This window comes from Microcaecilia unicolor, chromosome 2 (assembly GCF_901765095.1).
Source record: "Microcaecilia unicolor chromosome 2, aMicUni1.1, whole genome shotgun sequence".
NCBI lineage: Eukaryota > Metazoa > Chordata > Amphibia > Gymnophiona > Siphonopidae > Microcaecilia > Microcaecilia unicolor.
In genome coordinates, this window is record NC_044032.1 from 363341388 (window position 1) to 364367581 (window position 1026194).

Below are 1026194 nucleotides of genomic sequence, written 5' to 3' on the forward strand. Positions count from 1 at the left end.
TCTTGCTCCCTGGGTCTGACTAACCTTAAGCAGACTGAAGAAGAAGAGGTGGAATCCTGACCAGTCCTGCGGCAGTGGCGCTGTGAACTACAGTGACATCAATGTACTGCTGCTGAGGAGGTGGAATCACACAGCAGCAGCAGCTTCCTCCTGCCTGCTGAATTATTAGAGCCAAGGAGAAGGAGCGATGGCCTGCCATATGAATTTTTTTTTCGGGGGGGGGGGGGTGCCAAGGCACCTATGGCTCCCCCCATTCTGCAGCCTATGAGTCACAGCAAGACCCCGGATGGCTTATAACCACATTCTATGTACATACCATCGCCACACAGAGAGAATGTTAGTAACAGTGATGTCTAGAGATATCTTCATTCTGGCAAGATGGTGTTAGTAATAAATATTTAACTGCTAGCACTTGGCATAAACACCTGCCTAAGATAACAAGCTATAGACAAGGTGCTCTGAAACTACCAAGAAGCAAAGAAATGTAACAAGTTCTGTAACTTGACAAGGACAGGTATAGCTTGGAACCTGCCTGACAGAGGATCAGATCATCCTTCAGATCATACAAGGCCATAATGGTATCTAAGCTTAGCTTGTACTCACTTACCACCTCGTGCTCAATAAGGGGTCCTTAAATGCTATAGGCATTGTACCTGCTGTCTGCATTCTCTCCTTTATGGCTTTAAAATCCAAAACGCGAACTACTGCCGCCGTTAGCTTTCCAGCTGTGTCTCTGTGAATGCCGCTCGCGTCAGTGTGAGGCCGTCCGCCATTTTGATTTCTCCGCCCCCAGCTTTCCCCCTTGTTTTTGTGCCAGTTTTCTGTGCCATTTCGATTGGGGATTTGTGGACGAACTTGTCCATATAGCCGGTCGTGTAATTTAGTTCTTCGGAGGGCGCGTTGTGCGCAATTCAGCTTTTAAACACTTGATTTGGAGCGGGAGGTCCTGGAGCTTCTAACAGCTGCTGCCGCTTTGCTCACTGCAAGACAGGAAGTGTGTGTATGTGTGTATATAAATGTGTGTGTGTGTATGTACAAGTGAGTGTACATACATACATACATACATACATATATATATATATATATATATACACACACACACACACATACATTTATAAATGTTTGTATTTCCCCTCCGAAGGGACACTACCTTGTAGTGGTGGAGGGGCTTCTGTGTTTCAGTGACTCAGAGGGCTATGCTGAAGGGTTACCCATATCAGACAGGCCTCTGAGGAGAAACCAGACAAAGAGTGTCCCAAACAAGGGAGAGTGTAAAGATGGTGACCTGAAGCTCGTATGCTCAACGGCCCAGCTGTCCTCTGAAGTTCTGTCTTTGTTTACTTGAAATTTCCTCTCTGCATTTGCAGTTACCTTAACTGAGAGGAAGGGGACAATGGGGGGTCAGCCGCCGATGACCAGCGTTTTGTCCCCTGTGCAGCAAGTATGGGACCGCTGCGCGACAAGCTGCCCACAGATGACTGGGTTGATGAGTCCTTTGATTAGCGCCGGCGAAGGAGCGTCGATGCTCTTCGACTCGGAAACAACTTCATCGCTCCCGAGTCATTTAACCACCATGTCCAAAGGAGTGGAGGAGTGAGTTAGGAGTGTATGCTGAAATGGAAGTCGTTTACAGCTGAACCCATGTCGGTGGTGCCACTCCTAAACCCGTAAGAGCTATCAGCTTGGAGATTTTGACTCCCTTGGAGGTTACATTGAATATCATCTGGAAGGCGCTCCAGGACCTAACGATGGTAGTAAATAATTTTGCTTCAGATATAATCTTATTAAGTGAACCACATGGATAATCGAATCAAATCCTTTGAGAATGAAAAATTGATACAGCAAATGAAGTTCTACAGGAATAGGAAACGGTTAAGATTTTGAAAATGATAATAGACCAGAAAAATTTGAACAAAATGATTATTACAGATGACTAATATCAAGATTGTTGTTTTCCCAGAGTTCCGGGTATGACTCCTAAAGTTTTTTACTCTGAAATGATTCCTCTTAGTATATTAATTCAAAAGGAGTGAAGCCTGTGAAACTGGGATTACCTTAATTAGTGGAAATTGGATTAGAGATTCAAGTGCTTGTATTGTTAAATAATTTCTGGTTTTAAAAGAAAAAAAATGAAATCAGGTGTATTATTTCCACTAATATTGGACAATAAGTATGTTTCCAACGAAATTAATTGACTATACAGCATCTTGGGTTTGAAGAAGCCAACCAGACGATCAATGTGGAATAATGATTCTGACAAATAACTGGGGATAATCAGGTTAATACCACATTTTCTTTGTTTACTGTTACTTAATTGATCTCCTTGTCTTGTTTCACTCCCCCTATTTATTTTGTGGTCTAAGAAAGAGAAAGATTGTATATAATCCATTTATCTAATTGAGATTGTTTTCCTCTAATATTGTATTCATGTACAGTCATCTCTGTATTACTGTTTGCAAGTGACCCTTGTAAAATGAAAAATTATAAATGATTTAAAAAACGTATTTATCTTTTTTTATAGCAATGTTTCTGTTTCTTTACATATGTCATATTTCTGTTTATTTTTGCAAAGTTCTTTTAACTCCTGACACAGGCTGAAACATGGCCATGTCAAATCTGACACATTAGGCGACTGGATTTGTTGATATTTTTAAAGGTGCTACACTACATCTTTGGAATCCTCGTCTTTTATTGCCTCATTTCCTTTGGTTTCTTGTTGCATATAAGTGAGGATTTGGACCTCCTTCTTTTGCCTTTGGACTCCTGTCCAGTCGTGGTTTCTGATGCTAAGTGCACTCTTCTCTGAATAGTGTGGCACTGCAAGAGGACATTATCATGGACAGAGCATGGGAATGTCATGCACATGTTGCATAGCGATATTGTGCAAGAAAAAGCTGTAACGTAATAAGCAACTTATCCAGATGTGCTTGGAAACTCTTTTTGATCAGGCCTGCAGCACTCAAAAACGATGGGAAATATTTCTGTATCTTTCTACCCCATTTTCTTAGTCTCACACTGCATATCTTAGTACTTGAGGATCTTCTCTCTCTCCATGCAATTCACAGAGTAATCACTTGGGAATGATACCTCTATGATTAATGCTGTTCTGGTGTTTTTCTCTTTTACCAGTTCCAGCTCCTTCCCACAAAACCTACAAATGTCGGTCGTACAGTAAAGTCTCGATTATCCAACAGGACTGACATATTGTCAGATAAATGAAAAGTTGGATAGTACAGAAAACAGTGGTAACCACTCAAATAATGCAGAAACAAAGGCAGTAAAAGCGGAGTCCCAGCTCACAACAATGCTGTTTTGTGGTAAAAGTAGGGTCCTAGGTTCGGAAAATGGAAAGAGAAGTTGTGCAACGTCACCAGGGGTCTGTTGGATATGCCAGATGGTGAGATCAGTGGTCGGATTATTGAGACTGTACTGTACCAGTTTTTTCTATGCTTGCCGTGAACCATCTTGCCAGTAATCTGCTCTCTCGGGCTGCAACTATCAATCTCTAATTTTTATTCTTTGGTTCTCTTCTTAACCATTCATGTGTCTGGGCTTGATCCATATATGGTTCCTGGAGTTGCAAGTTATGAGGGACAATTTCAATATAATGTCTAAATCCAACTTTGGACGTTTTATGTGGGTACAGTGGGTTTTGGAGTGCTGACACTTTTCATCACAAGAGTGCGATATGGGCCTGGGTTCCCTTCTCTACAGTGTACTGAAATGATCACTAGGTACTCTAGGGACCTGCTTACTGCTCTAATAGGACTGGCTGTAACATCTGATGCTGTCATAGAGCCTGGTATGTACTGTTTCTTTTACATCTTTGGGGGTTGGGAGATGGTCAGTGACCACTGGGGGAGTAAGGGGAGGGGTTATGTCTTAATACCTCCAATGGTCATCTGGTCATTTAGGGCACTATTCTGACTTAGTTGTGATAAAAAAGAGGTCTAGACCAAAATGTCTAAATTGTAGTCCTCAATGTTTTTGTTTTGTTCCATTATGGCAGAAAAACTTCCAAAGTTTTGGGTTCGCCCAAAATCTCGCCCCGACACACCCATTTGCGATTTGGATGCACTGCAGACGAATTGCATAGAAAAGCATTTTAAAAATGTGTTTCAAAAATAGCAATCTGGATGCTTTGGCAACATCTATCTGTTGTTTTGTGCCACTTTTTTGGATGCTTTTCTTTTTGAAAATGAACGCCTATATTTCCCACTGAATTTGTACATTTGCCATTTGTTTTTCCATGTTTGCTGATCAACTTCTTTTTCTCCTGCTTTGCATATTCTGTTGGTTCCATCCGTGCACTTACAGTTAGATTCTCACATATTCCTTTTGCTTACTGGAATACCTGTCCAAGCTTAATGATGGAACTAGATTCTGGAAGCAAGCTCTGAAACTTCAGCACTTTTTGCATGTCTGGATGTGCTGACGCTTTAAATAGGGCTGGAGACATATGATGCTAGCTCTATATGTATAATCTATTTTTATTAGGAGTGAGCAACAATTCAAAATGTTAATCACATGATTAATCACACTTAATCAAGGCATGCAATTTGGGCATATGCTTTTCAATTTGTTTTTGTAATGTTGACCCAAACATCCTTGTGAACAAATGCTCAGCATGGCTGTTTATCCTTTACAACATGCTATTCAATTAGGGGTGGTCAACAATAAAAAAATTTAATCAAAATTAATCGTGGTAATTATACATTTTAATCATATGATTAGTCGCACCTCTGAACTGGATGACTTGATACTGGTAAATTCCCACGGCACAGAAACTTTTTAAACCTGCTGAATATAAATGAAAAGTTGCATACACACACTTCCATTCCACAGCACATTGCTCCCTCTTCCCTCCATACAGGTTCCTATCTTTCTCCTCTCCTGCTGCATCCTTCCCTTTCAGCTCCCTTTCTGCTGTTAAACCTGTTACCTCTGACACACAGACACCCATTTCTCTCCTCTCCTGCTGCTGAAGTACACAAGTCCAGCATCCACCCCCCCTCCCCCCCACACACACACACTTATCTTAAACATTTATATGGCTGTTCAGGGGGTCTCTGGCAGCAATTCCACATGCTACTTGCAACTGACGCCGATGCCTTCCCTCTGCTACGTTACGCCAAGGTGAAATAGGATAGGCAGAGGACAGAAAGCAATGGCGAGCGACACACAGGAGTTAAAAGTTTTGATCATGATAAAAAAATTTATTCAGAGTTAACATTTTAAAAAATGAATTGCATTAATAGTGCACTAAATGCCCACCCCTAATTTTCATGATATCTGTTCCTTCTTTAGATCTAGGAATGCACAGTCTTGGCATACAGTGATTTTAACAGACCACCTCATGAGAATGGAGGAGTTTTCTTGTTCAATTTTTCAAGGTACTTAAGAGGCCAGTCCAAAATTCCAAAGCTATACAATAGTACAAGAATCACAAGCCGGTTGATGGTTTGTATTTTATTTTTGATGTTAGAGCACTTTTCAGTATCAATTTTAATCTCCTGTTTCTTTACTGGTCTTCTCTCTTACTGGCCCAATGTTCAGTGCTATTTATGCGGCCAGGAATAGCTAAGCGCTAATATTCAGAGTGAGATAGTCAGTCAAATAACAGGCCTATCTTTGGCTGCTATAAACTTAAGTGGCCAGCGCTGAATATTGACTTGGCTGTTTAAGTTTAAACCAGCCAACATCCCCTCCCCCCACCTCCCGTAAGCTGAATATTGGTGAATCAGTTCTTTATGCTGGATTTTTGTCTTCCATGTGAGTCATTTTATGCCTTTTCAGATGAGCTTTCTGAATGAAACATTTATCACAATCAGAACATTTAAATGGTTTGTCTCCCATGTGAATCTTTTCATGCCTTTGCAGGTCCGTTTTCCAACTAAAACCTTTATCACATTCTGAACATTTAAATGGTTTGTCTCCAGCATGAGTCATTCTATGTAGCTGGAGGCTAGCTTTCCTTGTGAAACATTTATCACATTCAGAACATTTAAATGGTTTGTGTCCTGTATGGGTCATTTTATGCAGTTGCAGATGGGCTTTCTGACTGAAACATTTATCACATTCACAACATTTAAATGGTTTATTTCCTGTGTGATTCATTGTATGCAGTTGCAGATCAACTTTCTGCCTGTAACATTTATCATTCAGAACATTTAAATGGTTTGTCTCCCATGTGAATCATTTCATGCCTTTGCAGGTCCCTTTTCCCACTAAAACCTTTACCACATTCAGAACATTTAAATGGTTTGTCTCCAGCATGAGTCATTCTGTGTAGCTGTAGACTAGCTTTCCTTGTGAAGCATTTATCACATTCAGAACATTTAAATGGTTTGTCTCCCATGTGAATCATTTCATGCCTTTGCAGTTCACTCTTCTGACAAAAAGATTTATCACATTCAGAACATTTAAATGGTTTGTGTCCTGTATGGGTCATTTTATGCAGTTGCAGATGGGCTTTCCGACTGAAACATTTATTACAATCAAAACATTTAAATGGTTTCTCTCCACTATGACTCATTTTATGCCTTTGCAAGTCCCTTTTCTGACTGAAACATTTATCACATTCTGAACATTTAAATGGTTTGTTTCCTGTGTGGTTCATTGTATGCAGTTGCAGATCAGCTTTCCGCCTGTAACATTTATCACATTCAGAACATTTAAATGGTTTGTCTCCGGTGTGAGTTATTTTATGCCTTTCCAGGTCCCTTTTCTGACTGAAACATTTATCACATTCTGAACATTTAAATGGTTTGTCCCCCACGTGAGCCATTTTATGCCTTTGCAGTTCACTCTTCTGACAGAAAGATTTATCACATTCAGAACATTTAAATGGTTTGTGTCCTGTATGGGTCATTTTATGCAGTTGCAGATGGGCTTTCCGCCTGTAACATTTATCACATTCAGAACATTTAAATGGTTTGTCTCCGGTGTGAGTTATTTTATGCCTTTCCAGGTCCCTTTTCTGACTGAAACATTTATCACATTCTGAACATTTAAATGGTTTGTCCTCCACGTGAGCCATTTTATTATGCCTTTGCAGTTCACTCTTCTGACAGAAAGATTTATCACATTCAGAACATTTAAATGGTTTGTCTCCAGCATGAATCATTCTGTGTAGCTGTAGGCTAGCTTTCCTTGTGAAACATTTATCACATTCTGAACATTTAAATGGTTTGTCTTGGTTGGTGGTATCATCAAATGGGTTAGTTTTGTGTTTAGCTCGACAGTCATGAACCTCAGTCTCTAACCTGGGTATGTTGTGCTCAACAAAATGTGAGTCTGCAATGAACATAAGTTCTTGAGTATCAGCACTTTTAAAATCTCTCTGCTCTTGTTTGAGATCTTCAGTTTGTACAAGTCTTGGGCTGTAGTTGGAATTTCTCTCTTGTGAATTTGATCTCTCTCCTTTTTGGACTATATCTTTCACTCTGGTTAGTGTTACACTATTGATTCTTCCGTCAAAGTCAATTGAAGGATTTGGGCTGTTTTTGAGGGACTTTTTGTGTTTCCACTGCTGCCCATGACACATTCTCATTCTCTTACTATTATTCCTAAATCCATCATCTGTTGGATAAAAATGAGAGTATGATTATTAATATTACTACTTTGGAGAAAGACACATATAAGGAACTATCCCCATATGATTATTTAGGGATGATATTTACTTGGCTAAGGTTCCATATGGTGTGTAACAGGAAGTGGTACTGCTTGTAGTCAGTTACAGGTGGGCTATGGCACTGGAACAGAGGGACAAAAAACAAACAGGAAGAAGCCTCTACACAAATCTAACAGGAGCCAAAAGAAAGTAGAGGATGACGACCAACCAGGGAGATGAATCTTAAAAATTCTTTAACAAAAGCACCAGGATGTAGATTTGACACGAGTCGTGTTTCGGCGGACGCAGCCACTGCCTCAGGGGTCACAATCAAACTCTAAAAGTTAAAGCTGTAAGTAATGACTGGTGCAGCATCAAAGTTCAATGTACCACCGCTGTTAACCAGCTGTTCAGGGTTTGTACTATGGGAGCACAAAAATACCATCAAGGATACAATGCTCCCATAGTACAAACCTTGAACAGCTGGTTAACAGTGGTGGTACATTGAACTTTGATGCTGCACCAGTCATCATTACATACAGCTCTAGCTTTTAGAGTTTTGATTTTTACCCCTGATGCAGGCAGCTGCGTCTGCCGAAACACAGCCCATGTCGGGTCTACATGCTGGTGCTTTTATTATAGAAATTTTAAGACTCATCTCCCTGGTTGGTCATCATTTGTGTCATCCTCTACTTTTCTTTGGCACATGATCAGAGGGAAACAAACCATATCTGATCTCACCCTGCTGGTTCTGTGCACCTCATCCTCACCTCTAGATATTGCAATGATTCCCTTTACTCTGATTACAGTCGCTAATCAAAAACTCTACAACACCCTGCTGGAGACCCAAGATTCAATCAATCGAAGCTATATTACCTATTTCATGCAGTTTTTCACATAAGCCCACACTGGGAAGGTTTACTCTTTCCTCTGAGCCCTGGGGCTCCGTCCTGAGGTCCTCATCAATAAATCGAATTACAATGTCAGGTTTGACATCTAAAGAGCCTGTTATAGAAAAACATAGTTACAACTGAGTCAAATTTTAAAGCTGACAGCCAGCACAATATTTTTAAATACTGATTGCAATGTTAGAAAAAAATACATATATTAAGTGCCATAATACAGTTAGCGGCACTAAATAACCATACTCACCCGGAATACCAGTGGCTATCTGTGTAGTGGCAATATTCATCAGCTTTTCTTTTGGACTGCTATAGATAATAGAAGCCTCCCTCCCCCCCCCCCCCCCCCCCAAGCTCAGCCTTTACGCCACCTAGGCATCTTATTAAGACCCTCCTAGTTTTACATGGCAAGAACGCACTTCAATGCTGGTGTTCTATCATTTACCTGCACAGGTGGACATATCAGTGCATAAGTGACTAGTTTCAGGCTGAGTATTGTTCTGTATGTACATACCAACATGTGATGGTGCATACTTTGCAGGTGGATGTTCATATAGATAGAGGTGGTAACATGAATGTGAGTGGAGCCAGACCAACACAGCAAAGTTAAAGAATGAAAACAATATTTATTAAACGTGTCAGGGAGAGGATCCTGTTCAGTTCAAATCACAACACAAAACTGTTCCTTAGATGTACCAATAATCTACAGTTGCCTGCCCCTGCAGGGCCATAGCATGCATTAATGTCTCTCAGCGCAGCAATACACTTTACTTATCTTTGGTCTGGCCAGAGCTACCAGTGTTATTTTAGTCTCTAGCAATTACTTAGCTCAAAATACAAATTTGCAAAGCTCCAAGTAGAACATGGCCTAAATGACTGCACATAGGTGGTAAAGACGTATCTGTGGGGCGCTGCTGCTTCCCTCTGGGCCTCCTCAACCTAGCTGTGGGCTTAGTGGAGGAGTAGGCTAATGGTTAGTGCCGTGGCATGAGAATCAGGGGAATCCGGTTCAATTACCAGTGCAGTTCCTTGTGACTCTGGGCAAGTCACGTGGAGGGGCATAATCGAACGAAAACATCTATCTCCATGGGCGTTTATCTCCAAGAACGGGTCCGTGAAGGGGCGGACCGAACCGTATTTTCGCAAAAAATAGACGTCCATGTTTTATTCGACAATTTGTGAGCTGGGCGTTTTTGTTTTTCAGCGATAATGGAAAATGAAAGCGCCCAGCTCAAAAACGAATAAATCTAAGGCATTTGTTCGTGGGAGGGTCCAGGAGTCGTAGTGCACTGGTCCCCCTCACATGCCAGGACACCAACTGGGCACCCTAGGGGGCACTTTTACAAAAACAAAAAAAAAGGTAAAAGAGCTCCCAGGTGCATAGCACCCTTTCCCTTGTGTGTTGAACCCCCCAAATCCCCCTCAAAACCCACTGCCCACAAGTCTACACCATTATTATAGCCCTAAGGGGTGAAGGGGGGCACCTACATGTGGGTACAGTGGGTTTGGGGGGGGGTTGGACGACTAATAAGCATTAAGCAGCACAATTGTAACAGGTAGGGGGGGGATGGGCCTGGGTCCACCTGCCTGAAGTCCACTGCACCCCCTAACAACTGCTCCAGGGACCTGCATACTGCTGCCAGGGAGGTGGGTATGACATTTGATGGTGAAAATAAAAAGTTGTGAAACATCATTTTTTTTGTGGTGGGAGGGGGTTAGTGACCACTGGGGGAGTCAGGGGAGGTCATCCCCGATTCCCTCCGATGGTCATCTGGTCATTTAGAGCACTTTTTTGGGACCTGTTCGTGTGAAAAAAGGGTCCAACAAAAGTGTCCTAAATGTTCGCTAAAAACACCTTTATTTTTTCGATTATTGCCCTAACGCGTACATCTCTCCTCGGCCAATAACCACGCCCCAGTTCCACCTTCACCACACCCCTGACACGCCCCCATCAACTTTGTCCGCATCCGCGACGGAGTGCAGTTGAAAACGTCCAAAATCGGCTTTCGATTATACCGATTTATTCGTTTTTGTGAGATAAACGTCTATCTCCCGATTTGGGTCGAAATCTAGGCGTTTTTCTCTTTCGATTATAAGGTGGTTAACTTTCCATTTTCCCAGGTACAAAATAAGTACCTGTATATAATATGTAAACCACTTTGATTATAACCACAGAAAGGTAGTATACAAATGCCATCCCCTTTCCCCTTCCTACCTCCTGGGTCACGCTCTCTTAGTTCCACCCCCTCCTGTATCACTTCCCCCCTGGGCGGGGCTATGAGTCTTTAGGTGTCTCTGACACCTAGCTGTAAGGAAGGTTTATTGAGGGGAAGAGGCAGTGTCCTACAGACTCCATCACATACCCTCACCCTCAACTCAACCATGCCTAGCTGAGCGCCTGCCATGTCAGGGTCCACCTCCCGTGACTAAAAATCAGCATCGGCATGATCAGCCTGCCCGACGTTGAACCTCAAAACTGAAGGCCTGGAGGCTGAGAAACCACTGCATGATGTGGCCATTTGTTTCCTTGTGACGAGTCATCCACTTGAGGGGTTTGTGGTCCGTGATGAGCAAGAAGTGATGTCCCACCAGCTTGACGGCTATGGATTCCTTTTCAATCACTGCATAGTTTTTTCCCCCTAGGAAACAGCTGTGAACTGATGTAGGCCACAGGCTGTTCCTCAATATCCACTTCTTGGGCCAAGAATGCGCTGAGCCAAACATTTATTTTATTTATTTTTGTTACATTTGTACCCCACACTTTCCCACTCATGGCAGGCTCAATGCGGCAGGCAATGGAGGGTTAAGTGACTTGCCCAGAGTCACAAGGAGCTGCCTGTGCCGGGAATCGAACTCAGTTCCTCAGGACCAAAGTCCACCACCCTAACCACTAGGCCACTCCTCTACACCACAAAGGGCATGCTGAAGTCTGGGTTGATCAGTACCGGCTCTGAGCAGATGTTCTTCTTTAGAGTCTGGAAAGCAGTGTCCAGTTTCAATGTCCAAAGCACATTCTCAGGGATTTTCTTCTGCATAAGGTGAGTCAGTGACTCCACCTTCTCGGCAAATTCTGGAATGAATCAGTGGTAGTACCTAACGAACCCTAGGAAGACTTTCACCTGCTTCTTGGTCTGGACTGGGGTACTAGCAGCTGAGTGATCGCTTCTACCTTCTGGACCTAGGATCTCACTTGTTCATTCCCAACAGAATACCCCAGGTACTGGACCAATTGTCCTCCCAGGTAGCACTTCTTAGTATTCATGGTCAATCCAGCAATCCATAAACTATCTAAACTCACTTCTACCTGGATGAGGTGGGTCCTCCAGTCTTTAATGTAGATGGCAATATCATTTAAATAGATGGCCGCATAACCTCCATGTAGCGTTAACAGGCAGTCAACAAGGCATTGGGAATGTGACTGGAGCCCCATAAACACCAAAAGGCAATACTGTGAACTGGAACAGACCTTGAGGAGTCACAAAGACTGTTTTTACCTTGACATCCAGAGTGAGGGGCACCTGCCAGTACCCCTTTGTCAGGTTCAGTGTTGATATGAATCAGGCTCCTCCCAATCTTTTGATGAGTTCATCGATCCTTGGCATTGGGTAGGTTTCCAATTTGGAGATGGCATTCATTTTCCAGATATCAATGCAGAACAAAATGTCCATCCAATTTAGGCACCAGTACGATGGGGGGGGACAACTAATTACTGATGGATTCTTTGATAACCCCCAGGTCTATCTCTTTCATCACTGTCTGTTGATGGGCTTCAGGGATCATTTATGGGTGATGCTGGCTCACTACTCCTGGCTTAGTGATGATATCATTGGTTGGAAGGTGGGTCCAGCCCTGCATACTAGAGAAGACGTCCTGGTTCTGGCAGACCAAATGTTGCAGGTTCGCTTTCTGGGAGGCTGAAAGCTGCTCACCCAACAGGCCTTAAGTTGTGTCAGAACCTCTAGACCCAAATCATCCCTTTGGACTAGTGTTGCAGTCATTGGGATCTATTTCTTTAACAAACTGACATGGAAAAATCTTTGTTTGCCTCTCTTGTCTGTTTGGACCATCTTATAGTTGACAGGGTGTGTCTTCTCTATCATCTCATAAGACCCTTGCCACTTACATAGCAGTTTACTTTCTAGCAAGGGAAGAAGGACTGTCTCCTGGATGGAAGGTCCACTAAATGGCCTTCTGGTTAAAGGCCTGGGCTTGTCCAATCTGAGCCTTCTTGAAGCAGAGTTCAGCAGCTTCACCAGCTTTCCTCAGTCTTTCCTGCATGGTGAGAATGAACTCTGCCAAATTCTTCCCCAGGCTGGGTTCCACCTCCCAGTCTTCTTTGACAACATTGAAAATTCCTCTAGGTCTCCATTCATATAACAATTCAATTGGAAAGAAACTCTGGGGCACCTCCTGGACAGCAAACAGTATATATGAGAGCAGGTGTCTCATTCTTCCCATCTTCAGCCACAAATTTCCTTGGCATTTGCTTTAGAGTCCTCTTGAAGTTCCACCATGCCAGCTGTCTGAGGATGACATACTGATGTCTGCAAGGTATTTACTTTTAACAGGGCACAAACTTGCTTCATGACTCGAGACATAAAAGTTGTGCCCTGATTAGACAGGATCTTGGTGGGAATCCCCATATGGGAGAAAACTTCCCATAGGGCACTGGCCATGGTGGTAATCTTCATATTATGCAGTATAAAGGCCTCTGGGTAATGCACAGTGTAATCCAACATGACCACAATGTGGTACTTGTTGTCACGAGTTGTTCATTCAAGTGGCCTCATGAAGTCCATAGCCAACTTGTTGAATGGGATATTGACGATGGGTATCGGAACAAGAGGGGCAAGTGAAGTCCTTGCAGGGCTCCTGAACTGGCAGGTCGGGCAGGACGGAGATCTACCTGTTTATATACACTGGGCCAGAAAAAATGGGCCAGGATATGTTCCTGACTTTTCTCCTCCCCCAAGTGACCTCCCAATAGGTGACTGGATGCTAGTTGCATTGTCTGCCTGCAATAAGGGTGCAGAACTAACAGTTGCTCTGTCTCCTCCCCCTCCAAGCTTCCCTTGGCCACCCTATAGAATAAGTTATTCTTTCATACAAAATATGGGGGAGTTGCCTTCAAGGAGACATGATTGCCCACGGGGTTCTCATCTACCATTATAATCTTGACCTGTACTTCTCTAAGGGATTTGTCCTTGCCTGAGCCCTCCTAGTTTCCCATGGTCTCTTCAACGCTCCACTAGGGCAGACTATCTAAAAGGCCTGCAGCATTCTGCATATCTACTCTTGACTCTGGGTCTTCATCAGCTGCAGCCCCTAAATTAAGTGGGCAGTGCAGTTTCTATAACGGCCACTGTCAGTGGGGTTTATGAAGTTTCCGGTTCTCTGTATACAAGTCAGGATCCTCCAAAGGGAAGATCTTGGGAAAAGACTCTTCCTCCATCTTCTGGTCAGCAGTTAAATGAGCCCAGATGGCTCCAAATTTTGGGAAATCCTGGCCCAAGACAACTGAGTAGGGGAACCATCTGGGCTTGTCTGACCGGTGTTTTAAGTACTACTTGAGGCATAGGATAGCATCTCTGGTTCCCATGCACACATGATAGGGTCTCTGTGTATTCATAGTTCACTTGCAATCTGGTAACTATTTCCCTCCAAATGAAGGTCTTGACACTGCCAGAGTCTACCAGCACCTGATAGCGGTTCCCATCCACTTCAACTTGTAGCACACTATTTCTGTTTTTGGGTTGAGAAGCCTCCACAAAGTTGCAAGAATGTGGAGTGACCATGTTCGCATCCATGGCCTCTTCGTCCAACTCTTGGCAGTCTCTGACAATGTGACCTCTCTCCCCACATCTGAAAAGTGTGTATCTCGTGGCCAGGTCAGCAAAGTATGTGGAGTTTGTGGGGAAGAGGATCTCCATTGCTCCAATCCCTTTCTCGCAGATGCTGGGCTGGAAGGCAGTTTCTGGATTTTAGTGTTCTCCAATCTTGCCTGCTGTCTTCTCCTCATGACTCCCAGCTCACTTCCTCTCTTTGGAGGGTTCAGGTTCATGTTGCACTTGGAAAAAAGCTTCAGCTGCTTCTAAAGCACTCTTCAGCATCAACTTAGGGTGTTGCCTCACCCACTATTTCATTGACAGCGGTAGTCCCTCCAGGAACTGTTTAGGGAGGATGACTCTCGCTATCTCCAGGCCAGTCTTTCCCTCTGGCTAAAGTCATCTCCAGATGACTTCTTTGAGCCAGTAGAAGAAACTCCAGGGATTCTCCTTGACTTGTAGAGACCCCTTCCAACATCTTTCTGGTAGGACTCTTGGGTACAGCCTGCCCTCTCCAGAATAGCGGCCTTCACTTACACATAGGCGGTCGTCCTGCTAGAGCTGATGTCCTGAAAGGCAGTCTGGCTGCTACCGGTGAAAAGGTTCCCTAAATAGGCCGTCCATAATGCTTCCAGTCAATCAGATATGTAAGCAGTCCTCTCAAAGTTCATCAAAAACAAACAGTCGGATCATTTCTGGTACAATTTTCTTTAGCACCGGAACCAAGGGAGTGGTTTACACCCTGGGTGCCCGTAGTGCCAGGGAGTTGTGCTGTGTCTCCAATGAATTTTGCAACACCTGCTATTGCTCGCATTGCCTCTGTACAATGGTCTGCTGCCCTTCCACCATGTCCTGGAGCAGTCTTTCAATGTTATCTGTGCACCCTTAGCACACACTGCACAAGAAAAGAAACCAAAAATAAAATCTGCCTGTCTGGCACCAGAACCCAGGAGGCTACGTTTTCTTGTTTCTTCTATCAGGGTAAACTCATATCCTACCACCTGATCAATATGTACTAACGTGAACGAGGGCTTGGCCGGAGCCCGGATAGAACGGAGCCACACAGCAAGGCTAAGGTGAATGAAAATAATATTTATTAAAAGTGTGAGGGAAGAGATCCTGTTCAGTTCACAGGTGGGGGAGAAAATAATCACAAAACTGTTCCTTAGATGCACCACTGTTCTCTAGTGTACTGCCCCTGAAGGGCCATGGCATGTATTACTGTCTCTCAACACAGCAGTACACTTTACTTATCTCTGGCTTGGTGCCCAGAGTTATCAGTATACTGTAGTCTCTAGCAATTACTCAGGTGAAAATACAAATCTGCAAGGTTCCAAGTTGAACTTGGCCTACTTAACTGTGGCAGTTGCAGTTCACACATAGGTGGTGGAGGCATATGTGCTTCCCTCTGGGGCTGGGCCTCCTCAACCTAGCTATGGTCTTTTTGTATTTCCTAAGCCATGCCCTCCTAGCTCTGCCTCTCCTGTTTCTCTTCCCCCCCCTGGGCAGGACTGTGAGTCTTAAGGTGGCTCTGACACTATGAGGAAGTGTTACCGAGGGGAAGTGGCAGTGACCTATAGACTCCCTCACAACAGGGTATGGGCAGGGTGAACAAATTACACAGGCAGATTATAAATGCTATAATTCTTGTGTTTCATTTGCAATCTAGTCATCACCATTTACACCAACTCTATGACTTGTGTAAATGATCACACCTAAAATGTGGGCTCATTTCAGGCCCCTTGCTCTAGTATTACATAAAGAAAAGTATATGCCAAATAGATGTATTCTTGGTGCCCTTATTGAATTACCCCCATGAGGCTCATTCTATAAGCATAATAGCCAAAATTTTAGGTGTGATCGCTTAGTCCAATCACAAATTTGATAAAAATGCTCATGCTTATTTTGCAAAAGAATGCACATAAATTATAAGTTTGAAATCTACACATGTAACTCTGCACCTTGCCCATGTACCACCCAAATTCCCATTATATGAATACCCATCTGCATCTAGATACCTACTTATAGAATATTGCATAGCTAGAAAATGTTTATTTACCCACACATATGTCAAGGTACATGGGTCAATGACTAGAATAGGTGGGTCAGCACAGAGACTAACTCCCTCATAGCTCACATTTAGGCATTTAGTTATAATGTTCCAAGCATGCCCAGGTATTCCAATGTGTAGTTACGATTCTGTTACCACCTTGATTTTAATGTTAGATGCAACTCTCGGGGAAGTGGGCAGGATTGTGTGTGTGATTTATCCTGCTGTTTGCAGAGGACCCTTCACTGCAGAAAAGCAACGTTGTTTTCTCTATCAACATATATGAATCAGATATACAGGTAGAGTCTCTACAGCTGAAGGATGCTATGGATTACATCAAAACAACCTGGAAATTCATAACTGCCTTGCTGGGAGCTGTTTTTGGTATGTGAGATATAGTAGTCAATAGTTTAAAGTTACTCAGTTTTTGTGAAATCCAAGATGGCGGCTGAGTAGGAGGACATGTCCCGAGTCCCTCCGAGACACTACACCCAAAAAGACACGGACGCACACCCGTGCCAGACCAGTGTGAGAGCAGTGATCGATCGGGACTAGGGGCTGAGAAATCGGAGGCCAGGAGGTGCTGTTTTGAGGAGTCAAGGAGCGGGGAGAACTCGGAGAGCGTGCCCGTGCCTGCACGTGGCGGGCGCAGCGAATCGGCGACTTGGGGAGAGAGGTACAGCCGCAGTGGATGGGAAGATACAGCATTCAGCGCGAGCCGGGAGCGGTGGACCGGCGAGGGAGTCAGCGGCCGCTGAAGAGACAGTGAGCCGCTCTCGGAGCATTGGAGCCTAGAGGTGTCGGCGTCTTCCTGCGAGGTGGAGGCAGGGGCCTAATCTCGGTGAAGAGTGGAGGAGAATCACCGTTCCAGTGGAGAGGTCAGCTGAGGCATGGCTAGGAGAGGAGCTGCATGCTGCAGTGATGTGAAAGGTAGTGCAGCCCTTTATATAGAACATTACATTAACAGCACAGCTTTGACAATAAGACTGTCTGCAGCTGATTTTAGGCTGCTTTGGCCCATGCCCTGCTCCTGTCCTTTAAAAAAAAAAAAAAAGGAATGATTTTCTGAAGAGGAGCTTCTACAGATAGAGTGCAGGAGAAGAAAGGATTGGAAAAGACAGAAAAAGACTTGTGGGGTGCCTGCGGGTCACAGACTGAGGGGACAGCTTAAGTGCAGATCTCCATTGGGGCCTGGATCTGCCTGAGTGAATCCTATAGAATTAAGTGGCATTTGGAGGGGTGCCTCGAGGGGGAAGGGTCCCTGAGGAATGCCACCAAAGAAGGGATTGGAAAGATTCCGGTATTCAACAGAGCAAGGGGAAAAAACCTTGGTGGCATCGGCGGGGACTGAGAGGAGTGGAACAAAGACGGCAGCGAGTCCGGCGGGGGCCAGGGAGGACCAGGCTGAGGAGGGCCCTGAACCTGGTGATATCGCAAGAAGGGAAATGGCGGATTTTGGCAGGGGTCAGACAGAATATACAAACTGCCCTGAGAGAAATTAGGGCTGAAATGCGTGATTTGGGAACGCGTGGCGGTGAGGTGGAGGAGGGGATGGAGACGTTCAAGCAAGATGTGGGAAAACTCCGCAAAGTGGTGAACGAGGACACGCAGGAGCTACAACAACTCAGGGAGCAGGTGGAGGACCTGGAGAATAGGTCGTGCCGCAATAACTTGCGATTTAAGGGAATTCCTGACTCTGATATATTTAAAAATTGTGAAGCAGTGATTCGGGAACTGTGCGGGCTCATTTTGAATGGGGAGAAGGGGGCCCAAGTGCCGGACCTTGGCATTCAGAGAGCGCATAGAGTGGCTGGCCCGCAGCAAGATGCCCGCCAGAGGGACACTGTGGTGTGTTTTGCTGACTTTCCCATGAAGAAGAAGATATTGACCAAAGCAAGGCAGCAAAAAGAAATTATTTGGAAAAATTGTAAGATTGGTGTGTTCCAGGACTTGGCTTGGACTACACTGCAAAAGCGTCTTTCCTTCAGAGAAGCCACGACATATGAGGTCAAAGGGGGTCCGATATAAGTGGCTATTTCCATTCGGGATGTGGCTAACAGTGGATGGTAAATCCCGTAAAGTCAAGACTCTGGAAGAGGCATGGGCAACACTGCGTTCAGAATGGATTCGGTATGGCATAAGGTGGTGGAGCGGGGAAAGTCTTCTAACAAGCAGGCTTCCTGAGGGACCACAGATTTGTATGGACTGATGGTGAAATGCTCTAATCAGTGGGGAGGTTGGGTGGAGGAATGTGGGTTGTAGGAAAGTAAGGGATGTGGGTGAAGTAGGGTGCTGGGAGGGATAGGGATTAACGTTGGGGAGGTTATAGTTCGGGAGAGTGTGTGGATTCCGTGTGGGATGGCTGATTTACTAGGGATCAGTTGGAGCAGAGGAGTGCGGATTTGGAACAGGGAGGAGGGCAGAGATTGTGGGTGGGGAAGGGAAGGGAGAGACTTTATTGGTGGGAACATGAAATGTAAACAGGTAAATAACCAGGGAAGCATAGTAGAGTATTTAAGAGTATTTAAGGAGCTGGGTAGGTTGAAATGGGATGTGACGTTTTTGCAAGAAACTCATTTAAGATCGAGGGATGTTCACCTGTTGCGTTGTAGGCCTTTTTGGGAAGTGGTGGTACATCAGGGAATAGGGCCAAAATGGATGGGGGGAGTGGCTATCCTGATAAGACAAACTTGTGGTATTGTGATTAAAGAGGTGTTCTGGGATACTAGTGGGCGTTATGTGTGTATTAGAGGGTGGTTGCAGGGGAAGGAGTTGACATTGATTAATATTTATGCTCCAAATGTGGGGCAGAGGGACTTTTTTCAAACATTAAGGGCAGAAATCTCGGAATTTGGTCATCTTTAATTACGAGACTCTGCTGCCAGCTTTAGTGTACTCGTTCATCATGATCTTCCTTTCAATGCCTCTTATCTGCCTTCATGCCTATGTCAATCTCTTATCCATGCCACAGTTTATCTTTTGTTTGCCTATATGGCATTTTTTTTGTTTTTATATGTTTTTATTATTATGTATGTTTGTACTCTGCTCTGGATAAGGATGCAATATAAATGATAAATGAAAAATGTGCTGCCTCCTGCCTGAGCTTTTGTAGTAGCTACTGCTACAGTCTTAGCTCCAAAACAATGGGACGTTGCTTCCAGTTTTAGCTCCTTAATTTTGTTGTCAATTTTACTTTTTAATCATATAGGAGGTAATTCGATTAAGGGGTGATTTTGGCATTAAACATGAATTCTATAACAGCATCTGGGCACTCTGCTTCTGATATAGAATACTAGCCTAAGTTGGCATTTATGTACCTACATTTAGGCATGCCCACTGGGTGTAAATGCAAGTGCCTGTATGTGGCACTTTAGCACATAAATGACACTGTTCTATAACATGTGTGTGTAATTGTGGGAGACTCCCATGCCCCACCCATGCCTCTCCCTTGTGAACGACCCCTTGCATTTGCACACTATGGAGCCCTTTTTACGAAGCTGCGCTACAAAGTGCTGTGACTAGTGCATGGGTTTCCCCACCTTTAGTGTAGCTGTAAAATGGCTTGAGTTTTCATTTCCTCAATTAATGGCCATACGCTAATTTCCCAACCATGCGCTAATCAGTAGGTGCAAGGCAATGTAGCCTACTTTCCGGTAGAGGGGAGGGTGAGAGGCTACATGGTAGGTGAGAGGGAGAAATGTTGGACATAAAAGGTGAGAGGGGAGGGGCTGCATGGAGGGTGAGAGAGGGAGAATTGCTGGACATGGGATGGGGAGAGGAGGGGAGAATTGTTGGACATAAGGGTGGAGGGAAAGGAGAGATGCTGCATGGACGGTTAAGAGCGATGTGAGAGATGGAGAAATATTGGATATAAGGATGAGAGGGGAGGGGAGGGTGAGAGGAGTGAGAGGGAGAGATGTTGGACATAAAGGTGAGAGGAGGGGCTGCATGAGGGAGAATTGCTGGAGATGGGATGGGAAGAGGAGGGGAGAATTGTTGGACATAAGGGTGGAGGGAAAGGAGAGATGCTGCATGGAGGGTGAGAGGAGTGAGAGAGGGAAAATGTTGGACATAGGGGTGGAGAGGAGGGTGAGAGGCTGCATGGAGCGTGAGAAGCTGCATGGAGGGTGAGAGGGATGAGAGAGGGAGAAATGTTGGACATAGGGGTGGAGAGGAGGGTGAGAGGCTGCATGGAGCGTGAGAAGCTGCATGGAGGGTGCGAGGGATGAGAGAGGGAGAAATGTTGGACATAGGGGTGGAGAGGAGGGTGAGAGGCTGCATGGAGCGTGAGAAGCTGCATGGAGGGTGCGAGGGATGAGAGAGGGAGAAATGTTGGACATAGGGGTGGAGAGGAGCGTGAGAAGCTGCATGGAGGGTGCGAGGGATGAGAGAGGGAGAAATGTTGGACATAGGGGTGGAGGGGAGGGTAAGAGAACATAAGAACATAAATATAAGAGTAGCCATACTGGGTCAGACAAATGGTCCATCAAGCCCAGTATCCTGTTTCCAACAGTGGCCAAGCCAGGTCACAAGTATCTGGCAGAAACCCAAATCATGGCAACATTCCATGTTATAAATCCCAGGGATGCATGGAGGGTGAGAGAGGGAGAAATGTTGGACATTGGGGTGGAGGGGAGGGAGATGCCAGATATAAGGATGGAGGGGAGGGGGAGATGGTACACAGCAAAGAGAGGCAGAAATGTTGGACAAGGTAATGAAAAGGAGGAAGGGAGAAAATGCTGCATGAGGAGGGGGAAGAGAAATTTTGGACACAGGGGAGAGAGGCACAAATGTTGGACAAGGTAGTGGACAAGAAGAAAGGAGAAAATGCTGCATGGGGAGGGGGAAAAGAGATTTTGGGCACAAGGGAGGGAAAGAGAGAGATGGTGGACAATAGGAGAGAGGGAGACACTTTAGACATGGGGGTAGATGAGAGGGAGGGAGATATACACAGGAGGTGGAGAGGGGAAAACGAGGGAGATGTTGGATCCAGAAGCAGAAGGGAATGGAGAGATGCCGGACAGTGGAAGTGAGGGATGAGAGAGGGAGAAATGCTGAAGAAATGGGGGAGTGAGCAGGAGTGAAGACAGAAAGAACAGGGATATATCAGGCTATGAGAGGGGAGAAAGAAGAAGCAGCTGCTAGGCTAGCGGAGGTGTAGCCTAATGGTTAGTGCAACGGGCTTTGATCCTGGCGACCTGGGTTCAATTCCCACTGCAGCTCCTTGTGACCTTGGGGAAGTCACTTAACCCTCCATTACCCCAGGTAGAAAAACGATTGTAAGCCCTCTAGGGACAGAGAAAGTACCTGCATATAATGTGTACAGCACTACAGAAATGGTTAGTAGTAGTAAATGATAGAGGCCTAAAGAAACTGCTGTTACAAATTGCAGGCAGCTTCTTCCTATTGGCTGGCAGGACTGCATAGGCTAGAACTGGAAATACTACCATTGAATGAACTGTGCCCCAAGTATAAAATAAGTACATGTATATAATATGTAAACTGCTTTGATTATAACCACAGAAAGGCGGTATATCAAATCCCATCCTCCTTCCTTTCCCTAAAGGTTGATACTCTTCCTCCCTCCCCCAGATCCAACATCACTCCCTTCTCTTCCTTCCCTCCCTCTCCTCTTCCTCTGTCTTTCCTGGGAGTCCATTATCTCTCTCTTTTCCCTTCCTCCCTCTCATTGTCCAGCACCTCTCCCTCCCTCTCTTCCACGCCCATAAGCTGAAACACAAACTTGGTGGTGAACAGCACCAAGCTCTTCTCATGGCTGCTGGAGCTCACGGCCTCGGCCATAGTTTCCACTGGCCGGTGGCCCCTTCAGTTCTGCTTGTGAGTCTGCAGCTTACTCCCTTCCTCCCACCAGGGGTTTGGCATCTGCCCTCCCCCTCTCAATCCCACCTCCTCTGACATCACTTTCTATTTGGTCACGGGCGGGACAGGTCAGACAGAAAGCTTCAGACTACGCCACAGGCAGAATATGTGCAACTTCCTTTAAGGCAGACCAGTAGGTGGGGGAGGATGTCAGATTCTCCCCCCCCCCCCCCCGAGGACAGAGGTTCAGAGTGGAAGAGAGCAGAAGAGATGTTTGGAGGAGGCAGGAGAGGCTGCAACCTGATCGATTTTTTAAAATTGCAATTAATAATGCATTAACCACAAATTTGATTAACTTGCAGCCCTAAATTTTAGTAATATAAATAATAAATAAAATAAAAAGTAAATGTTATACTTGCCTATTACAGGTAGGTTATACTTGCCTATTACAGGTAGGTTAATCTGTTTAGATGTCTCTGATTCAGGATGATCCACGAAGGGGAGATCTTCCTCTTGTTTAACACTCAGTGAGAATACAGATGTTACAATTGGAAGGTCTGTGAACAGAAAACAAACAAGTCTAGAAGGCTGCAGAAAGCTCAAATATGATTTTATTACAAAACAGATTTTAGGTTTCCACACCATTGATGTTAATGACTTATCTACAGTGGTCTGAATATACGTGGAGGGGCATAATCAAACGGGGTGCCCAAGTTTTCCTGAGGGCGTCCTCACAGGAAGTCCCCACAAAGGGGTGGGGAAACCCGTATTATCGAAACAAGATGGACGTCCATCTTTCATTTCAATAATACAGTCAGGGACGTCCAAATCTTGAAATTTAGGTTGTCCCTAGAGATGGTCATCCCTAGACTTGGTCGTTTCTGATTTTCGGCGATAATGGAAACCAAGGACGTCCATCTCAGAAACGACCAAATGCAAGCCCTTTGGTCGTGGGAGGAGCCAGCATTTGTAGTGAACTGGTACCCCTGACATGTCAGGACACCAACTGGACATCTTAGGGGGCACTGCAGTGGACTTCATAAATTCCTCTCAGGAACATAGCTCCCTTGCCTTGTGTGCTGAGCCCCACAAAACCCACAACTGTACACCACTACAATAGCCCTTATGGGTGAAGGGGGAACCTAGATGTGGGTACAGTGGGTTTGTGGTGGGTTTTGGAGGTCTCGCTGTTTCCTCCACAAATGTAACAGGTGGGGGGTGGGGGGGGGGTGGGCCTGTGTCCGCCTTCTGAAGTGCATTGCACCCACTAAAACTGCTCCAGGGACCTGCATACTGCTGTCACAGACCTGAGTATGACATCTGAGGCTGGCAAAAAATATTTTGAAAGATATTTTCTGAGGGTGGGAGGGGGTTAGTGACCACTGGGGGAGTAAGGGGGAGTCATCCCCGATTCTCGGTCATCTGGTCAATTCGGGCACCTTTTTGCGCCTTGGTCATAAGAAAAACATGACCAGGTAAAGCCGTCCAAGTGCTTGTCAGGGATGCCCTTTTTTTTTCCCATTATGGGTCGAGGACGTCCATGTGTTAGGCACGCCCAAGTCCTCCTTTGCTACGCCTCCAATACGCCCCCTTGAACTTTGGCCGTCCCTGCGACGGAAAGCAGTTGGGGACATCCAAAATCGGCTTTCAATTATACAGATTTGGGCAACCCTGTGAGAAGGACGCCCATCTTCCGATTTATGGGTTTCCTCCTCTTTCGAAAATGAGCCCAAAATCCTTTTAACTCCAAAACATTACTTACTCATTCTGAGGTCATTCATGTTTTCTTTTCTCTCCCATTCACAGTGTTGTGTGAAATATTTCTCATCTTCCTTTTTAATCTTGAAGATAACATCAGGATTAAGAATTGAATAACCTGACAATAACAAATAGGAAAATGACATTTTAAATTATGTCATTAGAAGTCTCTGGGCGTTTTATCTTCCCTATTCTGATGCCAGTGTGGGTATACAGGTGCATATTTTCATGACAAGTCTGGTGAAAAGAGACCGCTGCAACCTGCCATCTGATAAGATTAGACCTTGGACAATTTCTGATATAGTCATTTCTGCTCATGATTAGAGGCACTGCAGGTGCCAATGTTCTCTGTAAGCAGGCACACTCCTGGGAAGATGAAGTCTCAGTTTCTTATTAAAAACATTCAAAAAGGGAAAAAAAAATCAAGCCTTGGGATTAAAAGATAACTCTACCTAGAGGACATAAGGGGGAGAAAGAATATTTGATCAGTGACATCTGGTTGCCTACAGGTGTAACATATTTAAGATCCAGGGCTTAATTTGTTGCCAAAAAAGGAAGTGAAACTGTGGGGCTGGGGGAGAGAAAGGTGGGCCGGAGTTAGGAGCATAGTCATTCTCTGCTGTGCTCCAAGGTCACGCCTCTCCATGAAGTAGAACAGATACTCTGGAATCTAAAAAGAAGTAGCAGAACCATGTTCCAGGCTGTCCCACCAGAAATTAATCCCTGTAAAGATCTAACATATCAAGCCTTTACACAGATGTTGTGGTTCTAAATCCCCCCTTCTCTACCCCATGTAAAAGACAGAATTCTCCAGCTGGTCACTTATGAAGCCTCTGGTTTAACAAAGAGTAGCATCTGTTCCTGCAACATTGGTGACTTTAACTGGGTCCTTGACAGTGGCATAGCTAGGGTAGTTGACACCCGGGGCCGGTCATTTTTTAACCCCCCCCCCCCCCCCCCACCACCAAATCCAGTACTAGGCATACCGAGAATACAAAACACTCAGGACCTATAGAGCAATTCTACCATACCATAAGCAGTAATTTGTACGAGTCACACAAGGAAAAGGAAAGCATCTTAAACACTACAGTGAGCACTAGAATATCAATTCACCTATTGTAAAACGAAAACAGACAGATTAGTACAGATCGTCAATCCTGCACAGTCAATGCCAACCGAAAGCCATGTCTTTTTCACAAACACAGATACACCCTAATCCTCTATAGAATAAGTAATCATAAACTTTCTATTTAGACAAAAATTAAACTGAGACCCTGCATACAATGCAACACCACAGAAACAGAAAATGTCCCCTAGTACTGTGCAAAGACAGCAGATGTAAATTTGAAAAAACTAACAAATACCAATCACCACTTTACAAATTAACAAACAGAAATAAAACAAATACAGAAAATAAAATAATACCATTTTATTGGACTAATACATTTAGCTTCCAGAGGCCAAAATCTCCTTCTTCAGGTCAATACAGTATAGTGCTGTTACAGTATCCTATCCTGACCTGAGGAAGGGGGTTTTGTTCTCTGAAAGTTAAGTCAAAATGTATTCAAATTAGTCCAATAAAAAGATTACCTTATTTACATGTTCTATTTATAAACATTTATTAACACAGCTACAATACTATATCCTAAAGCAAAAAAATAAAAAAATATATTTTATTTACAGTTTGTTGTCTCTGGTTTCTGCTTTCCTCATCTTCTTTTCACTGTCTTCCTTCCATCCAGCATCTGTCTTCGCTCTCTCTGCCATCCAGTGTCTGCCCTCTCTAATGTCCCTTCCATCCACTGTCTGCCCTCTCTCTCTGCCCCTTCCATCCACTGTCTGCCCCAGTCTGCCATCAACATCTGCCCTCTCTCTCTCCCTTCCAGCCACATCTGCGCTCTATCTCTGCCCCTTCCATCCACCTGGCCCATTCCTCTCCGAACTTGGACAGCCGTCCCCCTATCAGTGGAGAGGACTGGACCAGGGCCCCATCATTGTGAACCTCTAGCTCCAGGCTGACCTCTGGAAGCTGCCGGAGGAATTTTACGTTCTGGACGAAAGGGCTGTTGCTGTTTCTGAGAAAATCGGGACTTTGCAAAGCCCCCGACTCTACCAGGCCTGTATCTCTTTGCCTCCTTAAACCGCGGATGAAAGGCTCTCACCTGGCTCTTAGATTTTTCCTCAGGAAGTCGACCCTTGGACTCACCAAGACCCTTAACAATCTGTTCCAGTTTGTGACCAAACAGAAGTCTACCCTTAAAAGGCAACCGCGCCAACCGGGACTTAGAAGGCAAATCAGCAGCCCAATGCTTCAGCCAGATCCATCGCCTAGCTGAGGCCCTAAGGATATTGTGCAGTAGATCAGCCAAATATGCCAACCCCGACTCCAGGATAGGAAGAACCTCAATTAGCTCATCCGGGGACGCCGCCTTCTGGACCCAAGAAAGGCACGCTCTAGCCGCATACGAGCCGCATACCGAAGCTTGCGAGATCAAAGCGGCTACTTCAAAGGAAGATTTGACCGAAGCCTCGAGCTTTTTCTCTTGAGGGTCCCTGAGAGCCACTCCCCCCTCTACGGGCAATGCGGTCTTTTTAGCTACTGCTGAAATTAGTGAATCCACCACCGGCTGCCGTAGGGACTCTAAATCTTCTTGTCTCAACGGACAAAGCTTATCCATAGCTCGAGCCACCCTCAGACCAGCCTCACGAAAATCCCATTGAGCCCGAATAAGAACCTGCATGGCCTCATGGATATAAAAAGACTTTGGGGGGGGCCCTAGTGCCCGACATAATAGAAGAACTCACCGCAACCGGTACAGAGGGTTCTGGAGCACAGAGATTCAACATTTGCAAAGCCTGCACTATAAGAGAATGAAGCTCCTCTCTTCTGAAGAGTCTCGCCGCGGTGGGATCATCCCCTTCCCCTGCGGGGAGCTCTCCGTCCTCCAGGGCCTCTGGACATGACTCCCCTGACCCCTGGTCACCCTCACAATCTGAGCGGCCCGAATCACCGCCTGCAGGATCCTCCAGCTCCACACGAGACCTCTTGGAAGGCCTCTGAAGCAGCTGCGAGAACGAAGTCACCGGACCCTCTAAAACGGCCGCCGGATGGCATTCGCCCTCGGAGCGCATCAAAAACGCGTCGTGCATGAGAAGCACAAACTCAGGAGAAAAACCCGCGAATGTTGACGGTTCTGAAACCGAACCCGCGCCGGAGTGGTCTGCCGCGCCTCCAGCTGTTCCCGCTGAGGTACTCTCTTGCCCTGCAGTCCCCTGAGAGAAAATGGCGCTGGCAGATACACGCGTCGACCCAAGCCGCACTTTTCCCGCCAAGCCCGCCTCGATACCCGAGACCTCGGCGCCTCCTTCGCGGTCCTCAACATCCGTCCTGGACTTAAACAACGGCGCTGAACAAGCCTCGCAAACCCCTGATGCCGACCTACGAGCCCCGCAGCGCGAACAGCGCTTCACCGACTCTGACGGTACTGACATTGTAAACAGTCTTACTTACGTCCTCGTCTCAGCCCTGCTCACACTCCAGAAATGCTGAACTGAAAGCTGCTCAGTACTAGGCAAATTTCAGTGCTGGGGGCAAGGTCCGTTTAAAAGAGAAATCTTTTTTTTTTTTTTAAAGAGGCAGGAGACTCACAGTCATTTCCTGGAAATTCTTCAGGCTGACAGGGGGAGAAGGGTAGGGACCTGGCACCACCAGGTGTATCCCAAATGTGCTTTACCACCTCAACCCCACCAATAGCTCAACACACCCTAGGGAACGGGATAGGAGCTTTGGAACACAGAGCTGCACAGTATGCTCCTTCTACCTGCTAGATAGAGAGAATACTGAAGTTAATGTGGCTGCACATGCCCTCTAGAGGGAAACTACTGAGTTCTCTCTATCTAACCTGCTAGAGGAGGGGCATAACCCACAAGTCTCTGGATTGATCTGGGGACGCTATGGAATGGGAGATTATTCCAAAGTTGAGGACCTTGAACACTAAAGATGGCGTGTCTAGTATGTTCATGAATTATTTCTCGATAACTGGGAACAACTAACTGATTTAGTTGAGCGGATCTTAGAGTTTGTGTAGGGCAGTAAGGGATAAGACAACGGAAAAGATAGAGGGGTTGTCCAGTTTGCAACATTTTGAAGACAAGCAATAAAAGTTTATAGGTGACACGGTGGGTTACCGGAAGCCAATGGGCTTCCTTAGGAAATGGAGTAACGTGTTTACATTTATGGGAGTTAGAGATCAAACGAATAGCACTGTTTTGAATATTCTGAAGGTGGCGAATGTCTTTTACCTGAAGGGCCTTATAAAGGGAGTTACAGTAAACTATTTGCAAAATGACTAATGAATGAATTAATATATTTAGTGCAGATGGGAGTATCAGGGAATGAATAGAACGAATGAGTCGCATCTTGTAAAAGGAGCGTTTAATGACCTGAGAGAGTTGTGGAAGGAATGACAGAATGAAATCTATAAGTGTTCCTAGAATGTGAATGGTGTCAACTGGGACACTGGAGTGTTAGCAAGGAGAATTGGAATAGATAAGAGTAGGACCTGATTTATGTTGGAATAGTATGGTTTTAGACTTATTTGGGTTTAAAACTAATCTGTGTTTGAAGACATTTTTACAATTTGGATTGAAGGAGAAGAGACTCCCAAACAATTTCACAGTTCTTTCAATACATGCCATCCTATAATCAAATTCAAAATTGACTACTCCCCAGAAAAAGTCAATTTTTTAGACACCACAGTTTTCACCAGCAATGGCTTTATACAAATATTTATATACAGGAAACCTACAGACAGATGCAGCTACCTCCACAACTCCAGCTTTCACCCTTCACATACAGAAAAATCCATTATACACAAGATTCCATTGTATCTGCTCTGACTCAATAGCCAGACAAACAACTCAAAATCCTGACTGAATCCTTCAAACAAAAAGGCTACAACCCCAAAATAATCTCCAAGAATACTGCCTCTTCCCTTAAAATACCCAGAGAAAACCTATTGCAATACAAAAAAAAGAAAGCCACAGAGACAATCCCCCTTGTAGTGACATACAATCCAGAGCGAGAAAAATTGAGAAGAATTATTAAAGATCTACAGCCACTATTCCAAGAGGATGAATTACTGAAAGAGATTCCCAGCTCCACCAGTGCTGGCCTTCAGACAGCCACCTAATTAAAAACACAACTTAGTGAAAAGCAAGCTCCCAATACAAGCTCAAAAAGAAGAGACTGGCATACATCCTTGCAATATACCAAGCTGAAAACAGTGCCAACACATTTCACAGGATCTCACAGTCACTCACATGGGAAAAACATTGAGCATAAAGGGATCCTTCACATGCTCATCTTCAAATGTGGTATATACCATTCAATGTGCAACAGTGTGAAGAAGAATGCTATATTGGAGAAAAGACAGATGCTAAAGGCGAGATTTAATCTACACAGACATTATATGAAACATGACAATACCAACTAGGATGTCACCTCTGTGGGAGAACACTTTATAAAACCAGAACACTGCAGCAATGATTTTATGGTGAGAATACTAAAAGAAAACTTCCAGGAACGAAAGACCTTTGAAGTCCAAATAATTAAATATTTTGACACCCACCAGACAGGACTTAACAAAGATCTGAGTTTCCTATCCCACTATTCCTATATAATAATTCTCACCTACAACGTTCTGACGCTGCCTGGGACCATGGCTCACTCGGATGTGGTCTGCTACCTGCGGTAGATAACACTGATGTCATACATCCCTTCGAGTCTGCTGCTTTCCCTTCTCTTCGCTCTGATCTCTGACTCTGGTCCCACCCTTGCGGAAACAGGAAATGAGGGCGGGACCAGAGCGCAGTGCGAAGAGAAGGAAAGGCAGTAGACTTGCTGATCCTGCTCGCTCTTCAATGCTGCCGACGGGACCCCGGTAAGACAGGGGGAGAGGGGGGTTGGTGATTTTAGAGGGGGGGGGGACTGGCACTCGGAGGGAGGACAGAGCGAAGGAGAATGACAGAGGAAGGGAGGGGAGACTGCAACTCGGAGGGAGAACAGAGTGAAGGAGAGTGACAGAGAGAGGGAGGAAGCCATGGAAATCGGAGGGGAGGAAAGGGGGCCGTGGGACTTGGAGGGGACAGAGGGAGAGAGCGAGGGGGGGGAGGAAAACCTTGCTAGCGCCCGTTTCCTTTCGTACCAAAACGGGCTTTTTTTACTAGTAAACAATAAACTTCTACTGCTTTGTCATACTCTTATCAGCCATCCATCTCTCCCTGTCTCTCACCTAACCCACCCCACCCTCTTCCTGTGAGACTGTAACTGGAATGCTTTTGTGTTTCACTTATATATTCTGATATTTGTCAATATTTGCTTATTTCTGATCTGAAGAAGAGTTACCTCCGAAAGCTAATCAAAAATGTATGAAGTTAGTCCAATAAAAAGGTATGATCTTATTTCCTTTTCTATGTTTTGTTTTATTTTATTTCTATTTATTACCTTTAGAACACAAGAAAAGCCACGATGAGTCAGACTAAGATGCTGGGTCCGATGCATCTTTCATTGGACTCAGCATCTTATGTTCTTATAGAAACACAGAAATGTGCAAAAGGAATAAATAGTAGTTAATTAATAAATCCTGCAGTGTATCTGTGGAGGTAGGTGACAGATACACATATTTACCTTGTGATATCAAGAAGCGGTGAATCTCCATTATGACCTTCTTGTACAGCTCCTTCTGCCATTCTCCCAGAATGTTCCACTCTGCTTCCAAAAAATAAGCAGCAACATCACTGAACATGACAGATGCCTGTGTAAAGATTACAAAGTGAGGGTAGTTAGAGATTAAGCTAGTTTCTACAATGTTTCCCTATAGTTCAATTTCTCTAGAATAAAGTTAGGGGTCCTTTTACTAAGCTGCAACAAAAGGGGACCTGCACTGGCATCAGCGTATGTTTTTGACACACACTGAGGCCCCCTTTTACCACAGTGCGTAAAAGGCTGTGGTTAACAAATGGTCATGCGGCAAGTGAAGCACTTGCCGCACAGCCATTTCGGGGGCAGCACTTACCGCCACCCATTGAGGCTGTAGTAAGGGCTCTTGCGCTAAGCCGGAGGTAACCAGGCAACACGTGGCATTGCCCAATTACCGCCGGGTAAACACTGGCGCTACAAAAATAAAAAAAAATTTGTAGCGCCGGAATTGACGTATGCTGGGGGTGGGAACTACCACCGGGCTGCTGCGGTAGCCAGCGGTACTTTCTGTTTAAGCGAGTGGTAAGTGAAACTACCAGCCACTGACCCTGAATTCCAAAGCTTCTGATTCTGCTCTCTGATCAGACAAGCCTGGGCAGACTTGAAGAATCAGCTGCACACTATCACTGGATCAGTGAAATTTGACATGTGAAGCCAGACCAACTGAACACCTGGAAAGCACTCTATATTTGGGAGGCAAAAAGACTGAAAATACTATGAATTTAGGACTTTTATTATTATTCTTATGACAATGTCTTTTATTCCCTAGCACATGGAGTTCCAGGAAGTAATCTCCACTGAAGTTTGGTCAATCTTCAATCTTTCATCAATAAGGGGCCTATAAAGGTATATATTCTAATTCTCAATTTCTTAAAGAAAAAGATTTTTGCTAAAAAATTAAAAGCTTAAAAATGTATTAATGATTGACATCTGTAATAAATATATATAAATGCAAACAGAACACCCTTAGTGCCTTCCCTTCCCTTCACCTCTAACTATAATATATGTGCAATAAACTTTATTATCTGGCCTCTGTCAGCCAGACGAGCTCTCCAGTACACTATAGCATGAAGAGAGTTCAGTATTCTGTATAGATTGCCTGGTTTCCAGAGAAACACTGGGAGCCCTGGGTGCTGGCTGATTCAGTGGTTAGGAAGTGGAGGAGGAGGAGGAGGCATCAGCATACAAGGCTGGGATGCGTCAGTATTGGTCTGTGCAGACTGAATACAGAAGTAGCAGCTGATCAGCAGGTAAGACTGACAGAGGTCAGTGGGTGAGTGTACTGGGGACAGTTCTGGGAACAGTTAAAGAGAAAATACTTGTAAGACATAGAGGACCCAAGGCCCAAAGAGGGTCCTGGCCGTTTAAAGCACCTATCCGGGGCTAATTGGGCATTTTCAGCAACACTTAACTAGGACTAGGGGGCATGCGATGAAGCTACAATGCAGTAAATTTAAAACGAATCGGAGAAAGTTTTTCTTCACTCAACATGTAATTAAACTCTGGAATTCGTTGCTAGAGAATGTGGTAAAGGTGGTTAGCTTAGCAGAGTTTAAAAAAGGTTTGGACAGCTTCCTAAAGGAGAAGTCCATAGACCGTTATTAAATGGGCTTGGGGAAAATCCACTATTTCTGGGATAAGCAGTATAAAATGTTTTGTACATTTTTGGGATCTTGTCGGGTATTTATGACGTGGATTGGCCACTGTTGGAAACAGGATGCTGGGTTTGATGGACCTTTGGTCTTTCCCAGTATGGCAACTTATGTACTTATGTACAGTGCCACTGAAAATGCCCGGTTAGTGTCCAAACCGAAACCGGCTATTTTGCGGGTGTTCCAGGGGCAGAGCTGGCACTTAGCTGGTTAAGTGTCGAATTTGAGCACTTAACCAGCTAAGATAACTACATAAATTGGACCACCTAAAATGCAGCCCTTTCGTTATGTGGTTCTTTACAGCTAGTTAAGTGCCGAATTTCACACTTAAGCAGCTATGTTTTCGCCAGATCTGGAAATTCAATGCCTGAGCCTGGACATGACTCAGCACTGAATTTCTGGGTATAATGCCAGCAGCAGTCGGCAAAACACTGAACGCTGCCGGCTGCATGTTAGGCACAGAGTGTTACGTGTGTGAGATGAGATCTGAGTGTATGTTTGTAGAAGTGAGCGTGTATGCATGTAAATGTATGTACAACAGGGCTTCCCAAATGTTTTCCTGTGTGATCCCATTAAGTGGTTGAGAATTCACATGACTTCAAAAAATATTATTCAAAATACATATTAAACAGCACATTGATGATGATTCTTATAGATTCAGTAATATATATATATATGCTATCTAATACAGTGGTGGAAATAAGTATTTGATCCCTTGCTGATTTTGTAAGTTTGCCCACTGACAAAGACATGAGCAGCCCATAATTGAAGGGTAGGTTATTGGTAACAGTGAGAGATAGCACATCACAAATTAAATCCGGAAAATCACATTGTGGAAAGTATATGAATTTATTTGCATTCTGCAGAGGGAAATAAGTATTTAATCCCTCTGGCAAACAAGACCTAATACTTGGTGGCAAAACCCTTGTTGGCAAGCACAGCGGTCAGACGTCTTCTGTAGTTGATGATGAGGTTTGCACACATGTCAGGAGGAATTTTGGTCCACTCCTCTTTGCAGATCATCTCTAAATCATTAAGAGTTCTGGGCTGTCGCTTGGCAACTCGCAGCTTCAGCTCCCTCCATAAGTTTTCAATGGGAGTAAGGTCTGGTGACTGGCTAGGCCACTCCATGACCCTAATGTGCTTCTTCCTGAGCCACTCCTTTGTTGCCTTGGCTGTATGTTTTGGGTCATTGTTGTGCTGGAAGACCCAACCACGACCCATTTTTAAGGCCCTGGCGGAGGGAAGGAGGTTGTCACTCAGAATTGTACGGTACATGGCCCCATCCATTCTCCCATTGATGCGGTGAAGTAGTCCTGTGCCCTTAGCAGAGAAACACCCCCAAAACATAACATTTCCACCTCCATGCTTGACAGTAGGGACGGTGTTCTTTGGGTCATAGGCAGCATTTCTCTTCCTCCAAACACGGCGAGTTGAGTTCATGCCAAAGAGCTTAATTTTTGTCTCATCTGACCACAGCACCTTCTCCCAATCACTCTCGGCATCATCCAGGTGTTCACTGGCAAACTTCAGACGGGCCGTCACATGTGCCTTCCGGAGCAGGGGGACCTTGCGGGCACTGCAGGATTGCAATCCGTTATGTCGTAATGTGTTACCAATGGTTTTCGTGGTGACAGTGGTCCCAGCTGCCTTGAGATCATTGACAAGTTCCCCCCTTGTAGTTGTAGGCTGATTTCTAACCTTCCTCATGATCAAGGATACCCCACGAGGTGAGATTTTGCGTGGAGCCCCAGATCTTTGTCGATTGACAGTCATTTTGTACTTCTTCCATTTTCTTACTATGGCACCAACAGTTGTCTCCTTCTCGCCCAGCGTCTTACTGATGGTTTTGTAGCCCATTCCAGCCTTGTGCAGGTGTATGATCTTGTCCCTGACATCCTTAGACAGCTCCTTGCTCTTGGCCATTTTGTAGAGGTTAGAGTCTGACTGATTCACTGAGTCTGTGGACAGGTGTCTTTCATACAGGTGACCATTGCCGACAGCTGTCTGTCATGCAGGTAACGAGTTGATTTGGAGCATCTACCTGGTCTGTAGGGGCCAGATCTCTTACTGGTTGGTGGGGGATCAAATACTTATTTCCCTCTGCAGAATGCAAATAAATTCATATACTTTCCACAATGTGATTTTCCGGATTTAATTTGTGATGTGCTATCTCTCACTGTTACCAATAACCTACCCTTCAATTATGGGCTGCTCATGTCTTTGTCAGTGGGCAAACTTACAAAATCAGCAAGGGATCAAATACTTATTTCCACCACTGTATAATAATTTGCTCCTCCAACATTCCAATGTGTCTCACTGGGATTGTAACCACCTGCTGACATCACTCCTCCAACGTTCTCTGTCCCCCCTCCCTCCCAGTTCCATGGGACCCTGGAACTGGGAGGGAGGGACGGAGGGATAGAGGGAGGGGGGACCTGGAACTTAGAGGGAGGGGGCAGGGGAGAGATGCTGCACATGGATGGATGGATGGAGGGGGCAGGGCACAGAGGATGTTGCCTGCATATGGATGAATGCAGGGGGGAGAGAGCATAATGCAGGGGAGGGAGGGGACCCTGAAACTCGGAAGGAGGGAGGGGGACAACAACCCTGGAACTCGGAGGGAGGGAGGGGACGACGACCCTTGAACTCGGAGGGAGGGGGGACCCTGGCACACACTCTCATGCTCACACACACACTCTCTCTCTCACAGACACACTCGCACCCAGTCTCACTCTATCACTCACACACACTCGCACATTCACTCTCTCTCACACAGTCACTCTCACACACACTCTCTCAAACATACACACTCCAAGGAAAATCTTGCTAGCGCCCGCTTCATTTGTGTCAGAAACGGGCCTTTTTTACTAGTATAATGTAATAGAGGCGGAGTCAATACCTGGGAGTTTAAAAAGACAGGGCCAGGATGAGGTTAAGGAGAAGAACAGAAGCCCCAGAATACGCCTTTACTGAACACTTCTAGCTGCTGTGATCAGGCTGAGGTAAGCCAATCTTTTATTTGAATAATAATTATGAGCCTTGTTCTGAGATCTGGCTGGAGCCAGACCTGGCAGTACAAAGAGAGAAACTACAAACTGTAAATGGGGCGTAGCTGTCACAGGCCTTAGACTGTGTTTTGGTACCCTGTCAGCCACAAGCTCATGAAAAATCTTTTTCCCCTATGAAGATAAAAGACTTTACCTTTATTCTAGACCTGTGAAGGAACAGGCCTCAGATTTAAGTTAATAAAGCACTTATTACATGTTTTCAATCTTGTCCAGCTGTGTTATTGACCGGGCCACTCCGTAACCTTCACCCGAGATCTCATAAGCATCTATATCTTTCTTGACCAAGGTAATAGAGGAAATAGTGGTAGCATAGCTGGTTGAGTTTTTGGACCAGCATGATCTTCTTTATTATACTCTGTCAGGTTTCAGAAGAGGATTTAGTACTGAAACTATTCTGTCTGCATTGGCATCCAAGACTAGAAGAGCGCTCAGTTTGGGTAGACAGGTTCTGCTGCTCCAGTTTGATATGTTGAGCGCTTTTGACTTGGTGGATTATGACATCTTATTAAATGTAATGAGTGGACTCGGCATAGCTGGACGGGTTTAAAGATTTTCTTATTAACAGAAAATATCAGGCAAAAATGAAGGGAGAGCTCTCTCAAGAATGGTCACGAACATGCGGTGTACTGCAGGGCTTCCCACTGTCACCAACCTTATTTAATACTAGTAAAAAAGCCCCGTTTCTGATGCAAATGAAACGGGGGGCTAGCAATGTTTTCTTCTGTGTGCATGTGGGAGTGTGTGTGTCCCTGCCCTCTGGCCTCTCTCCCCTCCCCCCTCTGAGTCCTTCACTGTTACAGAGCCAGCGATTTGATTTCGTGCTCTGCTGTTTTCCTTCACTGACTGTGTTACAGAGAGGGCGGGGCAGACACTCATAGGGAAACCGGATATCTCGCCCCCTTCACACTTCCGGCTGGAGGCTTCATAGAACGTTGGTGTTGCCTTTTATATAGAGAGATGATGATGGCCCCTCTGGGGCATAGGTTAGAGGCTTTGGAATTGCAGCCATTCATCTATGCCGATGACATCACCACTCTTTTGATGGTGATATTTCACTTATAAACAAGTCTTGGATTGTCTCCAGTCCTGGGCAAGGTATGTTAGACTGAAAATGAACATTGAGAAGACTTAAGTTTTTGCTTATCAATCACTCTCGTAATTTGAATTTAACTGACAATGTTGTAATTGACGGGATTACTTGTAAGTTAGAATCACAGTTGAAAATCCTAGTGGTAATTTTAGATAGCACACTCTCTTTTGAACCTCATGTTCATATGTTCTCCATCAAGGTGTTTAGATTATTATGGAAGCTGAGAAGTATAAGCGCATATTTCAAAACAGATGCCTTCCGCTCGAAAGTACAATTACACTGGGTCATTTGGAAAATTGCAATATTATTTATGAGGGTTGTTCCGTAGCTATTTTTTGTAGGCTGATTCAATTACTACAGAATATCGCAGCCAGTTTAATTTTAAGACTTTAGATTTGAGTGCGCTAAACCTCTATTCACAAAGCTTCGCTGGCTGCCAATTGAAGCTCGTGCACTTTTTAAACTGTGTTGTTTGGTGTTTTCTATCTTGTATGGTTCATTCCCATTATACATGATATCCTTGATTATGCTATTAGGTAAGAATTATGTATCTAGCTCACAGCACTATTTGAATTTACAATTTCCATCCCCTCTAGGGATTAAATATAAAATTCAGTTAGAAAAGTCTTTTACTTATCAAGCAGCCAAGTGGTGGAACAGGTTACCAAGTTATAATAGTCATCAGTCCAATTATGCTATTTTTCAAAAAGATTTGAAAACTTGGTCGTTTTAGAAGTTGGTACTGTCATGATACTATTTGTTCCTTTTGTTTAGCAGTTGTTTTATAGTCATTGAATAGGTTTTAACATGTTGTAATTTCTAGGATCATGTTCCTCCTTCTTTTAATGTAAGCTGCATTGATCCATTCATGGTTATCGCAGTATACAAGCATTGGATGTAATGTAAAATTTCCTCTCTCTCACAACCTGGGTTCACTCCCTCAGGTTCTATCCCACTCTATCATCCTTCATCCTCAAGGCTCATCTCCTCTGCCTCCACTACCAAACACCACAAGTTCATTCCCCCCTCTTCCTCACCTCTTTGTTCTCTGGAGACTCATCCTCTCCGTCTTCCAGCTCACCCCTTCTCTCTTACACCCCAGGCTCAATGAACTCATCCATTCTTCCCCCACCCCTCCACTCGATTCACAGTTTTTCTCTTCCAAGCTGGGCTTACATAAGTACATAAGTATTGCCACAATGGGACAGACCAAAGGTCCATCAAGCCCAGTGTCCTGTTTCCAGCAGTGGCCAATCCAGGTCACAAATTCCTGACAAGATCCCAAAAAAGTTCAATACAATTTATGCTGCTTATCTCAGAAATAAGAAGTGGATTTTTCCCCAAGTAATTGTAACAATGGTCTATGGACTTTTCCTTTAGGAAGCCATCCAACCCTTTTTAAAGCCCGCTAAGCTAAACACCTTTACCAAATTCTCTGACAACGAATTCCAGAGTTTAATTACACATTAAGTGAAGAAATATTTTCTCCGATTCGTTTTAAATTTACTACTTTGTAGCTTCATCGCATTCCCCCTAGTCCTAGTATTTTTGTACAGTAAACAAACAATTCACATCTACCTGTTCCACTCCACTCATTATTTTATAGGCCTCTATCATATCTCGCCTCAGCCATCTTTTCTCCACGTTAAAGAGCCCTAGCCGCTTCAGCCTTTCCTCATAGGGAAGTCGTTCCACCCCCTTTATCATCAGTTACCCTGATCATCCCTTTTTTCTCACCCCTTCATTCTTCTCTCTCTGAAGGCTCATCCTCTCACTCTCTTCAGCCTCCCATTCTCTCATCCCTGCTCTGTCCCCACAATCACTGTTCCTCTTCAATCACTAATTCCTGCTCTATCCACCACCAGACACCTCCTTCACTCTTTCCCCCCTATCTACTTCTAAGGCTAACACCTTCTGTCTTTTCAGCTGCTCTCTCCTCCTCTGTCACTGTGGTATTCAGCTTCCTCCATTCTTGCATCTGCACCCTTGTTTCCTTATGATAAATAGTAGTAGTGCAGGAGTTGAATGACCAGATGTATTGTTTGTATGTACATGTATGGGTGCACTGAAGACAGTGCGTGTGTCTGTGGGGGCAGGGGCTGAATGACTGGATGCATTGTGTGTGGGTGCTGGTGCAGGAGTTGAGTGACTAGGTGCATTATCAGTGTGTGTGTGAGAAGGGACTGAATGACTGGGGTAGTACATGTATATGTGTACATCAATGATGCCGTTGTTTCCACCTCCACACTCACCAACCTGTCCAGGATCATGATTCGCTCATGCCTGTCTCAATTACACTCCTCCCCCAGGTTCAACGCTCACTGAAACGTCCATCTTGCCAAGGCCCATGCCTCCCCTCCCCCCCCCCAATCATACCCTTCCCCCAGACTCATCTTCCCCTCCACATTACCCACCTCCAAATCTTAGACCTTTTTCAATTCTCACCCATGGCTCCTCCTTGTTTTACTTCAAAGCCATCCTGCCCTGCTAGTACCTTTTCAACATCAACAGCGCAGCAAGAAACAAGGAAAAAAACAGAAGTGAGATGAATCCAGCAACAGGGTAAAGAGAAGGTGGCCAGTGTTTGACCCACTACTGGAGAGAGAGAGAGCTCCAGGAGTGGTGGCAAGGACCTTAAGAAATCCTCAGGAGCGTCAGGCAGCTGCTTTGAAAGTTATGCACAGGCATAGGAAGAGGCAAGGCAATTGAAAGAAGAGTGCTTACCAAATTGCAGTGGGGCTAGGCAGCATGCTTTAGGACGGACAGCAAAGCAGCTAGTTCTTTGTTGTTCACTATCCACACATGAAAGCGCAGGTGTGCTGCTTTGTTTTGTGGCACAAGGTGCCATATATAGTACATGTCTATTAAATAGAAAGTGGTGCATGAAGACAAAGAACAATTTTTTTACCTGATCAAAAACCAGCGCAGACATTTCCCTCCTGTTTTCCCTCTGAATTCTGCAGCTGTAGGGATGGATTCAGGCTAGAAATTCCTTGTCCCTGGAAGGATGAATAAAGACTGGAGCAAGCATATCAGACTCCTAAAGCTCTCGCATAAAGTTTCTCCTCTCCCCTTGTGTAACTGTAGGACTGAAACTTGCAGGATCTCCAGTCCCGGCAGGCAGACGTTTTCTGCTTTTCTTTCTAGTTACTTCACCCTGAAGTGCAGATCCTACAGGAAGAGGAAGTATCTGAGTATGTGCAAAGCTCCTTAGCTGATGTCATGCTGAGGGATCCCGAATCCTTAAGGTGGATCTGTACAGATGCCAGGCAGTTGAAGTGTGTTCCAGGCAGGGACAATAAAAAAAAAGTTAGATCATCGGTTTTGAGAACAACAGAAAAACATTTCTGCAAATGCCAAGAACAGCACCGCAGGAATAATGAATAAATAATGCTAAAATAATCCAAATCTATACTGGATCAAAGGAATTTCATATTGTTGACACATACTGTAGCTGCAGGAAAATATAAGACTCTTGAGAGATGCATTAAATGGATGAGTTCTATTATTTCATGTGGAAAAGCTTTCATGGCGATTGTATAACCTGATGTCACGCACGTCAAAAGCTCCCTTAACTGACAGGAGCCTTTCAGCTGTTTTTGAGATCTTTCTGTTTTTGGAATGGTTCTGACTGAGATCATCCTGAGTGAGTCCTGAGGCTCTGAGTAAAGCCGGAGGCATCAAGTGAAGGTGGTCTTCTCAAAAGTTGTTTCAAGAGCTCTCCTGCTGACTAGCTGTTAAGTAGGGGGGTTCCTTATCTGCAGTGCCCCCTGTCTACAGGGAGGAAGCATCATTACACCTTCTGGTGAGGAGAATATCACACATGACTTAAGTAGAGAGGTGTGGTAGCTGTTAGTACACTTTTAAAGGTAAGCAATAGAAATAAAACATGGAAAAGAAAATAAGATGATTCCTTTTTTATTGGACATAACTTAATACATTTCTTGATTAGCTTTTGAAGGTTGCCCTTCTTCATCAGATAGGAAATAAGCAAATGTTGGTAGATGACAGTATATATAAGTGAAACATAAAAGCATTTCAGTGACAGTCTAACAGGATAGGGGTGGGTAGGTGAGAGACAGGGAGATATGCATTGAGACAGGAAGGTGTCAAAGCAATACAATTTTATGGTTTATAATGGGCTAGAAAACCCAGATCTTTGTTAAGTCCTGTCTGGTGAATGTCAAAATATTTAATCATTCTGACTTCAAAGGTCTTACGTTCCTCTATTGTTTTAAAGTTCCCTTTTAGGATTCTTACCATGAAATCACTGGTACAGTGTTCTGGTTTTGTAAAGTGCTGCCCCACAGGCGTGACATCTTTATTGGTACTAGCATTTTTCATATAGTGTCTAAGTAAATATCTTCCTTAGCATCTGACTTGTTTCTCCTTTGTGAATGACCATGGGGTCCTGTGAAATATTTTGGCATAGTTTGCAGCTGGATATATTGCAAGGATGTGTGCCATTTTTTTCTTTTTGAGTCTGTGTTGGGAGCTTACTTCTAATTAGCTTGTGTTTTAAGTTGGGTGGCTGTCGGAAGGCCAGCACTGGTGGAGATGGGAATATCTCTTTCAGTAATTCATCCTCTTGGAGCAGAGGCTGCAGATCTTTTATGATTTTTCTTAATTTTTCCAGCTCTGGGTGGTATGTCACTATAAGGGGGATTCTGTCTGTGGCTTTTTTTTCTTTGTACTGTAGCAGATTTTCCCTGGGTGTTTTGAGGGAGGAGGCAATATTCTTGAAGAATATTTTGGGGTTGTAGCCTTTCTGTTTGAAGGATGCAGTCAGGATTTCAAGGTGTCTGTCTCTGTCCCCTGGTTCAGAGCACATACGGTGGTATCTTGTGGCTTAGCTATAAATAATGGATTTTTTTGTATGTGAAGGGTGGAAGCTGGAGTTGTGGAGGTAGCTGCATTTGTCTGTGGGTTTCTTGTATATGGATGTTTGTATATAGCCATTGCTGATTGAGACTATGGTGTCCAAAAATTGACTTTTTCTGGGGAGTAGTCAATTTTGAATCTGATTGTAGGATGGTATGTGTTGAAGGAATTGTAAAATTGTTTCAGAGTTTCTTCCCCCTCAGTCCAAATCATAAAAATGTCATCGATGTACTGGTAGTATTTTAGGGGTTTGGTCTGGTATGTATTCAGAAATGTCTCTTCAAGCTCAGCCATAAAGAGGTGGATCCCACACAGGATTATACAACGCAGCTGAAAGACCTGATCAGAACATTTCCTAAACAAGTACAGCCACATCTGAAGAAACTCATACCAAACCAGCCTTCTGTGGGCACATTCTCCATGCTACCCAAAATCCACAAACCTGGAAACCCTGGCAGACCAATCATATCGGGTATTGGCACACTCACGGAGGAAATATCTGGACTCATAGAGGGAATTCTGAAACCTCTAGTGCACATCATTGTACTTCACTGGAAAAATAACTATATCAATGTGCCTGGAGGGTAGAATAATCTTTGTGCCATCACATCATATGAAGAATTTACTGCAGTGAAATCTCATCACCTTCACCGGGAAGGCTTAAAACCGAAACACAGCCTGTGTTAGGTCAAGATTGTCCACGCACCCGTGTGTCCTGGAGAATATAGGTTTTTTTTTTTTTTTTTTAGAAACATTGGACTTCTGGACTCTTCTTTTCTCAGCTTGGGACAGCTTTTATTTGCCGTCTTCCACCCCTTTCTTTATTGACCTTAATACATTATTTTTTTTTTTACTAACTTTGGGGTCCTTTTACTAAGGCATGCTGAAAAATGGCCTGCACTAGTGTAGGCACGTGTTTTGGACGCGTGTAGGTCCATTTTTCAGTGCGCCTTCAAAAAAGGCCTTTTTTTTTGGCCAAAAATGGATGTGCGGCAAAATAAAAATTGGTGTGCATCCATTTTGGGGCTGAGACCTTACCACCACCCATTGACTTAGCAGTAAGGTCTCACGCGTTAACCGAGCGATAATTCATCAGCGCGCATACACTTTTGATTACCACCTGGTTAGCGTTGCACGGCAGAAAATAAAAAATATTTTCCAATGCGCGTATTGGACATACGTAAAAAATGGAATTACTGCCTGGGGCATGTGGTAGCCGGGCAGTAAAAGGATTTGGAACTACCGCTCGGATTTGATAGTTCCAAAGCTTTAGTAAATGGGCCTCTTTAGAAGGTAATGCCTGGTATTGCCTTTGAAAACTAGTCAAAAAATGAACTGTCTTTTTGTGTATTTGTTTGTCTGTTTTAAATTATTATTGCTATTTATTACCTTCAGAAATGTTGTAATTGGGCTTGGGCTGCCAAACATCTGAGGTCTACTTTTGAAATAACCTATTGTAATCAATAGCAGTGCACACAACAGAGCATAAATAAAAGATGCAAATTAATTTACAGTAGTGGTTCAATTTTCCGCTTCATCCGATTTTCCAAAAATTCCTATTTTATTCTTTCTGAAAATATCCAATATAGCCACTCCTCTTCCCTGCCGATGCTCCTCCTGCGACATGGCCGGTAAGCCGGACCGCCCCCAAACTGAAACGCCGATGTGCAGTAAAGAAACAAGTCAACGCGTCTTCTGCATAAAAAAAAGCACAACCTGGATTCCTTATTTGCATAAATAACCAAGGGCACCTTTCCGTTTTTCCGGCTGCCTGCCGTGCCCACTGAAGTCGCATCCGTGCACAACTCATCGTGACTAAGCAGCACACACTTACACCCGCCCCGAGGGGCGGCACCGTAGTCCTTCCACAACCCTCCCCCTCCCCGCGCCCAGGCCTGGCTTCCGCGTTATGCCAAATGTTGGTTCTGCTGCGGCTGCTGCCTAGAGTTTACCTGAGCCACAGCCGCCACCTGTCCTGCAGCAGCAACATGAGCTCCCGCGCCCTAGACTACCTAGTCATCGGCGGTGGCTCGGGCGGGCTAGCCAGTGCCCGCAGGGCATCCGAGCTCGGGGCCAGGGCGGCAGTGGTGGAGAGCGGTAGGCTAGGAGGCACCTGTGTGAGTACAAGGGACTCCCTTGGAGGCAGGGTCCCTCTGAGGCTGCGCTACGCTGTTGCTGTTACAACACTGGCGTAGGAGCCAACTTTTCAAAGTGATCGGAGGTGTAAAACTTAATGTAAAAAAGTAAATGATATCTCTCTGGACTCGGTGAAGGGGTTTGCTTAGTATTGCGGTGCTCCGGTACTCGCGGAGCAGGCACTAGTTATGAGGGACGGTGTAAAAGCCAGATCTGCGGGATCCTCGGGATCCTAGTTATGAGTACAGTAGAAAGGAAAGTGCAGCCACCCTCGGGGTTCATGATTTGGTTGCTAGGGTGTGAGTCTTTTGGCTCTGTGTGCTTTTCAAGGGATTTGCTGCTTAAGTGGGAAAACAGGGATTTCATATCGGAGATCCCCCCCCCCCCACCACATTTCCACTGCCTAGGCTTGCCAGATCGCACCAGCACCATATTCCTTAGAAGCACTTTAGTTTTAGTGCCACACCTAAGTACGTTTTTCTCTAGTCGAGAGGCACACCGATTGAAAATGAAAAATCTATGTAAATATTTATGGCTGTTAAGCGGTTTATCAGGCTTTTTTTTTTGGGGGGGGGGGGGGGGGGGCTTTGTTTCCTCTTTGTAGGGTCCAAGGTATGTTGGAATAGGATTTGGGATCTAGTGCCATAAACCTTAATTTGCACTTACCCAAGTCTCCCACCCATTGCCCACATCCTTTCACTAGCCCAGCCACTGCAATGATTTGCCCTTTGATCTGGATAGCAGATGTATGTAAGAAAATCTCCTTTATTGGGTGGGAGACTCCGTCCTGTCTCCAAACCAGGAAAGTAAAATATCAAATTAAAAGATCACATGTTTAGTCTTAAATATTTTCTAGCATAAAAGCCAGGGATCCGCTAAGGGACAGATAGCACGAGCTGTTGTACGGGCCAATTCAAAATTAGCACCTGCAACTTTGGGTGGGTGGGTGCCTCCCTCCCCCTCCCCTACGGCCATTCCAAACTACGCCTCCGATTTAAAGGGTTAACCATTTTAAAACAGCCAGTAAATCGTTAACTTGTGAAATGATATTTACATCCTTACAGGGACTGTTGTGGTGTTTCCTACTTTAAGGATTAAAAAAAAAAACAACAAACGTGAACAGAGAGCTCAGCAAGCAGGAAGGAAGAGATTGTGCCTCCTCGGCCACTGCGCCCGCCTCTCCACACAGCCTGTTGGCTGGCAAAGTAATCCTTAACCAATGAAGTGCAGGGGGAGGAGCTTGCAGTTTTGTCGGATTGATTCATGTCGCATGGCTCCTTTGGTGGCGCGGCTCAATATGAGAGGTGGTTTTCTGTCAGAGGAGAAGCTATGAGATAAGATCCTGTGCAGGATGGTAGTGATAAGGGATGCAGACTCTGCATTGCAGAGAAACCGGGAAAGTGGAAGCAGAGCTGAAACAAGGCATGGACTAAGTCATGGTTGTCTAGGATATGACCCATTTGACCTTGGGGACACCACTTGAGATTTTTTAGCATACATGATTTTGAAGAACTACACAGATATTTGGTGGGTAGAAAGTAATGATTTCAGAAAACACTCACATTTGATGAGTTTAAATCATGCTGTAAAAAGCTAAAATACTCAACTGGCAAGCACACATGTTTCTGATCATGTGGCCCACTATTGAAAAGACTTAGATACCCCTTATACTAGGTGAAGGGAAGAGGGGTGTTGACTAGTGCAGGACTAGGCAAGAAGTGGAGGAGTGCAAAAATGGGCAGGTGGATGGGCCTAGGTAGCTGCAAATAAAAGTAGTGGCTGGAAGCCCAGAGGACCAGAAAGAAGCCACCTGGCGAAAACAAATAGTCTAAACAATACAATTCAGAATGCATTAAAGCAGGAGTTTGTTTCAATGATTTGCACAACATACCCTACACTTTCAATGGGAAAGAACACAAAGGGGCCCTTTTACTAAGCCGCACTAATAAATGGCCAGCACCAGCTTTGGTTTTCTGCGAGCTGCAGCCATTTTAAGTGTACCAGTAAAATGGTCGCATTTCCATATGTTTCTTTAATGGCCATGTGCAGTGGCGTAGCAAGAGCAGCTGCCACCCGGGGCGGTTCGCCGCTGCGCATCCCCCTCAGCGCATCGACCCCCCCCCCCCCCGGAGTGCATTCTTACCAGTGACATAAGAAAGGAGGGGGGGCAGGAGGGCCGGTCTACCCCGAGTGCATGCTGCTGGGAGCTGGGTCGGCTCCACTGGTTCCCTGCTCTCTCTGCCCCGGAACAGGTTGGGTCAGAGGGAGCAGGGAACCAGCGGAGCCGACACCCCCCCCAGCAGCGTACACCTGGGGCGGACCACCCCCCTTCCTACGCCACTGGCCGTGTGCTAATTTCCCAATTAGCACTCGACCATTACCGCAGGAACCTGTACCGGCACCTATTTTGTTGACGCTAAAGACTCCCATGCTAACCCCATGGCAATGTGCCTGCACTACCTGATTAGCGCAGGGCACGCCTACTCTCTGCCAATAGTCACACCTGTGCTAAAAAATAAATATTTTTCAGCACAGGATTAGAGCACGCTGATGGGCCCACTCCCTCAGCGCATCCTGCAGCAGTGCATTTTGCCTACCGCGGCTTAGTAAAAGGGCCCCAAAGTAATTAAGAATAAGAAATGAAAACATCTTATTTTGAATTGTATTTTCATAGCAAGCAGAGTATGAAAAATGTAGAAGGGCGTGAGGATTTTTGCAAGATGTTTAGCAATAGCAGTCAGCACAGGGTCTGAGAGGCTGATGCAACAGCGAACCTAACTCTGTGATTATTGTGGTTTATATGTGCATTTTACTGACCGAGCAGTGCAGAGAAGGGTTGAGTGTGGGTGTTAACTGGTGTGGAAGACATTAAAATGAATGGTAATGAGGCCATTAAGTATTCCGCTGCAATTCACAAAAGAAAACAGTGGCTTTTGATGTGTGTTCAATGCCGGAAATATTTTTGTTAGGTCTGGGGCAGCGTAGAAGGGTTGGTTGAGAGGGTTTCATGCCCCCTTTTTTGATTTATAATGCCTAGTTTTGGGGTTTTGTCCAGCCAGAACAGTATCTACAACTTTAAATCACAGATCTGTGTCTGTTGTCTTGAATGTGAATATCAGTCTTACAAAATTTTAATTTGCAAGAAGTCTTTGCAAGGCTGATATTTTACGTGCAGAACAACAGCCATAGGCATGCACATTTTCGAAGAAAATAAAAATGCCAGCACACAAGAAGCTGCACTTACTCCTGAACCTTTGTGTACATGTGTCTGGCAGGCATCTCCTGATTAGTATGCGAGTTCTGTGTGCATAGAATTAGCTTTCTGCAAGGCGCAATTTTAAGCTCACGGTAGAAGCTGCATGCTCAGCCATCTGCACACAGTTCTACCACTTGGCTTTCTGCATTGACTCCTAAGTTAGTAGAGAAGGAATGATGAGGCCTGTGAATTCACACAGTTCGGGGTGCAGGTTACAGGGGAAGTCCCTGTAGATAGAAGCTTATCAAATCTAAAGGGGTGCAGATAGGCCTTTTTTGTGGGTAGCAAACTATGCATATTAACATGGCTCAGTTATATGCAGACATCTTTAAAAGTATTCATTCTGGATGCCTTGAGACCTGTACTGTGTTTGCAGCCTGGGGCTAGCTCAGAGGTTCTCTTCTGTGACCCACAAGGGTTGCAAACAGATCCAATTTTGAGAATGAGGGATATTTATCGTGGACAGATACATTTGGATTTAGAATTGCAGTTACTTGGTCCAAGGGCCGGGTTAGTCAACGTGTTTTTATCCGCTCTGAAAATTAGGCCTGGTAGTGAGCATCCGGGATTAGAGCTGAGGACGTCTCTTCACTAGGCACGTTAAGAATAGTCTGTCTGGAAGCAAGTAGATGCTGCGGTGACTGACTTGGTAGTAGATGGGATTTCAGTACCAACAAGATACTGAAGAATGATAGCAGGAAATAATGGAAGGCAATAGGAGGGGTCCAGACTGGAAGGAAGAAGGGTAGGGATGTGTTTCAAGTGGTCCAGGAGAGGGGGAGGAGCAATGATAAAAACTGAACTGCCAAGTTACCCATTCCTATTAGTGAGAGATTTTGAATTTACATACCATACCTGTGTGTTTTTGTAGCCCTTAATGCTACCCATTGAAATTAGCGCTGCAGGTCCTGCTTCAGTATACGGTTGCCAGAAATTCAGGACTGGCCTAAAATCTCACTCCTAGAAATGAGAAACTTCCCAGTAATGCTTTTTGACTTACCTGCCACCAGTGGAACGGGTAATAGGAAAATTGAAGTTGGGGTATACTTTTTCGACATCCAGGGCTCATATAAACTTTATTATTGTGTTAGATGCCATGAGTAGCATTCCCCCCTCATTTTTTTTCATGCCCTGCTCTTCCCTCTTTATATTCCCGTTTTTAGACAGCATGTGTAGGCACGCCCTGAAAACTAGAGAGAGATGTCTCCACTGAGAGTTGTCTCTTTGGCCTTCAGGGGTCTCTGCAGTAGCAATAATAGTCGTCAGGCACAAACTTGAGGACTTCACCTTTATCATTTCCCATCACTTCACTGCTCCTTTTGATTCTCTGCCAAATTCTGCTTTGGCTTTCTCTCAGGTAGAGAACCTGTTGCCCATTAGGACACTCTTAATAGGTGTCTCACTTTAAAGAAGACATGTACACGCTTACTGTGTTAGCAGGGCTGCTGATTAAACTTTGCTGTCTTGACATAATTATGTGGGAGCTGAACTGCCTTGTTGATTTTATGGGCAGTTAGGACAGTGTTTCCCCAAGTTGTTCCTGGAATACCCCCTTTCCAGTCAGGTTTTCAGGATATCCAGAATGATTATGCATGAAAGAGATTTGCAGGTAATGAAGACAGTGTATGTAAATCAATCTCATGCATATTCATTGTGGATATCCTGAAAACCTGACTGGCAAGGGGGTACTCCAGGGCTAACTTAGGAAACACTGCTGTAGGGTGCACTGCTTAGTCAAGTGCTATTGTGGCCGAGGTCTGCAGATTCTGGAGAGGGGGAAGTTCATCAGATGAAATTTACTGAAGCTTCAGACAGTAAAGTGGTGGATTTATTCCTGTGACACTGGCTGACTGAACTGTGAAGCAAGATTGATATTCACTTGTCTCTTTGCCTTTCTGACCAGTGAAATATGTAATGACATGTCTGCATATGGAAAAAAAAAGAGAGCAGTCAAGCCTTTTGTTAGTGCCACCACCCCTACTATTTACTGCAAAACAGGTGTTATGCAACTTTGCTTTTGACATGCATGGGTATGAAACCTCATTTACAGTTGTGAAACATGAGTGATGAATGAGAGAGTGAGTCCAGGATGTTGAAGGGCTTGCCTGCCCTGCACCAGTTTAAACCCGTTAAGCCAGGCTAAAATGATTAGGCACCCCCAGGCAAGCCACATGGGTGGATTTCTTTTGGTTTTATTCGAAGAACAATGCTAGATGGACCTAAATCTGCTACTACTGTATTATATTTACTCGTGTATTATCAAGGTTCCAGGCAGGAGGCCCCCACAACAATATCTTTAAAAAAAAAACAGGTTTTGGATTGATTTGCTGGTTTAGGATTGTGCTGTGCTATGCTGGAGGTCTTGGTTTAGTTCCTAGGTCTGACTTCTCTTTTTGGCTGGCCAGGCTGGGGACAGCAGGTAAACTTATCAATGGCACTTGATGGCTCGTGGAAATATATATTCATCCTTTACTGTGTCACAGTTGTGATCTCTGGCTGAAAGGTGTAACACTTTGCTAGATTAAATAGGAGTGTTCGAGTGGGGGGAGGAGGGAGCCACAGAGAGCGACAAATTAAGGTTCCTGGCAGAAGCAAATTTCTTGGAAATCTGACTGAAGAAAACTGTCATGCCAAAATAAATCAGTAACTAAATGCAAGTGATAATGTTTGCAAGGAATATCCATGCAAATAAAGTTATGCTGGTGTCCCAGAAATGGATGGTGATGTAGAACAGTGGCTCTCAAACCTGACCTGCGGGCCCATCAGTCAGTTGAATTTTCAGGAGATCCCTAATGAATATGCATGAGAGATTTGCATATAATAGAGGTGACAGGCATTCAAATCTGTCTGGTTCATATTCATTAGGGATCTCCTGAAAACCTGACTGACTGACTGGTGGTCCTGCAGGACAGGTTTGAGAACACTGATGCAGATGCCAGTTCTAGTGGTTTATAAAATGATTAAGCCCATAAATTTTTTTTTTTTTTTTTTTTTGTCCTCCTCTATGTTTTGCTCTTCACCCCCTCAGGAACAAAAACACATCAGCTCTATGCACAAAAAAATTTAAGAAGACAGGGACAATCCAGGAATTACAAGTGAAAACACTAATAGATACATTTTCTCATTTAAGACCAAAGGCACATGGGATAAACATGATTTGTTTAGCAGATGTTCACAAAATAAGACAGTCTTCACCGCTTTTCTGAATGTTTGGTAATTATTTAGCTGTCTGATAGAAAGAAGGAAGGCATTCCAAACAAGATGTGATAAATTTAAAGAACTTTATCTTATTGACTGCCAGAAAACATTCTTTTTGAATCATATTTTGTCATTATTAAAAGCCGTACTCAACTGTTAACGATATTATTTGTCTTCAGTGCTTCCCTGATAGTAATAACTGTGTATTTTGGCGTGATTTAGTAAGTTTTGCTTACTGTTAACCTTTTATTGTTAGTCAATGTTGTTTATCGCTTGTAAGCCACATTAAACCCAAGCCACTTTGGGATAATGTGGGGTATAAGTCTCATAAATAAAATTCAGTTTCATCTGATTCCGAAGATGATAATTATTCTCCCTGCTAAACTATTCCATCTTTCTTTGTTGTGCTTTTTTTTCCCTTGATCATTTTGACTGTTTTATCTTTTTCAGGTGAATGTTGGCTGTGTACCAAAAAAGGTAATTGCATTTCATCTGGTACAATGCTGTGTCTCAAAGCTGTTTCCTCGAGGGCTGAAACAGATTTAGGAGTGAAGTCCCTGAGGCAGGGGGCTTTCCCAAACCTATCCTGGAGACCCCATAGTCAGGTTTTGGATACGTATGAGAGAAATGGGCAGTTAATGAGATAACCAAAGAAAGGATCACCAAGGTGGGGGAACAAGCAAGCCACTACAGTATCGCAACAGAAACTGGAGAAGAAGGTTTGTACACAGTCTTCCAACACAGGAAACAGATGAACACATGTTTTTGCATCTGTTTACTTTGTTGGAAGACTGTCTATAACTCTACTTCTTCTGTTCCAGGTAATGAGATGCCTGTGAATGTTGAGTTTATGTATATTTATTGTGGTTATTTGGAAAATCCAAAATTTTGGAAAGCCTGGTGCTAACTGATGTTTTGAACTTGCAATAAAAATTGTGTTCTCTGTGAAGAATGAAGGTGAAAAATTATGTTAAACCCCATTATTATGGCTGCAGTACCTGGTGGTTATGTATTCAAAAAAGTACAGCTCTACATGAACGGATTTTAAATTTAAGTGTTTGTGCCTTTCTAAATCTGAGGGCTCAATGAGATATATATCCATGTATTTTGCTTATTTAGAAGAGCTTACAGTCCGAGGGGCCTTTTACTAAGCCACGCTAAAAATGGCCTGTGCTGCCTCTCCACAAAAATATTCAAAGTTGTCAAAACATGTGGACTGTGAAAAATTGTAGACAGACCTTAGGAAATTGGAAGACTGAGCATCCAAATGGCAGATGAAATTTGATGTGGACAAATGCAAAGTGATGCACATTGGGAAGAAGAATCCAAATCATAATTACCTGATGCTAGGGTCCATCTTAGGAGTCAGCACTCAAGAAAAAGATCTAGGTGTAATTGTAGACAATACACTGAAATGTTTTGTTCAGTGTGCGGTGGCAGCAAAAAAAAAAAAAAAAGCAAACAGGATACTAGGAATTATTAGGAAAGGGATGGCAAATAAGACTTTTCCTCCAGGACCTCATCCAAACCTTTTTTTATGTTATTTTATTTATTTATTGGGATTTATTAACCACTTTAATGAAGAGATTCACCAAAGGCGGTGTACAGCAGATACAGTTTAACTTAAAACTTACAAGTTTGTTAACAGCATAACAATAGTAAAATAAGAATAAACATAAATACAATAAACTGGAAGACAGTAAATTGAAACCTAATCATAGAACCCAGATACGCTAACCGCTCCAACAACGAGTTCCAGAGCTTAACTATTCTTTGAGTGAAAAAAAATGTTTCCTCCTATTTGTTTTAAAAGTATTTCCATGTAACTTCATTGAGTGTCCCCTAGTCTCTGTACTTTTTGAAAGAGTGAAAAATCGATTCACTTCTACTCATTGTACACCACTCAGGATTTTGTAGACCTCAGTCATGTCTCCCCTTAGCCTTCTCTTTTCCAAGCTGAAGAGCCCTAACCTCTTTAGCTTTTCCTCATATAAGAGGAATTCCATCCCCTTTTTTGGTTGCTCTTTTTTGAATGTTTTCTAATTCCGTTATATCTTTTTTTGAGATACGGCGACCAGAAATGAATGCAATACTCAAGATGAGGTTGCATCATGGAGCAGTACAGAGGCATTATAATATTCTTGGTCTTACTATCCGTTTCCTAATAATTCCTAGCATCCTGGTTGCTTTTTGGCTGCTGCCACACACTGAGCAGAAAATTTCAGGGTATTGTCTACAACGACACCCAGATCTTTTTCTTGGGTGCAGACCACCAAGGTGAACCGTTGCATCAGGTACTGTGATTTCGGTTACTCTCCCCAATGTGCATCACTTTACATTTGTCCACGTTAAATTTCATCTACCATTTGAATTTCCAGTCTTCCAATTTCCTAAGTTCTTCCTTCAATTTTTCAAAGTCCATATGCATTTTAACAACCTTGAATAGTTTTGTGTCATCTGCAAATTTAATCATCTCACTTGTCGTTCCAATTTCCAGATGATTTATAAAATATGTTAAATAGTCCCAATCCCAGTACGAATCCATGCAACACTCCACTATTCACCCGCCTCCATAGAGAGAAATGACCATTTAACCCTACCCTCTGTCTTCTGTCCAATAACCAATTCCTAATCCACAAGAGAACATTGCCTCCTATCTCACAATTTTTAATTTTCTCAGGAGTCTCATGAGGAATTTTGTCAAAAGCTTTCTGAAAATCTAGATACACTACATCAACCGACTCACCTTTGGTAACATGTTTAATCGCACTTTCAAAGAACTGAAGACTTCCCTTGACTGACTGCATGCTGACTCTGTCCCATTAAACCATGTTTGTGTTCCGTAATTATATTCTTTATAATAGTTTCCACTATTTTGCCTGGCACTCACATCAGACTTACCAGTCTGTAATTTCCTAGTTCCCCCCCCCGGAACCCTTTTTAAAAATTGGTGTTACATTGGCCACCCTCCAGTCTTCAGGTACTACGGACGAATGACAGGTTACAGATAGCAGATCAGTAATTAATTTGAGTTCTTTCAGTACTCTTGGATATATGCCATCCAGTCCAGGTGATTTACTACTGTTTAATTTTGTTAATTTGGCTCATAATGTCTTCCAGCTTTACTGAGATTTCTTTCAGTTCCTCTGCATCATCACCCTTGAAAACCGTACAGGTAGATCTCTTACATCTTTTTCCATAAAGACCAAAACAAAGAATTAATTCAGTCTCTCTGAGTGCCCCTTTTGCTACTAAATGATCTAACGGTCCCACTGATTCCCTCAGCCTTTCTGCTTCTGTAGTACCTGAAAAAGTTGTTGCTGTGAGTTTTGCCTCTGCGGCAAGTTTCTCTTCATATTTTGTTTTAGCTTTCTTTGCCAGTTCTTATGTTGCTTCTTATTTTCTTCATTTAGGTCCTTTTTCCATTCATGACATTCTTTTGGCTCTAATAGCCTCTTTCAGTTCACTTTTTAACCATGCTTGCTGTTGTTTTCTCTTCTTTCCACCTTTGTAAATACATGGAATACATCAGGTCTGGGCTTCCAAGATGGTATTTTAAACACTGTCTATGGCTGGTTTAAAGTCCTAACCTTTGCAGCTGATCCTTTTAGCTTCTTTTTAACCATTTTCCACATTTTATCATAGTTACCCTTATGAAAATTAAATGCTACAGAAGATTTCCTTTGTGGCTTCACTCTAGATAGCTCAAACTTGATCATGTTATGGTCACTGATTCCCTGCAGATTCAACACCATTACCTCTCATACTGTGCTCTGCATTCCACTAAGGATTAGGTCTAAAATGGCTCCTCCTCTAGTCGGTTCCTGGACCAGTTGCTCCAAGAAGCAAACATTTTATTATGTCTAGGAATTTTACCTCCTCAGTGCGCCCCGATGTAACATTTATCTAGCCAGTATTGGGGTAATTGAAATCATTCATTATTTTAATATTTCCGAATTTGCCAGCTTTCCTAATTTCTGTAAACATTTCTTCATCTGTTTGTTTGTTCTGTCCTGGTGGACGGTAGTATAGGCCTATAAGAACTCCTTTCCTTCACACATGAAATTTCTGTTGATATTGATTCCACACTGCTATCTGTTTCATGTAGAATGTTTATTTTGTTTGATCCCATTCCCTCTTTAGCATATAGCACAACCCCCCTCCAATTTGATCCACTGTATAATTGCGATATAGTTTGCACCCTGTTAACACAGTGTCCAATTGATTGTTCTCTTTCCACCAGGTTTCTGAGATGCCTATTATATCCACCTCTTTATTTAGTGCTATATTGGAGGTGTGGCCTAGTGGTTAGTGCAGTGGACTTTGATCCTGGGGAACTGGGTTCAGTTCCCACTGCAGCTCCTTGTAACTCTGGGCAAGTCACTTAATCCTCCATTGCTCCAGATACAAAATAAGTACGTGTATATACAATGTAAACCGCTTTGAATGTAGTTGCCAAAACCACAGAAAGGCGGTATATCAAGTCCTATTCCCAAACTATCCCATCTTATTTTTTAGGCTTCTAGCATTTGTATACAGACACTTCATAGTAACAGTAAATGACAACAGATAAAGACCTGTACTATCCATCAAAACTTATTTTACGTGGCATGCAATACTTTATATGTATACCCGAGTTTGATTTGTCCTTGTCATTCTCAGGGCACAGACCATAGAAGTCTGCCCAGCACTGTTCTTATTCTAAAAGTTCTAAAGCTAATGTCGAAGGCCCTTAAAATTTACACTCTAGCCCATCCATATCTATTCAGTCACGATCAGGGCATAGACCGTAGAAGTCTACCCAGTCTGCCCAGCACTGGTTTTGCTTCCCAGTTACTAGTGTTGCCACCCAGTCTATGCTAAGATTCTGTGGATCCATTCCTTCTAAACAGGATTCCTTTGTGTTTTTTCCTTTCATTTACAAGCTGCTTAGAAGTTGATAAGGATAATGTGCATCCTTTACCCTACTCTCTCCTTAAAACACTCCTGGCTTTCTTTTACCTTTTCTTTTACCTTTGTTGAAACCTCTCTATTGGGATTCCCTAAATATCTGTTTCAGTAGTATCCTTCAAGGATACACTACACCGAACCATGCGCTCCTGGGCGATTGTTGACTCCTCCCCTCTTCCATTTTAGATTAAAATGTGCTCTATCTCCTTTTTAAAAGTTAGCACCAGCAGCCTGGTTCCATCCCAGTTAAGGTGGAGGTCATCCTTTCAGAACAGGCTCCCTGTTTCCCAGAATGTTGCCCAGTTCCAACAAATCTAAATCCCTCATCCCTGTACCATTGTCTCAACCACTCATTGAGACCGGAGCTCTGCCTACCCATTGGGTTCTGCGCGTGGAACAGGGAGAATTTCTGAAAATGCTACCCTGGAGGATCTGGACTTCAGCTTTCTACCTAAACCTAAATTTGACTTTCAGAACCTCTCTCCCACATTTTCCTATGGCATTGATACCCACATATACCAAGCCACTTGGCTCCTCCTGAGCACTATTTAAAATCCTATCGAGGTGACATGTGAGGTCTGCCACCTTTGCACCAGGCAGGCAAGTGACCATACAATCCTCACATCCATCCAGCTATCTACATCCCTAATGATTGAATTGCCAACTACAACAGCTGTCCTAACCCTTTCTGTCTGGACAGAAGTTCTTGAAGACACATCCTTGGTGCGAGAGAATATTGCTTTTTTTTATTTATTTGGATTTGTTCTCACCTTTTCAGTAGTAGCTCAAGGTGCTTTACATTCAGGTACACTGGATATTTCTTTGTCCTTGGAGGGCTCACAATCTAAGTTTGTACCTGAGGCAATAGAGGGTTAAATGACTTGCCCAGGGTCACAAGGAGCAGCAGTGGGATTTGAACCAGCCACCTCTTGACGTGAAGACCGGTGCTCTAACCACTAGGTCACTCCTCCACTCTACATGTGAGTACTTCAACTTTTAGGAGACCTCCCTCCTCCAAGGCATCACAGGGGCTGCAGACTTGGACGTTTCTACAATGTCCCTGTAGGTCTCTATGTACCTCTCTGTCTCCCTCAGCTCCTCTAAGTCTTTTACTTTAGCCGCAAGAGAACGGACTCGTTTTCTGAGAGCTAGGAACTCTTTGCATTGGGCACACACATATAACCTTTCGCCAACTGGGAGATAATCATACATGCGACAGTACAAAAGACTGATTAGCATCCCTCTCGCTGTTGGACTGCTGTCTTCATCTTAGTATTATTGAGTTGTTTAATTAAAACTACTTAAGGTACTAGGGATATTAGACTAATATAAAAGAGTCTTTAGATTATATGGTATATTGTGTGACTTATTTAGTGTTTGCTTCTCAGAAAGTAATGAAATCTAATTAAAACTCTGTAATGAAGACTCCCCTATTATACAATTTAGAATAACTGACTTTAAATTAAGACTATAAATTAAGAGATGTGCTAGGGGTGGGCAGGAATTGGGAAGGATGGGTGGGAATGAAGACTGAACTAGGCCCTGCTGTGCTTTCAAGAGGCTATGTGTTAATGCTGGAGGCTGTGGCAGAAAGTTTAAGTTTTAAAACAATGAGAAAAGGGTTTTACACTATGGAAATTTAAGCTGAGCTGCAAAATAAAGTTGAAACTCTAAACTGGGGGTTCCAGTCACTATCAGCTCTGTTCTACACTGATGCTATGGTAAACTCTAGAATAGTCCCTTAACTGCTAGCAGTCACGATCAGGGCTTAGACCATAGAAGTCTGCCCAGCACTGGTTTTGCTTCCCAATTACCAGTGTAATTGTACTGCCTTTGCTTAATAAGTAGAGTAACTTAAAAATAAAGACACTGAGATTAGCTGTTTAACTCTAACTCTACCTTTTTTCCCCAAGTATAAAAGCAATTTCCCAGCATATGTGCCATGTATGTTACCATGTATGTATACACCTTAACTGAATACCATTTGTAATTCTGTTACCCAGAAATGGCAACCGCCATTACGGCAAATGTAAGCCACATTGAGCCTGCAAATTGGTGGGAAAATGTGGGATACAAATGCTAAAAATAAATAAATAAGTTACCAATGAAGTTCTGTTCTGCTCTGGAAGTCTTCACAGCACCTCTTCTGGACAGAGAAGAACTGAATGATCTCTGTATGTTTGGTTTAGATTGTTTGCATATTGGTTTTAAGTTTTCTTTCCTATTTTAATTGGAGTTCTTTCCTTTTAAATTTTTTTTATTTTAGTTTTATTGTAAACTGCTTTGCTTTGCATGAAATAGCAGTATATCAAGTAAATAAGCCATAGCCATAAAATGGCTGATATCTACTATAAATGCATTTAGTTGATCATGCAAGGACGCTCCTCACACAGACTCTTGGGGTAGTAAATTAATAAAGACTTTTCCATATGAAACGATTTTACTAGTGGAAAAGCCTTTTTTTTTTAATTGCATGGCTGTATATGAACATAAAACTTAAGCATGCCAAAGAAATGGAGTGGAGGAGTGTCCTAGTGGTTAGAGCCCCAGTCTTGAAATCCAGAGGTGGCTGGTTCAAATCCCACTGCTGCTCTTTGTAATCTTGGGCAAGTCACTTAACCCTCCATTGCCTCTGGTACATTTAGATTGTGAGCCCTCCTGGGACAGAGAAATATCCAGTGTACCTGAATGTAACTCACCTTGAGCTACTACTGAAAAAGGTGTGAGCAAAATCAAAATAAATAAATTACACATACTTTGTATAGACCATACATATGTACTCCCTGGAGTCTAGTTTGGAGAGGCCAGAGACACACTTGTACATTTTATTTAAATATGCATTGCAAGAACAGACACACATTACCTGTCTATGTGCTCCTTTTACAAAGCCGTGCTAGGGATTCCTGCTTGGCAAATACGAGGAGGCCCATAGGAATTGAATGGGCTTCATTGCATTTGCTGCACCAGAATTGCTAGTGTGGCTTTGTAATGAGAGCCCTGTGATTGCAGAAATAAGTTCTGCTTATAATCTGGAGCTGTTCTTGTAGGCAGGGTTTATTTGATCATTGCTGTAAATCAGTAATAACAGCCTTAAAAGCTTTAGCTGGTTTTTATTACCATGATCGGTGAGCAAAATGAAATGATCACAGATGGCAATGTTTCAGGCTGTCTGTGTTGTGAACGCTGGACATTGCTGTCAGATTGTCTATACAAATATCTTTTATCGTCCAGAACAAAGAGAAAGGAAATGCTGATAAGCGGACAGTGTTCATTATGCAAAATGAGTTCATTGAACACGCATTCATAGCTTAATAATCCTCTCATACTTCCAAACAGATAATGTGGAACACAGCGGTGCATGCTGAATACCTCCACGATCACGCCGACTATGGATTCCACACCTCTGATGTAAAGTTCCACTGGAAGTAAGTTCAAAATATTATAGGAAACAAACATCTCTTTGCCTGTTTCTTTCTAATCAAACCATAAAAACATAAGAATAGCCATACTGGTTCAGATCAGTGGTCCCATCTAACCCAGTGTCCTGTTTCCAACAGTGATCAATCCAGGCCACACATACCTGGCAGAAACGCAATTAGTAGCAGCATTCCATGCTACCAATCCCAGGGCAAGCAGTGGCTTCCTCATGTCTGTCTCAATAGCAGACTATGGACTTTTCCTCCAGGAACTTGTCTAAACCTTTTTTTAAACCCAGATACACTAACCGCTTCAGCAACAAGTTCCAGAGCTTAACTATTCTTTGAGTGAAAAAATATTTCCTCCTATTTGTTTTAAAAGTATGTCCGCGGTTGGACGGTACATTCTTTCATTGCCTATGGGAATGCCCCTACATAAAAGCATACTGGATGGAGATACTTACCTATTTGGAAGGTCTTGTGCAGTCACGGATTAGTCTTACCCCAATGGGGATCCTCTTAGATAAATATGAACTTTTTGCCCTCCAACAACAGGGTCAGAAACAACTCATACATAAGGCCTGCATATTGGGAAAGAAATTGATTATGAACAGGTGGCTGGAGGTGGCTCCGCCGGATTATTGGCAGTGGAGAAACAAGCTGTATGATCTTTTGTGGCACGAATGTAGGGTGGTGAGACCCTCCCCCAAAGGGAGAGCTCGGTTCATGGAAATTTGGAGACCATATATACAATCTCTTGTCATCCAAAGCACGAAGTTTGGTACTCAATGGTTTTTGAGAGGTGTTTTGTTTTCTTTCTCTTTTTCTTCTTTATTTGTATTATTTCTAGTTAGTTTGGAGGGGAGGGATTAGGAAGCGGGGGAGGAGGAAGGTTTGGGGAGGGAAGTGGTGGATGGGGCGGTTTCTTTGGCGAAGGAGTGTTGAGGCAAGGTGATCTTCTGGGGAACACTGCAGTGGTAGGTTCTCCATGAGCATAATGCTCACCCTCTGCGGATATATGTTATGCATTACAGTACATAAGCAGAGTCTGGCAGATACGCGGGAGGCTATAAGAGTACAAGCCTCTTGTTGGGTAGTACATTTAATTAGATGCCAGATCATAACTTGTACTAGACAGAGGTGGGCGAGTGGTTAACGGCTCCTGGTAATTAAGTCTTGAGGTGGTAGCCTCAGTGGACTATATGAATATCGCAGCCCCAAATACATCATTATGGGATGTTCAGAAGGTGGGTAGGAGGGACAGGGTAGGATATGAAGGGGGAGAAAATTGGAAAATGTTGATGATGCGTTCTCTGGTTGTATGGATCTAGTACACTTAAGAATGTTATGTTACTTCTGTTTATGTGAAAGTATTGATATATATTTTGCTATATCATCAGTAAAAATGTTGAAACTTAAAAGTATTTCCATGTAATTTCATTGAGTGTCCCCTGGTCTTTGTAAAACAGTGAAAAATCAATTCACTTTTACCCGTTCTACTCCACTCAGGATTTTGTAGACCTCGATCACATCCCCCCTCAGCTGTCTCTTTTCCAAGCTGAAGAGGCCTAACCAGTTTGTAATGCAAATAGTGAGATCTGCTGAGAGACCTACAGATTTCAACATTTGCAACTAAGGAAGGAAGAGTGGGAGACTGGACAGCAATGTAAATTAACACCATTGGAGTTTGGATCCTGTTGATGCTAATAAGTCCCATTTCCAACTTTAGCTCATCAGACTTGAGAGAGAGAGCTGCCATCCTCTCCTGTCCTTAACTTCCTTCTTGCACCTTCAGCTGTTGCCAGTTGATCCTTTTCTTAAGACATTGTAGTCTGGGTAGCTGACCCACTTGCCCATTGCTAGTTCTGGCTCTGCCAGCATACCAACCACTGAAACAGAAAATGCAGGGAATTTAGAAGAAAGTTAGAAACTAGTTGAGTGATAGATAGTAGAGGAGTGAGAAATTGGGTTCACTTCATGAAAAGAGAGGTTATCAGTGGAGTGCCTCAGGGATCAGTCTCAAGGATTGTGTTTTGAGGTTTTTTTTTCTTATAAATAATATTGCAGAGGGGTTGGTATGAATGCTTTGTCTTTTAGCAGATGATGCAAAGATCTACAACAGGGGAACACTTGATGGAGTAAGGAAAAAGATGATCAAGTGTTTGGCAACTAAGATTTAATGCAAAAAGTGTGGGAATACATGGCAGGAATGCAAGATGGGGGTGAGAACCACACAGTAGAGAGATCTTGGGGTGATCGTATCGTAGGTGTTTTCATTTTGGATGTGGTATAAGAGTGGCAGATATTTCAAATAAATGACTGTGAAAAATGAAGATATCTTGTGATTCCAAGGTTACAAAGTAGTGCATGAAGTCAGTGGCCAGACCCAGAGGAATAGTAGGTTGCTCTGGGAAATAAATAATGAGCAGGAAGAAGGAGGTGGTAATGCTACTGTATGGTTCACTGGTGAGATCTGTTGTGGAGCATTGTGTCAATTTTCAAAGGCCTTACTTCTGAAAGGATATTGACATTTAAGAGAAGGGCAACCAGAATGGTTCAGAGTCTGCTGCAAAATTCCTATGAGACATGTAGGCACATTTTCAAAGAACATTCTTTCGAAGTAACGTATGGAAGTTTGTAAGTCTAAGAGCTTTGAAAATGAGCCCCTTGAGACATAAGTAGGTGTTCAGGAGAGGAAAGTGAAAGAAGTACCTCTAGTGACACTATAGAAATAGGGTGAGAGAGGAGGGATTTGACAGACTTTCAGATATCTAAAGGGCACAATATTGAGCTAGATTAAGCAAGCAGTGTTTGCTGAAGACTGAAATGAGGAGGGGTAGGAAAGGTGAAGACTCAGGAATAACTTTCAGCAATATTTGTTCACATGGATGAATGGTTAATAGCTTCTCAATAATCGTGACAGATGCAAAAAAAAAAAAGTGATAGAATTCAAGAAAACACAGGATAAGCATAGAAGAAGTAATGGTAAAGCTCTTGGGTCCAAAAATTTGACCGTGTTGTACATGAGGTCAGATTGTAAGCAGGAATCTTCTGCCACAAGTATGAAAAACCCATGTCATATGGCAGCCACTGTTTATCAATTTACCATTCACCCTTCTTCACCACATGCACAGATGACCGATGAAACAGACTTTTTTTTCTTCTTTGAATTAACATTAACTACAATGCATCACTTTTTTTTTTTATTATTATATTTATTGGTTTTAATTTCATACAAACAAATCACGTTTGTAAGGCAATACAGAGAGTTATAGAGGAAAATAAAACATATATATAATATATTTCAATCAAGCATACATGTCACATATATTTATCTTATCTCTCTTCCTTAGACCATCATTAGTGGAGGAGGGGGGAGAGTCTAAACAAATTTAAGGAGAATTATCACTCTAAAAAAGAGAAGGAAAAAAAGGAACAAAATTTAACATAAATTGGCATAGTCCTGATATTATATCTCTTAACTCTTATTTGCTGATATCAATCATTGTTCTTATTCAACTAGTTGGCTTTTTGGCGTCCAGAAAAGCCTTCAACTGAATAGGCTCAAAAAATACATATTTAGTGCCAGTCATTCGAATTATGCATTTACATGGATATGCTAAGGTAAATGTTGCGCCTAACGCTTTTACTTCATCTCTAAGTATGAGAAATTGCTTTCGTCGCTGTTGTGTTATCTTGGTAACGTCAGGATATACCCATATTTTCTGTCCACAAAATAAAGCTGACGAATATTTAAAATATTTTTTCATAATCATATTTAAATCCTGTTCGAAGACCATTGATATTATAAGAGTCCCTCTTGAAGTTATTTCTATCATGGAATCTTCTAATAGTGCAGTTAAATTTTGAATATCTATTACTGGAAATTGAGGATCTTCTCCTTGCTTTTGCACTTTAGGTAAATAGTAAACTTTATTACAAGGTGGAATATCCGCATCGGAAAACTTCAAGATCTCCTGTAAATATTTTTTAAGGAAATCTCGAGGAGTCAAAGCAGGTGAAATAGGAAAATTTAACATCCTAAGCGTAAGGCGTCGATTATAATTTTCTATCTGCTCTAATCTACGAGCAGTGTAAAGTTTATCTTTTACAAGAGAGTCTACAGTCATCTTGACAGATTTAATATCTTCATTTACTGTAGCAAATTGGATAGCAGATTCTCTTTTAATTTCTTCATACGATTCTGTCATAATAGTCAACTTACTAGCAACCGTGGAAATTTCTCGTGTGGATTTAGCAACTTCAGTGGTCAGTCTCTGGAGCGCCGACCAAATAGCTTCCATTGTAACCTCCTGGGGCTTTTCCAGTTCCAGTACATTTTCCACCGCTGGTCCAGGGGAGAAACCGCCAAAAAGGGACAAGTCGTTACCCACTTCGGAGTCCGCTTGATCCCCTGACTCCACTCTGGCGCCTGCGGGACAAGGAGGCGGATTCAGCGTCGGCGGCGATAAGGTGATATCCAGGCCCCTGGCCGACGTCGCTCCTTCGTTGTCAGTCAATGCGGGGATCGCCACGCCGGTATCGAGAGGTAAGCTTCTCACAAAGCGGTCTAATGTCTGCTGGTTGGGAGACGACGTTAGTGCAATTGACGGTTGCACTTTTGTCGTCCCCTTTCTTTTGGTATGAGGCATAATTAGAAATCGGGGAAAAGTTAGAAAATTCCAACAAACAGTTTGAGAGCTTCCGTGAGCACAGCTAGGACGCCATCTTGCTCCTCCCCTACAATGCATCACTTTTGAATTTACTGACTAGCAGACATGTACAATACATGTATTATGAGATAATAACAATCTTGTTCATTCAATCAAAGTCACATCTATTAAATGAAAAGAACACATCATTAACAAGAGTTGCATTATATAATAGAGGGTTGGGATGGGTTTTTGCTGGGAGTTGAATGATATAACATTGTTAAAAGTTTGATGACTTATCTTCCCATTTATTTTATTATATGAGTCGTGATTTTTCTTCTTTGTATCTATTTAAAACAAAGATTGTGTTTACTTTGAAATGTCATCAATAAAAAAACGTTGAAATGTAAATGAAAAGAACACAAGGAAAACCTAAGCCATGTGCAACATGTAAACACAATAATGTTGGGCTAAATTGGAAAAAAGCATACACAAAGATTTTGGCATTAATAAAACACATTCAGTGTCTTGCATGAGGACAGTATACTGACTGAGGACGAGAGTGCGCTAATTTTCAGCAAAACGATGGGACAGACATTTGTTTCATGCCTTCCCTTTTCTTCCGTTTAGCTAAGTCCATGATGGACTGCAGCTGGAGAATTTTTAGGCGATCTATCTCCTCAGTTTCTAGCCACCTCATCCTAAGTTCCAATGCTTGAACTGGTTCAGCCACCTTTGGGGGTGTTTGATCTGGTTCCTTGTCATCGTCATCCTTACTTGGGCCTTTTTCATCTGCATTATAGATCTGCTCTGGAGAATATCTGTTTTCCTGTACTAAGGTGTGTGGTTTAACTGGGTAGTCATTAGCAGCAGCTGTGTCCGCTGAATGAATTTCTCCTGATATCGCAACTTGCTAACTCTCATGCTGACATTTAAAATTTCATAGCCATTGCTTGCTTTGAAGTCCCTTCAAGTTCCTTGTTCAGTGTCAAAGTTTTGTAGCAGAGACTGTGCCTTATGGTGTATAGTAGCCTTTCCAAATTGTTGTCTGTACTGCATTTTAATCGCTTCCTTTGCAGTCTCTCATTCTCGACAGAATCCAAGATGTATGGACTCTTCCTTTTTCCATTCACAAAGTGTCAGCTCCCCTACCTCAAGCTCACAAGATACTTTTTTATGGACTTTTCCTCTAGGAACTTGTCCAAACCTCTTTTGACTCCCACTGTGTTTGTTGTCTTGACCACATCCTCCAGCAATAGATTCACAGTCTAATTATGTAGTGTATGAAAAAAAAAACTTCACACAATTTGTTTTTAATTTACCATTCATTAGTTTCATGGAGTGTCCCCACTCATGATTTTATAAACTTCTGTAATATCCCCTCTTAGTCATCTTTTCTCCATGCTGAACAACCCTAAACTGTTTAACTTCCTCATAATGGAGGTGCTTTAGCCATCATTTTCATAATACTTCTCTGAAATATTATGTTGTTAAAATCGTTCATAGTACCTGAAGATTGGAGGGTGGCCAATATATCGCCTATTTTTTAAAAAGGGAACCAGGGGTGATCCAGGAAATTACAGACTGGTAAGCCTGACGTCAGTACTGGGCAAAATAGTGGAAACTATTATAAAGAATAAAATCAATGAATGCATAGACAAACGTGATTTAATGGGACAGATTCAACATGGATTCAGCTAAAGGAAGTCTTGCCTCACCAATTTACTTTATTTCTTTGAAGGCATGAATAAACGTAGATAAATGTGAGCCGGTTGATGTAGTGTATCTAGAGTTTCAGAAAGCGTTTGACTAAGTCCCTTATGAGAGACTCCTGAGAAAATTAAAACCCAAAGGATAGAAAGCAATATTCTGTGGATTAGGAATTGGTTGATGGATAGAAAACAGAGGATAGAATTAAATGGCCAATTCTCTCGGTGGAAGAGGGTGAATATTGGAGTGCCCCAGGGATCTGTACTGGGACTGGCGTAGTTTAACACATTTATTAATGATCTGGAAATGGGAATGACGAGTTAGGTGATTAAATTTCTAGATGACACAAAACCATTCAAGCTTGTTAAAACACATACGGATTGTGAAAAATTGCAGGAAGACCTTAGGAAACTGGAAGACTGGGCATCCAAATAGCAAATGAGATTTAATGTAGACCAGTGCAAAGTGATGCACATTGGAAAGAATAATCCAAATCATAGTTATGTGATGCTAGATTTCACCCTAGGAGTCGGCACCCAAGAAAAAGATCTATGTGCCATTGTAGACAATACACGGAAATCTTCTGCCTCGTGTTTGGTGGTGGCCAAAAAAAAAAGCAAACTGAATGCTAGGAATTATTAGGAAAGGGATAGAAAATAAGACAAAGACTATTATAATGCCTCTGTATTGCTACATGGTGTGACCACACTTTTGAGTATTGTGTGCAGAATTAGAAAAGGTTGAAAGAAGGGTGACCAAAATGATAAAGGGAATGGAACTCCTCATATGAAAAAAGGCTAAAGAGGTTAAGACTCTTCAGCTTGGAAAAGTCAGCTGAGGGAGAATATAATTGAGGTCTACAAAATACTGAGTGGTGTAGACCAGGTAAACGTAAATCAATCTTTTACTCTTTCAAAAAGTACAAAGACTAGGGGACACTCAAGGAAGTTACATGGCCTAGTGGTTAGAGCACTGGTCTTGCAATCCAGAGGTGGCTGGTTCAAATCTCACTGCTGCTCCTTGTGAACTTGGGCAAGCCACTTAACTCTCCATTGCCTCAGGTACAAACTTAGATTGTGAGCCCTCCTGGGACAGAGAGATATCCAGTGTACCTGAATGTAACTCACCTTGAGCTACTACTGAAAAAGAGGTGTGAGCAAAATCTAAATAAATAAAACAGGAGGAAACATTTTTTTCACTCAATGAATAGTTAAGCTTTGGAACTTGTTGCCAGAGAATGTGGTAACAGTGGTTAGTGTATCTGGGTTTAAAAAAAGGTATGGACACGATCCTGGAGAAAAAGTCCATAGTCTGCTATTGAGATAGACATGAGGAAGCCACTGCTTGCCCTGGGATCAGTAGCAGGAATCTTGGTACTATTTAGGATTCTGTCAGGTTCTTGTGACCTGAATTGGCCACAGTTGGAAGCAGGATGCTGGGTTAGATGGACCATTGGTCTGACCCAATATGGCTATACTTATGTAACCTTTTCTAGTTCCTTTATATCCTTTTTATTATGGGGCAACCAGAACTGCACACAATAGTCAAGGTGCAGATGCATCCGAGACCTGTACAGAGGGATAATGATATTCTTAGTTATGTCCGCCATTCCTTTTGACTTAATCCCTAACAGTCTATTTGGGGTTTTTGGCATCTCCGCCTACTTTGCTGAAAATTTCAGCATATTGTCTACTATGATGCCGGTCTTTTTCTAATGTTGGGGTTGGGGGGAGAGAGATTCCTAAATCAGAAACCAGCATTTTATACCTATAGTTGGGATTATTTTTCATTATGTGTATCACTTTGCATTTGTCACGTTAAACTTCATCTGCCATTTAGATGCTCTGTCTTCTAGCGTCACAAGGTCCTTTTGCAAATCTTCACAATCCTCTTCCGTTTTAATGTCTTTGAATAATTTTGTGTCATCCACAAATTTGATCACCTCGCTCCTCACTCCTATCTCCAGATCATTTTAGAATATGTTAAACAGCAGGGCCCAGTAAAGACCCTTGGGGCACTCTACTACTGACCCGTTTCATATGGATAACTGACCATATGGTCCTACTCTCTGTTTTCTGTCTTTTAGCCAGTTTGCGATCCACAAAAGGGAATGGCTTCCTATCACAAGACTTTTTAATTTCCTAAGGATTCTCTCATGAAGGGGTCCTTCTACAAAGCTGTGGTAGAAAATGCCCTTAGCGCGCCGTTATGCAGGTTTTACCTGCATACTACTACTACTACTACTACTACTACTTAACATTTCTAGAGCGCTACTAGGGTTACGCAGCACTGTGCATACTAAGGGCATTTTTACTGCAGCCACTAATTTTCCATTTTCTGAATTAATGGCCATGCACTAACATTGCCATTAGTGTGCAGCCATTAAAAAAATCAGTACATGAGTCCTTACTGCCACCCATTTTGCAGGTGGTAAGGGTTTGTGCGCTAATCCCACGCTAATTGTATGCGGTAATCAGGTGCGTAGCCAGACTTCAAGGTTTGAGGGGGCAGAGCTCAAAATGTGGGGGCACATTTTGCTCCACCTCCCTGCTGCAATCCCACATACCATGGCTGGTGGGGTTCCCCAAGCCCCGCCAGCAGAAGCCTTCCTCACTGCTGTTCACTCCCGCTGCCTGCCCTGCTTCCCCTCACATCATGCATCCTCAGTTTTAATGAAATTGAAAATGTGCAAAGTGTTGTGCAAGCACAATTTCACTAAAACCAATCATGCGCGTTTTTTGACCACCGCCGCACACCTGGACAGAAGATTTCAGCATATGGTCTACAACGACACCTATATCTTTTTCATGGGTACTGACCTCTAGAATCAGGTAACTATGAATTGGATTGTTCTTCCCAATGTGAGAAGGGAATTCCACAATTGGATCCAGAACAATAACTGTGCTCACATTATTCGGGAGATCTGCATCTCGCTTTTGCCTTCCGCTGGTGGGGAACAGGGTGAAGAGCCCTTGCCCGCTATTAAGCTTGATCGGGTTCATAGACGTTTGGGGCCCCAACGTGACTCACTCCCTAGAGACATTATAGTCTGCTTTTACAATTACACCGTCAAAGAAGCAATATGGAAGAGGGTGAGATCCCTGGGAGAGATTCCATGGGATAACTACAAAGTTACAGTGTTTCAAGATCTGGCGAGAGCAACACTCCAGAGGTGGAGGGAATTTTGAAACCTCACTAAATATTTACAGCATTTTGGCTACCACTACCACTGGCTACACCCGTTTGGATTGCTGTTTACTGTGGCAGGGCAATCTCGACAGGTCCACACCGTGGCGGAAGCCTGGAACGCCCTTCTGGAGCTTGGTTGCAAAGACTTCCCGGCTGGTGTATCTGCGGGGACTTCTTCAGCAACAGTGCAGCAGAGGAAAAAATTGACCTGGTAGAAAGTATGCTCTGGCTGCGGTCCCTCAGTGCGAACTCAGAACCCTGGGCATGTGGCGGCAGAAGTGACTACTTGAGCCTCTCTGACTGTTCAGGGCCTACAGTTTTCAGGACAGGGGACTTGAAATGTTCCCAGTTTTGGCCTCCCCTCACTCCCTTGGTTCTGGGGGGGTGGGGGGGGGGTGATGTTGGTCATGCATCATGGGTGAATGTGTGGAATGCATAATGTGAGTGTGAATAGATGCCTGAGTGGGGAAACAACTTGTGGGGATAGGGGAGGGAAGGTTTAGATAACATGTGAAATGGTGGGATTCATGGGGGGGGGGGGGATCGGGAAGTTATTGATCATTGTGTCTGCTCTGGCGATGGTGTGCTTCCTCAGGGCTTGAGCTGGCCAGTGGGAGTACTGATTAGCCAGTGGGTGGTAGGGTGAGACAGAAAGGGTTGTGAGTGGATTCATGGTATGTTAATGGGATATTATACTACTTCAGGAAACACACATTCGGAAGCAAGATACTCCCTTGCTCAATCATAGGGCTTACAGTGAATGCATTGTGCATTCGGATTCCAGGGGGAGAAAAGTGGGAGGGTTGGTCATTTATATCATAAGGGGGTTCCATTCATTAAGGATACTGTATACAGGGATGAACAGGGTAGATGCTTAGCAGTTTGGGGCATCCTTTCTGGGCAGGAAATTAACCTTTATTAAACTCTATGCACCCAGCACCAGTCAGGGGGAATTCTTTGGGGCAATACGTGAGACCCTGCTCCAATTTAAACGAGGAGGGGTAATATTGGGAGGGGACTTCAATCTTTCCCTTACCGCTTTGGATCATTCTTTTTTTTATTTGAAAGAAGTCTTTATTGTTCAATGAAACATAACATAACATACATTGCACAAACATCAAATAAGTACTTCTCTATTGTAAGTACAAAGAATCTAGTAATAGTTTCTTCACTGTGGTGAGTAACAGTTTCATCATTCAGATATTAACATCACGTAACTTCAAATTTTGTCGTTTATTCCATTTTTTCCCCCTTCCCTTCCCCCCTGATCTAACAATCCCCCCCCCCCCCACTACCCACCCTCCCTCCAAAAGGACACAGCTGACCATTAACAATCATATTACACTCGGATAATCAACATGCTAGACTGATAGGTCTTCAGAGGGGACATTGTTCCAAACCAATTTCCATTTTCCCATCTGATTTTTGCGCTCAGCCATCAATCTCTCCATTTCACTTACATACCTCAGTTTGCGAAGCCATTTTGTTATTGGGGGAACCCCCTCCCTTCGCCAGTGTGAGGCTACGACCACCCTTGCCGTTCCCACTACATGTTTCGCCAGGATCTGTTTACATGCTGTTAAGCCTGCAATCCGAGCAGAGAACAGAAACACCTCAGGAGCCCATGGGATTGTACCTCCCAACCATTTCTGCATCCTAAAGTGGACCGCTCTCCAAAATGCACGGATTTTGATACAACCCCACCATATATGCCCCATTGTGCCCCTGTGGCCACACCTCCGCCAGCACATACCCGAGGAAGACGGAAATATCCTCTGTAAACGAGCAGGTGTAAGGTACCACCTATATAATACTTTTACTGCAATCTCCTGCAGGGGTACATGTGTCGACACTCTCACCACGCTTCTTTCTATTCTCTCCCATTCAGGCTCTTCCAGGCACTTACCCAGTTCCTTTTCCCATCTATTCCTGTGCTCCTCACTACAAATTGTTTGCTTACTTATGATGAGGTATAGGTGACTGATCAGGCCTCGAGAGGTAGCAAACTTCTCGCACACTTCCTCCAGCTCCAGCGTTTGACGCTTCATCACTTCTCGTACCGCTTTAGTCTGGAGAAAATGCGCTAATTGACGATATGCAAATTCACCTCCCTCTACCCCTGGATATCTATCCTTCAAGGCCTGAAAAGACAGCAATGAGTCCCCGTCAAACATTTGACCCCAATTTCTCACCCCTGTCTCATACCATTTAGTAAATATCCCCTTAGTGGTACCTGGTAAGAATAGAGGATTAAAGGCTATAGGAGTGTCTCGGGTCAATATGCACTGTCTCTTAGGGAATAAGCTGTCCCAGTAATAAAGTGTTGTAGTTATAGAGGGGCAGGCTCGCTCCTCCAGAATTCTGAAAGACTTTGGTAACCACATAATTGCACTCAGCGGCTTCTCGCCCAAGGAATGTTGTTCTATATGCACCCACTGACGGTCAGGATAATCCTGATGCCATTCGAGTGCCGCTTTCCCTTGTGCTGCTCTATAGTACCAAGCAAGATTGGGCACCCCTAGCCCCCCCCTCTTCCGCTCCTTGTATAACAGAGACCTCGCCAACCTAGGGTGCTTTCCGGCCCAGACGAACCGCACCAATTTATCTTGTAAGGACGCTATAAATCGCCTGGGCATCATCACAGGCAGCACCTGGAAAAGATAGAGTAAGCGGGGTAGTATGTTCATTTTAAGAATAGCTATTCGCCCAAACCAGGATATTCCCAGTTCTCCCCAGCGCTCTAGGTCCTCCGCAATAGTTTTACCCAAACCCTTATAATTGGCATTAAAGAGTTCCGAATAATCCCCAGTCAAGTTGACTCCTAAATACCTGATTTGTTTATGAGCCCATCGGAATGGAGAGGAGATCTTTAGGGTTTCCACCACATCCTCAGGAAGCGTCACATTCAGGGCCTCTGATTTGGCCATGTTAACTTTAAACCCTGATACGGCAGAGTATTCCGCTATTATGCTCTCAAGATGTGGAAAGGTGGTTAGAGGCCGTGTTATCAGCATCAATACATCATCAGCGAATAAGGCTATTTTATGGGTTCTATCTGCTATTCTGACTCCGGAGATATTAGGATCCGAGCGCACTCGAGCTGCAAAGGGCTCCATCACCATAGCAAACAACAAGGGTGACAGAGGGCACCCCTGTCTGGTGCCTCTGTACAACGTAAACATCTCGGAATTTCCACCATTGACCCGGACACAGGCCCTTGGGGATTCATAAAAAGCCTGAATCCACCTCCTAAACTGCATTCCAAACCCCATAATTTCCAATACCTTATGCAGAAAGGGCCAGTGAACCCGGTCAAAGGCTTTCTCCGCGTCGAGGCTTAAAATACAGAGCGGCTTCTGATTTCGCTTAGCTAGATACATGATGTCCACCACTCTCCTAATATTATCCATCGCTTTCCTGTATGAGACAAAGCCCGTCTGGTCAGGGTGAATAAGCACTGGGAGAATAGGGGCCAGCCGGTTTGCCAGCACCTTGGCCAGGATTTTTACATCAGCATTTAAGACCGATATAGGTCGATAGGATCCACATTCGCACTTATCTTTTCCTGGTTTAGGTAATACTGCTATCCATGCCTCCATCATAGACATCGGCAGAGGCCCCCCTCTCCCCACCTGATTAAACAAATCTGCTAAAAGGGGAGCTAATTCTGGGGCGAATTTCTTATAAAATTCGTTGGGCAGGCCGTCCAACCCAGGTGATTTACTCGATGGCAGGCTACGAATGGCCTCCTGAATTTCCTTGGGGGTTACCGGTTCATCTAAAAAAGCCTGCTGATGATGGCTCAAAGAGGACAACTCACTGCCTTGTAAATATTGGTCTACCAAGTCCAGAGAGGGGTTAAGTTCTTGGGCATACAGTTCTTGGTAGAATTCCCTAAACCGCTTACGTATGTGTTCAGATTTAGCTAAATCCCTCCCACCTACTTCACGTATCTTTAAAATAGTCCGCTCAGCTTTTTGCCGACGCATTCTGATGGCTAGGAGGCGCCCCGCCTTATTGGCAAATTCATACGAGCTCACTCTTATCTTTGCTTGTAACAAACCAAGTTGTTCTGAATAGATAGAGTCGAGTAGCTCACGCTGTGCAGTAAGCTCCCGCAAGACTCGTGCAGACCCGCTAGCCTTATGTTGAGCCTCTAACCGGCGAATGCCCTCTGTACAACGCGCTATCTGTGCCTTACGGGTCTTGGATTGTTTGCTGGCCAATTGCAGAAAGTAACCCCGAGACACAGCCTTCATAGCATCCCACACCGTGCTAAGCGGGGGCCCTGATTCCAGATTGAGCTCAAGATATTCTTGTAGCATTTTTTTATAGCCTTCCACCGCTTCCCCTACCTGCAGTAGGCCTACATTTAATGACCATCTTTTATCCTTATGCTCTGCTCTGATGTTTGGCAAAGTTGCCCACACTGGGGCATGGTCCGAAATGGTCATGCTACCTATCCCCGCTGCAGGTCCCCACTCCACTAGTGTGGCATCTAGAAAAATATAATCGATACGGGAATAGGAGTTGTGGACTGGTGAGTAGAATGTGTAATCTCGCTCCCTCTGATGTTTCACCCTCCACAAGTCCAATGTGCCTAGTGAGAATGCTAGAGATCTCAATGCCGCTGAATCCTTCTGTCCCTCAGCTCTAGGGACTCCTGTACGATCTAGTTTCGAGTCCATCACAGCATTGAAATCCCCACCAATGACAAGGGAGCCCCGTGCAAAAGTGGCCAAAGAATTTTTAACTCTCTCAAGGAAGTGTGCCTGACCAGTATTTGGTGCATATATAGATGCAATTGTTAGGTCCACTTGGGCAATTCTAATATGTAAAAAAATATAACGTCCCCCCGGATCCCTCTTTACCTTAATCACCTGTGCCCCAACTGCTCCATGGATTAATATCGCTACTCCCCCCTTTTTAGATTCTGCTGCTGAGGCGTGGTACACCACTGGATACTCTGAATGGGAGAGAAGTCTTTCATGTCTACCCCTCAGATGTGTTTCCTGCAGGAGAGCCACATGTGGCCTAAGCTGTTTCAATTCTTTATAAAACTTCTGTCGTTTCTGTGGCATATTTAGCCCCTTTACATTATAGGATATTATCTTTAAATCTGTGCCCATCACTGGTTAATTAATCAGGGTTAGCCTGTAACATCTTTCCATGACCCCTCTGTACCACATCAGCTTTGTTCTCAGCCCTGTCCTCCCCTTCCCCTTCCAGTATCCCCGTCTCCCACCCGCGCCTTCCCCTGAAAGCCCCCCTCCCCCCATCCCAGTCATTCTCACCACCTGAGAGGCCTATGACCCTCAAGTGGGAATCGAAGAAGTTACCCAGCTCCCACACAGTCCCCGGCCCCAAATCCAACCCCCCCCCTCCACTCTTGACAGATCTAAACAATCACTGATTCCCCCTCCTCCCCCACCTTGAACCCCCATCCAGGTCCCTTCAATATACATCCTATTCATATCATTACCGATTCATTTCTTCACATAAGTCTTAAGGATATGGCTAGAGGCCGATCCATCACAGGCCTCACAGTCTACAGGTCAGAACCGGCGCTCACGGCAGCCCTCCACTCTCCAGATCTTTGAAAACACAGTCTCTGCTTTCCCATCGAACCTACGCAGTCCAGCTCAACGGTTCTGCTTGCTTCTCTTGGGTGATTCTGGAACTCTTTGCCACCGTTGAAGCTTCGCCCTTGTGGCGGGCGCCACCGCTCCAGGAGGGGCTTTTGCAGGCACGAGGTCAGCAGCGTACAAGGCCTCCCATGCCTCCTGTAGGGTTTGCACCCGGTGCTTAATGCCCTTCAATGTAAAATTCAAAGAAAAAGGAAATCCCCATCTATACTGTGTCTGATGTTTGTTCAGGATCTCCAGCGCTGGTCTCATCTGCCTTCTTAACTGGAGGGTGTATTGCGACAGGTCTTGATAAACCTGGATCTGAGCTCCTCCATATTCCAAGGTCTTTTTCTTTCTGGCCGATGCCAAAACCCTTTCCTTGGTCTCATATTTATGGAACTTCACGATGATATCACGTGACTGTTGCTCCTTTCGCGCCCCCAGTGCTCTGTGTGCTCTGTCCAACTCACACCGGAATTCTCCATCCTCGGGGCCCAGCAAGGTGGAACAAAGAGTTTGCACTATCTCCGCTACATTTTCAATTTCGCCGCCCTCAGGGACGCCACGGAAGCGAAGATTATTTCGCCGTCCCCGATTCTCAATGTCATCTAATTTGTACTCCAGATGCGCATTTTTATGTTCCATCTCTTGTAGCAGAGTTGCATGTTTATGTAAAGTTTCGGCGTGTTCATCTATTTTCAGTTCTGCCTCCTCCATTCGGCACCCCAGCTCCCTAAGCTCGACACTGAGCGTGTCCATCCGCTCCAATATTTCATCTTTGGATTGTTTAATCTCCATCTGAATATTGGAGAGAAACTTGCGGAGTTCGCCGGTCATACCTTTTTTTGGAGGAGGGGCTCGCGCTTCAGACATGGATAGCGCTGAATCCGAGTCCGACGGGGAGGCGCGCTCAGGAGATTCGCGGTGCTTTGCGGCCTTGATCGCCATGCTTTTCTCCGCTTTTTCCGCTTCTTTTTTTCGCGTAGAAACGGTTTTACTCATGTTGTCAGCTGTTTAGAGGAGGAATCCGCTAGCTTTTGCTATGCCTTTCTCTCGTTAGATCGCTTTTTTTCCCGATAATTCAGTGGTGGGTGAGGGAGCTAAGAAGCTAGGCGACCATGCTTCCCTGTGACGTCACTTCCTCTCCCGCTTTGGATCATTCTAAAGGTGCAAGTGGTTCAAGCTTAGCACACTGCAAGCAATTGAAACTATTGACCTCCAGTTAGACTTGCTAGATGTTTGGCGATTACAACATCCAGGCCAGAGTTCCTTTTCTTTTTATTCTCATGCTCAGTCTACCTATACTCGAATAGACATAGTGTGATGTAGTTGCCAGTTATGGGGAAGGGTCTCGGACTCTATAATAGTATCTATCTTTCTGATCATGCACCTGTGGGTATAACTTCAGGAGGCCTGGAGGAAGAGAGACGTCAACTGTTTTGGAGATGGAACAAAAATATTCTGGGCGATAAGTTGTGTAATGAGCTTTGGGGTGTAATTCGTGATTATCTTGCTTCTAATGATACGGGGGAAGTCTCCGATGGCATTCTGCGGGATGCTGTTAAGGTGTTTATTTGGGGCCACCTAATTAAGTGGGGATCCTGTAAGAAAAGAGAGCGGGAGTGGAAAGAACTAGAGTTGAGATTACACTTGGTTTACTTAGAGTGTCTACACCAGGAAGGAGGGTCTGATAGTGTTTTTTTACAATTGTGACAATGCCGTACAGAGCTTAGTAAGCTACAGGTAGAATGTGTGGAGTACATGAGAAGATTAGTTCAACAAAAAGTTTTTGAATTTGGTAACAAAATTGTTCAGAATGTTAGCTAATCACCTTCATCATTGACAGCAATTAAACACCATCACGAAAATTAAAGGCCTTGGGTTTTAATGTACTACCAAGATAGAGATATTTGAGCGCAGTTTACACAGTTTTATCAATCCCTGTATAATAGAGGGGAAGAGGTAGAAGTAACATTGATTCAAGACTTTCTGCAAAGGCTTGGACTACCAGAACTGTCTAGTGAGGAATGAGCACAATTAGAGGCTCCTTTTCATCTTGAGGATCTTGCATTAGTCATAAAGGGACTCGAGGGAGAGAAGGCTCCAGGCTTGGACGGTTTCTTGGCAAAATTTTAAAAAATATTTGTGGGAGAGGTGGGTCTGCTTCTGTTGCAGGTGGGGAATGCTTGTTTTGGTGGTCAACTACTCCCAGTAAGCATGCATGAAGCAGGGATATTGGTGCTTTTGAAGCCGGGATGCAACCCGGCTTTTTGCGCCTCCTACCGCCCAATCTCTTTGCTGAATTTGGACATTAAAATCCTGTCCGAGGCTCTAGCGGACCAGCTGGGGCGAGTACGTCCCCGGCTGATACATACGGATCAATCGGGCTTTGTAGCCCGTAGGCAAGTTGCAGATAACATCCGACGTACATTGCACGTACAATGGGGAGCACAACAGAGGGGAGTCCCAGTAGCTTTTTTAAGTATAGACACCGAGAAAGTGTTCAACAGGGTTGAATGGCCCTATCTGTGGCAGGTATTGCAGCTCATGGGGTTTGGTCAGGGTTTTTTAGGTTGGTTATGTCGTTTATATGAGAAACTGGTGGCATGGCTTAAAATTAATGGGGGTTACTCATCTGCTTTTTCGATTGAGAGGGGTACTTGACAAGGATGCCCACTTTCCCCCTTACTTTTTGCTCTCTTTATTGAGCCTCTGGCCCAGAGAATTCGATCAGTGGTGGATATTAAAGGAGTCCAAGTTGAAAATATAGAACATAAGCTGGCGCTCTTTGTTGATGATCTGTTTTATGTGCGGTCTCCTGGTCTTACTCTGTCAGTGCTCATGCGCGAACTTAATAACTTTAGTAGACTCTCAGGCTTCAAGATAAATTATGATAAATCAGAGCTAATGGGCGTTTCCATCACACAGCAGGAGAGGGATTCCTTGACTCTGGCCTTTCCCTTTCGGTGTACTCAAGGAAGTTTTACATATCTAGGTGTTCAGATCCCCAGTGGTGTCTCCCAATTGTTCTCTTTGAATTATGTCCCCTTGTTCTGGCAGCTTCGCTGAGACCTGGAAGGTTGGCAAGGCAGATTGTTATCCTGGTGGGGCCGTATCGTGGCTGTTGGGATGAACATCTTACCTAGGCTGTTGTTTTTGTTTCAGACTTTGCCAGTTTTGGTTTCCAAGGTAGAGCTGATGAGGCTTCAGCGGGACCTCTCGGGATTCCTCTGGAGAGGCTGTGCTTCGCAGCTGAATAGAAAGGTGATGTGGAGGGTGGTAGACCTAGGGGGACGAGGAGTACCCAATCTACACTGGTATTACTAGGTGGCCCAGTTGAAACTTATTTCAGCCTGGAGCCAAGGTCAGCCGATAGTTGCAGTACTTATGGACCAGGCATAGGTACGAGATTACACTTTGGGGGTGGTTTTGTGGGCCTCTCTCTCCTCCAGGGCATATAGCCAGCTATCTGACAATCCATTTGTCCACCATTTGCAAATATTGTGGAGTTTTCTTAGGCCTAAATTCAGGGGGTCCAAGGCACCTTCCTCATATGCCCATATTAGTTCAGACCCAGGGTTCTCAGCAGGATTTAGGCATCCTGTGTTTTTACGATGGGCATCTCAGGGGTTGGTTCATTTTCAAGACCTTCTGGAGATCCCTTTGCGGAGCTTAAGGAGAACTATACTCTACCTGGGTCTGATGTTTTGTTTTATTTGTAGGTTAAACATATACTCCAACAAGGGTGGCTGAGAGATGACCCCGATGATAGTGAACACTTTGAAAACCTATGGGGATCGTTGGGGAAAATGAGGGGAGCTATTTTCATTCTTTATAGATTTACTAGTGGAAAAGGCCCGTTTCGAAAAGAAATGAAACGGGCGCTAGCATGTAGTTTGTTTTTCTGTTATTTTTGTCTGTTGATATTAAAAAATATAAGTGTTTTTAAAAAAGACAGCAACTCCCATATTGAACATGTTTAATGGTATTATAATTGCATTGTACATATAAGATAGTGTCCATTAAAATGGTGAATATGTAATATATCCCCATGGTATGGTTTTGTTTTTTAAAGGGTTTTTTTTACACATATATAGCTGACAGAAAAGTTTCTTTTAATGTATGTAGTTGTGTTTAGTAACGTTATTATTGTTAACAGATGTATACTTTAGCAGACATTCATTTGTTTCAGTACTGGTAGTGGTGGTCAAAATGGCTGCCTATAACAGGGTTGAAAGTAATGGTGCAGGAAATAACAGTGAAGCAGCAAAGGTGTAGAAACAGAAATAAATGAGGGTAGAGGCGTGCAAGCAGATGAGCAAGTAAAGGTTCGTTTGTTGTTGTCGGTGGGCATTTTAGCAGTGCAATGATTAGTAGATGGTGAAACGTATAATCAAAATGGCGGGTGAAATACCGGGAATGAGTGCAGATGAGTAGAAGCAGAGGAAAGCAGTATATTTGTTTGTTAGACGCTTTATTCTGAATTGCGGACACAGAAAGCAGCAAGAGGGTGAAGCAGAGGGGGAATTGCGGTGAGAGAAAAGATCAAGAAGTTGGTAATACCTTGTTTTAATTTTTGAAAAGTAAGTCCGTGTAGATGAGTGTAGATGAGTAGAAGCAGATGAAAGCAGTATTTTCGTTCGGAGGACGCTTTATTGTGGGTACTAATGTCCCGGCAGAGGAGGAATTGCGGACACAGAAAGCAGCAAGAAGTAGAGGGTGAATTGCGGACAGAGAAAATAATGTTCCGGCATAGCAGAGGGGGAATTGCGGACACATAAAACAGGAAGAAGTTCGTAATATATTTTTAATAAATAAGTTTGCGTTACCTTTATTCCAACAAAGTAAAGGAAAGCCTTTATTCCAACGAAGTAAAGGAAAGCAATGTTGTTTTTCCAGCGTTGTTGGGCTCGTGTTACCCAGAGAAGGAGTGACCCCTTTTACTTTAATGCTCCTCCTTTGTTGTGTAGCAGTTGGCTGTGATAGGTCCATCATCCGTCGTTGCATTCCGTTGCTTGGCAACGATGGAGGCGCACGTATAGAGTGAGCCGTTCGCGTGTTAGGTCCGCCCCTTCTTTTCTTTGAGTTCTTTGATAGGTGAATGGGAACGATGGAGGCGCACGTATTGAGTGAGCCGTAGGTCCGCCCCTTCTTTTGTTTGATAGGTGCATGACGCGTGATTGCATTCCGTTGCGTGGCAACGGCGACTGACGCCTTCGCCTCAGACGCTCCTCCCTTGTTGTATTCCTATTGGTGTGTTGCAGCTGTGACGCTCGTTTCAGATCATGGCGGCGCCCAGATGTACTGTGGTTAAAAGTGGTTACAGAGCTTCGAACATACGAACTTTTGAAGCTTCAAAGTGTGGTTCAGAACGTTCATGGTGCTTTTTATGTCCAGTTGGGGCGTGGCGTAGGTCGCAGAAGGGGCGTGGCTGAGGGCGGTGGTGAGTAGTCCGAATAGCCAGGAGGACTACAGCAGTTCAGGACTTCACTGCCACAGTTGGAGGGAGTTTCAGAACGTTCAAGGTGGGATTTATTTATATAGATTAGGGGTACAGGCTTTCACAAGTACGCCTATATGACTCAATGGGAGCATGATCTTAATGTTGAGTTTACCATGAGTGAAAGGAAAGCAATATTTCTAGAAGATAAGAAAACTTCAATGTGCGTGCTTCTGAAGGAAAATGCATACAAAGTATTAACATGATGGTATTATACACCTGTGAAACTTCATGCCATGTTCCCCACGGTTTTCCACAATTGTTGGCATTGTGGAGATGGTGTTGGAACATTCCTGAAGTATTTGGTGGGCCTGTAAGCAGATAAAACCCTTTAGGGAGAAGGTTGGTTCTAAGATTGCTGCTCACATGGGCTTCCGTTTCCCTTGTGACCCAAAATGTTGTTTCTTGGGATTGGGCAACAGGCGTGGTCTGAAGTGGCAACATCGTCTTAAGAGAATGTGTTTGACGGCTGCTAAAAGCGTTATCACAGGCATTGGAAAAAATCAGCGGGACCTACCGAGTTTAATTGGATTTTGAAATTATTCTTGATTGGAGAAATGGAACAACTTATGGACAAGAGATTGGGCTATTATGACCCCGCTTCAGATCTATGGGCTCACTTTAATACTTTAACTCGGAATTCTTAAAGGTTTTGTGGGGATGGGAGAAGGGTGGGGGGAGCAGGAAGGGGGGATTCTAGTTCGGGGTTGGGATATTTAGCACTTAAATTTGTACCTTTGTTATGATTCTATATGCACATTTTGTGAGTTTGAAGGTTATACTTCTGTAATCTGCGTTGGAAATATTGAAACCACACCCTTTTTTTCTTAGATAAAAATGTAATGTAACAAAAAAAAAAGCTTTAATAATCATTTGTTGTATTGTTTTGCAGGACTATTAAAGAAAAACGTGATGCCTACGTCAACCGGCTTAATGATATCTATCGGAATAACCTAGACAAGGTTTGTGAGCTTCTGAATATAACTTTGAATAAGGATTAAATTAGACATGTCAAACACACAGCCGACTAAGAATTTCTGACCCACCAAGCCCATTCACCAGTCCTGCTTCCTCTGTGCCCGGCCAGATCATTGGCTGCTTCACTGAGGCAACATGTTGGAGACTGGGGGCCTAGAATGTCAGTAGTGGGAATGTAAGTATTCATGGTCCTTGTATTTCTCCCTACTTGACACAGTCCTGGCTTTTTAGGAGAAGGACAGTGGTAATACAGTTTTTTGAGCTGCATCCTTTGCGTGTATTGATCAGAGTGTTGGTGGTTCTCATATATCTCCCTTTTCCTCACCCTGTGCCAGTCCCACATATTAAGAAAGGGAGGACAGCAATAGGGAACCTCAGGCAATAAAGAACTTTGCAGGGGGGAGCCTCTGTCTCCTGTCCCTGAAACCTGCTTGTAGTCCATCTTCAGGCAACATAGTTTATGGATGGATGATGTTCCCTAGGAGGGAAATTGAGTGGCACAGAAGTTGACCTTCTCTTGTCCTTCACAGGTCACTATTGAAAGGGATTTATGCAATTGGCTCTGAAATTAATTGCATAAATCATTTATTTATTCAAAACTTACTGACAAGCAGGACCAAGTGGGACTAAAACACAAACAAAAGGAACTGCAATGTTATGACAGGAAAGATAAATATACAGTCAGACATAAGAGAGTTCAACTATTAACATAAGGTACTGTTCAGCTTGACCCATCCCAACTCAGGTTCCATAGGCCTGCTGAAAAAGCCACGTTTTGATGGCAGATTTAAAGTATACGAGGAATTTCTCGCCATGTATAGCCAGTGGGAGCAAGTTCCAGAGGGCTGGGGCAGTAAAATAAAAGGCACTGTGCCTTGTAAACTCATATCGGGTGGCCGAGGGCCTGGCAAAAACCATACAATGGTTGTTAACCACTCGATTTTCAAAACCATTTAACTGGCCAAGAGCGGCACCTGATTGGTTAAATGATACATAGCCGGCTATCCGGCAATATTCAGCGGGAGATAGCTGGCTATCTCCTGCTGAATATTGTCGGTTAGCAGATAGCTGGTTATATCACATGATATAACTGGGTATCCGCCAATTTTTTAGCATGGGTTTGGTGGCCACCTTTGGCCAGCTTGGCCGATTTACGTTGAAACCGGACAAAAATGAACCAGATATTCAATGCCGGTCACCAGAAACAGCCCACGATCTGAATATTGGCCCCTAAGTGATCTAAGAACACATGGTCAGGGTGGAAAGATATGAAGGGGCCCCCTTTCTAAATTCCTTAAAAGCAAAGTGCAAGATCTTGCTTTTCACTTGGAATTCTGCAGGAAGTCAATAGTGACTTTTAAGCAGAACGGTTACATGATCAGATCTCTATGTTCGACAAAGTAAGCGAATGGCCATATTTTGCAGAGTTTGAATCTTCTTGAAAATTGTTCTGGTTATTCCTGAGTAAATAATGTTACAGTAGTCGATCCTGATCAGAATCCTGGCCCAGAGATCGCATAAAAGTTTTAGCCAGAAAAATTGGCGCATTTATTGCTGTCCAGATAACTTTATGCATTTAAGTAGGATTGTGTAAATAGCTGTCCTGATTTAAATGGATAACTAATATCTGTTTAAGTTTAGGGTCTTATGTTCATCATTTCAACTTAAACTGAGAGTGAAACTATGCTGTATCTTATCCGAACATCTTTTTAGGTGGTGACTGCCCTGATGAGGTATCCTTAGTATTTTCTAAAAATGTCTAATATGAATATATCGGGAATAAAGATAGCTTGAGCAATTTCTTTTTTTTTTCCCTCATAAGGTTTTCTTATCCATAAATCACCTTTAACTGAATCAAAGCTTCATGCGCACACATTGAATCCCTCAGTGGGGTTAGTTCTTCCTGCATTAGTGTAGAAATCGCTTTCCAGTCCCCTTATATGGTTGGCACAAGAAGCAATGAATCTGGAATGAATGTGTATTCACTACTTGTAAATTAAACAAAAAAAACAACCAAACTTTAAAAACAATCCCACAAGATCAGGGAAGTGTTGCATTTAAGTGTACCTGATTCGGGGTTGTAGAGAGGGTTGTGCAAGTGGTGCGGCTACACAAGGGTGCAAAAGAGGCAGGAGCTCCAAAATTACTCCCTGTTCATTTTCACCTTTGGCCATAGTGCAGTGGGGTGGGGTGGGGGGTGCCATGGGGCATGTCACACAGGGTGAGATTCCGGCTTGGCACACTCCTGACACAACTGTAGTTGTGGCATTAAAACCAGGAACTTTGAAACACAAATTGATCCAGAAATACTGTGAAAAAAGCAGGGAGTAAAGCCACAGTTGCTGATTCAGAACTCAATATTGTGTGGCTTTGTGTCTGAAAACAGTAGTAAATTTTATATTTGGGGTTTCAGATTCCTTCCTTGAGGGAAACAAATGGGTTAGGTTTTCAGGAGAACCACAGTATAGAACATAAAGCAAAGTCCCTTGTATGCATATGAATTATGTGAGTGTGCTTGGGTATCCTGAAAATGAACTCTGTGAGGACCAGAGTTTCACACCCAGGCTTACTGCTCCCTGTTTTTGTTCTAGGCTCATATAGAACTAATCCGTGGCGAAGCAGTGTTTACATCTGATCCTGAGCCTACTTTGGAAGTGAACGGTCAAAAATACACAGCGCAACATATCCTAATTGCCACAGGAGGGCGCCCTTGTATCCCTGCCGACAGCATGATCCCTGGTAAGTTTTTTTTTAATCGTTTTTCCATTACTTCTTACTCCGCAACTTACAACCTATTCAAGAGTTCCTTTAACTTAGTTCTTTTTGGTTAATGACAGGGCTCCCAGGCCAGCCTTGGATATCTTTCACAAAATATTGTAAAATATGATTTTCCAGGTCACTGCAAAGATTAAACAACTTACCTACTACTACTACTTAACATTTCTAAAGCGCTACTAGGGTTGCGCAGCGCTGTACAATTTAACATAGAAGGACAGTCCCTGCTCAAGGAGCTTACAATCTAAAGGACAAATGTACAGTCAGTCAAGTAGGGGCAGTCAAATTGGGGCAGTCTAGATTTCCTGAATAGGTATAAAGGTTAGGTGCCGAAAGCAACATTGAAGAGGTGGGCTTTGAGCAAGGATTTGAAGATGGGTAGGGAGGGGGCTTGGCGTAAGGGTTCAGGAAGTTTATTCCAAGCATAGGGTGAGGCGAGGCAGAAAGGGCGGAGCCTAGAGTTGGCGGTGGTGGAGAAGCTTGAACTGTATGCGGTATCTGATCGGAAGCCAGTGAAGTGACCTGAGGAGGGGGTGATATGAGTATATCGGTTCAGGCGGAATATAAGACGTGCAGCAGAGTTCTGAACGGATTGAAGGGAGGATAGATGGTTAAGTGGGAGGCCAGTGAGGAGTAGGTTGCAGTAGTCAAGGCGAGAGGTAATGAGAGCGTGGATGAGAGTTCGGGTGGTGTGCTCAGAGAGGAAAGGGCGAATTTTGCTGATGTTAAAGAGAAAGAAGCGATAGGTCTTGGCTATCTGCTGGATATGCGCAGAGAAGGAGAGGGAGGAGTCGAAGGTGACTCCGAGGTTGCGGGCAGATGAGATGGGGAGAATTGTTGTTACATTTTTGTACCCCGCACTTTCCCACTCATGGCAGGCTCAATGCAGCTTACATGGGGCAATGGAGGGTTAAGTTACTTGCCCAGAGTCACAAGGAACTGCCTGTGCTGGGAATCGAACTCAGTTCCTCAGTTCCCCAGGACCAAAGTCCACCACCCTAACCACTAGGCCACTCCTCCACTCCGGGTGTTATCAACTGAGATAGAGAGTGGAGGAAGTGGAAAAGTGGGTTTTGGTGGAAAGATGATAAGCTCGGTCTTGGCTATGTTCAGTTTCAGGTGGCGGTTGGACATTCATGCAGCAATGTCGGATAAGCAGGCCGATACCTTGGCCTGGGTCTCCGCGGTGATGTCTGGTGTGGAGAGATACAGTGGGTGTCATCAGCATAAAGATGATACTGGAAACCATGAGATGAGATCAGTGAGCCCAGGGAAGAGGTGTAGATTGAAAAAAGAAGGGGCCCAAGGACAGATCCCTGGAGAACTCCAACAGAGAGCGGGATGGGGGTGGAGGAAGATCCATGAGAGTGTACTTTGAAGGTGCGGTGGGAGAGATAGGAGGAGAACCAGGAGAGGACAGAGCCCTGAAACCCAAATGAGGACAGTGTGGCAAGAACTAAATCATGATTGACAGTGTCAAAAGTGGCGGATAGATCAAGGAGGATGAGGATAGAGTAGTGGCCCTGGATTTGGCAAGGAACAGGTCATTACAGACTTTAGAGAGTGCTGTTTCTGTCGAGTTTAGAGGGCGAAAACCGGATTGAAGCGGATCGAGGAAGGCATGAGAGGAGAGAAAATCAAGGCAGCGTCTGTGAACTGCAGGAGAGGAAGGGTAGGAGGGAGATAGGGGCGGTAGTTGGAGGGACAGGTAGGGTCAAGTGATGGTTTTTTGAGGAGAGGTGTGACTACGGCGTGCTTGAAGGTGTCAGGGACAGTTGCAGTGGAGAGAGAGAGGTTGAGGATATGACAGATGGGGGGGGGGGGGGTGACAGTATGAGAGATGGTGTTAAGTAAGTTGGTGGGGATGGGATCAGAGGAACAAGTGGTGCATTTCGAGGAGGAAAGAAGGCGGGCGGTTTCCTCCTCGGTGATATCTGGAAAGGAGGAGAAAGAGGCCTGGGTTGGATGGTTGAGGGAGAGGGTTGAAGGGTGAAGAGGAGGAGGTGGCTTGGTAGTGAACTCAAGGTTGATCTTTTGCACCCTGTTGCGGAAGTAGTCAGCCAGTGATTGAGGAGAGAGGGGGGGTGGGAGCGGAGGGCACTTTGAGGAGGGAGTTAAGGGTGGCGAAGAGACGACGAGGGTTGGAAGTGCTTGGGTAGGTGCTAAATTACAAAAAGGAGAATCTTCTAGACAATTGGTTGTTAATTGTGCTCCTTAGCACTGCATGGTATTCAAGGCAGCTAGTCAGTATACAATAACAAAGCAGTGGGGAAAGCTAATAGTAACAAACGGCATTTTAGAAAGGATATCTAAGTCAGTATGTTAGATATGGCTGTCCATTTCTGATGTATTTAGAACAGGTTCTGCTGAAGTACAACCTGTTCTGAAATACATGAGAAATGAATGTTTGTGTGTTGGTGACATCCAGCATGAAAATCTATTTTACAAACCAAAATGTCCATTCTATGAATGGAGCAAAACAAGGGACATGGACATTCCTATGCTACACAAAGACATCCATGTTATAAAATAGCCACATAAATATTTATGCAGAGCAGAGGGGTAGCCTAATAGTTAGAGCAGTAGGCTGAGAACTAGGGGGTACAGATTCAAATCCCACTTCAGCTGTTTGATTTTTTTTATCTTTTTAATTGTGAGCTCTCCAGGGACAACAAGAATACCTACTGTGCCTGAATGCACACTTCTTCAATAGCCTTCAGACTTGCAGGTTTTTTATACATTTAAGTGCAGTAGGTATTTTTCGGTCCCCAGAGGTCACAAAAAAAAAACCACAAATAGCTGAAGTAGGGTTTGAACCTGGGTCCCTTGGTTCTCAGGCCACTGTACTGTCCATTAGGCCTACTCATCAACTGTCATGGAGCTCTCTTAAGATTTTAGTACCATGAACGTTCATAGCTTCTGAAGCTGTCATAGAGCCTGGTATCCTTTGTTAGTTTCACATGTTGGGGGGGGGGGAGCAGGGACTGCGACTACTGGGGGATTAAGAAGGTGACACTTAATCCCTCCAGTGGATAGCTGCTCAATCGGAGCAACTTTCTGTAATCTGGTTGTCCCAAGTACCAGGTCTAAATAACATCCTGTTGTCCATTGTCCTCTGGCTTTGCCCCTTCAACCAGAAGTCAGTCCACAGCAGCATCCACTACTGTAAGAAAAGGTCAGTCCACAATCTGCTGTAGATTTCAACAAAAAGCCAGTCCATTCGCCTGGCAACAGTCTCCAGTAGAAGAGCGTCTCACTATCAAAAAGGGGAGAGATCAGTCTCCAACTCTTTAGACTCACCTGTTGCAAGGTCATTATGTGGGTCCCCCTTCTCAGTTATGGTGAGTCCGGGATAACCAGCAATCAATCGCTTTTTAGTCCTTTATATTCGCTAACAGGATCCTTTTCTTTGGGTTTTTTTCGGGTAGCAGTGTCTACTGTCTATGTAAATGAGATGCTAATGTCTCCAGTTCAGTTGCTGAGTATTCCTATCTCACTCCCCATGCTCAGGGAATTGTATCACTAGAATCCAGAAAGGTTAGTCCCCACCACCACCTCAAACCTAGTCTTCCCTGACATGCTACAACCTCCCATGCAGGGGCCTAATGCATTCTCTCTAACTGTATAAGTGGGGTCAAAGGATTAACCTCAAACCCAGGTTGTCATAGGTTAAATCCTGACACCTCTCCCCTGTGACTGGACATACACCCCATCAAATGTATGTATTTTGGGACATAGATGTCCCTTCCCCTTCTGAAGTCAGAGTTCAAAGTCCATATTTTGGTCCCTTCTTAGTCTCACCCAGACCATACCCCCTTGCCATACAGATGTACTGCAGTTTTAGATGTCTATATTCTGGCTCTTTAAAATCAGGATTTGGATGTCCATGCAATGTGGATTTCTAAATGCTGGTTTTGAGGCTAGAGCTTCTTAAAATAAAGGCCATAGTTGGATGTATGAAGAAGTACCTGTAATAAGATGAAAGAAGTAATATTACCTCTACAGGTGCTCGGTGCTGGAGATCACATCTAAAAATGGCATAAAGTAGAGGTAATTCAAAAGAAATCCATTTGGAGCTCTGTTTTCACTATTGGGACTTCTCATTTTGACTCAGTCAAGGGGTTAATTTCTAAGCTGGGTTTTGTTTTGTTGTGCTTTTTTATTTGTTTGGTTTATTGTTTTGATTTTCACTTGTATTATTTTTGTGTGAAAAGTCGCTGTTTTTGATTTATATATTTTAATAGATTTGTGATTTGTCTGGATCATTGGTCTGAACAAAAAGAATATAAATACAAATAATTAAAATGAGGTATGGCCTGTACTATAACAACACCTTCTTTAGTCTTTCATTGTGTATCTGTGCTCTCTGAAAGAGAGAAGAATGGATATGACAAATATTCAAATATGCAGCAGGTTTCAGTAAGGCTTCAGAAGGAAGCATTTTCATTGACTAAAAAGCTTGAAGGACAAAGAGTCATCCTATGAAACTGAAGAGAGGGGGGCTGAATAGAAAGTGAGAAACTAATCTTCCACTGCTAGCAAAGCCTAAGTGATTCAAAATTATACGTTCTCGCTTATAGAAATGCATAATTTTATTTTCAGTTTTGTGTAGAATTGCACTGTTTCCAGTTTGTAAGTTGATATTCTGCTATATTTCTGTTCAGTAGTTTGGCTGTGTATAGCATAAAAGTTGTGGATTACTCTAGCATTCCATTACAGAACAGGCTTCAACCACCCACCACTGGAGTGCCTAATTGGAGGTGCCCAGTTATGGAATCACACCCTAAGGCACAGGCAATAACATTCAGTTGAAAGCTTTAATAATAGCACAAAATGCTGCTGCAAGAATTGTCTCATGTTTCTCATGGTCCTGTCATATTTCACCTGCATTGAAAGAGTTCAATGGCTTTCAAGATCTTATTACTGGTGTTTAAGGTTTTAAATAATTTAGTCTCACCTATTATAGCAGGGCACTTAAGTTTTCCAACTCAAATTTGTTGGAAATACCATCTTTTAAAATCGATCCTCAATGTTTAAAGTTGCTGGTCCAAAGCTCTGGCATGGTCTACTGTCCTCACAGAGTATTGCAGAACTGGGCAGAGTTTAAAGGAAATTTAAAAACCCTTCTGTTCCAGCATGCTTTTTTATTTTAGTTTAAAAAGCATATGACATGATTGGAGAAATGTGACGTCAGTATGCATATGAGCAGAGTGTTTGTCGAGAATGAAGCATTATAGTTATGGTTTATTTTGCATATTTTATGTATACGTTTTTATTTTGCTGTTTTATTTTGTACATTATGAGGGGCATAATCAAACGCGAACGCCTATGTGTAAGAACGTCCATCTCTGAGAACGGGTCTGTGAAGGGGCAGGCCGAACTGTATTTTCGAAAAAAAATGGACGTCCATCTTTTTTTTCGAAAATACATTGGATTAGGGCGTTTTTTGAGCTAGGCGTTTTTGTTTTTTAGCAATAATCGAAATCGAAGCGGCCCAGCTCAAAAACGACCAAATCCAAGGCATTTGGTCGTGGGAGGGGCCAGCATTCGTAGTGCACTGGTCCCCCTGAGATGCCTCTATGCCAGCCTCAAATATCATACCTAGCTCCATGACAGCAGTATGCAGGTCCCCAGAGCAATTTTAGTTTAGTTGGTGCTGCGCGGGACCCATGCAGAGAGGAAAAATCAGAAGAAAAAAAAAACAAGCAAGCAAGTGCAGTCAGGGACGTCCAAATTAAACCGATAGTAAAAGGGGGAATCGAACCAGCAACCTTCTGATTTACAAGCTCAGGACTCTAGCCACTGCACCATGTTATTCAGTTGCTAAGATGTCCTTCCCTTTCCATTAAGTCCCTCCAAGTTTCTGTCAGCCAATCACAGCTCGTTTAGCTGACATCGGTGCACTGGCTAGAGCACTGAGCTTGAAATCAGAAGGGTGCTGGTTCAAATCCCCCTTTTACTATCGTGGTAATTTAGACGTCCCTGACTGCACTTGCTTGGTTTTTTTTTTTTCTTCCAATTTTTCCTCTCTGCATGGGGTCCCGCGCAGCACCAACTAAACTAAAATTACTTCGGGGACCTGCATACTGCTGTCATGGAGCTGGGGATGACATTTGAGGCTGGCTTACAAGTTGGAAAAAAAAGTGTTTAACGTTCGTTTTTTTTTTTTGGTGGGAGGGGGTTAGTGACCACTGGGGGAGTCAGGGGAGGTCATCCCCGGTTCCCTCCGGTGGTCATCTGGTCATTTAGGGCACTTTTTTGGGACCTGTTTGTGAAAAAAACGGGTCCAACAAAAGTGACCTAAATTCTCTCTAAAAACGCCTTTCTTTTTTCCATTATCGGCCGAGCACGCACATCTCTGCTCAGCCGATAACCACGCCTCAGTCCCGCCTTCACCACGCTTCAGACAAGCCCCCATCAACTTTATTCGTTCCCGCAACGAAGTGCAGTTGGAAACGCCCAAAATCGGCTTTCGATTATACCAATTTGTGCACCCGCGTGAGAAAGACGTCCATGTCCCGATTTAGGTCGGAATATAGGCGTTTTTCTCTTTCGATTATAAGCAGGTATGTGTGTTGATTTGTTCACCGCCAAGTACTTTGGGATTGTGCGACCAATAAATACTGTAGCTATCACAGAGACATAGCAAAGAGCTCTATGAGTGATATGGTCTTATTGATTGTAATCTGCCTAGAAGGATATTGTCACATAATGCCTACGTGCTATCTCTAGCACCCACTTGGGGTTAACCCTGCGGCCACCTGGAGGATCCTATCCAGCACTGACCAGGCCTGCCTGCATCTGTGCATGTGCGCCTATACTGACATACTCTGCTGAGTCCTGCTTGCCTCTGGGCAAGTCTCCCACCCGCAAGTTATTTCCCCCAGTGATTTCCAAGGACACTGGAGCCACAATCCCAGGTGTCCCACAGTTCCTAGAAAACATCCACAGACTTAGAATGCAAACCACCAGGATTCTTAGTCCAGGACAACAGAGCTAATAAACTAATAGGTTTATTATCAGAAAAAGGTAGAACATTGAATGGTAAAAAGGTGTAAACAGCAAACAGTAACAAGTAAAAATGACAGGAATCGACATTAAAACTAACTAAATACTGTCTTTCTACCTAAGTGGTACCTGGGGAGTTCAGTAAAAGAATAACTACTCATAGGATTTGAACAGGGTCTCAGTGCAGATGTCTTCACTCTCCACACAATCCCACTCTGAGACTGGGGAATTCCAGCATATTCTGGCTGGATCTTGTACTTCAGGGCCAATTAGGGCCCAGAGCATTAACATTGAGGGAATTCTGGCCAATTGCATTACAGGTTACTTTCCCTCAGGAGTTTTCCTTTCTTCCTGTGGAAGATAAGCTGAAAGGAAAACATCTGCAGCTTTAAAGCAGAGGACAGCCACCACCTGCTGGCCAATTCATGGAAATGCACTGGGGAAAATGATGTCATATAGCAAAATAATAAATAACAAACATAACTTCCCTGTTTCACCACAGATATGGTTGTCAGATGGAAGAGGAGCAGCTCTTTTATGTAAAAATTAATTTGAAGGAACTGATTTAGGAGGCATAAGGTAAAGAGGAGGTGCCATGGGCTTTCCTGGAAAAAGAAGTTGGCAATTCCATCTACAGCTAGAGTGGACTATAGATCTCCAACTTGGGCAAAAGAACTGGATAGAGATCTGTTTGATGATGTCCATTATATGGGAATGAAAAGCAAGGTACTGTGGGAGAGAGATTTTAACTTGCCGGATGTGAATTGGAGGATCCAGTCTGTGAAGCTGTTCAGAAGTAGAGAGATCCTGGACTTCCTCCAAGAATTTCCTCAGGTGAATGGTAATAGAAGCCATGAGGGAAAGGATGCTGCTAAAACTGACACGTATAAACAGAAGATGTGTTTCTAATGTCCAGGGAGGTGGCCACCTAAGAATCGTTGATCGTCGGGCAGTGTGGTTTGATGTATCAGCCAAGGCAGGAGGAGTTGCATCAAAACCCAAGTCATAAATTTCAGAAATAACAGTTTTTGCAAAATGGGACCTTAAGAAAATACTGGTAGGATGTAGGTGAAATAGAGGGACCATGTGTGGACGCATACATATAGAACCCTTTTGGGGTGTTAATTGGGGTACCTGACACTTAAATTGTAAAAGGAATAGGTCTCTGGTAATACCAGCCTTAGTGAATGATGTGTTGGAAGCAAATGTGTTCACTCTTATCCTTAGATCCAGGGCCACCAAGAGGGGGGGGCAGGGAGGACAAAATTCCCCGGGCCTCCAAGGGGGGCCTGGCGCCGGGGTCAGGCCACCGGTGCTGCAGTCCCCGGTCTCACCTGCCTGCCCTCGGCTCCGTCGACAGCCCCCCCTCCGTCCGCCACCGGGCCCCCTGCATTAAAATCGGCAGCACCTCAGCTCCGTTTGGAAAAGCAGATCACCTCCCTTCAGGCCCTCCCTGTGTCTCGTGGAAACCGGAAGTTACATCAGACGAGGGCAGGACACAGTGAGGGAAGGGCCGAAGGGAAGCAATCTGCCTTTCCACACGGAGGTGAGGCATAGCCAATTTTAATGCAGGGGGTCTGGTGGCGGACTGTAGACGGAGCCGAGGGCAGGCAGGTGAGACCAGGGACTGCAGCATCGGCCAAGGGGGGGCAAGGGCGTCAGGGGTGGGGTTAGCCTTGCCCCGGGCCCGGCTTAGTCTCTCAGCGGCCCTGCTTAGATCCAAGCTCACTACACCCTAAATAATAGAAAGAACAAACTCCACAACCAAGTATTATAAAATAGAGTGCTTATTTAGTTACAATACCAGCAAAGAAGGCAAGAATAAAGACATGGGAAGTCTTTATCATAGAAAAAGCTCGGAGTGAGAGCACACACATCCCTTACAGGACTCCTAAGCAAATGAGTCATACTGAACCCACAGCACTTATACAACAGTATGTGGCACACATACAACCTGATGCAGACTTCTAGATGGCATTGTGTGTTCTTCAGATGGTCACTCAGGTTCAGCATAGGTCCACTCCTCAGATGGAATGAATGTCAACACAGCAGCCCTTTGCCTCGGATAAGAGTCCTTTTTTTATACAGAAATCACGGGCTGCAGCTCTGCTAATTATGTGCATTTTGGCCTTGGGGGTGATGCACATATAACACTGTTATCCCCATTGTTATGACTTCAGGGGCCCCAACATTGTTTCACTGGCACCACATTTAGGGGTGTGGGGGGGGTCACCTTGACTAGAAGCCAGAGTTTATAAACAATGTGCAATTTTGCCAGCCAACAGCATCTCTCCAACTGCATGGGAGACTCGAGTCCTTGGCAGCATTCTTTTGTCTGTGTGCAAAGTTGAGGCTCATTAAGCAGTGGGCTTTGCAATGAAAGATGGAATAACCTTGAGTCTGTACTTTTGAGCCTAGGTTATTAATGCTGGATAGTACCATGTATTATAATCCCATATATCTTTGTTATATAGGAATGCATATCGTGCTTGTTTTACTTCTAGCCATGGGCTATTTAAAAGGAGCTATAAAAATGTAAAACCTTTATGTAAGACCAAAAGAGATTAACATGTTTATTTAAAGAGATGACTGAAAAGTAAGTGCAAAACAAAAACGTTATAAATCAATATTCAGCCAGGACCATGGGAAAATTTAGACCTGAATACAGTTTGCCTCTTATATTCCACTAATTCTGGTCAATGGTTCTAAGCGGATTACAAACAAGAAGACTAGATTATATATCTAGGAAATTAAGATTAAAGATATTAGATATAGTAATAGCAAACCTAACATTGTCTTAATAGAAGATATTTTCGAAACAGCACAGTTTTGATAGCTTTTTAAAAATAGCATATCTGTGGCGAAATGATGAATTTTCTAGCATATGAATTATAAGAATATTTCATAAAGTATGTTTCTGTAGATTGGCCAGCAGGTGGTACATGTTTTATGTGTAAAGCTGTTACAGAGAAATGACTCTTCCTTCTTTAGTTAACACAGAGAAGAAGTAACCTGCAGTGATGTGGCCAGCTACTTTTTAAAAATGTTGTTCTAGGCTCTGATTGGCCCAGGAGTGCAAATCCAGTATGGAAATACTAGATTTTTCTCCATTCTCAGTTTGGAAGTAGAGAGAGAAAGATCTCTTCACTGAGACCCTGTTAGCAGTTATATTCTATAACCTGTGAGCAGCTATATTTCCTGTACTCCCCAGGCACTATCCAGGTAGTGACTAAATGTTTAGATAATTTTAATATTAATCTATTTTCATTTACCTGTTGTTAAGTGCTGTTTTGTGGTTCACTGTTCAATATTTTAATGACAATAAACCGTTTTTAGTTTATTAACTCTGCTTGTCTGGACTGACTAAAAATCCTTGTGGTTTGTGTGTTGGGTCTGCGGGTGCTTTCCAGGAACTGTGGGAGCCCTGAGAGTGTGGCCCTAGTGTCGTAGAAATCACCGGGGAATAACTTGTGGGTGGGAGACTCACCCAGAGGCAAGTGGAACCTAGTGCATGGGGGTGGAGTGTTGACTAGTATAGAGCACATGCCTAGGTGCAGGCAGGCCTGAACAGTGCTGGGGATAGACCCTCCAGGTGTTAACTCCAGGTGGGTACTAGGCATTCCATGAACTCTGGCTTTTAAGGGGAGCCACTGCAGTAAAACAAAAAAAAGGAGTATCATCATATTTTTGAAGAGAAAAGATTAAGGTGCTCGTTTTCAAAGCACATAGACTTACAAAGTTCCATAGTAACATATGTAACTTTATAAGTCTATATGATTTGAAAATGAGCCTCTAAACAACCTGCTATGTTCTGTATGGACTGCAGTCTTTTCCATAGGTATTTGGAAAAGCCTAGCTAAATAATATTACAATAATCTAGTTTACTCAGGATCAGGGATTGAACCACTAAACTTATTTTGTTGAATATATTTACAGATTCTTCTCAAATTTCTCAAGTATTAGAAACAGCTTTCTAGGTTATATTTGATGTTTTCCACAACAAATGATGCCTCATAATCAAATTTAGAATTTGGTCCAATTAGTAAACATTTGGTCTTATACTTATCTAGTTTCAGTTTGATATCCCATGTTGCATTTCACTTATTTTGGATACTATCGGCAGTAAGATGGTGATGTCATCTGCATAGATAAAAATCTGGTAGCCTGCCCTTCTAGTTTCATCCTCAGGGAAGACATCAATAGGTTGAATAAAATTGGCGATAGAGGGGAACTCTAAGGTACCCACATTTCACAGGCCAGTTATCAGAAAAGGTCCTGTTCATTTTAACTTTAAGATCTGGTGGTGAGGAATCCTCTAAACCAATTGAACACATTCTCTGTTATCCCAATACTGTCCAAAATATGCAATAACAAACTATGATGGATCAGGTCAAATGCACTCGATAATTCAAATTGCATGATAAGAGCTTGTTTCCCTTTACTTAGTAAATATCTGATCTGAGTCACCAAGGTTCCCAACACTGAAAACGGATTGAAAGGTATGGAGAATGTTAAATTGGTCTAAATAATCTTCTAGTTGTTTTGTGTCCAAACCAGAATATTCCATTCCAGACTTAATCTGGGTATCAGCGGCTCCTAGAAGTTGTCCAGGTACACTCGACATTCTGTGCCGGTGCCTGGATAAATATTCGGGCAAGCTAGGATGGCTCTTTCTGCAATCCTACATTCCTGGATAGTTATCCATGCACCAGCATAAAATATCAACATTATCTGAATAACTTCAGGGAGTACCCAGCCCCTGCTACCAGACTGCTCTGGCACTAACCGGCTACTTTCCTCTGTTATTATCCCTTATACCCCTGTCCATTCCCTTCGCTCCCATGATGCCTAAAGTTTAGTCCTCCCAATCAGGCCCACTATGAATCCACCACATCTTCTGCATTCTTCTTTCTCACCCCAAATCTCTGGAACAGCCTCCCACCTTACATCAGATCTGAGCTTTCTCTAAGTTCAAGTTGCTCCTGTAAAGCTATTTCTTGAAACTTGCTTTCAATTTGCCCTTGAGTGATCATTTTCTTGCTGCGTGGTCTGTGTGAATGGGGTCTTCCCTGTTTTAATGGAGTTCTTTTCTGATTATCCTTGACTTTTTAAAGTATTGTTTTATGTAAACTGCTTTGAGCTTCTTTTAAGTAAAGGCGGTGTATCAAGTTCTGGAATAAATATAAATATAGTTCTGTGCCAGTCTGTGCTGATATTCAGTGGCCCTCTTTAATTAAATTCCACTGAGTATCAACCTCTCAGAATACACCAGTGATCTCAGAGATCGAGAAGAATATCTGGTTAAAGGTTGCAGAGGCATGAATGGAAGGCAGCAAAGAGGCAATATGAGGTGAGAAGAGTTATTTTCAGGTATGTCCATGACAGAAGGACATGCAGACGTAAGACTGAGAGGAGAAAAAGAGAAATGTGTTGGGAACAACAGGGGAAAAGCAGAAGCACTTAATGAATACTTCTTGTTGTGGACAAAACTAAGTGGGTCACTTGGTCTTTTTCTGCTGTCATCTAGACACCTGAATCAGAGGTCTATCGAAGGGTTCAGAACTGTGGCAGAATTCAAACATGCATAGGACAGATACAAAGTAACTGGGGAGGGAGAAGACTACTGGTAATAGCTCAGTAGGCAGGTGCAAATGGGTGAACAATTGATGCTTATTTTTGAATATGTTCTCTTATTTCTATATATCTGTTTGTTTCCATCACTTGGGTCTTTGACCTTTAAATTGGTGAACAGATGAAAGATAATGACAGACTTTAGATTTGTAAACATCTTTTTTTGTTGTTGTTTTGTTTGTTTGTTTTTATTCCAATACAGGTGCCAGTTTGGGAATCTCCAGTGATGGATTTTTTGAGCTTGAAGAATTGCCAAGGTAAATTAACCCCCACCCCATTTGTTATTTATTTCCAATATTTGATAAGCTCACCTCAACAAAATAGCTTGAGGTGAGTTACAATGAAAGCAAAACACAATCTCATCAATCCCCTCATGTCTACCCACAACAACTATACAGTCTACTCTCATAACCTATTTAATCAATCATCCAACCATGCCCTAACTGTCTTTCCTATCGTACTTCCATTGGTAATGAATTCCAAAGGTGTGGATATTGGACCACAAAAGATTAATCAAACACTGTAATCGTGCCCCATTGCTGAGAAGATCTAAGTTATATAAGCTAAACCAATCTTAAATAGAAAGGCCCATGAAGATGTAGAGCCTGAGAAGTCAAAAAATCTTAAATCTAATACAGAACTCCATCGTCAACCAATGGAGGGCAAGTAGAACAGAAGAGATGTGGTCTGTAGACTTCTTATTTGCCAATAGCCGAGCAGCTGTACTTTGGTATAAATGTAGTCACTCTAATTGACATTTTGGCGGCCCACAGTATAAGCTATTATTATAGTTGAGCCTCATTGTAAAAGAAGCATGGACCAAAGTTGCCAGATTATTTTGTTCTGAAAAATGCCATCTTCTACACAACAATTTCAGATTGGCAAACTGTGCCTTACAACCCCTGATATTTTGTCATGAAAAAATAAATCTAACATTATCCCCAGATTCCTCAGTTGCCCTACTCCTCATAATAGAAAGACCTCTATAACTGGATCTGAGAACAAAGAACTGTCCTGTCTAGTTATCCACAGATACTCCTGTCCCATCTACATTTAGTTCAGTTTTGATTTCTGAAGCCACACATTCACAGTCCTTAGACAATCATGCAATCTCACCCAACCCCACAGTTTACCCTCTCCCACCTTTATCCCCAGCTGGATATCATCCACAAATAACTAACAAATAAAAACCTGTTGGGGGAGGGGCGGGAACTATGGAGACACTCATGTTGTAACAGACAATTGGCCATCACTGTTGTACTATGAAGGGATTAAGGCAATGTGAATAGGCGGTAGCAGGTAGTTCATAAAATTGGAATCATCAGTTCCTTTTGTTTCATGTTTTCTGATACTTTATTCACTCTTATTTCATTGTTTACTTGATGTCATACACCTTATTGTAGATTTTGCATTGTATTATTCAGCAGTATGTTGTATTACTCTTTTGATCCTGAACAAAAACCATTAAAACTTAAAAAAACAAAACAAAACCAAATTGATCAATCAGGGGAACCAGTGAACTCATTACCATTAAACAGTGGGCGTAAGACAGATCCCTGGGACAAACTGCATTCCGGTTGCCCTGAACCAGGTACTGCCCCTTTCCAGATTATCACTTATGGCCTGGAAATCAAAGAGGAGGACGGCCAAGAATGTACTGTACTCCAAAGATCCATTCGGGAGACCATAGGGCTTGTTTTCAAAAGAGAAAAAAGTCCAAAAAGTGTCATAAAGCAGCAATGAATTTTTTCTCTAAACATCCATCTTAAATAGAGACATCCGAATTAGGGAAATGGGACTTGATATACCGCCCTTCTGTGGTATTTTCAACTACATTCAAAGCGGCTTACATATATTCAGGTACTTATTTTGTACCTGGGGCAATGGAGGGTTAAGTGACTTGCCCACAGTCACAAGGAGCTGCAGTGGGAATCGAACCCAGTTCCCCAGGATCAAAGTCCACTGCACTAACCACTAGGCTACTCCTATTTTGTAGACATATATCTATGCAATTCATCTGCAGTGCGTCCAGATCACAAGGGGACGTGTTGCGAGCGTTTTGGGGGCAGGCTTAGGGTGTTCCTAACACTTGGACGATTTACAGCCATAATGGAACAAAACAAAAATGTCTAGAACAACATTTTTAGAACAATAAGGCACAAAAATGTGCCCTAAATGACCAGATGACCAGGAAATCAGGGATGACCCTCCCCTTACTCCCCCAGTGGTCACTGACTGCTGACCTCTTCCCACCCCCCAAAGATGTGATTAAAAATATTACCAGTATCTATGACAGCTTCAGATGTTATAGCCAAGTCTATTAGAGCAGCAAGCAGGTCCATGGAGTAGTGTAGTGGTCAGTGAAGTGCACTGTAGAGAGGAGGACCCAGGCCCATATCCCTTGTTACACTTGTGGTGGAAAGTGTGAGCCCTCCCACTTGCCCCCCAAAACCTGCTGTACCCACATATAGGTGACCCCTTCACCTATAAGGGATATTGTAGTGGTGTACAGTTGGGTATAGTAGGTTTTTGGTGGGTTTTGGAGGCCTCAGCATATAGTATAATGGGGTAACAGTGAGATGTATAACTGGGAACTTTTATATGACGTCCACTGCAGTGTCCCCTAGGGTGCCCCATTTGCTCTCCTGGGATGGCAGTAGGACCAGTCTACTAAGAATGCTGGCTCCTCCTACATCCCAATGGCTTGATTTTCTACGTTTTTCACTTGCACCTTTTTTTTCTTTTTTGAAAATGGCCCAAAAAGATAAACAAACGCACAGAGCACGAAAACATCTTGCATGTGGGCATTAAAAAAAATAGACGTTTCGCTGTTTCAAAATTCAGAGTTGGCACATTTTGCACAAAATGTCCAAAATCCGTATGAGTTGTCATATCGAAAATGCCCTTTCATGTATGACATCAGTCTATAAAAATACCTTCACTTTCACCCAATTATAATCCTTTAAAAAAGGCAACTGAGTATTTCAGACAGCATGTCAGCTGTCAGGAACACCCCAAATTAGCTATCTAGCTATGCCTGTTGTACTTTGCCTTCAGTGGATCTCTTCATAAAGGTAATTAATATCTTCCCACCCCTCTTTCAAAAAGAAAAAAAACCATATACATATATAACTAGATATGTATTCTGAGTTTCCAATGTATGCAAATTTTTTTCTCACGCATATTCATCATGTACTTGTGCATGGGCTCTCTCAAACAGAAGCTTGACTGAAAGCAAATCACAATACATCATGAAAACCCAGCTCTGGTGTTTAGTGGACATGTGTGAGAATTCCTGCTGTAGTTGCTGCCCCAGGAAATGTATTTATTTTTATCTCAATAAAGTTTTTATTCAAGTTTTTAGAACAATGTTTAGTATAAAGCTGTCTGGTTTTGCAGATCAGACAACTTTGTATATATAACTTATTCCCTTATTTATGATCTAGTAGGGCAATTAGCTAGCTTGTGTCTTCTTGGTCTTTTCACAGACCATTGACAGGCTTGCTTAGCCCTAGTAATGGGCCATAAACTTTAACAAGTGTCTGTTTGTTTGCTTCAGACAGGCTCTGAACATAATACAGGGACATTTTCAGTGAAGGACAAGTATGAGTGACACATATTTGAGGGAAGGAGGTTACAAAGGGCAAATGATGAATATTTGAGAAAAATACCAAAGAAACAGAATTATGTGAAGCTGACCTTAGAGGTCAGAGTTGAAGAATACTAGATAAGCAAGAGAGAATATATAAGGCATTAAGTGATTGGACAAAATTAAGCTTCAGTATTCTGCCTAAGCACATCTTGTACTAAGTCAGAATCTGATAGCTTCCAAAGGAAACAGAGAGAGAGAGATTTTATTTTCCTTATACTGAAATTGGGACTGATATAAATAAGAATTAAATTTTCTGTAACACTGGGATAAAAGAATTTTTATTGTAACAATTTATTTACTCTAATAAATTTTAGTATTATTATAAAAGAGAAAAACTGAACTCTAAAGTGTTTTTCCTTTGCCAGAAGGGCTTGCTTTCTTTCAGTCTCTTGTTCAGCTCCCCCACTTTGAGAGGCAAGAAGGGAGTGCCCTATACAACAAGAACACAAAATAATGAAACACAAAATCCAAACTTCTGAAACATTACAAATAATAATAAAAAAAAATGCAATCTCCACCTTTGCCTTTCAAACTGAATGGTTCTCCCCCCCCCCCCCCCCCCCCCCCCCCACCAAACAAAATCAATCCCTCCTAAATCACATTGTAGTACTCTACAAAAACTGTTATGTGCAACTTTTAAATAATTTACTGATAATCCCAGGAGGTGGTTGCACCTTTTAGTTCTGTTTTGATAATGGCAAGACTTTAAGTTGCAAAATGCATTTAAAGAAGGGAGAGCATGGAAACGGAAAAAACCTTCCTGCTGGTGCAAACAAGAAACTCGATTTGGACAGAAATGTACTCACTCATATCCTAGCAGCCAGCTTCTTCTGGTTTCAGGCTGTTTGACAACATGTGATGTTGCTGTGTAGAAGGGTTTTCACCCCTGCATGACTGTTGCAAACACCTTCCATGGAAGTGCCCCTTTTTACACAGTGCCTTGCAAAATTCTTCACATCCTTGTATGTTTTTCACATTCTGTTGTCTAAAAAATACAATTCCAAATGCATTAATGTGGGAGTTTGTTTTACATCTGCACTCTTTAGGTTATTCACTATAAATCAACCAATAAGGTGTGGAAAAATTTGCTCAAAATAAATGAGAACACTATACTACATTTTCCACTCAGGAAAATGATACAAACAATCAGTATATTATTCAAAAATAATATGGAGGAAAAAAGAGCCTCACAGAGCTCCTAGACAATATAACCGTCTATTGGAGCTAAAACGGATCTTAATCTGATCCTCTGTTCATCATTGGCCCTAAAAAAACCTCCAAGTAAACATATTGTTCATTGCTCACTAATGGATATGAAAAATAACTGTAGTGGCAAAATTTATAGTTCAATACAATTGTTACTTCGCCATGTATTAGAACTTAAGGCAAAATGAGCACTTATCTTATATGCTAGAGAACTTCAGATGCAAATCTTCGGACGCTCCGAGCCAACGATGGCCAGCGTTTCGAAAAAACTGCTTCAGGGCTTAGGTAGCGCTAGTCCTTTGAAAACGCTCTAACAGTAGTCTCAAATGCTCTTTATGGAAAGAGTGATAGATGTGTAGAACCACCTCCCGGTGAAGGTGGTGGAGACGAGGACTGTATCTGAATTCAAGAAAGCATGGGACATTATATGGGATCTCTTAGGAGGAGGAAGAAAGAGCGGATGATATGGATGGGGCCATATGGCCTTTATCTGCTGTCATTTTCTATGTTTTTAATGTTCTGCATCTTCAGGGGGGTCACACAATTTTATTTGACCACAATCATGGAGTCACAGTCAGAAAAAGATTGGGAAGCACTGATCTAATCTGTGGGTCACACCCTCTGCTTTTATTTCCTTTGTCTCTTCCTGTTGAGCTAACCTAAGAGGGGGTCTCTGAACTAGCATCTACGTACCCGTCCAAAATTTTCACATTATTGCCAGAGGTTATATGGAAGTTTTGCTGGGAGTCAATTAGGTTTTCTAGAGCTGGAATCCGAAGTGCCAGCTACTCTGGCGACTGGGGTGAAATGCATAGGCTAGAGACTGAGAAGAACACAGCCAAGTACAGAGGCTTTAAGCATATCCCCTCCAAGGCAGTCTAGAGCCTTGTTTTAGCTACAGTGTGACACTGACACTGCGGCTTCTGTTTCCTTTAGGCGCAGTGTCATTGTGGGCGCAGGATATATTGCTGTGGAGCTAGCAGGCATCCTTGCAACGCTGGGATCCAAGACATCGCTCCTGATCCGAAAGGACAAGGTATGGCAGCATGAATAATCCAGAAGAAGGAGAGGTACAGATAGACTCTCTCCTTATTATTCTCAGTCTTCACATTCCTGATTTTCTTTGAGCCCAGAGACAAGATTTTTTTTTCCAGCGTGCAGTACTCTCTTCCGTTGAACTGCTGCAAAATGTAAAACTTGGCTAGCCCACAAATCTGCTTATATGTGCAGCATCCTTATCCCAGCTTTTTTTGGGCCAGACTGAAGAGGGTCACCACCTTATTTTACTGAAATCAGCTCGGTAAGAGGATACATCGCTGTACAAATGATGTCAAGATATTTACCATTTCTAAGGGTAGATCACACTGTTTAAACATGCAGAAGTAGACCTTTATAAAATTGCCTTCTCAATTTGCATGCAGTGTTGCATGCCTACATTCACTTTGCATTCAATGTTACCTATACTGAGTAGAGGTGTTCCCAGAGGAGAGGCAGCACTTAGCATTTAAACACACATATTGTACAGCATACATATAAACTAGGAAATCTCAGCATACTGTATAGCCGGTGTAAATGTGTACTGGTACTTTGTGGGGTGATTTTCAAACAGAAAATATGTACATACTTTGGTGCAATTTACAGGTATTAATGCACAAGCTCACAGCCTTTTATAAAATTACCCAGAAGCCTATGCTGGCATCACATTAATAATTTTAGTAATAATAATAAGTGCGGAGGGACATTTTCAATAAAACATCTAAGTCCAATTTTGCTAGAAATGTCCAAAAATTGAATGGATTTTCAACCTGAAAAATGTCTTATCTTTTTGGTTCAAAAATTGCCTTTTCCCTAAATGTTTTGTGCGCAGTGCAGTTTTCTTTTGGTACCATTTTAGAAAATAAAATGTGAATATAATAGAGGCTATTAAGAGCTATAAGGAGGCTATAAGGTTTTGGTGTTAATAGTTTGGGCAGGTGAGGCAATAAGGTTTTACACAGCCTGAGTACAAACACCCTCAACAATTAGAAAGACACACTGGGATACAAGAAGAGAGTTTATTAGCATCTCACCAAAGGCAGTACAGACAATTAGGCATTCATATCTGGAACATGGTGGAACAGCGCTTCACGGCACACAGCAGGTGTATTCTGTCTTCTCTCTTCAGCCTTCTGCCCTGGTAACCTTGCAGACTGCCCTTTTTATACCTTTCTGGTACCATTCATTCCTATGGACCCTAACTTTGTCACCAGAACTCTTTGGCCCTTATCGGTTGATAACAATGACTTCACATGTTCCCAAGCCTTCCTCCAGCCCCCCCCCCCCCTTTGGATGTTCTCATCCTACTTGCACCTGACTCACTACTATCTTCCACTAGCCAAAACATCTTTGCTTATGACTTCTTGCTGGTGCCAGTCTCGCTATTGTTTATAGAGCAGATTCCCCTTCCCTCTATCTGCCCCCAGTTGCTTTCTTCCGCATTTGCTGCAGTGAAATGTATCTGTGTCAGAAGTGATCTTTGATTCTTAGAGGCCTAGCTCTTAGCCTGAGCCCTTGGCCTGTATTTCACTGAAAGCAACTGACAGCATATTTCTACAAATGTCCAAGAGAAAAACGCCTAAAAACAAGCCATTGGGATGTCTGGGGCCCAGCAGTCCTACTAGACTGGCCACACAGACATCCCAGAAGAGCAATGGGGCACTGCAGTGGACTTCATATAAAAGGTCCCAGGTACACATCTCATCGTTACCCCCTTATATTGTATGGTGAGCCCTCCAGGAGCAGAAAAATACCTACTGTACCTCACTGTACACCACTTCAATAGCTGTCAGGCTTCCAGGTGTCACCTATATGTAGGTACAGTAGATAATTAGTGTTTTTTGGAGGTCTCGTGCGTTCCACCACAAGTGTACCATTTAGAATAGAATATGAACCTGGGTCACCTCTACAGTCCATTCACTGACCACTAAGCTACTCCTGGGACCTGCTTACTGCTCTATTAGGAATGGCCATCATATCTGAAGCTGTCATAGAGCCTGGTATGTAATCTCACTATCACATCTTAGGTGGGTGGGAGGGGGTCAATGACCACTGGGGGAGTAAAGGGGGTTTATGCCTTAATACCTACAGTGTAAATCCAAATCAAATGGTCTCGTTTTTCACCAGTGGGGGCTTGCACTAGGAAAGTTACACATCCCAATGCTTAAAAATTCCTCTTAAAACTCAGTGGTATGTGAAATTCAAAAATCTTTATTCAGTTTTAGACGGTATCAGGACCCGCGTCAAAATGGCCACATTTCTGCATTAGGACATTGGCTCTTGTACAAAATGCCAACATTTCATAGCGCTATGTCCTGAATGGGTGGCAGTAAGAGCTTCCCCAAAAATGGCCATGTGGCTAGTGCTTCACTTGCTGCATGGCCATTTCTTGAAAAAAAAAAAAAAAAGAAAGACCTACCTTTTACCCGCTGCAGCAAAAGGGGGCCTCAGTGCGCGTCAAAAACATGCACCAATGCCAGCGCAGGCCCCCTTTTGCTGCAGCTTGATAAAAGGGGCTCTATGTTTGTCTACAATAAAATTTTCCATTACTGAGCACCTCAGTTGACGGGGCCTGAAAAGTGGGTGAGGACAGGCCAGGAGCATGCATGTGTTCAGTGCTGATTTCTAGTGCTAGGTGCCTCATTTATCCCCCTGTTTACTAAGCCATGCTAGCGGCTACCGTGCGCTAATGCTGACACAGCCCATTCACTTTGGATGGTCTGTGTGCATTGCCACATGGAACGGGGGTTAATTAATTGGGGACTAATGCAGAAATTTGCTGTGAGCAGAATGCACAAAACAGTTCAGGGTGCACGGTATATTTAAAAAAATGGTAATGAAGCCATTAGATGTTCCTCTGTAATGCACAGAAGTAAACAGGGAAGTTTAACACGAGCACAGTGCAAGAAATTTGCTGTAGGTTTGAGGCAGCATAGAAGGGTTAGGTGAGAGGATTTAATGCCAGTTTTTGGGACTTATTGCCAATTTTTTTCTGCACTCATAACAAGTACCTGGAACTTATACATTTGGAACAAAAAAGAAAAAAAATAGAAGAATATTAGGACTAAGATCAAGAGAATCTGGGAGCACGTGATGAAGTTCTATTCTTCAGGTTTATAACGATTCCTAGAGAGGTTTTCCGATTCAGATTTTTCCTAGAGCATTGAGACAACAGATTGTTATCATAACTTCTTTAAATTAATCCACATGATCTGTACTACCATGTGAGTGTTCTAGAAATTTCAACTAACCTAAAATATGGAGGGTGGAAAACTGTAAAGATAACAGGAATAAAAAACCAGTGAATACAAATTTAAAGCTGTGTGTGTGTGTGTGTGTGTGTGCGCTTTCTCCCTCTTTGTCTAGATTGATATTTCTGTTTTCTGAGCAGGTTCTGAGGACTTTTGACTCTATGATCAGCACAAATTGCACCCAGGAACTTACGAATTCTGGCATTGATGTATGGACATATTCACAGGTACTGTTCACTGTGTGCAGATATCATTCATTCATATTCAGGCATCAAACTCGTGGAAACAAATAAGGCTGGGGCAATACTCTGCTGGCAGCGGTCAGTGTTTCTTTGACTGCCACTGCCTAAAATAGTAATGATATTCAATGCTGGGGCCCTTTTTGGACACTGGCACTGAATATCTGAGTCTTTGGCAGTGCCCTGAAGCTATTTAGGTACAGCCAGTGTTCAGTGCCATACCTGCATAACTAACCAGGCATAGTTGGGACTGTGTTTATGCATGCTGAATATCACCAGTGCCAGCTTTGGCCTGACTCTGCCCCCAGACTGCCCTGGCAGAGTGCTGCAGCAGTCAGACTGGATATTCAGCGGCAATATCTGCTCTTTGGCCAGCTTTCCCTGCCTGGTTAAATCGCTTTGAATATCGACCCCTATGTTTTGGGTAATGTACCTGCTCTTAGTTTGTTTTGAGTGCACATAATTGACCGTACACTAAGAGCTAGATTCTGTATATGGCACCTGAAAAATCCATGCAGAAAAAAATTGTGCCTAAGCGTATTCTGTAAAATACGCCTAAATTTTATAGAATCGACTTAAATTTCCATGTGGTATATAGACTATGCCATGGGGAAGAGGGGGGGAGGATGATTGGGGGGAAAAGGAAAAGGGTGAAAAAGTGTGAGGTAGAAATTGTGGTTATGTTTTGATTTATGGAAAAGTGTTTGAGTCTTTAGACTCAGTTTGTTGTTATATTGGTTATTCAATAAAAATTTATAAATTAAAAAAAAAAAAGAATATGCCGGGCAGCTCGCCATGCGACTAAATTTGGCCGTGTCCATTTAGGCCACATTTTACTTGATGTAAATCCCGATACCTAAATTAGGCTCAGAGAGGGCGTATTCTATAATAATGCGCATAGATTTTAGAAATGCCCGTGCCTGCCCATAGCCACGCCCTCTTTTCAACTATGTGACTTAGAATTTAGGCGCACCACATTATAGAATATATTTAGCGAGTTCTGTGTGTAAATCTAATTGCTTGTTAACATCCAATCGGCAGTGCTGATTCGTTAGTTAACCAATTGCGCTTTGTTATAGAATATGCTTCGGTTTTTGTGTGGATTTTTAGGCGCCATATATAGAATCCGGGGGTATGTGAATGTGGCATCCCGTCGCCACCACACACACATCCATCCCATGCCCCATCCATGTATATACTCCCTTGCATTTATGCACTTTGCCACTTACACATACCACTACAGATTAGTGTTTAGGTGCCCTACTGACACTCCCCCATAAAAATAACCACATTCTGCACATTTGTGGGTACCCAGTTACAGAATCAGGGTCATATGCCAACTATCTGGTGATGATATCACTGGACAGCTTTCTGGTATCATAAAATGATCGCCATCAAATCCAGAAAGAACACGGTCTGTCCTTCAGATTCCATTCTCACTCTGCAGTAAAATAAAATTAGTTAGGAGAACCAATAAAGTAGCTGGATAGCTATGGTAGTTTATAGTTTATTAGAACTTGCTAAACCGCTGTAGCTGCCAAGGGGGAGCAGAGCGGTGTACAATCTATAAAAAATTAAGAAAGGAAAGGAGGTAAACATTCAAACTGCTGTTGTAGCTCATTACGCTGTATATAAGCAACTTGGATTACTGATGGTAACGTGGAGGGGCATAATTGAACAGCGCCAGCCATCTATATGGCCGGCCATCTATTTGGCCAGTCCCGACCGTATTATCAAAAAAAGATAGCCGGCTAGCTTTCGTTTCAATAATACGGTTGGAGCCAGCCAAATCTACATTTGAGCCGGCTTTAGAGATGGCTGGCATTGGTTTTCAGCGATAATGGAAACTAATGGCGGCCATCTCAAACCCGGCCAAATCCAAGGTATTTGGTCGTGGGAGGATCCAGCATTTGAAGTGCACTGGTCCCCCTCATATGCCAGGACACCAACCGGGCACCCTAGGGGGCACTGCAGTGGACTTCAAAAATTGCTCCCAGGTGCATAACTCCCTTACCTTGGGTGCTGAGCCCCTCAAACCCCACTCTTCACAATTCTACACCACTACCATAGCCCTAAGGGATGAAGGGGGGCACCTACATGTGGGTACAGTGGGTTTTGGGTGGGGGTTGCAGGGCTCCCATTTATCACCACAAGTGTAACAGGTCGGGGGGGGGGGGCCTGGGTCCACCTGCCAGAAGTGCACTGCACCCACAAAAAACTGCTCCAGGGACCTGCATACTGCTGTCAGGGAGCTGGGTATGACATTTGAGGCTGGCATAGAGGCTGGCAAAAAAATGTTTTTCATTTTTTTTTTTTTTGGGTGGGAGGGGGTTGGTGACCACTGGGGGAGTCAGGGCAGGTGATCCCCGATTCCCTCCGGTGGTCATCTGGTCAGTTGGGGCACTTTTTTGAGGCTTGGTCCTAAAAATAAATGGACCAAGTGAAGCCGGCCAAATGCTCATCAGAGTCGGCCATCTTTTTTTCATTATCAGCCGAATCCGGCCATCTCATAACCACGCCCCCATCCCGCCTTCCATACCCTTCCAAAACGCCCCCTTTAACTTTGGCCGGCTCTGCGACGGAAAGAAGTTGGAGCCGGCCAAAATCGGCTTTCCATTATACCGATTTGGCTGGATTTGTGTCAGAAGATGGCCGGCGATCTCTTTCGAAAATAAGCAGGATAGTAACATAGTAGATGACGGCAGAAAAAGACTTGCACGGTCCATCCAGTCTGCCCAACAAGATAAACTCATATGTGCTACTTTTTGTGTATACCTGACCTTGATTTGTTTCTGATAAATGTTCTTGTGTTCAGAAAGAAATTCAAGACATGAGGAGGTCAATATTCAGCTGGCAGTAGTGAGCATTTTGCTGACCGCTGCCAGTGTTATTCCCAGATATTCAGTGCTGGGCATGTCCAGGCTTCAGCATAGATATTCGGTTTATGTGGTGCCATCTGACACATGGCCGGTCAAGTCAATATTCAGAACTTAACTGGCTATAGGTTGCAACATAAAGATAGTACTGTGTTTTATGTAGTTACTCTGACTGGTTAAGTGCTGAATTTTGGCACTTAACCGGCCAAGTGCTGACTCTGCCTCCAAAATAGCTGTTTTTCACTTCGGTACTAACCACTGGTTTTCATCAGCGATAACCAGTTAAGCGCCACTGAAAATTAGTGGATAGTTCCAAACAAGCATTTTAACTGGACAGTGGCTGTTTCTGGCTGGTTAAATCATTTTGAATATCGACCAGGAGGTGTTGCTGGGGTAGGACCAACATTTATCCAGATGGTAGTGATAAATCCAGAAAAAAATGGATCCATTTTGGGGACTGCACAAAGAGCACACAATTTCAGTAGTCCTACCTAAATGGATAGAGCTGCTGCATATGAGGCATGAAGGTAAGTGCATAAAACATTCACTTAGCTTTCTGAAGCGATGTGGGTTGAATTTTGATGTCTGTACACAGCTTTGGATGAATTGTATGATGTAGAAAGGTGCTTTATAATATTTAAAGTAAATTATATCTTGCTCCTGTGGGGGTCCAAAATTCGAGAATCAAAAGACTTGATGGATGAAATCCACTAGCTGAGAAAACAGTAAATGAAACATCACACTGCTTTCAGTTTAAATCATTCATTATGCAGTGTTTCAGTGGTACCCAATAAAAAATGAAAAAGGAATAAGAGTATCTAGGTACACAGAAGAAAGTTTGGGTAACAGCTTTAATTTTGTAATAGAAAATATTTTGACTTACTTAATAGTGCATGCTGCATGTAAGCTTACATAAATATGCCACAAATTTTGCTGCAGAATTTCAAAGACTTTGCTATAGAACTTTTTTTGTGATATGTGCCACAAAAGCTGCTCTGTCCTGTAGGTATCATCTCTACCCCACTAATGTTGTGACTTTCTTTTAGAGTAGATGTTCTCAACCCAGTTCTCAGGACACACCGAGCCAGTCTGGTTTTCAAGATATCCACAATGAATATGCATAAGATAAATTTGCATGCCCTACCTACATTCTATGCAAATCTTGCTCATGCATATTGATTATGGATATCCTGTAAACCTGACTGACTGGTTATGTCCCAGGGACTGGGTTGAGAACCCCTGTTTTAGAGTCATTAGGCAGGCTGGCATTGTGCTTCTCTTTGGTGTGCCAGTAACTGTGTTAGGAGCTGTAACCTGATGTCTGTGGTTCTTGCCAGGTGAAGTCTGTTACTAAATCGGCTGGGGGTCTACAACTTTCTGTGGTCTGCTCACCTCCTGGTAGGAAGCCCACCTTCTCTACTATCCAGGACGTGGACTGTCTGCTCTGGGCAATTGGACGAGACCCCAACACGGATGGGCTCCACTTGGACAGGCTGGTGAGTCCTGAGTCACTCTTTTGTAGGTGCATTTCACCTAACATCCTGTATGGTAAAGTTTCCTCGCTTGACCACCTACTGGGGGCAGGAGGGCATGAAAATGAAAACTCTTAGTTTAAACATATAAATTTCCTTTGGTGGAATCTTTCTTTGCAGTAGTGAAAGATGAAGCCGACTCGTACTCTGACCCTTGTTATCAGACACTTTACTGAATGTAAGAAGCTGGGTTCTATATGAGTGTTGTCATGATTGATGATGGATGATGAATCAAATTAATGTAGTTACTGCTTCATTTGGAACATCTAAAGTTCTAACATCGTGCTTAGGCTGTGCAATGAAATATCAGTAGTAATGGCTTTACTGTTTCATGTGTAGAATGCAGTGGAGATTATAGAAACAGAGAAATTGAAAGAAGATAAAGACCATACGGCCTATCCATTCTGCCCAAGAATACCATCTACTAACTCTTCCTCTCCCCTAGTGATCTTATGTACCTGTCCCAAGCTTTCTTGAATTCAGATACAGTTTTTACCTCACTAGGAGGCCATTCCACATATGCACCACACTTTCTGTGAAGTATTTCCTCAGGTTACTCTTGAGTCTATCCCCGTTCACCTTCATCCCTTGCCTCCTCATTCCAGAGCTTCCTGTCAATTGAAGAAGACTCATCTCCTGTGCATTTATGCCACAGAGGTAATTTAAATGTCTCTATCATATCTCCCCTCTCCTGTCTTCCTTCCAAAGTATACATATTGAGCCTCTCCTGCCCGGTTAAACCCTTTTGAATATCAAACCCATATTATTATATAAGTTACACATATGTGAGTCCTGCCCAGATTTTGTCCGTGTGTAGCCCCACTTGTCAGTGTGCACTACGTAAGATGTGTGTAAGGATGTTTTCGGCATTTATGTGCACATATGCACACATATATGAAAGTACTCTAATCATTTATTTATGTATCTGGTGTATTTACATATGTATCTGGTGTATAGATTTTAGTAGAAGTTACAGGAGAGTAGGGTATCTGATGATTCTTCCAACAAAAAACAAAGAAGGGAAAAAGTCCATAGCAGGAAAGTTATTGTGATTAAAAAACACCTCTGAGTGAGACTCGACAGAGTGCCGTGTTCTGGCATTTCTGCCTGCATTGGGAGTCTATGAAAACATACATATGTACATATAAATTTAAAAAAATATATTTATAAGCTGTTCCATAATAAAAAAGTGAAAAGTAATCAAAGTTGTATATCTACACAGAAAAACATGGTGCATTTAAATGAACAAAAGGTAAAATATCAATTACTAAAAAACATAGCAACATCTGAAATGAGATAATATAACCATAACGGTATAACAAGTGTGATGTATGGGACACCCTCATGGTCTCCCTGTCTTTTCATATCTCATTGCCATTGCAAATACTATATGAAGAAAGAAGAATTTACCTGGATATAGTGGGGTGTGCGTCGCTGGAAGGGTTGCAGCAGGAGGGGGGCAAGCATAATTACCAAGAGGGTAGATTTCCCAGGTTCTAAACCCTTCTAGTAGTGCTTAGTGTTATCTTTCTCAGGACAGACACAGAACCCTGGAAGGGAGAAAACCTGGCATGGCCTCAGAAATGGAGGTGCTCCACACCTGTAGTGCGTTCCTGTAGGGAAAGGAGTCAGTCCTTAGGGACATGCCAGGACTTAGATCCCCCCCTTTGCTCCTGACTCAGTAATAGAGAATGACACGGGGATCAAATTTGTCCCCGTTCCTGCCCCATCCCCGTGGGTTCTGTCTCCATCCCCACTCTGTCCCCGCAGGCCCCGTCTCCATCCCCGCAGGTTCTGTCCCCGTCCCTGCCCCCATCCCCGTAGGCTCTGTTCTCATCTGCAGAAGCCTCGAACACTTATGATTTTATATTTAAATCTTTTTATTAAAGTATAAAAAGGAACAATATGCTGTGAAACTGTTATGTATAAATTACAAATAGAAAACAATAATAACAATGAGCAACTATAATAAACCCTCCCACTACCACCATCCTCTACCCTTCCAACCCCAACAATAGCTGACTTCTCCTGCCCCAAGGAATCCTAATCCACCCTGTTAAAATGTCCAGGGGTACAAACTACAATCCGTTCTTTATGCCCTAGAGGGGAGAAATATTCCCTGTGAATGAATAAGAAGTTATCAACAATCTCAGGATTCAGTCTAGCTCTCCTGTCTTCCACAGACCTTCCTGCAATAGAAGATGTCTTCTTAGAAGATGTGCTGGTAGCAGGATGTACAGGATTCCCCCATGCAAATTTTGTTAGTTGTGACTAGCATGTTTTTCAAAAAAATAGCAATTGTCTGCATCAATCGAACATAGATAAAAGTCCAGTTTGTTAACAGGCTTCAAAGTAGAAAGTGACCCGGGGACAAAGTTTGTCCCCATCCCCATGGGCTCTGTCCCCATCCCCATGGGCTCTGTCCCCATCCCCGCCCTGTTCCCATGTTATCTGTCCCCGCCCCATCCCCATGAGCTCTATCCCGATCCCCGCGGGTCCCCGTCCCCATATCATTCTCTACTCAGTAAGCAGCATACCCTGGGAGCCAAAGTGAGGCTTGGAAACGGGCCCCTTTCTTTCTGGGAAGATGCCAAGGTAAAAAATCTGCTGTTAACTGAGAGGGAGGAGCGGAGAAGGAGAGCAACCTGCATGTGGTCAGGAGAGACCTTCTACACAGAGAACCAGCTTTAAGAGGTAAACAGGCTACTTAATCCAGGGGTAGAGGACCCTAAAGTTAATGCAGTGCCTAGTCAGTCAGAGAAGGGGAAAGAACTGGTGCCCAGTCCTTACCAGGGAAATGCTTTCGTATGACGGGGACTGACTACTACTACTATTTAGCATTTCTATAGCGCTACAAGGCGTACGCAGTGCTGCACAAACATAGAAGAAAGACAGTCCCTGCTCAAAGAGAGAGAGAGAGGGGTCGAGAGCAACTGCCTGAATGAATGGGCTTTGTTCTAGAAGGGGAAACAGTTGCTAGTGAGGAAAATATGGGGAATGTCTCCTGTATGACCCATGTCTTCAGTTTCAGCCATGTAGAGGGTGCAGAGACTGTTTTTGGGGCAGTCGTAGCCTACTGCTGTGATCAGGTTGGGAAATTACCTGGTCGGAGAGAGGTTCATTAAGGGCACAGTTCTAGGCTATGTCCTGGAAACGCTGGTGCAGTTATGAAAAACATGAACTGCTATGGACTCAAACTGCAAGCTGGGTTAGGGAAGAAAAGTGAAACCCTTCCTGTGCTGTTTGCATGAATTCTTTTGGGTTAGTTTTTTTGTTTTGAGTCCTGGAGAGAAAAACTGACCTGAGAAAGTGTAGCCTCACATCTGTCTGAAAACAGACAATGATCCCAATGGCTCTTTGTATAAATGTTAGTGCTGTACTTATAGAATTACCCCTTTGATGATTAAGGGCTTTGGTTTGTTGGCTTTGGCTGATGAGCTAGCACTAGTTGGTTTTCTTCTTTTCTGATATATTCCGTTTGTCTTAACTGATATATTATTGCTGTTGTATGTATAAACGGTTTTTATTGATGGACATACTTCAATTCAAACATATTAAATGCTTACAATTTATATCCTTACCGATATTTCTATAGCAGCAACATATCTTACAACATGTCTATCCCATCACTTTTTTAACATTTGCCCCCCCCCCCCCCAGGAAAATGAAAAACAACAACCTCTGGATTTGAGCTTCATACTTCCTATTGACACTCTCGTCAAACCTTATCCAATTCTTAGTCGCTTGCACGAGGGGCTTATAACTTCATTATATCGGTCCTAGCCTATTAAGTACAGCACTTCTGGCTTTATGAGATATATTTTGCAAATAAAGAGTTCAAACATTAAGAAATTTCTTTCTTCTCCTCAAGTATATTATTGCTGTTGTAAACCACTTATCAGACCTGTGAGTTCTTGTACCAAGCCCGGTACTCAGACCAGGTTCTGCTTGGCGGCCGGACAACCCCGGGTTTTACCTGCGCTGACTGCCATTACCCAGAGGTTGAGCCCCTAGGTGCGGGCGGCCTGCAGGGCTTACGAGATGGAGCAGGAAGCAGGGTGATGAACATGACAGGCAGCAGGCAAGACAGTGATCCAGGTACAGGCAGAGTCAGTAGGCAGGCAGCAGGCAAGAGAGTGATCCAAGTACAGGCAGAGTCAGTAGTCAGGCAGCAGGTCAAGAGGGTAATCCAGGTACAGGCAGAGTCAGTAGGCAGGCAGCAGACATGAGAGTAATCCAGGTACTGTCAGGTCCTCGAGGCAGGACCGGAATTTGTGAGCCCTTGGACCACTGCCGAGGAGCGACAGAGGTAGGCAAGACCACTCTGGAACTGGATACACAGAAGAGCAGGACTGGAACTCTGGACTGGAGTAGTAACGGAGGCAGGCAACTAGAACAGGCAGAACAGGAACAGCTTCACCTGCGCTTGACCACCGTTCTTCCGGAGTTGAGCTCCGGAGTGCGGGCGGCCGGCAGGACAGGGCAGGAACTGAAGACCCAGAGGACCCACCCTGGGTCCAGGATACATGAGGGAGGCTTGGCACAGAACTAAACTAGACTAGGACTGAAAGCTGCTACGCAGCCACTAGCAAGAAACACAAGACAGACTAAGCAGACAGGGCGTACACAAAGGCTAGACGGAAACAGGGGCTTAGATATACAGACAAGCTTGGTAGAAACAGGGATCAGGATATACGGGGTTCAGAATAGACATGCAAGCTTGGCAGAGGTGGGGTTCAGGATAAACACTAGCTAGGCAGAAGCAGGATTCAGCATATACACTCAGGATATACACACTAGCTAGGTAGCAACAGGGTTCAGGGCAACACATAAGCTGGGCAGCAGACAGGAGAAGAAACTGGGATACTAGCAGAGTCTTAGGGCAGGCTGCAAACAGAGAGAATAAACCAGGAACTAACAGGGTCTTGGGGCAGGCTGCAGACAGAGAGAATAAACCAGGAACTAGCAGAGTCTTGGGGCAGGCTGCAGACAGAGAGAATAAACCAGGAACTAACAGGGTCTTGGGGCAGGCTGCAGACAGAGAGAATAAACCAGGAACTAGCAGAGTCTTGGGGCAGGCTGCAGACAGAGAGAATAAACCAGGAACTAGCAGAGTCTTAGAGCCGGCTGCAAACAGAGAGAATAAACCAGGAACTAGAAGAGTCTTGGGGCAGGCTGCAAACAGAGAGAATAACCCAGGAACTAACAGTGTCTTAGGGCAGGCAGCAGACAGAGGAATAATCAGGGATAGCAGAGTCAAGGCTGAAGCTTCAGCAGCTCCAAACACAGAGCAAGGCAACAGAAGGACTAGCAGTCCACAGACACCGAGCAGAAGGGGCAAGAGCCCACACAGAAGGACTAGCAGTCCACAGACACAAAGAACAAAAGGGCCAGAGCCCACATGGAAGGACAGGCTTGTAGCAGCGCAAAAGAACACTCACTAACCTGACGACCTTTTGCATAACACACACACCATGCAAAGGCTCTGAATGCCAGTACAGCACTTCCTTATGAAGGCTCTCACTGATGATGTCACCTACAGCAGGACAAAAGCAGGAAACACACTGCCACCAAAGAGAGGCTTGAAGCACATAGGAAGTGCACACATAGGAAGGGCAGACAGGAGCAATCTTGGAAGCTGGAACAGAACAGGTGGAAGCCATCTTAGATGCTGGCTCCCCAGAGAGGCATAGCCCACACAGGTGAGGTCTAGCGAAGTAATCAGCACACAGAGACAGAGACAAAACCAACACAGAAACAGACAGAAGCCAGCACAGAGGCTGACCCCCAGAAATAAGGTAAGTCTGAGGGTGGTCACGACCACAGACGTGACTGGTACAGGCAGAGTCAGTAGGCAGGCAGCAGACACGAGAGTAATCCAGGTACAGGCAGACTCAGTAGGCAGGCAGCAGATACACGAGTAATCCAGGTACAGGCTAAGTCAGCAACGAAAAACAAAGTAGAGGAGAAGCACACTACTGAGCAAGTAACACCTACCAAAGTAGAAGCCGAAGCAAGGAGTCTAGGGAGAGCTCAGCTGATAAAGTGCTGGCGTCTGACATCAGCAGGGAGAAGGGGCACAGCCATTGGACAAGAGCAGGGGAAGGAGGAACCGGAAGACCAATAGGAGAGAAGCAAGGCAAGCCAGGCAGAGGAAGAGCAGACACAGGTGGGTGGAAGCAAAGCAATCATGGAGCCTGCAGCCAGGGAAGAACTACACACACATGGCTCAGGGTTGTGCCAGTCAAGTGTGCGTGTTGACTGGACCCTGCACAGCCTGAGGACGCCGCTTGCATTGATGTAGGGGACATGACACCACTATAAAGGACGGTATATTAACACCATCAAACAGAAAAATAAACATGTATTATCCCCTCATTAACTGTCAGTAAGAATCAGATAACGTGCTTACTTTTTGTACGTATGGAATATGTCACCTGATGAGTTATGGCCTGTGTCAGCCTTGACAGAGACTAAAGACTGTTGCTCAGGTTGTGAGCCCAGTCAGAGGCCTAGTATAGATAGGTGTTAGGCCAAGGTTGGGCCGAACAGGCACTACACACTACCCCAGCTACCAAGCCCTGCACACACACACAGCAACCAACTTGTGCCTCCAGAAAAGGGAAGATAGGGCATACAGGCGGACCTCACGGCCTATTGGGAACCCATTTACTCAGAATTCAAGCAGGCGGGCCTCACGGCCGAACCGGAACTGACTCATACGTAGGGAGGGGAGAAAGGGAAGCACACATGGAAATACATCAAGCAGAACCTCACGGCACATACAGGAAATGAGGGACTACGAAGTAAAGATACTGTAAGCAGAGACCCTTTAGCAGAGAGGGAAAGAAAAAGTCAGCAAGAATGGAGTGCGGTGCCTAACACACACACCCAGCACAGAAAGGGAATAGTGCTTAGCAATACAGACGATAGTTACAGCAAAGGAAGAACTAGAATGGTCACGAGGGAAGACTGCAGTAAGCGGACAACTACCAGAAGCAGGGAAACTCTGCAGATAAAGGGTTAAACCAAACTCTGAAACACAGCTGCCAGAGACTGGGAACACTGCAGATAAAGGGTTAATCAGAAGTACAGGGAAAGAGCAAACAAACAACCCCCCACTGAGAGAAACAAAGGAGCTGGAGTCAGCTACAAGGGCAGGACTTACAGAGTACAAACACAGCACACAAAGGAAGGGGAACTAAAACAAACAAACTGTAATGGAACAAGGTAGGAACTCACCCCACAGCACCACAGCCAAACAGAGAGAATCCCAGGTGCAGAATAAAGAGGTAATTAGGCACACGCTGGAAGCAGCCAGCAGACAGAGACAAAGCAACAGAAAACTGCAAGCGAGGTAAGGAGTAACCAAACTCCACGAAAATAGGGAGCTAATAGCTCAGATAGAGCGAAGGGAAGGCTTCAGCAGAATAGGAATTACGCCAAAGCAGGGATTGTAGGGAAAGGTAAGCTCAAGTAGATCAGGCTTGACATCAGCTCAGCCCCTGACGGGCCAATCTGGAGCAGTTCCAAGCATTCCCCTGTCTGACTACCAGAATTATAACAGAATCATAACAAAGACCCATCTGTTTACACAAAACTATAATATATAGAGTTTGATATTTAAAAGTAGATGAAATTTAATGTGAGCAAGTGCAAAGTGATGCATGTAGCGAAGAGGAACCCAAACTATAACTACATGATGCAGGGTTTTAGGCAGTGCGTTCCACAGTTGTGTACTTATGTAAGAGAAGCGGGATGCATAAGTTGATTTGTATCTAAGACTATTGCAGTCTGGATAATGTACATTTAAGTAAGTTTGGGATAGACTGGTACTGTTTCTGGGTGGCAGATTTATTAGGTTCAACATGTATCCAGGAACTACGCCGTAAATAATCCTGTGGACCAGAGTGCAAACCTTTGAAGGCAATTATTATTATTATTTATTGCATTTGTATCCAACATTATCCCACCTATTTGCAGGCTCAATGTGGCTTACAGAGTGTGGTTATGACATAGTCAATTCAAGATAACAGGTACAGTGCTTAATGTTTGAAGATTAGGTACGGGAAGATCTACAGAATCATTTCATCGTAATAGGTACAATTATTGATGTTTGAAGGTTAGGTAAGGGAAGATAGACGGGAGGTGTTAGGTAGTATAGAGGTGAACTGTAGTAGCTGTGTGGATTATTGAGGTAGTTTTGTAGGCTATGAGTTTTCTTTGTAGGCCTTTTGGAAGAGATGTGTCTTCAGAGATTTGCGGAAGTTAGTTATCCCATCGGTAGCTTTCAGGTCTGTAGGTAGAGCGTTCCACAACTGCGTGCTCAGGTAGGAGAAGGTGGTGGTGTGTATTAGCTTATATTTTAGTCCTTTACAGCTGGGGAAGTGTAGATTGAGAAATTTGCGGGATGATCTTACAGTGTTTCTGGGAGGCAGGTCCACAGGGTTTAGCATGTAGATTGGGGCGTCTGCATGAATGATTTTGTGTACAATCGTGCAAATCTTGAACGCAATTCGTTCTTTGAGTGGGAGCCAATGAAATTTCTCTCTTAGGGGTTTTGCACTTTCATATTTAGTTTTTCCAAATATGAGTCTGGCGGCGGTATTCTGGGCTGTTTGGAGTTTTTTGATGGTTTGTTCTTTGCAGCCGGCGTATAATGCATTACAGTAGTCCAGGTGACTTATTACCATTGACTGTACCAGGGTGCGGAAGATATATCTCGGGAAGAAAGGTTTTACTCTTTTGAGTTTCCACATGGAGTAGAACATCTTCTTCGTTGTATTCTTCACATGAGTATCGAGTGTGAGGTTTCGGTCGATTGTCACTCCAAGAAGTTTTAGGTTTTGTGTGACGGGAAGAGAACAGTATGGTGTGGTTATTTTGGAGTAGTTGTTTTTGTTGTGTTGTGAGGTTAGTACAAGACATTGTGTTTTCTGTGCGTTGAGTTTCAGTTTGAATGCATTCGCCCAGGAGTGCATGATTTGGAGGCTTTGGTTGATCTCGTTGGTGATTTCGTTTAGGTTGTGTTTGAATGGGATGTAGATTGTGACATCGTCTGCATATATATAGGGATTGAGGTTTTGATTGGCTAGAAGTTTGGCTAGTGGTATCATCATTAGGTTGAAGAGGGTTGGTGATAAGGGGGATCCTTGGGGAACTCCGCATTCAGGTGTCCATGGGGGTGATATGTCCGCATTGGTTGTAACCTGGTATGATCTTGTGGTCAGGAATCCTTTGAACCATTTGAGAACTGTGCCTTCTATTCCAAAGTATTCTAGTATATGTAGTAGTATTTCATGGTTAACCATGTCAAATTGTAGGAGGAGTATGTTGTTACCGGTTGCAATTGTTTGTTTGAACGAATTCATTGCAGATACTAGTACCGTTTCAGTGTTGTGATTTAACCGGATTCTTTGCATTCTTTGATGGGAAGCCAATGCAATTTTTCACAAAGGGGTTTGGCACTTTTAAATTTTGATTTTCCGAAGATCAGTCTCGCTGCTGTATTCTGGGTGGTCTGACGTTTCTTAATTAGTTGTTCTTTACAACCTGCATAGATTCCGTTGCAGTAATCTAAATGGCTTAATAAGGTATGCTGGCGTCTTTTGCGCGAATTAAAAATAGGCGCTCGCTTAACACTAAAGACGCCTATGCATTCCTATGGGCGTCTTTAACGTTTAGGGTGCGCCCATTTTTAACGCGCTAAAAATGCCAGCGCGCCAAAGTAAAAGACCCCCCTGACTCTATAAATACAAATAAGTAATCAAATAAATAAACGAATCAATAAATGAATAAAAAATGTGTATATCTCTTAGGAAAAGAAACCTCCAGAGAAACAATGGGACAGGCATTTAATTTTGGAAACTAGGAGCGTGAAGGAAGGATGCTGCATGCACCTGTAATGATGACCTGTAGAGACTCTGTGGTATAATCGCAAGTCTGTAATTGCTTGTTCAATATAATATGTCAAAAAAGAAATGCACAGGACTACTAAGAGCGCATCAAGCTAAAAATATATTTTTTGATGTAACAACAGCCAACTATTGAAACTATATAAAAAAAATAGTAAGCATTGGATACAGCAGGAGAACGGAGGGAAGTATATAAAGAAAATATCATGACATTTAACCATGCTGAAGCTATCAATTCAGTGCTTTAAAAACAATGGTAATAAAAGCTACTAATTAAACAACTGCACATTTACTGCTGGATTCTGTATAGTGTGCCTAGAATAATTACACACATGACTTAATTGGCTTAAGCTAATCAGCATTGATAACACCACATAAGCAACAATTAGTACTAATTGGCAATAATTAGAATTTACGTGCACAACTCGCTAAGCATATTCTGTAATGAACTGCAACTAAATTCTAATGCGCACAATTCAAAAGGGGCGTGGATATGGGTGGGGAAATGGGTGTTTCAAGGGCATTCCAAAATTTACATGTGTAGTTATAGAATATGGTCCAGTGTGCCCAGAGATTTACACCATGATTTTGTTGGTGTAAATGGACGCATATAGTTCTAGGCGCTGGAATATCAACTAAGTGTATTCTATATACCACGCCTAAATCCTAGGTGCTGCTTATAGAAATAACTGACTTACTCAGATATCTCAGTACCGATTAATCTCAGTATGACCTGGCACTGAACATGCGGATATAGAATAACCCACAGCGGCCAGCATTTTACAAAGACATCCCCCCCACCCCCAAATAATATTTTTTCTACCTTTGTTGTCTGGGCATTTTATTTATTTATTTAAAGTTTTTGTTTATTAAAGTTTTTTAACAATGGCATATAAACAACATCCAAATATTGATCATACATCACATGTGTAATGCTTGGTTAGCATGAAACAAGAAAGAAAGTCCCCCCCCCTCCCCCCTAGTTACTAATGAAGGCTAGTGCTGTGAAGTCCAAAAAATTTAGCATTCAGAGTCTTGGAATTATCAACTTAGGCGCATCAAGATCTATCCCCTTTTGTGCTCTCCAGGATCTATAGCGTTCCCATTGCAAATTAAACTTTGTTACATGTGAGCATTTTATTTTAATTACATTTCCACATTCCTCATCTGCCTCCTTCTAAAACCTTCTCCAGGGTTTCCATTCCATTTTCTGTTTCTTTTTTCTCTCCATCTCTCTTCTTCACTTCGTCCCCTGCATGTCTCTAGGATTGGTCTTGTGCTTTCATTTCTCTTTTCTGCCTCTACCCACTCACTGCTGATGTCTTTCCTTGTCTCTTTCACATGTGAGTGCTTTTATTTCTCTTTTCTTCCTCTGCCTACTCATGGCTGATGTCATTCCTTCTGTCTTTCAAATGCCAGTCCTCAATCTCCCTTTTTCATGTTTTACTTATCCAGCTTTTTATGTCTCTGCTCTTACTCTTCCAGTATCCTATTCCCGCAGTTCCCATTCCCTTATACCTGCTCTTTGCATTCACTTCCTCTGCAGTCCTCAAATATTTTTATCTACCTCTAATCCCCTTAGCCCTAGATCCTCCCATTTTCCATGCCCTCTGCTGCCTCCAGCATTTTTCTGTCCTCTACCCTATACCTAGCTTCCTGGTACCCCTTTTTCACCATTTCCACAGCCCTCATTCCTTTCATGTCGTGTAGCTCATCTGTTCCTACTGCTTCTCATCCTCTTCCCGGTCATTCAGGTTATTCACACTACCTTTCATCCTCTCTCAACTCTTTAGCCCTGTCCTCTAACCACCATCTTATACTCGCCCTCGTACACCCAGCCCAACCAACAAAACCCCATCCAAAGCCATCCAGTTGCCAAGTTTCCACTTACCCTCCAAATCTCCACTCATTTCCATATTGCAGCTCCCCCAATCCTCTAATTCCTGCTCAGCTCCCAGTCCCACACTCAGTCCCCATTTTTCTCTTATCTCTGACTCTTCATGTTTAGTCTGCTCTTCTTCCCAGTCCCCATGCTTCTGCTGCCCCTTCAGTCCCCAAGCTACATGTTTTCTCTGCTCCCCCCACCCAGAGATCCCCAAGTCTCCCTTCTCCACCCGTGCCATTTCCTACTCTCTCCCAAATCCTTTCTGTAGGAAGGCTTCTGTGACCTCCATCTCTCCGTTGAACTTCTGAGTTCCGGTGTTGCTATGTGAACTACACTGTTCTTTGTATCTGTGGAGAGATGTATGGTTCAAATGCTGATGTTTCAACCATGCAGGCCAAGGACAAACAGAAGAGGTGATGGCCATACTACAGAAATAGTCTTTTCCTGGAGCACCTATGCTGAATAAGAAGCAGAGCAGCCAGACAAAAAACATGTGTCATTAAGTGATGGGGTCAGCAATAGGGTGTACAGCTTACATTGGTTGGGGGGGGGAGTCATTATCTTTCCAAATTCTGCTTATGCCTTCCTTCCCGAGTCCCTATCAGTACGGTTGCATTGGTTCACTGACAAGCTATTTGAACTGTGCAGTCAGTGCTCCATAGATACTACTACTACTACTATTTATCATTTCTATAGTGTTACAAGGCATACGCAGTAGCTACACAGTTCAAACAACTGATGATCAGTAAACTGTGTGGCTGCACCAACAGGAATTAAAAAGGCTAGGGGTCGGGATCACAGTGAAGAAACTACATGAGTTGTCCACACCTTTTCCTGTTAGATATTGAGTGTTGGGGTTGCTTTTGGGGTGGGGAGAGAGGTTTACGTATGTAAAATTGCCACATTTTCTTGAGGTATTGATTGTAGTTTTGCTGAAACTGGTTCTTGAATTGTTTATGTTTTTTCATTGTCCTTTCTACTGTGTGGTTCTAATAAAAGATTTAAACAAACAAAAAAAAAAGGCTAGAAGGGCCGACTGGCAACCTAGCCTGCAGAAAGATGCTACAGGCTGAGATATCATCTCTGGTGGTGCATGTGTACCACCATTCACTACCGACGCTGTGCCCATCAGGAGACAAACCAGTGACCAACTTGACCTGATATTTGAAAATGTAATAATTGGGGGAGTTAGAACAGGTGAATATAAAAGTTGAAAACTTTTTGGGAGATCTTCTTTTGCTTCTGGCATAATTCATTTGGTTTTGTGATGGCATTGGTGTGTATTGACTACCTACCGCCTGCACTAGGAACTTTGAGGATGAAAAGATTTTACATGGACTACAATGTTCCTGTATGCGGCAAAATTTGTTAGTACATGGGGAGAGTGAACTTGCAAGCATGAGGGTTTTATGTGCATAAAAGGCTTTTCATAAAATTGTGCAGCCATTTGTGTGCATAGGTGTTCTGGGAGTGGAGTTTGCTGCGTACTTGTGTATTATTTTATAAAATACATGTTGTCCGTGTAAAATGCATGCACGCACACATATATTTGCTGCAAATTTAGAGCAGGTGTAAATTTTATGCGTCAACATTTGTGTGCATTTGGTGCTGGATCTTAGTGTCTATTTTATAAAGGCACAGAGAGGCCCATCTTGTCATTAGGAAATGGCTGCCATTTTGCTAGTTGGACGTAGGGATTTTTGGCATGATAGCCGAGGCAATCGATGTTTTGCTGACTGCCATCTGCATTATCCCTGGAAATTCAATACTAGGCCACGTTTGGGCTTCGGCATTGAATTTCAGGGTTTAAGGAGCTGGTGACAATATAGCCGATTAAGTATGAAATTCAGCACTTAACTAGCCATGGTGAACCACATAAAGATGCAGTTACCTTGGCCGGTTAAGTGCTAAATATCAGCACTTAACTGGCCAAATGCTGAATGCCCTCAAAATAGCCAGTTTCACATTGGGCACTAACTGGACATTTTCAGTGACACTATTTGTATGTCCTATATTTGAAATGCTTTAGATGTTTTCTTGCCTTAAAGATGGTTAGATTTGTATAAATTTCTATTTATTGTTTTCACATCAGATATTTAGTTTAATTTAGTATGGAAGTTTGTAGTGAACATTTATTTTTTGTGTCTGTGTGTGTGTGTGTATATATATATATATATATATATATATATAGTGATCATTTTTAATGTTTTATATTTATTATTACATTTGTACCCCGCGCTATCCCACTCAAGGCAGGTTCAATGCGGCTTACATAATAATATGGATTACAGAGAATTGATAAAGAGAAAATAGGTTAATTAAAGCAGAATAATAAAGGAGATAGGTAGGTAGAGATGGGCAAGGGTGAAGGGAGTAGGAGAGGTATGTGCAAGGTGTAGTTGAGCATTGGAGGAGGGGTAGAGGAGGCGGGAGGGGGGCTGGGATACGGGAAAAGCATAGGGAAATTTGGTGGGAGATGTAGTTTGGGTCATTGTCGTAGTCTCCTGGACATGTGTTGGGTAGATGGGTTCTTAGGATTAGTTTGGGTCATTTGGGTAGGCTTTTTTTTTTTTGTTACATTTGTACCCCGCGTTTTCTCACTCATGGCAGGCTCAATGTGGCTTACATGGGGCAATGGAGGGTTAAGTGACTTGCCCAGAGTCACAAGGAGCTGCCTGTGCCTGAAGTGGGAATCGAACTCAGGTCCTCAGTTCCCCAGGACCAAAGACCACCACCCTAACCTTGTTTGAACAGATGGCTTTTTAGTGATTTCCGGAAGGATAGATAGTCGCTGATTGATCGGATTAATCTGGGGAGGGCATTCCAGAGTTGGCTGCATAAAAAGGAGAAGTTGGATCCATAATAGGTTTTGTACTTGAGTCCTTTGCAATTGGGGTAATGTAGGTTGAGGTGAGTTCGTGAATTTTCAGACATGTTTCTGGTGGGAAGGTCAATCAGATTGAGCATATAGCCCGGAGATTCACCGTGGATAATCTTGTGGATTAATATGTGGACCTTGAAGATGATTCGTTCTCTGATGGGGAGCCAGTGACGTTTTACAAGAAGAGGTGTTGCACATTCAAATCGTGGTTTGCCAAAAATGAGTCTTGCTGCTGTATTTTGGGCAGTCTGAAGTGATCTGGGTCTTGCATCCTAAGAAAATACTATTACAGTAGTCGGCGTGGGTAAGTACCGTGGATTGCACCAAGTTCCGGAATGTTTTCAGAGGTAGATATGGTTTTATTTGTATTTATTTATATTTTTATATTCTTTTTTCATGTACAGTGAGTTGTGATCCCTGAAGCAGGCAGTTACATCCGCTGAAACACGGTCCCGTGTCGGGTTCCTTCTCTTGGTTCTCATTTGAAATAAAGACTTTTTTGGTTTACACTCCCTAAGTGCCGTTGAACATGAGCAGTTAGCCCCAAACAAGCAATTTAACCAGCTGGAAGCCATTTAGGCCAGTTAAATTGCTTTGACTATCGGCCCCTCTGTTTTATAAAATTACCCCGTGGAGTCCATGAAAAGGTGTTCATACTAGCTTGTCTGGAAATTAAGCTGTATCTGTGTAGACCAGGTGGAAGCACACACTTTATACTGGTTAATATTGTCTGGATAAAGTAGGGGGGGGGGGATGTTAATGGTAGACCATGTTTTGAGTGCTACAGTTCTATTGTAAGGGACAGATTAGGCTGAATTTTTCAACTGGACCCTTTAGCAAAGAATCACAGATGGTATCCAAGATGGCGGAATGAACCTGACGCTGATCTCCGCGCTCCTCGACTACCTTTGAGTTCTTGGCTCTCATTCTTCGTTATGCCGAAACGCAGAGGGAAATCGGCTGCCGCTGTTCCCCCAAGCCGATCTGCTCCTCAGGTTTCGGGTACATTAGATACCTTTTTGCGGAGATCTGGAGTTCAACAGCGGTCGGAGAATGGCACGCTTGTGACGCCTGGAATAGGTGGAAGTTCCGAGACGCCGCTAGTGCATGACATCTCTAAGTCCCGACCACCGTGCTCGCCCCCCGCAACCCCTGGGCATCTCTCCCCCGGCGGCGGCGTCTCCTCTGCAAGCCGGATGTGTTTTAGCAGCGGAACAACGGGAGAACACAATAATCTCGCCGGAGGATAAGAGTGTGGAAGGGAATTTTACCCCTTCTTTAGCCCAGGAGTCTATATCTTTGTTTGCGGGATCCCTTCTGAGATTAACGGGAATGCAACCTGTAAGTACTTCAGCTGAAGAGCAGCAGACTTTAAACACTTTAGCGTTTTTAGAAGTTAAACCACCAGAAGTGACCCTGGATAATCTATGGCTTCTGATAGTTAATCTAGGAAAAGTTATATGTCCTCAAGTTCAAGTATTAGAATCTCGAGTAAAGAAACTAGAAGAAACAGTTGTTGCCGCGGAAATTGAAAGGAAGGATATATTAAAAAATGAAAAAAACCAACTGGAACTTACAGAAAAAATACAAGAGACACAAACAACTTTAATTAAAGACTGTATTAATATGAGAAGGAAGATTGAGTCTCTGGAGAATTCCCAAAGGGCTAATAATTTGAGATTTTTAAATTTCCCTAGGGCAATTACGACTGCACCTAGAGAACTGTTGAAAAAATATTTCATAGACTCTTTGGGGATGCTGGAGGACTCTCTTCCTCCTTTAATTCAAGCATATTATTTACCAACTAAAATGCCTGGAAATACTTCAGATCAACCATTAGATGTTTCCGCAGCATTAGAGGCTCCAACTGTCGAATTAGAGTCTCCAGCAACATTATTGGTAACAGTTGCCTTTCCTCCAGATAAAGCGTGGATTATGAGACAATTCTTTAAAAATAAAGATAAAGAATTTATGGGTTTAAAAATACGTATATTTCCTGATGTTTCTAAGGAAACACAAAGAAGACGTAGACAATTTTTGCTTTTAAAACCAGGTGTCCTTCAGTTGGGAGCTACCTTTTACCTACGTTACCCTTGTAAGTGCGTAGTCTGTTACCAGTCAGTGAAGTATGTTTTCTATGAATCCTCACAACTTACAGAATTTCTTGTTACCAGAAGAGTTTGAGATCTTTAGGGAATATAGAGCTATGATTGAAATAGGAACTCTTTGTTTAGTCAGGTTTAATAATTCTTAATATCATATTCTTCTTTACTTTCCACATGTGTAATTCTTGGATCACAAAACTGAGGACTTGAGTGTACTTAAATCTGGTAACTCTTAATTGTGAATTAAGGATGTATTTATTTTTTGTTTCTTTTTCTTTGATGAAGTACCTTTTCTGTTCAAGATGTAAAGCTTGATGAATAATGTAAAAATTATAAATAAATATAATAATAAAAAAAAAAAAGAATCACAGATGGTGACTCGCCCTGCCTTTCTCCCAATTAAATTTGCCTTCCAACCACACTGCATTAAGGGGTTTCGGAAACTTGGTATTTGTCTCCTGCCAAGGGTGGCCACCATCCTCGCATTTTTTTCCACTGCATACTTGAAGATGTAATCTGTCTTATGCAAATCAGCTCTACAAATGAATACATTTAGTGTAATAAATCCAAGAATGGATCGGGTTTACCTAGATGAGCCAGCAATCCACTTCTGCTCAACTAATGCTGAAAATCACCACACTGAGGAGCCAATCTGGAACTACCGCTGGGCTACCGCAGGAGCCCAGCGGTAGATCCCACCCCCAACACGCACATATTTCTATTTTTGTAGCACTGGTGCTTACCTGGCGGCAACTGCGGTTCCCAGTTACCACCGGGCTAGCGTAGAAGCCCTTACTGTCACTTCAATGGGTAGCGGTAAGTGCACCCTCCCGAATGGCCACATGGCAAGTGGTTCACTTACCACATAGCCATTTCTTTTTCAGCAAAAAAGACAGCCTTTTACCCACTGTGGTAAAAGGGAGCCTCAACGCATGTCAAAAACATACACTGACGCTAGCACAGACCCCCCTTTTATGGCAGCTTAGTAAAAGGACCCTTGAATACAGTAGTGGCAGAAAACAAATACTCATTCTAGATAATTCTCCTTCCATGCTTTCATTCTTCCCAGTGCAGCTATGCCAGCAGCTGAGTACTCAACCACTATCACTTGTCCAAAATCAGAATAGCTAGCACTAGGCTGTACCACCTGAAATGAATCTCATGCTACTTGCAAGTAATTGAGTCAACATGCTAATTCTTGATGTAGTTTTCCATTTTCCCCATAAAGCCTGCATGTGAAATCTATTGTGGCTCTCTGCAGTGCCAGGCCTGCGAGAAGACCAAAGTGCTCATACAATCCTGCTCTCTCTCTTTCTCAGGGGCTTCAGCTTGATGAGAGAGGCCATATTGTAGTTGATGAGTTTCAGAACACCAGTCGGAAGGGCGTCTATGCTGTGGGGGATGTGTGCGGGAAAGCACTGCTTACACCAGGTAAGCTGTCTTTGCATTGTATTTTTCATCATCATGTGGGTGGTAAGGCTGTATTAGGAGTATGAAAATCCACCAGTAGCAAGAAGAATTCTTTGGGTCTATATTCATCCGGGGGAGGTGAGCGTTTTTTTAGCTGTCACCGTTATTTCTGGTTATTCAGTGCCGGGCCATTTCCAGGTACCAGCATTGAATATCTGGGTTTATGCAGCCAGCCATCTGTTATGCGGTTAAGTGTGATATTCAGCACGTAGTCACATAAGCGACACTGCATAAAGATAGGACTGACTTTTGTGCAGTCTGATTTGACCTCTAAATTTATGAGATTAAGTGCTGTGCTTAACCACAGAAGTGCCAACTCTACCCCTGGACCCCCCCCCCCCCCCCCCCCCCCCCCCCCCCCAGAAAATAGCCAGCACTGAGTTTAACGGTCTGTGGTGATATTCAGTGGCACTAACCAGTTAAGTGCCGCTGACTATCAGTGGATAGCCCCGAACAAGTGATTTAACCGTCCAGGAGCGGTTTCTGGCCAGTTAAATTGTTTTGAATATCGGACCCTTTATCTCTTTTGCATATTGGTTTAGTGGAGTGTGTTGAGAACCTAGGAAACTGGGGTTCAATTCCCACTGCAGCTGCTTGTGACCCTGGGCAAGTCACTTAACCCTCCATTGCTCCGGGTACAAAACTTAGGGCCCTGTTTACTAAGGAATATATGAATGTCTCTCTCGTTAATGCGCGCTAAGAACGCTAGCACGCCTACAGCACGGCTTAGTAAACAGGGCCCTTAGATTGTGAGCCCACTAGGGACAGAGAAAGTACCTGTGTATATAAGGTATGTAAACCACTTTGGTTGTACCACAGAAAGGCTGTATATCAAATCCATCCATGACCCTTTACCCTTTCTATTTTTCTCTGTCCATGAGTCAATAAAACCATCATTCATGAGCTAATTACAAAAGAAACTGCTGCTTCAGAAGTGGATGAAATTCATAAATTAAATAAAATCATAGATTGGAGGATGGAAGATTTTTACAGCATTAACCTTCAGGACTTGAGATTTTTTGTTGTTGTTGTTAGAGCCTCAGACCACTAATGAGTCCTTGGAAATAAAATGAAGAGAACAAAATAAGGATAATAAATTATCTAAAACACTTTAATAGCACTGCTTGTTGAAGTGTCGTCCGACAATCTGCGTGGTCAGAGAGCACTGATGATAGTTTCAAGTGCTGCTGGCATTTTCCCTTTCTCATACCTCCAATTCAGGTTGTCTGATGGATTTCAGGTAACCCTGGTTTAAATCTGACCTTTCCCGTGTCAATGTATTAGTCTGGCTGATGAATGTTTGGATTAGTGGCTGGCAAACTCTTTCTGGAGCCTTCTTCAGCTCAGGAGCTACTCCAGGTTGCTATCTCAGCCACTGAGAAGTGTAAATTCAGCTGCATGATATGTTAAATTTTCACGTAGGTTGGAAGCCGCATGCTGGGCTGTACACACTGCATAAGGACCACTATTTGTCTCCTGAGCCTTCTGAGTGAAACTAAAGCACTTCATGTTTGAGGGAGGATGGTATGCTTGTGAAAACTTAATCTACTGCTCGGCTTGACTTTCCTCATCCTTCCTTTTTAGTGGCCATAGCTGCTGGTAGACGGTTGGCTCACAGGCTGTTTGAAAGCAAGGCAGATTCCAAATTGGACTACAGCAACATACCTACGGTGGTATTCAGTCACCCGCCGATCGGGACTGTAGGGCTTACAGAAGGTAACGCAGACAACAAAAAATAACAGGGCACACAGGTTTTGTTATATTCTGTCATGAGAACATTCCAGAAGTGTGAACCATCATCCCCTCTCCCCCTGTCCTGCCCACAGACCAGTTACACACAGCACGTGAAATAAGGTCTCTGTTTTAAGAAGACTGCCAGGAAGGAAACAACCTTTCTAAAATTGCAGTACCAATGGAGGGATAGACTAATGGTTAGAGAAAACAGCTTGTGAACCGGAGAAGCCAGGGTTTGAATCTCATGTCTTCAACTGACACTTTAAAGTTTAACAGTTTTTATTCAGGATCAAACAACTGAACAGCAAGTCTAGGCAAAGACAGCAATCTGTTACATAATAATAAGCAGAGAAAAAGAATAGTGAGTAACATGCCTTACAAGATAGAACTAAATAACTTATGATCCCGATTTTATGAACCCTCCCCCCCCTTTTACCTCCTTACCCTTAACCCATTTCTTTCAAAATATAACTGACACTTAAAAAAAAATCTTGGACAAAATCACTTCAGCCTCTGCTGCCTCAGGCCCCGATGCTGAAAACCTAATACCAGTGTTAGAGGCAATTAGCATGCACATTAATGTGTGCAGAATGTTCAGCGTGCTCTAACGTTGGAAATAACATGTACACAAATTGTGTTTAAATGTATTCAAACATATGTCAATGAGGCCATTTGGTATTCCCTCCCAAAGCTTAGAAAATAGCACAGAAATAAATGCTGCCCTTAATGCTGGAAACTTACTACCAGCTCGAGGGTGGTGTTGAAGGTTTTGAAGAGAGGATTTTTTCAGAATTTCTCACTTTAAACTGCTGGTTTTGTCTTCTTTTAGAAGCAGATGAAAAACCCTTGCAGCCTCTAAACATTGATAGGAACAAATGTGTGCGAGTCCGAGCACAAGTGAAAGCACACATTGGCGCCTGTTTTTCTGCATTTTCAACATGAGCCTCTCAAGTGAAAACAATTTTTGAAAAGCTTATATTTAAAGGCACAGAAGAATGGCACCGATGTGTGTTTGCACTTCTGGTCTTGCTTGGGCATGTGCACAAAAACTGCACTTACCGTGAAATTCTTGTGCGCATACACCAGGCACGCTCCTCCTCCTTGCCTTCGGTTTATAGCACGCATATAATTTGAATAGCATTTCATTTGAGCTTTGCAGGGCTAGGTTTCTGCACTGTTCTGGCAGTATGGGGTGGGCACTGGAGTTTTGAGAATCAGCATCTCAGGTAGAACGTAGCTTGTGAGCCCACTTATTTAGAGACTTATTTAACTTGTGTACCTGAATGTAACCTACCTTGAGCTCAGATTTAGAAAAGACAAGGAAAATTCAAATACTTTTTTAGCTTGTGAAATTTAGTCCTAATATAACTGTACCTATCAGGAACCTAGCAATCACACTAAGAAGTAGTTACAAGTCACCAGCTAAGTTTCATGTCTCAGATACCAAATGTTCCACTTTTTTGCTTGTCAATTTTTTTTGATAAGAAAGTGCTTAGAACCTATTTTTCCCTGTGACAGGGCAGAGTGATAAGGGAATATAAATGAACACCTGGGCGAAACTGGATAGGGTTCTCCTGATAGCTCAGTAGTGAGTCCTTGGTGTGGACGTAAGTTTGAATCCTAAGAATCCCTTCACCACTCCTGGGAGTATCCACTGGTGACACCAGATAGTCAGACGCAAGGATGGCTGGGCTAGATGGGAGGGTTAGGCAGAGCAGAGTCGGGCCATAGTTACCTATGTGCAGCTAGTTCGGCCACACAGGGTGCAAAGGAAGCCAGAGTGCTAAAATTTCCCCCATCCATTGGCTTCCCTTGCTGACATCATTGAAGTGGACAGGGTGGGGATGTAACAGGAGCACTTGGGAGCATGTTGCACAGGGCGCATTTGCTATCTTCAATGCTCCTGGGGCAGAGCCTAGCTAGTATGTATGGGTAGACACTGGAGCCTGCTAGAGGCCAAACTGAACTGTTGGCCCAACAGGAGGAGGAAACTGCTTGGCCAAAAACAAAATCCCAAGATCCCCAGAGAGGTCCAGACATCATTCCTAAAGGTATGCACAAGCCTCCATGGCAAGATCTGACTGTAACATGATTCTGCATCAGAGAGAGTTGTATTTGACCACAGAGGTTTGTGTGCTGAGTTCCAGGGTTAACCTCTTGACCTACTATAATCTGCGAGCACTTGTAGCATTTCTTTTCTGCCTTTTCATTGAAAACCTGCGGCTCCATTTCTTAGCTGTTGTGTAGATTACATAGCTGGGAGATACTGAAACTGAGAAGTAGCCATTGAGAAAAAAAACTCAAATGAGTATACTGTGAGGATGAGCAGGCGTTCCTTTCAGGAGCCAGCATGCACAGTGCTCTGGGTCTGCTGGATTGAAAAATGGGCAGATGTTTTCACTTTTATATTTTTCCCTCTTGCCTGGTTTGAAAGAGGAGGCGGTGCTCCAGCTTGGAAAAGGAACCGTGAAGACCTACACAACCTCTTTTACACCTATGTACCATGCAGTGACTGAGAGGAAATCTAAGTGCGTCATGAAGCTGGTCTGTGCCGGAAAAGAGGAAAAGGTAAGCGAGAAAATTCTGGGGGAAAAAGTAGCAGAGAGATTTGTGGGTGATGTGTTGACCATTATGAGCTAATGGCAGAGTGGCAAGAAGAGAGAAATGGCCTTTCACAGCCAGATTGACTTCTGGTGGCAAGCGGAAAATACATCATTTGAGGAGGCTGCAGTAGTAAGAGAAAATATTCAGCAACATTATGTGGATAGTGCTTCTGGATACTGGGCTTACCGAGTCTTATCTGGTTAGCAGGTCCTGCTGACCAGATAAGCCCTTTTAAAAATCGGCCCCCTAGTACATAAGTACATAAGTAGTGCCATACTGGGAAAGACCAAAGGTCCATCTAGCCCAGCATCCTGTCACCGACAGTGGCCAATCCAGGTCAAGGGCACCTGGCACGCTCCCCAAACGTAAAAACATTCCAGACAAGTTATACCTAAAATGCGGAATTTTTCCAAGTCCATTTAATAGCGGTCTATGGACTTGTCCTTTAGGAATCTATCTAACCCCTTTTTAAACTCCGTCAAGCTAACCGCCCGTACCACGTTCTCCGGCAACGAATTCCAGAGTCTAATTACACGTTGGGTGAAGAAAATTTTCTCCGATTCGTTTAAATTTACCACACTGTAGCTTCAACTCATGCCCTCTAGTCCTAGTATTTTTGGATAGCGTGAACAGTCGCTTCACATCCACCCGATCCATTCCACTCATTATTTATACACTTCTATCATATCTCCCCTCAGCCGTCTCTTCTCCAAGCTGAAAAGCCCTAGCCTTCTCAGCCTCTCTTCATAGGAAAGTCGTCCCATCCCCACTATCATTTTCGTCGCCCTTCGCTGTACCTTTTCCAATTCTACTATATCTTTTTGAAATACGGAGACCAGTACTGAACACAATACTCCAGGTGCGGTCGCACCATGGAGCGATACAACGGCATTATAACATCCGCACACCTGGACTCCATACCCTTCCTAATAACACCCAACATTCTATTCGCTTTCCTAGCCGCAGCAGCACACTGAGCAGAAGGTTTCAGCGTATCATCGACGACGACACCCAGATCCCTTTCTTGATCCGTAACTCCTAACGCGGAACCTTGCAAGACGTAGCTATAATTCGGGTTCCTCTTACCCACATGCATCACTTTGCACTTGTCAACATTGAACTTCATCTGCCACTTGCACGCCCAATCTCCCAGTCTCGCAAGGTCCTCCTGTAATCGTTCACATTCCTCCTGCGACTTGACGACCCTGAATAATTTTGTGTCATCGGCGAATTTAATTACCTCACTAGTTATTCCCATCTGTAGGTCATTTATAAATACATTAAAAAGCAACGGACCCAGCACAGACCCCTGCGGGACCCCACTAACTACCCTCCTCCACTGAGAATACTGGCCACGCAATCCTACTCTCTGCTTCCTATCTTTCAACCAGTTCTTAATCATAATAATACCCTACCTCCGATTCCATGACTCTGCAATTTCTTCAGGAGTCTTTCGTGCGGCACTTTGTCAAACGCCTTCTGAAAATCCAGATATACAATATCAACCGGCTCCCCATTGTCCACATGTTTGCTTACCCCCTCAAAAAATGCATTAGATTGGTGAGGCAAGACTTCCCTTCACTAAATCCGTGCTGACTTTGTCTCATCAGTCCATGTTTTTGTATATGCTCTGCAATTTTATTCTTAGTACTTTATTGATTTCCTCTGTTTAGGTGGGTCTAGTAGTATAGTTTCATTTTTAGAGTGGGGTGTAGATTTCATTTTATACTGACGAATAAATTGCTGTACAATGAATCACAAAATGTTTGTATTTCTGTGTTAACTGAAATACAGTAAGAGCACATATTCTTCAAATGCGTAGTGTTGAAATTAACTAATGTATACGTGATGGCAGAAAATGAACAGCTGGCTCATCCTGTCCAGTTATTCCTGCTTATACTGCTAAGGATATATCCCAGCTGCCACTCATAAGATACCTCTCTCCATACGCAGGATAGTTGTTACCATGTTCCTCTATGAAGGTGGTCCAGAAAATTGCAGGATTATCAACTGGTATTAAATGCTGATGCCTAATAGTGTTGGTTTAAGAGAGTCACGGTGCACCATTTGTACCTATTTGGGAAAGGGGCACATTTGTTAAGCTGCAAGGGAAACTGGCTTGTCGTTAATATCAGATATGCTGCAGAGATTTTTTCATGTTGCAACATCCATACTTCTCACTTCTAGTCCCTGAGTCTGCCGAACCAGATCTGGTTTTCAGAATTAACTATTGTGTTCAACTAAACTTGCTCTTAACCAAATACATCTAATGTATGTGTGTTTTGTGGGGATACTGAACAGTGTGTAAATGCTTTGTTCATTCACTTGGAGGTGTGGAAGTAAAGGCTGATAAATTATACCTGATATCTTTTCACTGGACTTAGGTGATGCTTTTAAGAGCTATGCTCCTTTCATTAGATCAGTGCAGTGTGGATATTCTGAAACTCAGACCTCTCTGGAAGGTTTTTGTGATCAAATTTGAGAACCACTGTTAACCTGCCTTCTCATAGGATTTGTATGGTTAGTCTTGTAATCCCTCCCCCCCCCCCCCCCCACGTGGTTCCAGTATCTTTTCTTTGCCCTTCAAACTTGCAAGTTTTTTTTACCAGCAGCGATGAAGCCACACTGCCTCTGGACAGACCAAGGTGCCTTTTCTCTGCCTTCTCTGATGCAACTTCCTGTTGCTGTGTGGGTGGGGCATGGCAGGGGGGAAGGCCCCCGGGCTGACCAGAGGCAACCTGGGTCCATCGCTGCTGCGAAAAACTTGCAAGTTTGAACAACAAGGAAGGGATACTTGACCTGTGCTATGTGTGTGTGGGGGGGGGGGGGGGATATGCCAGCCCATGAAGGGGGGAAGGGACAAAGGTATGCTGGACAGACTGGGAGGGGGAGAGAGGAATGAGGGAGATGCCCACCCTAGTTAACTCTGAACCCACCCAAAATTTCAGGTCTGGCTGTGCTACTGGTATAATTTAGAAGTATAACATTCAAGTTCTTATAAGCATAGCTTATACATGAGAGCCCCAATATTTGGATATTCTGTATATTTCTATACTTTTACATAAAATTTCTATTGGCCTATTCAATAGCACTAGCAATATGTATAATATCACTGTATATAGGAATAATTTGAAATGTTTAGATTAGACATTTTCAATAATTCCCAAGATGTTTTACTGAGGATTGACCTGTATATGCTCAGACTTCACTTGACAGTATCTTATTTTTTTATAAGGTGGTGGGGCTGCACATGCAAGGCCTGGGCTGCGATGAGATGCTACAGGGTTTTGCTGTTGCGGTGAAAATGGGTGCAACCAAAGCCGACTTTGATAACACCGTTGCCATTCATCCCACGTCCGCAGAAGAGCTGGTCACACTCCGTTGAAGACTGCAGTGGAGAGCACAAGAAGGCAGCTTTTTTCATGTGGGCATTCTACTGTCTGTTGTTTTCTTTTGTATAGGACCTCAGCAAATAAATGACTTGGTTTAAAATCTTTTGTCAGTATACTTCATAGACATATTTTTCTGTCAAAACTTCTCCAAATAAAATATATACCAAAATGCCATTAGTAAGCTTGAATCAATTGTATTTTATTTTGTGAAAAAAGTTCCAGTGTGGTTCGATTGATGTGCTCACTTCTCCGGCTTTTTGGCTAAGAGCCAGTGTTAGAAGCCATTAATGTACAGTATTGATAAATAGGTCCCATTCCATAAGATGGGACTTTTCAGTAAGTAAAGGGCATTAATGTGTGTTAGCTTGTGTGCTAACACAATAGTACTTTTTAATAAATCTAGACTGTAGTGTCAAACACAAGGTTTTGAGCTATATGTTGAGGACATTTCCTTCTTTGGCTCTGGTTAGAAATTGAACGCTATTGAATCTCGGCGACCTGATCCCACTGGTGACATGCTGATGTAACAACCACTGATAAAGCAGGAGTATTAAAATAACAATATCTGGACAAAATTTACACTGCTTATCTTAGTTCATTATTCACAGAAATTCAAATATTCATCCATGGCTTACTCACTGTGTAGTGTAGTTTTTAAAAATATATCATTTAAGAATTTTATTAAATTTTCCATATAAACCGTATTATTACAACATATGAAAACAATCATTTTAAGCTAAATTTTCCTGAAAATTTAAATAATTGCTCCTCTATACAATCCTTTAAAGTACTTTACCTCTATTTCTTTTATAATACTGCAAACCTTACACAAGATCAATCTTCATTTTTACTATCAACATATTATATTTTAACATACTTCTTCAAACTTTAACCTTATTAACTTTTTATAACCAATAGATTTACTTTTAATGCCGATACATGTTAATCTCCATTTTCCCCTCATCCTTCTCCCATACTGAACTTGTTTCCTAAATTTCTAAAGCTAAATAAGCAGATAACCCTACTGTTCCACTTCTGCATTAGACACAACAAAAGAGGGTCAAATCTCCCGCAAAGCGCACAAGCAACCACAAGAAGAGCGTAAGAAACCAAAAGGACCAGACTGAAGACCACAAATAGTAAGAGCACCGAAACGGAGCATAGACACTAATGCCTATAAAATTGTCTATGCTCCGTTTCGGATAGCACGAGCGTTTTTGTGCTCAGTTCATTCTTTCTACCCCAGGTAACTTTGGAGGAACATCTTCATACGTCAATTGAAGACCCTGAGGAAGGCTATTTGGTGCTATTACTATCTGTGGTCTTCAATCTGGTCCTTTTGGTTTCTTCCGTTCTCTTGTGGTTGCATTATACATGTCATTCCTAATATCGGTCAACTTAACCATCCTCCAAAAATAATGCGATCTAGCCTGCCAGCTGCTAAGAGAAGGTGCTTCAAAGGACCTCCGTGGACCAGTAGTTTCACACTTTGCTGCCATACCACCTATTCATACTTTTAATCATCTGTACTCGGAATAACGAAGTCGCATCATCCTTGGCATCTACTTTCGCTTCCTGGACCATCCAAGTCTCTTAATTTTCACCCTGCCATCTCCCAATATTCCTGTATTTTTGGATAATCCCACCATGGCCAAAAAGACCCCACCTATTCACACCGTCTCCAAAAACTATCTGAAACCTCTGGAAACATTTTCCTTTATTGTACAGAACACTTCCCACTTCTTGGGATATCTTTTTCCATGCCTCCAGTGAAAGTTCTTCCCCCAAATCTTTCTCCCATACCCTCATAAATTTTAAAATCTCTCCTCCTCAAATATTCATAGAACTTCATTATCACCCCCTTTAAACATGTAAATCTTTCCCATAAATCTTGCACTCCTGTCTCCTCAGCCTCACGAATCCAATATCATCTCTTCTCGTATAATGTTCAACTTGCCCTACTGCCAAATAATCCTAGCCCAAATTGCTTCTGCAACTCTTTGAATGGAGGAAACTTCTATTCTTTATAAACTGTCTAAACCTCTCAATCCTTTTCCAGCATTAGAAAACAACACTCCTTTCCTTCCCTCTGGTAAACCTCTTCCATCAATATAATTGCCCAACCAAGCAATTCTGTCATAACCTTTTCAACTGTAATACTTCATCACCAAACTTCCAGTTGATATCTAGTAAGTAGGATAATAACTTTGTCCTATCCTCCACTATACATACTCCCTTGAAGCCCTCTCATATTTCTCCTCCATTACCCTTATCTGTCTTCTCATAACACTGCTATGCTGGGTCAGGCCATAGGTTTATGAAGTCCAGCATCTTGGCTCCAGCAGTGACCAAAACAATCATTTGGAGTGCCCAACAGATTCCAATAGTGATACACATTCCCATTTATTAAGTCCCAGAAAATGTGGCAGTCCCCACGTCTAGCTGGTCCCCAGGTAGAACTTAATTTCTGGGTTACAGCCTAGAACGCAGGTCTGCCACTTCCTTTCAGACTCCAAAGCAGCAAGGGTGTTCTGCTTCAGCCCCCGCTTCCAGGTAGCCTGCAAGGAAAAGGAGGGAAGGGGGTAAACCTGAATAGAGCAGAGAACAGACACCATCTTTAATCTTTCCACTCTGCTCCTAGCCTGACCACCCTCTTCCCAGCTTCACAGTTCCACTTCCCTTTAATCTAAAATTAAGCCCTGTCCCTAGGAACTTGTCCCTAGAATCTACCTTCACTACACGCTCTGGCAACAAATTCCACAGGAGTGGAACAGCAGTCTAATAGTTAAAGTGGTGGGCTGAGAACCAGGGAAGGCCAGTTCAAATCTCAGTGCGGCTCCTTGTGATCTTGGGCTAGTCGCTAATCCTCCATTGCCTCAGGTACATTCTGAAATTCAGATTGTGAGCCCTCCAGGGACAGAAACATATTTACTGTACTTGAATGTAACCACTTTGATAGCTTTCAGGCAGTATACAGTATAAATTGTGGAGATTTAAACATTTGTTACCAGTTAGTTTCATGGAGTGTCCCCTAGTCCCAGTATTTGAAAGGGTAAGTAATTGTTTCCTAATTCTCTATTGTACATCACTCATGATTTTATAGACATAAGTTACATAAGTACATAAGTATTGCCATACTGGGAAAGACCAAAGGTCCATCAAGCCCAGCATCCTGTTTCCAACAGTGGCCAATCCAGGTCACAAATACCTGGCAAGATCCCAAAAAGTACAAAACATTTTATACTGCTTATCCCAGAAATAATGGATTTTCCCCAAGTCCATTTAATAATGGTCTATGGACTTTTCCTTTTTTAAACTCCGTTAAGCTAACCACAAATTCCAGAGTTGAATTACACGTTGAGTGAAGAAACATTTTCTCCGATTCATTTTAAATTTACTACGTTGTAGCTTCGCCCCCTAGTCCTAGTATTTTTGGAAAGCGTAAACAGATGCTTCACATCTACCTGTTCAACTCATTATTTTATAGACCTCTATCATATCTCCCCTCAGCCGCCTTTTCTCCAAGCGGAAGAGCCCTAGCCGCTTTAGCCTTTCCTCATAGGGAAGTCGTCCCAATCCCTTTATCATTTTTGTCGACCTTCTCTGCACCTTCTCTAATTCTACTATATTTTTTGAGATGCGGCGACCAGAATTGAACACAATATTCGAGGTGCGGTCGCAACATAGAGTGATACAAAGGCATTATAACAGCCTCATTTTTGTTTTCCATTCCTTTCCTAATAATACCTAACATTCTATTTGCTTTCTTAGCCGCAGCAGCACACTGAGCAGAAGGTTTCAACGTATCATCAACGATGATGCCTAGATCCCTTTCCTGGTCAGTGACTCTTAATGTGGAACCTTGCATGACGTAGCTATAATTCAGGTTCCTCTTTCCCACATGCATCACGTTGCACTTCCTCAAATTAAACATCTCCCATTTAGACTCCCAGTCTCATAAGATCCTCTTGTAATTTTCACAATCCTCCTGCAATTTAACGACTTTGAATAACTTTGTGTCATCAGCAAATTTAATTACCTCACTAGTTACCCCCCTCTAGGTCATTTATAAATATGTTAAAAAGCAGCGGTCCCAGCACAGACCCCTGGAGACCCCACTAACTACCCTTCTCCATTGAGAATACTGACCATTAACCCTACTCTTTTCTATCTTTTAACCAGTTTTTGATCCACAATAGAACACTACCTCCTATCCCACGACTCTCCAATTTCTTCTCTGTTCTTTCATGAGGTACTTTGTCAAACGCTTTCTGAAAATCCAGATACACAATGTCAACCGGTTCACCTTTATCCACATGTTTGTTCACCCCTTCAAAGAAATGTAGTAGATTGGTGAGGCAAGATTTCCCTTCACTAAATCCATGTTGACTTTGTCTCATTAATCCATGCTTTTGAATATGCTCTGTAATTCTGTTCTTAATAATAGTCTCTACCATTTTGCCCGGCACCGACGTCAGACTCACCGGTCTATAATTTCCCGGATCTCCTCTGGAACCTTTTTAAAAAAATCAGTGTTACATTGGCCACCCTCCAATCTTCCGGTACCACGCTCGATTTTAAGGATAAATTATATATTACTAACAATAGCTCTGCAAGCTCATTTTTCAGTTCTATCAGTACTCTGGGATGAATACCATCCGGTCCAGGAGATTTGCTACTCTCCAGTTTGTAGAACTGCCCCATTACATCCTCCAGGTTTACAGTGAATTCATTAAGTTTATCCGACTTGTCAGCTTTAATACCATTTCCCACCGGTATCCCACCCAAATCTTCCTTGGTGAAGACCGAAGCAAAGAATTCATTTAATCTCTCCACTATGGCTTTGTCTTCTCTGATCGCCCTTTTACTCCTCGGTCATCTAGCGGTCCAACCGATTCTTTTGCCGGCTTCCTGCTTTTAATATACCTAAAAAAAAATTTTACTATGTGTCTTTTCCTCCAACTCAATCTTTTTTCCGAAGTCCCTCTTAGCATTCCTTATCAGCGCTTTACATTTGACTTGACATTCTTTATGCTATTTCTTATTATTTTCAGTCGGTTCCTTCTTCCATTTTCTGAAGGATTTTCTTTAGCTCTAATAGCTTCCTTCACCTCACTTTTTAACCACACTGGCTGTCGTTTGGTCTTCTGTCCTCCTTTTTAATAAAAAAAAAAACAAACTGTTTTACCTGACACTGATGTCAGGTAAATGAGCTGTGATTGGCTGACAGAAACTTGGAGGGACTTAATGGAAAGGGAAGGAGGTCTACGTAGCTGAATAAGTGGTGCAGTGGTTAGAGTACAGATCTTGTAATCAGAAGGTGGTTGGTTTGAATCCCCCTATTACTATTGTTTTATTTTGGATGTCCCTGACTGCACTTGCATGGTTTTTTTTTGGGATGTCCCTGACTGCACTTGCGTGTTTTTTTTTCTTCCGATTTTTGCTCTCTGCATGGGTCCTGCGCAGCACCAACTAAACTAAAATTGCTGTGGGGGGACCTGCATACTGCTGTCATGGAGCTAGGTATGGTATTTGAGGCTGACATAGAGGCTGGAAAAAATATTTAAACAGTTTGTTTTTTAGGGTGGGAGGGGGTTAGTGACCACTGGGGGAGACAGGGGAGATCATCCCCAATTCCCTCCGGTGGTCATCTGGTCAGTTGGGCACTTTTTGGAAGCTTGGTTGTGAAAAAAACAGGACCAACTTTGTGTGGACTAAATGCTCGTCGGGTACGTCTTGCTTCTTTCCATTATCAGGCGCGGAGGTCCCTCTGTTAACCACGCCCTGGAACGCCCCTGTCCCACCTTCACTACCATTTGGCCACGCCCCCGAGAATTTCGCCCGTCCCCGTGACGGAAAGCAGTTGGGGCCGTCCAAATTCAGCTTTCGTATACCTGGTTTTGAGATGGACGTCCATCTCCGATTGTGTCAGAAGATGGGCATCCGTCTCTTTCGAAAATAAGCTGGAAAGTTTCTTAGGAGAAGGATGGCTTGGAATATGGCTGTACAATTTATTTTATTTTGATGTATTTAGTTATTTATTATCCACTTACAGAGTATAATGATTCATTATCATAAAAACACAAATCATCACAACACAATACAAATAAACATAAGTTCTTTAAAAAGAAAACCCCCAGCTGTCATCCAAATAAATAAGCTACATATTTGTACGTTAACAGCTTGCATTACAAAATGTGCCTTCAAATGTTCCACTAATAAGTGATTAACTGGATTTCTTGAAAGGATTATATAAACTTAGGATGCATGACTAGGGACACAAACATACACTTATTTATTCAATATCTCAATTCCTCGTGTACAGCCACAAAACAACCTTTTAGGGTGGATAGTGTTTACAATGAGCCCTTTATTATTGACCAGACAGAGGTATGAGTTTTCAGTTTTGGCACAGTATGTCATCACAAGAACAAAATATAAGAAATCCGGTGGACTGCATTAGGGGCTTATATCCCATTTATGTTTCAACAAAAGAGATCGGCATGAAACAAATATTTATTTATTTTTTTTACTTATAAAACCACTTGCCCCTGAAACATGTTGAACAGAATAATCCATTTGTGTATCTAAAAGATAAACTTCTACAAAACAGATGAAGATGTGATTTCATTTGCCCCAATGAAAGAGTTTTATTCTACTTCTTATTTATTTTCAATATATTCCATCATCTTTATAACACCAGGCTTCCCAAGGCAGATTACAACACCAGTTAAGATGAGCCCATCAGGAAACAGGATATCCTCACTGAAATCTGACCAGATCTGTATTCTACAGAACAGTGACGAAAAATGAGCACAAACTACAGAGTTTATAAGAGCTGTTTCTACCAAGTACAATAATTTTTAAGCTGTTTTAGTGATATTCAATTGTTATTTTTCTTCTCCACCTTTTAAGACACTGCCTAGCCTATCCAACTGAAACAGCTTTAGACTTGTTACAGATGGACCAACAATAAAGAATGACAATGTGGATGCAGCAGCTCAAAGGTTTGCTTTGCGTTTGCTTTGAGTGTATGGCAATGACAGCTGTGCAGGGGAGTGGAAAGAGAGATTATCCAAATTGGCTTCCTTGCTTATAGTGGACTAGATAGGCTCACTTCTACTCTTGTCTATTAAATCTCCTTGTCGGACATGCTGCCGCTGTGCTTGTCCTCGACGCAACTTCCTGTTTCCGGCAAGGTGAAGGCGGGATGTAGAGGGAGAGAAGTTCTGTGATGTATGTAGTAGTGTATCATAGGGGACGGGGCACCGGAGAAGGAAAGCTGTGCTGTGGGATTGTTAGTGGGCAACCTCAGGTATGAGTTTGATCGCCGGGTGGGGGAGGGTTGTTTGGGAGAGGTGCCGTATCGCGGACAAGGAGGAGAGCGGAATATAGAGGGAGAGATGGCAGATCATACGGGGGGGGGGGGAAGAGAGCCTGATCCCGAATGCGTGTCAGGAGACTGGTCCCCGATTCCCCAATGCGTGTGAGAGAGTGTGAGTATAGTCGGATGCGTGGACTTGGTATCTTCGCGCAGTAAAATCTCACATGATAGTCCCTCTAGAATGTAAGAATGACTTACTGAAAGAACAAATCATTGATCTGAGTTAATTGTTGACAGTTGTATGGTTTGAAAGTTCTGGGCCTTGTAGGGAAACTATACATTTAATGTGAGCAGATGACTTAGAACCATGTCATTGTACATATGGAAGTGATTATATGTGGTTATGAAGAGCTGTTTTGGGGCTACTTTTGGCTTGAGTGCTGCTAGAAAGTTTGTCATCATGTGTAGTGACATAGGGTAAGTAGGTTAAAGAGATCGCTGGGGCAGGTGGGATAGGGAGCATGTGTCTGTTTGCAGAGAGCCCCCCCCCCCCCCCAGCAGTAGCAGGTGAAGCCTTAAAATTCACGCCCTGCTGCTTGCCCAGTCCTGCAGGAAAAAGTTAAATTCCTCAAAATGATTTTCTTACTGTTTTCTTGTGAGCTAGAAGTGGGGGTAACTGTAATGGCTCCTTGTCTTCAGTGATGTGCTCTTTCCTGGTCCTTGTTTTATAGCTGGCAAAATGTAGCTCTGGTTCTCATAGGCGCCAACTTTTCAAAATTATTGGGGGTGCCAAGCCCAATGGAAATAACCCCTTCCTGGACACACACAAGAAATTTTCTCAATATGTGGTTGCTGAAGCACCCACAGAGTTGGCTCCTATTGCTGCTCTGTAGTGCATTTCTAAACCAAAGTGTTAATCCTATAGTGCATTAAATCCAGAACTGGCTACAAGTTTCTCTCTAAAGTTATTCCGGCAATCTTTGCAACTGCACAGTGCAGAATTTGTACAGAATTCTCCAGCCGCACTGGATTCAGCATTTTTACGCAGCATCACCAATTAGGTGACAAGAGAGTTGGTCATGTGATCTACTGCCATGGGACCTCTTTTATGTAGCACTAGGAGGGAGAACTAATTTTTTTAGCCCCTTTAGCCCATGGTAAAGCTGTGGTGAAGACTGGTTGGCTGGCCCCTCCCCCAGCTGCAGGCCCTCCCTTGACCTACCTTAACACTCCCAGGTGGTCTGGTGGCCTCTTTGGGGGCAAGAAAGAGTCACACTCTTTCCTGCCCACTGCAGCTACTCTCTGGCTGGTGCTCTACTTTTCCTTCGGCAGCCTCATGAGATTACTGCTTGAAGTCTTGGTGGCTATATGCAAGAAGCAAAGGTACTGGCTCAAATCAGTGGCAGCGGACAGGAAAGAGTCATGTTCTTTGATGCTGCTTCTCCTCATTGTAGCTCCCTGGTGAGTGCAGGTGAGGGTGGATGCAGGGGAGGGGTTGGAAACAACTACAGATGATGTGGGTGCAGCGGGGGTCTAGAAAAAATGGATGGTGTGAAAAATATGGATGGTGGTGTGTGTATAGGGAAGGGGGCTTTAATATGTTTAAATTATAACAAACTTGGAGAATTTTGCAGCATTTGCAAATTTTGTGCACAAAATTTTGCTTTTTTTTTTTTGGGGGGGGGGGGGGTGCAGAATTCCACCAGAAGTATAAACTGATGCTACCTGATATGCAAAAGGGTTTAACCGGGCAGGAGAGGTTCCCACTCTGCAACTCGGCACATGATATTCAGTGGCATTTAAAACAAACACAGAAGCATGAAGCCAGATAAGATCATATGGCCTATTCAGTCTGCCCATCCATGCCATCTATTATCCCTTCTCTCCCTATGTACTTGTCCCAAGCTTTCTTGAATTTAGATATAGTTTTTTGCCTCCATCACCTCCACCGGGAGGCTATTGTTTCACCACCCTTTCCATGAAGAAGTATTTCCTCAGGTTACTTCTGAGTCTGTCCCCTTTCAACTTCAACCTGTGCCCCCTCACTTCAGAGCTTCCTCTCAATTGAAAGAATCATGCCTGTGCCATGTAGGTATTAAACATCTCTATCATACTCTCTCTCTTGCCTTACTTCCAGAGTATACATATGAGATTTTTAAGTCTGACCACTGACCATTTCCTTGTCATCTATACCAGACTAGTCCATACTAATGGGTTGTGTCCATCTACCAGCAGAAGGAGACAGAAAATAGTTCCAAATAAGCCACCCCTTAAGGGTATTGTGCAGCCTGGAATGTTCATTATTTTCTCTGTCTCCTAGCGGATGGTGGATGGATCGTGCAGCTGCTCTGGTTTGCTGGCTGGTAGCTGTCCCAGATTCTTCTGGTGACAGTGGAGCCAGGGGTGTGCTGGTAGCTGTGTTGGGGCTAGTTTTAGATGATACTCAGTGGTCCTGAGTTCCTTATCTGCCAGCTAGGGTGATATCCAGTGACCCTTTTTCCCTCCCCTACCCCCTTGGCTGTCTTTCTAGCAGGGTGATGGTTGACTGGGGCATGGAGTAACTTGTCTCCCCTGTGGGGTTCTTCTCTTCTGTGGTGGTAGGTATATCTGAATTTCTGCCTCTGAGGTAAGCCTTTATGTATTCCTGTCACTAGTGAAGAAGGTTGTTTACAAAAAAAAAAAAAAGGAAGAAGAAGAAACTTTGTTTTTCCCTCCTTTTCTTCCTCTGAGGTAAACCTTTAGTGTCCAGTGTTCCCGTAATAAGCCATATGGGAACAGATTGATGAGAACATTGGACACTAAAGGGTTAACTCCTGTCACTAGTGAAGAAGGTTGTTTACAAAAAGGAAGAAGAAGAAACTTGTTTTGTCCCTCCTTTTCTGCCTCTGAGGTAAACCTTTATTTATTCTTGTCACTAGTGAAGAAGGTGTTTAAAAAAAGAGTTGGGGCCAAGATAGAGCCTTGGGGGAGGGGGTGTAGTGTGGGTGGAGGGCCTACTTAGCAACGATTTTCAGTCTGCTGTCTGGCTAAGTAACCACATAAAGGGCCTCTTTTATCAAGCCATGCTAGCAGTCCCCAGTGCGGTAATGGCAACAAAGCCCATTCACGTTGGGCTTCGTTGGCATTGCTACTTGACTTGATTAAGAGGCCCAAACTTAAGGGGTGAAGTTTATTTATTTATTGCATTTGTACCTCACATTATCCCACCTTTTTGCAGGCTCAATGTGGCTTACAGAGTGTTATTATGATGTAGTCATTATAAGATCTTAAATATAATCGGTAATAGGCTGAAGGTAAATGGGGATTTAGATGGAAAGGTGTTAGGTAAGGTAGTGTGAGAGGTGTTTTTTGATGCACATGAGTGGTTTAAGGAATGATTTGTTTCATTGAGGATTACTTTTGTAGGCTTTGTTGAAGAGATGTGTCTTCAAAGATTTGCGAAAGTTGGTTAGATTATCCATGGTTTTCAGGGCCATGGGTAATGCGTTCCATATCGTGTGCTTTTGTATGCAAAAGTAGTGGCATATGACTGTTTGTATTTAATTCCTTTACAACTGGGGAAGTTCAGGTTGAGGAATTTGAGGGCCGATCTTTTGGCGTTTTTGGGCGGTAAGTCCACTAGCTTTAACATATAGAGTGGGGCGTCTGCGTGGATGATTTTTTGAACGGTTGTGCAGATCTTGAACTCAGTTCATTCCTTGAGCGGGAGCCAGTGCAGTTCTCTCTTAGGGGCATCAGTTAACAGCACCAGTCTGAATAGCTCCTCATGAACAACAACCCCATCCCAAAGTCTCCATATTACACCCCCCCCTCCCTACAGCCTCTCACCTCGCATATAAGAACTCGATGGTCCATCCCATGTAGATGACTCTTAAGGAGCTTATTTCAAAACAGAAAAAGTCCAAAAAAAAATGACACAAAACGGCAGATGGGCTTCCTGCAAAACTGTTCAAATTGCTATTTTTAAAACTCTTTTAAAGATGTTTTGCTATGCAGTTGATCTAAATTTAAGGGGGGGTGTTTGGGCTAGATTGACGGGCTTACGATTTTGGATGTTTTTCTGCGATAGTAGAATATTGTAAAAACATCCAGGGAATAGGACGTTTTTTGCGAGACCTGTTTCAGTAACTAAGTGTCAAAAAGCTGCCCATACTAACCAGGTGACCACTGGAGGATAAAATGCACGACCCCGTTCCAACCCCTTAAGAGGTGAAAGTGACACACATAGCAGGCTCTGTGACGGCTTCAGATATAATGGTCATTCCTCTTAGAGCAGCAAGCAGGTCCCTGGAGTAGCCTAGTGGTTGCTGCAGTGGACTGTAGAGAAGGGGACCCAGGCCCATATCCCACTCTAACTGGTACACTTGTAGTGGAAAGTGTGAGCCCTCCAAAAACCACAAAATACTTCTTGAACCCACATATAGGTGACACCTGGAATCATAAGGGCTATTGTAGTGATGTACAGTACATTTTTTTGCTAATCCTGGAGGACTCGACATACAATATAAGGGGATTACAGTGAGATGTGTACTGGGACCTTTTATGTGAAGTTCACTGCAGTGCCTCCTAGGGTGCCTCACTGCTCTGCTGGGATGTCTGTGTGCCAGTTTACTAAGAATTGTGAGTATTCTAGTAAGACTGCTGGCCCCCAGACATCCCAGTGGCTTGTTCTTGGATGTTTTTTTATTTGAAAATGGTCATTAAAGATGCACTGAAACCAAAACTGATAGTTGTTTTTCTGGTTTGAAATGACCATGTTTGGCACTGGATTTTTGTATGTTTTTTGCAAAACATCCAAAATCGGATTTGGATATCATATCGTAAATGCCCCTCCATATGTCTGGACTCTCCACTTCTTTCAGCTTCCAAAGCATACATTACATTAGGGGCTTATATCCCACTAATACATTTTCTGTTATATCCCGCTAATACATTTCTGTTTTAAGTGGTTTACAGCATCTTAAGGGATATAGAGATCAGTACATTCTTCTGAGAATTATAATGGTTATTTTGGTGACCAGCAAATCTAATTAAAGAACATATTCTTGAATAAGAAAGTTTTCATTTTCTTTCGAAAAGTGAGGATTGGTTCTAAAGGAGAGAATGATCTGGCAATTTTTCCAAAGTCTGGCCGCTTGAATGGCAAGAGATTTGTCAAAGGGCTCTAGTCTCTTCTTACCTTTTAGATGAGGGGAAATGAAAAAGTTGGTTGCTTCCTGTCTTCTAGTTCTGATTGGGGTCGCAAAGCAGAAGTGAGTTAGCAGGTAACTGGGAATCAGTCCTTGTGTTTTGAAAAGGAGGCATGCCAGTTTGAAAAGCACTCTCATCTCGATGTAGTTTGATGTAAAAAGGAGAGACCCCGTTGAATTTTGATAGCTGAAGATAAGTCTGATTGGCGTATTTTGAATGGTTTGAAGTCTCTTAAGTAAGGTCTTTTTGCAGCCCACGTTATGTTATGTGCGACCACACCTCGCATAGTGTTCAATTCTGGTCACCGCATCTAAAAAAAGATATAGTGGAATTAGAAAAGGTACAGAGAAGGGCGACGAAAATCATAAAGGGGATGGGACGACTTCCCTATAAGGAAAGGCTAAAGCGGCTAGGGCTCTTCAGTTTGGAGAAAAGGCGGTGAGGGGAGATATGATAGAGGTCTATAAAATAATGAGTGGAGTTGACCGGGTAGATGTGAAGCGTATTCACGCTTTCCAAAAATACTAGGACTAGGGGGCATTCAATGAAGCTACAATGTAGTAAATTTAAAACGAATTGGAGAGAAAATGTTTCTTCACTCAGCGTGTAATTAAACTCTGAAATTTGTTGCCAGAGAATGTGGTAAAGGCAGTTAGCTTAGTGGAGTTTAAAAAAGGTTTAGACAGCTTCCTAAAGGAAAAGTCCATAGACCATTATTAAATGGACTTGGGGAAAATCCACTGTTTCTGGGATAAGAGGTAAAATGTATTGAACTTTTTTGGGATCTTGCCAGGTATTTGTGGCTGGATTGGCCACTGTGGGAACAGGATGCTGGTTTGATGGACCTTTGGTCTGTCTCAGTATGGCAATACTTATGTACAGTAATCAAGAAAGGATATTAGCAGCGCATGTACCAAGCGTTCATATTGATTGATTTCAAAGAATTTCTGGATGGTACAGAGCTTTCTCATTAGAAAGAAGCATTTTTTGGTCAAGGCATTAACTTGTGCCTCCAGTGTAAAAGCGCAGTCAATTTGAATGCCTTGGAGTTTAATGGTTGGAGAAAGAGTGAATCCATTTGGTTGATGGTAATCATCTTAGGGATTTGTTCTGATTTTGAGTGGAAACATAAGAATTTGTTTTTTTCAGTGTTGAATTTTAGTTTATGAGAGTGCATCCATTTTTCTAATAGGTTGCTACATTGTTGGACCCTAGATAAACTAGTCTGCAAATTGACTGGATGGGGATTAACACTGAGATGTTGTCGGTGTAGATGTAGTGGAGGAAACCATTTCTGCCTAACAGTGAGCTTAGGGATTGATGGAAAACATTAAATAATACTGGAGAAAGCGGGGAACCCGTGTGGACCCCCCCCCCACACCACTTGTTGCTCTAGTTTTGGGATATGTCTGAGTTCACTTTGACCCTGTATGATCTACTTTCTAGGAAGCCTCTGAACCACTTTAGAAGTTTCCTGTGATTTCCATTTCCTCAAGGTTCTGTAGGAGGAGAGTGTGGTCACTAGGTCGAACGCTGAGGACAGAAAATTGGAGTAGCAATGTGCTTTTTCCTTCACTTGTCAGTAGTTGGACATGGTCTAACAAGGAGCACAAAACTGTTTCTGTACTGAAGAGTACACGGAATCCAGATTGAGATGGTGGAAGAATATCTTGCGTATCCAGGTAATGAGTGATCTGTAGAGTCACCATTCCCTCCTACATGTACCCCACTTCCTACCTAATACTTCAAAACAGGAAGATGTCATCCAGTAGAACTGTGGAAACAACCTATCACTTTATAATCACTCAGTAAAAGCAAAGCGGAGGAAAAGATCTTGGACACCATATGTAGATGGTAGGACTTAACTGAACTACTTTAAAAGGGTTGTATACAGTCGCTGGTCAGAAAAACCTCCACTCAAATGTTGACATTGCAACTGATTAAAGTACAAACAGCGGAGTAAAGACAGCGATTGTCTGAAAAAAGATCTCCACTTCCTACCTATACAAACCCTCACACAACTTGATCCCTTCCATCACACAATCCAAATACAAGCATCCACCTTAGTTTCCACACTATCACCAATGTTCCTTCCCATTGTGATTGGGACACCAGGAGACAAAGCTAGGCCCGGGGTAAACAATGTGCCATTGCCAGCGCCCACTGTCTGCCCGCCTGCCCACCACCAGTTCCGCCTCCTCACCCGGTTCATATCTCTCGTGTGAGCATAAAAAAAAAGAAGTAGCTTATCTCTAGTTGAACTCCAAAGTTTTTCCTTGCCTTGTGTCCCTCCTGTACGGACACAGGAAGTTGTTTGGAGGAGTTGGGACACTTCTGAGACCAGCCAGAGGCAGGTTGCTTTCTTTTTTGATGCTACCAGTAGCCTGCAGGAACACTTCTGCGGGGAGGAGGGAATGACGAGAGAGATACTGAACCAGGCAGGGGGAGAATTTTTTTAAATCCTGGTTTGCATTTGTGCCACCCCATAGTAATGCCTACTGTCCCCTTCCATCCCCCTTCATACCAATCAACCCCATCTGTCTTTTGATGGAAAAGCATTTTCTCACCGTGACAGTGGTTTCCATACCTAGTAGGATTGATCAGGCATACTGTCTTTCCACTCCTTGAGAGTTGTGTTACTTCTTGATCTATGGGACTAAGACTGATTTGTGCTGTCCTAACTTTATCTGTGATTAAAAACTGATCACTGGTCTGAGTATCAGCCAGTGCCTGGTTAACTTCTGGGTGACCTCACTTATGCAAATATTCAGTGCTGGAGCCCAAGACATGGCTCGGCATTGACTACCCAGGCTTAATTTGGATTCAGTGGTGGGTTGGGTGTTCAGGAGTGATGTGTGAGAGAGAGAGTGAGGATGATCTCTGCCATATAAATTCTTTGGGCCTTCAATTTGAGCCTATACTATGTGGTGACTGACTTATTTGATATGGATCTAGCCCTGAATTGCTGCATGTATATGCAAGCAGAAAGGAAAGTGTCAGGGCAGTTAATCGGCTTGGTATATCGATTTGTTTTCTTGTAACTCAATGGAATTATTTATTTTATCCGATAGTTTCTTCTTATCCTTTATATTTCCAGATTAGTCAAAACAAGGGCAGGATCTTGAATCTTTTTTTTTCACAGATATGCTTATGCAGTGCTATTTCCCCCCCCCCCCCCCCCCCCCCCCCCCCCCCCCCACCCCCCCCCCCCCACCCCCCCCCCCCCCCCCCCCCCCCCCCCCCCCCCCCCCCCCCCCCCCCCCCCCCCCCCCCCCCCCCCCCCAAAGACATAATCTGGTCAGTGTAATAAATAGTCCTGAGTTGTGAACTGTTCTGTAAAGGATCCTTGGAATTCAGCAGTCATGGGCATGAATCCAGCCATTAGGTGTCACCCTTTATGGAAGGAAAAAGCAAACAAGAGGCACAAAGATGGATCTAGGACTAGCTAAATTAGAGTGAAAGTCATCTTGAGTTAGCCAGCCCAGTACGGGAAATTTGGCTCAGTGGGCTTACCAGCTCTGAAAGGTTAACAGCTTTGGAATTTATATTGACTCACCAGGGCAGGAACTGTGTCCTTTTTAATTTTTGGCATATATTGTTAAGGCCTTACTACAGCAGCAAACATAATCTGGTGGTTGCAGTCCTGAATACCTTTAAAAAATTGTTTTAAAACTGTTTGACTCATTTCCTTGGGATTTGTTTACTGTTACCCATGAGCATTGTCCACAACTCTCTTCCTCCTCCTCCCGCTTCCCAAGCGGAGCTGTGAACATTGCTTGTGCAACATCCCCAGCCAAGGTAGGTAGCAGAATCTATGAGCTGAGGATTGAATTGAGGACTGTTCACATGGCAGTATGCACATAATTATTTATTTAAGCATTAGTAGTACACAGCACATACAACTGAGCCATCCTCATTGGGATTGTTACATTTTTTTTTATAAAGTGGCTTGGTTGATTTTGATTTTTTCCTTCATTTTATGTCTTGGCTTTTGACAGAATTATGGATCCAGCCTTGCTGAGAGACCGGGAGCTGTTTAAGAAACGAGCGCTCTCTACACCGGCTGTGGAAAGACGCCCGGCCCCGACCTCTTCCGATTCTTCTAAAAAGAAGAAAGCTAAACTTGAACAGGGTGGAACGTCTGGCTCAAAGCAGCCCTCAGGTCAGTGACAAAGTGCAGACACAGGCAACAAGTTGGGGGCAAAGTAATGAATGGCTCAAAGAAGAAAGCTCTTTCATGGTTCAGCAAAAATGCAACTGCAAATCAGTTTGAGGTGTTCACTCATGATTATTCATCCTGATAATATTATTCGGAAAATCAGAGTAGGGAATTAATATGATCATTTTGGACTTGGTAATTTTTACCCTAATTGAGTTTGTATTATTCCATTATGTGATAGCAGACCAGTAATTCTTCCCTCTTCGCACCATGTGACTACCTGGATTAAAGGTGGAGTTTAAGATCACCTTTGCTTATTGCAGATATTTGTTCCATCTTTAAATTCTTTCTTATTGATTTCTTTTCACTTCAGAAGGTTAGTTTCTTTTCTTTTAGGCATGTTTGCGTCTGGCGATACCACCTAGTATGAAGATCTGTCCATTCATCTATATGCAAAGGTTAGGTCTGGTTGTGCATATGCAGACAATATAGGTAGATAGGTAGGATGAGGAAAAAAGGTTGGGAGCCAGAAGCTATATGAACAAGATGAGACTGGAAGAGTTGAGTGATGAGGCGCCCAGGCCCGATCCCTTGTCCTTGTCTGATAATGAAGAGGAGAGGCTGCAGGAGTCTACAGCCATTCTTCACTCTCCCAATCCTCCCTGCCTGTAAACAACATTCTGAGGAGGAATACCAAACAACTTTATTAGGGTTTCCAAAAAACATCCTGACACGGCCGTGTTTCGGCCCTAAGGCCTGCCTCAGTGGTCTTGATCAATTTCTGAAACCAGCAACTCCTGGGAACAAGTTAATATTTTTCACTATCACCAAACTCCACTTCTGACAAAGAGAGATCACCAGGAACAAAGGTCGGAGTAGTGGGCTAGAACAGGGAAGCCAGGGTTCAAATCCCATTTCTGCACTTAACCCCCCCCCCCCCCCCCATTACAGGGGACCCCAAACTACAGCTTGCTGGCATGGACCTCTCTTCAACCAGCTCTCATGTTGAATTACTTCTGGTCTGCATTGCTGCCACTTAATCTTCTTCACTCCTCCCCCCCCCACACCACCACCATGGTGATTCAGTTTTCCTTTACCATGGTGCCAGTTTGTAAATGCTACCTCTGACAGGCCGTAGAACAGTCCTCCTGCCTTTATCCTGCCTCTGCTAGAAGCAGAAAGTTGAGACAGAATGAGGCAGGTTGGCTCTAGGATAGCAAGGAGGTGTTGTTTGTAATTCTGGAGGCAACGGCAAGTTGAAGGACTGGGGTGGAAGAGGGGATATGCGGGATCACAGGGATGGAAAGAAGGAGAGGTGCTGAGAGATGTTCCACCATGGTGGGAAAATGGAAAACTGTTATCCTATATGCCAGGGTCCCCAAACTATTGCCTCGGAAGCATGGTACTGCAGGACAAGAAGTAAGAGAGGAGATACATTTTTGGGGGTTAAGAGGGGATCCCCCCCCCCCCATCTTCCTTTCCAGTAATATGAAAAGGTCCAGTGTGGGGATCCCTGCGCTTTCCTCAGGTAAAATTTAAGGCCCCTTTTACAAAGCCACATTAGTTATTCTTGTGTGGTAAATGAGAGGAAGCCCATTCAATTCCTGTGCGCTTCCTCTCATTTGCCACGCAGGAATCGCTAGCGTGGCTTTGTAAAAGAGGTCCTTAAATTGTAAGCCCTATGTACCTGAATTTAGTAGCTCAGGGTGAGTTACACAATCACTTTCCCACCCTGCATGAGCAGTCACTCATTTGCACACATTCATTGTTACTCTTATGCTATTCTGACACTCAAGCACCCTCCAGCTGCTCATTCACACGTAACCAACTCATTCGTTATCTGTTCAATCTTATTCATTGACATGCTCACCCCCTCATTCATATGAATGGTGCCTTGAGTGCTTAGAGTATGCTCTTCAGCTTTGAGTTTGGTTTGTGTTTTTGTTTTGTAGTTGTCATCCCCAGAGGATGTTGTCATATCTATCTTTTCTGGCTGATTAATTGTTGCTGTTTAGTGGGAAAACAGCATGTCAGATGTCTGCCATCTTGAAATCCACAGCTGCACAGCTAATGTGACACTTTGAGTATTCCAATAGATTAAAAACTGATTTGGATTTTTCAGATGTGTCAAACAAGACACCTGAACTGAAAGGTATGTATTTTGAACAGTTGGCACATCATTTTAGGCTGTAGGATGATGAGATACCTAGGTACAATATGGTTTTCAGAAAGGCTGACATCTATGCACTGTTCTTCAGAAATAGAGAACATGACAGCAGACATGGCCTGTCCAGTCTGTCCGTTCACACCTGCTGTGTAGCTCTATAATCCATGCCTCTCCTTTAGAAATCCTTGGTGCTTGTTCCATGATACCTTGAATTCTGATACTACTCCAGTAAGGGGCTGTTTCATGCATCTAACATCTGTTCTGGAAATAAATATTCCCTTAGTCTTCTTCTGAGCCTACCCCCTTTAAAAACAATTATCAAAAGCTGCTTGAAAGCCAAGAGATGTTGTTATGACAGTCAAAAACACAACAATAATTAGATAATGTAATAATAACATTTGAAAAGAGATGGGGAAAACCTCAGCATTCCAACTCTATATTACTTTCCAGGGTATAAAAGAATCAATTCAATTATCAGTCTTATGCTTATTCTACAAAATCTTCAATCATAGTGGCCATGAGGAGGTTTTTTTTTTTGCCACATTTGAGTCTTTCTCCTTAACAGAAAACAAAACTTGGCTTACTGGTCAAAATTACAAACAATAAATAACCAAAAAAGGGAGACTGGAAAACACTGTGTCCTACTGGATATGTAACAGGTTGTCATATAATTGCAGATGTCCTATTCAAAGTCTACCCCCTTTCACCATTTTTCTAAGCCTCTTTTCAATTGAAAGAGGCCTTCTCCCTGTGCACTTATACCTTGGAGGTATTTAAATGTCTCTACATATCTTCCCTTTTCTGCGAGATATTCATGTTGAGGCACCTGGATATTCATCTATAGGTGTTGTCTTAGATATCAGTTGTCCACAGCACATCGGTGGCTTCTTTCCACCTTAACAGAATACAGGCTAAATAGCTAGCAACATGAACAAGACTAATTTTGAGGACAGGCCCAGCTGTCTGGAATTCATTGCTTCTGAAAACCAATAACCCCTGTTCTGAAAGAACTTTTTCATGCGTTTTTTTCAAGAGGCCATTGGCTGAGAACAAGGTTATGAATTAGTAACATTGGGGAGCTGATGGATAATTAGGGAGGAATAGCTTTATTTTTTGTTTATTTTCTATGTTTTTAAATGTATGCCCTGTTTTTATTTTTACTTATGTAATTGTTGTACACTGCAGAGGGGTAGATTCCTTGGATTAGCAGTTTAGAAGTCGGTGGAAATAAGTAATTTCATTTCCTCTTTCCCGCTGGCTGTTCCTCTTCCTGTGCATCCAAGTATCCTGATTTTCTGCCACCTTTTAATTTTAAGGAAGAGCTTTATTAAATGCTAAGCTACAACAGTATAGTCAATAGCAAATGAAAAGACTTGAACAGCATCAGTTGGTCCAGTGTCCTTCCTTTATAAAAGTTTTTTTTCTCACTCCCACAAAATACCACTCCCCAGTAACACACGCAAGAAACCATTGCCCATAGAGACATTCTAGGCATCACAATAGTGTAGGCAATCATAATTGAATCAAAGGTTGCCATATTTTGTCTATTTTTGGAGAGTTCACCTTTTTCTCAGCCAGCAACCTTTCCATATCATATACATACCACAACTTCAGAGATCCACTTTTGAAGCTGAGGAAACCCCTCATGTTTCCAATCACCTACCAGGACCAACTTTGCAAGATAGAAACAGCGCCTTGGAAGAGCAAGCTGTCTCAACTTGAAAGCATGTACTTAACAATTGAATACAAATACATTGTGATCCCTTGAGATAGACTTCCCTGTCCACCTCTGCAGTTTGTGATAAGGACCTGTCCACCAAATGTGTTCCATGGTATCCCCTTCAGCAAAGAGGTGAAACAGCTGGAAAAATCAATGTAGCCAGGCAGGTGTGAGATACTATCTATACAGCACTAACATTTTCTTGCAGATTGGTAGCAACAGAGACTTTTCATTAGTGCAGCCTGTTCCCATTCCTATTCATTGTACTCAACAGGCAGTTCACTCTCCCAACATTGTCTGTGTTGATAAATTACTGGCTCCCAGTCCTAAGAAATTTTAGATACGGCAGCAATCGGCCCTTTAGTCCCCAAAGAGTCCTCAGATTTCTAAAAAAAAATAATGACTTCCTCTCAGTTTTCTCCTTTGAATTGCTTAGAGCTCAGTAGTTGCGTCAATATTGTCTATATGTGTAACAGTCACCCTGCAGGGAGCTGTAAGTTTGGCTCAGACTCTCAAAGCTGAGAAGACTATCCTCTTCAAGCAACAGTCCCAGTCTCCGAAAGGGACCAAGGCCTTGCCCTGGCGGAAACAAAGGATTATTGGTTTTAGGTGTTCATATTTGAAAGTTTGGCCCCCTACCAAGGGCATCCCACACAATGAAAGTATGTTTTGTAACTGAACACACGTTTTCCCCCCAAAGATAAATATTTAGGAGGAAGCTAACAGGTCCCACTAGTTCTTGCTCCAACTGAATTCAAGTCTTAAAGACAGAATCTGGAACCACTCCTCAGGCTTGGGTAGCCTGATACCAATGTAAATTGGGAACCACCCAACCCACCCTGTTTACAAGCTCAAAACACCCACTTATATATCTGAAGGAGTTTATGGTGCTAAATAAAGTTGCTCAAAATGTTTTACGCCCTTCAGACTGAGAGCACCTGAAACAAAGCAATCGAGACAAAAATGTTCATCCAGATAGCTCTAATCCTACCAATCCAAGTTCATCTCTCCAAATCGTTCTGTAAAAGGCAAACTAGTTGCAGATAATTCTCCACAAACAGGTCTGACTTCTACCATCTTTAAGATTCCTTTATGTAGCTTCCTTTTGAAGTAGCCTCTTTGAGCCTTCAAGCGACAGCGTGCAGCTTGTTCTTGGCAGGAGCATGCCTGAAGTATCAGCAGTCAGCAACACAAGACGGGTGCCATAACGCCCAGCTGAAAGTGGGGTGGCCTACTTGACAGATACTGTTTATGACATTACAGGTTACGTCCTGCAATGTCTTTGGCTATCACTTAGCACGTCGGCATGGGTGTAGCGTTGGGCAGCAGATGCAGCATCGGTCAGGTTAAACTGCTGTTTTGGGGCAAGTAGCTATTGGAGAAGATCTCGATAACTTGGTGAAAGAACTGGGGGAAACTAATCCACAGTAGTTGCTGGAGAATAAGCCAAAACCCTCTGGTCAGCCGTCTTCATGAGGCTCCCGCCTGAGACAGCAGGTGATTATTATTGTATTAAACCCCCTATTGGTGTTACAAATCTTGGTCCAGTTTGACTCAGGAGGTCTTAGATTTCATACAGGGTCTCTTGAGTTGCTTGGATGTGAGAATGATTCTGACATCATTCTACTTTTAAATAACCAGTGCTGTCTGCTGGCCATTTTTCGCCAGTATTCATGTTGATACCAGCGACATTAGAATCGGTAAGCTTAATTAATTTATTTTTTTCCATTCTTCTTTACTTAGTATGCATTTTTATTGAGTGTCTGTTTATCTCCTCCCTAGATTTATTGCAGCAAGCCTTAGGGCTTGCAACATAAAGCGTTTTTCTTCATTTTAGCCAGTACGTTCTTCTTTTTTTTTTTTTTATTGTTGGTGTTTTTTCATGGTCTCTTTGCCTTTCTCAGCAGAAGTTTCCTTAGATCTCCATTAGCTGTGCACATCATTTGGTTTTTATAACACACTAGTAAAAGGCCCGTTTCTGACACAAATGAAACGGGCGCTAGCAAGGTTTTCCTCGGAGTGTGTATGTTTGGGAGAGTGTATGTGAGAGTGACTGTTTGAGAGTCAGAGTGAAAATGTGAGTGTGTGAGAGAGAGAGTGAGTCTGGGTGTGAGTGTGTTTGTGAGAGAGTGTGTGTGAGAATGAGAGTGTGTGCAAGTGTGTATGTGAGACACAGTGTGAGAGAGAGTGTGTGTGTGTGCGAGAGAGAGAGTGTGTGTGAGACACAGATTCTCTGTGAGAGTGAGTGTATGAGACCAAGCGAGTGTGTGAGTGACTGTGTGGCACATAGAGAGTGAATGTGATACAGTGTGAGACAGAGTGTGTGAGAGTGAGAGTCAGAAAGACATTGTATATGAGAGAGAGAGTGTGAGCCCTGCCCTCCTAATCCATGCCCATCTGTCTCCTGCCCCCTCCATTCATCCTTTTCCAGCAATTCCCCTCTCTCCCTGAGCCCTGCCCTCCCAATCCATGCCCATCCATGCTCCTCTGTCACTTGTCCCCTCCATTCATCCTATCCAGCAATTCCCCTCTCTCCCTGAGCCCTGCCCTGCAATCCATCCATCCATGCCCATCTGTCCCCTGCCCCCTCCATTCATCCCTATCCAGCAATTCCCCTCTCCCTGAGCCCTGCCCTCCCATGCTCCTCTGTCCCCTGCCCCCTCCATTCATCCCTTTCCAGCAATTCCCCTCTCTCCCTGAGCCCTGCCCTCCCAATCCATGCCCACTCCTCTGTCACCTGCCCCCTCCATTCATCCCTATCCAGCAATTCCCCTCTCTCCCTGAGCCTGCCCTCCCAATCCATGCCCATCCATGCTCCTCTGTCACTTGTCCCCTCCATTCATCCCTATCCAGCAATTCCCCTCTCTCCCGAGCCCTGCCCTGCAATCCATATCCATCCATGCCCATCTGTCCCCTCCATTCATCCCTATCCAGCAATTCCCCTCTCCCTGAGCCCTGCCCTCCCATGCTCCTCTGTCCCCTGCCCCCTCCATTCATCCCTTTCCAGCAATTCCCCTCTCTCCCTGAGCCCTGCCCTCCCAATCCATGCCCATGCATGCTCCTCTGTCACCTGCCCCCTCCATTCATCCCTATCCAGCAATTCCCCTCTCTCCCTGAGCCCTGCCCTGCAATCCATATCCATCCATGCCCATCTGTCCCCTCCATTCATCCCTATCCAGCAATTCCCCTCTCCCTGAGGCTTGCCCTCCCAATCCATGCCCATCCATGCTCCTCTGTCACCTGCCCCTCCATTCATCCCTATCCAGCAATTCCCCTCTCCCTGAGCTCTGCCCCCTCCATTCATCCCTTTCCAGCAATTCCCCTCTCTCCCTGAGCCCTGCCCTCCCAATCCATGCCCATCCATGCTCCTCTGTCACCTGCCCCCTCCATTCATCCCTATCCAGCAATTCCCCTCTCCCTGAGCCCTGCCCTCCCAATCCATGCCCATCCATGCTCCTCTGTCCCCTGCCGCCTCCATTCAGCCTTTTCCAGTAAGTCCCTTCTCCCTTCCATGACCCCCCTCGCATCCATGCTCCTCTCTCTTTCCCATGTCCCAGCCTGGCCCGCCCTCTTCTTCCCCCCCCCTTCGCATCCATGCCCCCCCCTTCGCATCCATGTTGTCGTTTTTCCCTTGCCCTCCCGCTCCCATTGTTCAAGTTTACTGGCCACCCTCTTCTCTCTCCCCCACATCCCTTTTTTTTTTTTGTTTCTTCTTTTTAAATTTACCTCCGTGGCGGTTCCGGCAGCGAAGCGTCAGGGAAGGAGGCGGCGCTCCCGACGTCTAGCCTTCCCTTCGCTGTGTTCCGCCTTCTTCTGACGTCATCCTTGACGTCAGAAGAAGGCGGAACACAGCGAAGGGAAGGCTAGAGACGTCGGCGCCGCCTCCTTCCCTGACGCTGCGCTGCCTGATTTGTTTTTTTTTTTTTTTCCGCCCTCGACGTCATGACGTTTGACGCGAGGGCGGGGCAGAGACGGCTGACTGGCTTGAAGGCTTCACACCACGAATCCACGAACCCTTCAGCCTGGGAGTGACGTCAGATGGCTTCAGAACGTTGTCCTCAGAACGTTGAGGGTGCGTTTTATTATATTAGATATTTAAATCACTCATCTTTTTAATATTATTCAGCTGAACATTTTCTGGTCACTCCTTTTTTTTTTCAGCGTTTCTTTTTAGCCTGTTGCATAAAATATTCATTCACTTTGGTTTAAATTTATGGTTAGTATCCTCTTAGTTGTGTTTGATAGATAATATCCTTTTTTTGCCTTTCACACATCAACACAACCACTATACCATTCATGCAATACACGTTTTTTCAAAGATAAATGTCTTGTAACTTTCACCATATAATGTATTGTTTAGTTATATTCCATTTTTGCAGGTTTTATATGTGATCACTGAGCACTATTCCCATTTTTTAATATTCCATACACATTTAGTTCACATTTTATATTCAAATGTTTCTTCTGTATTTATCTGTACTTCTTAGTACTCATTGATCTTTACATGTTTTTATGAATGTTCGTATATTATATTTAATTTTTTGTTTGTATTAGAATTATTTGTATTACATATTTACATTTTGTGTATGTAGAGTATATGCAATGTATTTTATATGTTCATTTCATTGTTATAAGCATGTTCATTTATTTATTTTTTTGGATTTTAGACTCCTGATGAAGGCCTGTGGCCGAAACATGAATTTGTAGAGTCAAATCTTTTCATTAACATAATAAAGCATTTTACATCAGGTTTCATCTGTTGGGACTCCTCTTTGTCACCTTTGCTTTTGTGTTTCTTCTGTTTTTACAACCACGCTCTTGCTATGCTGACTTATGAAGGTTTGCTGGTGTCCTGTCACACAAGCACCTGTCTGTTAGGGACCTTTTTACTAAGCCACGTAAGCGTTTATGCCTTCCAAAATGGAGTTATATTTTCGTATGCGTGTTAAGTGGCACTGGACGTGCCTAGGTCATTACCACCCGGTTACCATGTGAGTGTTTATCGCTAGGTCAATGCCTGGTGGTAAGGTCTCAGACCCAAAATGGGCGTGCGGCAATTTTGATTTTGCCGCACATCCATTTTCGGCAAAAAATTTTTAAAAGGCCTTTTTTTTTTTTTTTTTACAGGTGCGCTGAAAAATGGATTGGCGCGCGCTCAAAACCCGCGCCTACACTACCGCAAGCCATTTTTCAGCACACCTTAGTAAAAGGACCCCTTAGTCAGTGGATTGCTTTCATCACATGTCCTCTTTAATACATAGATAAAACAGACAATATGTTTTCATTTGGTGGAACTGGACTTTAATTCAGTACACTGAGAGAGTGGATGGGGCAGAGAAATATGAGCATTTTATCTTTATTTTATTTTGTTGATTGCCTCACCTTCTTGAGCATGTGATCAGTTGTGGTTTTTTGTCCTGGTTTTTTTGCACTTTCCTGTGGACCAGCTTAACAGCTCTGAGTCACACAGTGTGGCACCCAGTGCTGCCTTGTAATTATTCCAGAAACTTTTATAGTAAAGTTTATCTGAGTAGGAAACCCATGGTATTTATCCTGAGCAGGTGATCTGAGGTTTAGCACAACATTCCTATCTTCACAACCATATTTGAAATTTAGCTTTTTTTGTTTGTATTTTGGGGTGGGCACTCTTTATTTGTGTAATGTATGTATATGTTTTAAAAGATTTAATATGCTGCTATTAATCTCAAAACAACATACCACTGATTAATGGATGCATAGTTGGTTGAACTCCAGGCATCTCTTTAACCAAAGATGAGAGTAAAGAAACCAGGCTGAGGCCCCAAGGCTTTTTGTTACTAGGACAAATTTTCTAGTAGTGGTAAAAACCGTGGAAAGAGTGTAAACCATATAGTGTAGTTCAACGTTGTTTCCCAGCCCTCTTAGGGGTGTATTTATCAATGTGGGCCACTGTTAAGACATGTTGTTTTACCACTAACTTGTACCATTTTATGCAGTGAGACCTAGTTACTAATAACTGGGATTAACGGTAAAATAACACAACTTAATGGTGCCCACATTGATAACTTCCCCACCCCCCTTAGTTAGGTATTCACACTTACCACAGTGATTTGCAGAGACCACCAGTGAATGTTGACCTACCAAATGCATATTCTTTGTGATGATCCTGAATAACCAAATAAGAATGCCTCCAGAAGAGGGCTGGGTACCATTGGTGTGGTAAAACTTGTACAAGCTTTCTTTACCCATTATTGGGTTTGATCAATGAGCCTGTTCGGCTGAGTACAAATAATGAAAAATATTATTCAGCCAATAATAATGCGCATTGAACTTTACCATAAATAGTAAAAGAAGCAATGTGAAATCAAAGATCATGTTTATATCTGTAGGTTTAGAACAGTAGAAACCTGGATTATTTGTATTCAAATTTAAATCTCTATTCGGTCAGATACGAATAGACTATGAATATTCGGTACAGCCCTATTTCAAATGTCGGAATTCACGTATTCTGCCCCCCCCCCCCCCCCCTTGCTCTCTCCACTTCTTGCTTGCTGTCCTTTTCTAAATGTTTTTTTTTTCCACGTTTATGTGCACAGGAAAAAAGTGTACTACATTTGGCCCTTTGTATAATTTGCTTTGCATCACAGGTCCTTTTTATATGCTCAGTGGACCAGTTTCTGAGGTAACGTGCTATTTAGCAGCTTCTGGCAAAAAAAAAAAAAAAACTTCAGTTAATTGGGTCTGTATGTATAAATTACAATGTCTTGAAGGGCTGAAAAAGAATCTATGGCTTTTAAATCAGGGTTTAATGCAGGTAGAAGTCCGTACAGCTTCAGGAACCCTTTGCTGATTACCCTGAAGTCTTATTTCATTTCTGTAATGTCATAGGACCAAATCATTTTAGAGCAGTTAAAACACAGAGATGATGCCAGGTATTGCTGCCTTGTTATCCTCCTCATGGATACATTTATGTTTGCATTAAGGAATGTCAGGTGGTGTGCTTCATTCAGAGCTCACCGTATTTATAATAATCCCTTTTGCTCAGTGTAAAATTCCTCGTCTACATTTAAATCTGTGTTTGAATGAATGCCATAGTAAAATGCTCCTCAGATTGTGGTAGCAGAACTCTTCATAGCTGAAAGGAGGATCTTTTAGTAACGTATTACAGGACCTCTGTGATCTGTGCATGATAAACCATGGGATGCAGTGTATCTGATAGAATGGCTTTGCTGAATAGCCATCAAGAGTGTATCATTTTTGGTCTGTCTGCAGAGCTGGCCCAAGGGTGGTGGGCACCCTAGACAAATTTTCAACCTTTCACCTCCACTGAATTAACTTTCAGACCCCTAGCCTGCAGCCATCCTCCCTCTTCCCCCCCCCCCCCCCCATGATTTGATAATTAAACTCAACAATCATGATAATTACACAAACATACTATAAAAATGCAGGTTAAAATATATGCTGCTGATTCTTTGAGCATGCGTGGTGTCTTGCTTTGACTGTAGCTGCTCTTTGCTGTCTTCAAGAAGCTGCTGCCCTAGGTGACTGCCTGGTCTAGTCTATTAATTATGCCAGCCCTGGCTGTCTGGCTGCCTGCCATTCATAGACCAGTATTAACAATCTATCTGTGCTTGTTGCTTCACATACTTACAAGATATAAAAACTCTGGTGAAATCAGAAGTGTCCAGTGTTGCAAACAGGTTTAGAAAATAATTTTTTCTTATTTCTAGTAGAACCTTTTTTTTTTTACATTAAGAGCACATTATAAATGATTATCAAAGGGTTTATCATATGAATCAGGATCTCTTATTTTCAGGGTATTGAGGTAAAAGAATTAAAATGGACTTCTTATGCTTTTCTGTCCCTGCCGCTTCACTGACTGTTCTGGGGTGTTCATTGTTTTAAGTCTTTAATATCCAGCTGAAGTTGTGCTGGGGCTCTTTGTTTTTGTCTTTTTGTTTCTGGCTAGGAACTGCCAAGAAATGGATTGAAAACAAGTTTAGAATTGCATGACAGCCTGAAATGTGTTCATTTCCTTTCTTATTGGGGAGTGGAGAGACAGCCTGCCTGTGAAGAGAGCTCCAACATGGCCATGTGTTTAGCTTTGACTGCAAGAGATGGTTTACCAAGCTGATCCATGGGTTGTTTTCAGAGTGCACTGGCTTTAAGGGCGCAGAGGCCCTACAGTGGAATGGGGACATGGGCATGTGCCCAAAGTGGTATGGCTAAACAGGAATGTCCATTCAAAGTACCTGAGGACTATGAGATTATCTTCAATTGTTCTTTTTATTATGGGGAAGGGGAAGGGGAAAATGAAAGGGCATTGTGCTGGAGTATGGGTTTAAGCTCTATGAGAGGTCCAGTGGATCAACCTGTGTAAAGAAATGTTTCTGCTCCGTAAGTACTTCCTCTCCCACCAAAGTAGTCTTATGTTTTGGTGGAAGGACCCTCTCTCCCCCATCCTGCTGTTACTGTCCAAGGAGCCAGAGATTAATTATCTTGTATTGGTCAACTAGTAACTTCTGATTTCCCCGGCAAGAGTTTGCCTCTGAGCATGTTGCCCTAAGAAGAGGAATTTGCTAATATCCTCTTCTGAGGTGGTTCAGCCTCTTCCGTGATTACTTGATCCTTCCCAACATAAGACAATTTCTCAGGGAAGGAGGATTTCTGAAGGGTATTTGGATGATTTATACCTAGGAATAAGGCCTCATTGAAAGGGACATTAACTCAATTAAATGATTTCCTCCCCAACCCCCCCCCCCCCCCCCCCAGGAGACTGTATCGAAACTGATTAAGCAGGGTGAACAATTGACTGGTTTGGCTACAATACAGTCAATGGTTGCCTCTAGTGTGAAAGGTTGATTATGGACCAGTAAGCTATCATTTAATGCAAGGAGTTTAAGATTATTCAGTTTTTCTCTGACTTGTTGTTTGACCCCCTTGGGATTATTTAGGAAATCTAGAAGTGTGATGTATTCCCAAGCAAATGCGTTATCTGTGATTCAACATCTATTATGTGTAGAGAGGTTAGTGTAGTGGGCTGAGAACCTGGTGAACTGGACTTAAATCCCACTGTGGCTCCTTGTGATCCTGGCCAAGTCACTTAACCCTCCATTGGCCCAGGAACAAACACTTAAAGGTCCTTTTACTAAGCTGCAATTAAAAAAAAAAAAAAAGTGGCCTTAGCATGCATTCGTGTGTGTTACCTGAGATCTAAGGCCATTTTTACCACAGCAATAAAATGACCGATTTTCCAATTTTTGTATTAATGGCCGTGTGCTAATGTTGGCATTAGTGCATAAGTAATGCCATACTGGGAAAAGACCAAGGGTCCATCGAGCCCAGCATCCTGTCCACAACAGTGGCCAATCCAGGCCAAGGCACCTGCAAGCTTCCCAAACGTACAAACATTCTATACATGTTATTCCTGGAATTGTGGATTTTTCCCAAGTCCATTTAGTAGCGGTTTATGGACTTGTCCTTTAGGAAACCGTCCAACCCCTTTTTAAACTCTGCTAAGCTAACCGCCTTCACCACTTTCTCCGGCAACGAATTCCAGAGTTTAATTATACATTGGGTGAAGAAAATTTTCTCCGATTTGTTTTAAATTTACTACACTGTAGTTTCATCGCATGCCCCCTAGTCCTAGTATTTTTGGAAAGTGTGAACAGACGCTTCACATCCACCTGTTCCACTCCACTCATTATTTTATATACCTCTATCATGTCTCCCCTTAGCCGTCTCTTCTCCAAGCTGAATAGCCCTAGCCTCCTTAATCTTTCTTCATAGGGAAGTCGTCCCATCTACGCTATCGTTTTAGTCGCCCTTCGCTGCACCTTTTCCAATTCTACTATATCTTTCTTGAGATGCGGCAACCAGAATTGAACACATAGTGCATGACCATTAAAATGAGTGTGTGTGTACGTACACCTATTTTGTAGGTGTAAGGCTCATGCACTAAGCCTTTGCTTACCAGATAGCACACAGTAATGTAGCTGCGCTGAGTAGCGCAGGAACACCTACTCTCCGCCCCCTCCCTAAACATGCCCCCCTTCAACAAAATTTTTTTTAGCATGCCCAGTTTGCAACTTAGTGTGGGATGCCTGAGCGTCGTGCAGTAAGCCATTTTAAGCTTAACGCAGCTTGGTAAAAGGGCTGTGTAGATTGTGCGCCCACTAGGGATGGAGAAAATAAATGTAAATTGCTTTGGTTGTACCACAGAAAGGTAGTATATCAAATCTATAACCCTTGTATTTACTTAGGAGGATTAGAGTAGGTGAGGGTGAAGAAGTGGACCATATTGCTTCAGTAGATAGTTTAGCACTTCTCGAGTCTTCTCAGGAAAATATTTCAACTTGTGCTACTTGCTAGTTGAACTACTTTCTGAGATACAGAATGTTTTGAAACACATTTTTTTTTCTAATCATATTTTTGACCAGAAAATTAACGTGGCTTTAAAATGTGGCCACACCTACTCAATTACATAGGAAAGAATGTCTAGAGTTGAAGCCTAGAATGTTAGCTCTAAGTACCTTTATTTTTCTTTTGATTTTCCTGTAAATGCCTAGTCACCCACCCTATTCAGTTAGAGAATGTCTTTTCTGAAAAGGTTTCCTGATTTCCTGTTGTGGATGGACCTATGTATAAGTGGGTTGTAAGAAATTTTTTTTCCAACCATCTTGTTTTGAGCTAATCCTCAAAATTGAGCTTTTAAAAATCTTTGTTTATTTTCTCATCATGATCTGGATTAGTTGCAGTATTGCTGTATTGGTGTGCTTTATTTTTCTAATCATATATTTCCTGTCACTTTTCTAGATTTTGTATCTCAATGAAAATTCATTCTTCTCCCCTTTTGAAGATTCTTCCTGCCCTTACGTCTTTTTTATTTTTTTTTTTATTCTCTTGTACACCAGTTTGGTTCTGAGTGTAGACTTGTGTTGCTGGTCTTGAGGTAAACTTAACACCACACTGGCAGAGCAGCAGTCAGGTCTGACACACTTCACTCTGTGCCTGCTCCTCTTGACCTGGGCATGGAGAGGATCAGGAAAGGAGGTCTGAGCTGGGTGGGGGGAGGCAGAGATTTTGCTGGGGTAGAAATCAGCCCACTTGCATTTGTGCATACACTTGAGACATCAGTAGCACAGATGGCTACATCATAAAATTGACATGTTTGCCACCATAAACGCACTAAGCAACATTAAAATTGGGATGAAGCTATTACACTGAAAACATTTGGTAGCATTACTTCTGTTCAATACAATGTTCCTCCTGTTACAATGTAAATTCAGCTGGAAGCAAAGAGGAGCAAAAGCTTTTAAACTAGTGTGCCTCTTAAATTATATTCTAGTGTTCCTGATTCCTTGAGCTTCCCTTTTTTAAAAAGAAAAGGGTTCAGAGTACAGAGTCTTAAAAATTTAGGGAGACTTCTGGCTTTTTAAGGAAACATTTTATGCTTTAACTAATCCTTTCCAGCATCCTGGTCTGTGATAGATTGAAACAAGTGCGAGCAGACTGTAATATGCTAGCATGGTTATGTGCAACACTAATGCTTTAGCTGAGTAAGGAAATGGTCTATTTTGTGACTCGGTGCAGAGAAGAACATATCCCCTAACCATAAAGCAAATAGAACAAAATTAGGGCCCCTTTTACCAAGCTGTGGCAAAAGGGGACCTGCGCTGGTGACATTCGCCGAGGCCCCTTTTACCGCAGCGGGTAAAATGGAAGTCTGTCTTCCTGCAGGAAATGGCCGTGCGGCAAGTAAAGCACTTGCACGGTGATTTTTTTCTGGGGGGGGTGGGGGGAGCCCTTACCTCCACCAATTGAGGTGGCAGTAAGGACTCCCGCACTAATCCGGCGGTAACCGGGCAGCGTGCGGCACTGCTCAGTTACCGCCGGGTACACCCTGGCGCTACAAAATTAATGTTTTTGTAGCACCGGATATGATGGTGCGCTAGGGGTGGGAAGTACCACTGGGCTGCTGTGGTAGCCTGGTGGTACTTCCTGTTTAGCAAGTGGTAAGCCCGCGTTGGTCTTACTGCTACTTAGTAAAAGGGGCCCTTAGTTAGAATGGTGTCTGATAGTCACCATTGATATGACCCCTAGTGAAAATTTTCAGAAATGGGCAGTATAATCCTTTCTTTGCCATTTTAGTCAGGATCATCACAAGCAAATTAGTAACTTTCCAATGCTTAAGTGTCCATGTGCAAAGCTCATGTCCTCTTCCTTTTCATGTTGGTACTCTTGGACAATCTTTCTAGCCAAGTGTAGCAGTTTGCTACACCACCTCTGTGTCTTTACTTTGCTTCACAGTGGAAAGCAGAACCCTCACAGGGTTGGAGTGGCTGTCCATGTCTTTGACATACAGTTCTTTGGTGCAGCAGCAGCAGTCGAACACCTCGTAGAGGAAGGCCAAGAGCATGAGCGACACCACAGCTGTGATGAAGAAAGTAGGATGACGAAGCAGGCTGTGCTCCAACCATCATGGAAGGGGTAGATCTTTTGTGCCTCAAAGCTCAGATGTTCATACAGGGCCAAGGTCTCATTCTTCCAGGAGTCAAGGGAGGCCATGTCAGCGGATGTTATTTTCTCTTGACAAAGTAACTGCAGGGAACAGGAGTAAAAAAAAAAAAAAAAGCCTGAGGCGACACACAGTTGGAAAAAAAGCAGTAATAGAGCACCCCTGTTATTTTAAAGAAGGTTCTGTGGAAGATCTGGTTGGCACATAACAGGGAGGGTTCTAATCAGATGATAGGTATACATCTCCAAATGTTACAATCTTTGCAAGGAGCTGGAAAGTTCTTTTGAAATGGCAAATAATCTTATGGGCTGTAGGTAGAACAGGAAAGAAGCTATTGCTGGGCCTGTCTATGCTTCTAGAGCAGTATTGACAGCTGGTGCTAGTGTCCAGTAAATCACTTATTCAGATTCTTTGTTCACCAAAGAACCAAGACCTGCCCTATGCTCTTCCAGATTAGTCTCCTGCACCATGGAGCTGTGATTTTAAATCGTACAAATACAGGTATGAATTTTCAATTCTGTGGAGAGCTAGAGCAGATGTTGGATAACTTCATCAGTTTGTGTGTGTGGGGTGCTTCCCACACAGTAAGGGAATTTTTGTTACAGGGCTGCCTAAGCAGGACATGGTAGTAACAACTCTTGTTATGGCTAGTGATGTCCCTTCTAATATGGTAAATGTTCAAACAAAGATTACATACATAGCCATGTATACTTTTTTTTTCTTCTCATGTCATAATATGAGAAAACAAGCATGCAATTAATAAAAATCATAAGCCCTACATGAGGACCAAGCCGGCTTTATCCCCAAGCGACAAGTAGCTGATAACATCAGGAGGACATTGAATATTATTTGGGAGGCCCAACACCGGGGGGAGGCATTTGTGCTGTTAACAACAGATGCAGAGAAAGCCTTTGACCGTGTGGAGTGGAACTATTTATGGGAAGTGTTAGTCAATGGGGTTTGGTCCAGGAATTTTAACATGGCTCAAGGGGTTATATGAGGCACCGGTGGCTTGGATAAAAGTCAATGGGGGGTATTCGGACCTGGTCAAGATACAGAGAGGCACACAGCAAGGCTGTCCACTCTCACCCTTTTTGTTTGCTATGGCAATTGAACCGTTGGCGCAAAAGATAAGAGCAACTCCACACATAAAGGGGCTCAGCATAGGAGGAAGGGAACATAAAATAGCAATGTTCGCGGATGATGTACTTTTTTTTATGTGCGCCAACCAGAGGAGACTTTAGCACATATTTGCAGAGAGCTTAGAATATTTGTTGGGATGTCCGGCTTTATAGTTAACTATGACAAGTCGGAGGTTATGGGAATAATGGGGCCCACAGCGGATTTCTAGGGTGTGCTACAAAATTTCTCATTCAAAGAACAAGGGCTAGTTTCAGATATCTGGGTATACAAGTTCCCCGGGTCCTGGATCAGCTATATGGGTTAAATTATGAACCGTTGTTTAGAGAACTTAGGAAGGATATGAGCAGATGGAAACATGGTCTGTTATCCTGGTGGGTAGAATAGCAGTGGTAAAGATGAATTTGGTTCCTCGACTGTTGTTTCTCTTCTCAAACACTGCTGATGGGCGTTCCAGTAGGGGCGCTGAAGAAAATACAGACATATCTCAATTTCCCTGGGGAGAAGAAGGGCTAGGTTGTCGAAGCGAATCATGGGTCGGAGTAGAAGAAGGAGGGCGGGCTACCGCATCATTTGGTACTACCAAGCAGCACAATTAAAGCAGGTGGCAGAATGGAGCAAGGGACGGGGGTCACAGGTGGCAGTCCTAGAACAACACTTGACCACAATGTAATCTAGAGAGGGGCCTCTGGGGTCTAGTTTAATGTCACTCCTAAACGAGTGAATGCCAGTCCTTTCATAGTTCACTTGGAGAAATTATGGGACTCTTTGAAATGTAAATTTAAGAGGGGGGGGGGGTGAAAACTACTTTAGCGCATATTATACATGAAGCGGGACAAGAGGGAAAAACGTTCCGAGAGTGGCACAGAAAAGGCTTGCAGACATTCATAGATTTCTGTCGGATGGGAAATTGAGAGAATTTGGGAAGCTGCAGAGGAAGTATAACCTCCCTGAGACGAATTACTATGCATACATACAAATTAAGCACTACATGGGGAGACAGGGTGGACACAGAAAGATTCGAGAGAAAGTGAAAAGCTGGAATATATCTGGGAAACTTTAAAGAGCGGGAGAAGGGGCATCTCCAAACTCTATTGGTATCTTAGAGGAGAAACATTGATTAAGTTGCCATACATGAAAGCATGGGAACGGGACTTACAGATTGAAATGAGTTTGGAAGTTAAAAAAGCCTCTGTGTGTATTAATAAAGGAAAATGCTTACAAAGTTTTAAGTAGGTGGTACTACACGCCAGACAGAGTGAGGCGTATGTACCCCAGCGCATCTGACCAGTGCTGGAGATGTGAAGAAGAAATAGAAACTTTTATGCATGTGTGGTGGGCCTGTTCCACCATCCAATCTTTTTGGGTGGAAGTTGCTGCTCAATTGACATTGATTCTGGACACTCAGTTTTTGCTGGAACCAAAGTGGTGTTTGCTGGGATGGGGGAATAAAGAGGCCAGAAATGGCAGAGGCAACTCAAGAGACTGTCTAGCAGCCAAGTTGGAAATAGCAGCTCATTGGAAGCAACGAGTAGGGCCCACCATCTTGGACTGGAAACTGAGACTCAGGGTCATATTGGACCTGGAGAAATTGACAGAAGGACCTGATGCGAAAGAATGGACAAATTTAGAGCGGATATGGAACAATGTTAATGAAACACAGGGGGAACAGCCATGAAAGGGAAAATGGAGGGAGGGGGAGGGAAGGGAGGAGGGGGGATAAGGGAGTTGGGAATACAATAATACAATGTTAGATAAGCTTTATAGAGGAATTTGAGTAGTTTATGAGAGCTTGCGGCCTAGAGGCTGCTACTAACTGTATTGTACACATTGTTGGTGTTTGAAGTGTTGAATAAAAATCTTAAAATTGAAAAAAAAAAAAATCATAAGCCAGCACAGCAAATTGAAAATTGCTCTAATCACTTGTGATGTAAAACAGTGACATTCAAACTTTCTTTTCTACAAAGGTCCCTGCTTATTGACGTTTACCTACAACCACAAAAACTGGAACTTGTCTGTTGATTTCCATCATTATCTTATCTACAAGATCAGCTCAGTGACCACCTTTTCTTCTTCTATCTACTATCCCTGCACTCTTCCCCCCCCCCCCTTCTATCTTTCACCTCCTGCTGCCAACTCTTAAGATATGGGTGTGGCTCCTGCAGTAGTCCAGAGCTGCTGCTGTTTTTCTGTAGAAGGTGACACTACATCAAGAGCAGAAGCCTCACCTAATCAGTTTGGAAGCCACTCATCTAATCCCATGGAACATCTTTTGATTTAGAAGAGCAATAAGTAGAATCTGGTCATGTTGAAATGCAAAGTACCATAAACACTTTAGTACATTTGGCCTATAGGTGGTTTCCATCTCCCCCCCCCCCCCCCCCCCAGCCCTTTTAAGATTTCATGTGTACACCAGGACAAGGATCCAGTTGGCTATATGAAAACACTTTAGCTTTGGTAGTGTGTAGTTTGATTTATACAATGGAAAGTATTGCTGGAGAGGCAAAACTTGGAAGATACATGTGTATATATATATACACTCTGTTTTATGGTTGAACCCTTGTTTGCTTTCTGTGGTACTAACATATGAGTTCTGTGGCTTATGCTTTTGTAGACTGGGGAACAAGTTGAAAGTTTTGTTTTTAAACCAGGGGTTCTCAACCCAGTCCCTATGACCACACCTAGCCAGTCAGGGTTTCAGGAGACCACAATGAATATGCATGCCTCTTATGTCTCCAAGGACAAGCAGGCTGGCTTCTTCTTACATGTGGGTCGGCATCCACGGCAGCCTAGGGAATGGCAAATTTTTTCCAGAGCAAAAATCAAAACGTTTTGCCAGAGCCTTCTGTTGCGATGCGCGGACGACTTCCTGCCCGTCGTGTGAGCGTGCCCGCTCAGTTTTTTCTGTCCGCAGGCGGAGACACAGCGTACATTCAGTTCGTCTCTTTATTTTTGGCCCAGGAATAGGCTTTCGACAATTTCGTCAATTTCTTTTGGTCCCCACCCCCCCCCCCAAATCTGCTACTTTCCGTATTTGTCCTTAGTTTTTAGACCTTGTTTGTAAGGTTTTCTTTCATGTTCGAAGCTGCCGTCTTTTAGGCGCTCGGTCGGTTTCTCACCCTTTTTTCTTTGTGCCTTCTTCTTTCCGAGGCACAATCGCGTCTTTTGATTTCGCCGAAGCTGTTTTTTCTTCCATGTCATCGAAGACACCCAGCTTCAAACGTTGTACTTGGTGCAACCAGACCATCTCGGGTACCGATACCCACGCTTGGTGTATCCAGTGCCTTGGGCCCGACCATAGCCCAGCCGCTTGCAGTCTGTGTCATCGCATGAAGAAACGGACCCAAGCGTCTCGAGAGGCCCAGCGAGAGAAGCTTTTGGGACTCAGTCTGGTCCTTTGACGTCGACATCGAGGGATGCATCCACATCGGGAGCGAAGGTAATGGCTGCGGAACGACCAACTCGTGTTGGGAGCAGTGAGGCATCGAGTGGGTCTCCACCTGTCTCGAGGCCTCCTGTTATGCAGGCCTCCCGGGACCGACCGTCGGACCCGGCCCCAAGGAGACGCGAGGATTCTCGAGGAGTCTCAATGACGGGCGTCAAGCGAAGGCGAAGAAGCACCGTCATTGTTCTGCTTCGACACGGTGCCGGGAGCACAGGACATTGAGGGATTCGGCACCCAAGAAGCGTCGGCACTGAGAAGATCGCTCTCCCTGTATTCAGAGGTGCCGATGCGTCGGTCTATCAGCCCGGTACCTGCTCCCGAGCGCCTTACCGACCCCGCAGCATGTGTCTGACGGCGGCTCTCGAGTGCATCAGGGGCCTTGCTTCCAGAGCTTCTGGAAGGGTTGATGCGTCAGTCTGCTTCGGTGTCTGGTGCTGCGCCTTCCGTACCGTCCTGCTGCAGCAATATCTGGCCCTTCTCCTTTGGTGAGGTCCCCGACTTCGGTGCCACCTGCGTCATCGGTGTCAGCTGCTCCCAGGTCAACTCCCCTTCACGTCGGTGAAGGAAGCTTCACTGGAGTCCAGGCGGGCTGTTGACTTCTTGGCACCGCCATCGAGGGTCGTCGTTCCTCGGCGTCGAGGGCATGCTCAGTTTCGGACTGCTCTGAGAGATGTCTTGTCCGAGACTGAAGTGAGCGTTCGTGGAGGAAAGGAGGATCCCAGGTACTTTTCTGATGAGTCCTATGGGATTCCTTCTGAACCTTCCCCTCCACCAGAAAGGAGACTTTCTTCCATCTTTTTTGTACAAAGACTTATCCACATTTGGCTTTCATAGCTCCTTTCTTTTCTGTCTGCCCTTCAGTGTGTCCATTCTTATACAGATCTTACTGTAAAAAGGCAAACTTGTTTACCCCCACTGCAGTATTGCTCCAAAAGATACTGAAGGGAATTGACCCCGATCTTTAAATAAGAGATGTTAAAAGTGTCCTCTGATGCCATCTCCACAGATTACTAAACTGAAATAAAATAAAGTATCGTTATAATTTTTGAATAATATAATTTTCTTTCAAGTTCTGCTTGCAGTTTTGTTGGATACTATGACAGCATCAGCCTTGATTTAAGGAGGAACCTTAGAGTTGCACATTTTCTGCAACAGATTTGTTACTCTTGCTATGTCAAGGAATATATAATCTTGGAAGCCATGATATTACTCAAAGGAGAATTAATGGAGTCAATTATTCAACATTGCAGTGGGCCTGGTCGCAGCTGACAGAGGAATACAGGATGGACAATCGTTGGTTTTGTTTTTTTTTTTGGCTGAAACTGAATCTGCAGTTGAAATTTGCCTGCTGAATTTCAACTGAAACTGGTCCAGCCTTAGACTGGAAAAGCCCCCCTTTCTCTCCCTCTCCCTTCTGCTGCCAACACTCCCACTTCCTTCTTCCATGCCCCCTTTCTCCCACACCTACCTTACTACCCTGGTAGTCTAGTGGCAAGTTGGGACTGGAGCAACCCAGTCGGTCTCCGCCTATCCTGTGTTCCAGTCAAAATGGCTGCTGCAACCTCCCAGAGGCAATCGCACAAGACTGCTGCTGTAGTCACAGCAGCCATTTTGACTGTGGACATAGGATATGGCAGGAGCAACTGAGATCACTTCTGCCTGAACTCACCACCAGGGCAGTAAATGTAGGCCCAGAGTGGCCTATGGTTGGGTCTGAGGGTTGAGGGGAGAGCCACGAGGACAGAGCGGAAAAAGATGTAGTTTCAGCTGAAAATTCACTGGCATTTTTGGCCAAAACAAAAGCTGAAAGCAGTTTTCAGGCTGAAATCTAAATTTGGTCAGCCTCTACCCAGAAGTTTATGCCGGTGTCGTCACCACATAGCTCACCAGGCAATATAGGATAGCCACACCTAACTGCTGGCTTCTCCCTGAGTCCTCCCACAGACTCCTCTGGCACTAAATAGCAGTTCCATGGCACTCAGAGCCAATATTCAGCAGTACTGCCCAGTTAAGGGCTCTGAATATTGGCAGCCAGGATGCGGAGTGTAATTTAGCAGACAGGAACCTCTTCTGCCAGCTTAAACCATTTTATTTATGTATGTATTAGGATTTCTTTACCGCCTTTTTGAAGAAATTCACTCAAGTTGGTGTACAGCACAAATAAGTCACAGACAATTGCGCAGCAGTAAAAATATTCAAATAACAGTACAAGTTTGGCATAGTATATTCTACCTAATCCTAATAGGGGATATATATATAATAGGAGGTACCTAAAACATTAACACAAACAGTACTCCTGTTCTATATACATTACAAAATCTTTATTAGTGAAACAAACAGTGAATTAAAGAAATTACCAATAGTATCCCTGCAACTCACTCACACTGCCATCCATACACAGAGACTGAAGAAACTGCAATTTAGGGTTATGTTCAATGTTCTTGTGGGATTTACATATGTGATCAGGGTATAAGTCTGGTGTGGATGGCAGTGTGAGTGAGTTGCAGGGATACTATTTGGTAATTATTTTAATGCACTGGTTTGTTTTCACTAATAAAGATTTTGTAATTTATATAGAACAGGGGTACTGTTGTTGTTAATAGTATATTCTACACCATGCTGAATATCAGCCCTATAAAGATTCTGCTAGAAAGCTTATAATATAATATATGATCCTTACAATTGGCATTTCCATTTAGCTATATATATTTTATAATTCTCATCTGACTTCTACTAATTAGCAGAGGAGGTTGAAATAGTTGCTTGCTGAACTAGCAACATTCATAACCTCCTATGGTATCACATTTGTCACTTTTAATCTCTTCTATAAGGTCTGAATCCATTGTTCTGGGAAACCATCATATTCTTTATCCTGTGGCAGTCCCAGAAACCTAGCAAAATTAGATCTAAACATTACCAAGAGTTCATTTTATGTCTTGCGATGTTAACATTATCACAGTTAATTCTGATATGTCTTAATTTGCTGATTACAAACAGAGATTTTTTCTTAAATGTGGATGAAAGATCGGTATTTCTCTGAAACACTACTCTGTTCATTATCAATTAGCCACCAAAACAGCTCTGCTGTTTAATGAATTTTGCCATAGATGCAGAGAAATATATTTTTGCCCTTTAGAATGCAATTTGGTTGTAATTAATTTTAGGTTTAGTGGAATAGTTTCAGAAATTACAATTTTGCTTCATTTTTTATCAGATATTATTCCCGTCCTTAATTTTATAACACCCCTTCCACTGTATTGCACAGAGAATGACACTTGGGTTACACTGGGTTTTCTAAGACACTCTTGCTTGTTATGGTTTTCTGTTAACATTCCGGTAGAATCCAGTCCGTGTTTTCCTGCAGAATTCTTTGGGTGGCAGTTAGGAATTAAAGACTGCACTAACTTCTCATCATGACCATATGATAAAATGGCAACTCCATTGTTTTCCTTTCATCTTATTATCCTTTTGATTTAAATGGTTTAGTGCAGTGGCCTGAGAACCAGTGGTTCAATTCTCATTGCAGCTCCTTGTGACTTTGGGCAAGTCATTTAACCCTCCATTACCCCCAGATACAAATAAGTACCTGTATATAATGTGTAAACTGCTTTGATTTGTAAGCTCAGAAGGCAGTATATTAAATCCATCTCCTTTTCCAACACTTACTCCCGGTACAAGAGTTTAAATTTTCAAAGGACTGTAGCCTCCTATTTGATAAGAGGCTGGAGGGACACTATTTTTAAAATGCTGACAGATCAGCTCAGGATGGACCAAACTATATTCCAAAAAAGGAAGCCAGTGTTGTAAGAAACAGAAATAATCCATCTGTGGGACCCAGTGAAGTCTATTCGTTTTTGTATTGAAAATACAGACTTCCTAGTGTTCCTTAAGTTTTAGGTATTGATCGATGAGCCCTTTAACCAGATTAGGAATTTGAGTAACCATGAATGGTAACTAAGCTGACCTTGAGCCCTTAAGAAAGCTCCTTTTTCAAGTGTAGCGTACTGAGTGCGTGGCCTAGCGTTGTTACCTGGTTATGTTGTCCTTACACCCTTCAGTGATGGTCACTATGGCAATGTGCACAACTCAGCAGGATTCTCTCCAGCCCTGACATCACACATGGTGGGGGAGGGGAGTAGTATTCAGTGAGGTCAGCTGCTGAAAAAATTAACCCAGTTCTCAGTACCTTCTTAACATATTACAGTGGAACAGTGAGGGGGGTAGCAGGGAGGGGGAAGGAGTTGGTGCTTTTTAAAAAGGGGAAAGTAAATACTTAAGGGCTCTTTTACTAAAACATCCTTCCAATGTGCTATATATCATTCAATATAGAGCTTTTATTCCTGCATCGGCAGTGGATTACAATTGTAGCAGAAGCCTTGCTTTCATTCTCTTGAGCTTAATATTCGTATATTTATATATCACAAGATGCCATCCTTCTTTGATTGACTCCTGAAGAAGGTGTCTGTAGCGCCGAAACACGGCTGTGTTGAGTCGAGTGTATATTTAAATAAAGAGATTGTTCCTAATCTACGTCGCCTACTAGTGTTGTTCAAGAGCCTACTCCTCCTACTCCCCCTTTCCTCAGAGAATATTAAAAGGAAACTTTAAGACAATCCAGGAATGTAAGACCTTTGAAGTCAGAATGATTAAATATTTTGACACCCACCAGACAGGACAACAAAGATTTGGGTTTTCTAGCCTATTATAAAAAATTCTACTGCTTTGTCACCCTCTTATCACCATATCGCCCTGTCACTTATATTATTAATCAACATTTGCTTATTTCTGATCCGATGAAGAAGGGTTACCTTTGAAAGCTAATCAATAAATATATTGTTAGTCCAATAAAAAAGGTATCATCTTATTTTCTTTTCTATGTTTTATTTTATTTCTAATGATTACCTTTAAAAGTGTACTAACATGGCTACCACATTTCTCTACTAAAATCTGTTCTTAAAATGTTTAACACGGGAGTTTCCAGTGTGCTAAGCCCAGATTGAATGCAGTAGTGGTTTATGGGTATGTCTTTGTCTCTCTCTCTCGATTTAAAATTTTTGCTTGTCCCATGGAACTTGCAAACAAAATTAACACAGGAGCACTTAATCTTAGTTATGAGACATTAAGCACTCCCATGCAAGATAGATAATTCTTCTAAGTCCATTCCCCTCCCATGATTCACTTCCTCTCAAAATATTTTTTAAAAAGTAATGTGCTATTATCATGCGTAAACAGGCAGATTAATGCAAAACACGTTAACATATTTGTAGTATGCTTTTTTTTCCACTCCCTAAATGCATGTTATGGCTATGTTAGGCTTAACACCCTTTAGTAATAGGGTCTGTTATTTTGTCCTGCATCCTACATGCCTAGGTACATGACTTGCTCATGATCCCAGCAGTACAGGACAATATTGGCCTGGTTTTATTTAGAACACCTGTGTGAGCAGCCTAAAAAAGGTGCTTATCATAAACCTGTTTATAAAGACAAAATAGGCGCTCAAGGCTTGGACCGGGTTACACTGACTCACGGTGCCAAGCTTTAAGTGTGCCTAGTAGCGCTCTAGAAATGTTAAGTAGTAGTAGTAGTAGTAGTACTTTACTGGTCCACCTGCAGTGGCTATTCCCTGCTCCCAGCAGCGTCTCCCTCCAACACGAGTCAGCATCTTCTTTTCTTCCTCTCTCTCCCTCTCATATATGTTTATAACAGGGTTTTCTCCTTTCTAGAACCAGCCAACAGCGTTTACAATTCACAGGATGCTGCTTCAGAAGTCTTCCCTTTCTCAGGTTCAGCATTAGGTCAAAGAGGGGGTGGAATGTGGTAAAGGGAGGGATTCTGGAGTGGCAGAGGCAGCGTTCTGTGAATCGTTAATGCTACTGGCACCTCTAGAATGGAGAAAACCCTGTTTAAAGAACATACCAGGAGGGAGAGAGAGCTGCCAGACTGGGGAGGGGGGGGGGTTCAGAAAGATAGAGCTGCCAAGGGTGTTTTTCAGAGAGAGGGGGGAAGCTGTCCTGACCATACGATGGAGTTTCAGAGGGAGAGAGAGGTGGGAAGCTGCCGGACCATGGCAGAGGGGGTTCAGACAGAGAAAGAGAGAGGAAGGGAGGGATTTCAGAGGGAATAAGAGAGGAAGGGAAGCCTCCGGACCATAGGGGAGGGGTTTCAGAGAGAAAGAGGGGGGAAGCTGCTGGACTGTAGGGGAGGGATTTCAGAGGGAGAAAGGGGGGGGGGCTGTCGGACCCAAGGAGAGGGGTTTCAGAAGGAGAAAGAGGGGGGAAGCTGCCAGACCCTAGGGGAGGCTTTTCAGAGGGAGAAAGAGAGGGGGGAAGCTGCCGGACCCTAGGGGAGGCTTTTCAGAGGGAGAAAGAGAGGGGGGAAGCTACCGGACCCTAGGGGAGGGCTTTTCAGAGGGAGAAGAGAGGGGGTAAGCTGCCGGGCCCTAGGGGAGGCTTTTCAGAGGGAGAAAGAGAGGGGGGAAAGCTGCCAGGCCCTAGGGGAGGCTTTTCAGAGGGAGAAAGAGGGGGGGAAGCTGCCGGGCCCTAGGGGAGGCTTTTCAGAGGGAGAAAGAGGGGGGGGGAAGCTGCCGGGCCCTAGGGGAGGCTTTCAGAGGGAGAAAGAGGGGGGAAGCTGCTGGACCCTAGGAGAGGGGTTTGGGGAGAAAGGGGGGGGGGGAAGCTGCCGGACCCTAGGGGAGGAGTCTCAGGGAGAAAGGGGGGGGGGAAGCTGTCGGACCCTAGGAGAGGAGTTTCAGAGGGAGAAAGGGGGGAAGCTGCTGGACCCCTAGGTTGCAGAGGGAGAAAGGGGGGGGAGCTGCTGGACCCCTAGGTTGCAGAGGGAAGAAAGGGGGGGGAGCTGCTGGACCCCTAGGGAAGGGGTTGCAGAGGGAGAAAGGGGGGGAGCTGCTGGACCCCTAGGGAAGTGGTTGCAGAGGGAGAGAGAGAGAGGGGGAGCTGCCGGACAATAGGGGAGGAGTTTGAGAGGGGGTGGAGCTTCTGGACCGTAGGGAGGGGTTTCAGATAGATAGATAGAGAGAGAGTAGGGAAGCTGCTGGACTGTTAGGGAGGGGTTTCAGAGAGAGAGTAGGGAGTTCGATTCCCGGCACAGGCAGCTCTTTGTGACTCTGGGCAAGTCACTTAACCCTCCATTGCCCCATGTAAGCTGCATTGAGCCTGCCACGAGTGGGAAAGCGCAGGGTACAAATGTAACAAAAAAAAAAAGATGCTGGACCATAGGGGGGGTTTCAGAGAGAAGAAAGGGACGATTTCGGGCCGTAGGGAGAGGGGTTTCAGAGAGAGAGAGAGAGAGAGAGTAGAGAAGATGCCAGACCGTTGGGGGAGGGGTTTCAGAGAGAGAGAGTAGAGAAGATGGCAGACCTTTGGGGGAGGGTTTTCAGAGAGAAAGAGAGTAGGGAAGCTGCCATACTGTGGGAGAGGGGTTTCAGAGGGAGGAGAAGCTGCCGGGCAGGGGTTTCAAAGTGGGAGAGAGGAGGGGAAGCTTCCGGAAGATAGAGGAGGGGTTTTAAAGAGAGTGGGGAGGTGCCGGATGGTAAGGGAGAGTTTTCAGAATAAGGAGAGAGGAGGGGATGCTGCTGGACAGAAGGGGAGAGGTTTTACAGAAAGAGTGGGGAAGCTGCTGGACCATAGGGGAGGGGTTTCAGAGAGAGCGAGAGAGAGGGACCGTGGAGGAGGGTTTTAGAGGGAAGGAGAGGGGGATGCTTGCTGGAACGTGGGGGGAGGGGTTTGTGCGGGAGAGAGAGGGGAAAGGTGCAGGAACTAGTGGGGAGAGGGTTTCAAAGAGGGGGAGCTGGTGGAGCTGCCACTGCAGGAGAGGAGGAGAAGGGTTCTAAGATAGAAGGAGGGAGCCACAGTACTGTGGGGGAGGGTTTTTTTTAATAGAAATAATTGAGAGCTATCAGACTGGGAGGAGAGAGGGGAGGGTGCTGCGAGACTGCAGGGGGAGGGCAATTTGAGAGGGGGAGCTGGTGGACTGCGAGCAGGAGAGGGTTGAGAGACTAGACGGAGACGTGAGTGTTTGAGGTAGAGGAAGGTGCTGCGGGACTGCAGGGGGAGGGGAATTGAAAGAGAGGGGCAGCTGCTGGCCTGCGAGCAGGAGGGTGGTTAGACTAAGCAGAGACTTAACCCCAGGACAGAGACGAGGGAGAGGCTTAACCCCAGGGCATAGATTAGGGAGAGGCTTAACCCCAGGGCAGAGATTAGGGATGGATATTGGACTTCAGGGGGAGAGAGGGCATAAATATGTTGGACATGGAGGGGGAGGAGAATCAAAGGTATACAAAGGGCCAGAAGCTGGATAGGAGGGGCTATACAGGTAGATGTTGTACACCATGAGGACCTAGGAAGGTGAAAGGAAAATGTTGGGACATGGAGTGGTAAATGGCGTGAGATAGGAGATCCTGGACATAGGAGGACATAGGGAAGATACTGAACATTGGGAGCAGACATATGAAGATGGAGGGGTGATGCTGGACATGAAGGACGCATGGGGGAGGTGTACATTGGAGAGCATGGGGGATATAGGGAGATAGAGTAGAGGGAAAATGCAGGACATGGAGGGGAACTGTAAGACACTGGGGCATAGGAAAATGGATGGGAGATGCTGGACACTGGGAGTGATCAAAATGTGGCACAGGAGTTGAACAACAGGACGAGTTTAAATATAGACAAATAACAGATTACATTCAACAGAGGAATGGTGTGGAAGAGGCTGTTTGTCCCGTGTATATAGTGCTCTCCTGACACAGAAATTCCAATAGAGAAATATAGTGCTAATGGGAAGCTGATTTAAGCACTATGCCTACTGTAAAGGACTGGGGAAAAGGATTCAAATATCTCTTAAAATATCGATTGCAAGCGATGTAATTGAAAATAATTACAAAATTATGTACAGATGATACTACACACCAATGAGACTCTTAAAAATATACAATCATGGCACCTGGAAGTGGTGGAGGGAGTGTGGGTATCTCGGGCAATATGTATCACATATGATGTAGCTGCCCAGGGTGCAACCCTTTTGGACAGCAGTGCTTCAGATGGAGACAGACATAACAAATATATCCAAGAGGGCTAACTTTGCCTCTTACATTTTAAGCCCAAGGAATAAAACCAGAAATTCATAAGCTGACCAGTAGCCTATTCACAGCTAGCAAACTTTCTCTGGCGGCAGTATGGAAACAGCCCTCAACACCTACTATGACCAGAGTATTACAAAAACAGGACTGTGGGCCAGATGCACTAAACTTTATGAGCAAGCAGTAAACCCTGGCATGCACTAAACACTTTTTTCCGACGACACTAGCAGCTAACGAAAATGAGATGCACTAATCTTTTCCGATTGCCTTAACGCTGGAAAATCTAACGAGAGGTCTGTACCTCTCGTTGGGGCTGCATGGGATTGGAAAAATTATTAAAATGGTAAAAAAAAAAAACCTGGAAGTCTCTGAGCCAATCCCAGCACATTTAGCTGAGCTAAACATGCTGTGATTGGCTCAGAGACTTTTCAGCTGAGTGAAGCATGGGCAAAAAGGACGTTTTTATTATTCCGGGGTTGAATGATGTCCATAAAAGAGCCTGCAGCATTGGAGCCTGTTTGATTTTTTTAAATAAAGCTTCGCTTAAAAAAAAAGTTCATTTTGTGCGTCCTCCCCCGCAATAATAAAAACGTCCTTTTGTCCGTGCTTCACTCAGCTGAGAGACCTAGAAGTAAGGGCGGGACATCAAGCGAATAGAGCTGTGGCGAGTGGTTAGAGCACCGGTCTTGTAATCCAGAGGTGGCGGGTTCAAATCCCACTAATAGTTTTGTTAAAATTGGAGTTATTTATTATTTTCTCCCCGTTTTTATTTATTTATTTGGACATTTGTTATTCTGTCATTCATGAACCAACAACTTCCAAACTGCACTTGCTTGCTATGAGTGAAATTCAGTCAACACATTAGCAGAAGCAGCATCGGAGCCTGTGATTTTTTAAATAAAGCTTCGCTTAAAAAAAAAAAAAGTCCATTTTGTGCGTCCTCCCCCGCAATAATAAAAACGTATTATAAAGGCGTATTTGGCATGCGCAGAGCAGCCAGCATAATGCTTTGCTGCTCTGCGCATGCTTGACTGGCCAATTCTCCGACTGTTTTAAGAAGGAACAGAGAATACAAGTGAGCTACAATGAGTAGCTCATTTGCATTCCCTTTCCTTGATGCATAGCCATTCCCTACTGATTCGCTATGGAATTTGGTACGGAACAGCTCTAACGACGACTTTAGTGCATCTTGGCCTATGTCTACCAAGTGACCAAACTAGCAGCCTTGTGGTTAAACTTCAGAAGATATGGGCAATCTATGAATCTTGGAAGACCCAAAAGGAAGATTATAATAATAACTGAGTGGATGGACACGTCTTACCAATTGTGCTCTACTCTGGGTTATGTAAGCAAAAATGTATTAATAGGATTAGTATTTGTGGCACTCCTGGATGATGGGGGGGGGGGGGGGGGGATTATTAATCACAGGACACTATATACATATTTACTACTACTACTACTATTTAGCATTTCTATAGCGCTACAAGGCATACGCAGCGCTGCACAAACATAGAAGAAAGACAGTCCCTGCTCAAAGAGCTTACAATATTTGGTAATTGAGATAAAAAATCTTTAAACTAATTTTTTTGTTTGTATGGATAGTATTATTTGTATGGATAATTAAGGGAATAAAAAAATTTCCATTAAAAAAGATGCAGCACATGAGTCAGGAATGAGGAGGGGAGGAAGTATAAGGGGATGTAGGGTAGATACTGGACACGAGAGGTAAGGAGATGCAAGACAAGGCATTATTCTCTCCCTATTTCCTCCATCTCCAGAGAGAGAGAGATGGGGATGCTGTGCACAGAGGGATAGGGAGAGACAGCAAGAAAGGGAAGACAGTAAATGGAGGACAGAAGGGGAGAGATGCCACACATAGAGAAGGGGGAAGTTACTGAAAGGAGAGACATGGGGAATGATGGCTAGAATTGGTTGGTAGATTGCAGTAAAGAGAGGGAGATTGAGGAATGAAATCCTAGTGCAGTGGTTCCCAAACCTGGTCCTGGAGGTACCCCAGCCAGTCAGGTTTTCAGGATATCCACAATGAATATACTTGAGAGATATGTGCATGCAGTACCTCCACTGCATGTAGTCTCTCATGAGTATTCATTGTGGGTATCCTGAAAACCTGACTGGCTGGGGTACCTCCAGGACAAGGTTTGGGAACCACTGTCTTAGTGGATTAAGAGTGAAAATCAAATGGGAATGAGCTGAGAGGTAAAGATCAATGTCTGAAATGAATGTAGGAGAGAAAGTGAAGATGTGAGGGGAGAAAAGAGAGTTACAAAAAGAAAGAGGAAAGCAGAAACCAGAGACTAAGAACAACATGGTTAGAAAAGTAAAATGGCCAGACAACAAAGGTAGAAAAAAATATTTTCAGTTTTATAGATTTGAATATATTGATTTTGGAATTTACATCTGCTAACTACATTTTGCACAGTACAAGGATAATTGTGTCTCCTGTTTCATAAGTGCATAAGTACCGCCATACTGGGAAAAGACCAAGGGTCCATCAAGCCCAGCATCCTGTCTCTGACAGCGGCCAATCCAGGCTTCAAGAACCCGGCAACCCCCCCCCCCCAAAAAAAAAAAAAAAAAATTAATAATGTTCAATTGACTTTTCCCTCAGGAATCTGTCCAAACCCCCCTTTAATTCCGTAAGGCCAGCTGCTGTCACTACATTCTCTGGCAACGAGTTCCAGAGGCTAACTAAACACTGAGTAAAGAAAAACTTTCTCCTATTTGTTTTAAATCTACCATATTCTAGCTTCATCTTGTGTCCCCTGGTTTTGTTGTTGTTTGAAAGTGTAAATAAACACTTCACATCTGTCCACTCTACTCCGCTCATTATCTTGTAGACTTCTATCATATCACCCCTCAGCCGCCTTTTCTCCAAGTTGAAGAGCCCTAACCTTCTCAGCCTTTCCTCATAGGAAGTTGTTCCATTCCCTTTATCATTTCGTCGCCCTTCTCTGCACCTTTCTAATTCCTTTATATCTTTTTTGAGATGCGGCGACCAGAATTGGACACAATACTCAGGTGCGGTCGCACCGTGGAGCGACACAACGGCATTATAACATCTTCGTGTTTGTTTTCCATCCCTTTCCTAATAATACTCAACATTCTGTGCGCTTTCTTAGCCGCCGCAGCACACTAAGCAGAAGTTTTTAACGTCTTATCCACGATGACTCCCAGATCCCTTTCTAGGTCCGTAACTCCTAACGAGGAACCTTGCATGACATAGCTGTAATTCAGGTTCCTCTTACCCACATGCATCACTTTGCACTTGTCAACATTGAACTTCATCTGCCACTTGCACGCCCAATCCCCCAGTCTCGCGAGGTCCTCCTGTATCTTTCACACTCCTCCTGCGACTTGACGACCCTGAATAATTTTGTGTCATCTGCGAATTTAATTACCTCACTAGTTACTCCCATCTCTAGTCATTTATAAAATATGTTAAAAAGCAGCAGTCCCAACAAAGACCCCTGCGGGACCCCACTAACTACCCTTCTCCATTGAGAATACTGACCATTCAACCCTACTCTTTGCTTCCTATCTTTCAACCAGCTCTTAATCCTTAGTAATACCCTACCTCCGATCCCATGACTCTCCAGTTTCCTCAGGAGTCTTTCATGAGGCACTTTGTCAACGCCTTTGAAAATCCAGATACACAATATCCACCGGCTCCCCATTGCCCACATGTTTGTTCACCCCCTTCAAAAAAATGCAGTAGATTGGTGAGGCAAGAGTTCCTTTCACTAAATCTGTGCTGACTTTGTCTCATCAGCCCATGTTTTTGTATGTGCTCTGTATTTTATTCTTGATAATAGCCTCTACCATTTTGCCCTCGGTACCGACGTCAGACTCACTGGTCTATAATTTTCCCGATCTCCTCTGGATCTTTTAAAAAAATCGGCGTAACATTGGCTACCCTCCAGTCTTCCGGTACCACACTCGATTTTAGGGATAGATTTGCATATTACTAACAGTAGCTCTACAAGTTCATTTTTCAGTTCTATTAATACTCTGGGATGAATACCATCAGGTCCTGGTGATTTACTACTCTTCAGTTTGCAGAACTGACCCATTACATCCTCCAAGTTACAGAGAATTCGTTTAGTTTCTCCAACTCGCCTGCTTCAAATATGCTTTCCGGCACTGGTATCCCTCCCAAATCCTCGGTGAAGACCGAGCAAAGAATTCATTTAATTTCTCCGCTACGGCTCGGTCTTCCCTGATCATTTTTGTCCAGCGGCCCAACCGATTCTTTAGCCAGCTTCCTGTTTTTAATGTATCTAAAAAAATTTTTTTACTATGTATTTTTGCTTCTAACGCTAACTTTTTTTCAAAGTCCTTTTTTGCCCTCCTTATCTCCGCTTTGCATTTGGCTTGGCGTTCCTTATGTTTTAACTTGTTACTTTCAGTCGGTTCTCTTCTCCACTTTCTGAATGATTGTTTTTTGATTGTAATGACTTCCTTTACCTTACTGTTTAGCCACGCCGGCTGACGTTTGGTCTTTTTTCCCCTTTTTCTAATACGCGGAATGTATTTGTCTTGTACCCCAGGATGGTGTTTTTAAACAGCATCCACGCCTGATCCAGGTTTTTTACCCTGCGAGCTGCACCTTTCAGTCTGTTTTTTACCGTTTTTCTCATTTTGTCGTAATCACCTTTTCTAAAGTTAAACGCTAGTGTATTTGATTTCCTAAGTTCACTTACTTCAATGCCAATATCAAAGCTGATCATATTATGATCACTGTTGTCAAGCGCCCTCGCACCGTTTCACTGGTGTTCGTTGCATGCAGAGTGTGGCTTCTTGGGGGTTCAGTGTAATTTTTATGTATATATTTCCGTTTTAATTTGTGGTCATTTATTCTATACTCTTAAGGGTCTGTCTATGTTGTGTGTATGACTGAGACCAGGTATTCTGTTAGCATAGAGATTCTATGTAGGGCTGTTCAGCAATTCGACTTCTTTAGTTTTCCTAGTAGATGTATTAATGATCTAGAGCAGGGGTAGGCAACTCCGGTCCTCGAGAGCCGCAGGCAGGTCAGGATTTCAGGATATCCACCATGAATATGCAGGAGATAGATTTGCATGCCATGGAGGCAGTGCTTGCAAATCTATCTCCTGCATAGTCATGGTGGATATCCTGAAAACCTGACCTCCCTGCGGCTCTCGAGGACCGGAGTTGCCTACCCCTGATCTAGAGCCGCCTTCAAAATGGTGCTGCTGACTCCCTAGTGGCAGTCTTGGTGTATTACTACAAGGGGATTCAAGCTGCCGTATAAGGGCTCTTTTCTTTTATATGGTAGCTTGAACCCCTTAGAAGCACCATTTTGAAGAAGGCAGCCACAAGTGCAGGATCAAGGGCGAATCTGTCCTGCTCCTTGGACTTCTGGGGTGAGTTGAGGTTATGCTGGATAGAGTGGAGCTGGTGTGTGAGGGGGACAGTGCCAAGGGGGAAGGTGCTTGCTGATTGTGTGTGTATATGTGTGTGTGTGTGGGGGGGGGTGGGATGCCAAAGCAAATGTTTGCTTATGGCGCCACAATCCCTTGAGTCAGCCCTGTAGGTACCTATGTGTTTCTCATAAACTAGCAGTGCTTTTTTTATGCCGGTACGCACCAGTACAGAATACCGGCACCTTTATTGTGCAGTCCAGCTCATCTGCCCGCTCCCTTCCGTTCGTGCACCTGGCCGTGCTCCCTGCATTGCAAAACTTTTGTTTACCCGAAGTCACGGCGAACCGGCAGTGAAAGCAGCAGGCAGGCTCGCCTCCTCGTCGCTTGCTTCACTTCCCTTCCCTCTCAGCCCATCCCGCCCTCGCGGAAAGGAAATTACATCAGAGGAGGGCAGGACGTGCTGAGAGGGAAGGAAAGCGAGCAACGAGGAGGCGAGCCTGCCTGCTGCTTTCACTGCCGGTTCGCCGCGACTTCAGTAAACAAGAGTTTTGCAATGCAGGGAGCACAGCCGGGTGCACGAACGGAAGGGAGCGGGCAGGGGCTTGAATGATCTCGGGCAGGTGGAGGCTGGGGCGAGTCAGTGGACATGAAAGGGAGAGTGAGGGTAGGGGGCAAAAGAGAATCGCTGGACATGGAGGTGAGAGAGGAGAGGAGAATCGCTGGACACAGGAGGGGAGAGAGGAGAGGAGAATTGCTGGACACGGAGGGGAGAGAGAAGAGGAGAATCGCTGGACATGGAGGGGAGGGGAGGACCGGGGAGAGAGGAGAATCATTCTGGACATGGATTGGATGGAAGGGGAGGGCAGGAGAGAGAGAATTGCTGAACATGGATAGGAGGGGAGGGGAGAGAAGAGAGGAGAGGCGCTGGACATGGAGGGGAGGGCAGGGGAGAGAGGAGACATGCTGGACATGGAGGGGAGGGCAGGAGAGAGAGAATTGCGGGACATGGAGGGGAGGGCAGGGGAGAGAGGAGAGTCGCTGGACATGGAGGGGAGGGCAGGGGAGAGAGGAGACATGCTGGACATGGAGGGGAGGGCAGGGGAGAGAGAATTGCGGGACATGGATGGGAGGGCAGGGGAGAGAGGAGAATCGCTGGACATGGATTAGAGGGGAGGGCAGGGGAGAGAGGAGACATACTGGACATGGATGGGAGGGAAGGTCAGCGAAGAGAGATTCGCTGGACATAGATGGAAGGGGAGGGTAAGGGAGAGAGGAGAATTGTTGGACATGGATGAGAGGGAAGGGGAGAGAAGAGAATCGCTGGACATGGATGGCAGGGGAGGACAGGGGATAGAAGAGAATCGCTGGACATGGGAGGGGAGGGCAGGGGAGAGAGGAGACATGGATGAGGGGAGGGAAGACAGGAAGGAGATGCACATGGAGGGGGAGGGCAGGGGAGAGAGGAGAAATGCTGGAAATGGATGGAGAGGAGAGCAGGAAATAGAGGATATTTGCTGGACATGGATGGATGGAGGAGTTGGTGGGGAAAGAGGAGAAATGCTGGACTTGGATGTAGGACGGGGAGAGAGAATTATTGCTTTATATGGATACAGGGGAGGGAAGAGAGAGGAGAAATGCTGGACATGGATGGAGGGGAGGAGAGAGGAGAAGTGCTGGAAGTGGATGGAGGGGAGGAAAGAAAAAAGATTCACATGGATGGAGATGAGGGAAGGGGAAGAGAGGAGAAAAACTTCACATGGATGGAGAAAATAGGCAAAAGCTGGATCCACGTCCTCCTCCAGTCAATTCTACGGAGGAGGACTCAGTTTTTACTTATGGATGCAGGGCAAGAAATGAAGAAGAAAGGAGGAAAGTAAAGAAATAGAAAGGAAGCCCTGGAAACGGAGTTAAGAGAACAGATAGAGAGCAGCAGAATCAGACTGGGACCAATATGGATAGAAAAAAAAAAGTCATCAGACAACAAAGGTAGAAAAAAAATCATTTTATTTTCATTTTAGTGTTTGGAATATGTCCAATTTGAGAATTTACATCTGCTGCCTTATTTTGCACTGGGTATACTGGAGTTGTAACAGCTTACAGAAATTATTTATAATGGAAAAAAATCAAGTTATTTTTTTCTCCTATGTTAATATAATATTTTCAGTGATGTCTGCGTATGTATGCCATGGCTGGTATAAGGGGTGTGGCTAATGTGGAGCCATATGTGGTGAACCCGCCCATAATGAGTGCAGGCACCTTTTTTTCTACAAAAAAAAGCACTGTATACTAGGCACATAGAACTAGTCCCTATAGTGTAAATGTGTGCATATACTTGTGTATGCCTATAAGTACATTCTACCTTGTCACTGTGGATGTTTATGGGTTTTACCATGGAATAATTATTTAAAAGTCATTTTCCATATATATATATGAAAGAAAAAAGCAAAAAACACCCTTTTCTTAAAAAGAACTGCATACAAAAGCTAAATCTGACCATTTGGTGTTTCTGTTGTGAATGCTCCGGATATCTTTCCAGAAGCAATGATTATTGCTGCATCACCCGAAGGATGTGATCTGGCTCTGTGACTCAAATTTGCCTTTCCTCTGGCCAACCTCAAACACATTTTTAACCAAGAAACTAAGCAGTTCTCTAAGGCGGCAATTCTATAAAGTGGCGCCCAGAGACAGGTTGCACTTACAGTGGGGGAAATAAGTATTTGATCCCTTGCTGATTTTGTAAGTTTGCCCACTGACAAAGACATGAGCAGCCCATAATTGAAGGGTAGGTTATTGGTAACAGTGAGAGATAGCACATCACAAATTAAATCCGGAAAATCACATTGTGGAAAGTATATGAATTTATTTGCATTCTGCAGAGGGAAATAAGTATTTGATCCCTCTGGCAAACAAGACCTAATACTTGGTGGCAAACCCTTGTTGGCAAGCACAGCGGTCAGATGTCTTCTGTAGTTGATGATGAGGTTTGCACACATGTCAGGAGGAATTTTGGTCCACTCCTCTTTGCAGATCATCTCTAAATCATTAAGAGTTCTGGGCTGTCGCTTGGCAACTCGCAGCTTCAGCTCCCTCCATAAGTTTTCAATGGGATTAAGGTCTGGTGACTGGCTAGGCCACTCCATGACCCTAATGTGCTTCTTCCTGAGCCACTCCTTTGTTGCCTTGGCTGTATGTTTTGGGTCATTGTCGTGCTGGAAGACCCAGCCACGACCCATTTTTAAGGCCCTGGCGGAGGGAAGGAGGTTGTCACTCAGAATTGTACGGTACATGGCCCCATCCATTCTCCCATTGATGCGGTGAAGTAGTCCTGTGCCCTTAGCAGAGAAACACCCCCAAAACATAACATTTCCACCTCCATGCTTGACAGTGGGGACGGTGTTCTTTGGGTCATAGGCAGCATTTCTCTTCCTCCAAACACGGCGAGTTGAGTTCATGCCAAAGAGCTCAATTTTTGTCTCATCTGACCACAGCACCTTCTCCCAATCACTCTCGGCATCATCCAGGTGTTCACTGGCAAACTTCAGACGGGCCGTCACATGTGCCTTCCGGAGCAGGGGGACCTTGCGGGCACTGCAGGATTGCAATCCGTTATGTCGTAATGTGTTACCAATGGTTTTCGTGGTGACAGTGGTCCCAGCTGACTTGAGATCATTGACAAGTTCCCCCCTTGTAGTTGTAGGCTGATTTCTAACCTTCCTCATGATCAAGGATACCCCACGAGGTGAGATTTTGCGTGGAGCCCCAGATCTTTGTCGATTGACAGTCATTTTGTACTTCTTCCATTTTCTTACTATGGCACCAACAGTTGTCTCCTTCTCGCCCAGCGTCTTACTGATGGTTTTGTAGCCCATTCCAGCCTTGTGCAGGTGTATGATCTTGTCCCTGACATCCTTAGACAGCTCCTTGCTCTTGGCCATTTTGTAGAGGTTAGAGTCTGACTGATTCACTGAGTCTGTGGACAGGTGTCTTTCATACAGGTGACCATTGCCGACAGCTGTCTGTCATGCAGGTAACGAGTTGATTTGGAGCATCTACCTGGTCTGTAGGGGCCAGATCTCTTACTGGTTGGTGGGGGATCAAATACTTATTTCCCTCTGCAGAATGCAAATAAATTCATATACTTTCCACAATGTGATTTTCCGGATTTAATTTGTGATGTGCTATCTCTCACTGTTACCAATAACCTACCCTTCAATTATGGGCTGCTCATGTCTTTGTCAGTGGGCAAACTTACAAAATCAGCAAGGGATCAAATACTTATTTCCCCCACTGTAGGTGCATCAGAGGCACCATTAATTGACAGATAAGCGCCTGTGTGCACTAAAAGGGGGATGATCAGAAGCAAACGCCGGCGCTAGAGGCTGTTAGCGCCATACTAGCTCCGGCATTTGCTATGGTCCCATGTTCAGAGCCCTCGAGCGCATGAAACAACGCGCTCGAGGGCTCTGAATGCAAGTAGCATGCAAATGCATGCTAAACAGGGCATTAGGTATTTCTCCCCAATGATCAGCGGCCAGCACACCAAAGATTGGGTTGCTGGCTGCGGCAAACCCTACGCCAGCTCCGAGCTGGCGTTAGGGTTTGCAGATCATTGGGGAGGAATGGTGAGCCCTGTCCAGCATGCATTTGCATGCTGGCAGGCCCCCATTCCCCCAAACAAGCAAACCTGCCAGCGACAGGGGGGCCGGTCCCCCCCCAACAAGTCCCCCCCCCCCCAAGGTTCAGGTAGGGCTGGAGATCCGGTGGGTCTCCAGCCCTCCCAACCCCCCCTCCCCCGAGCATTGGCTAGGGTCCCTGGTGGTCCAGTGTCAATCCGCCCCCCCTCCCTACCCCCCTACCTTGGTTTGGAGGAGGGAGGTAGCCTGCCTTCCTCCTCTTCGTTCGACGCCGCAAAATGGCGGCGCCCAGTGCATCCTGGGGCGCGCTGGGCAGGGCTACACACCACATAAACTCACTTATATGGTGTTTAGCCCCGCCCAGCACATTCCAGGAGGCACTGGGCAGGGCTGGGTGCTGCCATTTTGCGGCGTCAAAGGAAGAGGGGGGATTGGGAGGGCTGGAGACTCCTGAACCTGGAGGGGGGACCAGCGGTCCAGCGGACCTCCAGCCCCCCTGTCGCTGGGGAGAGGAGGGAGGGATTTGGTCGACACCCACTGGACCACCAGGGACCATTTGCTGGCGGGTTGGGGGGGCTGGAGACCCACCGGATCTTCAGCCCTCCCTGAACCTGGGGGGGGGGGGGGGGGGGCAGGGATCATCAGGGGGACCGGAGGTCCGCCGGACCTCCAGCCCCCGTTGCTCGGGGCAGGGGTAGTCGGGGCCTGGTGGTCCCATGGACCTCCAGACACTGTGTTTGACAGGTTTGGGCTTTTGACAGCCCAGATCTGTCAAACAAATGCAGGAGGATTGTAATGAGCGCATGCTCAGGCACAATTCGCCCGCACTTCTACCCCATGATCAGCGATAATTGCATGCTTAAATTTGCATGCAATTATCTCTGATCATTGGTGTGGTAAAGCCCCGCGCTGTTCCAGCGCTATTTTAGAGCGCTGTTTGGAACATCGCGGGGCTTTTGATCATCTGTCTGTGTTTTTATAAGGTACCACCTAATTGCAAGTGGGGAGTACATATAGGCGGAGCATGGGTGTGTCTCACAGGTATGTGCGTAGTTTTATAAAATGCTATAAACAAAATTGTGAGATGCCAGGCATACACTGAAATGCAGGCAAAGATTCATTAGGGTATGGGGGGGGGCTACCTGAATAGAATATCCCCACGGGCATGGAGCCAGGTCCTGAATGTACTGGGGTAGGTTTCTGAGGGTGAGTGGAAATCGGAGTCCAGGTATAGATGTTGGAGCGAAGTAGGAATTTCAGCTCTTGGGATAAGATGGATGTTAATGAAGGTGGGAGGTTTGGGAGGGGGGAAGGGGGAATACGGGGGGAAAGGCTATGTTAGGAATTGAGGTTAAAGACACTGTGGAGTTGTGATTAAAATGATGTTTCTAAACTATGTAATCTAGGTATTAGGATTCATAGGTAGAGAGGGTGGGGGGAGTTGGGAGTTTTGTCAGAGGACAGAGTTGGGAGTAGATTGCATAGTATATATACTAGAAATGATGGGGATACATTTAAAAGTTTGATGATAATAGTATAATTTCTGTCTTTGATCATATGGTTATGCAATTTGTATGATATATTTGTTTATGGATCCTCATGTGTAATATAATACATCAATAAAAAAGTTAAAACATAAAATGCTATAAACATATCCTGGGGGACCACCAGCCAGTTTCAGGATATCCCTAATAAATATGCACATCAATTAGTCAAAGGGTTTTCACAATTTCAGTATAGTTACTGCACTTTCATATTGCTTATAATACTAGTAAGTATTATTGCGCATTCCCATGGAAGGAATTTGAAAGAAATATTATGCCCAGCACAGCTATCGATGTTGTTATATAAGGAAAATAGTGGAGGAAGACACAAAGTTGTGGACAATGTAAAGTCTGAAGTAACAATGGAATCTGTTATATTTGTAAATTCATTGGTAATCAGAAGTGGTTTTTTTTTTAATAAATTGAGACTCATCTTTTGTTTGTGTCCCTGCAGTAAAATCCGTGTTGGGAATTCAATGAGAGCCTTGAATACACAATTAGCAGAACATTTTATTTTATCATCCTCACTTTAATATTCCCTTATCTCTTGTTTGTCCTGTTTGTCTGTCCTAATTAGATTGTAAGCTCTGTCGAGCAGGGACTGTCTCTTTATGTTCAAGTGTACAGTGCTGCGTACGTGTAGTAGTAGTAACATCAGTATAGTTTAAATAAACAGAAGTTGGAAGCACTTCTGGTACTTGATTGTTTGACACATCAGCATAAGTTTACAGGATTGTAATGGTGTGTTGGCTTGGGTTCCAGAAAGCAAGCGGGCAGAGATAGAGAGAAGATATTACAGCATTAACAGTGTTGGATATTCCTCTTGCATTTTTTAGAACTTTTGATCACACAAGTGGATTGGAAGATCATCTTTATAATAGTCATTCTTATTGGTTCTTTATTTGCAGAGAGCTGATGGACTGCCTGGATTGAAAGTTTGAATCAGAGAACTGGCGCCGTCTTATATTGTATAATGACAGAATGACATAATAGAGGGGGGGGGGGGGAGGGAAGAGGAATGGGACTTAATATACAGCCTTTCTGTGTTTTTTTGCAACTACATTCAAAGCGGTTTACATATTATATACAGGTACTTATTTGTACTTGGGAGGGTTAAGTGACTTGCCCAGGGTCACAAGGAGCTGCAGTGGGAATCGAAAGCAGTTACGCAGAATTGAAGTCTGCTGCACTAACCACTAGGCTAGCAGTAGCAGATATTATCATCCTGATGCAGTTTTTCTAGCAAAACGAAGGCCCTCCATTGGGTGGTTAGCTTTTCATCTTGTAAGTATAGGCTTATTGCAGCTGCTTGTGAAAGTACAACATTGACTGGGTGATTTTTGAGTAAATTGTGAGTTTTTAGAATACAAAAGGATGGATATTGAAAATTGAAGCCTGTGTTGCAGAGTATGGTGGTGTCCAGATTAAACTAGTATAATGCCTTGTACATTGGAATGTCGAATGCAAGGCACAGAGTACTGCAACTGGTGTGGAAGGCTTATGGTAGGAATTTCTAGATTTAATCACATAGCACCTGTGCTTAAACAACTGCACTGGCTACCAGTGGCCTATAGGGTTCAGTACAAAGTATTGTCTTAGACACATAAAGCTCTGATGTATCAATCACCTGAAAAGGTTCTTGAGATTGGAACACACGATGCGATTACTGTTAGACTTAGTAGCAAGAGTTCACTGTGCTAATACTAGATCTTCAGCTTTTTCCATTGCGGGTGTTCAGATGTGGAATGCACTTCCTGGACATATGTTTATACAGTAATGTGGTGCTGTTTAAAAAGTTAGTGAAGACAGTTATTTTATTAAGAATAATTTGTTATACTTTTCTGGTGTAGAGCAGCAGCACTGTTTTTGATGATTTGTGATGATTGTTTTGTTCTTAATTTTTTGTTTGTTTTCAATTATGTATGGCTTTTTGGAAACTGCAAAGGTTGTAGGCGGTGTATACATTTTTAAAATTAAATATTGAATTCATATTAGAGGAATTTATTTTTTGGACTGATAGAAATCAAAAACAGCTATTTTTTTCTTTTAAAGAAGGCGTTGGTATCTGAGGCCCTTTTTCTCTTTCTCCTCTTTTGGAAATTAATTAAATTTGATAAATAGTGTTAAGATATACACAATATGCTATATACCTTATTATATAGTAACTTTGTGGCATAATAATAGTGCTGAATCATTGCAGGGCATGTACCATAGCAGATGACTGGGGAGGCCAGGCAAGATTGATGAATGGGCCTTTCACTTATGATGATTTAATTGTTTGTTGTCCGGACAATGTTCAGCCGATTGTGGTCAGCAGTTTTAAAGCTGCTGTCAGGCACAGACTAAGACCCAGATATTCAGTGCTGAGTCATGTCCAGGACTCGCTTTGAATATTCAGGTCATCTGCAGACCTGGAAGATATGTGGATGCTGGCCGACATTCAGTGCTGCAATCCACGTGCCTAACTGTCCCATCTTTGTTCAGCTTTTTGTGCGGTTGTGTCCGCCTGGTTAGGTATGCAGGCACCAGCACTGAGTATGCCTGGTGTCGGCATATCTGCCAGCTGCGCTCTGACTCTGCCCCAGGACTAAGCGAACAGTGCCGCTCTAGTCAGAGGGAGATATTCAGCCATACTGTCTAATTATGTGCTGCACAATATCCCCTGCTGGCCTGCAGATTGGGGTTTAAGCAGGCAGGAGCCTCTTCTGCCTGCTTATACCCCTTTCAATATCTGCTCCTTTGTTTTTAGTATGCACTGTTAGACAAATAAGGAACTGAAATAAATTATTGGAACGTCCAAAGATTGTTCTTAAAAACAAAGGGGTCCTTTTACTAAGGCGCAGTAACAAATTAGTGTTCATTAAGGACCTATTATGGTGCCTAAAAAAATCAGCGCTGATTAAAAACACGCTTAGGCGTATTGTATTAGGCACGGTTTACAGAATATGCCTAAGCCTGTCCACGTGGCTAGAATTATATGCCAGTGAAAAGCTGCTGTAAATGCCCACAACTAACTTTAGGCGCACAGCAGATTATTCTATAACACTGTGTGTAAATTTTAGAACACCTGTGACCCACCTAGGCTCCTCCCATAGTCACGCCCCCTTTTGGGATTCACACTGTAGAATTTATTCAGCCTACGTTATAGAATACACTTAGTGAGTAGTGTGTGTAAATTCTAATTGCTTAACATCCAATTATTGGCGCTGATAGGCTTGTAAATCACAAGACGCCTATATTTGCATGCGCAACTTTAGTCGTACTACATAGAATCAGGGAGTAAATGCCATGCAGCCCATAGGTATGTAATGGGCTGCACGGCATTTAATCAGCTTAGATTTGCTTCAAGGTTTGGTTTTATTTCCTATTTTAGTTAAAAAGATTTGAGAACAGGGAGATTCAGTTCTTTTATTCCAAAGTGTATCTGATTACGGCACTAATGTTTTAACAGCAATGCCTTGGTGATATCCTGCTTATATTACATTGACCATACAAAGGCAGGGTTTAGGAGACTGGACTTTTTAATTTCTTGCGACACTGTGAGGTCCTTTCAATAAGGAACACAGCTGGAATTATAAAGCCATTTTCTATTTCTGAGGTTAAACCTTTTCTGTTGGAATAACACTGTGAACTGGTTAGCTTAAATCTGAAAGCTAGATTTGTGGAAATTAAGAGTTTATTCTAATTGCCAATATTTGCATGGTTTCTTCATTTTGTTGTAGAAGAGTTTTGCATTGACCTAGCCTCTCCCCTGTTCTGGGTTTTTCTTTTTATTTTGTCATGCGAGTGGCTTTTGGAATAAAGCACAGCTTCTTCCATGCTCTCTACCTATTTTAATGCTCAATGTGTGCCAGAGAGTAGGCCATCTTGCCGAGTCCCCGAAAGGACATACGATGATGATGCAGAAACCATCAAGGGAGGTAGAGACAAGGCTAGCAAGGTATGAAATGTAGTTTTTTGGCAGTATCATGAACTGAGAGGGTTCAGGGTCACAGCAGCATAGGCGTGCAGATTGTAGTAACACGGATCTTGCAGTGTGGGACAGCCATCTGTGCCCAGCAGATTAACATCCTGCTCAGTCTCCGTTCTGTCAAACAGCAGATGTATACCATAGCTACTCACTGCAGCTGCCTAGGAACACTATCCCTGCCTAACGGTGAATGGCAATGTAGAATATAGAAATGAAAACAAATGTGCAATCGTACCTCTTGCCGAAAGGATGCTGGAGGAGCGCAGGTCTGCTAATGTGCTACAGCCCAACCTTTTGCATGGAGAGGTGAGGTGGAGCCGTGCTGCTATTGGCCAGAGAATCAAGCAGCTGGTAGTCTCTCCTCTATATCCTTCTGCATCTGTAGCCTCCACCCATGGGAGGAAATCATTCAGCAATATGCATGCTATTGTCTGCACTGTGAGGAGATTCAAAAGCTATACCCCCCACCAACCTACTTGTGTCAGTACAGTGAGCTTAGTCCAGTAGAATGGTTATCTTAGGCACTTCCTTTTGAAGGGTATGTTACTTGGAAAGCGTGAACTGAAAAGTATTGCGTTTCTAGCTAGTATCAAATTACTTAGCTACCAGGAGCCCAGTGCAGTAACCGCTCCTACAGGGAGAGCAAACTGGTGTATGGTATTGCCTGCTGCAGAACATAGAAATTTTGGACCTTTATGATGTCTGTTTGCATGGTGACTGAAGGCTTTATATGATCTTGAGATTAACTTTCTCTGCCTTACTTGCCTTTACTCACAGGGTGTGTCCAGCGCTGCATTACTGTCACTGTAGTTATCAAGTGGTAAATAGTGATGCTTGGGGGGGGGGGGGTAATTTTATAAAGCTTTTTCAATGTATAAAGCCATGAAAAAAATGGCTGTTACCAAATTGTGGAGCTGAATATACATACACTGCTGACAAGAGCACTTGTACTTTTTTAGGCAGATCTGAGGCCAATTCTATAACTAGGTGCCTCTGTTTGGGTGCCTGAATGCAGCAAGCAGAGCATGTATTCTATCATGGTATCTATGCATACAAATTCTGTTATACAATACTAGCAGAAATCAGCAGGAATGCGCGTATGTTTAGGTGTGCCCAATAAATGGCTGTGCCCGAGTGCAGCACTTACCCGTGTACCTTGCATACAACGTAAAGAATACTGTGTGAGACAAACCTATGTCCTGCCCATGCTGTGTCGATGTGTACACCTCCCTTGCATTTATTTGCTAGGGCGGTTACATATGTTACAGAATACCACTCACTGCACACAGCTTGCACTGGTGCATTTGTGTGTAGTATAGAATAGCACATACACATAGATAACACATGTGCACACATGGTGTCTAACTCTAGGCATGCCTTTATAGAGTGAAAGGGTCTCTGCATAGGCATTCCTTGGGCCAGAGCTGAAATGTTATACACAGTACATGCACATAGTGGCACCTGCCTGGAGCAGTTGTAAATTGTGCAGGAGCATTTGTCTGCTACTGAGGATTATATAAAATATGACTTTATAGGTGCCCTGTTTAAAAATCCCATCTCCACCCCCCACCCCTTTGGTGTGTAAGAATACAGACACTTGAGTTTTTCAGCAGCTACTTGGAAAGCTTCATGTCCTTTGACATTTCTTTCTGCTCAATTGCATAGTAACGTAGTAGATGACGACAGTCTGCCTAACAAATTCACAGCATAAGGTATGATGTCATACTATATATGTGTAATTGATCTTGATTTGTCCTTCCATTTTCAGGGCACAAACAGTAGAAATCTGCCCAGCACTGGCCTTGTTCTCCAACTTCTGAAGTTGTCATCGAATCTCCACTCCAGCCCATCCAAATCTGTCCAGCCATGATCAGGGCACAGTTAGAACTTAGATGGGAATCCCGATGACAAGAACATAATAGCCATACTAGGTCAGACCAATGGTCCATCTAGCCCAGTATCCTGCTTCCAAAAGTGGCCAATCCAGGTCACAAGTACCTGGCAGAAACCCAAACAAGTAGCAATGAACTTTCCCTATTTTAGAGGCCTTCCTACTACTTAGGGGCCTATGTACCATATTTTTGCACAAATAAGCCCCACACAGCTATAAACTCTGGATTTTCTGCCTTTGTATAAGTGTGACTCTACATAAGCCACACCTGTGTATTAGCTGCCACTCAGGTGTGCATGCACGTTATTGTATGCCAAATGCTCGACCACGGGTGTTAACCTGCGCAGTATAAATGGCTGCTAATTGTAAGTTTTAAATACAGATAGTAAGCAACAAACATGTCCATGTTCGAACAGAAACTGAAAATGAAAGCACATGTATTTAAGCCCAGAAGAACAGGTGCCAATGTTTGTTAATGCTTCCGTTTTTGTCTGGGCATGCGCACAAGAGCCGTTCTTACCATAGAACTTTTGTGCGCATGTGCCAGGCACATTCCTCCCCCCACTTTCGGTTTAATAGCATGATTTAACCGGGCATAAAATTAGATAAACTTCATATTGCATAGTCCACTACCTATTTATGTAAACAGGAATGTGTACTAGCTGTAATCCCTATAGTCGGTAAAAATGAGTATAATCTGCAGCTTATATGCACAAAAATACAGTAATCCATTAATTAGAAGTGTGCAATGGTCGACATAAAAAAAAATAATGAGGCCAATTAGTAAGCTTGCTGAGATAAAACAATCTTTAAAGCAATCTTAAAATCTTTTAAGTCTCTTAATGCACGAGTATTTGGAGGCAGAGCGTTCCAAAGCATAGGACCCGCAATATAAAATATAGCAGACCTGTATTCTTCATGGTGTATTACTTTATAAGAAGGTACGTCTAACAGATTAGCTGTTGAAGACCGTAGCGAATGGGGAGCAAAAAAGCAGAAACCACTGGGGAAATCTTATTGGTCAATAGTTTAAATACTAGCATTAAGATTTTATAGCGAATCTGAAATTCAATAGTGTAACCAGGGTTGGGTTTATATGGTCATACCTAGATAGCCCTGTAATTTCATGTGCCAAAACATTGTGAGTGACATGTAATGATTGCAAATAACTCTTGGGAATGCCTATCAGTAAGTTATTACAGTAGTTGAAACATGGCACTATGGTGCTCTGCACTACCATCTGAAAAATATCAGCAGTTAGTAATTCCTTGTAGAAAGCTTTCTTCATCACTTTACTAACCGGATTCCACATACTAAGAAATGAGTTGAGCATAACACCTAAAGACCTAATCTTTTGTACAAACTGAATCTCCACACCATCAATCAAATAGGTCTTTGGAAAGATGAAACTGAATAGCTAGATAAAATCATGATTTGCATCTTGCTCATGTTCAACTTTGAATGATTAGCCTTCATCCATGGTTTGAGGATTATAATTTTGTAGGGCTTAAAAAAAAATCAAAAATCCTGGACACTAGCCAAAAGTATTAGGAGCCAGGGCAAGAAATATTTTTCCTTGTTACTTTTTCCCCTATTTCTTTTGTTTTGTTAGATGTTTCATTCATAGAATGCATTAAAGTGTGTCTGTGTTGTATCCTCCCTGCCCATCTGTGATGTGGGATATGGATGGGAACATAGTATTGCAGCTGCAGATAATAGGAAAAAGAAAAAAAAAAAAGCAGGGTCTTCATCTTTCGCTTCCTTGTCCCTATTCATATGTGCACCACAATTCATTACCCTCTCCTGAGATCCACTACAATCCCTCTCTCATTACTGCTGATCAAACTAGCAGGAGAAGGATTTGCATCTGTCCACATCCTCTTCTTCATTTTTTTTTTTATGTGCCAGTTGGGTATCAAGCAGCAGAAGAGGACATTACAGCTTCTTGCTGCCTTAATTCAGCAGGGGGAATTGAGAATGGAGGTTTATTAGATGGTTGGAGTAAGGAAAAACTGAGGGGTGGTAGGGAAATCAACTGGAGAGGTGATGAGTTAAGAAATGAGGGTATTGCTGGGAAGAACAGTTGAGAAACTAGGGATGAGGGGGCATGGGGAGAGCATGGCCATCACTTCAGGCAAGCAAGATAGATGCTCAACTGGAGTGCCAAGACGAAGGGGTTCTGTAAGACAGAGAAACGTTGAGTAATACATACTGGTGCTGGCAGTGCATGCATTACCTTTCTTTACCCTACTCCTGGATGTGTGTATGCCCCCAAATCTGGCCAGTGATGGCCCAGTCTGCCCCAACATGGGAGTAGAAGATGTGAACTCAGCTGGTGAGATAAAGGGATATAGATAAGTGAACAGTCCTTGCCTGAGACACTTTCAGGGCAATTCTGTAATTGAGTTCCAAAAGTTATGTGCTCCTTGCATGCATAATTACCAACAGTTGGCACTTACACGCATAATTGAAGGACTTATTTCCAATACCCTCTCCTCTAAGTCCATATTAGTTGCATTGGACTTAGAGGGTTTTAGAAATAAGCCCTTCAGTTGCACTATGTGCTATTCTGTAAGGTAGCTCATAAGTGCTTTGGCATGTAATTGCTAGGGGGCATATGTGTGGGTGGAGGAAGGGAGGGGTATAGTTATGTCTCCAACCTTTGTACATAACTTGTAGAATACTACATAAGTTGTGCGCATTGGCATGGATCCATTTATGATTGCTATTGACCTGGCATTAATTTGGTGTTTACGCTAGTATTCTATAATAGCGTCTTGTTGCAAGAATGCCATTAGAGTTTGTGCTTAGTGCGCCATATTGGCACACCTAACTTGAAGGGCCAAGTTATGGAATTGCCCTGTTAGCTCCTCAGCAACAATGGGTTTTTTTGGGGGGAGGGTGAACAATGAGTGTTTGAGGGTTAGGGGGAAGGATGCAAGGAGGAGTAAATGTGGAGCCAGGGGAGGAACAGCTTCCTCCATCCTTTGATCCCAGAGACTCTCTTCTTTTATTCTTCCTCCCCTGTACTCCAAATCCCACAGCTGCATCCATAATCCACTTATATTTTGATCCTCTTTCTCTCCTCTTAAATTGCCTCACAACTGTAAACTTTTTTTAAGGAGGGAAGTTTGCATTTTTATTTGGTTTTTTTGTCTTTTTTTTTTTTTTTTTTTTTTGCATTTTTCAAAAATTTATTTTCCATAGTTGCTTTTTTCCCCCTCTCCTTTTCAGTCATCCTGTTTTGAGATGTTTTTTCTCTTCTCCCTCCTTGCATCCCCTTTTGTGGGAGTTGGGAACAATTCAAGTCAACATCAATGACTTCTCCTCTACTTAAACTTTTGGCATGTTCACCTTAATAAAAATAAAAAAGTTTTCTTATCCTGCTGCATAGTCCAGATGAGTGGGTTGTGCTCTCCAACCAGCAGATGAAGGCAGAGAACACCGAATTCCAAAGACAAAGTGTTATGTCAATAAAGCTTTAATATACCGCTAACAATAAAGTATTAAGTCAATAAATCAAATCAAAACTTCTAGGTCTATGTGACTAAGAGAACTTACCAACTGCTTTCATAGAGCTCTGGCAGCCATTGAGGGGCTTTGAGTAAGACTTGACATCAGCACTTTTCTGACCAGCCTGCTAGAGTAAATTAGGGAGTTCCCTGCTGTGGTGGGTTGGGGCTCCTTCAGGGGGAGTCTGCAGGGTCCCATTCCTGCTTCTTGCTTCAAGGGAACTGTTTTTGTAGTGAGAAGGAGCAGTCATACATTGGGATGCCTTTCTGTTATAAAGGAGGGGAGCTTCCCTTTTGAGTAGGTTGACTCCTTATCTATCCTGCCTGTAGGAAGGAGCCAGCTTCTCCCCCTTGGTTGGTGGTAATGATGACCAAGATGTTGTTAGTCCCTATTCTTGAGGGCAGCCTTCTTAAGCTTTCAGAGGATTTCCCTCTTTTGCGGCATGCCCTCGCAGAATGGGAGTTCCTAGTTTCTATCCTAGCAAGCAGCAGGCAAAAGGAGACAGGTTCATGGTACAGCAGCATCATCTTTTGTTTCTGCAAGGCGGCGGGGTGTGATCTGTAGCTGTGTTTCTCTGAGGGAGCCCACGTCATCTCAGTTCAATGCCTGTTGTGATCCATTAAGGTTTCAGCTTGGATTGTGGACGCCTTTCAGTACCATTATGGTGCGTCCCCTACAGACCAGTGGGTGGGGGTGGGGAGGAGTCCTGCAGGGACTTCTGCATTTGGAAACCTTAATTCAGTACCCATGGAGGAACTTATGCAGAATGAGTAACCTCTTTTTCTCCGAGGACAAGCAGGCTGCTTGTTCTCATATGTGGGTCGACGTCCGTGTCGGCCCAGGAATCGGCATTTTGCAAGCAAAATATAAAAAAGTTTTGCGAGAGTCTTCTGGTGAGCGTGCATGCACGGACCGATTTCTCACCTGTCGCGCGAATGCGTTCCTCAGTTTTCTTTTCTCCTCGTTGAGGTGTGGTAGACTTTTTTTCTGCGCTCCTCTCAGGCCCGGGAAAGAATCTTTGTTCGTTTCATGGCTTTTTGCCTTATTTTCTTTTTTCACAAATTCTACAGTTTAAAAAAAAAAACAAAAACTTCCTGTAGTTTCTTTATTTTTGCCTCTTTTAAAGTTTCCTTTGTTTTCGACATAGCTGGCTTAGGCCGCACGTTCGAGTTGTGCCCTTCTTTTTGTGCCCTTTTTTCTTCTAACAGGCACAATTGCGTCTTTTGATTTCACCAAAGCCGTTTTTCCTTCCATGTCATCGAAGACACCCAGCGGCTTCAAACGTACTCGGTGCAACCGGACCATCTCAGGTACCGATACCCATGCCTGGTGTATCCAATGCCTTGGGCCCGACCTTAGCCCAGCCGCTTGTAGTCTGTGTCTTCGTATGAAGAAACGGACCCAAGTGTCTCGAGAAGCCCAACGAGAAAAGCTTTTTGGGGCTTGGTCCGGTCCTTCGACATCGGTACCGAGGTCGGTGGTGTCGGCATCGATGTCGGGAGCAGAGGTAATGGTTGCTGAAAGGACCTATTCACACTGGGAGCAGTGAGGCATCGAGTGGGTCTCCACCTGCCTCGAGGTCTCCTGTTATGCAGGCCCCACGGGACCGACCTTCGTCAGACCCGGCCCTGAAGAGGCGTGAGGATTCCACATCCTCATCGGTACCGAGGAGTCTCGATGACGGGTGTCGAGCGAAGGCGAAGAAGCACCGTCATCGTTCTCTTTCAACACACGGTGCCGGGAGCTCTGGAGGCATCGAGGGAATCGGCGCCGAGAGGATTGCTACCCCTCTATTTAGGAGGTGCCGATGCGTCCGAATGCAGCTCTCAACGAGCACATTAGCACTCTGCTTCCAGAGCTTCTTGAAGGATTGCTGCGCCAGTCTGCATCGATGTCAGGGGTGCTTGTGCCTTCCGTACCATCTATTGCAGCGGCATCTGGCCCTTCGCCTGTGGTGAGGTCCCCAACCTCGATGCCGGCTGCCATCCAGGTCGACTCCCCTTCGACGTCGGTGGAGGAAGCTTCGCCGGAGTCCAGGCAGGCGTCGACTTCTCAGTACCGCCATCGAGGACGTCATTCCTCGGTGTCGAGGCAGGCTCAGTTTCGGACTGCTCTGATGGATGTCTTGTCTGATACTGAAGAGGAGGATCCCAGGTACTTGTCTTCTGCTGAGTCCTATGGGATTCCCTCTGAACCTTCCCCTCCACTAGAAAGGAGACTTTCTCCACTGGAGAGTCATAGTAACATAGTAGATGACGGCAGAAAAGGACCTGCACAGTCCATCCAGTCTGCCCAGGAAATGTGCCACTTTTTTGTGTATACCTTACCTTGATTTGTACCTGTCTTTTTCAGGGCACAGACCGTGCAAGTCTGCCCAGCACTATCCCCGCCTCCCACCATCGGCTCTGGCACAGACCGTATAAGTCTTCCCAGCACTATCCCCGCCTCCCAACCACCAGCCCCGCCTCCCACTACCGGCTCTGTTATTCTTTACCTCCTTTTTCTGGGAAATGACTGCGGCTATTCCCTTCCCTATGGAGGTGGAGGTTGAGGATGAGCCCAGGGCTGAGATGCTTGAGGTCCTGGATTATCCTTCTCCGCCTAGAGAGGCTGCAACAGCTCCTTTGCATAATGTACTGAAGGAAGTCCTTATTCGAAACTGGTCATTCCCTCTGTCTAATCCCGTGATCCTGAAGAAAACTGAATCCCAATATCGGATCCACGGGGAACCTGGATTGATGAGGTCTCAGCTATCTCACAATTCCATGGTGGTGGACTCCGCTCTCAAAAGAGCCAAGAGCACTAGGGACTATGCCTTGGTGCTCCCAGGCAGAGAATCTAGAACCTTGGAATCTTTTGGGAGAAAGGCGTATCAGGCCGCTATGCTCGCTGCCAAAATCCAGACATACCAGCTCTTCACGAGCATCCACTTGCGGAACTCGGTGAGGCAACTGTCTAGCTTGGTTGCTGCACTCCCTCCGGAGCAGGCCGAGCCTTTTCGCCAGGTGGTCAGGCAGCAGAAAGCGTGTCGAAAATTCCTGGCCAGGGGTAAGTTCAACACTTTTGATGTAGCATCCAGGATCGCTGCCCAAGGTATAGTGATGCGCAGACTCTCATGGCTGTGTGTCTCTGACCTGGATCATTTAGTCCAGCAGTGAATGGCGGATGTTCCTTGCTGTGGGGATAACCTTTTTGGTGAGAAAGTAGAGGATCTAGTTGACCAGCTCAAGAAGCACAATGATGCTATGGATTCTCTCTCCCGCCGGACTTCTTCTGCTACTACCTCCTCATTTAGGAGGTTTTTTAGAGGGAAGAGGAGTGCTCCCTATTCCTTTGCTGGGCGTAGGTACACTCCTGCTTCTCTGCAGCCTGCCCGAGCTCAGTCCAAGCACTCGTTCTCGTCAACAGCGTGCGCCTAAGGCCACTGCAGCTCCCCAGCAAAAGCAAGGAACGGGCTTTTGACTGGCTCCAGTTCAGCATAGCCTCAGTAAACGTGTCCATACCAGACGACTTGCCAGTTGGGGGAGGTTAATGTTTTTTCACCAAAGGTGGCCTCTTATAACCTCCGACCGGTGGGTTCTTCAAATTGTCCGGTTAGGATACCCCTCAATCTGGACTCCAAGCCTCCAAATTGCCCAACGGGAGCTCAGTCCTACAGCTCCCAGCACAAGCAGGTACTTGCAGAGGAACTCTCCGCCCTTCTACAGGCCCAAGCGGTTGAACCTGTTCCACCAGGGGAAGAAGGGCTGGGATTCTATTCCAGGTACTTTCTTGTGCAAAAGAAAACAGGGGGGATGCATCCCATCCTAGACCTAAGGGCCCTGAACAAATGTCTAGTCCGAGAAAAGTTCAGGATGGTTTTCCTAGGCACCCTTCTTCCCATGATTCAGGAAAATGATTGCCTATGCTCTCTGGACTTAAAGGATGCTTACACAATTGTACTGACTTTGTCATGGCCTTGGAAGTCCACTCTGGATGATGTTCAGCTGGGTCCTGCACAGGTTAATGGATAGGCTTCGGTTTAGCTGTTTGCCCATCTAGTCAGCTGATGTTGGCAATGTATTTTGATTCCAGCTCAGCTCTTTAAGGATCTTTATCTTCTCCAGCTTGCATTGTGACCCTGGAGAGCAGTAGGTTGCTGTGCACATGTGCTTTGACGGTAGTGGTAGCCTTGTGCCTGGGAGGGAGGTACAAGTATTTTGTCTTTCTCTCTTGTGTTCGAGGTCTGGTAAGTGGGTGGCATCTGCATATTAGATGGATATCCTTTCACTATAGCCCTTTCGTGGTGAAGATTTGATAGGAATTTGGGCTTTAGTCCTCAGGGTACGAGTTGTGATGCTGGCCCCCTTGAGGCTGAGCAAAATGTTTTCTATAGTGGCACTCTGAGGAATTTCCCAGTTTGTGTGGGAGTTAATCAGGTTCATCATCCTTTCTTTCTGGTGGCCCCTTGGAATATTATTTTCATCCAGTACATCCTTTATGGCCACCTCCCTTGCACTTGTCTGTGGCCCTGGGAGGTGGATTGACATTTTTACTTTGGGGCTATGTTCCTGGGCGCAGCTCAAAGTGCTGACCTTATCAGGTAGGGATCTGCCTCTTCTTTCTCTGCAGATTCCGTGTCTCTCTCCCACCTCCCCCCCCCCCCCCAAAAAAAAAAAAAAAAAAAATCTGTGGCCAACATGCTGTTTCCCTTGTGAAATTTGTCTTCTCTTCTTTTCTTGCTTTGAGCAGGATGCTCCCTGTAGATTTATTCAATGCCACATACATTGATGGTCCCTAATTCAGGCTTTTTTTCTAGGCAACCAACTCACTCTTTTTTTTTTTCTATTTATGTTCTGTCCAGCAGGTTACATGGTGCTTTGCAGCTCCCTGGTTCATAATGTTCTCCATGGATGACTGGGGCATATCCGTTGAACTGAAAGACGGTTCTGTCAGATGGTATCCTGGGTGATATCCATGATAGCTGTTCTAGTGGCTTTTTTGGAAGGCAGTGATGTGCTCATCGCTGCTTCTACATTCAGTCATTGGAGGCTCGGTCTAGGGAACTTGATGCGTTTGTGGAAGATGCCCTCCAGGGGGCTTGCTCTCCTTTCTCCCAGGGCTTACAACTTTGGTACATCCCACTTCTCTAAACTGGTTTATCGGCATGATAGGGTGAAGTATGTTCTTAAGTACTAATTTCCTTTACTTGATTCCTGCTAGAACAGACCAGAACAGGACCTGCCTGGAAAGGCTAATGTTCTTCAGGTCATTTCCATCGGTTTCTTTCAGTGATTTGAGTTTGCTCTCAGGTTTATCTTTGCAAGGGATTTGATTAGATTGTTTCACAGATTTGTTGCAGTCTGTCAATTTTTCCTTTGTCAATAGGATACTGGAGAGTTCTAGGGCTACACCACTGCTTTAAACTGATGATGTCATCAGAAGAATTCAGTATTCTCTGCCTACATCTGCTGTTTGGGAATGGACTGATCTAGCAAGAATCAAGGAAAGGAAATTAGCAGGTAAGAATTTTTGTTGTTCTTGTACTCACCTGGTGTAAACATACGTATGTGCACACAGAGCACAGCTGATGGTCTCTCTAAACTGTAGCCTATAGAGAATGCACATAGTTATATCTGGGACATTAGTTAATATTTCAGATTTTTTTTTGGTTGCTTTTTTAATTTTAAAGGTTTTTATTATGTTTATTTAAAACTTGCTATACTGTTCTATCTGAAAAACAATTCAGAATGGTTTACAGTAAAGAAAAAGAGAGAACACCACCATTATGTAGATAGGAAAGAATCATTCATACCTTTGTTAAAAAAAAAAAAAAAAAAAAGGATAAAGAAGGAGAGAGGAAAATTTTCATTTAATCAGGATTCAGACCCAATCTCTGGACCCAGCCACTGGTGACCAAACTCCTGTTGGAGAGAGGAAAATTTTCATTTAATCAGGATTCAGACCCAATCTCTGCACCCAGCCACTGGTGACCAAACTCCTGTTGAAAAAAAGTATGTGTTTAAATCAGTCTTAAATTTGACAAATGACTTTTCACACTGCAAATGCAGGGCTAATTCATTCCATAATTTCAGAGCTAGGAAAAGAATGTGGAATATCCAGTTGATTCAAATGAAGCACAGTGAGGTGCAGTGAGTATTAATTGATGATTATAGGAGATAATGACATCAACCCACAAAGCTTTGAAGACATTTCTCTTCAACATAGCATACAAAAACAATCCTTGATGAATCATACTACTCAGTACATCACCCAAACGCTCTAAAACACTTCGACACGACCTTACCCATTACCTTCTAATTAATTCCTCTCTTACTTCCAATTTATTACCGACTGTATATAATACTATGTAATGATCATACCAAATTAACACCCTGTAAGCCACATTGAGCCTGCAAAAAGGTGGGATAATGTGGGGTACAAATGCAATAAATAAATAAATCAAAGAAACTGGAATGGATACATGGAATGCCCTCCTGCGGAAGGTGGTGGAGATGAAAATGGTAGCGGAATTCAAACATGCGTGGGATAAACACAAAGGAATCCTGTGTAGAAGGAATAGATCCACGGAATCTTAGCGGAGATTGGGTGGCAATGCCGGTAACTGGGAAGCGAAACTGGTGCTGGACAAACTTCTATGGTCTATGCCCTGATTGTGACTGAATAGGTATGAATGGGCTTCCGTGTAAATTTAAGGGGCTTCAGTGTTAGCTTCAGAACTTTTAGTACGAGAAAGTTCTGGGCACACTTGTGCGGTCTGTGCCCTGTGCAAGGACAAATCAAACTTGGGTATACATATAAAGTATCACATACCATGTAAAGTGAGTTTATCTTGTTGGGCAGACTGGATGAACCGTTCAGGTCTTTATCTGCCGTCATTTACTATGTTACATGATGATATAAATGTTGTAAAAAAATAATCATAGCAGTCATATTCTTCTACACGGTGTTCAGAAAAAAACAGGACCCCCAACATTTTTCCAAATAACTCAAAAACAAATGTATTGTTCTTAAAAAAAAATTCTATTATTGACAGGTATTATTGCAAGATGCCGTAAAAACTAGATGATCCCTGTTTTCAAAATGTCATTCAGCAGGTGACCATTAAGATCTGTTTTAGCAAAATGGTGTTCAGCAAAGAAGATAAGTTGCAATTAAATTTTTGTGACAAAATATAGCCTACCATGCAAAGCATTTGCTAAGGAAGTTTCCTAATATAGGTTGGACTAATGTATTTTCAAAGGTCATACTAAAAGTTTCAAAATACTTTTCAATTGTTTAAATAATGTAACTGGTCCTGTTTTTTCTAGGCACTGTGTATAAATCCCCTGATCAATCGTAATCTAAAACAGAACTAGTAATAATTTGTTTAAGCTAGGAAAGTGATGATAACCTCTTAGATAATTTTTCAAGTTTTTTTTTTTTTAATGTTTACAATGAAATTTCTCCCCTCCCTCATCCCAAACCAACCCAACTGGAAAGCAGCATATTGTTTAGTTGCTTTTTATGATTTGTTTCTATTTGCAGATGCCAGCAATGGAACATTTAACTTGAAAGCTCTTTCTGGAAGCACTGGGTATAGGTTTGGAGTCCTTGCTAAAATAGTTAACTACATGAAGGTAAATTCTGATTTCCTCCTTGGACACTGTTTTGGAAGTTTGTCAGATGTGGAAGATATTGTGGTTATTCCACAAATGGAGTTGTCACTTGCTGGTGTTGCATCTTAAGCTACACATATTAACTGTCCCTCCAGACTGTAGGCCTTGTGTATAAATACAGTAGTTTCAGTTGCTGTAGGCCTTGCGTATAAAATACAGTAGTTTCAGTTTAGGTCAAATTAAAGTGACATCTGCTGTGATGTGATTTTTTTCCCATACGCTAATAATCCAGCCCGTTCTCTTGCTGTCTTGTTCTCAGGATTAGTGGAAAAAAGATTAAAAAAAATAAAAATCCAGGGTTGGTTCTCTGGCTCACAGTATCTGGGTTTAGAACCCCCACTTGCCCAGACCTAGGTGTACCATGGAGCTGATGATACCAAATCCAGGGAAAGAGGGGATTACTCCCATAAGCCCCTGCCAACACACAAATGCTAATGAGGGCATGCCTTGAAAGAGGCGTCCTACATCCCTGACCTAGGATGTGGTGGTTCTGCCACTGAGGCATGCCACCTGGGGAGGAAGAGCAACAGAAACTGCAGGAGAGAAAAAGAAGAAAGCTAAAATTAGAGGATCTTCTGTGTGATCATTTTTATATGGTTATTTGTTTATCAATTTGCTGTCCAGTATTTTCTGTTGAAATATAAATTATGTTGGTTAAACAGCAAGGACCAGGAAGGGAGCATATAAATGTCATAGACTCCTTAGGAGATGGTAGTTCTTTCTTTCATCTTCCCTTTCTTCAGACCTGTCTATCGTGCAAGCTTCTAACCACCACCTGCTCCTCCTCTTTTCAAAGGAGGATATACCTGGTGCTGCACTTCTGCTGCTCTTTGGTAGCCCGGATTATTTGCAGATGCTGTGGCCTGGCTTTCGGGCCTTCCTCCTTTATTTATTTATTTATTTGTTTGTTACATTTTTATCCCACATGTTCCCACCTATTTGTAGGCTCAGTTTATTTATTTATTTATTTTTCCATCTAAGCTGAGGGCATTTCCTGTAGCCTAGCACCAATGCCTTATTTCCTACATAAGAGTAGCCATACTTGGTCAGATCGATGGTCCATTTAGTCCAGTATCCTGCTTCCAACAGTGGCCAATCCAGGTCACAAGTACCTGGCAGAATCCCAAATCCTGTCACTGGTAGGGGTGTTCTCTACCCCCCTCCCCCCCTTAGATTGTACGCCCTCTAGGAATAGAGAAATCTCTATTATACCTAAATCTAACTCACCTTGAATTGACAGTGAAATGGTGTGAGGTACATATTTTTTAAAAAGAATACCTGTTAAGCCACTCTGCTGCATCCTATGGGCAAAGCATTCCCTCAGCCTGCTCACCCATCTGCATCTTCCTCTTGGTGGGAGCTGTTCCCTGCTATCTTTCTCTGCTGCTTTTTCTTAGCAGGTGAAGGGGATTTTCCCTTTCTCCTTCTCTTGATCTTCAAGAGCAGCAGGGATGTTTGCTGGTTCATGCCACAAGTAAAAGTGAACTTGCCTGAGGCAAATGCAGATTTTAGTCCCTGTAAGGTATTGCTATGGATATATCTTACTGTTCTAGACTGCTATCATACACAAATTTTACTATAGACTGAGGTGAGGTTTCTCTCCACCCCTCCCTCAAGTCTAAAGATCTGAGAGCAAAGCTTGCCCTGTACCCTTCAGTGGAGTTGTCTAACCGCCATTTTCTTGGACACTGCCAGAAGTACCATGGATGTCTGACAATGGAGCAGTGTGGTTGACCCCCCCCCCCCCCCCCCCCCCGGTGCATTATAGTATGAACCTATTTGATATCTGTCCCTGCTCCAACAATCATACTTTACTTTTCTTCCTAAATGTTATTCCTGCCATCCCTGCTCTAAGAAAGCTAGTGATAAACACAAAAGCTCACTAAATGAAAAGACGTGAAGGAAGAATTACAGGTCAGCTAGGCTCTATAACTGCATTAGGAATAAAATTAGGCAGACTAGTCCAATACCTGTGACCTAGTTGCTTACACCAGGCCTCGTTGAACAGTGTATTAAGATGAAAACTTTACTTCTGAAGTGCTTTCATGTCCTCAGCTGTCCAAGTGACAGGAATCTAGGTCAGGAATTAAACTTCTATAAGGCATTGAGTTGAACCGCATGATGTTCAATTCTGTAAACCAAACACTCATGTTTATGTTCCCATTATGTTGATAAATGTTTTTAGAATAATGACATTTATGCATTTGAAACTCATAAATGCATAAATTCCAAGATTCTTCCTAAGCGCTATTGCGCAAATACCTGTGTAACTTACATAGCACATATGTGCAAAGGTGGGGGTGTACCCACAGGTGGGACATAAGTGAGGCCATAATTTAATTTAAACTGTAATTTACACATGTTCCTACTATATTTAGGCACTCGCACAAGCTCTATGGTGTTTGGTATTGGGATGGATGTAGACAATGATCTGATTAGTCTATAATATGTTTTCTTTTTTACAGACACGGCATCAGCGGGGAGACACCCACCCTTTGACTCTAGATGAAATACTGGATGAAACGCAACACCTAGATATTGCACTCAAACAGAAACAATGGCTTATGAGTGAGGTAAAGGATGCAAAGTATAATGCACTGAACTCCAATAATATGTAAAACTTTTATACAGTGCATTACTCCAGAGAAAGAAAAAAAAAATCCCCCTCAAAACAAAAAGCAGAGCATAATTTTAGAGTGAAATGTTTACACTACTCATAGTATGAAAGCTATGAGGAGTAAAAGGACCTTTGGTCTTAGACAGGAAAGTGAAAAGTACCTACTAAGAGTTCAAAAAGCAAAGAATCCCTAAATTATACATTAAAACAGTAGTGGTAGCTGGATCCATTATGTCCTATGTCAATACATTTCGTGATGTGACTCTGCTCAGTTGAGGAATACATCGTATAGATTAAAGCTTTGTATTTATGTTTAGGCTGTAATTGTACTATTCATATTTTTGTTTTATTCCCTTCACTTCTTTACTATCATTCTGTCCTTTCCCTCCCATGTTCAAGGTATTGGAAGTTTTAGCCTTGTCAGCTTACGGACAGTTATGGTTCTGACCGAAACCGAATGTGTGGTTGAAATTTGTGGCTTGGTTTTTAGCCAGGGACAGAGCCGAAGCGGAAACCAAAAATTGTGCCTGACATGCCCCCCCCCCAGTAGAAGATGGGTTGCTTCAGGCACCCCAAGCCCCCTGATCAACTGTGTGCCCTCCCCAGGCCTACATTAACCAGCCCTGGTGGTCCAGTGGCCTCTTTGGGAGCAGGAAAGAACCCCATTCTTTTCTGCCTGATGCTGCTGTCATGGGTGGTCCCAGCAGCCATATTGAGATCGCTCTTGCTTATGCAGGTGCCAGCCTCAAAATGTCTGACGGGACTTCTCGCTGCAGTCTCGGCAGCCATTTTAAACCAGCGGCAGTGGGGCAAAAAATTGAGGTTCTTTCCTGCCCCTGAAGAGGCCACTAAACTGCTTCAGGCACCTCGAGCCCCACAGTCTCAATAAAGACAAACCACACAGACAAATACATACTGTTAAGCTCACCAACATCAAGTACGATACCTATATTCTAATTCCCATAGGATATATAAATGCGAGATCGGCGGTTAACCAGTCAGCGATACTTAGAGACAATAGAAGCAGAACAAATAGGGCTACTATTCATAACAGAAACATGGTTGTGCCTCAAAGACAATCCAGCATTGCTCAACATATGCCCACTGGGATACAAAACAATACACATCAACAGAAATAAAAAGGTAGGAGGTGTGGTCGCACTAATATACACATCCACAGCAATAGAAATCATGGCATGCAAATTACTGATACCACACTAAATGGGCAACTATGCGTCGTACTGTTTTACTGCCCCACAGGAAGCTGGTCCAAGACGATTTCCAGGATTTCGTATCAAACATCTGCACAATCAGACGTCCTACTACTAGGAGACATTAATCTGTACCTAGAAAAACAGCACGACAACAATACTGAACTCTAATGGATTTCCTAAACCAATGGAAGTTTAAAACAGCACAAGCCACTTCATCCCACACAAAAGGCCACCTGTTAGACATACTAGACCACAGGTTCTCAGCCAACAACAACCATATATTAGAAAAACATTACTGGGAAAGAAGTACCTTGGTTAGATCACTGAAAACTCACATTTACACTACAATGGAAAGAGAACAGAAAGAACAGACAATCAAGTTCATCACACACTTTCACAACCAGAGGAAAGGTGGACAATTGAATCTTGGACTACAGTGATGACCGAATATAAGAACATGCCAACCAACAACATCCAGTTCATGAGAAATTGGGATAAAATAAACGAAAACGCACTGAACAAAATAGCACCACTTAAAATGAAAACAAGAACCCTGAACAGATTAATACAAAAAAAATAGTCAAACTCATGAATAGTCTATTGAAAACCCAAGCTGTATTAGCATCAACCAAAACACCATCGATAGTATTTTGAACAAAAAATAGCAAAGACAAGAACAAATCTTGTGAAAACACAAACATCCATCACAGACTTCCTACACGAAGTTGAAACTAGTGATGCTCACATCACAGCAGACAGGATCTGGTCCACCTTTAAACCACCCAAAACCAACACAGTTAAGACATTACTGACAAAATACGCACATGCAAACTGTATGCTAGACAACTGCCTCAACTATATGATGAAAAATCCACCAGACTGGTTCATTTAATGTTTCACTGAATACATCACATACATGTTTTTGAATGGACAGTTCTCACTTACCCCAATCCCTAAAAACACCACAACATCAGCAATATCACAAACTACAAACCAGTAGCTTCAATACCACTATTGACCAAAATGATGGAGGGGCTGGTAACACAATTATTAATAGATTACCTGGCACAATTTTCAATCCATCACAGCTCTCAATCAGGTTTCAGACCACATCACAGCACAGAGACCAGCCATAACCACTCTAATAACAAAGTTCAGAAGTCTAATATGCCAAGGACAGAAAATCTTACTACTACAATTCAGTATGTCAAGTTCATTCAACCTAGTAGACCACACAATACTAATGACCCTATTCAACAATATAGGAATTAGCAGTGCAGTGGCAACATGGTTCAGTGGTTTCTTAAAGACCAGATCCTACAATGTAAAGATGTCTAACCAGCTATCAGCCTCTTGGACCTCTGAGTGTGGGGTACCGCAGGCTCTCCTATATCACCTTTACTCTTCAATTTTATGATGACTCCACTCGGCAAAAAACTGGAATTAATGGGTTCAACCCATTCATATTCGTAGATGATGTCACTATTTCATACCTGTTAACCACAGTATCACGGAAATACTAGACAAGGTCAAACAAGGCCTAGACCTTATAGAAAAAAGGGGTACAGTCTTCAAACTCAAACTAAACAGACAAAACCAAATTCCATGTAGTCCACACAATCCCACAAATCTCCAAAAACTTACAATCAACCATCAAACATACCAAATTGAAATATAACTAAAAATACTGGGACTCATTCTTGACAAACGCCTATCTCTGGACAGTCAAGTATCAGCAGTCACATCAAAATGCTTCAGAACACTATGGAAATTGAGAAGGATTAGAGACTGTTTTCCTAGACAATCATTTCGGCTAATAGTGCAATCGATGTTCTCCGAGGACAAGCAGGCTGCTTGTTCTCACTGATGGGTGACGTCCACGGCAGCCCCTCCAATCAGAATCTTCACTAGCAAAGTCCTTTGCTAGCCCTCGCGCGCCCGCGCGGCCGTCTTCCCGCCCGAAACCGGCTCGAGCCGGCCAGTCTTCTTTCGTCCGCACTCGGTACGGTCGTGTTTTCGCCGTGTCGAGCCCCGGAAAGTCGACCTCGCGCGTCCTTTTTTCGACGTGTTTTTTCTTCGGAAAATCCTACAAACTGTTTGGGAAGTGCTCCGGAAGCCCTCTCGGGTTTCGTTTGCCCCTTCCCGTATTTTTCAGATTTTGCCCCGGTAAGTTTTCTTTCATCGTCGGGGTAGGCCTTTTTTCGGCCTCGGTCGAGATTTTTCTCCCTTAAAGTTTTGGTGCTCACTTTCGTCATTTCGGATTTTGATTTCGCCGGCTTGATTTTTCCGCCCATGACATCGAAGCCTTCCAGCGGCTTCAAGAAGTGCACCCAGTGCGCCCGGGTAATCTCACTCACTGATAGGCACTCGTCGTGTCTTCAGTGTCTGGGGGCCGAGCACCGTCCTCAGAACTGTAGTCTGTGTTCCCTGTTACAAAGGCGGACTCAGGTAGCGAGATTGGCCCAGTGGAACGTTTTGTTCTCGGGCTCTTCGTCGGCATCGACACCGGGGTCATCGAGTGCATCGACGTCGTCAGCGTCCAGACCTTCATCCTCGGCCGCCAGTGCATCGAGGCATCGGCCCTCTGCATCGGCGCCGAGACATCGGATAGCTGCATCGACGTCGGTGGTACCGGGACCTCGTCTGCTGATGTCGTCGGACGGTGGTGCATCGTCAGGAGTGCAGGTGAGGGCTGTCCATTCCCCTGCTGGTGGCGGTGAGCCTTCGGGTGGGTCTCCCCCTACCCTGAGGGCTCCTGCGGTACAGCCCCCCCGAGATCGACCTCCTTCGACCTCGGCCCCGAGGAAGCGACGGCTGGATTCTACGTCCTCCTCGTCGGTGCCGGGGAGCTCCGGTGACATGCTTCGGAAGAAGTCGAAGAAGCATCGACACCGGTCCCCTCCCCGCGTCGGCACCGAGAGCTCTGGGTCGCCGAGGGAGTCGGCACCCAGCAGGCATCGGCACCGAGAGGACCGCTCACCCTCTGTTCAGGAGGTGTCGATGCGCTCCACTCTGGACAGCCCGGAACAGCCTCCACGCCCCGAACAGGTTCTGACGTCGACACCTGCATCGACCTCCATGCCTTTCTCTGCAGCCGCTCTGAACGAGAGCCTCCGGGCCGTTCTCCCAGAGATTCTGGGAGAGCTGTTGCGCCCTACCCCTCCGGTACCGTCGAGCGTGGCGCCGGCTGGCCCATCGCCCGGGGTGAGGTCCCCGACATCGGTACCGCGTGCGGTACCGACTGCGGCCACCTCCCAGGAAGGCTCCCCGACTACGTCGGCGGAGGGAGCTTCGCCGATGCGGGCGAGGGAGTCTACCTCTCGACGCCCCCATCGTGGACGTGGCTCTACCGAGTCGAGCCGGGCGAGGTTGCAGACACAGGTTCGTGAACTTGTGTCTGACACCGAGGGTGAGGCCTCGTGGGAGGAAGAGGAAGACCCCAGATATTTCTCTGACGAGGAGTCTGAGGGTCTTCCTTCTGATCCCACTCCCTCCCCTGAAAGACAGCTTTCTCCTCCTGAGAGTCTGTCTTTCGCTTCCTTTGTCCGGGGTCTTCCTTCTGATCCCACTCCCTCCCCTGAAAGACAGCTTTCTCCTCCTGAGAGTCTGTCTTTCGCTTCCTTTGTCCGGGAGATGTCTACGGCCATCCCCTTCCCGGTGGTTGTGGAGGACGAGCCCAGGGCTGAAATGTTTGAGCTCCTGGACTATCCTTCTCCACCTAAGGAAGCGTCCACTGTTCCCTTGCACCATGTCCTGAAAAAGACATTGCTTGCGAACTGGACCAAGCCATTAAGTAATCCCCACATTCCCAAGAAGATCGAGTCCCAGTACCGGATCCATGGGTACCCAGAGCTGATGCGCACCCAGTTGCCTCACGACTCTGGAGTTGTGGATCTGGCCCTAAAGAAGGCTAAGAGTTCTAGGGAGCATGCTTCGGCGCCCCCGGGCAAAGACTCTAGAACCTTAGACTCCTTTGGGAGGAAGGCCTACCATTCCTCTATGCTCGTGGCCAAAATCCAGTCTTACCAGCTCTACACGAGCATACACATGCGGAACAATGTGCGGCAGTTGGCGGGCTTGGTTGATGCGCTCCCCCCTGAGCAAGCCAAGCCTTTTCAGGAGGTGGTCAGGCAGCTGAAGGCGTGCAGAAAATTCCTGGCCAGAGGGGTGTATGACACCTTTGATGTTGCGTCCAGGGCCGCTGCTCAAGGTGTGGTGATGCGCAGGCTCTCATGGCTGCGTGCCTCCGACCTGGAGAACGGACTCCAGCAGCGGATTGCGGACTCGCCTTGCCGTGCGGACAATATTTTTGGAGAGAAGGTCGAACAGGTGGTAGAGCATCTCCACCAGCGGGACACCGCATTTGACAAGTTCTCCCGCCGGCAGCCTTCAGCCTCTACCTCTACAGGTAGAAGATTTTTTGGGGGAAGGAGGACTGTTCCCTGCTCTTCTGGCAAGCGTAGGTACAATCCCCCTTCTCGACAGCCTGCAGCCCAGGCTAAGCCCCAGCGCGCTCGCTCTCGTCAGCAGCGTGCGCCTCAGCAAGGCCCCGCGGCTCCCCAGCAAAAGCAAGGGGCGAGCTTTTGACTGGCTCCAGCAGAGCATAGCCGACATCCAAGTGTCCGTGCCGGGCGACCTGCCGGTCGGGGGGAGGTTGAAAGCTTTTCACCAAAGGTGGCCTCTCATAACCTCCGATCAGTGGGTTCTGCAAATAGTCCGGCAAGGATACACCCTCAATTTGGCCTCAAAACCTCCAAATTGTCCACCGGGAGCTCAGTCTTACAGCTTCCAGCACAAGCAGGTACTTGCAGAGGAACTCTCCGCCCTTCTCAGCGCCAATGCGGTCGAGCCCATGCCATCCGGGCAAGAAGGGCTGGGATTCTATTCCAGGTACTTCCTTGTAGAAAAGAAAACAGGGGGGATGCGTCCCATCCTAGACCTAAGGGCCCTGAACAAATATCTCGTAAAAGAAAAGTTCAGGATGCTTTCCCTGGGCACCCTACTTCCCATGATTCAGGAAAACGATTGGCTATGCTCTCTGGACTTGAAGGATGCCTACACACACATCCCGATACTGCCAGCTCACAGACAGTATCTGCGATTTCAGCTGGGCACACGTCACTTCCAGTACTGTGTGCTACCCTTTGGGCTCGCCTCTGCGCCCAGGGTGTTCACAAAGTGCTTGGCTGTAGTAGCAGCAGCACTTCGCAGGCTGGGGGTGCACGTCTTCCCATATCTCGACGATTGGCTGGTGAAGAACACGTCCGAGGCAGGAGCCCTGCAGTCCATGCAGATGACTATTCGCCTCCTGGAGCTACTGGGGTTTGTGATAAATTACCCAAAGTCCCATCTTCTCCCAGCACAGAGACTCGAATTCATAGGAGCTCTGCTGGATTCTTGGACGGCTCGCGCCTATCTCCCAGAGACGAGAGCCAACAACTTGTTGTCCCTCATCTCGCGGGTGCGAACGTCCCAGCAGATCACAGCTCGGCAGATGTTGAGATTGCTGGGCCACATGGCCTCCACAGTTCATGTGACTCCCATGGCCCGCCTTCACATGAGATCTGCTCAATGGACCCTAGCTTCTCAGTGGTTTCAGGCTGCTGGGGATCTAGAAGACGTGATCCACCTGTCCACGAGTTTTCTCGAATCCCTGTATTGGTGGACGATTTGGTCCAATTTGACTCTGGGACGTCCTTTCCAAATTCCTCAGCCACAAAAAGTGCTGACCACGGATGCGTCTCTCCTGGGATGGGGAGCTCATGTCGATGGGCTTCACACCCAAGGAAGCTGGTCCCTCCAGGAACGCTGTCTACAGATCAATCTCCTGGAGTTGCGAGCGATCTGGAACGCTCTGAAGGCTTTCAGAGATCGGCTGTCCCACCAAATTATCCAAATTCAGACAGACAACCAGGTTGCCATGTACTATGTCAACAAGCAGGGGGGCACCGGATCTCGCCCCCTGTGTCAGGAAGCCGTCAGCATGTGGCTCTGGGCTCGCCGTCACGGCATGGGGCTCCAAGCCACATATCTGGCAGGCGTAAACAACAGTCTGGCCGACAGACTGAGCAGGATTATGCAACCTCACGAGTGGTCGCTCAACTCCCGAGTGGTGCGCCAGATCTTCCAAGCGTGGGGCACCCCCTTGGTGGATCTCTTCGCATCTCGAGCGAACCACAAAGTCCCTCAGTTCTGTTCCAGGCTTCAGGCCCCCGGCAGACTAGCATCGGATGCCTTCCTCCTGGATTGGGGGGAGGGCCTGCTGTATGCTTATCCTCCCATTCCTCTGGTGGGGAAGACTTTGTTGAAACTCAAGCAAGACCGAGGCACCATGATTCTGATTGCTCCTTTTTGGCCGCGTCAGATCTGGTTCCCTCTTCTTCTGGAGTTATCCTCCGAAGAACCGTGGAGATTGGAGTGTTTTCCGACCCTCATCACGCAGGACGAAGGGGCTCTTCTGCATCCCAACCTCCGGTCCCTGGCTCTCACGGCCTGGATGTTGAGAGCGTAGACTTTGCCTCTTTGGGTCTGTCAGAGGGTGTCTCCCGCATCTTGCTTGCTTCCAGGAAAGAGTCCACTAAGAGGAGTTACTTCTTTTTATGGAGGAGGTTTGCCGTCTGGTGTGACAGCAAGGCCCTAGATCCTCGCTCTTGTCCTACACAGACCCTGCTTGAATACCTTCTGCACTTGTCTGAGTCTGGTCTCAAGACTAACTCTGTAAGGGTTCACCGTAGTGCAATCAGTGCATACCATTACCGTGTGGAAGGTAAGCCGATCTCAGGACAGCCTTTAGTTGTTCGCTTCATGAGAGGTTTGCTTTTGTCAAAGCCCCCTGTCAAGCCTCCTACAGTGTCATGGGATCTCAATGTCGTTCTCACCCAGCTGATGAAACCTCCTTTTGAGCCACTGAATTCCTGCCATCTGAAGTACTTGACCTGGAAGGTCATTTTCTTGGTGGCAGTTACTTCAGCTCGTAGAGTCAGTGAGCTTCAGGCCCTGGTAGCCCAGGCCCCTTACACCAAATTTCATCATAACAGAGTAGTCCTCCGCACTCGCCCTAAGTTTTTGCCAAAGGTCGTGTCGGAGTTCCATCTGAACCAGTCAGTTGTCTTGCCAACATTCTTTCCCCGTCCTCATTCCTGCCCTGCTGAACGTCAGCTGCACACATTGGACTGCAAGAGAGCATTGGCCTTCTACCTGGAGCGGACACAGCCCAACAGACAGTCCGCCCAATTGTTTGTTTCTTTTGATCCCAACAGGAGGGGAGTGGCTGTGGGGAAACGCACCATATCCAATTGGCTAGCAGATTGCATTTCCTTCACTTACGCCCAGGCGGGGCTGGCTCTTGAGGGTCATGTCACGGCTCATAATGTTAGAGCCATGGCTGCGTCGGTAGCCCACTTGAAGTCAGCCTCTATTGAAGAAATTTGCAAAGCTGCGACGTGGTCATCTGTCCACACATTCACATCTCATTACTGCCTGCAGCAGGATACCCGACGCGACAGTCGGTTCGGGCAGTCAGTTCTTCAGAACCTGTTTGGGCTTTAGGATCCAACTCCACCCCCCGAGGGCCCTGTTTGTTCTGTTCCAGGCTGCACTCTCAGTTAGTTGGTAAATTTTTTAGGTCAATCTCAGTTATGTCCTCGCCTTTGCGAGGCCCAATTGACCATGGTTGTTGTTTTGAGTGAGCCTGGGGGCTAGGGATACCCCATCAGTGAGAACAAGCAGCCTGCTTGTCCTCGGAGAAAGCGAATGCTACATATCTGTAGAAGGTATTCTCCGAGGACAGCAGGCTGATTGTTCTCACAAACCCGCCCGCCTCCCCTTTTGGAGTTGTGTCTTCCCTTGTATCTCTTTTGCTACATATGAGACTGGCCGGCTCGAGCCGGTTTCGGGCGGGAAGACGGCCGCGCATGCGCGGTGCGCGCGGGCGCACGAGGGCTAGCAAAGGACTTTGCTAGTGAAGATTCCGATTGGAGGGGCTGCCGTGGACGTCACCCATCAGTGAGAACAATCAGCCTGCTGTCCTCAGAGAATACCTTCTACAGGTATGTAGCATTCGCTATACTGTCAAAACTAGACTGCTGTAATGCAGCATATGCAGGATTCAAAGAAAATGCACTAAAATCATTGCAAACTGTCTAAAACACAGCAGCAAGACTGATATTCAAAAAGTCAAGATATGAAAGATCAACCCCACTGCTTGAAATGTTACCCTTGCTGCCAATCAAGGCAAGACTACTCTTTAAAATTAGCACCCTCATTTATAAAATATTGTTCAGAATGACTTCTGAATATATGCTAGATCTGATCGAATTATCCCTAAGAAATGCAAACCCAAAAAAACAGAGGCTACATACTTCTACACCTACCCAACTGCAGAAACAGAATCTACAAAACCATCTACACGGCCGGATTTAGCTCTCTGGGCTCTAAATGGTGGAACTGAATACCCAAGACAACAAGAGGCATCACAAATTATCTTCAGTTCAGAAAAGAACTGAAGATCTACTTTTCAAAAAATTGTATAACTAACTACACAAACAGATCTTCTATACCACTTTCTAACTGCAAAACATTACTGTAAAACTTTACCTAACTGTAATTTGTAAGCCACTTTAAACTGTAAACCACGTTCTAACTGTAAAACATTACTATAACCTCACCTAATTGTAAATGTAAGCCACTTTGAACCAAAACTTGTTTTTGGAAAATAGTGGTATACAAAAATGTATAAGTAAATAAATATAAATAAATAAATCAGGCCTTGTTAAGGTAGACTTGGGGGGGGGGGGGGCAGGTTGGTGGGTGGACTTGTCTTCAGGTGTAAGGTGAGTCAATCCGGTGGTTGAGCCTAGGGGCAGTTTGGGGGGTGAGTGGAGAGTTTTTTGGTTTCAGCCAAAAATGCGCAGGTATTTTCAGCCAAAACCCAAACGTGGATTTGCAGCTATTTTCAATCCAAAACCAAAATTCAGTCAGCGTCTAAATACGGGTTTCTGTTCTATTTATAAAATGTAAATGTAAGTGACTTTTTTTTCTCGCTAATTAGGAGTGTGTATCGGTGGTTTTGCACCACAGGTACTATTGCTGAGTACCTTTTCCAGTAGAAATAAACATGTACATTTGTGTAACTAGGAGTCTTTTTGATATAGAAAAGGCACAAGAATGGAGGATATGAGATGAGCAAGGGAAGGGGTGAGAGAGTATAGAGGGAGGTGAATTTATTCAATAAATACCCTTATTTAAAAAAAATAAATAAATAAATTTAAAGTCTGTTTTGAGTAGAACGTACTATAGAACAAGGCTTGACAAATCCCAGGTGCCAGATCACCATGGTGCCTAGAAATTCCCCCTCTGAATTTTAGTGGTTATTTTTGTAACACTACCCAGCATTTGTTGTGCTTCTGCACTTCAATTTGGCTCTCTATGTAAGCTTGAGCTATACAATGCAAGATGCTTGGGAGTCTCGCAAAACTTGAAACTGTGAGACCAGACCAAACTTCATGTACTGTTTCCTCTGCAGAGGCAGCCTGCGAGGTGAGGGAATAGGTAGCAGAGAGAGAGAATGGGTGAAGGCTGAAGGGGGTTGAGAGAGAGAGAGGCTGGGTGAAGGCTGAAGGGGGTTGAGAGAGGCTGGGTGAAGGCTGAAGGGGGTTGAGAGAGAGAGGCTGGGTGAAGGCTGAAAGGGGTTGAGAGAGAGAGGCTGGGTGAAGGCTGAGAAGGGGGTTGAGAGAGAGAGAGGCTGGGTGAAGGCTGAGGTTGAGAGAGAGAGAGGGGCTGAGTGAAGACTGAGAGGGGAATAGAGAGGCTGGGTGAAAGCTGAGGGGAGTAGAGAGAGAGAGGCTCAGTGAAGGCTGAGGGGAGTAGAGAGAGAGGCTCAGTGAAGGCTGAGAGGGGAATAGAGAGAGGCTGGGTGAAGGCTGAGAGGGTGTTGAGAGAGAGAGGCTGGGTGAAGGCTGAGAGGGGATTGAGAGAGAGGCTGGGTGAAGGCTGAGAGGGGTTGAGAGAGAGAGGCTGGGTGAAGGCTGAGAAGGGGGTTGAGAGAGAGGGGCTGAGTGAAGACTGAGAGGGGAATAGAGAGGCTGGGTGAAAGCTGAGGGGAGTAGAGAGAGAGGCTGAGTGAAGGCTGAGGGGAGTAGAGAGAGGCTCAGTGAAGGCTGAGGGGAGTAGAGAGAGAGGCTCAGTGAAGGCTGAGAGGGGAATAGAGAGAGAGAGGCTGGGTGAAGGCTGAGAGGGTGTTGAGAGAGAGAGGCTGGGTGAAGGCTGAGAGGGTGTTGAGAGAGAGAGGCTGGGTGAAGGCTGAGAGGGTGTTGAGAGAGAGAGGCTGGGTGAAGGCTGAGAGGGGAATAGAGAGAGATACTGGGTGAAGGCTGAGAGGGGAATAGGGAGCGAGAGAAGGCTAGGTGAAGGCTGAGAGGGGAGTAGCGAGAGAGGCTGGGTGAAGGCTGAGAGGGGATTGAGAGAGAGAGGCTTGGTGAAGGTTGAGAGGAAAATAAGGAGAGAGAGAGGTTGGGTGAAGGCTGAGAGGGGAGTAAGAGAGGCTGGGTGAAGGCTGAGAGGGGAGTAAGAGGCTGAGTGAAGGCTGCGATGGGGGTAGAGAGAGAGGTTGGGTGAAGGCTGAGAGGGGAGTAAGAGAGGCTGAGTGAAGGCTGAGAGGGGAGTAGAGAGAGAGAGAGAATGGGTGAAGGCTGAAGGGGGTTGAGAGAGAGAGAGGCTGGGTGAAGGCTGAAGGGGTTGAGAGAGGCTGGGTGAAGGCTGAAGGGGGTTGAGAGAGAGAGAGAGGCTGGGTGAAGGCTGAGAGGAAAATAGGGAGAGAGAGAGGTTGGGTGAAGGCTGAGAGGGGAGTAAGAGAGGCTGAGTGAAGACTGAGAGGGGAATAGAGAGGCTGGGTGAAGGCTGAGTGGAGTAGAGAGAGAGGCTCCGTGAAGGCTGAGGGGAGTAGAGAGAGAGGCTCAGTGAAGGCTGAGAGGGGAATAGAGAGAGAGAGGCTCAGTGAAGGCTGAGGGGAATAGAGAGAGAGAGGCTCAGTGAAGGCTGAGGGGAGTAGAGAGAGAGGCTCAGTGAAGGCTGAGAGGGGAATAGAGAGAGAGAGGCTCAGTGAAGGCTGAGGGGAGTAGAGAGAGAGGCTCAGTGAAGGCTGAGAGGGGAATAGAGAGAGAGAGGCTGGGTGAAGGCTGAGAGGGTGTTGAGAGAGAGAGGCTCAGTGAAGGCTGAGAGGGAAATAGAGAGAGAGAGGCTGGGTGAAGGCTGAGAGGGTGTTGAGAGAGAGAGGCTGGGTGAAGGCTGAGAGGGGATTGAGGGAGAGAGGCTGGGTGAAGGCTGAGAGGGGAGTAAGAGGCTGGGTGAAGGCTGAGAGGGTGTTGAGAGAGAGAGGCTGGGTGAAGGCTGAGAGGGGATTGAGAGAGAGAGGCTGGGTGAAGGCTGAGAGGGGAGTAAGAGAGGCTGAGTGAAGGCTGAGAGGGGAGTAAGAGAGGCTCAGTGAAGGCTGAGAGGGGAATAGAGAGAGAGAGGCTGGGTGAAGGCTGAGAGGGGATTGAGAGAGAGAGGCTGGGTGAAGGCTGAGAGGGGATTGAGAGAGAGAGGCTGAGTGAAGGCTGAGAGGGGAGTAGAGAGAGAGGGGCTGGTGAAGGCTGAGGGGAATAGAGAGGGGGGGCTGGGTGAAGGCTGAGAGGGGAATAGAGAGAGAGATGCTGGGTGAAGGCTGAGAGGAAAATAGGGAGAGAGAGAGGCTGGGTGAAGGCTGAGAGGGGAATAGGGAGAGAGAGAAGGCTGGGTGAAGGCTGAGAGGAAAATAGGGAGAGAGAGATGCTGGGTGAAGGCTGAGAGGAAAATAGGGAGAGAGAGGCTGGGTGAAGGCTGAGAGGGGAATAGGGAGAGAGAGAAGGCTGGGTGAAGGCTGAGAGGGGAGTAGCGAGAGAGGCTGGGTGAAGGCTGAGAGGGGATTGAGAGAGAGAGGCTTGGTGAAGGCTGAGATGGGGGTAGAGAGAGAGGTTGGGTGAAGACTGAGAGGGGTGTAAGAGAGGCTGAGTGAAGGCTGAGAGGGGAGTAGAGAGAGAGGTTGGGTGAAGGCTGAGAGGGGAGTAAGAGAGGCTGAGTGAAGGCTGAGAGGGGAGTAGAGAGAGAGAGGCTGGGTGAAGGCTGAGAGGAAAATAGGGAGAGAGAGAGGCTGGGTGAAGGCTGAGAGGGGAGTAAGAGAGGCTGAGTGAAGGCTGAGAGGGGAGGAGAGAGAGGCTGGGTGAAGGCTGAGAGGGGAGTAAGAGAGGCTGAGTGAAGGCTGAGATGGGGGTAGAGAGAGGTTGGGTGAAGGCTAAGAGAGGAGTAAGAGAGGCTGAGTGAAGGCTGAGAGGGGAGTAGAGAGAGAGGGGCTGGGTGAAGGCTGAGGGGAATAGAGGGGGGGCTGGGTGAAGGCTGAGAGGGGAATAGAGAGAGAGAGGCTGGGTGAAGGCTGAGAGGGGAGTAGAGAGAGGCTGGGTGAAGGCTGAGTGGGAAATAGGGAGAGAGAGGGCTGGGTAAGGCTGAGAGGGGAATAGGGAGAGAGAGAGAGGCTGGGTGAAGGCTGAGACGGGAGTAGAGGGAGAGGCTGGGTGAAGGCTAGGGGCATAGAGAGGAAGAGACTGGTGGGGACGCGGGTTTTGGTGACGTGAAACATAGGCAATTTTGTTTCACCTATCTGGAGGGTGCTGTCGCAGAGCTGACAGCATGCTTTAAAAGGGAGACTACTGACTTTTGCAAGTTATTTGTAGAGTCACTGTAAGAAACTGATTTATTAAAGTTTCTTTGTCCACAGACACAAAACTCACTTCTTCAGCCTAGCCTTTAAGCAAATAACACTCTTCTCAAATAAACCGATGGTATTTTTACCTCATTCCATCTCCCACTATTCCTGTCTATCTTACTTAATCCTAGCCCTTTACCTTTTTCTTTGCATTTCAGATATCTAGCTTAAATTATTAAGGGCTTCTTTTATAAAGCCACGCTACCGATTCTCGGTTCAGCAAATGAGTGAAAGCCCATTCAATTCCTATGGGCTTTCATTTGCTGCGCAGGAATCACTAGTGCGGCTTTGTGAAAGAAGCCCCAAGTATTTAATTACTTCTGTTCCTAGCTCATGTTTTACTGGTCTAGCATTGTATGATGTATTTTACTTTCTGTTAATATATTTGAACACGTTCATGCTTTAATTTTTATGTAAGCCACATAGAATCTGAGTGATACTCGGGCTAATGCAGGATAAAAGTGTCATAAACAAAATAAAATAGGAAAAGAGCAATTAGTAAGCTAGTTTTTAAAAGAGCTATCGCTGATGTGGAAGGGGATTCCCCCCCCCCCCCCCCCCCCCCCCCCCCCCACCCAACTTCACTGGGGACAATGTTGGAAGGATAGGGAGGGAGAAGCAAGAGGTGTCCACTCTGGCTCCTAAATTTGTGGGCTGGTGCTTAGATTTTGTGAAAATTTGTCAAGGCCTGCTATAGAACAATTTACATTGTAAAATGAGGAATGCATAACAAATCACAATAACAAACAAGTCTAAACATTTGCCACCAAACCCTGTATGACATTTTAAATGCATCTAGAGTGACTTAAATTTTTGAAACATTTTGGAAAAACTGAATGAATAAGTAACCCCTATCCTTTCCCCCAAACTATCCCCTTAACATTGAACATATCAAGCATAACAGTTCCCTGTGAGGGCCTCCAATGTGCACTGCTGTCCAGCTTTAACATAATTGCATTAACGAGCAACATGCATCAAAAACGAAGTCCACGCTCCTTCCCATTTACTCAATGTCCTCCTCCGTTCAGCTGGCAAAGGTTCCATCTCACATATATGACGCACTTTCCCCAGCCATTTTAATAATAAAGGAACCAGGACTGATTTCCGTGAACTTGCTAAGATCAGACGAGCAGCTGCCAAATTGCCTTCACTCATCCTGACATCCGGCTAAATAGGTACACTGCAGGATCCCAGGTGCGCTGCATCTCCAACCAAAGTGAAGCCTAGCCTGTTTAGTTTTTCAAAATGCCCTAGCTTTGTGATATGTCCACCAAATGTGGCCCATTGTTCACCAATCGCCGCATCCTTTCAAACACTTTAATGATTCTAAAAAATAATTCTATATTTCGCTCATGTAATCACTTATTACTGGCTTTTCCATCCATTAGATTTATTCAGTTCAGAGCAATATTTTCTGGTTCGTTTTGGTTTTCTGCTGTCCATTTTTGGAATAATTTACCACTGCAGATTCACTTTTTAATGAAATTATCTGTTTTTTTTTCGGAAGGTGTTAAAAACATGTTTGTTTCCTTTATTAAGTTTTAGCATAAGTAATCTGATTATTTTTTATTGTTCTTACTTTGTGACATCCTAATATGTATGTTACCTCACCTTGAATTCCTTTTGAGAGAGTTGGTGGATTATAAGAATCTGGTAACATAAAATAACATAACACAACCCCATCACAGAAGGGAAATGCAGCGCAAGCAAATGGATGAAGTACCAGCTGTATAATACTTTTAATACTATTCTGCAAATTTACAGCTGTGGAAAACTTAGCCAACCCCTTCTCCATAACCTCCCAATCCCCCTCTGCATAAGAAATACCCTATTAACTTTTCCACTTCTCTGTATGCCATTGGCTCCTTATTGGTATCCCAGAAATGCCGATAAAATATCACCACCAGCCACCTTGTACCCACAGTCATCGCACTCTCCCTCCAAAAATAAAAAAGCCTCCTTCCTACCAAGGATCCTCCTATATCTAGCTGATGAAAGAAAATGTATGAGTTGAGCATATGCTAACAGGTCTTGTGCTGGCAGACCATAGTCCTAGGCAAGGGCCTGAAATGAAACAAAGCTAGTGTCATCCTATATCTGTATCCAAGTTACTAGACCTCTCCTTGCCCATTGCCGAAACACTGCAGAACCCATCCCTGGAGGAAATAACGGATTGGATGCAGTGGGAGTAAATTGGGAGAGGTAGTGATCTGAATCTTTGCTAATAGAGGTCCCAATGATGAAAGGTACATGGTATTGCTGGACACAGGTTCAAAAGTAGATTTCACACCTTCCATGATGACCAAAGAAGGTGCACCAACTTGTGGGCAGCAGTCAAATGCTGCTGTATAGCCACCCATCTTTTGTAAGAATGGCTCTGAAACCATTCCACTTCTGACTTCAGTTCAGCAGCATTGTAGTACATATAAAATTTGGGACACTGAACCCCCCCCCCCTTTTTTTTTTTTCATATTCTTATATAGTAAACACCTGGGCAACTTTGGCTTCCTATTCTGCCATATAAATTTCATCACTTTTTTGTCCTGCAATCCTTAGCAGGACTTGTTTGGGCACTGGGAGAACCTGGAATAGATACATGAAATGAGGTAAAATATTTATTAATTTTAATGGTGGCAATACAACCAAACCAAGAAAGCTCAAGCAAGTCCCACTATCCCAAGTCCATAACAGTGTCCTTATTTAATAATGCATAATTAGCTTGAAACAAATCTCCATACCAAAGTGTCAAATGCACTCTCAAGTACCTCAGTGTTTGATATATTAATCTTAAAGCCAGAAACCACTGTGTACCTTTGCACTTCCTGAAACAGATTATGGCAAGAGGTAAGCAGGCTAGTAAGGGACAACAGCACGTTGTCTGCAAGAAGACTAGTTTATATTCCTGCTCACCCAGCTGTATCCTCCTAGCCTGGCGGTACTTCCCTTTTAGCGAGTGGTAAGCCTTCATTGGGCTTACCACCGCTTTGTAAAAGGGGATCTCATTTTCTACAAATTCCTCCCTTTTACCTTTTCAGTTTCATACCACTTTTGCTCTTCCTCCTCTCACTTAAAAAAAAATAATCTCCTTTACACTTTAGCTCCTTTGCTTGATGGTAGGTTTACTCTAACCCATGCATGAGGCTTTTCTTGTTTTGCAGCTCCCTCTGTGGAACATACTATCAGTTGTGTGATGCTGTGCAGATGATGATTTTTGTAGATTTTTAAAGGTCTATTTTATTTGCAAGTGCTTATTATTGTTGGCCATTTTTTTTTTTGTTTTCCATTTATTTCTTCTGAGTTTGTGCATTATGTTTTTATTGCAACTGTCTGCCATCTTGACCCATGGTGATTTAGTGGGTTATAAGCTTTGTGAAAAAAATGAATGCTAACTTTTTCCCCTTGCCTTCCGAGATACTTTTGAAAACCATAGAAACTTCTTTCTCTTACCTTTAGTCACTTAACTAACAAAAGGATTCATAGCCCTTACAATATCTCATTAGTTTTGCTGATTATTGTTCTACATTTTTTTTAACTAGCTAATGGCTCCTTAAGGTACTGGTCTATCTTAACAAAGCTAGTTTTATTGTAGAACGCTCACCTTTGAATGGCAGATCTCCACGTGTTCTAAAAGTGAGCTACACCATCTACTGTAACTAGATAACCCCCTCTGATATCCAAAATGCCCTCCATATTTGTAAGCACCAATCCAGATACCACCTTCCCCCCTCTATGGACCCCTTTACCAATTGCCAGAATAGTTATCCCTGTAGAGAATCCAGGATGATCTTACTTCTAGATAATATCACAATTGGGATTTCCTAGTCTACATCTGGCAAATTGAAGTCATTTAGCAGTAGCGATTTTGTGAATGTCTTCAATTACATTTATTTCTTCTGTCTGAAAAGGAGGTCTTCATATTACCGCTCTTTCTACTGCTATGGATGCTGCTTAGCCTTGTCACTTCCTCTGTTCCATTGGATGTTAACTGAGGAAGGTGACCTGAAGACATCTTTCACACTGAATGAGTTCATCCCCATAAACCTTTGGCAAAGAAGTGTATCTCGGCCATCCCTTTGCTAATAAAAGCCTTGGTACCAAATCTCTACATTTTCCTCAGCTGCCCAATTGTATTTTCAGACCTCTCTTCCGTATAGACTAATCCTCCACACTCTGATTCTCTGTGTGTAGTCCTGTTTGCTTGCTCATCTATTATTGAGGTATAGAGAAGTTTATTATCCCTTCAAACTTCAACATTGTTCTTATGTCTGAGGTGTGTAGACTAGTCTGGTTCCCCTTATAGCATTAGCTCAAATATTTAGTAAAATATTACTAATCAAGACCCCATGAAATTTACTTACTTGTTATTTCACAGATAACCAAAAATTGACTTTATTTTTCCCTTCCAAACAATTATATCTAATTCAAACACCTAATTAGTGAGTCAGTATGTAGGAAGATAGGACAGTGGTGTGAGTGGGAGTTAGGTTGGAGAGTACCTTGACATCATATAGTATTATTTCTCCCCTCCCCCTCTTAAACCTAGAGAAATAGTTCCTAAAAGCAGGAACTTAACCAGCAATGTAAAAAAACAAAAAGGGATATTTTTGCTTTAAGAATATCTTATAAAAGCCAAGCCCGTCCAAGTATGGCTCCCTTTGAATCCTGAAGGCTTTGTATCACCATGACATATTTGGTAAAAATAGTGATACTGGTTGAAAAGCCAGTCTGAGTTTAAAGTAATTGAGCTATTTTAGAGCCTACTAGTTTTCAGTATAATATCCCAAATGAACTTCCAAAATTGAGCAGTTAGAGTCTAATATCTCAGTGCATTTATGGAGGCCATATTAATTCCTTGGTAAAATCAGTAATGGAACCCCATGTATACTTCTGCGGGTGGTGCTAGATGATTTACCTAATGTCAGTTCAAAAAGACAAGTGGTGAGCACAAGGCATTCTTGCCTGAGCCGTCGGGCCAGTCAAATAGTTATAGCTTTTGAAATGAAACCAGAAGGCGGCCAGGGTGGGCTGAGAGCACGAAGGCCCAGTAACAGCTGTTGGAGAACTAGGACAGGGTTTCTGCTAAAAGCAAGAACTCAGGCAGAAATAAGTATAATAGATTTCTGATGTAACAAGAGCTTAGTATGTAAAGCATAATCTTCATTTAAGTTTTATGTCCTTACAAGTAAAATTGGTTTCATATTGTGAGTTTTGTGCGTTTAAAAACAGTTAGAGATGGCCTTCAAATTCCAATGACGGAAAGAAATGGGATCTAATGGAAAAGGGAGCAATGTTAGAAGCGTTTAGCTATCCTACGGGCTTTTAAGAAAACCGAGAATGTAGCAGGGAGTAGTGGGATGAGAATCTGGGAAACCAGCATTAATTCCCACCACCATTTGTGATTTTGGCCAAGTCATTTAACCCTCCATTGCCTCAATTACAAACATAAATTATAAGAAGACAGGGGAATACCTAGCATATCTACTGAAAAGGCATGAACTAAATACAAATTAGTAAATTTAATAAACATTTATTTGCATATGCCAAGATCAAGGGATATTAAAAGCTACATGGAGAAGCACTCATTAAACAACATAAGGAAATTACTGAGATGGTGCTAGATGTCTTAAGAAGGTTATTTTTCTGCCAACTGAGTTGCTACAAACCAAAACAGTAACTCATTTAAAGCATGTTTGGGACAGGATACATGGAGTGCTACTGAGGGCAAGAGAGGTGACAGAAGTCAAGTAGGGGATCGGTAGCTGAGGCAGCTAGGCAGATTGGGTAGACAAAGTACTCTCTACTTGCTGAAAATTGTTACTCTGATTTAGGAGAATTTTTTCAAATTAAATGTTTTTGTTTCAGGCATTGGTAAACAACCCCAAAATTGATATAGTAGATGGGAAGTATGCCTTCAAACCCAAGTACAATCTGAAAGATAAGAAAGCTTTACTGAGACTCTTGGACAAGCATGACCAGCGAGGATTGGGGGGAATCCTTTTGGAAGACATTGAGGAAGGATTACCCAACGCCCAGAAAGCCATCAAGGTATCCTCCTGAGAGCTGGGATCTGTTCATGATTTTTAAAACATTTATCCTTCTGCATTTGTTTTTCACAAACTTTGTCATCTGATCATGGGCAGTTCAAAAAGCTATTCTAAGAAAGGCAAAATGATTTATCATCAGTATGGGAAGTAGAAGATGGGAGGGGCAGGGCCAGCCCAAGGCAAGATGCTGCCTGAGGCAGAGCTAGCATGCTGCCGCCCCCTGGGCCAACAGCCCCCCCCCCCCCCCCCCCGGGCTGAGAGGGCATTTTACCTCATCACAGCAATGTTCTAAACCCAGCAGCAATTCCCATATGCTGCCGCCAGCACCCGCCTCTTCCCTTTGCTGTGGCTGCCTGATCCTCTGACAAAACAGGAAGTTACTTCAGAGAGGCGGCTGCAGTAAAGGGAAGAGGCGGGTGCCGACAGTGGAAGGGCAGCATATGGGAATCGCTGCCGGATTTGGAATGTCACTGTGATGAGGTAAAACGCTGCGATGGGGGAGATGCCACTCCTGAAGAGAGCCGCCTGAGGCCACCGCCTCAGGTGGCCTAATGGTTGGGGCCGCCTCTTGGGGGGGGGGGGGGGGGTTGCTGGCTGTTTAATTGAGACCATATTTTCTATATGGTAACTTGCCATATCAGGATATTGACTAGGCAAACTGAGTTACTTGAATGACATATCTGTTATAAAAAGTTAGAGCACGTTTGAGAGAGAATTGCAATAATGAGTGTGATATAATATCAACTAGTGGAGCAATTGTAACGTGAGGGGGGGTTAGATTGGACTGAGAGAGATTCTTAAAGGAAATGTGCAGCTTCAAGTGTCTGATCGTGTAACCATCTTCTGTAGTGGTGATGTGCCTAAAGAGGCAACTGCTGTTCACAACTCTTTTTGTAAGTAAGCCAGTGAAAGAGCTGCTGTTTTATTTATTTATTTTAAAAAATAGCTTTTTATTGAATTTGAAACACAAAAACGTCCAAAGAGTTAGCCAAAATGTTATCATCCAGAGCTGCTGCTTTTTGATTTGGGGACAATATTGACTAAAGAGCTTGCAGGGGAGGTATAAATTGGTTTGGTTATCCAGGACTTGTGCTTCAGAATTAATTTCAGAAGACATGAACCACTTCAGTGAGTAGATAGGCATTTCTGTCCTGTGGGGGAGGGGAGATTAACAGGATTCCAGCACTTGCCTTTCAAAAGCAGAGAATTTGTGACCAGAAATAAACTTGATCTCTTTAAATATAGTGACATATTTGGCAGCTTGTTGCTGATTACAAAGCAGTTGGGTGATGCTGGAAGGGGCTCAAGAGATCATATGGGGGCTCTGAAAAGATGTCAGCTCATAGTTCTTAAGAGTCCTAAACTGGCAGGCAGTCTGGAAGATGTAGTGAGGAAGCTGCAGATTTTCAGATCACATTTAAGTGTAATTGAGCACTTGGAACTCATTAACTGTACAGGGTGAATGAAACCACAAAGCCTAGACTTAGCAGAGAGCAGAAGACAGCAAGGTGGATCAGGAAGTAGAATGCATTGGGCTTAGTTCTCAGACCCTTGACTGAAGTAAGAACTTCATTGAAAAAATGATACGTTAGATTTTATCAAGAATTTAAGGAATAATCGGTGTTTTGGGAAGTTTGATAGGTCAGTGTGATTTACTGGTAACGGTGGTCATTACGGTACACTAGGAGAATGTTTAAAGCTTCTAGACTGCATATAGTATGCCTTGTTGCACTTTAGACCCCATATAAAGCAGTCAAATTAGAAAATGACACAGGGATGGGAACCTGCGGTTTAAAAAAAAATTATCGTGGGTGTGGGAGCAAATCTTTTTACTGCTACTCTGAAGCGGTAAAAAGCCTTGCTCCCGCAGTGTTTAAAAGAAAAACCACAATCACCGTTGGTCTGGCATTCCAGTGTCTGTTTCCCTTCCTTCATCCCCACCACGGTTCTCTACCTTGCAGCCACAAGGAGGATCCTTACCAGCCTGCTCTGGGGCCTTCCCTCTGCCGGCTCCCTCCTTCTGATGTAACTTCCTGTTTTGTGAAACAGGAAGTTACATCAGAAGGCGGGAGCTGGCAGAGGGAAGGCCCCGGAGCAGGCCTGTAGCGATTCTCCTTAGGGCTGCAAAGTATAGAGATGCAGTGGGGAGGAAAACAAAATACTGGACTCATTGGGGGGGGAGGTGCACAGCAAAATACTGGACCTGTGGGGGGAGCAGTGCAACAAAATAACAGACCTGTGGGGGGGGGGGGAGGGACAGTGCAACAAAATAACAGACCCGTGGGGGCAGTGGGGGGTGGGGATTGGAGCTGATGGGGAAAGAGGTACTGGAGTCCAATAGGGAGTGCTGGAGGAAGGGGCGAGAGCTGTTGGAGTTCCATGGGGGGGGGGGCTGGAGGGAAGGGAGAGAGAGGAGAGTGGTGCTGGAGTTCCATGGGAGGGGGACTAGAGGGAAGGGAGAGAAATGCTGGAGTCCTATGGGGAGACAGGAGGGTGGGAAGAGAGGTGTTGGACCTATGTGGGGGCTGGGGGGAGGTAAGGGAGAGAGGGACTGGAGGGAGGGGGAGAGGTTCTGAACCCATCGTGCGGCTGGAGGAAGGGAAGGGAGATACTGGACCCATGGTGGGGGGCTCGGGGGAGGGAAGGGAGAGAGGGGCTGGAGGAAGGGGGAAGTCTTTGACCCATGAGGGGGTTGGAGAGAGGGAAGGGGGAGAGGTACTGGAGTCCCATAGTGGGCAGGAGGGAAGGAAGGACGGAAAGGAGGTGCATGGACCCATGGGGGGACTGAGGGGAGAGAAGGGCTGGAAGGAGGAGGAGAGGTGCTGGACCCTTGAGGGGGGGCTGGAGGGAGGGGAGGGAGAGAAGAGAGAGGTGTTGGAGTCCCATGGGGGAAGGGCTGGTGGGAGGGAAAGGAGGAGAGGTGCTGGAGGGAAGGGAGTAGTGGTGCTGGAGTCCCATGGGGACTGGAGGGAGGGAAGGGAGGGAGAGTGTTGCTGGTCCCACTGGGGATACTGGAGGGAAGGGGGGTGGTGCTGGACCCATTGGGGGGGGGACTGGAGGGAAGGCAGGTGCTAGAGTCCCATTGGGGGAGAGGGGTTAGAGGGAGGGGAGAGAAACACATTGGCATGGGGGAGGAAGAGAGAGGGGAGAAGCTAGACACAGCTTAGTGCATACAGGGAGGTATGCACTAACAGAGGGGAGATGATGGGCATGGAGGGGAGCATAGAGACAGGGATCGAAAGGGGAGATGCTGCATGCAGATGGTATATGTACACAGAGGAGCAATGCCGGACATGGGGGGGGGGGGGCTATATGGACACACAGTGAAGATGCTAGAAATGGAGGAGAATAGGAACTCAGAAGGGAGCTGCTGGACTTGAGAAGCATAGGGACACAGAGGCGTGATGCTGGTCATGGGTTGAGGATAGAGACATAGAGTTGTGATGATGAACATGGGATATGCTGGACTGGACAATATAGGGGATACAGAGAAGGGAGATGCTGAACATGGGAAAAGATAGATACACAGAGATAGAAGATAGATGGTGAGCTTGGAGAAAGAAGAAATGTTAAATGGGCAGAAGACCCTGTCGAGTGAGTTAAGAGAAGACAGAGGGAAACAGAAACCAGAGCCCGGGACCTACATGATTTGAAAAATAAAATAACCAGATGACGAAAAGTAGAGAACAAAAATTTATTTTCTGCTTTGTGAATAGAATATGTCAGATTTGAAATGTATATGCTGCTAGAGCTGGTGTTAGACATGGCTGGGGCCCAGAGCAGAAATCTGGGAGGGAACCCCAAAGCCCACTACCAGGCTGTGCCTTCTTCAGCTTCCAGCAGGTTTAGGGCTCTCTTTGGCCAGGGGGCAGTTGTCCTAATTACAACCCCCCCCCCCCCCCCCAACACCATTCCTGGCATGTGTCATCTTTATATTTTGCACAGTATAGGAGGAAATGCATCTCTTTCTATTTCTTTGGTGTGTCTTCTTGGGGGTCTTGGTTTATATATGTTTAGCATTTTTGGTTGGCTATTATGTATTTGGCATTTGTGTTCTGTGTGTGACTGAGGTATTTTGTTACTAAATATTCAGGCCGTATATAATTGTTCAAACTGGAACCTCAGAATAAACATCAAAATAAATTTTGGATATCCAGTAGATATTAACTTGGTTCTTAAATGAGCATTCTTGTTAAGAATGCTCATTTAAGTACCAAGTTAATATCTACTGGATATCCAAAATTTATTTTGAGGTATTTTTTTAGCATGAATTTTTTATTTAGCATTCTGTAGTAATTTGGCATGTTCCGTTTTTTTCAGTAGTGGAGGGGATATTTGTAAGGGGGGGGAGGAGAGACGGGTTTTGTTGTTCCTTGTTCTGTATTGTTTGTGATTTATAAAATGGCAGTTGTACAGAATATTGTTTCTTCTTATATTGTAATAAAATAATTTAAGTATAAAATCATAACTGTGGCTTGTTCGGATGCATCTGCACGTCGGTGGGGACAGAGCTTTCAGGAACAGGGCAGGGACCACTTTGTCCCTGCATCATTCTCTAAGCCAAATATCTTGGAACACAAAGTTCACATTTATAAGGGATCTACAGTGTAGTTTAAATACCTGGGAAAGTAGCCTGTGCTGGGGGAAAAGATAGCTAAGCAGATAGAGATAACATTATTGCTAATATAAATTTGCCCTGGTTTAAAGTTGTGTTATAAGGCTTGTATGTTGGGTGGGAAAGTTACTGACCAGGATCCCAGAGAGTAATATGATAAATTAATATAAAGAGGCTAAAGTTTGTAATGTAGAGAAGCAGACTAGCCCAAAACTGCAACCAGCAACTGAGAAGCTCATAGGGGGGGGTCAGAACAGCTATAACAGGGGAATTTGCATTGCTTGTTTGACATTTATGTTTTGGATTAAGTTGCGCAAGGGGCTGTATGGTACTTTAGTTGCTAGTTAGGAGCCAACGGTGAAGCATCCAACTGAAGTAGTAAATAAGCCATATAAATGGTATACCAGTAAACTGCCTTATCTGTAGAAAAAGGAATATACTCCTGAGTTCTGTCCCAGAGAGCTATCCTAGAGGCACCATTCTTGAACTAGATCTCGCTGTCTCATATTTATATCTTGCAAGAGAGAGAGAGAGTGTGTGTTGATACTCAGTTTGAATATGTAAAAATAGGAGTCAGCAAGTAAATAAAACCTGTAGATGATATCCTCTTTAAGGTATCTGTGAGTAGATTCCTAAAACTATTGTCTCTTCCATCAGGCCACTTGTTTGACCCTTATTTCTGCATACCCAAGAGATCTCACACAGCAGTCACAATTCTTTGTTTGCCTTGAAAAACTGTTTGTTATAGGACCCAAGTATCATGTTACATTAGGACTTATGTCTAACAGTTTGGATTTCTTTTGTAACTTAGGCACTAGGGGACCAGATAGTATTTGTTACCCGTCCAGACAAGAAGAGAATTCTTTTCTACAATGACAAGAGCTGCCAGTTTACTGTGGATGAAGGTGAGTGCCCTTGAAACAGCAAATACTTAATCCATTGCTGCCACTTTTGGTCTTGTCCCTTGGTCTCCTTTTTCTTTATTCTAAACTTTTAATATGCAGACAAAATAAAATGACTCATCCATACACTTTTTTTTTTAATTAGAATAGAAACCCAACAAAAGAGTTCATTTTTGTTTTTGCAGAAGTTGCTGTATCTGAATTTATTGTATCATATCAAAATGAAAAACAAATTCCACATCTTGCAAAGGGAGAAAATGTTTGCTGTTAATCATGGCTAGCATTAGATATGTATCATGCGAGGCTTTTTGTATGGAACAAGGGCTTAAAATATAATTATTTCTTTGTCACAGATTGCTTCTCAAAAGTTACTTTTTTTTTGTGAACCTATGAATGGCCATACTGGGTCAGACCAGTGGTCCATCTAGCCCACTATCCTGCTTCCAACAGTGGCCAATCCAGGTCACAAGTACCTGACAGAATTCCAAGTAGTAGCAACATTCCATGCTACCAATCCCAGGGCAAGCAATGGCTTCCCCATATCTATCTCAATAACAGACTATGGACTTTTCCTCCAGTTACACTAACCACTGTTAACACATCTTCAGGCAATGAGTTCCAGAGCTTAGCTATTCAATGTGAAAAAATATTCCCTACTATTTGTTTTTTTTAAGTATTTCCATAGTGTCATTGACTGTTCCCTGGTCTTTGTACTCTTCTTTTTGAGAGTGAAAAATAGTTTTCATTTCTAGGATTTTGTAGACCTCGATCACATGTCCCCTCAGCCATTTATCTTGTCCAAGCTTAAGAGCTCTAACCTCTTCTCATATGAGAGGAGTTCCGTCCCCTTTATCATTTTGGTTGCTCTTCTTTAACCCTTTTCTAATTCCGTTATTTCGTTTTTTGAGATACGGCGGCTTGGATTTTATATTTGGAGCAACCAAGAGTTTGAGGGTGCCCATAATAAAGTCAAGGAGTTATTTTGATAACTTGCATCAATAGATGATTATCTATTGGAAAATAATATTCTACATCTTAGGGTTTCGTAAAATCCATAGTACAGAGACAGCAGTAGCTTCCATCATTACATATGGTAAAGCTCTATTAAGTCAAGGGCAGAAAGCAATAGTTATTCAGTTTGATCTATCATATGCTTTCGACTTGGTCAACCATAACATCTTGTTAACAAGGTTGAGCAACATTGGAATAGGTAACAGGGGTTACTGTGTTTTGAGTGGTTTTTGTTAACCCATAGTTATAAAGTGCAGAAAAATGGTATTTTTTTTCTGCCAATTGGAGGACCAGCTGTGGGGTCACACAAGGTTCGCTAATCTCAATTGCTATTCAATATCTTACTCCAGGTGTCATCTTGGAAAAATGTAACGTTCCATACCATTTTTGTGCAGATATGTTTTTTCCAATTTGAGGGAGCGGATTATAGAGGGGGTTGGTCAGCTACGTTACTTAATATCTCTTCTTGTGCATAAACAATTGAAAACTGGATTATGAGCAGCCAACTAAAATTGAACCAACAAAACCCACATTTTTGTGGTTGGGTCCATTGGACTCCACAGAATCATCTCAACGACTTTGGAATCTTGCTCAAAAATCTTAGGTGTAGATATGGATTGCTCTATGATGGGTCTCTCTTCGGTCGAGGTTCACCATTGAAGGATTGTTTTGGTGAAGGGGCTGTGTTCCTTCCTGTTTTTGAAGGCCCTTTGTGCTCTTTCTTTTTGTTTGTTCAATTGTTTTACCAAAATATTCATGTATAGTGAGTTGCAAATAAGACTCTGGGCAAGTCACTTAACCCTCCATTGCCCCAAGTAAAAATAAGTACCTGTATACAATATGTAAGCCGCATTGAGCCTGCCATGAGTGGGAAAGCGCGGGGTACAAATGTAACAACAACAACATTTTCTCACCAAGTAAAGTCTCTTATTAGCAAGTCTTTCTATATGCTAAAATATATGTGATTCATAAATATTTTGAAACAGAAAAATTTAGGCTGGTGGTACAGGCTTTGATTTTGTCTAGATTGGACTACTGCAGTGTTGTCTATACGAGTTGTTCCAAGACTATATGATATGACTGTGGTTGGTTCAAAATGCAGCTGCCAGATTGATATATCCTGCCCAACGATCAGAATCTGTTTCTCCATTGCTTAAGAAGTTACACTGGCTGCCTGTGCATGCCAGGGTACAATTCAGACTTTGTACTTTAGCTCATCATATTTTGTATGTTGAGGCCCCATTGTATTTAGTTTATTGGGTAACGCTTCTTTCTAATGGTGTGACTCGTAATCAAATGCAACTTAGTTTTCCATCACCTAAATTGGTTAAAAAAATTCAAAATATTTAATTCTTTGTATTATTAAGCTATTGTCGATTCGAGTCATACCAAATGATTTAATATTCAGCAAGAATCTTAAAACTTACTTATTCATAAAATATATTTAATATAATTATGTAATAATATGTCACCATAATTCCAGGATGATCCTGTTGTTTTGACTATGTGATCCGCATAGAACTACTACTGGTTATTGTGGAATAGAAGAACCATGTAACATAACATCTTCACCTTGATTCACAGAATAATTCCTTGGAACTGATTCCTTAATAATAAGTAGTAATCCGGACCATCAGAGGTGACCTTCCAATAAGCACAAAGCTTTAAATCAACATTTGGAAGTAGGTTACTGCACCTTAATTTGTCATCATTGTAATTGTTTTTCTTATTTTCATTTTTTCTTGTAATTGTTACTAAATTGCAAATTATATAATGAGAGGCCACATGATAGCATACACGGCAGGGAAGAGGAGACAGGGGGAGGCAGATTTAATGCGTTTGTCGAAGGAGTACCATCAGTTGCGAAGGGCACACATGATACACATGACTGACGCATATAAGACAACCCTGGCACAGGTCAGGAAACAGATAGATGATATACTGACCCAGAGGGCAGAGAGGGACATATACTTCCAGCGCTTTAGATTGTTCAAATGGGGCAGCAAGGCAGGTAAATTACTGGCTAATCTGGTCAGGCCACTGCGTAAGCGGCAAGCTACCTCTACTATTAAGGATGACAAGTGGAGGGTGTATACCAAAGAATCCCATATCATGCAACAATTTGTTAAATTCTACAGTTCCCTGTATACAGCCAGAGCCTTTGATCCCGGTAAGTGTGAGGAGATTTTCCAAAACATACAGCTTCCAAACGTAACGGAGGAACAGCTAACCACTTTAAATGCCTCCATATCAGAGAGGGAGATCAGGATGGGCATTAAATCTTTAAAGCTTACCAAGGCGCCAGGACCGGATGGTTGTGGCCCAGAGTACTATCATACTATGGCTGATTTGGTAGCACCAGCTTTGGGAGCATGGTTTAATGGGTGAGTGGAAGAGGACCTGACTATACAGCGCAGCATGGCTCACATAGTACTTCTGCCAAAACCAGACCAAGACCTGGCCCAGGTGGGTTCCTACCGCCCTATTTCATTACTGAATCAGGATGTTAAACTTCTGGCAGCCATATTGGCTAGACGTCTGAATGAGGTAATCCCCACCTTAGTGCATGAAGATCAAGTAGGCTTTGTAGATATGCCTCCATAAACCGTATGCTGGCTATGATGACTATTCAGGAGCATAAGGGGAAGGGCAGTCTGGAGGTCATTGTGGGACTGGACATGGAGAAGGCCTTTGATAGCATTTCATGGCAATATTTATTTGGGGCTCTGGGACGGTTTGGTATATCTGGAGCATATGTGTCTTGGATTAAGGCTCTTTACACCCTTCCTATGGCGAGGCTATTGGTAAATGGAAAATTTATAGATAGTTTTTCACTACAGAGGGGTACAAGACAGGGGTGCCCTCTCTTTCCACTCCTTTTCTTATTAGCAATTGAGCAGCTGCCTATAAAGATACGTTGCAGTGGAAATCTTAAGGGGATAAGGGTGGGGAGCAGGGAGCTTCGCCTAAACCTCTTCGCAGATGACATATTATTATATGTGACAAACGCACCCAGAGACCTGCCGAGGGCACGTTCCATGGTAGGGGAATTCAGAGACCTATCGGCGCTGAGAGTTTATTGCGCTAAGTCGGAATTAATACCTTTATCAGGATCCTCGGGAGACCCTGGGTTTGCTGGGCTTTCCATACTTCCATTCAGGGGGGGCGATGTGATACTTGGGTATTTTCCTAAGTACAAATAATCTAACCTTTTATAAGAGGAATGTGATTGATCCTTTGGATAAGTACATAAGAATTGCCATACTGAGAAAGACCAAAGTTCCATCGAGCCCAGCATCCTGTTTCCAACAGTGGCCAATCCAGGTCACAAATACCCGACAGGATCCCAAAAATGTACAAAACCTTCCAATCTCAGAAACCCTGAAAATTCTTGGAGTTACCATCGATCGACACCTAACACTCGACAGCCACGCGAAAAACACAACCAAGAAGATGTTCCACTCAATGTGGAAACTAAAAAGAGTAAGACCTTTCTTCCCAAGGACTGTTTTCCGTAACCTGGCACAATCAATGGTGCTCATTCACCTAGATTACTGTAACGCACTCTACGCCGGCTGCAAAGAACAAATAATTAAGAAACTTCAGACAGCCCAGAACACAGCAGCGAGACTCATATTTGGTAAAACAAAATATGAAAGTGCTAAACCCTTACGAGAAAAACTACACTGTCTCCCAATTAAAGAACGCATCACGTTCAAAATATGCTCCTTAGTCCACAAAATCATTCACGGAGATGCACCAGCCTACATGTCAGACCTGATAGACTTACCACCCAGGAATGCCAAAAGATCATCCCGCACATTCCTCAATCTGCACTACCCTAACTGCAAAGGTCTAAAATACAAACTAATGCATGCGTCAAACTTTACCTACTTGAGCACACAGCTATGGGAACGCATTGCCGCGCAACCTAAAAACAATCTACGAACTAATGAACTTCCGCAAACTGCTGAAGACCCATCTCTTTAACGAGGCATACCACAAAGATCAACCAATGTGAACACACACAATTCCTCCACATATATTCAAAACTGTCTTATAATATCTGCTTGTGTCTGTTACATGGTTATTGTTCTTCTGTTGTATTTTCTGGTATAGCCCTGTATATTGCATTATTATTTCTTTAATAAACAGATTTAAACATAATATCTGCTTGTTATGCTATTATCTTGCTTTATCATAATCATATTGCTTGTTATACTATTCTCCGAGGACAAGCAGGCTGCTTGTTCTCACTGATGGGTGACGTCCACGGCAGCCCCTCCAATCGGAATCTTCACTAGCAAAGTCCTTTGCTAGTCCCCGCGCGCACCGCGCATGCGCGGCCGTCTTCCCGCCCGAAACCGGCTCGAGCCGGCCAGTCTTCTTTTGTCCGCACTCGGTACGGTAGTGTTTTCGCCGTGTCGAGCCCCGGAAAGTCGACCTCGCGCGTCCAATTCTTTGACGTGTGTCTTTTTTCTTCGGAAAATATTTGAAAAGTGTTGTGAGTGCTTCGAAAACCCCCTCGGGTTTCGTTTCAACCCCTCCCCGTATTTTCAGCTTTTTGCCCCGGTAAGTTTTCTTTCGTTGTCGGGGTAGGCCTCTTTTCGGCCTCGGTCGAGATTTTTTCTCCCTTAAACTTTTTGGTGCTCTTTTTCCGTCATTTCGGATTTTGATTTCGCCGGCGTGATTTTTCCGCCCATGACATCGAAGCCTTCCAGCGGCTTCAAGAAGTGCACCCAGTGCGCCCGGATAATCTCGCTCACTGATAGACACTCGTCGTGTCTTCAGTGTCTGGGGGCTGAGCACCGCCCTCAGAACTGCAGTCTGTGTTCCCTGCTTCAAAGGTGGACTCAGGTAGCGAGATTAGCCCAGTGGAACGTGTTGTTCTCGGGCTCTTCGTCGGCATCGGCACCAGGATCTTCGAGTGCATCGACGTCCTCGGCCGCCACTGCATCGAGTGCATCGAGGCATCAGGCCTCTGCATCGGCGCCAAGGTATCGGGCGACTGCATCGACGTCGGTGGTACCGGGACCTCGTCTGCTGATGTCGTCGGACGGTGGTGCATCGTCAGGAGTGCAGGTGAGGGCTGTCCATTCCCCTGCTGGTGGCGGTGAGCCTTCGGGTGGGTCTCCTCCTACCCTGAGGGCTCCTGCGGTACAGCCCCCCCGAGACCGACCTCCTTTGGCCTCGGCCCCGAGGAAGCGACGGCTGGATTCTACGTCCTCATCGTCGGTGCCGGGGAGCTCCGGTGACATGCTTCGGAAGAAGTCGAAGAAGCATCGACACCGGTCTCCTCCCCGCGTCGGCACCGAGAGCTCTGGGTCGCCGAGGGAGTCGGCACCCAGCAGGCATCGGCACCGAGAGGACCGCTCACCCTCTGTTCAGGAGGTGTCGATGCGCTCCACTCTGGACAGCCCGGAACAGCCTCCTCGCCCGGAACAGGTTCTGACGTCGACGCCTGCATCGGCCTCTTTGCCTTTCTCTGCAGCCGCTCTGAACGAGAGCCTCCGGGCCGTTCTCCCAGAGATTCTGGGAGAGCTGTTGCGCCCTACCCCTCCGGTACCGGCGGTGCTTGCGCCTCCGGTACCGTCGAGCGTGGCGCCGGCTGGCCCATCGCCCGGGGTGAGGTCCCCGACGTCGGTACCGCGTGCGGTGCCGACTGCGGCCACCTCCCAGGAGGGCTCCCCGACTACGTCGGCGGAGGGAGCTTCGCCGATGCGGGCGAGGGAGTCTACCTCTCGACGCCCCCATCGTGGACGTGGCTCCACCGAGTCGAGCCGGGCGAGGTTGCAGACACAGGTTCGTGAACTTGTGTCTGACACCGAGGGTGAGGCCTCGTGGGAGGAAGAGGAAGACCCCAGATATTTCTCTGACGAGGAGTCTGAGGGTCTTCCTTCTGATCCCACTCCCTCTCCTGAAAGACAGCTTTCTCCTCCTGAGAGTCTGTCTTTCGCTTCCTTTGTCCGGGAGATGTCTACGGCCATCCCCTTCCCGGTGGTTGTGAAGGACGAGCCCAGGGCTGAAATGTTTGAGCTCCTGGACTATCCTTCTCCACCTAAGGAAGCGTCCACTGTTCCCTTGCACCATGTCCTAAAAAAGACATTGCTTGCGAACTGGACCAAGCCACTAAGTAATCCCCACATTCCCAAGAAGATCGAGTCCCAGTACCGGATCCATGGGGACCCAGAGCTGATGCGCACCCAGTTGCCTCATGACTCTGGAGTTGTGGATTTGGCCCTAAAGAAGGCTAAGAGTTCTAGGGAGCATGCTTCGGCGCCCCCGGGCAAAGACTCTAGAACCTTAGACTCCTTTGGGAGGAAGGCCTACCATTCTTCTATGCTCGTGGCCAAAATCCAGTCTTACCAGCTCTACATGAGCATACACATGCGGAACAATGTGCGGCAGTTGGCGGGCTTGGTTGATGCTCTTCCCCCTGAGCAAGCCAAGCCTTTTCAGGAGGTGGTCAGGCAGCTGAAGGCGTGCAGAAAATTCTTGGCCAGAGGGGTGTATGACACCTTTGATGTTGCGTCCAGGGCCGCTGCTCAAGGTGTGGTGATGCGCAGGCTCTCATGGCTGCGTGCCTCCGACCTGGAGAACAGACTCCAGCAGCGGATTGCGGATTCGCCTTGCCGTGCGGACAATATTTTTGGAGAGAAGGTCGAGCAGGTGGTAGAGCATCTCCACCAGCGGGACACCGCATTCGACAAGTTCTCCCGCCGGCAGCCTTCAGCCTCTACCTCTACAGGTAGAAGATTTTTTGGGGGAAGGAGGACTGTTCCCTGCTCTTCTGGCAAGCGTAGGTACAATCCCCCTTCTCGACAGCCTGCAGCCCAGGCTAAGCCCCAGCGCGCTCGCTCTCGTCAGCAGCGTGCGCCTCAGCAAGGCCCCGCGGCTCCCCAGCAAAAGCAAGGGGCGAGCTTTTGACTGGCTCCAGCAGAGCATAGCCGACATCCAAGTATCAGTGCCGGGCGACCTGCCGGTCGGGGGGAGGTTGAAAGCTTTTCACCAAAGGTGGCCTCTCATAACCTCCGATCAGTGGGTTCTCCAAATAGTCCGGCAAGGATACACCCTGAATTTGGCCTCAAAACCTCCAAATTGTCCACCGGGAGCTCAGTCTTACAGCTTCCAGCACAAGCAGGTACTTGCAGAGGAACTCTCCGCCCTTCTCAGCGCCAATGCGGTCGAGCCCGTGCCATCCGGGCAAGAAGGGCTGGGATTCTATTCCAGGTACTTCCTTGTGGAAAAGAAAACAGGGGGGATGCGTCCCATCCTAGACCTAAGGGCCCTGAACAAATATCTCGTAAAAGAAAAGTTCAGGATGCTTTCCCTGGGCACCCTTCTTCCCATGATTCAGGAAAACGATTGGCTATGCTCTCTGGACTTGAAGGATGCCTACACACACATCCCGATACTGCCAGCTCACAGACAGTATCTGCGATTTCAGCTGGGCACACGTCACTTCCAGTACTGTGTGCTACCCTTTGGGCTCGCCTCTGCGCCCAGGGTGTTCACAAAGTGCCTGGCTGTAGTAGCAGCGGCACTTCGCAGGCTGGGGGTGCACGTGTTCCCGTATCTCGACGATTGGCTGGTGAAGAACACGTCCGAGGCAGGGGCCCTGCAGTCCATGCAGATGACTATTCGCCTCCTGGAGCTACTGGGGTTTGTAATAAATTACCCAAAGTCCCACCTTCTCCCAGTACAGAGACTCGAATTCATAGGAGCTCTGCTGGATTCTCGGACGGCTCGCGCCTATCTCCCAGAGACGAGAGCCAACAACTTGTTGTCCCTCGTCTCGCGGGTGCGAGCGTCACAGCAGATCACAGCTCGGCAGATGTTGAGATTGCTGGGCCACATGGCCTCCACAGTTCATGTGACTCCCATGGCCCGCCTTCACATGAGATCTGCTCAATGGACCCTAGCTTCCCAGTGGTTTCAAGCTGCTGGGGATCTAGAAGACGTGATCCACCTGTCCACGAGTTTTCTCGAATCCCTGTATTGGTGGACGATTTGGTCCAATCTGACTCTGGGACGTCCTTTCCAAATTCCTCAGCCACAAAAAGTGCTGACCACGGATGCGTCTCTCCTGGGATGGGGAGCTCATGTCGATGGGCTTCACACCCAAGGAAGCTGGTCCCTCCAGGAACGCGGTCTACAGATCAATCTCCTGGAGTTGCGAGCGATCTGGAACGCTCTGAAGGCTTTCAGAGATCGGCTGTCCCACCAAATTATCCAAATTCAGACAGACAACCAGGTTGCCATGTACTATGTCAACAAGCAGGGGGGCACCGGATCTCGCCCCCTGTGTCAGGAAGCCGTCAGCATGTGGCTCTGGGCTCGCCGTCTCGGCATGGTGCTCCAAGCCACATATCTGGCAGGCGTAAACAACAGTCTGGCCGACAGACTGAGCAGGATTATGCAACCTCACGAATGGTCGCTCAACTCCCGAGTGGTGCGCCAGATCTTCCAAGCGTGGGGCACCCCCTTGGTGGATCTCTTCGCATCTCGAGCGAATCACAAAGTCCCTCAGTTCTGTTCCAGGCTTCAGGCCCCCGGCAGACTGGCATCGGATGCCTTCCTCCTGGATTGGGGGGAGGGCCTGCTGTATGCTTATCCTCCCACTCCTCTGGTGGGGAAGACTTTGTTGAAACTCAAGCAAGACCGAGGCACCATGATTCTGATTGCTCCTTTTTGGCCGCGTCAGATCTGGTTCCCTCTTCTTCTGGAGTTATCCTCCGAAGAACCGTGGAGATTGGAGTGTTTTCCGACCCTCATCACGCAGGACGAAGGGGCTCTTCTGCATCCCAGCCTCCGGTCCCTGGCTCTCACGGCCTGGATGTTGAGAGCGTAGACTTTGCCTCTTTGGGTCTGTCAGAGGGTGTCTCCCGCGTCTTGCTTGCTTCCAGGAAAGATTCCACTAAGAGGAGTTACTTCTTTCTGTGGAGGAGGTTTGCCGTCTGGTGTGACAGCAAGGCCCTAGCTCCTCGCTCTTGTCCTACACAGACCCTGCTTGAATACCTTCTGCACTTGTCTGAGTCTGGTCTCAAGACCAACTCTGTAAGAGTTCACCTTAGCGCAATCAGTGCATACCATTACCATGTGGAAGGTAAGCCGATCTCGGGACAGCCTTTAGTTGTTTGTTTCATGAGAGGTTTGCTTTTGTCAAAGCCCCCTGTCAAGCCTCCTACAGTGTCATGGGATCTCAATGTCGTTCTCACCCAGCTGATGAAACCTCCTTTTGAGCCACTGGATTCCTGCCATCTGAAGTACTTGACCTGGAAGGTCATTTTCTTGGTGGCAGTTACTTCAGCTCGTAGAGTCAGTGAGCTTCAGGCCCTTGTAGCCCAGGCCCCTTACACCAAATTTCATCATAACAGAGTAGTCCTCCGCACTCACCCTAAGTTCTTGCCAAAGGTCGTGTCGGAGTTCCATCTGAACCAGTCAATTGTCTTGCCAACATTCTTTCCCCGTCCTCATTCCTGCCCTGCTGAACGTCAGCTGCACACATTGGACTGCAAAAGAGCATTGGCCTTCTATCTGGAGCGGACACAGCCCAACAGACAGTCCGCCCAATTGTTTGTTTCTTTTGATCCCAACAGGAGGGGAGTGGCTGTGGGAAAACGCACCATATCCAATTGGCTAGCAGATTGCATTTCCTTCACTTACGCCCAGGCTGGGCTGGCTCTTGAGGGTCATGTCACGGCTCATAATGTTAGAGCCATGGCTGCGTCGGTAGCCCACTTGAAGTCAGCCTCCATTGAAGAAATTTGCAAAGCTGCGACGTGGTCATCTGTCCACACATTCACATCTCATTACTGCCTGCAGCAGGATACCCGACGCGACAGTCGGTTCGGGCAGTCAGTTCTTCAGAACCTGTTTGGGCTTTAGGATCCAACTCCACCCCCCGAGGGCCCTGTTTGTTCTGTTCCAGGCTGCACTCTCAGTTAGTTGGTAAATTTTTTTAGGTCAATTTCAGTTATGTCCTCGCCGTTGCGAGGCCCAATTGACCATGGTTGTTGTTTTGAGTGAGCCTGGGGGCTAGGGATACCCCATCAGTGAGAACAAGCAGCCTGCTTGTCCTCGGAGAAAGCGAATGCTACATACCTGTAGAAGGTATTCTCCGAGGACAGCAGGCTGATTGTTCTCACAAACCCGCCCGCCTCCCCTTTGGAGTTGTGTCTTCCCTGGTATTGTCTTGCTACATACTGGACTGGCCGGCTCGAGCCGGTTTCGGGCGGGAAGACGGCCGCGCATGCGCGCGAGGACTAGCAAAGGACTTTGCTAGTGAAGATTCCGATTGGAGGGGCTGCCGTGGACGTCACCCATCAGTGAGAACAATCAGCCTGCTGTCCTCGGAGAATACCTTCTACAGGTATGTAGCATTCGCTTTATCTTGCTTTTTCATTATCATATTGCCCAAGATTCCTCTGTAATACTAAATGTTTATTTTCTAATGTCTCCTATTTTTCAAGATGTATTGAAAGCCACATTGAGCCTGCAAAAAGGTGGGAAAAGGTGGGATACAAATGCAATAAATAAATACATACTGCTTATCCCACAAATAGTGGATTTTCCCCAAGTCCATTTAATAACGGTCTATGGACTTTTCCTTTAGGAAGCCGTCCAGACTGCTGTGTGACAGGTGGAAGGACCTGCCACTCTCCCTGATGGGCAGAATAGCCCTGGTAAAAATGATTTTATTCCCGATACAAGCAGCTCCTACCTGGGTTCTAAGGAGGGAAGAGCGCTTGTTTCGCTCTATAATCCGCTCCTTCATATGGCGAGGGAAATGGGCAAGGATAGGGTATCAAAAGCTTTCCCTTAATAAGGATTTGGGGGGGCCTGGATCTCCCTGACCTTCGCATGTATAATGTGGTGGCGCTGATGTGTTTTATCTTTGAAGGGATAGAAGGGTACTACCGTTTTTTGCCTCATGGTGGGTTAGAAGAGTGGAGCTGCCCATGGTCTTTCATAAATCTAATCCATATGAGCTCTAGCAGTAATCCCAAAATCACAAGCAAATTGGGATTTTTGAAGCCTCTGAGTAGAGCGTGGCTGTGGTGGAGAGGGCACTAGCAATGCTCATCGGATGCCTCTCCCTTTCTGGGTATGGTGAGTAACGAAGCATTCCAGGCGGGTATGGGACACTCGGTATTTACTAAATGGAGAGAAAAGGGCTGTAGGAATCTGGGTCAATTATTTGCAAATGGACAGGACTCCTTTGGTACTTTTGACCAAGTGAAGAGGCGCTGGGATCTTACAAACAATAACTTGATGCAGTATCTACAGGTTAGGCATTACTGGTCTTCTCTGAGGGCTGGACATGGAGATATGTGGACATGGGGAAGGGATAGTAGGCAGCATGAATGAGCAGACTGGTTAAGCCACATGGTCTTTATCTTCTGCCATTTTTTGTGTTTCTGTGTTGATTACGTGAAACTTGCTGATTCTTATTGTGTTAGGATTATTTATGAATATAAGTATTGTATACTGGAATTTATTAGTCCTGGGTCATTTATGACCATCTTTTGAGAAAAACAGATTAAAGTCATCAGAAACAAAAATTGTGGTTGTAGTGAATTCTGTTGGAGCAAACAAATTTGTAATACAAGAATCCAAACCTTATCCTTCTATGTGGAAAAAAAAATAAAAATGTTATAGAAGTTCAAACGTAAAATTTTTCAGACTTCTTGTAGGCTCATTACATGAAAAATCGGCCATTCTCAACATTTTTGGATGTGCTACTTTAGTTGCAGCCCACTAGACTGGTAAAGTGCACTGAGCATGTTTTCTCCTTATGTCTATAACTGCAACAATCCTAGTTGAGATCATTGGAAAATGCAGATGTGTTCATTATTTAGCTATTTATTAACAAAAGACCTGTTTACTCAGTCACAGTTACATGGGACAAAGGGGAACCATGGGTCAGCAAGCATGTATGAAGAAGTGCACCAGCAAGGCAGGAGCTATTGAGGATAGCTCAAGTCCCTAGGGACCCACACACACTGCAAAATAGAAAAAAAGAGGGGCCCAAGGATAGGGGAAAAGATAGCATGTGTGAGAGGTTTGTCCATGTTGGAAAGTTGGGATACAGGGCTGAGGTTTTTCTGTAGGGAAGCTAGGCTTGTATGTAGACTTTACAAGCATCAAGCCTGTGCCAGTGAGGGACGGAACCAAGATTGGGCTTATAGGGGGTAATTCTGTAAAGTAGGCGCTAACATGTATGCGCTAGTTGCCTGTGTAAATGATTAGAGTAGTAGCATATATGCAAATATAGGGTGACTCTTACCATTCATGCACTGTTTTGTAACTACACGCAGCTAGCCTGTTTTGTTAAATATTAACCTGTTCCTCGGGAAGTTGCCCAACCTTTTATAGACACAGCGACACTACCAATCTTGACTGCATCTTCTAGCAGTTTAATCCATTGTGGCAAGAGAACAGAAATGAAGCATACTGGGGTAACTTACTCAGAGAGGTAGTTTAAAAAAAAAATGCATCGAAGTGGTATGCATGGAGTAGCAGTTAACCCTCAACAGCGGCAGTACAAGTGCATCAGGGCCTAAGAAAGCATGGTGTAGACCATAGTTTATTATGGTTTTTGAGCTTGGTTGGGACAGATGTGCAAAAGTTGAGAGGCTTGCTATAAAAGCTTCAGGAGGTGGTGGAGCTGGTATTGGGTTGCATTTCCAAATTTTTCTGTATATGTTTATACAACTAAACAAACTAGATTGAATGAGCCATTTTGATCTGTGTGTTAAGTGTGTGTTGACTGAAAGAATATGAAAGGTTAGCCTTTGTGCTGTCTTGTAGCAGGTTTAAATTAAAAGGGACATGCTACAAAACTAGTTGCTTCAATTTACTCTGCCTTTGATCACTGGTACTTCTTATTTAACAAAGTATTGGACATTGTTTGTATTTGTTTCACCCTGTTTATTTCCTTTGACTTGATGATTTACTTTCACATATCTCCAAATCTAAATACTTTTAAACTCCCCCCTCCCCAACAAATTGGGGTAAAGAAATCCTAAAGAATGCTACATGGTGAAGGATGAGTCACTGACCTTACCAGTTGGGTGAAAGACCTCCAGGTGATAGTGTCTGATGGTCTCAAGATAACATAACAGTGTGATAGGATGGTAGTTAGAGACAAAGGGATGCTGGTATATATAGGGAAAGGCATAACCAGAAGATACAAAGAAGTGATTGTTCATATTTACAGGTCATTGATGAGGCCTCACTTTGAATATTATGTTCATTTCTGGAGGCCATATCTAAATGTGTGAAAACGCTGCATAATCATCAAGACTTTAGGCGCTCTTGAAAGACCTGTTTTGTAAGGCCTACCCTACTGTTGCTACTCAATAGACTCTACATTATATTGCCTCAAAGGACCATTTTATTCCTTATTATTTTGTACCTTATTTTACACATGTACCCCCTCCCATACCTGATCCTATTTCTTATTGACTTGTAAGCCACATTGAGCCTGCTTGTGTGTGGGAAAATGTGGGATACAAATGCTGTAAATAAATAAATAAATAGATAACAGTAGGTTAGAGGCTACTTAGGGAAGGGCAATATAATGGTTGCAGGCAGAAGTCATGAAATGAGACTTTGGGATCTAAATATATATATATATATATATATATATATATATATATATATATATGTACTCTGCAGAAAATAAAAGACAGAGGAGGTATGACCGAGACATTTAAATACTTAAAAGGTATTAACGCTTAAGAAGAAACCTTTTTCAGTGGAAAGGCTGCTCTTAAAACTAAAGATCACAATGTGAATCCTCAAGGGGGTAGACTGGGAAATTATGTCAGAAAATGTTTTTTATTTTTTTCACCTAAACAGTAGTGAAGAGCTAAAATGTACTTCCAGAGGAGGTGGTAGAAATAAAAATATGATATTGGACTAAAAAAAAAAAGCAAGCATGGGATAAACTTAGGGGGATCCCCAGTGATAAAAGAATGGAAATGACGCATTTGGATAGCCCTCATAAAGGGAAAGTTGCAGTCTTAAAGGAGAACCCAGACAGAGTAGGAGTTGCAGCCCTAAAGGCAGTGGTGGTACTGTAATATGTTTGGTGAGGAACACAGGGAAAGGACTTTGGGTGTTGGCTTTCATAAAGGAATTTTTTTATGCATCTGCTCAGTTGGACACGTCGCTTCTGAACAGACTGGATGGGCCATTTTGGCCTTTATTGGAGCAATTGTATAAATAGGGCACCAATATTTACACACTGAATTCACATATAAGTGATTAGAATGCCAGTATATACCGAAAATCTGCATAAGCGCTTTTCTGTAAGTACAACCATATCTGACATAACGGTTATTTAATAGGTGGGCATACACATGGTACAGAGTAACATATAGGATAATATATACGTATCCCTAGCATTTGGGCATGAGCATTTAACCAGCACCTTCTTTCCTTATACAATAGGTTCCTGTTTGGCACCCCTTTATAGAAGTGTCCCCCCCCCCCCAAAATGCCACCATTTACCATGCCCTATAAACAAATGCAAATGGGAAGAAACTGTTCTCCAAAAAAAAAAAAACAGTCTACCATAGATAGTCAAAACGCCTGAGCAAAAATCGTATTAGTTACAGATTTATAGACTGACTAAAGGAATAGAGCAGGAGTTCTCAATCCAGCCTTTGGGGCACATGTAGCCAGTCAGGTTTTCAGGATACCCACAATGAATATGCATAAGGTAAACTTTCATGTACTACTGCCCTTGTATGCAGATCCATCTCATGCATATTCATTATGTATCCTGAAAACCTGACTGGCTACATGTGCCCCAAAGGCTGGCTACATGTGCCCTTCAACTTCTTCGGTCCTTCTGTGACTGTTCTCTTGTGCTTGACTGCTTAAATACTTTAAATTTAAATGCTTTACTTTTTGTCTATTAGATTGTAAGCTCTTTGAGCAGGGACTGTCTTTCTTCTGTGTTTGTACAGCGCTACGTACACTTTGTAGCACTCTAGAAATGTTAAATAGTAGTAGCAGTAGTAATAGGGCATAGTGCAAAACCACTACAAGCTTGCTTTTGCATACATGTTAATTTTACAAACTGAAGTAAAGGAACAGCCTACTGTTGATTTAGGAGGAATTTACTGAAACAATTTGACCAGGGATTCCTAAACCTGTGTTCACAACTGTACTAACCGGTAGCTTCCCCATCTCAAATTTGGACATAAAGACCTTAATTGGCCCAGTTCTGTTTTCTTTTGGTAACTTCTGCCCCACACTTACCTTGTTCAAACTGTGTCCTGGAGCCTTAATTTCAAACTGCTGAGTTTGCAGTTCCTACCATATTTACTTTACAATCACTCACCAGTCTTGCCTCAGAACAGATAAATTGTATTTTTATCTGCAAAAAAGAAAAGCAAAAACTTCCCCAACAGCTCATTGTCTGTATACTTGGCTCTGATAACAAGGTTTTGTTGAACCCCACAGAACCCTTGTTGCGCTGTTTGCTTAAAGCACCACAGAATAATGTGTGCTGTAGATTGGCAGGTGTACACCCCCTGTATGTGAAGTATGAAGCTGGTTAACGGACAGCTTCTTGCTGCTTAGATCTGACAGTGCTTAGACCACGTTTGTGTATATGCAAGATGTAAGAGGCTTCTGGCAACATTAACCTAAATGTTCCTTTCACTAAACACAATTAGTGTGTCTTTGAGCTTTAGTATTTAGCTTCATTGCACTTTTGTTTTCCATTTCTCGTGGTATAAACTGTGGCCTTTTAGTGCAGAATTCGTGTATACACCTTTTCTTTTCAAATCTTCACGCTAGAAAATCATGCAGTGGGTAATAGGCAGGGCTTTTTTTGAGGGGGTACTGAGTACCGGCACCTTTTCTATTGTGGTAAAATTGACCCATGGACCTCAAGTTTTAATGAAAGAGCTCAGGCTCTAAATACCAATTCTGTCTTGTCATAGATTCTGTGGCTGGTTGCAGGGGGTCTGGCTATTGTGGAGTGGGTCCCTCAGTGATCACCTCGCCCCTGAAGGGTGGCCTAGCATTTGAGTACCGGCACCTTTTTTGCTAGAAAAAACACACTAGTAATAGGTAAACTATGTAAGCCATTAAAAAACTATGTAAGCCACATTGAGCCTGCAAATAGGTGGGAAAATGTGCGATACAAATGCAATAAATAATAATAATACTTGTCTAAATCTAATTTTCTTTGGCAACTTCAAGGGTCACTTTAAAAAAAAAAAAAGGAACTATTTTCGCCACTTGATGGCACTGTAAAACTGCTTTTGGAGTATTGTACGGTACCCTGCCATTGTCTTAATTTTGACTTCATCTCCTCAATACCTAGCCATTTTAGACACTGCTGCTAAGTTCCTGAGGTAGATGGAAAGGAAAATTCAGATGGTAAGCTCTTGAGCCTGAGTGAAGTAGAGATGCAGTGCTGAGACCCAGACACATTGTCCGGCAGTGTAGCCCTTGAACATGCTAAATCAAGACTCTGCTGTCCTGCATCACAGCCTGTATTTCTGCACCATGTAATCTTTACACTTACATTCCTTTGTACTTGAAGCTTTTTTGTTGCATCTGTCACTGGCAATATACAAGCTCCGACTTGTACACCAAATGTTTTATATACTGTTCAAGGAAAGAGCACTGGGGCAGGATTAACCACCACTAGCCCACTAAATTAGCTACACACTTTTTCAAAAGCTTTGTTATTTTGAGAAAATAAATTTTTAGAGGATTCAGCTTTACGCATTTACCCCCAAATTGCCAATTAGCTCCGATTAATTGAGATTTTAACAAGCAATTGGTGTTAATTGGATTTAGTTAAAAATTACTCATAAATTTTATGTGCAGGTCGAAAAAGTGGGCGCAGCCATGGGAGGGTTGGGGCTGATCAGGGACGTTCCTTGAATTTACGCATGTTATTGTCACGATGGTGACTGTTTCCCTTGGCTGTGCTCGCCTCGCCCTCTGGTGGTCAGAACCGGTGGCTGCCATAGACTGTCTTGCTGTCTCCCTATACATTCCAGGCTTTCTTTCAGGTCCAGTCCAGATATTCTAGCCCTCTAGACTTGGTTTGAACTTTGGCAGCTAGCCTCACCCTTAGCTGCTTTGAGATTGCTGCAGCTTGAGCCTCAGCTGCTGATGGGCTTATTAGCCACCTGGAAACTTTTCTGCTTTGCCTTTGCATCACCTAAGGTCTCTGGGTATGTGGTGTTCTCTGTTGCACTTCGGCCTAGTCTGTTTATTGTCTGAAATCCTTGCCTGGTTCTACTCTAGTTTTTGTGTAGCTTAGCTTGTATGTTATTGCTTGTTTCCTAGTCTTGTTTCTTATCTGTATTCCTTGTCTAGTTCTTGGTTGTCTGTGTTTCCTTCTTAGTGGCTGCTTGGCAGCTTTCAGTCCTTGCTCTTTAGTCTGTCTGTGTATCTTGCCTAGTGGCTGCTTGGCAGCTTTTAGTCCTTGTTCTTGTGCCTGTCTGCTTTCTACCTAGTGTGGTATTGTTTGACTGAGAGTCCTAGTCTAATATTCTGCCTAACCTCCCTTGTGTTTCCTTGACCCTGTGTATTTATTTATTTAATTTTTGTTGCATTTGTACCCCGCGCTTTCCCACTCATGGTAGGCTCAATGCGGCTTACATGGGGCAATGGAGGGTTAAGTGACTTGCCCAGAGTCACAAGGAGCTGCCTGTGCCGGGAATCGAACTCAGTTCCTCAGTTCCCCAGGACCAAAGTCCACCACCCTAACCACTAGGCCACTCCTCCTGTTGGCATCCAGTTCCTGCCCTGTCCGGTAAGTCCTGCCGGCCGCCTGCACCCAGGGGCTCAACCCCTGGGGAACGGTGGTCAAGCGCAGGTGAAGTCTAGCTGTTCCTGTTCTGCCTGTTCCAGTTTGTTTGCCTCGGCTGCATTCCAGTCCGGGGTTCCAGTCCTGTTCTGCCTTGTCTTTGGTTTGGGGGTGGTTTTGCCTGCCACTGTCGCTCCTCGGCAGAGGTCCAAGGGCTCATAAATCCAGGTTCTTCTTGAAAGCCTAACAGTTATAGAATAAAGAGGATCGGCGCGAGGTTTACTTGGTGTAAATAGTATCACCTAAATGTAGATTGCAGTTCTTAGCGTCGGGCACTAATCTGTAAACATTCACTAACTTTAAGCACAGTTATTAGAATAGTGCTAACCACTGTTTTTTTAAGGCAACACTTATAGAATTCAGTCCTTGATGTATAAAGGTAACATGTAGGGGTGGGCAATTAATGCATTAATAGCTTTTTAATGCCAGCTGTTTTTAATACAGATCCTTCCTCTACCCCCCCCCCCTCCGCATTTACCTCAACCGCAGGGCTCTTCCTCCATTTTTTCTCTTCTTCCTCAGCACTGCCTAAAATATAAAAATTATAAAGATATTTGTTGAAAATGAAAGTGAAATGAAGTAGAAGCGAAGAAACAAGAGTGGATGGAGTGTTTTTTTGGAGCCGATGATGAATGAAAGTTCTGCTGGGTACTATGTTTGATTGAAGAAGTAAGTACCGCAGACTTAGAGGTTTTTTCCTCCATTGGATTTTCTTCCTCTTTTTCACTTGTGTATAGATTTTGTTGTGACACGAGGTGTTTAAAACCACATTTGATGTTTAGTGAAAAGAGATTTTCATAAATTTGTGGTAAACTTCTTTTTGCTGGAATAAATAGAAGCAAGACAAGAAGATACGACAGTATATTGGACTAGCTTTTGAAGACAATACCTTCAGGTCAGAAATGAGCAAAAGATGACACATCAGAATATATAAGTGAAACACAAAAGTGTTCCAATGACAGTTTTAGGGAGAAAGGTAGGAGTTGGGAGGTGAGAAACAAGGAGAGATGGAGGGTGATCAGAGGGTGACAAAACACCAGTTTGGCTGCCATTCAGCATGGACGCAAGTAACTTCACTCCATATTTCTTGTCTCAGTGCCTCCCAAGAGACTAGCCACACCACCATGATTTAGAGCAGCAAACCTGCCGGAGGGCAGAAAGAAATGACACGATTGAAATAGTGTTTACCCAAGCTCAGCACATTAAAACCAAGGCCACCCCGACAAAGATGTATGCATCTCAGGCCGCGAAGCTGGGGATTGGAGTGGAGTGCAAGGACACTGGTTCAACTCCGCCAGCAGCTTGTTTGCTTGAGAACGAGCAGGCAGCACAAGACAATGAACAACTCCTGCAGATGTTTCTGCAGGAGCTTAGGGAGGCCAAAATAGAAATTGTGGACATGGGTGGTGAATAATCTGGATGAGAAGCTGGCGGTGCTAACAAAGAGAGTGGAATATGTGAAAGGCAGACTTGAGGATGAGATCTGCGCTCCACCCTTCAAGATTGGAGGGTGGCAGTAGAAGAAGAACTTCCTGTGTTTGAGTCTACCACCAATCAACTTAAAAGGGTTCCGAAAGGATTTTGATTTGCAATGGAGTCAGGTGCAGTGGGAGAGTTAAGAGGGAAAGGCGGGTATTCCATATCCTGGAATAATTGTTTTGTTCAGTATCTACGATCCCCTGCTCCTTCTGTCTTTCTCCCTGGTTTACTACAAGCCCTGAAGAGTTTGTTCCAGATTTGCCATAAGCTATTATGTTCTACTAGTAAAAGAGGCCCGTTTCTGAGCAAATGAAATGGGCGCTAGCAAGGTTTTCGCCGCCAACACCCCCCCTCCCTGCCCAACCCCTTCGTTGTTCTGCCATCAAGGTTTTCGTCGGCAACACCCCCCCCCCCCCTCCCTCCCTGCCTCCCTCCCTCCCTGCCAAACCCTTCGTTGTTCTGGCATTGCTTCGCCCTCAACGTCATGACGTTTGACGCAAGGGCGGGGCCCGGAGCGATTTCCCAGCCCCCCTGCCTCCCTCCCTGCCAACCCCTTCGTTGTGCTGCCATTGCTCCGCCCTCAAGGGCGGGGCCTGGAGCGATTTTGGTGGCTTCACCACCACGAACCTTCGAACCTTTTTGAAGGAAGTCAGGGCTTGGCTTCACTGACGTCACTGTCTTCAGAACGTTGAGGGTGAGTTTTATATATATAGATGTTGCACTGTGCTGTATGTATTCAGTTAAAACTATACAAACAGATATTTAACTTTGGGCCTGGGGGAGGGGGAATGGTGGTGGTGGTGTATTATTGCTGCTTATTGGACTTGTCAAATTTTGATCAATCTATGTTTGTTAAAACAAACTTTTTCAATAAATATTATGGTGTAAAAGAAAAGAGGGTGAGAAAGCAGTATAATTTTATGATTTATAATGTGATAGGAAACACAGATCTTTAAGCCCTGTCTGGTGGGTGTCCAAATATTTCATTATTTTTAACTTCAAAGGTCTTATGTTCCTGGATTGTTTTAAATTTTCCTTGTAGTATTCTGACCATGAAGTCATTGGTACAGTGCTCTGATTTTGCAAAGTGCATTCCCACTGAGGTGTCACCCTGGTTAGCTTTGAGGACTGAGGTGTTTATTGTGGTGTCAGTATAAATCGATTCTTGTCTTAAGCATCTGGCCTCTTGTCTTCAACATGACATCATCACATTTCTTGCACTGAATGATATATAGCACATTTGAAGATAAGCATGTGAACGACCCCCTTATGCTGAATGCTTTTCCTATGTGAGTGACTGGGGGACCTGTGATATGTGCTTAGTTGCACAGTTTGCAGCTTGTGTGCCATTCTCTTCTTTTTCAGCCTCTGTTGGCACACATCCCTGCAGTAGTTACATTTTGATTTGTCACATAACACATGTGAAACTTTATTGATAGTTGATTTGGAGCAGTAACATCTGTGCCTTGTTTATCACCTTCCCTTTCTCTGTACTGGCACTGCAGTGCCAAACCTGCAGTGACAATGTGCACACATAGCACCTGATGCAGTCCATGTCTCGGGCAGGGTGCTGAACTACAACATTGGTATTATTTATTACAATTGTTGCTCGTTTTCTATACCATCAGAGAACAACAAATACAGGCTGATCTCTTGGAATTTTAACCTGCAATTGTCGTACATACTTTGAATGGAGGGTTGTCTTATGTGTTATTTTGTGGTTTGTGTTTTGAGCCTGCTTTGGGGCTGATGCCAAAAGTCAGTAGTAGCTGCATGCATGTATAGTTGCTGCTGAACTTACCGAACGAGGAATAGCAATTCATGCTCAAAGGAAATTGCATGCAAATGAGATATGCGAAAAGGCTGCATGCAGTTCAGTTGGGAAAGCACAAGGCACATGCACAGAACAGTCTTGCGGTAAGCGTCGATGTTCTGCACATGCTGAGGCTTGAAAAATGGCAACTGCTCTTTGAACCCTACCATCAAGGCGTATGTCATAAGCGTACATTCATGGACTATTCTTGTTTACCTTTTTCTTTTTTTTATTATTGTATTTTATGTATGGCAACCAGAACAATTTTTCCTTTTTTCATTTTTCAAGGTTGCAATACTGTTTGGGCACACACACATGCATATGATAACAAGCCACATGTGAAAAGTGCTGCAGACCACTCCACCGAGAAGCTGCCCTTTCACATACAGTGCCACTTTGGACCTGCCAGAAAATTCTAAACATTGCAAGTAGGCGCTCCCTTTTATGCATTGCACGGAAACGTCTGTGCATCACATGGAATGCTTGTTTTTAATACTAATGAGCTCATTTTAGTACATTTGCATCTAGTTTTCAGCCACAGTAAAAGCAGTGCCGAAATCCTTTGCGCATTAGGCATACAATGTACAGTGGGGGAAATAAGTATTTGATCCCTTGCTGATTTTGTAAGTTTGCCCACTGACAAAGACATGAGCAGCCCATAATTGAAGGGTAGGTTATTGGTAACAGTGAGAGATAGCACATCACAAATTAAATCCGGAAAATCACATTGTGGAAAGTATATGAATTTATTTGCATTCTGCAGAGGGAAATAAGTATTTAATCCCTCTGGCAAACAAGACCTAATACTTGGTGGCAAAACCCTTGTTGGCAAGCACAGCGGTCAGACGTCTTCTGTAGTTGATGATGAGGTTTGCACACATGTCAGGAGGAATTTTGGTCCACTCCTCTTTGCAGATCATCTCTAAATCATTAAGAGTTCTGGGCTGTCGCTTGGCAACTCGCAGCTTCAGCTCCCTCCATAAGTTTTCAATGGGATTAAGGTCTGGTGACTGGCTAGGCCACTCCATGACCCTAATGTGCTTCTTCCTGAGCCACTCCTTTGTTGCCTTGGCTGTATGTTTTGGGTCATTGTCGTGCTGGAAGACCCAGCCACGACCCATTTTTAAGGCCCTGGCGGAGGGAAGGAGGTTGTCACTCAGAATTGTACGGTACATGGCCCCATCCATTCTCCCATTGATGCGGTGAAGTAGTCCTGTGCCCTTAGCAGAGAAACACCCCCAAAACATAACATTTCCACCTCCATGCTTGACAGTGGGGACGGTGTTCTTTGGGTCATAGGCAGCATTTCTCTTCCTCCAAACACGGCGAGTTGAGTTCATGCCAAAGAGCTCAATTTTTGTCTCATCTGACCACAGCACCTTCTCCCAATCACTCTCGGCATCATCCAGGTGTTCACTGGCAAACTTCAGACGGGCCGTCACATGTGCCTTCCGGAGCAGGGGGACCTTGCGGGCACTGCAGGATTGCAATCCGTTATGTCGTAATGTGTTACCAATGGTTTTCGTGGTGACAGTGGTCCCAGCTGCCTTGAGATCATTGACAAGTTCCCCCCTTGTAGTTGTAGGCTGATTTCTAACCTTCCTCATGATCAAGGATACCCCACGAGGTGAGATTTTGCGTGGAGCCCCAGATCTTTGTCGATTGACAGTCATTTTGTACTTCTTCCATTTTCTTACTATGGCACCAACAGTTGTCTCCTTCTCGCCCAGCGTCTTACTGATGGTTTTGTAGCCCATTCCAGCCTTGTGCAGGTGTATGATCTTGTCCCTGACATCCTTAGACAGCTCCTTGCTCTTGGCCATTTTGTAGAGGTTAGAGTCTGACTGATTCACTGAGTCTGTGGACAGGTGTCTTTCATACAGGTGACCATTGCCGACAGCTGTCTGTCATGCAGGTAACGAGTTGATTTGGAGCATCTACCTGGTCTGTAGGGGCCAGATCTCTTACTGGTTGGTGGGGGATCAAATACTTATTTCCCTCTGCAGAATGCAAATAAATTCATATACTTTCCACAATGTGATTTTCCGGATTTAATTTGTGATGTGCTATCTCTCACTGTTACCAATAACCTACCCTTCAATTATGGGCTGCTCATGTCTTTGTCAGTGGGCAAACTTACAAAATCAGCAAGGGATCAAATACTTATTTCCCCCACTGTACATGTAAAACCAGCTAAAAATAGAACATTACAACTCTGGTAAGCTTTGAGCATCTGGGTCTGTTTTTATTAGCAGAAAATTCCTGCGATAATTTCAAATCTTGCATAGCTTTTGTAATACTAGAAGATGATCAATTTCCCCGCACTGTTCCGAACATCGCAGTAAAATTGCTGTCTGAACAGTGCGGGAAGCCCCTATGATCAACACTAATATCAAATTTATGTATTTTATTAGTGTTGATCATCGGGATACTTCTGCAGGAGCATTGTGCCTGGGCATGTGCTGTGACACAATCCTCCTGCAGAAGAGGTTTGATGTGCAGGATTTTCTCCCAGGTCTGTCAAACCTGGACCTGCATGCCCAGCCCCATACACCCCCTCCCCCCCAAATGCCGTCTTGGGTCCAGTGGGACCTGTGACGGGCCCGGACCAGACCCGACCCCCAGAAGGCTAGCCTTGATGATCTAGCAGTGGGGTGGTCAACCCCCACCCCATATACCTTTAGTTGGATGAGGAGAGACTAGCACTCCTTCCTCTGCTGGATGCCACTTCAAAATGGTGATGCCCTGCCCATATGGAAGTTAAGCCCCATCCAGCACATCCCAGGATGCACTGGACAGGGTGCTGCCATTTTGAGATGGCACCTAGCAGAGGAGTAGGGAATGCTAGGTAAATGGTATATGGGGGGGGGGGGGGGGTTGGGGGGAGATCCACTGGACCCACAACAGCATGGGGGGGGGTTGAGAGGTCTGGGGATTCACCGGTTCTTCAGGACCTCTTGTGTTTGAGAGAGTTGGGGGGGGTCTGAAGGTTTACCGGACCTTCAGGCCCCCTTGTGCCCGGTGGGGCCTGGAAGCATGCAAATACATGCTGAACATGGTCCCCTATTCCTCCCCAATGCCCTGGCAAACCCTAATGGCAGCTGAGCTGACGGTAGGGTTTGCTACAGTAGCAGTGCCCTTGTTTGGTGCATCGCTGAGCATTGGGGAGGAATAAGTAATGACCAGTTTAATGTGCATTTGCGTACTCGTGTTCAGAGCCGGTGAGCTCACTGGCTCTTATCGGGTGGTGGCAAACGCAGGCACTAGTCCGGCGCTAATGGCGTCTAGCGCCCGCATTTGCCTATGATCATCGGGGTCTCAGTGACCTAATTAGTGAATTATTTCACATTCATTTGGTACAATGACCTGTGGTGCCCTTTGTCCTAAGTATTTAGGAAAGTAGTTCCGCAATAGCCAGTGTATCTACAATGGGCACACTGGCATCTCCCTTCATTTAATGGGTGCACTCATTCCAAAGGCAGATCTCCTTCCTTCTCAATCTATCCCCTCCTATCTTTTCCCCATGTTTTTTTTTTTTTTTTTGTGTGTGTTGCAGTGACAGGGCTTCTGAAATAAATATTCGCTCACCTGATATAGTATGTTCAAGAATAAGAAAGTGGGAAACAAATGGAGTGCGGTAGTTACCCTGAGTAGTTATTTATGGATAGTGAGCTGAATCTGCTTGATAGCATCTGTATAACCTCATGGCCCTTGGAATGAAAGGAGGTGTAACCGTACCAGTCTCTGCCATGATAAGACATTCCAGGCTGCTTCTAAGAGCCTTGCTGAATGCCATGGATGACAGCTACTGTGATGTAAAGGATATGCAAGTCCCCTCTGCTCTTCTGTATCAGAAGGGAGACTGCCTTTTTGGATTTCTGTTTGAATGGGGGGTTCTTTTTAAAAAAAAATGACCTCATCTCTGCTGGAGTAATTTAGTTCACACTGAAGGTACTTAGTGTTTTGTAGATATCGTAGTTCAAATTGTCTGAAGGCTTTGTTTCATAAGCAAAGGTAACTTTTGCTTGCATTGTGTCAGGTGTTCTGGCTAGCTGTGCTGTAGTAATACTTATCCAACAGTGAGTTAATGTTGTACCATATCTTCAGATCAAATGGCATACCATGGCTTTTTAAATGGTCTAGTTCAGGGTTCTTAACCAGTGATGCAGGAAGAGGACAAACAGGGTGCGGAGAAGGGTCTTAATCTGAGGCAATTTTTTTTTAACTTTCTAGACAGTGCAGGCAGTTATTTAGGACAATTATTGGTAGTATAATATGTGCTACTGTCATTTTAACAACGTTAGCATTGTTAGCAGCTAACAGCAATATGTGTAGCTGTCAGTAGCCACTAGTGGACATAAGGTTTAAGAAGGGGGTATGAGGGGTATGGGAACCACAAATTAAAAAAAAAAAAAAGTTAAGAACCTGTTCTAGTTTGACTTTGATCATCAACGAAAAAAGAAGCACAAATGGGCCTTCAAGACTAGAACAATAGAGTCCTTTAATTCAATAGACCCGACACGGGATTACTGTGCTGCTGAGTGTTTAATAAATCAATATGCTTATGAAGAAACGAAATAAGTAATAGCATTTAAACTCCTGAGTCATAGGTTCTAGCATTTAGAAACATAAAACAACCATCTTTTTAAGGCATCCTTTCTGGATACGTTTTGTGCACTTTATTATACACTGGTGGCACTTTGTCAGGTCTCTCTTATATTTGTTCGCTCTCCACCATTACTCACATAACGTTTTAAACACGTTTGAGTATTTTCCATATACTGATTAGTCTCTTGTGCGTTATGCTTTTCTACTTATCATGGGAACTGTCAGGAACCTACAGTGTAAATATTTATCATTTCACATTACAGTTGTACGTAGTGGTCGGAGAGTCTGTTTTATTGCCATCATTTCAAATATCCGTTTTGAATGATTAGATACTGGTTCAGTCACAGCGTGGGTTTTTGCACTTTTGTTATCAGAGTACGCCAGTGGTGATTATGCAGTATCTGGGGGCATCTTTGTCTTAGTTTTAGAATTCAGGTATGGTTTTATATTACATAATTTTATAGCTATGGCACATTTTTATATACTTTTATAATTAATGACTTACATTTTTAATGGTTTAACTGATAACTTATTTTCTATTAATTTTTTCCTTTCCTTTAGAGGAAAGGTTTATATAAACATTCAGCAGCACAGCAAGCTTGTGCTGCTGTGCTGGAATAATGGAAGAAAAACATGAAGTACTTCTTTGAGGTATTCTTTTTGTTTTCTTCCATGCATTTTATTATATACCTAAGGAATACCGTGGGTTTTTTTTTAACAGACAATGGTTTCTATATTTATGTAGCCCAGTTGGGGACTCCTTTTGATATTTTTTTTATCATTGTACACTCATATTCATTTCTCACATATGGTATTGTTTTTTCTTCTTATGGATAATTTTTGCAACCTCACATTCTTTTGGTTTCACATTCACCACAGAGTCATTTTTTTAAATATATTTTTATAGCACACTTTATTATTACTTTTCACTCGCGGTTTTGATAGTTCTGTTTCCTTCATTTAGTATTTTCAATATTCATTCTTTTTTTTAAATCTTTCTCTTCTTTTTCATTTATATGTTCATGTAGTCTATCTAATTATTTTTACCTGTTTTTTTTTATAAGTACCCCTGATGAAGTCATTCTTTGCCAAAACACTGCAGTGTGGGTTTTCCTTTCCTTGAAGTACATTCTGTATACCACCGTAGAAGATCCCTTTCTGTATTATTCCCCTGGAAAACTGTGTTTTTGTATTTGTGTTTATTTTTTAATAAACTGAGCCCTTTGGTTGTCCTGGCATGTGGTTTTGGTGCCTTCCACTCTTTTTGTTTTATTTATACTTATTTGTGGAAGGTTTGTTTTCCTTCTTTTTGTTAGGCATGACAAGTCAAGTGCCCATCTCTAGATCATCTATGACTGTTAAATAGCACAAGTCCCAATACAGAACCTTAGGGCACTCACTAGTGACTCTTTTTTTCCATCTGGATAATTGGCCATTCAGTTCTAGTCTGTTTAACTAGTTTACAGTCCACAGCGTTGCCTCCTGCTTCTTGAGGGACTATGTCCAATGCTTTCTGAAGGTTCAAATGCACTGTATGAACCAGCTTACCATTATCCACTTGTACATCTTAAAAAAAAAAAAAAAAAAGTAATAAATTGGTAAGGCAAGACTTGCCTGTACTGAGCCCATGCTGACTTATTCCCAATTAAGTCATGTCTGTCTATATGATCAGTAATTTTGTTCCTTAGTACAGCTTTAACCATTTTGGCAGCATCAGTATCAGGCTTACAGGTCTATAGTTTCCCAGATCACCCATGAAAGTCCTTTTTAAAAATTGGCATTACATTGGCCATCCTCGAATTCTCAGGTATCATGGCTGTTTTGAATGATGTGTTGCAGGTTATCAATAACAGGTTAGCAGATCTAAACTAAACATATAGCAAACAGCATGGTGACTGGATAATACATATAGTATTCAGATCCACTGAATATACATATTAAACACTTGCATTTTAATTAAAGTAGTTGCTGAAGCTACTGAATATTGACCCCATTATTTATAAGTTCTTTTAAAGTTGTCCCCATTGTTTCTGTAGCTGAATGAGCAAGTCTCGATCTGATAAATTTCAAAATCCACTGTAGAAAAAAAAATCCACATATATTGCATATTTGGCCATCTGACCCTCTAACTTTAGTACTGTCAGACTACTGCTAGGGTCAGCTAGCACCAGTTTGATGTAGGTAGCCGCTAATAGTGATGTTGTTCCCCCCCCCCCCCCCCCCCCCCCCACCCAAAGACCTTTTAAGTGAGTCAGGCAGTTGGAGGAGGAGGAGAGGGCTGGGTGGGTAATATATGACTAAGGGGCGAGTCTTTGGGAAGGCAGGGGAAATTATCCTTTTAGCCCTACCTCAGAGCTGGGGAGGGGAAACCTCCACTTTGGGCTGGTAGGCCCTTTCATTTTTTTTCATGCCACAACATGAAGGGTGTTGTTGGGGGGGGTGGGTTCTGTTTTTACACTTTGGAAAAAAATTATTACAGCATTTAAGCTGCTAGTTATTTTTCAACAAAAACAGGCATGTAAAGCTTTTTCTTCCATGCCCATTTTTGCTTTATGCATTAGTGAGCTGCTGTTTCCGCTGCTCATTAATTTCAAATTTACATAAACCTTTGCACAAAGGAACTTTGCATGAAAGTTTATATTGCAAAATGACTTCACAGAAATACACTTCACATCAAAAGTAACAGCCACCGCCTTGTCACATTGTTTCACAACCTTGAGATCCTCAGACACTATCACCTAAGCTCTCTCTTGATCTGTGTGTGTCAGTCTCTCGCTCCCTAGCACATACTGTTTTGGATTTCTACACTCCAATTGCATCACTTTGCACTTCATCTCATTGAGCGAGCTGATTGGTTGGGGCAACAGAAAGAGGGAGATGGCAAGCCTAGATCAGTCATCGCCAGATTCCTCAGTTGATGAGCCTGGCTGGATACTGCACCCAGCACATGCTGAAGTATGGAGACCACAGTATTCTGGTTTTGTTTTCAAGATTTCTCAGCACAAGTTGCAGAAAAACATCAGGCCATGGCGCCTTTTATGTAATGAGCTTTAAGAGGAAAATAAAATTATCTTTATTATACCCAGCTCAAGAAAAGGATCAGCATGTGAACAAGGTATTATATGTAGATTCTGTTGAAGGGTTGGAACGGTTCCTGTACAGCCTGCCGCTAGCTCCTGCAGACCAAGGAAATTGAAGGGCACAACGTAACCTGAGTTTTTGCAGAATTTGTTATTATTCTCTTCTCTTTATGTGATTTGATGGGATATGGAGGAGAGGAGTGCATTCTGTTTGTTTCAGGATGCCTACTGCCAAGCTCATATCATGAAGAGACTGGCACTGTTTTCATCACATTGGTTATTCTTCCCCACCTGTTGACTGTTGATTTTTTACTGCACACTTAGATTTACCATTGTTGTGTTAAAATGCGTGTACTGCAGTTTTCAGCTGTATAGTTTGGGACACAAAGAGGGGCATAATCGAACGTCGCCGGCGAAATAGGTCGTTGGCGATCTATTTTGGCAGCGGCGCAACAGCTGGCCGGAATCGTATTTTCGAAAAAGATGGCCGCCCCTCTCTTTTTTCGATAATACGGGTTAGCCCGGCCAAATGCCAGAGTTCGCCGGGTTTGAGATCGCTGGTTTTGTTTTTCAGCGATAATGGAAAAAAATGCCGGCCATCTCAAACCCGGTGAAATCCAAGGCATTTGGTCATGGGAGGAGCCAGCATTTCTAGTGCACTGGTCCCCCTGACATGCCAGGACACCAACCTGGCACCCTAGGGGGCACTTCTAAAAATTAAAAAAAAAAAAAACACAAATAGCTCCCAGGTGCATAGCTCCCTTACCTTGGGTGCTGAACCCCCCAATCCCCCCCCCCCCCACAACTCTACACCATTGCCATTATGGGTGAAGGGGGGCACCTACATGTGGGTACAGTGGGTTTTGGGGGGGTTTGGAGGGCTCAGCACTTAGCAGCACAAGTGTAACAGGTAGAGGGGGGATGGACGTGGTTCTGCCTGCCTGAAGTGCACTGCATCCATTCAAAACTGCTCCAGGGACTTGCATACTGCTGTCAGGGAGCTGGGTATGACATTTGAGGCTGGCAATAAAGTTTTTTATTTTTATTATTTTAGTGTGGGAGGGGGTTGGTGACCACTGGGGGAGTATGGGGGGGGGGGGTCATCCCCTATTCCCTCCAGTGGTCATCTGGTCAATTGGGGCACCTTTTTGAAGCTTGATCATGAAAATTAAAGGACCAAGTAAACCCAGCGAAATACTGATTAACGTCACTTTTTTTTTTCCATTATCTGCCAAAGCCGGCCATCTGGTAGCCACGCCCATGCCTGCCCATTTCCCGCCTTCGCTTTGCCTCTGACACGCCCCCTTGAACTTTCGCCAGTGCGGCAACGGGAAAGCAGCGATGGTGTCAAAAACGCCGCTTTGGATTATACCGATTTTGCCGCTTTTGCGAGATTGCCGGCCATCTCCCGATTTATGTCGGAAGATCGCCGGCGATCACTTTCAAAAATAAGCCTGAAAGTGAGCAGGCAGGAGTTGATTTGTGTTTATACTTTTTGTCTTCCAGCACTGTATACTGCTCATGACATGCACTGTTTTCTGGGGCATTGATGATTATATGCAAACCTAGTCAGCCTCCCATGGCCTTCGTCCCTGTCGCCTGTTAAGACCCAACTTTAGCTTTGCTCCTGATGTATGATCAGGTCTGGGATACACAGATACTAGTCCAGTTTGGTTTTGTTTTGTAGATCTAAATTACTTTTATGATATAAGAGCCATGGAAATGGCTTTATAGAGCTATGGGTAGACTATATATGTTCAGGGGGGAGGGGGGACGATGGGAAAGAGAGAATGAATGGAAGGTTTGATGTTTGGGATTGGAACTGGTATTTTTTGTTTCATGCTTTTCTTGGGGGACTAAGCTTTTTTGCTGTCTGAAAGAATATCGGGACAATTCAGGATAAAACTCGGGTGGACTCTTCTGGGAGGCTCTGGGCTAGGGCTGGTTGGGGGCCCCAAACGTGCCTGAAGTTGAAAGAGGAACAATCTGCAAGCAACATTTGGAGCCCCTCTCCTTAGCGTCTGCCCTGGGTCTCATCATGCCTAGCACCGGCCTTCTCTGGGCCGATACAGTAAGTTTCATTCTTTTGAAAGTATATATGTCCTAGGCTTCTTTTGATAATGGTTAATTTGACCATTGCAACACTGAATGTAGAAGGAATACATTCATCCATTAAGAGGAAAAAGATTTTAACTTATCTGAAAAAGGAAGGTGCAGATATTTGTTTTCTTTTGGGTTATTCTGCTTTTACATCTAGGCAGAGGGGTGACAGCCTTAATACACAAGAGGCTCTCTTTTAATATTCACAAACAAATGGATATAGTGGATAATGATATTAGGCATCAGTTTTAGGGAATCTATGGATTCATTAAGATGCCATGCTACAAGAAACTCTTAATATACATGACTAGAGAAAGGGGAGGCTCGCTTAGGGTTGTTTATAGATTATCTCTGTATTAGTTTCCCTGCAATGCACGACTTCTATGTTACAGTTATGGGCTTCCCATACACCACCTGCTTTCTAGAGTCGGGTCTCTAGATTAACTGTTGCAGCTTTTGAATTGTGAACATACCATTTTAAATCAAAACCAGAATGGATGAATTATAAGTTGCTGTGAAATTGATTACTCCATCACATTTCTGTACTACCTAAATCACTTTAATAACTTTATATACATTATCCCTTACCTTGTTTCTACTTTTCTTACACGGGTTTACACGGTTGTGTACCAGTCTTTTGTGTGGATCTTTTGTATGGATGTGGTTGATGGATGTGTGTGTTTTTCTAGTTTGGTTGAGTATTTTATAAGGCTTATGAAAAGTACCATGTTGTGCACATTGTGAATGGGTAAAAGGTTGCCTAACACTGTATCTAGCTTTAGTTGTTTGTATCTGCTCTAGGCTTCCACCCCCCCCCCCCCCCCCCCCACCCCCATATACTGGTAACCATTGTATATTCTGTTTCACCTTTGTGTACACATTTTGCGTGTTAATAAAAGCAGAGGTTTTTTTAAAATCCAAATAGTATTAATAAATATTTGGTTTGCCATCAGGTCAGTTTGCAGCGGTTGCAGTCGGCAGATTTTTTTTTAAAGACCAATTGCAGTATTTAAAAAAATATATATCTTCACTGTCAGATATATAGTCAGCACTGCTGAATATGTGTTCGCTGCTGATTGCTAGCTATTGTCTGTATTGCATGTTAAGTAACGTGCTTAGGTTATCCATATGGAGGGCACTGTTCCCTCTAAGCTGAGTGGAAGTGTTCCAACTGTATTACTGCCAGTTGGGGTGGGGGTGCTGCTTGAATCTTGTGCTTTCAGTCTCTAGAGACTGACAGGTTCCCCGGAGTCCTACAGACTGTCCCTCCCTATTGAAATTATGATAGTGAAACACCCCCCCCCCCCCCCCCCCCAACACACACACTGGCAGGACTGTTGGTGGAGGACTTCTACTCAGCTTTGATGGAACAGGACTGAGGGGTAATTGTATAACCGGGCATCACCAGCTAGGTGTCTAATGCAGTGCACTGAGTGCTATTTAGATAATCTGGGCACTCCGATTCCATTGTAGAATACAAGTGTAAGGTGGCATCCGTGCCTACTTTGAGATGTGCCCCCTTAAGCTATGTCTATAGCAGGCATAAATGTATGTACCTAAATGATGACAATTCAGTGCATAACTTACAGTAGTGCATAAGTGGGAGCCCAGCCCATGTTAGTGCTTCCTTGCGTTTACATGCTAAGCGATTTGTGCGCACGTCTGTTATAGAATATTGCTTGGCACCCAACTTGAACTATGCACATAGGTGCTAGTATTTAATTTTGGCATTCAAGTGGGGCTTACCTTTTAGGTGCTAATGATATAGAATGATGGGGAAAGTGGCCAAATATTGCCGCTATACAGGTAATATATGGTATCTGTCTCACTCCACCCCATCCCTTTATGGCTAATGGCTGGATATTGGTGGCTACTGGACTTAATAGCTACCACTAAACATATTGGATACATTAGTATCTAAAATTAAATCTATATGTGTACTTGTCAACAGATTATTATGGCAGATCACAACTTACCCTTGGTGATCTTGAGTGAGTATGATACAACTGGTAGGGTATGGAGTTGGTTTAAGGGCTTTGTATCTGCAATGATTTGTGCTAATGGATTTAGTGTGTGCTAGCAATTATCATGCGCTAAATGCTAAGAGCCCATTCAGCTTCTTAGCATTTAGCTTGCGCTAATTGTTATCTCCCCTTGGTAAAAGGCCTCCTTAGGGAGTTAGGATGCCAGGTATTCTGTCAAAACCATGAGATGTAGTATGTGGAGTCCCACAAAGCTCCTTAATATCACTGTGACAAAACAGGGAACTTGACTTCGATTCCCACTTCAGGCACAGGCAGCTCCTTGTGACTCTGGGCAAGTCACTTAACCCTCCATTGTCCCATGTAAGCTGCATTGAGCCTGCCATGAGTGGGAAAGCGCGGGGTACAAATGTAACAAAAAAAAAAAAAACTTCTTATGTGAATGTATGACATATTTATTCCCTAGTGCATTTCCCTTGTTTGGCCAGCAGATGGTGATTGGCCAGCAGTGAGTCCTTCTGATTATGGAGTTCGTTAATTCCTGGACTGTGTAAGAGCAGTCTGGGGGAGTATGAGATCAGAATAGGTGGTGGGAACACGCAAATTATATACAGAACTGAGTTAAATGGGATTGGTGTTAAATCATTCATATATGCAGGTGATATCACTTTAATAATCCCATTCTCTTGGAATATAGGGGCTATAATGCCAACAACATAAAATAGTGTCAATTTGGTAAAAATTGGGCAACTGCCATGCAGGGATTCCAGATTGTCAGGTCCAGTATGTGCTATGGAAGCAAAGAGAAGGAGTTAATTCGCTGCAACTGATCGACTCCCTATTGGCCAGTAAGGTGCATTGATGGTGTGCTTTGAACTGGCAAGGGACCGTGAAGCTGCCAATGCAGTGCTGTCCGGGGAGGGAGGAGAGGGGATGGTGGGATTTAAAAGAGGAAAAAATAGTTGGTGAGCATTTGTTCTGGCCCTGATGGTCCCTTACAGGGCATTATAATATCTCTGAGAATGTATGGCATACGAAAGCTGCTACTCTTATGTATAAAAGCCATAGTTTCAAAAGAAAATTTGAAGTCATCTGACAGCACAGTATTACTTGGTGTTTAGTGTTCACTGCCTTTTGCATTTCAGTTCTTTATTTCACTTGCTGTAAAATGAATGCGTACCATCTTTATAGTTAGTGAATTAAGGCATGTGTATGTTTTGCCCTGCAGAGTTCCAGAAGCTTTGGAGGAGCATTCCTGTGGATTCCATGGATGAAGAGAAAATTGAGGACTATTTGAAGAGGCAGGGTATCTCTTCCATGCAGGAATCGGGACCAAAGAAAATTGTAAGAACTTTTTTTCAATTTAAGGTTAATGTTATTTGCAAAGGTACATTTCTGATTTAAACATAATAATAAAAAAAGTTTCCTGAACCACCTAGCCTTCAAACTCATGGTTACTACTGCCTCTTCCTGGGTTTGCATTAGTGTTGGTACATCTCTTTCATATGGTCTCTTCTGGTTTTATCACTGTGCTTCCTGTTGACATTGGAAGGTTTCTTGAATAGAATTGAATGGGGGAGAGATTTGCGAAAATATATAAATTGGATAACAGTGGTGACACAATGTAATCTAAAAGTAATTTTCAGATGTAAGGTTTTTTTAATATTATAAAATGAAAATACATACCGTATTTTTCGGACTATAAGACGCACCAGACCATAAGACGCACCTAGGTTTTAGAGGAGGGAAATAGGAAAAAAAAATTTTTCCTTCTTCCCTCCTCTAAAACCTAGGTGCTCCGGTGTGTCTTGTCCGAATCCCTCCCTCCCGAGTTCGGGATCGCCCTCCCCCCGGCCCTGTCACTACTTCTCCCTACTCACGTCACGTGATCTTCCCTGGTGGTCTAGTGACGTCGGGGCAGGAAAGAGCCCCCTCTTTCCTGCCCAGCGCGCTGCTCTGCATCCTCCTGTATGCAGCCTGACGGTCTCGGCGAGATTCAAAATGGCCGCCGAGAATTGAAGTCTCGGCGGCCATTTTGAATCTCGCAGAGACCGTCAGGCTGCATACAGGAGGATGGAGAGCAGCGCACTGGGCAGGAAAGAGGGGGCTCTTTCCTGCCCCGACGTCACTAGACCACCAGGGAAGATCGCGTGACGTGAATAGGGAGAAGTGGTGACAGGACCGGGGGGAGGGCGGCCCCGAACTCGGAGGGTGGGGGGGCGGCCAGCCAGCCAGCCAGCCAAATCTACCTTTGGACTATAAGACGCACCCCCCATTTTCCTCCCAAATTTTGGGGGAAAAAAGTGCGTCTTATAGTCCGAAAAATACGGTACTTCATACAGCAGAATACTGAAACTTAAAACATAAAGTCCCTATAAGTAAGTTCTTTTATTTTGATTGACTTTTCTCATTGAAAGTGTTTAGATGTGTCTTAAGTATTGTCCTGGTCTATGTGTTTTATCAGGAAATCTGCCTGCATTAATTCTCACTGCCTGTCATGAAAAGAAAATCATTAATACTATGTGAGAACATTTGGACTTTATTTTGATATTGATACTACTCTGGGGTCACTTTGGACCCTGACCCAAATGCCCAATATATAGTACTAAGTAACTCTGGAAAACTTGATTTATTTGTTAACATGAAGTAAGTTTTTTTTTTTTTTTTTTTTTTTTTTTTTAATTTGGTTAAAAAAATTCCTTATCGTCCATCAGACGAGTCTAGAAGAATGAATTATGCCCCTCTAGAAACAGATGGAGACACAGATCAAACACCTGTGAATCTTGCCCTATATAAGGCACCATGCATCTGCTTCCTTTTCAGTTCTCTGTCTCCAGCAAATGATAGACTGATATCTCATACATCATTGGACTGGGTCTGTGGCTTACTTCCCATACTCAGTTGAGTTGGGCATTTGGGTCATCATAAGAACATAAGAATAGCAGGAGCTGGTTCCAGTTGCAGAATGGCTGCGATGGAGCAGCAGCACATGGCAGAAACAAGGAATTCGTTCCTTCCCCCAAAGAATACCACTAGACCACCAGGCCTCTCTAAGGTGGGATTTGGTGGGAAGTGATCACGAGGCTGGGAGGAGTGAGTTTCAGGTTTCAATCCAGTTTCAATGCCAAATCCGAAACCAAAAATGGAATTCGGGCAGCCTCTGGGAGCTTGAAGTGTCATGGGAAGCAGCAACATGCTGAATGCAAGAGGAAGCTTTTGTGTGCCAGACATGGGGTATGGTATTCAGGCAGTGTTGAGGACAGCCCATGAAGGTGGCCTTTTGGGAGGAAGGAAGATTGAGGCAGTGTCTCCAAATGGGTTAGTTCTGTACATTCCATGAGGGTAAGTCATTCCATAGCTCCATGCCTTTGTCTTGTAAAGTGGTGTTGAAGGTTCGTCTGAGCTGGCAAGTTTGGATATTGGGTATGATAAGCTTTGTCCTTAAGAGACCTGAGAGGCCTCTTGGGCTGTTAGACTGGTGATAGGCCATAGAGACCTTGTGAAAATTGAGTTCAGTAGCTTGAATTCGATTCTTGCTTTGCAGGGGAGCCAGTGAAGTTCCTTAAGGAGTGGTGTGATCAGTCCATCGACCTCCTTCTTCTGATTAGTTTGTCCTGGAGGCCTAGATATGCTATGTTGCATTAGTCCAGTGTAGCTGGTACCAATGCCTGTACAATAATTTGGAAATGTTTCACTTCCAGTAGATATTTAACATGTCTGAGAAATTTTAGTTTGTAGAAGCATTTACAGACTCCGTTATTTGAGTGACCATAGTTAAGTGTGAATCCAGATCCCTAAAATTTTACCTCTGACTTAGGTTGTTGAGGAGCCTGCTAGTTTGGGTAGTAGGTTGGGCGGGCCTAGTGAGTCTTTTCTGATCCAGAGGATGTTCGTTTTGTCTTGATTAATCTTTAGGTTTAAAGAACAGAACCAGTTGAACAGTGAATTGAAGACCTTGTTCATCAGGGCGTGTACTGTGTTTTGGTTTTGCCATAGGAATAGGAGTATAATGTCATCAGCATGAGAGAAGTATTTAATCTCGAATGGATTCATTATGGCCCCTAGGTCTTTGAAGTAGAAATTAAATAGGATTGGTGATAGTGGGGAACCCTGTGGGACATCACATTTCATGGGCCAAGAACGCAAGAGAGATTGGTGCCATTTTGTCTAAATTGACCTGTGTTGTATGAATCCAGAGAACCAGTCCAGAACTATTCCCATGATGCTTACTTCCGCTATTATTTTCAGTAGGAGCAGATGATTCACCAGGTCAAAGGCAGCTGATAGGTCCAGATGCATAGCAAAGATTTGTTGACCTCTGTCCATTAGTAACAGGCATTCCGATAGTAGCCCTGCTATTACTGTTTCAATGCTGTAGAGGGTTCTGAATCCAGATTGCATAGGATCTAGCAGTTGATGACTATCCAGGTAGTCTTGGAATTGGGTGGCTACTAGCACTTCCATGATTTTCTTTAGTGTCGATATGTTGGCCACTAGACGGTAGTTCTTAAGGAGCGATTTCTTGAGAGATGCACCTTTAGGAGGGGTGTGAAAATATCACCCATCTCCCTGGGAAATTTCCCTTCCATCATTGAGGTTTCTATCAGCTTTCTGGCGTGATCCATTATGGATGGGGTGGGGGGTGAGTTTGAGAAGTTCCGCTTTGCATGGATCCAAAGAGCAGGATCCTTTAGAGAATTTTGATAGCATGGATCCAAATTCCTGTAGATTTATGGGAATAAAGGAGTCCCATCATCTGTCCACTGGGCATCTATCTTCTGTGTTGAGGTTGAAGCAAGGTATGTTCAGGGATTTAGGGATGGATTGGAGTAGTTTCTACCTCAGATTGAAAGTAGTCTGCAAAGGCGTCTGCCAAATTATTCACCTCTTCGGGAGTCTGGGTGAGGTGTGTCAAGGATTTGACTAATTGGAATAGTGCTCTTGAAGAATTTCCATTATTGATTTTTTTTGGATGTATTTGTTTTCTCATTTATTTTTTTGTTTTTTTTAAATTGTGTGATCAGTGTTCTCCAGTTTTCCTCTTCACCATAGTGCAGAAATCTTATTATTATTATCATCATCATCATTAGCATCAAAACAATATAGAGGAGGGGCCCCCAGTGTAGCACCAAAGGAGCACATTCCTCTTTGGTCTCATGTGGCTGTTATGCAGTGAGCCTGGATTTAAAGCATCAATGGCTGATGTTGCAGCAGAAGGCATAGATTACCTTGCCTACCAACACCGCACCTTCATTGCCAGCTCCCTGCTCTGAACACCAATGCACTGTGCCAAACTTTGTCTGGAAATGTCCTTCAAAGTTTCCCATATTTTAACTTCTGCACTATTTCTTTCACAGCTCTTTGCACTGATAGCCTGTCCATCCTTAGCAAGTCATGTATTTTATTTCTCCATAATGTAATATCTAATGGGTTGTTGCTTATCCACTATCAAAATACATTCTTTTGTAATGACAGGCCTTCCTGACAAACAGTATGAGCACGCCTCATTTAAGAAAAGGACTTCTTTCCTTTTCTATTTATTCACCTTTCAATACTGTGAAATATTCCAAGACTTTTTTTCTGGAATTTCTGTGTAGTTGGGCAGTCCCACACACAGTGCTTAAAAGTATCTTCTGAATTGCCACATTTCCTACAATCACGTGAGTAAATATTTTAAAATGTATCTTACACAACTGAGCATTCTCTGCCATTTCATGGAATATTTATCCACACAGGTGTCATCTACAGACCTCCAGCACAAACGGAGAAGCTGGACAGAAGTCTGGTCATAGATGTCCAACATTTGGGAATGACAGGAGAGGTGCTGTTGCTGGAGTATTTTCATTTTGTGTACCTCAGCACCACTATACCAGACAGATTTTGCACTTTTAGAGCTCCATATGTGTATATCGTGGGGCTCTAGCATTTCTGAACAGGTCATTTCAATCACAGTTCAGATATACCGACTCCTGAAACAGGCACTGAATTGCTGAAGCGTGGCTCTGTGTCGAGTCTGATAGTATATCTGTATCTTATTGATTTTGGACAGTAAATCTGGATTTTATCTATATTGACCTCTGGGTTTGGTTCCTTTGTGGAAGTCCATTGGCCCTTCCCTAGTCTTTCTTTTGGCTGGGAGATTTCAACCTGCCAGATGCAAATTGGAATGTCCTATGTGCAGAATTAGAAGCTGAATGTTCGTCGATACCTTCCAGGGTATTCTGCTCCAATAAATGGTGATGGAATCCATGAGAGAAGAAGCAGTGCTGACTCTAGTACTCAGAAATGGAGAAAGAATGTCTAATGCTCAAGTGGATGCCCCCCCGGGCAGTAATGATCGTTGCACAGTATAGTTTGATATAAGAGCAAAAGTGGAATGCAGACATATAAAATTCAAAGTCCTGGAATTCAGACATGCTGACTTGTAAAATGGGGCAGTACCTGAAGAAAGCTGTTGGGATGGGAGGATATAAGAGAAGTGGGAAGACAGTCATTCAAGCTGAAAAGAGATATAAGATTTTTGTAAGGAGGTTAGGGTGGTAGACTTTAGACTTTGGCCCTGGGGAACTGAGGAACTGAGTTCGATTCCCACTTCAGGCACAGGTAGCTCCTTGTGACTTTGGGCAAGTCACTTAACCCTCCGTTGCCCCATGTAAGCCGCATTGAGCCTGCCATGAGTGGGAAAGCGCGGGGTACAAATGTAACAACAACAAAAAAAGTAGATAAAAACAAGAGGAAAATGAAACCAATATGGTTCTCCAAACGTGTCTGGACATAAAAGCAAAAGAGGTAGCATTCATGAAATATAGAAGAACTCAAGAAGAGAAATACTAAATAAAAGAAAATAATACTGGATAAACTCGAAGAAGTGAAAAGAGAAATACGGCTGGCAAAAGCATAGACGGAAGAAAAAATGGCTAGAGATGTAAAGATAGGTGGCAACTTTTTTCAGGTGTTTTGGGGAATGGAAAAAGGCTAGAAATTGAAAACTGAAAAATGCTGAGAACAACTATGTGGAGAGCGATGAGGAAAAACTGAACAGGTTAAATAATTCAGTTTAGTATTCACAAAAAAAAAATTTCCGAAAAAGGACCATAGTCTGCTGACAAAGGTATATATGGGAATGGAGTAGATATTGCACCATTCACAGAAGAAAGTATTTAAGAACAACTTGAAAAACTAAAAGTCGATAAAGCCGTGGGGCCAGATGAGATACTGTACATCCCAGGATATTGAGTGAACTCGGAGAGATTCTGGCAGGTCCTCTTAATAAATCTTTGGCATCAGGAGAGGTTCTACATGATTGGAGAAGAACAGATATGGTCGTTCTTCACAAAAATGGTGGCAGCGAAGTGGGGAAACACGAGCCAGTAAGCCTCATTTAAGTGGTTGGAAAAGAAATAGAGGCACTGCTGAAGGAAAGGATAGTTAACTTCCTAGAATGTGGTAGGTTGCAAGATCCAAGGCAATTTGGTTTTATCAATGCAAAATTGTGCCAAACGAATCTGATTTGCTGACCAGAGAATTGTATTGAGGACATTCTCTAGATGTAGTCTACTTGGATTTCAGCAGAGCCATTTATGTGTTTCCTCATAGGAGACTCAGTATTAAACTGAGTGGGCTGAATTCAGGACACAAAGCGGTGGCCTGGTTTGACTGTCCGGCAACAGAGGGTAATGGTAATTGGAATTTAATTGGGGGAAAGAAAGGTGAGTAACGAAGTGCCTCAGGCATCAGCACTCAGGCTGATTCTGTTCAGTATATTTTGTGAGCAACATTGCTGAAGGGTTATAAAGTAAAGATTGCCTCTTTACAGATGACATACAGATTTGCAGCAGAGTGGACACCCTGGAGGGAATAGACAACATGAGAATTAATCTGCAAAAATTAGAAGAATGGTCTGTTTGGCAGTTAAAATTTAATGTGAAGAAGAGCAGAATGATGCACTTGGGGTTTAGATACTCAAAGGGAACTGTATGTGATAGGGGATGAGAGGCTGACATGCACGAATCAGGAGAGGGGCCTTGGGATGATAGTATTTGAGGATCTCAAGGTGGCAAAATAATGTGACAAGGTGGTGGCCAAAGCCAGAAGGATACTAGGCTGCATAGAGGGAGACCAAAGAGCAGAAGAAAAGAGGTGTTAATGCCCTCTACAGGTTGTTGGTGAGGCTTCACTTGGAGTATTGTGTTCAGTTTTGGAGGCTATATCTTACTAAGGACATAGAGATTTGAAGAGGTTCAGAAGAAGGTTGGAAAAATGGTATGAGGTTGGTGGCAAGACATTTGAGAAGAGACTTGAAGACAGTGTGTTTGGTTGTCTCACTGGTTGCACATTTTGATTTTTTTTGTCTCTATATTTCTGTTTTTAACTTGTTTGGCTGTTGTGCTGTGTGGAGTCTCTTTCGTGTTTTAAAAATGACATTCTTTTGCATGAGATGTTTTAAGTTTCAAGTTTATTGAGGGTTTAATACCCCACCCATCGCAGAATACATCTAGGCGGCTTACATACTAAAAAGAGAAGTAAAGGAAACTAGAAGAGGGGGAACTGGATGTGGTACGAAAAGAAAGGAGGTAGAACTATAGCAGAGGGAGGAACAAAAGTAGGGGGATAGGCTGTTCTCCAGACTCCTCTGAAAAGGGAGGCCATAATTGTAGGTATCATGGCCTCAATTATAGGCATCCTGAAAAAGAAATGTTTTAAAATCAGTTTTAAGTTGTTGATGTGTCGTATTTTCATCCAGGCATAGTGGGAGTTTATTCCAATTTTTGGGACCTTATATTGAAAAAATAGCTGCCCGAGTATGCTCATGAAATATTTCCCTAAATGAGGGAATGACCAGGCAAAGTTGAGTTGCTGATCTTAGTGTTTGTGAGGGAGTATAGGGAGTCAAAAGATGGGAAAGATATTGAGGTTCACCAGACCCCAAAATCTGATGCACTAGGAGCAATGTTTTGTAGACAGTGGAGAGATATGATCAAATTTTTTTCAATCCGGTAATCAATTTAATGGCAGTATTTTGGATGAGTTGTAAACACGGATATCTTTTTGATTGAGGTCATTGTAGAGGACGTTGCAGTAGTCAAGTTGGGCTATAACAAGGGAATGAATCAAGATATTTAAAGCCTAGGGGAGTATCAAAGATTTAATTGATCTGATTTGTCGGAGACGAAAGAAGCATCTGTGAATCATGGTGTTGGTCTGTGGTCAAAATGACTTTCTCGTCTAAGACTACTCTTGGGACCCTTACAGTAGAATGTTGAGGAATCGGGATTGAGGAGAGCATGAGAGGGTGTGTCAAAACAATATTAGGGGAGTTTGAAAATAGAATACATCTTGATTTATCAGGATTTAAGCAGAAGCCTATTATTGTGAAGCCACATGGCTATTTGTGTCAGTTTAGAGTTAGCATCTGAAATTGTTTCAGAACTATGGTGATCTAGAGGATATAGTAGTTGAATGTCGTTTGTGTATGCATAAGTTGTGAAGCCTAAGGGTTGAGCCAAGGTGAGAAAAGGTGCCATAAAGATATTGAATAACATAGGGGAGAAAATAGAACCCTGTGGTACTCTTGAGTACAGCAGAAAAGGTGTTAACGTGTCATTCTGAAAATGAACGACGTAAAGTTGATCATAAAGATATAATTGAAACCAAGCAAAAGCTGTATCACGAATAGAGAATGACATTGGGACAGAGTTTGTCCCCATGGGTTCTGTCTCTGTCCCCGCCCTGTCCCCACAGGTTCTGTCCCCACCCCATCCCTGTGGGCTCTGTCCTCATCTGCAGAAGCCTTCGAACATTTATGATTTTATATTTACATCTTTTTATTTAAGTATAAAAAGGAACAATATTATGTGCAACTGTTGTTTATAAATAACAAATAGAAAACAGGAACAACAACGAGCAACTATAATAACCCCCACCACCACCACCCTCTACCCTTCCAACCCTAACAACAGCTGACTTCTACTACCCCAATAGGTGACTTCTACTACATTGTAAAATGTCCAGGGGTACAAAATGCAACCCATTCTGTATGCCGTAGTGGGGGAGAAATATGCCCTATGAAGCACTGTTATGATTTTTTTTTAAATCTGTGGATGAATAGGTCATCAACAATCTCAGGATTCAGTCTAGCTCTCTTGTCTTCCACAGTCCTTCCTGCAATAGAAGATGTCTTCTCAGAAGATGTGCTGGTAGCAGGAATGTATAGGATCACTCATGCAAATTTTGCTAGTTGTGGCCAGCATGTTTGCTTGTTTTTTCAAAAAATCAAAATATCATCGTCTGCATCACTCAAGCATAAACAGACTTCAAAGTAGAAAATGACACGTGGACAAAGTTTGGCCCCGTCCCCATCCCCGCAGGTCCATGTCCCCATGTCATTCTCTAATCCCAATTGAGATAGTCTATTGAGTAGATTTGTACACTGCTTTGATTCTAGCCAGAAAAGATGATTTTAGAAATACACAATTGGGTTTCGGTTGGGTACTTGTGACCTGGATTGGCCACTGTTGGAAGCAGGATACTGGGCTAGAAATACTGGGCTAGATGGACCATTGGTCTGAACCAGTATGGCTATTCTTAGGTTATGTTGTGTTTTATCCTGTAAACATACCCGGGAGGAACATGATGTGTGACACATACATTTAAATACTTGAATGAGAACAAATCTTTTTCAGAGATGGAGAAGCAATAGAAGGTAGAGTTCATGAATTGAGATTGATGGTGGTAAATTTAGGACTAACATCAGGAAAAACTTTCTCTCAGAGAGGGTGGTGGATGCCTGGAATATTCTCTGGGTGGAAGCGGGAACAAAAACAGACAGAATTCAAGCATGCATTACACAGAATCCCTGTATAGAAAGAGACTGGAACAAAATCAAAATTTAAATGACTTTCACACACCAAGCAGGGCAAAGAGATGTGTAACCTATACAGACTGACAGATAGCACTCTGGCTGCCTTGCTGTTCAGATGAAATGGACCATACAGGTCTTATCTGACTGGTCATTTACTTTATCAATGTATTACCCCTTACCACTTCGTCTTAGCAATTGCCTTCTGAATATTCCACCCCCAAATCCTGTGTCAAATTTTTGTGCTGTGGTGTTAACAGTGAAACTCTTTTTAGGCTTTTGAAAACCTAGTGTAAAACAAATTAATCAAACCGTTCTCTACCACCTCTTTAATCCACATCTGGTTAAAATATGATGCGTCAAACATAGCTGTGTTCTCTGCTTACAAGCACACCACATGCATGTACTGGAACCCATCTCTATCTGGGAGCTCATATTTTTCTTTAACTTATGCAGAGGACACCAACTTATGCCCGTCCTCCTCCAAAAGGTATTTCACCAACCTGAAACCGTTCCCCCCCCCCCCCCCCCCAATCCCTGGCAGGAAGTTCCCATTCCAGAATATCAGTAAATATCCCAAGCAATCTAGCTCAAAATATGTACGATTAAAGTTTTTAAAAAATTTCAGATAGCCTTGGCATTGGCTGCACGGCAGCCGCTGGTGCAGTTTATTAAACAGGGGGGTTAACTTTTGAAATCAAGAATTATTCCAATAATCCAAACACCAACTTGTGGCCAAAGTTTCCCCTTACTGGCTGTTTCAAGGTGCATACATTTAATATTGGTCTTTTTCATAGCTGCACATTTCCCTGCGTCAACCAGGCCCTGTGCAGCTTTTTCCTCCAGGTTCATATCATACTCTGCATCAGGATTGTAGCGATTATAAATTGATACTGTTGGATTTTGATACAGATAAGAGTTTATTGTTGATTGATTTTATCTCTTTGACTTTCTTTATATTTGGTTACTTGAAGTATTTTTTAATCCAGGAAACTTCAACATATCACTTTGGCTCTTTTACTCATAAAATGACTAAAGTTATACATTTAAAAAAAGGGATATGGTTTTGGATGGAGCGAGGGTGGGCAAAAAACACGTTTGATGAAATTTATCTGTTAAATGTGTTATATTTTCAAGAGCCAAGATGTTGGGGACAGGGAAATAGCCAGTGTACTTGAGCTACTACTGAAAAGGGTGTGAGTAAAATTCAAAAATAAATAAAAATAATTATACTGATTATTGCTTACATTTTTACTTTAGAGGCTATTGTCTGTGCAGTTGCTTTTCTCGTGAAGCCCTTTGACAGTGTGCATGGATATGAGGCGTACATAGCTATATTACATTGACTCTACGAGAAACAAACATTTTCAAGTGTAGTTCAAGTATGACATTTGTTACATCAACCAAGTTCTGGTATTATAAACTCTTTAACATCAGGGTTCTCTCAAATTATTTCAAGGCCAACAGACATCTGTTATGTCACATAGTCAAAGTATGCAAACTACCTTGATTCTTAAACCAAATATATATAAGCGTATCTGACTAGTTTTGTGGCTTTCAAGGACTGGAAGTGAATACTCCTAGTTAGGATAACTACATTTTCAAATTAATTCTGTTTTTTCAGTTAAGCGTGTGCAACTATAACTTCATGAATAGTCGTGATGAAAATGCTGAGAACCAGAACTGGCCAATCTCATATGGTGTACTGGACTGGTGTGATACTATGATTGCTGTAGTGATGATTGTGAAGGAGCCAGAGCCACACAAAGATAGATCTTAAGCACTGATTTGAATGTTTCTTGTTCTCTTATCATTTTAGCTTCCTGTCCAGAAGAGGAAGAAACCTGCCTCCCAAAAGAAGCGCAAATTTAAGACTCTCAATGATCACTTGGCAGGGGTATTGAAGGATTACTCGGATGTGACTCCTGGCAAACAGTGAGCTTGTTCTTGACTATGGAGCAGAAAGCTTATTTATGCAGGAGTCTTTCCACTGGATCTCTCAGGACTTGACTGCACAGTGACAATGGCAGGTTCCCTCTCTGCAGCTGTAAAGATACTTTTCTTTACAGAGTGGGTGAAGATTACCTGATTAAGATATTTTTGCTTTCATTTACTTGGTTGTTACTGTGATACTATGAGCTATGTAAGCCGCCTTTGTCACTCTCTAAAGGTTAAAAAAAAAAAATGGTTCCCCAGGTCTGCATGTTTTTTTATTTGGTTTGGTTAAGTAAGTGTGTGGTTTTCTCTCTCTGTTTCTTTAAAGCAAGTTTGCAGATAAATTTGAATGCAATATTTCATTTTTATCTTTCCCCAAAAGACAAACATTTTGTAATAAAATCATTGTTAAAAAAATCTTTTATTCCCTTTTCTCCCAACTTAATTCCACCCCCATCGCAGTGGCAAACCTGGTTGACTAGTTGCTTTAATTTCTTTGTTGGAGGGGAGCCTCCTTCAAGACATGAGCACTTCAGTGCTGTTCTGCTCCATTCTCTAAAGATGCCTACCTGCCTTCTTTCATCAGCGTGAAAATATCACCTCAATGTACCAGAATGCTATTTGAAATATTTGGGTTGTTTAAATGCTTCCACAGTTTGTGTATGCCTGATCTGTCAGTCTAATTTGGAAATTGGTCATGTCTTGTCTGGACTAATTGTTTTTGTTGAAACATCAGCATCATTCTCCCATGTCATCTGTCTTTTTGTTTTTCCTGGAGGTTATCAGCTGTTTTACAATTTTAAAATCCATTAAGCATGTGGGACACTCTAACCCATCACTGAACATTCAAGGAAAGGGTGAAAAAATCCCAAGCAACTACATGGCTAACTTTTTTTTTTCTTTTTTGAAACTGTACATTTTTATTAAAGTTTTCAATGTACACATACAAGTTATACAACTCCAGGTGGGTAGCAACAAACACCATACAGCACACTATTATGGTAATTTGCTAATAACCAGTAATAGCACTGAACCTATTCAACCCATCCTCAAGCAGTATCAAGTGACTGGAAAATTCCTAAGGTGATAACAAAATCCCATCTCAGTATACCTGTACTTCCTCCTTGTTACAACTCCATAACAATTCCCTTCCCTCCCCAACAAGCTATTAGGAATGAGTCCTGGAAAGAGATCTACGGACATGGTAATGAATAGGGAACTTAAAAGAAATAAAATTAAAACTTAAAAATAAATGGTGAGCAGAGTAGACAAATGGTAACGTCTACTTACAGGATGGAGGAAAAGGCTTTCCATCACCCTCAATCAGCTACATTTTGCCACTGGGACCGATATTCATGCCCCTTACTCCTCAACTCCATTGTGATCTTATCATATAATTTAATTTCCCTCAGAGTACTTAGCCAGTCGGACTCCATGGGGCCCCCCTGGTGTCTCCAAGTTCTCACAGTTTCCATTGTAGCCACTAAGATTAGCAAGTGAGCAACCCCTTTTGGGGGACCATCCTCAGGAGACCAATGTGGTAGCAGACCAAGTAAACATGCCTGCTTATTAGCCCAATTTTACCCCGTCCACGCAAAGACCCTGTCCCATAACACTTCCACCACATATGCTCCAAAGTCCCTCAGTGCCCTTATTGCCTCTAGCATTGTCCTGAGGCCCCATCCCCCGCTTTCATGCTCTTAACCATCATCCAATAGGTTATATGTAGAATCTGAAATTGAAGTTGGTTATATTTAGTAATAGACCACCTTTCAGTTGTCATCCCCTAGGGGGCTCCCTAGCCAACTTCCCATTTCTGTTAGTGGCAACCTGCGAATGTGGGTAAGGTAGTAAGTAGCTCTGCATAAAGCCTAGAAAGAAGCTTTTTTTTTTGTGTCCAAGTTAAAACAACACAACTTCTATCCTGGAAGGTTCTCTATGTAAGTTGTCTTTCATGTCTCTTCCCAAAAGGAAGTCCCTGCCTTGGAAATATTGGTAAAAGGGAACCCTATAACCCTGGAGGCCCTGTAGTTGCTCATGTGATAGAGAAGTACCTTGGACAAATAAGTCCCTACAGGAGGAGAATCCTGCTTCTCCAAACTTAGAGCATAGGGAAGAAAAGTACCCTGTAGACCAAGGGCAATAATCTTTAAGCATGCTAAAAGGGTGAGTATTCCCCCTCGGACAACTTACTGTCCTCACCTCTCTCCACGTTTCCACCAAAGAAAAACATGCTGTTGCAGGTCTGATTCCCTGTCCCCACCTTCCTTCCTTCCACTCACCTTCTCCAATTCAAATATAGAACGGGGGTATAAGATGGTCTTCTCCAGTGGCACAGACGGTGCCTTAAGTACTCCTGCCTTATAGTATCTTTTTAGATTAGGCAGTTCCCACCCCCCTTGGCCTTAGAGTTTTGAAGTATTTTCCAACTGACTTTACGTTGCCCATGCCCACATACAAAAGACCTCATGAGCCTATCCCAATGTTTAAACTGTAGACTTGGGATCTGAAGAGGCAGCTGAGCAAATAGAAGAAACAACTTAGGAAGCATCATCATACGCATAGTGGCCACCCTGCCCCACCAGGTGAGCCAGCATGATTTCCAGAAATCTAAATCCTGTCGTACCTGCTTTGTTAGTATATCATAATTTGAGCTGATACAGATCAGAATATTTATTGGAGATAAAAATCCTCAAATATCAAAAGCACTTATCTGCCACTTTGAAGGGAAACAGCTGGAATTCTGTGGGTGTCACATTAAATAGCAATTTCTCAGTCTTGTCTACATTAATTTTAAGCCCAGAAATTTTACCAGAGTGGTCAGGTTATTCCAGCAAAGATGGTAGGGACTCATGGGGTTGGACATAAAAATAAGCATGTCATCCTCATATAGTAGTATCTTACACTGGTCACCCTGGATCGTGATGGGAGCAATGGAAGAGGTCTGTGTAATCCGCGGGCAAACTTCAGATCCCATTCACCAAATTGGTATTTGTGGGTTGCACATACAATGCACGGATGCATGCACCTTACTGGCCTCCCAGTCCCATGCAGTCCGTTACTGCAAATAAATGGGACCATTCCACTCTATCAAATGCTTTTTCAGCATCGATAGCTATGCAGACTGCTTTCTACTTTCAATAACATCTATTAAGTTATTGGCCTTCCTGACATTGTTGCCTAATGGGTGACCTTGCACAAATCCAGTTTGGTCGCAATGGATAAGCTTAGGAAGGATATGGTCTAGCCTATTGGCCAGAATCTTTTTGAAGATTTTCATATCGCTATTTAATAAAGCAGTGGGTCTATAGCTAGCTCATTTAAAGGGGTCCTTCCCAGGTTTCGGGAGGACCATATAGAATTTGGGGGGGGGGGGCTCCATCCACCAGCTTGTTAGAGGGAGGCCAACAAGGAAGACACAGCCTGATTAAGGATTTTATAATAATCTGTCAGGAACCCATCCTCCCCCCGGAGAGTTACCCCCCCCCCAGTAATCTAGCAATCACCCTACTGACATCAACTCCAGTAATAGCTATAGAAATGCTAAGTAGTAGTAGTAGGGGAGTTTAAAAGAATGTAATCCACTTGATCATCTATTTTAGGAAGTCCCAACCCCTGCAGAGTTTGCTTAATCTCCATATCAGACCTAGCCACCTCTGAAGAGTAGAGCTTTTGGTAAAACTCCTGGGCAATTTCTTCGTGAGTAAATTTACTCTTTCTGGAGCCTGTTATAATCTTTGTAACCCATTTCTCATTTGTTGCTTTTTTAATTGCCACACTAATACTTTGCTCATCCGATTGCCCCCTTCAAAATAATCCCTCTTGGTCCTGCACACCAAGTATTGAGTATGGCCTGTGTCCATCTCCGTCAGCTGCATCCTAAGCTTCCTGATCTTTTTTAACATAGGCGTGCTGTTTGTGTACTTTTAGTAAGGTGGCCAGCTGTTCAACTATACTTTCATTTGCTCCTGGCGACTCCTAGCCCCTTCTTGAATGAGAATCCCCATATAAGCTTTACCTGCCTCCCACATGATCCGCTTAGACACCTCCCCAGTATCATTCCAGGAGAGATATTCCCTCCACTTCTTCAATAGTAGAGCCTGGGTTTTAGGTCTCTTTAATAACTCCACATTTGCCCTCCCCTGAGCCCCACAACACTGGCCCAGGAATACTTCACCTAGCCCATAACAGGTGCATGGTCTGATTATACTGATAGGATGAATACCATCCTTTTATCCACCCAGAAGTAATCAAGCCTAGAGTAGTACTCATGTCTCCCAGAGTAACATGTGTACTGTCTTTCTGATGGGTTATAAAGCCTCACAGCAAATGGCAGTGGGAAGCTGGAGAAGGCTTCTGAAAAAAAACAGGGACACAAGATGATCATCAAATCAGAAAAACACTTTATTTCTGTTACATAGTACATAAGTATTGCCTTACTGAGACAGGCATGGGCTGCTTAGGGATCTCCACTGGAGGTACATTCCCGGTAGGGCTGCCGCCCCCAACAGCCCCCCCCCCCCCCCCACCTTAGGGGCCTTATTAGTGTACATCTCCTTTATCAAGTGGATGCGCTTGCCGTTCAAAATGCATGGCATTCCTGTACAGCAAGATCCAAATAAAGTTCTAGGCTCAATTTCAAGCCAGGTCACAACACCACAGCAGCTCAAATCGAGAGGGTAGAGCAAAGGAGCTGCAGAGTGACTTTACTTGCATCTGCCCAGCATGGAGGCTCCACCGGAAGTCAACCAACTACATGGCTAACTTGAATGTCAGTAGGGTAGAATGTGATAGCTGGTCCTTATCCCTTTCCTTGCGTGAGTTGTGTAACTGGAAGTTTGCTCCCTTCTCGGTGACAGTGCAGTGGCACAAATGGCAGAAGAGGCCCATAGCTAAGTGTACAAAAAGCAGTCCTAAGTATTCGAGTGCTGGCACTGAATATCTGCCAGCACCTGCATAAATTTAACTGTGATCTTCAAGCTGGTACCCGGATCTCACCTCGCTTCTCTTCCCCCACCCCCCAAAAAAAAAAAAATTTGGTCGGATTCCATCCTCCTGCCCCCCCCCCCACCCCTCACGATCTACCTTAATAGATCTCATTTTCAGGAGCAGAAGCAAAACCCACTCCTACCCCTTGCGGCTCCTGCTTGAAAATGGATGCAGTGTGCATTCTGTGCTATGATGGGGCAACAGCCTGTTTGCCTAAGATGAAGGGTGTTTATTTTATTTAAGAAAGAAATTGGCTAGCCACTAAATGTTCCAGTTATTTTAGACAAAAAGGGGAGATAAATTAGGATTGATATATCAGACTTAGGATTTTGAAGACGAGGATTAATAAGAGTGCTTCCACTCCTGAGGAAAAACGACTGAGACGAGAATAAATGTATGGGAAAAGATGGTTTATAAGATTTTAGACGCGTGGTGGGCAAAGGATCCATTGAAGAAGTGGCAAGAGTTAAGTGCAAGAAACTACTTTAGTGACCTCATGAGGGAAAGAAATTTGAAAAATTATGGAAAACGTGACCAAACACTGAAGTGTGAGGTCAGGGGGGAGGGGGGAGTTGGGTCAGGTTAGGAAAGGTACAGGATGAAGAATACTGAAGGAGATTTGTCAGTGGAAGACTAGAATTAATAGTTTTAAACTTCCTGGTAAAAGCCTAAGCTAACTCATCAACAGTTAAGTTTATAAAAGCACTAGATGGAGGGGTATGCCAAAGTGTAGAACAATCATAGGGTGCCCTGAATCTGAGTATGGAGGGACATGAGGGCAAGGATGGAAGGATGTATTTGTCAGGACCATAGCATGAGTGTTTGCAGATCCATTCCTCACAGGTGCCCAATACAGGATAGCACAGAGCAACTACTACCAGATTTCATTCATGCTGTCTCTCACAGGCTGACAGCTGAGATGTGTTTGTCACAGGAGGCCAGCATTTTCTTCTCTATGGAGGTGAGAGATATGTTGCTTCTAGAGTCCTTGTGATATAAGGAAGCTTCCTTCTTGCAGGCATTGTCATGATGGTCTTGTCATTTTTTTCTTTGGGTCTTCGATAGTGCAGTTGTGGTGGTATACAGCATTGAGGCAATGATGATCACCAGCTCAAAATCTTGTGCTTACTCTGGCCCCAGCAGCCCAATGCAGTACCTTATAGTGCCTTTTCTCCTGCACAAGGAGTCTTGGATCACTTTGGCTGAAGTTATGCTTCCTCAGTCCAGCTTCCCTTTTCTGTAATATGATGGCAGGATTAAAGAGACAAATTTAGAGTAGCAGCCTAATGGTTAGTGCAGTGGACTGAGACCCAGGGGCACTGGGGTTCAATTCCCACTGCAGCTCCTTGTGACTCTAGGCAAGTCACTTACTCCTTCATTGCCCCATGTACAAAAAAATATCAATTGTGAGCCCTTCAGGTACAAAAAAGTACCTGTGTATAGCATGTAAATTGCTTTGGTTGAACCACATAAATATGGTATGTCAAATGCATAACCCATTTTATAAGGATGCAGTAAATTGGTGGCAATCAGGTGTGCTTGTGTTTAACACGTGGTCAGTTTCTAGGCATGCTAAATAATAGAAGAGGCCAGGTATAAACTGGTGTACTTCATTAGTGGAGTTCCTAAATGTATGTCTGTGATGAATGTGAATGAGCTTCATATCGAAATATGATGCAGACTACCTGCTGGGGGTTTCTGTCATGCGAATACATGGGCTTAATGGTATTTGCTGTTTTCAGTTAGTAACCAGAAGCCACTGTGCTTCTCTGAACCATGCTTCATCAGGCTAAAGGGTGGATGCTAGTTTCACCTGTGCTGATGGTCTGATTGGTTCTCATTCACATGAATGAACTCATTTCCCTATAACGGGATTCAGCAGTGGCTATGGGCCTTCTCTATACCTCAGCAGACCCTCTCTACACAGTATTCTGCCCTCTGTCTCCACTATGGGCCTAATCTATGATGAGGTCAGTGCTATCTGAGTAGGTGTGGACATCACTGATATGTTCTCTTCACAGGGGGTGTTTCTATTCCTGCCCATCCAACATCCCTAGTGAGTCCTAGTGCTTAGTTTGTACCATACCTACTGTCTTCTAGGATGGAGGGTCATATTCAACCCATAGGCATGGGTTTGTTAGGCCAACTGTAATGTAGCTATAACACATCATGTAGTTGCCTGGATCCCTTATATGCCAACCATTTTGTTCATTGGGAGAGTTGTTCATCATCCATTGGAGTAAGTGATTGTTGGGAGAACAGGTTGTTGGGGCATCTATATCTAGAATAGTTGAGCACCATGTACTTGCTCTCTAACTGATAGATGGACCACATATATCAAATGTAGTTCACACATTGAATATTGCTTGTGGTATCGTTTCACCCTGCTGGTCACAGGAGCACACTTTTAGGAGTGATGAGGTTGCAGTTTATGGATGGGATGGGGTCCACAGCAGAGGACAAGGCCACAGGCTTTGGTCCCTAGCACACATAAGGAGGCCTGTTCTCCCCTGTAGGCAGGGATTTTTGTGCATGTGGTTAGGGTGCTAAGGATATGTTTAGTGTCAGTCCTGTGCCCTAATGGCCTACCTGTCCTTGGATATCTTTTTGTTGTACCCATAGCAATGCAGTGTTACATTTATTTGTTTGTTAGGATTTATTTACCACATTTTTGAAGGAGTTCACTCAAGGTGGTGCACAGCAAGAATAGGTCAAGCATAAACAATAGACAATTACAGCAGTACAAATATTCAAATAATACAAAGTATGGTATAGTGTGCTAAATTACAATGTCACACAATATGCAATAAAACATTTTAATAGACACATAGGGTGTAAACAAGGATGATACATATAGATAAGCTAGAGTAACAGGAGTAAGATAATAAGTGGATTAAAGACAGTTGCACATGAGGTCAGAAAGGTGCTTGAAAATACTTAGGGTATGACTGGATAAACCTGTCCTGCTCTAGTATGTGCAGCTGGTGTCACTCTATGTGTGTGTGACTAGCAAGTTAGTTACTTCTTAGGTTCAAGGCCTGGTTGAAGAGCCCAAGCTTTGACCTACTTACTGAAGTAGAGAGAGTCTTGTATTAAGTAAAGCCTTTCAGGGAGTATATTCCAGAGTGTGGGAGTTACTCAGGAGAAGGCTTGTTGGCGGATATCACATCATGTGATGTCCTTTGGAGAGGGTATGATTATGGATACTCCTTGGGATGACCTTAGTGACCTTGGATGTATGTAGAGCGAGAGCCTGTTCAAGTACTCTGGTGACAATATCTGGAAAAGTTAAGAGAAGCTGATAGAATAGTCAGGAAATCAAAGATGGAAAAAGGGTACTGAAGGAACTTAGGGAAGTTCTGGTGGCCCTTCTGGCTGATCTTTTCATGCTTCTCTAGAGTCGGGAGTAGTCCCGGAGTACTGGAGAAGAGCAGGTGTGGTCCTTCTCTACAGAAGCAGAAGTATGGAAGAGGTTGGGAACTACAGGCCAGTAAGTCTGATTTCTGTGGTAAGTAAATTAATAAAATCACCTTTAAAACAGAGAATAGTAAAGTTTTTTTTTAATCTAATGGATTAGAGGACCCGAGGCAATATGGTTTCATTAGAGGCAGGTCTTGTCAGACAAATCTGGTTAATTTCTTTGACTGGTTCAGCATAGATGACTAATAAGCAGAGTGCCCTTGGTATGGGCCCTAAAGTCACTGACTGGATTAGGAACTGGTTGAGTAGAAGGTCACAGAGGGTGGTGGTAAATAGAGCTCATTCTGAGGAAAAGGATGTTACCATTGATGTACTACAAGGTTCAGTTCTTGGGATGGTTCGTAACATTTTTTTAAGCGATATTGCTAAAGGGCTACCAGTAAGGTTTGCCTCTTTGCGGATTATACCATAATCTGCAATAGGGTAGACACATCTGATGGTGTGGATTGCATGAGGAGGGACTTAGCAAAGCTAGAGGAATGGTCTGGAATTTGGCAGCTTAGATTTAATGTTAAAAAATGGAGGGTTCTGCATGTAGGCTGCAAAAACCCAAGGGAACAGTACAGTTTAGGAGGTGAAGAATTTTTGTGCATGAAAGAGGAGCGTGACTTGGGTATGGTCATATGTGATGATCTTAAGGTGGGCAAACTGATGTAAAAGGTGACAGCGAAAGCTAAAAGGATGCTTGGGTCCATAGGGAGAGGAATGGTCAGTAAGAAAAAGGAGGTGATGACCTTGTGTAAGTCTCTGATGAGGCCTCATTTAGAATATTGTGTACAATTCTGGAGACTGTACCTTCAAAAAGATATAAACAGGATGGAGTTGGTACAGAGGGTGGCTACTAAAATGGTCAATGGTCTTCATTATAAATCGTATGGGGACAGACTTAAAGATCTCAATATGTATACTTTGGGGAAAAAAGTGGGAGAGGAGAGATACGATAGAGACATTTAAATACCTATGCGGCATAACGCAAGCTCTGGCATGAGGGGGGGGGGGGCATAGGATGAAGGTGAAAGGGGATAGACTCAGAAGTAACCAGAGGAAATACTCCTTCACAGAAAGGAAGGTGAATTTGTAGAACCGCCTCCCAGTGGAAATGGTGGAGACGAAAACAGTTTATGAATTCAAGGGACCTTGGGACAAGTACATAGGATCTCTAACGGAATGATAGAATACATGGCATGGATGGGCAGACTGGATAGGCCATATGATCTTTATCTGCCTGCATATTTCTCTGTTTCTTCCTGGGGTAGTACAGTGGAAAAGCCAGGGATAAGTGGATGAGATGGAGGCATAGCAGAGCTTTGAGGAATGGTTGGAATAAAGGAGTGGAGAAGCCCCAGCAATAGCTGTGGACTGTACATGTGCCCTCTGCTTCTTCTTTGGCCTCCACTTCCATTGTCACCTCTCTTCAGCTTCAGTAAGGTCTGCAACCTCATCTCCAGAGGGTCTGGCAGCTTGCTGGTCAGCTGTGGAAATGAACCCGAATGGCAGCTGTTTTAGATCCATGAACCTTGTGGGAAATGCAATCAGAATGGCATCATTGTCTCCTCATTTTAGGGTGGTTATATAGTTGGCAGCAGCTTAGCTTAGAGGTATGTGTGCATTTTAGACAGAAACGTGAAAGTCTGCAGTGTTACGAGAACTCACTGGACAGAAATCCCCAGGACACTCAGGATGCTTGGATAGAGATGTTTCTGGAGAGGCCTTAAGTTATGGGGGTTAAGAGTAGGGGTGGGTGTGGTACAGCTATACATTGCTAACAGGTGCTGTGGAACCTTCCTCATAGACATGTTGAGCTATTTGGCTCAACAGATGGATTTCCCTTGTTATTTGCTATGTAGTGGTGAAGATGATTTGAAAGTATGGGTTTTGATGTGGAACAAGGTTGGTTACAGAGATCATGGTGCACTCTGAATATTGTCAAGCACACTTTCAAAGACAGTAGCCTACTGGGATGAGGCAGGGCATAGGATATGTGGCCCCTCCAAAACAGTTTCCCGTACCCAGAGAATGGTGGAGGGAATATAGTTGAGGGAACCCTAAATGTGGCTGTGGGGTGCAGTGGTGAGTGTGCTTGCTATGAAAGTGTGCTTTCAACTGGCAGACACAGGATCTGGGCTCTCACTGTGCCAGGTGACTCTAAGGCTGGGTTTGCTTTGATGGCAGCAGTTTTGTGTGGATGACCCAAATGTGGTAGCATGTGAATGCTTGGTATTGACATGCTTCCTTCTGCATCTGGGCAAGGTCCCTCTGGAGAAATTCTGGTCTCTTGTGGTGCAGGTGTCTGGCCCTCCTTTTCAGGCCCTCAGTCTGCATGAGAAGAATATAGGAGTTTCCTATCTGCTACCTTGCTGGGCTCACCATGAACGCTGTGGAATGCCAGGGAGTGAACCCATCATAGCATGTGTATAGGCTAATCCTTCTGATGCTGTGTTCTGGGGTTTTATTGGTACATATGTTGCACATGGATGTGGTCCTGCCACATGTCCTACTACTTGCACTTACTAGGGAACATCCCTCAGTGTGTTGCACGCTTATGTGGTTATGTATGCCACTTACATAATGGTTTTGTGGTGAGAGATTGTGTGGTTGCAGCCTTGCCTTGCCCTACATGGAATGTGTGTTGCATGTTCGAAGCATATGTGTGCCATTTATAGAATTGCTCTTACCATCATACTACTACTTCTAACTATTGTTGCAGAATATAGAGCATGCTAGCTATTCTATTCACGCATTCAAGATTTTGTGGTTTTGCACATTTGCAGACATGTATATGTAACCAATAAATCACCTTTTTTTTTTTACATTTGTACCCCGTGCTTTCCCACTCATGGCAGGCTCAATGGCTTACATGGGGCAATAGAGGGTTAAGTGACTTACCCAGAGTCACAAGGAGCTGCCTGTGCCTGAAGTGGGAATCGAACTCAGTTCCCCAGGACCAAAGTCCACCAACCTAACCACTAGGCCACTCCTTCTGCCTATTTGTGGACATACCCATTTTAAAACAAGTTCTTTCTTTGGCTTTTACTTTGCTGGCATTTATTTCAGAACTGAAAGGAATGGAGTCACTAGTGGCACAAGTTTGGTGGGGAAGTGGTCATCCTTGCTACTGGCATATATATCAGAACTGAAAATGGCACCTAAGCATCCTACAAGTGAGTCTCAAGCTAGCATTCATAAGTGCAAGAAATCTGTAATGTGCCTTAGTGAGAAAATACATGTTTTAGATAAGCTTTGTTCTGGCAAGTCTGTTGCTTTTGTTGTCCATGAGTTCAATGTTATTGAATCAACAATCCGATACATCCAACTAAAGGAAGAAGAAATCTGCCAGTCTGTTTGTGAAGCTGCACCGGAAAGTGCTAAAACATCTGTGGTTCTTGATCAGTCAATAGGAAAGATGAAAAAGCGGCTACATTTGTAAATTATACAAATGGTGGATGGACGATTAAAAAAAAAAAAAACCCAGTGGATAGCGTTGTGAGGATGAAAGAAATTATAAACATGTCGCACAGGGCTAGGAAAATGTGAAACCCTTTTCTGCTAGTTTTTGCTGGCTTGCGCGTTTTAAAAGGCGATATGTTCTTAAAAATTTAAATCTTTCCAGCGAAGCAGGTTCCACTGACAATGAAGCTACCAAAGATTTTAAAAAATACCTGCTAAGTGTAATAGAAGGAAAGGATTATGTGTTTGAACAGGCCTTCAACGTCAATGAGACTGGCTTGTTTTATAAATGGACATATATAATGAAAATGGTAGCCAAAGCCCCCCTGGCTTTAAATCATTTAAAGACTGCGCCATCCTATTGTGTGCCAATACCAAGGGTGATCTCAAATGCAAACCTCTCATCGTCTACAGAGCACAAAATCCTCATGTACTTAAAGGAAAGAACCTGAACTGCTTGCCAGTCCATTGGAGATGGAACTGCAAAGCTTGGCTAACATCCAAAATATTCTGGGATTGATTCAACAACTGTTTCATCCAGAAGTTGAATGCTATCCTTTCTGCAAAAAAACTCTCCTTCAAGGTTCTGCTGATTTTGGATAATGCCCCAGTACACTGTCACAAAACCCTTGAAAATGCTCACCCAGATGTAGAATTCCTATTTTTGCCCCTGAACACTACTTCTGTCATGCAGCCCCTTGATGAGGTAATTATAAAAGCTTTCAAGTGTTACTGCATGCATCAGCTTTACAGCAAAATCTGAGAAGCTTTAGATGCCAACATTGAAACCACCATTCTTGATTAGTGAAAGACAGTGTTGATATGCAATGTAATTGACTATGTTGGCATAGTCTGGGGCATGATGCGCTTTGCGTGAAGAATCAGTGGAGTGGGTTTTGAGGACATGACACAAGAAGATGTGGAGGAATTTTGGCTGAGACTGCAATAGAGCCCAACAGTGAATACTTAAATGAGATGGCGCAACAAGCTATCAGAGACAGCAATGACGATGATGAAGAAGAGGTAGACCAGCTTAAGGCTCTAAAAATTGTGCCTCTCACAGTGGCAAAAATTGCGAAGTGGGCATAAACGTTGGATACAATGTTCAGCAAAATAGAGAAATGTGATCATATGCTAGAGAGCAGTCTAAAAATGTTAAGCATCTTGAAAACTCTGAATTTGCCCCTTACACCAAGACGCTTAAGAACTTGAGGAGAAAAGCCAAGCAGACAAGCTGATACAGTTCTTCCAGTCAAAGAGTCATGAGAGGCAGGCTCCAGAGGTTGATCTGCCAGGTTCACCTGCTTCATTGTCTCCTACTTTGCAGGAGGCGCAAATCTCTCCCTCTCATGCAGTTGTTATGAAATGCTATTTTCTCAGAAGACAAGCAGGCCTTCATGGACATCATCCAGCGGAGTCCAGTGGAGATGCTGACTAGCTAATAAGGTAAAAAGTTCTAGCAGCATTCCACAACACACATGCTGGTGCCTTCCCGCCCAACATGCAAGTGCAGGTCTCCAGTCTTAGTTGTTCTGTGAACCCGAGAGAACATGTTTCGTGTGCTCTCCCTCACGCTTGCTATGTTTGAGTGCCTTCCCATGCGGGTATTTTCTTTTTTTTTTTTTTTTTTTTTCATCTTTTTATTATCTTTATTTTCTTCAGTTTCATTTTTTTATGCCTTTTTTTTTTAAATAACTTTTCAGCATTTTTCAATTTTCTTTATTTCTTCATATGGCTGCGCATTTAGGCTGCAGCCTGTCCTGAATTTGAACCCTGCCCCCCCCCTTTTTTTTAATCAGTTCAAGATTGAGGAATTTAATTTAGCTGAGATTCTTTTTTTGATGTCCTAAAAGACCCCTAGTGGCTTCAAGAGGTGTACTAAGTGTAGGCACGTTATTTCTGCCACAGACCCGCACAATTGGTGCATCAGATGCCTTGATTAAGATCATGATCCCTGTGTTTGTGATCTTTGTTTACAAATGCAGGTGAGAACTCAGCAGGTGCGACTGGCTCAAATGGAGCATCTTTTTGGCTCTTTGAATGCCATACTATCGACTTCAGCACTGGCGGCATCAACCTCCACAGGTGCTCTGACATCGGCATCCACTGGGAGTGCACCGGCATTGATTGGATCTTCACCTGCCTCAACACTGGACACTGTTATCGGGCCCTGGGACCAGTCAGCATTGGACCCAACACAGACACCGAGGACCTATATGAATTCGGCATCATCCTCAGTGGCACTGGGGGATCGAGGCTGTATGCATTGGGGGAGAAGAGGTGCCGGTACACAAGTTACCAAGCTGTCCAGTCCACACCACCAGTTTGGCACAGACATCTTCTTAATCTGTCTCTGCCCCGGCTTCCCATGTCTTTGCCGGTGCCCACTTAAGATGAGCAGTTCCGTAGCATGCTCTTGGAGGAGCTGGTGAAGTTGTTGTAGGAGGCTCCCACTTTTGCATTGAGGGCACTTGTTCCACTGCCGGAACAACCACAGGCCCTCTTCAAGGTGCCATCAATGCCAATGCCCAGATTTTTGACAGCAGTAGCTTGCAGGCTGTCAACATCAATGTCTGGGCAGGCAGGACCGCCTTCGACATCAGGAAGGAAGCTTCCCTGGACTTTGAGTGTAGAACTACCCCTCAGAGCGTGGACATCGTTCCACCAGAGCGAGATTGGCACAGACGCATTCACCTGCTCCTAAGTATGGTGAAGAGTCTGATTAGGACCGCTTATCAGAGTCAGATGAGGACCCACATTTCCTCTCGGAGAAGGAGTCATATGGAATTCCATCTGATCTTTCTCTTCAAAAGAGACAGAAAGGAGGAAGTGTCTAGATCAGAGATGTCTGTTCTGGGCTATAAGTCTTCTCCTAAGGAAAGGGTCTGTACCATTGCACCCTATCCTTAACGACACACTGTTGAAGAATTGGGAATCTCACAGTGCAGATTGCACCTAAGAAGATGGATATGCATTATCGTATCCAGAAGGCTCCAGGATTTGAGAAGGCACAGTTGCTCCACAACTCCATAGTGATCGAATCCACTCTCAAATGGGCCAAGAGTTCACAATCTTGTGCCTTGGCACCCCTGGGGCAAGAGGCCTGAACTTCGGATTCATTTGGTATGAAGACTTTTGTGGCCTTGATGCTCATTGCCCGCATCCAGTCCAGCCAGCTCTACATGAGCCTTTTACTTGGAGTCTCTGGTGAGCAGTACACCAACTCTGGCAGACTCTTTTCCTTTGGAGCAGGCAGCAGAGCTTTGCTAGCTGGCCAACAAGCAGATGGAATGTAGGCATTATCTGGCCAGGTGCGCCTGTGATACTTTTGATGTTGCATCTGTGTGTGTGGATGCACAAACTCTCATGGCTGCATAAATCTGACCTGGAACCAGTGGTTCTAGAGAAGTTGGATGTGCCATGCTGAGGGGACAACTTGATTGGAGAGAAAGTGGAAGAGGTTGCTTACCTCATAAAAATTATACAGATACTATCCATACTCTCTTGGTGTACTCCATCTGCATCTTCTTCAGCAAGAAGATTTTCAACCAGATCTAGGTGGCATACCTACTACTCTCAAAGGTGTAGGTACCTGCCTTCCGCTCGTTCCACTTTTTGAGCGCCTAGGCTCTGCTTCAAAAGCCCGTGCCTGGCTTTTACTGGCGAGCCAGCTAGAACTTTTGGGGATTGGGATTCTTGCCAGCCCCATCCCCAAAAGTCCTAGGTGGCTTACCAGTAAAAGCTGGGTACGGACTTTGACTGGCTCCAGCAGAGCCTAGGCGCTCAAAACGTATCCGTCTTAGACAACCTTCCGGTCAGAGGAAGGCTAATTTTTCACCAACACAGCTGGCCCCTTGCAACCTCCAACTGATGGGTTCTTCAAATAGTCCCTCTCGGGTACACACTGAATTAGCATTGGAGATTTCCAAATTACCCACTGATAGTGTCGTTCATCAGCTCTCAGCACAAGCAGGTACTTCAGAGGAATTCTCTGCCCTTCTACAGGACTGAGCGATCAAACCATACCACCAGGGGAAGAAAGGAGGGGATTCTATTTCAGGTATTTCTGACAAAGAAATTGGGGATACCAGCCCATCCTAGACCTAAGGGACTTGAACAAATTCCTTGTCAAAGAAAAGCTCAGGATGCTTTCTTTGGGCAGCCTTCTTCCTTTAATTCAGGAAAACAACTGGCTGTGCTCTCTGGACTTAACTAAGGATACCTATAGCCACATTTCAATTCTTCCCAGTCACATACCCTCCCAGCTCCCCTAGGAGTTGCCTTTAGTTATAAGCTTTTTGATTTTTCACCTGACTAGAGGGCCTGCGCTCGTGCGTCGGGTAGGAAGGCACCAGTGCATGAGCACAGTGGGACGCTAGAACTTTCTAACTTACTAGCTAGTCAGCGTCCGCAATGGTCTCCGTCAGATGACATCACCCAGATGTGAGAATAATCAGCCTGCTGTCATCGGAGAACACCATCTACAGGTAAGTATCTTTATTTTCCTGCACTGTTTTCTGTGCATGTTTCTTTTAGTATTGTAACTGCTTTAATGTTACTGCAAACAAATAATTTGTTTACAGTACTTGGTTCAGTATGCAGTTTTATTTTTGTTTTTTTATTGCCTGACAAAAATGCAAGTGGAAACCAAACGCTGTATTTCACAGGAGCAAAGCTTCACTTTTTTCATTTTCGCAAAACCAGAGATTGGCAGGAACCTAACCCTGTATTTCTTTGCCTTTTGAGGTTTGCGCATTATTTTTGGAACCATATCTGCGCAAATAGCAAGAATGCACTGTAGTTTTAGTAGTGGTAATATTGAGGTGGTTATAAATGTTGATATGAATCATCAAAATGTCAGGGGTGCAAGGCTGAAGGTTTGCATAGGGTGAACACAAAGAATTGTGTTGCAGGAATGTGAGTTCTCTGCCTTTTCTTTATTAATCTGCTCTTATTTATTTTAATTAATAACCCACCCTTCCAATCAAATGCTCCAGACTGCTTACAAAGCAGAAAGAGTGTATGCACCAGTAACAAAAATACAGAACAACAGATAGTACATAACCATATAACCATAACAATACTACAACCATACAAATACTGTAGTGGACAAAAACACCTATAGAATATTCAGATAAACCAATATGTTTATTATCATGTATTGGGATTTATTAACCACCTTTATGAAGAGATTCACCCAAGGTGATGTACAGTAAGTACAGTTTATCACAAAAAATATATCAAAATCTACACTTTCCTTGTATTAGAATGATACAAAAAATCAGTGTATTGTGCTGGATTTCTAATAAGGAGGAAAAAGAGCCTCACAGAGCTCCTAGACAATATGTCTGTCTACTGGAGCTAAAACGGATCTTAAATTGATCCTCTGTTCATCATTGGCTCTGAAAAAACCCCCAAAAAAATAGTTTTCTAATGTTTCAATCAACAGTGACAAAGATAATAGTTCCTTTCAATTGTTGCTTCACAAAATATTAGGACTAATTGTTGCTTCACAGAATATTAGAACACAGTGTAAAATAAACACTTATCTATAGCGTGAGAAGACTTGAATGCAGGAGACCACCGCTACAGCGGCTTTCATAAGATGAGCGCTATCTAAGCCCTGAAGCAGTTTTTGGCTTGGAGCGCCATAGGAAGAAAGATTGAAGTCTTCTCACGCTATAGATAAGTGTTTATTTTACACTGTGTTCTAATATTCTGTGAAGCAACAATTAGTCCTAATATTTTGTGAAGCAACAATTGAAAGGAACTATTATCTTTGTCACTGTTGATTGAAACATTAGAAAACTATTTTTTTGGGGGTTTTTTCAGAGCCAATGATGAACAGAGGATCAATTTAAGATCCGTTTTAGCTCCAGTAGACAGACATATTGTCTAGGAGCTCTGTGAGGCTCTTTTTCCTCCTTATTAGAAATCCAGCACAATACACTGATTTTTTGTATCATTCTAATACAAGGAAAGTGTAGATTTTGATATATTTTTTGTGATAAACTTTCCCTACCTTGTATACGTTGTTCAGTAAGTACAGTTTAACATCAGACTTACAATTTTGTTAACAGCATAACAATAGTAAAATGAACAAGTACAGACATAGCACAGTGTTATGGAAGTTAAGTTCTGAGGTTTATTTCTGGTGCAGTCTGTAAACTTTACTTTCCTGAGTAACCGTTGCAACAGATAAAAAGTTCATGCAACTTCATTTTCTCTTTGCCAGTTTAACTACTGAAAAGAGAACAATGGGTTGTTCATACCTGAATAAAAGAATTGAGAAAAAGGCATTTCATCTCTATTTTAGGCTATTAGTAAAAGCAACAACAAATAAAGAAAGAGGAAATGTGAAGAATACATGTCTTATTTTTTGTTACATTTGTACCCCGTGCTTTCACTCATGGCAGGCTCAATGCGGTTTACATGGGGCAATGGAGGGTTAATTGACTTGCCCAGAGTCACAAGGAGCTGCCTGTGCCTAAAGTGGGAATTGAACTCAGTTCCCCAGGACCAAAGTCCACCACCCTAACCACTAGGCTACTCCTCCAGGATGTACAGGCAGATGATGATGAGAGGCAAGGGAGTGCCCAGTAGTCTTTAGATGAGAGGATAAGGAATGCTAAAAGACGGAGGAACAAAATAGAAGCATCTCATGCCTTCCAGCCATATGACTTTCCTTCAAGTTACAGCTGCTGCTGCTGTTTGCATTCCTTATGTGCTGTTGCTTGGAGTTGAGTAGCTGGCAGTCAAGAGGAGCCAGGCTGAAACAGGCTCAATGTGGTTAATTATTACCTGATAGAGCATTCCTTTAAACCAGCTGAATACTTTTTGACATTACCTTCCATCTTCTATGGGTCACTAAACTATAACACGGCTGATGGTATTAAAAACCTGCAGCTTGATATTCAAAACCACTTAGGGTAGGTGTAAGACAACATAACATGGTTGCTGCCTAGGCAAATTACAATTAAAATCCCTTCCCATGGGGGGATAAATAGCACACGAAGCAGGAACTTCTATATTAGGTAGGCTAGTAGCACCACAGAGGCCTTATTTATTTAAAAAATTTCTATCACTGTCTACGACAGAATGGAAGAACGAGTTGTAGCAGCCGATGCAGTGGGAAAGGCTCGATGTGAAACAGGGCTCTTCCAGAGCATGGCAGACCTTTTAGCAAGGATGGCCTCCGATTTGGGATGGACTTCTCCAGAGAGCTCAAAGCTATTTATTAAGCTTGTGACATTTGGAGCACTGGGGTGGGGGGTTCCTTGACAGTGACCACTGTGAAGAAACAACGTGATGTGTTTTCAGTTTGCAATTGTCATGGTGAGGGGATTATTGTTAAATGTACCACATGAGAGTGTTTTGTTTGTTCTCTTGTTATTTTTGTGGTCTTTAATAGAGTTATAAAGAAAAAAAAAACTTATCCCACACTACCTACAATTCTAGGCAGCTTACATAAAAACCTTCATAGTAAAATTTAACAAAATAAACCATAATCCAGACAGTATCATAATGCAATCCACTTCCCACCACAGTCTGAATATTGACTCCTATATTTATAAATATAGGACTGCCATTCATGAACTATTTTTTGTGGTTTGATATTCGCTTTGAACCTAATCCAGAGTTGTCAGAATACAAATATCACATTACATGTGCCTAGATTTATGAGCTTAATTTATAAGCCTACATCTGAAAATCTGTGCTAAAATCCTAACTTTTTTTCTCTGCTCTAAATCCACCCGTTACCCACTTCTTATGTGCTTAAATTATTGAGTTTTGTGACATTTTACATACATTGTAGGTATTCAGCCCTAGCACATTTTCAAAGACTGCAAAGTATAAACATAACTCTCACCCCCCCCCCCCCCTGTTTACTAAGCCTCGCACTAATGCCAACACAGCCCATTCCTGGACTACCACCGCTGTTTCTTGGCTTTGGTTTAGGTCAAACCATTTCCTTATTCCAAGTTCTTTAAGTAGCTGTTCTTCCAAATCCTGTGCACTGAAATTTTGGATGTATTAATGCTTTAACACTCCCCATCCCAGCAGTAAAACTATGATCATTACTGCTACAGTGGTAATATTGTGCACATTGTCCCTGTCCCCACAGTAATACTGTGCAGATTGTCTCTGTCCCTGTGAGAATTACTACTACTACTTAACATTTCTAGAGCGCTACTAGGGTTACGCAGCGCTGTACAATTTAACAAAGAGAGACAGTCCCTGCTCAAAGAGCTTACAATCTAATAGACAAGTGAACGGTCGGTCCGATAGGGGCAGTCAAATTGGGGCAGTCTGGATTCACTGAACGGTAAGGGTTAGGTGCCGAACGCAGCATTGAAGAGGTGGGCTTTAAGCAAAGACTTGAAGATGGGCAGGGAGGGGGCTTGGCGTAAGGGTTCAGGAAGGTTGTTCCAAGCATAGGGTGAGGCAAGGCAGAATGAGCGGAGCCTGGAGTTGGCGGTGGTGGAGAAGGGTACTGAGAGGAGGGATTTATCCTGTGAACGGAGGTTACGGGCGGGAACGTAAGGGGAGATGAGGGTAGAGAGGTAGTGAGGGGCAGCAGACTGAGTGCATTTGTAGGTAAGAAGGAGAAGCTTGAATTGAATGCGGTATCTGATCGGAAGCCAGTGAAGTGACCTGAGGAGAGGGGTGATATGAGTATATCGGTTCTGGCGGAATATGAGACGTGCAGCAGAGTTCTGAACAGACTGAAGGGGGGATAGATGGCTAAGTGGGAGGCCGGTGAGGAGTAAGTTGCAGTAGTCCAGGCGAGAGGTAATGAGAGCGTGGACGAGAGTTCGGGTGGTGTGTTCAGAGAGGAAAGGGCGAATTTTGCTGATGTTAAAGAGGAAGAAGCGACAGGTCTTGGCTATCTGCTGGATATGCGCAGAGAAGGAAAGAGAGGAGTCAAAGATGACTCCGAGGTTGCGGGCAGATGAGACGGGGAGGATGAGGGTGTTATCAACTGAGATAGAAAGTGGAGGAATTATGGTTACTGCAATATTGCCACGTACCCCAGTCGAGTTTTCAGGATTATCATAATGAGTATTTATGAAATGAATGTGCATACATGGCAGACCTATTGTATGCAAATGTATCTCATGCATATCCATCATGATAATTCTGAAAATGCCATTGGCTAAGTGTTGTCTCCAGGAGAGGGTTGAGAATCCCTAATCTAGATTGTATCACACATAAGTATCTGTGGAGGGACAAGTAATTATTAAGATACAGGAGATAGAGTAGGAACGCCTTAAAATTCACAGTTCAATCTTATTTAATATACTGCAAATAATTAAAATATCTATGCGTAGTAATCAATTGTGGTGAGAAAAGGATAGAAATTAAGTAACATCAGGTTAGAAGGGGATATAATAAAACCCCAAGAGAGGAGGAGAGGCAATTAAAATAGGGTAGGGAAAAACATTAGTAGGAATGCAATCAAGGCAGGCATATATTTGGAATTGGCTGCAAAAAGTTAGTGAGCTCTAGGGGAAGCAATGAGGTCTGGCGCAACCCAGGAAGTATGGGAAGCATGGCAGGGGGTGGCACAAGCTATGCTTATTTGTTGCACCGGGCACCAGGCTACTATCTATTCCCTTCCCCAGATCCCGCTGGATGGGCATCTCAGCACCCCACCACCCCCACAGAGTCTGGCATTGCTACACCCCACCACTCCCGAGCATTTTTACCTCTTCCTCCTGTGCGGTCCAGGATCTTTCTCCCTCTGGCAATCCTTTAAATCATACCTGAATCGCAGTGTCTGTGATGGAAGCAGGTTGTTTCAGTCCTCTCAACCACGCATAGGTGTAGCTACAGCTTTGAAATTAGCTTTCACTGGGGGGTGCAAATAAGATTTTTTTTTTTTGGGGGGGGGCATTTGCACCCTCAGTGAAAGCTAATTTCAAAGCTGTGCATCTGTTTTCCTCCCTCCCTCTCCATGGGCCCTACAAACTTAGAGTTTGATGGCACTGCTGGCCCAGCAGGCTCTCTCCAGCCAGCCCTGGGGTCCTTCTCTTTGTTGCAACTTCCTATTGCCATGTGAGAAGGACTGTGGCAGAGGGAAAGCCTCGGAAACACTGGAGGGAGACTGTACTTGTAATCACTGCCAGCAATCTTTCTTAAGTCTGTTGGGCCCTCAAGGAAGGAGGGAGGGCAGACAAGGAGGTGAAGCTGGACCCACAGGGACAGGGGGTGTACCTGCACTTGCATGAAGGGAAGGGAAAGGAGAGTAGAGGGGAGAAGCTGTCCATGGAAGGAAGGGAGAAGAGAGGGGGACATGTTGCCATATGGATAGAAGGGCGAGGAGAGGGGACATGCTGCACATGGACAGAGGGGAGGAGGAATATGCTGTATATGAATGAAAGGGAAGGGAGAGGGAGACATGCAGAATATGGATAGAAGGGATACCAGGAAAACAGAACGAAACCTGTTTCCTCCTGTACAGTGTAAAATAAGACAGCAGATGTTAATTCTCAAATTAGCATATTCCAAACACTATAATGAAAATAACATTATTTTTTTCTATCTTTGTTGTCTGGTAACTTTGTCTTTCTGATCATATTGATCCCAGTCTCAGGTTCTGCTGCTCTTTCTCTCTCTCTTAACTCCATTGCCAGGGCATGCTGTCCATTTATTTCTTTACTCTCCTCCTTTCTTCAGTTCGTACCCTATGTCCATAAGTAAAAGCTGGGTCCTCCATGGATGACTGGAGGGGAGGTATAGAGTGTATCCAGTTTTTGCCTATTTTCTCCATCCATGTGCAATTTTTTTCCTCTCTTCCCTTTACCTCCTCTCCATCCATGTGCATCTCCTCCCTCTCTTTCCTTCATTCCAGTCCATCCATGTTCATCTCTCTTCTCTTCCCTCCCCTCCATCCATGTCCAGCATTTCTTTTCTCTCCCCTCCATATTCAGCATTTCTCCTTTCTTCCCTCCCCTCAATGTTCAGTATTTCTCCTCTCTTCCCTCCCCTCCATTCATGTCCAGTATTTCTCTCTTCCCTCACCTCCATTCATGTCGCGTATTTACTCCTCTCTCTTCCCTTCCCTCCCCTCCATTCATGTCCAACATTTGTCCTCACTTCCCCCCCCCCCCTTCATCCTTGTCCAGCATTTCTCCTCTCTTCCCTTCCCTCCCTTCCACCTGACCATCCAACCTCACCCACTTTCTCTATTTCCTCACCTCCCTCGTTCCAACATCGCCCTCCCCCCTCAACCCTTCCCCCCTGTCCTGTTGCCTGCCTCTGAGTCCGGACCGCTAGTACTAGGCCCTGTGCCAATGCTAACTTCAGCAGTGAGGAGCCTTTGCGCCCATGTGCTCGGGAAGGCCCTGTTGATTCCGCCCTCTGACACACATGCGTCGGAGGGGCAGTACTAACAGGGCCTCCAGGAGCAAATAGGCTTGAAGGCTCCTTAGTGCTGAAGTTAGTGCTGGCGCCCTGGATTTACAGCTGCTTCCTGACATGTAGCAGACTGTAGCACTTTGGAGGTTGGTTTTATAGGCTAGCAGGCAGGCAGGCAGGAACAAGCTGGAGCAGGCGCACTGATTAGGCAGATGGGACAGGCTGGATCGACGGACTGGAGAAGCTGGATCAGGCGGGCTGGAGAAGCTGGACGGGCGAGCAGGATGGGAGGGGACATGGGTGGGCAATGAGTTCCAGCGGTAGACAGCGGTGGGGGGAGGGGAAAAAGATTAGGAAGGGACAGGGCAAGGAAGAGAATGTGGACAGGGGCCATAAGTAGTGATTGAGGTGTAGCAAATGCACTCAGTCTGCTGCCCCTCACTACCTCTCTACCCTCATCTCCCCTTACGTTCCTGCCCAAAACCTCCATTCATAGGACAAATCCCTCCTCTCCACCACCGCCAACTCCAGGCTCCGCTCATTCTGCCTCGCCTCACCCTATGTCTGGAACAACCTTCCTGAGCCCTTAGGCCAAGCCCCCTCCCTCCCCATCTTCAAGTCTTTGCTCAAAGCCCACCTCTTCAATGCTGCCTTCGGCACCTAACTCTCATCTTTCAGGAAATCCAGACTGCCCCAATTTGACTACCCCTATCAGACTGACTGTTCACTTGTCCTTTAGATTGTAAGCTCCTTGAGCAGGGACTGTCCTTTATGTTAAATTGTACAGCGCTGCGTAACCCTAGTAGTGCTTTAGAAATGTTAAATAGTAGTAGTAGTGATTTGGCCAGTCCTTTACAGGAGGCATTAGAGAGGCATCCTTAATTCCCCATTGTTTATCCCCCCCCCCCCCCCCCCCCCCGCTCCAAACTGAAACAAAATAAAGATTGCAGCCTCTGTATTTTGTTAACAGCACATACACTTAACAGGTTTGCAAGATGACTGACATATATATGTAACTGTGAGATACCAACCTTCCCACATGTAGATCTTTAAACTGGCTGCTGCTGCTGCTGCTGCTGCTACAGGTGTTAGCAAATATACAGTACATGCACTTTTTTAGAAGAGACTTCACGTCAGCAGATCCTTTTCTAAAATACCACCAGAATTGAGCACGACCTGACCCAGACATCTCAATTTTGATATCTTTGTTCTTTTTAAATTTTCCAAAATGTATCATTTATTTATTGAATGTGTTTGATATACCAGTCAAGCCTACACATAGAGCAGTTCACATACAAATATCTGTGCAGGTATTTTCTGTCCCAGATGGACTCAGGTTCTAAGTTTTATTGGTACCTGGGGCAATGGAGGGTTAACTGGGTCACCAGTTGCTGTAGTGGGAATTAAGCCCAGTTCCTCAGGATCTCAACCCACTGCCCTCAATCATTGGGTAGCAGCAGGAACTGAACCCAGTTCCTCAGATCTGCACCTTGCTGCACCTAACCACTAGGCCATGCCTTCACTCACCCTCCACTTGGCATATGATATAAATATCAAGAAATATAACTCCCTTGGAATATCTGTGTTCTATGTACAGTGGTGGAAATAAGTATTTGATCCCTTGCTGATTTTGTAAGTTTGCCCACTGACAAAGACATGAGCAGCCCATAATTGAAGGGTAGGTTATTGGTAACAGTGAGAGATAGCACATCACAAATTAAATCCGGAAAATCACATTGTGGAAAGTATATGAATTTATTTGCATTCTGCAGAGGGAAATAAGTATTTAATCCCTCTGGCAAACAAGACCTAATACTTGGTGGCAAAACCCTTGTTGGCAAGCACAGCGGTCAGACGTCTTCTGTAGTTGATGATGAGGTTTGCACACATGTCAGGAGGAATTTTGGTCCACTCCTCTTTGCAGATCATCTCTAAATCATTAAGAGTTCTGGGCTGTCGCTTGGCAACTCGCAGCTTCAGCTCCCTCCATAAGTTTTCAATGGGATTAAGGTCTGGTGACTGGCTAGGCCACTCCATGACCCTAATGTGCTTCTTCCTGAGCCACTCCTTTGTTGCCTTGGCTGTATGTTTTGGGTCATTGTCGTGCTGGAAGACCCAGCCACGACCCATTTTTAAGGCCCTGGCGGAGGGAAGGAGGTTGTCACTCAGAATTGTACGGTACATGGCCCCATCCATTCTCCCATTGATGCGGTGAAGTAGTCCTGTGCCCTTAGCAGAGAAACACCCCCAAAACATAACATTTCCACCTCCATGCTTGACAGTGGGGACGGTGTTCTTTGGGTCATAGGCAGCATTTCTCTTCCTCCAAACACGGCGAGTTGAGTTCATGCCAAAGAGCTCAATTTTTGTCTCATCTGACCACAGCACCTTCTCCCAATCACTCTCGGCATCATCCAGGTGTTCACTGGCAAACTTCAGACGGGCCGTCACATGTGCCTTCCGGAGCAGGGGGACCTTGCGGGCACTGCAGGATTGCAATCCGTTATGTCGTAATGTGTTACCAATGGTTTTCGTGGTGACAGTGGTCCCAGCTGCCTTGAGATCATTGACAAGTTCCCCCCTTGTAGTTGTAGGCTGATTTCTAACCTTCCTCATGATCAAGGATACCCCACGAGGTGAGATTTTGCGTGGAGCCCCAGATCTTTGTCGATTGACAGTCATTTTGTACTTCTTCCATTTTCTTACTATGGCACCAACAGTTGTCTCCTTCTCGCCCAGCGTCTTACTGATGGTTTTGTAGCCCATTCCAGCCTTGTGCAGGTGTATGATCTTGTCCCTGACATCCTTAGACAGCTCCTTGCTCTTGGCCATTTTGTAGAGGTTAGAGTCTGACTGATTCACTGAGTCTGTGGACAGGTGTCTTTCATACAGGTGACCATTGCCGACAGCTGTCTGTCATGCAGGTAACGAGTTGATTTGGAGCATCTACCTGGTCTGTAGGGGCCAGATCTCTTACTGGTTGGTGGGGGATCAAATACTTATTTCCCTCTGCAGAATGCAAATAAATTCATATACTTTCCACAATGTGATTTTCCGGATTTAATTTGTGATGTGCTATCTCTCACTGTTACCAATAACCTACCCTTCAATTATGGGCTGCTCATGTCTTTGTCAGTGGGCAAACTTACAAAATCAGCAAGGGATCAAATACTTATTTCCACCACTGTACAATGGCCCTTAACATGTTTTAAAAAGGCATTTTCTTTCATATTATTGTATTGTCAGGACTGTATTACCACTTTCAGATTCCAGCATTTTGACATGTCTCAGTATCCAACTTAATACATTAAGGTTCTTATTTGAGAAGTGTTAGGTTTTAGACATAAACCACATTTATATCTTTATATCGCATAAACATCTCAAACCTGAATTTACAAAGCCAGGATATACACCTGCCAGTGTCGGGGCTCTTCCGGTTCTGGAGTTTCCTTGCTGGTGAGGGGAGTCTGTGAGTGGCAGCGGAAAACGAGCTGGTGAGGAGTGAGCACGAGAAATGCTTTCCCGGGGAGAGAAGGGGGAAAATCCTGGGAAAATAAGTTTGCTAGAGATAAGCTGAGCCATAGGGAGGGGGGGGGGGGGTTGGGACTCGTGGGTAGGAGAAGCAATAGCAAGTTTGTCCCGGGGAGGAAATGTAGAAGAGTTGGTAGAAGATGCTGCAAGGGAGGGGTAAGCTGGCAGATAGGAGCGAGAAAGGTGCTTGGGAGTTTAGGGAAGTAGTTTATGATTCATTGCTTTTAATAACCTTCCAAAGTGTATAATCAAAGGATTGCGGAAGTGCTTTAAAAATATGCTAAAGTTCCCTAGGTTACAGAATTGTTCTTTTACCATAATTTATATTTGTGGCTTCATGAGAGTTGCTGCTAGGAATCCTTCAGCTTATATCGTTATTTAGTATTACTGGCTGACCATTTCTGGTTTTAACTACAGTTATCAGGATCAGAGACAGCAAATTGTCAGCCAAAGATATTTTCAGCATGCAACCTCTATACCCATACTTCTACAAACTTTTAATTCATATGTTATTCAATGCATATTTTAAGATACTTATGTTTTTGGAATTGTATTTTGCTTATATCTTTTATTAAAGTATTTAGTATACTTTTTTTGTAGAGTTTTTACTTTTGTGATGGGCTATTTTTGTCAAAGGGGGCTATTTTGTAGGAGGGGCCATTTTGTCCAGGGCTATTTTGTTACAAGGCTGTTTTGTCAGGGCTATTATAGGGTGCCTTTCTCAGCACCATGTTCCAAGCAGACAGGATGGCAACTCCGATTTGAGACAGTAGCAGCAGTATCTAGTAAAGTTAAGCAGAATCCTTGGTTTCCTGTGGCAGATGTTTCCAGATTCTGTGGCAAGTATGTGGCACATTTGCATACATTAGAATGGATTTACATATTAAGTAGTTTACTTAATATGTATTTTACTTTAACAAACACACAAGAAATGTAAAAAAACCAACAACTTTATTTTGATAATGTATTTAGTTCTTTTGAAGGGTTAAGTTTCTAGTGATCAGCCCTGAGAAGAGGGGTGGCGAGTCGAGAAGTGAATCTAAAGGATTCACAGTGCAGACCAAAGTGGTTTACAACTAACACAAAGGGCTCACAAGACAAAGAAAGAAGTTCAGTACATCATAGGAAAGCAAAGCCATAGAAATAGAGCAGCAGAGAAGCAAAGCACCTCATCTTGATGGCAATGTTGGATGAGATCTATTTTTGGAGAGAGAAAGGCAAAAAGGTACTTTAGATATGAACTGATCTCAGTGCAGCCTTTGACATAGTGGAAATAGTTATCTTACCAGCCGTGATGCCTCTTCAGTTATCTCAACTGGAGTGTTGCCTTCCTGGGAAGGGAGGTAAAAAAAAATAAACACTTCACTGTGAGGGGGGGGGGGGGGGAATGGAAAATTAGAAGGGGAGTAACTTGGTGAGCAAGAGAGGAAAGATATAGGGGAAGTGGCGAGAGGGAAGACGAAAGAGGGAGGCTCTTGGACTGGGAAATGTGAGATCCAGAATCAGGAGGAGAGGGAAGATTCACTCTTGCATACCTCCACATAACACAAATACTTTCTCTTACTCCCATCCCCGCTTTGAGGTCTTGTTAATTCCATGGGGCTTGTTGAATGTTATATATTTTGCAACCCTTGACATAGCCTGGATAGACCCTGTGCCCTGTTTACTAAGTCATGCTGGTGTGACCCCAAAGTCTTAAATGCTAGCTAAGCTCCTTGGGTCAGGCACCCAGAACCAGGATTCACAAAACAGGTTCAAATCTGGGCATGGGCGGGGGACTGGAGAAACCTACGGTTGGCCAGAGGGTATTCCCACCCAGTGTTGTACAAAAATACTTTTTCAAATAATGACTAGCAGTCACAATAGAACTTCAAACTTTCCTTTACTGGATCAACTCCAACCAAATAGCTGTTAATGGAACAACCCTAATAATTACAGTTAAAGTGCATAAGAGGCCAAATTCACATCCAGTTAATGTACAGTATAAGTCCAGCCAGATCAGGGGTTCCAAGGGCAACTGGCAAAAATTGTGTCGGGAGTGGGGATCCTTCCCACCCACTTCCCTTCTGCCTGAGATGTCCTATCCCGCCTTCCTTCTCATGGTCATGAGGAACTGACCATAGATTCCCCTCTGCCCCTGACAGAGATTGTCAGCCAGCCACACCAGAATCCACCTGTTCAGCTCTGGGACTCCTTCTCAGCACTCAGGATCTTGGTGGGGGTTGGGCAACCAAGACCCCTTTCCGCCAAACACAGTCCCTTTTATTTATCATCTCACCCTGCCTCCTGACTGTTCACGATTCCAGGAGGTTGATATGGTGTTGTTTCTCCTGTGGGGACCAAGAACCCTTTGTGTGGAGACCATCAATGTGAGCACCCCAACTGACCATAGCGGCATCCATGATGAGGATCTTGTGATGTGGAGGGGGCTGAAATGGTGAGATTCTGGAATACCAGCCACCACTAGAGAGTGGCATAGCTGTGGAGTGACTTGAATACGGGTTGAGAGTAATCACATCACATTTTGTATTCCTTAGATTTTACTTGGTGTGAGTTCACTTGCATTGAGTTCACTTCTATTGCATCACATGGCTTGGGACCACCGAGAGGAGAGTGTCCACTAGAATTCGGAAATGGAGTCGAGTCAATGGTGTTACATGGACTGTTGAAAAGTATCATATGGGATGCCATAGGACTCCTCGGTTGAGAGGTCTGTGGGTCCTGATCTGTCTCTCAGGAGAGGTCTGAGTCTTACTTTTCAAAGTATTATTCTTGGAAAATACATGGAAGAGAATGTTGACTAGACCGTCAGCTCCACATTAAGGTGCATTGAGGCAGATGAGTCATGTTTATGCTGGCACTGATGTTTGGCACTGAACTGTTGTGTGGGACCTCTCTCATGACTGTTTCGCTAATGCATCAGTGGGCTGGGTTGAGGCTGGTGCAAGCACCCTGTAAGCCTTATAGACTGTGAATGCAGTAGCCCTTAGAGCTCCTCCTTGTGCATAGCCCAGATTTCCTCCTGTAGTGTACACATCGGTACTGCCTGACAAAAAAAGTGTGGACACAGCTTGAGTTATAGCCTGTGCAGATGTAGGAGATCTCAAAGACTTGAAGGGCTCTCAATGAGAAATTAGTTGGAGAGAAAAGAGCAGTCACTGTGGCAAGGATGCTTCCCATGCATCAAGGATATCGATGCAGGGGAGGTAGTGGCAGAGTGCCTGGAGGGAGAACAATGGTGTTCTTTGGTTTTTTTTTTTATGTTGCAAGTCCCTCAATGCATGCAGCACCAGTGCAGAGGATGTAGAATCCTTATGCAGTTACGGTACAGAGTCCGATGTTGGACTGTCTCGATGTTGCATCGATTCACCTGACATCAGTGTTGATGCCAATGCAGGTTCTGCATAGAGTGCCGAGTCCCCTGCCATGATCAATGGAGATGCTGATGCATAACCAAAAAGTATTTTGCGCTGGACTCTGGGCTTTAAGGGTCCTTGCTTACATGTGCAGGCAGAGGCTACACTACTACTGTTACTACTACTTATCATTTCTATAGCGCTACAAGGCATATGCAACGCTGTGCCTGAAATAGTCCTATTGCATTGAGTTCACTTCTTAAAGCCACTCGACACCCTCATTGACATGAAGGGAAAAACAGATGATGCAAGCTCAAAAGGCTCTATAGCCTGGGGAGCTTGAGTAGTCGTGTACCTGAAAATGGTTGATCTTCCCGGGCAAAAGAAGGACTCAAATACCCTAAAGACCAAAAATTTAAAAATAATTTGAAAAAAAAAAGAATAAATTGACCAACATTATTACAGAAAAAGAAGAATATGAAGAAAAATATCCAAAAAGAAAGAAGGCACCATAACGCAAAAGTCTGATATGCTGAGAGATTAGAAACCCAACCTCGTTGCTCCATGGAAAATGATAGACTGCTGATCCCACATTCAAGCATCAGGCGGGAAGGCACCCGCACAGGCACAGTGGGGTCACTGCCTTAAAGATTTAAAGTGACATTGCAGTACGGTAGTGACCGCACCGGACTCTGTGGTTGACATCCCTCACATGTGAGAATATTATGCCTGCTTGTCCTCAGAGAATGTAACACTTAGTCACGGCCAGTTAAACCAACTATTGACATGGTGTGAGAGGCTGTGCCTTAAATGTTGGTGCATAATTGTGAACTTACACTAGTATTCTATGATGGCAATTATGTGTGTAATTGATGATTTAGAATTTGTGCTTAACACATAGCATCCTGATGCCTAACCTTTGGTGATTTGTAGAGAATTACACCCTTGTAGTAGAAGGCAGTCCTGTACAATGAAGGAAGATAGCAGCTGGTCTACTCTGTGCTGAACCCTCATGCTGGCTCATCAAGCTGACTATATTGGGATATCTATTTGTTTACAGGCACTTTTATTCCCTATCAACCCTCCAGATGCCTAAGATCCTCAGGTCAAAATTTATTAACTGTGCCTCATCACAGACAGCTTTGGTTGAATGAATGACAACAGACTTCATTTAGCTGTATTGCCTTTACACCGTGGAACTCGCTTCTGCTTGAACACTACCTATAAGAGTTTTAAAATAGGAGTTAAAACTTGGCTTTGTAGACAAGCATTTTAATTTAGCTTCAGATATCTTTTGAACCCCTTCCTTTTGTGTGTCTGTGCTTTTAGGGGTGATTTCTATAAATTCCGCCTAAAAACCAGTACTGAAGCCGTCCAAACCCCTTTGAAGATGTATTGAAAGGTGGTATAGCAAATATTTTGAAATAAAGAAATTTTACTATAATGTTGTCAACACTTGCATGGGTGGAGAAGGTGATTCAGGCCTTACGAGCAATGATGTCTTTCCAACTCTTAAGTCTAGTTAAGTTCTTCACATCAGGCAGCTTTAGGTCATTGACTCTCATCGATCGGGTGCTAGCCCCTTCCTTGGCAACTGTTTGAGGGCTTATGTTACCCAAACCAAATTTGGTCCATGGAGGATCAGTATTGGAAAAGAGTCAAAGAGGAAGAATATTAAACCTGATATTATTAAACCTGAGATGGCGGCATGCAGGAAGACCAGCCATCATGAAAGCGCTATTAATATCCTGTATTCTTACGGGAACAATTTTGACACTGCAAAATTGAAGCGTAAGCCTTTCATGGTCTAGTTTTTTTCTTTGATGAGGGTTCAGTTACCAGTTGTAGGGAAGCTGTCGAGCTTCATGACATCACCATTTGATGGTCTATATCGGGGTTCTCAACCCAGTCCTCGGGACACACCAAGCCAGTCAGGTTTTCAGGATATCTGCAAGGAATATGCAAGAGATCAACTTGCATACAATGGAGACAGTACATGCCTCTCATCATAGAGAAAAAAAGGGGAGGTGGGGTTGTATTATATAAATCCATTTTTTAGGGTTTATGCTCATTCTCTTTTCACCTCCCCATCTCTAGAAATTTTAGCCTGTTACAATTCAAGATGATTTTCTACAGGATATACTTTGAATAGTCTTATTTTACTGGCTCGCTAAAGCATGGTCTTAAACTCAATCGGACTTTACTGACTTTATTATTATATTCAGTATTGATTCTGATAATGTAATCATCTTAGGTGGTATCAACTTGCATTTGGAAAATCAGGCTGATTGTCAGGTTAAGTACTTACTGGACTTTTTTTGTATTCCTTAGATTTTACTTGGTGTGATGCAGGTCCAACCCATATTAAGGTCATCAATTACATCTTTTTGCTCACAGGTTGAATGGACGGGGTGGCTTGTCCATATCTAATCCTATTTGGACTTCGGTGATATGGTCAGATCACTCGGCATTATAATTTACATTAAATTGGAAGGAAATTAATGGACCTCAGCCTGAAAGTAAAACATGTAAGTATACATCTTGAGGTAAAAAAGCCTTTTGGACAAAGGTTGATGAATGGTTGAGTGTTCAAGTTACACTGGGTGTTTTTTTTTTTCCTGTAGAAAGGAACCTAGTCAACAGATACTTATTTAAATTGCACCAATACGTGAAAGACATGGATATCAGAAAAATGACCTGCTTGGTTTTCTGAAGAGCTTTTACTTTTAAAAAGGAAATGTAGAGGTTTAGAGAGAAAATGGCATAAAATATTTTTAGACTGACAGAAAGACCTAGTAAAAGGCCATAAATACTATAAATAGCTCCTTCAACAAGCTAGACAACATTTTTATACATCTATCATCAGATTTGAGATATTGAAATTCAAAAAATGATATCAAATCCTGAACAGATTGACCACAACATCTGATCTAATAGAAGAAAATCATATTGAGAAAATTAGAGTCTCCTTGAATTCATATTTGCGGAACCCTTTAGAGTTTGTAAAAACAATGATATTGTTTTATCTGAAGGCTTTATATGTGACAGATATTGGTCTTCTTTTAGCGTTTCTAGTCAAGCTGAATTAGTTTTGCTTTTAAGACAACTTTTTTTCTTCTTACTATACCTTGGACTATTGTCCTAATGCTTTTTAAAGAAATCCATAAAAAAGTCTGCATTGTCTGCAATCATATTTGAAAGACCTCTTTATATTGGAGTGTTTATCAAAGAGAGTGGCAAAATTTTTGCTTACCCCAATCCCTAAAAACCCCAAATTGTCACCAGCTGATATCTAAAATTATTGTCCTATTGCATCCATTACTCTGCTTACTAAACTGCAGGAAACCGTAGTGGCTAAACAAACAGCTAACAGTATATTTAGATAAGCACTATATTCTCCCCAGTTCTCAAGCTTTAGGTATAACTTTAGCACTAAAACTGTTGTCACTTCCTTATTAGCAACTGCTAGGTGTCAGATCAGCAAGGGCCACAAAGTCCTAGTCATGCAGTTTGACATACCGCCTCCATTTGATCTAGTTGATCATGAAATATTACTGTCTTGGTTGGATTTTTATGGTGCCTGTGGACTTATTCTGGAACGGTTTAGAGGCTTTCTTAACTTTAGGACTTAAGTGAAAAAAAAAGTCCTTCTCATGGACATCAGAATGTGGGGTCCTGGAGAGCTCACTACTGTCCTCCAGAATGGATCTACGGAATCTTAGCAGAGATTGGGTGGTGACGCCGGTAACTGGGAAGCAAAACCGGTGCTAGGCAGACTGCAGACTTCTACGGCTACGTCCTGATTGTAAATGAATAGATATGGAAAGTTCAAGAAAAGTGCTGGGCAGGCTTTTACAGTCTGTGCCCTGAGAAAAGCAAGGACAAATCAAACTTGGGTATACATATCAAGTATCACATACCATGTAAAATGAGTTTATCTTATTGGGCAGACTGGCTGGACCGTAGAGGTCTTTATCTGCCGTAATTTATTATGTTACTATGATGATTCAGTTAGCCATTAAACTTTCTTCTAATTTTTCTACTTATATTTATGCCGATTATGTTACGGTTATAATTCCTTTCACAAATTCTCTGTCTGAAATTGATCCTCAAATTGAACAGGACATCGGCTTTTAAAATTAAATAATGAAGATTTACTCCCCTGTTTACTAAGCTGCACTAATGCCGACAGTCGGCATTGTCAAGCGGCTCAGTAAACAGGGGGGTAAGTTCCTTGTATTAGGGAACTCTCTCAAGCCATTCACAGGAACATCTTTAGTTATTAATAAGGTAGTATTTCAGTTAGAGAAACAGATCAAAGGTTGAATTTCAACTTTAATGCATTTAGATTGATAGCTCAGACTTTACTTCTAGTAAAGTTGGACTATTGCAGTGCAATATTTATTGGCTTATCAGAAGGACTATTGAAAAAACTGTAGACCTATCAGAGTTCTGCAGCCAGACTAATTTGTAGGTCATCTAGATTTGAGTCAGTCTCTCCTTTATTTTTAAAATTGCATTGGCTTCCTGTCAGGGCTCGTATTGTTTTTAAATGTGTGCCCTGACTTTCTAGATTTTACATAGTTTAGCTCCAGCTTGTTTAGCTGATCTTGTAACTGTGGCACACAAAAACAGAGCCCTGTCTATTCAGTTACCATTGATGTTGCGGTACCCCAGTCCTAAGGGAACTGTTTATAAGACTGCATTTAAGGGATATTTTCCTTATTGGTCAGTTAAATGGTGGAACTCCCTTCCTTTAAAGATAAGATCAACTGCTCACTATCATTTGTTTAGGAAAGTACTTAAAACATATCTTTTGAAGAAGTTTCTTGAATAATGTACATTTTATTGATTGAATTAATGACTAATTTTGGCTATATCTCTCTGGGAATGCCCAGCTCTGTTTCTTATTATTAGCCGCATGGAGCTTTCATGGGACTATGTGGGATACAAGAGCCTCATTGTATTATATAAATCTATCTTATGCATAATCATTGTGGGTATCCTGAAAACCTGTCTTGGTGTGTCCTGAGGACTCAGTTGAGAACCCCTGATCTCTATAAACAAGACGTTCTAAGTATTTGGGTCACTAACCTGCTTATTTTCGAACGAGAAGGCCGGCCATCTTCCGACACAAATCGGGAGATGGCAGGCCATCTCCTGAAGCCGGTGAAATCGGTATAATCGAAAGCTGATTTTCGCCAGCTTCAACTGCTTTCCGTCGCGGGGGCAGCCAAACCTCAAGGGGGCGTTTCGGCGGGATATGGAAGGCAGGATGGGGGCGTGGTTACGAGATGGCCAGCTTTGGCCGATAATGGAAAAAAGAAGGCCGGCTCTGACTAGCACTTCGCTGGCTTCACTTGGTCCATTTATTTTTAGGACCAAGCCTCAAAAAAGTGCCCCAACTGAGCAGATGACCACCAGAGGGAATCGGGGATGATCTCCCCTTACTCCCCAAGTGGTCACCAGCCCCCTCCCACCCAAAAAAACAATAATTTTTTTGCCAGCCTCTATGCCAGCCTCAAATGTCATACCCAGCTCCATGACAGCAGTATGCAGGTCCCTGGAGCAGTTTTTAGTGGGTGCAGTGCACTTCAGGCTGGTGGACCTAGGCCCATCCCCCCCTACCTGTTACACTTGTAGTGGTAAATGTGAGCCCTCCAACCCCCCCCAAAACCCACTGTACCCACATGTAGGTGACCCCCTTCGGGCTATGGTAATGTTGTACAGTTGTGGGTTTTGGGGGGATTTGGGGGGCTCAGCACACAAGTTAAGAGAGGTATGCACCTGGGAGCAATTTTTGAAGTCCACTGCAGTGCCCCCTAGGGTGCCCGGTTGGTGTCCTGGCATGTCAGGGGGACCAGTGCACTAGAAATGCAGGCTCATCCCATGACCAAATGCCTTGGATTTGGCCAGGTTTGAGATGGCCGCCATTAGTTTCCATTATCGCTGAAAACCAATGCCGGCCATCTCTAAAGCTGGCCAAAATGTTGAGATTTGGCCGGCTCCGACCGTATTATCGAAATAAAAGATAGCCGGCTATCTTGTTTCGATAATACAGTCGGGGCGCCGCTTTACAGGGCTGGCCATCTAGATGGCCAGCCCCATTTGATTATGCCCCTCCATAGGGCTCTTTTACTAAGGTGCGTAGGTGCCTATGCGTGTCCAATGTGCATCAATTTGGAACTACCACCCGGCTACCGTGTTCTTTAGGCGATAATTCCATTTTTTTATGCATGTCCAAAATGCGTGGCCGAAAATTTCTATTTTCTACCATGTGGCACTAACCGGGCGGTAATAGGCAGGGTATCACTAATGATTACCGCCAGGTTAACCCGTGAGACCTTACCGCTAAGTTAATGAGTGGCAGTAAGGACTGGGTTGAGAACTCCCTGTTCCATTATTTTATTTATTAGGATTTGGTAATATTTCCATATCTGTCACCTCCATTATGTGCAAATCTCTCTCATGCATATTCATGAGGTGGAGAGGTTCCACTTTCTGCCAGCCCCACTGGTTGAATATTCAGACTGAGATGGCCCAGGTTGAAGTCACGATAGTGGTTTCGTCTCCTGGTGACGCATATTTGGCAAAACAAGCAGTCGTGTAGAGACTAATGCAGACCACCTTGGTTTGTTTGAAGCACTGATCGTAACCCTGCAAAGGGAACTTTCTGCCATAAGAAGAGCTATTGGGAATACCTGATACAATAAGAGATATTGAGCTAAGTTCATGCAGAAGTGAGACTTTTTCGGCTTGTTTCCAGCAGAAACACTTAATGACTGTTCACGTCTGAGAAGAAGCTTGATTTGAAAGCTTGCTAATTAGAATGTTTGATCTGAGCTGAAAAATAGGCTATTTCTAAAAATGTATGTTCTAAATCTATTCTTGAATACTCTTTTCCATTTCAGGTGGCAAGAATTTGGAATATGCTTCCTTGGGTCTTAAAATGTTTTGCTTCATATCTATCTTTTGAAAAGGCTCTGAAACTTTCTTATTTGAAAACTTACATAGTTCTATTGTGGGGATTGTATTCTTGTAACTGTACATTTGTATTATGATGGCTTGTTTTTTGTTAACTGCTACAAATCCCTCCGGAGAGCAAGCGGTACAGAAAACAATAATACAACATATGCAGCTCATGTTCCAAGATCTCTATATATTTTGTATAGGGCATGATTAATTCCAGCTGTGGTTTAGATCAGACTAAATTTTAATTTAAAAAAAAGTATTGTGAATTAAAATTGGTTTTGATATGGTGAAAAATGATGGTCAATGATTATTAGATTTAGACTTTAATGCTTAATCATTGTAGTAATACAATAGCCCTGTGGATATAATTAGATGCATATTTGTTAGGGATCTTTTGAAAACCTGACTGGCTGGTGATCCCCCAGGCCCAGGACAGGTTTGAGAACCACTGTAATAGACTACCCCAGTGGTTCTTGAACCAGTCCTCAGCACACACCAGCCAGTCAGTCTTTCAGGATACCCACAAAGAATACAAATAAGAGAGATCTGCATATAATCAGAGCCGCCGAGAGGGGGGGACAGGGGGGACAAAATTCCCGGGGCCCAGGGCTCCAAGGGGGGGCCGTCACTGCAGTCCCACCCGCCACTGGGCCCCTTCCACCCGAACCCCCGCCAGCAGAAGTGCTGTCTTCTGTTCTGACTCCGGCATGCGCGGCCCACACAGACGTGCTCCTCTCAGCTGATCTTCGCTGTACTCTGCAGGACTTCTGTGCGTCTGACATCCTGCTCATCAGACGCACAGAAGCCCTGCAGAGTACAGCGAAGATCAGCTGAGAGGAGCACGTCTGTGTGGGCCGCGCATGCCGGAGTCAGAAGACAGCACTTCTGCTGGCGGAGGTTCGGATGGAAAGGGCCCGGCCCGGTGGTGGAGTGGGTGGGACTGTGGCGCCGGGCCCCCCTCAGGGGGGCGGCGACAACCTGGGGGGTGGCAGTGGGGGTGGGACCCAGGGGGCGGCCTTGTCCCAGGCCTGGCCCAGTCTCTCGGCAGCCCTGCATATAATGGGGGTAGTGCATGCAAATTTATCTCATGCATATTCATTGTAAATATCCTGAAAGCCTAACTGGCTGGGTGTGTCCTGAGGATAGAGTTGGGAACCTCTTGGTTTACCCTGAAAACATACAAGTATTACAGCAAGAAAAATAACAGACAACACAAACTACCAGAATAGAACTGTAACAACCAGTTTATTTAAAAAATATTACAATAGAAAAGTACCTTTAAACATCTTTTTAAAGCTTAAGACAGTATAGAACCTCTCAGCTACAGTATATTGCTAACAATAAAGGGAACAGGCAAACAATGTCCTTGAATGAGAGTCTGAGATTTGATTGTTTAAAAGGTATTCGTGAAATGTCATATTCTTCAGTGACCATAAGCCACGGCTGGTATTTTTCTTGTAAGTGGGGAGATTTCTTAGTACTGGAGATACAGTTGTCCCTACAGCCTCATCACCTAAGAGTTCTTCATAATTTCACATGCAAAGAGCCCCATTCATCAAAGGTTTGCCCCCATACTGTGCCCAGGGGTATATCTTTTTGCCATCTCTGTTGTCGTAAAATAGGCACTCATTTCTCATAACTCTGAACAAGGCTGTTAGTGAAAAACAATCTTCCAAATTATAACTTGACATTCATGCAGTGAACTCTGTGTCACTGCCTGAATGTCAAGCAGCCAGGGTACTGGACTCCCCTAGATCCTCCATAATGTCGTATTCCACTGCAGTTATTACCATCTGCATCTATTTTGCAGGAATGCACTAGTTTTCATAGAATAAATTTCACCTCTTTAGAAACAGAAGTGTCATCAGTGACACAGCAGTGTTTAAATATGGGGGTAATTTTATAAAGATTAGCTTGCATGAAAACACCCTCTTAAAAGTGTGCATGGTGACAAGAATGCATGTGGTTTTTACACGACTCGGGTGTAGGCATGTTTGGGCAGAACATGGGTAGAGTGTGATTTACACTGCCATTTGTCTTTTCATGGTATATGTTATTCTGATCATGAAGCACTGACAGTGTGTAGAGCCACAGATGGAACAAGACAGAGTCCAGATTCAAAGGAAGCAATTTATTTAACACCTGACACAGTCCTTGTACTAAAGGGAGCTTGGTGGTGTGCTTTTCTACAGCATGAGCAATAGAAACAGCATCACCAAGGTCCCCTTAGTACACGACCTGGATGGCCAGCAGTTCCACTGTATTCTGCTGTTGTACATGTTGTTCAAGGAAGACATGTGCTGCAACCCAACTTTGACCCCTGATGCAGGCATTTGCCAAAACACTTGCTGTGTTGGGTCATACAATAAATTGGCTTCCTTTGAATTTGGACTCTGCCTTGTTGTTCCATCTGTGGCTCTAGACACTGTCACTGCTTCACATTTCTCTGTGTTGCTGTTTCCCTCTGATCTGCCTGGTTGATATTTTGACCATGTCACTCCATTTACCTTTGGAATATCACTAGCTCCTGGTTAGCTTACAGAATCAAATTTAAGATTATTATTCTTGCATTTAAAGCTTTGAGGACAGGGCTACCCGCCTCCCTATTTGATTTTAATTCTGTTGCGCCCCCCCCCCCCTCATTCCATGCCATTGATAAACTGTTGAAGATTCCTCCCCCATCCCAAGCACAGTGGGCTTTGACTACAGAGTCTGCTTTTTATATCTTGGTTCCACTTTTAGGCAACACTCTTCCCAGAACTATTTGTCTGGAACCTTCACTACCTAAGTTTAAAGGGTCTCTTAAATCCCATTTTTTTCTGTGAGGCATTTAAGGAGGGCTGATCTGGCCCTGAGGTTGCTGAAGATGCTATCCTATTTCTTTTCCATGCTCCTCTGTTTCACTCTTTTTGGTGACATTGTCAACTGCTTTGATCAATTGTGGTATATCGAGTATGGTAATAAAGATGAACATATGCATTATTTGTAAAATATGTGCATACAAGAGTACTTTATGTACAAACATTTTACCACCTGCTTGGAGTCGGTGCAAATGTCCATGGCTTCTGTTCAGAAATGATTTCTGTTGGTTTAGTCGGGTAGTTTTATATAAATACACAGGCATCTATGTGGCCTTTATAACATAGGTTTGCAATAGGCGTCTACTTGGGTTATATACAGCCTTGCAGTGAGGCACTATGGTACTCAGCTGCTAACATTTGGAGTAGCACCTAATGCACAAAGGTGTCTAAATGTCAATTGATGGTACCATCTCCTAGAATTGTCCCCACTGATGACCTATTTAAAATGACCCTCTATGGGGGCAGTTATATAAGGTAGTGTGGCCAGAACAAGGTTTCTCAACTCAATCCTTGGGACACACCCAGCCGGTCAAGTTTTCAGGATACCCACAATGAACATGCGTAGAGAGATTTGGGCACGAAACAGAAACAAAGAAGGAAAAGCCTCTATGAATGGAATAAATCGAAACCGGAAACAAAAAGTGGAGGCCACAATAAGAATAGGAACCAAGTATTGCCAGCATCAACTGTATGACCCAACACAGCTGTGTTTCGGCATAAACATATGTCTGCATCAGGGCTCTCTAGAAAAACTTCAAAGCAGATGCCAAGCAATGCTGATTCTCAGTTCTTAATGTCCCTATATAGTGTAACAATGTGTAAAAGTCTTTGAAGCTGAACAAAAACATCTAACACAAGCGAAATAGGAGATTTGGGCACATAATGGAGGCAGTGCATGCAAATTTCTCATGCATGTTCATTGTGGGCATCTTGAAAACCAGACTGGCTGGGTGTGACCCAAGGACTGGGCTGAAAACCCCTGGCCTAGAGGTAGGCGCCACTTAGGCCCCATTAATTGACAGGCACTTGTTTGCACTGTGCTATTCTATAAGTTATGTCTAAGTGCCATAGTGCTTAATTGCAAGGGGGTATGTGTTTGTGTACATAAGCAGAGCATGAGTGGGCCACAGGCATGTCACCGAGTTTCATGCAGTTTATAGAACACTATAAAATATACACATCACTTGGCTCACCCAGGCATGCCAGTTTACGCCTACCATTGACATAAGAGGGAAACATGGGTTCACCAATGCCCATTTATGCTACTATTCTATACATGGAATCTTGGTTCTAGGATGCTCTGATAGAACTAGCACTGCACACAGCATTCGGGTGCCTAGACTGAGGTGCAAACTTGCAGAACTGCCCTCGGAATGTTCAACTTAAGCCTAAAGTACAGATAAAATCTGCCCTAAGGGCTTGAGACTTAGGCCAACAGCAGGGGTGGAGTGATCAATGGAATAACAGGGCAGTGCCCACTCTCCCCTACGCGCCATGTAATTTAATCACTTGTGATAGGTGGTTAGGGGTCCATGACCCTTATTGCCCAAGAGCCCAGAACATTATCCATCCACCCCTGACTGACACTAGCACTGTATTGGCCAAAAATCCATGGATGGGAAAATTGGACATTCAGCGAGAGCCTATTCTATGAAGAAAATTAGGAACATACTTTTTATAAATACCTAACTTAACAGGTGAAATCTGCACCTATATTTTAGGCACAGGCACTTATACCAGCCACAGAGCGGGCCTAGATTGCTGAAAAATGTGGATTAATTGTAGCATTCTATAACTTACATGTATAACCATGAGCCCTGCCCAGACTCTGCCCCCATTCGAACTACACACCATCACATTTACACACATTGGGGGAGATCGTATATATGGTGCCTAAAAAAATCAGCGCTCAGTGTATTCTATAATTGGCCCCTAAATGTAGGCGCCGATTACAGAATATGCTCAATTGATATTTCAGCACCTAAATCTACACACATCTATATACACCAACGAAAACATGGCGTAAATCTCAGTGTACAGATTTAAATGCACTGGGCCATATTCTATAACTAGGTGCCTACATTTTGGAACATCCACGAAACGCCCATTTCTCCCACCTGTAACCACGCCCCTTTTTGCCAGCACACATCATTACAGAATATGCTTAGCAAGTTGTGCACCTAAATTCTAATCATTGCCAATTAGTGCTCATTATTGCTTGCAACGTGCTGTTATCAGCGCTCATTAGCTTCTTAAGCTTGTTAAATTGCACGAATTGTTATAGAATCCGTGCCGATCTCTAGGCACGCTATACAGAATTTGGGGGATTGCTCTAGAATAGCTTGTAGTCAGTAATACCGGCTTCATGTGCATATGTGCACACATACATACATTCTCAGCACGTGTTGGCACCTTCTTTATAAAATAAACCACTCATCGGCTGCCAGCGAACCTAGAACTCGCTTTGATATTGGCCCCTCAGTCTATGCTATTACAAGCAGTGATCTGTAGTAAGACACAAGGAGGTTTGATTGACAGAAGACTGCATCACATGACAAGGCTGAATCCATCTACACCCAAGGAGGTTTAATTGCTTCCCTACACAGCTGCCGCCATCTTGATACACTCGAAATACGTTACTTTGTATGGCGGAAAGCTCCGCCTACTGGCTTCAGATCAGACAATGGGCCAAGCACACTCCTGCCATCTCCTGTCAATTAAAGCTCCTTGGTAAGACACACAGCACATATTGGGGGGAATTTCTAAAGCTACTTCTGCATGCAAATGCATGTGTTACACAGGGAAAGTTGTCTTATAGAACTGCACACAGCTGAATACACAAGTATAGGTGTGGATGTTGACAAGATGGTGTATATTTACCTTTTGGAGTTGTCACATCCATGCCCTGCTATAAATTTATCCCCATTAAGATACAGAACAACATTGTTTAACCTGTTCCTTAGTGTTGCCATTTGATATGAGGAGCTTTTTGGTTTCAGTTTTCACACACTATATAGCAACTATAGTTTTGTCTATGGCACTGTTATATGTAAGAAAAAAATGGCTGCTATATTTTAACAACTCTGACAAATGTAAAACAAAACAGAAAAAACATACTTTTCATTGTAATTTCTTTTGATAATAATACCCCCAATCCTATTAGGACACACTCTATACAATAACAGCTTTTTTCCCCCCCACAAAGTAAAAAACAAAAACAAAAAAAAACCTCTGAGGTAAGGAATGCCAAATGTTCTTTTATCAGATTTTCTTGTGATTTTGTGTTCCTACAGAAAATATAAATATTGTAAAAAGCAGACATTCACAGGACACCTTATAACACAAGGCTGAATCCAAAAAGAGACTACAACCAAGGTTGACTTTAAAAGAGAGAAAACCGTGCCCAGCGAGTCATGCAAACTGAATGTTCACAATCAGTTACAATTATTCTTCCTGAATCTCTCTGAGCAGTTCCTGGCCAATCCCCCCCACTCTTCAACCTCTTGGAACACAGCCTCACAAAGGACTTGACCCAGCCTGGCATCCGGTTCATGGTCTGTGTAATGTCACACAGATGAGATAAACTGATCTCATCTCATTCCATATGAGGTTCCAAGCACGGCTGGTGAGGTTCATGGAAATGACTGTGGAGCTGCTGAAGGGATTTTAAGAACCTTAAAGGTAGTAAACAGAAATAAAACCAAACAAAAGAAGTGAAAATAAGGGGATGCCCTTTTTATTGGACTAAGTCAGTACTTTTTTGACAAGTTTTATTCTTCAGGTTAGATATGGGCAAAAGATGACATTATCCAACCTGAAGAAGAAGGTTCTGGCCTTCAAAAGTTTGTCAAAAAATGTAATTAGTCCAATGAATAAGAATCACCCTATTTTGTTTTCTGTTGTCTTATTTCTGTTTTATTACCTTTAAAGTGGACTAGCACAGCCACTGCACTATTTTATCCACAAATCTTAAAGTAAACATTCAGGAAAACTGGGGCTTGCCATGTACCAAGTGAATTCTAGAAATTCACATGGTACACAGCAATGCACATGGGCGGTTTATGGTTTTCACTTAGGTACTCCACGAATCCAGCCTGCATTGTTTACTCTGCAGAGAGACGTGATCGAGTCCCCAATCTGAGAACACTGCATTTAGCAAGTTCTTCTGTGACTGGGAATTTCTGGTTAAGATAAAAGCTGCTTTCTGATTGACTCTCCCTGATATCATTTGGCACAACTTGGAATTAAAACATAAAGTTGCAGATGTAAACTGTTTTTTTTTTCTTTTTTTTTGTCAGACACATATAGCACACACGGATAATACAGGATGACAGAACTGTCCATATACATACAACACCTCATTTGGTTTTGCTTCATCAACTTATCAAGACATGCCTTGAACATGCAGCTTAGGAGAAAAAATATATATATAATAAGTTCTTAAAATACAAAACTTCAAAGTCAAGCACAAAAAAGTGTAATCCAACAGTGTAAGATTGTCAAACTTACAATGTTTGGTATAAAAATACTTGCTCTTTTTTTTTCAATATATTGTTTTGTTTGAAAATAGTTTTCAAACTGTACAGCAAAGTACAGCAGACCATGCTTTCAAAAGGAAACACACTCTACTTTTTACAATTATACAGTGTTAACAAAAAGGGAACGCTCTTGTTTCTGTTGGTTTCTTCTAGTAGAACAGATGTGTGATAGAGGCTCTGTCAAAGTCTTGAAGGAAGTCCGGGGTCCTAGCCTGCAGGGAAAAGCAAACAAGGCGTTACTAAATTCAGTTAATGGCGTCCAGGGTTTTTTTTGAGGGGATACTGAGTACTGGCACCTTTTCTATTGTCTGCTAAAATTGACCCATGGACCCCAAGTTTTAATGAAAGAGCTCAGGTTCTACACAATAATTCTGCCTTGTCATAGATTCTGTGACTGGTTGTAATTGGCCTGGCTGGTGGGTCCCTCAGTGATCACTCCACCCCTGAAGGGCATTTGAGTACCGGCACCTTTTTTTGCTAGAAAAAACAGCACTGATGGCGTCCAAATTTGGGTGCTGAAAAAAAAAAACGTCCACAGATTGCTATTTTACAAACGGTACTCCGAGTTGGGCGCTTTTTATAGAATAGCACTCAGTGTTGGGATCTGCGCCCAGCCTTTAGGCGTGAGGTGTATGGCGTGGATCCCCAAAGTTTACACATCTTTACTGAATGCCCCTGACCCACCCATGCCTACGACCGTTTTCCAGTTGCGCACTAAGAGGCCCTTTTACTAAGCTGCAGTAGGGCTAAAGTGCAGGCAGGGTTGCACAGGTGCCCGGTGGTAATTCCAAAGTTGGCGCAAGCTGTTTCCAATGATGGAAAATAATTTTTTATTTTCTACCGCAAGAAGCGTTCCTGGCGGTAATCGGCTGCGTGGCCACATTACCACTCGCTGCCTGATTACCGATTGAGACCTTGCTGCCAAGTAAACAGGTGGCGGTAAAGGCTGAAGCAGTAAATAGCCACACGCTACTTTTAATATTAGCACAGGCCACTTTTTATCACAGCTTAGTAAAAGGGCCCCTAAAGTATTTAAAATAAAATAGCGTTTAGCAAGATGCATGTATAAATCCAAGCTGTTGCCAATTAATGCCAATAACTGATTAACACCCAATTACTGGCGCTAATAGACTCATTACTCAAATTTGTGTGAGCAATTTTAAGCATCATTTATAGAATTCCCCTATAAGCACTGTGATCGCAGTAGCTCTCTGACAAAACCTCATGGGTTATGTCACTATAATGTAAAATTATTGGAATAACATTCCCAAGTAAGTGACTGCCCAGAAAGGATTTTTTCCTCTAGCTGACAACAGCAACAACAGAGATGTCTAGAAGCTGTATGGCTGGATTGCGCATGAGTTCATAACAGAAACATTTTCTCTCCCTTTATGAAATGATCAAACCATTTAAAATGCACATTTTGCAAAAAAGGTGGAATGGCTGTAGCCGAGGGTACGTCAGCCTGTATGAGGGGATGTGTGTGCATGTATGACTGCTGCACACAGGGCTGTCCCGAGGGTTGCGTGAGCAGTACAGTAGCATAAGGAACAAGGGAGGTGAGTCCACAAAACCTGCTCCTCTTTCACTGTCTCCTCTGCTTGGCCTTTAGCTCAGTGGGCAGAGCAAGCACAATTCCAGCTTGGGATGCTCCTGGCTGCAAATCGTACTTTAGCCAGAGGAGGCAGGACCAGGATGCATGCATCAGCGGGAATATGTGCCATTGCTCTCTTCGCTGCTGGCTGGTGCCGGACAATGATGCCACTCTGCCTGCTAGTTTCAGAGGGCTGAAGGAGCAGGGGCAGTGTTCATGCTGGAAATAATGAGCTTTTGGTGACAGGCTGAGCTGAATGGTGAAAGAGGTGAACCATTCTCTCTAATGCTTGTGGCATTTTCAATATGAAGTCCAATTTGGAGACAAACAAAGCAGATCAATCAGTAGTACAGTTTTCCTCAAGTGCAAAGAGCCCCTGACGCAGCCCTTGTGTCTCTGTTTGCCTTCATGTTGGATTTTGTGGATTGTCTGCCTTGCTGTTTTTAAGTCCAATTTGGAACACTTTTAGGCTTATTTTCAAAAGAGAAGGGCGCCCATCTTTCGACACAAATCACAAGATGGGCGTCCTTCTCACAGGGTCGCCCAAATTGGCATAATCGAAAGCTGCTTTCTGTCTTTCTGTTGCGGGGACGACCAAAGTTCACGGGGGGGGGGGGGGGGGGGGGGGTGTCGGAGGAGTAGCAAAGGCAGGACTGGGGTGCGCCTAACACATGGGCGTCCTCGACCGATAATGGGAAAAAAAGGGCGTCCCTGACGAACACTTGGACGACTTTACCTGGTCCTTTTTTTCTTACGACCAAGCCACAAAAATGTGTCCTAAATGACCAGATGACCACCGGAGGGAATCGGGGATGACCTCCCCTTACTCCCCCAGTGGTCACTAACCCCCTCCCACCCTCAAAAAGTTTTTTTTAATATTTTTTTCCAGCCTCTAATATCATACCCAGCTCCATGACAGCAGTATGCAGGTCCCTGGAGCAGTTTTAGTGGCTGCAGTGCACTTCAGGCAGGCGGACCCAGGCCAACCCCCCCTACCTGTTACACTTGTGGTGGTAAATATGAGCCCTTCAAAACCCACCACAAACCCACTGTACCCACATCTAGGTGCCCCCCTTCATCCCTAAGGGCTATGGTAGTGGTGTACAGTTGTGGGGAGTGGGTTTTGGGGGGCTCAGAACACAAGGTAAGGGAGCTATGCACCTGGGAGCTTTTTCTGAAGTACACTGCAGTGCCCCCTAGGGTGCCCGGTTGGTGTCCTGGCACGTCGGGGGGGGGGGGGGGGCAGTGCACTACGAATGCTGGCTCCTCCCACGACCAAATGGCTTGGATATGGTCGTTTCTGAAATGGGTGTCCTCGGTTTCCATTATCGCCGAAAATTGGGACGACCATTTCTAAGGTCGACCTAAATTTCGCGATTTGGGCGTCCCCGACCTTATTATCGAAACAAAAGATGGACGCCCATCTTGTTTCGATAATACGGGTTTCCCTGCCCCTTCGCCGGGATGTCCTGCGAGGACGTCCTCAGGAAAACCTGGGTGCCCCTTTTGATTATGCCCCTCTTTATGAAAAATGTCCAAAAACTGAGTGACAAAAAGGGCGATTTTAGAACCAGAAAAACATCTTTTTTTATTTTTGAAAATCGTCATTTTCTAGATGTTTTTGTGCTTAGTATGTGTCTTTCCTTAGGTACCATTTAGGAAAAACACTCACAAAAAAGCCATTGGGATGTCTGGGGGCCAGCATTTTTAGTAGACTGGCTAATCAAACATCCCAGCAGAGCAGTGGGGCAGCCTAGGGGGTACTGCAGTGCATACCAGGTACAACTTTCATAGTAACCCCCTTTGTACTATATTGTGAGCCCTCCAGAAACAGAAATAAAACCAACTGTACCTCTCTGTGCACCACTACAATAGCCCTCAAGCCTTCAGGTGTCACCCATAAGCGTAGCCATGTTGAGGCGTTGGGGGGTGAGGGGTGGCAGAGAGCAGACTGCTGATGGCAACAGCGCTTATTTTTCATGAGATCTGGGCGTCAGTACCATCGGAAGTCCGTTTGAGGGAGCAGTTGCTCCCCAGGCGACCCACCTAGCTATCTCTGGTGCTACCTATATGTAGTAACAACAAGTATTTAGTGTTTTTTGGAAGGTTCATACTTTCCACCACAAGTGTACCAGTTAGAACATAACAATTTAAGTGTTCCCATACTAGAACAGACCAAAAGTCCGTCAAGCCCACTATCCTGTTTCCAACAAGGGCCAATCCAGGTCACAAGTACCTGGCAAGTTCCCAGAACAGTAAAACAAATTTTATCCTGTTTATCCTAGAAATAAACAATGGATTTTCCCCAAGTCCATCTTAATAATAGCTTATGGACTTTTCTTTTAGGAAATTATCTAAACCTTTTTAAACCCTGCTAAGCTAATTGCTTTTAATATATTATCTGGCAATGAATTCCAGAGTTTAATTACTCATTGAATGAAGAAATATTTTATCTGATTTATTTTAAATTTACTACTTAGTAGCTTCATTGTGTGCCCACTAGTTCTAGTATTTTTGTTAAGAGTAAACAAGTGATTCACATCTGCCCATTCCACTCCACTCATTATTTTATAGACCTCTATCATATCTCCCCTCAGTCACCTCTTCTCCAAGCTGAATTTGATGTAAAGACTACTGAATGCACATAGGAGCCCTTCCCAACAACCATCTTTGACAGAATGAAAATAGAGATACCACATTAGTCCATTAAAAGAACATTTTGTTAAAGGCATGCCCTCAGACTAGTTGGGAATTAGGCATTATTTTATATTTTAGAGTAATACATATTTTGAGAGGCAACTATATCTTCACTATGCAATCTCTTCCACAAGAAGAACCCTGTTTGTGTGAAAGTCTGTGCTCTGCATAGGTCAGCCCCTGAAATTATACTGCCAGAATGAGAACCGCCCCCCCCCCCCCCACGTCTGCTCCAAATCTGCAGGCCCATGTTTTAAATAACATTTCATAAATCCCCAGCTGTTTCCTGCCAGCTGAAGGAGGTTCTGGTTTAAGAGTAAGAGACCTACAGTGTTGCAGATAAAGCAAGCTCCAGCAGCCCGTGCTGCCAGTTATCTCTAATTTCTTATCCTGTCTGTGTCTTTTGCATGCTTTCTCTTGGCTAGTTATCGTAATTTTCTCTGATTTCCAAGGTTAGTAAATAAAAACTAAAACGGATATCTTTTTATTAGACTAACAATACATTTTTTTTACTAGCTTTTGGAGGCCCAAATTTCCTTTCTCAGGGCTACATTGTATGTGTGTACTGGAGTCCTGGGGAGTGAGAGGGATTTATAAATATAGACAACCATTTTTGATAGTTTGGGATCTTTACCTTTCCTCCCTATCTCCGGAAATGGATGGTGAATAAGACCAAAAACACTATAATGCCTTTGTATTGTTCCATGGTTCGTCTGCACCTTGAGTATTGCATTCAGTTCTGCCTCTCGTACGAGGAAAGTCTAAAGAAGTTAGGGCTCTTCAGCTTGGAAAAGAGACGGATAAGGGGAGATATGATTGAGGTCTACAAAATTCTGAGTGGTGTAGAACGAGTAGAAGTAAATCGATTTGTTTACTCATTCCAAAAGTACAAAGACTAGGGAAACGCTCAAGGAAGTTACTTGGAAATACTTTTAAAACAAATAGGAGGAAATATTTTTTCACTCAACAAATAGCTAAGCTCTAGAACTCTTTGCCAGAGGATGTGGTAACAGCAGTTAGCGTATCTGGGTTTAAAAAAGGTTTGGGCAAATTCCTGGAGGAAAAGTCTATAGTGAGGCAGACATGGGCAGCAACTGCTTGCCCTGGGATTTGTAGTATGGAGTGTTGACAAGATTTGGGTTTCTGCCAGTTACCGGTGACCTGGCTTGGCCACTGTTTGGAAAACAGGATACTAGGCTAGATGGACCATTGGTCTGACCCAGTATGGCTACTCTAATGTTCTTATGAGATCAAGGAGTTCAATAATAAATGTTCTCAGTGGACCCTCTAGACAGTTGTAAAATTAGGTCTGAGTTCAGATATGTTACTGTGAGTTATTGAAGTTTGGGTCAGTTGGGGTGGGGACAGGGGGCTGGGAATAGGAGGAAGGGGGGAGTTAGGGATAGATGGTTTATGTTTCATCCTGAATATTGGAGGTTGCTATAAGAGCACAAGTTCTCTCCAGCTGCCTAGATTCTATTATAGAATTCTCAGGTAATTCAGTGCTTATGTGTTAACATTTAGGCATTCCCACTTTAACCATGTGTATGACAGGTGTAATTGTATGTGGCTAAATGCTACGCTATGGCGTGTAAATGACTCTTTTCTATAATATGTGTGTGTAACTGTGGGAGAAACCCATGCCCCACCCATGTGACCGTGCCCCTCCCATTTGCACGCTATGCAAGTTGCGCACGAATGATTATAGAATTCCACTTAGTGCCTAGGCTAGGACTTACAAACAAATCTAACATAAGACCTCATTGACCTACCAACTAGAAACACATCCAGTTCAACAAGAACATACCTAAACCTCCGTTACCCAAGCTGCAAAGGACTGAAATACAAATCAGCTTATGCATCCAGCTTTTCCTACTTGAGAACACAACTGTGGAATGCACTACCAAAAACCATGAAAACAACATACGACCACCTAAACTTCCAGAAATTACTAAAAACTAACCTGTTCAAAAAGGCATACCCCACTGAACCAACATAAACGCCTGAACACTGCTACACAACGCAACCAAAACACGTAATGGCTTCACATCACTCTTCCGTTCGACGTTTCTCTATGTGTCTGTTCCTATGATCCTTATTCTACCACAACATCACATTGTAACTGTTCATACCGAAGTCGGCGTACGCCTCTCCGGTACTATGTAAGCCACATTGAACCTGCAAATAGGTGGGAAAATGTGGGATACAAAATAAATGCCGGTATCATGTAATCTATGTGCTAATGGCACATACATTTAGGTGCTCATGTTATAGACTGTAAAGGGGAAATGTAATATGGCAGTCCAATAAAATGATATCACCTTATTTTCCATTTTTTGTTCTTATTTTACGTGGACTAGTACACTGCTTTATCTCTGTTTTCTGGAAATGGTTTGCTCTTGAAGTTATCACAACTTACAGACAACCTAATACAGCAGAAAAACAGCTCAACGTGAACATTTAATCAGAGGGGAAATAGAAGTTTCTAGAAGCAGCACTCATATACCAAAACTTTAAGAAACCTGAGTTAAAGATTCAAAGAAAATATGATAAAATAAAAAAAAGGAGGGTCTCAATTCTGTGGGACCCTGCATTTTTCTACTCAGTAGAGTTGTTCCAGGGCTATTTCAATGCCAGTCGCACTTTGCACAAAATTACTTTAATGCTGCTCGTCTTCCACTGGCTGCTGCCTGGAAGTCTGAGAGTGTGCCACCAGCTTTTAAATGGCTTACTAAGCTTTGGTACGTTTGCACTACGGGACAACTTAAACCTCAGAAAACCGTAAAAATCTCTGGATAAATGAGAGTGAATATACAGACCTCTTCTTAGTTGTTGCACCTGATCCCCCCCACCCCTTTTTGATTTTTCAGTGTTGCTTGGCCGGTTGTTTTCTCCTTTTGTTTCTTGTTAATGTATGTGCCTGGGTAGTGTGTGTGTGTGTGTGTGGGTGGGGGGGGGGGGGGGGGGGAGGGGGAGGGGGTTATCTTCTGGGTAATTATACGCTAAAAATTTTGCAGTGGAGGTTTAGCTTTGTTTTCTGTTGTTGCATGAGGTTTTTATACTTTTAGTATAGTTTTGAATATGCTCTGTTGTATTGTTTGATCTTTGTATTTTGACTTTTAACTCAATAAAGAAAAAACAAACAAACCAGGAGGTGTTTCATCTTAGCCACATTGAGGTCCTTTTACGAAACTGCATTAGGCACTAACGCAACCAAAAGAAAAGCGCCTAACACTGGGCACACTAATGCATTCTGTGTTAGTTTAGGAATGTGCGCGCATTGACCATCGTGGTATAGAATGGGTTTTCCTGTGCTAACCACTGAGCACATCTACATTACCACACACTAACCCCTGGATTCTATATAGCAAGACTTAGGGGGCCTTTTACAAAGGCGTGTTAGGGCCTACCTGTGTCCAGCGTTCACCAAATCGGCATTACTGCCTAGCTACCACATGCCCCAGGCGGTAATTCTGAATTTGTTACGCGCTATTATCTACCATGTGGCTCTTACCCGGCAGTAAACATGAGTGGATTCACACTGAATGCCTACTGCCCAGGTAGTGTGTGAGACCTTACCGCTAAGTCAATGCGCGGTGGTATGATCCAAAAATGGACGCGCGCTGGTTTTTATTTTGCCGCACATCCATTTTCTGGCCCCAGGACGTGGTAAAAACTGGCCCGACGCACTCCCAATAAACACGCTCACACTGCCGCAGGCCACCTTTTGCCACAGCTTAGTAAAAGGGCCCCTAAATTAGTTAACAAGTCAACCAGCGCCAATTAAGCAGTTATTGACACTTACTGGCATTAATTAGAATTTACGTGCACAATTCTATAACAGGATGTGCGTAAATTCTAAGGCGCATAGCTGAAAAGGAGCATGGCCATGCGCGTGGAAGTGGTGGGTCACGGGCGTTTCTAAAATCTTTGCGCGTTGTTACAGAATACACCCGGCCTGCGGCTAATTTAAGCGTCATATTTTTACAAAGTTTTACTTGGTGTAACTGCCCACGTCTAAATTTAGTCACGCGGAGGGGCACTTGGCAGATTCTATAACCCCTGTGGAAATTTAGGCTTATTCTATAAAGTATGCTTAAATTTAGGTGCACATTTAGAATATGACTAGGCGTATTTTTTTCCAACGCCAATTTTTTTAGGCGTGATAAATAGAATCTAGCCCAAACTGGTTAGCACACAGATAACGCGGGAGCCATTAGCACCCCCTAAAGAGGTGGTGATAAGTGCTCCCACGGTCATTTTTTAATGGGCATGCGTTAATGCTAACATTAGCACATGGTGATATATACAAAAAATAGAAAATAGCCCTTTTTCACGGCCGCAGTAAAAATGGCCTTAGCAAATAGGATAGACCCATATAAGGGTGCGCTAAGGCCAATTCTTATCGCAGCTTAGTAAAAGAACCCCTTTATTTTTCAAGATGGCTGTTGAGAACATTTTGATGGCATTTTGGACACTCTGATCTTGCACATGAAAACATGATGGAATATTATTAATGATGGGGAATCTACTGGAATAGTTTCTGCGCAGGGGTGAGGGTGGATGAGGGGATGTTCTGAGATGCAACAGTGTGGTCTTTCTTTAACATTCATTGCCAAATACATTTATGAAGACTGAAACCAGTTTACAACTGAAAAAAAAAAATAGCTGCAATTTCCAATTACGTAAGTATGCATTTGAAACTAGTTACAGAGGAAAAGTAAACGGTCCCATCGCAAAATGAGACTACCAGTCCCATCTCTAGCTAGCCCATTGTCCTTCCCTGTTGCAATATTGCAGAGTTGAAGTAGTCTTTTGGGAAATTGCTTTGAAGATTATTTTCAAAACAGCCCCTTGCTTTAGAATACCCACTGAAAAATGCTGGTCTTTTATGTCTTTAGCATATCCCCTTTTCTTTTCTTTAAGGTAGGCATAGTTAGATATTTAAGCCTTTCTGCATAGGTCTTCTGATGTGGGCTCTACACCATTTTGACAGCACTCTATAAGTACATTAAGTATTGCCATAATGGGACAGACCCAAGGTCCATCCATCCCAGCATCCTGTTTCCAACAGTGCCCAATCCAGGTCACAAATACCTGGCAAGAGCCCAAAAAAGTACAAAACATTTTATGCTGCTTATCCCAGAAATAAGAAGTGGATCTTCCCAAGTCTATTTTAATAATGGTCTATAGACTTTTCCTTTAGGAAGCCGTCCAAACCTTTTCTAAACTCTGCTAAGCTAACCGCCTTTAACACATTCTCTGGCAATGACTTCCAGAGTTTAATTACATGTTGAGTGAAGAAAAATGTTCTCCGATTTGTTTTAAATTTACTACTTTGTAGCTTCATTGCATGCCCCCTAGTCCTAGTATTTTTGGAAAGAGTAAACAGATGCTTCACGTCTACCCGTTCCACTCCACTCATTATTTTATAGACCTCTATCATATTTCCCCTCAGCTGTCTTTTCTCCAAGCTGAAGAGACCTAGCCACTTTAGCCTTTCCTCATAGGGCAGTCGTCCCATCCCCTTTATCATTTTTGTTGCCCTTCTCTGCACCTTTTCTAATTCCACTATATCTTTTTTGAGATGCGGCGACCATATTATTTTGAACATGCACACAACAGGGGTTATTTTGTAATTATCTTGTATAAATTTGCAGGCTGTTGCACTAATGTTCAAAGCGAACTTACACCCCTCATTTCACTATGCAGATTATTTTAGGCCAACTACCTGATGACAATTAAACCTGATATTCAATGCATGTAGTTTTTAAAATCAAAATTATGTGCTAACCTTGCAGACCTTAGCATCAAATGCAAGAAACAGAATGTTCCTACTAACATTTCTGCGATATCACTTATGAGAACACAGAAGAGAACAGGGCTCAAGAATGATCCCTGTGGCACTCCACAGGCATCCTAGTGCTCACCTTTAACCAGTTTACTTACCACTGGAGGACGTGCTGTTAAGCTTGCTGGACTGGTTAACAAGCCTCCTGTGTTGAACAGTTTACAAGATTATACTAAAATTTGAGCATTCCAGTCAATGTCTGTACTGTTGACATTTATCTGGGGGTCGTTCCCAAACCCCTTCAGTGAAAATGATACAAAAGTATGGTACGATGTCAATAAAGGTGATGAATTTTTAGTGCTTTCATGCTATTGTTAAATTTTAAATATTTCTGTCTGTTTATCCTCATTTATACATTGCTCCCCTGGCCTAACAAACTGCCTAGATCGTTATACATATCGAAGCAAAAAACTTGTGTCAAATTACAGCTAACTGGCATCTTAATGTCTCTTTGGAGAAAGAGGGCATTTAGGGTAGGGGCTGTGTTGGAGTGATGGAATAAGCTGTCTGAGGAACTTGGGGGGGGATTGGGTTTGTGGTTTATGACAGCAGTGAAAGTGCTGCTGTTTTCTTGATGTTATGTTAACTGGAATTTTTAAAGTTTTGCACCTTCTCGATTGGTATTTTGCAATGTCAAGGAGAGGGTATATAAATAAATTTGCTCTCTATTTTCTGCATATATTCCTTTCCTTCACATCTCAGTGTTGTTATTTCACTTCTGCACTCTGTAAAGTGTCTTTAAAAACGGTGTTTTCTCTTTAGCCACTTTACCTTAATTTGTGGCCCTGCAGCCTTGGCTACCTGCTCTGTTTCCCACAGTCTAGCAACAGAACACATAGTAACATAGTAGATGACGGCAGAAAAAGATCTGCATGGTCCATCCAGTCTGCCCAACAAGATAAACTCATATGTGCTACTTTTTGTGTATACCTTACCTTGATTTGTATCTGTCATTTTCAGGGCACAGACCATATAAGTCTGCCCAGCACTATCCCCGCCTCCCAACCACCAGCCCCGCCTCCCAACCACCGGCTCTGGCACAGACCGTATAAGTCTGCCCAGCCCTATCCCCGCCTCCCAACCATCAGCCCCGCCTCCCACCACCGGCTCTGCCACCCAATCTCGGCTAAGCTTCTTTACCTTCTGAACATGAACCTTTTTGACTTTATGGGGTCTCTATACAAAGGGCCTCTTTTAAAAAGCCACGCTGCCAATTCTCGGTGCAGCAAATGAGAGGAAGCCCATTCAATTCCTATGGGCTTCCTCTCATTTGCCGTGCATAAATTGTTAGAGCGGCTTTGTAAAAGAAGCCCTAAAGTGTTTTAACTGGCCAGAAATGGCTCCAGCCTGGTTGAATTGTCTGTTCGGGACTAACTGAAACCAGCTGTTTTGGGGGTGTTTCCAGGAGCGGAGTTGGCAGTTGGCTGGTTAAGCTCTGATATTCAGCACTTAACAGGCCAGGTTAACTGCATAAATAGGACCGCGCTTAACTGGCTATGCGTCAGCTGGCTTTGGAAACCTGGACTTTCAATGCGAGTGCCCAGTGGCTTCCCCATGTTTCTCTCAATAGCAGACTATGGATATTTCCTCCAGGAACTTGTCCACAGTGGCGTTCCTAGGCGGGCTGACAGCCGGGGCGGATCGCTGATGCGCCCCGCCCCCCGGAACAGCGCGACGTCCCCCCCCACGACGAAAGAACCCCCCCCCCCCGGGTGCATGCCGCTGGGGGGGGGGGGGGGGGGGGTGCCGCGCGCCTGCCGACTCTTCGTTTTCATGCTCCCTCTGCCCTGGAACAGGAAGTAACCTGTTCCGGGGCAAAGGGAGCATGAAAACGAAGAGCCGACAGGCGCGCGGCACCCTCCCAGCAGCGTGCACCCGGGGCGGACCGCCCCCCCTTGGTACGCCACTGCTTGTCCACACTTTTTTTAAACCCAGATATGCTAACTGCTGTTACCACATCCTCCAGCAATGAGTTCCAGAGCTTAACTATTCTTTGAGTACAAAAATATTTCCTCCTATTTGTTTTATCTCAAATTTTCTTTATTTGAAACTTACATTAAAGAACATAAGTTCCATACAACAACACAATAATACAGCCAGTGGTAAGCACAACAAAACCCTATCCATTCCCCCTTCCCCTCCCTCATACAGCCAGCACAAGCAAATCCAAAGTTTCAGAGCTGCTACTGAGACCTAGGTATCTCATAAAAAGCAATTATATCCCGAAAAATCAGTGTGTCTTAGTAACCAACCCTGTTGTAGGTAACCACCATTGTTGATAAATGTCCCAGATCTTATGAAAAGCAACCATTTGACCGTTCTGGATGGCCGTTAGTTTAGTCATCTGATAAATGTAGTCCATTTTTTCTCCGAGGACAAGCAGGCTGCTTGTTCTCACTGATGGGTGACGTCCACGGCAGCCCCTTCAATCGGAACTTCTCTAGCAAAAGCCTTTGCTAGTCCTCGCGCGCCGATGTGCACCGCGCATGCGCGGCCGTCTTCCCGCCCGAACCGGCTCGTGTTCGTCAGTCTTCTTTTGTCCGCGCTCGGGACGGTCGTGTTTTACACCGTTCGCGCCCCTTAAGTTGACCCTCGCGCGTCTTTTGGACTTTCGCTATCAAAAAAAAAAAAAAGGGAATTTGGAGAAAGACCTTTTCGGTCTTTTTTCCCTTCCCGTATTTCCAGTTTTTTGCCCCGTTAAGTTTACTTTCGTTTTCGGGGTAGGCCCTTTTGAGGCCTCGGTTCGAGTTTTTTTCTCTCCCTCTTTTTGGTGCCTTTACCGCCATTACGAGTTTTGATTTCGCCGGCGTGATTTTTCCGCTCATGTCATCGAAGTCTCCCAGCGTCTTCAAGAAGTGCACCCAGTGCGCCCGGGTAATCTCGCTCACTGATAGGCACATGTCGTGTCTTCAGTGTCTGGGGGCTGGGCACCGCCCGCAGGCCTGTAGTCTTTGCGCCCTTTTACAGAAAAGGACTCAGGTAGCGAGATTGGCCCAGTGGAACGTGTTGTTCTCGAGCTCTTCGTTGGCAACAGCACCGGGGGTATCGAGTGCATCGACGTCGACAGCGTCAAGACCTCCGACCTCGGCATCGGCGGTATCGGCTGCATCGAGGCATCGACCCTCTGCATCGTCGGTATCGAGACATCGGAAGGCTGCGTCGGCGTCGGTGGTACCGGGATCTCCACTAGTGCTGATGTCGTCGGACGGTGGTGCTTCGACCGGAGTGCAGGTGAGGGCTGTCCATTCCCCTGCTGGTGGCGGTGAGCCTTCGGGTGGGTCTCCCCCTACCCTGAGGGCTCCTGCGGTACAGCCCCCCCGAGACCGACCTTCTTCAGCCTCGGCCCCGAGGAAGCGACGGTTGGATTCTACGTCCTCCTCGTCGGTACCCAGAAGTTCCGGTGACATGCTTTGTTTGAAAAAGTCAAAGAAGCATCGACACCGGTCTCCTTCCCGCATCGGTACCGAGAGCTCTGGGTCGCCGAGGGAGTCGGCACCCAGTAGGCATCGGCACCAGGAGGACCGCTCACCCTCTGTTCAGGAGGTGTCAATGCGCTCCACCTTGAACGGCCCGGAACAGCCTCCGCGCCCGGAACAGACTCTGACTTCGACACCTGCATCGGCTTCTATGTCTTTCTCCACAGCCGCCCTGCACGAGAGTCTCCGGGCCGTCCTTCCAGAGATACTGGGAGAGCTGTTGCGCCCTTCCCCTCCGGTACCGGGGGTGCTTGTGCCACCGGTACCGTCGAGTGAGGCGCCGGCTGGCCCCTTGCCCGGGGTGAGGTCTCCAGCATCGGTGCCGCTTGCGGTATCGATTGCGGTCGCCTCCCAGGAAGGCTCCCCGACGCCGCCGGCGGAGGGAGCTTCGCCGGTGCTGGCGAGGGAGTCTACCTCTCGACGCTCACACCGTGGCCGTGTTTCCACGGAGTTGAGCCGGGCACGGCTTCAGACACAGGTTCATGAACTTGTGTCTGATACCGATGGTGAGGCCTTGTGGGAGGAGGAGGAGGAGGACATCAGATATTTCTCTGACGAGGAGTCTGATGGCCTTCCTTCTGATCCCACTCCCTCCCCTGAAAGGCAGCTTTCTCCTCCCGAGAGTCTGTCTTTTGCGGCCTTTGTCCGGGAGATGTCTACGGCCATCCCCTTCCCGGTGGTTGTGGAGGACGAGCCCAGGGCTGAAATGTTTGAGCTCCTGGACTATCCTTCTCCACCTAAGGAAGCGTCCACAGTACCCATGCATCATGTCCTAAAAAAGACATTGCTGGCGAACTGGACCAAGCCTCTAAGTAATCCCCACATTCCCAAGAAGATCGAGTCCCAGTACCGGATCCATGGGGACCCAGAACTGATGCGCACTCAGTTGCTTCACGACTCTGGAGTTGTGGATTTGGCCCTAAAGAAGGCTAAGAGCTCTAGGGAGCACGCTTCGGCGCCCCCGGGCAAGGACTCTAGAACCTTAGACTCCTTTGGGAGGAAGGCCTACCATTCTTCCATGCTCGAGGCCAAAATCCAGTCTTACCAGCTCTACACAAGCATACATATGCGGAACAATGTGCGGCAGTTGGCGGGCTTGGTGGACAAGCTCCCTCCTGAGCAAGCCAAGCCATTTCAGGAGGTGGTCAGGCAGCTGAAGGCGTGCAGAAAATTCCTGGCCAGAGGGGTGTATGACACCTTTGATGTTGCGTCCAGGGCCGCTGCTCAAAATGTGGTGATGCGCAGACTCTCATGGCTGCGTGCCTCCGACCTGGAGAATAGGATCCAGCAGCGAATTGCGGACTCGCCTTGCCGAGCAGACAATATTTTTGGAGAGAAGGTCGAACAGGTGGTAGAGCAGCTCCATCAGCGGGATACCGCTTTCAACAAGTTCTCCCGCCGGCAGCCTTCAGCTTCTACCTCCACAGGTAGACGTTTTTATGGGGGAAGGAAGACTGTTCCCTACTCTTCTGGTAAGCGTAGGTACAATCCTCCATCCCGACAGCCTGCGGCCCAGGCTAAGCCCCAGCGCGCTCGCTCTCGTCAGCAGCGTGCGCCTCAGCAAGGCCCCTCGGCTCCCCAGCAAAAGCAAGGGACGAGCTTTTGACTGGCTCCAGCAGAGCATAGCCGACATCAATGTGTCAGTGCCGGGTGATCTGCCGGTCGGGGGGAGGTTGAAAGTTTTTCACCAAAGGTGGCCTCTCATAACCTCCGACCAGTGGGTTTTCTAAATAGTCCGGTAAGGATACACCCTCAATTTGGCCTCAAAACCTCCAAATTGCCCACCGGGAGCTCAATCCTACAGCTTCCAGCACAAGCAGGTACTTGCAGAGGAACTCTCTGCCCTTCTCAGCGCCAATGCGGTCGAGCCCGTGCCATCCGGCAAGAAGGGCTGGGATTCTATTCCAGGTACTTCCTTGTGGAAAAGAAAACAGGGGGGACGCGTCCCATCCTAGACCTAAGGGCCCTGAACAAATATCTGGTCAAGGAAAAGTTCAGGATGCTTTCCCTGGGCACCCTTCTTCCCATGATTCAGGAAAACGACTGGCTATGCTCTCTGGACTTGAAGGACGCCTACACGCACATCCCGATACTGCCAGCTCACAGACAGTATCTGCGATTTCAGCTGGGCACACGTCACTTCCAGTACTGTGTGCTACCCTTTGGGCTCGCCTCTGCGCCCAGAGTGTTCACGAAGTGCTTGGCTGTAGTAGCAGCGGCGCTTCGCAGGCTGGGAGTGCACGTGTTCCCCTATCTCGACGATTGGCTGGTGAAGAACACATCCGAGGCAGGAGCTCTACAGTCCATGCAGATGACTATTCGCCTCCTGGAGCTACTGGGGTTTGTGATAAATTATCCAAAGTCCCATCTTCTCCCAGTACAGAGACTCGAATTCATAGGAGCTCTGCTGGATTCTCGGACGGCTCGTGCCTATCTCCCAGAGGCGAGGGCCAACAACTTGTTGTCCCTCGTCTCGCGGGTGCGAGCGTCCCAGCAGATCACAGCTCGGCAGATGTTGAGATTGCTGGGCCACATGGCCTCCACAGTTCATGTGACTCCCATGGCCCGCCTCCACATGCGATCTGCTCAATGGACCCTAGCTTCCCAGTGGTTTCAGGCTGCTAGGGATCTAGAAGACGTGATCCACCTGCCCACGAGTTTTCTCAAATCCCTGTATTGGTGGACGATTTGGTCCAATTTGACCCTGGGACGTCCTTTCCAAATTCCTCAGCTACAAAAAGTGCTGACTACGGATGCGTCTCTCCTGGGGTGGGGAGCTCATGTCGATGGGCTTCACACCCAAGGAAGCTGGTCCCTCCAGGAACGCGATCTGCAGATCAATCTCCTGGAGTTACGAGCGGTCTGGAATGCTCTGAAGGCTTTCAGAGATCGGTTGTCCCACCAAATTATCCAAATTCAGACAGACAACCAGGTTGCCATGTATTACATCAACAAGCAGGGGGGGCACCGGATCTCACCCCCTGTGTCAGGAAGCCGTCAGCATGTGGCTTTGGGCTCGCCGTCAGGGCATGGTGCTCCAAGCCACATATCTGGCAGGCGTAAACAACAGTCTGGCCGACAGGTTGAGCAGGATTATGCAACCTCACGAGTGGTCGCTCAACTCCCAAGTAGTGCGACAGATCTTCCAGGTGTGAAGCACCCCCTTGGTAGATCTCTTTGCATCTTGAGCCAACCACAAGGTCCCTCAGTTCTGTTCCAGGCTTCAGGCCAACGGCAGACTGGCACCGGATGCCTTCCTCCTGGACTGGGGGGAGGGTCTCCTGTAAGCTTATCCTCCCATACCTCTGGACGGGAAGACTTTGTTGAAACTCAAGCAAGATCGAGGCACCATGATCCTGATTGCTCCCTTTTGGTCGCGTCAGATCTGGTTCCCTCTTCTTCTGGAGTTATCCTCCGAAGAACCGTGGAGATTGGAGTGTTTTCCGACCCTCATCACACAGGACGAGGGGGCGCTTCTGCATCCCAACCTCCAGTCTCTGGCTCTCACGGCCTGGATGTTGAGAGCGTAGACTTTGCCTCTTTGGATCTGTCAGAGGGTGTCTCCCGCATCTTGCTTGCTTCCAGGAAAGATTCCACTAAGAGGAGTTACTTCTTTCTATGGAGGAGGTTTGCCGTCTGGTGTGACAGCAAGGCCCTAGATCCTCGCTCTTGTCCTACACAGACCCTGCTTGAATACCTTCTGCACTTGTCTGAGTCTGGTCTCAAGACCAACTCTGTAAGGGTTCACCTTAGTGCAATCAGTGCATACCATTACCGTGTGGAAGGTAAACCGATCTCAGGACAGCCTTTAGTTGTTCGCTTCATGAGAGGTTTGCTTTTGTCAAAGCCCCCCCGTCAAACCTCCTACAGTGTCATGGGATCTCAATGTCGTTCTCACCCAGCTGATGAAACCTCCTTTTGAGCCACTGAATTCCTGCCATCTGAAGTACTTGACCTGGAAGGTCATTTTCTTGGTGGCAGTTACTTCAGCTCGTAGAGTCAGTGAGCTTCAGGCCCTGGTAGCCCAGGCCCCTTACACCAAATTTCATCATAACAGAGTAGTCCTCCGCACTCACCCTAAGTTCTTGCCAAAGGTTGTGTCGGAGTTCCATCTGAACCAGTCAATTGTCTTGCCAACATTCTTTCCCCGTCCTCATTCCTGCCCTGCTGAACGTCAGCTGCACACATTGGACTGCAAGAGAGCATTGGCCTTCTATCTGGAGCGGACACAGCCTAACAGACAGTCCGCCCAATTGTTTGTTTCTTTTGATCCCAACAGGAGGGGAGTGGCTGTGGGGAAACGCACCATATCCAATTGGCTAGCAGATTGCATTTCCTTCACTTACGCCCAGGCTGAGCTGGCTCTTGAGGGTCATGTCACGGCTCATAATGTTAGAGCCATGGCAGCTTCGGTGGCCCACTTGAAGTCAGCCACTATTGAAGAGATTTGCAAAGCTGCGACGTGGTCATCTGTCCACACATTCACATCTCATTACTGCCTGCAGCAGGATACCCGACGCGAGTGTCGGTTCGGGCAGTCAGTGCTTCAGAATCTGTTCGGGGTTTAGAATCCAACTCCACCCCCCTAGGCCCATGTTTATTCTGTTCCAGGCTACACTCTCAGTTAGTTGAAAAATTGTTAGGTAAATCTCAGTTATGTCCTTGCCGTTGCGAGGCTCAATTGACCATGTTTGTTATTTTGAGTGAGCCTGGGGGCTAGGGATACCCCAGTCGTGAGAACAAGCAGCCTGCTTGTCCTCGGAGAAAGCGAATGCTACATACCTGTAGAAGGTATTCTCTGAGGACAGCAGGCTGATTGTTCTCACAAACCCGCCCGCCTCCCCTTTGGAGTTGTGTCTTCCCTTGTCTTTATTTTGCTATATATGGGACTGACGAACACGAGCTGGTTCGGGCGGGAAGACGGCCGCGCATGCGCGGTGCGCATCGGTGCGCAAGGACTAGCAAAGGCCTTTGCTAGAGAAGTTCCGATTGGAGGGGCTGCCGTGGACGTCACCACCGGTACCGCCGACGCAGCCTTTTGATGTCTCGGTACCGACGATGCAGAGGGTCGATGCCTCGATGCAGTCGATACAGTCGACGCCGAGGTCTTGACGCTGTCGACGTCGATGCACTCGATACCCCCGGTGCTGTTGCCGACGAAGAGCCCGAGAACAACACGTTCCACTGGGCCAATCTCGCTACTTGAGTCCTTTTCTGTAAAAGGGCGCAAAGACTACAGGCCTGTGGGCAGTGCCCAGCCCCCAGACACGACGCGTGCCTATCAGTGAGCGAGATTACCCGGGCGCACTAGGTGCACTTCTTGAAGCCGCTGGAAGACTTCGATGACATGGGCGGAAAAATCACGCCGGCGAAATCAAAACTCGTAATGGCGGAAAAGGCACCAAAAAGAGGGAGAGAAAAACTCGAACCGAGGCCTCAAAAGGGCCTACCCCGAAAACTAAAGTAAACTTAGCGGGTCAAAAACTGGAAATACGGGAAGGGGAAAAAGACCGAAAAGGTCTTTTTCCAATATCCTTTTTTTTTTTTCTTAAGCAAAAAGCTCAAAGACGCGCGAGGGTCAACTTAAGGGGCACGAACGGCGCAAGCACGACCGTCCTGAGCGCGGACAAAAGAAGACTGACGAACATGAGTCGGTTCGGGCGGGAAGACGGCTGCGCATGCGCAGTGCGCATCGGCGCGCGAGGACTAGCAAAGGCCTTTGCTAGTAAAGTGTTCCGATTGGAGGGGCTGCCGTGGACGTCACCCATCAGTGAGAACAAGCAGGCTGCTTGTCCTCGGAGAATATCTGATAGTGTCGAAGTGCGCTATAAAGATATTTTGCAGTACTACCACATCCATGGATAGCGCTGGCTAAGGAAATTATGGAGAAAGTAGACTTTACCTACTAATTTGCTTTCCTTTAGTCCCACCGGACAAGACCTGAATGTGATGCCTTCCAGCAGGTGGAGACTGAGAAAACTGTGACTCTAGGAAGAGCCAATAAGAGCCCCTGCCAGCTAGAGAAAGATCCAGTAGTAAAGTACCAAAGCAGAAGGAAGCAAACCAGTAAGGAATTGTCTTTGCATCCGAAAGCCTAAGCAGCCACTGACACATTGCCAACACAGGGTACATGCCACAGAAAAAATAGTGTCCAAATTACATGCCCCTTCATATCATGCACAACAGGCGACGTACTGAACCATAGAAATCTGGCTTGAAATAGGTGGGGTTTTTTTTGTTTGTTTTTCTAAAAGAAACTGCAAACAAGCAACACAGCTCCCAAGAAAAAACCTTAGGTAACTCTTGAAGAAACAGAATATCTGAAGGGGGGATCTGGGCAGGTCCGGAGGGACTAAAGGAAAGCAAATTAGCAGGTAAGGTCTAATTTCTCCTTCCTTAGCGTCCCTCCGGACCGGCCCAGAATGTGACTGATGGGAAGTAACAAAGCAATAAGAAAACAGCCTGCTGACGACTCAGGATGTCCAATCGATAGTGCTTCGAAAAAGAATGCATCGAAGACCAAGTCGCCACCCTACAAATGTCCTCAGGAGGAACCAGACAACGCTCTGCCCAAGAAGTTGCCTGACCTCTGGTAGAGTGTGCTTTAACTCTGTCTGGAATGGTCTTCCTAGAAAGAAAGTAAGCTGAGCTATCATTTCTTTAAGCCAGCAGGAAATAGTGGGCTTAGAAACCATAAGCCCTTTGCATGAACCTCCTAGCAGAATAAATAACCAATCGAACCAACAAAATTCCTCTATAGACTTTACATAATGCTTCAGAACTCTCTACATCCAAACATTTCAAGCGACACTGTTCCTCCATTCCAGAGGAAGAACCTAGTACAGGCAATACTATCGACTGAGATAAATGAAAATGAGACAACACTTTGGGTAGAAAGGAAGAAACCAGTCGCAGAATCACCAGATCTGAGCTGAACTGCAAAGATGGCAACCTACACGAAAGAGCTTGCAACTCCGAGACTTGCCTGGCCGAGGCGATAGCCACTAAAAACACTGCCTTGAGAGTCAAATCCTTCAAAGTACAAGCAGACAAGGGCTGAAAGGGAGGTTTGGTAAGTACCGAGAGCACCAAATTAAGGTCCCAATGAGGAAAAACACACCAATTTGGAGAACAAAGGAGGTTTGCCCCTCGCAAGAACCGGAGGACATCCAGGTGGCTAGCTAGAGACTTTCCATGAATACAACCCTGAAAACACGACAGGCCAAATCTGTACCTTAAGGGAGGCCAAAGCCAGACCCCTGTCAAATCCATGCTGCAGAAAATCTAAAATCTGTGGAACCGATGCGTGAAAGAGAGAGATATCGAGCTCCTCACACCACGCCTTGAAGATCCTCCAAGTGCAAACATAATTCAGCGAGGCAGAGCATCGATGAGAGCGAAGCATTGTGGCAATCACGCTTGCTGAGTATCCCCTCTTTGTCAACCTCGCCCGTCAAGAGCCAGGCTGTAAGACAGAAATGACCCAGATCCGGAAGAATCACTGGACCCTGCACCAGGAGGTCTGCGAGGCCAATCCGGCACCACTAAAATAATTCAGCCCCTGTGCGTCTCGATTCTCTGAAGAAGCCGGCTTATCAGAGGCCACGGAGGAAAGACACATAGAAGACCAGCCGGCCAGGGCTGAAGAAGTACGTCTACGCCCTGCGCTTTGGGATCCTTGTGACAACTGAAGAGCAGAGGAAGTTTTGCATTGTGAGTGGACGCAAACAGATCCATCTTGGCAAGGCCCCAGCACTGCACTACTGACTGAAACGCTACGTCTCTTAGAGTCCACTTTCCGGGATCTAGAGTGTGTCGACTGGGAAAGCCTGCCTGAAGATTCTGCATGTCTGCTACAAGAGCCGCTGACAGAGTGACCAGATGTACTTCCGACCACTGTAACAGTTATGACATTTCGAGCTCCAACTGCCGACTTCTCGTCCCCCCTTGCCGATTGATATAAGCTACTGCCGTGGCATTGTCTGACATAATGTGGACTGCTTTGCCCCACAACAGATGTAGAAAGGTCTGCAGCGCTAGCCGGATCACTCTGGTTTCTAACAGATTGATCGAGCAAGACCTCTCCTGAGTGAACCACAGGCCTTGAGCATACTGCCCTTGACAGTGAGCTCCTCAGTCCTTGAGACTGGCATCCGTTGTGACCACTATCCAGCTGGGCTGATCCAGAGGCATTCCCTTGGTCAGATTGGTGTCCTGTAGCCACCAGTGGAGGCTGCTCCTCACCTGTACAGAAAGAGACAACTCTGATGCAGTGTGCCTTTCTGTAAGAACCATCTAGATAGAAGAGACCTCTGCATAGACCTCATATGAGCCGTGGCCCAGGGCATTGCCTCGATTGTCGTCGCCATGGAACATAGGACGAAGATAATCCTTGGCCGTTGGCCTCGGAGACTGCAATAACTGGCAAATCTGTGACTGCAGCTTGAGCATATTGGCCAACGGAAGAAAGACCCGGCCTTGCTGTGTGTTGAAACACACTCCCAGGTACTCCAATGACTGAGAGGGCTGGAGGTGACTTCTGCGCATTGACTACCCAACCTAGGGAATGCAAGAAGTCTACCACTCGAGCTGTGGCCTGAACGCTCTCTTGGTAAGACTTTGCTCTGACCAACTAATCATCTAAATAAGGATGGAGTAGAATGCCCTCCATTCTGAGGGCTGCTGCCACTACGACCATGACCTTGGTGAACATTCGCTGAGCGGTCGCAAGCCCGAAGGGGAGAGCTCAAAACTGAAAGTGCTGGCCCAGCACCGCATAGCGAAGGAAATGCTGATGCGCAGGATGGATGGGGATGTGCAAGTAGGCCTCTGTCAGGCCGAACCACCACAATGACCGACTGCAGTGTCTCCATATGAAACGAAGGCACTCTGAGGGTTCAATTGACCGTCTTGAGATCTAGCATCGGCCTGAAGGAACCCTCTTTCTTGGGAACAAGGAAATAGAGTAATGACCTTTGCAACGCTCTGCCAAAGGAACTGGAAAAATAGCCTGAAGATCGAGAAGTCTGCGTAGAGTGTCCCTGATATCCATGGCCTTGAGCCGAGAGCGGCAGGGGGATTCCAAAACCTCATCTGGCAAAGGACGAGCAAATTCTAGTGCGTAACTGTCTCGAATAACCTCTAGAACCCACTGAATGGAAGTAATCTGGGCCCACCTCCAATAAAACTGCATCAACCGAGCCCCTACCAGAATCGGAGGCTTGGCCCGCAAACCTTCATTGTTGAGGACGGGAGGAAGACGAGAAGGAATTTCCCATCTCCATACCCCTTCTACAATTACCCTGAAAGGAGTAGGTCCTCTGAAAAAACCTGGAACGCTGAACCGGAACCACTTTGCCCGGCCTATACTGATCAAAATCACGGCCTCTACCATGGCCAGAGAAAACACCACAGCCAGACCTTCTGGGATAATCCTCAGGAAGCCTCGGGACTGTAGACTCTCCCGAGGCTTCCAACCAACTTGTCCAACTCATCACCGAACAGTAAGGAACCCTTAAAGGGAAATTTAGTAAGCTTCGATTTAGAGGCCGCATCCGCAGACCAGCCACGAAGCCAAAGACAGCGACGGGCCGCCACACATAAAGCTACAGACTTAGAAGAGGCTCGAAGCAAATCGTAAAGAGCATCCGCTAAATTTCCAATTTCGTTATCTCAGAATCTATCGCCAAAAGGTAATCTGAAGCATGATTTAAGACCTCTCAGACCAGTGAAAACAAGCTCTTGCCACCAAGGAACCACAAATAGCAGACTGCACTGCCAACGTGGAGGCATCAAAGCAACTCTTCAACAGGGATTCTATACGGCGATCCTGGACATCCTTCAAAGCGGTACCACCATCTACGGGCACCGTATTCTGCTGGGTGACCACGGAGACTACCGCATCCACAACTGGAGGACGCAAAAGCTCTTTGTCGGAATCCGGAATGGGATAAAGCCGGACCACAGACCTAGCGAGACGAAAGGCAGAATCAGGAACCTCCCACTGTGCCTGAATGATGTCCCTAATATCTTGATGCATCGGAAAGGTCCTATCCGGTCGTCGAATACCTTTCACCAGCATCAATTTTTCTGAGCCCCGCCACCGAAGCCTCCTGCTCCTCAAAACGCAAGGTAGTGGAAACTAGAGAACTAAGTTCCTATAGGTTGTCTTTATGAAAAACTAGTAAAAAAGGCCCGTTTCTGGAACGAATGAAACAGGCGCTAGCAAGGTTTTCCTGGGAGTGTGTATGTTTGAGAGAGACAGCCAGAGTGAATGTGCGGGTGTGTGACAGAGTGAGACTGTCTGTGTGACAGTGTGTGTGTGAGAATGAGAGTGTGTGACAGGGCCTCCTCCCCTGTTCCTAATGCCCCTCACCCCGTTCCCTCCCCTCCTTTTCCTCCTCCTTCCCACACTTTGGGTTCCTTAAGGCTTTCAAAAGTCTATGTACCCCCGTGGCCCTAATGCCCAGTATCCGGATACCCCACCGCTTTCCTCCTCACCCCTCCCCCAAGATGTAATACTTTCACGTCCTTCATTTAAAAAAAAAAGTGTCCTATCTACCTGTGTACAAATGCCCGGCATTCAGATTGTGTTCCTCTCGTAAATTTTCATTTCTTTCATTCATTCAGAACTTGCCCCCCTCCTTGAACACTTTTGGTTCCTTCAGTCTTTTAAAACTCTCCTATCTACCCTGTGTCCTAATGGCCAGCATTCAGATTGTTTTCCTTTCCCAAATGTTCATGTCTTTCAGTCGTTCAGAACTCCCCCCCTCCATTTAACACTTTTGGTTCCTTCAGTCTTTTAAAACTCTCCTATCAACCCTGTGTCCTAATGGCCAGCACTCAGATTGTTTTGCTTTGCCAAATTGTCTGTCACTGATGTCACTGAGGTCAGTACGTGCCTGCCCAGCAGACCACTTCCGGCAGGCACGGTCCCAAGCACATCCTGTTGGAGGTGAGAATTATTATATAGGATTCTCACCACCTGTAGGGAGAGCCTCCACTGCATCATCAGGCTGAACTAAATCCTCAGACAGTTGACCCTCGGGAAGCAAATCTGGGTCTTCTAGAGAGAGCATTTCCTGGTCAGGTTCAGAAGAAAAATCCTCCTCTATATCCCAGGACTGCCTGAGCCATTTTGCAGACACTAATTACCCCTCCTGAGATCTCTTCCTAGGAGCTTCTACAGGAACAGCTTTATGCAGCAAAAAGGCTTGATACATTTGAAACCTCCTTCACCCGCCGAAGAAACAAGAGCCAGACTCGGAACTGGCAGGGAGACTGGCACTGCAGGCAGGGATGCAGTGATCAAGGGGGAAGACAAGATGGTGGCATTTCCCGCCAAAATCGGAGCCACCAATGGAGCTGAACCAGTCACAGCAGAAGCACCCGAATTGGACCCCCCAGCCGCCGCCGCCGATCGAGACATCCCTGCCCCTTCCCCCGAAGATGCTTCCACTGCAGTGCAAAATTTACAAGTACTGCTCGAACTGACCCCTCGCCGCCGACAGACTGAACAGCGGCGGAGCTTCTCTGCCATCGCATCTTTTTTTTTTTTTTAAAGCGCCGAAATCGAGCAGAGAAAAGAAAAGAAAAAGAAGAGGCTAGCCGCAGAAAGGGCAGAAACGGGAGCTGTCTTCCTGTTTAACCACAGCAAAGCAAAACCCAAACTTTCACCTCTTTTGTTTTGTTTTTTATTGCGGCTGCCTCTCCCTGCCTCTAAAGCTCTTCCCCCGAAGAGCCTGAGGAAGCGGTCTTTCTGTGCTGAATTTTCTTTCATGCTGAGCTGGCCTTTTTTCTTTTTTTTAATTCAAACACAGCTCAAAACCATATCAGGGAGGACATTGGGGAGGGACCCGGCCACCCGAGTTTGGCACCCCCGAGGCACTAAGAGACCCCCACGGACCTCTGCCTCCAACTAACATGCTTCTCCCTTTGTTTTTTTTTTTTTTTAACGGATGCACAGAAAAAGAGCTAGAAACCAACTAAGAGAAATACAGCAGAAAAATAGAGAAGTATATTGGAATGAGACCGAAGGGCTCACCACCTTCCACCTGCTGGAGACTGAGATTACTGGATCTTCTCTAGCTGGCAAGGGCTCTTATTGGCTCTTCCTAGAGTCACAGTTTTTTCAGTCTCCACCTGCTGGAAAGTGTGCACAACCCATCAGTCACATTCTGGGCTGGTCCGGAGGGACACTAAGGAAAACTGTATTATTGGGGAAAGAAGAATAGAGAAGGAAAGCCTTCAAGTCAATGGCTATGGATTGGTGAACAGATTCAATGAAAAAAGAAGACTGCCCCCAAAGCACAACACAAGAACAAAGAAAAACAACAGGGGGAGACAAATGTAATTCCAACCAGGGGAAACAATTTATTGATAATACTAAAAATGTGTAAGATTCAAAGGCTGATAAATCCAAAATATCAAGAAGACTGAATGGACTTGATGCAGTCTAGTTGACAATGGAAAATTGTTAGCTGTCAAAACGTTGAAACAACAACGTGTACAAATGAGATAGTTTATGCTGTCTTTTTTGACACATAAACGATCTCATTTCTACACGTTGTTGTTTCATCATTTTGACAGTGTTACAGTGAGACTTATTGGCTGATATCCCTGTACTGCTATTCACTGGCTAACAATTTTCCATTGTCAACTAGATTGGAATATCTGACTCCTGAGGCAGGTGCTTGTTGCGCCGAAACGAAGGACTGCATTAAATCTATTCAGTCTGCTTGATATTTTTGAGCAGGGACTTGTTCAGCGCTGCATGCATCTGGTAGCGCTATACAAATGCTAATAATCAAACTATGGTCTCAATCATATTATTTAGAATGTCTTTAAAATGTTATTTGTTTCCCTACGGAGATAGTTTGAGGCCTAAGATACTGTTTACATATTGAGTTTGGGTACTAAACATAATCTTGATTAGTTTATTCAAGAAGAGGGCATAAATTAAATAAATTATCCATAGATCACCTGATGTTATGTTGATAATTCCTTTTTTAATATCTTAGCCTATGTTTTCAGCATGATCAAAATATGCACATTAGCTTTGGACTTGAACTAAATGTATTCAGACCTTTCCTCCAAACTGTCTTTACAGATCTTCTGTCTACCAGAGAGTCTCGTGTCTTAGAGGACTGAATCTAAGAGACCTGAAACAAAGTGACGTCAAAGTCCTCCAGGCTAATGAGACAGATAAATCAATAGAAGTTTCCTAAAATTGAATATTCCAAGGCTACCTCTCAACGGTGGCAGTAAGAGGTGTGTAAGAGCTCCCTTACCCAGGTGCCTGTTCTATTTCTCCCCTTTTCCCCACTACCCTGGACTCTCTCCCTCTCTCTTATTGGGTCCTCTCTTCATCCCTCTGACTCTTAGCTTGAGTAATGATGTAATCCATCAGCAACCTGGAATACTCTAAAAAGATAATGTGAGGAAATACTGGACAGGACTCTCAAACTTCTCGTCGGAGAGCTGTACACACTGCCCTGTGGCTGGAGTGTTAAATATCACTTTTCAACACTAATTAGTTATAGATTACAAATCACATTTCCCAGACAGGGTTGGATAGTATTGTGGACAGAGCATGGAGGCCCCAAACTTATCCAGAGAACAGCGATATTCAGTTGGTGATCCAGATAAGCTATCTAGCCAAAACATCAAAATGGCCATCCTATGTTGTTCCGATAGCTTACCAGGATCATTAACTGAATATCGCTTCTCTCTGGATAATTCCATTGGTCACTGCTCTATCCAGATATTCAATGCCAGCCATTATCTGAATACTAGTACTGAATATTTGAATTTTTTTAACCACCATGGTTACTGTTTAAAAAAAAATGCCAACCATGGAGGCTGACCATTGAGCTGATCGTCTTTTTCAGATTTTAAACCTCCTGCTGGTTGCAGTCCCAGAGGGGATGAGCGTCAGCTTTCTAACTTACCAGCACACTGAAGTTCTGCAGAAGAGCCAAAGACAGCAGTGGCCAATGATGAAAACACGTTAACACCCGCAAGACAGACTGTAGCCACCATCACACACCTGACACCTGGCATGTGGAAAAATATTGACAAAACATTAATAGTTCTTTAGCAGATAAGCAGAGCCTGCACTGAAATAATTCTTTTTTCTTTGGAAGGGAGGGAGGGAGGGGGGGGCTGATTTAAAAATCAGGAAGTAAAATCTGTTGCTATGTTTCTATTTGATTTTCCTTGTTGTATTGTACAAGGCAACTGCTGGCATATTCATTATTAGGCTCCATTTCTCTCCCTCCTCACCCTCAGCAGGATTACTCCTAGGGAATACATCAACAGAAGTTGCAAAATGCTTAAAGGATTGAGAATAATCATATTGTAATTTATTAGTCTTGTGCAAATCAACAAAATCAAGCTCCTTCAAAAGATATTTTGATGTATTAATCATTATATCACAGTAACATTGGCCAATGGCCCACTATGAGATCCTTTTACTAAGGTGCACTAATGAATTAGTGTGTGTTAAGTGTAGTATTTAGCATGCACTAAATCTATTAGCACACCTTAGTAAAAGGACTCCTATATCTTTAACAATATTTAAAAATTTTAAAGCCCGATATTTTCCTCCTGGTTTTTTTGAACTTCCAATATACTAAAATTGGCCTCTATTGGGGTTGGGGTGTCATAAGCCATCATTCACACTCATTGGAAAGTTCCATCCATTTTAAACCCCCTTTTAGCCCATCTGCACTCCCATAATAATTACAGTGCTTGGCTAGAAGGTTATACACCATAGATCCCTTAAGCACTCTGTATGTGTGCATCCCAAGTTTGGCAGTGGCTGCTAACATATCTTCTGCAGCATCCCCAGCTGATAGGAGAAGCAGAAGTTAGGCAAACTTTGATTTCCCACATAAGATCCTACAACACTTATACTAGTCCATTGAGTCGGAGACAAACAGCATCCAGTCAAATATCAATATTTAATAAGATAATGAAACACTAATAATAATAATATAGTTCATTTTATTATATTAATCCATGAAGAAAAATCATTGACTGTCTCCACGTTTAACTGAATCCACTGATCCTCAGCTGTATGACCAGCTTCATGGATTAAAAAAAAATGAGGATAAATGACTGGTTAGATGGTTGGCTTGGCTTAGCTGACGGGCTGGCTTGCCTGGCTGGTTTACTTGCTGGCCTTTTCGGGGAAGGAAAGAAGCCCACTCTTTCCTGCTCCCTGTTCTACCTAGTACTGCTCTGGTGGTCTAGTGGCCTCTTTGGAGCAGGAAAGAAGCCTGCTCTTTACTGCCACTACTGCTGCTCTGTCTGATACTGCCGCTTCTTCAAAATGGCTGCCGAGACTTGAAGTGGAAGTCTCAAAAGGACGCTGCTTGAAGTTTCGGTGGCCATATCGGGCAGAGCTGAGGCAGTGGCAGGAAAGAGTGGGTTTCTTTCCTGCCCCGTAGAGGCCACTAGATCACCAGGGCAAGTTAAGGTAATTTCAGAAGGGGGTGGGGGGGGGAAGCGGACAGACCTTTATCCCCATTACCACAGGGATAAAGTAATGGTGGGCCCCGCTCCAGTGGCACTATCGTGTAATGTCTTACCATTACTGTGGTAGTACTATATAGCGAATGCTACATACCTGTAGAAGGTATTCTCCGAGGACAGCAGGCTGATTGTTCTCACTGATGGGTGACGTCCACGGCACCCCCTCCAATCGGAATCTTCACTAGCAAAGACGTTTGCTAGCCCTCGCACGCCGATGCGCACCGCGCATGCGCGGCCGTCTTCCCGCCCGAACCGGCTCGTGTTCGTCAGTCCCGTATGTAGCAAGACAAAGACAAGGGAAGACACAACTCCAAAGGGGAGGCGGGCGGGTTTGTGAGAACAATCAGCCTGCTGTCCTCGGAGAATACCTTCTACAGGTATGTAGCATTCGCTTTCTCCGAGGACAAGCAGGCTGCTTGTTCTCACTGATGGGGTATCCCTAGCCCCCAGGCTCACTCAAAACAACAAACATGGTCAATTGGGCCTCGCAACGGCGAGGACATAACTGAGATTGACCTAACATCTTATTCAACTAACAGAGAGTGTAGCCTGGAACAGAATAAAAAATGGGCCTAGGGGGGTGGAGTTGGATTCAAACCCCAAACAGATTCTGAAGCACCGACTGCCCGAACCGACTGTCGCATCGGGTATCCTGCTGCAGGCAGTAATGAGATGTGAATGTGTGGACAGATGACCACATCGCAGCTTTGCAGATCTCTTCAATAGTGGCTGACTTCAAGTGGGTCACAGACGCTGCCATGGCTCTAACATTGTGAGCCGTGACATGACCCTCAAGAGCCAGCCCAGCCTGGACGTATGTGAAGGAAATGCAATCTGCTAGCCAATTGGATATGGTGCGTTTCCCCACAGCCACTCCCCTCCTGTTGGGATCAAAAGAAACAAACATTTGGGCGGACTGTCTGTTGGGCTGTGTCCGCTCCAGACAGAAGGCCAATGCTCTTTTGCAGTCCAATGTGTGCAGCTGACGTTCAGCAGGGCAGGAATGAGGACGGGGAAAGAATGTTGGCAAGACAATTGACTGGTTCAGATGGAACTCCGACACCACCTTCGGCAAGAACTTAGGGTGAGTGCGGAGGACTACTCTATTATGATGAAATCTGGTATAAGGAGCATGAGCTACTAGGGCTTGAAGCTCACTGACTCTACGAGCTGAAGTTACTGCCACCAAGAAAATGACCTTCCAGGTCAAGTACTTCAGATGGCATGAATTCAGTGGCTCATAAGGAGGTTTCATCAGCTGGGTGAGAACGACATTGAGATCCCATGACACAGTAGGAGGTTTGATGGGGGGCTTTGACAGAAGCAAACCTCTCATAAAGCGAACATCTAAAGGCTGCCCCGAGATCGGCTTACCTTCCACACGGTAATGGTATGCACTGATTGCAGAGTTGGTCTTGAGACCAGACTCAGACAAGTGCAGAAGGTAGTCAAGCAGGGTCTGTGTAGGACAAGAGCGAGGATCTAAGGCCTTGCTGTCACACCAGACGGCAAACCTCCTCCATAAAAAGAAGTAACTCCTTTTAGTGGAATCTTTCCTGGAAGCAAGCAAGACTTGGGAGACACCCTCTGACAGACCCAAAGAGGCAAAGTCTACGCTCTCAACATCCAGGCCGTGAGAGCCAGAGACCGGAGGCTGGGATGCAGAAGCGCCCCTTCGTTCTGGGTGATGAGGGTCGGAAAACACTCCAATCTCCACTGTTCTTCGGAGGACAACTCCAGAAGAAGAGGGAACCAGATCTGATGCGGCCAAAAAGGAGCAATCAGAATCATGGTGCCTCGGTCTTGCTTGAGTTTCAACAAAGTCTTCCCCACCAGAGGTATGGGAGGATAAGCATACAGCAGGCCTTCCCCCAATCCAGGAGGAAGGCATTCGATGCCAGTCGGCCGTGGGCCTGAAGTCTGGAACAGAACTGAGGGATCTTGTAGTTGGCTCGAGTTGCGAAGAGATCTACCAAGGGGGTGCCCCACACTTGGAAGATCCGGCGCACTACTCTGGAGTTGAGCGACCACTTGTGAGGTTGCATAATCCTGCTCAACCTGTCGGCCAGACTGTTGTTTACGCCTGCCAGATATGTGGCTTGGAGAAACATGCCGTGACGGCGAGCCCACAGCCACATGCTGACGGCTTCCTGACACAGGGGGCGAGATCCGGTGCCCCCCTGCTTGTTGATGTAATACATGGCAACCTGGTTGTCTGTCTGAATTTGGATAATTTGGTGGGGCAGCCGATCTCTGAAAGCCTTCAGAGCGTTCCAGACCGCTCGTAACTCCAGGAGATTGATCTGTAGACCTTGTTCCTGGAGGGACCAGTTTCTCTGGGTGTGAAGCCCATCGACATGAGCTCCCCACCCCAGGAGAGACGCATCCGTAGTCAGCACTTTTTGCGGCTGAGGAATTTGGAAAGGGTGCCCCAGAGTCAAACTGGACCAAATCGTCCACCAGTGCAGGGATTCGAGAAAACTTGTGGACAGGTGGATCACGTCCTCTAGATCCCCAGCAACCTGAAACCACTGGGAAGCTAGGGTCCATTGAGCAGATCGCATGCGAGGATGAGCCATAGGAGTCACATGTACTGTGGAGGCCATGTGGCCAAGCAATCTCAACATCTGCCGAGCTGTGATCTGCTGGGACGCTCGCACCCGCGAGACGAGGGACAACAGATTGTTGGCCCTTGTCTCCAGGAGATAGGCACGAGCCGTCCGAGAATCCAGCAGAGCTCCTATGAATTTGAGTCTCTGTACTGGGAGAAGATGGGACTTTGGATAATTTATCACAAACCCCAGTAGCTCCAGGAGTTGAATAGTCATCTGCATGGACTGTAGAGCTCCTGCCTTGGATGTGTTCTTCACCAGCCAATCGTCGAGATAAGGAAACACGTGCACTCCCAGTCTGCGAAGCGCTGCTGCTACCACAGCCAGGCACTTTGTGAACACCCTGGGTGCAGAGGCGAGCCCAAAGGGTAGCACACAGTACTGGAAGTGACGCGTTCCCAGACGAAATCGGAGATACTGTCTGTGAGCTGGCAGTATCGGGATATGCATGTAAGCATCCTTTAAGTCCAGAGAGCATAGCCAATCTTTTTCCTGAATCATGGGAAGAAGGGTGCCCAGGGAAAGCATCCTGAACTTCTCTTTGACCAGATATTTGTTCAGGGCCCTTAGGTCTAGGATGGGACGCATCCCCCCTGTTTTCTTTTCCACAAGGAAGTACCTGGAATAGAATCCCAGCCCTTCTTGCCCGGAGGGCACGGGCTCGACCGCATTGGCACTGAGAAGGGCGGAGAGTTCCTCTGCAAGTACCTGCTTGTGCTGGAAGCTGAAAGACTGAGCTCCCGGTGGGCAATTTGGAGGCATGGAGGCCAAACTGAGGGCGTATCCTTGCCAGTCTATTTGGAGAACCCACTGGTCGGAGGTTATAAGAGGCCACCTTTGGTGAAAAGCTTTCAACCTCCCCCCGACCGGCAGATCGTCCGGCACAGACACTTTGATCTCAGCTATGCTCTGCTGGAGCCAGTCAAAAGCTCGCTCCCTGCTTTTGCTGGGGAGCTGTGGGGCCTTGCTGAGGTGCACACTGCTGACGAGAGCGAGCGCGCTGGGGCTTAGCCTGGGCCGCAGGCTGTCGAGAGGGAGGATTGTACCTACACTTACCAGAAGAGTAGGGAACAGACCTCCTTCCCCCATAAAACGTCTACCTGAAGAGATAGATGCTGAAGGCTGCCGGCGGGAGAATTTGTCGAAAGCGTTATCCCGCTGGTGGAGCTGTTTTACCACCTGTTTGACTTTCTCTCCAAAAATGTTGTCCGCACGGCAAGGGGAGTCCGCAATCCGCTGCTGGATCCTATTCTCCAGGTCAGAGGCACACAGCCATGAGAGTCTGCGCATCACCACACCTTGAGCAGCGGCCCTGGATGCAACATCAAAGCTATCAAATACCCCTCTGGCCAGGAATTTCCTACAAGCCTTCAGCTGCCTGACCACCTCCTGAAACGGCTTGGCTTGCTCAGAAGGGAGCTGGTCAACCAAGTCCGCCAGCTTCCGCACATTATTCCGCATATGGATGCTCGTGTAGAGCTGGTAAGATTGAATCTTGGCCACGAGCATGGAAGAATGGTAGGCCTTCCTCCCAAAGGAGTCTAAGGTTCTAGAGTCTTTGCCTGGGGGCGCCGAAGCATGCTCCCTAGAACTCTTAGCCTTCTTCAGGGCCAGATCCACCACACCAGAGTCGTGAGGCAACTGAGTGCGCATCAGCTCTGGGTCCCCATGGATCCGATATTGGGATTCTATCTTTTTGGGAATGTGGGGATTAGTTAGTGGCTTGGTCCAGTTCGCCAGCAATGTCTTTTTCAGGACATGATGCATGGGTACTGTGGACGCTTCCTTAGGTGGAGAAGGATAGTCCAAGAGCTCAAACATTTCAGCCCTTGGCTCATCCTCCACAACCACCGGGAAGGGGATGGCTGTAGACATCTCCCGGACAAAGGCCGAGAAAGACAGACTCTCGGGAGGAGAAAGCTGCCTTTCAGGGGAGGGAGTGGGGTCAGAAGGAAGGCCATCAGACTCCTCGTCAGAGAAATATCTGATGTCCTCCTCTGCCTCCCATGAGGCCTCATCATCGGTATCAGACACACGTTCACGGACCTGTGTCTGAAGCCGTGTCCGTCTTGACTCCGTGGAACCACGGCCACGGTGGAAGCGTCGAGAGGTGGACTCCCTGGCCGGCAGCGGCGAAGCTCCCTCCCCCGACGTCGTCGGGGAGTCCACCTGGGAGGCCGCCGAAACCGGTACTGCAAGTGGCACCGGTACCAGGGACCTCACCCCGGGCAAAGGGCCAGCTGTCGCCTCACTCGACGGCACCGGTGGCGCAAGCACCCCCGGTACCGGAGGAGAAGGATGCATCAGCTCTCCCAGAATGCCAGGAAGAATGGCCCGGAGACTCTCGTGCAGAGCGGCTGTAGAAAAAGACTGAGAAGCTGGTGCAGGCGTCGAGGTCAGAATCTTTCTGGGCATGGAGGCGGTACTGGGCTGTCCGGGGTAGAGCGCACCGACACCTCCTGGATGGAGGGTGAGCGGTCCTCCCGGTGCCGATGCCTGCTGGGTGCCGACTCCCTCGGCGACCCAGAGCTCCCGGTACCAAGTCGGGAAGGTGACCGGTGACGATGCTTCTTCGACTTCTTCGAGCGAAGCATGTCACCGGAGCTCCCCGGTACAGATGAGGAGGACGTTGAATCCAGACGTCGCTTCCTCGGGGCCGGGGCCGAAGAAGGTCGATCCCGGGGGGGCTGTACCGCAGGAGCCCTCAGGGCAGGCGGAGACCTACCCGAAGGCTCACCGCCACCAGCAGGGGAATGGACAGCCCTCACCTGCACTCCAGACAAAGCACCACCGTCCGGCGACATCAGCACCAGAGGGGGTCCCGGTACCACCGACGCCGACGCACTCTTCCGAAGCCTCGGTACCGACGATGCAGGAGGAGGACGCCTCGATGCAGTCGATGTCGATGCGGTCTCCGAAGACTTCGGTGCTGCCGACGCCCCCGACGAATCTCTAGATGCCGATGCCATCGAAGCGTCGGAGAACAGAACGTTCCACTGGGCTAATCTCGCTACCCGAGTCCTCTTTTGCAAAAGAGCACAAAGACTACAGGCCTGCGGGCGGTGCCCAGCCCCCAGACACTGAAGACACGAGGCGTGCCTATCAATGAGCGAGATTACCCGGGCGCACTGGGTGCACTTCTTGAAGCCGCTGGAAGGCTTCGATGTCATGGGCGGAAAAATCGCGCCAGCGAAATCAAAATTTGCGATGATGACAAGAGGCACCGATACAAAAAGGGGGGGGAAAAAACCCGTGCGGGCGGCCAACAAGGCCGCTCCCGAAAGCGAAAGAAAACTTACGCTGGGAAAAGACTAGAAATACGGGAAAAAGGTTCTCTCTCTTTTTTTTTTTTTTGAAAAACATGAAAGACGCGCGAGGTCCTCTGAGGGGCACGAAACGGCGGCAAAACACGATCGTCGCGGACAAAAGAAGACTGACGAACACGAGCCGGTTCGGGCGGGAAGACGACCGCGCATGCGCGGTGCGCATCAGCGCGCAAGGGCTAGCAAACGTCTTTGCTAGTGAAGATTCCAATTGGAGGGGGTGCCGTGGACGTCACCCATCAGTGAGAACAAGCAGCCTGCTTGTCCTCGGAGAAAAGTTTTTAAAATTCCCCATACCCGCGATATTACCATGGTAATGATTACCGTATCACGCTCTAGTTTGGAACAGCCTTACAGAGGTGGTAGAAACAAGAATTGTATCTGCATTCAAGGAAGCATGGGACAAACAAAGAATCTCGAAGGCAGGGGAAGGGATCTTAGAACTGGGTATAAGTTGGATGGGTAAACTGGATAGGCCATATGATCTTTACCTGCCATCATTCCTCCAGATCAACTTCTGGTTATGCCCCTGGTACTGTCTGTATAGAAGACAATTCTATAAGAGGCACTAAAAGGTGCCCAAAATCTAGGTGCCAAACTAATATTCTATAATGGCAAATTTGTGTGTCTAATCCATCATAGAACAGTAGTCTAAGTCCACAATTAGGCACCTAAATTCAGGTGCCATCACTTATGCCTCCTCTATGGCAGGCGTAAACAAGTGCGCCTAAATCCAGCGGTTAGGCACCTGAGAGTATTCAATAAAGTGCATGCTTAAATAGTTGGAGTGCCCATGCCCCTCCCCTTTGCAGATATTTATTTATTTATTTATAACATTTGTATCCGACATTGTCCCACCTATTTGCAGGCTCAATGTGGCTTACATAGTTCCGTAGTGGTGATTACCAGTTACGGAAAAAAGAAATACATAGTTAAGGTAGAGGAGACAGAATGGAGTAGGTATTCAGGAAGGAAAGTTCATCTTATAATAAAAATCGTGATAACTTAGCTTGAACAATCATGAATATACATAGTGGCGTAGCTACGTGGGGCCATGGGGGCTTGGGCTCCCCCCAAATTTGCTCTGGGCCCCTGATTTGGCTAGCGGGGGTTCTCAACCCCCGCCAGCTGAAGCCTTCATTCAGCGCTGGTCTCCGGCGCCGCCACATTGCCTGTCCTGCTCTCTCTTCCCCTCACGTCCGGCATGCTCCTTTTAGTGAAACTGACCGAGCTCCGTTTCACTAAAAGAAGCATGCTAGACGTAAGGGGAAGAGAGAGCAGGCAGGCAATGTGGTGGCGCCGGAGACCAGCGCTGAACGAAGGCTTCAGCTGTCGGGGGTTGGGGACCCCTGCTAGCCAAAAGATATGTTAATAGCGGTGACAGTGGGTGGGGAGTGGCAGGGTGGTGAGGCAGTGGAGGGGTGGCAGATCAAAATGTGCCCCCCTACCTTGGGCTCTAGCCCTCTCCCACCTCGAGGTCTGGCTACACCCCTGGTTATACGCTAGATCACTTGGGCAACAATTTATAGAATAGCTCCTACATGTACTCAGGCCCCTAAGTGCTGTTTCGCCTCCCTTTTGGCACCTATCAGCATACTCTATAGAATAAGGAGGGTGGTGTTGCTGAAAATTTACAAATAAGGGGTTTATATTTTTAATGACTGTCGCTAAAGCTCTTATAAACCCCTTTGGATATCCTGCCTTCTGTTCCTATCATTCATGTTTGAATGCTGAAGCATTACAATGTTTTCAACAAAACGTCCAGAGGAAAAACGCATATGAAATTTAACTGACTTCACATTTATACAGATATTATGATGAACTTTTTTGTGAGGTACTGGGAGATACTTTGCTTTGTCTTGAAAGAAAAGGGCATAACAGACAGAAAGGGCAGTTTCTTAAGCCTCTAATGTACATGATTTGCTATTAAGGTCATATACTGGCTGTCTTGCTCAGCTGGGAGGAATGGAAAGCTGAGACCAAAGCTGAAAATTATTTTTGGAAAGTGAAACGGGTCCCATAATTTCATGGGGCCAGTTCTGGTCAGTGTATTGCTTCTCTCATGGTGATTTCTCATCCACGGTGGGGCTTTGGTAACAAAATTTATTTAGATCCCCCACCCCTCCCATGGTTTCTAATCCTTTCCTTATCAAATCGAGGAGAGCTGGATGGGGGAGAGGAGAACAGAGAAAAAGAGATGTTTTAAGGAAAGCTTCATCCAAACACGAAAGTTATGTGACATCAAAGGATTAAAACATAAGTTTCTCTTCCCTAGGCCTTGGCTTGTCCTTGGTAAGCATGTATAGTTCTGTTGGCTGAGCTTATTATTAAACATGATTTATGGCACCATAATCTTTATTGCCAAAGAACTTTCCATTAGTCTGTAATGAGGAAGCATTTTTAACATATTTGGGCATGAAATGTAGCTTGATGGTATGAAGTCCAACAATCATTCTCTTGTTGAACGAAATAGCAAAATCGGTGGCCCCTAAATTGTTTAATTTAGAAAAGCAGTGCTTTGGTAAATGGATGGCCAGCCAACCAATGCCTTCTTTTTTTTTTTTTTTTAATATCTTTATTGAATCAGAGAATCACAAAAATGCATACAACAAAGTGCATCAAAAGCGCTCCAACAAAGCACATTACAAATCAGAACAGAATGCACAAAGGCAAAATTCAAACAAACTCATCACCATCTTTCTAGGTGCCAAAAACAGACATCAACTCCCCCCTCTGATTCATAGTTTCTTAATGTTATCTCCTCCCCTCCTACCACATGAACACTCAAAGAAGTAGGTCTCCTGCAGCAGTCTCTGATACATACAAAGAAACATATCTGCTCCAAATATCTCGGTACTGACGATGCCCCACTGAAACCGAAAACTTAAGAGAAGTAAGCAGCCAGCTTGACATTTTCCGCATAAAACCATGCCAGGCAGCTATTGAGGGGGGAGCTGGGTCAGCCCAGGACTGTAAAATGCACTTTTTGATAAGGAAGGTCGCTAATAACACAAACTTACACTGCGCCTCTCCAAGGCCCTTCTGTGACAAGTGTGCCGCACTAAGCATCAGTACTACGAGTAAGACCAATCAAATGCACAACTCAAAGTGTCTTCAATGACTCTCAGTGCACCGACCCAGAATGCAGACAATGTCAACGTCGGACATTCCATAAAGGAATGCAGGAAGGTGCCAACGCTTGCCTTGCATTTAACACACAAATCACTCTCCCACAACCCCATGGCCTTCCCCCTCTGCTTAGTAATGTGCACTCTATGTAGGACTTGGAACTGAATATCTTGCAATGCCGCATTAGGTGTTACTTTACTAACACATTCAAATACATCCCCTAGCTGAACCTCTGAAACACATTCCACCACATCCTTGCTCCACTCTCCCACTAATTTTTCCAAATAACGGGCCTTACTGGAATCCCAAATAAACTGGTACCACTGGGAAAGCTGGTTTGATTTGGATGGCAGGTTTATGGTTTAAACTGTTTTATTGACGATATTCACACTACAGGTTAACTTGTAGTATTCATACAGCATAGATCAATATACAAAACAACATTCCAGCAACATATTCAGCATCGTCAAACACTTTTCCCCATTTTTACTCCCCCCTCCCCCTCTCCCCTCTTTACAACTTTTATCTTGGCGAATGTTAACATTAAATGACCTTTATCACTAACATCACAAGCTTTAAAATAACTCGTTGGATGAAATAGTCCTTATCATAAAACACCAAAAATCTGAACATCAAAGCTCTGGAGCAATGCCAAGCTTTTATCGATATACACCTCACTCAACCCCTCCAACCCCCCACCCAACACCTCCCCCCCCCCCCCCCCATGTTGCTTGCCTGTACGGGGCGTATTGATGATACATAAAGCGAGCGGATTCATGTGTCTATTCTCTTGCCTCCACATGTCTAAAAATGCCCCCCTTCTCCACATCGTCCATTCTCCAGCAAATTGAATGGTCCCATAAGTCAAGGCACCAAGACCCATGTGAAGCTGCAAGGCGACAATAATTTGTACAGAATCCTATTCTCGCTAGTACTCAATATCCTCTGTACCCTACACCCGCCTCCCTAGGCCTACCTTCAGACTACCCCCCTCCCCCCTTCTCCCCTCTTCCCTTGCAAGCAGAATACGGCTCTAGTCTAAATCTACCACTCCAGGCTACCTGCACTCCCCCACTGTTCCCCTCGATTTATCAGGCATTGATAAGCAAACTACGTCCCCTCGGGCTAAGAATTTGCAGATATGGCGTCCAAATCTGAAGAAAACGTACTCTACGTTTAGGTGATTGTTTTGAGTCCCTAGCCTCCCAAGAGGCCAGGAGATGCACCTGGTTGCGCCAGTGCCAGTACGCTGGCCCCTCCGATGAGATCCAGTATTGCATAATGCATTTCCGAGCTACCAAACTCAGCTTCCTGCATAGCATTATAGCGGGGGCACACAATGGAGCAAACGCTCTTGGTTGATCTAACAGAAACTGCCTCTCCGTTCCTTGAATTCTATTCCCCAATCGAATCAAAAACCCTCTTACCCTTTGCCAGAACATGCGCACCTTGGGGCATTGCCATAGTGCATGTATAATGAGCTGGGACCCCCTCCGCATTTAGAGCACTCCGAGCTGTCCGGCCCCAACATATGAGCCAGTTGTGCTTTAGACATATAACCCCGAAGGACCACTCTAGCCACATTCCCTCAGTCTCTCGTCCATTACCAACGTCCGGATGCCCTTCAAAGTAGCTGACACATCCCATGTTGCTAGTGAGGTCCCGAGATCTTGTTCCCATTTCCGCTTAAGGTCAGCATATTGCATCCGGGACCTGCGCCTAGCCAGGGCCCCGTACAATGCTGATACCGACTGTTTCTCTGTCTGCAACTCTTCAAAGAAGACTCGAAGTAGTTCCCCCATCCGCCCCTTCAAGGGTGCTTGGTTCAGGGATTTCATATAATGGCGGACCTGTGCGTAGGCAAACCTATTACCCCAAGCTGATCCCACTTTATCCTGAAGAGCATCAAATGTCATCATTTCCCCATTTTCCAATAGCAGATGCTCCAATCTTATGATGCCCAGCCCTTGCCATCTACCAAAGGTCGGGTTGTCTATCCCCGCCTCAAAAACTGGATTACCTACAATTGGGATTTGATCCGTAACATGCGGTTGACCCCCCATTTGCCGCATCCACCACTGCCACGTCTCCCGAAGGGGCTGTAGTATTATGCTTTTTTTAAATTTAGAAGGGAGCCGGCTACGAGGTAAATGAAGCAGTGCTAATATATCATATGGAGCAAAAAAGGCTTCCTCTAAGTCTGTAGGTGTGTAGTATTGCGTGGCATTAATCACATCTCCCAGGTGACGCAACAAACACGCCTGATTATATAGGAACACGTCCGGGATATCCATTCCCCCCTGCCTCCAGCTCCCTATTAACATGCTCTGGTACTAACTTTAGGCTTCTTACCTGTCCAGCAAAACCGACTAAAAAGACGCATCATCCGTTTCAAATCGGTCCGCGACAGGCGCATAGGCAAGGTTTGTAGGACGTACAGCCAGCGCGGAAACAGCACTATTTGAACTAAATGTATCCGTCCCGTTAATGACAACGGAAGGCTCATCCAAGAATCTAATTTGTCCTTAGTATGCTCCAGTAAGATCTTAACATTTAACTGATATAAGTCAGAAGTATTCATTGTGAGTCGAATTCCTAAATATTTGAAGGACTCTCTAGCCCACCTCAATGGAAATTCAGGCCCCCAGTCCCTCTGATTTACCTCTGGCGAGGCCAGAGCTTCAGACTTGTCCAAGTTGATCTGGAAGCCTGAGTAGTCTCCATATTCACGGAATGTTTCCAATAACGTGTCTAAGGATTCCCTTGGGTTTGTGAGGTGTACCAAAATGTCATCCGCAAATGCTGCGATCTTAAACATGTGGGTCCCCACGCCAACTCCCCGGATCAAAGGGTTTGCCATGATGTCTCTGATAAGGGGGTCTAAAACTAAAACAAAAAGAAGGGGGGATAAGGGGCATCCCTGTCTCGTGCCTCTCCTGATAGGGAAACTTTCCGACTCAATCCCGTTTACCCTCAATGTGGCACTAGGGTTGGCATATAGAGCATGAATTGCCTCGACAAATCTCCCTGAAAAGCCATAATGTTCCAACGTATCAAAAAGAAACTTCCAGTGAACCTTATCAAAGGCCTTTTCCGCATCGAAGCTGACCAACAGCGATGCTACCTTTGTCTGCGAGCTTTGCTCTAATGATGTCAATATTGCCCTCAAGTTTTTACTCACCGCCCTTCCTCCTACAAAACCCACCTGACTTTCATGAATCAACCGAGGGAGCAACCTCGCCAGCCTATTGGCCAAGATTTTTGCCAACAACTTGGTATCATAATTCAATAGAGAGATAGGCCGATACAATGTTGGCTCTAGAGGGTCCCTCCCCGGCTTTAGCAAGACTATTATTTGAGCCCTATTCAAGTCAGGGGGTATCCTCTGTCCCTCTATTAATTGGTTCAAAAAACTAGTAATGGCGGGTATAACTCCTCCTTCCATCAATTTATAAAATTCTCCTCTCAAACCATCGGGTCCCGGGGCTTTCAATCGCGGGCTTCGGGCTATGACCATACTAACTTCGTCCTCAGTAATTAGTTGATTAAGGCTGTCCAACTCTTGTGGTGTGAGCTTTGGTAAGGCTAAGTTTTCTAAGTACATCTGATTTAGTAGGCCGTCTTCCGCTGGGGGAGCATACAGCCTTGGTAAAAGGTCCGAAAGGTTTCACAGATTGCCCTATCTGATGTGTGGAGACCTCCCCCCCTTTGCCGTAGTGCCAGAATATTCCTAGTCCCTCCCCGGGGGGTAATTAGTTTTGACATCAACTTGCCTGTTTTGTTACCATGTTTATAAAGCATGTATCGATAGTAGAGCTGTGACTTGCGTGCCCTCTCCTGCAAAAGTTCATTCAAGGCGGTCTGGAGCTCTAACACTTGCTGTTTATCGCCTATCGCATGCGTCTCCCCATATCTCTTCCGCGTCTTACAAAGTTGGTTACTTAAGCGCAAGATCTTTCTGTCGCGTGCCTTCCTCACAAAATATGCGTGACTTATAACTTCGCCCCTAAGAACCGCCTTAGCCGCTTCCCAGAACAAAACCGGGTCATCTACATGATCTTGGTTATGAGTGCTGTATTCCGCCCAGCTAGCTTGTAATCGGCCCTTAAGCACTGAGTCTGAGCTAAACTCCAGGGGGAATTGCCATTTATGCATCTGTTGGGTCGCACCTCTTGGTATCCACTCTATCTTAACCCAGGCGTGATCTGACACCATGTACGGTCCTATTTCCGCCATTGTCACTTCCCCAAACATCTGACACGATGTCAGGATATAGTCGATTCGTGACTGAGTTGAGTGGGCCCGTGAAAGATGAGTGTAGTCTTTCTCACCTGGGTGCAGCACCCGCCACACATCAACCAGGCCCAACATCTGGCTCAATTGCAAGAGGCCTCTATTATTATAACATGAAGAGGCCGTCTCCGGAGCTGATCTGTCCAAAGAGGGGTCCCAAGCTGCATTAAAATCACCCCCCATTACCATAGCTGTGTGCGGTTGCTTGAGCAGAAAGTTAATCAAGGTTTGGAAAAACTTCCGATCATATCTATTCGGAGCATAAACATTACAGATTAGCAGTTTCTGTCGCCCAACTACCACTTCCAAGATAACATAGCGGCCTTCGGCATCAATCAGAAGTGGGTTGATTACAGAGGCTATGCCCTTTCTGATTAGTATCGCTACTCCTCCCTTTTTGCCTTGTGCATTTGCCGCTATACAATCCCCGACCCACCAGGTGCTGAGTTTGGCATGCTCAATCTGGTTCAGGTGCGTCTCCTGTAAGAGTGCTATTTCTGCTTTCTGCCTATTTAATTGTTGTAGAATCTTAGAGCGTTTTATCGGCGAATTTACTCCGCCTACATTCCACGATATTATTCTTACTATTCTTGGACTCGGAAGTGTGTGACTAAGTCCATAGATGTCCTCTTTTGTAATCGAGGGGAACAGCCCAGCCTCTGTCCCCCCCTACCTTGTACCCCCACCTTATCAACATCACTGCTGTATTCTGCCCACACTCCCATCAGAGATTGCCTCCTACTTCCAAGCCGCCTTTCATTGAAAGCTCGGGGAGACAACGCCCCCCGATGGCCTCCATTACTTTCCTTTACATATATTCTATTTAATACACGTACCCTGCTTGCATCCCTCCTCCCTCCTCCCTCCCCCTCCCCCCTCCCCCACCCCCCAAACCCTGTACCCCTTATTCTCAGGTCCATCAATTGGGACCACGACTTCCTTACGTCTCTCCCTCCCCCCTCCGCATTAAACAGTGTTACAATAAACATATCTTTCAATGTCAAGCTGATCAGACACTTTCAGGGTCTCACCCCTCTCACCAGGGGTTCGAACCGCTTCACCCATTGGCCACATCCTCCAGAGAGTGTCTTATCCAACAGAAAAGAAACTCAAAAGAAAAGTCTAACTCACAAACCATGAAACGCTAACTTCTCAACTGCAGCCGTCTTATCAAGCCGTCCTGCTACTTTCAAGTAGTCCATCTCTGTAGTTGGCTGGGATTTTGCTGCATTAATGTAGACTGACCAGTTCAGGTCTCCTCTGACCTCTCATTATAACATTTCTCGATGCTCTCAGAATGTTCGCTTCCTCTGTGGTGTTCAACTTGCGTCCGAAGGTGCTGTTCCCAGCTGCTGTAGAAATTCTTTAGCCGCCCCTGCCGTCTCATAAGTCTTAGTGATGCCATTATGCGTAACCCGCAGCTTGGCAGGGTATTGCAGTGCAAATCTTATTTTCTTTTGGAAAAGTGTTGAGCAAACCTCCGAAAACTGACGCCTTCTTGCTGCTACCCCCGCTGAGTAATCTTGGAAGCACCGCACTGGGATTCCATCGTATGCCAATGTTTTTCCCGCTCTAAGCAGCTGCATCACCTCTTGTTTCTGCGCATAGTTCAGGAATCTTATGATTACCACTCTTGGTTTATTGGTACCGGTCGTTTTCATCCCTAAGCGATGGGCCCGTTCTATCTGTATTGGCCCCGAGGCTTCTGGGAATTGTAGTTCGTTAGTAAACCAGCGGGCCAAAAAAACCTCCAAGCCCCGCTCAGGTACCGTTTCTGGCAGGCCCACCACTCGGATATTATTTCTCCTGGACCTGTTTTCCAGGTCCTCGATCTTTTCCTCCATCGCCTGCAGCTTTTTTTGAGTTATATCCTGTACTGTCTCCACCTCCGTTACTCTGTCCTCGATTTCACTCACCCGCGCTTGAAACCCTGCACAGTCTCGAGAGAGATCAGTGAGCTGTTCTTTTACCTTTTCCAGGTTAGTATTTATAGGGGAGAGTCGGCGCTCCAACATGTCCTCCAGCACTGAGGACATTTCCGTGGTAATTTCGGCGATCCAGGCCGATGACACTGTCGGACCCGGCGGGCTTGCGGGCGGCGCCATCTTGTCCTCTGCTCCTCTGCCCCGGAGCTTGTCTTTATGCACGTTTTTAGCTGCCATCTCGCCGCCAGTGGAATAGGAATGTTATTTGCCGGCCACTCCAACGCTTCAGGCTGCAGCGAAGATTAATTATAACTCGCGGTTTGTGAGCTTAGTTGTGCGGAGGGAGAATTGGAGCCGGAGAGATCTCTTTCTTCAACCCCTCGCGGTCATGACGTCACCGGAAGTCTTGGATGGCAGGTTAAAAAAAAAACAGGTCCGCACGTTGGAAAGCCACTGGCCTCCCACAGCACCGCTCAAGGGTCAGAACATAGTCCCGTACCTGGAGATACGCGAAAAAAATGAGGATTCGGGACACTCCATGCACGCTGGATTTGATCAAAAGATGGGAAATCCTTGCCCCCTAACAACCTCAGGTGCCCCAAGTATCGACATCCACTCTCAGCCCAGCGCTTAAACACGGGGGAACTACAACCAGCATGAAAGTTGGGATTACCTGCCAAGGTAGAAAAGGGGCTACCTCCTCATCCAACTCCAGCTCGCCACCACTCCCACACCTGCCTCAGAGCACCCAAATAAGGGTTTCCCTGCAAAACCCCGTAGCTGTTGAAGACCGAGCACTGCAAAAGGATGGTAAGGGGCACTCCAGCTTTCCCAAAAGCCAGCTGGAGCGAAGAAATGGACTCCCGAATGGATCTCATGAACCCAACACAGAAGCGCCAAAACATTATACTTCCTCAGATCAGAAAGCCAACCCCCCCCCCCCCCCCCCGGGCCTTGCCAAAAGTTAACTTAGTGAAGGATATCCTAGGTCTCTTAGCATGCCAAATAAAGGTGCTGATGATGCTTCGAAATAGACGATCCTCTGGCCCACGTACCCAGAGTGGAAGCATTTGCAAAGGATACAATATTTTAGGCAGGAGGACCATTTTAACTAATGCAACACGACCCAGAAAGTTTACAGGGAGGTCTTTCCAACAGTGACACAATTGTTTTATCCCGTCTAGTTTTTCCAAGACATTTTTCTTGTAGACCCAGGCCAAATCTGCCCCCAAGTATACCCCAAGATACTTGAGACCCCTCCTGGCCCAGGACAGAGGGAAGCTGGACAGAGAGGTGCTCACACAAAGATTACTGATGGGTAACGCCTCCGACTTCCCAAAATTTATACTAAGGCCAGAGAATGCGCCAAACTCCTATGATGGCCAAAACTTGCGGTAAGCACTAGGAGCATATCATCCGTAAACAAATTAATTCGATACTCCTTACCCCCCATGGACACCCCAGACAGGGCAGGTTCCTGACGAATCCGTGCTGTGAGAGGCTCCAAAGTCAGTATAAATAAAAGGGGGGATAGCGGGCAACCCTGCTTGGTTCCCCCATGCAATGAAAACTTCTCAGAGTGTCACTGATAATAATCTGAGCTGAGGGGTTACTATAGAGTGCACGAATCCAGTCTAAAAAGGTCCCCCGAATACCAAATCGCTGTAGCACCCAGAACAAATACTCCCAAATCACCTTATCGAAGGCCTTTTCCGCATCCAGACTGGACAAGATGGCATTCCCTGACTTCCCTCTAGCAAAATACAGTTCACTTTCAGTATATTGGCGGAAGCATACCTTCCCGGGACAAAACCCACCTGGATTTTTGTGGACTAGGAGGGGCAGAAACAAATTGAGTCTAAACGCCAGGGCCGCCGCTAGAATCTTAACATCCTGATTTAGCAATGAGATAGGCCTATAAGATCTCACAAGATCAACATCCTTTCCTGGCTTAGGGAGGACTGTAATATAAACATGATTCAGGGTGGGGCCCATAGTACGCGAGTCTTTCAAATCTTCATACATTGGGATAAAGGAAGGGATCACCAGATCCTGCAAAATTTTGTAGAATTCAGTACCAAGACCATCCTTGAAGTTGCCTTAGCCAACTTCAGCTGCCTAATGACTCTCTGCACCTCAATCCTTCGCAAAGGAGCATTGAGGAGCGCCAATTGATCTGGCGGCACTGATGGAAAGTTCACTTTGGTAAAGAACTCCTCGCATCTTTCAACGGAAAAGGGGCTTTTACCATAGAGGTTGGTGTAGAACCGGATAAACTCCTTCTGTATGGCTTCCCTGCGTGTGGTTGGTTCCTGCGGCATCCCTAATTCGGCCAATGTAACTTTTTGCTGACCTCTGCTTCACTAAAGAAGCCAACAATTTACCAGTCTTATTGCCCCGTTGGTGTAGACAATATTTATAAAGCACCGCCTGAAGTTGTTTCTTAACATCAAAGTAAACCTTGCGGGATACATCAGATGGGCTGAAAACAAAAGCCATCCTAGCATATCCCAATTGCTTCAAAAGATCACGAATCTTGCATTCCCTATCTCTATTCAAAGATGCAGTGTACACTATGATTTTACCTCGGAGCACTGCTTTAGCTGCTTCGCAATAAACGCGAGGTCCCACAGACTGAACGTCATTCTCAGCAGCATAGTCCAACCACCCATGGCGTAGATACTTACAAAATTCCCGGTCTTGATAAAGAGCAGGGTTCATATGCCAACGAAACATATCCGCCCTATCGCCCCACTCTAGCTCAATCCACACTGGGGAATGGTCAGAAACATCGGGCGTCCTTATCCCTGCCTGCACAGCTCCCCGAACCAGAGAGTGCGAAAGCAAAATGTAATCCAGGCGTGCATGGACCCCATGAGGGTGGGAAAAAAACGTATAATCATGCTCATCTATGTGATGTAAGCGCCAATAATCCACCAACCTCATCTCTTGAATAAGGAAGTTTACCCCCTTCCCTTCATGGTCTCTTGGATGGTCTTTTGGGCGGCTTGCAGTCTATCAATAGGTCACTAGTGATATTAAAATCCCCTCCCAGAATTAAGGGATATTCATCAAAGGCGGCCAAATGCACTGCCAAAAGTGTAAAAAATTTGTGAGAATAAAAATTAGGTGCATAAATATTACAAAGAGCTACCTGCTTTCCTTGCAGTAACCCTGCCACAATTAGAAACCGACCTTCTGGGTCCTGGTATAGCTTGTGCAATGTAAACATGACGCTTCTCTTAAACAATATGGCTACTCCCCGCTGCCTGCTGTTATAGGCGGCAAAATATAGATTCCCCCACCCAATCCCTCTTTAGTTTAAGGTGTTCTGCTTTCCCCAAATGGGTTTCTTGTAGAAACGTTATATCTGTGTGCAATCTCTTAAACGCCTGCAAACTTTTTGCTCTTTTCACCGGCGAATAGACACCATCAACATTCAACGATACCACTTTAAGAGCAACCATGGAGCACCGTCAGTAAACGAGGATCAAACAAATATACTGCTATTCTCAATGTGCTCAGAAGACCTCCCAGCTGAGTCCCCCGGGCAGAAGTGAAGCTGACATCACAAAACAGAGACTTCCCCTTCCAAACACTCTGTGGTAAGAATCCCCCCCCCCCCCCATGTCCTATAGAAATTCAGCAAACAAGGACCACACTTATATCTCCTAACGCCCCTGCCCCCCAAAAAACAGAACCCCTACCAGGGATTAAACCAAACCTGTCCCCTCCCTTCCCCCCCAACCCACCGCAGAGACCAACAAAAGAAACACACATAACCCATACCAAATCAGAACAAGCATCGCCCTTCCTCCGCACCACCCCCTTCTATAAGCAATAAAAGAAAGATCTTCCTAAGGAACAGGAAATGTAAAGCAGTAACATACTTAGATGAACTTAGACACCCCTGTTTAAATCAACCAACGAGGAAGAAAAGAGACAAAGTCCAACTTCTTCTTCAGGCTGATGTCGATTGGCAGCCCCAGGCCGAGGTCCAGGCTGCCAATCGACATCAGGCTCCTCAGCAGTAGTCAAAACATGTAAGACACAAACCAGACTCCCGCTCAGCACCTGTGCAGCATTGTAGAGCAAACTCGCGAACCTCCGTCAATCATTGCAGCTTGTTCACAAAAGAGCCCAAATCTCCAGGCTCGGTAAAAAGGATAGTTTTGTTGTCATGCTCCACACGCACCTTCGCCGGATACAATAGTGCAAATCTTATCCCTTTGCCAAAAAGGTGCTTACAATGCCGGCCCATCTGCCTCCTCTGATCAGCAACACGTGCCAAGTAATCTTGGAACAGCAGCAGCTTATGTCCGTTTAGTCAATCGATTTCTTTCCTCTATATGCCTGTAATACTTGACCTTTATCTGCATAATTAAGTATTCTGGCCAGCACAGGTCTTGGACGCTGCTCCCTCTCGCGTAAGGCCCCAATACGATGGATCCTCTCAACTCTCAACACCGTATCTGGAAACTGTATGTTTAGATATTCTGGCAACCACCTCTCGATGAAGTTCCAAAGGTCCGTTTCTTTTACAGATTCAGGCAAACCTAAAATTTGCAGATTGTTTCGCCTGCCTCTGTTCTCTTGATCATCAACTTGCTGCATTAGAAGCGCCCACTGCTTCTCAAGCACCAGAATCTTCATGTCCGCCTTCTCAGCACGATCCTCCTGACGCGATATACGGTCCTCCGCCTGCTGAAGTCGTGCGCCCTGTCGCTCCAAGGAGTCTTGGACATAGGCGTAGTTTGACTGTTTCATTTGGGGGGGCAAAGGAAGGGGCGGGGCATATTAGCATATTCATTTGCATATATGTATATGCAAATTATGCTAATATGGAGGAAGGAAGGGAGCAAGAGCTGGCTTTTTTGGGAATAACCAGTGTTCGTTTGACGATGGATAGCCACTGAATCGGAGAGGCAGCGGGTTTGGCGGCAGGCAGTGGTGTGCTGGTAAATGTTTACCAACAGACTCTCCCCCCCGGTCCCCCCCCCCCCCCCCCCCCCCCCCCCCCAAATTGCAGAGCTGGCTTTAGCCGGGGAGAGAGCCTGGGGGGGGGTATAAATAAGTAAATATAAACTTTTAATGTTGAACACCTGATTCTCAAAGTGAACATATTCCAAACACTATAATGAAAATAAAATAATTTTTTTCTACCTTTGTTGTCTGGTGACTGTTTATCTGATCATGCTGGTCCAGTATCTGATTCTGCTGCTATCTGTCCTCTTAACTCAGTTTCCAGTGCTTCCTTTCCATTTATTTCTTTCCTTTCCTCCTTTCTTCTTCATTTCTGGTCCTCAGCTTCTGCCTATTTTCTTCATCCATGTGCAGTTTTTCTCCTCTCTTCTTTTTCCCTCATCTCATCTCCTTCCTCACTCTTTCCTCCCCTCCATCCATGTCCAGCATTTCTTTTCTCTCCCCTGCCCTCCATCCACCCATGTCCAGCGACCCTTCTCTCCCTTTGCCCTGCAAGCACCCATACCCAGCGACCCTCCTTTCCCCTTCCCCCATGCCCAGTGGCCCTCCTTTCCCCTGCCCTCCATCCACTCAGTCCAGCAGTGACCCTCCCCTCCCCTGTCCCCATACCCAGTGGCCCTCCTTTCCCCTGCCCTCCATCCACCCAGTCCACCAGTGACCCTCCTCTCCCCTGTCCCCATGCCCAGTGGCCCTCCTTTCCCCTGCCCTCCATCCACCCAGTCCACCAGTGACCCTCCTCTCCCCTGTCCCCATGCCCAGTGGCCCTCCTTTCCCCTGCCCTCCATCCACCCAGTCCAGCAATGACCCTCCTCTCCCCTGTCCCCATGCCCAGTGGCCCTCCTTTCCCCTGCCCTCCTGCCCTCCATCCACCCAGTCCAGCAGTGACCCTCCTCTCCCCTGTCCCCATGCCCAGTGGCCCTCCTTTCCCCTTCCCTCCATCCACTCAGTCCAGCAGTGGCCCTCCTCTCCCCTGTCCCCATGCCCCTCCTTTCCCCTGCCCTCCATCCACTCAGTCCAGCAGTGACCCTCCTCTCCCCTGCCCCCATGCCCAGTGGCCCTCCTTTCCCCTTCCCTCCATCCACTCAGTCCAGCAGTGACCCTCCTCTCCCCTGCCCCCATGCCCAGTGGCCCTCTTTTCCCCTTCCCTCCATCCACCCAGTCCAGCAATGACCCTCCTCTCCCCTGTCCCCATGCCCAGTGGCCCTCCTTTCCCCTGCCCTCCTGCCCTCCATCCACCCAGTCCAGCAGTGACCCTCCTCTCCCCTGCCCTCTCTTCATCCCACCCTCTCCCTGTTCCTTCTCTCTCCCCCCCCCCCCCCCGCAGCGAGCCAGTTCTCCTCCCTCCCTCCGGATCCATCCCTCACCAACTTGATCGTCGAATTCTTCGCCTGCCCGCTAGCGCTGACTCTCCCCTGCCGGTTCGCGCTTCAAAATGGCCGCCGAGACTAAGTCTCGCGAGGCCGCCTCTGGAAGTCTCGGCGGCCATTTTTAAAGCGCAAACCAGCAGGGGAGAGAGCGCTAGCGCGCCGGGCAGACAAAGGATTCGAAGATCAGGTCGGTGAGGGGCGGATCCGGAGGGAGGGAGGAGAAGGAACGGGGAGCGGGCGGGGCGAAGGAAGAGCTGCCTGGTGCCGGCCCTGCGTTTGAGGGGGCATTGCCCCCCCTCGCCCCCCCCAGTCTACGCCCATGGTCTTGGATGTGATCCACCGATGTTTGCAGCCTAGACAGTTTGTCCTCGAGCACAACCGATATCTGCTGCACTAAATCTTTAGTGGACTCTGCCGATAAACTCGTTGGTGGAGAACTCACTGGCGCCGCCATCGTCATCTTCGGGCCCGAGGACTGCACACAGAGCTTTCCTGCCCGCGGGGTCTTTGCGGGCATAACCCTCTATTCCACTGTTAAAACGCGCTGGAACGCCACCACAGGGCACACCGGAAGTTAATCTCGCTGTCAGGGATCATCTAGCCCCACATATGGAAGATCTCACAGGTAAATTTGGAGAATTTGGGGTGGCCGGAGCGGAGCTTGGCTTAGACACGTCCGCTCAGCTAAACAGCATCACGTGATCCCCCCCCCCAAAACCAATTCCTTCTGTAGTGAGATACAGAGCATTGGTCCTAAATGGCTTTGGCTCCTCTTAGGTGCATATATGCTCTCCATTGATCCCTAGAAGCAATTGCTCATCCAGTACCTTCATGAACAAGATTCTAACCAGTGAGAAGCCTGGCAAACTTGGGGCATTTTTTTTTTGTTTTGTTTTTAAGAAAGCAGATTTTCAGGCATTTGTGAATATTGTTTTTACTAAGCCGTGCTAAAAAGTGACTGGAAGTAGTTTTAGTAAGCGGTTTCCCGCTTGCTCCGGCCACTTTTTAGCATGGATCTAAAATGGCCAAATTTTTATTTCTGCCATTAATGGCTATGTGCTAATTTCCAAATTAGCCTGCACCCATTACCACCTGAGTCCTTACCGCCTCCTATTTAGGATGTAGTCAAGGCTCATGCGCTACTCATGTGGTAATCTGGCAGGCACTTGGCAACGTGCCTGCGCTGCCTGATAAGTGCTGGGAGCGCTTACTCCCCGCCCCCATGCTAGAAAATAATTTTTATTTTCTTGTGTGGGAAACGGCACGCGCTGATCTCAGGAATAACAAGGGATGCCTCAGGACGTCCCACGGTATTGCTGATTCTGCCAGCGCTCCCCATGCAGTAGCCCTTCCGCCGCTTTGTTAAAGGGCCCCTTTGTGAACACATAAAACTGCCAATAGGATCTGTCACACTACATAGGAGTCCCTGATTTGAAAGGAGTGGTACCCAGCTATTCTGCTGATTTGGAAAGAAAAAAAAAGAAAATAAATCAAGTACGATACTACATCAAACCATTAGATGTCACTGTTAGATTTCAAAGGATGGATTTTAAATTAAATCACATATAATGGACCTCTAAGATAAGTGAGTAGGGAAACCCCTGAGTCTGGAGCACAAACAATTCCAGCAAGATCTGTGGCTCTAATACCCCAAACCTTCCATCCAAATGTCTACAGACTGCGAAAAGGATCCCCTAATAGCAGGCTTTAGAATAGTAATGAGTACACACAGTCAAGTAACAGAAGAATGTAGCAGGGAGTGTACAAATATATAGAAAAGAAGGGACGGGAAAACAATTAGGCAAAGAGTCCATAAGATCAAAGTGAAATAGCTACAAAAAAATATCAACAAGTTTCAATATATTTATAATTCTTAATTTCCTCTGCACAGTACTCTCTTCTCCATTCCCAGACAGCTAAGAAAGCAAATAGAATGTTAGGTATTATTAGGAAAGGAATGGAAAACAAAAATGAGGATGTTATAATGCCTTTGTATCGGTCCATGGTGCAGTCGCGAATACTGTGTGCAATTCTGGTCACCGCATCTCAAAAGAGATATAGCAGAATTAGAAAAGATACAGAGAAGGGTGACGAAAATGAAACAGGGGATGGGACAACTAGGGCTAGGGCACTTCAGCTTGGAGAACAGATGGTTGAGGGGAGATATGATAGAGGTCTATAAAATACTCAGTGGAGTGGAATGGGTAGATGTGAATCGCTTGTTTATTCTTTCCAAAAGTACTAGGACTAGGAGGCATGCAATGAAGCTACTAAGTAGTAAATTTAAAACAAATCAGAGAAAATATTACTTCATTCAACGAGTAATTAAACCCTGGAATTCATTGTTAGATAATATGGTAAAAGAAGTTAGCTTAGCAGGGTTTAAAATGGTTTGGATAATTTCCTAAAAGAAAAGTCCGTAAGCCATTATTAAGATGGACTTGAGAAAATCCACTGCTTACTTCTAGGATAAGCAGCATAAAATGTACCTTATATTCTTTAAGTTGGTCAGCAGCCCCTCTTACCAGTCCTTCAAATTTATACTCTAGCTTCTTGGTACAGGCTTTAGTTCCTTCCTTGTTCTGTGATCCACTCCCCTCACTCACTGTCTCTGATAGGCTCCAATCACACTTCCTTTCAATCTCCCTCTCTCTCTCTGACTCTGTGCTTCCTTTCTCTTAGATCAGGCAGGAAAGCCAACACTCAAGACTTGGGCCCTACCCCTATCTTTTTCAGGGCCTCAACATCCAATCCTTTCCATAATAAGGACTGTCTCTATCTTCTGTGGATCAGGATGGGATTTCTCTAATGATCTACCCCTCCTCCTCTCTGGCATTCTGTGCCCCAGGGGTCAGATGTAGACTAGACTAGAAGCCCTGGTCAGTTTAGAGTCTTTGGGAACAGGCTTCTCTTCTTTCAGTATGCACCAGGGTACAGCTGTGGAGCAGACTGTCAACACCTGTGCTTTCTCCTTTTCCCCTTAGCCTCTAGAGCAGGGAGCCAAGGCTTAGATAGATCCCAGAGTGGGATAAACTACCTAATGTAATTGTATGTGCTCCTTTCTGGACCAATTCTAGGGAGAAAGGAACAAAATTCCTCCCTTGATTCAGGGATGTATACTTGCCTCCAAAAGCTAAGACTTCCAATTCCACTGGGCTGCTTTCCTGTAAAAGAGCACTCCTGTTCAGATCTGATTGGCAAGCTTCTAGAGCAGGGGATCAGAATATTCTTCCTGCAACTGTACAGGAAAATACATTTTGGCAGCCTGTTACACACAGGCTGCCACTGTCCCATGGAAAAAGATGCCGTTGTGCTTATCCACCACTAGTTGGCAGTACACATGGAGGGGCATAATCGAACGGCATTGGCCAAATTGATGGCTGGCCATCTTCGGGGCCGGCTCCGCAAAGGGGCGGAGCAAACCATATTTTCAAAATATGGTTGGGGCCGGCTAAATCAATCGCCGGGTTTAAAGCAGGATTGCTGGGTTTGCATGAGATGGCCGGCTTTGTTTTCCAGCCATAATGGAAACTGGGCCCGGACATCTCAAACCCGGTGAAATGCAAGCCATTTGGTCATGGGAGGAGCCAGCATTTCTAGTGCACTGGTCCCCCTGACATGCCAGGACACCAACCGGGCACCCTAGAGGGCACGTCTAAATATAAAAAAAAACCAAAAAACAATGAGCCCCCAATTCCCCCCAAAACCTACTCACCACAACTCTACACCATTACCATAGCCCTAAGGGGTGAAGGGAGCCCCTAGATGTGGGTACAGTGGGTTTTGGGGGGGTTTGGAGGGCTCAATATTTATCACCACAACTGTAACAAGTGGGGGGGGGGGGTCCCGGCCTGGGTCCACCTGCCTAAAGTGCACTGCACCCACTAAATACTGCTCCAGGGACCTGCATACTGCTGTCAAGGAGCTGGGTATGACATTTCAGGCTGGCATACAGGCTGGCAAAAAAATGTTTTATTTTTTTTTTGGGTGGGAGGGAGTTAGTGACCACTAGGGGAGTAAGGGGAGGTGATCCCAGCTTCCCTCCAGTGGTCATCTGGTCAATTGGGGCACTTTTTTTATACTTGGTCCTAAAAATAAATGGACCAAGGTCAGCCGGCGAAATGTTTGTTCGAACCGGCCACTTTTTTTCCATTATAAGGCGAGGCCGGCCATCTCATACCCACGCCTCCGTCCCACTTTCACTACCCTACCAACACGCCCCCTTGAAGGTTGGCCAGAACCGCAACGAAAAAGCAGTTGGGGCCGGCCAAAATTGGCTTTCGATAATACTGATTTGGCTGGGATCAGGAGATCACCGGCGATCTCCCGATTTGTGTTCGAAGATCACCAACGATCACTTTCGAAAATGAGCTGGATAGCAACCAGTGGCAAACTACACAGTTCAGTCAAGAAAATAGGGAAGTGGCAGGTTGAAAAAAAAAATCAGTTTCCTTACTGCTGTTTCAATATATCAATGTTTCCATGCTGAAGAAGTAGGGCCTGCTTCTTCCAAGTAATGCACTGGGCCCTTTTTTGGAAACTTGTATCTCTTTAGAGCTCTCAGTTTGATCTGATCCATTTTCAAACTTGCTGTGTATTTTCACAGGATTTCCCCCTGTTAAATTTTCAGACTGTTATTCTGTCTCCACACAGATGGGTGGACAGACAGATATTCTTAACCCTGCCTTCCTTGCATGTTACAAGCAGCCTCTTCTTCCATTTATGATTTAAGTTGGATCCACATCTAATACCTTCTCCTGGAAGCTGTCCAGGTACAAAGAAATCAAGAACTGAAGGGATCAGAATCCTAGCCTCTTTATAAAGAGAGATCGGGAAACCTAAGCAGCAGTTTATTTCTACACAGTTCTCAAGATTAAAAAGCACAAAATAATATACATATTATGCCAGCCCAGTAAACTGCTGAGAATAAATGGACTGTCCTCTGACATACGTACACAGTGAAAGATCCTTCATCTACCTTAACAAGAAGAATGTGCTATGGGCCAAGCACACCAAAGATCCTCAGACATCCAGTAGTTTGAGGAAGAGGAAACTATAGCCTCCCCTATCCAAGAGGCAAAACACTCGTCTTAACTTAACCCATAAGACTATCTGCTTACCACAATCTACCACTACAGACCAGTAATAGAAAACACCACGTCAGCCAATAAAATATTTCTGATGAATCATGATGCCATCAGTGAATACTACCTAGACATGCCGTAAATAACCAAGATCAGGCCTGGATAAGAGCAGAGGAGACTCACTGACAGAATTATGATTCACCATGCAGCATCAACCAAGACCAGGGAAGCGGGGTGGAGGGGTAGCATTCCTGAACCAAGAGAAAATCAAAATGTGCAGAGTCACCATCCTCCATCTATCTCCGTCAGAATATTTCTTAATCCAGCTAGGAAATGAGGAACCAGTGTGTCTGCTTGTGGTCTACAGAGCATCTTCAAACACATCATCTGTGCAAGAACTCATGGACCTGGTGATAGAGGTAACCTTGAACTTCCCTACGTTAGTAATCATGGGAAGTTTTAACCTACACATTGAAACTCCAGACATCACCACTGTTGCTGTTCTTAATATGATGCCAGCTCTAGGATTCACACAGGTGATCAAATCTCAAACCTATGAAAAAGCCATACGCTAGATATGGTGTTCTGCAGAGGAGTCGTCATCTTTGATCACAAGACTGGCAGCATCAAAATTAACATCCTATCAAGGACAGATAATTTTCTAATAACATTTTCCATAAAAGATGACCTAAAACAGACGAATCAGAGAAATCTGACTGCTGAGAGTTTCCCAGATGCACTGTCTTACCTCTGTGTGGATGAAAAAAATGACTACAGCTTCAGAACAGGTTGATATCTGGAATGCACACATAGCAATGATCTTGGACATAAAGGCCCCATAAAGGTCCTATGCTTTAGACACAAATGCTTCAGAACTATTGGTCTGTAAGTTTTAAAGATATCAACTTGAAAGAAAATGGCAGAAACCTCACCTAGATGAAGACAAGCTCAACTGTAGGAAGCACATGATAATGTACTGTTGAGCATTAACAGTAGCCAAATAATGGTATTTCTGTCAACGCCTTGATCCATCTGCAAATTCAACCAAACAGCTATTCAAAATAGTAGACAACACCCACAACAGAACCAGCATTCCCAGTCACAACTAACCAGCAATTATTCTGCCATATATTTTTTCAGCAAATTTAAGAATCTTCAACAGGGCCTATGGCTGACATCCTGACCTCTTGATCCCTACCCAGAACAGATAGTACCTCAAACCTTTAGCTGAGCTGCTTTAGTTGATGGACACAAAATGTTGTACCTGTGCCGATGATGTGCAGCTACTCATACCCATTGAAGAGGATCTACCCACAGCTTTAAGTAAACTGATTGCCTAACAACAATTCAGGAATGGGCAAAAAAAAAAAACCCAACTCTGCCTGAACCCAAGTCAGAGATTCTATGGGTTCCTAATACAAGTGGACAGGTATCTGAATTTAAAATACCATTTGGAAAGTATGAACTCCCCCTAAAATCACATCCTGGGATATTGCTAGACTCATCTCTTACTTTAATCCAGCAAATTCAAACAGCCAACTATTTCTATCACCTGGTCCATGCTGTGATAATGTCATGACTGGACTACTGCAACACTCTGTACATTGGTCAAACCAAACAAAGTTTGCACCAGCTCCAACTAACTCACAAATGACAGTGGGCCGCAAGCAGCGTGACCACATCATACTCTTCCTGCAAAACCTGCACTGGCTACAGTAGCCTATAAGGCCAAATTTAAAATATTTTTTCATTTTCAAAGTCCTCAGACAAATTGGACCAGATTTTCTAACAAATACCTTAGTCCTCTATGGGCCTTTGTGGACTCTAAGGTCCTCTCAAGGAACATCATTAACTGCACCCTTGTCAAAAGAAATTGCTTGATGTGATACCCACCAGTGAGCTTTTTCATGAGTAGTTCCCATACTCTAGAACTCACTCCCAGAGGAGCTACATATAACCTGAGACTACCTCTATTTCAGGAAGCAGGTGAAAGCCTGGCTCTTCTCTAAAATCTTTAATACTAAACCAAACCAAAATACATTTGCACGAGCTCCAACTAATTACCCACGTCTGAAGCCAGACTGACAAAGGTCTAGCCTAGCAGGCTATGAACCAGAAAGACCAGCATTCAAATCCCACTGACACTCCTTGTGGCCTTCGGCAAGCCAATTTAACCGTTCATTGCCTTAGGTACTAACTTCGGGGCCCTTTAACTAAGCACTAAAAGGGGCCATGCACTATGATTAGCGTGTGGGTTTCCCCATGCACTGAGGCAGTGGCGTAGCCAAGGGTGGGCCCAGGCTCACCCACTTTAGGCTCAGGCCCACCCAGTAGCAGCACATCTATGATGTGGCTGGCAGGGATCCCAAAGTCCTACAATCCGCAAACTCCCAACAACTGTCCCTCCTGTATACCTTGTAAATAGCAGATCTTCGCCTGAAGTGAGCAGCGACTGATGCATACTGCTCGCACCGGCCCCACAACCTTCCCTCTGACGTATTCCTACCTATGCGGAAACAGGAAGTTGCATCAGAGGGAAGGCTGTGGGGCCAACATGAGCAGTGTATATTAGTTGCTGCATGAGGCCGGTGAAAATCTGCTATTTAAAAGGTATGCCGGGGGGGAGGGGGGGTTTGAGAGACCATATGGCATGCACGGGAGAGAAGGAGAGACCAAATCACCTTTGGGATGGGGCATGGTTCTTCTGCCCACCCATCTTGGGCCCAGACCCACCCCAAATTGGGTGTCTGGCTACGCCCCTGCACCAAGGCCACTTTTAGTGCGGCTGCAAAATGGCCACATTTCCATTTTTTCTATTAATGGCCAAGCACTAATTTCCAAATTGATGTGTGGCCATTAGCACGTCAGCCCTTACTGACACCTATTTAGTAGGCGGAAAGGGCTCAGGCACTAACCATGCGCTAATCGGTTGGAGAGCGACAATGTAGCTATGCTAACCGATTAGTGCTGGGCATGCCTACTCTCCATCCCCAAACACACACACCCAGCACGTGCAGATGGCTGAACTACTGAAGCAGGGGTGTAGCTACGTGGGGGCATGGGCCCCCATAGATTTGGCCCTGGCCCCCCGCCGCCAACCCCTTCAACCCCCCTCTCCTACTGCTGCCGCCATCGGGTACTTTTGCTGGCGGGGGTCCCCAACCCCCACCAGCCGAAATCCTCTTCTCCGGCACGTCTGCATTGCTGATCTGCAAGCGCAGGCTTCTGTTTCTGTGAGTCTGACGCTTGCATTGGGGTTAATCCCCGCGCCTAATCCCCCAAATTCTGTAACACTGTGCCTATCTTTAGTGAACGCTCTTGACCCACCCATACCTCTGCCATGTCCACGCTCCCTTTTCAGTTGTGCACGAGTCTTTATAGAATAGAGCCTAGCAGGTTGCATGCATCAATTCAAATTGTTGCCAATTAGTGCCGATAATTGATTTATACCCAATTATTGGTGCTAAGTGGCTCGTTACACAATTATATATATAAATTGGATGTGCACCCAAATTTGCATGCAGTTTTGAGCACTATATATAGAATTAGGGGATAAGTATGTACAAATAAGGTAATCATAGTGGCAGTCAGAACAGGATCCTGTACATGGTATAGATCAAGGAGATGTTATGACAATAGATGGCATGAGCCTATTTGGCCCATTCTGTATGCTGTAGCCAGTGGGCGGAGCTTGCTGTCATATTGTGTGACCCCAAACATTTGCAGATGCTATTGAAAACAATAGCAAACTTGTAAGGTTTATGACTGCCTATGTGTGGTTTATGTTTTATTTGAAAGCTTCCGATATGTAACCCGAGGTTATTTAACATCTCGGGGGTCCTGGGGCTTGAGCCGAGTTCCATAGGCACTCTGGAGCGGCAAACTTGTTTTTGGAGCCGCAGGAGGCTTGCTTTATGTAGGGGGCAGCTTTAAGAAAGGCCCCGGCTCTGCCTGAGCCTCAGGGCCTAGTTTTGGGGAACCCCCAGAGGTAAAAAAAAGCTGTCAAAAAAAAAAAAAACACACAGGCAGTCATAAACCTCAAAAGTTTGCTATTCTTTTCAATAGTGTCTGCAAATATTTGGGGTCACACAATATGGCGGCTGCACGTTGGAGACTGCTTCAACTTTTTGACGTCATGACATCTCCTATCATAAAACCTCCTTGGTACAGATTTCCAATTTAATAGGAAGCCCACACAGGAAGAAGGCAGGCACAGGGCATGTAAACGTTCACTGATTATAGACCCCCATGCTATTACTACAGGGCCCCTGTCATGATAGAGGAGGACTAGAAGAAGAGAGAGCTACCCTATTTCTGTGACTCTCTCTAATGATCATGTGACCCCATTCAGGGTACTAACCCACAGTTTGAGAACCAACACCTTCAGGCCTGTAGAGGTTTTTATACCAGGAAAAGTGCTCTTTCAAATATAAGGGTCAGACCCATGCAAGGTTGTAAAAGTCATAGAAAAGGTTGTGATATTTACAGGTAGTCAGTGTAGGCTGCAAAAGATTGGAATAATACAGTTCCTGAAATCAGCTCCAGTAACCACATGTGTGATAACACCAAAGCAAAAAACTAAATAAATAAAAGTCTTGATTATTTCAAAAAAACATAATTTCATCTTTCTAGCAAAAGCAGTACTGTAATGTAACTTGAAACCCTTTTGATCTAAAGGGGTTCAAATGTTTGCAGTCCAGCAATGCTGTCAGGAGACCAAGAAATAAAAATTAAGCCAGAAAATCTTATATGACTCGCTCAGTATACGTAGGTCAAAGATTAGGCATAGCAGGAGAATTTTCACATCCAACTACCCAAGTAAGCTGGTTGTCGGAAAACAGTAAGGCTTTCTTGTGTTCTCTTTATAACCCCCCTCTTACTCCCCCCCTTTGGTTTTACAATTATTTGTTCCAGGATTCACCTCCTTTGAATTTTGGAGGTTATCACAATCTGTTTGGTCAACTCATCCCTGCCTCACAAGTACTTTCAGAGACAGCTGAAACATACATTGAAAAGGTGACATTAACTATATACTTACATAATATTCAGCAGAACTGACGGGCCTTCCAGCCCGGAGAAGTAGCATCTGAGGGAGGGAGCCAGCGCACCTGGAAAGACAATGAACATACAATTAGGACATGAACCATACCATACACACAAGGCTGATTTCACATACAACCTGTTCTCACAATGATTGTAAAAACTGATTCTTGCTGGGAATGCTCCATTGCAGCTACCTACCCAGTGACGGCTCCTCACTCCCCTCTCTCCCTCTCCTCTATCGGCACCTCGGTAACTCACTTCTCTGAATTTCGGAGGCATATCCCCTCCAGTGTATCTCTGAGGGATCGATGGCAGCAGCAGCAATTCAAATTAGCATCACTCGTCAGCTCCGCAGGCTTCCCTCTGCCGTGTCCCACCCTCCCTGACATTTTGATACAGAAAGTGAAAGTGCCTTGGTGCTTTGTAGCTTTTACTATATGAGACGTGGGGTAAGGAATAATATATTGTAGAGGAATATATTCGAGTTATTCCCCACGTTTTCCACGTCATCACTGTGACCCCTGACGCAGGTGCTAGTCACCGAAACATGGCCCGTGTCGGGTCTTTTTGTCAAGGTTCATTCATTAAAGAACTGTGTTCCATTTTTAAAGGCCCGTGGTGCTGTTTTTTTTGTTTGTGCCAGCCTGTATGCCAGCCTCAGATGTCATACTCAGGTCCATGACAGCGCATGCAGGTCCCTGGAGCAGTTTTAGTGGGTAATGCAGTTCACTTCAGACAGGCAGACCTAGGCCCATACCCCCCCTTCCTGTTACATCTGTGGAGCGAACAGCGAATTCTCCAAAACCCACCACAAACCCACTGTACCCATATATAGGTGCCCCCCTTCACCGTAAGGTCTATGGTAGTGGTGTACAGTTGGAGGTATTGGGTTTGGGGGGGCTCAGCACACAAGGTAAGGGAGCTATGCACCTGGGAGCAATTTCTGAAGTCCACTGCAGTGCCCCCTAGGGTGCCCGGTTGGTGTCCTGGCATGTCAGGGGGACCAGTGTACTACAAATGCTGGCTCCTCCCATAACCAAATGGCTTGCATTTGGCCGTTTTTGACATGGATGTCTTTGGTTTCGAAAATCGCCGAAAGTCAGAAACGTCCATGTCTAGAGACAACCAAATCTAGGGACGTCCAAATTTAAGGATTTGGACGCCCCTGACGGTATTTTCGAAACAAAAGATGGACGTCCATCTTGTTTCGAAAATACAGGTTTCCCCGCACCTGGATTTCGCCGTTTTGCAAGGACATCCAAATAGCAACTTGGACGTCCCTTTCAAAAATGCCCCTCCACGTAAACCACCTGGAATGTAGCTGCAAAAAACACAGAAAGGTGGTATAACAAGTCCCATTTCCCTTTCCCATTCTATAAACTACACCTAACTTTCAGCACAGCTGATAGAGTAATGCTTTTTCAGTATCAATTTTTTTGTTGCCATATACAGACTCCAGCCCTAAGCTACTACAGCTCACAAGTTCCAGAGGTGTCCAATCAGCCATGACCATGAGTGTTTCACCTTGGGTGGCTCACTACATCATCTATCGGACTGTTTTTAAAAAATACACACTTTAATTTTTAATAAATTTACAAATCAATTCACTTCAATAATCCATGATTAAGGAAATAAACATCCACAATGGATTAAAGAAATAAAAAGATATCATATTAGATCAGGGGCATAGCCAGACCTGACATTTTGTGTCTGTGGGGGGCAGAGTCAACATGGGGGGCACTAGGCATACAGGTGTGAGTAGTGCTTGGTATACTCCTAAATAATGCCTTAGAGTGCACTTGATAACGGATTTCTAAGTAAAAGTTCTGTGCTGCATCAACATAAACAACATGCATAATTATGCAAACCTTGGAAGCACTGACATTTTTAAATGAAGTTGCATTATCCCATAGCTTAAACTTTGTCATTATAACAAATATAAAATGATTTATTAAGCTGTATTAATAAAATAACTCTTCTTATCCCTTCCTCTGGCTTTACTGCTTTCTCTCCTTTCTGAAGCTGACATTAATCAATTCAAGTCCCTGGTGTTCCTGACAGTGTTCCTTCCACCCCCTTCTCCATACAAAGGAGCAGACAAATAAAGGATTGTCTGACAAATTACTTTGTGAAGTAAAATTAAGTCTTACAAAAAAGCTTCTCAGAGCCTACGTAGCAAGCTTAAAAGCAACAATTCTGAACACACAAATATCAGTAACTGTACCTTTTAAAAGGCAGCAGTGAATATACAGAACCGCAATATGCTTCCTATTGGAAAAGCCACATGTCAGACTCCTATGGATCCATGCATTTTCAATATAGTAGTACTAGAGTCCAGCTAAGGAACAGGTTATTAGAGATCATCTTCACTGGACCAAACTTGTTTTCCTTGTGCCATCACCATCCAGCTGGATAGGCAGTGTCTTAGGTGGAGGAGAAGGGATTTTTTTTTTTTTTTACATTTATATCCCACATTATCCCAAGCAAACTCGGGTTTAATGTGGCTTACATTTGAAAATACAGTGAGACAGAATAATAGAATTCAGTTATATCATGGGAGCAAGTAGATGGATATGTCTGAAACATTTAACAAAGTTGAGATAAGCATATATACCCAACTGAGCATTTAAAAGTCTGTCCTTTAATGATGCCACATGTTCAGAAATCATAGCCATATGTATAGATATGCACACACCACAACAGGCATCCACACACACATTGCAAAAGTAAACAACAACCTTTACAGAGTACATCCAAAACTTAATTTTTATTTTCTCACTTCCATCTTCCAAAATTATAGACAGCAGATGTACAGATCAGTAGGACCCAAAGCAGACCGTAACAAGTAAAGTCAGAAACAAAACAGTTTATACCTAATTGTTCAACAACCCTTAGAATTCACCTTTGGGTTTAAAAAGCAAAACCATGTGCATGTAAGGACTGGATAAACGAAATAAAACAAAGTTTAAAGCAAATGCCTTTGATATGTATTACTTGGTAGCAATAATGAAACAGTGATGGAATATTCACATAGCAAAGCAGCCTGAGCCAACAGATTTATTTCCCACTGAACATAATTAACTTTGAATGAACTTGGTGGCTAATAGTGTGCTGAACTGGACAATGTTGCCACATTTAGACTGACTCTGAGAAGAACTTCTGCATGAAGGAAGCCCTTACCTCATTATTCAATACATCTCTGTGAAACAGTAGTAATAAAAAAAGGGAAGTGTATTTTTATAATACAGCATTGCATTTCACAAAGCAAAAGGAGCAAGTTCCCACGTCATCTTTTTCTTTTGATGTAGGCACAGGAAAAAAAAAAAAGATGTTAAATTCTCCCAAGTCTCAACCTAAATAATGATTTTTTAAAAATTGTACTACTTATAAATAGTAAGCCTGATTGTTAAGCACTAGATTCTCATAACTTGATGTCTGTTTTAGTGGCCCTTTACTAGGTGAAAACATCTTTGTATGAATACAGGGAGTCCCTATAACCAGCCCCTCCAAATGACACAATGATTTAAAATTTATAACTAATTACTACTCTAACAGATGAAACCAATGTTTCCTCTTTGTACATCCATATGCTGCACAAGCCGGCATGCTTAAAAATATAATTGATATCAAATAAAAATGCTACCAACAATAAAGAACGACAACGTGGATAGAACAGCTCATAGGTTTGCTTGCTTTGTTTTGGGTGAATGGGGATGTCGGCTGCATGAAGGAGAGGGAAAGGGAGACTAACCTCATTGGCTTCAGCCATCATGCCATGTCCTGTTCTCAATCTAACCTTCTTGGTCAGCTCTCTCCTACTCACTCCCTTCTGGCTCCCTGCACTGCTGTCTTTTTTCAATTAAGCTCACCCTCTATTGCAGCGTCCCGTCTATGTGCGACAGGAAATTATAGCAGAAGGAAAGCTTCCGGGCTGCCAAATGCAGTGTGCTTACCTCACTGACGCTGTTGGCAGCCAGGAAAACTGAAGGACAGCAGTGCAAGGAGTAGGAGAGAACCCAGTAGTGCCCAAAACACAGGCACTTGACTGGCCACCAGGGTTTGGAGGGCATGAGGCTAGAATGGGGGGGGTCTGGGCCCCCAAGACTCTCCTCTGCATTAAAGTACAAATTAGGTAAAAGGAAAAATTAGATCCAAGCTATAAGATAAAAGAAAGAAAAAGGAAATATATTGAAGCAAACTTTAACTCCATGTGCCCATCACAGCCTACTTTACTAACAATGAATATCAAAACTCTGAGAAACTCACACAGATATCTTAAGTTCCTCTTTTGCTGAAATAAAATCCAAGAGCTCTTTAAAGTCAAATAAATTTTAAGTTATACCCTCAAAAATTATCACACGTACATAGGGAAATTTCAAAACACAATTGGCACCTAGCGTTAATCTTCACTACAAGGCCGAGAATGCCTGGCGCATCTTCTGAGTATCTCCAGAGAGATCAAAGAAAATACATATCTTTGAACCCATGAACTGCTCATTAATATTTCAGAAATAAAGATGCAGTATATGGTTGCGATCCAGTTCCAGGGCAAATTCAGATAAAACAAAGTTTATGTTTTGGAAATTCATCTTATTTAATATCTTCAATTATACATTGTCATCTTGAATTAAAATTTTAGGACTTGTGAAGTTAAAATGTTACGCTTTTGTAATAAATGAAAAAACCCCCCCATAAAATAGTAAAAAAAATTTTTTAGGACTTGTTTGGATTATTATAATGTTGTATACTTGGGACGCTCACCTACAACACAAGTTTAGAGGCCACTGCATTAATCGACCAACACAAGAACATGACAGCTTAAGGAAAAATAAACTAAAACTGGAGATCAAACTTTCTCCCAGATCCAGCATATTTTAATGCACCAAAACATTATTTCTCCAAAATTGATCTTTACTGTCTGCTTGAATCTCCAACTACTGGCTAGAACTAATAGAAAACCTATTTCTACATTTATTTTTTAAAAGACCCATGGACTTCATACAGTCCAGGCACAAAAACATTTCCACAGTGCTTTCCTCAGAAAACAAAAAGGCTGATGCTACTCTCAGGAGGCAGGAGCAGAAAAACATCTAGACACAGATGCAACAAGAATGAACATGTTTTTAATACTACTAAGTATTTTGCGGAATGGAAGGCATCGTTTTTGAAGAAGAAAGACAATTTGTTGTTCTACTATACTTGAGTTCGATGATTATTTGGGAGTTAAAAGTATTGGACACTTCTTGGTTTAAATTACTTGTTGTATCGTTCAAGGTGTACAAGTATACAAATTCTTTTTACTCCATCCAAGATTCCTGAGGCAGGCCTATGGCCGAAACACAGTACTGTGTCGAGTCTACAATAAAGTATACCCTTTTACACACCATCTCGACGTCCTGTAGTTATTGGTCCACTTCCCACTTCTTTTTGTGCATCAAGAACAAAACAACATAAAGGCCTCTTGAGCATTTCACAATCAGACCACCAAAGCCCATGATGACCCCCCATAGGCCCTACTCCCTCTACCCAACATAAGCAGAAAATGGGATGCAGCACATTGGGCCTGAGGTATAGAGAGGAATTTCCACTACTGCAAGCTAAAGGCCTTGGACGCACCTTAGCACAGCTATATGACTGAAGAACAAGAGTGCATGCATGTGTACCCGACAGTGAAGAGCAAAAGTACATGCATGTACATGCTTGTAAGACTGAAGAGCGAAGGAGCTGTATGCATGTGTCTAAACAATACATGCTTGCATGACTGAAGAGTGACAGTATGCATGTGTGTGCATAATAAATCAAGTATTCAGCCCAGGAATTTACTCACATAACTTAAGTTACCTGGACAAATTCCTTTAAAAACTGCCCTAATTGTTCATTGGTAATTTTTATTTGATATAACATAGTAGATGACGGCAGAAAAAGACCTGCACGGTCCATCTAGTCTGCCCAACAAGATAAACTCATATGTGCTACTTCTTGTGTATACCTTACCTTGATTTGTACCTATCTATATGTTAATTATGTCTCTGATCTCATGTGCAACTTTCTTTAAATTGGTCACCTTATTTTCTGACTCCTCTTACTCTCTCTTACCTATCTATATGTTCCATATTATCAATTAAAATATTCTATTATGTATTGTGTTGACATTACTGCCCATCACAAGAATCTAAGGTACTTACAATTAATAGTAATTAATAAAGGGGTTTGAAATTGGATCAAATAGGGTCTGTTACAATATTTAAATGAAGTATAACATAAAAATCATATACCGAATCATACTGTTAAGATCAGAGCTGATGCTAGGGTTTCCGGTGCTCCCCCTACAACCTATGACTTGGCGCTCTCCTCCCTCTTTCTCGCCCCTACCCCCAGTGTAGCATCTCCTGTATCTTTTCTCTCTTCCCTCTCTTCCTCTTCTTCTGCATCTCCCTTTTCTCTTTCTCCTCTTTCCCATTGCCCTTTTTCTCTTCTCTCCCCTCCCGCCCACCCATCCATCCAGCATTACCCACTGTCTCTCTCCTCCACCCAGCCCAACATTTCCCTAACTCTCTTTACTCTCTCCCACTCACCCATTCAGCATTTCCCCTCAAATCTCATTACCTCCTTCCTTTCTGCTGCTTTTACAGTTGCCGAAAACAAAAGTACAAGGAGCCTTCCGAATTGGGGGCGTGTACTCAAATTTTATTGCACAGACCCGCCACCCGCTTCAGGGGTCTTGCAAAAGGGTTCTTCTGCCAGTTTCTGTTTATTCTTGTTGCACATTAAGAAACAAGCTGCACTCGTGCCAATGTTGGCGTCTTTCAGCATTTTGATTGAGCATCCTTGGTCCTTAGCATTTTTTGAAAACTATGAACTTTTGCAAGACCCCTGAAGCAGGCGGCTTTGCCGAAACACGGACCGCGTCGAGTCTGTCCACTAAAATTTGAGTAGATGCCATGAGTTCTGAAGGCTCCTTGTGCCTTTGTTTTCTGCTCCGATGTGAGAGTACTTTGGTTTAACCTATTCTGTGTAGCCTGCTTTTACAGTTCCCACCATTTGCCACTGCTGTGCTTCATTCTTGTCAGCCCACAGCAGTAACCAAAGCTCTAATATGTGCAGTAGAGCCATTCTACCCAGATGCTCACAACTTGCAAAGGCCTTGCTGGTCCTGTCCCCTCTGACATGCACTTCCTGTTGTCGTGGGGGGGGGGGGGGGGGGGGGGGGGAGGGGGGAGGGGGAGCCAACAGAGGGTTCACAAGCTGCAAGCACATGGGCTGAAAGGCTCTCCTGCCCATACTGGTGTTTTGTTTGCTGCTGCAAGCCAGCACTCAGTGGGCTTGGAGTGGAGCTGTGGCAGTGGCTACTCTAGACAAAAATATATGGGGTGGCCACAGGGAGGCAGCCCAAAGAGACACTTCTGCACATCATTCTCACCACCACATCACATAACCCCCCCCCCCCCACACACACACACACACACCTGTCCTTTTAAATTAGTAAAAAAAAGACACCAGGCACTTTATGCATAAAGAAGCCTTTCCCCTCCAGCTAGTTTTATCTACCATGTAAAACCACCATTATAATTGATACAGGGTCAAATTACGGCCTACTGATGCCCTAAGAATAGTGCCCCTTGGCACTTCAATTGCTTAACTGACAAGACATTAAAACTCAATACATGCCGAGAAACATCATTATTGTATGAACTAAAACATCATATATATTTATAATGATTCGTAAAACACCGAATTCATGTTGGATAATGGGTGTGGCATATGGCAGTGAAAGAACCAAGGGCATGATGTGATCTCCAGCATCTCTCTCTTTCCTGGTTGCTCCTATATTTTCCTTTCTTCCCTCTCCCGCTTCTTACTTCCCTTCTGCCCAGGGCAGTGACACAGGACCAACTGTGGCTGGCCAGTGCAGCGCCTTGAGAATCAATGCATACTCAAGGCCTGCCAGCTGCCACCCCCTCTGACCTTCCTGTTGGTGACGGGAGGGGTGAGGCAGTAAGTCTTGAGCATGCATAGATGGTCAAGGTCCTGAGCCAGCACATCACATTGCATCATGTTATCACTGCCCTGGGGGAAGAGAGGTAAGAAGCAGGAAAGGAAGAGAAGGAAACTTTTAGGGGTGCCATGGCACCTGTGGCTCTCCCTGTTTCGACCCCTTTATTGAGACGAGGTGTACACAAAACGCTGAAAGGGAAATCTTTTGAAATATATGTGTATTCCTTTTTAAAATAGAAAGTACACATGTATTTTAAAAACCCACCCACACCATTCCCTCTTGAAATCTGTGCATGCTTCGGGTATACATGTAAGTGGTGGCGTTTATAAAATCGCTACTCCTGGGTGTATGCCCATTTACATGTACAAATTAGCTTTATACACATGTAAATTATCTTATCCCTTCTAAATAACCTGCAATAATACATCTAATGATCAATTATAAACAAAATTTCAATCAAGCCCAGACTGCTTCAAATAAATTCCTATGTCCTGTAAAGCTTTTTCCTAAGTGGCTACAAATTACTTTTATTCCCTTTATTCCAAGAAGAAAAAAAACACTCAAGTGTTTGTATTTTCTTATCTTGTTTAAGAGTTGCTATAGTCTATTTTCAGTAATTTCAATATTTGCATTCCACTTCCACATACTTCTTTCTGTTTAATATTCAATGACCCCGAGAATAGAGCAATCCTTTGTTGACTCAAATCAAATTACAAGAGGTCACAGAGAAAGGAAGAGGCAGGGCAAAAGAATGCAAGAGAATGAGTAAAATGGGAGAGAAGTTTGAGCTTTGAATGGGGAAAGGAAAATAATCAGACCTCAAATCCAAATCTAAATCCAAGTTGTATGTCAGGGTAGCTGAAGAAAATGGTAGGAAAGAGATTGGGAAAGCAATGAGACTGTTAAAGACAAAGAAGGAAAAAGGTCCAGGAAATCAGAGCCACAAAAATATTGGGAAAGAGTCAGAAACAAAGAAAAACATGAGACAAAATGAAGAGAGACAACAAGCAGACAGAAAGGTCTAGGAAATCAGAGCCACAAAAAGAGCCAGAAACACATAAAAACATGAGACAAAATGAAGAGAGACAACAAGCAGACAGAAAGGGCCAAATTCTATAATTGGCGCCTTAAAACTTATCGCCGAAAAATCACATGCTTAGCGCGATTCTATAAACTATGCCTAAAATTAGGCATGGTTTATAGAATATGCTCACGTGTCATTCTTGTGACTAAAATTTAGGCACATCCATTTAGGCCACCTAAAACTAGGCGCAGATCGGGTATATTTCATAATAGTACGCATAGTTTTTTGAAACGCCCATGAGTCATATCCCCCCTCAGCTGTTTCTTTTCCAAGCTGAAGAGCCATAACCTCTTCAGCCTTTTCTCATATGAGAGGAGTTCTATCCCCTTTTTAATTTTGGTCTCTCTTCTTTGAACCTTTTCTAATTCCACTACATATTTTTTAAAAATATGGCGACCAGAACTGAATGCAATACTCTAGATGAGGTTGCACCATGGAGTGATACAGAGGTATTATAGTATTTTAAGACTTATTTATTTATTTTATTTGTTACATTTATACCCCACATTTTCCCACCTATCTGCAGGCTCAATGTGGCTTACAAGTAACCGTAAAGGCATTTGCCGTTGCGGTTGATAACAAATACAAGATTGTGTTGTGGTCAGATGAGGTAGATGTGATTCAGGCGTCATTGGGTCAAGGGGAATGATGATAGTAAGTTGTCCAGTACGATCTTTGATTATGTTGTGTTGCTGGGTGTGGGGAGTTAAGTTGGATCGAAGGAATAGGTTTTTTTGAAGAGATGAGTTTTTAATGATTTCCTGAAGTTTAGGTGGTCATGTTTTGTTCTCACAGCATGCGGGAGTCCGTTCCATAGTTGTGTGCTCTTGTAAGCTAGATGCAAATGTTGTTTTGTATTTTAGCCCTTTGCAGTTGGGGTAATGTAGGTTTAGGTATGATCGCGCTGATCTGGATCTGTTTCTAGTTGGTAGATCTATGAGGTCTGTCATGTATCCTGGGACTACGCCGTAGATGATTTTATGGACCAAAGTGCAGATTTTGAAGAAGATCCGTTCTTTGATTGGGAGCCAATGCAGCTTTTCTCGGAGGGGTTTAGCGCTTTTGAATCGTGTTTTACCATATATCAATCTGGCTGCTATGTTTTGGGCGGTTTGGAGTTTTTTTGTGAGTGTTCTTTGCATCCCGCATAGATTCCGTTGCAGTAATCTGCATGGCTTAGGACCATTGATTGTATTAATTTGCGTAAGGTTTCCCTCGGGAAGAAAGGTTTTATTCGTTTGAATTTCCACATTGAGTAAAACCATCCCTTTCCTAATAATTCCTAGCATCCTGTTTGCTTTTTTGGCCGCCGCCACACACTGGGTGGAAGATTTCAGAGTACTGTCTACAATGATACCTAGATCTTTTTCTTGAGTGCTGACCCCCAAGGTGGACACTAGTATCAGGTCACTATGATTTGGATTGTTCTTCCCAATGTGCATCACTTTGCATTTGGCAACCTTAAATTTCATCTGCCATTTCGATGCCCAGTCTTCCAAATTCTTAAGGTGTTCCTGACAATGTTCACAGACCACATGCGTTTAGCTAGCACTGCACATCAATTAAAAATTTTAACCGCTTAATTGCATATAGTGCCCTTCACATTTCCTCCTGTACAGTGTAATATATAGACAGCAGATGTAAATTCTCAAAACGGACATACTTCAATTACTAAACTACAAATAAAATAATTTATCTCACCTTTGTTATCTGGTAATTTTATCTTTCTAATTGTCTTGTTCACTGTCTCTGGTTCTGCTTCCCTGTGCTCTGAACTGTTTCCTGTACCTCCTTGTCTATTCACTGTTTCTTTTCTTTTTCTTCTCTTCCTGCCCTATATCCATCTTTCACATTCAACTTTCTTTCATTATTCTTCTTCCTTCTCAAATCTATCTAGTTTCCATCTCTTCCCCCTCCTCTCCACAGACACCATCTCCTCCTGTCTCTCTTCTCTCCTCTTCCCCTTCTCTCCATAGGCACCATGTCCTCCCATCTTCCTCCCCTCCTATCCATGGGCACACTATGTCCTCCCCTCCCCTCCATAGGCACCATCTCTTCCCACGTTCCTCCCCTCCATGGGTCCGATCCCCTCCCTCTCTTCCCCTGGCACTATCTCCCTTCCTGTCCCCTAGCACCATCTACTCCCTTCTCCTCCCCTGGCACCATCTCCTCCCATCTCCCTCCTCTCCATGGGTACCATCTTCTCCCTTCCCTGGCACCATCTCCTCTATGATAACTTTCTGTTTTCTTCTTTTTCCTACCGCGGACCACCTCCCCTCCCCCACATCAATATCACTTTCTGTTTTTCTTCTTTTTCCCTCCGCCGCCGCTATCCCCCTCCCTTCCCACCCACATTACACACTCTCTCTCTCCCGTTTTTCCTGCTGTGGTACACCTCTCCCCCCCCCCCACATCATCACTCTCTCTCTCATGTTTTACTCTTTTTCCTGCCGCAGTCTGCCTCCCCCCACTCCATCTGCATCTCTCTCTCTCTCACCCGCTCCTCACAGCGCAGCACAAGGACGAGCAGCTCTTCACACATCAGCACACCTTGTCTCTGTGCCTCACCCGCCGAAACCCTGAAGTCGCTGTAACAGGAAATTCTTCCCCTTCTGACAGAACTTCCTGTTACAGAGAGAGGCTTGGAGCATGCAGAGGGGAAGGGGCTACCGGAACGTCGGAGAGGTAAGGTCCTGGCAGAAAAACAAGGGAGAGAGACTTGGCCAAATGCTGATTTAACTTACGTTAAAAATGTTAATGCAAGTTAAACATTCAACGCATTAATCACGTTATTAACATGTTAAATGTACAGCCCTAGATTTAACAACCTTGAATAGTTTTGTGTCATCTGCAAATTTAATCATCTCACTTGTTGTTCCAATTTCCAGATCATTTACAAATATGTTAAATAGCACCAGTCCCAGTACAGATCCCTGTGGCACTCCACTATTCACCCTCCTCCATTGAGAGAAATGGCCATATAACCCTACCCTTCGTTTTCTGTCCAATAACCAATTCCTAATCCACAACAGAACATTGTCTCCTATCCCATGACTTTTTAATTTTCTCAGGAGTCTTTCATGAGTAACTTTATCAAAAGGTTTCTGAAAAAGTTAAGAAGGCTAAAATATGAGAATGGATCTGAACGTTGAGTTGTTGTATAATTTGAAGATATGACAGTATATACTTGCTGAAGATTGTAATTCTGAGAATTTTTGATCTCAATAAAAAAGTTGAAACACAAAAGGTTTCTGAAAATCTAGATACACTACATCAACCAGCTCACCTTTATCCACATGTTTATTCATGCATTCAAAGAATGAAGCAAATTGATAAAGCAAGATTTCCCTTAGCTGAAACCATGCTATTCTGTTTTCTTCTGCCACCACATGACTCTCAGCTTTTCCAGAGATGGCACTGCCAATAAATCTATGGAGCAAATATAGGAGGATTCAAAAACTGGAGGGTGAGCAGGTTGGAACTGGAGACAAGATGATTAAAGGCTGACTGGTGTGTTCTGAATGGGGACAGGGATGGAGTTGGAGGAGGATGTGCTGGGTAAAAGGATCTGTGGAAGAGGGCTAGAGAATGTGTGTGTGGGGAAGATGGGCTTTGGAAAATAGAGAATGTGAGGAAAGGGAGGTAGATTTTATTTTATTTACACAAATTACTCTGAATGCAGTCGGCTGACCAAATGGACAGGGAACCCATCAGGACAGTGGTGGCATTGGAGGAGGATTCCTCCACCCCCCCCCCCCCCTCATCCAGTGTGTTGTCTGCTTTGTCCAACAATGATCTTGGCTCTCAAACATAAGTTATTTTTGTCAACATGACCCCCTCCCCCCGAAAATAGTGAAGACCATTGTCCTATGCTTTCAAGACTCTTGTTTTTCTATTATAAATAAACAGATTGATAAAAAATAGATTTTCATTTGAGGCCAAAACTAGCTACCGTGTTTCCCTGAAAATAAGACAGTGTCTTATATTAATTTTTGCTCCCAAAGATGCACTAGGTCTTATTTTCAGGGGATGTCTTATTTTCGGCGAAACACGGTACAAGCCAAACCCAAATGCACCACACTAGAGAACCAAACGATTACACATAAAAAAAAAAATCCCAACGATGGCCCCTGATAGAGGAAGAACGAGGAAAAGAATGTGTTGCTTTGTGTTATAGACGTCCGGCTCTCACAAGGACACAAAAAAACAAACAACCTCCCCTAATAAACCACAACACAGTACCATATCGCCATCACTACCTCCACACTAATGGGAACTGTGCTGGGTGGCTAGTTGCCAAATAGTGAGCTTCTGGTGGGAGAGAGTGGGCACCAATTGGGGCCAAACAAAAACTTTGCTAGGTCTTACTTTCGGGGGAGGCCTTATATTTAGCAATTCAGCAAAACCTCTACTAGGTCTTATTTTCAGGGGATGTCTTATTTTCGGGGAAACAGGGTAGTAAGTAAATCTTAAGAGGCTAAATTCAGAAAGACACATGTCAACTGCACAGGCATACTTGTCCTTTCAGAGTAAAGCTCCCAGCTAGAGGCAGTGATACAGTGTACACGTCATGGAAAATCTGACTCATTGACATTCATTTGCTTCTATCAACAGTCTAAGAGCAGCACTGAGACACAATAATTGTGTGTATATCTGCATCATCAATAACACACAGCGCAGCGGTACTTTATCTGTTCGAGTGAGGGGCCAGCAGTGAACCAAAGAGAACCCATAAGCAGGCAACTCACAAGAGAAAACTCCACTAAGAACAAAGAGAGAGCACATCTGGAGACTCCCTTAAGATGGCTGTTGCTATCGTCTGAAAATTTGTCCCTTTCTAAGAAGAAGAACCTTTACAGTTATTAAATTGTGTTCTGAATCACCTGATTTTCTGCTGAAAATATGTAAGATCTTTTCAGCAGAAAATCAGGTGATTCAGAACACAATCAAGAAATGCTCCACCTGAAAAGAATGGCCAACTCACGGCTCTCAGCAAGTGTACAGTTGGAGACGACATTTACAATGCTTTACATATATTCACTTACAAAAAACGGTGTTTGCACAACATGAGGGTTCTTAAGAAATTCTAAGTAACTTGCAAGGGGGCTCAGGGGCACAGCTGGGTAACAGTTCAGATTCTGACTACAACTGTCCAACTCCTTCTATGTCTTTTTCTCATCCAGCTTTCTAGAAACAAGAATCTTCTGGAGGTGATTAAAAATAAAAATATAGAGAGGAAGTGACGTCACGGGGCTGAATGGCCGCTTAAGCTACTAGCTCCCGAACCTTCCCACCTTTCTATAGCAAAAAGCGCTATATTTTCCTTCAAAACTACATTTGCAAGACTCCCGGAGACTTACCTGCACCTTGAGGGACAAAATGAGTAAGAAAACATCAGCGGTCCCGCGAGACAGCGAACGGACGGCAGTCCGAAAGTCAGCGCGGGGCTCCTCGCGCCATGCTTCCCCTGCCGCGCGGGAGTCATCGGGGTCTGATTCCGGCTCCTCACAAGTAGGACGAAGTGAGCGTGCAGCTAAATTTAAGAACCCGCAGGACTTAACAAAGTGTTTGGAGGCTATAAGGGCAGAGATTCGCGCCTCTAAGGACGAGATCCTGGAGCACGTGGACGCGCTCAGCGCTGACCTGAGAGAACTTGGAGGCAGAGTGGAAACGCTCGAAGAGCGAGTCGACGAACAAGCGGAAAAACATGAGAGCATGGAGGTGAATGTGGCTAAATTAGCTGCACAAGCTGAAGATTTGAAATACAAACTCGATGATATAGAAAATCGCGGACGACGCCAGAATCTTCGATTTCGAGGAGTGCCTGAAAATGGCGACAAAGAGAACGTTCCAGCCATAGTGCGGGCCTTATGCGAGCAACTCATGGGCGAGACCTTTGATGCGGACATGCTGGGAATAGAACGTGCACACAGAGCTTTGGGTAAACCCAGGGATAATAAACCAAGAGACATTGTAGTACGTTTTTCACCTATGCGGGTTAAAGATCAGCTATGGCAGAGAGCTCGTCAGAACCCGGTTCTACAACATAAGGACTCTCGAGTTTATATCCTTCCAGACCTCTCATTGTTACTTTAACTCAGAGGCGAGCAATGAAGCCAGTAATTGAGATTTTGGTGAAAGAGAAAATTGCATACCGATGGACTTTTCCCTTTGCAATCTGTTTTACCCTTAAAGGGGAACAGCTCCGCTGCCGTTCGGTGGAAGCTGCGTGGAAATACCTGCATGAGGCAGGTTTAGCTCTTAAAGAAACCTTACCGGTGGCGATGGCTCCCTCTACCAAGAAAAGGTTCCAAAAGTGGGAGAGAGTGGAGAATGCAGCGAGCAGCCAAACTTGAGACTGGTAGTTTGATTATGGTTGGATAAAACTTGGAAGGCAGTAATATGCAAAGGATGCTTGACTTGCTCAAATTTATATGTTTGTGAGTTATGAAAGCAGAAGGATAATGTAAAGATTAAATTAGAGGTGGGAGGGGGAGGGGGGTTGGAGGGTTTGAGGGGGGTATGCATTTGGTTCCGGGGTCATTGTTCCTCTGCTATCCATACAGTGGCGCACTGCGCTGTTTGGTGGGGGGATGTTAGGGAGGTGGGGAAATGTGGGAGGGAGGGATGTGGGTAAATAACAGACAGACAGATCAAGGGGAGAGAAGGGGGTCAAGGGAAATAGGGGAGCAGCAAAAAATTTATTTGTCCAGCGAGTGTTCCACTAAGAGTGAGGTAGATGGTTGACTTTAAAATTCTCACATATAACATCAAGGTTTAAATACCCCATTTAAAGACATTCCTTATATAAGGAATTGCAGTTAATGGGTCCTCAAGTGGTATTCTTACAAGAAACTCATTTACATAAAAAGCATGAACATTTGCTGACCTCTATGCAATACCCAAAAATCTTTTATGCTTCTGATGTGAAAGGTGTTAAGAAAGGGGAGTGGCTATAATGTTCCACAAAAATGTACAGATGCAACTTCTGCACTCCAAGAGGGATGCTGAGGGTCGTTTTCTATTCTTGCATGTTAAGCTGGATACTAAGGAATATACGCTGGCGAGTGTTTATGCTCCCAATGAACGACAGGAGAGATTTTCCTACAACCTTCAGAAGGAGTTGCAGAAGTTTGCTCGGGGTAAGGTGATAGTGGCGGGGGGACTTTAATGCTACTATGCAGCCTAGGTTGGATAAGACCACTGCACCTTCCCCTAACGATTGTAGAATCTCCAAAGCCCTGGGGAAGTTTGTAACGACTATGGACTGTATGATGTATGGAGACTTGACCACTCGGGGGGAAGAGATTATACATTTCATTCACATGTGCATTTCTCTCACTCCCGACTGGATTTATATTTTTTTTGGATAAGGGCTTCTCAGAAGAGGGGGGGGGGATCATACATAGGACATACGACAATTTCAGACCACGCCCCTGTGTGGACAATAATTACTTCATTGAAGGAAGAGACGCGTGATAGAAGGTGGACTTTTTAACAACTGTCTACTACAGGACCCAGAAATTGTAACTAACTTTCGTTCTGTGTTGAAGAGTACTTTGATATCAACCTGGATTCAGGGCCACACTGGGTATAGTGTGGGATGCATTTAAGGCTGTATCTAGAGGTTATTTCATAAAATGTGCAACCCAAGATCTAGAACCCATAAAGTAAGATTAGCTCAGTGCATGGAGCGGTTAGGCGCCCTGGAAGACAGGTATAGAGCCCAGGCTCAGTGGCTGACTTCCGCAAACTGCAAGCAATAAGATTGGAGCTCGCAGCTTTACATGATGAGACTTTGCAGTTTGTAAATGCACGCCTGCGACAAGTCATTATGAATTTACAAATAAACCAGGCAGGTTGCTGGCCACTAAATTAAGGAAAATGAGGGCAGATAGACACATCCTGAGAATGAAAGATGCTAGGGGTTCCATGCTGCACACATCAGATAAGATTAGAGAGCGGTTTGCCCACTTCTATGAGAACCTTATAAGGAGGATGCTGCTGTACAGACTGAAGCCATTGACCAATATTTGGCAGACCTGGGTATGTCGGCGCTGACTGACTCTCAGAAAAAAGTGTTGGAAGCCCCGGTGACAGTGAAGGAAGTAATTCGAGTTATTAAAGCACTCCCAACGGGGAAAGTACCGGGATTAGACGGATTTACTAATGAGTTTTTTAAGCTTTTTGGGGGAGAATTGGCACCCTATTTGACGTTGGTTGTTAATTCGGTACGTGAGGGTGCGCCTTTCCCGCCATCGATGATGGAAGCATGGGTGGCGGTGATACCAAAGCCAGAGAAAGATAATACGGAATGCGCCTCTTACCGCCCCATCTCGATTCTCAATACCGACGTAAAATATATTGGCCAAGACCCTGGCAAATCGATTGGGTGATATGCTGCCTAGCTGGTGCACCCCGACCAAGTTGGTTTTTGTAGCAAACAGACAGGCCCTGGACAACATCCGTAGAACACTGGATTTGCTCTTTGTGGCTCGGTCGAGGGCCTTGCCAGTGGTTTTACTGGGATTGGATGCGGAGAAGGCCTTCGATCGAGTCCACTGGGGGTATCTGGATAAGGTTTTGAATGGAGTGGGAATTGGTCCTTATTTTAGAACATGGATTCAGGCACTATACACCTCGCCTCGGGCCTGTGTAAGAGTGAATGGTGGTAATTCGCAAATGTTTGAACTGGGCCGTGGCACTCGTCAGGGATGTCCTCTGTCGCCTCTGCTGTTCGCTTTGGCGATGGAGCCCCTGGCGGCTGCCATTCGGGAGAATGTAGATATATCTGGAGTGCGGGTGAGGGATAAGGAATATAAGATTGCTCTATTTGCGGATGATGTGCTCCTGTCTTTAACTAATCCAGTGGTTTCCCTTCCAAACTTAATGAAAGAGATAGGAACCTACTCTAGGGTATCTGGCTATAAACTCAATGCGGGGAAGTCTGTGGGATTAGCAGTGGGGATAGCGCAGGAGCGTATGGAGGCGTTGAGGGCCTCCTTTGCATTTAAGTGGAACTGACCGAGACATTAGATACTTGGGGGGTACAGATCCCTGGGAACCTAGCGGACCTCTTTGCTGTTAACTACCCAGCTCTTCAGAAAGAAGGTCCTGAGGGATTTAGACAGATGGGATTCGTTGGAATTGTCCTGGTTGGGACGCATAGCTGCACTTAAAATGAATATATTACCCCGTCTGCTATACTTATTCCAGGTGCTGCCGCTGCGGGGTCCCCAGGGCCATTCAATATCTAAGCTTCAGGATGGCCTGATTCGCTTTGTTTGGCACCAGAAACGACCACGCTTGCCAGAGCATTCTGTGTATAGAAGTAAGCGAAGAGGGAGGTCTTGGAGTGCCTAACCTGTACTGGTATTATTGTGCAGCGCAGGCTAGATCGGCTGTGGAATGGTTCCGAAGGGCAGATCATAAGTTATGGGTCCATCTTGAACAAGACTTGATTGGCTCTCGTAGACTGGGGCACCTGATGTGGCTACCGGCTAATATAGGGGACAGGTTGAACGATTTCCGCCGATGATACAGGCTACATTCTACTATTGGGACCGAATGTTCCAAGAGCGGCCGACCTCTTGTGTCGGGGTTGGCCCCGATTGTTGACAATCCTATGTTTGGCCCGGAATGGGGAATACGGTTTTTCGTTAAATGGGCTACCTCGGGTGTGGAATGTTAGGTCAACTATATATAGGTGAAAAGTTGGTGCCCTTTGAGACATTGGTGGCGGGACTATAGGCTTCATACCTGTGAACATTATGCCTATGGGCAATTGATACACTTTTGAAAGAAACCGGCATATGTGGAGTGCCGAAGGAGGGAGGTCCATCCCTTGGAAGAAGTGTGTGTGGACTCTCGCAGTACACGTGGATTGATATCTCGTCTTTATGGCTATTTGGGACACAATTAAACCATCCCACTTGCATCGTAGAAGATGGGAGCAGGAGCTAAATTTCACTTTACCTGAAAAGGATCAGTGGTGCAATTGGAGAAGGGTATTTTGAAATCCACTATAGCAGTGGCTGTTAAGGAAAACTCGCTTAAGGTATTTATAGGTGGTATCTTACTCCGCAACGATTGCACCAGATGTCTCTAAGGTCACAGCGAGTTGTTGGAGAAAACTGTGGAGGAGAAGGGACAATGGGCCACATTTGGTGGACCTGTCCTAAAGCAGTAGCATACTGGAGGGGAGTCCGGTCTCGCCTTCAGGCCTGGGTGGGCAGATCTGTGGCAGTGGCATCCTTTAATCTTCTTATTGGGCCAGAGACCCACGGGCTTAACAAGTAGCCAATGGTATGGTGAGAGGGGCCTTACAGGCAGCTCGTATAAACCTGGCCAGAAGTTGGAAATCTCCGCTAGTACCTCATTGGTGGGTTGGATTACAAAGGTGCATTATATATGTGAGATGGAGCGATTGACCGCAGTTAAAAAGAAAACCCTGCCTAAGTGGGATAAAATATGGAAACCTTTTTTGAACGCTTGTCTGGATAATTACTTAATTGAAATGCAAGGGGGGAGGGGGGGAGGAGAGGGAGGGAGGGAGGAGGGGGGGAGAATAAGGAAGCTGTAAGGTTCCAGAGAGGGGTTAAATAATTTTTTCAAAAAACTGTTAAATTCTGAAGTATAATTGGATGATGGGATAGTGCTGTTCTTCTTGTTTCTATCTGGTACTTTGTTACATTTACTGCAGATTTGATATGGTGTGAAATGTTATGTACTGTTCTTGGCTTGCTTTGTCTAAATGACAATTAATAAAGACTTCTATAAATTAAAAAAAAAAAATAAAAATATAATGAAGTTTATCCAAATTGACAGAGATCTTGAATTTTCACTTCAGTTTCCATTTCTGTTTGCAGTGCAGACTTTTGCATTGTTATAACCTCGGTAATGGTGTCCTGGAAGGGTTTCAGAGGGAAGTTAGCAAGCTGTGGTAAAAGGAGCACTTTTACCACATCTTGAATTACCACGAGAGTCACCAACTTGTAGTATCACAGTATTGTAGGTACTGACCACAGTGGTAAATGAATATACCTGCTTGCAAGCCACCTCAGAAGCAATGTTATTTTAGCAGCCTGTAAGCATTGGGTTTCAAAGCTGTACACCAAAGCTCCTGGGCTGTGGATTAAAGGGCTAGTCAGAGCTCTAAAACACATCCCCATGAGCACCTCGACCCCCCTAATCCTGCACAAGACCCCACCCTCAATCACACATGATCTCCCACATATATGATCCCAACCCTCCAATCCTCAAACCCCTCCCGATTACCAACCTCCACCCCATTAGCACCCTACCCCCCAACCCCACCCCACCCCGAGACCCCTTGGGCCTATCTGAATAGGTCACTGGTGGTTGCCCAAGCAGAAGAGATCTCCAATCACTCCTGCCCTTGCTGGCACCCTCATTCAATATGGCACCCTAGCAATAGTCTTATTTTAGTCCAGCTAGTGCAGCAATAGGCCAAGGCAGTAGGCTATGTATCACCTTCTAGAACCCTGCAATCCTGGATCCTGAAATCCCTACTACTACTACAAATCATTTCTAGAGCGCTACCAGTTGTACGCAGCACTTCACAATTGAACATGAAGAAAAGACAGTCCCTGCTCAAAAGAGCTTACAATCTAAATCAGGACAGACAGACAGGACAAATAAGGGATAAGGGTAGGACAGACAGATAGGACACATAGGGAAAAGGGGACTATTGAAGAAAGGAAGACAAGATAAAGGTTACGAGCAAGTGACAAGTTAGGAATTAAAAACAGCATCACAGGTAGGCCTTTAGCCTGGATCTGAAGGCGGCCAGGGATGGAGCTTGACGTAATAGCTCAGGAAGTCTATTCCAGAAATAAGGTGCGGCGAGATAAAAGGAACGGAGTCTGGAGTTAGCGATGGAGGAGAAGGGTGCAATTAGGAGAGATTTGCCTAGTGAACGGAGTTCCTGGGAAGGAGTGTAGGGAGAGATGAGGGTGGAGAGGTAGTGAGGGGCAGCAGAGTGAATGCACTTATAGGCCAATAAGAGGAGCTTGAACTGTATACGGAAACGGATAGGGAGCCAGTGAAGTGACTTCAGAAGAGGGTTGATATGGGCATAGCAACTTTGGCGAAAAATTAATCGTGCAGCAGAATTTTGAACAGACTGAAGAGGAGAGAGATGGCTGAGTGGAAGACCTGTGAGAAGCAAGTTGCAGTAGTCCAAGTGAGAGGTGATGAGAGTGTGGATGAGGGTTCTGGTAGCATGCTCAGAAAGGAGAGGGCAAATGTTGGCGATATTATAGAGGAGGAAACGATAGATTTTAGCAATCTGTTGTATATGTGCAGAGAAGGAGAGGGAGGAGTCGAAAATGACCCCAAGGTTACGAGCAGATGAGACAGGAAGAATGACACTGTACAATGACACTGTACAATAATTATGTCACCTTTTCCATGGCCCTTGATCCAGGAATTGAACCCTAGTCCCTCTGCATGGCAGGAGTCATTGGGAAAGTCCAGTTTCAATTTTCTCAGCATAGGCATGGAACTTTCTAACACCGTAATATCTTTTTATAATAAAAGGTCTAAAGCAGGAGAAGGTATTCTCTGCAGCCTATCTGTGAGATGGAAAATGCTCTCTGAAGCTGCTGCTGTAAGTTGTTGTTAGTTTTCTCTCCCTGAAAGAGATCCAAGCCACACCCACGAAGTTCAAACTGCCTGTGGGGAGGGTGAGGGGAGGAAATGGCAGTGCTTGATGAAAAAGAGAGCTCAGTTTGATAGGAGATATACTATAGGATGTCATTCTGAGGCCAGGCTAAGTCTAAAGCAGGAGAAGGTATTCTCTGCAGCCTATCTGTGAGATGGAAAATGCTCTCTGAAGCTGCTGCTATAAGTTGTTAGTTTTCTCTCCCTGAAAGAGATCCAAGCCACACCCACGAAGTTCAAACTGTTTATATAATTCTTACATTGTAAAAACGCTTAAAAACACAGCAGATTTAATGCATTCCAATGATGGCATTTGACACAAAAACATCGGGGGAAGGACAAAGACAGCCCACGTAAGCTTTAAAATCCATGGAACATTCATAAAACTTAGAAAAATGTATAAATATAGGTCGAGAAACAACCAAACACACCTTATTTCACCTCCAGGAGCTGATCCTACATTTAATTACACAAGTAAGACACGATCAAGCATCCAGGACATAAATAACTCAAAAATGAATGTACATAATTAATAAAATAGATATCAGTAAAATTAAGGGTAAAAATCTAAATTAAAAAAATACCAATAGGTCCATTTTCATATTCAACCCCTGAGGGGTCACTGTCTGAAACTTGAAGACAGTGGTGTTCCTAGGTTGGCTGCCACCCAGGGCTCTTACCTCCTGGGAGTACAGGGAGCAGTTTCGCGGCTGGCGGCTCCTCCGGCTCCCTGCCCCAGAACAGGAAGTAATGTCAGAGGGAGCAGGGAACCGGTGGAGTCGATAGCCATATTACTGCTCCCTGTACCCACAGGAGGTAAGAGCGATGCACTTGTGGGGGTGGGGTGGGGGGGTGGAGGTGATTCATGGGAGGGAGGTGATGCGCCGGGGGGGGGGGGGGGGGGCAAAGTGGTGATCCGCCCTGGGTGGCTGCTCCTTGCACCCCCTTGCAGCATGTACCTGGGACGGACTGCCTCTGCTGCCTCACCCTTGGAAGCCACTGCTTGAAGATGAGCCTCTGTTCTGTCCTTAACAGGGCTCTATCCACATCTCCTCTTCTCCATGATATCTGTGGAACGGCCAAGGCAAACAATCTGTACTCCTCAAACATATGTGCTCTACATGCGGGTTTTCTTTAATCTGTCTTTGATGGCACTCTTATGATCTGTAATCCTCACATTAAATCTCCTCTTCATTTTGCCAATGCAGATCAGGTTGCAGGACAAATAACTGCAGAAACTACTCCAACAGTCTTACAATTAGAAAAGTGTCTGAGTTAAAAAAACTTCTCCAGTTGTTGGATGAATAAATGCTTTTATTTCCATGTTTCCCCGAATACACTGTATAAGAACCACACTTAAAATGGCCCAAGGCAGTTTCTTCTTTACGTTAAGAGATGGAAGTACAGATGGCATGGGCATCTCTCTCAGGTTCCTCTCCCTTTTATAGGGGATCATCAAGCCTTTATCTGACAAATGGTCTATATTTTGAACAATGTCAGTGTTTTTTCAAGATCTTTACTAGATCATTAGACATGGGTAAATAGCAATTGGTATACAACTTTATCAACCTTTTGTCTTTCTTTGTTTTTCAGCAACTCATTTCTATCTTCAATGGCAGCTCATTGGCAGCAGGTACCAACACACTTTTATTAGGATTTCACTAGTTCTCCTCATATGTTCCAGGTTTGGAACACAATCTTTTCAGTCTGATTTATCTTCAGCGCTTGACTGTGACAACTGCGATAATCTAACAATTTATTAATATCTGCAGGTTTTCTGTAAATATCATCATGATAAAGAAATTAGAATATCAAGAAACAGAATGTTCTTATTGTCAAATTGCATTTGGAACCTGATATTCAAATCTAACTGATTAAGCCAAAGGAAAAACTCACTCAACATAGAGGCACTACCTTGCCAAATGATAAGAATGCCATCAATATATCTTCTCTAAAGGAGAATATTCATGCTATACTGATGATTTGTAAGGAATGTTTTCTCAAAATTGGCCATGTATAAATTGGATACTAGAGGTGCCATAGTGGCACCCATTGCTGTCCCCTTGACTTGTTGATAAAAATCACCATCAAAAGCAAAAATGTTTTTGGTCAAAGCAATAGTGGTAATTTCTACAATTATTTAGTGGTAGGTGAGAGGAAGGTAATAAACAGAGAAATAAACAGAGAAATACAGCTTTATGTTTTATAATGAGTTAGAAAACCCAGATCCTTATTAAGTCCTGTTTGTTGGGTGTCAAAATATTCAATCATTCTTATTTCAAAGGTCTTACGTTCCTGTATTGTTTTAAAATTACCTTTCAGTATTCTTACTGTGAAATCACTGGTGCAGTGTTCTGGTCTTGTGAAGTGTTGGCCAACTCATTTTAAAACATAAAGCTGTATTTCTCTGTTTATTTCTCTGTTTATTACCCTCCTCTCACCTACCAACACCCATTCTGTTAGAATATCAATGAAATGCTTTGATGTCCCCATGCATACCCCCACCGTCCCACTCTGTCAGACAGTCAAAGTAATACTTTGATGTTTCTCTCATATATACTATCTGCTACCTCATTTGCTTATTTCCGATCTGAGGAAGAAGGGCAACCTTCGAAAGCTAATCAAGAAATGCATTAAGTTATGTCCAATAAAAAAGGTATCATCTTATTTTCTTTTCCATGTTTTATTTTGTTTGATTTTTATTGATAACCTTTAAGAGTGGACTAACACGGCTACCACACCTCTCTAATTAGGATATCGAAATTTGTTCATAGTTGGTAACAAATTAAGTGGTATTGGAAAAATTGCTTCTTTCTCAAAGATCACCCATCTAGGAGTGTCTTGTGAAAAAGTTGCCGAATACCATTGTTTAACCTGTGAAAACAAAAAGGCCAGGTGATATAGTTTAAAGTCGGGCATGTTTAGGCCCCCTTGGTGTTTTGGCATTTGAAGCTTTTTAATAGAGATACGAGGCACCGAAGATTTCCAAAGGAATTTAGAAATTAAAGTATTGATATAAACTTTTTAAAGTTAAATATATGGTCTTCATGTTCTGAGCACGTCTTTAAACCTTGCAGTGCAGGTTAATGTAATTCAACAAATATAATATTTAATTCCCCTTTTCTTACATATTCTTATGCTTATCATATTACCTTATAGGTAATTGGTGGAGAATAAAAATATATTATTCTTATAGAACTAGAGGACATGAATTGAGGTTGAAGGGGGGCAGACTCAGGACTAATGTCAGGAAGTATTTTTTCATGGAGAGGGTGATGGATATGTGGAATGCCCTCCAGCGGGAGGTGGTGGAGATGAAAATGGTAATGGAATTCATACATGTGTGGGATAAACACAAAGGAATCCTGTTTAGAAGGAATGGTTCCGTGGAATCTTAGTGGAGATTGGGTGGCGACGCCAATAATTGGGAAACAAAACGGGAGCTGGGCAGACTTCTACGGTCCTTGCCCTGATCATGACTGAATAGATAGGGATGGGCTGGAGTGCAAATTTTAAGGGGCTTCGATGTTAGCTTCAGAACTTAATACAAGAACAGTACTGGGCAGACTTCCACGGTCTGTGCCGTGAGAAAGGCAAGGAAAATCAAACTCGGGTATGCATATAAAGTATCACATACCATGTAAGATGAGTTTATCTTGTTGGGCAGACTGGATGGACTGTACAGGTCTTTATCTGCCGTCATTTACTATGTTACTATGATGCGCTACTGAGATCGTTTTTACTGTCTACAGAAGTCGTTTTATCATGATAGTGGGCTATAGACCCACTGTACCATATACTGCTTGGTATACATATGTTTAGTTGGTACTCAACATCACATCATATGACTCCTGAAGAAGGCGCCTCGGTGCCGAAACACAGCTGTGTAGAGTCATTTTCTATGTTTACCAAATAAACAGTTTTTTTCATTTATATGTCTCTCTCACTGATTGGAAAGAGCCTACCTTCCCCACTCCTTCTCCGCTTTGCATTGGACTGTTTCTTCATGGGGATCAAGTGCACCTCCACCTTTGTGTGGTCTCTCCTCACACTCTTTTGGAAGAACATGTGTACTTTCAATATGCCATGGACATATGCATATGGACAAACCAAACGAACATTCCAGAAAATTATAAGACAAAAACGTTTTCAAGCTTCATACTCCTAGTATATCATGGGGATGTATACAGACAACAGGAGGAGAACATGGGAGTGAGCAGGATTACTAAAAGGTGTGAGAAGGAAGTGGGAGAGCCAGTTGACTGCAAGAGTATTTAGAAAGAGCCATTACCAGCTAAAAGGGAGACAGCATATCTCTGTACAAATCATTGATAAGGCCTCATCTGGAACGCGGTGTCCAAATCTCTTCACACAACTAAGAAAGTTAGACTCAATGTAGAGCAGGATTACCAAAATGGTGCAGAGCTTGCACCACAAATCCTTTGACACATGACCTTGAGGCATGAATATGTACACTCAGATTAGAAGGGAAGACATTATAAAATGCCTTGTGGTTATAAATTCTAAAATAGACAATAGGACGATACCACTGCGTTTGAAACAAATGAAATTTTACCATCCAAAGTGGCTCAATCAATTAACAGTTGCTATTCAAAAAAACTTTTTTTTAATATACACCTGTTTTTGAAATATTCAACTTTTTTTTAACTTTTTTAAAACTTTTTTAAATATATGTAAAAAAGGAGGAAACAAGCCTCTGTATTCCCGTTTTCAGTACATAATTGTGTCTGTTAACCGGGATGGAATCTTCATAGGCTAAAAAACCTCCTCTTATTTTTAATCAACAAAAACACATCATTGTGACGAACACTTATCTTTTAGTGCCGTCCTTGCCGTTGCAATTTAGCTTCACTCTAATATGCCATGGGTAATACTGCTTAATGCTACATGAGCTACCTGTGGTTAATCACCTGGGTTGGCTGGGGTTGTAGTGGAAGCAAGCTCATAGCTCTAAAAGGTGTTTCCAGTAATTTCGTAACAGGGTATCTTAACACAGTTCAGAAAAAGTGTCTATTTTATGTGGCTCAGAATTTAGAAAGCATGCTCAACTCATAATATGGATGTCCAAGTTTGCATGTCCATTTCTCATGTATTTTTGAACAGGATCTACTACTACTACTTATCATTTCTATAGCGCTACCGGACGTACGCAGCGCTTCTGCGGACATACAGCCAGTTCTAAAATATATGAGAAATGGACGTCCAAGTGCTGGCTACATCCAGCGTGAACCTCCATTTTACAAACTGAAACATCCAAACTATGAATGGGGCAAAATAAAGGTCATGGAACTATTTATAGCAACAGAAGAACATCCATATTATGAAATGGCCACACAACTGTCCATGTGGAGGAGTAACCTAATGTTAGAACAGTCAGCTGCTCACCAGAGCAGAAATCCAGAGGTCACAGGTGCAAATCCCACTATAGTTCTTTGTAAATCTTTAAAAAATATTTTTTAAATTGTGAGCCCTCCAGGTACAGAAAAATACCTACTGTGATATCCCTTCTCCATCCAGCGCAGAATTGTTCAATCGGAACATCACCTGGACATGCATACAAGGTCTAAATAAGGATGTCCATCTTTTTTGACTTGACCGTCCCATTCCCGTTTGCAACTGGAATTGGACATCCATATTTTGGCCCTCCCTAGTCTCGTCCAAAACATGCCCAGAACACATCCCATTGCCATATGGACGTACAGCACTTTTAGACGTCCATATCCTGGCTTTATAAAACTGGGATTTCGACGTCCATGTATTATCTAAATACTGGTTTTCAGACATCCAAAACAGGAAGCTGGCTTCTAAAATAACAACCACAGACCCCTATATGCTTTTATAATGTAGGCTCTTAGAACTAACCCCAATAGTGCACAAATTTCTACTTGCTCTGAGCCAGGTCTAAATGTGGGTGTTCCTCTTACAAAGTTGTATCTTACAAAGTGCATACATCACAACTGTTCCCAAACTATGCTCTGCATCAACCTCTACAGGCAGATCAAGTAGAAATAGGCACTGTCATTCGGTGTGTCTCCATCTTATGCATATCTACTGCCCCACATTTTACAGCAGCCATTTTCTAGGTGTAAAACATATGGTGCATGTGGAAAATGCTTCATAAAATTACCTCCTTATAGCTCTTTTTTGAAAGAAATGGGGAATGGGTAAATTATCTCAATAATTTTATGCACAGATTCAGTGGGTCTTATTTGGATGCTAGCCTTTTCCCCAACCTGACTTGCCACTTGACAGCCCAGACCCAAAGCCACATTAGATGAGCTTCAGAGACAGCCGTAGATTGTGGTCTCCATTGGAGGACTATGGCTGCAATGATTTGGCCCGAGGGGGGTATAAAAGTAGGGGGAAATCTCCAGGTAGTTTTTAATAAAAGTTCATGGTGCTGTAGCTCAACTGAAGCCCAAAGGAGTGGGAAGGAAAATGTTAGGTCAAAAAGAAAAACAAATCAAGGGGTAAACACAGTGGTGCTGATCTTTTGTTTTGCACTGAGTAAGGAAAAGTGGAAGATGAGATAAATTTTGTAGTGGTGTTTTATCTCCTCTCAACTCACCTAACTCAGACAGTTCAACAACAATCCTAAGGCCATGCATTAGGGCTCCCGACAAGAACCTTGCATTCATGGATTATATATTTGGCCAGGTGTCACCACTGTGCAATGACTGGAACTCTTTACCTCCCCAGCATGACTACATCCTCCACAGTATCCCCTGCTCTGGCCAACAAAGGGAACTGAAGGCCCGATACAGGAATTTGGACCCAGTTTCCCTGCAATATGTATCAGGGATCCTTACAGAGCCCTGCAATCATATACCCTGATACATCCAGGTGTTTCATTTGAATGATGATGACCATGACTCCCCCCTCCCCCCCCCTTTGCACAAACATTGTCTCTGCAGGCAAGCAGCCTAACTACGACTTCAAACTGGGAGACTTTCCACATAGAAGCAGAATATTTTGATTCACACCTGTGAATAAAGGGAGGAAAGCTAGACTAACAGCAAGATGAGTTCCATAATTTTGTCTCCAGTACTGCTTTGTGCCTTACACTAAAAAGTCAGCAACATGTACAATTTCCTAGAATCTGGACCTTGAAACTTTACTCCTCCATACTGTATGGGTAGTTTAATCTTTCATCTTCCTGTTAACCTTTGCTTTTTCCGTGGCATCTACCAATTCTACAGCACAATACCTTAAAAGCAAAAAATGTTATATAATCTCATTTTGCCATTCAGCTATTGAAGGTTGCCAATAGCTAATATGCCAGGACTATCACAGGGCCCAATCTCATACAAGAGTGGCCTCAAGCATGCATCATGAGACCCTTCCTGGTCTTAACGTTTAATGTTTTGGAGGACGATGGAAGACTGTCCCACAGCAGCCAGGGCCACTGGGACTTGCATCCATGAAAATCTGCATGCTTGGCCTATGGTTTCTTCGCTGTCTGGGTCTGTCAGTAGAATAACTGGTGGCTGCTAACAATGGAAACCCATTTCCAGCTGAAGAACAGTAAGGAATTTTTTCAGATTCCAGGCTTGAGTACGGCCTCTATACAGCGATCACAGATTTTTAACCAATGAGCAGAATGGATTAAGTGTATAGTTTATGCTGTCAATTCCCTGGATATTGCAAATAATATACCTTGACTGCATCATAAAATGAAGGTGAAGTCGTTAAGGTGAGTGTTTCCAGTGTATTAAGCAGTGTGTGCTTACTTCTATAAGGCTGTTCTTACAACTTCCAGCAGGATGTGTCAGTTGGATTTAGGTGAGATCAGTAATCTCTTTGGGGGGGAAGAGAAGGTGGGTGGGTCTGTTAGCCAGAGGGCAGCTGTTAGTCTTATGGTGCGCACTGTGGAACCAGGTTTGAAAAAGGGCTGGTGGGAGAGTGGGTCAAGATGTGGCTGATTGGTATGAATTACCTGGGCATGCAGTGAAGCAGGATAGGTGAAAGCAGGAGGTAGAGCAGGTGCTAACTCCGCTGGGTACAATGGGTACGGCGCCCACACTTCAGGGTTACTGGGATAAAGTGCAGGCACTGTGAGCTCATCTGCAAGAAAAGAAGGACAGAATTATTGATTACAAAACAGAAAGAAAGGAATGAAGAAGCAAGAACAACAAAATAAGTTGACATTCTTCCCACTGGTTATGTGCTCAGACCAAGCACAAGAATTCACTGCCTACATCACTGAAGTGTTTTTTTCCTGTTGAAACAAATCGTTATACCTGCTCCATTCTCTCATCCTCATGCTCTCTAGACTTTTAAACCAACTGAGTGCAGGATCCTGTGGCACATGTTCTACTCTGCAGCAACCTTTGTATCTACTTATACCTATAGCCAAGGGCAAAAACATAGTAAAATATGTTTTAAAATATGTTTTAAAATCCCGCAATAATCTATTTATTTGTACCTGTTGCTTTGGCATCAAGTTAGCAAAAAGCCCTCTATTTCATTGTAAGCTCCTTGAGCAGGGACTGTCCTATGTTAAACTGTACAGCGCTGCGTAACCCTAGTAGCACTTTAGAAATGTCAAGTAGTAGTAGTAGTAAAATGCTGATTGGCTGGCACAGGGACAGCGGAACTCCTTTTTGGTAGGAGGTGCCAAACAAACCAATTTCTGGCCCCACCCCAAGCTCTCTAGTTGCTGATACTGTGCTGACAAAGTGCAGTTTGGCCATGGCCCCTGGGTCCCACCTCATTCTGCTGTCTATGGGCTGGCACAAATATTACATGGTATAAAAAGGCAAATAGGCCTGAACAATGGTGTATTTCCACTGCAAATACTCAAGACACATGCACAGATATATCACTCAATGATGCTGACGTTTACACACTAAGAGGTATCTAAGGTAAGCTTTGTATTAGAAATCACCTTTCACTCTCTTTTTATCATCTGTATTGCAGAAGGGATGCTGTTTGCATTGTGAATTCTTTTTCTCCTACTTGTAACATCACACAGAGATACTTGTGCAGCATGCGGTTTATTTCTGCATTTTCACATGGCCACAACTAACATTTGAACATGCGAGCAGGTACTTTAGTACTTCATGTTGGGAGCACTCATGTGCTGATGATCAGAAGCCCCCTGCTGTTCCAAACAGTGCTCTAAATATAACGCCGGAACAGTGTGGGGCTATAATGCCCCTATGATCAAAACTAATAGCATGCAAATTTATGTGCGTTATTAGCTCTGATTATAGGGGTACTTCTGTGGGAGGATTGTGCCTGGGCATTTGCTCAAGACACAATCTTCCTGCAGAAGAAGATGTCTGACAGGTCCTGGATTTTCTCCCTGACCTGTGAAACCTAAGCCTGCCCCCCCCCCCCCCACACACACACACAAGACCTGGAGGTCCGGTGGACCTCCAGGCCCCCCACCCCAAACCACAAAAACCCTGGTGATTCAGTAGGACCACTAGCATCCTCCCTCCCACCCCCTCCACATCGAACAAAAATGCCCTTGTGGTCCAGTGGGACCGCTATCTATCTATGTAGCCTGCCCTCCCTCCCCCCGGTGGCCTACCTCTCCATAGTAGTAATTGGAGGAGGGAGAGACTAGCACTCCCTCCCTCCTCTTCGGGTGCCTTCTCAAAATGGTGGCGTATCCTGGGATGTGCCGGGCGGGGCTTAACCCTTAAGTTAAGCCCCACCCAGTGCACCCCAGGATGCACCAAGAAGGGTGGGACACCGCCATTTTGTGAAGGTGCCCAAAGAGGAGGGAGGGAGTGCTAGTCCCTACCTCCTCCAACTACTACTATGGAGAGGTAGGCCGCTGGGGGAAGGGAGAGAGTGCGTGTTAGATAGATAGCGGTTCCACTGGACCACTAGGGCATTTTTGTTCAATGTGGGGGGTGGAAGCTAGCACTTGGGTTTTTGTGTTTTGGGGGTGGGGGTAAATCCTGGACCTGTCAAACCTGTTCAGTGGGTCTACCCCATTCCTCCCTCGCTGGCAAACCCTAACGCCAGCTCTAAACTGGCGTAGGGTTTGCAGCAGGAGCAGCGCCCTTGGTTGGTGCCCGCTGATCATGAGGGAGGAAAGTGGGAGACCCTTGTTTGCATGCAATTAGTGCTCACCGGTTCTGATCATCAGGCGGGTGCAAACACGGGTGCTAGTACGGTGATACTGGCCTCTAGCACCTGCTTTTGCTTCTGATCATTGGCCTGTCAGGGTATTGACATTCAAAGTGATTTGGCTGTTAAATCACTTGTTTGGGGCTTGAATAGCACCAAAGACTACTAAAGCGAAAACTGGCTATTCTGTGGGTGGTCCGGGGATGGAGCTGGCACTTATGCGATTAGACACCAATATACAGCACTTAACCACCTAAGTTATGCAGCCAAATCAGACTGCGTAAAACACAGTCTTCTCTTCAAATGGTGTTGCTTAGGCAGTTAAATGCTGAATATCACAATGAACTGCATAACAGGCAGCGAAGGCGGTGCCTGGACATTGAATATCCGGGAATAATGCTGGCGGCAGTTAAAACAACGCTCCTGTGGGCGTAAATACCCAGAATACACTATCAGGAAAGACTGCGCTCTCTTAACAATATTGCTCCTGTAATGAAAAAACCCCAAACAAAATTAAAATTCCCATAAACAACATGAGACAAAAAATTTCAGGCTGCACACACCCCTTTTAGCTATTGCAAATATTCTGCAGCTACTTCAGGCTGCTTAGGTTTGTTTTCCACTATTGGAATTCACAAAATAACTTTGTTGAGACGGGGGAATACCTCAAGGAGTTGATAGCAGGATGGACACAATTGAGTTTCACATTAAACTTTCATGCAATAAAGATAACTACATTTATCCCTTGGTCCATCCAGACCAGTATCCTGCTTCCAACAGTGCCCAACCCAGGTCACAAATATCTGGCAGAAATCAAATTAGTAGCAACATTTCATGCTACCAATCCCAAGGCAAGCAGTGGCTTCCCCATGACTGTCTCAATAGCAGACTATGAATGCTACTACTACTACTTAACATTTCTAGAGCGCTACTAGGGTTACGCAGCGCTGTATAAAATAAACAAAGAAGGACGGTCCCTGCTCAAAGGAGCTTACAATCTAAGGATTGTAGCAGGATACGTGAGAAGCAGCAGATTCTAGGAACAGCTGGAATATGTCACTTGCAAGGCCATCTTTGTCTTTTTCTTCTCCTGCAGATTGTAAACCCTCCAGAAAATAACTATTGTACCTAACTGTAACTCACCTTGAGCTACATTGAAAAAGATGTGAGCTAAATCATAAATCCCTCCCCCTTCACTTTCCATTCCTTCCCTCATTACACCTTTTTGATTTCATATTATTTGTATAAATATTTCTTATTGTTCTTAGATGTGGGGTATAATATTTCTCACTAAGAAACATCAATATTTGGTGACTGTACAATTGCAGAGCGTTCAACACACACAAAAAGACATCCTCATGTAGACCAGTTCGTGAAGGCATTGTGTCTGAAAAGCAGGGTAAGGTTACTATGTTTAGCCATCGGTTTATCTGCAGTTTAGGAAACCTTGCGTGACAGACTGACCCTGCCTGGTGCATCCTCAGGATGCACCGTGCAGGGCAGGGCACTGCCATTTTTGAAGATGACAGTACCGGAGACAGCAGCGAATAGATCTCACTCTTGCTGCCTGTTTAAAAGTATGGCAGGTGGGCTCGGGCAGGCCCAGGGGAGGAGTTTGGGGTAGGATGATGCCACTAGACACCAGGGATTTAATTTGTTTTTTTAGTCAGGGATAGAGGGATTGGGTCGAGGATTAATTGAGAGGGGCCACTAGACTTTCAGGGAAAGGTTTTTAAAGTTGAAGGGAAGGAGTGGTCGAGAGGGGGAGGGGGTTGACTAGATGAGGGGCGAATACAAAAGGGTATCCAGGGCAGGGAGGTTGGATTGAGGGGAGAGAGGGAGTGCTGCTAAACACTCACTCCACTCAACCAACATCTATGCTACCAAGGACCATGTTAGCCATGTGGCCAAACCTTTTTTTTTTTCTTGCATGTCACAAAACGTGTAATCACTGCATTAACATTCATTTTAATGTGGTGTGTGGTCAGGGGTTCCAGGGTTAATGCGAGTTAACACCTATACCGAAACCCATTCTGTACAGCTTGGCTAGTGAAACTCGCGGGAAAACAACATTAAACCTGCGATAACTGCACTGAAAGCTTTTCTACATCCACTCCTGAGAGCTCAGAGTCTGCTGCTATTCCTGATGCTGGAACTGTTTTGGATATTTGGTAGTTTGAGAGAGGTAAAAAGACAATACTTTGATGAGGGGAGGACAACTGGAGCTGCTTAGATATCCAGCCTGGATTAACTTTTTGCTTTCTCTTCTTTCTTGCACATAAAATGAGGGAGCCGGGGGAGGGTGGCAGCCATACCCAGAAGGCAGCTGGGCAGAAGCCAGAGCCAATAAAAAGAGGGCATGTGGCAGAAGACTCAGGCAGAAAGGGTGGGTCTCTCCCAAAGAGGTCACATGCAAAGGAGTGGCCAATAAAACTCAAGAGTTGTAACTAGCAGAAAGTAAAGCAACTGGTAACTCAGGATACAAACTCAGACCTGCCAAGTCTCCCGCTTTTGCGGGTCATCTCCTGCAGCCCCACCGAGAAGCCAGGATCTCCTACTGAGTGGCCTCCCCATCCAGCGGCAGCAGGAAATGCCTTCATAAAGCACCATCTCCTGCTGCCACTGAACCCACGGCACAGATGACGACATTTTATGAAGGTGTTTCTTGCTTAAGCTGGATGAGACCACTCCTTTTCCCTCTGGCCATGAATCAACTGTGCTGGGGCAGAGCAATGGATTGGGATAGAGTTGTGGGTGGAGCTAGGTGGGACGTGGCAGGCCCTAGATCTCCCGCTGAATGGGTCGGCCCCTTCAGCAACTCTGCAAACTGGCCTACAATATAATACACACACACAACTGGAGGCAGTCAACCACTAGGGTGGGCAAATGCTTTTGTACAAATGTACTCCTGCAATGAAGAAGGTATAAATTCTATAAGTTGGTGTCTCCATTTTAGATGTCCCAATGCTGCACGGTGAGAACCTACTGTAATGATGGCATCTGTGCGCTCAGATTCTACTACAGAATAGTAGAGTAACCCAGTATCAGCATGCCTAACATTTATTTACTTGTTACATTTGTACCCCACATTTTCCCACCTATTTGCAGGCTCAATGTGGCTTACATGGTTCCGGAGAGGTGTTGGTTGACTCCGGAGTAAACAATTACAGTTACAAGGTTAAGTTGTGGTAGGAAAAGGTTCATGTGGAGAGGCCACATGAAGGAAATCAAGAGCAGGTGAAGTTGTTTGGTGATCATTACGAACTGTAGTGTTATGGAGTTCTTTGGTGATCATTACGAACTGTAGTGTTATGGTGTCGCTAGGTTCATGCATTTATGATGGGTCAGGAGGGTATGCCTTTTGATTTACCTGCCCACAGTTTGTTTATTTTAATCACTTACATTCCTGCCCAAACCAAAGCGGATCCCAGATCAGTGCCCCAAATAATTAGTTAATGGGCTCCAATGATTTAATTATCGCAGCTAACAAGCACATAATTAGCACTAATTATAATTTGGGCTCTGAACTGGCTACGCGCTATTCTGTAATAATGGATGTCTAATTTGGATTGTGCGCAACTCAAAAGGAGGTGTGGCCGTGGTAGGGGCATGAGCGAGTCGGGGTGTTATGCAAAGATGTGCGTAGTGTTACAGAATAGCGGGGGATCTGTGTCCAACTTGCATGCCAGGTTTTAGTTGGCGAAAGTCCTCACACCCAAATTTGTCACTCAATGCTATTCTATACAGAGCGTTTATCCTAATTTACGACACCATTTATAGACTTTCAGCCCATGCCACCCTGTTGTCACTTAGGGGCCCTTTTACCAAGCCACACTAAAAGTGGCCAGTGCTGTTGTCAGCACGTGGGTTTTCCGTGCACTGCAGCCACTTTTAGCACAGCAGTGAAATGGCTGCATTTCCATAGTTTTCTGTAAAGGCCACATGCTAGTTTCCCAATTAGTGTGTGGCCATTACTGCGGGAGCCCTTACGACACCTATTTTGTTGGCTAACCCCCATGGTAATTGGCTAGCATGCAGCAATGTGCCTGCACTACCAGATTAGCGCAGGGCACGCCAACTATCCACCTCTAGTCACGCCTCCCACACTCAAGAATATATTTCAGCACTGGATTAGTATGAGGTGATGGAATGCCTCAGTGCGTCCTATGGCAGTGCTTTTTGTCGTGTGGTAGGTACGTGCTAGTGCCCTACATGCCTTAGTAAAAGGGCCCCTTTGGCAGCTAACTGTACACTTACATGGGTGACAGTATTCTGTATATTTATATCCTCAAGTAGTTCATAAAAATAAGTACTCTTATAGAACTGCCCTTCATATAAAACATATACCATGCTGTCATTTGAATATTTTTACTGCTGAAAAATGTCTATTGCCTATATCTGGCTTACTCCTGCTATGCACTGCCTTGAGTGAATTTCTTCAAAAAGGCAGTAAATAAATCTTAATATAAAAATACATGAGCATATATCAACTCTCCCCTGACTCCTGCCTACTCACCACTCTGGGAATGCCTACTTGTGGTGCATATATGAACCATCCTGGATAGTAGATGGAATTAGGCTTCCCAGCAATTACTGTCCTGTCTCTAAAAACCTGTTTTCAGTCATTGCAATGGTGACTTTCAGCTGTAGGCTCTGAGGGTGAACATTAAACTCTGCCTGGGGCTGGGCCCCACCTAAAAAAGGGTTACCTAAAAAGATCAAACAAACATTTTCTAGCATACAAAATCCCTTCTGGTTGCCGTATCTCAAAAAAAGATATAGTGGAATTAGAAAAGGTTCAAAGAAGAGCGACCAAAATGATAAAGGGGATGGAACTCCTCTCATATGAGGAAAGGCTAAAGAGGTTGGGGCTCTTCAGCTTGGAAAAGAGACGGCTGAGGGGGAATATGATTGGGGTCTACAAAATTCTGAGTGGTTTGGAATGGGTAGAGGTGATGGTCTGACCCAATATGGCTATTCCTATGTTCTTAGGTACAATGCACTGTACTTTAAAAATTAAAGGCAGTAGAAACAGAAACAATTCTTGTTCCTATCAGCCAAGAGTTTCCCCAATAAGGTTAGCTTTCACCTAAACAGGCCTCCTGATTCAAACAAATCCATTATCACATCATTAAAATTTCCTTTCGTAAATCTACCCACAAGGTAACTATATCAAGTTGCACTTATTTTACTTTGGTATATATAACTTAAGCATGCATGAGGAAAACAACTGCAGTTCATGGAAAGTAATATCCTTAGAAGGAATTCACTTTATAGCCTAAAGAGTCAATTTCCTGGCTTATAATTCAAAGACAGTTAAAAGCTCTCCTTGTTACTCTATGAGTCATTAAATTAGTAATTCAGACTAGCTCAGCACCCCTTCCCCACCACACTCCAGGGATTTTGAAGAGTTCTTCTGCACATACAGAGATAATTCTATAAAGGGGCAGCTATTTTTAGTACCCAGAATGCACCGATGTGGAGTTTAGTCTATACAGGAAAGTAGGTGCCGGTAAATCGTGTCCAAATTTGGGTGTGATCCTGAGATCCGCAAGCAAATAAATTAGATAATGAGCCGTTAACCATCAATAATTGGCTGTTAAGCAATCACTGACATTAATTAGCACTAATTTAGATTTGTGCACGGATCTGGCTGCATGTGATTCTATAAAGCTCCTCACCCAAATCCTCTCATGTGCAACCCCAAAATGGGGACAGGTCATGGGAAGGACAAGGGCAGATCAGGGGCATTCACAAAAGGTACGTGCAGTGTTGCCAAATTCCGGGACCTGCAACCTGTGCGCCAGGATTTATACCAGGTTTCAGCTGGTGTAAGTCCTTACGCCTAAAGTCGGACACATGAATCCTCATTAGGCGCTATTCTATAAAGGGCTCTCATCCCGCTGAGTGCTGATTTTTCCCGGCACCATATACTGAATCCGGCTCTATGAGCGTAAAGGTCAGAAACACTCCTTCCAGCATCCTTACAGCCGTATAAATACTCACACCTAGATCACAAAAGAACACATGTAGCTTAACGCATTCTACAATTGACACACTATAAAGGAAGTTTTAGAAAAGGCATACAACGGGGTGCCTATATGAGCAATAATGCATAACAATGCACTGCGAGCTATTCTGTAAGGTAGTGTATTAATGCCTTACCACGCAACTGCAAAGGGGGCGTAAACAGGGCAGGCCACTGGCATGTCTACCTCAATGCACACATCTTTCAGAATACAATCAGATGTGTGCATTGAGTGATGCTTTTAGACACGCCCACATATGCATGTTGCTGGGTTGGCATAAATGGGCACACCTTTCTTTTGGGTGAATGGTGTGAGTTTGTGCTAGTATTCTAAAACGGAATCAGGACGTCTTGATTTCATTATAGAACTGGCACTCCCTGCGCTGCATTGAAGCATCCAAAACGAGACACCACTGTACAGAACTGCACCCTTAATGTGCACATGCTGCCCAAACTCCACCCATGTGAACACCCACCTGCAAAGTGTACACCATCGAGTAATGGCACATGCTTACCGAATAGTGCGTTGCTAGAAAATGGCCAATCACGTGTGTGTGTGAGACGTTTCAGGATGAGTGGGCCCCAACGCACAGGGGTGACAGTGACAGTGTGTGTCCACATACAGGCACAAATGACTGGAATAGCGGCACGTATGAGACTGCCGCCAGAGTTCATGGCAGCCATTTTAAAGACACACGGGCATGAGTGAGTGGGGATTGCTCATGCCCTGCACTCACTGCAGGACCACCAGGGATTGTAAAGGTAGACCCCTAGGGGGGGGGGGGCTATGTTGGTCAGGCTGCTGGGGAGGCACTTCTAGGGGAGGGGATACTGGGGAGGCAGCAGCTGTTCAGGTGGGTAGGCTGTACTGTGAGGTAATTGGGCAGATGGGTGGCTGGAGAGGCACTTCGGGGGCAATAACAGGGAGGCACTTTGGAGGGGGGAGCAAATACTGGGAAGGTGGCAACTGTTTGGGTGGGTGGGCAAGGCTAGGCTGTGCTCTATGGCTGGTGGGCGGGCGGATGGGCCGATGCAGAGAGTCTCTGCATTATCCAGCTTTTCGATTATCTGACTACCTGTCGGTCCAGGTTAAGTCAGATAATGAAGACTCTACTGTATATGGAAGAGAAAGGCTGTCCTCCACGGACCTTATAATCTAGTGAAGACACACAGATCAGACAAATAAGTGTGTGGGGAAAAAGCGGGGATAACATTTAAGGTCTCAAACATAGTGAAGTTTAAGCGGACACAGGAATCACATTAGCTAACTAAGTAAGTCTAGTTTCACCACACAGATTCAGCTTTTCATAGTCTATATAAGAAAAGCTGGAAATGGGATAGGTGGGAGAGGCAAATGAGTCGTACAAATTAGTGCTTCCAGAGTTCTAGCCAATGGCTACATATCAGAAGACACCTGAAATGGAAATGTTGTCAAACCACAGCAGAACAATTCAAAGACCAATACTTTTTTTTCCTTTTTATCTGAAAAGCAGATAATTAATTCCACATTGAAATTCTATTTATTTATTTGTTACATTTGCATCCCACATTTTCCCACCTATTTGTAGGCTCAATGTGGCTTACATAGTACCAAGACCACACAAGCTTATGCCTACAACTGGCCTGTTTGCTTAACAGTAATTAAATGTAAGGATGGCTTCAGCCACCATGAATACAAACTTCACACCCTAATTGGAACCTTGGTATATTTAACCACTTCCTGTGGCAAGCTCCATCATCCAGCATCTGACATCACAAAAACAAACCTTACTGGCAAAAACACATACTGATCAAAAGATGTCACAGGAATTAGAAACTAAATGAACAAAATAAAATGTCATCATGAATGTGAAAATTCCTACCAATCCACCCACCCATTAAGGGTACACAGTTAGGACAAATTCACTAAATGGTGCCCAAATTTGGGTGTCGAAAAAAATGCTGAGCACTAGTCTATAAATGGTACTCTGCGTTGGGTGCTGTTTATAGAATAGCAAATCGCGCCAGGATACGTGCCCAACTTTTAGGTGTGAGGATTTATACCCCTGGGGTAAACCCCGCGCCTAAATCTGGAGTGGATCCCCCAAATTCTATAATAGTGTGCGCATCTTTAGTGAACGCCCCTGGCACGCCTATGTGCCACCCATGGCCACACCCCCTTTCCAGCTGCACGTTAAAGGATTTGCGCGCTCATCTTTATAGAATAGAGCTTAGCAAGATACACACTTAAATCCAAATTGTGCCAATTAACGCCAATAATTGAGTTAGAACCCAATGAATGACGTTAATTGGCTCATTCCTCAATTAAATTGCACACACAAATTGGACGTGCACAATTTTAAATGCCACTCATAGAATTCCCCTGCACATGTAAATACTTTCATCACAAAGACGCCCATTCTATCTCCTCATTCAGTACATTAGGTATTAACTATTTTGAAGAAAAAAAAATCCAATGGTGTTCACACTTCTCTACCTTAGAGAAGCATTTTCAAAAGAACGCCCCCCCCCCCCCCAAAAAAAAGTTCATTTCACAGCCATTTTTGAACATGAAAAATGTTGTGATTTCCTGTTTGAAAATATGTGAGAAGGACGTTCTTGTGCTAAAAACGTCCAAAATGAACAGCTATTTTTGCAAAATGAAACGTCCAAAATTCGAACGCCAAAAAAATCAGGCACAAAAATGTCTGGCATCATATATACAAAAATGAACACACAGACGTCCCTGCACAGCAGAGAAGCAGCCTATTGGTCAGTGCAGTGGACTTTAAACAACGGGACCCACGTACAAATCCCACCTTACTTCCTTTTTATGTTACTGTGAGCCCTCCAAGAACAGATAAAAACCTACTGTATCTAAAGGTCCACCACTACGATAGCCATCACACTTGCAGGTGTTTTATAAATTCAGCTACAGTAGGTATTTGTATGTTCCAGGAGAGCTCACATACTTGTACAGAAATAAAAACAGTTACAGTGGGAGTTACACCTGGGTCCCATTGTTCAAAGTTCACTGCACCGACCACTAAGCTATTCCTTTCACTTGTTTCTGCTCTATGAGTAATGGCCATAATACCTGAAGCTGTCATAAAGCCTGGTATCCACTGTCACTTCTTAGGAGGGTAGGAGGGAGTCAGTAACCACTGGGAGACGAAGGAGGAGTCATGGCTTCATCCCTCCAGTGGTCAGCCACTCAATCAGGGCACCTTTTTGGACCGTGGAAGTGATTGAAGCAGGTATAGATAAAAGCGTACATTTTTGCCTTGGATATTTCTTCCGTTTTCATTATCACTGAAAGATGTCCTAATTTTCAGCCCGCCACAGTCCTGGCCAAAACATAATGCCCCCAGTCCGAATAATTTGGTGAAGATAAGTACTCATCAATAATATATATATATAGATATATATATATATATATATATATATATATAAAGAATACCAATAAGCCGATGAAGACTTTAGTGCCTTGTTGGATTACCCTGAGAAATCATCATGCACTACTGAGGCAAATTTGGAGCAAGTCGAACTTGATGGTTACTGAACAGACCAAAATGACTTTAAGGAAAGTAATGTAGCTCATACTGTATTTGAATATCACACCATTTGTGCTTGAGCTTACCTGATGAGAAGAGTGGAGAAGAGAGAACGTACTTTTGAATACTTATGCTTATATTTGTACATTCACAGGGAGGAGATGTCATCTATGATTGCAATTACAACTGGCTGTGCCTTAGGTGTCGTCACTTGTGAGCACCCAATTGTGACACTGTATTGAGAAGCTGAGACTTCACCTCCTCCTGCATACATATTGATACACATTGGTATTCATTTTTAAACTGAATTTGGCTGCATTGCTTGGTATTTTTTTGGGACATATTTTTTGTATCAGTATACTAAATTAGCTTAATTTATTTCTCTGTAATCCAAAATAATTCACCAGGAACAAAATGTAGGAGAAAACTAACTTCAACAGCTCAGGACCACCGAGGGGGGTGGGGGGTGGCGGGGGAAAATTCCCCCAGGCTCGACCTCCAAGGGAGATCCGGCGCTGGAGTCTTTTTTCCCTCTCCTGACGAGACCTGGGTGATCGCGTCCCAACAGGTGCAGGAGAGAGAAAACTCTGGCATCGGGCCCCCCTTAGGAGGCTGGAGAGGAGCAGGCACAGGGCTTTGGGCCGGGGCCTCTAGATTGGCTGGCGGGGGTCCCCAGACCCTGCCAGCAGAAGTCTTCCTCCAGCGCTGTTCTTCATTCTGCCACATTGCCTGCCCTGCGGCTGCTTTTCCCCTCACTTCGCGCACGCTCGGTTTTGATGAAACTAAGCTTGAGTGACGTGAGGGGAAAAGCAGCTGCAGGGGTAGGGCAGACAATGTGGCAGAGTGAAGAACAGCGCTGGAGGAAGACTTCTTCTGCTAGCGAGGCCTAGGGACCCCCGCTTGCCAAACCAGAGGCCCCAGCTTGAAGCCAGCCAAGGTATTTGGAGTTGTTGGGGGGAGGGGATAACAGTGATCCTGGGGGGGGGGGGGGGGGGGTGGCAGTGATCCTGCCCCGGCTCAGTCTCTCGGCAGCCCTGCAACAGCTAAAACACCTACATTAAACAGCAAGCCTATGACAGGCTTATCTGAAAAGCCAAGATGATTTGTCTACAAGTAGAAAAGCTTCTGTAGACATCTCAGACATCACTGAAATTACCCAACCCTCTTTTCACAGAACTCTAAACAGGTTCCCTGAACAGAAACAATAAGCAAGACTCCATCAACAGATCAAAGGCTGCATAAGTAGTCACTTTATAACAGAAGAGTTTAACATCAAAAGAACGTAAGAATGTGCCATACTAGATCAGACCAAAGGTCTACTGGGATCAGCATGTTATCTCTAACAATAGCCAAAGTATCCAGCAGATTGCAGAGACTAGATCCAGTACTTGCTATTCACACCCACAGCTATGCAGGACCTTTCCCATTTCTATGTGGCTAATAACGGTTTTGGCATTTGGCCTCCAGAAACATGTCTAAAATCTTTTAAAGGGAACACCCATTTCAGCGGTCAATATAGCTAATTCTCTCAATGTGAGGAAAAACACTACCAGGCCTATCTATTGAGGCTGTGAGAAAGATAAATAACTCACCTAACACTCTATTGCCTCAGCGTTATTTCCTCACATTGAGAGAATTAGCTACTGACCCCGACACAGGCGTTCTGCTGAAACACGGCCTGTGTTGGGTTCTTCAATAAAGTCTGGCTGTCAACCCACTCTTAGAAGCCCATTGTGCTCTTTTGGCTTGGCTTTGTTTCCTGTGCTTTGGAGTCTCTCTCTTCTGCTGCCTTAAATCTTTTATGTTTAAATCATCTTTATTGAGAGTAAACCAAAAAGACACACCAAACTGTACCACTTTTTCATCAGAATAATCACAGCGAACATGGTCAACAACCCCAAATCAGTCAAAGGTAAACTGGTAAGCCCCCCTTCCCCCCTCCCTCAGTAACCTACTGCTGAACACTCCCCTAATTCATTAGTCTGCTATGGGCTGAAGATTTCAAAGTAGCCCATACCGCAGGAAGCGTGCCCTTGCACAGATCAAATGTTTTGAACCCCCAAGCATTTCATTGAAAGCAAAAAGATCATATAATGACTCTCCAAGTTGTCAAAGTGGAGGCCGTGCCTTCTCTCCAATAAATTAGAACGGCCTGCTTCGCCATCATGTCCAAACGACATAAGTACCCTCTGAGGCCTCGTGGGGGGTAAAGAAAGTCAGGATGCTGCAAACAATAAATAAAGATGCTGTGGAAAATACCAGGCATTGCACAGCATCTGACTCCAAAAAGTCTGAATAAGTTGACAAATCCAGAATATGTGTCCAAGAGCTGCAAACGTATGGTTACATTTTGGACAGGCGCCAGTTGCATTAAAGGCTGCTTTGTGTGCCTAGCCGGTGAGATGTACAGGCGGAGAGAAAAGCAGTGCTGTAGCTCCAAAAGAGATGCACTGCTTAGTCCCCGCTGAGTGCTCTGAACACTAAGTTGTAGCTGGGCTCCAGAAAACTCAAACTAGAAGTCCTCCAACCAACGCTTGGCCAAACGGTCTAGTCAAGGTCTTGAGAAGTACTGGAGGTATTTATGATGAAAAGCCAAGGGAACTCAATTTTCAGAGCCCAGTGTCAATGCCTCTGTAGGAGTTTCTTGTACATCCTCCCATAACTACTACTACTACTAATCATTTCTATAGTGCTACTAGACGTATGCAGCGCTGTACACTGAACATGTAAGAGACAGCTCGACAGAGCTTACCATCTAATCATAAATCCTCCCATGGCAAACTGTGGACATAATAACAAAGCTGGAAATACGCAAAGCAAACGGTATTAGGCAGAGAATAGGTTATCTGCAAGTCCACAAATGGTTTAGCCTTCCCCTCTTCCGTTAAAATGTGGTATAAATATTTGATCCCAACAGCATCCCAACGAGCAAAGACAGCAGATTCACTATTACTATTACTACTTATCATTTCTATAGTGCTACTAGACATACGCAGTGCTGTACACTTGAACATGAAGAGACAGTCCCTGCTCGACAGAGCATACAATCTAATTAGGACAGACAAAAAGGACAAATAAGAGATAAGGGAATTACAAAGGTGGGGGTGATAAAATAAGGGCACTGAACAAGCGAGTAAGGGTTAGAAGTTAAAAACAGCATAAAAAGGTGGGCTTTTAGCCTAGATTTGAAGACGGCCAGAGATGGAGCTTGGTGTACTTGCTCGGGAAGTCTATTCCAGGCATATGGTGCAGCAAGATAAAAGGAGCGGAGTCTAGAGTTAGCGGTGGAGGAGAAGGGTGCAGATAAGAGATTTACCCAGTGAACGGAGTTCCCAGGGAGGAGTGTAGAGAGAGATTAGAGTGGAGAGGTACTGAGGAGCTGCAGAGTGAATGCGCTTGTAAGTCAATAAGAGGAGTTTGAACTGTATGTAGAAACGGATAGGGAGCCAGTGAAGTGACTTGAGGAGAGGGCAAATATGAGCATAGCGACACTGGCAGAATATAAGTTGTGCAGCAGAATTTTGAACAGATTGAAGAGGAGAGAGATGGCTAAGTGGGAGACCTGTGGGAAGCAAGCTGCAATAGTCTAAGTGAGAGGTGATAAGAGTGTTGATAAGGGTTCTGGTAGTGTGCTCAGAAAGGAAAGGGCAAATTTTGGTGATATTATAGAGACAGCAACGACAGGTTTTAGCAGTCTGCTGAATATGTGCAGAGAAGGAGAGAGAGGAGTTGAAGATCACCCCAAGGTTACGAGCTGACGAGACAGGGAGGATGAGAGTGTTATCCAGAGAAATAGAGAATGGGGGGAGAGGTCGGTTTAGGGGGAAGATAAGAAGCTCAGTCTTGGTCTTGTTTAGTTTCAGATGGTGGCCAGACATCCAGGCAGCAATGTCAGACAGGCAGGCTGATACTTTGGCCTGCTGAGATTTCTGGTGTGGAGAGGTAGATATGGGAGTCATCAGCGTAAAGATGATACTGAAAACCATGAGATGAGATCAGAGTACCAAGGGCAGAAGTATAGATGGAGAAAAGAAGAGGTCCCAGGACAGATCCCTGAGGTACACCAACTGAGTACGATGGGAGAGATAAGAAGAAAACCAGGAAAGCACAGAGCCCTGAAATCCAAGTGAGGATGGCACATCAAGGATTAGGCTGTGATCAACAGTGTCAAAAGCAGCAGATAGATCAAGAAGGATAAGGATAGAATTGAGACCTTTGGATATGGCCAGGAACAGGTCATTGGAGACCTTAGCAAACACTGTTTCAGTTGAATGAAGGGGTGAAAGCCAGATTGAAGTGGATCAAGAATAGCTTGGGATGAAAGAAAGTCAAGGCAACGATGTTGACACAGCACATTCAAGTATCTTGGTTAGGAAAGGGAGGAGGGAGATGGGGCGATAGTTGGAAGGACAGGTAGGGTCCAATTAAGGTTTTTTAAGAAGTGGTATGACTTCGGCATGTTTGAAGGCATCAGGAACAGTCACAAGATTGAGGATATGACAGATAAGAGATGACAGTAGGAGAGATAGTGTTAAGTATATAGTGTTAAGGGTGGGAACAGGATCAGAGGAACAGGTAGTTTCGAGGAGGAAAGATGTGTAGTTTCCTCTTCAGTAAATTCAGAAAAGGAAGAAAAGGAGGCAGGGGTTGGAGGGTTGAGAGAATGGACTAAGGGAAGGAGAGGTGGAGGTGATTCAGTCCCCAGCGGGAAATCTGAATTGCATCGGATGGGGAGAAATAGTGACAGTGCTGCGGAAAAGAGGTGTCTCCTACACAACCACTGCCATGTAGCCCTCAAAGACTTCAGCAAACTGGGAGAGCTCCCAGCTGAAATGGGCAATAGAAAATATAGCAGTCTCTAGTGCGGTCACTGAAAAGTCTGTCATCCCCCTGTACCAATCATTGATGTGTCTCATGGCACAGGACACAGTTAAATAACGCATATTAGCTGTAAATCTTTAAAAAAAAACAAACCCCAATTCTGCTAACTGCTGAGACCACATTCTCTGGCAATACATTTCACAGCTTTATTGTGTGTGTTGAGTGAAAATATCTCCAATCTGCTATCCATTAGTTGGGAGTGTCATCTTAGTACTATTTGTAAGGGTAAACAACCATTCTCTATTTACCTGCTCAATCCTACTCATGATTTTATAGACATTTATCATAATCTCCCTCAGCCATCTCTTCTCTAAACTGAAGAGCTGTGTAATCTCTTTAGTTTCTCCTCACAGGAGAGTCACTCTATTCACTTTCTGTATCTTTGAAGATAACATGACCAGAACCACTTCAGTATTCACATCATGGAGTGATATTGAGGTATTATAATGCTCCTTATTTTATTCTCCACCCCCTTCTGAATAATTCCTAACATTCTGTGTCCCCCCCCCTCATTTTTAACTGTACTCTGCATAGAGAATTTCAAAATAATGTCCACAATGACTCTAAGATCCTTTTCCTAAGGGGCTATTTTACAACCGAATGCCTCCATTTAGGTACCCCATGGATGCGGGGTGGGAGGCTATTTTATAATGGCAGCGCACCTAACATTTACACATCCACAATTACAATAGCCATAGACCAGGAATAACTGGAGAGGAGGAGTGGCCTAGTGGTTAAAGCACTGGTCTTGCAATCCAGAGGTGGCCAGTTCAAATTCCACTACTGCTCCTTGTGATCTTGGGCAAATCACTTAACCCTCCATTGCCTCAGGTACAAACTTAGATTGTGAGCCCTCCTGGGACAGAGAAATATCCAGACTACCTGAATGTAACTCACCTTGAGCTACTACTGAAAAAGGTGTGAGCAAAATCTAAATAAATAAATAAACTGCAGGCACAGAAATATGGCAGGGACATATGCAACTTACAGTATTCTATAATTTACATGTATAAGTGGGAGCCACACCCCCTTGCATTTATGTGCTAAGTTATGCCGCTGTTGTAGAATAGTGTTTAAGTGCCCTGCTGGCACTTTTGCAAGCAAGTGTCCACTTAGACGTGTAAGTGCTCATCTTCTGTACATTTACAGGTGGAAAGGGCATGTAAATGCAGGCACCTGGGTTATACATTTGCACTTTATACTCCCTTCGGTATTTTGAACAGTTTGTAATACTGTTAGCAAAGCTGCCAGCAACCCATAATAAAAACAGCATTAACCCGGCACTGAAAACTACCCCTGGATTTTATGAATGGGGCAGGGATTTAGGTGCTGAAATTTGCATGCTGATCTCAAATTAATCAGCTTACGTGCTAATTAACTGCAATAAACTGATGTTAACAATCAATTACTGCAGTTGATTGGTATTAATGCTTCTCTTTTTCAGGAGGCACATTATTGGTACACGCTACCTGTGAACATGATAACTCTGCCTTCTTATCGATTTTTTTAGGAAGATATTAAAGACTTATTTATAGGAATACTAGTCTCATGAGTTTGTATTAGTGAGCTGTCGTATGTTCATTTTGTGATTTTGTTATTCTCTCTTTATTGTTGAGATCTCTTGCTTTGTGAACCGCTGTGAATCCTGTTAGGAACAACGGTCGGTATACAAGACTCAGAATAGAACTATTTAAAATTTGCACATGCATCTGCCCGCACCCTATTCTATAACCCCACGTGCCTAAATCCCCTAGCGCACAAAGCTAGGGGCAGAGGAATTCCAAATTCCAAGAGTTGGGCGCTGGCATTTACACCGAGTTCAGCTGGTATACATACTGGCACCCAGGAATGGGCTCTAAATGCTATTCTATAAGAGCGATCAACTCAGAGTGCCCTTTATAGAATAGCATTCTGTGCTGATTTTTTCCAGTGCCAAATTTGGGTACCATTTACTGAATCCAGTCCATAAAGCCTGTGATACTGCTTAAAAATCAGCAGGTATAAACAAGGGTTTCAATAAATATCCTCAACTTTAAAAAGGACTTTTTAAAAAACATAATTTTTATTGACATTTAAAAAAAATACAACAAACATTTGTGAAGGATGTGTGAAGCGCTTTTGGGATCCAAGATGACAAAAATTGGATCTTGTCCTTCACATTTCTCTGGCAAACCCAGAATTTTAATGTTATTTCTCCAAGATCTATTATTTAAATCTTCTAAATCTCTATCCAAGCGCTGAAGCTTCCAAGTCAGTTTAGGAATCTCTGACAGTTGAGCGGCATGTGCATTTAAACGATTCTCCGACTGCTCTATATGAAAGGAATGAGATGATTGTTTTATATTGAGAATTTCTTCTTTAAGTTCCGACAATGTTTCAGCGTTATCCTTAATTAAATCTTTAACCTGAAGTAATTCAGCCAACAAGGTTTGAAGAGAAATCTCATCGTGGATATCATTTTTATTTTTACATGGAGACGGTGGCTCCTGTTTCGACCGCTTTAGCCCTTGAGATGAATATTGAATCATTACCTCACTTTTATGAGGTCCTGATGAGGCCATGGTGCGGTATTTTCCTCAAATATATGTAAGCTGATGCTATGACAAAGAAAAAAAGTATAACAGGAAGCGGAGCTCAAACTCTATGCAGCTATCTTAATTCGTGCTGTATGCACCCCTAAAAAAAAACCCCAAAGGACTTTTTAATTAACTTTCTTATCTGCAGCTGCATGGTTAATTGTGAAATCGAGCAATTCCCCCTAAATAAGGAAGTTTAGACTGAATTGGTGTTGAAGTTCGTTATCCAGTAGCTCCTACTTCATGACTGAGTGGCATATCAAATGTTATTAAAACTTAAACCAGAGCGTCACTTTTTTGTTAAAGTTAAGAGAAGAAAGATGATTATTGGTTAGCCAATCTGAGACATGTTTCACTCATGAGCTAACAGCCATATGGCACTGAAAAAGAAGCTTATGTTGCTTCAAAAATCATGCTATCTTTGCATATTTGATAAGAAAGACAAAGTCTCTTAAACACTGTAAACTATTACAGAAAAAAAATAGAACAACAGCTGAAAGAGGTCAACATTTCTGAAAGGAAGATCACACCCTTAACAACCTTACAATAAAGATGCTTAAAGGAACCTTCAGGGGCAACAAGAACGGAAAACATTTGAAACTGGAATGATCAAACACTTTAAGACAGACACATAGAGAAAAGGGGGGAAAAATCACTCTCCCAAAGGGATAGGGAAGTAGGTTGCTAATTCCCTTGGACCAACACCAAGTTATCTCCCCTACTGAAAGGACAAAACTATATTTCACTAATTCACTCTAAGCTGATGGTGAGTGTTGAGGACAAGAGGGAACCTGAACCTATGGAGGCAGAAAGTAATGAAAGTTACCCAAGGGAGAAGACAAAATGGAGGTGGTGGAGGACTGGCAGACTAGCCTATAAAACAAGAAATCCAGTATAGTTCTTGTGTCTCACTTGCATATGAACATTTGCATATTGGAAGAGATGGTAGCACATCTCGGGCAGAAGCTTTTGAGTGGTTCTAAGAGTTCTGAACTTTGTTAAAATACTGTATTATTAGGACATGATGGTAGGAATGAACATGTAGAAGATACACTAACTGATACTTTACTTAAGCTTTTCACCTTAATCTGTATGAGTAGCTACAGGAAGGACATTTACTGCCTGGAACCTACTTAAGGTTGCGAGTAGTCTTAATGTTTCCCAAAACATGCTAGATTGAAGGACTTACCACAAGTAGATGTACCACTATAGATAAATAAGCCAATACTGGAGAATATACCACAGTACATAAGAATGCAGTGTACATACAAGGCTGCAGGTAAAAGTCAAAGCACTCTATGTACACAAGGAAAATAATCAGCCCTGTTTCCTCACAGGGTTGATACTTCTAATCAGTAGCATAGTCACTGATGAGCACAGGCCCACGCACCAACAGCAGCAGCGCAACTGGTCAGTGTATCTGACAGGGATCCCAAAGCCCTGCCAGATGAAGAGTCCTCTCGGAAGCCCCCCCCCCCCCAAAAAAAAAAAACTGTCTCAAACCTGGTGTAGTCAGTGATGCACCTCCAGCCACTGACACTGACATCCCCCATGCATACTCAGTTCATTTGCAGTCTTCAGTTACCTCTCTTACAAACCCTGGAATCACTGGTATCCCTGGAAGCAAAGACTTGAGGGCATTTTAAAACACAGGGCTACTCCTCTTCCCTTGAACTCACTTCAGGTATTGCAGCCAAGCCAGAAAACCCTGGAAGGAACTTTGCTCAGAGCCTCCTCCATTCTGCATACTCTCTGCTTGAGTCCTTGCCTTCATGACCAGACAAGCTAACATATCTATTTTTAAGTTGGCTCCGCTTCAGTGAGGGAGTGTTCTTTTTTTTTTTAACTTTGAATTTTTATTGAAATAACATCTCAAACATAACAACGAGCCATTGGCTCCAGCACATTACAATGCAACAATTTAATTTTTATTTTAACATTATGCTTATAACCCTTTTACCCCCCCATTCCCCCCACCCTTCCCACTCACCCTCCCCCCCCCCACTAACCCCTCAACAACTGATTCCCCCAACAGCCCAAACCCCCCTAAACCCCCTCAATATCTGTTAGATGAATCCATTCAGGTGCCTCTGGATTATATCTCCCCTTACGCTTATCAGTCAATTTTTCCAACTCTATAATGGTTTTAAATTTCTCAGCCCAATTATCTACAGTTGGAACAGCGGACTTTTTCCAATGCATTGCAATAGTGGTGTTTGCGGCGGCTAACCCCATCCTCTTGAATCTCTGTTGCCATCTCTTTCCCCTCTGGTTCCCCCACCCCAGGAGGCACCATTTAGGATCGCATGGAAAAGTACCTTCTAGAACTTTAGACAACCTATCCGTTATATCTTTCCAATAAGGTTGAATCAAACTGCACCCCCACCAAATATGAAAAAAAGTTCCCTTCTCCCTTCTACATCTCCAACAGCTATCATAAGCCTCAGGGAACATTCTTTTAATTCTATAAGGTGTATAATACCATCTGCTCAGCACTTTATACACATTTTCTTTAATAAGCACACACACCAAGGCTTTCTTGACTTCCAAGTATACCCTCCTCCATTCTGCCTCCGAAACATCCTGATTCAAGTCCTTTTCCCATGTCTCCATATAGGTCATTTTCATAAAACTCTGCCCCCTGAGGTGTCTATACATCCGTGAAATTCCTTTCCCCCACTTATCCATATCCCCCCATACTTTTTCAAATCCCTCTTGGTCTTTGAATTCCTCCCTGGCCCATTTCTCTGTACTAATAAACTGTTTGACCTGCATGTACGCATATGAGGGAGTGTTCTTAAGGAAACCAAACTTTATATCATTCACTCCCTCACAACCTCATATAAAATACTGACTGGCATAAAAGTGCACACTATGACATGATAGCATGTACTTTTGCTGGTGAGCATACGCAGGGGCAGAGACTAGGCAGAGAACAGATGGAGTTTGTGCATATGCTCATAGATTCTAAAATACCTTAATTTATGGGTGTACATGCATAAAGTACGTGTTTTCATTTGTGCCAGATTATGCCTAACTTGGCTGCCTCAATTCCCATCTCAATGCATTATCTAAAATGGGCCTTTTTGTGATTTTGATTGGCCAAATGTTGTAGCAAGATCCGAAGTGAGCTGTTCATCAGTGCTGTGCAATATTGAGTTACTAGTAATTAGTTACTGTAGCTAATTACTTTCTTGCAGTAATCAATAAAGTAGTTAGCTACTTATTCAGTATCCCAGTAACTGTAATTACTTACTTCTGAAGAGTAACTAGCACAACATGACATGAGATGACAGAGGATGTAGTTGGCATGAGTTGGCTCCTGGCCAGTTACATGGAACCTAGCCGGCTATCCAGTAACATTCAGTGGGAGACAGCAGGCTATCTCAGCTGAATATTGCCAGTTAGCACCTAGCATATAGAAAAGATGGCTGAGGGGAGATAGGATAGAGGTCTATAAAATAATGAGTGGAGTGGAACGAGTAGACGCGTGAACCGCTTGTTTACTCTTTCCAAAAATACTAGGACTAGGGGGCATGCAATGAAGCTACAAAGTAGTAAATTTAAAATACACCGGAGAAAATATTCAAAGTGTAATTAAACTATGGAATTCGTTGCAACAGAGAATGTAGTAAAAAGTTAGCTTAGCAGGGTTTAAAAAAAAAGGTTTGGATAGCTTCTTAAAAAAGAAGTCCATAAGCCATTATTAAGATGGACTTGGGAAGAATCCACTGCTTATTTCTAGGATAAGCAACACAAAATGTATTGTACTGTTTTGGGATCTGGTCAGGTACTTGTAACCTGGATTGGCCACTGTTGGAAACAGGATGCTGGGCTTGATGGATTTTCAGTCTGTCCCAGTATAGCAACACTTATGTACTTATGGCTATCCACTGATATTCAGCGTATCGCTGGCTAAGTTTTGCGGCCATATTAGGCTGCCGAAATAGCAGGCCTATCTTTAGTCAGTTTAAAGTTAACTGGCTAGCGCTGAATATCGGCTTGGCCAGTTAAAAATTTGAATTGTCTAAAAAACACCTGGATATTCAATGCAGGTCACCAGAAATGGCCCGGCTACCTCCCGTCGTCTGAATATTGGGCCCATAGTATTCTATAAGGAGCGCATACAAGTAGGAGAAACATCACTGTCTCGCTCATACTCCACCCATATATATGCCCCCTTGCAGTGATGCACCATAGCGCGTACATGTTCCCTTATAAAAAAGTGCTTGTGTGTGTAAGTGCCAATTAAGGCATCACTTACTTGCACCTGAATGTCCACTTGTAGAACTGTCCTTTATTTATTCAGTAAGGTTATCTTGCTCTCTTATCTGGCTTTAGATCAAGATCTAATCATGTTTTGAGTAGAATTTGTTCTGCACAATAGACCATTCTAGGGGGTTCACAAATGTTTTTCTCAGCACTCTATCCTGATGATCTCATATGATGGAACAAATCAAAAGCCACTGGTGAACTGTGAAATAATTTGCACTGACCCCTTTGAGAGTAGCATAAAGCAATGTTTGTTGACATTCCCATCTTTTCTTGGGCGTTGGTTCCTGCCTGGTCAGTTGTTTGTTTATAAGGATTCTATTGACGTCTTCAAAGAGCCAACTTGACCATGAGTTTTGCCCTTTCATGGAAATGTTTGGATAGATTGGTTGTGAAAAGTCAGCCTAAAGTGAAAAGTTAAGCTCACATACTTGCTAACTTAACACATCATTAAATGATTTTGTTAAAATAAACAGGTTTTATATCCATATTTTATTTGAGTTACTTTTGCAAGTCACATGGGTTATCCATCACCCTAGTCCAACTCTAGAGTGGTGCTGGATGTAGACGTCCGTAGTAATACTCTAGTTTTTTCTTTTCTTTCCAAACATCTACGACTGCTCCATGATACAGTATGTATTTGTACACTATAATCAACGGTTGGAACTTTCTGCATGTTATTTCAAAAATAATGAATATTGTCCCTAGGAAATAAGTAAAGGAAGAATAAAGACGCTGGATAATTCAGGACCCCAAATGACCAAAAGGTTAGAGGAACAACTTTCTCTGAAGTTGTATCCTTTAGAGCCATCACCGTTATCCTGCCAGCCTGACTGCATCAGAGCTCGCTATCACCACCTGCACAATACTGCTGTTCTGCCAAGGGTTCAGAACCAAATTTTAGAGCTGTGATACGATCTCCCTGGTTTGCTACTGAGCACAGAAAGAGTGGGATTGTAGTGGCTTCCAATTCTAACTCAGGGCCACAGAGAAGGGGAGAGATGGGGGGGAGGGCAAGATTCCCTAGGCCCAGCCTCCAATGGGGGGGTCCGGCGCCAGAAGGTTCTGCTCCCTCTCTCCTGCTCCCGCGATAACTCAGGTCCCGGCACACAGGAGCAGGTGAGTAACAGACCTAGGGAGGAGCAGACGCAGGAAGATAAGGGGGCGGGGGACGATGGTGGCCAGGGTGGGGTGGCAGTTGCAGTGGCCCTATCCCAGGCCTGGCTCTGTCTCTTGGAGGCCCAGCGCTACCTTCCAGAGTTACAAAAAAAAAAAAAAATCCTCTCTCACCAAAAACATAGTAGGTCTAATATTCAGTCAGTGGTGTTCAATGTTTTGCTGACCACTGCCGTCATTATCCCTGGAAATTTAATGCCAGGCCATGTCCAGGTTCTGGCACTGAATTTCCAGGTACATGGAGTCAGTGAAAACATAGCCGGTTGTGCTCAATATTAAGCACTTCACTGGCTATGGTGAACTGCATGAAGATAGAACTGACTTTTATTTATCCTATTTATGTAGTTACCTTGGACAGTTAAGTGCTGAATATCAGTACTTAACTGGCCAAGAGTTGACTCTGCCCCTGGAATGCCCCCCAAATGTTCGGTTTGATGTTGGACATTACCCAGATATTTCAGTGGCACTAACCACTGCCGCTGAAAATGAACGGTGAGCCCCAAGCGATTTAATCAGCCAGGAGCCATTTCTGTCCAGTTAGATCACTCTGAATATTGATCCCAGGATTTATTTCCAAAAGATCTTATGTTTACCAGTTGCTGCTGACATTCAGCCCCTACACATGTGATTTTATAAATTATGCACTAACATTTACGCACCAACTGTGCACGTAGATTGTTAGAATATGTGCACATAAACACATAAGTGCGCACATACATGTGTAAATACTAAAATTCTGCCTAAGCACTATTCTGTAAATATGCATCACAAAGGGAGGGCACCTAATGGGAGGCAATTTTATAACCTGGTGTCTACAGTTAGGTATTCTGATGCCATGCGCTGAGCACCAATTGTATAATGGTATCTGTGTGCCAAGATGCCGTCTTGGAGTAAGTCTGCATTGGCACGCCTAAATTTAGGTGCAAACATGTCAGGTCTATGGCAGGTGTATATGTTAGTGCCTAAATACAGCACATTAACCAAAGAGGTTTGATGAACAGGAGATGGTGTGATGTCACAAAGCTGAAGCCGGTCCACCCAAGGAGGATTTCATTCTTCACATGCAGCTGCTGCCATCTTGGTACACCCAAAACAATGTAATTGATAAGGCAAGAAGCTCCGCCTACTGGCTTCAGTCCAGATAATGGGCCAAGTACAGTGATACCTCGGTTTTCGTTGACTTCGGTTATCGCCATTTTCGGTTTTCGTCATTTTTTTTCTTCGAAAAATTTGTCTCGGTTTTCGTCGGTTGCCTCGGATTTCATTGGCGTGCCCACGCTGCTAATTTTGCGTTCTCCTGTGGCGTTGTTTCTCATTGTGTGATCATCACCCCTAGCTCCATCTTGGGTCCAAAAAAAGTTTCCACAACCAGCAGCCCTTCGAAGAAGAAGTCCAGGAGCATGATCGAGTTGAAGAAGGAAATCATTGAAAAATACGAGAACGGCATTAAGATCGCCGAAAATCAGCCGCATGTACGGGAAGTTGCCATCTACGATAAGTTCCATTGTGGCAAAAAAGGTAGCAATAAAGGAGGCTAATGTAGCGAAAAGGCGTGAATGTGCTAACAAAACAGAGATTGCAAACAACTGAAGATGTGGAACAGTTATTATTAATTTGGATCAATCAAAAACAGTTAGATGGCGATTCTGTTTCTGAGGCCATCATATGTGAAAAGGCCAGACTGTTGTATGCTGATCTCATTAAGAAAATGCCTGGGACGAGTGCTAGTTTACTTTTAGTAATTTTAAGGCCAGCAGAGGCTGGTTCGAAAAATTCAAAAGGCGCACTGGCATACACAGTGTCACTAGGCAAAAGACCAAGAAGGCAAGTGACCCCAGATAGTGCCTTGATACCTAAGGTCCTTATGGTGGGGGATTCCCCTTCCAAACAATAATACGCCAAGAGGCTGAAGGATTCATCCCCCAACACGTCTTCAACTGTGATGAAACTGGCCTCTTTTGGAAGTAAATGCCATGTTAAATAAATGTTCCTTTATTCTTTACATTAGTCTTTTGTATTCATTTTATATTAATTTCTTATTGCCTCGGTTTTCATTGGTTTTGGATTCTGCCGATTGTTTTCGGACGGATTATCTGTTTGGTTCTTACCTTTTCCCATGAACCATCAGCCTAATGAGAAAGACATGAGAGGAGGAAGAAAACTATGGGTCTCAACATTCTTCTACTGGAAGGTTTTCATTTCTTCTGCAATAACACTGATGATGCAACATTGTGGAAGGAGAAGGCAAAGTGGATAGCCTGACCCAGAGTAAGAAAGAATGAGGTTGAGAAAGTGAAAGAGGAGAAAGAAAAAATAATGGGCAGTAAGTGGCCAAGTTGATAGAGTATGATGAAGAGAAAGAAAAAGAAGGAAAAAGACCAAGAGAGAAGAAGATAATAATGAGAGAAAAACAATAGATCAGAGAGAAAGATGGGGGCTTAGATAGGAGAAAGGAGAGATAATGAATGAAGGGGTGGGTGGGATCAGAGGAAAGAGAGACAAGGTGCAGAGAAAAATGGGCAACAAAGTAAAAATTGAGGATGAAAAGGTCAAAGGCTGAGAAAGAATGTGAATGTTCTAGATGCACACATTCACTTTGTTGCACGCTGATAAACATCCTTATCTGCCAAACAGATTAACCATTTTCAGCTTTTAGCACATAAAAGCTTTTTTTGTGTGGCCAATTAAAAAGTTTAATTGGAATCTTAGTTCCTGAGCCCAATCTTTATACAATCATGTGCTGACCTATTTAGGCTTTCTCAGAGATTACAACTTCGATATCCAACTTAGGGCCTCAATTAAAAAAAAGTCTCATTATTTGACTTTACAAACAAAACTATGTTTAGAAGATTTTGTTTTTGTTTACTATATAACCTAAATGGTGGGACAAAGCAATCTTTCTGCATCTTTGCTCACAGTTAATATTGGCATTCTGTCATGTTGTAAATAAAACCAAAATTTTTATTGTGAAAGCTATTTGCCCCTCTGGTTCCTTTTAGATGGAAGGTGTTTTTGCCCCAGAACTCTTTATAGAAGGGACCATTGCTTCCCCAACTCCTGCTTGAAACTCTTATTTGTGCCTATGACTCTACAGTGCTTGAGTGATAAAACATACAGGCACTATCCACATTACAGCAAAGTCCTCTGAGAGGCAATCTGTTTCTAGGGTACTGCCTCATTATAAGAATTCTCATTCATGTGCTATGCTGCCTTCAAAGTGATCCACTGCAGTGCTTCTCAAACCTCTCCTAGAGGAATACCACAGTAATATACAAGTTTGTACATATCGGAGACCCACTGAATGCAACTTTCTCATGCATATTCATTGTGACAATCTGGAAAACCCAACCGGCCAGATGTGCCTCCAGGAGATTTAGACTGCTTAAATTTTAGGGTTTTCCCCCCTAACTGGTTGGCAATCCAACAAGACAGCGAATGTTATCAAAGCAATTTACAATCAAATATGATTAGTAATATCAAAGTTTAGGGGATAACCAAAAAGAAAGAAAAAAGAAACACAAAGAAAATAGAGTCAGTGTAAGTCACTAGTTGAATGTCATTTGCGAAATAGTTAACTGTTGATGCCTAAGGACTGGTTGAGTTTAGCTAAGAGGCTCAGGAAAAGACTGAACAGTAAAGAGGTCAGGACTAAGTGTCATAGGGCACTACACAGTAAAGAGGATGGGATACAGAAATTGATGAGTTTATTGAAATGTTAGTTTAAGAGGGAAAAAAGTGATGGTCAGGCATGTCAAAAGCTGTAGATAAGTCTAGTGAGACGAGGATTGCCATATTGCCCTTATGCAAGAACTTTCTAATTTTACTTGGTAGAGCAAGAAGACTGACAATGCAAAACACTGGATAGCACCCATCTCGCTGCTGGACGGCTGTCTCCATCTTAGTATTTTTCAGTTTTTCAATAATTTAAAACTTGCTAAGGTATTAGGGATATTAGTTTAATATAAAAAAGTCTTTGGCTTATATGGCATATTGTGTGATTTATTTAGTGTTTTCTTCTTAGAAAGTAATGAAATGTAATTAAAACTCTGGAAGAGAACTCCTTCCTTGTTATCTTAATTAGAATAACTTACTATAAATGAAGAGTTGTACTAGGGGAGGGTGAGATTGAAGACTAAACTAGGTCCTGCTGTGCCTTCTAGAAGCTATCTGTTTATGTTGTAGGAAATGGCAGAAAGTTCAAGTTTTAAAATTATAGGGAAAATGGTTTTATACTATGGAAACAAATGGGCTCATTTTCAAAAGCGAAGGACAACCATCTTTCGACATAAATCAGAAGATGGGCATCTTTCTCACAGGGTTGCCCAAATCGGTATAATCGAAAGCCGATTTTGGACATCCCCAACTGCTTTCTGTCGCAGGGACGGCCAAAGTTCAAGGGGGCGTATTGGAGATGTAGCGAAGGTGGGACTTGGGCGTGCCTAACACATGGACGTCCTCGACTCATAATGGAAAAAAAAGGGCATCCCTGACGAGCACTTGGACGACTTTACCTGGTCCTGTTTTTCTAACGACCAAGGCACAAAAAGGTGGCCGAAATGACCAGATGACCACTGGAGTGAATCAGGGATGACCTCCCCTTACTCCCCCAGTGGTCACTAACCCCCTCCCACCCTCAAAAATATCTTTAAAAATATTTTTTGCCAGCCTCTATGCCAGCCTCAGATGTCATACTCAGGTTTATCACAGCAGTATGCATGTCCTTGGAGCAGTTTTAGTGAGTGCAGTGCACTTCAGGCAGGTGGACCCAGGCCCATCCCCCTCCCTACCTGTTAGGAAACAGCGAGCCCTCCAAAACCCACCAGAAACCCACTGTACCCGCATCTAGGTGCCCCCCTTCACCCATAAGGGCTATGGTAGAGGTGTACAGTTGTGGGTAGTGGGTTTTAGGGGGGGGGGGTTTGGGAGGCTCAGCAGACAAGATAAGGGAGCTATGTTCCTGGGAGCATTTTATGAAGTCCACTGCAGTGCCCCCTAGGGTGCCCGGCTGGTGTCCTAGCATGTCAGGGGGACCAGTGCACTACAAATTCTGGCTCCTCCCACGACCAAAGGGCTTGCATTTGGTAGTTTCTGAGATGGGCGTCCTTGGTTTCCATTATCGCTGAAAATCAGAAACGACCAAATCTAGGGACAACCATCTCTAAGGATGACCAAAATTTCAAGATTTGGGCGTCCCCGACCGTATTATCAAAACAAAAGATGGATGTCCATCTTGTTTCGATAATATGGGTTTCCCCGCCCCTCCATCGGGACGTTTTGCGAGGACATCCTCAGCAAAACTTGGGCGTCCCTTTCGATTATGCCTCTCTAAGTTGTGCTGCAAAACTAAAGTTGAATCTCTAAACTGGGGTTTCCTGTGACTATCAGTTTTGTATTCCTTATTTGAACTGGCTAAGCTGTGCTGCAAAACTAAAGTTAAAACTCTATACTGGGGTTTCCTGTGACTATCAGCTCTGCTCTACACTGATGCTATGGTAAATTCTAGAATAGTCTCTTAACTGCTAGCCTTTGAAACTGTAATAGTAGAGACTTTAAAAGCTAAACAAAGAAAACCTTAAATTCCTTAAACTGCCTTTGCTAATTACATACTTAAAAATAAAGACACTGAAATAACCTATTTAACTCTAAAATCTACACTTCCCAAGTTTAAAAGCAATTTCCCAGCAAAAACTTAACAATGAAGATTTGTCCTGCTCTGAAAGTCCTCACTTCTGTACTATAATAAAATGAGGAAAATGGTCAAAAATAAGCTAAAAGGATCAGATGCTAAGGTTAGGATACGAAATCAGGCATGGACATTATTCAAAAATACCATCTTGGAAGCCCAGACAAATGCATTCCACGTATTTGCAAAGGTGGAAAGGAGAGAAAACAACAGAAGCATGGTTAAAAGGTGAAGTGAAAGAGGCTATTAGAGCCAAAAGACTGTCCTTCAAAGAATGGAAAAAAGACCCAAATGAAGAAAATAAAAAGCAACTTAAGCACTGGCAAGTCAGATGCAAAGCATTAATAAAGAAGGCTAAAAGAGAATATGAACAGAAACTTGTCACAAAGGCAAAAACTCACAGTAACAACATTCTCAGGTACATCAGAAGAAGAAAGCCTGTGAGGGAATCCTTGGGATCGCTAGATCACGAAGGAACAAAAGGGGCACTTAGGGAGGACAAGGCTCTTGGCACTTTTTTTTTTTTTCACTTCACAATACAACATACAAACCCTGATGTCAAATCAGTGACAGCAAAACAAACTCCCTCCACTACAAGACACTGTGTGATGTGAGACAAAACCATGCCAATAGACACTCGGAAGCTTACATTTCATAACAGTACCAACCCTACCTTCAAAAAGCAGCACTGCTAACGTTCTAGAACACCAGTACACCTCCGGGGGGGGGGGGGGGGGGGCTTTATTACTGATGGGAGGTGCAGGGGCTCCTTTCCAGCTGGAAAAGACAGACTGCTTCAGGTTCCTATACAGAACCGTTCCATTTAGGGGGGATTCTGACTTAGAGGCGTTCAGTTATAATCCACAGACGGTAGCTTCGCCCCATTGGCTCCTCAGCCAAGCACTTTTTTAGCTTGGCTCAAGGGATGACTTTCAATAGATCGCAGCGAGGTAGCTGCTAAGCTACGTATGAAACCCTGACCCAGATCCTATACAGAACCTACATATCAACAGAATCTCTCATCTCTTTTACACAAGGAAAACACAGGCTATCGCTTAGTTTAAAAAAAAAAAAAGAGAGAGGGCTTCTTTTAGAAAGCCATGCTAGTGATTCCTGCTTGGCAAATGAGAAGAAGCCCATTCAATTCCTATGAGCTTCCTCTCATTTGCCAAGCAGGAATCGCTAGTGCAGCTTTGTAAAAGAAGCCCTAAGAGACTGCAAAGTAAAAATAAATACGTGGACAAAAAAAGAAATAGAAAACTAAACCGCAGTGGATGCAGCAGAACCCCAAAAAAGGAGAAACAGAGATATATTTCCTTCAGTACAGAACAAAATACAAGAAATGCACATTTTCAAAACTGAAATTTCATTCTCTAAATATCAACAATAAATGTGTTTGTATCCTTGTTATATGACCACTTTCATTTTCCAATTGAGTTGGTCTTGGTCTCTCTGCTACTTTCTTTAGCTGCTTTTCTCTAAGTCCCTTTTCATGATCTCATTTCCTTTTTCTTCACTGTCCTGTCTTTTTCCTTATATTCGACTTTGATCTTCAGTTTCATCTTTGTCTTCATTTCTCTCATCTGTCTTTTTATGAACCTGTAACTAGATTTCATCCCTCCTTCTCTTCACAATCCTCAGTCTCCTTGTTCACCTACTTATCCAGCTTTCCATTTCTCACATTTTCCTCTCTTCTCCTCCAATTCCCACTCCTCTCTTATTCCTTCCCCACCCTATTCCCTGAATTTCATTCACTTTTTAGTCTCTCATTTCCATCCTCTGTATTCATTGCCTCCCCAATCTCTGCCTCTCTTATCTTCACCAATCTCTTCTCCTTATCTGCTACTCATTCCCTCTCCACCTCCAGTCCCTTTCTTATGTCTTACCTCCTTGTTCAGTCTCCCTTTCCCCCTTTTATCTCTTCTATTTCCACCTTCTCTCATGTCACATTTTATCCCTCATACTATTTGTAGCTGTCTTTTTCTTCTTTTCCCAGAAGCCATTGCCCCGCCTCTTCTCCCATATTTCCTTCTCCACTTCCCCAGCATCCACTTATCTCCTTCTCCAATATTTTTCTACCCTATCTTTCTTGAACCTTAACCCCAGCATCCATCTCTGTGCCCTTTCACCTTCACCTTTCTTTGCATATGCTCATGTTTCTCCCCCCAACAATATCTGTCCTTCTCTTCCTTCTCCATTACCAATGTCCTCCTCCCATCCTCTGTATCAAGCCCATCTTCAAGCCCCATCTCCCCAGCACCATAGATCCCCCTCCAACTACTCTGGCCACTGGAGCTATGCAAAAAACAAAACCACCTAAAAAATAAATGCAAGAATTCAAAGCCGAGAACAAGTATTTCCTGTATTGCATATGAAACAGGAAGTAGATTCTCTTTGATTTTAGCAGATATGCGGTGCTGGCAGTCAGAGCAGCTGGAGAGAAGAAAGGAGCTCCTAGCTCTGCAGCTGATATAATGGTGAAGAAAATAAGCCAAAGCAGAAAAACAAAGCTCCACACCTCTCAGCGGAAACTGGAAACAGTGGAGATGACACCAAAACAGAAGAACAAAGCTCCACACCCTCCACTGATTTAATGGTGCCAGGCCAGGCAGGTAGCAGAAATGAGTAGCTGGCACAAGTTTTGGTGGTCTCAACAAAAATTAATAAATAGGTTTCAAAAACAAGATTATTATATTCTCCCCCATATATAACTCTCAATAACTTATGAAGAATTAAACAATATCAATAGTTTGATCATTACTTTATACTTATGAGAATTGGGAATACATACCATTGACACTACTGACTCCAAAAAGATTCAGCATTACAAGAATGCAGTCCAGATACATTGGGATTTACAACAAATACTAAGTTAAGTGAAGCTTTTATTATTTTGATTTTGCAAGGACTTGATATCTACGGATCAGTTCATTTTTTCCAGGACTGCTTGGTGCAATGATTGACATCCTTAGAGTTCAGTTTTTAGCTGAATCAGGTTTGAAAGTCTTAGCACCATCACATTGATATATTTTATTAGCTATTGATGTTGTTTAAATCTCCATAAGTTGTGGTAGGGCAGGAGCCGCCAGGTCAGGGTCAGGGCCCAGTTCAGAGATACCAAGGGTGACCTATCCCAAAGAGTGAGATTTACTACCATAATGACAGATTGAAGGCCAATGAGTAAGGTTTTCTAGTAGTGCATCAGTGGCATTTTTTAGCATGTGGGAAGCATGCACGGATGCCAAAATTACTGCAGGATGCCTGAGTATGCCCACTGAAGTGCATTTTCCTGCACAGTAAGCATGCATTAGTGCTTACCATTGCTTAGTAAAAGGACCCTTTAATGTATGATTGTGCCCCAGTATCTGGCAAAAGGATGAGGAACTGGGTATTAGAAACACAGTCTCACTTAGAGGAGGTAGCAATCAAGTTGTATTAGTTGTGTTATTTTCCCCTTAAAGTGTTACAGAGTTCTTAAGCTGGTTGCAGTGCCCTAACAATGCAATATTTAGGTCACCCCACATGTAAAACTTGCAAATGCATGTTAAGCAGCTAATTACTATGTTAAAGCAGCTTGCGGTGTGCACTAGGTTATTTTACCACCCGAGAGCATCAGGTCACCAAGCTACAGCCTGATGCTCCCAGACCGCTTGTTAAAGGGGCCTAGAGGTAATTGGGTCACTGGTGCTATTTTGGGTGAAGGTATCGGTGAGAGCAGAAGTGACTAGGGATCACTCCTGGCCACACCACTAGATGCCAGAGGTCTTGAATAAGGTACGCCAGGACACAGGGAGAGGGTAGGGGAGTCTGAAGGGGGGGGATTCTATGGTTGGAGGTGAGCAATTTCAGGGGGGTTTAACCACTAAGGGGTCCTTCGGGTTGTGGGGGCTAAATCTGGGGGTAACCCAAGAGGGGCTTTCAGCTAGGAGGGTACATTCTGTCCAGTACTCTTGCCGAGGGGAGTTGGCCTATTTCAGGCCGCAATTTGGTGGCCCAGTGTTTCAAGGCCCATGGAATAATGCTGCTTGTGAGGTAGCTTGCAAGCAGTGTTATTCATTTGCCACAGCAGTCAGCAATCTGCAATACTGGGATACTGCAGGTTGGTGACTCTTACAGTAAATCAAGACGTGGTAAAATGCGGGCTTTTACTGCATCTTGATGAAGTCTCCCCAAGTGGTCATCTCTCCCAATCTCGTAATGAGCTCTTTGTGTGTGTCGGTGGAGAGGTGGGGGGGGGGGGGGGGGGGGGGGGGAGAAGTTTCAATCAGTAGTTTTTCATTTCTCTTTTTCCTTCCAGGTCATTCAGAATCAGGGATGGCCAGTAATCAATTTTAGATGTGACAAAAAGTTTGCTCAAGTACCACTATATCCTTAAAATGCAATATGAACAATATCTGGGATCTGTGGTTCAAATAAGGACACGTCCAACAAAATGCCTAAACTCTCTACATTTGTTCCACAATAGCTTGGGTATCTAAACTCCTCCTAATCTACTAATCCAAAGGCTTAGAGGCTTTCAACTTGAATTTATGAGTCTACAGTCACTCTGCCATAGTTAGCAAACAAGCATTTAACATTCTTCTTCGTTCTGCCTATTGCCCCCCCTCCCACCACCACCACACCTGCCATGTGCAATCAACTGAATGTCATCAGCAAATAGTGGCGAGATCATTCAAAACTTTACAGATACTAGTAGGTACAAATAAACACTGAGTAAAAGGAGAGATAATAGGGACCCTTATGGCAACCCACAGGGTAAGGGCACCATTTCCACTCATTCATCATTCCCAATGACAAACTGCGACGAAGTATTTACTGCATCCATAATGCTGCCCAACCCTGAATACCCACCCGACTCAAATGATTCAACAATATTGCAGGATCTGCAGTATTGAACGCCACAGAAAAATCAAAATAATATGAAGCGCAAATCAAGACCTCTAAAAGCAGCTGTCCACACTTCACTCACCAATAAAACCAGAACAGTTTTGTTGCCATAACATTACCTGAATCACAACTGTAGAGACACGGGAGCCAGCTCTGTGGGTGCTTGAGCACCTCCAGTATTGAGCAAACTCATTGACTGTGTCCAGGAAGATATAATTTCCACTGGGTTTAGCACTCCCAATAATTTTTAAAATTTCAGCTCCTAAGGTAGAGAGTGAATTGTTGCATTCTCCAGTAGATAATCAGATAGATGATGACAGACCACTTTCTCAAGCAGTTTAGTAAGAAATGCAATTATGAACCCAGCAGAAATTATCTGGAATCATCAATCCTGGCTTCTTTAACAGAGAGGGTTTCAGTTCTTTAGGTACAACATTATGATGCAAAACAATGAATTCACAATCTCCACTAGCAGAGCTAATACCACATTTTTGTACCCCTTAATCAAACGAGTAGGTAGTAGGTGTACAGCAGATCTGGATACAGAAAGATGCCATATCACAACTTCCAATTCACCCTTTACTGCTGTTCCCAAAGAAGACAAAATTCCTTCCATCCATCCCATTTCCAGATGGTCATTTGGGGGGGGGACGGAGTTATCAGGGTGGGATATCGTTAAGAAGTGTTATGTTATTGTTAAGCTCAGTTATTAGTAACTAGATCTCATTGCATAAAATAGGACCTGTGCTAAAATAGCTCGAGTTAGTGGTAAACTAACGATAACCTATGATAACTTTCCCTCTTAATCCCTCAACATCATTCTACACTTTGCTAACACTCACCTTCAGAAAACTTTAAAAGTGCTCCATCTTACCCTAAAAAAAAAACTCCTAAAAAATGTCCAGCTGCTAACCACTGTGCAAGAAGAATGGGCTTTGCAGTGACGGAGTAAAATGAAGAGAAAATATCTGTGGATAGCTTAGGCTTTCTGGGTTTTTGGAGCACTTTGTGGTGAGGGGAACCTGTAGGACAACATTTTGTTTTCCCATTCGAACAGGACCATATGCTGCACCTGTATTCGCACAACCAGCAGTGCCTGAAGTAATGTCTGACACAAAAAATGAGGGGGAAAAAAAATCTTTTAGAGCTCCTTTTACTAAGGTGCACTAACAATTAGCATGCACTAAGGGGTCCGCGTGTGTTTTTGACGCACGCTCATTTTTAAAAAGAAATGGCTGTGCGGTGAGTGAACCACTTACTGCACAGCCATCTTGGGGGGGGGGGGGCACTAACTGCCACCCATTGAGGTGGTGTTAAGGGCTCTCACGCTAACCCAGTGATAACCGGGCAGTGCGTGGCGCTGCCTAATTACTACCAGGTAAGCATCGGTGCTATAAAAAGAGACAACTTTTTGTAGCGCCGGAAATGGCACACACTGGGAATGGGAACTACTGCTAGCCTCCTGTGGTAGCCCGGCGGTAGCTCCAGATTGGTTTGCGGCAAGCCCATTGCTGTGCGCCGACCCTTTAGTAAAAGAGCCCTAAATGCTAAGAAGTCCATTTTGTACCTATGCAGTTCTTGGCATTTAGCTAAATCTGTTAGTGCACCTTGGTAAAAGGAGCCCTTAGTATGTGTCAAGGAGCTGGTGTAAATGTATACATATATAACCTATGTGACTGCATGTATTTTATAAAGAACACGTGTATTTTGTGACTCCTGCTCTCTGCCCAAACTCCATCCCAGAGCACGACACAGACATGTCACTTAAAAGTATAAGTGACCTTGTCACCACATCCATTGTTATATGTGTAACCCCTGAGGTAATTTTATTAAAAGCCCTTATACACAGGCAAAAATGCTTTTACATGGGAAAATGATGTTATAAAATGACAACTTTCGCTTCTTTCCTCTCACTCAGTGGGAGCGACCCAGAATACCCAAGTGCAGTGCCATGCAATGACAGACTGCCCGACTCATTCTTATAAACCAATGGTGACATCAAACCATTCTCCAGGACTATCCAGAGAGAAGACTGTATATAAATTTCCTTCTAGATCATATCTCATGGCTACAGGCCGGACTCTGAATGCAATGCAATGCACTAATTAATGTAATCTAATCATGTAAACCGCACTGAACCTTGACAAGGGGATATTAGTGGTATATATAAGACCTAATTTGAATTCAATTGAATATTCTAGGTGACTTCCATGAGTGCTGCAGTTTGAGGCCACTGGTACAGGTGAAGTTGAAACTGCACTAAAAAAAAAATTCCTGAGATGAAATGCATGTGCCAAATAACTGTCTTCTGAGTGGTTCTCTAATTTAGGGTCCAGTTATAAGCCAAAGTGATAGAAGAAAACTTCAATGGTAAGAAGAAAACAAAAGAGAGTGTGGTCCATAAATGTCTGTACTTTAATTATAGGAGATTAAAACTTCACACTGTTGACTTTTAAGTAAGATAAATAGTGAAAACTTGGCAGAGGCTACCACAACCCCCCTCCCCCCAGTCTGCTCACATTCCAAAGGACTGAGGTGGTGTTCATTCTTGGGACCTGAGCAATAGGCATGGGCACCAAGCAGAACTGGTACCATAGCTGCAACAGAAAAATGTGCTCAAGGAAGGTCAGGGAAGGGACAGGCTATTTCTCTCCTGTGTACAACAAACTTGTAAGATAAACCCAAAATTCATTATCATGTAACATATGCAAACCATGCTTAATGATATATGAAAACACATCAGTGCCAGAATTAAAAGTGGCTTCAGGTACCTACACAGGGGAAAAAAAACCCTTTTATAAAACAAACATGTCGACAAAGGTGAGCCGGTGGATATTGTGTATCTGGATTTTCAGAAAGGGTTTGACAAAGTCCCTCATGAAAGGCTCCAGAGGAAATTACAGAGTCATGGGATCGGAGGTAGTGTATTGTTATGGATTAATGGAGAAGGGTAGTTAGTGGGGTCCTTCAGGAATCTGTGCTGGGACCGTTGCTTTTTAACATTTTCATAAATGACCTGGAGGAGGGGGTAACTAGCGAGGTTATCAAATTGCTGATGACAGAAAGTTGTTCAAGGTTGTCAAATCACGGGAAGATTGTGAAAAGTTGCAGGAAGATCTTGCGAGATTAGAAGACTGGGCGTCTAAATGGCAGATGACGTTTAATGTGAGCAAGTGCAAGGTGATGCATGTGGGAAAGAGGAGCCCAAACTCTAGCTATGTCATGCAAGGTTCAGCGTTAGGAGTCACAGAATAAGAAAGGGACCTGGGAGTCATCATTGATGATACGTTGAAATCTTCTGCTCAGTGTGCTGCTGCGGCTAAGAAAGCAAATAGAACGTTAGGTATTATTAGGAAAGGGATGGAAAACAAAAATGAGGGTATTATAATGCCGCACCTAGAGTATTGTGTTCAATTCTGGTCGCCGCACCTCAAAAAAGATATAGCGAATTAGAAAAGGTGCAGAGAAGGGCGACGAAGATGATTAAGGGGATGGGACGATTTTCCTATGAGGAAAGGCTAAAGCGGCTGGGGCTCTTCAGCTTGGAGAAAAGGCGGCTGAGGGGTGATATAATAGAGGTATATAAAATAATGAGTGGAGTGGAACAGATGGATGTGGAGTGTCTGTTTACGCTTTCCAAAAATACAAGGACAAGGGGGCATGCGATGAAGCTGGAGTGCAGTAAGTTTAAAACAAATAAGAGAAAAATTTTCTTTACTCAGCGCGTAATTCGACTCCGGAATTTGTTGCCCGAGAATGTGGTTAAGGCGGTTAGCTTAGCAGAGTTTAAGAAAGGTTTGGATGGCTTCCTGAAGGAAAAGGCCATAGAATGTTATTAAATGGATGTAGGGAAAAATCCACTATTCCTGGGACAAGCAGTACAAAATGCTTTGCTCCGTGGATCTTGTCGGCTGATTGTGACCTGGATGGGCCACTGTCGGAAACAGGGTGCTGGGCTAGATGGACCTTTGGTCTGTCCCAGTGTGGCGATACTTATGTCTTATAAGACACTGATAGGCAGTTCAAAGGAATTAAGAAAACAACGTATTTGTTCAATTAGAGTTCATTTTACATCAAATATGTTTACTGTCATCACACACATTTAAAGAATACAATTCCAACAGACAAAAAAAACATCTAGGATTATCATCAAGAATCACTAGAACAATGACAATCTTTTCAAAATGCCCCTGTATCCCTCACCCCCTTCCCTCCCAGAAAATAATTCAGATACTTCCTTTGAACGACACACTGAAAGCATCACTGACACTATCAGCCTTATTTTAGAAAGAGAAGGATGCCCATCTTTCGACACAAATTGGAAGATGGGCGTCCTTCTCAAAGGGTCGCCCAAATTGGCATAGTCAAAAGCTGATTTTGGGCGTCCCCAACTGCTTTCCGTCGCAGGGATGACCAAAGTTCATGGGGGCGTGTCGGAGGCATAGCGAAGGCGGGACTTGGGCGTGCCTAACAAATGGGCGTCCTCGACCCATAATGGAAAAAAAGGGCGTCCCTGACAAGCACTTGGACGACTTTACCTGGTCCTGTTTTTCTTACGCCCAAGTCACAAAAGGTTGACCGAACTGACCAGATGACCACCGAAGGAAATCGGGGATAACCTCCCCTTACTCCCCCAGTGGCCACTACCCCCTCCCACCTTCAAAAAACTTCTTTAAAAATCTTTTGTGCCAGCCTCTAGGCCAGCCTCAAATGTCATACTCCCTGGAGTATGCATGTCCCTGGAGCAGTTTTAGTGGGTGCAGTGCACTTCAGGTAGGCGGATCCAGGCTCATCCCCCCCACCTGTTACTCTTGTGGTGGTAAATGTGAGCCCTCCAAAACCCACCACAAACCCACTGTACCCACATCTAGGTGCCCCTCTTCACCCTTAAGGGCTATGGTAGTGGTGTACAGTTGTGGATAGTGGGTTTTAGGGGGCTCAGCACACAAGGTAAGGGAGTTATGTACCTGGGAGCAATTTATGAAGTCCACTCAGTGCCCCCTAGGGTGCCCAGTTGGTGTCTTGTCATGTCAGGGGGACCAGGGCACTATGAATGCTGGCTCCTCCCACGACCAAAAGGCTTGCATTTGGTCGTTTCTGAGATGGGCGTCCTTGGTTTCCATTATCACAGAAAATCAGAAACGACCAAGTCTAGGGACGACACAAATTTCAGGATTTGGGTGTCCCCGACCATATTATCGAAACGAAAGATGGACGGCCATCTTGTTTCTTTTTTTTTTTAATTCTATTTTTAATTTCCTCAATACACAATACACTCACAAAGGACAAAGAGAGAAAAAAAATGCCCTGGCACACTCATCAGTCCAATACTAGAACAGAGTTCAACAAAACAGTGAAAAACAATCACGTAAGTGAAATGCATTCCATATCGAGTTTTTCTTTTTGTTATTCTCCCCCCCCCCCCCCCCCCACATCCCTTTCATACACGACCATCTTGTTTCGATAATACGGGTTTTCTCGCCCCTCCACCGGGACGTTTTGCGAGGATGTCCTCAGCAAAACTTGGGCGGTCCTTTCGATTATGTCCCTCCACATGTTCAAAGTATTAAGAAAAGCAGAATGAAGCCTAGCAGGAAAAGTCCGTAAATATGGAATCCAAAGAGTAACAAAATGTTTTCAGGCTTTCACACCACTGAAAGACGCTCCATGGTAAGGAGTTCAAACATAATATTCTTCCACTGCTTCAAAGTAGGAGGGGTGAGAGACATCCACTACAACAAGATACATCATTTAGATATTAGTGCAGCCTTACGCAGAAATATGCCCAGGTAACTGGTGTTGTCGATAACTCCAGTAATATCATCCAGAAGACACATTTGTGTGGCCATCCACTGCTGTCGATAAACAGTACTCAACAGGGTCCAGAGCCTTGTCCAAAAGAAATTAATAAGTGGACAGTCCCGAATAGTATGGCGATAGGTAGCATCTGGATGGCCACGCTGTAGGCATACCCATCTTCTTAGCCCAGGAAGGGTGTATATACATACGTAAGAAAAAATTAGAATGTAATTTCTGTAACTGTATACCACCTGCCAAGCAAGGGTCATCTTTCAAACTCAAAAGTAAATGTTCAAGAGTGTATTCCCCAAAGTCTCTTGTCCAGTGAGCTATTACCCTGTCCAGAGGGGTGCTCCCTATAGATTTCTTGACTGTAGCATAATATTGCCCAGTCAGACCCCTATGGACGGCAGGCAATGGCCAACTATCATCACAGTCAGATTCTGTGTAATGGATGAAGGGGAAGGGAAGAGATGGAAAATAGATAGATTTGAGAAGGAGGCAGAAAAATGGAAGAAAGCTGAATGTGAACGATCATTGCCAAAGATGGATGTAAGGTGGGACGTGAAGAAGAAAGGAGAGAAAAGAAACAGTAAATGGACATGAGGCCCTGGAAACAAGAGTTAAGCGCACAGACAGAGGGAATCTGAATCAGAGACTGGAAACAAGATGATTAGTAAAATAAAATCATCAGAGACCAAAGGTGGGAAAAATGATTTTAATTTCAGTTTAGTGACTGAAATATATCAGTTCTGATATTTTACATCTGTTATATTTTATATTTTGCATTGTACAGGAGGAAATGCATTTCTTTCTAGTTCTCTGGTGTTGCACTGCGTGCAGAGTCTAGAATCTTAGGGTTTCAGTTTACTTTTTGCCTGCCATAGTACTTTTAGTTTGTGTCACGTCCTACATTTTAAGAGGGGTTATCTGTACTCGGTATGTTTGACTGAGGCTAGGTGTTCTGGTGGGGATGGATGTTAGCACACATTAGTCTGCTTTTTCAGAGAAGCCACCTTTTAGAGAGAGTCTGCCTGCAGATTACAGCTCTGTCTCAAAAGCAACAGTTTTTTTCAGAGAAAATACCTTTTAGAGATAGTCTCCCTGCAGAGAACAGCTCTGTCTCTTAGGCTTAATCCCTCCCACCCTTCCCCACTACCCACCCACCCCTAGAGTGACATCTCTTAAATAGCCTCCCTACAGCCAAATTATCACTACTGAACTCTTCCAACTACATCTATTCCTAATTCATCACCTTCCCCCAGTAGCCCAGCCTACCAGTTTCACTCATTCCAACATTCCAGTGTTCCAGCAATCCAATTCTGCATTGCCATGTCCCCTATACACACTCTCTTCCTGATGCTGTCCCTTCCCAACCTACTTAACCCAAAAACACTTTGCACTGCTGCTACACTTTACCCTCCCCTTACCCTCATCACCTCACCTTCTCTTCTTTCCCCTTCCTTCTCCTTAGCCCTCAACCTTCAACATTTCCTTCCTGCTGTTGACCCATCTCCATTCCTCCTATGCACATCCCGCCTTCGTCGCCCTACCTCCCCTACCCTTCTTCGTATCCTCTTACTCCTTCTCCTACTATCCGCTGGGGACATCAATCCCAATCCAGGTCCCCCACACCAATCCTCATCCTATCTATGCAGACCACTCCGGAATGTCTCCAACCTCATTTCCATTCTCCTCCTCTCCCCCTCTTCCCTCCCCTTCTTGTGCGCCCTATGGAATGCCCGATCTGTCTGCAACAAACTCTCCTTTACCCATGACCTTTTCATCTCCCATTCTCTCCAACTCCTCGCCCTAACTGAAACCTGGCTCACCCCTGATGACTCTGCCTCAGTCGCGGCCCTATGCCATGCAGGCTCTCTCTTCTCCCATTCTCCCCGCCCAGTTGGCCGCGGTGGCGGCGTCGGGTTACTACTTTCGCCCTCCTGCAGTTTTCAACCTCTCCTCCTACCGCAGTCTCACTGCTTCTCATCCTTTGAAGTTCACTCCATCCGTCTATTCTACCCGCTGCCACTCAGAGTTGCAGTCATTTACCGCCCCCCTGATAAGTCCCTATCTTCCTTCCTTACCGACTTCGATGCCTGGCTCTCCGTTTTTCTTGAGCCCTCATCCCCACCCCTCATTCTCGGAGACTTTAACATACACGTTGATGACCAATCTGACCCTCACGCTTCTCAGTTCCTCACTCTAGCATCCTCCTTCAACCTCCAGCTATGCTCCACCACCCCTACTCACTGAGACGGCCATTGTCTTGACCTCGTCCTCTCCTCTACCTGCTCACCCTCCAATTTCTGCGCCTCAGCTCTTCCTCCCTCTGACCATCACCTGATCACCTTCACACTTCATCACCCTCCCCCGCAGTCCCGCCCAACACTAACCACTACTTCCAGGAATCTCCAGGCTGTCGACCCTCCCACCTTATCCTCCATTATCTCTAATCTCCTCCCTTCCATCATGTCCTCTGAGTCTGTCGACAAGGCTGTCTCCGCTTACAATGCCACTCTCTCCTCTGCTCTGGACACCCTTGCACCATCCATCTCCCGTCCCACAAGACGTACTAATCCTCAGCCCTGGCTGACCCCTTGCATCCGTTACCTTCGCTCCTGCGCCCGATCTGCTGAACGCCTGTGGAGGAAATCTCATACCCATTCAGATTTCCTTCATTACAAATTCATGCTATCCTCCTTCCAGTCCTCCCTATTCCTTGCCAAACAGGACTATTACACCCAATTGACCAATTCTCTCAGCGCCAACCCTCGTCGTCTCTTCGCCACCCTTAACTCCCTCCTCAAAGTGCCTTCCGCTCCCACCCCCTCCTCACTCTCACCTCAATCACTGGCTGACTACTTCCGCGACAAGGTGCAAAAGATCAATCTTGAGTTCACTACCAAGGCACCTCTTCCTCTTCAACGTTCAACCCTCTCCCTCAACCAACCAACCAACCCAGGCCTCTTTCTCCTCCTTTCCTGTTATCACCGAGGAGGAAACCGCCCGCCTTCTTTCCTCCTCGAAATGCACCACTTGTTCCTCTGATCCCATCCCTACCAACTTACTTAACACCATCTCTCATACTGTCACCCCCTCCATCTGTCATATCCTCAACCTCTCTCTCTCCACTGCAACTGTCCCTGACACCTTCAAGCACGCCGTAGTCACACCTCTCCTCAAAAAAACATCACTTGACCCTACCAGTCCCTCCAACTACCGCCCCATCTCCCTCCTACCCTTCCTCTCCAAAATACTTGAGCGTGCTGTTCACAGCCGCTGCCTTGATTTTCTCTCCTCTCATGCCATCCTCGATCCGCTTCAATCCGGTTTTCGCCCTCTACACTCGACAGAAACGGCACTCTCTAAAGTCTGTAATGACCTGTTCCTTGCCAAATCCAGAGGTCACTACTCCATCCTCATCCTCCTTGATCTATCCGCTGCTTTTGATACTGTCAATCATGATTTACTTCTTGCCACACTGTGCTCATTTGGGTTCCAGGGTTCTGTCCTCTCCTGTTTCTCCTCCTCTCTCTCCCACCGCACCTTCAGAGTACATTCTCATGGATCTTCCTCCACCCCCATCCCGCTCTCTGTTGGAGATCCCCAGGGATCTGTCCTTGGACCCCTTCTTTTTTCAATCTACACCTCTTCCCTGGGCTCACTGATCTCATCTCATGGTTTCCAGTATCATCTTTATGCTGATGACACCCAGCTATATCTCTCCACACCAGACATCACCGCGGAGACCCAGGCCAAGGTATCGGCCTGCTTATCCGACATTGCTGCATGGATGTCCAACCGCCACCTGAAACTGAACATGTCCAAAACCGAGCTTATCGTCTTTCCACCAAAACCCACTTCTCCTCTTCCTCCACTCTCTATCTCAGTTGATGGCATCCTCATCTTCCCCGTTTCATCTGCCCGCAACCTCGGAGTCATCTTCGACTCCTCCCTCTCCTTCTCTGCGCATATCCAGCAGATAGCCAAGACCTGTCGTTTCTTTCTCTTTAACATCAGCAAAATTCGCCCTTTCCTCTCTGAGCACACCACCCGTACTCTCGTCCACGCTCTCATTACCTCTCGCCTTGACTACTGCAACCTACTCCTTACTGGCCTCCCACTTAGCCATCTACCCCCCCTTCAATCTGTTCAGAACTCTGCTGCACGTCTTATATTCCGCCTAAACCGATATACTCATATCACCCCTCTTCTCAGGTCACTTCACTGGCTTCCAATCAGATACCGCATACAGTTCAAGCTTCTCCTTCTTACCTACAAATGCACTCAGTCTGCAGCCCCTCATTACCTCTCTACCCTCATTTCCCCTTACGTTCCCGCCCGTAACCTCCGCTCACAGGACAAATCCCTCCTCTCAGTACCCTTCTCCACCACCGCCAACTCCAGGCTCCGCTCATTCTGCCTCACCTCACCCTATGCTTGGAATAAACTTCCTGAGCCCTTACGCCAAGCCCCCTCCCTACCCATCTTCAAATCCTTGCTCAAAGCCCACCTCTTCAATGTTGCTTTCGGCACCTAACCTTTATACCTTTCAGGAAATCTAGACTGCCCCTATTTGACTGACTGTACATTTGTCCTTTAGATTGTAAGCTCCTTTGAGCAGGGACTGTCCTTCTATGTTAAATTGTACAGCGCTGCGTAACCCTAGTAGCGCTTTAGAAATGTCAAGTAGTAGTAGTAGTAGTAGTATGTAGGAATATATGTTGGCTCTCCTTTAGCCCTTTCGGTACCAAAGCAGTCCTGACTAAAAAATTAGCAAAGACATAGAAAGAGAAAAATATAGGCAGATAAAGACTGGCCTATCCAGTCTGCCCATGCTATCTACTCTCCCTATCACTCCCCTAGAGATCCTATGTACCTTTCCCAAGCTTTCTTCAATTCAGATACTGTTTTTGTCTCCTCCACCTCACTAGGAGGCCTTTCCACAAATTCCCCACCCTTTCTGTGAAGAAGTATTTCCAGTGGCGATCCTAGCCGGCATGACACCCGGGGCGGAGCGCCGATGCGCCCCCCCCCCATGAAATGACACCCCCCCGGTGCACGCCGCTGGGGGGGGGTGCCGCAGCGCACGCCTGTCAGCTGAGTTTGCTGACTTCGCTAACTTCGCTGCAGCTCCCTCTGCCCCGGCCGGAACAGGAAGTAATCTGTTCCGGGGCAGAGGGAGCTGCAGCGAAGTCAGCGAACTCAGCTGACAGGCACGTGCCGCAGCACCCCCCCAGCGACGTGCACCCAGGGCGGACCGCCCCCCCTTGGTACGCCACTGAGTATTTCCTCAGGTTAGTTCTATCCTCTTTACATTCATCCTAAGCCCCTCATTCCAGAGCTTCCTTTCTATTGAAAGAGACTCGCCTCCTGTGCATTTATGCCACATAGGTACTTAAATGTCTGACTTCCAATTAAAGGAAGCACATTTTACTACAACATAGTGACTATCCCTGTATATTCATGTGCTTCTCAAATTCCTCTTCTGTTATGTCAGGATAACACAGGATTATACAGTACTGATCTACTGTGCTCATAGTTGTGAACAATATTTCTGCAAGCAGCAGGGCAGGCTAAACCCTTTGTTGGGTAAGGATCTTAGGCAAACAAGTGTGTTGGACCCCTCCCCCCATCATAATATAAATAAATTTGAAAACTCCCACAAATGGAGCCCTGTGTAATTCTGACTGTAAAGGAAAACTAGCACAGGAAGAAATAGCAGGTAAAAAGCACTGCTCACCAATTTCTCCTGCTGACTGGAAGACAATACATTGGGGTGGGGAAAACAGACAGATGTCTGCCAGGAGCTGACTTACCAGGGCAAAAATCTTGCCTTGGGAGTCACGGAATTATAGATATGACAGGGCCTTCTCAACATTTGGGCCCTAGGCACATGCCTAGTTTGCCTATGCCTTAATCCTGCCCTGGTCAGCAGGGCACCTTGTATGTGGTGTGGCAACTCTGTTGATTTACCCTTAATACATTTCTTAAAACAATAATAAAACAGTACTAGAATAACATTACAGCTAATGACTTTCCCTCAGGCTTGAGTTTCTTTGAACTTGTCCTGCATCCTGGATTGATGACAATGCTGTACAGCTACAATGAATACAGACAATAAGGTACTGTTTGCTCCTGACGCACGGAATGCCTTCTATTGTGCTGCAGAACCTGATTGCCAGTTCCGGAAGGCAGCCCTCACTCTGCCTCCAAAGCAGTCTCCAGTGGCTTTGCCAGATGTATTGTGATGGAGAAAGTGTAACTTACCAAACTAATAAAAACAAGAGACTTGCAACAATTGAGAAAGCTGAAAATCTTGAAGGTAGAATGCAGAAAATGAATGAGATCCCAAGTAACAAATCTGAATTCATTGTACCTGCATGTGGGATCTTGGCCTCTAAAAGCAGCCACTCGACCATATCCGGTAATGAAAAGATAAGAGCCTGAGTCAATTCTCAATTCTGTGCTGGTGACCTCTAGCCAGTCAGGTTGTCAGGATATCCACAGTGATATAAATCTCAATGCACTGGATATTCTGTATATGTAAATTTATCTTATACATATTCATTATATATAGCTTGAAAACATGACTGTATGTGTGGGGTCACCAGAAGAGGCTTGGGAATCCCTGCACTTAACTGTCTTCCTAAAGACATAGAACAGGAGAAAAGCCTTAATGAATCAGGCCATATATTACTTGTTGATAGAACTCAACACCCAATTACACCATGGGGCTCATTTTCAAAGCACTTAGACTTACAAAATTACATCTAGTCTAAGTGCTTTGAAAATACATACCTTAGTCAGCAAAATGCACATTTCCTCTTAAACAAGATGCTTGCTGTCCAAGACTGTGGATGCTTGCACATTTTTCACATTCTGCTTTCTCAAAATACAATTAAAAAAGTACTTAAGTAGAAGTCTGTTTTTTGTTCTATACAGTGAGAAAGATCAATTAGAGATATCTCTCTATATAAAAGGCAACACCAACGTTCTATGAAGCCTCCAGCCGGAAGTGTGAAGGGGGCGAGATATCTGGTTTCCCTATGAGTGTCTGCCCCGCCCTCTCTGTAACACAGTCAGTGAAGGAAAACAGCAGAGCACGAAATCAAATCGCTGGCTCTGTAACAGTGAAGGACTCAGAGGGGGAGGGGAGAGAGGCCAGAGGGCAGGGACACACACACTCTCACATGCACACAGAAGAAAACATTGCTAGCCCCCGTTTCATTTGCATCAGAAACGGGGCTTTTTTACTAGTATTCAATAAGTGGGGAAAGCATGCAGAGCACGGCTTACAGAATTATTGCCAATTGCTTTGTGTGTATATCTGTATTCTCTCTGTGTTATGTCGCTGGCATGGAATAAGAGAGGTGACAGTGTGGTTTTAATGGAGCAGTATCCAAACATTCTGTTGACCTGGGAAAAATAATTAAAAGAAACCAAGAGTGGCACCATCAAACTACTATACTGGATGTCACTGTCAAATGGATTTTACAGTTTAAGCACAAGTCACCACTGTCCCACAGCAATAGGTATTAGTTGTCAGCATACATAGCAATTATTATGAAAGGTGCATGATTCAGTCAGTATGTTTCACAGTTAAATTTATAACAAAGAAAATGAAATACACATCTGAATCAGTAAGAAGCAGCACTGGGTAGGTATATGGAGGGGGGCATGTCTTGTTAATTATTTCTTTAAAAAATATATATATATAAACAAACATATGTACAGTACTGTTTATTATACATACAGTATACAGTCTCCGTTAACTGACTACGTCTGCCAGACGGTAAAAACTGTCATAGCACTGACATCCAGTGGCCTCCAGATAGGCCCGCACGGTGTTGAGACTCTCCAGCGCTCTTGCAAAAGTGACAGGAGGTTGTTGAATTTCATCAGCATGTGCCTCGCTGCTCATTTCATCAACTGTTTCATCATCAGCCATTGCCTGCGTGTAGGCGCATATCTCGACATCAGTGCTGTCATCAGCTGTTTGTAGATCGTAAGCAATAGCTACGTAGTGATGAAACTCCTCTTCAGTAACACCGGCTGGGATATCAATAGCCTGTTTCTTCTGACGCGTTTGCAACAGCTGCATCTGTTTCATCCCTCTCCTCATCATTAACAAAGCTTGCCCGCTTGTAGCAGTTCACAATGGTTGCCTATGTAACATGATTCCAGGCTTCTTTCTGCATATGTAGGGAATCCAACAGTGATAGATTACAAGCCAGTTCAACAGCACGTTTATCCTTGCCAGTCTGGTCATCCATAACGCTCATCAGACGACGTAGCACAAGAGCCCGATAATATTGTTTGAAATTGGCTATTATGCCCTGATCCATAGGTTGGATCAGAGAGGTAGTGTTTGGTGGCAGGAAGACCACCTTGATGTTAGACAGCCTGACATCATCACTTTGTGCCGCACAATTATCACAAAGCAACAAAATCTGACGCTTTTGTGCCCGTACTCTAGTGTCTAACTTCTTTAGCCACTGCTTCCAAATTTCCCCAGTCATCCATGAATTTGTGTTAGCCTCGTATGACACAGGAAGTCACTTAACATTCTTGAAGCAACGGGGCTATTTGCTCTTTCCAATGACGAAGGGTTCCAACTTCTCACTCCCATCCATATTGCAGCAAAGAAGGTTCATCAGTCGGTCCTTCGACGTTTTACTTCCTGTAGTTTCGGTTTGTTTGAATGCAAGTGTTCCATCAGGAATCGCTCGCCAGCAGAGACTTTTCATCAGCACTGAAAATGTCACGAAGCGCAAACTCGTTCAAGATGGTAGGAAGAACTGAAACAACCCAATTTTCAGCACCAAAGTCATCAGTGTCTTGTTTTTCACCACGCTGTTTCTTGAATTTTATGTTGTTCCTCTCCTTCCATCTTTCCAACCATTCAACAGTGGCTTTGAATTCAGTTAGTCCAAGACTTTCAGCTAGCTGATTAGCTTTCTTCATAAGCAGTGGACCACTGACAGGAAACTGTCTGCTCCTGACTTGAGAAAACCACTAAAGAAGAGCATCTTCTACCTCCTCAGCTTTTCCTGCACGTTTTCGTTTCCGGTGTGGAATTGTATTGTTATGCCAGTCTTCCAGAAGCTGGTCTTTCTGCTTCAAGATACGTGAAATTTGACTGGGATTGACACCATATTCTTTAGCAATAGATGCTTGACTTTGTTTGTTTTCTAATTTTTTAAGAACTTCTATTCGTTCAGCCAATGTTAAAGTTTTACAGTTGCACGACGACGACCCCAGTGTACACTCTAACAACATTCTTTCACTTATGCTGCCTGTGGCAGTTAAAGGGGTGGTAAATTTGAAATCTCGTTGGTTGTCACGCGCCAATCGGCTTCCATATTCCGTGCATGCACTTATGCGGAGTCTTTCCTGCAGAGGAGCGGTCTTAAACCATGCATATAAGCGAATCTTGCACTTATCAGTGGTGCGCTAAATTGATGGCGCCAAAAACGGGACCGATGTGTATATATATATATATATATATATATATATATATATACATATATATTTCCTTTTTAATTTTTTTTTATTTAGTTTAAACAAATTTACAACAAAGGAAAAGGGTAACAATAAGAAAAAGACGCCCCCCCCCCCCGCAATGGTCAGATAGCTAAAGACATACTATCGCTATTCAGTACATGGCTCACAATGCTAATACCTACCAAAACTCGCACAATACAAAATCCCCCCCAATCCTCCCCCCTGCCTTGCCACCCGTCATAGGGAACAAACCATAACAGGCCATGTGTTGAATCAGTGTAAGGTGGGGCAATACAGAGTAGCAATAGACCCCAGTTCGCTCAAGCAGGCACAGGCAGTCTCTTAAGCCAGCTTATATAAACCTCCCAAACCTTACGGAACTGAGGCAGCCTGTGCCTGTGACTGGCTCAGAGTTTAGACATCAAATACACTAAATTCACCTTGCGCTGGACCGGAACCTCCTGCTGCTTCCAAGCAGATGTTAGCACTAGATGGCCCACTGTAAAGATCAGGCCAAGATTAAGCAAACAGCTGGAAATCGTTAGGAACACCCGAACTCCCAAGATCTCAGACACCCACCTTGTTAATTATTTCTTGTGTATTTACTGTATATGTGTCTGTCTGTCTGTACCCAGAAGAATAGAGAAGAGGAAATAGACACTGGGCCTCTTCTAAGAAAACCACACTAGTGATTCCCAGAGTGGTAATGCTGAAAATGCCCATTCACTTTCAATGGGCTTCGTCGGCATTACTGCGTGGGAATCGCTAGCTCGGTTTGGTAAAAGAAGCCCAGTGTGTGAGGAACAATTCCCTAACTGCTATGTTACAGTTTGATACGTGGGAGCCTCCTCTTAGGCACCCTGCTGCTGCACAGTGAGAGCCCTGTTCCATAACAGCATGTGGTGCCCAGAATCTGATATACAATACTAGCATAACCCAACACTGGTTATGTGTCCTGTGCCCACAGTTATACTAGTCATAGACCCAGCATAACCTCAGGCACCTAAATGCAGCAAGGGCAAATTTCACCTCACACCCTCCTACCTTCCAGTACTCCACCCATCTCACTCATTTTCTATAGACAAAAACATAAATGCCACACCATACCCCAAACCCACCCCCCCCATAAAACTTACCGTATTCTATAAGTTGTGGAAGTCTGTGGCAGCCCCTCCCATGCTCCAGCCATGTGGATACCCCTGTGCATTTACACGCTATTTCACTTAGACATAAGATTTACAGAATAGTTAACTTATTTATTTATAGTTTGATATACTGCACAACAACAACCTATCTGAGAGGTTTACAATAAGTCAATAAATTCTAATGTAAGGAAATAGAAAGGAACTACAAATTGACAGAAAAGAACCAGACAGGAAAGATGTCTATAGGGTTAGAAGAACGCTTCAGTAATGGCTGGTGGCCTGCTCTTCAAAAGGGGCAAAGGTGGGAGGAGGGCAGATGTAATCAGCATTAGTATGGACTACAGTTCAGTTGTGGAATGCATCTAGTGTTTGAAAGTTTTGTTCCTAAATTGTCCTCTTTGAAAATTTACCAGGGCCAAAATGACTAAATTTATGTTCAAAACTCTTAACTTTTGGACCATAAGAAGTGGGTGGCAACAGGGACAAATTTAGGCTGAGGAAAAAAAAAAAACTTAGGAATTTAGCACCAATTTCAGCCCTGGAGGGGCAATTCTACAAAGGGGCGTGAGATGTAGGTGCCTCAATGCAGTGTGACGGGGGTGGGACACTATTTCTATAACGGCATTCGGACACCTAGATTCCTTAATAGAATAGTAATATAAACCATATCAGTATGCCTAAATGTAGGTACATCCATGTACACCTGGTTAATGACAGGAGAAAATGAGCACACCTACGTGTGTTTAGTCACATTGCTCTAACTTATATAAGTGTACAGTTACCTGCAGATGTGCTGGTATTCTGTACATTTACGCATGCAAGTGGTGTATAAATGCAGTGTACCCATAGAGTTGCCAACTAGATCCAGATTCGCCTGACAGGGTTGACTCAGTTCTGGCCATACCTCGTTGCATGCAGGGACTTGTGGTTCTGATTTCGCCATTGAATTCTCTAAGAAAAGCCAGGGTACAAGTCCCTGCATGCCTTGGGGCAAGCCCAGGACTGGATCAACCCTATCGGGAGAATCTGGAACTAGTTGGCAACCCTAGGTGCCCAGTTATAGAATTACCCGCAGATCCAAATGTGCAATGTTATTCCTACTAGGTGAAGAAGAACGCTCTGCTCTCAAGTTAGTGTCGCCTTAAGTTGGGAACTTACCTCTGAAACTGTGGACTTGCTTCACTAAGGGGTCAATATTCAGCCGGTGGTGGTGAGAGTTTTGCTGACCGCCGCCGGCATTATTCCTGGATATTCAATGCTGGGCCATGTCTGGGCTTCAGTACTGAATATCCGGTTTTTATGGAGCTGGCTAGCACATAGCTGGTTAAGCGGATATTCAGAACTTAAGCGGCTATGTTTAAGTTAGCGCATAAAGATAGGACTGTGTTTTATGCAGGCCCATTTATGCGGTTACCCTGGCCGTTTAAGGGCTGAATATCGGCACTTAACCAGCCAAGTGCTGACTCTGTCCCCAGAATGCCTCCAAAATAGCCAGTTTTCACTTAGGCGTTAACTGCTAACTGGTTAAGTGCCGCTGAAAATTAGCGGATAGCCCCGAGCAAGTGATTTAACCAGTCAGTGGCCATTTCTGGCTGGTTAAATCATTTTGAATGTTGATCAGTAAGACTTTTTCCCATTCTGTGTCTAGCATGAGACCCCATATTGCTATTGAGTAGACTGAAGGGAGTGGGGAGAAAAGAAAAAAGTGAAAATAAAGTAGATGTTACCCTCCACTTCTGCAAAGGGATTCCAAAATTATCATCACCCTGCTGATTTCCTGTCTCTTTCTGCCGTCACCAATGGCAATACTAGGTGTAAAATGGAAGTAAAAGTCACATGCCTTTCCGGTTCCTTCTTCTTATACGATGTTTGCAGAAAAACATTTTGATTTATTTTGGGTCTTTTTTGGACTTTTCCCCCTGATGTTTTGGACATTTTTGCATTTACCACACATGCAACTTTTTGGAGTAACTATATAAGCGGGTGCCTCCACTTAGACGCCTCAAAGTCATATGGTAGGAGTCTATTCTATAACAGAACCTGGTCATCCAGATTCCATTATACAATGCAAGTGTAAGGCGGTATGGGCGCACCCAACAATGCAGGCATCAGTACTTAGACCAGCCATACAGCAGGAGTAAGTGCAGGCACTTAGATGTGGCAGGGAAGTGCGTAACTTACAGCATAAGAGGGGGTATACTTATCTACTAACCATGCCCTCTGTACAACCCCTTAAAAATGGCTCCTATGTAAGTTATGCAGGTATTAAGAGTCACAGCAACAAGGGGTGGAAGTGACAATAGTAAAAGATTCAGGCGAACTATGAAGACTTAAACTTTCTGGAAACAGTTTATTGCCAAAATACACAGAGAGTAATCCACAAAGGTATGAGGAGGTGACCCTACACAGGCCTTGTTTTGGCGCTAAGCCTTCCTCAGGGGTCTAAAACATAAATGACCACAAACCATAAATAACTAATTACCATAATGAATGGGAACATAAAAGTGTGTCACAGTGAGACGTGAATAAAAATAATAAATAAATGGTAAATAATGATAAAAAGTGATAGAATATAATAATAATAATAATAGCAGTAATAATAACGGTGAAGGGTGGACAAAAGTGAGTGTGCAAATTGCATCACAAATGTGATGTGTGGTATGTAACTTACGTAGAAAAAGATCAATCATGTTACAAAATAAATGTGCCAAGGATGCAAAAAATGTCAAAGGAAGAAGGCTGTTTGTATTATGCATACCACTAAAGGTTAAACCAGTCAACGTCACAACTTGTGGATTAATAAAAATGGAGTATAACAAAGAACTGAAAGAAAACATAAATAAAAGATATAAATCATATAAAAATATGTAAAAACACCAGTGGATCAGTCATGCAGGTATTTAAAGAATAGCATTTACACACTGTAACTTTAGATAGTTTTCTTTTGTTTGTGTGACTGTTTTCTGTCCTATGTAAATTTGGTGATCTTTATTCATTTTGATCGTAAATCGCTTTGACCTTTGTATAAGTAAAGGCGCTATATAAAGCTTTAATAAACATAAGCATACATGTATGTAAATGTCAATATTGTGTACATTTACGCACATGGAGTAGATTCTATAAAGGGCGCCAAAAGCTAGGTGCTAAAAAAATTGAGCATGAAGCAAGTATTCTAGAACACTAAAGTCAGGCACTGAAGCTGTTGTAGAATACTACCATAAGTCGGTACTGGAGCACCAAACTTTAGGTGCGAACATTTACACCATGTCAAAGGTTGAGGTAAATGCACGTGCCTAAATACTGTCAGTTGTGTGCATAACTAGCAGTATTCTATAAACTTAGCAAGTAGGTTCCTGATACACCCCAACCTGCCCATGTTAACACCCCTTTTGAAGCTAAGCGCTATTGAACTTAGGTGCTAACTGGCTGATATTCAGAGTGATTTAAGTGGGCAGGAGAGGTTCTGGTCCGTTTAAATCATGGTGAGCTGCCGGACCACCGACATTCAGTGACACTGAATATTGTCTTTGACAGCCCATGTTAAAAGTGGTCAGGTCACGGACGGTACAAGGGGTGGCAGGCAAGAAGGTACCGGCCGTAAGACCACACTATCCGCCAGAAACTCCAAAAAGGGAGATCTGCAAGAAAGAGCTTGTAATTCTGACACATCCCGCTGACAAAATGGCTACCAAGAAAATCGATTTCAAGGTAAGATCTTTAATGGAGATAGAAGTCACCAGCTCAAAGGGAGGACGAACAAGCACTGAAAGGACCAAATTAAGATCCCAAGATGGAAACGGAGACTGCCTAGGAGGACACAAGTAAGTAATCCCTCTCAGGAAACGGAGAACGTCCAGATGACTGGCCAAAGACTTGCCCTTGATCTGTCACTGGTAACAGGACAACACCACAATCTGAACCTTCAGGGATGCCAAGGCTAGCCCCTTCTGGAAGCCATTCTGTAGGAAGTCTAAAACTTGTAGAATTGAAGCATGCAAAGACGAGATCGCCGCCCGATCCTCATACCAGGCTTCAAAAATCCATCAGACACGAACATATGCCAAAGATGTAGACCGCCGGCGAAACCGCAACATTGTATCAATGAACTCCACCAAGTATCCATGCTTTCTTAGCCTAGCCCTTTCAAGAGCCAAGCTGTAAGACAAAATCGAGCTGGATTCAGAATGAGCACCGGCCCCTGAGACAGCAGGCCCACTGACTCCGGCAGGTGCAGCTCAGGAGCTACTAGTAGACAACGTAGATCCACATACCTACATTACCCAAACCTACATTACCCAAATTGCAAAGGACTTAAATACAAAGCAACTTACGTATCCTGCTTCTCCTACATAAGTGCACAACTATGGAATGAACTCCCAAAAGCTGTGAAAACAATCCATAACCACCTAAACATCAGGAAATCACTAATAAAACAACCTCTTCAAAAAGGCTTACCCCACCGATCCACCATAAATCCTCACACCCAGCAACACAGCATAACCAATGATCATACTGGACAATATACAATCTTCATTCCCTCGACCCTCATGATGCCTGATACATACCTACCTCATTCAACCACAATATAACCTTGTATTTGTTACCAACCAATTTGGCGAACGCCATTACGGTACTATGTAAGCCACATTGAGCCTGCAAAAGGTGGGAAAATGTGGGGTACAAATGTAACAAATAAATAAATAAAATACCAGGGACATCTTGCCCAATCTGGAGAAAATAGAATTACGACACCTGCGTGTTGTTCTATTCTCTGAATCACACAACCCAACAGAGGCCAGGGAGGAAACACATAGAGAAGGTCTGTCGAATACGAGCGAAGAAGTGTATCGAGGCCCTCTGAATACTGCTCCTTCTTGTGACTGAAGAAGCGCGACACTTTGGCATTCCACTGAGTCACCATCAAATCCATCACCGGAGAGCCTCATCGGTGGACTATGGCATTGAACGCCTCAGAACCGAGGGACCATTTCCCCAGATCTAGCTTCTGTTGGCTGAGGTAATCCACCTGCACATTGAGCACTCTGGCCACATGCGACACCAACAGATGACTTTCTGCCCACTTGAGGAGGGTTGTTGTCTCTTGCACCAGCTTGAGGCTTCTTGTCCCCCCTTGACGATTGATGTATGCCACTGTTGAAGCATTGTCCAACAGCACTCACACTGCTTTGTCCTCCATGAGATGGAGAGACTCGCCTCCTCCACAGACCAGCGGCCTTGAAAATCTGCCCTATACAGTGGGCTCCCCAGCCCCGCCTGGCATCTGTGGTCACCTCCATCCAACGAGGATCCAGTTTCACTCCTTTGGACAAATTCCCGCTCTTGAGCTACCATCTGAGATCTCAATGTACCCTCGCTGGAAGCAGATGTTGAACCCCCAAGGAATCTGTCTGAGGCGACCACTGGGGAAGAAGAGACCGCTTCAGGCTCCGCATTTGAGCTCTGGCCCACTGCACCACCTCTAGGGCCGCCGCCATAAACCCTAGGACCTAAAGATAATCTCGAGCACAGGGGACTGTGCGACCAAGAACTGTCAATTGAGTGATATGAACTGCTAGAAGATACACCCTTCCCTGCAATGTGTCGAATATGACTCCTAGGTATTCCAATGTCTGAGTCGGTATTAAAAAGCTCTTGAGCGAATTAATCACCCAAACTAAGGACTCCAACACCCAAACTAAGGACTCCAAGAACTGTACTACATGTGCTGTTACCTGACAACTTGGCTGATATGACTTTGCCTGAATCAACCAGTTGTCTAGATAAAAATGAACCAGAACGCCTTCCTTGTGAACAGCTGCTGTTTCTACCACCATAACCGTGCTCAATGTTTGACGGGCCGTCGCCAACAACAAAGAACCTCTGAAGGGAAACTTACTTAATTTGGACTTATTTTCCGCATGCGCTGACCACTCGTGAAGCCACAAGGTCTGTCACGCTGTGAATCCCAAGGCCATGGACTTCACAGATGCTCGCAGCAAGTCATAAAGAGTGTCTGACAAAAAGGCAGACCCCATCTCCAACTTGGCCACCTCCTAGTCCACTAAGGAAATATCATCCGAATCCCTATCCAACACTCTTTCGGACCACTGAAAACATGCCCTTACCACCAGAGCTCCAGAAATGGCTGCCTGCATTGCCAAGGCCAAAACATCAAAACAATGCTTCAACAGTGTATCAATTCTATGGTCTTGTGGGTCCCTAAGAGCCATTCCGCCATCTAACAGGACGGTATTTTTCTTCATTACCGCTGACACCACTGCATCCACTACCGGAGGATGGGAATGGGATAAATGCGAACCATGGAACGTGCTAATCAAAATGGGGTGTCCAGGGTATTCCCCTGCGCTTGAACAATATCACATATCCTGATGCACAGGAAAGGACCTGCTAGAGTTGCGAACTCCTCTGACCAATCCGCAGTCTCCTGGATCTCGTCAAAATTCAACGTGCTCGCCACTAACGCATAAGCTCTTGTAAGTCCTCCTTGAGGAATACCCGGGCCACAGAAGGGTCCTCTCCAGGAGACAAATCTCACATTCCCTTAAACTCAAGACTCTTCACCTCCAAATGCCTCTGAGTCAATATCCAGCTCCTCAAAATCTGCTATACAAGGCCCTGCTTCCAGGTCCATGCTATCCTCCTGGTTCTCCCAGGAAATTCTGGACCTCTCTGCACCTGGAAGAAGCCCCCTGAGTGCTTCCTGCACCAGAGTAGTAGGAGGAGAGGACTGGTTTAAAAGAAAGGCTCTATATATGGCCAATATGAATTCTGGAGGTCTGCATTTTATATTGGGCTCTCTATATTTTTCAATATATTATCTCTGTGTGTACAGTATACATATTACACATAACAACACATACAAATGAATGGCCAAACTTATTCCTTTTCTATCTGCTTTTTAACCTTGAGCATTATCTGAAAAGCAGGAGAATTTTTAGCTATTTATAACAAAGAATGGCTTACACAAAAGCAGGTCTTAAAATATGATCCAGTATATAGAAAACATTTCTGGAATATCTCTCTCTTTTTTTTTTATTTACTGCTCCTTTGCGCACATTCAATCCTGTTAAAAATATATCCTTTTGCTTCCCAGAAGATATAAAACAGAACTAGAGTCCATTCAACCAATACTAATTTATCTAAACACAATCAAGAAAACAGACACATGCATTACAAGGTTTAAAAATTCCATCTTTAGATGATCCCAGAATTCTTTTTAGAACGCAGACACTTTCAAAGGATATCAGCAAACAAGGATTTCCTTTTAGCAGGAGGTTTCATTGACATAAATCTTTCAATGGTGAGGCTACAGAGCTTTAAAAGGGCTGGATTTACTGTTTATCTGTCTGCATCATCATCTCGAGCCAAAACTTCCTTTAAACAGCAAATTTACCTCTTGCAAGGAAAAACACACCCATGCTTCATACTCTGTCACTCAACATACAATTAATTGTCTATTGTAATAGTACAAACTGTATATACAAGCAGATCACATCTGCCTTGCTCATTCTCCTCCAGGAGTTTGATTGGCTGAAGCAAGCATTACACACCCATTTCAGCATGTCATCCCCTGTGTGTAGGACTAGCTGCTACCCAGAAATTAAAGGGGGTGATGCAATATGGGATATTGTTCACGTGGAAAATATAGAAAAGGGAGAGAGAGGGGTAAAAATAATGCAATAAAACTGAACAGCTAAAAATTCACAGACTCACTGGTTTTCAAAGCTGTCCAGGCATATAATCATAGTACGACTCTACTGTTTAAAGAAATGCCCCCAAGTGCCAAATAACATTTTTTATGCAAAACCTCTATGAAGCTTTCACTTAACTTGCTAGGTGAAAAGAATAAAACAGGTCTCGAAATGGTCCATGTTTCGCCGGAGCTCACGTACAGGACTTTTAACTGAAAAATCAGACGCATGTCCTGTACGTGAGGGATGTTTTTTCACATGTAAAGGTTTAAAGACTAGACAGCGGGTGTCTTGAAACAGCTATGGCGAAACATGGACCATGTCGGGACCCCTTTTATTCTTTTCACCTAGCAAGTTAAGTGAAAGCTTCATAGAGTTTTTGCATTGGGGCATTATTGTCATATGGGAATTTAGTACTGTATAGTGTGTGTTCACCTTTTCTTTTGGTGGTTTTTCCAGCTGAAAATTCAGACATATTTCAATTGGATTAAAATTACTGTTTCCTCCCTCCCCCCCCTCCCCCCAAAAAATTTAAAATCCCTAGACCTCTAGTACTCTACTACTTAATGGTTCACGCCATGCCCAGCATGATGTGAGTCCCAAAGCACAGGGGTTTCCATGGGAAGTGTCATGTTTTTAGTCTATCACAGAAGCACTCCACACTATCTCATGTGGCCAGTTTGCCTGCCTAAAGGTAGAAGGAAGACAAGGCAATAGCTGAAACCTTGAGGAACAAAATGGGCCTTGCAGCAGATAATAAACACTAATGATTAGTATGTACTATTCATTGGAAAATGACCCCCTAAATGAATTCTTTGCCTTGGTACTTACTGAGAAAAATGTTAGGGTCATACCAAACCAGCAACATGATTCAGAGCAACTAAAGCAAAGCACTGTAAACCTAGAAGTAGTAATACAGCAAACTGACAACTAAAGAATAACAGCTCACCAGGACTGGATGGCATTCACCCCAAAGTTATGAAATAACTCAAACATGAACCGGGTGATATTCATTGTGCAGTACTTAGTGGCATAGCCACTTAGCGTGGCACAGGCCCACCCAATCTCTCCCTCCCTTCTCCCACAAGTGTTCCAGTGTGTCTCAACTCCCCCCCCCCCCCCCGCATCTTTTAATCTTTTCAGTTCTTCACTGGCAGCGAGCAGCGACTCATAACTGCTGCTCACGCCAGCCCCGAGTCTTCCCTCTGATGCAACTTCCTGTTTCTGCAGAGGTGAAACAGGTCAGAAGGAAAACTTGGGGCTGGTGTGAGCCGCAGGTATGAGTTGTTGCTGGCTGTCAGTAAATAACTGAAATGTTTAAAAAGGTATAGAGGGGTGGAGTTAGGAGATACCGAAACATCTGCGGGGTAAGGGAGGGAGAGATGCTGGGAAAGAGATGGGGTTCTCATACCCATCCACTTTTGACTCCGGGCCCACCCAAAATTAGGTGTCTAGCTATGCTCCTGCACTGATAGCTGTAGTCTGAATTAAACCAGGATATTCAATGCCAGGCACTGAAAATTTGGGTCTTCAGCAGATCCATGTGGGTGTTTGTTGATATTCAGTGCCAGTACCTGCTCACCTAACTGGGCAAAGTCAGGACTGCTTTTTATGTGGTCCTATTTATCCAGTTAGGTATGCGGATAAATAGGATTATCACTGGTGCCTGCATATCTTCCATCTCCATCTCCAGGCTGCCCCAGCACTGCCTAGATTTTGCCAGGGTGGTCAGAGCCGACATTCTGCAGTACTACCAGGTTTAGTGCCGCTTATCGCCGGACCACCAGTTCAGTGTGGTTTAATTTGGCAGGAACCTCTCCTGCAGGCTTAAACCACGCCAAATACTGACCCTGAAATTTCTAGCCATTTACTAGTAATCTGTAACCCATCATTTAAAACAGCCACAATTAGAGAGTGGCCAAGGTCGTGTTTATTTCTGAACAGGGCTACACTTTAGACCAGTGAGCATGATGTTGGCTCTGAGCAAAATGACTGAAGCTTACCCAAAATAAAATTGATTGACCATACTGACAGACACAACTTAATGGGAATGAGGTGTCTTACCTAACCAATTTAATAGATTTTTTTAAAGGTATAAATGAACATGTAAATAAAAGCAAACCTGTTGATACAGTATATTTGTATTTTCAGAATGTATTTTACAACATCTCTCATGAGGGGCTCCTTGAGAAATTAGTTATGGAATAGGTGGTAGTGTTCTATCATGACTTGATAACTGCTTAAAAGATAAGAACCAGAGAGTAACAAAATTTAGCGCATGGGCCCTTACCGCCACCTATTTTGTAGGTGGTAAGGGCTCACTCGCTAATCCTGTGCTAATCAGTGCGCGGTAAGACCTTTTAAGCTGTTAGTGCTTACTGCAGCTTAGTAAAAGAATTCCTAATAATGGAATGCCTCAAAAAATCTGTCCTGGGATCTGTGCTGTTTACCATACTCAGAAATGACCTGGAAATTGGATTATTATTATTAGTCGTATTTTTGTACAGTTTCCAGATGTACAGTGGTAGTAAGTGTTCAGGTAGAATACATCCCTACCCTGAGGAGCTTACAACTATAAGAGAGGTATCTGAGGCAATGGGAGATAAAAGGGCTCAAATATCCAAAGTGTGATTTTCAAAACTCGGATGAGAGACATTTTTTTCTACAGTGCAAGCAAATCACAAGGGGGCATGTTGGGGGCAGAATTTGGGCTTTCCCAAAACGTGGATATTTTTCAGCTGTAATGGAGCAAAGCTAAAACGCCCTAGGCTAAAAGTGAGACATTTTGGCCTAAATCTGTTGCAATCATGACTAAGACACAAATAGGTGCCCTAAATGACCAGATGACCACTGGAGGGATTAAGGCATAACCTCCCTTACTCCCCCAGTGGTCACTGACTGCCCCCACCCAAAAAGGTGTGAAAGAAACAGTATATCCCAGCCTCTGTCACAATTGTGACTTTTTCTTGGTTTGTGCTCCTCTCGCCCTCTGGTGGCCAGAACCGGTGGCTGCCATAGACTTTCCAGACTCTCTTTCCTGTCCGGTCCAGATATTTTAGCCCTCCAGTCTTGCTTGGAAGTTTGGCAGCTAGCCTCACCCTTAGCTGCCTTGAGATTGCTGCAGCTGAGCTCAGCTGCTGATGGGTTTATTAGCCACCTGGAAACTTTCTGCTTTGCCTTTGCAAATGCCAAAGGTCCAGGTTAGTGTTTGGTGCTGATAGGAGCACTTCTGTCTTGTTGTGCTGTTAGGAGCACTTCTGTCTGCTTGTTTGAGCTTCCCTGCTGTACCCTTCTGGTGCTGATAGGAGCACTTCTGTCTTGCTGTGCTGCAGGAGCACTTCTGCCTTGTCTTATGTCTTACCTGTATGCCTTGTTCTTGTCTGGGTGCCTGTGGGCACTCCTGTTTTGAACCCTAACCCTGTTTCTATCAAGCTTGTTCTGTATCCTATTCCCTGTCTGAGAATCCCGTATCCTAGATGCATTGAGAACAAAAATATATAGCAAATGGCTATTTTCGAAACAATAAGTTGGATGTTTTTCTGGTTTGAAAATGGTCATGTTCACTACTGGATTTTTGGACTCCCCCCCCCCCCCCCCCCCAGCAAAAAAAAAAAACGTCCAAAATTGGGTTTAGAAGTCATACCTTATATTTTCCTCACTATCCTGATGTTTATTATAATGCCAATCTTTGTTTAATATTTTACTGTTTGTACTGTTTAACTATACTATTTGTACTATAGTCCTACTACAGCTTATGTAAGCCACATTGAGCCTACAACTAGTGGGATAATGTGGGATATAAATGCATTAAATAAAAATAAATAAAATAAATACCTGAAAATTCTTGGATTTCCATTGATCGAAATCTCACACTTGAAAGCCACATGAAGAATACAACTAAGAAGATGTTCCATTCAATCTGGAAACTCAAAAGACTAAAACCTTTCTTTCCTAGAAGCATTTTTCGCAACCTAGTACAGTCAATGGTGCTAAGTCATCTAGACTACTGCAATGCACTATATGCTGGCTGTAAAGAGAATATATCATCAAGAAACTTCAAACAGCCCAAAACACTGCAGCCAGACTCATATTTGGAAAGACAAAATATGAAAGTGCTAAACTCTTAAGAGAAAGGCTACACTGGCTTCCAGTTAAAGAACGTACTGTGTTCAAGGTCTGCACGTTGGTTCATAAAATTATTCACGGAGATGCCCCAGCCTACATGTTAGACCTAAAAGATCAGCACGCACATTCCTAAATCTTCACTTCCCAAGCCGTAAAGGTCTAAAATATAGACTAACACATGCGTCCAGCTTTTCCTACATGAGAACACAGCTGTGGAACGCACTACCACTTGACCTGAGAACTATTTACGACCTACTCAACTTTCGAAAATTACTAAAGACTTATCTTTTCAATAAGGCATACCACAATGATCAATAATAGGAATTCTATCGCATCACTACTTACCTGTTACTCTGTTTTCTTTTTATACCGGATTGCTCAACTCTATTATGATATACTTGTTCTTCATTTAATACCAATTGTTTCTTCACTCTTGAATGGCGTATGCCATGATGGAACATTGTAAGCCACATTGAGCCTGCAAATAGGTGGGAAAATGTGGGATACAAATGCAATAAATAAATATCGGAAATGCCCCTCCACTTGACTTTCTCAAGGTCACAGGGAATCTCAGAGGCACAAGAATGACTTGATTGTTGATTTTTCTTGGTCTTGTCCCATTCTTTTAACAATTAGGCTGTTAGCAACAAGTGAGGTTATCACATTTTGCAGGTAACACAAGATTATTCAATGTCATTAAAACAGCAGAAGATTGTGAGGGATTGCAAAAGGCTCCTGTGAGACAAGGAGACTGGGCATCTAAACTGCAGATGAAATTTATATTTCAACATTTTTATTGATGACAATTCAAAAGAAACACATTCAACAATATGATTTACAGATAGTCAGTTAGGAAAATGTACTCAGTAAATACAAAGTAATACTATCCGTCATCAAACTTTTCACATTTTATCCCCCCCCCCCCCCCCCCTTACTATTAGTGTTTCGCTATTATTGGCAACAAAGGAAAACTGGGAAACATACAGCTGGTAAATTGACATCTTTGTTAACATCCTCTCGTGAGTTAATATTGTACTATATATTCAACTGTGATAAAGTGATGACCGGACCTGACTGTCCCCCCACACACCCTTCTGGTAATAATCAAAGTACAACCACCGAGTACATCTAGCGTGTCTTATACGTACTTGATGTTATTAAATTATTATGCCCAGCATTTTATACAAGATGTAACAGAGTTCCATCAAATATCTCTTATACCAAAATAAATAAAAATTCAGATGTCTAGTGCATACAAAAATGAACCTTTCCAATTACAAAACCTTTTCCACCTTCCTAAATCCCCCCTACCCAGCCTCCCGACCTCTCCCTCCCCCCAACCTAATCCCTCCCCCCTCCCCCCTTCTCCCGAGACCTGAAGGATCTTAACCTATTCCTCATGGAAGAACTCAACCTGCATTAAGAAGTAGACTCCGACCTCTAGGGCTTAAGATGTGTAAGTAGGGACCCCAGAGAGCCAGAAACGTCACTCTCTTTCTCTGCGAGAGTCTAATCTCACTAGCCTCCCAAGAAACCAGCTGATGCAACTGATTTCTCCAGTGCCAGTATGCGGGAGGGTCTTTAACCGTCCAATACTGTAGAATACATTTCCTAGCTATTAAACACATCTTACGAAGCATCAGAGTTGTAAAGCGGTTTTGACCTCTAAAGGACCCCGGAAGATCTAAGATTAATTGCTCAACATTCCCCAGGATCTTAATCCCCAGTCGTCCTTCCCAAAAGCCTCGAACCTGAGTCCAAAATCTTTGCAATGCGGGACAACTCCAGAACATATGCAGCGTACCTGGGCTCACTCCACACTTAAGACAGTTTGGGCTACGGTCCTCTCCCATATGCGCTAGTTGGGTCGCTGTCACATATCCCCTATGGATACATCGGTATGCACATTCTCTCAATCGGGCATCCGATACCAACAAGGGTATGCGCGCCACTGTCCTTGGTATATTCCAAGACTCCAGTGTCATTCCCAGCTCCCTCTCCCATGCACACCTCATTGATCCATATTCTCTGGGGGGTTGCCATCTAGTTAATGTTTTACAAAGCAGAGAGACAGTGACCTCTCCCTCGCCCCCTGAATTGAAAAAATCTTGAATTTTGCCCCCCAATTGACCTGACAAGGAAGCCCCCGGTAGTGAAGCCATATAATGCTGTATTTGTCTTATGGCAAATCTATTGCCCCAGGAATCCCCCACCTTATTTAACAAGTCTGCAGTTGAGAGGGGCTGCCCATCTTCGCCCACCAGATGTGCCAAACATGTTACCCCCCGACTCACCCAATCAGCAAAATGTCTGCTCGACATCCCAGGCAAAAACTCACTATTCCCACAAATGGTGAGTTGATCCGTCACCGTCGGATCACCTCCAAGCCTACGTACAAGCCTTCTCCACACCTCTCGAAGTGGTCATAACATCACACTCTTACGTAGTCTTTCTGGGAAATTACCGGTTTTATGATGTAGCAGTGAAAAAAGCCAGTAGGGTTCAAAATACGCCTTCTCCAGCGCAATTGGGGTATAACGTTGTGTACCCAGGAACCAATCTCCTAAGTGACGTAGCTGACATGCCTGATTATAGAGCGCTAGATCAGGCATTCCCATCCCGCCACGGCTCCAACTGCCAATCAGGTGGGAGAATCGAATCCGTGGTTTCCTACCTCTCCAACAGAAGTTCGATGCTAAAGCATAGAATCTCTGAAGGTCTTTCCGATATAACCAAATTGGTATTGTCTGCAGTACATAGAGCCACCTCGGAAACAGCACCATCTTTATGAGATTTATTCTACCCAGCAGTGACAGTGGCAAATCCATCCAACCCTGTAACACCTTCCTGGTCTCCTCCAGCAACCACTTAATATTTAGCTCGTGTAAACGAGAAGTATCCATGGGTAACAAAATTCCTAAATATTTAAAAGAGGTTTGCGCCCTTTTTAGAGGAAATTCTCCTCTCCAACATCTCCAGACCTCCTCTGACGAGGCCAAAGCCTCTGACTTGTCAAGATTTAACCGGAGCCCCGCATAGTCTCCATATTCCGAAACGATCTCCAGTAATGCACTTAAAGATTCTTGCGGATTCGTCAGATGAACCAAAATATCATCGGCAAAAGCTGCCACCTTAAATGCCTCTTTTCCTATCTCCATCCCTGCTACTGCAGGCTGTCTCATTATGTCCCTTAATAAAGGGTCCAACGTTAGCACAAACAGTAAGGGCGATAGAGGGCATCCTTGTCGCGTTCCTCTGCCTATTGCAAAGTCTGATGTTACAAACCCATTGACTAGTATGCGGGCCCTCGGTGTCGAATATAATGCTTTGATCCCTGACAAAAATCTCCCTGAGAATCCGTATTTTCGAAGGGCCGCGTATAGAAATTCCCAATGGACCCGATCGAACGCTTTTTCTGCGTCAAAGCTTATTAATACAGACTGTTTGTTCCCTCTTTTGCTAGCTTCCAAGGAGGTCAACACTCTGCGGACATTTTTTGCGATTGTCCTTCCCTTTATGAACCCTACTTGGGCATCGTGTATTAATTCCGGCAAAGTTTCCGCTAATCTGTTTGCCATGATCTTAGCCATTAGTTTGACCTCAAAATTCAGGAGTGAAATAGGCCTATAAGATGCTGCTAATTCCGGGTCTCTTCCTTTCTTAGGAATTACAATAATACAGGCAGTATTTAGATCTGGAGGCACCTGTTCTTGATCTATTAAAGTGTTGAACATTGCAGTTAAAGGGTCTATTATCTCTTCCCCCATTATTTTGTAAAATTCCGCCCTATAACCATCCACCCCCGGCGTTTTAAACAGCTGGCTTTGGTTAATGGCCAGCAGCACCTCCTCTGTTGTGATGGGATTGTTGAGCTTCTGCTCCTCTTGTGGAGTGAGACTTGGCAGCTGTAACTGCTCTAGATACAGGTCCCCCGACAAACCTTCATCTGTTGGGATTCCATATAGCTCTTTATAATAGTTATAGAAGATCTCACTGATTCCTTGATCTGTGGAGACTCTTGTCCCCTGTCCTCCCTTCATAGTGAGAACCCTAGCTTTCCCTTGTTTAGCCGCTATCAGCCGTGCCAACAGCCTCCCCCCTTTGTTGCCATGCCTATAAAGCTGATATTTGTAATAATTCTGCGATTTCACAGCTTTTTGATGGAGGGCTACATTTAATGCCGTTTGCAGAGATAGTAAATGTTGTTTATTCTCTAGGGAGGGTTGGCGACCATAGTATCTCCGAGCTTTGCACACTAGCTGACTAAGTCGTAATATTTCTTTAAGTCGGGCTTTACGTTTATGTGCCATATAGCTGATAATTTCTCCACGGAGTACTGCCTTAGCTGACTCCCAGTAGAGAACTGGATCATTAGCATGTATTTCATTATGTAATTTATAATCCCGCCAACTTTGAAGTATGGACGCCTTAAAGTTTGGATCCCTATAGAGTTCTATTGGAAACGCCCATCTACCATATCCTCTTTGTTCCCCCCCGGGTGACCAGCACATTTCCACCCAGGCGTGATCCGAGATTACAGTGGCGCCTATTACCGAGCTCATCACTGAGCCAAAGAGCTGCTCTGAGACCAGCAAATAATCAATTCGGGCTTGCGTTCCATGTACTCGGGATAGATGCGTATAATCCCTTCCTTGTGGGTCAAGTGTCCGCCAAACGTCTACCAGCCCCATCTGTCGACAAAGATTGGGCAGCCCCCTATTCTCCTGGACAAGATTCTGTCTCCGGGCCCCTGTACTGTCCATCAAAGGATCCATCACTGTGTTGAAATCTCCGCCCAGTATCACAGGCAAAGTGTTATGTCGTAACAATCTTAAGGTAAGCATCCTATAAAACTTCCTGTCATATTGATTCGGGGCATATACATTCCCAAACAACACCTTTTGGCGGTTTATGATAACCTCACATATCAAAAATCTCCCTCCCGGGTCAGTGAATCGTACTTCCAATTTGTCAACTATCCCTTTTCTGAACAAGATGGCAACCCCTCCTTTTTTCCCCTGAGCTTCTGCGGAAACACATTACCCCACCCACCAGGTACGTAATTTGGCATGCTCCACTGCTGATAAGTGGGTCTCCTGCAACAGAGCTATGTCTACTTTGTTTCTCTGCAAGTGTTGTAATATTTTAGTACGCTTAATGGGAGACGTGATCCCTCCTACATTCCACGTCACAACTCTCAGGGTTCCCAGTTCTCGTGAGATACCAGTCCTTGAGATCTATATCTCTCTTGCCTAGAAGAGGGGTGTCCCAGCCACCACCCCCCTCCTATTCCTAACATGTTCCATCTTCTTCCTTTCCAAAACCTTATTAAACCAAACCTCCAGGTCCCTGCGTCCCCCCAGTCTCTAACCCCCCCACCCTCACCCCTACAGCTCCCCTCCCCCCCTCTAATCCCAACCCCTCATTTGAACTTCCCCTGTCCCCTAACGGGACCATCACATATAACGCCTCTTACCCCTTCACCCTCTTGTAAGCTATTACCACCTCAACCACCCAACCTTAATTCCCTTACAGTTATAACAGAAATATATGAAGATAAAAGGGGGTGCTCACATAACCTATATATTAATAACTTGCATGTCACAAAACCTCTGCCTCTGATTCCTCAGCAGATCTCCACTGCTTTGCGGGGTAGCAACCACTTCTGTCGAGTATCTTGAAAGTCCTGCGTCCCCACCAGCACTCTCATTTCGTCGGATTCCATATTCTTAAACCAAGGTCGTCTCGTCTGCTTCCCACAGAACGGAAGATTATTATCTCTGGTGAGGCCCAGTTGCCAACTCCTCATGCCTCTCAGTTCCATGTTAACTCCCCCCAGGGGTGCTCATATGCTAGGTTTATTTTAATCAATGGTGCATTGCACTCTTTCTCTTAATGTATAAGCATTTGCTGAGTCTGCATATTGGAATCAACAGATAACATGCAGTATTCTACTGCTGTAACAGTCATTAATAATCCAACTTCTAACAGTAACCATTTGTAATCCTTGCCCTGGAAGGCTGTTCGGTCTTCAGCACTCCTTCATGGGCCATTTATAGATCCCCTGATACCTTATGTTCAGCGTTCCTCTAGCGAACTCAGAAAGGCCTGCGCTTGTTCCACGGCAGTGAAGGTTTTTATCTCCGCCTGATAAGTTACCCGCAGTTTCGCTGGGTACTGTAAGGCGAATCTAATCTTCTTTTCAAACAGCTTCGTGCAAATCGGGGAAAACTTCCTTCGTTGCATCGCCACTGCCGTGGAGTAGTCCTGAAAACAAAGCACTTTCTTGTTTCCATAGCTTAACTCCCGATCCTTCCTCAAGGCCTGCACTATAGCCTCTTTGTGTACAAAATTCAGCAAACGGCAGATCACCACTCGCGGCCTCGCATTGTCTGAATGCCTGGGTCCCACCCGGTGCGCTCTTTCCACCTGGATGGCGCCGAGATCCTCCGGAAGCTGCAGCTGTTCTGCTAGCCAGTTTTCTATGAAAGCTCTTAAGTTAGTAGTTTCTATAGCCTCAGGCAGCCCCACAAATCTTAGATTGTTTCTACGAGACCTGTTCTCAAGGTCCTCCAGCTTCTCTTCATATGCCTCCACTTGGGTTCTGAGTTTTTTATTGTCTTCCTCTATTTTTTGTACCTTATCCTCCAGGGCCCCGTGTCTCTGCTGAAATTCCGTCAGCTCCTTGTTTAATTGTCCCAAGTTTTCCTGGACCTGAGATAGTTTGTTGTCAATGGGCCCCAGGCGCTTATCTAGCAGCGGCTCCATAGCGTTCGTCACCTCCGCTACCACCTCCGCCACCCACACCGAACTTACAGTGTGCGCGGGCGGGCTCGGCGGGGCCGCCATTTTCTCCTCGCCGCCTCGCGTCTTTTCTTTGTCTCTTCGAAGAGTCTTTGCCGCCATAGGGTTTCGCTGCGTTTTGGTCAGCTGGAACTCTTCACCGTAAGTTCCTGTGTTGTAGGTGTAAATTTGGTGGTTCGTTGCAAGCTAATTCCCCAGTTTTTGAGGGTTTAGCGGGTAATCCGGCAGGAGCGGGTTTTTCAGCAGCCGCTCTTGTTCATGGCGTCACGTGATCCTCTGCAGATGAAATTTAATGTGGAAAAGTGCAATGTGATGTATATAGGGAGAAAGAATCCTACCCACAGCTAAAAAATGCTGGGTTCAGAGTTAGGGGTCACCACCCAAGAAAAAGATTCTGGAGTCACTGAAATTTTAAGGCCAGTGTGAAAGTTTTTCTTTGATTTCCTAATATATAATTTCTTCTTCGTATATGGATTTCAGAAGAACCATAGTACTGAGACCATGGTAGCTTATATTGTTGCCCATGGCAAAGCTTCATTAAGTTGGGGACAGAACACAACCTTGTTCAGTTTGACCTATCCTGTGTCTTCGACCTAGTTGACCATCATATTATATTGTCTAGGATGAGTGATGTGGAGGGGCATTTTTGGTATGACGTCTAAGTTGGACTTTGGACGTTTTGCGCTAAATGTCCCAAATCTGAACAGCAAATGTAACCATTTTCGAAAAAACAAAACATCTATCTTTTTCTTTTTGAAAATACCGTTTGAAACAAAGTTTTGTGCTCTGCGCCGTTTATCTTTTCAGGTCATTTTCGGGAAAAAAAACCCCGCACAAGTGAAAAATGTAGAAAATCAAGCCATTGGGATGTAGGAGAGGCCAGTATTTTTAGCAGACTGATCCCCCAGACATTCCAGGACAGCAATGGGCTAACCTAGGGGGCACTGCTGTGGTCTTAATAAAAATGCTCCCAGGTACACATCTCACCATTGTTCCATATCTTGTTTGCTGAGCCCTCTAAAGCTCACCCAAAATCCACTACCCCCAACTGTACAACAGTACAATAGCTCTTATGAGTGAAAGGGGCACCTATATGTGGGTACAGTGGGTTTCTGGTGAGTTTTGAAGGCTCACAGTTTCTACCACAAGTGTAAAAGGTAGGGAGAGGTATGGGCCTAGGTCCATCTGTCTACAGTGCATTGCACTGACCACTAGACTACTCCAGGGACCAGCATGCTGCTCTAATAGACCTGGCTATAATATCTGAGGCTATTATAGAGGCTGGTGAGAACTATTTTTATTCACATTTTGGGGGTGGGTGGATGGAGTAAGTGACCAATGGGGGAATAAGGGGGGGGGGTTATTCGTGATTCCCTCCAGTGGTGATCAGGTCACTTAGGGCACTTTTTTGTGTCTCATTCATTAGAAAAACAGTTCTAGGCCAAAACACTGAAGTTTTCACCCTAGCTGTTTTAGTTTTGCTCTATTATGGCTGTAAAACGTCCAAGTGTTAGGCATGTCCTAAGCCCACCCTAATCCCACCTTCAAAATGCCCCCGACATGCCCCCTTGTGATTTGGATGCACTGCAGACAAAATACAAAGATAACCATCTGCAAAAAAGGTTTCGAAAATGCCGATTTGGACGTATTGAGAAATGTGTCCAAATGGTGCTTTATGACACACTTTGGATGCTTTTCTCTTTCAAAAATGAGCCCCATAGGCATTTGTGACAATGTGTTAAACTGGTTTAGTGGTTTTTATCTACTCCTAGTTACACAGGTCAGAAAAGTGGCAACTTTTCGGTTAGTTGGAGTCCTGGTTGTTGGGTGCCACAAGGCTCCCCTTTGTCACACTACTCCAACCTTTTGGCACAGTATTAGACAAGTTCAATGTACCTTTTTTTTTTTTTTTTTTAACCTATGCTGATGACATTACTACATTGTTTCCTTTATCTAGGGATTGGACTACAACATTGAATGATATTATCATGTGTGTGCAACTTATTGAAGACTGGAATATGGCCTATTGACTTAAATTGAATCGTGAAAAGACAAAAGTTTTGTGGTTGGATCCATCTGACGCTCCCGAATTCCCCAGCATTTTTCTATTGGAGCAAACGCTTTCACCTTTGAATCTTGTTCCAGGATTCTGGGGGAGGAGGTGGACAGTCTCCTGACCTTTTCTTCTCATGTAAAGTCTTTAATAAAAAAAAATCTTTTTATATGCTGAGGAAATTGAGGGCGATACACAATTATTTGAGCCTGCGAAGTTCAGACTATTAGTTCAGGCAAGAAATTCTACCTATGATAGATTACTGTAATGTTATTTATGTTAGATGTTCAAAAACTTTGATTAAATGTTTAAACCATATTCAGAACACAGCAGCATGATTATTCTATTTGGCCAGTAGGTTCGATTCAGTTACTCTGTTTCTAAGAGAACTGCATTGGCTCGCTGTGGCTGCAGTTTAAACTTTGTACTATCATTTTTAGAATTAAGTATGGTGATGCTCCATAGTATTTGAACGACTGGGTCACATTTTTACATGGTGGTTCCGCTGGTAGAACTCGAAATCAGATGCTGTTATGTTTTCCTTCAGTAAGGCAGATCAAATTGCAGACTATTTGATTCTTCACTTTATTACCAAGCTGTTTTGGTGTGGAATTCACTACCTCTGCTGATTTATGCACTCACAAGCTATCAGGTTTTTCAAAAGGCTCTTAAAATTTTGTTATTCAACAACTGTTTAAGAACTAGTTACTATGAGGTTAGTAATTTGTAATTAAAAATCTTTATTACTTAGCACATCTGCATTATTTTAGAACTAGATAGTATAAGGCTGGTACATTATGGCTCCTGGATAATTGTTTCCAGTTTTGTTTAATTTGTAATCCACACTGGTATGTGCGAAATAGAAGACTTGTATAACATAACAGCCATAATGGAACAAAACAAACTGAAGAAAAAGCACTACTCTATAAGCCGCGCTTAACGTTAGGCATGGTTTATAGAACAGTGCTTACGCCCAGGAATTGCGCCTAACTTTAGGAGCAGCCATTTGACACAACTGAAACGTGGTACAAATATATGCGCCTACATTAGACATATATCTCCATTATTCTATAACAACGTGCATTAATATTAGGAAAACCCCCATTATGCCCATGACCCTGGCATTGTCAAGTCCCCTTTTTCAGGTTGCGTGTAAATTTTACGAAGGTGCCAATTAAATCTCATTAGTGCCAATTTTATTACTTATTTTATGCTTACATAATACTACTATTTATTTATTTGTAGCATTTATACCCCGCTCTTTCCTGCTTGATAGCAGGTTCAGTGCGGCTTACAAGTGTGGTACAGAGTATCACAGGGATAAAACAAAGTATGGTACAGAGTATCACGGAGATAATACAAGTATGGTACAATGTATCACAGAGATAGCACAGTTATATAGGATGGGACAATAGTAAGAGATGTGAGGAAAGGATAGGAGTATGGGTACTGGTGGTGTGTGTTAGGTTTGAGAGTTAAGTTGGTTGATTGGGTAGGCTTGTTTGAAGAGGTAACTACTCTTCAACAGCTTTCAGAAGGGTAGGTGTTCATTTGTTTTTCGGATATGTCTAGGTAAGGCATTCCAGAGTTGGCTGCCTATAACTGAGAAGTTGGATGCGTAGTAGGTTTTGTATTTAAGGCCTTTGCAGTTGGGAAGATGAAGATTGAGATATGTTCGAGAAGATTTGGACCTGTTCCTGGCTGGAAAATCGATCAAGTTGGACATGTAGCTTGGAGATTCGCCATTGAGGATCTTGTGGATCATTATGTGGGCTTTGAAGTTTATTTGTTCCTTGATAGGGAGCCAGTGGAGTTTTTCACGAAGTGGTGTTGCGCTTTCGAATCTTGATTTGCCAAAAATGAGTCTGGCTGCTGTGTTTTGGACGGTTTGGAGTTTTTTCATGATTTGGGCTTTGCAACCGATGAAGATGCTGTTGCAGTAGTCGGCAAGGGTGAGTACTGTGTGAGTACTGTAGGTTGCGGAAAGTTTTCTGTGGGAGGAATGGTTTTACTCTTTTCAATACCCACACATCATGTTGAACATCTTCTTCGTCGTGGCTTTTGCGTAAGTTTCTAAAGTTAGGTGTTTGTCTAATGTTACTCCTAGGATTTTTAGATTGTCAGATATTGGGATTTTAACTTATCATAGTAACATACATAGTAACATATCATTTCTATAGCGTTACTAGACCAGCTTGTGTTATGTTTATTGTAACGTTGCTTATGCAGACATTACTAAAACTAATTTTGAGATGCCTGCAGACAATTCAAAATACTGCAGCTAGGATTTTATGTCAGGCAAACAGATACAATCATGTTACATCTCTTCTCAAGTTTAAAATTCTAACTCTTACATATAAAACATTTTATAGCAATTAGTCTGATTATCTGTCATCATTGATTATTCCCTATACTCCATCTCGTACCCTCCGTTCTCTTTAATAGACTTGTATCACCCCATACTTCCAAAGCTAGATGGGAGTCAACTAGATCAAGTGCTTTTTATTTCATGGCTCCTGCTCTTTTGAATTCTCTGCCACAGCATCTTAGATCAGAGAAAACGTACACCTCTTTCAGGGCTGCTCTGAAAACTCATCTTTTTTAAATTTATAGCATTCCTTTTCCTAATAATTAAAAAATATATTTGACAGTTCGTAAATCACTTCGGCTTGTATTTGAAAGAGACGGTATATCAAGTGAATAAACGATAAATGAATTATTGATACAAATCAGCTTGTTATTCAATTAAGTTGTGTATGCCAATTGGACGTGTGCTCAAATTTGTGTGCGCAATTTTTGGCAACTTTTGTACAATTAGGGGATATGCGTGCACATAGACACATAAATACTAGTATTCTGAACATTTATGTGCGTAACTGGTGGGCAAGTACTCAACTCCCTTGTCTGGTTTCCCTAAAACTAGTCTTGCTTTACCCTGCTTCCCAGCCCACATAAAATGTTGGCCCCTTTCCACTCCTGAGAAGGCTGTATATCCCAAGGTCAAAGTTCTGTCTCCCCTTTCCACTTCTTACTGGGGCATGTGCCAGCAAATAACAATAAACTCCTAAATTTACTGCCGCAGTGTCACAGATGAGATTTCACTAAGATCAGCCAAGCTCTTAGGAGAAACTGGTTGAGCTCCCACACAAAATTTATGTACTTGTTCTACCGAGCTGCTCATATTGCTGTTTTTCTCTTTGCGTTTGCTGGTGCTTTTAAGAAAAGGAGGATTAAATATTCTAATATCAACCCCTTCATGCATGTCAAATGGATGTCAGTTAATAAGGGCAATTGGTCCCCTTAGTCTGCCCAGTTGCCTTGCTCACCCTGCTCTATCTTCCAGCTATACCACTTTAATTCTGGCTATATTTTGATCAATTTTTAGCACTACTACATGTACACGGCATTGTACAATGGTGATAAGTATTTAGCTACAATAACTCCTTGCCCAATAACTCCTCCCCATGAACTCCGTTCGCTGGGTAAATGTCTCCTGTTGTCCCCCTTCTCCCCCACTGCTAACTCCTGGCTCCGTTCCTTCTATCTCGCTGCTCCCTATGCCTGGAATAGACTCCCTGAGCCAGTACGTCAGGCTCAGTCTCTGGCTGTCTTCAAGTCTAGGCTTAAAGCCCACCTCTTTGCTACTGCTTTCGACTCCTAACCATGACTGTCTTACTCAACACCCTCTCTTATCACCCCTACCACTGCAATTTCCCCACCCCTAGCTGTCTGTTCGTCTGTCCAATTTAGATTGTAAGCTCTGTTGAGCAGGGACTGTCTTTTCATGTTAATTTGTACAGCGCTGCGTAAGTCTAGTAGCGCTATAGAAATGTTTAATAGTAGTAGTACAATAAGAGAGGGCAATTATGCACCAATAATTAGATGCCTTCTCTATAAAGGAAACCCAGGTAATAGAACTGGCATGTCACCCTACGTGCCAAGGCAGACAGAGTCATTTCCTCAGGTCCAAACTTAGATTGTGAACCCTCCAGGGGCTGGGATATGCCTACTGTATCTGAATGTAACTTGCCTTGAACTACCACTGGAAAGGTATGAGTTTGACAAACCAAAAGGAGTGGAGTAATTGCCTAATGGTTGGCACGAGGGTTACCATATGTCCGGGTTTCTCCAGACATATCCTCCTTTCTGGTGATTGTTGGGGCGTCCGAGCGTTTTTGCTTGTGACAGTTTATGTCCAGGTTTTAATTCCGGGAGCCTGCCCCTGCACAGTGCACTCACTCTTTTCACTTTCCGTGTGCTCCAGAAGTGAAAGCAGAAGCACAGCTGACGCCCACACCCCCCCTGCCCTCAGATCCACTCTTGTGCACCGCTAGTACTGCTGTGACTTCCCACCCCCTCCTTGTGCTGCTAGTACCTCTGAAGGAGACCCCTCCACATACTCAGACTCCGAGCCAGTGCCAGAATTCAGGAGTTCCTGCTTGCTGCTGCTGACGGTGCTGACTCCCACGACTATGCTGGGAAGTCCTCAGAGTAAGAGTCCAACTCCAGTGCAGGCACAGAAATGCTGCGTGGTTCACTCTCTCTCCCTTGATGAAATTGCACTGTAAAGAGTGAACAGATGCATATCGGGCTGCTTCCTCCTCTTGTGCCTTAAGGCAACTGCTCATGAACCGCGGGGATCTCTGTACAGCCTTGCACAGTTCACATGAGTAGGCAGCTCTCTAGGCAGGCACAGGGGGAAGAAGCAGCCCAATATGCAGCCATTTACTCCTCCTCTTGCACTGGGATTTCAGAGAGGGAGAGAGAGAGTGAACAGCAGAGCTGTTGATGCCTTTGGTTGTATTTAGCAGGAGAAAGGGCAAGTTGAGTGAGCAACATGAGTGGGGGGGGGGGGGGCGGGGAATGTAGGGGAGGGGAGAAGGGACGGGAAGGGAAGGGAAGGGGAATGTCCTGTTTTTGTCTCTGCAAATATGGTAACCCTAGTAAGAGCCAGGGATGGACTGATTTTTGAGCGCTTTTTGTGGACTGGAGGAGTGGCCTAGTGGTTAGAGCACCAGTCTTGCAATCCAGAGGTGGCTGGTTCAAATCCCACTGCTGCTCCTTGTGATCTTGGGCAAGTCACTTAACCCTCCATTGCCTCAGGTACAAACTTAGATTGTGAGCCTTCCTGGGACAGAGAAATATCCAGAGTACCTGAATGTAACTCACCTTGAGCTACGACTGAAAAAGGTGTGAGCAAAATCTAAATAAAATAAATATTTACTGACTCTAGCCCTAATTCACATATGCATACCCTTAAAGAATAGCACTTAGGGTGCTTGAATGCCTATGCAGCATGTTTTGTTGCATTTATGCATGCATGGAATTCGTACAGTTATAGAATTGCTTTTTAGACTATGATCTAGGCAAACAAATTTCTAAGCATAACTTTTAAGCTCCTAAATTAAGATACATTTTCAGCTGAAAAGTTATGGACCCTTTTACTAAGGCCACGTGCAACGTGTGTCAAATTGGAACCACCGCCCGGCTACTGCATGCCCTGGACAGTAATTCCATTATTGACATGCATCCAAAACAAACGGTAGAAATTTTCTACCTCGTGGCGCTTACCCGGCGGTAATCGGCAGTGTACGCATGCAGACAATTGCCGCCCAGTTAACGTGTGAGACCTTACCGCTAAGTCAATGGGTGGTGGTAAGGTCTCATGCCGAAAACGGATGCGCGCTGCTTTTAATTTTGCTGCACGTTTATTTTCGGCCATAAAAAAAGGCCTTTTTTGCAGGTCTGCCAAAAAATGGACCTGCGCGCGTCCAAAACACATGCCTACACAAGCGCAGGCCATTCTTTGGCGCGCCTTTGTGAAAGGGCCCCTTAGGCTCCTAAGGCCTTTTTTTACAAAGCTGTGCTAGCGATTCCTGCATGGCAAATGAAAGGAAGCCCATTCAATTCCTATGGGCTTCTTCTCATTTACCACTCAGGAATTGCTAGTGCAGCTTTGTAAAAGAAGTCCTAAGTTTGGCTGAAAATAGGGCACAATTTTAGGAGCTCAGTTTTTTTTAAAATGAATATTCAGTCTTTAGTTTTTTGCCCATCAGAGCTGTTAATAAATTATTGATGGTAATTAGTGCTAACTAAGACTTACATGCGATCTCCCTATGTGCTATTCTGGTTGGTTAAATGTACAGTTTAGAAAAGGTGTTTTTTCACCCATTAGGGGAGATATTATCCCGAGCCCAATTCCTAAGAATTAGAATGGCTGAGGGGCGTAGCTAGGTGGGGCCACGGGGACGTGGGCCCCCACAGATTTAGCCCTGGCCCCCTCTACTTTCCATCCTCCCCCCCACCCCGGCCGCCGACCCTCCCCCGCCACTTTCAATCCCCCCTCCTGCTGCCGCCGAAGTCTTCTTCAGCGCCAGTCTCCAGTACCTTCGCTGATCTGTTTCTGTGAGTCCTGATTCCTGACGTCCTGCATGCGTAACACACGCAGGACGTCAGGAGTCAGGACTCATAGAAACAGATCAGCGAAGGTGCCGGAGACTGGCGCTGAAGACTTTGGCTGGTGGGGGTTGGGGACCCCCGCCAGCAAAGGTACAAGGCAGCAGCAGCGGGGGAGGGTCGGCAGCGGGGGAGGGTCGGCGGCGGGAGGGGGGGGTCGGCGGCTGGGGGAGGCAGGCTAAACTGTGATCCCCCCACCTCGGGCTCTGGACCCCCTCCCGCCGACTTCTGGCTACACCCCTGGAATGACTCATTGTAAGAAGTTAGTAATTACAGGCCTACTATGATAAGTAGTACTATAGCCTCTATCCCACTTATTACCAAAGTAACAGAAGGCTTAGCTGCTTGTCAGTTTGACAGCTATTTAGAAAACTTTGATATATTGCATAGATCTCAATCTGGATTTTGAAAACACTTCAGCGCTGAGACAGTGGTGGGTGCTACTGCAGCATAGGGGAGGACATTACTGAGTGAAGGCAAGTGTGCTATTTTGATTCAGTTTGATCTCTCGTGCGTATTTGATTTAGTTGACCGTGAGATTATGTTATTTTTGTTGAGTAATTTGGGCATCCATGGCACTGTTCTGCAGTGGTTTGCTGGCTTTCTTGGTAATTGGTCTTATCGGGTGCAGGGTAATGAAGTCATGTCAGAGCCTTGGAAAGTTTCTTGTGGAGTACTGCAGGCATCCCCCCCCCCCCCCTTTCGCCTACTCTATTTAATATCATGTTGCAGTCTTTGGGAATAGTTTTTGATCAGGATAAGATGCAATTTTTTTTATATATGCTGATGATGTTACTGTTTTCTGTCCTGTTCCAGCTGAATGGCCTAAAACTTATGCAGGAATTTTAAAATGCTTTTACTTATTTGAAAATTGGATTACGTCTTTATAAGCTTAAGCTCAATAAAGAAAAAACGAAATTTATGTGGTTGGAATCTGCGACCCATCCTTTTAGGCTTCACCAGTTTACAATGGGAGCAGATAATTTTTTGTTTGAAGATTCTGCTAGGATTTTAGGAGTCATGGTTGATGGTAGGATCAGTATGTCATCGCAGATAACTCAGGTGTTAAAGAAATCTTTCTTTTTTTTAATTGAAAAAAACTTCACCTTACAAAAAAAGCATTTCTGACACAGTTTCAGGTTGACTGCATCCAATGGAGCAGGTCCATGTAAAATTTGAAAAGCTGTAGTGCCCAATTAGAAAGAACCTAGGCTTTAACAGGAAGTCAGCGTAAATTTACCATATAGGGAGATAAAGAATCAAATCTATCCAAAGAGAATATCAATCCAATTGCCATATTCTGTACTAATTGCAGGCAATGCAAAGAAGTCTTGGTACAACCTGAAAAAACTATGTTGTAAATATTGAGGCGGGATAAAACGTAGAAACATAACATAGAAACATGACGGCAGATAAAGGCCATATGACCTATCCAGTCTGCCCATCCTCTGTAACCCCTAATTCCTCCTGTTCCTAAGCGATCCCACATGCTTATCCCATGCCTTTTTAAACTCTGGAATTGTCCTCGACTCCACAACCTCCACCGGGAGGCCATTCCATGCCTCCACCACCCTTTCTGTGAAATAATACTTCCTTAGGTTACTCCTAAGCCTATTCCCTCTCAACTTTGTCATATGCCCCCTCATTCCAGAGTTCTCCTTCATTTGAAAAAGGCTCTCTTCCTGTACATAAATGCCCTTGAGATATTTAAACGTTTCTATCATGTCTCCTCTCTCCCTCCTCTCTTCCAGCATATACATGTTGAGGTTCATAAGCCTGTTGCTATAATTTTTGCATTCAAGACCGCCTACTAATTTCGTAGCCGCCCTCTGGACCGACTCCATCCTGTTTATATCTTTCCGTAGGTGCGGTCTCCAGAACTGCACACAGTACTCCAAATGAGGCTTCACCAGAGACTTATACAACGGCACTATCACCTCCTTTTTCCTGCTGGTCATGCCTCTCTTTATGCACCCAAGCATCCTTCTGGCTTTGGAGTCATGGTTGATGGTAGGTCAGTATGTCATCACAGATAACCCAAAGCCTAAATAGCAAGCCTAAATGTGAAAGGCTCAAATGCTTTTTTGTAAGATGCACTTTGGGCACCATTTATTGAATCTGGCCCTATCTATACATTCAGGGCCCTTTTACTAAGCCGCGTTAAGCGTCTACGTGCGCCCAACATGCACCAAAATGGAGTTACCACCCGGCTACCATGTGGCTCTTGCGGTAATTTCATTTTTGGCACGCGTCCGATACGTGCATCTGAAATATTTTACTTTCAGTCATGCGTATCGGACGCGCGCCAAGTGGCATTTGACGCACAGAGGTTATTACCATCTGGTTACCGTGTGAGACTTTACTGCTAGGTCAATGGCTGGCGGCAAAGTCTCATACCCAAAATTTTCATTTTGCCACACGTACATTTTTAGCAAAAATTTTTAAAAGGCATTTTTTTTTTTTGCAGGTGTGCTGAAAAATGATTCTGCACGCGCCCAAAACATGCGCCTACACTACTGCAGGCCATTTTTCAGTGCACCTTAGTAAAAGGACCCCTCAGTGCTGCTGCTACTTATATGGACAACAGTACTGAATATACAAATTGATTTGTGCACCAGTGTAGAAATTAATGCAGTTGTCACACAGGCTCAAAATCCAGCCCACTGTCATCATAAAACACACACACATTTGCATAAACTTGTACAAAGTTAACCAAATGATCTTATATTTTCAAATCTTTCAAACAGTGTTTGCGTATTTCTTCCCAAGGGGAATCTTTCGCAACCTGGTACAATCAATGGTGCTAAGTCACTTAAGACTACTGCAATGCACTTTTTGCTGGCTGTAAAGAACAAATCATCAAGAAACTTCAAACAGCCCAAAACACTGTAGCCAGACTTATATTTGGAAAAACAAAATATGAAAGTGCCAAATCCCTAAGTGAAAAGTTACTCTGGCTTCCTCTTAAAGAATGCATTACGTTTAAAGTATGCACTCTTGTTCATAAAATCATTCATGGAGATGCCGCGGCCTACATGCTAGACCTTATTAACGTACCACCCCGAAATGCCAAAAGATCAGCACGCACATTCCTGAATCTTCACTTCCCTAGCTGTAAAGGACTAAAATATAGATTAATACTTGCGTCCAGCTTCTCATACTTGAGTTCACAGCTGTGGAATACATTGCCATTTGACCTGAAAACAGTTTACAACCCAATTAACTTTCGTAAAGCATTGAAGACTCATCTCTTTAACAAGGCATACCACAATGATCCATAATAAGAACTGTAACACATTACCACTTACTTGATATTCTGAAGATATTCTCTTTTTACCTGATCGTCTAATTTTACTATATGTCACCCATATCCTATATGTATTACAAATTGAATGTTTTCTCTTTTTACCTGATAGTTCATTTTTTATTATGTTCCCATGTTCTCTATGTAATACTAATTGTATCTTTTATTCTGGAATGGCGAAAGCCATGACGGAAAATTGTAAGCCACATTGAGCCTGCAAATAGGTGGGAAAATGTGGGATACAAATGCAACAAATAAATAAATATATGGAACAATTCAGAGTTTGATCTGTTGTAGTTTCCAATTTGCACATATTCCCCCAGATCACCAAAATCCAAGCGGATTCTGTAAAAATGTGGATAACTTAACAAGCTTCATAAGCTAATGAGCGCTGACAACAGCACTTAACAAGAAATAATGAGCACTAATTGGCACTGATTAGAATTTACACTAACAAATCGCTAAACGTATTCTGTAACGAAGTGTGCCAAACTTCTAATGTGTGCAGGCAAAAAGGGGCGTGGTTATGGGCAGGGAAATGATCGTTTCGTGGGCGTTCCGAAATGTACGCGCATAGTTCTAGAATATGGCCCAGTGAGTGTAAATCTTCACACTGGGATTTGCGTCACATTTTTGTTGGTGTAAATGGATGCGTGTAGTTTTAGGCGCTAAGATATCAACTAAGCGTATTCTACAATCGGTGCCTAAATCTAGGCGCCAATTATACAATACACTTAGCTGGAACTGATTTCAGTCCTGATTTTTTTTTTTTTTTTAGGTACCATATATAGAATCTGGCCCATAACTTTAAAATATTCTAGCACTGCACTGGTCTCAGAAATACAAAAAGGCTACTTATAGGCTGTCATGTCTTTTATTACATCATGATTGCACTTGGGTTTATAGGGGGCTTATAGGTCCCCTCATATGATATCTCTGCACCAATACAGAGTACAGAGGGGGACAAATTTATGCTCACAGAAGCAGATTTTCAAAGCATTAATTTTTCAGAGTCTAATCGAGAAAGACAAGCTGTGTGGACTAAAAGAAGGTAGGAGAGGAAAATAAAAATCAGAGTCAACCGGAGACTGAAGTGGATCTTCTGGCTTCCATCTCTTCTCCTTGCCCCTCTTGCCTTTCTAATCCCCTCTCTACAGAGACTCAAAATTCAACCTCTCTCTGTTTTCCTCCAATATTACCAACCTTCCTGCAGCTTTACTATTTACAAATGGAGATCCTCTTCTCCTCTCTTTCACATACATTTTAACTCTTAATTTTATATAAGTTTTCAAACTATTTACACTGTCTTGAAAGATAACTTTCTAGGGCGGTATATCAAGTTTCAGGGGTCCTTTTACTAAGCCGCATAGGCGCCTACGGTTGGAACTACTGCCGGTAATTTCATTTTTTAATGCATGTTCACTACACACGCCAGAAAACACATTTTATTTTCTGGCGTGCAGCGCTAACTGGGCGGTAATTGGCATTATACGCGCACAGATGATTACCGTTCAGTTAACGCATTACACCTTACTGCTAAGTCAGTGGGTGGCGGTAAAGTCTGAAGCCAAAATAGAAGCGCGCCGATTTTTATTTTGCCGCACGTCCATTTTTGGCCCCAAAAAAGGGCCTTTTTGCAGGCATGCTGAAAAATGGAGCTACGCGCGTCCGATACACGTGTTTACAACAGCACAGGCCATTTTTTGGCGCACCGTGGTAAAAGGACCCCTCAATAAACCTGTAAAGTGATGCTCTTACCCCTTAAGCATTCACAAACTTACAACAAGCACATTCAAATCCTCAACATATTTCACAGTGAAGAACTGGAGAACTGATACTTTCATAAAAATAATTGATAGCACATCACTGCCCCGAATCAATATTGTAAGCCCCTTTCTGAAGACAAATTTAGAACTTTCAAAAGAATGACTTAGAATAAAGAAAAGTATAATTCTCCTGGTTGATAACACTTCTGCCTCTTTCTTGCCTCTGACTCTAGGGGAAGAAGCTAGGCTGGGGAGAAGTACCAGACTCCAAGAATTCAAACATTCTCAGCGCCTATATCATCAGTAAAATTTACAGCAGGAAACAATAATGTAAATCTGATATACAAAGAAGATATTTGATCTTTCATGATACTTTTCAAATTTAACAATTTCTCCTAGACAGGCATGTTGTGTTTCAACAATTTTTCTTGATGATCCAGCATGTTAAACACAGCCAACAAGTTCAGTATACACTGAACTGAATATCAAAACATATTTAATAAGAACAAGGTAATAAATTCCATCATCAAAGTTTTAACAACTTTCTCCCCCCCACAAGGTTTTTATGTTCATATCTGTTTATATTAAACATTTTTATTGAAGTAAACCAGAAATGTCTGAAAAACAGTACCAAAAGTGTGTTCTTGAAGTTTAATAATCCTAGCCCACCCAAGCTCTAATAACCCCCTCCCCCCATCTATGCCCCAGGAGGCCTGGACTCTTATGACCCCCCCCCCCCCCCCCCCCGAACAATGGACGGAGAGGCAACACATAGCAGCGTTTTACCACAATCCCCCACTGACAGGCATGCCATCCCTCTGACCTCATGTTCACCTGCTTTTAAATTAGTTACCTTATTTTCTAACTCCTCTTACTCTTTTACCTATCTATATGTTCCATCTTTGCTTATACCCTACACTATCAATTAAAATATTCTATTACATATTGTGTTGACATTGTAAGTATTATACTATGCCATGCTTTGTATTGCTATTTGAATATTTTTACTGCTGTAATTTTCTATTGCTCATGTTTGATTTATTTTTATTGTACACCACCTTGAGTGAATTCCTTCAAAATGGCAGCAAATAAATCCTAATAAATAAATAAATAAATGTTATGAACTTGAAAATGTCATGGTAAACCAAAGGAGAAAAACATTTTGTAAGTTACAATCATCTTGCCATACCTTGCAGTAAAGCCATCACAAGCACAAACTAAAATAAAGCGAGAACTTACACTGCTCTCTAGTAATGAATTGAGGTATGGTGCTCAGCTGAGGGGCACTAGGATTTGGGGTTCCCACCAGCTTGTTCTTGGCCATCTTTGTGTTTGCTTTGGCAAATTCTAGCCGGAGTGTCTGGGGAATTTCAGGGTCAAATCGAATTCCCTGCAAAAAAAAAAAATCAATTGAAATTTTTAATAGATATGTTATACAATTTCTGAGACTGAAGGTAACACACCTCAATATTGGGGGAGAAAATAGCAATAGCTCACATTATGGCTTTCAGCAAAGTGCGTTAGTTGTATTGAAAGTACATTTTTGATCTGTAAAATAATGAATTTGTATTTATTTTTTTTTTTAACATTTGATTTATTAAAGATACATTCAAGTTGCAACTATCCTTGTTCTTATGGGACAATTGATTTTGAGTTACATAACCTTTTAAATTACAGCACAGTTTTTGGAAACTGTTTCATATCCAAGAGCCTCCTGTACATAATATTTGAAAAATCACTTACACATCGATAGAAAGTCAAGAAAAATATCAAGGTAATGTACATTAAAAAGCAGCCGTTAAGAACATTGGGGGGGGGGGGGGGGGGGGGGAGGGGGTATGGTCCACGTTATCTAGTGAAGATTTGTTAATAACAGCCAGAATAAATTCTGAGATCAGACCAAGGAGCCCCACTGAAGCTTCCATTACAAATCTGGGTTAATAATTGGGTTATTTTTGGTAGCCAGCTTTAAATTATCAAACAATAATAATTGGAGTATTAATGACCTTTCCAGGTCTCAAAATGAAATACACTCTTCAAAATAAGGGCTCCTTTTAGTAACCCACGGTAGTGATTTCCGGACGGCAAATGCGACGAAGCCCATGGGAATTGAATGGGCTTTGTCGTATTTGCCGTGCCAGGAATCACTGCTGCAGCTCAGTGAAAGCATGTTAATCCCACATCAGGAAAAACAGAATGTTACCATCATTGCAACCAAGGAAGAATGTTCAGATACCTTCTTGAACTGTACCACTATAAGTAACAATAGTCTGCTCAATAAAGATATCACATTTGCAAACTTAGAGAAAAAGAACAAGAGAGTGGTATTTTTGTGATTCAGTACATTCGACAAGCTTGTTAGCTGACAGAAATGGCAGTGATTTATTCCTGGATTTGTAAGAAAGAAAGAATGTAGATTACAATATGGATTGTTTTTAATACACATGCACCATGAATGGGGAGATTTTGGAAGGAGTGTGATCATTTTTGCACCTAGAGGAAGCAAGATCCAGGTAAGTGTGCTCATTGATGGATTTCGATAAGGGTTATAGATAGCAAGGTTAGCCTCTGTGGTGGGCAGAATTTGGGAGAGTGGGGGGTAGAGATGTTTTGTTGTTTTTTTAATGTTTTTTTTCTTTGTGTTATTAATTGTTGTTTCTATGTTTGAAATCTGTTTTTTGAAAAATTATAAATACAATAACATGAAAGGAACAACACAAACTAGTCTTTAGTAAAAAACTCCCTCAATGTTCCAAAAACAAAAACAAAAAAATCTTATCTGGACTCATCCATTTCATTTTAATGGCTTCATCAGGGGTGATATTGATGTTGTAATATCAGCATTTCAAATACTGCCATTGCAGCCCAAATGAATCATAAATCAGCCTGCTATTTTCAGGCACAATATTCACTCCACAATGTATCCCTTCTTTTGAAGATACACGTTCAGTTTGTCGTGAGTCTTTTATGCACCCGCATTACACTTATTTTTTGAGTACAAGAATTTCTCCAGCATGGTTTGTGGATATTTAAATTTAGGACACCTTATTAATGGTACATAATTTTAAAAAATACACTTGCAGCTTCGATTAGTAATGGGTTTAAGATATGGCAGCTTTGTATTTTAAGTTTTGCATACGTGACTGAGGTGAGTGATTTAGGTAGGGCATAACTTCAGTGTAGGAATCTGTAGCAGTCTTGCTTATTCTGTTGACCCAGTAGGAGATGTACTGGTATTCTAGTTTCTGATGTAGTATTTGAAGTGCTGCCTTTTCACAGGTTGGGCTGGTGCTGTTTGAATCCTGGCTTTTATGGTATTGTGTTAAGCAATGTAAAGAATGCACCTGAAAGACAGAATCTAATTAAAAATTATATTCCTTTATAATATGATGGAAAGTTACTCAGGGAGGTCCTGCTGCACCCTGCCCCTTGCCTCGCCCTGGTGTCCCAGATTTGCAAACCAAAAATCTGGTAAGCGTATGTTAGGTAGAGCTCCTTCGAGAAGGACTGTCCTTCTTTGTTAAACTGTACAGCGCTGCGTAACCCTAGTAGCGCTCTAGAAATGTTAAGTAGTAGTAGTAGTAAAAATGAGATAATGTACTGTTGTTATGCCACAAACCATGTATTTGATTTTAGAGGGTATGCAAAGAGAGTGTGCCAAAACATGGAAGAAAGAGGAAAATGTTGAAAGAAAAGCTGCAAAAGGCTTGGACAAATTAAAGGGACTGGGTAAGGACTTTTTAAAACAGCTAAGCAATCATACACAAAGCAAAACAGAACGAGAGAGAGAGAACAGGAACTCAAACAGGAGTCAAAAAAGAGAGGTGCATCAACTGTAAGAAAACAGATAGGGTAACACGTTTTCTCTTTGATAGAGAGAGTGGTGTATGACAGAGAAGGGGGGGCAGAGTGAGGGGAAAACACAGGACAGGGAAATGAGTGCAGGGGGAAGTTGCCTACAAAAACGTAAATGATGTAGAACAGGCTTGGGGCAGAGAGAAGAGGAGAGGGAGTAAACAGATCAAGGAGTTGGTAGTGGATCTTCCGGCCTGAATGAAAATTGATAACTGTGCTGGGATTTAAGAAAGGGAAAGACTGCCTAAATTAAGCCTCACCCTTTAAGCAGGGGTGTAATCACCGGGGGGGGGGGGGGGGGGGGGCTCAACTCTGTGCTCAAACCCCCTCCAATGCATGAATAGCTGGCAGGGATGCCCAAGTCCCGCCAGATGAAGAGATTCGCTGGCTGAGTCCCCGCCCGTGCTGCTTCAGCAGCGAGGAAGCTGACAGAGTGCTGCAGCTGTAGATTCCGCACTACCATGCATACTCAGTTCTGAGCATGTGCAGAAGTACTTTTCTAGCTTCACCTTCTCCCCCCTCCCTCCAAGCCTGATCCTACTCCAGTCTTTGCTGTTAGTTACTCTGGAAACTGGCACATCAAGCTCACTCCACAAGCAAGATGACTGGTGAAATGCAAATAGAGGTTTTAAATTCTGAAAGTGTTCAGATATATTAGCTGTATGTAAAGAGCAGCTGGGGTGGTGAAGGAGTCTGTTGGTGGGGGGGGTTATTTGTAGAAGGAGAAGGTAGTTTGTCAGATGGTGTTGCAGTGGCAAAGGTAGACTTAGGAGGCAGTTTGCAGGGTGGTGGGGCAGTTGAAGAAGATAGTTTTCAGGGTGGTAAGAAAGTTGTGGGATGTTGGTTTTGGGGGTGGGGCATTTTGTAGTGTAGTACGAGAGTTGCTGGGAGTTAGGTTTTGAGGTGCAGCAGGAGTGGCACTAGGGTAGTTCTGTGGGGTGGGACAGTTGCAGGAGTTAGATTTTGGGGGTTGTGTAGTTTGAGAGGTGGTGTGGGGGTATTTTGGGGTGGGGCAGCTGCAGGGAGAGTTTTCTGGCGTGAGGTTGTTTGTGCAGGGGGCAGTTTTTTGGGATGACAGCAATTTGGGGGATTGAGAGAGTAGAGAACAGGGAGAGGAACACTGAAAGAAACAATCCTTCAACTGCTATGTTTCATTGTATACACGCTTCTATGCTAGGGAAGCTGGAATGCTTCCTATAGAAATGCATTGGGCCATTTTGGGGGAGGGGTGCAGGGGCTTATTTCTTTGGAACTACTAGTCTGATTTGGCCCATTTCGTGCCATGTTTCTTACCATGTCATTAAATTTCTAGAGAATAACTTTGTCCCCAGACAAAACCAGATATTTTTGACCCCCATTTATGTTCGGAAAGTTTAAAAAAAAAAAAAAAAAAAGATTAGCTAAGTAAAATTAACAAGGCCACAATTTGCACAAATAAACCATCTATTCAACTTTCAAGTTTATTAATATTTTCTATACTGCCCATCGGCACATCATTTGGGCAGTTTATATTGTAATCAATGCTAATGTAGAATAGAAGAAAAGAAAATACAACATCTTCAATATTGATATTACAGAGATAAATCAGATTCAATACTCTGTGGAATAAATTATTACTGAGAGAATCCTATTGACAATGACACAAGGCCAGAAGGAAAACGATAACTCCTTAATAGAAAAAACGCACTTTGAAGAAAAAATAAAATGCTCCTGACAGGCGGGTGTCTCAGAGGATGAAGATCACCAGAGATAATCAGAAATAATCAAAACATAAAATTGAAATATGTTGTAAGCAAGAGATATCAAATTATTTAGAGAAAATCCTAATTATGTATACAGTGAAAATGCCACCAACTAATGGTGAAACAGAAAGGTTTTGGAAAAATTTATACGAAGACCCCATTAAAGCTATAGGAATAGCCTGAAGTAATACAAGAGTTGGAAGACTGGACCTTATAGGTTAATCACTTGGATTTGAGGTTAGTCCCGTGGTCCACCAACTTAGGGTGAGGACCTTGGACCCTGCTTGGGAGGTAGTAGCTGATTCGGGAATGCTAGATGGGAGGTGGCGAGGGGGAAGGGAACTAACCCTTCTAGGATCCACTGTGTAATTCTCTGGGTGCTAGAAGAATGAGTCAAGTATTCAGAAGCTTTAATAGGAACCTCATTTATATAGGATTTACATAGACAAGTAAACCATGGAAATTCCTTGCAAATAGGACCGGAGAAGGCAGAAAAGGCCCCTGTTACACCCAATGGGAATACCTGTTCTCCCTAATACTTTCTATGAGCAACAGTGGGTGGGCTGCTGTGGAATCACCACCTCACCCTGACCATAAAGGGGGATTAAATTCAGGACCCTACAGGTAGTGGGATTAAGAAGTTGGAAATTGATCTATTTCTTTCTGAAAGTAAGAGACCCTTTACTGGAGAGGATTGTGCATAAGTACATAAGTGTTGCCATACTGGGACAGACCAAAGGTTCATCAAAACTAGTATCCTGTTTCCAACAGTGGCCAATCCAAGTCACAAGTACCTGGCAAGATCTCCAAACAGTACAATACATTTTATGCTGCTTATCCCAGAAATAAGCAGTAGATTTTCCCAAGTCCATTTTAATAATGGTCTATAGACTTTTCTTTTAGGAAGCTAGCCAAACCTTTTTTAAACCCCGCTAGCTAACTGCTTTTGCCACATTCTCTGGCAACAAATTCCAGAGTTTAATTACACATTCAGTGAATAAATATTTTATCCAATTCATTTTAATTTTACTACTTTGTAGCTTCATTGCGTGCCCCCTAGTCCCAGTATTTTTGGAAAGAGTACACAAGCGATTCACATCTACTCATTCCACTCCACCTAGTATTTAGTATACCTCTATCATATCTCCCCTCAGCTGTCTTTTCTCCAAGTTAAAGTGCCCAAGCCATTTCAGCCTTTCCTCATAGGGAAGTTGTCCCATCCCTTTTATGATTTTCGTCTGCTTTTAATGAACTTTGCTTTTTTAAATTCTGTCTTTATAAATAAACTATAATACCTCTTTTAAACCCCAGCCTTTAAATTAACAAAGTGCAGAGTAAAAAAATAGATTGCCCTAGTAACCTTTTCAGCTATTCTATCTTCCTCACACCTTAACACCTACTGCAGGCCGGTAGCACTACTACCTCTCCTCCAGGCAAAGAACAGAAAATAACTCTTTTAAGACAAAGTTTATGCCTTGCTACTATCCTTGTTAATGCTCTTGGCTGCTACCTGTAGAAGAAAATTTCAGTTTAAAACTTTGGGGAAATGGGTAGTACACTATGAGGCTTATTTTCAAAGCACTTAGCCTCCCAAAGTTCCATAGAAACATATGGAACTTAGCCTCCCAAAGTGCTTTGAAAATATGCCTCTATGGAAACTAGGTAATAAATCTTGCTTCTTTTTTTTTTTTTTAATGAAGATTGAACTAGGCCCTTCTTTGCTATCTAGAGGCTATCTGTTAATGCTGTAGGCTGTGGCAAAATGTTCAAGCTTTAAAACTAGTTAATAAAGTTTGCTTTTTAAAAATTCCCTTTAGAGCCTTACTCTTGCGATTGATTTATGCTGTGTACAAACACAAAAACATCTTTCTGCAATATATAATTATTCTAAATATTCTAATTAGTTGCTGTTTTTAAATGGTTTACATAAGGGGCATAGCCAGACTTCGGAAAGGGATAGAAAATAAGACAAAGAAAATTCTAATGCTTCTGTATTGCTCCATGGTATGATCACATCTTGAGTATTGTGTGCAATTCTGGTTGCCATATCTCAAAAAAGATAATGGAATTAGAAAAGGTTCAAAGAAGGGCAGCCAAAATGATTAAGAGGATGGAACTCCTCTCACATGAGGAAAAGCTAAAAAGATTAGGACTGTTCAGCTTGGAAAAGAGATGGCTGAGGGGGGATATGATAAAGGTCTACAAAATACTTAAGGGGCCCTTTTACCAAGCTGCGGGTAAAAAAAACCCCTAAACGCATGTGGCCATGTGGTGGTAGTCCTGAAAGAGCGAGCGGTAAGCCTGACGGACTTACCACCACTCTGTAAAAGGGCCCCTTAGTGGTGTAGAATGGATAAATGTAAATCAATTTTTTACTCTTTCAAAAAGCACAAAGACTAGGAGACACTCAATAAACTTACATGGTACTACTTTTAAAACGAACCAGGAGGAAATATTTTTTTACTTAATGAATAGTTAAGCTCTGGAACTCGTTGCCAGAGGAAGTGATAACAGCGGTTAGTGTATCTGGGTTTAAATAGATTTGGACGAGTTCCTGGAGGAAAAGTCCATAGTTTGCTATTAAGGTAGACATGGGGAAAGCCACTGCTTGTCACTGGGATCAGTAGCATGAATCTTGCTACTATTTGGGATTCTGTCAGGTACTTGTGATCTAAATTAGCCATTGCTGGAAACAGGATACTGTGCAAGATGGACCATTGGTCTGACCTAGTATGGGGTTCTTAGTTTCTTAGGTTAAGCTGCGTAAGGCACTAACACATACCTAATGCAACACAAAATGGCGTACCATGGGATACACTTAGGAGTCCTATGGCAACTGCCAAATCAGTGTGCCCTGATCCATGTGCTAAAAAATGGTTAGATATATATATTTTATTTTGGGAAAGGGCATTTCAGAGGGCAGAGATGCCAACTTACCAGGTTTCAGGCTGGAGAATTTGTGGCAGTCCTGGATTTCTGACCACTCCATCCTGGTGCATTATGGGACTTGCAGCACTGATTTTAATAGTCAGGATCAGGTACCACAAATCCCACACTGCTTTGGGATATAAGTTCAAAACCAGGACTGTCTCAAAATCTCCAACCTGGAACTGGGTAACTTGGCATCTCTGAGAGTTGGTGTTCTTGTGCTAAACAGCGCATCCACACTGGCATGTGCTAACTGGATGGTTCAGGAACACTGCATAAATCTGTACCGCCTACAAAATGGGTGATGTTAAGTGCTTATGTAATAATTTTTTTAAATGGCCACATGCTAATGGCAACTTTAGCACAGGGCCATTAGTCAAAAAAAAGAAAATTGGCTATTTCACGGCTACTGTAAAAATGGCCTTAGTATGCGGGCTAAACCCACGTCAGTGCACATTAAGGTCACCTTTTGTCACAATGAACTAAAAGGACCGTTTAATGATTTTACTATACCCAGAACTGGAGATATTTCTTCTGCAGATATAGCCAATCGAACATGAAAAGCCCAATAAAATCAGACAAATTCTATTTATCTTAGATTCTTTAGCTAGCAGTTTCCATTTGTGAAAATAAATTACATGTATTTGCTTTTGTAGAACGGTTATGACATTATGATTTTTTCCATGATAAAAATGGAATGTTCCAGAGAACAATATACCATATTTCACTTTTTATCTCTCTTTTCTAATAACAACAGAAGACAAATATCTCTATCAGCAGATTTCCAGTAGACCATTAATCCTACAAATCTACCTCTCCAGATATCTCCTTAAAGCTCTTGTGAGCATAGTATCCACTTACTTACTGTGGGGCCCTTTTACTAAACCGCGTTAAGTGCTAATGCAGGAACAAAGGCTTACTGCAAGATGCATTAAAGTGTGTTACAGTAGTTTGCCTCTTAGTGGGGTACTTTTACTAAGGCACGCTAGCGTTTTTAGCACGCCTATGGGCGTCTCTAGCATTTAGGGCCCCTTTTACCAAGCTGTGGCAAAAGGGGACCTGTGATGGCGTCATTGCGTGTTTTTGATGCGCACAGAGGCCCTCTTTTACCGCAGCGGGTAAAAGGTAGGTCTTTCTTTTTTTCAGGAGATGGCCGTGTGACAAGTGGAGCACTTGCCGTGTAGCCATTTCGGAGGGGGGAGCCCTTACCGCCACCCATTGAGGAGGCGGTAAAGGCTCCCGTGCTAACCCAGCGGTAACCAGGCAGCCCATGGCATTGCCTGATTACTGTCAGGTATACATCAGCACTACAAAAATTTAAATATTTTTGTAGCGCCGGATATGACGCATGCTGGGGGTGGGAACTACTACCGGGCTGTTGTGGTAGCACGATGGTACTTCCTTTTTAGCGAGCGGTAAGCCTGTGTTGGAATTACCACCACTTTGTAAAAAGGGCCCTCAGCGCGCACTAAAAACACTACTGTGCTTTGTAAAAGACCCCCAGTGTGCAATATTTTTGGGGGGAAGGGCAGAGAATGGGAAGGGAATGGGCATGGAAGCATTATCGAGCTCATGCACTAATTGGACTTAAGGTGGAAGCAACTCCTAAACAAGAAGTAGTAAGTGCTACCATGTTATTTTTTGCAAGTCCCGAACGCTAGCCTGCCAAAAAGAAAAAAAAATGTCACATTTAATCTGGGCTTAGAGTGCAGGAAAGTCTCACATTAAAATGCGCTAAGTCCAGATTTTGCCATGGCTTAGTAAAAGGGCCCTTATGTTAATAGTGGGTTCAACATTCAGTGGGACTTATCTAGGTAAGAGCAGCTACTTCCATGTCCAAAATTACCACCAGGTAAGCATGCTAGCCTAACGGTAGTCTCGTTTTGGTGCATGCTGCACGCGCATAGGGCATACCACGCCTTTGTAAAAGGGCCCCTTAGTGCATGGACTTACTATATGTGTCTCCATGAAGTGTACTTGCTGCTTTCCTGTTGTAAATTGTAGTTCTTTTATTTTTTTTCCGGTTATGGATTTTATTATATCGTGTACAAAGCTGTGATCTGCGCACCAGTCCAGGCAGTATATCAAGCTTTTAATAAACACAAACATAAACACTATTTGGAGAGTGGTGGTTATTTATTTATTTCCTGTTATCTGATATACCGCCAGTCACCAGATGGTAGCTAAGCAGTGTACAATTAAAAGCTCAGAGACAGCGACAAATAGAAAAGGAGAATTTAAGCGGGAAAGCAGATATGATCTGCCTTATATAGAAAGGGCCTTGTTGAAGAGCCAGGATTTCAAAAGCTTTTTAAAGGTATAGTATGAGGTTTTTGTTTTGAGATAAAGATGTAAACTACAGCATTCCAAAGTTTGGGAGCAGCATAGGCAAAAAACTGTGGTTCGGATGGTGTCGAGCCTTTTAACTGAGGGAGATGGGAGGTGGAGAAGGACTTGCTGAGAGGAATGCAGGGGGGTCAAGGGGAGGAATGGGGAATGAGTACATTTGAGAGGTGAGCTGGAGCTGATAGGCAAAAGGTCTTTATAAACCAGAAGGAGAAGATTAAAATTAATATGGAAAGAAACGGGTAGCTGCTCATGTTTAAGCAGGTCACAGGATCAAATTTGCAAGAATTAAATAAAAGTTTAACTGCAGTGAACTGTAAAAGTTGTAAACACTTAAAAAAAAGAAAGAAGTAGACCAGAAAATAGTGTGTTACAATAATCCAAGTGGGTGATAACAAGAGAAAGAAGAAGAGTATGAATGGATGAAACAGGAAGATAAGACTTAACCGAATGGATTCATTGTAAAGCAAAAAAGGAAGACTGAACCACTTTGGAAATGTGATTATTAAACATAAGTTTGGGGTTGAAAATGACTCCTAAAATACGCAGATTATCCATGTAAAACATGGCATGACCTTCCTTGACAAACATAGGGTGAGGAGACAGTGCAATACAGATTAGAAAAATGCATTGTTTCAGACTTACAAATGTTAAGTGAGAATCTATGATTAGAAAGCCAGATTGCAGTTTGGTTAAGACAAGAATTGCGAGGAGAGTCTGTGGAATCCATAGTATAAGAATAAAAATTTGGATATCATCAGCATAACAACAGGGACAACCACAAGATTGGATAAGTAAGTGTACTAGGCTGCGCATTTGGTTTGCTACTCTCTAAACAACTTACGAAATATTATAAAATATTATAGAAAAAATTGTACAGGAATTAGAGAGAATTAAGTCTTTAATTACTCACCCACCATCACAGCATCAGATATCAGTTGTAAAGTTATAACAGGACTTACAAAATGTAACATCAGTACCTCTGGTAATTATAAATAATTAGACTAATTATATAAAGAAGAGAAAAAGAAGGAAGAAAAGTTTGTTCCTCATAGAAAGGTCACAGAACAGAGAGAAAGAAAGAAAGAAAGAAAGAAAGAAAGAAAGAAAGAAAGAAAGAAAGAAAGAAAGAAAGAAAGAAAGAAAGAAAGAAAGAATATAGAGAATTAGTTTCTACGAAGGGGGGAGAGCAACCCCTTTGTGAAAAATAGGCCATTGGATGGAACTGAAACTCTCTCTCCAAGCATGCCTAGTTTTTCCGAGGTTCTTTGTCTGCAGCACAGTTTTATAGGCTGTGGTGAGCATCCACCTCTCCTCTGCCCTGGACCAATCATAGGTGCTACATATGTGCTGGAGACTTGTAATAGGGTCTTTCATATGTGCTGAAAGCTTGCAATTTGTGTCCTTGCCATACCTCTTCTCAGTAAATTACTTCTGTAACAGGATATACCAGGTATCTGAGTTGCCAGTTGCCTTAGCAACATTTTCACCATCAGAGCATGTGACCAGCCAGAAATTCCTGCATGTGGCTGATAGGAAAAGAGATGGGGGGGGGGGGGGGGGGGGGTGAGAAATAATGCAGCATACCTGAAGCAGAACTTTATATCTTATAGCTAAAAATTATAGGACATAAGATTATGGGGTTAGCAGTGATTTTCAAACCACTAACCAGGTAACTGCCCAGATAAAGATAGGGCAGCTGTCCTAATTTTATCTGTTTACTTATCTGTGTGCGAATCTGAATATTGCCGATACCCAGAAAAGTGCCGATGGCCCAAATTATACCCAGATATTCAGTGTTGGCTGGTATTCAGATACTAGTATTGTAAATCCATATTTTGACTACTGTCATAGTTTACTTTTATGTATATCTAAACAGGCCTTAAAGTCATTATAAATAGCTCAAAATGCTGTTGCATGTGTGATAAAAGGGTTATCTAGTTTGAGCATATAACATCAACTTTGATTTCTTTGCACTGGTTGCCAATAGAATCTTGATGATTGTATTTAAGGTGTTGACTAACACGATCTCAGTAGCGGTTTCATCAAAATTTACATCAACCTTCCCGTACTTTGTGGTCATCCTTGGTGAATTTACTAGACGTACCCTCATTTTGTGTAATACATTGGAAGAATATAGAACATCCATCTTCTATGTTGCAGGCCCGAACTTTTGGAATGAATTGCCAGCTCTATACATTCTTTTGAGAAATCCACAAGAGTTTCAAATTGCTTTAAAAATAATTTTATTTCAACAGGAATTTGGAAGAGTTTGAATAAATCTGCTTAATAAATTTCATGATTGAAGATGGGATAAAGCAGGGTATGGTTTATTAGTTTTACTTTCTATTTTAATGTTGTTTTAGTTTTTGTAATGTATCTAAGTTTGTAATTTGTTAAATATTGTTTTTATGAATGTCAGTTGTAATCTGCCCTAGAATTTTTAGATACTGCAAAATATAAATGTTAAAAATAAACAAATAAATAAATATCCATGTATAAAATAACTGAGGCTGCTGGTGTTTAAATCAGTCACTTACCTCATGCCACTATTTCTTTTTGATGTATCAAAATTAATTTTCAACCACAGATATGGATAATGGGTAATGCATTTGCTATAACACTTTTCTATTTACACTTTTCTGTGGTACAAAGAGGTTTATATATTACATAAGGTACAGTCAGATATTGAAGCGGTTCAGAGAAAAGCGACAAAAATGGTATGGGGTTTGTGTCACAAGACGTATGAAGAGCGACTTGATGACCTGAACATATACCCTGGAGGAAAGGAGAGACGGGGTGATATGATATAGATGTTCAAATATTTGAACGGTATTAATCTACAAACAAACCTTTTCCAGAGACGGGAAGGTGGTAGAACTAGAAGACATGGATTGAAGTTGCAGGGGGGGCCGACTCAGGAATGTCAGGAAGTACTTTTTCACAGAGAGGGTGGTAGATACCTGGAATGCCCTTCCACGGGAGGTGGTGGAGATGAAAACGATAATGGAACTCAAAAATGTGTGGGATAAACACAAAGGAAACCTGCATAGAAGGTATGGAACAAAAGAGGTTTAGCGGTGATTAGATGGCGACATCAATAATCGGGAATCATAGCCAGTGCTGGGCAGACTTCTATGGTTTGTGTCTTGATCGTGGCTGGAATTTAATGAAGGGGGGAGCAAGAAGATCTGAGATGAGGAAACAGGCTGTAAAACCATAGCAGTACAATCCTCTAAGTGACAATGGGGTAAACCCCAGGAGGTTGGCTGGGCGTTTCATGACAGTAATGATTTCAGAAACTAACAAATCATGTGACTCTGGAAGAGGTGCTAGAGCACATTGACAACTAAACAGCAGAAAATCGCCGGACCTGATGATATTCAACCCAGAATTCTATAGGAAAAATACAAAATTATGGACCTGCTACTTGCAATCTGCAATATATCATTTACATCTGCCTATGTACCCAAAGACTTAAGGTTAGCCAATGTAATGCTGATTTTCAAATAGAGCTCAGAGCAATATAAGTAACTACAGATCAGTAAGCCTGATGTAGGTACTGGGAAACTGATGGAAGCTATCATTAAACACAAAATACTGGTCATATGGGTAAACATGATGAAGAATAAGAGCCAGTAAGAATGTAGAAAAAGAGGTTGTGCCTCAGAATTCTTTGGATATGAATTAGCACGTGGATAAAGATGAAGCAGTTGATATACAGCCCCATCCGTCTCATGTTTTCCTAGTATTTTAGAACAGAATATACTGAACTAGAGGATGTTTACAATATAGCTCAAATGGACATTTATGCACCAAGGGCCAGATTCTATATATGGCCCCTAAAACATTCACACAGTAAACATTTCAGACTAAGCGTATTCTGCAAGCCGCATCTTGATTTAGTCATGGTGTATAGAATATAATTAGTTGATATTCTAGCACCTGAACGTACGTGCGTCCATTTACACCAACGAAAATGTGGCATAAATCCCTGTGTATAAATGTACACGTACTGTGCCATATCCTATAACAATGTGCATAAATTTTGGAACGCCTACGAAACGCCCATTTCCCTGCCCATAGCTATGCCCCTTTTTGCCTGCGTGCATTACAATTTAGTCACAGTACATTACAGAATACACTTAGGGATTTGTGCACATAAATTCAAATTATTGCTAATTAGTTCCCATTATTACTTGTTAAGTGGTGTTAACAAGGCTGATTAGCTTGTTGAGCTAATTAAGTTACGCGGGTAGCTACAGAATACACTTGGATTTTAGCATGAAACTCTAGGCGCACTATATAAAATCCGATAGCAAGTGCATGCAACACAAACATCCATTTTAGGAAAAAAAAACACTGAAAATTTCAATAGGTTGAAAACCAGCACATACTAGTCAGTTTAGAAATATAAACATATATTTTTCAAGCACTGTGACAAAGACTGGTACTCCTTGCCAGTTTGGCTTTTTTGGGGGAACAAAAACCATTGGGAGATTAAGGAGACAACCTTCACTAATCCTTCCAGTGGAGTAGTACTGCTCAATCAAAGCAGTATGCCAAAACCTAAATGTGCTCGGTAGCAGGTATAGATCCTGACATCAATCTATTAGGACATCAGCATTTATACCACATAGCCTATTGTTTAGTGGAGAGGGCTGAGAAAAATGGAAAACGGGTTTGATTCCCTCTGTTGCTCTTTCTGAACCTGGAAGTCAGGAACCTTGGAGTACAGCTCAATTCAACTGATCCCCCAAATCCAAACTACCTTCAAGAACAGCTTCTGTCACCTTGGAGAACTGTGCTACTTGTCTCCATACATTGAGAAGGCAAGCCTTGTCTCAGTTGTGCATGCCATGATAACATCAAGACTGGATTACTGTAATGCACTGTACACTGGTCTGACTACAAAGAGTCTGCACCAGCTCCAATTGATCAGAATGCTGCAGCAAAATTAATAGAAGGTTGTAAGCGACATGACATCACACCATTTTTGCAAAAACTTCACTGGCTACCAGTACAATACAGGACCAAGTTTAAAACTCTATGTTTGATCTTCAAGGCCCTTAAAGTAGTGGCCTAAAGTACTTGAAGAACAGGATTACCTTCTACAGACCGTCAAGGTCACTAAGGTCCTCCCAAGGAGTATCCCTAACCACACCCTCTCCAAAGGACATCACATGACATGATACTCACAAGCGAACCTTCTCCAGCGTAGCCCCCACAATCTGGAATGCACTCTCTGAAAGGCTTCACATAACACAAGACTACCTCTACTTCAGGAAGCAGGTGAAAGCTTGGTTCTTCAACCAGGCCTTTAATACACACACATGGAATGATACCGGCTTCACATAGCAGGACATGTTTATCCACTCCTACCCTAGCTAAGATAACATTCAAGCACCTTTCTGATCTCATTCACAACTTCCTTAAGTAATACCTTATTTTCTTACTCCTGTCATCTATCTTATCTATATATTCATCTTTGCTTACACCCTATTCTGTTTATTAAAATATTTTATTGTGTATTGTGTTGGCATAGTATGTATTTGAATATTTTTTTACTGCTGTAATTGTCCATTGCTTATGTTTGACGTATTCTTGCTGTACGCTGCCTTGAGTGAATTCTTTCAAAAAGGTGGTAAATAAATCCTAATTAATAAATAAAGGGCTTATAGAAAGCTCCAAATTTCATTAAATCACTAAGCTATTCTTAGCAGCCTAAAGATGTGCCTTAACAAGTTTATCATGTATCTGCACTCTTCTGTTGCTTCATGTGTCAAATGTTCTGTGAGTTTGTAATGTTTGTGCTTTCTTTCCCCATTGGTGTTAGAATTAGAGTACATCTTCAACATCTTCAGTCCTTCTGTGACTGTTCTCTTGTGCTTGACTGCTTAAATATTTTAAATTTAAATACTTTACTTTTTGTCTATTAGATTGTAAGCTCTTTGAGCAGGGACTGTCTTTCTTCTGTGTTTGTACAGCGCTGCGTACACTTTGTAGCGCTCTAGAAATGTTAAATAGTAGTAGTAGTAGTAAGTCACTTAACTCTCCATTGCCCCAGGTACAAAAATTTAAGAGTGCGAGCCCAGTAAGGACAAAGAAAGAACCTATTTGAAATATATAAGTTGCCTCGCTAATTTGCTCAATTTCTTTGAAGGCATGAATAAACATGTGGATAAAGGTGAGCCGGTTGATGTAGTGTATTTTGATTTTCAGAAAGTTTTTGACAAAGTTCCTCATGAGAGACTCCTGAGAAAATCAAAAAGTCAAGGGATGGGAAGAATGTCCTTCCGTGAATTAGGAATTAGTTATTGGACAGAAAACAGAGGTCAGGGTTATATGGCCATTTCCAGGGCCGCTAAGAGACTGAGCTGGGCCCGGGGCTGCCGCGCCCCCCCCCCAATCACTACCACTGTCGCCTCCCTCTCCTGCTCTCAGGCCGCTGGCACCGCAGTCCCTGGTCTCCACCTGCCCACCCCCATTGACTGCCCCCTCCGTCCGCCACCGGGCCCCCTGCATTCAAAATGGCAGCGCCTCACCTCCCTGTTAAAGTGGCAGATCACCTCCCTTCAGGCCCTCCCTCACTGTGCCCCGCCCTCGCAGAAACAGAAAGTTACAGCAGACGAGGGCGAGACAGTGAGGGAAGGCCTGAAGGGAGGCGTTCTGCCATTTTCACACGGGTGTGAGGCACAGCAGATTTGAATGCAGGGGGCCTGGTGGCGGACGGGGGGGGGGGGGGGGGGGGCTGTCGACGGAGCCGAGGGCGGGCAGGTGAGACTGGGGACTGCGGCGCCGGCAGAGAGACCCCAGCGCCGGGCCTCCCTTGAGGCCTGGGCCCGGGGAATTTTGTCCCCCCTGCCCCCCCACTCAGCGGCCCTGGCCATTTCTTTCAATGGAGGAGGGTGAATACTGGAGTGCCGAAGGGATCTGAACTGGGACAGGTGCTATTTAATATATTCATAAATGATCTGGAAATTGGAATGACAACTGAGGTGATTAAATTTGCAGATGACACAAAACTATTCAAAGTTGTCAAAGCACAAGCGGACTGTGAACAATTGCAGGAAGACCTTAGGAAACTGGAATACTGGGCATCCAAATGGCAGATGAAATTTAATGGACAAATGCAAAGTGATGCACATTGGGAAGAATAATCCTAATCATATTTACCTGATGCTAGGGTCCACCTTGCAGGTCAGCACTCAAGAAAAAGATCTAGGTGTCATTGAAGACAATATGCTGAAATCTTCTGCCCAGTGTGCAGAAGCAGACAAACAAGCAAACAGGATGCTAGGAATTATTAGGAAAGGGATGGTAAATAAGACCAAAAATACTTTAATGTCTCTATCGCTCTATGGTGCAACCTTACCTTGAATATCTCAAAAAAGATATAGCAGAATTCAAAGAACCACCACCAAAATGATAAAGGGGATGGAACTCCTCTTATATGAGGAAAGGCTAAAGAGGTTAGGGCCCTTCTGCTTGTAAAAGAGGCAGGTGAGGGGGGATATGATAGAGGTCTACAAAACAGGAAGAAGTGAATCAATTTTTCACTCTTTCATAAAGTACAAAGACCAGGGGACACTCAATGAAGTTATATAGAAATACTTTTAAAACAAACAGGAGGAAATACTTTTTCACTCAAACAATAGCTAAGCTCTGGAACTTATTGCAGGAGGATGTGGTAACAGCGGTTCGCGTACCTGGGTTTAAAAAGGTTTGGACAAGTTCCTGGAGGAATAGTCTGCTATTGAGATAGAAATGGGGGAAACCACTGCTTGTCCCTGTGATTGGTAGCATGGACTCTAAAGAGAAGGACTTTCTTATACTAGACCTGTTTCAGTCACGTCCAAGTTACAAAAAGGTGCTCTGATTGAACAGCTGACCACCGGAGGGATAAAGGCATGATCCCCTCCTTAATCCCCTTCTCTTTTTGAAAATGGCTATGAGATGGACATTTTTTCTGGTACTTAGAAGTCCTTTCAAAAACACCCCTCTGCACATGCCTAAATGTTAGGTGACCTGATGCCAGGTTATGCCAGTATCCTATCATTGAACCCAGGTGCCCAGTTCTGTTACAGAACAGGCTCCTACCATGTGGCTTTAGAGCACCTAAATGGAGGTGCCAGTTATAGAATTTCCCCCTCTGTGTTTTCAGTTACTTCAAAGAAATATTCCCTTCATTTTCCAATAGCTTTAAAAATGAAATATAACCTGTCCTATATTTCTAAGAAATACCGTGCCCTATAAAGTCTTCACATTCTTGTACTTTTTTTCACTTTCAAAAGGCTTAAGTTGTTTGTTTCACTGATCTACACAACATACTGTACAATTTCAACATGAAAAACACAATTACAGAAGAGGAGGAATTGCCTAATGGTTAGTACAGTGCCCTCAGAACCTGGGGGAACTGGGTTTGATTCCTGCTGCAGTTCCTTATGACTCTATGCAAGGCACTTAACCTTCCAAAATAAGTACCTGTATATATAGTATGTCAACTGCTTTGATTGTAACCACAGAAAGGCAGTATATCAAATCCCATCCCCCTTCCCTTAGAAATAGTCAAACATAAGAATAAGCAACCAAAAACTCTTGATTGCATAAATCTTTACAACTTTTGTCCGGTTACAAAAATTGCTTAATCAAGCCCTTTATAAGTTAAATATATAATCACAGCAGTGGGGCTGATTTGAATAAATGTTAATCCTGCATGAAGAATCAAGCCGCTGCTCTGTGAAGTTGAAGCAAAAGTCTAAACATGCTGAACATAAACCTGCCAAAAGAACTCTGGGATAAAGTTACTCAAAAGTATTGATTGGATAACTAAAGGAAGAAGCAATAATTTAGGGCATGGAAGTATAAAGCTGAGGGTGAGAGAACAGCAGAGGCGAGGCATGGGGAGAGGAAGAAAAACGATTGCTTGTTTCTGGCCATCCCTGAATTTAACCAGTCCTTCAGACAACTAATCATTCTACCCTCATCAGATGAATCTCTGACACCTGTTAAAATGCTATCAAATGGTTATAGTCAGAAGAGTTTGGCATCATTTACACGTGTATAAAGCTGGTTTCCACATGTAAATGGGTATGCATGTTTAAGAAACAACTTTGGAAAAGCCGCTACTGACACAGGTGTACACACACATTTCAAGGTGGCGTGTTCTGGGTGTGGTTTGGGTGGCCTTTAAGGGGGTAATTTTATAAAAGGGATGCTGAATGTGAGGCCTGTTTTGCACCTATGAAAGGCCTTTTCTAAAATTACCCCACAGGTTGTTTGTATAAAAATACATGGACAAGAAGGCACACGCTTTTATGTGACCAGTGTGTAGGCTTGTTTGGGGGCATAGCTGGGTTTACACATAGGTCACTACTTCTCAACCAGGACGGTCCTTGGCGTGCCTTAATTAGGGTTACCATATGGCTCCAGAAAAAGGAGGGCAAATTGAGCCAGTCTGGGTTTTACTTCCATTGCGTTCAATGGCAGGAAAACCTGGACTGGATCAATGTGTCCTCCTTTTTCTGGAGCCATATGGTAACCCTAGCATTAATGGTGACTGCCAGGGGCATGGCCAGATATAGACTCCTGAGGCTTTTGCTCCATCTCTGTTGGGTGGTGCTTATTTATTTATTTATTGCCTTTTTTTAAGAAATTCACCCATGGCAGTGTTTAGCAAGAAAACGATGGACATGGGGAAAAAGAAAATCATAGCAGTAAATAACAATATACACTTCCCCAAATTCTATAGATGGCGCCTTAAGTTGTGTGCACTAATTTGGCCGCACTGCCAAACTGCACACACAACTTAATTAACAAGCCAATCAGAACCGATAATTGGATCTTAACAAGCAATTAGCAGCACTAATTGGCTTTAATTAGAGGTTACATGCACAACTTTCTAGGCATCCTATATAATAAAACGCACCTCCAACATTCTGAAGCTGACTGCATGGCTGAGGCATTTCTGCTCTCTGTATCCATCTCCTGAATTGACATCACGTACTTCCGGGTTCGTCACAAGCAGAAGTGACCAACCACACGAGGTTTCTCGGCTTCAGAATGTTGGAGGTGCATTCTATTAAATAGGATTGGTCAGTTCCTTGAAGCACAGCCAGAGCTCAGCGTCCTGCACAGTAACGCTCAGACACCAGAGAGAGGGGGGGGGGGCCTGACACCAGAGAGGGGGGAAGGTATCTCTGTCACACACACACACACACACACACTCTCTCTCTCACAGTCAATGTCTTTCTCTCTCTCACTCTCACACACTGTCTCTCACACACTCTATGTCTCACACTGTATCACATTCACTCTCTATGTGTCACACAGTCACTCACACACTCTCTTGGTCTCATACACTCAGTCTCACAGTCTCGCACACTGTGTCTCACGTACGCACTTGCACACACTCTCATTCTCACACACACACTCTCTCTCTCACAGACATACTCGCATCCAGTCTCACTCTCTCTCTCACACACACTCGCACATTCACTCTCTCTTTCACACACAGTCACTCTTACATACACTCTTTCAAACATACACACTCCGAGGAAACCCTTGCTAGCGCCCGTTTCATTTGTGTCAGAAACGGGCCTTTTTTACTAGTATTCTATAATATGGTGCGTGTAAATTCTAATGCACAAAGTCAAAAAGGGGGCGTGGCCATGGTTAGGTTGTGGGCGTTTCAAAAAAAACAAAACAAAAAAACTATGCACACTACTATGGAATACACCCGATCTGTGCCAGGTACTTAGGCCTGGTTTTAGGTGGCCTAAATGGGTGCACCTAAATTTTAAGCGCAAGAACGGCACCTGAGCATATTCTATAAAGTATGCCTAACTTTAGGCACATTTTATAGAATCACGCTAACCGCATGGTTTTAAGGCGCCATATATAGAATTTCCTCCATTATGGCATACTGCGCTACATACAATGCAACACAATATGCAATAAGACATCTTAACAGACATCATAGCGTGTAAGCAGAGGTGAAGTATTTAGACAGATAAGATAGAGTAACAGGAATCAGACAGAAATATAAGTGACTAACTTAAAGAGCAACTGCACCTGAAATCAGAAAGGGGCAGAAAAATGATTCAGAGAACAAACCCTTTGGTTTTTGCTCCAGCATTTCTCTTCCCAATCCCATGAAGGGAATTTGATGGGAGAGGGTAAAACTGGAGTAGACAGAGCAAACAGCAACTACTCTGCTTCTTACTCATCCTGTAACTGATGAGAAGGGGAGGAGGTAAGACTGGAGCAGACAGTATAGGATAAAGAATGGCCCCTTTCCCTTCTGTTCTGTGGGGGGGGGGGGGGGGCACAATAGCATAGAAGAGGAGAGGTTAGAAAAGGTAGGCTTATCTTTGGTTGTATCTACTCCAGTCCCGTTTCTTCTGTCCCCAGGAGTGTATGTTGCCAGTGGGAACAGGAAGAAGGGGACAACTTGAGCAGAACCACCCTTAGACCACATCCATGAGTCCCTGTGGGTGATCTATGGTTTATGGTTATTTTAGATTTGCTATATCACAATGACTGACTGGCAGCTCTTGGCAGTTTACAATACAATAAAACAAAGTTTCATTAGAAAATGAACGGAACTACAAAATTCAACAGGAGGAAGAGGATGTAATTGCTGAGAAGAGGGGATGAATTCCAGGAGAAGGCTGCCTGTCTCAAGCATTGCCATATTTGGACAGACCAAAGGTCCATAAAGCTCAGTATCATGTTTCCAACCATGGCCAATCCAACTCACAAGTACCTGGCAAGATCTCAAAAGAATAAACAGATTTTATGCTGCTTATCCTAGAAAAAAGCAGTGGATTTTCCCAAGTTCATCTTAATAATGGCTTATGGCCTTTTCTTTTAGGAAACTATCCAAACTTTTTATTAAACCCTGCTAAGCTAACTGCTTTTACCACATTCTCTGGCAATGATTTCCAGAGGCCTTTTTTTATTACTTATTTACATATTACATCAATACAGAATTGAATGAGAATAATGAGCTAATACCAAGAAACATGTATCAATAAGAATAATTCAAAAAAGTCTGAGAAAAGGCGTTAGCTCAATATAGTCCACAAAAGAGAGAGGAGCAAGAATCCCAACTATTCCTATTCCAAGGAAGCGGAAATTTAAAGGAAACAAACTTAGGGCCCTGTTTACTAAACTGAAGGCTCGCTAGCATTTTTGGAGCACGCTGACGCTAGGTCACAGATATCTGAGGTATGCTAGTATACAGCGTTTTAATGTCCATAGTCACTAACAAACAGCCTTGGGCAACATTATGAATCTGTCGTATTTTAATCAAAAAGTCAGTAGTGTCTTGTATATGAAACTGCATCTGAAGGACAAATGGTTTAAAAAAATGGTCCAAGAATTTTGATAAAGGTTCCAATAATGTACCCTGCAAGGAGACAACAGGTCTACTACTACTACTATTTAGCATTTCTATGGCGCTACAAGGCATCCGCAGCGCTGCACAAACATAGAAGAAAGACAGTCCCTGCTCAAAGAGCTTACAATCTAATAGACAAAAAATAAATAAAGTAAGCAAATCAAATCAATTAATGTGAACGGGAAGGAAGAGAGGAGGGTAGGTGGAGGCGAGTGGTTACAAGTGATTACGAGTCAAAAGCAATGTTAAAGAGGTGGGCTTTCAGTCTAGATTTAAAGGTGGCCAAGGATGGGGCAAGACGTAGGGGCTCAGGAAGTTTATTCCAGGCGTAGGGTGCAGGGAGACAGAAGGCGCGAAGTCTGGAGTTGGCAGTAGTGGAGAAGGGAACAGATAAGAAGGATTTATCCATGGAGCGGAGTGCACGGGAAGGGGTGTAGGGAAGGACGAGTGTGGAGAGATACTGGGGAGCAGCAGAGTGAGTACATTTATAGGTTAGTAGAAGAAGTTTGAACAGGATGCGAAAACGGATAGGGAGCCAGTGAAGGGTCTTGAGGAGAGGGGTAGTATGAGTAAAGCGACCCTGGCGGAAGATGAGACGGGCAGCAGAGTTTTGAACCGGGGGTTACAAAGTGTCTTGTGTATTTTAGGAATCATATAAAATTTTGGGATACTCAGATTTTTTACTTTCAAGAACTTCTGTTCAGCCTTTGTAAGTTGTCCCTGAGAAAAAGCTTTATCAACAATTACAGCAATCTTGCTAGCAAGGCTAAAAGTAGGATCCTCATTAAGTGGGGGAATACCATTGGGAATTATTTAAATGTTGCATTACTTCCACATAATAATCATCATGATGCCACACCACAATGGCTCCCCCCTTATCTGTAGGCTTAATAATCATGAGGGGATCAGATCCATTTATGCTGGATTTGCTCTGAACAAAGGAAGTCCGTAACTCCCTTATATTAGTGCCTTTTCTGAAGCATCACCAGGGAAAGATCAGGATACAGTTCAACCCTCACACCCTTCCACTTTATACTGCCTTTGGAGCAGGCTATAGATAAAATTTACTCTTTCAGTGCAAAGTCACGCACGCAGGTCAGAATATTGCTGCCCTGATTTTCTCTCCTCGGGACATATACCCAATAGATATGACCAATCTTAATAACATGCTCACCTTCGTCCCCTCTGTCAAGGCTCAGTATGTATTTTGCAATATCCTGGACAATGGCAACACAGGGGCCATTTTACTAAGCCGTGTAAGGGTCTACACATGTCCAATGTGTGCCAAAATGGAGTTACCGCCCGGCTATCACGTGGCTCTTGTAGTAATTTCATTTTTGGCACGCATCCAATACGTGTGTCCGAAAAATATTTTCGTTCACACGTACTAGGTTCACACGTACTGACGTGCGTAGGTCATTATCGCCCGGCTACCGGGTGAGACTTTACCGCTAGGTCAATGGCTGGCGGTAAGGTCTCAGACCCGAAATGGACGTGCAACAATTTTCATTTTGACGCACGTCCATTTCTGGCAAAAATTTAAAAAGCCATTTTTTGCAAGTGCGCTGAAGAATGATCCTGCAAGCGCCCAAAACAAGCGCCTACACTGCCGCAGGCCATTTTTCAGTGCACCTTATTAAAAGGACCCAACAATTATTAAACGCAGACTCTTCAGGGATGTCCCTCACCTGTACATTATTGCGGTAAAACCAATTCTCTAAGTCCTCCATCTTGTCCCACAATTCCTGCAGATCATTCTAGAATGAGTCGTGAGAATCTCTCACTGTGTCTATATGGTCCTCAAAGAGAGCATCGAGATTTTGCTTTATTTCATCCATGGCAGTTTTTATATCCTGTCTCACACAGCATAAATTCTTTTTTTCAGCTCTGACATCCATCGAGTAATCTTCTGGGAGTGACTAGTTAGCTGCGTGCTCATCAGTGCTGTAATCACCTTCGGATTCTTCCAAAAGCACTGGCACCATCTTGACACCACATGACAGGCAGGCACTTGGAATCCAATAGTAGTCAGCAATTAGGCAAAAAAGTGCCTGCACTGAATTATGTTACAGACCCTTAGCAGTCCTTATCTGGTCCCACTCTAATTGTACTAATATGTCTCTGTAAAGATGATGGGTAGCCCGATAAGCCTTGATTTGACAGATCGCAGGAACAGAGCCTGAGACTCAGGTTGCCATTCTGGACGTTGAAGTCACTTCTTTGCCCCTACAAACGTAAACTTGCGGTGTTCACCTGTATGCCCATAGATTAGGCTCTCTCCAACCGCTCTGACGATTCTTTCTCTCTAATGCATCCTGCCTACGCAGCAACAGGAAGCTGTGACAGAGGGAAGGACCCCGAAGTGAACTGACCGCTGGTAGTGCTGCCCAACACTGTATCTTTAAGTTTGTAGGGTCTGTGTGTGTGTGTTGGGGGGGGGGGGGGGTAGGAGGGAAGTAAGGAGGCGATGCCAGACACGCTGGGGAAATGTGCCAAGTCTGGGCTGGTAAAGCAATTTTTGGGGGGTGGCATTTGCCACCCTGTAGCAACACTTATGGAATGAAATGAGAGGAGATGAGTGAAATTAAATGTTGAGAGACAAAATGTATCCAGGGGATGAGAATAAAAAGTGTTGTTGTGAAGAGAAAGAGTTGAAGGGGCATTTTTGAAAGAAAGTCCAACTTAGAATAGTCAGACTCCCGATATTCAGTCAGGAAAAGAGAGAGAAAAAAAGAGACTGAGACAAACATGATTAAGAAAAAAAATCCACCTGCAGAATAAAGATAGAGAAACACATTATATTTTCAGTCTGGTGATTATTATTTTTTTTTATTTGTTGCATTTATATCCCACATTTTCCCACCTATTTGCAGGCTCAATGTGGCTTACATAGTACCGTGATGGCGATTGCCAATTCCGGTATGACAAATACAGAGTGGTATTGTGTTAGAGTTCATGAGTGACAGAATACATTAGGTAATCAAGGAGGAAGAGTTAAGTTTTGTCCAGTTCTAGTATGAGTTTCGTTGTGTTGCAGGGTTCAGGCATTTAAATTGGATCATTAGGGTGTGCCTTTTTGAACAAGTTGGTTTTTAATGACTTCCGGAGGTTTGTTAGGTCGTGCATTGTTTTCATGACGTTTGGTAGTGCATTCCATAGTTGTGTGCTTATGTAGGAAAAGCTGGATGCATGTAATGCAGTAATCTAGTAACTGGCTCTGGAAGTAAGCCAGAAGCTCTAAAATTCTATTCAAAATCTCTGACCTGGACATATGCCCCATATAGACAGCCTTTTTGCTGTCATAACTTCATTCGATTACATAGCTGGCAAGTTGACCGAATATCACGATTAACCAGCCAAGTTGTAGCTCCGCCTAAGCTTCATTCCCAGGCTGCCCATAACCTAGCCAGTTAGGAAATGGCCAGCTAAAAGAGATATTCAGTGGCACCACCCAGTTACGAACTGCTAAATATCTCGGCCAGCCATCTCAGCAGGTTTAACTGGGCAGGAGCTTTGAATATCAGGCCCTATTGGGCTCATTTTCAAAAGAGAAAAACATCCAAAAAGTGGCATAAATCTGCATTTGGACGTTTTTCTCACAAAAACGTCCAAATTGGTATTTTCAAAACCAATTTTTAGATGTTTTTCTATGAAGTCCGTCAGAAGTGTGTTCAAATCACAAGGGGCGTGTTAGGAGTGTGTTAAGGGTGGGATTTGGACGTTCCTAACACTTAGATGTTTTTCAGCCATAATGGAACAGAACAAAACCGTCCAAGACTAACACTAACACGTTTTGAGCCAGACCTGTTTTTATAACGAATAAGGCACAAAAAGATGCCCTAAATTACTGGATGACAACTGGAGGGAATCAGGGGTGACTTCCCCCCTTACTCCCCCAGTGGTAAATAACTCCCCCAGTGGTAAATAACTCCCCCAGTGGTAAATAACTCCCCCTCCACCCCCTCAAAATGTGATGGAAAACATTTCTTGCCAGCCTCAGATGTTATACTCAGGTCCATTAGAACAGCATGCAGGTTCCCTGGAATAGGCCCATATCTCTCCCTACCTGCTTCACTTGAGGAGGAAACTGTGAGCCCTCCAAAACTCACCAGAAACCCACTGTACCCACATATAGGTGCCCCCTTCACCCATAAGGGCTATGGTAGTGGTGTACAGTTGGGGGTAGTGGGTTTTGGGGGGCTCAGAAGACAAGATGAGGGAGCAATGATGAGATGTGTATCTGGGTACATTTTATGAAGTCCAATGCAGTGCCCCCTAGGTTGCCCTATTGCTTTCCTGGATGTCTGAGGGACCAGTCTACTAAAAACGCGGGCTCCTCCTACATCTCAATGGCTTGATTTTGTGTGTTTTGCACTTGACGTTTTTTGCTTGAAAACGGCCCAAAAAAACAAAACATTCAAATCACAAAACCTTGTTCAACAGAATTTTCGAAAACAAAAGATAGACATTTTTCTTTTTTTAAAAATGACCTTCTTTCCTATTCTGATTTTGGATGTTTTTTGCAAAACGTCCAAAGTCAGACTTAGACGTCATATCAAAAATGCCCCTCTTGGACTCTCAACCTAAAAAACCTGTTATAAAATTACCCACAAGTATACATCTTTCCTATTGTGCAATGTCAACATTTATTCCTGCTGAGTCATGCATAAAACATCAGCACGACTGCTTGTTTGGACCTGAGCTTTGGAGGAATGATTGAGGGGACAATTTATGCTTACCTCTCTGGTGTTTAAAAACCTTGAAATAAAAATAAAAAAAGACTTAGTTTTGCAGCTTATCTCCTTAATTGGCTCCCCTTGGACATGCCGTTTTGAAAAATCTGGTACTTATATGTGTTAAGTGCCAGTACTTACACATACAAAGCCCCAAGTCATGAATGTGTTTTTAAATCAAATGGATTATCCTGCTGTCTGCCATAAATAATACGTATATTTATGTCACGGTCATACATGTATTCTACAAAAGATTCTGTGTTCAGCAAGCCTTATGTTACAATAGGCTACAAACTATGAACATCCTGACTTTGCTGACTTTCCCAACAGACAACCTATACAAAACTAGGCTTATAAAGATTACATTTAACCTATACTCCTGGAGGAATCCTAAGCAAAAATAAAATAAAATAAAAATAAAAATTCTGCACAAGAATTTTGACAGGTTTGTGCAGTTTTTTTTAATTCTGCATTTTTTATTTGTAATTTTTTTTAGTAGAATTCCCCCAGCACAAAATCCTGACTCTTCCATGCGTAAGCTGTTTCCCAGCTGTGGCTTGATTTTGCTCTCCCACCACAGTCTCACTCTCATATGTCCCCACAGTGCACACATACACAAACCTGTTTATGTTTAATTGGACTTAATAGACTGCCTTTCACTAGTATAGAGGCTGACTAATTTTGGTTTGGGTTTCAGCTTCAGTGCCAAAACCAGATAAGGCCATGTTTTGATTTCAAGCAAAACTGCGAAACTCCCCTCTCCCCTGACAAAAAGCCTGTCTACTCTCTGCTCCCCAACCCATGACCGAAAGCCTCCGCTCTCCCACCACCTGAAGGCCCTCCCCGGGACCACCTTAGAAACCCTGGTGATCCAGTGGCCTCATCAGGGCAGCAGTGATCCCCAGTTGCTCCTACCCATGCCGACTCTGTAGTCATAATGGCTCCTGTGACTTCCCATGGCAGCTTCATGAAATTGCCGTAGGAGACTGCAGCAGCCATGGAGCCAGAATGAGCAGGAGTGACTGGGGAATTCTCTTGCTCATGTCGGTTCCAATCTAAAAATGGCTGCTATGGAAGGTCCTGACAGACATTTTGAATCAAAGCCAGCATGGGAAGAATCAACAGAATCATTCCTGTCCTGATGAGGCCACAAGACTTCCAGGGCTTCTAAGGTAGGCCCAGGGAGGTCCTATAGATGGTAGGAGGTGGCAGCAGCGGCTTTTTGTCGGGGGGGGGGGGGGGGGGGGCAGAAAGGCCAAGCAGCCCACTTTTGGTTGGGGAGGCTGTACGACCCACTTTAGGTTTTGGCTGAAATTGGGTGATGCATTTTGGCCACAGATTTAGTTTCGGCCGAAACAGAAAACCCCGGTTTCAGTCACCTTCTTTTGTAATACTATCAAGGCTGTTTACAAAATGATTAAAAACAAAATTAAAGGGTCTAAGCTGTGGCAAAAATAGGCCTTAGCGTGCACTTACACAGGATTTACCCACATGCTTAGGCCATTATTACTGCTACTCTTCAGTCTGACCCATGAACTGATGCTGCCATTAGTGTCAGGCTTTCAAGGCAGAAACTAGGTTCGTGAGCCCTTGGGCCACTGCCGTGGAGCAGCAGTAGCAGGCAAAACCACCCCATACCAGAGACAAGGCAGAACTCTTACAGAAACAGCTAGACTTCACCTGCGCTTGACCGCCCTTCCCCAGCAGTTGAGTCCCTGGGTGCAGGCGGCTGGCAGGACTTACCGGACAGGGCAGGCACTGGATACCAACTAGGCTGAACAGGGACTGAGGGTCAGAGGGGAAAGGAATATACGTGGGCAGGAAGGCAGGAAACTGGGCTAGGACTCACAGACAGAAAATACTACACAAAGCAGGAAATGGACAAGCTAAAGGACAGGAACTGAAAGCTGCCACACAGCCACTGAAACAGGGTACAAATACTGACAGACAAGAGACAGGACTGAAAGCTGCAGAGCAGCCACTAAAACAGGGTACAAATACTGACAGATAAGAGACAAGACTGAAAGCTGCCAGGCAGCCACTGAACAAGAAACACAGACAAACAGAAACTAAACACAGAAATACAAACAAGAAACAAGGCAAGGAAACCAGCAATAAACCTAAGCTAAACTACACACAGACTAACTAGAAACAAACAAGAAGCTAATACAAGAAACCAGACTAGGCAGAAGTGCAACAAGCACCAACAAACCAGGGATCTTAGACGATGCAAAGGCAAACTCAGAAGGTTCCAGGTGGTAATAAACCCATCAGCAGCTGAACTCACTGCAGGAATCATGAGGCAGCTACGGGTGTGGCTAGCTGCCAAACTTCAAACCAAGTCTGGAGGGCTGGAATATCTGGACCGGACCAGAAAGAAAGTCTGGAAAGTCTATGGCAGCCACCGGTTCTGGCCACCAGAGGGCATGAGGAACACAAACCAAGACACAAGCAGAAAGCATACTGAAGCACAGAGAGGCTTAACACACACAGGTGCAGTGTAGTGAAGTAATCAGAGCCATGCTGGAAGCAGCCAGCACACAGAGACAGACACAGAACTAACTCAGGAAGAACAGACAGAAGCCAGCTCAGAAGCTGACCGCCGGAAATAAGGTGAGTCTGAGAGGGGTCATGACCACAATCGTGACAATTAGCATGTGGCCCATTTTTAAAAAATTACCATGGGAGCACTTACCAACAACTATTTTGCAGGCTATTTTATGGTTAGTGCAGGAACACCCATGCTCCATCCCTGATATGTCCTCCTCATAAAAAATGGCAAAACTTTAGTGAATGGTTCTAACATAAGAATATAAATCCAAAGAGTTTGCGGGTGTCTCCACACAGTAAATTCAAACTAACAAATGGAACCTCAAATGGAACCTCAAATCCCTTGATAGGGAGAATATCAATGTAGAGCTACCACTACCATTATAGGGGTCCGTTTTTATCATTGGTTCCTTACCCAAAATAATGTGGAGCTCACCAATTACCAAACTAAAGACAACTGGGTCCGGAGACAAAGAAAACTGGCTGCTACCCTCCCCCCCCCCCCCCCCGAACACTAAAGCTCCCAAACTGCCCATACTATACTAAATCCCCTAACGAGCCCAGCAGAACATTACTGTAACTGAAAACCAATCTTCGGTACTTAGCTGCAAGATGTGGAATATCCAGAGCCAGAGGGGTAACTTGTGGTGTGCTCAAAGAGGTGATGTTGCAATCTTGCGTTGCAATGTTGTAAATCCAACAGGATATAGAACCCTCCAACAAGCGTGCCTTGTTTTGCCTATTAGAAGGCTGCTTCAGGAAGGGCGCTAAACCACATTTAAGTTAAAGACTCAAAATGACTTAAATAACTAAGTCCTGGTCAGTGTTCATACAAAGATGGCGCAGAGGGAATCCTCGACGCTCACAGTTTAAATCCCGCGGGGCTTCATAAGCCTGGACCAATGAAATAGCTCGTCGGCTCCTCAAATCTGATGATGCCTCCACGTCATGGGAATCAACTACATATGTTCAATAATATACATTCCATTCAATGTTTTTATTAAGGCTGTTTGGTTCCACTGTGTCCAATATATAGATCCAGTGTTGTTCCCAAAAGGGTGGAGGTACACCGGTTCCTACGTAAAAGGTTGCAGAAGCAAGAAGTAGGAAAGGGAGACTCTTCTAAAAACCGGAGGAGACGTTTATAAAGAAACAATTCTTTATTGCAAGTGAAGTGACGACTTAATACAGCTGTGTTTCGGCACTAGCTCGCGCCTTCTTCAGGAGTCTTATGATGTATAGCTGATTGTGTAAAGACGATAGTTTGTTACAAAAAACCTTTCATATAAGGTATAAACTTCCCACTGTCAGAACAGAGAAGAGCACCGTAGTGTAGCAATAGCTTCAATGAAACTATCGACTTTACACAATCAGCTATACATCATAAGACTCCTGAAGAAGGAGCGAGCTAGCGCCGAAACACAGCTGTGTTGAGTCATTGTCACTTCGCTTGCAATAAAGAATTGTTTCTTTATAGACGTCTCCTCCGGTTTTTAGAAGAGCCTACCTTTCCTACTTCTTGCTTCTGCATCTCTACCTTTCCCCCACAGTTATCCAAACTTGCAATGAGTCACTGCCAGCAGAAGTGCTATAGACAGGCCTCCTCTAGCTGACTCCGGCGCCTTCCCTCTGCTGCATCCCACCCACAGGAAGTTGCATCAAAAGAAGAAGGACATGGTAGAGGAAAGGTGCTGGAGTCAGCTGAAGGAAGCCTGTCTATAAGTATGCAGAACCACAGGGGAAAGGGAGAGATGCCAGACTCACAATAGGAAGGGGGCACTCAGGGAGAACAAGACCATAGAGGAGAGATTGAATGAATTCTTTGCTTCAATTTTTATGGAAGATGATGTAAGAGATCTATCAGTACCAGAAATGATTTTCAAGGGCGATAATGCAGAGGAACTGAAAGAAATCTCGGTGAACCTGGAAGACTAACTACAAGAGTAATAAATCACCTGGACTGGATGGTATACATCCCAGAGTACTGAAAGAACTCAAAACATGAAATTGTTGATCTGCTGTTCAGGGCCGGTCTTAGCAAGTGCGGGGCCCTATGCAGACCAATTTGATGGGGCCCCACCCTAGCCCTGCCCCCACCTAACTCCGCCCCCACCTAGCTCCACCCCCACCCTAGCTCCAGGGCCGACTACCCCTCCCTCCGAGCTCCCGGGCTGCTCCCTCTGAGCTCCAAGGCCCCCAGCTCCAGGGCTTCCCCCCCTAGGGCTCCCAGCTACAAGGCCCCCCTCCCTCCTGGTCATTTTTAACACCCCCTCCAAAATCCAGTACTAGGTATGCCGAGAATACGAAACACTCAGGACTTATTGAGCAATTCTACCATACCATAAGCAGTCATTTCTACTAGTCACACAAGGAAAAGGAAAGCATCTTAAACACTACAGTGAGCACTAGAACATCAATTCACCTATTGTAAAATAAAACCAGACAGAATAGTACAGATCGTCGATCCTGCACAGTCAATGCCAACTGAAAGCCATGTCTTTTTCACAAACACAGATACACCCTAATCCACTATAGAATAAGTAGTAATATTTAAACTTTCTATTTAGACAAAAATTAAACTGAACCACCAAGATGCCAGACTCTGCAGACAATTCAACACCACAGAAACAGAAAATGACCCCTAGTACTGTGCAAAATATAAAGACAGCAGATGTAAATTTGAAAAAAACTAACAAATACCAATCACCACTTTACAAATTAACAAATAGAAATAAAACAAATACAGAAAATAAAATAATCCCATTTTATTGGACTAATACATTTGGCTTCCAGAGGCCAAAATCTCCTTCCTCAGGTCAATACAGTATAGTACTGTTACAGTATCCTATCCTGACCTGAGGAAGGGGGTTTTCTTCTCTGAAAGTTAAGTCGAAATGTATTAAAATTAGTCCAATAAAAAGATTACCTTATTTACATGTTCTATTTATAAACATTTATTAACACAGCTAGAATACTATATCCTAAAGCAAAAAAATAAAAATATATATTTTATTTACAGTTTGTTGTCTCTGGTTTCTGCTTTCCTCATCTTCTTTTCACTGTCTTCCTTCCATCCAGCATCTGTCATCCAGTGTCTGCCCTCTGTGCTGTCCCCTCCATCCAATGTCTGCCCTCTCTCCCTGCCCCTTCCATCCACATCTGCCCTCTATCTCTGCCCCTTCCATGATCCATCCACCATCTGCCCCTGTCTGCCCTCTCTCTCTCCCCCATCCATCCACTGTCTGCCCTTTCTCTCTGCCCCTTCAAACCACAATTTGACCTCCCTCTCCCATCCATCCAGGGTTTGCCCTCCCTCTCGCTACCCCATCCAGGATCTGCCCCTCTCTCCGCCCCTTTTTCAGTCCCCAGTTCCAGCCCCACTATCCCACCAGTCCCCCATTTCAGCCCCAGCCCTTTTCTCCCACCAGTCCCGAGCTTCAGCCCCCCAGCCACTTCTCCCTATCCCGTTTTCAGCCTCCAGTCCCAGTACTAGCCCCCTTATCCCATCTACCCTCCTTTTCAGCCCCCAGTTCCAGCCCCCTTCATCCACATGCCTTGTATTAGGGCCCCCTTTTCAGAACCATTCTCCCACCTGACCCACGCATGCCCCATTTTCCCACCAGCCCCAGGCATGGTCCCCATTTTCCCATATGGCCCCTTCTCAGACCCCAGTGCCTGCCCCCTTCTCCCATCCGAGAACCCCCTCCCCAGTCCCCTTCTCCCATCCAAGAACCCCAGTCCCCTCCCCACCCGTCCCCTTCTCACATCCGAGAACTCCCTCCTCAGTCCCCTTCTCCCATCCAAGAACTCCAGTCCCCTCCCCACCCGTCCCCTTTAACCATCCAAGAACCCCCTCCCCACCCCCTTCTCCCATCCGTGAACCCCCTCCCCACCTCGGTCCCCTTCTCCCATCCAAGAACCCCAGTCCCCTCCCCACCCTTCCCCCTTCTCACATCCGAGAACTCCCTCCTCAGTCCCCTTCTTCCATCCAAGAACCCAGTCCCCTCCCCACCCGTCCCCTTCAATCATCCAAGAACCCCCTCCCCAGTCCCCTTCTCCCATCCAAGAACACCAATCCCCTCCCCACCCGTCCCCTTTAACCATCCAAGAACCCCCTCCCCACCCCCTTCTCCAATCCGTGAACCCCCTCCCCACCTCGGTCCCCTTCTCCCATCCAAGAACCCCAGTCCCCTCCCCACCCGTCCCCTTCAACCACCCAAGAACCCCCTCCCCACCCCCTTCTCCCATCCGTGAACCCCCTCCCCACCTCAGCTTTAGAAATGTTAAGTAGTAGTGTCCTTCCCATTTGAGAACCCCTCCCCACCCTTCCCCCACCTGAGAACCCCCACTCCACACACCCTTTTCCCATCTGAGTCCCCCCCCAACCTACCTACTAGCTTTGTTCTCCTGCCGCCCACCACCCTCACTGGCTTTAAAAAAAGAATTTGGAAGCGCCAGAGGGACAGGCAGCGCCTCGTGTCTGCCCTCCCTGCTACTAAAAATGTCTTCGACGTCGTCATTGGGCCTTCTCACATTGAGTCCCGCCCACCCTCACGATAATTGGAAGTTACCTCAGAGAAGGCCCAATGACGACGTCGAAGTCATTTTTAGTAGCAGGGAGGGCAGACACGAGGCGCTGCCTGTCCCTCTGGCGCTTCCAAATTCTTTTTTTTAAGGTAGGACAGGGTGGGAGCAGCGGGTGCAGGGCACCCCCCACCCGCTGACAGCCGGGGCGGACCGCCCCCACCACTCCGCCGTCGCGCGCCATCCGAGGAAGGACTGGAACTCGGGCGGGCGGGGCAACCTTAGGCACACCGCGCGGGGCCCCCCTAAGCGCGGGGCCCTATGCGGCCGCCTCGCCTTAAGACCGGCCCTGCTGCTGTTAGTGATCTTTAACCTGTCGTTAAAATCGTCTGTAGTACCTGAAGATTGGAGGGTGGCCAACGTAACGGTGATTTTTAAAAAGAGTTCCAGGGGTCATCTGGGAAATTACAGACCGGTAAACCTGATGTCAGTGTCGGGCAAGTTAGTGGAAACTATTATAAAGAATAAAATTACAGAACACATAGACAAACATGGTTGAATGGGACACAGTCAGCATGGAGTCAGCCAAGGGAAGTCTTGCCTCACCAATTTGTTTCATTTCTTTGAAGGTGTGAATAAACATTGTGATAATGGTGAACTGGTTGATGTAGTGTATCTCGATTTTCAGAAAGCTTTTGACAAAATTCCTCAGGCGAGACTCCTGAGTAAAATAAAAATTTATGGGATAGGATGTAATGTCTTTCTGTGGATTAGGAATTGGTTATTGGACAGAAAACAGAAGGTAGGGGTTAAATGGCTATTTCTCTCAATGGAGGATGGTGAATAGTGGAGTGCCACAAGGATCTGTACTGGGATTGGAGCTATTATAATATCTATAAATGATCTGGAAATTGGAAAGACGAGTGAGGTGATTAACTTGGCAGATGACACAAAGGGCGGGCAAAAAAGAGTGGGCTAAAAATAATGAATCTAAATCTATTCAATTTGCTCAAAATTGTCAAAACGCATGCGGAGTGTGAAAATGTGAAGGAAGACCTTAAGAAACTGAAAGACTGGGCATCCAAATGGCTGATGAAATTTAATGTGGACAAATGCAAAATGATGCACATTGAGAAGAATAATCCGAATCATAGTTACTTGATGCTAGGGTCCACCCTAAGAGTCAGCACTCAAAAAAAAGATCTGGGCGGCAGCAAAAAAGCAAACAGGATGCTAGGAATTATTAGGAAAGGGATGCAAAATAAGACTAAGAATATTATATAACCTCTGTATCGCTCCATGGGGCAACCTCACCTTGAGTATTGTGTTCAATTCTGGTCACCTTATCACAAAAAAGATATAGCAGAATTAGAAAAGGTTTAAAGAAGAGCAATCCAAATGATAAAGGGGATGGAACTCCTCCCATATGAGCTAAGGCTAAACAGGTTAGGGCTCTTCAGCTTGGAAGAGAGACGACTGAGGGGGGATACGACTGAGCTCTATAAAATCCGAAGAGGTGTAGAACGGGTAAAAGTGAATCGATTTGTCACTCTTTCAAAAAGTAAAAAGACTAGGGAACACTCAATGAAATTACATGAAAATACTTTTAAAATAAATAGGAGGAAATATTTTTTCACTCAAAGAATAGTTAAGCCCTGGAACTTGCTGCTGGAGGATGTGGTAATAGCGGTTAGTGTATCTGGGTTTAAAAAAAGGTTTGGACAAGTTCCTGGAAGGAAAGTCCGTAGTCTTTTATTGAGATGGACATGGAGGAAGCCACTGGTTGCCCAGATATTGGGTTTTTGCTAGATACTTGTTACCTGGATTGACCACTGTTGGAAACAGGATACTAGGCTAGATGGACTATAGGTCTGACCCAGTATGGCTATTCTTATGAGAGAATATGAGAGAAGTTTATGAAATCATGAGTGGGAGGGAACAGTTGTTTAACCTGTCAACACAAAAACAAGAGGACACTCCATGAAACTAATGATCGATGCAGACTGAAAACGAATAATAGAAGGTATTTTTACGCAGCACATAATTAAGCTGTAGAGTCTGTTGCCAGAGGATGTGGTCAAAGCAATTAGCATAGTGGGACACAAAAGAGGTTTGGACAAGTTCCAGGAGGAAAAGTCCATAAAACTTATTAGAGTTGGGACAGCCATTGCTCATCTCTGGAAGTAAACTATAATATATAGATCTTGTTTTCTGGATCAGTGAGTAGCTGTGGCCCAGATCGATCACCATCACAGACAGGATGCTGGGTTCACAGGACATTGGCTTGACTCAGCACGGCTTTTCTTATGTTATCCTCATAGCTAGTTTAAGTGCTTAAATAAAATAGAAGAGAAGAGAATTAAAACACATATTGGAAAAAAAAAACCCACACACATTGCTACTCTTATGGCTTAAAATGCTCTGTACATGAACAACGAAGAAAAGTCAAAACTGAAATTGCAGATCATTTTTACTGCTGTACACTTCTTTTTAACTAAAAGTTCTATATTTTTACCAGTCTGAGTGAGCGATCCTTACGTCTCGTTGCTGTTTCTAAAAATAATAAGCGCTTCCTAATATGGATTTATATGCTAGAATCTAATTGTAAAAACCCTGCACATGAATCCTGTGTTATTGTTTCAGCATGCTGGCAGGCAACATCTTAGGCTACATTAGCAGGCACGTGTACAATTTTAATAATTTAAGGGAATGCAAGACACAATTAATGGCCCTCGGCCCTTTAGCAACAAAAGATGTCAGTCTTGCTGCAAATTAAAAGTTCCAAGTCACCCTTAAAAGCTCAAAAGATGAAATGACCTAATTTGCTTGGCAGTGGGATGCGAGGCTGAGAGCACAAGCCACATTCCTCTGACAACTTTAGAGAGCAGCACCATATTTGGTAGCTGGTACCCTGCTTTGCCTTTCTCTCTTATCCACAGGGATTAGCCAAGTCAGATAGATGTAATATATTAAAGGAACAAGAAAAAAATAATAAAAAAAATGAAACTAAAAAAAAAGAAGGGGTTTCTCTCTGTATTTCGCAGCAATGCTGGATAAGGGAACGTTCAGCTGGCAGTAGGACTCCATCCAGAATGTCACAAGGAGATGTATTGTGTGCTCACTGCAGGTGCCCTGATTTGTCAAAGGAGGCCGCTGAAAGGCAATAACTTAGTATTATAGACAAGCTATATCTACCATGGGAGGGGGGGGGGGGGGATTCTCTAACAGGGCACTGATGTCAAAATTTCAAAAAGCTGTCTATTTTAGGCAGGAAACATAGGGATCCTTTTACTACGCTGCGTTAAAAAGTGGCTTTAGCTCGATCTTAACACAGGTTTTTCTCATGCGCTGACCATTTTTACCTCAACTGTAAAATGGCCAATTTTCTATTTTTGTATTAATGGCCATGTGCTGTTGCCATTAGTGCACAGCCATTCAAAAAAAAACTTACAATGTGAGCAACTTACCGTCACCCATTTTGTAGACAGTAAGGAGTCACATGGTATTCGTGCGCTAAACAGCACGTTCCAATGTGGACGTGCTATTTAGCGCAGGAATGCCCACTCTTTGCCCCCTGATATATCTCCCCCCCTTCCCCCTAATTTTTTTTAGCATACACTAATATGGAATTAGTGCAAGGCACCTGAGCATAACCGACAGTATCTCATTTTAATCTGTGTTAAGCATGCGTTAGGGCCTAACACTGCTTAGTAAAAGACTAATGTGCACCAAAAAATGGCCTGCGCTGGTGTAGGTGTGTGTATTGCACGAATGCAGGTCCATTTTTCATTTTCTTCCGATTTATGTCCTCTATGAGAGAAGCTTGGCGGAGATTGGGTGGCAGAGCTGGTGGTGGGAGGCGGGGCTAGTGGTTGGGAGGCGGGGCTAGTGCTGGGCAGACTTCTACGGTCTGTGACCTGAAAATGGCAGATACAAATCAAGGTCAGGTATACACAAAAAGTAGCACATATGAGTTTATCTTGTTGGGCAGACTGGATGGACCGTGCAGGTCTTTCTCTGCCGTCATCTACTATTTTACTATGTGTCGAAAGATGGGCTTCCTTCTCTTTCGAAAGTAAGCCTGTTAGTGTACTCAAAAGTCTTTTCTGGGTAAGTTTGGGATTAGAAGTGTCCTGCAGTTTGGCACCTGAGTGCATGAAGACATCAACGGGGCTGGAAAGGTAGGATGGGAATCTGGCATTCTGACTGAGCAAGCATCCACAAGAACATAACATTAGTGGTGTGAAAACAGTTACGACCCCCTCAAAGATACTATTAACACATTCTCTGTTAAAAAAGTAACACACTAAAAGACAAGTTTTGGTTTTAAACTCTTTTAAATAATTTAGCAGCCACATTTGTCTTTGATGGGGGATTTCATGTTCACACTCTGAAGTGAAAAAAATGCTTGCCCTTGTTTTAGATGTTTAACACTTCTGATGTATTAACTGCTGGAAAACATATTTCACCACCAGCCATTATTACTTAACTCTAAATCCAATATACTAAAAAATTCCTTTTATATAGCAGGCAAAAGCAAACTGGTATCCAAAAATCATTAGTGTATTGCTCTATCTCACAGAATGCCAGAAACCTATCATTGCCACACAATATGGTTTCCAGGATCTGAAAAGATGAAGTTAACTACAGAGTTGGCTCTAGGCATGGTCCACAGGGGACCTGGCCTAGTGCCCCACATCTGTTGAAGCCTGAACAGGGATATAATAGCAGTAGAATGGACCATGAGGAATGGAAGCTTAGGTTGCGTCAGCACAGAAGAGGCTGACTTGGCTTAGTGGTGCTCACGGAGACATGGTTCACAGAGAACCATGAGTGGGATATCGTCAGTGCCGTAGCGAGGGTGGCTGACACCCGGGGTGGTGCGCACCCCCCCCCCCCCCCTTCCTAGGCCACTGGATATCGTTATATTGGCTACAGTCGATTCAGAAAGGGGGCGTGGCCATGGAATGGGCAGGTTGTGGGCGTTTCAAAAAACTATGCACACTATTATAGAATACACCTGATCTGTGCCTAACTTAGGCCAGGTATTTAGATCTGGTTTTAGGTGGCCTAAATGGGTGCACCTAAATTTTAGTCACAAGCATGGCCACTTTTTCCAGGAACTATTTTAAAGTTCCTTCTCCAATATTTTAGGGGCCCTTTTACTAAGCCGTGTAGGCGCCTACGCACGCCCAATGCACGTCATTTTGGCGTTACCGCCCGGCTACTACGTGGCCCTTGCGGTAATTTCCTTTTTGATGTGTGTCCGCTACACACACTGGAAAATAATTTTTATTTTCTGGTGCGCGGCAGAAACTGGGCGGTAATCATCATTCTACGTGGTTCTACGCTAAGTCAATGGCTGGTGGTAAGGTCTTTTTCAGCAAAAATTTTAAAAAGGACTTTTTTACAGGCGCGCTGAAAAATGGATCTGCGTGCACCCAAAACACACGCCTACACTAGCGCAGCCCATTTTTCGTAAAGGGCTCCTTAGTTTTTAAACAATTCCTCAACAGATCAGTGTTTATTGAAATGTCCTCTTTGGTATTAGAGAGAAATTTCCTCAACACATTAAGGGCCCTGCTTACTAAGCTGCGCTATCGACAGAGACACCTATTATATTCCTATCGATGTCTCCAGCGTCAGTGTGCCTATAAAGTTTGTGCCTACAGTGCAGCTTAGTAAATAGAGCTCTAAAAAGTTTACTACAAAAATTCACAAGCTCGTTTAGTTTTTCAAATTCACAGACAAACTGTCTTCTTAATACCAGTTCTAAAATTAAAAAAAAAAATTAGTCACTAGCATATTTACTTCTATCTAGAATCAGAAGAAATTCTAATAATCATTCAATCACTCATAGGTTTCTTTCAGAAAATGACTCATAACATTTAATCAAAGATGTTTTTAAACACTTACTCAAATTTACCCTCACACTATTTCACCAAAATTTTCACACGGTTCTCAAATAAAATCTCTTATTTACTTTCCTTAAATCCTGTCACACTCTGACACTTTCACACAGACCTTCTCTTCAGAGCCCAACCTCCTTCGCTCCCAAAGGACTTTGAGAGCTGACCCTAGAAACAGGTTCTCACGCAGATCTGTGCAGCCAATCAGATTCTTACACAGACATTCTCTGCACAGCTTCAAACGTTTTTAAAATCATAAATTTATCATATAAAAACCTCTCATTTTTGCTTTTAACCACCATACATGTCACAGCCATGCTCTTGACTGACTTTATAAATCTCAAAATTACTCTACACAGGGAACTAATGTTTTTCAGTGTTTAACATATGAAATCAGCACCACAAAAAGGTCACAGCTCATATCTGCCACCTCTAAACTTCCATTTTTAATACTGCCAGAGTGTCAGAACTATTTGAAATATTTTAATTTTTAAGCAGGTGTCATTGCCAGTCTCCTCAGACACCACTGTTCATGAACGAATTTTTGCGCCATTTTCTGGCTTTTGTGCTGCCTCCTATGCCTCCCTTTGCTCCCAGCATCCTTTTGGGCCTTTTGCTGTGTGATCGCACATCCCAATTGCACAATTGAGCAGATAGCAGCACTAGTGCAGCTCTCTAATGCCGCTACTCTCCGGACCTCTCCTGCCCCTCTAGCACCTTAAATAATTACAATTTATTTTCCTGGTATTTCTAAAACCTTTAGGGGCCCTTTTACTAAGGTGCGCCAAACAATGGGCTGTGCTAGTGTAGGCGCTTGTTTTGAGCATGTGCAGATCCATTTTCAGCGCGCCTGTAAAAAAAGCCCCTTTTTTTATTTTTGCCGAAAATGGACTTGTGGCAAAATAAAAATTGGCACACATCCATTTTGGGTCTGAGACCTTATCACCAGTCATTGACTTAGCGGTAAGGTCTCATGCGGTAAGCGTGCGGTAATCATCTATGTGTGTAGAATGACAATTACGGCCCGGTTTCTGCTGCACGCCAGAAAATAAAAATTATTTTCCACCGCGCGTAGCGGACACATGTCAAAATTGAAATTACAGCAAGGGCCACGTGGTAGCTGGGAAGTAACTCCAAACTGGCGCACGTTGGGTGCGCGTAGGTGTGTACGTGGCTTAGTAAAAAGGCCCCTTAATCGGGTCTCCCCTGTGCTCTGGGCTGAATTCCAGGCATCCGCACATATGCAACCCATGACATCACCGTCTGTGCATATGTAATATCATGACATGCATGCGCAGCAACCTTCCTGACCTGGCTCGAGACTCCAGCAGAGTCAGGACCTCTCCTGCTGCTTCTTCCCAGCTGCCTGCATCCGTAATCAGCCCAAAATGGCCACAGGTGTCACCCAGCCATGACTGCCATGAAAATCGAGGATCAACCCCGCAGCAGTGTCATGGTGTCTCCCAATTCCATCCTACATCAGAAGCACTTTCCCAGGTAACATTTTTATTTTTAAAAATACCTCTGGTTACATTAATGTACTCATGCGCTTGGCCATTTGCACTACTTTCCTTTAAAGAAAAGTAGGCACCTACTTTCCTATACAAAATAGGATTAAAACAGGCATCATAACCTGCGTCTCTCCTGGGCTCCCTGTCACAGAATTACCCTCATACAGTCTGAGCATACAGAGAGGAGGTACCTTCTCCTGTTTTGGGTCTCCCTGCTTCACTCTGAGCCTAGGGTTTTTAAATTCCTCCCCTGGGCCTCACCTGCGACTCTAGATTCCCCAGCATTACCCTTCAGGTAGGCTGGACTTAAGAAACACCAGGGTTGTCTTCTATATACCCTTTCACAGGGACTCTACAAGTAGAATAGGCTTCCTCTGAGCTCAGTAAGCTCACTTTATTTCCCTGTAATTTCTCTCTTGCTCTCTAAGATTCATCTCATGATCAGTGGTGACAGAGCTCAAATTAACATCAGCTGAGTTATGCTGCAGAATGAAATCTTACATTAGATGTGGAGCCAAGCACCATGATATGATCAGCTGAAAGGGTTGCACACCTGGCGTCTTTCCTCTCCAAAGTTTCCATAAACCTAAAGCTATGCACTCCGGCACATTGTGTTAAAGGTCCGGCTCTAGCCTCCAGTGTATCTGCTTTGTATAGTGACACTAACAAAGCATTGGCAGAGCCTCTGAAGACAATCGTAAAGCCTTTCTCCGTGGAGACTAGATGGTCCAGAACAGTTTATTTTTGATAGACTTAACAAGGTTTCATTAGTTGAATTTTGGCAGTGCCTTCTAATCCTTGTTGTGACATGATTTAAGTACAAGATATGAGTAATATTTGAAATGAAACATCCAAACCAGTAACTAAAATGTCATTTCACAGGAAGGTGTCAGTGATTCTGCTCTGGATTATTTTCTGTAGTACCTCTGGTGCATTGTTAATCCACCTTTTTCAGGATACAGTGAACCATACCATTTCCCCTACTAACAGCATCTGACATGCAGTTAAATTAATGTGATTGCCGTATTAGTCCACTTTTAAAGGTAATAAATAGAAATTTTAAAAGAAAAGAAAATGATACCTTCTTTATTGGACTAATACATTTTTTGATTGCTGTATATACTTGACTACAATTCATGCCCATGAATAAGTTGAGGGCAGTTTTAGACCTAAAAATAGCAAAATTCCTGTCCGAAGACCCCTCAGCTGGGTCAGTACCTATCTTATCTTCCTTCCACCTTCTGGGCTCCAAAATTGCTCCCTCTCTCCCTCCACCAGTCCACGGGTTCAGCGTGTCAGTCCCCACCGTCGTACCTTTAAAAGTAGCTTCTATAGAGCTGCAGCAGTGCAGCAATCCTCCTATGCCTGCTTCCTGCCCTGGAGCACTCTGATCCATCCTGCTGCCCCCTCTGACTCAACTTCCTGTTTGGTAGGACAAACCAAGGAGGTTGAATAAAACAGGAGATGAAGTGAGCCTATCTAGTCCATTGTAAGAACTGAAGCCAGTAGGTGGCGCTTGCTGCAGTTTTAGTACAAAACAATAGAAAATGCTATTGAAAACAATAGCAAAAGATTATTAGAAATAAGGGACTACCTATGCGTGGTCCATCTGTAACAAGTCTATAGCTATTTCAGTTGGATAGGCAGTGCCTTAAAAGGTGGAGGAGAAAAGATTTTTACTTTTTTTTTTTTTTTTTTTACTTATTGGACAGCTTTTTAATTTATTTGAAAGCGTCCCACATGTAGATATAAATATGTTTTTTTTGTTTGAAGGAGTTTTATACCAACAGGTTTCTGGTGTCACGATGGGAGCAACGATGGCTCCTCAGTGGCGAACCTACACATGCGTGCCTTTGAACAGAAATTCATCTATACTGCTGCATTATTTGGACATGTGGCTCTCTGGGTCTGTTTCATTGATGATATATTTTTTCTATGGACAGGGAACAAACCAGAGCTACACCTATTTGTTTCCTATTTAAACCAATGTCATCCTCGCATCAACTTTACTATGCACATGAGTACATGTGAAATTTCATTCCTGAATGTCACTGTCAAAAATACTGGAGACAGTTTTATCACTACTGTTTTTCACAAAGAAACGGATAGAAACACATTTTTATTGTATGGGAGCTGCCATCCTAGAGCATTAAAAGACAGTTTGCCCTTTTCTCAGTTTCTGAGACATCGTCGAATCAGGGGCATAGCCAGACAGCAGATTTTGGGTGGGCCTAGGCAAGAAGTGGGTGGGCACCAAATGTTCTCTCCCCCACCCCCACATCAAAAAAATATCTCAGCTGGTGGGAAAATGCTTCTCTCCAGTCTCCATCTTGGTAGTCTGCAGCAGGCATGCACTGAAAACTGAGCATGCGAAGGTGTCAGTATTGTGGAGAGCAGCATTTTCATTACCATGTGCTACTGTTGGATGGGCCTGAGCCCTAAGTGGGTGGGCCCTGGCCCACCCAGGCCCACCTGTGGCTACGCCACTGCGTCGAATATGCTCCCAGGACCGTGATTTCAAGTCACATTCTAGAATCTTGCAAGCAAAATTATTAGCAAGAGGCTACCCCGCACAGGTAGTACGGAATGCTTACCGTCGTGCACGCTATAATCACCGTGATCAGCTATTGGCCCCGAAAACTGCGACAACCACAGCAGATGAAGATGTGTGGACATATGTTATGCAATATAATCCTGCTTTGCCCCGTATCACTTCAATATTGAGAAAACATTGGCCATTGGTACAAACTCTGCCTCTGTTTAAAGACACTCACATTCGAGTAGCTTACAGTAGAACTAGCAATTTAAAAGAAATTTTGAGTCCTGCAGTTTTACCGAGTCCGAGGACAATGTTGAGTCATTCTCTGGTAAAGGCAGGTCATTTCAAATGTGGTAACTGTATCTTTTGTCCCATCATGGAAGAAACGTCAATTTTTGTGAACCCGGTGAATCATAAAAAATACTTTCTTAAGGCGGTTACAACATGTAAATCTAGTCATGTAATTTACTGCCTTACTTGCCCGTGTAAGAAATTGTATGTGGGCCAGACTTCCAGGAGCCTTTCAATACACATAGCTGAACACAAGAGTGCCATTCAGACCAAAAAGATTGGATTACCCTTAGTGGCACATTGTACACAGCATCAACATACAATTTTTGATTTGAAATGTGTAGCTCTACAAGCAGTGATTTGCTCACCGAGAGGGGGTGACTTTTGTAAGATTCTACTCCAACAAGAACAGAAGTGGATATTTAAACTATGTTCTCTTGAGCCGATTGGCTTGAACTCACGTATCGAGTGGTGTCATTTTTATTAGATCTCAGACACGGTCAGTGATTGGTTATCAGTCTGACAGCGTCTGACATACTACTACTACTACTTAACATTTCTAGAGCGCTACTAGGGTTACGCAGCGCTGTACAAATTAACAATTAAGGATGGTCCCTGCTCAGAAGAGCTTACAATCTAAAGGACGAAATGTCAAGTTGGGGCAGTTAAGATTTCCTGAGAAGAGGTGTAGTGATTAGGTGCCGAAGGCGACATTGAAGAGGTGGGCTTTGAGCATTGATTTGAAGATGGGTAGGGAGGGGGCACGGCATATGGGCTCAGGGAGTTTGTTCCAGGCATGGGGTGAGGCGAGACAGAAAGGGCGGCGCCTGGAGTTGGAGGTGGTGGAGAAGGGTACTGAAAGGAGGGATTTGTCTTGAGAGCGGAGGTTACGGGTAGGGACGTAAGGGGAGATGAGGGTAGAGAGGTAAGGAGGGGCCGCAGATCGAGTGCATTTGTAGGTGAGTAAGAGAAGCTTGAACTGTATGCGGTATCTGATTGGGAGCCAGTGGAGTGACTTGAGGAGAGGGGTGATATGAGTATATCGGTTAAGGCGGAAGATAAGACGTGCGGCAGAGTTCTGGATGGACTGAAGGGGGGATAGATGGCTACGTGGGAGGCCGGTCAGGAGTAGGTTTCAGTAGTCAAGGCGAGAGGTAATGAGAGAGTGGATGAGAGTTCGGGTGGTGTGCTCGGAGAGGAAGGGGCGAATTTTGCTAATGTTATAAAGGAAGAAGCGACAGGTCTTGGCTATCTACTGGATATGCGCAGAGGAGAGGGAGGAGTCGAAGATGACACCGAGGTTGCGGGCAGATGAGACGGGGACGATGAGGGTGTTATCAAGTGAGAGAGAGAGTGAAGGGAGAGGGGAATACATCAGGTATATTAGTCAGGCTTAGATCAGCTTGTCAGATGTCGAGTGAAGCTATGTGAGGAGAACACATGACTTTTTCAAGTATGAGACTGTTGGTATTAGGTGAACGTTACAATTAGGAATGACCGAGGAATTGCTAGCTGTTGTGCTTTATTCGCAGAAGTTGCCTTGTCACCGAGACCCTGAAGCAGCCATAGCGTGAACCGCTGGCCATCGTCGGCTTGGGGACATCTATATATAAAAAGAAGGCAAGCTGCTCGACACAGCATGAGGAGATTCCACTGCTGTGAATGAATACCTAATGCTATGCTGTCATCTACCAGCTGACTTCCTCACTATATGTCATTATGCTAAAGGATGTTCCCATGTTTGCAGGCTTCCACAACCCATTGTGTTCTTCAAATGTATACCAGAGTAACTCCCCTTTGGTATTGTTCTGTTTTGTTGTTCTATTATTGCAATACTGTTCAGTCTTCTCATGTTACAAGCTAGTTACTCTCTATGCCTTTGAATTTATCTGCTTTGCCTCCAATTTACACTCTTACTCTGTCCATTCCCTTCAAATCCGTTTGCTATAAGATAGCTGCCCATGAGTTAATCCCATATCTCTCTTACATATAGTTTCTATTAATGTACGAGGGTTAAATAGCCCCATTAAACTTTCCCTTTATCTCAAGAACCAAAAAGCTGATATTACATTAATTCAAGAAAACTCATCTTAATGAGTTAGACAATAAAAGACTTAACGACAATCGTTTTACTCTACTTGCATACTCTTTTGCTTCTTGCAAACATAATGGTGTCACGTTCCTCATGGGTAAAAATTTCCCTGCTACCATTAGCAGACAAATTTCAGGCAATCGGGGTTGCTGGCTGTTATTGGAAATGAATGCAAACAATACTTCTTATCTCTTTTAAATATTTAGGGCCCCAACTCTGACACGCTATTCTTTTTTCATAAAATTACTTCTGAACTTTTACAATTTGGCTCTTCTAACCTTACCATTGAGGAGGACTTCAATCTGATCCAAGACCCCATCTTAGATATGCAATCTAAATGTTCCTTGAGAAAGTCCAAATCAGCTACTATTATTGACTATTTAAAAAAGACCCTTGGTCTGGTAGTTCCATGGAGAATTTTATACCCCATGGACAAAGCATTTACTTTCTTTTCCCCACCTCATGCCAGCTACTCTCGTATAGATTTTTTTCTTGGTTTCCTTCTCTATTTTGCCCCATCTCTCAAGTGCTACTATTCTCAGCTCTACCATCTCAGACCCTTCAGCAGTATTATTATACCTCTCTCTGTTGTTTCAGCTAATAAACCCAGACCTCTCTGGAGAGTTCAAACTTCTCTGTTACAGAATACTACTTTAACTGAACAAATTTAACAATTGCAGACTATTTTAACTATAACCAACCTTCTAATGTTAGCACTAGTAGTTGGTGGAATGCCTTTAAGGCTACTGTTAGGGGAGCTGTAATTTGTTTCTCCGCAGGTAAAAAATAAAGAATGTAAAAAAATATTAGATGGCCTACAGTTTAAGATCAAATCCTTAGAGAATCATTATCTCGCTAATCAAGACTCATCCACCTACGCTGAGCTACAAAAATCCAAAACTAAATTTAATTCTGTGCCCTCTAATGAAGTCCTTTCATGCATTCAGTTGCCAAAACCTAGGTTCTATGCTGAGAATAATAAATCTAGCCACCTCTTAACTCAATTTTTAAAATCTAGAAACAACAGACCGAGAGTTACACAAATAATTGACTCTTCTGGAACCTCTCATTCCTCACACTCTGGAATTGCACACCAATTCAAGAACTTTTACAAAAAAATTATACATCCCTGAGATCAGTTTCTCAGCCTCTGCTTTTCAAGATTTCATCAAATCAATCTCCTCTCCAACACTGCTCTCCCCTTTCTTTGAGAGCCTAGATAGTGAGACCATGGAACAAGAAATTCTGTCAGCCATTAAAGATCTCCCTACAGGTAAGGCCCCTGGAAATGACAGCTTTAATGCTGAATTCTACTTAGCCTTTCCAGAACTTTTAGTTCGTAAACTATTACAATTATATAACGTACTGCCCCTTTTACTAAAGCACGATAGCGATTCCTGGTGCAGCAATGCTGACAAAGCCCATTCGCTTTGAATGTCACGTGGGACTCACTAGCACGGCTTGGTAAAAGAAGCCCTTAATCGTTAAAGACTCCTCCTATAAAGGCTCCTTTTGAGAATCTTAACACTGTGATTATCCCCCAAGCCAGATAAAAATCATAGCAAGGTTGAAAATTATAGACCCATTTCCTTGATTAATATTGATAATAAAATTTATGCCAAAATGCTTGCTATGAGATTACAAAAAAATCTACCCCTTCTCATTCACAGGGATCAGAATGGTTTTACCTTTACATTTAACTGACTGTCCAATGATGACTCTAGACTCTTTTGGAATATCCTGTGGAATACTAACTCACCATCTGAATTATACATTACTATCTCTTTAGATGCAAAGAAAGCGTTCAAAAGGATGGAAAAGGATTATTTATTTTTACTCCCTGAAATGGTTTGGCTTTGGAGACAGGTTTCTAAACATGAATACGCTTCTTTATAATAACCCACAAGCCACCGTTTCGGTTAACGGTATCACATCCCTTCCCTTTTTCCTGAAGAGAGGAACCAAGCAGGGCTGTCCTTTATCTCCTTTACTTTTCAATCTAGTCCTGGAGCCTCTTGCAATGGCTATCTGATCCAACCTCTCTATCCAGAGAGTCTGCTTATCCAGCAATGTTTTCAAACTCTCAATTTACGCAGATGATATTATTCTCTATAAAACTGTAGAATCCATTCCCTATAGACTCTCTTTCAGCAAACTCAGGCTATAAAATCAATTGGAGTAAATCTACAGTTATGTTCCCTATGTTCTCAAGCATAATCTTTCATAGTTCCCTTTCACATGGGAAAGATTAAGTACCCTGGCATTTGGTACAGTAACTCTGTTGATGAAACTATCCATCTAAACTCTATCTCTCTACTAAACTGGAGTAAATCTGCATTTGGATGTTTTTCTCACAAAAACGTCCAAATTGATATTTTCAAAACTAATTTTTAGAGTTTTTCTATGAGGTTTGTCAGAAGTGCATTCAAATCACAAGGGGGAGCGTCAGGGGCGTGCTAAGGGTGGGATCTGGGTGTTTCTAACACCTGGATGTTTTTCTGCCATAACAGAACAAAACAAACAAACAAACAAACATTCAGGGCTATAAGTTGGACGTTTTGGTCTAGACCTGTTTTATTAACAAACTAGGAATAAATGCCCGTTTCTGAGGGCAATGAAACGGACTCTAGCAAGGGGCCCCCTCCCTCCGAGCTACTTGCCTTGTTCGGTGTTGGCGTCGCTGTGTGTGGGTAGGGTTTTGTTTTTTTTTTTGTTTGCTGCGCCTCTGTGGCCATGCCTGTGGCGTTTCGGTTTCGGGCCTCGAGTGTTATAGCTCCGCCCTCGACGTCATGACGTTTTGACGCGAGGGCGGTGCAGACACTCCAGGGCACACCGGCTAACTCGGGCTCCTCAACTTCCGTGGAGGCTTCAGAACGTTGGGGTTGCCTTTTATATATATAGATAAGCCACAAAAACGTGCCCTAAATAACCAGATGACCACTGCAGGAATAAAGGAATGACAACCCCTTACTCCTTTAATGGTCACTGACGCCCTCCCACCCTGCAAAGATGTACATGAAATAGTATATACCAGCCTCTATGACAGCTTCAGATTTATGGCCAGTCCTATTAGAGCAGCAGGCAGATTCCTGGAATAGCCTAGTGGTTGGTGCGGTGCACTGTAGAGAAGGTGACCCAGACCCATAATCCACACTATTACACTTGTGGTGGAAAGTGTCAGCCCCCCCCCCCCCCCCAAAAAAAAAAAAAAAACCCACCCAAAACCTACTGTACCCACATATAAGTGACACCTGCAGCCATAAGGACTACTGTAGTGGTGCATAGTTGGGTACAGTAGGTTTTTTTTGTGGCGTTTTGAAAGGCTCACCATACAACATAAGGAGGTAATGGTGAGATGTGTACCTAGGACCTTTTATGTTAAGTCCACTGAAGTGCCCCACTGCTCTGCTGGGATGCCTGTGTGGCCAGTCTGCTAGGAAAGTTGGCTCCTCCTACATCCCAAAGGTTTGTTTTTGTGCGTTTTTCCACTTGGATTTTTTTTTTTTTTTAATGGTCCAAAAAGATAGGAAATGGCCATTTTCAAAGAAAAAAGATAGACGTCCAAAGTCGGATTTAGACATCATATCGAAAATGCCCCTTTGAAGAAGTGAGTAAGTGCAGGCACCTTAGATACACTCCCTCACTGAAGTTACAGTTCAGCCACTTTATGGAAGGTGGCACTAAACCTGCTGTGCCAGAGGCTGACGTTAGCTGTAGAAAGCCAATGTAGCAGAGCCAACAAGAAGTAAAAAGCCCTCTGCCAGAGCACAACGGAGAGGCCTGCGAGGAGAGGAGCTGCCCTGGAGTTTAGGTCTCCACTACCTGTAGGTAAACTACCAGAACCTGGATAAGGCAGGCTAAGTTTTGACTTTAGCTTTAGAATCCAGCTGACTACTATTGGGAAACCTTGCATATAGCCGTATGTACTGTGGACTTGTGGCCTTGTCAGCTACAGGCCTGCGTAGAATTTGTGTAGGAACTTAAAGAGAACTTGTTTTTCAGCTTACTGGCCCTGTGAAGTAACAGGGTTCAGTGTTACTTTAATAAAAAGAAGTTTTGTTTTCATTATTCCCTTGTCTGGCTGTATTTTATAAAGGCCTCCTGTACCAACTCGGTCCACATAATCACCCCCCCTTACATAATTTTGTAAGTCTAAGTGCTTTAAAAATACACCTCTATATTACATTCATGACAGTAATTTTTGTGGAATACATCCCCACATATTCTAGCTCAGAAGGAATTATTCTCCTCCTCCTCCACTCTCCAGTTAAGCTTTTGGATAAGGACTGGGAGACAGAGTGAATGCTGGGGACAGGCGAAGATAAAAGATTCAAGGGTTAGGTTGGGTTGGAGCCTGGGTGGAAGAGTTTTGGGGGGGGACTGGCTGAGGAGGATGAGAGAACGATGCGGGACTTGCGGGGATTTGGATTTAGCTCACGCCTTTTTACTAGTATAGGAGGGACAGAATGCAGGGGGAACAGTTGGAAAGAGTGAGAGTATGATGGGACTGGCTAGGGACTGAGAGGAAGAGTGAGTACTGGGAGACTGATCAAGGAGAAAAAGAACATGACAGAATATGCTTCAGAAATGATAAATGCTTTTTAACCATTAAATTCTATATTTCATTTATAACACTGATTTCTATCGAGTAAACCCACCTATCCTCAGGTTGAAGAGAGATTATTTCTTCCCCTCCCCCCTCTGCTAATGGGTATCCAGTTAAGGTTTGTGGAAACATTGCCAACTCTACCCAGTTATGGCTGGACAGCTCCTGTTATCTTCCCAAATAATGCCGGAGAAGGCAGGAGTAGCTCTAAACTTCGGATGCTGTTCTGAGACCAACCTTTACAAGACAGTAGTATTGGGCTCTCCTACCTACATCTTCAGCAGTATTCTCAGCCTCAACTAAATGGATCAGAAATCAGAAAATAACCTCGGGTCTCATGCTTAACAGTGCAGAGCATGAACCAATGAACCAAGGCATTAACTTGAGTTACTTATCAACCATTTCATTCCATTGTTTAAATTATGCACACCCTAACAACACCATAGACACCACAAGCTCTCTAAATATTCTTTGTTGAGAAAGGAGTCGACTGTAGTGCATTCAAATCTATTGTATCTCCTGCAATTTATTTATTTTGCATAGTAGCTCAAGGAAAGTTTTATTCATTCATGTGCAGTGGATATTCCCCTGTTCCAAAAGAGTAGAATATAATGTTAGTACAGGGCCCTCATGTCATTACCTATATTTTAGCCTCACAGCTCCTAGATTCTGTGGGGTTGGTATTCAGCAAGACTGCAGCTAAGGGTCACTGCTACCACTTTTAAACCCAGAGGAGGATGGGGTGGGAGCAGAGGGGGTCTGCTCCTGCCCCAGCCTGCTAGACCCAGGGATTACCTCGGGGTAAGTACCAAGAGCGGCAAGGTGTCCGGGGGGGGGGGCAGTTAGAGGGTAAAGAGTAGAGCAGGGGAATCTGAAAGGGGGATGGAGGAAATCGGGGATGCAATCGAGGAGCTGGGGAGACCTGCTACATGAGATGATAGGCCCCTTACTTGGATCCCAGCAAATATTCAGCCAGAATCCATTTAACAGTCTTATCGGGGTCCTGAAGAATAGCACTCAGCACCCAGATAAGTGCTGGTGACTAACTCCTGACTGGTCATACCTGGATATTCAATGGCAATGTCCAGACATAGCAAAGCATTGAATAACAGAGTCTAAGCATTAAAAAAATGCTCACCACCTCTGGCTAAATATTGGCTGGTGTATATTTGTGTTATACTGTATTTCTACGGTGTTTCAGTGCCTTGGTTGTTCCTGAAAGCTTATGGTCTGTAAGCTTTAATTCAACAGGTCAGAGAAGTACTTGTGGTTGACTTTCCCTCCACTACTGGGGGTTCTCAGCATCCACTCCTGTCTCAGGATATAGTCTCTTCTGTAGCTGGTCATCCAGGAGGCAGGACATGCTAGAGAAGCTGCACTGCAGACAAAGAAGGGCTTGAGCTGTCTCTGCTGAGACCCCAGGAGTGTCTCTCCTTTTCACGCTGAATTTCACTCAAGCTTCCAGAGAGTTTCATCACAGCTGTATGGATTCAAGCTCTGTAAAACTACTCTTAATTGTAACTTGTCTCACAGTAAGTTCTTGTTTGTTCATTTGTTCTGTTAATAAAAGTGTGGAAGTTAAGAAATGAGACTGGCTTGTTTTTGAACTGGAACGCTCTGCTTAGTTATCTGCCTAATTATAGAGCAACACAAGCAGCAAGGGAAGAATAATCTGGTAAAATAAGAAGGTTGGACCGTTCTTAAACGATAAAGAGAAAAAGTAGAATAAATTTACCAGGGCTTTTTTTGAGGGGGTACCTGGGGGTACTGAGTATCGGCACCTTTTCTATTGTCTGCTAAAATTGACCCATGGACCCCGAGTTTTAATGAAAGATCTCAGGCTCTACACACCAGTTCTGCCTTGTCATAGATTCTGTGACTGGTTGCAGGGTCCTGGCTATTATGAGGTGGGTCCCTCAGTGATTTAAATAAAAAGGAGGAGTTAGAACTGTGGGCTCTGGGATTGGTGGATGTTGAAAGGAACTAATCCTATGAAATAGTGACGTAGTTGTATTGTATAAATAGCTAAAACGCTGCGGCCATCTTTGATATATGGCGAATAAGCATGGAGTTGGTTTCCAGCATTATTTCAGGTATTTTATTATATAAATCCATCTGATAGGGAAGATGTAAATTAAACTAATGCTTGACAGCGTATGTTTTATTTTCTAGGAGACATACCTTGAAACAGCAACTTTTTTGCGAAACATGAGTTCATGTCGGACTGAATGTCTCCATAATAGAAATAAGGAAGAGAGATTGATACAATTTTAAGCTAACTAAAATTTAAATTAAAATAATGTTTGCACTGACAATAATAAAAGTTGGGATCAAATGAGGAATATCTGCCCACCATAAAAGTGCCTGGCTCACATTAGCCTGAATGGTGGTGACAGAGATGTCTGATGGATCCTATATAATAATGCCTATATGAATAGTATAAAGAAGAGTTTGTTATATAGTATGTGAGCTGGGTATTACATGTTGTATTATATAGAGGACCCCCTCACTGAAAACAAGAGTGATACTGTGTAACACTATATTCCTATGGGCATCTAATCATTAGCGCACATTAGTAAAAGGACCCCTTAATTATGTGGTGCTTAAAAAATTATTTTCTCTTATTTGTTTTTAATGTACTATTGTACTTTATAACTTCATGACTTATCCGCTCCTTGGCCGGCCAGTTTGAGAGGTTCCCGGAAGCACTGGGCTGTGGCTTTTTGACCCGATGCTTCCATGATGTTAGAATAATGCTGCTTACGAGGCTGATCACAAGCAGCATTATGCATACACTGCACAGATCAGTAACCTGCAATACTAAGCTACAAACAGTTGCTGACTCCCTTAGAGGGGCATAATCAAAAGGGATGCCCAAGTTTTGCTGAGGACGTCCTCGCAAAACGTCCCTATTGAGGGGCGTAAAAACCCGTATTATCAAAACAAGATGGACGTCCATCTTTCGTTTCGATAATACAGTTGGGGATGCCCAAATCTTGAAAATTAGGTCGTCCTTAGAGATGATCGTCCCTAGACTTGGTCATTTCTGATTTCTGGCAATAAAGGAAACCAAGGACGCCCATCTCAGAAACGACCAAATGCAAGCCCTTTGGTCGTGGGAGGAGCCAGCATTCGTAGTGCACTGGTCCCGCTCACATGTCAGGACACCACCGGGCACCCTAGGGGGCACTGCAGTGGATTTCATAAATTGCTCCCAGGTACAAAGCTCCCTTACCTTGTGTGCTGAGCCCCCCAAAAACCACTACCCCCAACTGTACACCACTACCATAGCCCTTACGGGTGAAGGGGGCACCTTTTATGTGGGTACAGTGGGTTTGTGGTGGGTTTTGGAGGGTTCATATTTACCATCACAAGTGTAACACGTGGGGGGGGGGGGGGGCTGGGTCCGCCTGCCTGAAGTGCACTGCACCCACTAAAGCTCCAGGGACCTACATACTGCTGTGATGGACCTGAGTATGACATTTGAGGCTGGCATAGAGACTGGCACAAAATATTTAACAAAAATTTTTTTTGAGGGTGGGAGGGGGTTAGTGACCACTGGGGGAGTAAGAGGAGGTCATCCCCGATTCTCTCCGGTGGTCATCTGGTCAGTTTGGGCACCTTTTTGTGCCTTGGTCGTAAGAAAAACAGGACCAGGTAAAGTCATCCAAGTACTCGTCAGGGACGCCTTTTTTTCTATATGGGTCGAGGACATCCATGTGTTAGGCACGCCCAAGTCCCACCTTCGCTACACCTCCGACGCCCCCATGAACTCTGGTCGTCCTCGCGATGGAAAGCAGTTGGGGGACGCCCAAAATCGGCTTTCGATTATACCGATTTGGGCGACCCCATGAGAAGGACGCCCATCTTGCGATTTGTGTCGATAGATGGGCGTCCTTCTCTTTCGAAAATGAGCCGTTGGTTAATCAAGGTGCGGTAAAAGCCTGACTTTCACTGCATCTTGGTAACTTCCTCTCTAAATTTTTAAAGGCACACTAACAAACTGAACATACACTAGTGAATGCACAACCCTAATTCAATTTAAATATCAATTTTAAAAATATGCTTATTGTATTTATGTAGACAAAACCTGATTTCACTTAGATTATATAGCGTTGCTCTACTCATTAACTATATATAATACTCAAACATTTATTATACAATTATTCATGGTTCAGGAGGATGCTCTGGTAGTTGTTTACTTTAACAAACTTGGGCTCTCTGGCTACCCTTACTAGTCTCTTTGTCCACTGGAACTCACCAGAACAGCATTATTTGATTTTGGCCACCTCTCTACTATGTATTGTGGTGCTCTCCGCCCTTACTGTCTGAACTTTTGCCCTTGCAGGTTGAGAACTGGGCCAAATACCTTAAAAGCACATCAACCACATGGCTGCCTCATGAGCCAAAAATTAGCGCACCATTTTACATCACGGAACAAATTCCACAAAGAAACAGAGTACTGTCAACTGAAGTCTTTTAGTTTCCTGGTGGCACCAGCAACAGGGCCTCAACTGTGCTTAGAAGGAAAAAATGTAAGTAGTAAAGAATGTCTCTGAGTCCATTCAGTGACCCCCTACTCTCACTGAGACTACCATCTAAGATGCCAAATGTTAACTCACAATAAACTTGTGGGGTGGCTGCAGCACAGAGTAATTTATCAAACGGCACACCAGAAAGAAATCTTCGCAAGAAAGAAAGCCAAAAGTAAAGTTTTTTTTTAAGGTATAAATGTGAGTACAGTATAGGTAGAAAGTCTGAGTCATTTTCTAGGGCGCTCTTTTGGGAGGCTGCTACAATGGATCATTCCTATAGTTAATACAGGGTCCCACAGAATGTTCTGGATGCTAGCTGTTATAGAGACAGTCTTCAGAAAGAGGGGGAGCAGTTTTCTTCCTCTCATTCCGGACATGATCTGCAGGAAAGACACAGATAGTGTCCAAGCTGTGATAACATAGTAACATAGTAAATAACGGCAGATAAAGACCCAAACGGTTCATCTAGTCTGCCCAATAGTCACACTCATTATCAAGTCATAATTAACCAATAATGAATGTGATATAAAATACTTAATCATTGCCTCTGTTTAGCATTTCTGGGACACAGACTGCAGAAGTCGGCCCGGTACTGTCCTTAGGTTTCAACTACTGAGGTTGCTGTCAAAGCCCACTCCAGCCTATCCAAATCCCTCATCATTTGTGGGACACAGACCGTAAAAGTCTGGCTGGCTCTGTCCTCATGGTCCAAATTACTGCAGTTTCCGTCAAAGTCCCCTCCAGCCCATCCTAAACCAAACTGCTCTATGCCGGACTCAGACCATACAAGCTTGCCCAGCACCATCCTTATTTCTTCACAGCCGAGCTGCCATCTAAGCACCACTCGACATGCAAACACACATGCAACTATTAAAGTTTTGTTTTTTATACCATTCATTTTTTAATTAGAGGTCTTCTGTGTTCATCCCAAGCCTTTTTGAATTCCGTCATCATTTATTTTCTTCACCACCTCCCTCAGAAGGGCATTCCAGGCGTCAACCACCCTCTCCGTGAAAATGAATTTCCTGACATTACTGCTAAGTCTACTACCCCTAACAACAATTCATATCCTTTAGTTTTACCGCTTTCCCTTCTGTGTGTGTGTCTTGAGAGGGAAGGGAAAGGGAAATGGGACTTGATATACCACCTTTCTGAGGTTTTTGCAACTATATTCAAAGCAGTTTACATATATATTCAGGTACTTATTTTGTACCCGGGGCAATGGAGGGTTAAGTGACTTGCCCAGAGTCACAAGGAGCTGCAGTGGGAATTGAACTCAGTTCCCCAGGATCAAAGTCCACTGCACTAACCACTAGGCTACTCCTCCACTCAGAGTCCAGAGGAAGAATTTGGCAAGATCTCTATTTGATTTCTGGAGAAGGCAGCGGAAAGAAAAATGTTTTAGAGAAAGCTGCAATAATTCTGGATGACAGTTCTTACCTTATACTTAAGATGTCTGTTTCTGCTACAACTAAGTCCTGAGAGACTTTAGGAGGGTGGGGGGTGCCAGCAAGGAATCTGGAAACCAGTCAGTTGCTTACTGAAAGTTTTTGGAGAAAAGGAGCTCACATCCTGATTTATTCAATCACTATAGTCTTGGGCTACCCCAGTATTACTTCAGAAGGAGAAAAGGAGTGTATGCCCATCTGATACTGCCAAAGAGGAGAAAGGAGATTCTGCCATTGCCTCTGAAGGCACTTGCTCTATATTTTAAATTGTGCTACTTGCCCATTAACCAAGACTCTGCTGCTTATTAGAAATAACATTAGATTTCACAGACACAATAACATCAACTGCCTCAGAAACTACGTCATACAAGCTCTCTCAACCAATGATTCACAAGTGTAGGTTGGAAGAAGCCCTCAGGCCCTCATGAATGACACTAAACCACACGTTTACTAAGGGATGGTCAACAGAATACTGCCAGTCTTCTAGCAAGAAGATCAACTGAGGATCTGACCATATCAAAGGCCTAGAGGCCATACCTGAAATATACATAACAAAATAGAGTCATGCAGAAAAAACAAATCCAACATGTGCTCCAAAGAATGAGTAAGGCAACTACATATTGTTCATAGCCAAGCTACAAGAGGTATACAATCTAACAAGGACCTACCAAGGTACTACCAACCTGAATATTCAAATCACCCGCAATCATCTAGTGTGAGAAGTCTAGGTGAATATTCCAAATAGACTGTATGGCAGGGGTCCTCAAATCCAGTCCTTGAGGTCCACAACCCAGCCTGGTTTTCAGGATTTCCACAATGAATATGTAGGAGATCTATTTGCATTCACTGCTTCTACTGCAGGCAAACAGATCTCCTACATTTCTTTCAAGTTCTGTGTTTTTATTCACCAAATTCTATATGGTTCTGCTCCATCATATGTGAACAATCTCATTGAATTACCCCCACGTAATGCCGTATCATCATCCAGAGAATATTTCATTCTGCATCTATTTGTAGGAATGTAATCCATAAAACAATTCACAATGCCAGTTTCTCATATCAAGGTACTAAAATTTGGAATTCTCTACCAAAAACAATTAAATGCACAGATGCTCACCTGTTCTTCAGAAACCTACTGAAAACTCATTTTTTCAATTTAGCCTTTCAGAAAACAAAGAATTCTAGTTGAACATTATCCATTCATACAATTAATTTCACTTCTTCGTTCCTCCCTAATCCTATCTAGCCCTAATTGTACCCATATTTATTCATCTTCACTTCTTTGTTTACAAACTTAATTATGATTTTAAACTATCTACCCTTAAGAACTGTTGCATCCAGGTTAATTCACCACATATGTTATATTTATTTTACAAAGCCAATGTTATAGCATTATTTACTGTATTTTATAATCTGTTTCTGTAATTTTCAAAATGTATCATTCATTAAAGTGTTTGTTATATAAGCCACACTGAACCTGAGTCACTCTCTGGCTAATGTGGGATAAAAATGTCATTAATAATAATAATAATAAATACATGTCACCCCGCCATCCTGATCTTTAAAGTGCAGTTGAAAGAAAATTTCATTGTCTTGGGAACATGTCCTGACTGAAAAACTATCTTTCACTACAACACAAAATGCCAAAAGAATTACAAGACATCAGGTCAAAAACCACTGCTACCTACTGCTTCTTGGGCTCTAGGCTAATATCAAGTATATTATCTTATCAGTCCACAGTCTTGGCTCTTACGTTTAAGTTTTTTTTTATTGTGACCCCCACTTAAAAACATTAAGATCACAGCCACATGGCTTTTTAAAGGGACAGAAAGGATGAATGCAATGTAAGGTGTTTAGTGTTGGTGTGAGATGCTACTATGAGAACTTTGCTATGTAAGGGCATGCAGAGGAACCCCATCCATGTAAATGGGATGAGAGCTGATCCAGGAGGAGAAAGGGTGCTCTGTAATGCATTCACAATTATCCAAAATTAGTCTAGCTTACCAATGCCAAATGTCATGACATCCCAAATTTATGTGCTTCTGAATCATGGCATTTGTAGCTGGAAAGAATTGAGCTTGAAGAGACATGCTAATGGGTTTTTTTGTCTGATGGACAGAAAAAGTTCCTGTTTTCAGCCCTGCGTAAAAGGATTCTTGTAGTTAGAAGCATGAACATGTTGCAGTCAGTGAAACCCGAAACTTTGTTTTTATGTGAGCGTGCTGCAATAGTAGGATCACTGTCAGATAAAATAAATCCGAAATCATCAGGACACACTCCTGGGCTCTGGAGGCATTAGGCTGATTTGGACACGCTTGTACTTTTTCTGTCCCATTAATTCTGGGCCTCGTTCTGGACAGTTTGCACAGATGCACTTTACAGTCAGTGCTTTGTCTCATGGCTGCATTGCAGAAGTCTATAATCTTTGCACAGAAACTATTGGGATGCAGTAGGCAAGTTATGACTTGGTGTCTAGGCTTAGGCACCACATACACGCATCAGAGGCCCAAAATTGGCAGTTAGGTGTGTAAGCACACAAGGTGCTATTGTACAAGGATGCGTTAAGTGCTAGTGGAAATAGCGCTCAAAATTTGGCACCGGAAAAAATTGGCGGTGAACGGTATTAGGCATTCTAGGATTGGTGCTTTTTATAGAATAGTGTGTAGCACGAGGATTCATGCTGAACTTTGGGCGTGAGGAGTTACACCACCTGACGGATTCCCCCAAATTCTGTAACACTGCACATGCCCCTCCCACAGCCTCACCCCCTTTGCAGATTTGCGCAGAAACACTTAGGCGCTATTCTACAAATGGGCACGTGTGTTTTCACGTGGATCTGCCATGGGCACGTAAGCGTGCTTTCATGTGGCTCTGCCATTTTTGCCCTGTTTCAGCACCTTGCATCTGTTATAAGGCTTTCTTGCGCCAAAACTTTGGCATGGAAGTAGCACCTAATATTCGGCGCCATATAGAATACTGTAAGTTGCACTTAGGCACAGCCCATTGACCAATTTGGGTTTCCGTTAGTATTCTATAATGACATTTTAGTGCCCAGATGCAATTATAGAATTGGCATTCAGCATGTGTCATCGTCGCACATACGTGGACATGCCAAGTTCTAGAATTGCTCCTAATAGGAGATGATCCTCTATACATCGCCTAAAACTAGGTGCCAGAATGAAATCTGTGATGACAATACTGTTCGCAATTGCCAATACAAAGTATTAGCATAAGTCCACAGTTACACACCTATGCCAGCTCATGGCACCTAACTGTTACTATTCTATCACGTGTGCGTGTAAGTACTAGGCATGCCCCCCCACCTGCCCATGCCCTTCCCAGGTCCACACCCCTCCCCCCCTTTGTACTTGCACATGCGATTTTCAGAATCCCAATTAAGAACAGTTATTATTATTATTGTTATTTACAGCCCGCCTTTATCCAAGGTGGCTTACAACAGAACATACATTATTTATTTTTATACATTTATTAGGATTTATCGTATTTTTTAAGAAATTCACTCATGGCGGAGTACAGCACGAATAAGTCAAACATAAGCAACAGACAATTCCAGCAGTAAAAATATTCAAATAACAGTACAAGTTTGGCATAGTATACTACATTACACACATAAACACAATAAACAATAAAACATTTTAATAGACAGCCTAGGGTATAAGCAAAGATGGAAGATATAGTGGGGCATTTTCAATATTACATGTAAGTCCAACTTTGGATGTTTTGCTAAAAACGTCCAAAATTAAAGTGGGAAATATTGCCATTTTCAAAACAGAAAAACAACTTTTTGTTTTAATGGCTATTTGTTAGATGTTTTTGTGCTCGGTGCGTTTATCTTTTTGGTCCAGTTTCAAAAAAAAAAAATGTCCAAGTGAAAAATACACAAAATCAAGCCATTGGCATGTAGCAGGAGCCCAGCACTCTTAGTAGACTGGCCACACAGACATTCCAGGAGAGTAATGGGGCACCCTCGGGGAACACTGCAGTGGACTTCAAATAAATACTCTCAGGTACACATCTCACCGTTGCTCCCTTATATTGTCTGCTGAGCCCCCCAAAACCTACTACCCCCAACTGTACACCACTATAATAGCCCTTCTGGGTGAAGGGGGCACCTATATGTGGGTACAGTGGGTTTCTGGTGAGTTTTGGAGGGCTCACAGTTTCTTCCTCAAGTGAAGCTGGTGGCTGGCTAGTAATTTTTTCATCACATTTTGGGGGGTGGGAGGGAGTTATTGACCACTGGGGAAGTAAGGGGAACTCACCCCTGATTCCCTCCAGTTGTCATCTGGTCATTTAGGGCACCTTTTTGTGCCTTATTCGTTATAAAACCAGGTCTGGCTCAAAACGTGTTAGTCTTGGATGGTTTTGTGAAAAACATATAAGTGTTAGGAACACCCAAATCCCACCCTTAACACACCTCTTGTGCCTGGGCTCTTGAGTGCATGCCCAGGCTCAATCCTGCCGCTTTATTTCCTTATGGTCAAAGCTAATAGCATGCATATCTTTTGCATATTATTAGCTTTGAGTATGAGGAAGTTATTCTTGGGCACTGTTCCAGCGGTAAACGAGTTTTGAGCATCGGGGCCTGAACATAAAATTGTGCGTGCAGGTTTATAGAAATAGGGGGTATGTCTCTTATTTTTGACTTAACAGTTTCCTCTCTCTCTCTTTTGGGTTTATAGCTCAGTTGGGATCTGGTGTTGTAAGACTTCATTTGCATCCACCCAGGGATTTTTTCCTTTGTCTTATTTCCCCTCCCAACTTGCTTTAGTCCAGTCTTGGCACTGATGCACTAGGCTTCTTTTCAGCACCATGCAATCGGGGGCCTTAAATCCAGCCACAAAGGTGTTGCCATTGTGCAATGACTCTCAGGGCTGGCTGAACTATTAAGCAGAATAGGCTTTCGCCTGGAGTGTCAGCGTTTAGGGGGTGGCAGGGAATAGTTGTAGTCAAAGCAAAGAACCATCAGTGCATATTTTTACCTGCAGACAGAATGGGCATTTTCATTTTGAGTGGAGGAGTGGCCTAATGGTTAGTGCAGTGGATTGTAGACCTGGGGAACTGGGTTCAATTCCCCCTGCTGTCTGATGGTTAGCAGTGGGTTGAGATCCTGGGGAACCTGGTTCAGTTTCTTCTGCATTTCTGTGTAATCCTGGGCAAGTCACTTAACCCTCCATTGCCCCAGGACGAAAGTACAATGTACTATTTAGATTGTGAGCCCACTAGGGACAGACCCAGTACTTGTAAAATGAAATTGTAAACCAATGAATGAATTTTGTTTTTGTGTTGACAGATGCAATTCCATATGGGACTGGTACTTTCAAATGACGGCGTTCTCTCCTTACAGGATCCAGTGTTTTAATTTTGTCGGGTTATGTGTTTTTGATGCATCTACTAAGCTGATTCTACTATTTCTCAGATAAGCTGGACTGTTGGTCATAGACTTATGACAATTTTGAATCATGCATATAATACTCATTTTGATAAGTGTAAAGGGCCTCTTTTTATGGGATATAGGTCTTACTGGGTGACTACTGACATTCTAGTGGAGATTTATTTCCTGCTGTATAGCTTTTTTCTCCACATTATAGAGATTGTGGAACATCATGTGATTAATCAGCTGTAGCCACCAGACTGGAACTTGATTCCTGCTGTAAGTGTTTAGCACTGAGATCCTTCTCCTTTTTGATTGCTAAAAAAATGTTTTTAACTAACTCTATCCTAGCAAGGAAAAGGACATGAATTGTAACAATTTCCATATCATTCCTTCGGGGGAGACAACCCACTGGGGTACAACTGCTCAGAAACAGAACTTTTCTAGCTATTGGTTTTCACTAATCCTATTTTGCCCATCTCTATCTTAAACCCAGCACGCACTCATTCTATTTCCCATTGACGATTACAGCACTCACATTGACTCATATCACAGAACAATACTACAGATCCCTGTTTGGGGCTTTTTCAGCCTCAATAATCTCAACATGGCATTTCTCCCCAGGACTGGCCTTCCATCTTTCAAAAGACTATTCACTGCAAGCCCTTTTTAAAACTAGAAGAAAATGAAAAAGAAAGAAGAAAAGGAGTAAAAGAGCAGTTAACACTTTATTCAAGACCCGCCAGATCTTCTACCTTAACTGCTGTCCTTATTACTTTGCTGTCAGGAAAGTTTTTCCATCTAGAACAATCACTTTAGAGCAGATCTGAGAAGGCTGTACAAATTGCAAGTTGTGATGAGATTAATACACAGGTCCCCATGAGGAGGAAAAATCCCCCAAGACTACAGGACCTAGAAGCCTTGTTGAGACAGGGAAAGAAAGACCAGGAGTGGCATCCTAGCAAAGGGAATGGTGAAAGGAGCTCAGGGTCCGAGAAAGATTTGCCACTTTCCCCAGCCCCCACTAGAGGGAGTTATAAGGGATGAAGCTCAGTACCCTTGGCTGAAAAAGCAGTACGTGATCCCTCCTGGGTGTGGTATGCAGAGGGAGAACTTCTGGAGGGCTCTCGAGTAACAGGAAGCTGAGAAAGAAGGTTCTGGAGGTGCAGAACCCATGGAGTAATTGGAGGAGGAGGGGGCCCTACCTATGGAATTCACAAAGGACCCAGCCGTAATGGATTGGGAAATGACAGAACAAGAAAACTCCAGCTAGTAAAGGCAGCGTGGAAGGACCCAGGTGAAGATATACTGTGTAAGAGGGAGGTGAGCTGCCAGCCCTTGTTATAGAAGGACTACAGATATATATATATATATATATATATATATATATATATATATATATATATATATCTGTGTGAACTGGAGAAGTGAAAGAAATTGATTGCTATTATCACTGCTGAATGGATGAACTTAATAAGATAAACTGCTTGAACTAAGGAACATACCAAAATATTCTCTTTGCCTTGATCAGAAAGAGGGAAAGGTTGTAAAACTGGGCAAGGGCCCAAAAGACTATTACTACAGGCCAGGGGCGTAGCCAGTATGGGGCCACGGGGGCCTGGGTCCCTGTAGATTTGCCCCTTGACCCCCCTGCCGACGACCCCCCTCCCGCCGCCGCCTACCTTTGCTGGCGGGGGACCCCAACCCCTGCCAGCAGAGGTCCTCTTCTTCCCAATCCCGCGGAAGGCTTCGTTCTAGTCTGACGTCCTTCCGCGGGATTGGGGGGGGGGTCAAAGTTGGTGGGGGGGGGGGGGTAGCAATGGCGGGGGGGGGGGGTCGGCTAAAATGTGCCCCCTCACCTTGGGCTCAGGACTTCCCCTCCCCCCGAAGTCTGACTACACTCTTGCTACAGGCTCAAAAACTGTGGTGAAGAAGTGCTCCCTATAATTATTAGTTGTGAACTTCCCTCTTGGGGAAAACCTTGAAGCCAGACCCAAGGGAGAGGAGTTTAACTCCTAGGAAAGCCGCCACTGGACCTTTTGGGATTTTTGAACTGAACTGTGTGTTTGGCGAGGATACAGGCATTTAGAGGGGGACCCGCTGCCGCTTCTGGAGATAACAGCAGAGGCTTCGAGGGATTACAATCGGAGACATCCAGGCTGGGATGTCTCGAGTTCCACTAATATTTTGGAACAGGATCAGCTAACGCTCAAGCTCTGCTAGTATTTTAGAACAGGATCTGCTGATGTACAGCCTATTCTAAAACAGATGCAGAAATAGACTTTCATGCAGCAGTTTCATGCAAGAGCATCCATTTTTTAGTCATATATTGCTAAAATATCAATGGTCAAAACAGGTGCATAAATGTTTACATGCCAGCACTTAAATGTTTATATTATGAAGTAGCAACATAAACCTTCATTTTTCCTGAAGTTGACACAGAGCTTGGTATCCCTTCACAGTTTCACATTTGAGGGGAAAAGGAGACATCAACCATCAGGGGATTAAAGGGGTGACTGTCCTTATCCCTCTAGTGAACTGCTGCTCACTTTTCTGAAACCTAGAGGCCCTGGTAGAGTTGTCATTCCTGATGTCAATTTTTTTGGGCGTAGATGCATTCCCCTTCTGAAATGGAAATATGCATGTATTTTTTAGGCCCACCCCAGTCCCACCAACACAACTCCAGACTACACTCCCTTATCAGATGCACATTTTTCAGTTTTAGATGTTTCTATTGTAAAATCAGGATTTATATGCTTAGGCAATATAAGCATCCAAATGCCGGTTTAGTCATGTCTAAAACATAAACAGTACTTCTAAAATAAGCAGCTTAATGTCAATGACAACATAAGTGAACACTGATCACTTTGAACTGATGGGTCCTCCTCAATCTATTCACCAGGACTAGGAGGCATGCAATGAAGCTACAATGTAGTAAATTTAAAACAATCATGAGAAACATTTTCTTCACTCAACGTGTAATTAAACTCTGGAATTCATTGCCAGAGAATATGGTAAAGGTGGTTAGCTTAGCGGAGTTTTAAAAAGGTTTGGACGGTTTCCTAAAGGAAAAGTTCATATACCATTATTAAATTGGACTTGGGGAAAATCCACTATTTCTGGGATAAGCAGTATAAAATGTTTTGTAGTTTTTTGGGAACTTGCCAGGTATTGGTGATCTGGATTTGCCACTGTTGGAAACAGGATGCTGGGCTTGATGGACCTTTCGTCTGTCCCAGTATGGCAATACTTATGTACTTATATGCACTATATTTCAAGCCTTTGCTTCCAGCATAATGCTTAATTCACCTAGTATATGGTGAACTTGATTGATGTGATTCCTTCTCGGTGATAGAACTATGTATGTTTTATACATGTGGGGTCTTCTTCATGCTCATTTAACGCCTATCCTGCAATTCTAACACCCTATTCATCAGATTTACCTTTATCAAAGTCTCAGCTTCCTTCACACTATCTGGCAGAGAATCCTATTTCCTTCCCAGATAATAAACATGCAGTGACAGAAGCTAAATCAAAGTTTCCAGGCCACATGCTTTTCATTTCATAAAGCATAAGAAGTTTGGGTTTCATACCATGACCTCAAAGCTTCACCAGTTCCTCCCAAGGAAAGATGTCAGATGAACCACTATCCTCTCCATTCTCTCTCTTCAGTAGATAGGTGTGCTCTTCATCTAAAGAAATTGATGGAGGTCTCCCGAATATGTCAGGCTTACCCTACACCAACGTAGTTCTGGTAGAAATCCTCACCCTTGCTTATCTGTCAACCTCTAGGGTGTTTTTCCCCCAAATGTCAGGCTCACAAGACTCCCCGTTTTTGGAACAATGACATCTTGCATTCATTGGTCACAGCCTTCAGTTTCCCTATAAAAGACTTCTTCATACTCCATAGTTTTGTTTTAATGTTCCTAATTCCACCCTAGATTCTATTAATGCTGGTTCATTTATATGAATAATTTCTAGAACCTTTGACTGCAAATCCTCTCTTCCAAGATGTAGAATCAAACTACATTACAGCTTTTTGCCATTAAATCAGCAGTCAATGTCACACCAGAGTGCACTTGAAAACATGCTCCACAGTACAAAGGATGTTCCTGTTCAAGTCCTGGTATATACTGCCATTGTAAAATATGGAATACAAACATACTGTAAAGGACTGCCCAAAACATGCCCGCTTAAAATTTCTGTGCTGCTATGTCCATAAGTACATAAGTAATGCCACACTGGGAAAAGACCAAGGGTCCATCGAGCCCAGCATCCTGTCCACAACAGCGGCCAATCCAGGCCAAGGGCACCTGGCAAGCTTCCCAAACGTACAAACATTCTATACATGTTATTCCTGGAATTGTGGATTTTCCCAAGTCCATTTAGTAGTGGTTTATGGACTTGTCCTTTAGGAAACTGTCTAACCCCTTTTTAAACTCTGCCAAGCTAACCGCCTTCACTACGTTCTCCGGCAACAAATTCCAGAATTTAATTACGCGTTGGGTGAAGAAAGATTTTCTCCTATTTGTTTTAAATTTACTACACTGTAGTTTCATCGCATGCCCCCTAGTCCTAGTATTTTTGGAAAGCGTGAACAGAAGCTTCACATCCACCCGTTCCACTCCACTCATTATTTTATATACCTCTATCATGTCTCCCCTCAGCCGTCTCTTCTCCAACCTGAAAAGCCCTAGCCTCCTTAGTCTTTCTTCATAGGGAAGTCGTCCCATCCCCGCTATCATTTTAGTCGCCCTTCACTGCACCTTTTCCAATTCTACTATATCTTTCTTGAGATGCGGCGACCAGAATTGAACACAATACTCAAGGTGCGGTCGCACCATGGAGCGATACAACGGCATTATAACATCCTCACACCTGTTTTCCATACCTTTCCTAATAATACCCAACATTCTATTCGCTTTCCTAGCCGCAGCAGCACACTGAGCAGAAGGTTTCAGCGTAGTTGCCCATAGAGCGATACAAAGGCAATATAACATCCTCATTTTTGTTTTCCATTCCTTTCCTAATAATATCTAACATTCTATTTGCTTTCTTAGCTGTCACTGCACACTGAGCAGAGAGTTTCAACATATCATCAACGATGATCTCTTTACTGGTTGGTGATGCCTAATGTGGAACCTTTCATTATCCTATATAATAATTCTCACCTTCAACAGGATGTGCTTGGGACCGTGCCTGCCGGAAGTGGTCTGCTAGGCAGGCACGCAGTGACATCAGTGACAGACAATTTGGCAAAGCAAAACAATCTGAGTGCTGGCCATTAGGACACAGGGTTGATAGGAGAGTTTTAAAAGACTGAAGGAACCGAAAGTGTTAAATGGGGGGAGGGGGGGAGTTCTGAACGACTGAAAGACATGAACATTTGGGAAAGGAAAACAATCTGAATGCTGGCCATTAGGACACAGGGTACATAGGACAGTTTTAAAAGACTGAAGGAACCAAAAGTGTTCGGGGGGGGGGGGGGGGGGGGGGGGAAGTTCTGAATGAATGAAAGAAATGAAAATTTACGAGAGGAACACAATCTGAATGCCGGGCATTTGTACACAGGGTAGATAGGACACTTTTTTTAAAAAATGAAGGACGTGAAAGTATTACATCTTGGGGGAGGGGTGAGGAGGAAAGCGGTGGGGTATCCGGATACTGGGCGTTAGGGCCAAGGGGATACATAGACTTTTGAAAGCCTTAAGGAACTCAAAGTGTGGGAAGGAGGAGGAAAAGGAGGGGAGGGAACGGGGTGAGGGGCATTAGGAACAGGGGAGGGGGCCCTGTCACACACTCTCATTCTCACACACACACTGTCACACAGACAGTCTCACTCTGGCTCTCTCTCTCTCTCTCAAACATACACACTCCCAGGAAAACCTTGCTAGCGCCCGTTTCATTCGTTCCAGAAACGGGCCTTTTTTACTAGTGTAGTTATAATTCGGGTTCCTCTTTCCCACATGCATCACTTTGCATTTGCTTACATTAAACATCATCTGCCACTTAGATGCCAAGTCCCAGTCTCGAAAGGTCCTCTTGTAATTTTTCACAATCCTCTTGCAATTTAACAACTTTGAATAACTTTGTGTCGTCAGCAAATTTAATTATCTCACTAGTTACTCCCATCTGTAGATCATTTATAAATCTGTTAAAAACCAGCGGTCCCAGGACAGACCCCTGGGGAACCCCACTATCTGCCCTTCTCCATTGAGAATACTGACCGTTTAACCCTACTCACTGTTTTCTATCTTTTAACCAGTTTTTAATCCAGCCTCCTAAGGTTCCTCTGGAGTCTTTCATGAGGTACTTTGTCAAACGCCTTCTGAAAATCCAGATACACAATATCAACCGGCTCCCCTTTATCCACATGTTTGTTCACCCCTTCAAACAAATGAAGTAGATTGGTGAGGCAAGATTTCCCTTTACTAAATCCATGTTGGCTTTGTCTCATTCATCCATACTTTTAAATATGTTCTGTAATTTTGTTCTTTTTAATAGTCTCTACCATTTTGCCTGGCACCGATGTCAGGCTCACCAAAACAACAAATGATACAAAAACAAAATATCATAAAACACAATAAACATATCAAACAACATCAAAGACACTGCGGCTTAACTTCAAAATACTGCTACTGTCATCTATAGGACCATATTAAATACCATCATAAATAAATGTTTTAGAGATTTTACATATGAAAAATCCTTTGTAATATCATCCCCTAAAACGCTAATAAAAATCACGTGGCCCGCACACAGGCAGATTTCTGATTATGTGACCCTGTAGAAACAAAATTTGTGCAGCGCATACACAAACAAATTTCTGACTTGTGGAACACTGTTGGAAAAACACCCCTGCCTTAATACAACCAGCCCCAAGAAGTAGAAACAGACTTCGATCTTGAATTCAACCAACGCATAATACTGCTACTACTGTATCACAGCAGGCTGCTAGCAGAGGAGCAAGTGTTTTTATTTCTTAGCCACCAGCTGTGGCGTACACTGAAGCAGCACCATTTCAACCCACTTTCAGATGGCGACAAGCATTCGCAAGCAGTATAGACTGCTAGGATGCATGGGATAAAAGTTCTGCATGAAAATAAAATGCACTATAGAATCTTATGGATAGAAATTCTAATGAGAATGGGAAGAGAATTGTAGTAGGGGTCGTACTACCCTCCACCTGGACAGAATAAAGAGACAGACAATGAAATGAAACTACAGCAAATTTGGAAATACAACTGTGATTACAATTACTCCAGTACTAACTGGACAAATGTCACAACAGGATATGCCAGGGAGGTAAAGTTTCTAGGTGGAATAAATAACTGCATCATGGAGCATTTGGTACAGGAACCAACACAAGGGGGAGCTATTTTAGACTTAATGTTTAGTAGAACACAGGATTTGATATGAGAGGTAAGGGTGCTGGCAATAATGCACTGGAGGGAAGGTACTAAGGAAATCTACCGGGCTAGTATTTAACTTTTAAAAGAGATATGGTAAAATGAGGAAAATGGTTAGAAAACAATTAAAAGGCGCAGCTGCAAAGGTTAGGAGTTTACAGCAGGTACACAAGTTGTTTAAAAATAACATCTTGGTAGTCCAGACTAGTTAAATTCTATAGATTAAACAAGGTAGAAGGCAGGGCTTAATTTGCAGATAAAAAGGAAGTGGAACTGTGGGGCAGGGAAAAACTTGGGTAGGCCAGGAGAAGAGGATATGGATTAAGGATTACAGTACTGTTCTCTGCTTTGCTCCAGGCTCACAATGTACTTTCCTCTTCCCTGCAGGTTGCTTGGAAGGGAGGGGTTAGAGCAGAATGCCCTTGCTTCTCTGGTACTGAGTACTAGGCTGATGGACCTTTGGCTTGTCCCGGTATGGTGAAGCTGATTGTATGTGCTCTAACCATGTGCGTACAAGGTTCATTTGTATAAAGGAAAGGGGCCATAGTGAAGAGAATGTTATATCTGGATGTCACAAAAGAAGTGCACTGCAAGGATCAGGAATTGAACTCTACAATGTATAAACTTATTCATCATTAGATTCTAAACTGTATGAAGTCTACAGTGAACAATTTCTTAAAACATCTGTTTCGCTGTGGCATTTATTTAGAGTAGAAAAAAACTCTTGAAGAAAGAAACAAAAATTAGCTGAAATTCAAAAACTAATTAGACCCCCCAAATAAAAAGGTATTAATGATCAACCACAGTTTTATCATGTTCATAGCTAAATGCACAAAGCTACATTTGTAGCTGAAAGTCACCGCTGCTTTTTGGGGGTGAGTCTGAAAATCCAAAATTTCTGAATTTTAGACTAAAGGGATAGAGCTGCTGCTGGTTTTTCATGGTAAGAGAAGATCACTTGTTCACTTGCAGACATCACTATAGTTTTATTTATGTTTGGTCAAATTCAGACTGCCCAATCAACACACACTAGAGGGGCAATTCTATAACGGGCACTGAAAAATAAGAGCCCAATATTCAAAAACGATTTAAACAGCAAGGAGATGCTCTTGATCATTTAAATTGCCTATCCAGGACTAATTAGGTATTTTCAGCGGACTTAACCGGAGCGTGTCGCTGAAAATGTCCAGACAGCACCCAAACTGAAGGAGCATTCTGGGGGCAAAGTTGGCATTTAGCCAGTTAAATGCTCATTTTCAGCCCTTAACCAGCTAAGATATAAACATAAATAGGAACACATAAAACACATCCTATCTTTATGCGATTCTTCATAGTTGGTGAAGTACAGAATATCACACTAAACCTGCTATGTTTTCCAGGTATGACGAGCTGGTGAAAACATAGGCAGTTAAGTACAATATTCAGAGTGGAGAAGTAGCCTAATGGTTAGTGCAGTGGGCTGAAAACCTGCGGAACTGGGTTCAATTCCTACTGCAGCTCCTTATGACCCTGGATGAGTCACTTAAGCCTCCACCACCCCAGATACAAAACTTAGGGGTCCTTTTACTAAGGTGCAATGAAAAATGGCCTACGCTAGTGTAGGTGCGTGTTTTGGATGTGATCCATTTTTCAGCCATTTTGGGTCTGAGACCTTACCGCCACCCATTCACTTAGAGGTAAGGTCTCACACATTAACCGGACGGTAATCAACTTACATACGATGTCGATTACTGCCCGGTTAAGGCCACGCGCCGGAAAACAAAATATATTTTCCGGCACGCAAAGTGGATGCGTGCAAAAAATGAAATTGCTGCCTGGGACACGCGGTAGCCAGGCGATAGTTCCGAATTGACGCTCACTGGGTGCGCGTAGGCGCCTACGTGATTAGCTCACTAGAGACAGAGAATGTACCTGCATTTAATATATGTAAACTGCTTTGGTTGTACCCACAGAAAGGTGATATGTCAAATCCATGGCCCTCATTCTGACATGCCAAATAGAAAACATCAGAAAGACAACTGTCCCAAATGATGTAGCCCACTTTCCTCCAGCTCCTTCAATCCAAATCAGTTTCTGTGAGAGCTATGACAAATGAGACTAACCTCACCAGTATTTATTCTAGATGAACAGCAAGAGGGCATAGGACTCCAGAACATATGTGGCCTGGCTTTGATCAAAATGTGTTGCTACTGTTTAATGACTGGGAATCCCTTCATCAGGAAATGATGAACACCACCTCCAAAGTATCTCCAGCCATGACTGGCCAAAGAAGCAAAAGACAGGTCTGGAATCCAAACGCACAAATGCCTTCTTTTAAGGTCTTCACATCCATTTTATTAAAGGTGGGACCATCAGGGTAGGAGGAAAGATTACTGGTGGGTACTTAAAAGAAAACCCAGTCTAGACCTTTGGAAAAGTATGCAGGATTAGAGATGTGAAAGAATTACATGCAAAAGCACAAGGATCCCACCGTGGCCTCGTCTGTGGGCAGTTAGGATAGGTTACTAGCCACAGAGCAGGCATAAAATGGAAAGACCGATCCAACTTAAATGACTAATCTCTGCAACACAACCAAACTAAAGCATGTAATGGACATAACACAACTCTTCCATTCTCCGATTCCCTAATGTGGCTGTGCCACATGAACTTGATCTTACCACAATATCACCCTGTATTTGATTACACCAGAGCCTGCAAAGGCCTCTCCGGTACTATGTAAGCCACATTGAGCCTACAAATAGGTGGGAAAATGTGGGATACAAATGTAACAAATAAATAAAATAAAATAAAATAAAGACAGAAAGCAGCAAAGGGTGTGGGTTTCTTTCTCTGTATAGGGAGCATTTATTGAGAGACAGAGGTCAAATATAAAAACTACAACCAGGTCTGCTCCCAGCCATGCAAGAAGTGGTTGCTATGGACAAGTTACTTCCCTAAGATAAGGGCTAATGACTTTTCTGTTCTTTACTTTGTGTGAGCAAGAAAAGCCCAGGGCCCCATGCTTTAATTGTCTGGCCACAATAAAGTATGATGACAACAGTGCTTAATTTGTAGACAAAAAGGAGGAGCTCGGGAGAGGGTAGGCAGGCCAGGGACCAGAGCAGCAGGAGAAGACGGGCTGGATTCAGGAGTAGACTGTTCTATGCTCTGCTCCAGGCTCAACCCTTTCTCTTCTTTTCCCTGCAGACTGTATGGAGGGAGAGCATGGAGCAGAACACCCTTGCCCCTCTGGGGTCTGAAGAAATCAAGCCTTCCTGACACAGTTAAGTTACTAAGTTTCTCCTTTCTTAAAGGCATCATCGATGGGCTGAGGGGTTTCTACTAGGGCACTATGGGGCCTTCTCCAAGCTGGTTAGACAAGGCAAAGATACTTCCCACAAACCTGCCAGAAGGTACCCCATCACAGCCAGATAATGAATACTGATTGTGCATAGATGCATGACACAGACACGAGTTACAGGTCTTCATTCCAAACCATTTCTACTTCTGTGATGCAGGATTTCCCATCCTTCCGCAGAACTAGGTACTTACATTCAATGAATTCTTAGCAGCTTCTGCTTCTGAGCGGCTGTCAAAGCTGACAAATCCTACAGGCTGCAAAAGAAAAAGTCAAAATCAGACAATGAAGAAAGTCAGTGCCTGCATTCTCCGAGAAGTGACTGCCCAACCCAATACTTTATTAGGCCATTGCCCTTCCTACCATGCACACTGCACAGAAACATGAGGAAAAAAAGATTGATTATCTAGATATGCTGATACAAATTAAGCATTTTTTAAATTGTTATTTAGAAGCCTGCAGCAACTCTGCTTATAAAAAAAGTGCTTGAGATGTGACCAAGCAACATCTAAATGTGAACTTATGGAGAAGCAAATGCAGGAACTCCAGACCAGGACTACTACTGATCCACAGAGGACCTGAAGACATTGATCCCCAGATTCTATAAAGCTGCACACCCAAATTTCCGGCTGGTGTGCAAATTTAGACATGCAAGTAATTAGGCGCCAATTTGACTTGTAGCAATAATAGTCTTTAAGGGGTCCTTTTACTAAGGTGCGCTGAAAAATGGCCTGTGCTAGTGTACGCGTGTGTTTTGGACGCACAAAGATCCATTTTTCAGCGTACCTGCAAAAAAGGGATTTTTTTTTTGCCGAAAATGGACATGCGGCAAAATTAAAATTGGTGCTTGTCCATTTTGGGTCTGAGACTTTACTGCCACCCATTCACTTAGCAGTAATGTCTCACGCATTAACCGTGTGGTAATCGTCAGTGCACGTACAATGCCAATTACCGCCCGGTTAGCGCTGCACACTGGAAAAAAATATAAATTTTCCATTGCACATTAAAAATGAAATTACCACCCAAGTCACACGGTAGCCAGGCAGTAGTTCTGAATTGGCGCTATGTGACTTAGTAAAAGCGCCCCTAAGTGCGTTAATTGGCGCTAATTGGCCCTGATTTGTAGTTACACATGTAACTAATTAGATTGTAAGCTCTGTCGAGCAGGGACTGTCTCTTCATGTTCAAGTGTACAGCGCTGCGTACGTCTAGTAGCGCTATAGAAATGATAAGTAGTAGCAGTAGTAGTAACTGCACTTGGACGCTATTCCATTAAATGTAGCGCCTAAATTATGTAGCATATAGCAACAAAGGGGGCGTGCATATGGGCAAATCGGGGCATGTCTTCCAATTGTACTCTGAGGATACAGAATACTATGACCTGACCGCCCAACTGCCAACCTTAGGAGTAACCATTAAAACCACCCTTTGACACAGTGTAAGTCAGGGGTGCTCAGTGTCAGTCCTCAAGGTTCACAACCCAGTCGGGTTTTCAGGATTTCCACAATCTGCATGAGAATTTTTATTTTTTGGAAAAGGCTTTTTAGCTTTTTAACACGAGTAGTTGGCCACCCAGTAAACTGCTCGCCTTTGGGTGCCATCTTAGATCACAGTGGGTCCTTTCACATTGTTGGGGCGAGCAAGCGTCTTTTGATTCATAAAGCTTGTCTCATTGACAAGAAATGCATTCTTCAACATTGGGTGGGTCAGACCCTGCCCACATATTGGCAATGGCGGATCCAATTTCATAATTTGCTGTTGTTGGAAGTGAGAGTTGCTAACCATATGTTCAAGAGAAGAAAACATTTTTCACATGTGTGGATGGATTATATCCAATTATTGCATCCAACAGCATGAAGATTTGTATAGAACAAATTATACTTGACAAGATTCTTGGGATTTAACTCAGATTTGTTGTTTCTAGGTGCTTCTTGTCGGGGATATAAGAAACAAGTCCCCTGACAATGAGGCTGGTGATAGGTGGGGTGAGCTAGGGTTAGATAGGGGGGTAGTATTGTTGTAGTTGGCCATGGAGAGCTATAGGTAATAGGGTTTGGGGTTAGTGAGTTTCTACTACAATTGGGATCCAGAACTTCTGTTTGTTCAATGCTTTGTTCAATCTCACATTGCAGTTCACCTGATACTATATGCTTTTGGGTAGAATTTCATATGTATTATTGTTCAACAGTTGATGTATTGCTATTTTGAACCTGAATAAAAAACGTTGACATTAAATAAGCATGAGATCTATTTGCATACAGTGCAGGAAGTGAATGCAAATAGATCTCATGAAAATTCACTGGGGAAATCCTGAAAACCTGACTGGATTGCAGCCCTCAAGGACCAACACTGAGCATCCCTGGTATTAGTGCTTGCACCTAACATAAGGCCTGCTTATGCCAACTTATGCTCTATTTTATAACGGCAATTTTCTACACAACTAACATTATTGAATTAGCGCACATAGTTGATATCCCAGCGCCTACAACTACACGCACACAGAGATATATGCGCATTGGGCCATATTCTATAACTACGCATGTAAATTTTGAACTTCCCACTAAATGCCCATTTCCCCACTCATAACTGCGCCCCTCTTCAACTGCACGCATTAGAATTTAGGCGCAGTTCATTACAGAATATACTCAGTGAGCTGTGCGCGTAAATTTGAATTACCAATTAGTGCTTAATATTGCTTGTTAAGCCAATTAAATTATGCATGCCATTATAAAATACGCCTGGATTTCGGCACGCTATATAGAATCCGGGGGAATATGTGTAAATTATGAAAGAACAGTAAATTATAGCATGTAACTGTGTGCTCTACTCAGACTCTGTCTATGTGCACGCCCACCTTCAAACTACACACCACCACTGTCCCCTCTAAGCTGAGCAGGAGTCCTCCACCTACAGTCCTGCCAGTGGGTGGCGCTGTTTCACTATCATATTTGCAATAGTGAGGGACAGAAACGTTTTGCAGCACTCCAGGGAACCTGCCTGTATTGAAGCATCACCCCCTACTGGTAGCAATGCAGTTGGAGGACACCTGCTCAGCTTAGAGGGAACAGTGCACACCACCCATTGCATTTAGGTGTCACTTAATAGAATAGTATGTAGCTGGAACATTTGACATGCAAGCGCATTAATATACACAGATACACATGTATATGCCGGTATTCTGGTCATTTACATGCATTCTTGTTGCCTGTTTAGGCTGATCTGATCGCTCTTGCCTTTCTGTCTCCCTGTCTTATCCAGGCATTATAGTGTTTTTTTATTCTCCTTAATATTGTATGATGTAGTTGTATTCACTTTGTTTTGTGTACGTTAGCCTTGATTAACTGTATTATTAGCCACATTGACTAAGGTTGCTGGGATAATGTGAGCTATAAATGTCATAAATAAATAAATAAATATTGCTACTTTATAGAATGGGCTAGATGTACTGTAGTGTGTTAATGCCACTCATTCACATTATTAATAAACAGGTCTGATTGAATAAAAGGGACCCTGCATTAATGCATGAGCTAACATGGTAATGCACTTTAGTAAATCTGGCCCTGAAGACCCTGCATGTGGGTCAAACTTCATATGATGATCCTTTCTTTTAGTTTCCGCTTGAACTAAGTGACTCAGTGGTGTAGAAGCAGAGGGTTAATAGCATCTATATGGGAAATGCCAAAATACTTTTCAAGTACTGATTAAGCTGAATGGTTAAAAGACCAAACGCTTCAAACTCCCTAGTTTCATAATTCTTATGCTGTTGTCATAGAAAATTCCAATCAACATCTCATCCTATAGTGCTCAAGAATCTGCTACCTTTTTAGGCCAATGTTCTGAATTAAAGAAAGATGTCCGACAGTGCTCTGTACATCTCGAGCAACCTTTGTGTTTGCTGTTCTATCCTCACAAAACATGTCAGGAGACTGGGCATGAAGACTCCCAAGGGCATGGACTTATTTCAAATCCACATCACAAAGGAAAAGAAAACATCTCAGAAGGCAGGCAAATCCCCATTTCAGCTGACTGTCAGGATGACTGCTCTGGTCATTCAGCTCAGTTGAGGGATGAGAGAAGGCTTTTTAAAGTTTGATCTCTCACAGGCCGGGGCATATGTCAGCAGGGCAGCCACTGATCTGCCTCACTTGAAGGCACCTGACAAATATCACCTTTACAGCTTGTTTTACAAACGAGTGGCTACAAATGGAAGCAGTAATATTTTCAGGACACACCCGGTCAGGTTTTTAGGATATCCATGATGAATATGCAGGAGATTAAATCTGCATGCACAGTCTCCATTGTGTGCAAAACTCTCCCATGCATATTCATTGTGGGTGTCCTGAAAGCCTGATTGGCTGGGTGTATCCAGAGGACTAGGTTGAGACCCAGTGAATTAGGGGGTAATTCTGTAACACAGGTGCTAACAGTTATGCACCCCTTACTCATGGAAATGATTAGAATAATAGCATTTTTGCATACATGTGTGCATATTTGTGCATAAAGGCCAAACTTCTGCAAATACCTGCTTAACTTACATAGAGCACATTCACAAGGCAGTACATACATGGGCAGGTCTCACACTTATGCACTTACGCACTCACTCCTATCTCTTAAGCACATTCTATAAAGGAAAGTGGGTGTCTACATTCTTGTATTAGAACAGGCTCCCATCTGTGCCCTCTGGGTGCCTAATTCTTAGCACCTAACCATAGAATTGCCCTAAGCAGATAGCTGGCTCCTTTAAATGATGGGGGGGGGGGGGGGGGGGGGAGCAGTGTTAAAGCCATATGCACTGTCTGGAAGTGGATGCTCCTGAGCAACATGCACTGACTATCTAACAGCCTCTTTGTAACTCTAATAATCAACCATTGTTTTGAGGAAATCTAGGATTGAAAAGGTGCTCGTGGTACAGCATCAATGAGTTGCAATTTGAACTTGGCCTTTTTACTTCTTCATGTGTGGACATCCCTTCTGAGCACAATCAATGAACCTTTTCATTCATTCAAGTATTTATATTCTGCTTAGACCTTTTCTTAAATGAAGGGCCCTGGATATAAAAAGCTGTCAGATCCCCCAGTTATGATGCTACTTCAGGCCCTCTTCAGTGAAACAGGCAGCCATGTTTTACAGAACACTTAACCTCAGAAGCTGCTTTAGGTGAGGGACCAATTTAACATGCACTGAGCTCACTGGTCTTAAGAAAAAGTACACTATTTCTATATTATATCCTGCTACATTTCTGGAGTGCTAAAACCAGCTCTTACCTGTTTTGATGTGAGTTTTATCAAGGAACCCTCATAACCCTGAAAGCAATAAAATAAAGCTTTTAGCAAAAACATTACTGAACTGAAAAAGTAACCAAAATATAAACTGTGATCTTATGATATTCAAAGGATGTATGCTTCTAACATTGTTCGTGAATTGGCTTCTTTGAAATTTACAAGAACCGTGTGCCCAGATATATATTCAAAATTTCACTAAACTAAATTTAGAAGCACAGAAAATGGGTGTCAACAGAGGATGATTTTGGGCACTGAAAGAATCTGGGAGCTCAGCACAATTTTCAACACTAATCTAGACAAATGAATGTCAAGCCTAAATTTATACGCACAACTTTTAAACTCCTAAATTAAGATGAGGTTTCAACAGAAAACCTAGGGGTCCCTTTACTAAGGTATGCTAATGGATTTAGTGCATACTAATGATTAGCGTGCACTAAATGATAAGACGCCCATTATATTCCTATAGGCATCTTATCATTTAGCGCGTGAAAATCGTTAGTGCATGCTAAATCTCTTAGCGCACTGTAGTACAAGGGCCCCTTAGGCTTCTAAGTTTGCCTGAAAATAGGGCACAAATTTAAAAGCTTAACCCAATGCGTGATCTCCAGTCTTCTACCCTTCCCTTAGCAAGATGAGGTCAGTGCTTCACATATCTAGTATACTTTGTTAAGTGGATTCTATGATATGCAGCGGGCAAACTGGTACTATGTTGACTTTGACTTATTCTCACAAAACCTGTTGGTAGCATACAGTGGCATACCTACCTTGGTTGCCACACAAGGCGGAGCACCCCCTCCTCCGAGCAAGGGGGTGTGCTAAGAAGTTGCACGGCTGTCAGCTCTGCCGGTCCCCTGCCTCAGAACAGGAAGTGGACATCAGAGGGGGCAGGAGATGGCAGAACCGAGAGCTGTGCGACTGCTCAGTGCACCCCTTTGCTACCTGCACACGGGGCGGGCCACCATGCCCTTGGTATGCCACTGGTGGCATATGATTCACAGTGGACTACAGGAGCACACAGTAGAAGGGGGTCTCAATGGAAGCATGGAGTATCTCTTTCTTATGTAAGTCATGGAAAGAGGCAGAGAATGTCAGCAAGATTTTCAAGTTAGATGGAATGAAATTTTGTGAATGTGAAATGTGAGATCATAGTTGAAGTCATGAACTGCAGTGTTGGGAACAAGTGAGAGGTGAAGTCAGAGTTAGGAGACAGAGATATTGCAAGGAACACAGTTACATGGGAAAATGCGCTACAGAGAAGGGCGGAGGAGAGAGGAACCAGGGAAAAGATGCACAGAGGAAAGAAAAATTTCATGGTGAGAGATTAAAATGGAGAAAGATGGAGGCAAGAGAGAAAATTATAGAGGAGCAGGTTGGAAAAGAGAGGCAATGGCAGACAGGAAAACAGATGGAGTTAGAAACAGTAGTAGATTGTGAATGGAAAGAAAACTGGAGTCAATGAATAGAAAAAGAAGAAAATAAAAAGGATTGGTGAGAAAGAAGAAGGGTTGTAGAGAAAAAATAGAGGGTGGTTGGTTTGGGGAAGATGCGAAACAATAAAGGATAAAGGTGAAAAGAAATAATAAAACATGGATAAAAGTTCAAATTAAACAAGAATAAAGGAAAAGAAAACAATCAAAAAGAGGAGACAAAACTGAGATGGAGAGGAACCATCAGATAATAAAAAAGTATTGAACTGCTCTGTCATTTTTAATGTGCTGCATACGTTAGACTTGCGACTAACAAGGCTGTTCCAGTGTAGCAGTGACTATTATGTAAACATTTTTTCTATAAAATACTCTACTTCTTATTCATATGGCCCTTTATCTTTATAAAGTTATTTCTCATGCACATTGCATTGAAATGTCTATGCCATCACCACATAAACTGCTCTCCCAGAATCTGCGACAGCAATCTATTAGCTGGTTTTGTTATACTTTGATTCAGACCACTGGTCTCTTCCACCCTGTATTTAACCAGCTGTTTAAGACTCAAAGTTTGTACATCATCATGTGTCAGGTAGCCTCTCCTGTCAAGTGAATGATGTCTGAAGTTGGGCTATATGATTATTATGAAAGATACTACATCAGTGGAAGAGACCAGAAATAAACCTCCAACAGATATAAAGTGACAACACAGTGAGAAGAGGAGAGATGACACCGAAATGGGGGTGTGTGGAGGGGGGGAAGGGAACATTTTTCATACCAGACCATTTTAGCATTGACCCTACAGACAAGAATCAAAGGAGAACGTCAAAAAAGCAACTTAAGATATCCTTCACTTAAAACAATCAGAAAGACAAAAAAAACCTCACTTTCTGTTTTCCTAACATTGCCAGACATAATTTTCTTATTAATTCTACAGTCTAGAGGGTTTTTTCCTCTCCTCTGGTTTCTCTCAAAATTCCTTGCATATTAAAGCCAAAAAAATATTTTAAATACATGTCATAGTATAAAGAATCCCCTAACATATGCAGTCTGTGACCATCTTCTACCATCTGCCCAGTTCATTCACAAAATCAATTTTCAACTGTGTCATAATGCAATCCAATCAACTTGCATTTGAATTCTGAGATTAGGGATGTACATTCATCTGAAACAACATGGGAAATACCAATGACAGTTCCCATGTTGTTCCATATCTTTTTTCCCATGTTGTACACAGTATACAGTCCTGCATAAGAGTGTGCACTATTAAGAAATACTGTGCACTATTCACAAGGAATGTGCACTATTTGCAAAGAGTATGCACTATTGGGAAATATCATAGACTATTCATACAGAGTGCACACTCTTGGGAAACACTGGACTATTGGCAAGTGGAGGAGTGGCCTAGTGGTTAGGGTGGTGGACTTTGGTCCTGGGGAACTGAGGAACTGAGTTCGATTCCCGGCACAGGCAGCTCCTTGTGACTCTGGGCAAGTCACTTAACCCTCCATTGCCCCATGTAAGCCGCATTGAGCCTGCCATGAGTGGAAAAGCGCGGGGTACAAATGTAACAAAAAAAAAAAAATTCTACAATACTATTAGGAAATACTGTGCACAATTCACAAAAAAAATGGGCACTATTGGGAAACACTGTGCACTATTTGCAAAGAGTGCGCAGTGCTGGAAAACAAAGTTGAATATTCAAAAGAGTACACACTATAGGAAAACCCTGCACTATTCATAAAGACTGCACACTATTGTGAAACCCTGTGCATAACCAGAGAGACTTTATGCATTTTTATGACTTTTGTGAGAGCACATCTATCAGGTTGCCTTATGGTGACACCACTTCTTTGGCTACATTATCCTGCTGTTTGTTGAGATGCCCGCCTACCCTCCCTCATTACGGATCAACGTGCAGGATGTCAGACTCACAGAACGAAGCCTTTTGCGAGAAGAGGAGGATATCGGCTGGCGGGGGTTGGGGTCCCCCGCCAGCAAAGGTAGGTGACGGAGGGTTGACGGGGGGGGGGGGGGGCAAAGTTGGTGGTGGCGGCGAGGTCGGCAATGGCGGGGGGGGGGGGGGGGGAGGGTCGGCGGCACTGGGGGGGGGGCTAAAATGTGCCCCCTCACCTCGGGCTCTGGACCCCCCCTTCCACCGAAGTCTGGCTACGCCCCTGCAACACACACAAAACACCTTGTGAACATGCACAGCACCTCTTACTGGACCTTATATGAGGTGTGTGTATATACATATCAGAGGACTGCAGCCAGGATGTTAGCTTTTGGACACTGGAGATATTACACATGCCAGAGCCAGATGGCCAGTGGTTCATGGGGTAGCAGTTTATTCTGTTCCACCTGACTTCAGGAACCAACTGAAACAAAGGGAAAGGGACCTTTAACCAAGGAGAAGGAGACAGGGGAATTTTGTTTCAACATGCCCAGGCTGAAGGGAAAAGAGGATGTGGCTGTGGAAAAGCCCAGGATCTGCACTAAGGAAAGGAAAGGAAGACTGAGCTGTTTTTATTCCAGATAAGGAGCTGCAAGGAGCAGTTTGGCATGTGACTTCTGTGGAAATCTGAGAGAGAGATGGGGAAAGAGATAGAGACAGAGTGTGAGCCTGCTTTCTGACTTCTCAAAGAGTGGAGCAGTGGCTGAAGCTGCGCTGGATTCTTTTTCCTCACATCTTTTGCTGATAACTGAAAAAGAGGCAGGGTGGAATTGTCAAGACCTGGCAGTGGAAGTTTCTGCTGGAGTGACACCAATTTCTTTGGTGGCTACTCTGTTAACTGAAGTCTGAGCAGAAAGGAACCTGCTCTTACTCCCTTAAATTTGCACGTTCTATTTCAAATTCATTCACATGCACAATTCTGGTGGTAGAAGCCAAGACTTAACAAAAAAGCTGAGATCCCCTGCAAAAGAGAGTTTGCTAGGGAATTGAGTCCCATCACTAGAATCATTTAAGTACATTAACACCATAAAATCTTCTAGCTTAGAAAGAATTTCTGAAAATGGATCAGAGCCTGCAGGAAACTTCAAACCTCCAGAAGTTAACAGAGGGTTTTGAGATTCTCTCTCTCCTTGGGTATTTTTTCTACCTTTCACAATACTTTTCAGAGTGTACCTTTGTTACTCCAATATATCCGATTTACCCCTTGATTGCTCATACATACTGTGGAATGAAAAGTGAATAGATTAGTTTATAAATAATACAGTATTCAGTTTACTGCCCTATTTTGAAAAAGATTTCTACAGAGAAATTAGGTCTAACCTGATCATTTTCTTTCCATTAGTCCTTCCCACTATTCTAGAACCTGTGGGATAGCTGTGTCCATCAACCAGCAGGTGGAGACAGAGAACTGAGAACTGAGCTGAGACATATCTCCGTTGAAGAGACTCACTTGTCTGCCTTCCATATCTTCTTCGCAAGATTCTCACCTGTCGCTTCAGACGGAGAATTTCTCTATCTCTAATTTTTCTGAGCTGACTAGAATAACTTATGATTTCACCTCTTAAAACCGCCTTCGCTGCTTCCCAAAAAAGCATGACATAATTCGTAGTCGATTCATTGAACAACTTGTACACCTTCCAGCTTGCTAGTAACTGCTCTCTAAACGTCCCATCTTGATAAAGTAAACTCGGAAATACCCAGGTTCTTGAGGGAGCAACCAATCCACATGGCTTCCAATCCAACCAAACCGCAGCATGGACAGAAGTCGCGTATGGACCAATTTGTACCTTCTCTATTTCCGTAAAAATCGACCTAGAAGTCAACAAGTAGTCAATACGTGATTGCGTCGCGTGTGCTCATGACAGGTGTGAATAATCTCCTTCAGTCAGGTGTAATACTCTCCAGACATCTAAAAGATCTAATACATTGCAAAAGTTCAGCAACCCCTTAACAGCCCCCTTTGTCGGTCCCAAGGGTGGATGTGATTTATCAAGTTGAAGGTCCCATACCATGTTAAAATCTTCCCCCAAAATCATAGGGGTAGATTCCACATCAGATAAAATTCCCAACATCTTTCTATAGAAAGCGTTCTCTGACCGATTAGGGGCATAGATACTTCCTACTAAAACCTCCTTACGCACTATCAGCACATTACCAAAAATAAAACGCCCCTCTGCGTCTCTAACCACTTTTTTAATCTGAGTGGCCATCCCCTTCCTAAAAAGCATAGCTACTTCACCTTTCCTACCCACTGCCAGTGACGCCACACAGTTTCCCACCCTCCACTTTACCAATTTTGCATGCTCTTCCTCAGAAAGCTGTGTTTCTTGCAAAAGGGCAATGTCTGCTTTAAGGCATTGTAATTGTAAAATTTTTGAACGTTTAATGGGGGAATGAATACCCCCCACATTCCAAGTAACCACGCTCACCATAATAGGCATCCGTGGGCCAAGTGATACATTATAGATCTAGATTCAAAATAAGAGAGTGACCGCCCCAGCCCACGGTCTCTCCCTCTCTTTTCTTTTCTCAGTTTAAATGAAAGTCCTAAAATCTGTCCATCAAGATTCAAACAACCAGAAAAATATCCTCCCTCCCAACCCCTGCTCTTTCTCCCATACCCCACCCCCCAGTTCATACCTTCTAAATCCTCCCCCCTTCCCTCTCCCCCCACCCCTCTCTCTTCCCCCAGTAGCTAGTTCCAACTTGGAACTGGGCACATTTCAAGGCCCCCCCCCCCCCCATTATCCCCTTTGTAATGATCTTTCCAATTCCTTAACTACTATATTATTTCCACCCTAATCTCCCATAGCTTACTCTATAGACCAATCAGTTAATCCCTCCAGTCCAAAGACAACTTCTCATTCTAACAGTTATAACTCCTTAACACATTATATCTGTACTAGTCTACACACACACAAAAAAAAAACCCAGTCGCACCCCATCCTCTGCTCATACACACACCAAAATATTCTAAAGAGAGGAGGCCTAAGCCTCTATCCGTCACACACTCCTAGAGAGTCAACTTATTAAATTCCCAAGATAGAGACTATAGTGAGGTAGGTATCGGTATGCAATAGTATAATCATTCACGATTACTACCGCACTCTTAATTGGTTCATATGGGTAACTCAGAACCCCTCCATATTCAGATCTCATCTTACACCTCCTCGCCACAGAAAATCCATGGCAATTGCAAAGACATGTTTACCACAGTAGTCGCAATCATGCTCCCAAATACCCTTACTCATAGATGGTCTGTTTTGCATTTCACAACCCGTGTACCATTCCATTATTTGGTGATACTTAAAACCAATAAGAACATGCCTGTGAACACAACATAGAAACTTCCGTTGTGACCACCGGATCACGAGAAAAAAAAATCACTCACCCCCCCCCCCCCCCCCCCACTCACACCCCAGTATTCAATAAAGATGAGTCCCCTGTTCTCTTGTTTGTTCCATCAAAGATAAGTTATAGCGTTCTTGGGCTAAGAGCTGTGCAAAAGTAGTCCATAGTTTGTCTTGCTAGAAGATCCCGCTGTATCTCCATCCACGATTGTCAGCGCTCCCTCCTTTGCAACTTATAATCCACATCAGCATCTGACACAGGCAAAGTGCAGTACCCGCAGCCTCATCGACCCAAATGCAGAAGATGACCGCTTAATGTTCACGAGGTATTAACATAATCCCAACTGCTTTCAATCAACTTCCATAAGGACTCTGACTTCTGTAGGTCAGTTCACCACTTCCACATCGTCAAAAAAAAACAAAACACACGTTTTCTTTTTTCCCATTCCTTCCCTTTCTTCTCTCTCCTTCCTTCTCCTCCTCCTCGTTTTTTCTCCTTTTCTTTTTCTGCTCCAGTAAGGCATCTGTCATAACTGCCAGTGCCAAGTCATAACAAAATTTAGGCCTCAGGTACTCCACCCTTAACCATATCGCCCACAGAATCCAATTGATTATATGTCCAAATTTTCCCTCTGTGGGGCTACCAGGCTCAACTGGTTCAAAAAGCAATTTCCTCCTCAGCGAAGGTGTAAAATTTAGTAGTTGCTTGGTAGGTGACCCTTAATTTAGCAGGGTAAAGAAGGGCGAATCTGATTTTCCGTTCTACCAACTGAGAGCAAATCGGCAAAAACTTCCTTCTTGACGCCGCCACTGATACTGAGTAGTCTTGAAAATATAAGACTTTGTGCTTTTCAAATTGTAGTTCCTCCTCCCCCCCTCCCCCCCTCCCCCGTAGGGACTGCAAGATCGTCATTTTCTGAGAAAAATTAAGGAATCTGCAGATGATCACTCTCGGACGGGTAGAATTTAGATGTGAAGACCAATCCTATGTGCCCGCTCTATTTGCAATGGTCCCATCGATGCCGGAAGCGACAATTCTTTAGCCAGCCACATTTCCAGAAAACTTGGGATATCTCGGTCCCCCACTGTTTTGGGTAGCCCCACAAATCTTAAGTTGCATCTGGAACGGTTCTCTAAGTCTTCCAGTTTCTCCGCATATGTCTCCACCAACTTCTGCATGCGGCCTTGCTCTTCTTCTAGCTTCGAGACTCTGTCCTCCAATTCTCCCATCCTCTGCTGGTACCCCGCTAAATCTTCCCCAATTGCTCCATATTACTCTGCAAACGCTCCAATTTTGAGTCAATAGGGCTTAGTCTTTTATCTAAGATCGATTCCATCGCTCCAGTCACTTCAGCAGCGACCTCTGCCACCCACGCTGAACCAACCAGTGAGCACCCGGGGCTTGCCGTATCCACCATCTTTCTTGTCCTCATGCGGCTTATTTTTCTCTTTATCTTTTCTCAGCGATTTAGACGCCATCCTCTTCCACAACCACACTCACCGTTCTCCGAGTGGTTTGCCTTGATTTCTTGACCCCTTCGGGAGGGAAAAAGATCAGCCAAGTAGACTTTAATTGCGGGGAATAATGAGAGGCGGCAGGAGCAATCTTACTTGCGACCACTCCTGATCATAGCATCCCATGACCCCGTGTTAGTGTTTTTAATGCACCTACAATTAGAGCATGTGCTTAGGCGCCTACAGGGATATTGTAGGTATGAACATGGTTAACGCGTGTTAAAAATGCTAATGCGCCCATAACGTGGCTTCGTAAGCAGGCCCCTTAGTGTTTGGAGCTCTTGTTTTTACATTTTTTACATCTTTACACTATGCACATATATATCACCTCTTCAAATCATTTTGTACAAATTTCACTTTAAATACAAACCTCCCCTTTTTTTATTCACCTATTATGATGTTCTTGGATCACACAAAACGCCCTTGCCACACACATTGCCCACACTTTTTAAAGCTGCTGGTGGCCTTCTTTTGAGATATGTCACACAAAAAAAAATAGCTCAATTAAAAAAAAAAAATGCAAGCCTGTCCGGGCCATCAAGGCACCTGAAAAAACCACTGATGAGGCAGATACCAAAAAAAATGTTGAAAACTTGTGCATGAAAAACTTACTTAAGGAACCTAGGAGAAAGAAAGTTGGGCCACACAAGCAAATGCATGAAGTAAACAAGTTTTCTTTGAAGAAGCTTCTGTCACAGATCCATTAAAAAAAAAAAAAAAAAAAGACGGAGAAGGCTTCGTGCAATGATACAAAATGGGACAGGACAAACATATATGATCGACTAGAGCTTCTTGAAACATGCAAAGCTAGGAAAAGCTTTTTCTGTGAGCTCTCATGCTCACTTGTGAGCATTCGTCACCATGCCTGTTCTAAGAGAAACATCCAGATACCACCAATAAGTCACTCCTGAATCCTTCATATTTGTCAAAGAAGCTTTCCTTTTTACGGTACAGAGCTGTGTGCTCAGTTTTATTTATTGGGATTTATGAACTGCCTTTATGAAGAGATTCACCCAAGGCAGTGTACAGCAGGTACAGTTTAACATAAAACTGATAGTTTTGAATTCTCAGTCAGAGAATCTGCTTTTGCTTATGGAGCTCCTTTATTTCAGATTGCTACACCATTAAAACTTGGACTGGAATAACCTTTGCTCCATGGCTGTTCATCCAGAACTACTGTTAAGAATGCTTTTGTTTTTTTGGTGTTTTCTTTTTTTTAAGTTAGGTACCTCAATAAGAAGATGTATGAAACTTGATGTGGTTAGTTATCTGTGAATGGATGTCTCCTCCCTGGTTTGTCTGTATTTATGGATGGTGAGGAAGAAACATGCATGGTAAGCCTTACAATGAAGCAGTTTGAGTCATGCCAGCTATTATTCTGAACCTAGAAAGCTAGACCTGAATCAGCAAGAAGACCTAAGGCCTACCTTTGTTATTAAAAACTCCAAAGGTACACCTAATTAAAGTCAAAATACAAGCAGGACTGGCTCATGCTGTGATGCACTGGCAACTTTCAAACATTCCTCAGTGCTGAACAGGCTCAAATGATATTTCTTTTGGCTTTTGTGATCCTTCTTATTTGTGACAAAACAGCATCTGCCTGAGGCAGTAATTATTATTGTTAGAACATTTTCAATGCATTTTTAAAAATTCAAATAGTTCTTTATGAAAAGTTATTATGTTAAGATGATCTCTTTCTAGGAGACAGTGAGGGGCATAATGGAACAGAAACGCCTATCTCCATGGGCGTTAATCTCCGAGAACGGGTCCGTGAAGGGGCGGACCAAACTGTATTTACGAAAAAAATAGACGCCCATGTTTTATTCGCCAATGTGTGAGCTGGGCGTTTTTGCTTTTCAGCGATAACGGAGAATGAAAGCGCCCAGCTCAAAAACGAATAACTCCAAGGCATTTGTTCGTGGGAGGGGCCAGGATTCGTAGTGCACTGGTCCCCCTCACATGCCAGGACACCAACCGGGCACCCTAGGGGGCACTTTTACAAAAACAAAAAAACAGGTAAAAGAGCTCCCAGGTGCATAGCACCCTTCCATTGTGTGTTGAGCCCCCCCAAATCCCCCTCAAAACCCACTGCCCACAAGTCTACACCATTACTATAGCCCTAAGGGGTGAAGGGGGGCACCTACATGTGGGTACAGTGGGTTTGGGGGGGTTGGACGACTAATAAGCATTAAGCAGCACAATTGTAACAGGTAGGGGGGATGGGCCTGGGTCCACCTGCCTGACGTCCACTGCACCCCCTAACAACTGCTCCAGGGACCTGCATACTGCTGCCTGGGAGGAGGGTATGACATTTGAGGGTGAAAATAAAAAGTTGTGAAACATCATTTTTTTGTGGTGGGAGGGGGTTAGTGACCACTGGGGGAGTCAGGGGAGGTCATCCCCAATTCCCTCTGGGGGTAATCTGGTCATTTAGGGCACTTTTTGGGGCCTTATTCGTGAAAAAACAGGGTCCAGGAAAAGTGCCCTAAATTCTAGCTACAAACGCATCCATTATCGGCGAAGGGCGCCCATCTCTGTTCGGGTGATAACCACGCCCCAGTTCCGCCTTCGACACGCCTTCGACACGCCCCCGTCCACTTTGTCCGCATCCGCGACGGAGTGCAGTTGAAAGCGACCCAAATTCGGCTTTTGATTATACCGCGTTATTCGTTTTTGTGAGATAAACGCCCATCTCCCGATTTAGGTCGGAACTTGGGCGTTTTTCTCGTTCGATTATAAGCTGGAGTGTCTCCAAATGGGTTAAACTGATCCAAACATCATACAAAAACTTTGCAACTTATACCAGAGGGGGAAAAAAATCAATTAAAAAAAAAAGATTTAACTTCCTCCTTGTTGTCATATTGTGATGAACACAAGACTGTCCTACCCCGAGGAGGATGCCAGAGGGCACTGTCCTAGGGAAAAGACTGGAAAATACCCTGATCTGGTCACTAGAAGGATCCAAAAGGGGTACACCAGTGAAATGACCAGAAGGGACAGCTAGGGGGTGCTTATGGTATAGGACCTGCCATTCCCTGAAGAGACCACCAGGGGGAGCTCTCATGGACCTTTCTTGAACCAGGGGGAGGGGCCTAAAGAGGTGGGGAGGATTATTAGCCACCCTATAAAGAGCACCCTCCAAGGAGAGAGAGCTGGAGCAGACCCCTTGGAAGCTGAGGAAGGGGGGGATCCTTCTAAAAACCAAGAAGGTATTTACCTCGCTGTGGATATTGTAGTAATGAATCCAATAACTACTGTAGAAGCCAATGTGAAGGAACACTGGGCCAGATAGAACTGAATACTATATGAACAAGACTAACAGCCGGGGGGGAGAGGACGGGACTATAAAGTTAGAGTGAAAATACAAGTCCTGTCCAAGGGGTGGAGGCTGTTCAAACTGAGACCCAGGTTCCCGATAAAGTGGGCTCAATTGAAGAGTAATTTGCTGAACTGCTTACTTAAAGAAGTCTCTGCTGGCATGATTAAAGAATATTGAAGGCAGTATAATTTGCTTAAGAAGTGGCTAATTTGCATATTGAGAGGAAGCATGCGAATACAATGTTGTGTCCCCCATAAAAGGTGCCTTGAGGGCAACAAGTGTACAGAACTTGCAACCTATGACTAAGGAAAACCTCACAAGGAAGGGGTCAGAAACAGGATGACTGATAACTGCAGAACAGTCACCCTGAGTGGAAGGAGGTTCCTCAGGGGTCTGTGCTAGGACCGCTGCTTTTTAATATATTTATAAATGATTTAGAGATGGGAGTAACTAGCGAGGTAATTAAATTTGCTGATGACTCAAAGTTATTCAAAGTCGTTAACTCGCGACAGGATTGTGAAAAATTACAAGAGGACCTTACGAGACTGGGAGACTGGGTGGCTAAATGGCAGATGACGTTTAATGTGAGCAAGTGCAAGATGATGCATGTGGGAAAAAAGAACCCGAATTATAGCTACGTCATGCAAGGTTCCACGTTAGGAGTTACGGACCAAGAAAGGGATCTGGGTGTCGTCGTCGATAACACACTGAAACCTTCTGCTCAGTGTGCTGCTGCGGCTAGGAAAGCGAATAGAATGTTGGGTATTATTAGGGAAGGTATGGAAAACAGGTGTGAGGATGTTATAATGCTGTTGTATCGCTCCATGGTGCGACCGCACCTTGAGTATTGTGTTCAATTCTGGTCGCCACATCTCAAAAAAGATATAGTAGAATTGGAAAAGGTGCAGCGAAGGGCGACTAAAATGATAGCGGGGATGGGACGACTTCCCAATGAAGAAAGACTAAGGAGGCTAGGGCTATTCAGCTTGGAGAAGAGACGGCTGAGGGGAGACATGATAGAGGTATATAAAATAATGAGTGGAGTGGAACAGGTGGATGTGAAGCGTCTGTTCACGCTTTCCAAAAATACTAGGACTAGGGGGCATGCGATTAAACTACAGTGTAGTAAATTTAAAACAAATCGGAGAAATTTTTTTTTCACCCAACGTGTAATTAAACTCTGGAATTCATTGCCGGAAAATGTGGTGAAGGCGGTTAGCTTCGCAGAGTTTAAAAAGGGGTTGGACGGTTTCCTAAAGGACAAGTTCATAAACCGCTTCTAAACGGACTTGGAAAAATCCAAAATCCCAGGAATAACATGTATAGAATGTTTGTACGTTTGGGAAGCTTGCCAGGTGCCCTTGGCCTGGATTGGCCGCTGTCGTGGACAAGATGCTGGGCTCGATGGACCCTTGGTCTTTTCCCAGTATGGCATTACTTATGTACTTATGAGGATCCCCTATACCTAAGACTGAAGGCATAAGCCTCTAAAATTACAAGCTGTTTTGGGGATCTTTTCTAGAAGCAGAGCTTTTGTAACACTTCTGTGAACATCCTGAGTGAGTTCAGAGACTTTGATTGAAGGGCAGAAGTCCCAGGTTGACTGAGGTCTCTATAGAAGTTGTTGCTGGAACACTCCCACTGACCTGCACTAGAGAGAGGAGACATTGTAACTGACCCTTAAGTTAGAGAGAGTCTACCCAAGGTACTTTTCATACAGGCTACAGTTAAGTTGATGGTGAACTAGGAAACTCTCAGGAAGTCCTTGACTGTCTGAGGTGGTCAGATCCCAAGCATAACCTCTAGAGAGAAAGGAAGATTGGATGGAGAGGGCCCTTGGCTACAAGGGGCTCATCACAATATGTAGTTCTACTTTATTGCCTTCCTGCTTCTCTATCGGTTGTGTCGTCCTGTGGTTCTTGCTCATCTGATCCAGCAGTCTCCTCCCTGCGTTTTTACTGCTGCCCTTCATTGGTATTAGCTGCTCCAGGTCCATGATTGTAGCCGCTAGACATTGTTGTTCCTCCCTTGGCACTTCGGACTCTCTCTTGCATCAGCGGTTAATCATTCGCCTCCGGCCAGCTGTGACATATGGATGTGCCAAGACCTTTCTGTGTCGGCAGCCTCAGCGGCTGTCCTCCCCACGCTTCTCAGCCTTGGCGGTGGCCCACCTCGCATGTGGATGGGCCCAAGACCTCCCCTTGTTGGCGTCCTCAACGGCAGTCCACCCCATGTTTCTCAGCCTTGGCAGCAGCCCATCCCACTCCTAGGACATACCTGCCTTCACCAGGGAAGGTAGGAAGGGAAAGCATGATTTGATTTTCTTGCCTCCTTCAGATCCCTTCCTCATTCGTTGCTGCAGGATGGTGTTCTCTTGTCTGGAAAAACTGCTCGCTCATTTAAAATTAGAACATCATAATTTCAATAAGCAGGAAATGGGAACCCCTTTGGTCATGCATTGTTTTCATTATACTGAAAGGCCTCTGAGCCAACTATGATTCGAAATTCAGTCTAAAAAGATGAGTACTGAGTAGTCAATTACTTTAGTTATTTTGTTAAAAGAATTTACAAAAAATTTTAAATAAATTAAAAAGTTTAGGAAGGAGGTAGGTTTTGAACTGATGAAGATATGAGTATGTAAATCAGTGTGTAAAACTTGAATAACACAGTGTTATACCACTGAGGTTCACAAATTAATGTATCTAAAAGTGAGAGTTTAGATCTGGACATTCACGGTTCATGGAAGATTACACGGCACCTGTTTGACTTTTGTTTGCATTATAAGCATGTTTTTTTCTGAATTACGTTGTTGGGTGTTAGATATAATACCAGAATAGAAGTGGGGAGGGGATGGGTAAAAGCACTATTTCAACTAAGCAAAGATGGGTTTTTTAATTACATATTTTACAGCATAATGGTGTCTTTGTGATTTGACTGCATAAGACAGAAGCATAAAGCCTGTGAGGGAATCCGTGAGATCACTAGATCATGAAGGAGCAAAAGGGGCACTCAGGGAGGACAAGGCCATAGCGGACAGAATGAATTAATTCTTTGCTTCGGTCTTTAAGGAAGATGTACGAGATCTACCTGTACCAGAAATGGATTTCAAGGGTGATGATGCGGAAGAACTGAAAGAAATCTCGGTGAACCTGGAAGACGTACTGAGCTAAATCAACAAATTAAAGAGTAATAAATCACATGGACTGGATGGCATGCACCCTAGGGTACAAAGAAAGAACTCAAATATGAAATTGCTGATCTGCTGTTAGTGATCTGTAACCTGTCATTAAAATTATCCACAGTACCTGAAGATTAGAGGGTGGTCAATGTAACACTGATTTTTTTTTTAAAAGGGTCCAGGGGTAATCCAGGAAATTACAGACCAGTAAACCTGACATCAGTGCCAGGCAAATTAGTGGAAACTATTATAAAGAATAAAATACCCTTCCAGAACACAAAGATAAACATGGGGTCACGGTTGTGTCCAGTTTCCTGGCTCGCAGTCACCTCGGTCCCCGGGGGTTAGACCCGGGGAATGCTGCGAATTGATGGTCTACCGTTTCTCATGTTCCAGAAGATATGCTGGTCCGGTCCAGATCTTCCAGCCCTCCAGATTGTTTTGGGAGTTTTCTGGAACTAAGCAGGATCTGTACCTGGTGAACTCCCTTGTGGGCTGCCTTTATTAACCACCTGGGAAGGTACCTAGTTGCCTTGCAACAGAGGTCGTCAGAGGAGTTTCCTTTGGTGGAAGTCGTTTGGAGTGCTGCTGAGTTTTTCCTGTTTTAGGTTTTGACCCTGCTTGTTTACTGACTTACTCTACTGTCTGCTGCCTGCCCAGACCCGGCTTGGTTCCTGGCCTACTGTGCCGTCTGCTGCTTGCCCAGACCCGGCTTGGCTCCTGGCTTTCTGCTGCCGGCTGTCTGCCCTGCTCCAGCTGGGTTCCCGGTTCGTTTATCCTGCTGGTCCCTGCAAGTCTGCTTTCCTGCCCGGTCCGGTAAGTCCTGCCGACCGCCCGCACTCTGGGGCTTAACCCCTGAGGAATGGTGGTCAGGTGAAGTTGGGGCTATTTTCGGTTCAGCTGGTGCCTGCCTGAGCTGCCTCGGCGGCAGCCTCTATCCGCAAGTTCTGGCCCGGGGTACCGGGAAGTCTGTTCTGCCTGTCCTGCATTTGGGTGATTCTCCTGCCGCTCCTCGGCAGTGGCCCAAGGGCTCACTAACCTAGAAGTCCGGTAGAAGCGTGACACATGGTTTAATGGGACAGAGTCAGCATGGAGTCAGACAAGGGAAGTCTTGGCTTATCAACTTGTTTCATTTACTTCAAGGTGTGCATAAACATGTAAATAAAGGTGAGCTGGTTGAAAGCTTTTAACAAAGTTCCTCATGAGAGACTTCTGAGAAAATTAAAGAGTCCTGGGATACGAGGAAATGTTCTGTTGTGGATTAGGAACTGGTTATTGGACAGAAAACAGAGGGTAGGGTTAAATGGCCATTTTTCTTAATGGAGGAGGGTGAATAGTGGAGTGCCACAGAGATCTGTACTGGGACCGGTACTATTTAACACAAAACTATTCAAAGTTGTTAAAACACATGCGGACTGTGAAATCTTGCAGGAAGACCTTAGGAAATTGGAAGATTGGACATCCAAATAGAAGATGGAGTTTAATGTAGACAAATGCAAAGTGATGCACATTGGGGAAAAATAATCTGAATCATAGTTACCTGATGCTAGGGTCCACCTTGGGAGTCAGCATCCAAGAAAAAGATCTAGGTGTTACTGTAGATAATATGCTGAAATCTTCTGCCCAGTGTGTGGCTGCGGCCAAAAAAGCAAACAGGATGCTAGGAATTATTAGGAAAGGGATGGAAAATAAGACCAAGAATATTATAATGCTTCTGTATTGCTCCATGGTGTGACCTCACCCTGAGAACTGTGTTTACTTCTGGTCACTATATCTCATAAAAAATATAGCAGAATTGGAAAAGGTTCAAAGAAGAGTGAGCAAAATGATGTAGGGGATGGAACTCCTCTTATATTAGGAAAGGCTAAAGAAGTTAGGGCTCTTCAGCACAGAAAAGAGATGGCTGGGAGGAGACATTATTTAGGTCTACAAAACTGAGTGGTGTAGAATGAGTAGAAGTGAATTGATTTTTTACTTGTTCCAAAAATACAAAGACTAGGGGACCCAAAATGAAGTTACATGGAAATACTTTTAAAACAAATGGAGGAAATATTTTTTCATTCAATGAATAGTTAAGCTCTGGAACTAATTGTTGGAGGATGTGGTAACTGCGGTTAGAGTATCTTGAGTTTAGGTTTTGACAAGTTCCTGGAGGAAAAGTCCATAGTCTGCTATTGAGAAAATGTTGTCCCTAGAGCCATGACTCGAGGCCACAAATCCTAAAAATCTTTCCTCTTTTTCTGAATTTCACTACTAAAGTCAGGAAAAACTCTTATTTTAGAGCCTAAGAAAATCACAGCCATTTTCCTGAAGTATGAATATAAAATTAAATTTTTATCATGTTCAAGTGCAAATGTAGCAATCAGTGTTACTTTTTCAGTCACAATTCAAGAGTGCTTTCTAAGAAAGCTGTCAATTCCACAGTCTTGAGATTGTTCTTCTGGGCATTGAACTTTTGATGACAAAGAAATGATATAAGCCTTAGTTAAAGGTGGTAAATTATTGCTGGGAAACTCTCAAGCCTCCATTATGTATTTCTCTAATATGGCCACTGGGCTTATCACCAGAGACTTAGGAAACTTTAGAAAGCGGAGATTCAAAACTCTACTGCGGTTCTACAAATATTCAAAATTCTTTACCAAACCAGCTTATACAGTAGTATGAATTTTAGCTACAGATTAAAAAGATCTTTAAAATCCAACTTCAGCTTACTAACTGGAGAGGTGTGCTGAGTCTGAATCACCATCTGTTCTTGAACAACCTCACTAACTTTGCCCAAGTCCTTAGAAATCTTAGCAGAAAATGTCAAAGAATGTTCCACCACCCCAATGGCCTACCTTAATGCTACAAGGGTACCTATAGTCACGATCTAGTGCCAGCCAAAGCACCCCAATCTATTCTCCCGCTCGTTCTTCCAGCTGCATCCAAGTGTGTGTGTGTATGCGCGGGGTTAGAAAACGCTGCTGGATCTCCTTCAATACAGAGATGTGAATCACCTTCTTTCACATCTGCCTGCATTACCTGCAGCAGGAAGGAGAAGCTACTGGGTCAAAGAGAGGCTACACACTCTTCGGGGCTCAAGGAAACCTTGTCTGCACTCCGTTCAGTTGGTCCTGGAGATGCCAAAGAAAGACACTCCCTCCCCGGAGCAACGCCATATGCCTCTAGCGTTGGTTGGAGCGAGGCAGTCATCGAACCGGAGGCAGGAGGGATTCCTACGGTTTTAGCCCATCTCTTCTTCTCCATGATACCAGGAAATATTACAGTCGGTGTTTTGAGGTAAGAGAGGTGCTCAAACACTGCTGCCTACGGCGCCATCTTGGATCCGGGGAGGGGGGCAGGCTATTCTTATGCTCTTAAAAGGGAGGAAGTTTGAAGTAAACATTTATTAATTTTTTCCCCTCTGGTATGAGTAGCAAAGTTTTTTTGTATGATTATCAGTTTTGCATGTACTGTGACAGCAATGAACCTCACTTCTAACCCAGGGTTATGTGGAGTATTATCTCAGTCTCTCAAATTTACTGCTAATGCTCGCTGTAGTACTGGTATTGTGACATACAGAACTTTCTTCAGCAGTCCATAGGGTATAATACATATAGATGACCTCCAAATGACTTTAAAATCAAATCTGTGCCACTCAACATGATGGAAAATGTTTCTGAATTTTGCTGCCACATTTTCTTGGACTCTGACTACATTTTTGGGGGTTCTTGAGTATCTTTTCTCAGAATATTTCCCAGAAGAATGGTACTTACATTGCTATCAATGCCATTTTCATGTTTTGCTCCTTTACCAGTATGTCTGGTTTTCTTACATTGAGCTTATCAGTTGGAACAGGAATGCACACATCATCACAACCTTGCCATTTTCCATCATTTTCATAGGATCCCAAAGCTTTTGTTTCCAGTGGATGAAGCATGTGTATAATGTATTTCTATATGATTCGCTCCTCCATCAGTTCAAGGACTATATAGAGGGGCATTTTCGACCGGGGACGCCCATCTCTGAGGACGGCGCCGCGAATGGGCGGGGCTGACCGTATTATTGAACGAGATGGGCGTCCATCTATCATTTCGATAATATGGTTGGGGGCGCCCAAATCTCAACATTTAGGTCAACATTAAAGATGGCCGACCAAAATGCTGAGATCGCTGGATTTAGATACGGGCGCCCTTGGTTTTTGCCGATAATGGAAACCGATGGCGCCCATCTCAAAAACAAACAAATCCAAGGCATTTGGTCGTGGGAGGGGCCACATGCCAGGGCACCAACCGGGGACCCTAAGGGGCACTACAGTGGACTTCGCAAATTGGTGCCAGGTGCATAGCTCCCTTACCTTGGGTGCTGAGCCCCCCAAAACCCACTCCCCACAACTATACACCACTACCATAGCCCTAAGGCAGGGGTAGGCAACTCCGGTCCTCAAGAGCCGCAGGCAGGTCAGGTTTTCAGGATATCCACAATGAATATGCAGGAGATAGATTTGCATACCATGAAGACAGTGCTTGCAAATCTATCTCCTGCATATTCATTGTGGATATTCTGAAAACCTGACCTGCCTGCGGCTCTCGAGGACCGGAGTTGCCTACCCCTGCCCTAAGGGGTGAAGGGGGGCACCTACATGTGGGTACAGTGGGTTTTGGGTGGGTTTTGAAGGGTTCCCATTTTCCACCACAAGTGTAACAGGCAGGGGGGGATGGGCCTTGGTCTGCCTGCCTGAAGTCCACTGCACCCACTAAAACTGCTCCAGGGACCTGTATACTGCTGCAATGGACCTGAGTGGGACATTTGAGGCTGGCATAGAGGCTGGCAAAAAAGTTTTTAAAGTTGTTTTTTTGAGGGTGAGAGGGGGTTAGTGACCACTGGGGGAGTCAGGGGAGGTGATCCCCGATTCCCTCCGGTGGTCATCTGGTCAGTTCGGGCACTTTTTTGGGACTTGGACCTGAAAAAAAGGGACCAAATAAAGTGGACCAAATTCTTGCCAGGGACGCCCTTCTTTTTTCCATTATCGGGAAAAGCCGGCCATCTCAAAGCACGCCCCAGTCCCGCCTTCGCTACCCTACTGAAACGCCCCCTTGAAGTATGGCCGGCTCCGCGACGGAAAGCAGTTGGCGACGGCCAAAATCGGCTTTCGATTATACTGATTTGGCCGGTTTCAGGAGATCGCCGGCCATCTCCCAATTTGTGTCGGAAGATGGCCGGCGATCTCTTTCGAAAATAAGCTGGATAATCTCACATATTATGGTTCTTATAAATTACCTCATTGACAAGGAAGAGTTTTCTTATTTGTACATTTAGGTTTTCAAGATCATATGAGGCCAGTCTACAATTCCAGAGCACAGGAACTGCAAGCTGTTTAATGGCTTGTATCTTATTCCATGCTGTTAAAGCACTGCTCAGTATAAGTTTTAATCTCCTGTCATATTATTTGCTGATCATTACTGTCAGTGATTTGAGATAGATTGTAGCTCCTTCCGCTATTCCTAGATATTTATATACACCCTTCCTGTTCAAGTTCCTTTATGTCACAGTCTTCAGTCAGAAAGATATATAGTATTCAAATTTGCTCAATTTTCCACTTAACACATCTGTCCAAGACAAATGTCATCCTGTTGTCACTGGAAAAGCTCTTAATTACAGGGAGTTATTCCACTAATTATTTATCTTTAGAACTATAGAGCTTCAAGTCATCTACAAACAGCAGGCGTGATGCTACCTCTGGATTGTTACCATCTTTAGGATTAAAACAAGAAAGGTAACTGTGAACCTCCCAGGGGCAGAAAAATACAGTGTACTGTTCCAGAATGTACACGGTTTCAATAGCCTTTGGGCTTATATGGAAGCGGGGTACATTCAAGGACAGCAGGTATTTTTCTGTCCCTGGAGGGCTTATAGTTTAAAAAAAAAAAAAAAAAAACAGAAAGAGCTACAGTGGGATTTGAACTGGAATCCAGGCTACTGCTCTAACCTATTCCACAGAGATGTCTATGTGGCTATTTTACAACATGAATGCTTATAGCTTCTGAAACTGTCACACAGCCCAGTATCCCTTGCCAGTTACTCGTGAAAGTGATAGCAGGGCAACTAAGTAACAGCGTGTAAGTGGCAGAGAGCAGTGTTTCCCAAGTCCAGTCCTGGAGTACCCCTTGCCAGTCAGGTTTTTAGGATATCCACAATGGATATGAATGAAAGGGATTTGCATAAAATAGAGGAAGTGTATGCAAATCAAGTTCATGCATATTCATTGTGGATAGCCTGAAAACCTGACTGGCAAGGGGTACTCCGGGACTGGACTTTGGAAACTTAAGGGGGGCATATACACAGGTGTTACACAGATGGGACATGGGTGGGCTCCCACTTACCTACATATCTCCTAATTCTGTAATAGCCGCCAAAAATTGAACACACAATTTAATTAAATAACTAATTAGCACAAATTGGCTTTTTAACCAGCAATTGTTGGCACTAATTAAATTTAATTGAACTTTACGTGCCTAAATTTTATGTGTGATCTGAAAAAGGGAGTGTGAAAATAGGAGGGTCATGGGTGGAACAGGGGCATTCCTAAAATTAACACGCTTTGTTATAGAACAGGGATATGCCCCTAATTTAGGTGCGTACATTTGCACCACGTTTCAGTTTGTGCAAATGGTCACGCCTAAAGTTAGGTGCGATTCCAGGAATAAGCACTATTCTATAAACCGCACCTAACTTTAATCTCGGCTTATAGAATAGCACTTTTTTTAGTGGCACTTTTTTTGGTGCCATATTTAGAATCGTAAAATTATGTCTTACCCGATCATTTTCTTTCCTTTAGTTGCAGCAGATGAATCCAGCAGGTGGTGATAGAGAGTGCTGAATTGAGCTGTCTTATGGGACAGAGTGCTCCCTGGCCAGTCAATATTTCTTATAACAAAGCAGAAGAAAACAGACATTATAAAATTTCTCCTTCCCCACAGGGAAAAACACGATAAACCAAGAACTGCCAACATGTAAACCAATCTCAACAGTCCATCTAAAATGGACAAATGCAATGACACGGCCCAACAGAGAAAATTAACCAATAGAAACCACCAGAGAAACAGTGTGGGCCTCTGGATTCATCTGCTGCGACTAAAGGAAAGAAAATTATCAGGTAAGACAAAATTTTACATTCCTTAGCGTCAGTAGCTGATGAATTCAGATACTTATGGGATGTAGCAAAGCAGTCCTGAATAAGGGTGAGCACCGGAAGCTTCTGCGAAAAAACCCAACAAAACTCCAAAGGATGCATCCAATCAAGCAGATCCAACCAAATGGAAGTGCCCGAACAAGGTATGCAAGGAACACCATGTCGCCGGCCTAGACAGGGCTTCCATGAAAAACAGAAGAGCTCCCACCTAGGAGTTGCGATGGCTTGATCAGAATGCCCCTGGAACCAGACTGGAAGAGGATCCCCTATTAGGAAATACAGAGAAAAGATAGTCTCCTGGACCCCGCAAAGCAAGCGTGGGCACGTAAACCGCAATACCCTGGAACTGGGTGCACCGCTACTTCTAAAGGGAAAAATCCATAGGATCTCGACCGGACAAAGCCTGGAGGTCTGTAACCCTGCCTAGGCTGCTGCCCGCATCTGACGAAACCAGGTTGTCCAACTGCGGCAGGAACCATCAAACAAAAACGAGAGTTGGATGCGCCTGTAAAGACCGAGGAGACTAGCCCTCAGGAAGATGCTGAGTCTTAAGACACCCTAATTATCCAGTAATCTCGTCAAGACCCTACCAATCAACTTGAGGGTCCTAAAAAGCGCGGTCAATCAGCTGCTGTTCGAAGCTGCACCCCCCCACTCAGTGACGCAATGTCCGAAGGGACGGGTGTGATCGCAAACGACATCTGCTCGGCCGATGTTGGAAGCAAGACATACAGGGACCCCGCCGACAAAACCAGTCCTGACTTGCCGTCTGTAAATGCCGGAGAAGGGTGGCCGTCGGACTCTCGAAGAAAACCGAAATCCGACACCCCCAACTAAGGCATGCCTTAGTAGCGCATGTGGAGCAGAAAGCCACCCACAGAGAGCGAACGGTCCTGAACTGACCGAGAAAGACGGCATCGAACCCACCAGGCCAGGCAGAGTGCTCCTGTAAAGTCCAAAAATATGGATATGAACCAATGAGAAGGATCCTCAGAAGTGATGTAAATGAGAATCCAACCCATGGAAGCACAGTCCAGCAGGAGACTATAGTGGCTAACAGACAAGCCTACTCCCAGCCCCCACAACAAAGGATGAAAGGAAATCCATACTTGGGAAAGAATTCTGTGCCGAAGAGCAACAAGCAGAGTGACCGCACTAAGACAATGTGGAATTTCACCCGCAGAAACTCCTAGATCTGCACCGGATACCCATGTCCCTTGGCGAAAGTGCATACCCATCCGAAAGATCAAAGCAGAGTAATCCTCTTGGACGCAACCTGCAACTTCTCTGGACAGGAAGAGCCGCCACACAGCCAGTCAGGGATGAATGAATGCCCCTGCAACTGAGACCAGTGATGGAAGGGTGCAATTACTATGAAAGAAATATTCCTGAAGATGAGGAAAGGCCAAATGGCACAGCCATAAGGGAATAATGAGCACCAAGGATTCTAATGCCCAGAAACCTCCTCTGGTGAGGCCAAAAGAGCACATAAATGCATGCAGCCTGAGATGCAGGGAGGCTAGGAACTCTGACTGTGGGATCAGCAATGACAGACTTCAAATTTCCCATTGTAACAGGAGAATTGTGACCACTCTGTTAATTCTGTGACGCCCAAACCCTTGGGAAGAAAGTCCCGTCTTTGGAAGTATCACGAAAATGGCAGTACTTCCCGTTCTCCAAACACAACTGCAGGAAGTCTCCACATCACTTAAAGAAGAAGTGTCTGCCAGGTGGCTGAACTGCTTGACAAGCGGACTGGAGTTTAGTTGGAGAGGCCAAGATACCTACTGTAAAATGGAAGAAGTCTTGTCCATCATTCTGTTCCAGTATGCCCAAGACATATATGACTGAGGGAAGTTGATGCACTTCTCCTGGAACCAAAACAGGAGTCCTGATATAAATAAAGCCGAAGAGTGACCTGAGAACCCATGAAAGGGAGCAGCAGGTTGCAGTGGGAGAGTTGGAGACAAAGTCAATTGTTTTACATCAGCAGGAAAGAATGGATGTGTGTACAGAAGCAGGAACCCGGAAAGGTAGCTCCGCCTGATTAGAAGCCCCACTCCCAAAACCTAAGACAAGACCAAGAGGAAGAAGAATAAGCTTGCCCTCTGGCAAAAGTTGGAACTTGGAGGTCCCTAGGCCTGTAACCAAAAGCCCTAGAGCTGCTCCAACCCAAGTTGAGCTCCAAAGGACAGGAGGCTTAGCTACCTCACCGGCTGACTAGGCCAGAGCCAAAGACCCGCTGGGAGTACCCAGAATTGGCTGATGGGGCAATGCCCAGCACACGTTGGCCCAGTCGCACAGAGGAGCTAACTAGTATGACCAAGAGGAAGAGCAAAATGACATACCCTTACAAGAAGGTTGGAACCATTGTGGAATGAAACCCGAACCATCCACCACGGAAACTCTGTGCGAACTCTGAGCTGGGTGCCGCAACCACAAAGCCAGTTGTCCAACAAGGTAGTAGCTCTTTATTAATGCCAGCTATCCATACTATGAACAGAAGGGAAATAAACGCCTCCCAATGCTGCCGGTACCATAGTGGCTGGAAATAGCATGCAAGATTGTTGGCCAGAACAGCTTCAATACCAGAGAGCAAAACTGCTGGAGAAACCAACAAATTTCAACATCCAACATCAACCAAGACCAAGACAGGGTGGAGGGGTAGCAGTATTGATTCGGGACACAATCAAACTGCGCAGATTATCCATCCCCCAGCTACATGGATCAGAATCTCTTTTAATCCAACTTGAAGAGGAGAAACCAATCTGGCTGCTCATGATTTACAGAGCACCTCGTAACAACACATTATCTGTGCAAGAACTCCTAGACCTGATTACTCAAGTGACCCTGAATTACCCTAGGCTGGTGATCATGTGAGACTTCAATCTACACATCAAAACCCCAGATACCACCACAGCTCCCTTTCTGGACACGATGACAGCGCCAGGATTTACACAGGTGATCAATTCTCCAACCCACGAAAAGGGTCAAATACTAGACCTAATATTCTACAAAGAGGTGGATATCCCAGAATTCTGGGATAACAGTATTGAAATAACACCCCTATCATGGTCAGACCATTTTCTAATTAAATTCTCCCTAACTGACCATCTGAAACAAATGGCACCTCCCACAGTTTGGAAGGAGATCAGAGACAAAAAAAAAGCTGAACGCTGAGAATTTCCTAGAGGCCTTGTACTATCCACATGTAGATGAAAAGACAACAGTGGCAGAACAAGTTGACATCTGGAATACACACCTAGCCAAGACGTTAGAGAAAACAGCACCACTAAAAAAGGTCTTATGCCCCACTCACAAACGCTCACCTTGGTTTTCTCCAGAACTTTGGATCCTTAAACGCGAAGGACGAAAACTGGAAAGGAGATGACGCAAATCTCACCAGGATGAAGACAGGCTAAACTGCAGGAAGCACATGGCAAAAAACCGCCAAGCCTTAACAGCAACCAAAAAACAGTATTTCTCTCAATGCATTGCACAGGCTGCCAATTCAACCAAGCAGCTGTTCAGTATAGTAAACAGCCTACTGCAACCCCCACAACAAAACCAGCCTCCCGAGTCTAAACTGAACTGCAATGATTTTGCTGCATACTTTGCCAACAAAATTAAAAGTCTCCACCACGATTTACAGGCAGTCCCACCCAGTGCCCAACCAGTCAACCAGGGGTGCACAAACTCGCCCCCTCCTAACAGAGACAGATGGAACACTTAACCTAATGACAGAGGAGAGCCTTGACAAAAACGTAAGAGACCTTCGAACAACTACCTGCTCCCTCGATCCCTGCCCATCAAAGATAGTGCAGCAGGCAAGTATAGGCCTTATAGAAGGCGCCACAAAAATTGTGAGCACCTCTCTTTCTAATGGGCAACTACCAACAGCATTAAAAAGGGCAGTGGTTCACCCTCTGCTGAAGAAAAACAACCTTGACCAGGACAAACTTAAAAGTTACAGGCCAGTATCCAACATCCCGTTTCTAGGGAAACTCATAGAACAAGCAGTCTGTGTTCAACTTAATGAATGGCTAGAAAAGAGTAACTGGCTAGATCCATGTCAATCTGGATTCAGACCTGGTTATGGAACAGAAACGGTCCTCATATCCCTGCTAGATGATCTTCACAGAAACCGAGACTAGGGATTTGCCTCGATGTTAGTACTCCTAGATTTGTCAGCAGCTTTTGACACTGTGGCTCATGATATCTTGCTAGCATGACTGACAGAAACAGGTATCAATGGAACAGTACTTGCCTGCTTCAGATCCTATCTATCAGACTGGCAACAATCCGTAACGATTGGCAGCAACTTATCACCACCATGGACAATGACCTGCGGGGTACCACAAGGACCGATACTGTCACCTATTCTGTTCAATATCTACCTCAAGCCACTAGCTGAGCTGCTTCGGTCAATGGGTACTCAGTTCTACATCTATGCGGATGATGTGCAGCTACTCATACCCATTGAACCTGACTTACCTACAGCCTTGAATAAACTGATCATGTGTCTAACATCAATTCAAGAATAGGCTAAATACAACAAACTTTGCCTGAACCCAAGTAAAACCGAGCTTCTCTGGGTCCCTAACACAAGTGGATACATACCTGACATCAAAATCCCTTTTGGGAAGTATAAACTCCCCCTCAAATCACAAGTCAGGAACCTTGGAATACAGTTAGATTCAACACTTACTCTGATTCCCCAAATCCAAGCAACCTTCAAGAGCTGCTTCTACTATTTGCGACAGCTACGCTGCCTCTCTCCTTACATTGAGAAGGTAAATCTTATCTCAGTTGTGCATGCCATGGTAACATCAAGACTGGATTACTGCAATGCACTATACAATGGTCTGACTACAAAGGGCCTGCTCCAGCTCCAGTTGATTCAGAATGCAGCAGCAAGACTCATAGAAGGTTGCAAGCGACGTGACCACATCACACCATTTTTGTAAAAACTTCATTGGCTACCAGTACAATACAGGGCTAAATTTAAAACTCTATGTCTGATCTTCAAGGCCCTGAAAGGAAATGGCCCCGAGTATCTGAAGAATAGGATGATCCTCCACACACCGCCAAGGACACTAAGGTCCTTCTCCGGAATAGCCCCCACATTCTGGAATGCATTACCTGAAAGGCTCCACTTAACACAAGACTACCTCTACTTCAGGAAGCAGGTGAAAGCTTGGCTCTTCAACCAAGCCTTTAATGGAAGAAGTAACTAACTCACACACACAAGGATTGACTCTGGCTGCACATACTGCAGCAGGACATGTTTATCCACTCCTACCCTAGCTGAGATAATATTTAACCATCTCTCTGACCTCACGTGCAACTTTCTTCAAATCAATCACCTTACTTTCTAATTCTTCCTACTTTCTTACTCATCTATATGTTACAACTTTGCCTTACCCCTCACTACCAATTATAATGTTCTAGTACATATTGTGTTGTCATTGCAAGTAGTATACCATGCCATACTTTGTATTGTTGTTCGAATATTTTTACTGCTTTGATTGCCTATTGCTCATGTTTGATCTATTCTTACTGCACACTGCCTTGAGTGAATTCCTTCAAAAAGGCGATAAATAAATCCTAATAAACAAAATAAACACCAGTTTCCTATAGCATAGGAATGTAGTGTGAGCTACCCCAGTAAAGCAACAAACTGTTCGATAAGGCAAGGAGCATGGGACAGGAAGGTAAATATGCCTCATTCCGCATATAATCCAATGTCCAAACCAGCCTGGAACCTGAAAACCTCAGATTGCAAGACAACCACAGTGCAGAATAAATTGCACCAGAAGAAATCTCCCCAGCAGATCACATATGAGTGCCCACTCTACTAGGGATACCAGGGAGAGAGGCGCAAAGTGTCCCAGGTTCAGGAAAACCACCAGATGGAACACTTCATCCAGAAACGTGGAGCCAACAGAAACAAAGTAGATTCCAGAGGCAACTCCTCATGGACATGCTGAGACAGAAGAGCAGTGGGTGCTGCTACCAGAAATGGTGTGTGCGGAATCAAAAGGAAGCTCCACCATTGAAGAGACAGAAACCTCCGGGGTATCTTCTTGTCTATCAAAAAAAATTTTTTTTTTTTTTTTACTGCCCCAGACCAAAATGGTAAGGGGACTCCAAGCCCCCTCAAAAAAATGGGGCACAGCAGCAGAACATAAACTAAGCCCTACTAAAAAGGGTGCAACACCCCCGGAGCACCATACCCAAGTGGTACACCGGTTCCCCGCACAGTACCAACTGTGGAACCAGGAGACACAGCAGGAACCCCCACCAGCAGCCAAGACTGCCAGGGACTGCTGTCACCAACAAAGCCCCCTGTAGGACAACGCAGTTGCCCAAGGCATGGCGGGTAAGGGAACTGTGGCTGAAAATGTTCCTCCTGGAACTGGATAACATAGCAGTAGTGCTATTATCAGATTCACCAAGAACTGAACCCATTACCCTCAGGCACAGCAACTAGAGATGTACTGCTGAAGCTACTGAGGCCATAGGCAGTGGAGAAAACAAAACCAGAGGCGCCGCGCTCCTGCTCAGAAATGACGCAGATCCCCTAACGACAACAAAGAGAGGGTATTCAAAGCACAAAACAGAGTCCAAACCACAAAAGAAGAAGTACCAGGGGCCTTCACAAGCGGGGCAAAACCTTTTATTTGCACGTCATGTGTCTAAAACTTGGGTCAACAGTACAAATTTTAGACACATGACGTGTAAATAAAAGGTTTTGTCCTGCTTGTAAAGGTCCCTGGTACTTCTTCTTTTATGGTGCAGATCCCCTAACGGCCAAAGTAGAAAGAAAAACTTCAGTGCTGGGGGGAGGGGACCTGCTAGACACCGTCTTGAAGCTGCCCTGCTTTTCGGTCAGCACAAGGAACCCCCTGCACAGAGAAGATGCCATGTGCCCTAAACCGAGGACACCCGAGTTGCTGCCAAGCAGGGTCAGAATGACAAGCCCAGGGCAAACTGCTGAAGCAATGCCATGCCCCATGGTGACAGCATCGTGTATCCCCATGAACAGGTAACCTGTCCACAGGTCCCCCGAAGCAGTGCTGACCTGAATCACCTCACAGGCCCTCACAAGAGGCGCCAAAACAGGCCCAAAGTACCTGCAGCTGAGCCTGACCACCCCTGTCCACTCTGGAAACCAGGTGCTTGGCGACAAGACTGGGAGGCAGCAGAAATAATGCCCGCATTGTTGTGGTCTGTTTGCATGGCTCTTTTTTTTTTTTTTAGGTAGAGACTTGTTGCGAAAGAAACAGGGAAACCCCCCTTGCAGACGGGAACCCCCCCCCCCCCCCCCCCCCCCCGGGAAAAGCATGAGAGGGACATCCCACTAGTGGGAACAAAAAACAGGGACCGCACAGGCATTGCCATGGGTCCACTGTGAGCTGCTGCACAAGATGCCCAACTGCGGAAGCAGCAAGTACACCTTCCAGATGCCATACAGCACAAGAAAAAGTGAAGACTCACCTAAGGTGTTGACAGCAGCCCTGTTTGTGTCTCAGGGCAGCTGGAGACAGACCGCCATCCTCTCTTTCTATAGCCCTGATACTGGGGGTACTAGAATTTCTCCTGAAGCCTTCTACCATTCCAAAAATAGAACACTTCAAACACATGGCTTCCTTTTTATTTTTTTTCAGCTGATCTACTGCCTGGAGGAAGAAGAATGGAGAAGAGCAGGAGAGGCCAGAAGGGTAGTGGAGGAACCTGGGGTGACCAGGGCCCCCTAAAGTCAGCACCGCTCAGCCACACACCCCAGAGCTCTACTCAACTGGAAGACCCAGACTAGGAGCTTGTGAGAAACCGTCCATCCGCCTGCTGGAGATAGTGAACACTGACTGGCCAGGGTGCACTCCATTTCATAAGACAGATCAATTCAGCACTCTCTATCTCCACCTGATGGTAGATGGACACAACCCACAAGTATCTGGATTCATCTGCTGCTGACGCTAAGGAACTAGCCCATAACTTACAGAATAGTGTCAGTCAGTGCATCCCTGCTACATTTACACAACCCCAGTAACATCAGCTCTATGGCTAGTGTAACTGCGGGTATGTAAATGTACTGTGTGCTAGTATTCTGTAATGGAATTTGGGTTCCCAAATACCATTGTAGAAAAGGCTCTCTCTGAACTGAATCAGAGCACACACTTATTGAATTGCCTCCTAAGTGTCTAAAGAAAGGTCCCTTTGACAATTAGGTGTCTCCACCTCCTGCTTCTGGGAATGATAAAATGAAACAGGCTTTCTTATGTGGGATCTGATGGCATTTCTATTTCTATGTGGCCACTGTTGGAAACAGGATGCTGGGCTCAACAGACCTTTCTTCTGACCCAGCTTCATGCTCCTTACTTAATTTGATTTGATTTATTTACTTTACATTGTGCCTTTTAGCACAAGGTATTAAAGCAGTTTGAAGTAGCCATAAAATACATGTTATTAAATAACTATTTGCATTACAATTGACACAGACACACTGGGCATGATATTCAGCCACTGGTGGGCAGCGCATTTGCTGTCCACCAGCAGCGTTAAACCCAGATTTTAAATGCCAGGTTGTATCCAGCAACCGGCATTAAATATCTGGGTTTATTTTGGCTGCTTAAAAGTTAACTGGCTATGCCAATATTCAGCACTAGCCGGTTAACTTTTTTAGCAGTCAGGCCTGTTATTTAAGTGGCCTATTTTGACTGCTCAAGATAGCCAGTTTCGTGCTGAATGTTCACGCCAAACTGGCAATGTCACGTAATATAGACAGTTAGCAGCTAGCTGCTAACCAGGAAATTTGGTGGGAGCTAACCGGTTATCAACCACTGAATATCTGCAGTTAGGTGCTTAAACCCTATTTAACCAGTTTTGAATATCAGGTAGAGAGGGGGAGCCTGTGTTTTCCATGTGTTACTAAAGGAAAGATAGTAATACCTGTCAGTTCCATAAAACTGTATTCAGAAAGGCATAATAAGCATGCTTCATATACCGTTGTCAATGAGTAAGGCCCTGTGGTGAGGTGGCAGGTTATTCAACTGTTAATCTGAGAAGAGACGACTACAATACCTAGATATCTAAAAAAAACACAACTCACATACTTTCATTTTCCAACATTTACAAGCTGATTTTTCATAAATATATTCATGTATACGTATGGAATTACAGGTCAGTATATTTTGCATACCTAATAAGGATTCTACAAATCCAAAGAAATGGATCCCTGGAATGGAACTGCCATTGGCTACTGCCAGACATACTTTTAAATTAAATGCCCTGAAAGTATAATGCTAGGAGGGAAAAGGGAAATGATATACTGCCTTTCTGAGGTTTTTGCAACTACATTCAAAGTGGTTTACATATATTCAGGTACTTATTTTGTACCAGGGGCAATGGAGGGTTAAGTGACTTGCCCAGAGTCACAAGGAGCTGCAGTGGGAATTGAACTCACTTCCCCAGGATCAAAGTTCACTGCACTAACCACTAGGCTACTCCTCCACTCCATTAGGAGTGTGGGAAAGGGGGAATGGCAAAACAAGTTGTTTTTCTGTTACTGTGACTTAATTCTGCACACATTGTTGAAATATTGTGCTATTTAATGGCTGTCGTGTTTCATCTTAAGCATTAATAAAGATTTTTAAATGCACAGTCCAAATGCCCTAACGAATTAAACCCGCTTTGAAATGCATATGGGTAGGAGACAGATCAATGGTGATAATGATTTTTAGCCAATGTTCCAGCTTTTTTTTAAATCTAACTCTCTCCTAGCCCCCAATCTTTCCTTCCGTCCCAAGACAATTACATTCCCCCTTCAAATCTGTTTCCCCAATGATATTTAAATTTCCCAAAGAAATTCCTTTAGATGCAGACAGAAAATGCTCAGTCTTTCCTGCTGGAAGCATGAAGTGAGTAAATGGAAGATATAGTTTCACTACAGATCTTTTTTTTCTAGGGTTACTGAATTATGAATGGATATGAAAGATGCATGAACAGACAGTAGCCAGATTAAAGACTTGACAGATTGACATACTGCTCATAAATCGCAGTAATGCAAACTCAGCCCTTTTCAATTTAGTTATCAAATTCTAGTTTGAGGCTTATAAAATCACTGAAATTTCTAGAATAGTATTGTGTGTCTACAATTGAAGGATTTGTTTCCAAAATCTGCTAAGTCCTTCAATTTTGAAATGTTTGCTTGCCGTATAAACACAAAATTATACCGAGTACCTTGAATGGCCTGAACAGCAGGTACAGCTCCCGAGGCTTGATATCCAAAGGCAAACCACTGATGAACAATGTTCTCACCTAGAAAAGCAAAAAAAAGACAGCGAGACTATAAACAGCCATTTACAAATGAATTAGTATGTACCATAACAAATGGATGTTCAAGTCATGTATAGTAGTATAAATGTTTCTTAATTTGAAGTTTTAATTAGTTAAAGTAGACTCTATTTTATGCACTAGTGATGAACATTTTCATGAAAGTAAAAAAAAAAAAAAAAAAAAAGAAATGAGTCTACAAAACCACCTCCAGGAGTAGCCTAGTGGTTAGTGCAGTGGACTTTGATCCTGGGGAACTGGGTTCGATTCCCATTGCAGCTCCTTGTGACTGTGGGCAAGTCACTTAACCCTCCATTGCCCCAGGTACAAAATAAGTACAAAATAAGTACCTGTATATATGTAAACCGCTTTGAATGTAGTTGCAAAATACCACAGGAAGGCAGTATATCATGTCCCATTTCCATTTCCCTTCCCCTTGCTCTCTATTGCTTTCCAGGAACATGGTGCTTGGGATTTGCAGATACAATATCCTACTATACAAATCGCTGAAGTATGCCCAGAGCCCCTCCCTAGTCCACCATTTACACACATCCCAACAATGATCTAAGGATATAGGGGCCGATATTCAGACTGCGGTAGGGTCAGTGGTGAGCTTGGATCGGCATTGAATATCCAGTTTATTTTTGGCCGGTTTAAACTTAACTGGCCAAGCCAATATTCAGCACTGGCTGGTTAAGTTTAAACAGGGCAAAAATAGGCCCGATTTGGCCATCAAACTTAGCCAGCGATGCACTGAGCATTCGCAGATAGCCACTTAAGCGCTATTTAACCGGCCAGGAACCATTCCTGGCTGGTTAAATAGCACTGAATATTGGAAGCATAGAGCTTCCATTAAAATACACAAAGGTCTCCACATTTTCAGGCTAATTCTATAACAGGGAGCTGGTCATGGTGCCTATTTTAAGCCTATTCTTTAAAGAGAATTAGGCACTACTTTTCTTTATGAAATATTAGCACAAATGGATGACATTATTGATAATGATTGCCAGTTAAGCATCAATTGAACCAATTGGTTTACACAAGTAAACGACCCTGATATCCCATCAGAAATATTTTTAGTTTCACCTATCATCTGATTAGTTTTTTCCCTAGAACATGGGTGAACAGGCATTAAACTATGAATAATACCTGTGTCAGTGGTTATGTCTGTATACTACCTGCCTGATGTAGTACATTGTTGACATGCTATGTCCCTGTTCCTTGTTCCAATGCTGTTATTGTTATGTGCCTTTTTTAAAATAAATACATGGACAAAAAAAAAAAATAACCACCCAACCAATCACGCTCCTATCTTTGGATGACATTTATAGAATGAGAGGGTTACTGTAAGGTGATTTTATTTTATATGACAAAAACTCAATAACACAACCACGAAGATATCCAAGGAGGTATACGTCATTGTCCATTAAAAGCTGGCAGTCAGCACATGTTTAATTCATAAATCATTGTACCAGCAATTGACAGAAATCACTGTATCTATTATGGGGCCTCTACAACAGACAGGCTAATAGGTCATCTGTTCTTAGAACAAAAATAATTCAAAATCTGTAAAATAGAGTTCTAAGCAAGAATGAGAATAAGACAGAGAGGCGCAGGGAGAATGATACTCACAGAGAGGCACAGAGAGGAGACAAGATGGGATGAGATGGGGAGGGGAAGGGAAGGGTCAACGGGTGTGAAACCTACATGAGAGAGGAAGAGATGAGGAAAGGGAGACCTATATGAAGAGGGCACATTGAGGAGACATGAATGAGATGGGAAGGGACAACAAGAGGGAGACCTGCAAAAGATAGTGGAAAAGGAAGGGAGAGGGAAACTTAATTCACATGGGATGGGTGTGCAGGATAAAGACTACATCCTAGGGAACAGGGAGAGAAAATCTCTATGAGGTAGTCAGGGAACAGAGACAAGAATATTTCCAAGGGTTGGTAGGGGAGGGGAGGGCAGGGAAAGAGAGACCATACCTGAGATGTGGAGATAAGATGGTGTAAGGGAAAGGGAACTCAGGATGGAGGCATGAAGCAGAAGAGATGAACCAGGACAGCAGAAAAAATGAACTGGATCAAGAGATAAGTAAGGGACCAGCTGATCAGGGAATGACAGGCAGAACACAGAAACGAAGACTCGTAAGGGGGGGGGGGGGAGTGGAAAGAGTAGACGTGGAAAATTAGGAAGTGGGGGAAGAGGTATTTTGGAGATTAGGGAAGGTATGACTGGAGAAAGAAAGGGCTGTAGACGAGAGTAAAAGAAGGTATAGATCAAAATCACAGATGTAGGGGAGGAAATGAGGTAAACAGAAAAGAGAAGAAGCAAAAACTGGAAAAGGAAACCCTGAAAAAAAGAGGGAGCTAAAAAAAATACATTAAAAAGTAACACACCCACATTTCTAGAATAATTGTGCCAGAATTCCCCAAGATCCCCATATTTCAAGATGTTTTCCTTCCCTGCAAATTCCATTTGATGCGCTCATTTTGGAGAAACATACAGCCGCATCAAAAAAAATAACAACATTATTCTCGCAGCCTTAAATTTGTTGTTAATTTCAGCATTGTCCATATATTCCACTGCAATAAATCCCTAATTTGGCTCTCTAGTTCCGATATTCATTCAGCAGCCAGATGAGTATAATCAGTGCCTGTTCTATCTTGAGGGAGTACCTTGTACGATAGCAGTGCTGGCTCCCTTTGGATTAACTAGCAATAAGTTCTCTTCGGTATATTCCTGTGCTTCCAAATCTATATCCTTCATTTCTAAAGTGCTCTGCACATATGGTAAAACTTCTGATCTTTGCACCAGGCCTGACCTTAAAATTTGTCAAGATTTGTCTTAGTCCCAGTAGAAAAGAACTCCCTTTCACCTTAATGCACTTGGACCCATCATCTAATCTACAATGAAAATTTATATATAAATCACAATCTGTTGAAAAATGAATAATCTTACACCACCTACGTTTTCTTGGCAGAATGAAGAGTAAGCAATCCTTCATGAACAATTAAAAGAAAATAATTAAAAATTTAGATACAGGTGATAACTTTATGAGGGTTACACATGTCTTATGAGACAAGCTTTGCAGAGAAGTAAAGTTCCTTCATCAAACAACACTGCATCTTTAAACAATTTTTAACCTTATAGAGGTATGATCAAGCTCTATCCAACCATCTTGTTTATTTTCCTTTCAATTAATTACTTTTTTGGCAGCTTGACACTACATTCCTTTTCTATTTCTGGCATACATTACATGGATCACAAGGAGAGCTTTTTGGTTTGGTTGTATTGTGTCAACCTTTTGGTATAAAACATCTTTCATGCTATTGGTCCAAATGTATTTCTGCATTGCATTGTGTCTAACCAACTCCTACAATCCAACAAAGCAAACACTGATCAAACAATCACTGCAAAGAGACACTAAAAGCACATTCTCTGTAAAGAAACAGATGGAGAAAGCATGCAAAGCATGGCTCATGCCATTCTTTCTAACCCCTTGGTATGTAAATGCATATGTATGTGTTAGAGAGATGGCGGTGGTGGTGTGTGCGTTTGCCATTTATAAAATTATGGACTAAACTCTATAAATGGCACCGAAAAATCAGCATAAACAAAACAGGAGACAACCCGCTGCAGTATCCAAGCAGACAGTACAAACAGCAGCAGTGATCCAAGGAAGGACGAGAAAGCAAATGTTCACTCAAATGTAACTTTAATGGAAACTAGACCCAACCTGGCCAGGTTTCAGATAACCTTCGCCAGGAGTCATGCATAAATTCTCTGGTAAATGCATAAGGAACTGCGGTATATCTTTAAGTATATAAGTTAAGTGTATCGTTAAGGGCTCAGGCAGTAAATAGCCACCCACTACTTTTCATTTTAGTGCATGGCCACTTACTGCCCCATTAAAAAATGCATTTTCCCAGCTGCGGTAAAAAATGGCCCAACGTGTGCCAACTTCACATGCTCACATTAGCGCAGGCCACTTTTTACCACAGCTTACTAAACGGGCCCCTATGTGTTTAGGATCAGCTTAAGGGATGAGAGGGGAAAACAGTTTGAAAGGTGCAAGGCTAAAAGAGAATTTGAGAAGACGTTTGCTGTAGAGGCAAAAATTCATAGTAAAAACGTTTCAGGTATATTAAGCATTTTCTCAGTAGTAGCCTCTTCACTGGGGAATAATTTCCCATTGCACCTTCGTAAGGAACAGTCCCTCTCTCGTTTAACTAATTTTTTGAAATTTTACCCTTTTATGATTTTATTATGAGCTGCTCAGATGGCACCGTTGACAGGAAGTTTATCAAATGGAAAATAAACTTGGAAACTTGGCACTTCCTTAATCATTACATAATAAGTATATAAGTGTTGCCATACTGGGACAGACCGAAACTCCATCAAGCCCAGCATCCTGTTTCCAACAGTGGCCAATACAGGTTACAAGTACCTGGCAAGATCTCAAAACAGAACAATACATTTTATGCTGCTTATCCTAGAAATAAGCAGTGGATTTTCTCCAAGTCCATCTTAATAATGGCTTATGGACTTTTCTTTTGGGAAGTTATCCAAACCTTTTTTAAATCCTGCTAAGCTAACTGCTTTTACCACATTCTCTGGCAACAAATTCTAGAGTTTAATTACATGTTAAGTGAAGAAATATTTTCTCCAATTTGTTTTAAAGTTATTACTTTGTAGCTTTATTGCGTGTCCCATAGTCCTAGTATTTTTGGAAAGTGTAAACAAGCGATTCACATCTACTCGTTCCACTCCACTCATTATTTTATATATCTCTATCATATCTCCCCTCAGCTATCTTTTCTCCAAACTGAGGCGCCCTAGCCGCTTTAGCCTTTCCTCATAGGGAAATCATCCCACCCCCTTTATCATTTTTGTCACCCTTCTCTGTACCTTTTCTAATTCCATTTTATCTTTTTTGAGATGAGGTGCCCAGAATTGCACTGTGTTCAAGGTGCGGTTGCACCATGCAGTGATACAAAGGCATTATAATGTCCTCATTTTTGTTTACCATTCCTTTCCTAATAATACCTAACATTCTATTTGCTTTCTTAGCCACCGCCACACACTGAGCAGAGGGTTTCAACGTATTGTCAACGATGACACCTAGATCCCTTTCCTGGTCAGTGACTCCTAATGTGGAACCTTGCATCACATAATTATAGTTCGGGTTCCTCTTTCCCACATGCATCACTTTGCACTTACAGTAAATCAGCGTACATATTAAACAGGTGCTGGAGCTGCTTCTCCTACAGAAATGTACTAGGACATTTTGGGAGGAAATTAATTTCTCTCCTGTCCCCCACCACATACAGAAACTTCACTTCTACGCATAGAAACTTCCTGCAGAGTATCTCCTCCCTTCCTTTGACTAGAGCTGCCATCCCTAGGAGGTATGATGAACAAGAGACGGCAGGAGCATGCTTGGCTCATTATCTGGGCTGAAGCCCTTTCAATTACATTGTTTTGGGTGTACCAAGATGGTAGCAGCCACAATGGGAAGACTGAAAATCTCCTTGGGTGGACCAGCTTCAGCTTCGTGTGGTCATGCCATCTCCTGTTCATCAAACCTCCTTGTGCTATCCAATCTTCCACCTCCACTGCCTTCCCACTGGCTGGATCTTACATACAGTCTCTGCTGCTAATAGAAGCAGGCTGGGCAGGCTCACTCACATTCGGGGGAGGAGGGACAGGGACTAAAGAACTGAAGGTAGAGGCTTTAAATTCAGAAAACTGTCCAGACATATTACCCATCCTTCTACTTTCTACATATTTATGTAAAATTTTGCTGACTTCTGAGAAGAACCAGACAGTTGGCATCCTGAGCACATCTCACAGAGCTCCTCTAAACATCTGAACAAAGTATGTGCAAAGTTTGCAAATGGCTCAACCTGACTCTGCCCAAAGCATGTACAGGTAGTTATGAGGGACTAGATTTCGGGGTGGGACGTTATGTATGGGGTGGGGCAGTTTCAGGGGGTAGTAATTGGGTTAGGGCAGTTTTGGGGGTGTTATGTCAGCTGCAAGTGGGATAGTTTGCGGAATGATGGAGCTATAGAAATGATTAGTATTAGTACTAGTAGTTGTGAGAGGTTAGTTATTGGGAATAGGGCAGTTTGCTGGGTGGGGCAATTGTAGGAGTAATTTTTGGGGGTGAGGCAGATTTCAGGGATTAGTTTTAGAGAGTGGGGGGCAGTTTGGTGGTGGTGTGGAAGTGTCATGCCCCGCCTACCTGTGCACATGGGCTGAGTGACAGTGATGACCTCTGATACCACACCACCTATCCATGAGCGTGGACTGAATGACTTCTCTGGTTCTCTTAGGCCTCTGCAAGTACAAGATTTCTGTCCCCCAAACAAAAGAGTAATTATGCCCCTCCTTGAACTGGGTGGTTGTCCTTTGAAAAGTCTTAACCCAAAACCCCACCTCAGACCGTCAAACCTCCTTTGATTAGAGGCCCCTGCAGCATATAACACGCTGCTGCCTGAGCAGGTGTCGGATCCTTCCCTCTGCATGTCCTGCCCTTGCAGAAATAGGAAGTTGTGTCAGAGGGGCAGGACATGCAGAGGTAAGGATCCAACGCCGGCTTAAGCAGAAGTGTGCTATACGCTGCAGGGACCGTTAAATGAAGGAGGTTTGATGATCTGGGGGGGAGGGAGAACAGAAAGTGGTGCTGGACTCGGGGAGGTGGGTTGAAGGAAACAGGCACTGGACCAGGGGGCGGTTGAAGGAAGAAGGAGGTACTGGACGGGGGGAGGGAGTTGAAACGAGGAGATTCTGGATGGGGGTGGGGGAGTTGAAGGAAGAAGGAGGTATTGGAAAAGGGGGAGATACGAACACTACTGGAAAAGTGGGGGAGATAGGGACACAGAGGGACACTACTGGAAAATGGGTGTGGTGCTGGAAAGGAAGGGAGATAGGGACACAAGGGGGTAATACTGGAAAAGGGGGAGATACGAACACTACTGGAAAAGTGGGGGAGATAGGGACACAGATGGACACTACTGGAAAATGGGTGTGGTGCTGGAAAGGAAGGGAGATGGGGACACAAGGGGGTAATACTGGAAAAGTGGGGGAAAGGGACACTACTGGAAAAGGAGGGGAGATAGAGATACAGGGCAATGCTGGACAAGGAGGAAGATGGGGACATGGGGGGTTATGCTGGAAAGGGAGAGAGATGGGGACATGGGGGGACAGTGCTGAAATAGGTAGAAGTTGGGGACCCGGGGGTTATGCTTGAAAGGGAAGGAAATGGGGACATGGGGGGGCAGTGCAGGAATAGGGAGAAGATGGGGACCCCGGAGGGGGGGTATTCTTCAAAGGAAGGGAAGATGGGGACACAAAGGGAAATGTTGGAAAGGGAGGGAGATGGGGATGTGAGGGATAATGCTGGAAAGGGGGGATATGGGGACACTGGGGGTAATGCTGGAAAAGGAGGGAGATGGGGAGGGAAGGTAAAATAGATGTCACATCACACAGGGGGTAGGGAGAAAGATAACACCAGACCACAGTGAGGGAGAAGGGGAACCTGAAAGAGAGAGCTCGGATGAACAGAGGGGCATAGAACCCGCTTTCAGGTTCGCTGACCTTCCTCACTCCTTACTATCTAGTAAGTATTTGAATTTCTCAAGGCTTTTCAGAGTATGCATAGCCACTAGCTCTCCGTCAATAATAGTTCCAATATACCAACAACGTGATGGAAGAAGGGTAAAAATTAGCTTAATATGCACCGCTCCGCCGGAGCTCTGGATTTATGCTGCCATGCTCTAGCAATGATGTCACTTCCCCAGTGCAGATTAAAATGGCTGCACGCTAATGGCTACATTACATTAGTGCATGAATAGAAAACACTAATTGGATAGCAAAATATATAAATATAATATCAGTATCAAATCTATTTTGCTAACACACCAATTGGAACAAACCATAAGCAGGCACCTTTGAAATACTATAATATTGAAAGCCTCAGTAGTCCAGGGAAAGTTGTAGACTTTTGAACAAACCCCTCACAGACATCTATTACTGGCTTCCACTGACAAATGAAAAATAGGATGAACAGTTCGTGAACTTTGGATCATACAAAAGTCTATCCTTATGACAAAGGTGGAGATTTTAGATGTGACTTTTAAAAGTTTATTTCAAGTGACGTTTATGGAATGCTTTTGATTTGATTTTTTTTTCATTATTATCACTATTTTGGGAGAGTCCATAAGCATGGGCACATTATTTATAGTTTGTGACTGACACGGTTTTTGAAGGAGAAATTAGGACTTTCCATTAGTTCTTCACACTATTCCAGGACGAGTGGGTAGTTATGTCCATCAACCAGCAAGTGGAGATAGAAAATATAGAACTGAGCACCACTACATAGCTCCCTGCTAGCAGCTCAGCTCCTCAGTATCAGTCCTCAAGCAAGGAAAAAAGAACGCCCAATCAGGCGCATGGTCAGCAACCAACACATCCAGCCCCAAGAACCATCCGAAGACAAGGTCCCTGGAAAACAGGATACAAAGACCATGCATAGAGCCACCAATCAGGGCATTGGCTCCACCAAGGGAGGGCTCCTGGAATAGTGTGAAGAACTAATGGGAAGGAAATTATCAAGTAAGTCCTAATTTCTCCTTCCATTACGTTCATTCCCACTATTCCAGGAAGAGTGGGATGTTGAAAAGCTATCACTACGAGGGTGGGAAGCCGAAACTGCCACAAGCAGAATTGACATCCCAAATGCAGCCACTGCCTGCATGGCTCCCGTTATACCATCATGCTACTGAAGGAAAGCAGAGAAGCCCATGCCTCTGCCCTACAAATATCCATCAGAGAAGACAACTAAGCCTTTGCCCGAAACGTAGTCACACGTCCAGGAGTGTGTGCCTTCCAACACGAGGAGAAGAGCCTCCCAGAATACAAGCAGAGACTATGGCCACCTTCACCCACCGGGCAAAAGAAGCCTTGGAAGCCATGAGACCCAACTGTTGTTTACCAAACTGCACAAAAGGTCTATACGAAAGGCGGAAGACATCGGGAACCTCGAAAAAACACAAGAGAGCCCTATGAAAGTTCAGAAGCCTGCAAGAGGCATGTAGACAACTAAATAAAAAGAAACCAACAAGCACCCGGGCAAGAAGGACGGTACTGCCCGAAACAGGACCCCGCCTCCAAAACAAAGACAGAGAATGGTTCTAAGAAGGAGCCTGAAGTTGCAAGAAGCAACAGGCCAACGGAAGCGCCCTAATAACACCGAGTTCTACATGAGAACTATCAGGATCACCTAGCGACTGGGCACAAATGGTGAGCGCTGCATAACCTGAAGGACCAGCATAAAATCCCATTCGGAAAAGGCACGTGAAGGGCAGCGTAAGCAACCCACACCTCTCTGAAAACAAATCACAACCGGAAGAGCCGCTAAAGAAGAGGTCTGCCAATGACCCTGAAAGCAAGCCAGGACTGCCACTGGAACCCACAAGGAGCCCAGCGCTAGCCCTTGATACTCCCTCCCGCAAAAATGCCAGGAAATGGCCCAAGGAGGAAGCAAAGTACTGGCAGGCGTCAAGGAAGAAGAGAGCTTCCTAGCCTGCAGCAGAAAAGCCAGGACTGAAACCAATAATCCTTCTTCCTCAGCCAAGCCCTCTCAAGGGCCAGGCCGTAAGACTAACGAGAGAAGAATCCTCCATGACCACCAGGCCCTAACAGAAGAACCTCGAACTTGAGGGAATCGCATTAGCTCTCCAACTAGGAGCTTCACAAGATGTGCACAGCACTGGAGCCATGTCCAGGCTGGAGAACAGGAGCACTGTATCCCGAAGGTCTGCCACTCTCCCCCACTCCTGGCCTAATTTCGGCATGGGGGAAGGCGTACAGGAGTCCCTCACTCAAACACAAACACAGAAGGGTGTCCAGACCCAGAGAGTCCTCTTCTCTGTGACGGCTGAAGAACCAAGGAACAGTGACATACGAATAGGCCAAGAGAACCAAGCCCCATCAACACATCAGCAGCTGTAACGGCTCGACCGACAGCTCCCTATCGCCGGAAGTCCGAGCGTGCCTGCTAAGAAGGTTGGTCCCCATGAGAGGGACCGCTCAAAACTGCCGAAAGGCACAATAGGTGTCTCTCTGCCCCGACCATTAACCAGTTGAGCTCCAGAGCCAGCAGACTGCTACGAGTCCCCCCCTAGCTAGTAGAAGAGGCTAGTGCCATAGAAATGTCCAAAAAGGCCCAAACCAAAGCATTCCCAACAGCGGAGCAAAAGCCTCCAGAGCTTAGCGCACCCCTCACAGCTCTAGAGGGCCAATGCCCCTCTACTGGAAACCAAGAGCCGTGCCAGGGGATCCCTGCAAAGGGCCCCCCAGCCCAAGAAACTGTCAACCGTAAACCCCACTTCCCAAGGCAGGAGCAGGGAGGGCCTCCCTAGGGTCAACGACTGGTGAAGCCACAACCACCTCAGATCTGTCTGACCGCCAGGAGCAAAGAAGCTAGAGGCTGTAACCCTCTGAAATCAGAGACCAGGAGCTGAATAGGGCCCTATAAATTGGCCGCATCTGAGGGTAAGGTACCACTTCCAGGGCTGCTGTCACAGAACCAAAGAGCTGCACAAAATCCCAGGCTGGAAGCAGGGAACAAAGCAGAAGCGAAGAATCCAGTGCGCTAACTTAAAGCGCCGTCCCTCTGTGAGAAACACTCAAACTCACAGGGAATTGAAAAGAACACCTAGATGCTCCAAGTTGGTGTGCTGGCACCAGCCGCCCCCACTGAAATTGAACACCCAAACCAGAAAAGAAAAAAACAAAACAGGAGGTGAACCAGTGCTGAAGGAGCCTCTACACAGGCTTGGGAAGAGGAGGCTCGGATTAGCCAGCTGTCTAAGTGCAGGAGGAAACAAAACCCCCGTCTCCGCAGAAAGACCGTTACACGCACGACCTAGGAAAAGGTCCCCGGGCCCGTGAGGAGACCAAATGGTCGGGACCGGAACTGGAAAAGAACTGCAGAAGCAGCCCCAAGAGGGGAAGGTAATTACCCCTCTTTGGTCTCAAGAGCAGAGACAACTCTCTCTCTCTGCGGACGGGAGCACAGACCTCAGGGTCACCATCCGAAAATGGACACCAGTGGACCCCTAGAGATCCCAATTGGGTTGCACTTCTCCCATCTTCCTGGGAACCTCAAAATAGGAGGAGAACTGACCAGACCGAGCTCGGCGGGAGGGATGGGAACAATGGCCCAAAGGGCCAGCAGCACCTCAACTGAGTTTCTGCTCTAAGCTGCCAGAGGTCCCCCGACAAGGAGACTGTAAGAAGAGAGGAGCTACCGGAGGGGAGAACTCCAACTGGAAGCCATCACCCAGAATAACCAGCACCAGAGCTGAGGAAAAGGTAGACCACATGTCCTGAAAGACCTGAAGTGGCCCCCTGTAGGCCCGGAGGGACCATCCGGCCTGGCTATATTGGGATTGCAGGGAGACAGCAGCCACTCACTCTGAGTGTCCTGCCAACTCTCCGTCCCCCGGAAGGAAGATTACCGGGCCTGAAACTGAGCCCTCTGGCCAAAGGTCTGACAACCAGACCTACATAAGGAGCTGTCATGAAACAGAGCACCTGCTGAGCCCACAAGGCAAGCAGTGGAACAAGGAACGTCTTCTGGAGGATGCTGGGGCCCGCTCACCCAGCTCCTGAACCAAACTGCTGAGGTCATTCCACAAAGAAATGTGTCTCAAAAGGGTATCCTGACCACGCAGGCCTTTGAAGTGGCAATGGCCACCCACGCCCGCAGCCAGAACTGACGCCTCACGGACAGCGTCAAAGATATGCCTGTGGCTGAAAAACTGACATACACAGTGGCCATCAGACAGGCTAAGCCCGCCTCCATCCAGGTAGCCCGGGACTGCCCCGGAAAAAAGGACTGCTGATTTCACTGCAAACAGGCCTGTGCCACCAAAGGGCTACAAATAGAAGCCTGCAGCTCCAAAGCAGTCACCTCGAGGTGTGCTAGAAAACCCGTTTTGGCTTCCTATTTAGCAAATCCCTCAAGGCAAGGCTGCCAACCACCGGGAGGGTAGTACTCTAGGTGACTGCAGACACCGAGTCCAACTTAGGTAAGGGAACATCTCCTCCTTCTTGCACCAGAGAAAAAGGACAGGCCACGGTCCTCCCAACCTGTAGGCCTGTGTCAGATGCACTCCACCTTGCGGCAAGCAGGACCCGAATGTCCAGGTGAATGGAGAAATACCCTGGACAGTCCCCTGAGGCTCTTCATAAGGCTAGCCACCTGACTACCTTCCGGAAACTCCCCAAGGGAGCGCTGCAAGTTCCTCTGAAATCAGGGGGCTGTCTCCTAGCAGCCCAACTGCAGCGAAATCTGAGTCTAAGTCTCCACGGGGGCAGCAGTTGCCATCCTCTGGGAACAGGCAGGGAGATCCCCATCCCCTCTCTCTCCCCGGAGCTGCCAAGCCTGCTGGAGAAAAGGCTCCTAGCACAGCCCAAGGCCCAGACGAAGGGTTGGCCCTGACCCAGGGCCCCCCCTGAAGGGACCCCCACCTACACAGCTGCCTGCGCAGGGGCTTTGCTTCTGCCGAAAAAACCAAAATGGCCGCCATTCCCACCTCCTTCTTAGGCGAAGCACCAAGGTCCTGCATCGGTGACCAGAGCTGAAAGAAGCGCGCTGCTGTGACCGAGCGCGCCCTGTATGTGCAAGTCCCGAATCAGCTCCTCCACTTGGGAACCGGACTGCACACTGTGCAGCGGCCCAAGGTGAAAGACAGGCAGCAATCACACACTAAGCGGGGGTTGCCATGGCCAGAGACTGCCGCTGCGTGGGAAAACGTGTGGCGCACCACGCTACACACCCGCTTTTTTTTTAAACCGGAGCACAGCACAAACAAGTAAAAATATGTCCTTTTTTTTTTACATTCAGGTACATTAGGCAGTTTTCTGTCTTCGGAGGAATCACAGTCTGTTTGTATCTGCCAAAGACTTCAAGGAGTAGTTGTGAGATTTCAACCATGCTCCCCTGGTTCTCACTCCACTGATCTAATCATTAAACTGCTCCTCCACTTCCTCCATGGTTTTATTTATTTATTGTAGCACCAACACACAGTGCTCCCATCGATGTCCCAAGGCCTGACGCACAGCAGAAAGGACCCACCACCCTGGGTCCACGCTACCTGGGGACACAGTCCCCCCCCCCCCCCCCCCCCCACCCTTTCAGAGCAGGGCAGCAGCACCGGCCTGCCAGACTCACTGTGTTGCCTGCGACTCCTAATCTGAGCAGACTAGTTGCTGAGCAGGCTCTCACACAGAGGGAAAACAGGGAAAAGGCGCAGAACACCCCAGGGAAAAGGCGCAGAACACCCCAGGTGGAAGGCACGACAGGGACCCAGCACCACCAGGTATGTCTGCTCAACTGGGAACCAGTTGCTCAACTGGACCAGGAGCAAGGCCTCAGAACCAGAGAAAGTCTGTCCATCCATCTGCTGGCGATAGAAGATACTGAGGAGCTGAGCTGCTAGCAGGGAGCTAGGTAGTGGTGCTCAGTTCTGTATTTTCTATCTCCACCTGCTGGGCGATGGACATAACTACCCACTCATCCTGGAATAGTGTGAATGAATGTAATGGAAGCAGTGTTTTTTTCTCCCATGGGAGATTTTTCACTGCTATTTTTCCATTGTCAGTGGAAGCCAGTGACAGAAGTCCGTGAGGGGTTTGTTCAAAAGTCTACAACTTTCCCTGGACAGCTGTGACTTCACTTGCTTTATATATTATAGTATTTCAAAGGTGCCTGCTGAAGGTTTGCGCCATTTGGTGTGTTAGCAAAATAGTTTTGATATTAGTATTACATTAGTGCATTTTTTACCACAGCTTAGTAAAAGGGCCCCTTGGTACATAGATGGGCTAAAAGTTTTATGGTTTCTTATTTTATTTAGAAGCTTGTAATTCTGTTATTTTATATTACTATGTTTGCATTGTTTGTTTATTTATTTATTTATTTATTTTATTTTGCTCACACCTTTTTGCAGTAGTACTACTACTACTACTACTACTTAACATTTCTAGAGCGCTACTAGGGTTACGCAGCGCTGTACAATTTAACAAAGAGAGACAGTCCCTGCTCAAAGAGCTTACAATCTAATAGACAAGTGAACGGTCGGTCCGATCGGGGCAGTCAAATTGGGGCAGTCTGGATTCACTGAACGGTAAGGGTTAGGTGCCGAACGCAGCATTGAAGAGGTGGGCTTTAAGCAAAGACTTGAAGATGGGCAGGGAGGGGGCTTGGCGTAAGGGTTCAGGAAGGGTTCAGTAGTAGCTCAAGATGAGTTACATTCAGGTAGACTGGATATTTCTCTGTCCCAGGAGGGCTCACAATCTAAGCTTGTACCTGAGGCAATATTTTGCTCACACCTTTTTCAGTAGTAGCTCAAGATGAGTTACATTCAGGTAGACTGGATATTTCTCTGTCCCAGGAGGGCTCACAATCTAAGCTTGTACCTGAGGCAATGGAGGGTTAAGTGATTTGCCCAAGGTCACAAGGAGCAGCAGTGGGATTTGAACTGGCCCACCTGTCTATTTGAAATTGTACGTTTTTTTTGTACATCACCTTGAACTTTAGTGATAAGAGAAGTGATGCTTAAATAAGTAAATTTGCCTCTAAATCTGTGAGACAAGATATTGAAACCACAATCTGCCTCACTCTTATAGTGTGAGGCATGATTCTACCAAGCCTACAACAAAGCAATAGTTTTGTCTGTAGATGTTAGCTCTACTGATGCGCCAGAAACAGGCTCTCTGATGCTTAAGCTGTAGCAGCTCCTCCATCCTTCCACCAGGAAAACATGTGACAGTACGGCTTTAGCCTAGGCCAAAGGGCAAGACAAAACAGATTGGCAACCAAAGGGATGAGAAAATGTGTTACAAAGCCAAGAGTTGAGCATGACCAAGCAAGCCAAAGTTCCAGTACACATTTTTACTTCTGTGTAGCAACTCTGTTTTGACAGGGTATGGTTTGTTTTTGTTTTTTTTGCAAGGTCAAGCCTTTGAGAGAGCTAGGAATCTGGAAGGGTCCTGGGAAGGATCTCTTCTGGCTCACCCTCAACTGTCCTTTAAACGGCTTTGCTATGATGCAGCCCATTTTGTACCTAGGATTTGGCAGTAATTTATTTCATCTCCATTAACCTCAGCTGAGGGAACTATGATTGGGATGCCAGTACACTGAAAGCTTGTGACTGCAAAGTGGTTTTGTATTCTGCCCCCAAGTCCAGAGATCCAGAACTGACATGATAATCCTATCTGTGGTGCATGTTCATTGCAGAGGTGCAGCTAGGTGAGGTGCAAGGGGGTCGGCTGCTCCCCCAAATGGATTTTGAATAAAATGGCGCCTATGCGGCAGCCCTTCAGCTTCACACTGACACCTATTTTAGAAAAGGTCTGCTCCTCCTGACATCAAAACCTGGCTATGCTTCTGGCTCATTGGAATGGAACTGCTGAATTTAGGGGTAGATACTCAGAGCGATTTAAAATGTCAGGAGAAGATACTAGCTATTTAAATCCCTCAGTCGGGGCTAAGCGGGGATATTCAGCGGCACTTAACCTGATAGTGTTGTTGAATATTCCTGCTAATAGGCCATCCCCTAACCGGTGAGGTTAGGAGCAGGCTGGGTGCAAAGTTTTGGCAGAGCAGTTATGCAGTTACCTAGCCAGTTTGCAGGGATATTCAGTCCACTAACCGAGTAGGTAACTGCATAAAGGGACCCTTTTATTAGGGGTCCTTTTACTAAGTGCGCTGAAAAATAGCCTGTGCTGGTGTTGGCACGTCCTTTGGACACGCGCGGATCCATTTTTCAGCATGCCTGTACAAAAGGGCCTTTTATTTATTTATTTTTTTTTTTGGCTGAAAATGGACGTGCCGGTAAGGTCTCACGTATTAACTGGGGGATAATCATCAGCGCGTGTACACTGCCAATTACCACCCGGTTAGCGTTGCACGATAGAAAATAAAAATATATTTTTGCTCGCGTGTAGCAGATGTGTGCGTAAAAATAGAATTACCGGCCAGGCCACGCAGTAGCTGAGTGCTAGTTCCAAATTGATGTGCACTGTACGCGCATAGGCGCCTATGCAGCTTAGTCCCCTAAGGCACAGTAGGCCTAACACTCACTAAAAGAGCACTACCGCATTGTGGATGATTAATGTCAAGATTATTGTTTTTCCCCAGAGTTCCAGGTATGACTCCTAAAGTTTTCCTCAGAAATATTTCCTTAATTATTACTTCGAAAGGAGTGAAGCCTGTGAAAACTGGGATTGCTTTAATCAGTGGGATTTGAATTAGAGACAAGTGTATGTATTGTTAAATAATTTCTGGTTTTTAAAAGAGAGAGAATGTAATCAGATGTATTATTTCTAACTAAAATCTGGACAATAAGTATGTTTTCAATGAAATGAATTGACTATACACCGTATTTAGTCTTGAAGAAGCCAACCAGATGATCAATGTGGAATAATGAATTAGATGAGTAATATCTGGGGATAATCAGGTTAATACCATGTTTTCTTTTTTCTATTTACTGTTTAATTGATCACCTTGTCTTATCTCACTCTCCCTATTTTTCTTCACTTTGTGGTCTAAGAAAGAGAAAGATTGTATATAATCCATATATCTAGTTGGGATTGTTTTCTTCTTATCTTGTATTGATGTGCAGTCATCTCTGTATTGCTGTTTGCAAGTGACCCTTGTAAAATGAAAAATTATAAATAAATGATTAAAAAAAAAAAAAAAAAAGCACTACCGCAACACCCACTGAGGCATCCCATGGTAGTTTTCCGTTTAGCATGCACTAATCGGACACTGGGAAATATTTTTTATTTTCCAGCGCGGGAGGCGTGCCTGCGCTAATTGGGTAGCCAAGTTGCTGGGAGTAACGTGGAAGCCCTTACCACCTCATAAATAGGTGGCAGTAAGGGCTCCCACAGTAATGGGGAAATTAGTGCGTGACCATTATAAAAAAATATGAAAAGGCAGCTACTTTACTGCTGCGCTAAACGTGGCCACAGCATGTGGAAAACTCACACGCTGAGAACAGCGCCAGCCACTTTATAGCACAGCTTGGTAAAAGGATCTCAAATTTAGGACAGAAACAAGGCTGATCCATGAAATACAAGCTTATAGCAAATACTTTTTGTAATGGGAAAACTGGAGCAACAATGACTTAAAAAAACTAGAAGTCTGAACATGCAGTGGCAGTAAAAGCAGGTTGCTTCGGCCTATCCCTTTTGACAAGGAATTGCATATAGAGAAATTCTGCTAGAGAGTCACTGTAATATCATAGAAACAGAACAATAAAGAGATGCTCAGGATCTAAAGGGTGATGTTATCATACACCTAGGGCTCCCTTTTAGCGGTTAACATGAGCACACCTGCACTAACAGTTAACATAGCAGCTTGGCATAGTCTCCCAGATTCTATATATGGCGCAGAAAAATGTGTGCTGAAATTTGCATGCAAATTGAAGACGTGTGTGCAAATTAATTAGCGAATGAGCCGTGAGCTTGCAATAAATTGATGTTAACAATCAAGTATTGCAGTTAATTGGCAGTAACTGGAATTACACATGCATCTTCCAGCTTGCTATTCTATAAAGAGGGCATGGCCAGGGGGCATTAGAAAAATTGAGTGCATTGTTATAGAATAGCGCTATTCCCGTGACCAAATGCAAAGATTGGGTGCCGCATTTGTACCAGGTTTCAGCTGCTGTAAATAGCAGCACTCAGCTTTGGGTGTGGGAATTGGCTCTTAAGTGCTCTGCTATAAATGGCACTCAACTCAGAGCGTTGTTTACAGAATAGCGGTCTGTGCTGATTTTTCAGCGCTGTTTATACAATTTATCCCAAGGACCACCAGTGGCGTAGCAAGGGCGGGGTGGTGGGGGCGGTCCGCCCTGGGTGCACGCTGCTGGAGGGTGCAGACAGCAGCCGTGCGCCTGTTGGCTCCGCTGGCTCCCTCTGCCCTGGAACAGGTTACTTCCTGTTCCGGGGTAGAGGGAGCAGGGAGCCAGTGGAGCCGACAGGCACCGAGGAGGGGGGTGTCATTGCTGCACCCTGGGGGGGGGGGGGTGCGCAGCAGCGAACCGCCCCGGGTGGCAGCCAACCTAGGATCACCACTGAGGAGCACTAACTCCAGAAAGGTGCAATGGGACAGGGAATGGGTAAGTATGCCATCTTACACTTAACCAGTGGCGTACCAAGTGGGGGGCGGTCTGCCCTGGGTGCACGCCGCTGGGGGGGGGGGGTGCCATGCGCCGGTCAGTGTCGTTCGTTTCCATGCTCCCTCTGCCCCAGAACAGGAAGTAACCTGTTCTGGGGCAGAGGGAGCATGGAAACGAACGACGCTGACTGGCGCGCGGCACCCCCCCCCCCCCCAGCGGCATGCACCCGGGGGGGGGGTTCTTTCGCTGGGATGGGGAAGTGTCCTTTCGCTGGGGGGGGGTCAAGCTGCACTGGGGGGGGGGGGCACTGCACCCGGGGGGGGCGGGGCGCATCTGCGATCCGCCACGGGTGTCAGCCCCTCTAGGAATGCCACTGCACTTAACATACAGTGCAGTACCACACATTGTTAACATAGCAGATAACACCATCTCAACAGGTGTCATTAAATGGACACGCATCATCTGCGATACAGTTAGGGCCTTTTTAATTAAGTGGCGGTAAGCCCAACACGGGCTTACTGCTCAGCAATCCGGAACTACTGCTGGTCCAATGCTGGTGCCCCGGCGGTAGTTCCACTCCCAGCACACAGCATTTCCAGCACTAGCGGAAATATTTGAAAAATATTCCCACAAGGAGTTACCAGTTAACATGAGGTTAGTGTGGGAGCCCTTACCACTCAATGGATGGCTGTAAGTGCTCTCCCCCACAGGGCCACACAGTAAGAGCAATCTTACCGCATGGCCATGTCTTTTTTCAGCCTTTTTTACCCACTAAGGTAAAAAGGGCCTCATAAAAAGGGCCTCAGCGCGTGCCAAAAACATCCATCGTCACTAGTGCAGGGCCCTTTTTACCACCCCTTAGTAAAAGGGCCCCTTAATGAACAGTAAGTCAGTAATTCTATAAGGAGGACACCAACTTTTAGGCAGCGAGTATACACATCAATGACCAGAAAATTGGCATATACCTGTGTATGTGTGCAAATACATGTGGGAACAGCTATGCACTCTGCCAACAACAGCACCTAAATGAAATGGTGCATACAATGGAGGTACACACACAGATTGTAGAGTACTATAATCTATGCATTTTCTTTACCAATCCACATGCAAGCATTTTACACCAGCTCTATGGCTGCTGTAAGTGGTCACATCCAAAATATACGCCTGCCTTCTTTTATAGAAGAGACTCTAAATAGGGGCTTTCCTGGTGCCTAAAAATAAGCCTCTCCCTTTGATATTGATTTGTAAGATCCTTCCTTAGCAGAGTTTAAAAAGGGGTTAGACGGTTTCCTAAAGAACAAGTCCATAAACCGCTACTAAATGGACTTAGGAGAAATCCACAATTCCAGGAATAACATGTATAGAATGTACGTTTGGGAAGCTCGCCAGGTGCCCTTGGCCTGGATTGGCCGCTATCGTGGTCAGGATGCTGGGCTCGATGGACCCTTGGTCTTTTCCCAGTGTAGCATTACTTATGTACTTATTCATGCTGAAAGACTGTGATTGGGCCTGTGATTGGTGCATGTGATTTGACCTTGTAGTCTACTGGAACATATCAGAAATAGAAATGTATGGATGCTGTTGTTTACTTTTCTCAGTATAACGTAATTTCTTTATTGTATGTAATCCGCTTTGATGGCCCCACCCTAAGCGGGAAATCAATGAAACCTTGAACAGCCCTCCACATTTCCTATATCTGTGTTAACTGCATGGGAACATAAGCAGCACGCACCCAACAGTTAACACAGATGTTTCGCAGTTAGGATCAGGGCTGTGGAGTTAGAGTCGGAAGCTAATAAATTATACTATATGGTGAATTTAACATATGAGTGGAGGAGTGGCCTAGTGCTTAGGGTGGTGGACTTTGGTCCTGGGGAACTGAGGAACTGTATTCGATTCTCACTTCAGGCACAGGCAGCTCCTTGTGACTCTGGGCAAGTCACTTAACCCTCCATTGTCCCATGTAAGCCGCATTGAGCCTGCCATGAGTGGGAAAGCGCAGGGTACAAATGTAACAAAAAGATAAAAAAATTTTATGCTTATATATACATATCTATGTCATGGAGCTAATGTACTTGTAAATAGTAAGTTATGTTTACTTTCAAAGAAGTCAGAGTCAGAGCTGAAGTTGGACAGTAGAAAAATAGAGGAGTTGAAGTTGAAGGTTTGGTGTACCGGCTCCACCGCCCTGGTTTTGATGCATTAATACATGGAAAATTCAATGTTTTAACACAGCTTAATAAAAGAGGCCTTTAGTTTCAAGTGCCCATCTCATTCGGTTAGGAAATTCATAAATTCCGGCATTTACAAACCTACCATAAGAAAGGAGGCAAATATGGTGTGATTAACCATAATATAAAGTAAAAGCAAAGTAAACAAGGCTGTGTCTGCCTGTAGGCAAAATTAATTGGAACAGGCCAAAAAAAGAAACCTGAATTTTTAACGCAAGGTTATCTTGAAAATGGTGACCAAACTATTCAGACAGATTACCAGACAAGCACAGCATTAGAACTAAAAGTATCCACCAACTCTCTTCTTGTAAGCAGGAAATACAGCGATTGGTTATTGTTGGAATTCCAAACTCGCTCTGCACTAAAGATAACCTTCAGGTGACCCAAAGGCCATATATCCAGCTAATGAAAGCTATCTCAGTCTGTCTATACAAGACAGACCTTGTTTAGTTCTTATGTCAACAACTGAGCTAATGCCTGGCTTGGATCAATTTATTCATGAACTTTTAAAGAAAAAGCACAAAAAAGATGAAATTTAAAAAAAAAAACATCTACACACAATGACAGTACCTGTTCCCATTTAATGAAACAGGTTGATTGAAAGAAGTGACGAGAGTGAATCCTGAGCCTCTCTATATAAGAACAGCGCACAGCATAATTCTCTAGTCTGGTCTTGCTGTATGGTCATAGATGGAGAATGAAAACTCTACCTCGTAGTCTTTCTAACTTAAATAGACTACTAAAGGTTTCATTCCATACATTTTACTCCATTAATCTCACTTATAAAAACCTACTTCAGTTCTTCTCAGCTCTGGACTTGTTGACTCAGCTCAAAGCCTTTTCTTTGTTTGGTTCTGCATCTTCTCTGTTCATCTGTCTTCAGACGGAATTGCTTGCTCCAAGAACAGAGGCAGTCCATTATAGTTTTTTTATATAAAGCCCTATGCAGGCATGGTTTTTGCTATCCAAATCCATGACAGTAATGTATGCTTGGCAGAACACCCATCTCAGAGACGGACAGTTCTCATGTTATAGCATTTTTCTTTTTTGTTTGTTTAATCTGTTCATAAAGCTGATTTCTATCAAGAAATATGGTGTAAAAAAAAAAAGAGTGAAAAAAAGCACCAAGGGCCTTCAAGAATAGGTAAACTGCAAACCTTTAATGAGGGACCAGAAATGGGCCGTGTTTCGGCGTAGTGCCTGCATGAGGGATCGGCTTTAGAATACTGAAAAGAGACCACTCGCTCATGTTGCGATTGCCTCATTTAAGGCTATTGACAGTATTTCTCCCAAGATGTATTATACAGGCTGACCCTTGAAGCAGGCACTATGCTGAAATAAGGCCTGGGTTGGGTCTCATTAAAGGTTTGCTGTTTACCCATTCTTAGAGGCCCTTGGTGCTTTTTTTTCTAGTTTGCTTGTCTTTTTTGGGGCCATTTTACTAAGGCGCGCCTAAATGTGGCCTGCGCTGGTGTAGGCGCACGCAGGTCATTTTTTCAAAGCGTCTGGGGAAAAAAAGCATTTTTTTTTTGTGGCCGAAAATGGACGTGTGGCAAAATTAAAACCAGCGCACATCCATTTTCGGCCTGAGACCTTACCACCACCCACTGACTTAGCAATAAGGTCGCACGCATTAACAGGATGGTAAACGACCAGCGCGTGTAAACTGCCGATTACCGCCGAGTAAGCATGTTTTGGACGCGTGTCAAAAATGGACCCCGTTGTGCTGTGGTCTCCCTTCATTTTGCTGCTTCAAAAAAAAAAAAAAAAAAAGGCTAGCTCGGTACAGAGAGGCTGTAAAACGTGCAGCGACGTCAGACTCCGAAACTAGATTCAGAAGCAGCTCCTTTGAACGGCATGGTCGGACACGGAGGACGAAGAAGAACTTAAGACCTCGGCTCGGCTGGCGGGGGCTGGGGTCCCCCGCCAGCTGAAGGAATATTTTTAAAGGCAGGAGGAAGCAGACCTCGGCTGGCGGGGGTTGGGGTCCCCCGCCAGCAAAGATAGCCCAGGCAGGGGAGGGTTGGCGGTAGGGGGGTCCAGGGCAAAATCTGAGGGGGCCCAGGCCCCTGTGGCCCCACGCAGATACGCCCCTGGTCCAAGGGGGTACGTGTATACATGAGCAAAGCATGGGCATGTCTCCCAGTTACATGCACAGTTTACAGAACACTATAAATTATGTATATCACTTGGCGAACCTAAGCATGCCAGCTCACGCCTGCCACTGAGATGGCCTAAGAGAACACACCTAAACATGGACACTCCAATGCCAATATACACTAGTATTCTATAAAGAATGTTGGTGGCAAGATGCAGTCATGGAATTGGTAGGTGCACAGCATTGATGTAGCTAAGCTCAGGCGCTAGGTTAGAATTGCCCTGATTGAGACTAAAGGCTCAGAGAGAATGAGAAAACTTATACAGAACTAATAGAAAAGCTTTCCTCCAGAGAAGGAGCCCCCAGAGGAAATAAAAGTTGTAAAGGTGCTTTGAACAGGAATCTCTACAAAGAGAATGTCCACATTTACTTTTGAGCACTGGGGCCATTTCTCATAACTTCGAGAAATGGCCCCAGTGCTCAAAAGTAAATGCGGGTGCTAGCGGCCAATAGCGCCGTACTAGCGCCCGCATTTACCAACACAGAATGTTCAAAGGGGTCTAGTGCAGGAAACGAGTATGCCAGGCATTAGCGCAGACAGCATGCAAATGTAATCAAGCTCATGTAAATGAGGTCATTTTGTATTCCACCCCAATGCTCAGAAAAGAGTGCGCAAAACAAAACTGCCTTACCGCTGTAAAAAATAACACCAGGTCGGAGCAGGCATTAGGGTGCTAGAAGAGAGGATTTCTCATGATTCTCATGCTTCCCTCATGAATCTTTCTGCAAAGCAGAATGAAACCGTGAAAGCCCTTAAGCTCTGGTTGTGAGAAGCAGCAGTCCCAAGCACACACTGGTGTCTCTTTCCTGCATCTAAATTTAAAGCGTCCATGTAAACAAAACGCCCAGTGAAAGCACACACTGGCGTTAATTTTTAAACGCTTATATTTAGGCCGCAGAAAACAGACACCAATGTGCGCTTCACGTTCGAGTTTTACCAGGCTCATGCGCACGGGAGCCGAACTTACTGCGGAAATCTTCTGCACAAGCACCAAGCACAATCCTCCCACTGAACTCCCTAAAGCGTAACACTATGAGTACGCCTACATTTGCATCTCATTAGCATTTTGGCATTGTTCTTCTGCACTGTTCCAGCAGTATTTTAATGGCGCTATTCGGAACAACGCTGGAGTTTTGAGCATCGGGGCCTAAGTGTTAAAGAAACTATTTTCTATCTCTACCTCTACACACTGTTATTGTTAAGAAGTTGTCTCATTATTTTGCCTGAAGAATCCAAGTTTGAGTAAAACTTTTCAGTTCAGAATAACCTTGTGGCCTGGACTGACTTACTGAGAAAAAGAAGAGGGCTGAGTTGAGTGGACGGTCTGTGCTAATAGCCTCCCAGCACAAGCTGGTCCCGGCCCTGCCTTCCCTACATAACATTTTATATAAAGTAACTTACTCCAGCTGTTCAGGCAAGATGGGGTTACACCTTTCCCAAAATCTTCAGAAGCCTCCTCCCTGTCCCCAGAACTACAAAGCATCCCCACCAAAAAAGTGCTCAGGACTATGTATGTGGATACTGTGACCCGCCCTGGATAAAGACAGGATATAAATGTAGTAAATAAAAAAATAATAAAATGATGTGGTCACTATGCTTTACTGCAGGAATGATGTTAGAAAGGTGATGCACCATGTTTTTTTAATGCAACATATATTGATTGAACTGAGATCAAAAAGTAATACTTTGGTCTCAACATTTGGAACAACATTATAGAACGGATGTACAAATTGGGATTTGAGATGTCCAGGTTGAGATGTCTTAAGTTCCACTAATATTTTAGAACACAGCCTGTTCTAATAAACATGGAGAAATGGATGTTTCATGTGCCGGTTATGTGCAGCAGGAACATCTATTTTGAAATCATAAATGTCTTAAATATCAACGGGTCAAGACTAGCACAAAAACATTTATTTGCTGGAACATGCACTTGTATGTTCTGAAACAGCAAAACAAACATTTATGTGGCAGAACATAAATACTTATGTCAGACATTTTAAAAACATACACATTTATTTTTCCTAAGCTGTTACAGAACCTGATATCCCTTGCAGATTTGCATTCAGTAGGGACATCAGTCACTGGAGGATTAAGGGGAGTGACCTCCTTTAATTTCTCCGGTGGTACACTATCGGACATCCCGGATAGCAGGTGTATATCCGGGTGTTGATCTTTTTGGACAGATGTCCATTCTCTTTCTGAAATGAGGAATATATGTTTATTTCTTAGGACTGTCCTAGAGTCCAAAACATGCCCAACCCCCATTTAGATGCCACTTTATGCATGTCTAAAACCTGAATAGCTATGTGTTTTCTTCAGCAGTGGGGTTTCCTTCTTGCAACCCTCCCATACAGGACATATTTGTGGAGTAATCTTGAAATTGCTAAACAGTAACATTTGTCCCGGTCTCAACCAGAGACTGCTGTATTCTCCTCAAATTTACAGGTGAGTTAAAAATTCTAGCGCACCTTAGTAAACATACCCCTATATGTTGTATCTTTGCTTATACCCTACACTGTCAATTAAAATGTTGTATTACGTATTGTGTTGACATTGTAAGTAGTATACTATGCCATATTTTGCATTGTTATTGGAACATTTTTACTGCTGTAATTGTCGATTGCTCATGTTCGATTTATTATTATTGTACACCACCTTGAGTGAATTCCTTCAAAAAGGCAGTAAATAAATCCTAATAAACAAAAAATAAATAAATATTTGTAAAATAGCTGTTTCTGCTGCAAGTGCCTGCACTCCTGCAAGTATCTTAGAAAGACTCTGCATTGGCAGATCACTTTCTAAAATGCACCAGAACTGAACACATATCTCTATGTTCTATTTATAATGGGGCTCTACATATGTTTTGGTGGTGGAGGGGGGGTCCATAAAAAGTATATCTTTAAGCAGGATCCAGAAGGTATTTCATTGTTTTCTCTGTTATGTTTTCCACTCCATTTTGAACTATTACGCGGATTAGAAGTACCTAAAACCAAATGAAATTAAAAAGAAATTAGGGCAGTTTTATTATTATCATGGTTTTGCACAGTCTGCCACACACTCTTGGCTGGGTCTGGCACTCTAAATATTGTGCCCTTTGCAAGAACCTAGAATATTCAGAGGTATCAACACAGGGTGTGGGCAGTTCCAAGCAGCGCAGCCTTCTGGAATTGGTAAATGATGATTCTGTTAATGCTCAATGTGTTCAAATGTTGTTCCAGATTTCTTGATTTGCTCCACAGGCACCAATTACTACAGGGACCACAACTGCCCGGTTTTTGCAACTTCATTCTTCAAGTCTTGACATTTCATGGTCTTCTCCAACATGGCTGTCTCCTGGTATTATCCACACCTAATTCTTTTCAACCACAGTCATATCACGTATGTTTTATTAGTCTGCATCCTTAAGTGTCAGAGATTTTTGGCTTGTTCATTTTCTACTATAGTTTCAATTTTGTGGTTCCACTAATTTGTGAAAACAAGCAAATGATACTTTCTGCAGATATTCCAGTGCATCATAGCCACCACTTTGTTGTGTCTTCCTTTGTAGTCAGTCTGGGTGATCTTTTTGTGGCCAGTGACTAGTTGGTCCACAATCTCTTTGGCTTCTTTGCACAGGCGACACTTGTTCTCATTGGATGTTTTATTGATTTTAGTCGTTATTGAATTTGTTCGAACTGCTTGTTCCTGTGCTACCATAAGTCCTTCAGTATCTTTCTTTGAGGTTCCCTTCTTCAGCTACTGCCACATTTTGGATGTGTTGGCTTTTCCTTCAGTGTCTGTCCATGGAGTGCCACTTTTCTCTACAGTGTCTTACTTGTTCTTGTCTGAGTCTTAAGTAAGCCTTGTTGATTTGCTAGTTTTAGGGCACCCTGTTCAATATTATTAATGTAGGCAGTCAGGCCTTGTTTCTCCTCTTCCACTGTTTATAATACCTGCAGCAGTTTTCTTCCACCTATGCTGCAAGGAAGAAGCCTGTCAACAACCCTGCAGAGGTGCAGAGCATGGTTGATCATCATGATTTTTCATATTTTTTGATCCAAAGTTCCTAGCTCTCCTGAATCCAATTCCCACACTGTATTTAATGACAAGCATGGTCCAGATGTTGACAGCCTATTTCAGGATATTCCTAACCTTTCCGATACATTCTTTGTTGATTGTGTTCTTTACCATGGTATGTTTGATATTATCCGCTTGTAGGATGCCCAGATATTTGTAGGCTCCTTCACTATCCAGGCCTTTGATGAGCATTTTATGGGGCATTTCTTTTTCTTCAATGTTAACCATTTTCCCTGTATCATAGCTAGAGTGGCATATTTATCTAATCCAAATTCTATGGAACTATCTTCACTGAATATGCAGATAAGTTTTAGCAGCAATTCAATTTATATTTGCAATGTCCTGTAAAGCTTAAAATCTTCCCTGTACAGTAGATGTGAAATTTTTGGAGATGTCTTTTTCCCTCTGGTAGTCAAAGGATGTCTCTCTCAGTATAACTACAAAACCAAAGATCTTAACTCAGTGCCTGCAAATAGCAGTACCTATTACTTTCTTTCTTTCTTTGTTCGTTGTTTATATACATGCAAATTCTTATTATAGAAATTTTTTATATATATATTGTTGTGTACTCTTTAAGAGAGCCCTCAGGAGACACCACTTATAAAGGCAAGATCATTAATTATTTTGCCTAGTGGCATAGCATCTCTTCATCGGGCCATCCCTTAATTGTGAATTTTTTTGAAAGTGCTATTGCAAACACACATGTGTGTTTGCAATACACTCATGCACACACTCATGCACACACTCATGTGTGTTTGCAATAGCACTTTCAAAAAAAATTCACAATTAAGGGATGACCCGATGAAGAGATGCTATGCCACTAGGCAAAATAATTAATGATCTTGCCTTCATAAGTGGTGTCTCCTGAGGGCTCTCTTAAAGAGTACCCAACAATATATATATAAAAAATTTCTATAATAAGAATTTGCATGTATATAAACAACGAATAAAGAAAGAAAGAAAGTAATAGGTACTGCTATTTGCAGGCACTAAGTTAAGATCTTTGGTTTTGTAGTTCATTTGTGAGTTTATACCAAAGAGCATTTTTGGGGAGATCTTGTGTTGTTTCTCTCAGTATAACTGACAGTGGAATCATAGTGATCACAAACAACAAAAGCCAGAGTGAGTCTCCCTGAAATATTCCTTTCCTGATGTCACCTGACCTGCTGCTTCACTGCCAACAATCAGTTCCATTTTCCACTGACTCATTGCTTTCTGTACAAATGTTCTGATATTTTCACTCACTCCAGTTATTTCCTGATGTTTCAAAAATCCAACTGTGTGGCAATGACTCAAAGGCCTTCTCGGAATCAATCCAAGCTACATTCAGGTTAATTTTTCAACATTTGCAGTTTTCCAAGACAATTTTTATTAATCAGAAGCTGATTGTTTGTATCTCTGGTGTTCTACTGGAAGCAAATTTTTACTTTCCAAGTGGTCTTCGGCTTTGTCAGGTTGTTAGCAGACAGGTTATTGGCCTGCAATTGTTTGGAACAGTCCCTTTTGCTGGGTCGTTTTTGCAGGAGATAAGTCTTCCCAGTTGACAAGAAGTTATCGATCTTTCCTCTTTGCGATATATTGTTGAACCGTTCAGTTATTTTTGGATATAAACTGGTCATATGTTTGAGCCAGAAACCATGTAATTTGTCTCTTCCAGGTGCTGTCCAGTTCTTGACCTTCTTTGCTCTTTTTCAACTAGTCTAGATGTTATTACTAACTCTTCTATAAGTTTTCAAATGGACCTCATGTTGATGAGACAATTACTGCTTGAGATAGGTGGCATTTCTGAAGTACAAGATAGTTGAGAGAAATTATGAAAAGCTATCTTTTGAACAATTTTGAATAACCATTTGAAATTTTGTGATTATGCTACAATATTCATAATACATACTAGTTCAAAGTTAGTTTGTTAAAAAAAAACCCACTAAAAAAATGAAAATGATTAAAAAGATTAAAATGATTCCAGTGGACCAATGGCCTACGAGCGTGTTAGCTCAAAGATTACCAAAAAGTGAATACTGTTGCTGAGGTCCAATCTAAATGGATTAGAAAACTGGTATGATCCATACTGATCTTACAAAGATCGATTGCCTATGCTGACTATTCTTTAGTTTGTTGAAGTTATTGGCGTTGGGCTTGTGAGCTACGTTGGAATGTTTTGCCCCCACCTATTTGAATACTAATGGTCAAACTAATTTGATTCCCCATATTAATGGAGGCAGGTTGCAATATTATGATGATTCCACTGGCCAACACCTTAAGTAACCTAGGACTTCACCCGCATATTTATGCCGATGACATTACTATTTATATTCCCTTCAAAAACGACTTGTCAGAGATCTCAAGAGAAGTGGACTGCTGTTTAACTACAATGTACTTTTGGGCATCTTCTTTCAAACTCAAACTGAATACTGACAAAACCCACTGCCTACTATTATCTTCTCAACACAGCAAGTATAGGCCTCCCACATTAGTTACCTCCACTTTATGCCTCCCCATATTAGATAGCCTCAAAATTTTAGGAGTCACCCTTGACCGCTCACTATCACTCGAGCAACATGTTAACGCCACCACAAAAAAGATGTTTTTCTCGCTGTGGAAACTAAAAAGAATAAAACCGTTCTTCCCTCAAGAAGTCTTCCAGAGCCTCATACAATCCATCGTACTATGCCACCTGGATTACTGTAACGGAGAGTATGCTGGATGTAAACGGCAACTGCTTAAGAAGCTGCAGACTGCCCAAAACACAGCGGCAAGATTGGTTTGTGGTAAGTCCATGTTCGAGTCTGCCACGCCCCTTCGAAAGAAGTTACATTGGCTTCCTGTTACAGTACGCATCACCTTTAAACTTTGCTCTCTAGTCCACCAAATCCTTTACGGTGATGTACCTGGCTATATGATAGATCTCATCTCCCTACCGCTCCGGAATGCGTCCCGGCTCTCCCGCTCGTATCTTACCCTTCACTATCAGAATTGCAATGGAGTCAAGTACAAGACTGCGTACGCTACCTCCTTCTCTTTCATTGGGACTCAGTTTTGGAACTCTTTGCCGAAGTCCATCAAAACCACTACAGATCATCTAACTTTCCGGAAATCACTGAAGACCATGTTATTCAGAAGTGCCTACTCTGCGGGCTCTCCCAGTGACTCCACTGCTGGAACCACACTGACCTAAAGACATTTGGACATATCCCCCTTCCCTCTTAGTTTGCCCTCTATCTCCATCCATTCCTATTCTTCCCCATTATCTCTTGTAGGTTTGCTGTATTAGTTTTATTTTACTACATTGGCGCCTGCCTCTGTGGTGCGTTGTAAGCCACATTGAGCCTGACATTGTTGGGAAACTGTAGGGTACAAATGAGATAATAAATAAATAAATAAATAAATGATGTTTGTATAGTGTATTCAGTACTTTTAGCTTTAAGAGATGGACTACAAGTCTATGCAATTTTGTAGTTCTCTCTAAGGGGGTCCTTCAGAGCACATATACAGCTCCTTGTGGTTTATGGGAGGCTTCCTACTGGTTGCTTGCCTTCTAGCATGCTGGACTTGTAGTGCCCCCCCCTTTCTTTTTTCTTCTTCCCCCCTTACAGCATGGTGGGAGAAGCTCTCTGGCTTAGCAAGCAGTGCATGCCTCCAAAATCACTGTAATTTCATCAAGTTTTTCACCACTCCTGCTGTACTGTACAGCATTATCTCTCAGCGTTTGCTGAAATCACCCTCCCAGTCCCTGCGTCTGGAGTGCACTGGTTGAGAGTAGGAGAGACTATACTTTTCAAGCAACAAAGTATAAGGTATTTCCTCCTTGTTCAAGATACTACATTAAAGAATAAGAATTGAGGCTCTATCTTGGTGATGTTGTATGCTTACAATACTGGGTTTAAACTGCATGTCAATCATTCTGGCCATGAGGTAGCATAACAGTGATAAGGATTACCCAGAGCAACACACTCATGCTTTAGGTTGACCATTTATGTGGCACTTGTTCTTGTAGTTTCTCTTCATGGATGTTCCTCTGAAGTTCTTCTAATTCCACCTCAGTAAAAAAAAAATTTCTGGTGATGAATCACCTCTGATTTGCCAGATACTGTTTAATTATTTCTAAATCCATGCGTTTTTCTTGCAATACTTCAAATATTCATTTTAAGTAGCAGTGCCTGATTTGTAGTAGTAGCGTTTTTATTTGTAATAGCAAACTATAATTTTTCTATATTCAGCAATCATGTACTTTGTCAAGTTTGTGGTCATCCTTCCAGTAGCTCTGCAGGATCCAGTCCTAGTTACTCGACTGAAGATTCAAAGTCCCATAGCCCTTTTGTCACCAGATGCCCAGGTACTGTAACACCTGATGTGTTTTTTTTTGTACCAGCAAGTGACTAATCCAGTACAGGATCTGTTTTTTTTTTTTGTTGTTTGTTTGTTTTTTTGTGGGTTTAAAACTTGTGGGGGGGCATTTTCGATATGACATCCAAGTCTGACTTTGGAAGTTTTGTTCAAAATGTCCAGAATCCGAATAGCAAATATAGCCATTTTCAAAACGGCAAAATGTCTTTTTTTTTTTAATTGCCACTTGTTAGGTGTTTTTGTGATCTGTGCGTTTATCTTTTTGGTCCATTTTTGAAAAAAAAAAAAAAATCCAAGTGAAAAACACACAAAATCAAACCATTTGGATGTAGGAGGAGCCAGCATTCTTAGTAGCTTGGTCACGCAGACATCCCAGCAGATCAGTGGGGCCCTTAGGGGGCACTGCAGTGGATGTCGCCTAGAAGCTCCCCAGGTACACATCTCAACGTTGCTCCCTTATATCGTATAGTGAGCCCTCCAAAACCCACCAAAAACCTACTGTACTCAACTGCACACCACAATAGCCCCTATGGCTGCAGGTGTCACCTATACGTGGGCACAGTAGGTGTTTGGTGGGTATTGGAGGGCTCACACTTTCCACCATAAGTGTAACAGAGTGGATTATGGGCCTGGGTCCCCTTCTCCATAGTGCACTGCACTGACCAGTAGCCTACTCCAGGGACCTGCTTGCTGCTCTAATAGGACTGGCTATAACATCTGAGGCTATCATAGAGGCTAATATATACACTGTTTCTTTTACTTCTCTGAGGGGTAGGAGGGGATCAGTAACCACTGGAGGAGTAAGGAGGGGGTCATTCCTTTTTTCTTCCAGTGGTCATCTGGTTTTTTAGGGCACTTTTTTGTGGCTTATAAAAGGTCTAGCTCAAAACGTCTTAGTTTCAGTCCTGTACGTTTTCGTTTTGTTCCATTATGGCTGAAAAATATCCAAATCTTAGGAACGCCTAAATCCCACCTTTTAACAAGCTCCCAGCATTCCTCCTTAAAATGTGGATGCACTGCAAACAAACTACATAAAAAAACATCTGGAAATTGGGTTTCGAAAATACCAATTTGGACCTTTTAGTAAGAAAAACGTCCAAATGCTGGTTAATGCCACTTTTTAGACATTTTTTCTCTTTCAAAAATAAGCCCCTCTGTCTGGCTTCTCTCCAGAGGCCTGTCTGAGGCACAGCCCTCTGATTCACAGAGGCATGCAAGCCACTCCACCATAATGATTATTATGGGTTGTTCTGACTGGCTGTTTATTTTATGTGTTTGCTTATGCATGATTTTTGCAAACTTCTGAGAGAAGGCTAGCCTGGATTAGCTAAAGTTAAAAAAAAAATAACTCTGAAGCATTGATAAGCGCCCCTCTACAACCACTTACCATTGACCTGCCATTGCCATCCTTGTAATTATTTATATATAGTAGCTTCACTCGGACCTAGGTTAGAATCGCAACATTTTACCCTGGCCACAACCTCTCTGATTTTCAGAGCTCTAAATCAGTTACTAGAATTACTGCCACTTTATGTGACCCACTAAACAAAAAGGTACCAAAAGTGGAATATATAGCTTATTTATACCACAAGATAGAGGGACATCAACTCATAATCCTGCAAAATTTCAACCTCAGGTATGAACTAATTACACCTTTAAAAATGAAAAATGTTTATCAATAAAAAGTTATTAGCCCCAGAAATCACATACGCCATTTTAGATACCTGCAGTTTTGGCAGTAGAACGTGAAAAATATCAAAGTTGTAAACAAAATTGCATAGCTTTTGTTTAGAACTTTGATCCACAATGATCATTCTACTGACCCTATAGCAATGTTTCCCAAGTTGGTCCTGGAATATTCCCTTGCAAGTCAGGTTTTCAGGACATCCACAAAGAATATGCATGAAAGAGATTTGCATACAATGGAGACAGTATATGCAAATCAATCTCATGTATATTTGTTGTGGAAATCCAGAAAACCTGACTTGCAAGGGGGTACTCCAGGACTGACTTGGGAAACACTGTTCTATAGTACACAAAGCTTTCAAAATGAAAGTTGACCTAATCTACCCATCCAAACTTTTATAGCCTTTATATCTGTTATTTGTAACCCCACTTTTGGTACCTTTAGGTTCTTCCTGTTTCTCTTATCCATTCATCATTTTATTTAGTAGGAAGAATTCTTTGATGCCCTCACTACTCTATAATATAGCACAATCACACAATCATACATTTCCTATATAATAAAACACGCCTCCAACATTCTGAAGCTGACTGCATGGCTGAGGCATTCCTGCTCTCTGTATCCATCTCCTGAATTGACATCACTTACTTCTGGGTTCCTCACAAGCAGAAGTGACTAACCACACAAGGTTTCTCGGCTTCAGAATGTTGGAGGTGCATTCTATTAAATAGAATTGGTCCGTTCCTTGAAGCACAGCCAGAGCTCAGCGTCCTGCACAGTAACACTCAGTCACCAGAGAGAGAGGGGGGGCCTGACACCAGAGAGAGGGAGGGAGGGGAGCCTGACACCAGAGAGGGGGGGAGGTATCTCTGTCACACACACACTCTCTCTCTCTCTCACAGTCAATGTCTGTCTCTCACTCTCACACACTCTATGTCTCACACTGTATCACATTCACTCTCTGTGTCACACAGTCACTCACACACTCTCTTGGTCTCATACACTCATTCTCACAGAGAGTCTGTCTCTCTCACACTCTCTCTCTCTCATACACTGTGTCTCACATACGCACTTGCACACACTCTCACATACACACTCTCTCTCTCACAGACACACTCGCACCCAGACTCTCTCTCTCTCTCACACACAGTCACTCTCACATACACTCTCTCAAACATACACACTCCGAGGAAAACCTTGCTAGCGCCCGTTTCATTTGTGTCAGAAACGGGCCTTTTTTACTAGTTACTTCATAAAAATGAAGAGAAATAGCCATCTACACCACAGTGATCACACAGCAGTTCACAGTTCACCTAAATGCTGACTGCAATCACCTTGTTTTACTGGCTTTCTTGAAAGCAGAGAGATCCTTCAACAACCTCATTTCTAGTGGGAGTGGATTCCATAATGCTAGCTCACTAATCTGACCCATAATGAAATTTCTAGAGGACGGTGCTGAGAGAGGTACAGAGTTCACCCTGGTTCATATGCCTCAGACATGTGACATCAATCATTAAAGTGAGGAATACCAATATTTGAAACAACAATTTCTAAGAAATAAATAACAATGAAGTGGTTTCAGCATTGGGGTAATACAATCAGCCTGCCTCAAGCCAAACGTCAATCAAGTTGTAACACTTTGAACCTACTGTAGCCTATTTAGGTGTTTCTTCAGTAAATCAGTAAAATAAAATATTGCGATAATCTACCTTCAGCATCAGGAGTGAATTAATATAGTCAGATCCAAATACAATAAAGTACAGATATTTATGTTGTTATCCACCCTGAACAAGAATTTCCTCAGTAGGTTATAAATTAATTAAACACATGAAAAAAGAATTTCACATTACCAATCTAGGTTTCCATACACAAAAAAAAGTGTCAATGGAAACAGCCATGATTTATATCTACGAAGACCATGGGCGTAGTTTGGGGTGAGTGGGGGTGGGGGGCATTGCATACATATATATATATATATGCAAATGAATATGCTAATATGCCCCGCCCCATCCTTTGCCCCCCCCAAATGAAACAGTCAAACTACGCCCATGACGAAGACAAAACAATAGATCTACCACCAATCTGAAACTGAGGGAAGAACAAAACATAGAACAGCCTTTGTTTTTGCTACTTTAAGACATTTTTTACTAACTCTGGGGGGCCAAAACCTCCCTTCTCAAGTCAGGATACTATCCTGTCATGAGAAAAGAGGTTTTGGCCTCTGAAAGTAGTCAAACAGGGGCCCTTTTACTAAGCTACATAAGCGTCTACGTACTCCCAATGCACGCCAAAATAGAGCCGGCTACCGCATGGCTCTTGCAGTAATTTTAATTTTATCGCGTGGCCGATATGTGCGCCTGAAAAATTATTTCCGACACACTTATTGGGCGCGGGAGAAGTGGCATTTGACATGTGTAGGTCATTACCTTCTGGTTACCACGTGAGACTTTACTGCTAGGTCAGTAGCTGGTGGTAAGGTCTCAGACCCAAAATGGACGTGCAGCAATTTTCATTTTGTTGCACGTCCATTTTTGGCAAAAATCTTAAAAAGGCATTTTTTACAGGTGCACTGAAAAATCATTCTGTGTGCGCCCAAAGCACGCCATCTACACTACCACTGGCCATTTTTCAGCACACCTTAGTAAAAGGTCCTTTCAATCTATTAAGTTGGTTTAATAAAAATGTATCACCTTATTTTCCTTTCTTTTGTTTTACTTTTATTTATAACCCTTTAGAATAGAAACAAAAACGGCTACAGCACTACTTTATCCTAAATTAGGCTATCTTTTTTGTCTGGCCATTTAATTTTTCTAATTCAGTAGGTCTCAGACTCTACTGCTTCTCTTAACTCTTTCCAGGGTCTCCTGTCTATTTTTCTTTCTCCTCTGCTATTCTTCACTTCCTCCTCCACATCTATCTTACACTGATTTTTTCTTTCAATTTTTTATTTTTCTGCCTTTCTGTCCATTCAGATTTCATTCATTCATACTATCCAGATCTCCCTTTTTTCACTGTGTGTACCCACAGCTTTCTATATCTTTCCCTTACCTAGAGCTTCTCGTTCCCCTTCCTCTTATTTCCTGGCCTTTAACTCTTCCCGCTCTCCCCCTGCCATCCAGCATCTCCTCTGTCTCTCTGCTGCCATCTAGCACCTTTCTATTCCCCCCCCCCTCCACTGTCATCCAGCATTTTCACTCTGTGTGTCTCTTTCTCTCTCCCCCCCCCCCCCCCCCCCACGGCATGCAGCATCTTTCTCTCTCTCCACTGCCCATGCCATGCAGCTTCTCCTCTCTGTCTCTCTCTCTCTATCCCCTGCAATCCAGCATTGCCTCTCTGAGAAGTTCTGAGAGAAGAGGACATTTCTTTGAGTAAGTGAACATTATTTTGCTCTGAGCATTGGTGATTTTAATTAAAGACTGGGGATAAAAGAAGAATTGTAGGTTTAATGATAAAGGCAGTTTGAATTTCAAAAAGCAAATTTTATTAACTAGTTTCCATACTGTAAAACCCTTTTACTTAACTGTCATAGCCTACAGCATTAACAGCCTCCAGAAGGCACAGCATAAGTTTGTCTTCATACCACCCCTAGCACATTTCTTCATTGATAGTCTTCAATTATAGTCAACTAGTAAAAAAGTCCCGTTTCTGATGCAAATGAAACGGGGGCTAGCAATGTTTTCTTCTGTGTGCATGTGGGAGTGTGTGTGTCCCTGCCCTCTGGCCTCTCTCCCCTCCCCCCTCTGAGTCCTTCACTGTTACAGAGCCAGCGATTTGATTTCGTGCTCTGCTGTTTTCCTTCACTGACTGTGTTACAGAGAGGGCGGGGCAGACACTCATAGGGAAACCGGATATCTCGCCCCCTTCACATTTCCGGCTGGAGGCTTCATAGAACGTTGGTGTTGCCTTTTATATAGAGAGATTATTCTAACTAGGATAACAAGAGAGGAGTTTTCAATACAGAGTTTTAATTATATTTCATTACTTTCTGAGAAGCAAACACTAAATAAATCACACAATATACCATATAATCTTCAGGCTCTTTATGTTAGTCTAGTATTTATTTATTTATGACATTTATATCCAACATTATCATCAAAACAAAATCAATTTCAATGTGGCTTACAGTTTAGATTACAAATACAGAGTTTGAATTTCCCTAGTACCTTCACAAGTTTTAAATAACTCAATAATACTAAGATGCACACACCAGTCCAGAAGTGGGAGGGGTGCTATCCAGTCTTCTGCATCGGGGGTGTAGCTACGGGTGGCCCAGGCCCACCCAATCTCAGCTCAGGCCCACCCAGTTTGTCCTGCTCCTCCAATCAGTGCCAGTCCTCTAGGCGCCGATTAGGCTGCAGTGGGAGAGGGAGTGCACAGTCTTTTCGTTCTGCCCCATCTCAGCAATGTGCATTTTGCCTAAAGCCGGCAGAAAAAACAGCAGCTCACCAGATTTTAGTCCTCCAGAAGCTCTTGAGTCCTACCCACGGTAAACTGCTTAATTGGTTTTTTTTGTCTGGGTCAGGAAGTTGTTCACTCTAATGCCGTGCTGCTACTGACGCAGTGCTGTGCTCTGCTGCTATTTCTCCCATCAGTCGCGCTCTCATTACTCCCAGTGCCCCTGTGGCAAGCAGCTCAGCTGCCAGGTTTCCTCCACAGTAGCTGGCTGCAGGAGAAGATGTTATTGGGCCCTCGCTGCCTGAATCACTTTTCAGTTCAGCCCCCCCAGACAGACGTCAGCTCTCCTCCACAGCCCCAAACAGGCACAGGAGCACAGTCTGCAGTGCTCTGTAAAAATCTGTATCTCCCACCATGTGCACACAAGTTTGGGAAAATCAAGCACACCTGCCCTGGTAATATGTATAGTAAGTGTAATGCTGGTGGTAGGCTTCTGGGTGGGGGTGGGTTCTTCAGTACATAGGGGAAAAAAGGTAGGTTTAATCATTAAAACCCATTTTCCCCCTAGGCAGTGAAGAGCCCACCCACAACCCCACCAACAATAAATGTTACTATTTGGTGGGTTTCTGGGTGGAGGTGGACTTAGTGCCAAGGTTAAAATTTAAAAAAGGTTGTATATGATTTTATGTTGGTGGGTTTTTAGGCGGAGTTGGTCTCTGTAGTGCCCAGGTTAAAATTATTTTAAAAAAAAAACCTTTATATTTAAAGTGGATTGGGGAGGCTCTAAAGTGCTCAGGTCATTAATAAACAAAAGGTTTTATATTTAATGCTGATGTGCCTCAGGATGGGGGAGATGCCATACTAGATCAGGGCCCACCCAAAATGTGAGGTCTGGCTACGCCACTGTTTTGCATTAAGTGTCACATATATTATTGTCTCCCAGTTGGCAAGAAGTTAGATGTGTCTGCTGAATGCAAAGAGCTCCTAGCTCTCAAAGAACGAGTCTGTTCTCTTCAGGTTATAGTAGCAGGCATGGTGTTGCTGAGGGAGACAGAGAGGTCCATAGGGGAGCCCTACAGGGATGTTGTAGAGAAGTCCCACCTCTAGTCTGGCACTCCATGTGCTGCCTTTGAGGAAGGAGGTTTCCTAAAAGGAGAGTATCACCCTGGTGAAGTAGAAAGTAATCCTGTAACCAGGACCTGCCCACCAAGGGATGTACTACCCTCTCAGAACGAGGATGTGTCTCCAGGAGCTTCTGCCCAGGAAGGAAGGGTTAGGACAGCTGTTGTAGCTAGTGATTCGATCATTAGGCATGTAGATAACTTGGTGGACGTGAGGATCACCTGGTCACTTGCCTGACTAGTTCAAAGGTGGCGGACCTTACGCATCACCGAGATAGGATTTTAGATCGTGATGGGGAGGAGCCAGCTGTCTTGGTACATGTGGGTACCAATGACATAGCAGAATGTGGGAGGGAGGTTCTGGAAGCCTAAATAAGCCAAATTTAGACTCTTAAGAAGAAAGCTGAAATCCAGATCCTCCAAAGTAAAATTTTTGGAAATACTCTTCGTTCCACACACAGGACCCAAGAAACAGGCAAAGCTCTGAAGTCTTAATGTGTGGTTGAGATGACAGTGAGGGATGAGGTTTTTAGATTTATTAGGAGTTGGGGAACATTTTGAGAAAGGGGAGCCCGTTAAGGATGGACTTCATCTTAACTGGGATGGAACCAGGCTGCTGGCACTAACATTTAAAAAGGAGATAGAGCAGCTTTTTAACTAAGATGGGGGGTGGGGGGGAAGCTTACAGTTGCCCAGGGGCACATGCTTCGGTATGGAGTATTCTTCAAGGATACTAGAAACAGGACATTTAGGGAATCCCAACAGAGAGATAAGCCAGGAGTGTTTACAGGGAGAGCAGAGTAAAGGATGCAAATTGTCCCCATCAACTTCTAAGTAGCTAGTAGATGCAAGGAAAAAACACAGTTTGAAGTGTCTGTATACAAATGCTAAAAGCCTAAGAAATAAGATGGGAGAGTTAGAACATATAGCACTCAATGAACAGGTAGATATAATATGCCTCTCAGAGACCTGGTGGAAGGAGGATAATCAACAGGACACTGTGTTAACAGGGTACAAATTACATCACAGTGACACAGTGGATCAAACTGGAGGGGGAGGGGAGGTTGCACAAAATGCTAAAGAGGGAATTGAGTTAAAGAAAATAAACACTGTATATGCAACAGATAGCAGCGTGGAATCCTTATGGATAGAAATTCCATGTGTGAAGGGAAGGAGTATACTGGTAGGGCTGTACTACTGTCTTTCAAAACAGAACAGACAGATGAAGAAATGTTTATAGAAATTAGGAAAGCTGGCAAATTGGGCAACAGTATAATACTGGGTGATTTTAATTACCCCAATATTGACTGGATAAATGATACATCAGGGAGTGCTTGGGAGGAAAAATTCCTAGACGTAAGAAATGACTGCTTCTTGGAGCAACTGATCCAGGAACCAACAAGAGGGAAGCTAATTTAGATCTAGTCCTTAGTAGAATGCTGGGTATAGTATGAGAGATAACAATATTGATTCCGCTGGAAAGTCATAACACGATCACATTTAAGATAATATTAGGAGCACTGAAGTCACAAAGGAAAAAAGAGTTCTAGGAGTGATCCGCAAAATTACAGACCAGTGATCCGGGAAATTATAGCCCAGAAAGCCTGATGTTGGTACCGGGCAAAATAGTGCAAACTATTATAAAGAATAAAATTATAGAACACGTAGACAAACATGGTTTAATGGAACACAGTCAGCATGGGTTCAGCCAAGGGAAGTCTTCCCTCACCAATTTGCTTCATTTCTTTGAAGGCATGAATAAACATGTGGATAAAGGTGAGCCGGTTGATGTAGTGTATCTAGATTTTCAGAAAGCTTTTGATAAAATTTCTTCATGAGAGACTCCTGAGAAAATTAAAGTCATGGGATAGGAGGCAAGGTTCTGGTGTGGATTAGGAGTTGGTTATTGCACAGAAAACAGAGAGTAGGGTTAAATAGTCACTTCTCTCAATGGAGGAGGGTGAACAGTAGAGTGTCGCAGGGATCTGTACTGGGACCGGTACTATTTAACATATTTATCAATGATATGGAACAATGAGTGAGATGATCAAATGTGCAGACGATACAAAACTATTCAAGGTTGTTAAAAAAACATGCGACTGTGAAATATTGCAGGAAGTCCTTAGGAAATTGGAAGACTGGGCATCCAAATGGCAGACAAAATTTAATGTGGAGAAATGCAAGGTGACACACATTGGAAAGAATAATCCGAATCATAGTTACCTGATGCTAAGGTGCAGCTTGGGGGTCAGTGCTCAAGAAAAAGATCTGGGTGTTGTTGTAGATAGTACGCTGAAATCTTCAGCTCAGTATGTGGCAGCGTTGGTGGCCAAAAAAGCAAATAGGATGCTACGAATTATAAAGAAAGGGATGGTGAATAAGACCAAAAAACACTATAATGCCTTTGTTATCACTCCATGGTGCATCTGCACCTTGAGTATTGCATTCAGTTCTGGTCGCTGTATGTCAAAAAAGATAGCGGAATTAGAAAAGGTTCAAAGAAGAGTGACCAAAATGATAAAGGGGATGAAACTCCTCTCGTATGAGGAAAAGCTAAAGAGATTAGGGCTCTTCAGCTTGGAAAAGAGACGGATGAGGGGATCTACAAAATCCTGAGTGGTGTACAACAAGTAGAAGTAAATCAAGTTTTTACTCATTCCAAAAGTACAAAGACTAGGGGACACCCGAGGAAGTTACATGGAAAAACTTTTAAAACAAATAGGAGGAAATATTTTTTCACTCAACAAATTGTTAAGCTCTGGAACTCCTTGCCGGAGGATGTGGTAGCAGCGGTGAGCCTATCTGGGTTTAAAAAAGGTTTGGACAAATTCTTGGAGGAAAAGTCCATAGTCTGAAATTGAGGCAAACATGGGAAGCAACTGCTTGCCCTGGGATTTGTAGTATGGAGTGTTGCCATGATTTGGGTTTCTGCCAGGTACTTGTGACCTGGCTTGGCCACTGCTTGGAAAACAGGATACTGGGCTAGATGGACCATTAGTCTAACCCAGTATGTCTACTCTTATGTTCTTATGAAATCTACTGTAGCAGCATTTAATTTTTGAAAGGGTGACTATGATAAAATGAGGAAAGTGGTTAAAAAGAAGCTAAAAGTCTTGGCAACAAAGGTTAGGACAATTTTGTTTAAAAATATCATCTTGGAAACCCAGACCAGATGTATTCCACATATTTAACATGGAAAGAACAGCAAACACAGCCTGCTTGGTTAAAAGGTGAAGTGAAAGAGGCTATTAAAGCCATAAGAACATCCTTCAAAAAATGGAAAAAGGACCAGAATGAAAAAAATAAGAAGCAACATAAGCACTGGCACTTTAGATGCAAAGCATTGATAAAGAAGGCAAAAGAGAATATGAAGAGAAACTTGCCACAGACACAAAAATACAGTAACAACATTTCCAGGCACATCACAAGCAGAAAACCTCTGAGGGATTCTGTGGGACTCTTAGATCATGAAGGAACAAAAGGAGCACTCAGGGAGGGCAAGGCCATAGTGGAGAGACTGAATGAATTTTTTGCTTTGGTCTTGTCTATAATTACGTTTTATTTCAGGTATACTGCACTATTTAACTTATTGCAGGTATACTGCACTATTTCCCATCCCCCATCTCTCTTTTTCCTATCAGCCACATGAAGGAATTTCTGGCTGCTCACATGCTCTGATGGTCTCATGTTGCTAAGGCAATTCAGATACCTGGTATATCCTGTTACAAAAGTGAGTTAGAGGTGTGGCAAGGACAAACTGCAAGCTTCCAGTACATATGAAAGTCCCAATTACAAGTCTCCAGCCCATAAGCAGCACCTGATTGGTCCAGGATAGAGGAGAGGTGGAAGTTCACAACAGTCTATAAAACCCTGCTGTAGACAAAGTTACTCTGAAAAAAACTAGGCTGGAGAGAGAGTTTCAGATCTGTCCAATGGCCTATGGTTTTTCCCGAGGGGGTTTTACTTCCCCCCCCCCCCTTGATAGAAACTAATTCTCTATAGCTATGAATCTTTCTTTCTCTGCCTTCTCTCTGTTCTGTGACCTTTGTATTAGGAACAAACTTTCTTCCTCCTTTCTCTCTTTGTAGATATCTTCTGCCCAGTGTGCAGTGGTGGGCAAAAAAGCAAACAGGATACTAGGAATTATTAGGAAAGGAATGGTAAATAAGACCAAGAATATTATAATGCCTCTGTATCGCTCCACGGTGTGACCTCACCTTGATAAAGATGATGGAACTCCTCTCATAGGAGGAAAGGTTAAACAGGTTAGGGCTCTTCAGATTGGAAAGGAGACTGCTGATGGGGTACGTGATTGAGGTCTACAAAATCCTGAGTGATGTAGAACGTGTAAAAGTGAATCGATTTTTTACTCTTTCAAAAAGTAAAAAAACTAGGCGACATGAAGTTACATGGAAATATTTTTAAAACAAATAGGAGGAAATATTTTTTCACTCAACGAATAGTTAAGCTTTTGAACTCATTGACGAAGGATGTGGTTAACAGCGGTTAGCGTATCTGGGTTTAAAAAAGGGTTTGGACAAGTTTCTGGAGGAAAAGTCCATAGTTTGCTATTGAGATAGACATGGGGAAGCCACTGCTTGCCCTGGGGTTGGTATCATGGAATGTTGCTGCTATTTGAGTTTCTGCCAGGTACTTTTGACCTGGATTGTCCACTGCTGGAAACAGGATACCATACTAGATGGACCATCGGACTGACCCAGTATGGCTATTCTTATGTTCTTATTTATTTATTTATTACAATTTATTTATCGCCTTTTTGAAGGAATTCACTCAAGGCGGTGTACAGTAAGAATAGATCAAACATGAGCAATAGGCAATTACAACAGTAAAAATATTCAAATAACAATACAAAGTATGGCATGGTATACTACTTACAATGTCAACACAATACGTAATAGAACATTTTAATTGACAGTGAAGGGTACAAGCATAGATCTTTTCCCAAAATAGGTGAAAAGAAAGAAAAACAAGGTCGATCCATACAATATTTGCTAGCTGAATTACAAGGAACTTCCTTTCTCTTGAACAGACTGCCTTACTCAGGTCATAAGGTTTTGAGCTCTGAGCAGCTAGGGTTTGAAGGGGGATTCTTTCTTTTTATCTACTCCTAAAATGAATCAAAGTCCTTCAGAAACATTAAAAGTCACACAAGCAATGGCAAGTAAAGTGTTTTCCTACCCACATTCACAACAGTAATTGATTATAGTTCTTCCACAGCACCCTGACTTTGAAGCACTTCCCAGACAGACAGGGAAGGTGTGAAAGTGTAATTTGGATGAAAATGTAAAGAGCTTTTTATTTTAGACAGAACAGGGCAAATATTTCCCATACTGAAGTGTTGCTCAGGTGTCCTGACCAATGTGAGCACTCTGCGTGTTCTTTTTTTTTTTTCTTCCTTGACAGCATAATATTGTATAAACAACAATTACTAATGACCTCAATCAGGTTATCCAGTCTCATTACAGCCTCTGCATTTGGTACCTGCCACTGCCAATTTGCATCAGCAGAGGGTTTACTCAGTGGGATATGACAGAGCTGTAAAGCAATCTTCTTCATTTAAATAGTTTAATTGAGGAAAGCTATCAGATGCTTTAAAATTTAATGTATACAACAATTTGCTTTCCCTAGCTGTTCCCGGAGTTTATGTTTTCTCTGTCTCTCTCTATCTCTGCCCCCTGCAATCCAGCATCGCCTTTCTGTCTCTGTCCCATCTTCTTCTGTCTCTCTTCCTCCTATCCAAAACCACCCCTTCTCTCTCTCTCTCTCTCTGTTTCCTCTATCCAGAACTGCGGCATCTCTCTCTCCATTTTCTCTTCTCTCATTCAGCACTCCCCCTCTTTCTGTCTCTCTACATTGCTTTCTTCCCCATCTAGCATCGCCCCCCTCTCTCTCCATGTCTCTCTTCCCCCATCCAACATTGTCCCATCTCTCTTTCCCCATCCAGCATAATCCCATCTCTCCCTCCCTTCCCAACTAGTTCCCCATTCTCTGTTTCTCTCTTCTCCCTTATCCAGCATCACCCCATCTATGTCTCTCTTTTTTTCTTCTTCCTACCCAGAATCACCCCATCTCTCTGTAACAAATTAATTCAGATGTATCCTCAAAAAAAGGAAAACATGCTATATACATCACTAGATGAAGTGGATAAAAAATATAATAGTTCTAATTTCTGTTAGTGCTGCATTTTAATTAAATGTTAATCATGATTAAAGTTATTTGCCCCCCACCCCACTGTGACTCTGGGCAAGTCACTTAACCCTACATTGTCCAGAATCACAAGGAGTTGCAGTGGGAAATAATATCTTTAATCACATGATTAATTGCAATTACAAATTTTAATTGAAATGCAGCCCTAAAAAAATGAAATAATAAAAAGTTATAAAAAGACAAGAAATACAAAATACAAATTGAAAATTTACAAATTAAACAATCTAAACCAGCATGCAGAACAGCTACGTATAAATAGCATTACAGTTTTCACAGCCTACTTCATAAAAGCAAGCCTAATTTCTGTATTTCATAGATTGGCCAATTGTCTTTCCCCTTATGTGCATGGCAAAAGCCCAAGGTTTCTAAGAAATCAGAGGAAACCATTTTTGTCCTAGATGACATTTTCCTTTACATCTCCACTGTTGTACAAGGATCTACTATGCCTAAAAGGACAAATTTAATTAAATCCCAAGCAGGCAGGACTAAGAATAATAGCATATCTTGTAATTCTTCCAAAAGGTCTCAGTAGGCTCCCAGTTGGTGATATACAAGATCTAATGCATGAACTGTAGGATGAGCTAGTTTCAAACAATGCCAAGTACAGTCATAGCAGACACAAAATTGGATACTACTCTAGATGAAATATTACCTGCATGAACATTAATCTTCCATCAATAAACACCCAGGAAAGTCCAGTGCCAGCTCTGATATACTTCCAGTAATTCACTCTGGGAGTTCCCAGAGTAAGGTGGGGCATGGCACACCATCAATAAACCTAGAATCCTTAATTTCATAAGTAAGCATTTAGAAGAAGGTAGTAAATGAAATGAATAATAATCTCCCCTACTTTTCCACCCTGCTTATCAGCTTGATGCTGAATTAAGAAACGGAGACGTAACTGGTATAGAAAAGCACATCAAAGGATTACCCATCATAAATAAGTCTCAATGGTAACCCGTGGTTGAGTGGGGGGTGGTGTGATGCATCACCAGTCCCAGAGGTTATACAAAAAAATAGTAAAAATTAGGGGTGGGCAAGGATCAAAAATTTTAATCGCTTTCATTTGTTGGGCAGACTGGATGGACCGTTCAGGTCTTTATCTGCCGTCATTTACTATGTTACTATGTAATCGCGTTTAATCGTGGCCTGCATTTCTGCCATTTCCCTCTACCTTTCCTACTGGCTCTCTCCTATTGAACACAATCCTCTCTCTCTATCTCTCTCACCCTCTGTTTCTTTCTGTCATGCCCTCCTCCCCAGCTTTCACCCAGATTCTCACAATGCTCCCTCCCAGCCTTCACCCAGTTTCTCTTATGCCCCCCTCCCCAGACTTCACTCAGATTCTCTCATGCCCCCCTCCCCAGACTTCACTCAGATTCTCTCATGCCCCCCTCCCCAGCCTTCACACAGATTCTCTCATGCCCCTTCACTCAGATTATCTCATGCTCCCTCTCTAGCCTTCACCCAGTTTCTCTCATGCCCTCTCCCCAGCCTTCACCCAGATTCTCTCATGCCCCCTTCACTAGCCTTAACTCATTCTCTCATGTCTCCCTCCCCAGCCTTCACCCAGTTTCTCTCGTGCCCCTTTCACCAGCCTTCACCCAGATTCTCTCGTGCCTCCTTCATCAATCATCATCCAGATTCTCTCATGCCCCCCTCCCCAGCCTTCACCCAGATTCTCTCATGCCCCCCTCCCCAGCCATCACCCAGATTCTCTCATGCCCCCCTCCCCAGCCTTCACCCAGTTTCTCTTATGTCTCCTCCCCAGCCTTCACCCAGTTTCTCTCATGCCACCTTCATCAGACTTCACCCAGATTCTCACATGCCCCCTCCCCAGCCTTCACACAGTTTCTCTCATGCCCCTCCCCAGCATTCACACAGTTTCTCTCATGCCCCTTCACTCAGATTATCTCATGCTCCCTCTCCAGCCTTCACCCAGTTTCTCTCATGCCCCTTTCACCAGCCTTCACCCAGATTCTCTCATGCCTCCTTCATCAAACGTCATCCAGATTCTCTCATGCCCCCCCTCACCCAGATTCTCTCATGCCCCCCAATGTTTTAAAGACAGACCCGCCCCCACTCTCCCCAAGTTTACCTCAACAACAGGGCTCTGGCTTCAGATTTTCTGTTCTTCCTCTCTGCCTCAAAGTCCTTTTTCTTCCCCTGCATGGCCGGGCTCAGCAGATATTTAAGCCACACTCACGTATCTGCAGGAAGTTGGGGAAGTCTTGCAGGCCATGCAAGATTTCTCCGATGAGGACTCAAGACACGAATAAGGAGGGTTCTCCCTTCACTCTTTTCCTAATTATTTTAAACTGTAGCATTTCAATGATAATGCTTTTCTGCATTCACCAAACCTTTTCCCAGGAGATTACTCTTTGGTAACAGTGAATCAAGAGAATTTCCTTGTTCCCTAAACACTTCATAAGGAAATCTCCAGTTTGGTACAATAAGCTAACAAAATTCTTCCTTCCCTACACTTCATAAGGCAACTCCTATTATAGTAAACCAAACTTTGCAAAATCCCCTCCTCCCAGTTCCTCTTCTGGGTTTGTTTCAGGAATCAAATAAACCACCTAGGCAAGGGCTTGCCTTCCTCTGTTTACTGCGAAGGCAATTCCCCAATCACAAAGAACTTTTCCTTACTAGTTCTGTGTTTCTCTGGTCCCATTACTCCCAGCTCAGGGAACTCCCATGTATTACTGTCTCCCTTTTTCTCTGTGCAGCTAATTCAGCTACCAAAAAGGCTGGACTTTTCTCCTGGCATCCCTCTTTTTCTTGCAGCTGGCCCACCTCCCAAGAGACTGGCCCGTTCATTTTCCCCAGCCAGACTGTGTTCAGGTAGCCTTCTCTTCCAGCTTGTGCAGGGAGCACCCCAGCTCTCTCTCTCTCTCTCTCTGCCTGCCTTTTACATGAGGATTTTCTCTCTCTGAGTTTATAACCAACTCCTGATATATGCCCAGCGCTACTTAGGGAGGCATTCAGCCTCACCCCCCTTCCTGTAGCTGCTTGGGAAAGCTAATGAGCTCCTTTGGCCAACTATAGAAAACTCTACAGCACACTCTTCACCCAGACCCGCCATAGGTCTGTCCACCTCTCCAAATTCAATCAGGCTGCTTTGACCAATAGGAATTCCCTCTCCCTTTTTTTCAGGACTAGCTGTCTATTCAGAGAAGATGATCCCATTAGCAGCCCTTGAGTCTTCCTGGACTCCTTCAGCACTATCACTGTGCAAGCAGCTTTAAGTGAGTAGTTACTAAGCTGCAGTAAAATGATGCATTTTACCATTGTAAAATTTACCACAGGAGTCATAAATATGTGATAAATATAAACTTGTACTGCTGCAGCCATGAACATTGTACATTCATGGCTGTGGTAATAATACAGATAGCAGGCCCCAAGCTGAGCCCACTATCACTTAAAGGGAGCCATCTAAAAATAATTCACTATAATCTCACCTCTGACCTCCCTGACATTGGATCTATACTATTTCCCCCACCTGCTGACTACCCAACCCTATCTAAGTTTCCATTCCTGCGACCTACCAGCCACCTTAGACCTTATTCAGCTGCTTGAGTAATTCTGCAAAATCACCACTAAGGGTTAACTAGTGCCATTTTGAATCCAGACACCTGCCAGGGCTGCAGTAACTTGAGATTACTCCTGTCCCATCCATTAGACATCAGGGAAATTCTGGTAAAATGCAAGGGGGTCGGGAGTGGGGATCAGGCAAGGATGCTAGAGGAGGGAGATGGATGTGGAAGAGATATGATGGGGGAAGGATTCAGGAGTGGGGCTGGGGGTAACGATTACATTTTCTTGTCAGAGGCCCTTTTAAGAGACTCTTTTCATGAATAATGCCACATGTGAGTTTGCTCCAACTCTCTTCCTGTTAGCCACTTAGAACTGTGAGGTTATAGCAGCATATAAAACCATGTGTTGTGTTATGTTATGCTTAAACACAACACATGGTTTTTTATATGCTGCTATAACCTCACAGTTCTAAGTGGCTAACAGGAAGAGAGTTGGAGCAAACCCACAAGATAGCTCTACAATTCAGTACACATGAAAACAGAGATCAGAAAATACAAAACATTACATAGTACAAATTTTCTACATAACTAAGTTTTGATCTTTTTCCTGAAGTCTAAATAGGAGTGTGCACTATGAAATATAGCCAAAGTTATCTTTCCAAAGTTTAGCAAGTTGAAACGCCCAGGAATGTTCCAACAAATTCAATTTCTGTAGAAGAAAAACAGATTAGATTAGAATTATGAAGCCCATGATTTCTAATTCAATTGACAAAGAACATATGTTGATATAGATAAAGTGGTACAGAACCATGCAATTTAAAAAAAAGAAAACATGCAAGCTTGAATAAGATTCTCACCTCTATGGGCAACCAGTGAAGTTTTACAAAATACTGGGTTATCCTATCATATTTTCCCAATGAGAAAAATCAAACGAATGGCAATGTTTTGAATTGTTTGTAATTTTCTTAACTCGCTAATTACTTTAACAAAAAAATAATAAAACTACGCAGCACACTTCTTTATCACAACACCGACATCGAAATCTTCTTCAACGATCTGGACCCAACCTCCGAGGGATACCCAGCTGACCGTATTTGGACAACATTTAATCTCCTCAACATCGAATCAGTTACACAAGCGACTCACAGGTTTGCCAAGACCCACTGAAAACTGGATACATGTCCCAGTCATCTACTCAAGTCTGCCCCTGACCGCTTCATAGCATACCTCACATCCCACCTAAACTTCATGTTACAACAAGGTCTGTTCCCTGAGGAACATGGCAACATCCTACTCACGCCATTACCAAAAGATACCAAGAAAAGCATAAACGATCTCACCAACTACCGCCCAGTTGTGTCTATCCCATTAGTAGTAAAAATGAAGGAGAGTTTGGTGACTAAACAGCTTACGGAATACCTGGACAAGTTCTCAATACTACATAATTCACAATCAGGATTCCGATCCAACCATAGCACCGAAACTGTCCTAGTCACCCTCCTGGCCAAATTCAAGCAGGAGATAGCCATAGGTAAAAGTATACTCCTCCAGTTCGACATGTCGAGCGCATTCGACATGGTAAACCACAACATACTACTAAGACTACTAGGCCACTTCGGGATTGAAGGAAATGTACTTAACTGGATCAAAGGTTTTCTAACCACCAGAACTTATCAAGTAAAATCAAATTCAAACATATCACCACCGTGGAAAGCAGTCTGTGGAGTACCTCAGGGATCACCATTATCACCAATACTCTTCAACATGATGATTCCACTGGCACAGTCCATATCCAATCAAGGCCTTAACCCGTTCATTTACGCACATGTTACAATCTACATCCCCTTCAGACATGATCTGACAGAAATAACCAATAAAAGCAACGATGACCTGAACATCATGGACTCCTGGGCAAATTCATTCCAACTGAAACTGAACACTGAAAAAACACATTGCCTCATCCTCTCCTCTCAACATAACAAGTACAAACCCACAACCATAAAAACCCCAGGACATACCCTCCCTACCTCAGACAGCTTGAAAATACTCGGCGTCACACGATTAAAACCTTTCTTCCCAAGAGCAACCTTTTGAAACCTAATACAATCAATGGTCCCATGCCATGCAGATTACTGCAACGGAATCTACGTGAGTTGCAAAGAACTCATTAAAAAAACTCCAGACCACCCAAAATACAGCAGCCAGGCTGATATTCAGCAAAACACACTTCGAAAGTGCCAACCCCCTTCAAGAAAAGTTGCATTGGCTCCCAATCAAAGAACGGATCATCTTCAAAATCTGCACCTTAGTCCACAAAATTATATACAGCATAGTCCCAGGATACATGACAGACCTTATAGATCTACCAATAAGAAACAAAGTCAGATCGTCAAGATCCTACCTAAACCTACACTACCCAAATTGCAAAGGACTGAAATACAAAACAACTTACGCATCCGGCTTCTCCTACATAAGTGCACAACTATGGAATGGCCTCCCAAGAGCTGTGAAAACAATCCACGACCACCTGAACTTCAGGAAATCACTAAAAACCAACCTCTTCAAAAAGGACTACCCCAACGACCCAACGTAAACCTCTTCACCCAGCAGCACAGCATGACTATGACTGTACTGGACAACATGCAATCTTCATCCCTTCCGACCCTCCACATATACCTCATATGATCACTATACAACCTTGTATTTGTTATCAACTAACTGGGCAAACATCTTTGACGGTACTATGTAAGCCACATTGAGCCTGCAAATAAGTGGGAAAATGTGGGGTACAAATGCAACAAATAAAATAAATAAATATTGACGAGAGCAACCCAGATAACAGACATTACAGTAATACAACTACATTAATAGTAGTGCTTGGACTACCAATTTGAAGTCCTCAGTTTCAAAATATTTATGAACATCATTTTCTCATGAATAGAAGAGTTTTCTGAATAAGATGATTAATCTGAGGTTGCAAAGATAAAGTGCTGTTTACCCATCCCAAAATTTTAATCGCTGAAGAGAGTTTACAATTTGTTTGTGAAATACTGATAGAGCTGTGAATATTTGTAGATTCAAGCCCCAATATTCAGACCATGGGAGATAGCCAGGCTGTTGGCATTAAATATCCGGGGTTTCTTTTTATCAAAGCCCTCTGCCAAACCTCCACCAGTGTCATCAGATCTCAACATTGTTCTCACCCAGCTGATGAAAGCTCCTTTTGAGCCACTGAATTCCTGCCATCTGAAATACTTGACCTGGAAGGTAGTTTTCTTGGTGGCTGTTACTTCAGCTCATAGGGTCAGTGAGCTTCAGGCCTTAGTAGTGGATGCTCCTTATACTAAGTTTCATGACAACACAGCAATCCTCCAAACGCACACTCCACAATGCTCTGTCTTTTTTACTATGGCAAAAGCCGGACAGGACAACGCGGATCGGCGTCACCCACTTGTGAGAATATGAAGTCTGTTGTCCTCGGAGAATACCTGCTACAGTTAAGTATCTTTGCTTTATTTGCCAGTTGCTACCCGCAGATATTCAGTGGAGGATAGCTGGTTATCCCCCACTGAATATCGGCAGATGGCTGGTTAAGTGCTATTTAACCAGTCAGCATCCGTTCTGACTGGTTAAATAGCACTAAATATCAGGCAGTTAGTATCTATAAGTAAGAAGCTAGTTTTATCTGTATTCAACTTTAACTTATACTTAATCACGCAAGTTTCTATTAATGATATACAGCTTTTTTGAAAATTCGTCCTCTAGCTTAGATCCTATAGGCATAAGGACTAGATCATCATCTGTGTAGGTATAAGATAAGTAATCCTGACTGTCAAGCAAAATTCCTAATAAATGAACAAAAACATTAACTAATATAGGAGACAACGGGGATCCCTGGGGTACCCCACATGATTTAGACCACCTATTAGATAAAGTACTATTCATCTTAACCCTATAATGCCTGGCAGTTAAAAAAGAAGAAACCCAGCTCAAGACCCTGCCCATAATCATTATGCTCTCCAGAGATAGAATTAAAATAGTGTGATTTACCAGATCAAATGCAGTGGACAGATCAAGCTGGAGCACTAAGGCCCTTTTTCCCTCACTACAGTGCTTTTTGCATTTCATTATGATTTAACTCGCATTGCAGTAACCTAATTTATTTTATTTATTTTATTGCATTTGTATCCCACATTTTCCCACCTATTTGCGGGCTCAGTGTGGCTTACAATACGTTGTGAATAATAGAAATACAATTGGTCATAATACGATCATGGGTACATTGTGAAGAGTTGTGGGAAGACAAAGTCAAAGTCAAAATATCATCTAGGAATAGAAACAATGGAATGTGACAATGGGGAAATGATAGGGCGATAGGACAACATTCATTAAGAGCAAATAATGCACAACTTTGCCATTTATCCTTTAATTCTAGAAGGTTGTGCATCCAAATTTGCAACTTGCACAAACATTTGTGCACATAAGTTATAGTATAAGGTCAGTTGCAAAATATAACTAAATAATGAGCCAATAATCGGTGTTAAAGAGCAATAACAGGTTATCATTAGCCTTAATTAGCAATAATCGGAACCAATTAGCTGCTACTTTGAACCGAAACTTGTTTTTGGATAACAGTGGGATACAAGAATGCCTAAATAAATAAATGTGCATAAACAGCCCTTAGTTAGTATTCTATAAGCTATGTACTCAAATTCCAGAGCGCCCAAATTCAAGGGGCGGCGTGCCAGGCAGTTACGCCTGCAGGTTATAAAATACTAGCCTTTATCCACCCCCCCCCCCCCCCCCCCCCCCCCCGCTATTCAGTGCTATTTAACTGGCCAGGAACAGCTCCTGGTTGGTTAAATAGTGTTTAGCCGGCTATCCGCAAATATTCAAACATTGGCCAGCTGAGTTTAGTGGGCAAATTGGACCACATAAATAGCAGTCCTATCTTTAAATTTGCTAGCGCTGAATATTGACATAGCCAGTTAAAGTAGAACTGGCCAAAAAAAAAAAAAGGGTTATTCAATGCCAGTCACCGGAAACAGTCTGACATTAAATATCCGGGGTCAGCACTGACCGCGGCGCTTATGCAGGCTGCCTCCCGCAGGCTGAATATCACCCTAATATTCAGCACTATTTAACTGGCTAGGAACAGCTCCTGGCTGATTAAATAGCGCATAACCAGGGGAGACAGCTGGTTATCTCCCGCAGAATATTCCCGGTCAGCGCTCAGTAGATAGCTGGTTACATCGCGCAATATAAGCAGCTATCTGCTAATACTTAGTGCATCGCTGGCTAAGTTTGGCAGCCAAATCGGGCTGCCGAGATAGCAGGCCTATCATTGGCTGGTTTAAATTTAACCGGCCAATGCTGAATATTGGCTTGGTCTGTTAAGTATAAACCAGCCAAAATTACACCAGATATTCAATGCCGGTCACCGGAAACAGCCCAGCATTGAATATCTGGTCTCACCACCGACCGTGGTGCCTCCCGCAGTCTGAATACCAGCCCCTATGGGCCTTATTCTATGAAGGTTATGCTCCTAAATTTATGTTCTTTAATTTTCGTTTTTAAATTTAAACTCCTAAATTACGAGCATAATCTATGCTCCTAATTTAGGGCCTGTTACGCTCACAGATTTAGCACGCATTTATCAGCATAAATATAGGAGCATAACCTTTATAGAATAAGGCCCTATTACCTAAGTACCTACAGTTAGGCATGAGAATTTACATCGGTTGTTGAGCTGGCGTAAGTGCTTGCACCTAAATTTAGGCACATAAATGCAGACTGACGCTGCTATTCCAAAACTGTCAGTGCACGCATACCAGCTGTTATAGAGTTCACGCTTAGCGCACATCTTCCTGCTGCCTACTGCAGGCAATCTGCACAGATCTACCCCCTTAATGGGCATTATTTGGACAGAATAGTGTGTTCTTCAGTTAACATACATTAGCAACTCCCTTCCTTAGTCTCCAGAGCCTTTTAATTTAACAGCAGCATTTACAGCCTGCTTATCCTATAGGTTCAAAGCGGGTTACAGCAGTAAAATAGACAATACAATATTAGGATATAATCAAAAAAAGAAATGCCAAAAACCTTTACAAATAATGTCGGTAGAACCATGTTTTTACAGCTTTTCTGAAAGTCATGTAATGTGAAATGTTTATTCCAAAAATGTGATGCACTCTCAAATAATGTACTTAGTACTGTTCAGTCGTCAACTAGTAATTGGTGGCAGAGGTGCCAGCAATAGTTCAGTCAAGGATCCTAAGTGCCAAAAGTGCCAAGATGGTCTATACAGCTGTTCCCGCCCAACTACAAGATGGAAAACTGCCATCACCTTACACACACAAACACTTAGAAGCAGAGACTTCAGAAATTTCATTATTCCCCTTAGTGTGGAAGTTTTGTGGGGGTCCTGCTACATGGTGCTTACCAATCTAGCATTTAACTGGCTTTTCAGATGCCTTTTTTTTTTTATAGCAACAGAGCCCTAACTAATATAAAGAGCTTCCAGTGAGCTGACAACCAAGGAAGCCTGGTTCAAATCCTACTGCTACTCCTTGTGATCTTGAACAAGTACTTACGGCCCGATGATTAAAGGTAAGTGTGAGCGTTAGAGGCCACTAGCACCAGACTAACGCCCACAATTACCTTCACACACATGATCAATGGGCAAACAGCGCCTGCGCAAGGCAATAGCACAGAGCTCATTTAAGTTACATTTAAATGAGCTCTGCTGTATTCCCCCTATGATCACAGAACAGCCACTACTCAATTGCCCTCCCCTTGTTCCTTCTCACCCAGTACTTCCCTCGCCCTTAATTGTCTTGTCTGTATTTTAGATTGTAAGCTCTATTGAGCAGGCACTGTCTCTCTGTGTCAGGTGTTCAGCGCTGCATGCGTCTGGTAGCACTATACAAATGCTAATAATAATAATAATCATAGGGGCGGAATAGCGCCTTAACCCTATGCCAGCTCAGAGCTGGCGCTAGGGTTAAGGTTCTGTGCCTGCCCCCCCTCCCATCAGTCAGGCAGCCCGTCCTGGTGGCTTAGTGCCCCCTCAACCCCACCCCCAGATAGCAACACAGAGGCTGAAGGTCTGGTAGACCTCCAGTCCCCCCCAACACAAGGTCACAAGGAGCTCTGGATCTCCAGCCCCCTAACCCCCCCCATGCCCCCCAAAATCCCCTGGTGCCCAGTGGGCCACAAACCCAACCCCCCCCGGCCCAGGTAGTCTAGTGGCCCCCTCTCCCCCCATACCTCCGTTATGGAAAGGGAGTAGCACACTCCCAACTCTTCCAGCGCCACCTTCAAAATGGGCAGGGCCCCCCGTGCCCTTGTGTCAGGGGGAGTTGGGGGATTGGAGGTCTGTTGGACCTCCAGTCCCCATGTCGTTGTCTTGGGGGGCGGGGGGCCTGGGTGGGGCACTAGGCCACCAGGGCCAAAGCAATGTCAGGGGTTTGGGGGTCCCACGGATCTCCATCTCCTGCATTTGACCTGTCAAACTAGTGCAGGAGGACTGTTCCTGAGAGCATGCTTAGGCACAATCCTCCTGCACTTTATCCCTATGATCAGAGCTAATAGCGTATCTAAATTTGCATGCTATTGGCTCTCATCATAGGGGCGTCATTGCCCCATGCTACTCTGGCACTAATTTTAGAGCGCTATTTGGAACAGCGTGGGGCTTCTGATCATCAAGGAATTAACCATCCACTGCCTCAGGTACAAAATTAGACTGAACACCCTCCAGGCACAGGAAGATGTCCAGAGTACTTGAATGTAACTGAACTTTGAGATCCTACTGAAAAAGAACATAATGACCATCTTCCTGTTGAATATTTAAATCACTTGTGTGGGGCTATCTGCTGATATTCAGTGACATGTAACCAGTTAGTGCCTCTGAATATCAGTACTAACTGCTAAACAGGGTTGCCAGCTGGGAAAAATTTTCCCAGCCCCAAACGAGCCGTAAACCCGCCCAAAAACCGCCCGTAGCCAATCCCCATCTCCCGCGTCACCGAACCCCGCCCCCGTGTCACCAACCCCGCCCCCGCATCACCTAACCCCGCCTCCCACGTCACTAACCCCGCCTCCTACATCATACCTGACAACCCCGCCCCTGAAAGGCTTCTATTGATCCAATTTGGACCAATAGAAGCCCCAGAAAAGCTTCTATTGGACCGACTTGGACCAATAGAAGCCCTGGAAAAAACCGCCGAACTCGCACAGCGGCGACGGGAAAACTGCCCAAAAAACCGCATCCCGCGGCCGGCGAAATTTTCCCGCCGCCACTGGCAAAAACCCGCCCAATTGGGCGGTAAAACCACCCACCTGGCAACTTTGCTGCTAAAGCCATAGCTGGCAATTTTGAGGACAGTCCGGGGGGTGGAGTCAGCACTTAACTGCTTAACCAGTCAAATTGGTCTGCACAAAACACCGTCCTGTCTTTATCAGGTTTCACTTATCACACTTAATCACATAAAGGGTAGCCAGCCACAGATAACTGGATATTCAATGTTAATGCCCGGACATTGCTCAGCATTGAATATCCGGTCATAATGCCAGCAGCAGCCAAAAAAAAAAAAAACGCTGACTGCCATCGGTGGAATATTTACCCCTATATATATATATCTTTGGGACCTAAAAATTGACTCTTCAGTTACAGTGGTGGAAATAAGTATTTGATCCCTTGCTGATTTTGTAAGTTTGCCCACTGACAAAGACATGAGCAGCCCATAATTGAAGGGTAGGTTATTGGTAACAGTGAGAGATAGCACATCACAAATTAAATCCGGAAAATCACATTGTGGAAAGTATATGAATTTATTTGCATTCTGCAGAGGGAAATAAGTATTTAATCCCTCTGGCAAACAAGACCTAATACTTGGTGGCAAAACCCTTGTTGGCAAGCACAGCGGTCAGACGTCTTCTGTAGTTGATGATGAGGTTTGCACACATGTCAGGAGGAATTTTGGTCCACTCCTCTTTGCAGATCATCTCTAAATCATTAAGAGTTCTGGGCTGTCGCTTGGCAACTCGCAGCTTCAGCTCCCTCCATAAGTTTTCAATGGGATTAAGGTCTGGTGACTGGCTAGGCCACTCCATGACCCTAATGTGCTTCTTCCTGAGCCACTCCTTTGTTGCCTTGGCTGTATGTTTTGGGTCATTGTCGTGCTGGAGGACCCAGCCACGACCCATTTTTAAGGCCCTGGCGGAGGGAAGGAGGTTGTCACTCAGAATTGTACGGTACATGGCCCCATCCATTCTCCCATTGATGCGGTGAAGTAGTCCTGTGCCCTTAGCAGAGAAACACCCCCAAAACATAACATTTCCACCTCCATGCTTGACAGTGGGGACGGTGTTCTTTGGGTCATAGGCAGCATTTCTCTTCCTCCAAACACGGCGAGTTGAGTTCATGCCAAAGAGCTCAATTTTTGTCTCATCTGACCACAGCACCTTCTCCCAATCACTCTCGGCATCATCCAGGTGTTCACTGGCAAACTTCAGACGGGCCGTCACATGTGCCTTCCGGAGCAGGGGGACCTTGCGGGCACTGCAGGATTGCAATCCGTTATGTCGTAATGTGTTACCAATGGTTTTCGTGGTGACAGTGGTCCCAGCTGCCTTGAGATCATTGACAAGTTCCCCCCTTGTAGTTGTAGGCTGATTTCTAACCTTCCTCATGATCAAGGATACCCCACGAGGTGAGATTTTGCGTGGAGCCCCAGATCTTTGTCGATTGACAGTCATTTTGTACTTCTTCCATTTTCTTACTATGGCACCAACAGTTGTCTCCTTCTCGCCCAGCGTCTTACTGATGGTTTTGTAGCCCATTCCAGCCTTGTGCAGGTGTATGATCTTGTCCCTGACATCCTTAGACAGCTCCTTGCTCTTGGCCATTTTGTAGAGGTTAGAGTCTGACTGATTCACTGAGTCTGTGGACAGGTGTCTTTCATACAGGTGACCATTGCCGACAGCTGTCTGTCATGCAGGTAACGAGTTGATTTGGAGCATCTACCTGGTCTGTAGGGGCCAGATCTCTTACTGGTTGGTGGGGGATCAAATACTTATTTCCCTCTGCAGAATGCAAATAAATTCATATACTTTCCACAATGTGATTTTCCGGATTTAATTTGTGATGTGCTATCTCTCACTGTTACCAATAACCTACCCTTCAATTATGGGCTGCTCATGTCTTTGTCAGTGGGCAAACTTACAAAATCAGCAAGGGATCAAATACTTATTTCCACCACTGTATGTCACAGGAGTGAAGTCACAGTATTGTCAATAGTGGCTGCAATTTATTTATGGAAAAGGGACAGCCAAACAACTGATTCTCGGGAAAGATGCCCATGAAGGGACTCACAAAGGGACATGCCTTCGGTGGCAGCTCAGCAGCAGCTACTCACCAGCTTGGGTGGAGCCTTTCTATACGTATCAGAGAACAGGTGCAGGGAGCCAAACCGGTTGCAGATTCCAGGAAGAGCAGAGCAGGAGCTTGCAAGTGATCCAGGAAGTGATGTCACTGGCTGGGCAGAGCCCTGTTATCAGCAGTATCTTGAAGCACCCTCAGTTCTCCAAAGACAAGCAGGCTGATATTCTCACAAGTGGGTGACGCCACGTCGGCCCCGGAGGATTTTAAAGCAAAATCTAAAAATCTCTTCTACGGCGTTCCGTCGCGCGAGCGATCACACTGCGCATGTGCGCACACCTCTTCCCGCTCGCCGTGCGGACACGCCCCTCAGTTTTTCTTTTTCCGCGTCTGAGGAGACACGGAGTTCGTTAGTGCTTCGTGTTTTCTTCAGGTCCTCGGAGTAAAATCTCTTTTTTATTTTACCCTTTTTGGGTGTTCTTTATTTTTTCATTTGATCCTTTCATGGCAGGTTCATTGTGGCTTATATATACAGGTACTTTTTTGTACCTGGGGCAAGAAAAAGTTAAGTAGTTGCCAGAGTCACAAGGGGCTGTGCCTGAAAGGAAAACAAAGCATATAAGCTTCTCTTTTTCTTTTAAAAGTGCTGGCATATTTTTATCTGTGGGCTCTCTCTCGCCAGCAAACTAAACAAGCCCACATTTTTAGGATCCATTTATTAAAACTTTACAAATGGCTCTCCAGATCTGTGAGAGCCTGCTCCAGCACACCACTGTCTTTAAGCCCCACAAGTGGTGAAGGTGTATGTCACAGGAAAAACCAGGAACCTAAGCAGGTGCATCCCTGGTCAGCCACTGAATGGGCAACCTGGTGACACAATATCAGTGGTGTAACCTTTGAAGTGAGTCTCCACCCGCCTCGGCGCCTCCTGCTATGCAGGTCATTCGGGCGCATCGGAGGATGTGTCTTGGGCCGGATCATCTCCCTGTGAAGCGCAAGTAGTGTCTCAAAGACGAGACGTATTCTACTCTGCCAGGGATGCCCAAAGGAGATCATTCTGGAGTCCGACAGAGACCGATGCACGCTGGGTATAGTTATGCATCGAATAGGTCTCCACCTGCCTCGGCACCTCCTGCTTGGCAGGTCATTCGGGCGCATCGGCGGATGTGTCTTGGGCCGGATCATCTCCCTGTGAAGCGCAAGTAGTGTCTCAAAGACTAGACGTATTCTACTCTGCCAGGGATGCCCAAAGGAGATGCCCAGAGCTTTGCTCCCTCGGTTATGGAGGTATCCGGGCTTCAGACATCAGTCGGTGCCGAGAGCGTTGCTCCCTCTGTTATGGAGGTATCCTGGCATTGGACGTCGATGCACCGGTACATCGGTACCAGGTATCATCGGTGCCGTGGATACCATCGGTGCCGGGTGTCATGGGTACCGTCGGTACCGAGGAGTATCGATACCAGGAACATGGTGTCATGGGTCCCGTCGGTATCGGGTATCATCGGTACCATGGGTCCCGTCGGCACCGGGTATCATCGGTACCATGGGTGCCGTCGATGCCGAGTGTCATCGGTGCCATGGGTGCCGTCGGTACCGAGTATCATCGGTGCCATGGGTACTGTCGGTACCGAATATCATCGGTGCGTCGGTACCGAGGAGTGTCGATACCAGGAACATTGGTACCATGGTCGGTGTCATGGGTCCCGTCGGTACCGGGTATCATCGGTACCATGGGTCCCGTCGGCACCGGGTATCATCGGTACCATGGGTGCCGTCGATGCCGAGTGTTATCGGTGCCATGGGTGCTGTCGGTACCGGGTATCATGGGCACCATCGGCACCAGGTATCATGGGCACCATCGACTATCGGTACCAGGTATCATCGCCCATCGGTACCGAGTATCATGAGTGCCATCGGTACCATAGTATCAGGTATCGTCGGTACCGTGGATACATGGGTATCAGGTATCATGGATGCCGTCGGCACATGAGTACCATCGATACCAGATATCATGACCAGGTACCATCAGTGCCATGGGTGCCATTGGTACCAGGTGTCATGAGCACCGTCGGTGCCATGTGTACCATCGGTACCGTCTGTGCTGTTGGTGCCGGATATCATGGGTACCATCGGTACCACATGTCATGGCTACATCGGTACCAGGTATCATGGGTACCATCGATACCAGATATCATGACTATCATCGGTACCAAGTACCATGGGTACCATTGGTACCGGGGGGCCATCGGTGCCATGTGTATCATCGGTACCGTCGGTGCCATGGTCTAGCAGTCTGGTTTCGATTCCCTTGCATTTCCAGACTTTGTCCTTGGCTTCGGGACCATGGGTACCATTGGATGCCATGGGTGCTACCGCCTCCTGCGGCATCTAGCTTTTCACCTGGTCTCCTTCACCGATGCTGCCTCTGGTATGGGTGTTCGCACCCTACTGGGGCAACTTCTCAACCCGTAGTAGCCTCCATATCGGACGCGTTTGGATCTGAGCTGCTCTGTTTGAGTAGTTAGTTCAGTTCAATGATGGTCATCTGACATTACAGTGGAGATTGTGAATCCCAATGCCCAGATGCTAGAGGTCCTGGACTACTATCTTCACCTGAGTCTTCTGCACTCAGAACAGATAGGAGTTCTAAGAACTTACTTCGGCGCCCCCGGGGCCAGAGCATACATCCTTAGCCTCTTTTGGAGAATGGCGTACCAGGCTGGCATGATCGCATCCAAAATCAAGTCTTGTCAGATCTTTACGAGCATTCCCACCGGAGTAGGCTACACCTTTTCACCAAGTGGTCAGGTAGCACACGGTGTGTCGCAGGTTCCTGTCTAAGGGCATTTTCGACACGTGTAATGTAACACCTAGATTTCTGCTCTAGGTACAGTAATGCGCAGACTCTCGTGACTGTGTGCCTCTCTCCTGGAGGAGAAGACTCAGCAGAAAACTGTAGATATGCTGTGCATACACTTCCTCATCTTGGAAGTTCTTTAGAGAGAAGAGTAGTTTTCCTTGTGCCTTAAGGGGTCGTACCTATACTCCTACTTCTCGACAGCCGGTTCGGGCTATGCCTCAGCACGCTCGTTCTAGTCAGCGGCGTGCACCTAATCAGGCCCCTGCAGCTTTTCCCCAGGAACCAGAGGGGTTTTTGACTGGCTCCAATTCAGTATAGCCACTAAAAAAAAAAAAAAATGTCCGTACCGGCCAATCTGCCTGTCGGAGGGGAAGTTTAAATTTTCTCCACCAAAGGTGACTTCTTTTATCCTCCAACCGGGGGGGTTTTTTCAACTAGTCCGGTTAGGATACATTCTCAATCTGGAATCAAACCCTCCACATTGTTCATTGGAAGCTTAATCCTTTAGCTTCCATCAAAAGTGAGTACTTGCAGAGGAACTCTCTGCTTTTCTCAGCGCCAATGCAGTCGAGCCCTTTCCACCAGGGCACAAGAAGGGTTGAGTTTCTATTCCAGGTCTTTCCTTGTGGGTTGCGACCCATCATAGACATAAGGGGCCTAAACAGTTTTGGTTCAGGATGCTTTCCCTGGGCATCCTTCTTCCCATACTTCAGGAAAACGATTGGTTATGCTCTCTGGATTTACAGGATACTTATACTCTCTTTGCATCCAGAGCATGTTTTTTTCCTAGTGCCTGGCTGTTGTTGCAGCGTATCTTCATGGACTGGGAGTGCATGTGTTCCCTTAACACGATGATTGCCCGTCTCAACAGATTACAGCACAGTACATATTGAGACTTCTAGACACATGGCTTCCACAGTTCATGTAACTCCCATGGCACTTTTGCACATGACATCCGCTCAGTGCATCCTAGCTTCCCAGTGGTATCAAGTTTAGGGTATCTAGAGGATGTAACCCAACTGTTCGCCAGTCTTCGGAATTCCCCTCAGAGGTGGTTAATTCTCTCTATTTTGATTCTGAGGCACCTTACTCAGTCAGAAGCTGCTGACGAAGGTTGCATCCCTCCTGGCTATCCAACCACATTATTTCAATTCAGCATACAATCGGGTTGTGATGTACTCGATAACAAAGGAGTACTGAATCTTGCCCTCTGAGTCAGGATGCCATGCAGATGTAACGATGGGCCCGCAACGCGGCATGTTTTCTCCAAGCCACTTATCTAATTGGCGTAAACAGCAGTCTGGCCGACAGGCTGAGCAGGATAATGCTACAGTTGAGCATGCCTATAGTTCGAAAGACCCCTCAGTGGATCTTTTTGCTACTTAGTCCAATCGCAAAGTCCCTCAGTTCTGTTCCAGGCTGCAGGTTCACGGCAGGCTACCATCGGATGCCTTTCTCCTTCTTTGGGAGACAGGTTTTCTGTATGCGTATCCTCCCATACATCTGGTGGAAAAGACTTTGCTGTTTCTCAAGCAAGATTGTGGAGCCATGATTCTGATTGCTCTTTTCTAGCTGCGTCAGATAGGATTCCCTCTTCTTCTGGAGTTGGAATGTTTTCCAGCTCTCATTACGCAGAACGAGGGGGCACTTCTACATCCCAACCTCCAATCTCTGGCTCACACGGTCTGGATGTTGAGAGTGGGGTTTCGTTGAGTTTTCCAGAGTGTCTCCCGACTCTTGCTTGCTTTCAGAAAAGATTTCACAAAGAGGTGTTATTCTTTTTCATGGAAGAGGTTTGCCGTCTAGTGTGACAGCAAGGCCCTAGATCCTGCATCTTGTCTTATACAGACCTTGCTTGAGTTCTTTCTACACCTGTCTGAGTCTGGTCTCAAGACCAACTCTGTCAGTATTCATCTTCGTGCAATAGAGCTTATCATCAACGTGTGAAAGGTCAGCCTTTAGCTGTCCACTTCACGAGAGGTTTATTTCTCCCCCAATATTGAGAGAATTCCTTGTATGTGTCTAGGGGAGATTATTTCTGTTGGGCTTAGCACCCACAATAATTTTGACAGTTGGCTCTTATGCTTCGGTCAGAGTTCCTATCACTCCTTATCCAGTATCTTGGGGTCCCAATGTCGTTTTCATCCAGCTGCTGCAAGCTCAATTCAGGCCACTGGATTCCTGCCATCTGAAGTATTGGACCTGGAAGGTCCTTTTCCTTAGTGGCTGTTCCTTCAACTCGTAAGGTCGGTGAGCTTCGGTCTCTAGTAGCTCAAGCGCCTTACCTTACTTCTCATCTTAACAGAGTAGTTCTCTGCATGCAGACAAAGTTCTTACTGGCGCTGGTATCAGAGTACCAGCTGATCCAGTCAGTTGTCTTGCCAACATTCTTTCTCCCTCTTCTTACAAGCCCTGGCGAAAGCAAGCTGCGCACTTTTTCCGTGGAGCAGACGAGCTCCCTCGGACGGTCCGCCCAGTTGTTTATTTCTTTTAATGCCAGTTGCTGTCGGAAACCGCATCATTTCTTCTTGGCTAGCAGATTGCATCTCCTTCATTTTTGTCCAAGCTGGACTGACTCTAGAGGGCCATGTCACGGCTCACAAAATTAGAGCCATGGCTGAGTCGGTGGCTCATCTAAGATCAGTCACTATTGAAGAGATCTGCAAAGCTGTGGCGTGGTCATCAGTCCACACATTCACATCTCACTACTGCCTTCAGCAGGATAGCCGACTCGTCAGTCGGTTTGGGCAGTCGGGGCTGCAGAACTTCTTTGGGGTTTAGAATCCAACTCCAACCCTCCTAAGCCCATTTTTGTTCTGTTCCAGGCTACACTCATTTAGATGTTTCTTCTTTTCAGGTCAATTTTTATTCTGGCCTCGCCGTTGCGAGACCCAATTGACCACTGTTTGTTGTGTTGTGTAAGCCTGGAAGCTAGGGATACCCCACTTGTGAGAATATCAGCCTGCTTGTCTTTGGAGAAAGAGTAGTTACTTACCTGTAACAGGTGTTCTCCGAAGACAGCAGGCTGCATATTCTCACAAACCCTCCCACCTTCCCCTTTTGGAGTTGTCTCCTCCATCTTTTGGATTTAACTGAGGGGCGTGTCCGCACGGCGAGCGGGAAGAGGTGTGCGCACATGCGCAGTGTGATCGCTCGCGCGACGGAACGCCGTAGAAGAGATTTTTAGATTTTGCTTTAAAATCCTCCGGGGCCGACGTGGCGTCACCCACTTGTGAGAATATGCAGCCTGCTGTCTTCGGAGAACACCTGTTACAGGTAAGTAACTACTCTTTATCTTGACAAAAGGCAAGGTTATTATGGGCACCTGCTCTCTAGTAAGGAAAGAAAACTGGGACCAACTTTACCACTCATGTAAATAAAATCAAAGCACAAAAAGCACAAAAGAGAATTCTAGCAATAAGAGAGCAGCTAAAAACTCTGAAGCATGATGGTCAGAGTGAATAACAAGAACAAGACAGTAGAGGATCCTGAATTGCTTCTCTCTCAGAAAACATACTGGAGACTTGGAGATTTCTGCAGAAGGGGGGGGGGGGGGGGGGGAATACCAAACTGAGATAGTGAGCAGTGTTCTAAACTGCATTGAGTGGCTGAGAGACTCAGCAAGAGTTAATATAAATTGGTTTATTGTGAACTTCTTGAATGTACTGCTTCAGCCTTACAGTCAAATTTGTTACTGGAAGTATTATTAGGTGTGAGAAGTTACTGGAAGAAACTACACCTGTTAAAACTCTTCCGCAGGTTTTCCGTGAAATAGGGAATGCATTGTCGTAATCAAAGACTATGAAAATCTTGTTGATACATCATTTAATTTTAAACGTGAAACAATAAGATCCTTAATAATGTATTGTAGTCTTCTATACCAGTTTCTCCAGTGGGATTTCTATTGGACCATTATGAGGTTTTTGAGCTGTAGGGCAGGAGAGGTCACCAATTCATTCAGAAAGCAGGAATTGCTGGCAAAAAAATTATTTTAGGAGTGTGATTCACCCTCATATGGAGCTTGGCGTAATATAAGTACATAAGTAATGCCACACTGGGAAAAGACCAAGGGTCTATCGAGCCCAGCATCCTGTCCATGACAGCGGCCAATCCAGGCCAAGGGCACCTGGCAAGCTTCCCAAACGTACAAACATTCTATACATGTTATATAATACATTTCATACTTTCATGCTGCTGGAAAGGAATGTGGCTAGGACATCTATTAAGCATAAGAACGCTTTCTTATTAATATGGGATAGAAAAATACAGCCCTTATCACCTAGAGCTCGCTGTGGAGTTCTTAACTTCCTTTGAGAAGTCTTAGGGATCTTGATGTGGAATTCAGACAAATTTTCTTTTTCTTTTTGTGGGAATTTTCAGAAGGTCATAAGAGTAGAGGCCTTCTGAAATTGAAATAGTTGATTCTGTTCTTGAAGACTGAGTTGTGTAGTGTTTGGGTTGTGGGGAAGGAGTTCTATCATATAATTTTGAAGACTTATTTTGTCATATTTACTGACGTTTGTATTGTACTTTTGTCGTCAATAAAAATGATTTCAAACTAAACATGAAACAATAAGTTTCTCCAACATCATATGGGTTTAATAGATAATATAGAGCATGAAATAACAGAGACTGGCTATGGTGTATGTTTTAGGTTATGATGCATAAAAGAACATATGCATTGATTTAAACATGACAAACTTGCTGGGGGACAGGAAAGGAGGGAGTGAAACAATCTCTGAGAGATACAGAGAATCTGTTTCAGTGACTGAAAACTACAACCACCACATATATGTGAATATAAGCGTAAAACCTATGAAAAGTGTAAAGGCCTCCATACATCTCCTGAGATGCTACAAACATGTAGCGAAGCAATTTTTTTTATGCAAACGGTAGTCAACACATCTGTAAACATGACTCACTGACTGTCACTAATATCCATGGTTTCATTTCAGAATCTGGAGGCGAAGGCTGGAAATGCATGATGTAGCAAAGAACATATGAAGATATGTTCTGTATGGGAAAATTAGGTTCTTACCTTGGTAATTTTCTTTCCTTTAGTCATAGCAGATGAATCCATGAGCCCTCCCTGATTGATTGATTGATTGATTGATTGATGCTGTTTTGGGTTCAGTTTTTCCTGTAGATACAGTATGTTCCCTCTTTGGGAGAAGTTGGAAAACAGTCTTCAGGATTTCTGTTCCGTTACAGAATCCATGCGTACTCCTTTTTTTTTTTTTTTTTTAACGCTGTGAGGAAAGTTGGAGGCAGGCAGCAACAGAAGTACTCCAGTAGGCAGGGGGATGGGTAAGGCAGGGAAAGGGCGAACCTATATGCCTTCAAAGTGGGCACCACCAGCCACAACACCCCAGTTTCAACTGGCAAAGCACAGGAGCCACCCCAGGCAGAATTTGTCCAGGAGCTGATCAAGCTACGTCCACACCTGCTGGGAGATAGAGAAATACTGAAGGCAGATGGAGCTAGCCATCCATAGAACACTATGGTTTTTCAGTATGTATGGTATGTCCGCTGGTAGGCGGACATAACCCATCAGTTAATGGATTCATCTGCTGCTGATGACAAGGAAACTACCTATCTGTGTTACAACCAAAGTGGTTGGAATAGGAGTCAGTGGTTGGTGAATTAAAACTGGTTAAAAGATACGTGAGGTAGTCTATAGGAAGCTACCTACCCTGCCCCTTTAATGACACTCCTTCACAATGGTGGATCCACCTTAGAACTCATTGTCCCGCTCAGAGGGGAAATGACACAGGATGCGAGGAGCCAGGAGGGAGTGGTCCAGGAAGATAAAAGCTCAGGGCACAATTAGGTTAGGGAGGCCCAGAGGGGAGCAGCAATGCCCAAATGTATAGGTCTCCAACTGCGACAGTCAGGTAGGCCAAGTTCATCTGGGAATTTTGCAGAACTGTATTCTTGATGCAGCCAGAGGTCTGCTGGTGAATATTGTTAACTAGAGACAATCTTGTAAATCACTCAGATATGGGATTTCCAAGATATGGCGATTCATCAAATCAAGAACATAAGAATAGCCATACTGGCTCAGACCAATGGTCCATCTAGCCTAGTATCTTGCTTCAAACAGTCACAAGTACCTCGCAGAAACCCAATTAGCAGCAACTTTCCTTGATACCAATCCCAGGGCAAGCAGTGGCTTCTCCATGTCCATCTCAATAACAGACTACAAAATTTTCCTCCAGGAACTTGTCCAAACCTATTTTAAACCCAGATACACTAATTGCTGTTACCATATCCTCCGGCAACGAGTTCCAGAGTTTAACTATTCTTTGAATGAAAAAATATTTCCTCCTATTTGTTTTAAAAATATTCCATGCAATTTCACTGAGTGTCCCCTGGTCTTTGTACTTTTTAATAAACAAACAATAATGTGTATGCCTAAGCCCGGCAGGAGCAGGACCATGGAAGGACTATTCTTGTATCTAAGGATTGGTTTATATTATTTTTCCCTTGCCTGTGAAGTTAACAGAACCATCCATATCTAGCATTTTTAATAAAGTATTATTTTTTGTGCACTTTAACCCACTGTGTGGATCCACTTTGTCTGGGCTCAACCTCGTTCACATTACCACAGATAGAAAACAGAGCATAGGATTAAATGGTCAGTGTTCTCAATAGAGAGGGGTATATAGTGGGGGTTCCCCAGGGATGCTTTTCAACATAAATGACCTAGAAACAGGAATAAGGAGTGTGGTGATGAAATTTGCCGATTACACAATTATTCAGACTTATTAAATCACAAGAAGACCTTACAAAAGGCAGATGACATTTAATCTGAGCAAGTGCAAGTAATGCGTGTAGGAAGAGGAACCCAAACTATAGCTACATGATGCAAAGGTTCCATGTTAAGAGTCACAGCCCAGGAAAAGGATCTAGGTGTCATCGTTGGTATCATGTTGAAACCCTCTGCTCAGCGTGCAACAACAGCTAAGAAAGCAAATAGTATGTTAGGATTATTAAGAAAGGAATGGAAAATAAAACTAAGAATTTCATAATACCTCTATATTGCAATACTGTGTACAATTCTGATCACCACATCTCAAAAAGAGATATAGCGGAATTAGAAAAGGTACAGAGAAGGGCGATGAAAATAATAAAGGGGATGGGACGACCTCCCTATGAGGAATGGCTAAAGAAGTAGCAGTGCTTCAGCTTAGGGAAGAGACAGTTGAGGGGAGATACGATAGTGGCCTATAAAATACTGAGTGGAGTGGAACAGGTAAATGTGAATCGCTTGTTTGTTCTTTCCAATAGTACAAGGACTAGGGAGCAAACAATGAAGCTACTAAGTAGTACATTTAAAATAAAACGGAGAGGAGGGGCAATGGTGAGCACTGACAAGAATGGATGCCTGATCCTTCAGCTCCTTTCTCCTTGCTAATTAATCTTGGGAAATAAGCGGATTCACTCTTTCACAGATCTCCAATCTTTGCCTAATTACTCTTGTAGGGCTACCATGAAGAACAAGAATCCTAAAACTGATGCCAGTTACATTCCTCTCCCTGCTTCTAAGAAGCTCAAGCAAGCATTGCTATCTCCAACGAAAGTGCCACTAGATGCAGAGCTGGAAATAACCCTCCGTGCTATTATGGATGAACTTTTGTCACTAAAGGATCTCCTCCACGACAATCATAACTCCATTAACAAAATGAAACAAGGTATCTCCAATCTGAAGACTCACCGTTCTGATACCAGCGATCACCTGGACTAGAAACCAAATGCACTGCTCACACGCTAACCAAATGCTAATCGGTTAGCGTGTGGCAATGTAGCTGCATTAACTGATTAGCGCACACCATGCCTACTCTCCACTCCCACACCTGCCCCAGCACTAAAAAATAAAGGGTCTGTTTAGAGTTAAACAATTTTATTAAACATTATGAAGAAAATACAAGCAAACTAATGCAATGATCTGGTCACCTGATTCCTCTTACTGACTGAGATGAGGGTGAAAGGAAAGTGGAGGTGTAGAAAGGGGTGGGACAATGTGGGATATAAATGCTATAAATAAATAATAAATAAATCTCTATCTATCTATATGTCAAAAACATCATCAATACATTACCCAAAGCAGTTCCTCATAAGCACATAAAAGCACAAATACAAGTGTTTCCTACAAATAGTCATAATCAAAGTGGCCAATTCAGGTCACATGTATCTGGCTGGATCCCAAAAAGTAACCAAATTCCATGCTAGTACTACATGCAATACCACATTCAGTAGAAGAGACATCAAGGCCAGTCAGCGTGGGGCCTTGAGCACCTGCGCATGCTCAAGGCCTGCCGGCTCCCACTCCCTCTGAACTTCCTGTTTCGGTAGGGATGGACGCCAGCAGGCCTTGGGAATGCGCAGATGCTCAAGGCCCTGTATTGGCCAGCCTTGATGCCTGTTTTGCTGATTGTAGTATTGCTACAACGAGGAAGGGAGGGGAAGGGAAAGAAGGTACCCAGTCTCGTGGGCCTCATAACACTCAATGGCGGGCCACATGCGGCCTGCAGCCATAGGTTGGCCATCCTTACTTTAAGGACTGAATATGGCACTTAACCAAATAAGTGCTGACTTCACCCTCAGACACATGATAGCCGGTTTCTGTTTGATCAGTTAAAGAAGATATTCAACAACTTTACCAATATAAGCTCTGCTGAATATCTCCGGATAGGCAGCTGAATGCTATCTAACTAAGTAGGAGCCTCTCATACCCAGTTAAATGATTTTGAATATTGGGCCCTAAGATACCTTAGCTGGGAGGTATCCCCAAGCCCCACCAGCTGAAGATATCCAGAGCCCAGTGCTCCCACTCAGAAAACCATGGCAGTCTGCAGCAGCACTTTCAGACACTAATGCCTCATTGCTTTTTCTTTTTAATTCATCCTCTTTAAGGAAGCTACAAAAAAGTAGTGGCCACTGTATTGCAGTTAAGAGAAGAAACAGCAACAACAAACTAATCTTTTACTCTTCCTCAGACCTTGCAGTGGAGCCCTAGTGTTAAAAAAAAAAACCCCTGTGCTCAGCCTTTTTGATCTTCTGTGCACTTCTCCACATTTGCATTGAATAGCTAATATCTTCATTAGCATGGTACTTACATGAGCAGCGCACTGTCAGTGCAAATCTTTGCCCACAGTTAGCTCATGTGTAAAACGTGTTACTACTTACATTGCCACAGTACTGAGCTAAGCTATGTGCAAAGCCTTGTGCATTTTATTACATCAGCCCCTAGATGGGCAAAACCAGGACTGATTCATTGCACCCAGTTTCTTCAAATGCAGCAGGTCTAAGTATCTAGATACAATAGGATAAAACCAGGACTAACAACAAAATATACTAGCTTAAAACATAGATATTTATATATACACACACAAACACAGTTAATGCAGTACCTGGTCTAGGTAAGAAGCAAATAATAAAAATTCCCCTTCTTGCCCATTTCTAGTTTCAGCTGCCTTGAGTAAGAGCAGGAAAACCAGCAGTTTTCACACCTTCAGCCTCCTGTTTCTAGCAGAATCATGAAAACATCATAGCTAGCCTTTCCTTTAGCTCTGTTCTAATAATCCATTTCTCTTTGTCTTGCTAGCCACTAGAAATGACCACAGTACAATTCAACAAAACAACAGGATTATATGAAAATACAAATTCTCAGTATGGCAGTTGTAATCTGACATCCGTGGCAGTGTGAAGTCAGTATTATCTATTTATATAATTACCAATGTGCAAATGTATCATTCATTTAAATGACTGAAATATTTTAAAAATGCATAGAAAAGGACAACCCATTTTCTCATGTTTTGGTTTTAGAAAACCAAGGCTAGTGGTAAGAATGCAGCCACAAGTATCACTTTGAGGGAAAACAGATGAGTAGCAGCTTTTCACTCTGCCACTTGTTAGACATCACAACCAGCTGGATATGACCCCCCACACACACTTCCCTGGAGAAACTGGTCACATGTAAATCATTCTGTTATGACAAACAGCAATAGAACCTTTGTATTGCTCCATGGTGCAACCGCACCTCAAATATTGTGTTCAATTCTGGACGCCACATCTCAAAAAAAGATATAGTTGGAATTAGAAAAGGCGCAGAGAATTTTTTCTTTTGTAATAGTCGACATTGTAATGACACTATTCCTGATCAAAGGTTATTTCCTGAGATTGTAATGTGAAAAGTTTAAATAAAAAAAAAAAAGGTGCAGAGGAGGGAGATGAAAATGGTAAAGGGAATGGGACGACTTCCCTATGAGGAAAGGCTAAAGTGGCTAGGGCTCTTCAGCTTGGAGAAAAGGCAGCTGAGGGGAGATATGATAGAGATCTATAAAATAATCAGTGGAGTTGAACAGGTAGATGTGAAGCATCTGTTTACGCTTTCCAAAAATACTGTTTATCTGTCCTAATTAGATTGTAAACTCTGTCGAGCAGGGACTGTCTCTTCATGTTCAAGTATACAGCGCTGCGTACGTCTAGTAGCGGTTTAGAAATAGTAGTAGTAGCAAGCGATGAAGATACAATGTAGTAAATTTTAAACGAATCGGAGAAAATTTTTCTTCACTCGATGTGTAATTAAACTCTGGAATTCGTTGCCAGAGAATGTGGTAAAGGTGGTTAGCTTAGCGGAGTTTAAAAAAGGTTTGGACGGCTTCCTAAAGGAAAAGTCCATAGACTATTATTAAATGGACTTGGGGAAAATCCACTATTTCTGGGATAAGAAGTATAAAATGTTTTGTACTTTTTTTGGATCTTGCCAGGTATTTGTGACCTGGATTGGCCACTCTTGGAAACAGGATGCTGGGCTTGATGGACCTTTGGTCTTTCCCAGTATGGCAATACTTATGTAACACCAAACGACTTGCATTTTAGCTTTTTGCCATAAAAGTAGTCTGCCTTGTTTATTTCCTGATACTTGAGTTGATCCATATCATTTATTCCCTTTACCTTGGAGCAACTAAGGATCCTCTGATTCTAGGCGTTCTTTCCTTTAATGTTTTTGGTCTCATGCATTACACCAATGGTCTCTAATTGTTCTCATACCTCACACTAATATCAGCTTGTCTCACCAAGAATGTAAACCGCACTGAACCCTGGAAAGGGGATATTAGCGGTATACAAGAATTGATTTGATTTGAAAATATGAATGGATTCACTTTATAAATGCAGCCATGATGTAAAACTGAGTTACACAAAGATATTGATCCCTGGAAACTGTTATTTTCTTGACTTCAGAAAGTTCATGTTTAGTCTTAAATGCAATGCATTAAACAAACACGAAGGGTACTTGCTTAAAGTTAGGGCAACAGTAGATAATAAATGCATTATTACATATTGGCTCAAGGAAGAAGTCTCCATAATCTCAGTGGTTAGGGATGGGGCAGGAATAAAAAATCAGCATGGAAATATAATATATATTGCTGAGCAAATCAACTGTATGCCTCTGGAACTGTTTTCAGGGGTAGGCCAGAGGGAGGTAAAGTGAAGCATGGAAACAGAGAAGCTCAAACGGTCAGTGAGAACAATGAAAAAAAAAAAATCTTTTACAACTAATTTAGGGGCCCTTTTACTAAAGCTTAATGTGTGCTAAACACCGACACCTAACACTCGAGAGTCACGCGAAAAACACAACCAAGAAGATGTTCCACTCAATGTGGAAATTAAAAAGAGTAAGACCTTTCTTCCCGAGGACCGTCTTCCGCAACCTGGTACAATCAATGGTAGTCATTTAGACTACTGCAACACACTCTATGCTGGCTGCAAAAAGCAAATAATCAAGAAACTACAGACAGCCCAGAACACAGCAGCTAGACTCATATTCGGGAAAACAAAATATGAAAGCGCTACACCCCTACGAGAAAAGCTACACTGGCTCCCTCTTAAAGAACGCATCTTGTTCAAAATATGCACCCTAGTTCACAAAATCATTCACGGAGATGCCCCAGCCTACATGTCAGACCTGATAGACCTACCACCCAGGAATGCTAAAAAATCATCCCGTACATTTCTCAATCTTCATTTCCCTAACTGCAAAGGTCTAAAATACAAACTAATGCAGGCGTCAACCTTTTCCTACTTAAGTACACAATTCTGGAATGCGCTGCCGCGCAATTTAAAAACAATCTATGAACTAACTAACTTCCGCAAACTACTAAAGACCCATCTCTTTAACAAGGCATACCACAAAGACCAACAAATGTGAACTCCTACACAAATATCCAGAATTGTCTTTTAATATTTGCTTGTTATACTATCATGCTCTACCATTATCATGTAACCCAAGATCCTTCTGTAATATTACATGTTTATTTCTTACATACCTCCACCACTCATGATGTATTGTAAGCCACATTGAGCCTGCAAAGAGGTGGGAAAATGTGGGATACAAATGCAATAAATAAATACATTTTATACCTATAGGCTTCTTAGCATTTAGCATGTGCTAACTCCAATAGCTCAAGCTAGGCTTTAGTAAAAGGGTCCCTTAAATTGTTCTTATGTTTTTGCTTATAGCGGTGCTAAAGGTTGCTACATTGATCTGTTTCAAGAAGAGTTTAGGGAGGTATTAGATGGTACGACTGAAACTGATTCATGACCTAAAAATGGAAATGGATTTAATGAGAGAAATCTGAAATGGTTATGCTACAAGGTCAATATATTCAGCAATAAGTTTGCAGAAAGGTGCCTGTGGCACCATGAGTGAGGGTGGGCCACACAGCCCGGTAAGACAAGTCACCCACACTCCACAAGTTAAGGTGAAAACAAATAATGTTTTATTAAAGGTGTCCAGGAAGGGCTCCTGTTTACTTCAAAGGAGGGAAGAAAATAATATCCAAGGCCAATTCTGTAAGCATGACAGCATCTTTTGGTAGCCTGCTCCTGCAGGGCCACAACATACATGAATGTCTTTTTCTCAGCAGCAATTCATACTAGTCTCTGGCCTGGCCCCTGGATCCAGAGTTACCAGCACAGTCTGTAGAAGGCAAACAAGGCTGGCCTGGAACTGGCCAGGTCAAAACACAAACTCTTCAAGGTTCCAAGCTGAGCTTGGCCTACCTGAACGTAGTGGATGCAGTTCTCAGCGTTCAGGTAGAGGCGTCTGCAGTGGGGATTGCTGCTTCCTGGAGTGGAGGAATAGCCTAGTGTTTAGTGCAATGGACTTTGATCCTGGGGAACTGAGTTCAATTCCCACTGCAGCTCCTTGTGACTCTGGGCAAGTCACGTAACCCTCCATTGCCCCTGGTACAAAATAAGTACCTGAATATACTATGTAAACCGCTTTGAATGTAGTTGCAAAAACCACAGAAAGGCAGTACATCAAGTCCCATTTCCCTTCCCTTCCCTCTGGGCCTCCTTAACCTAGCTCTGGCTCAGTCTTTTATACATCCTGGACCATGCCCTCTTGGCTCTACTCCTCCAGTATCACTTCCCCATTGGGTGGGACTAAGGTTTTAAGGTAGCCCTGACACTATGAGGGAGTGTTCTTAAGGGAAAGTAGTAGCGTCCTCACATACCCTCCCCCTCAGCACAATCCTGCTCGGTTGAGCACCTGCCACATTGGGGTCCACCTCCCATGACAAGAAATCAGCATTGGCATTATCTCAGCCCGCCCAATGTCAAATCTCAAAACTGAAGGGACAAAGGCTGAGAAACCACTGCATGATGCGAGCATTCGAATCCTTGTGGCGAGCCATCCACTTGAAGGGTTCATGGTCCATGATGAGCAAGAAGTGATGTCCCAGCAGATAATACTGGAATGTCTCCAAGGTCCACTTGAGAGCTAGGACTTCCTTTTCAATCACAGCATAGTTCCTCTCTCTAGAAAACAGCTTACGGCTAATGTAGGGTGTTCTTCGCCATTCACTTCTTGGGCTAGGATGGCCCTAAGCCTGATATCCAACACCTCCTTCTGCACCACGAAGGGCTGGTTGAAATCCGGGCTGACCCGCACCGGCTCTGAATACAGTTCCGACGTCCATAGCATCTTTTCAGAGGCTTTCTTCTGCAGGAGGTGGGTCAGTGGTTCCGCCTTCCCAGTAAACCCTGGGATAAATCATTGGTAGTACCCAATAAGCCCCAGGAAGGCTCACACCTGTTTCCTGGTCTGGGGTACTGACACTTATGTGATCACTTCTACCTTCCAGATCTGGGGTCTCATGTGCCCTTTTCTGAAAGATGACCTCATGTATTGGACCTCCCGTCCTCCTAGGAAGCACTTTTTTGGATTTGCAGTTAACCCAGCGATCCATAAAGTATCCAGTACTGCTTCTACCTGGATGAGATAGGTCCTCGAACTTACTGTAGATGACAATGTTGTTTAAGTAGGCTACCACACAGTCACCATACTGCTTAAGTAGATGGTCGACCAGGCACTGGAAGCTAACTGGAGCTCCATGAAGGTCAAAAGGTAATACCATGAACTGGAACAGATCTTGTGGCGTAGAAAAGGCTGTCTTCTCCTTGGCAGCCAGTGTGAGGAGTACCTGCCAATAACCTTTGGTCAGGACTAGGGTCAAAATGAACTGGGCTCCTCCCAACCTCTCGATGAGTTAATTGACCCCTGGCATCGGGGAGCCTCTAAGCCTGCAAGCCAGATAGTATTCACCTTACGGAAGTCAATGCAGAACTGGAGGCTCCCATTGGGTTTAGGTACCAGGACAATGGGTGACGACCATTTACTGCTGGATTCTTTGTCAACCCCCAGGTCTAGCATCTCGGCTATTTCTTTTGCTACTGCCTGCTGACGGGCTTCTGGAATCCGGTACAGGCATTGCCGGACCACCACTCCTGGTTCAGTGATGACATGATAGGTTGCGAAGTGGGTCCAGCCCAACACATTGGAAAAGACATCCTGGTTCTGGCAGACTAACTGTTCCAGGTTGGATTTCTGTAAAGGTGAAAGCTGCTCACCAAATGGGACTTGAAAGGGCTCCAGCTGAACTGATACCCCTGGACCTAAATCATCCATTTGGACCAGCGCTGCAGTCACCAAGACCCACTTCTTTAACAAACTGATATGGAAAATCTTTGCCTTCTTTTTCTGGTTGGGCCATCTTGTAGTTGGCAGGTCCTGTCTTTTCTATTATTTCGTACGGCCCTTGCCATTTGCTTAGCAGTTTGCTTTCTGTTGAGGGCAGAAGGACTAGAACCCTTTCCCACAGCTGGAAGGTTCTCTGCACAGCCTTGATGGCTCTAGTGTACGTCATCCACAGTAGACAAAAGAAAATCCTATTCATGAAGAACCTGAGTGGAAAACAAAGAAAAGAGGCAGAAAGGTAGCTGGTAGCAGAGAACAAGAGAAACAAAAAGAAAAAGGATTGAAATGAGGCGGGATCTAGCAAAGCTTGAAAAATTGTCTAGCTAAGATTTAATGCTAAAAAATGCAGGGTCATGCAAAAATCCAAGGTCATTTTACAGTTTAGGGGTGAAGCACTTCTGTGCACAAAAGAAGAATGGGACTTGGGGGTGATCATAATCTGATGGTCTTAAGTGGCCAAACAGGTAGAAAAGGCAGCAGCGAAAGCTAAAAGGTTGCTTGGGTGCATAGGGAGAGGAATGACCAGTAGGAAAAAGGAGGTGATAATGCCACTGTTTAAGACTCTGGTGAGACCTCATTTAGAATACTGCATACAATTCTGGAGACCACACCTTCAAAAAGATACAATAAAGATGGCGTTGAACCAGAGGGCAGCTACTAAAATGGTCAGTGGTCTTCGTCATAAAGCATATGGGGACAGACTTAAAGATCTCAATATGTATAACTTTGGAAAAAACGCAGGAGAGGGGAGATATGATAGAGATGTTTAAATACCTATGTGGCATAAATGTACAGGAGGTGAGTCAATTGAAAGGAAGCTCTGGAACGATGGGGAACAGGATAAAGGGGACAGGAGTAATCTGAGAAAATACTTTGTCATGGAAAGGCTGGTGAATATGTGGAACAGCTTCTTTGTAGAGGTGGTAGAGATGAAGACTGTATCTGAATTCAAGAAAGCTTGGGACAAGTACATAGGATCTCTAAGGGAGAGGAAGGGATAGTAGATGACATGGATGAGCATACTAGACAGGTCACAGGGTCTTTATCTGCCTTAATTTTTCTATGTTTCTATGAAATAAGAGAAATATTTAAGTAGTCACAGATCTGGAGTAAGACAGTCATAGAGAAAACAAAGGGTATTTGGGTGCTGCAAATGACAACTCTTGGGGGGGGGGGAATCTTGGCAAAAAAGTACTGAAAGTTCTGTGTAAAAGGAAAAGGGTCTGATGCTGGGAATGAGAGAAAGGGGGCTTCAGGCTAATGCAGGGGTTGGAGTGGGAGAAGGCAGCTGACTCTGGAAGTTGCTAGGGCTGGGGGATGACATGGGAGAAGTATTGCAAAGAGGGATAGGGGCTGACACAGGACCTGGAGCTGAGAGAAGGGGCAGATGCTGGCAGATAGTGGTGGGAGAAGGGGGTAGAGGCTGGGGGAGTGAGGAGAACAAAATCTCTGAATGAATACAACATGTGCTAGGGTGTCCCTATAAGCAGCCCCTTCAAATGACACACTGATTATGATTTATAACAAATGATTACTCTACCTATGAAAAGTTATTCTGTTATTATACTTCCTCTGGGTACATTTGTATACTGCACAAGCCGGCATGTTTGAAAATATAAGTGAGAGTAAATAAAAGTGCCACCAACAATAAAGAACGACAACGTGGATGCAGCAGCTCACAGGTTTGCTTCCTTTGTTTTGAGTGTACTGAGATGACGGTTGTGTGGGAAAGGGGAAACAGAAAAGTAACCTAATTGTCTTCAACATTTTGACATCACTTCGGCTCCTGTTTTATCTAACCTCCTTGCCTGCTGCCAAAGCCACCTCCTTTCTGGCCCAAGGAGGCCGATGCATAGAATTCTACAAGGCAAATACAGATTTCTGCACAGGAAGGGAAACTGTGTTCTGTGCAAATTCTGAGCTATATAGAATTCTTTTGGGAGTAGAATGAGGGAGAATGGGAAGAGGCATAGGAAATGTCTCAGCAGGAAATAAAGTAGGAGAGATCAAATAACACAGCTATGAAAATACATCTGTCAAAATTAGGGGAGCACTATGATATTCAAAAACATGATTTTACACTGAACTCTTGTTATCAATAAAGGGCATATCATTAGAGCAGTGATTCTCTACCAGTGTGCCCCCCAAGAGGTGGGAGGTGTGTCACAAAAAAAAATTGGTGTAGATGACAAGCCTGTGTTTCCTTTAGAACCATCAGTACCTGCAAGCTGGGAAGACCAGTAACTTGAAAGTCAGGTTCTTAAAATTCATGTAACTGGTCCCTAGTTCTGCTTCCCCACAATCCCCCAGTAATAACGGCTGCCTCTAGCCCCAACTGAAAATGTTGCAGGTCTGCTGTCCATAGGTTCTATTTGCTATATATTTACTACTACTACTTATCAATTCTATAGCGCTACTAGACGTACGCAGCACTGTACACTTGAAAATGAAGAGACAGTCCCTGCTCAACAGAGGTTACAATCTAATTAGGACAGACAAACAGGACAAACAAGATATAAGGGAATATTAAAGTGAGGATGATAAAATAAGGGTTCTGAACAAGTGAATAAGGGTTACAGGGTTTTCTGTTGCTTCACAGTATCTGGCAGTGGAGAGATTTTGTGTTGCTGTTAGTGAGGTGACACGAGAATTTGAATATATGTTTGTTTTGTTGTATGACAAGTTAGAAATCTGGGACTGATGTACTGCATAAAGTGTTTTGATATGAAATAGGCAAATTCATAGTAAACTTACAGTTAGACAATGAAATATTTAGCCGTGCTTTGTTCAGCTGTGAATTATGGTGTTTGGTATGTCATATATGTGAATGTTGTCTGTCAGATGTGTCACAGCAGAAAAAAGGTTGATAGCCACTGCATTAGAGTATAATTAGTGTGAGGTAAGATGGGAATGTCCTTCAACTTTTTAACATGACATCTGACCACAATGAGGAGGGAGACATTTGGAGACATATTTTCAAAGCACTTAGACTTACAAAGTTCTATAGTAACCTATGGAACAAAGTCTAAGAATTTTGAAAATGAGCCTCTTGATCAGTCGGGAAAAGGGTTGCAAACTAAGCGGTATTGTTTGGGGAGAGGGGAGAATTTAGATTTAGCTCACACCTTTCTCAGTAGTTCAGTGTGAGTTGCATAGGCAAACTTGGCAGGTTTATGGGGGCCCCTTCAGATGGGCTTAGGACTCAGAAGGCTAGGACTGCAAACTCGCTGGATATTTTTCAGTCTTCTACAGTTACTGTCTAAAAGCCTAAAGGATGAACAATGAAACCGGTGTATATCTTAAAGGTTGGAGGTGCTGAGAAATGGGAAGAAGAATGAGTGGTCTGCTGCAGACTGAGAAGAAAGCTGCAGAAAATGCAACAACTATTCATGATGGCGAGCAGAGCTGGTTGAGGGACTGGGAAGGTGGGGATTGACTGAATGAACACATGAGCAGCAGAACTAGCACAGCACCAAGGGAAGAGAGAGTGTATCCACGTCTGAAAAATTACAGCAGAGATGCCAAGCTACCCAGTTCCAGGCTAGATATTTTGGGACAGTCGTGGATTTATGACCACAACATCCTGGTGCATTATGGGACTTGCAGCACTGATTTTAACGGGCTGAACCAGGCATTACAAATCCCACACTGCTCTGGGATGTAAGTTCAAATCAGGACTGGCCAAAAAGTTTCCAGTCAGGAACTGGGTAACTTGGCATATGCATATGTGTGTGAAGAGTAAGAGTGCATATATGTGGGTATGTTTTTGCGTCTCTGGTTGGGCAGCCTTATATAGGTTGAGTTTCCCCCTGAAAATCTGAGCTAAAGTAGAGAAGTTCACTGATACAAATGTACCTGTCTCCATTTTAAGAGGGAAAGTTATTAACATGGGCTACTGCAATACTCTTGTACAGCGGTCTTCCACTTTATTCCCACAAATGTCTCTAACTAATTCAGTCTACCGCTATTCGCTTATTTCACTGATCTAGGCCTTTTGACCATATCATCCTTCTTGTTCAACTTGAACACTGGCTTCCTCTGTCTTTGCATATACAATTTAAGCTTCTAGTCTTTAAGGGGTGCATTCCTTTCGCACTTGACTACCTGTCCTGCTTGCTCATTTCCAATACTCCACCCCCTTGTGTCCTCTGTTCTACTAATACTGGTCAACTTGTACTCCCATCCCCATCAATCACTTGTCTAGACACCACTCACAACTGTGCTATCAGCTACGCTGGTCCCAAACTCGAACTCATTCCCAACTCAACTCCATCTAGAACCCTTCTTCTCAAAATTCAAGGCTACACTCAAAACACATCTTTTCAAACCAGGCCTTACCTAAAGCTTAAACTCATACCCCCGAGACTGCGCACACAGACCTCCATCACCTTCTTGTCCCCACTATCACTATGCAATTCTTTTTAAATATTTTCTCTTCCTTATTTTTCATTTTATTGTAAACCGAATAGTAACCAGAAATAGCTTGTCCAGTACATCATACCGGTGTAAATAAATAAATAAATAAGGCTTGTTATTTTACGGTTAACCCTAATTATTAGTAACTAGGTCTCATTGCAATAATAAAATAGCAGAGATTCAGGGTAAAACAACACATCTTAATGGTAGCCCACCTTGATAACTACACCCCTAAGTTAAGGAGAACTAACTCAGATAACTACTATTTACCTAATAAGTTAACTGGGCTAATTCCTTTGAAAACTGTCCTAATACTGCCTCCACTCTGTCTATATTCTTGCAAAGGCACCAAAGAAAGCTAGAAATCATCTTTCTTTTGCTTCTTCCATTTATCAAGATTGTTTTACACATAAAGGACAGAATCTGTAAATGCCATCTACAAAATAAATAGATGCGTCCAAAAAAAGCGCTTAGTGCTATTCTATAAACCGCACTTAAAGTTAGGCACAGTTTATAGAATAGTATATAGGGCAGGGGAACATGCCTACATTTAGGCGCAGCCATTAGTCTCGTTAGTCTCACTCACACACACTAGGAGTGACACGGGATGCACATACTGCAGCAGGACATGTTTATCCACTCCTACCCTAGCTGAGATAATATTTAGCCATCTCTCTGACCTCATGTGCAACTTTTTTTAAATTACTTTCTAACTCTTCTTACGCTCTTACCTATCTAGATGTTCCATCTTTGCTTTACCCTTCACTAGCAATTAAAATGTTCTATTACGTATTGTGCTGACATTGTAACTGACATTGTAAGTAGTATACCATGCCATACTTTTTATTGTTATTTGAATATTTTATTGCTGTAATTGCCTATTGCTCATGTTTGATCTATTCTTACTGTACACCGCCTTGAGTGAATTCCTTCAAAATGGCGGTAAATAAATCCTAATAAATACATAAATTTACGCCCCATGAAAAACCTGGTATAGATACCCACGGCTAAATTAGGTGCTGTTCCCCCAAATTCTATAACTACATGCGTAAATTTGAGGAACGCCCGACACAGCCACACTCCTCCTGTGGCCACGCCCCTTTTTAGCTATGCACGTTAGAATTTACATGCGCCTCTTTTTAGAATACGCCTAAAAAGATGTCTACGTAAATTCCAATTTTTGCCAATTAGTGCTAATTGGTTATTGCCATCAGCACTGATTGGCTCGTTAGTCAATCTAGTTGCGTGTGCAAATTGGGAACATGCCTTATATAGAATCTGGGGGGAAATGTTGTACAATTATATTTCAGACATATTGGATTAGATTCTATATATCATGCCTAAAAAATTGTTGCCAAAATGAAATTCGCTTAAGCATATTCTATAAAATATGCCTTAATTTAGGAGTACTTTATAGAATAAGCCTAAATTTTCATGCGGTTTATAGAATACACCAAGTGCCAGTCCACGAAGCTAAATTTAGTCATGGCCCAATTATGCCAAGTCAAACCTGGCCAGTGGCGTTGCCACAGGTGGGCCTGGGTGGGCCAGGGGCCACCCACTTAGGGCTCAAGCCCACCCAACAGTAGCACACTACACTAACCATTAGGCTATTCCTCCACTCCACTTGATTGTACTGTCTCCTCTGCTCAGCCAACTCCTGGGCACCACTGCTGCAGTGACAACAGCCTGCCTTTCAGTGTTTGCAGGCTGGAGGTTCTTAGCTTTAGAAGTCCGCCTGCTCTCTCTGTCTTGTGAGCCAGTGTCAGTTATTTAAACAGTACCTAAGAAGGTTGGGCAGACAATGTAACTGAATCGACAGAGTTATTACTCTATCCCAGTTCTTACCCCATTAATTAGTGGTATAGTCATGTTTTATATCAACTGCAACTTGGAATTGATACAAAATATGTTTAAATTACCGACAGTGGTTCAGAAGTCTATTTTTGGAAACTGCCTTACTTGAGAAAATGTGTTATAATTACAGCATCAGTACTTAAGAGGTTTATACATTGTAAATGTAGGTGTTTCTAGCTAAATAGGGCAGCAGCACCTTTCAGGGTACAAAAATATTGGTATTTATCTGTGGTTTTGTATTACAGGCAATATTCTTGGGTACTTTTTCCAAAGAGATCAAAACTGTAGGTTTGTGTCATTCAGGAGTTAGCGCAGGAAAGACAGGGGAGGGATGAGAGGTACTAGGGAAAGAAGTGTTTTCTGGTGTTTATTTTAATGTTTTTTTCTGTATCAGGGGTATATTATCATTTCCTCCTGCACCCAATTCCTCCTATATTCTATTTACTTATCCGTGAACTACTACTACTACTTATCATTTCTATAAATGGTATATTCTTCTTACGACTTTGTAATTCTTTATATTGTTACTATGTAAGCCGCACTGAGCCTGCCATGTATGAGAAAGTGCGGGGTACAAATGTAATTAATAAATAAATAAATGTTGATTGATTAAATCCTAAAATCAGAGGGGTCGATATTCAAAAGGGTTTAAGAAGGCAAGTTAAACTCCACTGAGCTAGCCAGCTGCCAATATCCAGTAGTACTTAACCAGGTAGTGCTACTGAATATCACCACTAACTGGCCATTCCCTAACTAGCTAAGTTAGAGGACCAGGGGTAGAGTTAGGGAACAGCATCAACTTAGCCAGTTAGCGATGATATTCAGTCCACTAACCAATTAAGTGCATAAAGTTAGCACAGCCGGTGCCCGGATAACTTCCAGGTCAGTGGAACCACGCCCCCCTCTCTTTCTCAAACCCCCCCCCCCCCCCCCCCCCCCCCCAATCTGCCTTTAACCATGGCTTTCTCCTTTCTAGAGGCAGCCGGCACCATTAGCGAGTCACATATAAAAACCAAAAGCACAAGAAAAGAAATACAATATATGATAGGAAAGAAAACATGCACACAGGAGAAATACATAAATTAAAACCGCATCCACGTTTTGAGCTTTTATACATGCTGTCTTGTCTCCCAGGTGCCCGCACCCGACAAGGCCACCTCACTTACTGGAGTGTACCTTTAAATCAGCCATGCTTTTAAGAGAGCTTTACATTTCTTTAAATTATATTTGCTACATATAGTCAATGGCACAGAGCTCCAAAATTATGCAGTAACAAAGAAAAAAAGCACCATATCATGTGATTTCTAGTTGGGCGGAATGAGGCCCTGGTAAAACCATGGGGTGATCATTAACAGATCACAAGAACTGGGGCTGGCACTTAATTTTAATTGGTGGCCACCCCAGCTGAAAATCAGACCCTTTAAAGATGTTAATACTGTAGTAATTGCCAGGTGAAAAACTCTGTGCACCTCCTTAAATACACTGAGCATCCATTTCTGCCTTGCTGTGTACCTTAGAACAGCCAGTACAATCAGGCATGTGTTTGTGTGTTGTGTTGTTTGGGACACAGGGTCAGTTCATGCATTCCTGTTTTGCAACTCTTCAGAAGGAACAGATCATGTCTAGTAAGGCCACATATCCTTTCTGTTGTCATACAAACTATTCTCTCATTTCAAAGCCCTAAATGGCTAAGTCATGTCTTAACATTACTTTTATAGACAAAGTTTAATACAACAGCTGTCAGCTTGTAACAGAAAACAGAGCCTGCCAGGCCTTGTACTGGTGAGGCAACAGTGCGGTATGAAACCATTCCTCACTTCTGATCTGGAATTAACTCTGAGGATCTGAGAAAATGCAACATTTCAACACTGTCTCAGTAAAGCTCACCAGCCTGAAAAACCAAAGTGAACTCAGGCACTGCCCAACTAATATTACTTTTTGTTTCTCGCAATGGGCAGGCACAAAAGAAAAGTTAAACCCCCAACATATTTCAAAACTTGCATCTTTTCCTCAGGGAACTGAATGTACTTCCTGCTATATGTCCACATTAAGAATATTAGCCAAAGAGAAATAAATCAACATGCAGTCAATTCTGAAAATATCCAGGTTTTTTTGCTTTTTTTGGGGGGGGGGGGGGGGGGGGGAGTGGTTGCCAAATCTCATTGGCTCAAATTTTCCAAAATTCTTCTGTCAAGAATTATTTCAAAACTTAATACTGTTACGCAAGTCACCTTTTGGAAATGCTATAAATAGTTTAATATATCTTTTATAAATACTCCATTTTACCCAGGGATAAAAAGACACATAGGGCTAGATATTATATATAGGGCACCAAAAAAGTGCTATTCTATAACGTTATAATATTATAATATAATATTGTTATTCTGTAACAATGCGCATTTATTTTAGGAACGACCCCATTCCGCCCATGACCCTCCCATTTCTGCACCCCCTTTTTCAAATTTAGGTATGGATCCTGTGCCTAAATTTAAGCACCTAAAGTTCAATTAAATTTAATTAGTTGCAATAATTGCTTGTTAAAATAGCCAATTATGGGGGATGGGGGTAATTTTCTACAGATCATCTAAAGTAGCAGTTCAACTGTGGGTTACAACCCCAATTGGGGTTGCAAAATCCTTTTCGTGGCTTGCAAGTTTGCACATCAAAAAATAAATAACCAAGCAAACAAAACCCCTCGAATACAAATAGTATCCAGTGGCTAACTTACTCACACACACAACAAGCCCTCATAAAGTTTCCAAGGGTTCCTTCTTGCTCTGCTTTGCATGCAGCCCTTGCTTGCCCTTGTCATGTGACCAGGGCTGCAAAACACACAGTGGTGTTGTCAGGCATTAATCCATGTGACCCCTCCATTGTTCCCTGTGAACTGAGCATGTGCACCCCCTTATCTGAGTGAGCAGTTCTCACAGCAGTCTGGTACTGATAGCAGCAACAGAGAGGGCAGGAGAAACAGAGATGCCAAGTTACCCAGGATGGAGATTTTGGAATAGTCCTGGATTTCTGAGCAACGCGTCCTGGTGCACGGGACTTGCTGCACTGACTTCAATGGGCAGGATTAGGCACTACAAATCCCACACTGCTTTAATACTTGAATACTGAAAGAAAACTTTTAAACAACATAGGAATGCAAGACCTTTGAAGTCAAAATTATTAAATACTAGGAAAAAATGCCCGTTTCTGAGCGGAATGAAACGGGCGCTAGCAAGGGGCCCCCTCCCTCCGTCCCTCGAAGCTACTTGCCTTGTTCGCTGTGGGCCGTTTCGGCCCTCGAGTGTCAATAGCTCCGCCCTCGACGTCATGACGTTTTGATGCGAGGGCAGTGCAGACACTCCAGGACACACCGGATATATCTCGGGCGCCTCAACTTCCGTGGAGGCTTCAGAACGTTGGGGTTGCCTTTTATATATATAGATTTTGACACCCACCAGACAGGACTTAACAAAGATCTGGGTTTTCTAGCCCATTATAAACCATGAAATTTCACTGCTTTGTCACCCTCTGATCACCATGCATATCTCCCTGTCCCTCATCCTCTCAGCCCTCTCTGTTTCTCACCTAGTCCACCCCTCCCTCATCCTTTCAGACTGTCACTGAAATATTTTGATGTTTCACTTATATATGCGGTTACTTATCAAAATTTGCTTATTTCTGATCTGATGAAGAAGGGCTACCTTCGAAAGCTAATCAAAAATGTATTAAATTAGTCAAAAAAAGGTATCATCTTATTTTCTTTTCTGTGTTTTATTTTACTCTGAGCAGGTGGTGGGAGGCGGGGCTGGTGGTTGGGAGGCGGGGCTAGTGCTGGGCAGACTTCTACAGTCTGTGCCCTGAAAATGGCAGATACAAATCAAGGTAAGGTATACACAAAAAGTAGCACATATGAGTTTATCTTGTTGGGCAGACTGGATGGACCGTGCAGGTCTTTTTCTGCCGTCATCTACTATGTTACTATGATTACCAAACTGCTTTAGAATGTAAGCTCAAAGCCAGGACTGGCCAAAAGGTCTTCAACCTGGAACTGGGAAACTGTGGCATTTCTGGAGAGATTGTTCTTTTATTTTCTCTCCCCCCCCCCCCCCCCCCCCCCCCCCTCACACCAGCATCTGAAGAGTGGGAAGAGAAAATAAGTGATTTGTTAACTTGCTGAAGGATTTACATGGCAGACACTGGACATCAATCTGGGAAGGGGAGGAGGGGAAATAATGACTCCTTCCCCCTCCCAGAATGTTGTTTCAGGCTTAGATGTAAATTCCTGTGTGAAGTGGGCTGCTAGTCTTCTCGCCTGCTCTCAGAGAGGACAATCCTGGGCTCGGGCACTACAGACATGAGCTACAAAGCAAAGGGCAGCATTTTTAAAAGAAATGGGGAGGAAAGAAAACAGCTTCAGTGGCACATGGTTCAGAAAGGAAGGCGATTAGAAGAGGAGGGAAGGATTGAAGGGGACAAAGGATGATGTGGAATAGTAGGGAGGAGAAGAGAATGAAATGGTGAGTCTGAGGAGGAAGAGAAAATGAATGTCAGTCTTGGGGGGGGGGGGGGTTCAGGGCATGGATATATCTAGCAGAGGTAAGTGGGGGGGGGGGGGTGAGAGAATGGAATGAGCCTTTTTGTTGAGGGATGATGAGTCTGCAAAGTTGAGCTTGAAGAACAGAAAGAAAGAGGGAATGAGCCTGAAAGCGGACAGAGTGAGAAATGCTGGTGGGGGGGGGGGGGGGGGGGGAGGAGTATGAGCAGAGCTGCCTAGGGAGCCAGCTTTCCCAGTCAAAATTTTAGGGCATGCTCCCAGCCCGCCCATAGTTCCTCCCAGTCCCACCCACAGCTCCACCCTGCCTGCCCAGTGCTCTGCCCCATCCACCCACAGCTCCACCCAGCCCTGTCTACTGCTCCACCCCTGGCGCGGCCCAGGGGGCACCAGCAGCAGCTTTCCTTTCCAGCAACAGCAGGAGACGCCTTAATAAAATGTCATCTCCTACTGGCCTTGGACCAGTCTACCAATAAGAGATGTGAGACTGGTCCCGAAACAGAAGGAAATGATGTTTTATTAAGGCATATCCTACTGCTGCTAGAAGGGGAAGTGCGAGAAATGACCCGCTACAGCAGGAGTCTCCTACTCAATGCAGAAAACTTGGCAGGTCTGGTATGAGTATGAGTGATTGAGCCTGGGGCTGAGAAGAATGGCTGAGTCTGTGTTTTGGGAGTCATGAGCCTTTGGTTGGAGGGTAAGGACATGAAAGGGAATACAAGGACAAGACAAGGGTAAACAAGAAGAAGAGAGGAGACAAAATGGAGGGTAAAGAAAGCAAGGGGAAGGGAAAAGAGGAGTGTGAGAGCAGACAGAAGGAAAGAGAGGAGATAAAATGAGGAAGAGAGATAAGGGGTGACTCAGGCGTTGTACCCTCTCAAACATACCCACTCACTTACTCCCCGTGCACTCACACACACACACACACATGTAAATGAGGGTGCTTAGATTATAGCACTGCCCTTCACAAGGAATTGGGGAAAAGAATTAGTTCAAGTGAGGCAGCAGGTAAACAAATGAAGAAGGAAGGAAGGTTGAGGAGTTTAGAGGAGATGTAGGAACAATTCCCCTACTGTTTAAACTATCTTCTTAACTGTATTTATGGTGAAAGCAAGCCCGAAGGGAAACAACCAGCAATAACATCTACTTTCTTTCCGCACAATCCAAAGTGCTGCATAGGCCAAGTTTGAGTATGTCACAATCTGATGTCCTTCCCAATCAAGCATCCGTAAGGCCCGCATTTTTTTCTTCATTTTTAGAGGTCTTTACCTTAGAACAATTCCAGCAGTAGTCACCATAAACAATAAAAAATACAAAATAATGTCCCAGGAGCTGTTCCCTCTGCCTTCCCTCTGCTTTTATATCTACCCTGCTCACCTGAAATCAAGAACCATGTCACATATTTTCTTTGCAGTTTCCAAGCAGTCCTCATTCCATTAGCTCAGGTACTCCTGTAATCCTCAAGTTATTTCTTCTCATCCTATTTTCTATAATCCTTGAGTTTTATTATTTTTTCCTTAAACTCTTCCACCTCCTCTTGTCTTTTGTGCATTTTACTCAAGTCCTGTTATGTGCTTCTCCACTCTCCCTTCCACTTGTTGCCCCTGGTCTGCCTAATCAGTCCCTGACTCCATAGGACCTCCATCAGATCACCTCCTACCTCCGACACAGCTTTCAGTTCCTGGAATCATGCTCACAGTTCCTCTCTTGTAACCTGTGCCACCACACACACCACCACTACTCTCCTCCTTCCAGACCAGTATTTCTTTTGCTTTCTTTCCCACCACCACATGCCATGATTTTGGAAACCCCTTTGCACCGCTCTCCTACTTTTTGCAAAAATGTCACAGTCCGTTAAATCCACTGCCTTTCTTCTAGTGGACATAGGTGAGTCCCAAAATGGTGCAGTCCGTTAAATCCACTGCCTTTCTTCTAATGGACATAGGTGAGTCCCAAAATGGCGCAGTCCGTTAAATCCACTGCCTTTCTTCTAATAAACATAGGTGAGTCCCAAAATGGCGCAGTCCGTTAAATCCATTGCCTTTCTTCTAGTGGACATAGGTGAGTCCCAATCCTTTTCAGCTGCCATTCTCTGACATTTTCCACAGTTTTTCTTATTAAAGGCCCATTGTACGCAGCTCCCTGCTTATTATCTAGCCTGGTCAATGATATAATTATTCCCCTACATACCTAAATTCTGAGGATCAGCCCACCCCTTATACTCCCATGGGGAAATTGTCCCAGGGGGAAAAATTGCCCCTTTGAGTGGCATCAGGTAAAAACTGAAAGGTCCACTGGCCCAAATGGGAGGTCCCTTTGGATTTCTGATGTCAGTGACTCCAACCCCTCTCCAGACCTGCATGGGACTAAAATGTTGTAAAGATTCTTCAACACCCCCCCCCCCCCCCAACCCTTATCTGGTCATTTGACCCCTACTGGCAATATCGTGAGAATACTTCCCATGATCAGGCAGCATCATTTTTGCAGAGGTGCCCGCTGGGGCAAGAGCAAACAGGAATCACTTCTGCCCCCATTGCCCCCTCCCTCATCCATTGAGTGAGTTTCAGGGAGAAGAGGGAAAAGAATGGGAGTGAACCCCACAATTAGGTAGCAGTAAATTAGCTATATAGTCATGGGTTTGGGGAGGAGTTGGGCCCAGTTGGCCACCAGGGATCAGAAGTCTGGAGGTAATTCTCATTCAGACCAGTGAACCCTTTAATATTCTCCTCACACTGCCACTTCCAGGTTCAGGCCTGGCTCTTGAGCACCAACCAGCTGTTGCCCCATAAAAATACAGAATGGGCCACAGTAAAAAGACTTAACAAAAAAATGAAACATGCATTTAGATGATGGAGTGAAATGTATGGATCCACTCAGATATAAACCCCACCTCTCAGACTCCCCACCCCACACTTGCCATTATCCTTGCTCTAAGGTATTCCACCCCCACTACACCTGCACCCCTTAGATTACATAAGCCCCAGACCTGTAAATATCAGGAGCTTGGGGTCCTTTAGGCTTCCTTTTGTGAGAAAGGGATGGGGGGGGGGTCAAAGGTGTAACAGCTTACTATGGGTGCATTATGGGAATTAGGACTACCTACCCGGTAGGGTGAGTGGGAGGTGTTTACAGAAAGCACCCAAGGAGAGAGCGAGCAGTGGCTTCAGAGAATAGAGAAAAACACTAGAGAGAGGTTTAACAAAAACATTTATTCCATACTACTGAAAATTCACTCGATTCATGGCAATGGAAAAAGTATCATACTCGTCTGCTGCTGTGATAATTACAGCAGCACCGTGTGGGAAGTGGAATTTTCACAGCGGCTGCAAGTGTGCCTGTGTTTCTGTGTATGTTTGTGAGACATTTTCTTTGTTTCATTTAAATGATATTAGCATAATTACATGTGCTAAAGTACTTGCACATATTTCTGTTTAATTACTATTTCATAAATTGTGTGCAGCAACTATTTTGTATAATTTTGAGACCCGATATTCAGCCGGCAGCGATCTGCGTTTTGATCATCGCTGTTGATGCGAAACCTAGAAATCCAATGCTGGGTCATGTCCAGGCACTGGCATTGAATTTCTGGGTTTGTGGAGCTGGCAAACACATGGCTGGTTAAGTGCGAAATTCAGCACTTAACCAGCTATGGGTTACCAAATAAAGATAGGACTGACTTTTATGCAGTCCTATTTATGCAGTTAATCTGGCTGGTTAAGTTCTGAATAGCGGCAATTAACCGGCTGTATGACGACTTTGCTTCTGGAACGTCCCCAAAGCAGGGGCGTAGCTAGGTGGGGCCACGGGAGCCTGGGCCCCCACAAATTTCATCCGGGCCCCTGGTTTTGCAGGCGGGGGTCCCCAACCCCACCAGCTGAAGCCTTCTTCAGCGCCAGTCTCTGGCGCAGCCGTGATCACTGCTCTGCTCTTTGTTCTTGCTGATGTCCTGTGCACGCTCCTCAGTTTCACGTAAAGAAGCGTGCACAGGATGTCAGCAAGAAGAAAGAGCCGGGCAGCGAACGCGGTTGCGCCGGAGACCGGCACTGAAGAAGGCTTTGGTTGGCGAGGGTTGGGGACCTCCACCAGCAAAGGTATTTGCTTTTGCAGGGGGAGCGATGAGGAGGTGAGGGGGAGTGAGGCGGCAGAGTGGCAGACTAAAATGTGCCCCCCTCCATGGGCTCTGGCCCCCTCCCACCACGAGGTCTAGCTACGCCCCTGCCCCAAAGTATCCGGTTTTACATTAGGCATTAACCAGTCATTTACAGAGACACTAACCGGTTAAGTGCCACTGAAAATGACCAGTTAGCCGGCCAGGAGATGTTTCTGGCTGGTGAAATCTCATTGAATATGGACCCCTTGATTTTTTTCAGTACATAATTCCCTGGGGTGAGTGCTATCAGGGCAGGGTTTGTGTCTGGAACCTGCTGCATCAGAAGCAGCTGTCTTCTGCCATCTGAACAGACATCCTATGACATGTTAGGGGCAGAAACACTGTTAATCAGAGACAGCAGAGTGCAGACATGGAAAAGGGGTTTTCTTTTTGTGTTTCAACCCCACAGATTCCTCTTGTTCCTTTGGACATTGAGTTCAGTCAGAACCAAGGCTGATGGCAACCTGGCACCGTGCGCCTTCATATGCAACCAGCCAAGTAACTGACCCCTATCTTATAACATCCATGAGGGCATCCAGGCAAAAAAATAATTCAGTCCTAAAGGAATGTGTTAAAATCCCTCTCCCTCTAAAACTGAATGTGCTCCAAGGCATTCTTTTTTTGGTGGAGAGGAAGTGGGAGTTTCTTCAAAGGTTCAAGATGGGGCACTTTAGAGCTTAGCAGCTTGCTTGTGTTTTTGTTGTTACTGTGAAAGAATTTAAAATATTTGATTTAAGAAAAATATACCACAAAGGTGTCCTAAATTAGGCCTCGGAAAGACAAATAATGAGAAACATCATTTTAATAATAGTTCTTGTTTTCCTTCAGAGTTGAAGTGGGGGTCAGCCAGCTTTTAAACTATAAAGTTCTATTGCATTGTTAGTCCAGCACAGGGAGGTGAGGTGGATAGGGACTGGCAGGGGATAATAAAGTGTGAGTGGCAGTGATCTTTAAAAGCACCTCTTATCTTTAACTAAAAGGAAAAGAACCTCTGTGTTCAGTGTTCCTTGACCTTTGCCCCTCTCAGGATCTCACTTGCAAAGAGCCCCGACTCCAAAAACCTTTCCTAATGCTTTTAGCATATTCTGTGCATTAAAAAAAAACCTGTTTAATACTAAAAATGTAATTGAGGTGAATGGAAAGGGACACTGAAGGGCTGATGAGGAAAACCACCTAGGGCTTAGAGCTTAGCCATGGGGTTACTGTGGGTTGTACATGTTGAGTGATACAGAGATGATTTGTACATGGGTGCTAGCTCAAGTGGAAGACACAGCCACAAGTTGTATTAAAATGTATGCTGATAATTTAAGGCTTCTTTTACTAAGCTGCGGTAAGAACTAACGCATGATACCCAGGGGTGACCCAAGACAGTCAGCCGCTTGAGGCGAGGGGATGGTCTGCCGCCCTGGCTCCTCTTGCCCCCCCCAGTTCTGATCAATCCCCCTCCCCAGTCTGACATTTCCCCCATTCCTTCCTTCCCTGAATTTAGGGTGGCAGCGGTTCCCATACACTGCCCTGCCGCCGGCCCTGGCCCCTTCTCTCTACTGCGGCCCGTCCCACCTCCAAGGAAACAGGAAGTACATCAGAGAGGCGAGTCGCAAGAGAGACGGTGTTAGCGGCGGGTTAGCGTATGGGAACCGCTGCCGCCCTAACTTTTGGAAAGCAAGACGAAAAGGTATATTCAGGGAAGGAAGGGCAGGGGCAATGCCAGAACGCGGTGGGCTAATGGTAGAGATGCCACTGATGCTACTACAGCAAAAAAGTGCTTACTGCAAGGTGCGCTCATGTATCCCATGGTAATTTTTGCATGTGAGTGCGCTTCCCACATGCTAAAAATTAAACTTGATTTTTTTTAGCGCTGGGGGTGGAGACGTGCTCTGTGATAATCAGCGTAGCTCCATTGTCACACTAACCGATTAGCGCATGGTTAGCTCCAGAGTCTCAATACGTGGATGAGGCGTTGGTGAAGACTTGTAAGGAACTGGGCAACATTCCGGGAAAGGGGGAGCCTATTCCGGAATGATGGGCTCCACCTTAATCTGGGTGGGACCAGGCTGCTGGCATCAACATTTAAAAAGGAAATAGATCAATTTTTAAACTAGAAACAGGAGGAAGGCTGACAGTCGTTCAAAAGCACATGGGTCGGAACACGATACCTTTCAAAGATATCACCAAAACTGGGAAGATAGGGTATCCCGATAGCGAGGTTGCAACAGAGAACATAGTAGACCAGCAGGCTTATTTTTGAAAGAGAAGGGCACCCATCTTTCAACACAAATCTCAAGATGGATGTCCTTCTCACAGGGTCGCCCAAATCGGCATAATCGAAAGACGATTTTGGGCGTCCTCAACTGCTTTCCGTCGCGGGGACGACCAAAGTTCATGGGGGCGTGTCAGAAGCGTAGCGAAGGCGGGACTGGGGCGTGCCTAACACATGGGCGTCCTCGACCGATAATGGAAAAAAGAAGGGTGTCCCTGATGAGCACTTGGGCGACTTTGCTTGGTCCATTTTGTTTTTTACAACCATGCCTCAAAAAGGTGCCCGAACTGACCAGATGACCACCAGAGGGAATCGGGGATGACCTCTCCTTACTCCCCCAGTGGTCACCAACCCCTTACCACACTAAAAAGTAAAGTTTTAAAATATTTTTTGCCAGCCTCAAATGTCATACCCAGCTCCATCACAGCAGTATGCAGGTCCCCGGAGAGGTTTTAGTGGGTGCAGTGCACTTCAGGCAGGCAGACCCAGGCCCATTCCCCCTACCTGCTACACTTGTGGTGGTAAATGTGAGCCCTTCAAAATCCACCAGAAACCCACTGTACACACATGTAGGTGCCCCCCTTCACCCCTTAGGGCTATGGTAGTGGTGTACAGTTGTGGGGAGTGGGTTTTGGGGCGGGGGGGCTCAGCACACAAGGTAAGGGAGCTATGCACCTGGGAGCAATTTGTGAAGTCCACTGCAGTGCCCCCTAGGGTGCCCGGTTGGTGTCCTGGCATGTCAGGGGGACCAGTGCACTACGAATGCTGGCTCCTCCCACAACCAAATGGCTTGGATTTGGTCGTTTCTGAGATGGGTGTCCTCAGTTTCCATTATGGCCGAAAATCGGGGATGACCATCTCTAAGGTCGACCTAAATTTCGCGATTTGGGCGTCCCCGACCGTATTATCGAAATGAAAGATGGACGCCCATCTTGTTTCAATAATATGGGTTTCCCCGCCCCTTCGCCGGGACGTCCTGAGAGGACGTCCTCAGGAAAACTTGGGCGCCCCTTTCAATTATGCCCCTCCAGGTGTCAAAGGCAGACAAAAGATTGCAGATTATTACTGTGAACTGCTAAGCAAGATGTAAATAGGAACAGCAAACATATTTTGAAATGTCTATATGTGAATGCCAGAAGCCTAAGAAATAAGATGGAAGAGTTAGAATATATTGCACTAAATGAAAAATTTGATATAATAGGCATCTCTGAGAACTGGTGGAAGGAGGATAACCAGTGGGACACTGTCATCCCAGGGTACAAATTATATCATAATGATAGGGTGGGTCGAATTGGTGAAGGGGTACCACTGTATGTTAAGGAGGGCCCTGAATCAAATAGATTGAAAATTCTGCAGGACACAAAACACATCTTGGAGTCCCTATGAATTGAAATTCCATGTGTAAAGGGGAAAAGGATAGTGATAGGAGTGTATTACCGTCCATCTGCAGGACACAAAACACATCTTGGAGTTCCTATGAATTGAAATTCCGTGTGTATTACCGTCCACCTGGCCAGGATGAATAGACAGATGTAGAAATGTTATCAGAAATTAGGGAGGCTAACAAACTGGGGAACACAATAATAACGAGTGATTTCAATTACCCCCAATATTGACCGGATCATGCTATGGAGATAAAAGTCCTTGATGAAATCAAGGACTGCTTTAGGGAGCAGCTCGTACAGGAGCCAACAAGAGGAGGTATAATTCTAGACCTAGTCCTTAGTGGAGCACATGATCTGGTGCAGGAGGTAATGGTGCTGGGGCGCTTGATAACAGTGATCATAATATGCTCAGATTTGATACCGGCTTTCAAGTAAGCACACACAGGAAATCCAATACGTTAGTATTTAGCTTTCAAAATGGAGGCTATGAAAAAATTAGAAGAACAGTGAAAAAAAAAATCTTAGAGCAGCTGTGAAGGTCAAAAATGTACATCAAGCATGGATGCTATTCAAAAATACCATCCTGGATGCCCAGGCCAGTTATATGCCATGTATTTAAAAAGGAGGAAGGAAAGCCAAGCGACAGCTGACATGGTTAAAAAGTGAGGTGAAGGAAGCTATTAGAGCTAAAAGAAAATCCTTTAGAAAATAGAAGAAGGATCCGACTGAAAACAATAAGAAACAGCATATGGAATGGCAAGTGAAATACAAACTGCTGATAAGGAAGGCAACGAGGGACTTTGAAAAAAAAAAAAAAAAAAAAAAAAAGACTACGTTGGAGGCAAAAATATATAGTAAAAACATTTTTAGGTATATTAAAGGCAAGAAGCCGCAAAAGAATCAGTTGGACCGCTAGATGCTTGAGGGGTAAAAAGGGCACTCAGGGAAACCACAGCGGAGAGAATAAATGAATTCTTTGCTTCGGTCTTCACTGAGTAAGATTTGGGAGAGATACTGGTGCCACAAATGGTATTCAAAGCTGACGAGTCAGAGAAACTGGATGAAATCTCTATAAACCTGGAAGATGTAATGGTGCAATTCGACAAATTGAAGAGTAGCACATCCCTGGACCAGATGGTATTCATCCCAGAGTACTGATAGAATTGAAAAATGAACTTGCAGAGCTATTGTTAGTAATACGTAATGTATCTTTAAAATCAAGCATGAGAAGATTGGAGGATGGCCATTGTAATGTCGATTTTTAAAAAAGGTTCCAGAGGTGATCCGGGAAATTATAGACCAGTGAGCCTGACATTGGTGCTGGGCAAAACGGTACAGACTATTATAAAGAACAAAATTACAAAGCATAGATTAATGAGACAAAGCCAACATGGGAGTTTTTTAAGGCCAACAGTTTACATATTTGAATATCATTTCCTTTGAGCATTGGCAAGCTAGATTTCTGTGCTGTGCTGGTGGTATGGGTTCTGCGCTGTTGGATTTACCACGGGAGATGTGAGCATTGGCCTGCCAGTGTTTCTTGTACCCTCCCCCCCCCCCCCCCCCCCCAAAAAAAAAAAAGTGATACCAGCAAAGAATATTGGGCTCTGTTATAGTGTCAGAACATTTTTACTAAAGGGCAGTAAAATCTGGGCTTAATGTGGGACTTCCCACACATTTAAGCCCAGATTTAACCTGGCACTTATAGAGGGTTTAAAAAGAATATATAATTACAGATTTGTGCTAATGTCATTAGTACACAGCAACTGCGTAGAGTTAATGAGGGAACACCTATCACCTCCTATCTAAAAGGTATTAGGTGCTCTCACATTAACTCTGTGTTATCCAATGAGCGTGCACTAATCATAAAGTGTTAGCTGGATAACACAGAAATGCCCACTCTCTACCCATGACACACTCCCTCAGATATAGCTCAAATCAAGGGCAGACTGACAGTGGTTGGGGCCCCCAGGCAGTAAAGGTCATTGGGGCTCTATCACACGATACAGCCAGTTATCTCCTAGCCGCTAACCAGGAATATTCAGCAGGGGATAGCCAGTATCCCCCATTGAATATCGCCGGATAGCTAGTTAAGTGCTATCATTCCTGACAGGTTAAATGGTTTTGAATATCAGGGGGTAAGTGCTTCCATGTGGATCTGCAAAGGGGGTATAACGATGGGAGGGGCATGGACGGGTCAGGGGTGTTCCCTTACGATGCGCCCAGTTACAGAATAGTGCAGATCTGTGCCCAACTTGGGCGCCAGGATTTACTCCTGGTTTCTGTTGGTGTAAATCCTCATGCCTGAACTTGAAAGTGGATCCTGGTGCCTCACGCTATTCTATAAAGGGTGCTCATCCCAGAACGCCTGTTAAAGAATACCGTTCAGTGCCGATTTATTCCATGACGAACTTTGAGCACCAGTTACTGAATCCAGCCTATATGCATATGGGGGGGAATTCTATATATGGCGCCTTAAAAATCAGTGCCAAAAAAACCACATGATTAGCGTGATTCTATAAACTACGCCTAAAGTTAGGCGTTTATAGAATAGGCTCACATGCCATTCTTGCGACTTAAATTTAGGCGCACCCAATTAAGCCACCTAAAACCATGCCTAAATACCTGCACCTAAGTTAGGCACAGATCGGGTGTATTCTATAGTAGTATGCACACTCTTTCCTGAGACGGCATGCATACGCGATGGTTTGCATATGTGTACCAGTTAACGCTTGTACATCCCTTAGGAAAGAGTGTATACAATGTGCAAACACTGCATCCTCTTTAATTCTTTTTAAACAATTGCCCATCCTTAAAAACAGTGTCCCAGTTAAAGTGGCAAGGACAAAATCACTAAGAAAATATAGAAAATCTCAGGCAAGCCCAGACAGACCTTTGTTGTAGAAGAGGCTAAAGTTACATATCAAGAAATATCTGCAATAAGGATTAAATTCAACCACAGCTATCTGTAGTTATGGTCCAATACACAAGGGTTGATATTCAGCCAGCAGCAGTGAGCATTTCTTTTAGCTGCCACTGTCATTATTCTTGGATATTCAATGCCTGACCATCAGGCTCATTTTCAAAAGAGATGGACGTCCAAGAAGTGACATAAATCGGCACTTGGACGTCCATCTCACAGAGACGTCCAAATCGGTATAATCGAAAGCTGATTTTGAACGTCTTTCTCAGAAGTCCATCGCAAGGACGTCCAAATCTCAAGGGGGCATATCGGAGGCGTGGTCGAGGTGGGACTTGGGCATTCCCAAGACTTGAAAGACTTTGAGCCATAATGGAAAAAAGCAAAGATGTCCAAGACTAAAACTTGGATGTTTTCACCCAAATCTGTTTTTATTACAAATAAGGCACAAAAAGGTGCCCTAAATGACCTGATGACCACTGAAGGGAATCGGGGATGACCTCCCGTTACTCCCCCAGTGGTCACTAACCCCCTCCCACCCTCAAAAAACATGATTAAAAATATTACTTGCCAGCCTAAGATGTCATACTCAGGTCCATGACAGCGCATGCAGGTCCCTGGAGTAGTTTAGTAGTAGGTGCAGTGCACTTCAGACAGGTGGACCCAGGTCCACACCTCCCCTACCTGTTACATTTGTGGAGGAAAGAGCAAGCCCTCCAAAACCCACCAGAAACCCTCTGTACCCACATATAGGTGCCCCTCTTCACCCGTAAGGGCTATGGTAGTGGTGTACAGTGGGGGGTAGTGGGTTTTGGGGGGCTCAACACACAAGGTAAGGGAGCTGTGTACCTGGGAGTAGTTTATGAAGTCCACTGCAGTGCCCCCTAGGGTGCCCGACTGCTGTTCTGGCATGTCAGGGGGACCAGTGTACTAAAAATGCTGGCTCCTCCAACATCCAAATGGTTTGAATTTGGACGTTTTAGACTTGGACTCCTTTGGTTTTGAAAATGGCCGAAAATCAAAGATATCCAAATCTAAGGACGTCCACGGTATTTTCAAACACAAAGATGAACGTCCATCTTTTTTCAAAAATGACCTTTTCCCCGCCTCCAAATTTGGCCATTCTACAAAGATGTCCAAATTCCAATTTAGATGTTTCTTTCGAAAATGCCCCTCCATGTCTCTTAGAATGATTAAATTACATCATCTGCCCTTCAAAACACACACACACTCTTACCCTCACCTGTAAATGGGCAATAAAGGCAAGCTTGCATGGTCTCCCTATGAGTGATTAATCATCAGGGGCGGACTGACAGTGGTCAGGGCCCCCGGGCAATAAAGGTCACTGAGGCCCCCAGGCCGCTGCCTGCCACCCCACTGTTGCGCTGCCGCCCTCCCCGGTCCTACCTTGAAGGGCCTGGTGGTCTAGTGGCTTCTTTGGGGGGAGGGGGGGCAGGAAAGAATCCCACTCTTTCCTGCCTGCCTGCTGCTACTCTGCATGGCAACAGCGCCACCACCGCCGTGTTTTTCAAAATGGCTACCAAGACTTACTGTGCTAGTCTCGCAGGTCTCAGCAGTCTCGTGAAATTCTTGGTGCCATTTTTAAAACACGCCAGCGCCGCAATGCAGTAGCGGCAGTGGGCAGGAAAGAGTGGGATTCTTTCCTGCCCCTACAGAGACCATTAGAGCACCAGGCCTTTCAAGGTTGGACCGGGGAGGGCTGAAATGTGCTGCGGTGATGGTGGCGGGCAAGTGGGCAGAGCCTCTGGGCCCTTGGACACTGCCCAGTTGCCCGAATGGTCAGTCCGTCCCTTTTAATCATCATGATCTCTGTGTACCATAGTTCCACCTTTGTTTCTATCACTTTAACAAACTTCTTTGCAGGCCAAGTTTCCACTACTGCCTTCCTGTTCAGCTGACAGTAGAAATCCATCATACATGTTCACAGTCGTTGATGGATTTGCTCCCGATTCCTGTAGTAGAATCTCAGTGGAATTTCCCTCCCCCTCCCTAAATAATCCATACATTCTTGACAGATTGTATAAGCATACCGGGGTAAACAGCATTTACTTTGGCTGCCATGCTAAAAATGTATTTAGATCTGCCAAACCTCGTTCAAGTAGAATTCTTCAAGCTGACCCATTTAGGAAAGAGTTAAAACCAAAACACATCTGCCACACAGATAAAATCTCAGAGCCTAGTAAACTAGAATGTCCCCTGCCCATTGTATCAGTATTAAAGATTTACTAGTTTTTGCTGTCTGTAAACCACTGGGCCCTTTCATTAAGCTGTGATAAAAAGTGGCCGGTGGAAGCCCCAGTGCGGGGCTTTTCCACACGGAGGCCACTATTAGCGTTGCCGTAAATTGGACCCATTAGCATGTGGCCATTAGCACATGAGCACTTACTGATATCTATTTTCTATGTGGTAAAGGCTCCTGCACTAACCACGCACTAATCTGTTGGTGAATGGTGATGTAGAATTTTCTAGGAGCGTCCCACCGCACAAGCGCTGGTGCCTACCTGCCCGATGTGGGAGCACGGTTCCTCCAGTCAGGTGAAAAAACAAGACGACCAAACTAAAGACAGCTACGTGGGAACAGTCGGCCTGCTGTCCTTGGAGAACACCAGCTACAGGTAAGTATCTTTGCTTTCTACAAGGACAAGCAGGCCTTCCTATTCTCCCTAGCTACCAGGCTCACTGGAAAAAAAGAAAACTAGGATAATTGAGTCTTGAAATTTGAGGCTAAAATTTCAATCAACCTGAAACTATATACATACTAGCTGTGGAGGTGCAGCCTGGAACAGAATAAAACAGGGCCTAGGAGGGTGGAGTTGGATTCTAGACATCGAACAGGTTCTGCAGAACTCCCTATCCGAATTGACTATCACATTGGGTATCCTGATCCAGACAATAGTAGGCTGTGAATGTGTGGACTGAAGACCACGTTGCAGCCTTGAAAATTTCCTCTATGGAGGCTGACCTCAAGTGAGCTACCGATGCTGCCATGGCTCTGACACTGTGAGCCATGACTTGTCCCTCAAGAGTGAGCCCAGCCTGGGTATAAGCAAAGGAGTTGCAGTCTGTTATCCTATTTGAAAGTGTGTATTTGCTGATGGCCACCCCCAACCCATTGGGGTCAAACGAAATGAAAAGCTGGGTGGACTGTCTTTGGGCTTTAGCCTGCTCCAGATAGAAGGCTAAGGTTCGTTTGCAGTCTATGGCATGCAGTACACTTTCGCCAGGATAAGCGTGAGATCTTGGGGGAAAATGTTGACAAAACAATTGACTGGTTAAGATAGAACACTGATACTACCTTAGGAAGAAACTTAGGGTGCGTGCTAAGGACTACTCTGTTGTGATGAAACTTAATATATGGTGGATGAGCTAGCAGGGCCTGGCGCTCGCTGACTATGCGAACTGAAGTGACTGCCACCAGAAACACAACTTTCCAGGTCAAAAACGTCAGATGGCAGGTATCCAGAGGTTCAAAAAGAGCTTTCATCAGCTGGGTGAGGAATAGGTACATTTGGAGGAAATTCGTAGTCGAGTTTTTTATATTGCCGGTCCTCATTTGTGGAATTCATTACCATTGGTTATGTGTCAGTCGGCATCTGTTCCCTAGTTCAAGAAATTGCTAAAGACCTGGCTATTTTCTAGGGCATTTGAATGATGGGGGTTCTGAGTTTTTAGAGTTTGTGATCTGTAAGATTGTATATTGTTTGTTGTTTTTTAAATGAATTTTATTTATTTATTAAGATTTATTTACCGCCTTTTTGAAGGAATTCACTCAATGCGGTGTACAATAAGAATAGATCAAACATGAGCAATAGACAATTACAGCAGTAAAAGTATTCGAAAACAATACAAAGTATGGCATGGTATACTATTTATAATGTCAACACAATATGTAATAAAACATTACAATTGACAGCGAAGGGTAAAGCAAAGATGTAATATATAGAAGGGTAAGAAAGTAAGGTGATTGATTTAAAGAAAGTTGCATATGAGGTCAGAGAAATTGTTAAATATTATCTCAGCTAGGATAGGAGTGGATAAACATGTCCTGCTGCAGTATATGCAGCCTGAGTCACTCCTTGTGTGTGTGAGTGAGACTAACAAGTTAGTTACTTCTTCCAGTAAAGGCCTGGTTGAAGAGCCAAGCTTTCACCTGCTTCCTGAAATAGAGATAGTCTTGTGTTAAGCGCAGCCTTTCAGGCAGTGAATTCCAGAGTGTGGGGGCTACTCCGGAGAAGGCTCGCTTGCGGGTATCACATCGTGTATTGTCTTTTGGAGAGGATGTGGTTAGTGAAAGTCCTTGGGAGGGCCTTAGTGTCCTTGGCGGTGTGTAGAGGATCATCCTATTTTTCAGGTACTCAGGGCCATTTCCTTTCAGGGCCTTGAAGATCAGACACAGAGTTTTAAATTTAACCCTGTACTGTACTGGTAGCCAATGAAGGTTTTGCAAAAATGGTGTGATATGGTCACGTCACTTGCAACCTGTTTTATTGTACATCGCCTAGATGTTTGAATAGGCGGGTTATAAATGTAATAAATAAATACGCTGAGATCCAATGACAAAACAGGAGGTTTGGTAGGGGGCTCTGTCAACAACAAACCTCTCATGAAGCAAACAACTAAAGGCTGTACAGAGATGGATTCACCTTCCACATGGTGATGATAAGCGCCAATTGCACTGAGATGAACCCTTACAGAGTTGGTTTTTAAACCAGACTCAGAAAGGTGCAGGAGGTACTCAAACAGTTTTTCTGTAGGACAAGAACAAGGATCTAAGGCTTTGACCTCACTCCAGATGGCCAGCCTTCTCCATTTAAAAGAGCAACACCTCTTAGTGGAATCTTTCCTGGAAGCCTGCAAGATACGGGAGACACCCTCCGGCAATTCAAGGGATCTGAATTCTATGCTTTTAACATCCAAGCTGTGAGGGTCAGAGATTGGAGTTGGGATACAGAAGGGACCCTTCATTCTCTTGATGAGGGTCAGAAAACAGTCCAGTCTCCACAGATCTTTGGAGGACAACTCCAGAAGAACCAAATTTGCCATGGCCAGTAAGGAGTGATTGGAATTATGGTGCCCCTATTTTGCCCGAGTTTCTAGCATAGTCATCTCTATGAGAGGAATTGGAGGATACACATACAGAAGACCCTGCCCCCAATGCAGGTGAAAGGCATCTGACGCTAGTCTGTAGTGTGACCTGAGCCTGAAGCAGAACTGAGGGACTTTGTTGTTGAGATGAGTGGCAAAAAGATCCACCGAGGGGGTGCCCCACTATCGGAAGATCTTTCGAGTTATGCCCATGTTGCGAGACCACTTGTGCAGTTGCAGTATCCTGCTCAGTCTATCCACCAGGCAGTTGTTCTTGCCGGGCAGGTAAGTGGCACGAAGGTCCGTGCCTTGAAACACAGCTCACTGCCACATGCCCACTACTTCCTGACACAAGGGGTAGGATCCCGTATTCCCCTGCTTGTTGACACAGAATATCGCAACCTGGTAGTCTATCTGAATTTGAACAATTTGGTTCTGGAGTCAATCTCTGAAAACCTTTAGAGCATTCCAAATGGCCCGAAGCTCGAGGAGACTGATGTGGAACTGAACCTCCAGAGCAGACCACTGACCTTGTGTGTGAAGCCCATCCACATGAGCTCCCCAACCCAGGTTGGATGCATCCATTGTCAACACTACCTGAGGCTGTTGAATTTGGAATAGATGTCACAGAGTCAAACTGGACTGGACTGTCCACCAGAGAAGGGTGCAAACCAGCTCTGGTGGAAAGCGGATGATATCCTTTAGGTTCCCTGTAACCTGAGACCACTGGGAAGCTAAGGTCCATTGGGCTGCTCTCAAATGGAGCTGTGCCATGGGTGTGACGTGCACTTTGGAGGCCATGCAGCCCATCAATCTCAACATCTGTCGAGCAAAAACCTTCTGGATGTTGCGGACCTGCAAGAGGCAAGTGTTACTCAGGTATCCGCTCTCGCTTGAGGTAGGAAGGCCTGAGCCTGTACCGTGTATCTAGCAGGGCTCCTATGTACTCCAGTTGACGAACTAGTTAAATATGGGACTTGGGATAATTTATGACAAACCTCAGCAGCTGTAGCACTTGAATAGTCATCTGCATTGACTCCATGGCTCCCTCCTGAGATGTAATCTTGGCCAGTCAATCATCCAGGTAGGGGAACACATACACCCCCAGTCTGCGTAGATACGCTGCAACTACTGCCAGACACTTGGTGATAACTCTGGGGGCAGACGCCAGGACAAACAGCAGAACACAATACTGGTAGTAGTGTTTCCCCACTCAAAATCTGAGATACCTCCTGTGACTTGGAAGTATTGAAATGTGGGTATAGGCATCCTTCAAGTCCACAGAGCATAGCCAATCATTTTCCTGAATCAAAGGGAGTACAGTGCCCAGGAAAATCATTCCAAACTTTTTGTTTACCAAAAATTTGTTCAGAGCCCTTAGGTCTAGAATGGCCCGGAATCTCCCCATTTTCTTGATCACGAGAAAGTACCTGGAAGAGAATCCCTTCCCTTCTTCCCCTGGTGGTACAGGTTCCACCACTCGGACCTTTAGAAGGGTGGAGATTTCCTCTACAAGTACCTGCTTGTGCTGAGAACAGATGTAAGACATTCTCAGTGGGCAATTTGGAGGTCGTTGACATCAATTCAGAGCGTACCCCTGACAGACTATTTGATGAACTCACTGGTCGGAAGTTACAAGGGGCCATGTGAGTTGGTAAAAAATGAGCCTCCCTCAGACCGGTAAGTTGTCTGGAACGGATACTCTTTCTGCGGCTATGCTCTGCAGGAGCCAGTCAAAAGCTCATGCCCTGCTCTGACTGGAGAGCTGACTGGGACTTCTGGGACGGAGCTCGAAAGGCCTGAGAAGCTGGGCCTGAGTCGCCTGAGCTGAGTGGGCAGGAGGCAGGTACCTATGCCTTTGAGAGTAGTAGGAGCGACATCACTGCCGGGTCAAAATTCTTCTTTTTGGAGAAGATGCAGATGGAGGATGCCATGAAAGAATGTGGATTGTGTCAGTGTGTTTCTTAATAATTTCAGCAACCTCTTCCACTTTCTCTCCAAACAAGTTGTCCCCTCAGCACGGCATGTCCACTAGTCTCTCTTGAGCAGCCTGTTCAAAGTCAGAGACACGCAGCCAAGTGTCATGTCCCCTACCTCAATGCAAGCAGCGTCCTCGGGCTGCGCAGGGTCCCGTCAACACACACACTTGATTGGCACAGCCCTGAGCCATGTGTATGTAGTTCTTCTCTGGCTGCAGGCTCCTTGATTGCTTTGCTTCCATGCACCTGGCTCTGCTCTCTCTCTGCCTGGTTTCCAGGCTCTTTGATTGCTTTGCTTCCACCCATCTAGGTGTGCTCTTCCTCTGCCTGGCTTCCCTTGCTTCTCTCCTATTGGTCTTCCGGGTTCCTCCTTCTCCTGCTCTTGTCCTATGGCTGTGCCCCTTCTCCCTGCTGATATCAGACACCAGCACTTTATCAGCTGAACTCTCCCTAGACTCCTTGCTTCGGCTTCTACTTTGGTAGGTGTTACTTGCTCAGTAGTGTGCTTCTCCTCTACTTTGTTCTTCGTTGCTGACTTAGCCTGTACCTGGATTACTCTCATGTCTGCTGCCTGCCTACTGACTCTGCCTGTACCTGGATTACTCTCATGTCTGCTGCCTGCCTACTGACTCTGCCTGTACCTGGATTACTCTTGGGTCTGCTGCCTGCCTACTGACCTTGCCTGTACCTGGATTACTCTCGTGTCTGCTGCCTGCCTACTGACCTTGCCTGTACCTGGATTACTCTCGTGTCTGCTGCCTGCCTACTGACCTTGCCTGTACCTGGATTACTCTCGTGCCTGCTGCCTGCCTACTGACTCCCCCTGTACCTGTATTACTCTCTTGACCTGCTGCCTGCCTACTGACTCTGCCTGTACCTGGATCACTCTCTTGCCTGCTGCCTGTCTGGCTGTCATGTTCATCACCCCGCTTCCTGCTCCATCTCGTAAGCCGTGCAGGCTGCCCGCACCTAGGGGCTCAGCCTCTGGGGAACGCCGGTCAGCGCAGGTGAAACCCAGGGTTGTCCAGCCGCCAAGCAGAACCTGGTCCGAGTACCGGGCTCGGCAGCGCTCTACTTGGTACAAGAACTTACAGGTCTGACACCAGGAGAGTCTGCACATCCCCACACCAGAGAGCCTGGACGCAACATCAAAAGTATCACAGGCACCCCTGGCCATAGTGGATGACAGCAGATAATGCCTATACTCCATCTGCTTGTTGGCCAACTGGCAAAGCTCAGTGGCCTACTCCAAAGGGAGAGAGTCTACCAGACTAAGTGTACTGTTTATCAGAGACTCCAAGTACACGCTCATGCAGAGCTTGTAGGACTGGATGCGGGTAATGAGCATTGAGGCCTGAAAAGTCTTCCTCTACAAAAAATCCAAAGTTTTGGCCTCTCACCCCAGGAGTGCTAAGGCATGAGACTAAGAACTCTTGGCCCATTTTAAAGTGGATTTGACTACCATGGAGTGATAAGTCAGCTGGGTCCTCTAGAATCCGGGAGCCTTCTGGATACGATATTGCATATCCATCTTCTTGGGTGCGACCTGCACTGTGAAGGGAGACTCCCAATTCTTCAACAGTGCGTCCATAAGGATAGGATGCAATGGCACAGTGACCGCTTCCTTAGAAGGAGACTTTTAGGATAACATCTCCTCCCTGGGCTGCTCCTCCTCCGTCTCCAACTTAAATGGGACAGCCACAGCCATCTCCCTGACAAAACTGGTGGAAGAGAGCACCTCTGGAGGAGATTTTCATCTCTCCTGCGGAGGTAAGGGTTCAGATGGGATACCATATGACTCCTCCTCTGAAAAGTAATGTAGATCCTCACCTGACTCCCAAGAGAGGTACCAATCAGACTCTTCCTCATACTGAGGATCAGGAGACTGCGTCTCCACTGGTCTCGACCTTGTGGAACGATGTCCACGCTCCAAAGACCCCCAAGGTGCAGTAGTGCCCTCAGACACCAGGGAAGCTTCCTTCCCCAATATAGACACCTGGCTAGGTGCCGGCGTCGAAAATCTGGACGCCGGCACCAGTGAAGCCTCAGAGAGGGTCTGGGGTTGTTCCGCTGGGGGAACAAGTGTCCTTAATGCCAAAGCGGAAGCTCCCTGCAGCAACTGCACCAGCTCCTCTTGGAGCATGCTCCGGAACCGCTCAACCAAGGCAGGTATCGACAAAGGAATGGGAGCCGGAGCAGAGAACTTGAAACTAAAAGAAGCAATGAGAGAAAATACGGAAAAAAGACCCACAAAGGAAGGGCACTCACTAAATCAACAGTACAGCAGAGGGAGAGAACACAAAGCACGTCCTCTCAGCTCCGTGGAAAAATGAAGACTGAAGGGCCCGCGCTCCCACGTTGGGTGGGAAGGCACCAACACATGCAGTGGGGACGCTGCTAGAAAATTCTACACTGTAAGCTAGTCAGTGTCCGCACTGGGCTCCGCTGGGATGACGTCACCCACATGTGAGAATAGGAAGGTCTGTTTGTCTTTGGAGAATAATACATACGCGCGTGTCCACTAGACAACCAGATATTTATTTTTGGGGTGTCAAGGGGGTCCAGGAGGGATTGTGTTGGGGGGATGGGAAGGTCTATTAGACCACCATGGGATTTATTTTTGGAGTATCGGCGGGGGAGGGTGTCGGGGGTCCTCTATACTACCATGCCATTCTCTGCCATTTCCACAGTTTTTCTTTTGGGAGTGTGGGATTGCCACTTATTAAAGGCCCATGGTACAGAGCTTCCTGTTTACCTGCCTAGCCTGGTCGATAACATCATTTAGTCCCCTACATACCTAATTCTGAGCATCAGCCCACCCCTTCTACTCCCATGGGGAAATTGCCCCCTTTGAATGGCAGCAGGTCAAAACTGAAAGGCACAGTGACCCAGTAGCCCAAATGGGAGCTCCATTTGGATCTCAGATCCCGAAGTCTAGTGGGCCCAGCGCCTCTCCAACCCTGCCCTGGGGCTAAAATGTTATAAAGTTCCCCCCCCCCCCCCCCCCCCACTTGTTTGATAGTCTGACCCATATTGGCAATACCACAAGAATATTGCCCATTATCAGGCAGCATAATTTTTGAGAGGTGCCCACTGGGGCAGGAGCAATTGGGCAAGTACACTACCAGGGATTTATTTTTGGTTGGGTTTGGGGGGGAGAGAGGGGGGGTTAGGTCCCTTCTGAGATCAGGGATAGGGGATTAGGGAGGGGGTGGTTTCCACTAGATAGGGGATGTAGGGGAGGGAGTTACATAGTAACATAGTAAATGATGGCAGATAAAGACCTGTACGGTCCATCCAGTCTGTCCAACAAGATAAACTAATTTTACATAGTATGTGATACTTTATATGTATACCCGAGTTTGATTTGTCCTTGCTTTTCTCAGGGCACACACCATAGAAGTCTGCCCAGTACTGTTCTTGTACTAAGTTCTGAAGCTAACATTAAAGCCCCTTAAAATTTACACTCCAGCCCATCCCTATCTATTCAGTCACGATCAGGGTGTGTAGACCGTAGAAGTCTGCCCAGCTCCCGCTTTGTTTCCAATTACCAGCATCGCTACCCAATCTCCGCTAAGATTCCACGGAACCTTTCCTTCTAAACAGGATTCTGAGACAATCAGGAGAGAGGCAATGTGCCTTATTTTTAAATGTCTCTCTTCCTTCAGTGCATGAACGGTGATTGGCTTAGTGGTGGCCCTACCATTAGGCCAACTGAGGTGGAGGCCTCAGGTGGCATTCTTTTGAGGCAGTATCATCCCCTGCCCTTCCTTTCTTCCCCAACCCCCTTCCATGAATTTACCTTTTCTTTTCTTGTTTTTTAAAAGGTAGAAGCAGCAATTCATATAGGCTGCCTTGCCTCGGTGCTTCTCTCTACTGCAGGTGACCCACCTCCAAAGAAACAGGAAATTATGTCAGAGAGACGGCTGGCCACCCAGCGGCACAGTAGACTATGGTAATTGCTGCCGCCTTTTCAAAAACAAGGTAAATTTGAGGAAGGGGGCTAGGGAAGGAAGGGGGGGGGGAGATGTCAGATCATAGCCAGGAGAGGCATATCGGAGGAGCCGGAGTGGCAGCTCATTCCTTGGCAGATTGTCTTGGGTCACACTGGATTGGCTCATGCAGTGGCAGGAAGAGACATTTTTTGCTTTCAGTAGCAAACTGCAAACTACCACCACAATATGTGCTGGGGGTTTTTTTTTGTTTTTTTTTTTACTTTGCACACTTTTTAATGAGGTGGTAATTTGCATGCCATTAGCTTACTGCATTGAAGAGCAAAAATTGTGCATTCAGCATATGTTAGAAGCTGACAGCTCTAACACAAGCTTTACGCATCGGCCCCACAAACGTGAGAGAAGCATATGGGGTAATCACTTTATCTAGGAAGAGGCAGCCAGTGAAAGGCTGAACAAGAGAGCCAAGAGGCCTACTAGTGTAAAGAAACTGGAAACCACTGGATCCAGGAGAGGATTGGGAGAGTGAACCTGCTGGAAGTGAACAGTTCACAGGATCATAGAGAAAAGCATCTACAGAGGGTACAGAGGGGCTGAATGAAATGTGTTTTGTAAAGGGGTTAGGCTAGTAAAGGGTCATGGATTTGATATACCGCCTTTTTCTGTGATACAACCAAAGCAGTTTACATATATTATATACTGTCAAGACATTAGAGCCCTAAGAATTTAAAAGTCAGATGAGTTCACCCTGAACAGAGTGCCAGAGAAAGGGAAAGACTGGAAAGGAAGTTATTCATTCCAGATTCCAATAAGAGTGGGAGTCATAGAGCAGAGAAAGGAGAAATGTTTTCTAAAAAGGAATCTCCAGTAGTCTAAGTCCACAGGAGGATCTGTCTATTGCAAATTATTCTAGTGGGGCAGGAATGCTGGGCGACTGGACCAGGCCGGAATTGAGACACAAAGCAACTATTTTTTACTTTCTCCATTCTGTTAGTACTATATTTCTTTTCTTACTTTATTTGATACATTATTATAAGCTCCAATGACTACGCCACATAGAAGTATATCAAATCTTAAATTCAACTGTAATGAACATTCTGAGAAGCCCAAAGAGAAGAAGTTAAGAGAACCTTGATAAGTGCCTAACTGCAGATATTCAGTGGAAGATAACTGGTTCTCTCCCACTGAATATTCCGGCGAGTGGCTGGCTGCTAACCAGCTATATTTATGTATTTAGATTTTGCTCCCACCTTTTCAATAGTAGCTCGAGAGTTACATTCAGGTACACTGGTTATTCCCCTGTCCCTGGAGGCTCACAATCTAAGTTTGTACCTGAGGCAATGGAGGGTTAAGTGACTTTCCCAAAATCACAAGGAGCAGAAGTGGGATTTGAACTGGCCACCTCTGGATGTCAAGAGCAGTGCTCTAACCAGTAGGCCATGCCTCCATCTCCCATCTCTGTGTCCCTATTCTTGTCCTGTCCAACATAACTCTTCTGTACCCTACTCCCCCCCCCCACCACCAACAGCCAGCACCTCTCTCTCTATCTCTCTTCCTTCCCTCTTGTCTCTCTCTCCCAGCCAGCATCTCTCCCTCTCTCTTCCCTTCCTTTGCCCCCCTCAGGGGTCTAGCAAGTGTTCCTCTCTCTTCCCTCGCTCCTGCTCTGTCTCCTCTTTGCAGGACCAGCACCTCTCCCTCTTCCTTCTTTCCCCATAGGTCCTAGAAACTCTCTTTTTTCTTGTCCCCCCCCCCCCCCAAGTCTGGCAACTCTTGCCCTCTCCGTGCCCCCTCATTGGCTCTCTCTCTTCCTTATCTGACCTCCCTGCCCCCACCCCTGATGCAGAACCTGTGTCCCTCCTTGCCTCCCTCCCACGATGCAGCACCTGTGTCCCTCCTTCCCCTCCTCCACAATACAGCACCTGTCTCCTTCATTGCCCCCCCCATGATGCAGCATGTCTCCTTTATTATCCCCCCACGATGCAGTACCTGTCTTCCTTGTTGTCCACCCCCCACAATGCAGCACCTGTCGCCCTCTCTGTCCTCTCCTCCCACAATGCAGCCTCTCCCTCCCTCTTTATCCTCCCCCCACCACCCAGTACCTCTCCTCTTCTCCTAAGTTCCTCTTGCCAAGATCTGCACAGCGCCGGTACCGCCAGCAATAGGCTGCCCCAGTCAATCCCAGGGGCTCCCCTCCAGTAAGGACGGGACACATCTGAGGGAAGGCCCCCAGAATTGGCTGAAGCAGCCTGCCACCCCCAATGGTGCCAGCACCACACAGATCGCAGCAAGAAGAAGAGAAGTACTGGATTTCGAGTGGCAGGGGGAAGACGCCAATGCATGAGATGGGGCCCCTTAAGCATGTGAGATGAAGAAGGGGCCTGATTGCTTGTGTCACACACCGCATGCATGTGACTTGGCATGTCTGTACTGTCCCCTCCCCCACAGAAACTGTGCTGCAAGCTGCTGCATATTGGACCAATTTATCCTCCTGTACTTGTCCAAACCCAACTATCCATGTGAACCATTGGACTGTACGGAGGCCCGAGCAGTTCACACAGAAAGTTGAATCCAGGGTGGCACAGGAGGAGAAAGCAGCCCGATATACATGCGCGACACAACCGGTTACGTGTGGATATTCAGCACTAAACTGGCTATGTTGAGCAGTCAAAATTGGCCGCTTAACTATCAGGCCTATCTTTGACTACTAAAAAGTGAAGCGGTTAGTGCTGAATATCGGCATAGCCGGTTAACTTTTTAGTGGCCAAAATAAACCCTGATATTCAATGCCAGTTGCCAGAAATGGCCCAGCATTGAATATCCGGGTTTAACGCCAGTGGTGGGAAGTAAATGTGCTGCCTGCTGCCAGCTGAATATTGCCCCCCCCCCCCCCCCCCCCAATATTCAGGCCTATTTAACCAGCCAGGAATGGCTCCTGGCCAGTTAAATAGCACTTAACCGGCAATCCGTGAATATTCAGCACAGAGCCGGCTAAGTTTGGCAGCCAAATTGGGCCACCCAAATAGCAGGCCTATTTTTGACGAGTTTGAACTTAACCAGCCACTGCTGTATACTGGCTTAGCCGGTTACGTTTAAACCAGCCAAAATAAACCAGATATTTAATGCTAGTCCCTGAAAACAACCTGACACAATCTCTGCATATTGGCCCCTTAAGTGTTTTGACTGTGAATCCAAAATGAACTGATTTATAAATTTTCATCCAGCCATTTCTCCCCTAGTATTTAAGCTGTGTGCTCGGTATTGCTTTAAAAACACTCTCCAGAGGATTCTATATATCTCACCCAAATTTCTGCGCCTAAGTTTGCACCACCTTGGGTGAATCTCTTCATAAAGTCAGTTAATAAATCACAATAAATAAATAAATACGTCTGTGCACACATCCGAGATCCACGCGCAAATAAATTGACTAATGAGCTTGGAAAGATCCATAATTGTGTGTTAACAACCAATTATTGATGTAAATTGGCATTTGTGCACACATCTCGCTATGCACTATCCTATACAGCACAGCACCTAAATTCTATCGCGTATATCTGAAAAAGGTGCTTTGTCAAGGGTGTTTTTAAAAAGTTGCGCAAGGATTTGCAGCATTTGCCCGAAGCACAACGGCATTTATACCAGCTTTTAGAAGGCATAAGTATGGCACCCAAAAGTTAGGCACTGGATCCGTGCTGAATGTTATTCTATAAAGTGTCCACTCCCTTTATAGAATAGAGCTTAGTGCCGAATGTTCGGGTTCATTTGTTGAATTCCTTCCAACCTGCAGTTATTGAAAACAAGCAAACAGCAGAGAAGGACCAGAACATCACAAAGAAGATCAAGAACACCAAAATCAGTGAGGAAATGGAGACACCTTCTAGAACCAGTGATTTTTGTTCCAACCAGCAGACATTGTAAAATGCTGATGACCCGACACAGCCGTGTTTCGGCAAAAAGATTGCCTGCATCAGGGGTCTGATTACATAGACAGCTGGTGAGAAAGGACAGTGTTCATATATAGTCAGTGCAACAGAACATATGTCATTCAATATAAAAAATAAAATACCACACTTCTGCATGGAGACTCATAGTACCACAAAACACAAAACTGCTGTAGCCTCCATGCAGAAGTGTGGTATTTTATTTTTTACACTGAATGACATCTGTTCCGGTTTACTGACTATATATGATGAATACTGTCCTTTCTCACCAGATGTCTATGTGATCAGACCCCCAATGCAGGCAATCTTTCTGCTGAAACACGGCCATCAGCATTTTACTATATCTGCTGGTAGGAATAAAGATCACTGGTTCCAGAAGATGTCTCCATTTCCTCACTGTGTTTGGTGTTTGTGTATAAAGTTATTCCCACATACCAGCACTAATGAACCAGGTATAATGCGACTACTGGAAATTTGCCAGATACCACTGATATTCAACACTGGTACCTGGATAACTTCCTGAACAAGTTAGGAAAACAAAATAGCTATCCTAACTTGGCAGACACTTATCTGAATACCAGTGCTAAATATCTCCAGTACCCGGATAACTTCCGGCTCTGCCTTGGCTCCGCCCCCCAGATGGCCCTGGAATTATCCAGAGAGTGTCAGAGTGGTATGTGAGGATTTTCAACAATACTATCTGGATAATGATGCTGAAAATCCGGTTCTGACCCTAGTGAGCAGTATTTATGACCCTTGGAATAACTGGGAGATTCAAGCCGGGGCAGTTACTACCTGGTCAGTCATGTCTTGCACAGATGCTATAGTTCGGTTATTCTCCCAATTATTAACGATACAAGCCAATAACTTGCCAGTTTTGTTACCAAATCTGGAAAATCTAAACTGTGAGTGTACGAAAGCCTGCCCATCTCAAGTGTGTGTTTTAATTCTGTCCATCTGCATACAAAACCTCTATTTAAGAACAGTGACCCCCTCTCCCAAAACAAAAGGAGCAACCAAAGTCCCAGAACAATAACAATCCCCACACATCCCCGTCTCGTATCCATTAATGTCACCCTCAGTACTTCCCGTCGTACTTGACGGCGAAAAGGGAGATAAACCACACCTAGATACTAGGGGTCCTGCGCACCCCCACCCCCCAAGAAGAAAAACCAAATCGTAGAAAATATAACTTCATATGAAAACATGAGTAATCCCATCAGGTCCTCAGTCACTAGAGCTGTCCAAAACATAGCTTTCTTGTAGCGCAACACATATGGAGGGAAGAATATAAACAGTTATACATAGCGTATATAATAATATAACCAAGACATTAACCTTTACATAATGGCAGCAGTAGAAACTTTCAGGAAAGACACAAACCTTCTTGCTTATCAAAATAAGTTTATGGCTAAAGAAAGGAAAGTTTACTGTGTAAGCAAGGCATAACTGTAGCTCAAGTATCCTGGGACTGTGAGTCACATTGCTATTCCAAGCTCTGCTTAGCCGCCTCAGGGGATTCATAAGTGTGCCAAAGTCCATTTATTAAGACTTTAAGAGTGGCAGGGTAAAGCAACATAATGCGTTTCCCCGCTGCATGTAGTGCTGCACAGATAGGAGTAAATTGTTTCTGACGCTCCTGCAAAGCCAAAGAATAGTCTTGGTAAACACAGACAAGTTCTGCATCATAAGATAGGGTGTCCCGCTTCTGTCGATATCCACGGAGGATCTCTATTTTATGGGCATAATGGTGCACTTTAATAATAACAGGTCGAGGATGTCACGCGCCATCTTGTAGTCGACCCAGGCGATGTGCCCTTTCTATGCAAAAGGGCCCTGCGCTATCAGACAGGGCAAATTCTTTCGCCAACCAGATCTCCAATATTGACAAGAGTAAGCGATCAGAGACACGATCCAGGATCTCCACTATTCTCAAGTTACTGTGCCTTGAAGTGGTTCTCCAAATCGTCGGTTTGAGCCGCTTGCCTGTTGCTCCAGTGCCACCAGAAGGTGTGTTATTGCAGGAGTTGCACCTTCTAGTCCTGAGACCCGATCCTCAAGCTTCCCTAATCGGTAGGTAATGTCGGACATAAAGGATTCAAGCTGTTCTGACATCCGATCCAGTCGCAATTACATGGCTCATTCTTCCGCCGCTGTAAGTTGATGGAGCTGCACATCAGTAAACACCAGAGTACCCGCAGGAGACACCGCCATCTTAGGATCAGCAGTCCCAGGATCTGCACTACTAGGCTACTCCTCCACTCTTTATTGACCAAAAATGTATTGTCAGTACTTGGAGATCATCTGATCCACCTACATTTGTTCAATGGAAAAATGAGCTTTATAATTTACTAAGACTGAAGAGACTGGATGCGAAAAATGCCACACCCAAAATATGGACTTTGTTTCAGGCAACCTGGTCCTCAGGGTGAGAAGCCTTGCCTCACAAAGTCCACAGTCCATTATTGAATAAATGAGCAATTCTTCACTTATTTGATCTTTGAGCACCCTGGGAGGGTGGCTGGGGGGTCAGGGAGAGATTCTAGAAGGATTTGGGTAAGAATGGGTTGAGGGATGCATTTGATTTGTCCTGTATATATGTTGTTGATTGTGGAGAAGGGTTATCCTGCAGTCAACGCTGTTATGGTTATGCTAAGGTTTATGGACATACTGAACAAAAGTACACCACTGTATTACTGATTATTAAGCTTTGCAGTTTTGTGATTCTTTGTTTGCTACTACGTTGTGTCAATAAAAACTATACTGACCTATGACCAGCAACTCTCTTTTGATACCCAAATTTCACATATGGTCCACACCTATTTCTGGGCTCTTCAGAAATATAGGTCAATGTGTTCCTCTCTCAATACCAGTTCTCAGCTCACACTCTCCACGCACATGTCACATCGAGGTTAGATTATTACTATATGGTATATGCAGGTCTCTCACAGAGTCTTTTTAAACATCTCAAATCAGTTCAAAATATGGCAATCCATTGTCCACCCAGATTATCCTACTTCTGTAACCATTAGGCTACTCCTCTTGTGTCCCTGAAGCTAGTTTTTCCTAGAATCAGAAACAGCAAGAACTCTAACAGCAGGCTCTGCTGAGTCTGATCCCTAGCTTATATTTAAATTGGAGGAACAGGCAGTTGTCCTGTGGGCTGTACTTCTCCTGAACTGCTGCTTAACAATCTTAATTGTCCTTGTGCTATAGGAAGGAGGACCTTGACTTACCCCTCCATTCCTGGAGGAAGACAGAGAGGTCTGAAAAAATTTCTAGGAGCTTTAACAGAGATCCCAGTATGCCTTAAGGCAGAAAAGTAAGTAGAGGTATTTGGTTGCCTAAGATATTGTTTCTCAAGCTGGTCTCGGAGTAACCCCTAGCCAATCTGGTTTTCAGGAAATCCACAGTGCACCAGACAGATCTGCATACAATGGAGGTACTCTAGGATCAGCTCAAGAAATACTGGCCTAAATAATACCTGCAGACAAAGAGGAAATTGAGCTTTCCAATCAGGAGTGTAGCCACAGGTAGGCCTAGTTGGGCCCTTGTGCTCTCTCTCTCCCCCCTTTGAAGTCAGGCCCATCCAGTCAGGAGCACAGAACTGGAGGCGGTGTCAGCATCCACAATGCCTGGTGCCCACCCATGCTAACCTTGAGCCACATCAAAGCATCCATCCTGTTAATGTCACTGTTCCAATCAGAGGCTTTCCAAACAAAGAAACTGGAGGAGGTGTCTACCAAATGTCAAAGTGAAAAAGAGGTCAAGGAAGTGGATTTAGTAAATGATTCCGCACTGCATCCGAAGTATACAAGTGAGATTCACCTGAATGTTGAGGTTAGAAGCTGGGGGGGAAGAAGAGAGAGCGAACCACTCAAGGGCTCTGTGGATCCAAAATATTGTAAAGCTCCAAGGATCTCCAACACAAAACCCTCATGAAGTTAAACTTTCCTGAGACTAAACTTGAACATTATCGCTTATCTTGGACCACTTACATCTTATGTTACATCAATAAATACAGATTGCTAAACCACTTCAGCCTTCAGCTATGATTCACCGCTTTACCCTAAAAGCATCCTAACTCTACGTCTGGGCCCTGAACAAAATTATCTCTCCCTCCAGCGGAGGACTCATGAGGATTGAGTGTTTTTGTGGAGACAGCGGAGAGACTCACCCTGACTTCAACTGACCCCCCTGTCCTGAAGAGCTTAGCTAAGTGCAAGGACTAGTTATACCTGTACCTAGTCTAGGATATTTTGTAATTTGCTACAGCTCTGAACACAGAACTCTTCATCTAAGATCTGTCATGGCTATCTCTGTCTTCCCTCCAGATGAAAACTGCTCGGGCCTTCCTCACTTTGAGGTTTTAAACTTTGCTTTTTTTTTTTTTTTTTAGTGCTTGAAGTTCCATGATAACCTAGGAATCCAAGCTGAACCCAAAGAATAAACATTTCCTCCATTTAAACCTTGGCTTTGTCTTCATGTTTACACATACAGGAGTTGTTTATCCTTTCATAGAGCCCAGCTTATTCTGGAGTGTTATCTCAAATACCTCAAGCTTATCATACATCTTCCCTTCTACAAACAAGAGCCGGCTGCTCTCTATCCATAAAAAAATCCCCCACCCCCTTCCACAAAAAACATCCCTTTGGGGGGAATGAGTTCAGTTGTTCTAAAACCTAAATATTTAGGAATATGCATTACAAAAATCCTATTTAATCTGATCCTCTTATATATCAATTCAAAATGAAACAGAGAGTTTGAAGAATCTTCTTCTATCCTTGGTGGCGGAGGTGGGGGGGGGGGGGGGAGTCAATCTGAACAGAATGGTACCTAGGTCTTCTCTAAGGAAATCTAATCTTTAGCTGAAGAGAAGCAGAGGGACACACATCTATCCTGCTCAAAGTTTAAATATTGGACATTCCAACAGTGCTAACAGGACCCAAAAGTGCAAATAGCCACATGTACTCAGATAAAATAGATCCGTAGTGATACCCGAGATTGGAAGGACAACAGTCACCCAGGGGTTTTAACGAAAACCAGATATGAAACTAGTGAGAGGAAAAGGAGGCCAGTTGGGTTGAACAATATTGGAAAAACAGGCTGAGTGTAGAAATGAGGAGATACAAGAGATTATTTAGAGAGAAAGAAGACTAGCTTGAATAAAACAGACAGACACACACACACAGAAAAACACTGCAGCACAAAATCAAGTAACGGTGAACTCGGGTGTCCAGTACAATAGGGAATATTTCTGTATCTTTCTGGCTATTTTAGAACTGGACTTCCACAATTACATGCCACACGCATGTGTAAATGTACAGAGTACCAGCACTTTGAGAGTGTACACGTATGTACATACTGTAAGTGGCAGCAAGGTGACTTAGTCCTATTCTGTAAGGGTGCGCTTTAGTGACACAGCACAGAAATGCAAGGAAGAGTATTCACATGGGTGGAGCTGTCACACATGCAACCTGGAAATTTAATGCTGGGTCATGTCCAGACTTCGGCATAGAATATCCAGATTTCCAGAGCCAGTTAACACACAGCAGGTTAAGTGTGATATTCAGCGCTTAACCGGCTATGGTTATCACATAAAGATAGGACTGACTTTCATGTGGTCTTATTTATATGGTTAACTGGCTGGTTAAGTGCTGAATATCTGTGCTTAACTGGCCAAGTGCTTACTCTACCCCCAGAATGCCCCCAAAATAGCCAATTTTCAGTTTGCCACTAACTGGCTATTTTCAGTGGCACTAACAGGTTGAGGGCCACTGAAAATTAGCAGTTAGCCCTGCACAAGCGATTTAACCGACCTGGCGCCATTTCTGGCCAGTTAAATAGCTTTGAATATCAACCTGCATAAGTTAAGCACGGCCTTGTCCCATTCACGCAACTCCAGTCATAGTAACATAGTAAATGACGGCAGATAAAGACCTGAATGATCCATCCAGTCTGCTCAACAAGATAACTTAATTTTACATGGTATGTGATACTTTATATATATACCCGAGTTTGATTTGTCCTTGCCATTCTCAGGGCACAGACCGTAGAAGTCTGCCCAACACTGTTCTTGTACTAAAAATTCTGAAGCTAACTTTGAAGCCCCTTAAAATTTACACTCCAGCCCATCCCTATCTATTCAGTCATGATAAGGGCACAGGCTGTAGAAGTCTGCCCAGCACTGGTTTTGCTGCCCAATTCCCAGTGTTCCCACACAATCTCCGCTAAGATTCCGTGGATCCATTCCTTCTAAACAGGATTCCTTTGTGTTTATCCCACGCATGTTTGAATTCCTTTACAGTTTTCATCTCCATCATCTCCCGCAGGAGGGCATTCCACATATCCACCACCCTTTCTGTGAAAAAATGCTTCCTGACATTACTCCTGAGTCTGCCCCCCTTCAACCTCAATTCATGTCCTCTAAGTCTATGCTAGGTCTACGGCTGATGTAACTGTGGGCAAGTAAATGCTAAGTGCGCCGATGATGCGCTACGCTAGTATTCCATAATGGAATCTGGGCATCCAGATGTGGTTACCACATGGCATCAGGGTACCTAAAAGGAGGTGCCCCCCCTTACAGGACTAACCTCATAGTATTCTGATCATGAAGTATTTTGGGGTCCTTTTACCAAGGGGGCCATTTTTGCCGCATGCCAGGGCCCTTTTTACTGCAGAGAGTAAAAACTCCCTAAAGAAGCAATGGCCACACACTAAGATTATTCTTACCGTGTTGGCCATGTGGAAGTGGACCACTCACTGCCATCCACTGAGGTGAGAGTAAGGGCTCCTGCTGTAACCTGGCAGTAACCGGGCTGCACACGGCACTTCCCGATTACTAACGCTGTGCCAGAAAATACAGAATTATTTTCCATAGCACCAGATATGGCAAATGCTTGAGGCAGAACTACCGCCGGTGGCTGCATTGGGCCAGCGGCAACCCCTTTAGTAAAAGGGCCCCATAATGAAGTGCTCTGCTCCCGAAAAGCATTTCCCCCACAGAAATGTCCACTTGGTCTGGAAAATATCTCCAAATGGGTTAGTTTTGCGCATACCATGACAGGAATAAACCTTACTGCTAAGCCCGGGTATGTGGAGTATGATCTCAGTCTCACATTTACTGCTAACACTCACCATAGTATTTACATTCTGGTCAATATTCAGTGCTATTTAACTAGCCAGGGACGGATGCTGAAAGGTTAAACAGCATTTGAATACTCAATGGCTAATATTTAGCACAAGATAACCGCTTATCTCAGCTGAATATTGCTGGTTAGCACTGAAAACATAACCAGCTATATCACATGATAACTGGCAATATTCAGGTACACTGGGTATTTCTCTGTCCCTGGAGGGCTCATAATCTAAGAAATATCCAGAGTACTTGAATGTAACTCTCCTTGAGCTACTACTGAAAAAGGTGTGAACAAAATCTAAATAAATAAATAGTAGTGATGAAAATGTCCTGTTAGCATTGAAGTGGAAGCCAACCATGTCGGGGGCATTCCTGGGGTATTTCAAGGATGGAGTCCAGTTAGCTCCCAATATTCAGAACTAACTGGCCATATTTAACGCATAAATAGCACCACATAAATAACTGTCCTATCTTTATGTGCCAGTCCATGGTTGGTTAAATCTGAATATCGACTTAACCAGGCATGTGTTAACCAGCTTTTAAAAAAAAATAAAAAAATAAAAAAACGGAAATTCAATGCTGAAGCCCACACAGGGCCTGGCATTGAATTTCTTTCTAGTTTTAGCACGGCGGCAGACGATAAAGTGAATATCAGCCACCAGCTGAATATCAGCCACAAAGAGTTTTCCTATCAGACCCAAATGAAATTCATCCTGCTGTACAGAGTGAGGCAAAAAAAAAAAAAAAAGTAAACCTCCTACAGTTTGAAATTTCAACAGGACACTTTACATACTCATTTAGTCATCGTACTTACATATTACTATTAAACAACATTTAAGTTTGAAATTTCAACAAGACACTTTACATACTCATTTAGTCATCGTACTTACGTATTACTATTAAACAACATTTAATTATCTTAAGTTATATTTATGTTATTGACATTTTAACATTACTACCTAGCAGTTTTTGCGCATTAAAAATGTTCGAGCTAAAACACATTAAAATAATGTCATTCAAACGATACAATGAACAATGTGTCAGAATTTCACAGTCAGTCACTGTGAATGCTCAAAGTGTCCACCCTCAGCTTTAACACAGGCCTTCGGTCACCTTAGGAAGCTCTTAACAGCCTTGTTGATCTGTCCCTGTGGCAGGCTGTCCCAGATCATGTGCCCACACCTTCCCATGATTGCCATTCCGATCCAAAATGCTTTTAAAAGAAATTATCTGTAAATTATCATATCATCAAATACAAATTATCCAAATAATTGTTTTCAAAAGTCTATATCACTGTGACATCATTAACTGTACACTGGTGCCCTGTTATTGTCAAACATTTTTAAACTCGCAAAAATCATTGGGTGGTCACACTAAAAAGTCTATAGCTTCGCCATGTTTGAAGATACTATCTATGTTTATGTGCCGAGTGGAATGAGATTAACAACAAATAAAGCTGTAAAATTTCATGTTGAAATTCCAAATGGTTGCTGAGGAAACAGCATATAACTCTAAGGGGCTACTTATTTAGGCCTCAGCGTGTAGAGTTTGTATATAGTAACCTCTTTGCATATAAGCAAAAGATCTCGTCTCAATACCCCTTGCTCTTGCAGTAGGCTAGGAAAAGGCCTCACTGTACCATCAAGTTGAATTAGGGACAAGTGCAAAATCCCATGCTTCGCCCACTGCTTGTACACCTCAGTATCCAACCCGGGGGGGGGGGGGGGGGGGGAATCTAAATTCCCAATTATAGGTAAGAAATTAATTTTAGATAAAGACATATTCCAACATGCTAAGACAGTACATCACATCTCTCATACAGGCCTCAGGATTACATTCCCCCCAATATTCAAAAGCATGTAACCAGCCAGGATTGGCACCTGACCAATTAAATTATTATTATTAGCATTTGTATAGCGCTACCAGACACACGCAGCGCTGAACACCTGACACAGAGAGACAGTCCCTGCTCAATAGAGCTTACAATCTATCCAGCAATATTCATCAAGGGAATCAGCCCCATTGTGTTTAAATGCACATGGGATCTTATCTGCCAAGGCTTGAAAAAAGGTAAGGTGGATGCAAAGGTAAAAACATTGTCTACTCCATATTCCATGGAGTATAGTCTTCTAAATCCCTGATAAGCCTCAAAAGACAGGCTAAATTGTACAAATGCAGACTGAGCCAAGGTTCTGCTTTAATTGTGAGCAGTTTTGTTCCTGTTTTGCAGTTTCCCCTTAAAATGCCTTTTGGTAAAACAAAGTAATCCTGCCAAGATTACAAGTCTATAGCAGTTTAAGGGGGTCTTTTACTAAAGCTTAACTTGCGTTATCTGCAGCAGGGACCATTTTATTCCTATGGGCCCTGCTGCAGATAACTCGAGTTAAGCTTTAGAAAAAGACCCCCTAAGGTAAGTGTTTTTAAGATACATGGCGAATGGGATACTCTGCTTGTATGGCATTATGTTTGGACTGCTGCTGACAGTTTTCCCCAATGTGATTATAAAAGACTTGACCTGTTTTATGTTTTTTTTTTTATTTCCCTGGAGTTTTATAGGGATGGTTTAGTGGAGTTTTTTTCTTGCCCAATGATTATTGTGAGCTGATACTACGAATAAACTGTATGCTATGTGTATCAAAGCTCATGTTTAACTGAGGTCTTTCTTCTCCACTTTGTTGAAGGTCTGTCTTTTGATTCACATTGGAAGACAGTAGAATTTATTGTTGTTACCCAGTTGTTTCCATTTCTACCCCTTTGAGATTTCTTGGAATACCCAGCCCTCCCATTTTCCAATTTTCTTCAATTTAGATTTCCAATTCCCTTCAATTTAGATTGTTTGCCACTCCAACCAATCAGAAATTGCCTTTAATCGGGCCTGAGGTGCCCAATACAATGGGGAATATTTTTGTCTCCGCCTGCATTGCTTGACATTTAGGAATCTTTAAACAATTTACAAAACAATGACCCGGCACCATTCTCATGTTTTTCTCCCTTACCAGTATGTCCAGTTTCCTCGCACTGAGCTTTTTATCAGTTGGAATGGGAGCATCCCAGGGGATCACAACCTTTTCATTCTCCACAGTCCTTTCAGGGTCATGATCCCAGTGCATTTCTGGCACAGCAATGTAACAGTGTTTACATAATTTCAAATGGATGAGATGTGCCACCTTATTGCATCTTTTTGGATAGCATTTTTCTCCCGTCAGAACTTTGCAGCCAACTACGCGATGAAGAACTGTTTTTACCATTGGTCTGTTTTACCAAACCATGTCCTGAACACAGTCCAATGTCCCGAGCTACAACTATCAGTCACAAACACAAAAGAACCAAGTAGTCACATACTCAGGCAAAACAGCCCCCTTATGATACCTGAGATTGGGAGGGAGGGTGGCAAGGAAAGGACAACAGTCAGCCAGGGGTTTTAAGGAAAACCAGAAATGAAAATAGTGAGGGAGAAGGAAACCGGTGGGGGTGAACGATGTTGGTAAAACAGACTGAATGTGGCTATGAAGGATTATTTAGCAAGAAAGACAAGCTGGGATGAAAAAAAACCCCCAGAAAAACACTGCAGTTCAAACTCAAGTAAACTGTCACCTTGGGTGTATTATGTTATTTATTTCTTTTGCCTTTTCATAGTAACACAGAAGGTGCCAGACAATAAGGACCACCCACTCTGTCCAGCTGCACTCCCCCTCTGCCCACCTTTCTCCTTCAAAATGTGTCCCTGCAGAACTTCCTCAGTCTCCATTCACCTCCCTCCCTTGCCCTCATCATTTTCCTCCATAATTCTCCCAGGTGTGATTCATTTCCATTATCCGTTTTCACTATTAGCTCTTTTATCTTCAATTAACTTCTCAGCTAAGAAGTGTTTCTTCACGTTTCCTCTGAGCTGCTCTCTAACTTCCTACCATGTCTCGCTTCTACAGAAAAATGATACCTTCCACCTGCCAGATCTTTTCAATTTTATACTCAGATGAACTTGCTTAAAAAGGAGCACAGTCCAATTCAACAGTTTGGTATACACACCCTGCTCTTGCTAAATGTTTTTAAATGACACTAAAATGCCGCTTCATAAGAACATGCAAAACAGCTCTGTGGACTTAAAGCCTAATGGTCTACAGCTCTACTCAGTGGCATAGCCATGGGTGGTCCCAGATGGGCAGGGGCCCACTCACTTAGGGCTTAGGACCACCCAACAGCAGTGGACATCATCACTGTAGTTGATGGGCATCCACAAGCCCCACCAGCTGAAGACATTTTTTGCAGAATCCCCAGGCCTTCTGAACACTATGGCACTCAGCCGCCGATGCTGGCACTCCCTGTGCATGCTCGTTTCTTGCACAACTGAGCGCTTCTGGCCAGGATGCTGGCATCAGCATCTAGAAGTGTGGCTGCTGACTGACACAGCATTCAGAAAGCCCAGGAGTTCTGCTGAGGATGTCTTCAGCTGGCAGGGCTTGGGGATCCCCGTCAGCCAAGGTATTAACTGTTTGGTGGGGCGGAGGGAGGGCGAAGAGAGGAAATGCATGTGCTCACCCATTTTACCCCTGAGCCCACCCAGAAATTGTCTTCTTGCTATGCCACTGGCTCAGAAGCACTTATTTTTTATCACAGCCTGAAAAATTGAGTCCTCCCCATCCCCTCATTATTAAATAATGGGGGCATGGACCAGGTGATGGCTCAGTTGCAGGTCCTGAGCACTGTGATGTGGAAAACCTGCATTCAGTTTGAAGACTAGGCTTAGGCTGGGGATGCAGTTGTGGCAGAGGCCGCATTCACAGCTCTTGAAGGGAGGGTGGAGGAGTCTCAGCCAATATTCAACAGCCACCAACACCTAGTGGACAGACGTACAGAGATACCAAGGGTGAATCATCGTAAAAAGTAAGTTATTTCAGATGGTGCATCCAGGGAGAAAATCTCCAAAGATTTAAAAGTATTGCTTTTCAAATGATAAAAGAGGTATAAAATACTTGTGTTTCTTTGAGACCTCTGAAAGGATACAGAGTGGAGGCAAGATGGGTATATTTTCTGGTGAAAAGTACCTTCCACTCAGTGGCAAGAAGTATGCACATAGGTTTCAGGGGAAATGAAGATGCAGAGAAAAGACATGAAGCGGGGAGAGGCAGTAGACTGGGCCACTTGGCTTTTCTTGTCCTAGGCTTGCCTCTGATGGAAACAATGACCAGGATCGGGTTCACTGGCAGTGAGGCTCTAATGATTGAGAGAATGGGCTCAAACAGTGTGAAAGAAGCCTTTAAGTGAGTTTAACATAGTCCTAATGAGTGAGAAAAGGGGCTCAAAGAGCGTGAGAGCAAGAAAGACTTCAAATGAGAAAGACACACTCCTAATGAGCGAGACTGGGCATATCTGGAATTAGAGTTCATGTCAGCTGAGTTCTACATGGAAACACAGCTGAGAAGTGTCACTGCAACAACTGAGTTTATTTGGGAGAAGGAAATAAACTAGGGTGGGGAGGGGGGTTAAATTCAGCATAACTTTGCATGAAAGTTCATAGCACCAGAGCACAGCCCTGGTTTTTATACTGGGATGAAATCATAAAGGAGGAAGAAAGTGACAGGGCAGAAACATCAAATAAAATGTGGACATAAAGAAGCCCACCTTGAAATGCCTTCCCAGCATTAAAACAATCAAACTGGCATGTGTTCCCCTTCAGCTACTTGTGACTCTGGGCAAGTCACTTAACCTTAACCCTCCATTGCCCCTGGTACAAACAAGTACCTGAATATACTATGTAAACCGCTTTGAATGTAGTTGCAAAAACCACAGAAAGACGGTATATCAAGTCCCATTTCCCTTCTCACTCTTCTTAGAAATGTGTGCCTTAAGTGTGTGTAAAAAGACAAGAACAACCAGAAAGAAATCTCAGTGGGCATCACTGAAAGCTGAAGAAAAGAATAAAAGTTCCTGGGATGTAGCACTCAATGTCCCACTGGGATCATCCACATTTAACTGTTGTCATATATATCACTTCTAAAGTGGTTCTCAAGAGGGACCAGTTTCTTTTTATTTGAGAGGATTGAGTGTGAAGGTGTTACTTTCTAGATTCAGAGTTTGGTCTCCATCAGATAAAAATTAATAATTAAAAGAAACAAAAACATGCACTACAGCAAGAAACGTTCCCTCATCTTACTGTGGAATCCTGACAAGGAAGGCAGACAAGTGAAAGCTTTTAATCTTATTAAATGTAGGAAGGGTGGGCACTGGATGATTCAAGAGACTTGGCAGAAGGGTTGAGTTTTTCATCTCAAGGTCGCCCGTTCAGGAAGTGGTGAAATGAGCTGGTGCTTCAGTCAGGGCTGGATTTATGTATAAGCTAGACAAGCACTGCAGCTCCTTGTGACTCTGGGCAAGTCACTTAACCCTCCATTGCCCCTGGTACGAAATATGAACCTGAATATATGTAAACCGCTTTGAATGTAGTTGCAAAAACCTCAGAAAGGTGGTATATCAAGTCCCATTTCCCTTTCCCTTTCATGGACAGTTGGTTGTATCACGCGATATAACCAGCTATCTGCCGATATTCAGCACATGCACAGGCTGAGTTTGGTGGCCAAATTAGGCCACCAAAATAGTTGGAATATCTTTAGCCAGTCTAAACTTAAGTGGCCAGCACTGAATATTGGCTGGGTCGGTTAAATTTAAACCAGCCAAAAAAACACCCAGATATTCAATGCCGGTCACTGGAAACAGCCCATCAGTCTGAATATCAACTCCAAAATCTCTTCTCTATATATAAAAGGCAACACCAACGTTCTATGAAGCCTCCAACAGGAAGTGTGAAGGGGGAGAGATATCCGGTTTCCCCATGAGTGTCTGCCCCGCCCTCGCTCTCTCTCTCTAACACAAACAGTGAAGGAAAACAGCAAAGCAGGAAATCAAATCGCTCTCTCTGTAACAATGAAGGACTCAGAGGGGGGAGGGGAGAGAGGGCAGAGAGGGCAGGAACACACACACACTCCCACATGCACACAGAAGAAAACCTTGCTAGCCCCCGTTTCATTTGCATCAGAAACGGGGCTTTTTTACTAGTGTTTAAATAATGCACAGTACAATATAAAGTAATCATAATTATTGTTTTTATTATCAATTGTTGTTGGATGTTTTATATTTTTTAATCATCTATTAAAGTTACTTCCTACTTAATAAAGGGGGCCTCTTACATGTTATAGCTTAGGGGCCACAATCCCCCAGATTCTACTACTACTACTACTTAACATTTCTAGAGCACTACTAGGGTTACGAAGCGCTATACAAATTAACAAAGAAGGACGGTCCCTTCTCAAAGGAGCTTACAATCTAAATAACGAAATGTCAAGTTGGGGCAGTCTAGATTTCCTGAGATTCTGTATAGGTTGCCTGAACTGCGGAGATTGGGTGTCGACGCCGCTAATTGGGAAACAAAATGGGAGCTGGGCAGACTTCTACGGTCTATGCCCTGATCGTGACTGAATAGATAGGGATGGGCTGGAGTATAAATTTTAAGGGGCTTCAAAGTTAGCTTCAGAACTTAGTACAAGAACAGTGCTGGGCAGACTTCTATGGTCTGTGCCCTGAGAAAGGCAAGGACAAATCAAACTCGGGTATGCATATAAAGTATCACATACCATGTAAAATGAGTTTATCTTGTTGGGCAGACTGGATGGACCATACAGGTCTTTATCTGCCGTCATTTACTATGTTACTATCCCAGGCTTGTGCATAATTTAATTATTAACTATCAGTTATTGGTGTAAACAAGCAACTTAACTGGCAGTAATTACAAGTTATCTACGCATCTGCCCTATGCCCTGTTTTATAAAATGCACACCTAAAGGGGGCATGGGTACATCGGGGCATTCCCAGAAATTAGGTGTGATGTTGGGTGCGAGCACTTACACAGCTTTTGGCAGGTATAAGTCTCGCACTCCAAAGCTAGTTGCAAAGGGCTAGATTCGTTATATGGCGCCTGAAAAGTTTGCACAGAAAAAAGTACGCCTAGGTGTATTCTCTAAAGCATGCCTATATTTTATAGAATAGGCTTAAATTTCCGCGTGGTATGTAGAATATGCCGAGCGTCTCTCCACACTATCAAATTTAGTCGTGACCATTTAGGCCATGTTTTACTTGGTATAAATTCCGACACCTAAATAAGGCGCAGAGTAAATGTATTCTATAACAACGCACATAGATTTTAGAAACGCCCATGGCCTACAAAATACGCTTAGCCAGTTGTGCACGTAAATCCAAGTTAATGCCAATTAATGCTGAAAATTGCTTAACATCCAATTGGCAGCGCTGATTAGCTACTTAACCAATTAAGTTACGCATACTGTTATAGAATGCACTTTGGTTTCCACATGGAAATTAAGGCACGATATACAGAATCCCAGGAAAAAAGCAGTATGCCTCTTATAGAATACTATCTTACTGCGGATCATAATGGCGCCTAACTTTGGGTATCATTTACATAATCTGACTCAATATACATAAATGCAGCCCTCACTTCAATCTAGACTCCAGGGGGGGAAATACCATCATCATGACTCAAGGCTAATCTGTAGCCTTCTTAGCAGTCTGTGAGGGGCCAAATCCTCAGACTGAATTATTTTTTTCACTCACTAAAAAATGGTTTCTCCAGAGCCCAGTGGAACCACAGTCATTACAGCAGTGTGGGTAAACGTGTGTTGTCACTGCTACTGCTATACCTGCCCTGTGACAGCGTCAGTCAGCACTTATCATAAGTTTGAAATTCACAGCAGAAACAAACAAAAAAAAGTATTAACTGACATCCCAATGAAAGCAAAAAAACACTGAAAAGAACCGGAGATAATGGTGACCCCTGTGGAACCCCGCATTGTTTATACCAATTCTCTGTGCAATTACCATCAAATCTTACTCTATAAGAGCGATCTTTTAAAACGCCTGAGAACCATTTGTAGACATTGCCAGTAATTCCCATACTGTCTAGAATATGTTATGTGAGAGGCCACCAGTTCAACTCATGAGACCAACAGACAGGATTCAGGGGCCATAATTAAGTACATAAGAATAGCCATACTGGGTCAGCCCAATGGTCCATCTAGCCCAGTAACCTGTTGCCAGTGGCCAATCCAGGTCAGAAGAACCTGGCAAAAAAACAAATAGTCGCAACACTCCATGCTACCAATCCTAGGGCAAGCAGTAGATTCCCCAAGTCTCTCTCTATATAGCAGACTATAGACTTTTCCTTCAGGAACTTGCCCAAACCTTTTATAAACTCAGAAACACTAACCACTGTTACCACATCCTCTGGCAACAAGTTCCAGAGCTTAACTATTCATTAAATGAAAAAATATTTCCCCTATTTGTTTTTAAAGTATTTGCATGTAACTTCATTGAGTGTCCCCTTGTCTTTGTACTTTTTGAAAGAGTAAAAAATCAATTCACTTTTACCCATACTACACCACTCAGGATTCTGCAGACCTCAATCATATCCCCCCTCAGCCATCTCTTTTCAAAGCTGAAGAGCTCTAATGTCTTTAGGCTTTCCTCATATGAAAGGAGTTCCATCCCCTTTATCATTTTTGTCGCTCTTAGTTGAACCTTTTTTGATTCAACTATATCTTTTTTGAGATACGGTGACCAGAACTGAACACAGAACACAAGGTGTGGTCATACCATGGCGCAATACAGAGGTCTTATAGCATTCTTGGTCTTATTTACCTTCCCTTTCCTAATAATTCCTAGCATCCTGTTTGCTTTTCTGGCTGCCGCTACACACTGGGCAGATTTCAGCATATTGTCTACAATGACACCTACATCTTTATCATGGGTACTGCCTCCCAAGGTGGACCCTAGCATCAGGTAACTATGATTCAAATTATTCTTCCCAACGTGAATCACTTTGCATTTGTCCACACTAAATTTCATCTGCCATTTAGATACTCAGTCTTCCAATTTCCTAAGGTCTCCCTGCAATATTTCACAGTCCACATGTGTTTTAATAGTTTGAATAGTTTTGTGTCTTCTGCAAATTTAATCACGTCACTCGTCATTCTGATTTCCAGATCATTTATAAATATGTTAAATAGCACCAGTCCCGGTACAGATCCCTGTGGCACTCTATTGTTCACTCTCCTCCTTTGAGAAAAATGGCCATTTTGACCCTATCCTCTGCATTCTGTCTAATAACCAATTCCTAATCCACAACAGAACATTGCCTCCTATCCCATGACTCTTTAATTTTCTCAGTAATCTCTCATGAGGGAGTTTGTCAAAAGCTTTCTGAAAATCTAGATACACTACATCAATCGGCTCACCTTCATCAACAACTTTATTCACGCCTTCAAAGAAATGAAGCAAATCGATGAGGCAAGACTTCCCTTGGCTGAATCCACACTGACTCTGTCCCATTAAACCATATTTGTCTATGTGCTCCATAATTTTATTCTTCATAATAGTTTCCATTATATTGCCTGGCACTGACAACAGGCCTATCGGTCTGTAATTTCCAGGATCACCTCGGATCCCTTTTAAAAAATCAGAACACTGGCCACCCTCCAGTCTTCAAGTACTACGGATGGTTTTAATGACAGGTGCTTTACTAGTCTTTAATTTGTCGATTTGGCTCAGTACATCTTCCAAGTTCACCAAGATTTCTTTCATTTCCTCTCCGTTGTCACCCTTGAAAACTATATCTGGTACAGGTGCATCTCTTACATCTTCTTCCGTAAAGACTGAAGCAAAGAATTTATTCTGTCTCTCTGCTATGGCCTTGTCCTCCCCTAGTGCCCCTTTTGCTCCTTTATGATCTAATGATCTCACGGAGTCCCTCGCAGGCTTTTTGCTTCTGATGTACCTGAAAAAGTTGTTACTGTGAGTTTTTGCCTGTGCAACAAGTTTCTCTTCACATTCTGTTTTAGCGTTTTTTATCAATGTTTTGCATCTAATTTGCCAGTACTTACAGTGCGGGAAATAAGTATTTGATCCCTTGCTGATTTTGTAAGTTTGCCCACTGACAAAGACATGAGCAGCCCATAATTGAAGGGTAGGTTATTGGTAACAGTGAGAGATAGCACATCACAAATTAAATCCGGAAAATCACATTGTGGAAAGTATATGAATTTATTTGCATTCTGCAGAGGGAAATAAGTATTTAATCCCTCTGGCAAACAAGACCTAATACTTGGTGGCAAAACCCTTGTTGGCAAGCACAGCGGTCAGACGTCTTCTGTAGTTGATGATGAGGTTTGCACACGTCAGGAGGAATTTTGGTCCACTCCTCTTTGCAGATCATCTCTAAATCATTAAGAGTTCTGGGCTGTCGCTTGGCAACTCGCAGCTTCAGCTCCCTCCATAAGTTTTCAATGGGATTAAGGTCTGGTGACTGGCTAGGCCACTCCATGACCCTAATGTGCTTCTTCCTGAGCCACTCCTTTGTTGCCTTGGCTGTATGTTTTGGGTCATTGTCGTGCTGGAAGACCCAGCCACGACCCATTTTTAAGGCCCTGGCGGAGGGAAGGAGGTTGTCACTCAGAATTGTACGGTACATGGCCCCATCCATTCTCCCATTGATGCGGTGAAGTAGTCCTGTGCCCTTAGCAGAGAAACACCCCCAAAACATAACATTTCCACCTCCATGCTTGACAGTGGGGACGGTGTTCTTTGGGTCATAGGCAGCATTTCTCTTCCTCCAAACACGGCGAGTTGAGTTCATGCCAAAGAGCTCAATTTTTGTCTCATCTGACCACAGCACCTTCTCCCAATCACTCTCGGCATCATCCAGGTGTTCACTGGCAAACTTCAGACGGGCCGTCACATGTGCCTTCCGGAGCAGGGGGACCTTGCGGGCACTGCAGGATTGCAATCCGTTATGTCGTAATGTGTTACCAATGGTTTTCGTGGTGACAGTGGTCCCAGCTGCCTTGAGATCATTGACAAGTTCCCCCCTTGTAGTTGTAGGCTGATTTCTAACCTTCCTCATGATCAAGGATACCCCACGAGGTGAGATTTTGCGTGGAGCCCCAGATCTTTGTCGATTGACAGTCATTTTGTACTTCTTCCATTTTCTTACTATGGCACCAACAGTTGTCTCCTTCTCGCCCAGCGTCTTACTGATGGTTTTGTAGCCCATTCCAGCCTTGTGCAGGTGTATGATCTTGTCCCTGACATCCTTAGACAGCTCCTTGCTCTTGGCCATTTTGTAGAGGTTAGAGTCTGACTGATTCACTGAGTCTGTGGACAGGTGTCTTTCATACAGGTGACCATTGCCGACAGCTGTCTGTCATGCAGGTAACGAGTTGATTTGGAGCATCTACCTGGTCTGTAGGGGCCAGATCTCTTACTGGTTGGTGGGGGATCAAATACTTATTTCCCTCTGCAGAATGCAAATAAATTCATATACTTTCCACAATGTGATTTTCCGGATTTAATTTGTGATGTGCTATCTCTCACTGTTACCAATAACCTACCCTTCAATTATGGGCTGCTCATGTCTTTGTCAGTGGGCAAACTTACAAAATCAGCAAGGAATCAAATACTTATTTCCCCCACTGTATATTGCTTCTTATTTTCTTTATTCGGGTCCTTTTTTAAAAGGATGTTCCTTTGGCTCTAATAGCCTCTTTCACTTCATCTGTAAACCATGCTGGCTGTTATCTGTTCTTCTTTCCACCATTGTAAATATGTGGAATGCATTTGGTCTGGGCTTTCAAGATGGTATTTTTAAACAACATCCATGCCCAATTTAAAGTCCTAACCTTTGCAGCCGATCCTTTTAGCTTCTTTTTAAACATATTCCTCATTTTATCATAGTTGCCCTTTTGAAAATTAAATGCTGCTACAGTATGTTTCCCATTTTTCCATGTTATGATCATTGTTTCCAGCGGACCTAGCACTAGGACTAGATCTAAAATAGGTCCCCCTCTTGTCAGTTCCTGGACCAGTTGCTCCAAGAAGCAGTCATTTATTACATCTAGGAATTTTACCTCCCTAGCACTCCCTGATGTAACATTTATCCAATAAAATACTGGGGTAATTGAAATCACCCATTATTATAATGTTGCCCAATTTGCCAGCTTTCCTAATTTCTGTAAACATTTCTTCATCTGTCTGTTCCTTCTGTCCTGGCGGACGGTAGTACAGCCCTACCAGAATACCCTTTCTCTTCACACATGGAATTTCTATTTTCCTGTAGAATACTTTGATTCAATTCCTTCTTTAACATATAGCGCACCCCCCCATAAGATCCACTCTATCATTGCAATAATTTATAACCTGTTCATAGTGTCTCATTGATTGTCCTCCTTCCACCAGGTCTCTGAGATGCCTATTATATCTACCTCTTCATTTATTGTTATATACTTTAACTCTCACATCTAGGCTTATAGCATTTGTATACAGATGCTTCAAACTGTGTTTTTTCCTTGCATCTACAAGCTGCTTAGAAGTTGCCAAGGATAATGTGCATCGTTTACTCCGCTCTCCCCTTAAACACTCCTGGCTTTCTTTTACCAATGTGGAAACATCTTTATTAGGATTCCCTAAATGTCCTGTTTCAATAGTATTCTTCCAGGATACTCCATACTGAAACCATGCATCCTTGGGTGACTGTCAGGTTCTTCCTACCCCTCATTTTAATTTAAAAGCTGCTCTATCTCCTTTCTAAATGTTAGTGCCAGCAGACTGAGTCCATCCCAGTTAAGGTGGAGACCATCCTTTCAGAATACCGCCCCCCCCCCCCCACCTTTCCCAGAATATTAACCAGTTTCTAACAAATCTAAATCCCTCATCCCTGCACCATCATCTCAACCATGCATTGAGGCTTCAGAGCTCTGCCTTCCTCTTGGGTCCTGTGTAGAAAGGGGGGTATTTCCAAAAACGCTACTCTGGAGGATCTGGATTTCAGTTTCCTACCTAAGAGCCTACATTTGGCGTCCAGAACCTCCCTCCCACATTTTCCTATATCACTGGTACCCACATGTACCAAGACAGCTGGCTCCTCCCCAGCACTATCTAAAATCCTATCTAGGTGACACCAGGCAAATAAGTGACCAGGCAATTCTCATGTTCACCAGCCACCCAGCTATCCACATGCCAATCACACTGTCCTAACTCTTCCCTCCTGGGCAGAGGTTCCTGGAGACACAACCTCGGTGCAAGAGGATATTGCATCCTCTGGTGGGTAGGTCCTAGCTACAGGATTTCTTCTTATTTCACCATGGTGATGTTGTCCTTTTAGAAGACCTCTCTTCTCCATGTCAGCAAAGAGGCTACCAGACTGAAGGTGGGACTTCTCTACAACATCCCTGTAGGTCTCCTCTTTGTACCTCTGTCTCCTTCAGCTCCTCCAAGTCTACTACTCCAGCCTCAAGAGAACAGACTGCAGATTTTCTGGAGGGAGATCATCGCTGCAATGATAATACTAAGGTGCTCATTTTCAAGGCAGATGGAAACTTTTAGGCCCTTTTGAGATGTCCATCTGCCAAAAAGATCCAAATCGTGATTTTCAAAAGACAGAATTTAGACATCCTACACTGCAGTTCATCCAAATATCAGGGGGTATCTTGTGGGCGGGACAAGGAAGGGCCCAAATTTAGGATGTCCAACAGCAGTGGCGCACCTTTAAAAGTAGGACCGGGGAAGGCTGTAGAGTGCAGCGGGCATCTGGGCAGAGCTCTGGGCCCCCTAGAGCCTCTGGGCCCTTAGGCACTGCCCAGTTGCCCGAATAGTCAGTTCGCCCTGGTGCAGTGGACTATAAATCAAGGGATCCAGGTCCAAATCCCACTTCAAACCTTTTTTTTTAACCTTTAAATTGTGAGCCCTCCTGAACCAGAGATATACCTACTGTTCCTAAACATTAAAGACATCTGAAAGCCTGAGGGCTATTGAGATGGTGCACATTCAGGTACAGTAGGTATTTCCCTATCTCTGGAGGGTTCATCATTTAAAATAACAGCGTTATAGTGGAATATGAACTTAAGTGCCTGGATTAAAATCCACTGCACTGCCTACTAGGCTTCCCCTCTGCTCTGCAGAGATGTCTGGAATTCATTGCCAGAGAATGTGGTAAAGGTGGTTAGCTTAGCGGAGTTTAAAAAAGGTTTGGACTGCTTCCTAAAGGAAACGTCCATAGACCATTATTAAAATGGACTTGGGGAAAATCCACTATTTCTGGGATAAGCAGTATAAAATGTTTTGTACTTTTTGGGGATCTTGCCAGGTATTTGTGTTCTGGATTGGCCACTGTTGGAAACAGGATGCTGGGCTTGATGGACCTTTGATCTTTCCCAGTATGGCAATACTTATGTACTTATGTCTATGTGGCTATTTTTGTACAAATGCTGCCAGACAGACGTCCGTGTTGCATTTTTTTTTTTGCATTCATAATTTGTACATTTTATTTTTGAAAACAGCTTTTCATTTTGGACCTTCTCACATATTTTTTTAACAGGAAATCCTGACATTTTCCCCGTTCGAAAATGGCTGTGAGATGGATGGTTTTTTGGACGCTAGGAGCAGGACATCCCAATTCTGACTTGGACATTCTTTCAAAAATGCTCCTTCACGTGTTATGGGGAGAAGGAGAGATTACCCAAGGCCCAGATCTCAGTACTGAAGAGCAAAAGGACATTTCTAGGTTTAAAAAAACACCAAACAAACCCAACTATAATTGTTTTATAGTTGTTTTTTAAATTTTTAACCAGAACATTTCCTTTATGCCTGCCTTGTTCAAAAACGTAAAATTAAATAAAAGGATCATTTTTTAAAAATCCTATAAAATTGGCACCAGAGCAATACAAATACAGCTCATAAAGGGCAATTCTAAGCCTAGGTGCTGACATCTACATGAATGCTATGCAAGTAAATGTTTAGAATACTAGTATACACATATGTATATGTCAGCATGCCACCCAGGTGCTATTATGAAATACCGTTTGGATACAGAAAGTGAAAGTGCCTTGGTGCTTTGTAGCTTTTACTATATGAGACGTGGGGTAAGGAATAATATATTGTAGAGGAATATATTCGAGTTATTCCCCAAGTTTTCCACGTCATCACTGTGACCCCTGACGCAGGTGCTAGTCACCGAAACACGGCCCGTGTCGGGTCTTTTTGTCAAGGCTCATTCATTAAAGAACTGTGTTCCATTTTTAAAGGCCCATGGTGCTGTGTTTTTTTTGTATGTCAGCATGCCACCCAGGTGCTATTATGAAATACCATCTTACCTCACATAGCATACATATCTGTAAGGGGGACTTACACAGGGGTAGAGCATGGGCTGAACATAGGTGCATAAAGGTGCATAGGGGCTCCCAGTTACATGTGTCACTTATAGGGAGAGATAGCCTGATGGATAGAGCAGCAGTTTCCAAACTGTGCGCCACAGCAAACTCTTTGGGATGCCGCAGCAAATCCCAACCTCCCTTCTGCCGCCACCCGAACCACTACTGCAGACACCAAAAGTGGCAATACAACAAAAACAAAGCAAGCGCAGGGCTGCAGCAGCCTTCAAGCATATGCTGTCAGTTCTGCTGATCCTCTGCCCCTGAAACTGGAAACTGACATCAGCGGGGGCAAAAGACCAGCAGAGCCGACAGCAAGACTGCTGCGCCCTGAGCTTGCTTTTCACTGGGGACACAGAGCAGATGGCCTTTGGAACTCACATTTGCTGCCAAGAAGGTTGGATGAAAAAAAAAACAGGAGATGGGATGAAGTCAAAAAGTTGAAGCCAATAGGTCTGTCTCTGTTTCCCCTTCCCATTCAAAACAGAGCAAGTAAACCTATCAGCTGCTACATCCACGTCATTCTTTATTGTTGGTAGCATTTTTATTTAATCTCACTTGTATTTTCAAACATGCCAGCTTGTGTAGCATACAAATGTACAAAGAGGAAGTACAATAACAGAATAACTTTTCATAGGTAGAGTAATTTGTTATAAATCATAATCAGTGTGTCATTTGCAGGGGCTGGTTATAAGGACACCCTGGCACTGTATTTGTGCAGAGAAAAAGATGGAGACCTGTGTGTCCAGGAAGGGGGGGGGGCAGAGATTGGTATGGGTTGGGGGGGGGGGGAAGGGTGTGCCACAAAAAAATTGCTCGGACACGAAGGGTGCCGTGAACCGAAAACGTTTGGGAACCATTGGGTTAGAGCAAGGGGCTGACAACGAAGGAAACCTGGTTCAAATCCTATTTGCTGCTCCTTGTGATCTTGGGCAAGTCACTTAACCCTCCATTGCCTCAGGTACAAACTAACCCCACCCCCACCCCTACAAAGCCACGCTATAAATCTAATATGGGCTGTGCTGGCATTACTGCACTGGCAGCCACTAGTACAGCTTTGTAAAAGAGGGGTTCATACTGTAATCCCTTGAGGGACAGGAAGATACCTAATGTGTCTGAATGTAACTCACCTTGATCTACCTAACAGTAAAAGTGTGAACTAAATTCATCTATTTACAAAAGCTTGATATATGGCCAATTGCTAAAAATACCATCATGATCATACCTTACAATCATTAAGGTAAAAACAAGTTAGGGGAAGGAAGGTAAGCGGTAAAGGAAGGAGAAGATAAAATCATTTACTTTTTTGAACTATTGATTAATGATCTGTTTCCCTATCCCCTTAAAAACTGGAAATTATACCTTAGTCTCCTTAAGTTTTTACTTCCAACTGTTCCACTTACCGTGTTAATTTTTTCTGGACTGTAAACTGCTTAGATGTTTTTAACTACATGCCATATAACTAATAAAGTGAAATGTGAACTGTGAGTGACAGTGGGATTTAGAGAAGAAGAAGAAGTGATGAGAGCAATGAAAGCTATTCACCTGCACTGAAAGTTTGTTCAAACAGCCAGATTTTGGTCAGTGTTTTAAACTTGGTAAAAAAATGCTTCCTGCCTAACTTCTGTGGAAAGGGAGTTCAAGAGTTTGGGGCCTGCATAGCTGAATGCTATTTATCAAGAGATATCCAGGCACAGGGAAGAAGGGGGAGGGGAAAGAAAAAGGAGTACCTGTTGTGATGAGCATAAGGGACCAATAGGGAAGTACGGCGTTAAGAAATTAGCGATATAGTCCAAGCCTGAGAGCAGGCAGCCTTTATAAACTAACTAGTAAAAGAGGCCCGTTTCAGAGCAAATGAAATGGGCGCTAGCAAGGTTTTCGTCGCCAACACCCCCCCCCCTCCCTGGCCAACCCCTTCGTTGTTCTGCCATTGCTCCGCCCCCAACGTCATGACGTTTGACGCGAGGGCAGGGCCCAGAGCGATTTCCCCCCCCCCCCCCGCCTCCCTGCCTCCCTCCCTGTCAACCCCTTCGTTGTTCTGCCATTGCTCCGCCCTCAAGGGCGGGGCCCGGAGCGATTTTGGTGGCTTCACCACCACGAACCTTCGAACCTTTCTGAAGGAAGTCAGGGCTTGGCTTCACTGACGTCAATGTCCTCAGAACGTTGAGGGTGAGTTTTATTATAGTAGATGTTAGATGTTTATATTTTATATGAATAAACATCAGCAGCCAATGTTACATTACATTGCATTACAAAGGGACTGATAAACTGCCAGCTCTCCGACTAGGATTCAAGGCAGGATACAAATGAATAAAAAAAAAAAACTTATACAATCATTAGGAATTACAGATACTAATCAAACATTTACTAAAAACATATAAATCGTTAATTACATCGATGTAAATACGTGAACTGTCAAAGCCTTATGAAAATTTAAAAGATGCCATGAAAGACGAAGACCGTCAGGAATGTGATTCCAGAGCCGAACCACAAGAAAATGATATGAATGAGAAAAAATAGCTTTAAATCTAATTTGTGTAGCAAGCGGAAGAGCCAGAATTAATGAATTACAAGTCCAAGACCTAGCACTCGATTGTAAAATATTAAAAGATTATGATATCTTCAGCACAGATGCCACACAAAGCTTAAAAATCAGGCATAATGCTTCAAAAGCAATCTTTGCCTTAAATAACAGTCAGTGCAGCTCTGACAACAGAGGAGAAACAAGATCGAACCTTGATTTTAAAAAAATTAACCTGGCTGCAGAATTCTGGATCAGCTGCACTTTAGACATGTACTTTAAAAATAGGGAATTACAGTAATACAGCATAGAAAGAAATAGACAGTTGAACTATTATCCTAAAATGATCTTGTAAAAAATAACAGCGAACCAATCTAAGTTGACCAAGTTTAAAATAGGCCTTTCGGATTAGATTATCGACTTACAAAAGGTGTGTCCCTGTTCACTTCCTCTATGGTTTCCATAAGTGCAAACACCTAAATGTTAGGTGTGTTTATATCATCTTACATTAGTATTTTATAATGCAAGCAAGGCACCTGGGTGCCTTTAATAGAATAAGCTCCTCCACATATCTGAGATGCCTAAATAGAGGCGCCCAGTTATAGAATTGTCTTCAAAATGCAGAAGTAATTACAAAGGACAGTGAATGTCATGTTTCCTTTAACTGTTTGAATGGGTAGATTAATGTCTAATCTAACTACAGATTTGATAGCTCCCTCTTCTCCAAATAATGTTTCACCCTGCCCTGACCCATGTCAAAGATCAATGTAGAAAATGAGGTGTCTCAAATCACTTTTTTTAAGTTTAGGGCCATTATTATTATTATTAGCATTTGTATAGCGCTACCAGACGCACGCAGCACTGAACACCTGACACAGAGAGACAGTCCCTGCTCAATAGAGCTTACAATCTAAAATACAGACAAGACAGTTAAGGGCGAGGGAAGTACTGGGTGAGAAGGAACAAGGGGAGGGCAATTGAGTAGTGGCTAGGAGCCGAAAGCAGTGGTGAAAAGGTAGGTTTTCAGCATAGATTTGAAAACAAATCTGCATAAACCCCCTAAATCTGGGGTGTTTACTAAGCCGCGTAAGTGATGTAACTTCCTGTTTCCTCTGAGGCGGGCTGCAGCAGTAGAGAGAAGGGGCCAGGACTGGCGGCAGCAGGGCAGCCTATGGGAATCACTGCTGCAGACTCCTCCTTTTGAAAAACAAGAAAAGAAAAGGTAAATTCAGGGAAGGGGGTTGGGGAAGGAAGGGAAGAGAGATGTCAGATCATGGGCGGGGGGGGGGGGGGGGGGGGCGGCAGAGGAGGAGCCAGAACAGCAGCTCATTCCTTGCCTCAGGTGGCAGATTGGCTTGGGCCGCCCCTGCCTAAAACACTGTTTCAGACTGCAGGGACAATCAATTATTCTTTGTGGTCATACATTCTTTTGAGGTGAAGTTCAATAAACATTGCTCTCAAAGTTAGTACATCATTTCAAATTAAATGGAGTGTTTTTATGATCTATCTGAATGCTCCTCACAAAAACAAAATTGGTTTCACTCCCTTGTGAGCTATCTCACATCAAAGGAATTTATTTATTGGCATTTATTAACTGCCTTTATGAAGAGATTCATCCAAGTCAGTGTACAGTAGATATAGCTTGACATTGAACCACATAATGATAGTGAAATGATCAAACAGAATTATACATACAATCAATGAGGGAAACTCAGAGTGGAAAACTGAATCCTAGAAACAGGACTAACATGATATAGTATTAGTATAACAATCATATAACAAGAAAATGATAAATGACAGCACAGTACAAATAACTTCATAACAAGCAGCATGAATAGCACATTCTTATAACATCAATATGATATTCACATTGTCAGCACAACACAAATATGCAACCATTAAAACTATCAAATAACAGATATGATGCTCATAATAAGTACAGTACAATGAAACACCTTAAGAGGAAGCTAAGGGGGCATGTGCAGTTGAGATATAAATGCAGAACAAGATGGGTAGGACAGAGTCATTGGGATAGAGGGGTGACTAAATTGAAGGCAAATTATATCTACAGTTGAGTAAGGTATGAGGAAATGGTCCTGATTACATGGTGCGCAGCAAACTAGTCCAGATGCAAGTGAATGAACACTCAGTTGCCACATGTATTAAAACTTGGGTGAACAGCCAGGCTTTCACCTGCTTCCTGAAGTACAGGTAGTCTGGAGTTAGATGTAGCCCCTCTGGGAATGAGTTCCAGAGTGTGGGGGCTTCTCCTGTCATGGGCATTGAGATGGGCACCAGAATGGCACCCCAATATGCTAACCTCTTTATGGCAGAACTGGAAGGGACATTTTTGAATGCATACCAAACTAAACCCCTAAAATACTGCCGGTATATTGATGACATTTTCATGATTTGGACTGAGGGGGAAGAAACTGTAAAACAATTTCACAGTTCTTTCAATACATACCATCCTACAAACAAATTCAAAATTGACTACTCCCCAGAAAAAGTCAATTTTTTGGACACCATTAGCAATAGCTATATACAAACATCGTATTATATACAGGAAACCTATAAACAGATGCAGTTACCTCCACATCTCCAGCTTCCACCCTTCACGCACAAAAAAATCCATTATACACAGCCAAGCCACAAGACACCATCGCATCTGATCTGACCCATGAGACAGAGATAAACGCCTCAAAATCCTGGCTGAATCCTTGCAACAAAAAAGCTACAGCCTGAAAATAATCTCCAAGAATGTTGCCTCCGCCCTTAAAATACCCAGGGAAAACCTACTGCAGTACAAGGAAGAGAAAGCCACACAGAGAATCCCCCTTGTAGTGACATACAACCCAGAGCTAGAAAAATTGAGAAGAATCATAAAAGATCTACAGCTACTATTCCAGGAGGATGAACTACTGAAAGAGATATTCCCATCCCCACCAGTGTTGGCCTTCCAACAGCCTCCCAACTTAACAAGCTCCCGATAGAAACAAGTAGAAAACAGCCTTGAAATATATCTAGCTGCAAACTGTGCCAACACATTTCACAGGATACCACAGTCATTCACAAAGGAACAACATTCAACATAAGGAATCCTTCACATGTTCATCGTTAAATGTGGTATATATCATTTAATGTAGAAAGTGTGAAGAAGGGTGCTATATTGGCGAAACAAGCCAGATGTTAAAGACGAGATTTAATCTACATAGACATCATATGAAAAATGCCAATGCCAACCAGGATGTCACCTCTGTGGGACAGCACTTTACAAATCCAGAACACTGCATCAATGATTTTATGGTGAGAATACTAAAAGGAAACAATCCAGGAACGTAAGACCTTTGAAGTCAAAATGATTAAATATTTTGATGCCCACTAGACAAAGATCTGGGTTTTCTAGCCAATTATAAACTTTATCTTGGCAGGTAATGAATGCATAAGTCACTTATCGATGTACTTTCAGTCCTTAAATAAATAAAATCAGATTAACTCACTCGATGGCCAGATTTTAACCATATATTCAGCCACTAAAATTATGTATTTAGATTTACGCCTGCTAAATAGCAGGCTTCAATCTAAGTAGCTGCCAGTGTGGTCACTGTGGATGCAAATCTATAACTGGCCCCTTACTTAGGTGCCCAGAGGGCATGTGATAAGAATTTATTCTAGAAAAGAACATAAAGCACCTTAGGTTCCATATAAAATACTCGTGCACACTGATGGAGTGGAGGAGTGGCCTAGTGGTTAGGGTGGTGAACTTTGGTCCTGGGGAACTGAGGAACTGAGTTCGATTCCCTGGCACAGGCAGCTCCTTGTGAACTCTGGGCAAGTCACTTAACCCTCCATTGCCTGCCACATAGAGCCTGCCATGAGTGGGAAAGCGCGGGGTACAAATGTAACAAAAATAAAATAAATAAAAAATGTTGATCGAGCAAAAACAAGCTAAGTATACTTTTAAATGAAAAAAGTTGTTCCTGGCTATTTGTAAGCCATTTTGAACCGAAATTTGTTTTTGGATAATAATAGGATACAAGAATGCATGAACAAATAAATAAATAAATATTGAACTCCCGATATTCAAAACTATTTAACTGGCTAGGAACGGCTCCTGGTCAGTTATATAGCACCGAAATACTAACCAAGGCTATTCAGCGGGTGATAACCGGTTATCTCCCACAGAATATCCTGGTTAGTATTTCGGTGCTAACTGGCTATATCATGCGACATAGCTGGTTAGGTTTGGATATTCAGTGCCAAACACACTATGTTGAGCAGTCAATATAAGCCACAAATATCAGGCCTGTCTCATGTTGCCCACCACTGGCTGAATATACGGCCCTTGATCTCTAACACATAAAGTACGCAATTGAATTCTTAATTTTTTCACGTAATCAACAGAAATAAAACAACATAAAACATGGAAAAGAAAATAAGATGATATCTTTTTTATTGGACATAGCTTAATACATTTTCTTGATTAGCTTTCGAAGGTTGCCCTTCTTCGTCAGATCGGAAAAAAATTCCGATTTTTAAAATTTTTTCACATAGCTAGATTTTTTTTTTGGGGGGGGGGGGACTCTGTGCTCACCTATAAAAGTTTGGATTTTTTTCTCTCTTCTTCTTTTTTCTCTTTTTTGGGGGGTTGGGGGTATAAGAGTTTGTTATGGGGTTTCTGGAGAATAGGGGAGGTTAATCCTATGTTCAAGCATGAATCAAGAGACTCCCCACATTGTATTTCCAAGTTTTGGGTCCATATGGCCACTGGACATCTCTTGCCTATCTGTTTTGTGTAATCTAATTAGGTGTTTTCTGCATTTCAAATAATAGTGGGGCCAATATTCAAAGTGATCTAAGCGGGCGGGAGCCTCTCCTGCCCACTTAAATTGCTTCCTGCCCCTAAGTGGGGATATTTGCTACTGAATATGCCCACAGACTGTAGGCAGGTCAAGGGTGGCACTGGGGAGAAGCCCTAGATTATGCAGAAGCCAGCAATATTCATTGCTCACACCCACATAGCTAAGTAGCTTAATTTTGGACAGCTCACGGTACTACATGAGAGGTAATGGCAGCCATTTTGGAGAGGCACTGCAAGGGGTGGGAGTGAGGGGACTGCGCTCCTTTTCCCAACGATTCCGCTGGACCACCAAATATACAGGTAGGCCCGGAGAAATAGCCTACCTGGATAGCTGGGGGGATGGGGAGGGAAAGAGGAAGCATTGTTGGGGGGAGGGTGGGGGAAGGAAAACAAAAAAAGCTATGCGGCTCCTGGTCCGATATTCAGCTGGTGCTGCATAATTCTTATATGGACCCTAGCTCAATATCAGTTGGATCTGCTTAAGTTCTGGTGCTCTGCCCACCCAAAATTATTCCCCGATATTCAATGTCAGTGCCAGGACATGGCTCGGGACTGAATATCAGGGGTTAATTTAGTCAGTGACAATCAGTATTTTTAAAAAATGCTGAACACCACTGGCTGAATATCAGGGGGAGTGTATTTACTCCTGATAGTTGGAAAGGGTGATTGACTTTGGGAATTGGGGGCTTTATTTATGCTTACAAAGTCCTTGGAATGTTAATCCACTTCTATTGACTTTCTTCTGTCTCAATGTTTCATTTTGTATTGGGTTGTTTTCCAAGTTAATAAAAACATTTAAACATAAAATACTAGAGCAACCTGGTATATATGCGCTCAGCACTGAGGCACTCACATTTACGCCAGAGCCTAAATATGGCAGGGATAGGCGTGACTTACAGTGCTTAGTGAGTTAGGTGCATAAGTAGGAGCCTCATGTGTCCTGCCCTTGCTCCGTCCCTGTATATGCCCCCCTTGCAAATGTATGATATGGAAGTTAAGTGAGTGTTTGCAGAATAGTTGTTTAGATGGCACATTGGCATATACTCGGGTAAGTGAACACATAACGTGTATATGGAATGTCCTTATTTGTCCTTTAGATTGTAAGCTCCTTTGAGCAGGGACTGTCCTCCTTTGTTAAATTGTACAGCGCGAGATCACGTGATGCCTTAGAGGAAGCAGCAACACGCTGTGATTCCTCCTGGACCCCCCTCCCGGTTTTCCGCCCTAACTTAGTGGAAACGCGAAAGATAAACGGGAAAACACCTCACACAGACAGCGGATAGTGTATGGAGTCATTCTTGATCAAAACAGAGGCGGGGATGCCCGGAAAATCGATAAAAAAAAACTCCGTGAAGACCCGCGGGCAACTTGAAACAAAGATGGCGCAGCGCCCAGAGGCCAAGACTCAAGGATTTAATGATCTCCAACTGAAACAAATCATTGACGCGGTAAAAGGAGCTACAGAGCCGCAGTTTACACAGCTCTCACTGCAAATAGCAACTATAGAAAAAGGACTCGACGACGCCGTGAGACGCACGGGAGACCTCGAAAACCGGGTCGCAGAAATGGAGGAGCGGGAACGCACCACAGAGTCTTCAGTACAGGCCATAGAAAAAATAATCAAAGAACAAGGAGAGTTGATCGACGAACTAGAAAATCGCTCGAGACGAGCTAACATACGCATCTTGGGATTCCCGGAATCAGTCACGGATCAAGCCCTTAGCACCGTGTTGGAACAGTGGCTTACCACAGAACTGGCACTAACAGATAGCGTGGGGAAACTCTGCCTAGAACGTGCACATCGGCTAGGCCGCAAGCAGGAGGCTGCGACTCGCCCTAGAGTGATAATAGCAAAGGTCCACAATTTTATCCATAAAGCAGAGATAATGAGAGGGGCTCGGCAGAAGAAAGATCAACTGCGCTATGAGGGCCAACCCATAAAAATATTTCAAGATTACTCTTTGGCACTACAGCAGCGTCGACGGGCCTTCCAACCAATTTGCAACATGCTCTATGCAAAAAAAGTGCAGTTTATGTTGCTCTACCCGGCCACTCTCAAGATACAGCATAAAGGCTGATGGCATGTGTTTACAACGCCTCAGTCAGCAGACAATTTTCAGAATACCATGCTTATTAAGGAGGAATCCATATCAGGACAGACGGAGCAGAGATAGGACCTCGAAACAAGGAAGGATCCCCATAAAGACTGAATAGTGCCACAAAACAAAAACAGCAAAATTTATTGAGATGCACGGTGAGTGCCTAAAGATGTTTCCTAATGAATTCTGTAAAATAGTAATAACTCTGTTTAACGGTCCTGTCATTGAAGGAGGCGATAAATCCCAGACACAGCAAGTTAATATTAGACTGGCAATTGATGAAGAACTGATCTGATTGTGCACTCCAGTGACCGAACACGTATCGGTTGGAGTGCAAGGTTAATGTTGCCGAGTTAATTTATAGGAATAAATGTTGCAATAGTGTATGGGGATGCTGCAGGTGGGGTGGGGGGGAAATCACAGTGATCGCTTATCTCCTAGGACAGCAAGGAGATATGAAGGGTGCTTTGGGTAATCATTGGGGCGATGATTTGAGGGGGATAAGGTTTGGGAGGCGGGCAAGATGGGGGAGTTGGAGAAGGAGAGCGCAGCCTGGACTCGGGAAGGGGATACATTTGTTCTTGAGGGAGAATTTACATCTCCATAACTTCTATACTCAGACAAAACACAGACATCAATCTCAAATGCTAGGGCCACTATGTTACACAAGGGAGGTGGGGCGAGGCTGGGCGCCCGACACCCACATTATAGAAGATAGTTGCGATAAAGCGAACCAACATACAAATGTCAGTTAGTTCGATTAGGTTCAATACCTGGAATGTGGGCGGGATCACATCCCCTGCTAAGCGAGCCAAAGTATTGACAGCACTCCGCAGAAAGCGTACAGATATAGCATGTATACAAGAAACTAGGCTAACGAATGAAGAACACCAAAAACTAAGGAGACATTGGGTGGGGGAGGTGTTTGCATCCCCGGCGGAGGGTCGCAAAGGAGGGGTAGCCATACTGAAAAAAAAAAGGTTTGGCAGCTAAATCGGAGTTAATACAAACAGATACCAAGGGTAGATATGTGCTCCTACACTTATGGCTACAAGGTAGAGAATTGTTGCTGCTAGCGCTTTATGGGCCAAACATCTATGACAAGAACTTCTACAATGACTTAGTCCAAGTGTGTAGACCCTATAGATCTTTAAAACTTATGGTTCTGGGAGACTTTAATCTAGTGGCCCGACCCTCAGAAGATTGCTCAGAACCATGTAGGGCACATAGGGGGGGGACCACGGGCCCAGGCTCTGCCCATTTTCATGCAAAGCCTGGATGTAGTAGATGCTTGGCGAACCCTCCACCCGGGGCAAAAAGATTTCACGCATTTATCAAGAGCACATGGGACTTATTCCCGGTTAGATTATATTTTAGTGGCGCGGTCATTGTTCCCAGAAGTGCTTGCAGTAGATATCGGGGCGGCAGAGACATCCGATCATGCCATGGTTTGGCTAGATTTGGAAGCCCCAAGACACTATCAGCAGCCAACACGGGGATGGAAATTCCCTGCCTATCTATATCACAAAGCAGAATTTTCACAATATCTCTGGGCAAAATGGGAGGAGTTTGAAACTTTTAATGAACAACATAAAGATGACCCATCCCTCTTTTGGGCCACAGCAAAAGTGGTTCTAAGAGGGGAAGTGATAGCCTTTGTACATACACGAAACAAAACCTCAAGGGCAATAATAGACTTAGAGGAAGCTGGTAACAGCAAAAAAGAAAGTGATAAAATCACCGACAGCGGCGAATAGAGACGATCTACGTGCAGTACAAGTAACCCTCAACACCTTGCTACATGAGAGAGCCACTAAGGGGCTGCTTTATAATAAATACAGACTTCATAGATTTGGCAACCGAGTGGTACCGATGTTAGCAGGGATGGTTAAAATATGGGGAAAACAGAAACCAATAACCATGATAAAAGACCATCTTGGGAAGCCACAACATACCAATGAAAAAATAGCAGAAACTTTTAGACAATACTTCTCTAAGATTTATGCTACTCCACAAACAGGAGACATAGCAGCTTTAACTAAGCACTTGCAGCAAGCTAACTTACCACAACTAACGCCCCAGGAGATAGAGAGCATAAATGGCCCCATAACAGGGAAGGAACTGCAGGAGGGCATTAAGAAGCTAAAATTGAATTCTGCCCCAGGCCCTGATGGCATGTCTGGCGAATTCTACAAATTACTAAATGATAAACTGATAGGTCCCCTGGTCTCATACTATGACCAAGCAATAAACAGAAGACAACTCCCAGCACATACAAATGAGGCACTGATTGTTCTCTTGAAAAAACAGGCAGAGAGGAAGGCATAGCTGATTCCTACAGACCAATATCTTTACTTAATGTAGATTTGAAATTGCTAAGATCATGGCCAATCGCCTCTCTGAGATATTACCTCGACTAGTTAGCACAACACAGGTAGGCTTTGTCAAAAACAGACAGACTGTACATAATGTCCGAGGGCTGTTGCTGGGGATGGCGACTTGTCAACATCACGAGCGGCAATCCCTAGCAATAAGCTTAGACGCAGAGAAAGCCTTCGATAAAATATGTTGGGATTATTTATTTGAGGTGCTGCATATAATGGGGTTTGAAGGCTGGTTCATGCAAGCACTCCAAATGTTGTATGGAGATCCAACAGCAGCCCTGTTAATTAATGGTATCAAGACATCAAAGTTTTCCATAGGCAGATGAACCCGCCAGGGATGTCCGCTCTCCCCCCTTCTATTTCTTCTGTCGCTAGAACCATTGCTGAGAAGGTTACAAATATGTGGGGAAATTGAAGGAGTGCAAGTGGGGGGGGGGTACTATGAATAAGACTCTGGCTTTTGCGGATGATTTACTGATACTGCTTCAAAATACAAGAACTTCTTTACCCAAGTTAATAAAAGAAATAGAATACTATGGGAAACATTCAGGATTTGAATTAAACATGCAAAAGTCAAAGATACTTACGGTATATGGTGATGTCTGCGAGGGAAAGGGAAGCGGGATGGAGGTGCTAGAGGAAGGGACCCCACTTAAATACCTGGGAGTATTTATACCACAGAATCTAAGCCAATTGTATGATGTCAATGTAATTAGACTATTGAGAGACACCATGGACCGGCTATGCGCATGGCAGAGTTACCCATTGTCATTGCTGGGTAGGGTGGCCTTATACAATATGCTGATTGTACCACGCTGGCTATATGTCTTCCAAGTACTACCTTTATATCTAAAAAACAAAGATGAGAAACAGCTTAATAGACAACTCCAAAAATTTCTATGGAGGGGGAAAAAACCAAGATGTCCCCTAACCACTCTACAAATACCAGTGGAATATGGGGGCCTAGGTCTCCTTAGCATATGACAAATGACGATCGCAAGTGGCATGCGCCACATAGCGGACTGGTTCAGAACATCACAAGATTTTTCTGCAACAGCATTAGAAACAGAACTCACTGGAACAGTCCATTTCAGTTGCTGGCTACATGGGGTAAAGAGACCTATGCCATATGAGTTGAAACAAACGTCAATCCTACCCACGGCACAGAAAGTTTGGAGATGGGTGTGCAAGCTACACAACTTTTCGGCAAAAGCCACTCCATTCATATCTATCTGTGGTAATCCAGTCTTTCCCCCAGGAGAGATATATCCAACTTTCAAACGATGGAAAAAGAAAGGAATCAAATACATCTATCAGATCCTGACGGAGGAAGGCAAGTTACAACCGTTCTCAGAATTGCAAAATATGCATTCCTTGCCGGACTCAGACCTTTTCCATGATAGACAGTTGAAACATTACATAGACAGTTTATTATGGCAAAATCTGACTGAGGATGTCCAGGAGGAAATTTCCACAGCCTACTCTTTGACTGCTCAGCAAAAAACTCCACTCTCCTTTTCCCATAGACACATTCGTGATACAGCTTCTGAATTGGCCTATGAGAGATTAGCAAAAGAGTGGTCATCAGAGTTAAACACCAATGTGCCAACCAATATTTTTCAAGAACACATCCTCAAAATGAAGAAACAAACTGATTTCACTTGGTGTTGGGAAATACAATATAAATTTGCATTACGCATGCATATAGCACCAAGAAGGGCTTTTCACATGGGGTTGTCCCCGGCGGGGGAATGCCCAAAATGCAATACAGCAGGTGCGACCTTAGGCCACATGTTTTGGGCCTGTCCACATATTCAAAACTTTTGGAGACAACTTTTACGGACAACTTCCTCTCTATGGGGGATAACTTGGATACAAGATTGTCAGTTATTATTTGGACATTATAGACTAACCAAACAGATGACCAAAGGATTTAAAGAGTACATCAATCGAACAGTTATCGTGGCAAAAAAAGTGATTTTGCTGGAGTGGCTCTCTCGGAAGGCCCCTACCATGCAACAATGGAGAACCCAAATGATACAACTTATGAGAATGGAGAGGTTCGAAATATCACAGCTAAACGACAAGAAATACAAAGCATTTGTGAAGAGGTGGTCAATATTTTGGCAAACCCTAACACCATCAGCAAGGAGTTATCTGTTAAACTTCTGATTCAATGGGAAAGTTGATATGAGAATAAGAAACGCTTGCTACAACACGATAGGCCCCGAGATGATGTGATCCCACGAGATCAGGTTGTGCTTGAGATTAAGGGAGGGAGGTGGGAAGGGTGGGGGAAGGGGGGATTAAAAAATTAAAAACTGTTAAACGTTTTTGAAGTTGGATACTTTATACAATGAGATACAGGTTCATCTTATGGAATTTAAGTTTGGTATGATTATTGGAACTGTATACAATGGAATTGTACCATTTTCATTCTTTCAATAAAAAGACTGGAAAATAAAAAAATAAATAAAACCCAGCTACAATCAGAAAAAAAAAATAAATTGTACAGCGCTGCGTAACCCTGTTAGCGCTTTAGAAATGTTAATTAGTAGTAGTAGCTTAGCCGAGATTGGATGGCAGAGCCGGTGGTGGGAGGCAGGGCTGGTGGTTGGGAGGCGGGGATAGTGCTGGGCAGATTTATACGGTCTGTGCCAGAGCCGGTGGTGGGAGGCGGGGCTGGTGGTTGGGAGGCGGGGATAGTGCTGGGCAGACTTATGCGGTCTGTGCCAGAGCCGGTGGTGGGAGGCGGGACTGGTGGTTGGGAGGAGGGGATAGTGCTGGGCAGACTTATACGGTCTGTGCCAGAGCCGGTGGTGGGAGGCGGGACTGGTGGTTGGGAGGCGGGGATAGTGCTGGGCAGACTTATACGGTCTGTGCCAGAGCCGGTGGTGGGAGGCGGGACTGGTGGTTGGGAGCAGGGCTGTGGAGTCGGTACAAAAATCCTTCGACTCCGACTCCTCAGTTTATGGTACCTCCGACTCTGACTCCAACTCCTCAGTTTATGGTACCTCTGACTCCTCAGTTTTTAATATGTATTTTTTTTGCATGTTGACTGAAAGAGTGCAGCATGCAAGGCTGCATGTTAATGTTTGGGTTTAAAATCTATGTCATTGTGACTTTTTATTTTATTTATTAAAAAACTATTAATATTCATTAATCCTAAAGTTTAAACAAAAAAACACACAAAAAACAAGGTTATGTTTATTGTTTTTTTTTATCAAGTATAAAGTCATCATAGCATTAGCAAGTATAAAAATCTGGAACAACCACATCCTTTGGAAATTAGAACAAAATCAAAGTTAACCTACATAAACCAAAAACATTTGGAAAACCTAAAACAACTTATATATTATTTAAACTTGGCATATATAGCTGTAGAATAGGTGTTAAACATAATCCAAAATTAACTAATATATTGTTCTTAGAAAAAGAATTGCTTCTGCCAGATCCTCCTTCATAGAAGCCCTTAAATCTGATTTGATTATTTTCAGTGCTGAAAACAGTCTTTCAACACTGACTTGGGTGGGTGGCATTGCTGTTACTGTTCTAGCTGCATCACTGACAATCTCTGGCTGATGGCTTCTTCTATAGTCAGTTTTGATGAGCGGTCAAACTTTTCCACTTCTTTTAATCCTTTAAAAAACTATTGCATGAATTTCTTTATATGGACATTTACAGGTTGCTTTTCCATGCTTAACCGACAGCTTTGCTTTTGAAGCTTCCATTTTGTCCAAATAGGCTTGAAAATTCTCTTCTTCATTTGAAGAGGATGAACCTGAGTTACCATTACCACCAGTATTTATAGCTTTAGCTTCATCCAGTTTCAGGTAGCAACCCTTTCATGCGAACTGCTACGTCATAGTGTGCCTGTTTTCCTGTAGCAATTTGGTCACTGCTCAACAAAATTCGGCTCATTGGATCAACATAAATAGCAGCTAAGAGAATTTGATTATCCAACAAGAACTCCTCTCTTTTCCTCATTGAAGATACAATGCCATCAACAATTAACCCCCCACTTTTGTTAAGGTTATATATCAAGCCCTTCCATTCCAAGAAGAATTTACCTGGTGTTAAATCTTCATACTGCAGCTTCTTGGTAACAGCAAAAGGGTACGAAAGTAGCCTAATTCTGTAACTTGAGCCCACTGGTTTTCTTTTAATGAAACATTTACATTGTCCAGTTCTTCAAGAAAGTCTTTTAGTTCAAGCAAAGGCTTTATCATCAAGTAAGTGCTTCCCCAGCGCGTTGCTTGATCCAAAATGGCTCCTTTTCCAGCACGTCTCTTCAGAATAGCATCTGTTTTAGGGATCCTGGCTGCAACAGCTACTTGCCTCAACTTGCTAATTAGTGTAGCCGCATGACAATCCTTCAATCCATCTCTTATTGCTAGTTGCAGAGTATGAACAGCACAACGCATATGTTGAATGGTAATAAGCTTAGATGCTTCTTCAGCAATATCATCCAAACTTTCACAGCTTTCTTGAATTGCAGAACTGTCATCTTCTGATATTTGTATGCTGCTTTCTTCATCAACTTCCTTCATTTTTTCAATTGTGCTTAACATATTTGTAGCATTATCAGTTACAATACATAGAATGTGTTCCTTTTTAATTTCAAAATCTTCTAAAACACCTTCCACTAACTTCTGCAGATACTCACTGGTATGATGTGCCTGAGTGTCCTTTACTCCTAATGTCCAGGTTATTGTTTTCTTGTTTTCATCAGCAAATCTAACATTAATTGCAAAATAATTGACTCTGACATGTGCATGCATCCATTTTAATAAAGACAAAACGTCCCTTCAGACGTTTTCTTAGTTCTTCCTTCTTACTTTTGGCCTCTTCAAGTATAAGTTTCCTTATACTTTCTCGTTCCAGAGAAACTCCAAGCTTTTTAGCCATTTCTCCATTTAAGCCTAAAAAGGCTGGTTGTGAAAAAAAAGATAGTGGTATACTATTCTTTACTGCCATTTCAATGATGTGGTTTTTGAATTTTTCTGGTGTCATAGTTATAGTAACTTTGTCAGCTGTAAAAAAAATCTTGATAGTTGTGTCTGGCCTCCAGTAGATTTCTGATCTTTTATTGACCCTGAAGTAGATGGAATGTTTTCATTGCTATCTTTCTCATTCACAGCTTCTAACACTTTAGGATGGAAACGCTGCAAGTGTCTTTTTAAATTTGATGCTCTTGTAGGTGCATTTTTTTCATAACCACTGAAACTGCTCATTTTTGCATCACATGCTTTTTCACCATCATCATCTTCTATAATACATTGACATACATAATGTTTCCCATCTGTTGATATTGTAAAGTGTTCATAAACAGCAGACTGTCATGTTTCCTGACATTCTTTTTGCCATTGTGAATGGTGTGCCACTTCCACTAAAATATAAAGCTCTTCTTGCAGAGAGAGAGGAAGTTGGGTGGAGTCTCTCTGCTGCCTTATCTGTGTGTGCTGAATGATCTTACTACTACTACTTCTCTTGAGCTTAAGTTCACTGTGGGGTCAGAGAGGAGGTGCTCTACAGCAGGTCAGTAAATGCAAAGGGAGACTGAGCAGAGGGAAGCTCTCCAGCAAAATAGTTCAGCTGGACTTCACACTAGTGAAACAACTAGGTACTAAGCTTTATTCACAGCAGAGAAGTACTTTATTCAAATGTATGAGGAGTCGGTACAATTTTGTTGACTCCAACTCCAACTCAATGTACCCAAAATTGCTGCCGACTCCGACTTCACGACTCCGACTCCACAGCCCTGGTTGGGAGGCGGGGATAGTGCTGGGCAGACTTATACGGTCTGTGCCAGAGCCGGTGATGGGAGGCGGGGCTGGTGGTTGGGAGGCGGGGATAGTGCTGGGCAGACTTATACGGTCTGTGCCCTGAAGAGGCCAGGTACAAATCAAAGTAGGGTATACACAAAAAGTAGCACATATGAATTTATCTTGTTGGGCAGACTGGATGGACCGTGCAGGTCTTTTTCTGCCGTCATCTACTATGTTACTATCCAGCTCATTTTCGAAAGTGATCGCCAGCCATTTTCCGACATAAATCGGGAGATGGCTGGCGATCTCGGAAAAGAGGCCAAATCGGTATAATCGAAAGCCGCTTTTTTTGCAACCTCGCCGCTTTCCCGTCGCCGGCCAGAGTTCAAAGGGGCGTGTCGGTGGCGAAGAGAAGGCGGGACGTGGGCGGGCATGGGCGTGGCTACCAGATGGCCGGCTTTCGGCAATAATGGGAAAAAAAAACCCAGTGACAAGCAGTATATCACCAGGTTTACTTGGTCCTTTTATTTTTAAGACCAAGCCTCAAAAAGGTGCACCAAATGACCAGATGACCACTGGAGGGAATGGGGGATGACCTCCCCATACTCCCCCAGTGGTCACCAACACCCTCCCATACTAAAAAAAATAAAACTAAAAACCTTTTTTGCCAGCCTGTATGCCAGCCTCAAATGCTGTACCCACCTCCATGACAGCCGAATGTGTTGTATCCTCCGACAGCCTTTCCCTGGTTGCAATGTGGCTCTCGGGTGAGTGTGACACCTTTTCTGTTAGGTGCCCTGCAGAGTCACATTAGCAATACATTGTGGTGGGTGTAGGGTACTGGGCTCTACTCCAATGATGCTTTTCCCCCTGCTAACTGGGTCAGAGTGTGCCCTGTTTTGTTTCCGGTAGTCCATGAGGTAGTGGCCATTTTTGTAAGCCAGTTTTAGATCCCTTTCATGTGTTACCCACGTTAGAGAACGTTCTTACCTTGAATGTTGCTGAAAGAGGGCATTGTACACCATTCTGCCAGCTCTGACCTACTGCTAATCTCAGTACCAGGGAGACTCTTTGCCAGTGGGGCACAACCTCTGATCTGCAGTTAACTGTGAGTAAACGTGCTTATTCAAATAAAGGACTTTTTCAAAGAAATTAGTCTTCAGGTGTCAACTGGTGTGCTAAGGTTATATAGGAGCAACAAATCCTAGAGGCCAGCATGTATGCAGGTCCCTGGAGCACATTTAATGGGTACCGCAGTGCACTTAAGGCAGGCGGACCCAGGCCCATCCCCCCCACACCTGTAACACTTGTGCTGGTAATGGAAGCCCTCCAAAACCCACTGTACCCACATGCAGTTGCCCCCTTCACCCCTAAGAGCTTTGGTAGTGTTGTACATTTGTGGGTAGTGGGTTTTGGGGGGGGGGGGAGGTGGGGCTCAGCACCCAAAGTAAGGGAGCTATGCATGTGGGAGGTTTTTCTGAAGTCCACCGCACTGACCCCTAGGGTGCCCAGCTGGTGTCGTGGCATGTCAGGGGGACTAGTGCGCTACAAATGCTGGCTCCTCCCACGACCAAATGCCTTGGATTTCGCCAGCATTTTTTCCCATTATCGCTGAAAAACAAACCCGGCCATCTCAAACCCGGCGAACTCCAAGGCATTTGGCCAGGCTAAACCGTATTATCGAAAAAAAAGATGACCGGCCAGCTGTAACGCCGCCACCAACATAGATCACCAGCGATCTATTTGGCCGGCGACGTTCGATTATGCCCCTACATGTTTCTATATGCTAATATTTGAATCAAAAAAATTGGCAAAAATAATAACACAAAATAAGAGCAATAATCAAATAATCAAAACCTTCCAAAAATAAGAATTCCATATAGCTCACTCATTTAAACAACAAAATTAGTTGTAAATTATGGTGCCTCAGTGATGCAAATCCCACAATCGTTCTTGTCAATAGGATTTCTCTTGCATCCAGATCTTCAACAGTGCCATAATTTTACTGTCATCATATTTAAGAATTTTAAAAATATTTTCAGCTTTTTTATATTGTCTTTGATATTTTCAACTTTTTATAACATTTAAGTACTGTGAAAACAATAAGTATCACTTATCTGAATAGTTTATTTTCAAAAGGGGAATCAGTGCCAACACGTATTTCGCCAATAGCTGTTTCAAGGCGCTCCCCTTTCCACACTTCAGACATAACACATGCACAAATCTATATGCCTAATTTAAAGAATTGCCCTGTGCAGGTTTATTTTTTGCCAGTACTAGTGAAACACTTTCCTCCAAATTTTATAAATGGCACCTTAAGTTGTGCACACTAATTTGGCCGCACGGCTTGATTGTGCGGACAACTTAATTGATTTAAAAAGCCAGCTATAATTGGTAGTTAACCAATTAGTGGCACTAATTGGCTTTAATTGGAATTTACATGCACAACTTTCTAGGCGTATTCTATAACACAGTGCGCGTACATTTTCATAAAAGGGGGCATGGCATGGGCATTTCAAAAAACTATGCGCATTATTATGGAATACACCCGATCTGCGCCTATCTTAGGCGTATGTATTTAGGCTTGGTTTTTTGTAGTCTAAATGGGTGCACCTAAATTTTAGTTGCAAGAATGTTGCATAAGCATACTCTAAAAACTACTCATAACTGTAGGCGTAGTTTATAGAATCACGCTAACCGCGTAGTTTTACAGCATCATTTATAGAATTTTCCCCTTAGTGCTCTGAATATATTTGTTAAACTCCAGACCTCGGCTGAATATTAGACCTCAGTGTGATTGCTGGTCACTGCCATACTGGAGACCTGGGATTCATTTGGACCTGGCTTCCACTACTAGGGTTTTCAGAACCAGCAGAGGCAGCATTCATAGTCCCCCCCCCCCCCCCAAAAAAAAAAACAGGGGGGGAGTGCAGAAAGTGAGGAATTCGGAGTTCATACTAGGTGGGCAGCGCTGGGAATTCAAGGTTCCTGTGAGCGCATTACAAATTACACAAAATGCTGCTACTTGCCTTTTACCTGACTTATCTCATCCCTTTTGCACTTAAAAAAAACTACACTGGTTACTTATTTGATGGCATGTAAAATTTAAGGCTTTGACTTTGATTCATAAGGTCCCGAATAATAAGGCCGTTATTTCTATTGCTACATCTTTAAGAATTTGCATTCTGTCAATAAGTCACTGCTTGACGTACCCCTCCTTTCGACTGAACACATCGCTCTTCCATCTTTTATGTGGAATACGCTCCTTTTGGAGATAGGACAAATCACCTGTTATTCGTTTCAGGAAACAACAGAAAGTTCATCTTTTCTCCACAGCTTTTGGTGCCTGATGACTCACTGCTCTGATTACAGTCTCAAATGTTTGTTGGTTTTATATAGTACCTTGTAGAATGTATTACGTATGTTATATTTGTTTTCTCTCTAGAATTTTAGAATAGTGAGTGTTAAATAAATATTGAGGACTAAACAAGTTAAGATAGAAGAAATGAGAGGTATAAAAATGGGGTACACCTCCCAAGCACCTGCGAAGGAAATTGAAACCAATCCTGATTCAGCTAGAAGACCAAAACAGAAGAGGGTTCAGAAAAGGAAGGGGAATGGAGGAAGTCATCTGTATACAAAAGGGCCAGTATTTCACACAGATAGGCAGAAATGCCTAATGTGAAGTTTTGAAAGCAGGGCAGTCAGTCAGGAGAGAAGAACAACAAGGTGAGAGATGTGGAGGGGCAGATACTGGTAGCTGACAGGAGACTGCCTCTGCTCCACAGTTAGTAGCCTGGCACTCTGTTTATCTGAGTGAGGGGGAAACAGATCAGGCTCAAGAAAATCTTTCTTCATGCTAAAATATAAGCAGGATACTCTGTAGGAGCAACTTGTTCCAGGAAACCAGATGAGACCAGGAGCTTCAGCCTGAGACTTGTGTACACACCAAACAGATCTGTAAGTACATTAACTGTGGCCACTCCCTGATAATATCAAAGCCCTACTCAGTGCTTTTTTTGTAGGAAAAAAGGTACCGGTGCTCATACAGGGCAACCTTACAGATGGGGTCACTATGGCTCTGCAACTACAGTAGCCACACCCAAAGTAGCCACACCCCTTTTACATGGAGCATATACAAAGGTATCACTGAAAATATTACACCAGTACAGGAGATGAAAAATAACTTTTTCATTATAAATAACTTCTGTAAGCATGCTACAGCTCCAGCACACCCAAAAGTTCACAAACCAAATTAGCACACAGACCAGGTTATCAATAGAAATTAAACAAAATAAAACATGGAAAAGAAAATAAGATGATACCTTTTTTATTGGACATAACTTAATACATTTCTTGATTAGCTTTCGAAGGTTGCCCTTCTTCCTCAGATCGGAAATAAGCAAATGTGGTAGCAGATAGTACATATGAGAGAAACATTAAAGCATTACTTTGACAGTCTGACAGAGTGGGAGGGTGGAGGTATGCATGGGGACATCAAAGCATTTCATTGATATTCTAACAGGATGGATGTGGGTAGGTGAGAGGAGGGTGATAAACAGAGAAATAAACAGAGAAATACAACTTTATGGTTTATAATGGGCTAGAAAACCCAGATCCTTATTAAGTCCTGTCTGTTGGGTGTCAAAATATTCAATCATTCTGACTTCAAAGGTCTTACGTTCCTGTATTGTTTTAAAGTTACCTTTCAGGATTCATACTGTGAAATCACTGGTGCAGTGTCAGAGGTCTTGTAAAGTGTTGGCCCACAGGGGTGGGGGCCTGACTGGCACCGGCTATTTTCATGTGATGTCTGTGCAGATTGAATCTTGTCTTAAGCATCTGGCCTGTTTCTCCAATATAGCATCCTTCGTTACATAGTAACATAACATAGTAGATGACGGCAGAAAAAGACCTGCACGGTCCATCCAGTCTGCCCAACAAGACAAACTCATATGTGCTACTTTTTGTGTATATTTTACCTTGATTTGTAACTGTGATTTTCAGGGCACAGACCGTACAAGTCTGCCCAGCACTATCCCCGCCTCCCAACCACCAGCCCCACCTCCCACCACCGGCTCTGGCACAGACCGTATAAGTCTGGCCAGCACTATCCCCACCTCCCAACCACCAGCTCCGCCACCCAATCTCGGCTAAGCTCCCGAGGATCCATTTCTTCTGAACAGGATTCCTTTATGTTTATCCCACGCATGTTTGAATTCCATTACCATTTTCCTCTCCACCACCTCCTGCGGGAGGGCATTCCAAGCATACCTTGGCTAGTGGGAATCCCGAACCCCCCACCAGCTGAAGCCTTTCTCCAGCGCTGTTCTCTGCATATTGCCTGCCCTGCTTCGCCTCATTTCAGGTGCATGCTCAGTTTTAGTGAAACTGAGCAACACAACATGAGGAAGCAGGGTAGGCAATGCGCAGAGAACAGCACTGGAGAAGGGCTTCAGCTGGCAGGGGATGGGGACCCCTGCCAGCCAAAACAGAGGCCCCAGATCCAATTTAGAGGGGCCCAGGCTCCCAAATCCCCCCCCCCCCCCCGTAGCTACGCCACTGTTCAGTGTCACTATCCAGTTAAGTGCCACTGAATATTGGCAGATAGCCCCGCACAGGCAATATAATCAGGCAGCAGTTTCTCCTATCCAGTTAAATCGCTTTGAATATCAACCCCTAAATGGATAAATCATCCACTTAGCTGCTGAATATTGCTGTTAAGTAGATCATTTTTAGGGCCGATTGAGCTCTATCTGTAACCTGACCCACATTTAGGCTCACAGCAGCAGGTCATTTAGCTGGAAAATACATAATTTATTTTCATTATCTGCCCAATTGTGTTGACCAAGTTTACAAAATATTAGGGATATGCATTCATTTGAAATGACATGGGAAATCTTCACTGATATATCCCCATCGTTCCATATTGTTGTTAAATGGAAACTATTACTATTATTACTTGTTACATTTGTATCCCACATTTTCCCACCTTTTTGCAGGCTCAATGTGGCTTACATATAACCGTTAACGGCGTTAGCCAATTCCGGTCTGAACAAATACATGGTATGAATGAACTAGCAGAAAACTCCCACAAAATTTCCACCCCCAAATATTCAGCCAGTGGTGGTCAGCATTTTTTTAAATGCTTACCATCACCGGCTAGATTAACCTCAGATATTCAGTGTCAGACCATGCCTGGGCACCAGCACTGAATATTGAGGGCTAAATGTAATGGGAATGGCCGCTGGAGCCTGTGCAAGTCCTGGCTGGTATTCAGCTGGGGTGCCCATATATGACAGTTATGCAGCCCTGGCTGAGTATCAACCAGGACCTGCATAACTCTCTTTTCCTTTTAAAGCTCCCGCCAATCCCCTCTCCAGGCTCCAAAATAGCCCCCTTCCTCATATCCCCTTCCCCAGTACATAGACATGAAAAGCCCTCCCCTTCCCCGGAATGAGCCCCCTACCCCCCCCCCCCCCCCCGAAGTCTAGGTAGTTTCCCCCAGGCCTACCTGATGTCTCTGGTGGTGCATAGGGGTCACTGGGGGCAGATGTGAAGCCCCCCTCGTTCTTGTGGCTGGCCTTTGCAAATGGCTGCCACGACTTCTCGTGGCAAGCTCACAGTACTTTAGGTCACAGGAGTCATTTCTAAGAGAAGTGGGGGGCTTTGATCCTGACCTCAATAACCCCCAAGCACCACCAGGGACATCAGGTAGGCCCGGAAGGAGATCAGATCGGCTTTAAAGGGAAAAGAGAGTTATGCAGGTCCCGGTTGATAATCTGTGCCAGGGCCTACATAGTTAAGTGGATTAACTTGGGAGTGGAGGAGTGGCCTAGTGGTTAGGGTGGTGGACTCTGGTCCTGAGGAACTGAGTTCGATTCCCAGCACAGGCAGCTCCTTGTGACTCTGGGCAAGTCACCTAACCCTCCATTGCCCGCCGCATTGACCCTGGGAAAGCGCGGGGTACAAATGTAACAAAAATAAAATAAATAAATAAAACCACTTAACTATGTGGATCAAGGCACTGAATATTGCTGGCACCCCCAGCACTCCCTAATGCCACTCTCTGTACCACTCCTGACATGATCACTTTTTCTGGGGCCAGTCAGAAGTGATATTTAGCAGCACTGCCTGCTTTAGTGTCACTGAATACCAGGGTTTAGGCAGAAGTACGTGATTTAAGCGGGCAGGATTAAATCTCTATGAATATCGGCTAGCCTCCTTTTTCGTCTGTTGTCAATGATGCACACTCTTTTGAAAGCGCACGCATTGCAAGCCTGTGCTAAAACAGAAAAACTTTTGGAAAAATAACCCATCTTAATGGCAGCCCATGTTGATAACTTCCCCTGTAAATATACTCTTCTATTCAACCCAAATGTAATATCTTAAGACTTAAAGGAGAACTCTCAAGTCACTCAGGAATTTCAGCCAGTTTGTGATATTATTGGGTTTCTTAACATACAATGCAGAGCTCCAATTCGTAAGGTCAACAGCAGGACATAATCTATAAATCAAATGAATGAGTGCAGCAGGCATTTTATTATACCTAGTGGCTAAGGATTATTTTGGGGTCTGATAAAACAGCAAAGGCAGACAGTTCGTAATATCCAATGTGGAAAATAAACAAGAGCAAACCGGTCCTATATGACAGCAGACTTTATTCATTACACGTGCTCCTGCCTGTGTAAATACCCAGGAGGAGCAGGTATAGTGACTATCATATAGAACCAGTCTGCTCTTCTTTATTTTCCATAAGGATTATTTTTATCCTTTCCAATCCCAAAAAAGTGAAGAGGTCAACAAAAAAGGCCACCTAAAATGATAAAGGGGATGGAACAGCTTAGGACTCTTTAGCTTAGAAAAGGTACAACTGAGGAAGGACAGGATGGAGCCAGACAATATTCAGCTCAGCGCTGCGTAAGTCTAGTAGCGCTATAGAAACGTTTAATAGTAGTAGTAGTAATGGTCATAGGGGTCAGAATTATTCACAGATATTCAATGTCGGGCCATGGCCAGGCACAAGGACTGGAGATCCAGGACCAGTTCAAGTGTCCCACGCTGATTATCGCCAGGTAGTAGGTTACGTGCCATTTAACCAGCCAGGTGCCATTCCTGACCAGTTAAATAGCTTTAAGTATCAGGGATCTTCCTAGGCTCAGCCCAAGCTCCAGCAACAGACCACTCCGAAACTAACTGGACAGTGCAATGGCAATATTCAGTGTCTGGTTAAGTGCCACTCAATATCAGCACTTTAACTGGGCAGAAGAGGCTTAAATCGTTTTGAATATTGGGCGGGAGGTTTATAGAACCATGAGTAGTGTAAAATACGTTAATAGTGAAGGGTTATTTACCTTCTTCAGGACTATGGGACACACCGAAAGCTAAATAGCAGGAGCGGTAGCCTAGTGGTGAGAATAGTAGGCTAGGAAGCTGGGGTTCAAACCCCCACTTCTTCCACAGACAGATCTTGTGACCTTGGAGAAATCATTTCACCCTCCCCTAACTCAGATACAGTTTAGATTACAAGCTCCCTCAGCCAGGAAAATAAATGCAGTACCTGAGATGGAGCGTGCCTTGATTTCAGAATTTGAAAAGCCAAGTAATTAAATCCAAATTTAAGAGGTATGTTTTCCCATGAATGCACAATTAAGCTGCGGAATGTGTTGCCAGAGGATGCGGTTGAGGCTGGCTGTATAACTTGAATTTAAACAAGGTCTGGACAAGTTTCTAGAGAGCAACGACTAGACGGGTAGACTTAAGGATTTTATTTAGCTTTTATTTCAACATAGTTAAATGCCACAAACCAATACTTTCTCAGCGGCTCACATTAAAACATAAGAAACAAGAAAATTTCAATAATATATGTGGAGTGCAATTTTAGGAAGGACATCCAACTTTCTGGCTCAAGTCCCACTGCAGCTCTTTGCTAATTTTTGTGTCTTTTTTTGTAATTGTGAGCTCTCTAGGGACAGAAAAATACCTACTGTGACTTCTCTTATTCCATGCAATGGAGAATTGCTCACCCGGAGCACCTTTCTGTAACCTGGACATCTCAAGCACCAGATCTAAATATTGATGCCCACCTTTTTGAACATGGATGACCCTTTTCTTCTGCAATCAGATTTGGATGTCCATCTTTTGGCTCCACCTTAGCTCTGCCCAAAACACACCCAGACCACGCCCCCTTGCTATATAGACATACATGTTTTAGACGTTCGAATCTTGGCTTGATAAAATCAGCATTTGGCTATCCATGAAATATGGATGTCTAAATTCCAGTTTTCACACATCCAAAACACAAACAGAGCTTGTAAAATAAGCACTTTCACATCTACAACACATTATAAAATTCTGACTCAAAAAACCAATACAGCTTTCAGACATTTTTGAAATCTTAAAGTAATTTTCCATATGTAATTCTAATGTCAAAATGTTTCCAAGGATAGGAGGAGAAATGCAAAATCGTTATTGCTGGAACTTGAAGCAAATAAAGGCCATGTAACGCTTCAAAAAATATTGTAAAAAAAATATAATCAAAATTCTGAATTTTATCATAAATTCAATTGGTCACTGATGCAATTCTATCAACGATGGCTAAATATTTGCCTGTTTTGAGAATTCAAACAGGTGGGCACACAATATGACCTGTCCTATCCAGCGATGCTCAAGGTGACTTACAACAATAGAATGTACAAGTTTGATGATCCTGGTAAGGTACATGCGTTTCTAACTGAGCAAGGATTACCTGTAACCTGACTATAAAAGGTACTGGTATGACAAGCAACTGAATGTTTGTTTTGCTAAAATTCTGCAATTGCAACGGATGCAGCAAAGTGTTTGGACTGTTGAATTATGTTACACTGCATTCATTTTATATTGTAATCTCAGAGTAGGTTTCTGTATTTTACTGTTCAAGTCATTCTGCGGGATTAGGATGTTTATGCATCTTATACTCACAGGTTTTCCACTGGAACATGTATTAGGGCTGAATCGAATATTCATATTCAGTTCGATTCGACCCCGAATACATTATTTGCATTTGGCCGAATAGTGATTTAAATTTGAATACAAATAAGGGAAAATTTGGTCCTTACCTTGGTAATTTTCTTTCCTTTAGTCATAGCAGATGAATCCACTACGAATGGGTTGTGTCCACCTACCAGCAGGGGGAGATAGAGAGCACTGAAAAACCATAGTGCCTCTTGGCCAGCTAGCTCCATCTGCCTCTCAGTATTTGAAGCTTCCAAAGCAGTATTACACCGCAAAGTAAAATAACATGAACTTTCCTCACAGCGAACGAACACCCCAGAACAGGAGCAGTAATTCAAAGTAGGGACGAACTCAACCTCCTGTAACAGAACAGATATCCTGAAGACTGTTTTCCAACTTCTCCCAATGAGGGAACATATCTACAGGAAAAACTGAACCCAAAACAGCATTAATCAATCAATCAAACAATCAGGGAGGGCTCATGGATTCATCTGCTATGACTAAAGGAAAGAAAATTACCAAGGTAAGAACCTAATTTTCCCTTCCTTGTCATCAAGCAGATGAATCCATTACGAATGGGATGTATCAAAGCAATCCCTAGATAGCGCGGGAACAAGCCACACCACGCGCTAGCACTTGTGCTCCAAAATGCGCATCCCTCCTGGCAGCCACATCCAGCCTGTAATGTCGGGCAAATGAGAGCTTAGAAGCCCATGTCGCTGCACTACATATCTCTTGAAGAGAGAGTGCTCCAGTTTCAGCCCAAGAAGAGGAAATCTCTCTTGTGGAATTTGCCTTAAAGGCTTCAGGCGGAGGCCGGCCAAACAGCAGATATGCTGAAAAAATAGCTTCTTTGAGCCAACGAGCCAGAGTAGCTTTAGACGCTGGAGACCCTCTGCGAGGACCTAACAACAAAACAAAGAGGTGATCAGAGGTCCTGAAAGCATTTGACATGCGCAGATATTGCAACAGAGCCCTTCGCACATCTAGAAGGTGCAATTGCCCAAAAGATTCCAGAAACTCCTCTCTAGAAAAGGAGGGCCAGAAAACAGGCTGGTTTAGGTGAAACGCTGAAACCACCTTAGGCAGGAAGGAAGGCACTGTACGTACCATAACTCCGGACTATGAGAATTGCAGAAATGAGTCGCGACAGGACAGCGCCTGGAGCTCAGACACCTGTCTCACCGATGTAATGGCCACCAAAAAGACCATCTTTAGGGTCACCGGTGGAGGGAGGCGGGGATGGTGCTGTGCAGACTTATATGATCTGTGCCCTGAAGAGAACAGGTACAAATCAAGGTAGGGTATACACAAAAAGTAGCACATATGAGTTTATCTTGTTGGGCAGACTGGATGGACCATGCAGGTCTTTTTCTGCCGTCATTTACTATGTTACTATGTTACATCCTTCTCCGAAGCTTGCCTAAGTGGCTCGAAGGGCGAACACTGAAGGGCCTTTAACCCCAGGTTCCAGGCCCGACACGGAACCCGCACGGGAGGACGGAGCCGAAGCACCCCTCTAAGAAACCCGTGCCACATCCGGATAAGCAGCCAGGGAGAGGCCAGCCACCTTCCCCCGAAAACATGGTAAGGCTGCCACTTGAACACGCAGGGAATTATAGGCCAAGCCTTTTTGTAAACCATCCTGCAAAAAGTCAAGTATCAGCGAGACAGAAGCCCGCAAGGGTGTAATCGCTTTAGCAGCACACCAAGCCTCAAACTGGCGCCAAATCCAAGCATAGGCAACGGAAGTGGAACGCTTGCGGGCCTGAAGGAGAGTGGAGATGACCTTGTTGGAATAGCCATTGTCTCTCAATTGCGCCCTCTCATGCCATAAGACCAAAGCGGCAGGCGTCCTCCATGGTTACCGGCCCCTGTGACAACAGGTTCGGTACCAGAGGCAAAGGAAGGGGAGCCTCTGCCAGAATCCGCATACCACAGCCACCTGGGCCAATCCGGGGCAATGAGAACCAGCTCTCCTTGATGTAGCCGAATCAGCAGGAGTACTCGCCCTATCAAGGGCCACGGAGGGAACACATACAGGAGACCCTGAGGCCAGGGTTGAGCCAAGGCATCCAACCCCGCCGAGCGAGGATCTGTCTGCTGTAAAAGCACAGGACGATGGCATTTGCGCTTGACGCCATAAGATCTGCTACAGGCGTCCCCCATTTGGCACAGATCTGAAGGAACACTTTGTCTGCTAGTTCCCACTCCGCTGGGTCGATTTGATGCCTGCTCAGATAATCGGCTTGCACAATGCTCTGACCTGCAATGTGAGCTGCTGACAGAAACTGCAGATGTAGCTCGGCCCAGTGGCAAATCTGCGCAGCATGTGCGGCCAGTGCTCTGCACTGAGTGCCGCCTTGTCGATTTATGTAGGCCACTGCTGTCGTATTGTCCGACAGAACTCTGACAGCCAGTCCTTCCAGAGTCAAGTGAAAGGCCAGAAGCGCCTGGAATATCGCTTTCAACTCCAAGCGATTGATGGACCCCTCCAACTCCTCGGGTGTCCATAGACCCTGGGCATGCCTTCCCTGGCAATGTGTTCCCCAGTCCTGCAGGCTGGCATCTGTTACCACCACGCACCAATCGGGAAGCGCTAGTGGCATTCCTCACCGCAGCATGCTGTCTGAGAGCCACCACTCCATACTGAGCCGGGCCGCAGGGAGCCACGCAAATCTGCGCTGGTAATCCTGAGATATTGGAGACCATCGTTGAAGCAGGGAACATTGCAGAGGTCTCAGGTGCGCTCTCGCCCATGGCACCACTTCCAAGGTGGCTGTCATCGACCCCAACAGCTGGACTATGTCCCAAGATCGCGGCGAGGCATCCTCAGCAGCAGATGAACCTGATTCTGAAGCTTGTACTGCCTTTGCTCAGGTAGAAAGACAAACCCCGAAGCTGTGTCAAACTGGACCCCCAAACATTCTAGAGATTGAGGGGGGGGGGGTTCAGGTGACTTTTGGGTATATTGACAACCCAGCCCAGAGACTGAAGTACTGAGAGCACTCTGGCTGTTACATGATGACTCTCTTCTGCAGAGTCCGCTCTGATGAGCCAGTCGTCAAGGTATGGGTGAACCCGGATACCCTCTCGCCTGAGAAAGGCAGCTACTACCACCATTACCCTGGAAAAGGTTCGGGGAGCTGTGGCGAGGCCAAAAGGCAAGGCCTGAAACTGGAAATGTTTTCCCAACATCGCAAACTGGAGAAACCGGTGGTGTGGGGGCCAAATACGAATGTGCAAGTAAGCTTCTTTCAGGTCCAGAGACGTCAGAAACTCTCCTGGCTGTACCACCGCCATGACGGAGCGCAGGGTTTCCATGCAAAAATGCCGCACTCTTAGTGACTTGTTGACTTCCTTTAAGTCGAGGATGGGCCGAAAAGACCCTCCTTTTTGCGGCACCACAAAGTAAATAGAGTAACGACCGTAGCCGATCTCGGCAGGAGGCACAGGGACCACCGCCCCGAGGGGCAACAAGCCTTGCAAGGTCTCCTCTACCACCGCCCGTTTGACGGCAGAGCCGCATCAGGACTCCACAAGCATGTCTCTCACCGGGGCATTGAATTCTAATCTGTAGCCATCTCTGATCAGGTTCAAAACCCACTGATCTGAGGTAATCTTGACCCACTCCTCGAGAAAGAGGGAAAGACGTCCTCCAACTGCAGGAATCGAGGAGTGGGCCGGCGCACCATCATTGAGAGGGTCGCCCATGAACTCCAGGCCTTGAGCCGGCCGATGTGGAACATTTGTTCGAGCGAAAGGAGTTCCTCTGCTGAAAGCGGGCACGTGAAGTAAACTCAGCAGAACGCCCCGGGCGGTACCTTCTAGCTTCACGGAAGCGAGGTCTGGAAGAGGAGGGAACCGCCTGACCCTTGGAAGAAGGCCGCGGCCTATCCTCGGTTAAGCGCTGGGGTTTAGTTTCCCCCAGGCTTTTAACAATTTTCTCCAACTCCTCACCAAATAGGAGAAGGCCCTGAAGGGCAACTCCACCAACCTTTGCTTAGAGGCCATGTCAGCCGCCCAATGCCGTAGCCATAGAAGGCAGCAAGCGGCCACCGCCACAGCCATCTGTTTAGCCAAAGGTCTGACCAGATCATAGAGGGCGTCAGACAAAAATGACAAGGCCGACTCCATCCGCGGTGCCACCTCCGCAAGGGGCTCGGCTCCATCCCCGGGCTGTTCCACTGCCTGTTGCAACCAAGCGAGGCAGGCTTGAGCAGCATAACAACTGCACATAGATGCCCGTAAGGTTAGGTCTGAAATCTCAAAGGACCGTTTGATTGCTGATTCTAGACGTCGGTCCTGCATGTCCTTCAGGGCGACTCCTCCCTCTACTGGGAGGGTAGTCTTTTTCGTCACAGCCGTCACTAGGGCATCCACTTTAGGGACAGCCAAGCGTGCCAAGTGCTCCTCACTGAGAGGGTATAAGTGCCCCATTGCTCTGGAAACTTTCAAAGGCCCCTCAGGGTCAGCCCATTGAGCCGAAATAAGCTCTTGGATGGAGTCATGCAAAGGAAAGGCTCGAGCAGGCTTCTTAGTACTTGCCATCCTCGGATTACCAGAGGAGTCTTCGCCCATCACAGGATCTTCAATAGAGAGAGCCTGTAAGGCCTCAGAAATAAGCGCTGGCAGCTCCTCGCGGTGGAAAATCCTAACCGCAGTGGGATCATCTGGATCCAGTGGCAATCCTACACCTTCCTCTGGCTCTTCGGACCACGAAGGCCTGCCAGACCCTTCAGAATCCCCACAGCCCGAACACGGGGGGGGGGGGGGGGGGGGGAGTGCGCCACTTTCTGAAGGGGAATTTACCCTTCTGCGCTTTTCTTGCGGCCATCTGTCTGGGGAAAAAACTCTGACAGCAATCCCGGGCCGGTCTCCACCAGAGGGGAACCAGGTAGCAACGCAGTCAGACATCTGCGGCAGAGCTCTTTTTAACATGAACGCTTTATGTAAAAGCAACACAAACTGAGGGGAGAAAGGCTCACCCTGGCCTCCCGGTTCCAATCCGGGGTAAGTAGCTCCTCTGGTAGCCTCAATCCGAGGCTCCCCTCCGGCCTCAGACCCCTCTGCTCCTGCGGGGGTCGAGCCATGCGGTGCATCCAAGATGGCGCCCGCTGCCAGCTCCACCGAGCGGGAAGAAACCTCACTTGCCATGCTCGGGCCGGCCCTGACATCTGAAGAGCACGATTTACAGAGCCCCGCTACGGATCTGCGTTTGCCACAATGTGAACCACGCTTAAGAACCTCCACAGCCATCGCCAAAAACAGTGGAAAATTTCAAAATGGCGGATTCACGCCAAAAAGTCCCAATCGCGGGCCCTCCCCGGAGGAGCTACAAGTCTCTCTTACCTCACCAGACCAAATCACAGAGCTCCGGTCACGCTGCACAGACAGAAGGAAGCCTCTGAATCGCAGCGCTAACAAGCGCGTCACGTTTTTTTTTTTAACGCTGTGAGGAAAGTTAGAGGCAACAGTTACAGAGGCACTCCAGATGTCCAGGAGAGCGGGAAAGGCAGGGAAAGGGCAAACCTATATGCCTGCATCCACATAGGGGGAAGGGTAAGGCAGGGAAAGGGCTAACCTATGTGCCTTTAAAGTGAAGCTGCAATAGCCACAACACCCCTGCCACAACTGGCTAAAGCCCAGGAGCCACCCCAGGCAGACTTTTGAAGGAGCTGAATAAGCTGCGTCCAACCCTACTGGGGAGATAGAGAATACTGAGAGGCAGATGGAGCTAGCTGGCCAAGAGGCACTATGGTTTTTCAGTGCTCTCTATCTCCCCCTGCTGGTAGGTGGACACAATCCATTCGTAATGGATTCATCTGCTTGCAAGGAAATGAGCCCACATCATAACCACGATGGCTTTAGCGAAGTTCCCATTCTCAAGAGTTCAGGCAATCATCTCTCTGGACAGGTTCACTGTTATCAAGCACCATTTGCAATTAGTGAACATCACAACTGCCAGAGTCATCCTGACTTTATTGGACCACATGGCAGCAATAATTCAAGTGCTTCCACTGGCGAAGCTTCACATGCACCACTCCAATGGCACTTGCGGGACTGGTGGGAGCAGGTCACACAGCCTTTATCAACTACAGTTCCGCTGACTTCACAACTCAATCTCTACAGTGGTGGACAGTCCAGGACAACCTTCTTACAGGAGCACCATTCAAGGCACCAAGTCTACTATTGTTCTCACAACTGATGCATACAAACAGTGGTGGGGAGTGCATCTGGGCACTCACACTACTCAAGGGGTTTGGTCAGTTGCAGATCAGTCATGCAGTATCAATCTGTTGGAGTTGCAAGCCATACGTCTGGCCCTCCATGCTTTCCAAACCAGCTTACACAACCAAATAATCCAGGTGTGTACAGACAATCAAGTTGCCATGTACTATATCAACAAGCAAGGTGGCACAGGCTTGAGAACACATCATCAGCCTCAGGTCAACCAGCACAGCTTCTTATCTCCCAGGAAAGCTCAACATTCTGGAAGATTCCCTAAGCAAGAACCTCATGAGTGGTCAATCAAGACCATAATTATTCACTCCCTTTTCAAGAAATATGGCTCCCTGACCATCAACCTTTCAAGTCCCCTCTCAATGCCAAATGTCTCAGATTTTGCTCAAGGTGGTGGAGTCCTAACAGAATAGCAGAAGACACTTTCCACTTATGCTGGACAACATACCTCTTGTATGCATATCCTTCAATTCCTCTCATATCCAAAACACTGCAAAAAGCATAAGTGGATGCAGCTTGTTTAATTTCCGTCACACCATATTGGGCCAGTCAGCCATGGTTTCCAATCGTATTCAACATGGCTCTTCATCCCCCACTTTTCCTGCCGCAGGACCTGCGGTCACTAAACCCAGTGGCATGGTTCATCCACCCTTGCCAATAAATGATGCTATTTTTTCTACAGAACTCCTGCAAGTACTTCTTGCTTCTAAGAAGGAATCGAGAAAATGGTTATATGCCTCCAAGTGGAATCGCTTCAATGCACAGACCTCAATAAAAGATGCATCTCGACAACAAGATCAACTCAATTGCAATGTATCTCATGTTCTGGACTGCTATTTTTGACCAATAGCAGATTGTCTTTTTCATCAGTAAAAGTACACCTAGCTGCCCTTTCACTTTTCCATGATCCACTGGATAAAATTACATTAACCAGACATCCCATCGTGAAGCGTTTTTTGTAGGACTTAGTACACCTGTATCCACTGGTCCAGCCACTTTTACTAGCCTGGGATCTTAATTTAGTTTTGAATACATTAATTCTTCTTCTCTTTGAAGTGAGGTAGTCAGCAGAGCTTAACATGAAAAACAATATTTCTTAATATGCTAACCTCAGCAAGGCGTATCAGAGAAATCCAAGCCCTAGTGCATTATCTACCTTATATTCAAATTTTGCAAGACAATTTGCTCCTGCGGGAGAGAAAGAGGGAAGACAGATGGAAGAATGAGGAGAGAAGGATGGGAAGACGGATGGAAGGATGGGGAGAGAAAAACTTTGGATGGAAGGATAGGGTCAGAAAGAGGGGAGACAGATGGAAGGATGCAGAGAGAAAGGGAGAGACACTGGAAGGATAGGGAGAGAGGGGAGACACGCTTAACGGAAAAAGGTAGATAGAGAGACATGGGATAGAAGGAAGGGGGAGAAAGAGGGAGACACTGGATGGAAGAATCAGGAGAGAGTTTAGATGAGTGAAAGGATGGGGAGAGAAAGAAGGAAGACACTGGATGGAAGGGTAGGAGAGAAAGAGGGAAGACGGTGGTTGGAAGGGTAGGGAGAGAAAGAGAGGAGCTGCTGGATGTAAAGGAGGAAAGGATAGTTAGTGAGACTGGAGAATAAGAAAAAGGGGCATGGGGAGAACAAGTGTGAAGAAAAGATGAAAAGGTAAATGAAGTAAAAAGAGGGAAATTAAAGACTGGATAGAAAGAATGAATTAAATCTAGACAGAGAGGAAGTACATAAGTACAAAAGTAATGCCACACTGGGAAAAGACCAAGGGTCCATCGAGCCCAGCATCCTGTCCACGACAGCGGCCAATCCAGGCCAAGGGCACCTGGCAAGCTTCCCAAACGTACAAACATTCTATACATGTTATTCCTGGAATTGTGGATTTTTTCCCAAGTCCATTTAGTAGCGGTTTATGGACTTGTCCTTTAGGAAACCGTCTAACCCCCTTTTAAACTCTGCCAAGCTAACCGCCTACACCACGTTCTCCGGCAACGAATTCCAGAGTTTAATTACGCGTTGGGTGAAGAAAAAAATTTCTCCGATTTGTTTTAAATTTACTACACTGTAGTTTCATCGCATGCCCCCTAGTCCTAGTATTTTTGGAAAGCATGAACAGATGCTTCACATCCACCTGTTCCACTCCACTCATTATTTTATATACCTCTATTATGTCTCCCCTCAGCCGTCTCTTCTCCAAGCTGAAAAGCCCTAGCCTCCTTAGTCTTTCTTCATAGGGAAGTCGTCCCATCCCAGCTATCACTTTAGTTGCCCTTCGCTGCACCTTTTCCAATTCCACTATATCTTTCTTGAGATGCGGCGACCGGAATTGAACACAATACTCAAGGTGCGGTCACACCATGGAGCGATATAAATGCATTATAACATCCTCACACCTGTTTTCCATACCTTTCCTAATAATACCCAACATTCTATTCGCTTTCAGAGCTGCAGCAGCACACTGAGCAGAAGGTTTCAATGTATTATCAACGACGACACCCAGATCCCTTCCTTGGTCCGTAACTCCTAACGTGGAACCTTGCATGACGTAGCTATAATTCGGGTTCTTTTTTCCCCACATGCATCACCTTGCACTTGCTCACATTAAACGTCATCTGCCATCTAGTCTCCCAGCCTCGTAAGGTCCTTCTGTAATTTTTCCCAATCCCGTCGCGAGTTAACGACTTTGAATAACTTTAAATTTGCTGATGACACAATTACCTCGCTAGTTACTCCCATCTCTAAATCATTTATAAATATATTAAAAAGCAGCAGTCCTAGCACAGACCCCTGAGGAACCCCACTAACTACCCTTCTCCATTGTGAATACTGCCCATTTAACCACACTCTCTGCTTCCTATCCTTCAACCAGTTTTTAATCCACAATAGGACTTTTCCTCCTATCCCATGACCCTCCAATTTCCTCTGTAGCCTTTCATGAGGTACCTTGTCAAACGCCTTTTGAAAATCCAGATATACAATATCAACCGGTATCCCACCCAAATCTTCCTCGGTGAAGACCGAAGCAAAGAATTCATTCAATCTCTCCGCTACGTCTTTGTCTTCCTTGATCGCCCCTTTTACCCCTCGGTCATCTAGCGGCCCAACCGATTCTTTTGCCGGCTTCCTGCTCTTAATATACTGAAAAAATTTTTTACTATGTTTTTTTGCCTCTAATGCTATCTTTTTTCATAATCTCTCTTGGCCTTCTTTATCTGCGCCTTGCATTTGCTTTGAAGAAAACAAAGAAAAAGGAGAGAAAAAAATGACAAATGGACAGGAAACCCTAGCAAGAAAGCAAAGAGAAGATGATGGAGAAGATGATGAAGGAAAGCAGAATCAAGAGACTGAGACCAACACAATTAGAAAAAGTTAATGGCCTGACAACAAAGGTACAGAAAATATTTTTAATTTAGGATACAGTAATGTGGTAGCTGTGTTGATAAAGGTTAATAAATGCAATTACAACACAAAACAGCAAATAAAGGTGATACCTTTATATTTCAACCTATTCAGGACAGTTTTTCCAAGAAGTCCTGCCAGCCACCAGCATCTGAGGGCCCAGCCCATAGGCAGGATCACCCCGAGCTGGCAGAAAACCTCAACCCTGCCTGAAGCTGTTGGGCTTACCTTAGCCTGCTAGGCCCTGCTCCTGGCACAGGGATTCACATGCCTTTGGCTGAATGCTGCAAAAAAAGCATCTTGCCTCTCCCATCCATCACCAGTTCATTCTGCCTCTCTCTCTCTCTCTAGTCTCAGCCCTCTCTCTCCCCCCTTCCTGTGTTCTCATCCCATCACTTATTCCATCTTCCATTTCTTTTCTTCTTATTCCTCTATTTGAGAATACTCACCCCGAAGCTTCACTTTAATGAACTGCCTCTATGGTTCATAGACTTCTTTTCTGCACTTTCATTTCCCCCTCACTTATTTCTGGTCTTGTATCTCCCCAGCTCTATTCCCCTGCTGTCTTCCCCTTCCCTCCTCACGCTCCCAAGGGAAACAGTATAAGGAGCTCTCTGGGGACCAATATAAACGCTACGCACACCAGGCTAGATTCAGTACATAGAGCTTTCCTTTATACAAATGAACTTTATAGGCACCAGCAAAAATCTGCGCTACTTTATGTTTAGTCCCAGAAAACAACAAGGCAAGCGATCTGCAAAATCCAACGTGGAAAACAAACTAGCAGATCAATATAATATTCAAAAAAACGTTATTGAAGATACCGTATGTAAGACAAATGCCCGACACAGGCCGTGTTTCGCCCAACATCATATCGATGTTTTTTATGCACATTTTTTATAGAGATACATATTTTGTAAGATTTTTTATGTTTTATAATTTGCTATGTTTGTTGTTTATTATAGCCCCTGACGCAGCTCTATTGTTGGGTGAAACATGGCCTGGGTCGGGCATTTGTCTTACATACGGTACCTTCAACAAAGTTTTTTGAATATTATATTGATCTGCTAGTTTGTTTTCTACTTTATGTTTAAACATTTTATTATGAATAAAGCTGGAACTGTAGAAATTATATGTCTCATTATTTTATACAATATTATTAGCCCCTAACTTCCCATCCATCTACAATCCCCCCCCTCCTTCCTAACCCTCATTCCAAAGGAAAATATTTCCCTTCTTTAAGAGCAATTCACACACTCAAGTTATTCCCAACAAGGAACTCCCTCCACCCTCCTCCTCCCAACTCAAACTCATTCACACACCAAAGCTATTCCTAACAGAAACTCCCTCCACTCTCCTCCCCCCCAACCCCCTTCCCACTCAACCCTATTCACACACCCAAGTTATTCATAACAAGAAACTCCCTCCTCCCTCTCCCCCCAATCCCCTTCCCACTCATCTATACGGTGCTTGGGAGGAACCTACCCCAATTCTGTAACAATATATACCAAGACAGCTACAGAAGACTTCGTTCTTGTGCCCTCCATGCCAGTGTATAGGAAAAGCTTCCTAACCCATGTCATAGCAATAGACAGTTATCCATTTATGTGCTTCTGACATTTTCCCTCACAACCTGCTCCACTGTACCCAATTATAAGGTGTTTAACAACAGGCTATGTCCTCGGGGATGTAGACTCAGGGCTCCCACACCTAAGAACAGTACTAACAGCAGATTCCCACACCCAACTTTGGGAACAAGGATTTATGCAAGCTGGAACCGGATATAAACCCTGGCGCACCAGTTGGGCCCATAGCCCCAATATTCTATAAGGTAAAATTAGTCCTTACCTGATCATTTTCTTTCCATTAGTCCCAACAGATCAATCCAGAGACAAGTGGGTTATGTCCCTCTACCAGCAGGTGGAGATAGAGAGAATGCCAGAGCTCTGCCATAAAGGGTACTGTGCAGCAACCTCACTTTCAATATGATCGATACCAAAGCAGTAAAGAGACCATGAAACCATGTATCAAACTCCTGCCTCTGACTCAGCGGCCCTTTGGGCAAGGGATGCAGTCATCTTCCAGTAACATCCATCCACAGAAGCAATGTACACAAAACATGCAAAACAAACTTTGCGGTAAAGTAAATCCTGAACTCAAAGGAATGATATACATATACACAACTATGTCTCAGACAAAAATAACAAAGGGTGGGCCTCTGGATTGATCTGTTGGGACTAATGGAAAAAAAATGATCAGGTAAGGACTAACTTTACCTTCCATAGCATCCCACAGATCAATCCAGAGACGAGTGAGATGTACCAAAGAAATCCTGATGTACAGCAAAGCCGCAGAAATCTCACAGAATGAGCCGCCAAGCCTTGACATGCAGTGCCAGAGATAGACCCCAGATGCAGCAGCAGGACGAGGGCTGACGTCTCAAGAGAATCCGACATCCCGAGACAGAGCAAGAGAAGTCCACCAGAGATGGAGAAAAACAGATCCAACCAGAACCATAAGACAGCAAGTCCTGACTACCAGACAAGGAACAAAGAGCAAGCCTCAACCCCCAGAAGAAGGAAATCCTGCATCCGGAAAAAGGTGTAGGACTCAAGGACCAATGAACAAGGAAGATCCATCGACCAGAGGCAAAATAAAACTCGACCTCCACAGTCAGGACCAAGCTCAAGCCCCAGAAAGGGACAGAAGTTCGGCATTCAGGTATGAATCAAGCTGTGCCATCAGTGACAGAGCAAGATCGACAAGACTCAATAGACAGCCATGGAGCAAGGCTTGAGAGCCCGCAAATTCGATTGACATAGGCGGCATAGACCTCGATAGCCAGCAAACAGGCAAGGTACAGCCGCCAGAGCCGAAACAAGGCTTGACATGAGAAGCTGAGCAAGACTGACCACCCACAAAGGGATGAAGGGGCAACCGCCAGCGAGGAGTCCAGAGTCGCCTGTCAGAGGCTGATCATGATTCGATAACCAGAAATGGAGCAAGGCCCAACAGCCCCAAATGAAGTCCTGCTTGACAGCAGGAGACAGAGTCTGGCTCAACAGCCTTAGACTCCCAGAGATAGAGCAAGGCGCAGCCTCCAAACACAGCCCCAGGCCCGACATGGTGCAAAAGAGTGAGGCTCAGCCTCCAGACAGAGGACGATTTGGAAACCAAAGATGGAGCAAAGCTGGAGACCCACAGACTGAGCCAGGCCTGACAGCTAGAGACAGAAACATGCTCAATACCCAGAAATAGTGCAAGACTGGACAGCTAGAGCTGAATTGAAACTTGACATCTAAACAGAGCAAGAATGGAGCAAGGCTTAGCCCCCAAAGATGAAAAAAGGCTCGATGGGTCAAAGCTCGCCAGCCATAGAAGGGGCAAAGTGCAGCCTCCAGAGTTAGAGCAAGGATAAGGCTCAACATCCAGAGATGGAGCAAGGCATGAATTTCAGAAAGGGAGATAGACAACATCCAAAGAGGGAACCAGGCTCGGAGCCAAAGATGGAGTAAGGCACCCCCTGCCAGAGCTGGAAAAGGCCTGCCTGCAGAGATGGCCCAAGGGCCAACACCCAGAGACAGAGCACAGCTCGACATCCATGAACAGAGCTAGGTGAGACAAGCCAAGAGAGACAGAGCTAGGCACCACCACCAGAGCCAGCTCAAGGCCCGACATCGAAATATGGAGGAAGGTGTGACATCCACAGACAGGGGAAGTCTAGACGTCCAAACGGAACAAGAGTCAACTTCCAGAGACGGAGAAAGGCTCGATGTCTGAAGCCGGAGCCAGGCTTAACATCCGGAGAGTGTGCTAGGGGAACTAGGCTCGATGCCCACAGATGGAGCAAGGTTTGACACCCAAAGACAGCGCAAGGCTGGATGTCCAGAGACGGGCAAGGTCCGACATCTGGAGATGAGGCAAGGCTCAACGTCTGGAGTCATAGCTAGGGAACCTAGGCTCGACATTCAAAGACGGAGCAAGGCTTGACATCCGGAGATGGAGCAAGGTTCAAATTCTGGAGACAGGGCAAGGCTCAATGTCCGGAGTCAGACCTAGGGAACCTAGGCTCAACATCCAGAAACGGAGCAACGCTCGACATCCAGAAACAGAGCAACGCTCGACATCCGGAGATGGAGGAAGGCTCGACCCCCAGAGATAGAAGCCCAGAGACGAAGCAAGGCTCAACATCCAGAGATGGAGTGAGGTTCAATATCTAGGAGCAAGTCCGACATCCTAAGCGTAGCTGGTCTCAAAATGCAGGAGCAGTGTGCCACACCCCCTCACACGGAACCGCGAGTGCTTGTCAGAGACTGCCCGAAAAGGTACTGAAGGACAGTCCTGGAAGAAGCAGGACACCAACCACGGAGGAAGCCCGAGGGCAGCGCTAAGACCGAACTTCAAAAACAAGGAGAAATCCCTAGGGAGGTAGGAACGAACTCCATGAAAGAGCTGACGTGTCAACCTAGCCCAGGTCCCATGGCAACAGCACCTGGATCTCATGGTTAACAGGCCAACTAACTGGGCACTAGGATAGACTGTCGACCTGGCAACAAGAGGTTGACAAACACGGAAGAAATTTTCAGAGACAAGAGAGATTCCTGCAAAGGGGCAAAGAGAAATCACAGCTCAATGAGATACCAGATGGCAGGACTGCCAAATGACAGTGTCCAAACTAGAAGAAAATAGAATGAGAACCCAGAGATAGGATGGTAGTGCCACCTTCCCAAAGCCAGGATGGCAGACTGGCCCTCTCAGGCCATGAGCCCCTACAAGACATATCCAACCTGAGAGAGACAGAATGCTACAGCCAGGTCCAGAGGCAAGAGGGGAGGCCTGAAAGTAAACATAAGCAAGCACTCATGTTCCATCCAACCCTTGTCTGAGAACCAGAGCAGCAGCCCCTGGAGAAAAATACCAGGGGGGTCTGATTCTTAAGCTAGAAGCCAAGGAAACCCTCCAAGGCAAAGGCCACAAAGCAGAAGCCAAAACAGCAAAGCAGAGATGCTCTGCAGGCAGAAATGCCAAAATTCAAATTCCGAAGGTTAACCAGCGCAGGCAGGGCGAGAAATTCGTGAAGCGCCAGAGAATAGGAAACCAAGGAAATACATACTAAGGCGGCCAAGGAAAATCAGAAAAAAATAACCTCCATACAAGGCTACACGCAACCAGGGCGTGCAAAACAGCGGCTAAGGCGACCACAGAAGCTATCCCACCAGACCAAGAGCCATAACCACCTCTACCTCTATCCAGGGAGACAGTGTACCCAGCACCAAGCAGAACAGAGTAAAGAGATAAACTGCTCAGCCGGTGTTGAGCACGAGAGGTGTCAAGCATGAGAGGTGCAAGAAGAAAACCTACAGGGCCCATGCCCAAAGATGGCCACCTGCCAGAAACACTGACTCCCCATAGGCAAAAGCAGGGGGAGAGAAAGGGGCAGAGATAACTACCAAGCAGTAGACGAGAGCCGAAAGGAGGGTCCCCCCATCTTGGTAGACCAGGGGAGAAGTCTGGACCCTGGGCTGTCCCCGAGAAGGTCTGGAAAACATAGACCCCACAAAAGGGTCCCAAAAGTGAAGAGGAGACCAGCCGCAGAGGGCTAAGAACCATGGGACACCCCCCCCCCACGGAAATCTGAAGGAGGCGACAGCGCTCTGGCAGTCTCCGGGGCTGTTAGTCACAGAATGGCCGCAGGAGTGCTTTTTTTTTTTTTAATTCAGCCGAAGTCACAATCACCGGCATTAAAGTCCAGTCCAAAACTCCACCGCCACAGCACACTCCCTGTCTAGGACCTAGCCAGCCCATAGGACCCCACCCAAGAGTAGGCACTCCCGCCAGAAGGGAAGAAGACTGAAAAAGGCTAAAGACCCATGGGCCAGCAAAGGTCTTACAGAAACAGAAGCTGCAAAAAGTAGAAGTGACCTCCAGATCCCCACAGCTTGAACCTGCAGCTGCGCGCCTTTAAGGGGCTCTGTGTATTTCAACACATACGCTGGAGAGGGGCGCCACCAAGCCCCTGTCCCTCCTAAGGCACCAAGCTGCAAGAGAGAGCCGGGGAAACAAAAAGAAAACCCCCATATGCGCTCCCAACAACTGGTGACACATGGACCCAGCCCAATGGGAACAGTGACCTGCGCTCCCAGATGGCACACCAAGATGGCGGCCAGGGCGCACGACTGCAGGAAAGCCCACCAAAAAGAAAGGGACTCTGCAAATGGTCTCGCTGATCAAAGTGAGAAGGGCCCTGGGTTGAAACCGCGAAGGGGAGTCAGAAACCGCAGCATTCTGGGATTCCAACTGCGCAGGTACTGGAAGTCCAAGGTATGCAATGGCTTTTGTTCTGTTTTATTTATTTTTTGTATTTGGGGGGGGGGTGTAAAAAGTGGCAGAGCCGAGACAACATCTGAAAATCACATGCAGAATACCAACCTTGTTGGATCCATCAGCAAACAGGCCTGAAAGGCAGGGTAGCATTTACAGTGAGAGGGCCAAGTGAGGAAACGGTGCACTCCAATTTTTTATTTACTTATTTATTTTTTTTACAGGTAAGAGGTACACAATCATTGCATCTGATAAACAGCACAGTCCAAGTCAGGAAGATCCCAGAGGAGAATAATGGGGGGGGGGGGGGGGGGGGGGGGAGAAGGACCCGGCACCATCAGATGTACCCCAACTGGCAGATCCACGCCAATACCCCAAGCTCAACTATGCCCGAGGGAACGGGCTAGGAGAAGGCCACAGACCAGAGCTGAACAGGAGATGTGCAGCTCTGGTCTCACCTGCTGAGATAGAGAGAATACTGAAAGCAAGGCTGCTGCACAGTATCCTTTATGGCAGAGCTCTGGCGTTCTCTCTATCTCCACCTGCTGGTACAGGGACATAACCCACTCAACTCTGGATTGATCTGCGGGACGCTATGGAACACTGCATCTAAATATTTGGGCACCTCGACCTAATAGCCCTAACAAAATAGCCCCTACAAAAAAGCCCTGACAAAACAGCCTGGTATCAAAACAGCTCTTGACAAATCAGCCTCTAACGAAATAGCTCCCGACAAAATAGCCCCCTAGAAAAAAATGAAGTGCCTGATCGGGCCCTTTTGTCAGGGGGCTAATTTGTCAAAGGCTATATTGTGGGCAGGCTGTTTTGACAGTGGCTGTTATGTCAGGGGCTATTTTTGTTTGGAGCTTTTTTGTCGGGGCTATTTTGACTGGGTACCAAATATTTGGAATGCCCCTGACCTGCCCATGCCCTTCCCATGGCCACACCCCCTTTGAGGCATGCAGCGTTATAAAATAGCGCATATGCAGATGCGCATGTAAATCCAAATTAGTGTCACTTGATGCCAATTAACTCCAATATCAATAATTGATTGTTAGCATCCAATTGATTAATTAGATTACACACACACCTAGGCTCTGCACTCAACTTCGGGTGACCTATATAAAATCCAGGGACCGTAACTACGGCAGTCCCCTTCCACATCCTCCAGTGATGTTTCATACCTAAATGATTTCCAGGGAGAGAAGGTGGAGCTACAGCAAGGACAACACACATACAGCTCTTCAGCCAGCTCCCACTTCAGTCTCTGTCTCCTGTAGTTTCAGAGCCTGTCTCTATCCCACGACCACTGCAATGATGCCACCCTTGATCAGCAGACCTAGCAGGGGATCCAAGAAGCAGACCTGGCACCATCCACTCTATATTCTTAAGGTATCATTCCATAAATTAAAAAAAACAAAGGGCTCAATATTCAACCGGTGGTGATCAGTGTTTTGCTGACCGATGCCAGTGATAAACCCAGAAATTCAATTCCAGGCCGTGTCCAGGCCCCAACATTGAATTTCCAGAGCCAGCTAATGCATAGCTGGTTAAGTGCGATATTCAGCATTTTAACCGGTTATGAGATACCGCATAAAGATAGGGCTGACTTTTATGTAGCCCAATTTATGTGGGTAACCTGGCTGGTTAAGTGCTGAATACTGGCACTTAACTGACAGCAAAACGGCTGTCCTAACTTTATGCGGTGAGTTAACTGGGCATCAGTCTGAATATCAGCCAGTGCCTGGTTAATTTCCGGGTTGGCGATCACGCCTGAATATTTAATTCCGGGAGCTGGCTCCACGCATTACCCAGCATTGAACATCTGGGGTTATTTCAGCCCACTGCTGAAAGTAGCTTGCTAGCCATTTACCTCCATGGGTTGAATATCACCCCCTTAAATTATAAGCCCAGTGAGACCAGAGAAATGCCTACTGTACCACAATGTACATAACTCACTTTGAGTTACTAGTGAAAAGCTGTGAGCTAAATCCAAACACTTATAAATAAAAGGCCTGGGCCTAGCATGTTGATAATGCCCAATGCTACGTGCACTAATACCTGTGTTTGTTAACCCCCCTTGACTAATTATGTTAGTCTCTGTTTTCTATATTGTTCCGTTTATTGCATCAAACAAAAAAATATATAGGAACAAAAAAAAAAAAAAAAAAAGTCAGCTGGGCTTATATTCATTCAAACTGCCCCTCAAATAAATCGGTCTCTGAGCATTAAGGGCCTGAACTACATAGGCGATTTCAAATACTGACCTCTTTTCAGATTTCAGACAAAACACGCAAAATAAAACCCTTCCTGTCAGGCTGATACTGCAGAAGGAAGGCTAAAGAACAACTTTGTTTTGTAACACTTAGCTTCCTGTCTGGCACTGGTGTACTGGAAAAGATACATTAATTACTGAAAGAGTATTTCTGTTAGGCATAGATTGACAGCGTTTGCATTTTGGTAACCCCTAAAGCGACAATACAAAGCAATCCTTATACACTTGAGGCCTTAAACAGCATCTTTGATTCAGTGCGGGCTCTGGTGCTCTGTGTTCAGGAACTCCTCACCAAATCGTCCCAAGCCCCAGCTTACCACGTAATTCAAGGCTCTTTCTACAACTTGAAGTAGGAACCACCTGCCTTCCTTTTTATTTCAGAGAAGTGTAAGCAGAAAAGACTCTGGAATTACAAGGCGGTTACTACCAGGCAATGAGAGCTGAATTTAAATTCAGACTGCTACACTCTGTTCTGTTACTTCTAAATATTGTCCTGCCTGCATGACTATGTCAGCTGGACCAAGACCAAGATGATAAGAAGGTCCCTATATAGAAATAACATCCAAGCCAGCCTGGCAGCTCGGTAACAAATGCTTTGCATTGCCATGCCATTCATTCCCTGCGTTGGGACTTCCGCTCCCTGGGTCAGCTGGTGCTGGGAATACTGTGGATTCCATGGAAGCAATATTTGCTGCTCTTGAGGATGGTGGGGAGAAAGAGTTTGGGTCATTCTTTAAAGGTGGCTGGAAGGAGCTCTAGTGCACTGCCCTGGCACAGGGTCTTTACTGCAATAGCTAGTATAGATGTGCTGCAGGAGGGGGTTGAGACATATAAAAGGGGCAACCAAGAGCGTCCCAAGTCACAATCATATCTTGTGTGACATGCCGTCTAATGTACAGCCACCACAGGGGACACAGAGGATAGGGTTGCCCCCACCCCCACCCCAGGTCTCCCATGCACCCTGTGCAGCCATATCACTCACACAGCCCTGGGACCACCATATAGTCTAGCGGTTAGAGCTATAGGCTGCAAATCAGGGAAACTGGGTTCAAATCCCACTGTGGCTTCTTGTGATCTTGGGCAAGTCATGTAACCTTTCATCCCCTCAAATACAAACTTAGATTGTGACAAGCCCTCCAGGGACAGGAAAATATCTATTGTGCCTGAATGTAATGTGCCTCGAGATCTCACCACACATGTGTGAGCTAAATTCAAATCAAAAAATATCCCTCTATAGTTGTGAATGAAAACTTAAGGAGGTAGATCGCAGCCCTGGTTCTGATTTAGCTGAAAGAAAAAAGCAGCGAGAGGCAACTTCGAGGTTGAGAATCACTATCAGTTCCAACATAAGAACATAAGCTTTGCCATACTGGTACAGACCGAAGGTCCATTAAGCCCAGTATCTTTTTTCCAACAGTGGCCAACCCAGGTCACAAATACCTGGCAAGATCCCAGAAAACTCAATACATTTTATGCTGCTTATCCCAGAAATAAGCAGTAGATTTTCCCAAGTCCATCTTAATAATGGCTTATGGACTTTTCTTTTAGAAAATTGTCCAAACCTTTGTAAACCCTGCTAAGCTAACTTCTTTTACCACATTCTCTGGCAACAAATTTGAGTTTAATTACATAGAATCACACTGGTTGCAAAAACAGCACAATGGTTTGGATCCAGATCCTAGTAGTGAGCATTTGAACAAACAATGCTTTCCTACATACTACAGAAAAGTAAACCACCGATAATTTCAACACATCAGACTATTTCCTGGTAGAACACCCCTTTCAACAAACTCAATTGTCTGCAAAAATTTCACAAAATATTGCAGTGTATCAGAGTTCCGCAGAACAAACTTCACTTTCTAAAACACAAGTGTACAAGGGCAAAATACTACACGGGGCTCAGCCAGCTGCTGTTCATGGTCACGCTGTCTGTGGCTTGAAGCGTCCCAGGTCTCCTTCCCATTTCCTTCCTGTGCTGAAAGGACAATACTGAGAGAAAGAGGAAACTGAGGCCGAGCTGCTTCAATATGAGGGTGGCCTCCGCCGTGGCAGGTGGCTTGCCAAGAGCATAGAGTCTCTGGCCGTCACTGTTAAAAAAAAAAAGAGAACTTTCACCTGCTTTTATATAGAATTATTCCACAGCGCTGCCACAACATATATGCAATCCTTTAAACTATACAATGTTTCTGAAAGGCCACTGCACTGTAAATCACCCTTTAAGTTATCCAGCCAGAGCGATAACCAGCACAAGATAGGTTTGGACAAGTTCTTGGAGGAAAAGTCTATAAACTATTGTTAAGTTAGACTTGGGGAAATCCACAGCTTATCTCTGGGGCAATAGCATGGAACTTGTCTACTTGTGCCTGGGTTGGCTACTGTTAGAAACAGGATGCTGGGCTTGATGGACCTTGATTCTTCTGTCTAAATAAATTAGCAAGTGCAAAGTACGTGTGAGATTTCAGCAGGCATATTTTACTAAAGGGTCCTTTTACTAAGCTGTGGTAAAAAGTGCCCTTGCACTGGTGTGCTAAGGTCTCAGATAAAGTCCATCCACTCACCTTCTGCAGATCTGTACCTAGGGCATGCAGGAATTTCTATCAAACCAGCTTTAGTAAAAGACAAATTGGTGATTCATAGGAAATTGGAAGTCAAGAAACTTAAGATTTATAAATTTTCCAACATAGAGTTAAATACAACCAAAGGAAATGCTGAGGGCCAGGTGAAAGAAATCATGTCCTGATATTGATTATATGTAGCTCACCATTCTTATCCTTTATATGTAGCTAACCCATGGAGCGGCATTTTTGAAAGGACGTCCAAGTCAGAATGTCCTAAAAGGAAGTCCCTCTCACATGTACTTTCAAACAGAAAATACATCAAGATTTCCTGTTCAAAAATACATGAGATGGGCATCCATACGCTGGAAATGTTCAGCATGAATATCCGTTTTACTAACTGGGACGTCCAAATTATGAATGGGAAAAATAAGGGACATGAATGTCTGAATGGCAGCATTCTTTGAAAATGGCCATACAGAGGAGCATTTTCGAAAGGGACATCCAAGTTTCGATTTGGGCGTCCTTACAAAATGTCCCAATCCAGGGGCAGGGAAACCCGTATTTAAAAAAAAAGATGGACATCCATCTTTCGTTTCGAAAATACCATCAGGGACGTCCAAATCCTTAAATTTGGTCGTCCTTAGAGATGGACGACCTTAGACATGGACGTTTCTGATTTTCGGAGATTTTCGAAACCAAAGACGTCCATCTCAGAAACGACCAAATGCAAGCCTTTTGGTTGTGGGAGGAGCCAGCATTTCTAGTGCACCCTAGGGGTCACTGCAGTAGACTTCACAAATTGCTCCCAGGGTGCATAGCTCCCTTACCTTGTGTGCTGAACCCGTCAACCCCCCCCCCCCAAACCAACTCCCCACAACTGTACACCACTACCATAGCCCTTATGGGTGAAGGAGGGCACCTAGCTGTGGGTACAGTGGGTTTGTGTTCGGTTTTGGAGGACTCGCTGTTTCCTCCACAAATGTAACAGGTGGGGGGGGGGGGGGGGGGCTGGGTCCGCCTGCCTGAAGTGACCTGCTCCCACTAAAACTGCTCCAGGGACCTGCATACTGCTGTCATGGACCTCAGTATGACATCTGAGGCTGGCATAGAGGCTGGTACAAAATTTTTTTAAAGCTGTTTTTTTGAGGGTGGGAGAGGGTTAGTGACCACTGGGGGAGTAACGGGAGGTCATCCCTGATTCCCTCCAGTGGTCATCCTGTCATTTCGGGCACCTTTTTGTGCCTTGGTCGTATGAAAAACACAACCAGGTGAAAACATCCAAGTGTTGGACGTCCTTGTTTTGGACGATTATGGGTGAAGGCCATCCAAGTGTTAGGCACGCCCAAGTCCTGCCTTCGCTACGCCTCCGACACACCCCCTTGAACTTTGGCCATCCCTGCGACGGATTGCAGTTGGGGATGTCCAAAATCGGCTTTCAATTATACCGATTTGGACATCCCTGTGAGGACGTCCATCTTCCGATTTATGTCAAAAGATGGGCGTCGTCCTCTTTCGAAAATGTGCCCAACAGACATCCAAGCAAAGCAGAGAGGTAGCCTAGTGGATAGCAGACCTGCCAAGTCTCCCAAATTCAGTGGGAAATTCCCACTTTGGCGGGTCATCCCTCGCACTCCCGCCAAAGTGGAAAAGTCTCCCGCTGAGACACGGCGTCGGCAGTTCCCCCTTCCACCTGATATTAATTTCCTGGCCACTGCTGCTTCTCCTCTTCAGCAGCAGCAGCCACAACAACAACAAAAAAAAGAGCTAACAAAAAACTTTAAAAAGCAAGCGCGGGGCCGCAGCAGCCTTCAAGCATGGGCTGTCAGCTCTGCAGCCGCTCCTTTCTCCTCTCTTTCCCTGGAGGAGCAGGAAGTTGACATCGACTTACTGCTCCGCTCCGGGGATAGAAAGAGGACAGAGGAGCGGCTGCAGCACTGACAGCCCACACTTGTTTTTTAAATTTTTTTTTTGTTTGTTGGCTCTTTTTTTTTTTTTTTTGTCGCAGCCGCTGCAGCTCAACAGGAAAAGCAGCAGTGGCCAGGAAATGATTATCAGGTGGAAGGGGGAGGGGGAGGCAGGTAGAATGGAGAGAGTGGGAAGATGGGGAGAGAAAGAGAGGACATGGAGAAGGGCTGGAGAAAGAGAGCAGCTGCTGAAGATAAGGAGAAAGAGGGGGATCCTGGATGAGAGCAAAAAGAGGGAAGACGCTAGAAGGAAGGGTAGGGAGAGAAACAGGAGAGACATTGTAGGAAGGGGAGAGAGAGGGGGGACATGATGAATGGAAAAGGGGAGAGAGAGACATTGGATGGAAGGATCAGGAGAGGGGGTAGACGGATGGAAGGATAAGGACAAAAAGAGGGAAGCCACTGGATATAAAGGAATTGGGGAAGGTGCAGAGAAGGGCAACAAAAATGATAAAAGGGATGGGACGACTACCCTATGAGGAGAGGTTAAGACGGCTAGGACTCTTTAGCCTGGAGAAAAGGCGGCTGAGGGGTGATATGATAGAGGTCTACAAAATAATGAGTGGGGTAGAGCGGACGGATGTGAAGCGTTTGTTTACGCTTTCTAACAATAATAGAACCAGGGGACACAACATGAAATTAGAATGTGGTAGGTTTAAAACAAATTGGAGAAAGTTTTTCTTTACTCAGCGCGTAGACAGACTCTGGAACTCAATGCCGGAGAAGGTGGTGATGGAAGCTGGCCTTGCAGAGTTTAAAAGGAGTCTGGATAGATTCCTGAAGGAAAAGTCCATTAATCAATATTAAATTTTGGTTTTTTGCCAGGTTCTTGGGGCGTGGATTGACTGCTGTCAGAGACAGAGTGCTGGGCTTGATGGACCTTTGGTCTTTTCCCAGCGTGGCAGTGCTTATGTAAGGATAGGAAGAGAAAGAGGGAAGATGGATGAAAGAATGCAGAGAGAGAGAGAGAGAGAGAGAGAGAGGGAGGGGGGGAACACTGACCAGAAAAGGGTAGAGAGACACTGGATAGAAGGAGGGGGGGATAGAGAGAGAGAGAGACACTAGGAGAGAGGGTAGATGGGTGGAAAGATGGGGAGAGAAAGAGGGAAGATGCTGGATGGAAGGGTAGGGAGAAAAAGGAGACGCTGGATGGAAGGATGCAGAAAGAAAAAGGGGAGAACCTGGAAGGATGGGGAGCTGCTGGATGGAAAAGGGGAGAGGACAGTGAAAGACTGGAGAATAAAAGGAAGGGGCGTGTGGAGAACAAGGGTGAGGAAAAGATGAAAAGCCATAGGTGATGAATGGGCAAGAAATCATGGCAAGAGAAAGATGAAGGAAAGTTGAATCAAGAGACTGGGAGCAACACAATTAGAAAAAGTAAATGGACAGACAACAAAGGTAACGAAAATAATTTTATTTTTAATTTAGGATAAAGTAATGTGTTAGCTGTGTTAATAAAGTTTAATAAATGCAAATAAAACACAAAATAGAAAATAAGGTGATACCTTCACTGATTTTAAAACATTTTTGATTAACTTTCAGAGACCAACACTTCCTTCCTCAGGTCAGGAGAGGATACCAAAACAGAATTATACTGACCTGAGGCAGGAGGTTTTGGCCTCTGAAAGCTAATTGAAAAGGGTATTAGGCTATTAAATAAAATATTTTCTGAAATGGCCGCGGGTTTGAGGTGTGCCAGGGGGTGGAGCCATGCAGAGTAGGTGGAACCAATGTAAAGTGGGCTGAGTTATGGAGTGTACTAAAATCTCCCTCTCAAAAACTGGGACCCCTTGGCAGCTCTGAGATAGTGTGGTAGACTGTGAGCCAAGGGACTGACCTTCAAATCCCACTTTAACTCTTATTTTTAACTGCGAGCCCTCCAGGTCAGCAACAGCAACTTACCTACTGTACCTGAATATAAATCACTTCTATAGCCAGGGCCGTGCCTAGGGTCTCTGGTGCCCCCCTGCAGACTATCAGTTGGAGCCCCCCCCCCCCTCCATCTAGCAGAGCAGGAACAGAGGCAAGTAAGCCGGATCTCAGGAAAAAATAGCACTGTATGTATCCCTCATTGATAACTCTGACTCTAAAGTTTAGCATTTTCATTAAAGCAAAATGTATTTTCATAACACTTCAAAGATTTCCAACTCAAAATAGGAATGCTAATTCAAAATGTGAGCAAAGTCCTCTTAGTTTCCAAAGATTCTTTTTCTAATCTCCTTTGCACCAAAGGATATAATTCAGATCAAACATTTATCTCTGAGCAACTATCTCAGATCAAATATTTATTTCAGATCAAATATTAAGGTTTCCTTGCTTACAGTCACTTACATCTACCTAGCCTTTATATAGCTTATAGGATTTAAACACTCTTAAACTGAAATTCACCCTTTTCTATTCTTCATAAACTTCAAGTAATCCTGAAATATTCAGATCCTTTTTCACTAGAGAAACTTCAATCTCCACCAACCTCTTTTCATTCATATTTTCTCATTTACCACATAATCAGGCACTCTTTTATAATTTCAGTCAACACACACAGGAACTCACAGTTGCATGTCTCTTTTGGCCAAACCAACTGTCAGTTGCTGTCTCACTCTGTTCCCTTCCCTGCAGATTTCTAACAGAAGCTGATCATCCAATCAGAGAGCTCTATTTGACTGCAGATTCACATACAGACACTCATGGGAATTTTTAGTGAAAAACACTAGATAAGCCCTTCATTTTTGGATCAAGCTCCACACTTTTGATCAGAGCCATGACCTAACATTAAGGCTGTAAACATTCCATCATTTTTTTTATCCATAAATATGCAAATGAGAACCTCCCAAAAACGGACTAATTTGCATATGATTTAAACAAATCTGAGCATATGACTACCAAGTACAGACTCCCAGCACCTGAATTCTGCAATTAGATTTAATGCAAATACTTTTAAAACTTATTTTTAACACTTTTAAAATTTCAGGTTCTCTTTAATTTGAATGCTGTTCATTCTCTGAAGCTCACCCTGAGTGAGGAGTTATCCCCAAATCAAAGCATATATAGCAATCTGGTTGCAGTCTTTCAAATAACTTGAAGAGCCTGCCTGCCTCAGTGAATACTGCTGTGTTGCTTTCACTTCCGGTTTGCCATGAATTGCAACTTCAGGTAAAAGATTTTGCAAGTGAGCGGACAGCAGGGCAGCAGCGCCCCTCGAAGGCAGGCGCCCCCCTGCCTTGCTTACCCCGCTTACTGCATTGGCACGGCCCTGTCTATAGCCTTTAGGCTTACAGGTGGCTTATATATTTAGTTACAGTAGGTATTTTTCTGTTTCTGGAGGGCTCACAATTACAAAAAAAAAAAAGCTGAAGTAAGAAATTAACCTATGTCCCTTGGTTTACAATCCCCTACACTAACCACCGAGCTAGCCCTCAAACATGCTTCCTGTTTTGTTAAGACTACCAATAATACCTGAAGCTCTCCTAGAGCCTGGTATCCCTTTTTGGTTTCACTTTCAGGGGAGAGGGTAGGGGGACAACATCCACTGAAGGATTTAGGAGGTTATCATACCTTAATCCCTCCAGTGGACAGCTGCTCAATCAGAGCACCTCTTTTTACCCTGGACATGCCTGAAACAGGTCTAAATAAGGAGGTCCTTCTTTCTAGTTCCTCAGTTCCCCAGGACCAAAGTCCACCACCCTAACCACTAGGCCACTCCTCCACTATATCACACTGTTAAGTCAATATTACTTACTGTCACTGCCTTCTCCCTGCTCTGTTTTTGCCTGATGGCCCTGCCAAGCTCAAATGGAATCTGGAGATATGACCTTTTATTCACAACTGCCCAGGGATTCTCCCCCTATATTAACAAACTCTTTATTTATTTTAGGCATTTATTTAATTTTTTTATTTACTTTGGGATTCAGTACACCATCCGTCGTCAAAATCATCAGGGTGGTTTGCACTCATCGGAAATATTACATGGACATGAAACCAATAATCTAAAACAAACATTTGGACAGCTTAAACACAGAAGGATGGGTAGCAATTGGGGCTACATTTCGCTAAAAAATGTAATCACGATTAATCGCATAATTAAAGGTGTGTTGGGGGGGGGGCACACTGCAGCTCCTTGTGACTCTGGGCAATCGCGTTTGCAAATTTTAATCAAAATGCATCCCTACAAAAATAACACAATAAAAAGTATTGAAAAGAAATACCAAATACAAATTGAAAAATTTCGAATTAAAGAATCTAAACCAGCATGCAGAATAGCTATACACAGCCTTACAGTTTTCACAGCCTACTTCAGAAAAGCAAGCCTAGTAGCAAGTAGCACAATACTAACCTCTAACCATGCGAATACAGGGTTTGTCAGGATACAGTGTGAACAGTTAGAACTATTGCGACTGATGCCTAGACTCGGTGGAAAGAAATGGAGTGCCCTTTTACTAATAAACAGTAAAGACACCTCCACTATTACGAATATGCACAAACTTTAGACCATGTGAAAGTGCAAAAATCCTACAGTTCTAAATCCCTAAAGCAGCAATTTGCGAAACATTGACCACCACTGGTGAAACCACAACACCATCTCTCAGAAGAGGTGTTTTGTGGATGCTAATGCTTTACAGTTTTTGCTTTATGAATTATGCAGAAATGCGACTTCACTTAGTAATTCACTATTTTTTTTTACACTTTAAGAATCAAAATACGTGTTTAATTGTATGGAAGGCTTTTAATCAGCCAGTGACATGAATATCCCATGTGTTATTGTTCCAGTAACACTGGCAGGGAGTCTGAGGCCTTTTCCTTCCAGTTTTGTTTATAGCTGTGCATATTAGTAACAGTGGAGGTTTAAGGAGCCAGGCCCTTAATTTTTTTAAGGAACTATTTGGTACAATAGCTGTAGGGAGTTCCAAATTGCAAGAGTCTAGCAGCTAAAAGCCATACTGTGGAAGGTAGCCAACCTGAATTTGGTAGAGAAGGGGAGATCATGAGGAGATTTGTTTTAGATGATGTAAATGAACAGAAAGGCTGGATGGGGGTTAGGCAAGCAGACGCACAAATAGGAGTGCTTGTATACACAGTATGTGAGAAGTAATATTTTATAATAAATTCAGCTTTGAATAGCTAACCACCCCCCCTGTAAACATGGGGGGTGACATGATCAAAATTTCTTTTGCACCATAAAGGAGTTTTTAAAGCTGTAATCTCAACCAGTTGTAAATTAAGCTAATATTGAGGAATGACAACCAAAAAGGAATTACAATCATTTGAACAATTTAGAGCAGGGGTCCTCAACCCAGTCCTCGGGACACACCCAGCCAGTCAATTTTTCAGGATACCCATCATGAATATGCATAAGATAGATTTGCATACAATGCAAGGGTGCAGGCTAATTTATCTCATGTATATTCATTGTGGTTATCTTGAAAACCAGACTGGCTTGGTATGTCCCGAGGACTAGGTTGCGAACCCCTGCTTTAAAACTAATGCAAACAAGAGTCTTCAGATCCTTAACATTTAGGTATGAGTTCAATGACCTAATCCAGGGGTAGGCAACTCCGGTCCTCGAGAGCCACAGGCAGGTCAGGTTTTCAGGATATCCACAATGAATATGCAGGAGATAGATTTGCATACCATGGAGGCAGTGCTTGCAGATCTATCTCCTGCATATTCATTGTGGATATCCTGAAAACCTGACCTGCGGCTCTCGAGGACCGGAGTTGCCTACCCCTGACCTAATCTTCCACATTGCAAAAAAGGAGTGTCTGGTCACTACAGCAGTGATCTGAGGCTGGGGGTTATGCTCCTTCCAGGATACTGTATCATGAGTTCTATCAGGTGGGGGGATAGAGGAAACAAAAATTCCCTAGGTCCAGCCTCCAAGGGGGGACCTGGGCTCGGTGCAACACAGATAAGAGGAGCAGGAAAGGACAAACCATGGAGGCAGGCAGGCAGGAAGAGGCTTGCCACCCCCCCCCACCCCCCCTCGGAGGCATAGACAGAAAGGTAAGGGAGTGGGAGGGAGCGGCGGTGCCCAGTGGTCTGATTCTGCCCTGGGCCCAGCAGTCCAGTTCTACCCTGGGCCCAGCTATGTCTCTCAGCGGCCCTGTCAGGTGCCACTTAAAGAATAGCACAAAAAAAAGAACTAACCTTTGTGGAAAAAACAAATAAGAATACAAACAGCAAATGTGACGACAAAAAAAGTCCCAAAACAAATGGTGTAGTGCATTAATTTATGCAGCGTTACATTTAGGCAGGATATCATTGATGCAGTTGTTCATGTACATTTCAAGATTATGCACCATTGTGTAATTGCTGGTATTGACTTCTGAGGCAGGCCTTATGGCTGAAACATGGCTCCTGTTGAGATACCTTCCAATAAATTTCTGCACCGCACCACTTGTTTTGGGACTTTTCTGTCACCTTTGCTATTTGCCACCTAAACAATAAACATGACTTCTTCCCCTCAGGAGGTTCCATGGTGTCTGTATCCCTAGATGTCCTGGAGGGTAGAAGACCAAACCTCAGAATCAAACCAAGACATCTCAGCACAGCAGCATGTGACATGACCTCTGAACCCTCCCTCTAGGGATTCCACTAAGCAGGTTTCAGCTACTTTGAAGTCCTCCTCTGGTGTTACTGCTGATGGGAGGTGATGTAATCATTGCACCTCCCCCCCCCCCCCCCCCCACCAGCAGATGACTCCCGTGCAGCTCAAGGCTGCTTAGTAGGAACCCTGTCCTCTTCCTGCTCTTTCATCAGGACATTACAAATACAATACTTGTGCTCCAATATCACCAACCCCCTCTTGATACTACTCCCTCTCCTGTTCTCATCTTCATGTTACCATTATCTTACATTAAGAACATAATCACCATTCTGAGCCAAGCCAAAGGTCTGTCAAGCCCGGCATCCTGTTTCTAACAGTGGCCAATCCAAGTCACAAGTTGCAAGATCCCAAAGAGTAGAGAGGCTCCATGCTAGTATTCCCGGAGATAGTAGAGGATTTCCCCATGTCTAACTTCATAATAACCATGGCCTTTCCCTCCAAGAACTTATCCAAACCTTTTTTAAAACCAGCTACACTAACAGCTTTTACTACATTCTTCAAATTCTCAACTCATGACTGCTTAGTGGTATTTAACCATCCTCATCTGAAGAAGATTCGCCATTGTAAGTCAGACCAAAGGTCCATCAAAAGCCCAGCATCCTTTTTCCAACAGTAGCCAACCCAGGGCGCAAGTACTCAACGGGATCCCCAAAATTAGACAGGCCCCAGAGATAAGCAGTGGATTTCCCCAAGTCTAACTTAACAATAGTTTATAGACTTTCCCTTCCCTCCAAGAACTTGTCCAAACATATCTTGTGCTTCTCTACCTGTTTTCTAACAACCCTTTCCTCCTACTGTGTGAGTTGTTTCTAAGGTCTTTTCTTAATACATTTTCTAAAGTCAGCCACCCTTCTTAATCACCACCAATCAAGTCGTATCCTTATTTCAAGTGCTGCATTAACGTTTTCATTAGTAGTGTTCCCATAGTTTTGTTTCTCTACTTTGATTTAGACTAACAGATCTTGAGTTTCCACTTTCGGGGAGTGGGATTACATCTGGTGTCCTCCAGTCCCTGGGAACCTTCTTGATCTTCAAGTCCATCCAGTGCATACAATTTGCTTTCATCAGTAGTCTATAAGGTCAGCCATTTGCTTCTATATACATGGGATATATTCTTACAAGTTATCCAGTCAGAGCAAATTTTATAAATCCACATTTTATGATATAATCCCTTGGACCTTCATGACAACAGGGGTGGAACATTTTGTAGAAAAGTTGTGCATGGCAAGGACAAAAAATTCAACTTGCCAAAAACTGCTTCCTCTTTTTCCCTCTTTTTTTTTCCTTGTCCCTTTCTCTAGCCTACAACTATCCCCTTCCATCCCACCCAGGATCTACTCTTTAGGACAAGTAGGAGAAGATAGCTTCAGAGGCTCTTCTCCTTCCAAGCCCTGCCCAAGCTGCCCATGGCCGTTCCTCACCAGCTCGGGGCTGCCAGTGACTCCTACACCAGGCCCGTCCATTAATGGCATCTACTCTCCTGCCCTCGGATGCATTTTTCCAGCCCTGCAAACAATTGGAAGCATAAGATATTCTCTACTTCCATGTCTGTGCTTTTTTTTCACCCACCAGTGGTTATTACTCTATAGTCATTACATAAGGGGGCAATTTTACAAAGACGTTTTTGCATAAATATGACAGAATACATGCATTAAATTCCTCTTCTAAAACTGGCCAATGTATAAAAGGTATGGGCATGTTTTGGGGATAGATTTGGGACACAGCATGGGCACAATCAAGATTTATACTTCTGTGCATTGGCATGTACTATCTGGGCTTGCATTTGCACCTGTTCCTGAGCACGTGTAAGCGTATTGGGTTCATTGTAGCTGTGATTTCTGTAGGATTTCTGCTAGCATTTTTTTAACTTTGAATATTTTATTATTTTTCCAAGCACATAGCACATCAGCAACTTCACAAATCTTTAACAAGTGAACCAACCAAAGGTTTTTGTAACATTCCATTCTTGTCCAATATGTGACTCATTCTCAAACACAGCTCCCTCCACACTAACAGAAAGTTCTACCATCAGGCCCCCAACCCAAAATGGTGTACAGACATTTACCCTCTATCTCCTTAATGTTCCCCTAATCCCTCCTATCCTCCCCTCTGAACCCCTCCTGCCCCATCCTACTCCACCCTACAGAGACACATATGGAAAACATACCCAAAAAGACAAGTTCTTAGTAGTTACCTGTTATGAACTCACTATACACATATCTATAAGATACAGGTTTTCCTATTGCTAACTATGGTCGAGAGAAAGTATTTATTTATCATGCAGGGAAGTGGGTGGGTTTAAGGAATAGCCAAGGTGGGAAGATATGTGTTAAAATGTTGATTATACGAATTTGTGTTATGCTTACGTGAACGGTTCAGATTTGTACAATGAAAAACTTGGAATATGTACCGTATATTTGGATTTATCATCAATAAAAAATGTTAAACTCTATTTATCATGCAAAAGAAAAGCCTTGTGTTGTTGATGAAAACTTTATTTCCCTTGAATAAGGTATACTACAGACTCAATCCCCCAACATTCAAAACGATTGAACCGGCCAATTCCTGGCTGGTTAAATAGGCTTTAAGCACCTAACTGCGGATATTCAGTGGGAGATAACTTTGGATATTCTTCAGGAGCTAACTGGTTAGCAGCCAGATGCTAACCGGCCACATCGCATGATATAGCTGGTTAGCGCGAATATTCAAGGGGTCTTTTACTAAAGCATAGCTCGAGTTATCTGCAGCACAGCCCACTGGAATAAAATGGGCCCTGTTGCAGATAACTCAAGCTAAACTTTAGTAAAAGACCCCCTCAGTGTCTAACCAGCTATGTTAAGTGGTCAAAATAGGCCTCTTAAATATCAGACTTATCTTTGACCCCTAAAAAGGTTAACCAGTTAGTGCTGAATATCAGCATAGCCGGTTAACTTTTTAGCAGCCGAAATAAGCCCGGATACTCAATGCTGGTCACGAGATACGGCCTGGCACTGAATATCTGGGTTTAACACCAGTAGCAGACAGCAAACAATTGCCTGCGGTAGTGTAGGCACGTGTTTTGGCTGCGCGCAGGATCATTTTTCAGTGCACCTTTGAAAAATGCCTTTTTTTTGGTTGGGGGGGGGGGTGAAAATGGATGTGCGGCAGAATGAAAATTGGCACGAGTCCATTTTGGGTCTGAGACCTTACCACCAGCCACTGACTTAGCAGTAACGTCTCATGCGTTAACCGGGTGGTAATAGTCAACACGCGTCCAAATGCCAATTACCGCCCGCGCGCCAGAAAATAAAATATTTTCTGACAAGCGTATCGGACGCGTGTCAAAAATGAAATTACTGCCTGGGCCACGCGGTAGCCGGCCGGTAACTCGGAATTGGAGCGTGTTGGGCACACACTTAGTAAAAGGACCCCTCAATGTCTAATATGCAATCATAATGCACATGTAGCAGAGGGAAATCAGAAGGGTCTATTTCCAGGCTCCCACAGTTGCTCCTCACACGTCAACAGGCAGGACCGTTTTCTCTTTAAGCCATGCATGAAAGGCATTTAGCTTTAAAAATGACAAGTTTCATTAATTGGCCATGTCACTGTTTCAGGCCTATTGGCTGAGGCTTGTCTTGAATGCCTCTGTGATGTCAAACAGCAGTGAAAGGAGTTAACCTTAGTACATTCCAAATTTATGACCTCAGCCACAAATAATTTGCCTGATTGCGGAAATACCATACTGAAGGTCAAGAACAGACTTCCAAGTTTGGAAAAAAAAAAATAACAACACAAAAATAAATTTGCATAATGCTTCCTGCAGCTATATTTCATGGCTGTTCAAATGAAAGGCTTTGACAGATAAGTTATAAAGCTTTTCCCTCACGTAAAAACGGAATTACTCACAGACAAGGACTTTTGTAAAACTGCACAGCCACATATATGAATAAAAATTACACACACAGAAAGTGTGTGCCTCCTTTTATATGACATGCGTGTAAGTATTCCTGGGGGCATGGAGGCTGAGTTGTGCTGTTCACATGCATATTATAAACTGCACATCCTACAGCATGCAGTACAGTACTTAGGGGTCCTTTTACAAGCTGTGGTAGAAAGTGGCCTTAGCGCACCCTTACACGGGTCTTTTCCACATACCAGGGGCGTAGCTACGTGGGGCCACAGGGGCCTGGGCCCCCGTAGATTTGGCCCTGGACCCCCCTGCCGACGATCCTCTTGACCCCCCTCCTGCCGCCAACCCGCCATCGCCGTCTGCTACCTTTGCTGGCGGGGGACCCCAACCCCCGCTAGCCAAGGTCCTCTTCGTCCTTCGTTCTGTTTCTGAGTCTGACATCCTGCACGTATGCAGGACATCAGACTCAGAAACAGAACAAATGAAGAAGAGGACCTCGGCTGGCGGAGGTTGGGGTCCCCCGCCAGCAAAGGTAGGCGACTGAGGCGGAGGGTTGGCAGCGGGAGGAGGGGGTTGAGAGGGTCGTTGGCAGGGGGGATCAAAGTTGGTGGTGGTGGCGGCGGGGGGGGGGGAGGGCTAAAATGTGCCCCCTCACCTCAGGCTCTGGACCCCCCTCCCGCCGAAGTCTGGCTATGCCCCTGCCACATGCTAAGGCTATTTCTACCACAGCCAGAAAACAGATCATTTCCCATTTTCTGACTCCAGAATATTTACCAGTACTTTAGATCAAAAATTTTAAAGCCTAATATCAGTAGGAGTCGGAGCTGGAGTCGGACAGTATAAACACAGAGTCAGACTTGAAGGTTTGTTGCACCGTCTCCGTAGCCCTGACAGAAATGCAACACTGCTGACCAGTGTGTGAATGATATCCATCTCTTCAAGCCCACCTTCAGAGTTTTCAGTGGGGGCATTGCCAAGGATGTGGGGTTTTTGGAGGGCTCAACATTAACCACCACAAGTGTAACAGGTGGGGGGGGGGGGGGGCCTGGGTCCACCTGCCTGAACTGCACTGCACCCACTAAAAACTGCTCCAGGGACCTGTATACTGCTGTCAGGGAGCTGGGTATGACATTTCAGGCTGACATACAGGCTGGCAAAAAATGTTTTAATTTTTTTGTATGTGTGTGGGAGGGGGTTGGTGACCACTTGGGGAGTAAGGGGAGGGGTTCCCCGCTTCCCTCCAGTGGTCATCTGGTCAGTTGAGGCTCTTTTTTGGGACTTGGTCCTAAAAATACATGGACCAAGTCTGCCTGGCGAAATACTCATTCGAGCCGGCGGGGTTTTTTTCATAATAAGGTGAAGCCGGCCATCTCGTAACCCCGCCCAGCTCCGCCCCCCTTCCCACCTTCGCTACCCTACCAACAAGCCCCCTTGAAGGCTGGCTGGCGCCGCAACGAAAAAGCAATTGGGGCCAGCCAAAATCGGCTTCGATAATACCGATTTGGCCGGGATTGAGAGATCGCCGGCAATCTCCCGATTTGTGTCGGAAGATTGCCGGCGATCCCTTTCAAAAATAAGCCTGATAGTATACTAAATTATAATGTCAACAGAGTACAGAATAAAATGTTTTCATAGATAGCCTAGAGAATGAGCAAAGATGGAACATACAGATAGACAAGAGAGAATACTGCAGATGGTGGGTGGTTACTGAATATTATTCCTCTAAAATTGGAGTACAAGGGCTTTTGAGCTATAACAGCTCAAAACAGTAAGAATGTTCATTTTTGTTTCATGACAGTGAGTGTAGAAACAAAACCAAAATGGCCATGAACATTTTCCCCAGCATGCCCCTGCTTCTGAGCTCTGTTGCTTCCCCTACTGGTCTTTATGTCTAGGTTTAACTTCTTGACTTCATATTTGTGTTGGGTTTTCATTTTTATTCTGGTATTCAAGTCTTGTGGGTGTCTTCAGCATCATACAACTGTCGCACTTAAGCAGAGTCTGATTGACTTCACTTCCTAATAAAAAAAAGCTGCTGGTGGAGGGGGAGGGGGGAAGATCTTTCAAAATTTTCACACATACTAGCAGCTCTTCAAGAATTAAATAAATGCCCAAAACCGTTTAAGGGGTCCTTAATGGCTGCATGTCATTGAACTGTTCAAATATGTCAGCTGCTAATGCCAATATGAATACATGGTTCAATGAGTAAAACCAGAAATATTAACACTTGTTAGGGGTGGTTTTTATCTTCACGCTTATGAATAGAAATAAAACAAAACAAAAAGCGAAAAAAAAAAATAAGATGATACCCTTTTTATTGAACTAACTTAGGGGCTCTTTTACTACAGCTTAACGCACACTAATTGCTACACCACAAGTGACGTTAGGGCCCAAAAATCAGGGTGCAATAATTATTTCACTGCCTGAGAGCATCGGGCCACAAAGCCAGCAGAGCAAGATCCTTCCGCACCCCCGCCAAATTCAGAATTACCACATGGGGCACGTGGCAGCCAGGTGGTAATGCCATTTTGGCATGTGCTGGACACACATAGGCCCTTACGCCCCTTTGTAAAAGGGCCCCTAAACTATTTAAAAGGCCCTTTTACTAAGCAATGTTAGAAAATAGGTTTAGTGTGTTTTAATATGAGACTTTACGGTGCGTTATGCCCATTTCTAACACAGCAGTATTGTAGGCATTTAAAAAAAAAAATTTTTTTGTTTTTTGTTAAGGTTGGGCACTAATTCTCCCCTCCCCTCCATGTCCAGCAATTCTCCCCTCCCCTCCTCTGCCCTCCCATCCCATCCATGTCCATCGATTCTCCTCTCCCATCCACACCTCAAGTCGCAGCGGTGGCAGGCTCAGCTTGCGTCGCCTCCAGCCTTCCCTTGCCTTCCTTCTCATTGTCCCCGCCCTCCTCCGACGTCATTTCATCTTTCCGAGAAGGTGGGACACAGAGGGAAGGGAACGCTGGAGGCGAGCTGACGTAAGCTCATTAGCACACAGTTAGGAACCTAGCCAGCCACCCATCCAAGGAGGCAGATTGATCAATTATTATATAGAGATTACCTGAAAAAAGGTTTATGTGGGAGCACTTACCATCTCCTATTAGAAGGCACTAAGAGGTCCTTTTACCGCTTGCTCTTCTGGGACTACTGCTGGCCCAACATGGCCGCCAGAGGTAGTCCTGCCCTAAGCCCATTTCCGTAGGAAAAAGAAAACCCCCAGAAATGGCTTGCGTGGTGATAACATGGCGATAATTGCATATTGCCATGCACTGCCCACTTACCGCCAGGTTATTTTATTTATTCGGATTTATTTACCGCCTTTTTGAAGGAATTCACTCAAGGCGCTGTACAGTAAGAATAGATCAAACATGAGCAATAGGCAATTAGAGCAGTAAAAATATTTGAACAACAATACAAAGTATGGCATGGTATACTACTTGCAATGACAACACAATATGTACTAGAACATTATAATTGGTAGTGAAGGGTAAGGCAAAGTTGTAACATTTAGATGAGTAAGAAAGTAGGAAGAATTAGAAAGTAAGGTGATTGATTTGAAGAAAGTTGCACGTGAGGTCAGGTTAGCGTGCTGGAGTCCTTATCACCACCTCAATGGGTGACGATAAGGGCTCCCAGCTGAATGACCATGCGGTAAGAGTTTCTTACCGCATGGCCATGTGTGTGTTGGGGGCTTTTTTTTTTTTTACCTACTGCGGTTAAGAAAGGGCCCTTTTTCCCGCAGTTTGGTAAAAGGACCCCTAAGTGCTCCTGCGTTAACTCTGTGAACCAGTTAGCAAGCACTAATGCGAACACACTAGCTGGTTAAACCTTCCAAGCCCATTCCTCACCCATGACAAGCCCCTTTCTGAAAAAAATGCACAATTACTGCAAAAGTTTTTTTTTTTTCTTTCCCAAAAAGCTTTATTGAAAGTTGTCACAAATTTGGACAAGATAATCAAGATATCAAAAACTATACAATACAATTTCACAAATGTTCCCCTCCTCCCACCCACGGTCATGTTTGTGGGTCTTCCTCCATCATCAAAGCCGAAAAACTCCTAGAACAGGTCTACGGGGATACAGACTGAACATGCTAACCAACGAAAATTTAAAAATGCACCAGAATAAGAGCTTCCATCAACCCCGATTCTCTGGATTTGGTCTCCAAGTCTGGTAGCCATCTCAGATCTTGTGAAACTTCGTTAGGCGTCCACTCTTAACAGCAGTTAACTTAGACATTAGGCAAAGATAATCCATTTTACACAAATATGCTAAGTGAGGCGGGATTGATGGACTCCTCCATCCTGCTGCCAGGGCCAGACGAGCCGCTGTAAATAAATAAATCATCAAGACATGTGGCATTACTGCAAAACATTTTAACGCATTTTGAGTAAGCCTTTTTTCCTGCGTTAAGCACATTAGCGTTTAACATGGTTCAGTAAAAGAGTTCCTAAATTCAATAACAGTGCTTGCAAACTTTAATACTGAATAATGAGGCTCTAGTGTATTAGAAAATTATTGAATACAGAATCCCTCACATTAGTAAACATGGCTAGTCTGGTAAGAGTGCCACAGGCTGTCACGCAGAGGATCTGGTTTCAATTCCTGGACCAGAAGTCTATTCCTCAGGCCTGCCAGGATTGCTTGGGAGGCAGCATTCCCAGCTGCAGGGAGTCCTACTCACTGCACAATAGTGGAACCTAGTGGCCAGACTTAGGATCCACATTAGCCAGAGGGAGCTTAACTTTGAGAGGAATATAGAATGCATTGTAACCCCAAAGAAGCAGGAGAAAAAGAGACAAACTACTTCATTCCAGTGTCTGCAAAAAGACAGATGTTTTTTTATTCTTATGGAATGGGGGGTGGCCTGACAACCTGGGGAACTGGGTTCGAGTTCCACTGCATCCCCTTGTGACTCTGGGCAAGTCACTTAACCTTCCATTGCCTCAGGTACAAAATAAGTGCCTGGATATACTATTTAAACCGTTTTGATTGTAACCACAGAAAGGCAGTATATCAAATCTCATCCCATTTCCCTTTCCCATTTTACTGAATACGCATTCCTTTTATTACAACAGCCATGTATATATTTCAAGTCTTGGCCAGGTGTATCCTCTCTGGAAGATATAAAGTAAGATAAATCAAGCTCTGTCCCTGCCCCCCCCCCCCCCCCCCCAGTACTGTTGCTGTACAGGGCAAAACATTGGTAGGGCCATGGTCCCTGTGACCCATCCACTCTACTGCCTATGCCAGGAGAAGTTAAATACATTTTGTTGAAAGGTGCATACAGCTCCACGAGACTGTACACAACCAAGATCCATGCACAGCCAGAGTACAGACAATCTCAGAAAAGCACTCTCTCTTAAATCAATGCACCAGAAGGTAGATCACCTTCTCTCCCACCCCATTAGACCCTCTCAGACTGCACATCCAGTTCTGTGCTCCGGAGCACAATCAACAAGGATGAAAGGGCTGAGAAAATCAAAGATATTTTAGACAGGAACAAATCAATTCATTATAGATTCAAATGAGACACAGAAAGAAACTGCAGCCACTGGGAGCTGTGTCTTCCTATTGATCCCCTAAGCATGGTTTCCATACCTGTGACACATTTTTTGCAACAACTTGTATTTAATTTCTTCTATAAATACACACAAATGAATGTCTGAGGATAATCATTCTCCTGTAGTTTACAATACTCATTTTTCCCTGTATAGACCCGTCTGGACTCACAGTGCTGCTATTATGAAGTACAAGCCAAGGTTTGTTTTTCTGAAGTTATTATGTAATAAAGGCTGAAATTTGGACACTTTTATTTATTAAAGCTACAGCTATTTTCTATAAGGCAGAAATATTCTCAACAGGAAGACTATTAGGCATTTTCTTTAAAGAGAAATGTTTAAAAGAGCAGACTGTTTAAGGAGAGGTTTGAAAGATCACATCCTCCTGTTTTCTCTGGGGTCGATTGTCAGTAATGGAGAAAACCAGATCAGAAAATGGACTGAAACAGGAAAGAAGGTTCACAGTGGTGATGATCAGCAGCCCAGAAATATATCCTTAAACAGCTTACAGTGCACCAGCAAAACCTATACCCTTTCCCCCGGATTCTATATATTGTGCCTAGAATTGTGTGCACAAGCATCTGGCTGCGCGCTATTCTATAAGGTAAGGTGCCTAACTCTACTAGCACACAACCCAGTGGTTCCCAAACCTGGTGCTGAAGGCACCCCAGACAGTCAATTTAAAACGAATCAGAGAAAATACTTCTTCACTCAACGTGTAATTAAACTCTGTAATTTGTTGCCAGAGAATGTGGTAAAAGCAGTTAGCTTAGCGGGGTTTTAAAAAAGTTTGGATAGATTCCTAAAAGAAAAGTCCATAAGCCTTTATTAAAATCCACTGCTTATTTCTAGGATAAGTAGCAAAACATGTATTGTACTGTTTTGGGATCTTGCTAGGCACTTGTAACCTGGATTGGCCACTGCTGGAAACAGGATGCTGGGCTTGATGGACTTTCGGTCTGTCCCAGTATGGCAACACTTACTTATGTCAGGTTTTCAGGATATTCACAATGAATGTTCAAGGAAGCGCTGGATGGAGGAGTGGCCTAGTGGTTAGGGTGGTGGACTTTGGGCCTGGGGAACTGAGTTCGATTCCCACTTCAGGCACAGGCAGCTCCTTGTGACTCTGGGCAAGTCACTTAACCCTCCATTGCCCCATGTAAGCCGCATTGAGCCTGCCATGAGTGGGAAAGCGCGGGGTACAAATGTAACAAAAAAAATGTTCAAGAAAGAGATCTGCATGCACTGGAGGCAGTGTATGCAAATATCTCTCATGAATAATCATTGTGGATATGCTGAAAATCTGACTCGCTGGGGTGCCTTCAGGACCAGGTTTAGGAACCACTGATGTAGCCCAAAAGGGGGCATAGCCAAGGGTGTGTCAGGGGTGTTCTGAAAAGTGCTGTACATAGTTATACAGTAAAGCCGCATCATGCCTAACTTAAGTTCCAGTATTTACACCAGGTTTCAGCAGGCATAAATGCTGACACGTAAATATAGGAATTGGTGCATGTGCCCTTTATAGAACTACGATTTTTTTCTAGTGCAAAGTGTTATTTGTTTTTTTTATTTATTAGGATTTATTTACCACCTTTTTTAAGAAATTCACTCAAGACGGTGTACAGCACAAATAAGTCAAACATAAGCAACAGACAATTGCAGCAGTAAAAATACAAGTACAAGTTTGGCACAGTATACTACATTACAAAGTGAACACAATATACAATAAAACATTTTAATAGACAGCCTAGGGTATAAGCAAAGATGGAACATGTGGAGGGGCATTTTCGAACAGGGACGCCCATCTCTAAGGGCGCCCATCTCTGAAGACATCCCCGCGAAGGGGCGGGGCATCCCGTATTATCGAAACAAGATGGGCGTCCATCTTTCGTTTTGATAACACGGTTGGGGACGTCCAAATCTCAACATTTAGGTTGACCTTAGAGATGGTTGACCTAAATGTTGAGATGGTCGACCTTAGCGATGGACAACCTCAGGAAACCGAGAATGCCCATCTCAAAAATGACCAAATGCAAGCCCTTTGGTCGTGGGAGGAGCCAGCATTCGTAGTGCACTGGTCCCCCTGACATGCCAGGACACCAACCGGGCACCCTAGGGGGCAGAGCAGTGGACTTCACAAATTGCTCCCAGGTGCATAGCTCCCTTACCTTGGGTGCTGAGCCTCACAACCCACTCCCCTCAACTGTACCCCACTACCATAGCCCTAAGGGGTGAAGGGGGCACCTATATGTGGGTACAGTGGGTTTCGGGTGGTTCACATTTACTACCACAAGTGTAACAGGTAGGGGGGAATAGGCCTGAGTCCACCTGACTGAAATGCACTGCACCTACTAAAAACTGCTCCAGGGACCTGCATACTGCTGTGATGGAGCTGGGTATGACATTTGAGGCTGACATAGAGGCTGGAAAAAAAAGTTTTTAAATTTTTTTTAGGGTGGGAGGGGGTTGGTGACCACTGGGGGAGTAAGGGGAGGTCATCCCCGATTCCCTCTGGTGGTCATCTGGTCAGTTCGGACACCTTTTCGAGGCTTGGTCGTGAAAAAAATTGGACCAAGTCGGCCAAATGCTCGTCAAGGACGCCCTTCTTTTTTCCATTATCGGCCGAGGACGCCCATCTCTTAACCACGCCCCCGTCCCACCTTCGGTACACTGCCAACACGCTCCCGTGAACTTTGGTAGTCCCCGCGACGGAAAGCAGTTGAGGACGCCCAAATTTGGCTTTTGATTATGCCGATTTGGGAGACCCTGAGAGAAGGACCCCCATCTCCCAATTTGTGTCGGAAGATGGGTGTCCTTCTCTTTCGATTATGCCGCTGATAGTGGGGTATTTTCAATATTACATGTTAGTCCAACTTTTAATGTTTTGCTAAAAATGTCCAAAATTAAAGTGGAAAATATAGCCATTCTCAAAACAGAAAAACAACTTTTTGTTTTAATGGCTATTTGCTAGATGTTTTTGTGCTCGGTGCATTTATCTTTTTGGTCCAGTTTCAAAAAAAAAAAATGTCCAAGTGAAAAATACACAAAATCAAGCCATTGGCATGTAGCAGGAGCCCAGCATTCTTAGTAGACTGGCCACACAGACATTCCAGGAGAGTAATGGGGCACCCTCGGGGGACACTGCAGTGGACTTCAAATAAATGCTCCCAGGTACACATCTCACCGTTGCTCCCTTATCTTGTCTGCTGAGCCCTCCAAAACCCACTACCCCCAACTGTACATCACTATAACAGCCCTTGTGGGTGAAGGGGGCACCTATATGTGGGTACAATGGGTTTCTGGTGAGTTTTGGAGGGATCACAGAGGGAGGTACGGGCCTGGGTCCATCTGTGTGCAGTGCACTGCACCTAACACTAGACTACTCCAGGGACCTGCATGCTGCTCTAATAGACCCGAGTATAACATCTGAGACTGGCAAGTAACACTTTTTAATCACTGAAGGAATAAGGGGAGGTCATCCCTGATTTTCTCCAGTGGTCATGTAGGGCACTTTTTTGTGGTTTATTCATTAATAAAACAAGTCTACACAAAATGTCCAACTTATAGCCCTGGATGTTTTTGATTTGTTCCATTATGGCAGAAAAACGTCCAAGTGTTAGGAATGCACAGATCTCGCCCTTAACATACCCCCAACACTTTCTGTTATGATTTGAACGCACCTCTGATAGACTTCACAGAAAAATGTCTACAAATTGGTTTTGAAAATACTAATTCGGACGTTTCTGTGAGAAAAACATTCAAATGCAGTTTTATGCCACATTTTGGAAGGTTTTCTCTTTTGAAAATGAGCCCCATAGATAGATAAGATAGAGTAACGGGGGGGGGGGGGGGGGGGGGGGGGTGTCAAGCTTTCACCTGCTTCTTGAGAACAGAGGTGTGGTACCCATGTTAGTCCTCTTTTAAAGGTTATCAATAGAAATAAAACAAAATAAAACATGGAAAAGAAAATAAGATGATTCCTTTTTTATTGGACATAATACATTTCTTGATTAGCTTCCGAAGGTTGCCCTTCTTGTCAGATGGAAATAAGCAAATGTGGGTAGATGACAGTATATATAACAGAAATATCAAAGCATTTCAGTGACAGTCTAACAGTATGGGGGTGGATAGGTGAGAGACAGGAAGAGTTGGGTGGATGAGGGACAGGGAGATATGCATGGAGATAGAAGGGTGACAAAGCAGTACAATTTTATGGTTTATAATGGGCTTGAAATACAGATAGACTTGTGTTAAGTGGAGCCTTTCACAGGGAGTGAATTCCAGGGGGGTTACTCCGGAGAAGGCTCACTTGCTGCTTTCACATTGTGTAGTATCTTTTGGACGGGGTGTGGTTAGGGATACTCCTTGAGAGGACCTGAGCGACCTTGGAAGTGTAGAGAGGGAGATCCTGTTCTGCAAGTGCTCTTGGCCATTTCCTGTAAGGTTGGAGGTCAAATATAGAGTTTTAAATTTGGTCCTGTATTGTACTGGTAGCCAGTGAAGTTTTTGCAAAAACAGTGTGAGATGTAGTCACATCACTTACAATCTTTTGTTAGTCTTGCTGCACCATTCTGGTGGAGACCCTTTGTAGACAGATCAGTGTAGAGTGTAATACAGTAATCCAGTCTTGATGTTATCATGGCATGCACAACTGAGACAAGAGTCGCCTTCTCAGTGTAAAGAGAGAGGCAGTGCAGTTGTCGCAAGTGATAGAAGCAGATCTTGAAGGTTGCTTGGATTTGGGGGATCAGAGTAAGTGAATCTAGCTGTTTTCCAAGGATCCTGACTTGTGATTTGAGGGGGGAGTTCGTACTTCCCAAAAGAGATTTTGATGTCAGGTATGTGCCCACTTGTGTTAGGGACCCAGGGAAGCTCAGTTATGCTTGGGCTCAGGCAAAGTTTGTTGTCTTTAGCCCATTCTTGAATTGATGTTAGACAGGTAGTCAATTTATTCAAGGCTGTGGGTAAGTCAGGTTCAGAGGGTATGAGCAGCTGCACATAAGTACATAAACATTGCCATGCTGGGACAGACCAAGGGTCCATCAAGCCCAGCACCCTGTCTCCGACAGCGGCCAAAAGAACAAACAATTTGTCCCGCCCATCCCAGAAATAGTGGATTTTTCCCACGTCCATTCAATAACATTCTGTGGCCTTTTCCTCCAGGAAGCCATCCAACCCTTTTTTAAATTCCACTAAGTCAACCGCCTTAACCACTTTTTCCGGCAACAAAATCCAGAGTCTAACTACACATTAAGTGAAGAAACATTTCCTCCGATTCGTTCTAAATTTACTACATAGATGTAGAACTGATAACTTTTCTTCAGCACCATTTATAGAATCCCTCCTTTCTGGATATGGAGCACTCAAACACCTCATGGAAAGTAGACAGCTGTGGCATTTGCTGCCCAGCCAACCCCCAGAGAAAATGACAGAGGATGAACTAACTTGCCCAAGATCGCAAGGAGCATCAGCAGTGGAAGGTGGGATTTGAATTGTTGTTTCCCTGGCTGTCAGCCCACTGCCGTAACCATGCAGCTACTCCTGAATTCTGAGTGGAGTAGACTGGGGGCAAGAGTGTATGAGTAGATGGGAGGGCAAAGGCAAGAGAGGAAAGGGATGGGGGCAAGAGCAGATCAAGTGAGGGGCTAAAAGTGTCTGCTGTGTGTAACTGAGTGGATTGAAAGGGCTGTGGAACGTAATTGGGGGTGGAGATGTGGAGAAGAAGCGAGTAAATGGAATTCAAAAAGATGTGGAGTGTGGATGAGAGAAGAGATCAGTGTCTGGAGGAGAATGAGTAGACTGTCCGCCCTCTCCAGATCCTGCATGCCTCTCTCTGATCTTGGATACAATTATTCCCCTCCCCCTTTTCTCTCTCCTTTCTCTGCTCCCTGACTCTCCCTATCTTCCCTTCCTTCTCCTCCCCCATCCTTCTTGCCTGGGTCTCTCCTCTAAGAATCCTCCATTTCTCATCATTCCCCACATCCCTTCTCCTTCCCCTGTTCTCTATCCCTCCTGCTCCTTTTTCACTCCTGATCACACAGATCCATTTCCCCCTAAAAAAGGACCATAAAAATCAAATGAGCACAAAGCAAATGCCAGAAAATGACTTTAAAAAACATAACGTAAGAACATAAGTATTGCCATACTGGGACAGACCAAAGGTCCATCAAGCCCAGTATCCTGTTTCCAACAGTGGCCAATCCAGGTCACAAATACCTGGCAAGATCCCAAAACAGTACAGTACATTTTATGCTGCTTATCCCAGAAATAAGCAGTGGATTTTCCCAAGTCCATCTTAATAATGGCTTATGAACTTTTCTTTTAGGAAGATATCCAAACAAACAGTGCATAATTTCATGAGCAAACATATGTGCATTTATGAAAATGGATTGAAGAACTACCACAGAATCTTTAAAAATCCACCAAAGGAAACTGGGGGAGGGGTGCATATGCTTACTTAAGTACATAAGTATTGCCATACTGGGAAAGACCAAAGGTCCATCAAGCCCAGCATCCTGTTTCCAACAGTGGCCAATCCAGGTCACAAATACCTGGAAAGATACCAAAAAAGTACAAAACATTTTATACTGGTTATCCAAGAAATAGTAGATTTTCCCCCAAATCCATTTAATAATGATCTATGGACTTTTCCTTTAGGAAGCCGTCCAAACCTTTTTTTAAACTCCGCTAAGCTAACCACCTTTTACCACATTCTCTGGCAACGAATTCCAGAGTTTAATCTTGTATTGAATAAATAATCAAAATATATTATTTTTTAGTTATTTATTCATTGGGATTATCTCTATCTCTAAGGGCCCTGTCTACTAAGCCGTGCTGTAGGCACGCTGTTTTCAGTGCGCGCTAATGCTAAAGACACCCACATGGGTGTTTTTAGCAGATGATAAAAAGTTAGCGCAACCACAGCGCGGCTTAGTAAACAGGACCCTTAAGAGTTTAGAATAAAATCTAATTCTGTTTTAAGTATAAACTGTGTTAAAATACAGACCATCCTAAAGCATTCACAAACTTTTTCTCAGAAGCATTTTTCATATGTAGACCCTTAAACCCTACTATAGAGTAACACCCTGCAAGATGTCAGTACATTCTCTGAAGAGAATCCACAAGCGTGGAGAACTCAAGAGATCCCACGGAGAAACTCAAGTCAAGGAGGAGAGCGAGAATGAAAACCATTCGCTGATACAGAAGAGGCTCCATAAACTGGTACTGGCGCTTGATTTAACATTCCTGCTAAAGGTAATAAACAGAAACTAAACAAAGCATAGGAAAGAAAAGAAGATGATTCCTTTTATTGGACTAACAATACATTTTTTTATTTATTAACTTTTAAAGGTAACCCTTCTTCTTCAGATCAGAAAAGAGCAAATATTAACAAATATTAAAATATATAAGTGAAACACAAAAACATTCCAATGACAGTCTCACAGGGAGAGGTGGGTGAGAGACAGAGGGAGATGGATGGCTGTAGAATGTTACGGTTTATAATGTGACAGAAAATCCAGATCATTGTTAAGTCCTGTCTGGTGGGTGTCAAAATGTTCATATTTCATGTATTAAGTTAGTCCAATAACAGGTATCATCTCTTCTCTGTTTTATTTCTATACATTACCTTTAAAAGTGGACTTACATGGCTACCACAGCACATTCCTGCTAATAATTGACCAGATATCTATTATAAAGGGAAATGATCAAATATGGTGAATTTCAACTGCTTTGATACTGTGCAATTCACCTTTACTGACACCCCGTCATAAAAAAAAAAACCACAGATGGACACTGTTCCCAAGGCTTTTAAAGTACTCCCAAGGGATCAAGTCAGGATTGGTATACATTTGTTTACTTGAATATGGACCTAGTTCATGGCTTTTCAGTAATACCTAAAAGGAAAGAGAATTTAAACACATCCTAACATTTTTCGCTCCAGTATTAGTATGTGTTCAAGCCTTGGCATGCAACGTCACAAAGGCTACCATTCCAAAGACTTAATTGCACTCAGGAGGTTCAACCAATTACGCAACTTCAATCTGTATTTCTTTTCTTGCTGCATTCGCAGAGGAAATTGAAAGTAAGAATATAAGCCAAAGTAAGCCGATCACCATGCAAGCTTCCAATTACAAATGCAGAGTAGAGGAATAGCCTAATGCCCAGATCACTGGGTGGAAGTGCAGAGAATTCAAGGTTCAAACCTCACTACAGTCCCTTGTGATCTTGGGTAAGTCCCTTAACCTTTTGTTACATATGAGTGTAAGCTCTATAGGAATGAGGGGGGGGGGGGGAGTAACTAAATGTAACTTGCTTTGAGCTACTAGTGAAATGGTGTGAGCTAAATCCAACAAAATATATTTATACAGCACTAGGAATGAAACATGTGTTCAGGTCCTATAATAAAGCAATTTTTTCATTTTCTTGCCTACTTGTAGTTCCTATTTATCATTAATGTACTGGTCCCATTCCTGCTGTGTTGGTTCAAGCTCCGTTTTCAGTGCTTTCCAGTGTATAACTCTGATGAGGCAGCACACCTGAAAGCAGATAAACTATTCCCCTATTCCCAACTCAGCCACTGCTCCATGCTCCTTACACACAATGTAACTTACTTCAGAGTCACTCAATATATAATTAAACTCTGGAATTCACTGCAAGAGAATGCGGTAAAAGCAGTTAGCTTAGCAGGGTCAAAAAAGGTTTAGATCCTTTTCCAAAAGTCCATAAGCCATTATTAAGATGGACTTGGGGAAATCCACTGCTTATTTCTAGGATAAGCAGCATAAAATCTGTTTTACTGTTCTGGGATCTTGCCAGGTACTTGTGTCCTGGAATGGCCACTGTTGGAAACAGGATACTGGGCTTGATGAACTTTTGTCTGTCCCAGTATGGCAATGTTCTTATGATACCTGTCACTGCAGAGATATCAAAATTATCTAAAATTGGTAAACTATGATGAGCTTTTGTGCCATATGGTTCACATCTGAGGAATGGATCTGCATGGTGTGAAAGCTACATTTCACCATCTTTGTATAGCCGCTGTCTTGGCTTAATAGAAAGGCACCACAGCCTTGCTGAGAATCCATTTCACTCGTACCATATCTTTCTGGTAAGAATACCTACATACATAGGCTCCAGATATGCAGTCCCATGGCCACACCAGTTGATCCCTCAGCACCAGTATGTCCCCAAACACTTCCTAGGCTTGGTCAATGCTTCGGAAAAGGACCTAGTGATACCCATCTGGCACACCAATGGCAGATCCCCTTCCAAGCAACTATGGGGTAATCTACAGCCCACAGTAGTAAGCAGCTTCCAAGCTGCTTCCAGCCACAGGCTGAACTGACTCCCGATACTGAATGCTGGGGCATGCATGACTCTTGGTACTGAATATCCAGGTATGTCCACTGACCAGGAAGTTAACCAGGCTCCGGCTGATATTCAGACAAGTACCCGGTTAACTCAAAGCATTAAATTGGGGCAGATGTTTTGCTGTCCTAACTGTATGCACTTACTTAGCCAGTTTGCAGACTGAACGTCTCCGCTAACCATGCTCTGCTCTCCCTCCCCCCCCCAGCCCGCTCTAACCTAGCTGGTGAGGGGAAGGCCAGTTAGCAGTGATTTTCAGCAGCTGTGCCTGTTAAGTATTGCTGAGTATTAGTGGCTGGATAAGTTCAGCTGAGTTTAATTGGGAAGGAGCCTCTCCTGCCTTGTTAAATCCTGTTGAATATCAGTCCCTGTGTGTCAAATGGCTTTTACCTGAGACCCATTCAAGAGTCACCACGTGACCAGTGCATTTAAAAAAAAAAAAAAAAAGAAGCCATATCCAAAATCACTACTTTTTTCAAGTTCACTGCTATAGAGAATTGCTACAAAATGGAGTTTGCGAAAGACATTATTACAGCTGCCTTCAGACTGATCAGAAAATACAATTGTTTTAAAGCAGTTGTTCTCCAAACCCACAGAAAATACACATTCACTCACTGTACTCGTCTCCAGTGGAACCTAAAGTCTGCACGTCGGAGGGAGGAAATAAAAATACTGCTCTTGAGAAATATGATCTTGGAAGACAAAGTGTTTACAGCAGAGCAAAGGAGTTTGTTTATTTTCTGCCAACATAAATATTGACCTAAAATATATACAATGACTTCATGTTATAAAGTGAGAAACAGCAGAAGAGCTTAATATTTATCCTACTGGTATACAATATAAACACAGCCAAGGCTGGTGCAGGGCTATTTGGTACTCTAGGCAAACCTTCAGCCTTGTGCGCACACCAATTAACTCTTAAGCTCCTTGGCCGCTATCCCCAAAATCATGAGCACCACTGCACCTCTCTTCCCAGAAATTTATTTATTAGGATTTATTTACCACCTTTTTTTAAGGAATTCACTCAAGGCGGTGTACAGCAAGAATAAGTCATATATAAGCAATAGACAATTACAGTAGTAAAAATACTGAAACAACAATACAAAGTATGGCGTAGTATACATTACAACGTCAACACAATATGTAATAAAATATTTTCATAGACAGCCTAGACTATAAGCACAGATGGAACATAGATAAGCTAGAATACTGTGGGTAAATGGGCTATTTAAAAACTGCACCACCTTCCCTACTGGGAAAAGTACCTGCTGCTGTTTCTTTGACTTTGTGAAGCTGTCAGGACCTATTGTTTTGCTCTGACTCCAGCTACTGCCCTAGGCAATTGCCTAGTTCCAACTAATGGTCAGGCTAGCCCTGAATACAGCATTTACTTAACAGAAAAAAAAACCCTCCCAATTGCTTCATACAGTCAGGATTATATTAAAGTACAATTCCAGAGGGATGAAAAGTCTGACAGACAGGACACTGAATGGTTTGTTATTCCATGACAATAAGTGTTTTATATCCTGAGACCTTTCCCCCTTATCTGATAATCTACCCTATCTGTTCAAAGAAAATCAGTTCAGGTCCTCTTTCTTGCACCACAAAAAAAAAACATTCAGCAGAAAATCTCCAATCTGTTTAACTAACACTGTAGGATGAACTAGTTTCATTCTGTGATTATTTCAACTGATCACAACTAAAATGTCCTTACAAGTTCCTGAAAAGGGTTGAAACACCAACAAAAATGTGTCTAATTAATCAAAGTCATTGTTGCAGTTCTGATGCCATTAAAAATTAGCTCCACTGTACTGGAAAGTTAGGGGCCTGTTTTGCAAAGCTTTTACCCTCACAGACAAGGCATAAGTAAAATAGAAAACCAAACCCTGTCTGTTCTGAAATGCACGAGCCTCTGGTTTCTGTCAGTTGAACAGGAATGTGCTATAATAAGTTATCTATTAATCTAAGACACAGGACAGCAATTAATCACAACAGAGTCTTCCTATTTTTTTTTTGGCTTTAGAAGTAATATTACCACTACTAGCACAGCTGACTCTCGGCAAACGTGTTTTATCAGCATTGATTAGACAACAGGAACTCAAGAATGAGAAATTAATACAACCCGTTCCTCCTCCAATTATCGTCCAGCAAACTCGCGGTAGCCACACTAATGTCATAATTCTTTATTTTAAACCCTCTGTTAATACTGAAGCCACTTAGCAACGAAGATTAAAACAATCGAGGTAACGTGCCTGAACAGACACGGGAGCCTAGGGATCAGCCATCCCCGCGATTCGTGGGCTCTGAGCTAGTTAAGTGTGATCTGGGTTTTCGAAAGATTATGCAACTGTTAACCAACAACAACAACAACAAAAAAACTATGGCAAGCTTCCAAAATCTAATGCGTTTATATTTAAATAGCCGCATATATAACAACATTCCCTTAGCCTTCTCTACTAAATGACATCCATCCCAATAGCTTGTAGAACTGTTCTTTGGGGGGGGGGGGGAGGGGGGCTGGTTTAGGGTAACAAAAATATACTATAGACAATGCGAAAGGGTCAATCTATAGGCTTTTTTTCAAAGGCTCTTCAGGACCTCACGACTGTGTAATAACAAGAGATCAGGGCACGAGCATGTCTTCTTCTCACTCCTCCAGGTAAGGAGGCAGAAGGTTAAGCCTGAGCCTGACCTACCTCTTCCTCCTGCAGGTTGGCTTCATTTGGCGTATTCTCCTTCTCCATGCTGCTCATGCCTCCTCTTCCTCCCGGCTGTCACTTCCCGTTTCCACGCGGATCTCACCGACTGCTCCTGCCAGAGAGGAGGCAAAGTCAGGGAAAAAAGAAACGGGCCACTTGCAGGAAACCTTTCCCAGTCCGGCGGCAGCGGAATCTTAGGGATCAGGAGGGACGGAGCCCTAACATTTGGGCAGTGGGAGCTGAAGAGACAGAAACAAATATAACAGGAAAGAGAGAGAGAGGGGGGGTCTTTAGGGAGGGAGAGAGCGTGAATCCACGGCTCGACTGCTGGGAAGCTGCCTGGCTGCTTTCCTTGCAGCTCACTGGACTAGAGGGAGGGGCAGGAGGCAGCTCCAGGCGTCCGGTGGGTGGGAGCAGCCCATCTCCTGCTGCACGAGAAAGAAACCCTGAACTGTACCAGTCAGAGAGGGGAGGGGGAGGCTGAAGATCCTTACGCATAATTTATTTACTTATTAGGATTTATTTATCGCCTTTTTGAAGAAATTCACTCAAGGCGGTGTACAGCACGAATAAGTCAAACCTAAGCAACAGACAATTGCAGCAGTAAAAATATTCAAATAACAGTACAAGTTTGGCATAGTATAACTACATTACACACGTGAACACAATAAAACATTTTAATAGACAGCCTAGGGTGTAAGCAAAGATGGAACATATAGTGGGGCATTTTCGATATTACGTGTAAGTCCAACTTTGGATGTTTTGCTAAAAACGTCCAAAATTAAAGTGGGGAAATATAGCCATTTTCAAAACAGACAAAACAACTTTTTTTTTTTTTTTTTTTGTAATGGCTATTTGCTAGATGTTTTGTGCTCGGTGCGTTTAAAATTAAATCTACAAATGCAAAACAATCCCTTCCCAGCCGCCCAAAATGGGAACATTTCCAGAAAAGTCCAGGGAGGGGGTGCACCACAGAGAGCCAGGAGGGAAAAGCATTGCTGCTGGCCCGAGAGAGGACAGCTGCAAAGTTACCTGCGCTCCTTCCCTTTTGATTTTCAAAAAGCAGCAGATGACAAAAGCGCTTGAAAACAGGCACCTGAAAGTGAAAGGTGCCAACGCCCTGTGTCTCCTTGTCCCTCTCCCCTCTATGATCTGACCTGGACTTGGGGGGGGGGGGGGGGGGGGGAGGGCGCTGAACGGCGCAAAACACGCTGCAAAACTCCCCCCCCCCTCCGGGTGAGTACGATCTGGTCTATTTATGTGTATAGGAAACTTCAAAAGATGAAGAAGGAGCCTAGGGCCGTCGGGCGCCAACATTTCCGAAATGATTGGGGGTGACAGTACAAATTAACCCTCCCTGGACTTGATGTTCACCGCGCTGACATTAACAAACACAAACACTTATTGGAGGTGCTTCGCATTCACACAGCTGGCTCATATGCTTGGGGATGAGGGGAGACAAAGGCTCGTGTACAGCGCTGCGTATGTCTAGTAGCGCCATAGAAATAATAAGTAGTAGTAGCTTTGATTTTAAGCATCCAACACCGGCTCCCCACCCTCCGCGTGAGATAACATTTAAAGTATTATATCTCTACGGTCAAAGGTCAGCAGGGTGCTTGAACTCTTTCTGGTACTGACTGCAGTTTCATTTTACAGGAAACAGGGAACTTCCTGGGCTCTGTATCCCCGTTAGTCTTCCAGATCATAGAGCAACATAATTTTATGTTCAGTACACTCTGAAATATTACAAAAAAAAAAAAAAAAACTGTGGGCTACATTTTTGTGCATGTTGCACTCTCCACTCGCCAATGATCCCTCGCTCCCCATTTCCTCCTCCCCTTCCCCCTCTCTCCACTTCCTTGGTGGGGGGCCTGGGAGGAGGGGCAGCTCCAGGCCTTCCTTATCCCCTTCTCCAAACATGTCTTGCCTCTCTTCTTTCTCCACATACACCCAGTGGCAAGAACCGGAGCTGGGAAGGGAGAAGGGGACAGACCCTGTGTTTTAGAGGGAACAGGAGACAAGGGGGAAATACGGCCTTTGCTTCTGCTTGCCATTTTTTCAGACATGTAGGGCAAGCCTGCCGAGCACCACTCATGGAGAAATTTCCAACCCCTCTACTTACCTACATACTTACATTTTTTATTTAACATAGTAAATGACGGTAGATAAAGACCTGTACGATCTATCCAGTCTGCCTAACAAGTTAAACTTACTTTACATGGTATGTGATACTTTATATGAGTTTGATTTGTCCTTGCCATTTTCAGGGCACAGACTGTAGAAGTCTGGCCAGCACTGTTCTTGTACTAAAAATTCTTAAACTAACGTCGAATCCCCTTAAAATTTACACGCCAGACAATCCATATCTATTCAGTCGCGATCAGGATACAGACCGTAGAAGTCTGCCCAGCACTGGTTTTGCTTCCCAATTACAGGTGTTGCCACCCAATCTCCACTAGAATTCTGTGGATTCATTCCTTCTAAACAGGATTCCTTTGTTTTTATCCCACGCATGTTTGAATTTCGTTACCATTTTCATCACCACCTCCCACGGGAGGGCATTCCAAGTATCCACTACCCTCCATGAAAAAATACTTCCTGACATTACTCCTGAGTTTGCCCCCCTTCAACCTCAATTCATGTCCTCTAGTTCTACCTCCTTCCCATCTCTGGAAAAGGTTTGTTTGCAGATTAATACCTTTCAAATATTTGAACGTCTGTATCATCTCACCCCTGTGTCTCCTTTCCTCCAAGGTATATATGTTCAGGTTGGCAAGTCTTTCCTCGTATGGTTTGCAACGCAAATCCCATACCATTTTTGTAGCTTTTTTTCGCACCGCTTTCAATCTTTTTATATCCTTAGCAAGATACAGCCTCCAAAACTGAACACAATACTTCAAGTGGGGCCTCACCAACAACTTGTAGAGGGGCATCAACACCTCCTTTCTTCTGCTGGTTATATCCCTGTCTATGCAGCCTAGCATCCTTCTGGCCATGGCTTTGTTGCATTGTTTCTTCACCTTCAGATCCTTGGACACCATAACCCCAAAGTCTCTCTCCTGAGTCGAGTTTACTAATCTCTCCCCTTCTATCCGGTATCTCTCTTTTGGGTTTCTGCATGCACCCCAAGTGCATCACTCTGCACTTCTTGGCATTAAATTTTAACTCGGATAAATACTGGAAAACCTCAATTACTGCATTAATCACAGTCTTAAACTTCCAAACAAAGAAGCACAAAAAATTCCCCCCCCAAAATTCAAAAAATTATTTTGTGCTCAGAATTGTGCATTACACGACCCTTAGACCTCAGACCCTTCATACTGTGTAATCCACAGCCATAGCCATCATCGCAGGAGTCTAGCCTCCCTGCCTTATTTTTAAATTATGCAGTCCAATGTAGATATAATACAGTTTCCCAAAGATAAAGTACTTAACTGTGGGCTGTTTTCTCAGTGTTTTTCTTCTCTGGAATTCTGTGGCTGTGGACGAAGGGTCCCTTCCCTCCAAACATAACATAGCATGTGGGAAGTGCATACAGATGCTTTTAGTGGGAAAGTGCGGGATACAAATATAATAAATAAATAAAACTAGTGTGGGATGCTTAAGTGTGGCCCACGGTAGCCATTTTTAACCTGCAGTAAGCACGGATTAGTGCTTACCAAGCTTAGTAAAATGGCCCCTAAATTTTACAGTAAAAAACATGAAATACACATTGTGGAGGAGTAGCCTAGTGGTTAGTGCAGTGGACTTTGATCCTGGGGAACTGAGTTCGATTCCCACTGCAGCTCCTTGTGACTCTGGGCAAGTCACTTAACCCTCCATTGCCCCTGGTACAAAATAAGTACCTGAATATATGTAAACTGCTTTGAATGTAGTTGCAAAAACCTCAGAAAGGCAGTATATCAAGTCCCATTTCCCTTTCCCTTCTATACCCCCTGCCAGGGATCACAGCAGCTTACAAATCTAAAATTAGAAAAGTACTCCACAAAATATAGAATAGATCTAAGCATTCATTAAGAGATTTTAACATCCTATCAAACAGCAATATATAGACAATATAAATAAGGTTACAAAAATTACACAGACACCTCGTAGTCTATTTCCTTGGTTTTCCGAGGGATCAGATACCCCAAACGCTTGGATGAAAACATGTCTTTAGTTGTTTTTTTTAATGTAGTCAAGGGCTCAATAGCCTGAAGATCACCTGGAAGCTGATTCCAAAGTGAAGGTGCAACCCAGAAGCAAAGACTGGCGGCACGTGCGGATGCTCAATGGGCTTGTGTGAGTGCTGTGAAAATAAGAGCCAACCCGGCAGAGATAGAGATAAATGTAGCAGCAGGATGTATGCAGTAGAAGCTGACTTTTCAGTTTTGGCTGAAACCGAAACTGCCATCAGAACTGTTGATGGCAGTTTCGGTTTCAAAAACTGTTTGAAAGCTTTCGGCCAACACTGAAACTGCAGCAGAAACTCATTACCTGGTTTTGATCGAAGCTGAAAACTCAAGTTTGATTGTGTAAATGTGAACCGAAGCATTTATTTATAAACGTTTTTTATTGATGACTGAAGAGAAGTAACATTATCAGCAATATATTATATAAATGCATAGATAATTACATTTTTATAAAGTACCTTACAACTTGTCATCAAAAGTGTTAAGATTTCCCCCGTCCCCCTCTTTCATATAAATGGTAATATAACAGGAACAAGAATAATTCCAACCCTAATACCATTCTGACCTATAATGTAAAAGGACAAACCAAACACAGGAGAGGCCTAACTCCTCTGACACTCCCCTTCTGCATGAACAACAAAAATTTCCAAAACAATTCCCCTCCCCTTCCCATCCTTCCTCCCCACCCTAAGGTATGTAATCTAACAATACAGGAATATAGAAACCAAAGGCGGATTTTCACAGTAATACCTATAAAGGTAAAGTATTAAGAAGTAGGCTCCGCGCCCGATGGGAAAGGCTCCCAAACCATCCAAAATAATTGTCTCCGCTTTTCTGTGAGACACGCAGAACAAGCCTCCCAAGTTAACAACAACTGAAGAACACCACACCAGTACCACTGATTAGGAACATCTCGCACACACCACTTCTGCAAGATACACTTCACACCCACCACACATGCTTATATAGGAAATATTAATGTCCTTTGGACAGACAGCCCCTATATTCTTCCGTCCCTACTAAACTCAGGGGGCAAAATCTACAGGTAAGGGGAACACAGTGTTTATATATGAGGACAGCTGATGCCAATAGTCCTGTAGGCTTGGACATGAGAGAGGGTATTCTCTAACATCCCGCAGGCCTTACATTCTAAAGAAGGGATACACCGAGCATGGAACGCCTGCCTTGGAGAAAAGTATCCTCTTGTCAAAATCCGAACCGAAGCATTCATTTGGAGCACGTAACTGTATTATTTGCAATCACAGTACAAACAAAAAGAATACAAAGAGTATTCACCCCCCCCCCCCCCCAAGACTACCTTACAATCCCTAGTGGTCTAGTGGTGTAGTCAGGGAAAGAATGATGCCTAGTTGTGGCAGCCATTTTGAGAGCAGAGCCGGAAGGGGCAGGAGTAACTGGGAGCTGCTCTTGCCCCAGCTACACCCCTAGACCACCAGATATTGTAAGATAGGCCCAGTAGGGGCCTACGGGTAAGGGGGGGGGGGGAAAGAAGCACTCAGGGGAGAGAGTCCGGGAGGAGCGGCAACTCCTGTTTGGGGGGAGAGAAGGTGACAAATGGAACAAAGCACAAATTGTTGGCTTTCACCAAAAACACATGGGGGCCGATGCTCAAAAGCCATTGCTAACAGCCGCATGCATTTATACCCACACAAATGGTTAAAACAGGGACAAAACACCTTGTGCATTATTTGCACAATAACGTATGTGCAAAACCGACTAAAGCCAGTCTAAACAAAACGTTACAAGTCCAGTAAGTTTGAGCATCAGGCCCATGAACATTTTCAGGTGCAACTAAAAAACATGGCCAAAAATGAAAATAACCTTTCTGCAAAAGACGAAACTGGACAGAAAAGGGATTTGGGGCTGGTTTTGGCATTGTAACTGGAAGCCAAAACTAACATTTGGTTGGCCTCTACTGTGGAGTATGCTTTTGGGGAAAGGGGGAGGGGTGCAGTTTGAAAGAAACAATTCTCTCACTGGTACATATGAATGTTTATGTACTGCAGCTACTGGAACTACCTGTCCCATACAAATGCATCAGAATATTTTTTTTAGGGGGGATTTCTTTCTCTGGAACCCCCATCCCAATTTAAAACTCAATGTTTTGCCCCTGTTCTTAACCCAACATCAAAATGTGGTCCTGTTCCATTAAGTTTCCAGACAGATGGGCAGATGTTTCCAAACCCTTATGCATAATTTCTTTCCACTATTGGATTAGAAAGAATAAAAAGATACTCCAAGCCAATCATAATACATATTGTAAATATTGTCATTTTAAGCTAGTCTATCACTAATGGTTCACATTGTTTATATACAGAGTGGGATTAAATTCTTGGCACTTTTTTGGTATTTCCCTAACCCAGATGAAGGGTCACCTAGATAGGATTTTAGATAGTGCTGGGGAGGAGCCGGCTATCTTGGTACATGTGGGTACCAATGACATAGGAAAATGTGGGAGAGAGATTCTGGAAGCCAAATTTAGGCTCTGAGGTAGAAACTCAAATCCAGAATCTCTAGGGTAGCATTTTCTGAAGTGTTACCCATTCCACAGGCAGGGGCCCAAGAGACAGGCAAAGCTCCTGAGTTTCAATGTGTGGATGAGAGGGTGGTGCAGGGAGGAGGGTTTTAGATTTGTTAGGAATTGGGCAACATTCTGGAGAAGGGGGAGCCTATTACGAAAGGGTAGGATCTACCTTAACCAGGGTGGGACCAGGCTTCTGGCATCGGCATTTAAAAAGGAGATAGACCAGCTTTTAAACTAGAAACTGGGGGAAGGCTGACGGTCGCTCAAAAGCGCATGCTTCGGGATCAGGTATCTTTCAAAGATATCGTCAAAACAGGGAAGATAGGGTATCCCAATAGTGAAGTTGCAAAAGAGACTGTAGTAGATCAGGTGTCCTTAAATAAAAATAAAAATCAGACAAAAGATTGCAAATTAATACTGTCAAGTACTGAACATGATGTAAATAGGAACAACAAACATAGTTTGAAATGTCTATATGCGAATGCCAGAAGCCTAAGAAATAAGATGGGAGAGTTAGAATATATTGCACTAAATGGAAATTTAGATATAATAGGCATATCTGAGAGCTGGTGGAAGGAGGATAACCAGTGGGACACTGTCATAACGGGGTGCAAATTATATCGTAGTGATAGGGTGGATCGAATTGTTGGAGGGGTAGCATTGTATGTTAAGGAGGGCATTGAATCAAATAGATTGAAAATTCTACAGGAAACAAAATACATCTTGGAATCCCTATGGATTGAAATTCCATGTGTAAGAGGGAAAAGGATAGTGATAGGAGTGTACTACCGTCCACCTGGCCAGGATGAACAGACGGATGTAGAAATGTTAAAGGAAATTAAGGAAGCAAACAAACTGGGCAACACAATAATAATGGGTATGCTATGGTGGTAATATTCCTTGACAAAATCAAGGACTGCTTTATGGAGCAGTTGGTACAGGAGCCGACGAGAGAAGGAAACATTTTAGACCTAGTACTTAGTGGAGCGCATGATCTGGTGCGGGAGGTAATGGAGCTGGGGCCGCTTGATAACAGTGATCATAATAGGATCACATTTGATATTAGCTTTGAAATAAGTATACACAGGAAATCCAATACATTAGCGTTTAACTTTCAAAAAAGGAGACTATGATAAAATGAGAAGAACGGTAAAAAACAAAACTTAGAGGAACGGCTTTGAGGGTAAAAAATTTACATCAGGCGTGGATGGTGTTCAAAAACACCATCCTGGTAGCCCAGGCCAAATATATTCTGCGTATTAAAAAAGGAGGATGGAAGACCAAACAACAGCCAATGTGGTTAAAAAGTGAGGTGAAGGTACCTATTAGAGCTAAAAGAAAATCCTTCAGAAAATGGAAGAAGGAACCAACTGAAAATAATAAGAAACAGCATAAGGAATATCAAGTCAAATGCAAAGCCCTGATATGGAAAGCAAAGACTAAGGAGGCTAGGGCTTTTCAGCTTGGAGAAGAGACGGCTGAGGGGAGACATGATAGAGGTATATAAAATATTGAGTGGAGTGGAACAGGAGGATGTGAAGCGTCTGTTCATGCTTTCCAAAAATACTAGGGGGCATGCGATGAAACTACAGTGTAGTAAATTTAAAACAAATCAGAGAAAATATTTCTTCACCCAACGCGTAATTAAACTCTGGAATTCATTGCTGGAGAACGTGGTGAAGGCGGTTAGCTTAGCAGTTTAAAAAGGGGTTAGACGGTTTCCTAAAGGACAAGTCCATAAATCGCTACTAAATGGACTTGGGGAAAAATCCACAATTCCAGGAATAACATGTATAGAATGTTTGTACATTTGGGAAGCTTGCCAGGTGCTTGGCCTGGATTGGCCGCTGTCATGGACAGGATGCTGGGCTCGATGGACCCTTGGTCTTTCCGCAGTGTGGCATTACTTATGTATGTACTTATGTACTTTGAAAAAAAGATTGCTTTGGAGGCAAAAACACATAGTACATTTTTTTTAGGTATATTAAAAGCAGGAAGCCAGCAAAAGAATCGGTTGGACCACTAGATGGCCGAGGGGTAAAAGGGGCGATCAGGGAAGACAAAGCCATAGCAGACAAATTAAATTAATTGTTTGCTTCGGTCTTCACTGAGGACCGTAACCTCCATTCACAGGATAAATCCCTCCTCTCAGTACCCTTCTCCACCACCGCCAACTCCAGGCTCCGCTCATTCTGCCTCGCCTCACCCTATGCTTGGAACAACCTTCCTGAACCCTTACGCCAAGCCCCCTCCCTGCCCGTCTTCAAGTCTTTGCTTAAAGCCCACCTCTTCAATGCTGTGTTCGGCACCTAACCCTTACCGTTCAGTGAATCCAGACTGCCCCAATTTGACTGCCCCTATCGGACCGACCGTTCACTTGTCTATTAGATTGTAAGCTCTTTGAGCAGGGACTGTCTCTCTTTGTTAAATTGTACAGCGCTGCGTAACCCTAGTAGTGCTCTAGAAATGTTAAGTAGTAGTAGTAGTAGTAGGATTTGGGAGAGATACCGGTGCCAGTAATGGTATTCAAAGCTGACGAGTTGGAGAAACTGAATTAAATCTCTATAGACCTAGAGGATATAATGGGGCAATTTGACAAATTGAAGAGTAGCAAATCTCCTGGACCGGATGGTATTCATCCCAGAGTACTGATAGAACTGAAAAATGAACTTGCAGAACTACTGTTAGTAATATGTAATTTATCCTTAAAATCGAGCGTGGTACCGGAAGATTGGAGGGTGGCCAATGTAACGCCGATTTTTTTGAAAGGTTCCAGAGGAGATCCGGGAAATTATAGACCGGTGAGTCTGATGTCGGTGCCGGGCAAAATGGTAGAGACTATTATAAAGAACAAAATTACAGAGCATATTCAAAAGCGTGGATTAATGAGAAAAAGCCAACATGGATTAAGTGAAGGAAAATCTTGCCTCACCAATCAATTACATTTCTTTGAAGTGGTGAACAAACATATGGATAAAGGTGAGCCGCTTGATATTGTGTATCTGGATTTTCAGAAGACGTTTGACAAAGTACCTCATGAAAGACTCCAGAGGAAACTGGAGACTCATGGGATAGGTGGTAGTGTTCTATTGTGGATCAAAAACTGGTTAAAAGATAGAAAACAGAGAGTAGGGTTAAATGGTCAGTATTCTCAATGGAGAAGGGTAGTTAGTGGGGATCCCAAGGGGACAATGCTGGAACCGCTGCTTTTTAACATATTTATAAATGACCTAGAGATTGGGGTAACTAGTGAGGTAATTAAATTTGCTGATGACACAAAGTTAGTCAAAGTAGTTAAATCGCAGGAGGATTGTGAAAAATTACAAGAGGACCTTACGAGACTGGGAGACTGGGCGTCTAAATGGGAGATGACGTTTAATTTGAGCAAGTGCAAAGTGATGCATGTGGGAAAGAGGAACCTGAATTATAGCTGCGTCATGCAAGGTTCCACATTAGAAGTCACCGACCAAGAAAGGGATCCAGGTGTCGTCACTGATGATACGTTGAAACCTTCTGCTCAGTGTGCTGCAGCGGCTAAGAAAGCAAACAGAATGTTAAGTATTATTAGGAAAGGAATGGAAAACAAAAATGAGGACGTTATAATGCCTTTGTATCGCTCCATGGTGCAACCGCACCTCGAATATTGTGTTCAATTCTGGTCGCCGCATCTCAAAAAAGATATAGTGGAATTAGAAAGGATGCAGAGAAGGGCAACGAAAATGATAAAGGGGATTGGACGACTTCCCTATGAGGAAAGGCTAAAGCGGCTGGGGCTCTTCAGCTTGGAGAAAAGACGCCTGGGGGGAGATATGATAGAGGTCTATAAAATGAGCGGAGTGGAACAGGTAGACGTGAAGCGTCTGTTTACGCTTTCCAAAAATACTAGGACTAGGGGGCATGCAATGAAGCTACAAAATAGTAAATTTAAAACGAATCAGAGAAAATTTTTCTTCACTCAACGTGTAATTCAACTCTGAAATTTGTTGCCAGAAAATGTAGTAAAGGTGGTTAGCTTAGCAGAGTTTTAAAAAAGTTTGGACAGCTTCCTAAAGGAAAAATCCATAGACCATTATTAAATTGGACTTGCAGAAAATATTTCTGTGAGAAGCAGCATAAAATGTTTTGTACTTTTGGGGGGATCTTGCCAGGTATTTGTGACCTGGATTGGCCACTGTTGGAAACAGGATGCTGGGCTTGATGGACCTTTGGTCTGTCCCAGTATGGCAATACTTATGTACTTATATATGTACTTATGAGTTAGTGGAAACAGGATAGTTCAAGGAAAAATACATCTGCTACTGCCTGGCCAGTTGAAAGACTTCTGTCCTGAACACTCATGCGTAGAACGTCAGATTGAGGCATATTTCACCTCTCTCAATGTTTTCATTTCCAACAGTTACATTAGAAAAGGAAATGATGCAATGGCATTCTATATTTAAGGATATTGCATCGTATAGAACTTTTTATGACATCCTGGTTAGGACTGTGTTTCTTTTGTTTATTTGTGTATATATTTTTTAAACTTAATAAATACATTTGAACTTAAAAAAAAGAAAAAAGAAAAGGAAATCATGTAATTGAGCAGTTTACCGTCAAGGCGTGACGGCTGATGCTGTTACCAAATCCAGAGCTGAGCCTGCCAATCTTGTGTTGCCATATTTCATGTCACATAACATATGAGTTTTCAGCTTGGATGGCTCCTCACCCTCACTCCTGCCCTGTAAAATATGCCATTTCCAACCTGCGCCTGTAATTGTGTTTTAAGAGTCTTTCATTGGCCAGATTTTTTCCCTTTTCCCGCATTTGACAACTGTTCCAGTTTATACTTTGCCTGCACACAAAATCCTCACTGTGAGTACTCCTCATACACTGCTGATTTGCTCAATCAGGGTACAGATTTTTCCAGCAATGTCATGATGACATAGAAGTGCTGTTTTGTTTATATGTTGCATGTTTTATGCTTTAATTATAAACCCAAGGTACACACATCAAATAACAGAGATGAGAACATGTGATCTGAAAAAAAATCTCAGCACTCGGGAGTTCTAATGACCTCAGAGATTTCTAGGTCAGGGCAGAGCATAAACTTTCATTAGCCATAAAATAAGCAAATAGCCTTGTAGTGAGGGGGCTGAACAATGAAAATGTAAGATTGTGATCTCCATTACAAAAAAAAAGGTATTTGTTTTATTGTGAACTGCTAATTAAGTACAACAATCAAACCAATGTAGAAAAAGATTAGATATTTTCTTTGGAAAATCAACAGAAATAGCCTTCAATGTCCTATTTCCATCTTAGGGTCAGTGCTCCACAGAGAAGCCAGTTTTCAAAGCAGTTTGTTCAGGTAAGTAATGATTTCTGTACATCAGTTGGCTGTCTGCAAAAGGATGCACATTGCTCCCCAATATACGCATTCGTACCCCTATTTAAGAGAGGCTTTCCTGGGGGGGGGGAGGGGGAGTTATGGACAGGCTGTTTATTAAATTACTTACATTTTCTGTAATTCCTTATTTGTTGTTAACCGCTCAGATTTCTTGGGTTGGCTGGTATATAAATAAATTATTATTATTCATAGATTGCATCGTAAGCCTATAAGTGTTACTTCCTTTCATAATCTACTTGCGCAAAAAGCAGATGTGAATGTCCACAAGTGTTTTGCACTCTCTTGGCAAATTCAAATGTGACATCATGTGCGTGCACTTCTCCAGGGAAATCAGTGCAAAGTGCCTGGGTAAAAGGAATGGACTGTAGTTGCAGTCTTTGGGGCTCATTTTCACAGCACTTAGACTTACAAAGTTCCATAGGCTACAGTGGAACTTTGTAAATGTAAGTGCTTTGAAAATATGCCTCTTTGTCTCAGAAGGAATAGTTTGGAAATTGCTACCAATAAGGTAGGACTAAGGTTTATATTTTGCTTCAAGTATGTTGGTTATGATGTTAATCTCTTGACTTTAACGCTAGTGTTCTTCCTCATGTACTTCCAAAGGCATCTTCCTTCTGGAGCTTGTATCATGTCATAGATATGGATGAAAGTAGGTTGGAAGTTGATTTTGATGAGTCTGGTGGCAGCTAGGACATGCAAACCTGTTTTTGTGTCTCTTGGTAAGTAATGACCTCCTGTTCTTCATACAACACTGGCCCTGTGCATATGCAGGAATGTTTTCTGCACATTGCCCAGCTTTGATCGGGAATCCCACTCTCATATGTGCAATCTATAAGGGGCTCTGAGAGGTTAACCTTTCTCACAACCTACCCAGGATTGGGAGCAGGCGCAGGAGCTGGATCGTGCAGCACTGACAGTATGGAGCAGGTGTGGGCAATCTGTACCCCACCATTGAATTTTATGCAGCCTGCAAGACTATGGGAACTATACACAGAAAAGGCCATTACCTAGAGTTTTGGTGATTTAAAAATGTATTCAGCAAATATTTTCAGACTACCACTCTAGTAGTTTGTTTCCATCATTTTAAGTTAAAGGTTTATTTATGTATTCATCACAGAAGGTCTATGGAGTCCTGTGCATTTCCAGTTCCAACATTACATAATATTGCGGCCCACTAGGGACAGTACTGATTTTGATGTGGCCCTCCTCTTTGTATAAGAAGGTGCCCACCCCTGGTATAGAGTATGAAGAGGATTTAAGCAGAAACCCAGATGCTCTCTTCCACCGGCAACACCTGATTCCCTGCCTCTCTACTTCTGATTGGCTGATTCTGCTGGCCAGGACCAATCAGTGAGAACTGAGAAAATAACAGAGAGATAAATTACATAATAAACTTAGACTTCTAAAAATGTTGAAAAAAGAACGGTTTTTACATTCTTACAGAAGCTCATATAATCTGTATTAGATCTTACATCTTCTGGTAAATCATTCCAAATCTTTGCTGCTCGGTATATGGTCAAAGTGAACAAGATCTACCTATACTTCATGGTTAACTGAGGAGAAACCGAGGGCGTTTGAGGTAAAATGAACAGTGAACACATATATGATGGACCCAAACCATGAAGTATTCTAGATATCAAACTACACAATTCAAAGATTAAATGCACTTCAATCCGTAGCCAATCTGATCTCTGAAGCAATGGGGGGGGGGGGGGGGGGGGGGGGGGGGTCACTTGTTCAAACTTGTAAGCGTCAAAAGCAATCTAGCATTTGTATTCTGAAGAGTCTGTAATGGCTTCCTTAACTTCACTGAACAACAAACCTATAATATAGGTTATAATGGTCTAGCTGAGATAAAATAAGGGTCTGAACGATGATTTTAAAATGATCATTACGAGTTCCGGTGTCATCATCAATAAGATGGCAGCTTAGACCTGGAGCTCTAATCAGTCCAGCAATTTAAAAGTGGGAAACGTGCTTTGCCCTACTAGATCTTTAATACCGCAAAGTAACAATTATTCAGTATCGGAAACCCCACTAGTCATAGAGTGATGTCCAAGAAGCAGGCTGGTGAGATAAAACAATATTTCTGGACCAAAAACCGAATGGAGGCGATGGAGCCACGTGGAAAGCGTGATCTCAATCTTGCAGTCCTGGACTTCAGATGAGATTACATTGTTCTTTGACAATACTGGAATAAGCAGTTTAATATTTATTTATTTATTGCAGTAGTCCAGATTACTGATAATAGGTGAGTAATATTGTCAGAATAGGCGTAAAAACTTTAAGTTGACCTAAAGATGTATTGAAGGAGCTCATCAGAATACTGAAGAGGACTGCACTCCGCAAGGACTCTGATATTTTATCTTTGTAAGGTTTTCTTTTGAAAATGCCTTAAAACCAGTTAAGTACCTTTCCCATAAGCCCAATGTCACTCAACATCTGTAATAAGAGGGAGTGATCTACCAGGTGAAATCCGGCCAATAGATCAAACTAGTATTATGGCTTGATGAGTCCTGTGTAAGAAATGTCTGATATCATTAATCAGAGTACTTACAAGGGTTTCAGTACTGAACCCCTTGTGGAAGCCAGATTGTGTAGGGTAGAGACTGTTATGTGAGTCTAAATAACCTATTAACTGGTTAGCAATCAAAGCCTCCAATGCTTAAAAAAAAAAAAAAAAAATTAGGCTATTTACATTCTGTCTATAGTTAGACAATTCACGTCTCCCACCAATAGGTTTGTTTTTTTTTTGTCATCAGAATTAGAAGAATGTTCCCAAGAGAAGATGGAAACTGGCCAAGGGTAAGGACAAAATCCATTCAAGTGTGAAGCCATAATATGAACAAATACAGGAGATCATAGTAAGTGTGAGGGACAGAGGTCAAGTTCACAGTGAGAGGATGAAAATTGTTTTATTAAAGATTGAATATCCAGCAGCAGGACTGAGAAAAAGTAACCCATATACTATCAACTGGAATTCCACCATCTTCACTCACTGTAAGGAAGTATCCTCTTGTCTGAGTAGGTATTAGTATTTGGCAGAGAATGGTAGGTACAACTGTATTAATAGAATCTGAGGAAATTCATTCTTCCATTAGGATAATAGTATCCACTACTTGAAAAAGTTTCCTTGTTTGATAATTTCCAATTAAAGCTGAGTATTCATTTATTTTAGCTTCAGATACCTGTTTATAGATCCTAATTGCAATTTTCCATTGTCTCTTCTTTTTGTGCCATAACAATTCCAGATGTTCGCAAATGATCATTAAACCAAGGATTGTATTTTGTTCTAGAGGTAAAGCCATTGTTCAGTGGAGTAATACCATCCAGAATAATCTGTACTGCATGATTCCATCGATCCAGCATTTTTTCTGGATCCTCAAAAGGTGAAATAGTAGAGACATCCAGATTTGATTATAATCTACTTTTCTTCTAGAAAAAAAACAACAAAAACAAAACTCCTGGTGAGGGGCCTTCTGACAGGTTATCGGGGCCATTTCTCCAAGTGGGTTAGTTTGTTTGGTGCCAATGTGGTCCCTCAGGATCACAGCTATTCAGCGAACGCTTGTGTGTTCTTTCTTTGCGACCAGAGTTTGCTATATTCAGTCTGGTAACTGAATAATTTACAGCGATCTTGATTAGGGATATAGGACACCATATCCAGAGTGTTTTGAAGACGTTTGGATCCCTGATGCAGACCTTTTCGCCGAAACACGATCCGTGTTGGATCGAATAAAGGACTTTTATGTGTTAGCACACCGCTGTGTGTTTTCTGTTCTTTTGCTTTGCTTCTCCACTGTTTGACCTTAGTTTTCCACATACCATGACATGAATGAACCTCGTTCCTAAGCCAGGGTATACTCTCTAATTTAGTTACTACTGTGCATATGTATATCATGTTTTTTTCTGTATCATCCAAATTTAAGTAATCAGTTTGGTTCAGGACTGTAACTTCTGGCCTAGAATGACATTGGATGAAAGGAGAAAGCTGGGTGAGTGGACCTCTGTGCCAACTGGCCTCCCAGCTCTTCCTGGCCCCTGCCCTGACCTCCCTACAAACTTTTAAACTTACTTTAACTTCCCTAATGCTCACCAGGTAGGATAGGGTTACATCAGAAAGGTTGGGAACTTTTGCTATAGTGGGAAGAAGAAACTACTCTGCACCGCTCTCCTTGCTAGATCTCTGACCTGTGCTGGTAGACCAAGCAGCACTTAGTACTGTATCAGCTTCATCTGCTGAATGGGGCAAATGAAGCTCCATACATCTCCAAATATTTACTACTACTACTAAACATTTCTATAGTGCCACTAGACGTACACAACACTGTACACATTATATACAGGTACTTTCTCTGTCCCTAGGGGGCTCACAATCTTTCTCTGTCCCTAGGGGGCTCACAATCTAAGGGGTCCTTTTACTAAGCCACGTAAGCGTCCATGCGCGCCAAAATGGAGTTACCGCCTGACTGTTGCGGCAATTTCATTTTTGGTGCACGTCCAATACGCGCATCTAGAAAATATTTTTTATTTTCGGGCACGCATAACAGACGCATGCCAAGTGGCATTTGGCGCACGTAGGTCATTACCGCCCGGTTACCATGTGAGTCTTTACCGCTAGATGATTAGTAGTAGTAAGTAGTAGTAGTAGTAGGTCAATCGCTGGCAGTAAGGTCTCAGACCCAAAATGTATGCGCGGCAATTTTCATTTTTCCGCACGTCCATTTTCAGCAAAAACTTTTTAAAGGACTTTTTCACAGGCGCACTGAAAGATGGGTCGGTGCACGCCCAAAACCCGTTCCTACAATACCGCAAGCCATTTTTCAGTGCACCTTTGTAAAAGGACCCCTGAGTTTTTTGTACCTGGGGCAATGGAGGGTTAAGTGACTTGCCCAAGGTCCCAAGGAGCTGCAGTGGGAATCAAGGCCAGGATCAAGGCCCCCTGCACTAACCATTAGGCTACTCCTCCACAATATTTATGCAAATGAAGGTCTCTCTGCACATCCACTCCACCCATCACAGGCTGTCCCTATCTTCATAAAGAGCATAAAATAGTAATCTCTCTATATAAAACGCACCTCCAACGTTCTAATGAAGGCTCACTTTCCCAATGTTCTAATGTGAAGTGGCTGAGAAGTTTTCCCCACGTTCTAAAGTGAAGTGGCTGAGATAAGTTTTTGTCCATGAGTGTCTGCCCCGCCCACGCGTTAAACGTGATGTCGAGGGCGGAGCAATGACACTCAATGAATCACATCAACCACCCACCCCCCAACATCAAACACCCCCCTCCCACCACCCAAAGCACATCCACACACCCGCCTCCCCACACACACACGTCACTTGCTACCTCCCTCCCAGTTCAAGGCCCCCTTCACACCGCCCCACCCAGTTGCAGACTCCCCCCTCCCTCAGATTTAAACACTCCCCCCTCCACGTTAATGACACCTGCACCCCCCTACCGTGGCACTCTGGACACCACCCTTTCCTCCGAAATACCTCCCCTGAAGCTGTTGCGTACCTCTGCTGACGGATCCGAAGTTCTGTACTGGGCTGCGGGGCGTGGCTTGATGAATGAGCATCTGCTGAAGTCTCTGTGCGTGCGTCTGACATCAGATGCACGCACAGAAACTTCAACAGATGCTCATTCAACAAGGAACGCCAAGCAGCACAGAACAGCACTTCGGATCCATCAGCAGAGGTACGCGACGGCTTCAGGGGAGGTATTTTGGAGGAAAGGGTGGTGTCCAGAGGGTCGCGGCAGGGGGGCCCAGGGTTCAATAACGCGGAGGGGGGTGTTTAAATCTGAGGGAGGGGGGACTCTGCAACTCAGTGGGAGGGGCGTGAAGGGGACCTTGAACTGGGAGGGAGGGGGTCTGTAACTCTGGAGGGACTGAAGGGGGGCAAGGGACTGAGCAGGGTGGTGTCCAGAGGGTTGCGCCACAGGGGGGGGGGCAGGCAGTAACGTGAAGGGGGGGTTACAATCGGAGGGAGGGAGGAGTCTGCAACTCGGTGGGTGTGAAGGGGGCCTTGAACTGGGAGGGAGGGACGGAGGGAGGTGGGTCTGCAACTTGGGAGGGAGGGAAGGAGACACGAAGGGTCGGAGGGGGGTCTGGAGGGAGGGAGGGGGGTCTGCAACTCGGAAAGGAGGGAGGGGGTATGGAACTCGGCAGGGAGGGAGGATGGGTGGGAGTTTACCTTGCTAGCGCCCGTTTCATTGCGTTTCGATACGGGCCTTTTTTACTAGTTGTTTAATAAGATAAAACATTCTTGCATATGTTGCTCATACCACTGTGTCTGGTTGTCTGACTTGAACCAAACCTTACAACAAATAATTATTAAGACCAAAATTTACTAAATTTTACCCACAAACTCTGGGGAAACGTATGCAGAATATCAAATATAGAGTTATATTTATTTTGTATGTAAGTAAGCTAGTCCTTTTCATCATAGACAATGTACAAAAATCCATTTTGAAGTAATAAGAAAGAAACACTCTTTGTTTCCCAGATTTTTTTTGTTACAGTTAAACATGTATGACCCAGTGAAGCGTGTGGTAATGCTGGAGGTTAAGAAGAAAGTGCTCTCAGTTACCTAGTGTAGCGTGAAATCTTTGCTGAGTTGGCAAACGATGAGAGAAGTTGATAAAGTTGAGGCATATCCAGGGTGAGCTAGCTTTTCTAACATTCCAAAGGCAAAGCAGCAGGGAGTGGCGAATGGTGATACCTAATGGGAGAATTCAGGGCTAGGTTTACTAGTGCACATTATTACCATGTTAGTGCACATTAAAGCTATTAATAGGACACCCTTATTAGTAATCGGTAACAGAGTTTAAAAAATGCGTGGGATAAACACAAAGGAATCCTGTATAGTAGGCATAGAAACAAGCAAGCTTAGTGGTGATTAGATGGGAACACCAGTAACTGGGAAACAAAACCAGTGCTGGGCAGACTTCTACGGTCTGTGCTCTGAAAATGGCAAGGACAGATCAAGATCAAGTACACACATATGTAGTATCACAGGCTTTATCTTGTTGGGCAGACTGGATGGACTGTACAGGTCTTTATTTGCCATAGAGGCTCATTTTCAAAGCACTTAGCCTCCCAAAGTTCCATAGAAACCTATGGAACTTAGCCTCCCAAAGTGCTTTGAAAATATGCCTCATTATCTACTATGTAAATAAGTTCCAGTGCAATAAAAAGGACCCAATGTAAATAACACGCATAATGTGGGACTAAGGAGATAGCACATTACAGTAGATCATGTTTCAAGGACTCGGATATTTTGTCTTTATAAGATCTTCCTTTCAAAATTCCTTTAAACCAGTTAAGTACTGTACCTTTCCTATAAGGCCAAAGTCACTCAATATCTGTATTAACAGCGAGTGATGTACCAGATGAAATGCAGTCGATAGATCATACTAGGATTATGGCTTGACGACGCCTATATAATATATTCCTGATAGCATTAATCAGAGTACTTACAAGGGTTTCAGTACCGAACCCCTTGCGGAAGCCAGATTGTGTAATTAGCTAGCAATCAAAGCCTCCAATGCTTTACAAAAAAATGGAGGTTCTTTGCACCATAGTTTGTAGCCTTTCACTGATTGCTGTCACTTCCTGGAATGGCTGGGCTGTGAAGAGAGTGAAGATTGAAAAAAATGAGTGAAAAACCCTAGGTTGTTTTGACCACAAATACATGGTAGAGAAGCAGCCTGACAACTAGGGAGGCCTGGCTCACATCCTGCTGCCATTTCTTGTGATCCTGGGCATGTCAATTTACAATCCATTGCCTCAGGTACAACCTTAGGGCCCCTTTTTCCAAATTGTGGTAAAAAGTGGCCTTAGTGTGTCCTTATGCGAGTCATTCCTGTGTGCTAAGGCCATTTTTTCTGTAGGGGTAAAATGGCCGATTTTTCTATCTTCTGTATTAATGGCCACGCACTAATTTTCCCATTAGGGCTTGAGTCCCTACTGCCACCTATTTTGTAGGGGTCCACGCATTGACCATGTGCTAATTGGTTAGTGCAATTCAATGTCGCTGCGCTAACCAAGTAGCACACACCGACACCAAAATTACTGAGCGCGCCCTGCGGTAAGGCATTTTTATCTGCGGTAAGCATGCGATAATGCTTACTGCAGCTTAGTAAAAGGACCCCTTTAATTTGAAACAGTCTAAGGACAGAAAATTACCTGCTGTACCTGAATATAACTAACCTTCAGAACCAGTAGAGGCTGGTTCTGATTAAGCTAAAACGAGCAGGTGGATACTATTTAGCTTTTGAAAGACAGAAAAGGAATATTTTGTTCTCAGAATAGAAAGCATAAAATACAAAATCCTCAACTGTTTTACTTCACTTATGTATTTTGATCCTTTTCATTTGGATCCTAAAAAATGTAGAATAAAAATATATGGCTGGATTCACATATATTTAAAAATTATTTGTTTAGATCTTTAAGGACCCCTTTTACCAAGTGGCAGTGAAAAGGGCCCTGTGGTGCTGTCAGCAGGCAGGTTTGCTGCATTCCGAAGCCTCCCTTTTACCACCACCCGGTAAAAGGTTTTTTTTTTTAAGGAAATGGCCATAGGTAAATTAAACACTTGCTGTGCGGCCATTTCCTGGGGGAGCCCATATCGCCTCCTATTTAGGAGGTGGTAAGAGCTTACGCACTAACCCAGTGGTAACCGGGTAGCGTAAAGAGCTGCCCGATTACTGCCAGGTAAGCCCCTGGTACTAACAAAATAAGATGATATTTTGAGCATTGAGAATGGCACACGACACACCCTGGCACTATCACTGGGCTCCTGCAGTAGCCCGGTGCGGTGATAGGGCCGATTTGCTGCATGCCATTGCCATAGTAGCCCTACTGTGACATAGTAAAAGGGCCCCAAATGAAGAATGTTGGGGAGATACCTACACTAGAACCATTCGTTGTAGGTGATGATTCAGAAAAACAAACAAATCATTGTAAATCTGAAAGAGGTGCTAGAGCAAACCATCAACTAAATAGTACAAAATCACCTGGACCTGATGATATTGATCACAGAGTTCTAAAAAGACTCAAATAGGACATTATGGCTTTCATTTTCAAAGTATATGGACGTCTCATAATGGCAAAAAAAAAAAAACCCATCCATCTGCCAAAAACGTCCAAATTGTGATTTTCAAAAGGCAGGATTTGGATGTCCTACACTGTAGTTCATCCAAATAGCAAGGGGGCATTTTGTGGGCATGTTTAGGGCAGGCCTAGGGAGGTTCAGATGTAGGATGTCCAAATAGTGATAACAGAATGGAAAGAAACACCCAAGTCATGGGTGTAGTTTGACTGTTTCATTTGGGGGGGGGGAAAGGATGGGTTGGGGCATATTATCATATTCATTTATATATATATATATATATATATATATATATATATATATATATATATACGCAAATGAATATGCTAATATGGCGGAAGGGAGAAAGAGCTGGCTTTTTTGGAAATAACCACAATGAATATGTATGAGATATCTCATACATATACATTATTGTTATTCCCAAAAAAGCCAGCTCTTCCTTCCTTCCTTCCTTCCTTCCTTCCTTCCTCCTTACCCAGCACTCCCTTTTTCTCTCCAGTAGTATTTCTAGACCCCCTTTCCCATACCATGCCAGTGTAGACCTTAGAAACGCAAAAGCTCTATATATAGATCCTTCAAGAGGTAGTGTGTCATGATTTAGGCTCTACACCCTTTCTGATGTTTTGGTGCCACCTCAGTAAGGCCAACACACAATCTCTCCACTGCAAAACACTATACACAAACTTGTGCAAAAACCCACTCATAACCTTATGAAACCATAACAGCACTAATTCCAAGGATAGGACGAGCTACAATCTTATGCGTGGAAAGGCAGCACTGTAATTACACCGGGCTCTAAAACACCAGTATACTACCTAATGAAGAAAAAAAAGGGCTGCAAATACTACACACTAGCAGAATACTGCACCTTGATCACACATGAAAAACACAAGACAACAGATATGACAAGGAACTAGAAATAAAAAAATATGAAGGCAAAATACTGAACTGGAAAGTTACCTCAAGAAGTTAGACTCAGCAAGCAGCAATACTAGAAAAATTTAAACTTAGATGCAATAATATCACAGATACAAATTTCCAAAAGCTGATATATTCCAATTAATAAATTCTGAATACAATACTTTTTTCTACCTTTGTTGTCTGAGCATTTAGTTTTTCTATTTGCTTTGGTCCCAGTGTCTTCTGTTTTATGCAGTGTCTTCTTTCCATTTGATATTTTTTCACTCACCATGTCCACCATCCTCCTGTGTCCTTATGCATCCTGTCTACCATCTGTAGCCCTGTCCCTATCCTTCCTCAAGTTTTAGTATCTGCCCTCAAAGTGTTCCGATCTAGCCCTTAAATTCAGCAGTTTTCCCTCCATCCATATCCAGCATTTCTCCTTACTCTCCTTCCCTCCATCCATCCATGTGCATCTACTTCCTCTGTCTTCCCTCCCCTCCATCCATGTCCAGCATTTCTTCTCTCTCCCTTCCCCTCCATCCATGTGCATCTCCTTCCTTTCTTCCCTTCCCTCCATCCTTGTCCAACATTTCTCCTCTCTTAACTGCCCTTCACTCCATCCATGTCCAGCATTTCTCCTCTCTTCCCTCCCCTCCATCATCCATGTCCAGCAACTCTCCATTCTCCCCTGCCCTCTCCTCCAGCCACCCATATCCAGCAAATTTCCTCTCCACTGCCCCCTCCATTCATCCATCCATGTCCAGCAATTTTCCTCTCTCCCCTGCCCTCTCCTCCATCCACCCATATCCAGCAAAATTCCTCTCTCCCCTGCCCCAATTCATCCATGTCCAACAATTCTCTCCCCTGCCCTCCTCCCATCCATGTCCAGCAACTTTCCATTCTCCCCTGCCCTCTCCTCCATCCATCCATATCCAGCAAATTTCCTCCTCCCCTTCCCCCTCCATCTATCCATGTCCAGCAATTCTCCTCTCTCCCCTGCCCTCCCCTCCCCTCCATCCATCCATGTCCAGCAACTCTCCATTCTCCCTGCCCTCTCCTCCATCCACTCATATCCAGCAAAATTCCTCTCTCCCCTGCCCCCATTCATCCATCCATGTCCAGCAATTTTCTCTCCCCTGCCCTGCCCTCCTCTCCTGTCCAGCGATCTTTTCTCTCCCCCTGCCCTCCTCTCCATGTCCAGTGATCTCTTCTCCCCCCTGCCCTCCTCTCCTCTCCATGTCCAGCGATCTTCTCTCCCCCTGCCCTCCTCTCCATGTCCAGCGATCTCTTCTCTCCCCCTCCTCTCCTCTCCATGTCCAGCAATCTCTTCTCTCCCCCTGCCCTCCTCTCCTCTCCATGTCCAGCAATCTCTTCTCTCCCCCTGCCCTCCTCTCCTCTCCATGTCCAGCGATCTCTTCTCTCCCCCTGCCCTCCCCTCCCATCCATGTCCAGTGATTTTCCCTGCCCTCCCTCAGCTCCCCAACAGCCCTCCTCTCCGTTCCTTCCCCCCCCCCCCCCCACCGGCGTTTAACCTTTTTTATTTTCAGTGGCAGCGACGGTAGTGAAGAAGAAAGCACTCCGGCTTGCCTCTAGCTTCTCCCTTCCCTCACATACTGTCCCGCCCTCGCGAAAACAAGAAATGCATCATTGCAGAATGCAGGACACTGTGTGAGGGAAGGGAGAAGCTGGAGGCGAGCCCGAGTGCTTTCTTCTTCACTGCCGTCGCTGATGGACCCTTACAATTTTTCGACATCCTCACTATCCCCATTTTAGCAGCCAATATCAATAGGTGGGATATAACATAACATAACATTTATTCTTATAGCCCGCAATACCTCGCAGTTTGATGCGGGTTACAAAAGAGAAGAGACTGAACAATTCAGGAAATACAATATTATACAAATAGCAAAATATACATATGACAATCATTTCTTATTAAGGGCCCCGTTTACGAAGGCATGTTAGCATTTTTAATGCGCCTACGATTAATGCTCACGCTAATCGTGTAGGTGCCTATAGGGGGGATACTGTAGGCACGTACATAGTTAACTCGCCTATAATGCGGCTTAGCATACAGGGCCCTAAAACTCTGAAACAAATACGTCTTTAACAAACATCTAAAATGAATGTAACTTGAAGCTTGCATTATTAAAAGAGAAATATCTTTTCCCAATTTAAAAGCCTGATAAGCTAATAAAAAATCAATCATTTTCTTCTGAAATTTACCTTTTAAAGATGGGAAAGAAAACAAATGTTTTAAGTGAACATTACACTCAGGATTTGACAGACCAAAACAATTTACTAAATATGAAGGAACTAACCCATACAATACCTTATACATCATACAGGACAATTTAAAATTAATCCTGGCTGCCATCGGTAATCAATGATATAAAATAAAAGTGGGAGGGCGACCAAGGATACCAAAGACTGAGAAGATGTATAATAAAAGAGAAGTTTACTGAAGTATGAAGACTCGACACAACGTTGTGTTTTGGCCGTTAGGCCTGCATCAGGAGTCTTATTTGCAGATAACTTCCAAACAAATGATCAAGAAAGATCTTCAGTAAAAGATAGTATTTAAAAAGACCGTTGTGGGAGCAAGCATCCTCGTATCTCTCGTTGCACGCTTACAGAGAAATGCAACGAAAGATACGAGGACACTTGCTCCCACTACGGTATTTTTAAAGACTATCTTTTACTGAAGATCTTCCTTGATCATTTGTTTGGAAGTTATCTGCAAATAAGACTCCTGATGCAGGCCTAACGGCCGAAACACAACGTTGTGTCGAGTCTTCATACTTCAATAAACTTCTCTTTTATTATACATCTTCTCAGTCTTTGGTATCCTTGGTCGCCCTCCCACTTTTATTTTATATTGTTGTTTTCCGTGGGGAGTCTTGAGTTCTCTGCCTTTCGGCATATTTTCTCATATCGGTAATCAATGAACTTCTGAATAATAGAATGTTAAATGATCAGAACATTTCAGAGAATAAATCAATCTCAACGCAGTATTTTGAATCGTCTGCAGTTTTTGCATTAATACTTGGGACCACCCCAAATAATAATGTTACAATAATCTAAGGCGTTTAATACTAGAGCCTGGACCAACAACCGAAAATGATGGACTTCAAAATATTTACGAATACAGTGCAATTTATGCATCAGAAAGAAAGCTTTCTGGATAACCTTATTACCTTGAAGCTCCAAGGTACCTGTTGAATAAAAAAATACCCTTAGAACCTTCACAGAAGGGAAGAAAACATACTTTCGTTTATTAATTATAATGTGAGATTCCTCAAGCTCCTTGGAGCCTGTAATCCGTATTTAACTTTAGTTTGTGAACCAACATCCAACGTTCAACTGTACTAAATATTGACTGTATAGTTAATAATTATTTAGAAACTAGTAAAAAAGGCCCGTTTCTGTAGGCAAGGAAACGGGCCTTAGGCAGGCAATTCCCCCCCCCCCCCCGTGCTACGGCCCCCTGGAACCCCCCCTTCCACGAACCTGTCATTCCCCCCCCCGTGCCAGCGAAAACTGCCGCCGCCGCCGTTGTTGTGCTACCTTCCCTTCCCGTAGGTTCTTCAATCATCTTCTTAGAAAGTTTAACTCCGTGCGTCTGACGTCAGACGCACGGAGTTAAACTTTCTAAGCAGATGATTGAAGAGCCTACGGGAAGGGAAGGTAGCACAACAACGGCGGCGGCAGTGGCGGCAGTTTTCGGCGTTCCGGGGGGGGGATCGACAGGTTCGCGGGAGGGGGTGGGTTTCGAGGGGGCCATAGCGCGGGGGGGGGGGGGATGACAGCTGATTCCGAGGCAGTAGGAGGAGTAGGTACTCCTCCCCTTGCCTTGGAATCAGCTGTGTTGGACGTCAGTGACGTCCGTGCGTGTCTGCCTCACAGACCACTTGCAGCCAGGGATCCACGGTCCCAAGCATAGAACGTTGGAGGTGAGAATTATTATATAGGATTTCTGATTGAATTGGAAGGAGAACAGTAATATCATCTGCATAGCTAAATGGTTTTATCCCAAGACAACTTCCCTGGAACTCCTCCACTCTGAAATGAGGCCCAAAAAACAGCGTCAGGCATCGTTTGACCAGTCCTCCCCCATCCACTTATGCATGTTGCTCTCCTCGACACCTACTTTATAATGATGGGGCATTGCCACCACATATGTTCCAGTGTACCTCTCATTCGGCGGTTGTGCCAACACAGTCCCTGCTTCTCATGCTCTGCTTTAGCCAGAGTCTAGTATGTTCTAGTCACTAACTGGAATTGTGTTTGCCTTTAATTGGTGAGAAGGGAGCACATATGGATATTGGTATATGAGTCTCCAACTCCCATTCCCCAGTTTGGATCACAGCCAGCCCTCCCACGCCAAGACATTCTCATTTATGGTACTTACGTAGAAGGGGTCTAGTTTGTTATAAATATCAGTTAATAATTTCTGTCTCGTATGCCTTTTAAATAGGGCTACATCAATTTTAGTAGGATCTACAGTGGTGGAAATAAGTATTTGATCCCTTGCTGATTTTGTAAGTTTGCCCACTGACAAAGACATGAGCAGCCCATAATTGAAGGGTAGGTTATTGGTAACAGTGAGAGATAGCACATCACAAATTAAATTCGGAAAATCACATTGTGGAAAGTATATGAATTTATTTGCATTCTGCAGAGGGAAATAAGTATTTGATCCCCCACCAACCAGTAAGAGATCTGGCCCCTACAGACCAGGTAGATGCTCCAAATCAACTCGTTACCTGCATGACAGACAGCTGTCGGCAATGGTCACCTGTATGAAAGACACCTGTCCACAGACTCAGTGAATCAGTCAGACTCTAACCTCTACAAAATGGCCAAGAGCAAGGAGCTGTCTAAGGATGTCAGGGACAAGATCATACACCTGCACAAGGCTGGAATGGGCTACAAAACCATCAGTAAGACGCTGGGCGAGAAGGAGACAACTGTTGGTGCCATAGTAAGAAAATGGAAGAAGTACAAAATGACTGTCAATCGACAAAGATCTGGGGCTCCACGCAAAATCTCACCTCGTGGGGTATCCTTGATCATGAGGAAGGTTAGAAATCAGCCTACAACTACAAGGGGGGAACTTGTCAATGATCTCAAGGCAGCTGGGACCACTGTCACCACGAAAACCATTGGTAACACATTACGACATAACGGATTGCAATCCTGCAGTGCCCGCAAGGTCCCCCTGCTCCGGAAGGCACATGTGACGGCCCGTCTGAAGTTTGCCAGTGAACACCTGGATGATGCCGAGAGTGATTGGGAGAAGGTGCTGTGGTCAGATGAGACAAAAATTGAGCTCTTTGGCATGAACTCAACTCGCCGTGTTTGGAGGAAGAGAAATGCTGCCTATGACCCAAAGAACACCGTCCCCACTGTCAAGCATGGAGGTGGAAATGTTATGTTTTGGGGGTGTTTCTCTGCTAAGGGCACAGGACTACTTCACCGCATCAATGGGAGAATGGATGGGGCCATGTACCGTACAATTCTGAGTGACAACCTCCTTCCCTCCGCCAGGGCCTTAAAAATGGGTCGTGGCTGGGTCTTCCAGCACGACAATGACCCAAAACATACAGCCAAGGCAACAAAGGAGTGGCTCAGGAAGAAGCACATTAGGGTCATGGAGTGGCCTAGCCAGTCACCAGACCTTAATCCCATTGAAAACTTATGGAGGGAGCTGAAGCTGCGAGTTGCCAAGCGACAGCCCAGAACTCTTAATGATTTAGAGATGATCTGCAAAGAGGAGTGGACCAAAATTCCTCCTGACATGTGTGCAAACCTCATCATCAACTACAGAAGACGTCTGACCGCTGTGCTTGCCAACAAGGGTTTTGCCACCAAGTATTAGGTCTTGTTTGCCAGAGGGATTAAATACTTATTTCCCTCTGCAGAATGCAAATAAATTCATATACTTTCCACAATGTGATTTTCCGGATTTAATTTGTGATGTGCTATCTCTCACTGTTACCAATAACCTACCCTTCAATTATGGGCTGCTCATGTCTTTGTCAGTGGGCAAACTTACAAAATCAGCAAGGGATCAAATACTTATTTCCACCACTGTATATACAAGTTAGCCTTTGCATCTGACCCCAATTCCTACCCTGAAAATATTGATAAAATGGGATTGTCTAATGCAATATATCCTGCAGTTGTTGTTCTTGAGCTAATAAAGATTCCTGAAAAATCAGGTCTTTACATCTTGTAAAACCCACCTCTTTTAGGGGCCCTTTTCTTAAGTCACGTTAAAAAATGGCCTGCGGCAGAGTGGGCATGTGTTTTTTGGCACATACCGCACCCTTATTGTACCAAGTCTGGAAAAAAAGGGATTATTTTAATGGGCCAGAAAGTGGACGGGCGGCAAAATGAAAACCAGCACGCGTCCATTTTTGGCCTGAGACCTTACTACCACCCACTGATTTAACGGTAAGGTCTCATGTGCTACCCAGGTACATAAGTACATAAGTAATGCCATACTGGGAAAAGACCAAGGGTCCATCGAGCCCAGCATCCTGTCCACGACAGCGGCCAATCCAGGCCAAGGGCACCTGGCAAGCCTCCCAAACGTACAAACATTCCACACATGTTATTCCTGGAATTTTGGAGTTTTCCAAGTCCGTTTAGTAGCGGTTTATGGACTTGTCCTTTAGGAAACCGTCCAACCCCTTTTTAAACTCTGCTAAGCTAACCGCCTTCACCACTTTCTCCGGCAACGAATTCCAGAGTTTAATTACACGTTGGGTGAAGAAAAATTTTCTCCGATTTGTTTTAAATTTACTATACTGTAGTTTCATCGCATGCCCCCTAGTCCTAGTATTTTTGGAAAGCGTGAACAGACGCTTCACATCCACCTGTTCCACTCCACTCATTATTTTATATACCTCTATCATGTCTCCCCTCAGCCGTCTCTTCTCCAAGCTGTATAGCCCTAGCCTCCTTAGTCTTTCTTCATAGGGAAGTTGTCCTATCCCCGCTATCATTTTAGTCGCCCTTCGCTGCACCTTTTCCAATTCTACTATATCTTTCTTGAGATGCGGCGACCAGAATTGAACACAATACTCAAGGTGCAGTCGCACCATGGAGCGATACAACGGCATTATAACATCCTCACACCTGTTTTCCATACCTTTCCTGATAATACCCAACATTCTATTCGCTTTCTTAGCCGCAGCAGCACACTGAGCAGAAGGTTTCAGTGTGTTATCGACGACGACACCCAGATCCCTTTCTTGGTCCGTAACTCCTAACGTGGAACCTTGCATGATGTAGCTATAATTCGGGTTCTTTTTTCCCACATGCATCACCTTGCACTTGCTCACATTAAACATCATCTGCCATTTAGCCGCCCAGTCTCCCAGTCTCGTAAGGTCCTCTTGTAATTTTTTACAATCCTGTCGCGATTTAACGACTTTGAATAACTTTGTGTCATCAGCAAATTTAATTACCTCGCTAGTTACTCCCATCTCTAAATCATTTATAAATATATTAAAAAGCAGCGGTCCTAGCACGGACCCCTGAGGAACCCCACTAACTACCCGTCTCCATTGTGAATACTGCCCATTTAACCCCACTCTCTGTTTCCTATCCTTCAACCAGTTTTTAATCCACAATAGGACATTTCCTCCTATCCCATGACCCTCCAATTTCCTCTGTAGCCTTTCATGAGGTACCTTGTCAAACGCCTTTTGAAAATCCAGATACACAATATCAACCGACTCCCCTTTGTCCACATGTTTGTTCACTCCTTCAAAGAATTGAAGTAAATTGGTCAGGCAAGATTTCCCCACACAAAAGCCATGCTGACTTGGTCTCAGTAATCCATGTCCTCGGATGTGCTCTGTAATTTTGTTTTTGATAATAGCCTCTACCATTTTCCCCGGCACCGACGTCAGACTCACCGGTCTATAATTTCCCGGATCTCCCCTGGAGCCTTTTTTAAAAATGGGCGTTACATTGGCCACCCTCCAATCTTCTGGTACCACGCTCGATTTTAAGGATAAGTTGCATATCACTAGCAGTAGCTCCGCAAGCTCGTTTTTCAGTTCTATCAGTACTCTAGGATGAATACCATCCGGTCCAGGAGATTTGCTACTCTTCAGTTTGCCGAACTGCCCCATTACGTCCTCCAGGTTTACCGTGAAGTCAGTAAGTTTCTCCAACTCGTCCGCTTGAAATACCATTTCCGACACCGGTATCCCACCCAAATCTTCCTCGGTGAAGACCGAAGCAAAGAATTCATTCAGTCTCTCCGCTACGTCTTTGTCTTCCTTGATCGCCCCTTTTATCCCTCGGTCATCCAGCGGCCCAACCGATTCTTTTGCCGGCTTCCTGCTTTTAATATACCGAAAAAAATTTTTACTATGTTTTTTTGCCTCTAATGCTATTTTTTTTTCATACTCCCTCTTGGCCTTCTTAATCTGCGCCTTGCATTTGCTTTGACACTCCTTATGCTGTTTCTTGTTATTTTCAGATGGTTCCTTCTTCCATTTTCTGAAGGCATTTCTTTTAGCCCTAATAGCTTCCTTCACCTCACTTTTCAACCAGGCCGGGTGTCTTTTGGACTTCCGTCTTTCTTTTCTAATTCGCGGAATATGTATGGCCTGGGCCTCCAGGATGGTATTTTTGAACAGCGTCCACGCCTGTTGTACAGTTTTTACTCTCTCAGTTGCCCCCCTAAGTTTTTTTTTTACCGTTCTTCTCATTTTATCATAGTCTCCTTTTTTAAAGTTAAACGCTAACGTATTTGACTTTCTGTGTACAGTTACTTCAAGGTTGATGTCAAAACTGATCATATTATGGTCACTGTTATCAAGCGGCCCCAGTACCATAACGTCCCTCACCAGATCATGCGCTCCACTAAGGACCAAGTCTAGAATTTTTCCTTCTCTCGTCGGCTCCTGCACCAGTTGCTCCATAAAGCTGTCCTTGATTTCATCAAGGAATTGTATCTCTGTAGCGTGTCCCGATGTTACATTTATCCAGTCTATATTTGGATAATTGAAGTCACCCATTATTATCACATTACCCATTTTGTTCGCAGCACGTGCCAACTGCTGTTTACCGCTGGGTAGGCACCGCGCAGTAGAAAATATAAAATATTTTATGCCAATTGTTTTTGGTGTGTGTGCTAAATTTTGAACTACTGTCTGGGGCATGTGGTAGCTGGACAGTAATGCTGATTTGGTCTGTGCTGGATGTGCATAGGCCCTTACGCACCTTTATTTATGTAGATTTCTCTGTCCCAGGAGGGCTCACAATCTAAGTTTGTACCTGAGGTAAGATCACAAGGAGCAGCAGTGGGATTTGAACCGGCCATCTCTGGATTGCAAGACTGGTGTTCTAAACACTAGGCCACTCTTCCACTTTGTAAAAGTATGTCTAGTAGCGCTATAGAAATGATAAATAGTAGTAAAAGGGCCCCTTAATTTGGTTCTCAAGGGTAAATAAAATACCCCAAAGACCAGGAATGATAGTCCTTGAGCAAGCTGTGGGGGCCAACTGTCCCTACCAGGTTCAACATTTGCTTATGTTATGTTCAGTACAGTACACTCGATTCTCCTACCTTCGCAATCCAACCATCCGGCATATCTGACAGACCCTCCAATGATGTCATTGCATTTATTTCTATTAAAAATCTTTATTTTAGGACACTTTTTGACAATTGGGAACTCTATGCTTTTGTTTAAGCATTGTTTGAGAGGTTTATCCGACACTGGGTTGGACCCGTTTACATAGCATAGTCAAAACTGTACTGTACTTATATCCCACCATATCCCTAATGAACCAGGTTCAAAGCAGGTAACAATCAAACTACTAAATACAAAAATATAAGCATACAATATTATAGTACGAAATTACAAAAATAGGATTTGTGAAATAAAATTTCAGCTTCTTTTGAAAATTAATATAACTAGAAGACAACCAAATATTTAAAGGCAAAGAGTATCATACTTTCACTGAAAGATAACTAAAGGATTTATCGTGAACAGATTTCTCACTCCTTTCACGGAAGGAAATGCTAGAAGAAGGTGTTCAGCATTTTGACAGCTGTTAGCATTACCCAAATGTTAAAAAGCTCTCTGGCGAAAACCTATGTAAAATTTTAAACAACAGAGCTTAAACATAATTTGAGCCTCAGCAGGCAACCAGTGAAACTCTATAAACAATGGAGAAACATGATCATACTTAGACTTCTTACATATCAACTTGGCAGCAGTATTTTTAATTAGCCATAATCTAGACATCGATTTTGTAAAGTACCAAAATAAAATTCTGTAAGATCAGCATTTGAAGTCAAATCCAAATCACCTTTAATGTTATTTCACAATACCCATCTGTCCAATCCTTGACCCAGATCACATTCCAATCTTCTCCTAACTTCATATCTTTAACAGCCTTCAATTTAGTGAGTGCTTTTTGTAGACCCAAGACCAAGATCCCCTCCTCCGAGATTTAATGAAAAAAGGCCTGTAATTTATTGCTGATATGGAGATTAAGGGCGCTCCAATCCAAGGAGAACATATCGTGCTTCAATTGGCAATAGGCAAATCTATTTCCCCAGCAGTCCCTGATACACAATTGGAGTTCCTCAAATGGAATAATAAGAGTTATCTCCTACAATGATGCACTCCAATAGAATTAGATTTGCAGCATCCCAAGCCAAAAATGCCATGTTATCTATGCCCAGGTTAAATTCAACATTGCCTCTAATAGGGAGCAAATCAGTGATAGAGAGACCCCCCCCCCCCCCCCAACCAGGAAATCAAATATTTGCAAACCTCTCTCATTGGATGCAAAAAAAAAAAAAAAAAGGCTAGAAGCCAAGAAAGAAGGAACATATTTGAGAGGGGCCTGCAAAAAGGAACAAAATATTATAAGGGTCAAAGTAGGCCCGTTCTAAAGACAGAGGTATATAGTGCTTAGTATTGAAAAGCCAATTATGAATGTGTCTCAACAACTAGGCATGATTATACAAATGCAAATTTGGCAAGCCCAACCCACTCTTCCTCCAGTTCCACAACAAAAAGGTAAATTTCAAATTAGGTTTCTGTTTGGCCCAACAAAATTTGAATAGTAATGAATTAAGTTGTCTCATATCCTTCTGCATCAGCTACAGTGGCGAAGTTTGCAACACATACAGCCATTTAGGAAAGATAATCACTTAGATAAGATTAATTCTAGCTGTCAAGGAGAGTTGTAAATCTATCCACTGAGACAGGAGGCGTTCCATGTCAGCAATTAATTTTGTGATATTTAAACGATAAAGATCAGTTGTGGACATTGATAGCTGGATTTTTAAATATTTAAAGGACTGCTGCGCCCACTGTAAGGGAAACTCTCCCACCCATTGTCTCTGTACTATGGAGGAAGAGAGCAGCGCCTCCGACTTCTGACAGTTCAGACGAAAACCTGTGTAGTCTCCATATTTTCGTAAGATATCTAATAGTGCTGTCAAGGATTGCTGTGGGTGAACCAAGTGAACAAGGAGGTCATCGGCGAAGGCTGCCACCTTATTTATGTATTTATCACATTTGTACCCCACATTTTCCCACCTATTTGCAGGCTCAATGTGGCTTACATCAAACCGTAGAGGCAATCACCAATCCGGTAAATATACAAATACAATATAGTGTAGTGATCAGGGAGCATCAAAAGAACAGGGTATACAGGGAAAAAGGAGGGAAGGTTAAGAGTGTCCAAAATGGTCTGTTAATTTGCTGTGTTGCAGAATGTAGGGACGTATGTTGAATCCTCGGGATAGGCCTTTCCGAATAAGCTGGTCTTGAGTGATTTTCTGAAATTAAGATGATTGTGAATAGTTTTTACAGCTTTTGGCAGTGCATTTCATAGTTGAGTACTAATAAAGGAGAGGGTGGAAGCATAAGTGGATTTATATTTGAGGCCGTTGCAGCTAGGGTAATGAAGGTTTAAGTATGAACCGGGATGATCTGGATGTATTCCTGGAAGGTAGGAATGTCTTAAATGTCTGAGAACCGCGAGTAAGACTTTTAATATTCAGATTAGAGTAATTTTCTGAATCAGAGGGTCCAAAGTAAGTATAAAGAGTAAAGGTGAGAGTGGGAACCCTGGCATGTCCCCTGACAGATGGAAAATCCGGTAGAGCGCAGCCCATTAACCATAATAGTGGCCTGGGGAAAGGTATAAAGGGTTTGAATCATGGAGAGGAAGCAAACAGTGATGCCATATCTGTGCATACATGAAATCCCAATGCACTCTATCGAATGTTTTCTCCACATCAAAGCTAGTTAATAAGGAGCATTGCCTGTATTCCAGTGAGGTAAGTATTCTCCTTAAATGTATTTAGATTGTTCTAGCTTTGACAAAGCTCACTTGTGAGTCATGGATCACTGATGGTAGGACCCTTGCCAGGTGGTTAACCATGACTTTAGCCAAAACCTCGTAATTCAGAAGAGAAATTGGCCAATAGGAATCAGGGATCTCCCTATCGTGCTCCGGTTTGGCAGAACAATAATTTGGGCCATATTAAGATGTTCAGGCAATTATCCCATATCTGCATTAAAGACATTGGCAAAGACACCGACCACCTCCTCTCTCAAACTCAGCACAGAAGCCATTGGGGCCATGTGCCTTTGTTTTATGGCCCATGCCACTTCCTCAGGTGTAATAGGAGCGTATAACAGCATGTTATCGGTGGACCAGATACTCGGTAAATCTTTAAATCAGTGAGGGGCATAAAGTTAATTGTTGAAAATGGCACCGATTTCCTCATCAGCATGAACTCTCATCACCCTGTGGTTTTTCAAAGTTAAAATCTTGGCAGAGCCCATCTGAGGAGAGACTAATCTGACAAGAAATTTACTACCTTTATTGGCGTGTTTGTAAAGCTGAAACTTATAATAGGCCTGGGATTTGCTAGCCTTCTGGTGGATTAGCTCATTCAAAGCCACCTGAGTTTCCAATAATTCTTGCTTGTCTGAGAGACTATCAGGCTTATTTTCGAAAGAGAAGGGCGCTCATCTTTCGACACAAATCGCAAGATGGGCGTCCTTCTCACAGGGTTGCCCAAATCAGCATAATCGAAAGCCGATTTTGGGCGTCCTCAAATGCTTTCCGTTGTGGTGACGACCAAAGTTCACGGGGGCGTGTCAGAGGCATAGTGAAGGCGGGACTGGGGTGTGCCTAACACATGGGCGTCCTCGACCGATAATGGAAAAAAGAAGGGCGTCCCTGATGAACACTTGGACAACTTTACCTGGTCCTTTTGTTTTTACGACCAAGCCAAAAAATGTGCCCTAAATGACCAGATGACCACCGGAGGGAATCGGGGATGACCTCCCCTTACTCCCTCAGTGTTCACTAACTTCCTCCCACCCTCAAAAAAAAAATTAAAAAATATTTTTCTAGCTTCAAATGTCATACCCAGCTCCATGACAGCAGTATGCAGGTCCCTGGAGCAGTTTTAGTGGGTGCAGTGCACTTCAGGCAGGCAGACCCAGGCCCATCCCCCCCTACCTGTTACACTTGTGGTGGTAAATGTGAGCCCTCCAAAACCCACCAGAAACCCACTCTACCCACATGTAGGTGCCCCCTTCACCCATAAGTGCTATGGTAGTGGTGTACAGTTGTGGGGAGTGGGTTTTGGGGGGATCACCGCCCATCTGGCAACCCTGGCCACCAGGCCTTTATAGAACTGTATAGCTACTCTATCTTTTTTATGTTGTGCTGCTTCTGCCACACACTCACCCACTCACCAACGTTTCAGTTTGAGATGTTCTGCAGCCAAAAGAAGGGTTTCCTGTAAAAAGGCAATGTCTGCCCTCTGATCCTGCAACAGTTGAAGAACCGTTGATAATTTGATTGGTGAATTAATGCCTCCTACATTCCAAGTTACTTCTCTCATGCAAGGAAATCAAAGGCTAAGAAATGAGCATGGTTACTAGAAGACTGTCCGAGCCGCCAACCCCCCCTCACATAACTGACCAGGTGCGGCACACACTGCACACTCACCACAGGAGCAACAAGGTAACAAACCACCCACAGGATCAGTCTCATTCCACAACCAAAGTTCTCTTTTACTCTTTCCACATGCATCCTTAAAAAAAATAAATCCCCCCTCATCCACCCAATTCCACAGACCCTCCCCCCACCCACAATCCTTCCATAAACTGTACCCCTTCCCCTGTATCCCATCTATGGAATCCAACCACAGGAATGAGCACATAGCAACACCTACCTCCCTCCCCCATCCCAATGAAGAAAGAACATGACACTCTTAACTCCATAATTGTAACAACACCGACCTATAGCCTAGTAAGGCCTGCCTGAAACCTTATATAGTATCACAGAGAAGCAGTGCCTGAGGGAAAAATAAAAGGGAAAACAAACAATAACAATAAAATTAAATAAAGAGCAAGGTAATTAAAATAAAGAAACATGGGGGAGGGAAAGGAACACCACGCTTGTATTCACTGGAGGGGAAACCACAGGATGGCATAACCACCCCAGGGGTACCCCAAGGCACATAAAATAACAGTATCTCATTGTGAAGCAGTAAGTGACCATGGAAAATCGCATTATGATCCCCAACTGAGCGAAGCAAGAACAGTCAACCCGCCAGCTGTAAGGGAAAAGAAGAATGCCAAGGTCCTAAGGTAGCTTCCCCACCAAGCAAGCCAAGATGTCAACAAGGCACAGACAGGGGTAGAAACAGTCCTCCCTCCAATGGGCTGAACAATTACAACAACAAAAAATGGCATTAGGTCCAAAGCAAAAGTCAAAGGAGTGGAGGAGTGGCCTAGTGGCTAGAGCACTGGTCTTGCAATGCAGAGGTGGCCAGTTCAAATCCCACTTCTGCTCCTTGTGATCTAGGGCAAGTCACTTAACCCTCCATTGCCTCAGGTACAAACCTAGATTGTGAGCCCTCCTGGGACATACAGTGGGGGAAATAAGTATTTGATCCCTTGCTGATTTTGTAAGTTTGCCCACTGACAAAGACATGAGCAGCCCATAATTGAAGGGTAGGTTATTGGTAACAGTGAGAGATAGTACATCACAAATTAAATCCGGAAAATCACATTGTGGAAAGTATATGAATTTATTTGCATTCTGCAGAGGGAAATAAGTATTTGATCCCCCACCAACCAGTAAGAGATCTGGCCCCTACAGACCAGGTAGATGCTCCAAATCAACTCGTTACCTGCATGACAGACAGCTGTCGGCAATGGTCACCTGTATGAAAGACACCTGTCCACAGACTCAGTGAATCAGTCAGACTCTAACCTCTACAAAATGGCCAAGAGCAAGGAGCTGTCTAAGGATGTCAGGGACAAGATCATACACCTGCACAAGGCTGGAATGGGCTACAAAACCATCAGTAAGACGCTGGGCGAGAAGGAGACAACTGTTGGTGCCATAGTAAGAAAATGGAAGAAGTACAAAATGACTGTCAATCGACAAAGATCTGGGGCTCCACGCAAAATCTCACCTCGTGGGGTATCCTTGATCATGAGGAAGGTTAGAAATCAGCCTACAACTACAAGGGGGGAACTTGTCAATGATCTCAAGGCAGCTGGGACCACTGTCACCACGAAAACCATTGGTAACACATTACGACATAACGGATTGCAATCCTGCAGTGCCCGCAAGGTCCCCCTGCTCCGGAAGGCACATGTGACGGCCCGTCTGAAGTTTGCCAGTGAACACCTGGATGATGCCGAGAGTGATTGGGAGAAGGTGCTGTGGTCAGATGAGACAAAAATTGAGCTCTTTGGCATGAACTCAACTCGCCGTGTTTGGAGGAAGAGAAATGCTGCCTATGACCCAAAGAACACCGTCCCCACTGTCAAGCATGGAGGTGGAAATGTTATGTTTTGGGGGTGTTTCTCTGCTAAGGGCACAGGACTACTTCACCGCATCAATGGGAGAATGGATGGGGCCATGTACCGTACAATTCTGAGTGACAACCTCCTTCCCTCCGCCAGGGCCTTAAAAATGGGTCGTGGCTGGGTCTTCCAGCACGACAATGACCCAAAACATACAGCCAAGGCAACAAAGGAGTGGCTCAGGAAGAAGCACATTAGGGTCATGGAGTGGCCTAGCCAGTCACCAGACCTTAATCCCATTGAAAACTTATGGAGGGAGCTGAAGCTGCGAGTTGCCAAGCGAAAGCCCAGAACTCTTAATGATTTAGAGACGATCTGCAAAGAGGAGTGGACCAAAATTCCTCCTGACATGTGTGCAAACCTCATCATCAACTACAGAAGACGTCTGACCGCTGTGCTTGCCAACAAGGGTTTTGCCACCAAGTATTAGGTCTTGTTTGCCAGAGGGATTAAATACTTATTTCCCTCTGCAGAATGCAAATAAATTCATATACTTTCCACAATGTGATTTTCCGGTTTTAATTTGTGATGTGCTATCTCTCACTGTTACCAATAACCTACCCTTCAATTATGGGCTGCTCATGTCTTTGTCAGTGGGCAAACTTACAAAATCAGCAAGGGATCAAATACTTATTTCCCCCACTGTATATCCAGAGTACCTGAATGTAACTCATCTTGAGCTACTACTGAAAAGGTGTGAGCAAAATGGAAATTAAAAAAAGGCAACAGATGTCACAAACACTTATGCTTGTGAATGTAGTTCAGGCAATGGGTAGGAGCCCACTCATAGAGCTATGAGGAGTGTGACACTGCTACTATCTCTCCCATGACCCTTACCAATCCCCTGCAGGGAGTCTTCACATGGAGCAGCACTCAGCATATTCTGTAATGTATGCCTAAATTAAGGTGTACATTATAGAATACAATTTGATTTCCATGGCATGATAATATAGAACCTACCCCCGTAATGTGTAACTCAGCATGTTGTACCTATACTTTCCACTTGCCGTGTTAAGTTCTATCTGCCGTTTAGAGACACCCAGTTTTCTAGGTTTAAACAATTTTGGAATAATTTATCTCTCTCTGTTCTTTATTTATATGCACTTGGGCTACTTCAGTCTTTACTATAACCTCTTTATCAAGATTTTCTAACCTTAGAATTTGGTCATTTTACTTTCAAACTAGCTCCCCCACCCCCCACACATATACTTTGTCTCCCTATAGTTTATAGTTTATTAAAACTTGCTATACTGCCCGAGCTGACTGGCAGAAGGGTGGTTTACAGACTAAAAATACAAAATAATAAAAAGAAAAAGAACTACAATATTTCGATAGGAAAGTAATAGTAATGACAACAAGTAGCCAAACCAGAGTTAAAAGGTGAGGACAACAGTAACAAGGATTAAAGGAAGGAAGGGCAAATATGGGGAAAAGGGGGGTAGGAGAGGAGAAGAAAGAGGGGAGGGGGAAAACGGTGATGATTTAAATGCAAGCTTCTCTCACTTAACTGTCCAGGTGAAGTACTTGCCTGAAAAGCCATGTTATTAATGTGGTTTAAAATGTTTGAAAGATAGTTCAGAAATTAAAGAGGAGGTGTGGGGGGGGGGGGGGGGGGTGGAGAGAATTCCAATGGAAATGAGCCATGAAAAAGAAAGCACAACAGTCTGTAAACTGAAGCTGTGCTGCCTTGGGACTAGGGAGAACCAGATGACAGTCATTTAAAGACTGCAAAAGTCTAGTTGGAGAATAGGGAATAATAAGAGACTCAAGATAATCTGGATAACCATACCTATGTGCCTTAAACGTAAGAATAAGAAGTTTAAATATGACACGTTGTTCGACAGGAAGCCAATTGAATTTCTGAAGTAGAGGAGTGATGTGATCAAACTTTCATGCATGACAGATGAGTTTTCATAGCCATGTTCTGCATTGTTTGGAGTTTTTTTTTTTCAGGCAGGCAAGTCACACCACGGCTAAGATCAAAGCACGGACAGGCAAGCTGCAGATGGGGCAGGCAGAGGTCCAGGAAGAGCAGAGAATATTGTCCAAGCAGAAGTCCCAGAAGAGGTCCGGGGTCACGAGGACTGGAAGCAGGTAAGGAGGATCTGGAAGCATGACGGGGTCAATGCCAAGAAGTCAAACCAAGGGGTAGGAACAAGGACAGACATACAGGAGGCACAGACTGGAACAAGGGCAGGGACAGGAACTGATAACAAGGCCAAGGCAAGGACAGGATCAGAAAGGGTCAGGAATCAAGCAAAGCAACTCACACCAAACCAAAGCTAGGAGACCTGTTGCAAAAGCAGAAAAGTTCCCAGATTTTGTATAAGGTTCCCAGCTCATGATATCATTCTCGGTTGTCCTGCCAATCTCCCGCCGCTGGCCTTTTAAATCAGAGCTCCCTGTGCACATGCTTGCCTAGAGAAACCAGCGTTGACTGGTGCTGGAAGTCTAAGTGGGAGGTGCGACTGCACAACCGGCGGGTGCCATGGGACGTCAGAGGCAGCAGTGCAAGTGGCCCGCTGTGCTAAAGGAGCTGCCCGGGGATCTGGAGAAATCCAAGAGGCCTGACCCCTGCACCTGCGGAGGCCAACAGGTAAGCCAGGATACGGCCGCTGCCATGACAGCCGATCACCGGTACCAGCCCAGCATTGAATATCTAGGGTCAGTGCCGCTGGCAATAGCTAACCGTGCTGCCTGCGGCCGGCTGACTATTGAGAGAAGGAACTTTAACAAAAGACTTGAACTTCACATCATATTAAACATAACTACTATCACTCAGTTATTGGTGAATGGCCCTCAACTTTGTTAAGGCACACAGCTCACATGCTCAATACTATGGTTTATCTGTCATGAATGCAACATCCTGTTTTAAGGAGTAGGCCTTAAGAGTGTCTCCTTTACCAGTGTCAATGTAATGGGATAACCATGCCTGCAATCCTTGCCTCTGACTCTGTCCCACAATCTGCTTTTAGATTGCCATGAAGAGTAACTTGTTTACGAGTTGCCACTCCAGTTTGTGAAAGAGCAGGCATGGACCTCCCTTGTATATTGGCCAGTGTGCAGTGGTATGTAGGTTCATCGGTTCATCCTGGCTATAAAGGCCGCTATTTATCTGCCATTCATTCCAAATATACTCTCTTTCAACATAAGTTAGGAAGGTTATTTTCTTGTCAACTCTACTCAGTGTGACTCAGAACATCCCTTGCTTTGTGCTCCTAACATGGATAATGTTTCTTTATTATGCTGTGACTAAGGCTGACTCCTTCACCTGCTCTTTCTTCTGGCCTCAAAGACTCAGCAACTGGGTGGAATGGGTGGGGTAAAAGCCAGCAAGAATGGAGGAACTAGGGGTTGGCTGCAAGTAAAGAAGCTTCTACGTATGGCTCCCCCATCCCTTTCTCTGGAGCTAGTTTGTCAGGCATGAAGGGAGCAAGAAATATCTGTCACTGGATTCAGAGCCAGCTTTTGCCTCTGACCAGCAAGAGCTTCTTCTGTCATTCCCCACCCCCAATCACCAAGCTAATATGGTTGGGGTGCGTGAAGTAGTAATAGCTAATAGTTGATGCCTGAGCACCTCCTACTTTTTGGCCCTCCCTTTTTGGGTCAGTGCAGAAATGCTCGTGGTTTCTACTGTGAGCGAAATACTGCGGCACGCTAGGAGTTAATTACATGCAACTTTTATGAGCGGGAAACCTGTGGCAAATGTGGGAGAATATGCTGAACACATACTCACAAGGTGTTAGTGTGATATTTTGTGCGCATGTCCAAACAACAACCAAAAGTGTCAGCACACATCGGCGTTTGTTCTGTGCCTAAATATGAGCCTCACAAAAATTGCTTACATGTAACATTTTTGGAAGGCTCATATATAGGCGCAGAAGAACAAGGGCCGATGTGTACTTTCACTTTGGGGCCGATATTCAGCTGGCGCCGGGCAGTGCGCTAAAGCCAATGCCGGTCTGTTTCCAGTGACCGGCATTGAATATCTGGGGTTTTATGGCCGGCTTAAACTCAACCAGACAAGTAAATATTCAGCCTGGCCGGTTAAGTTTATAGAGGCCAAAGATAGACCTGCTATTTGGGCTAGCAAACACAGCCGGCAATGCACTGACTATTCGCTGCTAGCCGGTTATATCGCATGATATAATCTGTTACCTGCTATGTGCTGACTGCGAATATTCAGCAGGAGATTACTGGCTATCTCTAACTGAATATTTGTGGATAGCTGGTTAAGTGCTATTTAACCAGCCAGCAACTGTTCCAGGCTGGTTAAATAGCGCTGAATATAGGATAGTTTGGGTTCTCACACATGTTTGTTACTTTTCATTTGCCTTTAAATCTCGAAAAGGCTTCCTTCCACTTGCAAAACAAGACAAAACCAGCAGTTAAATTTGAAAGATTAACAAGAAATCTTCTCCACAAAACCTTCTACATCGGTCATCCCAGACCCTTGTGGAAAAGTTTTCACACTGTGTGTGCATCAGAACTGAGCGGCATACTCTCTCCATTGCACAGAATGCCTACATTAGCACATATTTTAATGCAACCTCCGTGCCAGTTAATACCTGTGCAAATATCCTCTCTGCATTGCTCAGCACGTACAACAAGTGACAGGGGCGGACTGACCATTCGGGCGACCAGGCAATGTCCGAGGGCCCAGAGGCTCTGCCTGGATGCCTGCTGCAAACTAGAGCCCTCCCAGGTCCTACCTTTAAAGGTGCGCCGCTGGTAATCTAATGGCCTCTGTGGGGGGAACATGTCCTTTCCTGGCCATTGTGCTGCCGCTATTTCCCCTGCCTGGCACCGCCGTATTTTAAAAATTGCAGCCGAGACTCCCTGCGGAAGTCTCGTGAGACTGTCGAGACCTGCGAGACTACCACGGGAAGTCTTGGCCACCATTTTTTAAACACGGTGGCAGGCTGGGGACTAGCAGCTGTTCAACCCCCCCCCCCCCCCCCCCGCAGACACCAGTAGACCACCAGGGTCCTTCAGGTAGGACTAGGACAGCGGGGGCATTGGCTGCGGTGGTAGGGGGGGCAGCAGCAGCGGGGTGGGGGGCCCAGACCAGTGTGTTTTTTTCTAGCAAAAAAGGTGCCGGTACTCAAATACCAGGCCACCCTTCAGGGTTGGGGTGATCACTGAGGGACCCACCCCACAATAGCCAGGCCCCCTGCAACCAGTCACAGTAGTGCCAGGTATCCCAGGGAAGAGCCCCTGCCGGACCTGCCCCAGATAGTGCTCGTAAGAGCTGCGCTGGCAGATCTTTGCTGGATATAGCCACTACAATGTCTGCACTGAAGATTTAGGACTGGACTGGGAATCGGAGTTCGGGCAGATGTGAGCACCTGATCTTTTGACCAAGGATGCGCACGAGATCTGTGCTTACCGCACAGCTCTTGTGAGCATGTGCCAGGCACGTTCCTCCCCCTTCCCAATGCTCAGTGCTAACAGCATGCATATAAATTGCATTCTATTAGTGTTGGGCATTGTGAAGTTTTTTTTTGCTGCGCTACTCCCATGCTATTTCCTGGTGCTTTTCCTACAGCGCCTGAGAAATCAGTCCCTCTGTGTGTCACTGATGCCCTGATGATCAAAGCCAGTGAGCATGTGTAACCGCGCTTGCCAGCTCTGAACGCAATGAGCATGCAAATGCATGCTAAACAGGGCATTACCTATTCTCCCCAATGCTCAGAGGGCAGCACACCAAACATTTGCGTTACTCGTGCAGCAAACTCGACGCCAGCTCAGAGCTGGCGTTAAGGTTTGCAAAGCATTGGGGAGCCTTGTCCAGCATGCATTTGCATGCTTGCAGGTTCCCTCAACCCCCCTCTCAAAACAATCAAGGCCCTGGTGGCCTAGTGCTCCCCCAATCCCCAACATCCCCTCAGGACAGCAACATGGGGGGCTGGAGGTACGGTGGATCTCCATTCCCCCTAACCCCCCCAAACACCCCAAAAAAAATCCCTTGTGGCCCAAGTGGGCTGCCACCCCAACCCCCAGCCTCCCTAGTGGTCTAGCAGAGCCCTCCGCCCCGTACCTCTCCGATGGAGGAAGGAGTAGCACACTCCTTCTTTATCCAGGATACACTAGGCAGGGCAGGGCAGGGCACCACCATTTTGAAGGTGGGACTGGGTGAGGAAGAGTGCTACTCCTTCCTCCATCAGAGAGGTAAGGGGGAACGGCTCCGCTAGACCACCAGGGAGGATGGGAGTTGGGGGTGGCAGCCTACTTGGGCCACCAAGGATTCCTTTTTGGGTGTTGGGGGGTTAGGGGGCTGGAGATCCACTGGACTTCCAGCCCCCCAGGCCCTTGTGTCAAGGGGGGAGGGGTTGGGGGACCAGCCTCTGTGTTGCTATCTGGGGGGTGGGGCTTCACATGGCGGCTGGCAGAAGTCCGGGGTGGGGGTCCCATGGACCTCCATCTCCTCGTTTGACAGGTCCAGGCTTTTGACAGCTTAGACTTGTCAAACTAGGGTGGGAGGATCGTCTTCCTGTACTTTTCCCCTATGATCAGAGCTAATAGCATGCCTATATTTGCATGCTATTAGCTCTGATCACAGGGGCGGTATACCCGCGCTGTTCTGGCGCTATTTTTAGAGGGCTGTTTGGAACAGTGCAGGGCTTCTGATCATAGACCCCAGTATCACTCTAACAGAAAGTCTACACAGGAGGAGGGGCAGGGCCTGGGAATATTCATTGACTCACAGGATCCTTGCTGACTGCCACTAACATAGGTCACCAGTTGGTCAAGAGGGAGGGAGAGCACACAACCCTCTTTCTGTGATTCTATCCTGTTAACATAGGCAGCCGAGAGACCTCGGTTTACAATTTTTAACAGTACATGAGATACAATCATGACAAGACACAAGGTATTTAATATGGAATAACTCGGCCGCAGCTTTATTTAGATACAAACATCTTACACATGGGTATACCCAAGCCGCTCCAGCCTCTGGCTCAATTCCACCTCAGTCCGCCGTCATAGCAGGACTGACCAATCGTAACCTGAGCTCCCCGCCGCCCAGCAAGGGCGCTCCAGCGTAATCGCAGCTGCCACAGCTGCCTAGCTTACACCATCAAGCTTGGGTACCCCGCCACCAGGCCGGGGTAGCATAGCTTGCCCTGGGCCTCCCCCCTTAATAGCTGCGGCCTGTTGTGCCAAAATTATCTCCTCTAACACATTCTGTAGATCATTGTTAAATAGGTAATTTCCTATGGCGGATAGGTGCGTACCATTTTTCCAGAATAATCCTTCGCATAGTTCATCAACCCAGGTGTGTGTGATCTGCCACCCGCCCCTAACCATCACCCCCGCTGCAATCTGCCTGTTCATTTTCTTTCTGGGCCTGCCCCATATCTTCAGGTGTCTGTGCCGCCATCTTGGGAGTATATCGGACCAGACAATGTGGGTATTGGGAAAAGGTTGAGAAATTAGTAACAGATTACGCTCGGCAGCGCGAACTATGTCAATGCAGGGGAGTGTTCCGATGTCGTTTCCTCCCAGGTGAATTATGACGGCTACGGGGGTGGCCAGAATGTCAGCTTTGCGGCGGAGTAATGGTACCAGCTGGGGCCATTTCATGCCTGGCACACCTGACCAATGAATCCTCACTCCTCTAGTAGCCAAGCCTAAATGTGCGCCACCTGGTCTTGTCTCGGCTCTGCGTGCGGCCCACTTGATGAATGAGTGCCCGACGATCCACACAGTTGAAGACCCTGCAATATAGAATAATGTGTATATTACATAGCACCCCGAGGGTCCTGATTACCGAGTACCTTATCCCTTATGTATCCCCTGTAAGCGTCAGACCTCAATCTACCCAATTTTTGAATGGATGGTGGTGGGAAGCCTAAAGATGCCGCACATGTGGCGGCTCCTATCCTAAAGGAATGCGTTCCAAAGCTCTTTGGGTCGCGTCCTGCCTTCAGCAAGCATTTGCGCAATACCGCGGAGAATTGGAATAGGGTCAGTGGGGATCTATCCTGGTGTACTAGCAAAGCTTCGCAGCCTGAGGGCCTCATCGCTAGGTACTTTCTGACATTTTCTACGGGACACGTCTGTAATGCATCTACCTGTGTTAGGTGACTGACTGCCCCCTGCCGAGTTGGTCCGTCTTCGATCTGTGGATTACAATCCATAGCGTATTGTCTGACAACTTGACCCCATCTAGCTGAAGGCCCGCTCTTGCAGTGTTTTTCTTGGATGGCGCTACCAATTCGCCTACCCTCAATGCCCCAAAGAAGGCCAATGTGAATGATGCTCGGAAAAGCCGAGTCTCGAATTCTGATGTGCACACGGGCTGCAGTGCATGCCAGATTTCCAGCAACAAGTCATGCGTGATTGGTAGTCTCCCATCCGGTCTAGCGCTGTGTTCGCGCCGCCAACCTTCTAATAATTTTTTGTCTAGAAACCTGTTTCTTGGGTTGCCCCATCCCACAATCTTTGTGAAAAATGAGAATGCGGTCAGATGTCTGGATACAGAGCTGTGGGACCTTCCCTCTTGTTTTGCGTGTATTATGTAGTCCGCGATCGCGTTGTCTGACACTGGTCCGTCTTGCCATCCCCGCGTGTACAGGAAGGAACTGACTCTCCGGTAGCCAGCTGTGTAAGTTGCCCATGTTCGCGGTGCCAGGGATTGTTTCAGCAATTGCCAGGCCTTGGGGCTCCGAACCTCCATAGGTAGTTGGGCACCGGCTTTCCTTTCGCCGCGGCTTGTGGTGCCAGTTTCCGGAACTCTTCCCACTTTGAACGAGAAAGAGTGTCAGCAATTGGGTTGCTTGCGCCAGGCACATGCCGCGCGCGCGCAACAATATATTATTAAATATGCACAGCATGACTAGCTTGCTCGCCAAGTCAACAACTTGTGGGCATCGCGCATTTTGCCTATTTATTATGTCTACCACTGCCCTGTTATCCAACCAAAAAACTACCCTCTTGTTGCTTAGTTTCACTCTCCAAATAGCAACTGCGACTACTATCGGGAATAGCTCCAGGAATGTGATATTTCTAGTAATGGGCTGTTCTTTCCAACTCGGCGGCCACACGTCCGCACACCATTCCCCATGGAAGTAGATCCCAAAGCCGATGCTGCCGGCCGCATCTGTATACAGCTGCAAGTCGGTATTGGATATAGGGGCATCTAGCCAAACTACTCTGCCATTGAAATCTCTCAGGAACATGTTCCACACTCTGAGGTCGTCTTTCATGGCCTTTGTCATCCTGATATGGTGTGAAGGCTTACGCACTGTTGACATTGAGCTGGATAGCCGGCGCAGGAACGTCCGACCCATAATGATAACTCTGCATGCAAAATTGAGGCTGCCAACTAATGATTGCATTTCGCGCAGGGTGACCTTTTCCGTACTCAAGGCTCCTGCTACAAGTGTTTTCAGCTTTTCAATCTTATCCAAGGGGATTCGAGATACCATGCTGCGGGAATCCAGCTCAATGCCCAGGAACTGTAAACATGTAGTTGGATCACATGTTTTCTCTTTCGCTAAAGGGATACCGAATGATTTTGCTATCTCGCGAAACTGAGTAAGTGTGCACTGGCAGGCTGTACTGGCTGCCGGTCCGACAAACAGGAAGTCGTCTAGGTAATGTTTGATGTTCTTTCTCCCCGAGGCTCTTTCGACTACCCAATGCAAGAATGTTCTGAAGCGTTCGAATACAGAGCAGGACACCGAACAACCCATGGGCATACACTTATCGTAATAGTATTGCCCCTCAAACTTAAAACCTAGTATGGGGACGTTGTCTGGGTGTACTGGTAATAGCCGGAATGCCGACTCGATGTCCGCTTTGGCCATGAGTGCTCCCTGTCCTGCTCGTCTCAGTAGTTGTACTGCCATGTCGAAAGTGGCGTATTGCACTGAGCTAGCCTCGGGGGGAAGGAAATCGTTCACTGATCCGCCCGCCGGATAAGATAAATTGTGTATAAGCCTGTATTTTCCTGGCTTTTTCTTGGGAATGATTGCTAGCGGGGAGACTATGAATTTTTCGAAAGGCTGATAGCGGAAGGGGCCCGCCACTCTCCCTGAGCTTAATTCCTTAGAAATGTGCACCCTGGCTTTTAGTCGCAAGCGCATTACTGAGGGGGAGTTCCTAGCAATTCTCCCCTGTTGTGTGCCGTAGTATGGAATTCTAAATCCGTGTGCAAAACCTTCTTCGATAGAAAATGCTTTCTTCCTGCGCGGGTATAGTGCTAACCAAGGCCGCATAGCAGCTAGGTTAACCGGGGAAGAAGCTTTCACCCTGTTATGTATGTCATATTTGGGCGGCGGTTCTGTCGGGGGCTTTCTTAATGCATTTGCTGGAAGGGTGTGGTGCTCCGCAGGAGGCACAAGCATGCTTGAATTTACAGCTCGGTAAGGTACATGTGGCTCTGTTGAATCTCCAGCAAATTCCTTCTTGAGAGCCAGCTGCTCTCCCCGCTCCATGTAACCCCCAGGCCGAAAGGATCTACCTTGGGTGCCCGCTGCCGCCCCTCTGTTTGTCATAGTGTACATCCAAAGGTCCGCATCTTTCCATCCCCACCCTAATGCAGGGTCCCCGTCCATCCTGTCCCTATATTCCTCATCATATTTCAGCCATCTGTATCCCTCATAATCCCTGTATGCCTGCATTATGTTATGGGCATATGCCAGCATCGGGCTATATTGGGTGGGGTCGGCGTGGCCCGCGGCATCTATTACCCTGAGGAAGGCCCATAACCAGTTAAATAGCGATCTTGGTGTGCTGTTAGCCCGTGTAATTGTATTTTCTTTTGCGTCTTTACTCTTTTTCTTACTCCTCTTCCTCCCCTCTAGTACCTGAAACATGTCAAAGTATTTTCTGTTCTTTATCTTTTTACGGGTGGATTTGGGCACTAGCCTCTATATGTGTGGCAAGGCTGCCAGGGGCAGTGGACGTTCATCCTTGGAGCCCGCTGTCGCTACTTCCGTGCTCCGTGCTTCGTCGTCCTCCTCCGATGAAGAGGAAGATGAAGACGACGAACCCGAACTGCTCTCTGTGTCAGAGTCTCCTCGCCTACCCTTTTTCTTTCCTTTCCCTTTCTTTTTCGCTTTTTTGTAATTTGTGGGCTTAGCCTCACTGGCAAGCGTGTCTTGACCTGTGTTGGTGCCCTCTCTCTCAGTGTGTGCGCCCTGCTCTCCTCCACTCACTTCATTGCTCCATTCCGACAAGCCTGCTCTCTCCTCCATATTCGTATCAACATTTACATTCTCGTGTCTGTGTGTGCCACAGGACGTACCTGCAGTGTCCGGCGTCTGCGTAGCGTCTCTCTGAGCAGGGTCCTGTATTGGTTTAACTGGTTTAGGGCCCCCGTAACTAGGGTCTGGGTTGCCCGAGGCCACTGTGTGTGCCGGGTGTTGGGCAGCACTCGTCGCTTGCCATGGCTAGTAAGGGGGGGGCAAATCCTGGCCACACCCCATAGTATGGCGATTCTTGGGGGTAGCCCCAACCCATGCCATATGGCCACGGAGGCGCGATCGTGTGCTGCCCTTGCCCCGCCGATGGCCCCGGACCCTCCGTCGCCTGAGCTACTATGCTCTGTGGCATTGTCCATCCCGGGAATATTGGTGGGTGCGGCCAACCTCCTGAAGTGGCTCCATCCTGCCTTCCTTTGGCCTTCTTTTTCTTGTCTTTCTTGGCCGATATGTTGTCTGCGGTGACGGCTGCCTTCTTGTTTGCTTGCTTTCTTTGTCCTTTCTTTTTGTCTGCGGTGCTCAGATGTGGTGTCTCGGTTGCGTCGCTCTGGTCTTCTTCGTACACTGTCGTCTCGTCTGCCTGCATGGGTGATGCGCTGTGTCCGTCCTCCGCTCTGATTTCCTGTGTGGGACAGGATTCGATCTCGTCTGTACCTGCAGCCGCTTCCATTCTGATGGGGGAGGGTAATGCAAGGTAGTCGACAAACAAGGATCTAAATAGACTTAAAAGATAACAAGTTAATATCTGCCTTGCCAGCGGAGATACACAATTGCAATGAACCCCCTTTCATAATATATTTAAGTGGCAATATGCTTTACAATTATATATGATTGATCAATCATATATATATATTATTTATTTATATTGTGATAAGTCACCTCCAGGATAGTTGGGTTAAGGCAGTTTCAGTCTGAAATACAAGTCCCAGAAGGCATTGCAGGCAAGAAGCCAGAGGGTGAGATGAAGAACCCGGACTGGACTCCTAGCTGCAATCGGGGAAGACATGGGTGTAAGCTGGCAGGTTGTGTAGAGTGGCTGCCACTAGGCGGAAAGAGAATTAGGAAACCCTGTGTGCAGGAGCTCATCATTGGTCTCATTAGTTTAATGCTCAACTCAGCTGGTATGGGTGTGGGGAAGCTAATGGAAGGAGAATGATTGGTGGTGGTAGCTGAAGCCAGGGATTGATTGGGCAGGTGGGAAAGAGTCCCAGCAGTGGAGTGGAGTTCAGTTCAGGAGAGAGAAGCAGAAGGAGAGAAGTATTTGCAGGCTAAAAGTCCTTGGGTAGGGAGGTCCCTAAAGTACTGAAGCAGGCTGAGATTCCTTGGGTGAGAGGAAGTCCCAATAGTATTGAATTCACTGTGAAGCTGATGCAGGGGAAAACCCTTGGGTAGAAGGAGTCCCTAAAATATTGAACTCTCCAGAAGGTAAAGAGGATAGAAGGTAGAAAATGCTGCTTGGTGACTGAACTGTGATGATGAACTGAAAGAAAAAGAACTGTTTGTCTGGGGAATTGAATTACTGTTTATTGTGCCCTGGATAAAGAGCCCAGACTGAAGTCTGTAAGCCTGTATTGAATCCTGGTATGTGCTATGCTGCTATTGGAACTGTGTACTAGAAACCTGCATGGAATAAAAGTTCTTAAGATTGAAGTTACTGGTGGACATCTGTTTCTTCACTGTACCGGGAGCCTGTGGCTGGAGGAGATTGTTCTATCCTTGGCTGCACAAGAGAGGTACCCGTTTACAATATATATATATATATATATATATATTTTTTTTTTTTTTGGCTGGCCACCGCATTTCTTATACCTATTGCTTGCTACCTGTCCCCACCAATGCGGCCGCCTCTTTCCCTTATTCATTGCTCTAGCTCTGCAATTGACTCTGCCAACTCCAAGATGGCTGCCCTCCATAGAGCAGTATACAGTCCCCGAATCGCCCTATCCAAGATGGCCGCACCCCTGAATTCAAGCTAGCTCTAACCAATATGGCTGCCCCCTGCAGGCAAGCATGCCGTACCCATAAGGCCGCCTACATACTGCCCTGAAACCACGTTCCTCCCCAAAACTACTATCCCCTCTTCTTTTTTTTTTTTTTTTTTTTTTTTACTTACTGTTCGCCAGTCAGGTGAGGGCGCTGGTTCGCCCGACCTCCATCCAGGGGTGTCTTCGAGGGAAGGGGTCCTGCAGCGCCGCTCCTCGCTCATCCTCCGCTCACCTCCCAGATCCGGCGCGGTCGCGGCAGGGTCTCTGGTGTAGGAGCGCTGCACGCACCAGGAGTCGCTGCCTGTGCCAGGTGCAGGGGGATCACCTGGGGCAGGGGGATCGTTGCTGGGTTGCTCCGGCCTGGAACGCCACTCCGCTCTGGATCACCGTGGCGTGCAGGTGAGGTGCTGCACCTGGAGCCCGGATGCGAAAAAGGTTGTCCGGGCTCCTCCCCGGGGTTTTAAACCCCGCTTCCTCTCCTCCCTCTCCCAGCTGGGTGCCCCTTTGCAGCGGGAATGAGCCCACCTCTCTTCCGCATTGGCACCCCGCTGGCACGAACACGCCTGTCCCCTCGGTGCACGGCGCCATGTTATCTACGGCTCCGTGCACCTAAGGGGCACTGCGCCTCTCTTGATGATGGGACCCTGTTTGAGGTCCCAGCCCATTCGGGAAACACTAGTTTAATGGGCCCAAGCATTGTTGTTGTTAGGATAGATGAGAGATCAACAGAGCTGAGCTCTATGACTGTGCATGTATGTCAGCAGACACTTGTCTCAGCAGCATTTTACAGAGCCAATGCATATTCCTGTTAAGACAGATAAGAGATCACAAAGCTCTCTGGCTTGCAGTAAATCAAAGAATGCTCAAATAGTCCTCCACAGGAATGACTAGTTAGGTGTTCATTATGCAAACTTTCCCTGTAAGAGCTCTGTTTTATATTGTGTCTGCCTTAAGTGGTGGCTTCCTGGAAGGCTGAAGTTCTCTAGGGGGGATGGTTGGTCAATAAATCCTACATCCTGCTTCTCTTGCCCAATCCAGTACTACTGTCTTACTTTCAGCTTCTTTAAAACTTGAAAACTGTGGGGTCAATGCAGTAAGGTTGCTTTTGACTAGGGCCATTTTTTTTTTCAGTGTATTACTTTCTAATGCAAGCCTAATGGAAAATGTTAGCACCTCAATACAGTGAGTAAATTTGTTTAGATTTTAACATGCAAATAACTGCTGTGTTAAAGAGTGGGCCCTGTCAGGAAAACAAAAACAAATAAAACAATGCATGCTGTCACAGTAAATGCAGCTGTTTGCTGCATTGAAAACATTGAAAAATACGTTTTCCCTTCCTAACAGTGCTTCGCTCATACTTAGACAGGAAGAGAGACATAAAAAAAAAAATCCTGCTGCCTCGGGAGGGGGGGGGGGGGGGGTTCCCCTCCAACCTCTCTCTCTCTCTCTCAAAAATCCATAATGGTCTAGTGGACTGCCTGATCTACACCACAGATAATCCCCTGATCCTTCCCCTCCCCCCCATAACATGCTCAAAAGTCCTGATGTTCTAGTGGACTCTTTGATCCCCTTACCCTCTAACCCTAGAGATAACCTCACCCCAATTTCCTGCTCCCCCACAGATACCTCCCTAAACTTTCTGGTGGTCCAGTGAACTCCAATCCCAAGGTAGCCCCCCAGACCCCCTTATTTACCTTTTAAGTTGGGAGCCAGGAGCAATACCCCACATGGTGCATCCTGGGACTCACCACACGAGGTCAGTCTGCCAAATAAGGGAATTTTTGCTTTATTTGGTAGAGTCTGGATGGATTGACCCCACACGGTGAGTCCCAGAATGCACCATGTGGGGGTCAGCTGTTGCCACTGTGAAAAAGTGTAGGGGCAGGAGTGAGTGGGCATCACTCTGCCTCTCCATATCAAGGTGGGGGGGTCCGAAGGGGGTCCCAGAGGAATCACAGTGGGTCAGAGTCCACTCGATCACCAAGGATTTTTTTTAGGTGTCGGGGAATTGGGGAGGTGGGGACTGGGAGATTGGGAGGTTATTTGTGTGGTTGGGGGCAGGGGATTTGAGATTTATTTTTGGGGTTGTGGGGGTCCTGGAGGATCGGTGATCTGAGGTGAAGTTCCATCTTCCAATGTGGTATATATCATTCAGTGTAAAAAATGTAACAAAGGATGCTATATTGGAGAAACAGGCCAGATGCTTAAGACAAGATTCAATTTACATAGACATCACATGAACAATACTGGTGCCAGTAGGGTTCCCATGCCTGTTGGTCAACATTTTACAGGACCAGGACACTGTACCAGTGACTTCACAGTGAGAATCCTGAAAGGTAACTTTAAAACCATACAAGAACGTAAGACCTTTGAAGTCAGAATGATTGAATATTTTAACACCCAACAGAAAGGACTTAACAAGGATCTGGGGTTCCTAGCCCATTATAAACCATAAAGCTGTATTTCTCTGTTGATCACCCCACCCCTTAATTATCCACACCCATCCTGTTAGAATATCAATGATATGCTTTGATGTCCCCATGCATACCTCGTACCCACCCCCATCCTCCCACCCTGTCAGACTGACATAGTAATGCTTGAATGTTTTCACTTATATACACTGTCAGCTAGCACATTTGCTTATTTCTGATCTGACGAAGAAGGGCAACCTTCGAAAGCTAATCAAGAAATGTATTAAGTTATGTCCAATAAAACCTTAAGAGTGGACTAACACGGCTACCACACTCCTCTACTGGAGGATGTAGTAACAGCGGTTAGTGTATCTAGGTTTAAAAAAGGTTTGGACAAATTCCTGGAGGAAAAGTTCATAGTCTGCTATTGAGACAGACATGGGGAAGCCAATGATTGCCCTGGGATTGGTAGCATGGCATGTTGCCACTGTTTGGGCTTCTGCCAGGTACTTGTGACCTGGCTTGGCCACTGTTAGAAACAGGATACTGGGCTAGATGGACCATTGGTTTGACCCAGTATGACTGCTCTTATGCTCTTAAGCCTGAGAGCACTTCATTGCATCAGCACCTGCATTGGTATAAACTGCTATTTTGGTTTCCTGATCACTTTTTGCAAACTAGCTAAAATTCTTTGACTCCAGTTTTGGATTCTTTCCATCCTGGAAGAAATTTAAGAGCAAGCAGTATTAACCAAATATGGGAAAAACTCATTCCATCTCCTGTTTGTGACCTTTGAACTTCAGTCCTTGGAGACATAAGTAAAGCCACAGTCTTTGATTTTCTGTATCTAAAAGACACTGTTCCCTACATTCATTGCTAATCTCTGCCTCTATAGATGATATCAGAGCTGCCAAGTTATCCAGTTCCACAAAGGAGACTTTTTGGCTAGTCCTGGTTTTGAACTTACATCCAAAAGTAGTATGGAATTTGTAATAATGATTTCAGTCTACAAAAATAGTGGGTGATAATCATGAATTGTGAGATAAATTTGTCAATAACGGAGGGGAAGAAGACCTTAGACCTGTGACAATTTTTTGATCAATAAGATCACACAAATGTAGTCACTACTATGTAATCACCAGTCTTCTACCAACCTCCTCCCTAGATGTTCAATTCGTGTGCTTTAACATTTATAAATACTATATATATCAAAGTCAAAATATGAACCACAGCTACTTAGTTTATTGTTGCTTGATTAAGGGCCTCCCCAACGGTCCCGTTTCGCCAACTGGGGCTTCAACAGGGAGAGAGAACCCCGCTTTTTTCTGGCGGTGTTAACAGCTTGCTGGGTTTGTTTCCACAGTTTGATGTTGCGGGGTTCACGCCATGTGGAGGCTTCGGCGTATCAGATACTTCCTTACTAGAGATTTGTTCCGCACACTTGTCCACTGGCTTGTCCTCTCCCACTTGGACTATTGCAGCGGAATTTACGCGGGCTGCCAGGCCCCTCTGTTGAAAAGTTCCAAACAGATCAGAACACTGCTGCGAGACTCATCCTGAGAGAGCGACGCTTTGCACATGCCGAACCCTTACGGTTCAAATTACACTGGCTGCCTGTTCAGGAGCGCATTGCTTTTAAACTCTGCTCCTTGACCCATAAAATTATCTATGGGTTTGCCCCGGAGTATATGCACTCCTTGATCAACCTCCCGCCCAGGAATGCCAACCCTGCTGCTCGTGCCTTCCTCCACCTTCACTTCCCAAACTGTAAGGGTGTCAAGTACAAGAGGATCTTCGCCTCATCTTTCTGCTATTGGAGTCCTAAGCACTGGAATGCTCTCCCGCCACACCTTAAAACTCAAGCGGACCACGCCCTCTTCATGAAGTTGTTGAAGACCTACTTCTTTGCCAAGACCTACTCCTCACTTTATACCACTGCTTGATGCACCCTCCCTGGCTCCTACCCTGCTAGTTCACACTGTTAGATGCTTCTCCCCCTGCATACTCCTTGTATACTCTTCTAAGTTTTCCTATTCTGTATTTTATTTAATGTTTGTAAGCCACATTGTGCCTGCATGAGTGGGAAAATGTGGGATATAAGTGAACAATAAATAAATAAATAAATAAATTCCACCCATTAAAATCAGTGCTGCAAGTCCCATAATGCATCAGGATGAGATTGTCAGAAATACAGGGCTGGTTCCCTCTTAGAACTGGGTACTTTGGCATCTGTGTGTACTTAGCATCTATGTGCCTTACATATGGCTGCCAACTGGGCCAGATTCGCAAGGCAGGGTTGATTCAGTCCTGGATTTACCTCAGTGCATGCTGGGACTTGTAGTTTTGTTTTTCATAGGGAATGAGTCAGATCTAGGCATAGGCAAACTATGCGTGTGCCTCGGGCCCAAAAGTTTAGGGAGGCCCAGTCAGATGTGCTCAGGATTCAGGAGGCTAGGATTTATTAATTTTATTTATTAGGATTTATTTACCGCCTTTTTGAAGGAATTCACTCAAGGCAGTGTACAGTAAGAATAGATCAAACATGAGCAGGAGGCAATGAGAGCAGTAAAAATATTCGAACAATACAAAGTATGGCATGGTATACTACTTGAAATGACAACACAATATGTACTAGAACATTATAATTGGTAGTGAAGGGTAAGGCAAAGTTGTAACATATAGATGAGTAAGAAAGTAGGAAGGATTAGAAAGTAAGGTGACTGACTTGAAGAAAGTTGCCAACTGTGTGGATTTTTTCAGGATTGTAAACATTTGTATATTACCTGTCTCAAAGTCAGAAGGCTAGCAAAGTGTGTGGATATATTTTCAGAGTTTAGCCCACTACAGTTCTCCAATGTGCCCCCCTTCCAGTACAGAGGCTGAGGTAGAATGCAGCCAATGGGAAGGCTTCTAGTCACAGGAAGGGAGGGGCTGAGCTGCAAAGGCTATGGGGGAAGCTGATGAGCTCTGCACAAGATCTTTGGATAGTTCTCCCTGGATAGAGGATCTGCTAGCCACACAGCTGTAGAATTACATCACAATGATGTAGCTGACCCGGTCATCTGAAAAGCTAAAGAAATTACTTACACTTGTGCATATGTCCCTTCTTTCCTGCTCTACCTGAGCACTTATAAGGTAACATACCACTAGTTGGATGCCACATCCAAACAGTAGTGCCTGGTAAACGTGTACATTGATGTCCATGTTGCAGCTCGACATATATCAATAAGAGAAGCCTCATGAAGGAGTGCTGTTATAGTTGCTGTAGCCCGTAGTTTGTGGGCTGTGACTCGTGGTGAAGGCTGTGAATGAGGAGAAAGTGGTGTAGTGTATCAAAAATGAATATATTTTGCCACCCATAAGGAGAGTGTTCTTTTAGTAACTGGAGCAAGATTATTTTCCCTCAAAGATAGAAATAATTGAGAAGGGTGATTGGGCGCCTGGATACATTGAATGTAGATAGTCAGGGCCCTGACACAATCCAAGGTATGAAGAGTCTGCTTTCGAGACATTTAGTAACATAGTAAACTTAGTAAATGACGGTAGATAAAGACCTGCACAGTCCATCCAGTCTGCCCAACAAGATAAACTCATGTACATGGTATGTGATACTTTATATTTATACCCGAGTTTGATTTGTCCTTGCCTTTCTCAGGGTACAGACCGTAGAAGTCTACCCAGCACTGTTCTTGTACTAAGTTCTGAAGCTAACGTCGAAGCCCCTTAAAATTTACACTCCAGCCCATCCCTATCTATTCAGTCACAATCAGGGCATAGACCGTAGAAGTCTGCCCAGCTCCCATTTTGTTTCCCAATTACCGGTGTCGCCACCCAATCTCCGCTAAGATTCCACGGAAACTTTCCTTCTAAACAGGATTCCTTTGTGTTTATCCCACGCATGTTTGAATTCCATTACCGTTTTCATCTCCACCACCTCCCGCGGGAGGGCATTCCACATATCTACCACTTGGAGTATTGTGTTCAGTTTTGGAGGCCGTATCTTGCTAAAGATGTAAAAAGACTGGAAGCGGTGCAAAGAAAAGCTACAAAAATGGTATGGGATTTGTGTTGCAAACCATACGAGGAGAGACTTGCTGACCTGAACATGTTTACCTTAGAGGAAAGGAAAAACAGGGGTGACATGATACAGACGTTCAAATATTTGAAAGGTATTAATCCACAAATGAACCTTTTTCGGAGACGGGAAAGGTGGTAGAATTAGAGGACATGAATTGAGGTTGAAGGGGGGGCAGACTCAGGACTAATGTCAGGAAGCATTTTTTAACGGAGAGGGTGGGAGGGGGTTAGTGACCATTGGGGGAGTAAGGGGAGGTCATCTGGTCATTTAGGGCACATTTTTGTTGCTTGTTAATTAAAAAAAAAAAAAAAAAAGGACCAAGTTGGCCAAGTGTTTGTCAGGGACGCCCTTCTTTTTTCCATTATCGGCCGAGGACGCCCATGTGTTAAGCAAGCCCCATTCCCGCCTTCAGTATTCTTCCGACACCCCCCCCCCCCCCCATGAACTTTGGTCGTCCCTGCAATGGAAAGCAGTTGAGGGCGCCCAAAATCGGCTTTAGATTATGCCGATTTGGTGACCCTGGGAGAAGGACACCCATCTCCCGATTTGTGTCGAAAGATGGGCATCCTTCTCTTTCGAAAATAAGCCTGTAGGTGTCACCACATATATTCATTATCATTTGGACCATGACTACTCAGTAGTTCTTATCTCATTAGAACTATCAGCTGCATTTGATTTAGTTGATCATTCACTTCTTGGCCATCTAATACATGATATAGATATAACATACAGTTTATACATAGTTCACCTCAGGACACAAAAACTAACTTGGCAGAATGTTCTTCATCATATCCAATTATCTGTGGCATCCCACAGAGCTCCTTTCTAGCACCTATTTTTTTCTTCAATATTTTGTGGCCCCATTAGCCACTTTGATTCACTCTCAAGATCTTACAGTGTATATGCTGACATCCAAATTTTTTCTACTTTCGATTACAGTCAAACAGACACTATTCATATTATAAATGCCCAGTTTGAAAAAATTGCCTTGTGGCTTTACCCTCACAAAATGAAATCAATCCTGATAAGTCTAGGGCTCTTGTCTTTTCAAAGAAGATTAAGAATGACATTTGTCTCCCACATCCATTAATCATTGATAAAATAATCATCATGATAGATTCTCTCTAGATTCTAGGGGTCATACTAGATAACAAGCAATCATTTCAGATTGCTACAGAAATCTTTCTATAAATTAAAAATGATTAAGCAGTTCAGTCATTTTTCAATGAGAAATCTTTGACTATTCTCCTCTTCTCTCTTGTCTTGAGCAACCTTGATAACTACATAAGTACATAAGTATTGCCACACTGGGACAGACCAAAGGCCCATCAAACCCAGCATCCTGTTTCCAATAGTGGCCAATCCAGGTCACAAGCACCTAGCAAGAGCCCGAAAAAGTTCAATACATTTTATGCTGCTTGTGATTATTGTATTGCACCATTTCATGGACTCTGACTAACTAATATGAAATGGCTACAGTTGATTAAAAAACTATTACACTTCTTACAAGATCCCAAAAAATAGGACCATCTGATACTATTATTGAAAAAGGCTCACTGGCTCCCTATCTCTGCTAGGATTTCTTTTAAGATCCTAATAGTAATACACTAGTAAAAAAAGGCCCGTTTCTGGAGCCAATGAAACGGGCGCTAGCAAGGCTTTCCTGTGGGCCCCCCCCCCCCCCCCCACCGAACGCACCTTGGTTGTTTGTGAGGGCATTGCGCTGCCGTGGCCCCCCCACCCAACGCACCTTCGTCGTCAGTGGGTGGCCCATTGCGGCGCCCTGGCCGTCGTCGATGTGAGTGAATTGCTCCGCTTCCGTCCTCAATGTCATAACGTTTGACGCGAGGGCGGGGCCCCGAGACTGTGATTTTGTTGGCTTCAGAGCTTCGAACTTACGAACCTTGGCTTCAGTGACATCATCAGACAATAGAAAGTTGAGGGTGAGTTTTATATATATAGATATGATACTTCAAACTGGTTAACCAGTGGAAGCACTTAGCCTTCCAAAGTTACATAGAAACCTATGGAACTTTGGAAGGCTAAGTGCTTTGAAAATATGCCAATTTTAAATTTACTTTATCTTTTGAAATTTCTAATTCCTTATACATCTGTTAGATCCTTAAGGTCTGCTAAACAACATCTCTAAGTTCCCTTCTTTTCAAGAAATTTGTTATGATTTTGATTGAAGAGCTATTTTCTCTGTATTGCGTCCTACCTTTCAGAATAGTCTGCCCCTTGACTTGTGTTCAGAACCATCCTATTAAAATTTTAAAATAGAATTAAAGACGTATTACTTTGATAAAACATTGTCATCTGATATCTAATAATAAACCATATGGAGAGGGCAGATGATATTGTTAAACTACACTGAGGGCCCGGTTTATAAGCTGCAAGCGCCAAAAATTAGTACATGCTAATGCTTGAGACACCCATATATTCCTATGGGTGTCTCTAGCGTTAGCATTCGCTAATTTTTAATGCAAGCTAAAAGGTTAGCACGCCTACAGCGCGGCTTAGTAAACAGGGCCCTGAGCAAGCTAGCCAGTGATATTCAGCAGCACACATCGGACAATCTGCTATTCCCTTTTTTTTTTCTCCTTTTAAAATTTTGCAACTTTTGGGAGATGAAGTGATGCAATAACTGAATGAAGTTACATGAAAACACTTTTAAAACAAATTGGAGGAAATATTTTTTCACTCAATGAATAGTTAAGCTCTGGAACTCATTGCTGGAGAATGTGGTAACAGTGGTTAGCATATCTGGGTTTAAAAAAGGTTTGAACAAGTTCCTGGTCTGCTATTGCGACATACATGGGGAAGCCATTGCTTACCCTGCGATTGGTAGCATGGAATTTTGCTACTATTTGGGTTTCTGCCAGGTACTTGTGATTTGGATTGGCCACAGTTGGAAATAGGATACTGGGCTAGATGGACCATTGGTCTGACCCAGTATGGCTATTCTTATGTTCTTATATGCTTGGAAGTAGTCGCTGTGTAACAGCTCTGCCACAGCCTCATCTTAAACCCCCTCACCAATTTCAACCACGAGACTCTACTTACTAACATTGATGTGTGAATATCTGTGGAGTCGTGGGAGATTTTACATCTCATCATCTGCTCGGATGGCATCCAAAAATCTCCTGAAAGAGACAGACCGCATCAAGTTTAGAGAAGACAAGATGGCAGCTCCCTCCAACCCGGCTGCATCCCCCATGGGGGTGGCTTGGATTGTGGAGGTGATGCAAGAGGTCACGGCTGCGATGGAGCCACTTCTCAGCCATCTATCCCCCATTGACCACAAGCTAGAGAGGATGCAGGAGCACTGGGAAGCACTTAATAGAGATTTTCAGCATATCAACTGAGAACCAGTGATCTGGAGGACAGTGTTAAGACCTTGGAGGACCATTGAGCGAAATTACTGAAAACTGTGGCCACCTACGAGGAGAAATTGAATGACCTAGAAAATAGGTCATGACGGAATAATCTAAGGATGGTGGGTCTTCCTGATTCTGTTGAGGACAAGGAATTAATTGGCTTATTGAAGGCCTGGTTCTCCCGTGACTTTTGTTTGCCTGAAAACTTAGGACTTATTTGCGTGGTGCACGCCCCTAGGCTTGGGCAGAGGCAGAATGCGGCTACCCGACCCAGGTGGTAATTCTTTGCGTGTTGAATTATGTGCATAAAATAGCCGCCCTGACTGCTATCAGAAGCAGGACTCCACTTACCTACAACAATAAAAAAAATACAGTATTTTCAAGATTACTCAGTGAATGTCGTGGCCCATCTTCAGAGTTTTACCTCAGTTTGTAAAAAATTGGTGGATCACAAGCTGCCTTTTTCCCTGCTTTACCCAGCTTATTTGAGGGTGTTGCACCAAGGCAAAGTCCATATCTTTGATACACCCATATTATTTATTTATTTTATTTGACAGTGCTTATATCCCACAATTTCCCACCTCTGGCAGGCTCAATGTGGCTTATAACATTTGAAGAACAAATATACAGGGTACAATAAATGGAAAGGGGTAAGCAAGGAAGAGAGGAAGGGAGGGGGGCTGGGGCTGCTAAAAGTTTGATTTTTCATGCAGGGGGAAGCGGGGAGCAGCGGGGATCTCGGGTGGGGCGGGGGGGCCAAGGCCATCCATAAAGGACGCTCCTGATGAGCACCTTTGCCCCCTCCCGATCCTTTTTTTTTTTACATTGTGGATTAATGCCGATAACATGTGCTTTCTGTGCGCATGCGTTTCCTACTCCGCTACGGGGGATTGCACCAGATTAGCGAAACTTTCATGCATCCGACTTTTGAATACCGTACCGAACATTTCTGAGGTTCGTTTTTTCAAATTCGGTAAGCACTTTTACATTTTAGATTCTTTTACGTTTGGTTGATGCATCTTGCCCTGAGTACCTGAGCATTTGGGAGTGTATGTTTCTTTGCGAAGCTGATGACGTTGGTGAATTATACCCAGGGCCACCGAGAGACAAAGATAAGCGCAGGGCAAACACCCACTGGCGCCCCCCCCCCCCCCAGCCTGCTTACTTGGTTAATACTTGTCTCCTGCTCCTGTGTGCCGGGACTATGTTAACTCTGCTCTGGCGCACAGGTCCTTCTTCCTGCCATGCCCCCTCCTGAGTTTGCAGAAACAGGAAGTACTTCACACAGGAGGTGAGACGAGGCAGGCAGAAGGACCTGACCAGCAGAACAGAGTTAACGCGATAATCCAGCACTGCAGCACACAGGAGCAGGAGACCAATCAGTCATGCTGGTGCCAGGCGGGCCCCCTTAGAGGCTGGGTCCTGGGGAATCTTGTCCCCCCTCTCAGCAGCCCTGATTATACCTTTCACTGTATAGCCTTCATGACGTCTACACCCCACTGTAGTAGGAGTGTAGGCGTCGTGAAGTGACATACTGGTAGGACTGTAGAAAGTGGGGAATTGAGAAGCGGGGGGGGGGGGGGGGTGTTGGGCGGGTGTGGTAGGGATGGGAACGGAAGGGGGAGAGGGAGGGTTGGACTAGAGGGACACTTAGTTCTACCAATGCTTCCTACTAATAAACTCTTTTTAATCAGTTGCTCCTATGTTGGGCTGTCAGATTCTAGAGGGGGACCGCTGGCTGGGCCAGCCTTCTGGGCCCTGGGTCTCTTACATCAGCACTTTTGCTTCTGTCTACTTGCCTTTCCTACATTAAGGTAGTGACTTGGAACATAGGTGGTATTAACTCCCCCATAAAAAGGTTGAAGGTTTTGCAGCCGTTGCAGCACCCGAGGGCAGACATTGCCTTTTTGCAGGAAACTCACCTTATGGCTGTAGAACATCAAAAATTGAAACACTGGTAGGTGGGTGAGTGTGTACCAGCAGAGGTGCATCACAAAAAGTGAGGAGTGACTATCTTATTTTGCAACAGTTTGGCATCTAACCTTGCAGTGGCGTAGCCAAGGGTGGGCTTGGGTGGGCCCAGGCCCACCAGTAGCAGCATACCTATGATGTGGCTGGCAGAGATTCCCAAGCTGAAAACTCCCAACAACTGTCCCTCCTGCATACCTTACAAATAGCAGATCTTCGCCTGCAGGAAGCAGCGACTCATACATACTGCTCACACCGACTCCAAAGCCTTCCCCTCTGACGTATCCCCGCCTATGCAGAAAGAGGAAGCTGCATCAGTGGGAAGGATGTGGAGTCAACATGAGTACTGTGTATTAGTTGCTGCTTACTGTCGGTGAAAATCTGCTATTTAAAAGGTGTGCAGGAGAGGGGGGATATTTGAGAGACCATATGGCATGCAGGCGAGAGAAGGAGAGACTAAATCACCTGTGAGATGGGGTGGGGTTCTTCTGCCCACCCATCTTGGGCCCAGGCCCATCCAAAATTGGGTGTCTGGCTACGCCCCTGTAACCTTGTCACCCTAGCCTCAGATCCCTCCGGTAGATTTGGCCTACTTAATCTGTATCACCTTCTATATTTGATTGATGTTTGGAGGGTCCTTCATCCAACAGTTCTTCAAGCTGAAGAACTCTAGCTGCTTTAGCCTTTCCTCCTAAAGGAAGTCGTCCCATCCCCTTTATCATTTTTGTCACCCATCTCTGCACCTTTTCTAATTCCACTTTTTTGAGATGTGGTGACCCAAATTGCACTATTAAACTTCTGGCCATTTGGGGAAAATCTTGCCATCACTGATCCATGATTCACAGGTTGGTTTTGTGAAAGGTAAAACGGTTTCTAAAAATCTTAGGAGATTGCTTACATCTCTGGAATGTAGTCAACGGAAGGACTACCCCTCTTTATTAATCAGTTTTTATGCTGAAAGAGCATTTGACAGGGTGCACTGGGACTTTCTGTATACCACCTTGCAGAAGTATGGTATTGCAGGTCGTTTTGTTTCTATGGTTCAAGTTCTTTACACATCACCACAGGTTATGATGATTGTCAATGGTCTGTGTTCCACCCCTTTCCCTCTAGCAAGAGGGGCGCAGCAGGGCTGCCCACTTTCCCAACTACTTTTTATTTAAACTTTAGACCCCTTGATAAGAGAAATGTATTCTATCCAGGAAATAGAGGGAATCTGCTTGAGCTTTCAGACCGTTAAGGTGGCAGCCTTTGCAGACGACCTCTTGGTTCATTTGGTAAATCCGCAAGTATCACTAGCCTCCCTCTTAGAAATCTTTCAGGAATATGGAGATTATTCAGGCATTCAATTTAACCTCCAGAAATTGGAGGCCCTGCTGTCCTCCCCTTTGTTACAGCAGCAATAGGAGGGGGTGTTTGACACACTATCCCCATTTGTGAGCACCAGATCCAGCGTCGCTTCCTCTCTTGTGGGTTCCATCACCATTTGTCTGAGTAGAGCACTTTGAAAAGCATCCACGATCTTTCTACTTCTTTCCAATTCGACAGATGGAACTTTCCAATCCACATCTGGCAGATTGAAATCTCCCAGCAACAGCACCTCTCTTTTCTTTCCCAATTATGGATATCTGTGACCAGATCTTTATCTAGTTCCTCTGATTGTGTCAGAGGTCTGTAGACAACACCCATGTGGGCAGAGGTTCCATCATCTCTTTTTAAGGTGATCCATATCACTTCTTCCTTTCCCCAGGCCCCTGTCATTTCAGTTGCTGATATAATTTCTCACAGAGCTACTCCTCCACCTTTACGACCATCTCTATCCTTCCTAAATAGATTATAGCCTGGTATGTTTGCATCCCATTCATGGGACACAATACAGACTTTCCACTGTTAATTGTTTTCCTTCTCTCTTTTTTAAAAGAAGGGGACCCTATATGTACTGTACATATTATATTATCGATTAAAAAAATTAAATTGCAATGAAGTTAAAATTAGACACACAAGAGGTTTTAACGACAATGAGTTGCTTTAATATATATTTGTCATTGTGCCAAACTTCTATAATAGCTGAAAGTTATATACTGTATGTTTGCACAGGAGGGCTCTTCTAGCAAAGAGAAATAAGGAAATACTTGAAATTCCATAGGCAATGAAATTGTAGGAGAGACAGACAAATGAACACAGGTTGACTAAAAAGGACAGACTCTTCCTCTTAAAGAGAGAGTCACTGTGCAGTGGTAATTGGAAGACTGTTCATCTAGTTTTTTGGTCATTAATTCCCTCATCTCAACATATGAGCTGATATTTGAGTTGATAAAAGCCATGCCATGCTTAGTGGACTTTCAATCCAAGAGAAGCTTGTCCTCACGACACTGTTATTGTCAAGAGCGCCGGAGAACGTGCCAATAAATGTACAAGAAGGATATCAGCAAGTTTCTGCACATACCTTCCCCACCTTGGGTCTTGGCAATTGATTCTCATCATAGGATCCTGGAAACTAGTTTCAGCCAAGGATATATGAACTTTCTTCCTCTGTGGCAGATTTTAAGGCTTGGAGTATATTCGTTGTAGTCAGTTCACTTCCATTCGGGACTTAAACATTTTTTCAGTCAAAAGTTGCTTGTTATTCCAGGCAAAATACATATAGGAGGAAATTGTGTGAGTGGGCACCTCCTTTTAGGTTCCCTGATGCCGTATGGTCAGAGCCTATCCTATAGTGGCATTTGGACACCCGAATTCTTTTACAGAATGCCAGTGTAACCTAATATTAACCCGCCTACCAGTTATGCACTTGCGGTTACATCAGCCATAGAACATAAGACTTGCTCTACTGGGTCAGACCTAGGGTCCATATAGCCCAGTATCCTGTTTCCACAGGGCTGGCTTAGCCATTGGACCAGGTGAGCCTCTGACCCAGGGCACCAGCAACTAAGGGTACCAAAATACCCAGCCTCTGACCTCACCTGGTCTACAGAGGGTGGCACTATATTTAAGGGTGACATTGAAGCCAATCAGGATAACGTTTCTGCAGGAAACAAAATACAAGGTGGAATCTAATGGACAAAAATTCCATGTGTGATGGGAACAAGTATAGTGGTGGGGATTTAACCACAGTTCAGCTAGGCAGCAAATAGAGACAGACAGTCAAATGCTATGAGAAACTAAGAAGGTTAACAAATATGGTTAACACAATTATAATGGGGGATTTCAGTTACTCCAGTTTGGACTGGGTAAATGTCTCAATGGGACATACCAGAGAAGTAAAGTTTCTAGATGCCTGAGTACTTCATGGAGCAGCTGGTACACAGGATCTGGTGCAAGGAGTAATAGTAGAGGGATCACTAGGCAATAGTGGTCAAAATGCAATTGAATTTACCATCACTGGAAAGAAGATACTAAAATAAACTACTGCTGTAGCACTTAATTGAAAAAATAAAATGAGACGATAAAAATAAGGAAATTAGTTAGTAAAAACTTAAAAAGAGAAATGTCCAGGGTCAAAGGTTTGCATAAGGTGTAGACATTATTTAAAAAGACCATTTTGGAATTTGTTGCTGGGGGATGTGGTCAAGGTGACTAACATAGCGGGATTCAAAAGATGTTTGGACAAATTCCTGGGGATAAGTTCATAACGTACATGACTAGCCAGGCAGACTGGGAGAGCAATTGCTCATGCCCGGAAATGAGCTGTGAGAAATTGATGTCAATTTTGGAATCTATTGGGTACTGGTGACCTGGACTGGCCACTGTCAAGAGTCAGGATGTTGGGCTCGATGGACCTTGGTGTGACTCAGCAAGGCTTACATTATGTTCTTATATTCTGTGCCTTTGGAAAATTGCTTTATTGTATAAGGGCCTTGGTTCCTTACATCTATTGTTTGATTTATGTCTGCTCTTTGTTGTTGTAAAGCCATTGGAATGCGTTGTGGTAGAAAGCCCCCCTCAGCACAGCTCCGGATTGGGATCTGTATGCAATGACCTCATTGCATTGTTTTGATGTGGAGGTGGGGGAGTGAAGTACAAAAGGTTTCTTTTTTATTTCCATGTTCTTAAAAGATCAACAAAATCAGCTTGCACTGGTTTTTACTCAGTCCTTCCTAGAAAATTCATACATTTACCATCTGCCAGAGTTTATTCTGAGTTTTATGTTTAAATGTGGGTTCAAAATCCCCTTGAAATGATTTTCTCTTGTTTTTTTTCAGGTGTTAGTACCTGGCAAACTCAGCTGAGATGGTGCTGACTTTTCTGTACTTAGTTATAACTATCCACTCACTCTGCACTTGGAACAGACCAGTTCCTCATATCTTATTCAATGGAACATATAATTTGCCTTCAATGTAGCCACCCATGTTTTTTTTATCCCAATGACTTTGTCCTACCCATCATCTATATATCTCAACCAGTAGCGTAGCCAGACCTCAATTTTTGGGTGGGCCTGGGGGTGGACTGGGTGGGCATGACCCACATATATTTCCTCTCTGTCCACTCCCTCCCATAAAGATAAATACTTGGGCTGGCGGGGATCTCCGGGCCCTGCCAGCTGAAGAATCTTCTGGAGGCCCCAAGGCTTGAGAAGTTTCATCCCCGCGCCAGTTACCAGCTTGAATCCAGTCGCCAACATTGGCACTCCCCCCTCCGGTGCATGCTGAGTTCAACCTGCATCCACAAGCACGCATGTGTAGTGATGGCAATTGAACTCAGCATGTGCAAGAGGTGGGGTGGGGGTGGGGCAGTGCCAGCATCAGGAAACATGCTGCTGACTGCTGTGTGGTTGAGAGACTGCTTGGGGAACTCCAGGCAGAAAGGACTCTTCAGCTGGTGGGGCCTGGGGATCCCCGCCAGCTACACCAATGATGTGGATGGGCCTGAAGTGAAACTGGGTGGGCCTCTGCCCATCAATTGCACTTGCCCTCTTGGCTGCCTATTAAGATGTTTCATTGTATCGTATGGGCTGCGCTAACATCATATCTATGTTTATTTCAATGTTCTAATGCATACCTAATAAGGTGTTCATTTATATTGTACTGGCATCATGTTTATCATGTTACATGAATGTTCTTTCATGCTGCCTATAATGATATCATTCATATTCTGATTACATTTATCATATTTCTGTTATATGATTGTTTCACATTATTGTGAAATGTTTCTATTTCTGATACTGTACCACGATAGCAAATTGAATCCTAGTAACGGGACTATCTCCAAGTTTACCTCACTGATTGTACTTCTGCTTCTGTCTGGTCATTTTACTATAGTTATGCTGTTAATCAAATTGTAAGTTTTATGTCAAACTGTAACTGCTGTGCACTACCTTGGGTGAATATCTTCATAAAGGTGGTTAATAAATTCCAATAAATAAATAAAATAATACTTGTGGAGTGTAGCAGTGTACACACTTACCGGCTGACATTCAGTGCTATTTAACTGGCCAGGAACAAATCCTGGCCAGTTAAATAGCACTTAGCCAGCTAAGCGCTAATATTCAGTATGGGATAGCCGGTTATCTCCACTGGATATTAGCGCTATTGTGCGATATAACCAGCTAGCCGTGAATATTCAGCACTTCAATAGGTTTAGCGGCCATATCAGACCACATAAATAGCAGTCCTATCTTTGGCAGCTATAAGCTTAACTGGCCAGTGCTGAATATTAACTTGGCTGGTTAAGTTTAAGCCGGTCACAATAAAAAGTGGATAGTCAATGCCAGTCACTGGAAATGGCCCAGCACTGAATGTCTGGGCTTAGCACTGATCGCGATACTTAGCTGGCCTGCCTCCCGTGGGCTGAATATCGGTCAGTTAGTATATAGGGGTGAATTCTATATATGGTGCCAAAAAAAATCAGCACTGAAAAAAAGCACTGTTCTTTAAGCTGTGCCTAAAGTTAGGCCTGATTTATAGAATAGCAAGTACTCCCTGGAATCGGGGCTAACTTTAGGCACCGCCATTTGTACCAACTGAAATGTGGTGGAAATGTATGCATCTAAATTAATAACAATGCTCGTGTTAGGAATGCCCCTGTCCCGCCCATGACCCTCCCATTTCTGCGACCCCTTTTTGAACCTGCGTGTAAAATTTAGGTGCGGATCCTGTGCCTTTATTTATGCAAGTATATTTCAATTAAATCTAACTAGTGCTAATAATTGCTTAAGCAATTATCGGTACTAATTTACTCAGTCAATTAAATTGCGCACACAAATTAGGAATGCACCCCAAATTTGCATGCACATTTTTTAGTAACTTTTATACAATTCGGGGGTTAAGGCCTTCATTAGGCATAGAACAGTAGTATAGATTAATCAGCGTAACAAAAGGGCATTCATCACAATTTCATCAAGATCACACATGCTATAAAATAGCTGCCTTCCTATTTGTAGTATTTCTATACAGACAGCTTTGAGGGCCCATGCTTAGTTTAGAGGATAATTCTATAGCATAGCACTAGGATAAGAGCGTGAGCAGGTGCCTATTTCAAGCCTATTCTAGAAACAATGATAGACACTTTTCTTTGTAGAATACTAGTGCAAGTGGCATAAAACACATTAAGGATGCAATCGCTGAAGCCAGTTGTTAGCTAGTGTAAATGCCCGTGCTTATACCTTAGCTGGAACATTTGCAAATGATATATTCTATATTTTATGCAATCCTTTGCATGCTCCGCCCATGCTCTGCTCATGCACAAGCCCACTAGCAAAGTACATACTATTGCACAATATGATATGTACTTTTCCTCCAGTCATCTTGTAAGAGATCTTTTTACATACTTGCAGATGTAAATGACTAGAATACTACCCTTCCTATGATCCTGCTACCTAAAACTAGGTGGGCTCCTTGTACAACTAGCCCCTTATCCTGGAATTCTATATATGGCGACTAAAGTTGTGCATGCAAATCAGTGCGCATTGCCAATCTACGCATGCAACTTAATTGATGAGCTAATCAGTGCCAATTGGCTGATGACCAATTATTGGCGTTAATTGACCTTAATTGTGATTTACATGCAGATTGTATTCTATAACGGTCCGTGCATAAATCCTAGGATGTGTATTTTTTGGGGGTAGGCGTGTTTAGGGGTGTTCCTGTGAGTTACACACGTTTTTATAGAATACGCTTCATCCACACCTAATTTAGGCACTGGCATTTATGCTTGCTTTCAGCAGCCATAAATGCAGGTGACAAGTTAGGCAGGGGTTAGGCGCTTAGGCGCTATTCTACAAAGTACAGGTACTCTTTAGAATACTGCTTGGTGCATTATTTTTTTCCGTGCTGATCTTTTGGTGCGATTTACTGAATCTTGCCCTTAATGCATAACGAATACATAAGTTACTGACAAATAGAAAGACAGATTTAACAATGAGTGGAGGAGTGTCCTAGTGGTTAGAGCACCAGTGTTGTAATCCAGAGGTGGCCGGTTCAAATCCCACTGCTGCTCCTTGTGATCTTGGGCAAGTCACTTAACTCTCCATTGCCTCAGGTACAAACTTTGATTGTGAGCCCTCCGGGGACATATATCCAGAGTACCTGAATGTAACTCACCTTGAGCTACTACTGAAAAAGATGTGAGCAAAATCTAAATAAATGTTTGATGACATCACAATGAACTCCAGCTTCATTTTATTTTACTTATTAGGATTTATTTACTGCCTTTTAGAAGAAATTCACTCAAGGCGGTGTACAGCAAGAATAAGTAAAATATAAGCAATAAACAATTATAGCAGTAAAAATATTCAAATAACAATACAAGGTATGGCCTAGTATACTACATTCCAATGCCAACACAATACGCAGTAAAACATTTTAAAAAGTACTTTCTCTGCCACTAGTGGACTCACAATCAAAGTTTTGTACATGAGGCAATGGAAAGTTAAGTGACTTAGCCAGAGCTGTAGTGCTTTTTAGCCTACCACACTAACCATTAGGCAAGGGGTTCTCAACCCAGTCCTCAGGACATACTAGGCCAGTCTGGTTTTCATGATATCAACAATGAATATGCATAGAAACACAAAAACATAGAAACATGACGGCAGATAAGAGCCAAATGGCCCATCCAGTCTGCCCATCCTCAGCAACCACTATCTCCCTCTTTCCCTGAGAGATCCCACATGCCTGTCCCATGCTTTCTTAAATTCAGACACCACTTCCATCGGGAGGTGAATCCACACATCCACCACCCTTTCTGTGAAAAAGTATTTTCTTAGATTACTCCCGAGTCTGTAACCTCTTAATTTCATCCTATGCCCTCTCATACCAGAGTTTTCCTTCATTTGAAAAAGGCTCCCCTCCAGTACATTAATTCCACTGAGGTATTTAAATGTCTTTATCATATCATGTCCCCTCTCTCCTGCCTTTCTTCCAGAGTATACATATTGAGATCTATAAGTCTGTCCCTGTATGCTTTATGACAGAGATCACTGACCAGTTTTGTAGCTGCCCTTTGCACCAACTCCATCCTGTTTATATTTTTTTATAGGTGTGGTCTCCAGAATTGTACACAGTATTCTATATATAGGGCCTCACCAGAGACTTATACAAAGGTACTATCACTTCTTTTTTCCTGCTGGCCATTCCTCTCCCTGTGCACCTGAGCATCCTTCTGGCTTTGATCATCACCTTTTCTACCTGTTTGGTAACCTTAAGATCATCAGATATGTTCACCTCCAAGTTCCACTCTTCTCTCATACACAGTACTTCTTCACCCCTTATACTATACTGTTCCGTTGGATTACTGTAACCCAAGTGCATGACCCTGCATTTTTTAGCGTTAAATCTTAGTTGTCATTTTCTTGACCATTCTTCAAGCTTTGTTAGATCTCTCCTCATGCTATCCACATCCTCTGGGGTGTTCAATCTATTCAGAGTGTGGTATCATCTGAAAAGAGACAAACTTTACCAGACCATCCTTTCACAATGTCACACAAAGATGTTAAAAAGAGCTGGTCTAAGGACTGATCCCTGTGGTACACCACTGATAACATCCTTTTCCTCAGAGCAAACTCCATTTACCACTACCCTCTGTCTCCTTCTACTTAACCAGTTTTTAACCTATTCATTCAATTTAGGGCTATACAGAGGGCACTCATTTATCTGTTGGAACCATGCCAAAAGGTTTTGCTAAAATCCAAGTACACCACATTCAACTGTTTGGTCACCCAGTCAAAGACAAAGGAAGGAATGGTTCCGTGGAATCTTAGCGGAGATTGGGTGGTGACGCCGGTAATTGGAAACAAAATGGGAGCTGGGCAGACTTCTACGGTCTTCGCCCTGATTGTGACTGAATAGATAGGGATGGGCTGGAGTGTAAATTTTAAGGGGCTTCGGTGTTAGCTTCAGAACTTAGTACAAGAACAGTGCTGGGTAGATTTCTACAGTCTGTGCACTGAGAAAGGCAAGGACAAATCAAACTCGGGTATACATATAAAGTATCACATACCATGTAAAATAAGTTTATCTTGTTGGGCAGACTGGATGGACCATACAGGTCTTTATCTACCGTCATTTACTATGCTAGATTTGCCTGACAAAACTTGCCTCTAATGAAACCATGCTGCCTCGGGTCCTGCAGTCCATTCTATTTGAGAAATCTCACAATCTTCCATTTTAGAAGCGTTTCCATTAGTTGCTTGGCTTTCCTTCTGAAATCCTTAAGTGTTTCAGTGTAAGAGGCAAATGCAGAGCTTGTGAGACGCTTACATTTTAGACTGCGCTTCAGCTTAGGATCACATTCCTCCATGCCACTGAACATTTTTTTCTGGTGTTGATGCCCACTCTGCTATTTTTGCAGACGTAAGAGGCATGATTTTTGGAGTCTCAGCTGTCTAAGGCTTTGTTGCGTCATTTCATCCAGGTCTTCATGGCTGGACTCTATTGCAGTCTCTGACAAAATTTCCTCAACATCTTCTTGTGTCATGTCCTTGAAGCCTTCTCTAGGGGTTTTTTTGTGCAAAGCGCATGATGATTTCCACATTTCTACTCATCGGTTCTGCTACACCTTCAAATCCCTTGAAGTTCGTTACACAGTCCAGCCAAGCTTTTAACAACAATTCGTTTATTGTAACCTGTGTGACGCTATCCTACGCTATGCCAACTTAGTCAATTACATTGCGCATTGTCACTGTCTTCCAGTAGTCAACATGGTGTTTTTTTCGTCAGCATCTAGAGCTTTACAGGCCTTGCTGTACAGCTCCTGCATGCAGTTTTTTCCCAGTGATATTGTGTTACCGGAGTGCATGTCTTTATTTGATGTTGTGTCTTGTGCTGTTTCTTTCTGACTTTGGTACAGTTTATTTTAACACCAATTGGTGGAGCATATACCCTTATACAAGATTTTCTTAGTGACGATCACCAAGTAGCCCTTGACGCAGCCCTGCTGGGCGAAACACGGCCTGTGTCAGGCAATATATTCTGTGTGTAACTCTACTAATAAAGTTTGTGTACATCAACTACTGATCTGCTTTCTTGTGTTCCACTGACAGTGTACTGGTGTATTATCCAAAATCAGCAGTACCTTAAAGGCAAGGTTTTTATGGTAGAGATACTGTTCAAATTCTGGAACAAAACAGTTGTTGAACCAATCCCAGATTAATTTGGACATCATCTAAGCTTTGCTGTTCCATCTCCAATGGACTGGAATGCAGTTCAGGTTTTTTCCTTTAAGAACACAAAGATTTTGGGCTCTGTACATCATGAGAGGCTTGCATTTGAAATCACCCTTGGCATTTGTGCACAGTAAAAGGGTGGCACAATCTTTAAGTGCCTTAAAACCAGGGGCTGCCATTTTCATTATATATGTCCATTTGACAACCTGTTTGTAAAACAAGCCAATCTCATCAACATTGAAGTCCTGCTCCTGGCACATTGTCACGGTTGTACCCCTGTTTCGTGCTCTCCTTCTCGCCACCTGGTGGCTACAATGAACTGACTGGTTATCGTCACCCATTCCAGATTTCAGCCCAGTCCGGTCTGGATCTTCCAGACTGCCAGACTTGCTCTTTCTGTTTGAACCTACACAACACCTGTAGTTTCCTGGTGATTGCTGCATCTGAGCCTCAGCTGCTGCTGGGCTTATTAGCTAGTTTGAAACCTTTCTGCTTTGCCTTTGCATCGCCTAAGGCCCTGGTATGTTGGTGCTTGTGGCACTTCTGCCTAGTTTAGTTTCTTGTTCTAGTGCCCTGCTTGATTCTAGTTTAGTCTTTGTGTAGCTTAGCTTGTTCTGTCCTAGTCTTGACTCTTCTATTTTTGTGTCTAGTTCTGGGTTCTCTGTGTTTCTTGTTTAGTGGCTGCCTGGCAGCTTTGAGTCCTATTTCTTATCTGTTTGTGTTTCTTGTTTAGTGGCTGCGCTGGCAGCTTTGAGTCCTACTCTGTTGTGTGTTGCCTGTTGGTATCCTGCCCCTGCCGTGTCCTGCACAGCCCTGCCGGCCGCCTGCACCCAGGGGCTCAACTCCTGGGGAAAAGCGGCTAAGCGCAGGTGAAGACTAGGGTTCCTGCTCTGCTTATTCCTGCTTGTTTGCCTCTGCTGCAACTCCAGTCTGGGGTTCCAGTCCTGTTATGCCTAGTCTCTGGTGTGGGGTGGTTTTGCCTGCCGATGCCGCTCCTCGGCAGTGGCCCAAGGGCTCACAACCCAGTTTCCAGCTTTAAAAACGTGACACACATAACATTTTTCTTCTATCACACTTATCAGGCATGGCTTCTTTTTTTGTAATCCACTATGAACTCAGATAATGGTATTAGCGGGCTATAAGCCAACTAATCGAAACTGTAAATTCTTTTGCAGCTTCATCATCAGCTGAACTTGCCTTCCCATAAAGGCTTACGTTTTTAAGCCTTATAAACGCGCAAGCCAGCTAGAACTAGCAGAAAAGGGTTTCGTGTTTTCCTGGCCGTGGGTGACATGTTTATACATCTCTTTGGCTTTCATCTTCATGACAATGCTGTCCACAGTGCTTTTTTTTTTTTCATTCACCATTTGCATTATCCACAAATTTAACAGCATTTCCATCGTTTCCATTGACTCATCATGAATCACAGATGTTGTTTTGGAACTTTCTGGTGCTGCTTCACTAACAGACCGCTGAATCTCATCCTTTTTTTTGCTGGATGGATTGGATTTGTTGATTCATTAACCTTAAACTCACAGCCAATAGCAGAATGAATGAAGCTTATCTAACACACCTATTTTGTCACATGTTTCTTTCTCTTAGGATTGGTACATATAGCTTGTAACTCGACCTCTGGACACTTGGTGGCCATTTCCAGAGTCAAACTGTACTATATTATTGGTGAAAAATCCTGGGACTGCCACAGACTCTCTGTGATCCCTGGGGCAAGCCTCTTTCTCTCACTGTGCCTCTGTGTTTCAGGTGGAAACAGTTCTTGTCTTAATCTGGCCATCAGATTAAATATATTTATTCCATTTTGCAAGTTGTTTTTGGAGACAATGATTAAAAGCCATTTATCCCTCTTGGGTGCTCTTGGCAGCTGTTTCTAGAAGCAAACGCCAAAAATGCGAAGCGAAAGTAAAAAGAAGGCCATTTTGAAAGACGCATGAGAAAAATGTTCCAGTTTGGACTTGAATGACTTATTGAAATTGCCCCTCCACGTGTCCTTATAAAATAGGTTTAAAAGAGGTACCTCTTTGGTCTCTCAATCTAGGTGGCTTGTTATAACATTATCTAGCATAAAGGCAATTCTATAATCTAGGCACTTACATTTACACATGCATTACTTGTAAAAATGTTTAGAGTACTAGCTTACAGGGATATGCAGTCGGTACACTAATCCTTCGACTCCGGCTCCACCACTGACTCCTGACACCTATTGATATTGTTACCGTCACTTTATTGTGGAAGTTGCCCAGCTCTATTGTACCTGATGTTTCTAGTCATGACCAATACCTTGAGCAGGACCTCCAAAATGTGTGAGGACAAATAAACTAACCTCATCCCTCTAACTCAAAGTTAGAAGGAGGAAAGGGAACTAAGTTTAGTATTTTCCCAGAAATAACAACCTGGAACTTATGGATGGTTTATCCCAAATTTATTTATAAGTTGTGTATATTCATGAACAGACCCCCCCCCCCCCCCCCCCCCACCAAAAGAAAACTAGTCAATGTAATGTTTGCAGCCCAAAATATTATTCTTAGGAAAAGAAGTGTTTACAATTAACTTTGTTCATGTATTTTTCTTTCCCACTCAACTCTGCAGTTTCAAGGACAGACCTGAACTTCTAGCAAGAAAATTCATGTTATATCAGATAAGTTGTAAACCTAACTTTAACCCATATAATAATTCAAACCTTTAATTTAAACATAAGAATTGATTCTTTGTGTTTTTTTGTTTTGTTTTCTAATTCTAGGTGACAGTTCTACTCGGAATCTCTTTAAATGCTATTATTCTCATGTAATGTAACTCAGTCTCTTTAGTGTGAATACAGATATGACACTAATTCACTTAGCTGAATCTTTCTTGTTACGCCAACACTTTGGTCTTTCTTGCGTGGGAGCTCAAGGACAGCAGCATTGTTCTTGATGAATCTTCTTCTGTATCTGCATATCTAGCTTTACTCAAAATAAAATGGATACAAAACCCTCTTATTTATTTTTATACTGTGGCAAGGCTAACTAAATCAAACAAAAAGAAATAATTTTAAACCCTGGCTTCCAAGGTCCTACACTTAAACTTAATTCCATATACTAGAGAAGAGTTTTGTTGTTCTGAATGTCTGATGTAGAGAATGGCATGCAGATAGTTTGTCCATATCCACACAAACTTTGTCCCCATCCCGCGAGCTCTGTGCCTGTCACTGCCTTGTCACCGTGAGTTCTGTCCCCGTCCCCTCCTGTCCCTGTGGACTCTGTCCCCGTCCCCTCCTGGCCCCGCAAGCTCTGACCCCCATTTGCACAAGCCTCATACAGTTGCTTAGTATAATGCCAGAGATATAGAAAGAGATGCATTTACTTACTCCTATACTGTGCAAAATATAACGATGGCACATGCCAGGGATGGTGTTAGAGGAGTGCAACTAGGGTAGCTGCCCTTGGCCCCAGACCAGAGAGAGCCCCAAACCTGATGAAAAGTGAAGAAAATGTAGCCTGGTGGTGGGCTCCTTGGGGTCTGCTCCCAAATTTCTGCCCTGGGCCCCAGCCATGTCTAACACTAGCTCTGGCAAATGTACATTTCAGATCTGACATACTCTAATCACAAAATGGAAAATAAAATTATTTTCTCTACCTTTTGTTGTCTGGTCATTGAATTTTAAAAATCCTGTTGATTTCAGACTCTGATTTTTGCTTCTTTTAACTCACTCACCAGGCTCTCCTGTTCATTTGACTTCTCTCTCCATGTTCACCATCCATCGTCCATTTCTGTGTCCCTATTGCCCCACATGTTCAGCATTTCCCTTCTGTGTCCCTATACTTCCCTGTCCATTATTTCCTCTGTGCTCATATCCCAACATCCATCATCACCTCTCTACCTCCCTATCCTCTACCCGTATGTTGAACAACTTTCTACTTAGATTGTGAGCCCATTAGGGACAGTTCAAGTACCTGTACAATTGTATGTAAATCACCGTGACTCATGCTCGAGAGAAGTTGTATATCAAATTACTAAACAATAAAAAAAAAATCTATACTTGCCTACTTCTGCATCCTGTCCAGTGTATGTCCATTCTCTGCCCAGAACATGACCTTTTATAGGCACATATTTCTATATATCACATCTTATATAAACACATATTACCTCATCTATTGAAATAGCACCAGATGTATTAACCTTGATATATGTGTGTGGGCATGTCATTTTTACACAAGTATGTGGCATATAAGCTTTAGAAAACCATTTAGCTAGGTAAATAGGTACTTACTGTACTTAGTAAAATGACCTTTCTTTAAAGGCTTGCCCTTTTTTGGCTTTGCTAAAAGTGCAAGTGAGTTTATACTGCATATGTATATCTAACCATACCTAGGGTAGAGTGAGACAGGCAATATAGTACATTTAGGATTGCTTTTCAAATCTACATGGCTTATTTGCAGAAACCTTTTTGACCACAAAAACTGGAGAGGCAAACTATGGACAACTTGGGTAATTTCCTTTTGAAAATGAGCTACTATCTCTACAAGAACAAAATGCCCATGAACTTTGCAGCACCATCACTAATGAAAAGTGCTCCCAGTTTAGCCAAATGATTCCGTGAGGCCCCTGGATATTTTACTTCTGTTCCCATATCACCCTGAAATATGTAATGCAATCTTTTTCCCATTAAGAAAATGTGTCTATGTATCTCAGCATACACTTGGATCATAATTGGAAAATGCTTCAATGTTCATTAAGCCATCCAACTATCCTTCTCTATGGGCCCAAAGACATGTTATCATTACTTTCTCCTTCCCTGGTCAAGTATTGATACTAATTTTAATGGTATAGAGCTTACATCAAATGGGTTTTGAACAAATTGAAGATTTAGTGCTATGCTTTGATGATTCCCCTCTTGGCAGCATCACCCAAACACATCAGCTCTCCCTATTATTTCCCTTTTTCTTAATTGAAAACAAACAACACTCAGCTGACATCTGCATGCGGCCCCCAGCCAGCACTTTTCTCCCGCTTCCGTTTCCCCCACGCCCTCCGGTGTCACACATGCTTTCCTGCAGCCAGCTGGCAGTGATTCACCAAGGCCGGCTCTGTGGCCTTTCTCCTGCCAAGTGCCACCCCCTCTACTGCTCCAGTCTGTACTTCTCCTGCTCCGCGCTGCTCTCCTCCAGTGTCACTCACGCTTTCCTGCAGCCAGCCGGCAAAGCAATTCACCATGGCCAGCTCCATGGCCTTCCTTCTGCCAAGTGCCGCCCTCTCTACTGCAACTTCCTGTTTGATGCTAAGCAGCAAGTTGCAGTAGAGAGGTCGGGACTTGACAGGAGGAAGACCACGGAGCTGGCCTGTGTGAATCACTGATGCTGCCGGCTGACTGCAGGAAAGTGTACGTGACTCCAGTCCTGAGTGGCACCTGTGGGGAGGAGAGAATTTTTTTACCGCAGGAACAAAGCTTTTTACCGTTCTCACAGGGCAGTAAAAAGTTTTGTTCCCGCATCCGCGGTAATTTTTTTTTAGAGTGTTACCAATACCACAGATTTACTGTGGTTTACCATGGTATATTTGCAGTAATGGTAACCACATCATTCTCTGTCTTACATACACACTACAGCTTATTCAAACAACTGCCCATATACTTCTGTGACCATTCAATTTCTCTTTATGTCACTTCATTCAGTCCAGGCACATGTCAGGCAAATGTTCCTACTTTTAACACTCAACCCTGTTACCGTTTAAATTGATATTCAACCAAAAATTGCTATAAACCATAATCAATACACTCACTCTGTCTTACAAATTGTTTAAAAAGGTTTCTAACATCTCTCATCCACTACAGGGACTTCTCTTACACACTTGCGCTAGCCACTCAACACAGTACATCTGTCTCCCTTGCCTTCCTCTGCTCTTCTGTCCAACGGTCACTGTTACCAGGGTTGCCAGGTGGAAAATTTTTTTCCCACCCAAACGAGCCCAAATCCAGCCCAAACCCGGCCCCTGACACCCCCACCCCACGTCATCACCCCCGCCCTCGCCGTCATCAACCCCGGCCCCACCTCCCCCGTCATCGGCCCCACCCAAAATGTCACTAACCCCGCCCTCCGCGGCCGAAAAAAACGCTTTAAAAACCGCCCAAAAGACCCAAAACAAGCCCAAAAAACCGCCCACCTGGCAACACTGACTGTTACCAAGGAAACTTTGCCTCGGCTGGGTCATCTGATATGGCTCAGCCAATCAGGACACAATTTTAGAACTTAAGTTTACTATGGAACTTATTTAAAATCAGTGTAGCTCCATTTTGGTTTTTATTTTTCTCATAGGAAATAATGGGGAAAAATGCACATTTACCTGGTTTTATGTGAAAATAAACACCAAATTTCACCTGATTTACATTGTCCACTTAGCACTACTATAACAATAGCTTGATGTTTAAAAATTTTAAAAACTACCCTTTTTTTATGATGTCCTACATTTTTCTCCTAAAATTGTTCAAAATTAATAAGACTTCTTTCCACCCCTATAAATAACTACTAAAACCTCCCCGACACCTCCTCCATCGAGGAATTTCCATCACGACCCCACCCACAGCTGTACAATAGCCACTCTGACAATCCACCCCCGAAATGAATTTTTTTCATGTTTTACGCCCAGCCCACCTCAGGAGGTTCTCAAGGTCCCAAAAATACTTTTAAAATGTAAATAATATTAACACCTCGCTTTCCAGCATGTCCGTCCCAAAAACTACATTTGTAAACAAAATTGAAAATTTCTTCAAATCACCAGACCCCTTATCATGTTCCCCAGGTTCTCTTCATCTGGCGACCACCTTTGGTTCGGGTACCAATGGACCCCTGGCAACCCCGGATGTCAGCCCCAAAAAGCCACAAAATTCACAGAACTCTGGCCAGGCAGTACAAAAATTGAGGCCGAGTTATGTCCTCGGAGCACTACTGCACATGTGCGAAAAACCATGCATACTCCAAGGACCCGTCCAGGCTGAAGCCGGCTATTTTCTTAGCTGTTCCGGTCCCAGGAAATCTCATTCCTGGGCCGGACAGCGTAGCGGATGGTCGCATCTTTCGTGACCTCCCCCTGGAGCCACTCCGATGCCTCTGGAGCCCCTCAGCACCACCAACCCTGGCCACCAATGCAACCACTGGCCCCAGGAACACTCACAGGGCCAGAAACGGCCCGAAAATGAAACAGATCACACAGAACCACACAAGACACCCCCTTCCCAGGTAAAAAAAATTATTTAACCCCTAAGGGGGGTTACAATTTATGCTTTAAGTGTTTTGTTCTGGATCTAAAGTACTGGTAAATTAACTTTAGATCCAGGACAAAGATATATATATAAGTATAAAATGATACATTCACCATATATTATGTAGTAAGTTTTTATTTTGAAGCTGGAGTTGGAGTCAGTATATTTTTACTGACTCTGCCTCCACAGCCCTGTTGACAAATATGTGTACATGTGCGCACTTAGGGGATCCCAGTGCTGTCCTGGGCAACTGTAGAGGGGGACACTGCTGCACAGGACTGCTGAATGAGCAGACTTGCTCCCTAAATGACCACAATTTAGAAATGTAAAGATAAAAGGAAAATGTACAGAAAAAGGAAACCCCAAGATTTGAGTCTCTGCATGCAGTGTAATGCCAGAGAAATAGAAATGCATTTCCTCCTGTACTAACTAAAATACAAATGTTATCAGATCCACTCCTATAAAGTTGGCATCTTCTAATCACTAAGCTGAAAATGCAGTTTTCTTCTACGTTATAAGGACATTTTGGGGTCGATATATACTGGATAACTTAACCATCTGTGGATTTTCAGCTCTGGTATGGATATAACAAGGCCAAACATCTGTCTGAAATGATCTGTATTCTAAATATTTACATACATAGCATGTGTAAATGTTGATGCCTTGTTTAGACTTGCCCTGTTAAAGTTTGTGTGATGTCCAATTAGGTGTTTTTATAGGATTGTTCTCAGGGAAGAGAAGGGAGAAAGCTGCTGATTGTGATTTATGAATTATTCAATTAACAAAATTGTGAGGGAAGGAAGTTCATTGGTCTGTACCCTGATTCTCAGTGGTGGCCCTACCATTAGGCCACCTGAGGTAGGGGCCTCAGGTGGCACTCTTTTGGAGCGGCATCCACCCCCACCCTCACGCCCGCTATGCTCTGGCATCACCCCCTGTCCTTCCTTCCCTGAATGTATCTTCTTTTCTTGCTTTCCAAAAGTCAGGCAGCAGCGGTTCCCATACGCTGACCTGCACCAATCCCTTCTCTCTTATGGCCCGCCTCTCTGACATACTTCCTGTTTCCTCGGAGGTGAGGTGTGCTGCAGTAGAGAGAAGGGATTGGGGCCGGTGGCAGGGCAGCATATGAGAACTGCTGCCGCCCCAATTTTTGGAAAGCCAAAAAAGAAAGTAAATTCGGGGAAGGAAAGAAGGGGGAGATGTCAGACTGGGAGGGGTGGAGCTGAGTCCGGACGACAGACTATCCTCTTGCCTCAGGTGGCAGACTGTCTTGGGCCGCCCCTGCTGATTCTTTTCTTGTCTAGCAAGGCCTTTGTTTCTCCTGCTCTGCTGGAGGCACGGATGGGATGAGACTTCTGCCTGGAGATTTCCCCCTCTTTTACATCCTCCACCAACCCTGCAATGACAGTATTTGGGCTCCTTATGAAGCCCTGCAATCATGGGTCTCCGATACACATAAAAACTATTTTGTACCTATTGCAGTAAGCAGAGAAGCTGTGTGCAAAAAATGTGTGCTAACAGGGGAAAGTACATTAGCCCCCGGATTCTATATAGAATGACTTAAGCTGTGCTCGCAAATCCGGTCATATTCTGGATTTTTGAGTGCAGCTTAGAAGCCAATCAGTGGCATTAATTTCCAATTAACAAGCAATTATTGACACTGGCATTAATTAGAATTTACAAGCAGAACTGTCTGAGCGTATTCTGTGATGGCGTAAATTCTAAGGTGCATAGCTGAAAAGGGGCTTGGCCATGGATGCAGAATGGGCAGGTCGTGGGTGTTTCTAAAATCTACGCACGTTGTTATAGAATACACCTGGTCCGCGCTTAATTTAGGTGTCAGCATTTACACAAATTTTACTTGGCATAACTGCCCACAACTAAATTTAATCACGCAGATGGGTGCTTGGCGTATTCTATAAACCTCTCGAAATTTAGGCGTATTCTACAAAGTATGGTTAAATTTAGGTGTACTTTATAGAATACACTTAGGCGTATTTTTTTGGCGCTGATTTTGTAGGCGTGATATACAGAATCTAGCCCTAGATGCATGTGCACTTTTCTTTAAATTAGTCCCCTTATTTTCTAACTCCTCTTACTATCTATATGCTAAAACTTTGTGAAAACCGAAAATATACAAGAACAATCCCACATGCCAAGCCAAGCTTAAAATCTAGTAATTGTGGAATTTAATACACCTTTAAAGACCCGTAAATCTGAAAACAGGTCACACAATTTTTTTCTTTGTTTTCGGAGGAAAAAAGCCTCAGCAGTCAAAGGATATAAACTGTGGAATTCAAACACTGTCGAATGCACTCCAGCTGGATGACCACAGCAGCTTACTGACTCAGACTAATCATTTGGCAAAAACCTCCAGAAAAACCTTTTTAATTTTTTCTTATTTTAACATGTTTTCAAACATCTTCAAAATCTTCCTTCTTGACAACTTAACTTTCTAGCAACCAGATTTCAAGATTAGGCACAATATATAGTCTTCATATCTAACGGCACTTAACTTCGGAGGTGTTTCATCTTAGCCCCGATCTCATAGCACTTAACTTGAACTGTGCTTCAACTCAGCCCCGATCCCAACGGGGTCTCATTTCACCAAAAATGGCTTCCTCAGGGAAATTGGGGTCAAAATGAGTGCTTATTGTAGTCGTCAATTCAGTGTCCGACATTCTGGTAACTTAGGGGCCTTTTTCTAAGCTTTGTTAGGTGTTAATATGTGCCTATTGCAGCTTAAAATGGTGTAACTTCAGGATGCACTCAGGCGTCGTGCAGTAACTGTCAAATTAGTGTGCGCTAAAAAATATTTCTTTGTTTTTGGAGGGGGCATGTCAGGGGGTGGAGAGTGGGTGTTCCTGTGCTAAACACTTAGCACATCTACATTAGTACATGCTAACTGGTTAGTGCAGGATTACCAATGTATGAACAGAAGAAACAAATCTCTGCAGAAATATACAGTATGCAGCAGAACAGCGAAGATGACTCAAGAACAAGTGGATGATGCTACAGATGATTTAGCAGTTTATTGTAGAACAACAAGACGACACAGCTGTGTTTCGGCTAACAAGGCCTGCATCAGGAGTCTCTTGAATTTTATAAGATCATCCACTTGAGATGTTTATTGCGGTTAGTGCATTAAAACCAACAAACATAGAGCTCCATGTGCCAAACCAATAATGGCCACTAAGAAAGCTAGTAAATGCTCTGTGTTTCGAACCAAACGTAAACTCATACGAGCTACTAAACTCCGAGTATAAGCTAAACTTTCTCAGTGACCACCACTATTTGGTTTGGTGCACGGAGTGCTATGTTTGTCGGTTTACTGCACTGACCGCAATAAACATCTCAAGTGGATGATCTTATAAAATTCAAGAGACTCCTGATGTAGGCCTTGTTGGCCGAAACACAGCTGTGTCCCGTCTCGTTCTACAATAAACTTCTAAATCATCTGTAGCATCATCCAGTTATTCTTGAATCATCTTCGCTGTTCTGCTGCATAGCGCAGGATTACCCCATGAACCTTTACTGCCTATAAAATAGATGTTGATAAGCGCCCACTTGGTAATTTTTTTTAAATGGCCGCGTGCTAATGGCAAGATTAGTGCATACTAAATCTAAACACAGGGGGAGATCCCTCCACATTAGTCAGTATACTCAAATCTATGTGTTGTAACACGTGGTGACACCAACCAATCAGACTGGTAGTGACAGAAGATGCTTGCTACTCCAGAAGGAGCAACGCTGGATTTTCCAATTAAACTCTCTGATTCCAGATGAATTGAACGCAAAAGTAGAATGGTGCCATTTCTTTTGAAAGAAAAAAAGAAAAAAGTAAAAAGTATTTCTTTGGAAAAGAATAGAGTTTTCCCTGGTCTTTATGCTAGCAACTATAACAATGTGTACCTCTAAGAAACTTCTGTGATTGGCTGCCATATCCACAGAGCGTCTGACATAAATGTCCATATAGAGGGGCCATTTTGTTGGGTCCCCGTCTTCCTCCTCAGCTAAGATATACGCGGAGGTATTGTGCCTCACATACTGATTGATCGGGAAATTGTGTTTTTTGATTATTTGTTGTGCTCTGTTCTGCTTATTTAAGCGTTGACTTATTCATCCTTTTTCTCAACAGAATTTTTTTGACCGCCAGACCCTGAAGCAGGCTAATGAAACACTGGCCACCGTAGGTCACGATCTTAAGTCGTGGGAAAGGAAGCACCGAAAAGAAGCTAAGTGAAAGCTGCGAAGCTAGGTAAAAGCTGAAAGTTACTTGCTATATAAATGTCTATGTATCAGCGAGTGCAGACAACACAAAACGATTCAATACAAATTTGTTTGGCATAAAATTAAGGGGCGTTACAATGTTTGAAGTAGGAAGTTTTTTTAAGCCAGTGATGAAGCAGTCCTGCTCCCGCAGCTAAATGAAGCGGGGAGCTTCCTGAGGCTTTTTTCCTCCTCACGCTTCCTAATTATCTTGCAAGTTCAGACCCTGAGAACAGTATCCCTTGTTTGATAGATTTGAGTAACATTAGTACATAGCCAGTAATACAAAATAATAGAAAATTGGCATTTTTCCCAAGATTCTATATCGCTCCTCAATTTCCGTACAGAAATTGAAGTGTATTCCATAATAATGTGCATAACTTAATTAGTTAACAAGCCAATCAGCACTAATTATTGGATGTTAAGCAATTATCACCACTAATTGGCATTAATTAGACTTTATATGCATCACTTGTTAAGGGTATTCTGTAATGTGGTATGTGTAAATTCTAAGTCACATAGTTGAGGGCATGGTTATGGGAGTGGAATGGGTGGATTGTGGGCATTTCTCTATGTGCAATGTTATAGAATACACCCGCTCTCTGCCTAATTTAGGCGTCAGAATTTACACCAGGTTTTAGTTGGCGTAATTGACTGTGACTAAATTTAGTCACGTGGAGCAGCACTCGGCGTATGCCATAATGTACACCTAAACTACAGCATACTGTATAGAATACACTTTGATTTCTGTGGGGAAATTGTGGTGCGATGTATACAATCTAGTCCTTTATGGCTGCGGTTAAAATGGCCCTAGCGCACAGGAAAAACCAAGACCACTTTTTACTGCAACTTAGGGTCCATTTTACTAAGCTGTGTAGGCGCCTACACACACCTAACGCATGCTAAAATGGACTTACCGCCTGACTACCGAGTGGCTCTTATGGTAATTTCATTTTTGGCGCGCGTCTGAAAACTTTTTATTTTCTGGCGCACGTAGCGGACGCGTGCCAAGTGGCACCTGACTCATATAGGTCATTACCACCTAAATTCTTTACCGCTAGGTCTATGGCTGGTGGTAAGGTCAGACACCCAAAATGGACGCGCAGCAATTTTGATTTTGCTGCACGTCCATTTTCGGGAAAAAAGAGGCCTTTTTTACAGGTGCGCTGAAAAATGATTCTGCATGCACCCAAAACCTGCGCCTACACTATCGCAAGCCACTTTTTAGCGCGCCTTTGTAAAAGGACCCCTTAGTAAAAGGATCCCTTAGTAGCTATCAAATTCTTCAGCTGAAACCAGAGCACCTGAGAGGGCTGTAAATGGATTGTACAGCACGCGAACAATAGTTTCAAACTGCCCCACAATCCATCATTCCATTTCTTCACAATATGATGCCAGCTCCGTGAAGTTCCAGCCCTGAGCAGATCAGAAAAAACCCACCTCACTGGCTAGATGGCAAAAACATTTGTATGTGAGCAGACTTGTTTCGCACACAAGCAAGCCATTCAGGCTGTATTCATCTCCGAAGGAGCTCCTAGCACATGCAGTAGAAATAAGTTTTAAGAATAGCACTTTTTTTGTTATATGCCAGTTATGACTGGGGCCCTCTTTCCCTTGTTAATCATTAAAATAAGGCTAGAGAGAACAATTTAATGAAGACACAGTGAGGAATGCCATTGCAACACACCTCATGCTTCGCCTTGTACAACTTACCAGGCAGTGATGGAATGGCCAAATAAAGCACAGTGTACCTGGAATGCTTTAATGCTCATATGATTATGGATAGATATTTTTACACTTAATCGTTCTTTAATATCAGTGTGTTGGTTACTAGAATATTTCCTTACAGAGGAACATTTTGAAAGTATAGGGGCAGAGGAGAACAGAGTAACGAGTAACTGCTGAAAACCTTTTTTCCTCTTCCTAAACCACATTACCTCCTATCCCATGACTTTCTAATTTCCTCAGGAGTCTTTCATGAGGTACTTTGTTAAATGCCTTTTGAAAATCCAGATACACAGTATCAACCAGCTCACCTTTATCCACATGCTTATTCACCCCTTCAAAGAAATGTAGTAGATTGGTGAGGCAAGATTTCCCTTGACTAATCCATGTTGGCGTTATCTCATTAATCCATGCTTATGTATATTCTCTGTAATTTTAGACTCTACCATTTTGCCAGGCACTGATGCCAGGCTCACTAGTCTATAATTTCCTGGATCACCTCTGGAACCCCTTTTTAAAAACTGGCGTTATATTGGCCACCCTCCAAGCTTCTGGTACCATGCTTGATTTTAATGATAAATTACATATTACTAACAATAGCTGTGCAAGTTCATTTTTCAATTATGTCAGTACTCTGGGATATATACCATCCGGTCCAGGCAATTTGCTACTCTTCAATTTGTCCACTGCATTAACCACTAGGCTGCCCCTTCTGTTCTGCATGGAAGTCTGTGTGGCCAGTTTTAAATAATGTTGCCATACAGATGTCCATGTCCCTTGTTTCACCCCCTACCCACCATTCATAATTTGGACATTCCAGTTTGCAAAATGGATGCTCATTCTAGATGTTAGCAGCATATGGATGTCTATCTCATGGATTCGAACAGGAAATCTTGACATATTTCTTGTTCAAAAATATATGTGAGATGAACATCCCTTTGAGATATTCTAACTTGGACGTCTTTTTAAAAATGCCCCTTCATGGTGTGAGGATCAATGCATGGCCTGGGGTAGGGGCACAATTGATGCCTGTTGTTAAGACCAGTTAATTGGCAGCTGACTGGCAGGTTTGATAGGACCCCAGAGTTGGTTTGGAAAGCTGATGTGGAACTAAGACACATAAGAGGCTACTTTCCAAGAATAGTCTTCCACATGCTTGTGCAAACACTGACCTTAGCACACCTAGACTATTACTGTGGAATCTATGTCGGGTGCAAAGATCAGATCTTAAGAAAATTACAAACAGCACAAAACACCGACACAGCGCTAATTCATGGTAAATCTCGTAATGACAGAGTCACACCACTACTCCAGGCCTTACATTGGCTTCCTGTCAAGGCAAGAATAACCTTCAAGCTATGTATACTGCTCTACAAAATCATATTTGGTCTAGCTCCAAAACACATGGCAGACCTAATAACTTTGCCAATGCTCAATATAAACATGAAATCAAGAAACAACCTTACACGCCACTTCCCCAACTGCAAATACAAATCAGTTTACTCATCGAGCTTCACACATCTATGCACACAGACTTGGAACACACTCCCGAAATCCTTAAAAACTATGAACAACTACTTGAACTTTTAAAAACACCTTAAAACGTCCTTCTTCAAAATATTCTTCTACAAAGACTCAGGGGAACTCCAAAACAGACCTGTTACTCAGCTAAATCCTTGTTAACTTGATTCTTGTCTCTAATCTGTACACCACCTCTCTTTCCTCTCACCGACACAGATCGTCCCATCAAATGTAACAATTCTATTTGCTTTATAAGCCACATTGAAACAATGTCAATTGGAAAATGTGGGATATAAATACCGAAATAAATAAATAAATAAATACATTCTTTATTATAACCATGCATCCAGCAAAGAAAGTTGTTGTCCAGAGGGAGAGGGCCTAGGACAAGGAGCGGCAGCGAAGACCAGCATTGAGGAACAGAGCTGCTCTTTTTGGAATAGTTTCTCCAAATGGGTTTGTTTTAAGCCAGGATATGTTAGACAAGATGTCAACCTCTCATAGTTACTGTTAGTGCTCAACTTAATACTTGTGTTGTGTCAAAGATGACTTCCTTCTAGAGTTCATAGGATGTAATACGTATAGGCACTATGTCAAGATGTACATGGAAGTTTTTTTTATAAGTGTCTGGTGACACCCATCTTTGCATCTTTCTGTTACATTTTCTTGATCTCTGATTGCATATCTCTATACTTGAGGATCTTCTTTTTCTCCATATGTTGTACAGAATAGTACTGACACTTCTATTAACAACAGCGTTTTAGTATTTTTCTCCGTTACCACAATGTCTCATTTTCTTGCTTCAAGCTTTTGGTCTATTGGATTGGGAGTACCTAGGTGATCACAACTGTTCTGTCAGGGTCCTGATCATAGGTGCTCTGTATAGGAGGCTTGGGGATGTTCTGCCGTTCCCCCCCCCCCCCCCCCCCCCCCCGGGCAGCCTTACACTAGTTTTATAGTGTAGCCCTAAAATGTGTTTAATGTTTTTACTGTTATTCTCACTTCTAAGGATTTTCACTGTTGAAGTCACTCACTGTAAAGATATATGAGCAATGCATTGTATGAAATGTAGTCTCGCATGTATCGCTGCCATCCCCATAAGAGCTGACTCTGGGTGCTGTGGGTGCTTGAGCACCCCCAATATTGATAAAATTCATTGTATGTGCCCAGGGAGGGGTTATTTCCATTAAGCTTAGCACCTCCAATAATTTTAAAAAGTTGGCTCCTATGGCCATCCCTGCTTATTTGTATAAAGTTTGTTACTAGTGATCTATTCTCCTGCAAAGTCCTCCTTCCTTTCTCTACCAAGTTTGATTCCTTTGTTTACCTACTGCCATTTCCTGACTATTTCTACTGTCTCTGTCCTGATAAGTCAGCTAGGGTATGACGTTTCTCTCCTTGCCCTCTGCTCTGGGACCACCTCTGCTACCTAGTGGCAGGTTCTGCCCCTATTGACCTCTTTACCTCCCCCTCCCTGGGCTTGTGTGGGGCATTTCTTGACCTCCCTGTCTCCACAAGGCTCATTCTCCATCTTGCCTTGGACAGCACTTGTCCTTCTCCCCCCCCCTGAAGAAAACTAATCGTTTCACCTCGTTCATTCTTTCTTTCAAGATATTGCACAACTCAGCACCTCATCTCTGAACTGCTTTTATCTATTTAACGACTCTCCCACCTCTGTAATAAGCTCCCTTTCTTCAAATTTCCATCTCCATCCACCGTTACATCTCTGCAACCATTGTTGGGGGATGGGCTGGGGGGAGAGTATCTGTGGATGAAGAATATATCTTTGGATTTAATACCATATGGGGAAGCATCTGTATATTGAAGGACTGAGGCTGAATGGGGGCTGAAGAGTAAATCTCTTGTACTCCCCCATGCCCGATATGACCTGCAGTACTGCCCTCACTGCAGGTATTTGTTGGGGGTGAGATGGAGCTTGGGCAGCAGCAGATGATGGGTTTTTCTCTTTCAAAAAGTTGGCAACCCTGTCTATATATACCTACTGAAATATACCCTGTCTGCTTTTGTTGCCACTTTATTCTTTGATATTTGATATATATCTAATATTTAAATGTAATAGAAGGTATTATCTACAACTATTCTGCTACCCTTTCTTTCTGCATATCATGAGACAATAATGAACTCAGAGCAAGAAACAAACCCCATCACTCCAAGGATCTTAACTCAACCTGCTCTAGCCCCACCCCAGCATTGTCCCACCGTCCCACCCCACTTTAACCTTCTCAAACAGCTGAGCCACCAACTGCCTATAGTCCTGATCCCAGCATTTTCCAGGTAATGTTTCAGTTTATTTTATTTATTTATTTTTTGGACTTTGCTCACACCCTTTTCATTAGTAGCTCAAGGTGAGTTACATTCAGGTGCTCTGGATATTTCTCTGTCCCAGGAGGGCTCACAATCTAAGTTTGTACCTGAGGCAATGGAGGGTTAAGTGACTTGCCCAAGATCACAAGGAGCAGCAGTGGGATTTGAACCGGCTACCTCTGGATTTCAAGACCGGTGCTCTAACCACTAGGCCACTCCTACACAGTTTCCAGTAGATCAACCATGTTACCTTATTATAGTTTTCTATATACAGACCTCCTGACATCAGCATGTCACACACACCTTAGTGATGAGATGGGGTGCCCTAGATGAACCTTCATTAATTGGTGGCAGCACAGGTGTATGCAATCATACCTTCACAAATCAAGTTCAGTGCATATAATATACAAATTCTAGGGTCACTTCAGTAACAGCAACATAAATTGTTCACTACCAGGCACTTTGGAAATAAAGCAAAACACGATGAAGCGATACATTTGTAACCTATCAGTGCCTGATTTTCAGTCCCAGTCCTTGAGGACTACCTAACAGATCAGGTTTTCATGAGATCCTTAATGAATATGACAGATTTACATGCCTAATATTTCCATTCTATGCAAAATCTCTCTAATGCATATTCATTAAGCATATCTTAACCTGACCTGTTGGTGGCAAACCAAGGCTATAGTGTAGAATCTTCCCTAATGAATATGCATATACTAATCCTTAAAATGAGTTCCCCTTATTTCACTCTAGTTACACTACTTAATATTACCGCCTTTAAGTAACTACACTTTATTTACTATAAATTCTTTTATTCATATCAAAAATTCTTTATATCAAACAATCTTATGGATAAAATCCACTACTAAGTCTTACCTTTTGATAAGGTACAGATACATCTTGTAATACAAGGGTACAAAAGATTGAAAGATATAAGATGGAAAATGAGTAGGGTTCTTTTATGGTTTGATATGAATAAAAGAATTTATAGTAAATAAAGTGTAGTTACTTAAAGGCAGTAATGAATATGCATGAGAGAGATTCGTATACAGTGGGACCAATAAGCATGCAAATATAAGTACATAAGTAATGCCATACTGGGAAAAGACCAAGGGACCATCGAGCCCAGCATCCTGTCCATGACAGCGGCCAATCCAGGCCAAGGGCACCTGGCGAGCTTCCCAAACGTACAAACATTCTATACATGTTATTCCTGGAATTGTGGATTTTTCCCAAGTCCATTTAGTAGCAGTTTATGGACTTGTCCTTTAGGAAACCGTCTAACCCCTTTTTAACCTCTGTCAAGCTAACAGCCTTCACCATGTTCTCTGGCAACGAATTCCAGAGTTTAATTACACGTTGGGTGAAGAAATATTTTCTCCGATTTGTTTTAAATTTACTACACTGTAGTTTCATCGCATGCCCCCTAGTCCTAGTATTTTTGGAAAGCGTGAACAGACGCTTCACATCCACCTGTTCCACTCCACTCATTATTTTATATACCTCTATCATGTCTCCCCTCAGCCGTCTCTTCTCCAAGCTGAATAGCCCTAGCCTCCTTAGTCTTTCTTCATAGGGAAGTCGTCCCATCCCCGTTATCATTTTAGTCGCCCTTCGCTGCACATTTTCCAATTCCACTATATCTTTCTTGAGATGCGGCGACCAGAATTGAGTCTCAGGCATATTCATTACAAACTAAAAAATATCAGCAACTGTATATATATTGCAAACAAATATTCTTTATTTTCACTGTTAAATAGTAACTATAATTTACTTCTAATATATCACATTGTTATAAAAGCTCTCTCAACTCATCCCAAACATATTTGTGATATATTAGAAGTAAATTATAGTTACTATTTAACAGTGAAAATAAAGAATATTTGTTTGCAATATATATAGAGTTGTTGATATTTTTGAGATTATATTGATACGACTAGTTATTGAGTGTGAACCTTGATTAATGTGTGGTTAGGCATATTTATTAAGGATATCCTGAAAATCTGATCCAGTCTATAATGAACAGCAAACCAGTGTAAGGAGAGGGAAAGGGGCCAGCACCCTCCCCTACACCCACGTACACTCACCCTTCTGTAGGATAACAAACTTACACCACACAGCGCTATCAGCAGCAACATAGTTCTTTTATTGTCTCTTGCAAGGATAACAACCACATATGTAAAGCAGCCTGTACTACAAAACCCCTTACCCAGGGAAGGTGAACTCCCCCCACCATTTGATTTTTCCCTTCTTTTATAGAGATGTGCAAACAACTCTCATGAAACACAAAATTACACCACATAACATCATCACAATAGCCTTGACTTGTGGACCTTTTCATAATGATAGCTTACAGTTTGTTCTGGTGAAGGCCATGCTGTTCTCCCTATTCCACTTCCGCACTTTCACAAATATTTTCTACTGGCCATCTTTCCTTTTTTTTTGTCCACAACAACAGCCATATCTGCTAACACATGTTGTTTTTTTTACATCCATCGTCATGTCCTTATATGGTCACAATACTGCATTATTGGCAATTGCAAAACCCTGTCTGCACTCAGTCTCCCAGTCTGGCTTTTCAAGTGTTTTTCGTTGTACTGGGCCTTCCTCTGAACGGACAGTATACCAGCCATACCAAAACAGCACTAACTCCCCTGACTCGAACTCCAGAAATCCTGTTACATCAGATCCTAGAACACCAATACACCTCTACTGGGAAAACAGAGTAAGTTAGAATGCTAAAGATCCCTACACAAAAACTAAGTTCTGGTAAAATACCTCACTTTTGTCATTCACACAGAATATAGACAAATCCTCACTAAATAGGATTGCCAACTAGTGGAAAGTGCTGAATCCATGCCATTCATTTTCTCAACATATTTATTTGTAAAATGGCACATACACATACACTACTGCAGATATTGTAGAAAAGGCTGGCAGATCCTTTTCTCAAATACCACTGAAATTGAGCATATCCTGACCTGGATGACTCAGTTCCACTCTCTATGTTCTCTGTAAAATGGAGCTTCATGCAAATTGGCTTGTTTAAGCCTTTAAAATAATCTATTAAATTGTTAAGGCAAGATTTGCCTTTGCTGAACCTACGCGGACTCATTCCCATTAAGCAATGTCTACCGGTAATTTTGTTTATTTAATATAGCTTAAAACATTTTGCATGGCACCAACTTCAAACTCACTAGTCCATAATTTCCTGGACCATCCCAACCCAGAAACATTTTTTTAAATTGGCATTATATTTGCCATCTTTCAACTCTTGGGTATAGTGTCATTTGAAATAATAGGCTACAGAGTACTAGTAACAGATTAGCAGTTTCACGTTTTAGCACTTCCAGGATTCCATCCAGCCCTGGCAATTTGTTGTCTTTTATTTGCCAATTTGATCTATTACATCTACTAGATTTACAGAGATCTGTTTTAATTGTTGTAAATATTAACCAACAAGGAAGGTTTCTGGTGTAGGAATGGCTCTAATATCCTCCTCAGTAAAGACTGAGTCAAAGAATTCATATAGGGGCCTTTTACTGTCAAAGCTGTGGTAAAAAGTGGTCCTATCATTGTCCTTATGTGGGTCTTTCCCGAGTGCTAAGGCCATTTTTAACACAGCATTAAACTGGCCAGTATTTCATTATTTGAATTAATGGCCATGCATTAATGTTCACAACCAAATTTATGGGGTTCTCTTACAAATTGAATACACACACTATTAGGTGAATTTTTGAAAGAGAAAGGCGCCCATCATCCGACACAAATCGGGAGATGGGCGTCCTTCTCGCAAGGTTGCCCAAATCGGCATAATTGAAAGCTGATTTTGGACGCCCTCAACTGCTTTCCGTTGCGGGGATGACCAAAGTTCACAGGGGCGTGTTGGCAGTGTAGCGAAGGCAGTACTGGGGCGTGCTTAGGAGATGGGCGTCCTTGGCTGATAATGGAAAAAAGAAGGGCATCCCTGATGAACACTTGGACGAATTTACTTGGTCCATTTTTTTTCACGACCAAGCATCAAAAAGGTGCCCAAACTGACCGGATGACCACCGGAGGGAATCGGGGATCACCTCCCCTTACTCCCCTAGTGGTCACTAACCCCTTCCCACCCTCAAAAAAAATCTTTAAAAATACATTTTTGCCAGCCTCTATGCCAGCCTCAAATGCCATACTCAGGTCCATCGCAGCAGTACGCAGGTACCTGGAGCAGTTGTAGTGGGTGCAGTGTACTTCAGGCAGGCGGACCCAGGCCCATCCCCCTCCTACCTGTTACACTTGTGGTGGTAAATGTGAGCCCTCCAAAACCCACCAGAAACCCACTGTACCCAAATGTAGGTGCCCCCCTTCATCTCTAAGGGCTATGGTAGTGGTGTACAGTTGTGGGGAGTGGGTTTGGGGGGGTGTTTGGGGGGCTCAGCACCCAAGGTAAGGGAGCTATGCACCTGGGACCTTTTTCTGAAGTCCACTGCAGTGCTCCCTAGGGTGCCCAGGGGGACCAGTGCACTACGAATGCTGACTCCTCCCACGACCAAATGGCTTGGATTTGGTCGTTTTTGAGATGGGCGTCCTCGGTTTCCATTATCGCCGAAAACCGGGGACGACCATCTCAAAAACGACCTAAGGACGACCATCTCTAAGGTCAACCTAAATTTCATGATTTGGGCGTCCCCGACTGTATTATCGAAACGAAAGATGGATGACCATCTTGTTTTGATAATACAGGTTGCCCCGCCCCTTTGCGAGGACATCCTCATGAATACTTGGATGCCCCGTTCCATTATGCCCCTCCACATGTTATAGAGGAAAAGCCTCGAGAGGCTCCCAGACTTTTATGCTGTTTTACAGGAGCAGGACTCACTCATCATTGGCAAAAACCTCTATAGGATAGCTAAACTGCTCACAAAACACAGACTTTGATTAAATAGAAGAACTTAGCTTAATTAAGCTGGTATTCATGTTCTTTCCAAGGCCCCGACCTTGATCAACGATGGCCTGCGTTTCACTTCTGCTTCAGGATCACAGGCCACAAGGCATTAGGTTGTTCCAACAGGTCTCAGGTGTCGCAATGGGGTCAACCATGGCCCCCTCGATAGCGAACCTTTTTATGACCGACTTTGAGAACCGGTATGTGTACCCGAGTCGGTTCTGGGATAAGATTGGATTGTGGGTTCGCTTCATAGATGATATTTTTGTACTATGGAATGACGACACTGAGGCTTTACTAGGATTAGTAAGGTATCTCAATGGTTGCCATCCGAAGATTAAGTTTACAGCCCAGTATGATATAAAGGAGATCACATTTTTGGATATGATAACTCAGAAAGGGGCCATTTCAAGACCAAGGTACATAGGAAGCCAACTGACAAGAATACCTTCCTGGACTACACAAGCTGCCACCCCAGGAGGTTACGGGATAGTCTCCCGTTTTCTCAGCTCCTGAGGTACAAGAGAATATGTTCAGAAGAAAGGGATTTTTAGATTCAAGCAAAGGCATTGAATAAACGCCTGTTAGACAGAGGATACCCGGAAAGAGTGATCAGGACAGCCTATAGAAGAGCGAAATATAACAACAGAGAACTACTACTACAACCCAGCTCAAGGCTAGGAGAAGATCTAGCACATGTGTACACATGCGTCTTGAAGTATACTCAGCTGTCTGGCAAAGTAGCTCAGATTTTAAAAGACCATTGGAAAGTAATTCAAACACTTTCTATTTTCTCACAGTCCTGAATCCGTTTTGCTTACAGTAGAGGGAATAATTTAAAGGAAATACTATGTCCATCAGCCCTTCCTCAAGAACATTCCATTCCACTCCACCGATATATGAAGGACATAAGAGGTGTAACCAATGTGTTGTGTGATATGATGGTGGAAACGACAGTTTTCAAATACCCCACCACTGGAAGAGAATTTAAATTGAGGATCAAAACGACATGTAGATCAGATTGTTATCTATTGCATCATCTGTCTTTGCAAGAAAATATATGTAGGACAAACGTCACAAATTCTTTATACTAGACTAATTGAACACAAGAGTGCGATAAGGACAGTCACGTTATGCTCTTTAGCTGAGCGGACATCTCTTGGCCAAGCTCCGCTCAAGCCACCCCAAAATCATTTAATTTACCTGCGAGATCTTCCCTATGCGGAGCTAGAAGATTCCGGTTGGCGAGACTAAGTCCCGGTGCACCCTGTGACGGGGCTTAAGTCCATTTTAATGGTAGAGCAGGGGGGTTATGCCCGCGAAGACTCCGCGGACAGGAAGGCACCACGCAGAGAACTTGGGCCTCAAGATGGCAGCAATGCAAGCGAGTCCTCCACCGGCCAGTCTCTCGGTGGAGACCACTAAAGACTTAGCGCAACAGATATCGGCAGTGCTTGAGGACAAACTATCTAAGCTGCAAACGTTGGTGGATCAAATTTGGGACTCCTTGGAGCGGCAGGGCGAATGTATCCAACAGGCAGAGGACCGTATCTTGCATCAGGAGGATTGTGCTGAGACGGCGGACATGAAGATTTTGGCGCTTAGAAACAACGCGCACTTCTAATGCAACAAATCGATGACCAAGAGAATAGAGGAAGGCGAAACAATCTCTGAATCATAGGCTTACCTGAAACTGTAAAAGAAAAGGATCTATGGAACTTCATCTAGCGGTGGCTGCCGGAACAATTAAACATACAGTTACCAGACAGTGATAAGAGTCGAGAGGATCCACCAAGTTGGGGCTTTGCATGAAGGGGAATAGCGCCTGAGACCTGTGATGGCCAGAATACTTAATTATGCGGATAAGCGAGTGTTACAGGCATACAGAGGAAGGAAATCGCTTGACTACAACGGACATAAGCTACTACTTTTCCAAGATTACTCGGCACATGTTGCTGATCAGAGGAAGCAGATGGGCCAACATTGTAAGCATCTGTTTCACAAAGAAATAAGATTTGTGCTATTGTATCCGGCAAAGGTGCGTGTGGTGCACAACAATAAAACTATCTTTTTCATGGAGCCTGGAGCTTTGGACACATTTGTGGACAAACTGCAATGATTGGCGGAGATGCACGATTTCTCTCTACAGTACCACACCCGCGCTGATCAGGGGTTTGATGTGCTGACACGCTCTGCTATTGCTGAGGAACCTGACGACAATTAGGAACATGGGCCTTTGCCTGGAGCTCAGATGAGCCTGAAGGCCATACTGGACATCATGCTTCCTTCATTATTAGCTGGTTGGTTTGAGCGAGGTTTCGTTTAAACTCGTTTAAGTCTGTTACTGATTCAGAATTAATATTCTCTGGGAAGATCTTACTTTTACTGCTCATAGAAGGGGGGTGGGAGGGCATGGGAGGGTTAGTGGTGTGAAGGAAGGGGAATGTTTGTTGTGCTTTTGTATGGGTTACGTGGGTTAGTACTGTTGGCTTCTTTGGTGGGTTGTCAGGAGGGGGAAGGGAGGGATTGGTTTAGTTTCTGGTGGGGGAGGGGGAGGGGAATGTGGGGAGTTAGGGGGGACAAATGTGATTCATGTTCATTGAAATCCTATAAGCTACGAGGGGAGGGGAACTGACATTGCAGGGCGACTGGAGTGTCCCCTCTGCAAAAAAACAAAAAAAAGTAGTGCTCGGTTTGCACATGCAGATTGGGATCTTACTGAAGGACCCCTGAGTGCATCGCATGGTCAGCTCTTTTAAGCTGTGGGAAGCATGCACTAGTGCTTACTGCAGCTTACTAAAAGGGCCCCTTAGTTTTTTCTGCTATTACCTTACCCTTCCTTCCTGCACGCTCCTTTAAGTGAAACTGAGCATGCTCAATTTCACTAAAAGGAGCGTGCAGGACATGAGGGGGAAGAGAGAGCAGGGCAGGCAACTTGGTGGCGCCAGGGACTGGCACTGGACAAGGTTTCAGCTGGTGGGGGTTGGGGACCCCCGCCAGCAAAATCAGGGGCCTGGAGGAAATTTGAAGGGGCCCAGGCCCCCATGGCCCTACCTAGGTGCGCCATCTAAAATCTTATCTAGGTGATGCATGAAGTCTGCCACCATCATAGCAGGCAGGCAAGTTACCAAGCGATTCAGCATCCACTAGCCACTCAGGGGCCGATGCACAAAGGTTGCCCTTAAATACAGCAGCTGCGGGTGAACTTGCCGATTTATAAATAGTGACTGATGCACAAAGGAAATCTAATGCGAATGAGATGCATGGAAATTCAGCAAGCAGCTTGTAGGGAAAGCACCTAGCACATATGCAGAACAGTCTCTCGGTAAGCATTGATGTTCTGTGCATGCCCTGGAAAAGAAGGCGTGCATCTAGTAATGTCACATTGGAGTTTCCTTTTTTTTGTTCCATGGCGACTTTTAATACTATTTTTACGAGTGGGACACACACACGCACATAATACACTTACATAGCACATTTCACACACATGCAGATACTATTAAAAAAATGTTCCACAGCAATTTTTAATGCTACTTTTAAGTGCAGGACACACACGCACATGGCATATTTCATGGAATGTGGAGATACTGTCGAAAAATGCAAGCAGGTTGCTCCACTGAGAAATTGGCCTCATGCAATGACATCTCCAGACCTGCCGTAAACGTTTGGACGTTAAAAGTAGGCATTCACTGCTCGAAAATGACTGTGCATCACACTGAATTATCATTTTAATACTAATTAACTCATTGTAATACATTTGCATAAGATTATTGCTAGCTGCTACTATGAACGGCAGAAGCCAAGCAGAACTCCTTTGTGCATTAGACATTGAATAACGTGCATGGAAAACTGGCTAAAATTAGTCAAAGTCAAACATTACAGGCTCGGTAAGTTTTGAGCATCGGCCCCTCAGTCATCTGCATTCGTAATGATTGAATCACCAACTAGAATTAATCTCCATAGAATTAATTTGGGCCTTGATTTAATGGATTCCTGAGTCTCTGGATTTAGGCTTAAATCAGGATAAGACTGAATTGTTGGTATTAACCAGTTCGTTTGAGCATGATCCCTGCTGCAGTTTTTAGCATTGACTGAATTGCTTATCCCTTGGAAACCACTCTTAAAATATTGGGGGTTGTTGTTGATCGGCACTTATCCTTTGAGTCTCAGATGTCCCCTGTAGTCACTAAGGGCCCCTTTTACAAAGGCATAACAGCGTTTTTAGCGTGTACTAAAAATAAGCATGCGCTAAAAATTATAGACACCCATCTATTCCTATGGGCGTCTCTAGCATTTAGCACACTGTAAAAAATTAGTGTGCCTTTGTAAAAGACCCCTTAAATCTTTTAAGGTACTTTGGAAGCTGAAGCGAATCAATCCCTTTTTTTTCAATATATATTTTCAGGTTACTTGTCCAGTCGCTAGTCTTGGTCCAATTTGATTATTGTGATTCTGTCTACATTGGTTGCAAAGAGTGTGTTTTAAGGAAGCTTCAAAGTGCCCATAATACTGCGGCCAGGTTAGTCCTGCATGTGTCATGCTTTGAAAGGGCTACTCCACTGTTGATTCAATTGCATTGGCTTCTTATTAAGGGTTGTTCTTAAGCTCTGTGCTCTCATATTTCAGACTTTATATGGCACTGTCCTGATTCTGTTGTCCCTTGTCACTTTGCCTTCCTGCAATGCTACCTGTGGTGCAAGAGACTACCTATGTCTTCATTTTCCTACCTGTAAGAACGTAGTGTATAAGTCAATTTATTCTGCTACTTTTTCTTACCAAGTGGTGTAATTCTTTGCTGAAATACATTAGATCCCATCATGATTACTTAGTTTTTTGCAAGTTTTTGAAATCTTTCCTTTTTTGAAAAACATTTTTGTTAATTGATGCTGAGGCCTAGTTTTTTCTCCTCCCTCCCTTCATTGCATATATATTTACAATTCTTTCCTTTGTTCATATGTGTGGGATTTTGTTTTAGATTTCATATTTTGTCCTGGCTTCTTGTAGCTTGTTAGCCACATTGAACTTGTGCAGGAAAACGTGGGGTATAAATGTCATAAATAAATAAATAAATAAATAAATAAATAAATAAATAAATAAATAACTACAGTGTTACCTCAACCCTTCACTCTGGGACACATGCCCCTGGAGATGCATCCTAGATACAAGAGCATATATGACCAAGCTATACCAATTTGATGCTCTACTTCCAAGTGGCCTTTCTCCTCCAAGGCAGCATAGAGGCTTCCAAACTAGAAATGTGATCTACTAGGTCCCTGAAGGTCTTGTCTATATGCCTCAGCTGTTCCAAGTCCGCTACTCAAGCCTCCAGATCAGACCTTTTCTCTTAGAGTTCTTTGCATGAAGAGCATATCTACTGTATGATTGATCATCATGTGGGAGATAATCATATGTGGCACTTGGTGTATAAAACTGAATGCCCTCATCTTGCTGCTGGATTGCTGTCTGTATCTTAGTATTGATGAGTTGTTTGGCTAAAGTTAAGTACAGAAGCTTTACCTAATATAAATTTCCTTATGTGGTGTATTTTACGCCATTATTTTATGTTTGATCTCAATGATCTGCAAAGGACCAAAATTTATCTATTGATAAGGGTTGCTTACTTTTTAGATCAGTATTTCCCAACCTTTTTGTACTGGCAAATTGGCTAATAAACTCTTTCTGGACCAGGGAGGTGGGAACAAAAACTAGCATATTTAGGGTTCTTTCCCCTCCCCCCATGTCCATCCCCTCCCTACCCAACTTTAAAAGAACCCTGAGTTGGTAGGGATCCCAAGCCCCGCTAGTTGAAGATCTCCCTCAATGGCACTGAAAATGCTGCTCCCTACCTTGGTAATCTGCAGCAACACTCTGAGCCGCCAGCACAGGCACACATATAGGGTCAAGGTGAATTACAGCAATACAACTAGACATGCCTTTCAGGCTTATACCACGATCTGTGAGCCCCTGTGCCAAACAACGTCTGGCAGCCAGACAGTTCTGATCTTACCTGAAGAATCAGGACTGGAACCTCCAAGGAGGACAGGGCTGGACGCAGGATGTGCAGCAGGCAGATGACAACAGGCAAATCCCAGGGCCAACCAAAGGCTCGCGGCAGGTAGCAGAGTCCAGGTCCAAGCAGGGTTCAAGACGGGCGGAAGGCAAAAGCAAAGTCCAGGTCCAAACAGAGGTTCAAGGCAGGCGGCAGGCAAAAGCAAAGTCCAGGTCCAAACAGAGGTTCAAGGCGGGCGGCAGGCAAAGGCAAAGTCCAGGTCCAAACAGAGGTGCAAGGCAGGCGGCAGGCAAAAGCAAAGTCCAGGTCCAAACAGAGGTTCAAGGCGGGTGGCAGGCAAAGGCAAAGTCCAGGTCCAAATAGAGGTTCAAGGCAGGCGGCAGGCAAAAGCAAAGTCCAGGTCCAAACAGAGGTTCAAGGCAGGCGGCAGGCAAAGGCAAAGTCCAGGTCCAAACAGAGGTGCAAGGCAGGCGGCAGGCAAAAGCAAAGTCCAGGTCCAAACAGAGGTTCAAGGCAGGCGGCAGGCAAAAGCAAAGTCCAGGTCCAAACAGAGGTTCAAGGCAGGTACGCAATCCAAAAACACAGAACTCAGGAATCCACACTAGCAGAAGCCGAAGCAAAGAGTTCTGCCAGTGTCTGACTTAAGTAGCCTCCTCCATCAGGGAAACAACCATCAGCTGCCCGGAAGGCGTGGCCAACAACCAGCCCAAGAGCTCTGGATAGGCTGGTCACAAAGAGCGGGCGGAGCCTAGCCGCGACCAGCCAATCCGAGCCCAGAAGAGGTGTTCCCCATGCTCCTGGGTCCCGCACCCGGAAGAGACTCTCCAGCTAGTGAGCGCCGGCCATTTTGGCAGCGCCGGCGCTCTCCAGCCGCTACAGCACCATAGCGGCGGACCGGAGCCGTCCAGGAGGCAGACAAGACTCCCCTACCATGCCGCCCGTAGCCAGCGATACCCCGCTCTCTCCTGCTCGTGGAGCGAGGCATCCCTGCAGGCAGAGCGGCACAGGTAAGGGACGCGACAGCCTCTGATGTGCAGTCTTACAGTTTTAAGAACCATAAGACTGTACATCCGAAATTAAACTGAACCCCCAAGAAGCCAGACTGCGTACAATGCAACATTAGAGAAAGAGGAAACAGTGACACATGAGCCCCCTTTATTGTGCACAACATATAAAGATAACAGGTGTAAAATTATAAAAATTGCAATCACATTACAAATTAACAAATAAAAATAAAACAAAAAAATGGAGAATTCGGTGATACCTTTTTATCAGGCTATCATATTATATTTTTCAATTAGCTTACAGAGGCCAACCTCCTTCCTCAGATTAGGGCAGTATGTTGCTGTTATGGTATGTTATGTTGTCCTGGCCTATGGAAGGAGGTTTTGGCCTCTGAAAGCTAATTAAAAAAAAAAGTATTGTTAGTCCAATAAAAGGGTATCACCTTATTTTGCATTTCATTTTTTTGTTTAATAGAGTGGAATAACATGGCTGCTACAGTACTTTATCCAAAAGTAAAAATAAAATTATTCTTTCTACCTTTGTTATCTGGCCATTTAATTTTTCTAATTGCGTTGGTCCCAATCTGCTTTCCTCTATTTTCTCGTCACTCTCATGCCAGGGTTTTGTGTGCATTTATCATTTTTCTCTCTCTTCTGTCTTCTTCACCTCCTCGACTACATCCATCTCTAATATTGTTTTTTTCCTCTCAAAGTTCTTCCATTTATTGTTCTCTCTCTTCATTCCTTCTTCCTATACAGTCTTCAGTTTTCCTTTTTATACTGTCTACCTATAGCTTTCCATCTCTTTTCTCTCCCTCTTCCATCCAGCATCTCCTCCTTCCATCAAGTGTCTTCCTATTCTCTTTCCCTCCTCATTCATCCAGCATGTCCCCTCTCTCTCTCCCTCCACTTCCATCCAGCATAGCTCCCCTCTCTCCTCTCATCTAGTCACTAGTGTGTTCCTCTCTCTCCAATTTCTGTCTCTCTCTCTCTTTCTTCTTTCAACTAGTGTCTCCCTGATCACAATCCCTTCTGTACAAAACATCCATTTATTATTATATTCTGCCTTTCTGTGGTACAATCAAATGGTTTACATATTACATTCAGGCACTTTCTCTGCCCCTAGTGGGCTCACAATCTTAGTTTTGTACCTGGGTTAGTGAGGTGTTAAGTGACTTGCCCAGGATCACAAGGAACTGCAGTGGGAACTGATCCCAGTTCCTCCCATTCTCAGCCCACTGCACTAACCATTAGGGTACTCCTCCTCCACTCTAATCATCATCTTTCTTCTCTCCACCCACCCCCCACTTCCATCCATACACCGTCTCTTTCTCCCCCTCCTTCCAATCTGTATCTTTTCTCTCCTCTCCGCCCCCCCCCCCGGGCTTTATCTTTTACCCCCACCCTTGCTCCCCTGGCACTGCTGCTTTCAAGACCAGCCATGGAGCTTCATCCTCTATACATCTGGCTGCAGACTGCCACTCCAGAACAGGAAGTGATGGAGGAGGGTGGGACCAGCAGAGCTGGCAGTCAAGTGTATAAAGGCTGTGGCCCCATGGCTCTCTTATGTTCTTTTGCTGCTGCTTCTGCTGCTGCTGCTTGGAAGCAATAGCAGTGGGAGTGGGAGGGTGGTGGAGAAGGCAGATTGACAAAAAAAAATTTTTGCACCTGTGGTTGGAAAATGCTGTTTTGGATGACAATTCCCAAATAAAGCCTGTTGAAAAATGTTTCTCCTATCTTCCTAATTGACTTAAATGCTTATAAATCAAAGAATGAGCGTAAGCTGGGTGGGTGGGAGTCAAAGACAGAGAGATTTTACCTACCCTGCTACCTTACTTACTTTTTTGAATAGACAAAATGTTTTTACCTACTTGGATTGGATGTTAGCTGGAGACAGCAGACCGATGATGTTTGCTTAAGCCAAATAGCACCAGCAATGTGGATTGTTCTACTGATGCTATAATACAGTGGCAGTTAAACAGTTCATGTTCATGCTTTAATTTCATATTACTAATACTCTCACTTCCTTTTATATTAATAACAATTGATAGACAAACATAGTGCTGAATTTATTTTTAGAGGAGTTTTTCTTAGGAAGTTTTGATTTTGGGAGTTGTTCCCAATTTTTCCTTAATTCAGGGGTTCTGAACCGAGTCCTCAGGACACACCCAGCCAGTCAGGTTTTCAGGCTATCTATAATGAATAAGCATGAAATAGATTTGCATAGAATAGAAGTAATATATGGCTCCAGAAAAAAGAGGACGGATTGAGCCAGCCGGGTTTTACTTCCATTGCTTTCCATTGAAAGCAATGGAAGTAAAACCCGGCTGGCTCAATTGCTTTCCATTGAAAGCAATGGAAGTAAAACCCGGCTGGCTCAATCCGTCCTCTTTTTTTTTCTGGAGCCATATGGTAACCCAATGCATGCAAATCTAGCTCAATCATGTTCATTGTGGATATCCTGAAAACCTGACTGGCTGGGTGGGTGTGTCCCAAGGATTGGGTTGAGAACCACTGCCCTAATGGAAACCCCTGCATGGTGGAGGACTCTACATTACTCTTCAGATCAAGTTTCAGAACTTTGCAAACATTCGAGGGAGAAGATACTACTGGTCAGACACAATTACAAAATCAATGATTTTCTTTATAAAAAAAACTTTGGTGAAGCTGGGGCTCCAGAATATGTCTTTGAATAAATGAAAAACAGATCTTTCCCCGAGAGTTACGTATGATAAAGGAGTACAGAATTTTCACTAAAAATGATGTGTTTTTAGATGTGGGCTGTTCCTTAGATTAGATGGCCTTGATGGTGGAAACCATTCAAGACACATCTGTTTCGGTTACTGGGGAAGCTGAAGGAGTGTTTAATCAGCTGCAGACATCTATGAAATCAACTAAGTTACAAGAATGTATTTGGAGCAAATTTGTAAGAGAACAAGAGCAATTAAAGTTAAAAATATTCCACTGGGATAAAGATAATTATGCCAAGGGGAATATTTATTTGTGGATGAACAAATTGAAGGCTTTGGAGGCTCCAGTGGATCCAACATCTGTAACTTTTTCTCTTGATGATTCAGATGGTTCGAGTGACTCTAATGAACGTGGTACCAGGACTGTCTTTTTTTTTTTTTTTTTTACAAAGAGGAACTCACACTTCAGGAAGACACCATGGTCAGTACAGTTGCAGGGATTGCCTGAGTGAAGCCAACTCAAATTGGATGGGACCTCGGACTCAGTCCAAGAGTTCAAAGAATCATAAATGGTTAACATTTCAGATGTTCCTTTGACCCTGCCTTAACTTGGAGTTTTGAATAAAGGGTTATCTGTTGTACCTTCAGTAACTTTTGACTTTTTTCTTATTCATAGATTGCTTGAACCTACAGGTGAAATTGTATTTTCACCAGAATCCTAGCACTTTTGACAAAACCATTATGAGAACGCCTTCAAGGTGGATTTCCCCAAGGCATGTGAACTCTCATATTTCTACTTTTAGGACTCTGGTGATCAGGGGATTTGCATAAACTTGATAGGCACAACCATCACTTTCAGGGCGTTCCTAATCTATCCAACAAGGAACGTCAAGCATTGAAACAGTTGAAGAGTAATTCAGATTTATTCATTAAACCAGCAGATAAAGGAAGGTCCATAGTGGTTTGGCATAAAGATCATGATATGTGTGAAACTTTACAACAACTTGGTAACATGAGGTTTTATGAACATCTGGCATCAGATTTCACTGCACATCTTATTGCAGAAGCCCTTGAAAATCAATAGTTCTTAACTTATACACATTATAACCACTCAAGCACTTTCAGTCAGAGTGTTTCTACATGTATATAAGTTAAGAACTTTTGATTTTCAAGAATTTGATTATTTTGCTCATGTGGATTTTTTTTATTGCAAAAGTCACCAGCATTGCTGAAGATGGTTTAGCCAAAGCTTTTTGATCAAGGCTGAGACCAAATTTCTGGTACAGCTACATCTTAGGACACCAGGATTTTATTTGGTATCCAAGATTCATAAATCCAAAACTCAGCCATTTGTATGGCCTATTGTATCTTTGTAAGACACAGTTTTAGAGTCTTTATTCAAATCTGCGGATTATTTTTTGAAACTTGAGGTTAGCCTGGGCTCACTCAGTTTTTGATGAAGATTCAACAACACTTGAACTTTGAAGGCACTGATATTTTAATGACATTGGACATCCAGGCATTATATACTAACATTCCTCAATCAGCAGCTATTCAGATTGTACCGACAGCTTGGATAACTGGGGTAACTTTGTATGGATTTTCTACAGATTTTTTGGTGAAATTGACAAGATTGGCTCTCTGCAGTAATTATTTTATGTTTAATGGTCAATTTTTGTTTCTTCAGACTCATGCTACTGCCATGGCACTGAGTGTAGCTAACCTCTGTGGAGTTCATGTTCAAGAGCAAAAGCTCCAAAAGTGGCAGAAAGCACCAGATGGACGTGTTTCACGGGAAAATGTCCAGATTGTGATTTATGAAACTCTGGTTTAAGACGGTTTTCTCTGCAGTTTGTCTAAATCACAAAAGGGCTTGTTGGGGGTATGTTTTGGGCAGGCGCAGAATTTGGATATTTTCCTGGGATAATGGAACAAGATAAAAATGTCTAGGGCAAAAACTGGGATGTTCTTATCCTGACCTGTTTCAATTACAAGTCCCAAAAAAGTGCCCTAACTGACCAACTGACCACCGGAGGGATTAAGCCATGACCCTCCTATAATCTCCCAGTGGTCACTGATCCACTTCCACCCCCCAAAGATGTGACAGTGATAGGACATGCACAGCAAACAGGAATAGCCTCCATGTAAACAGTACAGAAACAAAGGAGTAGAGGCTGGCTAAAGGACAATTCAACCCAGGAGGTGGTGCTTTAAAAAAGGTGCTTTATTCTCTGCTTAGACACAAGGGACCTGACACAGTCTGTGTTTCGGCGCTAAAGGATGCCTGCCTCAGGGGTCACAATAGTGTTCGGAAATTGGCACAAAGAAACAGAGTTGCCAGGTGATCAATTCGGAGAAAATACAGGACAGTGTGCTCGGCAGCATTCAAATGTATTCAATGTATTCAATACATGCATTGAACAATGTATTCAATTCCCACCCCTAGCGCATCGTCATATCTGGAGCTGTAAAAAAAAAGGTGGCTGCTGGGGGGGGGGGGGGGGGGGGGAGGGGCGGGGCTGAAAAAAAAGGGGGCCTGCTCGGGGGCACAGGGAGCTGTAAAAAAAGGTGGATGCTATGTGTGGGTGGGTAAAGGGAGGGGCTACAAAAAAGGTGGATGCTATGTGTGTATGTGTGTACATAGAGGGAGGAGGGAGGCTTTAGAAAAGGTGGATGCTATATGTGGGTGGAGGGAGTGAGGGAGGGAAAAATATGGATGCTGGGAAAAATATGGATGATATTTGTGTACGGGGGGCTGTAATTTTGGTCATATATGACTAATAAACTTGCAGAATTTGCAAACGTGCACAGAATTTTCAATTTTTTTGTGCAGAATATTGATTTTTTTTTTTTTAATGCAGAATTCTGGCAGGAGTAATATATTTTGTTTCTAGTTTAACATTGCCAGCTTCATAAAGTTATTTTGCAATGTGATACCATCACCAGCTTGACCTTGTTTTTTTCCCTGCAGGTTCCAGCATTTATACTGCTGTCTCGTTGATATTGGTAAGCTTGCTCTAAACCTTTAGAGCAATGGCTTATATGTGAGCCAGTCAAACTTTGTAGCAACCATGGCGACTTGTGAGTCACATTTGCTTCTGAAGCAGTCATTGAAATGGGGCACCACATTGGAAGTGTGCCAGGACTAAGTCATCATTTCCAGTTGTTGATTTAAGTGCCTTTGGGGCTCATTTTCAAAGCACTTAGACTTAGAAAGTTTCATAGGCTATAATTTTATGGCATTTTTATGCATTCTTATTTAAATTTGACTTGTTTGTTAGTATAATAATTTTGGATTTATTTTGAGCAGCACAGTTAAGTTTTTTAACACAACACACTTTTATGCATTTTGGACAATGGATATTGGGTGCGGAGCGGATGGCAGACCAATGATGTTCGTTTTAGACAAGTAGCACCAGCAACATGGATTGTTTTGTCAGATACTAGGTTTTGCCCTGGGGGCTCAGAGCTATAGAGGGCTAAACTCTGAAAAATATCCAGACACTAAGCCATCATTCTGGCTTTGGGACTTTTAATTTAGAAATCTGTAGAGTCCTGAAAAAAATCCAGACAGTTTGTAATCTTAGGCTCCTGTCTCCTAAGCACATAGGACAGGGACCCCTTGAAACGTTTTGGGCCTTAGGCATATGCCTAGTTTGCCTATGCCATAACTTGGCTTTGATCAGACAGGCTGTTGAATATTTTGTCTGACCAGTGTGGCGGTTTATTTATTTAGATTTTGCTTACACCTTTTGCAGTAGTAGCTCAAGGTGAGTTACATTCAGGTACATTGGATATTTTTCTGTCCCAGGAGGGCTCACAATCTAAGTTTGTACCTGAGGCAATAGAGGGTTAAGTGACTTGCCTGAGATCACAAGGAGCAGCAGTGGGATTTGAACCAACCACCTCTGGATTGCAAGACCAGTGCTCTAACCTCTAGGCCACTCCTCAGCATATAAAGAAACACAGACCATTTCCAGTCAAATATGGACTACCACACTGGATTGTCTACTTTGAAATAGACACTGAATTTGTCAGCTTAACCACATATTTGCACTTGTGTGTTCAGGGGTGGGTTTTGGTTCTATGTTTTACCTTGCCAGACTCCTCTTTGTTATACTTTGTAATATTTCCTCTTCCTGTTGTCTTCTTGTATTGATATCTTGCCTTTTATTGCCTTTGTTTTGTTTTTAATTGACCCCCTCCCTTTCAGACTGCTTTATTATTGAATTGTTTTACTAGTGAACCATTTAAACTTTGATTATATAGGTGGTATAGCAAATAAATTGAACTTGAAGCTAAACCACAATTTATGCACACACTTTGTAAAACAGAGGCGAATATTTACGGGAGCAGGTGTAAATGTCTGTGGCTTCATCTTAGCTGTGATTTCGGCAGCTTTTCAGGAGCAATTGTTTAAAGGTCCTCTCAACCTAGGTGAACTTTAATAACTGATATGATTTTTATAGAAATGTATGCTAAAATGTTAGATACGGTCTGAGGCTGGAATATAATCAGACATGGCCAACCAAACGAGAAAGCGCAATGGCCAACTGGAGCTGGGTTTCTTTGCATTTCCATTTCAGGAGCTCTTTCTTACTGGCTATGGATTAACCTGTTAAGGAAACAGAACATAGTGGCAGAATTGGAAGCTGACAAAGTGCTTGTTTATGGAGGATGAGGAGCTGTGGGATTTAAATGTGTGCAGAAAGAGTTATCTTCTCATGACTGCTGTGACACATTAAGGAGCAATTCTATAAAGTGTGCAAAACTTTATGTGCCAAAATTCAGCACACTGAATGCAAATTCTATACTGACATCTGGGCTCCCCAATTCCATTATAAAATACTACATTTAGTCACACCCACTTACACCATGTCAATAGCAAGTATAAATGTAGCACTTTAGGAAAGGAAAGGGATTTCATATACCTCCTTTCTGTGGTTACAATCAAAGTGGTTTACATATTATATACAGATACTTATTTGGTTTTACCAAAGGGAAATCATGCCAAACGAATCTCATTGAGTTCTTTGATTGGGTGACAGGAGAATTGAATCAGGGACGAGCTATGGACGTAATCTACTTAGATTTCAGCAAAGCTTTTGACACGGTTCCCCATAGGAGGCTCTTAAATAAACTGGATGGGCTGAAAATAGGACCGGAAGTGGTGAACTGGATTAGGAACTGGTTGACGGACAGACGCCAGAGGGTGGTGGTGAATGGAATTCGCTCGGAGGAGGGAAAGGTGAGTAGTGGAGTGCCTCAGGGATCGGTGCTGGGGCCGATTCTGTTCAATATATTTGTGAGTGACATTGCCGAAGGGTTAGAAGGTAAAGTTTGCCTATTTGCGGATGATACTAAGATCTGTAACAGAGTGGATACCCGGGAGGGAGTGGAAAACATGAAAAAGGATCTGAGGACGCTAGAAGAATGGTCTAAGGTTTGGCAATTAAAATTCAATGCGAAGAAATGCAAAGTGATGCACTTAGGGAATAGAAATCCACGGGAGACGTATGTGTTAGGCGGGGAGAGTCTGACAGGTACAGGCGGAGAGAGGGATCTTGGGGTGATAGTATCTGAGGATTTGAAGGCGACAAAACAGTGTGACATGGAATGAGCTCCATGTACCAATCATAATACATACACACACGCGCAATGCGGTACCCACCGCAGCTCACGGTCTCTGTCACACTTGTCTTTTGTATATTGTTTTCCATCCCACACAGGTGATAGGGGTTACTCACAAAGGAAGTGGCTGATGACCCCCATAGTGGCCCCAAACACTGAGGTGGAGGAGCACTAAAATGGGGCCCATCAGCACACTTAGGTCCATCATTGAATGAACATTTGAGAATCTGAAGAGCCACTTCCGCCGCCTGGACTACTCTGGGGGCAAACTTCTATATAGCCCAGAAAAAGTATCCTTGAATGCTGCATAATTTTGCACACAGGCAACTACAGCCCTTGCCAATACCAGAACAGCTGACCAGCCTGGACAAAGAAGAGGAACAAGCCCCAACAACACTCAGCAAGCATTCACTCACTATGCACATTTCTCTGTCCCTGGGTCTTCCAAAGCTCTTCAGATGTCTCTGCTGTCTTCTCTTCTTTCTTGGGCCTCTAACATATACTGCTTGAGTTGCAGCTTTTGTACCCTCTGCTCCAAGAGCAGGTTATTCTGTTCCAACACCCTCTCCACACACTGCACCAACTGCTGCCCTCTGGCTACTTTCAATAATAATCTGGGATACAAAAGGGGACAAATAGGCAGAATGAATATGCAGTAAAAATAATATGTTTGCTTATATTGTATAAAAAAAATTACTTAATCTGCTAAGGAGCACTATAATATAAGAAACTAAAATATATAATATGCTCTTAAATAGGCTAAAGAACTTATCTGTGCCTTCCCTGGAAAACAAATATTTTGAAAGTTTTAAATAAAAGGTCTCATCAGCCAAGGGTACCAACCAAGTGGACATACCTATATAGGCTTCAATCATGGGCCAACCACCACCAACCGAAAAACCTACAGAGTGGGATAGCTAAACCAGTCTGTAGTAAAAAACGGGGTAGGGTTAATACAGATTTAATCAACTATGGGCACAGATAAAATCAATAAAGCCCAATAAGTACAAAAATATATGACAGAAGAATGAAAAAGGTATAATTCAAAAAGAACCAGACTTGTTGTAAAACATATCATGTAGCCAAAAAAGTACTTAGCTTTATGTTCAAAAACCGAGGATAGCACTTCCCAAAGGCGTCTCTGTAGGCTGTTGGCAAAACGTGATATGATACATAAACAATCTCCTCAAAGTCCAAGAATTATTCCTCAAAATCACTCTCACAAGTCCGGTTCTTTTTGAATTATACCTTTTTCATTCTTCTGTCATATATTTTTGTACTTATTGGGCTTTATTGATTTTATCTGTGCCCATAGTTGATTAAATCTGTATTAACCCTACCCCGTTTTTTACTACAGACTGGTTTAGCTATCCCACTCTGTAGGTTTTTCGGTTGGTGGTGGTTGGCCCATGATTGAAGCCTACATAGGTGTGTCCACTTAGTTGGTACCCTTGGCTGATGAGGCCTTTTATTTAAAACGTTCAAAATATTTGTTTTCCAGGGAAGGCACAGATAAGTTCTTTAGCCTATTTAAGAGCATATTATATATTTTAGTTTCTTGCTTATATAGTATGTTATGAATGGTTGTCCAATGTCTATTGGTATTAGTATCTTTTAGAATGGTTGTTTTAGTTTTTGTTGTGCTTTTCTATCAAATCAATGGATTTGTTATATGTTTTTTAAAATGATATTTTATTTTAAGATGTAAACCGTTCTGTTTTGTGAATGCAATTAGAAATGGTATAGTAAATAAATAAACGATAAACATTGTATACGCATCCTTCAGCTATCCCCTTAGGCACATGCAATGATAACGGAGGCAATGAACATGGTGGTACATAGTTCCAACAGGAAGTCCAGAAGTGGGAAATGAAGGACAGCTAGAAAAAACACTGGTTCAACTAATCCAATTTATACTTCAAATATATAATGACTCGGCAACCGTGTTTCGGCAGGCACAATGTCTGCTTCAGGAGTCCACAAGCAAAAAAAGTAAACTTACACATATGTAGAGAAGGATAAATAATAATGCATACATTTATAATAGGTTAAAACAAAATGAATATAATCGTATAAAAGTGTATATATAAAAACATTTAAAGATACCAAAACAATAGTTAAATACATTCATTCATTGTCACCAACCTTGCCTACTGTTCCCCCACAAGATTACTCAACAACCACTCCACAACTGCTGGTGAAGGTTTGTGCTGATGGTTCAATGAGTAGTATGGCTGTATGGTTCTACAGTTAATTGAGCCCCCCCCCCCCCCCCCAAATTTGCTGTCCTAGGTGACCTCCTAGTTTGGGCCTTAGGGTTTGAGCAGCCCTGGAGACCTCATGCTGTCAAAATTTGTTGGCACATGTGCATCCCTGAAAGCATTAGAAGTAGAGGCAAACAATAGGGGTGATAGCCAGCCTCCCATAGCTCATCTGTGTAGCCCCATTATTTATTTGTTACATTTGTATCCCACATTTTCCCACCTATTTGCAGGCTCAATGTGGCTTACATAGTATTGGAGAGGCATTTGCCGACTCCGGTATGAACAAATACAAAGTGATGTTATGATAGGATAAGGTTCGTGTGGAACAGACATACCGTATTGGGGAATCAATAGAGCGGAGGAGTTTGTTGTGTCCATTACGTGCTGTGGATTTGTTGTGTTGCGGAGTCCAGTATGCATTCTAGGGGAGCCAAAATGACTGAGTAGCACCAGTCCCTCTGTCCAAGAGATAGATCCTTCACTGCTGATACTGATGTCCATACAGGTCAGGGTAAAGGCAGGCCTTTCCTAAGCCATGTGGAGCTACAGGCAGAGATGTTTGATCATGTAACACTGCAATCAGCAAACACGTATTGTTTTGAGATGTGACTGCTATGTTTTCCTATTCAGACAGGTCTAGACTGCATGCAGTGCTGCAAAGAAGGGAGACTGCAACTTTGTACTAGAGTTACACTGAAACCTGTCTGCTGCTTCCACAGTATAGTTGATAAACCTCATTTTTGGACCCATTTGCTTGTATGTGGCAGAATAATTGTGGGCTGGGTGACATCTGTACAAATGGTTATGTCAAAAGTCATCAATAAAGCGCATTGCTGTCCCTAGCGTGCTGTGTTGGTGACTCAGGAACATCACTCTTTGAGCTAACGGCTCAAAACAATAAGGATGTTCATTTCTATACAGAGCTGTAAACACTCTAAATAATTTCAAATGTTGTAGTAGTATTGCTTCTTATATGTGCCGATCATTGAATGTTATATACAAAAGCCTTGTAGCCACTGTTAATTTCATTCCCAAGATGATTTAAAAAGCCAAGTGAATCTTTAAGCCTGTGTACTGAGAAGTGTTCCATTGCCATTTATAACTGCTTAGTTTCAACCAATTAATATGTGTTCATTTTGGACCAGTAATTAATGGGAAGTACTACAAAGGCACCGGTTCCCCTTGCAAGTCTGAAGAATGAGGACCACAGATTTCAGTGGGAGCCGTAAACTCCCTCTCTTTGGCACATAGACATACAGTAAGCTGTCAAGGGTGATATGTGAATGCTGAGAGGCTCTGGCAGTGCACGGCTAATAACCAGCATTATGAATGGGAGAACAGAAGGTAAGGGCCAGGAATGAGTTACTGAAAGTAAAAAAAAAAGCAGAGTGGGGAAACTTCAGACGCATTCCACCTCCAAAGGGCTACCCAAAAACAAAAATGCAGGCCATTGTGGAGCCGAGATTAAGCCATGCCAAATAACTCCCGCAAGGTTTTGACTGGGCTTGTCAGGTGGAAGTAGGAGGCAGTCCAACGTGTTCCTGGAGTCCCATAATTAGTTTTAGGATTTTAATGAAAATTCATGCCAAACCAGAATGGAATCTTTTGTATTCACAAGTATGTACAGATTGGATAAAGTGGTGAGGTTGCCATGTCAGTCCATTTGAAAGCATAGAATATAAGGTGATATCTTTGTGTTGAACAAATTTAATACATTTTTGACTAGCTTTCAGGAGGTAAAACTCCCTTCCTCAGGCCAGAGTCAGGGAGGACAGGGGTTTTATCTCCCGGACATTTGTCAAAAAATGAATTACCTTATATTCCTTTCTTGTTTTTATTTATTAAACTGTGGAACTGGCATTATAGAATGTATCCCAGTGCCTAACTATAGATACCATTTACTGAATCCATCCTAAGATGTGCATCTTTGAGGGAAGATAAACTGTCAGTAGCATATTTCATCTAGCATTTTGAACTAGCCTAGGAAAGGTCTTTTCAGTACTAGCATTAAAATTGAAACTACAAAGTCCTTTGGAACTCTGAGCCGTGAGCGATTAAGCAGCTAGTTTCCTGATGGAGTGAGTGAGTTTCCTGCTATAGTGAGCGTTTCCTACATTTTCCTTTTAGTGGATTTCAATGAAGCAAACAATCCCCCCCCCCCCCCCCCCACCACCCCAGCCTCTGTAGAAGGTATATAATTACTGAGTAGCTCAAGGGTTACTTTATTGCACACGTTTCTTTTAACAATTCCATAGCAGAAAAACACCAAGAAATATAATTCAGAATTACATAATACCAAATAAGGCTAATTACTGGATACATAGGCTCTGTGTTCCATGTGACATGTGCTGTGTTTCTAGTATATCAGACAAACAGATGAGGAAGGACACTGACACAAAATCCATGTGTTATCTATCTTTGCTACCATTCTTTCAAATGTAGGGGTTATTGTGAGGAAATTTCACCATTTGTTTTGACTTTTATTTTCTGTGTTTTAAGGAGAGGTTTATTTAAAGATTTTATGTTTCATTCATTTGATGTGAGGAGGAGGAAGGGTGAAGAAAGATGGGGGGGAGGGGGAGTAGAGGGTGAGGGAACAGGAGAAAAGCTCTGTCCTTGACATTAGAACATGACTACAAACCTGTGCCGGATTATCCATGATCCATCATAAGGAGTAAAACTTCTCAGTACAAAAGCACAGTATTATTTTTATTGTTACTTGCATTATGAAAAAGTTAGTTTGTGTGTCCACACTGGGAGTTGGAGCTGATTTAATATAGTAACAATATTTTCCTTGTCACCGTAAAAGGAGTAACACTGGGCCTTCAAGACTGAGACAACAATGGTTCTTTATTGACAAGTGACCCGACACGGGCCGTGTTTCGGCGCAAAGAGTGCCTGACTCTGTTCTGTAGTACGTAAAGTATCTAGGTCCGATGCCTCAGGTGATGAGAAAGTATCTCATAAAGGAGCGTGTCTGTAAAGGAGTTACAGCCGCAATTTGAAGATAGAGCTCCGTAGGAAGCCTTCTTATCTCTCTTAATGTCTGTTCTAGATACTTTACATACTACAGAACAGAGTCCTTGACCCCTGAGGCAGGCGCTCTTTGCGCCGAAACACAGCCCGTGTCGGGTCACTTGTCAATAAAGAACCATTGTTGTCTCAGTCTTGAAAGCCCAGTGTTACTTTTTCTGTTTGTATACTCTTTATGTATGCTGTTCTACCCTCTCTATCTGTTTTGTCATCGTAAAAGGAGAGCATTACCTTGGTGAAGCTGGAAGTAATCCTGCAGCCAGAAACAGCCCACCAGGGGATGCAATATCCTCTCGTATCGAGGCTGTGTCTACAGGAGCTTCTGCCCAGGAGGAAAGAGTTTGGATGGCTATTGTAGTTGGAGTTTCAATCATTAGGCATGTAGACTGCTAGGTGACTGGTGGACATGAGGATCACTTGGTTACTTGCCTGCCTGGTGCCAAGGTTACAGACCTCATGCATCACCTAGATAGGATTTTAGATAGTGCAGGGGAGGAGCCGGCTGTTTTGGTTCATGTGGGTACCAATGACATAGAAAAATGTGAAAGGGAGGTTCTGGAAGCCAAATTTAGACGCTTAGATAGAAAGCTCAAATCCAGAACCTCTAGGGTAGCATTTTCAGACAGGGCCGGTCTTAGCAATTGCGGGGCCATGTGCAGACCAGTTCAGTGGGGCCCCCAACTCCACCCCCACCACCCTACTCATCACCATAAGCCATAATTTATTAGAGTTTAAAAGGAGGTTTAGAGCTCTCGGAACCCCACCTCACCCCATACCTTGATGTGCATCCAGCACGTTTCAGTAGAGAGTGGCAGGCAGCAGCAGCGATTTTTATATCCTGTCAGCTGCTGAGCCCAGAGCCTCCTCGCTGCTGCATCCCGCCCTTGCGGAAGCAGGAAGTGACATCAAAAGGGGGAAGGATGCAGCAGTGAGGAAGCTTTGGGCTTGGCAGCTAACGGGATATGAAAATCACTGCCGCTGCCTGATACTCTCTACTAAAATGTGGATGCACATTAAGGTATGGGGTGAGAAGGTGTTCTGAGACAGGAGGACAGAAATGCAGGGCCCCTAGGAGCGCTGGGCCCTGTGTGACCGCCTCTGTTGCCCCTGCCTAAGACCGGCCCTGGCCAGAAGCCTAAGAAATAAGATAGGAGAGTTAGAATATATTGCACTAAATGAAAATTAGATATAATAGGCATCTCTGAGACCAGGTGGAAGGAGGATAACCAGTGGGACACTGTCATACTGGGGTACAAATTATATCGTACTGATAGGGTGGATTGAATTGGTGGAGGGGTAGCATTGTATATTAAGGATGGCCTTGAATCAAATAGATTGAAAATTCTGCAGGACACAAAACACATCTTGGAATCCCTATGGATTGAAATTCCATGTGTAAAGGGGAAAAGGATAGTGATCTGAGTGTACTACTGTCCACCTGGCCAGGATGAACAGACGTAGAAATGTTATCAGAAATTAGGGAGGCTAACAAATTGAGGAACACAATAATAATGGGTGATTTCAATTACTCCGATATTAACTGGGTAAATGTAACATCAGGGCATGCTAGGGAGGTAAAATTCCTTGACGAAATCAAGGACTGCTTTATGGAGCAGCTGGTACAGGAGCCAACAAGAGGAGGAAAAATTCTAGACCTAGTCCTTAGTGGAACGCATGATCTGGTGCAGGAGGTAATGGTGCTGGGCAGAGGCATAGCCAGACCTCGAGGTGGGAGGGGACCAGATCCCAAAGTGAGGGGGCACATTTTGGTCCACCTCCCCAACCCCCCCACTGCTTGGCTGGCGGGGGTCCCAACCCCTGCCAGCTGAAGCATTGCTGCCGCTGCCGCACATGCCTTGGCTAGTGGGGAGGGTCCCCAACCCCCACCAGCTGAAGCATGTTTTCCAGCGCTGGTTTCTGGCGCTGCCACTGCATTTCCTGCCCTGCTCTCTCGTCCCCTCACATCATGTCTGGCATGCTCGTTTTAAAGAAATTGAGAATGCGCGCATGCTCAGTTTCACTAAAACGAGCAAGCAGAATGTGAGGGGAAAAGAGAGCAGGGCAGGAAATGCGGCGGTGCTGAAGACCGGTGCTGGAAAAAAATGCTTCAGCGGGTGGGAGTTGGGGACCCCCACCAGCCAAACCAGGGGCATAGATCCAGTTTGGGGGCCCAGGCCCCCGTGGCCCCCTGTAGCTATGCCACAGGTGCTGGGGTCGCTTGATAACAGTGATCATAATATAATCAGATTTGATATCAGCTCTGGAGTAAGTACACACAGGAAATCTAATACGTTAGAATTTAACTTTCAAAAAGGAGACTATGATAAAATGAGAAGAATGGTGAAATAAAATCTTAGCAGAGTAGCTGCGAAGGTCAAAAATGTACATCAGGCGTGGATGCTGTTCAAAAATATTATCCTGGATGCCCAGGCGAGTTATATTCTATGTATTAAAAAAGGAGGAAGGAAGGAAGGCCAAATGACAGTCAACATGGTTAAAAAGTGAGGTGAAGAAACCTATTAGAACTAAAAGCAGTGTTTTTTTTTTGTAGGAAAAAAGGAACTGGTACTCATTATAGGTGGGATCATCACCTATGGCTCCACTCCTATGATAGCCATACCCCTTATACCAGCCATGGTGCATATAAATAGGCATCATTGAAAATATACCAGTTGTGAGGAGACACAGAGAGGGGACCGGAAAGTCTGTAGGGAAAAAGGCCAGAGAAAGAAAACTTGTCCAGCAGCCCCAGGAGACTACAGTTCCCAGAGGCCCCGGTATAGACTACCCTCCCCTTTTAGAGAGAGCAGTCCTTTCCCATCCTCTGAGATGCAGGAGGACTACAGTTCCCAGCAGGCCCTGGATAGAGTAGCTGACCTGGCTGGGAGGCGTGTTCAGCACTTCAATTCCCAGGCTCCTCAGAGAGCCAAGTAAAAGCTACAACAAAGAAAATGTTTAACTCAATGTGGAAGCTCAAATGAGTGAAAACTTTCTTCCTGAGGGAAATATTTCGCAACTTAGTACAACCCATGGTACTCAGCCATCTAGATTACTGCAACGGAATCTATGCGGGATGTAAAGAACAAATCATAAAGAAACTCCAAACTGCTGAAAACACAGCAGCCAGGCTTATATTCGGAAAAACAAGATTCAAAAGCGCCAAACCTTTACGAGAAAAACTACACTGGCTCCCAATCAAAGAGCGTATTGCGTTCAAAATCTGTACCCTGGTTCACAAGATCATCTATGGCAATGCCTCGGGATACATGACAGACCTTATAGACCTACCAACCAGAAACAACAAAATCAACACGAACATACCTAAATCTCCACCACCCAAGCTGCAAAGGACTCAAATATAAATCAACCTATGCATCCAGCTTCTCTTATATAAGCACACAACTATGGAACACACTACCGACCGTTGTGAAAACAACATACAACCACCCAATCTTCCGGAAACTCCTAAAGACTAATCTGTTCAAAAAGGCATACTCAAACGACCCAACCTAAATGCCTTAACCCTGCAACACAACAATATAAACGTTTGTATTGGACTTAACCTACTCTTCCCCTTATGACCCCCAATGTGTCTATCAATCCTGATCATTATTCTGTCATAACCTCACTTTGTATTTGTTCATGCCGGTATTGGCGACTGCCACTACTGCACTATGTAAGCCACATTGAACCTGCAAATAGGTGGGAAAATGTGGGATACAAATGCAACAAATAAATAAATAAACCTGGAAGATGTAAAGGCACAATTTGACAAACTGAAGAGTATCAAATCACCCGGAGCAGATGGTATTCATCCCAGAGTACTGATAGAATTGAAAAATGAACTTGCAGAACTATTGCTAGTAATATGTCCTGCCTTCCTCTGACATAATTTCCTGTTCCGAGGCAGAGCCAGCAGCTGTGAACAAACAGTGTGGCCCTACGATCTTTTTCTTTGTTGCAAAATTTTAGAAATATGCTTTTTGTGTATACAGCTTTCACTCACTTTGTAAGAAAATCAGCCAAGCCTACAGAAGGTGGAGGAGCATATCTTTCTGAAAAAATAGATTGAATAAAGAATTCTTCATCAACTTTAAAGCAGAAATACTAGCTGCAGTCTTCTAAATACCAACTTATCTGTTGGCTTTACCACTTTTTTATTGGTCTCATTCCTAGATCTTTTTTTTTAATTCATTTTTCTGTGTATGTTTTACATATATGTAACTCCTTGCCAATCTGGGGCTGTCCTCACAGTGCTAATGCTCACTGCTTGGCAGACTGAGGGCACACCTTCAAGGAGGTAACCTGACCTGCAGGACTACTCTTGATGGATTTAGTATGTGGGTCCAGGCTGGGACCAGTATAATTGGGAGGCACCTTAATCCACTCTCTCCACTTTACATCCTTTAAGTCACTTCAAAATTAAAGGACAGACTCAAAATAATCAGGTCAGAAGCTGCAAACAGTTAAACATGCACTGTTTCTCATTTCTCCCAGGACTCTATAATCCCAAGAGACATTTTTGGTAAGCTTCTTTAGAACCACTCTATAGAGCTGAACTGACCTCAGAGTGGTTCAGGAACCCTCCTTCCTTTAGCTCCTGGCCCTCTTTTCCTATGTCCTGGGGACAATCTGTGCACACTTTCATTCTTTTCTAGGATCCAAGCTCCCTGTAGCTCTTTAATACTCCAGAGACCCATTCTGCTTTCTTTACTCCTCTGCTTCCTTTTCTAATATGCACCGGGCATCCCAGGTACTGTGTGAATCCAGGTTAAGCCAGCCAAAAGCCCTTGTCCCTTCACTCTGTGATACAATGGCCAAGGAAAGGAAGGCAAAGAGGAACTTTGAAAAAAATATTGCGTTGGAGGCAAAAACACATAGTAACATTTTTTTTAGGTATATTAAAAGCAAGAAGCTGGCAAAAGATTCGGTTGGACCTCTAGATACCGAGGGGTAAAAAGGGTAATCAGGGAAGACAAAGCCATAGTAGAGAGATTAAATGAATTCTCTGATTCAGTCTTCACCGAGGAAGATTTGGGAGAGAAATGGTATTCAAAGATGACGAGTCAGAGAAACTGAATGAAGTCTCTATAAACCTGGAAGATGTAATGGCATAATTTGACAAACTGAAAAGCAGCAAATCTCTTGGACCGGATGGTATTCATCCCAGAGTACTGATAGAATTGAAAAATGAACTTGTGGAACTATTGTTAGTAATATGTAATTTATCTTTAAAATCAAGCATGGTACCGGAAGATTGGAGGGTGGCCAATATAATGCCAATTTTTAAAAAAAGGTTCCAGAGGAGATCCGGGAAATTATTGACCGGTGAGCCTGACATTGGTGCCGGGCAAAATGGTAGAGACTATTATAAAGAACAAAATTACAGAGCATATTCAAAAGCATGGATTAATGAGACAAAGCCAACATGGATTTCGTGAAGGGAAATCTTGACTCACCAATCTATTACATTTCTTTGAAGGGGTGAACAAACGTGTGGATAAAGGTGAGCCGGTCGATATTGTGCATCTGGATTTTCAAAAGGCATTTGACAAAGCACCTCATGAAAGACTCCAGAGGAAATTGGGGAGTCATGGGATAGAAAGTAGTGTCCTATTCTGGATTAAAAACTGGTTAAAAGATAGTAAAACAGAGAGTAGGGTTAAACAGTCAGTATTCTCAATGGAGAAGGATAGATAGTGGAGTTCCCCAGGGTTCTGTGCTGGGACTTCTGCCTTTTAACATATTTATAAATGATCTAGAGATGGAAGTAACTAGTGAGGTAATTAAATTTGCTGATGACACAAAGTTGTTAAATCGCAAGAGGATTATGAAAATCTACAAGAGGACCTTATGAAACTGGGAGACTGGGCATCTAAATGGCAGATGATGTTTAATGTGAGCAAGTGCAAAGTGATGCATGTGGGAAAGAGGAATCCAAATTATAGCAAATTAATGTAATGTAAGGTTCCACATTAGGAGTCACCAACCAGGAAAGGGATCTAGGCATCATTGTTGATGATACGCTGAAACCCTCTGCTCAGTGTGCAGGCTAGCGGCGGCTAAGAAAACAAATTGAACGTTAGGTATTATTAGGAAAGGAACGGAAAACAAAAATAAGGACGTTATAATGCCTTTGTATTGCTCCATGGTGCGACCACACCTCGAATATTGTGTTCAGTTCTAGTCACTGAATCTCAAAAAAGATATATAGTGGAATTAGAAAAGATACAGAAAAGGGCGACGAAAATGATAAAGGGGATGGGACGACTTCCCTATGAGGAAAGGCTGAAATGGCTAGGGCTCTTCAGCTTGGAGAAAAGACAGCTGATGGGAGATATGATAGAAGTCTATAAAATAATGAGTGGAATGGAACGGGTAGACTTGAGTCGCTTGCTTACTCTTTCCAAAAATACTGGGACTAGGAGGCACACAATGAAGCTACAAAGTAGTAAATTTAAAACAAATTGGAGAAAATGTTTCTTCACTCAACGTGTAGTTAGACTCTGAAATTCATTGCCAGAGAATGTGGTAAAAGCAGTTAGCTTAGTGGGGTTTATAAAACGTTTGGATGGCTTCCTAAAGGAAAAGGCCACAGACCATTATTAAAATGGACTTAGGGAAAATCCACTGCTTAGTTCTAGGATAGGCAGCATAAAATGTATTATACTTTTTTGGGATTTTGTCAGGTACTTGTGACCTGGATTGGCCACTGTTGGCAACAGGATGCTGGGCTTGATGGACCTTCGGTCTTTCCCGGTATGGCAACATTTATGTACTTATGCTAGTTTTATTCCAAAGGGGTCTCTTCCTACTATTACCTCACTGGCCAGGGGAGCCCTTCCCTTGTTCTGGAAACTTCAGGAGCATTCACATGTCACAGTACCTATTTTAGTGTAACTGGTGGTTAAATATATATATATTTAAATTATCTGGTCAGGGCTGAAGGTCCTGATCAGGTGGGCTGGAGCTGAGTTGGACCCAGGTTGGGTTAGGATGTTCACGGACTGATTCAGGGCTGGTCTGGGTGAGTGTAGGCTAAGTTGGGACCCATTTTGGGTCTGGAGGGCTTCTGGGGGTTGCCAGCTTCTGAGTTGCGGCAGGTGCGACTGACTATGCCGCTGCACCAGTGGTGAATGCTGTAGAGCCAGGAGTCCTTCTTTGTTAAACTGTACAGCGCTGCGTAACCCTAGTAGCGCTTTAGAAATGTTAAGTAGTAGTAGTAGTAGGAGTGGACTGGCAGGCAAAAGGCAGGCTGTGGGGCCTCATCTGCAGGAGCTCTGGTGCATGTGTGGCTTTTCATGCATTTGCAATTGGATGCCTGGAGCTTTGGTAGGCCCAAAGTGAAGTTGAGGCCTAAATTTAGAAATGTATCTGGTGTGAATAGTCGTGGTAGCTGTGGGTGCCACAATGGACCGTTCTGGTGGCTGCCTGAGGGTCTTCTGAGGAGACAGGTACAAAGTCCTCTAGGTTTCTTATTTATTTATTTATTTATTTATTTATGTTTAATTTTAAGACCATTTTGGGAATTGTAGTGGCAGGAAGGTTTAAAAAATGTTTCTTTTGGTGGTTAGGGAATCAGGAGGTCAGATAGGCTGAGGTGGTTTTAGGTCAGGTCAGGTCCATTTATTGGGCTAAAATTGTGATTGTATCTATGGGTGGAAAATGGAGCTAAAGGGCACCTGTTAAAGAGACTGGTCGTTGGTAATGTAAAAGGGGGTTTCAATGTCATTTTTAGGGTGAATGTCAAGCGTTTTTATAGGAAACTCTTATAGGAAAAATGTGAAAATGTCTGTTAGTGTTTTATAAAAAAAAAAATAGAAGTATACTATGAAGAAACTGTGGGTCTGTTAAGGGCTTGTGAATGATTTTTAATATATTTCTTCGTAATTTCTGAGGTAAGCTTGTAAAAACTGTATTTTATAATGTAAGTCTATGGGAGAAAGGGAATTCAAAATGGAGATTTTGTCTGCAAACTAAGTGCAATGTATGCAAAAATTAAAAGATATTCAGAGTGCATAGTTCTGTTTGGCTGAGTGGTCCAAGCGGGAATCATGATGTCATGAGTCCCCATTACCCTGGTAATGGCTTGGGTGACTGGGAGAAGACCTGAAGATCGGATAGAGGTCAAAGTGTCTCTGCTGAGGGAGAGAAAAATGGAAATTGTGTTAAAAGCCTGGGAAGTGACTTGAAACAGTTGTGCTTGACAGAGCTGAGTGATTGTATGAGGAAATCTGCTGAAAGATTTTTAAATTAATAGTTTCAGGTGAGCTGCTTGTGAGAGCTGCTGAACCTGCTTGAATATTAGCTTGTGTTGTCAGAAAGCATACAGGAGTTTCTGTGAGAAATTGCCTTAGTGAAATTTTGGCTGAGAAACATTTTCAATAGAAAAAGTCTGTTCTGGTAAGGCTGGAGGTTGTATGCTAGGCTCAAGGACCGTGGAAGCAGGCCTATAAAAGATTTCAGCCTATAACAGGAGAGACCTATAAGGGGTTTTCCTTTACAATGAAAGAAATTAAAGGAACCCTGTGTGATTGGACTTCTGTGCTGACAAGTACTCTTCTTAGAAACATAGAAATATGACAGCAGATAAGGGCCAAGTGGCCCATCCAGTCTGCCCATCCTCAGTAACCACTAACTCTTTTCCTAAGGAATTCCACATGCCTGTCCTATGCTTTTCAAAATTCTAACACAGTCTTTGTCTCCAGGACCTCCACCGGGAGGCCATTCCACACTTCCTTCCAATACCCTTTCCATGAAAGGGTTTTTTCTTAGATTCTTCCTAAACCTATTTCCTCTTAACTTCATTCTATGCCCTCTCATTCCAGTGTTTTCCTTCACTTGAAAAAGGCTCTCCTCCTGTACATTAATGCCACTGAGTTAGTTAAATGTCTCTATCATATCCCCTCTCTCCTGTCTGTCTTCCAGCATATATACGTTGAGGTTTATCAGCCTGTTCTTATATGTTTTATGATGGAGACCGCTTACCAATTTTGTAGCCGCCCTCTGGACCGACTCCATCCTGTTTATATCTTTCCATAGGTGCGGTCTCCAGAATTGCACAAAGTACTTTAAATGGAGCCTCACCAGAGACTTATACAAGGGCACTATCACCTCTTTTTCCTGCTGGTCATCCTTGTCCTTATGCAGCCAAGCATCCTTCTGGCTTTGACCGTTGACTTTTCTACCTGTTTGGCCACTTTAAGGTCATCAGACACAATCACATCCAAGTCTCATTCTTCTTCCATATATAGAAGTATTTCATCCCTTGGATTCTTGTAACCCAAGTGCATGACCCTGCATTTCTTAGCATTAAATCTTAGTTGCCAATTATTGTACCATTATTCAAGCTTCGCTAGATCCTTCCTCATGCCAACCACACTCTCCGGGGTGTCCACCCTATTACAAAGTTTGGTATCATCCACAAAGAGACAAACCTTACCAGATAGCCCTTCCGCAATATCGCTCACAAAGATGTTAAAGAGAGCCGGCCTGAGGACCGATCCCTGCGGCACACCACTGAAAACATCCCATTCCTCAGAGCAAGCTCCATTTACTACTACCCTCTGTCTCTTCCCAGTCAGTCACTTTAGGTCCCATACCGAGGGCACTCAATCAGTCGCCTGTGCGGGACCATGTCAAAGGCTTTGTTAAAATTTAAGTATACCACATCTAGCACCCCCCCCCCCACCCAGTCCAACTGTTTGGTCACCCAGTTAATGAAATCAATCAGATTCGTCTGACACAATCTGCTTCTAGTGAAGCCATGCTGCCTCGGGTCCTGCAGTCCATTTGATTTGAGAAACCTCACAATCCTCTGCTTTAGAAGCATTTCCATTAGTTTTACTCACCACCAAGATCAGACTGACAGGTCTGTAACTCCCAACCTCCTCCTTCTGCTCTCATGCAGAGGGACCACATCTGCCCTGCTCCAGTCCTCTGGGACCATTCCAGCCTCTAAGGAAGCATTGAAGAGATCAGACAGAGGAGTCACCAGAACTTCTCTGACTTCCTTGAGCACCTTCAGATGTATCCCATCGGGCCCCATCGCTTTGTCTACTTTTATTTTAGCTACCTCCTCACGAACACAGTCTTCTGTGAATCGGTCCTGGTCTAACATATATACATCCCCATTTGCATTTGTTTTCTGTGGTCCTTCCCCTGGCCTTTCATCCATGAACACAGAACAGAAATAATTGTTAAGCAATTCAGCTTTATCCTTATCCGATGCTTCTACATATTTCGCCCCCTCTGCTTTGAGCCTCACAATGCTATTTTGGCACTTCCTCCCAGGGCCGTGCCAACACAGTAAGCGCGGTAAGCGCCGCAGGGGGCGCCTGCCTTCAAGGGCGCCACGCTGTCAAGTTCTATTTTAAAAAAAAACGTACTCCTCCGCTTCATCCCCGATTCCCCGGCACTTTAAATTTACCTCGCTCCGCCTCCGACATCTGCGCAGCGTCAGTGAAAGCGCTGCCTGTCTGACATCTCTCCACCAGCCTTCCCTTTGCTCGTTCGTTCCCTCTGTGTCCCGCCCTCAAGGAAATGACATCAGAAGAAGGCGGGACACAGGGAACGAACGAGCAAAGGGAAGGCTGGTGGAGAGATGTCAGACAGGCAGCACCGTCAGTGACGCTGTGCAGACGTCGGAGGAGGAAAGAGGTAAATTTAAAGCACCGGGGAATCGGGGTACGTGCACACACACCAACTAATAGTCTGCAGGGGGGTGCCAGAGACCCTAGGCACGGCCCTGCTTCCTCCTATTGCTTACATATCTGAAAAATGTCTTGTCCCCCAATTTTACCGTATCAGTTATCTTTTCTTCCATTTGCCTCTTCGCTTTCCTAATGATTTTTCCAGTTTCCCTTAGCTTTTCTAGGTATTTTTCCTGTCTTCCTTTTTCTGAGACATTTTCTAATGTAAGAAGGCTAACCTTATTTCCCTTATCTTTTCAGCTACTACGTTTCAGAACCTGAGCAGTCTTCTTTTCCTGTTACTTTTATGTAATTTTCTAACATAAAGGTTTGTCATCTTTAAAATAGCTCCTTTCAGTTTTGCTCACTGCTGTTCTACTTCTTTCAGTTACTCCCATTCAACTAACTCTTCCTTAAGAAATTCTCCCATTTTGGCAAAGTTAGTTTTTTAAAGTCTTGCATAAGCCTTCTCCTCCTTTGTTTTAATATTGAACCACACCATTCGGCAATCACTAGATGCCAACTGATCTCCCACCGTAACGTCAGAAACATTTTCCCCGTTTGTAAGCACTAGGTCTACAATAACTCCATCCTGTGTCGATTCTGTTGCCCGCTGCTGAAACAATTCTTCCTGTAGAGAATCCCAAGATCCCTTTGCTTCTAGACAACCCCACAGCAGGGACGCCTCAGTCGATGTCCAGCATATTAAAATCAACTATCAGTAGTACCTCCCCTTTCCTAGCTATCTTGTGTATGTCTTTAATTAAGTATCTGTCCATTTCTTCTGACTGTGAAAGTGACCTGTATATTGCACCAATGTAAATACATTTTCCTTTCCTTCTTACCAGTTTGACCCACAGTGCTTCTTTCTTACCACATATGCCCTGCAGTTGTGTCACTTTAAATATTATTCTGTACATGTAATGCCATACCTCTACCCAGTGGTGTAGCTAGGGTAGTTGACACCCGGGGCCAGTCATTTTTTAACACCCCCCCCCCCAAAAAAATTCAGTACTAGGCATACCGAGAATACAAAACACTCAGGATCTCTAGAACAATTTTACCATACCATAAGCAGTAATTTCTACGAGTCACATAAGGAAAAGGAAAACATCTTAAACACTACAGTGAGCACTAGAACATCAATTCACCTATTGTAAAACGTAACCAGACAGAATAGTACAGATCGTCGATCCTGCATAGTCAATGCCAACTGAAAGCCGTGTCTTTTTCACAAACACAGATAAACCCTAAACCACTATAGAATAAGTAATCAAACTTTCTATCTAGACAAAAATTAAACGGAACCCCCAAAAGGCCAGACTGAGCATACAATGCAACACCATAGAAACAGAAAATAAAATAATACAATTTTATTGAACTAATACATTTAGCTTTCAGAGGCCAAAACCTCCTTCCTCAGATCAGTACAGTATAGTGATTTTACAATATCCTATCCTGACCTGAGGAAGGGGGTTTTGTTCTCCCAAAATTAGTCAAAATATATTAAAATTAGTCCAATAAAGATTACCTTATTTCCATGTTCTATTTATAAGCATTTATTAACTCAGCTACAATACTACTTTATCCTAAAGCAAAAAAAATAAAAATATATATTTTACTTAGTTTGTTGTCTCTGGTTTCTACTTTCCTCATCTTCTTTTAATCTTCCTTCCATCCAGCATCTGCCTTCTCTCTCTCTCCCTGCCATCCAGTGTCTGCCCTCTCTCTCCTGTCCCCTCCATCCAAAGTCTGCCCTCTCTCCCTGCCCCTTCCATCTAGGATCTGCCCTCTCTCCATGTGCATCTCCTTCCTTTGTCTTTCCTTCCCTCCATCCTTGTCCAACATTTCTTCTCTCTTCCATCCATGTGCATTTCCTTCCTGACTTTCCTCCCCTCCATCCATCCATCCATGTCCAACAACTCTCCATTCTCCTCTGCACTCTCCTCCATCCACCCATATCAAGCAAATTTCCTCTCTCCCCTGCCCCCATTCATCCCTCCTTATCCAGCAATTCTCCATCTATGTCCAGGAACTCTCCATTCTCCCCTGCTGTCTCCTCCATCCACCCATATCCTGCAAATTTCCTCTCTCCCCTGCCCCCATTCTTTCATCCATGTCCAGCAATTCTCCTCTCTCTCCTGCCCTCCCCTCCTCTCCAGCGATCTCTTCTCTCCCCCATGCCCTACCCTTCTCTCCATGTCCTCCCCTTCTCTCCATGTTCAGCAATCTGTTCTCTCCCCCTGCTCTCCCCTCCCATCCATGTCCAGCATTCTCCTCTCTCCCCTGCCCTCTCCGTTCCTTCCTTCCTTCACCTGACTGCTGCCCCCACAAACACAGGGGGCTCTCTTTAACGGTCCCACTCCCTATCCCTCTGAGTCCTTTCTTCCCACCCATGGCAGCCCTCCTCCTCCTCCTCTCTGCCCCCCGTATCTTAACCCTTTACTTCCCGTGGTGGCAGTGGCGTCAGTTCCATTACGAAGAAGGTACTGCAGGCTCCCCTCCGGCTTCAGCTTCTCCCTTCGCTCTTCACACAGTGAGTGTCCCGCCTTCGCGGAAACAGGAAATGCGTCATCGCGAAGGCGGGACACTCACTGTGTGAAGAGCGAAGGGAGAAGCTGAAGCCGGAGGGGAGCCTGCAGTGCCTTCTTCATAATGGAACTGACGCCACTGCCACCATGGGAAGTAAAGGGTTATGATACGGGGGGGGGGGGGGGCGGAGAGGAGGAGGAGGGCTGCCGAGGGCGGGAAGGAAGGAGGGAGGAGGAGGGTAATACCGTTGAGGCGCCTATGGCGGGGGGGGGGGATTTTGGGTGTGGGAGGTGCCTCGAAGCACCGGGAGCGGCGGATCACCCCCCCTTGTGCTGACACCCGGGGCGGACCGCCTCCTCCGCCCCCCTTGCTACGCCACTGCCTCTACCCTTTTTTCCTACCCTGTCCTTCCTAAATTGGTTATAGACAGATATAACTATATCCCAGACGTGGTTCTCTGTGAATCACATCTCCGTGACCGCCACTAAATCCAAGTCGGCTTCTGTCATTGCAGCCGTTAGATCTAGAAATTAGTTTCCCATACTACGGGCATTGGTATACAAGGCTCTCCAGATGTTACTCTTTTTTTCCGCTTTCTATAAATGTATTTGATGTCTTACCTTCCTGGGGGTTATTACTGAATTTGGGGCTTTTCTCTCCCATCCCCAGCAAATTTATTTAAAGCCCTCTTTAGTGCTTTAGCCAGTCTGTTACTGAAGACACTTTGTCCTTTCCTTGAAAGATGGACACCATCACAGCTCAGTAGCTCTTGGAAAATCATCATATGGTCTAGGAAAACGAATCGCTCATGTTGGCACCACTCACGCAGCCACACATTTAGCTCCAGGATGCGAGCTTTCCTCATTCGGCCTTTACCTTCAACAGGAAGGATCGATGGGAACACCGACTGTGCACCTAGGTACTTCACCCTCTGACCCAAAGCCTTGAAGTCACATTTGATATGTTCAGTAGGATACCTAGCAGTATCATTTATGCCAACATGGATCAGCAGCATAGGAGAGTGGTCAGTAGGCTTGATGAGTCTAGGCAGTTTTTCCGCTACATCTCAAATCTTTACACCTCCCTGGACATCATGTCTGGTCGGCAGATGGGTTGCTTCAGCACCCCTCAGAAGACAATCACCAACCTTTCACTTCTTATTGGCCACTGTTACAGCAGCATTGGGATTTTTTGATTGTTGTTTCCTCCTGTTCTTGAGATGTTTTCAGCTCTTCTGCCTCCAGGGCTGCGAACTGATTATTCGGTTCAACAGAAAATGGAGTTGTGGGGGGGGGGGGGGGGGGGGGGGGGGGGTTGTTTAGGGAATGATTTTTAGCTTAGGAAAATCATAGAAAGGGATTCTTAATTATATTTTTCTTTTGTTTAGCTAGCAGGCTCATAACACTCTCCAATGTTAAACAAACAAAATCCCAGACAGAGACCTTACTTAAATGAGAAAGAAAGGGAGATTGGGTTTTTCTACTTTTTGTTGGTATAGTCATGCTGGTAGTGGTTTACATATACTATATGCAGATACTTTCTGTCCCTAGTGGGTTCATAATTTTGTACCTGGGGCAATGGAGGTTTATATGAGTTGCCCAGAGTCACAAGGAATTGCAGTGGGAATTGAACCTAGTTTCCCAGGTTCTCAGCCCACTGCACTAACCATCAGGCTACTCCTCCACTGGTATTGTAGAACTTAACCCCTCTTTGGAGCTGGTGGTAATTACATTAGTACAGTGGTCTACCATCCACCTAAGACGGAACCTTAGAGGTCTTTACATATTAGTGGCTCCCAAACCTGTCCTGGGGGCAGTGGAGGCAGAGCATGCAAATCTCTCTCATGAATATTCATTGTGGATATCCTGAAAACCTGACTGGCTAGGGAGCCCCCAGGACAGGTTTTGGAACCACTGCTATATATTTTTTTGTAATAAAACATGAAATGAAAACCTTTCATTAGGACCTCTCTGTCCCATCCATACAATCTCCCCCCTCCCCCGAAGAAAACAACAACTCTTCTTTCATATTTCAGTGCTCTGCCTGCCTGAGGTTCTGATGAAGCACTCTGTTTGACAGAGGTTTATATAAGGGTGAGTGTAGCTGAATAGGAGAAGCTTTCAAAAACTTGGAATGTTCATTACTCCTCAGAAATGAAATGGAGACTGGAACGATTTTATTTGCTTTAACTATCAACTGTATTCTCTGAAGTGCATTTTTGCTGGCACTGCTGCTGTGCCCCTTGCTCACAGCATGCTTATATTTATGAGAAATTGTAACAATGGAAAGAATGACTAAGGAAGCAAACTATTTCATTAAAGCACTGTTCATCTCATATCAAATGAAAGCTAAGGGACACAGAGCATGCTGTATCTCTTCTGTGATCCTGAGGTGGGGGGTCAGAGAGCCAAAATAACATAGCATTTATTTTTGTTACTCTCTTTTCCAAAGTACATTCAAAGCGAGGTACAAGAGATCTTAAAACATAAAAATTAGCATAAAATAATAGAATTATCAAAACAAATTAATCTAAATTAACATATGACAATGCTAATACTTCTCAAATAAAAAAGAGTCTTCATTAAGGTTAATAGTACCTCATATTGAGAGAGAATTGTAACCCTCATTTTGTGGCTGGAGTGTTTTAGCCATTCTACAGAGGTTACAGAGTAAAAATAAAGGTGTCCTAGTGGGCATGGTGGGAAGGGGGGAAGGGGGGAAATTGCCCCAAGATCCTCACTGGTTGTCAGGCACAAAACAAACTCTCTTCTCCAAAAATTCATGGATGTTCCTTTTATTAAAAATAAACTTACTGGTGAACTTTCCCCTGAATTAAATATTATATACCCAGCAAAAAGAAAAATAGACAAAAGTAGAAATAACCATGGTAAGTTCAGTAAATCACTTCAAAAATCACAGTCCTTAGATTTTTATGACTTTTCTGAAGTAGGAAGTTTTGGTGTATCTGGACAAGCTAACTCCTGTGCTCTTTCCAACCTCTAAGGACTTCACCTTCTCCTTCAGAACACTAACTGTTTGGTCCCTTGTGGGCCCCTGGGAGTCCCCCCAGTTGCCTCTTTTTTTCTGATATACATCCACAGCAAAGGGACAGTAACATCAATAAACACTTCTTCATCTGAGACCTAAGGTTACCAGATGTTCCCAATTTTCAGGGACTATCTCCAATAATTTGTTCTAATGTACTTGACCCCATGGAGGACATGTACTTCCTGTCTCTGATTTACACTCCTACCCCTTCACTTCAGTTCCTCCTCATAGTTCTAGAGCTCCCCTCAAAGTTTCTTCCATGTGTTTCTTTATTTAACCTAGACAAAGTGGCAAGAAGGACAGTGGCTCTTAGAGAAATATTAGGATGCCTGTAGTCTTATACCACCTACTTAAAAGCATAGAATAAGAGATCTAGCATCAAAAGCACTACTTAGAAATGCAAGCTGAATCTAGTCTAATAGAAAGCACTGTTTATCAAAGGTGCAAACTGATCTCCAAAGCACCACTATCAAAAGCACAACCCAAATCTCAAAAGAGATTGCTAAAAAATACAACTAATTCCCAAAGAACTGCTTATCAAAGGGACCCACTAAATCCAACCCCAACAGCAATTAGTCTCTCTCTTGGTTCCCCTCTACCAGAATGTTCTGTCTCACTGCCCCCTTTCTCTCAGGGTGAGGGTGATAAAATTAAAACATTCCTTGGGTTACTGGCCAGGAACCCCCCCCCCCTCCCCAAGGGTCCCAACAGTTTCTCCGGCTCCTATCCTCTTTTTTTTTTTTTTAAGCTTCCAGAGCTTTTTGTTAGCCCTTAGTTTCTCATATAATTTGTCCATGCAAATCTCATGCAAATGAGTCCAGTCTCTTCAACTCTCAGCTGTTCAGCTTTAACCTCTTCCCCCTCCCAGTAGTCATTCTACTACCCCCCACAGAGGGTTATCCCTGCTCTTTCCACCTCCCATATAGCCTCCTCTAACTGACTACAACTACCCCATGCAAGGCTCCAGGACTCACCCTAAACAAACAGTGGGGACTAGACCCAAGTGGTCTTAGGATAGCAACTTGAAAATACTGACTTTTCTCTAGGAATACTTTTTGTTAGTGAAGGGATATATACCTTGTTATATCCCCCCCCCCTTTTTTTTTAAAGATGTTATCTACTCAAACTCTCTCTCTTCTTTTTTTCCTCCCTGCCCCCAATCAACAACTGTATTTTCCTAGAACAGAAAGTCCACATTAGTGTGGGCCTTTCCTGTTCTATGCTAGATCTCAAAATTGTATGCCTGCAGGGCCAAATATTATTGGGTAAGTCTAGTGTTATTGTTTCTCATCTGGCCTAACCATTTCAAATGGGCATGGTTGGTAATCAATAAAAAACATTTTTCTAATAGATGGTACCTCAGGGAGTCCACATCCCACTTTACTGCCAAACACTGCTTTTCAGTAGTGGCATAGTGTTGCTCGGGTTCAGTCAGCTTCCAACTCAGGTATAATACTGGGTGTTCCTCTCCCCCTATTCTCTTTCTTAATACTGCCCTTAAGCCCAACCCCAAGGCATCTGTTTGCAGAATAAATTCCTTGCTGAAATCCACGTTCTATAGAACGGGGTCTTTATATAAGGCTTCTTTCAGATGAACAAAAGCCTGGTCAGCCACCCTATCCCATTTTAGCTTGTTTGGCTGCGAATTCCGCAGCATGCTGATCAAATCTGCAGCTAGCTCTGCAAAATGGGATATAAATTTCCTATAATACCCCACTAGTCCCAAGAAAGCCCTCACTTATTTCTTAGTCTTGGGCACAGGGACCTTCTGAATAGCCTCCACCTTGGCAGCCATGGGTTTTACTTTCCCCCCTCCCACGCAGTTGCAGAGGTATGGTATCTCTATTTGTCCTAGGGCACACTTTTGTCTTAGGGTCTCACAAACTGCTCTCAAATGGGTCAAATGCTCCTCCCATGTGACTGAGAATATTTCACCCCCTTTTTGTTCTATCATATTAACACAAAAAAACCAACAAAAAAACTGTCCTTTCACTTGCAGAGGGTCTGACCTCTATAAGTTCCTTATCTGTCTCCATCCTATTGCCTATGTTGCACTGTGATTTTATATTTTTATGCTGGCATTGTCTTAAAGGGATTTTATAGAACTGTGTTTTGAACATCTGTGCTAGTGATTTCATCTTTTTATGCTTGAATTGTCTTATAGGTGTTTTCATTGGAACTGTGTTTTAACCTGTGCCAAGTGTTTTAAACCTGTGACTTAATCCAGTCAGTTTGGTTACATAGAATCTGGTGAATCTGGTGTCTGTTTTCATTAGAATTTTGTGTTGAATCTACACTGCCAGAGACTTAATTTAATCAATTTGGTTACATAGCATCTGGTGACTCATAGCTCTGGAGGAGGGGCAATTTTGTTTTGAGCTGTATGGTAGAACCTAAGTTTACCTTATGAGCTGTGAGCTACGCTGGGCATTTTCAAACTTGGTTTAATTGGTAACTGAGGTTACTGGTGTCCTAGTCCCACCCCTAGGTAAACTCTCTTTATATAGGGCAATCAAGGGACAAGTATCTTCATTACACTTAATTGGTCAATACTAATTCTTGTTATTCCCTATCATAGCTCACCTTTTCACACTTGTGAATCACATCATTATGACCTTCATTCAGTGCAATACTGTATATGTTCTGCTTTAATCGTAAGGCAAACTATCTGGAACCTTAGAGCTTGTCCTATCTGTCTCCAAACATCAACAAACTCAAGAAGGAATTAACTACAATTAAAGAAGCATCCAGGATTACTCATTTCCCAGCTAATTTACCACCACCACTGCCTCAGAGAATGAAACATCAGAGCAATAGATGGGTCACAGTAGGCTCTGGTAGACTAAGATCTGTGACATAGAAACACTCACCCTTCCAAGCTTTGCCCCTGTCAAATTCTTTTGCAGGGTCACATCATTATGATGGTGAAAAAAGAAGTACTGTGGTAGAACCAGAGGCATTGAAAGTAGCACAACCCAATAAACATCCCCCAAATAATGACAGAATGGTGAAAAGCAGAAAATTCTTACTGCTTGGAGACTCAATTATCAGAGGCATTAACTTAGGAACACAGTTCAGGAGTCCCAACCTAGTGAAATGTCTTCCAGGATCTTCAGCTATAAGATGTACAGACCAAATACTGAAAGTGATCCGAGAAGAGAGTGAGGCTTCAAATGCTGATGTTGTAATTCACCTGATGACAAATGACCTGGCCAACAATAGCAAGTTTACAGCACAGAGAGCGTTCCAGAAGCTTGGGGAGGGACTGAAATCTTTGGTTCGGACTGTGGCTTTTTCTGAAGTAATTCCTACATGGGGGAGGGGAGAGGAAAGACTACGCAAAACAGAGGAATTCAATAAGTGGCTTGAGTCTTGGTGTAAAGAAGAAGGTTTTAAATACATAGGAGAATGGGGTAATACGTTGAAAAATAACAGGCTGTACTGTAATGGTGGGCTACATCTTTCGGTGATGGGAAAAATGATCCTTGGGGAGAAATTCAGACAATATGTTTCTAGACATTTAAACTAGAGGGTGTGGGTGACAAAAGGAAACAGGGGATTTTGGAAAGTCACCCCCAGAATAAACATGATGGCAGAGGGAAAGGCCATGTAAACATAGAAAATCACTCAAACTCACTAAGCACATGGAAAGCTATGTGCACAAAAGCTCGTAGTCTAAGTAAAAAGGTTCAAGACTTGCAAGCCCTGATGTTTGAAGAAAACTTGGATATTGTTGCTATTATGGAGACGTGGTTCAATGATTCTCATGAATGGGATGTGACCGTACCGGGCTATAATCTTTTTAGGAAGGATAGAGAGGACCAAAGAGGTGGAGGAGTGGCTCTGTATGTGAGAGACAATATCAGAGTGGCAGAAATGCAGGGAACCTGGGGAAAGGAAGAAGCTTTATGGATCGTCCTGGAAAGAGAAGACGGAAACTGTATCCACACGGGGGTTATCTACAGACCTCCTGTGCAAACGGAGAAGTTAGACAAGGATCTGATAGAAGATATTTAAAAGATTGGTATGAAAGGGGAGGTGCAACTGCTAGGAGATTTCAATTTGTCTGACGTGGATTGGAATGTCCTGTCTGTGGAATCGAAAAGAAGTAGGGAGATTGTGGATGCCTGTCAAAGTGCCTTGCTCAGACAAACAGTGACGGAACCCACGAGGGAAGGGTCGATGCTGGATCTAGTGCTCACTAATGGAGGTAGTGTTTCCAATATCCAGGTGGGTGTAATAGTGATCATCACACCATATGGTTTGATATAAGGGCAAAGGCGGAGTGCGGGCGCACAAAACTCAAAGTACTGGATTTCAGACGTACTGAGTTTGATAAAATGGGGGAATACCTGAAGAAGGAGCTGTTGGTGTAGGAAGGCATAGGAGAAGTGGAAAAAGAGTGGTCCAAGCTAAAGGCTGCTATAAATATGGCGACTGATCTTTTTGTGAGGAAAGTAAACAAAAACAAGAGAAGCAGGAAGCCTATATAGTTATCCAAACAAGTAGCTGAAAAAATAAGAGCAAAAGAGGCTTTGTTCAAGAAATACAAAAGAACACAACGAGAGGATCACGGAAAAGATTATCGGATTAAACTCAAAGAAGCGAAGAGGAAAATATGGCTAGCGAAAGCGCGAGTGGAAGAAAAAATGGCTAAAGATGTAAAGAGAGGTGACAAGACCTTTTTCAGATATATTGGAGAAAGAAGAAGAGATAGGAATGGAATTGCGAGACTGAAAGATAATGAGAATGGCTATGTGGAGAGTGATGAAGATAAAGTGAACGTGCTAAACAATTATTTCTCTTCGGTGTTCACGGAGGAAAATCCTGGAGAAGGACTGCGGTTGGCTGCCGAGCGAACGTCTGGGAATGGAGTGGATACATTTATGGAAGAAAGAGTTTATAGACAGCTGGAGAATCTGAAGGTGGACAAAGCTATGGGGCTGGATGGGATACATCCCAGGATACTGAAGGAGCTTGGAGAGGTCCTGGCAGGACCTTTTAAAGATTTATTTAATAGATCTTTAGAGACGGGAGAGGTTCCGCAGGATTGAAGACGAGCGGATGCGGTCCCTCTTCACAAAAGTGGAGACAGGGAAGAAGTGGGAAACTGCAGACCGGTAAGTCTCATGTCAGTGGTAGGAAAAATAATGGAGTCGCTGCTGAAAGAAAGGATAGTTAACTTTCTAGAAGCCGACGGGTTACAGGACCCGAGGCAACATGGCTTTACCAAAGGAAAATCCTGCCAAATGAATCTTATTCACTTTTTTGACTGGGTGACCAAAGAACTGATGAGGGATGTGCGCTAGATGTAATCTACTTGGACTTCAGCAAAGCCTTTGATACGGTCCCCCACAGAAGACTCGTGAATAAGCTGAAAGGGTTGAACTTAGGACCGAAAGTGGTGAACTGGATAAGAAACTGGTTGACTGACAGGTGGCAGAGGGTGGTGGTAAATGGAATCCGCTCAGAGGAAAGGAAGGTGAGCAGTGGAGATCCTCAGGGGTCGGTGCTGGGGCCTATTCTGTTTAATATATTTGTGGGAGATATTGCTGAACGGTTGGAAGGAAAGGTGCGCCTTTTTGCAGATGACACGAAAATAGCCAATATAGTGGATACCCTGGAGGGAGTAGAAACGATGAGAAGGGATCTCCGAACGTTAGAAGAATGGTTGAAGGTCTGACAGTTAAAATTTAATCAATACAAAAGTATATATAAATGGAAGAACTTAAATAAACTTCCTAAGTCAAAAATTTACTCACTAAGTCTCAGAAAAACAAATTAATCAAAGAGTAATAGCTCACTGCAACAACTATCTCTCACAATGTGATATGTGTTTTAATGTGCTCAGTCCGTACCCATTCCAACCATTATATCCCCAAAAGGAATATGTGGTAGTATCACAGATGGAACCATCATAGCACATTAGGTGTTCCGCCTCCTTATAATGTGTATGTACATACAGGTAAGCCACACATAACTTCTCTGATATAGATCTATAACGCATCACTACATTCAACTACATGTGCACATATATACTGCAGTTGATGATAAATTCTAATTCATATCTGTTTATCTGTACTCCAACACAATATTGTACAATGTACATGATATCACATATGCACATTTATGCAAAATACGTATGATGCAAGTTTCTAAACGTTAAAACATAAGGAGGTACATTATAACTTGTGCCAGAAAATGCTGTATGCATCATATAGGGATTCATATAGTATTTTCTAGCACAAGTTATAATGTACCTCCTTATGTTTTAATGTTTAGAAACAGAAAGCAGTTGGGGACGCCTAAAATCGGCCTTCAATTATGCTGATTTTGGCGATCCTGTGAGATTTTTGGCGACCCTGTGAGGACGCCCATCTTCCGATTTGTGTCGAAAGGTGGGCGTCCTTCTCTTTCGATAATAAGCCTGATGGTATACCTGCTTCCTACCTTGGCCTGTCGCGTCCGCTACTCTTCCCGACGCCTCCGCCGCGGGGGGGCGAGAGCCGGCGTCCATCGCGGCAAGGTGCGGCGAGTTGGAAGCCGCGGCGGGGAGCTGAGGCCCACCGCGGTGATGGCCGCTCGACCCGGGGCCAAGGGCGGAGGCTGGCGATTGCGGCCGCCGGCCTCTCGGTCGTCGGCTGTGGGGGCAGAGTTGGCGCTGCTGGAGGAGGCGGTGCCCAGGCGCGATGGCCGGCGTCCTTGTCTCTCCCGGGCACGGGGGTTTGGTGCTCCGCCTCTGAGGTGCCGGATTGGGCAGACAGAGCCAATCAGAAGGGCTCTGTCAGTAACCAGGCCCGGGTTGGTCGACAATACCTGCGGGGGTGGGGCGGCTGATCCTGAGCAGTACTTAAGGGGAAAGACTGTGTTAGAACTTTGCTTCTGGTTCTGTTCCCGAGGCCAGTCTCCGTTGGTTCCTGTGCTCCGTTGTTTTCCTTGTACTTCCAGTTTTGACTTTTGGACTGTTCCTGGTTTTCCCTGCTAGCCGCCTGCCTCGATCTCTTGCCTGTTCTTGACTTCGCTGTTAGCTGCCGGCCCTGAACTATTGCCTGTCATTGGATGTCCTCATTCTCCATCTGCCCTCTGCTCTCCTGGTCCCTGTCCGGGCCAGTTCGGCACCCCGTGGTTCCTGAAGTCCCGTTGACCGCCTGCAGCTGGGGGCTCAACCCTTGGTGAATGGCGGTCGCCGCGGGTGAAGACTTGGGGTTGCATGGCTGTCCTTTGAGATCCCTCGGGGCCTCGCGGGACCTAAGGGCTCACCTACCTTGCAGATAAGACAGGAACCAGAAGCCATGAGCTCACCTATGCAACCCGATCTACGGGACCTGGCTAAAGTTCTCCAGCAGCAGCAGGAGCAGTTGAACGCCCTGTCAGGGGCCCTACAGAACGTATGTTCCCAGCTATCCTCGGTCCAGGTACAGAACCAGGCCGCTGCGGTTTACCAGGTCACCGCAGCGGCTCCCCGTCCGGGAGGGTCCTTCCCGGGACCTCGGTTCCCTGAGCCTGCACGATTTGATGGTGTTCCCGGAAGCTGCCGGGGTTTCCTCAACCAGTGCAACTTATACTTTAAGATGCAACCAGAGGCTTTTGCATGAGACCAGATAAAAGTGGCCTATGTTATTTCCTTGCTTACGGGACGGGCCCTGGCCTGGGCGTCCCCGTTATGTGAACAACAGGATCCACTCCTGGACAACTATGCGGAGTTCCAACGCCGCTTCCGCATGGTGTTTGACCTTCCAGGAAGGCCGTCTTCTGCCACGTCCAAGCTGCTGCGGATTCCACAGGGCGAAGGGACCGTGGCAGACTATGCTATTCGGTTTCGGACTTTGGCAACTGAGTTGCACTGGAATCAGGAGTCCTTATCTGCAATCTTCCTGGAGGGACTTCAGGATTGAATCAAGGATGAGCTGGCTGGCCGGGAGGTCCCGGGGCAATTGGATGCCCTGATCTTGCTCTGTGTCCGGGTAGATACCCGTTTCCAGGAGAGGGCTAGAGCCCGAGCAGACCGGCGGAAGGGACCCAGGGGTGTGCCTCGGTCTAGTCAGGGACCGTCCCCCCGCCGTGGCTCCCGAGAACCTAGGGAGACCTCTGAAGAACCTATGGTTATCGGCCGCCAACGACTGACTCCGTCGGAAAGGACTCAACGTCTGCGGGACAGTCTTTGCCTGTATTGCAGTGAAGCTGGTCATTTCATTCGCACTTGCCCCACACGGCCGGGAAACGCCACTCCCAAGGTGCCCTGAGGGGAGGGGTCTTGGGGCACTCTACTCCCCTACCCGACCGACTGATAACTCTTTCGGTAACTTTGCGGTGGCAGGAGACGATGGTTCACACCCGTGCCCTCTTGGATTCCGGGGCCGGGGGAAATTTCATTTGCCAGGAACTCTTGCGGCAGATGGAATGGCCCACACTGCCCTACCGACCTGCTCTGCAAGTAACATCCATCCAAGGTACAGCGTTACCCCAGCCTATCACAGAGGTGACGCCATTTTTGGGACTTCAGGTGGGGGAGGATCACTGTGAGGAGGCTCAATTTCTGATCTTACCCCGCACCATTCATCCTGTGGTACTGGGCCTGCCCTGGTTACGGCGCCACACCCCTGTAATAGATTGGACTTTAGGGAAGATTCAGGCCTGGGGTGGCACCTGCACTGAGGCCTGTTTAAAGGGCCGGGAATCCAGCTGTCCCGCGGTAGTAGCTACCCCTAGAACTGTGTTAGCCTGTCAAGCCGCTCTGCCAGAGGAGTACCGGGAGTTCGCGGATGTGTTTAGTCCCGTGGAAGCGGATGTGCTACCGCCACATCGGTCCTTTGACTGTGCTATTAATTTGATGGCTGACAAGATGCCACCACGGGGCCGTCTTTATACACTGTCCCGAGAGGAATCGAAGGTTATGCAAGCCTATATCCGGGAGAATCTCCAGAAAGGGTTCATCCGTCCCTCCACGTCCCCTGCCGGGGCAGGATTCTTTTTTGTGACCAAGAAAGATGGCTCCTTGAGGCCCTGTATTGACTACCGGGGCCTAAATGCCATCACCGTGAAGGACCGATACCCTCTGCCCCTTATTCCAGAGTTGTTTGATCGGCTGCAGGGGGCCCAGATCTTCACCAAGTTGGATCTCCGTGGGGCCTACAACTTGGTCCGTATCCGGCAGGGGGACGAATGGAAAACTGCATTTAATACGCATGAGGGGCACTTCGAGTATCGGGTGATGCCCTTCGGCCTGTGCAACGCTCCCGCAGTGTTCCAGAGGTTCATAAATTTCGCCCTTGAGGACCTGCTGTATGCTACGGTAATTGTTTACCAGGACAACATCCTGATCTTTTCCAAAGATCCCCTGGAGCATGTGACCCACGTTCGAACTGTTCTCCAGTGCCTAAGACAATTCCGCTTGTTTGCCAAGTTCAGCAAATGCTCCTTTCATCAGCAGTCTCTGCCTTTTCTGGGACATATTCTGTTACCGGGAGGACTGCAAATGGATCCAGATAAACTTCGCGCTATCCGGGAGTGGCCTCAACCCCAGGGCCTGAAGGCGCTGCAACGGTTCCTGGGGTTTGCGAATTACTACCGTCAATTTATTCCTCACTATTCGCAACTGACAGCTCCTTTGACAGCGCACACTAAGAAGCATGTGGATGTCTGAAACTGGCCAGCTGAGGCGCAAGCAGCATTTGATCTATTGAAGAAAGCCTTTGAATCGGCTCCCATTCTTCAGGCTCCGGATCCTGACAAGCCTTTTGTGGTAGAGGTGGATGCATCTGCTTTGGGCGCCGGGGCCGTCCTCTCCCAAATTAACGCCAAGGGCCGGTGTCAACTTTGCTTCTTCTTCTCCCGTAAGTTCTCCCCAGCGGAACGCAATTATACTGTGGGGGACAGAGAACTGCTAGCCTTGAAGTTAGCTCTGCAAGAGTGGAGACATTTGCTGGAGGGGGCAGACCACCAGTTTACGGTGATTACGGACCATAAGAACCTCTTGTATCTGCAGGAGGCCCAAAGGCTGAATCCGTGGCAAGCCCGCTGGTCGCTGTTCTTCGCCAGGTTCCGGTTTCAACTGGTATTCCGGTCAGCTGCCCAGAATACCCCTGCGGACTACCTCTCCCGAGCCTTTGAAGCTTCAGAGGACATTGAAGAGCCTCATCCTATGTTGGATCCAGTCTGCCTCAGTGCGGCCCCGGGAGGGGTCACTCCGTTGCGGAAGCTTGTGCCTCCACAGGACCGAGGGAAAGTAATGCGTTGGGGACATTCCTCTGCATGGGCTGGACACTTTGGATTCCAAAAGACCCTTCGTTTGATTGCTCGACAGTACCAGTGGCCTCATATGAGGCAAGACATCCTTCAGTTTGTCACAACCTGCCCCACCTGTGCCCGGACTAAGTCGGTGGTGGGGCGTCCCTGGGGAGAGCTGCAGCCTTTGCCCGTCCCTGCAGTCCCCTGGGAGGAATTGTCTATGGATTTCATAACGGACCTTCCTCGCTCCCAGGGGCACACCGTGATCTGGGTTGTGGTAGACCGGTTCTCCCATATGGCTCATTTCGTTCCCCTGCCAGGACTTCCATCGGCAGCACAGTTACCCAACAGTTCATCCAACATATTTTCCGGCTCCATGGGCTACCAGCCAGGATTGTCAGTGACCTTGGAGCCCAGTTCACTTCACGATTCTGGAGAGCCCTGTGTTCTGCTCTGGGGGTTGCTACTCATTTCTCTTCTGCCTACCATCCACAGACCAACGGAATGGCTGAACGGATCAACCAGACATTGAAGGGGTTTGTTAACAAACGGCAAGATGACTGGGCATCCCTTCTTCCGTGGGCCGAGTTCGCCTACAACCACAGTGAACATTCGGCAATCTCCGTTTTTCTTGGTATATGGACGACACCCGCGGCTCCCATCACCCATTCCCTCTGATTCCTCTACGCCCATGGTTACTCAAACCCTGGCGAACCTGCAGGAAGTCTGGAATATTACCCGAGAGCAACTACAGAGAGTGGCTGCCAAGTACAAGTCGTTTGCTGACCGACACCGGCGGCCTGCCTCGGTATTGCAACCGGGGCAAAAAGTATGGTTAAGCACGAAATACCTAAGGCTCCGGGTACCCTCTCGGAGGTTGGGGCCACGGTACATCGGGCCGTTTGCTATCCAGTCTCGGATTGGAGCCGTGACATACCGCCTGCGGTTACCTAGTACTCTACAGATCCATAATGCCTTCCATATTTTTCTACTGAAGAGCTTTCGAGGGTCCAAATGGCATCCACAGGAAAGAGAGACTGTTGTTCCGGAGGCTGACCCCGATCCCGAATACGAGGTGGAAGAAATTATTGATTCCAAGAGGCGGCGGGGAAGGCTGCTCTACCTGTTATCATGGAAGCATTTCGGTCCCAAAGACAACTCCTGGGAACCGGCTACCAATGTACATGCCCCGGAGTTGGTAAGGACTTTCCATGAGCGATATCCTCATAAACCTGGCCCCAGGAGGAGGGGGGCATCCGGGGGGGGGATACTGTCGTGTCCGCTGCTCCTCCCGGCGCCTCCGCCATGGGGGGCGAGAGCCGGCGTCCATCGTGGCAAGGGGTGGCGAGTCGGAAGCCGCGGCGATGGCCGCTCGACCTGGGGCCAAGGGCGGAGGCTGGCGATTGCGGCCGCCGGCCTCTCGGTCGTCGGCTGTGGGGGCAGAGTTGGCGCTGCTGGAGGAGGTGGTGCCAGGCGCGATGGCTGGCGTCCTCGTCTCTCCCGGGCACGGGGGTTTGGAGCTCCGCCTCCGAGGTGCCGGATTGGGCAGACAGAGCCAATCAGAAGGGCTCTGTCACTAACCAGGCCCGGGTTGGTCGACAATACCTGCGGGGGTGGGGCGGCTGATCCTGAGCAGTACTTAAGGGGAAAGACTGTGTTAGAACTTTACTTCTGGTTCTGTTCCCGAGGCCAGTCTCCGTTGGTTCCTGTGCTCCGTTGTTTTCCTTGTACTTCCGGTTTTGACTTTTGGACTGTTCCTGGTTTTCCCTGCTAGCCGCCTGCCTCGATCTCTTGCCTGTTCTTGACTTCGCTGTTAGCTGCCGGCCCTGAACTATTGCCTGTCATTGGATGTCCTCATTCTCCATCTGCCCTCTGCTCTCCTGGTCCCTGTCCGAGTCAGTTCGGCACCCCGTGGTTCCTGAAGTCCCGTTGACCGCCTGCAGCTGGGGGCTCAACCCTTGGTGAACGGTGGTCGCCGCGGGTGAAGACTTGGGGTTGCACGGCTGTCCTTTGAGGTCCCTCGGGGCCTCGCGGGACCTAAGGGCTCACCTACCTTGCAGATAAGACAGGCCTTGGCTGATTTCGTACATCCAGGGGCCAATTCGATGTGTCACTACAAAGGGTCCCTTCCACTGAGCCAATAATTTATTTTGAGAGGTAGGAAGAAGTACCAAAACTTTGTCTTGATCTTTAAATTCCCGTTCCCTTGCCTTTTGGTCATAATAATTCTTTTGCCATCCCTGGGCCTGGCCTAAATTGGTTTTAGCTATTTCCCTGACTTGTTTTACGTTCTTCCTTAGTTCCTGTACATATTCAGGAACCGAGGTCACTTCTTGGGTCCTCCTCACCCATGCTTCCTTGACTATGTCCAACAGGTTCCTAGGCTGTTGGCCAAACATTAATTTAAATGGTGAGAACCCTACCAACACCTGTGCCACTTCCCTGTATGCGAATAATATGTAGGAAAGGATCACATCCTAACATGCAGTTGTTCCCCCCCCCCCCCCCCCCCCGGCACTTCTTCAGCATGTGTATCAGTGTATGATTGAAGCGTTCCACCAATCCATCTGTTTGTGGATGATAAGCAGCAGTCTTTACATGCCGGATGCCAAACAACCAGAAAATCTCTTCCAGAGTTCGGGACAGAAAGTTGGTACCCCGGTCCATTAATATTTCTTTTGGGAAAACTATCAGACAGAATTTCACTAAGAGCTCATGGGCTATTCTCTGGGTAGTGGTTTTCCTCATCGGTACATCCTAGGGGTACCTGATAGCATAATCTACCATTATCAAAATAAATCTATACCCCCCTTTAGTGCGGTCTAAGGCAGTGACGTTCCTAGGGTGGCTGACACCTGGGGCGGATCGCCAATGTGCCCCCCGGGGTGCAGCGTGACCCCCCACCCCCAGTGAAAGGACACCCCCTCCCCCCTGGCGAAAGGACACCCCCCCGGGTGCATTTTTACCTGCTGGGAGGGGTGCCGCATGCCTGTCGGCTTCGCTCGTTCCATGCTCCCTCTGCCCCAGAACAGGAAGTAACCTAATCCGGGGCAGAGGGAGCACGGAATGAGCGGAGCCGACAGGCGCACGGCACCCCCCCAGCGGGGTGCACCCGGGGTGGACCGCCCCCACGCCCCCCCTTGGTACGCCACTGGTCTAAGGGGCCTACAATATTCATTGCCACTCTTTCCAGGGGTTCCTCCATAGTTGGTAGAGGTATTAAGGGAGCTTTCCCTGGTAATTTTTGGGACAGCTGGCAATCTGGGCATGATCGACAAAACTCCCCTACATCCCTATGTATCCCTGGCCAAAAGAACTGAGCCAGTAACCAGTCCATAGTTCCTGCCTTTGCGCAGGGCTGCCGAGAGACTGGGCCAGGCCCGGGACAAGGCCGCCCCTAGGGCTCCCCCCCCACCCGAGGTCGCCGCCCCCCCTCCACCCGCCACCGGGTCCTCTCTCCACTCCCGGGCCCTCTGCACAGACTTTAAGCGCCTCACCTTCGCAAGCGCAGCAAGCAGCGGCAGACCACTCCTTCCTTCCGTGTCCCGCCCTCCTGGCTTATGTCAGGCAAGGGCAGGACACGGAAGGAAGGAGTGGTCTGCCGCTGCTTGCTGCGCTTTCGAAGGTGAGGCACTTAAATTCAATGCCAGGGAGCAACTGAGGGCGGGCAGGCCAGACTGCGGCGGCGGCGGCGGCACTGGGTTCCCCCCCCGGAGGCCTGGGCCCGGGGAATTTTGTCCCCCCGTCCCCCCCTCTCGGCGGCCCTGCCTTCGCGAGGTGCCCAGCAAGGGGGTGGGAATGTACCAATATCAATAGCAGCCTCCAAAAGAACTCAGGTACCATAACCTGTCTTTGCTCCCTTCCGGAAAGGCCCTCAGTTATTCTGTACAAAAGGTTATTGTGCTTCTACCATAGGGGATAGGGGCCGCGCTCCCCTAGATCTAGATTTTCTGCATATTCCCAATAGGTCTGTAAATGAGGGTCTTCCCTTTGTTTACTGGGGAATTGATGAAACCTCTTCATCACCTCCTCCCCCACTGCTTCCACATGACCTGAGGGAATTAGTGCCTTCCTTTTTTCCACCCTTCTCTCAGAATGGGCCTTTTGAGTTTTTCCCAGTTTCTGAAAAGGGGAAAATATCCTGTAACTGAACCATAGGTGACTCTTTCCTGGAGTAGTCTCTCAACTGAATGGACACCCAGCCCTCCTTCAGGGTTAAGGCCTCTTGCATCCCTTCCCTAGGTTCAGGGGAAAAGGTAGCCGCTCCACAATTGCTACTTTAAGGGCCAGGTTTTCCCCTCCCAAGTGAGATCTATCTCATAGGTAGGTTCTTATTGTGAGTCCCTGTGTACACATTGAACCTGTACCATTTCGGTGAAGGTCCCCAGCTTTTCCCCGACCCCTAATTTCTTTGCCAAGGGTCCCAACATCAGAGATTGGTTACTACCGGTGTCGATTAGGGCTACTAAGTCCCTTCCCTCCATACGTACCCCACGCTTTAAGGGCTGCTCCCCTTTCTCTTCATGCTGCCAGGAATTCACTCATCCAGAAAGGGAGCAGTCCATCAAAGGACGTTCCCGCTGAAATGCCCTATTTCCCCACAACTGAAACAACTTAGGAGAGGTCTAACCTCAGGTGTGGGCTTAGGCCCAGGAGTCTCTCCTCCTTTCCGTCCCAACAACCCTGGCGGAGGCCTGTATTTTCCCTTCCTTTCCTTCCTTTCTCAGAATTTTAACTGGTTCCCGGGGTTTGCCAAAGGCAGAATCCTGTTGGGCACTCCTTCCCCTTTTCCTCCCCCAATTCCTTCAGCTTCTAAGTAGTGTTTGGTCAGATTTATGGCCTCCCCTATGTTTTTGGGCCCCTGCCGAACAACCCATATCCTGGCGGCCAAAGGTAAAATATTCATAAATTGTTCAAGGACAACCAGGCTCACTATAGCCTTGGGATCCTAGGATTCTGGTTCCAGCCAATGAGTGGCTAAGTCCAACAGGTTCTGCATAACCACACGTTGACGCTCTCCTATTCCCTTTGCCTAAACTTGCTCTTGGATCTTGGATGGCTGCCTTCACTTGCTGATAGTCAAGGGCTTGATTTGTGTCCAAGGCCCTGTACACAGACTGTGCTTCACCTGTCAAATAGGGAGCCAACCTAATGGCCCATTGTTCGGTTGGCCACCCAGCCACTGTAGCTATCCTCTCGAATGTGGCTAATAGGCCTCTGGATCATCCCCTGAACCTGAGTAAGGGTTAGTCCTTTAGTCCATTCCAAAGTCACTACTCCTTGGTTTCCTACAGCCTGGCTCACCTCTGAGTCCTGTTTGACTACAGTCCATTATAGTCCATCAGCTAGTCTCTGTAGCTCTTTAGTCTGGGCCTCCATTAGTTGCAACATTGGTTGCTGTTGTTGCCATTGCCTCTCCATGGCCTGGGCAAACCTCCTCTCCATGACTTCCTGCTGGGCCTGCATTTACTCGGCCATCCAATGCTGCTTTGGAAGCCATGTTCCTGCAAAATAAAAGTTCCAATCCAAGTGCAAATCACACTAACTCTTAGAATTTTGCAATTCACAACACCCCTCAAGCACACTCCCCCACCCAAGGTACTCTTTACCTGATCAAGTCGGTAAGAAGCACCTTCCCTGAAGAGACACACAGTGAAGGTTGAGCCCACCACTACTATAAAATGTAGTCCTTTACTGCCTACTCAAAAGCATAGGCTGAAGAATCCATTATCCAAAGTACCACTTACTGGAGGTACAAGCTGAATCCAATCCAAAGCACCACTTGCTAAAAGTACAAAGCACTACTTACCAAAAACACAAGCTGAATCCAACCAGCTCTCCATTGTCTCCTGTCTCACCGCCCCTTTTCCTCTCAGGGTGAGGGCGATACAACTAAACGTTCTTCTGGTTACCAGCTGGTGAAACCCCCCAAGGGTCCCAACAGTTTCTCTGGCTCCTGGCCTCTTTCTTTGAAGATCACAGAGCCTTTTGTCAGCCCTCAAAGTTTCTCAAATAATTTGTCCATGCAAATCTCATGCAAATGAGTCCAGTCTCATCCAACTCGCAGCTGTTCAGCTTTAACCTCTTCCCCCTCCCAGGAGTCATTCTATTATCCCCCCCAGAGGGTTATCCCCACCCTTGCCATCTCACACATAGTCTCCTCTATCTGACTACAACCACCCCTTGCAAGGCTCTAGGATTCACTCTAAATGTAAGTGGTCTTAGGGTAGGTGCTTGAAGATACTGTCTTTTTTTTTCCTGGGAGACCTATTTCCCAGTGATGGGATACAGTGGTGGAAATAAGTATTTGATCCCTTGCTGATTTTGTAAGTTTGCCCACTGACAAAGACATGAGCAGCCTATAATTGAAGGGTAGGTTATTGGTAACAGTGAGAGATAGCACATCACAAATTAAATCCGGAAAATCACATTGTGGAAAGTATATGAATTTATTTGCATTCTGCAGAGGGAAATAAGTATTTGATCCCCCACCAACCAGTAAGAGATCTGGCCCCTACAGACCAGGTAGATGCTCCAAATCAACTCGTTACCTGCATGACAGACAGCTGTCGGCAATGGTCACCTGTATGAAAGACACCTGTCCACAAACTCAGTGAATCAGTCAGACTCTAACCTCTACAAAATGGCCAAGAGCAAGGAGCTGTCTAAGGATGTCAGGGACAAGATCATACACCTGCACAAGGCTGGAATGGGCTACAAAACCATCAGTAAGACGCTGGGCGAGAAGGAGACAACTGTTGGTGCCATAGTAAGAAAATGGAAGAAGTACAAAATGACTGTCAATCGACAAAGATCTGGGGCTCCACGCAAAATCTCACCTCGTGGGGTATCCTTGATCATGAGGAAGGTTAGAAATCAGCCTACAACTACAAGGGGGGAACTTGTCAATGATCTCAAGGCAGCTGGGACCACTGTCACCACGAAAACCATTGGTAACACATTACGACATAACGGATTGCAATCCTGCAGTGCCCGCAAGGTCCCCCTGCTCCGGAAGGCACATGTGACTGCCCGTCTGAAGTTTGCCAGTGAACACCTGGATGATGCCGAGAGTGATTGGGAGAAGGTGCTGTGGTCAGATGAGACAAAAATTGAGCTCTTTGGCATGAACTCAACTCGCCGTGTTTGGAGGAAGAGAAATGCTGCCTATGACCCAAAGAACACCGTCCCCACTGTCAAGCATGGAGGTGGAAATGTTATGTTTTGGGGGTGTTTCTCTGCTAAGGGCACAGGACTACTTCACCGCATCAATGGGAGAATGGATGGGGCCATGTACCGTACAATTCTGAGTGACAACCTCCTTCCCTCCGCCAGGGCCTTAAAAATGGGTCGTGGCTGGGTCTTCCAGCACGACAATGACCCAAAACATACAGCCAAGGCAACAAAGGAGTGGCTCAGGAAGAAGCACATTAGGGTCATGGAGTGGCCTAGCCAGTCACCAGACCTTAATCCCATTGAAAACTTATGGAGGGAGCTGAAGCTGCGAGTTGCCAAGCGACAGCCCAGAACTCTTAATGATTTAGAGATGATCTGCAAAGAGGAGTGGACCAAAATTCCTCCTGACATGTGTGCAAACCTCATCATCAACTACAGAAGACGTCTGACCGCTGTGCTTGCCAACAAGGGTTTTGCCACCAAGTATTAGGTCTTGTTTGCCAGAGGGATTAAATACTTATTTCCCTCTGCAGAATGCAAATAAATTCATATACTTTCCACAATGTGATTTTCCGGATTTAATTTGTGATGTGCTATCTCTCACTGTTACCAATAACCTACCCTTCAATTATGGGCTGCTCATGTCTTTGTCAGTGGGCAAACTTACAAAATCAGCAAGGGATCAAATACTTATTTCCACCACTGTATATACTCTAGTGCAGTGCCCCTTGGAGTCTTCCAGTACCTACACTCAGCAGGCCACTGCTGATGACCCACCTCCATTCAGGGGATAGGATGGCAGCAAAACCCTTACTGAAGGCTGGTGCTAACAGTACATACAGAGTAGAGACTTGCATAGGAACGGGGTTCACAGGACTCCCGCAGAACCCATGGGGTTCCCATGGGGACAGAAGCCATTCCTGTGGGGTTCCCACAGAAGTGTACACTGTACTTGCACCAGCCTCTCACTTACCGAGCACCAAGTTCTTTGAGTGCTATCTCCTCCTTAAATTCTTGTGGGGATGGATGGGGATGGGTAAGATTTCAGTGGGGACAGGTGGGGATGGGTAAGATTCCAGCGAGGATGGGTAAGATTTCTGTTCCCGTGCAACTCTCTAATACAGAGCACCTTACTGTTTCTCATAGCGCTATTGCCATGGCCTAGCTAGGTAAAGAAGCCACTGCAGGAAGTGAGCTTTGAGGGGAGAAAGGTAGTGATTCTAGTTGATAGTGTTGAGGTGAGACAGGTGGAGATGTTGGACTGGAAGAGAAAGGAGAGAGAAAGAGCTGAAGATGCTGGCCTAGAAGGAGAGAGAAGAGAGGGGTGGAGATGCTGGGCCATAGGGGAGAGGGGTCAGAGGGACAGAGAGAGTTTGAGATGCTAGTCTGGAGGGATGGAAGAGAGAGAGTGTGCCAGGAGGGGGAGAGAGAGTCAAAAGGAAGTAAAGAATATCCATAGGAAGAATGGAGAAAATGTTGTAAAAAATGCTGGAGGAAGATGAGGAGATGTGGAAGAGAGAACTGATGGAGGGAGAGAGAGGAAGAATGGGAAGAAGAGCAAGAAGAATGGGAAAAGGGGAGAGCATCAAGACAAAGGGGTAGAAATATACTTAGAGAAGGAAGCAGTCAAATATTCACTGGTAAATGAAAGAGACAAAGAAGGAAGAGACAGAGCTGAATCAAAAAAAAAAGAAAAAAGAAAGAGGAGGAAGACAAAGAGAAAATCAAAGAAACAGAGACTAAGGAGTAGGAAAAGAGAGAGATTCTGAACAATAAAACCAATGCAAAAGGACCACAAAAAATGGAAAAAACACAAATGTCCCATGGTATAGACAGAGCCAAAACAAGGAGTAGAACAGTGGCATTTACATGAGACACAACCTTTTATTCTCATCAACGGTCTTTGTAAAGACTAACTTATGTTTATTTTGCAAGACATGCCAAGAATAGATGTCACTGTCAATCATACGCATCAAGACTCCTGAAGCAGGCATGTGTATGCTGAAACATGGTACCGTGTCGAGTCATCTTAAATAAACGTTTTTAATTCCACATTGAGAGCCCTTGGTCTGTTTTGAGGAGCCCAATCCAGTTCCCACTCCTTGTTTTGAGCAATAAAAATAAACCAGAGACACCAAAGGCTGGATTTTTTTTTCAATGTCTGATAGATAACTCATCAGCATAAAATGTCTTGGGGCCCAGTTCAAAGTTTCAGAACCTGAACATATGCCCCACATAATGCTACTAGATTCGGTCAGCTGATTTGACTTTTTCATTGCATAATTAATTTTCTTTTATATGGGGCATATCAGATAGCCTAAGACTTTTTGTACAGGACCTTAAATGTAGTATCATGGAGTCAATCTTCAAAGGGAGTTATTCAGGTAGGAGTGGCTGCTACTCGGATAACACCTCTGACTAGGTCCAACCTGAATACCTGGCTAGTGACTCTGAATATTCAGGCAGACCCTGTGGCACTAGCTGGTTAGTGACAAAAGAGTCCAGAGGTGGAGCCAAGATAGAGCAGGGAGTTATCTGGGCACCGCTAATATTCAGTGGAGGTAGGTACCTAGTTAACGTAGGACTAGGGTTTTGTCCCCCAAAAAGGAGGACACATGCCCTGCCCCTACCACACCCCCGCCCCTTTCATGCCCCATCCCGCCCCCTTTCACACCCTCGCTCCGCCCCATCACATTTCCCCTCCCCCCTGTCACACACCCCATCATCCCCCCTTATCTTATTACTGCCCTGGTGGTCTAGTGACCTCTTCAGAGCAGGAAAGAGCTTCCTCTTTCCTGCCCAGAGCACTACCCTGCATGCATCCTTCCTGTTGCTGATCTCGGCGCTGATTCAAAATGGCCACCGAGAGTTGAAGTCTCGCGAGGTCACTTCAACTCTTGGCAGCCATTTTGAATCGGTGCCGAGATCAGCAACAGGAAGGAAGCATGCAGGGCAGCGCTCTGGGCAGGAAAGAGGGGGCTCTTTCCTGCGCTGAAGGCGGAAGAGGTCACTAGACCACCAGGGCAGTAGTAAGTAAGGGGAGGAGAGGCTAGCAATCTGCCCATTTGTCCGGATTTCTGGACAAACGGGCAGGCTGGAGGGCCCACCAGCCTGCCCGTTTGTCCAGAAATCTGGACAAACGGGCAGATTGGCAAAACCCGCCCAGTTGCCTGGACATGTCCTCAAAAAAAGGACATGTCGGGGTAAACCCGGACATATGGTAACCCTACGTAGGACAGCAAAAAGGTTGTCCTAAGCTAACTAGAGGGCCATTTTAGTAAGCTGTGGTAAAAGAGGGCCCATGCTAGTGTCAGCACGTGTTTTTGATGCGTGCTGAGGCCCCTTTTACCACAGCAGGTAAAAGGCTGTCTTAGAAAAAAAAAAAGAAATGGCCATAGTGAACCACTTACCGTGCAGCTATTTCAGGAGGGAGCACTTACTGCCACCCACTGAGGTGGCGGTAAGGGCTCCTACACTAACTCGGCGGTAACAGGGCAGTGCGCTGCACTGCCTGATTACTGCCAGATAAACACCAGTGCTACAACGATAGAAAATATTTTTGTAGCGCCGGAAATGGCGCATGTTTGGGGTGGGAACTACCACTGGGCTTCTGTGGTAGCCTGGCAGTAGTTCCTGTTTGGTGCACGGTAAGCAAAAGGGCTCCTGGGTAACTATCTGGGTACTATAGCTGAATACCAGTGTCATCTGGTAAATTCTGGAAGCTGCCGCAAGCCTGAATATTTATTGCTGGTACCCGTATAGGGGCCGGTAGTGAATACAAGAGCATTAAGATCCACCAATACCAATCTGTTAGATGTACCATCTTTTAGAGTGATCAAATTGGATGAATTTTATAAGTCAGCTTTTCAAGGATGGGAGCCAAAATGGTGGATTAAGTTGCCTGTAAATATGAGAATGATGATGTCATTAGATCAGTTTAAATGGGAGCTAAGAACTTTGCTATTTCATGAGGCATTTGATGATTAAGAGGTCTTGGGACTGCTTGTGAACCATTTAATGGATCCTGTAATAGTTTGAATACGTCAGAGATTTAATGGTTGCTGTGAAATTGGAGACATTGCAATATTTGTTGTGTTTATTTTGTTTTGTTATTTGATTACTGTGAATGTATTAATTGTAAACTGCCTAGAGCATTGTGGATTGAGCGGGTTATAAATGTTTTAAAATAAATCCTGCCAGCAGTAGCAGCAGCCAGCTTTTAAAGAAACACCAACTGCCACTGACTGAATATTGACCAATTTGTGCACAGCAACTTACAGAATGTACTATACTTTTAAGACATATAGGAATAGAATATTTTCTTTTAGTATATTATAATTATTTATGACAGAAATTGCTCGGAGGAGTCCCTGGCCTGCTCAAGTGCCACAGATTTACAGACTAAAAATCTGGCAATATTGCTGAGACTTTTCCTTTAAATAATTCATAAAAATACAATCACTTCTCAAATCTTTGCACCTTGTGGCAAAGACACCCCAAAAATTCCACAGTAGTTCAATAGGATACGATATACCTTGGTCCCACCAGTTCAGGTGCACAGATACAGATTGAAATCCTCAGCCTGCTTCTACCTCTTCAGACCTCTTGCTGCAAAGTTCTCTAAGCAATGGAAATAGGGCTGGATTTAAGATTTCAGCATTCATAGACAGATGAGGGCAGGGATCTTCCCTTAGAGCCTAGATGTCCAAAGTGGCCCCTTAGGGACAGGAAAGCAGGGATGAGTGTTCTGGTTCAGAGTGCTAAAGCAGCAGGGCTAGTCTTAGGCTCCCAGGGACCCTGTGCTGGCGGCCTTGGCATGTCCCTTTTTCTCCTTCTCCCCACCTTGAAAATCCAGCATCTCTCCCTCCCGGATCCTCTGAAGTTATGGCGCCGGCTACGATTAAGGCACACTACTGTGGTCGGCGTCAGGGCCTTCTCTCTGCTGGTCCTGCCCATTTGGAAGCAGGAAGTTACTTCACGGAAGGTGGAACTGGCAAAGAGAAGGCCCCGATGCTGGCCACAGCAGTGTGCCTTAATCGCTGTCGGCGCCAGGGGTGAAGTAACATTAGAGGATCGAGGAAGGAGGGAGAGATGCTGGATTTGAGGTGGGGAGAAGGGAGAAATATGTTGGACCCCTCTGGGGGGGTGGGAAGATGAATATAAACTGGACTGAGGGACTCAACCCAGGGGGGGAACTAGAGAGAGATGGACATGTGCTGGGTCCAGGGGGGGAGGCTGAATGAACATGTAGGGTTACCATATGTCCGATTTTACCAGGACATGTCTTCTTTTTGAGGACACAGCAGGACATCCGGGCGGGTTTTGCCAGCCTGCCTGTTTGTCCAGGTTTGCGGGTGGGCCTCAAGGTGTCCTGTCCTCCCCTCCCCTCCTGTACCTTATTGTCATGCTTTGGTGGTCTAGTGTCAGACCAGGAGGGGGGCAGGTGATAGAGAGGGAGAAATGCTGAACCTGTGGGATATAGGAGGAAGGGGAGGGGACTGACAGGGCACAGACAAGAGATGCTGGGCATGGAGTAGAGACAGGGACACAGTGTAATGCTGGAAAAAGGGTAGATAGGGACACTAAGAGGGCAGATGAATAGGGTCATGGAGGAGAGATGCTGAACAGGACAGATAGGAATGCAAAGAGAAGATGGATGACAGACACGGAGAAAGAAGAAATGCCAAACGGATAGGAGATCTAGGAAAAGCAGATTTGAATGGAAAAATAAAATGCTCAGACTACAAAGGTAGAAAACATGTATTTTGGATTTATCAGTTGGAACATGTCAGCTTTGGGAAATATGTATCTCTGATATCTTGCATTTCCATTTCTGTTTCTCTAGTATGGCTGTACATGCAGTCTGACTCATTGAGTTTTCCAGTTCAAATTTTTGCCTTCATATCTCTATTACTGGTCTGTGGTTCCTTGTTTCATATTTCTTGACGGTCTGTCTGGGTTTTGCTCGTGTGAGCAAAGTGCGTTATTCTACTAGCATGTAGTTTGTAGAGATCTCTGTAGCAGTCCCATTTTTTCTGTTTTCTCACTAGATAGTGTACTGGGGTTTTAGGGTCAGGTGTAATATTTATAGTGCTGCATTTTCACATATAAAGTTGTTTCTCTTTGCGTCCTGGGAGTTAGTTCTGTTATGGTATGGTAAGGTTCTCAATTTGTTTTTGCACAAGTTTGTGCTTAGTATTTTGCAGTTGAGGGATTATGTGTTGGCTTTACTAAGGTGACTTCAAAACTTTAATTTAATTTTAGTTGGTCATAACATCAGACCAGGTTTGTGAAATAATCATTGAGTGTACGCACCTGTGTTAATTTTTCTTCTGAGATGGCAACCCTAGTGTGGATATTTGGTTGTAGAGGGCCAGGGAGAGGGAAGCGTGCAACAGTAGGTGTGGCAAGGGACTTGGAGTGGTGCATGGATGGGGTAAGGGAGCGGCATGGAGCAGGGCAGAGACAGGTTTTTCTCTGACAAAAAGTTGGCAACCCTACCTGCTGAGGCTTTCCTAGATACTCTTTAGCTTGCTGTAGCTGATTTAGGGAAAATATTGCTACCTGTAAATATGTTGTGATTTTGTCTTTAGTGAAATATGACTTTTTGGGAACCTGTTCAAATTATTTGGTCCTAGATAGCCATTTCCCTCCACCTACTTCATCAAGTATTCACAATATTTGTCACAATCTATTTACAATCTTTTCCATTATTTTCAATTTGCCTCAGTGGTACTCATTGCCCAGTCATAATTTCTGTCGCAATTACTTTAGCACCCAAATCTTCATCGGCTATATGTATTATTTTATTTATGATTTAAACACTTATCTGTGTAGATATTTGGACTGGGGGTTCAAAGACGTCCGACATGCATGTTTCGCTGTTAAGCCATATCAAGGACTTCCCCTATGGAATTAAACACACATCGTCTTAATTCATACAATATGAGACGTACATTATAGCTCACACCACATGATATTCCACATAAGTGTCTCATAGTTACCCTTATGCCGTTTAGCGCCAGCTCAGCTATATTACTTCCGGGATTCCCCCTGTCAAGATGGCGACGGCGTTCTTAACAAACCTACTTAACTGTTAACTCCAATGACGTATTGAACCCCCCTGTTCCAATTGGACAGCGCAGGAAAACAATCACATTAAGGAAGCCCATTCAAGTTCTGCGTTGAAGCCTCCAGGGACCACTGTTTTCAGATTGTAGATGTGCCATTGCTCCCTATAGTTCAATATCTTCTTTACCGATCCCCCTTCAGTGCCCTGCTGTATGTGCTCCAAGACCCTCCATTTAATTTCCTCCACTGTGTGATTTTTAGTGTGCTAATGTTCCATTAAAGGTGCCTGAGTGTTCTGAGTCGTGATTCTTGATTTGTGCTCAGTAAGTCGTATTTTAATAGGGCGGCTACTTCTCCCTATATATATTAAATTACATGGGCATTGGATGCAGTTTATAATGTTTCTAGTGTCACAGTCTGTAACATTTCTAGCCCTCAAGATTTTACCAGTGTTGGGATCCATCCAATCCGGTCCTGCCATCATACTACTGCACCATTGGCATGTCCCACACTTGCAATGTTCTCCCTCCTTCTGCCTATGTCTAGGTGGGCCAAATTTGCTCCCCGCTAGCCTTTCTCCTATAGTTTGCCCTCGAGTAAAAACTGCCTAATTTATTGGTACATTTTTGGGAACCTGTGCACGTGACATCTTTTTTGGCTACTAGTTGCCTCTCTGTATTGGTGAGTTACAAAAATGGGGGAATTTTAATGTACTTTGCCCACATATCTGGATCTTTTCTTAGTTAATTAATATTTTCCTTTAGTCTCTTCTATATTATGAGAATTAGAACTCCTAATTGCAGTGGACTTAAACTGAATAATTTCTGGATACGTTCATTGCTTAATACTAGGTTTCCTATGATAGAATTGTGCTTATTTGAATTAGTTTTTCTGTACAAGTTTTGCTTGATTTGTCATTATTTGAAATTTCATAACTAAAACATTTTAAAACACATCTTGTCAACAAGGGGCAGGGCCCCACCGGACTGGTCTCCACAGGGCCCCACAATTGCTAAGACTGGCCCTGTAAGGCAGCACCTTTTTGAAGTGGCACCAGTTTACAGCTTCCTTTTTGGCCTGGGTACTTGGTGCTTTCAACACTTTGACACCCTAGGTTGTCTCTGCCTAAATCTGGGCCTGACTGGGTAATGAATCTCTGGATCCTCTAAGGCTTGTGCTCCTTTCAGTTCTTTCTATTAGGCATAGCCAACCCGTGATGCCTTCATTACTCCCTGACCTAGCTGGCCCTGGATTGAAGGGAAGCATCACACTAGCTTTAGTTAGGCAGAGTCTTTATAGTTCTCTGTAACAATAAAGATGGGAACATCCACTTACTACATCAGGCACTTAGGTCTGCCCTCTACTAAATTAGTGGGTCTAGAGTTCTTCTCACCTAAGAAAGAGGAAATTTGGAACCCTGTTATACAATGAATTAGCATGAAAGAATAACAATAAAATTAAGACATCATAATAATATCATCATAGATCATACACTACAGTCATTATTTTTGAAACATATCCATGTGTAAAGAGTGGCATTTACAGGTGTACACTTGTAAATGTCAAGTTCAGAAAACCACTATTTGCATATAGATTTCTACACCATTTAGAGATTTCAGAGGGTCCTGTCCAGGCTGGTGCCTGCTGGGCCAATCAGGAAACAGGACCTAAGAGTACCAGAAGTACAAGACACAGCTAGGAATGGATATCCCCAGTCTCCCAAGAGGCTGGCTATTAACACTGGACAAAAGAAATCTGAAATGTAATAATAGAACAGCATTCCATGCCATTTTTTTTCTGGTACAGAGCGCCCTTTATAGAATTTACCCCACAGAGCATATTTTACAGATAACCCATTTTCGAGGGGAAAGCATTCTTTGATCTGCAGAAATGGCTTTGAAAAATGCCATCTAAATGCTTTAACAAACAGCAAGTTTTTGTTAGATGGTAAATGGAAACATCATTTTTGTAAATGTATCTGTTGAGGTAAAGAGATTAGAGATAATACAAAGAAAAGCCCAATTATGGATTCTGAAGAACTTTGTCTTCTATAGCATAGGAATGACAAGACAATCTTCACTTGAAGATCTTCGTGAATGAAAAGGGACATATTTATTAAGCGGTCATAAACAATGTTTCCTCTAAGGAATGGCCTGGTGTGTGCAAAATGTTTTTTTTTTGTGTGTGAGCAACAAGTTTTAAAAGCCAACAATTTATGAGCACCAGTATTAGCAAGCATTTCTGTATATAGCACAAAAAACATGTTTGTGAGCAACCATGTAAAATCTGTGAGCAACACACTCCTAAAATGTATGAGCAATCGCTCATGCGCTCCGCTTAGAGGGAACATTGGTCATTCCAAGGTTATTAACAGCTCTAAAAGTCATCATTAGTGCTTTACATTAGATGTAAAAAGCAGTTCTTTACACAGTTATGTGCTGTCTAAATGTAACCCCTGAAAGAATGCTGACTGCAGCATTTTGAACAAGCCTCGTTTTGAGGATAGTATTCTGGATGGGGGGGGGGGGGGCTCGCATACATATTGAAGTAATCAATATGTAAACATACCAAACATACACTAAGCATGGAAAGTCATCAAGCATGAGATTATATCAAAGCCAACATAGGTATTTTATTTTAATTTATTAGGACTCACTTACCATCTTTTTGAAGAAATTCACTCATGGAGGTGTACAATAAGATCAGTCTGAACATAGGTAATAGACACTATCATCAGGAAAAATATTCAATCAACAGTACATATTAATGGCGTGGATGGGCATAATCAAATGGGACACCCAAGTTTTCCTGAGGGCGTCCCCGCAGGACGGCCCCATGAAGGGGTGAGGAAACTGCTATTATCGAAACAAGATGGGCATCCATCTTTCATTTTGATAATACGGTCGGGGATGCCTAAATCTTAACATTTAGGTCGACCTTAGAAATGGTTGACATAAATGTTGAGATGGTCGACCTTAGAGATGGTTGTCCCTGGTTTTTGGCGATAATGGAAACCGAGGACGCCCATCTCAAAACAACCAAATCCAAGGCATTTGGTCGTGGGAGGAGCCAGCATTTGTAGTGCACTGGTCCCCTTCACATGCCAGGACACAAACCGGGCACTCTAGGGGGGGCACCTCAGTGGACTTCACAAATTGCTCCCAGGTGCATAGCTCCCTTACCTTCGGTGCTGAGCCCCCCAAACCCCCCCAAATCCCACTCCCCTCAGCTGTACACCACTACCATAGCCCTAAGGGGTGAAGGGGGGCACCTACATGTGGGTGCAGTGGGTTTCGTGTGGGTTTTGAAGGGCTCACATTTACCAGCACAAGTGTAACAGGTAGGGAGGGATGGGCCTGGGTCCACCTGCCTGAAGTGCACTGCACCTACTAAAACTGCTCCAGGGACCTGCACACTGCTGTCATGGAGTTGGGTATCACATTTGAGGCTGGCATAGAGGCTGGCAAAAAATGTTAAAATTTTTTTTTTTTAGGGTGGGAGGGGGTTGGTGACCTCTGGGGGAGTAAGGGGAGGTCATCCCTGATTCCCACCGGTGGTCATCTGGTCAGTTTGGGCACCTTTTTGAGGCTTGGTCGTGAAAAAAAAATGGACCAAGTAAAGTTGACCAAATGCTCATCAGGGATGCCCTTCTTTTTTCCATTATCGGCTGAGGACGCCCATCTCTTAAGCACACCCCAGTCCCGCCTTCGCTACGCCTCCGACATGCCCCCGTGAACTTTGGTCGTCCCCGCGACGGACTGCAGTTGAGGATGCCCAAAATCGGCTTTTGATTATGCCGATTTGGGTGATCCTGAGAGAAGGGCTCCCATCTCCCGATTTGTGTCGGAAGATGGGTGCCCTTCTCTTTCGAAAATGCCCCTGGTAGTATGCTACATACTATGAGGCATATTTTCAAAGCACTTAGCCTCCCAAAGTTCCATAGAAACCTATGGAACTTAGCCTCCCAAAGTGCTTTGAAAATATGCCTCTATGTCAGCGTGATACACAATAAAACATCTTAATAGACAGCGTAGGGTGTAAGCAAAGGTGGAGCATATTTACTTTATTTAAACAATTTATACCCTGCCTAAAACTAGGCGGCTTACATGAAAACATACATAAAAATAGCATACAATCACAAACTGAACAGAATCTGCCTACAATACAGATAAGATAGAGTTAACAGGAATTAGAAAGAGAATAGGGGACTAACTTTAAAAAAAGTTGCATGTGGAGTCAGAAAAGTGCATGAAAATGATCTCAGCTAGGGTAGGAATGGATATACACCAAAGGTGTTAAAAGTCAATTTTTGCAGGATTCATGATGCTGTTCTCCATGTTCATTCTACAAATCATTCACTACCCGTAGACTCTGAACGGAATTGTTAAACTGAAGCAGGGTTCCAAAGATAACCAGGGGTAGGTTTGCCATATGGCTCCAGAAAAAGGAGGACACATTGATCCAATCCGGGTTTTGCTTCCATTGAAAGCAATGGAAGTAAAACCCAGACTGGCTCAATCTGTCTTCCTTTTTCTGGAGCCATACAGTAACCTTAACCAGAGGGGTATGTGTTGAGTGCAGCACTGTAGAAGGCCAATACACTGACTCTTGTTTTCTAGCCTGAAAAGCTGCCATGTGCTACGTGGGGACATCAGATGACAACTATACTTAACTCCAATTTCTGGAAACATGAGCCAAAATAGTGACTTTGATCTAATTAAAGTAATTTGTCCCACTCAATCTAGTGGACATTTGCATCATGAAGCCACAATGGGCCTAGATTACTGCAGGGTTTTGCTTCTGTTTTACCCATGGGAAATGTGCTCAGCTAATCTAACCCGAAGTAGATCTATTGTAACAGTGGCCTATTCATAATCGGACAGCTCAATCACTCTACCTTTTCCATTTGAGCTTGAAAAGGTAATATGTGCAGCGATGTGGGAGATTGGCTGATGCAGCATTGTTTTCAGCACTGATTTCCTTTCGGGGAACAGAGAGATCTGTGTGCAACAAATGGCAGAGATGCTTGTGTAAAGGTTGACTGGGTTATGGGAGATTAAGAAGATGCCAGGTCTCATAGACCTATAAGTCAAGTTTGAGTAAAATGTCTGGGGAATAATTTGAAATGTTTAATCTAGCCATTTCAAATTATTCCTATATTCATCGGTACTATACCTATAGCTAGCACTATTGAATATACAAGGATAATTTATATATATAATTATACATATAATTGGGGCTTCCACATATATGTTACACGTACAGTGGGGGAAATAAGTATTTGATCCCTTGCTGATTTTGTAAGTTTGCCCACTGACAAAGACATGAGCAGCCCATAATTGAAGGGTAGGTTATTGGTAACAGTGAGAGATAGCACATCACAAATTAAATCCGGAAAATCACATTGTGGAAAGTATATGAATTTATTTGCATTCTGCAGAGGGAAATAAGTATTTGATCCCCCACCAACCAGTAAGAGATCTGGCCCCTACAGACCAGGTAGATGCTCCAAATCAACTCGTTACCTGCATGACAGACAGCTGTCGGCAATGGTCACCTGTATGAAAGACACCTGTCCACAGACTCAGTGAATCAGTCAGACTCTAACCTCTACAAAATGGCCAAGAGCAAGGAGCTGTCTAAGGATGTCAGGGACAAGATCATACACCTGCACAAGGCTGGAATGGGCTACAAAACCATCAGTAAGACGCTGGGCGAGAAGGAGACAACTGTTGGTGCCATAGTAAGAAAATGGAAGAAGTACAAAATGACTGTCAATCGACAAAGATCTGGGGCTCCACGCAAAATCTCACCTCGTGGGGTATCCTTGATCATGAGGAAGGTTAGAAATCAGCCTACAACTACAAGGGGGGAACTTGTCAATGATCTCAAGGCAGCTGGGACCACTGTCACCACGAAAACCATTGGTAACACATTACGACATAACGGATTGCAATCCTGCAGTGCCCGCAAGGTCCCCCTGCTCCGGAAGGCACATGTGACGGCCCGTCTGAAGTTTGCCAGTGAACACCTGGATGATGCCGAGAGTGATTGGGAGAAGGTGCTGTGGTCAGATGAGACAAAAATTGAGCTCTTTGGCATGAACTCAACTCGCCGTGTTTGGAGGAAGAGAAATGCTGCCTATGACCCAAAGAACACCGTCCCCACTGTCAAGCATGGAGGTGGAAATGTTATGTTTTGGGGGTGTTTCTCTGCTAAGGGCACAGGACTACTTCACCGCATCAATGGGAGAATGGATGGGGCCATGTACCGTACAATTCTGAGTGACAACCTCCTTCCCTCCGCCAGGGCCTTAAAAATGGGTCGTGGCTGGGTCTTCCAGCACGACAATGACCCAAAACATACAGCCAAGGCAACAAAGGAGTGGCTCAGGAAGAAGCACATTAGGGTCATGGAGTGGCCTAGCCAGTCACCAGACCTTAATCCCATTGAAAACTTATGGAGGGAGCTGAAGCTGCGAGTTGCCAAGCGACAGCCCAGAACTCTTAATGATTTAGAGATGATCTGCAAAGAGGAGTGGACCAAAATTCCTCCTGACATGTGTGCAAACCTCATCATCAACTACAGAAGACGTCTGACCGCTGTGCTTGCCAACAAGGGTTTTGCCACCAAGTATTAGGTCTTGTTTGCCAGAGGGATTAAATACTTATTTCCCTCTGCAGAATGCAAATAAATTCATATACTTTCCACAATGTGATTTTCCGGATTTAATTTGTGATGTGCTATCTCTCACTGTTACCAATAACCTACCCTTCAATTATGGGCTGCTCATGTCTTTGTCAGTGGGCAAACTTACAAAATCAGCAAGGGATCAAATACTTATTTCCCCCACTGTATAAGTGTTGATAATTGTGCTATGTGTATAAATTCTATGAATGGCTCAGATGCTCTATGTAGGTTTTCTATGTTCCAGTCAAAAGTATATGCAGTATGTATAGGAGCTGAATATTGGCACCTATATAGAAACTTGACGGCAGATAAAGGCCAAATGGCCCATCCAGACTGCCTATCCACAGCCTCCACTATCTTCTCCTCTCCCTAAGAGAACCCACGTGCTTGTCCCATGCTTTCTTTAATTCATACACAGTCTCCACCGTGAGGCTATTCCACACATCCACCGCACTTTCTGTAAAAAAGCGTACTCCTGAGCCTATAGGAAGCACTTAGACTTACAAAATTTCATAGTAACCAATGGAACTTTGTAAGTCTAAGTGCTTTGAAAATGAGCCCCTACCTCTACAATTCATCCTATGCCCTCTCATTCAGGAGTTTTCCTTCACTGGAAATAGACTCACTTCCTGTACATTCATGCCTCGGAGATATTTAAATGTCACTAGCATATCCCCTCTCTTCCACCTTTCTTCCAGAGTTTACACATGTAGGGACTTATTTTCAAAGCACTTAGATTTTCAAAGTTCCATAGGTTACCACGTAACAGTCTAAGTGCTTTGAAAATACATGAATTTACTGCCTGTGCCCAAAAGGCCAGGATTTATGTGGCTCTATTTGTGTTTTAATTAACAGAGAGTAGGGTTAAATGGTCAGTATTCTCAATGGAGAAGGGTAGTTAGTGGGGTTCCCCAGGGGTCTGTGCTGTGACCGCTGCTTTTTAACATATTTTTAAATGATCTAAAGATAGGAGTAACTAGTGAAGCAATTAAATTTGCTGACGACACAAAGTTATTCAAAGTTGTTAAATCGCTAGAGGATTGTGAAAAATTACAAGAGGGCCTTATGAGACTGGGAGACTGGGCGTCTAAATGGCAGATGATGTTTAATGTGAGCAAGTGCTAAGTAATGCATGTGGGAAAGAGGAACTCAAATTATAGTTATGTAATGGAAGGTTCCACATTAGGAGTCACCGACCAGGAAAGGGTTCTAGGCGTCATTGTTGATGATACATTGAAACTGTCTGCTCAGTGTGTGGCGGTGGCTAAGAAAGCAAATAGAATGTTAGGTATTATTAGGAAAGGAATGGAAAACAACAATGAGGACATTATAATGCCTTTGTATCACTCCATGGTACGACCGCACCTTGAATATTGTATTCAATTCTGGTCATCGCATCTCAAAAAAGATATAGTGGAAATAGAAAAGGTACAGAGAAGGATGACGAAAATGATAAAGGGGATGGGATGACTTCCCTATGAGGAAAGGCTAAAGCAGCCAGGGCTCTTCAGCATGGATAAAAGACGGCTGAGGGGAGATATGATAGAGGTCTATAAAATAATGAGTGGAGTGGAACAGCAAGATGTGAATTGCTTGTTTACTCTTTCCAAAAATACTAGGACTAGGGGTCACAAAATGAAGCTACAAAGTAGTAAATTTAAAACGAATCAGAGACAATTTTTCTGCACTCAACATGTAATTAAACTCTGGAATTCGTTGCCAGAGAATGTAGTTAAAATGGGTAGCTTAGCTGGGTTTAAAAAAGGTTTGGATGATTTCCTAAAGGAAAAGTCCATAGACCATTATTCAAATGGACTTGAGGAAAATCCACTGCTTATTTCTAGAATAAGCAGCATAAAAAGTATTGTACTGTTTTGAGATCTTGCCAGGTACTTGTGACCTGGATTGGCCACTGTTGGAAACAGGATGCTGGGCTTGATGGACCTTCGGTCTGTCCCAGTATGGCAATACTTATGTAATATAACACTGTGCCAACATTTCTGGAACACCCCTGACCCACCTGAAAATGCGAGAACCCCCCAAACTTCTCGCACCGCATGGCTCATGTTTACAGAGAGCTGAATCAAGGCGGGAAAGCAGGAATCCTGCTGTATGCACCACAAGAATTGCCAAGTTTCCTGAGGGCCAGAAAAAAAGCACTTGGTGGGCCAGGTTTTGGCCCGTGGGCCATAGGTTGGACAAGCTTGGCTTAGAGGGAACAGAGTGTGTAAATCACATGGAAATCTGCTCTAAGCACTATTGTATGAAGGGCACTCAGCCCGGAGCACCCTTTATTTAATAATGCACCCCTCCGAAGGGACACTACTACTACTACTAACTAGCATTTCTAAGTGGTGGAGGGGCTTCCGTGTTTCAATGACTCAGGGGGCTATGCTGTAGGGTTACCCATATCAGACAGGCCTCTGAGGAGAAACCAGACAAAGAGTGTCCCAACCTGGAGGATCCAAGATGGCATTGAGGGAGGACGTATGCTAGTTGAGTTCCCGTTTTACACCAGAATGCCTGAAGAAGAGGGCGCGCTCCCCAGAGAATGGGGAAGAGAAAAGGCAAAGCCGTGGTGCTGTCCTCCTCGAACACGGCTGAGGTTCCCACCACTTCTCAGTCTATTTTGGAGAGATTCGGGGTCATAAGGGAGGAGTGGCCTAGTGGTTAGGGTGGTGGACTCTGGTCCTGGGGAACTGAGGAACTGAGTTCAATTCCCACTTCAGGCACAGCTCCTTGTGACTCTGGGCAAGTCACTTAACCCTCCATTGCCCCAGGTACAAATAAGTACCTGTATATGTAAGCCGCATTGAGCCTGCCATGAGTGGGAAAGCGCGGGGTACAAATATAACTAAAAAAAAATAAAAATAACGTCGGGGATATTGGTTCTTGCTTCGGGGAACAGCAAGGCTTTATTGCCGAATCTCAGTGGAGGGAGTGACTTTGAGTTCCCCTGTTGGCACGACCCCTCCAAGACCCGGAAATAGTAATGTTTCGCTATGGAGATCAATAATGGAAACGCCCGAAGTGGGTTAGGATTTACACGTGACCCGAGGAGGTCCTGGTGCAGCATCGACTCGGATAATAAACCAACTGGGGGATTGGAGAGTGAGCTCTTCCCCCCGAAGATATCTGGAGCGGTTTCTGTGGAGAAATTGGACTTGGTGAAGCCAATAATGTCATAATGGACGTACTATAGGAACTGCAGCAGAATGTGAATAACTCTCTTCAGATGTTTAAAATTTTTCACTATGTGAGTTAAAGAATTTATATTAATACTTATCTAACAAAGTGGAAGTCCAAGATATAAAAATAGAGACTTTGATTACGGAAATGGCTTCTCTATGAAAATCAGACAATTTGGTAATGAAGAATAGTTATCTTTCTTGTAAAAACTGGAATTTCTGGAGAACCAATTAAGGGGAAAAAACTTGAGAATATTAAATTTACCTATAATATCCTATATATCAGCTACTGAATTTTTGAAGAAATATTTCTCTGATACTTTGCTAATACCTTTTGATAGCCACCTTTTGGTGACAAAATTATATTTCCTTTAAAATCTTCTTTATCAGAGAAAAGAGATGTAAGTTTAACTGACATTTTGGAAAATTCAGAAGTTATAGATAGAGTTATTATTAGTGACTTTCGTCTTTGATTTGGTTAGGAACAGTGTTTTGAAATTGTATTTCCGATACATCGTTGATAGGTTTTTGGGTTCAAAGATGCATATATTTCCTGACACATCAAGGGAATCGCAGACTGGGAGGTGTGAGGTCTTGGCTTTTAAGCCAGGAATCATTGCCCTAGGTGGGACCTTCCTAGCACGATTCCCTTGTAAGTGTTTTATTTCCTTATTACTTATTTGTTTGAACCTAAGAAATTATAAGAGTTTGTGGAAACAGATGAAGAATGCTCTGCAGCAACTTCCTTCAGTTACCACTGTACCGGCTGCAATGACCGATTAACCTTCCTCCCTCAGAAAATGTGAAGTGTAAGATTAACCATTTTGAGTTTTTCTTATTTTCTTTAAGATTGTTTTCCTGATCTTAGATCTTCCAATTGTGGACAATTATGTAAATATATATTGTTGAGAGAAAATGTTGTCCTTTTTATATCAATTTCTGTATTTCCTTACATTTATGTGATAAATGTGAATGTAATTAAGTAAAATGATTAAAAAATAAATAAATAATAATGCATAGCAATGATTTCCCCCGCGCCTAAATTTGAGGGCTGTTTAGTGAATCTGGCCATAGTGTGGACTATTTCCACACTATTATTAGACACTGACATAATGGCCCGAAAATCCCCAAAATTTCCATAAACAACATGGGAAATGACACGAAATGAAAACTTTCTGGCTTCCCATCCATAGAAGGAGGTACATTAACTTATATTTGAATGATCCATTTTTAATTACTGAACACCAATATTATACTTACTTACTTACTTAGTGGCAATAACCTGTCTCTCTTTTTCATCATGCTTCCTAATGAGCCTGAGACACTGCTCCTTTTAAACATGGCCTAACAGAAAATACCATGAGTTGGCTTTCTGTTCTAGCTGGACAGCCTCCCATCCCTCCTATAAACCTCTTCTCATTAAATTTGAGATCCATTCCAAGTCTGAAAACAGGATTTTAAAATGAACAAAGCAGACATCAAGGTGTCCTTGGAATCTGTAGGCATTTAACTTGAACTAATTAAAATAAGATCTTTGTTTAACAGTACAGCACTCACCTAGGACCAAATTTATCCCTTCAGGGCCTGGCCACCAAAATGTTTGTCTGTGTGGTCTCTATAGCAGTCGCTCATAAAAGGCATGTGGGTAGTAGTGTGGCAGGGGTGGGGGAGAGGGGAGAAGTTGTGGAATTTAGAAACTGACTTTGCAAGGGGAGGAAACATACTGACTTGTTTAATCCTATCTAACGACACTGTACAATTACCTTTTATCTTTCACATTAATACATGTTCAGACTAAAAATAGGCAATAATGCATTTTGTTATACTGGGTGTAATGGGATAATTCTATAAGACAGTGCCTAGTTTAGGCATGAGCAATGCACATAAATGTCAGTATTTTAGTCATTCTCCTCCAAATTCTATATATGGCATCCAATCCGCATGTGCAATTTAATGGCACCAATAATTGGGCACTAAAAATCAATTATTGGCACTAATTGGCACCAATTTGAATTTATGCACACATTTTGCTAGGCACTATTCTATTAAAATGTGCATGTAAAGTTTTCAGCATGCAAATGAAAAGGGAGGTGTGAGCATGGGCGGGTCGGGGTGTTCACTAATGATGCTCTGAGTTTCTAGAATAGCGCTTTGTGCCTGGATCTGTGCCCAATTTACACCAAGTTGGGCACGGGTCCCAGTGCAAAGCACTATTCTTTAAGTTTTGTGGCTGGATCTGCACCTAATTTAAGTGCAAGGATTTACACTAGATTTCAGTTGGTATAAATCCTTGTGCCCAAAATTGTGCATGGGTCCCAGTGCAAAGCACTATTCTGTAAGCTTTGTGGCTAGATCTGCACCTAATTTAAGTGCAAGGTATAAATCCTTGTGCCCAAAATTGGGCAAGGGTCCCGGTGCAAAGTACTATTCTGTAATTGGCACCCAACTCAGAGTGCTGTTTATAGAATAGTGCTCAGCGCTCATTTTTTTCGGCTCTCAGATTTGGACACCATTTACTGAATCTAGTCCTACACGTCTAAGTGGTAACATACATCGTTTATCGTTTATTGGTTTTACTATACCGTCTCTATTTGCAAAGCAAGCCAGAATGGTTTACAATAGTCAAATATAATACTTAAAACATAATAAATAAAGGAATTCCATAATATGATAGGAAAGTAAAACAAACACCTCATTCAAACATGTATTAATGAACTCCTACAATACAGACCAGCATACAAGTGCGTGTCATGACATGATGGTGTGTACTTTGCTGGTAGACATGCAAATGGGAAGAGTTTGGACACAATGTGGGCGGTATGAGCAACTATATGTTGAAGTATAAGATATTTTAATTTATGTGAGTTCTTGGTAAATGTGGCCATAGTCACACCAGCTACAGCAGTACTTCTCCACCTTTTTTCTTTGGTGGTACACTTGTGAGTTTGTTGAATCCTTGCAGCACATGAAACCAAATTCTGCATAATCATTGGCCCCAGAACCTCCCACCAACAGGAGGGGAGTGGTACTTTTTTTTTTTTTTTTTAACCTGTGTGTGCCTTATTCTGCTAGCTGCAATCAGATGTTTAAACCTATGGGCTTAGCAGTTCTTGTGAGATTGCAGAACCCTACAAGTTTAAACATCAAATTGAAGCCAGCAGAGAGACATACGAGTAAGAAGTGGAAGGAAAGATAAGGTTACTGTATTTCTGGTGGGTAAGTTGGGGATACTTGCTCTCTGGAGTGAGTAGAAGTTGCTGAGAAAACAATCAGTGGGATTTGAACTCTGGTTTCTGAGCCCACTGATCTAATCACTTAGCTACGCCTCTGCTCCACCACATTTATGCCTGGTCACATCCCTAGCTGCCACCACCAAGCCACACCAAGAACTTTCCTAAGGCACACCAGTGTGACCTGGCACACTGGTTGTGATTGAAGCACTGAGCTATAGTGATGGTCTAAGACAGTGATCACACCTTAAATGAGGGTGCATTTTCAGGAACTTACCAGAGCTACTGAGGGAGGCAAGATTCCCTCAGGCCCGGTCTCCAAGGGGGGCCCAGCGCCAGCAGCCCAGGTGAGATCCAGTGTCTTTCCCTCCATTCCAACCCCCCTGCTCCTCTACTTGCCTGGAGACATTGAATGGCAGGCAGCAGCGATCAAGAGACACTGCTCTGCCAGCCATGGGTCCTTCTTCCTGCTACGTCCCACCTATGCAAAAACAGGAAGTTGCTTCACAGGAGGCAGGATGTGGCAGGAAAAAGGACCCATGGCCAGCAGAGCAGCCTCTCACGATCGCTGCTGCCCGCCATTCAATGACTCCAGGCATTTACTCACTAAATAATGTTTGCTTTAGACTGGCTACAACCAGTCTAAAGCAAATGTTGCCAGCCCGGTAAGCTTTGTGCATCAGGCCCTAAGTAGATGCATTATACCCGGTTATACTAGTAATTCTATAAAGGAAAGCAGATGCCTAATTTTCATTACAGAACAGGCTCCTACCATGCTCCCTGTTATAGAACTGCGCTTAATATGGATTCTTGTTGGTTTCTCTACTTTCTAGCGTAGTTGAGATCAAGCTGATAACCTGAGATATAGCTAGGCCAGTAGTAAATACTATAGTAAATATGGTATACTTGCATGTGTTAAGAGTGAAAGCCAAAGAAAGAAAGAAGTTACTCATCGAATAAGATGTTTTTAATGAAAACTCACTAAGAAGGCATATTTCAGAAGACATTTACCCAGCTAAATTGTCTCAAAATTTCTTCCTCTTGCACTCTTGCAGCCCCATCACCAAATCCCTCTACCAGGTTCCCCTCCAGTTAAGTTCACAGGTTCTTTTACTTGGAATTCATTTCAATTACTTACTTTGCTATCTCGTACTCAGTTAGTTAAGCCATTTGCCTGTGAGTTGCAGGGGCGTAGCTACGGGTGGGCCTACCCAATTTCAGCTCTGGCCCGCCCACCCACTTTTCCTTCAGGCCCGCCAGCCCCAGCTCCCATTGCCGGCCACTGCTGCTTTTCCTGATGAGCAGCAGGGCCGGCGCTACAAAAAGAAGAAGCGCTCAGCTGACTGAGCTGAGCGCCAATGCTAACCCGACGAGAAAAAATGTTTAAAAAAAAACGCGGCACCGCAGGCAGCCTCGAAGCATTGGCTGCTGGCTCTGCAGGCTCCTCCCGTCTCTTATGTCACTGCCCCTGTTTCGCTCCAGGGGCAGTGACGTAAGAGATGGGAGGAGCCTGCAGAGCCAGCAGCCAATGCATCGAGGCTGCCTGCGGTGCCGCGTTTTTTTTAAAACATTTTTTCTCGTTGGGTTAGCGTTGGCGCTCAGCTCAGTCAGCTGAGCGCTTCTTCTTTTTGTAGCGCCGGCCCTGCTGCTCATCAGGAAAAGCAGCAGTGGCCGGCAATGAGAGCTGGGGCTGGTGGGCCTGAATCGGGAGAGGGAAAATGGATGGCAGGATGGGGAGAAAGAGGGAAAATGGAAGGATGGGGAGAGAAAGAGGGAAAACAGATGGGAGGATGGCAGAGAAAGAGGGAAACGGAAGGATGGGGAGAGAAAGAGGGAAAACAGATGGAAGGATGGCAGAGAAAGAGGGAAAACAGATGGAAGGATGGCAGAGAAAGAGGGAAAACAGATGGATGGGGAGAGAGATACTGGATGGAAGGATGGGGAGAGAAAGAGGGGAGATGGATGAAAGGATGCAGAGAAAAAGGGGAGAGACTGGAAGGATGTGGAGAGAGAAGGGACACTGAACAGAAAAGGGTAGAGAGATAGACACTGGTTAGAAGGAGCGAGAGAGACATTAGATGGAAGGATCAGGAGAGAGGGTAGATGGGTAGAAGGATGGGGAGAGAAAGAGGGAAGACGCTGGATGGAAGGGTAGGGAGAAAGAGGTGACACGATGGAAGGATGCAGAAAGAAAGAGGGGAGACTATTGGAAGGATGAGGAGAGAGAGGGGAGACACTGGAAGGATGGGGAGAGAAAGAGGAGAGCTGCTGCATGGAAAGGGGGAGTAGTGAAAGATTGGAGAATAAGAGGAAGGGGCATGGGAAGAACAAGGGTGAGAAAAAGATGAAAAGCCATAAGTAGATGAAGGAAATTAAAGAATGGATAGTAAGAATGAATTAAATCTGGACACAGAGAGAGGCAGAAAAATATTGAAGAAAGCAAAGAAAAAGGAGAGAAAAATGACAAATGGCCAGGAAACCCTGGCAGAAGAGTTAAGCGAAAACGAAGGAAAGCAGAATCTAGAGACTGGGAGCAACACAATGAGAAAAAGTAAATGGCCATACAACAAAGGTAAAGAAAATAATTTTATTTTTAATTTAGGATAAAGTAATATGGTGTTAATAAAGTTTCAGAGACCAATACTTCCTTCCTTAGGTCAGGAGAGGATACCGTAACAGCATTATACTGACCTGAGGCAGGAGGTTTTGGCCTCTGAAAGCTCAATAAAAAGGATTAGGCTATTAAATAAATTGTCTGAAATCGGATGCACTGAAAAGCAGCACTTTACCCTGTGTGACAAATGCATCTGAGTGTGACTAAATTTTGCTGGGGGGGGGGGGTAGAGAGAGAATTTTGTGCCCACCCACTTTGGGTTCAGGCCCAGTCTGGCTACGCCACTGGTGAGTTGGACCCTCTACCTGCTTCTTGGCTCTCCTGGTCTTCTCTGAGGCTTCTCCACCTAGCTTTGCCCTTACTCAATCTCAATCTTTCTAGTGGTGAATTTCCTAGTCTCCGGAAAATGGCCATTGTATGCCTCACTCTGAAACAACCCACCTTAGATCCAGCAGACCCAACTAATTATCAGTTTCCAACTTATGCTTTTTGTCAATCTTGAAAAAGCAGTGTTTCACCAACTTTCTGATTTTGTTGTGAAGACTGAAGCACTTCATCCTTGTCAATCTGGTTATCGTAATCTCTGTAGCACAGAAACAGTCCTAGCTAGTGTCATTAGTGAAATCCATTCTCATCTTGACAATAACCACTGTGCTTTGGTTGTTTCTTTAGACCTCTTGGTGGCATTCGACTTGGTTGGTCATTCACTCCTTTCAGCCCACCTCCAATCATTAGGCCTCTCTGGAACAGTTCTAAATTGGTTCACCTCATTCGTCTCAGCTCGCACTTTCAAGGTTTATTTATTTATTTATTTGTTTGTTTGTTGCATTTGTATCCCACATTTTCCCACCTATTTGCAGGCTCAATGTGGCTTACATTGTTCCATCATGGCGATTGCCATTTCTGGAGTGAGAGATGCAAATGGTATTACATTAAAGATCATGATTGACATGGAGGGGCATAATCGATCGGGGCTGGCCATCTATAAGGGTAGCCATCTCTAATGCCGGCCCTGCCAAGCGGCGTACCTGACTGTATTATCGAAACAAGATGGCTGGCCATATTTTGTTTCAATAATACTGTCGGGGCTGGCCAAATCTCAACATTTGGCTTGCCCTTAGAGATCGCCGGTGTTAGAGAAGGCCGCCATTGGTTTTCGCCGATAATGGAAACTAATGGCGGCCATCTCAAACCTGGCCAAATCCAAGGCATTTGGTCATGGGAGGAGCCAGCATTTGTAGTACACTGGTCCCCCTCACATGCCAGGACACCAACCGGGCACCCTAGGGAGCACTGCAGTGGACTTCACAAATTGATCCCAGGTACATAGCTCCCTTACCTTGTGTGCTGAGCCCCCCAAAACCCACTCCCCACAGCTGTACACCACTACCATAGCCCTTACGGGTGAAGGGGGGCACCTAGATGTGGGTACAGTGGGTTTGTGGTGGGTTTTGGAGGGCTCCTATTTACCACCACAAGTGTAACAGGTAGGGGGGATGGGCCTGGGTCTGCCTGTCTGAAGTGCACTGCACCCACTAAAACTGCTCCAGGGACTTGCATACTGCTGCGATGGACCTGAGTATGACATTTGAGGCTGGCAGAGAGGCTGGCACAAAATATTTTTTAAATTTTTTTTGAGGGTGGGAGGGGGTTAGTGACCACTGGGGGAGTAAGGGGAAGTGATCCCCAATTCCCTCCGGTGGTCATCTGGTCATTTAGGGCACATTTATGAGGCTTGGTCGTGAACAAAAAAGGATCAAGTAAAGTCGGCCAAATGATCGTCAGAGCAGCCTTCTTTTTTCCATTATTGGCCGAGGCTGGCCATCTCTTAACCACACCTGCGTCCTGCCTTCGGTACACTTCCGACACGCCCCCTTTAACTTTGTCCGGCCCTGCGATGGAAAGCAGTTGAAGCCGGCCAAAATCGGCTTTCGATTATACCGATTTGGCCGGCCTTAGGAGAAGGCCGGCCATCTCCTGATTTGTGTCGGAAGATGGCCGGCCTTCTCCTTCGAAAATAAGCAGGATAGTAGATTAAGCAGTCAAGTATAAAGAATTCATATTCAGAATAAGAGATAAAGTGGTATTGCATTAAAGTTCATTCGTGGTAGAGTAGACCTTGGTAGTCGAGTATAGAGAGTTAGGTTTTATCCAGTTCTGGCTTGAGTTTCGTTGTCTGGTATTAGGATGGATCATTGTGGTATGCCTTGTTGAACAGGTTGGTCTTCAGTGATCTCTGAAAACCCTTACTTCTTCCTCCTTCACTTCTAATACTTACTCTCTTTCCCGTGGTGTCTCTCAGGGATCCATACTTTCTTCTTTGCTATTTAACCTATTTCTTAGTCCATTAGCATCTCTCATTCAGAGTTTCTTGATTTCCACATACATTTATGTAGATGATATTCTTCTCCTTACTACACTGATTCAGTTACTTCCAGCATCTTCACATTGTCTTGTTGCAGTTGCTGAATGGCTACAGTCTCATCAAATGGTCCTGAACTCTAGGTTGCTTGCTGGATCACTGGATATCCTTCCAGTCCAGTCCAGAATCTCTCTTTCTTAGGCACTACTATTTCACCAATTCAATCCTTGATTCTCAACTTTTTTATGCACCTCACATTTCCTAATTGCTTCAGTCTAGCTTGTTTGTGCTATGACTACTATGTTGTGTAAGGAAATTCTTCGATCATGATTGCTTTCATTCTCTGGTACTATCTTTACTGATTACAAAAATAGATTATTGCAATATTGTCTTTGCAGGGTTACCTTAAATTTCCTTGAAAAAGCTACAGACCGTACAAAACACTGCAGCTTGTCTCATTTGTCATGTCAGAAAATATGATTCTGTATCACCTTCATTGGCTCCCTGTCTCCTATAAAATCCAATATAAGATTCTTCTTCTTGCTTTCAAAGCTTTTCGTCTGGGATCTCTGCCTTACCTCTCCTCTTTGACTATCCCTTATTCTCCCATGCATTTTCCTTGCTCCATTAATGACCACCGCATGGTACTGCCCCAAAACTGCAAAATGTGAGCAAACTTGTCACAGTGCCTTTTACTTTTTGGCCCCAGCTTAGTGAAATGACCTTCCTTTGGATATTCGTGGAGAGCTCTCTCTCCCTAGATTTAAAACTGCAATAAAAACTTAGCTATTCAAACAAGCATTTGTACAGTGATGGTAGAGACCAGGTGCCCTCCTTTCCTTTCCACTTTTTCCCCTCTTCTTCCCTCTATTTCTTCGCTTCCCTATTGAGTTTTCCCTTTCTTATTTGTTTAGATGGTATTTGAATGTTGTCTCCTTTTCTCCTTCTAACCTATCTTACATTATAGTCCTTTTTCTGGTTGTATGGCTTTGGAAATTTTTACGTAAACTGCTTAGCTCTGTGCGTCAGTTTAGGCGGTATAGCAAATGCAATAAAGGATTTGCAAGGATCCACAACAAATTTACTCTCACCCGGTAAAAAAAATAGAAGGTCCCAAAGTCAGGATTAGGTCAGAGAAAGTAGCACTGCGTGCAACTTGGTCTTTGTCATAACGGGTAGGATTCAGGAAGTGGTGCCAAAAATTAGGCGCTGGAAAAGATAGCACCACTCCGTTAAGGGTACTCTAGGACAGTGTTTCCCCAAGTCCAGTCCTGGAGTGCCCTTGCCAGTCAGGTTTTCAAGATATCCACAATGAATTTGCATGAACTTAATTTGCATACACTGCCTCCATTATATGCACATCTCTTACATGCATATTCATTGTGGCTATCCTGAAAACCTGACTGGAAAGGGAGCACTCCAGGACTGGATTGGGAAACACTGCTCTAGGATAAGTGCTCTTTATAGAATAGTGCCGATTCTTGCACCTGACATAGTAACATAGTAACATAGTAGATGACGGCAGAAAAAGACCTGCACGGTCCATCCAGTCTGCCCAACAAGATAACTCATATTTGCTGCTTTTTGTGTATACCCTACTTTGATTTGTACCTGTGCTCTTCAGGGCACAGACCTTATAAGTCTGCCCAGCACTATCCTCACCTCTCGACCACCAGCCCTGCCTCCCAACCACCGGCTCTGGCACAGACCGTACAAGTCTGTCCAGCACTATCCCCGCCTCCCAACCACCAGCCCCGCCTTCCGATCTTGACTAAGCTCCTGAAGATCCATTCCTTCGGCACAGGATTCCCATGCATGTTTGAATTCCGTTACCGTTTTCATTTCCACCACCTCCTGCAGGAGGGCATTCTAAGCAACCACTACTCTCTCCGTGAAAAATACTTCCTGACATTTTTCTTGAGTCTGCCCCCCTTCAATCTCATTTCATGTCCTCTCGTTCTACCACCTTCTCATCTCCGGAAAAGGTTCGTTTGCGGATTAATACCTTTCAAATATTTGAATGTCTGTATCATATCACCCTGTTTCTCCTTTCCTCCAGAGTATACATGTTTAGTTCAGCAAGTCTCTCCTCATATGTCTTGTAACGCAAATCCCATACCATTCTCGTAGCTTTTCTTTGCACTGCTTCAATTCTTTTTACATCCTTAACAAGATACGGCCTCCAAAACTGAACACAATACTCCAGGTGGGGCCTCACCAACGACTTATACAGGGGCATCAACACCCCCTTTCTTCTGCTGGTCACACCTCTCTCTATACAGCCTAACAACCTTCTAGCTACGGCCACCGCCTTGTCACACTGTTTTGTCGCCTTCAAATCCTCAGATACTATCACCCCAAGATCCCTCTCTCCGCCCGTACCTATCAGACTCTCCCCGCCTAACACATACGTCTCCCTTGGATTTCTATTCCCTAAGTGCATCACTTTGCATTTCTTCGCATTGAATTTTAATTGCCAAACCTTACAACATTCTTCTAGCTTCCTCAGATCCTTTTTCATGTTTTCCACTCCCTCCGGGGTGTCCACTCTGTTAAAGATCTTAGTATCATCCGCAAATAGGCAAAATTTACCTTCTAACCCTTCGGCAATGTCACTCACAAATATATTGAACAGAATCGGTCCCAGCACCGATCCCTGAGGCACTCCACTACTCACCTTTCCTTCCTTCCTCCGAGCGAATTCCATTCACCACCACCCACTGGTGTCTGTCCGTCAACCAGTTCCTAATCCAGTTCACCACTTCAGGTCCTGTCTTCAGCCCCTCCAGTTTATTTAAGAGCCTCCTGTGGGGAACCGTGTCAAAAGCTTTGCTGAAATCTAAGTAGATTACGTCCATAGCTCGTCCCTGATTCAATTCTCCTGGAGGAATGGCCTAGTGGTTAGAGAGGTGGACTTTGGTTCTGGGGAACTGGGTTCAATTCCCACTGCAGGCACAGGCAGCTCCTTGTGACTCTGGGCAAGTCACTTAACCCTTTATTGCCCCTGGTACAAATAAGTACCTGTATATAATATGTAAGCTGCATTGAACCTGCTATGAGTGGGAACGCGCAGGGTACAAATGTAATAAAATAAATATATGCAAACTTATCCAGTTTGCATATAGTTCACAACTATAACTGTACACAATAAAAACCCACCAAAAATTCCTGTCATCAAGCTTTTCACAAGCTTTATTTAAAACTTCCCCTATCCCTCCTTATGTACCAAATCCAATAACCTTAATCCCAAAGCTGACATCACAAAACAAAAACTCTTACTAAAACCCACATCCAATCAACCCTATCCCCCCTCCCCCCCAAAGAAAAAAATCTCTACAACATCCAGGGATAACTGCACCTTTAAAAAGAATTGAGCACAAAACTATGTGCCCTTGGGGACAAAGATTGTATGTATGGGCCCAAAAACTGATAACTCCCCCCCCCCACCTTTCTCCTTCGGGGGGTGGGGGTGGGTGGGATAGCCCCACCATCCTACGCTCCAATAACAAAAGCTCATGCAGTTTATTGCGCCAATGCCAAAATTCTGGCGGCGCTGCACTCTTCCACGCCCCAAGAATGAGCCACTTGCCCAAAATACAGGCCTTGCATATCAATAGTTGAGCCCCCTTATTGGCTACCGCAAATAATTTATATTTATCTAAAATTATTCCCAACGAGGTATAGGAGATTTTCATCCCCAGCAACGCCTCCAAAAAACCCATCAGTCTAGACCAGAAGATCTGTATCCTCGGACACTCCCATAGAAAGTGAAAGAATGAACCCATCTGACTGCCACATTTCAAGCACAGGGGGTCCGCCACCTCTCCCATATTGAAAATTTGAACTTTTGCCATATACATTCTAGGCAAAATATGAAACTGGCATTCACGTATGTCCGCATTTACCGACTATGTGAGCACTTCGGCAGATAGCTGATCAAAATCTAAAACAAGATCCGGCCTCCCTAAATCTAGAGCCCAATGGCGCCTAATGTTCTCCTTATTCTTGCAAGGAGCTATTCTCATAAGCGCCTTATATAATCCGGAGACCGAAAGACTGTCTCCCATGACCATACCAAAGAAATCCCTTACTCGTTTGCCGTGTCTAGCTCACGAATATAATGAGCTAACTGGTTATGCGCAAAGATATTACCAGAATCAATACCTACCCCTAGGGCCCCAAGGTTCAACATCGACACATTCACAGTCAGAACATGTTCTAATCTAGTGATGCCCATGCCCCCCCCCCCCCCATCTTCGAAACACAGGGTTGTCCATACCCGGGGAAAACAATAAATTACCCTTAAAGGGCATCAAATCAGAGACTTCTGACGTTACACGCCAGTATCTATTCAAGTCCTTCCAAACCTCCCTCAAGGAACGTAGCAAGACACTTTCTCTAAAAGAGGAAGGTATCCTCCGACTAGGAACCTGCAGTAAAAAACATATAGGTGACAGGGTCAAAAATGTTCCATTTCCAACTCTCGGGGAGTATAATCCTGTCTATATAGCAACCAATCCCCCAAGTGACGAAGCACGCAAGCTTGATTATAACGACGCAGATTGGGAATGCCTAAACCCCCTTCTCTCCAAGAACCTAACATGAACTGTAACGGCATTTTAGGTTTAGCTCCTCCCCACAGAAAAGTTCTTAACTGTCTATGCAATAAAACCAAATCCTTGGTTATGAGGACTTACATCAGCTGAAAACCGGTGTAAATCCTGATGTGCAAGCTGGATACAGATCCCTCACTATTCTGTCCCACTGCACGTACCTTTGGTGAACTCCCCCAACCTGTCTATGCCTTTGTCCCCTTTTGGGTTCCGTGCCATTAGATCTTGGTACCATATATATAATACACTTGGGTAGAAATCTTTACTGTGCAGATTTTTTAGGTGCCATATATAGAATCTGGCCCAAAGAGTACTAGAAGGATTTGAACCCCAGTCTTCCTGGTAGCTGGTTTACTGCTGTAACCAGTAGGCTATTCCTATGCTCTTGTGCTACCTCTTGCAATCTAAGCTTACAAGGTCTGACCACAAGGGAACATCATTTTAGCTTCTCCTATTTCAAACTATTCATGTGTGAGTGATTTATTTGTAATGAAAGCAAAACTCTTTTCAGAACCTCAGCCAACTGTGCACCAGTGTAAATATGAATCCATGCCTGACACTTAAGAAATTCAAACAAAATACATTTCTGGATCAGCTTCTATTAAACAACCTCATGACAGCTCAATACCCAGGAATAGGGTAAGATCTTCATAAAGAAACTACAGACCGCTCAAAACACAGCTGCCAGGCTTATATTTGGAAAATCGCGATTCGAAAGCGCCAAACCCCTTCGTGAAAACCTGCATTGGCTCCCCATCAAAGAACGTGTTGCTTTCAAAATCTGCACCCTGGTCCACAAAATTATCTATGGCGAAGCCCTGGGATATGTGACTGACCTCATAGACCTGCCAACCAGAAACACAATAGGATCAGCACGAACATACTTAAATCTTCACTACTCTAGCTGCAAAGGTCTCAAGTACAAATCAATTTATGCATCCAGCTTCTCCTATATAAGCACGCAACTGTGGAATGCACTACCAAAAGCTGTGAAAACAACGTACGACCATCTTAACTTCTGGAAATCACTAAAGACCAACCTGTTCGAAAAGGCATACCCTACTGACCCAACTTAAGTGCGTGAATCCTGCAACACAACGAAACCAAAGCACGTAATGAACACTATATAACTCTTCTTCCCTATGATTCTCTAATGTGTCTGTAACATATGAATCTCATTCGACCATAACTACTACTACTACTACTTAGCATTTCTATAGCGCTGCTAGGGTTACGCAGCGCTGTACAAGTTTAAACATGAGGAAGGACAGTCCCTGCTCAAGAGAACTTACACATCATTTTGTATTTGTTTCTTCTTCTTCAGATAAGCAAATATTGGCAAACTAGTAAAAGAGGCCCGTTTCGGACCAGAAATGAATGGGCGCTAGCAAGGTTCCACGCTCCCCTCCCTCCCTCCCTCTCTCTTTCCTCCGAGTTTCAGCCCCCCTCCCGTCCGAGCTCCATGCCCCCCCTAACTCCCTCCATCTCCTCCAAATTCCAGGCACCCCTCCCCTTCGAGTTCCAGGACTGCCCCCTCCCCTTCGAGTTCCAGGAGCCCCTCCCTCCCCTCCGAGTTCCACGCCCCCTCTCCTCCGAGTTCCACACCCCCGCGCCTCCCTCCCTCCCTCTCTCTCCCCTCCGAGTGCAAGCATGACGTGTCCTCCGGCAGCCCCTTGCCTTCCTAAGTGCCAGATGTAATTTAAAAATTCTTACCTTGGGGTCTGGCGTCAGCAGTGAAGGCGAGCGGCGCTTCAGACTGCCTTCCCATCTGTCTCAGCTCTGCCTCTGGCCCCGCCCTTCCGGAAACAGGAAATGAGGGCGGGGCCAGAGGCAGAGCTGAGACAGATGGGAAGGCAGTCTGAAGGGCCGTTTGCCTTCACTGCTGACGCTGGACCCCGAGGTAAGAATTTTTAAATTACAGCCGGCACGCAGGAAAGTGAAGGGCTGCCAGAGGACAGGTCATGCTTGCACTTGGAGGGGAGAACGAGAGAGGGAGGGAGGCGCAAGGGCATGGAACTTGGAGGAGAGGGGGTGTCCTGCAACTCAAAGGGGAGGGAGGGAGGTAGGGGGGCATGGGACTCGGAGGGGAGGGGGCTGGAACTCGGAGGAGAGGGGGGGCCTGGAACTCGGTGGGAAGACATGGGGGGAGGGAGGGGGCGATTTTCTACTCACCTCCAACGTTCTGTGGCTGGCTGTTGCTGTCTTCCCTTCCCTTTCACTGATCCACTCTCTGACATCATCGCCAGGGCGGACCAATGGGAAGTGTGTTATGAACCCAGGCATCCAGACATAGAACGTTGGAGGTGCAAATTACTATATAGGATTATTATTTAGGGTATCAATATGTGATTCCATTTGTTTATTTTTGTACCTTGGGTATATTTTCTTCCTTTCTATTCGACTGTTATTTAATACTCATGTTCCATTTATATTACCAATTGTATATGTATTCTGAAATGACACAAGTCATGTTTGAAAAATTGTAAGCCACATTGAGCCTGCAAATAGGTGGGAAAATGTGGGATACAAATGTAACAAATAAATAAAAAAATAAATCAATAAGTGAAGTACAAAAGCATTCCAATGACAGTTCACAGGAAGAGGGTGGAGTAGGTTAGGTGAGAAACAGGGAGAGCTGGCTAGATGAGAGTCAGGGAGCGGTGGATGGTAGATAAGAGAGTGACAAAGCAGTATAATTTTATGGTTTATAGTGGGATAGAAAGCCCAGTTGTTAAGTTCTGTCTGGTGGGTGTCAAAATATTTCATCCTTTTAACTTTAAAGGTCTTATGTTCTTGGCTTGTCTTAAAATTTCCTTTTAGTATTCTTACTATAAGATCATTGATGCAGTCTTCTGGTTTTGTGAAGTGCTGTCCCACCGAGGTGGCCTACTGGTTGGCATTGGAACGTTTAATATTGTGTCTATATAAATTGAGCCTCGTTTTTAGCATCTGTCCTGTTTCTCCAATATAGCACCCTTCTTCACACTTTTTGCATGATATATACCACATTTGAGGATGAGCATGTAAAGGATCCCGTTATGCTGAATGTTTTTCCTATGTGAGTGATTATAGGATCCTGTGAGATGTGTTGGCACAGTTTGCAGCTAGGCATATTGTAGGAATGTGTGCCATTCTCTTCTTTTTTTAGCTTGTATTGGGAGTTTGCTTTTCACTAATTTCTGTTTCAAATTAGGTGTCTGTTGGAAGGCCAGCACTGGTGGGGCTGGGAATATTTCTTTCAGTAATTCATCCTCCTGGAGTAGCGGCTGTAGATCTTTTATGATTCTTCTCAATTTTTCTAGTCACCCTAGGTATTAAAGGCTTTGGAGAAGAGCCAGGCTTTCACCTGCTTCCTGAAGTAGAGGTAGTCTCAAGTTATACGTAGTCCCTCTGGGAGTAAATTCCAGAGTGTGGGGCTACTCCTGGGAAGGCTATATCAAAGACGCTGTTGGTAGGTAGATATATGACTTGGGAGAGGAGGACACTAGATTGAAGGTTCATTCAGGGTGCTTAATATCCTTGCAACAACTCTGATTGTGTCACCCAAGTGGTAGGTGGTAAGCAAAGCAAAACAAATCACATTGCCCTTCTTTCACTACCCCACTTCATCCAGTGCCCACCTTCTGCTGGAAATGTGGCACAGAATTGGAATTCATTCTATCATTGATGTGGCTGAACTCATAGGAGCCAACTTTTCAAAATTATTGGGGGTGCTAAGCCCAGTGGAAATAACCCTTTCTTAGACATATACAAGGAATTTTCTCAATATTGGGGGTGCACAAGCACCCACAGCCCCCACAGAGTCGGCTCTTATGAACTATCTCTCAACATCATCCACATCCAAGACCACAACAGTGACAGAAAAAGCTCACTGCCTTTGGTGGGATGGGAGTGGGGGTTTGATCGAATTTTGGATGTAGTGACTGGATGCTGACAGGCTACACTGATGGAAGGCAAATTGGATTTGGGCCACAGGGCCTCACCGATGTTAGTGGGGTCTTTGTTGGGGGAGGAGCAATTTATTGGCTGTTGGCTTGGGTTATATTGGTGGTTTCTAGTGATGGTGGCAGCAATGAACTACATTGGGGAAAGCAGTATCAGTGTAAACCTTACATCTAACAGTAGTAAAGGGGTGGAGGTGAGACAGTAGGCTGTGAGCAACACCGCCTCGCCTCTCCCCCTCTGCCATCCACTGCTGCTACTGTACATCTTGGCTGATGGGGGTCCCCAACCCCCACCAGCTGAAGCACCACCGCCGCAAATACCTTGGTTGGCAGGGGTCCCCAACCCCCGCCAGCTGCAGACTTCGTCCAGCACTGGCCTCCAGCATCGCCGCATTGCCTGCCCTGCTCTCTCTTCCCCTCACATCCAGCACGCTCCTTTTAGTGAAACTGAGCATGCTCAATTTCACTAAAAGAAGCGTGCCCGACGTGAGGGGAAGAGAAAGCATGGCAGGCAATGCCAACCAGGGGCCCAGAGCAAATTTGGGGGCCCAGGCCCCTGTGGCCCCATCTAGCTACGCCACTGCCACATAGAGAAAAAAAACACACAGTTCCCCCTTTCTCTCTCAGTACATTCTCTGTCATCTACTCACATAGAGATTCTCTTTCACCCCATACGCATATATACAATGTCCCTCTATATTCTCCGTACACATAAACAAAAACATAGAAATATCCATTACAATGCATAACACTCAAACAAATACACAGACCTCTGTGTGAATAACAAATAATTCTGCTAGACAGTGAAGGAGGTAAAAGAGAGAAGCAGAAAGAGGGAGGAATGTAAAGAGAGAGGTTCACTACTTTTGTCAGGTATTTGAACTGTTGAATCTAAAGGAGCACTCAACAGGGGCGTAGCCAGGGAAAACAGATTTTGGGTGGGCCTAGGCAAGAAGTAGGTGGGCTCCAAGTGTTCCCCCCCCCCCCCCCCAACCACCACCAAAATAAAATCTCAGCCGGCAGGAATACGCTTCTTTCCACCTTGGCAGTCTGCAGCACACATGCGCTGAAAACTAATATGCAAGTGCTGGTATCGTGGAGAGTAGCATTTTCATTTCCATCAGGTGGAAGTCTTCAGCTAGTGGAGCTTGGGATCCCCATAGCTACCGCTAAATGTGTGCTACTGTTGGGTGGGCCTGAGCCCTAATTGGGTGGGCCCTGGCCCATCCAGGCCCACCTGTGGCTACACCACTGGCACTCAAGGATTGCAGTTTACCCCCTTACTCTTGCAGCATATCCAAATCAACTTTAAACACGTTTTCAAACCCCAGGTGAGATGACTTCTTACAAAATCCTCTATTCTTTTACTAATTGGATTGCCCTCTGTAATTTTTCCAGTTCCTTCTTCAGGAAAGGGGGTGAAGTGTGGCGTAATGAGCAAGTTGGACAGGGCTTACATTATTTCTTCCTTTTCACACAGTTCATTGTTTAATGCTTGCAAGCACATACCAGCCTTTAATTTGGCACAGTATGAATACCTTTGCAACGTTCAAATTCATTTCCTATGTCTGCATTTTTGTTTCTTTCCTCAAAGAAAACCATTAAGGTTGGTTTCACAAGATCTACTTAGCCAAAGACCATGTTGTTTCCCCACTAGTTATAGCTTGTGCGTCTAGGCAACCAGTAATCTGTTTGTTTATAACCACCATTAGGGCAGTGATAGCGAATCTCCTGACAGGAGTGCCCACAATTGATCAATTCTGCTCACACTCAAGGGATAACAGCAACCAGCTATTTTATAACTGAGGTCCCACTGACACTGACACCTGACAACCTACTAAGGGGCACATAGGCGCATACGCGCGTCAGTTTGGAGTTACCGCCCAGCTACCGCGTGGTTCCGGGCGGTAATTTAATTTTTTACGCGTGTCTGCTACATGCACTGGCAAATAATATTTTTTTCCTGTGCTCGGTGGACACCGGGTGGTAATCGTCATTCTACGAATGTAGATTGATTACCGCTATGGTTACCGAGTGAGACCTTACTGCTAAGTCAATGGGTGGTGGTAAGGTCTCAGACCCAAAATGGATGCGCACCAATTTTTTTGTTGTTGCACGTCCATTTTTGGCAAAAATTTTAAAAGGCCTTTTTATAGGCGCTCTGAAAAATGGATCTGCATGTGCCCAAAACATGTATTTACACTAGCGCATCCCATTTTTCAGCACACCTTAGTAAAAGGACCCCTCAGTTTTGCTACTTAGAGGTAGATATTCAGCCAGTGGCATTGTTTCAGGATATTCAATGCCAAAGCCATGTCTGGGACAGGGGCGTAGCCAGACTTCGGCGGGAGGGGGGTCCAGAGCCCAAGGTGAGGGAGCACATTTTAGCCCCTCCCGCCGCCGCCGCCCCCCCCTGCCATTGCCGACCTCCCGGCTGCTGCCACCACCACCACCACAACCACCACCAACAACAACTTTGACCCCCCCCTGCCGACAACCCCCTCCCGCCGCCTGTTTCTGTGAGTCTGACGTCCTGCATGTACAACTTGCAGGACGTCAGACCCACAGAAACAGAACGAAGCCTTGCACCGGAAGAAGAGGACCTCGGTTGGTGGGGTTGGGGTCCCCGCCAGCAAAGGTAGCCGATGGTGACGGCAGGGGAGGGTTGGCGGCGGGAGGGGGGGGTCAAGAAGGTCGTCGGCAGGGGGCTCCAGGGCCAAATCTATGGAGGCCCAGGCCCCCGCGGCCCCACATAGCTACGCCACTGGTCTGGGAGCATTGACCATCAAAGTTTATATGACAGGCTGTCTCTTATGTGGTTAAGTGTGATATTCAGCACTTAAGCGCATAAGCAGCACTGCATAAATGACCTCTTTATGAAACTGCACTAGCGATTTCCAGTGCAGGAAATGCGCCACAGCCCATTTTGAATGGGCTACATTGCATTTGCCATATGGGAATCGTTGTGTGCAGTTTAGTAAAGAGGTCCAAAGATAGAATTCACTTTTATGCGGTCCAATTTAACTTTTAAACATAGGTGGTTAAGTGCTGAATCTCGACACTTAACCGCATAAGTGCCGACTCCATCCACAGACCACCCACAAAATTCAGGGGCCACTAACCAGTAATGGTAATGGTAAATCATTTTTTCTTTCCTGCTATTACCTCGCAGTTCTAGCGGGTTACAATTTTTAAGAAGCCAATTTCATTTAACTGGGAAGAAGGGCCATAGTAATAAATTAAATATTGAAAAAAAACAAAACATATTAAGTAAAGAATAAATACGGATGTCACTAATCAGAACGGACATACATATTTCTGATACAAGAGGGTTTTGAAATTTTTCCTAAAAATAATATGACTGAGAAGATTTGAAAATAGATGTAATCTAGGTACAAAAATTAAAATACTTGTATACAATATGTAAGCCGCATTGAGCCTGCCATGAGTGGGAAAGCGTGGGTACAAATGTAACAAAAAAAATCATAGTCCATAATCTGCCGCTTGAAATGCCAACCCTAATTCAGGAGCCATCTTTTGCCGGTTTAAATTGCTATGAATATCATAGTAACATAGTAGATGATGGCAGATCAAGACCTGTACAGTCCCACCCAGTCTGCCCAACAAGATAAACTCATTACATAAGGTATGACTTGATGCTTCATATATATACCTGATCTTGATTTGTCCTTGCCATTTTTAGGCAACCCCTTATTTTTTTTTTTCTAGAACCACGGTAAACTTTCTGGTCAGTCTGTGCTTGCTGGATTGTAACACAGGCTCTTGTACAGACATAGGTACTTTATAGTACCTGCCCTGTGACCATACTCTCAAAATATGAAATTTAATTATTCAATGGTTACCTTCCAGACCTCTCAAGGGCTCATGAATGAGTTCTGCCAGGGCTTGCTGACTTGATTAATTTTGAACATGCTTGGATGGATTTTACTGGTGTAAAGAAATCATTAAGAATACCTGTTTACACCACATCCTAAGCTATAATTTCCTATCTTATCTTTAAAGAGCCAATTAGTATTCATTCACCTCTTTAATTAGGCTATCCTTTGGGCTACCCTCTTGTTTGTGGGGTTTTTTGTAAACAATTCCAATGCCTGTTTCTTAATCCTCTTACAGTATTTGATACCTTCACTGCAACTTCTGGCTCACTAATCTTTAAAGTGGCCAATAAAAATATCTTTTCTTCTAATAAACCTAATTTTTGCAGCATTTTAATAGATCTATTTTTCATATATAGTTTCTCTGTTTTGGCTGTCTCTTTAATTCATGGTTACTTTGATTTCTGGTACATCTCCTGGTGCTTTCCAGAGCACTAATGGCAATCGAATTTCTTTTAGTAAATCTGTAGACACAAAGGGTAATGTTTCAGAGCAAACAGAACTCATTCTATCACCAGCAGCAATATAACAATAAAGTTTATGTGTAACCAGTCCCTCTAATTGGTGGAGCTGAGGGTGATACCTGTGGTGGGCACATATGAGAAGTCTGTTATCTGTAGGTAAAACTTTACAATCTCCTCCACTGGTCTCTTCCCTTGTAAATGGAACAAAGATAACAAGGCCCTGGTGTATTGAACAGGGGCATAGCTAGGTGGGGGCATGGGCCCCCCACAGATTTAGCCCTGCCCCCTCCCACCGCTGACCCTCCCCTGCTGCCGCTGCTGCCAGGACTCACAGAAACAGATCAGTGAATGCGCCAGAGACCGGCACTGAGGAAGACTTTGGCTGGCGGGGACCCCCGCCAGCAAAGGTACCTGGCAGCGGTGTCGACGCAGGAGGACTGGCAGTGGGAGGGGGGTCGAAAGTGGTGGGGGAGGGTCGTCGGCAGGAGGGGGGGTCAAAAGTGGTGGGGGATTGTCATCGGCGGCGGGAGGTGTCGAAAGTGGCGGGGTGGTGTGTCGAAAATGGTGGTGGGGGGGGGGAGTCAGCTGCGGGCTAAATTGTGCTCCCCCTCTTCAGGCTCTGGACCCCCCCCTCCTGCTGAGGTCTGGCTACGCCCCTGTTTTGAACTGTCTCTGGACGTGCAGATGCAACCCACACTTGGAAAAACACTAGAAGAAGTGGGAAATGATTTGTATAAAAGACCCATTTATTGGGCTCGCCACAAAAGAACAAAACTGTAGAAAAAGCAGAGCCGTGAAAATAAGATGACACGCAGGCCATAAAAATAAAGTAAGGTGAAGGCAAAAAAAGTCAATCTTGCTCACAGAACTAATGTCCCTTGGCCTCTTTCGCTGTTCCCCTGCATCTCTCAGCTCCACTCTCCTTCTTTGAATGGGTTTGGCACCTTCTTAATCTCTTTGCCCCTCAGGTTTCAGGTTATTAGATTTGATATACCCTCGAGGAGGGTTCTTTCAGAGTGGTTTACATAGTTTTAAAATCATATAAAATAGAAAGAGTTAGAGGACAAAGTAAAGTTAGAAAGGAGAAAGGGAAATGGGACTTGATATACCGCCTTTCTGTGGTATTTTGCAACCTGCCAACTTTGTTCAAAAGTCCCAGTTTATAGTTACACATCGCTGTCAATCTATACATATCACATCATTGCCTTCTTTTTTATAGCTCCTTTTCTTTGGATAACCTGCCTTTATTGGTCAGAATAAACTTAAAAAATGTCATATCTGCATTTAAAACCTGGCTCTTTCGCAAAGCGTTTGATAATACCTAAGGGATTTGTGTTTTTTTGTGATTGCTGTTTCCATTTCTGTCCTCCATTGTTCCCTTTTTTTTAATCTTTGCTCCTATTCTCTGTCCTTCTCTCTCCCCCCTCTGTGCCCCAACCTTTTTTCCCTACATTTTGATTGTTCAGGATGATTGTTTTAAACTCTTTCCTTTCCCAAGATTGTACTTCTTTTCTGCCTGTATTATATGGTTTTAGAATGTAAACCGCCCTGTTCTGCTAGTTACTAAGGGGCCCTTTTATTAAAGCGTGGCAACCTGGAACTACCACTGGCCCGACATGGCTGCTGGCAGTAGTTCCGCCCCCAGCATGTAGCATTTCTGGCGTAGTTAGAATTTTTGAAAAATTAATAGTGCAGGGGGTTATCTGGCGGTAGAGGCGCTGCCCGGTTACCGCAGGAGCCCTTACCTGTATGAACTCGGCTAGCCATTTTCTGAGGATCCACAAAAAACTAAGAATTGAATGAATGACTAATTTGATTGATGACAGACTTCATTTAATTGCTTGCTTGCTGGGAGCTATTTTGTTTGTTGTCATTTAAGCAGCACCCTATCTGGCACCTCAGTAGGTAGGGTGGAGAAGAGATATAAAAATTGAGGCAACACCATCATCTGTACCCTGGGGCCTAGCAACGTATGCACTCTTTCAATCAGTGGGTCAGATACTTTGGACCGATTAGACTCCTCAACCTCTAGGACCAGTGGTAAATCATTTGGGCCACTGTCATCGCATCTATGTATTCCGGGCCCTCCAGAACCGCCCCGGTGTGTTTTTCTAACTCTTCAATTTTATTGTTCAAATTTTTATATTCCTGTTGCAATGTCTCCAAACCAGGTTTTGTCTGTGCTATTGAGTCCTCATAACTGTCAACTCTGGCTTCCACATTATCAACGTGCCCCGCCATATCTACAAGATCTGCCTGTACCTCTTGCACTGCGTCCTTGATGCGTATCCTCACTGATATCTCATCTTTTGTTTCACCCATCCATCTCACAAAGTCAGTTCATATGAGGTTTGCATGCCTCCACTGCATCCACATGGTCCCTGGGCTTTTGTTGCTGTGTGCCATGCTCCCCCATTTTCTCCTTGTTCAAAGCCGAATCACATGGTGCGCGAGCTGCTATGTGATCTACTGCCCAGGTACCAGTTTTGACTTCATCCAACCATTTTTCATTCACCATCATAGCCCCATGTAGCTTCCTACTCTCTCTCTGTTCCCCACCGGGGCAAGTCACACTTTGTAAGCACTGTTTAAGGCCCGTACTCTAGGTATCCATTTTCCATGGTGATGTAACTTCCTTTCACTATGAGAGCTCTTAGTATATCAATCAGATATCATAGTGGACATAGGCACCTATTGTATACTAACTCATTGGCACTATCCTCAGTGTTGAAATACTGTACATGCAAAACTTGATAGATTAACTTCATAGAGGCCACGGTACCATCAAGTTGTGTTCCCAGTTTGATTGACTTATAAAATGCATAAACAGTTTCTCCACTGTAGTACTTTCAACTACTTACAGATTAATACAGACAGATATAAGAAACCAAGGGACCCTTTTAGGGCTACCACTAGGGTTGCACGCGGTGAATCAATCTAGGAGCCTGGCAGTAGTTCCGTTTCTGCCCCGCGCCAGTTGTGGTGCTAGAAAGTAGTTTTTATTTTCTAGCACCAGTGGGCAGGGAGTAGGCGTGCTTGGTGGTACTACTGGAGTCCTCAACACCTCCTAAATAGGAGGTGGCAAAGGCTCTGGCAGTAAATGGCCATTTACTGTCTCCAAAAGAAGACTCTTTATTTGAACAGACCCGACGTGGTCACGTTTCGATGGATAGGTTGCATCAGGGGTGCAAAACTAAAACAGCTGACAAAAAACATTCACAATAGTTAGAAATCATAACTCTTAAACAATTATATAAAAACTACTTAATAAAAAAGGATATTATAAACAATTGTATGTATAGGAGTGCTCAATGAGCAATGTACGTATAAACAAAAGTGTTATAAAGTAAATAACATAAAAACATAAACATTCATTTATAAGTTAACCAATTAAATTAAATCTTTAATCAAAAGAAAAACTTTTAAAAAGTGTCAAAAGGATGTCTATGTATAAATATTCTTATAACATGTGTGTGCACAAGAGCTAAATAAAAACACATATAAGACATAAATAACTCCAAAGCATTAAAAACAATCAGCCAATATATAAATAAAAATGACATTAAAACATAGAGTAGAATGCCTACCTAGCCAGGGACACACTATGCTTAGCCTTGGCAGTAAAATTGAGCATCCAAGATGACCTGGGGAAGTAGCATAAAAGCATGCATTGAAATATATGATCTAAAAATGGGAAAAGTAAAAAAATACTAAACAAAGAGGCTCCTAAGCAATATTTAGTTACTACATAAGAGGAGGCTGAAGCTGATCAGTTAAAAACTTATAGCGAGCAGAATTGATGAATAGATATTAACAATGTGGTCTAAGAAGAGTAACTGTACAATAAAACAGAATTAAAGAGAACTTACTTCAGCACTTCCTCAATGGCAGATAGCACACAAGCTGCTCTTTCCTTCCTTGTAAAAATCCATGATGCAGCCTATCCTGCGAAACATGGCCGCGTCGGGTTTGTTCAAAAAAAGAGTCTTTGGATCTCATAGTGTCTGCTCCAGTTTTTCTTTTGCTCTGTCGCAAGACACCTACAGGCAGATGATCAAAAACAAGTGCCTCTCTTTGATTTGTTCAATTATTACCTCCAGGCAGAAAATGCCCATTTACCCACACGCCGATGCCACCTTTTACCACCGCCTGGTAAAAGGGCCCCAAAATGTCCCTTGGCATCACTAGATGATCTGAGAGAGTTAGTGCTTAACTTCTGATTTTTTATCGTAACTTGATCTCAGGTACAGTGTAAGTTGCAATCTAAGCCCTGGCTGTGGCACAGAGACGGACTTTAATGCTTTAAAAGGCTGTGGGACTTCTCTTTTCCTACGTGAGACTAGCAGAAATGCTGGACTTTAGAAGAGGTGCCCTTTCATCATAAGTATTTATTGCCTGGGGCACTATTGATACTACTTCAGCAGCACTGCTACTTGGGAAAGTTTTGGGGAACACTGTTCAGTTGACTCACTTCTCTAGTTGCTTCTATATGCTTTTCATCTTCTCTACATAATGCCATTCAGAGCAATAGCATGAGCAAAAATTAAGGGCCCCCACTAACAGTTTTTGCAAAAAGCCCCCAAAGCAAAGGAGGGGACTTTGCACCTTCTTCAGGGGTCAATAAACGAGAGTCCTCTGCTAAACGCCAAAACAACTTTGAGTGCTAGCAAAGCACGGGTGGGAGGATGCTGAGTCCACAAAACATGTTTATCGACCCCTGAAAAAGGCTTGTTGCTGACTTTGTTTGGAGCTCTTACTTCTGTGTTTGGGCTGGTCACTTGGACTTGGTCTTGTTCCACCCTTGGTCTGTTTTGTTTAAAGTTTTGAAAAATGAAGTCCCATCTGCCTTATCTACTAATTTGAAACTATAAACCAGAAAGAGCTTTCAGATCTTCAAATAACCGCTTGAGGTTCCAAGTTTACGTGTAGCTAGTCTCCTTGGTCTCTGATCATCCACATTTCAAGAAATGGATCCTAAACTGTGGAACTCATTACTTCAAGAACTCCATAAAATGACTCATTTACACTAGTCGAAAACAATTCAAGGCATATTTGTTTCTGAAACTTTTTCTTGAGTTTGCCCACTATTTTGTGTTTGTCCTGATGCTTATATTTGAAAACTGGCTCTCACATTTTTGTTTTATGTGTTGTTTTATTGTATATTATATTCTGAATTTTGATTATGTTTTATGTTGTTTATTGCTTCACGTTATTTAGAAATTTTTTGATTATATATGTTTACAGTTGTGATCCATCGTAAATTATACGATGAGTGGAATAGAAATCTTTTAAATAAATAAACAGGAAAGTAAGTAAGTGGGCCCCTCACTTCTGCCCCGGGATTGCAAGGGTGGTATTTATACCATGATTCAGAGTTTTGTTCCTTGTTAAGCCTTTTACTCTTTTGACTATACAAGACTGACCCTGTTTATTCATGGACTTCTCTTCTGGGTTCTTGAGTTTCTCTAGCTGGAACTCATTCCCCTCCCACTGGGCACTGCTCTTCTAGGGACCCATCTCCATAACAACACCTGTTCTCTCCTCCTGGCAGGTTGGTTCCAACATATCTGTCTGTCATAAAGGTTTTCAACCCAGACCTCGGGGCAAACCCAGCCATTTGGAATTTTCAGCATATCCCCATTGAATTCTAAAAACCCCAACTGACTGGGTGTGCCCCGAAGACTGGGTTAAAAACCCCTGCTCCATCACTTTAAGGTGGAAGATTCTGGATCTTTCACAAACATGTCTAGGTACAACCCCAGAACAAACCACATGGACTATCACTGTACAGGTGGTCTTTGAGGCATACCACTATCTAAGCACAGAGTTATCCATAGAAGAGGCAGTTGACATTTTGAGGAATATTGCTAGTTCTAATGCCATAATAGCTCATTTATGGTTTACTTTCTTAAAAGTCCATTCATGGGGGCACTAGCGAGCATCAGCAAGATAAGTACATAAGTATTGCCATACTGGGACAGACCAAAGGTCCATAAAGCCCAGTATCCTGTTTACAGTGGCCAATCCAGGTCACAAATACCTGGCAAGATCCCCAAAAAGTACAAAACATTTTATACTGCTTATCCAGGAAATAGTGGATGTTCCCCAAGTCCAATTTAATAATGGTCTTTGGACTTTTCCTTTAGGAAGCCGTCCAAACCTTTTTAAAACTCTGCTAAGCTAACCGCCTTTACCACTTTCTCCGGCAATGAATTCCAGAGTTTAATTACACGTTGAGTGAAGAAACATTTTCTCCGATTTGTTTTAAATTTGCTACTTTGTAGCTTCATCGCATGTCCCCTAGTCCTAGTATTTTTGGAAAGTATAAACAGACGCTTCACATCTACCCGTTCAACTCCACTCATTATTTTATAGACCTCTATCATATCTCCCCTCAGCCGCTGTTTCTCCAAGCTGAAGAGCCCTAGCCGCTTTAGCCTTTCCTCATAGGGAAGTTGTCCCATCCCCGCTATCATTTTCGTCGCCCTTCTCTGCACCTTTTCTAATTTCACTATATCTTTTTGAGATATGGCGACCAGAAGCGATACATAGGCATTATAACGTCCTCATTTTTGTTTTCCATTCCTTTCCTAATAATACCTAACATTCTATTTGCTTTCTTAGCCACAGCAGCAGACTGAGCAGAAGGTTTCAACGTATCATCAACGATGACACCTAGATCCCTTTCTTGGTCCGTGGAACCTTGCATGACGTAGCTATAATTCGGGTTCCTCTTTCCCACATGCATCACTTTGCACTTGCTCACATTAAACATCATCTGCCATTTAGATGCCCAGTCTCCCAGTCTCGTAAGGTCCTCTTGTAATTTTTCACAATCCTCTGCGATTTAACAACTTTGAATAACTTTGTGTCATCAGCAAATTTAATTACCTCACTAGTTACTCCCATCTCTAGGTCATTTATACATATGTTAAAAAGCAGCGGTCCCAGTACAGACCCCTGGGGAACCCAACTAACTACCCTTTTCCATTCAGAATACTGACCATTTAACCCTACTCTCTGTTTTCTATCTTTTAACCAGTTTTTAATCCACAATAGAACACTACCTCCTATCCCATGACTCTCCAATTTCCTCTGGAGTCTTTCATGAGGTACTTTGTCAAAATCCTTCTGAAAATCCAGATACACAACAGGGGCGTAGCCAGACCTCAGCGGGAGGGGGGGGGTCCAGAGCCCGAGGTGGGGGGGCACAGTTTAGCTCACCTCCCCCAGCCACCGACCCCCCCACCACTTTTGGACGCCCCCGAAGCCCCCTCCCCTGCCGCCAACCCTCCCCCATCGCCGCTGCCAGGTACCT

At 44.0% G+C, this 1026194-nt stretch overlaps 5 protein-coding genes across 13 annotated transcripts; 2 read left to right on the forward strand and 3 right to left on the reverse strand.

Moving 5' to 3' along the window:
- Positions 1 to 6147: 6147 nt before the first annotated feature.
- Positions 6148 to 40292, reverse strand: LOC115463760 (gastrula zinc finger protein XlCGF26.1-like). Of its 3 annotated transcripts, none has more exons than XM_030194512.1 (6): positions 39449 to 40292; positions 30656 to 30782; positions 23972 to 24085; positions 22653 to 22766; positions 8489 to 8608; positions 6148 to 7581 (listed from the first exon to the last, which is right to left on the reverse strand). In XM_030194512.1, the coding sequence occupies exons 1-6, from the start codon at positions 39470 to 39472 to the stop codon at positions 6158 to 6160; spliced, it is 1923 nt and encodes a 640-aa protein (XP_030050372.1). In that variant the 5' UTR covers positions 39473 to 40292; the 3' UTR covers positions 6148 to 6157. The 3 variants fall into 3 exon arrangements, with proteins under 3 accessions (XP_030050372.1, XP_030050371.1, XP_030050373.1); XM_030194511.1 differs by having other exon boundaries at positions 8489 to 8617; positions 39449 to 40290; XM_030194513.1 differs by lacking the exons at positions 22653 to 22766; positions 23972 to 24085; positions 30656 to 30782; positions 39449 to 40292 and adding an exon at positions 14877 to 14982 and having other exon boundaries at positions 8489 to 8617.
- A 2991-nt stretch (positions 40293 to 43283) lies between these two features.
- On the forward strand, positions 43284 to 135411 carry GSR (glutathione-disulfide reductase). Its single transcript, XM_030194514.1, has 13 exons — positions 43284 to 43538; positions 50462 to 50488; positions 58298 to 58386; positions 79948 to 80017; positions 82625 to 82772; positions 95650 to 95704; positions 101242 to 101341; positions 104732 to 104818; positions 109044 to 109202; positions 127343 to 127454; positions 129078 to 129209; positions 131662 to 131795; positions 135067 to 135411. The coding sequence occupies exons 1-13, from the start codon at positions 43338 to 43340 to the stop codon at positions 135214 to 135216; spliced, it is 1464 nt and encodes a 487-aa protein (XP_030050374.1). The 5' UTR covers positions 43284 to 43337; the 3' UTR covers positions 135217 to 135411.
- Positions 135412 to 142401: 6990 nt separating this feature from the next.
- On the forward strand, positions 142402 to 286211 carry GTF2E2 (general transcription factor IIE subunit 2). 4 transcript variants are annotated; one of them, XM_030194519.1, is made up of 8 exons: positions 142402 to 142422; positions 151736 to 151899; positions 210440 to 210531; positions 213036 to 213143; positions 233039 to 233221; positions 238647 to 238740; positions 273893 to 274008; positions 285342 to 286211. In XM_030194519.1, the coding sequence occupies exons 2-8, from the start codon at positions 151740 to 151742 to the stop codon at positions 285459 to 285461; spliced, it is 873 nt and encodes a 290-aa protein (XP_030050379.1). In that variant the 5' UTR covers positions 142402 to 142422; positions 151736 to 151739; the 3' UTR covers positions 285462 to 286211. The 4 variants fall into 4 exon arrangements, with proteins under 4 accessions (XP_030050379.1, XP_030050377.1, XP_030050375.1 ...); XM_030194517.1 differs by having other exon boundaries at positions 142408 to 142459; XM_030194515.1 differs by lacking the exon at positions 142402 to 142422 and adding an exon at positions 142429 to 142538.
- Positions 168037 to 197819, reverse strand: SMIM18 (small integral membrane protein 18). Its single transcript, XM_030194520.1, is given in 3 exon segments — positions 168037 to 168206; positions 168209 to 168362; positions 197744 to 197819. Coding segments are annotated over 2 exon segments (291 nt in total). The 5' UTR covers positions 168330 to 168362; positions 197744 to 197819.
- A 42431-nt stretch (positions 286212 to 328642) lies between the features above and the next one.
- RBPMS (RNA binding protein, mRNA processing factor) lies at positions 328643 to 831250 on the reverse strand. Of its 4 annotated transcripts, none has more exons than XR_003941071.1 (8): positions 830838 to 831244; positions 616076 to 616153; positions 583905 to 583943; positions 578835 to 578897; positions 505727 to 505877; positions 390902 to 390971; positions 357560 to 357664; positions 330122 to 330204 (listed from the first exon to the last, which is right to left on the reverse strand). XR_003941071.1 is itself a non-coding variant. In XM_030194522.1 (8 exons), the coding sequence occupies exons 1-7, from the start codon at positions 830892 to 830894 to the stop codon at positions 390909 to 390911; spliced, it is 579 nt and encodes a 192-aa protein (XP_030050382.1). In that variant the 5' UTR covers positions 830895 to 831243; the 3' UTR covers positions 330133 to 330204; positions 390902 to 390908. The 4 variants fall into 4 exon arrangements, 3 of the variants coding, with proteins under 3 accessions (XP_030050383.1, XP_030050382.1, XP_030050381.1); XM_030194522.1 differs by lacking the exon at positions 357560 to 357664 and adding an exon at positions 420628 to 420755 and having other exon boundaries at positions 330133 to 330204; positions 830838 to 831243; XM_030194521.1 differs by lacking the exon at positions 330122 to 330204 and adding an exon at positions 420628 to 420755 and having other exon boundaries at positions 357581 to 357664; positions 830838 to 831241.
- Positions 831251 to 1026194: the final 194944 nt, after the last annotated feature.

Bases quoted from the DNA above. Each gene is read 5' to 3' on its own strand.
- LOC115463760 (XM_030194511.1), bottom strand. From the start codon at position 39,472: ATGTCTGCGCTGGTTTTTGATCAG. The intron at 22,767-23,971 runs GTAAGTAATGTT...TTCTGTTCACAG, and splicing joins CATGAATGACCTCAGAATGA to ACCTTCCAATTGTAACATCT. The intron at 8,618-22,652 runs GCAAGTATAACC...TTTCTATAACAG, and splicing joins GATTAACCTACCTGTAATAG to GCTCTTTAGATGTCAAACCT.
- GSR (XM_030194514.1), top strand. From the start codon at position 43,338: ATGTTGGTTCTGCTGCGGCTGCTGCCTAGAGTTTACCTGAGCCACAGC. The intron at 58,387-79,947 runs GTAAGTTCAAAA...ATTGTTTTGCAG, and splicing joins GATGTAAAGTTCCACTGGAA to GACTATTAAAGAAAAACGTG. The intron at 80,018-82,624 runs GTTTGTGAGCTT...TTTTTGTTCTAG, and splicing joins ATCGGAATAACCTAGACAAG to GCTCATATAGAACTAATCCG.
- GTF2E2 (XM_030194519.1), top strand. From the start codon at position 151,740: ATGGATCCAGCCTTGCTGAGAGACCGGGAGCTGTTTAAGAAACGAGCG. The intron at 238,741-273,892 runs GTGAGTGCCCTT...TTTGCCCTGCAG, and splicing joins CCAGTTTACTGTGGATGAAG to AGTTCCAGAAGCTTTGGAGG. The intron at 274,009-285,341 runs GTAAGAACTTTT...TTATCATTTTAG, and splicing joins AATCGGGACCAAAGAAAATT to CTTCCTGTCCAGAAGAGGAA.
- RBPMS (XM_030194522.1), bottom strand. From the start codon at position 830,894: ATGAGCAGCATGGAGAAGGAGAATACGCCAAATGAAGCCAACCTGCAG. The intron at 505,878-578,834 runs GTAAGTACCTAG...TTTTTTTTGCAG, and splicing joins CTGCTAAGAATTCATTGAAT to GGAATTCGATTTGACCCTGA. The intron at 420,756-505,726 runs GTAAGTTCTCGC...CTTTTCTTGCAG, and splicing joins ATTCATTACTAGAGAGCAGT to ATGAGCTCACAGTGCCTGCA.